Below are 1,123,855 nucleotides of genomic sequence, written 5' to 3'. Positions count from 1 at the left end.
GCGACTTGATCTGCATATCCATTTCCCATTGACACAAAGTCTTGTGACTTAGCATGAGCATTGCATTTCACCACGGCAATTTCAAGAGGTAACTGAATCGCGTGCAACACATCCCTAATCTTTTCGCCATTTTTCACTGGAGAACCATAAGAGGTCATGAAACCCCTCTGTGACCATAGTTGGCCAAAATCACGTACAATTCCAAATCCGTATCTGCTGTCAGTATAGATAGTGACTTTCAGGTGTTCAGCTGCGTGGCATGCCCTAGTAAGAGCAATCAATTCAGCCACTTGAGCAGAGTATACTCTTTCGGGCCAGGAAGCTTCTAAAATACCAGTGATTGTACACACAGCATATCCAGCTCTCAGTAATCCTACTATGTCTCTCAGGCATGAACCATCAACAAACATAATGTAATCATTTTCTTCCAGTTGGGTGTCTTTAATATCAGGTCTTGGTTTGGTGCACAGATCTGTTACCTCAAGACAATCATGTTATACTTCCTCAGTATCATCAATGTCTGCATTTTCAATAGGAAGTAAAGTTGCAAGGTTCTATACAGTACATCTCTTAAGCGAAACATTAGATGACCCCAATATAATTGTCTCGTACTTTGTCAACCTCGCATTTGTCATATGCTGCGTCTTGGTTCGGGTCAACAGGATTTCAACTGAGTGAGGGACCATTACTGTTAAGGGATGTCCCATCACTATGCCTTCACATTGAGTGAGGCTTTGACCAACTGCTGCAACTGCACGCAAACAACCTGGTAAGGCTGCTGCGACTGGGTCCAAAGTAGCTGAAAAATATGCTACTGGGCAGTTTGCACCTCCATGGACCTGTGTCAGGATAGACAAAGAACAAGCATCACGTTCATGACAAAACAGTATGAAAGGCTTCGTGTAATCAGGCATACCTAAAGCTGGTGCCCTGCACATGCTTTCCCTCAGTTCCATGAATGCCTTCATCTCCTTCTCAGACATGGTTATGGTACCCGGGTCATCCTGAACTTCCTTAACTGTCAATCTAACCAAGGGTTTAGAGATAATCGAGAAGTTGGGAATCCTCTGACGACAGTAACCCACCATTCCCAAAAACATTCTGACATCTCTCTTGGTTGTCGGGGATTCATCTGCAGTATGGCTGTCACTTTTTCTTTGGATATTTTTCTCAACCCTTTCTCAATCAGGTGACCTAAGTATTTCGCCTCTTTCTGACAATATTGCAGCTTCTTTGGGGACACTTTGGGGTTCATTTCGACCTCGGTGGTCTTTTCACAAGACCACCGAGGGACCGCTGTGCTGAAGACCGCCAGTGGTGGCGGTTTTCCACTCGGCGTATTATGACTGCTGGCAGCCCTCCGTCCTTTTCCGGACGGAGAGCCGCCAGCAGCCATACTGGCGGGTGGCGGGGAAGTGGAGGTTGCTCCACCTCCACCGCCACGTCAACAGAACACCGCCCACCGAATCACGTTCTGTGATTCGGCGTGGCGGTGTTCTGTTGACAGTGTGCTGGCGGCGGAGCAGCCCCCATGGATCCCGTCCCCTCCCGAAATATCAACAGACAAGGTAAGTTGATCGTCCGTTAGGGGAGGGAGGTGGGGGGAGTTGTGTGATGTGTGGGTGCATGGGGGTGTGCGTGTAAGTATGTAGAGGGGGTGTGAGTGCCTGTATGCATGCAGGAGTGTAGTGTGAATGGAAATGTGTGCATGTCTGTCTGTATGTCTGTATGGATGTGTGCGTGTATGTCTGAATGAGGGTGTGCATGTATGACTGTGTGTGTGTCTGTTGGCATGTGTGTTCGTGTGTGTGCGGGAATGTGTGTTGGTGGTGTCTGCATGCATGTCAGGTGTGTGTCTGTGTTGTGATGTCAGGGGTAGGGGTGGGGAGGGGGTCCTGTCACCTTTGGGGGATGGCAGGGGGGTGGGCAGTGTTGGGGACGGACTTGGGGGAAGGGGTGGAGGGTGGCGGAGACACCTATCAGTGCCAGGGAAGGAATTTCCTGGCACTGATAGTTATTCCATACTTATTCCATCCTCACCACACATTGGGAACTGTTGTACTGTGTTATTTTAATATTGTCTGGCCTGTGACCTGTTGAGGAAGCATCACCTGTTGCTGTCCCATTGAAGCCAATGGTATCTGCATTTGCTGTCTAGGTACTATGGGAATCTGCTGTTGTACCTGCTGCATTTGTGCTGGTTGAGCATGCGGCATTTGCATTTGCTGCACAGGTTGGGGACCCTGCATCTGCACCATGTTATTCTGGAAATTCGGATTTTGACCCCTCATTTTTGGACCCCTCACATTTTGAAATGTACCGACATCATTGCTTTGTTGAACAACACCATCCTGCACCACCATTGGGCATTCCCGCTTCCAATGCCCCACGCCCCAGGGTGACACCTTTTTCATCCCCTGCACATCATTTTGAACCACAACAGTATTCAAGTCTGGACCACGGTTCACAAAACCTCCTCGACCTCGCGGTTGTGCCTGAAACATTCCATTCCCCTGCAGTTGCTGCTGTACCACCTGCTGTATTCCATTTCCCTGCATCCCTGCTTGTGCTGCCTTAATCTGCATCACCATCACCTTCTCTTTCAGCTTTCTCTGCTTCAACTCAATCTCATCACTACAGTATATCTTATACTGCAACACCTCATCAATCGGCTTTGCTTGCCAACAGATCAAATGATTCTTAATCATCTGGCTAATCTCTGGTCTCAGCCCTTCAACAAACCTGAACACAAGATGATTCATATCATTTGGCTCAATGACCTCAGTGCCACTGTAGTGTTTGAATGCTTTCAACAATCTCTCATGGTAAGCACGAATCGACTCTTTGGTGTCCTGTGATGTTCGATCAATTTTCTGCCAGTCAGTCACTTTCGGCGACACTTTCTGCTTCAAAAACTCAATCACTTTGTGATAATACCTCATCACTTCTGCGGACGGTGCTCCAGTAACCTTATCCCTTGCCGGATCCTCCGTCGGCCAATCTACACCCCTCTTGTACCCAAGCCATAAGTCAGGTGGAACTATAATCTCAAACAGGGTATTCAAGTCCTCCCAGAGACATTTCGCAAGCTGCACAAATCAGTCCGTCTGCTGGTAACATTCTATTGGCTTCTCCCTCAGCTTGGGATAATCATTTGTGAATGACAAAATGTCACCCCTATACCACAGCACATGGACTAGAACCCCCCCGGCTGTTTCTCTCATTGGTAACATTTTTATTGTCCCCGTGTCCAGTGCGGCTTTAGCCTGCTTTGGTTCCAGGCCATCACCTTTCTCTTTATCTCTTTTCTTTGCCCATCTGCCTTCCCACTTCTCTAAGGCTCCCCAAATTTGAGCACTTTGCAGTATTTCTTTAAGATGCGTTTTCATTCCGGTAGATCTCATGTGCTTGAAATATTTAGACTCAAAATCTAATCTGTAGCTTCTTTTCAAATGTTTAGTACTTTCAATATCTATGCCGTATTTATCTGCCAGGTTTGCTAACCTCTGATGCACCTTGCTCACTTCTTTAGTGATTTTGGGGAACAGGTACCTCAATTCTGCTTCCGTGTATGACTCTAATCTGTTCACCCCCATTGTCCCTTCCACTAGCTCCATGGCTTCTACGCCCAGTCTCATAAAATTCAGGTATTCATCCCTCTCTGACCACTCTGTGGTCACTGCAGTAGTCTGTGAAGTGTTGAGCTCGTCTAACCACTCGTTCAATTGTTGCGCTGTTAAACCTTGCAACTAAATATTTCTTGACTGCACCAATGGTGTCTGCGTCGTATTGGTACTCATTATTGTGGGGTTAGTGTTCCCAACCCTGCTTGCCTCATGGTCTCCAAAGGAAAAAGGAACCCCAATCGGACTAAAGTCTAACAAGGACCTGGATCCTCCTGCAGTCTGTTCTCTTGGTGTCATTACTTGGAAAGTTCCTGTGAACCCTCCTCTTATTGCCTCTTGGGTCATTACTCCCTGATCACATACACCAGGCTTACCTTGCGCATATAGCGGTACTGGTGGACACACAGTAATTGGCAATGATATAGCATCTGGTGTCCAAGTCCCAAACCCTGTGGAGCATTAACTCCCATAGCTTGATTCATCATTGGTGCTGTAGCTACTGACTGCGGTCCCGCAACTGAAGTATAACTCGGAACCAGCTGTTGCTGCGGCTGGGGCAGCAATTGCGGAGTTGGCTCAATCTGCACTAACTTTGATCTCGTGTACATCGGATCAGGCGGCACCATCAGACTCGTAGTTGTTTCCAATATGGGAACATCAGGATAAATCCTTTGAATCTGTGGTGCCTGCAACTGTATCTGCGTGTCTGGCGCAGTGGGTACACTGACACCATTCTGTATCAAAACTGTATCACTTGTCTGCACTGTATTTGAGATTCTCTTACTCTGTGCCGGGTCTTCAGAACTTACATTAGTGCTCTGCACGTTATCATTTATGGCATATGGTGACAGGCGATCATGTAACAACTGATTAAGAAACTCTTCATCGTCTGAATCACCTGCGTCTACCCAAGGCCTCTGGGTCTCCTTTAGCTTACTAGAGCCCTTTTCTGTCTTACAAGTGGCTTTCTTTCCTTGTGTCTCATCTTCTTGTGTTATTGACGGAAACATTTTAAGTCCGTCAACTATCCCCCTTCTCCACATCTTGCTCTCATTATCCCATCTAGCCTCAGCTAAAATCTTTTCTGCTCGTTTCATTCTCTTTTCAAATTTCTGCTGTCTCTGTCGTATGGCCATCAGATCCCAGATTGCTAATGCCTCATACTGAGCTGGTCTTGGAGGCAGTTTTTGTACACTTAACATCATTCGCAAATTTTCCAAAATTCTTACATTAAACGTTCCGTATTCCGGAAACGCTTAATTTGCGCCACTGCTTTATCCAAAGACATGGCGCGACTCCCTTCTCCTCCATTACAATATAGGCTGGAGTACCCTCGGGCGGTGAAGACTCCCCCACACTCGCTGTAATGTATGTATCTCCCCTTAAAGCACTCTTTAAAGCCTTGAAAAACTTCATTTTTGCGTCTTTTTATTTTGTTTAGAATCTAATCAGGAAATGACTTTAATTCCCACCTTTCTCAACCACTTGCCTCTCACGGACGGCTGCCAATCCGTGCGTGACCCCTCTCAGCAACTGACCTATCCCAGCGCGGCACCGCTGACGTCACACTCACACACACTGCGGCTGACAAAGTCTTGCGGCTTATCCTCCCCACACAAAACTAATGCAAAATATTGCGAGCACCTTTAACAACAAAAACCCAAATTTGCTGGTTTACTACAGGAAGGGTAACACAATCACTTCAGAACTTTACAGAGATTTCACTTGAAGCCTCGGCCGCTACTCTCTCCTTCTCAGCTCCTGCACTCGCAAGCAGAATTCGACCCGCAAATCCTACTCTTGACTTGTGATTGGTTTCTTCTAGTGCACTTTTAGAACTTGCCAAATCTCCATCTAAGGTTTTACTCACGCAATTTGACTCAAACTTGTCAACCACGCCCGATTGACCTATTAAACAGCACAAATTACGACATAAAACCCAAGTGTCTCCTACACTTGTCAATATACTCCGGAGTCTTAGATCACGACGGGTCCGTACATCACAAACAACCACGTGGATAATTTATTTTTAGCACAAAGCGCCACATTCACATGAAGTTCGCCGACTTCCCTACTCTCATACTGCAGAGTACGCACACTCCTACTAAAACAACATTACCTGGCCTAAATCCATACAAACTTCACAATTCACCTGCAATATGCATAAGCTGAGCAAGCGCAAATTCTACACCACACATGCTAGAATGCCGAGAACATACCCAACTCACTTAGGCGAGCTCCGAGATTCCGGGAAAAGTCTGGGGGAATTTAGAAACACATCATATCTCCAATTTGCATTCTCTTAAAAAAACAATTAAAAAACAATTGTCCTTCGTCCTAGGGCCCCAAAGGGCCTAAACCATCCTCTGCTACCAGAACTGTTAATGCGTCCCGTTATGACTAATTTACTCACTTTGGGACTCGTTTTAGGCCAATGAATCTTTTGACCCTGATTGAAGACACCTTAAGACGAGATAACTAATCAGCATGTCAATCAATAAGTCAATAACGTCATCAATATTCACCCTAATAAGACAATTCAAATTGGACAAAGACATTTAATAAAACTCGAAAACCACCATGACCTTTCAGTCATGAATAACCACACCAGTTTAGTGCGATTTTTGTGAAGTTTATTCCCTATTGATTACAATTCTACTAATAAGTTTATTAATCTCAAAACCAAGTAACACATTAGCATAGTCACAATATAGCAACTCTGATAAGATTTCATCAAAGCAAGAATACACGAATATTAGAATATAACACGGCGTCAGCATAGGTTATCCTTAGCAAAGCATCATTATCACGTTATTCAAAAAAGCATAGATTCAGTCATTTTGTCTATTTGCATCCGTTTAGTGAACCCCTCATCTAACCTCGAATAAGCATTGGCATGTTGGACTTCATGCAAAACAATTTGGAAACACTAATTTGGAAAAACATCTAACTATGGTCTCTGTCAAAAGAAGCAGGTGGTACCTAGATAGGAAAAGCAAACAGACAATCACAATTTCATTGTCATATAGTTACCCTCCGTATTGAGTCAGCAAACAGTGTTTGTCTTCGTCCTCAGGACATCAGTTGATTCGCCATCAGCCAGGAATGCAGCAGGTCGGGTAAAGGGGCACTTCCCTCATAAGGAGGTTGTTGCAGGAATGGCGCAAATAAATACGCAAGGCTGCGTCTAATACTCTGGTAGTGGTTCTTTTTATTGGTTATATATAGTGATAAGGATGAAAACGCTGGCTTCTTGGGTAGTTCATACAGTCTTTATGCGTCTTGTCCGGGTAGTGGTTCATAGTCCCCTCTCTTTTCTCTTTGTTTTCAGGTCTCTCTGGAAGCACATGTGAAAAGAAGAAGAAAGATTTTGGTAAGTGCTGGTATTTTCCTTTGGGGTTTTTCTCTTTGTCTGGCTTTCCCTCTCCTGCTGCTGTATCTTTCCTTCTCTTTTCTTCTCTTCTGTCTGAGCTTCTCCTGTGCTTTCCCTTTTCTAACAGGAGGTTGCCTTTGCTTTTCTTTTCCTTTCTTTCTTGGTTCTCACGAGCAATACCTGCTCTGTTTTCTTTACTATCTTTTTTTACTCTTTCTGCTCGTCCTTTCCTCCCCACCTTGTTTTGTTTTAATATGCAGCCTCCTCCCTGCCCGTCTCATTTAGTGTTAAAGTGCAGCCCCCTCCCTGCCCCGTGTCATTTATTTAAAGTGCAGACCCTCCCTGCCCTGTGTCATTTATTGATAAAGTGCAGCCCCTTTTTTCTCCAATCCCTCTTTAATTCCTCCTCCCGTCCTCCCTACCCCTGTCCCAGCCACTAACACGCACCTGGTTATGCCACGCTTCTCCAGAAGAGTGGCAGGTAATGGATTCCACCTCCCGGAGACTGGCTCTTCTTCTTCCCCCTGATCGGGCCAACCGTCGTCCGGCTCTTCACTCTCCTCACGTCCCCGATTTGGACACTCGGCTCCTCGAGTTCCTGGGTTCTTCCGTCCTCCTGGTCTTTCTCTTCTCTCCGCTCCGTCTTCTTTCTTGATCGCTGCGTGTTCTTGGAAACCCGAGATCGGGTTCTTTAAACGTCCGTCTTGCCGCCATGACCTCCATGCTTCTCCTGGATTGGCGATCAGACTGAGGACTTCTGAGTCCTCAGTGGCAGAGTCAGCACCAGTAGCAGACTCGTGCGGGCCGGCCTCGACCGGCTCGTCACAGACACTCCCCCTAGAAAGCGGCTGTAGCTGACCCTCAGGGACCGGATAGCGGGACAAGAAGTCAGCGTTCGTCATGTGGATGCCAGGTGAGTGGCTTATCTGGAAGGAGAAAGGTTGCAATGAAAGAAACCATCTTTGTGGCGAGCAAGCCATGTGAGTGGCGCGTGATCCGTGATCAGGGTAAATGTCCGACCAGTGAGATAGTACCGGAGCGCTTCCACAGCCCATTTAATTGCTAAGCATTCTTTCTAGATTGTGGGGTAGTGGATTTCCCTAGGGAGAAGTTTCCGACTAATATACAATATCGGATGAATGTGCCCGTCATCTTGGGGCTGGGATAGCACATATAGCCCACATCCGAGGCGTCTGTTTGTTACAGGAACGGTTTCTGGAAATTGGGACAGCCTAACACTGGATCTTCAGTCAAGGCATTTCGTAGTCGTTCAAAACTACGTTGTTCATACTCGGCTCCTCGAGTTCCTGGGTTCTTCCGTGGTCCTGGTCTTTCTCTCCTCTCCGCTCCGTCTTCTTTCTTGATCGCTGTGCGCTCTTGGAAACCCGAGATCGGGTTCTTTAAACGTCCGCCTTCCCGCCATGATCTCCATGCTTCGCCTGGATTGGCGAGTAGACTGAGGACTTCCGGATCCTCAGTGGCAGAGTCAGCACCAGTAGTGGACTCGTGCGGGCCGGCCTCGTCCGACCTGTCACAGAGGTAAAGTGTAAACGGGCAATATATATATAGCAAGAATGGTTTTAAGAACCAAACAGCAAAGTCTCTATGCAGAGTGACAACTTGTCTGGGTCATAGCAAAACGCGACAGCATCTCCCTCTCATCTATCTCCTAGTCTCCTATTCTGATTTACTTCCTTGTGTCAAGGGTTTTTATCCCCTTTTCATTGTACAGTCCCCTAATTCTTCATTGGTTGAGGGGTTGCACCCCACTATCTCTATCCAATAATTTTTCAATGAGCTCATCAAATTTGTCACCCCATAACTGTTCTCACGTAGTTTATTGGTCCTTATGATTGACGTCTCCAGCGGGTAGAATGTCCAGTATGATTTCATACTCTCGTGGTCCTTTGCACATCTTCAGTCAGTGGCTCCATTGTCTGTACCGGTTCAGGCGACCTTGTACCTGCAAGTAGTCTACACTGTTGCATTCAGCAAGAATGTTTCACTAAGCAAGTCGAATTTCATGAGAACGGATCTACTACAGTTACATTCATCTTCTAGCTTTGGAAAAGCAAGAGTTCATGTCCTTCAGCAAGTCAGCACACTGCACGTTAGAAAAACACATTTAATATGAAACCAGGCAGCTAGGCCTCGACTCATGCTAACTAAGGCCTAATGATTTATTAGCAGAACTTTAGCATATGACCTTTTAATATTAGTGCAAAATTATATTTTAATATAACATTTCATCATTATTAGTCAGTTTCATTAGTCATTGTATATATTGACGGCCACTCCCCGTGGGCACATTTCAAGCGCACGTTTAGCAAAAATATATTAATACATTTTCTATGCAGCATTATTACACATTAATTAATTCATAAACAATTCATGTTAATTTCTAAGCATATAAGCTACGATCTCCCAGGTACAAGGCCTTTTCCCCTTCAGGTGCCAGGTCTGTTTTTTTTGGCTACTTGGGAGTAGTTCGCGCTTAGGCCCTCATAACGTTTTTTCCACATATGCTATCCACGGCAAATTTGCATCCTTTTTCCCCTCAACATCCTAGGGATTCTAAAGGTACCGCTAAAAGTTTGTTGTTTTTTTCACAAAAAAGGGGAAAGGTGCTGCAGTAGAAAACGTGTTTCCCCCCCCCTGAAAATGGCATCGAGAAAGGGTTTGCAGTGCTAAAATCACTATCTTCCCAGCTTTCAGGAGCAAGCAGACTTGATTCAGAAAACCACATTTTTCAACACAATTTTGGCATTTTACTGGGACATACCCATTTTTTAAAATTGTTTGCGCTTTCAGCCTCCTTCCTGTTAGTGACAGAAATTGGTCTGAAACCATTGCTAGATCTCTGACAGCTAAAACTTTCTAAAAAGTAGGCAAAATTCTGAATTCCGCAAGGGGTCATTTGTGTAGACCCTTCAAGGTTTTCGTACAGAAAGCAACAGCTAAAATAAAAAATAAATTGAAATTGAGGTGAAAAAAGAGCCATTTCTGTCCACGTTTTCTTCTGTAACTTTTTCCAGCTATGGCCGATATTTGAAAGCAATATACCATTACGTCTGCTGGCCTCTTCTGGTTGTGGGTATATATAGGGCTTGTAGGTTCATCAAGAACCCTAGGTACCCAGAGCCAATAAATGAGCTGCACCCTGCAATGGGTTTTCATTGTATTCCGGGTATACAGCAATTTATTTGGTGAAATATAAAGAGTGAAAAATAGGTATCAAGGAAACCTTTGTATTTCCAGAATAGGCACAAAATAAGTTGTTGAAAAGCAGTGGTTATTTGTACATCTCTAAATTCCAGAGTCCCCATACTAGCATGTGAATTTCAGGGCATATCTCAAATAGACTTCTTTTTTTAACACTTTCTTACATTTGGAAGGAAAAAATTTCGAGAACGACAAGGGGCAATAACACTTCTTCTTTTCTTTGTTTCCCACAAGTCTCGCAATTAAAATGGTACGTCACTTTTGTGCGTAGGCCTAGTGCCCGTGACAGGAAACGCAACATGGACACATCACATTTTTACATTGAAATTTGACGTGTTTTTTTTAAAGTGCCTAGCTGTGGATTTTGGCCTCTAGCTTAGCCGGCACCAAGTGAAATGTTAGAAATGACACAACACAGGTTTAGGAAAATAGACAATATTTACCTAAACAAAACAAGACCAAAATGACAAAAATCCACAATACACAAGTCAAGTTATCAATTAAAAAGCAAAAGGAGTCTTCATGTAGTTTTAAACACAACGCTAACACTCTTAGCGTGAAAATGTGCCTGGGTGCGTAAAAAATAATCTTGCACGGGCGAGTGCGCGTCAAAAAGGGCTTGCGATGCGTTGATATCATGAGCAAGACCATGCATCGTTTCTCCATCAGTCGAGTCGGCGTGCATCGTTTCTTCTCCCCGCAGGAGAGCGTTGCATCGATTCGAACCGCACTCTCAGATTCAGACAGGCCTTGTGTTGTTTTTACACGCCCAGCGATGTTTGCGTCGGAAATCCTGCCGCACGATGATCCGAAACCAACGCAGCGCGGTTTGCGATCTCACCAGCCTCCATCAGCGATACTGCGCGTCGTTTCTCCAGCTGCATGCATCGATCTTTCAGTCGCGCTGCAGGCAGCGTTGTTTTTCAGACGCGAAGCCGGCGGCGCATCGATTTTTCAGTCGCAGATCAGAGTAGCGTCAATCTTTTCCCCGCACGGCGGTCGGTGTGTGGATTTCTCACTCTTGGGCTGCCAGCTTCTCCTTTCAGGGTCCCAGGAGAACTGGATGGGCACCACTTGGCAGAGTAGGAGTCTCAGGAGTGGCTCCAGGTACTGGCAGAGAGAAGTCATTGCTGTCCCTGAGACTTCAAACAACAGGAAGCAAGCTCTAAATCAAGCCCTTGGAGAGTTCGTCACAAGAAGGAAGGCAACACAAAGTCCAGTCTTTGTCCTCTAGCACAGGCAGAAGCAGCAACTGCAGGATAGCTCCATGAAGCACAGTCACAGACAGGGCAGCTCTTCTTCCTCAGTTCTTCAGCTCTTCTCCAGGCAGAGGTTCCTCTTGGTTTCCAGAAGTGTTCTAAAGTCTGTGGCTTTGGGTGCCCTTCTTATACCCATTTTTCCCTTTGAAGTAGGCTTACTTCAAAGAAAAGTCTCTTTTGTTTGTGAAATCCTGCCTTGGCCAGGCCAGGCCCCAGACACACACCAGGGGGTTGGAGACTGCATTGTGTGAGGGCAGGCACAGCCCTTTCAGTTGTGAGGGACCACTTCTTCTCTTCCTCCTAGCACAAATGGGTCATTAGGAAATGCAGACTACACCCCAGCTCCCTTTGTGTCACTGTCTAGTGAGAGGTGCAACCAGCCCAACTGTCAAACTGACCCAGACAGGGAATCCACAAACAGGCAGAGTCACAGAAATGGTTTAAGCTTGAATATGCTCACTTACTAAAAGTAGCATTTTCAAACACACAATCTTAAAATCAACTTTACTAAAAGATGTATTTTTAAATTGTGAGCTCAGAGACCCCAGACTCCACATATCTATCCGCTCCCAAAGGTAATCTACACTTTAATCATATTTAAAGGTAGCGCCATGTTAACCTATGAGAGGGACAGGCCTTGCAACAATGAAAAATAAATTTAGCAGTATTTCACTGTCATGACATGTAAAACACATTACTATGGGGGTCATTCCGCCAGGGCTGTTTTGGAGGAAGCACCGCCAACAGGCTGTCGGTGCTTCCATGGGGGATTACGACAGCAGCGGAAGCGCCGCGGTCGCTCCGCCGAGACCAGCGGTTTCCCGCCACTTTTGTCCCAGCGGATTTAATCCTCCAGGGCAGTCCTGCTTGCAGCACTGCCCAGGGGATTACAAGTCCCCTCCCGCCAGCCTTTTCATGGCGGTTTGAACCGCCACGAAAAGGCTGGCCTAAAGGGGAATCGCGGGCCCCCTGCCACGGCCCCATGGAGCTTTTCAGTGAAAAGCGCAATGGGTGCAACTGCACCCGTTGCACAGCCGCAACACCACCGACTCCATTTGGAGCCAGCTCCCGTGTTGAGGCCGAGAGCCCCGCGGGGCCGGCGGGCGGAAACCAGGTTTTCGCCCGCCGGCCCAGCGGGGATCTCATAATGGACCCCGCGGGAGTGCGGTTGCATTGATGGCCGCCCGGCGGTTCAACCTTGGCGGGCGGCCTCAGCCACCCGCCAAGGTTGTAATGAGGGCCTATATGTCCTACCTTAACCATACACTGCACCCTGCCTTTGGGGCTACCTAGGGCCTACCTTAGGGGTGACTTACATGTAAGAAAAGGGAAGGCTTATTCCTGGCAAGTGGGTACACTTGCCAAGTCTAATTGGCAGTTTAAAACTGCACACCCAGACACTGCAGTGGCAGGTCTGAGACATGATTACAGAGCTACGTCGGTGGGGGCACAACCAGTGCTGCAGGCCCACTAGTGGCATTTGATTTACGGTCCAGGGCACCTTTAGTGCACTGTACTAGGGCCTTACTAGTAAATCAAAATATGCCAATCATGGATAAACCAATTACATGCACATTTTGAAAAGGAGCACTTGTACCTTAGCACTGGTTAGCAGTGGTAAAGTGCCTTGAGTTACAAAAACAGCAAAAACAGCACACATCAACAACATGGGAAACAGAGGCAAAAAGTTAAGAGCGACCACGCCAAGGATGAAAAGTCTATCAGGAAACCTAGCAAACCTTTGCATTTTTCAAAACTAGACACCTAAGGGGAATCCAGGATGGGGTGACCTGTGGGGCTGTCACCAGTTTCTGTTACCCAGAATCCTTTGCAAACCTCAAAATTGGCAAAAAAACACTTTTCCCTCATATTTCGGTGATGGAAAGTTCTGGAATCTGAAAAGAGCCACAAACTTCCTTCCACCCAGCATTCCACCAAGTCTCCCAATAAAAATGGTACATCACTTGTGTGGGTAGGCCTAGTGGCCGCGACAGGAAATGCTCCAAAACACAATGTGGACACATCATATTTTCCCAAAGAAAATGGACCTGTTTTTTGCAAAGTGCCTAGCTGTGAATTTTGGCTTTTAGCTCAGCCGGCACTTAGGGAAACCTATACATGTTTGAAAACTAGGCATCTAGGGGAATTCAGAATGGGGTGACTTGTGGGACTGTCACCAGGTTCTGGCACCCAGAATCCTTTGCAAACCTCAAAATTTGTCTAAAAAACACTTTTCCCTCAAATTTCGGTGCTGCAAAGTTCTGGAATCTGAGAGTGGCCACAAACTTCCTTACACCCCCAAGTCTCCCAATAGAAATGGTACCGCACTTGTGTTGGTAAACCTAGTACCCGTGATAGGAAACACCCCAAAACGGAACATGGGCACATCACATTTTTACATTGAAAACTGATGTGTTTTTGCAAAGTGCCTAGCTGTAGATTTTGGTCTCTAGCTCAGCCTGCACCTAGGAAAACATACCAAACCTGTGCATTTTTTAAAACTAGACACCCAGGGGAATCCAGGATGGGGTAACTTGTGGCGCTCTCCCAAGATTCTGTTACCCAGAATCCTTTGCAAACCTCACAATTTGGCTAAAAGAACACTTTTTCCTCACATTTCAGTGATAGAAAGTTCTGGAATCTGGGAGGAGCCACAAATTTCCTTCCACCCAGAATTCCCTCACTTCTCCCCATAAAAATGGTATCTCAGTTGTGTGGGTAGGCCTAGTGCGCGTGACAGGAAATGCCCCAAAACACAACATGGACACATCATAATTATCTATTACAAAACTACCTGTTTTTGCAAGGGGCACCTGCGTTTTAAGTCCTGGGCTCAGCAGCCATCTAGGGAAACCTACTAAACCCAGACATTTCTGAAAACTAGACACCTGAGGGAGTCAAGGGAGGTGTGACTCGCGTGGATCCCACAGTGTTTTCTCACTTGTGTAGGTGAGCCAAGTGCCCATGACAGAGAAGGGCCAAAAACATATCAAAATTGAGAGGGAACCAAAGCGGGTCCAAAAGGGCAGTTTGGAAAAAAACGTTTTTAGGCTGACAAGTGGGGCAGAATGTTTATTGGTAAAGATGCGACTATGCTGGGTGGTAAGAATTTTGTGGATTCCTGCAGATTCCGGCAGGTTTGATCACAAAAATGTAGGGAAAATGCAAGATTTCAAGCAAAGTTGAGGTTTGCAGGCCATTGTGGGTAAGAGAATGGCATGGTGTGCATGTGAAGCAAACCACCCTTGACTCACCCAGATGTTTTCAGATATGTGTAGGTCTGGTATATTTTTCTAGATAGCAGCGTCCAAAAAGTGCAGCTGCTCACCATTCCAAGTGGGAATAATAAAAATAGCCCATCTGCCCCCAAGGCGGGCAGAAATGGCCTAAAATAAATTTGGTCCCCTGGGGAGAGACCCTTGCCTAAGGGGCCGCTCCCCCCCTGTAGAAAACCCCAAAAATATATATCCCTGGTGTCTAGTGTGCTGATCCGTCTAATTAAAATAGGTCGATCTGCCTCCAAGGGGGGCCGAAATGGCCTTAAAATAAATTACCCCCCTTGAGGAGCAACCCTTGCCCAAGGGGCAGCTCCCCTCGTTTATTTACAAAAAAAACAAAAAACTCCCTGGTGTCTTGTGGGCATTTCTGCAGCACAATCATGCTGCAGGAATGCTCAAAGAGATATTGGAGGAAAGGAAAAGCTTTTCCTTTCCTCCGATGCCTCTCTGACCTCCCCTTTGCCCCGTCAGAGGTGAAACAAATCAGTTTCTCCTCGCGTCGCACTGGAAGCAGAGCTTCCAGTGTGATGGGGGCGACCACTGATGATATCAGCGTGCAATTGCGTGCTGACGTCATCAGTCGTCACATCAGCCACTAGTTGTTTAAATTGGGTTATGTAAGTCAGAACATCTTGATTCCCTTGTTTTATCTCACATAACACCTCTTCTGCAGCAGCTTCCAATCCAGGTCGTTCGAAGATCTGTTTAAAGACTTGCAGAAAGTCTGAATAATTGGATATTACCGGATCATTGGCTGCTACGAAAGGGGTAGCCCAGGCTAGGGCTGCCCCAGACAAGGAGCTTATCAGATAACCAACATTGGTCTTATCCTGGGTAAACTGAGAGGGTCGAAAAGTAAAGTATACCATTAAGGAGTCCAGAAATTCCTTTAACTTGTTTGGATCTCCAGAATAATGAGGTGTGGAGACAGAGATAGCAGGCACATCACTGGACCGTGACACCAATGCTTGTCTCAGAGACGTATTTTTGGTACGCAGTTGTTGTAATTCCTGTGCCTGTTATTGTACGGTATGAAGCATAGACTGTGCAGTTTCTACTACATCATCAGGTAGGATGTCCATGGTTCCAAGGCAATGCGGAATCTTTTAGTCGTTGCAATCTGTCACGACCTTAATGCTTCTTAGTTATCTGTCAATCTCGAGGCACCACCTGGTCTCTTGCTGGTTCTTTACTGACCAAGGTAAGGGCGACCCTTTCCAGTAGCCACAGTGCTGCTGATAGAGTAAGACAAGGCAGACCGTAACCTCCAGAAGGAGTCCCAGAGGAAAAAAAACAATCCTGAACTCCTGAAAAAGAGGTAAGAAAAATTAGAAGCATAATATGAACTGGAAACAGCAAAAACTGCAGACAAGAAAAAACAGGAGAAGTCCAAAAATCACAGGATACAGGAGTGAGGAGCACCACCACAATGGAAGTGTTTGCAACGCAAAGAACAGAAAGACCAACTGTGCTTATATACTGACAAACAGGAAGTGACACGCAGGAAGTTCCGAAGACACCATCTTGAATTGGGAAAAGCCACATTAGTGTGAATGGAAAAATAGCCATGGTGTAAAAAAGGAAGCAAAGCATGCAGGGAAGGGAACACAGACTCCTGGGAAGAAGAGGATATGGCTAAGAGGGTAACCACAAACAAAGAGAAAGAAGAAACAAAAAAGCCAGAAACAATAGGTAAGAGATATAATAAGGGCAAAAGGCGGGCAAAGCGTGAAGCAGCGCCCAAAGAAAGATGTACAGATCGCGCTGCGGACCGAAAAATAGGCAGCGGTCCAAAACATGGCCCAAAACGCAATCTGTGGCAGAAACTGCAGTCCGGGACACGGACCGCCGATCTGACCGTGACCCGCAAGTGGATCGTCGCAGGTCCTCGCGTCGTCACATTAGATCCCCTACCCGAAGCCCCAGGCTTGTCTGGAAAATGCTGAAAAATGTACGGTCCAAGCGAGGCACATGGACAGAGGAGGCATCCTCCCATGAACGGTCACTAATGGGATAGCCCTTCCAGCGAATCGAAAACTGGAGGCGATTCCGAAAAAATGCACGAATAGCATATCTCTTGTACTTCATACTCAGAATGACCATCAACCAAAAGAGGAGGAGGACAATGGGCAGTTCTCTTGTAGGGATCAGGAACAAAAGGCTTGAGTTGGGATACATGAAAAACAGAATGCACTTTCCAAGTCAATGGCAGACGAAGTCGAACAGAGACTGGATTTCTCACATGCAAAACTCAAAAAGGCCCATAGTAAAGAAGTTTGAATTTATTCTGGGATAAGCGAAAAGGCAGAAATTTAGAAGAAAGCCAGACCTTGTCCCCGGGCTGAAAAGATGGAGCAGAATTACGCCACGTATCAGCTACCTTCTTCATATAACGTTTTGTGCCAAGAGATTGGCACGTATCAGGTTCCTGATGGAGATTACAAACAAATGAGGTAACCGCAAGAACAGGGGAGTCCTTAGGAGTGACATTATGAAAAGCAGTAGGGTGAAAACCATAAGTGCAAAAGAAAGGTGTAGACTTAGTTGCACTATGGACTGTATTGTTATAAGAAAACTCAGCCAATGGTAGATAAGAAGACCAATTATTTTGAGTCACGTTACAAAAACAGCGCAAATATTGTTGGAGTCCTTGATTTAAGTGTTCTGTTTGACCATTGGTCTGAGGATGGAATCCGGAAGATAGGGCCACATCAGTATGTAAAAATTTACAAAACTCTCTGCAAAAACGGGATACATATTGAGGTCCCCGATCAGAAATAATTACTTGAGGAAGACCATGTAATCGAAATATATCTTGTAGAAAGATTGGACTAATTTCTTTAGCAGTGGGTAATTTCTCGAGGGCTGAAAAATGAGCTATCTTAGTAAAGGAGTCCACTGTAACCTTGATGACCGGATAACCTGCAGAAGATGGCAAAGAACATATCAAATCTGTGGTTAACGTATGCCATGGGACGGATGGCATCAATAAACCTGCTGGCTTAGTCCAAGGTGTTTTAGTTTGAACACACATTAGGCAAGATCTTACATATGTTTCGGCATCAGACTTTAAGGTGGGCCATCAAAAAGAGCGAAGGAGTAGTTCCTGTGTGTTCTTAATTCTGCGATGTCCAGCAATAGGAGAGTCATGACACATTTGCAAAGCTTCTGTCTGTACTTTCTTAGTAGGCCAAAACATGGTGTTTTTATGAAAGTAATATTCCTGATGCTTCTGTAAGTGGGGACTTAAAGCGTTCCATTCTTCCATGGGTATCGTCTGATACTCGGTCTTCACCCGGTCAAGAAAAGACTGAGCTAGTCCCACAGTTCGACATGGCTCAATGATGCATGGAGAAATAGAAATGGTGCTCTCCGGATATCGGCGGTATAAAGCACCTGCCATAATATTTTCGGATCCGGGAATGTAAGTATCAATGAAATCGTATTGACTAAAAAAGAAAGCCCACCCGGCTTGACGACTATTCCAGCATTAAAAACTGTGGAGGCATTGTAGATTGCAATGATCAGTTCTCACTTCAGAAGTCTCCTGAGAACCCATTAGGAAATGCCTCCATTCCTTGCAGGCAGCCTTTAATGACAGTAATTCTCTTTCTAATACAGAATAGTTTTGTTCTGCGTCGGGTAACACATGGGATGGATAAAAAATTGGATGTTCTAGGTCATCATCATCTTGTCTTTGTAATAACACGGCTCCAATGGCTCGATCTGAAGCGTCGTGAACACGATAAATTTCTTAGTAGTGTCAGGATGGCGGAGTATCGGGTCTTGGGTAAAGGCACGCTTTAGAGTCTGAAAAGCTCTTTCCGCTTCTTTTGTCCAAATGAACCCCTTCTTTAGGCCTTCTTTTTTGATGGTCTGGGTTATATATCCTTGTTGTGGGGCAAAGTATTTTATAAATTGCCTATAGAAATTGAACAACCCTAAGAAACACTGTGTTACTTTGACAGAAGTAGGAGAAGGCCAATATAGTATGGCTTGTACCGTTTCTGGGTCCATGGCGATTCCAACTGGATTGATATGATACCCTAGATATTGAACTTCGGTCTTGTTAAACTCACACTTTTCCGGTTTACAGTACAAATAATTTTGTCGGAGTCTTTCCAAAACTTGAAGAACATGTTTAGTGTGTAGTTCGGGACTACGAGAGTATATTAGAATGTCATTTAGATAGACTACGACACTCTGGTTCAAAAGATCAGAGAAAACTGAATCCATAAATCTTTGGAATATGGAAGGTGCATTGGTAAGACCAAAAGGTATGACACAATATTCAAAGTAGCCCAACAGGGTACGAAAAGCAATCTTCCATTCGTCACCTTCCTTAATTTCTAAAAGATGATAGGCACCCCTTAGATCTAGCTTAGTGAATATTGGGGCTCCTTGGACAGCTTCCAAAACATCCTTAATAAGGGGTAAGGGATACCTATCCTTGATGGTAATCTTATTCAACTCTCGAAAGTCTATGGGGGGCGGCGATCTTTAGTCTTCTTAGGTACAAAGAAAGGAGGAGCCCCAGCAGGTGATGAAGAGGGAGCAATCAATCCACTTTGTAGGTTTTCCTCTATGTATTCCTTGAGTACCTCCTTTTCCTGTTCTGATAGGGAATACATTCTTCCAAATGGGACCACTTCCCCAGGTATCAAAGGAATAGAGCAGTCATAGTCCCTGTGAGGAGGCAAAATGGGTCTTTGAAGGCATCTGGGTACTACTGGAATCATATTAATAGTACTGCTTGCTTTGTTGGAAGAAAATATGGACCCTTTTGGTGACGAATAGGAGTCTGTAGAAAAGCAATGCAATTGACAAAAGTGAGAGAAAAGTGATATAGTCCGTGACTCCCAGTTTATATATGGAGTGTGTCGTGTCAGCCAAGGAATATCCAAAATCATAGTATGGGTGTGGTATCAACCACTGGTCCGGAAGTTAGAGGAGAGCCATCTACCATTTGGATATGTTCTGGGATTTCTTTAGGAACACAAGGTGTTCCTTTTTCTTTAGCCCATTTCTCATCTAAAAACATTCCACTGGCTCCACAATCCAATAACGCAAAAACTTGTTCTTCCTGGTTGGGGCACTGTAGAATCACTGAGATGATAAAATCAGCAGAGTTATCTTCACTGGAGGAGTAGATTGAAGGAATTTCAGTACCTCCCGTCCCCTTCCTTCTCACAGGGGCCTCGAGTTGGCGTTTCCCAAAGGTCTGATGGGACGGATAGGACACATTCAAATGAAATGACCTGCACTGCCACAATAAAGACACAAGCCTTTAGGTCCTCATTGTTTTTGTTCTGCTTCAGATAATGGACCACGGGCAACATCTCTTTGCATGAGCTCTTCCTCCATAGAAGCTGAGTTATCTGATTGGTTTTCTTCAGGATGACATGTAGACGGGCGAATAGCCACTGTTGGAGACTGGACCCTGGATGTTCATTTCTCCAATCTACGTTCCCATAAACAGTACTCAATATTAAATGCCAGGTCCATCAGTGCCTTCAATGATTTTACTGGAGTAGAATGCACCAGTTCATCCTTTATTTCGTCTCGTAACCCTCGACGAAAAAGTGTCACAAAGATGCGTTCAACCCACGTGGTTTTAGCTGCTAGTTGTTTAAATCAGTCATGTAAGTCAGAACATCCTGATTACCTTGTTGTATCTCACAGAACACCTCTTCTGCAGCAGCTTCCAATCCAGGTCGTTCGAACATCTGTTTAAAGGCTTGCAGAAAGTCTGAATAATTGGATATTACTGGATCATTGGCTGCTACCAAAAGGGTTGCCCAGGCAAGGACTGTGCCAGACAAGGAGCTTATTGTCAGAGAGACCAGATCCTTGGGGCCTGCACACGTTCCCAACATGTGCACCACCAGACAGCTCCAAAGCTCTGATAAAAATACCACAGAGCCTGAGAGGGTTCAAGTGGGGGAAAAGGGGATTAGGTAAGGAGACCTGTAGGAAGCAAGAGGTTAAACAACACAATGTCAAGATATAATCACATTGACTTTCAATAGACTATGGTTCTAAGAGTTCTTATACTGTAATCATGGATAACCTAAGAAATGACTATATCTAGACCTGAAGAAATCTAGGTACCTGGAAAAAATCAAGAATGGGTTTATACAATGTTTCATATGAGCTTTTCATGAAATATCACATACTGTCTAGAATACAAGAACCTTCTAGAATAATGTTTCAGAACAAACAATGCATTTTTACATGAGGACAAAGGCTATCTGAAACATTCCCTGGAAACAATAGGAATTGTACTAGGGACTTAATATGCCCAAAGAATGTCGCACTTTGAGTTAAGCATCTTCACAGAAAATCCAAAAGCTCGGGATAAATGTGTGCACCTCAACAAACACAACACACCAAAGTTTTCAATGCCATGAAATGATCGCGCACACTGTCGAACTAAGAGCCAAGCGCTTTATGCCAGGGTTGAATTGCGCACACTGTTGCCGATTCAAACAAGAATATGTAAATTCCATGAAATGATCATGCACACTGTTGCCAATCTGAATGCCAAGGTTTACATGGAGAAATGAATTGCGCACTCTGCTGATTCGAACAAGAATATGCAAATGCCATGAAATAATCACGCATGCTGTTGCCGATCTGAATGTCAAGGTTTACATGAGAGCAATGAATCACGCACTCTGTCTATTCGAACAAGACTATGCAAATGCCATGAAATGATCGCGCACACTGTTGCCAATCTGAATGCCAAGGTTTACATGACAGCAATGAATCGCATACTCTGCAGATTTGAACAAGAATATGCAAATGCCATGAAATGATCGCGCAAGCTGTTGCCGATCTGAGCATCAAGTTTTACATGCTGGAAATGAATCGCACACACTGCAGATTCAAACAAGAATATGGAAATGCCATGATATGATCGCGCAAGCTGTTGCCGATCTGAACATCAAGTTTTACATGCTGGAAATGAATCGCGCACACTGCCGATTCGAACAAGAATATGCAAATGCCATGAAATGATCGTGCAAGCTGTTGTCAAGCTTTACATGAGAGCAATGGATCGCGCACTCTGAAAGTTTCACAAGTAGGCCCAAAACTCTAGAGTCTTTGAGAACGGGGTCGGGGGGCCCACCCCGACCTTCGCCTTACCGCCCTGCTCAAGGATCACCAGTATAATGCGGGCAGGCCTGGAACATCAAGGTAGGCCTCTGGAACAGGAGCTCAGGAAGTTGCTGCTGCTCTGCACCGGGACCTCTGAATAGTAGGCACGTAGAGCTGGGCTGGCTCCCTTATATAGAGTTTGGCCCAGCCCACAAACCACACCCAGTCATGCTGCAGGGAAAGCTTCTAGAAGGTCACTCAGTAAGCCTGCAGCAATAGCTTGCAAATGAACAGCTATTGCAAACATCATTAATAGTGTTTTTCAAAGTTAAACTCTGCAAAGCAAAAGGTTAACATACTGCATATAAACACAATGCATGGATTATGCTCTTGCATAAAGACTGGGTTTTTGCAGTTTTGTCGCGCACACTGTCCTGATGTTGACACTGGGTAAACTGAGAGGGTCGAAAAGCAAAGTATACCATTAAGGGGTCCAGAAATTCCTTTAACTTGTTTGGATCTCCAGAATAACGAGGTGTGGAGACAGAGATAGCAGGTACATCACTGGACTGTGAAACCAATGTTTGTCTCAGAGACGTGTTTTCGATACGCAGTTGTTTTGTAATTCCTGTGCTTGTTATTGTACAGTATTAAGCATAGACTGTGCAGTTTCCATGACATCATCATCCATGGTTCCAAGACAACGTGGAATCTTTTGGCGTTGCAATCTGTCACGATCTGAATGCTTCTTACTGCGGTTATCTGTCAGTTTCGAGGCACCACCTGGTCTCTTGCTAGTTCTGGATTCACCAAGGTAAGGGCGACCCTTTCCAGTAGCCATGGTGCTGCAGACAGGTAATCCACAAACAGGCAGAGTCACAGAAATGGTTTAAGCAAGAAAATGCCCACTTTCTAAAAGTGGCATTTTCAAACACACAATCTTAAATCAACTTTACTAAAAGATGTATTTTTAAATTGTGAGCTCAGAGACCCCAAACTCCACAAGGCTATCCGCTCCCAAAGGGAATCTACACTTTATTCATATTTAGAGGTAGCCCCCATGTTAACCTATGAGAGGGATAGGCCTTGCAACAGTGAAAAATGAATTTAGCAGTATTTCACTGTTAGGACATATAAAACACATTAGTATATATCCTACCTTAAACATACACTGCACCCTGCCCAGGGGGGAACCTAGGGCCTACCTTAGGGGTGCCTTTCATGTAAGAAAAGGGAAGGTTTAGGCCTGGCAAGTGGGTACACTTGCCAAGTTGAATTGGCAGTTTTAACCTGCACACACAGACACTGCAGTGGCAGGTCTGAGCCATGTTTACAGAGCTACTAATGTGGGTGGCACAACCAGTGCTGCAGGCCCACTTGTAGTATTTGATTTACAGCCCCTGGGTACCTCTAGTGCACTGTACTAGGGACTTACCAGTAAATCACATATGCCAATCATGGATGAACCAATTACCTACACATTTTGTATAGGAGCACTTGCACTTTAGCATTGGATAGCAGTGGTAAAGTGCCCAGAGTAACAAAAACAGCAAAAACAGAGTCCAGCACACATCAACAACATGGGAAACAGAGGCTAAACGTTAAGGGAAAACCACGCAAAGGATGAAAAGTCTAACATGGTCCAAGTTGCAAGGAGACATTCTGTAGGTGTGTCCAGCAGTTAGGCCTCCTGCCCGGCTGCCCACACAGAGGCACTGTGGGATGCCCTTTGTCCTACAGTTTACACACCACTCCCTCCCTTCCCCCTGTATTAACACATAAGCAGCTCTCACACCTTCACCCCTTTATGAACTGTCAGAGGTTCTTGTAGGTGACTGAGAGGGAGTGGCTGCAGCTCAGGAAGGGTAAAGCAGCCTTAGGTGCCGGGGCATCTTTGAGATGCTAACAGCCCTGAATGTGTCACGTTGTATGAAAATAAGAGCCCCCTCCCCCCACACACAGCACATTACCTTTTTGCCCAGGGCCTCAAAAATCCTAGGACCATCCCTGCAGATACTCATCAAATTGAGCTAGGGTGTGGCTAGTGGGAGGTGCTGGGGCTAAGAATGGCATGATACAAAGACAGTTCTATCATCTGTCAGGTATCCATGTTGCACCTGCATTGCCCTCATTAGTAGTCTCAAGTTTACTATATGTTCTTAATCCCTCTGCGCATGTTGCATAACAAATAAATGGTGATTAATAACCGAGCTACTACAATGGCTGAAAAAAATATGTATGCAGCCAAACGCAAGTGATCTTGACTTATGCTTTTTGGTCTTTCAAAAATGTATGGACTTGGCTCAAAACTGTTCTTTTAAGCCATTCTTGTCTATTCTTTAGCCATGGATGTGATTTAGATTAGCATTGATTTATACTGGACCACTGATGTATTATCTTGTGCCAGTGATGTGGGGTTCTGGCCCATCTCCCTATGTTCTTTACTCAGCCATTTCAGATGAAGGTGACATTGGTGAGACTGGTGTTGAGACCTACAAGTAAGAGACGCTAAACCTAAACCAGAAGGGAAGACTCCTCTCTAAGCCAGTGGTTCCCAACCTTTTAACTCTTGAGGCCCCCACTGAATCACTACTGGATGCCGGGGACCCCCAAGTAATTTGTATGATTTAAATTTCAAACATTAAAACAGTAATTCACAAAAAATACACAAGTACACAACAAACAAATACTCAAATTACCAAAGATCTAGTTATTGTATATTGGTAAAAATATGCAAAAATCGGTTGGCACTGCATCCAACTTTCGTTTTATTTAGGAAAGCAGCATCCCCAGGTCAGATTCCAAATTTACCAAGTGATTTCTGTTTTTATTTTTTAAGTACATAAGATCTGAAGAAGCTTTTTCACATAAATATGTGATGGGGAAATGCAGTAAAACCATAAAGGTCTCTCCCTAGCCTCTCTGTCACATCTATTTAATTTCTTTTATAACACCTCTCATACCAGTGTGGGGTGGCGGAGCACTTTAGAGATGACTACAAGGTGTAGGATTCACAGGTCATCCACACTGGTAGGCATTTTCTAAGAGTGCTTGGTCTGGAGAAGCACAAACTCATGATTCAGTACATAGCATTGGTAAGCGTTGACTTTAATAATAAGAATGCACTTCTACACAAGCAAACCTTTTTTAGCAGCGTCAGGATAATGAAAAACCGGGAAAAACATAACTTTAAATCTTGTGTCATGTAATTTGCATGCAGCTCTTTGATGGCACTCCATACCTCACTGTGCTGGATTACTATTGTAATTTATGAACTGCACTGAAGCAAAATAATCTCTGTGACAAAAGCAGTAACCCACTGAGTTAGGCATATAAAATACCATTTTTTGCATGATACATGTTCTTTGGAGCAGGCATATTAACCATCTGTGCTACCATAGATGACTCAAAACTGCCACTAGACAAAACTCCCATCCTTCTCCAGCAGGTACATTAATCACCAGAGTAATCTTGACTGTTTTATTTTTCCCCGAAAACTGCTGGACGTACATGGAACTTTGCTGTGCTTTTCAAACTGCTGCACAAATGAAGTGATATATATAAATGCATGCAGTGAGAGGCCCCAGCTGGAGAAGTGCCTCCCTGCCGGCCCAGGCCTGCAAACCCCCTGGGAGTGTATCACAGACCGTGGGAGTCCCTGGACCACAGGTTGGGAACTGCTGCTCCAAGCCATGAATGCAGCCAAGTCAGCAACAGTACTATTAGGTTAATGGCCACTGCACCCCCGGCATCTGGTAAAAGAGACTTTGGAATAGAAGCTGTTAGAAATGGGGTCTGTAGTTGCCAGCGGTTTGCACCCTGCCCAAGTAGGGACCCTCACTCTAGTCAGGCTAAGGGAGCCACAAAGTAAGAAAACCCCTTCTCACCCCTTTGGTAGCTTGAAAAGAGCAGTCAGGCTTATCTCAGAGGCAGTGTGTAATGTATTTGTACACACACACAGTAATACAGTGAAAACACCTGAGTACTCCACACCGGTTTAGAAAAATAGTCAATATTTATCTGAATAAAACAAGGCCCAAAATGACAAAAATTCAACATACACAAGCAAAGGTAAGAATTTTCAAAGATTAAATCTTAGTATAGCGCTTAAAAACAAAATAGCTCTAACTGGGGATATGACGACGTCTTGATGGAGTTATTCGCAACAGTCCGATGCCACTCACAAATGAGTGTGGGCCGGTCATGGAGTTGCATGGACCCCAGAAAGAGTACCTTGGAAAATGAGGAAACAAAGACGTTGCATGGAGTCGGGAAGGTGAAGTGTCACTAGAGTCGGTGCGGCGTAGGTTGCTCACTGCAACCAGGGAGGTGAGGTGTCTGTTCTTTACTGCGAGGCAGGGGAGGTGAGGCATCAGCGAGGCGTTGCTTCCTTACTACAGGCTGGGGGTCGATGAATCCAGCAATCGCACCATGGGGCCATAGGTGCTGCAGCAGAGTCCAAGGTCACGGAAGTCGGTGACATGGCTCTTGGGACTCACACTGTCGCAGGACCTGGGAGGCATGGCGTCGGTCACGGGCGTTGCACTAAGCAGAGACCACGGCTCCGGTGCAGGCAGCATTGCAGAGTCATACAGTGGTAATGGTTCCAAAGTCACTCTGGAGTCTTATGTGGGTGTTTCTTCTTGGTTCCACCAGAACTCATTTCACAGGGCCCAGGCACTGGATTTGACACCACTGGGCAAGTCAGGACTTTCAGCAAGAAATTCCAGGTGCTGGCAAATTAAGTTTTTTATATCACTGAGACTTCTTAACAGGAGGCAAGCTCGGTCCAAGCCCTTTGAGAACGTTTCCAAGCAGGTTGTGGAAAGCAAAGTCAAGTCCTTTCACTCCCAGAATAGACACAGCAGGCCAGCACAGTTATGCAACAGGCAGAGTGGATGTCCCTCCTATAGCATCCAGCTCTTCTTCCTAGCAGCATGTCCTCAGTCCACAAAGATTCTAACTTTGTGGGGTCAGAGGTCCAGTACCTATACCCATTTCTGTCTTTGAAATAGGCAAAGACTTCAAGAAGTCTTTGTAGTACACAAGATCCTGCCTTTCCGTGCCATGGCCCCAGGCACACTCTAGGGTGTTGGAGACTGCTTTGTGTGAGGACAGACATAGCCCTATTCAGGTGCAAGTGCCAACAGCTCCTACCACTCTAGCTCAGGAAGACCCATCATAATATGCAGGGCACACCTCCATTTCTTTTGTGTGATTGTCTAGAGTGAATACAGAAACAACCTAACTGTCATCCTGACCTAGCCGTGTATTCAGCAGATAGACAGACAAACAGGATGATTAAGCAAGAAAATGCCCACTTTCTAAAAGTGGCATTTTCAAACTTACAATTCAAAAACCAACTTCACCAAAAGATGTATTTTGAAATTGTGGGTTTACAGATCCCAAACTCCATTTCTCTATCTGCTCCCAATCGGAAATTACACTTAAAAGATATTTCAATGCAATCTCCATGTTACCTTATGGAAGCAAGAGGCCTTGCAATAGTGAAAAACAAATGTAGCAGTAATTCACTATCATGGCATGGAAAACACACCAGTACACTTCCTACCTTTAAACACATTGCACCCTGCCCATGAGGCTGCCTTGGACCTACTTCAGGAATGAATTACATGCAGTAAAAGGGAAGGTTTGGGCATGGCAGTGGGTACTCTCGCCAGGTCGAAATGGCAGTTTAAAACTGCATACACAGACACTGCAGTGGCAGGACTGAGACATGTTTACAGGGCTACTTATGTGGGTGGCACAATCAGTGCTGCAGGCCCACTAGTAGCATTTGAATGACAGGCCCTGGCCGTGCACAGTGCACTTTACTAGGGACTTACTAGTAAAACAAATATGCCAATCATAGCAAATCAATCACCAATACATTTTAGACAAAGAACACTTGCCCTTTAGCACTCTTTAGCAGTGGTAAAGTGCCCAATGTCCTAAAGCCAGAAAAAATGAAATTCAGCACAGGATCAAAAACAGGTCAGAAGAAAACAGTTTGGGGATAACCATGCAAAAAGGGCCATTTCCTACAGAAGCATTAATATATACTTCTATGTCAGTTGTAGCACATTCCAAAACATGTCAAATGTATTAAAATAAAGAAAAACAGGTAGACTTGTTAAAAAAGTGAAGGCCAAAGATCATGTCATAATAAAGTATATGATATACGGAGCTTCTTGATGACAAACTGTTATTGTTTGTGTTGGGCACAATACTCATTCTCCTGTGCAGACTTACACAAAGGCTTAAGCAGACATGTATACACAAAGTAGTTCACACACTTAAAAAAAAATACTTTAGAGAGTGTCCACATGCTCACTCTTGTTTTGCACACACTGCGCCTCATCAGAGGTTATAAGCGATATATAGATACAAATACAAAACCACAGACAGGCACTCATCAAAAAGCTCCCAATAGTGTTATTGTGATTGACAGTACAGGGCCTGAATGGAATCTGCTCTGTCAAACACAGAATGTAGTTAATTTCCCAACATGCTGACATCCCTAATTATAATAAGGTTGACTGACAACTACAGAGATTGGTGAGGTAAGCAAATAAGGGTGAGTGGATGCATGCACGTGCTACATCTAAGAAATAGGTAAATCAAATGAAAAATAATTTACCTTGCTTGCAAGGTGACGGACAAGTCCTTCTCGCTCTGGTTTCCTTCTTCTCTCCAGGCTCCAGCTCCCTTATCCAATCCTGGCACAGCTCTCATGCTGTTAACCAGCATGAGAGAAGCACCTGGATTGGAGTGAGCGGCCTCTCTCGGTGCTCCCTTGGGCACTGGAGTCCTGTGCTTGCTCTCAACTCAGCTGTCTAAGACAGCTGGGTTAAGAGTTTAAAAGTCCATGTCTGGCTGGCCATCGCAAGATAGTCGCCCAAAGAGGCATGCACACTCTAAACAAGTGCACAGGCAGCTCACTACTCATCTCTGCTACTGGCACTTAACTGGCCCGCCCCATAATGACACTCGGTTCGGGACAGGTGATGAAAAATAAAATGGTAATAAATTAACTTTATTACCATTTTCTCATCTCTGACCCATGTCTGGGGGCATTTTTGGCAGTGTGGTGAAGCTCCTCAACTATTATGGAGTAACTGCCCCTGAATAATAATGCAAATGAGCTGCTGCTGAATGATTCAACAGTGGCCCAGCACAGGGCTACAAGGTTACTTTGTGGAACAGACAGGTTCCACTCTGACAGCCTTGTCCTCAGCAGCAATAAGCCTACCTTTCATGAGTACCAGTACTCTCCTTGGCGATGGAGGAGTGTTGGTACTAAGAGGGAAAAAAATAAGAAGTGCAGGAACTCAGAACCTGTGAGTACCAGCCCATTTAAAGAACCAGTTTACTTTAATTATTAGTCAAGGATCATTAACCCCTTAACTACTGCCCCTCCTGGTAAGCCCTTTTTAGATCATAGCCTACCAGACAGCAGAGCTGTCTGGATTGTTGAAGACATCTTAGGGAAATTCAGAAAGTTGACCTAGGAATGCATTCTGCCTGTTGCTTGCCATTGGCTTTGTGGTTTGTAACGCAAATTTTCTTAGTTTTCATTTGCTGGCTTTATTTGCTTTATGCTGGACAGCTTGAGTTCAGTCCTTCTCTTGGCAAAACCTTATTCACTGCATCCTTCCGAGTGCTCCCCTTTTTTAGTAAACAGGCCTGTAAATCGTAATCTTATGTCGTCACATTTGCTGTGCATTTAAAGACCAAGGTAAAATGCCAGGCACTGTCTTCCGATGGCGCTTTTTTACTTTTCTTTCTCTGACTTTAATGTGAGAGGATTTATGTGGCAATCTTGCTGAATAGTGGGGGTACAAAAAAGTTTTTTTCTAGCTCACGACATTTAAATGAACTGTGTAAGTATTTCAGAATAGATCAGAATTATGAACTCACAAATGAAGAACATTTTTTGTCACTTCTGAAGTGTGTTGGAAACAAATACATTAATATGATCATAAGAAATCATTAAACTAGGTGATATTTTCATCTGTGCACTTTATAGTTTTATTAGTAAAATTTTATGTATGGCAAATGTAATGGCCATTTCAATTGAAAGTCTGTTGTGTGTAACAGCAGTGTGTTACCACACCATGAATATTCCACTCCACGCCACTTCCTTCTACTCTGCACCACTCCATACCACTGCACTCTACTCTGCATCACTCCACTCAGTGCCACTACACTCTACACCTCTCTACTCTACCCTGTCCACTCTACTCTATGCCAGTGCACTCTTCGCCACTCTACCCTACACCACTGCACCTTTTGCCACTGCACTCAACAGCACTCCAGTCTATGCCAAACCAGTCTACTCTGCACAACTCCACTGTATGCTGCTGTACTCTAGACACTCTGCAACACTACACTCTATGTCAATACTCTTTACTCTATAACATTCAACTCTGTACCCTGTACTCTATGCCAGTCCATTGTATGCAACTCTAATCTACTCTGCACCAACACACTCTACACCACTTTATGCCATTACACTCTATGCCACTCCACGCAACTGCACTCTATTCTGCCACACCTGACTCTACTCTGAACCATTCTACTCTACGCCACTGCACTCTACTCCACTCTGTACCACTCCACTGTATGCCGCTGCACTCTAAGCCACTCTACTCTTGACCACTACACTCTGTGCCACTGCACTCTACTCCGAATCACTGTACTCTATGCCACTGCAATCAAAGCCACTGTACTCCACTCCTCTCCATTGCAGTCGGACACTCTACTCTGTAACACTGCACTTTCCGCCACTCTACACTGCACTACTCCACTCTTTGCTACTCCACTCTACACCACTGCACTCTATGCTTCTGCACTGTATGCCACTCTGCAGCACTGCACTTTGTGCCATTCTACTCTACTATGCCCTCTATGCCACTGCACTCTGCATCACTCAACTCTACACCACACCACACCACTGTATTCCACTCTATGCCACTGCACTCTACTCAGGGCCATTCTATTTTGCACCACTCTACTCTGCACTACTCCACACTGTGACACTGCATTTACACCTCTGAATTCAATGCCACTGTGCTCATTGCCATTGCACTCTACGCCACTAAACTCTACAACACTCTTCACAAATGCACTCTACACCAGTCCACTCTAATCTGTGCCAATCTACACCACTCCAATAAACAACACTCTGCCACTTCACTCTACAACACTCTACTCCACTCTCCGCCATTGCATTCTGCAGCACCCTAAATGGCTAAAACACATTGGCAAAGCCAATAGCTCTTACATAGGTGAGACCTGTTGGCTTTGCCAATGCTTGTTTGGCTATTTGGGACAGTTTGTGTTTAGGGCTCCATAATTCTTTTTCAACATAAGGTATCCAGGCCAATTTTGCATCCTTTTTTTTCTCCAAATCTCAACCTGGGGAGTCTGTCCAGAGTTTGTGGATTCCCCTGGATAAGACTGAGAAAATAAGCAATATACAGCTAAAGTTTGAGTGTTTTGCGTAGCTGCCAAGTTTTCCAAGTCCATGCGTGACGTACATCTCCAGTCTAGGGTTTTTTTCTTTGAATTCTGGGGATTGTAGTTCCATTGTATAATGGAATAAACAAGGCTACAAGTCCCAGAATAAACAAAAAACAATCTGGAGTGGAGTACAACATCACACATGGAGCTGGAAAGCTTGGCAGTGCTGTTTTTGGGAAAAATAGGAGAACGGTGCCCCAGATGAAAGTACTTTTTTCCCCCTACAAATGGCATCAGCGAACAATTTGCTGTGCTAAAGTCACTGTCTTCAAAGCTTTCAGGAGCATGCAGAGCTGAATACAAAATCAATTTTTTTAACAACAGTTTTGGCATTTTTTTAAACAGACGATTTTTTGTGCTCTCAACCTACATCCAGTTTGTGATGGAAACCAATGTGAAACCCATGGGTGATCAGGAAAGCAATAGATTTCTGAAAAGTAGACAACATTCTCAATTTAGCAAGGGAGACATATGTGTAGATCCCTCAATGTTTCCCCAAACAAACAGACTGTTGAAATAAAGAAATATTGAAAATGAGTAGGAAGAAATGGCCGTTTGTGACAACTCTTTCATAAGCTTTTTTCCACTGTGGCAGATTTAGAAAAGCAATATACTGTTCCGTCCGCTAGGTTGCTGGGTTATATAGAGTTTTGTAGTATTGGACCTGGCCCTTTTTGCAGGATCATCCCCAAACTTTTTGCCTCCTTCCTACTATTTTTTCTGACAGGTTGTTTTTAGCTTTAGGACTCTGGACACTTTACCACTGCTAGCCAGTGCTAAAGTGCATATGCTCTCTGTGTAAATTCTATTGGTGATTGGCTTCTCCATGATTAGCATATTTCGTTTGCTAGTAAGTCCCTAGTAATGGGCACTGGAGGTGCCCAGGGCCTGTAAATCAAATGCTACTAGTGGGCCTGCAGCACTGATTGTGCCATCCACACGAGTTACCCTGTAAACATGTCTCAGACCTGCCACTGCAATGTCTGTGTGTGCAGTTTTGCACTGCCAATTCGTCCGGGTAAGTTTACTCACTTGCCAGGCCCAAACCTTCCCTTTTTGTACATGTAAGGCACCCCTAATATAGGCCCTAGGTGGCACCCTGGGCAGGGTGCAATGGATGTTAAAGGTAGGACATGTACTCATGTGTTTTTCATGTCCTTACAGTGAAATACTGCACAATTCGTTTTTCACTGTTGCAAGGCCTATCTCTCTCATAGGTTAACATGTCTTTAAATATCTTTTAAGTGTAGTTTCGCATTGGTAGCAGATAGAGATGTGGAGTTTTGGGTCTCTAAAATCACAATTTAAAAATAATTTTTTTGGTAAAGTTGGTTTTTAGATTGTCAGTTTGAAAAGGCCACTTTTAGAAAATGGAAATTTTCTTGCTTAACCATTCTGTGCCTCTGCCTGTTTTTGTATTTCACTTCTGGGTCAGACTGACAGTTGAGCTATTGTGAATTCCTTCTATACAGTGACACAAAGGGATTTGGGGCGTAGCCTTCATATCCTGATGAGTCTCCTGGGGTAGAGAGGAGGGAGGGAGGAGCTGACACTTGCACCTGAAAGGGCTGTGCCTATCCTCGCACAATGCAGTAACCAACCCCCTGGTGTGTGTCTGGGGCCAGGCCTGGGCAAGGCTGGGTCTTGTGAACAACAGAGAATTTCCTTTGAAATCTGCCTACTTCAAAGGCAGAAAGGGGTATAAGTAGTGGATCCAAAACCCCAGATTTGTAGATTACTTCTGTACTCAAAAGGAACCTTTGCCAAGGAGAAGAGCTGGAGGAGGAGTACTGATCCTTTGCCTGTGACTGTGCTTTGCTGGATCGTCCTGCAGTTACTGCTTCTGTCTGAAGGAAGATAAAGACTGGAGTTTGTGGTATGTTCCTACATGTGAAGTGTCTCCAAGGGCTTAGACTAAGCTTGCCTGCTGTTTTGAAGTCTCAGGGCCATCAAAGACTTCCTTTGCCAGCACCTAGACTCTCTGCTGAGATTCCTATCCTGCCAAGTGGGGCTTACCCTAGTTCCTGGGTCCATGAAAGTTGAAGCTGGTGGAACTAAGGCGGAAATCCACCCAGAGGAGCTGTTTGGGGAAAGATTTTACACACCACCTGCCACACGGCTATACAAATGGCACATCACCTGCATCACGGCTGAGAAATTGATGAAGCATCTGCATCACGGCTGGGAGATTGACGCATTGCGGATGGAGAAATTACGCAACACCCGGTTGCTGCTGATGATGACGCAAACCCCACACAGCATGGTTTTCTGACACTGTGCAACCGGATTTCTCACGCTTCATTGCTGGGCATCAAGAATCAATGCAAACCTGTGTGGATCCGATGTGCCCCATTCGGAAAGCTACACATCGCTCTCTTGCAGGAGAGAAAAACTATTCATCACCTACCCGACCAGAGAAGAAACGACGCATGGCCCAACTTGCGAGTAAAAAATCGGCACATCGCTGACTTTTCAGATGAACACTCGCCTGTGCAGCTTTATTTTTTATGCAAACCAAGTACTTTGTGTGAAAGCAACGCACCAATTGTTTTCCATGGAGTAAGACTCTTTTCAATCTAAAAATTCATAACTATGTTTGTGTATGTTGGATTTTTGTTGTTTTGGTCTTGTTTGATTTAGATAAATATTGACTATTTTTCTAAACTGGTGTGGTGTCCATTTTGTAGTGTTTTCTCTGCATTACTGTGTCTGTTGGTACAAATACTTTGCACATTGCCTTTGAGATAAGCCTGACTGCTTTTGCCAAGCTACCAAGGGGGTGAACAGGGGCTGTCTTAGGAGTGTGAGCAGGGGTTGTCTTAGGTGTGTAACTCCCTTACTCTCACTAGAGTGAGGGTCCCTGTTTGGACAGAGTGCAAACTGACTGTCAACCAGAGACCCCATTTCTAACATGCGTTTTCTCCTGGCACCCTGGGTACCCAGAGCGTACAACTGAGGGGCAATGTACAATGGTTTTTCATTGAGTACAGAGTGTAGACCAATTCACGTGGTGAAATATGTAGAGTGAAAAAGTGTATCAAGGAAACCCATGTTTTTCTGAAAAGGGCACATGATATGGCATTTAGGAGGAGTGCTTATTTGTACATCTCTGAACTTGTGGGTACCCATACTAGCATATGATTTAAACAATTTTTTTCATAATGTTTCTTAGACACTGGCTTGCATTTGGAAGGTACAAATGCATCAAAATCCAATTGGAAATAACAAATGCTATACTATTTTATGCTCCCACATATCGTCGGATAAGAATGGTACATCACTTGTGTGAGTAGGCTTAGTGCCCGCAATGGGCAACGGGCCAAAACTATCAAACTGGCCCCTTTTTGTCTAGTGTGGGTAGCTGGCACCTAGGGAAACCTAGCAAACCCGCACATTTTTTAAATGTAGACACCTGGGGTAATCCAGGAAGGGGTGACTTGTTTAGCTCTCACCAAGATTTTTTGCCTACAATGCCCTTCAAACCTCGAACTTTGACTAAAAAACACATTTTCCTTGTCTCAATCCTCTCTTGAGCCCGCTGTACAGTGGCTCTGGCACACAGGGCTCATGTTGTATTTCCCCTGTGGTACTTCATGGACTCCTGGGACACCAGGATAAACACCCCTTAGGTCCCATGGTCCCACTGCATTTAACATCTTGGCAGGCCCCTTCTCAGACTATTAGAACATTCTGGTACCGTTGTTCAAACAGTTCTTCGGTTTTCACACTTACGAAGAAAATACATGTTTTCATGTTTATTGGTTCCAACTGCCATCACCTATTGACTACACTTGTTAATCTCAATTGCTTCCATCTGCTTCTGTTTATTGCTTCCAACTGCTATGACCTATTGACTCCACATGCTAATGTTAATTGATTTCACCTACTTCCTTTGAAGGTCAAAACTATTAGGCTGACAGGTGTTCTTGCCCATGGCCCCTTGGAACCTTCCTGTCCCCCACGTGAGCCATATGACTTTCATGAGTCAACCACACCCATAGAGATGTTAAACCACACCCAAAACTAGAGCCATGCTTCACCTCATTCCTGTCCGGAGCAAGCATCATCCCTGCACTCACCTTCTGAGCCGTCCATATTCCTCCAGCGCTCTAGTCTTCCTCATACCAAACCTCCTTGTAGCTCCTGTGATCCCGATGCCATCAACGCTTCTGTCGTCTTCGCTTCCAGTGTGGCGATTTCTCTTCAGCTCCCTGTGCTACAGCTGCAAAGACTTCCTCTGCATTCTAGTTTTAAGTAGGAGAGACAAGGCTAACTACATACAGGTGAGTGCACACTAATCCTTTGTAGGAAAGTGCTCTTGTTGACATAGTTGCCCCCCAGATTTTGTCTAATGTTGATGCCAACTTTGATTGAGAGTGTGCTGGGATCCTGATAATCAGGCCCGAGCACCAGTGTTCTTTCCCAAAATCTATACTTTTGTTTCCACAGTTGGCACACTCATGTCCCATAGTTAAGTCCCTTGTAAAATATACCCATGGTATCCAGGGCCCTGTGGCCGGGGAAGGTCCCTAAGGGCTGCCGCATGTAGTATGCCACCCTGGGGGATCCCTCACCAAGCACATGCACACTGCCTTTGCAGCTTGTGTGTGCTGGTGGGGAGAAAAAGGCAAAGTCAACATGGCACCCCTCTCAGGGTGCCATGCCCACAAATCACTGCCTGTGGCATAGGTAAGTCACCCCTCTAGCAGACCTTATTGCCCTAAGGCAAGGTGCACTATACAACAGGTGAGGGCATAGCTGCATGAGCAATATGCCTGTGTCTAAGTCCATTCTTAGACATTGTAAGTGCAGTGTAGCCATATTGAGTATATGGTCTGGGAGTCTGTCATTACGAATTCCACAGCTCCATAATGGCTTTACTGAATACTGGGAAGTTTGTTAACAAACATCTCAGCACAATAAACCAACGCTGATGCCAGTGCTGGATTTATTGAACAATGCACACAGAGGGAATCTTAGAGATGCCCCCTCTATTTTACCCAATCCTTTAGTGCAGGACTGACTGGTCTATGCCAGCTTGCCACTAAGAGACAAGTTTCTGGCCACATAGGGTTAGAGCCTTTGTGCTTTCTGTAGGCAGAAACAAAGCCTGTCCTGGGTGGAGGTGTTTCACCCCCCCCGCAGGAACTGTAATACCTGGTTGTGAGCCTCAAAGGCTCAAGCCTCTTGTTACAGTGCCCAAGGGCACCCCAGCTAGTGGAGTTGCCCGTCCCCCAGACAAAGCCCCAGTTTTGGTGGCAAGTCCAGCAGGAAAATTAGTGAAAACAGGAAGGAGTGACCACTCCAGTTAGGACCACCCCTACAGTGTCCAGGGCTGAGGTGACCCCCTCCCTGCAGAATCCTCCATCTTAGTTTGGAGTACAGTGACTAATAGGATTAGGTTTGGTCCCCTCTCGCCAAAGGGAGTGGACACAAGAAGGGTGTAGCCACCCTCAGGGACAATAGCCATTGGCTACTGCACTCGAGCCCCTGTAACGCCCCTAGATCCAAGATTTAAGGGCTCCCCTGAACCCAAGCCACCAGATTTCTGGTGACCTGACAAGCATGGAGAAGGACTGCTAAGCTGAAACCCCAGCAGAGAAGAAGGAAGACAAAAACTGACTTGGCCCTAGCCCTACTGGCCTGTTTCCTACTTCAAAGAACCTGCACAAGAACAGGGATGCATCCTGCAAGGCCAGCAACCTCTGCCAAGCTCCAGAGGACTGTCCTCCATCACAAAGGACCAAGCACTCCTGAGGGCAGTGGCCATGTCCACAAAGAAACTACACCAAATGACTCCAGAGCCTCCCTGGATCCGTGAGCCCTGACCACTCTGCACCCGATGCCCACGGCTCATGTCCAGGTGGCCCAACCGGCTAGAGAGGATCCCCCGGCGATTCTGAGCAAGTGCCCACCCTGGGTCACCCTCTTCTGCCCCCCACAATGACGCTTGCAGTGTGAACCCAGAAGACACCCTGACCGTGAAAGCTCTGAATGACGATATCCAACACCTAAAGGTACACTGCAGCCGCAGCCCCCAGGCCTTGGAGAACCTGACCTCCAGTGCAGCAACGTTCAGCAAGCAGCCCTCCTACTTGTACAGTCTGTGGTGTTCCCAGACAAACCCCATGGACCCAGCCTGCAGCATCTAAGTGACCTCCGGGGTCCCCTCATAGGAAAGCTTTGGGAGTCCAATGCTCTATTTGCACCCTGCACCCGGCGGCCCGTGTGCCACTGAGGATGTGTGTTGGGTGCCTACTTGTGGCCTCCCTCGTGCTCCTCTAAACCCCCCAGGTCTGCCCTCCGAAGACGCGGGTACTTACTTGGCAGCAGATTTGAAACCGAGTGCCCCCAGTCTTCGTAGGAGCCCATGTTAAATTTGACTCAACTTATACCTCTGCACCCGGCCAGCCCGTCTTGCTGGTGGTGGGTGTTTGGGGTTACCTTGAAACTCAAGCTGTGGACATCCTTAATCCCAGAGACTGGAACTGTAAGTCAAGTACTTACCTGTATATCGTACTAACTTTTCTTCCCCCCAGGAACTGTTTCTGAAAATTGCACTGTAAACTTTTAAAACAGATGATTGCCATTTATACTTAAACTGTATAACTTACCAATTTCAAACAAAGTAATATTGATCATATGTGAAATACAAATGTATTCATGTTCTTTTGTTGGACGACACACAAATGCAAAATCCAGTCACTGCCTGGCTGACCAGTGCCCCCTTCTCCCAGAACCAGATCGAACTAGGGAAAGATAGAACAATATTAAGTAAAAGGGAAAAAAGAGAACAAAGGAGAAAAACAATCCCACTAGAGCCCCAGGAATTTTCCAAACCACTACAACCCAGATAGAGAAAAGAGTATTAACAACCCCGGGACGATTGAGAGTATGTCAAAGAGAGGATGCATCTGCTGTCTTGGAACCAACAGAACAGGTGGGTCCATACTTCATCATCAAGAACGGATTGTTGTATAGAGTTACACACCAAAACCAGGAGGGGAAAACTCAGCTTACTGTTCCCATTCCCTTTCATTCCCAAGTCCTACATCTAGCACATGGACAGGTGGGAGGTAACTATGGCAGAGATAACACAGAGGAGTACTTACTCCGTCACTTCTACTGGCCAGGGATCTTCTCAGATATAAGACAATTCTGTAGCTCTTGTCCTAAATGCCAAATGGGAACCCCCCCCAGTGCCCGAAAGCACCACTACATCACTGGCCCATAATCTAGGTCCCTTTCACTAGAGTAGGGGTGGATCTGGTTGGCCCATTGGTATCCTCCTCAAGGGGCTATCAATATATATTAGTCTTAGTGGATTACACCACTCGTTATCCAGAAGGCATACCTCTCACTAGTATGACCACCAAGAACGTAGCCTATGCCATGATTGGGTTTTTCTCTAGAGTAGGGGTTCCCCAAGAGATACTGACAGACCAAGGCACTCCATTCATGTCCAGGCTCATGACCGAGATATGGCAATTACTAGTGGTGAAACTGATACGTACCTCAGTATATCATCCTCAAACTGATGGATTGGTGGAATGGTATAACAGAACCATCAAAATCCTTCTGAAGAAAACCATCACAGAGCCAGGTCGGGACTGGGATAAAAAGTTGCCCCTTGTACTGTATGCCATCAGAACCCATATACAAGCTTCAACAGGTCATAGCCATTTGAGTTAGTGTTTGGAAGACAACCATGGACCCTACTAGACATGGCAGCAGAAAAGTGGGAGGAAAAGGAGGAGGAAGGACAGGACATACTTGAATGCACACAGCAGATGAGATAAAATCTCCATACTGTATGGGAGGGTGTGAGGGTACATTTAGAGGAGTCCCAGGGAAGACAAAAAAAGGTTATGACATGGGAACTTGGTTGAGGGACCTGTAGGAAGAAAGATGTTGATCTTATTGCCCACCACTGAAAATAAACTGAATGCTAAATGGCAAGGACCATATAATGTCCTTGAGAAGGTTACCCCAGTTACTTACAGAATCAAGATCCCCCACACATCTAAGAAACACCAGATATATCATGTCAATCTTCTAAAACTGTGGGAGGAAGAGGATACTACAACAGGGAAAAAGGTCCCAATCCTCCTTATAAGTAAGACCAAACCCTTCGACATACCATTACTGCCCGCCCTAATAAGGAGGATATCATAACCCAGATAGGGCCGGGGTTGACAGAACAGCCAGCTCTACAGATTACTTAGGAGGCACAATGGGGTTTTCTCCAGGACCCCTAGAAAAACCAACCTGGTTCAACACAACATTCATGCAGAGGAAGGAAGGACCATACGTCTTAAACCATATCGTATCCCAGATGCCAGGAGACAGGTGGTAGAAAGTGAAGTAGAAGAGATGCTACAAGAAGGTATAAAAGAACCCTCCAATAGTCCCTGGTGTTCACCAGTAATGCTAGCACCAAAACCAAACAGGTCTATTCGGTTTTGTATAGACTTTCGTCAATTAAATGCCATATCCTTCTTTGATACCTACCCAGTTCCCCAGGTGGCTGAGCTAATAGAATGACTAGGCCAGGCCCAGTATCTCTCAACGTTAGATCTCACCAAGGGTTGTTGGTAAATCCCTTTGAATCCAAATGACAAAGAAAATATGTCATTCTCTACTCCGTCAGGCTTTTACCATTTCCTGGTATAGGAAGCTGGCCCTCTATGTAGTGTGCAAACGTGGCACACTGTCCAGGGGGTCCAGTCAACCACACAATGGTTTCCAGAGGTAAAATTAGACCACCTAACGATCCAATTTGTAAGGTAGCTGGTCAAGCAGTTAGGCTAATCCAGGAGATGTGCTAAGTATTTGCTGTACTCACAAGTCCAATCATGCACCACACACACTCAATGAATAACTTGAGACCAGAATTTATAAAAAATACTTCAGACTTTTATATAAATTTCACCAAATTCTTTAGAATACATTAAGTACTTTTTGAAGTTTTAATAAAGTTAGTCTTTCTGTGCGTAATTACACACCATAGGAATGAATAGGCAGTCACTTTTAAAAATACATTAAAAATCATACAGTTGGTTTACCAGTCTCTTCTCTTCCAGGGTGGCTGAGTGGTTGGTGTGCACACTGCCAGCTGCAGAGCCTCGGGCAACTCTCAGTTCCGGTGGGAGCAGCGTTGGAAAACCTCTTGGCACAAGCACAGGACCTCCTTGAGGGGTCCCTTGGAAACGGAGCTGGTTTGCAGATTTAAAGTTGATGCCTGGTGGTCCCCTTGGGCTGTTGAGATTGAAAGTGATTGGGGACCTAGGGCGCACCACAGATCCCGCAAGGCTCAGGGCGACCTAGTGCAGGGCGTTTTGGAGGTCTTGGATGCTGTGCGCAAAAGGACCCTTTGGAGCTGGAGGTAAGTCTTCATCTTGAGGTCCTGCAAGATGTCACAGGAACTCTGGTGGGAGGTCCGGGGTGTCACCAAAGTCCCTCGATTGGGGCTTTCTCCTTGTCCAGTTGCAGCTCTGGGGAAGCTGTTTTTGATGGTGTTCGACATGCACTGGTCAGTACCTAGGGTATTGTCACAACTTGGCCATGGGAGGACGCTGTGTCACCAAACTGGGCACAGTTGCAGGTCTGGTCCTGGCTGTCATTGGTGTGTTGTGACTTCCGGTTGCAGAGATATTGTCGCGTGGGCTCTCATTATCCTAAATGAGACTACTGGATTTCTAGGCAGCAGGATCGATAACGGTGTGGGGGACTGAGTCTGACCCACGTGTAAAGAACTCTGTCACCCTAAATCCGGTTTTTGCTCCGGCTAACTAGCAGTGCCTCATTTCTCCCATGGGGAAGAGATGATTGGGCAGCCGAGCGCATGACATCTTTGGAACTTCTAAGGGAAGTCGTGGTCACTCAGATCCAAACCAACTCTCTCATTTACAATATGGTCTCATATACAAATGAAAATTACAGTATAAGTTTTATATAATGTTTTAATAAAACGACTGTATTTTAGATATTAAGGCGTGAGCCGCAATAACCAGAACAATACTACATAGTAGGATTGAAATAGTCATCAGGAGAGTAAAACATAAGAACAAAGCTATCATATTGCCTATCAGTTTCTACTCTCCCTCTGCTTGTTCTATTTAGAGCACAGCATGTTAAGCTTCTAGCTTGCCTTTCCGAATCAAAGGGGAGACATAAGCCCTCATACCTGAGCAAAGGCCTGTGATCTGGTTCAGCATCTGCAACGAGGCAGTCAGCGTCTAGTTGTGGTTCCCTGGTCGGAATCTCCCTCTTCCATGTATTGGGACAAGGAAGTTATTTTATAACTAACATGTCATCGTGATCACCTAATGTCCCTACGCAGGAATGCCAAATCTAAACTCCTACCACGTCTATCGGCAATGTACCAGACTGTATCCTTGACTAAAGCACAGAGTGAATATGTTATGAAGAACTCCAGTGCTGAAGTAGGCAAAACAGTGTGATATGAATAAAAAACAACACCGTAGAACTGGCCATTTCGTAAAATAACAGTACGAAGCCTAATGAAAAGCATTTAGAGCAAAGTGCACAGAGGCTCTAAGCTGTCAGCAAATGAATAAAATACATTCAGGGCAAAGTGCAGAAAGGCCTAAAGCCTGAAGCTAATGCGCAAAATATACGTAAAACTAACCACACTACACCCTCCCCTTGTCGGTAGCAAGTGGTTCCAATAACATAAAAACATGCCCCAAAATATAAACAATATATATGTCGACAAGGTAAGAAGACAACAAAGTCATAAATTTAGGAAACGTGACGATAAAGCCAAATTCAATATAGTGTCAATTTAGCCGAAGAAAAAAAATCCAATTGTCAGACAGAAGCAATAGATAGTAGGAGCTCCTCCACTTCGATATATGTTAATATCGGAAGATCCACGCCACAAAGTACCATGGACCAGGTGTGTTCCAAAGCCCCAAAACCATCCAGGGCGGCACCCCGTGCAGGGCCAATAAAAGAGACAATACCATCTTCCTCCAGGAAGGGAATCTCATAGACCGCCTCACGAAGCAAACGCAATCGTAGTGCACAAGTCTGGGAATGAGCCCTAATTGGGAACATCAACAGATCAGGATCGACCACTGGAGAGCGCTGCAGTGAGAGACAGAAAGCCAGTGCATGTTCAAACGAGCACCAAAGGCACCGAAACACAGGTTGCACACAATCCAAAACCGGTCTGAATGACAGAGACCAGTCACACTCCAAATGACCCAGGAGTGTAGCTCCAAAACGCTGCATCATGCGTTCACGACACAGCTGCGCTGACGGGAGCAGCAATATAGGATCTCATCGTGGCGGGACAGCCATTGCGAAAAAATAGCAACAATAGCAAGACTCCAGCCAATAAAGCCAAAGTAATTGGGAAACCCCCAAAAATGCTTCCGAAAATAGAGTGAATAGCCGAAGGTATCAAACCGAATATGGAAGAGAAGGTGTGAGCGAAACCAACACTAACAGCTTTGAAAAAATGAGCAATACCAGCAGTGCTGGATGCATTAAATATACGTCCCACAAGTTCACCGAAGTGACTTGGAAAGTTAGTATTCAAAAGGGACTGTATCTCTGCCGATGACCTTGCCACTTGAAGCGCGTAGGTCTCACTAGCAGATGTAAGGGCCACATGCTTTTGAAACAATAAAGCTTTCAGCTGACTCAACTTGTCAAAATCAACCTTGGAAGTAGCAATATGAGGCCAGATGTCCGCTACCTCCCTAATTTGAGTGGGGGGAAACAACACATTCCCGCAGCACGTAACGGCCTTGTTGACAACGACACCGTAAACTATTCCTGCACGCATGCCACAGCAGCGTTCGCTGTTAAGAACAATGTAACTGCCGTTAGAAAGCACCTGGAAAGTGTTTTTAATTACCGGGACTGGAACTCCCTTCAGATAACAAGCTAAGTTAGCAATCGAAGCGTTACACGCTCCGTGCAAGGACAGCTGTTTACAAACCATGGAATGGCTGACAGAAGCTTCGCATTCGCTACCGCTAAGAAAAACCTCCCTCAAACCATTAACACATCTGTATTGAAAGGGAAGCTCCCACACCTCGTGTATGTAACTGTCTCCCAGTAGTTCATATCTACCCACCGGAATGTGCTTCAAACAAGAAGTAAATTGCAGAGTGGAGATAGGCAAATTAATAACCCAATGAATCAACCATTTAGCTGACGGAATCTCAGCCACCGTAAAAGGCAGTTTCTCTAATTTCTCAATATTCAACATAACATATGTCGCTTCCTTTTTAGCCATCAACTGTTGTTGACGAGTCAAATTAAAGGAGATAAAGATCTCCTTGGCACGAATGTGCTGCCATGGAACGCGACCCGCCTTCAAGGTCTGAAGAATCCAACCCAGCTGCATGATGGACCGTGTCTGACTCTGCCCATGATATAAAGAAGACATGTCTGATTTAATAATGTCAATAGCAGAGGAGACAATGCTGTCAATCGTGTAAACACGGTCAGAAAGGGTATGCATGCCATTATCAACAACAGACAAAGCCTGTAGCAGATTATCTTGATCAATCTGCCTCAACCGGGCAGCAGCCTCCTGTTGTGAAAGTTTCCAAATCTCATTATATACTTCGTATAAGAACCTTTTCCTCGTGTCACCTTGGGACCCGACAAAAAATCTTGTAAATCAGTACCATTAGACAGTAACTTGAGATGTGACTTAACTGCATCCAGCGTGGAGTACTTCAACCATTGTTGACAAAGCTTCCCCACGCTGTACGTAGTTATTATATCAGCATGTTCTGGTGAAATGTAACAAGGGTCTGCCCTACTAGTCCTGAACCCCCCTGAAGAGGTGACAAAACGTTGATGACACTGATTAGTGTCTACAGGCCACAATAACCACCCGCCCGGATGTAACGATGAAGTGTTAAGCGTACCATTTTGGACCCAATGCGTAAATTCACTAAAAGTAGCATTCACATAGTGCTGCCAGTTGTTTAATTTGGAAGGGACAGGGATACTAGGTAAATTCAACTCTCTAATCGTCGCCAAGCCCAAACAGCTAGTCTGTTGTACTGTGTCATTGAGGAATATCATCTGTACAGGGATAAGACATGCTCTAAATAATGTATCCCTGCCTTGCATTTGCCAATGTTTTGTACCCCAAACACTTTTCAAGTCAACAGTTTTAAACCAGTATTCATACCCCTCGACCGAAAGTTTAGATACAAACAAATTTGAATACAATAATTTAGTATCGGTCAATAACAGTTGCTTATTATAATACGGTGTAACTTTAAAATAGTAAGACTTAGCATCCCGTTGATTATGCCCAGAAAAATATGCAAATTTATCATAATACGTTTTCGAACTCCCTTGTGGAGGAGTTGAGCAATGTTCCCATTGCACATAATTAAATATGGACTTAGGGCTACTAGCTTTATGAATAAAGTGGTGTCCATAATAGTTGTAGCAAAACATGTCACCATTATTATCTCTAAATTGGTAAGCATCTTCATCGTCATAGACAGTATAATATTGCAAATCCGTTAGCATAGAATCTACTGTCTTCACATCCCAATCATCAGAAACAATGCCTGGTATAACAATATCATTCATTGATAACTTGAGGACATACGGTATTTGAATCAATTCAGTGGGACCATATACTGTATATCAAACATTACTTTATCCCACACAATCCCATCCGGAATTGGTATTGCAGAAATGTTCACATTGGACAAGTCTCTTCGAACCATATGAGACGAAAAATGTGGTCTCAACACAGTCTCCATGTGCTCAATGTCTGATCGATCAGGAAGAAAATGACCATGTATTACTAGAAAAAAAGTAACTACAAATCCCAACCATAAAAAAAGAGTCATTACAGCCATAAAAAGCCACAAATAGTTCCAAGGAAAAACAAAATATGTATGTTTAAGCCAACTCAGCAGCTTACGTGGACCTCGGACAGAAGACATCGATGGACACTGCTTCATCAGCGTCGTTGAAGCAGCCAGAGGCAGTTCTTGCAAAAGGTGCAATTGTGAACAAAGAAGCAGATGGAGGCTCTCTCCTAGGCACGCTATAAACCACATGTTCAGAAACATCAGTAGAACGTACAGCAACTTGATCAAAAGATTCCATATTAATCGTTGTCTGTGGAACAATCGCAAGATCATCTTCCACCCTCCCCAAGCTCGGAGAGGAAACAGCATCGGTGTAAATCACCTGCAGAGGGACTTCTTCCCTAGTAGTGAGAGGGATGCCGGAACTACTGGGTGTCCCTCTTGGTCTGCTGTGCAGAATCGGCCACATGTTGTAACTTGACATTATCAATGGAAACAAAGCGATTTCCTTTGGCCCCTTGCAGCGGCGGTAAAATCACAGTTCTTGTGCCGCTCACCCCTAACACAGGGACAGGTGCTCGATAAGAAGGACCAAATTCTTTATTCACTGCGACCTTTTCACGCACTAGATCCCCAATCCTGGGTATCCAACCAGTATGTGTTACTGGCTCATCCTTAATTCCTGAGGAGGCAGCACTTGCAGAAGAGTTATCTTCACGGAATTGTTGTAAATCCTGCAAAACAGTGACACGATCATTTATGTCAAAGGGCGTATCTGCCGCCTCCACACCAGGACCATCTAGATCAGGAACATACATTTGTGTTCCAAACAGGCACTCATATGAATTACGACCCCCCAGTGACCGTCTAGGCAAGTTATTAAATGCTCTCTGTACTCCATACAGGTGGGCTAGCCAACTACGACCCGTACCTATAACCCTGGCCATTAAGGATTGCTTTAAATCACGATTTAAACGCTCCACGACAGAAGTTACCTTGGGATGAAATGGAGACGAGATTTGAAGCTGGATCCCCAACGAAGCCATGGTGTCCCTGAATGCCTTAGAGGCAAAAGCAGGGCCCTGGTCCGAATGAAAAGCCGCAACTGCAAATGTATCGACAAAGATACGCAAATCTTTAATAACAGTCCGAGCGTCAGCCGAGCGTTGTGGCCATACCCACACAAATCTGGAGCACGAATCTACAGCAACCAATATATATTTGTATGCACTATCTGGTGTCAGCGGACCACAATGGTCCAAGTACACACACTGTAACGGTTTGTTTGAAATCAGAAGGGGCATCTGCTGCGGGCGTCTAACCGACGACGCTTTAATTTGTTGACAGACGTCACAACAAAGGACATACTGCTTTGTCTCTTTATAGAGACCAGGCCACCAGTAACAAGCCTGTAAAAGTGAAATCGTGGCAGCCACACCAGCATGTGCAGATGCCACCCCTTCATGTGCTGCAGAAATTAATCGAGGTCTCTCAATTGTTTTGGGTATTTCACGTACACCAATGCCTGGAATATTAACAACAGCATTTAGCGCACCACTCAAGCAGTAACTATATTTAGAAGGAAATCCTTTAGGAAATGGCGTGCAATCAGCCGTAGCTTTTATGGCAGCCGAAATCTCTGTGTCTGGTTTGGAACTCGAACGAGTCACTGCGGCTACAGTGGCAACAGCCACTGCCGACTTTGCAGCTTCATCAGCCAAAGTATTCCCAGCAACGTGTATTGCAACGCGCTGGTGTCCAAGTGTATGCACAACATGGAACTTAGGAAGCGTTTCTTTCAGATCCGCAACCTTACCCCACAACAATTTATGTTTAATGGTGTTGCCTTTAGAATCTCTGAACCCATTCAACTTCCAATAGTGCAGATATTCATTGAAAGACTGAACACAGTAGTAGGAGTCACAGACCAGCAAGGTCAAAATCGCCGGATCTGCGTGCTCCAACGCTAACAAAAGAGCTTTGAGCTCAGCCAGCTGTGCCGTGCAATCTCCCAAGGTTTTAGTATAAGTATGTCGGGGGCAGAACACTTCCCCCTCCATAGTGCCGCTCACTACCGCACATGCAGCAGAATACTGTTGTTTAGTCCCAACCGCTGGTTGCGCAGAGCCATCGGTATACATGACCACTTGATATTGGTCAATAGGCAATGTGCCAGCAGGAACTGGGTACTCTATTTCATATTGAAGAAATTCTTGAGTCTGCAGTTTAGGGTCAAATATGTAATCTACATCAGTGGCTGTCAAAGACGTAGCCCATTGTATCCATTGCGGGTGTAAAGCTTTCGAATTAGGAACACTCGCTTTTGTAACAGCCTCCAAGGCTGGAATCGGGGAAACGACAATGATGCGTTGGCCCTGGGCAAGCGTTCTTTCTTTGATCACAGCCATCTGTACTGCAGTGAGTATTTTCTCAGTCTGTGCAAATCGTTGTTCTGCAGCAGAATACAAGTGAGACTTGTATGCTATCGGGACTGTCTCACCCTCATTAAAGGTGATATACGTAAACCCAACAGCCCCAGGTATCACCCTGATGACTAAATGTGTCTTATTGTCCCGTGTGTGTAAGTGTTCAACTGCTAAGAGATCATTCTGTAACTCTCACAGTATGTGTGTATGCTCAATCGTCCAAAATCTACTAGAAAAATTCGGGCGAATCAGTTCGTATAATGGTTTTATACGCGTAGCATAATCAGGAATGTAAGTTCTGCCAAAATTCAGAAACCCCAACAATGACTGAAGCTTCCGAACCGTATTAGGAGGCTGCAATAAAGCACATTTCTCCAAAAAATGTGGCGCCAGGCTCTTGCCCTCACTCGATAACTCATATCCCAGGAAAATGACGCTGAGGAAGGCAATCTTCGATTTCTTGAAATTAAACTTATAGCCAATATCAGCAAATCCCACAACAATGCGCGATACGCGCCTTAGATGTTGCAGAATCTCATTGTCTGTCAAATATATGTCATCAACATATGATAACGCTTCAGGATCCAACTCGTGCAGCATTTCAGTCACACGAGCCGAAAACAGTCCTGGGCTATTTTTATACCCCTGAGGCAAACGACAAAAAATTTTCTGAGAGCCAAACGCACTGAAACTGGTATAGTCCCGACTTTCGGGCGCTATATTCTGGCAGAAAAATCCATTCGAGATGTCCAATGTTGTTTTGTATTTTTTACGCACTATATTATTCATAAGCGCTGCGCTATGTGAATTCTGTATTGCATATGTGCGTGTATGACTATTCAAATGTCTGTAATCCACCACTATCCTATATGAATGGTCTGGTTTAGCAACCAGAAATAAGGGATTATTCATCGGCGAGACACAGGGCTCAATGACACCCTGGTACTCCAATTGTGTAAGAATTTTCCTAACCGATGCCCTTGCCTCAAATTTAATAGGATACTGCGGCTGTGGCTGAGGTTCGCCCTTTATCGGAATGACATGATAAGGTGATAGGTTTATACCACCCCACATTATTTCTATATAGGGCGGGGGCTTGTGCTAGAGCCCATGATTTACTATAGGACTCCGCTAGTTCTCTCGGAACAAGTGGTGACAAGGAAGGTGTAATAACCTCCTCCCCAACCGGACAGTCGCGAACAAAGTCAGGTGGCCAATCTTGTTCAGCCAATAGAACATCATATGATTTTACCACATGGTCCCAAAAGATGGCATGTACAATGCGGTCGATGTCTCCTTCTAAGCGTAGAGTCACTAGATATACTCTATCAGGATCAGAGACCCGCATATCCGCCGTTTCGACTTGTATGAAGTCATCAGTTGCTTTCACCTCCAGATGCTCTAGAAGACTCCGGCGAACTATTGTGACCTCTGCTGCGCTGTCTAACAGTGCTAGTGCCCATGTCTTGTTCGTCAAGAGAACTCTCTTCTTGAGCGGCATGTCTAACAGAGACTGCTGCCACTTTTTTCTTTTTAAATTGTTGTTTTTGTTGCAGCGGTTTCTCTTCTTGTTTAACAGAAACCTCCGCTGAGCGTTGTGAATCCTGTCTCGGTTTCACGTACTCCGTCCTCCACTCTGACCGCCCACCTCTCTCACTTCTCTTCTCAGAGGAGTCCTGAAAGGAACGAGATTGGCGTGTATCAGTATATTGATATCGATCAGGCGTCTTCAAATTATCCCTATTTCTGAGATTATACCTATTCTGCGGGGTCTCCGGTTGCGGAGACTGTCCCCCATCTTTTTTAGGTGTTTGCTGTTTCTTTTCCCAGCGCTTTTTTGCACCCTCAGGTTGCTGTTGCTTAGCATTATCTTTATTATTTTTACCCTGCAATTGTGGTTTCTGCGGTCTAGCCACTAGGCTATCACGACCAATACTAGAATATGTTTCTGCTATAATTCTCGGAAGTTCCCGCTCCTGATTAATCTGAGGAACGTCCCGAAGATGCATTCGCACAGCTAGTGCTACAGCCTCCCCCTTGAGATTACTCAAAATAATAGAAGAAACCGCGTCAAAATTGCCCATCAATTGCATGCCCAAATCTAAGGCAGGGGCAGCCCCATATTCATCTTGAATTTGTTTAAGCACTTCCGGTAAATTAGCCAAAGTCGGTATACCGTGTGCTGTAGTGTAGAGCGCGGCAAACACCGTGCCCCAAGTATTACAAAAGTCCACCGGAGGAACCATCCCATACGGCAAACACATCGTAAAAATTCTATGTTTATCCTGAGGTCCCGTATCGGGAAATACTGCTTCCAGCGTATTAATCTTTTGCGCCAGCCAAAATGGAGTCTCCTCACGTTTAGCCGGTACCTTGCCCATAACTGAGTGTACAGTGGCCGGATTGATTCCCAGTACCACTGCTTGTGGGTGCGCCGGAGCAGCACACTCTGCATTAGTATTTAATGTTTGCATCACAAACTGAACTAGTCTTCTGTATGTTGTAGTTAAGTCTATATATAAACGAAACACTTCAGCCACTGTCAAATTTGCAACCGCAAGATATGGTGTGTAAGTAGCCAATAAAGGCCAGGTCAGACCATCATTACTCAACGGACCTAACCGTACTTGTGCTACTGTGTGTGGGAGGGCGCCATCAAGCCAATTATGGTGTTCTTGATAAGATAAAGGTATTTCTAAATATGCATAAGCCCTGTATTGTCCAGGGACATTCGCAACAGTATAGTCATGAAAATTATTTGTACCCCCATCTACTGCTGGAAATACGACCCAAGAATAAAAAAGTTCTGTTCCATAGGCTGCATGGGCGTCCACCACAAAAGTGACTGGACCCCCCTGGACCGTAAGTCCATGTGCTATCAGGTGACCTGTGAGCGGATGTCGCATATTAAGCGCTATATTCACTACAACCGGATTCGCCATTCGTAAAAAATAGCTCTAGGTCAGAGAAGGCACACCAATATCGGGGTTTTTCCTTTCAAAGTTCAAGCTTGAACAACCAACCACTAAGCAATAGGATGTACCTATCCCGTGGTGGCGGAAACCCTCAGCCCCACGGACGTCTCCGCGTACGGAACCGAGGAGTCAAAATATATATGAGACCGAGAGAGTCAGTCGGACCTAAATATTAGAGCCAGACCAATCGTTGGCGGCGCCACGTGGCGTGGGCTCTCATTATCCTAAATGAGACTACTGGATTTCTAGGCAACAGGATCGATAACGGTGTGGGGGACTGAGTCTGACCCACGTGTAAAGAACTCTGTCACCCTAAATCCGTTTTTTGCTCCGGCTAACTAGCAGTGCCTCATTTCTCCCATGGGGAAGAGATGATTGGGCAGCCGAGCGCATGACATCTTTGGAACTTCTCAGGGAAGTCGTGGTCACGCAGATCCAAACCAACTCTCTCATTTACAATATGGTCTCATATACAAATGACAAAGACAGTATAAGTTTTATATAATGTTTTAATAAAACGACTGTATTTTAGATATTAAGGCGTGAGCCGCAATAACCAGAACAATACAACATAGTAGGATTGAAATAGTCACCAGGAGAGTAAAACATAAGAACAAAGCTATCATATTGCCTATCAGTTTCTACTCTCCCTCTGCTTGTTCTATTTAGAGCACAGCATGTTAAGCTTCTAGCTTGCCTTTCCGAATCAAAGGGGAGACATAAGCCCTCATACCTGAGCAAAGGCCTGTGATCTGGTTCAGCATCTGCAACGAGGCAGTCAGCGTCTAGTTGTTGTTCCCTGGTCGGAATCTCCCTCTTCCATGTATTGGGACAAGGAAGTTATTTTATAACTAACATGTCATCGTGATCACAAAATGTCCCTACGCAGGAATGCCAAATCTAAACTCCTACCACGTCTATCGGCAATGTACCAGACTGTATCCTTGACTAAAGCACAGAGTGAATATGTTATGAAGAACTCCAGTGCTGACGTAGGGAAAACAGTGTGATATGAATAAAAAACAACACCGTAGAACTGGCCATTTTGTAAAATAACAGTACGAAGCCTAATGAAAAGCATTTAGAGCAAAGTGCACAGAGGCTCTAAGCTGTCAGCAAATGAATAAAATACATTCAGGGCAAAGTGCAGAAAGGCCTAAAGCCTGAAGCTAATGCGCAAAAAAAAATTCGTAAAACTAACCACACTATAATATCATCCGGTCAGTGAAGTGCCCCTCACCAGTTTGAAGGTTCCTGTGGTTTCTTAGGTTGTCCCTCCACTCAGGAGGGAGTTCCTGGGCTATTTGTGAAGCCTGGAGGTGCCGGGGGTCTTTTGAGGTTGGTCCAGTGGTCAGCTCCTCTGCATCAGCAATTGTCTGAACACTGGTGTAGCAAGCAGGGGTCTTGGAGCCTCTTATGGTGCAGCAGGTCCTCTGTTTTCGTCTTGGTGGGTTCTTTGGTGCTGTCTTCTTTTCTTCTAGATGAATCTAAAATCTTGGTCTAGGGGAGCCCACTAAATACTGAATTTAGTGGGTGTTTTATGGGTAACCTGGTAGTGTCCAATGGAACACTTAACTTTGGGTGGCTACACCCACTACAGTGACCACTTCCTGTGGGAAGGGTCACTTCCCTAAACCCTATTGGATATGTTCTTGCCATCCAACATGGAGGAAAATGAGATGGAGGGTCAGTTCACCTGCAAGTCCCTAGGGTTGGTTCATGCTCAGTGAGGCCACTCCTCCTACCATTTGTCTGGTTTCCCGGCTTTGCTTCCGCCAAAAGTGAGGATTGCAAGGGGGGAAGCCTTCTGTGGCTAGCAGCAGGCCCGTAGGCTCAAGTTTCAGGGGCATTAGTCCTTTGAAGCTCACTGCCAGGGTATTGCACATTCCTGAGGGAGGGGGCTGTTAGCTCCTCCACCCAGGAAGAGCATTGTCTTACAAACCAGGGATCCATGGCTCTCCCCCAGATTTGTACATTGGCCATCTGGGGTGGAAGGCTGGTTGGAACCACTCAACAACTATGCCACTTAGGTTAGCATTTGAAGGGGGCACCTCTGAGGTGACCCCTGGGTACAGTTAGGGTTAAATCCAACACTGATACCAGTTTGGATTTAGTATTCTGAGTTGGTTGATACCAACCAACCCAGGGTCAGAGTGGCCCTCATGTAGCTGGGGAACCCGTGTTTGACTAGTGTCCAGTACATGTACTTAAAATGGCTGCTCTGTTCACTATGTCCCAGTTCTGACAAGGACAGTGGGGGCATATTGCTCATGCAATTATGCCCTCACATATAGTATGGTGCACCCTGCCTTAGGGCTGTAAGGCCTACTAGAGGGATGACTTATTCATAACATATGCAGTCCAGGGTGGACAAGGCACACAGGGAGTGTGTCATGTCGAGTTTGCCTTTTAGGTCCCCCCATTACACCCAGCCTGCACTGGCAGTGCTGGGTGCGGGGCCCTAGAGGGTGGCACAGTATGTGCTGCTGTCCTCAGGGGCCTACCCCTAATATCCCATGCCCTGGGTACAGGTGTACCCATTTACTATGGACTTACAGTGATATTTAAGAGTCTATCCAATTATGCCAAGCATCACAACAGATTTAGTGAAAGAGCTCTGGCCCAGGGAACGTGGTTAGCAGGGGCCCTGGGCACTACCAACTTCTAGAACACATCAACATCAGGCAAACAGTGGGGGCTAACCATGCAAAAAGAGGCCTCCTCTCACACTACCCCCCTCCCCCTGAATGAAAGAGGATGAGACTACCCTTTCCCCAGTGAGTCTTCATCTTCTAAGTCGAAGAACCTGGAGAGGCCATCTGCATTGACATGGGCAGTCCCAGGTCTGTGTTTCACTTTAAAGTCCACCTCCTGTAGGGAAATGGACCACCTAAGCAGCTTGGGGATTTCACCTTTCATTTGTTGTAGCCATCTCAGAGCCCTGTGGTCAGTCTGAACAGTGACGTGAGAGCCAAGCAAGTATGGCCTCAACCTTTTCAGAGCCCAAACCACAGCAAAGAATTCCCTCTCTATGGCACTCCATTTTTGTTCCCTATGGAGTAGCTTTTTGCTAATAAAAGCAACTGGCTGGTCATGTCCATCATTATTCCTTTGGGAGAGGACTGCTCCTTTCCCCATCTCTGAAGCATCTGTCTGGACTATGAGTTCTATGTCTTCTGGTGCTTGTAGTACTGGAGCAGAGCACATTCCTTTCTTCAGAGTGTCAAAGGCCTCTTGACAACTCACTGTCCAGTTGATTTTTTGGGGCATCTTTTTGGAGGTGAGTTCTGTGAGGGGGCAACTGTTGAGCCATAGTCCCTCACAAATCACCTGTAGTATCCAGTTAAGCCAAGGAATGCCCTGACTCAGGTCTTGGTTGTCGAAGCTTCCCAACGCAGAATGGTCTGAATCTTGGGTTGCAGAGGCTCTACATGGCCTCCACTGACTAGGTGGCCCAGGTACACACCTTTTCCCTGCCCATCTGGCACTTACCGGCCTTGATAGTGAGGCCTGCCTTTTGCAGGGCCTCAAGGACCTTTCCAAGGTGGATCAGATGATCCTACAAGGTGGAACTATAGACAGCTGTGCCATCTAAGTAAGCTGCACTAAATGTTTTCAGTCCAGCAAGGACTTGGTTCACCAACCTTGGAAGGTGGCAGGTGCATTTCTGAGTCCAAAGGGCATACCAGTGAACTGATAATGCCCACTAGGAGTAGAAAATGCTGACCTCTCTTTTGCTCCTGGGGTCAGGCCAATCTGCCAGTACCCTGATGTTAAATCAAAAGTACTCAGATACTTGGCTGCCCCAGTCTGTCAATGAGCTCATCAGCTTTTGGGATTGGGTGTGCATCTGTCTTGGTCACTCATTTGAGGCCTCTGTAGTCCACACAAAACCTCATTTCTTTCTTGTCACCCTTGGAATGAGGTTTGGGAACTAACACTACTGGGCTGGCCCAGGGGCTCTTTGAGGGTTCAGTGACTTCAGCTTCTGTGCTTTCTCTGACATGGGCAAACTGTCTGTAAATGTTGCTTTTTGACAGGCAGGCTGTCACCAGTGTCCACATCATGGGTACACCAGTTTGTCTTCCCAGGGGTCAGAAAAAAGAGCCCCGCATACTGGTTGAGGACTTTACTGCAATCAGTCTGCTTTTGTCCTGAGAGGGTGTCTGACCAGATCACTTCATCTACAGAACCATGTTGGGGATTGCTGGAGAAGAGATCAGGGGGAGGTTCGCTCTCATCTTCCTATCCCTTGTCTTTGACCATGAGCATGGTGACATCAGCTCTATCATAAAAGGGTTTTAGGTGGTTGACATGTATGATTCTCTTGGGGTTTTTGCAAATGCATAGGCCAACTAGATAGGTGTCCTCCCCTTTCTTGTCAAGAATGGGATAGGACCCAGACCATTTGTCCAAGAGGGCCCTTGGAGCAACAGGCTCCAACACCCAAACTTTCTGCCCTGGTTGGAACTCCACTATTGCAGCTTTTTGGTCATACCAAAGCTTTTGAAGCTCCTGGCTGGCCTGAAGATTTTAGCTGGCTTTCTCCATGTACTCAGCCATTCTGGAACGTAGGCCAAGCACATAGTCCACAGTGTCCTGTTTGGGCTCTTTGAGAGGTCTCTCCCAGCCTTCCCTCACAAGAATTAGTGGTTCCCTAATCGGGCGGCCAAATAAAACTTCAAAGGGTGAAAAACCTACTCCCTTTTGTGGCATTTCTTTGTAGGCAAACAGCAGGCAAGAAAGTAGGGCATCTGTAGGTGGCTGGCCTGGATTGTAGTGGGTACCTATAGTACTTATACCTTATACCAGGTCCAGTTATCCCTTATTAGCATAGTGTAGGCAGTGTCTAGAAGCCAGGCTCTCTAGAGGAAGCTGTGGATGAGCAGGCAATGATTATCTAGGAGACATGCAAAGCTCCTGCAATACCACTGTAGTCACACAGTACTCACACACATGTAAAAAATACTCAGTGTTACAAAAATAAAGGTACTTTATTTTGGTGACACAACTGTCAAAAAATACCATGGAGACTATACTCCCTTAGAAGGTAAGTATTACACAAATTATATACACTACTATGCAGGAATAGGCATAAAAAGAGTTCGAAAATAGTGCAATTAGTGAAAATCACAATAGTTCGAAATGGGCCTAGGGGAACACAAACCATATGGGCAACTGGAATGCGAATGTCGGTTTCCCACCTAGGCAAGTGTAGTGTGTAGAGGGAAGCTGGGAGTACTAGAAAACCCCAAAGGTAAGTACTAGAACCCACCCCAGTGCCCAGGAAAGCAGGAGTAAAACACAGTAACTTTCCTGGAACACACACAGAAACAAAAAGAAGGATTATGCAAGACCCAGAAGAGACTGCAAGACACCAACAGTGGATTCCTGGACCTGAGGACCTGTGGAAGAAGGGGACCAAGTCCAAGAAGCACAGAAGAGTCCAGGGAGAACAGGAGCCTCTGCTAACCCTGATGAAGGTGCAAAAGAAATACCACTGGTGAAGAAGAACAGTCACTGTTGCACCCAAGAAGATGGAGTCAAGTTTCTGGTTGGTGCAAGTGATGTCCCACGCTGGATGGAGGATTGCAGTCTGGTTTGTGTCACTGGACTCTTCCAAGAAGCCTTGGCACCCGCAAAGCTCGCGGTAAGCACAAAATGGCGCTGCCCGGGACCAGGAATGACCAGGTGGACTCTACCCAGGAGGGGATGTTAAAGGGGGCTCTCAGCAACTCAGAGAGCCCACAGAAGACCAGGCAGTGTGCACAGGAGTCCTACAGCACGGGGACAAAGGAAGGTGCAAAAGAGGCTCATGCAGAACTACGACAAGGGCTCCCACACCGCCGGAAAACCACTCAGGAAGCTGTGCGTACCAGGATTGAGTGCTGGGAGCCGGAGCTTCAAGATGCAGGAAGAACTTCCTGGAAGGATGCCAACAAGCCTTGGCAACTTCAAAATATGTGGTGCACGAGGGTACTGTCTTGCATGGTAAGGCAAGCTCTTACCTCCACCAAAATTGTACAGTGGGACGTCAGGACCGTCGGGAACACTTTAGTCCACCTCCCGTGATACAGGATCCAAGCAGCTCTGCAGGAGAGGAGATCCACGCAGCTGGTCATTGTTGCTGTAGGTGCCTGCTGAAGCAGTGGAGTGACTCCTTCACCCCAAGGGTGTCTAGTGGGCTTTCTTGGGGGCAGAAGTCCTAATAAAAATAGGCCGATCTGCCCCCAAGGGGGGTAGAAATGGCCAACATTAATGTGCCCCCATGGGGAGCAACCCTTGCCCAAGGGGCCACCCCCCCAAACACAACACACACAACAATCCTGGTGCCTAAGTGGTTTCTGCCCCCTTGGGGACACATGGGCCTAACAGAAATAGGCTGATCTGCCCCCAGGGGGGGCAGAAATGACCTATTATAAATTTGGCCTCCAGGGGAGTGACCCTTGCCTAAGGGGCCACTCCACCATGCAGAAAACAAAAAATACATATATCCCTGGTGTCTAGTGTGCCGATTGGCCTAATTAAATTAGGCCGATCTGCCCTCACGGGGCACCGAAATGGCCTTAAAATAAATGACCCCCCTTGAGGAGCAACCCTTGCCCAAGGGCCGCTCCCCTTGTTTATTTATGAAAAAAAATCCCTGGTGGCTAGTGGGCATTCCTGCAACACGATCGCCATGCGATCGTGCTGTAGGAACGCTCAAAGAGATATTGGAGGAAAGGAAAAGCCTTTCCTTTCCTCCAATGCCTCTCTGACCTGCCCCTTTACCCCGTCAGAGGAGAAACAAATCAGTTTCTCCTTGGATCGCACTGGAAGCAGAGCTTCCAGCGCAATGGGGGCGACCTCTGATGAGATCAGCGTGCAATTGCGCGCTGACGTCATCAGTCATCACTGCGGAGGATCAGGGGTGCTGGGGGAAGCGATTCCCCTTCTGTCCCTGCCAGGGGAGAGGTGTGGGAGGCCCACGGGGGAGCCCTAGTGCTCCCCCCATGGGCCAGGTGCAGGATGTAATGGTTACGTCCTTGGCACAGCAGCTGTAGCCGAGGACGTAACCGTTATGTCCCAGGCACCCAAGGGGTTACATGGGAAAAAATAAGTGCAGGTACTCAGGGCTGGTGCTAGGAATGGGCAGCTGCTCGGGACCCTCTAGTCAACCCAACAACATGGGGCCCGCACCATGACGCCATAGTTAGGCCATTGTGGTACACTTGTCTTTTTGTGCCCCCTTCCTTGCCATTTGAAATAAATGTGTCTCATTGCATTTTGACCCATGAGAGGAGGGCCCCCTCCCCTGGGCCTTATTGCTATGGTGTAGCAAGGCCCATGGGAGGCTCCCCCCTCATGTGGTCCAAGTTGCAGGGAGACATTCTGCAGGTGTGTCCAGCAGTTAGGCCTCCTGCCCGGCTGCACACACAGAGGCACTGTGGGATACCCTTTGTCCTACAGTTTACACACCACTCCCTCCCTTCCCCCCTGTATTAACACACAAGCAGCTCTCACACCTTCACCCCTTTATGAACTGTCAGAGGTTCTTGTAGGTGACTGAGAGGGAGGGGCTGCAGCCCAGGAGGGGCAAAGCAGCTTTAGGTGCCGGGGCATCTTTGAGATGCTAATAGCCCTGAATGTGTCATGTTGTATGAAAATAAGAGCCCTCCCCACACACACAGCACATTACCTTTTTGCCCATGGCCTCAAAAATCCTAGGACCATCCCTGCAGATACTCATCAAATTGAGCTACGGTGTGGCTAGTGGGAGGTGCTGGGGCTAAGAATGGCATGATACAAAGACAGTTCTATCATCTGTCAGGTATCCATGTTGCACCTGCATTGCCCTCATTAGTAGTCTCAAGTTTACTATATGTGCAGAATCCCTCTGCGCATGTGGAATAACAAATAAACGGTGATTAATAGCCGAGCTGCTACCATGGCTGTAAGAAAATGTATGCAGCCAAATGCATTTAAAGCGATCTTGACCTATGCTTTTTGGTCTTCCAAAAATGTATGGACTTGGCTCAAAACTGTTATTTTAAGAGCCACTCTTGTCTAATCTTGATCCATGGATGTGATTTAGACTAGCACTGAGTTATACTGGACCACTGATGTATTATCTTGTGCCAGTGATGCGTGGTTCTGGCCCTTCTCCCTCTGATCTTTACTCAGCCATTTCAGATCAAGGTGACATTGGTGAGACGTCATGCTAATAAAGAGTGGTGTGGAGACCTACAAGTAATAGGCCCTAAACCTAAACCAGAAGGGAAGACTCCTCTAAGCCAGTGGTTCCCAACCTTTTGACTCTTGAGGACCCCCACTGAATCACTACTGGAAGCCGGGAACCCCAAAGCAATTTGTACAATTTAAATTTCAAACATTAAAACAGTAATTCACAAAAAATACACACCAAACAAATACTCAAATTACGAAAGATATGGGGCCAGATATAGCAAAAAATTGCGAGTCGCAAATGGCCCGAATCGCAATTTGCGACCCTGCAAAATCGGAAATGGGATGCAGAAATCCAATTTCCGAAGTGCAAATTGGGATATGAGCCATTACCGACTCGCAAAATTTGCGACCCCATTGTGCGACCCGCAAATAGGTAGACGCAATTTGCGAGTCGCAAACCATTTGAAAAAGCCACTCGCAAATTGCGACTAGTCGCAAAAAGCCCATTTTGCACACCCAAATTACCACTAAGTCAGAGCACGTGGTAACCATACCCAAAGTATAAAAGGAGACCCAGAAGGCATCTGGGTTACTCAAAATGGCTGAAATATATGTGATAGCAAGGAGGAGGAGAGTCCACGCCGCACATCAGAGGAGGAGGAGGAGCCAGAGACAGGAGAGGATATACAGAACCAGGCAGACACTTTTCCAACAAACTGAGTAGGAGATTTATGACAAATACAGACTCAGCAGTGCAGCAATTTTAGAATTAATTGATCTACTCAATCCGCAGCTTCAGCGACAGACTGTGCGCGGCAGCGCCATCCCCACACATGTGCAAGTACTATGCTCACTGCACCTCTTGGCCTCGGGCAGCTATCAGGGGGTGATTGTAGTGGCAGGTGGGGTATCCCAAAGTGCACTCTCACGGTTCTTCAGATGATTCCTAGATGCCATACTCACACAAATGTCCAGATACATATACCTACCCAGGAATGAGGCAGAAATTAACAGCACCAAGTTGGAATTCTACAGAATTGCCAACTTCCCACATGTAATAGGGTGTGTAGACGGGACACATATACAAATATGCCCTCCTGCAAATCTGGAATATCTGTTCCGCAATCAGAAGTGTACACACTCACTGAACATCCAGGTGGTATGTGACGCCCATTATGTCATCACTGACATGGTAGCCAAATTCCCAGGGAGTACACATGACTCTTACATTTTCAGGCACAGTGGGATACACCAACACCTAGAACGTGGGGAGTTTGGAGACGGATATCTATTAGGTATTGCTGCAGACACCCTCAAGCCATACACACAGGCCACTGTAGAAACCATCCATGCCCTGCTAACATTGTTAATTTTTGCCACACATGTGACAGTGCATATGCGCTACGACCATGGATACTTACCCCGTACCTAACACCCAGCAATGAGAATGAGAGGCGATATAACAGTGCACATAGGCGGACCAGTAATGTCATAGAGAGGACCTTTGGACTGTTAAAGGCAAGATTCCGATGGCTCTACAGAAGTAGAGGTGCGCTCCAGTATGCCCAAATAACAGCTTTCAAGATAGTTGGCGCATGCGCTATACTGCACAACATTGCCACCAGACGTGGGCTACATCCCACCCCTGAAGACCCAGATTCGGAGGATGACGAGCAAGAGCTACCACATCGCCAGCCTGGGGATAGGAGCATTGCAAATCAAGGCAGACAGAGACGGGACCACATTGCAAACCAATACTTTGGAAGGTACGTGGTAACTGTCACCACACACTAATGTCACACACAAAGAGCCCAGTTGTGAAGTGGATCAAACAAAACATTTTAATAAGTGAACCCAATAACTATATAACTGAACTGTTGGTAAGGGGCTGCACATGTCCACCCTCAATGAGGACACATTAACTCCAATTGCCTCATGAGTCCTGCAGTGTTTGGGCCTAACACATCCTCCTGGTACGCCCAGCATGGCTTGTGCTAGGTGGGTCAGCAGACCCCTGACCTGCACTGTCACTCCGTGTGTCTGATGGTGGACCCCTCCTCACTCCCCTGAGGTGTCTCAGCTGTGACCCTTGCCACCTGCCTGGCCTCCAGCATGTCCACAGCGTGGCTAATGCGGGCCAGTCCCCGAGCCACATCCCCTGCAAAGTGGCCCAGGTCCACCTGCAAGCTCACAGTACGTCGTGACAGGCCTGTGGTGTTCACTGCAAGACGGACAATGGATGCAGCCATGCGGTCTAATCTCTGCACCAGTTGGCGCTCACGGCGCCTTGCACTTTGTCTCTCTGACACCAGTTCCGTCACCAGTTGGCATATGGATAGTGCTAGGTCACTGACATTGTCATTCAGTCTTGTGAACTGTGTGTTCACTTCTGCCAGGCCATGTGTAAAATTGTGCTCCATCCTCTGCATTGCCCTAGAAATAATTCTCAACTGCCTTGTTTGCAGGCGCTGACCAGATAGGAGGGATGCCTCAACTGCAGACATGGCTGTGTCACCTATATCCTCCTGGGACACTGCCTGGACCTGGAGTCTGCATCTGCGACGCAGTGGTGCTTCTGGCTCTTGCTGTCTCACACTGTGGCTGGGACCAGGTGTTGTGTCTCTTTTCTCCATGTCCACTTCTTCATCTGGAGGGAACTGTGGTGGTGTGGTGCTGGGCCCTGTAGTGGCTGCTGCAGCAGCCTCCTGCCCTGCCTTAGGCCTGCTTTCTTCACCCTGGATGGTGTGGCTGGTGGGGGTGTCTTGTGGGAGACCTGTGGGACATAGGGAACACACTGTCAGTATCTAACATCTGTTGTATGCCTCCTAATAATCATTTGCCTATAAGCTGACTACTCTACTACATAGCCCATAATGCACCATTCTGGTGGGTGCTAGTCTGTAATGGAGCTAGTCTGTGTATGCTGCTGTGTACTGGGTGAGTGTGGGTATAGCATTTATAGGTGTACATGCATGTTTCATGGTACTCACTTTTTGATGTCCCTTGCGCTGACGTGTCCAGTGCTCCCATTCCTGACACTGTCTCAGGCTCCAGGGTCTGTTCAACCAGTTCCTCCATGGCTATGGGTGGTGGGATGGTGGATGGGCCTCCTCCTGTGCCCCTCATCTCCTTGAGGTGCTCTGCCACCCTCTCCTTTGTCCTGGAGCGCAGGTCATACCACCGTTTTTTAATTTCCTCAATGCTTCTGTGGCTCACCCCTATGGCAATTATCCTCTCCTGGATGTCCTGCCAGATCCTCCTCTTTTCAGTGTCTGGGACACTCAGGGATGCCTTTCCAAACAGCTGGTCATGGTGCTGGCAGCATTCCTCTGTCAGCACCTCAAGTTCCTTTTCAGAGAATTTCAATTTCCTCTTCTTTCCTGCACTCCCTGTGTCTTCCATTGTTACAGCTGTTCCTCCTGGTAGTTGCTCAGCTGTTAGAAAAGGGTGTGGTCCTCCCTCCTCCCAGGTGTATTTGATGTCTTCCTGGCTCTGATGTCATCAGCAAGAGCCAGGAAGTGTTTTTCCAACTGTTTTGTTGCACCTGCATGCAATTTGCGGCACAGTCGCAATTTGCGATACCCGACTCGCAATTTGCGAGTTCGTTTTTATCAAGGTCGCAAAAAGCGGCCTAGCTAACAGCGGATTCGCAATCTGCGGTGCGACATCATTTGCGAGTCGCAAATTGATGTCGCTTTTTTTTGTTGGATCCCATTTTGCGAGTCGGAAATTGCGAGTCGCAATGACTCGCAATTTCCGACTCGCAAATTTTTAACTTCCTACATCTGGCCCATAGTTCTTGTATACTGGAAAAAATATGCTTCCAACTTTTGTTTTATTTAGGAAAGCAGAATCCTCAGGTTAGATTCTACATTTACCAGGTGATTTCTGTTTTTATTTTTTAAGTACATAAGATCTGAAGAAGCTTTTTCACATAAATATGTGATGGGGAAATGCAGTAAAACCATAAAGGTCTCATCTCTCCGTAGCCTCACTGTCACATGTATTTAATTTGTTTTATAACACCTCTCATACCAGTGTGGGGTATCTGAGCACTATACAGGTGATTACAAGGTGTAGGATTCACATGTCATCCACACTGGTAGGCATTTTCTAAGAGTACTTGGTCTGGAGAAGCACAAACCCATGATTCAGAACGTAGCAGTGGTAAGCGTTGACTTTAATAATAAGAATGTATTCTACACAAGCAAACCTTTTTTTAGCAGCGTCAGGATAATTAAAAACTGGGTAAAAACATAACTTTATATCTTGATTCATGTAATTTGCATGCAGCTCTTTGATGGCAGTTCATACCTCACTTTGCTGGATTACTAATGTAATTTATGAACTGCACAGCATCAAAAGAATCTCTGTGACAAAAGTAATAACCCACTGAGTTATGCACATAAAATACTGTTCTTTGCATGATACATGTTCTTTGGAGCAGGCATATTAACCACCTGCGCTACCATATGTGAGTCAAAACTGCCACTAGACAAAACTCCTATCCTTCTCCAGCAGGTACATTAATCACCAGAGTCATCTTGACGCTTTTATTTTTCCCCGAAAGCTGCTGGATGTACATGGAACTTTGCTGTGCTTTTCAAACTGCTGCACAACTGAAGTGATAAATATAAAAGCATGCAGCGAGAGGCCCCAGCTGGAGAAGTGCCTTCCTGCCATCCCAGGCCTGCGGACCCCCTGGGAACGTGTCACAGACCCTAGGGGTCCCTGGACCACAGGTTGGGAACCGCTGCTGCAAGCCATGAATGCAGCCAAGTCAGCAACAGCACTATTAGGTTAATGGCCAGTGCCCCCCCGGCATCCAGTAAAAGAGACTTTGGAATAGAAGCTGTTAGAAATGGGGTCTGTAGTTGGCAGTGGTTTGCATCGTGTCCAAGTAGGGACCCTCACTCTAGTCAGGCTAAGGGAGACACAAAGTCAGAAAACCCCTGCTCACCCCATTGGTAGCTTGACAAGAGCAGTCAGGCTTATTTCAGAGGCAGTGTGTAAAGTATTTGTACACACACACACACAGTAATACAGTGAAAACACCTCAGTACTCCACACCAGTTTAGAAAAATAGCCAATATTTATCTGAATAAAACAAGACCCGAAATGACAAAAATTCAACATACACAAGCAAAGATAAGAATTTTCAAAGAATAAATCTTGGTGTAGCGCTTAAAAACAAAATAGCTCTAACTGGGGCTATCACAACGTCTTGATGGAGTTATTTGCAGCAGTCCGATGCCACTGGGCAAGTCAGGACTTTCAGCAAGAAATTCCAGGTGCTGCCAGATGAAGTTTTTGATGTTGCTGAGACTTCTTAACAGGAGGCAAGCTTGGTCCAAGCCCTTTGAGAACCTTTGGAAGCAGGTTGCTGAAAGCAAAGTCAAGTCCTTTCACTCCCAGGACAGAAACAGCAGGCCAGCACAGCAGTGCAACAGGCAGAGTGGCAGTCCCTCCTATAGCATCCAGCTGTTCTTCCTAGCAGCATATCCTCAGTCCACAAGGATTCTAACTTTGTGGGGTCAGAGGTCCAGTACCTATACCCATTTCTGATTTGAAATAGGCAAAGACTTCAAGAAGTCTTTGTAGTGCACAAGACCCTGCCTTTCTGTGCCATGGCCCCAGACACACTCCAGGGGGTTGGAGACTGCTTTGTGAGAGGACAGGCATAGCCCTATTCAGGTGCAAGTGTCAGCACCTCCTACCACTCTAACTCAGGAAGACCCATCAGCCTGGTGATGGGCCATCAGAATATGCAGGGCACACCTCCATTTCTTTTGTGTGATTGTCTAGAGTGATTACAGAAACAACCTAACTGTCATCCTGACCTAGCCGTGTATTCAGCAGATAGACAGAAGAACAGGATGATTAAGCAGGAAAATGCCCACTTTCTAAAAGTGGCATTTTCAAACTTACAATTCAAAAACCAACTTCACCAAAAGATGTATTTTGAAATTGTGAGTTTATAGATCCCAAACTCCACATCTCAATCTGCTCCCAATCGGAAATTACACTTAAAAGGTATTTCAATGTAATTTCCATGTTACCTGATGGAAGCAAGAGGCCTTGCAATAGTGAAAACCAAATGAAATGTAGCAGTAATTCATTATCAGGACATGGAAAACACACCAGTACACATCCTACCTTTAAATACATTGCACCCTGCCCATTGGGCTGCCTTGGACCTACTTTAGGGATGAATTACATGCAGTAAAAGGAAAGGTTTGGGTCTGGCAAGTGGGTACTCTCGCCAGGTCGAAATGGCAGTTTAAAACTGCATACACAGACACTACAGTGGCAGGTCTGAGACATGTTTACAGGGCTACTCATGTGGGTGGCACAATCAGTGCCGCAGGCCCACTAGTAGCATTTGAATTACAGGCCCTGGGTGCGCACAGTGCACTTTACTAGGGACTTGCTAGTAAATCAAATATGCCAATCATAGTGAATCCAATCACCAATACATTTTAGACAAAGAGCACTTGCCCTTTAGCACTGTTCAGCAGTGGTAACGTGCCCAGAGTCCTAAAGCCAGCAAAAAAAGAAATTCAGCACAGGATCAAAAACAGGAGGTCAGAAGCAAACAGTTTGGGGATGACCATGCAGAAAGGGCCATTTCCTACAGAAGCATTAATGAATACTTCTATGTCAGTTGTAGCACATACCAATACATGTTAAATGTATTAAAATAAAGAAATACAGGTAGACTTGTTAAAAAAGTGAAGGCCAAAGATCATGTCATAATAAAGTATATGATATGCGCAGCTTCTTGATGACAAACTGTTATTGTTTGTATTGGGCACAATACTCCTTCTCCTGTGCAGACTTACACAAAGGCTTAAGCAGACATGTATACACAAAGCAGTTCACATACTTTAAAAAAAAATACTTTAGAGAATGTCCAAATGTTCCCTCTTCTTTTGCACACACTGCTCCTCATCAGAGGTTATAAGCGATATATAAATACAATTACAAACCCACAGACAGGCACTCATCAAAAAGCTCCCAGAATATAAAAGACATCTTGTAACTCCTTACCTTCTGTTGTTTTCTTAATTCCCCTCTCAGTGGGCTACCCTGATTTCCGTGTGTGTGCACAAATACACACAATAGTGTTATTGTGATTGACAGTGCAGGGCCTGAATGGAACCTGCTCTGTCAAACACAGAATGCAGTTAATTTCTCAACATGCTGATATCCCTAATAATAATAAGGTTGACTGACAACTACAGAGATTGGTGGGGTGGGCAAATGAGGGTGAGTGGATGCATGCATGCGCTACATCTAAGAAATCAGTAAATAAAATGAAAAATAATTTACCTTGCTTGCAAGGTGACCGACAAGTCCTTCTCACTCTGATTTCCTTTTTCTCTCCAGGCTCCAACTCCCTTATACAATCCTGGCACTGTTCTCATACTGTTAACCAGCATGAGAGAAGCACCTGGATTGGAGTGAGCGGCCTCTCTCGGCGCTCGCTTGGGCACTGGAGTCCTGTGCTTGCTCTCAACTCAGCTGTCTAAGACAGCTGGGTTAAGAGTTTTAAAGTGCACGTCTGGCTGTCTGTCGAAAGATAGTCGCCCAAAGAGACATGCACATTCTAAACAAGTGCACAGGCAGCTCACTACTCCTCTCTGCTACTTGCACTTAGTTGGCCCCACCCCTTCATGACACTCAGTCGAGACAGGTGATGAAAAATAAAATGGTAATAAATTAATTTTATTACCATTTTTTCTTCTCTAACCCATGTCTGGGGGCATTTTTGGCAGTGTGGTGATGCTCCTCCACTAATATGGAGGAGCTGCCCATGGATAATAATGCAAATGAGCTGCTGCTGAATGGTTCAACAGTGACCCAGCACAGGGCTACAAAGTTGCTTTGTGGAACAGACAGGCTCCACTCTGACAGCTTTGTCCTCGGCAGCATTAAGCCTACCTTTCATGAGTACCAGTACTCTCCTTGGTGATGGAGAAGTGTTGGTACTAACAGGGAAAAAAAATAAGAAGTGCCGGTACTAAGAGGGAAAAAAAAAAAAAGTGCAGGGTACTCAGAACCTGTGAGTACCAGCCCATTTAAAGCACTAGTTTACTTATTAGTCAAGGATCATTAACCCTTTAACTACTGCCCCCTCCTGGTGAGCCTTTTTTAGATCACAGGCTACCAGACAGCAGAGCTGTCTAGGTTGTTGAAGACATCTTAGGGACATTCAGAAAGTTGACCTAGGAATGCATTCTGCCTGTTGCTTGCCATTGGCTTTGTGGTTTGTAACTCACATTTTCTTAGTTTTCATTCACTGGTTTATTTGTTTGATGCTGGACAGCTTGGGTTCAGTCCTTGCCTTGGCAAAACCTTATTCACGGCATCATTCTAAGCTCTCTTTTTTAGTAAACAGGCCTGTAAATCTTATTCTTATCTCGTCACATTTGCTGCGCATTTTAAGATCGAGGTGAAGTGCCAGGCACTGTCTTCCGATGGCGCTTGTTTACTTTTCTTTCTCTGACTTTAATGTGAGAGGATTTATGTGGCAATCTTGCTGAATAGTGGGGGTACAAAAAAGTTTTTTTCTAGCACACAACAACATTTAAATGAACTGTGTAAGTATTTCACAACATATCAGAATTATGAACGCACAAATGAAGAACATTTTATGTTATTTCTGAAGTGTGTTGGAAACGAATACATTAATATGATCAAAACATTTAATTCATTCATAAATTAATCATTAAATTAGGTGATGCAATTTCCACACATTTTCATCTGTGCGCTTTATAGTTTTAGAAGTAAAATTGAATGTCTGTGCAAATGTAATGGCCATTTCAATTGAAAGTGTGTTGTGTGTAACAGCAGTGTGTTACCACACCATGAATACTCCATTCTACGCCACTCCCCTCTACTCTGCACCACTTCATACCACTGCACTCTTCTCTGCATCACTTCTGTCAGTGCCACTACACTCTACGCCTCTTTGTACCACTCTACTCTATGCCAATGCACTCTTCGCCGCTCTACCCTACACCACTGCACTTTTTGCCACTGCACTCAACAGCCCTCCAGTCTAGACCACCCCTGTCTTCTCTGCATAACTCCACTCTATGCTGCTGTACTCTTGACACTCCGCAACACTACACTCTATGCCAATTCACTTTACTTTACAACATTCAACTCTATGCCCTGCACTCTATGCCAGTCCACTGTATGCAACTCTAATCTACTCTGCACCACCACACTCTACACCACTTTACGACATTACACACTATGACACTCTATGCAACTGCACTCTACTCTGCCACACTTGACTCTACTCTGAAACATTCTACTCTTCGCCACTGCCCTGTACTCCATTCTGTACCACTGTATGCCGCTGCACTCTAAGCCACTCTACTCTTGACCACTACACTCTGTGCCACTGCACTCTACTCTGCAGCACTGTACTGTATGCCACTGCACTCAATGCCACTCTACTGCACTCTTCTACATTGCAGTCTGACACTCTACTCTGTAACACTGCACTTTCTGCCACTCTATACTGCACTACTCCACTCTTTGCTACTCCACCCTACGCCACTGCACTCTGTGGTTCTGCACTGTATGCCACTCTGCAGCACTGCACTCTGTGCCATTCTACTCTACTCTGCCTTCTATGCCACTGCACTCTGCATCACTCAACTCTACACCACTCCACACCACTGTATTCCACTCTATGGCACTGCCCTCTACTCTGGGCCAGTCTACTCTGCACCACTCTACTCTGCACTACTCCACCCTGTGACACTGCATTTACACTACTGAATTAAATGCCACTGCGCTCAATGCCATTGCACTCTACACCACTATACTCTACAACACTCTTCGCCAATGCACTCTACACCAGTCCACTATAAACTGTGCCAATCTACACTACTCCAATAAACAACACTCTGCCACTTCACTCTACAACACTCTACTCCACTCTTCCCCATTACACTCTGCAGCACCCTAAATGGCTAAAACACATTGGCAAAGCCAATAGCTCTTGCACAGGCGAGACGTGTTGGCTTTGTCAATGCTTGTTTGGCTATTTGGCATAGTTTGTGCTTAGGGCTCCTTAATTCTTTTTCAACATAAGGTATCCAGGCTAAATTTGCATCCTTTTTTTTTTACCTTAACCTGGGGAGTCTAAAGGTATCCAGAGTTTGTGGATTCCCCTGGATAAGACTGAGAAAATAAGCAATATACAGCTAAAGTTTGAGTTATATGCATAGCTGCCAAGTTTTCCAAGTCCATGCATGATGTACATCTCCAGTCTAGGGTTTTTTTTTTTTTCTTTGAATTCTGGGGATTGTAGTTCCATTTTCTAATGGCATAAACAAGGCTACAAGTCCCAGAATTTAAAGAAAAACAATCTGGAGTGGAGTACAACATCACGCATGGACCTGGGAAACTTGGCAGGGCTGTTTTTGGGAAAAATAGGCAAACAGTGCCCCAGATGAAAGTACTTTTTTTTCTTTAAAATGGCATCAGCGAACAGTTTGCTGTGCTAAAGTCACTGTCTTCAAAGCTTTCAGGAGCATGCAGAGCTCAATACAAAATCTATTTTCTTAACAACAGTTTTGGCATTTTTTTAAACAGACAATTTTTTGTGCTCTCAACCTACATCCAGTTTGTGGTGGAAACCAGTGTGAAACCCATGGGTGATCAGGAAAGCAATAGATTTCTGAAAAGTAGACAAAATTCTCAATTTAGCAAGGGAGACATATGTGTAGATCCCTCAACGATTTCCCCAAAGAAATAGACTGTTGAAATAAAGAAATATTGAAAACGAGTAGGAAGAAATGGCCGTTTGTGACAATGCTTTCCTAAGCTTTTTTCCACTGTGGCAGATTTAGAAAAGCAATATACTGTTACGTCCGCTAGGCCCTTATGGTTGCTGGGTTATATAGGGTTTTGTAGTATTGGACCTGACCCTTTTTGAAGAGTCATCCCCAAATGTTTTGTCTCCTTCCTACTATTTTTTCTGACAGTTTTTTGTTGGCTTTAGGACCCTGGACACTTTACCACTGCTAGCCAGTGCTAAATTGTATATGCTCTCTGTGTAAATTGTAATGGTGATTGGCTTTTCCATGATTGGCATATTTGGTTTACTAGTAAGTCCCTAGTAAAGTGCACAGGAGGTGCCCAGGACCTGTAAATCAAATGCTACTAATGGGCCTGCAGCACTGATTGTGCCATCCACATGAGTTACCCTGTAAACATGTCTCAGACCTGCCACTGCAATGTCTGTGTGTGCAGTCTTGCACTGCCAATTCGTCCTTGCAAGTGTACTCACTTCCCAGGCCCAAACCTTCCCTTTTTGTACATGTAAGGCACCCCTAATATAGGCCTTAGGTAGCGCCATGGGCAGGGTGCAATGTATGCTGAAGGTAGGACATGTACTCATGTGTTTTTCATGTCCTGACAGTGAGATACTGCCAAATTCGGTTTTCACTTTTCAAAGGCCTATCTTTCTCATAGGTTTACATTGGGATTGCCTTTAAATATCTTTTAAGTGTAGTTTCGCATTGATAGCAGATAGAGATCTGGAGTTTGGGGTCTCTGAAATCACAATTTAAAAATACATCTTTTGGTAAAGTTGTTTTTTAGATTGTCAATTTGAAAATGCCACTTTTAGAAAATGGTCATTTTCTTGCTTAACCATCTGTGCCTCTGCCTGCTTGTGTATTCCACTTCTCGGTCAGACTGACAGTTGAGCTATAGTGAATTCCTTCTAGACAGTGACACAAAGGGAGTTGGGGTGTAGCCTTCATATCCTGTTGAGACTCCTGGGCTAGAGTGGGGAGGGAGGAGCTGACACTTACACCTGAATGGGCCCGTGCCTGTCCTCGTACAGTGCAGTCACCAACCCCCTGGTGTGTGTCTGGGGCCAGGCCTGGGCAAGGCTGGGTCTTGTGAACAACAGAGACTTTCCTTTGAAGTTTGCCTACTTCAAAGGCAGAAAGGGGTATAAGTAGTAGACCCAAAAACCCAGATTATTAGATTACTTGTGCTGAAAAGGAACCTCTGCCAAGGAGAAGAGCTTGAGGAGGAGTACTGCTCCCTTTCCTGTGACTGTGCTTTGTGGATTGTCCTGCAGTTGCTGCTTCTTTCTGAAAGAGGACAAAGACAGGGCTTTGTGGTATATTCCTACATGTGAAGTGTCTTCATGGACTTGGACTGAGCATGCCTTCTGTTTTGAAGTCTCAGGGCCATCAAAGACTTCCTTTGCCACACCTGGACTCTCTGCTGATATTCCTATCCTGCCAAGTGGTGCTTACCCTAGTTCCTGGGCCCTTGAAAGTTGAAGCTGGTGGAACCAAGGCGGAAATCCACCCAGAGGAGCTGTGTGGGTAAAGATTTTATGCACCACCTGCTACATGGCTATAAAAACGATGCACCACCTGCATCACAGCTAAGAAATTGATGCACCACCTGCATCACGGCTGAGAGATCGATGCATTGCGGCTGGAGAAATGACGCAACACCCGTTTGCTGATGATGATGATGACGCAAACCCCACGCAATGTGGTTTTCTGACACAGTGCGACAGGATTTCTCACGCTTCATCGCTGGGCATCAAGAATCAACGCAAACCTGTGTGGATCCGATATGCCCCGTCTGGAAAGCGACACATCGCTCTCTTGCAGGAGACAAAAACGACGTATCACTTACCCGACTAGAGAAGGAACAACGCATGGCCCAACTTGCAAGTAAGGAATCAGCACATCAATGACTTTTCCGATGCACACTCGCCTGTGCAGCTTTATTTTTGATGCAAACCAGGTACTTTGTGTAAAAGCAATGCACCAATTGTTTTCAATCTAAAAATTCATAACTATGCTTGTGTATGGTGGATTTTTGTTGTTTTGGTCTTGTTTGATTTAGATCAATATTGACTATTCTAAACTGGTGTGGAGTCAATTTTGTACTGTTTTCACTGTATTACTGTGTGTGTTGGTACAAATACTTTGCACATTGCCTTTGAGCTAAGCCTGACTGCTTGTGCCAAGCTACCAAGGGGGTTAAGCAGCGGTTGTCTTAGGAGTGTGAGAATGGGTTGTCTTAGGTGTGTAACTCCCTTAATCTCACTAGAGTGAGGGTCCTTGCTTGGACAGAGTGCAAGCTGACTGTCAACCAGAGACCCCATTTATAACATGCGGATTCTCCTGGCACCATGTGTACCCAGAGCAAACAACTGAGGGGCAATGTACAATGTTTTTTCATTGAGTACAGAGTATAGACCAATTAACGTGGTGAAATATGTAGAGTGAAGAAGTGTATCAAGGAAACCCATGTTTTTCTGAAAAGGGCACATGGTATGGAGTTTTGGAGGAGTGCTTATTTGTACATCTCTGAATTTGAGGGTACCCACACTAGCATATGATTTAAACAATATTTTTCATAATGTTTCTTAGACACTGGCTTGCATTTGGAAGGTACAAATGCAGCAAAATCCAATTGGAAATAACAAATGCTGTACTATTTTATGCTCCCACATATCTTCTGATAAAAATGGTACTTCACTTGTATGAGTAGGCTTAGTGCCCGCAACAGGAAACGGGCCAAAACACATGAAACTGGTCCCTTTTTGTCTAGTGTGGGTAGCTGGCACATAGGGAAACCTAGCAAACCTGCACATTTTTTAGAACTAGACACCTGGGGGAATCCAGGAAGGGGTGACTTGTATAGCTCTCACCAAGATTTTTTGCCCACAATGCCCTACAAACCTCGAATTTTGACTAAAAAACAAATTTTCCTTGTCACAATCCCCTCTTGTGCCCGCTGCACAGTGGGTCTGGCGCACAGTGCTCATGTTGTATTTCCCCTGTGGTACTTCATGGCATCCTGGGACACCAGGATAAACACCCCTTAGGTCCCATGGACCCACTGCATTTAACTCCTTGGCAGGCTCCTTCTCAGACTAGTAGAACATTCTGGTACCGTTGTTCAATTAGTTCTTCGGTTTTCATATTTGCGAAGAAAAGACATGTGTTTCCTGTTTATTGGTTCCAACTGCCATGACCTATTGACTCCACTTGCTAATGTCAATTGATTCCAACTGCATCTGTTTATTGGTTCTAACTGTCATAACCTGTTCACTCCACCTGCTAATGTTAATTGATTCCATCTGCTTCTGTTTATTGGTTCCAACTGCCACGACCTGTTGACTGCACATGCTAATGTTATTTGATTTCACCTACTTCCATTAAAGGTCAGGACCATTAGGCTGACATGTGTTCTCTCCCATGGCCCCTTGGAACATTCCTGTACACTACGTGAGCCATATGACTTTCATGAGTCAACCACACCCATGGAGTATTTAAACCACACCCGAAACTTGAGTCAGTGCTTCACCTCATTCCTGTCAGGAGCAAGCATCATCCCTGCACTCACCTTGAGCCATCCAGATTCCTCCACTGCTCTAGTCTTCCTCATCCCAAATCTCCTTGCAGCTCCTGTGATCCCGATGCTGTCAATGCTTCTGTCGTCTTTGGTTCCAGTGTGGCGATTTCTATTCATCTCCCTGTGCTACAGCTGCAAAGACTTCCTCCGAATTCCAGTTTTAAGTAGGAGAGACAAGGCTAACTACATACAGGTGAGTGCACACTAATCCTTTGTAGAAAAGTGACCTTGTTGACATGGTTGCCCCCATATTTTTGCCTAATATTGATGCCAACTTTGATTGAGAGTGTGCTGGGATCCTGATAATCAGGCCCTAGCACCAGTGTTCTTTCCCCAAATCTTTACTTTTGTTTCCACAATTGGCACACCTATGGCACACAGTTAAGTCCCTTGTAAAAGGTACCCATGGTATCAAGAACCCTGTGGCCAGGGAAGGTCCCTAAGGGCTGCAGCATGTATTATGCCACCCTGGGGGATCCCTCACCAAGCATATGCACACTGCCTTTGCAGCTTGTGTGTGCTGGTGGGGAGAAAAAGGCAAAGTCAACATGGCACCCCTCTCAGGGTGCCATGCCCAAAAACCACTGCCTGTGGCATAGGTAAGTCACCCCTCTAGCAGGCCTTACAGCCCTAAGGCAGGGTGCACTGTACCACAGGTAAGGGCATAGCTGCATGAGCTATATATTCTTGCAGTGTCTAAGTCCATTCTTAGACATTGTAAGTGCAGTGTAGCCATATTGAGTATATGGTCTGGGAGTTTGTCATTACAAACTCCACAGCTCCATAATGGCTTCACTGAATACTGGGAAGTTTGGTATCAAACATTCCAGCACAATAAACCCATGCTGATGCCAGTGTTGGATTTATTGAACAATGCACTCAGAGGGCATCTTAGAGATGCCCCCTGTATTTTACCCAATCCTTTAGTGCAGGACTGACTGATCTGTACCAGCCTGCCACTAAGAGATGCAAGCCTTTGTGATTTCTGTAGGCAGAAACAAAGCCAGTCCTGGGTGGAGGTGCTTAACACCTCCCCCCTGCAGGTACTGTCATACCTGGCGGTGAGCCTCAAAGGCTCAAGCCTCTTGTTACAGTGCCCCAGGGCACCCTAGCTAGTGGAGTTGCCCGTCCCCCGGACAAAGCCCCAGTTTTGGTGGCAAGTCCAGCAGGAAAATGAGTGAAAACAGGAAGGAGTGACCACCCCAGTTAGGAACACCCCTACAGTGTCCAGAGCTGAGGTGACCCCCTCCCTGCAGAAACCTGCTTCTTAGTTTGGAGGACAGGGACCAATAGGGTTAGGTTTGTGTCCCCTCCACAAAGGGAGCACACACAAGAAGGGTGTAGCCACCAACAGGGACAGTAGCCATTGGCTACTGCCCTCAGGCCCCTCCAACACCACTAAATCCAGGATTTAAGGGCTCCCCTGAACCCACAACACCAGATTCCTGGTGACCTGACAAGAATTAAGAAGGACTGCTAAGCTGAAACTCCAGCAGAGAAGAAGGAAGATAAAAACTGACTTGGCCCCAGCTCTACTGACCTGTTTCCTGCTTCAACGAAACTGCACAAGAACAGGGATGCATCCTGCAGGGCCAGCGACCTCTGCCAAGCTCCTGAGGACTGCCGTGCATCAAAAAGGGCCAAGAACTTCTGAGGGCAGTGGCCGTGTCCAGAAAGGAACTACACCAAATGACTCCAGAGCCTCCCTAGATCACCACTCTGTACCCGACGCCCATGGCCCGTGTCCAGGTGGCCCAACAGGCTTGAGAGGATCCCCCGGCGATTCTGAGCAAGTGCCCACCCTGGGTCACCCTCTCCTGCCCCCCACAATGACGCCTGCAGTCCCAGAGGACCCCCCTGACCATGAAAGCTCTGGACGAAAATATCCGACACCTAAAGAGACACTGCAGTCGCTGCCCCCAGGCCTTGGAGAACCCGACCTCCAGTGCAGCAACGTTCAGCAAGCAGCCCTCCTACTTGTACAGCCTGTGGTTTTCCCAAACCCACCCCCTGGACCCAGCCTGCAGAATCTAAGTGACCTCCGGGGTCCCCTCATAGGAAAGCATTGGGAGCCCAATGCTCTGTTTACACCCTACACCCGGGCCGCTCCTGTGCCACTGTGGGTGTGTGTTTGGTGCCTACTTGTGGCCCCCCTGGTGCTCCTCTAAACACCCGAGGTCTGCCCTCCGAAGACGTGGGTACTTACCTGCCAGCAGATTTGAAACCGAGTGCCCCCAGTCTTCATAGGAGCCCATGTTATATTTGCCTCAACTTTGACCTCTGCACCCGGCCAGCCAGTTTTTCTGGTGGTGGGTGTTTGGGGTTACCTTGAAACCCAACCTGTGGAAATCCTAACTCCCAGAGACTGGAACTGTAAGTCAAGTACTTACCTGTATATCGTACTAACTTTTCTTCCCCCCAGGAACTGTTTGTGAAAATTACACTGTCAACTTTTAAAACAGATGATTGCCATTTATTCTTAAACTGTATAACTTACCGATTTCAAACAAAGTAATATTGATCATATGTGAAATACAAATTTATTAATGTTCTTACCTGCAACTTGGATCTTGTGATTCTAGAAATAAATTAAGAAAATATATTTTTGCTATATAAAAAGCATTGGTCTGGAGTTACGTTAATGAGTGTGTGCTTCTTCTATTATCTGTGTGTGTACAACAAATGCTTTACACTACCCTCTGATAAGCCTAACTGCTTGACCACACTACCACAAAATAGAGCATTATTATTATCTCCTTTAGCCTTCGTTAAGCCTCTGGAGAACCCCTGGACTCTGTGCACACTATGGCCCTCATAATGACTTTGGCGGTCTTTTTGCAAGACCGCCAAAGCCATGGGCACCAGAAGACCGCCAGTGCTGGTGGTGTTCCACCCACCATGTTACGAGTACTGCTGGATTTCTGACACATTTTGGGCGGAAATCGAGCAGTAGTCGTGCTGACGGGCGGAGGTGGAAGAGCCCCTTCCCGTTCCCTGATGGAAGACCTCCTCGCTGGATAAGGTAAGTCGGGCGTCCGACAGGGGAGAGTGGGCGGTATTGTGTGTGCGTGTGTGAGTGGGTGTTGTTTGCGTGTGTGAATGTAAGTGTATATGCATGTGTGTATGCGTGTATGAATGTAAGGGTGTATGCATGTATGAATGTAAGTATGTATGCGTGTGTGAGTGCGTGTATGAATGTTGTGAATGCGAGTATGAGTGTTGTGGTGAATGCGAGTAGGAGTGTTGAAGTGAATGCGTGTATGGATGCATGTGAGTGAATGCGTGTATGTCAGTCTTGGTGAATGAGTGTATGCGGGGTGCATGTGGGTGTCTGTGTACGTGTGCATGTATGCAGGGTGCAGGGAGGGGGCGCTGTACATGGAGGGGAGGTGGAGGTTGGGGGGTGCGCTACCTGGATGGGGTGTAGGGGTGCTGTACCTAGAGGGGGAGTGGGGAGGTATTGTGCTTGCTGGGGGGGTTCTGCTGGTGACAGGGAAGAAATTCCCTGTCACCGGTAGCCTTTCTGTCAGGGTTTTCGTGGCGTTACTACCACCGCGGAAACCCGCTTACATCCTATTGAACACACGAAGGAAGAAATAGTCCAATCCATATTGTCAGAACAGTTCCTGGAAGCATTACCCGTTAGCATGCGCAATTGGGTTAAACAACACCCCGGATGTTATGGTCCCTCAAGCCGTTGAGTTAGCAAACGTCTTTCATAGGGCCCCGGAATTCAGAGTGACTCCTATTAAGGGAGGAACTCAGACACTCAGAATTGGCCCTCCCTCTCTGAAACCCAGGTATCGACCACCACAGGAAGGACTCCTACCATTGCGCTTCCCCCGTAGAAAACCCAACCAGAGCCCACAATGTTTTAATTGTGCTGAATGGGGCCATATCGCCCGGGATTGTCCACATAAAATACCAATCCCAGAACCGAACCAATGGAAGTGAGAATGACAAGGGGCAGAGTTCTATGGGTTGGCGTGAAGACCACTCAATTTGCCAGAACAATAAAAGTAAATCAGGCAACTGAATTGGCATTGGTTCAGGATGTTGTCAATCAGTAGTTAATGCAAGCCAGGTCGCTGTGGACCAGTGGGTAAAAGGAGAGACTGTTGCCATCAGTTGTGTTCACGGAGACTGTAAGGAATACCCTGTAGCCGAGATAACCATTGACTGGAAAGGAATTGATGAGAAAGTAAAAGTAGGAGCCATACCCCAGTTGGTACAGGATATTATTATTGGTACAGATTATCCTGGCTTTCCACTGTTGTTGGAAGATACACACATGCGCAATCCAGTCAATGTCTGGCTGACCAGTGCCCCCTTCTCCCAGAACCAGATCAAACCAGGGAAGGATAGAACGATATTAAGTAAAAGGGAAAAAAGAGAACAAAGGAAAAAAACAATCCCACTAGAGTCCCAGGAATTAGCCAAACGAATACAACCCACACAGAGAAACGAGTACAACTCCAGAACAATTCAGAGTATGTCAAAGAGAGGATGTATCCCTAAAGAATGCATGGGTGTCCTCTATCTCAGAACCATCAGAACATGTGTGTCCCTACTTCCTCATCAAGAACGAATTGTATAGAGTTACACACCAAAACCAGAAGGGGAAAACTCTGCTGATTGTTTCCATTCCCCTCCGTGCCCAAGTCCTACATATAGCGCATGGACAGGTGGGGGGGGGTCACTATGGCAGAGATAACACAGAGGAGTACTTACTCCACCACTTCTACTGGCCAGTGGTCTTCTCAGATATCAGACGATTCTGTAGCTCTTGTCCTAAATGCCAAATGGTAAACCCCCCCCAAGTGCCCAAAAGCACTACTACATCCCTTACCCATAATCGAGGTCCCTTTCACTAGAGTAGGGATGGGATTGGACCCATTGGTATCTTCCTCAAGGGGTTATCAATATATATTAATCTTAGTGGATTACGCCACTCGTTATCCAGAAGCCATACCACTCATTAGTATGACCACCAAGAATGTAGCCCATGCCATGATTGGGTTTTTCTCTAGAGTAGGGTTTCCCCAAGAGATACTGACGGACCAAGGCTCTCCATTCAAGTCCAGGCTCATGACCGAGATATGCCAATTACTAGTGGTGAAACAGATACGTACCTCAGTATATCATCCCCAAACCGACGGATTGGTGGAACGGTATAACAGAACCATCAAAACCCTCCTGAAGAAAACCATCACAGAGTCAGGTCGCGACTGGGATAAAAAGTTGCCCCTGGTACTGTATGCCATCAGAACCCATGTACAAGCTTCAACAGGTCATAGTCATTTGAGTTAGTGTTTGGAAGACAACCAAGCATCCTACTAGACATGGCAGGAGAACAGTGGGAGGAAAAGGAGGAGGAAGGACAGGACATACTTGAATGCACACAGCAGATGAGAGAAAATGTCCATACTGTATGGGAGGATGTGAGGGTACACTTAGAGGAGACCCAGGGAAGACAAAAAAAGGTTATGACATGGGAACATGGTTGAGGGACATACCTATAGGAAGAAAGATGTTGATCTTACTGCCCACCACTGAAAAAAAAACTGAATGCTAAATGGCAAGGACCATATAATGTCCTTGAGAAGGTTACCCCAGTTACTTACAGAATCGAGATCCCCCACACATCTAAGAAACACCAGACATATCATGTCAATCTTCTAAAACTGTGGGAGGAAGACGACACTACAACGGGGAAAAAGGCCCGAATCCTCCTTATAAGTAAGACCAAACCCTTAGACGTACCATTACTGCCCCGGCCTAACAATAAGGAGGATATCATAACCCAGATAGGGCCGGGGTTGACAGAACAGCAAGAGACCCAGCTCCAAAGATTACTTAGGAGCCACAATGGGGTTTTCTCCAGGACCCCTGGAAAAACCAACCTGGTTCAACACAACATCCATACAGAGGAAGGAAGGACCATATGTCTTAAACCATATCGTATCCCAGATGCCAGAAGACAGATGGTAGAAAGTGAAGTACAAGAAATGCTACAATCAGGTATAATAGAACCCTCCAGTAGTCCCTGGTGTTCACCAGTAGTGCTAGTACCAAAACCAAACGGGTCCATTTGGTTTCGCATAGACTTTCGTCAATTAAATGCCATATCCTCCTTTGATACCTGCCCAATGCCCCAAGTGGCTGAACTAATAGAATGACTAGGCCAGGCCCAGTATCTCTCAACATTAGATCTCACTGAGGGTTATTGGTAAATCCCTCTGAATCCAAATGACAAAGAAAAGACGGCATTCTCTACTCCGTCAGGGTTATACCCTTTCCTGGTGTAGGAGGCTGGCCATCTATGTAGTGTGCAAACATGGCACACTGTTGTGATGCTATTAATTTTGTTTGACCAATGACTTTGTGTTTCACCACTGCGCATATTAGTTGCTCAATGTTCACCAGTAGCACATTATGGCCCTCATTCTGACCCTGGCGGTCGGTGATAATGCGGCGGCCAAGCCGCCAACAGGCCGGCGGTCCAAAATATGCAATTCTGACCCTGGCGGGAACCACCAACACAGCCCGCCGCATTAACACTCCGACCGCCACGGCGGCACAAACAAACAGCGCGGCGGTCCCCGCCAACAGCCAGGCGGCAGACAATGTACCGCCCACCCTATCACGACCCACCAATCCGCCACCTTTTCCGGGGCGGGAGCACCGCCGATAAAAACACGGCGGAAACAGACTACGAACGGGAAAACGCTCACCTCTACGCACTCCACGCGAGATTCCGGCAGTATGGAACCCGAGTTGCAGGTCATCCCCGCACTCCTATACCTGCTCCTGTACCAGGAGCACGCCCGGCGGCCCGGAAGACATCGGTGAGTACTGCACCTACGACACAGGGGAGGGAAAAGATTACCGGCACACACCCACCCACCCATACCCACTACAACACACACATCAATGCATTCCCACAGATCACTGTCACAACCCACAAACCCCCCCCTCCGAAATAATGCAAAGACCAAAAGAAGAGATCATAAACGGGCAGATATATTGAAATATGGACACCAGTAATCCCAATAAATAAATAAACTATGTACAAAATATATACAGCTACTAAATGTAGTCCAACCACTGTCCGTGGACCACAGGGGTCCTGTGCAAAGGGGCAAGGCCCAGTCCCACGACAAGAACTCCACGGAGAGAACACTGCAGGGGCATCAGAAAGAAAATAGGACAGGCACCTCAGGGGGAAGGGAAGGGGGGGCACCTCAGCCACTTGAGTACACGACGCCATATCCACGAGGGGACTCCATGACCACTGGCCCATCCTGGGGAGTGCAAAGCCACAGTCCATACAGTCCATACAGTGGGTGGCCTGCCCACTGGGCCATCCTGGGGAGTGCAAAGCCACAGTCCATACAGTCCATACAGTGGGTGGCCTGCCCACTGGGCCATCCTGGGGAGTGCAAAGCCACAGTCCATACAGTCCATACAGTGGGTGGCCTGCCCACTGGGCCATCCTGGGGAGTGCAAAGCCACAGTCCATACAGTCCATACAGTGGGTGGCCTGCCCTCTGGGCCATCCTGGGGAGTGCAAAGCCACAGTCCATACAGTCCATACAGTGGGTGGCCTGCCCACTGGGCCATCCTGGGGAGTGCAAAGCCACAGTCCATACAGTCCATACAGTGGGTGGCCTGCCCACTGGGCCATCCTGGGGAGAGCAAAGCCACAGTCCAAACAGTCCATAACAGACTCCACTGCCACTGGAGGAGGCATGTTGGCCAGAGGACATCCTGCAGCCCTGCCCGAGACAGATCCTGCCCTGCCACGTCTGCCAAAGGACCAGCGGTTCTTGCCTGAAAGGGCCCAGTTCAGCGCTTCTTGCCTTGAAGGGCCCAGTTCAGCGCTTCTTGCCTTGAAGGGCCCAGTTCAGCGGGTCTTGCCTTGAAGGGCCCAGTTCAGCGGTGCTTGAGACGGCGGGGCCCAGCGGAGCGGTGCTTGAGACGGCGGGGCCCAGTTCAGCGGTTCTTGAGACGGCGGGGCCCAGTTCAGCGGTGCTTGAGACGGCGGGGCACAGTTCAGCGGGGCTTGAGACGGCGGGGCCCAGTTCAGCGGTTCTTGAGACGGCGGTCCCCAGCGGAGCGGTGCTGGAGACGGCGGGGCCCAGTTCAGCGGTGCTTGAGACGGCGGGGCCCAGTTCAGCGGTGCTTGAGACGGCGGGGCCCAGCGGAGCGGTGCTTGAGACGGCGGGGCCCAGTTCAGCGGTTCTTGAGACGGCGAGGCCCAGTTCAGCGGTGCTTGAGACGGCGGGGCACAGTTCAGCGGGGCTTGAGACGGCGGGGCCCAGTTCAGCGGTTCTTGAGACGGCGGTCCCCAGCGGAGCGGTGCTTGAGACGGCGGGGCCCAGTTCAGCGGTTCTTGAGACGGCGGGGCCCAGTTCAGCGGTGCTTGAGACGGCGGGGCACAGTTCAGCGGTTCTTGAGACGGCGGGGCCCAGTTCAGCGGTGCTTGAGACGGCGGGGCCCAGCGGAGCGGTGCTTGAGACGGCGGGGCCCAGTTCAGCGGTTCTTGAGACGGCGGTCCCCAGCGGAGCGGTGCTTGAGACGGCGGGGCCCAGTTCAGCGGTTCTTGAGACGGCGGGGCCCAGTTCAGCGGTGCTTGAGACGGCGGGGCACAGTTCAGCGGTTCTTGAGACGGCAGGGCACAGTTCAGCGGTGCTTGAGACGGCGGGGCCCAGCGGAGCGGTGCTTGAGACGGCGGGGCCCAGTTCAGCGGTTCTTGAGACGGCGGGGCCCAGTTCAGCGGTGCTTGAGACGGCGGGGCCCAGCGGAGCGGTGCTTGAGACAGCGGGGCCCAGTTCAGCGGTTCTTGAGACGGCGGGGCCCAGTTCAGCGGTGCTTGAGACGGCGGGGCCCAGTTCAGCGGGGCTTGAGACGGCGGCCGGTCTATGGCCAACTGCTCATTGCCTGGTGGTGCCCTCCTGGGCAGCGGGGATGGTGCTCCTTCAATGCCCACCTGGGCTGTGGGTGGTGGGGCCCTCCTGGCCAGCTGGGCTGGGTCCTCCCTGGGCAGCGGCTATGGGGGTGGTGGGCTCCTCCTGGGCAGCAGGCCTGCAGCCTGACCTCTCCGACTTGCTGCCCTTGCCCTCCTTAGTCGGGAGTCTGTGGCCCTTTCCTCCCTTTGGAGCTGTGGCTGGTGACTGTCTCTGGGTGGTGTCCGGGGGGGATGTAGAAGCCGGGCTCCTGCGGCGCCCCTTCCGCCTTCTGCTCCTCTTCCCAGGGGGTGGGCTGGCTGTCCCCTTGCTGCTGGGCGAAGATCCAGACATGCGGGCTGGTGGGCTCCAATACCCCTGCACCCTTGTCAAGGGGGCTGCAGGGCTGGTGGTGGCTGAGGTGCTCTTCTTACCCCGACTAGAAGGAGGGGGGGGCTCAGGGTCAGGAAAGAAGTTAGCAGTGGCGAGGAAGAGTTTCTTGGGACAATGGAGAGTGGTAGGTACAGTGGGAATGGGAGTGGAGGGAGAGGATGTGGTTGTAGGTGAGTCACGTTTGCTGTCTTTGGGTGCAGGTGCAGGAGGGATAGGCTGTCGTGAGGTGGATGGCTGTTGGGTGGGTGGGTGGCTGCGTTTGTGTGGTGTGGAAGAGGGGGTGACAGACACAGTGGGAGAGGACACAGGGGACGTGTAAATGGCAGTGGGGGTGGTGACTGCACGTGTGCGGACTGGAGTGGAGGGTGTGCTGGTGATGGAAACACTGGCTGATGGTGAGGTGAATGGAGGTGTGAGTGTAGACGTCACAGGGAGGGAGGAGGGAGACGAGGAGGTGGGGGTCACAGAGGTGGTAGTGACTGTTGGCATGTCTGCATCGGAATGTTGCGTGTGTGAATGTCTGCGTGATCTGTGGTGCTTATGTTTGGATGAGCTTCTCTTGGGTGTTGAGGTGTGTGCAGGCTGGTCTGATGGTGTGGGTGGGACAGGCAGAGGAACAGGAGACTGGGAGGAGGGAGTTAGTAGAGGGAGGCAGGAGACAGGGACAATGGCTGCCGTCAGTGCTGAGGCCAGAGCCTGGAACGATCGCTGATGGGCAGCCTGACCCGAATGAATGCCCTCCAGGTACGCATTGCTGCGATGAACCTCCCTCTCCACCCCCTGGATGGCATTCAAAAGGGTAGTCTGCCCAACAATGAGCGTTCGGAGGAGGTCAATGACCTCCTCACTGAGGGCAGCGGGGGTAACAGGGGCAGGGCCTGAGGTGCCTGGGGCGAAGGAGATGCCCGGCTTCCTGGCAGAGCGGGCACGGGGCGAACGCTGAGGGGCTGCTGGGAGGGCGGAGATGGTGCGCTGGGTGGCGGCTGTACCTGTAATGGCGGGGGGCACGGATGGTGCCACCCCCGCAAGGGAGCTCCCTTCCGAGGACGTGTCCGTGTCGCTGCAGGGTCCAGTCGTCCCCGTTGTGGAGCTCCCCTCGCCCTCCGTCTCACTGGTCCAGTCTGACTCTGTGGCATGGCCCTCCTGGGCCATGTGAGATGCAGCTCCCTCCTGCCCCGATGCCACTTCTCCTCCGCCTGATGATGCTGATGCACACAAGCACAGAAAGACAAACAAAAAGGGGGGGGGGGAGAGAGAAATAAAGGGATATTGAGTACATGGATCTCCGGTACAGTTAGCGGACATGACAGACACAGATGCCCCCTGCACTAAGTTGCGCACTTGGGGTCCGCTACGCATTCCGTGGAACATGCCCTACACGCCTAGAGTTGACAACTGCACCCATGGATGACACGGCCCAGGGATGGCTGTACTGACAAACTACTGAGGGTGGTGGCTGGGGACACAGGGGCTTACGGGGGTGCCCAGCCTACAGATATCGCCCTGGCCTAGGGGGACCCACAGCCCTCCTCCCCCACCCAGACACCTCCACTGCGCGACAACAGAGTAGATAATGCTTGTACTCACCCCCTTGTGTCTGCTGTGCTGCCCTCACGCGCCCATCCAAATCAGGGTAGGCCACCGCCAGGATCCGGAACATCAGGGGGGTCAGTTGACGGCAGGCACCCCGCCTACGTTGGGAGGCCATCCCCAGCAGAGACTCGGCGGTCTTCTTGGTCCCGCGGCGGATGTCCTCCCACCTCTTGCGGCAGTGGGTGCCCCGTCGATGGTGGACCCCCAGGGTCCGGACTTCCTTGGCGATGGCACGCCAAATCCCGATCTTCTCATGGGCGCGGACCTATGTGACACGTACAGGGAGGGAGAAATACCACGTTCAAGTTTGTCTGCATTTTCGTTGCCAGTGGCCCAACGCCCCCCATCCCCGCCAGGCCCCCGCCAGCCCCAACATGCCCCCCCATCCCCGCCAGGCCCCCCGCCAGCCCCAACATGCCCCCCCATCCCCGCCAGGTCCCCGCCAGCCCCAACATGCCCCCCCATCCCCGCCAGGCCCCCCACCAGGCCCAACATGCCCCCCATCCCCGCCAGGCCCCGCCAGCCCCAACATGCCCCCCCATCCCCGCCAGGCCCCCCGCCAGGCCCCCACCAGGCCCAACATGCCCCCCATCCCCGCCAGGCCCCCCGCCAGCCCCAACATGCCCCCCCATCCCCGCCAGGCCCCCCGCCATGCCCCCCACCAGGCCCAACATGCCCCCCATCCCCGCCAGGCCCCCGCCAGCCCAAACATGCCCCCCCATCCCCGCCAGGCCCCCCGCCAGCCCCAACATGCCCCCCCATCCCCGCCAGGCCCCCCGCCAGGCCCCCCACCAGGCCCAACATGCCCCCCATCCCCGCCAGGCCCCCCGCCAGGCCCCCAAGCCAGCCAGTGGCCCCAAATCCAGATTGAATTAAACTCACTTGTTGGTCTGGAGGACCGTAGAGTAGCGCATACTGGGGGAGGACCCCATCCACAAGTTTCTCCAACTCCTCTCCAGTGAAGGCAGGGGCCCTTTCCCCAGGCGCAGCAGCCATTGTCCCTTCCAGACCGAGGTCACAGCAACACTTGCAGTATAGGTCCTCTCCTGTGAAAGTTCAAGTCGCAAGTGGATAAGCAGATAGAAAATGGCGGTCACGTCCGCGGCGGTGCGTACCGCGGTGGTGCGTACCGCCACCGCCGGCGCCCTTCGCCATTGGCTCCTGAAACCCATAGGCTTCAATGTTAACCAATGCGGCTTCGCGCCGCGGTCTTCGCCCGCCGCGGTGTGCCACGCCAGCGCATTGACCTCACATCCCATTGTCACACTTCACAGGTCAGGCAGCCGCCATTTCGAGGGTCCACATGGCTCAATTTCAACTGCGTCACACAGGCCTAGGCCTTGCATAGCCACTCAGACACGCCATTCACTGCATAGAGAATCGTTTACTGTGCTAGCTGTGAGTACGTACCTGTGGGTTGCTTGACTGTGTGCTCCATGTTGTCCTTCCTAGGCACCGTCCGCTGGGTTTGGCGAGGAGACGGATGAATCCTCCCGTGTACCGACCGCTGGTGGACCTGTTGACAATGGAAGAACGCCACATTATCCTGACCTACCGTCTTAACCGTGCCACTATACATGAACTGTGTGCCCAGCTGGAGCCCGACCTGATGTCCCCCATCCGCCAACCCACAGGGATTCCCCCTCTGGTGCAGGTCCTGTCAGTACTCCATTTCTTGGCAAGTGGTTCATTTCAGACAACAGTGGGAATTGCTTCTGGGATGTCTCAGCCCATGTTTTCGAAGGTGTTATCCAGAGTGTTGTCTGCCCTGATGAAATACGTGAGGAGCTACATCATTTTCCCTGAGGTGGGCGAATTGGCTGCAGTGAAGGGTGATTTCTACACCCTTGGACATATTCCCAACGTCATTGGTGCCATTGATGGGACCCATGTGGCTTTGGTTCCCCCAAGAGACAGGGAGCAGGTGTACAGGAACAGAAAAAGTTACCATTCAATGAACATCCAGGTGGTGTGTTTGGCTGACCAGTACATCTCGCATGTAAATGCCAAATTCCCAGGGTCAGTGCATGACGCCTACATCCTGAGGAATAGCAGCATCCCTTACGTGATGGAACAGCTAGAGAGACACCGTGTATGGCTATTGGGGGACTCTGGGTACCCCAACCTGTCGTGGCTACTGACCCCAGTAAGGAATCCCCGGACCAGGGCAGAGGAACGGTACAATGAGGCCCATGGGCGTACTAGGAGGGTGATCGAACGCACCTTTGGCCTCCTAAAGGCCAGGTTTCGGTGCCTGCATATGACAGGTGGATCCCTAATGTACTCACCTAAGAAGGTGTGTCACATCATCGTGGCCTGCTGCATGCTTCACAACCTGGCTTTGCGCCGCCAGGTGCCTTTCCTGCAGGAGGATGGTCGAGACGGTGGTGTTGTGGCAGCGGTGGAACCTGAGGAGAGTGACGAGGAGGAAGACGACGGGGCTGAAACAGACAACAGGGACAGAATCATTGAACAGTACTTCCAATAGGACACAGGTAACAATTCAAAGATAATTTAGTAAATGTGAACTACTCTCCTGCATCTCTGCTGCCTGTCTATTTGCCCCAGTGTATGATGACTGAGTTGTGGCTTTTCCCTCCCTATTTCAGATCTGGGGTCCCCACTACGAGTCCTGTGCTTCGTTTCCCCATGGACTACAGCTTTGTGGCAGCTGTTTGTTGACTTCACTATGTACAAGGACATATTTGCACTGTCATGTCAATTACAATATTTTGAAATCACAGCCAGACTCCAGATAGTTTTGTGCAAAATAGGTGTTTATTTAAGTGCTCAAAATGGGATGGGTGGTTTCAAGTGGGTGGGGGCTATGGTGAAGGAATGTCCATGGCAGAGTCCAGAGTAACAGTCACACAGGTGCATTGTCCAGAGGCCTGTGGAGAGATGGAGCATGGGCAGTTCAAGGATGGACAGGGTGACAATGTGGGACAGTGGGATGACATCAGGTGGTATCCTTTGCTGGTGGGGGTCTTGACATCCTACTCTGTCTTCTTGCGAGATCTCAGGGCCCTCTTGCGGGGTGGTTCTTCTCCTGCAGGAGGTGGGGGTCTGGTGGGCTGCTGCTGTGCGGGGGCCTCCTGTCCACTAGCGCCGGCGGAGGTGGTTGGCTGTTCTTGGTCCAGGCTAGTGGCAGGGGCCCTTGGGTGTTGTTGAGTGTCCGTCCTGGTGTTGATGAGGTCCTGCAGCAGCCCTACCATGGTAACCAGGGTGGAGGTGAGGGCTCTGATGTCCTCCCTGTACCCCCGATAGTGTTCCTCCTGCAGTACCTGGATCTCCTGGAACTGGGCCAGTACCGTCGCCATCGTCTCCTGGGAGCGGTTGTATGCTCCCATGATGGTGGTGAGGGCCTCGTGGAGAGTGGGTTCCCTGGGCCCGTCCCCCCCCTGTCGCACAGCTGCCCTCCGAGTTGCCCTGTTTCCCTGGGCCTCTGCCCCCTGGCCGGTGTGCCCACTACCACTGCCCCCAGGTCCCTGTTGTTGTTGGGGTGGTGGGTTATCCTGGGTGCCCTGTAGTGGTAGACACACCGCAGATTGACGCGCCATGGAGACAGAGGCATGGGCCCGCTGGGTGGGAGCTGTGCTGGTGTTCCCAGAGGGGTTTGGGTCTGTAGTGGCCTGGGCCTGTGTGAGGGGAACCGACTGTCCAGAGGTCCCCGATGGTCCGGGCTGGTCATCGGTGTCCAGGTCGACAGAGCTGCTGTCATCGCTGACGGCCTCTTGGGTGGGGGGTGTGGAGAATTCTGGGCCCTCCGCGGCGGTGTGTTGACGGTCGGGTCCTGCAGGGGTATAGAGGTATGGTTATAGTTTCAATGTGTGGCATATGGGTGTATCTGTGGGTTCCCGTGTCCCCAAGTGCTGGCATTCGTGTGTGGGGGCTTTGGTGAGGGTGGCTTGTGGGGGGGATGTGTATATGCATTGGGCATGCTTTGGTGATGGGTGTCCATGCTTAGTGGACGCATGCAGGCCTAGGTTTTTGGATGTGTGGGTTGTGATGGTGAGACATTGGCAGGGAATAGGTGTGCTGGGGTGGGGGTGAGGATGGTGGTGGGGGTGAGGATGGTGGTGGGGGTGAGGGTGGGGGTGAGGATGGGGGTGGGGGTGAGGGTGGGGTTCGAGGATGGGGGTGAGGGTTGGGGTATGATTTGGCATGCAGGTGGGGGGGAAGCAGTAGTGAAGCTTCAACTTACCAGTATCCATTCCTCCGCCGACTCCTGCGAGTCCGTCAGGATGCAGGATGTTCAAGACTTCCTCCTCCCATGTTGTAAATTGTGGGGGTTGAGGTGGGGGTCCTCCGCCAGTCTTCTGCACGGCGATGTTGTGCCTGGATACCATGGAACGCACCTTCCCCCGTAGGTCGTTCCATCGCTTCCTGATGTCTTCCCGATTTCTGGGGTGCTGTCCCACAGCGTTGACCCTGTCGACAATCCTCTGCCATAGCTCCGTCCTCCGGGCAATGCTGGTGTATTGGATCTGTGTGCCGAACAGCTGGGGCTCTACCCGAACGATTTCCTCCACCATGACCCTGAGTTCTTCGTCTGAGAAGCGGGGGTGTCTTTGGGGTGCCATGGGGTGGTGTGTATGATGTGTGGGGTGGAGTATGTGTAGTTAAGTGTGTTGAGTGTGGTGGTGTGTGTTGTTTTGTGTGTGGATAGTGTGTGGGTGATGGTGTTGAGTGGCTGTGGCTGCTAGTTTGTGGATGGTGGTGTCTCGCTCTGGCCTTCTTTCAGAATTTTTGGTCGTAGGGGTTTGTGGGTGATGTGGGTGTGTGTTTTATATTGTATTGTGTGTGTGGGAGTGGTGTGTGTATGTGTATCAGGTGTGTGGTATTCAAATCGGCCAATGTGGCTGAGTTTTGTTCGTTTGTGTGTATTCTGACCGCGGCGGTGTGTCCCGCCAATGGAATACCGCGTTTGAAAGACCGCCGCGTGGATTCGTGGGTCGTAATGGCATGGGCGTATTTCTGTTGGCGTGACGGTGGAGGTTTTGTCACCTCCACTTTTCCGCCGACCGCTGGTCTGGCGGTCTGTTGTGGCTGTCGGATTTTCGGAGGTTTGCCTTCTGCGGGTCAGAATGACCGTGGCGGGTTTCCGCGACCGCGGCGGGATTATGGAGGATTTCTGACCGGCGGTAGGCGCCTTTTACCGCCGAGGTCAGAATGACCACCTATATGTTTTGTTCAGCCTAGCCGCCTATTGGCTTTGACATTGCATTAGCCATTACATTCTGTATTCTGCCTATTGGCTTTGACATGCTGTATTCAGTTTAGCTGCCTATTGGCTTTGACATGATATTAGACATTACATTTTGTATTCAGCTCAGCTGCCTATTGGCTTTGACATGATATTAGACATTACATTTTGTATTCAGCTTAGCTGCCTATTGGCTTTGACATGATATTAGACATCATTACATTTTGTATTCAGCTTAGCTGCCTATTGGCTTTGACATGCTATTAGACATTACATTTTGTATTCAGCTCAGCTGCCTATTGGCTTTGACATGACATTAGATATTACATTTGATATTTAGGTTAGCTGCCTATTGCCTTTAACGTGGAGTTAGACATTGCAGTTGAGAATCCAAGCTGTGTTTTTCCAAGCTGTTTTTCCACAAGATGAACCAAGCTGTTTTCTTCACACCACACTAGACCTGATAAGAGAGAGTACATTTGGTGTTTTCCTTTCTGCTCAGGCTTGGAAAGAGGAGAAGTCTAGGAGATCTGGCCAGTCTCCAAAGGCTTGCATAGTTTTCCCAAGTTTGAGAGGAGGGGGCACGCTTTTGTAAGGATGACTCGGGGCTTCAGAGATTTAGATTTGAATCTGCTTGACTTCAGGCTGGAACTATTCGCCAGTTGCCAGTCTCCCGTTTGGGTAGATAATCTCTTTCTCGCAGTTGACCGGAGTCATCAACTTGCAGACCCCAGAAAGATGAAGCTGAGTATGTAGGCCCTGCCGCCTTGCTCAAACGGTGAAGTATTTGATTGTATATGCTTTGCATTAAATATATAACCTGATGTGTACATTGCAACTGAGAAGTACTGTGATATATTTTGTTTTCATTGCTGCGACTACTTTTACTCATTTGAACATATGCTTGAAGTCTATTAATTCGTCTCTCAAGAACTTGTGGGTGGGGAAGAATTAACAACAATAAAGGTCTTCTTTGAACTCAGAAGTGCATTCCAGAGATGTTCTGTAAGCTCTGATACGAGATAAGTAGGAAGGCAGAACAACTGTCCACACGTTGGTTTCAAGAGGTAAAATTAGACCACCTACTGCTCCAATATTTAAGGTAGCTGGTCGAGCAGTTAGGCTAATCCAGGAGATGTGCTAAGTATTTGCTGTCTCACAAATCCAATCATGCACCACACACACTAAATGAATAGCTTGAGACCAGAATTTATAAAAAATACTTCAGACTTTTATATAAATTTCACCAAAATCTTTAGAGTACTTTTTGAGTTATGACTTTTTGAAGTTTTAATAAAGTTAGTCTTTCTGTGCGTAATTACGCACCATAGGAATCAATAGGCAGTCACTTTTAAAAATGCATAAAAAATCATACAGTTGGGTTACCAGCCTCTTCTCTTGCAGGGTGTCTGGAGTGGTCGGTGTGCACACTGTGCCAGCTGCAGAGCTTTGGGCAACTCCTGGTTCCGTTGGGAGCAGCGTTGGAAAACCTCTTGGCACAGGTACAGGGCTCCTGGAGGGGCCACTTGGAAAAAGAGCTGGTTTGCAGATTTAAAGTTGATGCCTGGTGGTCCCCTTGGGCTGTTGAGGTCACAAGGGATTGGGGACCCGGGGTGCACAGCAGGTCCCACAATGCAAGGCTCAGGACGGCCAGGTGCATGGCGTTTTGGAGGTCTTGGATGCTATGCGCAAAGAGACCCTTTGGAGCTGGAGGAAAAGTCTTCTTCTTGAGGTCCTGCAGGATGTCACAGGCACTGTGGTGGGATGTCGGGGTGTCACCGAAGCCCTTCGACTGGGGCTTCCTCTTAGTCCAATTGCAGCTCTGGGGAAGCTGTTTTTGATGGTGTTTGCAATGCACTGGTCAGTACCTAGGGTATTGCCACAACGCGGCCAGGGGTTCACAAAACTGGGCACACTTGCAGGTCTCATCTGAGCTGTCATTGGTGTGTTGTCGGGTATGGCTGTGACTTCCGGTTGCAGAGGTATCATCCGGTCAGTGAAGTGTCCCTCACCGGTTTGCAGGTTCCTGTGGTTTCTTGAGTGGTGCTTCCACTCAGGAGGGAGTTACCAGGCTATTTGTGAAGCCTGGAGGTGCTGGGGGTCTTCTGAGGTTAGTCCAGTGGTCAGCTCCTCTGCATCAGTGATTGTCTGGACACTGGTGCAGCAAGCGGGGGTCTTGGAGCCTCTTATGGTGCAGCAGGTCCTCTGTTCTCATCTTGGCGGGTTCTTTGGTGCTCTCTTCTTTTCTTCCAGATGAATCTAAAATCTTGGTTTAGGGGAGCCCACTAAATACTGAATTTAGTGGGTGTTTTTTGGGGAACCTGGTAGTGTCCAATAGGACACTTACCTTTGGGTGGCTACACCCACTACAGTGACCACTTCCTGTGGGAAGGGTCACTTCCCTAAACCCTATTGGATATTTTCCTGCCATCCAACATGGAGGAAAATGAGATGGAGGGTCCAGTTCGCCTGCAATCCCTTAGGGGCAGTGCATGCTCAGTCAGGCCACTCCTCCTACCATTTGTCTGGATTCCTGGCTTTGCTCCCACCAAAAGTGAGGATAGCAAGGGGGGAAGCCTTCTGCTGCTAGCAACAGGCCAGGAGGCTCGAGTTTCAGGGGCAGTAGCCCTTTGAAGCTCACTGCCAGGGTGTTGCACATTCCTTAGGGAGGGGCTGTTAGCTCCTCCATCCAGGAGGGGCATTGTCTTACAAACCAGGGAGCCACGGCTCTCCCCCAGAATTGTATATTGGCCGTCTGGAGTGGCAGGCTGGTCGGAACCACTCAACAACAATGCCACTTAGGTTAGCTTTTGCAGGGGGCACCTCTGAGGTGACCTCTGGATACAGTTAGGGTTAAATCCAACACTGATACCAGTTTGGATTTAATATTCTGAGTTGATTGATACCAAACCACCCAGGGTCAGTGTGACCCTCATGTAGCTGGGGAACCCGTGTTTGACCAGTGTCCAGTACATGTACTTAAAATGGCTGCTCTGTTCACTCACTATGTCCCAGGTCTGACAAGGACACAGTGGGGGCCTATTGCTCATGCAATTATGCCCTCACATGTAGTATGGTGTACCCTACCTTACGGCTGGAAGGTCTACTAGAGGGGTGACTTATCCATAACATATGCAGTCCAGGGTGGACAGGGCACACAGGGAGTGTGCCATGTCGAGTTTGCCTTTTAGGTTTGTCCCATTACACTCAGCCTGCACAGGCATTGCTGGGTGCAGTGCCCTAGAGGGTAACACAATCAGTGCTGCTGTCCTCAGGGCCCTACCCCTAATATCCCATGCCCTGGGTACAGGTGTACCCATTTACTATGGACTTACAGTAATATTTAAGAGTCTGTCCAATTATGCCAAGCATCACAACAGATTTAGGGAAAGAGCTCTGGCCCAGGGAACCTGGTTAGCAGGGCCCTGGGCACTACCAACTTCTAGAACACATCAACATTAGGCAAACAGTGGGGGCTAACCATGCAAAAAGAGGCCTCCTCTCACACTACCTCCCTCCCCCTGAATGAAAGAGGATGAGACTACCCTTTCCCTAGTGAGTCTTCATCTTCTAAGTCAAAGAACCTGGAGATGCCATCTGCATTGGCATGGGCAGTCCCAGGTCTGTGTTTCACTTTAATGTCCATCCCCTGTAGGGAAATGGACCACCTAAGCAGCTTGGGGATTTCACCTTTCATTTGTTGTAGCCATCTCAGAGCCCTGTGGTCAGTCTGAACAGTGAAGTATGGCCTCAACCTTTTCAGAGCCCAAACCACAGCAAAGAATTCCCTCTCTATGGCACTCCATTTTTGTTCCCTAGGGAGTAGCTTTTTGCTAATAAAAGCAACTGGCTGGTCGTGTCCATCATCATTTCTTTGGGAGAGGACTGCTCCTTTCCCCATCTCTGAAGCATCTGTCTGGACTCTGAGTTCTATGTGTTCTGGTGCTTGTAGTACTGGAGCAGAGCACATTCCTTTCTTCAGAGTGTCAAAGGCCTCTTGACAACTCACTGTCCAGTTGATTTTTTCTGGGCATCTTTCTGGAGGTGAGTTCACAAATCTCCTGTAGTATCCAGTTAAGCCAAGGAATGCCCTGACTTGTGTCTGGGTTGTCGGAGCTTCCCAACCCAGAATGATCTGAATCTTGGGTTGCAGAGTTTGTACTTGGCCTCCACCAACTAGGTGACCCAGGTACACACCTTTTCCCTGCCCTATCTGGAACTTACAGGCCTTGGTAGTGAGGCCTGCCTTTTGCAGGGCCTCAAGGACGCTTCCAAGGTGGATAAGATAATCCTGCCAGATGGAACTATAGACAGCTATGTCATCTAAGTAAGCTGCACTAAACGTTTCCAGTCCACCAAGGACTTGGTTCACCAACCTTTGGAAGGTGGCAGGTGCATTCTTGAGTCCAAAGGGCATACCAATGAACTGATAATGCCCACTAGTAGTAGAAAATGCTGACCTCTCTTTTGCTCCTGGGGTCAGGCCAATCTGCCAGTACCCTGATGTTAAATCAAAAGTACTCAGATGCTTGACTGCCCCTAGTCTGTCAATCAGCTCATCAGCTCTTGGGATTGTATGTGTATCTGTTTTGGTCACTGATTTGAGGCCTTCGTAGTCCACACAAAACTTCATTTCTTTCTTGTCACCCTTGGAATGTGGTTTGGAAACTAACACTACTAGGCTGGCCCAGCGGCTCTCTGAGGGTTCAGTGACTTCAGCTTCTATGCTTTCTCTGACATGGTCAAACTGTCTGTAAATGTTGTTTTTGACAAGCAGGCTGTCACCAATGTCCACATCATGGGTACACCAGTTTGTCTTCCCAGGAGTCAGAGAAAAGAGCCCAGCATACTGGTTGAGGACTTTACTGCAATCAGTCTGCTGTTTTCCTGAGAGGGTGTCTGACAAGATCACTACATCTATGGAACCATTTTGGGGATTGCTGGAGAGGAGATCAGGGAGAAGTTCTCTCTCTTCTTCCTATCCCTCATCTTTGACCATGAGCATGATCACATCAGCTCTATCATAAAAGGGCTTTAGGTGGTTGACATATATGATTCTCTTGGGGTTTTTGCAAATGCCTAGGTCAACTAGATAAATGACCTCCCCTTTCTTGTCGAGAATGGGATAGGGCCCACACCATTTGACCCGGAGGGCCCTTGGAGCAACAGGCTCCAACACCCAAACTTTCTACCCTGGTTGGAACTTCACCATTGCAGCTTTTTGGTCATACCAAAGCTTTTGAAGCTCCTGGCTGGCCTGAAGATTTTTGCTGGCTTTCTCCATGTACTCAGCCATTCTGGAACGTAGGCCAAACACATAGTCCACAATGTCCTGTTTGGGCTCTTTCAGAGGTCTCTCCCAGCCTTCCCTCACAAGAATTAGTGGTCCCCTAACAGGGTGCCCAAACAAACTGTCAAAAGATGAAAACCCTACTCACTTTTGTGGCATTTCTCTGTAGGCAAACAGCAGGCAAGGATGTAGGGCATCTGTAGGAGGCTGGCCTGGACTGTAGTGGGTACCTATAGCACTACCACCTTATACCAGTGTATTATACCCTTATTAGTGTAGTGTAGGCAGTGTCTAGAAGCCAGCCTCTCTAGAGGTAGTTGTGGATGAGCAGCCAAGGCTTATCTAGGAGACATGCAAAGCTCCTGCAATATCACTGTAGTCACACAGTAGTACTCACACACATGAAAGAAAATACTCAGTGTTACAAAACTAAAGGTACTTTATTTTGATGAGACAAATGCCAAAAATGCCATAGAGACTATACTCCCCTAGGAGGTAAGTAATACACAAATTATATACATTACTATGCAGAAATAGGCGTAAAAACAGTTCGAAAATAGTGCAATTAGTGAAAATCACAATAGTTGGAAATAGGCCTAGGGGAACACAAACCATATGCGCAACTGGAATGGGAATGCCAGTTTCCCACCTAGGCAAGTGTAGTGTGTAGAGGGGAGCTGGGAGTACTAGAAAAGCCCAAAGGTAAGTACTAGAACCCACCCAGTGCCCAGGAAAGCAGAAGTAAAAGACAGTAACTTTCCCAGAACACACACACAAACAAAAAGTATTATGCAAGAGCCAGAGGAGACTGCAAGACACCAACAGTGGATTCCTGGACCTGAGGACCTGTGAAAGAAGGGGACCAAGTCAAAGAAGCACAGAAGAGTCCAGGGAGAATATGAGCCCCTGCTAACCTGGATGAAGGTGCAAAAGAAGAACCACCGGTAAAGAAGAACAGTAAGTATTGCACTCAAGAAGATGGAGTCGGGTTCCTGGTTGATGCAAGTGATGTCCCGCGCTGGATGGAGGATTGCAGTCTGGTTTGCGTCGCTGGAGTCTGCCAAGAAGGCTTGGCCCTGCAAAGCTCGTGGTTAGCAGAAAATGGTGCTGCCCAGGACCAGGAAGGACCAGGTGGACTCTACCCAGGAGGGGGAGTCGAAGGGTGCTCTCAGCAACTCAGAGAGCCCACAGAAGACAAGGCAGTGTGCACAGGACTCCTACAGCACGGGGACAACGGAAGGTGCAAAAGAGGCTCATGCAGGACTAAGACAAGGGCTCCCACACCGCCGGAGACCCACTCAGGAAGCTGTGCGTCGCAGAATAGAGTGCTGGGGGCCGGAGCTTCAAGATGCACAAAGAACTTCCTCGAAGGATGCCAACAAGCCTTGGCAACTGCAAAACATGCAGTGCACGAGGGCACTGTCTTGCGTGGGAAGGCAAGCTCTTACCTCCACCAAAAGTGGACAGTGGTATGTCAGGAACGGCGGGAACACTTCAGTCCACCACCCGTGATGCAGGATCCAAGCAGCTCTGCCGTAAAGGAGATCCACGCAGCCGGTTATCATTGCTGTAGGTGCCTGCTGAAGCAGGGGAATGACCTCCCCCCAAGGGAGATTCCTTCGCTCTTCTGGTGCAGTCTGAGGACGGGCTGTCCTCAGAGGATGCACGACCGGGAGACAGTTGCAGTTGCTGGCAGGAGCTGAAGATACAATGTTGCAGAAGGCGTCTCGCTTCTTTGTTGCAGTTTGTCAAGTTCCTGGAGGATCCAGATGCAGTTTCTTCAGTGAGAAGTTGAAATGGAGGATGCAGAGGATTCCTGCTGGAGTCTTGCAATCCGAATCTGAAGAACCACCCAAAGGAGAGACCCTAAATGACCCTGAAAGGGGGATTGGTGAGCTAACCAGGTAAGCACCTATCAGGGGAGGGCACTGACGTCACCTGCTGGCACTGGCCACTCAGATGCTCCCAGAATTCCCTGCCAACTTGGAATCCAAGATGGTAAAACCCAGGGACCCTCTGGGAGAGCTCTGAGCACCATCCCTGGGGTGGTTATGGACAGGGGAGTGGTCACTCCCCTTTCCTTTGTCCAGTTTTGCTCCAGAGCAGGAACTTGGGGTCCCTGAACCGGTGTAGACTGGATTATGCATGGAGTGCACCAAATGTGCCATTCAAAACATTTCCAGTGGCTTGTGGAGGCTACTCCTCCCAAGCTTATAACACCTATTTCCAATGGGAGAGGGTGTAACACCACTCTCCCAAAGGAAATCCTATGTTCTGCCTCCCTGGGCATGAGCTTTTCAAGCAACAGGAGGGCAGAAACTTGTCTGTGAGGTGGCAGCAGCTGGGGCTGCCTGGAAAACCTCAGAAGGCTGTAAAGGCAGTTCTAGGGTCTTCTAAGGAGTCCCCAGAGTGCATGGGATCATACAACCAGTGCTTGCAAAATAATGGGGGTATGATTTCTACTGTTTGATAACAAACATGCCTATGTTCGGAGTTACCATTATGTAGCTGGACATAGATAGTGACCTATGTCCAGTACACGCGTAACATTGTTTCCCCGCACTCACGAAGTCTAGGAAAATGGTCCTGGAGGTTGTGGGGGCACCTCTGCTAGTGCAGGGGTGCCCTCACACACAGGTACTTTACACCCTGCCCTCAGGGCTGGAAGGCCTGCTATAGGGGTGACTTCTAAATTATCTGGTGCAGTGTAAATGGCAGTAAAAGGGTGCATGCACCCTTTCACACAGGCTGCCAAGGCAGTCCGCAGAAGCCTTTGCATGGGCTCCTTATGGGTGGCAGAATATATGCTGTAGCCCATAGGGTTCCCCTGGAGCCCCAGTGCCCTCAGTACCTAGGTACCATATACTAGGGACTTATAAGGGGGCACTAGTATGCCATTTGTGAGTTGGAGGGAGAGAGCATAACTACTGGGGTCCTGATTAGCAGGATCCCAGTAGACACAGTCAAACACACTGACATCAGGCAGAAAATGGGGGTAACCATGTCATGAAAGAGGGTACTTTCCTACACAAGCCCCCCCCCCATGAGGGACAATCAGGCTAACCTTTCCCAGATGAGTCTACATTGTCTAAGTGGAACTATCTGGAGAGTCCATCTGCATTGGAGTGGTTACTCCCAGGTCTATATTCCACTGTAAAGTCCATACCCTGTGGGGAAATGGACCACCTCAACAATTTTGGGGTTTTCTCCTTTAATTTGCTTAAGCCAGAAGAGAGGTTTGTGGTCTGTTTGAACAATGAAGTGAGCACCAAAGAGGTATGGTCCCAGACCACAGCAAAGGCCTCCCTCTCTGTGGCTGACTAATGCTTTTCCCTGGGGGTCAACCTTCTGCTGATAAAAGCAACTGGTTGGTCCTGGCCCTCTGTATTAAGCTGTGAGAGAACTGTCTCCACCCCTACCTCTGACGAATCAGTCTGAACTATGAACATCTTGGAGTAGTTTGGGCTTTTTAGGACAGGAGCAGAGCACATGGCCTGTTTTAGCTCCTCAAAAGCTTTTTGATAGCTAGCTGTCCATAATAACTTTTTAGGCATCTTCTTGGATGTGAGATCATTAAGAGTGGCAACAATGGAGCCATAATTATTAATGAACCTCCTGTAATACCCAGTGGGACCTAGTAAGGCTCTGACATGGGTTTGTGTTGTAGGGGGAGTCCAATCTAAAATGGCCTGGATCTTCCCTTGAAGTAGCTGAATCTGTTCCTCACCTACTAGGTGTCCCAGATAAACCACCTGTTGAAAAGATGATGATTGGATCAAGAAGGTATGAAATCTGGTCCTTTATTGAAGCATCCCATCCACAGCCAACTACACTCTCCTCCTCTCAGCTCTGCTCTCATCAAACCTTCCTAACATTCCATATTCTACATGATGTCAGACTATGACATCAGCCTGAGAGCAGAGCAAAGAGAACAATCTACATTAATATTACAATTGATTATATACCACACACCTCCCCCCTAAAATAAAAATGCTCAGACTACAATATACAAAGATTGGAAGAAATAACAATAGAACAGATAACAAAATACAATACATTGAAACACTAACCTTAACAATTTCCAATGAATTTTACAATTCTATTAAAATTCCATATTCTACCATCTTTTATCTTCACGGCATTCCTGAATAATTTAATAACTTCAAAAGGTCCTTGAAATTTACTCTTGCCTTTACTCAATGTTGGTTTTTTGATCAATACCTGATCTCCAACCTCTATGTCAAGCTCACACACTCCCTTCTTGTGGTCATAATACAATTTCCTTTTTCGTACCTTTTCACTCTCATGCACATTCTTCTCATCCATTATGTTTTGATCCTTTACATCCTTCCTCCAATACACCCATGCAGGTGCAAGTGACGTGTTAGCCTTCCGACCTCTGAACAGTTCGAAAGGAACCTTTCCTGTTGTAGAATGGGGAGTCATCCTATAAGCATATAGGAATTCTTTTAGACCTTCCTTCCAGTCTCTATTTGAAGCACTCTCTAGTTGTATACATTCTTTCACACACCTATTAAATCTTTCAACGATTCCATTTCCTTCGGGATGGTAAAGAGAACATCTTTTGTGCTTTATACCAGACATCTCAAGATACTCACTCATCTCTCTCGAAACAAACTGCGGTCCATTATCAGTGACAATAGTATCAGGGAAACCCTCACGTCCAAAAATGTCCTTGAGAAACTCAATTATTCTCCTGGTTTCTGTACTGTGATATATACCTATCTCAGCCCATCTAGAACAATGATCAATGAGCACTAACAAATAAGTGACACCACCCCTACCATGTAACGGGCCCACAATGTCCACCGCAATTTCTTGCCATGGTTTTAGTGGCATGTCTCTTACACACATTGGAGGTACTCTTGTTTTATAAACTTTGTCACTATTGCAACATTCAATACATTCTCTCACAACCCTCTCCACACTCAAATCCATTCCTGGCCACCAATAATCCAGACGAATTCTGGCCTTTGTTCTGCTCATACCTTGATGACCAACATGCCCAAGATTAACAACTCTATCTCTCAAAACTACAGGAACCACTAACCTCAGACCTCGTAACAACAGACCATCCTGAATAGATAGTTCATCCTTTACCTTCCAATATCCACTCAATTCTACATCCCTTTTTGCATCATGTGTCCAACCACCTCTGATCTTTTCACACACTCGTTGCAAAACTTCATCCTCTGCAACCGCTTCCTCCCATTCTTTCTGTTCTACAATACCACCTGTCACACTGCACACAGAAACATCCCTTAAACCATACTCACTGGGACTCTCTTCCACAATTGAACTCAATCTGGAGAGACAATCTGCAACTCTATTGTACAAACCAGGAACATAATGCACAGTGTAATCATACTCTTGTAAACTAATCACCCATTTACTCACCCTTCCAGAAATAGAATCCAATCCTTTCCTCATGAACACTTCAACTAAAGGTTTGTGGTCAGTAAAAACTTCAAATTTTCTCCCCCACACAAAATTCCTAAGTTTGTTAACTGCCCAATGTACACACAAAGCCTCTTTTTCAATTGTTGAGTAGTTAAACTCCGGTCCACGTAACGTTCTGGAGCAAAACACTATGGGTTTGCGAATCAAATCCTCACTCTCTTGTAACAATACAGCTCCTAAACCTTTGTTACTCGCATCTGTCATAATTACACTTTTCTTCTTGGGATCAAATGATTCTAAACACCCTACCGAAGACAAAATACTCTTGATGTTCTTAAACTCCTCTGAACACGCATCATCCCAAACAAATTCAACATTCTTTTTCAGAAGCTGACGCATGCACACCGTTTTTGAAGCCAGATCCGGTAGAAACTTTGCATGAAATTCAACCATTCCCAAAAAGGACATCAACTCATCTTTTTTCTCAGGTGTACGAAGATGCAAAATATTATCCACTAACTCCTTCTTAGGATGCAGACCTGTTGCAGAAATTTTGTGACCTAAATAATCCACCTCAGTTTCCTTGAAATGACACTTTTTCAACTTAAGTGTGAGACCATGATCTCTAAGGATGGTAAGAACATTCCTAACCCTCTCGTCATGCTCAAACATTGAACTTCCATATACCAAAATGTCATCCTGAAAACACTTGACACCGGCCATGGAACCAAACAGATTATACATCAATCTTTGGAAAACCGCTGCTGCAGAGACTAATCCAAAAGGCATTCTTAGAAATCTGTATGTACCAAAAGGAGTGATAAACGTAGTAAGATCACGTGAATCAGGATGTAGCATGACTTGGTGATATGCTGAGGTTAAATCAAATTTCGTATAAAATCTAGATCCAGATAGTAAAGTGACCATTTCCGTGATGTTGGGTAAAGGAAATTGATCACTGATGACACATTTATTGAGATTTCTCAAATCCACACATAACCTCAGCTCACCAGATTGTTTCCTTGCTACTACAATGGATGAAACCCACTCTGATGACTCCACAGGTTCAATGATACCTTCACCACACAGTCTCTTAATTTCCTTTTCCACATCATCCTTCAATGAAATAGGAATAGGTCGCACTTTAGCCATAACAGGGACTGATCCTTTCCTTAATTTTATTTGATGAACATAACCCTTCAAACAACCCAACTTCGAACTGAACACATCCTTAAATTCATCAACAAACTCTTGGAAGGATACCTCCATTCCTGTACTTATTTCACATACCTGACCAAGAGCTTTTACATATTCATCTTTGATCATCACTGGAGAAGAAGAATTAGGATCCAAAATGACTTTCAAACCAGCCTGATGAGGCCAACTCAAAACACTACCTCCCTTGACTGGAACATAAATTTTCCCAAAAATTGTGTTAGACTTGTAGATAATCTCTGCTTCAAAATATCCCCTCAAATCTATGACCTGACCACCATACCCCCCAGGAACCAGATCAGGAGCTTTCAAATTAACCTTGTGACTAAAATTTTGATCAAAGAACTCATTAGAAATCAATGTCAACCATGCCCCTGAGTCAAATAACATTTCAGTTGATTTACCTAAAATAGATACAAAATCCTTAGGATGTTTCTTTTTGCCAGTAGTCAGTGACACAGACAAAATACAGTCCTCAACAGTTTTCACAGGTATTTGTTTTTTTGCAGATTTACAACACTTAGCAAAATGCCCCTTCTTATTGCAGGATCTACATGTGGAATTCACAGCAGGACATTTTTTGTAAGTAGCATAGTGTCCCAAATTCCCACAACGAAAACACCTGGCATTCTTATACCTGTTTTCTCCAATTTGATCAACATTCCCATTTTCACGCTGAGATATATCACACTTAGAAGATTCTCCTTTCATTACAATCTTGTTCACTTCTACTTTCCTTTGTTTTTCCAATTCCTCAACACAAGCCATTGTATGTTCAACCCCTTTGGCCAAAATTATTACCTCATGCAATGTGGGGTCATCTTTACTCCATAATTCCTTCCTAATTTTATCACTCATACATCTCAACATGAACTGATCTCTTATTCTTTCTTCAATTGTACTGCCAAATTTACAAGTTGACGCAAGTTTTCTAAGTGCTGTGATATATTCTTCTATACTTTCTCCCTGTCTCTGTTCCCTCATCCCAAAATGATAGCGTTCCAATATAGTGCTCACTTTGGGAAGATAATGTAAATCAAGTTTTTTAAGACAGAGTTCAAATTCATTGAGATCTGTAGCTTCTTCACCCGGATCCGGAAGACTCTCAAATATTTCTTGACCCTCACACCCAAGACAGTGCATGAGTAGTGCAGTTTTACGCTCATTTGTTAAATTAGAACCACAAACCCTGGCATAGTGCAAAAAAGTCTTCTTCCATTTCGACCATTTTATCAAAGGTTCACCAGGCGTTGTCAAAAAGAAAGGTGGCGGTGTAACACTTTGCATATTGCCAACCCTAAACTCCAAACGGATAATAAAAGTACACTAAAGCTATAATAGAAAATATGTAATAACAGTACAATGTAATATATGTAAAATTTGTAGGAAAAACAACTTCATTTTATAACTAGCAACAATTAGTAAATTTTCTAAGGAAAATAGCCCTTGCCACTTATTTGTCATCTGGTAGGATCTGAAGAAATGTCAGGTGAGTCGTCTTTTATACTAGAAAATGTGCAGTAAAACTAAATATTCTTCTCTCAAATGACGTGCTGTTAAAAAAAAATAAAACATGTCAGAATATGATAGTCAATCTCAGCTGAAACATCTTCTCCTTGCGCTATATGGAACTCAACACAGGTAGCTGTCCATGGAATCCGGCTCGCGCTTGATAGAGCGTTATTAAACCAAAAAAACAGTTCAGTACAATTTGCCTAAACCAACTTAACACTTGAGAAGGAAAACAAAATCAATAATTCTTACACGCTCTCCTGAGCATGAATGAAAACAAAGTGAAAGCGGTTTAAATAAGAAGACTTGTTCGAGTTCTCCTGAACACAAACAAAATGTAAATAAAGAATTGTTTCCTCAGCTTACAGCTTGTATTTCTTTTTTTTTTTTTTTTTTTTAACACATTCAGCTTTCCCAGCTCAGACTCTTTAAAAATCAATAATTCTTTCACGCTCTACCGAGCATGAATGAAAACAAAGTTAAGGCCGTTCTAAAACGAATCCTGCTCGCGCTCAGCTGAACGAAGTTAATCCATAAATAAATAACTGTTCCTTGAACAAGCAATCTGCTCTCCCCAGCTCAGTTTCAGTAAAATCAATAATTCTTTCACGCTCTACCGAGCATGAATAAAAACAAAGTTAAAGCTGTTCTAAAACGAATCCTGCTCCTGCTCAGCTGAGAAGTTAATCTTTAAATAAATAACTGTTCCTTGTACAAAGCAATATGCTCTCCTGAGCTCAGTCTTGGTAAAATCAATAATTCTTTCACGCTTTACCGAGCATGAATAAAATCAAAGTTAGAGCCGATTTAAAGAAAAATTAATACGATAAATCTTGCTCGCGCTCTCCTGAGCGCCGTTAACCTGCAAGAATTAAATGTTCTGGGTAAAACGATGTTCTTGACTGCACACCACTGAACTTTCACGCTCTCCTGAGCATGATTACAAAACGGAACCAAGAATATGGTGCTAAAGTCCAAAATCGAAATACACACATTCAATGAATTAGCTTAAAGGTGTAAAAGGTTGCCAGCAAAGAATGTGAGAGAACAAAAAAAACACAACTGATGTAAAAAAAAACACAGCTGTTTTCTAGTCAAACCTTAAGGTGGAGGTAAATTAATACCTTAAGATTTTTGCAGGGCACAATTCTGAACGTACAACCCCCTGCAAAATGACACAAGTCAGAGAGAGGAAAAAAAAAATGAAAAATATGACGCAAATCAGCACGAAGTAGCCTGACAAATAGTGTTAAGATGCTCCACAGGATCCCATCCTCGTCGCCAGTGTTGAAAAGATGATGATTGGATCAAGAAGGTATGAAATCTGGTCCTTTATTGAAGCATCCCATCCACAGCCAACTACACTCTCCTCCTCTCAGCTCTGCTCTCATCAAACCTTCCTAACATTCCATATTCTACATGATGTCAGACTATGACATCAGCCTGAGAGCAGAGCAAAGAGAACAATCTACATTAATATTACAATTGATTATATACCACACCACCTTCCCCCCTTCCCCTGCCATATCTGGCATTTTATATTTAGCCTTGATAGTAAGACCTGCTTTTTGCAGAGCCTCCAAAACATTCCATAGCTGGACCAGATGATCCTCCCAGGTGGAACTAAAGACAGCAATATCATCCAGATATGCTGCACTAATAAATGTAGGGCTTTAGGCAGTTCACATGAAGTACTATGAGAGGACTTCTTGGAGTGCCAAGGTCAACTAAATAAGTGGCCTCACCCTATTTCTCCAGTATATTGTGTGGACTACTCCATTTATCTTAGAGTGCCCTTGGTCTCATAGGCTCTAGGACCCACACTTTCTGCCCTGGTTGGTACACTGTCAGGACAGCCTTCTGGTCATGCCATTGCTTTTGCAATTCTTGGCTTGTCTGAAGGTTCTTAGTGGCCTTCTTCATGTACTCAGCCATTCTTGATCTTAGGCCAAGCACATAGTCCAGTATATCATGTTTAGGGGGCTTCAGGGGTTGCTCCCAACCCTCCTTGACAAGAGCTAATGGATCCCTAACAGGGTGACCAAAGATGAGTTCAGATGGGCTGTAGCCCACTCCTTTTTGGGGTACTTCCCTGTAGACAAAAAAGAGGCATGGTAACAGGTCAACCCATCTCATCCTGAGTTTTTCAGGGAGTTCCATAATCATGCCTTTGAGTGTTTTATTAAAACACTCAATTAACCCATTTGTTTGGGGGTGGTAAGGTATAATGAATTTATAAGTTACACCACACTCTTTCCACATTGCTTTTAAGTATGCAACCATGAAGTTGCTACCCCTTTCTGATACAACCTCTTTTGGGAAACCCACCCTGGAAAAGATTCTCAGTAGGGCTTTGGCCACTGCAGGAGCTGTAGTGGTCCTAAGAATATGGCTTCTAGATACCCGGTGGCATGGTCCACCACCACCAGGATAAATCTGTTTCCAGAAGCTGTGGGAGGGTCAAGGGTCCAACAATATCAACCCTTACCCTTTCAAAGGGTACCCCAACCACAGGCAGTGAGATTAAGGGGGCCTTTGGAGTGCCACCTGTCTTGCCACTGGCTTGACAAGTGACACAGAAGTGACAAAACTCCTTAGTATCTTCAGACATGTGAGGTCAGTGAAAGTGAGGGACCAATCTGTCCCAGGTCGTACTTTGCCCCAGATGTCCAGCAAGGGGAATACCATGTGCCAAGGTTAACAAACATTCTCTGTATTGCAAGGGAATGACAAGACTCCTGGTGGCACCAGATTTTGGGTCCCTTGCTTCAGAATACAAGATATTGTTCTCCCAGTACACCCTGTGGGTGCCACTGATATCCCCTGCCTCTTCTTTGACAGCTTGTTGTCTCAAACCCTCAAGTGTGGGACAGGTCTGTTGAGCCACACTTAAGTCCTCCCTGGCTGTCTCTTCAATACCTAAGAGTTCAGCTGTGTCAGCATGAAGTTCTTCAGGTGTAGGTTCTGTCCAGGAAGTTGACTCCTCCTCCTCAAAGGGTGAATCATCAGTGAAGGGAGGGATAGTGGATAACATTTTACCCTTTCTACCCCTGCTTTTGGGAAGCTCTTGGTCCATATTTCCAGGATCTAAGATTCCCTGTCCTCTTTGCTCCTTGGCCTGAGCCATGGTCAAAGCAAAGATATGCCCAGGAATGCCCAGCATGGCTGCATGGTCCTCCAACTCCACTTCAGCCCAATCTGAAGTCTCCAAGGCGTTCCCTAGTAGACACTCTGCAGGTAGGTTTGTGGATACCACAACTTTTTTAGGACCATTAACCCCCCACCAGCTGAGATCAACAACTGCCCTGGGGTGGCTTACAGTGTTGTTATGGGCGTCAGTCACTTAGTACTGATGACCAAGTAGGGGTTGCTCAGGGGCTACCAGTTTTTCAGTCACTGTTGGAGGCTGGGCCTCTATGCAGTGTACAAAACCAAGTACATTATGCAGAGGGTCCGGACAACCACATGTTAGTTTTCAGGGGTTAAAATCAGACCACCTAATGCTCTAATTTTTAAGGTAGCTGGTCGAGCAGTTAGGCTAATCCAGGAGATGTGCTAAGTATTTGCTGTACTAACAAATCCAATCATGCACCACACACACTCAATGAATAACCCAAGACCAGAATTTATAAAAAAACTTCAGACTTTTATACAATTTTTTATACCAAAATTTTTAGACTAGGTTAAGTACTTTTCTTGTTTTGAGTTTTTAAAGTTTTAGCATAGTAAGTCTTTCTGTGCGTAAATACGCACCATTGGAATCAATAGGCAGTCACTTTTAAAAAATGCATAAAAAATCACACCGTTGAGTTACCAGTCTCTTCTATTGCAGGTTGGTCGCAGTGGTCGGTGGGCACCTTGTGCCAGGTGGAGAACTTTGGGGAGCTCCCGGTTCCGGCAGGAGCAGCATTGGGAAAGTTCTTAGCACAGGCACAGGGCCGCCTGGATGGGCCACTTGGAAAAGGAGCTGGATTGCAAATTCAGAGTGGTGCCTTGGGGGTCCCCTTGTGCTGTTGATGTCACAATGGGTTGGGGACCCAGGGCACACAGCAGATCCTGTGATGCGAGGCCCAGGGCAGCCAGGTGCATGGCGTTTTGGAGGTCTTGGATGCTGTGCGTAACGAAGTCCACTGGAGCTGGAGGTAAGTCTCTTTGAGGGCCGCTTATAGGACAATGGGGGCACTCTGGTCGGAGATCTGAGGTGTTCCTGAAGTTCCTCGACTGGGGCTTCCTCCTGATCCCTTTTCAGCTCGGTGGGAGCTGCTTTTCTCCTGATCCAATGTCAGTTGACCAGGACCCAGGGTATTGCTCTATCTCGGCCACTGGGGGTTGCAGCACCACCAAATTTGGTACAGTTGGGGGGCACTTCTGGACTGGCGTCTGTGTGTCGTTGGGTCCCACTGTGACTTCCGGTCGCAGAGATGTCAGAGATTCAGTGAAGTGTCCCTCTCTGGTTTCTTGCTTTTCTTGAGTGGTGCCTCCACTCAGGAAGGAGATCTAGGGTGACCTTTGAAGCCTGGAAGTCCCTTGGGATTCTTGGGGTCAGTCTAGTGTTCAGCTCCTCCGCTGTCGCGATTGTCAGGACTCTGGTGCAGCAAGCAGGGGTCTTGGCGCCTCTTCTGGTGCAGCAGGTCCTCAGTTCTCATCCTGGCGGTTTCTTTAGGGCTGGTCTTCTTCTCTTCTTAGGATCCTTTTCAAATCTACAATCTTGGTCTAGGGGAGCCCACTAAACACTGAATTGAGTGGGCATTTTAGGGGGAACCTGGTAGTGTCCAATGGGACACTTACCCTTGGGTGGCTACACCCACTATAGTGACCACTTCCTGTGGGAAGGGTCATTTCCCTAAACCTCATTGGCTGTTTTCCTTCATTCCATGATGGAGAAAACTGAATCAGAGGGTCCACTTCGCATGCAAGCCTTTAGAGGTGATGTAGGCTCAGTGAGGCCACTCCTCTTACCCTTTGCCTGGTTTCCCGCCTTTGCTTCCACCAAAAGTGGGGGTTTGCAAAGGGAGAAGCCCTCTGCTGCTAGCAGCAGGCCTGGAGGCTTGAGTTTCAGGGACAGTAGCCCGTTGAAGCTCTCCGCCAGGGTGTTGCACATTCCTGCGGGAAGGGGGTGTAGCTCCTCCACCCAGGAAGGGCATTGTCTTACAAACTAGAGAGCCAGGGCTCTCCCCCAGGTTTGTATATTGACTGTCTGGAGTGGCAGCTGGATGGAACCAGCCAGCAACTCCGCCATTTAGGGTTATCTTTTGCAGGGGGCACCTCTAAGGTGGCCCCTGGGTACATTTAGGGTTAAATCCAATACTGGTATCAGTTTGGATTTAACATTCTGAGTTATTTGATACCAAACAACCCAGGGTGCAGAGTGGCCATTATGTAGCTGGAGAACTCATGATTGACCAGTGCCCAGTCCATACATTAAAATGGCTGCTATGTTCACTCGCCGTGTCCTAGTTTTTGTCGCATAGGCTCTCATTATTCTAATGAGACTACTGGATTTTGAGCAGCAGAATCACCTGCGGTGTGGGAGACTGAGTCTGACCCACTACAGGTGACAACTGTCGCCCCAGTCAGTGTTTTGCTCCGGCTAACTAGCAGTGCCTTATCTCTACCCAAGGGCAGGGATGATTGGGCAGCTGAGCACATGACATAATTGATTTCTCAGGGAAACCGTGGTCACTCAGGCCTCATCTGTTTCTCTCTGTTACATTAGACTCACATACACAATGGCTATATATTTTTCAATAAGGTTTTAATGAAGTGACTGCATCTTAGATAGCAAAGCATGGGCTGCAATAACCAGGACGATACAGCATGACAAGATTAAAATTGTGACAAGGAGAGTAAAGCATAGAAATAACAAGACCATATTGTCACTAGAGTCAATAGACTAATTCCTACCTAGGCAATAATAGAGCACATCGTGTTACGCTCTAATTCTTCCCTTCAGGTTCCCCTGGGAAGACATCATCCCCCATACCTGAGCAAAGGCCTGAAGTCTGCATAAGCAGCTGTAGTGAAGCGTTCAGCAATCAGCATACATTTGTGGTTCTCTGGCTGGAATCTCCCTCTAACGTGAAAGGGACAGGGAAGTGTCTATATAATAAAACAGCTGATGTTCTGAGAAAATGTCATTACTTGAGGATGTATGCTTTTCTATGAATGTCAGAGACAAAACCTGTACCATGTTCACCGGCAACCTATCTTACTGCAGCCTTGAAAGAAGCACAGAATGAGCAAGAATATCTTGTTTGAGAACATAGTGCTGGCGTAGGCAAAACAGCTAGATAGAGAAAGGTAAAATAAGACCCCAAAAGTGGCTATTGTAAGAATAATAAAACGAAGCTGAATAAAATGTATCTAGGTTAAAATGCACAGCGGCAGGCCTAGTATGCTAAAATAATGTGCGTGGTGCTATAACTAAAATGGCTACACAACACCCTCCCCTTGTTGTTTGAAGGTGGTTCAAAGCCTAAGTATGTATAAAAGCTACTAAAACTCAACCTAAGATGTATGTGTAAAAAGTGTCAATAATGACAAGTTAAAAGGACACATGAGCATATATAAAAGGACAATTTAAAATCTTAACATGTGGCGTAAAAAGGGCTGGATTTCAAGAGTCAAAGTCATTTTGAAAGTTGCCAATTGAATCCGGGACAATGGAGGACAGGAAATCTTCCACTTCAGCAGGTGTTAAAGTTGGGAAGGCATCGCCAAGAAGGACCAAGGAGCAGTCGTGTTCCATAGCCTGAGCCTCAGCCGAGGCAGCAACGTTCCGTGGTGTGCCCAATATTGAGTTAAGAGCCGCATACTCCAGGAAGGACAACTCAGAAGCAGCTTCCCGTAGCAAATGTACCCTCAATGTGCGTGTCCGGTAATGAACCCTCAGCGAGAACATCAACAGATCAGCATCCAATGAAAGCAAGCACTGCGTAGAAAGACAAACATCCAGTGCATGTTCGAAAGAGCACCAAAGGCACCGAAACATGGGCTGCAAACAATGCAAAACCGGTCTGAATGACAGAGACCAGTCACACTCAATTCCTGCAGGAGTGTTTTTCCAAAGTACTGCATCATGCATTCACGACACAGCTGCGCTGGTGGGAGCGCTTTCATTCCTCCATGTTGCGGCGGGACAGCCATTGCACATAAAAACTATTATAGCCAAAGTTATTGGAAATCCCTCGAAAATACTGGGGAATATTGAGTGGATGGCTGATGGTATTAAACTGAATATGGAGGAGAAGGTGTGAACGAAACCAGAACCAACAGCCTTAAAGAAATTTGCGATTCCAGTAGTACTGTACGCGTTAAATATTCATCCCACGAGTTCACCAAAGTGTCTCAGAAAGTTGGTACTTAAAAGGGACTGTATCTCTGCTGACGACCTTGCCACCTGAAGTGCGTAAGTCTCGCTTGCAGATGTGAGAGCCACATGTTTTTGAAACAACAAAGCCTTGAGTCTGCTCAACTTGTCAAAATTCACATCAGAAGTAGCAATATGGGGCCAAATGTCAGCTACCTCTTTTATTCTAGTGGGAGTTAAAAGTACGTTCCCCCAGCATGTAACAATCTTAGACACCGAAACAACATGAACTATTCCGGCTCACATCTCACAACAGTCTTCACCATTGAGGAGAACATAGCTGCCATTTAAAAGCACCTGGAACGCAGGTCTAATAAAGGGGACTGGAACTCCCTTCAGATAACAAGCCAGGTTCGCTGCAGACGTGCTACACGCCCCATGCAAGGATAGCTGTTTACAAACCATCGAATGGCTGACAGAAGTCTTGCATTCACTACCGCTAAGAAAGACTTCTTTCATGCCACTGAGACATTTCTACGAGAAGGGCAGCTCCCACATATAACTATCTCCTAGCCTTTCATATCTGCCTAAAGGAATGTGTTTTAAATAAGATGCGAATTGTAGTGTGGAAATAGGCCGATTAATGACCCCGTGTATTAGCCACTCAGCATATGGTATTTCAGCCACAGTAAAAGGCAACTTTTCTAACTTTTCGATGTTTAGCATGACATAAGTTGCTTTTTTCTTAGCCATTGGTTGTTAAATTAAATGTAGAAAATATGTCCCTTGCGCTAACGTGTTGCCAGGGAACGCGACCTGCCTTCAGTGTTTGAAGTGTCCAACCCAACTGCATTATGGACCTTTGTTGACTCTGTCCATGGTGTAAGGAAGACATATCTGTTTGTATGATGTCTAAGAGATTATGGCCCTCATTCTGACCTTGGCGGGCGGCGGAGGCCGCCCGCCAAAGTCCCGCCGTCAGGTTACCGTTCCGCGGTCGAAAGACCGCGGCGGTAATTCTGACTTTCCCGCTGGGCTGGCGGGCGGTCTCCTTCAGACCGCCAGCCAGCCCAGCGGGAAAGAGGCTTCCACGATGAAGCCGGCTCGGAATCGAGCCGGCGGAGTGGAAGCTGTGCGACGGGTGCAGTTGCACCCGTCGCGTATTTCAGTGTGCAGCAGACAGTGAAATACATGTAGGGGCCCTCTTACGGGGGCCCCTGCAATGCCCATGCCAGTGGCATGGGCACTGCAGGGGCCCCCAGGGGCCCCGCGACCCCCCCTACCGCCATCCGGATCTCGGCGGTCCGACCGCCGGGATCTGGATGGCGGTAGGGGGGGTCAGAATCCCCGCGGCGGTGCAGCAAGCTGCGCCGCCGCGGAGGATTCAATGGGGCCGCGGTACACTGGCGGGACCCCGCCAGTGGTGCCGGTCCGACCGCGGCTTTACCGCCGCGGTCGGAATCCCCATTGGAGCACCGCCGGCTTGTCGGCGGTGCTCCCGCGGTCCTCCGCCCTGGCGGTCAAAGACCGCCAGGGTCAGAATGAGGGCCTATGTTATTTAAGGTGTATATCCGGTCGGACAGGGTATTAATCCCATAATGTACAACAGCTAATACCTTCTGTAAGTTTTCCTGGTCTGTTTGCCTTAACTGGGCAGCAGCTTCTTGTTGGGAAAGCTTCCAAATTTCATTATATACTTCATTTAAGAAGCGCTTTCTGCGTTGTTTTCTAGGGCCTAACAGGAAGTCTTGTGAGTCAGTGTTATTGGACAGGAGACTGAGATGTTCTCTAACCGCATCTAGCGAGGAACACTTTAACCATTGCTGGCATAGTTTCCCTGCACTGTATGTTGTGACTATACCCGCATGTTCGGATGATATATAGCGAGGGTCCGGCCTACTAGTTCTAAAACCCCCCATGGAGTTTATAAAACATTTATGACACCCATTGGTATCTACTGGCCACAATACCCCCGCCAGGACATGACAGTGAAGCATTAAATGTGCCATTCTGGACCTATTCATTCAGCTGATCTTCAGTTGCATTTATATATTTTTGCCATTTATGTAATTTTTCAGGGGCAGGAATACTCGGCGTGTTCAATTCCTTAATCTTTGCTAAGCTTAAACAACTTGTTTGTTGTACAGTTTCATTTAAAAAAACAACTGAACAGGTATCAGGCATGTTCTAAATAAAGCTTCCTTCCCCTGTATTTGCCAATGTCTAGTTCCCCACACACTTTTTAAGTCAATCGACTTCAGCCAATATTCATAGTCTTCTATAGTCAACCGGGAAAATAAGGAATCTGAATAAATACATTGTGTATTTGTCAATAATAGGCGTACATTTTCTGTCTGTGCCAATTTAAAATAATATGACTCAGCATTTTTAACATTGTGCCTAGAAAAATATGTAAACTTTTCAGAGTATGTTTTAGAACTCCCCGGTGGAGTTGGACAATGTTCCCATTGTGTGTAATTAAAAACAGTCTTTGGGGTACTTGCTCTGTGGATGAAATGGTGCCCATAATAATTATAGCAAAATATATCACCATAATTCTCTTTAGGTTGATAAACATCTTCTTTTTCAAATACAGTATGATACTGCAATTCAGTCATCATAGAATCAACTGCTTTCACATCCCAATCATCAGAAACAACTCTGGGTATTGTTATATCGTTCATGGAAAGTTTAAACACATATGGTATTTGAATGACCTTTGTGGGGCCTTATATATTAAGTGTTACTTTATCCCAAACAATCCCATCAGCAATTGGTATGGCAGAAATGTTCACAAAAGACAAGTCTCTGCGAACCTTGTGAGAAGATAAGTGTGGTTTTAGGACCTCATCCACCAGTTCAACGGTTGATTTTTCAGGAAGAAAATGACCATGTATTAACAAAAAGAATGTTATAATAAACCCGATCCAAAGCAGGAAAGCCAGTACAGTCAAGGAAAGCCACAGATAGTTCCATGGAAGAATAAAGTATATTGTTTTAAGCCAATTTATCAGCTTTACATGTTTTTGACAGTTCAGGTGTCGGAGAGGCGAATTAGTCTGAAACGTTGTTGTTGATGTTGGCAAAGTATCCAGAAGCAGTTCGTGCAAAAACTGAAGTCGTGTTTGTAGGTGGAGTGGGTGTTTCCCGCGGTGGCTCAGAATAAATGACGCCCGTCTGTGTTGAAGTTGTGTCAAATCAATCAGTTATTTCTGTATTGTTTGATGTCAGTGGAACCAATGCAAGATCATTTTCCACCTCCCCAAGCTCGGAGAGGTGTCAGGGTTGCTGCTTACAACTTGTAGAGGAACATCTTGACCAGTAGTGAGAGGGATTCGGGAACTACTGGCGGTTCCTTTTGGCCGGCAGTGCAGGATCGGCCACATGGTGTAACTTGACATTGTCGATAGATACAAAACGGTTGTCTTTGGCATCTGCCAACGGTGGTAGAATGACAGTTCTGGTACTGTGTATTCCCAGGACTGGGACTGGTGCACAATAGGAAGGACCAAATTCCTTTTTCACAGCAACCTTTTCACGTACTAGATGCCCAACTTTAGGAATCCAGCCTGTAGGCATTTCAGGTACATCTTTAATTCCTGTGGAGGCAGCACTGGCAGAAGCGTTGTTGTCACGGAACTGTTGTAATTCCTGTAAGACAGTGACACGTTCATTTATGTCAAAGGGTGTCTCTACTGCCTCCACGCCAGGACCATCAAGATCTGGAATATACATTTGAGTTCCAAACAGGCACTCATAGGAAGTACGACCCCCTAGGGACCTTCTCGGCAGATTGTTATGTGCTCTCTGGACTCCATACAGATGATTAAGCCAACTACGACCCGTACCTAAGACTCTGCCTGTTAAGGATTTCTTTAAATCAAGGTTTAATCGCTCCACAACACTATTTCCCTCAGGATGAAATGGAGACGAGTACTGGAGTTGGACCCCCAATGAAGCCATGGCGTCCCTGAATACCCTTGAGGCGAAAGCAGGGCCCAGGTCCAAGTGGAAAGCCGCAACTGCATATATATCGATAATGACTCGTAAGTCTTTAATAACAGTCCGAGCGTCAGCCGAGCGTTGTGGCCACACCCATAGAAATCTGGAGCATGAGTCAACAGTGACTAAGATGATTTTGTATGCACTGTCTGGTGTTAGGGGACCACAATGGTCCAAGTACACACATTGTTAAGGTTTGTTTGAAATTAGGAGGGGTGTCTGCGGCGGGTGCTTAGCAGATGTCACAGCAAAGGACATATTGCTTGGCCTCTTTATATAGGTTTGGCCACCAATAACGGGTTTGTAACAATGATATTGTAGCTGCCACACCAGCATGGGCAGATGCTACCCCCTCATGCGCAGGTTTAATCAACTCTGGTCTTATATCTTTGTTGGGAATATCTTGAACACCTAGGTCTGGTATTTTAACCTCAGAGTTTAGGCAGCCTCCCATTCGGTAGGAATATTTAGCAGGAAATGCTTTTCAAAAGGGTGTACCATCAGCCGTAGCTTTCACGGCAGCCCATATGTCTTCGTCCAGCTCGCACCTGAGCGCATTACTGCAACAACAGTGGCCGTAGCGACTGCTGACTTTGCGGCTTCATCAACCAGTGTATTCCCAACAACGTGCAGTCCAACACACTGGCGTCAAAGTGTATGTACAACATGGACATTTGGTAGCGTTTCCTTCAGATCCGCTACTTTCCCCCACAGACGTGTGTTTAATTATGTTGCCTTTAGAATCTCTGAACCCATTCTGTCGCATGTAATGCAGGTATTTATTGAAGGACTGGACACAGTAATATGAATCACTAACAATCAGTGTTAACTGTGCAGGATCTGTATATTCCAGTGCCATCACCAGAGCCTTTAGCTCTGCTAACTGTGCAATCCCCTAGGGTTTACGTATATGTGTGTTGGGGACAAAGGGGGTTATTCTAACTTTGGAGGAGGTGTTAATCCGTCCCAAAAGTGACGGAAAAGTGACGGATTTACCACCAGCCGTATTACAAGTCCATTATATCCTATGGAACTCGTAATACGGCTGGTGGTATATCCGTCACTTTACCGTCACTTTTGGGACGGATTAACACTCCTCCAAAGTTAGAATAACCCCCAAAATGTATTATCCTCCATATAGCGACTTACGACTGCGCAAGCAGCGGAGTATTGATGCTTTGTGCCAATTGCAGGTTGCGCTGAGCCATCGGTGTCCATGACTCTTTGATACTGATCAATAGGCAGCGTGTTTGCTGGAACTGGGTATTCTAGTTCATATTGCAAAATTTCTTGAGTTTGTAATTTTGGGTCAAAAATGTAGTCTACATCAGTGGCTGTCAAAGACGTGGCACATTGTATCCAACGTGGATGTAATGCTTTAGCTTTTGGAACGCTGGCTTTGGTGACAGCCTCAAGGGCTGGAATTGGAGAGACGACAATAATGTGTTTACCCTTGGCTGGAGGTCTTTCTTTAATGACAGCCATCTGTACAGCAGTAGGAATTTTCTCAGTCGGAGCAAAGCGTTGTTCTGCTGCTGAGTACAAATGTGATTTGAATGCAATAGCGACGGTCTCACCTTCATTAAACGTTACATAGGTGAAACCAAGGGCACCAGCAATTACTCTGATGACCAAATGTGTTTTGTTGTCCCTTGTGTGTAAGTGTTGTGCTGCAAGCATGTCTGTTTGCAGGTCCCTGAGAAAGCATGTATGTTCGACTGTTAAAAATGTACTTGAAAAGTCAGGACTTATTAAGTCATAAAAAGGGTTTATGCGTGTTGCATAGTCTGGAATATAAATTCTGCCAAAATGTAGGAAACCCAATAGAGATTGGAATTTTTTTATGGTATTTGGAGGTTGTAATTGTGCGCATTTTTCCAAGAATTGTGGCACTAGGCTCTTTCCTTCACTTGATAGCTCATATCCCAAAAACAGGACGCTAAGGAAGGCTATTTTTGTGTTTTTTTAATTGAATTTGTAGCCAAATTCAGCAAATCCCACAACAATGCGGGCTACCTGTGTTAAACGTTGTAGCAATTCATCATCCGTGAGATAGATATCATCTACATAGGACAATGCTTCAGGGTCAATGTCGTGCAGGATCGAAGTCACACGAGCTGCGAATAATCGTGGACTGTTCTTGTACCTCTGGGATAAACAACAGAATTGTTTCTGGGAGCCTAGTGCACTGAAACTTGTTAAGTCTCTAATCTCAGGTGCTATATTTAGGCAGAAAAAAACATTGAATATGTCCAGTGTTGTTTTGTATTTTTTGCGCACTATGTTGTTCATCAGTGCTGTCCTATGTAAGTTTTGGATTGCATATGTGCGTGTATGACGGTTTAAATGTCTGTACTGTAGTTTAAGACTATTCTGTAAAAGTGGTCCGGTTAAGCTACTGGGAATAAAGGATTATTCATTGGGGAGATGCAGGGTTCATTTACGCCCTGGTACTCTAGTTGTGTGAGAATTTCTCTCACGGGTGCTTTAGCATCATGTTTTATTGGATATTGGGGTTGAGGTTGGGGTTGATTTTTAATAGGAATTACATGTAGGGGGAATCCTTGTACCATCCTATGTGGTTGCGATATAACGCGGGTGCCTGCGCCAATGCCCAATCGAAGGTGTAGGATTCTGCAAGCTCTTCGGGAACAAGAGGTGAGAAAGAAGGTTTGATAACATCTTCCCAATATGGGCAGGTATGGACAAATTCAGGTGGCCAGTCTTGTTCTGCCAACAAAATATCATATAAATTTACTACGTGCTCCCAAAAGATTGCGTCTATTGTGCGCTCAATGTCTCCTTCTAACTGTAGCTTTACTTTGTACACCCTATCAGGCGTGGAGACACACATGTCCGCAGTTTCCACTTGTAGAAAGTCATCAGTTGCTTTCACCTCCAGATGCTCTAGAAGACTCTGGCGAACTATTGTGACCTCTGCCATGCAGTCTAATAGCGCTAGTGCCCACTTCTTGTTCTTCATTAGAGCCCTCTTATTGAGTGGCATGTCAAACTGCAACTGCTGCCACCTTTTTCTTTTTAAATTGGGGTTTTTGTTGGGGAAGTGTAGGAAGTTGGCTCTGTATATACTATCTCAAAGTGAGAGATAGTGTGCATAGAGTCCAAGGGTTCCCCTTAGAGGTTGATAGTGGCAAATTTAGATAATACCAATGCTCTATTTTGTGGTAGTGTGGTCGAGCAGTAGGCTTATCAGAGGGTAGTGTTAAGCATTGGTTGTACACAAACAAAGACTTAATTCCAGGCCTATAGTTTTTAAATAGAAAAATATATTTTCTTATTTATTTTAGAACCACAAGATTCAAGATTTGAGGTAAGTACATAAAATGCAAGGTACTTCACACAGGTAAGTATGGAACTTTGATTTAAAACAGAAGTACACACAGTTTTAGTTAAAATGGCAATAAGCTATTTTAAAAGTGAACACACTGCAAAAATCAACAGTGCCTGGGGGAGGTAAGTTTGGTTAAGTTTCTCAGGTAAGTAAAGCACTTACACAGTCAGTCTCCTGGGCATAGGCAGCTCACCGTTGGGGGTTCAAGGCAACCCCAAAGTCACTGCACCGGCAACAGAGGGCCGGTTAGGTGCAGAGGTTAAGGGAGGGCCCAAAACACATAGGCGCCTATGGAGAACAGGGGTGCTCCGGTTCCAGTCTGCTAGCAGGTAAGTACCTGCATCCTCGGGGAGCAGACCAGGGGGGGTTTGTAGAGCACTGGGGGGGACACAAATAGGCACACAAAACACCCCCTCAGCGGCACAGTGTGCAAAGTAGGCATCAGGTTTGCTATTGAAAGCAATGGAGGGACCCGGGGGTCACTTAGGTGATGCAGGCAGGGCACAGGGGGCCTTCTTGGGCCAGCCACTGACTTGGCTAGGAATAGAGCTGCCTGCTGCTCACTTCTGCACTGGAAGGTGGTTCCTCTCTGTCCTGGGGGCTGCGGGTGCAGTGCTTGGTCCAGGCGTCGGGTTCCTTGTTACCAGGCAGATCCAGCTTCTGGATCCTCTGTGCAGGCGTCGCTGTGGGGTGGTGGGGGTCAACTCAGGTTACCCATGTTGCCATAGTCACCTGGGAGTCCTCTCTGCAGTGTTAGTTCTCTGGAGCTCAAGCCGGGAGTGTTGTGTGCAGAGTGTGAAGTCTCACACTTCAGGCGGGAAGAGAGAGTTCTTTGAAAGTTGCTTTAAAGTTGCAAAGTTGTTGTAGTTTTTGAACAGTGCTGCTGTTCTCAGGAGGTTCTTGGTCCTTTGGGTTCATGGCAGTCCTCTGAGTCCTCAGAGGTCGCTGGTGTAGGAGGCTGGACTGGCTTGTAGTGGGTGCCAAGGGGTATTTACACTTTGCACCAGGCCCAGGTATCCCTTATTAGTGTAGAGGGGTGTCTAGCAGCTTAGGCTGATAGAAAAGGTAGCTTAGCAGGCAGCTTAGGCTGAACTAGGAGACGAGTGAAGCTCCTACAGTACCACTAGTGTCATATGCACAATATCATAAGAAAACACAATACACAGATATACTAAAAATAAAGGTACTTTATTTTTATGACAATATGCCAAAGTATCTCAGTGAGTACCCTCAGTATGAGGATAGCAAATATACACAAGATATATGTACACAATACCAAAATATGCAGTAATAGCAATAGAAAACAGTGCAAACAATGTATAGTCACAATAGAATGTAATGGGGGCACATAGGGATAGGGGCAACACAAACCATATACTCTAGAAGTGGAATGCGAACCACGAATGGACCCCAAACCTATGTGACATTTGTAGAGGGTCGCTGGGACTGTAAGAAACCAGTGAGGGTTAGAAAAATAGCCCACCCCTAGACCCTGAAAAGTGGGTGCAAAGTGCACCTAAGTTCCCCAGAGAGCACAGAAGTCGTGATAGGGGAATTCTGCAAGAAAGACCGACACCAGCAATGCAACAACAATGGATTTCCTGACGAGAGTACCTGTGGAACAAGGGGACCAAGTCCAAGAGTCACGATCAAGTCAGGAGTGGGCAGATGCCCAGGAAATGCCAGCTGTAGGTGCAAAGAAGCTGCCACCGGATGGTAGAAGCTGTGGATTCTGCAAGAACGACAAGGGCTAGAAACTTCCCCTTTGGAGGATGGATGTCCCACGTCGTGAAGAGTCGCGCAGAGGTGTTTCCGTGCAGAAAGACCGCAAACAAGCCTTGCTAGCTGCAAGGGTTGCGGTTAGGGTTTTTGGATGCTGCTGTGGCCCAGGAGGGACCAGGATGTCGCCAATTGCGTGAGGAGACAGAGGGGGCGTCCAGCAAGACAAAGAGCCCACTCAGAAGCAAGCAGCACCTGCAGAAGTGCCAGAACAGGCACTACAAAGTGGAGTGAACTGGAGCTCACCCGAAGTCACAAAGGAAGGTCCCACGACGCCGGAGGACAACTCAGGAGGTCGTGCACTGCAGGTTAGAGTGCCGGGGACCCAGGCTTTGCTGTGCACAAAGGAAATCCTGGAAGAGTGCACAGGAGCCGGAGTAGCTGCAAAACACGCAGTTCCCAGCAATGCAGTCTAGCGTGGGGAGGCAAGGTCTTACCTCCACCAAACTTGGACTGAAGAGTCACTGGACTGTGGGAGTCACTTGGACAGAGTTGCTGAGTTCAAGGGACCTCGCTCGTCGCGCTGAGAGGAGACCCAGAGGACCGGTGATGCAGTTCTTTGGTGCCTGCGGTTGCAGGGGGAAGATTCCGTCGACCCACGGGAGATTTCTTCGGAGCTTCTAGTGCAGAGAGGAGGCAGACTACCCCCACAGCATGCACCACCAGGAAAACAGTCGAGAAGGCGGCCGGATCAGCGTTACACGGTCGCAGTAGTCGTCTTTGCTACTTTGTTGCAGTTTTCCAGGCTTCCAGAGCAGTCAGTGGTCGATTCCTTGGCAGAAGGTGAAGAGAGAGATGCAGAGGAACTCCGATGAGCTCTTGCATTCGTTATTGTAATGGGTTCTTTATCCCTGAAGCAATAAAAGGGATATTGGGATAATATAACAGGCGCAGAAGGTGGGGGTTTAACTAATTTATTTGTGTTTTGGTTTTAAGGATGGCTTTTTATCCCCTGTTTCTTGTTCACCAGGATAACGCACTTGCAGTCCAGAAATAATTAACAAAAGTTCCCTTTTCCTTCTCTTTCAGGGTTTTGGTGATAGTCCATAAGTAACCAGGTCCAGCTTTGGGAAGGTCTCAGATCTTCCTCTACGTCAGTGGGCCAGGCTCTCCAAAGAAATAGAAAGAGGGATAACAAAACAGGTAAGTGGGATGTATATATAAGGTAAGTATATAGGGTTAGTAGGGTGGTGGGGGAATAGGTATAAGTGAAGGGAAGTGAGGGTTTAACTGTCATTTAGTTTGTGGTTCCCCCTATAGGTGTTCTCAGACCTTCCCTTCTTTGTAGAAATCCTCTGGCCGTTGGTTTCCTTGTGAGGTTAGGTTTACTTTAGGGTTTGTTGTCATATGGTCTCCCCTTCCCTGCAGGACCTCCCTTCCTTTCCCTTATCCCCCCCTATTCCTAATAACCACCCTCTCGCAAACCCCCAGCTATGGTACGAACGTACCTGAGGTGGCCACGCCCCTCCGGGGACGTGGCCGGCACTTTGGCAGTCTCCCGGCTTCTCTCCGACGGGGACGGGAGTGCCCCGGGGCTCTCCTCTCTCTCTCGGAGCCTCCGCTCCTTCGACGGGTTCCTTCCTCTCTGTCCTCGGCGTCCCGGTCTCCTTCTCCTCCGGCCGCGTACGTCGAGCGTCTACTTCCGTCTCCTCCCTTTCATCTTCTTTAGGTCCGTCTTTTCTTTCGGTTGTCGTCCAGACGCCGAAGGCGTCTGACGTCACAGGCTCGCGTCCCTCCCAAGTGTGTAGGGCCCCCTTAATGGCGTTCGGCACAATATCCTGAAAACCGGCGTCCGGAGACGTCCGGTTACACATCCCTTCCCTTGAATGGGGCTGTTCGAGACCCAAAGGTCCCGGGAACCGGGATAAATAGTCAGCCTGTCCCATAAGATCACCAGGGAGATGGCAAACCTGGAAGGAGAAAGGTTGAAGCTCCATAAACCATCTCAATATGCGACTGTTAGTATCTTTATATCTCGAGAGCCAGGTGAGGGGAGCGTGATCCGTATATAATAGAAAGGATCTTCCTAGGAGGTAATATTGGAGGCTCTCAAGAGCCCACTTGATGGCGAGACATTCTCGTTCAATAATGGGATAGTTTCGCTCCCTGGGAAACAGTTTACGGCTAATAAAGACCACGGGGTGACTAATACCTCTTTCATCTTTCTGAAAAAGCACGGCCCCCAGACCCACGTCTGAGGCATCCGTTTGGAGGTGAAAGGGGATAGTGAAGTCAGGACATTTTAAAATTGGTTGGGTAGTGAGATATCTTTGTAGGGTATGGTAACTATGGGACTGTACTGGGTTTAAATTTGTGATCTTTTTTTGCTGTCCTTTCCTCAGGAGATCGGTTAGGGGAGCGGCCACGGTGGAATAATGGGGTATAAATCTTCGATAATAGCCTACCAAGCCTAAGAATGAGCGGACCTCCTTTTTCGTTGTGGGTGTCTCTATCCGTAGGATGGCTTCAACTTTACTCATTTGTGATCTAAGTATACCTTTCCCTATATGATATCCTAGATAAGAGATCTCATTGAATGCCAACCGGCTTTTGGAGGCATTGGCTGTTAATCCAGCCCCTCGTAACGCTGTAAAGATTTTGGTTAAATGTGTCAAGTGGTCCTCCCAAGTCTCGCTGTGGATAACGATATCATCCAGATACGCGGCAGCGTATCTGGTATGAGGTCGTAGAATGGTGTCGATGAGACGCTGGAAGGTGGCGGGTGCCCCATGTAACCCGAAAGGGAGAACCTTAAAATGGTATAACCCAGAGGGAGTAGAGAAGGCCGTTTTCTCTTTATCTTCTGGCGTCAAAGGAATCTGCCAGTAGCCTTTGGTCAAGTCGAGTGTAGACATGTACTTAGCTTTTCCCAACTTCTCTAAGAGTTCGTCTACCCTTGGAAGGGGATATGTGTCAAACTGGGATATAGAATTGACTTGTCTAAAGTCAATACAGAAACGTATAGACCCATCTGGCTTTGGCACTAATACCACCGGTGAACACCAGGGACTCTGGGAAGGCTCTATAACGCCTAGGTCTAACATCTTTTCTATTTCGTTTTCTACCAGGATCTTTCTAGCTTCTGGGATACGATATGGCCGTAAGCGTATGACCTTGCCAGGTGGGGTTATGATTTGATGATGCACCAGCTTGGTCTTGCCTGGTATCGAGGAGAACACATGGGCATGATCATGGAGGAGCTGGGTTAATTGCTCACTCTGTTGGATCGAGATTTCGCTATTTATGGGAGGCACCTCGTTTCCGCTAGGATGCTCAGTGGGACACCACCCTATCTCCAATTCCTTAACGGTGTTAACTAGGCATCCCCTGGTTGGTTCTCCCTGTGGCTCTTCCCACTTTTTTAATAGATTGACATGAAAGATCTGTGACCGGTTGGAACTATCTGTGAGCTGGACCTTATAGGTCACGGGTGTTATTACCCCTATCACTTTATAAGGTCCCTGCCACTTTGCCAGCAACTTGTTGTCTGAACTGGGGAGAAGCACTAACACCTTATCACCTATGGTAAAGGTCCTTAATTGGGTATTCCTGTCGTAATATCTTTTCTGCTTTTCTTGAGCCTTCTCCATATGTTCCCTTACATTTTCCCACACATTTTGGATGTTGGTTTTTAACTCCTGGGTATATTCTAAGAGGGATTTTTCTCCGTCCTCCTCCTCCCATAACTCGGCAGCCATATCTAACAAGGTCCTGGGCTGTCGTCCGAACAATAATTCAAATGGACTATGGCCCGTGGATGCTTGCTCATGGGTCCTGATAGCGTATAACACTAAGGGGAGTTTTCTATCCCAGTCCTTACCTGTCTCTGAAATAGATTTCTTTAGTAGAGTTTTCAGAGTGCGGTTATATCTTTCTACCAAACCATCCATTTGAGGATGATAAACCGCTGTCCGTAACTGTTTGATCCCTAGAAGTCGACATATTTGTGACATCAAGTTGGACATGAACTGGGTACCTTGGTCTGTTAAAATTTCCCGGGGAAAGCCTATTCGGGAGAAGAACCCTATCATTGCATGATGAGCCTTGTTACCCCCACTTTTGGCCTGGTTGTGAGTGTATGTCAGGGTGTTTTCACTGTCTCACTGGGATCCTGCTAGCCAGGGTCCAGTGCTCATAGTGAAAACCCTATGTTTCCAGTATGTTTGTTATGTGTCACTGGGACCCTGATAGCCAGGACCCCAGTGCTCATAAGTTTGTGACCTATATGTATGTGTTCCCTGTGGGATGCCTAACTGTCTCACTGAGGCTCTGCTAACCAGAACCTCAGTGTTTATGCTCTCTCTGTACAAATTGTCACTAACAGGCTAGTGACCAATTTCACCAATTCACATTGGCATACTGGAACACCCTTATAATTCTCTAGTATATGGTACTGAGGTACCCAGGGTATTGGGGTTCCAGGAGATCCCTATGGGCTGCAGCATTTCTTTTGCCACCCATAGGGAGCTCTGACAAATACTACACAGGCCTGCCATTGCAGCCTGAGTGAAATAACGTCCACGTTATTTCACAGCCATTTACCACTGCACTTAAGTAACTTATAAGTCACCTATATGTCTAACCTTTACCTGGTAAAGGTTGGGTGCAAAGTTACTTAGTGTGAGGGCACCCTGGCACTAGCCAAGGTGCCCCCACATTGTTCAGGGCAAATTCCCCGGACTTTGTGAGTGCGGGGACACCATTACACGCGTGCACTACACATAGGTCACTACCTATGTGTAGCTTCACAATGGTAACTCCGAATATTGCCATGTAATATGTCTATGATCATGGAATTGCCCCCTCTATGCCATCATGGCATAGTTGGCACAATCCCATGATCCCAGTGGTCTGTAGCACAGACCCTGGTACTGCCAAACTGCCTTTTGAGGGGTCTCACTGCAGCTGCTGCTGCTGCCAACCCCTCAGACAGGTTTCTGCCCTCCTGGGGTCCAGCCAGGCCTGGCCCAGGATGGCAGAACAAAGGACTTCCTCAGAGAAAGGGTGTTACACCCTCTCCCTTTGGAAAATGGTGTGAAGGCAGGGGAGGAGTAGCCTCCCCCAGCCTCTGGAAATGCTTTCATGGGCACAGATGGTGCCCATTTCTGCATAAGCCAGTCTACACCGGTTCAGGGACCCCTCAGCCCTGCTCTGGGGCGAAACTGGGCAAAGGAAAGGGGAGTGACCACTCCCCTGACCTGCACCTCCCCTGGGAGGTGCCCAGAGCTCCTCCAGTGTGCTCCAGACCTCTGCCATCTTGGAAACAGAGGTGCTGCTGGCACACTGGACTGCTCTGAGTGGCCAGGGCCAGCAGGTGACGTCAGAGACTCCTTCTCATAGGCTCCTTCAGGTGTTGCTAGCCTATCCTCTCTCCTAAGTAGCCAAACCCTCTTTTCTGGCTATTTAGGGGCTCTGATTCGGGGATTTCCTTAGATAACGAATGCAAGAGCTCATCAGAGTTCCTCTGCATCTCTCTCTTCACCTTCTGCCAAGGAATCGACTGCTGACCGCGCTGGAAGCCTGCAAAACTGCAACAAAGTGGCGAAGACGACTACTGCAACTCTGTAACGCTGATCCTGCCGCCTTCTCGACTGTTTTCCTGGTGGTGCATGCTGTGGGGGTAGTCTGCCTCCTCTCTGCACTAGAAGCTCCGAAGAAATCTCCCATGGGTCGACAGAATCGTCCCCCTGCAACCGCAGGCACCAAAGAACTGCATCACCAGTCCCCTGGGTCTCCTCTCAGCACGACGAGCGAGGTCCCTTGAATCCAGCAACTGTGTCCAAGTGACTCCCACAGTCCAGTGACTCTTCAGTCCAAGTTTGGTGGAGGTAAGTCCTTGCCTCCCCACGCCAGACTGCATTGCTGGGAACCGTGACTTTTGCAGCTACTCCGGCCTCTGTGCACTTCCGGCGGAATTCCTTTGTGCACAGCCAAGCCTGGGTCCACGGCACTCTAACCTGCATTGCACGACTTTCTAAGTGGCCCTCCGGCGACGTGGGACTCCTTTGTGCAACTTCGGGTGAGCACCGTTTCACTCCTCTTCGTAGTGCCTGTTCTGGCACTTCTGCGGGTGCTGCCTGCTTCTGAGAGGGCTCCTTGTCTTGCTCGACGCCCCCTCTGTCCCCAGACGCAATTGGCGACATCCTGGTCCCTCCTGGGCCACAGCAGCATCCAAAAACCCTAACCGCATGATTTGCAACTAGCAAGGCTTGTTGGCGGTCTTTCGGCGGGAAAACACTTCTGCACGACTCTCTACGGCGTGGGGGATCCATCCTCTCAAAGGGGAAGTCTCTAGCCCTTGTCGTTCCTGCAGAATCCTCAGCTTCTACTGTCCAGTAGCAGCTTCTTTGCACCCACAGCTGGCATTTCCTGGGCATCTGCCCATCTCCGACTTGCTTGTGACTTTTGGACTTGGTCCCCTTGTTCCACAGGTACCCTCGACTGGAAATCCATCATTGTTGCATTGCTGGTTTGTGTCTTTCCTGCAGAATTCCCCTATCACGACTTCTATGTCCTTTGGGGAACTTTAGTGCACTTTGCACTCACTTTTCAGGGTCTTGGGGTGGGCTATTTTTCTAACCCTTACTATTTTCTAATAGTCCCAGCGACCCTCTACAAGGTCACATAGGTTTGGGGTCCATTCGTGGTTCGCATTCCACTTTTGGAGTATATGGTTTGTGTTGCCCCTATCCCTATGTGTCCCCATTGCATCCTATTGTAACTATACATTGTTTGCACTGTATTCTAAGACTATACTGCATATTTTTGGTATTGTATACATATATCTTGTGTATATTTGCTATCCTCATACTGAGGGTACACTCTGAGATACTTTGGCATATTGTCATAAAAATAAAGTACCTTTATTTTTAGTATATCTGTGTATTGTGTTTTCTTATGATATTGTGCAAGTGACACTAGTGGTACTGGAGGCGCTTCACTCGTCTCCTAGTTCATCCTAAGCTGCTCTGCTAAGCTACCATTATCTATCAGCCTAAGCTGCTAGACACCCTATACACTAATAAGGGATACCTGGGCCTGGTGCAAGGTGTAAGTACCCCTTGGTACTCACTACAAGCCAGTCCAGCCTCCAACATTGGTTGTGCAGCGGTGGGATAAGTGCTTTGAGACTACTTACCACTCTTGTCATTGTACTTTTCATAAGAGAAAAATATACAAAACAAGTTCAGTGTATGTACACCTAACCAAAAAGTTTTGCATTTCCTCTTTTCACTCTTTTCTAAGTGCTGAAAAGTACCTCTAAACTTTCTAAAGTTCTTAAAAAGTTTTAAAAGTTTTTTTTCTGTCTTTCTAGAAGTTCTGAAAAACATTTTCTCTCTTTTTCTGTCACTTAAACTCTTTCTAAAATGTCTGGCACAGGCCAAACTGTTGATCTGTCCAAACTTGCATATGATCACCTTAGCTGGAAAGGAGCAAGGAGTCTCTGCATAGAGAGAGGTTTGAGTGTAGGGAAGAATCCCCCCAGAGAATTGTTGGTTAACATGCTTATAGAACAGGATAAGGCCAAAGGGGCCCACTCTGTTGAAAAAGTAGCTAATGGTTCACAATCTGATCCAGGGACTCTCCTAGAAAAAGATTCAGGAAAGAAACTTCCTAGCCTGCCCATTACTAGACAGCCTAGCATAGTTGGTACTGATGTAGATTCACACCATACTGATAGTGTTGTTTCACATCATACGAAGAGTATTCCTTCTCACCACAGTAGAAGTGATGTTTCTGTTAACCAAGCTGTTAGGATGCCTTCTGTAAGGGATGGGTCTCCTTCTGTACATTCTCACCACACTTCTGTTTCACGACATGTCCCTCCCACCCACCCTGATGACAGATTGTTAGAAAGGGAGCTCAATAGATTGAGAGTGGAACAAACCAGACTGAAGCTCAAGAAGCAACAGCTGGATTTGGATAGACAGTCTTTAGAAGTAGAGAAGGAAAGACAGAAACTGGGTTTAGAAACCCATGGTGGCAGCAGCAGTATTCCCCATAGTCATTCTGCAAAAGAGCATGATTCCAGGAATCTGCACAAGATAGTTCCCCCTTATAAGGAGGGGGATGAAATTAACAAGTGGTTTGCTGCACTTGAGAGGGCCTGTGTTGTACAGGATGTCCCTCAAAGGCAGTGGGCTGCTATCCTATGGCTATCATTTAGTGGAAAGGGTAGGGATAGGCTCCTTACTGTGAAAGAAAGTGATGCCAATAATTTTACAGTTCTTAAGAATGCACTCCTGGATGGTTATGGCTTAACCACTGAACAGTACAGGATGAAGTTCAGAGAGACCAAAAAGGAGTCTTCACAAGACTGGGTTGATTTTGTTGACCATTCAGTGAAGGCCTTGGAGGGGTGGTTACATGGCAGTAAAGTTACTGATTATGAAAGCTTGTATAACTTGATCCTGAGAGAGCATATTCTTAATAATTGTGTGTCTGATTTGTTGCACCAGTACTTGGTGGACTCTGATCTGACCTCTCCCCAAGAATTGGGAAAGAAGGGAGACAAATGGGTCAGAACAAGGGTGAACAGAAAAGTTCATACAGAGGGTGACAAAGATGGCAATAAGAAGAAGGATGGTAAGTCTTCTGACAAGGGTGGGGACAAATCTAAAAATGAGTCTTCATCAGGCCCACAAAAACACTCTGGGGGGGTGGTGGGTCCAAATCCTCTTCCAATCAAAACAAAGAAAAGAAACCATGGTGCTATTTATGTAAAATAAAAGGCCATTGGACAACAGATCCCAGTTGTCCAAAGAAAAGCACCAAGCCTCCTACCACCACAACCCCTACTGCTACACCTAGTGTCCCTACTAATAGCAGTGGTGGTGGGAGCAAACCTACTAATAGCCAATCTAAGGGAGTAGCTGGGCTCACCTTTGGTAACTTAGTTGGGGTTGGTCTGATTAGGGAGACCACAGAGGCTGTGTTAGTCTCTGAGGGGGCTATTGATTTAGCCACCTTGGTTGCTTGTCCCCTTAACATGGATAAGTACAAGCAACTACCCCTAATAAATGGTGTTGAGGTTCAGGCCTACAGGGACACAGGTGCCAGTGTCACAATGGTGATAGAGAAACTGGTCTACCCTGAACAACACCTACTTGGTCACCAGTACCAAGTAACCGATGCTCACAACAACACCCTTAGCCACCCCATGGCTGTTGTAAATCTCAACTGGGGGGGGGGTTACTGGCTCAAAGAAAGTTGTGGTTGCCTCAGATTTACCTGTAGACTGTCTATTAGGGAATGATTTAGAGACATCAGCTTGGGCAGAAGTGGAGTTGGAGGCTCATGCAGCAATGCTGGGCATTCCAGGGCATATTTTTGCTTTGACCAGGGCTCAGGCCAAAAAGCAAAAAGGACAGGGTGACTTGGATCCTGGAACAATGGACCAAGTGCTCCCTAAAGCTAGGGCTAGTAGAAGTAAAGCACTACCTACTATCCCTCCCTCTACAGTGGATTCTTATTCTGAGGAAGAAGAATTTCCACCCTGTGCAGAACCTACACCAGAGGAGCTGAAAGCAGACACTGCTGAGCTTTTGGGTGAAGGGGGGCCTGGCAGGGAGGAGCTGAGTGTGGCACAGCAGACCTGTCCCACACTAGAGGGTCTAAGGCAGCAAGCTGTCAAACAAGCAAATGGGGATGTCAGTGACTCTCACAGAGTTTACTGGGAGGACAACCTCTTGTACACTGAAGCAAGGGATCCAAAACCTGGAGCTGCCAGGAGATTGGTTATTCCTCAGGAGTACAGAAAGTTCCTCCTAACTCTTGCTCACGACATTCCCCTTGATGGACATTTGGGGCAAATGAAAACTTGGGACAGGCTTGTTCCCTTGTTTCATTGGCCTAGAATGTCTGAGGACACAAAAGATTTTTGTAAGTCCTGTGAAACCTGTCAAGCCAGTGGCAAGACAGGTGGCACCCCAAAGGCACCCCTTATTCCACTGCCTGTGGTTGGGGTTCCCTTTGAAAGGGTAGGGGTTGACATAGTTGGCCCCCTTGAGCCTCCTACTGCTTCAGGCAATAGGTTTATCTTGGTGGTAGTGGACCATGCCACCAGATACCCTGAAGCAATTCCTCTAAGGACCACTACAGCTCCTGCAGTGGCAAAGGCCCTCCTGGGAATCTTTTCCAGGGTGGGCTTCCCAAAAGAGGTGGTATCAGACAGGGGAAGCAATTTCATGTCTGCTTACTTAAAGGCCATGTGGAAGGAGTGTGGGGTGACATACAAGTTCACTACACCCTATCATCCACAAACAAATGGACTGGTGGAGAGATTTAACAAAACTCTCAAAGGCATGATTATGGGACTCCCTGAAAAACTCCGCAGGAGATGGGATATCCTTTTACCATGCAGCCTTTTTGCTTACAGGGAGGTACCCCAGAAAGGAGTGGGCTTCAGCCCCTTTGAACTTCTTTTTGGTCACCCTGTGAGAGGTCCTCTTACACTTGTTAAGGAGGGTTGGGAACAACCTTTAAAAGCTCCAAAGCAAGACATAGTGGACTATGTACTTGGCCTCAGATCAAGGATGGCTGAGTACATGAAAAAGGCCAGTAAAAACCTTCAGGCCAGCCAAGAGCTCCAAAAGCAATGGCATGACCAGAAGGCTGTTTTGGTTCAGTACCAACCAGGGCAGAAAGTGTGGGTCTTGGAGCCTGTGGCCCCAAGAGCACTCCAAGATAAATGGAGTGGACCCCACACAATTGTTGAGAAAAAGGGTGAAGTCACCTATTTAGTTGACTTAGGCACTGTCAGGAGTCCCCTTAGGGTGCTCCATGTCAATCGCCTGAAACCCTACTATGACAGGGCTGATCTCACCCTGCTCATGGCAACTGATGAGGGACAGGAAGAAGACAGTGATCCTCTACCTGATCTCTTCTCTTCCACAGAACAGGATGCTCTAGTGGAAGGTGTTGTACTGGCAGATTGTCTTACTGCTGAGCAGAAAGACCACTGCATAAATCTCCTGGGTCAGTTTTCTGAACTCTTCTCTACTGTGCCAGGTACCACTTCTTGGTGTGAGCACACTATAGATACTGGAGACAGCTTGCCTGTCAAAAGTAAGATCTATAGGCAGCCTGACCATGTCAGAGACTGCATAAAGCAAGAGGTGCAGAAAATGTTAGAACTAGGAGTGGTTGAGCACTCTGAAAGTCCATGGGCCTCTCCTGTGGTACTTGTACCAAAACCTCATTCCAAAGATGGAAAGAAGGAAATGCGGTTTTGTGTAGACTACAGAGGTCTCAACCAGGTAACCAAAACTGAAGCTCACCCTATACCCAGGGCAGATGAGCTCATAGATACACTGGCATCTGCCAAGTATCTAAGCACTTTTGATTTGACTGCAGGGTATTGGCAGATCAAATTATCAGAAGATGCTAAAGCTAAAACTGCATTTTCAACCATTGGAGGACATTACCAATTCACAGTAATGCCTTTTGGATTGAAAAATGCACCTGCCACTTTTCAGAGGTTGGTGAACACAGTCCTGAAAGGGCTGGAAGCTTTCAGTGCAGCATATTTGGACGATATAGCTGTCTTTAGCTCCAGCTGGGATGATCACCTGGTCCACCTATGGAAAGTTTTGGAGGCCCTGCAAAAGGCAGGCCTCACTATCAAGGCTTCAAAGTGCCAGATAGGGCAGGGGAAGGTGGTTTATCTGGGACACCTGGTTGGTGGAGAACAGATTGCACCACTTCAGGGGAAAATCCAAACAATCATTGATTGGGTTCCCCCTACTACTCAGACTCAGGTGAGAGCCTTTTAAGGCCTCACTGGGTACTATAGGAGGTTCATTAAGAACTATGGCTCCATTGCAGCCCCTCTTAATGACCTCACATCCTAAAAAGGTATTATGGACAGCAAACTGTCAGAAAGCTTTTGAGGAGCTGAAGCAGGCCATGTGCTCTGCACCTGTCCTGAAAAGCCCTTGTTACTCTAAGAAATTCTATGTCCAAACTGATGCATCTGAATTAGGAGTAGGTGCAGTCCTATCACAACTTAATTCTGAGGGCCAGGATCAACCTGTTGCTTTTATTAGTAGGAGGTTGACCCCTAGAGAAAAGAGTTGGTCTGCCATTGAGAGGGAGGCCTTTGCTGTGGTCTGGGCACTGAAGAAGTTGAGGCCATACCTGTTTGGCACTCACTTCATTGTTCAGACAGACTACAAACCTCTACTTTGGCTAAAACAAATGAAAGGTGAAAATCCTAAATTGTTGAGGTGGTCCATATCCCTACAGGGAATGGACTATACAGTGGAACATAGACCTGGGAGTACCCACTCCAATGCAGATGGACTCTCCAGATATTTCCACTTAGACAATGAAGACCCATCAGGTAATGACTAGTCTTATTGTCCTTCGTTTGGGGGGGGGGGTTGTGTAGGAAAGTACCATCTTGCCTGGCATGTTACCCCCATTTTTCACTGTATATATGTTGTTTTAGTTGTATGTGTCACTAGGACCCTGCCAGCCAGGGCCCCAGTGCTCATAAGTGTGCCTGACTGTGTTACCTGTGTTATGACTAACTGTCTCACTGAGGCTCTGCTATCCAGAACCTCAGTGGTTATGCTCTCTCATTTCTTTCCAAATTGTCACTAACAGGCTAGTGACCAATTTCACCAATTCACATTGGCATACTGGAACACCCTTATAATTCCCTAGTATATGGTACTGAGGTACCCAGGGTATTGGGGTTCCAGGAGATCCCTATGGGCTGCAGCATTTCTTTTGCCACCCATAGGGAGCTCTGACAAATACTACACAGGCCAGCCATTGCAGCCTGAGTGAAATAACGTCCACGTTATTTCACAGCCATTTACCACTGCACTTAAGTAACTTATAAGTCACCTATATGTCTAACCTTTACCTGGTAAAGGTTGGGTGCAAAGTTACTTAGTGTGAGGGCACCCTGGCACTAGCCAAGGTGCCCCCACATTGTTCAGGGCAAATTCCCCAGACTTTGTGAGTGCGGGGACACCATTACACGCATGCACTACACATAGGTCACTACCTATGTGTAGCTTCACAATGGTAACTCCGAATATGGCCATGTAACATGTCTATGATCATGGAATTGCCCCCTTATGCCATCCTGGCATAGTTGGCACAATCCCATGATCCCAGTGGTCTGTAGCACAGACCTTGGTACTGCCAAACTGCCTTTTCAGGGGTTTCACTGCAGCTGCTGCTGCTGCCAACCCCTCAGACAGGTTTCTGCCCTCCTGGGGTCCAGCCAGGCCTGGCCCAGGATGGCAGAACAAAGGACTTCCTCAGAGAAAGGGTGTTACACCCTCTCCCTTTGGAAAATGGTGTGAAGGCAGGGGAGGAGTAGCCTCCCCCAGCCTCTGGAAATGCTTTCATGGGCACAGATGGTGCCCATTTCTGCATAAGCCAGTATACACCGGTTCAGGGACCCCTCATCCATGCTCTGGCGCGAAACTGGACAAAGGAAAGGGGAGTGACCACTCCCCTGACCTGCACCTCCCCTGGGAGGTGCCCAGAGCTCCTCCAGTGTGCTCCAGACCTCTGCCATCTTGGAAACAGAGGTGCTGCTGGCACACTGGACTGCTCTGAGTGGCCAGGGCCAGCAGGTGACGTCAGAGACTCCTTCTCATAGGCTCCTTCAGGTGTTTCTAGCCTATCCTCTCTCCTAAGTAGCCAAACCCTCTTTTGTGGCTATTTAGGGTCTCTGCTTTGGGGATTTCCTTAGATAACGAATGCAAGAGCTCATCAGAGTTCCTCTGCATCTCTCTCTTCACCTTCTGCCAAGGAATCGACTGCTGACCGTGCTGGAAGCCTGCAAAACTGCAACAAAGTAGCGAAGACGACTACTGCAACTCTGTAACGCTGATCCTGCCGCCTTCTCAACTGTTTTCCTGGTGGTGCATGCTGTGGGGGGTAGTCTGCCTCCTCTCTGCACTAGAAGCTCCGAAGAAATCTCCCGTGGGTCGACGGAATCGTCCCCCTGCAACCGCAGGCACCAAAGAACTGCATCACCATTCCCCTGGGTCTCCTCTCAGCACGACGAGCGAGGTCCCTTGAATCCAGCAACTGTGTCCAAGTGACTCCCTCAGTCCAGTGACTCTTCAGTCCAAGTTTGGTGGAGGTAAGTCCTTGCCGCCCCACGCCAGACTGCATTGCTGGGAACCGCGACTTTTGCAGCTACTCCGGCCTCTGTGCATTTCCGGCGGAAATCCTTTGTGCACAGCCAAGCCTGGGTCCACGGCACTCTAACCTGCATTGCACGACTTTCTAAGTGGCCCTCCGGCGACTCCTTTGTGCAACTTCGGGTGAGCACCGTTTCACTCCTCTTCGTAGTGCCTGTTCCAGCACTTCTGCGGGTGCTGCCTGCTTCTTAGAGGGCTCCTTGTCTTGCTCGATGCCCCCTCTGTCCCCAGACGCAATTGGCGACATCCTGGTCCCTCCTGGGCCGCAGCAGCATCCAAAAACCCTAACCGCACGATTTGCAACTAGCAAGGCTTGTTGGCGGTCTTTCGGCGGGAAAACACTTCTGCACGACTCTCTACGGCGTGGGGGATCCATCCTCCCAAAGGAGAAGTCTCTAGCCCTTGTCGTTCCTGCAGAATCCTCAGCTTATACTGTCCAGTAGCAGCTTCTTTGCACCCACAGCTGGCATTTCCTGGGCATCTGCCCATCTCCGACTTGCTTGTGACTTTTGGACTTGTCCCCTTGTTCCACAGGTACCCTCGACTGGAAATCCATAGTTGTTGCATTGCTGGTTTGTGTCTTTCCTGCAGAATTCCCCTATCACAACTTCTATGTCCTTTGGGGAACTTTAGTGCACTTTGCACTCACTTTTCAGGGTCTTGTGGTGGGCTATTTTTCTAACCCTTACTATTTTCTAATAGTCCCAGCGACCCTCTACAAGGTCACATAGGTTTGGGGTCCATTCGTGGTTCGCATTCCACTTTTGGAGTATATGGTTTGTGTTGCCCCTATCCCTATGTGTCCCCATTGCATCCTATTGTAACTATACATTGTTTGCACTGTTTTCCAAGACTATACTGCATATTTTTGGTATTGTGTACATATACCTTGTGTATATTTGCTATCCTCATACTGAGGGTACACTCTGAGATACTTTGGCATATTGTCATAAAAATAAAGTACCTTTATTTTTAGTATATCTGTGTATTGTGTTTTCTTATGATATTGTGCAAGTGACACTAGTGGTACTGTAGGAGCTTCACTCGTCTCCTAGTTCAGCCTAAGCTGCTCTGCTAAGCTACCATTATCTATCAGCCTAAGCTGCTAGACACCCTATACACTAATAAGGGATACCTGGGCCTGGTGCAAGGTGTAAGTACCCCTTGCTACTCACTACAAGCCAGTCCAGCCTCCTACACCACCTCCCTGAAGGGAGAGGGGCACATCCCTATTCCTATTGGGGGAATCCTCCAAAACCAAGATGGAGGATTTCTTAAGGCAGGGGTCACCTCAGCTCAGGACACCTTAGGGGCTGTCCTGACTGGTGGGTGACTCCTCCTTGTTTTTCTCATTATCCCCTCTGGATTCCCCAAAAGTGGGGGCTGTGTCCAGGGGGCGGGCATCTCCACTAGCTGGAGTGCCCTGGGGCATTGTTACAAGACGCCTGAGCCTTTGAGGCTCACTGCTAGGTGTTACAGTTCCTGCAGGGGGGAGGTGTTAAGCACCTCCACCCAGTGCAGGCTTTGTTTCTGGCCTCAGAGAGCACAAAGGCTCTCACCCCAGGGGGTCAGAAACTCATCTCAGTGGCAGGCTGGCTCAGACCAGTCAGTCCTGCACTGAAGGATTGGATAAAATACAGGGGACATCTTCTAGGATGCCTTCTTTGTCCATTTTTTAATAAATCCAGCACTGGCATCAGTGTGGGTTTATTATTCTGAGACGTTTGATACCAAACTTCACAGTATTCAGTGTAGCCATTATGGAGCTGTGGAGTTTGTTTTGACAAACTCCCAGACCACATACTTAATATGGCCACACTGTACTTACAATGTCTAAGAATAAATTTAGACTCTGTAGGGGCATATTGCTCATGCAGCTATGCCCTCACCTGTGGTATAGTGCACCTGGCCATAGGGCTGTAAGGCCTGCTAGAGGGGTGACTTACCTATGCCACAGGCAGTATTTTGGGTGCATGGCATCCTGAAGGGGATGCCATGCCGACTTTGCCTTTTTCTCCCCACCAACACACACAATCTGCAATGGCAGTGTGCATGTGTTAGGTGAGGGGTCCCTTAGGGTGGCACAACACATGCTGCAGCCCTTAGGGACCTTCCCTGGTGACAGGGCATTTGGTGCCAGAGGCGTGCCAATTGTGGAAAACAATGGTACAGTTTTAGTGAAAGACCACTGGTGCTGGGGCCTGGTTAGCAGGGTCCCAGGACACTTCTCAGTCAAGTCATCATCAATATCAGGCATAAAGTGGGTGGTAACTACAACAGGGAGCCATTTTCCTACAGGAGGTTTCTCTTCCTTTTTAACAGAAACCTCTGTTGAGCATTGTGATTCCTGTCTCGGTTTCATGTACTCTGTTCTTCGCTCTGACCGCCCACCTCTCTCACTTTGTTTTTTCGATGAGTCCTGAAAGGAACGGGATTGGCGTGTATCAGTATACTGATATCTGTCAGGCATTTTTTTTATTTTATCTCTATTTCTGAGATTATATCTATTCTGTGGGGTCTCCGTGCACGGAGATTCTCCCCTTTCTTTCTTAGGCGTTTGTTGTTTTTTATCCCAGCGTTTCTTATTACCCTCAGGAGCTTGCTTCGAAAAATCTTTATTAGATTTACCCTGAAGTTGTGGTTTTATTGGACTGGCCCCCAGACTATCTCGACCAATGCTAGAGTAGGTCTCCACGATAATCTTTGGCAGCTCACGTTCTTGATCCTGTTGAGGAATATCCCGGAGCCACATGAGCACTGCTAGTGTGCCTGCTTCCCCTTTAAGGTTGCTTAAGATGATTGAGGACACTATGGCAAAATTACCCATTAATTGCATCCCCAAATCTAGGGCCGGGGCAGCCCCATATTCATCTTGAATCTGTTTTAACATCTCTGGTAAATTGGCAAGTGTCGGTGTACTGTGTGCAGTAGTGTAGAGCGGGGAAAATACCGTGCCCCATGTATTACAGTTATCTATTGTGGGAACCATCCCGAATGGCAAGCACATTGTTAGTATTCTATGTTTATCCTGAGGTCCCATATGGGGAAATACTGCTTCCAGTGCATTTATTTTTTGAGCTAACCAGAATGGAATTTCTTCCCGCTTGGTGGGTACTTTACCCATGATCAAATGTACAGTTGCATGATTAATAAATGGCGTCACTGCCTGTGGTTGCGCTGGAGCAGCACACACTGGTTTTGTATTTAATGTTTGCATTACAAACTGTACTAAACGCCTGTATATTGCTGTCAGATCAATATATAAATGACTGACTTCAGCTACCGTTAGGTACGCTGCAGCAGGGTGAGGTGTATAAGTGGCCAATAAAGGCCAGGTAGGACCATCATTACTTAGAGGTTCTACCCTAACAGGTATAATCGTGTGGAGTAGGGCGCCATCAAGCCAATTATTATGATCTTGATAAGATAAAGGTATTTCTAAATCTGTATTGTCCAGGTACGCTTGCAGGTGCATAATGATGAAATGTGTTTGTGTTCCCATCAACTGCTGGAAATGTGACCCAAGAATAGAAGAGTTCTGTTCTATAAGCTGCATGTGCATCCACCACAAATGCGACTGGACCCCCCTGGGCCGTTAAGCAATTTGCCAATAAGTGTGCAGTCAGGAGTTGTCTCATACTGACTGCAATTGCTACCTGTTGCGGATTCGCTATATTAGATTGTAAATTTGTTCAGAGATAAGCACACTAATTGGGGATTTTCCTTTTAGAGTATAAGCTTGAACAACCTCCAGCATCAGATAGGGTGCCCTACTTAGCTGAGGAGGAAATACTCAATACCATGGACGTCTCCGTATATAGTAATTAGGTGTCTTTGTATATAGTGAGACAGAGATACTCAGGAAGACCCGAAAAGTAGAGCCTGACCAAACGTTGGCAGCGCCATGTCGCGTAGGCTCTCATTATTCTATTGAGACTATTGGATTTTGAGCAGCAGAATCGCCTGCGGTATGGGAGACTGAGTCTGACCCACTACAGGTGACACCTGTTGCCCCAATCCGGTTTTTGCTCCGGCTAACTAGCAGTGCCTCATCTCTACCCAAGGGCAGGAATGATTGGGCAGCCGAGCGCATGACATAATTGATTTCTCAGGGAAACCGTGGTCACTCAGGTCTCATCCGTTTCTCTCAGTTACATTAGTCTCACCTACACAATGACAAACAGAGGCTGTATATTTTTCAATAAGGTTTAAATGAAGCAACTGCATCTTAGATAGCAAATCATGGGCTGCAATAACCAGGATGATACAGCATGGCAAGATTAAAATTGTGACAAGGAGAGTAAAGCATAGAAATAACACTACCATATTGTCACTAGAATCAATAGACTAATTCCTACCTAGGTTATAATAGAGCACAGCGTGTTAAGCTCTAATTCTGCCCTTCAGGTTCCCCTGGGAAGACATCCTCCCCATACCTGAGCAAAGGCCTGAAGTCTGCATAAGCAACTGTAGCAAAGCATTCAGCAATCAGCATACAGTTGTGGTTCTCTGGTTGGAATCTCCCTCTAACGTGTAAGGGACAGGGAAGTGTTTATATAATAAAACAGCTGATGTTCTGAGAAAATGTCCCTAAGTAAGGATGTATGTTTTTCTATGAATGTCAGAGACAAAACTTGTACCACGTTCACCGGAAACCTATCTTACTGCAGCCTTGAAAGAAGCACAGAGTGAGCAAGAATGTCTTGTTTGAGAACGTAGTGCTGGCCTAGGCAAAACAGCTAGATAGAGAGAAATAAAACAAGACCGCAAAAGTGGCTATTGTAAGAATAATAAAACAAAGCTGAATAAAATGTATCTAGGTTAAAGTGCGCAGCGGCAGGCCTAGTATGCTAAAATAACGTGCATGGTGCTAGAAATGGCTACACAACAGTTTAGCAAGGACACAGTGGGGACATATTGCTCATGCAGCTATGCCCTCACATATAGTATGGTGCACCCTACCTTAGGGCTGGTAGGCATGCTTCAGGGGTGAATTATCCATAACATATGCAGTGTAAGGGGGACAAGGCACACAGAGGGTGTGCCATGTCGAGTTTCTCCTTTTAGGATTGCCCCAGTACAATGGCAGTGCTGGGTGTATCTGGGTGCAGGGCCCTTGGGAGTGGCACAATCAGTGCTGCCGCCCCCAGGGGCCTACTCGTAATAACTCCTGCCCTGGGTACTGGGGTACCCATTTACTAGGGACTTACAGGGGCATTTAAGAGTGTAACCAATTGTGCCAAGCATCACAACAATTTTAGGGAAAGAGCTCTGGCCCAGGGAACCTGTTTAGCAGGGGCCCTGGGCACTACCAACTTCTAGAACACATCAACATCAGGCAAAACGTTGGGGGCTAACCATGCAAAAAGAGGCCTCCTCTCACGGTCACCATTGTTACACTGGCACCTGTGTCCCTGTAGGCCTCAACCTGAACACCATTTATTAGGGGTTGTGTCTTATACCTATCCATATTAAGAGGACAAGCAACAAGGGTGGCAAGGTGAATGCCACCATCAGAGACTAAAACAGCCTCAGTGGTTTCCCTAACTAAATCAACCCCCACTACATTTCCCAGAGTGAGTCCTGCTACACCCTTGGATTGACTATTTGTAGTGTTAGTTTTCCCACCACCACTGCTATTGCTAGAGGCACTAGTTGTAGCAGTGGGGGTTGTGGTGGTGGGAGGCTTGGTGCTTTTCTTAGGGCAAGAGCTGCTCCTGCCCTATGGCCTTTGTTCCTACAGATATAGCACCAAGGCTTTGCATTCTGATGGTTGTGAGAAGAGGATTTAGACCCACCCCCAGAAGAGTTTTGTGGGCCTGATGAAGACTCTTTGTGTTTATCTTTGTCCCCACCTTTGTCATGTGACTTACCATCCTTCTTCTTGTCACCCCGTATGAGCTTTTCTGCTCACCCTTGTACTGACCCATTTGTCTGCCTTTTTCCCCATTATTGGGGAGAGTCAGATCTGAGTCTACCAAGTATTGATGCAACCAGTCAGGCACACAGTTATTCAAAATATGCTCTCTCAACAACAGATTGTACAAGCCCTCATAGTCTGACACTTTGCTGCCATGTAACCAGCCTTCTAAACCCTCTGACAGAACAGTCCATAAAGTCAACCCAATCCTGTGAGACCTCTTTTCTGATTTCCCTGAACTTGAGCCTATATTGTTCAGTGGTGAAACCATAACCATCTAAGAGTGCTGCCTTAAGAATTCTGTAGTTGTCTGAATCTTCCTCTCTGACAGTGAGAAGTCTATCCCTCCCCTTGTCAGAGAAGGACAACCAACGATTAGCAGCCCACTGTCTTTGAGGGACCCACTGAACTTTACAGGCCCTCTCAAGTGCAGCAGACCACTTGTAAATGTCATCCCCCACCTTGTGTGAGGGAACAATTTTATGCAGATTCCTGGAATCAATTGAGTCCTCTCTGACTCTACAATCCCTGAAACTTGAGCTGCTGCTGCCACCATGGGGTGCTAACCCCAATCCCTGCCTTTCCCTCTCCACTGCCAAGGCCTCCCTATCTAGGGCTAGCTGTTGCTGCTGCAGCCTCAGCCTGGCCTCATCCAGTCTCATCTTTCCAAGTTCTCTATCTCTAGAGTCCTCCCCTGGAGTTGTGCAGTGTGACCCCTCAGACACTGAGGTGACATGGGAATTGGCAGAAGTGGATTTCCCTAGGCTTAGTGACCCTGGTTACCTGTCCACTAGGTATACAGGGAGCTTTACCTGAGTGACTTCCACTCCACTACCAGCTACACTAGGTGGTCTGCTAGGGACAAGATCTTTTGAGGAACCCTCCACTGGGCCTGGAAGATTATCTTCTAACTCTAGGGGGTGAGAGTCTTCCTCCTCCTCCTCCTCCTCCTCCTCCTGGCTACCAGCATGTTCCTGGTCATCCTGAAGAAGGAGGCCCAGAAGAAGTTTCTTGTTAGGATTCTTCCCCATGCCCAGCTTCCTCTCTGAACAAAGCCCCTTCAATTCCTTGAAGGTCATGCCTTCATAGGTAGAGTCCATGACCTCAGAGCTAGGTCCAGCTGCAGACATGGTATGTGTGTTAGGGTGGTGTAGGGTTTACCTAACCTCTAGTCTCTCAGAAAAGAAAGTAAGAGACTAGGGGCCAGATATAGAAAGCTTTTTTCACGTCGCAAACAGTGAATTTCGCTGTTTGGGACATGCAAAAAGCACAGCGCAATGCACAAACCTCATTTTGCGATTCAGTAACCTGGTTACCAAATTGCAAAACGGGTTTGCAAGTCGCAATTAGGAAGGGGTGTTCCCTTCCTAATTGGGAGTCGCAGTGCAATGCAGGATTGGTTTGTGACCGCGAACGTGATCGCAAACCAATTGCATTTAGCACCCATGTCAAATGGGTGGTAAGCCATTCACAAAAGGGAAGGGGCCCCCATGGGTCCCCTTCCCCGTTGTGAATGGCACTGCAAAAAAAAATTCAGAGCAGGCAGTGGCCCTATGGACCACTGCCTGCTCTGAAAAAATGAAACGAAAAAGTTAAATTTTTCGTTTTTGTAATGCATCTCGTTTTCCTTCAAGGAAAACGAGCTGCGTTACAACAAAAAAAAAACTGCTTTATTAAAAAGCAGTCACAGACATAATGGTCTGCTGTCCGCAGCAGGCCACCATCCCTGTGAGGGCCGCCATTTGCAAGGGAGTCGCAAATTGCGAACCACCTCATGATTATTCATGAGGTGGGCATTTGCGACCCCCTTGCGAATCGCAGATGGTGTCAGGGACACCATCCAACATTCTGAATTGCGACTCGCAATTTGCAGGTCGCAATTCAGAATGTTGCTACATGTGGCCCCAAATTCCTCTACTAGGTATAATGTATTGTCTCTAGGTATAGAGTAGTCTTTCCTGTGGAAAGCACCAGGTGACAGAGTGATAAGGCAATTGCAAGTACGTATCCCACCACTGCCACCAATGTAGGAGGCTGGCCTGGTTTGTAGTGGGTACCCATGCTACATACACCTTATATCAGGTCCAGTTATCCATTATTAGTGTAGTGTAGACAGTGTCTAGAAGCAAGGTTCTCTAGAGGTAGCTGTGGATGAGCAACCAAGGCTTATCTAGGAGACATGCAAGGCTCCTGCAGTATCACTGTAGTTACACAGTACTCACACACATAAAAGAAAATACTCAGTGCTACAAAAATAAAGGTACTTTATTGTGGTGACACAAATGCCAAAAATGCCATAGAGACTGTACTCCCTTAGGAGGTAAGTAATACACATATTATATACACTACTATGCAGAAATAGGCATAAAAACAGTTAGAAAGTGCAATTAGTGAAAATCACAATAGTTAGAAATGGGCCGGGGGAACACTAACCATATACTAAGAAAGTGGAATGCGAATGTTGGTTTCCCACCTAGGCAAGTGTAGTGTGTAGAGGGTAGCTGGGAGTACTAGAAAACCCCAAAGGTAAATACTAGAACCCACCCCGGTGCCCAGGAAAGCAGGAGTAAAACACAGTGACTTTCCCAGAACACACACAGAAACAAAAAGAAGGATTATGCAAGAACCAGAAGAGATTGCAAGACACGAATAGTGGACCTGAGGACCTGTGGAAGAAGGGGACCAAGTCCAAGAAGCACAGAAGAGCCCAGGGAGAACAGGAGCCCCTGCTAACCCGGATAAAGGTGCAAAAGAAGAACCACCGGTGAAGAAGAACAGTCAGTATTGCACCCAAGAAGATGGAGTCAGGTTCCTGGTTGGTGCAAGTGAACTTCCACGCCGGATGGAGGATTGCAGTCTGGTTTGTGTCGCTGGAGTCTGCCAACAGGCCTTGGCACCCGCAAAGCTCGTGATTAGCAGAAAATGTTGCTGCCCGGGACCAGGAAGGACCAGGTGGACTCTACCCAAGAGGGGGAGTTGAAGGGCAACTTAAGAGAGCCCACAGAAGACCAGGCAGCCTGCACAGGAGTCCCACAGCACAGGGACAAAGAAAGGTGCAAAAGGTGCCTGCGCTGCACTACGACAAGGGCTCTCACTCTACCGTAGAACCACTCAGGAAGCTGTGCATTGCAGGATAGAGGGCTGGAGCTGCAAGATGCATGAAGAACTTCATGGAAGGATGCCAACAAGCCTTGGCAACTGCAAAACATGCAGAGCACTGGGGTACTGTCTTGCGTGGGGAGGCAAGCTCTTACCTCCACCAAAGTTGGACAGTGGGACGTCAGGACCATCAGGACCACCACCTGTGATGCAGGATCCACACAGCTCAGCGGGAGAGGGGATCCACACAGCCGGTCAACATTGCAGTAGGTGCCTGCTGAAGCAGGGGAGTGACTCTTTTACCCCATGGGAGATTTCTTTGCTCTTCTGGTGCAGGATGAAGACGGGCTGTCCTCAGAGGATGCACGACGGGAAACAGTTGCAGTTGCTGAAAATATCTGAAGATACAATGTTGCAGAAGGTGTCTTGCTTCTTTGTTGCAGTTTGCAGAGTTCTTTGAAGGTCCAGATGCAGTTTCTTCATGAGAAGTTGAAGTGGAGGATACAGAAGATTCCTGCTGGAGTCTTGCAATCCGAATCTGAAGAACCACCCAAAGGAGAGACCCTAAATAGCCCTGAAAGGAGGATCGGTCAGCTAACCAGGTAAGCACCTATCAGGGAAGGGCTCTGATGTCACCTGCTGGCACTGGCCACTCAGATGCTCCCAGAGTTCCCTGCCAACTTGGAATGCAAGATGGCAAAACCCATGGACACTCTGGAGGAGCTCTGAGCACCCCCACTGGGGTGGTAATGGACAGGGGAGTGGTCACTCCCCTTTCCTTTGTCCAGTGGTCACTCCCCTTTCCTTTGTCAAATCTCCTTTTTTAGGAACCTTGTGGTGAAGTAATAATAAATGTCTTCTTTGAACTGAGAAGTGCATTCCCGAGATTTTTGTCCGCTCAGTCATTAGTGAAAGCAAAACATTTTGGTGGAGATCGGACAGTCTAAAGAAGAGAGGTTGAGAGTGCACGATTTAAAAGTGTAAATATGTTTTTGTTCAGAGAATTAAAGGAAGCACCGCAAACCATGTTTGAAAATGCATGTGAAATTAAAAAGCCTTATGATGTTTTGACAAATGTTTTTTCTTGTTTATCAGGACTTTCTAAGTTTTGGGATGGGTGCTTGGATAAAACAAAAGTGTTAAATGTTTTTACATGTTTAGAAAAGGTGCTTTTTGTCCCTTTTGTTCTTGACAGGAGGGTTTGGATACTTTTGTCTGCTTACAGAAAAATGCATGAGAGATGTAAACAGTTAGAATATGAAAATAAGAAATTAAAGGAGCAAGTTAGTCAGAACAAATTATTACAGGATAAAACTGAAATATACCAAGCTGTTACAGGAGAATCTGACTTTTCACATTTCAGTAATGAGGTGGTTAAAAAAGGTGAGGGCCAGTGTGAGCTGCATGACCAGAGCGTAATTAGTGCGCAGAGTAGCCCACAGTTTTTGGCAGGAGTTGAAATGCATTCTTTAAAATATCATACTGAGCAAGAAGTTGGCGATGTTACTGGTATATTCAGACAACGTTTGCAGAGTATGATGTGTACAATTAATTCAGACAAGATACAGGTACTGTTGCAAAATGTGCAGTTTCTAGGAATTCAGTGGAATCTAGAACATAGAGAGATGTTGGTACAGGTAAAACAAAAGATTTTAGAGTTTGCTACTATTCACACTAAGCAGAAGACACAGAGTTTCATGAGATTGTTTGATTTTTGGAAACAGCATAGCCCTCATCTGAGTAAAATCTTAACCCTTTCGTATGAAGTAACTAGGAAAAACATGAGTTTGAATGGAGTGAAGAGCAGCTGTGTGCATTTGATTTGGCAAATGAAATAATTCAGCAGACTTTAGACTTGTGTACAGTGCAAGAGGGAGACATTGAGTTACATGCAACTGTTCAGGGACAATATGCAAATTGGAATATGCGGCAGAAACAGGGGAGGACAAGGGTGCCCGTAGGATTTTGGACTAGAAAACTACCTGACTTTGGGGAGCGCTATACTCTTTTTGAAAAACAGTTTTTGGTCTGTTATTGGGCTCTAGTGGATACTGAGCAAATATCACTAGTTCATAATGTAATTCTGAGACCTGAAATACCAATCATGCAGTGGGTGATGAGTTCACCTAAATCTCACCGTATAGGACATGCACAAGAGGCTAGTATCATACACTGGATCTTGTACATACAAGACAGGGCTCGAGTAGAACTGGCCGGCACTGCAGCCCTACATAAACAGGTGTCACAAGCCCCTGTACAGGATGAGGAGCGAGTGCAGAAGGTATCACAGGTAAAAGAGTCACCAGAGAAATGGAGTGCACCATTTGAATGCTTGTCCCCTGAGGATAGAAAGCATGTTTGGTTTACTAATGATTCATTCAAATATGTGGATACTAAAAGACATTGGAAATCAGTGTTATACAATCCAGTTACTGAAGAGTTGTTGACCACCACAGGAGAAGGAAAAAGTAGCCAATATGCAGAGTTGTCCCGTGTGTATCAGGCTCTAAAGCAAGAGCTGTCTGGGACTTGTTATTTTTATACTAATTCTTGGTCCATTGCCAATGGATTAGCCATTTGGCTTCCCACATGGCATGCATATAACTGGTTCATTCATTCAAAGAAGGTGTGTAGCAAAGAGTTGTGGCAGGAAATTTGGGAAATGTTAGAACAGAGTAAAGTCATAGATGCTCATTGTCCCATTGACTCACTAAAATGCTGGTTCAATTCCCTTGCAGACAACAAAGACAAAAGTTCAGAGGCAGAAGTGTCAACCCAGAATTCTGACTTGGTGGGGATAGCTAAGTGGGTGCACCAGAAATGTGGACCCCTGGGAGAAAAAGCCACTTACAGGTGGGCAGAGATTAGAGGGATGCACATTCCCCTAGGTTTGATAAAAACTGTGATTTTGCAATGCCCTATTTGTCAGCACACACAACAGTGATCTGTCCCACAAGCGGTCAAAGATCAATTAGGAAGAGGAAAGTTACCAGGACTGATAGAAATCAAAGCTATTCTGTTAAATAGTGGAGAAGCTGATTTATTCATTCAGATTGGAGACAGAATTGTCCAACTTGTCATACGTGCATTGTATGGAGGATTGGTGAGGAAGGGGACTGCCTCAGCCCTTCTGACAGTGCAAGGAAAAGGAAGCTGTGATTCAGCAGATATAAACCTCAGTGCTAAGGTGTGGGTTGAAGCCCCAAATGGGCCTCCAGACCATGCAGAAATAATAACAAAGGATCCCAATAACGTCCTGCTGATTACAAAACAAGGAAAGGAAAAAGGAGAACATATTTCCCATGACAAATGTTATGTGCAAGAAAAATCATACTTGTTTCTTTTACAGATCATTCTACAACTTACCACTGACTATGTGTATGCTGTGTGGTCTCCCTTCGGGGGTTTGCGTGTGGGGTTGAGGGAGGGATCACACCCCCAACTTGAACCTGATTGATAATCTTTGTCTAACGCTCCTGCTGCTTTTAAAGTACAAAACCTATGGATCCATTCAGCGCTAATTGTGCTTCAAAGATCAAAGTTCTGCATGCGAACAATGCACAGTACCACGGATGTTCTGTCAACCTGTTTGATTACATTTTTTCACTCGAACTAACCCATGGCTTGTTATCATCTGATGACTGCTGCCAGTCTCATTAAGCATGTTTTAGTTGCCAGTTGGCTGACTATTCTCGTATGGGAACACTTATATTCCAGCAAACCTTTCAGGTGGACTGTGTACCTTTACATGATTAGAACTCATGATGTTTCCATCTAATTCTATACCAACTTGCTATCCTAGAGACACCATTCATTCAGTTATTATCCCAATCAGAACATATAGGGGGTCATTCCGACCCCGGCGGGCGGCGGGCGCGCCCGCCGGGCGGAAACCACCCAAACACCGCCCCGCGGTCAGATGACCGCGAGGGGCATTCCGACTTTCCTGCTGGGCCAGTGGGCGATCTGCAAAAGATCGCCCGCCGGCCCAGCCCCAGCAAAGATAAAGCCGGCTCCGAATGGAGCCGGCGGATTTGCTGCGGTGCGACGGGTGCAGTGGCACCTGTTGCGATTTTCAGTGTCTGCCAAGCAGACACTGAAAATCTTTATGGGGCCCTGTTAGGGGGCCACTGCACTGCCCATGCCAGTGGCATGGGCAGTGCAGGGGCCCCCAGGGGCCCCACGACACCCGTTACCGCCAGCCTCTTCCTGGCGGTGTAAACCGCCAGGAACAGGCTGGCGGGAAGGGGGTCAGAATCCCCATGGCGGCGCTGCTTGCAGCGCCGCCATGGAGGATTCCTTTGGCCAGGGGAAAACCGGCGGGAAACCGCCGGTTTCTCTTTTCTGACCGCGGCTTTACCGCTGCGGTCAGAATTGGCCAGGAAGCACCGCCAGCCTGTTGGCGGTACTTCCGTGGTCGTTGGCCCTGGCGGTCGATGACCGCCAGGGTCAGAATGACCCCCTTAATCTTCAGTCTTTTCATTGTAAGTGTGTCTGGTTTAAATGTTTATAAGATCAATACATTAATCCACTTCCATTGCTTTATAATGATTGCTTTTATTATTGCATTATGTTGCTGTGTACAATACAAACCTGATTTGCTTAAAATGTTTTCTTTTTTTTTTTTTAAATAAGAGAAAAGTTCACAAAGTCATTGATCAAAGGGTGAAAATGTAGTGTAATATGTGTTTTGGACCACTGACTTTGTGTTGCACCACTTTGAATATGGATTAGTTGTTCAGTGTTCACCAATTGCGGATTACATTTTGTATTCAGTTTAGCTGCCTAGTGACTTTATCGTAGCATCAGACACTGCCATGTTAAATGTGTTAGGAATATTCCACATTGTAAACTGTGCTTGTTTTTTTATTCTTTCTCACCGAAGAGCTAGGACAAATTATCACCGAATAGTTAGTCAGTCAGCACAATAAGAATGTACCAGACTGCAAGCAGGGAACAGTTTGACCTTGAGAGAGACAATTTGGGAGACTGACCTACATTAGCCAGCATGCTGAATATTTTTTTTTTATGGGAGGGTTTTTTCCAGAAAGCCCTTCGGTTCTTTAAGATATAAAAAGGTGGCCCTGCTCAGTAGCGGTGGAATTTTCAAGACCTCGGTCAGGATTAGACGGAGAAAGCCTGACATAGCTGTCCCGTGAGGGTGGGGATCTCTTTCTCGCAGTTGAACGGGATCATCTTCTTGCTGGCATGAGAAAGATGAAGAGCTTGGCATGCCCTACGGTGATGAATTTTTACTTTATTCTTTGCTTTGCAATTATGATATAATATGACCACATGTATTTGCTGTGTACATTGCAGTTGAGAATAATTTTGGTATATTTTCCTGTCATTGCGGTGACTATTTTTAGACATGTGCTTTCGACCTACTAATCTCCTTTTTCAGGAACCTCGTGGTGAAGTAATAATAAATGTCTTTTTTGAACTGAGAAGTGCATTCCAGAGATTTTTGTCAGCTTGGTCATTAGTGAAAGCAAAACAGGTGGGTGACTCCTCTTCCTGAGAAGAGGGGTCCTGGCTTGTGATCTGTTTTGAAGCTGGTCCCCGAGTCTTCTTCCCTTTTCTCCTGGGAGACTGGTCCACTGTTTCAGGATCCAGCTCTCCTTTTTCTGTCCGAAGTTTGGTCTGTACCCTCGTCTTGACACAAGCCCACTCAGGGATTACAATCATTGCTGCATTGGTTCTTAGCTATACCTCAGCCCAGGGGAAATGCTCCAGATCATTACCAAGTAGGCAATCTACAAGGATAGATGACAACACAGCCACTTCTTTTTGCCCTGCTACTCCTCCCCATTCAAAGTTTACCATAGCCATGGGGTGGAACTTCGTCTCATTGTCAGCACTGGTGACAGGATAAAACCTCTCTACCAGGAACTGAGTTGAGGGGACCAGATGCTGAGACACCATAGTGATGCTAGCCCCTGTATTCCTCAAGGCTTCTGTTTTCCCCCCATTAATCACAGGGTGCTGCCTGTATCTGTTCATGTTACTTGGCCAGGAAGCACAGGATAAATCTACCCCACCATCAGTGATTAATGTTGCCTCTGTGGGGACACTGACATGGTCAGGCCACACCTCTGACCCCATCTGGATATTGGCAACTGCATTTACTGCAGGTTGACTAGAGGCATTCTTTTTGTTTTTACAGGCAGAGTCTCCAGTTTGGTGCCCTTCAGTCTTAAAATCTTGGCACCAAGACTTGCTGGAGTCAAAGAGTTTCTCTTTGTACCCTCCCCTGGACTGCGAGTAGTCTCTGGGCCCATCCTTTTGTGCAGATTTTTGGGGGGCCTTTAGAAGACTCTTTGTTGTTTTTACCCTGGCTCCCATCTTTTCCTTGGGTGGGCTTTTTGGTCTCCCCCACCAGTCGTAGTTTTGGTTATCCTTCTTCATCAATTCTTGAAGGGAGAGTGGACTCAGGTCTACGAGATGTTGATGTAGCCTATCATTGGAACAATTACTCAACAGATACTCTTTCATGAATAAATTATATAGCCCATCATAATCTTGTACCTTGTTCCCAGTTAACCAACCACCCAGCATTTTTACTGAATAGTCCACAAAGTCAACCCAGGTTTGGCTCTGGGATTTTCAAGCCTCCCTAAACTTTATCCTGTACTCTTCAGTGGTAAATCCAAAGCCCTCAATCTGGGTACCCTTCATGAGGTCATAGGATTTAGAATCTGCCTCATTCAGTGTCAGGGGCCTATCCCTGCACTTTCCTGAAAGCAACTCCCACATCAGTGTGCCCCAGTGTTTCTTTTCAATTTCCCACCCAATACAGGCTCTTTCAAAGGCAGAAAACTATTTCACTATATCTTCCCCTTCAGTGAAGGGAAAGATAGCTCCTTTTGGGAGTTCAATGTTGAAAGCTTTTTCTTTCAACACTTGTATGCTGTCACCAGAGATGGGTGCCAAGCCCAGCTCTTTTCTTTGCTTTTTTTATCTCCAAAACCTGACTTTCTAGCTAGTCTTTTGGTCAGCCTGGCAATATCCAGGTCTGTATCTGTGGGTGCTCTAGAGCATGTGTGAGAAAAAGAGCTACGCCATCCTATTGTCCTCAGGTTCTCCATCCACCTCAGATGTATCATCATCAGTAGCTGGGGGATGACCTCTTTCATACAGGGCCACCATAAACCTAAGTTTCTCTGTTTTGGGGCTTTTTCCAGTTTGAACCTTATATAGTCTGCAGAGTCTCCTTAATTGGTCATAGGTGTATGCCTCATTAGGTTCCAGGTTGAGCTCCTGGGTTCTGGACTCTGATTCAGACATTTTTATCTTACTAAAGTTCGGACCATTTTAGAATTTAGAGTTCCCATTTTTGGATAACCAACTAAAGCAAAGACTTTTAAACTTTTTTCTAAAGTTGTAGGGACCTAACCAGGGCCCTATAAATTACGTTTATGAATTTGTAAAAATTGGTAGTAAATTAGAAAAATCAAAAACAATTATCTAAAGACAATTTAGAGAGTTATTCATGTGTAAATGGTATCAGCAAACACAAAGGCCCTCATTACAACCCTGGTGGTCGGTGTTAAAGCGGTGGTAAGCCTGTCAACAGGCCGGCGGTAAAAAAAAAAGGGAATCACGACCATGCCGGAAACCGCCAACATAGACAGCCACTTTAACACTCCGACCACCACGGCAGTACAAACAAACAGCATGGCGGTCACCGCCAACAGACAGGCGGAAGACAATGTACTGTCCACACTATTATGAGAGGCCAATCCGCCACCTTTTCCGGGGCGGATTCAATGCGAACAAAAACACGGCGGAAACAGGACTTGGAAGGGGAAACACTCACCTCTACACAACCCACGAGGAACCAGGATGCCATGGAGCCAGAACTCCAAATCCTCCCTGCGATAATTTTTCTGCTCCTCTACCAGGAGCACGAACGACGGCGGCGACGACCACGGTGAGTACTGCACCTACAACACAAGGGAGGGGGGAGGGAAAAGAGAGTGACAAACACACGCAACACCCCCCCCCACCCTCACCCACAACAACACACACACCAATACATGCTGCCACAATAGATTTACACCCTCCAACCCCCACTGGAAGAATGCAATTACAAAAGGAAATGATTGTAATGATTGTAATCAATAAAAATCCATTAGTCAAAACTTTAAATACAGTATAAACAATTATGTACACCAACTATACAAGTCCGGATAGTGCACCATTCAAAGTCTGTGGACCACTGGGCCCAAAATGCATGAGCGAGGCCCACACTCGATACCAGACTGCAAACGGAGAGAACACTGCTGGGGCATCAGATCGAAATGAAACAGGCACCTCAGGGGGAAGGGAAGGGGGGCACCTCAGCCGGATGAGTGCACGACGCCAGCTACACAAGGGGGCTCCATGCCCATTGATGTATCCTGGGGAGTGCAAAGCCAGAGTCTCTCAAGTCTTTTCAGTGGGTGGGTTGCCCACTGCTTTATCCTGGGGAATGCAAAGCCACAGTCTCACAAGTCTTTTCAGCGGGTGGGTTGCCCACTGCTTTATCCTGGGGAGTGCAAAGCCACAGTCTCTCAAGTGGATGCCTTTCTCCACTGGTTCTGGAGGGGGCTTTGTGCCCAGAGTGCTTCATCCTGCCAAGGACTGAGGTAGTGGATGCCTTTCTCCACTGGTTCTGGAGGGGGCTTTGTGCCCAGAGTGCTTTATCCTGCCAAGGACTGAGGTAGTGGATGCCTTTCTCCACTGGTTCTGGAGGGGGCTTTGTGCCCAGAGTGCTTCAACCTGCCAAGGACTGAGGTAGTGGATGTGACACTCCAATGACAGTGGTGCAACATGCAAGCTGTAGAGGTGAGGAACATGCGCTACACTAATTGTTTTTATGGTTAAATCTGTGTTACAGCAACTTGAAGTTCACTATCAAACAAGACAAGAATCAGGTGGAGTTTTTAGATGTCTATGTTAAACATCTAGATGGACACCTTGCCATGTCCCTTTTTACTAAACCAACGGCTAGAAATATTCTCTTACACTTTGATAGTTTCCATCCTAGGAGTCAGAGACAGGCGATTCCCTTTTCACAGTTTCTATGTTCACGAAGAAACTGTACAGAAATGAAAGATTTTCTGAAACATGCTGCAGCACTTTCGGTGAAACTTGAACAAAGAGGTTATCTCAGGAAAGTGATTAGAGATTCACTCAAACGAGCGAAGTATTACAACCGGGAGTCTCTTTTTCAAGCGAAAGAAAAAAGAAGCAGTGATAGACTAGTATGTGTAGTGCATCATTCTACTTTGAACAATCGGATTAGAAAGATCATCAATTCCGAAAGGCATATCTTGAATACTAATATGAACGGAGTTGGGCTTGAGAAACCATTATTTGCATTCAAAAGGAACAAAAATTTGTGAAATATTCTAGTTAAATCATCTATGAGACGGTCTCCTTATCCAGTTCAAAGGTCCATTACAGGTTTGGACCCGGTGAAGGGTAACTTCAAATGCGGTAATTACCATGCCTGTGAAATGGCCATAGTCACCAGCAACATTACGCACAATGGGAAGAAGGTTTCTCTTACAACAATGACGAATTGCAGGTCTAAAAATGTGATTTATCTCATTTTATGTCCATGCAATCAAGGATATGTTGGTGAGACCTCCAGGGAGTTCAGAGTTTGATTATCGGAACATAAGTCCTCTATTAGAACTCGGAAACCCAATGCTCCCCTAGTAGACCATTGGGTGGCCCATAGTCATGAAGAAAATCAGATAAGAGGGGTCATACTGGAAAAAGTAAGTGATAGTGATGACAGGAGATCAGAACAATCTAGGAAGAAGAAGGAAGTCTTCTGGATTTTCTTTTTAGAGACCTACAAGAGAGGCCTGAAAGAGGACATTCCTTGGTGTAATGCCTTGTGAGTTCCCCCTGGGGAGTCTCCTATATTTCGATCTATCTCATTTGTCTGCGGGAGAGTTCCCTGTATTTCGATCTATCTCATTTGTCTGCGGGAGAGCAGCATTCAGCTAGGGTTCTCTTTTTCTGATTTCCCATGTCTACCTTTTGAGTGCCGTATTTTGTTTTTTTTAGGTACTACCTGCTGTGTACAGTGACACAGTGATATATGGGAGGACATATTTAGGCTGTGTACAGAGTTTGAACTCTCTTAACTGGTGACCGTTTCCTCTTTTGTCTTTTTTGAGTAATTGTATATATATTTTTTTTACTTTAAAACATAAAATGTGACTTACTGCCTTGGATAGCATCAGTAGTGGTCAAATCTGCTCTCTTCTCGCTCCCGTTTTCCTTTGATTCATTCACCTCATTGAGCAGTTGTGTGTACAATTGACAATGAATTACAGTGTATACGTTTTGTGCCTCTGTTAAGATGGCCGCCAGTCAGAGTAGATACGAGGACGCAATGTTTTTCGTCCCGTTTCTATGCTGATTGCAGTTTTTCGAGCTGCAGTTGATCGGCGCGTTTACAGCATAGAGGAATGCGGCAGCTCCGATTCATCGCTGCCGGACGCAATTTGCCGAACCCCCATCACCTCGACGATCAGGTATGAGACAGTGCGTTTTAACAGTTTAGGAGAAAAGATGATATCATTAATTTAAAAAGGCCACGCTATTTTACATAAATCGGGTTTACTAAAGTATGCTTTGGCTTTGCTCGTGTTATTCTTTTCACGAACAGTTGTGGTCCATTTAGATGCAATAGAGAAAAATGTGATATATAAGGAGTGTGAAGCCTTAACTGCCTGGGTAAGCTGTTGCGTTTAGATAAATGTTGGTGGATGTTTTAGGCTCTTCTTCTTTGGGGTTTTACACTCTGTGCAGACACTTGGGGTCACGGTGACCTGCATGTATTTGTTGCATGGACCCACATTCTCACTGTTTCTAATCATTGGTGTGGTAGAACAGATGCATTGCATATGTTTGGAGTTTTTTTTTAGATATTTGATATAGGATTATTGTTTTTATTATTTCAGTGAGATATCCTATGAGGAGAGGATATTGTGTGCATTACCACGTTCTGAAAGCCCTGATGAAGGTGGCTGTGAATAAGGGGCATTGACCCTGAGGTATAACTCCACCGAAACGCGTGTCGGCTATTTCAAAAGCGCATTCTTGGAAGTTTCTGAGAAATGGACTTTATGATGATTCCAAAAGCGCAGTTCTTGTAGTAATTTGAGAAATGGACTATACTCCTAGGATGGACTGGATGGAGTAGCATCGGCAAGCACGTGAACTGTCGTTATCAATATCCATTTGTGCGATGTTCTCTCCAACAAGAAACTTTTGGATGCTTTTGTATAATCATTTGAAATCGAATTTGATTATACTTAATTGTTAGTTGAATGTATATATGGGCAATATTGGTGTTTTGAATGTCAATTTGTTTAGATGTTGAATGTTTTGTTTGTTTTAGATGTTTATAGATTTGTGGTGTTGTGTATAATGAATGGGTTTATGTTTTGTGTTTGTTTTTTGTATCGGTTTTGGGGAATGGTGGTTTGATGATCAATGATTAAAAATACATTTTTACTTCTATTGAATTATTTTGCTATTGAGAATATTTGATCACTATTAAAGATAGTCTTATTTCAGTGTCAGTCCATCATTGGACTGAACTGACTGTACAAAAGATCTAGGGAGAGTGATATTTTTCTTTTCTTGGTGCAACATGCAAGCTGGCCTGGCTCCTGAAACTGACCACCAGCCTCGTACGACTGACCACTGGGGATGGCAGCCATGTCTGCGGTGGGGCCACTAGATCAGGATGTCGCAAGGCCGCTGGCGGTGCTAGCGGCGGGGTCAGTAGCGGCGATGCTTGCAGCGGACTCTGTGGCATTGGTGCTGGCGGCGGGCTCTGTGGCATTGGTGCTGGCGGCGGGCTCTGTGGCATTGGTGCTGGCGGCAGGCTCTGTGGAATCGGTGCTGGCGGCAGGCTCTGTGGAATCGGTGCTGGCGGCAGGCTCTGTGGAATCGGTGCTGGCGGCAGGCTCTGTGGAAACGGTGTTGGCGGCAGTCTTTGTGGCGGCGGTGCTGGTGGCAGGCTCAATGACTGCGGTGCTGGGAGCGGTGTCAGTAGCGGCGGTGCTGGTGGCGTGCTCACTGACTGCGGTGCTGGTGAAGGGCTCAGTGTCTGCGGTGCTGGTGAAGGGCTCAGTGTCTGCGGTGGTGTCTGTGGTGGCAGTGCAGGTGGCAGTGCCGGTGGCGGTCTTGTCCGCCGTGCAGGTTGGCGTCAACGTGGACCTGCCTTTGATTTTTTTGCCCCTTCCCCACTTTGGATGGCGGGGCAGCTGTCTTCCCACTTTACACTTTTGTTTTGCCTGAGCCCTTGGTGGCAGGTGTTTTCGCCTTCTCCCTCCGGGATGTGGGCAACTTTTTCTGTTTTGGAGGTGGGGGAATGTCCTTGCCCTCGCTCCTTGGGACACTGGCAGCCATGTTGCTTGGCGCACTCCAAACTCCCGCTATTGCTGGCACCACTGTGCTCGGTGATGTGGTGGCTGAGGAGCTTGGTTGGGACCTGGAAAGGGGACGAATGGGGGGCCAGGGAGGTGTAGGGAAGAGGTCAAAATTTGATAGGAAAAGCTTTTTAGATACACTGGAACGGGTAGAAGGAGGGGGTTTGGGAGTGGAGGAAGAGGTAGTGGATGTAGGAGGTGTACGTTTGCTGACTTTGGGTGAAGGTGCATGGGCTGGAGGCTGTTGTGAGGTGGATGGCTGTTGGGTGGGTGACTGCGTTTGTGTACTTTGGGAGGAGGGCTCACAGACACACTGGGAGAGGACACAGGGATGTGTGAATGGTGGGGGGTGGTGAGTGCACGTGAGTGGTGATGGGCGTGCTGGTGATGGAGGTAGTGGCTGAAGATGTAGTGCATGCAGGTGTGAGTGGAGACGAGACAGGGAGGGAGGAGGGAGACATGGAGGAGGGGGACACAGTGAAGGAAGTGGATGTTGGTATGGCTGCATGGGTATGGTGCTTGTTTGAGTGCCTGTGGGATGTGTGGTGCTTATGTTTGCCTGAGCCACCCTTGTGTGTTGAGGTGTGTGCATGCTGGTCTGATGATGTGCTTGGGATAGGTTGAGGTACAGGGGATTGGGTCTGGGTGGAGGAGGTTTGAGGGGGGAGGCTGGACACAGGGACAATGGCTGCCATCAGTGCTGAGGCCAGAGCCTGAAATGCTCGCTGTTGGGCTGCCTGGCCAGAATGAATGCCCTCCAGGTATGCATTTGTTTGTTGCAACTGCCTCTCTACACCCTGGATGGCATTCAGAATGGTAGACTGCCCAACAGTGAGGGATCTCAGGAGGTCAATAGCCTCCTCACTGAGGGCATCAGGGCTGACTGGGGCAGGGCCTGAGGTGCCTGGGGCAAAGGAGATGCCCACCCTCCTGGGTGAGCGGCCACGGGACACACGCTGAGGGGCTGCAGGGAGGGCGGTGCTGGTAGGGGGGGTGGCGGCTGTACCTGTTGATGCGGTGGGCACAGAGGGGCCCGCCACCGCAAGGGAGCTCCCATCAGAGGAGTCGTCGGTGGTCTCTGCTCCTGTTCCCCCCCGTGGAGCTCCCCTCGCCCTCCATCCCACTGGTGAATTCAGACTCAATTGTCTCGCCCTCCAGGGCCATGTGGGATGCAGCTCCCTCCTGCTCCGGTGGCACTTCTCCTTCGCCTGATGCTAATGCACACAAGAACAGGGAGACCACAAAAAGGGGGGGGAGAAAGACATGTTCAGTGCATGCCATACCACTACAGTTGGCGGACACTACAGACACAGCAGCCCTCTGCACTACGCCATGCACTTAGAGTTCCCTAATTAATCACAGGGACAAGGGGTACAAGGCCTATGTCCAGTTCCTGCACACATGGAAGTCACAGGAGCCTGACTAGGTGTAGATGGCTGTTAGAAGCCCATACAGCATGCTCACAGTGTTTGTAGGACCATTGAGTAGCATGTATTGGGGGAGGACCCCATCCACTAACTTCTCCTACTCCTCCGAAGTGAAGGCAGGGGCCCTTTCCCCAGACACATGAGCCATCGTTGCTTCCAGACACAGGTCACAGCAGCACTTGCAGTGTAGGTCCTCTCCTGTCGAAGGTCAGGTATCAAGTGAGTAAACAGAGAGAAAATGGCGGTCACGTCCACGGCGGTACGTACAGTCACCGCCGGCGTACATCGTCATTGGCTTCTGGGACCCATAGGGCCCAATGGTAACCAATGCAGGATTGCGCTGCGGTCTTCGACCGCCTACCGCGACGGTGTACAACGCCAGCGCAGTTACCTTATATCCCCTTGTCCCACATTACAGGTCATGCAGCTGACATTTCAGGTGGCCACATGGCATTATTTCTGAATGCATCACACATATCTAGGCCTTGCATACACACAGTGACAAATGTGTGCACTAAATTCTTTTTTTACTACCTCAGTGTTGGCTGACTCTGTGCTCGCTGTTCTCGTCCATAGGGCACGTCCGCTGGGGCAGGTGAGGAGATGGCGGCATCCTCCGGTGTACAGACCGCTGGTGGACCTGTCAACAATGGAAGACAGACACATCATTATCACTTACAGACTTGATTGTGCCACAATCCAGGAACTGTGTGCCCAGTTGGAGCCAGACCTGATATCAGCTATCCGCCATCCCACAGGAATCCCCCCTCTAGTGCAGATCCTGTCAGTACTCCATTTCCTGGCAAGTGGGTCTTTTCAAACAACAGTGGCCATTGCATCAGGGATGTCCCAGCCTATGTTCTCAAACGTGTTGTCCAGTGTGTTGTCTGCCCTGCTGAAACACATGCGCAGCTACATCGTTTTCCCTCAGGTGGAGGATTTGCCCACAGTGAAAGGTGACTTCTATGCCCTGGGACATATCCCCAACATCATAAGTGCCATTGATGGTACCCCCCCACTGGAGTGAACAGGTGTACAGAAACAGGAAGAGCTACCATTCAATGAATGTGCAGATGGTGTGTTTGGCCGAGCAGTACATCTCCAAGTTTCCAGGCTCAGTGCATGACGCTTACATTTTGAGGAATAGCAGCATCCCTTATGTGATGGGGCAACTCCAGAGGCATTGTGTGTGGCTAATAAGTGAGGACAAGAACCCTATACCCTGTGAATAGTTGTCTGGGTCTGGGGTTGTCCTTAAGGGTTAGTGTGTGTCTAACAGTTGTCCCTCGACATTTGCATGTGACTCTGGGTACCCCATCCTGTCATGGCTACTGACCCTAGTGAGAAATCCCAGGACAAGGGCAGAGGAATGCTACAATAAGGCACATGGGTGAACTAGGAGAGTGATCGAAAGGACCTTCGGCCTCCTGAAGGCCAGGTTCCGGTGTCTCCATATGACAGGTGGTTCTCTCTACTACTCACTAAAGAAGGTGTGCCAGATCATCGTGGCCTGCTGTATGCTGCACAACCTGGCTTTGCGACGACAGGTGCCTTTTCTGCAGGAGGATGGTCCAGAAGGAGCTCTTGTGGCAGCTGTGGAGCCTGTGGACAGTGAAGAAGAGGAGGCAGAAGAAGAGGATATCGACAACAGAAACAACATGATCCAGCAATACTTCGGTGAGACACAGATAAGAAGACATCACTGCCTCCTGCATCTCATACAATTGTTAGACTTATCATATGTCTGTCACTTTCACCCAGTGTATGGTCCCTGACCTGTCACTTTGCCTTTCCATTTCACAGATGTGGGTCCCACTGTGTGACCTCTGCTATGTTACCTCATGGACTAGAGCTGTGTGACATAGGTATGTTGACAATACAATGGACATTGCTATTTTCGTTAGTTATAGCAAATACACATTTGTGAAGGCACAGACTGACTCCAGATTGTTTTGTGATTCAAGGGTGTTTATTTAAGTGCAAATTAGTGGAGGGAGTTGGAAAATGGTCAGGGGTGATGGTGGAGGAATGTCCATGGCAGATTCCAGTTATTTATCTCACAGGTGTATTGTCCAAAGGGGCATAGGAAGTGGAGCTAGGGCAGTTTAAGGATGAACAGGGTGACGAAGTGGAACAGAAGGATGACATTCAGGGTGGTCTCATTTCTTGGGGGGGTCTTGGCATTGTTCTCTGTCTTTGTCATGGATCTCAGGGACCGTTTGCGGGGCGGTTCTCCATCTGCAGGGGGTGGGGTGCTGGTGACGTGGTTCTGTGGCAGTGCCTCCTGTCCACTAGCGCCAGCAGAGATGGTGGTCAGTTCATCATCGAGGCTAGTGTCAGGGGGCTCCTTGTTGTCCCACAGTGTCCCTCCTGGTGTTCACAAGGTCCTTCAGCACCCCTACAATGGTGACCAGGGTGGTGTTGATGGACTTGAGTTCCTCCCTGATCCCCAAATACTGTTCCTCCTGCAGCCGCTGGGTCTCCTGAAACTTGGCCAGTACCGTTGCCATTGTCTCTTGGGAATTATGGCACGCTCCCATGATGTTGGAGAGGGCCTCGTGGAGAGTGGGTTCCCTGGGCCTGTCCTCCCCCTGTTGCACAGCAGTCCTCCCAGTTCCCCGGTTTTCCTGTTCCTCTGTCCCCTGAACCGTGTGCCCACTGCCACTGCCCCCAAGTCCCTAATGTTCTTGGGTTTGTGGGTTTGCATGGGTTCCCTGTAGTGGTGGACACACTGCTGTTTGACGTGTCCTGGGGACAGAGGTATGGGCCCGTTGGGTGGGTGCTGTGCTGGTGTTTTCTGAGGGGGGAGGCTCTGTGGTGGCATGTGGCAGTGTGTGGGGAACCGACTGTCCCGAGGTCCCAGATGGGCCTGGCTGGTCATCTAGATCCAGTTGGACGGAGCTGCTGTCATCACTGTGGGCCTCTTCTGTGGGAGGGTGGACATGTCTGGAACCTCCTGTCCTGTGACGTTGGGTAGAGGTCCTGCAGGGGTGTAAAGGCATGATTATTGCATCTGTGTGTGCCATTGTGTGCAATGGGTGGGTGACCCTGTACTCCAGTGCTTACATTCTTGTCTAGGACCTTGTGTGATATTTGGTTTGGGGATCTGTGTGGGTATCTGTAGTGGACATGCTTTGGTGATGGGTGTCCATGGTTTGGTGTTGCATGCAGGGCTTGGTGTTGGGATGGGTGGTTTGTGATAGTGGGACATATGTGAGGTGTTGGAGTGAATGGGGTGAGGGTGAGGGTGGGGGTATGTGATAGCATGCAGGTAGGGTGGGGGATGTCATAGTTAAGATTTGACTTACCATTCCTCCTGCTACTCCTTCGAGGCCCTCAGGATGCAGTATAGCCAAGACCTACTCCTCTCATGTTGTTAGTTGTGGGGGAGGAGGTGGGGATCCACGGCCAGTCCTCTGAACTGCAATCTGGTGTCTTGAGACCACGGAATGCATCTTCCCCATAGGTCGTTCCACCTCTTTCTGATGTCATCCCGTGTTCTTGGGTGCTGTCCCACTGCACTGACCCTGTCTACGATTCTGCGCCATAGCTCCATCTTCCTAGCAATGGAGGTGTGCTGCACCTGTGATCCGAATAGCTGTGGCTCTACCCGGACGATTTCCTCCACCATGACCCTGAGCTCCTCTTCAGAGACCCTGGGATGTCTTTGGGGTGCCATGGTGTGGTGTGGGTGGATGATGTGTGAGGTGGTGTGTGAGGGGATGTGTTTGTGTGAGGTGTGTGGATGTTGTGTGAGTGATGGTGTTGCGTGCCAGCGGATGGTAGTTTTTTGATGGTGATGTCTCTTTCTGTGCTTCGTTCTCAATTTTTGTCGTAGGGGTTTGTGGGTGATGTGGGTGTGTGTTTTATATTGTATTGAGTGTGTGAGTGTGGTGTGTGTATGTGTATCAGGTGTGTGTATTTGGATTTGTCCATTGTGGTTGTGTTTTGTAAATGTGCGTGGATTCGTGGGTCGTGATAGTGTGGGCATATTCCTGTTGCCGTGACGGTGGAGGTTTTGTTATTGCCAGTTTATCACTGACCTTTGGTGTGGCGGACTTGTGTGGGTGTCTAGATTTTGGCGGATTCCGGCCTCTGGGTCGTAATAGCTGTAGTGGATTTCCGCGGCCGCAGCGGTGTGTTGGCGGTCTTCTGCACGGCGGTAAGCACCATTTACCACCAATGTTGGTTGTAATGAGGGCCAAAGTATTTATCCCACCGCTGATAAACCAAATGTAGGAGTCTGTCCCTCTATGTAGTGTGCAAACATGGCACACTGTGCAGGGGGTCTAGGCAATCACAAGTTGGTGTCCAGAGGTAAAAATTAGACCACCTAATGCTCCAATTTGTAAGGCAGCTGGCAGAGCAGTTAGGCTAATCCAGGAGATGTGCTAAGTATTTTCTGTACTCACAAATCCAATCATGCACCACACACACTCAATGAATAACTCAAGACCAGGATTTATAAAAATACAGACTTTTATATACATTTTAAGACCAAAATCTTTAAAATACGTTAAGTACTTTTTGAGTTATGACTTTTTGAAGTTTTAGTAAAGTTAGTCTTTCTGTGCGTAATTAGGCACCTTAGGAATCAATAGGCAGTCACTTTTAAAAATGCATTAAAAAATTGTACATTTGGGTTACCGGTCTCTTCTCTTGCAGAGTGGCTGGAGTGGTCAGTGGGCACACTGTGCCAGCTGGAGAGCATCAGGCAGCTCCCGGTTCCAGCTGGAGCAGCGTTGGAGAAGCTGTTGGCACAGGCACAGGCCCACCTGGTGGGGCCACTTGGAAAAGGAACTGATTTGCAGATTTAAAGTTGGTGCCTGGGGGTCCCTTTGGGCTGTTGAGGTTGCAAGGGGTTGGGGGCCCAGGGCACACAGCAGATCCCGCGATGCAAGGCTTAGGGCGGCCAGGTGCAGGGCGTTTTGGAGGTCTTAGATGTTGTGCGCAAAGGGACGCTTTGGAGCTGGAGGTAAGTCTTCTTGAGGCCCTGTAGGACTTCACAAGCACTCTGGTGGGAGGTCCAGGGTGTCACTGAAGTGCCTTGACTGGGGCTTCCTCCGAGTCCAGTGGCAGCTCTGGGGAAGCTGTTTTTGATGATGTTCAACGTGCACTGGTCAGTACCTGGGGTATTACCACAACTCAGCCACGGGAGGGTGCTTTGCCCCCAAACTGGGCACACTTGCAGGCCTCATCTGGGCTGTCTTTGGTGCATTGTTAGGTCCAGCTGCGACTTCGGGTTGCGGAGATATCATCCAGTCGGTGAAGTGTCTCTCACCGGTTTGCAGGTTTCTTGTAGGATCCTGTGGTTTCATGAGTGGTGCCTCCACTCAGGAGGGAGTTCTTGGACTATTTGCGAAGCCTGGAAGCCTTCGGGGTCGTTTGAGGTCCGTCCAGTGGTCAGCTCCTCCGCGTCGGCGATTGTCGGGACACTGGTGCTGCAAGCAGGGGTCTTGGAGCCTCTTGTGGTGCAGCAGATCCTCTGTTCTCGTCTTGGCAGGTTATATGGTGCTGTCTTCTTTTCTCCTAGATTAATCTAAAATCTTGGTCTGGGGGGCCCACTAAATACTGAATTTAGTGGGTACAGTTAGGGTTAAATCCAAACACTGGTACCAGTTTGGATTTAATATTCTGAGTTGTTTGATACCAAACAACCCAGGGTACAGATTGGCCCACATGTAGCTGGAAAACCCTTGTTTGACCAGTGCCCAGTACAAGTACTTAATATGGCTGCTCTGTTCACTCACTATGTCCCAGGTCTGGCAAGGACACAGTGGGGGCATATTTCTCATGCAATTATGCCCTAACATAGAGTATGGTGTACCCTACCTTATGGCTGTAAGGCCTACTAGAGGGATGACGTATCCATAACATATGCAGTGCAGGGTGAACAGGGCACACAGGGAGTGTGCCATGTCGAGTCTGCCTTTTTAGGTTTGCCGCAGTACACTCAGCCTGCACTGGCAGTGCTGGGTGTATTTGGGTGCAAGGCCCTATAGGGTGGCACAATCAGTGCTGCCGCCCTCTGGGGACTACCCCTAATATCCCATGCCCTGGGTACAGGTGTACCCATTTACTAGGGCCTTACAGTGATATTTAAGAGTGTATCCAATTGAGCCAAGCATCACAACAGGTTTAGGGAAAGAGCTCTGGCCCAGGGAACCTGGTTAGCAGGGGCCCTGGGCACTACCAACTTCTAGAACACATCAACATCAGGCACAAAGTGGGGCTAACCATGCAAAAAAGGCCTCCTCTCACACCTGGTATTACACTTTGGGTTACATGGGGCACCAGCGACTTTTCAACGTCTCATGGACACTATACTCAGACCACACCAAGGGTATGCTGCAGCCTATCTCAATGATATTGTCCTCCATAGACATACATGAGAACAACATCTGGGGCATCTCTCAGCTGTCCTACAAACCCTAAAGGATATGGGATTGACAGCTAACCCAGAGAAATGTAAACTAGTCCGGCAATCAATTGACTATTTAGGTTACTTCATAGAGAAAGGACGTATACGACCACAAGGAGATAAGACTGAGGGAATTCAGAACTTAACCCCTCCTAAAACAAAACGGGATGTCCGTTTTTTCTTGGGGATAGTGGGGTATTATAGATGCTTTGGCCCATATTTATACCTTTTTAGCGCTGCATTTATGTCTTTTTTTTTACGCAAAAGCGCCGCAAACTTACAAAATACAGTTGTATTTTGTAAGTTTGCACCACTTTTGCTTTAAAAAGCGGCACAAATGAGGCACTAAAAAAGTATAAATATGGGCCTTTATCCCCCACTATTCCACATATCAGCTCCTCTGACCAACCTTTTGGCCAAGAACCAACCCAACAAAATAGCTGGACTAACGGATACTCAGTACAACAGTTTTGGGAGAATCAAGGAGATGCTGGTCACCCCTCATGTTCTAAGATGCCAGATTTTACAAAACCATTTACATTACAGACTGATGCCTCTGACCAAGGCCTTGGTGCTGTCCTTTCCCAAAATGGTGAAGAAAGTCATCTTCACGCCATAGTATATATCAGAAGAAAGCTCCTGCTGCAGGAAAAACACTATCCAACACTGGAAAAAGAGTTTTTAGCCATTGAATGGGCTATTGAGGCCCTACAGTATTACCTACTGGGACAACCCTTTACGCTGTTCACTGACCATGCCCCATTGACTTAGGTAGCACACCATAAGGACACCAACCAATGAGTCTTGCGATGGTTCTTATCCCTTGAACCCTTTGCGTTTGATCCAACCTGCCCTGGGGGCCACGCAGACAAACGCAGATTCCCTTTCCAGATATCCCATCGACTCATGGCTATATCAGCCGTCTTCGAGGGGGCTTGAGTGTGGCAGGGAGGCCGGGCCCTATGAGAATGGTGGCAGCCTACTGAACCCGGGTCCGCAGGAACCATATCCTGGGTGCACAGTAAAGCGCGTGATGTCAGTACGCATCGAGGAGCATGCCAGCGTGTGAACGCCAGAGGAAAGGGACGCTGGTAAATGGAGCCAGGATAGGGAGAAACACGACAACTGGAGGGAGAAGGCGAGGAGAGATGGAGTCTGTAGTATAGGCCCCGGACATGGGCGAGCCAACTGGTAGACCTTACGGAAGGGGCCAACCTGGCGACCCCCTGCTCAGGGAGTTTAGACTTAGACATCCCCGAAGTGATGTAGTGCGATGGTTTAAGTATCAATGGTGAGCGGCGGGAAAGTTAGATAGTGATTGAGAGCACTACCACACTGAATAAAGTTGCTGCTGCCAAGTAGCTGGGCCCAGTGTCATTCTTTCACGCGACACTACATTGGCGACGAGGGTGGCTCACCCTCTCCGGCTCACCTCTGCTGCCTGCCGCTCTGCCAGTCGCAGCCGTGCGGCCTGCCTGCCGTGGACAGTGTTTGCAGGTGCTGGCTTCTCCCCTGCGTCAGCGACACTCCCTGGTCACCGGCGCTGCCGTGTGGCCAGACGCCTCATGACGTAGCGAGATCCGCTTTCCTCCTGCGAACTCCAGCACGTGACTGCCGCTGCCCCGGCATGGCCCGCCCTGGGCCTCGCCTCATCCGACGCCCTCAGGCACTCACCGCCTCCGCAGCGGCCTCACCCGGAGAACCCTGCCCTGCAGGCCTCCCTTTCACCAGGCAATGACGCGTCCTGGCCATCTCCACGGCAACTGGAGGCCCGTTACAGCTGGCGTGTTGAACTTCACCGACCCTTGTGCCACAACTTGAGGTACCGCACCTGCTGCTCGCCCCTCGCCCTGTTGCACCATGGGGGGGGTACGGAGAAGTGCCTGTGAATGTGGCATACCACTGAATGCACTCATCTGCCCATCCGGCATCCATAACAGCGTGGCACACCTAACCACAGCAGACAGACCCCAGGCATCGTCTGCTGAACTGCTGCCTCTCGAAGCTGGCTACCCTACCAGCCCAAGAAGACCCCCCCCCCCAGGCCAGCCCACAGCCATCCGCGGCGCCTCATGACATGGCTAGCATTCCGCCCCTTGAACGCTTCACTATCACCGGGGCCCCTCCCACACAGGCTGCAATGTGGAAAGCCTGGATTGAACGGCTGGAGACCTATTTTGAGGCGCTGGATGTCAAGGATGAGTGCAAAAGACCCTTGCAATTGCACATTGGTGGCGCTGACATCCACAATGAGAGACAGCCTCACACTTGGGCGCTCCCAAAAACTGGGATTTCACATATATCTCTATGGCAAGGCGTTCACAGTGGTCATAGAGCATAAACCTCTGCTTCCACTTTTTAAAGGCTCGTCATCAAAACCGCCACTGCGGACAGAAAAATGGATCCTGCAACTGCAAGAGTTTGATTTTCGAGTGGAGTACCAACCTGGTGCCAAGAATCCTGCAGCTTTTCTATCGCGTCATGCGGGCACAGCCACCCTGGAGGAAGCGGAGAAGGCCTTAGAGATGGAAGAATACGTGAGACTGATAGTCGACAGAGCCAGACCTCTACCCATTCCCCTTCACGAGGTGGTGGAAGCTACCAAACAAGATGACTGCGTGTCGATGGCTATGGAGGCTGTGCGCTCAGATGACTGGCAGCCATTGCAGCACCCTGACAGTTTTCGCACTGAGGAAGCCAAAGCGTCGCTCCAGGCGCTATTCCACGTTCAACATGAGCTTTCAGTGAGTGATGACAGCCGCCTGTTGCGTGGACCCTGGCTGGTGCTTCCTGCATGTTTAGGACCAGGAGCGGTGATGCTGGCACACATCACTCATCAAGATATCGTCAAGTCCAAAAATTGACTATGGAGCAAAGTATGGGTCCTGGGGCTTGACCAACAGTTGGAGGACACCGTCAAAAGTTGTGTAGTCTGCCTAGCCAGCAGTACTACTGATCACCCAGCCTGTCATTACCGAGGAAGGCCCCACGACCCCTTGGCAAAGAGTAAGTGCTGATTTCGGAAGTCTCCCTGATGGGTCCTATATGCTGGTGGTAATGGAGGACAATCCTGATACCCAGAAGTGGAGTTGGTTCCATCCACCGCCGCTCTAGTAGTCATTCCATAGATGGAGAAGTTGATGGCCACGCATGGCCTCTTCGGGGAGCTGTGCAGAGACAATGGGCCCCCGTTCAACAGCCACAATGGGCCGACTTTTTAAAATCCAGAAACACTATCCACCGCAGGATCACACCTAGGTGGCCTCAGGCGAACAGTGAGGTGGAGCTTTTCGTCAAAATATTATCCAAGACCATCCGCATAGCTGTGGCTGAGTCACAGAACATCGAAAGTTCCATCTACATCTTTCTGTGAGAGTACAGAGTTACACCCCACGCAACAATGGGCGTCGCCCCCAGCCAGCTGTGCTTTGGAAGGGTTGTGAGGGATACTATACCTCACCACCCTCTCTGGGCCGACTAGCCCAGTCCAGGAGAAGGAGAACCCACAAAAATGACTATGCCTCACGGAAACGGAGAGCTCGGCGAAGCACTGTCCAGGTTGGGGATAAGGTGTTAGTTAAGGATCACCACCCTGGTGGCAAGTTTCGGCTACCCTTCGAAGCAGACAGATGGACTGTGACCACTGTAAAAGGGAACATAGTCACCACAACAAAAGACGGTGAAAGTGTCACGAGAAATGTGTCCCATTTCAAACAACTTCATACTCTGCCAGTGGCCAGACAAGAGGAAAATGGCCCTATAGACAAATGCTCTGGAAGTGACCAAGAAGATGCAAACCATTTTCCTACAGCATCCCAGCAGCCTGAGCCCCTTGTTGAGAGCAGAACCACCTCAGAGCAATCCACCCGGACACAACACCTTCCCCCAGCAACGGAAGAAGTGCTGTCCCATGCCGGGAGCTCGAGAACTGTGAGTGGCATCCCCGTGGCAGAGTCGGGGAGGTCTGGAACTGGGCGATACCACCTGCAGTCCAACCTGAACCCGCCCCGGTGTTATGCTGATTTTGTATCTGACTGAGTACATTTCCTGAGTCCTTTTTGCCACAGCTACAGTTGTGTACCCCTAGTTAGCCCCACATGGGTTTTGTTGCAGTCCACCAATATGAGCTATGTGTTTTTTTATTTTTATATCTTTGTGTTAACATCCTTCGTGGTTGGGGAGGAATGTAGTATAGGCCCCGGACCTGGGCAAGCCCACTAGTACACCTTGCGGAAGGGGTCAACCTGGCGAACCCCTCCTCAGGGAGTTGGATTTAGACATTCCCCGAGTGACGTAGTGCAAGGGTTTAAGTATCAGCGGGGAGCGGCGGGAAAGTTAGATAGGACTAGCGAGTGAGTGCACTGCCACGTTGAATAAAGTTGCTGCTGCCAAGTAACTGGGCCCAGTGTCATTCTTTCACATGACACTACAGAGTCGACAGGAGCAAGAAGCACACAGGCGGGTCCTGAGCACCGAGGAGAGTGTGTCCGGAGACCCGAGGAACAAGGAGAAAGACAAGGGAAACCCACGGAGAAGAGATGAAGGAAGCCTGACAGGAGAAAGAAGAGATGAAGGAAGCCTGACAGGAGAAAGCAAGTGGGCAACAGCCCCCGGGAGGAACGCCGAGGCGCGCCACGTCCCTGGAGGGGAGTGGCTGTTACAGGTATGTGATCGCTTACGCTATCAATTTCAGGATGGGGCACAAGGGTAAATGGAGAAGTGGGAGGTTTAGAGGGGGACAGAGAAGACACAGTGGGCACTATATGATCACCTAATACCGATACACATAGGGGTTGTGCTTGAACAGGTGGCACTAGGGTGATCCCTAAAATCCTTCAGCGCACAGCGTTTTTTTCCCCTCTCCCCCCCTTTTACAGAGCCTATTCTTACCCTTGCATGCCACTAAGCAAAGAAGAAAATGAAAAATATATAAAGAAATTATATAAAGAAATTACAAATAAGAACTCCAGACAGCACTTACCTGAAACAAGCTTTTAATTCTTTCTCCCCTCCACCATCCCCCCCCCTCCTCTTCCTGCCTATCCCTCTCCCTCCCCCCTTGATCTCAGGTGACGAAGAGCTTGGAGACCATTGGTATATTCCTGTGATGAAAGAAGGACACATCATATAAGAAACTGGAAGAAAAAGGAGAAAGAAAACAGACAAAGCAATAACATTGACCCATCCTCATAAGAAACCTGGATTCCTTCGTTATTTTTATATTTTCCTTTTTTTTCATTGAAGGCACCAGTAATAAATGCCACAACTATACCCCAGATACCTCCCGCTGTGTGTTCCTTCCACAATACTTTAGTCTCTGAGAGTGGGGTGGATATAGCCACACTTGCTGGCTGGCTGCTGAACATGCAAAAATACAGGCAGCAGCTCTTAATTAATGGGACAAAGGTAGAAGCCCTGAGGGATACAGGTGCCTGTGTCACCATGGTGACAGAGAAACCGGTTTCCCCAGGGCAGTATTGGGCTGGACAAACTTATCCAGTCACCAATGCTGACAAGGTAACTAAGGTCCATTCCATGGCTATTGTGACTTTAGAATGGGGAGGGGTTACTGGCCTGAAACAGATAGTGAATGATTTGGAGTCCTCAGCTTGGACTGAGGTACACCTCAAAACCCATGCAGCCATGCTGGGAATCCCTGAACTGGTGTGTGTGAAAACAAGAACACAAGGCAGAGCACAGGGTGAAAAAGCAGTGTTCGAGCCTGGAATAATGGCCCAACCTTTCAAGAGAAAATGTAAGAGGGCTGGGGGACCAGTCTCTGAACAGCACAAGAAACAAGACCTCTCTTCCCAGAAAGATGTCTTATCCCCTGAGGGAATTGAGCCAATGGAGCTGAAGCCTTACCAGGTAGAGCTCTTAGGCCCAGGGGTACCCTGAAGGGAACAGCTGTGCCAGGGACAAAATACTTGTCCCACTATAGAAGGCCTGTGGCAGCAAACTGCTGCACACAGGGGCTCCCACAGGGTCTATTGGGAAGATGGACTCCTTTACACTGGTGCAACCAGGAGGGTGGTAGTGCCTCAGCAGTTTAGGGAGTTTATCCTGACTTTGGCCCATGACATCCCCCAGCTGGGCATTTGGGACAAACAAAAACATGGAGTAGGCCTGTCAACCACTTCTATTGGCCCAATTTGTCCCAGAAGGTGAGGTGTTTGGTAGCTCCCGTATCACCTGTCAAGTCAGTGGTAAGGCAGGTCCCCCTTTTTCCACTTCCTGTGGTGGGGATTCCCTTTGAAAGGGTTTGATGTGGACATTGTGGATCCACTTGAACCAACCACAGCGAATCGATATATATGGTAGTTGTGGATCATGCTACCAGATACCCTGAAGCAATTCCCCTTAGGTCTACTACAGGTTCTGCAGTAGCCAAGACCCTGTTTGGTGTTTTTTTTACCAGAGTGGGGTTTCTGACAGAGGTACAAACTTCATGTCAGCTTACCTGAAACACATGTGGAATGAGTGTGGGGTGACTTACATAGTCACCACACCATACCATCCACACACCAATGGACTTGTTGAGAAATTCAACAAGACATTGATGTGCATTATCATGAAGCTCCCTAAAAAACTCAAAAGGAGATGGGATGTCCTCCTGCCATGGCTGCTCTTCGTTTACAGAGAGGTGCCTCACAAGGTAGTGGAGTTTTTCCCCTTTGAACTTCTGTTTGGCCACCCTGTAAGGTGACCACTTGCACTTGTTAAAGAAGGCTGGGAGAGACCTCTCCATGAGCTCAAACAAGATGTGGATTATGTGCTTGGCCTCTACTCAAGGATGGCTGAGTACATAGAAAATACATCCAAAAACCTTAAGGCCAGCCAACAGCTACAGACGTTGTGGAATAACCAAAAGGCTGCACTGGTAGAATTCCAGCCAGAGCAGAAAGTATGGGTTCTAGATCCTTTGGCTCCCAGGGCACTTCAGGACAGATGGAGTGTCCCTTACCCAATCCTGGATAAAAAAGAGTGAGGTAACCTACTTGGTGGACCTGGGCACTAGCAGGACACCCAAGAGAGTGATCCATGTTAACCGCCTGAAACTCTATAATGATAGGGCAGATATAACCATGCTGATGGTTACTGATGAGGATCAGAAAGCAGAGACTGCACCTCTCCTTGACCTCCTCTCAACTGACCCTAAGGATGGGTCAGGGGATGGAGTTGTCTATTCACACACCCTCTCTTCCCAAAAGCATGCTTGCCGCAGGCAAGTCATACAGCAATATACTGGTCTCTTCTCTTTGACCCCTGGACAAACACAACTGTGTACCCATGATGTGGACACAGGAGACAGTTTAGCTGTGGTAAACAAAAATATACAGACAGTCTGACCAAGTCAAAGAGAGCATCAAAGTGGAAGTCCACAAGATGCTGGAATTGGAAGTGAAAGAGCACTCTGTCAGTCCCTGGGCTAGCCTAGTGGTCTTAGGGCCAGATGTATCAAAGGGTTTTACCCATTTTGTGTCTATGGGAAAATGTGTTAATACATATGTCCCTTAGTTCCCAAACCTCATACCAAGGATGGCAAGAGAGAAATGAGGTTCTGTGTGGACTACAGAGATCTCAACTCTGTCACCAAGACAGATGCATACCCTATATCCAGAGCATATGAATTAATTGACAAATTGGGTGCAGCCAAATTCTTAAGTACCTTTGACTTAACTGCAGGGTACTGGCAAATTAGGATGGCACTGGAGCAAAAGAAAAGACAGCATCCTCTACACCTGATGGACAAAATCAGTTTAATGTTATGCCCTCTGGCTTAAAGAATGCCCCTGCCACCTTCCAAAGGTTGGTGAATCAGGTTATTGCTGGCTTGGAGTCCTTTAGTGCAGCATATCTAGCTGGGCTGTCTTTAGCTCCACATGGCAGGTTCACCTGATCCACCTGGGGAAGGTTTTTCAGGCCTTGCAACCAGCAGGCCTCACTATTAAAGCATCAAAGTTCAAAATTGGGCAGGGCACGGTTGTATACTTGGGACACCCTGTAGGTGGAGGCCAAGGGCAACCCTTACAGCCCAATATTCAGACAATTCTGGACTGGGAAGCTAAAAAAAACCAGACACAAGTCAGGGCATTCCTTGGCTTGACTGTTTACTACAGGAGGTTTGTGAAGGGGTATGGATTCATTGTGGCCCCCCCTCACAGAAATGACCTCAAAGAAAATGCTCAAAAAGGTAAACTGGACTCTTGACTGTCAAAAGACCTTTGCTACCTTGAAGGAGGCAATTTGCTCAGCACAAATTCTCAAAGATCCAGATTATTCTAGGCAGTTCATTGCGCAGACAGATGCCTCCGAACATGGGATAGGAGCAGTCCTGTCCCAAACCAATGATGATGGCCTTCACCAGCTCGTTGCTTTCATTAGCAGAAGGTTACTCCCCAAGGAGCAACGTTGGAATGCCAATGAGAGGAAGGCCTTTGCTATGGTTTGGTCCCTGAAAAAGCTGAGACCATACTTGTTTGATCCTGACTTTACTGTTCAAACTGACCACAGACCTCTCAGATGGCTGATGCAAATGAAAGATGAGAACCCAAAATGTTTGAGGTGGTCCATATCCCTACGGAGAATGGACTTTTCAGTGGAATACATACCTGGGACTGCCCATGCCAATGCAGATGGACTTTCCAGGTTCTTCCACTTAGATAGTGAAGACTCTCTTGGGAAAGGTTAGTCTCATTCCTTTTCGTTTGGCGGGTTGTGTAGGGAAGTGCCCCTGGCATGATTACCCCCTACTTTTGCCTAACCTTGATGTCAACTTTGATTGAGAGTGTGCTGGGATCCTACTAATCAGGCCCCAGCACCCATGTTCTTTCCCAAAATCTGTACTGTTGTTTCCACGATTGGCACACCTATGGCCCACAGTTAAGTCCTTTGTAAAAGGTACCCATGGTACCAACGGCCCTGTGGCCAGGTAAGATCCCCAAGGACTGCAGCATGTATTATGCCACCCTGGGGGACCCCTCATCAAGCGCATGCACACTGCCTTTGCAGCTTGTGTGTGCTGGTGGGGAGAAAAAGGCAAAGTCAACATGGCACCCCTCTCAGGGTGACATGCCCACAAACCACTGCCTGTGGCATAGGTAAGTCACTCCATTAGCAGTCCTTACAGCTCTAAGGCAGGGTGCACTATACCACAGGTCAGGGCATAGCTGTATGAGCAATTCACCCCTGCAGTGTCTGAGTCCATTCTTAAACATTGTGAGTGCAGTGTAGCCATATTGAGTATATGGTCTGGGAGTTTGTCATTACGAACTCCACAGATTCATAATCTGCCCCCCATGACAACGTCTGCAGTGTGAACCCAGAGGACCCCCCTGACCGCGAAAGCTCCGGACTGTCAGAGTCACCAGATCCTCGGGGTCTGCACACGTTCCCAACCCGTCCACCCGTCCACCACTGAACAGCTCCAAGACTCTGACAGATGAATCACAGAGGCTGAGAGAGTTCAAGAGGGGGAAAGGTGATTAGGAAGGGTACAGCTGGGAAGGAGACCTGTAGGAAACAAAAGGTTAAACAACACAGCATCAGAATCAGACCACATTTAAATTCATAAAAACTCTCTGTTGAATCTAGGGCTCAATGATACTTGGAACATGAAATAACACTCTATTGAGTCTAGAGTTCTGTGGTACTCGGAACATGAAATAACACACTGTTGAGTCTAGAGTTCTGTGATACTCGGAACAAGAAATAACACTCTGTTGAATCTAGAGTTCTGTGATACTCTGAACAAGAAATAACACTCTGTTGAGTCTAGAGTTCTGTGATACTCGGAACAAGAAATAACACTCTGTTGAATCTAGAGTTCTGTGATACTCTGAACAAGAAATAACACTCTGTTGAATCTAGAGTTCTGTGATACTCTGAACAAGAAATAACACTCTGTTGAGTCTAGAGTTCTGTGGTACTCGGAACATGAAATAACACACTGTTGAGTCTAGAGTTCTGTGATACTCGGAACATGAAATAACACTCTGCTGCGTCTAGAGTTCAGGGATACTCAGAACATGAAGAAATACTTAGACTGAGGAAACATGAATGGCCTAGAACTAGACTCTAAATAGGACTCAAGAAATCTAGGTACCTGGAAGAAAATCAAGAATGGTTAGTACAATGTTTCATATGGAATTTTCATACTGTTCTAGGAATACAAGAACCTTCTAGAACAATGTCCCAGAACAAACACTGCCTCATTACATGAGGATGAAAATGCCATCCAAACATTCCCTGGAAAACAATAGGAATAGTACTAAAGACTTAACATGCACATATAATGTAACATCTAGAATTCTAGCACTTTAGTTTCTTAGAATGCTGGAACATGAATTGCGCACATTGCAGATTTCCACAAGAGTTTGTAAATGTCATGAAATGGTTATGCACAATGAATAACGTGAATTAAGCACAAGTAATGAATCGTGCATTTTGCCGATTCGAATGCTACCTTGCAAATGCCAGGAAATGGTAGCGCACACAGAATATCTTGAACTAAGCACAAGAAATGAATCACGCGTCTTGCCGATTCGAATGCTACCTAGTAAATGCCATAAAATGGTAGCGCGCAATGAATAACATGAATTGTGCACAGGAAATGAATCGCACATCTTGCCAATTCGAATACCACCATATGAATGCAAAGAAATGGTAGCGTACAATGAACAACACGAATTAAGCACAGGAAATGAATCACGCGTCTTGCCGATTCGAACGCTACCTAGTAAATGCCATACAATGCTAGCGTACAATGAATAACATGAATTATGCACGAGTTATGAATCACATGTTTTGCAGATTCAAGTGTCAGCATGAAAATGCCATAAAACTTCGAACGCACATTCACACACAGAAGAGCAAAGTTGTTTTATCTTGCAAATTAGGCCCAAGAACTCGAAAGCCTTCGAGAACTGGATGGGGGGCCTAGTCCGACCTCCGTCTTACCGCCCTGAATCACCGACAAAGTGAAAGGGTAAGGCCTGGAAGATCAAAGTAGGCCTCTGGAACAGGAGCTCAGGAAGTTGCTGCTGCTCTGCACCTCTGAATAGTGAGCATGTGGAGCTGGGCTGGCTCCCTTATATAGAGTCTTGGCCCAGCTCACAAACCACACCCAAGCATGCTGCAGAGGAAGTTTCTAGAAGGCCCTGGAAAGGGACCACACCCTGACACACTCTGAAAGCCTGCAGCAATACATTACAAATGAACAGTATTTACAAGCACTATGAATATAAGTCTTCAGGATTAAACTCTGCAATGCAAAAGGTTAAACAACAGCATATCAACATAATGCATGAATTACGTCATCTCATAAGTGCTGAGTTTTTGCATTCCAGTCACCCGTAGAGCGCTCACTGCCCAGATGTTGACACGGACGAAGATATCCGACATCTAAAGGTACACTGCACCCGCAGCCCCCGGGCCTTGAAGAACCCGACCACTGGTGCAGCAACGTCCAGCAGGCAGCCATCCTACTTGTCCAGCCTGTGTTTTTTTCTAAACCGATCCCCTGAACCCATCCTGCAGCATCTAAGTGGCCCCTGGGTTCCCCTCATAGGAAAGCATTGGGAGCCCGATGCTCTGTTTGCACCCTGCACCTGGCCGCCCCTGTGCCGCTGAGGGTGTGTGTTTGGTGTGCCTACATGTGCCCCCCCCATGCTCCTCTAAACCACCTGGTCTGCCCTCCAAAGATGCAGATACTTACCTGCCAGTAGATCTGAAACCGAGTGCTCCCAGTCTCCATAGGAGCCCATGTTAAATTTGCCTCAACTTTGACATCTGCACCCGGCCAGCTCTGTGTTGCTGGTGGTGGGTGCTTAGAATTAACTTGAACCCCAACCTGTGGACATCCTAACCCCCGGAGACTGGAACTGTAAGTCAAGTACTTACCTGTAAATCGTACTAACTTTTCTTCCCCCCAGGAATTGTTTCTGAAAATTGCACTATGTCAACTTTTAAAATGGAATATTGCCATTTATTCTTAAACTGTATAACTTATCAATTCCAAAGTAATATTGATTCATATGTGAAATACAAATGTATTAATGTACTTACCTGGAACTTGAGTCTTGTGGTTCTAGAAATAAATTAAGAAAATATATTTTTGCTTTATAAAAACATTGGTCTGGAGTTAAGTCATTGAGTGTGTGCTTCTTCTATTGTCTGTGTGTGTACTACAAATGATTTGCACTACCCTCTGATAAGCCTAACTGCTCAACCACACTACCACAAAAGACAGCATTAATATTAACTACTTTAGCTTCTGTTAAGCCTCTGGGGAACCGCTGGACTGTGTGCACACTATATCTCATTTTGCCATAGTATATACAGAGCCAGCTTCCTACATCCTTAGATTACGCTTGAGACTATCGATAAGACTGAGTTCTGAAAAGACAAAGCTTGCTTTCTGGAAATCGTAATTCTTGACAAATTATTGTAATAAAAACGAGTGATGGCTTATCGGAGCGCATTATATTTGTATGCAAACGTACAGACAACTGAGTGTAAAATGATTTTTGGGCATGCCAGAAACTCCAGCCCTAAATCTTGATTTGTACCTGCTCTAATGCAGTACTTGTGGTGCAGTCTGTAGGTGTGCAATATTGTGAAATACAATGTAATTTTTGTGTTAGAAATGGGGTTGCTGGTTGGCAGTCAGTTTGCACTAGCTCCAAGCAGCGACCCTCCTCACTCTAGTCAGGGCACTTGAGATACACACTTAGACAACCCCTGCTCACCCACTTGGTAGCTTGACACAACCAGTCAGACTTATCTTAAAGATGATGTGTAATGTATTTGTACCAACACACACAGTAATACAGTGAAGACACTACAAAATGGGCACCATAGTAGTTTAGAAAACTAGACAATATTTATCTGAATCAAACAAGACCAAGGTGACAAAAATCCAACATAAACAAGTCAAGATATGAATTTTTAAAATAAAAAGAGTCTTACTCCATAGAACACAATGGAAACTTTGTTGTTACACAAAGTATCTGGTTTGTGCCAAAAATAAAGTCGCCCGGTCGAGTGTGCATCGAAAAAGTGAGCAATGCATTGTTTTCTCACTTGCAAGTGAGGCCGTGCGTCGTTTTCCGGGTGGGGCACCTCAGGTCTGTGCAGGTTTACATTTACACACAGCAATGATGCATGAGAAATTCAGCTGCACAGTGATGGAAAACTGCACTGCGTGGGGTTTGCATCATTTTTAGCAGCCGCAAGCAGGTGGTGTGTCAAAGTTTTCCTGCACGGTGTCCTCTGCGTGGAGTTCAGCCTTTTTCTATCAACTTTACCTTTCAAGGGCCCAGGGACTGGATAGGGCACCACTTGGCAGGGCAGGTGCCTCAGCAGAGAATCCAGGTGCTTGCAGAAGAAGTCTTTGATGGCCTTGAGACTTCAAAACTGGAGGCAAGCTCAGTTCAAGCCCTTGGATACACTTCACAAGCAGGGATATACCACAAAGTCCTGTCTTTGTCCTCTTTCAGGCAGAAGCAGCAACTGCAGGCCAACCCAGCAAAGCACAGTCATAGGCAAAGGGACAGAACCCCTCCTCTTCCTCTTGAGCACAGAAGTAATCTAAAACCTGGGGTTTGGGGTCCACTACTTATACCCCTTTCTGCCTTTGAAGTAGGCAAACTTTAAAGGAAAGTTTGTGTTGTTCACAAGACCCAGCCTTGCTCAGATCTGGCTCCAGACTCACACCAGGGGGTTGGAAACTGCATTGTGTGAGGGCAGGCACAGCCCATTCAGGTGTAAGTGACCACTTCTCCCTCCACTCTAGCCCAGCTGACCCATCAGGATATGCAAGCTACACCCCAGCTCCCTTTGTGCCACTTTCTAGGGGGGGGATTCACAAACAGCCCAACTGTCAATCTGACCCGGACAGGGAATACACAAGCAGGGAGAGTCACAGAATGGTTTAGGCAAAACAAATGCCCACTTTCTAAAAGTGGTATTTTAAAACCAACAATTTAAAAAACAACTTTACCAAAATATGTATTTTTAATTTGTGAGTTCAGAGACACCAAACTCCAGAGTTCTACCTGCTCCCAAAGGGAAACTGCACTTAAAAGATCTTTAACCCCTTCGCTGCCAGGCCTTTTCCCCCTCCTGTGCCAGGCCTTTTTTTGCCTATTTGGGGCAGTTCGCGCTTAGGCCCTCATAACTTTTTGTCCACATAAGCTAACCAAGCCAAATGTGCGTCCTTTTTTTCCAACATCCTAGGGATTCTAGAGGTACCCAGACTTTGTGGGTTCCCTTGAAGGAGGCCAAGAAATTGGCAAAATACAGTGAAAATTTCGTTTTTTTCAAAAAAATTTGAAAAAGTGGCTGCAGAAGAAGGCTTGTGGATTTCCCCCTGAAAATGGCATCAACAAAGGGTTTGCAGTGCTAAACTCAGCAGCTTCCTAGCTTTCAGGAACAGGCAGACTTGAATCAGAAAACCCAATTTTTCAACACAATTTTGGCATTTTACTGGGGCATACCCCATTTTTGCAATTTTTTGTGCTTTCAGCCTCCTTCCAGTCAGTGACAGGAATGGGCATGAAACAAATGCTGGATCCCAGAAACCTAACCATTTCTGAAAAGTAGACAAAATTCTGAATTCAGCAAGGGGTCATTTGTGTAGATCCTACAAGGGTTTCCTACAGAAAATAACAACTGAAAAAGAAAAATATTGAAATTGAGGTGAAAAAAACATAAATGTTTCTCTACGTTTTACTCTAACTTTTCCCTGCAATGTCAGATTATCGAAAGCAATATACCGTTAGGTCTGCTGGACTCCTCTGGTTGCGGGGATATATAGGGCTTGTAGGTTCATCAAGAACCCAAGGAACCCAGAGCCAATAAATGAGCTGCACCCTGACGTGCGTTTTCATTCTATACCGGGTATACAGCAATTCATTTGCTGAAATATAAAGAGTAAAAAATTGCTATCAAGAAAACCTTTGCATTTCCAAAAAGGGCACAAGATAAGGTGCTGAGGAGCAGTGGTTATTTGCACATCTCTGAATTCCGGGGTGACCATACAAGCATGTGAATTATAGGGAATTTCTCAAATAGATGTCTTTTTTACACACTCTCCTATATTTGGAAGGAAAAAATGTAGAGAAAGACAAGGGGCAATAGCACTTGTTTTGCTAATCTATGTTCCCCCAAGTCTCCCGATAAAAATGACACCTCGCTTGCGTGGGTAGGCCTAGCGCCGGCAACAGGAAACACCCCAAAGCGCAACGTGGACACATCCTAAATTTTGGAAAAAAACAGAGGTGTTTTTTGCGAAGTGCCTACCTGTAGATTTTGGCCTCTAGCTCAGCCGGCACCTAGGGAAACCTACCAAACCTGTGCATTTCTGCAAACTAGAGACCTAGGGGAATCCAAGGAGGGGTGACTTGCGGGGCTCGGACCAGGTTCTGTTACCCAGAATCCTTTGCAAACCTCAAAATTTGGCTAAAAAAACACGTTCCTCACATTTCTGTGGCAGAAAGTTCTGGAATCTGAGAGGAGCTACGAATTTCCTTCCACCCAGCGTTCCCCCAAGTCTCCCGATAAAAATGATACCTCACTTGCGTGGGTAGGCCTAGCGCCGGCGACAGGAAACACCCCAAAGCGCAACGTGGACACATCCTAAATTTTGGAAAAAAACAGAGGTGTTTTTTGCGAAGTGCCTACCTGTAGATTTTGGCCTCTAGCTCAGCCGGCACCTAGGGAAACCTACCAAACCTGTGCATTTCTGAAAACTAGAGACCTAGGGGAATCCAAGGAGGGGTGACTTGCGGGGCTCGGACCAGGTTCTGTTACCCAGAATCCTTTGCAAACCTCAAAATTTGGCTAAAAAAACACATGTTCCTCACATTTCTGTGGCAGAAAGTTCTGGAATCTGAGAGGAGCTACAAATTTCCTTCCACCCAGCGTTCCCCCAAGTCTCCCGATAAAAATTATACCTCACTTGCGTGGGTAGGCCTAGCGCCGGCGACAGGAAACACCCCAAAGCGCAACGTGGACACATCCTAAATTTTGGAAAAAAACAGAGGTGTTTTTTGCGAAGTGCCTACCTGTAGATTTTGGCATCTCGCTCAGCCGGCACCTAGGGAAACCTACCAAACCTGTGCATTTCTGAAAACTAGAGACCTAGGGGAATCCAAGGAGGGCTGACTTGCGGGGCTCGGACCAGGTTCTGTTACCCAGAATCCTTTGCAAACCTCAAAATTTGGCTAAAAAAACACATGTCCCTCACATTTCTGTGGTAGAAAGTTCTGGAATCTGAGAGGAGCTACAAATTTCCTTCCACCCAGCGTTCCCCCAAGTCTCCCGATAAAAATGATACCTCACTTGCGTGGGTAGGCCTAGCGCCGGCGACAGGAAACGCCCCAAAGCGCAACGTGGACACATCCTAAATTTTGGAAAAAAACAGAGGGGTTTTTTGCGAAGTGCCTACCTGTAGATTTTGGCCTCTAGCTCAGCCGGCACCTAGGGAAACCTACCAAACCTGTGCATTTCTGAAAACTAGAGACCTAGGGGAATCCAAGGAGGGCTGACTTGCGGGGCTCGGACCAGGTTCTGTTACCCAGAATCCTTTGCAAACCTCAAAATTTGGCTAAAAAAACACAGGTCCCTCACATTTCTGTGGCAGAAAGTTCTGGAATCTGAGAGGAGCTACAAATTTCCTTCCACCCAGCGTTCCCCCAAGTCTCCCGATAAAAATGATACCTCACTTGCGTGGGTAGGCCTAGCGCCGGCGACAGGAAACACCCCAAAGCGCAACGTGGACACATCCTAAATTTTGGGAAAAAACAGAGGTGTTTTTTGCGAAGTGCCTACATGTAGATTTTGGCCTCTAGCTCAGCCGGCACCTAGGGAAACCTACCAAACCTGTGCATTTCTGAAAACTAGAGACCTAGGGGAATCCAAGGAAGGCTGACTTGCGGGGCTCGGACCAGGTTCTGTTACCCAGAATCCTTTGCAAACCTCAAAATTTGGCTAAAAAAACACATGTTCCTCACATTTCTGTGGCAGAAAGTTCTGGAATCTGAGAGGAGCTACAAATTTCCTTCCACGCAGCGTTCCCCCAAGTCTCCCGATAAAAATGATACCTCACTTGCGTGGGTAGGCCTAGCGCCCGCAACAGGAAACGCCCCAAAACGCAACGTGGACACATCCCATTTTTTGAAAGAAAACAGTGCCTACCTGTGGATTTTGGCCTGTAGCTCACCCGGCACCTAGGGAAACCTACCAAACCTGTGCATTTCTGAAAACTAGAGACCTAGGGGAATCCAAGATGGGGTGACTTGCGGGGCTCGGACCAGGTTCTGTTACCCAGAATCCTTTGCAAACCTCAAAATGTGGCTAAAAAAACACATGTTCCTCACATTTCTGTGGCAGAAAGTTCTGGAATCTGATAGGAGCCACAAATTTCCTTCCACCCAGCGTTCCCCTAAGTCTCTCAATAAAAATGGTACCTCACTTCTGTGGGTAGGCCTAGCGCCCACGAAAGTAAATGGCCCAAAACACAACGTGGACAGAACATATTTTTTCACAGAAAACAGAGGTGTTTTTTGCAAAGTGCCTACCTGTGGAGTTTGGCCTCTAGCTCAGCCGGCCCCGGGAGGGGGGGGGCAGAAATGCCCTAAAATAAATCTGCCCCCCACAGCCCCCACCCCCCCGGGAGAGACCCTTGCCTACGGGGTCGCTCCCCCTGCGTGACATTGGCGCCAAAAAACAAATCCCCGGTGCCTAGTGGTTTCTGCCCCCTTGGGCGCAGATTGACCTAAAATCGGCCAATCTGCCCTCAAGGGGGGCAGAAATGGCCTAAATACAATTTGCCCCCCAGGGGAGCAACCCTTGCCTGATGGGTCGCTCCCATCTCGAAAAAAACAAACAAACAAAAAAAAAACACAACAAAAAAATTTGCCCTGGTGCCCTGAGGGTTCTGCCCCCCCCCTGGGGGCAGTTCGGCCTAATAATAGGCCGATCTGCCCCCAGGGGGGGCAGAAATGGCCTAAAATAAATTTGCCCCCACCAGCCCCCACCCTCCCCGGGAGCGACCCTTGCCTACGGGGTCGCTCCCCCTGCGTGACATTGGCGCCAAAAAACAAATCCCCGGTGCCTAGTGGTTTCTGCCCCCTTGGGGGCAGATTGACCTAAAATCGGCCAATCTGCCCCCAGGGGGGCAGAAATGGTCTAAATACAATTTGCCCCCCAGGGGAGCGACCCTTGCCTGATGGGTCGCTCCCCATCTCGAAGAAAAAAAAACAAACAAAAAAAAAACACAACAAAAAAATTTGCCCTGGTGCCCTGAGGGTTCTGCCCCCCCCTGGGGGCAGAAATGGCCTAAAATAAATTTGCCCCCCCCCCAGCCCCCACCCCCCCGGGAGTGACCCTTGCCTACGGGGTCGCTCCCCCCTGCGTGACATTGGCGCCAAAAAACAAATCCCCGGTGCCTAGTGGTTTCTGCCCCCTTGGGGGCAGATTGACCTAAAATCGGCCAATTTGCCCCCCAGGGGAGCGACCCTTGCCTGATGGGTCGCTCACCATCTCGAAAAAAACAAACAAACAAAAAAAAAAACACAACAAAAAAATTTGCCTTGGTGCCCTGAGGGTTCTGCCCCCCCCTGGGGGCAGTTCGGCCTAATAATAGGCCGATCTGCCCCCAGGGGGGGGCAGAAATGGCCTAAAATAAATTTCCCCCCCCCCGGGAGCGACCCTTGCCTACGGGGTCGCTTCCCCTGCGTGACATTGGCGCCAAAAAACAAATCCCCGGTGCCTAGTGGTTTCTGCCCCCTTGGGGGCAGATTGACCTAAAATCTGCCAATCTGCACCCAAGGGGGGCAGAAATGGCTTCAATACAATTTACCCCCCAGGGGAGCGACCCTTGCCTGATGGGTCGCTCCCCATCTCGAAAAAAAAAAAAAAAAAAAAACCACAACAAAAAAATTTGCCCTGGGGGCAGTTCGGCCTAGTAATAGGCCGATCTGCCCCCAGCGGGGGCAGAAATGGCCTAAAATAAATTTGTCCCCCACCCTCCCCCGGGAGCGACCCTTGCCTACGGGGTCGCTCCCCCTGCGTGACATTGGCGCCAAAAAACAAATCCCCGGTGCCTAGTGGTTTCTGCCCCCTTGGGGGCAGATTGACCTAAAATTGGCCAATCTGCCCCCAGGGGGGCAGAAATGGTCTAAATACAATTTGCCCCCCCAGGGGAGCGACCCTTGCCTGATGGGTCGCTCCCCATCTCTAAAAAAAGAAACAACAAAAAAAAAAAAAATTGCCCTGGCGCCTAGAGGTTTCTGCCCCCCCCCCCCCGGGGGCAGATCAGCCTAATATTAGGCCGATCTGCCCCCGGGGGGGCAGAAATGGCCTAAAATAAATTTGCCCCCCCCAACCCCCACCCCACCCGGGAGCGACCCTTGCCTACGGGGTCGCTCCCCCTGCGTGACATTGGCGCCACAAAACAAATCCCCGGTGCCTAGTGGTTTCTGCCCCCTTGGGGGCAGATTGACCTAAAATCGGCCAATCTGCCCCCAGGGGGGCAGAAATGGTCTAAATACAATTTTCCCCCCAGGGGAGCGACCCTTGCCTGATGGGTCGCTCACCATCTCTAAAAAAAGAAACAAAAAAAAAAAAAACACAAACATTTTTTTTGCCGTGGCGCCTAGAGGTTTCTGCCCCCCCTGGGGGCAGATCGGCCTAATAATAGGCCGATCTGCCCCCAGGGGGGGGCAGAAATGGCCTAAAATAAATTGCCCTTCCCCCCAGGGAGCGACCCTTGCCTAAGGGGTCGCTCCCTTTGCGTGAAATTCACGCAAAGAAAAAATTCCCTGGTGTCTAGTGGTTTCTACCCCCCTTGGGGGCAGATTGGCCTCATCAAAATAGGCCAATCTGCCCCCAAGGGGGGCAGAAATGGCCAAAATATAATTTTCCCCCAAGGGGAGCGACCCTTGCCTAAGGGGTCGCTCCCCACCAAAAAAAAAAGAAATGAAACATAAAAAAATAAAATTAAAAAAAAAAAAAAAAAAATGTTCCCTGGTGCCTAGAGGTTTCTGCCCCCAGGGGGGGCAGAAAAGGCCTTCTCAAAAAAATGCCCCCCCTGGGAGCGACCCTTGCCCAAGGGGTCGCTCCCTTTGTGTGTTTCAATAAAAATAAAAAAAATCCCTGGTGTCTAGTGGGGTTTCAAAAGCCGGATTGCAAGCAATCCGGCTTTTGAAACCCTCGGAGGGACTTCAAAGGGAAGGAAATACTTTTCCTTCCCTTTGAAGCCCCTCCGGACCTCCCAAGTGATTGAAAAAGAAATGCTTCCAGCTTCCAGCGCGACTAGGGAGGCCCCTGTGACAAATCAGGGCGCGCTGACGTCACAGGGGGGGGTGGGGGGGGTCGGGGGTGGAAGAGGAAGGTCTTCCCCTTCCATCCCGACTTGGGGGAGGAAGGGGGGTGCACGGGGGGCGCGTTAGCGCGCCCCCAAGTTCCCCTGTGCCTAGGACGAGATGATCTCGTCCAAGGCACAGGGGAACTGTAGCCTTGGACGAGATCATCTCGTCCAAGGCACAGAAGGGGTTAAAGGCAGCCCCCATGTTAACCTATGCGAGAGATAGGCCTTGCAACAGTGAAAAATCAATTTGGCAGTATTTCACTATTAGGACATGTGAAACATGTCCCACCCCTAACATACACTGCACCCTGCCCATGGGGCTACCTAGGGCCTAACCTAGGCATGCCTTACATGTCTAAAAAATTGAAGGTTTGAACCTGGCAAGTGAGTACACTTGCCAGGTCAAATTGGCAGTGCAAGACTGCACACACACATACTGCAGTGGCATGTTTACAGGGATACTCATGTGGGTGGCACAACCAGTGATGCAGGCCCACTAGTAGCATTTGAATTACAGGCCCTGGGCACCTCTAGTGCACTTTGCTAGGGACTCACTAGTAAATCTAATGGGCCAATCATGAAAAATCCATTTTAAACAGGGAGCACTAGCACTTTAGCACTGGTCAGCAGTGGTAAAGTGCCCAGAGTACTGAAAAAAAAGCAAAAACAGAGTCCAGCACACATCAAAACATGCGAAGCAGAGGCAAAAAGACAGGGGAGACAACACCAAGGATGCCATGTCTAACACTTTCTATGCTGAGAACTGTTGGTAAACTATTCTTCTTGTTATTTTCAATGCACTACATTTACACCAACACAATAGGTCCAGGGAGTGCAGAACCTCTTATGCAGTGTCGCAAGGCAGCAGAGCAGGACCAATGCCTCAACTGTCTTCTTTTATTTTGTCCCAACCCCTCCCAGGGTGTGATTTAAAGGGTTTGGAGTTCTCTGATCGTGGGATGCCCTCTGGGGGATAAGAGGTCCAGCATTGTCTCCTCAGCTAAAACCAGATGAGTGTGTGACATTCCTCACATTTCTTTAAAGGAAGGTTCTGGGGTGTGCAGGGAGCCAAAAACCACCCAGCAATACCTCAAGTCTTCCTCTAAAAATGATGCCTCACTTATGTGGGTAGGCCTTGTGCCTGTGAAAGGAAAGGGTCCAAAATACAACATCGACACATCAAATTTTTACACTGAAAACTGACCCTTTTTTTCCAATGTGTGTAGCTGTGGATTTTGAGCTGTAGCTCAGCCGGCACTTAGGCAAACCTACACATTTTTAAAAGCTAGACAGCCAGGAGAGCCCAGCAGTGCGTGACTTGCGTAGATCTTACCAGGCCCTTTTACCCAGAAGCCTTTGCAAACCTCAAAATTCTACTAAAACACACTTTTCTATTCTGAAACCTTCTGGAATCTGCAAGGAGCCACAGATTTTCTACCACCCTGATTTCCCACACATCTCCCAAAAGGAACAGTACCCCATTTGTGTAAATGGACCAAGAAACCACGACACAAAAGGTTCTACAGCACTATATTAAGACGTAAGCAATAGGTGTAGCTTTGCTGTGATGTGATGGTGCCACCCATGCAAACCTACGAACCACTGACAACCAGGGTGAGTCCAGGGTGGTGTGCCTTGCATGGATCCCAGAAGGTGTTCTTACCCATAGTGCTCTGCAAACTTCAAACATTGCCTGAAACAACGCATTTTCCTCACATTTCTGTGGTGAAAGCTTCCGGAATCCACAGGAATCTACAAAATTCCCAGGACAGAAACAAATCAAACCCAGGTGAATGGGAGTCCACTTGCAAGGGCTCCCATTGACCTTGGTTTGATCAGTTTGTGTAGTGGGAACCAGGGCCAGAGACACAAGTGGAGCAGCGTTTTAATCGGCACAAGTGGGGTAATACAGGGTGGTAGGAATTTTGTGGATTCCTGCAGATTACGGAAAGTTCCATCAGAGAAAGGGAAGGGAAATATGTGATTTGAGGCAGAGTTTGAGGTTTGCAGGGCAGTGTGGGTAATAAAACCTCATGGATCTACTCAGGTCAAACCACCCTGGACTCCCCTCATTGTTTAGTTTTCAAAAATACCTGTGGTTCGTAGGCTCGCATGGGTGGCACTATAGCACAGTCCCAAATACAGCAGCTGTGCCTATGGTTTACCTCTTAATGAAGAGCCGTAGTGCCTTTTGTGTCATGGTCTCTTGGCCCACACACTCAAACTGGGTACTTTTGCCATTTGCAAGGGTTTCTGGGTAAAATTACCTGGTGAGAGCCATATAAGTCATGCACAGCTGGACTTTCCTCACCTAGTTTTCTAAAATGTGCAGGTTTGCTGGATTTTCTAAGTGCCGGCTGATCTAGGGCCCATAATCTACTGCTACCCACATTGCAAAAAAAACATTTTTTTCACTGCATAAATGTGAAGTGTCTATGTTGTGCTTTTAGAATTTTCCAGCTGTGGGAGCTAGGGGCACCCACAAAAATTGTGTTACATTTTTATGTGGAGACACATGGAAATGCTAATTTTTTGTCAATTTGTGGACAACAGATTACAGAAATTTCCAACACAAAATGTAAATAAATGTGTAATCTTAACCATGTATGCACTTACAGGTTTTGTACGGCATTATGGGAGAGTGAACAGAATCAATGCAAGTTGCACCATGCTGGACACCACCAGGTGTTTACATTGCAAAAACAAAACAAGAAGTCATTAGTTAGGGCATGTTTTACATTTTGGCTGACAGAGAAGTCTACATCACCCTGGTGGAGGACTTAACATTTATCATGCTGAGACTACTCCACCTGCCAAATTTATAAATGACTGGCAAGCTGATGGTCAATTCAAACACATTGTCAGATGCCACCATCATGTCAGTTTCTGTGTCTTTTACGTTTGACACACTGCTCCATCACCATGGCAGAACTTTCCATCAATATATATATTTTTTTTAATTTTCCAAAACAAAATCCAGAAGCTAGATTTTTTTTTTTATTTAAACAAAATGCCCCTCTCACCATGGGAGTTCACTCCCATGGCAAAGGGAGCATTAGACAGTCTTCTCTTCCCCTTTTCAGAATGGTTTTCCAGGTGGTGACAGGCAGTGAAAACTGACTAATATATCCTCACATCTAAATTAGGAGGAGGGGCGTAGATTTCAGATGCTGAAGGCCCTTACTCAGTCAGGATGTGGGAGAGGTGCAACTAGAGATGGAGTAGACTTCCCCCACGGTTACACCAATGGTCTGTTCACATATATATTGGGGGGGGCAGACAATTATCTCCATGGTAAGGATACTCTGTCGCTGTTGCGACGGAGTATCTTTACCTCCACAGATATAAATATTGTACTAACTTTTTTAAGTTAATCCATCACTTACACTGGTTGGTTTTAGCTCCTCCAGAAATCCTAGCTTCAAAGCACAAAAACCTATCACAGTATCTGACTATTGAAAGCAAGGCTACTGAAGGTGAGCCATAAATCCATGTCAAGTCACCAACAGCTTTATGGTCCATCACATGCCATGCACACACCACACACACAACTTTCCTACTGCTGGCCACAGGCCCGGTCCAGCAGATCAGTGCACTCAAATCAACATACCTTTCGCCACTCAAGGGCCCATCACATTAATACGCCACAGGGTGGAATCCCCCATACAAAAACACCTATCAACCAGTCATCAACGAAATTTCACACAAACACACCACAAACCTGTATAAACACATATGGCCAGACATGTTGACAGTTGGTGTATCCATAACCTTCACAAATGAAGTTTGATTCCACAACTTTACCACCTGCCAAGTATGTGCCTAGTTTCTGAACATTACTAAATGCATGCCTAGCAAACATTTACTAATGGCTCTCATGACAGCCACATGAGGCTCAGGAAGACATATCTTACATGGACCTTTATCACTCTTACTGTGTTAAATTCAACTTCTTCCAATTTGTGGATTCAAATTCGGGGTGTCAGAGAATGTCCTCCGAGGCCTACATTCCTCAAATTGAGTGAGTATATCTACCTCTGAAACTAAGGCAAACATCCTGGAAAATACTGCCTAAGTTCCCTAAAGAGCACATCATAAATTACCAAGATCATTAGTTTTTGACACACAGGGTAGTCAGTGAGAACGTAGCATATGTCCTGTCCACTGTTTTAGGCAGTGCTGTGAGTGTGATGCACTTGTCATACACCAAACTGAACATGTACTAAGTTCTGACGGAAGATGAAAATAGCAAGCAGGACATACATTTACCCATACATGTAGCTTTGGGTGCAGAGTTCTCTGTAATGTCATGATTTTTTTATGAAGCGCACTATTACCCGGGGGGGGGGGGTTTCCTGTTGCCGACGCACAAGCAGTTAGGGCTGGTCTATCGATCAACCTAGTCAAAGAGGCAAGCGTTCAGCTTTGTGCACAATGCAATAATTTTAGAGATGGTGCATGTGTAGGGGCAGGTCATTCCTCCCTTTTGGAGCCAATTAGAAGTCACTTCTTGTTCTGGTACTGCGTATGCATGGAATGTATGTGAGTACGAGTCCGGCTGAGCAAAGGAGCCTGGAAGGAATATTGAAATTTGAGGTGGTAGTTAGGTATGCTGAGCCAGTGCTTTGTAAGGCTTTGAATGTGCGTGTCATGAGTTTGGAAAGAGCTGTGGATGGGGAGTCAGTAAAGCTGTTTGAGGAGCAGATTGTGTGAATGTTAGGATGTTGAAGGAGGAAGTGGCCTGCTGCATTGTGTATAGTTTGGAGTCACCTGCTTAGTTGAAAGAGGGAGTAATTCAGTATCAAGGTGAGTGCAGCACAAATGGGTTTGAGTTCATAGGTAAAGTGATGGCACGTGTATCTGTACTACCTTGACTATTTGCCTTCTCCCTGTGCAATATCCCTGTGAAAGCGCACATAGCCTAATCTTTTCCTAACCGTTCATGTCTCTGTCCTCATCAGAGTCCTGATTATTCCTGTATACTTTCCAAGTGAACCTATACCAATGCCTTCCATTGCTAGTGACTTGAAGCTCAAGAAAACGTATCTTTCATGTGCCTTCAGTGTTTTCACTGTGGTAAATTCAACTCCTTCCAGTTTGTGGATGCAAGTTCGGGGTGTCTGAGAATGCCTTCCTGTACAAAAGTGGAGTATTATGCAGTGATGCTGGTTAGACTTCACAATGTAATACTCTCACAATACCCCAAAAAGGGTCCTTTGGATTCACAATAATAAACCTTTAGCTCAGTTCTGGCGCTGTGGCAAAGAGCAGTCAGGCTTTAATAGAGGAACATGTGTTAAGCATTTCAAAGTACTAACATGGACGACAAGTAATAGGCACGTCTCAAAAAAAATCCAACATCAATTTATAAAAATAAGGCAGATTTTCATTTATTTTTAGACACCAAAACAAAGTTAATCAGATATGTATAAACGGACTTTAGAGTGAAAAGAAAATCAGTGCATTCACAAGCTGTCAAACTTTACCATAGCAGTTGTTAGACCTGGCAGCTTTTTGGCGTGTCTTCCCTGTCTTTTTGCTCTCTGACCTCCTGTTTTTATGGCTTACTGGACTCTGTTTTTGCGGGTTTATTGTCTCTGCGCGCCTTACCACTGCTGATCAGTGCTACAGTGCAAGTGCTCACTAGGTAAATTCTACTATTGATTGGTTTATCCATGATTGGCATATTTGATTTACTGTTACGTCCCTAGTAAAGTGCACTGGAGGTGCCCAGGGCCTGTACATCAAATGCTACTACTGTGTCTGCAGTACTGGTTGTGCCACCCACATAAGTAACCCTGTAAACATGGCTCAAACCTGCTACTGCAGTGTCTGTGTGTGTAGTTTTAAACTGACAGTTTGACTTGGCAAGTGTACACACTTGCCAGGCCTACACCTTCCCTTTTACTCCATTAATAATAAGGTAGGCCCTAGGTAGGCCCCTGGGCAGGGTGCAGTTTATGTTAAAGATGGGACATGTACTGATGTGTATTACAGGTCCTAACAGTGAAATACTGCCAAATTTGGTTTTCACTGTTGCAAGGCCTATCTCTCTCATGAGTTAACATGGGGGCTGCCTTTAAATAACTTTAAAGTTCAACTCACTTTGAGAGCAGATATAAATATGGAGTTTAGAGTCTCTGAACTCACAATGTTAAAATACATATTTTATTTAAAAATGCCACTTTTACAAAATAGGCATTTTCTTGCTTAAACCATTCAGTGACTCTACCTGTTTGTGGATTCCCAGTCTGGGTTAGTTTGACAGTTGGGATGTTGTGAATTCTCTCTAGACAGTGACACAGAGGGGTCTGGGGTATAGGCTGCATATCCGATGGGCCACCTGAGCTAGAGTAGAGGGCGGAGTGGTCGCTTGCACCTGAAAGGACTGTACCTGCCCTCACACAATGCAGTCTCCAACCCCCTGGTGTGTGTCTGGGGCCTGGCCTGGACAAGGAAGGATCTTGCAAACACTTGAGACTTTGCTTTGAAGTTTGCCAACTTCAAAGGCAAAAAGGGGTTTAAGACGAAGGCCCAAAATCCCAGACTTTTAGAATCGTTCTGGAATCAAGAGGAACCGCTGCCTAAGAGAAGAGCTGAAGGAGGAGTACTGTCCCTTTGCTGTGTTGCTTTGCTGGGCTAGCCTGCAGTTGCTGCTTCTGCCTGAAAAGAGTGCAAATGGTGAACTTTGCTGTGTGTCCTGCATGAGAAAGTTCTCCAGGGGCTTGGAGTAGATCTTGCCTCCTGTTGGAAGTCTCAGGGACACCAAAGACTTTAGTTTCCTCGACCTGCAGCACTGGGAACTGCATGTTTTCTGCTGTTCAAGAGGAAAAACCACTGCAACCCCGTCAACAAAGGTGCTGGCCTGCACCGTGACCCGCTGATGCCGCACGGAGTCACACTGCCCTGCTTTGCACCGGGACCCTGGTCTCACTGACGCCGTCATAGGACGACTTCACAGAGCCACTGCTCGCACCGCGACCTGTGTGCCCCCCAATCCGTTATTGCCTGCTCACACCGCAGCCTGGGCATCCCAGACGTCGCCGCTCCCGGTGACACCGGCACCGCTGCCTGCACCGTGGACTGTGGACACCCCTTGTGAGGTACACGAAGCACCGTCCCGTCCTGCACCGCAGCCCCAGCCCACAGACGCCAGCATCATTGATTCCAGTGTTGTCACAAGGCATCCCTGTCTGCGCTGTGGCTTGTGGACACCGCTCGTGAGGGTCACGAAGCACCGTCCCAGCCTGCATCACTGGCTTGGGCCTACCGACGGCAGCACTTCAGCAATGATGCCTCGGCTGCCTGCACCTTGACCTGGTGACACTGCACGTCGCACCACCCCGCATCACCACACTGCCCTGGTCTCACCGACACCGATGGACGCCTTCACCGAGCCAGCCGATGCCTGCACCGTGACCTGTGGGTACTGCACGTCGCATTGTCCCGCTTCATACCGTAGCCCCGACCCCATCCATGCCAGTGCTCATGACTTAATCAGCCCAGAGTTCGATCCGCAACGCAAGTGACTTCAAGGGCCCGACGACTCTCGCACCAACTTTGGAACCGACACTGCGACGCCACTCTCCGGAGCTCACCGCAAGGATCCTGACGCCCTGCAATTCCAAAGGTACTGTTTGCGGGTCTTCCTGACACCATAGCTGGCCCGAGATGCTGCGGCCGGCCTGAACAATTGGTTTTGTTGATCACAATGCTGTGATAGCCCCAGGTGGAGCTATTGACTTCAAGGAACTGTATTTTTGAGTAAAGCTTGCAGAATTCATATTTTTATCAATGTATGTTGGATTTTTATCATATTTGATCTTGTTTTACACAGATTAATATTGGCTGTTTATCTAAAATTGGTGTGGTGTCCTTTTGTAGTGTTTTCACTGTGTTGCTGTGTGTGATGTGCAAATGCTTTACACATTGCTTCTGAGATAAGCCTGACTGCTCATGCCAAGCTACCAAGGGGGTGAGCAGGGGTTATCTGAGCGGGTATCTCCCTTATCCTGTCTAGAGTGAGGGTCCCTACTTGGACAGGGTTCAAGCCGATGGCCAACTAGAGACCCCATTTCTAACAGCAGTCAATGAGAAAAATCACTGGTGCCACTCGGTCACTTGCGTGGTGAATTCAGAGGAGCCCAATGGTAGTTAAGGTTGTGCAGGTTCCAGGACCAAGCTGGGACAGGCAGATATATTTTATCTGGCTGCAGGGGGGTCCTGGCTGTCCTTGGTGCTGAATGTCGGATACGCATGTGTTAAAAAATGGTACTTCTGACACTTTGGGGGTCTTTATGAACATGGCGGTAAACACCGTTCCCTGCCGTGGGGACGATGAACAGAAACCCGCCATATAAAGATGCAAAAATCAGAATCCGCCAAAAATTTCCCAGCCACCAGTCACCGCCAAGACTTTGTTGGTGAAAATGCAGGACATCCCATCCCACCACCACCGAGCACACAAATTCCCCACCCTCCAAATAATGATGCACAAATCAACGCAGCGGTCAGTGGAAGTCGAACAACCAATGGCGGCACAGACTGCCATGGCCAGCAATGGAACCCAACAGTAAGAATTGCACACATTGGCAAGTTTGAAACCCACACACCTGATGCACATCCACAACACTATAAAACACTCACAGACACACCCCACAATCCTTTGCACAGCCAATAGGACAACTGAGATTGAGAACTCAGCAAGCAGACACTGAACGCCACAAAACACGAATCACACACCCAACCACACAACAGCACCTTCACCCAGATCCACACAACACACCACTCACAACACACACCATGGCACCCCCCAAGCACCCACGCTTCACAGAAAGGGAGCTAAGGACCCTGGTGGACGAGATACTGAAGGTAGAGCCACAATTATTCGGTGCACAGGTCCAGCACACACCCATTGCCAGGAAGACGGAGTTATGGCAGACCATTGTGAACAAGTTCAATTAAGTGGGACACCATCCATGCACGAGGGACGACATCCGCAAGAGGGGAACGACCTGAGTGGGAAGGTGAAGTCCATGGCATCCTGGCACAACATTGCAGTTCAGAAGACTGGGGGAGGACCTCCACCAACACCACCCAACTACACTGACTGGGAGGAAAAGGTACTATCCATCCTGCACCATGAGGGACTCACTGGAGGAATGGACTCGGGTAAGTGGTCTACAATTACCCCATATCCATCACACCTGTAATGCATACACCACTCCACCCCTCCAACATCCACCAGGACCACTACCCCACCTAGGCCACATTCACAACACCCAGTCACCCTGAATGCCCACAATTCCAACAACAGGCCCACATACCTCCCCCTGTGCACAGCCACCTACCCCTGCAAGTAATCACAAAGGCACTACACCACCCACAATGCACCTCCACATCCTATGCAAAATGCAATGGCAACCTCACAAAGGCACCCTGCATGGCCCAAAAGTGGAAAACCTGCAGAAAACAGCCCAGCCCTGTGCACCCCATCCAATTATGCAATTGTAACAGACATGTCCATTCCCCCAACAGGCACCACCACCCATGACACCCTGACGGATAGGACAAGGAGTGGCAGTGCCCCACATGGAGACAGAGGCACCACCCAGGACACTGGAGAGGGAACCCTGGACAGTGAGGAATACCCTGGCCCCCCACACAGTCCTGGACTGTCACCATCCAGCAGTCCCACCAAGGACACCACCGACACCCCTACCACACACCCACCAACATAAGGCCAGGGCAACCGGACCCACACCTGTGTATCCAGGCCACAGGCTGGTGGAACACAAGGACAGAGGCCACAGTCACCACCTACCAACAGGCAGGAAGATGATGGCCCCAGTACAAGTGGTACCACCAGACCTGTGCAGGGGACACAGGCACAGGGGGCTAAGCCCAGTGGCAGGGCATCAGTGGCCCAGGGGGGAGGCCACAGGATGGATGCTGCAGCCCAGGACGTGATCTCTGAGGTCCTGGGAGCATACCACCATACCCAGGACATATTGGCCCAGATTGTGGTCGCCCTGGAGCAGAGTCAAAGGCTGCAGAGAGCCTAACACCAAGAGACCATGGAGTAGTGGAAACTGCACAATACCATCATGGTCACCATAGCAGGTGCGCTGCTGCACCTTGTCCCAATCCAGCCTGATACCCCCACAGACCAGGAAGCCCCTACTACAGGCCAAAATACATCCCAGCCAACAACAACAGCAGCAGCAGCAACTGGACTTGTGCCACCATCTGAGGACACACAGGAGACCTGCACCTCAACCCGTACAGGCCAACACCAGGCACCCAAATGGTCCCTCAGGCCCAGATATGGCACTGGAACACCTGCCAAGACCAAGGCCCCCTCTAAGATGTGATTCTGACTAGAACTGTCCTCCAAGTGTGCCACTGAACCACTGTCCACACCATGCAATAACAACCCCAAAAACTGTAAATAACAGATGGACATATTACCACTGCCAAGAATCGCTGAGACCATGTAGCCAATATGGACATCCACCAGTAGCCCACTCCCATCACTGTAAAGAGCACCATGTAAACACCTATTTACCAATGTAAATGTTCCCTGTCATTATGTTGAATCAAATGGAAGTGTGCATGCAATTGTCATTGAAATCCTTCATTCATTTCTTAATTGCAGGAATATCACCCCACGCATAACATGGGGTTGTGCCAAAAGAAATGTCAAACAAGTTGTCCATAATGTCACATTTCCCATGCAAATCTGGTCACAGTGACAATGTCTATAGACCCAACACCCTCATTGAGGATAGAGCATACCGACAGTATGCTGCATAGACAGCAACAGCATCAAATAGTACCACTTAGTTACTGGAGGTACAGTTGAATCAGTTGGTTCCTGGAGTGTACATCTTCCCCCTCCTCCTCATCACCATCACTCTCATCCCCTCTTTGAGGAAGCTGGACTGGATACACAGCCCCCTCCTCCTCCAAGAAGGGAATAGATTTCCTCACAGCCACGTTGTGCAGCATGCAGCAGGCCACCACTATTCTACACACCTTTTCAGGCTCATAGGCCAGGGATTCTCCAGATATATGGAGGCAACAGAATCTAGCCTTCAGGGGACCTATTGTGCGCTCTATCACCCTCCTAGTACGTCCATGGGCCTCATTGTAATTCCTCTCTGTATCTGTCCTAGGATTCCTCACTAGTGTCAGGAGCCAACGCATGTTGGGGCAGCCAGAATCACCTGCAAAAGGGGGTAAAACAGGACTGTCACTGACAACCCTCAGTTGCAGACAGCCTGGCTGTCTGCTATGTGCCAAAAAGTGTCAGACACACTTACCTATGATCCATCCTCTGTCCCCTTGTAGTTGTTCCATCATGTGTGGCACACTGCTGTTCCTCAGCACAAATGAAACATGGACTGATCCAGGGAACATGGCATTCACATGAGAGATGTACTGGTCTGCAGTACACACCAATTGAATGTTCAAGGAGTGAAAGTTCTTCCTGTTTCTGTACACCTGTTCACTTACTGTTGGGGGGATGAGAGCTATGTGGGTTCCATCCATGGCACCTATCACATGAGGAATATTGGCAAAGGCATAGAAGTCTGACTTTATGGCAGGGAGGTGAGCACTTTGGGGAAACCTCACATAGGACTGCAGGTGTCTTACAAATGCATTGAGGAATCTGGACAGTATAATGCAAAACATTGGCTGTGAAAAACCTGCACCCTTGCCCTCTGTCACTTGAAATGAGCCAGTGACCAGGAAATGGAGTGCAGAGAGCACTTGCACTTCAGAAGGGATGGCTTGCTGATTCCGATTAGCCGGTCTCAGTCCTGGATCCAGTAATGCACAAAGTTCATTAATGGTAGCACGGTTGAGTCTGTAATTGATAATGATGTGACGCTCCACCATGGTCCTCAAATCAACAAGTGGTCCGTACCCCGATGGGGCTCTCCTTCGCCACATAGGTCTGTACCTAGGAGGAGTTGAGAACACATGTGAGGAACACACATACATCTGCCCAACATGTTAAATATGCAGCACTGCTGGCATACAAGTTGATGACACATATGCATAGTAGGATGTTAAATGTAGTGACATGTCCTCAATGATACATTAGGACTGTTGTGGTGAGTAAATGTATATTTGTTCATGCCTATGGGGGTTGGGGACAATAGGGCCTGCATGGGGCAAATGAGAAATTAATAACTGCGTAGTAATGGACAAAATGTCTGCCCCCGTAATCCAGAAATGTTGTAGTGGAAGTGACCTCATACCACTAGCGGTTGTCTTAATAGTGTTCACCGCTGTGCGACCATTTATTGGTTAACATGGTTGTCAATGGGGAATATTAGCGTATCATGATCGCCGCCGGCGGTGACGCTGCATACCACCGCGGAGTGTATGCCATCTCGTCACCCCAACTTCACTTGACTTCCGGATAACGTGCATGCAGGTACTCCACTGAGTGTGCTGCTGTGTCCTGACTCTGGTCCTAGAAATGGCACGAGTGGCAGGGGAAAGGGCCCCGGCCTTCACCAGCAAGGAACTGGACAAGCTCGTGGACGGGGTCCTACCCCTGTACGCCAAGCTCTATGGTCGACCAGAGGTACAGGTGAGTAGATGGATTGGGGGCATGGATGTGTGTAATGGTGGTAGATGGCTGGAAACATGTATGCACGTTTGACACTGTACAGTCGTGGGATTCATGACATGCTGCGTGTGTGAGGTCCTGTTCTGCTGTTGTGAGTGTCCGTACCATAGGGGATGTATAGCCAGCTGTATCTAATGGGCATTGTCTGACCTCTGTGTTACTTTTTCTGTGTGTCCCATATAGGTCAGCACCCATCAGAAGAGCAGACTCTGGCATGCCATCGCCAGGGAGGTGCGGACCATGCGGGTCTACAACCGGCTGAGCACCCACTGCAGGAAGCAGTGGGAGGACATGCGGCGCTAGGCGAGGAAGACCTGAAAGGCCAAGCTGGGGAAGTCCTCCCAACGTGGAAGGGGTGCCTGTCGGGCCCTGACACCCCCTAATGCACAGCATTCTGGCGGTGGCATATCTGGACCTGGATGGGCGCCTGAAGGCTGCACAGCAGACACAAGGGGGTGAGTACAGAAACCATTGTATGCCTCCTTGATGGATGTGTGAGTGTGCTGTAGTATGTATGCTGTCTACTGGCAGGGGCTCTGACTGATTTCATTTTACATAATGGCCCCCATGGGAAGTAAGGTTGTAAGGGACAGGTCTCCAGTACTTCAGGTCCCTCTGTGCTGTAGTAAAAGGCTGTAGAGCAGGGTTGTGGCCACTAGTCAGGGGCATAGCCATGTGTATAGCGGTATGTGCTGCATGGTGGAATATTTGCAGGGTGGGTGTATGTGTGAACCAGTTATGTACCTCCATTCAGCTATTTACAAGTGTCTCTCCTGTTTTGTCTCCCCATCCCTGTTCTCTTGTGTTGTCTGTGTACATCTGGCAAGGTAGCTGTGGCACCGGCGATTGGGGATGCAGTGGCCCACGGTTCCACGGAGGCAGAGTCAAGCAACGCCAAGGGACCAGTGGGTTGGAGGGCGAGGGGAGTACCACGGGGGAGGCAACTACCACTAGAGACACTAGAGGTATCGACTCTGATACCTCCTCCGATGGGAGCTCCCTGGCGGTGGCCGACCCTAGGGGCCCAACGATTTTGTGTCATCTTCCACCACCCCCAATACCATCACTGCCCTCCCATTTGCTCCCCACTGAGTTGCCCGTGCCCGCTTACCCAGAAGGGTGGGTGTCTCCATCGCCCCAGGCACCTCATCCCCTGTCCCAGTCAGCCCTGCTACCCTCACAGAGGAGGCTATTGACCACCTGAGGACCATCTCTGTAGGGCAGACAACCATTGTCAATGCCATCCTGGGGCTAGCATCAGATGTGCAGCAGACCAATGCCTACCTGAATGGCATTTACTGTGCCGTGTCTGGCCTACAGAGATCTTTTCAGGCTCTGGCCTCCTCTTTGATGGCAGCCAGTGTCCCTGGTAATTCCGTGCCCCATCCAACCACCTCTACTGCTTCCAGCACCCCACTCCCTTCACCCGTCCCAAGCACACATTCTGACGGCCATGAACACACAAGAAGCACACTGAAAAACACAAGCACCACACTTCCCACCACAGGCATACACATAGCCAACATACAAAGGCACACACACAAACATCCCCTTCCCCCAGTCCCCCAGTGTGTCCACCTCTTCCGCCTCCCTGTCTGTCACATCTACATGCACACTCACAGGCACTGCACCCTCATTCACTGTTACTGACCCCAGTATGGCAGTCACCACAAAATCAGACATCCATTCATGCACCTCATACACTACACCTGCACTCACCACAACAACTTTGGTTGACACATGCAGCACACTCACCAAACTTGCAGACACACAGACAACATACATTTACACTGGAAGCCTGTCTTGTCCCACTGTGTCCACCCCCCTCCTCCCAAGACACTCAAACGTTCCAAAACACCCACCCAACACACATCCACCACACCTCAGCATACTGTACAGTCACCTGCACCCACGTCACGCACACCTACACCTGTCACGACCACTCCCTGTACCTCCACTCCCACGCCTTCCTCCAGGTCCACCACGATTGCCCCTAAAAAACTTTTCCTATCCTGTGTTGACCTATTTGAACCCACTGGCCCACCCCCTCTTGTCCCTAAACGTGCCCACCTCCTTGCCCTGTCAACTCCTCCCATGTCACAGACTGCCCCTGTTCGCCCTTCCCATTCCCGTGCTACCTCTCCTGTGACCAAGAGACCCGTGCTGGCCCAGGTACATCTGCCGCACCCCAGTCCAAGGCCGCTCTACTGGCTTTAAAGACCAGACCCAAGCCCCCTCCACCTCCCAAATGTAAATCCAAACCCCCCTCCCAGTCATAAGTCCCCACCCCCACCACCTCCTGTCCCTGTTCCCTGAGGTTCCTGGATGCCCCATTGTTGCCCCTTTAAGGTGGAGTACCATTTGCACTTGTGGGAGTCAAGTTGGGGCCATTTGGGCCCATCGGACTTTGAGCTATGGACTGGCCATTGGCCTTCTGTTGGACTTCTGTTGCTCCTGGAGCTTAATAAAAAGTTTGTGTGGCCAGTGTTGGTTTTGGCACTCTCTGGATCCGTGGTTCATCGTTTCTTTGTGGGGGGGTTGTGCACATGTGTGTACTTTGGGCAGGTTGTCTTGACCTTGGGTCGGATAAGTACCTCTTGCTCTGGGGTGTATGGCCTGTGCTGTTGTGAGGGGTTGTGGGTGCTTTGCGGGGTGGGTGGAGTGGGTGGGTATGTAACTGTGCCCTTTCTTCCTTTGTTTAGTAGGTTGCGATACTTACCGTCTTCATCGGCGGTCTCAGTCATGGAGGTATATGGCAAGGAGCAGGACTGGCATTATTTGCAACTCTCTTTCCATGTCTGCTTCGGCGTGTTGTGTGAGCCTCTGGTGAGTGTTTCCTTATATTTGGTTTGTTTCTGCCTGTTTTTGCGTGGTAGCGGTTCCCCCCCTGGAACTGACGGTGGTCTAGTGCTTCATTATTTGATGGGCAGGTAGGGCCTTTCCGTCGGCCTGTGGGCGGCCTCTGCCGTTGTTGTCAGCACTCCTCTGCTGGCGAAGAGTGGTTTTCAGGCTGCCTGTTTTTCAGGTGGTTCATTATTTGGCAGCTCAGACTGCCTGACTGTTGGCAGTAGTTACCGCCATCGCCGGCAGAGCGGTCTTTCCCGCTGTGTTCATAATGAGGGCCTTTGTCACTTGCAGGTCAAGTTTGTGGGACCACACCGTGTGTTAAGCTTGTGTGGGACCATTATTCAGCAGACAGAACAACTCCACCTATCTTGGACGTCTCTGGTGCAGAGGTGTGCTTGGCTATCCTTGGTGCTGAACAGGACCTGTGGTTGCGGGTTTTACCACTGAGATGGTGCGGGTGAGGAAGCAGATGTAAAACCTAAACAACAAAGCCACAGGTGACATCAGATGGAGGTGTTGCTGTGTGCCTTCGAGTTGCAGTGTCTAGTAAAGGTGGTGATGACCAGACTGGCAAGCAGTAAGGTGGAGGAGAAGCTATATCCCCTTCCAGAGGTCCAGTAGAAAATGGCAGCCGGCTGAAACTTGAAGGAGAGATGGACTACTCTTTCCACAATGCACTAGACCACCTGTCTTTGGGTGATCCCTTCTATAGGCAGCGCTTCTTTAGATCTGGTAGGTGCTTTTTACCTGCATCAGGCAGAGGACTAATACCACTAGTCCAAGGGAGTCCGGTCTTACCTTTGACTCACAAAGGGTTCTCTCTTGCTGATTGAACTAGTCTTTAGTCCAGGACAAGCTGCAGTCAAGCAGTTCAGGAAGGCTGCATGGGTTCAGGGTATCACACATTACTTTAGTGCAGCTTCCTGTTGTCGATGCAGGTCTTCTCTTGTCCTTCCTTCACAAGCAGATCTGAGGGTCTGGTGTCAGGGGTATCCCTTAACTCCTAGATTTAGGGGACATAGCGGTGTGGAGGCTAGTAACCAATGGGCAGCTGGCTCCTGCAGCTAATCTGCCCCAGAGGTGACCAAATCCAGTGGGTTGGGTCATTTTTTCTACCCAGAACCCACTATTCTGCCACTCCTAAAGATGGCAGAAAACTAAATTTAGTGCACAGACAAGGCTGCTCGCCCTGGTGGTGTGGTCAGCCTTCTGGAGATGTACTCCACCTTGCATAGCTAGTTTTCCACCTGTCCGAGAGTAGACGTGCTTGGGGTAGGAAGTGGGCTGTTTCCTCCACTGAGAGTCAGCTCTGATACATATCAGAGGCAGTGCAGCATTGAAGCTCACCGCCTTGATGTGCCCATTCACTGGCCTGCTTAGAAGGAGGAAGATGTGACTTCCTTCCTGCCCAAGCCTTTGTTCCTGACTCCTGGGAGTGTTCACACTGCCTGTCAGGAGGTCAAAATTGTATCTTGGCAGGCAGTAGGCATGGAAAAGTGTGGGCTGGTCAGCCAGAGCACGGTGAAACTGGGGCAACAGGGTGAGCAACCTCTAAGGTCAACACCTGGGTGCATGCCACCTCACCCAGGGCACAAGAGTTGAGAAGCTATGTCATTTGATACCAAACATGACATATTTTAGTGGTGCCATACTGGAGCTGTCAATCTTGAGTGTGCCTGGAACTTTTATGGGAGTGAAGTCTTTGCCATTTTGGGATCATCAAGTTGAACATAACCGTTTTGGGAGAGAGCACAGGCACTGGGGTCTGATCAGCAGGCTCCAGTGCACTTTCAGAGTCCTAAACCAGCAGCTAGTAGTCCAAATGGAGGCAAAGAGTGGGGGAAAGGCTGCAAGAAGCCTGTTTTCCTATACAACCCCTCCTCCCCCAGCTAACAAGAACAGGAGACTCAACCCCACCTAGGTGAGTTTTTCTTATTTGTCAAATGAGGAAGGATGTATGGAAAACTGGCTGATCTACTGCAGTGATTTACATCCTTCTGTCAGGGTCATTGCTTCTGGGCACTTGATCCACCTCCACTAGAAATGGACCCCATTTAAACTGGATCTTAGCTGAAGCTAGGTTTTTACCCTCTTCCTCTTTTACTTCAGGTAGTGAGGTACCCACCTCTCCTAGCCCAGGTGCCCACCTCTCCTAGCCCTACCTTTGCTAGGGCAAAACCTAGCTAACACAAGGAGGTTTCTCAACACTTGAGCTACCGAACCATGACTAGCAGGGGCCTAATTTGATTTTGGTAACATGGTCTGCCTCCTATACAAAGTATAGGGCTGCCATGAAGGCCAGCACCCAACAGAGGCTGCTGACAGCTGTCAGTATCTAGAACCACCTCCTGAGCTCTCCACTGACAGGTGGCTGAGCTACCTTAGGGACAACTCTGGGCTCTTGGAACCTCTCTCATGGGGCCAGAGTGGGGTGCTATCACCTCAGGGGGCAAGCATTATTCCTTCACTCCTTCTTTTGTCAGGTGAGGTGTGACACCCTGTTTCTGATCAGTTGCCTAGCTCACCAAGACCTCTTGGGGGTCAGGAGGGACCTTGCTAGTGCTAAATTTGAGCTTCTCCCTTACTGGGCTAGAATTCCCTTGGCTTCTTAGGTCTCTTTTTTAAGAGTGGCCTTCCTTTCCAACTCTTCTCTTTCCTCCCCTTCTGCTGGGGCCTATGCCTCCTAACCTTAGGGACAGGACCACCTGGGTCCTTGCTTTGGGCAGCGCCCTGGGCTTCTGCCTCTTGGGGGTTTAGACCAACCTCTGCAAGGTCATTGCAAAGGATGCATTCTAGGGGGAAGTCGGGTCTGACTACCACCCTGTGCCAGCTAAAGGTGTCCCTACTCTCTAGGGTCACTAAGGCCACAGGTGTGGTTGTGACCTCCCCTGGGGCTACCTCACCTGGCAAATACTGGTCTGGGGACCCCAACTTGTCAACCACTATGTTATAACTGGTAAGTGTGTCACTCACGGCAGTAGTGGGGATTCCATTCACCTGAATAGAGTGAACATGCTTACTACTACCCCCACGCATCACCAGCTCACCATCTAGCCCCTTCTCGCAGTTAAAATCTATGAGGAGGGCCTCCTCATCTGAAGTGTCCTCCCCAAAGGCTACACTGGCTAGTCATGTGCTAACCTTCCTTTTAGGACAGGCAGCATCCCCTCTGTAGTGCCCTGTCTGTTGACAGTCAAATCACACCCTGTTATCTAGGAGTGTTTCCTAGCCACAGGCCCCCACTGCTCTGCTTGCCAGAGGTGGGGTAGGTGTGTTTTCCCTCCTTTTTAGGGATCTGAGAGAGACTCTGTGGTGGGCTTACCACCTCCCTCCTTTTCCTTCTTTGGGCCTAATTCCCCCTTCCTGAGGTGACCTCTTGGGTTTTCTTGGGCACTCTTGTCCTAACCCACTCATCAGCCCTCTTGCCCAACTCTCTCGGGCTAGAAAGTTCTGAATCTACTAGATACTAATGTAGTTTGTCTGAGATGCATTTGCTTAAAATATGCTCTTTCATAATCAAACTATACAGCCCATAACAAGTGTCCACCTCACGGCCTTTTATCCATCCTTCTAGTGCTTTGACTGAAGAGTCGACAAAGTCCACCCAAGTCTGGTTTTGTCTTTTATGGGTATCTGTGAGCTTTACCCTGTACTTTTCTGTAGATAGTCCAGCTTCTTCTATCAAGATCTCCTTCATATGCTGACAGTACTCAACTCGCTCCTCATTAAGGGTCAGAATTCTATCTCTGCCCTTCACTGAGAGTAACTCCAAAATTAGAGAGCCCCAGTGTTGGCGAATTATCCTTCTCATTTTGGAGACCCTTTCAAAGGCTGTAAACCATTTGTCAATGTCATTGCCATCACTAAACTTAGGGACAATCCCTTTAGGGATCTTAGAGTTAAAAGATTCCTCTTTTTCCCTATGAGTATTCTTGCCACCATCTTTGGGCATCAGACCCAACTTGACCCTTCGTTCCTCAAGGGCTAGTCACCCCTCCTTGAGTCCAGACTTTCTCTCTCTCTCTAGGTGAAGCTCATCAACAAGGTTTCCTACCACCTTACCTATAGGAGGGTGCCTACTAGAGTGATTCCTCTCACTTCACATTAGTGAAGAGGGGCTGAATAGGTTGCAGAGTCTTGGCCTTTACTTCTTCCCCATCATTACCGGTTTGAGCTTGGGCATCACCCTCACCTTCTCCAACATTGTCGTCTGAGGTATGGTCCTCCCTCTCTAGTCTCTCTTCTTCATAGGAAGCTTCTTGAGGTCCTGCCTTTTGGCTGTTGTTCCAAAGCCAATGCCCTCAATTTTACACAAAGCCTTAGATCACTCATCTTTAGAACTGGCAGAACAGACAAGTCAAGGTTCTTGTTGCCCTCCAGTGTGTGCTAACTTTTACTTTGAAAGTTGGGACCTTATAAAAATGTTACTAGAACTTTTAGAAAATGTTGCCTAACTTTCTAAAATCTTTTTTGCAAACAAAGCTGATTTTTATACAATTTTAGACACCAAAACAAAGTAGATCAGATTTGTATAACTGGAGTTATGGATTTAAGAGGGAAAATAAAATTGGTACATTCACAAGATGTTCAGAGGAACTCACTGGTAGTTAAGGTTGTGCAAGTCCCAGGAACAGGCTGCGACAGTCAAACAACTTTTACCTGGCTCATGGGGCCAGGATGCAGAGGTGTTCTGACTGTCCTTAGTGCTGAACGTGGGAGCCGCAGGTGTTGCAAAATGGTACTTCTGACACTCAGTCACTTGCAGGTCGAGTTTGTGGGAGTCCACTGGGTGTTAAGCTTGTGTGGGCCCCTGGACCAGGATTCAGTAGGCAGAACAACTCTACCTAGCTTAGACGTTTTAGGTGCAGAGGTATGCTTGGCTATCCTTGGTGCTGAACAGGCGGTACGGTTGCTGGTTTTACCACTAGACGGTGTGGATGAGGAAGCAGATGCAAAAACTCGACAATGAGCATGAGCCACAGTCGAGTAGTTCCAGGAAGGTTGCCACAGGTTTGTGGTATCACGCCTTTTGTTAGGGCAAGTTCCTGTTGTCGTAGATGCAGGTCTTTTCTTGTTCTTTCTGCACAAGTTGTTGCAAATCTGAGATTCTGGTGTCAGGGGTGTCCCTTAAATCCTAACTTTAGAGGAGTTAGGGGTGTGGAGGCCAGTAGTCAATGGGTAGCTAGCTCCTGCAGCTAATCTGCCCAAGAGGTGTCCACATCCGATGGGGTAGGCCACTTTTTTCCCAGAACCTTCTATTGAGGCACTCCTAAAGATGGCAGAAAACTAAATGTAGTGCACAAACCAGGCTGCCCACCCTGGAGGTATGGTCAGCCTTCTGGGGATGTGCACCACCTTCCATAGCTAATTTCCCACCTGCCTGAGAGCAGATATGCCTGTGGCAAGGGGAAGGCTGTTTCCTCCACTGGGAGTCAGCTCATGTCAGAGGTGGTAAAGCCTTTAAAGCTCATCGCCTTGATGTGCCCAGTCACTAGCCTATTTAGGAGTGGGGATGTGTGACCTCCTTCCTGCCCAAGCCTTTATTCCTGACTTTTGGGAGAGTTTTCACTGCCTGGCAGGAGGTCAGAATTATGTCTTGGTGGCAGCAAGCACGGGAAAGCACGGGCTGGTCAGCCAGAGGATGGTGAAGCTGGGGCAACCAGGTGGGCAACCTCTGAGGTCGACACCTGAGTGCATGCCACATCACCCAGGGCATGAGATTTGTGTCAGGGGTGAGAAGGCATGTTGTTTGATTCTAAACATGTTTTAATGGTACCATAATGGAGCTACCAATCTCGAGGATGCTAGGTTGGCAGCCCATGACCCTATGGACTGCTAACACTTATAGTAGTTTCCAATGGGAAACACCACTGTAGGGACATAGGCTTGCACTTATATGTCCACACCTTTCATTTAATGCATCCTGCCTTTGACTGAGGAGGCATACCACAGGGGTGTCTGACATATTAAAGACAGTGCATTTAACTGTGCCACACATGGTGATGGCAGAGTCGGGTTTAAACAGTTTGTACTGCTCTTGCAGTCTGCAATGGCAGACCTGCTGTCAGTAGTTTGATTGGGTCTCCCAGAGTGGTACAAAACCTTTCTGCAGCCCTGGGCACCCATTTGTCACCCATTCCCTGGGTACCCCTAGTACCATATACCAGGGACGTATAAAGGGTTAAAGTCTTCACCAATGTGGGATCATCAAGTTGAACATAACAGTTTTGGGAAAGAGCACAGGCACTGGGGTCTGGTTAGCAGGGTCCAAAGCATTTCATAGTCCTGAACCAGCAGCTAGTAGTCCAAATGGGGTCAGAATGTGGGAGGCTTCCAAAAATCCTATTTCTGATGGATACAACTACCTGTGGATTCCTCACCTGATGAATACTCCCATGGCGCCAGCATTCGACGGAAATCTTCTTACTAGTCTCTGCACGTCGACGAGGACGTCACTCTAGCCCACGCGACGCCGTCTGACGTCATACAGGCAATAAGAGGTCCTCGCCGACGTGCCGATGACAGTTCCCTTTTTTCCGTGCATTCGAAACGGTTATCTTCGAGGGAGCTACTGTTACCTTCGTGGTTACAGTGTATTGTCTGCTGCGTAGTCTTCTCTGCGGTAACAATGTCTCAGAGGAAGTCGGGTTTCAAGCCCTGTCGAGAGTGTGGGGGCAAGATGTCAGTTACAGATCCTCACTCCGACTGTCTATGGTGTTTGAGCTCCGACCACGACGTCTCGACTTGCGATTCATGTCAACACATGAATCCGAAGGCCCTCAAAGAGCGTGAGGCCAAGTTATTTATGGCAAAGTCAAAGAAGAAGGAGAAACATCATAAGAAGTCTTCTTCGCCAAGGTCTCACCGGCGTCATCGAGACTCCCGGCGCCGTAGAGACTCACGACGTCACTCCAGCAAGGAGTCTCGTTCGAGGTCACCTTCGGCTCGGCGTCGGAGGACTTGGGAGGTCAGCCCCATGGTCACGCCGCATCCATCGACGCCGTTGCCCTCTCCGGCGTCACCGACTTCGCCTGGTCAGGCGTCAGTGATTGAGGTGGTGCAGCCTCTTGTGTTTTCTCCGGCGTCGCAGACGTCGAGGCCGGCGTCGGGGTCGCCCTCGATCCAGGCACCCCAGTATCCGGCTTTTCCCACTCCTGGAGCCGATAGTACCGCGTTTCTTAATGCGATGTATACCATCTTTCAGCAGATGGCTCCAGGAGCTGCTCCGGCTGGTCCTTCGGGGCCCTTGGCCTTTTCGTTGGGTGATCCTGCGCCTCTTCGGCCGGCACCCTTTATGCCCTTTCTCCCTTTTGGGAATGTGGGCTCGGCGCCGGTGCCGGCGTCGGTGGCCGCTCCGGTGGCTTCGGATGTTTCGGCCCCGGAGGTTGCCCCTCCGTCGAAGTCAGGATTTTGCCCTGTGACTCCGGTTGGTCCATCGGCTCCAAGACCTCGTCCTCCGGCTCCTGCCTCGGCGCCGAAGCTGCCTGTGGCGCCGGACGCGGCGTCAGATGCTTCTGGAGATCGGCGCCGTTCTTCGACGTCGGCGGAGGCCATGTCGACTCCGCGTATCGAGGAGAGACTTCATTCGAGGAGGCGTGCTCTCCGTCTTTTAGAAGAGCAAGAGTACCAGCGAGTCCTAGAGGAGGGAGAGATTGAGGACTCTGGAGACGGACTGCATGGTCTGGATACAGCCAGTGGGCTGGACACTTCCCCTGAGTGGGACCTTTCATCTCCAGGGGAATATACGGAGGAGGCTGCTTCCTTTCATGCTGTGGTGAGGAAGGCAGCGAGCTTTTTGGACCTGCCTTTGCCGGTGGCAGAGGCAAAGCAGAATTTTCTGACAGAAGTATTGCATCCGGCCTCTGCTGCAGCTGAGCCTCTCTTGCCATTTAATGAGGCTTTGCTGGATCCGGTGTTGGAGGTGTTTAAGAAGCCGGTGTCTTCCTCGGCCGTTCATAGGGCTGTGGCCAGGAGGTATCGAGCTGCACCATCTGACCCTGGCTTTCTCTCTAGACACCCTACGCCGGAGAGCTTGGTGGTGCAAGCCTCCTGTTCCTCAAAGTCAGCGCCTGGTTCCTTCCCGACGGTGCCTGGAGACAGAGACTCCAAGAAACTGGATGCGCAGTCCAAGAAAATATTTTCGTCATGCAGTTTGGCGTTGAAGGCCACCAACGCAACGTGCATTCTGGGGAGGTACATCCATGCGCTGATGGATGATATTTCGTCTTCATTTACGGAGCTTCCCCAGGGTCTCTTGGATGTGGTCTCGGACGCCCAGGCTGCCGCGACCCAGATTATCCAGTCTGGGCTGGACACGACCGACTCGGTGACCAGGGCGATGGGCACGGCTGTGGTGGCAAGAAGACAGGCCTGGCTCCGAAACTCAGGGTTCTCTGCGGATGTGCAGTCGACCCTGCTGGACCTCCCGTTTGATGGGGACAGACTGTTTGGAGCCAAGGCAGATTCAGCCTTGGAACGATTTAAGGAGAGCAGAGCCACAGCCAAATCGTTAGGACTGCAAGCTCCTTCTTCCTCTGCCTCTTCTAGAATTTTCAGGAGGTTTCGGGGATTTGGGCGTGGCTCTTATTCCTCTTCCTTTCGGGGGAGGTTCCAGCAACCCGCCTCTTCCCTCCCCTATAGGTCATTTAGAGGGAGGGGGAGGGGTGGGGTCCGTACCAGAGGAGCCTCTCAACAGCACTCTGCCTCTTCCTCGTCCTCTGGAGGGGTGCAGCAGGGGAAGCAGCCTTAGGCTTCCACCGTTTCCCACTCACTCCTCTCCTGTAGGGGGAAGATTACAGCATTTTCTCCACAAGTGGAAGTCTATCACAACGGACACTTGGGTTCTCGGCATTGTGGGAAAAGGCTACGCCCTTCCCTTTCGGGAGTTCCCGCCCCTCATCCCGCCCCGCCCATCTTATTGTTCAGAAGAACACCTCCTGTTGCTAGAACAGGAGGTTCAAGTCCTCCTTTCAAAGGGCGCGGTAGAGTTGGTCCCAGAGCAGGAAAAGGGTCGAGGTTGTTACTCAAGATACTTCCTGATTCCCAAAAAGGATGGTCAGTTGAGACCAATCCTGGATCTGAGGATCTTGAATTGGTTCCTCAAACAGGAAAAGTTCAAGATGCTGACCCTAGCACAGGTGCTTTTGGCGTTGAACAAGGAAGATTGGATGGTGTCTGTCGACTTGCAGGATGCTTACTTTCATATCCCGATACTCAAGTCGCACAGGAAGTATCTCCGGTTTGTGGTAGGGTCGCAGCACTATCAGTTTGCGGTCCTCCCGTTTGGTCTTACTTCAGCACCTCGAGTCTTCACAAAGGTGATGTCAGTGGTTGCGGCGGAGCTCAGAAGGAAGGGGATAGCAGTATTCCCTTACTTGGACGACTGGTTGATCAAAGCCAAGTCCCCGGAGCTTGTGTCGCATCATCTGCAGTCAACAACCCAGTTGTTGTTCGACCTGGGCTTTTCGGTGAACGTGCCCAAATCTCACCTGGAGCCCTCTCAGTGCCTCCTGTTCATAGGGGCAGTACTGGATACAACATTGAGTCGAGCCTTTCCTCCGCCTCAGCGGATTCAAGATATTCAGGAATTGGTTCCAATGTTTCGAAATGGAGCGGTAGTTCCAGTCCTCAAGGTCCTTTGTCTGCTCGGTCTGTTCGCCTCCTGCATTCTGTTGGTCACGCATGCTCGCTGGCACATGAGGGCTCTTCAGTGGTGCCTCCGAAGGCAGTGGTCTCAACACAAGGGAGATTTAGAAGGTACTGTCAAGATCTCCAGAGATGCTGCTGTGGAATTGAAGTGGTGGATTGCGGGCAACAATCTTTCACAGGGAAAGCCATTTGCGCAGTCGCCACCAGTGGCCACGGTAATAACGGATGCCTCCACCCTAGGATAGGGAGCTCATCTGGGGGATCTGGAGATCAAAGGGCTTTGGTCTCCAGAGGAACAGGTGTTTCATATCAATCTGTTGGAGTTACGGGCTGTACGTTTGGCTCTCAAGGCCTTCCTCCCATCCCTTCGTGGTCAGTCGGTACAGGTCCTGACGGACAATACTACCACGATGTGGTACATAAACAAACAGGGAGGAGTAGGGTCGTACCTTCTCTGCAGAGAAGCTCTTCGGCTATGGTCCTGGGCAAAGGACCATCAGATTTGCTTGGTGGCAAATCATCTGGCCGGGGTCTTGAATGTACGTGCGGACAGTCTCAGTCGCCAATTCTCGGCAGACCACGAGTGGCGTCTCCATCCAGATCAAGTCTGTTTAATCTTCCAGATGTGGGGGTTTCCTCGGATAGATCTGTTTGCCACTCGGGAGAACGCGCATTGCCCGTTATTCTGCAGCCTCCAGTATCCGATGCAGGGAGCGTTGGGGGACGCGTTTCAGATAACCTGGTGCGACCAGTTGCTTTACGCGTTTCCCCCCATACCCTTGATTCCTCGAGTGTTGAGGAAAATTCGCCAAGACCGGGCCCAAGTCATCTTAATAGCTCCGGATTGGCCAAGGAGGGTATGGTACTCCGACCTTCTCCAACTCTCACTGTGCCCTCCGCTCCGTCTCCCTCTCAGGGCAGACCTCCTCTCGCAGTCGCAGGGGCAGGTTTTACACCCCAACCTCCAGAGTCTGCACCTACATGCTTGGAGATTGAACGGGGCAACCTGAGTTCCTTCTCTCTCCCGCCTGATGTAGTGGATGTTATCTTAGCGGCCAGGCGACACTCCACTAAATCTATCTACGCTAATAGGTGGTCTAAATTTGTTATGTGGTGTGGAGAGAGACAGATTGATCCCTTACATGCTCATCTGTCACATGTTTTGTCTTTTGCACTGTCTCTAGCGCAGAAAGGTTGTGCAGTAGCTACCATTAAGGGTTATTTGTCGGCCTTGTCAGCCTTCATTTGTCTTCCAGACCAACCATCGTTATTTAAATCCCCTATTGTTCTCAGATTCTTGAAAGGTCTTCTGAATCAATATCCTCCAAAACCATTCGTTATGCCTCAATGGGATTTGTCCTTGGTCCTGACTTTCCTTATGGGGTCCCCTTTTGAGCCTATGCATTCTTGCCCCTTAAGGTATTTGGTTATTAAAACAGTATTCCTGGTAGCTATAACATCTGCAAGGAGAGTGAGTGAGTTGCAGGCCTTATCGGTTAAACCCCCTTATATAACGTTTTATGGGGATAAGGTGGTGTTGAGGACCAAGGCTGCTTTCCTTCCGAAGGTTGTTTCACCCTTCCATTTGGCTCAGACAATCACTTTGTCCACGTTTTATCCTCCGCCTCATCCTTCAAAGGAGGAAGAAAGACTACATCGCCTGGACCCAAAAAGGGCGTTGAGCTTCTATATCGACAGAATGAAGGATATCAGGCTGGAGGATCAGCTGTTTGTCGGATACGTGGGCAAGAGGAGAGGAAAGGCAGTCCACAAGAGAACACTCTCCAGGTGGGTTGTTCTTTGCATTAAAATCTGTTACTCTTTGGCAAAGAAGGATCCGCCTGAGGGCATTAGAGCTCACTCCACCAGAGCTAAGTCGGCCTCTTCGGCCTTGGCCAGGGGTGTTCCTGTGGTCGACATCTGCAAGGCCGCAACTTGGTCGTCCCTTCACACTTTTGTGAAACATTACTGTTTGGACTCTGAGGTCAGAAGGGACGGTCATTTTGCACGGTCAGTGCTGCAGGATTTCTTGGTTTGACCATTTAAGCACCCACCGCCGGGCGTGGTACTGCTTTGGGACTCTATTCATCAGGTGAGGAATCCACAGGTAGTTGTATCCATCAGAAGAACGAGTTACTTACCTTCGGTAACGACTTTTCTGGTGGATACATTAGCTACCTGTGGATTCCTCACGGTCCCACCCGCCTCCCCGTTGCCTTTTTGGTCTCTCCAAGCAATCCTTGAGTGTGCTCCTTTTGGTCTTCAAAGTTGCAATACATTTTGCATGTATGATATTTGTATATATGTGTATATTTATATATAAATCTATATATATATTGGGTATATACATGATTCGTATGTATAAATATATTTATTTGTTTAAAAAAAAAAAAAAAAAAAAAAGGTTATATTAAATCTACAGCTATTTTATTGCAATGTTGTGTGATTTACAATATTAAGAGATGTTGCTTTGCTCTTTCATTGCATTGGGTTATTATTATTCTCATGCACGTAAAAAAATGTTGGTACTGTCATCGGCACGTCGGCGAGGACCTCTTATTGCCTGTATGACATCAGACGGCGTCGCGTGGGCTAGAGTGACGTCCTCGTCGACGTGCAGAGACTAGTAAGAAGATTTCCGTCGAATGCTGGCGCCATGGGAGTATTCATCAGGTGAGGAATCCACAGGTAGCTAATGTATCCACCAGAAAAGTCGTTACCGAAGGTAAGTAACTCGTTCATTCCTACACTTCGGAGGCCTGAATTCCTTAAGCTGAGTGACATATCTAAATCTGAAACTGAGGCAAACATGCTGGGGAATACTGCCTAAGTGCCTTAAAGTAATAAGCCAAACAAAGGTCCTGTGGGGCTCATTCACCAACACTTCTACTTTTGATTTGGAAGTGTGAAGTTACTGAGTTTAAAAGTGGAAATGTTGGTGAATGAGTTCCACAGGACATTCGTTTGATTATTTACACTCACTCTGATGGTTGTGGGCAATAAGAGTGGTCTTTATGTTGTGTACATAAGTTCCCTAACAAACACTTCAAAAATGAGTCAAGACTTTATGTTTTTGCCACATGGGATACTCCATGACAACATGGCTTATGTTCTGTCCACCATTATGTGCAGTGTAGAGACTATAATGCACTTGTTAATCAGCGAGCAGAACATCTACCAGATTCTGACCATGAATAAAAGTGTCAAGCAGGCCATAGAGGAACAGTAGAGAAAAGATATTCCATAGCTGCTTGCCTAGTGAAGTAGCACCTAATGGAAAATAGGTATCCCTGCACAGCTATTGAAAGGTTTACCTTGCAGCAGCTCCACCTCAGTCAATTTCCCAATACTTCACTTTTGTATGGTACAACATAAAGCAAGTAGGAAAACACAGGGCTGGCTGAGATGGGCACGGTGGACAGTAAACATGTCTCTCCTGTCTCTTTCCTTGCTTAGAATAGACTCTACAACAACAACATGGTTCAGTATTTTTAGTTGTTTCAGGAATACGGTCTGCAAAGTGTCGATCCGGCAGCCTTGACACATCTTCCAGAGAATGTGTAGTGAAGGCTGCTGCTTCTGTAGCAGTAAGACTTTCAATGACAATCAATTTAAAGTCAAGGAAAGACAAGTCTTCCTCTGGTGGTCTGACAATCAACAACATACCTGTCATGGTCTGGGTGGTCCCAGGGCAATGCAGCAGAATTGTCATTAAAATGCAGCATACGCTGCATTAGCAAAAATCAATCTCTGCTCATGCATAGTGCGAAGATGGGTGTTACCCAAATCATGCAAGTAGGACTGCAAGCTTGGTGTGTGCAATAACCAAATGTATGCCTGAAAAATATCTTCAACTCCTCAAGTGAAGTGGAAGTCCATCAGTGTGCCTAGAAATTCTTCAGCACACAAATTTGTTTGCTGCACAACTTGCTCAAGGAAGGCAACAGCCAAAAAGAGATAGACATATTCAATTGGCAAACATTGACTGTAAAGTATTTACATCCGCGGTCACCAGAAACCCAGAATTTGGGCCTGAACTAAATCGGGGGGCTGCCAAGAGAGCATCCTGTCTGTACTTGCCTCTGCAAGTGCATGCTGTCTAGGTTGATCTACCCTGCTACAGTCGCTCTGCCACATAGACTGTGCTTGCTAAGGGACAGCACGCCTGCCATCATCATGTCCCTCAGAATCCCTGGAGGACAAGTCATTGGATGGAACTCCGCAGACTGAAAAATCACTTCCAGCTTCTGCTCCATTTTCCTCTCCCTTGGGTGCTATCTCAGTATCTGCTGGCTCCATCTCTGATAATGCCTCAGAGCTGTACTTCTTCATAACCCAAGTTTGAGCCTAGGCAGCAGTCACCCACCCAGATGCCATCACTGCTGACTCGCTAAAACCTTCCTTCTAACACACTTTCCTATGTAGAAGGCTGAAGATTGTTTTAAATCACTCTGTGGGTGTGTTCATGTGAGATGTGTGCAACAGTAAATAAACACAAAGGCCCTCATTACAACCTTGGCGGTCGGTGTTAAAGTGGCAGTAATACCGCCAACAGGCCGGCGGTAAAAAAATGGGAATCACGACCATGGAGGAAACCGCCAACACAGACAGCCCCGTTAACACTCCGACTCCCACGGTGGTAGAAACAAACACCGCAGCGGTCACCACTAACAGACAGGCGGAAGACAATGTACCGCCCACTGTATTACAAGGCACCAATCCACCAGCTTTTCCGGGGCAGTACCAACGCCATTGAAAGCACGGCAGAAACAGTACACAGAAGGGAAACCACTCACCTCTCAACACCCAACGAGGAACCAGGACGCCATGGAGCCCGAGTTACAGGTGCTACCAATGTTGGTTTACCTCCTCTTCTACCAGGATCATCAAAGACGGCGGTGACGACCACGGTGAGTACTGCACCTAGTACACAGGGGAGGGGGGAGGAAAAAGTGAGTGACACACACTCAACACCCCCACCCCCACCTTCACTCCCAACCCCATACACACAAATACATGCAGCAACATTACATATACACCCCGTAATGGGACGATGCCACTGCTCCACAAGGGGGCTCCATGCCCACTGTTTGCTCCTGGGGAGTGCAAAGCCACAGTCTCACAAGTCTCAAGTGGGTGGGTTGCCCACTGATTGGTCCTGGGGAGTGAAAAGCCACAGTCTCACAAGTCTATCAAGTGGGTGGTTTGCCAACTGATTGGTCCTGGGGAGTGCAAGGCCACAGTCTCTCCAGTGGATGTATCTCTCCACTGGTTCTGGAGGGGGCATTGTGTCCAGAGTGCTTCATCCTCCCAAGGACTGGGGTAGTGGATGTATCTCTCCACTGGTTCTGGAGGGGGCTTGGTGTCCAGAGTGCTTCATCCTGCCAAGGACTCAGGTAGTGGATGTATCTCTCCACTGGTTCTGCAGGGGGCTTGGTGCCCAGATTGCTTCATCCTGCCAAGGACTGGGGTAGTGGATGTATCGCTCCACTGGTTCTGGAGGTGGCTTTGTGCCCAGAGTGCTTCATCCTGCCAAGGACTGGGGTAGTGGATGTAACTCTCCACTGGTTCTGGAGGGGGCTTGGGGTCCAGAGTGCTTCATCCTGCCAAGGACTGAGGTAGTGGATGTATCTCTCCACTGGTTCTGGAGGGGGCTTGGTGCCCAGATTGCTTCATCCTGCCAAGGACTGGGGCAGTGGATGTATCTCTCCACTGGTTCTGGAGGGGGCTTGGTGTCCAGAGTGCTTCATCCTGCCAAGGACTGAGGTAGTGGATGTATCTCTCCACTGGTTCTGGAGGGGGCTTAGTGCCCAGAGTGCTTCATCCTGCCAAGGACTGAGGTAGTGGATGTATCTCTCCACTGGTTCTGGAGGAGGCTTGGTACCCAGAGTGCGGCACATGGTGTGTGGCAGTTCCCATTCCAGCACCTGGGTGTCAGAGCCACGAGATATCCTGGGAACAGGTAGCCTGATATTCCATGGAGGCAGAGGCACACTCCACCCTGCGGTGACATAGCCTGCCAACTGCTGGTACTGCCAGTGCTGGTTGTGGTGGCTCATGTACTCTGGGTAGGGTCCAGGACGTCTCCTGCAGCCTCGGATGACTGCCCACTAGGGATGATGGTCATGTCGGCTGTGGTGGCACTGTCTGAGCACGTCGCGGGGCAGGTGGCGGTGGTTGCGGCGGTGTCAGCGGCGGAGATGCTGGCGGTGGTGCATGTGTCAGCACCTGTGGAGGGAGACAGCAGGACGTCTCCTGCAGCCTTGCACAGCAGCCCACCGGGGATGATGCTGGGGACTGTAGCAGAGGCAGCAGACTTGCAGGTGGGCTTGCAGGTGACGGTACAGGTAGGCGTGCAGGTAGCGGTGCAGGTGGGCGTGCAGGTGGCGGTGGTTGCGGCTGTGGCCACCGCCGTACAGGTTGCTGTTCTGCCTTGCAGAAGGGGTGTCACCAGTCCCTCACCCGTAGGCTCCATGCCCTGAGCTGCCTTCCCTTTAGCCTTGTGTCCCTTCCCCACCTTGGAAGTCACTGCTGGGACCTTGGCACTGTCCTCTTTTGTCTTGGAAGAGGCCTTGCTGGGTGGTTGGTGCAGCTTTTCCCTACGGCATGTTGTCCCCTTCTTCACCTTGGCAGGGGGCAGAATAGGGTGATCCTTGGCCTCACTAGGTGGCACACTGGCAGCCCTGATGGGTGCAGCCTTCGATGTTCCCGGACATGCAGGGATCACACTGGACAGCGATTTTGAGCCTGCCTAACAATGGATCTACCTGGCACGTTTGCCCTGGCCTAGGGGAACCCACAGCCCACTTCCCCCACCGTGAAACTTCATAAAGCGTGCAGAGTCAGCTCCATGAGACTGTACTCACGCCCTTGTGGCTGCTGTGTTGCCCTCAAGCACCCATCCAACTCAAGATATGCCACCGCCAGGATCCAGTACATCAGGGGGGTCATGGTGCGATGGGCACCCCTTACAAGTTGGGAGGCCATCCCGAGCTGGGCCTCCGCCGTCTTCTAGCTTGAGCGGCGCAGGTCCTCCCATCTTTTGCGGCAGTCGGTGCTCCGTCTATGGTAGACACCCCGGGTCCGCACTTCCTTGCCGATGGCACGCCAAATACCCTTCTTCTGGTGGGCACTGGCCTTGAAGAAAAGTGAATTAAGAATGGATTTAACTCCCTTGTCCGGTTCTTCTTACTCATTGGCCACAACCTCCCACCCTGGCCCACAAACACATACACTGACCATCCTCACATGCTGGCCTCTGCCCATCCCCCACCTCTATCTTCCATCTTCCATCAACGCCACTCCATCCATTTATGTCCCATCCATCATGCTCACAGTGTACTCACCTGTTTGTCTGGTGAACCGTAGAGTTGCGTGTACTGGGGGAGGACCCCATCCACCAGTTTCTCCAATTCCTCCACAGTGAAGGCAGGGGCCCTTTCCCCAGACACTGTAGCCATTGTCGCTTCCAGACTGAGGTCACAGCAGCACTTGCAGTATAGGTCCTCTCCTGTTGAAGGTCAGGTATCAAGTGAGTGAACAGATAGAAAATGGCGGTCACGTACGCGGGGGTGCGTACCGTCACCGCCGACGTACATCGTCATTGGCTCGTGGAACCCATAGGGCCCAATGATAACCAATGCTGAATTGCGCCACAGGCTTCGTCTGCCTATCGCGAAGCTGCACAACGCCAGCGCAGTTACCTCATTTCCCCTTGTCCCTCCTTACAGGTCAGGCAGCTGCCATTTCAGGGGGCCACATGGCAGGGCAACTAACTGCGTCACAGCACTTTTGAGCAGGAATACGGACATACAGCGCATCACATTTGTTCAAAACACCCTTGTGCAAGCTATGTGGTGTATGACCCTCTGCTCATCCTTCTCCTCCATAGGGCACGTCCGCTGGGGCAGATGATGAGATGGCGTGATCCTCCGGTATAGAGACCCCTGGTGGACCTGTCGACAGTGGAAGACGGATACATCATTATCACCTACAGACATTATCGTGCCACAATTGATGAACTGTGTGCCCAATTGGAGCCAGACCTGATGTCAGCTATCCGTCATCCCACTGGAATCCCCCCTCTAGTGCAGGTCCGGTCAGTACTCCATTTCCTGGCCAGTGGTTCCTTTCAAACAACAGTGGCCATGGCATCAGGGATGTCACAGCCAGTGTTCTCTAACGTGTTGTCCAGAGTGTTGTCTGCCCTGCTGAAACATGCGCAGCTACCTCGTTTTCCCCCCAGGTGGAGGATTTGCCCACAGTGAAAGGTGACTTCTATGGCCTGGGACATATCCGCAAAATCACTGGGGCAATTGATGGTACACATGTGGCATTTGCCCCCCGCAGGAATGAACAGGTGTATAGAAACCGCAAAAGCTACCATTCTATGAATGTACAGATGGTGTGTTTGGCAGACCAGTACATCTCCCATGTGAATGCAAAGTATCCTGGCTCTGTGCATGACGCCTACATTTTGAGGAATAGCAGCATCGCTTATGTGATGGGGCAACTCCAGAGGCACAGTGTGTGGCTAATAGGTGAGCCCAAGGTCCCAACACAGTTTACATAGGTGTCTGGGTATGGTAGAGTCCTTCGATATTTGAAAGTGACTCTGGTTACCCCAACCTGTCATGGCTACTAACCCCAGTGAGGAATCCCAGGACAAGGGCAGAGGAATGCTACAATGAAGCACATGGCTGAACTAGGAGGATAACTGAGCGTACTTTCAGCCTCCTGAAGGCCAGGTCCCGGTGCCTCCATCTGTACTACTCACCGAAGAAGGTGTGCCAGATAATCGTGGCATGCTGTATGTTGCACAACCTGGCTTTGCGATGCCAGGTGCCTTTTCTGCAGGAGGATGGGCCTGATGTTGGTCTTGTGGCAGCTGTGGAGCCTGTGGACAATGAAGAAGAGGAGGCAGAAGAAGAAGATATAGACAACCGAAACAACATCATCATGCAATACTTCCAGTGAGACACAGGTAAGAGACTGGCACTGCTCCTCTCATATCATACTACTGTAGGACATTGCATGATTCTGGCTTTTTACCTCTGTGTATGGACCCTGACAATTCACATTGGCTTTCCATTTTACAGATCTGTGTACCACTTTCTGCCTTCTGCTATGTCTACTGCTGCACAACAACTGTCTAACATTGGTATGTGAAAATGAACATTGACATTGCTATTTTTCAGATAGGTTGCAATTACACATTTGTGAACGTACAGACTGACTCAAGATTGATTTGTAATTCAAGGGTGTTTATTTCTGTGCTAATAAGTGAAGGGGGCTGTCCAATGGGCTGGGGTGATGGTGGAGGAATGTCCATAGTGGGGTCCGGTCTACTGGTATCACAGATGCATTGTCCAAGGGGGCATAGGAAGTGGAGTAATGGCAGTTCAAGGTGGACAGGGTAACAGAGTGGGACAGAAGGGTGACAATCAGGAGAGTTTTATTTCCTGGTGGGGGTCTTGGCAATGTCCTCTGTCTTGTTCCTGGATCTCAGGGACTGTTTGTGTGGTGGTTCTCCTTCTGCAGGGGGTGGGGTGCTGGTGGCCTGTTGGTCCTGTGGCGGGACCTCCTGTCCACTAGCGCAGGCGGAGGTGGAGGGCTGTTTATCGTTCAGGCTAGTGTCAGAGGCCTGTTGGTGTGCCACTGTGTCCCTCTTGGTGTTGACCATGTCTGCCAGCACCCCTGCAATGGTGACCAGGGTGTTGTTAATGGACTTCAAGTCCTCCCTAATCCCCAGATAGTGTTCCTCCTGCAGCCGCTGGGTCTCTTGAAACTTGGCCGGTACCATGCCCATGGTCTCCTGGGAATGATGGTATTCTCTCATGATGTTGGATAGTGCCTCGTGGATAGTGGGTTCCCTGGGTCTGTCCTCCCCGTCACACAGCAGTCCTCCCAGCTTCCCTGTTATCCTGTACCTCTGTCCCGTGAACCGTGTGCCCACTGCCACTGACCCCGGGTTCCTGATTGTCTTGGGTTGGTGGGTTTGCCTGGGGTCCCTGTAGTGGTGGACACACTGCTGATTGACATGTCCTGGGGACAGAGGGATGGGCCCACTGGGTGGGCGCTGTGATGGTGTTTCCTGAGGGGGGTGGTTGTTTGTGACAGTGGCTGGGGAACCGACTGTCCCGAGGGCCCTGATGGGCCGGGCTGGTCATCTTGATCCAGGCATGCAGAGCTGCTGTCGTCATTGTGGGCCTCTTCCGTGGGGGGACTGGATATGTCTGGTACCTCCTGTCCGGTGACGTTGGGTAGGAGTCCTGTGGGGGGGTAGATGCATAGTTATTGTATCTGTGTGTGCCATCTTGTCCAATGTGTGAGTTACCCTCTATTCCTGTGCTTGGCTTATTGTCTTTGGCCTTGTGTGATTGTTAATATTAGGGCCTAGGTGAGTATCTGTACTGGATATGCTTTGGAGATGGGGGTCCATGCATTGGTGTAACATGCAGGGCTTGGTATTGGGATGTGTGGATTGTGATAGTGGGGCATCTGTGGGGTGTTGGGTGATGGGTGTGAGGGTAGGAGTATGTGATGGCATGCAGGTAGGGTGGGGGGATATAGCAGTAAAGATTTGCCTTACCAGAGTCAAGTTCTCCTGCTACTCCTGCAAGGTCCTCAGGATGCATGATCACCAAGACTTGCTCCTCCCATGTTGTTAGTTGTGGGGGTCCACCGCCAGTCATCTGTACAGTTACCTGGTGTCTGGATACCACAGAACGCACCTTCCCCCATAGGTCGTTCCACCTCTTCCTGATGTAATTCCGTGTTCTTGGATGCTGTCCCACTGCGTTGACCCTGTCGACAATTCTCCACCATAGCTCCATCTTCCTTGCAATGGATGTCTCCTGCACCTGTGATCCAAATAGCTGTGGGTCTACCCATATTATTTCCTCCATAATGACCCTGAGCTCCTCCTCAGAAAACCTGGGGTGTCTTTGAGGTGCCATGATGTGGTGTGGGTGATGTGTGAGGTGCTATTTGTTGTTCTGTGTGATGTGTTGTGTTGGTGTGTGTTGTATGAGGTGTGTGGATGTTGTATAAGTGATTGTGTTGTGTGCCTGTGGATGCTGGGGTTGTGTTTGCTATTTTCTCTCTCTCTCTCTGCTTCTTCCAAGAAAATCGTTGTAAGAGGTTGTGGGTAATGTGGGTGTGTGTTTTATAGTGTTGTGGGTATGTGGGTGTGGTGTGTGTATGTGTATCAGGTGTGTGTATTTTGAATTGTCCAATGTGGTTGTGTATTGTAAATGTGTGTGTATTTTGAGTGCGGCGGTGTGTACCGCCAGTGGTTTACCGCGGTTGAATGACCGCTGCGTGGATTCGTGGGTTGTGATAGTGTGGCCGTAGTTCTGTTGGCGTGACAGTGTAGGTTTTGCTATCGCCAGTTTATCACTGACCTTTGGTGTGGCGGACTTGTGTGGGTGTCTGTATTGTGGCGGATTATGAGATGTGGGTCGAAATACCTGTAGCGGATTTCTGCCACGGTATCTTGAGGGCCGTCAGCACGACGGTAAGCGGGATTTACCGCCAGGGTTGTAATGAGGGCAAAAATGACTTACCTTGTTTCCTGAATCTGCAGGTTCTCCAAGGACACTAAAAAAGACAAAAAGAAGACCCAGTATTACTTCACTTTGCCACATACTCAATACCACAGCATACTTTTGTCATGGCGAATGGAGACTTTGTTGTTGGGTGACCTGCTGGGCCATTGCTAGTATAAAAGGAATTTCCCGAAACCTTTGTTGTTAAAAAGTGCATATTCATGTAGTAGCTCCTTCAACTTTGCACGCAGGTATGCTCCTTGTGAAAACTCAAAGTACTATCAGCAGGGTCACTGAAATTATGTGGGTTGCAGAGCACCAAATAATGTGACAGGGTCGACTAAATTATGTGGCAAGAAAAGCCAAATTATGCTACAGTATTACTTCACTTTTTTGTAATTTTAAAACATAATACTTAATTGGTCAAAGATTTCACCTCAAAAGCACTAATATAGCAACCAAATACATGAATAAGCAACTGAATGACCAGTCAACCTTTGCAGAGGGCCTTCAACTGCATGCGAACATGTTGCCATGTTTGTACTCACTTGTGACCCATTTGATCTATAAACGTTTTATTATAGGTAAATCTGTAGATTATGCAAGGATGAAAGATTATGTGTCACTTTAAAAAAAAAAAATGTGTGTTTTACCCTGCGGGGGCAATGGCCCTTCCAGAGAAAAACACACATGTATTTAAAAAAAATGGTATATAATCTATAATTTCTGCCTAATCAGTAGATTTACATTTAAGAAAATGTAGCTCAAATGGGCTACTTGTAAAGAAGAGGGTGGCACAAGTGGTCTAAAATGACCCCCAGCCTCTTCTACAAAAAAAAAAAAAGGGCGGCACGGGGGCTCCTGGGGAAGCTATTCCCCCTCATCGCCCCTGCCCTTTTGTAAAAAAAAAAAAAAAAAAGGAATCCTCTGCTGTAAGCAGTGGAGGATCCTTTGCAACCCTCTCCATTGTCGGCCAGTGGATGTTAGACGCACTGGGGAGGGAGTGGAGCCATTGGCTAGCGGTCGCACTTATAGGGTGAGCACAACTCTAGAACGCACATAAACGTGCTTTCTATTTCTATGTGCTGTTTTAAGTATGTACATATAAGGGCTAAAAATACCGGTTTTAGGTGATTTAGCTTTTGTTTCCCACCTACCAAGATGTTGAAACACTGGTGATGCCAATAGAAAATTGGACAGGTGGCAATCCTATATGTGAGAAGTGTTTATATGTTTTGCAAGATGACCACTGAGATGCAGTTAGTGCTTTAAAAGGGCTGGTACTGAATGTCTACAGTTTAATGTGAGAGGGAGAGCACCTGCAATTCTCAGCACTTCTGCAGCAGAAGCAAACAGGTGCCTCAGCGCTTTGCAGTGTGATGGATGAAAAAGGGAGAGAGAGTAGCACAGTGTATGATTTTTAGTAAGCTGGCCGCTTTGAACAGCTCTGTTGTTCCCCTTATGTTAATTCTTAGGATCGTAGTCCACTTACCTGGTTAATGCACTAGGATATTTTGTGTAAAGCTTATAGTCCTGAGCAGGCATAGGTTAGAGGAAGACATAGTGAAGAGATCATCTGGGATGGACTTCGGTAACATCAACACATATCCAATTTTCATTGTGTCAAGAAGCAGTTCTAGTGTTGAAGCTCTTAATCAGTGGATCCCAACCTGTGGTCTGGGGACTACTGGGGGTCCGCGAAGCCTCCTCAGGGGGTCTGTGACTGCTTAGAAAATTAAATAATATTAACAGATTAGGTCCCCAGCTTTCAGTAATGGCTGATTAGGGGTGTCCCCAGATTCCAATAATGATTCAGTGGGGAGCCACAGAAGGCAAAAGGTTGGGAGCCACTGCTCTAAATAATAAGTCAAGAGGGTTGCTAGAGGGAACTGGACTATCTCAGCCTCTCATACACTTAGTGCACGGCTATTTAAAAACTGCAAACAACTAGGGGCCAGATGTACCAAGAAGGTCTTTTGCGAGTCGGAAATAGCGATTTTTAAGAAATCGCTATTTCTGATTAGCAAAATGCAATGTATCACATTTGCAATTCGGTAATAGCGATTTCTTAAAAATCGCAAAGGCTATTACCGAATCACAAATTGCAATATCGGCCCCATTCGCACCTATGGGCCTGTAGGCCCATATTTGCGAATTTTTTGCATTTCCAAAATTGCGATTTCTTAACTGGAAATTGCAATTTTGGAAATGCAAAACCCCAGGGTGCTGGGGGCCTAAGGCCCCCTCTGCTGCACCCCAAAAAGTTTCTTAACGGCATGTGTGCTTTACATGTACATTTAAAAAAAGCATTTTAAATGCATTTTTAAAATTTGCACATGGTTACCACCAAGTTCAACTTGTGGTAAATAGCGATTCCTAAATGCCCAATTCGCATTTAGGAATTGCTTCTTACATGTGCTTTAGAAATTGCAAATAAGGAATCCTTATTTGCAATTTCTTATTTAGAGAGTCGCAATTTGCGACTCTCTAAACAGGGTCGCAATTTTAAGTAATCGCCATTTTAGCGATTCCTTAAAATTGCTTTCAGAATGCCTTTGAGACATTCTGAAATGGCTTTTTGCATTCGCAAACGGGCATTCGCACCGTTTGCGAATGCAAAAAGCTTTGATACATCTGGCCCTAGATTCATAAAGTTATCACCTCATGCATGCAATACAAAAATATAGTTTCATTACAGAAAGAAAAGTACTTAATAAATTAAGTTAGCAAGCAAACTGACATAAGGTCCGCCTCAAAAGAAAAGCCTAAAAAGCTATCAGGGTAAAACAATAAATCTCAATTCAAAGGTCTCAGGCTGAGCAAATGCCTCTGCTAGCAAAGTCTTGAAGCTAAAGTCTGCAGCAAAACGTCTAACAGTCTGTGACCAACAATCCCAGAGCACAAAGTCTGCTTCAGCTCCAAGAAGAACACTCTTCTATCGTGTTCAGAAAAAAGGCACATTGTGATATAAGTTTCTATGACATCTCTGCAACACCTACTTAATAGTATATCCCCTATTGGTTAGGATAATGCATACTTACGGGTGTGAGCTCATGTATTATGAGCTATAATAATACAATAGCTTGTTTTAACTCCGACACAGAGTTTGGCTATGGAGTCCTGAGTATTGAAACAAAAGGAACATCCTCAGCATACTTTACATTTGTATTCGAATGAAGACCTAAGCCAAGGCAGTCATTTCCATGATTTTATGAAATAAAGAAAGCTACATGCAAGTGGAATTCTCATACACGTAACGTAAACGGCTTAGTCATGGTCACCAACTTGCACCTAAATTAATCATTATTTTCTAGTTAATTAAATCTCTATTACAGTAGTATGTATCTTGTTGGGAACTGCAATCATGCACAAAATTATGGCCCTCCTTCAGCCAGCGGGATGTGGCAGATCTCTTCAGTTATTCGATGCCTGTTCAGTTGGTAATAGGTGGTTTATTGCTTTGGACTGGTACAGTACTGGATGATGGGCATGGCCCATAGCAGTTTTGTCTTATGTGAATGTGAGAGTATCAAGCAGTGTAAGGAAATTGTTATTATGCAGTCTATATGAATTACAATCAGCTGCCCACCTATTGAGTGATATGGTATTAGTACTCATGTGAGCCAGGAAGGTTATACAATGTATAATAATTGCATTGATATAGTGTTTACTACCCACTGATGAGTTATTGAAGTGCTTTACGCCAAGCAGCATCCTTCTCTAGAACCCAAGTTCAGTGGGATTTTAGCAGTGGTTATTGTTTTTTCATTGGGATTAGTATTGTGCTCTTAAGGAAAGCATTCCATGCATTAACTCCAATTTCTATGGGGTAGATTAAATTATTAGGTGATCCTTAGTGTGTGGTGGTATGTGAATTCATGTAAATGTTTGGCAGTATTAATAGATGAGCTACAGGAGATTACATATTGTTAAGTTGCAGTGGTATGACTTTTCAAGGAGAGGTTGTGATATTTGAGATGAGGTGTGGGCAATTTGGAGAAATACTAGAATAAAGATGACTGCAAATATGCATATGGCCTGAAATAGGCTGTGCTCAGGGAGATGAGGTATGCAGGAAAGGGAAAGTAAGGGAGATTTATTTGAAAGAAAAAAGGAGAGGCAACAGTCCGATGCTTGAAATTCAAGTCAGTTTTCATGAAAATACAGAGGAATATGTTTTGTGATTGCATGCAATATTATTTGCATGTGAGATAGTGCTAGCTTAGATAGTTTTGATAAGCACTAGAACAGTGATACTCAAAGTGCGGCCCTCCTGACATTTACATGCGGCCCCCAGGTCAACAGCAGCACTGTGCTGCTGTTTATTTGACTCAGTACTGGCACTAAAAATTGTTAAATAAACGGGCACGTTTTTATTTGGAGTCTAGTTAAAGAAAATGAGTAACTAGGGTGTTCTGGAACTGATAACTTTAGAAACACCTGATCAGCTCAAGGGCTGTAAGCATAAACTAATGGATGGACACGTATATGGGGAAATACCAAGAGGTTTAGACTGTGCTCCAGGGCAGTGGTAGCCCTAGCAGTGTCTAAGAGCAAAGAGGGTAAATAATGCAAACATTTAAAAGGAGATTAGGTAAAAAGCTGGGGCAGATATCCTCTAATGTTCACCACTAAAGTTTGGCCCATAGTATTACAAGCAAATGCAAAGTGGGATCAATTGTGGATACCCCTAGATGTAGCGTGGCACATGTTTGGGGCGAAAATAGATTCTCAGACACTGGAAGTGTATTACCTGCATTTTTGTGACTAGATACCCAGACAGTGAAGTGAATAAGATCCTGACAAAGCTACATTTAGCAATTCCATTACCGTTATTAGCAAGGGAGTGCTGCTTAGTTCTTCCATAGCTCTGCTATTTGGTAGAGGGTAGGGGTGAAGATTGGGAGTTTAGATTATGTTGTTCAAGCTGAGGACATTTTTAAACAGGCCTGTCCTTTGTCTGTCCCTAATTGCTGCTTCAGAAGTGTTAATGACGGCCAGATATAGAGATCTTACCTTTTTCATTGTGCTTATGTTGTGGGCACTCCTGCCTGAAGCCAGCCGCAGTACTATGTGCTATGAGAAGCATCACTCTACACAAAGGCAGAGGGGCTTTAGAAGGATAATTGAAAAGAACCAAACCAAACTTTTTCTGCGCCTTGAAAAGTCCTAAAGTGTTGGAAATGTAGTATATTACCTAATGTTGCATAAAACACAGAACATTATTTTCTCTCAGTTTACTAAATGAGAGCTGTAATAACCACTGCAAATCAGGGGCAGCTCCTCCGTTAGGGCGGGGGAGCATTCCTTCCCCCCCACCTCCTCCTACCAGCAGCAGTAGCTGCAAACCTTTAAGAAGGAAAGGATAATAAACTTTGTTTATTATCCTTTCCTTCTGAAAGGGGCGGGCCATGAGGGTGGCTAGTAGTGAGGGGGAGTGCATACTCTCCCTCAGAGTGCATGTGTTTTTGGCCGGACAATTTCACACCCTGCACTTGTGCCTCTTTGTTTAATAATCTCACGTCCATGTTAGCTGCATTTGAGGATTATGGTTGAGAATGTATTAGCAGTTTGTGAATGTGGTATAAAAGCCCTTCAGGTCTGTTGTCCTGCAATGCAAAGGCCGTAACTGTGATTAAAATATGAACAAAATGTTTCTGAGCTTGAGCCAAAAAAGAAAAAGATGCTCTCACTTGTTATGTCTTATAAAGACAGCAGCAAACCAGTACAGCAGCCATGTAACTTTGAAACTGGCCAGTACTTGACCTGCTGAAACTGCAGTCGCACTTGTCCCAAATGCTACAGTAGGTCTACTAACTGAATGGCTTTCAAAGCAAGAGTATGTGTTGCAGCGGTTTTGCTGCTGCAGTTCGCAAAATTATGGCAAAGTATTTGATTCACTAGTAAGTCCCTAGTATAGTGTGCCCTGTGTGCCCAGTGCCTGTACATCAAATGCTACTAGTGGGCCTGCAGCACTGATTGTGCTACCCACATGAGTAGCCCTGTTAACATATCTCAGACCTGCCATTTTAGTATCTTTGTTTGCAGTTTTAAATTGCTATGTTCAAATGGCAAGTGCACCTACTTGACAGGCCCAACCCTTCCCTTTTAGTACATGTAAAGCACCCCTAAGGTAGGCCCTAGGTAGCCCCATGGGCAGGCTGCAGTGTATTTAAAAGGTAGGACTTGTACTGGTGTGTTTTGCATGTCCTGATAGTGAAATACTGCCAAATTAGTTTTTCATGATTGCAAGGCCTATCCTTCCCATAAGTTTAATGGGGAGTGCCTTGAAATATCTTTTAAGTGGAATTTCCCATTGGGAGCAGATAGAGATATGGGGGTGACCCACCTCCGATGTGCCTCACCTCCACTGCCTCTGTACGGAACCAACACCTCACCTCCTGCGCAGCATAAGGAAACTAAACCTCAACTCCTGAGCAGCAGTGTGGAATAGCGTCCGCACCAGCTCCAGAGACGCTTCACCTCCCTGACTCCGTGCCACGTCTTTGACTCTACCTTGTTTCTAAGATACTGTTCCTGGGGTCCGTGCGATTCCGTGACCAGTACCGCACTACCTCGCGAGTGGTGTCGAACTGTCGGGAACGACTCCGTCACGACACTGTGATAGCACCAGTTGGCACTAGTGTGTTTCTAAGCACCTTATTGGGATTTAATTTTTTTTAATTCATCAGTTTGATTGAGTGTGTTGGATTTTTCTCATTTTGGTCTTGTTTTACTTAACTAAATATTGGCTATTTTTCTAAACTGGTGTGGTGTCATTTCTTAGTGTTTTCTTAGTGTTTTCACCGTGTTACTTTGTGTGGGTACAAATACTTAATGCATTGCCTCTGAGATAAGCCTGACTGCTCGTGCCAAGCTACCCAGGCCGGTGAGCTGGGCTTATCTTAGGAGTGTGACCCCCTTAACCTGACTAGAGTGTAAACTGACTGCCAACTAGAGACCCCATTTCTAACTCAAAGTTTAGTTAGTACTTCCACTGCAACACCTTCAAAAGGCTTAAAGTAAAATTCCTCAAAAATTTAATCCTCAGATTAATTTGCAACTTCCGTAATACCTTCCAAACAGGTACCCACCTGGAACATCTGCAGGGCCATTGTCAATCCTGTAGAATGTACACCAATTCCTGTTGTGTCAATCCCTGCTTTTGTGCACCATGCAGCTCGCCCAACTTAGGCAGCACCACAGACTGATGTGGAGGTTTCAAGGCAATAAAGTACTGTTTCACTCACACTAGTCTCTCAAGAGTTCCATAACCTCCATCTTCAAACGTTTCCACCTCATCAGTCACATTAACACCACACTTCAACTAGCCTAACCTGTGCCTCCGAAATTGCTGCTGACCTTTCCAACTTATGATCTTTTCCTCTTTAATTTTCCAAACACCAATAGTGTAGAAAGTTGGCTCTGTATATACTATTTCAAAGTGAGAAATTGTGTGCACAGACTCCAAGGGTTCCCCTTAGAGGTAAGATAGTGGCAAAAGTAGATAATTCTAATGCTCTATTTTGTGGTAGTGTGGTCGAGCAGTAGGCTTATCAGAGGGTAGTGTTAAGCATTTGTTGTACACACACAGGCAATAAGTGAGGAACACACACTCAAAGACTTACTCCAGGCCAATAGGTTTTTGTATTGAAAAATATCTTTTCTTAGTTTATTTTAAGAACGAAAGGTTCGAGATTTACAGTAAACACTTTAAATGTAAGGTACTTCACTTAGATAATTTAGGAACTTTGAATGAAAACAATATCAGGTACAGTCTTTGTAAAAATGGCAATAAGCTATTTTCAAATTGGACACAGTGCAAAAATCAACAGTCCCTGGGGGAGGTAAGTAAAGGTTAGATTAGAAGGTAAGTAAAACTTTTACAAGGCTCTGTCCCAGGGCATAGGCAGCCCACAGTTGGGGGTTCAAGGCAACCCCAAAGTTACCACACCAGCAGCTCAGGGCCGGTCGGGTACAGAGGTCAAAGAGATGCCCAAAACACATAGGCGCCTATGCAGAACAGGGGTGCTCCGGTTCCAGTCTGCCAGCAGGTAAGTACCTGCGTCCTCGGGGGGCAGACCAGGGGGGTTTTGTAGAGCACTGGGGGGGGGGGACAAGTAGGCACACAAAACACACCCTCAGTGGCACAGGGGCGGCTGGGTGCAGTGTGCAAATCGGGCATCAGGTTTTGTATAGGTTTCAATGGAGGGACCCGGGGGTCACTCTAGCGGTGCAGGCAGGCACAGGGGGGGGGGGCTTCTCGGGACAGCCACCACCTGGGCAAGGCAGAGTGTTGCCTGGGGGTCACTCGTGCATTGAAGTTCGGTTCCTTCAGGTCCTGGGGACTGCGGGTGCCGTCTTGATTCCAGGCGTCAGGTCCCTTGTTACAGGTAGTCGAGGTCAGGGGGAGCCTCTGGATTCTCTCTGCAGGCGTCGCTGTGAGGGCTCAGGGGGGTTGTCTCTGGTTACTCACGGGCTCGCAGTCGCCGGGGTGTCCTCCCTGAGGTGTTGGTTTTCTGCCGGTCAAGCCGGGGGCGTCGGGTGCAGAGTGTAGAGTCTCAAGCTTCCGGCGGGAAACGTGAAGTCTTTGGAAGTTGCTTCTTTATTGCAAAGAAGTAGCTGGTTTTGAACAGGGCTGCTGTCCACGGGGGTTTCTTGGTCCTGTAGTCCAGGGCAGTCCTCTGAGGCGTCAGAGGTCACTGGCCCCTGTTGGATGCGTTGCTAGAGCAGGTTTTTGAAGTTGGAGACAGGCCGGTAGGGCTGGGACTAAATCAGTTGTCGTCTTCCTCCCTCTCTGCAGGCTTGTGGGTTAGCAGTCCTGCTTCTTTCTTCAGGTTGCAGGAATCTGATTTCCTGGGATCTGGGGAGCCCCTAAATACTGAATTTAGGGGTGTGTTTAGGTTTGGGAGGGCAGTAGCCAATGGCTACTGTCCTTGATGGTGGCTACACCCTTTTTGTGCCTCCTCCCTGTGGGGAGGGGGCACATCCCTAATCCTATTGGGGGAATCCTCCAAACTCAAGATGGAGGATTTCTCAAGGCAGGGGTCACCTCAGCTCAGGACACCTTAGGGGCTGTCCTGACTGGTGGGTGACTCCTCCTTGTTTTTCTTATTATCTCCTCCAGCCTTGCCGCCAAAAGTGTGGGCAGTGGCCGGAGGGGCGGGCATCTCCACTAGCTGGGATGCCCTGGGGCGCTGTAACAAAAGGGGTGAGACTTTGAGGCTCACCGCCAGGTGTTACAGTTCCTGCAGGGGGAGGTGAGAAGCACCTTCACCCAGTACAGGTTTTGTTCCTGGCCACAGAGTGACAAAGGCACTCTCCCCATATGGCCAGCAACATGTGTGGCAGGCTGGCAGAAACTGGTCAGCCTACACTAGAAGTTGGGTAGGTATTCAGGGGGCATCTCTAAGATGCCCTCTGGGTGTATGTTATAATAAATTGCACACTGGCATCAGTGTGCATTTATTGTGCTAAGTAGTTTGATACCAAACTTCCCAGTTTTAAGTGTAGCCATTATGGAACTATGGAGTGCGTGTTTGACAAACTCCCAGACCATATACTCTTATGGCTACCCTGCACATACAATGTCTAAGGTTTTCCTTAGACACTGTAGGGGCATAGTGCTCATGCACATATGCCCTCACCTGTGGTATAGTGCACCCTGCCTTAGGGCTGTAAGGCCTGCTAGAGGGGTGACTTACCTATGCCACAGGCAGTGTGAGGTTGGTATGGCACTCTGAGGGGAGTGCCATGTTGACTTAGTCATTTTCTCCCCACCAGCACATACAAGCAGTGAGGCAGTGTGTATGTGCTGAGTGAGGGGTCCCTAGGGTGGCATAAGACATGCTGCAGCCCTTAGAGACCTTCCCTGGCATCAGGGCCCTTGGTACCAGGGGTATCAGTTACAAGGGACTTTCCTGAGTGCCAGGGTTGAGCCAATTGTGGAGACAAAGGTACAGTTTAGGGAAAGAACACTGGTGCTGGGGCCTGGTTAGCAGTGTCCCAGCACACTTTCAAGTCATAACTTAGCCTCAGCAAAGGCAAACAGTTAGAGGGTAACCATGCCAAGGAGGCATTTCCTTACAAATAGTAACTCAATTCTCTGTCCATCCTTAGCTCTTGCTTCTCTTCCATCTTGTTGCAATTCCTACAAGGGGACTAGCGCTTAATTGCCAAAATGTGTCATTGTACAGTCTAACTGAATTCTTCATTACTTGGACAATTGTAATTGATTTGGACAACACACTATAGTTTTTCACTATGTTGCTGCACTCTTCACATGTTCTCATTGACCAACCTTATTATCTTAATTTCTAAAACCATGCTTTCAATTCTAGAATCTTTTATAATTCCCTTATGATATTCTCTTTGGCTTTTTCCAAATCCCAATCTGCTCTTCTCGCCCCACCACCAAGACAGGGTTAAAAACAATGCACACATCCTCTCATAGTGTAAAAGGAGCTTGTCCAGTAGCTGTGAGGATATATCCTGTATCACCAATCAGCCTCTTCAACTGCAATTACACATTTTTTGTTCCTTTTCTAGTCAATTGTATACAGGGAGTGCAGAATTATTAGGCAAATTAGTATTTTGACCACATCATCCTCTTTATGCATGTTGTCTTACTCCAAGCTGTATAGGCTCGAAAGCCTACTACCAATTAAGCATATTAGGTGATGTGCATCTCTGTAATGAGAAGGGGTGTGGTCTAATGACATCAACACCCTATATCAGGTGTGCATAATTATTAGGCAACTTCCTTTCCTTTGGCAAAATGGGTCAAAAGAAGGACTTGACAGGCTCAGAAAAGTCAAAAATAGTGAGATATCTTGCAGAGGGATGCAGCACTCTTAAAATTGCAAAGCTTCTGAAGCGTGATCATCGAACAATCAAGCGTTTCATTCAAAATAGTCAACAGGGTCACAAGAAGCGTGTGGAAAAACCAAGGCGCAAAATAACTGCCCATGAACTGAGAAAAGTCAAGCGTGCAGCTGCCACGATGCCACTTGCCACCAGTTTGGCCATATTTCAGAGCTGCAACATCACTGGAGTGCCCAAAAGCACAAGGTGTGCAATACTCAGAGACATGGCCAAGGTAAGAAAGGCTGAAAGACGACCACCACTGAACAAGACACACAAGCTGAAACGTCAAGACTGGGCCAAGAAATATCTCAAGTCTGATTTTTCTAAGGTTTTATGGACTGATGAAATGAGAGTGAGTCTTGATGGGCCAGATGGATGGGCCCGTGGCTGGATTGGTAAAGGGCAGAGAGCTCCAGTCCGACTCAGACGCCAGCAAGGTGGAGGTGGAGTACTGGTTTGGGCTGGTATCATCAAAGATGAGCTTGTGGGGCCTTTTCGGGTTGAGGATGGAGTCAAGCTCAACTCCCAGTCCTACTGCCAGTTTCTGGAAGACACCTTCTTCAAGCAGTGGTACAGGAAGAAGTCTGCATCCTTCAAGAAAAACATGATTTTCATGCAGGACAATGCTCCATCACACGCGTCCAAGTACTCCACAGCGTGGCTGGCAAGAAAGGGTATAAAAGAAGGAAATCTAATGACATGGCCTCCTTGTTCACCTGATCTGAACCCCATTGAGAACCTGTGGTCCATCATCAAATGTGATATTTACAAGGAGGGAAAACAGTACACCTCTCTGAACAGTGTCTGGGAGGCTGTGGTTGCTGCTGCACGCAATGTTGATGGTGAACAGATCAAAACACTGACAGAATCCATGGATGGCAGGCTTTTGAGTGTCCTTGCAAAGAAAGGTGGCTATATTGGTCACTGATTTGTTTTTGTTTTGTTTTTGAATGTCAGAAATGTATATTTGTGAATGTTGAGATGTTATATTGGTTTGACTGGTAATGATAAATAATTGAAATGGGTATATATTTTTTGTTGTTAAGTTGCCTAATAATTATGCACAGTGATAGTCACCTGCACACACAGATATCCCCCTAACATAGCTAAAACTAAAAACAAACTAAAAACTACTTCCAAAAATATTCAGTTTTGATATTAATGAGTTTTTGGGTTCATTGAGAACATGGTTGTTGTTCAATAATAAAATTAATCCTCAAAAATACAACTTGCCTAATAATTCTGCACTCCCTGTATTGTTTTTAATTACACCAATTCTTTTAACAGCAATGTTGCCTCATGGGTGGTATAACAATATAGTTGCTGGATGACAGTTCTTTTCAGATACTCCTTGTTGGAGGCAGCATGTTCTGGTTGGGTGAGGCGAGGTCCTAGCCAGGCAGAACCTATCACTTCTGTCAGAGGAAGGTGATTATGCACACTGTATAATCTGCGCTAACCATTAGGTAGCTTGGCACACAGCAGTCAGGCTTATCTCAGAAGCAATGTGTAAAGCATTAGTGCAGCACGTTCATACAATAAGTACACTGAGCCTCACAAACAATGAGGTGTGTGTAAATAAAGTTTGTATTCAACACACACATGAATTAACACCACATGAACCTCATGTATATCTGGGCATGGCACACATTCAAATATTTCACTAATACTACTAAGCCCAACAGTGTTAATAAGCAATCAGCAGTCGAACACATGAGAATAATAATACTTTCCCTCCCGCACCCACATACGGTACTGCCATGTTGGCAGCATAAGACACACCCCAACGAACACCCAAATTCAATATAAAACTGTTGTAGGATGCATTCTGGTTCCCAACGATAGTAGCAACAGAGAACTATAGCACTTTTGAATTAGCTACCCAGTGAAATCAAGCCCAGACACTCACTCACTCTGCACTGCTACGCAGTGCCATGGATGTCAGCCACGTTTGAATACACATACTCACACAATAACTTCCAGCACCGGAGTACAGTACTCTGACAACCGGCAGATTAGGAATAGATGAGTTTGCAAACCCCTCTTAGACCAAAACCTTCCTCTACCCTCCAACCAATTCCCACCCCCTCAGAGTTAGAAATGAAGCAACCTTTCCCCGGTAACTAGGTTGCTCACTCAAAAGAATAACTCAAGACCAATTTACAAAAATACTACAGATTTTCACATACATTTTAGGACCAAGATCATCAAAATCAGGTAAGTACTTTCTAAGTTATGAATTTTTTTACGTTTTATTAAAAATAGTCTTTTTGTGTGTAATTACGCACCATAGGAATCATGGAGAAAATACTTTAAAAATGCATATAAAATTAATCAGTGCATTTACCAATGTCTCCTTTTGCAGGTATGTCGAGGTTGTCGGTGGGCACTATGCCCAATGGAAGAAGTTCGGGAGGCTCCTGGTTCCGGCGGGATCAGCTACAAAGGTTGTTGGAGCTAGTGCCAGACCACTGCGGGGCACCACTTTGGAAAGTACTGCACAGGTGGACTTAAAGGTAAGTCCAGTGGGTCCCTTGGAGTTTTGAGGTTGCAAGGGGTACGGGGCTTATGGCACAGCTGGATCTTCGGTGCAGGGCGCAAGGTGGCCGGGTGCAGAGTGAATCGGTGAGCCAGGAGCTGTGCGCAAAGGTCCCATTGGAAGCAGGCGGTAGGTCTCTTTGAGGGTTGCTTGCCAGTCAGCAGGGGTACTCTGGTGGGAGGTCTGGGTGGTTCCTGCAGTCCCTTGACTGGGGCTTCCTCCAGGTCCTTTTTCATTTTGGAATAGACTGTCTTTCTGTGTGTCAGACTTGAGGTCACCAGTACTTGGGGCTATTGCATGGTTTGGTCACTAGAGGGAGCACTACCACCTTAGCACACTGGCAGGTTTTATCCTCATGGTCCAGCATCCAGTTCCTTGGTCCGCAGCCGGTCAGTAAAGTGGTCTTCACTAGGTCTTTGGTTCATTGATTGTGTGGAGTGATGCCTTCACTCTGGAGGGAGATCTTTGGTGATTTGTGAAGAGTGGACGTCCTTTGGGGGGTTTCTAGAGTCCGTCCAATGTCCAAGCAACCCCTCTGTGGCGATTGTTGAGTCCTGGGTGCAGCAGGCAGGGTTTGGTGCCTTTACTTTGTGCAGCAGGTCTTCAGTTCTCGAGCGTTGGTTCTTCTTTGTTGCTGGTCTTATTGGGCCCTTACAATCTGATTTCTTGGTCTGTGATGCCCATAAATACTGTATTTAGTGGGCATTTTAAGGGGTACCTAGTAGTGACCAATGGGTCATATACCTTAGGGTGGCTACACATACTAAGTGACCACTTCCTGTGGGCAGAGCTCACTTCCATAAACCTGATTGGCTATTTTCCTTCCCTGCAAAATGGGGGGAAATTAAATGGAGAGTTCATCTCGCATGCAACACCTTAGGAGTGGTGGAAGCCAGGATTGACGACTCCTCCTGTCTTTTGTCTGGTTTGCCACTGTTGTTCCTGCCAAAAATGGGGGTTTGGAACAGGGGTGGCCATCTGCTGCTAGGACTGGGGGTCATGTTTCAAGGGCAATAAGCCAGGCATAATGTATGCAATTGGGGCGTTCCCCCATTAGGGGTGCCTGAAAAATGGCATCTATGAAATTTCCTTGCGCCATTTTTACGGCACATTCAACGCCCGCTCAAAAGCAGGCATTAAAAGGGGGGCTTCCATTCTTTAGAATGGGGTCCTGTGTACTCTTTAGGAGTAGCATCAATAGTTTGGTACTACTCCTGCATAGTACATCAATAGGGTCATGGGAAATGACAATATTGCTCCCTACCCTGCACCATGGTGCGCCATATTTAAAATACGGCACACACATGGTGATGGTAGGGGGTGCTAAGGGGCACAGGGAAAGTGGTGCTGCACTTGGTGCATCACCACTTTCCATAAATTTGCCCCCAAGTGTCAAAAACGCTCCCTCCAATCTATTCAGCCAGGCCCTTAGATGGTAGAGGTCTGTCGTTTCGGTTGTCCAAGTTTTACAGCTGTCACTGGGAAAATCACAGATGTGTTTTCCCCCAGCCCCCAGTGAAATGAAGCTTGAATTCAATAGGCATACAAAAGGGATTTTACAACATGGAAATGCCCAATTTGTATAAGTGGCATTTCCAAGGTATTACTGACAAAACCACCTTTACCATTGGAAATGGTTTGTTATTGGGCATCTAATGTTAGTAAACATGATGAGGCTGCTCCACTGCAATCCACTATTGCAGCTAGGATCAGTTATAAATGTTCCCCTATATTAACCTACGGGCATTCTCAATGGGAGAAAACACACAAGGGCATTCTTCCCCCCTGGTGCACACACACGGCGGCAAGGACAGGCTGGACACAAGCTTTGAGAACACCCCAAGGGTGTACTTGCACCCATACAGGGCTGCTGTGGCAGGCTCAGTGCATATATAAAAACTCTAATGTGCAAGTGTGCACATACTGGCAAGTGCCAGACTCAGTATGTACGTGTAGACACCACTACACAAGTGTGCACATATAGGCAAGCCATGCCAGGCTCAGTATATACATGAAAACACCAATGTGCAACTGTGCACATACTGGCAAGCCATGCTAGGCTCAGTATGTACATACAACCACCAATGTGCAGGTTTGCACATTTAGGCAAGCCATGCCAAGTTCAGTATAAACATGGTAGGTGCCACTTCCTAACTTATGTAGGGAGGGCGCGCATGCACTTTCACACTGTACTTACAGTGGGAGAGTGTCCAGGGCCCTAATACCATTCAGAGACGATTAGCAAAACATCAAGGAAGTGCCAATCTCCTAGGTAGGTGTTAGACCTGGCATCCTTGGTGTGGTCTCCCCAGTCTTTTTGCCTCTGCTTCCCATGTTTTGACTGTGTGCTGGACTCTGTTTTTGGTACTCTGGGCACTTTACCGCTGCTGACCAGTGCTAAGGTGCAAATGCTCCCTGTGTAAATTGTATGTGTAATTGGCTTTTCCATGATTGGCATATTTGATTTACTAGTAGGTCCCTAGTAAAGTGCACTAGAGGTGCCCAGTGCCTGTAAATCAAATTCTACGAGTGGGCCTGCAGCATTGGTTGTGCCACCCACATGAATAGCCCTGGAGACATGGCTCAGACCTGCCACTGCAGTGTCCGTGTGTGCAGTTTTAACCTGCCAATTCGACCTGGCAAGTGTAGTGCCAGACCCAAACCTTCCCTTTGTATACATGTAAGGCACCTCTAAGGTAGGCCCTAGGTCGCACCATGGGCATGGTGCAATGTACAGTATGTTAAAAGTGGAACATGTAATGATTTACATGTCCTAACAGTGAAATACTGCCAAATTTGGTTTTAACTGTTGCAAGGTCTGTCTCTCTCTCATAGGTTAACACAAGGGCTGCCTTTAAATATCTTTTAAGTGCAGATTCCCTTTGGGAGCAGATAGAGATCTGAGGTTTGGGGTCTCTGAACGCACAATATAAAAATACATCTTTTGGTAAAGTTGTTTTTTAAATTGTCTGTTTTAAATGCCACTTTTAGAAAGTGGGCATTTTCTTGCTTAAACCATTCTGTGACTCTGCCTGCTTGTGTATTCCCTGTCTGAGTCAGACTGACAGTTGGGCTGTTTGTGAATCTCCACTAGACAGTGTCACAAAGGGAGCTGGGTTGTAGCCTGCATATCCTGATGGGCCATCTGGGCTAGAGTGGAGGGAGAAGTGGTCACGTGTACCTGAATGGGCTGTACCTGCCCTCACACAATGCAGTCTCCAACCCCCTGGTATGAGTCTGGTGCCAGGCCTGGGCAAGGCAGGATCTTGTGAACAACAGAGACTTTCCTTTGAAGTTTTCCTACTTTAAAGGCAGAAAGGGGTATAAGTAGTGGACCCAAACCCCCAGATTTTCAGATTACTTCTGGAACCAAGAGGAACATCTGCCAAGGAGAAGAGCTAAAGAGCTGGAGAAGGAGTACTACCCCTTTGTCTGTTACTGTGCTTTGCTGGGTTGTCCTATAGTTGCTACGTCTGTCTGAAAGAGGGACAAAAACTGGACTTTGTGGTATATTCCTGCTTGTGAAGAATCTCCAAGGGCTTGGATTGAGCTTGCCTCCTGTTTTGAAGTCTGAATGCCATCAAAGACTCCCTCTGCCAGCACCTGGACTCCCTGCTGAGACGCCTGCCCTGCCAAGTGGTGCCCTATCCATTCCCTGGGCTCTTGAAAGGTGAAGCTGGTAGAACAAGAACTGAAACCCACGCACAGGGAGCCGTGCGAGGAAACTTTTGATGCACCACCTTTAACACGGCAGTAAAAACGACGCAATCCCTTGCAGTGTGTTTTTTCCATCACCGTGCGGCCGGATTTTACACGCATCATCGCTGGGTGTAAAAATTACGGTAAACCTGAGGTGCCCTGTCTGGAAATCGACGCATCGCTCTCTTGCAGGAGAGAAAAATGATGTATTGCCTACCTGGCCTGAGAAGAAAGAAATGCACGGCCTCAATTGCGAGTAAGGAATCAAGGCATCGCTGACTTTTTTCCACGCATGCTCCCTTGTGCGGCTTTATTTTTTACGCAAACCAGATACCTTTTGTAACAACAACGTTTCCATTGTTTTCTCTGGAAGAAGACTCCTTTTACTTTAAAAATTCATAACTTGACTTGTGTATGTTGGATGTTTGTCGTTTTGGTCTTGCATGATTTAGATAAATATTGGCTATTTTTCTAAACTGGTGTGGTGTTCATTTTGTAGTGTTTTCTCTGAATTAGTGTGTGTTTTGTGTACAAATACTTTACACATTGCCTTTGAGATAAGCCTGACTGTTTGTGCCAAGCTACCAGGAGGTTAGCAATGGTTATCTTAAGTGTGTATCTCCATTGCCCTGACTATGGTGAGGGTTCCCGCTTGGACAGAGTGCAAACTGACTGCCAACCAGAGGCCCCTTTTCTAACAGTAGGGAAACTCCTTTGGGGGTTCTCCTCTACCATGGCATGGGACACCCTTGTGTACCTGCCCTGCCTTTTACCTACCACCTGCTCCGCACTCTGGGGGGTACTCTAGCGGAAGGCCTACTGAGGGCTAGCCCCAGTGAGGAGATGCCACCCTGAGCATAGGCTCACATGCACCTCTACAGGTCTGCACTAACAAGCCTATTACATTTGGTCAGGCTACTCTGTTGGGTGGCACACTCAGTGCAATATCCCACTAGTGGCCAGGGGCATACCCGCCTTGTGTATATGATGTACCTTTTTACAGGGCACTCATGGGTATGGCACCTCAAGCAGTTATGTAAGCGCCTCCTCCTTGCATGAGTAGGAAGGACGCGTGCACTTTTCCCCTGCGGTACAGTGGGAAGGTGCCCGGAGTCCTACGGCAACGCTCAGAGAGCCAGCAAAACCGGGGAGAAAAAGGCAAAACGTTTTGAGGAAATTCCCTAAGAAGGGCCAAGTCCAACATTCTTGCATTGTTTCGAATTTCAACTTTGTGCTGTTATCCGCCAGTAAACTGTATCCATGAAATTTCTAACAAATATGGTATCTGCCATATTAACAATCCCCATTTCAGACCACTTTGAAAATAAACCTAACAAAACATTGGTAAATCTCATCAAACAATCACACTAGTGTACAGGGTCCATAATATCAGGACACTACAATATACAAAGGAGTGGATTTCAAGTCTTCTGTGACTTGTCTCACCGTCCTCGCAATCTCTCACCGTTCTTTCCATCTGTAGATTCGCTCTCAACCACCAATAGAAATCTGTGACCTGTCTTGGGACATTGTGTCGCCTGTATGTATATGGTGAAACATTTGAATATGTTTTTTGTATCTTAACTGCCAATACTAACTACTTTGGCTACTTCAACCACAAAATCTCAATTTTCACCTAGTTTGTTTCAAACAAAACAAACAAAAATGAAGTCAGCAAAAACAGGAAATTTGAAGGCAAAAAATTATGGGAAGCCCTGCACAGATGCCAGGTCTAAAACCGAGGATTCCACAAATATTGCACTGTTAGACTTGCCATCCTTGTGGTTTCCCCTAACTTTTTGCCTTCAGACCTCCTGTTTTTGCTGACTTTGTTTTTGCTAGCTTTAGGATTCAGAGTAGCCCATTGAACATGTCCCAGGCTTGCCACTGCAGAGCCTCTGTTTGCAGTTTTAAACTGCCATGTGGACCTGGCAAAGTCAGCCTTTTGCCAGGCCCAACCCTTTGTTTTTAATACACATGTCACCCCTAAGGTACGCATTAGACCGCCCCTATGGCAGGGCACAATGTATTTAAAATGTTGGACATGTACTTTTAAGTTTTACATGTCCTTTTAATGAATGAAAAACTCTTAAATTCATTTTGCATTACAGCAAGACCTATATTTCCCACAGGATAACATTGGAGTGCCTTATTACATCTAATATGCATAATTCACAATCTGAAAGAGATAGAGTTTTTGAGTGTGGTGTCTCTGGAATCACAATTTATGATCCTAACCTATGATGAAGTCAGATTTTAAATTACAATTCTGAAAATGCCACTTTTAGAAAGTTGGCATTTTCTTCCCTTAGCCATTTGGTACCTGCTGCCTGTCTCTGACCAGAAGCCTGGGGTGGGGGCAGCTGGGCTTTGTTTATTCCCTCTTGACAGCCACACACAAAGGGAGCTTAGGTGTGATTTGATGGGCCATCCTGGTCAGGATGGGAGGGAGGAGCTGTACACAGCCTCACTTACACCTGAAAAGGCTTTGTTCTGTCCATACACAAAGAGCTGCATACTCCCGGCAGTGAGTTTGGGGCCAGGGCAGGACATATGTGCACTTCAAAGGCATCTCTTTGAAGTCTTCCCTCTTCAAAGGCACCAGTGGATATAAGAACTGGATCTCATACACCACCAATTCAGTACACTTCTGGACATGTGAATACTCTGCCAGGAAGAAGGACTGTTGTGCTACTGAAGGCCTGCCACTCTGCTATACTACTGTTTGCTGGACTCCTGATTTGCTGTGCTGACCTGCCTGTTATCTCCTTGCCTGGGAGTGAGAAGGACTGGACCTTAATCTCTCCATCCCAGAACCCAAGTGAGGCCAAGAGCTAGTCTGGCCTCCTGACCTGAAGTCTCAAGGACATAACAGGCTTACAACTACCCTTCTCCCAGACCTGGACTCAGCAATCTGTGAGTCTGTCCTGCCAAGTGGTGCCATCTCAGTCTTGGACTCTTGGAAGCAGACCTAAGGTGCTTGCTTCACCAGAATGGACGCATCCTCTTCTGCGGGAGCAGGAACGACACATCACCGCTGGTGCGTGGAGAAAATCAATAAATCAGAGCATCACTCTACTGTGTGGGTTGTAACCAACACAACCAGGATTGCCTCACCGCTGTACCTTGCATCTCAACACCAGTGCATCGCCCTCAGAACCAGTACTGTGGCAATTTTCTCAGCACCACGTCCTCACATCCCCGTTGATGATTCTAAAACTCTGCATCACAGCCTCTGCTGTCATCAGAGCCGGCGCATTGGCTCAAATGCACCTCAGCTCCTCGAAGTCGACACAGTAGGAACTCACACAGCAGCTTTACCACATCTCAGGACTGACATATCGCTGTTATTGCGTGGGAAAAAGAAAGGCATCCTTTCTACTGCCTGGTTTGGAACCCATGCAACTCTCTGCAGCCTGGATTTAAGGTACGTTTTCTCAGCAAGCCCAACAGGGTCCCTGTAGCCAGCCCATGCTCTATCAAGGTCAGCCTGAACTTTTGACTTTATCTCGATCTAGTGTGACCAGATATCCCTGGTTGGCGCTTTTGGCTTCAAAGCTCTATTTTACAGTTTATTCTTTAAACATTCATAACTCAAGTTTTACCTATTGTTTTTGTGCTGTTTTAGTCTCGCTTTATTTAGTAATTTAATTTATACGTTTTTAACTTGGTTTGAGATCCTTTTTGGGTGGTGTTTCACTGTTTTTCTGTTTAAACTATTGTACAAATACTTTACACATTGCCTTCAAAATAAGCCTGACTGCTCGGTGCCAAGTTACCAGAGAGTGAGCACAGGTTGATTTGGAGTTTGCCTGTGCTGCACTCTTACAAGGATTGTGGTTGCTGCTTGACCAGGGCTTACACCCCAGTCAACCAACAACCCAATTTCTCACAGCCACCATCTAATGTTTTCTTTTAGTTCAGCTCTGACTTTTCTCCCACAATTAAAGATGTATCTTGAGGACTGCATTGGTTATGAGGACGATTTGGTGAGCAAATCCCTTAAATTTACCAATATTCCCACCACAAACTCTGGGATTTTTGTTTGCAAACATCACTCGTATTTTATCATCTTCATCTATTGACCTGTGGCCCCAGGCCTTTGACTCTAATATAGTATTTAACTATATTTTATCTCTCCACCCCGACACTGAGGATCCATCTTTGCCAAAATAATTTACACAAAGCTCTTTTATTTTGGAATTTAAACATTAACACTCTTTACCCTAGCATTTCAATTGTATCTCACCTATTACTGCACTGGTTCACCTCAGTAGGTTCATGATATGCACAAAATTGCCCAAACTGATTCATCTTCCTTCTTTCTGATTATCAAACACTGCAATCTGGAATCAGCAACTATGTTCACAGGTATCCAATCAAGAATTCTAAAACACACAGTTTTTTTCTTTCCTTTGTGCATTCAGAATCACAAGTTGTTACACGATTGACACATTTTAACCCCCTTCATCATCATGATTAGATGAACTAGTGGCACCATCAGATGCATTTATTGACGTGACTTTTTTCTTCACACACACTCAGGCAAAGTGCCCTACTACCTTGCACTCTAAAACATTTGGATTGCTGATGATATTTCTTGTTATATGCTAAGTGACTATTGATGCCACAGTGGTAACAGTTACTGATTGACTCCTTTTCTGTGCAATGAGTCTTTTTTCTGCAAATGTTTGGCTCTTGAAGAAGATATACACTTTGTTTACATATTCACATATTATCTCTAAGTGTCACCCAAAGCAGCCTCGGAACATTTGTTTGAAAGCTTACTTGCAATGCAATGGTCTCGCATTTGCTTGAGTTGGAGCTACTGGTGTTGTAAATTCATAACCCAGACTTTTCTTGCCACATAAATTACTCAACCCTGCCTCATAATTTGGTCTTTTCCTGTTACATAATTCCAGTGGCCCTGCATATAACTAAAGCACTTCTATATACCTTCTTCCTCTATCTGCAGCCAAAAATGAAAATGTTGCCATTTAGCAACCTTATTTAAATCTGCCATGCTAATTCCAATAGAATACCACTGTCACCGCCTCCCCATCAGAGTTTCTGGCTGACTAACACAATTCCCCCAAAAAAGCCTCAAGAAAGCCACAGAGGAGTAAAGAGAGAAGTAAACTACAAGGGTCACCCAAACATATCAAGAAATGTAATAAGGATGTTAAATTGGCCTGAATCATGGTCATAATTGCAATACGGAGAGATTAATAAAACATATACAATTATCATATAAACCCAATAAAACCTTTATCAGAAATACAATTTTGGCATTAGACCGTAAAGCTCAGAACAGCTCCTAGAGGACACCACAATGAAAAGAGCATTTGTAAGAAACATGGTCATGTAATCATATAGTTCGCCCCTAGAGAACATAAAAAGAAAATGACTGCAAGTAACACAGTGTAAGCATACCATATATTTAGCTCCTAGAGGGCATAATTATGGGAGTTCCCCCACAGCATTAGCAATATCTAGATAGACTCCCCAGCTGGGATGATGGTTACTGGAGTGAATTTTAACTCTGTCATAAACCCACCGTTGGGTGCTAGTAGTTCTGTGTACATGAGTAGACTGGCAGCACTATCCAAGTGGGTGATGACCATGATGCTTTTCAACACTTACTAGAAGTGTTACCTGGAAGACAAACAATACACTTATTCTGCTTTGCCTCATTCTTCTTTCAGAATAAACTATCTCTGTCCTGGAGGTGGAGTAACCAAATCTGCTGGGTGTGCAAATACTCCCAGATTAATTAAACCATTCCCCTGTAGAGATAAACATCAGCCGGTTGGATCACTAATGTAGATCCTCATTGCGATTAAATGTGTGGTGGCTAAACGATCAAGATTTAGCTGGCTACCGCCAGGAAAAAGTAACTGAATACTCTGAGCTTAAAGTCGGTTTAGTGCAATACTCATCCACTTCATTGGTGGCATTTAAGGTGACAATTTGTGGATGGGTATTGTCCTTTTTAAAGGGGAAACCAGGGCCAGGGCACAAAATGCATACATAACGTAGAGAAACAGTTGGTAAATTTGGATAACGATACCACTTTCAGGCACCCTGACCAAACCAATGATACAAACAGAAACTGATGGACACAGTGAGGGTGGCCTGAACTGTCACCTGCCACAAGATTCATGAACCAGGAAACGACTGGAATGCTACGCCTTTAGCTAGCCAATGGAGACAGAATCTCGAACCATCCAATAAGTTTTACAATATGATGGGAAATTAATAGTTAAAACATATGAAAAAGGAGCAAGCGTGTTCATTTAAATAAACTGTTCACCCAGGTCCCATCACATATAAGACGAGGAGGATGGGGAGAAGGGTCATTCCACTATTAAATTCGATTTACATTTTTGAAAGAAACGAATACTTGACAGATGTGGAGGCTCCTCTGCTTTTCTGACACACCTCTCCAATACCACTACAGTGATGCATATTAAATACACCCCCTAAGTACTGTGCTCAGTTTACCCGCCAAAATTTGAGAACAAAAGAGAGGGGCGCTCATTCAAATTCCTTTGGCCTCGTCTCCTGTCAGCTGAGTGTCGTTTAGGCTCATATCCCTCCACCCCTTCTGTCAAACAAAGGTTTTAAAAAAAAGTAAAAAAACATGAATGCAAGCATTTTGTCGTCCAAAAAATGTAGTCAGTCTCCAGCAGCACAGTATTATCTGCCATCATGATTCATTAATAACTTCATAACCAAAGCAAACATCTACAAATCTACGAACTTACTGTTATTGGATATGGCCCTGAATGGGTTCTTAAATTAAAATTAAATAAAAAAGACATACTAATAATTACATCAGTCATTTTCTGGCCTATAAAAATATTAACCATGGATGAGAAGAAAGAGAAATTGGTTGGAAATGTCTGAAGAAAGGAATAAGGTCTAGAGAGGCACTTCACACCAAGTACTGTAAGAACAGAATTACAATTGCTTTCCTGTCGAGGTGGGCAAATAAGAAAACATGTGCAATTATTATACACTTCACGAGGAACTGCTCTGCTTTTCTACTGCATTTGTAAAACATGCCACACTTTTCAAAAGAGAGATTTATTCACAATGTGTTTTAAAGACAGGACTTTGTATGAAGAACTGTACAGCAAATGAAGCGGCGATCCTAACGTAGAAACGGGGCGCTTAGTCACATACATCTGAAAAGAAAGGACGTCAGAAAGCAGAACTCAAGCACTAAACAACTGCGAAGGACCAAATGCATAATCAGTGATCGTTGAGAGAGTGGAAGAGGCGCCATGGTTGGTGTAGTTTAGTGGCATGTAGTTGGGCTGCTAGGTGATCTCCCAAGAAGCTGGGGCGGGCACTGAAGGACCGGAAGCCAAGTAAAGAATACAAGTCTAAGTGGGGGAAGTAATTACCCGGCCCCCTCCCTGCCAGGAGAAACAAGCAACGACATAGGAGGGGTGGTGGGGACAGGCAGACAGGAAAGAGGAAACTTAGGCCCATATTTATATGACGCAAAAGCAGCGCAAACTTACAAAATACTTTAGTATTTTGTAAGTTTACGCCAATTTTGTGTCAAAAATGACGCAAATGTGGCGCAAAAAAAGTATAAATATGGCCTAAGTTTCCTCTAAAAAAGTATAAATATGGGCCTTAATGGGCGAGAGGTGCTGGGGGAGGGCACTGCAAGCCGATTCAAAGCACAATGGCCTCCCTGAGCACAAAGGAGGGACACAAAAGGAAAAAGAAGTTAGCTCACAGTAAAACATATCAGCACTTGTGCAGTAATCCATGTAACAGGGTCAGTCCCCAAGGCAGTAACAAAACCGCCCTAAGGCGGGACAAACGCGAAGCATTTACGAATGACATCAAGGGAATATTGAAAGGCAACCCAAGGAACGAATGAGTGTGATGGGAATGAGTTGTGCGTAGTTAAAAGCCTACAATAGGTACAACAGGTTGTAAGCGCTTATGTGCCCAAACTAAAAAGTAAATAGGAGAGAAAAGAAAATGGCCATGTAGGCAAAAGAGAGAAACGAGAAGTAGGGATGGATGGAAGTAAGGAAATATGAAAGTAAAGAAGAAAAAGTAACAGAAAGGTTTAAATGAAGGTTGTAACCGTGAAAGGAAGAAAGATTTAAAGCAACAGTGAAAACAAGTAAAGGTGAAAGGAAGGGAGGTGGAAAGATGGAAAAGCAGAAGGATGGTGAAATGGAAGGGTGAAAGGACAGATGAAATAATGAAAGGATAAATGGATCTATGGAAAGGTGAAAAGGCGGGTGAATTAATTAAGTTTTATAATGTTAAAAGTCCAGAAAGATGAAGGAAAGAAAGGACAGGTAGAAGGGTGGGATACTCGATGGGTCAACAGATGGATAACTGGGTAAAAAGAATGATGAATGGTCTGAAGGGTGTATAGATGGATGGATGTGGGAATCAGTTAAAGGGTGAATGAACGGAAGGGTGGGTAGGTGGATGGAAGGTTGAATGGACCAATGTGAGAAAGTATCACAGAATTAAACGATGAATGGTTGAGCAGATGAGTGAAAAGATGGATAAATTGGTGGATGAGTGATAGGACGGATGGCTACATTGAATCGCGTAACAATAGTTGCATGGTTTGGTGAAAGGAAGATTAGGTCGATGGAAGACTAAAAGAAAGGACGGATAGATAAAAGGAAGGACAGCTTAGTGAAAGGAATTCTTCTGTTACGGGTCGCACAATAGGAATAGACCAAAGTGGGATGTAATTTAGGTCTCTGGCTACTTTCTTGGTTGTTGCCCTTGTCTGGGACAGGAAACGGAAGTAAGCCAGGCTGGAAGCTACTGTAGTAATTGATTTTTCATATTACTAAAGCATTTACCAGGTCTTTGGCTGTAAACAACGAGAGATGGGAATACATTCTGCTACTGTTTGGCACCTGGTTTCTCGCTGCTGGATCAGAATCTGAGATTTCCATGCTCATACTATGTTATAAAATGCTTTGAATGTATAACCAAGCACTTTAACACTGAGGGGGTCATTCCAACCCTGGCGGTCTGTGTTAACCCGCCAACAGGCTGGCAGTAAAAAAAATGGAATTCTGACCCTGGCGGAAACCGCCAACAGAGACCGCCACTTTAACACTCCGACCGCCACGGCGGGACAAACAAACAGCGCGGCGGTCACCGCCAACAGACAGGCGGGAGACAATGTACCGCACACCCTATCACAACCCACCAATCCGCCACCTTTTCCGGGGCGGTAGCCCCGCCGATAAAAACACGGCGGAAACAGATATTTAGAACGGAAAACGCTCACCTCCATACACCCCACGAGGAATCTGGACAGCATGGAACCCGAACTGCACATCCTCCCAGCTATTGTATTCCTGCTCCTCTACCAGGAGCACGAACGCCGGCGCAGGAGACAACGGTGAGTACTGCACCTACGACACAGGGGAGGGGGGAGGGAAAAAATTACGCGGACACACATACGCGACACACCCACCCCCACCCCCACCCACTACAACACACACATCAATGCATAGCAACAACTCAGAGTTACACCCCCAAACCCCCCGGAAGAATGCAAAGACAAAAGGAAATGATTATGAAATTTGGATTATATTGTAAGGCTGAGTATAAAATATATCAAACATCTATAACCATATATACATAAATTGTCCTGTCCGATATGTGTATCAGCCATTGTTCGTGGGCCACTGGGCCAAAACACATGGGCAAAGCCCACACAGGATACCTGACTCCAAAGGAGAGAACACTGCAGGGGCATCAGATAGGAAAACTACAGGCACCTCAGGGGGAAGGGAAGGGGGGGCACCTCAGCCAGATGAGTCCACGATGCCAGATCCACGAGGGGCCTCCATGGCCACTGTGCCATCCTGGGGAGTGCAAAGCCACAGTCTCTCAAGTCTCTACAGTGGGTGGGTTGCCCACTGTGCCATCCTGGGGAGTGCAAAGCCACAGTCTCTCAAGTCTCACAAGTGGGTGGGTTGCCCACTGTGCCATCCTGGGGAGTGCAAAGCCACAGTCTCTCAAGTCTCTACAGTGGGTGGGTTGCCCACTGTGCCATCCTGGGGAGTGCAAAGCCACAGTCTCTCAAGTCTCACAAGTGGGTGGGTTGCCCGCTGTGCCATCCTGGGGAGTGCAAAGCCACAGTCTCACAAGTCTCTACAGTGGCTGGGTTGCCCACTGTGCCATCCTGGGGAGTGCAAAGCCACAGTCTCACAAGTGGATGACAGACTCCACTGGTTCTGGAGGGGGACTAGTGCCCAGAGTGCTTCGTGCAGCCCTGCCGGACACAGATGCGGGCCTGCCCCTTCCGCCAATGGGCCAGCGGTGCATGAGATGAAGGGCCCAGTTCAGCGTTGCTTTAGACAGCGGTGCCCAGCGGAGCGGTGCTTGAGATGAAGGGCCCAGCGGAGTGGTGCTTGAGATGAAGGGCCCAGCGGAGCGGTGCTTTAGGCAGCGGTGCCCAGCGGAGCGGTGCTTGAGATGAAGGGCCCAGCGGAGCGGTGCTTGAGATGAAGGGCCCAGCGGAGCGGTGCTTGAGATTAAGGGCCCAGCGGAGCGGTGCTTGAGATGAAGGGCCCAGCGGAGCGGTGCTTGAGATGAAGGGCCCAGCGGGGCGGTGCTTGAGACGGCGGCGCCCTGTTCAGCGGTGCTTGAGATGGCGGTGCCCTGTTCAGCGGTGCTTGAGACGGCGGTGCCCTGTTCAGCGGTGCTTGACTTGAAGGGCCCTGTTCAGCAGTTCTTGAGACGGCGGTGCCCTGTTCAGCGGTGCATGAGACGGCGGTGCCCTGTTCAGCGGTTCTTGACTTGAAGGGCCCTGTTCAGCGGTGCATGAGACGGCGGTGCCCTGTTCAGCGGTGCTTGAGACGGCGGTGCCCTGTTCAGCGGTGCTTGAGACGGCGGTGCCCTGTTCAGCAGTGCTTGAGACGGCAGTGCCCTGTTCAGCGGTGCTTGAGATGAAGGGCCCTGTTCAGCGGTTCTTGACTTGAAGGGCCCTGTTCAGCGGTTCTTGACTTGAAGGGCCCTGTTCAGCGGTTCTCCACTTGAAGGGCCCTGTTCAGCGGTGCTTGAGATGAGTGTCCAGGTCAGCAGATCCGGCCATGGCATGGATGTCACTCGCCACCTGACTTGTGGCTGGCGGGCCTTCCTGCCCATCTGTTTTTTGGCTTGCGGGGCCCTCCTGGGCTGCAGTACCGGGCCTGTGGGTGTCCTCCTGCACACCTGGAATGGGGCTGGTGGGGCCCTCCTGGGCAGCTGGCCTGCTGCCGGACTTGTCGGGCGTGCTGCCCTTGCCACCCTTCCCTGCTCATCTGTGGCCCTTTCCACCCTTTGGCGGTGTGCCAGGTGGCACCCCACTTCCTGACAGAGCCAGGGTAGGGATTTTAGAGATTGCTGTCTTTGGCCTCTCGCGCCGGGCACTGGAAATCTTTGCTTGCTTTTCCGGGGGTGGGCTGGCCGTGTCTTGGCTCCTAGCCGAACTAGCTGCCCTTGAGGGTGGGGGACTCCAAAGTCCTTGGACAATTGTCTTTATATGTCCAGGTTTTGTGGTGGCCGAGATGCTGATTGGAGTCTTATGAGATGGACGGGGTGGGGGAGTTGTTGGAAAGAGGTCAAGTTTGGATAGGAAAAGCAATTTAGAAAGAGAGGGACGGGTAGGTGTAGTGGGTATGGGAGTGGAGGAAGAGGATGTGGTTGTAGGAGAGTGAAGTCTGGTGTCTTTGGGTGCAGGTGCTGGTGCTGGAGGCTGTCGTGAGGTGGATGGCTGTTGGGTGGGTGGCTGCCTGCGTTTGTGTGGTTTGGAAGAGGGGGTGACAGACACACTGGGAGAGGACACAGGGGACGTGTAAATGGTAGTGGGGGTGGTGACTGCACGTGTGCGGAGTGTTCTGGTGGGTGTGCTGGTGATGGACGTAGTGGCTGAAGATGTTGTGCATGCAAGTGTGAGTGGAGACGTCACAGGGAGGGAGGAGGGAGACGAGGAGGAGGGGGACACAGAGGAGGCAGTGGCTGTTGGTATGTCTGCATGTGGATGTTGCTTGTGTGAATGCTTGTGTGATGTGTGGTGCTTATGTCTGGATGAGCTTCCCTTGGGTGTTGAGGTGTGTGCAGGCTGGTCTGATGGTGTGTCTGGGATAGGCAGAGGTACAGGGGTTTGGGTCTGAGTGGAGGAAGTTGGAGGGGGGAGGTTAGAGACAGGGACAATGGCTGCCGTCAGTGCTGAGGCCAGAGCGTTGAACGATCGCTGATGGGCAGCCTGACCAGAATGAATGCCCTCCAGGTATGCATTACTCCGGTGCACCTTCCTTTCTACACCCTGGATGGCATTCAAAAGGGTAGACTGCCCAACAATGATGGTCCTCAGGAGGTCAATGACCTCCTCACTGAGGGCAGCAGGGGTGACAGGGGCAGGGCCTGAGGTGCCTGGGGCGAAGGAGATGCCCACCTTCCTGGGTGAGCGGGCACGGGGCGAACGCTGAGGGGCTGCTGGGAGGGCGGTGCTGGTGCGCTGGGTGGCGGCTTTACCTGTTGTTGCGGGGGGCACGGATGTTGCCGCCACCACAAGGGAGCTTCCTTCAGAGGACGAGTCGCTGTCACTGACATCAGCACGTGTCCCCGCTGTGGAGCTCCCCTCGCCCTCCGTCCCACTGCTGTACTCAGAGTCCGTTGCATGGCCCTCCAGGGCCATGTGGGATGCAGCTCCCTCGTGCTCCGATGCCACTTCTCCTCTGCCTGATGATGCTAATGCACACATGAACAGGAAGACCACAAAAAAAGGGTGGGGGGAGAAATAAAGACATGTTGAGTACATGCATGGGCGACACCGTTGGCGGAGAGGACAGACACAGAAGCCCCCTGCACTACGCCGCGCACTTGGGGTACACCACTCAATCAGTGGGACATGGCCTACAAGCCTATGGACGACAACTGCACACATAGATGACACAGAGCCATGAATAGCTGTACTAGGCACCCCACAGAGGTGGGGGGCGGGGCACAGGGCCATGCCTTACAGAGGGGCCTAGCCTACAGAAATCGCCCTGGCCTAGGGATACCCACAGCCCTCCTCCCCCACCCAGACACCTCCATTGCGTTCAAAGATAGCAGAATTTGCTTGTACTCACCCCCTTGTGTCAGCTGTGATGTCCTCACGCGCCCATCGAAATCGGGGTAGGCCACCGCCAAGATCCCGGACATCAGGGGGGTCAAAGTACGACTGGCACCCCTCCTATGTTGGGAGGCCATCCCCAGCTGAGCCTCCGCCGTCTTCCTGCTCCAGCGTCGGATGTCCTCCCACCTCTTCCGGCAGTGGGTGCCCCGTCTGTTGTGGACCCCCAGGGTCCGGACGTCCTTGGCGATGTCACGTCAAATAGCGACTTTCTGGTGGGCGCTGACCTATGTGACATGTACAGGGGGTGAAAAAAAATCATCAGCTTCTGCATGCTCGATGTGAGTGGCCCCCCATCCCCACCCTTGCCATGTGGCACATGCTCTCATCTGTCGTTTGATGCATGCCTCAATCGCTCCCCTCCCCACCATCTTTCATTCACCCCACTCAACACAGGCATTGGCCACAAAGCATGCTCCCAGTGTACTTACCTGTTGGTCTGGAGGACCGTAGAGTAGCGCATACTGGGGGAGGACCCCATCCACAAGTTTCTCCAATTCTTCAGAAGTGAAGGCAGGGGCCCTTTCCCCAGTCGCAGCAGCCATTGTCCCTTCCAGACCGAGGTCACAGCAGCACTTGCAGTATAGGTCCTCTCTTGTGAAAGATCAGGTATCGAGTGATTAAGCAGTTAGAAAATGGCGGTCACGCCCGCGGCGGTGCGTACCGAGGCGGTGCGTACCGCGACCGCCGGCGCACATCGTCATTGGCTCCTGAAACCCATTGGGTTCAATGTTAACCAATGCGGCTTTGCGCCGCGGTCTTCGACCGCCTACCGCCACGGTGTGCCACGCCAGCGCATTGACCTCACATCCCACTGTCGCACTTCACAGGTCAGGCAGCCGCCATTTCAAGGGCCCAAATGGCTTAATTCCTACTGCGTCACACATACCTAGGCCTTGCATCAACACTCATACAAGCCATTCAATGCATTGAGAATCGTGTTCTGTGCAAGCTGTGGGAACGTACCTGTGGGTTGATTGACTCTGTGCTCGCTGTTGTCCTTCATAGGCACCGTCCGCTGGGACATGCGAGGAGATGGAGGAATCTTCCCGTGTACAGACCGCTGGTGGACCTGTCGACAATGGAGGAACGACATGTCATGCTGACATACAGGCTTGACCGAGCCACTATACAGGAACTGTGTGCCCAGCTGGAGCCAGACCTGATGTCACCCATCCGCCAACCCACAGGGATCCCCCCTCTAGTGCAGGTGCTGTCAGTGCTCCATTTCCTAGCAAGTGGGTCATTTCAAACAACAGTGGCCATATCATCAGGGATGTCCCAGCCCATGTTTTCCAAGGTGTTATCCAGAGTGTTGTCTGCCCTGCTCAAACACATGCGGAGCTACATAGTTTTCCCTGAGGTGGGGGATTTGCCTACCGTGAAGGGTGATTTCTATGCCCTTGGACATATTCCCAACATCATCGGTGCCATTGATGGGACACATGTTGCTTTGGTCCCCCCCAGCAGGAGTGAACAGGTGTACAGGAACAGGAAGAGTTATTATTCCATGAATATCCAGGTGGTCTGTTTGGCAGACCAGTACATCTCCCATGTTAATGCCAAGTTCCCTGGCTCAGTGCATGATGCCTACATCCTGCGGAATAGCAGCATCCCGTATGTGATGGGGCAACTCCAGAGGCACCGGGTGTGGCTATTACGGGACTCTGGTTACCCCAACCTTTCCTGGCTATTGACCCCAGTGAGGAATCCCAGGACCAGGGCAGAGGAACGGTACAATGAGGCCCATGGGAGAACTAGGAAGGTGATTGAGCAAACCTTTGGCCTCCTGAAGGCCAGGTTTAGGTGCCTCCATATGACAGGTGGATCCCTAATGTACTCACCAAAGAAGGTGTGCCAGATCATCGTGGCCTGCTGTATGCTTCACAACCTGGCTTTGCGACGGCAGGTGCCTTTTCTGCAGGAGGATGGTCCAGATGGTGGTGTTGTAGCAGCTGTGGAGCCTGTGGAGAGTGAAGAGGAGGAAGGCGAAGAGGACGACATAGAGAACAGGAACACAGTAATACAGCAGTATTTTCAATGACACACAGGTAAGAGTACACACCGGCATATTACTTTTACTTAAAGACTTCTACCTCTCTACTGTCTGACTTTTTCCCCCAGTGTATGGTAACTGTGTTGTGACTTTCCCTTCCGTTTTCAGATATGTGGGCCCCACTGTGTGACATATGCTTTGTTTCCCCATGGACTACAGCTGTGTGACAGCGGTTTGTTGGCATCACAATGTGAATGAACATTTTGGCACGGTCATGTCTAATACATTTGTTCAAAATCACAGCCAGACTCCAGATTGTTTATGTGCAATAAGTGTGTTTATTCAAGTGCTCTAAATTGGATGGGTGGTTGCTAATCGGTGAGGGGTGATGGTGGAGGATTGTCCATGGCAGAGTCCAGACTATCAGTATCACAGGTGCATTGTCCAAATGCCTGTGGGAAGTGGAGCAGGGGCAGTTTAAAGTTGGACAGGGTGACAATGTGGGACAGTGGGATGACAATCAGGGCGGTATCCTTTGCTGGCGGGGGTCTTGACATCTTACTCTGTCTTCTTCCTGGATCTCAGGGCCCGCTTGCGGGGTGGTTCTCCTTCTGCAGGGGGTGGGGTTCTGGTGGCCTGTTGGTCTTGTGTCGGGGACTCGTGTCCACTAGCGCCAGCGGTGGTAGGCAGTTCTTGGTCCATGCTAGTGTCAGGGGCCCTTTGTCCTGCCACAGTGTCCCGCAATGTGGTGACTACCTGATTCAGGGCCACTACAATGGTACCCATGGCGGAACTGATGTTTCTTAGTTCCTCCTTTTCTGTGCAATGAGTCTTTTTTCTGCAAATGTTTGGCTCTTGAAGAAGATATACACTTTGTTTACATATTCACATATTATCTCTAAGTGTCACCCAAAGCAGCCTCGGAACATTTGTTTGAAAGCTTACTTGCAATGCAATGGTTCTCGCATTTGCTTGAGTTGGAGCTACTGGTGTTGTAAATTCATAACCCAGACTTTTCTTGCCACATAAATTACTCAACCCTGCCTCATAATTTGGTCTTTTCCTGTTACATAATTCCAGTGGCCCTGCATATAACTAAAGCACTTCTATATACCTTCTTCCTCTATCTGCAGCCAAAAATGAAAATGTTGCCATTTAGCAACCTTATTTAAATCTGCCATGCTAATTCCAATAGAATACCACTGTCACCGCCTCCCCATCAGAGTTTCTGGCTGACTAACACAATTCCCCCCCAAAAAGCCTCAAGAAAGCCACGGAGGAGTAAAGAGAGAAGTAAACTACAAGGGTCACCCAAACATATCAAGAAATGTAATAAGGATGTTAAATTGGCCTGAATCATGGTCATAATTGCAATACGGAGAGATTAATAAAACATATACAATTATCATATAAACCCAATAAAACCTTTATCAGAAATACAATTTTGGCATTAGACCGTAAAGCTCAGAACAGCTCCTAGAGGACACCACAATGAAAAGAGCATTTGTAAGAAACATGGTCATGTAATCATATAGTTCGCCCCTAGAGAACATAAAAAGAAAATGACTGCAAGTAACACAGTGTAAGCATACCATATATTTAGCTCCTAGAGGGCATAATTATGGGAGTTCCCCCACAGCATTAGCAATATCTAGATAGACTCCCCAGCTGGGATGATGGTTACTGGAGTGAATTTTAACTCTGTCATAAACCCACCGTTGGGTGCTAGTAGTTCTGTGTACATGAGTAGACTGGCAGCACTATCCAAGTGGGTGATGACCATGATGCTTTTCAACACTTACTAGAAGTGTTACCTGGAAGACAAACAATACACTTATTCTGCTTTGCCTCATTCTTCTTTCAGAATAAACTATCTCTGTCCTGGAGGTGGAGTAACCAAATCTGCTGGGTGTGCAAATACTCCCAGATTAATTAAACCATTCCCCTGTAGAGATAAACATCAGCCGGTTGGATCACTAATGTAGATCCTCATTGCGATTAAATGTGTGGTGGCTAAACGATCAAGATTTAGCTGGCTACCGCCAGGAAAAAGTAACTGAATACTCTGAGCTTAAAGTCGGTTTAGTGCAATACTCATCCACTTCATTGGTGGCATTTAAGGTGACAATTTGTGGATGGGTATTGTCCTTTTTAAAGGGGAAACCAGGGCCAGGGCACAAAATGCATACATAACGGAGCGGTGCTTGAGATTAAGGGCCCAGCGGAGCGGTGCTTGAGATGAAGGGCCCAGTGGAGCGGTGCTTGAGATGAAGGGCCCAGCGGGGCGGTGCTTGAGACGGCGGCGCCCTGTTAAGCGGTGCTTGAGATGGCGGTGCCCTGTTCAGCGGTGCTTGAGACGGCAGTCCGTGTTCAGCAGTGCTTGACTTGAAGGGCCCTGTTCAGCGGTTCTTGAGATGGCGGTGCCCTGTTCAGCGGTGCATGAGACGGCGGTGCCCTGTTCAGCGGTTCTTGACTTGAAGGGCCCTGTTCAGCGGTTCTTGACTTGAAGGGCCCTGTTCAGCGGTGCATGAGACGGCGGTGCCCTGTTCAGCGGTGCTTGAGACGGCGGTGCCCTGTTCAGCGGTGCTTGAGACGGCGGTGCCCTGTTCAGCGGTGCTTGAGACGGCGGTGCCCTGTTCAGCGGTGCTTGAGACGGCAGTGCACTGTTCAGCGGTTCTTGACTTGAAGGGCCCTGTTCAGCGGTTCTTGACTTGAAGGGCCCTCTTCAGCGGTTCTTGACTTGAAGGGCCCTGTTCAGCGGTTCTCCACTTGAAGGGCCCTGTTCAGCGGTGCTTGAGATGAGTGTCCAGGTCAGCAGATCCGGCCATGGCATGGATGTCACTCGCCACCTGACTTGTGGCTGGCGGGCCTTCCTGCCCATCTGTTTTTTGGCTTGCGGGGCCCTCCTGGGCTGCAGTACCGGGCCTGTGGGTGTCCTCCTGCACACCTGGAATGGGGCTGGTGGGGCCCTCCTGGGCAGCTGGCCTGCTGCCGGACTTGTCGGGCGTGCTGCCCTTGCCACCCTTCCCTGCTCATCTGTGGCCCTTTCCACCCTTTGGCGGTGTGCCAGGTGGCACCCCACTTCCTGACGGAGCCAGGGTAGGGATTTTAGAGCCTGCTGTCTTTGGCCTCTCGCACCGGGCACTGGAAATCTTTGCTTGCTTTTCCGGGGGTGGGCTGGCCGTGTCTTGGCTCCTAGCCGAACTAACTGCCCTTGAGGGTGGGGGACTCCAAAGTCCTTGGACAATTGTCTTTATATGTCCAGGTTTTGTGGTGGCCGAGATGCTGATTGGAGTCTTATGAGATGGACGGGGTGGGGGAGTTGTTGGAAAGAGGTCAAGTTTGGATAGGAAAAGCAATTTAGAAAGAGAGGGACGGGTAGGTGTAGTGGGTATGGGAGTGGAGGAAGAGGATGTGGTTGTAGGAGAGTGAAGTCTGGTGTCTTTGGGTGCAGGTGCTGGTGCTGGAGGCTGTCGTGAGGTGGATGGCTGTTGGGTGGGTGGCTGCCTGCGTTTGTGTGGTTTGGAAGAGGGGGTGACAGACACACTGGGAGAGGACACAGGGGACGTGTAAATGGTAGTGGGGGTGGTGACTGCACGTGTGCGGAGTGTTCTGGTGGGTGTGCTGGTGATGGACGTAGTGGCTGAAGATGTTGTGCATGCAAGTGTGAGTGGAGACGTCACAGGGAGGGAGGAGGGAGACGAGGAGGAGGGGGACACAGAGGAGGCAGTGGCTGTTGGTATGTCTGCATGTGGATGTTGCTTGTGTGAATGCTTGTGTGATGTGTGGTGCTTATGTCTGGATGAGCTTCCCTTGGGTGTTGAGGTGTGTGCAGGCTGGTCTGATGGTGTGTCTGGGATAGGCAGAGGTACAGGGGTTTGGGTCTGAGTGGAGGAAGTTGGAGGGGGGAGGTTAGAGACAGGGACAATGGCTGCCGTCAGTGCTGAGGCCAGAGCGTTGAACGATCGCTGATGGGCAGCCTGACCAGAATGAATGCCCTCCAGGTATGCATTACTCCGGTGCACCTTCCTTTCTACACCCTGGATGGCATTCAAAAGGGTAGACTGCCCAACAATGATGGTCCTCAGGAGGTCAATGACCTCCTCACTGAGGGCAGCAGGGGTGACAGGGGCAGGGCCTGAGGTGCCTGGGGCGAAGGAGATGCCCACCTTCCTGGGTGAGCGGGCACGGGGCGAACGCTGAGGGGCTGCTGGGAGGGCGGTGCTGGTGCGCTGGGTGGCGGCTTTACCTGTTGTTGCGGGGGGCACGGATGTTGCCGCCACCACAAGGGAGCTTCCTTCAGAGGACGAGTCGCTGTCACTGACATCAGCACGTGTCCCCGCTGTGGAGCTCCCCTCGCCCTCCGTCCCACTGCTGTACTCCGAGTCCGTTGCATGGCCCTCCAGGGCCATGTGGGATGCAGCTCCCTCGTGCTCCGATGCCACTTCTCCTCTGCCTGATGATGCTAATGCACACATGAACAGGAAGACCACAAAAAAAGGGTGGGGGGGGAGAAATAAAGACATGTTGAGTACATGCATGGGCGACACCGTTGGCGGAGAGGACAGACACAGAAGCCCCCTGCACTACGCCGCGCACTTGGGGTACACCACTCAATCAGTGGGAAATGGCCTACAAGCCTATGGACGACAACTGCACACATAGATGACACAGGGCCATGAATAGCTGTACTAGGCACCCCACAGAGGTGGGGGGCGGGGCACAGGGCCATGCCTTACGGAGGGGCCTAGCCTACAGAAATCGCCCTGGCCTAGGGATACCCACAGCCCTCCTCCCCCACCCAGACACCTCCATTGCGCTCAAAGATAGCAGAATTTGCTTGTACTCACCCCCTTGTGTCTGCTGTGATGTCCTCACGCGCCCATCCAAATCGGGGTAGGCCACCGCCAAGATCCCGGACATCAGGGGGGTCAAAGTACGACTGGCACCCCTCCTATGTTGGGAGGCCATCCCCAGCTGAGCCTCCGCCGTCTTCCTGCTCCAGCGTCGGATGTCCTCCCACCTCTTCCGGCAGTGGGTGGCCCGTCTGTTGTGGACCCCCAGGGTCCGGACGTCCTTGGCGATGGCACGCCAAATAGCGACTTTCTGGTGGGCGCTGACCTATGTGACATGTACAGGGGGTGAAAAAAAATCATCAGCTTCTGCATGCTCGATGTGAGTGGCCCCCCATCCCCACCCTTGCCATGTGGCACATGCTCTCATCTGTCGTTTGATGCATGCCTCAATCGCTCCCCTCCCACCATCTTTCATTCACCCCACTCAACACAGGCATTGGCCACAAAGCATGCTCCCAGTGTACTTACCTGTTGGTCTGGAGGACCGTAGAGTAGCGCATACTGGGGGAGGACCCCATCCACAAGTTTCTCCAATTTTCAGAAGTGAAGGCAGGGGCCCTTTCCCCAGTCGCAGCAGCCATTGTCCCTTCCAGACCGAGGTCACAGCAGCACTTGCAGTATAGGTCCTCTCTTGTGAAAGATCAGGTATCGAGTGATTAAGCAGTTAGAAAATGGCGGTCACGCCCGCGGCGGTGCGTACCGAAGCGGTGCGTACCGCGACCGCCGGCGCACATCGTCATTGGCTCCTGAAACCCATTGGGTTCAATGTTAACCAATGCGGCTTTGCGCCGCGGTCTTCGACCGCCTACCGCCACGGTGTGCCACGCCAGCGCATTGACCTCACATCCCACTGTCGCACTTCACAGGTCAGGCAGCCGCCATTTCAAGGGCCCAAATGGCTTAATTCCTACTGCGTCACACATACCTAGGCCTTGCATCAACACTCATACAAGCCATTCAATGCATTGAGAATCGTGTTCTGTGCAAGCTGTGGGAACGTACCTGTGGGTTGATTGACTCTGTGCTCGCTGTTGTCCTTCATAGGCACCGTCCGCTGGGACATGCGAGGAGATGGAGGAATCTTCCCGTGTACAGACCGCTGGTGGACCTGTCGACAATGGAGGAACGACATGTCATGCTGACATACAGGCTTGACCGAGCCACTATACAGGAACTGTGTGCCCAGCTGGAGCCAGACCTGATGTCACCCATCCGCCAACCCACAGGGATCCCCCCTCTAGTGCAGGTGCTGTCAGTGCTCCATTTCCTAGCAAGTGGGTCATTTCAAACAACAGTGGCCATATCATCAGGGATGTCCCAGCCCATGTTTTCCAAGGTGTTATCCAGAGTGTTGTCTGCCCTGCTCAAACACATGCGGAGCTACATAGTTTTCCCTGAGGTGGGGGATTTGCCTACCGTGAAGGGTGATTTCTATGCCCTTGGACATATTCCCAACATCATCGGTGCCATTGATGGGACACATGTTGCTTTGGTCCCCCCCAGCAGGAGTGAACAGGTGTACAGGAACAGGAAGAGTTATTATTCCATGAATATCCAGGTGGTCTGTTTGGCAGACCAGTACATCTCCCATGTTAATGCCAAGTTCCCTGGCTCAGTGCATGACGCCTACATCCTGCGGAATAGCAGCATCCCGTATGTTATGGGTCAACTCCAGAGGCACCGGGTGTGGCTATTACGGGACTCTGGTTACCCCAACCTTTCCTGGCTATTGACCCCAGTGAGGAATCCCAGGACCAGGGCAGAGGAACGGTACAATGAGGCCCATGGGAGAACTAGGAAGGTGATCGAGCAAACCTTTGGCCTCCTGAAGGCCAGGTTTAGGTGCCTCCATATGACAGGTGGATCCCTAATGTACTCACCAAAGAAGGTGTGCCAGATCATCGTGGCCTGCTGTATGCTTCACAACCTGGCTTTGCGACGCCAGGTGCCTTTTCTGCAGGAGGATGGTCCAGATGGTGGTGTTGTAGCAGCTGTGGAGCCTGTGGAGAGTGAAGAGGAGGAAGGCGAAGAGGACGACTTAGAGAACAGGAACACAGTAATACAGCAGTATTTTCAATGACACAGGTAAGAGTACACACCGGCATATTACTTTTACTTAAAGACTTCTACCTCTCTACTGTCTGACTTTTTCCCCCAGTGTATGGTAACTGTGTTGTGACTTTCCCTTCCGTTTTCAGATATGTGGGATCCACTGTGTGACATATGCTTTGTTTCCCCATGGACTACAGCTGTGTGACAGCGGTTTGTTGGCATCACAATGTGAATGAACATTTTGGCACGGTCATGTCTAATACATTTGTTCAAAATCACAGCCAGACTCCAGATTGTTTATGTGCAATAAGTGTGTTTATTCAAGTGCTCTAAATTGGATGGGTGGTTGCTAATCGGTGAGGGGTGATGATGGAGGATTGTCCATGGCAGAGTCCAGACTATCAGTATCACAGGTGCATTGTCCAAATGCCTGTGGGAAGTGGAGCAGGGGCAGTTTAAAGTTGGACAGGGTGACAATGTGGGACAGTGGGATGACAATCAGGGCGGTATCCTTTGCTGGCGGGGGTCTTGACATCTTACTCTGTCTTCTTCCTGGATCTCAGGGCCCGCTTGCGGGTGGTTCTCCTTCTGCAGGGGGTGGGGTTCTGGTGGCCTGTTGGTCTTGTGTCGGGGCCTCATGTCCACTAGCGCCAGCGGTGGTAGGCAGTTCTTGGTCCATGCTAGTGTCAGGGGCCCTTTGTCCTGCCACAGTGTCCCGCAATGTGGTGACTACCTGATTCAGGGCCACTACAATGGTACCCATGGCGGAACTGATGTTTCTTAGTTCCTCCCTGAACCCCATATACTGTTGTTCCTGCAGAAGCTGGATCTCCTGAAACCTGTCCAGGACCGTCGCCATCGTCTCCTGGGAGTGGTGGTATGCTCCCATGATGGAGGAGAGGGCCTCGTGGAGAGTGGGTTCCCTGGGCCTGTCCCCCCCGTCGCACAGCAGCCCTCCTAGTTCCCCTGTTTCCCTGGGCCTCCGTCCCCTGAACCGTGTGCCCACTACCACTGCCCCCAGGTCCCTATTGTTATTGGGGTGGTGGGTTAGCCTGGGTTCCCTGTAGTGGTGGACACACCGCTGATTGACGTGTCCTGGGGACAGAGGTATGGGCCCGCTGGGTGGGTGCTGTGCTGGTGTTCCCAGAGGGGGGAAGGTCTGCTGTGGCCTGTGGCCGACTGTCCCGAGGTCCCCGATGGACCGGGCTGGTCATCTAGATCCAGGGAGACAGAGCTGCTGTCCTCACTGTGGGCCTCTTCTGGGGGTGGAGTGGACATTTGTGGACCCTCCTGCACGGTGACCTGGCGTTCGGGTCCTGCAGGGGTACAAAAGTATGGTTATTGCTTCTGTGTGTGCCATGGCGTGCAATGGGTGGGTGCCCGTGTACCCCAGGGCTGGCATTCCTTTGTGGGGGCTGTTGTGACGGTGGTTTGAGGGGGGGTGGGTGTGTGCAGTGGGCATGCTTTGGTGATGGGTGTCCATGCTTTGTGGTCGCATGCAGGGCCAGGTTTTGGGATGGGTGGGTTGTGATGGTGAGACATTTGCAAGGAGTAGGTGTGATGGGGGTGGGGGTGAGGGTGGGGGTATGAGTTGGTATGCTGGTGGGGTGGGGGGGATGAAGTAGTGAAGATTTGACTTACCAGAGTCCATTCCTCCAGCTACTTCTGCGAGGCCCTCAGGATGCAGGATGTTCAAGACCTGCTCCTCCCATGCTGTAAATTCTGGGGGAGTAGGTGGGGGTCCGCCGCCAGTCCGCTGCACCGCGATGTTGTGCCTGGATACCATGGAACGCACCTTCCCCCGTAGGTCGTTCCACTGCTTCCTGATGTTGTCCCTATTTCTTGGGTGCTGTCCCACAGCGTTGACCCTGTCGACTATTCTGCTCCATAGCTCCATCTTCCTGGCAATGGTGGTGTGCTGCACCTGTGTCCCGAACAGCTGTGGCCCTACTCGTACAATTTCCTCCACCATGACCCTGAGTTCATCATCTGAGAACCTGGGGTGTCTTTGAGGTGCCATGGGGTGGTGTGGGTGATGTGTGGGGTGGTGTGTGTGGTGATAAGTGTGGTGATATGTAGTGGTGTGTGGTGTTTTGTGCGTGGAAGTTGTGTGGGTGATGGTGTTGTGTGCCTGTGGCTGCTAGTTTGTTGATGGTGGTGTCTCTCTCTATGGCCTTCTCCCTGTATTTTTGGTCGTAGGGGTTTGTGGGTGATGTGGGTGTGTGTTTTATATTGTATTGGGTGTGTGGGAGTGGTGTGTGTATGTGTATCAGGTGTGTGTATTTTGAATTGTCCAATGTGATAGTGTTTTGTACAGGTATGTGTATTTCGAGCGCGGCGGTGTGTACCGCCAATGAAATACCGCGGTTGAAAGACCGCCGCGTGGATTCGTGTGTCGTGATAGTGTGGGCGTATTTCTGTTGGCGTGACGGTGGAGGTTTGGTCATCGCCAGTTTATCGCTGCCCTTTGGTGTGGCGAACTTTTGTGGATGTCGGGATTTTGGCGGTTTGCCTGTTGTGGGTCAGAATGACCATGGCGGTTTACCACGACCGCGGCTGTGTTATGGCGGTCTTCTGTCTGGCGGTAAGCGCCTTTTACCGCCGAGGTTGGAATGACCCCCTGAATCCTGCCTCGCGAAAGTAATCAAATTGGGGGAGATCATGCAAATTATTTTAGTTCTATTTCAATAGGCCCCCTTGTCTGCCACAATTTGGAACGCTTAGGAAAAAAAGCTAACCGTATTCATGGCCTTGTAAAACACTGGACATTTACGTTTTTTGTTTTTGGAGAGAAGAACTAGCTTTGACTTTGCTAACCACTTATAAAACAAGCAAATATCAAATCCATGTTTCCCAAGTAAAACCTTCTCTGCAAACATGGGAGGGATGGTGGGGACGGGCAGACACGAACAGGAAATTTAGAAATGGCAAGAGGTGCTATGGGACGCCAGTGCGAGCCGATTCAAAGAGCCATGGCCGCCATGAGCATGAGCGCGAAGGAGAGACACAAGAAGACAAAGAAGTTCACGCTCGACCTAAAAATGGCAATGACATCCTTCTTACCACTGACCGAAAGACTTTCCAGAATGGCTTGATTGTACATATACAGAACAATTTGGTTTCTTATCACCTCGTCATGCAATAAACTGAATGTACAAGTGACAGCAGGTTTCTGTAATGCCATACCCATCCACTGTTTTGTACTTCCCTTATTTCCATTGGTAAAATTTAAACATATTGACTGTCACTGACACTGTTGGTGAGTATTCAGCGTCAGGATCTGCTGTGGCATTCAAGAAAACATCCCCTTCTCCCCTTCCTTCATTTTCAATTTACCCATACACCTGCATTCTCTCAGGGCCCAATGAATATAAAGAATTTTCTTTTCATAGTAGCATACTCCCTTTAGTGGAAATGTAATAAAGGAAATACTGCTTCCATTCTACCCAGCGTATCACCACCTCACCCAGGGTGGAGGAGGAAATACCTGGGTGTGAGAAAACAGGGCTGATTGCAGAGGCCCCCTGACTTTTTGCCCCCCTTTTTTACTTTTTGCTGGTGTTTTCCTGACTCTGATAGTGCCCCGGGTACTGCTAACCAGTCCCAGGGCCTGTGCTCTGTATAAAATGATTATGCAAATTAGGCTAACTATAATTGGCTAAGTCAACTAACCTATAAGTCCCTAGTATATGGTAGGGCATGTAGGCTTAGGGACCCCAGCATAGGTGGTGCACCCATGGGTGGAATGTTGAGGTGCCCAGTGTCATTTTAAAGGCAGGCCTGCCTTGCCAGCTGCTTTTAAAGTAAAGTTACATGCAAATTTGACTTTGGAATTAAAAGTAGTTCCCAAGTCTTAAACTACCTTATTTGTACATATAAGTCACCCCTAAGGTGTGTCCTGTGTGCTCCTGGGGCTGGGTGCCATGTAGCTATAATCATGGACCTTACAAAAATAGTTTTATAAGCCCTGGTGAGGTAAAACAGCCACATTTGTTGTTCCCTCATTGCAGTGAATGGCCTCCATAGGCTAGAATAGGGAGACTTTATTTTAATTTAGAAAGTCCCCTTAAGTGTTAGATACATTACATTTGGTATCAAATTAATTGTTATAATAATAAATCCCACAACTTACAATTGTTGGATTTAATATAACTTGTTCAGGTAAAGAGTTTTAAACTTTACCTAAAATGTTGCCAACTTCAGCTCTATATTGCTTTGCTCTGATTGGTCAGCCTCTGGCAGTCTGGCCAGGTTGCTTTGATGAGCTGTGAAGTAGCCTGGGCTCAGCACAATGGAATGTGCCTGGGGGAGGAGAACTTCCCTTAGCAGATGGCGAGCCAGGAAGGGGGAGGGCTGCCAAACTGGTCTTCAAAAGCAGGGAAGGACATTTGGAGCAATCCAGCACCTCCCTCACATCCTGCAAACCCAGACAATTAGGTGCCCCCCGATTAGATTAGGAGAGGGCAGGTGAAGAGTGTGTTTACGTTTTTTAGCCACACCAGTGGGTGGGCTCAGCCAGATGTAACCTCCAAAAATCACTTGCAGCCATGATCTATTTTTGAGGATTGTTGCTCCCTGGGATTGATTTTTGCCACACTTCCCAGGAAGTGGTCATTACAGGGCAAAGGACCCTGCACCTGACTGGGGAACCAGGACCCTCCTGTTTTTCACAGAGGAGCAATGTTAAAATTGGCAGACCTGCACCCACACACCAGATCCTCACCAGATTCCAACAAGGAAGAAGAAGGACTGCCCTGCTGGATCCCTGGCCTGCACCTGGACACTGCACTCTGGAAGACTGCACCAGCTGCACACTTGGGCTTCACCAGAAGAAGGACTTTGCCTGGCTTCTACTGGTTCAAGGAGGGACTCCCTGTTTGCTACAGGTGAAAAATTGCTAACCAGAGTCCCCTGCACCAACTCCTGAAGAAACTGACCCACTGACCACTGTTGAGTGGCCAAGTTGGAGTTTGAGCCATATGCATTCTGGGAGTTGTAGTCCACACCCTCAAGGAGCATCTCAGAGCTTCTGGAACCTTGGCGTGAGCTGTGGACCTCAAAAGTACCTTAAAAGAACACCTGGGAGAAGATCCAGAAGTTTGGAGCACTTTTGGAAAAAAGCTCCATAAAGGGACTGACCCACCGTGGCTTGCCTCAACCACGACCCGGCCTGACTTACAGGTTCGTCCCGGTGAAGAAAATCTCCAAAAAAGTGACTAAGTCCGAACGTAGAAAATTGACTGGGACCTCCCAGGCAGTGTATCCAAAGAGGGCTCCAGGGATGTTGGATTAAAATTCAGGTGTGCCGTGGTCGAAGGATTTTCATCTCGAAAAAACAATTAAGTCAGAAGGTAAAAATCTCCACTGAGGTCTCCTGCGACGCGTATCCAAGGAAGAGTTCCAGGAGGTCGGACTGGCCTCCCGCTGAAGAAAATCTCCAGAAAAAAGACTAAGGGGGTTATTCCAACTTTGGAGGAAGTGGTAATCCGTCCCAAAAGTGACGGTAAAATGACGGATATACCACCAGCCGTATTACGAGTCCATTATATCCTATGGAACTCGTAATACGGCTGGTGGTAAATCCGTCACATTTGGGACGGATTACCACCTCCTCCAAAGTTGTAATAACCCCCTACGGCGGTCATTACAACATTGGCGGTAAAAGGCGCTTACCGCCGTGCAGAAGACTGCCAACGCACCGCTGCGGCTGCGGAATTCCGCCACGGTCATTATGACCCACAGCCCGGAATCCGCCAAAATCCCGACATCCACAAAAGTCCGCCACACCAAAGGGCAGCGATAAACTGGCGATGACCAAACCTCCACCGTCACGCCAACAGAAATACGCCCACACTATCACGACACACGAATCCACGCGGCGGTCTTTCAACCGTGGTATTTCATTGGCGGTGCACACCGCCGCGGTCAAAATACACACACATTTATAAAACACCCCCACATTGGACAAATCGAAATACACACACCTGATAGACATACACACACCACTCCCACACATCCAATACAATATAAAACACACGCCCACATCACCCACAAACCCTTATGACCACAATTGCAACTGAAGGCCAGAGAGAGACACCAGCAGAAACAACACTAGCATTCACAGGCACTCAACACCATCATGCACACAACATCCAAGCACCTCACACAACACACCTCTAAATATCACCCCACACATCACATCACACACCCCCCACACATCACCCACAACACCCCATGGCCCCGCAAAGACAACCCAGGTTCTCTGAGGAGGAGCACAGGGTCATGGTGGAGGAAATTGTCCGGGTAGAGCCACAGCTATTCGGATCACAGGTGCAGCACACCACCATAGCTAGGAAGATGGAGCTATGGCGAAGAATCGTGGACAGGGTCAACGCAGTGGGGCAGCACCCAAGAACTAGGGATGACATCAGGAAGAAGTGGAACGACCTACGGCGGAAGGTGCGTTCCGTGGTCTCAAGACACCAGATTGCGGTTCAGAGGACTGGCGGAGGACTCCCACCTCCTCCCCCAGAACTCACTACATGGGAGGAGCTGGTCTTGGCTATACTGCATCCTGAGGCCCTCGCAGGAGTAGCTGGAGGAATGGACTCTGGTAAGTCACTCTTCACTACTTTCACCCCCCCTACCTGCATGCCATCACATAACCCCACCCTCGACCTCACCCCATCACTCCAACTCCTCACAGATGTCCCAATATCCCAAACCACACATCCCAAACCCAAGCCCTGCATGTAACACCAAAGCATGGACACCCATTACCAAAGCATGGCCACTGCACATACCCATACACCCCCCTAAACCATCATCACACAAGGTCCTACACAGGAATGCAAGCACTGGCGAACACGGTCACCCACCCATTGACCACCATGGCACACACAGATGCAATAATCATGCTTTTACACCCCTGCAGGACCCCTACCCAACGCCACTGGACAGGAGGGTCCAGATATGTCCACTCCACCCACAGAAGAGGCCCACAGTGATGACAGCAGCTCTGTCCAACTGGATCTAGATGACCAGCCCGGCCCATCGGGGACCTCGGGGCAGTCGGTTCCCCTCACACTGGCACCGCCCACTACAGAGCTTCCCCCCTCTGGAAACACCAGCAAAGCACCCACCCAGCGGGCCCATACCTCTGTCCCCAGGACACGTCAATCAGCAGTGTGCCCACCACTACAGGGAACCCAGGCTAACCCACCACCCCAACAACACCAGGGACCTGGGGGCAGTGGTAGTGGGCACACGGTTCAGGGGACAGAGGCACAGGAACACAGGGGAACTGGGAGGGCTGCTGTGCGACAGGGGGAGGACAGGCCCAGGGAACCCACTCTCCACGAGGCACTCTTCAACATCATGGGAGCCAACCACCATTCCCAGGAGACGATGGCAACGGTACTGGCCAAGTTCCAGGAGACCCAGCAGCTGCAGGAGGAGCAGTATTTGGGGTTCAGGGAGGAACTCAAATCCATCAATACCACCCTGGGCACCATTGTAGGGGTGCTGAAGGAACTCGTCAACACCAGGAGGGACACTGTGGCACAAGAAGGGGACCCTGACCCTAGCCTGGACGATTAACTGCCCACCACCTCCGCCGGCGCTAGTGGACAGGAGGTACCACCACAGGACCACAACACCAGCACCCCACCCCCTGCAGATGGAGAACCACCCCGCAAACGGTCCCTGAGATCCAGGAACAAGACAGAGAACAATGCCAAGACCCCCGCCAAGAAATGAGACCACCCTGATTGTCATTCTTCTGTCCCACTTTGTCACCCTGTCCATCCTTAAACTGCCCCAGCTCCACTTCCTATGCCCCTTTGGACAATGCACCTGTGAGCATAATAGACTGGACTCTGCCATGGACATTCCTCCACCATCACCCCTGACCATTTTACAACACCCTCCAATATTGAGCACTTAAATAAACACCCTTACATCACAAAACAATCAGGAGTCTGTCTGTGATTTCGAAATTGTGTATTAGCAATTACAGTGGCAAAATGCTATATCAAATGTAATGTCAACATACCTATGTCACACAGCTGTAGTCCATACGGAAACAAAGCAGATTCCACACAGTGGGACCCACATCTGTGAAATCGTAAGGGAAAGTGACAACTCAGTGACCATCCACCGGGTGAAAATGACAAATAGTAGAGAGGTAGTAGAATTAAATCACATGTAGCAGGCAGTGTTGTCTTCTTGCCTGTGTCTCACTGGAAGTATTGCAGGATCACTGTGTTCCTGTTGTCTATGTCCTCTTCTTCTGCTTCCTCGTCTTCACTGTCCACAGGCTCCACAGCTGCCATAAAACCTCCATCTGGACCATCCTCCTGCAGAAAAGGCACCTGTCATCGCAAATCCAAGTTGTGAAGCATACAGCAGGCCACGATGACCTGGCATACCTTCTTTGGTGAGTAGAATAGGAAACCACCTGTCATATGGAGGCACCGGAACCTGGCCTTCAGGAGGCCGAAGGTCCGCTCTATAATCCTCCTAATTCACCCATGGGCCTCATTGTAGCGTTCCTCTTCCCTTGTCCTGGGATTCCTCACTGGGGTCAGTAGCCATGACAGGTTGGGGTAACCAGAGTCACCTGCAAATGTCGAGGGACAACTGTTAGACACACACTATGGACATCCCCAGACCCAGACAACTATTCACACTGTATTGGGTCCATGTCCTCACCTAATAGCCACACACAGTGCCTCTGGAGTTGCCCCATTACATAAGGGATGCTGCTATTCCTCAAAATGTAAGTGTCATGCACTGAGCCAGGGAATTTGGCATTCACATGGGAGATGTACTGGTCTGCCAAACACACCATCTGCACATTCATCGAATGGTAACTCTTACGGTTTCTGTACACCTGTTCACTCCTGCGGGGGTGACCAAGGCCACATGTGTCCCATCAATGGCACCTATGATGTTGGGGATATGTCCCAGGGCATAGAAATCACCTTTCACTGTAGGCAAATCCTCCACCTGAGGGAAAACGATGTAGCTCCGCATGTGTTTCAGCAGGGCAGACAACACTCTGGACAACATGTTGGAAAACATAGGCTGGGACATCCCTGATGCTATGGCCGCTGTAGTTTGAAAAGAACCACTTGCTAGGAAATGGAGTACTGTCAGCACCTGCATTTGAGGGGAGATTCCTCTGGGATGGCGGATAGCTGGCATCACGTCTGGCTCCAACTGGGCACACAGTTCCTGGATTGTGGCACGATCAAGTCTGTAGGTGATGATCACATGTCGCTCCTCCGTTGTCGACAGGTCCACCAGCGGTCTGTACACCGGAGGATGCTGCCGTCTCCTCACATGCCCCAGTGGACGGTCCCTTTGGAGGAGAACAGCGAGCATACAGTCAACCAACTTTGAGGTACGTAAACACAGGTTACTCTGAAAATATTAGCAATTCGACATATGCCTGTATGAGTGTTTAGGCAAGGCCTAGATATGCAGGTGTCTGGGTGGGGAGGTGGGCTGTGGGTTTCCCTAGGCCAGGGCGAGTTTAGTAGGCAAGGACCCTTCTTAAGGCAGGCCCTGTGGCACCCCACCCCACCTGTGTACAGTACCAACTACACCTCGTCAGGATCCTGTGACATCCATGTGTGCAGCAATCGGCCATAGCCTTGTAACCCATGTGTCTCTGGAATTGAATAGGGAACTCCAAGTGTGCGGCGTAGTTCAGGGGCCTTCTGTGTCTGTAGTGTCCACCAACGGTAGCGGTATTGCATGCACTCAACATGTCTTTCTTCTGTCTCCGATCCCTTTTTGTGGTCTCCCTGTTCCTCTGTGCATTAGCATCATCAGGCAGAGGAGCAGTGGCACCGGAGCAGAAGGGAGCTGCATCCCACATTGCCCTGGAGGGCGACACTACAGGGTCTGAATTCACCAGTGGGACGGAGGACGAGGGGAGCTCCACGGCGGGCCAGGAGCTGACACCATCTATACGGACTCCTCCTCTGATGGGAGCTCCCTTGCGGTGGCGGGCCCATCTGTGCCCCCCACATCTAAAGGTGCAGCCGCCACCCCCCCCCCCACCAGCACCGTCCTCCCAGCAGCCCCTCAGCGTGTGTCCCGTGCCCGCTCACCCAGGAGGGTGGGCATCTCCTTCACCCCAGGCACCTCAGCCCCTGCCCCTGTCACCCCTGCTGCCCTCAGTGAGGAGACCATTGACCTCCTCAGGTCCCTCACTGTTGGGCAGTCTACCATTTTGAATGCCACCCAGGGAGTAGAGAGGCAGTTGCAACAAACCAATGTATACCTGGAGGGCATTCACTCTGGTCAGGCAGCCCATCAGTGAGCTTTTCAGACTCTGGCCTCAGCACTGATGGCAGCCATTGTCCCTGTCTCTAGCCTCCTCCCTCCAACTTCCTCCACCCAGACCCAAACCCCTGTACCTCAGCCTATCCCAAGCACACCATCAGACCAGCATGCACACACCTCAACACACAAGGGAAGGTCTGGCAAACATAAGCACCACAATTCCCAAAAGGCACTCACGCAGGCATCACACACATGCAGACACACCAACATCCACTGCCTCCACTGTGTCCCCCTCCTCCTCATCTCCCTCCTCCCTGCCTGTCTCGTCTCCACTCACACCTGCATGCACTACATCCTCCGCCACTACCTCCATCACCAGCACACCCACCACCACACCCCGCTCACGTGCAGTCACCACCCCCATTACCAGTCACACGTCCCCTGTGTCCTCTCCCAGTGTGTCTGTAAGGCCACCTCCCAAGGTACACAAACGCAGTCACACACCCACACAACAGCCATCCACTTCACGACAGCCTCCAGCCCATGCACCTTCACCCAAAGTCACCAAACGTACACCTCCTACAACCACTACCTCTTCCTCCACTCCCAAACCCCCTCCATCTACCCGTCCCAGTGTTCCTAGGAAACTTTTCCTGTCCAACCTTGACCTCTTTCCCTCACCTCCCCCACCCCTCCCGTCTCCTAGGGCCTGCCTCTCCAGGTCCCAACCCAGCACCTCAGCCACAACATCGGCAGGACCAGTGATGCCAGTAGTAACCGGCTTCTGGAGTGCACCAGGCAGTAGGGCAGCCAGTGTGGCAAGGAGCCAGAGCACAGACAGTCCCCCACCTGTTGGCCAGTGCCCGGCAGGAGAGGGTAAAGAAATCAGCCACCAAAGCCACTCCCAGGGGTACAGTTGGGAGTGTGGAGACAGCTGCGCCACCATCCAAGGGGGCACAGTAAAACCGGCAAGTCTGGGAAAATCTGCACGGCGGACAAGACCGCCACTAGCCCCGCTGCCCAGGACACCGCCATCAGCAGCACCGCTGCCCAGGACACCGCCGCCACCAGCCCCGCTGCACAGGACACTGCCCCGCTGCCCAGGACACCGTGGCCAGCAGCACCGCTGCCCAGGACACCGTGGCCAGCAGCACCGCTGCCCATGACACCGCCGCCAGCAGCACTGCAGGCCAGTGAGCGCCAATGATTCCGACGCTACTAAGGCTGCCACGGGCAGGATGAAGCACTCTGGACACAGAGCCCCCTCCAGAACCAGTGGAGAAAGGCATCCACTACCTCTGTCCTTGGCAGGATGAAGCACTCTGGGCACAATGCCCCCTCCAGAACCAGTGGAGAAAGGCATCCACTACCTCAGTCCTTGGCAGGATGAAGCACTCTGGGCACAAAGCCCCCTCCAGAACCAGTGGAGATTCACATCCACTACCTCTGTCCTTGGCAGGATGAAGCACTCTGGGCACAATGCCCCCTCCAGAACCAGTGGAGAAAGGCATCAACTACCTCAGTCCTTGGCAGGATGAAGCACTCTGGGCACAAAGCCCCCTCCAGAACCAGTGGAGAAAGGCATCCACTACCTCAGTGCTTGGCAGGATGAAGCACTCTGGGCACAGAGCCCCCTCCAGAACCAGGGGAGATTCACATCCACTACCTCAGTCCTTTGCAGGATGAAGCACTCTGGGCACAAAGCCCCCTCCAGAACCAGTGGAGAAAGGCATCCACTACCTCAGTGCTTGGCAGGATGAAGCACTCTGGGCACAAAGCCCCCTCCAGACCCAGTGGAGAAAGGTATCCACTACCTCAGTCCTTGGCAGGATGAAGCACTCTGGGCACAAAGCCCCCTCCAGAACCAGTGGAGAAAGGCATCCACTACCTCAGTGCTTGGCAGGATGAAGCACTCTGGGCACAGAGCCCCCTCCAGAACCAGGGGATATTCACATCCACTACCTCAGTCCTTTGCAGGATGAAGCACTCTGGGCACAAAGCCCCCTCCAGAACCAGTGGAGAAAGGCATCCACTACCTCAGTGCTTGGCAGGATGAAGCACTCTGGGCACAAAGCCCCCTCCAGACCCAGTGGAGAAAGGTATCCACTACCTCAGTCCTTGGCAGGATGAAGCACTCTGGGCACAAAGCCCCCTCCAGAACCATTGAAGATTCACATCCACTACCTCTGTCCTTGGCAGGATGAAGCACTCTGGGCACAAAGCCCCCTCCAGAACCAGTGGAGACTGTTATCCACTTGAGAGACTGTGGCTTTGCACTCCCCAGGATTGAACACTGGGCAAACCACCCACTGTAAAGACTTGAGAGACTGTGGCTTTGCACTCCCCGGGATTGAACAGTGGGCAAACCACCCACTGTAAAGACTTGAGAGACTGTGGCTTTTCACTCCCCGGGATTAAACAGTGGGCAAACCAACCACTGTAAAGACTTGAGAGACTGTGGCTTTGCACTCCCCGGGATTGAACAGTGGGCAAACCAACCACTGTAAAGACTTGAGAGACTTTGGCTTTGCACTCCCCGGGATTGAACAGTGGGCAAACCAACCACTGTAAAGACTTGAGAGACTGTGGCTTTGCACTCCCCAGGATTGAACAGTGGACAAACCACCCATTGTATAGACTTGAGAGACTGTGGCTTTGCACTCCCCAGGATTGAACAGTGGGCAAACGACCCACTGTAAAGACTTGAGAGACTGTGGCTTTGCACTCCTCAGGATTGAACAGTGGGCAAACCACCCACTGTAAAGACTTGAGAGACTGTGGCTTTGCACTCCCCAGGATTGAACAGTGGGCATGGAGCCCCGTGTGGATCTGGTGTCGTGCACTCATCCGGCTGAGGTGCCCCCCTTCCGTTCCCCCTGAGGTGCCTGTTTTTTTTCTATCTGATGCCCCAGCAGTGTTCTCTCCGTCTTGTTCGGGTATCTTGTGTGGGCCTCGCCCATGCCTTTTGGGCACAGTGGTCCACGGACTTTGATGGTGGAATACCTTGGACTTGGATTCTTGGTGTATATATTTGTTTATAGTGTACATATCTTTATATATCGCTATATTTTTGATTACTGTATTTGAATATGTTACAATCATTCGACTCATTTCCTTTTGTCCTTGCATTCTTCCAGGGGGGGTTGGGGGGTGTAACTGTAATGTGTCATGATGTATTAGTGTGTGTGTTGTCGTGGGTGAGGGTGGGGGTTGGGGTTTTGCGAGTTGCGTGTGTGTGTCACTGTTTTTTCCCTCCCCCCTCCCCTGTGTTGTAGGTTCAGTACTCACCGTGGTCTTCGCCACCGGCGTTCGTGCTCCTGGTAGAGGAGCAGGAAGATAAGGCTGGAAGAATCTGGAGTTCCGACTCCATGGCGTCCTGGTTCCTCGTGGGGTGTGTAGAGGTGAGCGTTTTCCCTTCCAAGTCCTGTTTCCGCCGTGTTTTTGTTCGCGGTGAATCCGCCCCGGAAAAGGTGGCAGATTGGACTGTTGTAATTCTGTGGGCGGTACATTGTCCTCTGGCTGTCTGTTGGCGGTTACCGCTGCGGTGTTTGTTTGCACCGCCTTGGCGGTCGGAGTGTTAAAGTGGGTGTCTGTTTTGGCGGTTTGCACCACGGTCGTAATTAAAAAAAATTTACTGCCAGCCTGTTGGCGGTTTTACAGCCGCTTTCACACCGACCGCCAGGGTTGTAATGACCACCTAAGTCCTAAGGTACACTTTTGACCGAGGCCTCCCGCAGGCTGTGGCCGAGCAGAGCACCATCGCAGTCAGCCTTAAACTTTGACTTTGCCCCGGTCGAGGTGCAAAGAGATGAACAGATTGGCGCTATTTGTTTCTAAAAAGCATTAATTATTTAAAAAGTAATATCTCCGGTTCCCTTTATCTGCTTTTATTCGTTTTGGTCTCATTTTAAAGCTACACATATTTCCTACTTTTATAAATTTTTAGAAATTGGTTTTGAGTTTTTAAACAGTTTCCTGTGTTTTATTTCATTACTGTTTTGTGATATTCGAATGCTTTATGCTTTGTCTCCTAAGTTAAGCCTTGTTGCCTGTTGCTAAGCTATCAAGGGTTGAGGTAGGTTTAATTTATTGAGACCTAACTGGACCTAAGTGGAGGTTAGTGGCCTATTGCTCGGTATAGCTACTTACTTGCCCATACCAATAACCCATTTTCCAACACTGGGGTTGTGTCAAAGTGTATAGGTAAGATGTTGTCATGTTGCTCAAGTGCAGACACTCTGTCACTGAAAAAAATGAATTGGAGTACTTAAGTCTCTTTGTGTGGTGAAGAGCTAAAAGGATTCTTTTGTTCCAACCTGACTTTCTGGAATCCCTTCAAGCTCCAGGGACTTCAAAAGAGTATTCAACATGCTCTTAAACAAGAGGACAGTGATTCCAGTACCAGTGCAGGAGAGAGAACAGGTACTTTACTCTCTCATGTTACTGGTGCAGAAGGCTTTAAGGGATTTTAGTCTGGTGCTTGATCTAAAGAACATCAACTTTATGTTCCTCATCAGGAATTCAAGATGGTGAGTCTCCAAGATATCCTACCCTTGATATCTCCAGGCATGTTTCTGGCCTCCTTTGATTTAATGGATGCCTATCTGCACATCCCTATGAGTCTCTCCTCCCAGAACAAAGTGTGTTCATTAAGAATTAGCTTTCATGGTGCAGGACCTTAAATCCTGGGGTTTGCTGGTGCTTGCTTATCTGGATGATTGCCTAATCTGTGCTTCTTTTTACAAAGCTCAACTTGCGATCCAGATGCTCAACAGGAGATTGTCAGCCCATTGGTTCTTTCTCACCCTACCGAAGTTGAATCTGGTGCCATTTCATGAACTTCTGTACATAGAGGCCTTATTCAAGATAGTCATGGGGAGCCCCACTCTGCTCCAGCAAGGCACTGGTTCAGAGTACAGGGCAACATGTCTATGGCGGCCTTGTTTTGGGTTCCGTGGGCTCACCTCCACCTTTATCACTTGGTTTACTATCTCTTGCAGTTTTGGAATCTGGCTTGTCAGGATTATGAGACTCTGGTGCCAGTCCTTCTGGATGTTTCTCAGAGGCGTCAGTGAAGGTTAGACCTAGCCAATCCAAGCAAAGTAATATTGCTGTCTCCTTCTGTTCCACGTGTCATAAAGATGAATGCAAGCAGTCGTCTTTTGGATGTGACGGTAGAGTCCCGGTCAATTAAGGGTCTGTGGTCCAGTTGAGAAGCCCCCAGTTCTTCAAATTGAAAGGAGCTGAAAGCAGTCTGTGGATCTCTGTTGGTGTGTTCTCCTTTAATCAGAGGCAAGCCTGGTCTGATCTCGACTAACAACCAGTTCATTCGAGCTTACATCTACCAGCTAGGGTGCATCAGAGTTCCCTTGTTGGCTCAGGTGATTGGAGCAAATAGGTGCTTGGGCAGAGAACAACACCCGTCCTTTCTCTGACAGCGATGTATCTCCTAGGAAGGTAGAATATGCATGCAGATATTTTGAGGCACATATTCCCCTCCTCTGTAGCCATGTTGCTGAAACCTGTTGTGTGAGGACAGCCACAGCTCTATCCATTTGCAAGTGTCAGCTCCTCCCACCACTCTCGCTCAGGAAGATCCATCAGTCTGATGATGGGCCATCAGGATCAGCAGAGCACACCTCAGCACCCTTTGTGTGACTGTCTAGAGTGAATACACACATAGCCCACCTGTCAAGCTGACCCAGATGTGTACTCAGCATACAGGCAGAGGCACAGAAGGGTTGAGCAAGAAAATGCCCACTTTCTAAAAGTGGCATTTTCAAAATTACAATTCAAAAACCAACTTTACCAAAAGATGTATTTTTAAATTGTGAGTTCAGAGACCCAAACTTTGTATCTCTATTTGCTCCCAATGGGAAATTACATTTAAAAGATAGTTCAGGGCAATCCCCACGTTACCCTATGGGAGAGATAGTCCTTGCAATAGTGAAAAACAAATTTAGCAGTATTTCACTATCGGGACATGTAGAAATGACCAGTACTTGTCCTACCTTTTAAATATATTGCACCCTGCCCCTGGGGCTGCCTTGGGACTAATTTAGGGGTGACTTGTATGTAGTAAAAGGGAAGGTTCGGGCCTGGTAAGTGGGTGCACTTGCCAGATCAAAATGGCAGTTTAAACCACACACTGGGAAACTGCAGTGGCGGGACTGAGACATGTTTACATGCTTCTCATTTGGGTGGCACAATCAGTGTTGCAGACCTACTAGTAGCATTTGATTTACAGGCCCTGGGCACACACAGTGCACTTTACTTAGGACTTACTAGTAAATCAGACATGCAAATCATGGATAAACCAATCACCAATACATTTTAGTCAGAGAGCCTATGCACATTAGCCCTGGTTATTAGTGGTAAAGTACCCAGATTCCTGTAGCCAACAAAAACAAGTCAGAAAAAATAGTAGGAAGAAGGCAAACAGTTTGAGAATAACCCTGCCAAAAGGGCCAGTTCCAACACAACCCCCTTCCAGCCTAAAGCCGTACCTTGATGAACTTCCATGCTTAGTGAGATAGAACACGAACCCTGGTCCACAACAGCCCAGGTGCATTCCAGTTCTACTCCTTTCTGAACATGTAGGAAGCTGGCATGGTGTGTGGTGTAGTCAGTGTCTGGGAAGCCCGGCTCTCTAGAGGTAGCTATGGATGAGCAGCCAAGACGTATCTAGGAGACATGCAAAGCTTATGCAATACCACTATAGTCACACAACACTTACACACATGAAAGAACCACCAAGTGTTACAAAAATAAAGGTACTTCACTTTAGTGACACAAATACTAAAATACTATATAGGCAATATACGAACTGGAGGTAAGTAAACCACACTATTATATGTACATTAGAAGTCAGGAATTAGCATAGAATGCAATAGAAAACAGTGAAAGCAATAGATCATACTGAAGGCTTGGGGTGGGGCAACCATATACTAAGAAAGTGGAATGCGAAAGTCAGGCCCCCACCCAGGAAGTGCAATCGGTAGATGGGAACTGTAGGAACTAGGAAACTCATAAGGTAAGTACCAAAGTGTCCCCCGTGACCACGAGAAAAGAGGTAAGTATCTGGTTTTCCCCAAACCCACCAAAAGGACTTCAGAGAAGGATATTGCAAGATCCAGACAAGACTGCAAGAAACTAAAGGTGGATCCTTGAAGCGGAAGACCTGTAAAAGAAGAGGACCAAGTCCAGTTCACAATGGAGTGTCTGGTGCTGGCAGGAGCCTCTACCCACCTGTCTGTGGCTGCAGGACCAGGTCGACGGTGTACAAAGACAATCTGTAGTGCACAACTGAAGCAGCTGAACAGTTCCTAGAGTGATACAGCCAACGTCCGAACGCCGGAAGAAGGATTGCAGTTGGTCAGTGGTGTGGAAAAACCACCAACAAGCCTTAGCAAATACAAATGTCATGGATGAAGAAAAGCAGAGCTGCCAGGGACCAGCAACGTCCCGGGGGACTCAACCTAGGGAGGTGAGTTCCAGGTGACCCTCAGCAGTGAGGAGAGTCACAGGAAGAGGATGCAGCCCCCACAGGCAGCAAACACACAGGAGTCAAGGTGAGGCCCACGCAGCACACTTAGAAAGGAGTCCCATGTCACAGGAGAAGCACGCAGAGGGCTGTGCATTGCAGGGAAGAGTGCTGGGCGCTGGGGCTACATGGAGCCTGAAGATCCCTTGGAGTAGATGCCAGCAAGTCTTGGTAGCTGCAAGAGTCTTGGTGCACGGGGCTACTATCCTGCGTGGAAAGGCAAGGACTTACCATCTTTAAAGTTGGGCAGCTGGCAAAGGACCAAAGGAACCATTCCAGACCATCAGCCGTGATACAGGCTCCATGCAGCTCTGGAGGAGAGAAGATCCATGCAACCAGTCGTCGTTGCAGTTGGTGCCTGCAGATGCAGGGGAGTGACTTCTTCACTCCAAGGGAGATTACTTCTTGCTTCTTGGTGCAGACTGAAGACTTGCTGCCCTCAGAGGATGCACAGTCTGGGAAATGTTGCAGTTGCTGAAGGAGTAGGAGAAACAGTTTTGCAGCGCAGAGTCATCGATATCGCTGCAGATTGTAGGTACCTGTGGAGTCCAGTTGCGGCTTCAGTGGCCAGAAGTGTTTTGCTTTTCACTAATGACCGAGCTGACAAAAATCTCTGGAATGCACTTCTTAGTCCAAAGAAGACATTTATTATTTCACTACGTAAGGTTCCTAAAAGGAGATTAGCATGTTGAAAGCACATGTTTAAAAATAGTCACAGAAACTAAATGAAAACATACCAAAATGATTCTCCACTTCAATATACACATCAAATATATGTATCTATATTATAGTGCAAAGCAAATAATTAATAAAAATGCAACACCTTTGGGCCTCTCAGGTGCTTCATCTTTCTCCTGCCAGCAAGCCAATGACCCCGTTAGACTGCAAAAGAGAAAGAGAGATCTCTACCCTCATGGGAAATCTATATCAGGCATCCGACGTCTGAATCCTGACTGAGGTCTCTGAATCCCTCACTGTCGCACTGGGTCTCTTTTATATCTTAAAAAAACTGAGAAGAAGCTCTATGGAAAAAACCCTCCTGTTGCGAAAGAAGTATTTAAACATGCTGGCTAGTTTAGGTATGCTTTGAAAATAACACGTTGGGGTTTGGCCACAATCCCAAGATATCAAGTCAAAACAAGGCCGTTCCCTGCCGTCTGAGTACATTCTTATCAACAAAAGCCCTTGGTGAGAATTAATACGAGAACAAGACAGAATGCACAGTATACAATGTGGAAAATTACGGGCAGTCTTTAACATGGCAGTGTCTAATGCTACGATAAAGTCAATAGGCAGAATTAAGCTAAGGCTAAACTGAATACAAAATGGAATCTGTAGCTGGTGAACACTGGACAGCTAGGCCAGGTGCAAAGTGGTGCAACACGAAGTCAGTGGTCAAAACAAACATTTCACTACAAAAGTCACGCCGCAAAGGAGTCCTGCTGGAGTCTTGCATGTTGAATCTGAAGACCTACCCAAGTGTGAGGCCCTAAATAGCCCTGGAAGGGGGATTGGTCACCTAGCAAGGTGACCACCTATCAGGAGGGGGCTGTGATGTCATCTGCCTGACCTGGCAACTCAGATGCTCCCAGAGGCCTTCTTGGTTTCAAGATGGCAGAATCAAGTGGCCATCTGGAGGAGCTCTGGGCACCACCCCTGGGGTGGTGATGGACAGGGTAATGGTTACTCCAGTTTCCATCGTCCAGTTTCACACCAGAGCAGGGACTGGAGGTCCCTGAACCACTGCAGGCTGGTTTATGCAAGGAGGGCACTAAATGTATCCTTCAAAGCATACCAGCCTTCTGATGGCAAAAGGCTATGGCACTTGAAATCCATCTAGAAATGGTTTGTTTAGTAACAGGGTGCCCTCTTCTGGGCACACTAAATGCTACAAACAGTTGATTGCACTTTCTGATCGAGTATGTTCACTGCAAATAAAATTTAAGGCATCGTTGGACATCCAAGGAATACAGCTACCTTTCTGCCCCAGTCTGAGGCTGTGGAAAGAAAGTCTTTAGCACTACTGGCTCATTAATGTGGAAGTCAGATGGTACTTTGGGAATAAATTTTGGGTTTGTCCGTAGAATGACTTTATCATCTGTAAACTTCATGAAAGTTTCCTGGATGGTAAAGGCTTGGATCTCGCTTACTCTATGAGCAGATGTTAACGCTAAGAGGAGCGCTACCTTCCAGGTAAGATACTTAAGGGCAGATGTATCAAAGGATTTTACCCATTCTGTCTCTATGGGAAAATGCTTTAGTACATATGGCCCTTAATGTCTGATTTATGAATAGGCCTGAATGATTTCTTCATCAACTGATTCAGGACTGTATTCAGCTGCCAAATTGGGGGAGGTCATTTGGCTGAAGTAAAGGATCGGAACAAACCTCTCATAAACTGCTTAATAAGTCAATGAGACCAGAGGGATGGTCCTTGTGGTAGTAGTCTATATCTGGAGATGGCAGCTAAGTGAACCTTAATGGATGCATGTGTGAGACAATACCGCGCCAGATGGAGAAGGTACGGTAAGACCTGCTCTGGAGCCGATGTAAGCGGATGAATGCCATTTGTAGCACACCATTAACAAAACTGCTTCCATTTTAAGGTATACGTTTTATTACTGCTATTGGCACGTACTTTGGCTAAAATGGTTTGACAGTCAACTGGAATATTTAGATGGCCGAATTCATTGAACTCAGGAGCCATGCACATAATCTGAGAGTCTTGGGATCCGGAAGCCTCACTTGGCCCTGGCTGATGGTGAGCAGGTCCGGTATAGGTGCTAACCTGATGAAAGGACAGGAAGACAGCAACAGAAGTTCTGTGTGCCACGGTTGATGTGGCCAGGCTGGAGCAATTAGAATTATCTGTCAGGGCTCCGATTTGATCTTACTGATGACCCGTAGAAGAAGAGGTATTGGTGAAATGCGTAAGCATAAATCCCTGACCATCCTATCAAAAGGGCATTTCCCCACAACCCTGGTTGGTGATGCCAGCTTGCATAAAACCGGCATTTTGCATTCTGAGACGTCGCAAAGAGGTCCAGGTTTGGTGTTCCCCACTTGTGAAATATTGCATCCAGTGTTGTCTGGTTCAGTTCCCACTCGTGTGAACATGTGCGAGCCTGCTTAGTGAGTTTGCTGTGGTGTTGCTGACTTCAGGAAGATGTTCTGCTTGTACGTGCACCGGATTCTGAATGCACCAGGTCCAGATGACTTGAGCTTCTGTGGACAGCAAATGAGACCGAGTTCTGCCTTCTTTGTTTATGTAGTGCATGGTGGTTGTAATGTCCGTCCCGACAAGCACTGATGAACCTTGGTTCTTGGCAGAAAAGCTTGTAGTGCAAGGTACACAGCTCTGAGCTCGAGGAGGTTGATGTGGAGGGTAGCATGAGAATGGGGCCACCTGCCTCTGACTTGAAGATCTTGGAGACATGCTCCCCATCCCTCCATCGAAGCATCCGTTGTGATCGTAAATGGGGGACCTGAGCCAAGAATTCTAGACCCCCTGAGATGTTTGCCGGTGTTGACCACCAATGGAGTGAGTCGACCATCTTTTTCGTTATCTGAATGATGTCCCCGAAGAAACCTTGCGTCTGCTTCCACTGTTTGTCGAGCTCTTCCTGAAGAGGGCGCATCAGAAGGCAACAGTGTGGAACTAAATTGATACAGGAGGACCTCATCCCCAGTAATGACTTGAACTTTCGAACTGGAAGAAACATTTTTCTTCGAACTGTATCTGCTATGGTCAGAAGCTTGAGTTGATGTTCCTCGGCTGGGAAAGCCTTCACTAGAGTTGTGTCCGATATAGCACCCAGAAATACTATTCTTCTGGTAGGCTGAAGCTGGGACTTATCTCTGTTGAGAGTGAGACCTGGTTGCTGGAAGAGAGAGTGGAGCAGGGTAGAGATGTCTGGAGCCTTCAGCAACCAGTCGTCTAGATATGGGAATATATAGTGTTTAAAACATCTCAGATATGCTGCAACAGGAGCTAAGCATTTTGTGAAAATTCGGGGAGCGGATTTGAGTCAGAAGGGTAGCACTTTGAATTGAAAGTGCCGGCCGGCTACCATGAACCTCAAAAATGTTCTGTGTTTGTAGTGAATGGGTATGTGGAAGTAAGCATCCTGCAGATTTAGGGAAGCCATGAAATCGCCTCTGTTGAGAAGCTGTAGGACATCCTTCAGTGTTACCATATGAAAGGATTGCCTCTTGAGATATTTGTTGAGCTGCCTCAGATCCAGGATGGGCCTCCACAAACGGGACTTCTTTCTGATGAGGAAGAGGTGAGAACAGAAACCGCTTCCTTGTAGCGAAAAGACGACTACCTCTATGGCCCCTTTGGATAACATGACCTCTATCTCCAGAAGGAGAAGATGTAGATGTTGTTAAAGCTCCCGGGAATGTGGAGTCTCGGAGGCATGCAAATAAACTCTAGCAGGTGACCATAAGTTATGATACCTAGAACCCACTTGTCTCTTGTGATATGCCGCCAACGTTGCAGGTGACGAGTCAAGGAAGGAGAGGTAGCCGGCCCCTGGAGGTTGTCATTGCCTACGCGAGGCGTCCTTAGACTGTCTTCCCGACTTTCTTCGAGGAGGAGGCCTGTTGTATGCCACCGGCGGAGGTTGCCTCTGGTGGTACTGGGGTCTGGATGATTGGTACTGGGAGGAGTAGGCTGGATATCTAAAAGATTGGTAGCCACATCGAAAGGAAGAGTGGCCTCTACCCCTGGCTCCTCGAAAGGGAGTGCGTTTGTACTGTAGCGACCACAAAGACCTGGCAGTATCGGTATCAGCTTTAATTGCCTGAAGAGCATCGTCGACACGCTTGACAAACAGGTCTTGGCCATAGTAAGGGAGGTCCAGGATCTTGGTTTGGACATCCGGTCTGAAATTTGTGGCCTTAAGCCATCCTTGGCGTCTTAAGACGGCTGAACCAGCCAGTAGCCGAAATCCCATTGCTGCAATGTCAAGGGCACAGTCAATCACCTCTGCAGACATCCGCTGACCTTCCATAAGCATCTTTTTAGCTTCCGGCTTGCAGGAATCCGGAAGATCATCAACAGAGTGCAAGATGTCTGACCACAGCTGCCTGTCGTACTTGCCCAGGAGCGCCAGGGAATTTGCGGCACAGACCACAATGGCAGACATAGACGAAAACCGTTTTCCAATGTTGTTAAGGCACCTTCTGTCTTTGTCAGGAGGTGCCAATAGAGGTGCTGAAGGGTTCCGGGAGCGTCTATGGGCAGCATGAGAAACCACTGAGTCTGGTTTAGGTGACCCACCAGACAAGCAGAAGCGTCCTCTGTTGCTTTATACTTTTTGTCCAGCTTTGGTAACACTGCTGGCACTGTCGCTGGGTTCTTTATTATTTGAAGCCCTTGATTCCAGACATGGTCAATAGTCGGTATAGCCCTGACCGATTTCCTGTGCGGCTCTTTGAAGTCATACAAAAAGCAGTCCTGCTGCGTGGATGGCATCTGCAGCTCAAACCTCGCCTCAGCTTTCTCCAAGAGGTTATGAATAGAGCCAATCTCCTCAGGAGGAGACTCAACTGCCAATGGCTTCAGTGAAGGGGGTATTCATCCCATTCGTCCTGGTCTGAAAGAACTTCCCCTTCTTCCGCCACCTCATCCGAAGAGGCCTGGACCTGGGGACTCTGTGGAGCCTCAGGAGGAATTTGTGGCATCGCAGGAAAAGCTGGCAGAGGTGCTGGAGTAGCTGGGACAGTCACTGTTGGCGTGGGGTCCTTCCCTGATTGAGGGTAGAAGCCCTCTCTATAATCTGACAGCATGGCTTGGAGGTCGGACACAAGACCAGAAGGCAAGCATACCGTTCCCTGTTGTTGCTGTGGGACTGGGTCATAATACTGCTGACCATAATATGAGTCATCATACGAGTACTCCTGGTATTTAACGTGCAACTGCGAAGGACTCTTAGTCACCCCAAACAGTGTATTCTGATCTGAGTCCTCATCATCATCGCAATCCAAAAACCTAGATGGCAAGAGCCTTGACACGTTGCTTGGTGACGGGACAGACAGTGTCAAATGAGTCTTTGAGAGCCTTTTGAGAGGAGAATGCTGCACAGATTGATACAAGGGCAATGTAGATGGTCTTTGCCTCTTCGTTGGACACATTTTAACAGTTGAAGACAAGAAACCAGTTGTCGTTGACTGGGACATCGACAATATCGCCGTCACTGGAAACATTGTAGCCGACGACGGTTGAACCACCGACGAGAGCGTCCTCGACGGAGGTGTCGTCGGAATCATCGTCGACAGAGGTGTCGTCGACGAGGGCATCGTCGACGGGGGCGCTGTCGACAGGAGTGTCGTAAGGTCAGTCTACGAGGATGATAACGTCGTCGATGAAGATCCCGAAGCTGCTGCCGTCGACATGGAGATAGTGACTACAACCGGCGTCACCCATGAAACAGTAGTCGACGAGTGTACCGTCGACGATGGCGCCGTCAACGGTGCTGAACTAGGCTTCTTAAATTTGTGTAGAACTTTAGGAGGTAGAGGAGCCGGTTCTGAGAGGTTCTGCGCCTGCTTTCTTTTTCTGTGGAGATCCATGACTCCTAGCAGAAGCCCCTGCTGTCTTTTGTGCCATTTTTCTAGGTGGCTCTCGAATATCAGAGCTTTTCTGTTTTCTCTTCACAGAAGGTTTAGGGGCAGAAATAGAAGAAGAGGCACTGTTCTCATCAGAGGCAGAGTTCCCAGTTTTACCTCTTTAAAGCCACAACAGCAGGCTAGCCTCCCTGTCCTTCAGGGTCTTTGTAGAAATTTTTCTGCAGATTTTGCAGTCCTTAGTCTAGTGGCTGAGGTATAGGCAATAAATACATTCCTCATGTGGATCCTCCATGTATAATCTTTTCTTTAAACATGAGTCACAGGATCGGAAAAAGCCTTTCCTTGGTGTCTCTGACATTGCAGCCAGTTTGAAGCACCCGAGAAGAAAATAAATGTCCAAAAGCTGTAGTAACAAATCTTCTGAGAGAAAATCTTGAGCAGAGCTCAAAGGAGACTCCTCAGCACAACGTGTGATGGAAAATCTGAGGGGAAGGCAGCTCCTCACAGGAGGTTCTAAAGGGGTGAGGCAATCTGATTGGTTCAACTTTGAGTTTGGGTCTATTTTACAAAACGACTACGATGGCTTATTCTGTTGAGGCCTAGTCCATGTATTGTGTGCATACATTTTCAGCCTTGTTTTTATATTCCACTGGGGACTCCCATCTCGACAACGTGGAAGTATTCAAGCATGTGAATCTATGAAAGTTCCAATACTGGAGTAATCATACAACCAATATTGGCAACAGTATTGGGGAATGATTCCGACATGTTTGATACCAAACATGCCCAGGTTTGGAGTTACCATTATGTAGCTGGACATAAGTAGTGACCTATGTCCGGTACACAGGTAAAATGGCTTCCACGCACTCACGAAGTTCAGGAAAATGGAGCTGGAGTTTGTGGGGGCACCTCTACTCATGCAGGGGTGCCTTCACACACAGGCATCTGCACCCTGCCCTCTGGGCTGGGAAGGACTACCACAGGAGTGACTTACAGTGACCTGGAGCAGTGACCTCAAGTGAAAGGGTGCATGCACCTTTTCACACACGCTGCAATGGCAGGCCTGCAGACACATTTTACATGGGCTCCCATTGGTGGCATAATACATGCTGCAGCCCATTGGGAACCCCTGGTACCCCAATGCCCTTGGTACCATGTACTAGGGACATATAAGGGGGCACCAATATGCCAAATGTGGGGTGTGTGTGGTTCAAGCAACAACATTTAAAGAAAGAGAGCACAGTCACTGGGGTCTTGGTTAGCAGGATCCCAGTGCACACAGTCAAAACGTACTGACAACAGGCAAAAAGTGGGGGTAACCATGCCAAAAAGAGGGTACGTTCCTACAGAACTTAATTGGATTCCACTGTGCATAATCTCAGGGCCCACTAAGCTAACCCATGGGGAATCCTTCGCCCCACCTGTGGACCCTATTTGTACAGCACCTAACCTTACTTTGCTCACAGATCACAGATGTGTCCTAGTAGGGAGACAGCACCACCATGGACAGCGTAGTGGTGTGGCTCATTCCATCTTCGGGGTGTGACTGCTGTCCTCAACCCAAGGTCAACTCTGTCCACAAGGACAGCACCCCACAGTGGCCACTGACAGCTGTCAGTGATGAGAGCTAGGCCTCAGTCCTTCCAAGGTTCTCTAACCTATGTGGTTTCTCAGAGTGGGGGGGCAGTAGTCCCATGTGAATGGCACCCTTTGCCCACTCTCCCTCCCACTAGTTCAGGCTAGCACTCCAGCCTAGGATCTGTACCCTTCAGCTTGACAGGAGTCAAGCGTGCCATCCTCCCCCTGCCCTTCTTCCCGGGCCTCTGTACCCTCCTTTTGGAAACGGTAGCCCCAGACTCCAGAACTGTCAGTGTGCTTGTGGTAGCTGTCCAGCACAATTCTCCCACCAGTTCAAGGGTGCTAACCTGCAACAGATCCCCCAAACCAGGGTTTTTACTCTTAGGCTGAACAGATGCTTGGCAAGCCAGAACTTCCAGGGGGGTACAACCACCCTCCCAAGGGAAATATATTCCTCATGTGTTTTGTGAGAGTCTGCCTGGTGCAGGTCTCCTGACCCCTGTCCATCTGACAGATCATCAAGCCCTCCCAAGCCAAAAGTGGCATCACAAGGGACCTTCCTGAGGTGTTCTGATCTCAGAGCTGGCAACCCCTGACCCACTGGTTCTTCCTCTGGAGACTGTGTCCCCCTCCCACCCCTTCATCTGGGCTTCTGCAGCCTCCTGTCTGGAGTGGTGCTGCCAGAACTGGTGGGATGCTTGTGAAAGCCGCCCCCTCCAAGTTCTCTTAACACTATGGGACTCCCATCAGTGGATGGTCTCCTGGTATAGACATCCAAATACTGGGGCTGGAGATAGGGCACCCAGGGTCTCTGCCCACTACCACCCGTTCTCCTATTCTTGGAAAGGACATGGGACGCTTCTCCCCCCTTATTAGACCGAGACGTGTCTGTGTCACTGCCACCCTCCTCCTCACTCAGATGGGGAAAACCAGAGCCATCCTTCTTAGGATCTTTCCCCTGTGCTATCACAGACACTCTCGCACTCACCCAGAGGTCTGCCTCCAGTGCAAGCTCCCTCGGGTCAGAGAGCTCACTCTCTATCACGTGTTGGTGTAGCTCTGGAAAACTGTGACTGAACATATGCTCTCCAGCATTAAAAATGTATAGCCCCTCACATGGGTTAACCATTCTACCCTTCACCCAACCGTCCAGTGCCTTGACAAAGTACCTCACATCATCTCCCATCTGGTGAGACAGTATCTGACTGCCCTCAATACTCAACCTACCCTCCTCTGGGGTAACATATTACTCTATAACCAGGGCTTTCTGCGTAGGTGTCCCTTCTAGAGCCAGTAGAGTGTCCCTTCCACCATCAGGAATATGACTTCCCCCATTCCAGTTCCTCAATCCACCTCAGGGACTCTGGACCTACCTCATATGCCTGAGCCCACTGGTGTATGTCACTACCCTCCCTAGAAACCAAGGCTCTGGGTATGTGGACATTTTCTTCATTACTGGTGTTAGAAAAGGGGTCTCTAGTTGGCAGTGGTTTACACCCTGTCCAAGTAGGGACCCTCACTTTAGTCAGGGTAAGGGAACCACACAGCTAAGATAACCCCTGCTCATCCCCTTGGTAACTTGGCAAGGGCAGTAAGGCTTTTCTCAGAGGCAATGTGTAAAGTATTTGTACACACATACACAGTAACACAGTGAAAACACCACAAAGGTACTCCACACCATTTTAGAAAAATAGCCAATATTTATCTTAATACAACAAGACCAAAACTACAAAAATCCAACAAGTAAAGATACAAATTTTCAAGGATAAAATCTTAGTAAAGAGCTTAGAAGCACAATAGCTCCAACTGGGGCTATTACAGCGTTTTGACAGAGTGGTTTGCAAAAGTCTGATGCCACTCCCAAGGGAGTGTGGGCCGGTCACGGAGTCACACCGACTCCAGGTACAATACCTTGGAAAACGATGAGGAAACAAAGACATTGCATGCAGTCGGGGAGGTGAGGGTTTGCTGGAGCTGATGCGGCATTTGTTCCTTACTGCTACTAGGGAGGCGAGGTGTCAGTTTCTTACTGCTAGGCACCGAACATGAGGTATCGGTTCCTTATGGTTGCAGGAGAGGATATGCGGCATCGGTAGTGAGGTGTCGGTTCCTTATGACCAGACGGGCCGATGAATCCAGCAGGTCAAGATGGGAGGTGTCGACTTGCGGTGTCGTGACCACACAATGGGGGCCACAGGTGCTGCGGTGGAGTCGGGTGTCACAGATGTCGGTGACACGACACTCTGGACTCACGCTGTGGTGGGACTTCAGAGGCGTTGCGGGCGTGTTGGGCCTGCTTTGCCACTTGCGTTTATTGTATTCAGCGGGGACCATGGCTCCGGTGCCGGGAGCACCACAGAGTCAGACAGTGGCACCGGTTCAGAAGTTGCTCTGGAGTCGATGTGCTTGGATTCTTCATGGTTGCACCAGAGCCCACTCCCAAGGGCCCAGAAACTGGATTTGGCACCACTTGACACGTCAGCAAGGGAGCCCAGGTGCTGCCAGATGAAGTCTTTGATATCCCTGCGATTTCTTAACAGGAGGCAAGCTTAGACCAAGTACTCAGAGAACTTTTAGAAGCAGGATGTAGAAAGCAAAGTACAGCTCTTTCACTCCCAGGACAGAAGCAGCAAGCAGCAGGCCAGCACAGCAAAGCAATAGGCAGAGTGGCCGTCCCTCCTACAACATCCAGCTCTTCCTCCTGGCAAAATGTTCCCAGTCCAGAAGGATTCCAACTCTGTGTGTTAGAGGTCTAGTACTTAGACCTACTTCTGTCTTTCAAGTAGGCAAACTTCAAAGATAAGTCTTAGTAGTACACAAGACCCTTCTCTTCCTGCCCTGGCCCCAGACATACTACAGGGAGTTGGAGACTGCTTTGTGTGAGGACAGGCACAGCCTTTTCAGGTGTGTCAGTTCTTCCCCCCACTCTAGCTCAGGAAGACCCATAAGCCTGGTGATGGGCCATGAGGATAAGCAGGGTACACCTCAGCTCCCTTTGTGTGACTGTCTAGAGTGAATACACAAACAGCCCAACTATCATCCTGACCCAGATGTGTATTCAGCAGACAGACAGGCATAGAACGCTTAAGCAAGAAAATGTCCACTTTCTAAGTGGCATTTTTAAACTTAGGCCCATATTTATACTTTTTGTAGCGCTGCATTTGCACTGCTTTTTGACGCACAAACGGCACAAACTTACAAAATACAATTGTATTTTGCAAGTTTGTGCCACTTTTGCATAAAAAAATTACGCAAATGCGGCGCTAAAAAAGTATAAATATGGGCCTTATAATTTAAAAAACAACTTCACCAAAAGATATATTTTAAATTGTGGGTGCAGAGACCCCGAACTCCACATCTCCATTTGCTCCCAATGGGAAATTACACTTAAAAAATATTTCAAGGCAATCCCCATGTTACCCCATGGGAGAGATAGTCCTTGCAAAAGTGAAAAACACATTTAGGACAAGAAAACTACACCTATACATGTCCTACCTTTCAAATACACTGCACCCTGCCCATGGGGCTGCCTTGGGCCTAGTTTAGGGGTGACATATATGTAGTAAAAGGGAAGATTCTGGCCTAGCAAGTGAGTGAACTTGCCAGGTCGAAATGTCACTTTAAAACTGCACACACAGACACTGCATCGGCAGGTCTGAGACATGTTTACAGGGCTACTCATGTTGGTAGCACATTCAGTGCTGCAGGCCTACTAATAGCATTAGAGTTACAGGCCCTGGACACACACAGTGCATTTTCCTAGGGGCTTACTAGTAAATCAAATATGCCAATCATAGATTAACCAATCGGCAATACATTTTTCACAGACAGCATGTGCGCTTTAGAACTGGTTAGCAGCAGTAAAGTGCCCAGAGTCCTATAGCCAACAAAAATAAGTCAGAAAAAATAGGCGGCAGAAGGCAAAAGGTTTGGGGATAACCCTGCAAAAAGGGCCACGTCAAACACAAAACATTTGGTTTCTTATCAGCTTGTCATGCAATAAACAGAGTCTGCAAGTTTCTGTAATGCTGTAACCATCCACTGTTTTGTACTTCCCTTATTCCATTGGTACAATTTAAATCTAGTGATTGTCACAGACACTGTTGGTGAGTAGTCTGTGTCAGGATCTGCAGTGGCATTCAAGAAAACATTCCCTCCACCCGCTTCCCTTCCTTTCTTTTACATTTGCCTATACACCTGCATTCTTTCAAGGCCCAATGAGTATAAAAAAATATTTTCAGGAATGATAGAAGCATATTCCATTTAGTGGAAATGTGATAAAGGAAATACTGCTTCCATGCTACCCAACGTATCACCACATGTCCTACGGTGGGGAAAAAACCTGGGGTTATGTCAAAGTGTATAAGTAAGAAGATGTTGCCATATTGCTCAAGTGCACAAACCGTGTAACTGATTAAAAGACAAAAACTGAATTGGAGTAGTTTTAAGTCTCTTTGTGTGGTGAAGATTTAAAATAACTCTCTTGTTCCAACCCGACTCTCTGGAATATCTTCACGCTCCAAGGACTCCGAAAGGGCATTCAAGGAGCTCTTAAACAATATGACAGTGATTCCAGTACCAGTGCAGGATAGAGATCAGGTATGTTACTCTCTCATATTCCTGGTGCAGAAAACCTTCAGGGATTTTAGTCTGGGGCTGGATCTGAAGAACATCTACTACTATGTTCCTCATCAGGAATTCAAAATGATGAGTCTCCAAGCTATCCTATTCTGGATATCTCCTGGCATGTTTCTGGCCTCAACTGACATATTTGATGCCTGTCCGCCCACCCTTATGAGTCCCTCCTCCCAGAAGTACTTGAGATACCTGGTACAAAGTGTGTTCACTAAGAATTAGCTTTTGTGGTGCAGAACCTTAATTAATGCGGTTTACTAGTGTTTCTTTATTTGGATGATTGGCTAATCTGTGCCTTTTTCTCCAAAGCTCAAGATACAATCCAAATAGTCAGCGGGAGATTGTCAGCCCATTGGTTCCTTCTCACCCTACAGAAATTGAGTCTGGTGCCATCTCATGAACTTCTGTACACAGGGGCCTTATTAAGGACAGTCATGGGGAAGGTGTTTCTCCCGCCTTCTCATCAGCGTAAACTGATGACTCCTCTAAAGGATCTCAGGGAGTCCCATTCTGCTTCAGCAAGGTACTGGTTCAGAGTACAGGGGGACAGGTCTGCGGCCTTGTTCTGGGTTCCGTGGGCTCACCTCCACCTCTATCACTTGGTATACTATCTCTTGCAGTTTGGGGATTATGAGACTCTAGTGCCAGTCATTACGGATGTTTCTCAGAAGCATCAGTGAAGGTTAGACCCAGCCAATCTAAGCAAAGGAGCATTGCTGTCTCTTTCTCTTCCATATGTCATAACGATGAAAGCAAGCAGTCTTGTTTTGGATGTAACACTGGAGTCCCAGTCAATTTAGAGTCTGTGGTCCAGTTGAGAAACCCCCAGTTCTTTGAATTGGAAGGAGCTGGAAGCAGTCTGTAGATCTCTGTTGTGTTTGCTCCTTTATTAAGACGCATGCCTGTTCTGATCTGAACTAAGAACCAGTTAACTTGAGCTTACATCTACCAACTAGGGAGCACCAGAGTTCCCCTGTTGGCTCAGGTGGTGGAGCAAATAGGTGCTTGGGCTGAGAACAACATCCGTCCTTTCTTTGACAGCGATGTATCTTCCAGGAAGGTAGATAATGTATGCAGATCTTTTGAGGCATACATTCCCCTCCTCTGTATACTTTTAGCTGAAACCAGTTCTTTTTTAGCAGATTGCCAGGAGATTGAAGGAACCAAGGTTGAACCTATTCCCCTCTTCTCTGGACACCCAGCTTTCCAGGTTTTGCTCTTGTGTTGCATCCCCAGAGTCCTGAAGGGTAGATGCAATGAGTTTCCCTTGGCCCAGTGGTCTTCTGTTTGCTTTTCCTCCATGTTCTCCTGTGTCCAAAGTATTGGACAAGATCAGCAGAGAGCAGGTGGACGTTCTGTTGGTAGCTCTAGCTTGGAATTGTCGCCTCTGGTTTCCATGGCTCAATTGGATGTCCAGCTGTTCTCTATTGATCTTTCCCTTGAATCCTTCTCATCTCAGATTCCTGGATCTTCTGGAAAAGTCCCCATAGCATTTGTCACTGGGGGTCTGGAATTTGAGAGCCAGAGATCACAAGCCAGTGGTATTTCTCCAGATATAGCCCTGCCAATCTAGAATTCCATCAATCACAGTAGTCTGGAAAAGCTTTGCCAGTTGTTGTTTTTATAGGAATTTCTTCCCATTTGATTGAAAGGGGGAAATGATTTTTGAGTTCTTGATAGGAGTTTTTACTGGGGTTGATGGTATCCACAATCTGCAGTCAATGGGCAGCAATTAAGGCTATAAGAGGTCCTGCTATGCTCCAATTTTCTCTCTCAGTTTTTTATTTACTCAAAGGTTTCTCCTTAAAAAGATGAGTGGTTCACAGTCCTGATCCTTTTAGGGATCTTCCACTGGTCTTAAATATGTTGCGAGAAGCTCCCTTTGACCCCTTAGCGACTATGTCATTATGATTATTGACACAGAAGGTTTTAATTTTTGTAGCAGTAACTTCAGTTGGTTGAAAAAGATAGATGCATTGTTATGCCATGAGCCCTTTATTCTGTATTTTTCCTGAGAAGGTGGTATTGAGGTCTAACTGTTTCTTCATTACTAAAATAGATTATTTTCACTGCTCCTAGGATATTGTTTTCTTGAAACAGGTTGTACCGCTACATAATTAGACCTCCATAGGGCCTTTTGTGTATATCTAGATAGAACAAAGCCTTTCAGAAAGGTCTGTTATGCTTTTGTAATGTTTGGTCTTGGAACAGAGTTCATAGACCAACAAGTGCTACTTTGAGTCTGCAGGTTTGTAACTTAATTCTTTTGATTTATCAGAAAGTGTGAGTTTCTGTATCTTGGGATGTTCAGGGTCAGTCCACCGGAGGTACTGCGGCATCCTGGGGTGCTTTCAATGGATCTTCACCAAACGGCATATGTGCATCTGATACCTGGGCAACCACCCAATATTGTCATTAAGCACTACTGATTGAGGATGGGTGAAGTTTTTCCTCTTTGGTTCAGCAGTGTCTGTCTACAGTACATTGATTAGATTATGAATTACACTGACTGTAAATTAATTTGACTCAGTGCAGCCTATCACTTGTGGATGCCCTAATGGTTATCGCAACTCTTTTTAATTCTGTTCAATGAAGGCTTCAGTTTACGCTCATATTTTCAGGACTAGCACAAGAAAGACAGATAAGGTACTTAGGCCCATATTTATACTTTTTGACGCAAAACTGCGCTAACGCAGTTTTGCGCCAAAAAAATTTGCGCCGGCTAACGCCATTCTGAAGCGCCATGCGGGCGCCGTATTTATTGAATTACGTTATCCGGCGCCGTCTGGTGTGCGTTAAAAAAAACGACGTACACCAGGCAGCGCCGGCGTAGGGGGATATGGGGCTTGGGCGTCAAGAAATGGGGCAAGTCAGGTTGAGGCAATTTTTTCGCCTCAACCCGATTTGCGCCGTTTTTTTTCACTCCCAACCCCCATAGAAATGACTCCTGTCTTAGCAAAGACAGGAGTCATGCCCCCTTGCCCAATGGCCATGCCCAGGGGACTTATGTCCCCTGGGCATGGTCATTGGGCATAGTGGCATGTAGGGGGGCACCAATCAGGCCCCCCTATGCCACAAAAAATGTTTTAAAAAAACACTTACCTGAACTTACTTTAATGTCCCTGGGATGGGTCCCTCCAGCCTTGGGTGTCCTCCTGGGGTGGGCAAGGGTGACAGGGGGTGTCCCTGGGGGCATGGGAGGGCACCTCTGGGCTCCTTCAGAGCCCACAGGTCCCTTAACGCCTGCCTTTTGCAGGCGCTAAAAAACGGCGCAAAAGCGGCCGTACGTCATTTTTTTTGACCCGCCCATTCCCGGGCGTGAATTTTGCCCGGGAGTATAAATCCGACGCACATGCCTCGGAGTCGATTTTTTAGACGGGAACGCTTACCTTGCATATAATTAACGCAAAGTAGGTGTCCACGCTAAAAAATGACGCTAACTCCATGGACTTTGGCGCTAGACGCGTCTAACGCCAAAGTATAAATATGGAGTTAGTTTTGCGTCGGAATTGCGTCAAAAAAAACAACGCAAACGGAGTATAAATATGCCCCTCTATGACTCAGTTATTTACCAGTAATCTTCATTACTCCAAGTCATAGTCTTCCTCGTCACAATTCTAGGTTCCCTCCTTAGCCTTACCCAAAAAGAAAAAAGTGAAGATGTGAGAAACTGTATTTAGAGGAGAGGGCATGCATAGGAAATTGTTTTCTGCTAGGGAATTACAGGCAGTTCTCTTCTCTGCCCCTCCGAATTGTTTCCCAGCTACATTACTTCCTGTAGCAGTCATATTATGAGGGGCACAAGAAAAATATAGGCCCATATTTATACTTTTTGACGCAAACCTGTGCCAGTGCAGGTTTGCGTCAAAAAGTTTAACGCCGGCTATCGCCATTCCAAAGTGCCAGCCGGGTGTCATATTTAAGGAATGACGGTAGCCGGCGCTGCGGCCTGGTTAGTGTAAAAATAAGTTACTCTAATCGGGCAGCGGAGGCGTAGGGAAGACTGGGGGTTGTGCGTCAAGGAATGGTGCAAGTCAGGTTAGAGTAAAAAAAAAAAATACTCTAACCTGACTAGCGTCATTTTTTGATGCACAACCCCCATGGAAATGACTCCTGTCTTAGCAAAGACAGGGGTCATGCCCCCTGCCCAACGGCCATGCCCAGGGGACTTCTGTCACCTGGGCATGGCCATTGGGCACAGTGGCTTGTAGGGGGGCCCAAGTTAGGTCCCCCTATGCCACCAACAAAAAAAAAAGAAATTACTTACCTCTACTTACCGTAGATAGGTTCCCCCATCCATGGGTGTCCTCCAGGGGTGGGTGAGGGTGGCAGGGGGTGTCCCTGGAGGCAGGGAATGGTACCTGTGGACTGCTTCCATGGTCGGAGACCATGGAAATGAGCCCACTGGTCCCTTAACGCCTGCCCTGACCCAGGCGTTAAAAACCGGCAAAAATTTGGCTGGGTGCCATTTTTTAAGGCCCGCCTCCTTCTGTGCGTCAAAATGACGCGGGAGGATAAATAAGGCACACATGCCTTAGAGTCATTTTTTGCACAGGAACGCCTACTTTGCATGTCATTAGCGCAAGGTAGGTTTTCACGTCCATAAAAAGACTCAAACTCCATAACTTAGGCACTGGACGGGTCTAGCGCCAAAGTATAAATATGGAGTTAAGTTTGTGCCGAATTTGCATCAAACAAAATGATGCAAATCCGGCGCAAACAGAATATAAATATGGCCCATAGTTTAAAAAAAAAAAAAACTGGATGAATGATTTTTTAGATAAAGACATTGCTTATGTTTTCAGGACTGGGACAAGATAGAGTATGAATTGGAGTAATGAGATTACTGGTAAGTAACTGAGACATCCGTGTCTACAACTCTAATTCTCTGATAAGCAGTGTTGTAAAGATTTTCAGTTTTGACCAGTGCTATCCCCAGTTGATGTGTAACTTGCTAGGGTTAGCCCGACTTATAACCAATTTGGTAGGAAAGAAGTCCATAGATGTTGATACGTATCAAGATGATTTACCCCAGACCAACCCTAGCTGATGCCAAGTTCTCTGCTGATACATAGAACATGGCATATGGTTCTTGGTTGCACAGTGCCTGTATCTTGCTAACTCTATGAACTGAAGCTATAGCTACCAGGAGGGTGGCTTCCATGTCAGATTTTCTGAAGATGTATTATGTCAAAAAATGAACTCAAGAGTTCAGAAAATGCAATGTTAAGCTCACAAGCTTGAGAGTTAATAGGTTTAAGAATGTTCTTAAACATTCTAAAAATCTAGCACCAATGGTATTCTGAAATAAAAAAAATGTGAATATTTCCTATAGGCAATAATTTCTGCAAGGTGTACCTTAATTGAAGAAAACTGGAACTCAGATCATGCTACATGTAGACAATACAAGAGTACCACCTTTTCCCACATCTGGAAGGGTCATATTTGTTTTAGATGCAAAACCTGTCCAACTTGAAGGCATATGGCATTCTAGTGGAAGGATGCTTCTCATCTTTTAGAATGTCCATACAGTTTTGCTGCAAATTCACATGCCCATATAGTATGAGTTCAGGAGCTAGGCCATCAAGTTCAGCAATTGAAGGTTAGGATGCAGTATCTGTCCATGAGCTTATAAAGGAGATGCGTTCTGCATGGCAGTCTCCTGTGTAGTTGCTTCAAAAAGTATAACAGGTCCAAAAAACCCTTCTGATCTGGCCACTTAGGCGTTATAAGGAATATCCTGGTCTTGCAGTGGGAAAGTTTGATTTGCACTGCTGGAATTAACGGGATTAGCAGAAACGTGTAAAGAAGTATCCCTGACCTGTGTGTGAAAGAGACATTCACCTTCGATGCTTGTTAAAAGTACTTCCAGATGAAGCCTGAAGAGTCCATGTTTCTTGCAACTGCAAGTAGGACTAACTGTGAAAAACTCCCAATGGGGAAATATGTTTTATAGACATTTGTTGTTGAGGACCCACTCATGGTTGTCTGCAAATGACATGCTGAATGATTCTGCATTCTACACACCTTGGAGGTTTGAAACCTCGATCTGTAAGTCACTTGCGATGAGCAATTTCCAGATCATTTGTGCTCCCAGAGAGAATCCGTCTGGGATCTCCTAATGAAACCAAGCCCCTTTTAACAGGCTTTGAGAGCGGTACCATAAAGGGAAAGATTGAATTGGACAGAGTGGGTTTGTCTCCCTTGCTGTCCATCACTGGGTACCACTGATACTCTATGAATTATCACAGGAGTCTCACGCACAGTGAGATGAGTAATAAGAAGAATGCAAGAGGTCATAAGTCCTAACAGAGATGATATTTTGTGCACCAATGGATAAGGAGCTTGGAGCACACTGCATCACTTCAGAGGGATAGATTATATAATGGTTTTCACATTCCCTTTTTGGTCATGAGGTACTTCCTCTACCATTTGTTTCTCCAGCAAAGTGCTGACATACTTTTGGAGTTGATCTTGATATTACTCATATCTTCTTCTAGAAAGTACACGGGGTGGAGAGACTTGAATCTCAGTGAGTATCCATTTTGTACAATAGGCAATGCCCATCTGTCTTCTGCTATACTTTGCCACTCTTGCAGATTGTTAGTGACACTTTTTCCACCAAAGGAACTGAAATTGGGGAGGTGGGGAGAAATGAATCACCGCTTTAGTGGTGGTTTCCCAGCAGTAGATAGACGGTGTTCTCCTTTACATTTTTAAGGCTTCAGAATCGGGCTGTCTTTCCTGGTGTTTTTGCAGCCATTGAGGACTTTGAACCCCCTGAGGGGAAAAGATGTCAGTCGAAGGACTTGTAAGGTTGTTTCCTATACTCTTTTTCTAGGCTGCCCCCCCTTTAGAGCTTCCACTTCCATCTTCACAGGATGCATTTTGTCATCCATATGTGATCCACAAAGCGTATTGCCAATCAATGGAAGACCAGTTAATGGGGGGGCAGAAACTACATCTTAAAGCTAAAGCATGGCAGTATATGTAAGCTGCTAACTCAGAAGACTGCAGCTGCATTTATTACATTGTTCGAAACCAACATGCACTTGTTCCAGGAAGCCCTGCAGGTTTTCTCTGGGAAGTTTCTAGGAGAACGGCTGAATGGAATCCCAAAGGGCTCTTTTGTATTTTCCCATTAAAGCAGTCACTAGTGGTCTTTATTCCAGACTCAGCAGGCCTGCACATCTACCTTTCCACACAAATAAGGTGTTTGTTCTTATCTGGTGGGACAATAGGGGATGGTGGAATGAAACTTCTTGACTGCAGACACAATCACTGAACCAAGTGAAGGGTCCACTGTCAAAAACAGAGGGGTTTGCTGTGGTTCTTTATGTGCTTTTTAACCAAAGCTGGCGTCAGAAGATGTCTAGAGGAAGACTGATGGTGCAGCCTGGAAAAATGCAGATGAGCAGGGACTGGTATATTTAGTTTAGAAACTCATCTCACTAGAACCTCATTATAGCTTTCTTTGTCATTGCTGACAGATATCCTGAAAGATGGAGACTCTAACAGTACAATCAATCAATCACTCAGCATTTGTTAAGCGCAACTACTCGTGAGGGTCTCAAGGCGCTGAGGGGGTGGGGTCGTGGAGCATCCATCAGTGTGGTGGTTCTTCAAATATACATGTCTTCAAATAGCCATGTCTTCAGCTTTTTCATGAATTTGAGGAGGGAAGTAGTCTTTCTGAGGTGGGGTGGTAGGACGTTCCAGGCTGTGGTGGCGAGGTAGGAGAATTAGCGTCCCCCTGTTTTTGTTTTTCTAATGCGGGTTACTTCGGCGAGAGAGAGCTGGGCTGAGCGTGGGGTCCTGTGGGGTACGTGGAAACTGAGTCGTCTGTCCAGGTTGGCTGGTCCGGTGTCGTGGAGGGCTTTGTGTGCGTGGATGAGAATCTTGAAAGTGATTCTTTTTTCTATGGTGAGCCAGTGTAGTGTGCGCAGGTGCTTGGAGATGTGACAGTGTTAGGGTAGGTCGAGGACCAGTCTGGTGGTGGCGTTCTGGATGTTCTGTAGTTTGCGGGCGAGTTTCTTGTTGCTTCCAGCGTAGAATGTGTTGCTGTAGTCCAGTCTGCTGGTGGTGAGGGCATGTGTGACGGTCTTTCAGTGTTCCAGAGGGCTGCATTTGAATGTCTTGAGTAGGAATGGGAGGGTGCGGAAGCAGGTGGATGCGACTGAGTTGATTTAGCGGCCCATGTTGAGTTTAGAGTTCAGGATGATTCTGAGGTTGCAGGCTTGGTTCATGGGGGTGAGGGACTTCTGTGGGTGGAGGGCCACAGGGAGTCATTCTACACGTCGGGTTGAGGGCCCTTGATGAGTACTTCAAGTTTTGTCTGCGTTGAATTGTAGGCAGCTGTTTTTCATCCAGTTGGCGACTGGTGCCATGCCTTCACGGAAGTTATGTCTGGCTGTGTTGGGTTCGTTGGCTAGAGAGAGGATGCTTTGGGTGTCGTCACCGTAGTTTCTGACAATGGCGGCTAGAGGGTCATGTAGATGTTAAACAGCCTGGGGAACTCTGCAGGTGTTAGGTGTGGGGTCCGAGAGGAAAGGAGGAAGTCTTACTCATTGAGTTCTGCTGGAGAAGAAAGATCGGATCCAGTCGAGAGCCTTGTCTCTGATGCCGGGCTCGTGAAGTCTGCATGTCAGGGTGTGGTGGGAGACAGTGTCGAAGGTTGCCGAGAGATCGAGCAGGACGAGGACCGCAGTCTCTCCCTTGTCCAGCAGGGAGCGGATGTCATCCATTGCGGCCAGGAGGGCTGTTTCAGTGCTGTGATTTTTTCTGAAGCCAGATTGGGAGGCATCGAGGATGTTGTGGTCTTGGATGAAGGTGGCGAGTTGGCTGTTGATGGCTTTCTCGATTACTTTTGCTGGAAAAGAGAGTAGGGAGATGGGCCTGTAGTTCTTGAGGTTGGTGGAATCCAACAAGGGTTTTTTGAGGAGAGGTTTGATCTCAGCATGTTTCCAGTCATCGGGGAAGGAGACGTCTGCTAGGGAGTGGTTGATGGTGAGGCAGAGCTTGGGGGCAATGGTTTCCAGTGGAGAGTGTTCTGCACGTAGGTTGTCCTCGCTGAAGTTGTGGTAGATGGTCTTGATATTGTGGTGGAAGTATGTGTTGAGCTTGTTGCAGAGAACTTGTGAGGGTGGGATGTCTGTTGCTTCGCTGTTGGGTTAGGCAAACTGCTTGATGCTGAAGAGATCCTTGCTGTTCGGTGTGCGTGAGGAGATTCCTTCTAGTATTGCTCTCTTTCTTATGCTTTTGATGAGATGATGGTGTGTGGTGGTGGTGGCTCTGAAGTTGATTTGGGCTTCTGTAGATTTGGTGTTTCTCCAGATTTTCTCATGGCGTCGACTTGTGCATCTGGATTTTCAGAGTTCTGCGGTGAACCCGCTGGCTTTCTTGGTGTGAGTGCTGTTCTTTATGAGGGGGGCTATGGTGTTGGCACAGTCATCAATCCATTTGTGCAAGTTGCGGGCTGCAATGTTTGGGTCGTTGTGTGCGATGGGGGCGGAGTTGGCAAGGGTGGCGGTGAGCTGGTCATCGGAGATTCTTGCCCAGCTTTTACGGGATGGTTGGTGTTGGGGTCTGATAATGGTTGGTGTGCTGAAGGTGAAATGGATGCAGCGATGTTCTGTACATGGACGTTCAGAGCTGTGGCTGAAGAAGGCGGAGGTTCCTGTTGTAAAGATGGGGTCAAGGGTGTGTCCTGCTGAATGTGTTGGTTCCGTCACGATCTGTTGGAGCCCTATGTTGTGGAGGTTGTCTAGGAGGGATGTGGTGTTGGGGTCTTGTAGGTTGTCGAAGTGGAAGTTGAGGTCTCTCAGCAGGGTGGAGTTGGAGGCTGCGATGGCTTGCGCGGTGATACTGTCTGTGATGGAGTCAGAGAAAGGTCCACGGGCCCGCGTGGGGGGTAGATGAGGGTTCCCCTGAGGGTGGACGTTGGACTTGTCTGAAGTTTGAAGTGGAGGTGTTCCATCAGGCTTGTGGGGTCTTCGGGGTGTGTACTCAGTCGGATGCTAGACTTGTGGACGATGGTGATTCCGCCCCCCCGGGCGGCTGGGGCAATCTTTCCAGGTGACCTTGTATCCTTGGGGAATGGCAATGGCAATGTCCGGGCCAGAGGTGGTGTTGGTCCAGATTTCGGTGAGGAATGCGACGTCCATGGTGGTGCTGTCAAGGAGGTCCCAGATTTCAGTGGCGTGTTTGTGGAGGAAGCGGACTTTGAGGAGGATGCATTTCAGGGTCTTCGGTTTGGTTGTGTTGTTGCGGGTGGGTTGTGCCGTGTCAGAGTATTTGGTGGCGGTGTAGGATTGGCGGTAGCGGAGGCAGCTGAAGGGTCCGTGGGTTTCGGCCGGTGTTGAGGGCTTGCAGTTGTTGCATCCTGGGTTGAGTGCTGCTGGTGTGTAGAGGTGGCAGGTGGGAGGTCCAGTGGTCCTGGCGGTGGTCACGGTCGGGTCGCAGACAGACGCAGACAGGCTTGCCTTTGGCGTGCCTTCTGCGTGCGGATGCCATTAAGTAGGGGGAGGAGAGGACAGCTGGGAGGCGGGAGTGGGAAAAAAGGAGCAAAAGGGGGGGGGGGCGGGACCGCGGGGGCAGCAGCGGCGTGGAGAGGGAAGCAAGAAAGAGACAAAAAACAGAAGAGAAGAAAATGTAAAATGAGAGTAAAAAGCACAGAGGAAAGAGAAATCAAATAGAAAAAGCACAGAAAGTGCAAGGGCAAGCAGAAAAGCAGGAAGAGAGAAGACAGAGAAAAAGAGGCCAAGGGCTGGGGGGCAGCCTAGCAGAAAAGCAAAGCTCTCCCAGTAGACACCAGGGATGAGGTGCAGGCAGGAGCCTGCGGGTGGGGGAGGGCCTCGAACTTCTGACGGGTCAAAGCTCGGCAGACACGGGCTGCACTTACTGGAGGAGCTAAGCGGGGCAGAGCTGTTCACTGACAGGGTCAGTGGGGCTGCTCTTTCTGCTGCGGCCGCCATTAAGTAGGGCGAGGGGGGAGGAGAGATCAGCTAAGAGGCAGGAAAAAATTCAAAAAGTGGGGCGGGCCACGGGGGCAGCAGCGGCGGGGAGAGGGAAGCGGGAAAGAGAAAAGAGACACAAATCGGAAGAGAAGAAAACCTAAAATGAGAGTAAAAAGCACAGAAAAAAGAGGAATCAGATAGAAAAAGCACAGAAAGTGCTAGGGCAAGCAGAAATGCACAAAGGGAGAAGACAGAAAAAAAAGAGGCCGAGGGGCGGCGGGCAGCCTAGCTGAAGAGAAATGCTCTCCCACTGGACACCCGGAATGAGGCGCAGTCAGGAGCCTGTGGGTGGAGGAGGAGGGTCTCAACGTCTGGGTAGAGGAGGGGGGTTCTGAGTAGTTGCTAAAAGTTTTGGTACAGGCACTTGCAAAGTTACCTGCGCTGCAGCAGAAAAGCTTGGAAACATATGTGTCCTTGGAATATAAGTTTGCTGTAATTGGACTGAAGGAGTGACCTCACAAGTCTGTGAGTATGCCCTGGAGTACTCCGAATCAGAAGTCTCGGGCAGTCGCCTCTGTTTCAGCTTTTTCACCCACTTAGAATACTTCAACCTCCTCAACATTGATATTTTTAAGCTGAGGGATGTTGATGACAATGCACAGTGCACTATTGACTTTGTATGATGTCGAACAAGGGATACTTCCATGGTGAATGCTCAACATTCTCTGGGACCGCTTATTCAATGCTGAACAGTGTCTTAGTGCTGGTTGCCTCGATGGCAATCGTACCTGCGGTGGCAAGCAGGTTGCAACCGTCCTTTGGGTGGGTTGGTGCATGTGAATCTACAGTACTACACGCTATGAAAAGATGGTTGCACTGTAAGTAACATTTCCACATGTAACATGTGTGTCTGTATACACACATGCTCTGAATCGACTATTAAACTGTTTCTCCCCAAGTGGTGGCTAGTGAGCTGATAATACAGATGTTTGTAACAGTGATGTAAAGGTAGAATATCCTCACAGTACCTGACAAAGTGGCAGCCTTGCAAATATTTGCTACGGAGATTTTACCTAGGAAAACTAAAATTAACAAGTTACTTACCTTTGGTAATGCCTTATCTGGTAGACACTCTATCTAGCTGCATACTCCTTATCTCCAGGCATCCGACTGGGTCCAGAAACGTTTCGTGAGCAGTCCCCCTGCATGCCGGGTAGCATCAATCGGCTCAGCATGGCGTTGTTGGTGTTGTTCAAACCAGAAATAACATATGTGTTGCATATATAGGCCACACACCAGCGCACTGACAGCTTCTTTTCACAACTTTCCACACCTGTAGCACTGAGCCATGAAGAACACTGACCACAGGTGTGGAAAACTAGGGCCCTGAAAGTGAAAAGCCCTGTCCCTAGAAATCCGGTCACAGAGCAGGGGGATGGGTGGGTCGGTAAGAAATCTGCAGCTAGATAGTCTCTACCAGATAAGGGGTCCCTGAAGATAAGTAACTAGTTCATGTGATAGAGACTTCTAGCCGCAGGTTCCTTACCTTAAAATAGATACCCAAGCACTATCTCCCCGGAGGTGGGTCTGCGAAACAATTTCAAACCAAAACATCCTGCAGGACTGAACAGGCAAAATGCCCATCCCTACAGATCCAACTGCCCAGGCAGTAGTGCTTGGTAAATGTGTGCAGGGATGTCCACGTGGCTGCCTGGCAAATGTCGAGGACCAGAACTCCATGTGCCAACACAGTGGTCGCAGGTTTGACTCTGGTGGAATGAGCACGTAAGCCCTCCAGGGGTTGCTTGTTGGTGAAAGCGTGGCATATGTTAATGCAGAGGATGATCGATCAGGGGATGGTCCACTTCTACACAGCCTTCCTCTTCTTCCCTCCGACATAACCAACAAAGAGTTGGTTGTCCACATGGAACTCATTTATACAGTGAAGGTAGAATGACAATGCTCTTTTTCGGTCCAGATGGTGGAGCTGCTCCTCTTCTTTAGGTGGATGTGGCAGGGCGAAAAAAAGTAGGCAGGGTGATGGATTGATCTTTTTGAAAATGGAGTAACGAGAAAGGAATCTTTAGTTCACAGTACCAACTTGTCTGGGTAGATGTTCAGGTATGGAAGCTTGGAAGACAAAGTCTGCAGCTCACTGACCCTCCTGTCAGATGTTATTGTCACAAGGAAGGCTGTCTTGATGGTAAGGAGCCTGAGAAGACTGTTGTGTAAAGGCTCAAAGTAAGCACACCTTACGAACATAAGGATTAAGGTCCCACTGAGTCATGATGAAGGGTGAAGGAAGAAATATATGTTGCAAACCTTTCAGAAACCTATGTATAGTAGGTATTTGAAGAGGGATGGCTGGTCAGACAACTGCAGAAAAGCAGATACAGCAGAAAAGCAGCCCTTTAAGGTGCCCAAAGTAAAGACATGTGGGTCAAGGGAAAGAACAAACAGAAGAACTTGAGGAAGGAGAGCAGAAAGGGGTCAACCTGTTGGCTGCACACCATGCCATAAACTTGTCCCAATGGCATGGCAGATGTATACCGTTTTGTTGGAGTGATACCTGGCTGTCAAAATAACATTGCAGAATTCAGACAAAAGGCTGAAATTTTCAACTGTCACCACTTAATCTCCCCGCAAGAAGGCTGTTGACAGGTTTTGGTTGAGAACTTTCGTCTGCTGCTGTGACAGAAAAGCCTCCTGAAATGGCAACCTGATAATAAGACCTATGGTTAAGCTCAACAGCTTGGGATACCAAACTCTCTGAGCCCAGCACAGAGTCACATAGATGACTTGGGCCCAGTTGTTCTTGACCTTCTTGAGAACGCTGGGCGAGAGTGGTATGGGTGGGAAGGAGCACAGGAGGCCTGAGCCCCACTTGGAAACTCCAGCGCACAGAACTGCTGACATTGTACATTGTCAGCCGAGCCGTACAGATCTAACCATGGCTCTCCCCACTGCTGAAAGAGACCTTGCACCACCTCCAGATGGAGACACCATTCGTGATCCACTAGGTATCATTGGCTGAGTTCATCTGCTGTGGCATTTAGAGAGCATGCCTGGTGTTTAACCACCAGGGATATACCCTGACGTTCCTGCCATGTCCAAAGACACAGGGCCTCATGAAAAGGGGTCCACGACCCCAACCCGCCCTTTTTGTTGCAGAACCATATGGCAGTGGTGTTGTCCATGAACACCAGTACTAACCTTCCCTTGATAAAGGGCAGAAAGGCTTTTAATGCCAAATAGATCACCCGGAGCTCCAGAAGATTGATGTGGAGTTCAGATTCCGCCGGAGACCAGAGGCCTCTAATCTCCACCTCTCCCAGATGGCAGCCCCATCTAGGAGTGACGCATCGGGTTAGATCACAGAGAGGGGTCTGACGTTTTTGCAGTTCCCTCTGAGATCTGGACCATGTTGGAGAGATTCCCCTGATGCTGCACCCACTGAAACTTCAGGTCCCAATGCAGAGCCCACATATGCCAGCGGGCATGTGTCACAAGCAGAATGCAAAAGGCCATGAGGCCCAGCAGCTTCTTAGTAAGACTCCCTGAAAATCCAGGATAGAGGATTCACCATTCAGGAGGATAAATCCGAAAATGCACCATGTCCAAAACATCTGCAATCAAAGGGAGCATCTGAGAGGGAGTCAGGTGTGACTTCGGCACACTGATAGTGAATGCCAGTGAGTGCACGAGGTCCGCAATACTCCCAAGGTAAGAGATGACAGCCTGGGGCGAGTCGCCTTGAACAGCCAGTCATTAAGATAGGGAAACACTGGCACCTCTGAGTCCCACAGATGAGCTGCAACCACCGCCATTACCTTGGTGAAAGTCAGAAATGCACTGATAAGGCCAAAAGGAAGCACAGTGAACTCTAAGTGCTCGGGCCCACCATGAACCACAGGTAATACCTGAGGGCAGGCAGGACATACATGTGGTAATGTGTGTCCTGCAAGTCCAAGGCTAACATCCAGTCTCCTGGGTCTCTGGAATTGCATGTCCTCATTAGGATGGAATCTATTTTGTTTTGCTCAGTCCTGTGATACTCAATGATAGCAGTGCCAGTTGTTGAAGCACATGATCCTGAAGAACCATTGTTTTTCTTATTTTATGCTTGAAATGTAACATGATGCAAGACTTGCTCAAGAGATAGCATGTTTACTCAGCAAGAACATCCTATTTGTGGTTAGAACACCTGTTATTTGGTTAATGTATTTCTCAATCTTGAAAGTCCCCACTGGTACCATGTAGGGCTTGTGGGTTACTATTTTGTATTTGCTTACCATGCTCTATTAATCTCTCATTTGATTCGATCTTATATATAAATGTTATGAAATCTTGACTGCAATTTTCAAGAAATTACCATTTGCTCAAATTCTAATAGGATAATGGACGAAACGCCTAGTTACGCCTTTTGTGTTGTCCTAGAATAAAAGATTGTATTGGAGTTCCGCAATATGGGCTCTTGGACTTAGCTTTCAAGTCAGCTGTCTCTGTGTCACATTAAATACATTTTTCTTTTCTCTTTGATGGGTGTAGGAGGCTGGCCTGGCTTATAGTGGATACCTGATGGTACTTACACCTTGTGCCAGGTCCAGTTATCCCTTATTGGGAAACATCCTGAACAACTAGGTCTTAACCACTACTTGCCTGAACCACTACTGCTAAACAACTAAAACGTCTCTACAACTAAGTACTGAACAACTACTGTCTAAACAACAATTGTGCCTGAATAACAATTGCCTGAACAACTAATTTTAAGGTAAGGTTTTCCTTTTGGTTTTTATGGTTTATTAGTTGTTTAGAATATATATATATTAGTTGTTCAGGCAATTGTTATTCAGACACAATAGTTGTTCAGACAGTAGTTGTTCAGTACTTAGTTGTAGAGACTTTTTAGTTGTTTAGCAGTAGTGGTTTAGGCTATAGTTGTTTAGGACCTAGTTGTTCTGTCACATATTCCCCTTATTAGTAGATTAGTAGTGTTCTAGCAGCCTAGGCTGATAGAGGTGGCTATAGCAGAGCAGCTTAGGCTGAACTAGGAGACATGCAAAGCTCCTACTATACCACTTATATCGTATAGCACTATATCATAGGAATCATAATACTCAGAGTTAATAAAAATAAAGGTACTTTATTTTAGTGACAATGTGCCAAAATATCTCAGAGGATATACTCCCTTAGGAGGTAAGAAAAATACACAAAATATACACACAAACCAAAATCAGGTAAGTAAACAGTTAGAAAAGTGGTGAAAACACAGTAGAATACAATAGGATGCAATAGGCCTAGGGGCAACACAAATCATATACTAAGAAAGTGGAATGCAAACCACTAAGGGACCCCAGGCCTAGTGTAGTGTGTAGAGGGTCGCTGGGAGTGTGAGAAAACACTAAGAGTGTCCAAGATACCCCACTCCAAGACCCTAAAAAGTAGGGGTAAAGTGACCCTACTTCCCAAGAAACACACTAAAGACGTGATAGGAGATTCAGCAAAGACCACAACAGACTGCAAAGCACTGAAGACGGATTCCTGGACCTGAGGACCTGTAAAGGAGGGTGACCAAGTCCAAGAGTCACGAAAGTATCCAGGGGGGCAGGAGCCCACTAAACCCCGGATGAAGGTGCAAAATGGCTGCCTCCGGGTGGAAGAAGCTGAAGATTCTGCAACAAAGGAAGATGCCAGGAACTTCTTTGCACAGAAGATGTCCCACGGCATGCTGGAGGAGGCAGATTTGTTTCTACGCAGAAAGACCACAAACAAGCCTTGCTAGCTGCAAAGGTTGCGGTTGAAGGAAATGGGTGCTGCCCGGGCCCAGGGAGGACCAGAAGGTCGCCACTTGGAAGAGGAGACAGAGGGGGCGCTCAGCAACACAGAGAGCCCACGCAGAAGCAGGCAGCACCCGCAGAAGTACTTGAACACGGGTTCAAGAAAACTGAGCACAGCGGTTGTCTCAACACTTCAAAGGAGGGTCCCACGAAGCCGTAGTCAACTCAGAAAGTTGAACAATGCAGGACAGAGTGCTGGGGACCTGGGCTGTGCTGTGCACGAAGAATTCCTTGCAAAAGTGCACAGAAGCCCTAGCAGCTGCAGTTCACACAGTAAACAGGATTGCTGTCTGGCATGGGGAGGCAAGGACTTACCTCCACCAAATTTGGACAGATGGACCACTGAACTGTCGGGGTCACTTAGCTCCACCTCCTGTGTTCCAGGGACCATGCTCATCACGATGAGAGGGGACCCAGAGGACCGGTGAAGCAGAAGTTTGGTGCCTGCGTTAGCAGGGGGAAGATTCCGTCGACCCACGGGAGATTTCTTCTTGGCTTCCAGTGCAGAGTGAAGGCAGACAGCCCCCAGAGCACGCACCCCCAGGAAACAGTCGAGAAAGCTGGCAGGATTAGGCGCTACATTGTCGCTGGTAGTCTTCTTGCTACTTTGTTGCAGTTTTGCAGGTGTCCTGGAGCAGTCAGCGGTCGATCCTTGGCATAAGTCAAAGAGGGAGATGCAGAGGAACTCTGGTGAGCTCTTGCATTTGTTATCTGACGAGAAGCCCACATGAGAGACCCTAAATAGCCCTCAGAGGAGGATGGCCACCTAGTCAGGTAAGCACCTATCAGGAGGGGTCTCTGACGTCACCTGCTGGCACTGGCCACTCAGAGGCCTCCATTGTGCCCTCACACCTCTGCATTCAAGATGGCAGAGGTCTGGGGCACACTGGAGGAGCTCTGGGCACCACCCCATGGGTGGTGATGGACAGGGGAGTGGTCACTCCCCTTTCCTTTGTCCAGTTTAGGGCCAGAGCAGGGGCTGGGGGATCCCTGAACCAGTGTAGACTGGCTTATGCAAGGAAGGCATCATCTGTGCCCTTCAAAGCATTTCCAGAGGCTGGGGGAGGCTACTCCTCCCCAGCCCTTAACACCTATTTCCAAAGGGAGAGGGTGGAACACCCTCTCTCAGAGGAAATTCTTTGTTCTGCCTTCCTGGGACTGGGCTGCCCAGACCCCAGAAGGGCAGAAGCCTGTCTGTGGGTTGGCAGCAGCGGTAGCTGCAATGAAAACCCCATAGAGCTGGTTTGGCAGTACCCGGGGTTCATGCTGGAGCCCCGGGGATGCATGGGATTGGCACCCCAATACCATATTTGGCATGTGGGGACAATTCCATGATCTCAGACATGTTACATGGCCATATTCGGAGTTACCATTGTGAAGCTACATATAGGTATTGACCTATATGTAGTGCACGCGTTTAAGGTGTCCCTGCACTCACAAAGTCCGGGGAAATTGCCCTGAACTATGTGGGGTTACCATGGTTAGTGCCAGGGTGCCCTCACACTTAGTAACTTTGCACCTAACCTTCACCAAGTGAGGATTAGACATATAGGTGACTTATAAGTTACTTAAGTGCAGTGTAAAATGGCTGTGAAATAAAGTGGATGTTATTTCACTCAGGCTGCAGTGGCAGTCATGTGTAAGAATTGTCTGAGCTCCTTATGGGTGGTAAAAGAAATGCTGCAGCCCATAGGGATCTCCTGGAACCCAATACCCTGGGTACCTAGGTACCATATACTAGGGAATTATAAAGGTGTTCCAGTGTGCCAATCAGAATTGGTAACAATGGTCACTAGCATGCAGTGACAATTTTAAAGGCAGAGAGAGCATAAGCACTGGGGTTCTGATTAGCAGAGTCTCAGTGACACAGTTAGGCAATACACAGGGAACACACATTCAGGCCACAACTATGAGCACTGGGGTCCTGGCTAGCAGGATCCCAGTGAGACAGGCAAAAACAAACTGACACACAAGTAAAAATGGGGGTAACATGCCAGGCAAGATGGTACTTTCCTACAATGGGCTTTGTTCTTAATTCCATCTAGACTTCTAGAGGTCCAGGGCAGAAAGGTCTCGAGCAAGCATGAGCATTTTGAACTTCTCTTTCTTGAGGAAGAAATTGAGAGGGTGCAGGCCTATTATAGGAGAAAAGCACCCGTCCTTCTTGGGCACCATAAAGTAACAGGAATAGCAACCATGACCTACTTATCCTGGAAGAGAAGGGATAGATGGTCCTCTGTCAACCTTTTGTATGTGCTTGGCACTGGAGGGGGGAGGTAGATTTGAAGGGGAGGGAGTATCCCCCCTGGACAAGTTGGAGAACCCATCTGTCCAATGTGAGACCGCCAATGAATCAGGTGATTGCATATCCTGCCTCCCACTGGGTGCCCATGATGGTAACAGGGCAGACTGTAAGGGTTTGGAGGCTACAGTTGGTGTGGGAGTAGTGGACTGGCCAGACCTCTGGCTGCCCAACCCAAGCGGTCTGAGGATGCTACTTCCTTGGCCATGCAGAGGCTGGAAAGCTTGGGCGCCGCACGGGCTGGGAGGGTATGGATGCCACTGGAAGCCCCTTCCATTGCCACAAAAGAAGCGAAAGGTGACTTGAGGGTGGCGAGGAGCCATGGAAAGGACCTGGCCATAGCCCTGTTGTCCTTAAAGTGCTCTAGTGCTGAAGCTGCCTTGTCTCTGAAGAGACATTCCCAGAAAAGCCAGTTGCCCTCGTGGTGCCTTATGGCCACTGTCAATGAAACCACTCTGCCCAGTAAATCAGTGGTATCCAGTCCACATCTAATAGTGAACTTAGCTGCATCTCTTCCGTTAACAACAGCCTGGGAGAGTACGGCCCTGGCCTCCTCCAGAATCATTGACAGAACCTCCGCCACTGTATCCCAAAGAGCGTGGGAGTAGCGGCCCAAAAGGCATGCAGTGTTCACTGACTGCAGTGCCAGGCTGGTGGAAGAAACATCTTCTTCCCTAGGTGTCCAACCTCTTGGATTCTCTAAAGAATGGTGTGGTAGGGAATGCACCATGAATTATGTCTGATATAGAAGCTTGGACCACTAAGCTTAAGCTCTCCATGGTAGGGTGGTGTACAAGGAAGGTGGGGTCCCCTGGAGTAGAGCAGTGGCGACGGGTAATTGCCCTGTTCACTGGAGCCCTTGTGCTGGGCTTGGACCAGGTCCCAAGCAGGACATCTGTAGGGCTTCATTAAAGGGAGAAGCGGCTCTGAGGATGTCACTCTCGGCTGACAAAACTCCATTAAGACATTCGTCTTGACTGCCACAGAAGGCAGGCTAAGGTCCAGGATCTCTGACGCACCTCTCACCATCATTACAAAAGATGATTCTTCCTCTGTAGACACAGTAGGGGGAGAAAGCATGCCAGTATCTGGAGATGTGTTCAGTCCGCTTGCTTCTGCCAAATCTTCACACCAGACCATGTTTGGGTAAAAAGGCTGGTATTCTTCAGGGTCCAGCAACTCCTCCCTATTCTCCCTGAGTCCTATCCCATAAAAATAGGGCTCACGCTCCGGCCTGGAAGGCGTGGCTCCAGTCAGCGCCGGAGTTGGACAAGGCCCCTCTGGCACCGTGTTCGAGTTTGGGATATGAATATGGATGACGGCTCTGCGAGCATCCACATTGAGCCCTGAGCCAGGGAAGGCTGAGATGGTACGACTGGCGCTGAGCCAGATTCAGCCACAAATCCAAGGGGCCCAACTGGCACCGGGGCTGGAGCTGCCGGCAAGGATCCAGCAGTGGCCTCTCCCAAGCCTGCAGGCCCAAAGGAGCACCAGCAGGAGTGGGCCACTCAAACATGAGGCGCTTGGCCTCATAAAAATCCTGAAGTTCATTGGGGGTTGCTCTGGCTCCTGGAAAACTTGGAGAGGCAAAGAGATGGCCCAGGTGCTAGTTCAGCTGCGGAGCCTGGCCTTGAATGTCCTGACAACTTAGAGTGCAACAAAGATCTTGGACTCCATGACTGCTCCTGGGACCTTCCTCTTAACCGGGATTAAGATCATTGTGGCGTTGCACTTCGAGCCATTATGAGCTTGAGAGATCACTCCCTCAAGGCCCTAGGGTAAACAGTGCAGCAATCGGAGCAGGCCTTCGGATCTTGGTTGAGGCACCAAAGGCATAGGAGGTGAGGGTCCATCACTGACATCGACTGGTAACAGGCACCGCAAGGCTTGAAGTCAGCCCTACAAGAAGACATCCCTGCCACCTTAAGAGAAAATTCTCACAAAAAGACTCCAACAAAAATAAAAAAGTTAGTCAAAAAGTGGCTAAAGGCTAGTTCTCTCCAGATCTGACCTTACTGGGGCAGAAGAAAGGAACTGACATCGGCGCACTGGGGTGGCGCCTATATAGGCACATCACTTCCAGAGCAAATGACACCAACGATGCCATGCAGAGCCGATCGATGCCACCTACCGACGAGCAGGGGTAGTGATCACAAAAAATTGCTGGATCCAATCTGACGCCTGGGGATAATTCTAAAGTAAGTAATCTTCAGCTAGAAGTCTCGATCAGATAGCACCCTTTTTGATGCCTGGAGTGTGCTGAACGGGACACGGGGAGTGTACATTTGGCCTTAGAACAGCAAGCCTGAATGCACTTGACAATTCAACTTCAATGCCTGATTTAGACATGGGGTTGCCTCCGTGGTGTTTGGCAAACGCTACAAAAAGGTTATTGGTCGTAATAAAAAGGATTCATTTTATCAATGTAGTACATGAGTGCCCTCTTAATGCATAGGGTGTGAAGGAAGGGCCTTTTCCACTACAGAGCCAGTTTACAGAAAGAAGATGAGCAGCTCAACAGCCTGGCTCTTGTGAAAGGACGAGACAACCTTTGGCAGAAACTTAGAGTTGGTCAGGACAACTACATCCTGGTGAATCTATATAAATGGTTCCTGTACTGTAAGAGCTAGGAGCTCACTAAAGCATCTGAGGGAGGTGATTGCAACTAAGAAAGTCACTGTTCAAGACAAAACCTGTAGGTTGCATGAGCGTAGTGGCACAAAGGGCAGGTCTACAAGTCCTGTGAGGACCACATTCAGGTTCCATAAAAGGGCATAGAGTGTTTCTAAAGCATTCCATGAAGGCCTTAATGACCAGGAGTGTGAAAAGAGAGGAGAGTTGTCTGTACTGTAAATACATTGCAACTGCAGATGGGTGTCCAGAGATAGAGTGATCAGTTTAAAGTTACAGTAGGGCATGAATCTCTTCCATTTATCTGCGCAACAGGAGCAAGTAGTAGGTTTGTGCATCTCTTCCAAGATAAGCATGCATTCCTCTAAAGGTATGAATTCTAGGAGCTTAGGTGCCAAACTGTGAGGTTCAGCCGTCTGCGATTTGGGAGTCAGAGCTGGCACTGATACTGAGTGAAAAGGTCAGCCCGACGGGAGCTTCTCCTGTGATCTGACCACCATCTCCAGGAGCATTGAATACCTGGGCTGACTTGCCCAGGTTGGTGGTACTAGAATAAAGGTCATGGACACCAGGCTCATCTTCCTCACTACATAAGGGATGAGGGTGAGAGGGGAAAAAGCATAGGCAAATTTTCCTTAGCAGTTAATCGATAGAGCATTGCCCATGGACTCCGTGTGTGGGTACCTAGAGGTGAAGTTTTGCCAATTTGCATTTTTGGAAGCAGCCAACAGATCGATTATCAGGGATCCACACTGATGGAAGGACTTCTGAAAAATTTGTCGGTGAGGTTCCTAGTCATGGACTTGTTGATGGATCCGGCTGAGCAGATCTGCAAACTCTAGGCAAATGCTATGGCAACAGATAAATGCTGCTGCAGGTCGTCCAATGCTAGATCTCCTGAGCTTCTGCAAACACATGTGGGGATTGGTTTCTCCCTACTTCTGTATATAATAAATGGTTGTCATGCTGTCCATTTTTAGGAGGATTGTCTTTCCCCAAATGAGTGTGATGAAGGCTCTTGGGGGCAAGACTGATGATTAGCAGTTCCAGGTAGTTAATGTTATACCTCTTGGACTGCAGGGTCCAGGTGTCTTGTATGGTCACGTTTTAGAGGTGAGCACCTCAACCCACAAGAGAGATATCAGAGGTGATGGTCAGTTACAGAAGTGGTCCTGGAAAGGGTCTCCAAAATAAGAACTTATTGTTCCACTGCAGCAGAGGGTGCTGAAACTTGGTCCTCATCAACGCTAGATCTTCTCAGTGCCCTTGTGCTTGTGTCAATTGACTTGAGAGGCACTCTTGGAGTTGTCAGAGGTGTAATCTGGTGTGTGGCACTATCACTATGCACAAGGCATTCTCTCAAATAGCTTCTTCACAGATCCTTCAGTGAGTGGACGTTGTGTCTGAAAAAGAGACAGAAGCTGTTGCAATGCTCTCATACTCCATTTGCTGTGGTATGCTTTCTCTGTTACTGTTTTTAGAACGGGTCCAAAAAGGATTAGATTTGCTGAAGATGAAGGTGCGATTTTGTGGTACGGATGGTAAGCCCTAATCCGTGGAGTAGGGACACTGTTGTTTGAGTGAGTGCTATGCATTGCCGTTTGATGCTGCTCTTCATCAGCCAGCCATCAACGTATCGGAAAACCTGTATGGGGTTTCTGTGCAGGTGCGGTGCTACTGCCAAAAGGCACTTTGTGAACACCCATGGAGCAGTTGCGACTCCTACCAGTAATACTGTTAACTGGTAGTGCTGTCCACGTACCACGAATAAAAGGTACTATTGATACGGTGCGTTGATGGTAATGTGAAAGCAAACATCATTAAGATCCAGCACTGAACTGACATGAAGTCTTGGCAGAATAGCAGGATGAGGACCTTCAGGGTGAAGGTGTTTAGAGAGGATGATCTTGTTTAATGGATGGAGGTCTAGGATCAGCAGGAGAGAGTCATACTTTTTAGAGATGAGGAAGTAGGAGGAGTACATTCTTCTTGTGTTTTGGTGTGTGGGCTCCAGTTCAATGACACCCTTTCTAAGAAGTGTCTGAATCTCTTCCTCTAACAGCATGAAGTACCCTGAGCACTCTACATGGTAGAGGGTTGTGTTGTTGTGTGTCATGGTATATAATTTTAGGAAGTACCCATCTTGCAAAATGGACAGCACGCACTGACCTGAGGTGTTAGACCTGTCAGCCTTACAGTAGTCTTGCCCCAAACCTTTTGCCAACTTAACCCCATTCATTTTTGTGCTGTGCACTTTACCATTGCTAACCAGTGCTAAAGTGCTTGTGCTCACACCCCTAAACATGGTTTAATTGGCTCACACCTGATTAGCATATTTACTTTACTTATAAGTCCCTTGTAGTGTGGTATACCTTATAACCAGGGTCTGTAAATTAAATGCTACCAGTGGGCCTGCAACACTTATTGTGCCACCCACTTAAGTAGAACATTAAAACGTGTCCCAGACCTGCCATTGCTGCCTGAATGCAGTCTTAAACTGCAAATTCGAGTTGGCAGTATAACCTCCTTGCTAAACCTTAAACTCCCTTTTTATTGCATATGCCACTCTTAAACGTCCTAGGTAGCCCACAGGGCAGGTTGCATCGTAATTAAAGGGTTGGGCATGCACTTATAAGTTTTGCTTGTCCTGCTAGTGAAAAACTCCTAGATTAGTTTTTCGCTACTGTGAGGCATACCTGTGTCATCTGATAACTTTGGGTTGCCTGATTACACTTAATAAGTGCTAACTGAGGAGATCCTCATCCGGGGCTAATAGAAGTGGGAGATAAGCCTGACCAAGGTCTTGTCCTGCCCCAGATGTCCTGTCCGGGGTTTCTCATGAGCCAGCCCCAGTACGAAGTCCCTGTAGCATTGGAGTACTAACAGGACATTTGTTGCCCCATGCATGGGTACCTTAGGCTCACTATACAGGAGGTCTCTACATAAAAAGCTATCTATGAAATTGCAAATGTGTCTCCAATGGGTCTGACCCCAGAGGACAGGAAGGAGGAGAGGAGGCTGTAGGAAGCTGGTTCTCTATATGGTGCACTAAAATGAGTACATCGTGCAGAGAGTCCAGTGGATTGCTAGTTGGTTTGCAGATAGGACTAATGCTCTATTTGTGGTAATGTGGGTGAGCAGTTAGGCTTATCAGAGGGTATCACAGAGGCAAACAATGACACATACTCAAAGAATAAGTTCAAGACCAGTTTATAAAAATAAGGTTAATTTTTATGTATTATTTAAACCCAAGAACTTTGTGATAAGGCAATTATGTTTTTAAGCATAAATACTTTTTAGTTTGAAAAATCAACAGTGCAATTTTCAGAGTTCTTCAATGTTACCGTATGGAGGAAAACAATGTTCAGCAAACACAGTTAACAACAACTCACAGGGCTAAACTCAGAGTTAAGGTACGTACTGGGTACTGATCAGAACCACACCAGCAGGTCACTCTAGGCAGCACTGGGGCAGCTGGGTGCAGTAAGGCATCAGGTGCCCAATGGTTTTCAATGGGAATCGGTCTTTGTGAAAACAGGCTGCAAGTTCTGGCTAGGGAGCCAGTCGGTACAACAAGCAGATAGGTTACAACCGTGGTGTGCTTGGGGGCATAGGTGCACCTTTGGTCCTTTTCTCCAGGGCCCAGGGGCAAGAGATACAGGTGTGTCCTTAGGCAACAAGTTTCTTCATCTGGGAGCAGTCGCAGACAGGGGGTCCTGTGTGCTGAGGCTGCAGGCGCCGTGGTGGAATTCAGAAGGGGTGAAGCCATGGTAGACATGAACTCAGGGGAGCCGGGGAGCATCGTTAGCACTGGTGACACACCTCAGATCGGGTCATGGGTGATGTGTTCAGTGGTTGCTGGAGCAGTTGTGTTTCCTCTCACAACAAGGCCATGGGAGAGGGGGCTATCCATGCAAAAGCTGCAGGCGACTTCGGTGAGACCACAATGGGCTCAGGCTCGGACTCTGGACAGCTGGGGAACCTTGCTGGCACCATTGGTTGGCTTCACCTGGGTCGTGGATGTCGGGTCCAGTGGTCACTTCAGGTGTCGGATCTTTGCTGTTCCGCAAGTCCTTTCTTGAGACTTTGATGCAGAGCAGGTCCACTGCTCATGGAAGTCTTGAGTCTTTATAGAAGGCAGGCAAGCACCCACACTTGGTGGTCCTGTTGTCCTAAACATGCAGTCTTATTAGCATTATAAGAGACATGAGACACACCGTCCTGGATCAGGCCATTCTAGTGCTGATGGTCTATCCAGGGCTTTCTGCCTTAGTAATGAGAACTACCAGGAGGTTGAGTAGTTGTCCCTACTTCCCGTGGGGGGCATTTGTTAGACCTGTCAGCCTTAATATTTTTATGCTGAAATTTGGTTTTGTTGGCCATGGGACTCTGTGCACTTTACCAATGCTAACCAGAGCTTGTGCTCACTCCCCAAACCGTGACTTAATTGGGTTACACCCGATTGGCACACATAATTTACTTGTAATCCCTTGTAGTGTAGTATATCATATACCCAGGGGCCTGTATATTAAATGTTACCATTGGGCCTGCAGCAATTATTGTGCCACCCAATTAAGTAGCATCTTAAAACAAGTCCCAAACCTAACACTGCAGGCTGAAGCAGTTTTAGGCTGCCAATTCGAGTTTGCAATATAACCCCCTTGCCAACCCTTAAGACTCCCCTGTTATGGCACATGTCACCCCTAAGGCAGACCTTAGGTAGCCCATCAGGCAGGGAGCAATGTAATTAAAAGGTTGGACATAATCTTTTTAGGTTTGGCATGTCCTGGTAGTAAAAAAAAAACTCCTAAATTAGTTTTTCACTACAGTGGGGCCTACCTGTCCCATCAGATAACATTAGGTTATCTTATTACATTTAATATGTGCTAACTTTTGATCAGGACCAGGTATCGAGCTCTTGTTTGGTATCTATGAAATTGTAAAGAAAAATTCTCTCTGATGGTAAAGTTGGATTTGTAATTGCTATTTTGAAAATGACACCTTTAGAAAGTTGGCATTTTCCTGCCCTAAGCCTTCTTGTACCTGCAGCCTGTCTTGAGTCACATGACTGGGTGTAGATGATAGACTGAATTCCTTCCAGACAGTCACACAATAGAAGTATTAGGTGTGCTTCAGTGGGCCATCTGCTGGCAGGATAAGAGGGCAGAGCTGAGTGCAGCCCCCAATTGCAACTGAATAGGGTGTGCTCTGCCTTCACACAAAGGACCTAACACCTCTGCATAGTCTCTGGAGCCAGCTTGGAACTTGGGCAAGGAGGCAGGAAATTCCGTGCACTTCAACACACCTTTCTAAAAGTGTCTCCCACCTTTCAGAAGAAGGGCACCAGGGCATAAAAGCAGGACCTCCAGACCCACTCTTCAGTTGACTCGTACCTGCAGGAGGACTCTCAGAGGACTGCCTGCTGCTGCGAACTCTATGCAAGACTGTGTTGCTGTACCTGAAAGAACTGCTTTGCTGCCTGGAGCCTGCCCCAAACACTCATAGGCCAGCCCTGCATCTTCACCCACACCCACACCAAGGACTACCAAAGTGACTCCAAGGGCTAGTCCACCATCTTGAACCCGCACCTGGACCCAGCCTGAGTGTATCCTGAACCCCCAAGTGGTATCCCACCAGTCCTGGATTTTTGTTTGTGGTGCTTAGGGTGCCCAGATGGACAAATCCCAAAACTGAGGATTTAAAAACTTTTGGCCAAAAAACTGTTTGGAAAACCAGGAGGAGACTAGGACCAACCTTCTCACCTTTCCCCCTGAGGTGCATCGCCAATCAGATCAATTACGTGCCTTTTCCTACTAAGTTCTTCTCTGCAGCAGCAAATCCTTTTCAGCTGGCCTATGCCAAAGTGGTATCCGGCCTCAAGTAAGTGTCTTCAGCTACAGCACTCTTCTCATCATGCTGGAGATTTTCGATGTCCAAAGAAAACTTGGAAATCTTCACTTCAGTTTCGACTCAAGGCTATCCGATGACAACGCTCCCTCCAGCAGCCTTGCCCGGCTTAACTTTACCTTCTCAGAACACCTTTTTTTTTTTTTTTTAGCATTTCTTCTAAGTGCAAAGGTAAGCGCTGACTGGGCCCAATCCACTTCTTGTATCTGAACAGCGCTCCTTTGCGTTTGGCCACATTTTTCGACTTTGATCCAGTCTCATTTGACTAGATGTCCACAGTTGGCGCTTTGTTCTTTTAGGAACTGGTTTTCACAAAAACAACTTTAAAAATTCATAACTCCAGTTCTACCAATTGGATTTTTGTTGTTTTGGTGTCAAATAATTTATTGGAAGTCACTCTATTTGTCTAGATTGTAGTGCTATTTTTCTTGTCTGTTTTCACTTTATTACTGTTAGTGTGCTGCATAAATACTTTACACAATGCCTCTAAGTTAAGCCTGACAGCGTTTTTTGCCAAGCTACCCAGGGGTAAGCACAGGTTAATCTAGGGGCTTTTTGTGGTTCACCCTGCAAGGGATTGTGACTGTTGCTTCACCAGGGATCACACCCCAGTCAACTAACAACCCAATTTCTCCATGAGGTGATTATTTTGAAAGTGGGGGAAGTAGTACCTCAGTCTACCCCCTGGCAGGTAATGTATGATCATAGGAGACGGCAGGGAAGCACTGTTTCCCAGCAGAGCTGCTTCTGCCACAGCCATTACCTCTTTAGCCTCGCCACTGGAATGTCTTGATCTGCTGGGGATCCTGAAAGGGCTGCTGGTGTTGGTCAAATGCTGCCCATAGGTGGTTGCTATGTGAAAAGCAGATCAGGGATTAAAGGTTGGTCGGGCACTGATTAACTTGGCGATGTCAGTGTCCATTTGGACTATTTTGAGCATCTGGTACACCTGGGGCCCGAACAGATACTTGCCATCAAAAAGGGACATTCAAGAGGCCCACCTTTGGTCTGGGAAAGGCAGATCTAGGACAGAGTGGCTGTAGGGCACTCAGGGACTTGGCAATGTCAGTGTACTTTTTGAGTGAGACTTCTCAAAGCCTCAAGGTCGAGGCAGAATTTAAGAATGATGCAGCTTGGTGCCTTTGGATGGTGCTTTGGTAGGCATCATCTAAGTCTCTAGAGGCTAGGGCATGGAAGTCGAAGGAGCCAAAACTGAAGGTTTCAGACGTTTTCGGCTTGGCTCGAAATGAGGCTTAAAGCTCAAAGGGCATTACAGCGCGCAGGGGGAGAGGGCTGGGGGCAGTGGCAGACCTTGGTGTTTAAGTGGCATAGGGAGTCGTTCCGGTCTTCGTGCCCTGGGTGTGGTATGGTGCCTATTTCACAACAACTTCTTGCACCTCCTCCTCTTCTGCCTGAGACGCCTCAAGATGGCCTAAGGGGACACACCTCCCCTGGGCTGCTGGACTGTCTGGCCTCATCTCCTTAGTGCCAAGGTCTTTGGCCACAAAATGTCAGTCATTTTGGAGAAACCTTCCAGTTACATTTTGTGGTGAACCCAATACTGTTTAGAAGGACTTTTTCAGCAGAAAGCACAGCAGGTGTCACAGGAGGTCTCCTCATGGGTTGGCGAGAAGCACAGATTACAAACACTGTGCTGGTTGCCCCAAGGGATTTTGGAGTTATATTTCATACACTTGGCTTAGGTGCATTCTCCAAAGAAGTGCTGAGAAGACTAGAGGTTCAAGGCCAAAGGTGCAGTGGGTCAAAGGTTAACGGGTAATACCTATCAGGTCATAAGTCCTGAGTGTCACAAGGAGCAACTCTTGACATAACAGTGTTGGTGTGCCCATCACAGGGATCGTAAAGCAACTAAATGGCACAGAGAAAACATGAGTCCGTCACAAATCTGAGTTCTCGAACGTTGGAGTCCGATGTTGGGGGTGGGGAGAAAAACTATCTGAGGTAGCGTCCTAGTGTATTGTGGAGTAAAGGTAGATAACAACGGGACTTGTGGCTCAAGCTTCGAAGACAAACAGGTAGCAAACATTCTCTGGCCAAATACCAGGACTATGCATATCTAATTTTCGCTGTTGCTGGTCAGCAATTTGTGGTGGTAATGACATAATAAGCGACAGTGAGCACTGGATAGTTGGTGCTTCGTTTTTGTGTCTTTGGAGATGGGCCAAAAAGAACAGTGGCTAAAGTGTTAGGAAACCCACACTAAAGGTGTGACCAACCCGCCGTGAGGGATATGGCGATAATTCAAGACGGAACACCAAAGACACACTGTGTATGTATATATATATCTCGAACTGCATAATATAAGGTTGGGGCATTCTGCTGTGTGCAGCGGGGGATGGGCTAGGCACAGGGCCTGGTCAAGCCCTGCACCCAACCCACTCGGGCAGGCATCTCCCTGCTGCTCAAGCATTCTATCCCTTACTCTACTATACACATAAGACATACACTACATGAGTACCAATCTGGTCCTCAAACATGACACTAAAGCTCTTTCCACATAGACAACACTAGATAAATATGTTTTGCACCCAAGCACAACTTATGGTGCAGCGAGTGGCCATTCACTTATGTACTTTAGTGTCCTGTATGAAGTGCTATATAAATACTACTACAAAAATATTAAACAATGGTGGAAAGCAGCTTTCTATTTACCTGTGCTAATTTCAAGTGTGGTCGTTACTACTGCCAACAGGCACCAAAAGAAACAAACATCACCAAAGGGTGCATACTTGTCAGAGAGCAAGCCAGCAAAGCGGCATTGAAAATAAGTCAGAGAGAAGGGTAGGAAAGACAGAAGGCAGGTTGGGTGGGACAAACGTGTACGTGAAGAGGCAAAAGACGTGAGAGAGACAAGTAGAGGGAAGGGAGAGTTTGTAAGAGAAGGGTGTGAATGTACCAGAGGGTTAGGTGAAAGAAGTTATGGGAAATGAGGAACGTGTGTGTGAAAAGTAAAGACTAGCTGTGTGAAAGGACGTTGCGAGAAGGATGAAAGAAGAGTAGGTTGTGAGAGGTGAGGAAGAGGAACGTGAAAAGAGAAGCTAGAGTTCAAAAGACATTTTGAGAGACAGTAAGAAGAAAGAACGCAAAGCAAAATAAGGGGTGTGAAAGGAAGAGTGGGAGCATGTTAAAGAAGAGTTCGAAGGATGAATGATAAAGGATTCAAGAGAGAGGTTGTGAGAAAGAGGATGGTGTGTGGTAGAGGAGAAAACAAGATTGGTCCTTGCAGAATGAAATACTAGGTGACTGCCTAGATTGCCAACAGCAAGGGATTCATATTCCCCATTGAAGTAGTAAATGTGGCGCCACTGCAAGAGCAGTAGGGTTCAGAAAAAAAGTGCTTTCACCTAAGCTAACCTTGCACCGGCGGAAGCTAGAAGCAGGAGAACGGAGGAGGTGAACGAATATGTATGTGAAAGATGTAAGAATGAGGAAACACGAGAGGCGAGAGTATGTGTCAGACTAGAGTAGGAGCAAGGAGCGAGAGGCCAGTATGAGGGAAGAGTGAGTCACTGGAAGAGAATAGGGTAGAAGAATGATTGTAAACGGAGAGGTAGATGAGAAAAGACACGAAGCAGCAAAGTGAATGAATAAGAGAGGGGTGGATAAAGGCCAAGGAGGGAGAGAAAATAAAAGGTATGGAAAGCCACCTTTTTTTTTTTTTTTTTTTTTTTTTTTTTAAGAGTTTGTCAAGTGAAGTGCCTCATCTTGAACTACCCCTGCTGGGCTAGAATCTTCGCCTCTGGATACTTCTTTAGAAAAGTAGTAAAGGGCTCTGTATTGGTACATAGCAAAAGGTAGAAAGTGTCAGACCTATAATTTCTAGGAAAATGTGCAAACCCAAACTGAGAGACTCATTGGGCTCTCACTGTATATTTTACACTACCCTATACCATGCAACACTATGCCACTAATGGGGCATCAAGCCAGCTCTTACAGTGCTCCTGTATCATGATTTTAACCTTCAACCAAAATGTGTCTATGGTACTGATAAAAAATAAAAACTAACAAATAACCAATAAAACTTCCCATGTCAGTGCAAAAGATTTTATTTAAGATGAGTAAAGCGTAATTACACGTCAAATCTTTATTACATGTTTATTTCAACGGTCTTACTCTGCAAAATAGCAAAAACAAAATTTCTCAATCTCACTCGTGTTCCCCATTTGTCGAAAAGGGTCACAACAGATTCAGAATGAGTTTACAGCATTCACTTACTTTCGCTGGCTCTGAAACAGAGGCATACTTTTTTATTTGTGAGGCAATTCCTAGTGACTTGGCTAACTGAACAGCGTTCACATCGTCGCAGATCAATGTTCCAAGAGCGACTAGCAGTCTGAAAGCTGCTTCAAGGTCATGAACAGCTTCTACCACTGTGCTGATCACTGTTAAGCACTGTGCTTTGCCTTCGATGTCACGGGCTTTGTTTAAACAGACTGCATAGTTGAGTGTCAATGTAGCGAGGGCAATGTGAATGTTTTTATTGCTGCCTGTTCTCAGTTCCATGGCTTGTGACATCACCGGGTCCTTCTGCGACATCATCAGCCTCTGGCCTGGCTCACTGGTGAAGCAATTGCTCAAGGTTCGAAGTGCAAGCAACTGGTTCGCTTGTTTACCATTAGGACTCAATAATTTGACGAGGTGGCTGCTGAACTGCTCACAAGCTTTTTCACTACAGTAATTCTCATTCACACTCGGATGCTTCATGGACAGTCGGAGAATGTCGAGTGCTGGAAAGACGATGTCTGAAAGAGAAGAAAGAATGCTTTTAATTCTAACGTTTTTAGGCCTTATTGGTCGCCAGATTTCAGCAAGTTAGACCACAGCTTCAAATTGCTCTCTGGTCATTTTCCTATCAGGTAGCTACAAATTAAGAAGCCTCGTATTTTAAACCCACGGCCGTAAGGCACATCAAGATTAGCCACTCTCTTGCAAATGAGCATTTTTTTGCGATTTGTTAAATCTGCATTTTAGCCCAATATACACAGAGGCGTGCCTCACTAATTAGCAACTTCGGAAGTGGTGTAAAAGGAATAGTTTTTTTTAGTTAACACGTTATCTAAGACACGTTAATAGCATTTCAATGCCATGTGTGTGCCTCTGAAAGTTCAAGTATAGCCAGCTGGATAAATAAACAAAATCACAGTTGGGTGGAAGGTAATCACGTTGTTGTGGAAACACAAATTCTGCCCAATCAAAACATGTACTCCTGCCTCCAAACATGTGGACGGAGCTTAAGCCCCTCTCTAGTGATGATCTCGCCAGACCATAAAAACAGATATGAGAAATGAGAGGATGAAAATAAATAAACTTTAAACAATCCCTGCTGAAATGCGAGCATGACCAATTACCTGAAAAACTGATAGCTGAGCAAGGAGGGGGCTCTAACCCCCTCACCCCCACCCTCAGATTCTCTATCTTCCCCAAGCTGAATGGGCTGAAAAAACAAACTACTCGCTGCCTATACTCGCAGTGTTTTTCTTTGGTTAAAAAAAAAAAAAAAAAAAAAAAAAAAAAACCTACATATACTGAAGAGCAATAAACAAAAGCGGAATATACATTTTCATAATATCAGAAAGCAATACAATGTATAACTAGTCATCTACAGAATATAAAAATAACTTTGGTGTCCACGAAGTACTCAAAGTACGGATGATCTTGAACTGGTTCAAAGTTACACCGTCGCTCACACTACCTCGCCACCCTTTGGAATTTATCAATAGTTTCTTGACCAGTCCCAAAAGAAACACTAACAGAAAAAGCGACTCCTGACAGCCCGTTTGACTCTGCATATGTAATATGGCGCAGGAACAAGGACAAAAAAAGCTTACTCAATTGTCAGCAGCCATGTCTACACACAAAAGAGGGAACGCCTCTATGGCATTGCAAAGGTACAAAATGTGCACCTTTGGGATCAGTAATACAGATGGGGCTGTGCTACAGTGTGCAGCCATTTCTGATACTGGCGTTCCAGTGAGACTCAAATGTCCATTACAACCCCAGGGCACTTCCGTAATATTGCCTCCGATTTGCCACAGAACACACACAGATATTACAGTCACCGCACAATTAGAATTTTACAGACCAGGGTACAGACCATGAAACACGTGGAATCACTTCTAGGGAAGGCATCAAAGTAAATGTAACAACAATTGCTTTAAAAGCACCAAAGTTATTGCCGGAGCAAGGTGGTTCCTGTTAATCCATTTATTAACCCCTACCTTCAGGCCATCTGACTGCTTTCCACAAGATGTCCAGTTGTCGTGCAGTTGGAGTTTCTGTAGATGGATTACCTACTACAGACAACAGTTTTTCAAGCAGGTCCAGCTCATCCTCTGACAATTTTTGCTCAGCAGGTGCGCTTCCATTCAACTCTCGTAACTTTCCTACACGGAATGAAACCAATATTAATGCTTAATATCATTTTGAAACTATTTTTAATTTGTTTTGCACCTAAACAAGCATATGAACAGAGGTTACAAGAGAATATAACTGCGACCCAGGGCTATTCCCCCACCCTCCACTGCCCTTTGCTCATCATTCTGATTTTATATACTAGCCGAAATCAGTTCCACTTAACACATTCCATTCCACCATTCCTTCCATTGTCCTCATCACCTAGCATCCTGGTCCACTTGCGAGTGCAAATGGAGCTTCAAATGTGATTCCATCACAAAAGGACTAAACATATTCGACGAATAGCGCTAAATAATTTGACTAGCGTTAATTATTTAATTGAACTCTACCTGTTCTCCTTTTGGAACCTTGATTTACCGCCCACGTACGAGCTAACTGGCCTGTTGACTGTTAGACGTAATCTTTTTTTCTCTGTGTCATGATTTAAAATTAAATCACAAATTAAGCATTTCATTAGCAGTTCCTGCATTTTTATAATCTTAATTATGTGCGAGACTGCAAGGATAAATCTGCAACCTGAATGTAGGTCATCTTTCAGGCATCCTACTGGCTCTGCCCCTCAAGCCCCCATTTCTCTACTTTGATGGGTTTTAAATTGTCCTTTCCGTCTTGTGAATCCGAAGTTCTTCTTTTGCACAACTAATCCTTAAATGAAGGACCCTACCGTTTATACCCATGGAAATGCATATAGGTTCCCCTTGTTTTCTCCACTGTATACTCAGCGGGAGTTGAACTGCCCCTGCGCCTTTTAGTGACATCATCATGCGCGCCTCTCTTCGTGATACGAGCATGCTGACTTCCTTGAGACGCCCTCGCCATTCACGCATTCGCCCACGAAAGCCAGATTCCTTTCAAGATAATTACTTTACGTTGATGCATTTAATTTATAAACGCAATCCTTCCCTCTGGAAGCGGTTGGTATCGGAGTATAATTAATGGTTGCAACTCCCTGTTTCTACTTCCTAGATCTAATTATAATACCTATTTCTTTATATTTGAACATAATTTTGTTTCTGGCTTCCTTGACTGAATATTGCCCCATGATTTATCGACTGCCTTATTTTGGACCAGGTTTCGTTGCTTTTAAAGATTTACGTCACCTTCAATTTTTGTACCATGGCCTGTACACAAATGATCTATGCAGCTTCACACAATCTGTTTTTACTTTTTGTGCTAGCATCCAAAAACACAAGTATTACTGACTGAATGCTGGTGTTCTCGTGCATGATTCGTGTATTTCCACATTCCTTCTATCTGTATCTCGTGGAGGGCTTATTCATTTAGTTATGACTCTGTATTTCAAGTCAGTGCTATGATTTTGTCCTTTGTCACTACTCACATTTGTATACTGACAGAGGACATATTGCCTCATGTAAGTCCTTTAAAATATTTTTTCTGATCATTCTTAATTCCTCTAGCCATCCCAATGTTTAACTTATGTGTTCTAATTTCCTTCCTTTTTCTTTGAGCCCCTATAAGTGCTCTGGCTGATGTTATGTCCTGTTGAAGACCACACACATGAGGTTGAAACACCACTGAGTTGTTGAACAACTGGACTCTTTTGCAATATTTTTTCAAAAGTTATTTTTGAATGTAGTAATTTTGTTTTTATTGTATACATGCATCCCTGTTACGTTTTCAAACTATGTGATCACTATTGAGAACTTCAATCTTAAATACATATACTTATAAGTATACATATATATATACATGCACACAAATATGCATTACACTTAGTAATATATCTATACAATGAATAGATTATTATGGATATGCATCAATTTGTTCACAATTTGCACATACATATATTTACATGGTCAAACATATGCATGCGTGATGTGCATAATTATTCATAGCCACATAATTATTTCCATTTTGTTCTAATATTACAAAAAAGATTGTTATACCATAACATGCACATTCCCTATAATCATATTTACATACTCAGACGTGTATTGCCACAGAAAGGAGCACACACCCATATGCAGACAACTCATCTGCACAGGTTTCCAATATAAAATGACATACTTGTACCTTTAATGCATATCTCCATAGAGGATTATTATATATTATTTATATATATGTATACATTTTTGTTTTAAATGTTAATTGTGTTTAACAATAACTATGTCTACAGATATATATATATATATATACATACATATACACACACACAGAAAGATAGAAATGTGTATGCATTTGTTTTCATATAAAACAGTGCAATCCATATACAAAGCACATTTCCAAACGATGTGTGTATGCAGACACACATGTATATGTACAATTATAATATACATGAAAGATTATATACAGAGTAGACATTTTTATTTCATCTTTCAATCAATTTTAAATTGAATTCTCATATAAAACGTTTTAACAATGTTTTAAATGTAGTTTTGTTTCTTGTGCATACTATGTGAGCATAGTGTTACTATAGGTATGAGCCAAGTTTCTAAAGCAGGGATAGTGGTCAGTGGAGCTTATTTTTGGGGGTAGTAATTTCCATAGTTTGGCAGCTTGCACAGAGAACTAGGGTCTGCCCATGTTCGTGTATGTTTTAATTTTGATATAGGGTGCCAGTATGGAGCTGATATTTCTTTGTTGTATGTATTTAGTGGTTTCATACTGATGAAAAGTGGTTCTTTGCCATGCATTGCTTTCTCTGTGATACAAAGAAGCTGAATCCTCTGGCAGTAACCAACGTGGGGTCTCCAAGACAGGAAAGATATACGCTTTTGACTTTACATGTGGAAGTAGTGTGGCAGCTCTGAATTCTCTGTAATTTTACAGTAATCAGCAATGAGCTGGGATATAGGTCAGTGGCATAATCAAGATTAGATAGGACAAAAGATAGTTGTTTGGACATTATGTGGGATTCCTAGGCATGGAAAGCTGCATTATAGGGTTTTCACTGTAAGAAATCTATAGCTTTCTGCCTTTTCCAGTTATAGAACCTTGAGGTACTCTTGCTTTTATGCTGTAGGGGTTGGATGGAAAAGGAGGATTATGGAAGACATTAGTTTTATTTTGTAAGTAGAATGTGATCGAAGCGAGAGCGGTACTCTCTATGCCGGCTTAGTCAAGTATTTGGATTAGTGTGTCATTAAGGTCACCCCAGATAATGATTGGTGCAGCTTCAGTGCAATTTCTTGGGCAGTATTCTGTTAGAAGTAGGGAGTTTTCTTCAATGAATATTAACATCTGGGTGAAAGCTGCTCTTTCAAAGATTTGCCCATGAGTGGTCCGTTTGCTACAGGTCAATAATTGTTTGAGTCTGGAGGGTCTACGTTTTATTACAGGTGTATGTATGCCTTATTTCATATTTTGGGGGTAAACTCCTGTTAAGGAGTTGGTTTTTACTGCTGAACTGTGGAGGAGGCTGAAGCTGTTAGAAGACTTCATTCGAAAATTTGTAGAGGACAAGGGTCAGTGGGGTAACGGGCTTTCTTGACAAGATGCAGAAATTCAGTTAGTGACAATTCTCTGAAGGAGTAGAGAGGCTATTTCAAGCAACTGTTGGAGGGGTTTACTGGAAATAGGTTGGTGCTGTTGTGTTAAATATGGATCCAACATGTCTGCTTTGGTTGTGTAAAGATTTGCCAGTGTGTCTGAAAATTCTTCAGAAATGGGATGGTTTTTTCTGTGTGTTTCAGTTTACAAAATTCTGTGAGTATTTTATGTAAGTCTTTATTGGCACATTTTGCATTGTGGATTCTGCCGGACTAGCAACTTTTTTTGTCAAACTGCTTTTGAGTTTTAACAGGCATGATATCATACAGAGATTCTTCATCAGTGATCCTGCAGATTTTGCAGCTAATACATTGTTCAGATGCTTAGACCAGATACACTGCTATCTAGTCAAATTGATAACATTGAATCTCTGAATACAGTTTCAAAAACAATGTTTTGACTGTCATGCTGGATTTTAACCTCACCCTCCTAAACAATAAACAAAGAACTTCCATTTGTGGGAGTGCAAGTTTATTCTGAAGAGTTTAAAAGCCAGTGATAGAAGAAGAGTAGATGAAGGGGAGTGATGGAGGGAAGGTGGAATCAGATCTGGAAGAGGTGGAGTGCTCTTGTATGGGTGGGGCATGCTGTGAGACGAAGACCCTCTGATAGAAACTGGACAAGTGGGCCCCATTTGTATTCCAAGTTCTTGGGGTGTCTGTTTAGACATTAGCCATTCTTTCCATTGTAACAGCCTGCCAAAGTCAGGTGTGTCACTTTGTGAGGGACGAAGCCTTGGGCGCTTTTCCAGTTTGCAGCTAGTGCGGTCTTGGCTGCTCCATGGCATAGCCATAGGATAGAACAGTTCCTTGAGGTTTGGTGTTTAAGGGTCTCATCACGTAAACCTAGTAGAGTGCAGCCTAGTGTGACAGGGACTACATTTCACCTGCCCTGAAGCCCAAAACTACCCTGACCCCTAATACATAACCGTAAACTACCATGACCCCCAACCCACCCTGAGCCCTAATAAAAAATAAACCCTATCCCAATCTCACATCAAAAAACTAAAAGTACCCCAAATCCCCCACCCACCCCAAGCCCTAAAAAAACTATAGCGATCCCCCACCCCTAAAAACAAAATTACCATGCCCTGAACCCTAAAATTTTTTTTTTTTTTTAAAACAACCCCAACACCTGCCCCATAAAACTAAACTATCCTGACACCCCCACCCAAAAAAAAAGAACCTACCCCGTCTCCCACCCCTAAAAACTAAACTACCCCATCACTCCCCACCCACCCTCAGCTCTAAATCCACCCCACTGCTAAAAATGACCCACCGATCCTGCCCCAACTCCATTTACCTCACTGCGCCATCTCTCCAGATCGTTCCTACTGTTCTCTCCGCCCCTAGACTCTAACCCACTCCTTTAAAAATAAACTACCCTGCCCCCACCCTAAGCCCTAAATAAAAAAAATAACAGCCCGGAGTGCGGGCTGTCCTGCCGAGTGCCCCATTCCAGTTTGAGGAAATCGGTGCCTATGCCATTGACTACCACTCGCAAGAAGGGGAATGTGTAGTTAGCCTGAATGATATGTATACATTGTTTGACTCCGATTTATGTAAAGTGTCAAAGAGAAAAGACCACTTCACCGGTTGAATACCTTTTCAGCATCTAGCACCAGAAGAAGAGCCAGAATTTTCTTTTTAGTTACTTTTTCGACCAGTTGGATTCCTCTGCGTAGGTTGTCATGTGTTTGTTTTCCTTTTATGAAACCAGAGTGATCTGGATGGATAAGATCAGGTAAGATAGTTTCTAATCGAGTGATGAGGAGTTTTGAGTATAGTTTGGCACCAAGATTAAGCAGTGCTATTGGCCTGTATGAAGCACAAAGGTAGGGGTCTTTCCCCTTTTTGGGAAAAAACACATTTAAGACTTCACCCATAGATGGGGTGACTTTGCGAGTGAATGCTTTATAGTTAAAATGTTTTGTGAGATGTGGGACCATGTCAGAGCTGAAAGTCTTGGGAGAACTGAGCAAACAATCCATCTGGTCCAGGAGATTTGTGCAATTTAAGAGCCAAGATTGCCTATTGGAGTTACTCTTCTCTAATGGGACTACACAAATTGTCATTTTGGTCATCGGACACTTTTGGCAGTTGGTCCCTTTCTAAATAGCCTGTTTGTAGTGAGTCATTGGCTATTTCGGATGTGTAAAGATTTTAATCGAAGTAGTGAAAGGTTTTCACTTTGTCGCGTTCAGTCGTGGTCTGATCTCCTGTGTCATTAATTAAGTGACCAATGTATTCTTGTTCACGCTTGACTCGCAGTTGTTGTGCTAAATGTGTGCCTACTTTGTTTCCCCGGTCGTATGAAGCATGTTTTAGGCAGAGTAAAGTATATTCCGCTCTACTAGTGTAAATAGCATTCAATTTCCCTCTAAGGGCTGTGACTTTTCTCTGTAGTGTGAGTGTGGCATTGTCCTTATGCTCTCGTTCGGCTTTCTGGAGTTCCCTCTCGAGAGTGAGTCACTCTTGGGTTTTCCGTTTAATGAGTGTGGTCAATAAATAAATACATTTTCCTCTAATTACTGCTGTAAACGTGCCAAAGTTATTAGACTAATCAGTGTCCTGAGGGTTATTTAGTTTAGAAGAATTCTCTAATGGTAGTGCAAAGTTTGTTGTGCAAGAGGCGGTCTCTCTGAAGAGAGGCCGGAACAAACCACCAGCGAAGTTTAGGAGTAAGGGGGCCCAGTCCAGCACTTCCTCCACTGAGGCATGGTCACAGACAGACATTGGTGGTGGACTGTTGCAGATAAAATTGAATAATAGCCTGACTTATAAAGATATAGTCTAGTCTTGAATATGATTGGGGGAATGAGAAAATAAGGTATAATCCCTGTAGCTGGGATGAAGTACTCTCCAGGCATCTACCAGGGCTAATGAATATAGGAATTGTTTTATGGATTTGGGAAAACTGTTTGTCATGGATCTGTGTGGAGAGGTGCTGTCTAAGATGGAGTCCTAAACAAGGTTGAAGTCTCCCATAGGATTACTTCACCTTCGGCAAAGCCACTCAAGAGGGTAAAGAATGAGTGTAGAAAGGATGTCTATGTTGGGGTGTATATAAACCTGATGGTGCATGATCTGCCTAATATTTTTCCCTTGACCAACAGTATTCTACCCTCTTAGTCTGTCCGTTTATCTTTACAGTGAAACTTCAGGGAGGATTGGAAGAGGAGTGCCACTCCGTTGTGCTCTGGCTGTGCAGAGGAGCGGTAAATCAGACAATATGATTTGTGGCACAGCTGGTGGTTCACGTTTGAGATGTGTTTCTTGTATGGCAACTAAGTCATATCATCTGTCCAGTAGATAGTTTTACCATTTGTGACATTTAGCTGGGAAATTAAGACCTTTGTCGTTCCATGTTAATGTTGTTAACACCAGGTCTCAAATCTAAAAGTTTATGTTAAGGCGGGTCTTGTTGGCTCCTCCCTAAACTTTAGCGTCCCCGCTCCAAAGACCTTATGCCTCCTCCCACCCCAAACCCTCCATACGTAATAATTCTTTGACACTCCCAGAGTAACAAGTAGTAAACAATAAAACAGTTCTGATGGGGGTTTGAGACCCAACCAAATGTAGTACATTAAAATGAAATGTATAAACTTATGCGGTCGGTTCATCATCCACTATCACATTCATGCCTCAGAAGCTTATGGACATGGTATCAATGATCGTCAGCAAAAAACCCTGGTCATCTTATATACGATTTGCTCCCTGGTTTCGTTGCATATAGAGTTTCAACTGGGGATATACACAAATTGGATGAAATATTATTGGCCCCTTTACAGTTACATGTCACTACCGCTGAGTAGGGTTTGAGAGAAAAAGTTCAGAGCCAGGATGAACCCCGAGGTTTACGGGTTAAAGCACTCTGAGTGCTTTTATGACTGGAACAACGTTCTCAGCAGGGTGATCCTTTCCTTCCGGGCGCTTGGGTTCTCTTTGTGGGAGCCATTGTTCTTTGTCTACACTGGGTGCATTGCTCCATGTATTATCATTGTGGGCATCATCAGAATGGAAGTAAGTAGGTAGAGGCACCTCAAATAGCCATGCTGCATCTTCCACAGTGTTGATGTGGTGAGTTGCATTCCGATTACCAAAGGCCAATCCGAAGGGGTAAGTCCATCTGTATCTGATGTGTTCTTGGCAGAGCTTGTTGGTAATTGGTTGGAATTGTTGCCGACGGGCCAGGGTAGCGGGAGCTATATCTTGAAAAACAGAACATGAGGACACTTGAAAGGACACCTCTTCCAACCCCCTCGCCGCCTGAAGGATCACTTATTTCACTCAATAAGAGTATAGTTCTGCTAGGATATCTCTAGGGCATCTTCCTTTCTTCTGTATCCTTTGGCCAACTCAGTGGACCAGTCCAGCCTGACCTCGCCAACGCCAGCAATTCATCCCTGCCACAAAGGCTTCAAGATCAGGGCCTTCTGCTCCCGCCTCCAGATTGCGGATGCGAATATTATTGCACTAAGATAGATTCTCCAGGTCTTCACTTTTCAACGTTGTGGCATGGAGGTGGCTCTTCATGTTAGTGGAGGTCTTCTCTGCCTTGGCCAGTCATTGTTCAAGGGTTTGACATTTGGTCTTGAGATCCAGCGTGTGTGCGCCCACCAAGTCCACGTCTTGCTGTAGTTGTGTTAACCTAGAGTTGAGGTCTGAGCGTAATGTATCTGAGAAGGTGGTGAAGTCTGTTTTGAGCGCTTCTCGGAATTCCCTTTTAAAATATCAAAGTCCAGAGAGCAAGTCTTCCTTTGTGAAAGCCATCTATTTGTCTATAGGCGAGTGTTCTTGGGACCTTTGTGTTTCAGGTGGTTGAAAAATAGCTAAATACCCTATTAATTAGAGATTTTTAAGAGGCATATGGGTGATCTGTGTGAAAACTTTCAGGGGGCCGAGACCATATGAGTGTGCTGGAGTGCGTCTAAGTAGGAGGGATAGAGGTTTCGCTTGTTCCCAATGGCATTACCAGACCTGGTGGCTTTGGAAGGTTGTAAGGGTAATGCCAAAAATGCTAGTCTCAAATAAGTCAACTCAAAGAGTCGGATATCACGGGCTTGCCCCTCCACTATTCAGTAGCAAACCTGTCTTTGTGTGTCGTTGACGCCATAGAGGCGCAATATATCAAAACCCCCTTGGTGCTCTCAAAGACCCTTTCAGCTATGAAGGAGGTTGTCAAGGTCCTGGTAGGGGATGCCCTTGTGGCTAATTTATGTGGCATCAATTGGGGAAAGACTATTTATGCAACAGGATCACACATGTGAGTTGCCTGGTCATGTGTAGACTTTTGTGAAGTACTTTGTGGTCTCATTCTGCCTGGCTTGAGAGAACAGTATGTTCCAGGGTTTCCCTGTGACCCCTCTGGGTTCAAAAATCAGGCAAAGTCTATAGTTTCAGAGGGCCCCAAGTCAACGTGCTACCTGGATCCATGGCAGCATGGCTCCGCCGCCATCTTAAGGTCAGGCAAACAGGTCAGGCATGAAGAATAGGCCCCAGTTGGTTTTCAGGAGAAAAGGCTGGTTGGCCTGTCTTTTCCCCTCCCCTCCCCCGTCCAGCCCAGTTCTGGGGTTTCGAAATCCCCTTGTGCAGTGTGTGGAGACCAGCTGGAGGATCTGGGTGCCGGGGAGCCAGGAGTCGCACCTGCAAGCAGTGCCGGTGTGGTGTAGCAAGAAATCAGTGAGGGTGCCTCTGAGCATGAACTGCAGCAAAGAGCCCCATGTTAGCCTTGGAGAACAGGACGAGCTGTGTCCACTCTTCTGGGTAAGCCACTTCTCTCACTTCCCTCTCCCTCCTATGTGCTGCATCGGGTTACCAGTGCAGAAACTCGGCAGACCTCCATGTTGTCAGCGGCTTGGCTCATAATGGGCCGTTGAGTGCAACTCCATTGTCAGTGGGTGGAGCAGGGAGTGCTCTCTGGCAGCTGGTCAGCCCACTCAGCTCACTTGCAGTATCTAAAAGTCAGCAGGGGAGTCAGTGGAAACAATACCATGATGTAATAGGTGAATGCAGCTGAGCCGCTCCAGATCACGTTTGAGCGCCCATGATGGTTTGCCACACCCCAGCTTTTTTTTTTATTTTTTTTATTTTTTTTTAAGGCTTTTGATTGTTGACACACATTCTTATGACTGTGTAGGCGTCTTTTCTCTAGAGGGTTGTTTTTAGCCAGGTACATTAAATCTTTGTAGTTTGATGCCTTATCTTTTTTAATTCTGCATTCACCCAAGGGGCTTGTTTTAGTTTGTCAAGTTTACATGTTTTAGGTGATATTACGATATCTAAAACCTCAAAATTCAATTTGCTTCAAGGTCGATATTTAGTTGCAGGTAATGTGAGTTTAGCCGGGATGAGTTGTGGAGACTTGTTTTGGAAAGCCACCAAGTGATGGTCTGACTAAGTGACTGGAGTGATACTTTGGAACGTGACTAGGTCTGGGTTGGCGCAAATGACATCTAAGATGTGTCCTGCAATGTGACTGGATTTGGCGATGAGCTGATGTCGGCTGAGTGTGTTCAGGTCAAGGAGGATCATTCTGGGTTGGGGCATATTAGATTGGTCAAACCATATTTTCACATCATCTAGGATGCATAGATTTGAATATTGCGTTAAGAATGTCCGAAACTGCGTTTAGAAAGGTGACTGGGAATGTTCCATTGTTGGGTGGTGGTCTGTAAAGGAGGAGAGAACTGCAAGAAAATGTTGGGGTAGTGTTTCATCCGATAAGAAGGGCCTCACAACCTTGGAAAGAAACACTCAGCTTTTGTGAGATTTGTTTTAACTTTAGTATGATGGCTAAGCTCCTCTTTTGCCTATGTGATTTTGTGTTACAGTTTAAAAGCCTGGTGGGACACCGTCATGCAATACAGGTGCCATGTTTTCCTCCAGTCATGTTTCAGTTACAAAGAGTAAATCAGGTTCTGCATCTGTCAGTAGGCTGAGATGTAGTGCTTATTTATGCAATGGGCATTTATTAGACGCAGTTTATGGAATGTATTTTGGATGTGGTATGATTAGGAAGCAGTTTAAGCAATGCATTTTTGAAGCGGTGACGGAGAGTGAGTATTGCTCTTTAAAGTTGTAAGGTTGTTGGATTGGAGCATCAGTGCACATTCTGTGGAACGGGAGATACCAGGGAATTGAAGGGTTTCGGTTGAGGCAGCTGGGGCTCAAGTGAGGGTGCGGGCGGTCACATACCCATGTCATCCACTAAATAAAGGATATTTGCTGAAGCCTGGATTCCAGTTGTTCCTTACAGAGGTGTGTTATTTGTGACGGTGTCAAATGTAAGAAGGATTTAAAACCTGCTGTTTGTGGGTATCATCATCCTTGCCCAATAGACTTAGAAGACATTTGGTTGGGTTTGTGTAAGTGGGCAGTGAATAGGCAGATTGAGGAGATGGGCTGTGGAGAGGTTTTTGTAAAGTTAGTGCTGTTGTGTGATAGACAAGGGAACGTCAGGTTATGAAGAGTGGTATAGAGTTGATTTCTTCTGCACATGTTTAAGGCGGAGGGTGGTGGTAGAGTATGAGGGTCAAGATAAATGGCTGTGAATTCTGAAATGGACCATATGTGAGTGAAAGTGTGCTGATTATTTGTTGGGTGAGTGGTTGGTGTCTTTGTAGTTTGGAAAGTATAAGGTGGAGCTGGTATCGAATGCCTCCCGTTTGTGTTGGCTTGATGAGCAGAGTGGATGTATGTTGGTATATTAGGACGCATAGGAGTTTATAATTGTGTTGATTTGTTTTGAAGAAGAGAGTATGTTTGATTTTGTTTGGTGGGGTGGTGATATCTGATATTGGTGTAGTGACTTCATGTTTAGGTAGGATTTGAATGTTAAGAGCTGGGAGGTGTGGATGTTGAATGAGGGGGGATTGGAATGTGTGTTAGAGGAGAGTCTCTGTGGAGCGTGAAAGGGGATAAACAGGGATAGGAGGGTTTGTTGCAGAAGGAGTATGTTGAGAATGTAGTCTTAGTGGCTGAAGGGAGCGTAGTGTCTTAGTAGGTGTTTTGGGTGGTGTAGGATGATGGTATGATATAGGGTTTAGTAAAGGATTGCAGTGTTTGAAGCTGGCAAACTGTAGTAGGAGCATACTGTGTAAAAAGGGGATTTAGATATGCACCGTGTGGTTGAGTGGTGATATATGGTTTTGAATGTAGTTTATCAGAGTTGTGGTTTGTGTAGGGGTGAAGGGGCCCTTGAATAGATGCAGGAGCGTTTGTTAGAGTTGCACAGAGCTTGGTGAGCGAGTGGTGGGAGGAGTGATTTTGTTTGGCGTTAGGATGGGGTGTACTTTTTACAAGTGTCTGCATGTTTGTGGAGATGCCCTCTTGATGGTGTTTAGGTAAAACAAAGGAAGCATTTCTGGCCCTGAGAGCTATCTGGCCCAAACAGGCATGTTGTCTTTGTCCTCTCTTCCCTAAGCCTCGAAGACTGGACTGAGACACCTCAAGGGAAGGGCTTTCAAAGGCAGGTGGAGAGGTCATGTGGAACTCTCTCAGCCTTAGGCTCTCCTGCAACAACCAAATGAGTGCACATGGAGGGGAGCGGTTTCAGTTTTCTAATCCATAAGCTGTGTCTGGGAGAACAGGTAGAAAGAGGGGAAAATGGAGGAGGAGGGAGGCTGGAAAAAAACTGGGTCTTGTAGAAGTCAAGGTTTGTTAATGACAGGCACGATTGCACTAAGTGTACAAACTTTTAGAATTAACGAGAACAATTTGCCACCAAAAATCTATAGCTCTAAAAAGGCACTTTGATTATAGTTAAAGGAATACACAGCTATTCGACTGATAAGCAGGCTCAGGTAGTCATTCAAGGGACTGAGATTGGAGAGCCTAGGGGTGGAGAGAACAGGAGGTAAAACACGGGCTGCAAAGAGGGAAAGCAGATCAAAGAAACAGGCGCACAGATAGAAAACGGAAGCGCTGAGAGGGGCAGTGCAGGTTGAGATAGGAAAGGAGGTGCAGAGAATAAAGTGATGACTTCGGCTAGCAAAAAGTGTTTTTTTTTCTTTCTGCAACAACAGAACAGAGCAAAAGGAGCTATAGTCCAATGGACAAATGAGTGTTACCAGAAGTCACAGAGTAACAGGTATTACAAAATGCAAACAAAAGTAATATTGCTATAACTTAATGTCCTTGTTGTGCAGGAGAGCAAGTTTCCTTACTGTGGGATTGATTACCGTATAGACCATAACTATTAGGTCTATTTACTTTCAATAGAATTGTTTTGATGAGTCTATACTGAACCACTGATTTTTCTATTGGATTTCCTTTCATTTGTTTCCTGACTCCTATTTACTAATATATCACAGTCCAATAGAGAAATTGAACCTTATATTAGGGATTCAGAAATCAGTTTCGAAGCATATATTAGTTCAGTTGTTACACGATTCAGATGCACAGTATTTACACAGTATTCTGCAGCAGTAACAGGCAAAATACTGGGGGCTCCGATAAGTAGAGTGCCATAACCCATATGGAGCTAAAGGGCAACAAACTGGTCTCTATTCTGTACAATGGCTCACCATCACCAAGCTCGAATATAACCATTTTAAAAGAACTCTTGCTTGTTTCAGATAACCACATCAGCTTTCCTGCATACTGCGGAAAGATATGATGTTGAAACTCTTAAATACACCTATTATGTCTTTTTCGAAAATGAAAAGATATTTTTATAAATATAGCGTACTAAAAGATATAATACATCAAATAAATATAAAATTCCCTAATTCCTGGACTGTTTATACTAACTCAGAAAGGAGGCTAAATTTGTTCGGTAAGAGTAACAGTGTTAGGTAAAATTTATGCCCCATCTGCTCCCTATCAAGATTCCAGAGAAAGTAATCCCTTTGATCCAGAAGATAACTTTAGACTCATTTCCGTCCTGTAAACCTCCCAGAATGATATAATGGGAAGAGCTGCATTAAGTATACTGTAGTGTTGGCGTGGACGAGCAACAAGGCCCACTAGAAACATTCACGTGAAGCTCCGAGGCTTGGGCATAACCCCACAGGAATACTCCCCTCTGCCCACGCGTTTTAGCCGAATCATGACTGCCACTTCATTGCATGGCCAGGCAGTGAACAGATACAACCCAGAAGAACCAGGTCCCGCACGCCAATCTCGCTGCTGAGCAACAACAAACCAGTGCCCAGGAAGCGAGGACATCATGGCGGGAGACAAGCAGGCCCGAGTGGCGAACAGAGGTCACTTAGAAGGGGCGCCGGACTAGCGCAACCCCACAGTGCAGCAACTAAAGAACCAGAATTGCTTGGGGCGGGCTCTTAGCCAGGAATGGCAGGGAGAGAGACACTGAAGGAGGGCCGAAGCAAGAGAGATGCCCTGGATGCAAGGTAGTTACCTGGCTGGAACTGAACCCCAACGTGCAGTACACAGGGCAGGCACTGCCCACGGTGGCCGGGGCCTTGCCGCAGAGCAGAGCCTGAGGCTGGTGGCTCCTGCGTGGGAGCTGAGGAGTGGCAGTCGGAGGCTCGGACCATAAGGAAAGCACGTCTGGAAGTTACCAGCCCCGAGTGGCGTTCTGTGGTTGCCTGGATGTGGCACTGGCCTGGCACACCCTCAAAGGGGTGGAGTCAGGGAATCAGCTGCTGGGGGAGACAGGCAGCAGGACTTGGTGAGTCCTCAGTGCGGGTGCGGAGGTGGAAGTGACAAGGTGCCTGGTCTTGAACAGGGGCTATGGAGGGGGACAGCACTGCACCTGGCAGGCAAGAGGAGAGACTGAACCCTGCAAAAGGTGGAATACTGGATAAGGGTGGAGAAGTACGGGCCAGGCGCCGCCCTGCAGCAGAGCATGCTGCGGTCTTAAACCCTGAATGTGTAAAGTGCCTGGCGAGCTCAAGTAACAGAGGCTCTAATAGACACATGCTGAGGGAGTGGGCGACGAAACCTGTAAAGGGTGATGCAGCCCCGCTGGAATAGTGTTGAACTGACGGGACTGCCCTGCCCTGGCCTCTCACATGGTACGTGCAGATTGCAGATCCCGTAGCCTAACACCCCGCAGGCACGTAAGACTAGGACGCAAATGAAAGGTGCTCAAAACAAAGACATGATGGGCAAAAGACCAAATCCATAGGCAATCGCAGACTAACCAGATCCTGCAGTACTCAACGCCCAGGGTAAGGAAGACCAGGCAGGAGAGATGGTGCAGATGGAGACCCAGAACCAGCATATAGAATTTAGTGCTTCTGACATATGGGTGGCAATGAGAGACGCCCGTGATACTCTACGGGGGAAAATAAATGTGCCCATGACTGAAGTGAACTTTTAAGGGAGGACATGAGGGAAATGGCTGACCGAGTGACGGAAACTGAGGACTGAATTGAAACCTTCCAGCAAGAAGTCACAACCTTGAAAGCCATAGTTGCTGAGATGACTGCTCAGACTACTAAGCTCTGAGACCGTTTGACAGACATGGAGGCGTGCTCAAGACAAAACAACATTGCTTTGTTGTGTTCCTAGAAAAAGTAGGAAGCCTGTCCGCGGAATTATTCCTGGGGGACAGGATCACGGAGAAGCGGAGCCCACTGTGGCTATCCAAATTCTTCTTTGTAGACAAAGTACACCGCTCCCTGGCGTTGCCGCTACTACCCCCGGGCGCCCCCTTCTCACGGGCCACAATAGCCCAGCAGTTCAACCATAGAGACCGCAATGCTATTTTGCAGCATCTGCGCAAGATGATCCCCACTGGTATACGACAACGCCTCCATTATGGCCTTCCCCGATTATACCAAGCGGGTACAAGAACAGAGAAAAACGTTCCCGGCTGTGAAGTGTAAATTAAAAGCCCTCAACTATCAATATAGTCTAGTGTATCCGGCTGAACTACGCATCAAGCACGACGGCAAGGTCCACTTGTTTACTATCCTGGAGGATGTTTGGGACTGGTTGGAAACGGCGCCACATCCGGAGGAGTGTAAGGGCTGCCAGGAGCATACTGGCAGATGCTGGCAGGGGAAATGTGGGACCAGGGACGGGGGACGTGGGACTCCAGGGCACCAGGCCCATCTGGAGACTCACACAGGATCGAGGTCCAACAAGACGTTACATTAATGGCGGCCCAGAAGACTTCTCTGGCAGTGAGAAAGGGGTCCCTGAATTGGGCCGGAAGGGCAGTTGTTAGTAGCACTAGCTTGGACTGCGTCAGTCGCGGCAGGTAACATCAGGGGACTGGGGCTGCACTTCGGAATAGTTATGTTTGAGATTTGGACCCGAAAGGGAGAGCTAGAAAACAAAGAGTGATGATTGCCAGCGGCAAGGCTGCAGGTGACTGGTGCGGTGCACCTTCCACCTAGAAAATGTGCAGGCAGCCGATATGCAGAGAACATTGGGAATTACGCACGGAGAGCTGAGGGATCTCTGCCTTGGCAAGTACCGTTGTCCTCGCTGCGTGTGCAGTGGAGGGAGTCAAACACACCGGGAAATGTTCCTCTGCAGTTTGAACAAGTTAGTTATTGTTTTTGCACACCCAACGAGGATTAGTTTATTGTTGTTTAGTGGGGGAACGGAGTTGGGGGGAGGGTGGCGAGGCCATGGTCACTCCAGCAATCCAATCAAACTGACAGGGACCAATGGAATCCGAATTAGCTTCACAATGGAAGGGAAAGGGGAGTTCAAATGTTGTGGACACGGTTCAGATGAGCAAGGTATTGTATTAATTTCTTTTTTACCCTCCAAAAGGGGGTCAGCCTGGGGCTGCCCCACAAGTGCCCTGTGACTTCTCTAACAGCTCGTGCAGTGAGAACCCTCACACCCTATACAAATTGGGGTGTGGAGAAGACTTATTACACTCCTCAGGGGACACATTATATGGCTATATGCTCTTTGGAAAGAGACAATTCCCACTTCCCCGTTTTGTTTTTAGGTACAATCTAGCCATATACATATTTGCCTAACTGCTCCCTCTGCTCAGTTCCATGCTACAGACAGGCCCTGAAAAAAAAATGACTTACCTTTGGTAATGTCTTATCTGGTACAGACTCTATTACGCTGATGATTCCTTACATTAGAATTATCCCCAAGCATCAGTCTGGCTCTTAACATTTTTCCATGAGCATTGCACCTGCGCCCAAGTAAGTAGCGCTATTCCGCGCCACACAGCTTCGTCCGTGGCAGAAGTCACATGCATGTGCCAATATGGTATCACCCCAGCTCGCTGACGTCAGTTTCTTTTAACCACTTTTCACGTCAGGAGCGCAGAGCCATGAAAAACACTGACCACTGGAGTGGAAAGCTAGCACCCTCAAAGGGAACAACCATGTCCCTAGAAATCCGTTCACAGAGCAGGGAGGGTGGGTGGGTCCATTACTTGTGGACAGGGGCTTTAACAATCCCAAGGTTTTCCTTTTCGGAGGTAGTGCGGTCGAGCAGTCTTAGGCTTATAAGAGAGGAGTGTTGGACATTTACCATAGGCACACAGTCAATAAATGAGACACACGACTCAATAAGGAGAGCCACGGCAACTTACAAAAATAACACATCTTTATATATATTTAAGCACCAAAATCAATACAATGAGGTAAGTACAGTTAGCATGAAAAATACTTTCAGGTTTTAAGTCAACACTGCATTTTTCAGAAGCGGTAATGTTATCCTATGGAGGGAAAAGAAGTACTGCATACAGCAACTTACGAGACCAATCTCGTGAACTTAGGGTGAGTATGAGCTAAGGTCCAAGGCCACACCAACAGGTGACACCGGGCATCTCTGGGGCAGCCGGGTGCAGTACAGCGTTGGGTGCCCAATGTTAGTCAACAGGGATTGGTCTGGTTGAAAAGAGGCTCCTATGTGGGCTGGGAGTCCAGCTGAGGAGAACCAACAGGTGGGTTCAAATCTTGAGATGCTCAGGGAAGCAGGGACACCCCTTCTCTATGGGCCTGGGTGACGGTTGCAGAGGTGTCTTGAAGCATTGTCCTCCCCCCCCCCCCCCCCGGTGTCTTGAAGCATTGTCCTCCCCCCCCCCCCCCCCAACTGGGAGCACTTGTGGGTGAGGTGGCCTGCAAGTAGGGGCTGTGTCACTGAGTCCACAGTGGACAAGTCCAAGGTGGGCTTTTTTCTCTGGAGGGCCTGGGGACCACGCTGGCACTTTTGGTCCAATTTAACTTGGGCTAGGCAGCACTGTTGCAGTGGTGCTTTCAGGTGTCAGGTTTTCAGTGGTCCAGAGCTCTCGCAGTTCTCTTGGGGTGCCAGCAAGATGTAGGGAAACAGCTCTGCTGCTTCATGAGAATTACTGGGTTGTTGTTAAAGGAAAGCAGCCCTCCCAGGCTTTTGGAGGCACAACAGGTTGCAGGAAGAGATGACTTTGGCGCAAATCAGCAGGAACAGCAGCCAGGCCTGCGGGGCTGGGGCCAAGACAGTGCTTCTTCTTCAGTGTTTGCTTTTGTGGCTGTATCCTTTTTAGTAGGTCAGCAAGAATCTGCTTTTCTGGTGATAGGGTCTCCCCTAAATACTGATTTTAGGGATGTTGGGGGAGTGTAAGGTAGTAGCCAAAGGGCTACTTACCACTGGGGTCACAACACCCCCATATGACCACTTCCTGTGGGAAGTGGGCCTAACCTTGTCCCAGAGTTCCTAGTTCTGCCATCACCAAGATGGCAGACTTTCAAAAGTTGTGCCCACCTCAGGCAGCTTGCCTTAGGGGTGGAACTGACCTGAGAGGTGAGCGTGCCTCTTGGACTACTAATTTTCCCCCCTGTCCAGGTGCCAAATGGTCCTCTCCTTTGAGGGAAGCCAGACCTACATACCAAGAGTGGTGGGCTTCTTTGAAGCCCTCTGCCTTGGAATTCAGATTTGCAGTTCATCCTGTTGGGAGGAGTGCGCTAACAACCCTGCCTGAGCAGGCTTTTTTTCTGTCTTCCCGAGAGCAAAGACTCTCACCCTTGGGGGTCACAAATGTGTCTGTGATGGCAGGCCAGTTAGAACTAGTCAGCCAGCACACAGGTAAAATGGTAGGTTTGTCAGGGGGGACCTCTGGGTGCATGTATAAATAAATCCATCACTGGCATCAGTGAGGGTTTATTAACACAAGATGTTTTGATACCTGTAGGTAGCTGGGTCTCTATATAGTGCACTAAATGAGGTACACTGTGCAGAGAGTTCAGTGGATCCCCAATTCATATTGCAGAGGCAAAAGAAGATAGGACTAATGCTCTATTTTGTGGTTGTGTGGGCAAGCAGTTAGGCTTATCAGAGGGTAGTGCTAATCATTTGTTGTACTCACAGAGGCAATACAAGAGAGAGACACCCAAAGAATACATCAGAGACCAGCTTAGAAAAATAACAGTTATCTTTATATACATTTCAAACCCAAGATCTTCATAATCCGATAAGTAGACCTTTAACCATAAATATTTTGCTGTATCATAAATAGGCACTTGGTGCAATTTTCAGGGTTCTCTCAATGTTATTCTATGGGGGGAAACAATGTTCAGTAAACACAGGGGTAACGACAACTTACAAAGCCAATCTCAAGGAGTTAAGGTAAGTACTAGGCACTGATCAGAAACACATCAACAGGTCACACCGGGAGGAACTGAGGCGGCAGTGTTTAGAGTTGCAGTAAGATGTTGGGTGCCCACTGGTTTCCTATGGGAGTTTGGTCCTAGTGAACTCTGGCTAGGAAGCGAGTCAGGGGCAACAAGCACTTAAGTTGTAGACCTTTGGTTCTCTTCTCCTGTGCACAGGGGCAACAGATGCAGAATCACTCGCGGTCAGGGGGTCCTGTGTTGAGGCTGCAGGCACCGTCGAGGAGTCTGGCAGGGGTGGACTCAAGCTGTTAGGAGCTGAGGGACATCTTTGGCACCAATGACCCACCTTAGCTGGGGTTGGGTTCACAGGTGCATTAGATGCTGGAGATGTCAGACTTTCTCTCACCACAAGCCTGTAGGAGAGGGGGGGCCTGCGTGCAGAGGCTGTAGGCGTTTCTGGGGGAGCCCAAGATGGGTGAGACCACACTTGACTCGGTCGCTTGGCAGCTGGGACCCACACTGGCACCATAGGTTGGTCTTTACCTTGGGTCGTGGACATCAGGTATAGTGATCACTTCTGGTATAGGGTTTCTGGGGTTCCAGCAGCTGCCCAATCTGTTCTTTGGAGATTCTTCTTGCAGGGAAAGTCCACTGTCCACAGGAGACTTGAGTCTTTATTGAAGGCTGGACGAGTTGGCTTATTGTGCAAGATCCTTTGAGGACAGCAGGCAGGCAGGCCGGAAAGGTTGGTTCCAGGACAGCTGCTTCTTCCTTTCCTCTTCTGCGGGTGCAACTCTTCTTTGCTCTGGTCGTCATAGGTTGTCCAAATCTGACTTCTAGGGTTCAGGGGTACCATCTAAATACCCAATTTAGGGGTGTTACAGGGAGTGCCAAGGGGTAGCCAACGGGCTGACCACCTTTAGGGGGACTACACCATTTTTATGACCACTTCCATTGGGAAGTGGGTATAACCCTAACCCTAGTGGCCTAATTCCTTCCAAGCAAGATGGAGGAATATGAAAAGTAGAGTCCACTTCAACTCGTCCACCTTAGGGGTGGCACTGGCATGAAGTGGGCACTGCTTTTAATGTAACTAATTTTCCCACCTGTGCTGCTGCCAAAAGTGGGTTCAGGACATGCAGAAAGTCCATCCTGTGAGCGAGGAAGTCACACCTCTGCACAGTGCAGGCTTTTGTCTCAGGGCCTCCGGAGCACCGGCTCTCACCTCAGAAGGGGGGGTGGGGCAGAAACGCATCTGTGGTAGCTGAACTGGTTAGGATCAGTTAGTTTAGCACACTAGTAGGTTTTCAGGGGACACCTCCTAAGGTGCTCTCGGTGTTCATTTTTTAATAAATCCATTACTGCGATGAGTGAGGGTTAATTATTCTGAGATGTTTGATATCAAACATCCCAGGATTCAGAGGAGCCATCATGTAGCTGGGAAACTCGTAATGATCAGTGTCCAGCACATGCATTTGAAATGGTTGCCCTGTGCACTTACCATATCTCAGAATCGACAGGACATAGCAGGAGTATATCTGCTCATGCACGTATGCCCTCACATGGGTCTGGATGCACCTTGCCTTAGGGGTGACTTACACCTAGCACATGCAGTGATAGGGGACCTGGCACATGGACATGTGTGACAGGTCATGTTTTCAATTTAGCATGCACCAACAAACGTAGTTTGCAATGGAAGCACTGCGTGGGTTTGGTGAGGGGTCTTTGAGGGTGGACAATTGGTGCTGCGGCCCTCAGAGACCTTCCTTAGTTCTCCAGGCCCTAGATACTAAGGCTAACATCTACTAGGGACTCACAGTGGTAACTAAAGAGTTTGACAATTGTGCAAAACAACTGTGCCGTTTTGGGAAAGCGCTCTGGCACTTCGGACCTGGTTAGCAGGGACCCAGCGCACTAACAACCATAGCCACATCAGTAACCAGGCAAAAAGTGGGGGTTAACTATCTCAAAAAGGGTGCTTTCCCACAATATCTAACATCCTTATTTTCAGTGAAGACATCACGTGGCTGGGAAACTATTGACCAGTGTCCAGAAAACGCACTTTAAGTGGCTTTCCTGTTCACCCACTATGTCTCAGAATCGACAAAGACATAGCAGGGACATATCTGCTCATGCAGATATGTCCTCACATGTAATATACTGTAACCTGCCTGAGGGCTGTAAGGCCTGCTGTAGCGGTGGACTTACATATACTACAAGCGGTGTTTAAGGGACATGACACACAGGCAGCGTGCCATGTCGTGTTTTCACATTTAGCAGCACTAAGACATGCAGCCTACAATGCCAGTCCGCATGTGCTAGGTGATGGGTCCAGAGTGTGGCACAATACATGCTGCAGCCCTTTGGGACCCTTTTTGGTACCCATCCCGTAGGTACCAGGGGTACCATTTACTAGAGACTTACACAGGTGCCAAAGGTATTGCGAATTGGGTAACAATTGCACAATTTCAGGGAAAGAGATCTGGCACTGGGGACCTGGTCAGCAGGAACTCTGTGCCTTTTCAGCCAAAATTGCATCAAATATCAGACAAAAAGTGGGGGTGACCATGTCAAAAAGGGGCACTTTCTGACAGTTGTCCACCTGGAACCATCGTGTGTGGTGAAGGTAGAACTACAATGCTCTTTTTTGGTCCAGATGGTGAAGTTGCTCCTCTTCCTTAGAGGTATGTGGTGGACAGTTAAAAGTCGGCAGTGTGTTGGACTGATCTAATGAAAAGGAAATACTACTTTTGGTAGAAAGGATTGTTGTATAGCTATTTTAGCCATATTTTAGTCACGTTATTTTAGCAAATTAGACCTGCCATTGTGCAATTTAGCTCGGTTCAAGCATAGCATTATTTTTCTAGCAATAGCCTAATTTGCGGTGTTTATTTTCTCTCCATCTAATTGTTCTTTCGCCTAGGAAAGCAATATGTTCTCAGTGGGACATTCATTTCACGTTGTGCTTTCTTCAAGACTACAGTTAGATAGGTTGCCAGTAAAAGCGGTACGCTGTGTCTCCAACATTCACAGAAACACACACACACTCATACATGGGGACCATTTCTTAGAATGTCAACTTTTTTATTATAAAAACACTCCTTTGTCCCATACGCGTTAGAGGGAGATTCCAGCCAGATGACCACGACTGCATGCCGAATGCCTCGCTAAAGCTGCTTGCTTAGACTGCCGAACCTCTGATCTACATGGGGGAGGTGTCTTTCTAGACTACAAGCTTCCTTACTAAGGTAGGAGGGATGATGTTTTCCCAGGGGGAAACCTGAAGGGCGGATTGAGCTTATTATGTTGTGCTCCAACACAGCGTAGGTAGGAGAACTATGTCTTACTCCTAGTGACAATATGGAGGGACTATTTTTGTTTTTCACTCTCCTAGTCACCTTATTGCTTTTATTGTATTTTGTCATCCTAGTTATTGCAACACATGCCATTTTATCTAAGATGCAGTTGCTTCAATAAACTCTTACTGAACTATATTCTGCCTCTGTTGTCTTTGCCTGCATGAGACTAATTTAACTGGGATAAAGGGATGAGATCTGATCGACTACGATTCCCCTGAGGAGTCTCTTGTCATGCGTCCGATTGCCACAATCATCCCTGCTCTTGGGTGGAGATGAGGTGCTGCTAGTTAGCTGGAAAACCCACATTAGGCTGACATGTGTCACATAGTGTGGAATTTTACTTAGTATCCCCATGTCTATGCGATTCTGCCACCCAAATCCAGTAGCCTCATTAGCATAATGAGAATATACACGACAGGAAGCTCTAGCATGAAGCACCAGCTTGTGTGGGTAAAGATTTCAATATTGAGGCTTGGATGGTAAAGCCTGGAAGTTCACTGACCCTCTGGGCTAATGTTATGGCCACGAGGAAGCCTTTCTCGATGGTAAGGAACCTCAGAGGACATTTGTATGAAGGCTCAAACAGAGCACACAACAAGAAAGTGAGAACAAGACTGAGGTCCCATGGAGGGATAATGAAGGAGAAGGGGAAACAAAATGGTTACTTACCAGTAGGAATAGTTTTGCAGCTTGAAGAGTTTTCCGGATTCATATGCTATGCATTATTCCCCAATCTAGTGGTTGGGTCTAGAAATGTCTTTGTTTTCTGTTTTCTTTTATCTCTCAGGCGTCCTCAACCACCATTTGGTGCTTAGTCCATCCCCTGTATGATGTCAGACGGTGCCCTGGAAGTTCCTGTGCGTGGTGGCCATCTTTCAGATTCTTTTTTCTCCTTTGTTGGTTATAAAGTCATACATGTATCAATATCCAATATGGAAAATGTCACTTACCCAGTGTACATCTGTTCATGGCTTGTAGTGCTGCAGATTCACATGCCATGCATTGCTTCCACCATCTAGTGTTGGGCTCGGAGTGTTACAAGTTGTTTTTCTTCGAAGAAGTATTTTTTCGAGTCACGGGATCGAGTGACTCCTCCTCTCGGTCATACTGCGCACGGGCATCGTCTCCTTGGTTAGATTGTTTTCTCGCAAAAGGGTGTAAGAAGGAGTAATAGAGTGAAAGAATGTAAATGTACTATAAAAGTAATAAGTAAATAAGACATATGTACAAATAAGAAACTGCAACGACTACAGGCTTCCAGGGAGGAGGGAGGCTGCATGTGAATCTGCAGCACTACATGCCAAGAACAGATGTACACTGGGTGACATCTTCCGTTCGATGGCATGTGTAGCTGCAGATACACATGCTGTGGTATAGACTAAAAAGCAGTTGCTCTCCCCCAAATTAGCAGTGGCTAGCCTGTAGGAGTTGGAGTTGTTTGAAATAATGTTTCTAGAGACACAGATTACATACCAGGTGTTGGTCTGTGCATGGAAATTTCGCGTGGCATCGAGGACTGAATCGGAATTGAGTCCGATCCATCAGACTTCGGCGTGGTCAGCCCGAACAGGCCCGAGATGGGCACTCACGCCCAAAAGGGCGTAATCTGGTTTTTGACGGTACTATTGGCTCAAACAGAGATGGAAACGCGATCAAAACAATACCAATGGTTGTAAGAAAATGGCTCCCTGTTGCAGTTACCCCCCACTTTGTGCCTGATACTGATGCTGACTTGACTGAGAAGTGTGCTGGGATCCTGCTAACCAGGCCCCAGCACCAGTGTTCTTTCACTAAAAATGTACCATTGTTTCCACAATTGGCACACCTCTGGCACACAGATAAGTCCCTTGTAAAAGGTACCAGTAGTACCAAGGGCCCTGTGACCAGGGAAGGTCTCTAAGGGCTACAGCATGTGTTGTGCCACCCTTAGGGACCTCTCACCTAACACATGCACACTGCCATTGCAGATTGTGTGTGTTGGTGGGGAGAAAAAGGCAAAGTCGTCATGGCATCCCCCCAGGATGCCATGCACACAAAATACTGCCTGTGGCGTAGGTAAGTCACCCCTCTAGCAGGCCTTACAGCCCTAAGGCAGGGTGCACTATACCACAGGTGAGGGCATAGCTGCATGAGCAATATGCCCCTACAGTGTCTAGGTCCATTCTTAGACATTGTAAGTACAGTGTGGCCATATTAAGTATATGGTCTGGGAGTTTGTCAAAAACGAACTCCACAGCTCCATAATGGCTACACTGAATACTGGGAAGTTTGGTATCAAACTTCTCAGAATAATAAACCCACACTGATGTCAGTGTTGAATTCTGGGATTCTAAAAAGCGATGTTGAATGTCTAATCTGCAGATAGGCAGATATTGCTGTGAGATGTATTTTAATGGAAGAGAATGCTAGTTTAGATTTTAGGAAGTGTAATAAGTAACTTACAATGTTTTTTGCTGAAGCATGTAGTGGTTGAATTTGATTATTGTGGCAGCAGTAAACATATCTTTTCCACTTGTGTAAGGTCTAAGGGGGTCATTACGACTGCCAGGGGTAATGTAGCGTCCGTACCGCCAACAGGCTAGCGGTACGGAGGCCCTTATTACAACCGCGGCAGTAGCGCCGCAGTTACACCGCCGGGGCCGGCGGTTTCCCGCCGTCTTAGCCCTGGTGGTGATAATCCGCCAGGGCAGCGCTTCCCTGGGGATTATGACACCCCTACCGCCTACCCATGCCATTGAACATATATATTGAAAATGTCACTTACCCAGTGTACATCTGTTCGTGGCATTAGTCGCTGCAGATTCACATGCTGTGCACATCCCATCTGGTGTTGGGCTCGGAGTGTTACAAGTTGTTTTTCTTCGAAGAAGTCTTTTCGAGTCACGAGACCGAGGGACTCCTCCCATTTCGACTCCATTGCGCATGGGCGTCGACTCCATCTTAGATTGTATTCCCCGCAGAGGGTGAGGTAGGAGTTGTGTATGCTAGTAATAGTGCCCATGCAATGGAGTGAATACGTATGTACATAATGAAGTTTAAAGTAATATATTTACAAATGTTCAAGATCAACTTCTAAACGGCTACAGGCTCCCGGGGAGGCGGGTGGGTGCATGTGAATCTGCAGCGACTAATGCCACGAACAGATGTACACTGGGTAAGTGACATTTTCCGTTCGATGGCATGTGTAGCTGCAAATACACATGCTGTGCATAGACTAGTAAGCAGTTATCTCCCCAAAAGCGGTGGTTCAGCCTGTAGGAGTTGAAGTTGTTTGAAACAATGTTCGTAATACAGCTTGACCTACTGTGGCTTGTTGTGAAGTTAACACATCTACACAGTAGTGTTTGGTAAATGTATGAGGCGTAGATCATGTTGCTGCTTTACATATTTCGTTCATTGGAATATTTCCTAGAAAGGCCATGGTAGCACCTTTCTTTCTGGTTGAGTGTGCCTTTGGTGTAATAGGCAGCTCTCTCTTTGCTTTAAGATAGCAGGTTTGAATACACTTAACTATCCATCTAGCAATGCCTTGTTTTGAAATTGGATTTCCTGTATGAGGTTTTTGAAAGGCAATAAATAGTTGTTTTGTTTTTCGGATTAGTTTTGTTCTGTCAATGTAGTACATTAGTGCTCTTTTGATGTCTAATGTATGTAGTGCTCTTTGAGCTACAGAATCTGGCTGTGGGAAGAACACTGGTAATTCTACCGTTTGATTCAAGTGGAACTGTGAGATAACTTTTGGTAAAAAGTTTGGATTTGTCCGTAGAACTACTTTATTCTTGTGTATTTGAATAAATGGTTCTTGTATGGTAAATGCTTGAATTTCACTTACCCTTCATAGAGATGTGATGGCAATCAAAAATGCAACTTTCCACGTTAAGTATTGCATTTCACAAGAGTGCATGGGCTCAAAAGGCGGACCCATGAGTCGTGTTAAGACAATGATGAGGTTCCATGAAGGAACTGGTGGTGTTCTTGGTGGTATAATTCTCTTTAGGCCTTCCATAAACGCTTTTATGACTGGTATCCTAAATAATGAAGTTGAGTGCATAATTTGCAGGTAAGCTGAAATTGCAGTAAGATGTATCTTTATGGAAGAGAAAGCTAGTTTTGACTTTTGCAAATGTAGTAAGTATCCTACTATATCTTTTGCAGATCCGTGTAAGGGTTGAATTTGATTATTATGGCAGGAATAAACAAATCTTTTCCACTTATTTGCATAGCAGTGTCTAGTGGTAGGCTTCCTAGCTTGTCTTATGACCTCCATACATTCTTGTGTGAGGTCTAAGTGTCCGAATTCTAGGATTTCAGGAGCCAGATTGCTAGATTCAGCGATGCTGGATTTGGATGTCTGATCTGTTGTTTGTGTTGTGTTAACAGATCTGGTTTGTTTGGTAGTTTGACATGAGGTACTACTGAAAGGTCTAGTAAAAACCCACCACACACCACCGCACCCAACAGCTACCACGCCGCTGCTGGGGCAAGGTCACCGGGGACCAACTGACTACCGCCCTCGCCCTGAGACCACCCACCGACCCAGACACTACCGCGACCAACCTCACACAGTGGATCAACGACTGCGCCAACACCCTCGCCCCTCTCAAGACCTTTACAACCAACCACACCAACAAGAAAGCCGCCTGGTTCACCGAGGACCTCCATATCTCCAAGCACACCTGTCAGAAGCTGGAGAAGAAATGGCTCCACGACCGAACACCAGACAACCACACAGCCCTCAAGAGTGCCACCCGCAGACATCACCAACTCATTAGGACTGCCAAGAAGACCGCCTTCAAGGACCGCCTAGACAACAACGCACACAACACCAAAGAGCTCTTCAGCATCGTGAAAGAACTCTCCAACCCCAGCTCCATCACCAACGACATCCCGCCATCTCAAGACCTGTGCGACTCCCTGGCCACCTTCTTCCACCGCAAGATCACCGACATCCACGACAGCTTCAACCCCGACCCCCCCTCACCCACCACCGAGTCCACCACCCCTGCGACTACCACTCGCACCAGTCGCCTGACCGTCTGGTCCAGCGTCAGCGACGAAGACACCATCAAAACCATGAACTCCATCCACTCCGGATCCCCATCAGACCCCTGCCCTCACCACGTCTTCAACAAAGCCAGCGCAGCCATCGCGCCCCACCTCCGGAAAACAATCAACTGTTCCTTCGAGACAGCAACCTTCCCAGAAAGCTGGAAGCACGCCGAGATCAACGCCCTTCTGAAGAAGCCCAAGGCGGACCCCAAGGACCTCAAGAACTTCCGTCCCATCTCCCTGCTCCCTTTCCCGGCAAAAGTGACCGAGAAGATTGTCAACAAACAGCTGACCCGCTACCTCGAAGTCAACAACATCCTGGACCCGTCCCAATCTGGTTTTTGCAGTAACCACAGCACCGAGACCGCCCTCATCGCCGCCACTGACGACATCCGGACCCTGATGGACAAAGGAGAAACAGCTGCCCTCATCCTCCTGGACCTATCAGCAGCCTTTGACACGGTCTGCCACCGCACCCTATCAGCACGCCTCCATGACGCCGGTATCCAAGAGAAGGCCCTGGCCTGGACCACATCCTTCCTCTCCGGCAGAACCCAGAGCGTCCGCCTCCCACCCTTCCGTTCCAAAACCACTGAGATCATCTGCGGCGTCCCACAGGGATCCTCCCTCAGCCCGACACTGTTCAATATCTACATGGCCCCCCTCGCCCACGTCGCACGACAACACAACCTCAACATCATCTCCTACGCCGACGACACCCAGCTGACCATATCCCTCACCGAAGATCCCGACACCGCCAAAGCTAACCTCCACCGAGGAATGAAGGCCATAGCCGACTGGATGAAGGACAGCAGACTGAAGCTGAACTCAGACAAGACGGAGGTCCTCATTCTCGGACCCACCCCATCAGCCTGGGACGACTCTTGGTGGCCCACGTCACTAGGCACAGCCCCGGAACCCACGGACCATGCACGCAACCTGGGGGTCATCCTCGACTCCACTCTCTCCATGACCAGGCAAGTCAACGCCGTCTCCGCGTCCTGCTTCAACACCCTCCGTATGCTCCGCAGGATCTTCAAATGGATCCCCCTCGACACGAGAAAAACCGTTACCCAGGCCCTCATCACCAACAGACTCGACTACGGGAACGCCCTCTACTCAGGAACTACAAACAAGCTCCTGAGACGACTCCAACGCATCCAGAACGCCTCGGCCCTACTCATCCTCGATGTCCCCCGCCGCAGCCACATCACACTCCACCTGAGAGGCCTGCACTGGCTCCCCATCAACAAAAGGATCACCTTCAAGCTCCTGATCCACGCACACAAAGCACTGCACAACACTGGACCCACCTACCTCAACAACCGACTCAGCTTCCACACCCCCACCCGAAGCCTCCGCTCAGCCAACCTCGCCCTCACCACAGTCCCCCGCATCCGAAAAACCACCGCCGGCGGCAGATCCTTCTCCTACCTCGCCGCCAAGACCTGGAACACTCTCCCCACCATCCTACGACAGACCCAGGACCTGCTGGCCTTCAGAAGACTCCTCAAGACCTGGCTCTTTGACCAGTAGCACCCCCCCTCCCCAGCGCCTTGAGACCCTTGCGGGTATGTAGCGGGCTTTACAAATGCAGTGATTGATTGATTGATTGATAGTAGTGTTGTGTACCAAGGTTGTCTTGCCCATGTTGGTGCTATTAGTATGAGTTTGAGTTTGTTTTGACTCAACTTGTTTACTAGATATGGAAGGAGTGGGAGAGGGGAAAAAGCGTACGCAAATATCCCTGACCAGTTCATCCATAGCGCATTGCCCTGAGACTGATGTTGTGGGTACCTGGATGCGAAGTTTTGGCATTTTGAGTTTTTCTTTGTTGCAAATAGATCTATTTGTGGTGTACCCCAAATTTTGAAGTAGGTGTTCAGTATTTGGGGGTGAATCTCCCATTCGTGGATCTGTTGGTGATCCTGAGAGAGATTGTCTGCTAACTGATTCTGAATTCCTGGAATAAATTGTGCTATTAGGCGAATGTGGTTGTGAATCGCCCAATGCCATATTTTCTGTGTCAGGAGACACAACTGTGTTGAGTGTGTCCCTCCTTGTTTGTTTAGGTAATACATTGTTGTCATGTTGTCTGTTTTGACAAGAATGTATTTGTGGGTTATTATGGGTTGAAATGCTTTTAGCGCTAGAAATACCGCTAACAGTTCTAAGTGATTTATGTGAAATTGTCTTTGCTGTACGTCCCATTGTCCTTGGATGCTGTGTTGATTGAGGTGTGCTCCCCACCCTGTCATGGAAGCATCTGTTATCACGTATTGTGGCACTGGGTTTTGGAAAGGCCGCCCTTGGTTTAAATTTAAACTGTTCCACCATTGAAGCGAGATGTATGTTTGGCGGTCTATCAACACCAGATCTAGAAGCTGACCCTGTGCTTGCGACCATTGTGATGCTAGGCACTGTTGTAAGGGCCGCGTGTGCAACCTTGCATTTGGGACAATGGCTATGCATGAAGACATCATGCCTAGTAGTTTCATTACCATTTTGACTTGTATCCTTTGTTTTGGATACATGGCCTGTATTACATTGTGAAATGTTTGAACTCTTTGTGGACTTGGAGTGGCAATCCCTTTTGCTGTGTTGATTGTCGCTCCTAAGTATTGCTGTGTTTGACACGGCAGAAAGTGAGACTTTGCGTAGTTGATTGAGAAACCTAGTTTGTGTAGGATTTCTATGACATATTTTGTGTGTTGTGAACACCGTTTTAGCGTGTTGGTTTTGATTAACCAATCATCCAGGTACGGGAACACATGTATCTGCTGCCTTCTGATATGTGCAGCTACTACTGCCAGGCATTTTGTAAAAACTCTTGGCGCAGTTGTTATTCCGAATGGCAACACTTTGAATTGGTAATGTATCCCTTGGAATACAAACCTTAGGTACTTTCTGTGTGAAGGATGTATTGGTATGTGGAAATATGCATCCTTTAGGTCTAGTGTTGTCATGTAGTCTTGTTGTTTGAGCAGTGGGATTACGTCTTGTAAAGTAACCATGTGAAAGTGGTCTGATTTGATGTAGGTATTTAATGTTCTGAGATCTAGTATAGGTCTCAGACTCTTGTCTTTTTTGGGTATTAGAAAGTACAGTGAGTAAACTCCTGTGTTTAATTGTTGTCTTGGTACTAATTCTATTGCTTCTTTCTGTAGCAATGCCTGAACTTCTAGTCCTAGAAGATCTATATGTTGTTTTGATATACTGTGTGTTTTCGGTGGGACGTTTGGAGGGAATTTGAGAAATTCTATGCAATAACCATGCTGGATAATTGCTAAGACCCAAGTGTCTGTTGTTATTTCCTCCCACTGTGTGTAAAACTTGGTTAGTCTCCCCCCCACAGGTGTTATGTGTTGGGGATTTGTGTTCTTGAAGTCACTGTTTGTTTGGAGGAGTTTTTGGACTTTGGAACTTTGCTCTATTTCTTTGAAATTGTCCTCCTCTATATTGTCCCCGAAAACCTCCCCGCTGATACTGGCTCTGGTAAGTGGGCTTTGTTTGTGAGGTTGTGGCTTCTGTGGTCTGCCCTCGAAATTGTGTCTTTCGAAATGTGCCTCTGCTCTGCGGGGAGTAGAGTGCGCCCATGGCTTTGGCCGTGTCAGTGTCTTTCTTAAGTTTTTCTATTGCAGTGTCCACCTCCGGCCCAAACAACTGCTGTCCGTTGAATGGCATATTTAGCACAGCTTGCTGTATTTCTGGTTTAAATCCCGATGTACGTAACCATGCATGTCTCCTTATTGTTACTGCTGTGTTGACAGTTCTAGCAGCTGTGTCTGCAGCATCCAGTGCTGACCGTATCTGATTATTGGAGATACTCTGTCCCTCTTCTACCACTTGCTGCGCTCTTTTTTGGAACTCTTTTGGTAAATGTTCGATAAAGTGTTGCATCTCATCCCAATGGGCCCTATCATATCTGGCTAACAAAGCTTGCGAATTTGCAATACGCCACTGGTTTGCTGCCTGTGCCGCCACCCTTTTGCCTGCCGCATCGAATTTTCTACTTTCTTTATCTGGAGGTGGTGCATCTCCTGAAGTATGAGAGTTGGCTCTTTTGCGCGCTGCTCCCACTACAATAGAGTCTGGTGTTAGCTGTTGTGTGATTGTAGGAAGTTGGCTCTGTATGCACTATTTCAAAGTAAGGAATAGTATTGCACAGAGTCCAAGGGTTCCCCTTAGAGGTAAGATAGTGGCAAAAAGAGATAATACTAATGCTCTATTTTGTGGTAGTGTGGTCGAGCAGTAGGCTTATCAAAGGAGTAGTGTTAAGCATTTGTTGTACATACACACAGGCAATAAATGAGGAACACACACTCAGAGACAAATCCAGCCAATAGGTTTTGTTATAGAAAAATATATTTTCTTAGTTTATTTTAAGAACCACAGGTTCAAATTCTACATGTAATATCTCATTTGAAAGGTATTGCAGGTAAGTACTTGAGGAACTTTGAATAATTACAGTAGCATATATACTTTTCACATAAAACACAAATAGCTGTTTTAAAAGTGGACACAGTGCAATTTTCACAGTTCCTGGGGGAGGTAAAGTATTGTTAGGTTTTGCAGGTAAGTAAACTACAACGGGGTTAAGATTGGGGTCCAAGGTAGCCCACCGTTGGGGGTTCAGAGCAACCCCAAAGTCACCACACCAGCAGCTCAGGGCCGGTCAGGTGCAGAGTCCAAAGTGGTGTCCAAAACGCATAGGCTTCAATGGAGAGAAGGGGGTGCCCCGGTTCCAGTCTGCCAGCAGGTAAGTACCCGCGTCTTCGGAGGGCAGACCAGGGGGGTTTTGTAAGGCACCGGGGGGGACACAAGTCCACACAAAAAGTACACCCTCAGCAGCGCGGGGGCGGCCGGGTGCAGTGTGCAAACAAGCGTCGGGTTTCCAATGGGAGTCAATGGGAGACCAAGGGGTCTCTTCAGCGGTGCAGGCAGGCAAGGGGGGGGGCTCCTCGGGGTAGCCACGACCTGGGCAAGGGAGAGGGCCTCCTGGGGGTCACTCCTGCACTGGAGTTCCGATCCTTCAGGTGCTGGGGGCTGCGGGTGCAGGGTCTTTTCCAGCCGTCGGGATTTTAGAGTCAGGCAGTCGCGGTCAGGGGGAGCCTCGGGATTCCCTCTGCAGGCGTCGCTGTGGGGGCTCAGGGTGGACAACTTTGGTTACTCACGGTCTCGGAGTCGCCGGAGGGTCCTCCCTGAGGTGTTGGTTCTCCACCAGTCGAGTCGGGGTCGCCGGGTGCAGTGTTGCAAGTCTCACGCTTCTTGCGGGGATTGCAGGGGTCTTTAAATCTGCTCCTCTGTAACAAAGTTGCAGTCTTTTTGGAACAGGGCCGCTGTCCTCGTGAGTTTCTAGTCTTTCTTGAAGCAGGGCAGTCCTCTGAGGATTCAGAGGTTGCTGGTCCTGGGGAAAGCGTCGCTGGAGCAGGTTTCTTTGGAAGGCAGGAGACAGGCCGGTAGGACTGGGGCCAAAGCAGTTGGTGTCTTCTTTCTTCTTCTGCAGGGGTTTTCAGCTCAGCAGTCCTCTTCTTCTTGTAAGTTGCAGGAATTTAAATTCTTAGGTTCAGGGAAGCCCTTAAATACTAAATTTAAGGGCGTGTTTAGGCCTGGGGGGTTAGTAGCCAATGGCTACTAGCCCTGAGGGTGGGTACACCCTCTTTGTGCCTCCTCCCAAGGGGAGGGGGTCACAATCCTATCCCTATTGGGGGGAATCCTCCATCTGCAAGATGGAGGATTTCTAAAAGTTAGAGTCACTTCAGCTCAGGATACCTTAGGGGCTGTCCTGACTGGCCAGTGACGACTCCTTGTTATTCTCATTATTTCCTCCGGCCTTGCCGCCAAAAGTGGGGCCGTGGTCGGAGGGGGCGGGCAACTCCACTAGCTGGAGTGCCCTGCGGTGCTGGAACAAAGGGGGTGAGCCTTTGAGGCTCACCGCCAGGTGTTACAGCTCCTGCCTGGGGGAGGTGTTAGCATCTCCACCCAGTGCAGGCTTTGTTACTGGCCTCAGAGTGACAAAGGCACTCTCCCCATGGGGCCAGCAACATGTCTCGAGTGTGGCAGGCTGCTAGAACCAGTCAGCCTACACAGGTAGTTGGTTAAGGTAACAGGGGGCACCTCTAAGGTGCCCTCTGGGGTGTATTTTACAATAAAATGTACACTGGCATCAGTGTGCATTTATTGTGCTGAGAAGTTTGATACCAAACTTCCCAGTTTTCAGTGTAGCCATTATGGTGCTGTGGAGTTCGTGTTTGACAGACTCCCAGACCATACACTCTTATGGCTACCCTGCACTTACAATGTCTAAGGTTTGGCTTAGACACTGTAGGAGCATAGTGCTCATGCACTGGTGCCCTCACCTATGGTATAGTGCACCCTGCCTTAGGGCTGTAAGGCCTGCTAGAGGGGTGACTTATCTATACTGCATAGGCAGTGTGAGGCTGGCATGGCACTCTGAGGGGAGTGCCATGTCGACTTACTCGTTTTGTCCTCACCAGCACACACAAGCTGGCAAGCAGTGTGTCTGTGCTGAGTGAAGGGTCCCCAGGGTGGCATAAGCTATGCTGCAGCCCTTAGAGACCTTCCCTGGCATCAGGGCCCTTGGTATCAGTTACAAGGGACTTACCTGGATGCCAGGGTGTGCCAATTGTGGATACAAAAGTACAGGTTAGGGAAAGAACACTGGTGCTGGGGCCTGATTAGCAGGTCTCAGCACACTTTCAATTCAAAACATAGCATCAGCAAAGGCAAAAAGTCAGGGGGTAACCATGCCAAGGAGGCATTTCCTTACAGTGATGTACACTGGGTCTGTTGGTGGCGGTTTATATTTTTTATCTACTCTTGGAGTAATGGCTCTCCCTTTGACAGGCTCCTCAAACACTTGCTTGGAGTGTTTTAGCATTCCGGGTAACATCGGAAGACTTTGATATTGACTGTGTGTAGACGACAGTGTATTAAAAAGAAAGTCGTCTTCAATGTGTTCTGAATGAAGGCTGACATTGTGAAATGCTGCTGCTCTCGATATCACTTGAGCGTAGCCTGTACTATCCTCTGGTGGCGATGGTCTCGCTGGATAGCATTCAGGACTATTATCTGACACTGGTGCGTCATAAAGGTCCCATGCGTCAGAGTCATTTTGACTCATTCCCGTATGAGTTGGGGATTGCATCATTGGTGGAGTGGCTACCGGTGATGGTTGGGGTGAGTGATGTGGGGATGGTGGTGGTGTTACGTTTTTAGCCACCTTTGCGTGTGGCTGTTTGTCCTTGTCTTGGAAGGCAAGTTTACGTTTAATTTTGATTGGATGAAGAGTGCTGATTTTCCCCGTATCTTTTTGAATAAAGAGCCGCCTTTGTGTGTGATCTGGCTCTATGGTCTCTAACTCTTGTTCGAATCTGTGTGTCTTCATTTGTGAGGACAGTCCTTGTTCCTCTGAATAGGAACTTATTTTCGGTTCCGAGGCCGGATGTTTCGGTACCGAAACCTTTTCGGCTGCTTTTTTCGGCTCGGACGAAACCTTCTTTACTTTCGGTGCCGCTGTCTCGATGCCGAATCTTCTCGGAGCCACTCTCTCGGGCCCGAGATTGCTGTGTGCCGGTATCTCGACCGGAGTCGGAAGACTTCGACACCAGCTCGCCCTTTTTCGGTGCTGATGGACGGTCATCTATTTTTCGGGTTAAGCCATGGCCTGTTGGCGGTGGCGTCCCCTGGGTTTTAGCGGTCTTCTCGAGAGTTCTTTGTTTCAACGTCTTACTCACGGTTTTCGGCGTTTCTTCGGGATCGATCTCCTCCGAGTCCGATTCCTGGGTGGAGAATGTTTCTTCCTCCTCCTCGAAACGCCCTTGTCCCGTCGACGCCGACGCCATTTGCAGTCTCCTTGCTCTTCGGTCCCTGAGTGTCTTCCTGGACCGAAACGCTCGACAGGCCTCACAAGTATCCTCCTTGTGTTCTGGTGACAAACACAAGTTACAGACCAGGTGTTGATCTGTATATGGATACTTGTAATGGCATTTTGGACAGAAGCGTAATGGGGTCCGTTCCATCAGCCTTGAAGAGACACGTGGCCGGGCCGATCAGGCCCCGACGGGGATCGAAAAAAAAACCCGAAGGGCCACCGAAGCTCTACTTAATTCGGTGTCGATCTGTTGTAACTAACCCGATACCGAACGCAAACAATACCGACGATTTTTCCGAGATTCTGACTAACTTTCCGACCCGAAACATGGAGCGAAAAGGAGCACGTCTGAACCCGATGGCGGAAAAAAAACAATCTAAGATGGAGTCGACACCCATGCGCAATGGAGTCGAAATGGGAGGAGTCCCTCGGTCTCGTGACTCGAAAAGACTTCTTCGAAGAAAAACAACTTGCAACACTCCGAGCCCAACACCAGATGGCGGGATGTGCACAGCATGTGTATCTGCAGCTACACATGCCATCGAACATATACATACATACATACACACACACACACGTATATCCTTGTTCCCACCTGTTTGTATTGTTCTCATTTCTGGGGAGGTGGGCGGGAGAAAACTCTTCAAGCTGCAAAACTACTCCTACTGGTAAGTAACCATTTTGTTTTACAGCATTTTGTGCGCATGAGATTATGTAGTGGTTTTCTCTTCCTTGGGTCGGATGGGGTGAAATGAAGCTGAATTTGTTAACAGGTGCTGTAAAACATTCTGTTCCACCTGTGCCTCTTTATGCAATTGTATATCCACACAATAATGTTTGGTGAATGTGTGAGGGGATGCCCATGTTGCTGCACTGCAGATAGCATCCATGGGTACAATTGCCATGAAAGCTAGAGTTGCGCACTTCTTTCTTGTTGAGTGTGCTTTAGGGGGAGAAGGTAGAGTTTCCCCAACTGTGTGGTGACATGTTTGTATTGCTTCCACAATCCATTGTACGATTGTACCTTTGGTGACAGGCAACCCCTTGTTTGTTCTGGCATATGAAACAAACAATTTATTCCCTTTACGGACTGCCTGGTCTCTTGTAGATAATATATTTGAGCTCTCCTCACATCAAGTGTGTGCATTGCTTTTTCCAGCTGTGTCTGTGCGTTCTTGAAGAACACTGGTAGTTGAATACTTTGATTAACATGAAATCTGTTTATGACCTTTGTTACAAATTGAAGGTTTGTTCAGAGAACTACTTTGTCCTTGTGAATGTGCATGTATAGTTCTTGTATTGTTAGTACCTGGAGTTCGCTCACTCTCTGCAGTGATGTGATTGCTATGAGGAAGGCAGTCTTTAGGGTAATGTAATGAAGCTCTGCTTTATGCATGGGTTCAAAGGGACCTGTCATTAGCTGTGTTAAAACTGTGTTCGGGCTCCACATTGGGGCTGGTGCCTTTGCTGGTGGGGCTATTCTTTTCACACCCTCTAGGAATCCTTTGATTACAGGGGTTGTAAGAAACGTTTGCATGATGCTGCCCTAGTATCAATCAATCAGTTTTTGTACAGCACAACTACTCACCTGTGAGGGTCTCGAGGCCCTTGGGGTGGATTGGTGGGGGGAGGAGGGGGGAGGAGAAGGGAACGTACAGAGCCTCATCCGAAGAGCCACGACTGAGGCTCATTCCTGAAGATGGCGAAGCGAAGGGCTATGTCTGAGGTGCATGGGTAGATCGTTCCAGCTCTCTGCTGCAAGGCGGGTGAAGGACCTTTTTCCAGCAGTGGTTTTCTGTAAGTGGTAAGCGTGGGAAGTGGCCAGTGCCTGCTGGGTGGGAATAGAGGCCCGGGGACAGCTCATCAGAGATCCAGGGTGCGCTGGGGGCAGTCCAGGCGCAGACGGGCTTGCCTTTGCCGCAGCCACCATTAAGACGGGGAGGGAGGCAGGGGGTTCGGTCAGCTGGCAAGTGGGAAAGGTGCTTCATGGTGGGGGTGGAGGAGGGCCTTGAACTTAAAGTCAACAGGCTCTCAGATCTATCCAACGGCAGAGACAGCGGCAGCAAAAGGAGGAGGAGCTGGGGAGGGCAACAGACTCTCACCAAGTATAGGCCACAATTGCTGTTAAGTGGACTTTGAGAGATGAATAATTAATTCTGCTGTCTAGCAGATGAGATAGGTCATGACTGTGGGGAAAGTGCCCCTTTTGGCATGGTCACACATACACACACACAGACACAGAGACACACACACACACATATTAATACTGACTTGACAGAGTGTGCTGGGATCCTGCTGACCAGGCCCCAGCACCAGTGTTCTTTCCCTAAACTGTACCAATTTTCCCACAATTAATACAGCCCCAGCACACAGCTAAGTCCCCTGTAAAAGGTACCAGTGGTACCAACCAAGGTTGGAGGCTAGGGAGGGTCCTTAAGGGCTGCAGCATGTATTGAGCCACCCTAAGGGACCCCTCAACAAGAACATGCACACTGCCATTACAGCCTGTGTGTGCTGGTGGGGGGAAAAAGGTAAAGTCGACATGGCATCCCTCTCAGAGTGCCATGCACACCAGCCACTGCCTGTTGCATAGGTAGGTCACCCCTCTAGCAGGCCTTCCATCCCTAAGGCAGGGTGCACTATACCACAGGTGAGGGCATAGCTGCATGAGCAATATGCCCCTACAGTGTCTAAGTCCATTCTTAGACATTGTAAGTGCAGTGAGGCCATATTAAGTACATGGGCTGGGAGTTGTCATTACGAACTCCACAGCTCCATGATGACTTCACTAAAGGCTGGGAAGTTTAGTATCAAACTTCTCAGCACAATAAACCCACACTGATGCCAGTGTTGGATTTATTGTACAAAGCACCCAGAGGGCATACACTGATGCCAGTGTTGGATTTATTGTACAAAGCACCCAGAGGGCATCTTAGAGATGCCCTCTGTATTTTAACCAACCCTTTAGTGTAAGGCTGACCAGTCTGTGCCAGTCCGCCACTAAAGGTTTCTGACCCCATGGAGTGAGAGCCTTTGTGCTCTGAGGAGTCAGAAACAATGCCTGCTCTGGGTGGAGTGATTCACACCTCCCCCTGCAGGACCTGCAACACTTAGCAGTGAGCCTCAAAGGCTCAGGCCTCCTGTTACAGTGCCCCAGGGCACTCCAGCTAATGGAGATGCCCGCCCCCCCTAACAAAGCCCCACTTTTGTCAGCAAGTCCAGCGGGAAAATGAGGTAAAATAGTGAGAAGTGACCACTCCAGCTAGGACCACAACTATGGTGTCCAGAGCTGAAGTGACCCCCTCCTTGCAGAATCCTCTATCTTGGTTTGGAGGACAGGCACCAATAGTGTTAGGAAAGTGCCCCTCCTCCCCAAAGAGAGTGGGCACAAGAAGGGTGTAGCAACCCTCAGGGACAGTAGCCATTCTCTACTGCCCTCTGACCCCTGTAACACCCTGAAATCTAGGATTTAAGGGCATCCTGAACCTAACTCACCAGATTCCTGGCCACCTCAAGAAGAAAAGAAGAAAGGAGCAAGAAGAAGGACGCTAAGCCGACCCCAGCAAAGAACACTCCAGACACCAACTGACTTGGCCATCGCACTACCGGCCTGCTTGCAGCTTCAGAAGCCTTGCTACAAAAAGGTAACGCATCATGCAGGCCCAGCGATCTCTACAAATCCCCAGAGGACTGCCTGCCCAGCAGAGGACCAAGTACTCCCAAGGACAACGGCCCTATCAACAAGAAACTCCAAATAAGAACTCCAGAACCACCCCGGATCCGTGAGCCCTGTCCCCTCTGCACCCGAACCCCACGGCCCGTGTCCATATGGCCCACCAGTCCAGATCAGGTCCCCAGGCGATCCAGACCTTGTGTCCACCCTGGTTTGAACCCTCTTGTCCAACACAATGACGCCTGCAATCTGAAACCAGAAGACCACCCCCCCCCCCCGGCCGGATTTGACAAAGATTTCAGACGCCTAAAGGTACCTCTGCAACCGTGGACCCCAGGCCTTGGGGAATCTGACCGACAGTCCAGCGATGTTTAGCAGGCAGCCCTCCTCCTCCTTGTCCAGCCTGTAGTTTTCTGGAACTGACCTCCTGAACCTAGCCTGCAGCTTCTGTTGTGACCCCCGGGTCCCCCTATGGAAAAGCATTGGGCACCCAGCCTTGTGTTTGCCCCCCGTTGTCACCTAAACCTCCCCAGGTTTGCACTCCGAAAACACAGGTACTTACCTGCAAGCAGATCTTTTCCAACCACCCCCAGTCATCATAGGATTCCTTTGCAAAACCCGACACCAAATTGATCTCTGCACCCAGCCGGCCCCATGTTGCTGGTGGTGCACTTTTGGGGTCAACCTAAATTTCAAACCAAGGACATTCTAACCTCAAAAGACTGAAGACATAAGTCGTGTACCTGTTAACTATACTAATACAACTCCCCCCCACAGGACTCTATGGACTCCTAGAAAATTGCAACTTATTTGTAAACTGCTTTATCTGCTAAAATCACACAAAGTACATTTGATACATATGCTTGATACCTACTTAAAACTGTACTTACCTGCAGCAAGGTTCTTCTGGCTCTAGCAATAAAGTAACAAAATATATTTTTGCTATATAAAAGCAATTGGCCTGGATTTAGTCATTGAGTGTGTGCCTCCTTTCTTGACTGAGGGTACAACAAATATTTTGCACTACGCTCTAGTAAGCCTAACTGCTCAGCTGCACTGCCACAAAAGAGAGTATTAATGTTATCTACTTTAGCCTCTGTTAAGCCTCAGGGGAACCCTGGACTCTGTGCACACTAGATCTCTTTTTGATATAGTATAAACAGAGGCAACTTCCTACAGTGACTGTTTCCTGCGTTGATATTATTTTGAGGTATTGTTTTTTGTGCACCATACGAGGTACTTTTTCCATCTGGCTGCGTAGCATTGTCTTGTTGTTGGTCTCCTTAATTCCCTTAGTATTTCCATTCCCTTCTGACTGGTGGTGTTGAAACCTGGAAGCAAAGATTTTTTATTTTTTTTGCGGTTGCGAACAGGTCTATTTGAGTCTGAAAATCCCTTTTAGAGTTTTATGCTTTAGTTCCCATTTGTGTGAGCTACTTTCCTGTCTGCTCAGTCTGTCCACCTCGTTAGTGTCTTTCCCTGGCAGATGGATTGCTTGTAGATTTATCCTCCGCTGTATTGCCCATTTCCATATCTCTTGGGCTAGTTTGCTTAAGGTGTATGACTTTGCGCCCCCTTGCTTATTCAGATATAACATTGTTGTTTTATTGTCCATTTGGATTACTACGCTCTTCCCTATTATCTGTGTTTTGAAGGCTTTCAGGGCTAGCAGCCCGGTCTTCCTTTCCAAGAAGTTGATGTGTTTTAATGAGTCTGTGCTGTTCCACTGTGAGAAGCTGGCACCTCTAGGGCGATGCATCCAGATGCACCCAGCACTGCCTTTGCAGGCTGTGGGTCCTGGTGCACACCTAAAACACAAACTCGACATAGTACACTACCTGTGTGCCCTGTCCACCATACACTGCATTCACTATGGGTAAAACACCCCTGTGGCAGGCCTTAAAGCCCTAAGGCAGGTGCTCATAGTATATGTGATGGCATAGCTGCATGAGAAATATGCCCCCACTGTGTCCTTGCTAAACCTGGGACATAGTGAGTAAACAGAGCAGCCATTTCTATGTGTGCTGGACACTGGTCAACATGAGTTTCCCAGTTACATAATGGCTACTCTGAGCCCTGGGCCGTTCGGTATCAAACAACTCAGAATGATAAATCCAAACTGGAACCAGTACTGGATTTATTATAAAATGTACCCAGGGGTCACCTTAGCTAACCATCCTGGCATGGTTGCTGTCCGGTTCCAGCCAGCCTGCCACATCCACATAGCCAATACACAAACCTTGGGGGAGAGCCCTGTCTCTCTGGTTTGTAAAACAATGCCTTTCCTGGGCGGAGGAGCTAGCACGCCCTACCTCAGGAATGTGCACTGCCCTGGCAGTGAGCTTCAAAGGGCTACTGCCCTAGAAACGTGATCCCCCAGGCCGGCTGCTAGCGGCAGATTGCCTCCCCCTTTGTAAGTCCCCACTTTTGGAGGGAGCAAAGGCGGGAAACCTCACAAAGGGTAGGGGGAGTGGTCTCACTGAGCATGCACCACCCCTAGGGTGTTGCCCGCAAAGTGGACCCTCAAATTCAATTTCCTCCGTCTTGGAATGGAGGAAAATAACCAATGAGGTTTAGGGTAGTGACCCTTCCCACAGGAAGTGGTCGCTATAGTGGGTGTAGTGGGTGCTATAGTGGGTGTAGCCACCCAAAGGTCATTGTCCTATTGGACACTACCAGGTTCCCCTTAAAACACCCACTAAATTTAGTATTTAGTGGGCTCCCCTAGAACAAGAAACTAGATAAGAAAAGAAGACAGCAAGAAAGAACCAGACAGGAAAAGAACAGAGGACCTGCTACACCAGTAGAGGCTTGAAGAGCCCTGCTTGCTTCACCAGAGTCCCGACAATAGCCACTGCTGAGGAGCTGACCACTGGACCGACCTCAAAAGACCCAGAGGACCTCCAGGCTTCGCAAATAGCCTGAGATCTCCCTCCTGAGTGGAGGTACCACTCAAGAAACTAAAGAAACCTACAAAGAACCAGCATACCGTGGAGGGTCACTTTATAGACTGGACAATATCTCTGCAATCGGAAGTCGCAATCTGACCAGACGACACACCAACGACAGCCCAGACGAGACCTACAAGTGTGCCAACTTCTGTGGCCGAGTTGTGCCAATACCCCAGGTACTGGTCAGTGCATGTTGGACAACAGCAAAAACACCTCATCCAGAGCTTTAACTGGCCCAGGAGGAAGCCCCAGTCGAAGGGCTCCAGCAACACCCCGGACCTCCCACCAGAGCGCCCTTGTCGTCCTGCAAGGCCCCCGGAAGAAGACTTACCTCCAGCTCCATAGGGTTCCATTGCGCACAGCCTCCAAAACCTCCAACTCACCCTGCATCCCGGCCGCACTGAGCCTTGCATCGCAGAACCTGCTGTGTGCCACGAGTCCCTAACCCCTTGCGACCTCGACAGCCCATTGGAACCCAAAGGCACCACCTTTAAACCTGCAAACCAGTTCCTTTTCCAGGTGGCCCCTCCAAGTGGCCCTGTGCCTGTGCTAAGAGACTTTCCAGCACTGCTCCTGCTGGGCGCCGCCAGAGACACTCCAGCTGGCACGGTGTGCCCACCAACCTCATCGACCACCCTGCAAAAGAAGAGACTTGTAACTCACCTGTATGATTTTATATGCATTTTTATAGGTGGACTTCCATTGATTCCTATTGTGCGTAATTACACACAGAAAGACTAACTTTATTAAAACTTAAAAAATCATAACTCGAAAAGTACTAAACGTATCGTAACCATTTTGGTCTTAAACATTATATAAAAGTCTGAAATATTTGTATAAATTCTGGTCTCGAGTTATTCATTGAGTGTGTGTGCTGCGTGATTGATATTGTGAGTACAACAAATGCTTAGCACATCTCCTGGACTAACCTAACTGCTCAACCAGCTACCTTAAAAATTGGAGCATCAGGTAGTCTAACATTTACCTTTGGAAACCAACGTGTGGTTGCCTGGAGCCCCTGCACAGAGTGCCTAGTTTTGCACACTACATAGAAGGCCGGCCTCCTACATCCACTGACCCTGGATTTTCAGCGTTCCTGTGTGTGCTTCCCAACCCTAGTAGGAAGCATCTGTTGTAATGGTCACAGACTGAGCTGCTGCTTTGAAGCATCTCCCTATGGCTAGGAGTTTTGATGCCCACCATGGTACCTGCTCCTGTATTTTGGCTGTTACAACCACTAGATCTTCCCAACTCCAGGTGGCTTGGACCAATTGTTGCATAGCATTCTTGGAATGGTCGAATGTGGAGTCTCGCATGGGTCATCAGGGGAATACATGATGCCATTATTCATTCCAATCAGTTTCACTATTGTCCTCACTGTCAGAGATCGCCCCCTTTGGTACAGGTGAGTTTGGTTTGTAATCGCCCGTAGTTTCCCCTGAGAGGAATGATCTTGCTTTCTTCACATCCAGACTTGCTCCCAGGAAAGATCTTTCTATTTGTGGTTCCAGTGACGCCTTTTTGAGATCTATGGAAACCCCCCGTTTTTGTAGGGTTGAGATCACTGTTTGAATGTCTTTCTGGCATTTCTCCTTTGTTTTGGCCTTCTCCAGCCAATCTTTAAGGTAAGGGTAGACCTGGATTCCTTTTCTTCTTAGGAAGCCTGCGACTGTAGCTAGACACTTTGTGAAGACCCTTGGTGCAGACTTTATTCCGAAGGCCAAGTTGTTGAATTCATAGTGTACCTTAACGAGCATGAATCTGAGGGACTTTCTGTGCACTTGATTTATAGGAATGTGCAGGTAGGCATATTTTAAGTCTATGGTTGCCATGTAGAACTGGGATTACCTCTTGTAGTGTTGTCATTTTTAAATGTTGCGTGCAGATTAATTTGTTGTTGAATCAGAGGACCAGGATTGATCTTAGTGTGAGGTCCTGTTTTGGCACCAGAAAGTAAGTGAAGTAGTTTTCTTTGTTTAACTCCCTTTTTGGTGTTCTTTCTATTGCATGTTTGTATAGGAGTTCCTTTACCTCCTTTCTTAATTGTACCAGTTCTTTTTCCTGATACCTCTTCTCCTTTCGTGGTCTTTGTATTGGAGGGCTTGTTAGTTCTACTCAGTAACCGTGGTGTCCCACATTTAAAACCCACTTGTCAGTTGTTATTTTTGTAAATTCTTCTGGGTAATTTGGTATTCTGCCTTGCACTGGTGGTGTGTGTGTGTCTGAGGCTGATTCTGAGTCACTTTGAGGTCCCTCCACCTCCTCTGGGGTTTGGCCTCTAGCCCTCCTGCTACTACGAAAAGGTTGCCTTGCGGGGTGCTGCCATTGCTAGTATGCTGATTGCTGGCCAGCCTGCTGTGTGGTGCCTGGGCTTTGTTGCTGTTGTCCTGTTGGAAAAGGTCCTTCCCTGAGGGTCGTCTTGGTGCTTTTCCTCTTTACTTCTGAAAGTACCCCTGTATTGTAGAGCACCCATTGCCTTTTCCGTCCCGTTGTCCTTCTCAATTGTGGCAAGGACTCTTCTACTTCATGTCCGAATAAGGCCTGTCCTGTGAAGGGCTTATTAATAACAGAGGCCTGGACTTTAGGTTTAAAGTCTGAGATCCTGAGCCATGCATTTCTTCTGAGGGTTGTGCCCGTACTCATTTGTTTGCTAGCAGTATCTGCTGCATCCAATACTGATTTTAAACAAGTGTTAGCAATATTTTTCCCCTCCTGACTAATCACTTTGGCTCTTCTCCTGTCCTCTTCAGGGAGTTTTTTCATTAGCTCCCTTATCTCGTCCCATTTTTCCAATCAATCCATCATATTTATGGAGCGCAGCTGCTCACCCGTAAGGGTCTAAAGGCACTGAGGGAGGTCGGTCCTCTGTGCTTCAGTCGAAGAGCCAGGTCTTAAGGTCCTTCCTGAATTGAGGCAACAATGGTGACTGCCTGAGGTGAAGAGGCAAGGTGTTCCAGCTCTTTGCTGTGAGGTAGGCAAAGGATCTTCCACTGGCCGAGGTCTTCCGTATGCGGGGTACGGGGGCTAGTGCCTGTTGAGCGGAGAGGTCTGGCGGGGATGTAGAAGGCAATGCGGTGGTTGATGTAGGTGGGTCCTAGGTCATGGAGTGCCCTGTATGCGAGGACGAGGAGTTTGAAGTTGATCCTCTTCCATGGGGTGCCAGTGTAGGCCCCTTAGGTGTCTGATGATGCATTCGTGGCAGGGGACATCCAGGATGAGTCTGGTGGAGGCGTTCTGGATGTGTAATAGTTTCTTCAGGTTCTTCTGGGTGGTGCCAGGTTTCTAGGAGGAAGCACGAGTCTCCTTTCTCTTCCTCCAAGTGTACCCAATAAGGTTCAGCAGCTCGTTTGATGAGGCCATTGTAGAAAGCGATGTCATCTGGCAACTAAGGCCTTTATGTTTCAAGGTGATTCCAGTCTTCCTCGAAAAATCCCATAGTTTCCTCCCCATTGGGGTCGTAGAAGTCTTCCTCAGTCTTTTACTCATGTGAGTCTCATGTTGCAGGGGTTTCTTTCTTTTTGACGTATGTGGTCATTGAGGACTTGCTTGGGATTCTGAATTCTGAATTCCTTCAGCGCCTCATTGAATTCCTTCTTGTGCTGAAGAAGTGTCGCCATTTCGGCTTCCAGCCTTTGCCTTTTCTTCTCCACCTCAAAGGCCTATTTGACATCCTGCGTCAAGGATGCCCTCTTTTTCGGAGCAGCTTGTCCCTCCTCCAAAGGTCTTAGTGCCTCTTTCGAGGGATCTCACGCTGCGTTGAGTTTCGTCCATTTCGATGTTTGGCCTTCATCATTCTCCCTGTGCTGGGAGTCGTGGGCCTCTTTGTTTTGTGGCTGGCCCTTGATCGCCGTTTTCTTGGGCATCAGGGCTGACTTGTACAACTTCTTCTCAAGGAACCGGGTCTCCGAGGGTTTCAGCGGTCTTCTTACCTTCTCGGATTTCTTCTCAACGTCCTTCGCGGATTTATTTTGCCGCATCTTTTCATCTCAGCACCCCCCTCGAGGATTTCTCTGTCTGATCCCCTGTGGGTTGATTCCACGGCTCCAGCCCGCCCCTCGTCATCGCTGGAGAGGCCTAGGTCCTTCAGGGACAGTTGTGTTTTTTGGCTGAACACTGCCATGTGATGCTCTTCTCTCTGTTTTTGGTGAGCTTTAAAAGTCTTTGGCAGAAACGCGCGCAGGCCTCACAGTCCTCATGGTCTCTCAGCAGACACAGATTGCAGACTTCGTGTGGGTCACGCTGTGAGAATTTGTGGTGTAGTTCAGGCAAAACTTAAAAGAAGTGTTCTCCATGACAACCTACCTTGCTTCACTCTCTGGCCACGTGGAGAAATCCAGCGGAGTTTCCTGCCTGGGTGTGGAATGGGGTGGGGGGGTGGAGTGGAGTTCCGTTTCTCTAGCGCTCTCCATCTGTCTTCTGACGATTTTCTTCAAAAACTCCTGTTTTATTTTGGATTTTTCGCTGTTCGTAAAAACTTCGGCGCTTAAACCTTAAGCTTCCAGACCCAATGCGGAAAAAAAAAATCTGAAGATATCTACCACGCAAGGAAACTGCTGGGGTGCCGTCTGACGTCACACAGGGGACGGACCTAACACCAAATGGTGGTCGATGAGGCCTGAGAGAAAGAAAAATAAATAAAACAGAAAACAAAGACATTTCTGGACCCAACCACTCGATGGCGAAATAATGCACGGCATGGGAATCCACAAAAAGATTCAAGCTGAAAAGCTAATGTAAATCTTTCAGAAATCTATTTACAATAGGAGCTTTGAAGAGGGATGTCTGGTCAGGCAACCACAGAAAAGCTCAAATGGCAGAAAGATAGCCATTATGGGTGCCCAGAGAAGAGACTTGCTTGGGAAGAGACAAAATGAAAAGAACCTGAGAAAGGAGAGCAGAAAAAGTATAGATCTGTTTATCTGTACACCATGCCACAATTCTTCCCAAACAGCAGGTGTGGGGGGGGGGGGGAGAACGCCTGGCTGCTACAATAATGGTGCGGATTCAGGGAGGAAAGTGAAAGCTGTCAACTGTCACTGCTTAACCTTCATGCAAGAAGGTGAAGAGTTGACAGGTGCAGATGGAGGACTCTCCCTTGCTGCTGTGAAAAATTATCTTCCGAAAGGGGTTGCCTGATTAGAGGACCGATGGACTTGCTGTTTGGGAGGATAAGCCCAAAACTGCACCATGTCCAGAAAAGCTGCGATGAAATGGAGAGCCTGAGAGGGAGTCAGGTGTGACTTCAGCACATTTAAAGTGAACTCCAGGGAGTGAAGGAGGTCCGACATAGTCTGGAGGGGGGGAGAGGGGGGGGGGGGGGACGCCTGGCTGCTACAATAATGTTGCGGATTCAGGGAGGAAAGTGAAAGCTGTCAACTGTCACTGCTCAACCTTCATGCAAGAAGGTGAAGAGTTGACAGGTGCAGATGGAGGACTATCCCTTGCTGCTGTGAAAAATTATCTTCCGAAAGGGGTTGCCTGATCAGAGGACCGATGGCGATGCTCAATAGCTTGGGATACCAGACTCTCCATGTCCAGTACAGCACCACAAGGATGACTTGGGCCCGGTTGTTCATGGTCTTGAGAACTCTGGGCAGAAGTGGTATGGGCGAAGAGATGTACAGGAGGCCTGAGCTTCACTTGAGATGAAAAGCATTTCTGAGCGACAGTAACCTTGGAAGCTCCAGCGTGCAGAAGGGCTGGCATTGCACGTTCTCGTCAGTGGTGAACAGATCTAACCAAGGCTCTCCCTACTGATGAAATCGATCTTCCACCCCCTCCAGATGGAGACGCCATTCGTGATCACTAGGCATCTTCAGCTGAGTTTGTCTTGCCTAGCGTTCAGAGAGCCCACCAGGTGGTGAGCCACCAGGGAAACGCCTTGATGCTTCAGCCATGTTCAGAGACACAGGGCCTCTGACAAAGTGTCCATGACCCCACCCTGTTTGTTGCAACATTGCACTGATGTTGTCAGTGAACACCTGCACTAGTCTTGCCTTGATGAATGGTAGAAAGGCTTTCAATGCAAGCTGTTGCACACTGAACTCCAACAGGCTGATGTAGAGTCTGGATTCCACCAGAGACCAGAGTCTTCGGATTGTCACCTCTCTCAGAGGGCCCTCCACTACAGGAGTGATGAATTTGTCACCATTGTCAGATCTGACTGAGGAAGGGAGAGGCATCTGCCACAGATCCAATTGTGGTTTGTTAGTCATCACTGCAGGTCCTTTTAGACTACCCTGATGCTGTGCACACTGGAACTTTAGGTCCCACTGTAGAGCCTGAATGTCAGCGGGCATATGTCGCGGGCATATGTCACGAGCAGGATACAACAGGCCCTAAGTACCAGCAGCCTCAGAGTCACACTCACCGAAATTAAGGATAGAGGCTGAAACCTTGGTATCACAGCCTGATTATCCTGGACTTGCTGTTTGGGAGGATAAGCCCAAAACTGCACCATGTCCAGAACAGCTCCGATGAAATGGAGAGCCTGAGAGGGAGTCAGGTGTGACTTCAGCACATTTAAAGTGAACTCCAGGGAGTGAAGGAGGTCCGACCTAGTCTGGAGGTGAGGGATAACCGCCTGGGCGAGCCCGCCTTCAACAGCCAGTCATCAAGATAGGGAAAGACTGGCATCACTGATCTAGGCAGATGAGCTGCAACCACCGCCATCACCTTGATGGACACCCGAAGGACGCTGGTAAGGCTAAAGGGGAGCACAATTAATTGAAAATGCTCATGACCAACAGTGAGCCGCAGGTACGCCTGCGGGCAGGCAGGATAGGGGCGTGAAAATGTGTCCTGTGAGTCCAACGCTACAATCCAGTCTCCCTGGTTCACAGCAGACAGGACCTAAGCGAGCATAAGCATTTTTAGCTTCCCCTTCATGAGGAAGAAATTGAGAGAGCATAGAATTAGAATAGAATGCCTCTGTCCTTTTTTGACACCAAGAAGTAGCGGGAATAACAACCACGACTTACTTTTGGCGTCTGCATCCTCTCTATGGCTCTCTTGGGCAAGAGAGCTGTCACTCCCTGATGAAGATGGGATAGGTGGCCCTCCGTCATCCTGTCGAAAATAGGTGGCATGCAGGGCGCGGTAGTCTTAAAGGGGAGGGAGTAGCCCCTTTGGACGATCTGCAAAAGGCACCAGTCCAATGTTATAGACTGCCAGTGGGACAGGCAGGTGATGGCGGACCCTGCCCCCTGATGAGAGGCTAAGGCTATAGGAAGATGGTGGGCTGTCCCGACCTTTGGCTGCCTGACCTAAAGGACATGTGAGTACCGCTTCCTCGAGCGCACAGATGCTGGGAGCCAAAGGCAGATTGAGGGTGATGAGGGTCAATGTAAAGGACAAGGGCTCGGGCCATAGCCCTGCTGTCCTTAAAGTGCTCCAGCACTGAAACAGTTTTGTCTCCAAAAAGACGGGTGCCATCAAAGAGCATGTCCATAACTGATACTTGGACATCCCCAGAAAAGACAGCTGTCCTCAACCAGGCGTGGTGCCATAAGGCCACTGTCAATGAAACTGCTCTGTCCAATCAGTCGGTGGTGTCCAGTCCACATGTTATTGATAACTTAGTTGCATCTCTCCTGTCAGCAACACCCTGGGAGAGTACGGCCCAGGCCACCTCCAGAGCCGTTGGCAGCACCTGCACAACCGTATCCCAAGAGAGTGAGAATAGCTACCCAAAAGGCACATGCTTTCCAGGGACCGCAGTACCACGCTGGTGGAAGACAGCATCTTCTTTCCTGAGCTGTCCAGCCTGTTGGATATCGATCCGGTGGTGTAGCTGGGAATGCACCAGGATTTAAGTGGGAAGCTGAGGCTTGGACTATCAAGCTCTCTGGGGTAGGGTGATGTGTGGGGAAGCTGGGGTCCCCTGGGGAAGGGCAGTGGCGGCAGGCGATTGCCCCGTCTACAGGAGCCCGTGTTAGGCTTGGACCAGGTCCCAAGCAGGACCTCAGGAACAGCCTTGTTAAACTGGAGAAGCGGTTCCAAGTCTTGACTGGCACCGAGAGCAAGCTAAGGTCCAGGACCTCCGCACCACCACTATAAATGACGATCCCACATACGTAGCCACAGAAGTGGGAGAAAGCATGTAGCTGAAGGTGTCCAGTCTGCTGGCATCTACCAAATCCTCACACCAGTCCATGTTTGTATCAAAAGGCTGGTATTCTTAAGGGTCGAACAACCCCTCCCAAACATTCCTCGAGCCCTAGGCCATGAGAAAAGGGCCCAGGCTCAGACCTGAAAGGCTTGGCTCCAGCTGGCATCATACGACACCCCTCAAAAATTGTGCTGGGAGTCAGGGATCACAATGGGGATGGGACCACCGGGAAAAGTTGGCCTCAGGACCGGCCCCAGGGAAGGTAGAAGTGGAATGACTGGCACCGGTCCAGATCCATCTGTGGATCCAAGGGGCCTGAATGGTGCCAGTGCCAGAGTCGCTTGCGTGGATCCAGTAGGGAACACTCCTGAACCCGTAGGGCCCAAAGGTACACCAGAGGGAACGAGCCGCTCAAACAGGGGGTGCAGAGCCTTATAAAATTGTTTTCATTGGAACCGGATGCTCTGGCTCCTGGAAACTCATGGAGGCACAGAGGCGGTTGAGGCAGTGGCTCCACTGCAGAGCCAAGCCTCAAATGCAGACGCTCCCTTGTCTTGTCGGCTAACGGATGAGGTGAAGTCAAAGACATATTTAACGTCCTCTTCTTGTGGTGGGACTTACGTGAGTGGCCTGACTACTTCGAGTGTGACGAGGATCACAGATTCCGCAATGGCTCCTGAGACCTTCGTCTCATTCAGGATACTGATTGTCACTGTGTGGAACGTCGAGCCACCAGCAGCTTGACTGGAGGCCTGTCAAGGCTTTGAGCTTCATGGTGCAGCCACTGGGTCGCCCTTTGAATCGTGATTGTGCTTGAGGCACCAAAGGAATACAAGATGCAGGTCTGTCACGGACACCGAGCAGTGACTGGTGTTGCAGGGCTTTAGCCAGCCTTCCAAGAGGAAATCCCTACCAGACCAGGAGGAAAATCTCAAAAGGACCGACAAAATGCTGAAAAGAGATTGTCATAAAGTGGTGTCTATAAAGGCACCACGCATGTGACTTCTGCCATGGACACAACCCCAGAAACCACACAGATCTGAACGCCACCTACAGACGCACAGTGGAACTGCTCAAGAAAAAAATTCCAGATCCAGTCTGACTCCTGGGGATAATTCTAAAGTATGAATTCAGCAGCTAGAAGACTATCAATAAAAATGGGCTGATCAGACATGGAGGTAGATTGCAACTCGGAAACAAAGCTGGGTTTGGAAATACAGCAGAACTTACTGACTCTGCAAGCCCCTATTTGGTCACTTGCTGCTCCTTTTGTTCAAAACTGGGGACTGCCCTGCTGCGCCTGTCTCTCTTAAACTCTATGCATGGTGAGAAATAATTTGCCACCTTTTGCCCTTCCGTTTTTGCCAACAGGAAATTCACTGGGACTGAGAAAAGTATCTCCTAAACCAACAGCATAATTCCCAAAGAATGCTTGCTGATTGTACCATATGATGCTGTCTGACAGGACTCAGCAGCAAGAACACACAGGTGTCAGCAGGCTTCAGAGCAAACCAGCAGCAGCTCCAACTTTATCAGGTAGGGAGTCGGAAGTTTCACTCCAAGTAACTCATTCAATTCCAGCACCACTTTCTGTCTTCAAGAGACCACTTATGCATACATATAGCCCTAAGCCTGGATGACAGGTCAGGAAGGATGTGCTTTGGAGCTACTCAGAGCTAAAGTTCTACAGCCACCTGAACCTACCACTCTCATCCAAATTTGCAAGGCTAAGCCATTGTGGTCATTCGGCAACTTCACTCACTATCCAACACCCCCTCACCATGCATGTAACCTTTTGCTTAGATTCACACCCTTTCTCTAACAGCATCTGACTGCTGAAATTTCGTCTTCCTTAACTTGTTCAACAACTTTCCTTCTCAAAGTCAGAACATTTCTCAAAACCCACCTCTTAAATTATCAGCACTTATTATGCTGGGAATCCTATTGTCCTTATGGACTAAAGTCCTGTTGAATGACCACTCATTCATCACATCCTGAAAATCATAGTTTAAGTTGCCACTAGCCTTATAATATCTCACTTCATGCACATATTACATGTTCACATCTTTCAAAACATAGCTGACCAGTAAGCCAAGCTATACAATGAGGATGCTCTAATGTTTTTTGTGTGTTTTGTACTCACCGATTATTTGCACAGGGTTAGCCTGGTCAAAAGTGACAGCTTCTTTCTTGGGAAAATAAATGTTCACAACTTGGGAGGCATCCAGTCTGTATGCATTCCTGCCTACATGGCATTAAAGAACAATAATGAATCAATGATCACAAGGTGGTACATAAGAAAAGGATACTTAATGCAGAAAATGACTGATGGAGGAGAAAAATATAAAGACAAGTTACACTTACAATGGGAAGATGCAGTAACTAATTGCTTTAAATCACAGCTAAAAAAAAACATGAATTCTTCAATACTCCCCTGCCTCAAGCATAAGAGTAAACTAAACTAATGATATTGCTGTATTAAAATTCCATGTGTTTTCTAGAATAGAATGCAGTGGCATCACTGCTCTAAGCCTCATATGTGCTATCCTGAAGGACTACTGTCAAGATTATCACATTCCGTTAGTTTATTATTTAATTTTGTGTGATTTTTGTGAGACCTCCTCTTGGGGTGTTGGCATAATCAACATCCATGGTGCAACCCTACTGGTGTACCAACAAAAAGATATTGTGAAACTACAAGGGCTAAGTTAGTAAATAGTTTTTAAATATGCATTTAGACTTCAGTGATATAAATCAAAACAGTAAAGCAGGCAAAGCAGACAGTGACCTAGAACCCAGAATCCTTGCCGAGTTACTCCTCAGGCAGAAAAAAAATACTGCTTCTTCCTTTATCTCCATTGGCTTTTGTGAGCCCAGAGACACTGCTTCCTCCAAAATATTATAGGTGTATAGTTTGAAGTGGGCAAATATAGTTTCCCAGGTTGATCTTTGGTGCTTTCTTTCATACACCATTGCCATCTATGCTTTCTCCAATATTCCCCTTCATTCTGGCTGAAGCAGTACGTAACATGCCTCCTTTCATTCAGAAATTGCTGCACTGCCCAATTAAGGTTTCACACTCCATCCCTTTCAATGACTTCAGCAAGGATAGTTTCTTTTCCACAGAATCTGCCAAGCGAAGCCTGCCATAATCTTCTGGCTCCTCGCTATGCGAAGCTCGATGACCTACCAAGCATCCAACTATGTGGTCCACCTTAGAGCATTAAGTTATTTCACTGTAGTGAGGTCACTATTTAATATTTTCTGTTTGTGATGTTTGCACAGTAAACTTCAGAAGTCATTTTTTTTTTTTGGAATGGGGTCTTCACTTTGTGAAAGGAGAACCCTAACATGCTATTTGGTCATATGCAAATTGGAGGCGGGGAGGAAGATTCCTCACTCTTCAGGCTGCATATATTATATTGCTGTACACTACTTGGAAAGTGACAACTCTCACTTTCTCTTTTTTCCCTTAGACAGAGTCTGGCCTTTTACAGCCTGACTGTTACAACTGCTTGGTTTAATGCATCAGATGGGCCCTGGAAGTAAAAGTGGGCTATCCAGACATGGAGGGGGATTTCCGGTTTCATTAACGTTACAGTAAGATAGTCAATGGAAATCTCAAGTAGATTCTTCAAAAAAGAGGGGGAGGGCAACAAGCCCACCTCCTCCATATTCGTTAATAGATGCTTACACACTTGGGACACAACAGGCTCTACCAAATCCTCTACTGAAAAAATTCTCCATCTTCCATTTCTATTCCAGATATATAAACTTGATAGTTCTCCAACGGAGTTTTTCGTTATTGCTTCAGCAGTAATAAATTCATGTAGCATTATTCCTTATCATTGTACATTTCAAAATCACGCAACCAAGCCTTGATACTCAGTGGCTGTCAACCCCAATGCAATTTGTCTTTTAGCCAGAATTACAGAAAATGAAGACATCCAAGAATCTTCAATGATTTATAAAGTAGCTGGTAATAAGCTGCTATGATATATTTAAGTACAGGTTAGTAAACAGATTATTCAGTGACGCCTGCCACCACTTACCCATCAATTTCCCCCATAGCTGAATGGTACTATGATCAGTCTTCCCTGGGTCCCTCAAACAATTCCATCATTTTGAGTTTGGAATCAAGAAACACATAGCATTTCTTTTAAATACATCATTCTGTAAAACCACAATGGGGGGTTAGGAGTATAAGCAGAAGGACTCCCTATGTTTGCATTTCCACCTATGATGCCATGATGTAGAAAAGTGCATCTTTTTTGATATGGTTACTCCCCACTTTTTGCCTGGTATCTGATGTGATTTTGACAAAGTGCACTAGGTTGCTCCTAACCAGGTCCTCAGTGCCAGATCTCTTTCCCAAAACTGCACAGTTGTTTACCCAATTGGCAAAACCTTTAGCACCCTCTGTAATTCCATATAAAATGGTACCCCTGGAGTATTAAAGAGGGTCCCTAAGGACTGCAGCAGAAATTGTCCCATCCTAAGGGACCCCTCCCCCTCACCAAGCACATGACAGGATGCCATTGCAGGGTGTGTGTCTTAGTGTAGACAAAAGTGAAAACACAATATGGCACACAGCCTGTGTGCCATGTCCACTAACATTGCATGCAACATATGCAAGTCACCCCTCTAGCAGTCCTTCCAGCCCTAAGGCAGTGTGCATTATAATACATATGAGGGCACAGGCAGATATGTTCTTGCTATGTCTTTGTCAGTTCTCAGACATAGTAAGTGACCATGGAAGCCATTTTAAACACATGTGCTGGACACTGGTCAATACGAGTTCCCCAGCTACATGACATGATGGCTTCACTGAAGATAGGGGTGTTTGGTATCAAAAGTCTCAAATTGGTGAACCCACCTTGATGCCAGTGTTGGATTGACCAATACATGCACCCAGAGGGTACCTTAGAAATGCCCCCTGGATCCCTACCAGCCTCTGGTGTTCTCGTGGACCCGTTTCTACCAGCCTGCCACCTGGGATACCATTCTGGACCCCTGGGGCGAGAGCCCTCTGCTCTCAGGAGGTCCAGAACAAAAGTCTGTCCAGGAAGAGGGTGTAACACTGCCTCCCACGGGATGACCTACTGATTAGCCTTCCTAAGGTCGCAAGCCTCAAATGGCTGCCGCCTTCGGAATGTGAATCTGGCTCCTCTCACAGGAGAGGAAGCCACCCTCTCCCTGTCCAAAGCCCATTTGGCACCTAGACAGGCTGGAAAATTAGCTAGTCAGGGAGGTGTGCCCCCTCCACTCTAATACTACCCCTAAGGTGGGCTACTGCGAGTAGGACACAATTCTTCAGAGATAGCCATCTTTGAGTTGACCTACCTTGGAATTCTGGGACAGGGTTATGCCCACTTCCCACAAGAAGTGCTCATACCCAACACACCCCTAATATACATAAATTCAATATTTAGTGGAGCCCCTGTGTAGGAAAATGCCACTGTTGGCACGGTAACCCCCCCACTTTTTGCCTAGTGTTGATGCCAACTTTGACTGAAAGTGTGCTGGGACCCAGCTACCCAGGCCCCAGCACCAGCACCAGTGTTCTTTCCCTAAAACTGTACCTTTGTTTCCACAATTGGCACAGACCTGGCACACCGCTAAGTCCCTTCTAAAAGGTACCCACGGTATCAAGGGCCGTATGGCCAGGGAAGGTCCCTAAAGGCTGCAGCATGTATTATGCCACCCTGGGGACCCCTCACTCAGCACATGCACACTGCCTTGCCCCCTCTCAGGGTGCCATGCCCACAAACCACTGCCTGTGGCATAGGTAAGTCACCCCTCTAGCAGGCATTACAACCTTAAGGCAGGGTGCACTACACCACTGGTGAGGGCATAGCTGCATGAGCAATATGCCCCTACAGTGTCTAAGTCCATTCTTACACATTGTAAGTGAAGGTTAGCCATATTAACTATATGGTCTGGAGGTTTGTCATTACGAACTCCACAGAACCATAATGGCTTCACTGAATACTGGGAAGTTTGGTATCAACTTCTCAGCACAAACCCACACTGATGCCAGTGTGGGATTTACTGAAAAATGCGCTCAGCGGGCCTCTTAGAGATGCCCCCAGTATGTTAGCCCAACTGCTAGTGTAAGACTCACCAGTCTGTGTCAGCCTGTCACTTTCAGACGTGTTTCTGACAACATGGAGTGAGTGTCTTTGTGCACTCTGTGGTCAGAAACAAAGCCTGTTCTGGGTGGAAGTGCTTCACACCTCCCCCTGCAGGAACCAACACCTGGCGGTGAGCCTCAAAGGCTCAAGCCTCGTGTTACAGTGCCCCAGGGAAAATCCCGAGGACCCCCCTGACCACGACTGCCCGGGACGAAGATTTCCGACACCTGGAGAAGCACTGTACTCGTGGCCCCCAGACTTGAGAGAAACCGAACACTGGTGCAGCAGTGACCAGCAGGCGACCCTCCTCCCTGTCCAGTCGGTGGCTTGCCCGAGATGTCTCCCTGTGCCTTGCCTACAGCACCTAAGTGACCCCCGGGGGCCACCCATTGAGTTCCATTGGAAACCCAACGCCCTGTTTGCATCCTGCACCTGGCTGCCCGTGCCGCTGAGGGTGCGTGCTTGGTGCCAACTTGCCCCAAGTGCTGACCCCCCCCTCCTGAGTGCTCCTCTTAACACCCGTGGTCTGCCCTCCGACAACAAGGATACTTAGCTGCAAGCAGGCCAGAAGCAGATTAACCCTTGTCTCCATAGGGGCCCACGTTATTTTGGCTCCTGTTTGACCTCTGTACCTAACCGGCCCTGTGTTGCTGGTGCTGGGTGTTTGGGGTTATCTTGAACCCCCAACGGTGGGCTACCTATGCCCCGGAGACTGAATCTGTAAGTCGGTTACTTACCTCCAAAACTGTACTGTACTTTCTTCCCCCAGGAACTTTTGAAATTGCACTGTGTACACTTTTAAAATTGCTTTTTGTCATTTAAAAAAAACTGTATGTTGTTGTTTCCATTCAAAGTGCTGATTATACCTATGTAAAGCACCTTTCATTTAATGTAGTTACCTGCCAATTGAATCTGGTGGCTCTAGAAATAAATTAAGACATTTTTCTATATAAAAATCCTATTGGCCTGGAGTTAAGTTATTGAGTGTGTGTTTCTCTTAATATCTGTGTGTGTACAACAAATGCTTAACACTACCCTCTGATAAGCCTAACTGCTCGACCACACTATCACAAACAGAGCATCAGTATTACCTATTATTGCCTCTATCAAGCCTCTTGGGGAACCCCTGGACTTTGTGCACACTATGGGCCTGATTCTAACTTTGGAGGACGGTGTTAAACCGTCCCAAAAGTGGCGGATTTACCACCTACCGTATTACGAGTCCATTATATCCTATGGAACTCGTAATACGGTAGGTGGTATATCCGCCACTTTTGGGACGGTTTAACACCGTCCTCCAAAGTTAGAATCAGGCCCTATATCTCATTTTGATATAGTATATACAGAGCCAGCTTCCTACATTGGTGGATCAGCGGTGGCGTCTACGACTTTGCATTTGCTGGACTGCTCAGCCAATACCTGATCACACAACTAAATTCCAAAATTGCCTTTAGAAAGCTGATTTTTGAATTTGACTATTTTTTCTAAAATTTAAAAGTCCTGCTAGGGCCCTTAAGGGACTCTTAAGTCCCCTTAGCATCTCTTTTTAAGTGTAAAAGTTTTGTAAAACTTTGGATTTAGTTACTAGAAGTAGTTTTTAGTTTCTAAAAAGGAATCCCAACATTAGTGTCATAATGAGTAGCTCAAAGGAAATAGTGATGGAACTCTACCTCACTCCTTACCTCCATCTACGGATGGCAGAGTTAAGGACCCTCTGTAAGCCAAGAAAAAATAGAACTGGTTCCAACCCTACCAAGGTCAAGCTTGAGGAGCTCTTTGCAGAGTACACCAGGGATCACCCTACTGAGGAGGAAGAACTCCACTCAGAAGGGGAGGATGTTAGAGATGAGGTGTATGATCTCCCCCCTCCTCACCTGACTTAGAAGACCAGGGTCCCCAGACTCCTGCCTCCAAGAATAGTACTTACTGGATCTTCCACAGGGGAGTCCAGTTCCTCTGGAAACATTGAGGGCAGCCTCAATGAAGAGGACATCCTTTTAGCAAGGATGGCCAAAAGGTTAGCTTTGGAGCAACAACTCCTAGCTATAGAAAGGGAGAGGGCAGAAATGGGGTTAACACCCATAAATGGTGGCAGCAATTTAAATTGGGTCAGAGAAAATACTGATATCCTAAAAATCCCCAAAGGGATTGTCTCAAACTATGAAGAGGGTGATGATATCAACAAATGGTTCACAGCTTTTGAGAGGGCTTGTGCAACCAGAAAGCTAAACATATCTCACTGGGGAGCTTCCTTTGGGAACTGTTCACTAGTAAGTGTATGGGATAGACTCCTCACACTCTTTGGTAATGATGCAAAATCCTATGACCTAATGAAGGCTACCCTGATTGAGGGCTTTGAATTCTCAACTCAGGGGTACAGAAATAGGTTGGGGGGGGAAGAAGGGGGGGACTCACAAAACCTCGAGCCAGTCCTTGGTTGATTTTGTTGACTAGTCAAAAAACTAGATGGTTGGCAGTGGAGTGCATTACTATGATGGGCTTTATAATTTGTTTATGAAGGAACACCTGTTACGTAACAGTTTCAATGATAAGTTGCATCAACATCTGGTAGACGCAGGTCCACTTTCTCCAAGAATTGGGAAAGAAGGCAGACCATTGGGTCAAGACAAGGGTGACCAAGACTTCCACAGGGGGTGGCCAAAAGAAAGGGGTCACAAAGCCTCCCCAGGGGAAGGATGGTGAGAGATCCAAGGACAAAACTAAAGAGTCTTCTCAAGGGCCCCAAAAACCTACTCAGGAGGGTGGGCGCTGAGCCTCTTCAATGTCCACAAAAGAGTATAAGGGTAAAAACTTTGATCCCAAGAAGGCCTGGTGTCACAACTGTAGACAGCATGAACACCAAACTGGAGACATGGCATGTCCCAAAAATAATCCCACTAACTCTACTCCAGTTAGCTCTGGAATAGAAAGTCTCCAGGTGGGATCAACAGGTGGGATCAACAGTGTGCCCAGAGCAACTTTAGACTCTGATGGTGGGGTGAATATAGCCACACTGGCTGCCTGGCCACCTAACAAGCAAAAATACAGGCAGCAGCTCTTGATAAATGGGACAAAGGTAGAAGCCCTGAAGGATACAGGTGCCAGTGTCACCATGGTGATGGAGAAACTGTTTCCCCCAGAACAGTATTTGGCTGGACAAACATCCAATTACCAATGCTGACAATGCGACTAAAGTCCATCCAATGGCTATGGTGACTTTAGAATGGGTAGGGGTTACTGGCTTGAAACTGGTAGTGGTCTCTTCTGCAATCCCAGTAGAATGTTTGCTAGAGAATGATTTGGAGTCCTCAGCATGGGCAGAGATAGAACTCAAAACCCATGCAGCCATGCTGGGTATCCCTGAACTGGTATGTATAAAAACAAGAGCCCAGAGCATAGCACAGGGTGAAAAAGAAGTGTTGGGGCCTGGAATAATGGTCCGATCTTCCAAGAGAAAAGGTAAGCGGACTGGGGAACCAGCCTTTGAACAGCACAAGAAGCAAGACCTCTCTTCCCAGGAAGATGCCTTACCTCCTGAGGGAACTGAGTCCCTGGAGCTGGAGCCTTACGAGGTAGAGCTCATGGGCTCAGGGGGACCCTCAAGGGAACAGCTGTGCCAGGGACAAAAGACTTGTGCCACTTTTGAAGGCCTGAGACAGCAAGCTGCTGAACAGGAGAAGGGAGATGTCAGTGGCTCCCACAGGGTCTATTGGGTGGATGGACTCCTTTACACTGAGGCAAGAGATCCCAAACCTGGTGCCACTAGGAGCGTGGTAGTGCCTCAGGAGTTTAGAGAGTTTATCTTCACATTGGCCATGACATCCCCTTAGCTGGGCATTTGGGACAGGCCAAGGCATGGGACAGACTAGTGAACCATTTCTATTGGCCCAACATGTCCCAGAAAGTAAGGGCATTTTGCAGCTCCTGTGTCACCTGTCAAACCAGTGGTAAGACAGGTGGCCATCTAAAGGACCCCCTCATTCCACTTGCAGTGGTGGGGGTCCCCTTTGAAAGTGTTGGTGTGGACATTGTGGGTCCACTTGAACGTCCCACAGCCTCAGGGAACCAATACTTACTGGTAGTAATGGATCATGCTACAAGATACCCTGAAGCCCCTGCAGTAGCCAAAGCCCTAATTGGTTTTTGTACCAGAGTGCATTTCCCTAAGGAGGTGGTTTCTGACAGAGGTAGCAACTTCATGTCAGCTTACCTGAAACACATGTGTAATGAGTGTGGGGTGACTTATAAGTTGACCACACCATATCATCCACAAACCAATGGCCTTGTTGAGAGATTCTCACCTCATACCCAGAGCAGATGAAATTATTGACAAATTAGGTGCAGCCAAATTCCTAAGTACCTTTGACTTAACTGCAGGGTCCTGGCAAATTAGGATGGCACCTGGAGCCAAACAGCATTCTCAACACCTGATGGGCATTATCAGTCCACTGTCACACCCTTTAGCATAAAGAATGCCCCTGCCACCTTCCAATGGTTGGTGAATCAAGGCCTTGCTGGTATGGAGTCCTTTAGTGCAGCATATCTAGATGATATTGCTGTCTTTAGTTCCAGCTGGCAGGATCACCTGGTCCACCTGGGGAAGGTTTTGCAGGCCCTATAAGCAGCAGGCCTCTCAATCAAAGCATCTAAATGCCAGCTAGGGCAGGGTACAGTTGTATACTTGGGCCACCCTGTAGGTGGAAGCCAAGTGCAACCTTTACAACCCAAGACCCAGACAATTCTAGACTGGGAAGCTCCAAAAACCCAAACTTAAGTCAGGGCATTCCTTGGCTTGACTGGGTACTACAGGAGGTTTGTGAAGGTATATGGGTCTATTGTGACTCCATTGTGACTCCCCCTCACTGAATTGACCTCCAAGAAAATGCTGAAGAAGGTAAATTGGACCCGTCTGTCAAAAGGCCTTTGACACCCTAAAAGAAGCAATGTGCTCAGCACCAATTCTAAAGGCTCCATATTATTCAAAGCAATTCATTGTGCAAATAGATGCCTCTGAACATGGGATAAGAGCAGTCCTGTCCCAAACCAATGATGATGGCCCCTGAAAAAGCTGAGGCCATATTTGTTTGGCACTCAATTTGTTGTTCAAACTGGCCACAGACCTCGCAGATGGCTATTGCCAATGAAAGGTGAGAGCCCTAAACTTTTGAGGTGGTCCATATCCCCACAGGGAATGGACTTTGTGACACTGCTAGCCAGGCCCCATCACCACTGTTCTTTCACTAAAAATGGACCATTGTTTCCACAATTGGCACACCCCTGGCCCACAGATATGTCCCTTGTAAAATGTACCAGTGGTACCAAGGGCCCTGTGACCAGGGAAGGCCCCTTAGGGCTCCAGCTTGTGTTGTGCCACCCTAAGGGACCCCTCACCTAACACATGCACACTGCCATTGCAGATTGTGTGTGTTGGTGGGTAGAAAAGGGCAAAGTCGACATGACACTCCCCTCAGGGTGCCATGCCCACAAAACACTGCTTGTAGCATAGGTAAGTCTCCCCTCTAGCAGGCCTTAAAAAGCCCTAAGGCAGGTTGCACTATACCACAGGTGAGGGCATAGCAGCATAAGCAATATGCCCCTACAGTTTCTAAGTCCATTCGTAGACATTATAAGTACAGTGTGGCCATATTAAGTATACGGTCTGGGAGTTTCTCCAAACGAACTCCACAGTTCCATAATGGCTACACTGAACACTGGGAAGTTTGGTATCAAGCTTCTCAGAATAATAAACCTACACTGATGCCAGTGCTGGATTTATTACAAAATGCACACAGAGAGCATCTTAACGATGGCCCCTGTATTTTACCCAATCCTTCAGTGCAGGACTGTCTGGTCTGTGCCAGCTTGCCACTGTGAGACGAGTTTCTCACCTCCTGGGTGAGAGCCTTTGTGCTCTCTGGGGCCAGAAACATCCTGCACTGGGTGGAGGTGCTTCACACCTACCCCCAGCAGGAACTGTAACACCTAACAGTGAGCCTCAAAGGCTCACGCTTCATTTTACAATGCCCCAGGGGCCTCCAGCTAGTGGAGAGGCCCACCCCCGGACACAGCCCCCACTTTTGGCGGCAAGTCCCGGGAGATAATGAGAAAAACAAGGAGGAGTCACCCCTCAGCCAGGTCCACCCCTAAGGTGACCAGAGCCCTTCCTTGGAAAATCCTCCATCTTGTTTTGGAGGATTTAGCCCAGTAGGTATAGGGATGTGCTCCCATCCCCAAAGGGAGGTAGCACAAGGAGGTGCTTAACACTACCCTCTGATAAGCCTAACTGTTCGACCACGCTACCACAAATAAGAGCATTAGTAGTATCTATTATTGCCTCTGTCAAGCCTCTCGGGGAACCCCTGGACTCTGTGCACACTATATCTCATTTTGATATAGTATATACAGAACCAGCTTCCTTCATTTGGCTCCAGCCCTACCGGCATGGCTGTATCTTCAAGACTTCTGCTACAAAAAAGTGATGCATCCTGCAGGACCAGTGTAGGAAGTTGGCTCTGTATGTGCAATTTCAAAGTAAGGAATAGCATGCACAGAGTCAAAGGGTTCCCCTTAGAGGTAAGATAGTGGCAAAAAGAGATAATACTAATGCTCTATTTTGTGGTAGTGTGGTCGAGCAGTAGGCTTATCAAAGGAGTAGTGTTAAGCATTTGTTGTACATACACACAGGCAATAAATGAGGAACACACACTCAGAGACAAATCCAGCCAATAGGTTTTGTTATAGAAAAATATATTTTCTTAATTTATTTTAAGAACCACAGGTTCAAATTCTACATGTAATATCTCATTTGAAAGGTATTGCAGGTAAGTACTTTAGTAGTAACTTTGAATCATTAGTGCAATTTTCACAGTTCCTGGGGGAGGTAAAGTATTGTTAGGTTTCACAGGTAAGTAAGTCACTTACAGGTTTCAATTCTTGGTCCAAGGTAGCCCACCGTTTGGGGTTCAGAGCAACCCCAAAGTTACCACACCAGCAGCTCAGGGCCGGTCAGGTGCAGAGGTCAAAGAGGTGCCCCAAAACACATAGGCTTCAATGGAGAGAAGGGGGTGCCCCGGTTCCAGTCTGCCAGCAGGTAAGTACCCGCGTCTTCGGAGGGCAGACCAGGGGGTTTTTGTAGGGCACCGGGGGGGACACAAGTCAGCACAAAAAGTACACCCTCAGCAGCGCGGGGGCGGCCGGGTGTAGTGTGTAAACACGCGTCGGGTTTCCAATGGTTTTCAATGAGAGATCAAGGGATCTCTTCAGCGTTGCAGGCAGGCAAGGGGGGGGGCTCCTCGGGGTAGCCACCACCTGGGCAAGGGAGAGGGCCTCCTGGGGGTCACTCCTGCACAGGAGTTCCGTTCCTTTAGGTGCTAGGGGCTGCGGGTGCAGGGTCTTTTCCAGCCGTCGGGAAATGGAGTTCAGGCAGTCGCGGTCAGGGGGAGCCTCGGGATTCCCTCTGCAGGCGTCGCTGTGGGGGCTCAGGGGGGACAACTTTGGTTACTCACGGTCTTGGAGTCGCCGGAGGGTCCTCCCTGAGGTGTTGGTTCTCCACCAGTCGAGTTGGGGTCGCCGGGTGCAGTGTTGCAAGTCTCACGCTTCTTGCTGGGAGTTGCAGGGGTCTTTAAATCTGCTCCTTGAAACAAAGTTGCAGTTCTTTTGGAGCAGTGCCGCTGTCCTCGGGAGTTTCTTGTCTTTCTTGAAGCAGGGCAGTCCTCCGAGGACTCAGAGGTCACTGGTCCCTTGGAAAGCGTCGCTGGAGCAGGTTTCTTTGGAAGGCAGGAGACAGGCCGGTAAGTCTGGGGCCAAAGCAGTTGGTGTCTTCTGTTCTTCCTCTGCAGGGGTTTTTCAGCTCAGCAGTCTTCTTCTTGTAGTTTCAGGAATCTAAAGTTTTAGGTTCAGGGGAGCCCTCAAATACTAAATTTAAGGGCGTGTTTAGGTCTGGGGGTTAGTAGCCAATGGCTACTAGCCCGGAGGGTGAGTACACCCTCTTTGTGCCTCCTCCCAAGGGGAGGGGGTCACATCCCTAATCCTATTGGGGGAATCCTCCATCTGCAAGATGGAGGATTTCTAAAAGTTAGAGTCACTTCAGCTCAGGACACCTTAGGGGCTGTCCTGACTGGTCAGTGACTCCTCCTTGTTTTTCTCATTATTTTCTCCGGCCTTGCCGCCAAAAGTGGGGGCCGTGGCCGGAGGGGGCGGGCAACTCCACTAGCTGGAGTGTCCTGCTGTGCTGGCACAAAGGGGTGAGCCTTTGAGGCTCACCGCCAGGTGTGACAGCTCCTGCCTGGGGAAGGTGTTAGCATCTCCACCCAGTGCAGGCTTTGTTACTGGCCTCAGAGTGACAAAGGCACTCTCCCCATGGGGCCAGCAACACGTCTCGGTTGTGGCAGGCTGCTGGAACCAGTCAGCCTACACAGATAGTCGGTTAAGGTTTCAGGGGGCACCTCTAAGGTGCCCTCTGGGGTGTAGTTTACAATAAAATGTACACTGGCATCAGTGTGCATTTATTGTGCTGAGAAGTTTGATACCAAACTTCCCAGTTTTCAGTGTAGCCATTATGGTGCTGTGGAGTTCGTGTAAAACAGACTCCCAGACCATATACTCTTATGGCTACCCTGCACTTACAATGTCTAAGGTATTGCTTAGACACTGTAGGGGCACAGTGCTCATGCACTGGTGCCCTCACCTATGGTATAGTGCACCCTGCCTTAGGGCTGTAAGGCCTACTAGAGGGGTGACTTATCTATACCTGCATAGGCAGTGAGAGGCTGGCATGGCACCCTGAGGGGAGTGCCATGTCGACTTACTCGTTTTGTTCTCACCAGCAAACACAAGCTGGCAAGCAGTGTGTCTGTGCTGAGTGAGGGGTCTCCAGGGTGGCATAAGACATGCTGCAGCCCTTAGAGACCTTCCTTGGCATCAGGGCCCTTGGTACCAGGGGTACCACTTACAAGGGACTTATCTGGATGCCAGGGTGTGCCATTGTGGATACAAAAGTACAGGTTAGGGAAAGAACACTGGTGCTGGGGCCTGGTTAGCAGGCCTCAGCACACTTTCAATTCAAAACATAGCATCAGCAAAAGGCAAAAAGTCAGGGGGTAACCATGCCAAGGAGGCATTTCCTTACAACCAGCAACCCCTATAAACCGCCAGAGGACTGCTTACCAGAGGATCAAGAACTCCAGAGGACAGCAGCCCTGTCCACAAGAAACCTTCAACAAGGACTCCAGAACCTCCCCGGATCCGCGAGTCCTGCCCACTCTACACCTGACTACTGCCTGTGTCCAGGTGGCCCAACGGTCCAGAGAAGGTCTCCAGGAGATTCAGACTTCGAGTACACCCTGGGTTGACCCCTCCTGTCCAACACCACAACGCCTGCAGCCTAAATCCGGAGGACTCCCCCTGACTGATCGAAACCGACGAAGATTGTAGATGTCCAAAGGTACCCCAGCATTCGCAGCCCTCTGGCCTTCGGGAATCTGACAGACGGTGCAGCAACATCCAGTGGGCTTCTCTCCTACCTGTCCAGCCTGTGGTTCTCTGCAACCGACTCGCTGGACACAGCCTGCAGCATCTTTGAGACCCCTGGCGTTCCCCCAAGTATGGGGTGATGGACGCGGTTTGTGCACTCTGAACCCACCGCCCCTGTGCCGCTGAGGATGTGTATTTAGTGCTGACCTGTGGCCCTCCCCAGTGCTTGTCCAAAACCCAGAGGTCTGTGCCCTGAAGTCACAAGTAGCTACCTGGAGTGCCCACAGTCTCCATAAGATTCCATTAAATACCCAACATGAACTCTGACCTCTGCACCCGTCCGGCTCCGTGTTGCTAGTAGTGCGCTTTTGAGGTCAACATGAACCTGGTCATGTGGACAGCATAAACCTTGAAGACTGGTATCGTAAGTCGAGTACTTACCTGCAATCTGTATTAATACTTTTCCTCCCCTAGGACTGCATAGCTTCCTATGAGAAATTGCACTGTCTACTTTTGAATTTGAAAAGTGTTGCTTACTTGAAAATTGTTTTATCTGCAAAACCTAAGCAAAGAACATTTGATCAATAAGATTGATACAAACTTACAACTGTATCATCATACAGCAGAGATCCTTTTGGTTCTAGAAATAAAGCAACAAAGTATATTTTTGCTATATAAAAACATTGGCCTGGAGTTAGTCATTGAGCGTGTGCCTCATTTCTTGACTGTGTTTGTACAACAAATGCTTTGCACTACTCTCTGATAAGCTTAACTGCTGGACCACACTATCACAAAAGAGAGCATTAGTATTATCTACTTTAGCCCTTGTAAAGCCTCTTGGGATCCACTGGATTCTGTGCACACTATTCGTTACTTTGGTATAATATATTCAGAACCAGCTTCCTACACCAGAGGCTTCTGCTGCAAAAACAGCGAGTGGAACGCAAATATTTTCTACCTGACGACTGGTGGAGTTTGTAAAACACTTAAATCGCCAACCCGTAGAGGCCCTTTAATTTATAATAGACACGACACAGTAGAAAGACTTACCAGTCAAAGCCTGTGCTCTATTCAAGTATGCGGTGCGGCCGTTTTAAAGCCATAAAGTTATTTATATATCACTCAGACAACATTTATACTCAGCAGACAGGTTATTGTAAACATTTTATTATTAAGTAATTAAATATTTTATAAATAGTGCTAAAAATTCTGCTACTTGTATATTACTGCAAAGACGCAGCTGATTCCCGTGCCGATGTCCCCTACTTGGAGGCGCTGGAGTGTCCGCCCCTAAGCTGTAGAATTGGGGCAGCTGGGCCTGTCTGCAACGTGCGGACCACGGCACGGGCTGCAAAGGGAGTGGACTCAGCCTGAAGCTCAGAGCACAAGGGCTATGACTGGAGGGTTCTGGAAAAGAGCCGAAGAGAGCCCACAATGAGGTGCTGTATGAGGTGAGCCTCAGGTGGAGGTGTGCTGCTGAGGTCTAGACTGACTGGATCTAATGTCCCCCTTCAAGAGAGAGCTGGAAAGTGGTGGAGGGACTGGTTGGGCTCGCCTGAGGGTTAGAAAGGCTTGCAATCAGTCAGCTCTCAAAACAGTAGGTCATCTCGCAGGGGAAAGCACACTTTTTTGAGCAGCTGGAGGAGGTCTGGGAATGGCTGGAAATGTGGGCCAGAACAGCTGCCCACTGATCAGGGGGCCATGTACATAATGGCTTGGAGACTGGTCTGTCCACTGATCCTATCGTGGCCTGTCCCAGAAGCACCCACCGGAGTCTGCCATTGGATTTGCCTCGGGTCAAGATCCAGGAGGATGGCACCATGCAGGAGTCGGAGGGGACTTCCACGCGGACGCACGAGGGATGATAGAGGGGTTGTTTGGTGCATTCTGCTCTTCCCTCAACTGGCCCAGAGCCTGAAGACCCCCATGCCACATGGGACTGTGTGCCAGACATGCAGCTCATTGACCCGATGCAGAACTAAGCTTACTGTTGATGTCATACTTTGATTCCCCTTTCAATGAGATACAGCGGGTGGGCAGGGAGAGTGAATCGTTTGGGGCTACAGTTGCTTCTGGATGGCCTCTTGGCATCCCAGGGCACTTGTGTTACATGTTGGCGGTCTGGTTGGGCTCAGCAGCAGGAAGTTACTGTAATGCTTGAAGTGTGGTGGATGTTTTTATAAGCATGTGCGGTTGGGAAGTTCTGTATTTGGAGTCCTGTCCCTGTTGGATGGGATAGGGGAAGATGTGTTGATTCGGGCACAAGTACTAGATGTGCCTATATAGGCTTATTGTTAAACTACATTTGTCAAAGGGTTGGTGAATGTTCAGATTTTACTGTTGATATTTGTTATGATGCAGCTTGGAGGAGTTGTCACAATGATGAACAGAGCAGGGAGATCACAGATATGGGGGATGATTACTGATTCTTGACATGGAATGTCTGCTGGTTGGGACTCGACACTAAGAGGTACCAGGGTGCTCTCACTCATGAAGCGACATAAAATCTGATATTCCATGCCTCATACTCTACATATGCCATGGACTCATGGTTTGTGTGGCACTGGGCCCACCGTTTTCCCTTATGTAGGAAGTTGCCTTTGTATTTACTATCTCAAAGTAAGAGATAGTGTGCACAGAGTCCAAGGGTTCCCCTTAGAGGTAAGATAGTGGCAAAGTTAGATAATTCTAATGCTCTATTTTGTGGTAGTGTGGTCGAGCAGTAGGCTTATCAGAGGGTAGTGTTAGGCATGATTCAAGATTTGAAGTAAATACATAAAATGCAAGGTACTCCACACAGGTAAGTACGGAACTTTGAATTAGAGCAGTAACATACACAGTTTTAGTTAAAATCGCAATAAGCTATTTTAAAAGTGGACACTGCAAAAATCAACAGTTTCTGGGGGAGGTAAGTATTGGTTAGTTTTTCAGGTAAGTAAGGCACTTACAAGTTCAAGTTCCTGGGCATACGCAGCCCACCGTTGGGGGTTCAAGGCAACCCCAAAGTCACCGCACCAGCAACACAGGGCCGGTCAGGTGCAGAGGTCAAAGGAAGACCCAAAACACATAGGCGCCTATGGAGAACAGGGGTGCTCCAGTTCCAGTCTGCCAAAAGGTAAGTACCTGTGTCTTCGGAGGACTGACCAGGGTGGTTTTGTAGAGCACGGGGGGGGAGGGGGAACACAAGTAGGCACACAAAACACATCCTCAGTGGCACAGGGGCGGCCGGGTGCAGTGTGCAAAGCAGGCATCTGGTTTTGAATAGGAATCAATGGAGGGACCTGGGGGTCACTCTAGCGGTGCAGGCAGGGCACAGGGGGGCTTCTCGGGCCAGCCACCGACTGGGCTAGGCAGAGGGTCGCCTGATGGTCACTCCTGCACTGGAGTTCGGTTCTTTCTGGTCCTGGGGGCTGCGGGTGCAGTGCTTGGTCCAGGCGTCGGGTTCTTTGTTCCAGGCAGTCGCGGTCAGGGGAAGACTCTGAATCCTTCCTGCATGCGTCACTGTGGGAGTCTAGGGGGGTCGTCTCGGGTTACTCAAAAGGTCGCAGTCGACTGAGTTCTCCCTGTAGTGTTTGTTCTCTGGATCTCGAGCCGAGGGCGTCGGGTGCAGAGTGTGAAGTCTCACGCTTCCGGCGGGAAGAGTGAGTTCTTTAAAGGTTTGCAATAAAGTTGCAAAGTTGTTGCTGTATTTGAACAGTGCCGCTGCTCATGGGAGTTTCTTGGTCCTTCGGGTTCAGGGCAGTCCTCTGAGACTTCAGAGATCGCTGGTCCCTGTCGGATGCATCGCTGTGCAGGTTCTTTGAGTCTGGAGACAGGCCAGTAGGGCTTGGGCCAAATCAATTGTCGTCTCCGTCGCCTCTGCAGGGCTTTCAGGTCTGCAGTCCTTCTTGTTGTAGGTTGCAGGAATCTGATTTCCTGGGTTCTGGGGTGCCCCTAAATAGTAAATTTAGGGGTGTGTTTAGGTCTGCAGGGCGGTAGCCTATGGCTACTGTCCTGGAGGGTGGCTACACCCTCTTTGTGCCTCCTCCCTGAGGGGAGGAGGGGCACATCCCTAATCCTATTGGGGAATCCTCCAGTCTCAAGGTGGAGCATTTCTAAAGGCAGGGGTTACCCCAGCTCAGGACACCTTAGGGGCTGTCCTGACTGGTGACTCCTTGTTTTTCAAATTTTCTCCTCCAGCCTTGCCGCCAAAAGTGGGGGCAGTGGCCGGAGGAACAGGCATCTCCACTAGCTGGGATGCCCTGGGGTTCTGTAACAAAAGGCATGAGTTCCTGCAGGTAGAGGTGAGAAGCACCTCCACCCAGTACAGGCTTTGTTCTTGGCCACAGAGTGACAAAGGCACTCTTCCCCATGTGGCCAGAAACTCGTCTGGTTGTGGCAGGCTGTCAGAAACTGGTCAGCCTGCCACTAAGAGTCGGGCTGGTATTCAGGGGGCATCTCTAAGATGCCCTCTGGGTGCATTTTACAATAAGTCCCACACTGGCATCAGTGTGCATTTATTGTGCTGAAAAGTTTGATCCCAAACTTCCCAGATTTCAGTGTGGCCATTATGGAACTGTGAAGTTCGTGTTTGACAAACCCCCAGACCATATACTCTTTATGGCTTCCCTGCATTTACACTGACTAAGGTTTTGCTTAGACACTGTAGGGGCATAGTCCTCATGCACATATGCCCTCACCTGTGGTATAGTTCACCGTGCCTTAGGGTTGTAAGACCTGCTAGAGGGGTGACTTACCTATGCCACAGGCAGTGTGAGGTGGGCATGGCACTCTGACCCCACCAGCACACACAAGCTGTGAGGCTGTGTGCATGTGCTCAGTGAGGGGTCCCCAGGGTGGCATAATACATGATGCAGCCCTTAGAGACCTTCCCTGGTATCAGGGCCCTTGGTACAGCGGTACCATCTACAAGGAACTTATCTGGGTGCCAGGGCTGTGCCAATTGTGGGAACAAAGGTACATTTTAGGGAAAGAACGCTGGTGCTGGGGCCTGGTAAGCAGGGTCCCAGCACACTTTCAGTCATAACTGGTATCAGCAAAAGGCAAAAAGTCTGGGGGTAACCATGCCAAGGAGGCATTTCCTTACACGTTATTTATGTGGTGGGCATAACAGGACGAGGTTGAGGTACGGCGGCGCATGGCCTATACTTGGGATAGACTGGACAAGTACAGACTGATGCAATACAGACACATTTGCATCAGGAGGGGGACAGGCCCAGTAGGCTACTGGCATGGATTCTGTGCAGGGAAGCGTCCGTCACGCCTATCTCCCACTTGCTCACTGCGTGGTCACAACAGTGACCAACAGGATGGACATTTCTGCAGTTTTTCAGGGTCACCTAGAGAGAGTGTACCGAGGTAACTTGCTGATTACCTTAAACCATGTCTGGGCATTCCTGGACCAGCTGAAGCTACAGCGGGGTTGACACGTTAGTGGCTGCTGAGCTTGAATCCAACCTTGCACTTAACCAGTTGCAGGTGGCACTGGGAATGCTAAGTCAAAGGTGCCTGGAGGATCCGGATTCCCGGCAGAATTGTATCAGAAGTCCTAGGCTGCCCTCACCCAGAGTCTCCTTGAAGTCTTCTTGAAGGCCAGAGGGACGGGGGAGCTGCTGCTTACCATGAGGAAGCGAGCCTAAGCCCAATGGGGCAGTACAGACCCAGCTGTGTACAGGCCGCTCACTATGATAAACTCGTACTTCAAAGTGTTATGTAAATTACTGGACAACTGTCTGAACCCAGTAATGAGCGGACTGGTGCAATAGGACCAGTGCAGCTTTATCCTGGGTTGCAATATGGGGATGAATCTGAGGTGAGTGACCCATGTACTTCATGAAGTGGAGGGCACTGAAGAGGAACTATTGCTGGTATCAAAAGACTTAAAAACGCCTTCAACACTGTGGACAGGGGTATTTACTCGAGGACCTGTGGTCATTGGGTTTGGGTGCAATTACAGCTCTAGATATGATTATGTTACACCCACTCAAGGGTGTGGGTCCGGGTGGTTAGGATGCGATGTGACAACTGGGAACTGGGTAGAGGGACTCAAGCAGGGCTGCCTGCCGTCTCCCTTTTTGTTCGCTAGCGGTACTGGCCCGCTGGTAACTGCATGATTGTGTTAACCAGGTTGGGGCAACATGGCACTTGTTGTTGTATGCAGACAACATTTTGTTCTATCTAAGGGCCCCATTTCCGTCCTGCGCATTAACCGTAAGAGGTCATTGCTCTTTCTCTTTGCTGCATTGGTGGGGACCCCAGAGGATAGGCTGCCTGATATAAGGCTGCAATGGGAACTTGACCACTTCCGATATCTGGGTATGATGGTGGCTCACTGTACAAAGGAGCAATTGTGCCTCAATGTGGTACAGGTGCTGGACTCACTGCACTCATCGGTGTCCTTCTGGAACAAGTTGCCACTGTTGGTTATGGGCAGAATTGCCATCTCCAAGATGGTGCTCCTCCTGTGCTGTCTTTGTGTCATACACAACTCCCTGTGCTCTTTGCCCTTTAGAGTATTTAGGCAGCTCAATTCCATTCTCACCTCTCTTCTTTGGGCAGGTAAGTGCAGCAGGATGGGTCGGGTAACCTGATGAGGAGCTACAAGGAGGGCAGCGTCAAGCTGTTGCGGCTTCAGTTTTATTATTTTGCTGGCATCATGCAACATGCTGCTAGGTGGCAGAAAGACGGTAGAAACTAGGAGAAGCGTCTCTTGGCTAGCATGGTTGACACTGCTGAGCTGCCAGCGATGCTGATGGAGGGGGCAGAAGCATCAGACGAAAAACCGTATGTGATCAGACAGACCACTCGTGTGGCAGAGAATCGTGAACGTAGTGCTTAGGAGAGCTCCCTTCCATTGGGAGCCCCCAGTTTGGGTCCTTGCACCGATTCAGCGAATGGAGCCCGGCATGTCCTTCCAGGCGTGGTGGGATAATATTTGTGAACTGTTGGGGATTTGAACCCAAACAAGCATTTTATCTCCTTCGAGGATGCACAGGTGGAGTTTGCCGTGGGGTCAGGTCATTTTCTACACCACACTTGTTTGGCAGGCCAACGTGGACGGTGTTCCCTGATGGTCCGGTTGTGTCAGCACACTGGGGGCCTTGTTGACCTGTGGGTTGAAATGGTGTTTGGTGTCCCAGCTGTATAGGGCTATGGTCCCGGACATTACTGGCCAGCCTCTGCACAGCTGCATGGCATGGGAGGAGGATTTGGGTGCTCCCCTGTGGGACGCTGACTGGACCTGTGTTTGTGCCCTGATGAGGACTGTCTCTAGTAACTCTTGCTTTAAATTGGTATATTTTAACTCCCTTCACCCCACTTCTGTGATGGCTCTAACCTTGCACCAAATGTCCTGACTCACTCATCAGCGTGTCATTGTTGCAGTGACCTGGTGGCAGACTTCCTACATATGGCCTGGGGTTGCCCGCTGGTGCAGGCCTTCTGAACCAAGGTGGTTTACAAACCTATACATACCCCAGCAATACAGGGCATGCTTACTCCACAGTTCTATTTATTTGGTAACATTTGTAGGCGTAAAGGGCGTAAGATGGTGTCTAGATATTTGCAGCTGGCCTTGGTGTTGGCGCAGACAGGTGGCTATTACATCGATAGGGCAGAGTGCCCTGCCGGAAGAACACTGGAGCAGAGATGTAGTGGGGTGGTCCTTGGTGAAGGAACTACACATGAAGCACAGTAGAAGGGATGTGAAGCTAGGGGATGAAATAGATGCCTGGGTGCCTCTTTGGGAAAGATCTGCAGCCGCGGGTGATGCACTACTGAATGGGGATAGTACAGACTCGGAGACATAGTGGTCCAATGTATGCATGGGACAGGATCTGAATGGTGGAGCGCCTTAGATGCCTCATAATGTTGTTCGTTGATTGCCTGTGTACTCTGTCAAAGTAATAATGTATCCCTACAGTTGCTCGTCATGTACTGCGACTACTGGACTATTGTGGTAAAAGCTGCACTGTTAATATTTGATTATTTTCTTTGAAACTGCAAAAAAAAGAAAAGGATAGTCCACAAAAGTTCTTCAAAAACTGCCTTTCACTTGAGAAATGAACTGAAACGTTGTTGAGCCTTAATTTATGCTTCATTTCCCATTTGTGGTTTATTTTTGCTCAGAAGAATTTGTCTCTAAGAGAGCAAGGAGTGCCATAATGTGTGGTACAACTGAGCATGTCCCAAAATAAAAATAAAAAACTCTTGGCAGGACGTATTGCTCTAACTCAAGGATCATGATATTTGGCCAATATGTTCCTGTATACTTTAGTGGCCTAATTTTCTGAACCTAGGTCTAATGTGATATGCACAGTTTACAGTATTTTTAATGTTTTGTGCTCCTTGATAGCAATGCATATGCGTTTGTTGTTGCTGTCATACAGACATTTGTCAAGAGATTTCTTTCTAGCCATATCTCTGATATTGAAATGCTTAAGCGCTAATTAACGTTCACATTTTTCAGGACAACACATGCTTGGCTCTGCCTTTTCTAGAGGAACATCCAAATGTCACTACCTCTAATTTGATTTTGTCAAGCAGCAGTTTGCTTTATTTACAATACATCACTATGCTGCTCATGCAGCTACATTATCACTTATAAAAACAGACAGCAGGGCTGGGATACAGATACCTTGCTTTGCTGGACTATTGTGTCAGAAATTAAAGTAAGGTCATCATCTATTTCGTTCACAAATAGTTTTGTGCATATCAGGTGCCCATGGGAAGCCCTGTTACATGTAGCTATTTTTTTTTTTTTTTTTTTTTTTACATTTTTCTATCATCAGTTCTCCAATTCAGACAGTGTCAGAGTCCTAACCTGACCATGAAAAATAATTTAGAACAGTGGTTATGTAGTGTAAACCCTTCCAGTCCATAACCTGAAAAGTAACGAATAACATGTAGGCAAATATATGAAATGTCACTTGTGTGATACAACTAGAAATATATTTAACATATAGTAATATTGCAGACTTTGCAGAGCTTACTTGGAAAAATCAAGAGTACTAAGGCTTATGTTGCTTACCCTGTAAGCATCTGTTCATAGCATGTAGTGCTGTAGATGCACATGCTCTGCATACACCAGCCATCTAGTGTTGGGTCCGGATGTGTGCAGGTTGTTTTTCTTCAAAGAAGTTTCTCGAGTCACGAGGTAAAGTGACTCCTCTTGGTGATAATGTGCATGGGCATCAACTCCATTGTTAGATTGTTTCTCCGCAGTTGCGTGAGAATGGAGTGTGGGAAAGTGTTAGAAAAGAGATGTCCATGCATATTACAGTATAAAGAGATACTGCAATGGCCACAGGTGTCCAGGAAGGATGGAGGGTGCATGAGAGTCTACAGCACTACATGTCACGAACAGATGCTTACAGGGTACGTAATGTAATACGATCAATAGCATGTGTGGCTGTACATACGCATGCTCTGCATAGACTGTAAAACAGTGCCCTCCAGGAAGCGGTAGCTAATCTGTGTGTTGCTGTTGTCTGAAATAGCGTACGGAGCACTGCCTGTCCTAAATTTGCTTGTTGGTGTGCTAACACACCAACACAGTAATGTTTAGTGGACATGTGTGGAGTTGGCCATGTAGCTGCTTTACAAAATTCAGCTATTGGTATATTGCCCAGGAAAGCCATAGATGCTCTTATCTTATGTGTAGTGTGTGCTCCAGGAGGAGTGGGCAAAGTTCTTTTAGCCTTGGTGTAACATGTCTGAATGCATTTTATTATCCATCTTGAAATGCCTGATTTAGATATGGGCTTCCCTCTGTGAGGGGGGTGAAAAAAAACACAAAGAGCTGCTTGGGTTTACAAAACTGTTTAGTTCTGTCAATGTAGTACATAAAAGTTATTTTTACATCTAGTGTATGAAGGGCCCTTTCTGCAACTGAATCAGGTTGTGGACATAAAACTGGTAATTCAACTGACTGGCTTAGGTGGAAAGCAGAAACTACCTTTGAAAGAAATTTTGGATTAGTTTGAATAACTACCTTAACTCTGCGTAGTTGGGAAAAAGGTTGCTCCAAGGTTAGTGACTGGAGCTCACTGACACATCTAAGTGAAGGAGGTGGACAGTTACATGAAGGCCATAATGGTGGACCCATAAGTCTGGTAAGTACAATGTTAAGATTCCAAGCAGGTGCAGGGGGAACCATGGGTGGAATTACTATTTTAAGGCCTTCCATGAATGCCTTATTAACTGGTCCTTTAAACAATGATACATTTTGCCTGGTTTGCAGGTAGGCAGCTACTGCAGCTAAATGCAGGTGTATTTAAGTGTACGCTAGGCCAGAGGTCTGTAAATGAAGTAAATAGCGAACAATGTTTGGAACAGTTGCATTTTGAAGGGGTCAATGTGTTTGTCACAGCAGTAGAAAACAAATCTTTTCCACTTAGCAGCATAAAATGCTCTGGTTGTGGGCTTATGCGCTTCCTTAAAATGGTCATGCATTCTGGTGGGAGATTCAAGTAGTCAAATTCTATGACTTCAAGAGCTAAACAGCAAGATTGAGTTCCTTTGAATTTGGATGCTTGATTTCTCCATGGTTCTGAGTGAGAAGATCCGGGCTGAGGGAAAGCTGCTCGTGGGGGACTACCAACAGATTGAGTAGTGTGGTGAACCACAGTTGTCGAGCCCAAGTGGGAGCTACTAGAATGAGGGTAAGCAACATTTGCCTGAGCTTCCGAACCACAAACGGAAGAAGGGGGAGGTAGAAAAGCATAGGCAAATATCCCTGACCAGTTCATTCATAAAGCATTGCCCTTGGATAGGGGGTGTGAGAGCCTGGAGGTGAAGTCTGGGCATTTTGCATTGTCTGCGGTTGCGAACAGGTCTATGCGTGTAACCCCTCACCTGTGAAAGTATGGGAGGAGGCCTTGGGAGCGGAGTTCCCATACATGGGCTTGTTGCATCCTGCTGAGGAGGTCGGCAAAGTTGTTGTCTGTCCTGGGAGGTGTTCCACCAGCAGGTGAATGTTGACATACTGCATAATGCCAAATCATCTGAGACAGGTGTGATCACAGTAGGGAGCATCCCCTCCCCTATTTTTGTCGCTAAAACATGTCTGCTGTGTTGTCCGTCTAGACCAAGACAACCTTGCCTATAAGGTGAATTAGGAAAGATTTCAATGCCAGATTAATAGCTTCATGCTCTAGGTGTAGCACTTGATATTTGGAGTCCCAGAGTCACTGGACTGTGAGGACCTATAGGTAAGCCTCCCCATCCTGTGAGGGATGCAGCTGTTGTGAAAATGATCTGGGAAACAGGGTCAAGGAATGGCGGCCCTATCCTTTCATAGGTTTTCTGTGTTCTTCACTGCAGAGAGTGATGAGTGCAGCTGTTTACCAGTACTAGACCTTGTAAATGACCCCGGCACTAAGAGCATTGACTCACTAGACATTCTTGGAACAGGTGCATGTGTAGTCTTGCATGTGGTACTACTGCAGGGCAAGATGCCATCACGCCTAAGAGTCGCTGAACTGCTTCAATAGTTATATGTTGATTTGGATGAACCTATGTAAGGAAATGCCTCCTTGGCATGGTTACCCCCTGGCTTTTTGCCTTTGCTGATGCTAAGTTATGATTTGAAAGTGTGCTGGGACCCTGCTAACCAGGCCCCAGCACCAGTGTTCTTTCCCTAAACTGTACCTTTGTCTCCACAATTGGCCCAACCCTGGCACTTGGGTAAGACCCTTGTAACTGGTACCTCTGGTACCAAGGGCCCTGATGCCAGGGAAGGTCTCTAAGGGCTGCAGCATGCCGTATGCCACCCTGGGGACCCCTTAGTCAGCACATGCACACTTCCTTATAGCTTGTGTATGCTGGTGGGGAGAAAATGACTAAGTCGACATGGCAGTCCCCTCAGAGTGCCATGCCAACCTCACACTGCCTGTGGCATAGGTAAGTCACCCCTCTAGCAGGCCTTACAGACCTAAGGCAGGGTGCACTATACCACAGGTGAGGGCATATGTGCATGAGCACTCTGCCCCTACAGTGTCTAATCAAAACCTTAGACATTGTAAGTGAAGGGTAGCCATAAGAGTATATGGTCTGGGAATCTGTCAAACACGAACTCCACAGTTCCATAATGGCTACACTGAAAACTGGGAAGTTCAGCACAATAAATGCACACTGATGCCAGTGTGCAATTTATTGTAACATACACCCAGAGGGCACCTTAGAGGTGCCCCCTGAATACCAACCCGACTTCCAGTGTAGGCACACACCAGACATGTTGCTGGCCACATGGGGAAGAGTGCCTTTGTCACTCTGGGGCCAGGAACAAGGCCTATACAGGGTGGAGGTGCTTCTCACCTCCCCCTGCAGGAACTGTAACACCTGGCAGTGAGCCTCAAAGGCTCATCCCTTTTGTTACAGCAACACAGGGCATCCCAGCTAGTGGAGATGCCCGCTCCTCCGGCCACTGAGCCCCACTTTGTGGCGGCAGGGCTGGAGGAGATAATTAGAAAAACAAGGAGGAGCCACCTACCACTCAGGACATCCCCAAAGGTGTCCTGAACTGAGGTGACTCCTGCTTTTAGAAATCCTCCATCTTGAGAGTGGAGGATTCCCCCAATAGGATTAGGGACGTGCCCCCCCTCCCCACAGGAAGGAGACACAAAGAGGGTGTAGCCACCCTCCAGGACAGTAGCCATCGGCTACTGCCCTGCCAGGCCTAAACATACCCCTAAATCTAGTATTTAGGGGGCACCCCAGAACCTAGGAAACCAGATTCCTGTAACCTTAACAAAGAAGAAGGACTGCTGACCTGAAGCCCTGCAGAGAAGACGGAGACGACAACTACCTTGGCCCCAGCCCTACCGGCCTGTCTCCCAACTTCGAAGAAAACTGCAACAGCAACGCATCCAACAGGGACCAGCGACCTCTGAAGCCTCAGAGGACTGCCCTGCACCCAAGGACCAATAAACTCCCGTGAACAGCAGCTCTGTTCAAAACCAGCTACTTCTTGGCAACAAAGAAGTAACTTCCAAAGACTTCACGTTTCCCGCCGGAAGCGTGAGACTTCACCCTCTGCACCCAACACCCCCGGCTCGACCTGCAGAAAACCAACACCTCACAGAGGACGCGACTACGAGCCCGTGAGTAACCAGAGACGACCCCCCTGAGCCCCCACAGCGACGCCTGCAGAGAAAATCCAGAGGCTCCCCCTGGCTGCGACTGCCTGTAACAAGGGACCCAATGCCTGGAACCAACACAGCACCCGCAGCCCCCAGGACCTGAAGGAACCGAACTCCAGTGCAAGAGCGACCCCCAGACGACCCTCTGCCTAGCCCAGGTGGTGGCTGCCCAAGGAGCCCCCCCGTGCCTGCCTGCACCGTTGAAGTGACCCCCGGGTCCCTCCATTACTTCCTATACAAAACCTGACTCCTGTTTGCACAGTGCACCCAGTCGCCCCTGTGCCGCTGAGGGTGTACTTTCTGTGCCTTCTTGTCTCCCCCCCCCTCCTCCCCCCTGGTGCCCTACAAAACCCCCCTGGTCTGCCCCCCCGAGGACGCAGGTACTTATCTGCTGGCAGACTGGAACCAGGGTACCCCTGTTCTCCATAGAAGCCTATGTGTTTTGGGCACCTCTTTGACCTCTGCACCTGACCGGCCCTGAGCCGGTTGTGTGGTAACTTTGGGGTTGCCTTGAACCCCCAGCTGTGGGCTGCCTATGCCCCAACTTTGAGACTCGTAAGTGTTTTACTTACCTTCAAAACTAACCTTCCCTTACCTCCCCCAGGAACTGTTGATTTTTGCAATGAGTCCACTTTTGAAATAGCTTATTGCCATTTGTACAAAGACTGTACATGATATTGTGTCCATTCAAATTTCCAAAAGTATCTAAGTGAAGTACCTTACATTTAAAGTGTTTGATGTAAATCTTGAACCTGTGGTTCTTAAAATAAACTAAGAAAATCTATTTTTCAATATAAAAACCTATTGGCCTGGAGTAAGTCTTTGAGTGTGTGTTCCTCACTTATTGCCTGTGTGTGTACAACAAATGCTTAACACTACCCTCTGATAAGCCTACTGCTCGACCACACTACCACAAAATAGAGCATTAGAATGATCTCTTTTTGCCACTATCTTACCTCTAAGGGGAACCCGCGCCAGAGCAGCATTTCCAGAGGCTGGGGGAGGCTACTCCTCCCCTGCCTTCACACCATTTTCCAAAGGGAGAGGGTGTCACACCCTCTCTCAGAGGAAGTTCTTTGTTCTGCCATCCTGGGCCAGGCCTGGCTGGACCCCAGGAGGGCAGCTGCCTGTCTGAGGGGTTGGCAGCAGCAGCAGCTGCAGAGAAACCCCAGGAAGGGCAGTCTGGCAGTACCAGGGTCTGTGCTACAGACCACTGGGATCATGGAATTGTACCAACAATGCCAGGATGGCATAGAGGGGGCAATTCCATGATCATAGACATTTTACATGGCCATATTCGGAGTTACCATGGTGAAGCTACATATAGGTAGTGACCTATATGTAGTGCACGCGTGTAATGGTGTCCCCGCACTCACAAAGTTCAATGAATTGGCTCTGAACAATGTGGGGGCACCTTGGCTAGTGCCAGGGTGCCCTCACACTAAGTAACTTTGCACCTAACCTTTACCAGGTAAAGGTTAGACATATAGGTGACTTATAAGTTACTTAAGTGCAGTGTAAAATGGCTGTGAAATAACGTGGACGTTATTTCACTCAGGCTGCAGTGGCAGGCCTGTGTAAGATTTGTCAGAGCTCCCTATGGGTGGCAAAAGAAATGCTGCAGCCCATAGGGATCTCCTGGAACCCCAATACCCTGGGTACCTGTAAGGAAATGCCTCCTTGGCATGGTTGCCCCCTGACTTTTTGCCTTTGCTGATGCTATGTTTACAATTGAAAGTGTGCTGAGGCCTGCTAACCAGGCCCCAGCACCAGTGTTCTTTCCCTAACCTGTACTGTTGTATCCACAATTGGCAGACCCTGGCATCCAGATAAGTCCCTTGTAACTGGTACTTCTAGTACCAAGGGCCCTGATGCCAAGGAAGGTCTCTAAGGGCTGCAGCATGTCTTATGCCACCCTGGAGACCCCTCACTCAGCACAGACACACTGCTTGCCAGCTTGTGTGTGCTAGTGAGGACAAAACGAGTAAGTCGACATGGCACTCCCCTCAGGGTGCCATGCCAGCCTCTCACTGCCTATGCAGTATAGGTAAGACACCCCTCTAGCAGGCCTTACAGCCCTAAGGCAGGGTGCACTATACCATAGGTGAGGGTACCAGTGCATGAGCATGGTACCCCTACAGTGTCTAAACAAAACCTTAGACATTGTAAGTGCAGGGTAGCCATAAGAGTATATGGTCTGGGAGTCTGTCAAACACGAACTCCACAGCACCATAATGGCTACACTGAAAACTGGGAAGTTTGGTATCAAACTTCTCAGCACAATAAATGCACACTGATCCCAGTGTACATTTTATTGTAAAATACACCACAGAGGGCACCTTAGAGGTGCCCCCTGAAACTTAACCGACTATCTGTGTAGGCTGACTAGTTTTAGCAGCCTGCCACAAACCGAGACATGTTGCTGGCCCCATGGGGAGAGTGCCTTTGTCACTCTGAGGCCAGTAACAAAGCCTGCACTGGGTGGAGATGCTAACACCTCTCCCAGGCAGGAATTGTCACACCTGGCGGTGAGCCTCAAAGGCTCACCTCCTTTGTGCCAACCCAGCAGGACACTCCAGCTAGTGGAGTTGCCCGCCCCCTCCGGCCAGGCCCCACTTTTGGCGGCAAGGCCGGAGAAAATAATGAGAATAACAAGGAGGAGTCACTGGCCAGTCAGGACAGCCCCTAAGGTGTCCTGAGCTGAAGTGACTCTAACTTTTAGAAATCCTCCATCTTGCAGATGGAGGATTCCCCCAATAGGGTTAGGATTGTGACCCCCACCCCTTGGGAGGAGGCACAAAGAGGGTGTACCCACCCTCAGGGCTAGTAGCCATTGGCTACTAACCCCCCAGACCTAAACACGCCCTTAAATTTAGTATTTAAGGGCTACCCTGAACCCTAGAAAATCAGATTCCTGCAACTACAAGAAGAAGGACTGCCCAGCTGAAAACCCCTGCAGCGGAAGACCAGAAGACGACAACTGCCTTGGCTCCAGAAACTCACCGGCCTGTCTCCTGCCTTCCAAAGATCCTGCTCCAGCGACGCCTTCCAAAGGGACCAGCGACCTCGACATCCTCTGAGGACTGCCCCTGCTTCGAAAAGACAAGAAACTCCCGAGGACAGCGGACCTGCTCCAAGAAAAGCTGCAACTTTGTTTCCAGCAGCTCCAAAGAACCCTGCAAGCTCCCCGCAAGAAGCGTGAGACTTGCAACACTGCACCCGGCGACCCCGACTCGGCTGGTGGCGATCCAACACCTCAGGAGGGACCCCAGGACTACTCTGATACTGTGAGTACCAAAACCTGTCCCCCCTGAGCCCCCACAGCGCCGCCTGCAGAGGGAATCCCGAGGCTTCCCCTGACCGCGACTCTTTGAACCTAAAGTCCCGACGCCTGGGAGAGACCCTGCACCCGCAGCCCCCAGGACCTGAAGGACCGGACTTTCACTGGAGGAGTGACCCCCAGGAGTCCCTCTCCCTCGCCCAAGTGGAGGTTTCCCCGAGGAATCCCCCCCTTGCCTGCCTGCAGCGCTGAAGAGATCCCGAGATCCCTCATAGACTAACATTGAAAACCCGACGCTTGTTTCTACACTGCACCCGGCCGCCCCCGCGCCGCTGAGGGTGAAATTTCTGTGTGGGCTTGTGTCCCCCCCGGTGCCCTACAAAACCCCCCTGGTCTGCCCTCCGAAGACGCGGGTACTTACCTGCAAGCCGACCGGAACCGGGGCACCCCCCTTCTCTCCATTCTAGCCTATGTGTTTTGGGCACCACTTTGAACTCTGCACCTGACCGGCCCTGAGCTGCTGGTGTGGTGACTTTGGGGTTGCTCTGAACCCCCCACGGTGGGCTACCTTGGACCAAGAACTGAACCCTGTAAGTGTCTTACTTACCTGGTAAAACTAACAAAAACTTACCTCCCCTAGGAACTGTGAAAATTGCACTAAGTGTCCACTTTTAAAACAGCTATTTGTGAATAACTTGAAAAGTATACATGCAATTTTGATGATTTGAAGTTCCTAAAGTACTTACCTGCAATACCTTTCGAATGAGATATTACATGTAGAATTTGAACCTGTGGTTCTTAAAATAAACTAAGAAAAGATATTTTTCTATATAAAAACCTATTGGCTGGATTTGTCTCTGAGTGTGTGTACCTCATTTATTGTCTATGTGTATGTACAACAAATGCTTAACACTACTCCTTGGATAAGCCTACTGCTCGACCACACTACCACAAAATAGAGCATTAGTATTATCTATTTTTACCACTATTTTACCTCTAAGGGGAACCCTTGGACTCTGTGCATGCTATTCCTTACTTTGAAATAGCACATACAGAGCCAACTTCCTACATTGGTGGATCAGCGGTGGGGTACAAGACTTTGCATTTGCTGGACTACTCAGCCAATACCTGATCACACGACAAATTCCAAAATTGTCATTAGAAATTGATTTTTGCAATTTGAAAAGTTTTCTAAATTCTTAAAAGACCTGCTAGGGCCTTGTGTTAGATCCTGTTTAGCATTTCTTTTAGAGTTTAAAAGTTTGTTAAAAGTTTGAATTAGACTCTAGAATCAGTTTTAGTCTCTTAAAAAGTATTCCAACTTTTAGAAGCATAATGTCTAGCACAGATGTGAATGTGGTGGAACTCGACACCACACCTTACCTCCATCTACAGATGAGAGAGCTAAGGTCACTCTGTAAACTAAAGAAAATGACAATGGGCCCCAAACCTACCAAAATACAGCTCCAGGAGCTTTTGGCAGAGTTTGAAAAGGCCAACCCCTCTGAGGGTGGCAACTCAGAGGAAGAGGATAGTGACTTGGAGGACAATTCCCCCCTACCAGTCCTATCTAGGGAGAACAGGGTCCCTCAAACCCTGACTCCTAAAATAATAGTCAGAGATGCTGGTTCCCTCACAGGAGAGACCAACACCTCTGAAATCACTGAGGATAGCCCCAGTGAAGAGGACATCCAGTTAGCCAGGATGGCCAAAAGATTGGCTTTGGAAAGACAGATCCTAGCCATAGAGAGGGAAAGACAAGAGATGGGCCTAGGACCCATCAATGGTGGCAGCAACATAAATAGGGTCAGAGATTCTCCTGACATGTTGAAAATCCCCAAAGGGATTGTAACTAAATATGAAGATGGTGATGACATCACCAAATGGTTCACAGCTTTTGAGAGGGCTTGTGTAACCAGAAAAGTGAACAGATCTCACTGGGGTGCTCTCCTTTGGGAAATGTTCACAGGAAAGTGTAGGGATAGACTCCTCACACTCTCTGGACAAGATGCAGAATCTTATGACCTCATGAAGGGTACCCTGATTGAGGGCTTTGGATTCTCCACTGAGGAGTACAGGATTAGGTTCAGGGGGGCTCAAAAATCCTCGAGCCAGACCTGGGTTGACTTTGTTGACTACTCAGTGAAAACACTAGATGGTTGGATTCAAGGCAGTGGTGTAAGTAATTATGATGGGCTGTACAATTTATTTGTGAAAGAACACCTGTTAAGTAATTGTTTCAATGATAAACTGCATCAGCATCTGGTAGACCTAGGACCAATTTCTCCCCAAGAATTGGGAAAGAAGGCGGACCATTGGGTCAAGACAAGGGTGTCCAAGACTTCAACAGGGGGTGACCAAAAGAAAGGGGTCACAAAGACTCCCCAGCAGAAGGGTGATGAGGCAACCAAAACTAAAAATAGTAAAGAGTCTTCTACAGGCCCCCAAAAACCTGCACAGGAGGGTGGGCCCAGAGCCTCTTCACAAAACAATGGGTACAAGGGTAAAAACTTTGATCCCAAAAAGGCCTGGTGTCATAGCTGTAAACAGCATGGACACCAAACTGGAGACAAGGCCTGTCCCAAGAAGGGTTCCACTCCAAACTCCCATCCAGGTAACACTGGTATGGCTAGTCTCCAAGTGGGATCAACAGTGTGCCCAGAGCAAATCAGGGTTCACACTGAAGCTACTCTAGTTTCTGAGGGTGGGGTGGATTTAGCCACACTAGCTGTCTGGCCGCCTAACATGCAAAAATACAGACAGCAACTCTTAATTAATGGGACTAGAATAGAGGGCCTGAGGGATACAGGTGCCAGTGTCACCATGGTGACAGAGAAACTGGTTTCCCCTGGCCAATACCTGACTGGAAAAACTTACACAGTCACCAACGCTGACAATCAGAGAAAAGTACATCCCATGGCAATGGTTACTTTAGAATGGGGAGGGGTCAATGGCCTGAAACAGGTGGTGGTCTCCTCAAATATCCCAGTGGACTGTCTGCTTGGAAATGACCTGGAGTCCTCAGCATGGGCTGAGGTAGAGCTAAAAACCCATGCAGCAATGCTGGGTATCCCTGAACTGGTGTGTGTGAAAACAAGAGCACAGTGCAAGGCACAGGGTGAAAAAGTAGAGCTGGAGTCTGGAAAAATGGCCCAGCCTACCAAGAGAACAGGAAAGTCAGTTGGGAAACCAACTGCAACACAGCAAAAGAAAGGGAACCTCTCTTCTCAGGAAGAAGTTCTGCCCTCTGAGGGAACTGAGCCTTTGGAGCTTGAACCTTACCAGGTTGAGCTCTTAGGCCCAGGGGGACCCTCCAGGGAGGAGCTGTGTAAGGGACAAGAAACCTGTCCCTCTCTTGAAGGCCTTAGGCAGCAAGCTGCTGAAGAGTCCAAAGGCAAGAAAAATGGAACGCATAGGGTCTATTGGGAAGATGGACTCCTGTACACTGAGGCCAGAGACCCCAAACCTGGTGCCACTAGGAGAGTGGTAGTGCCTCAGCTGTTCAGAGAGTTCATCCTAACATTGGCCCATGACATTCCCCTTGCTGGACATTTGGGACAAACCAAGACGTGGGAGAGGTTAGTCAACCACTTCTACTGGCCCAATATGTCCAACATGGTTAAGGAGTTTTGCCTCTCCTGCCCCACCTGTCAAGCCAGTGGTAAGACAGGTGGGCATCCAAAGGCCCCCCTCATTCCACTTCCAGTGGTGGGGGTTCCCTTTGAAAGAGTGGGTGTGGACATAGTTGGTCCACTGGAACCTCCCACAGCCTCAGGAAATATGTATATCCTGGTAGTAGTGGATCATGCTACCAGGTATCCTGAAGCTATTCCCCTTAGGTCGACTACTGCCCCTGCAGTAGCCAAGGCCCTCATTGGTATCTTTACCAGAGTGGGTTTCCCTAAGGAGGTGGTGTCTGACAGAGGTACCAACTTCATGTCAGCATACCTAAAGCACATGTGGAATGAGTGTGGAGTGACTTATAAATTCACTACACCATACCACCCACAAACTAATGGCTTGGTTGAGAGATTCAACAAGACATTAAAAGGCATGATCATGGGGCTCCCAGAAAAGCTCAAAAGGAGATGGGATGTCCTCTTGCCATGTCTGCTTTTCGCTTACAGAGAGGTGCCACAGAAGGGAGTAGGATTCTCACCCTTTGAACTTCTGTTTGGTCATCCTGTAAGGGGACCACTTGCCCTTGTTAAAGAAGGCTGGGAGAGACCTCTCCACGAGCCTAAACAGGACATAGTGGACTATGTACTTGGCCTTCGCTCTAGAATGGCAGAGTACATGGAAAAGGCAACCAAAAACCTTGAGGCCAGCCAACAGCTCCAGAAGTTTTGGTATGACCAAAAGGCTGCACTGGTTGAGTTCCAACCAGGGCAGAAAGTCTGGGTTCTGGAGCCTGTGGCTCCCAGGGCACTCCAGGACAAATGGAGTGGCCCTTACCCAGTACTAGAAAGGAAGAGTCAGGTCACCTACCTGGTGGACCTGGGCACAAGCAGGAGCCCCAAGAGGGTGATCCATGTGAACCGCCTTAAGCTCTTCCATGACAGGGCTGATGTGAATCTGTTGATGGTAACAGATGAGGATCAGGAGGCAGAGAGTGAACCTCTCCCTGATCTTTTGTCATCAGACCCAAAAGATGGCACAGTAGATGGAGTGATCTACTCAGACACCCTCTCTGGCCAACAGCAAGCTGATTGTAGGAGAGTCCTACAACAGTTTCCTGAACTCTTCTCCTTAACCCCTGGTCAGACACACCTGTGTACCCATGATGTGGACACAGGAGACAGCATGCCTGTCAAGAACAAAATCTTTAGACAGTCTGACCATGTTAAGGAAAGCATCAAGGTGGAAGTCCACAAGATGCTGGAATTGGGAGTGATTGAGCGCTCTGACAGCCCCTGGGCTAGCCCAGTGGTCTTAGTCCCCAAACCTCACACCAAAGATGGAAAGAAAGAGATGAGGTTTTGTGTGGACTACAGAGGGCTCAATTCTGTCACCAAGACAGATGCTCATCCAATTCCACGAGCTGATGAGCTCATAGACAAATTAGGTGCTGCCAAATTTCTAAGTACCTTTGACTTGACAGCAGGGTACTGGCAAATAAAAATGGCACCGGGAGCAAAAGAGAAAACAGCATTCTCCACACCTGATGGGCATTATCAGTTTACTGTTATGCCCTTTGGTTTAAAGAATGCCCCTGCCACCTTCCAAAGGTTGGTGAATCAAGTCCTTGCTGGCTTGGAGTCCTTTAGCACAGCTTAACTTGATGATATTGCTGTCTTTAGCTCCACCTGGCAGGATCACCTGGTCCACCTGAGGAAGGTTTTGAAGGCTCTGCAATCTGCAGGCCTCTCTATCAAGGCATCCAAATGCCAGATAGGGCAGGGAACTGTGGTTTACTTGGGACACCTTGTAGGTGGAGGCCAAGTTCAGCCACTCCAACCCAAGATCCAGACTATTCTGGACTGGGTAGCTCCAAAAACCCAGACTCAAGTCAGGGCATTCCTTGGCTTGACTGGGTATTACAGGAGGTTTGTGAAGGGATATGGATCCATTGTGACAGCCCTCACTGAACTCACCTCCAAGAAAATGCCCAAGAAAGTAAACTGGACTGTGGAATGCCAACAGGCCTTTGACACCCTGAAACAGGCAATGTGCTCAGCACCAGTTCTCAAAGCTCCAGATTATTCTAAGCAGTTCATTGTGCAGACTGATGCCTCTGAACATGGGATAGGGGCAGTTTTGTCCCAAACAAATGATGATGGCCTTGACCAGCCTGTTGCTTTCATTAGCAGGAGGTTACTCCCCAGGGAGCAGCGTTGGAGTGCCATTGAGAGGGAGGCCTTTGCTGTGGTTTGGTCCCTGAAGAAGCTGAGACCATACCTCTTTGGGACTCACTTCCTAGTTCAAACTGACCACAGACCTCTCAAATGGCTGATGCAAATGAAAGGTGAAAATCCTAAACTGTTGAGGTGGTCCATCTCCCTACAGGGAATGGACTTTATAGTGGAACACAGACCTGGGACTGCCCATGCCAATGCAGATGGCCTTTCCAGGTTCTTCCACTTAGAAAATGAAGACTCTCTTGGGAAAGGTTAGTCTCATCCTCTTTCGTTTGGGGGGGGGTTGTGTAAGGAAATGCCTCCTTGGCATGGTTGCCCCCTGACTTTTTGCCTTTGCTGATGCTATGTTTACAATTGAAAGTGTGCTGAGGCCTGCTAACCAGGCCCCAGCACCAGTGTTTTTTCCCTAACCTGTACTGTTGTATCCACAATTGGCAGACCCTGGCATCCAGATAAGTCCCTTGTAACTGGTACTTCTAGTACCAAGGGCCCTGATGCCAAGGAAGGTCTCTAAGGGCTGCAGCATGTCTTATGCCACCCTGGAGACCCCTCACTCAGCACAGACACACTGCTTGCCAGCTTGTGTGTGCTAGTGAGGACAAAACGAGTAAGTCGACATGGCACTCCCCTCAGGGTGCCATGCCAGCCTCTCACTGCCTATGCAGTATAGGTAAGACACCCCTCTAGCAGGCCTTACAGCCCTAAGGCAGGGTGCACTATACCATAGGTGAGGGTACCAGTGCATGAGCATGGTACCCCTACAGTGTCTAAACAAAACCTTAGACATTGTAAGTGCAGGGTAGCCATAAGAGTATATGGTCTGGGAGTCTGTCAAACACGAACTCCACAGCACCATAATGGCTACACTGAAAACTGGGAAGTTTGGTATCAAACTTCTCAGCACAATAAATGCACACTGATCCCAGTGTACATTTTATTGTAAAATACACCACAGAGGGCACCTTAGAGGTGCCCCCTGAAACTTAACCGACTATCTGTGTAGGCTGACTAGTTTTAGCAGCCTGCCACAAACCGAGACATGTTGCTGGCCCCATGGGGAGAGTGCCTTTGTCACTCTGAGGCCAGTAACAAAGCCTGCACTGGGTGGAGATGCTAACACCTCTCCCAGGCAGGAATTGTCACACCTGGCGGTGAGCCTCAAAGGCTCACCTCCTTTGTGCCAACCCAGCAGGACACTCCAGCTAGTGGAGTTGCCCGCCCCCTCCGGCCAGGCCCCACTTTTGGCGGCAAGGCCGGAGAAAATAATGAGAATAACAAGGAGGAGTCACTGGCCAGTCAGGACAGCCCCTAAGGTGTCCTGAGCTGAAGTGACTCTAACTTTTAGAAATCCTCCATCTTGCAGATGGAGGATTCCCCCAATAGGGTTAGGATTGTGACCCCCACCCCTTGGGAGGAGGCACAAAGAGGGTGTACCCACCCTCAGGGCTAGTAGCCATTGGCTACTAACCCCCCAGACCTAAACACGCCCTTAAATTTAGTATTTAAGGGCTACCCTGAACCCTAGAAAATCAGATTCCTGCAACTACAAGAAGAAGGACTGCCCAGCTGAAAACCCCTGCAGCGGAAGACCAGAAGACGACAACTGCCTTGGCTCCAGAAACTCACCGGCCTGTCTCCTGCCTTCCAAAGATCCTGCTCCAGCGACGCCTTCCAAAGGGACCAGCGACCTCGACATCCTCTGAGGACTGCCCCTGCTTCGAAAAGACAAGAAACTCCCGAGGACAGCGGACCTGCTCCAAGAAAAGCTGCAACTTTGTTTCCAGCAGCTCCAAAGAACCCTGCAAGCTCCCCGCAAGAAGCGTGAGACTTGCAACACTGCACCCGGCGACCCCGACTCGGCTGGTGGCGATCCAACACCTCAGGAGGGACCCCAGGACTACTCTGATACTGTGAGTACCAAAACCTGTCCCCCCTGAGCCCCCACAGCGCCGCCTGCAGAGGGAATCCCGAGGCTTCCCCTGACCGCGACTCTTTGAACCTAAAGTCCCGACGCCTGGGAGAGACCCTGCACCCGCAGCCCCCAGGACCTGAAGGACCGGACTTTCACTGGAGGAGTGACCCCCAGGAGTCCCTCTCCCTCGCCCAAGTGGAGGTTTCCCCGAGGAATCCCCCCCTTGCCTGCCTGCAGCGCTGAAGAGATCCCGAGATCCCTCATAGACTAACATTGAAAACCCGACGCTTGTTTCTACACTGCACCCGGCCGCCCCCGCGCCGCTGAGGGTGAAATTTCTGTGTGGGCTTGTGTCCCCCCCGGTGCCCTACAAAACCCCCCTGGTCTGCCCTCCGAAGACGCGGGTACTTACCTGCAAGCCGACCGGAACCGGGGCACCCCCCTTCTCTCCATTCTAGCCTATGTGTTTTGGGCACCACTTTGAACTCTGCACCTGACCGGCCCTGAGCTGCTGGTGTGGTGACTTTGGGGTTGCTCTGAACCCCCCACGGTGGGCTACCTTGGACCAAGAACTGAACCCTGTAAGTGTCTTACTTACCTGGTAAAACTAACAAAAACTTACCTCCCCTAGGAACTGTGAAAATTGCACTAAGTGTCCACTTTTAAAACAGCTATTTGTGAATAACTTGAAAAGTATACATGCAATTTTGATGATTTGAAGTTCCTAAAGTACTTACCTGCAATACCTTTCGAATGAGATATTACATGTAGAATTTGAACCTGTGGTTCTTAAAATAAACTAAGAAAAGATATTTTTCTATATAAAAACCTATTGGCTGGATTTGTCTCTGAGTGTGTGTACCTCATTTATTGTCTATGTGTATGTACAACAAATGCTTAACACTACTCCTTGGATAAGCCTACTGCTCGACCACACTACCACAAAATAGAGCATTAGTATTATCTATTTTTACCACTATTTTACCTCTAAGGGGAACCCTTGGACTCTGTGCATGCTATTCCTTACTTTGAAATAGCACATACAGAGCCAACTTCCTACAGTACCTCAGTACCATATACTAGGGAATTATAAGGGTGTTCCAGTAAGCCAATGTAAATTGGTAAAAATGGTCACTAGCCTGTCAGTGACAATTTGGAAGTAATGAGAGAGCATAACCACTGAGGTTCTGGTTAGCAGAGCCTCAGTGAGACAGTTAGGCACCACACAGGGAACATATACATGCACACCTATGAGCACTGGGGCCCTCTGTGACAGGGTACTAGTGACACATACATATAGGCCACAAACTTATGAGCACTGGGGTCCTGACCAGCAGGATCCCAGTGACACATAACAAACATACTGACAACATAGTGTTTTCACTATGAGCACTGAGGCCTGGCTATCAGGATCCCAGTGAGACAGTGAAAACAGTGACAAACACCCTGATATACACTCACAAACAGGCCAAAAGTGGGGGTAACAAGGCTAGAAAGAGGCTACCTTCTCACACAACCCCCCCCCCAAACGAAGGACAATAAGGCTAACCTTGGCCAGTTGAGACTTTATTGTCTAAGTGGTGATAAGTAGAGAGTAGCTCTGCAATAGACTGGTTACTCCCTTTATCATCCACTATATGGTTACTTCCCTGTGGGGATGTAAACCACCCTGTTTGAAGTTTTTTAGCTAAGCAACAATGTGAAGATGTATTTTCAGAGTTTCTATCAGTAAGTTTTAGTTTAGAGCAGTGGGAATTGTCCACTGAACCTATTTGTAGTGATGGAAATGCCAGACAGGGATGCTGTCTCAGAAAAGCCATAGCTGGGCAAAAACTTTGTCCATCTGGCTGGAAGAGAGAACAGGGATGCTGTTTCTCTTGAGTTGGAGCAGGGCAGGGATGCTGTCCTATGAGCTCCACACTAGGGCAGGGATGCTGTCCTAAGTGTTGTGAGGTAGTGCAGGGTTTCTGCACTAAAGTTTCTCTGGGAGGGTTGGAGGGATGCTCCATGTTAACTAAAATGGTGCTGTTTTTCTCACCAATGTTAGTTATCCCACAGAGAGGTACTTCCACCTCAGGGAGTCTAGCTTTGCCAGCTGATGATTCCCTTGGAACAGGTGCCACCCCAGGAGAGGTTTCTCCCACCACAGGAATGGTATCCTGAATGGTAGGGTGGTTAGGGGATACTGTGATACCCTTTTTACCTGTTGATGGAGAGGGATCCTGAGTTTTCAGGCCTTCTCTCCTTTGCTTTTTCATTTCACTTGAAATGAGAGGGAACAATTCCTCAGGGATGCCCAGCATGGCTGCATGGGCATAAAACTCTACATCAGCCCAACCTGAGGCCTCTAGGTCATTACCTAAGAGACAGTCTACAGGTAAGCTAGGTGATACCACCACCAGCTTAGGGCCAGTAACTCCACCCCAACTAAACTGAATTATAGCTAAGGGAAGAAACTTAGTGGAGTTATGGACATCAATAATTTTATACTGTTGTCCAATGATGTGTTGATCAGGGTGCACTAGGTTTTCAGTCACCAAAGTGAAACTGGCACCTGTGTCCCTGTAGGCCAAGGCCTCAACACCATTTATTGAAACTGTCTGCCTGTACTTATCCATTGTAAGGGGACAAGCAGCCAGTGTGGCAAGGCCAATGCCACTAGGTGTGACAGAAACTGTCTTGGGACTGATTACATCAGTTTCCACTATGGACCCATAAGTGAACCCAACTACACCCTTTGCTTGACTGTTGCCAGCAGTCCCACCACTAGTACCACTACTGCTAGGGGCACTAGAGCTTGATGTATTAGTGGTGGTAGGCTCAGGGGGTTTACCTGGACAGGACTTATCCCCTGGCCTATGGCCTCTGTTTTTACACACAAAGCACCAAGGCTTTTTAATGTGTGCAGGTTGGGAAGAAGAGGAAGAATTTGTTTTATCCCCACCCTTTGAAGAGTGTTTAAGATTTGAAGTGGGATCTTTGGTTTTACCCTTATCCCCATGCTTATCTTGAGATTTTTCACCATCTTTCTTCTTATTGCCATCGTTGTCACCCCCTGTATGAACTTTTCTGTTCACCCTTGTTCTGACCCATTTGTCTGCCTTCTTTACCAATTCTTGGGGAGAGGTCAGATCAGAGTCTACCAGGTACTGGTGCAACAAATCAGACACACAATTATTAAGTATATGCTCTCTCAGGATTGTGTTATACAGGCTTTCATAATCAGTAACTTTACTGCCATGTAACCACCCCTCCAAGGCCTTCACTGAATGGTCAATGAAATCAACCCAGTCTTGTGAAGACTCCTTTTTGGTCTCTCTGAACTTTATCCTGTACTGTTCAGTGGTTAAGCCATAACCATCCAGGAGTGCATTCTTAAGAACTTGGAAATTATTGGCATCATTTTCTTTCACTGTAAGGAGCCTATCCCTACCTTTTCCACTAAATGATAGCCATAGGATAGCAGCCCACTGCTTTTGAGGGACATCCTGTACAGCACAGGACCTCTCAAGTGCAGCAAACCACTTGTTAATGTCATCCCCCTCCTTATAAGAGGGAACTATCTTGTGCAGATTCCTGGAATCATGCTCTTTTGCAGGATGACTATGGGGAATACTGCTGCTGCCACCATGGGTTTCTAAACCCAACTTCTGTCTTTCCCTCTCTATTTCTAAAGACTGTCTATCCAAATCCAGCTGTTGCTTCTTGAGCTTCAGTCTGGTTTGTTCCACTCTCAATCTATTGAGCTCCCTTTCTAACAATCTGTCATCAGGGTGGGTGGGAGGGACATTTCTAGATACAGAGGTATGATGGGAATGAACAGAAGGAGACCTGTCCCTTACAGAGGGCACCCTAACAGCTTGGCTACCAGCATAATGTGAGATCACATCATCAGTATGGTGTGATTCAACCTCTGTACCAACTATGCTAGACTGTCTAGTAATGGGCAGGCTGAGAAGTTTCTTTCCTGAACCTTTTCCTGGGGGAGTCCCTGGGTCAGATTGAGAACCATTAGCTACTTTTTCTACAGATTGGGCACTTATGGCCTTATCCTGTACTCTAAGCATATTAATTAACAGTTCTAAAGAAGGATTCTTCCCTACACTCAAACCTCTCTCTATGCAGAGACTCCTTGCTCCTTTCCAGCTAAGGTGATCATATGCAAGTTTGGACAGTTCAACATTTTTTCCTGTGCCAGACATTTTTTTGAGAGAGTTAAAGTGATAGAGAAAGAGAAAAAAAAGTTTTCAGAACTTTTTGGAAAGACAGAAAAAACTTTTTAAACTTTTAAGAACTTTTTGAAAGTTTAGAAGTACTTTTCAGCACTTAGAAAAGAGTGAAAAGAGGAAATGCAAAACTTTTTGGCTATGTGTATATACACTGACCTTGTTTTGTATATTTTTCTCTTATGAAAAGTACAATGACAAGAGTGGTAAGTAGTCTCAAGCACTTATCCCACCACTGCACAACCAATGTAGGAGGCTGGACTGGCTTGTAGTGAGTACCAAGGGGTACTTGCACCTTGCACCAGGCCCAGTTATCCCTTATTAGTGTATAGGGTGTCTAGCAGCTTAGGCTGATAGATAATGGTAGCTTAGCAAAGCAGCTCAGGCTGAACTAGGAGACGTGTGAAGCTACTACAGTACCACTTAGTGTCATATGCACAATATCATAAGAAAACACAATACACAGTTATACTAAAAATAAAGGTACTTTATTTTTATGACAATATGCCAAAGTATCTTAGAGTGTACCCTCAGTGAGAGGATAGGAAATATACACAAGATATATATACACAATAGCAAAAATATGCAGTATAGTCTTAGAAAACAGTGCAAACAATGTATAGTTACAATAGGATGCAATGGGGAAACATAGGGATAGGGGCAACACAAACCATATACTCCAGAAGTGGAATGCGAACCACGAATGGACCCCAAACCTATGTGACCTTGTAGAGGGTCGCTGGGACTATTAGAAAATAGTGAGAGTTAGCAAAATAACCCTCCCCAAGACCCTGAAAAGTGAGTGCAAAGTGCACCAAAGTTCCCCTAAGGACAAAATAGTCGTGTTAGAGGGAAAATGCAAGGAAAACACAAATCAGCAATGCAACAACGATGGATTCCTGACTGAGGGTACCTGTGGAACAAGGGGACCAAGTCCAAAAGTCACAAGCAGCTCGGAGATGGGCAGATGCCCAAGAAATGCCAGCGGTTGGTGCAAAGAAGCTCTTACTAGGCTGAAGAACTGTGAATACTGCAGGAACGACAAGGGCTAGAGACTTCCCCTTTGGAGGATGGATCCCCCACGCCTTGGAGAGTCGTGCAGAAGTGTTTTCCCGCCGGATTGACGGCAACAAGCCTTGCTACACGCAAATCGTGCGTTTGGCGTTTTTGGACGCTGCTGGGGCCCAGGAGGGACCAGGAGGTCGCAAATTGGACCTGCAGAGAGAGGGGACGTCGAGCAAGACAAAGAGTCCTCACTGAAGCAGGTAGCACCCGGAGAAGTGCCAGAAACAGGCACTACGAGGATGCGTGAAACGGTGCTCGCCGAAGTTGCACAAAGGAGTCCCACGTCGCCGGAGACCAACTTAGAAAGTCGTGCAATGCAGGTTAGAGTGCCGTGGACCCAGGCTTGGCTGTGCACGAAGGATTTCCGCCGGAAGTGCACAGGGGCCGGAGTAGCTTGCAAAGTCGCGGTTCCCAGCAATGCAGCCCAGCGAGGTGAGGCAAGGACTTACCTCCACCAAACTTGGGCTGAAGAGTCACTGGACTGTGGGGGTCACTTGGACGGTGTCGCTGGATTCGAGGGACCTCGCTCGTCGTGCTGAGAGGAGACCCAAGGGACCGGTAATGCAGCTTTTTGGTGCCTGCGGTTGCAGGGGGAAGATTCCGTCGACCCACGGGAGATTTCTTCGGAGCTTCTGGTGCAGAGAGGAGGCAGACTACCCCCACAGCATGCACAAGCAGGAAAACAGTCGAGAAGGCGGCAGGATCAGCGTTACAGAGTTGCAGTAGTCGTCTTTGCTACTATGTTGCAGTTTTGCAGGCTTCCAGCGCGGTCAGCGGTCGTTTCCTTATCAGAAGGTGAAGAGAGAGATGCAGAGGAACTCGGCTGAGCTCATGCATTCGTTATCTAAAGTTTCCCCAGAGACAGAGACCCTAAATAGCCAGAAAAGAGGGTTTGGCTACCTAGGAGAGAGGAAAGGCTACTAACACCTGAAGGAGCCTATCAGCAGGAGTCTCTGACGTCACCTGGTGGCACTGGCCACTCAGAGCAGTCCAGTGTGCCAGCAGCACCTCTGTTTCCAAGATGGCAGAGGTCTGGAGCACACTGGAGGAGCTCTGGACACCTCCCAGGGGAGGTGCAGGTCAGGGGAGTGGTCACTCCCCTTTCCTTAGTCCAGTTTCGCGCCAGAGCAGGGGCTAAGGGGTCCCTGAACCGGTGTAGACTGGCTTATGCAGAATTGGGCACATCTGTGCCCAACAAAGCATTTCCAGAGGCTGGGGGAGGCTACTCCTCCCCTGCCTTCACACCATTTTCCAAAGGGAGAGGGTGTCACACCCTCTCTCAGAGGAAGTTCTTTGTTCTGCCATCCTGGGCCAGGCCTGGCTGGACCCCAGGAGGGCAGCTGCCTGTCTGAGGGGTTGGCAGCAGCAGCAGCTGCAGAGAAACCCCAGGAAGGGCAGTCTGGCAGTACCAGGGTCTGTGCTACAGACCACTGGGATCATGGAATTGTACCAACAATGCCAGGATGGCATAGAGGGGGCAATTCCATGATCATAGACATGTTACATGGCCATATTCGGAGTTACCATGGTGAAGCTACATATAGGTAGTGACCTATATGTAGTGCACGCGTGTAATGGTGTCCCCGCACTCACAAAGTTCAGTGAATTGGCTCTGAACAATGTGGGGGCACCTTGGCTAGTGCCAGGGTGCCCTCACACTAAGTAACTTTGCACCTAACCTTTACCAGGTAAAGGTTAGACATATAGGTGACTTATAAGTTACTTAAGTGCAGTGTAAAATGGCTGTGAAATAACGTGGACGTTATTTCACTCAGGCTGCAGTGGCAGGCCTGTGTAAGAATTGTCAGAGCTCCCTATGGGTGGCAAAAGAAATGCTGCAGCCCATAGGGATCTCCTGGAACCCCAATACCCTGGGTACCTCAGTACCATATACTAGGGAATTATAAGGGTGTTCCAGTAAGCCAATGTAAATTGGTAAAAATGGTCACTAGCCTGTCAGTGACAATTTGGAAGTAATGAGAGAGCATAACCACTGAGGTTCTGGTTAGCAGAGCCTCAGTGAGACAGTTAGGCACCACACAGGGAACATATACATGCACACCTATGAGCACTGGGGCCCTCTGTGACAGGGTACTAGTGACACATACATATAGGCCACAAACTTATGAGCACTGGGGTCCTGACCAGCAGGATCCCAGTGACACATAACAAACATACTGACAACATAGTGTTTTCACTATGAGCACTGAGGCCTGGCTATCAGGATCCCAGTGAGACAGTGAAAACAGTGACAAACACCCTGATATACACTCACAAACAGGCCAAAAGTGGGGGTAACAAGGCTAGAAAGAGGCTACCTTCTCACAGGGTGTGGGGGGGACACAAGTTAGCACAGAAAGTACACCCTCAGCAGCACGGGGCGGCCGGGTGCAGTGTGCAAACACACGTCGGGTTTCCAATGGAAATCAATGGGAGACCAAGGGGTCTCTTCAGCGATGCAGGCAGGCAAGGGGTGGGGGTCCTCGGGGTAGCCACCACCTGGGCAAGGGATAGGGCCTCCTGGGGGTCACTTCTGCACTGGAGTTCCGATCTTTCAGGTCCTGGGGGCTGCGGGTGCAGAGTCTTTACCAGGCGTCGGGATCTGGGAGTCAGGCAGTCGCGGTCAGGGGGAGACTCGGGATTCCCTCTGCAGGCGTCGCTGTGGGGGCTCAGGGGGGGGGGCAACTCTGGCTACTCACGGTCTCACAGTCGCCGGGGAGTCCTCCCTGAAGTGTTGTTTCTCCACAAGTCGAGCCGGGGGCGTTGGGTGCAGAGTAGCAAGTCTCACGCTTCCGGCGGGAAACGCAGGTTGTTTAAAGTTGCTCCTTTGTAACAAAGTTGCAGTCTTGGGTGAACAGAGCCGCTGTCCTCAGGAGTTCTTGGTCCTTCTAGAGCAGGGCAGTCCACTGAGGATTCAGAGGTCGCTGGTCCCTGGGGAAAGCGTCGCTGGAGCAGTGTCTTTAGAAGGGGGGAGACAGGCCGGTAGAGCTGGGGCCAAAGCAGTAGGTGTCTCCGTCTTCTCTGCAGGGTTTTTCAGGTTAGCAGACCTCTTTTTAGGTTGCAGGAATCTGAGTTCCTAGGTTCAGGGGAGCCCCTAAATACAGAATTTAGGGGTGTGTTTAGGTCTGGGAGGGCAGTAGACAATGGCTACTAGCCCGGAGGGTGGCTACACCCTCTTTGTGCCTCCTACCAAGGGGAGGGGGGTCAGATTCCTATCCCTATTGGGGGAATCCTCCATCTGCAAGATGGAGGATTTCTAAAAGTCAGAGTCACCTCAGCTCAGGTTGCCTTAGGGGCTGTCCTGACTGGTCAGTGACTCCTCCTTGTTATTCTCATTATCTCCTCCGGCCTTGCCGCCAAAAGTGGGGCCGTGGCCGGAGGGGGCGGGCAACTCCACTAGCTGGAGTGCCCTGTAGTGCCGTAACAAAGGGGGTGAGCCTTTGAGGCTCACCGCCAGGTGTGACAGTTCCTGCAAGGGGGAGGTGATAAGCATCTCCACCCAGTACAGGCTTTGTTACTAGCCACAGAGTGACAAAGGCACTCTTCCCCATGTGGCCAGCAACACGGGTAGTTGGTTAAGGTTTCAGGGGGCACCTCTAAGGTGCCCTCTGGGTTGTATGTTACAATAAAATGTACACTGGCATCAGTGTGCATTTATTGTGCTGAGAAGTTTGATACCAAACTTCCCAGTTTTCAGTGTAGCCGTTATGGTGCTGTGGAGTTCGTGCATGACAGACTCCCAGACCATATACTCTTATGGCTACCCTGCACTTACAATGTCTAAGGTTTTGCTTAGACACTGTAGGGGCACAGTGCTCATGCACTTGTGTCCTCGCCTATGGTATAGTGCACCCTGCCTTAGGGCTGTAAGGCCTGCTAGAGGGGTGACTTATCTATACTGCATAGGCAGTGTGAGGTTGGCATGGCACCCTGAGGGGAGTGCCATGTCGACTTACTCGTTTTGTCCTCACCAGCACACACAAGCTGGCAAGCAGTGTGTCTGTGCTGAGTGAGGGGTCCCCAGGGTGGCATAAGACATGCTGCATCCCTTAGAGACCTCCCCTGGCATCAGGGCCCATGGTACCAGGGGTACCAGTTACAAGGGACTTATCTGGATGCCAGGGTGTGCCAATTGTGGATACAAAAGTACAGGTTAGGGAAAGAACACTGGTGCTGGGGCCTGGTTAGCAGGCCTCAGCACACTTTCAAATCAAAACTTAGCATCAGCAAAGGCAAAACGTCAGGGGGTAACCATGCCAAGGAGGCATTTCCTTACAGCAAGTTTGAATGTTCTATGGAGAGTTTGCGAGATGGAATGTTTGGAAATGTTTTGATGAGCTCCAGACAAAAACCCATTTTGAATAATGTCCATCACCCACTGGTCTGTTATGGTTTTCCAAGTGGGGAAGAAGCGTTGTAGTCTTCCCTCGACAGGTGTTAAATGATCAGGGGGAAAGAGTCACTGTTTGGAAGTGGAGGATGCAGTGCGAAAGGAGGCACCCTTTCCATGACCCTTGGAATGGTTTCCTCTATATATGCCTCTGTAATATCCCCTTGAAGGGGAGGACTGATGCTGTTGCATGTAGGAGGAGGTAGAGCTACCTGACGGTGTGGTTTTGGTGCCCTGTTGGTATGCAGGACACTGAAAAGACCCACAAGAAGCAGGATAAGTAACGCTCCAATTGATTTAGCGACCTCTGTGTCCTTTTTCATCTTTTCTAATGTTTAGTCCACATGGGGACCAAACAGGTGTTGCTGATTGTAAAGAAATGGCTCCCTCTTGCAGTTACCCCCCACTTTTTGCCTGATACTGATGCTGACTTGACTGAGAAGAGTGCTGGGACCCTGCTAACCAGGCCCCAGCACCAGTGTTCCTTCACCTAAAATGTACCATTGTATCCACAATTGGCACACCCTGGCATTCAGATAAGTCCCTTGTAACTGGTACTCCTAGTACCAAGGGCCCTGATGCCAAGGAAGGTCTCCAAGGGCTGCAGCATGTCTTATGCCACCCTAGAGACCCCTCACTCAGCACAGACACACTGCTTACAAGCCTGTGTGTGCTAGTGAGAACAAAATGAGTAAGTCGACATGGCACTCCCCTCAGGGTGCCATGCCAGCCTCTCACTGCCTATGCAGTATAGGTAAGACACCCCTCTAGCAGGCCTTACAGCCCTAAGGCAGGGTGCACTATACCATAGGTGAGGGTACCAGTGCATGAGCATGGTACCCCTACAGTGTCTAAACAAAACCTTAGACATTGTAAGTGCAGGGTAGCCATAAGAGTATATGGTCTGGGAGTCTGTCAAACACGAACTCCACAGCACCATGATGGCTACACTGAAAACTGGGAAGTTTGGTATCAAACTTCTCAGCACAATAAATGCACACTGATGCCAGTGTACATTTTATTGTAAAATACACCACAGAGGGCACCTTAGAGGTGCCCCCTGAAACTTAACCAACTATCTGTGTAGGCTGACTGGTTCCAGCAGCCTGCCACACTAGAGACATGTTGCTGGCCCCATGGGGAGAGTGCCTTTGTCACTCTGAGGCCAGTAACAAAGCCTGCACTGGGTGGAGATGCTAACACCTCCCCCAGGCAGGAGCTGTGACACCTGGCGGTGAGCCTCAAAGGCTCACCCCTTTGTCACAGCCCAGCAGGGCACTCCAGCTTAGTGGAGTTGCCCGCCCCCTCCGGCCACGGCCCCCACTTTTGGCGGCAAGGCTGGAGGGAACAAAGAAAGCAACAAGGAGGAGTCACTGGCCAGTCAGGACAGCCCCTAAGGTGTCCTGAGCTGAAGTGACTCACTTTTAGAAATCCTCCATCTTGCAGATGGAGGATTCCCCCAATAGGGTTAGGATTGTGACCCCCTCCCCTTGGGAGGAGGCACAAAGAGGGTGTACCCACCCTCAGGGCTAGTAGCCATTGGCTACTAACCCCCCAGACCTAAACACGCCCTTAAATTTAGTATTTAAGGGCTACCCTGAACCCTAGAAAATTAGATTCCTGCAACTACAAGAAGAAGGACTGCCTAGCTGAAAACCCCTGCAGAGGAAGACCAGAAGACGACAACTGCCTTGGCTCCAGAAACTCACCGGCCTGTCTCCTGCCTTCCAAAGATCCTGCTCCAGCGACGCCTTCCGAAGGGACCAGCGACCTCGACATCCTCTGAGGACTGCCCCTGCTTCGAAAAGACAAGAAACTCCCGAGGACAGCGGACCTGCTCCAAGAAAAGCTGCAACTTTGTTTCCAGCAGCTTTAAAGAACCCTGCAAGCTCCCCGCAAGAAGCGTGAGACTTGCAACACTGCACCCGGCGACCCCGACTCGGCTGGTGGCGATCCAACACCTCAGGAGGGACCCCCGGACTACTCTAAGACTGTGAGTACCAAGACCTGTCCCCCTTGAGCCCCCACAGCGCCGCCTGCAGAGGGAATCCCGAGGCTTCCCCTGACGGCGACTCTTTGAATCCTAAGTCCCGACACCTGGGAGAGACCCTGCACCCGCAGCCCCCAGGACCTGAAGGACCGGACTTTCACTGCAGAAGTGACCCCCAGGAGTCCCTCTCCCTTGCCCAAGTGGAGGTTTCCCCGAGGAAGCCCCCCCTTGCCTGCCTGCAGCGCTGAAGAGATCCCTTGATCTCTCATTGACTTACATTGCGGACCCGACGCTTGTTCTAACACTGCACCCGGCCGCCCCCGCGCCGCTGAGGGTGACATTTCTGTGTGGGCTTGTGTCCCCCCCGGTGCCCTACAAAACCCCCCTGGTCTGCCCTCCGAAGACGCGGGTACTTACCTGCAAGCAGACCGGAACCGGGGCACCCCCTTCTCTCCATTCTAGCCTATGTGTTTTGGGCACCACTTTGAACTCTGCACCTGACCGGCCCTGAGCTGCTGGTGTGGTGACTTTGGGGTTGCTCTGAACCCCCAACGGTGGGCTACCTTGGACCAAGAACTAAGCCCTGTAAGTGTCTTACTTACCTGGTTAACCTAACCAATACTTACCTCCCCTAGGAACTGTGAAAATTGCACTAAGTGTCCACTTTTAAAACAGCTATTTGTGAATAACTTGAAAAGTATACATGCAATTTTGATGATTTGAAGTTCCTAAAGTACTTACCTGCAATACCTTTCGAATGAGATATTACATGTAGAATTTGAACCTGTGGTTCTTAAAATAAACTAAGAAAAGATATTTTTCTATACAAAAACCTATTGGCTGGATTTGTCTCTGAGTGTGTGTACCTCATTTATTGTCTATGTGTATGTACAACAAATGCTTAACACTACTCCTTGGATAAGCCTACTGCTCGACCACACTACCACAAAATAGAGCATTAGTATTATCTCTTTGTGCCACTATCTTACCTCTAAGGGGAACCCTTGGACTCTGTGCATGCTATTCCTTACTTTGAAATAGCACATACAGAGCCAACTTCCTACACTGATCAAAAGGGACATCCATCCAGGAGCATCTATTGTACCTCTGGCTTGAAGCCAGATATGCATAGCCAAATGTGTCTATGCAGCAGTATCGTGGTATTGATGCCCATGGCAGCTGTGTCCGCTGAGTCAAGGGCGCACCTGATGGAATTATTTGAAATTAGTTTGTCCTCTTGAACAACTCGGTGACCACTTTTCTTGTGCTCATAAGGGAAATGTTGGAAAAGTTAATCCATTTCATTCCAATGGGCCCGGTCGTACCTTGCCACCAACCCTGGTGTGCTGGCAATGCACCAGTGCTTTGCTGCTTGTACTGCAACTCTTTTACCTGATGCATCAATGACTTTTGACTCCTTATCTGGTGAAGGTGCAACCGGTGTTGTCTGCGAATTGGCTCGCTTATGGGCACTGGATACTACCAACGAATTGGAGGAAAGCTGACCCTTGATTTAAGGTGGATCGGCGGGTGCAGCTTTATACTTTTTGTCCACCCTTGGTATAATACTGCACGCCTGCACCGGATTGTTAGAAATCTCCCCCCAGTGACGGACCATCCCCTTTAGCATGGATATATATTGGTATGCCCTAGTGGTAGTAGAGAGGGTCTCGAAAAGAAAATCATCCTCAATGGGATCTTATGCAATGTTGTCTATATCACTAAGTGAGTGATGTGTGAGGGAGGTGAAGCAGGCAGCGGTGGCTGTAGAGGACTAGTTGCAATGTCTTCCTTCTTTTTAAGAGGTGCAGATAGATCAAAGGCCTTCCCAAACGAAAGCAGGCACTTTGATGGAGTAGGTGCAGCCTGCACTGCCTCTGCCATAATTCAACCAGTAGAAGGTTGCTTCGAATCAAGCCTCTCCGTCAGTCTCTAGGATTGGTTCCGGTGCCAAAATGGAAGGTTTTGGTGCCGAACTTAGGCTTTGTTTCGGAACTGAGGAAGTCAAAGCCAAAGCAGTGGAACCCAGGGTGCTCGGAGCCAATGAGGCAGATGGTTGGCTCAGCATCGAGACTGGTCAGCTCAGTACAGCAGCTGGAGGTTACAGCTTGGCTTTTGGTACCAGGTCCAAGAGTGGAGCATCCTTAGCAGATGTACGGTGCCTACTATGGCCTGTTGGCAGGGGTGGTCCAAGAGCCGTAGTTTCAGTCAGAACTAAATGTCTCTTAATAAGCTGGATGGGGCATGGGTACTCACTGCATGCTGTCCTGACGGAAGGTCTTTCATCTGTATGCCGAACTCTATTCGTGGGTCGGATTCGGAGTTTGGAATGGAAAAGGCCTCTTCCTCTGCAGCCAAGGCCTTGTGCAGTTCTTCCTCTTGTTCGACATCGCGGTGACCAAAGGTGTCTCTTCCATGTCTTTGCACTGCATTTCTTTTTGACGTGCTCAATGATCCTGCAACGTTTCTTCCCCCGAAAAGCTCAACAGGTCTCACAGTTTTCCTCGTTGTGGTCAGGAGACCGACACTGGTTGCAAACCTGATGGAGATTGGTGTGCGGATATTGGCCGTGGCAGCTGGGACAGAGCTGAAATTGAGTCAGTTCCATTAGCAGCGCAGAGTTGTTTGAATCCGATTAGATGAGAAAAGGCCCAAACATGCGAGGCCTGAAAGCCGTTGAGTGGAAAACGTCAAATTGACAACCAACATTTTTTTTCCTCGAAGGGTGAGAGTGAAAAGCGAACTAAAACAATACTGACAGGTAAAGAGGTGAACAACGGATCGAAGCGAGCCCAAAAAAGGTCTCAAACCAGAGCACTGAAGAACACATATGAACCCAATGGCAGAAAGAAAACAATCCAACAATGCAGTATATGCCCATATGCATTATCACCGAGGAGTCACTTTACCTCATGGCTTGAGAAACTTTTTTGAAGAAATACATGCATACATCCAGACCTAACACTAGATGGCAGGAGTATGCAGAGCATGTGTTTCTACAGCTACATATGCCATCGACCTGTCATTACCTGTAAAAGGATCAGCACCACTTGAAGGAGGTACAGTATTTGAAGCAGAGCCAGGGACATAGCGACCACCACCTGAAAGAATGAAAGTGCAATATTTATTACCAAACATACACACCTGCAACAAACAAACTCTTCTGATGTGAACAATTAACTTGAATAACAGTAAAACCTTTAGGAATAAACAATCCACTGACGTGTTAAAAATGTAAATTGACAAACTGGAGAAGTAACATGGGGGAGATCTAGCTGTTGGGCGTTTAGCTACAGAATGATCAGGGCCATGCGCTAGCAGGGGCCACTCAAAAGTAGACAATTAAAAACGGAAATCTACACTTTATATTTTGTTTTAATACAAAAATCACTTTGAGACCAGTCCTACTTGAGACGTTGAACTGACAACAATAACAATTTGTACAGGAAGGAGAGCATGAACAACGAACAGCTGATTCATCATGAAGGTGATTTTCTTAGTTCATAAACAGTAGAATTGTAACTGGTCTTCTCTAATTAAATGATAATGTAACCATGTTATTTGCCTGCTAGGAAAATGTGCCATGATAGTTAATATTCCAATGTGTTAACCTATAAAGACAGCCTCCTCCCCCATAAAAGCTTGTATTAGAAGCAATTATAGTACAGGACCCGTATAGCTCTTGTTCTTTAATATCATTGTTCTCAAAAAAATGTACACAATGGTAGAAGTTCAGACTAAACATATGCTGGTGAGCATAGCCAAATCTGTGTTGTCAAGGGGGAAACACGTGGACTATGAGACCAAAGAACAAGTTACTTACCTTCGGTAACGCTTTTTCTGGTGGATACAATAACTACCTGTGGATTCCTCACCTTATGAATTCTCCCATGCGCCAGCATCCAACAGAAAATCTTCTTCCCAGCTATCCACATCAATGAGGACATCACAATTGCACGGCTACACGCGACTTCGTCTGACGTCACCGTGCCAATAAGAAGTCCTCGCCGGCGTGCTGACGTCAGTTTCACACATTTTTTACGTGCCTTTGAGACGAACAGGTGAAAACCGACCTCACCATAGCTCCAGTAAATACATATATACATAAAACCACCATGATGCAATATAATAAAAAAACATCATTTCTAAAAACAGAAAAACATTCAAATGTATATACACCTATAATACCACATATCTTAATGTAACCAGACAGCCAACAAGGAGGCGAGTGGGACTGTGAGGAATCCACAGGTAGCTACTGTATCCACCAGAAAAAGCGTTACCGAAGGTAAGTAACTTGTTCTTCTGATGGATACAACTACCTGTGGATTCCTCACCTTATGAATAGAGTCCCAAAGCAGTACTGAACTCGAAGGTGGGTGCCTGACTGGTAACACCAAGAAATCCTGCAGTACAGTTCGTGCAAAATGGCCGCTCCTCCTAACCTCCGAGTCCAAGCAGTAATGCTTGGAGAAGGTGTGGAGGGACTCCCAAGTTGCTGCCTTGCAAATATCCACTACTGGAACCCCTCTTGCCAGGGACGAAGTAGCGGACTTAGCCCTGGGGAAATGGGCTCTGATACCCTCAGGGGGAACTTTCTTTGCCAACGAGTAGCAAATCTTGATACAAAGAATGACCCACCTGGAGATTGTTCTTTTATGGACGGCTCTGCCCTTCCTCTGTCCAATGTACCCCACGAACAGCTGGTCCTCCAGGCGAAAGTCTTTTGTCCTTTCAATATAAAAACTAAGAACCCTTTTAGGGTCCAAACGGTGAAGCCTCTCTTCCTCCTTCGAGGGGTGAGGAGGAGGGTAGAAAGATGGAAGGGTAATGGTCTGTCCTATATGAAAAGGAGTGACAACTTTTGGTAGGAAAGCCGCCCTGGTTTTCAACACCACTTTATCTGGAAACAACACGGTAAAGGGGGGTTTAACAGAAAGAGCTTGAAGCTCACCAACCCACCTAGCCAAGGTTATAGCAATGAGAAAAACAGTTTTAAGAACCAGAAACCTTAGCGGGCAAGAGTGCATGGGTTCGAAAGGTGACCCCATTAAAAAGGCTAAAACAAGATTCAGGGCCCACTGAGGCATATGAAAAGGAGTGGGAGGAAATCTGTTAACTAAACATTTCCAGAACCTAATCACAATAGGCATTTAAACAAGGAGGGCTGATCCAGGAGGCAAAGAAAGGCTGACAGAGCAGCCAAATAACCCTTAACAGTAGCCACTGCATCACCCTTCTTTGCTAAATCTATAAAGCAAATAATAAAAATATCGGGAGGTGGGCCCTCAAAGGATCAATTTGCTTTTCTCCACACCAAGCCACAAATTTTGCCCACCTGACGGCATAAAGGGTCTTAGTGGAGTGTTGCCTGGCCGATAAAATACCATCCACTACATCTGATGGGAGAGAAGAAGAACTCAGGTTGCCCCGTTCAATCTCTGGGCATGAAGGTGCAGGCTCTGGAGGTGGAGGTGCAGAGACCTGCCCCTGCGACAGGAGGTCTGCCCTCAGAGGGAGACAAAGTGAAGGGCACAGCGAGAGTTGGAGAAGGTCCGTGTACCACACGCTTCTTGGTCAATCCGGGGCTATTAAAATGACCTGAGCCCGATCTTGGCGAATCTTCCTCAGAACCCGAGGAATCAAAGGTATAGGGGGAAATGCGTAAAGCAACTGGTTGCACCAAGAGATCTGAAACACATCCCTCAAAGCTCCTTGCACCGTATCCTGGAGGCTGCAGAATGACGGATGGCGCATATTCTCCCGAGTGGCAAACAGATCTATCCTTGGAAACCCCCCACATCTGAAAGAAGTGTAGGACCAGATCCGGATGGAGACGCCACTCGTGATCGGCTGAAAAATGTCGACAGAGTGTCCGCACGTACGTTGAGCACCCCAGCCAGATGATTCGCTACCAAGCAAATCCGATGGTCCCGAAGCCAGGACCAGAGTCACAGAGCTTCTCTGCAGAGAAGATACGACCATACTCCTCCCTGCTTGTTTATATACCACATCGCAGTAGTATTGTCCGTCAGGACCTGAACTGACTGACCGCGAAGGGACGAGAATAAGGCCTTGAGAGCCAGACGTATCGCCCGCAATTCTAACAGATTGACATGAAAAGTAGATGAACTCTCCACCCTAGAGTGGAAGAATCCGTCATGACCGTGGCCACTGGAGTTGGCTGTGAAAACGGTCTTCCTTGAGAAAGGTTGCCATCCACAGCCCACCATCGTAGATATGCTGCAGCGTCTCTGGAGATCATTATCAACTCCTCTAGATCCCCTTTATGTTGAAACCACTGCCTGCGGAGGCACAATTGGAGAGCCCTCATGTGCCAACGTGCATGAGTGACCAACAGAATGCAAGAAGCGAACAGACCGAGCAGACGTAAGACCTTGAGGACTGGAACAACCGCTCCATTTTGAAACATTGGAATCAACGCCTGGATGTCCTGAATCCACTGAGGCAGAGGATAGGCACGATTGAATGTAGTATCCAGTACTGCCCCTATGAACATGAGGTGTTAAGAGGGCTCCAGATGAGATTTGGGTACATTTATCGTAAACCCCAGACTGAACAACAACTGAGTTGTCATCTGCATGTGACGTTACACAAGCTTTGGAGACTAGACTTTGATCAACCAATCGTCCAGGGAAGGGAATACCGAAATCCCCTTCCTTCTGAGACCTGCTGCTACCACTGCCATCACCTTTGTGAAGACTCGAGGTGCTGAAGTAAGACCAAATGGAAGGACCGCAAACTGGTAGTGTTGCGACCCCACCACAAACCGGAGATACTTCCTGTGCGACTTGAGTATAGGGATATGAGAGTAAGCATCCTGCAAGTCGACAGACACCATCCAGTCTCCTTTGTTCAACTCCAGAAGTGCCTGTGCCAGAGTCAGCATCTTTAATTGTTCCTGTTTGAGGAACCAATTCAAAATCCTCAGGTCTAATATTGGTCTCAAACGACCCTTCTTCTTGGGGGATCAGGAAGTATCTTGAATAACAACCTTGACCCCTTTCCTGCTCCGTAACCAACTCCACCGCACCTTTTGACAACAGTATCTGAACCTCCTGCTGCAACAGGAGATGGTCTTCTGAACAAAACGAGGGACGGGGAGGAATAGGAGGGGAAACTCCTGAAAAGGGAGAGCTTATCCTTTTCTCACAATGTTCAGAACCCAGGATTCTGATGTAATTAACTCCCACTCGTGGAGAAAAAGACGTAATCTTCCCCCTACAGGAGAAGTGTGGTTGAAAATGGGGAGAAAACTAGGGCTGCTTCCCTTGTTGTTGTCCTCCAGAGGAAGAGGATGATGCAGGTTGGCCCCTCTTGTCCGAACCTTCCCCCTCCCTCTAAAGGATCGATATTGGAGGCTGGTAGGCTGTTGGACTGGGGTCTCCCACGGTAAACGGCTCCACGTCCAAACCCCCCGAACCTCCGAAAGGACCTGAAAGGGGTAGCAGAGGAGGCTTGCAGACCCAAAGACTTCGCTGTGGCCCAACTATCTTTAAAGCGCTCTTTAAAGAACTTTATCACCAAAAAGTTTTTCTCCATCAACGGGCAAATCAAATAAACCAGTCTGCACATCAGAAGAAAAACCAGAGGACCGCAACCAAGCATGCATCCTGGAAGCAATAGAGGTATCCATTGCCCTGTCCACCAAGTCTGTGGAATCCAGGCCAGACTGGATTATCTGTTTTGCTGCAGCCTGAGCATCCGATAGGAGTTCACCAAATTGATCCTGCACATCCTGCGGCAAGTCAGGAACCAAGGCCCAAGTCGAGTCCATCAGGGCGTGGACATATCTACCAAGAACACAGGTAGCATTCGCAGCCTTGAGTGCCATACTGCAAGAAGAGAAAGTTTTCTTTGCCGATTGCTCCATTCTTTTGGATTCCCTGTCCGATGAAATCACAGGGAATGAGCCTGGTGCAGACGTGTGGAACAAGAGGCCTGAACAACCAGACTCTCCGGGGTCCGATGTTTCGATAAGAGCCCCGGATCTCCAGGAGCCACTCTGTAACTCCTTGCCACAGACCTATTGACAGCAGGTGAATGCACAGGCTTCCTCCACAGCTCTAAGATGGGCTCCGTAAGAGCATTGTTAAACGGAAGCAATGGATCTGCCGAAGTTGAAGAAGGGTGAAGGACCTCCGTCAAAATGTTTGTTTGGAAATCTGCAGCAGGCAATGGAAGATCCCAAAAATTTGCCGCCTTCCTTATCACCGTATGGAGGGAGGCCGCTTTCTCCGTGAACTCCCCTGGTGCAGAAAGGTCCCATTCTGGGGAAGTGTCAAGCCCACTGGCCGAATCAAGCCCTTAAAAATCTCCCAAGGGCTCCACAATCTCCCCTTCTTCCAGCAACTGCCGTTGGTACTCTTCCTCTTCCAAAAGTCTCACGGCCTTTCTACGCGACCTCAGTCTGGCCTCCAACCTCGGCGTCGACATAGAATTGACCGACGTCGATGACACTGGCTTCAAAACTGCGAGACGCGGAACAGGAGAGGAAGGTTGGCTTCGGTCCAATGCATTGTTCGGATCCGGCGCCAGGGCGGATCCAAACGGCACCGTGGACACTTGCTCCATCATCGGCGTCGACTGGCGGGGCGATAAGATCGGCACCATAGGCGACGTGATCGGAACCGCAGGACCTCGAGGAGACGCCATCGGCACCCTCAGCTGGATAGAAGGGCATAAACGGCGCTGCCTTGTAAGGAGCCAGGGAGCCCAACGAAAAAGTTAATGGACCCGTGGGACCAGCCGGAGCACCAGCAGGGGCCATAGCCTTAAACATCAAGCACTCTAACTACGTGTGGGTGTATTGTACTGGGCGAAAACTAGGCGCTCGGGGTAGCGAGGTGAATATCAACGAAGAATGTCGAATCTCAAAATGGTGCACTCTTGAAAGACCACACCCAAAAGGTCTTGATAAATGCTAAAAGCACTATTGCAAATATAAAGTACAAGAGGCACTCATTATAACATGAAAAATAATAGTACTAATGAGTCAGTATACATAGGCAATGTTTTGTCATATATTTCTGAAAATTAATAGGATTATTTCCAACATAATCCCCAATTACAGTATCACTGTCCAAATCCAAATAGTAGAATTAATTGATCTGTTGTTCCAAGATTGCTATGATCCAAAGTCCAAGTCCAGATTTCTCTAATCAAAGTTCAATCATATTCTTCAAAAGATGATATAGCTTATTATTTAAACTTTAGCAGCCGCATCCAAATTGATAGCCAGTCCAGATTTTCTCAAATCAAGGTTCAATCATATTCTTCAAAGGATGATATAGCTTATTATTTAAATTTTAGCAGCCGCATCCAAATTGATAGCCAACACGTGTTTCGTCCGGGAGTTTCCCAATGACTTCATCAGGGCTAAACATATATGTAGATGCGTCCTATATCATAAGTATTCCTTACAAGCGAATCCCAGAATAATTCCGTTAAGCAACTTATCTGGTGATATCAGTTATATCAATCCACCTTCCAATGAGTCAAAACGTGAAGCGCGAGTACGCGTGTATATCGATGAAGTATCAAAATTTAGGAATCCAGAGGCTCCCCCTGACCGCGACTGCCCAGTAACAAAGAACCAGACGCCTGGAAGAAGCACTGCACCCGCAGCCCCCAGACCTGAGAGAACCCAACTACCGGTGCAGGAGTGACCAGTCGGCGGCTGGCCCAAGAAGCCCCCCTGTGCCCTGCCTGCATCGCCAGAGTGACCCCTGGGTCCCTCTATTGATTCCTATTCAAAACCAGACGCCTGCTTTACACACTGCACCCGGCCGCCCCTGTGCCACTGAGGATGTGTTTTGTGTGCCTACTTGTGTCCCCCCCACCCCCATCTGTGCTCTTCAAAACCCCCCTGGTCTGGTCCCAGAGGACGCAGGTACTTACCTGTTAGCAGACTGGGACCAGAGCACCCCTAGTGTCCATAGGCACCTATGTTATTTGGTCCCTCCTTTGACCTTTGCACCTAACTGGCCCTGTGTTGCTGGTGCTGGGTGTTTGGGTTGACTTGAACCCCCAACGTTGGACTGCCTATGCCCCGGAGACAACTCGTAAGTGCTTTACTTACCTGATAAGCTAACTTGTACTTACCTCCCCCAGGAACTGTTGATTTTTGCACTGTGCCCACTTTTAAAGCAGCTTATTGCCATTTTTGCCAAACTGTGCACATTACTGTCTTAATTCAAAGTTCCATATTTACCTATCCCAAGTACCTTACAATTTATGTGCTTACCTGAATTCTGAATCTTGTGGTTCTAAAATAAATTAAGAAAAGAATATGTTTCTATATAAAAACCTGGCCTGGAGTTATGTCTGAGTGTGTGTTCTCATTTATTGCCTGTTTGTGTGTGTGTGTGTGTGTGTGTACAACAAACGCTTAACACTACCCTACGATAAGCCTACTGCTCAACCACACTACCACAAAAGAGAGCATTAGTATTATCTAATTTTTCCACTATGAACCCCTAAGGAGAACCCTTGGACTCTGTGCACACTCTCACTTTGAGATAGTATATACAGAGCTAACTTACTACAGGAGGAATCTGCGGTAAGAAGTGTAGTCGCCTTGAAATGTTTTTGGGAACTGCCCACCAATCTAGAGAAGCTATCATGAGCGGAGTTATCTGGATTATGTCCTCGAAGGATCCCTGCGCTTGCTTCCATTGCTTTCCCACTTCCTCTTGAACTGGACGCATATGAAAGCGACAATGGGGAATGAGGTTTATACAAGATAACATCATTCCTAGTAATGATTTGTAGTGTTGAACTGAAAGAGACTTTCTTCTTTGAATTTGTTTCGCTAGGAAGATTAGCTTCTCTTGTCTGTCCAGTGTTGGGAAGGCTTTGGTTTGTGTTGTGTCTAATACAACCCCCAGGAAGGCTATCCTTGTTGAAGGTTGGAGCAGTGACTTCTCCCTGTTGAGAGTGAGGTCCAAGTCCTCGAAAAGGCGTAAGGTCGCTCTGACGGACCTGATAATGATCAGGAAAAATTTGGTGTCTCTTTCGTCTCAGGTAGGCTGCGTCCGGAGTCAGACATTTGGTTAAGTCCAAAAGGAAAGACCTTGAATTGAAAATCCCACCGGCTACAAGGAATCTCAGAAACTTTCTGTGTTTTGGGAGAATGGGAATATGGAAATAGGCGTCTTGAAGATCCAGGGAAGCCATATAGTCTGCTCTGTTCAGAAGTTGCAGAAAGTCTTGCAATGTGACCATACGGAATGGATTGGCCTCCATAAACAACATTTTTTTCTGAATCAGCAAGAAGTGGGAGTAGAAGCCTCTCCCCCCTCTGGGAATAGGGTACAACTTCTATTGCTCCTTTGCTCAACATGGTCTCCACTTCTAAGCTGAGCAGACACAGATGTCTTTGTCAAACCTGGGGCAGCGGCGTTATTGGGGGTATCTGAATAAACTCTAGGAGGTGGCCATATTGTATTACATCCAGTACCCATTTGTCCTTGGTAATTTGACGCCAACGATAAATATGATGTTCTAACATTTCTTGAAAAACTAAAGGGGAAGAATGGGAGGTAGCCGGTATATGAAGACAGTCATTGCCTATGGGTAGCTTCTTTAGCTTGCCTTCCAGGCTTTCCTTTTTGAGAAGGTCTGCTGTAAGCCGCTGGGGGCAGTTGCCTTTGCTGATATTGGGGCCTGGTAGTGTGGAAGGTGGTGGAGTATGATGGAAATCTGTACTGCTGGAATCCTCCATGAAATTAAGGTTGCCCTCTGCCCCTGGCTTCACGAAAAGGCACTTTTCTATTCTACAGACTGCCCAACGATCTGGCAGCCTCAGTGGCGGACTTTATGGTCTGAAGCGCAACATTGACATGCTTCCCAAACAGCACCTCTCCATCAGAGGGAAGATCAAAAATTTTTGTTTGGACCTCAGGTCGGACATTAGTGACTTTGAACCACCCTTGATGCCTCAAAACTGCCAATCCAGCTAGTAGGCTAACGCCCATGGCTGCCATGTCAAGTGCACAGTCAATTTCCGCAGAGGAACGCTGTCCCTCCATTAGCACCTTTTTTGTCTCAATCTTGGTACTCTCCGGAAGTTCTTCCAAACACTAAGTCATGTCCGACCACAGCTGTCTATCGTATCTGCCAAGGAGCGCTACAGAATTGGCAGCTCGCACCACAATGGCGGACACTGATGAAAAACGCTTCCCGATATTATCAAGGCATCTCCCTTCCTTATCTGGTGGCGTAGTTAACGGTGTAGAAGGATTTCTGGAGCGCCGTTGCGCCACCTGTGACATGCCTGAGTCCGGTTGTTGGAGGCCTGTTAGGCAGGCAGGAGAATCATCTGTTGACTTGTACTTCTTATCCAATTTAGGTAACACTGCAGGTACTGTCGCAGGGTTCCTCATTATCTTTAAACCCTGACTCCAAACATGGTCAATTATTGGAATAGCCCTGACTGTTTTCCTGGGAGATTCCTTGAAATCTTACAGGAAACAGTCCTGCTGAGTCTCAGGCATTGGTAAATCGAATTGGGTGGTAGCCCTTTCCAGCAGGTTGGGAAAGCCACTGATATCTTCAGGGGGAGATTCAACTGTAGGTATTTCAGGAGAGGAAGGTGCTGGAATTATATACTCATCCCATTCATCATGTGGTTTATGGATCTCAACCTCCTCACCTTAGTCTGAAGAGGTTGTTACTTGCGCAGGTACAGACTGGGGGAGGCCCGTGGTCGAGGAGGAGTTACAACCTGTGGCTGCTGAAACCGCTGAGGGGTCGATGGTATGGTGGGAATCGTCCATTATTGCACTGATGTAGGTATTGGTCAGAAAATGCGTCCTGTAATCCACTAATATTGCTTGCAAATACAACACTAAGCTGGAAGGTAGACATACCAGCCCTTGCTGTTGTTTTGGCTGCTCGTAATATTGCTGGTCATAGTAGGAATCATAATCCTCTGAGTATTCCTGACATTTGACCTGTAATTGAGCAGGACTTCTGGCCACCCCATTTAGCCCATCATCCTCAGTCATCTTAATCCAAAAGGTGTTAAGGTAGCAGTCTTGACACCTTACTTGGAGACATACGTGATGGGGTTAAACAATGCTATGTAATCTTTTTCAGACCAATCTGCTCCTTCGACGAGAAAAGAGCCAATGTAGATGGTCTCTGTCTCTTAGCAGGCGTTTCCTTGATCGTCGACGCGAGGTGAGTTGCCATTGACGGCGTCGACAAGGTGATCATCGACGGAGGCATCGTCGACGGAAGGGTGATCGATAGAGGTGTTGTCGATCGTGGGAGCGTCGTCAGTAGAGCGGTCGTCGGTGAGGCCGTTGACAGTGGAGCTGTAGATGAGTGCTGCACCACCAGAAGTGCCGACGGGAGGATCGTCGACGAGATAAGCATCATCGACGGGGCCGAAATGGGGCGCACCATCGACAAGGATGATAAGACTGTCAACGAGGAGTCTGTTGAAGCTGCCATCAACATAGATATTGTGACAATAGATGTTGTTGATGCGTGAGCCGTCAACAAAGATACAGTCGATGATGGTGCAGTAGACGGTGCAGAGGCTGTTTTATTTTTTGAAAGTATGCTTAATCCGCACAGGTGGCGTTGGGGGCTCAGAGAGGGTTTTCTCTTTAGCTTTCTAAATGGAATCTGACCCCTTAGATGTCTCCTTCTTTGATGGGCTACAAATCTTTGAGGAACCCTCAGATTACTTTTTAGGCGCTTTTCTATGAGGTTCGTCAGTAGCTGTCAGTTCCTCAGCATGCCTCTTCACAAGTGTCTTAATGGCAGACACAGAACATGGGGTCTGTCCTCACCAGAGACTGGGTTGTCTCTAGATTTTAATTTTTGCAGCCCAGGGAGAAGACGACCCTCTGTCCTTTAGGGTCTTAGTTGAAAATGTCCTACATACCTTACAGTCTCTGGTTTTATGGTTAGGATAGAGACAGTATAAGCAGTCCTTATGCTGGTCATCCACATGTAGCCTCTTCTTCATGCAGGTAGCACAGGCTCTAAAAAAACCCTATTTGGTGTCTCTGACATGGTTGTCAGTTTGAAACAACAAATGTGAGAATTTCTGAAGAAAAAAAAAAAAAAAAAAAATCAATCCAAACACCTCAGAAAGGTATATCAGAGAAAACAGAGCAGAAGAGTTCTAAGCACGACGTGAAAAATCTGAGGGAAGTCAGCTCCTCACAGGAGGATTCTAGAGGGTGGTGTAATCTGATTGGTTGTCTTTGGAGTTTGGTCCTTTTTTACAAAATGACTGTGATATGTTTCTAAGTTAGAGGTCTAATGCATTTAATGTTTAATGTGTAATTGGGCATAGCTTATGTATTACACCAGGGACTCATCTCGACGACATCAAAAGATTCAAGTACGTGAATCTATGAAAGTTCAAATAATGGAGTCACTAATGCTTTTACCTATCTGAAAAGAGAGTACACCACCAGTGTATACTAAATAGTTTTGTAACATCGGTCTTATGTTAGCACATGGGGACACTGCTCGATTATGAGGCAGTGGGGAACCTTCCCTGCACTTGACAGTTAGCAAGCAAACATGAATTGATGAATGTCTGTCAAAAAATGAACCCAAGTGAAGAGGCTGCCCAAAAAAGTATGAAAAGACAGGGGACTTGTGGGAGATACCCTGACCTTTGGTCACTGATGGATCACCTTGAGGAATTTATTTGCTTGTTCCTCTCTTTTCCTATTTATCACACTGGAAACTCTGCTCATTGCAGATACTGTGCACTGTGTATTCTGAAATACCGTTGTGTCAAATTATATATGAGAAAAGCAATACAATGTTTTAAAAAAGATTTCAAAGACAAACCCACAAAAATAAGCCAAGGAAACCTGAAGGAATCTTACTTTGGTGCAATCTGACAAAAGCAGATTTCTGTTATCTGTGTTGGATTGAGGTCAGTGATGCAATCAAAATCAAAAGGGGAGTATGACTTTAGATCTATTTTCCTTATAATGCTGGCAGACCAGATAGCTTCCAGGAGACGGTTCTACTATGGGCTTCTTCTGCTGAATCTACTTTGTGTGGGCCAGAAATCCTACTTCAGTTAACGAACTGGGCTTGTGAAGCTTTTTGGCAAACTGACAGTTATTTGGGCTCAGACCTACTGAGCTGTCCTCGCCTGGTGAGCGCAATTGAGAATGAAGGTCAAATAGCACAAATATCACAATACACTTGATATATGTGTGACAATCTGTTTGCACTTTTTGTCATTAATAAACAACTCAGAAGGTAAACAACGGAGACACAAAGGTTTTCAGAGATTGCAATCTATGTTCTGCAGGAAATGTTCGTCTCGTTTAGTCTCCTATGTTATCCTGATTATAGCATCTTACTAAATAGGCACTGGAAAGAGTTTGTGTTAAATCTCAACCTCACAAGGCAGTCTGACCTTTAGTTTTCTTTTGGTATTTAGCACTCTTCTATCTGCCATACTTTATTAACCTGTACATTAAAAGTTCTCATTGGACAGTGCTTATGGGGTATGATGACTGTCGCACTGTGAATGAGCCCCCACAGCGACGCCTGCAGAGGGAATCCCCAGGCTCCCCCTGACCGCGACTGCCTGACTCTAAAATCCCGACGGCTGGAAAAGACCCTGCACCCGCAGCCCCCAGCACCTGAAGGATCGGAACTCCAGTGCAGGAGTGACCCCCAGGAGGCCCTTTCCCTTGCCCAGGTGGTGGCTACCCTGAGGAGCCCCCCCCCCCCTTGCCTGCCTGCACCGCTGAAGAGACCCCTTGGTCTCCCATTGACTTCCCATTGGAAACCCGACGCTAGTTTGCACACTGCACCCGGCCGCCCCCACGCTGCTGAGGGTGTACTTTTTGTGTGGACTCGTGTCCCCCCCGGTGCCCTACAAAACCCCCCTGGTCTGCCCTCCGAAGACGCGGGTACTTACCTGCTGGCAGACCCGAACCGGGGCACCCCCTTCTCTCCATTGAAGCCTATGTGTTTTGGGCACCTCTTTGACCTCTGCACCTGACCGGCCCTGAGCTGCTGGTGTGGTGACTTTGGGGTTGCTCTGAACCCCCAACGGTGGGCTACCTTGGACCCAAATCTGAACCCTGTAGGTGGGTTACTTACCTGCAAGAACTAACAATACTTTACCTCCCCCAGGAACTGTGAAAATTGCACTGTGTCCACTTTTAAAACAGCTATTTGTGTTTTATGTGAAAAGTATATATGCTACTGTAATTATTCAAAGTTTCTACAGTACTTACCTGCAATACCTTTCAAATTAGATATTACATGTAGAATTGGAACCTGTGGTTCTGAAAATAAACTAAGAAAATATATTTTTCTATACAAAAACCTATTGGCTGGAATTGTCTCTGAGTGTGTATTTTCTCATTTATTGCCTGTGTGTATGTACAACAAATACTTAACACTACTCCTTTGATAAGCCTACTGCTCGACCACACTACCACAAAATAGAGCATTAGTATTATCTCTTTTTGCCACTATCTTACCTCTAAGGGGAACCCTTGGACTCTGTGCATACTATTCCTTACTTTGAAATAGTGCATACAGAGCCAACTTCCTACATTGGTGGATCAGCGGTTGGGTACAAGACTTTGCATTTGCTGGACTACTCAGCCAATACCTGATCACACGACAAATTCCAAAAATTGTCATTAGAAATTTGTAGGAAGTTGGCTCTGTATGTGCTATTTCAAAGTAAGGAATAGCATGCACAGAGTCCAAGGGTTCCCCTTAGAGGTAAAATAGTGGTAAAAATAGATAATACTAATGCTCTATTTTGTGGTAGTGTGGTCGAGCAGTAGGCTTATCCAAGGAGTAGTGTTAAGCATTTGTTGTACATACACAAGGCAATAAATGAGGTACACACACTCAGAGACAAATCCAGCCAATAGGTTTTTATATAGAAAAATATCTTTTCTTAGTTTATTTTAAGAACCACAGGTTCAAATTCTACAGGTAATATCTCATTCGAAAGGTATTGCAGGTAAGTACTTTAGGAACTTCAAATCATCAAAATTGCATGTATACTTTTCAAGTTATTGACAAATAGCTGTTTTAAAAGTGGACACTTAGTGCAATTTTCACAGTTCCTGGGGGAGGTAAGTTTTTGTTAGTTTTACCAGGTAAGTAGGACACTTACAGGGTTCAGTTCTTGGTCCAAGGTAGCCCACCGTTGGGGGTTCAGAGCAACCCCAAAGTCACCACACCAGCAGCTCAGGGCCGGTCAGGTGCAGAGTTCAAAGTGGTGCCCAAAACACATAGGCTAGAATGGAGAGAAGGGGGTGCCCCGGTTCCGGTCTGCTTGCAGGTAAGTACCCGCGTCTTCGGAGGGCAGACCAGGGGGGTTTTGTAGGGCACCGGGGGGGACACAAGTCCACACCGAGATTTCACCCTCAGCAGCGCGGGGGCGGCCGGGTGCAGTGTAGAAACAAGCGTCGGGTTTTCAATGTTAGTCTATGAGAGATCTCGGGATCTCTTCAGCGCTGCAGGCAGGCAAGGGGGGGATTCCTCGGGGAAACCTCCACTTGGGCGAGGGAGAGGGACTCCTGGGGGTCACTCCTCCAGTGAAAGTCCGGTCCTTCAGGTCCTGGGGGCTGCGGGTGCAGGGTCTCTCCCAGGCGTCGGGACTTTAGGTTCAAAGAGTCGCGGTCAGGGGAAGCCTCGGGATTCCCTCTGCAGGCGGCGCTGTGGGGGCTCAGGGGGGACAGGTTTTGGTACTCACAGTATCAGAGTAGTCCTGTGGTCCCTCCTGAGGTGTTGGATCGCCACCAGCCGAGTCGGGGTCGCCGGGTGCAGTGTTGCAAGTCTCACGCTTCTTGCGGGGAGCTTGCAGGGTTCTTTAAAGCTGCTGGAAACAAAGTTGCAGCTTTTCTTGGAGCAGGTCCGCTGTCCTCGGGAGTTTCTTGTCTTTTCGAAGCAGGGGCAGTCCTCAGAGGATGTCGAGGTCGCTGGTCCCTTTGGAAGGCGTCGCTGGAGCAGGATCTTTGGAAGGCAGGAGACAGGCCGGTGAGTTTCTGGAGCCAAGGCAGTTGTCGTCTTCTGGTCTTCCGCTGCAGGGGTTTTCAGCTGGGCAGTCCTTCTTCTTATAGTTGCAGGAATCTAATTTTCTAGGGTTCAGGGTAGCCCTTAAATACTAAATTTAAGGGCGTGTTTAGGTCTGGGGGGTTAGTAGCCAATGGCTACTAGCCCTGAGGGTGGGTACACCCTCTTTGTGCCTCCTCCCAAGGGGAGGGGGTCACAATCCTAACCCTATTGGGGGAATCCTCCATCTGCAAGATGGAGGATTTCTAAAAGTTAGAGTCACCTCAGCTCAGGACACCTTAGGGGCTGTCCTGACTGGCCAGTGACTCCTCCTTGTTGCTTTCTTTGTTCCCTCCAACCTTGCCGCCAAAAGTGGGGGCCGTGGCCGGAGGGGGCGGGCAACTCCACTAAGCTGGAGTGCCCTGCTGGGCTGTGACAAAGGGGTGAGCCTTTGAGGCTCACCGCCAGGTGTTACAGCTCCTGCCTGGGGGAGGTGTTAGCATCTCCACCCAGTGCAGGCTTTGTTACTGGCCTCAGAGTGACAAAGGCACTCTCCCCATGGGGCCAGCAACATGTCTCTAGTGTGGCAGGCTGCTGGAACTAGTCAGCCTACACAGACAGTCGGTTAAGTTTCAGGGGGCACCTCTAAGGTGCCCTCTGTGGTGTATTTTACAATAAAATGTACACTGGCATCAGTGTGCATTTATTGTGCTGAGAAGTTTGATACCAAACTTCCCCGTGTTCAGTGTAGCCATTATGGTGCTGTGGAGTTCGTGTTTGACAGACTCCCAGACCATATACTCTTATGGCTACCCTGCACTTACAATGTCTAAGGTTTTGTTTAGACACTGTAGGGGTACCATGCTCATGCACTGGTACCCTCACCTATGGTATAGTGCACCCTGCCTTAGGGCTGTAAGGCCTGCTAGAGGGGTGTCTTACCTATACTGCATAGGCAGTGAGAGGCTGGCATGGCACCCTGAGGGGAGTGCCATGTCGACTTACTCATTTTGTTCTCACTAGCACACACAGGCTTGTAAGCAGTGTGTCTGTGCTGAGTGAGGGGTCTCTAGGGTGGCATAAGACATGCTGCAGCCCTTAGAGACCTTCCTTGGCATCAGGGCCCTTGGTACTAGAAGTACCAGTTACAAGGGACTTATCTGAATGCCAGGGTGTGCCAATTGTGGATACAATGGTACATTTTAGGTGAAGGAACACTGGTGCTGGGGCCTGGTTAGCAGGGTCCCAGCACTCTTCTCAGTCAAGTCAGCATCAGTATCAGGCAAAAAGTGGGGGGTAACTGCAACAGGGAGCCATTTCTTTACACAAGCCCCCCCCAGCCCACAGGCCAGGAGACTCAGCCCAAGCTGGGAGAGTCTTCCTAGTCTGTCAGGCGAGGAAGAGTAGGAGAAATAGGCTGGTTAGTTGCAGGGCCTACTCTGCCTTACATCCTTCTGTTCAGGTCATTCCCTTTGGGGAACTGACCTACTTCCACAGTGATAGGACCTAGTCTGAATTGCCTCTTGTCTGCCTCTTCAATGTCTCCACCCATTCTTTCTATTTTGGTCTTAGAGGTATCCACCTCTGCTAACCTTATCTTGGCCAGGGTTACCCCTAGCTTACCCAGAGAGGTTACCCAGAGCTGGAGTAACCCCACCATGACCAATAGGGTCAGGGGGCCTAACTTGCTATTTGGCATGGGGTCAGACCACCATGCTAAGGATAGTGCAGCCATAAAGGCCAACACCCAGCAGAGGCCACTGACAGCTGTCAGGGCCCAGAACCACACCTTTAGCTCTTCACCTAAAAGGGAAGGGGCTAAGTTACAGGCCTCTTTGGGTTCAGGTTGCCTGTCTGCTGTATTAGAGTGGGGGGTTACCACATCTTGTAGTAAACACCCTTCTTCCACTCTTTCTTCTGTTAGCTGAGGAGCCACCCACTCAGGTTTAACAGTTGCCTGACTAGCCAGGACTTCTGGTGGGTCAGGTTGGACTTTATCAGGGCCATTTTTGGAGTTCTCCCCTACTGGAGCAGAATCTCCTTGGCTTGCTGTAACCTTGGCTAAAGGTTGTCCACCCTTCCTACTCTGTTTTCTTTTCTTCTTCTTCTGGGGCCTGCTTGCATTTACTGCAGAGGCAGGACTTCCAGAATCCTTGGGAGAGGACTGGTACTGGACCAGTTCCTCTCTTGGGCTCTGACTAACCTCTGGGTAGTCATTTCCAAGGAGACAATCAAGGGGGAGGTCTGTACTGACTACTACCCTTCTCCAGCTAAGAGTGCCACCCACTTCTATGGGTACTAAAGCCACAGGCCTCTTAGTGACCCTGTCTAGGCTAACTCTTACCCTGGCAGTCTCACCTGGGATGTACTGGTTCGAGAGCACCAGCCTGTCATGCACAATAGTGTGACTGGCACAAGTGTCTCTCAGGGCGGTGGTTGGGATTCCATTCACCAGTAGGTGGTGGAAGTGTCTACTTCCCTCTGGAATCTCCAACTCACCTGTTGGGCCCTGTTTCCAGTTGAAGGCTATGAAGACCTCCTCATCTGAGGAGTCATCTCCCATGGCTACACTGGTTACCCCTGGAATTTTGTTCTGGGGTTTGTTTTTGGGACAAGAAGTGTCCTTGGTGTGGTGCCCAGACTGTTTACAGTTGTGGCACCATGCCTTAGTGGCATCCCAGTTCTTACCCTGGTACCCACCTTTGTTTTGGGTTGTGTCTTGGGGCCCACCCACCTGTTCTGGTTTTTGGGGGCCTACAGAGGACTCTTTTTCTTTGTTTCTAGTGTCACCCACTTTCTCCTGGGGAGTTTTTGTAACCCCGTTCTTTTGGTCACCCCCAGTGGAAGTTTTGGTTACCCTAGTCTTGACCCAGTGGTCTGCCTTCTTTCCCAATTCTTGGGGAGAAATTGGACCTAGGTCTACCAGATACTGATGCAACTTTTCATTGAAGCAGTTACTTAAAATGTGTTCTTTCATAAACAAATTATAAAGCCCAACATAGTCACACACTTCATTTCCAGTTAACCAACCATCTAGTGTTTTTACTGAGTAGTCTACAAAATCAACCCAGGTCTGGCTCGAGGATTTTTGAGCCCCCCTGAATCTAATTCTATACTCCTCAGTGGAGAATCCAAAGCCCTCAATCAGGGTACCCTTCATGAGGTCATAAGATTCTGCATCTTTTCCAGAGAGTGTGAGGAGTCTATCCCTACACTTTCCAGTGAACATTTCCCAAAGGAGAGCACCCCAGTGAGATCTGTTTACTTTTCTGGTTACACAAGCCCTCTCAAAAGCTGTGAACCATTTGGTGATGTCATCACCATCTTCATATTTTGTTACAATCCCTTTGGGGATTTTTAGGATGTCAGGAGAATCTCTGACCCTATTTAAGTTGCTGCCACCATCGATGGGACCTAGGCCCATCTCTTTTCTTTCCCTTTCTATGGCTAGGAGCTGCTTTTCCAAAGCCAATCTTTTGACCATCCTGGCTAACAGGGGGTCATCTTCACTGGAGTTATCCTCAGTGATTTCAGAGGTGTTGGTCTCTCCTGTGAGGGAACCAGCATCTCTGACTATTATTTTTGGAGTCAGGGTTTGAGGGACCCTGTTCTCCCTAGATAGGACTGGTAGGGGGGAATTTTCCTCCAAGTCACTATCCTCTTCCTCTGAGTTGCCACCCTCAGAGGGGTTGGCCTTTTCAAACTCTGCCAAAAGCTCCTGGAGCTGTATTTTGGTAGGTTTGGGGCCCATTGTTATTTTCTTTATTTTACAGAGTGACCTTAGCTCCCTCATCTTAAGATGGAGGTAAGGTGTGGTGTCGAGTTCCACCACAGTCACATCTGTGCTAGACATTTTGCTTCTAAAAGTTGGAATACTTTTTAAGAATCTACAACTGGTTCTAGAATCTAATTCAAACTTTTACAAACTTTTAAACTCTAAAAGAAATGCTAAACAGGATCTAACACAAGGCCCTAGCAGGTCTTTTAAGAATTTAGAAAACTTTTCAAATTGCAAAAATGAATTTCTAATGACAATTTTGGAATTTGTCGTGTGATCAGGTATTGGCTGAGTAGTCCAGCAAATGCAAAGTCTTGTACCCCACCGCTGATCCACCAATGTAGGAAGTTGGCTCTGTATGCGCTATTTCAAAGTAAGGAATAGCATGCACAGAGTCCAAGGGTTCCCCTTAGAGGTAAAATAGTGGTAAAAATAGATAATACTAATGCTCTATTTTGTGGTAGTGTGGTCGAGCAGTAGGCTTATCCAAGGAGTAGTGTTAAGCATTTGTTGTACATACACAAGGCAATAAATGAGGTACACACACTCAGAGACAAATCCAGCCAATAGGTTTTTATATAGAAAAATATCTTTTCTTAGTTTATTTTAAGAACCACAGGTTCAAATTCTACAGGTAATATCTCATTCGAAAGGTATTGCAGGTAAGTACTTTAGGAACTTCAAATCATCAAAATTGCATGTATACTTTTCAAGTTATTGACAAATAGCTGTTTTAAAAGTGGACACTTAGTGCAATTTTCACAGTTCCTGGGGGAGGTAAGTTTTTGTTAGTTTTACCAGGTAAGTAGGACACTTACAGGGTTCAGTTCTTGGTCCAAGGTAGCCCACCGTTGGGGGTTCAGAGCAACCCCAAAGTCACCACACCAGCAGCTCAGGGCCGGTCAGGTGCAGAGTTCAAAGTGGTGCCCAAAACACATAGGCTAGAATGGAGAGAAGGGGGTGCCCCGGTTCCGGTCTGCTTGCAGGTAAGTACCCGCGTCTTCGGAGGGCAGACCAGGGGGGTTTTGTAGGGCACCGGGGGGGACACAAGTCCACACCGAGATTTCACCCTCAGCAGCGCGGGGGCGGCCGGGTGCAGTGTAGAAACAAGCGTCGGGTTTTCAATGTTAGTCTATGAGAGATCTCGGGATCTCTTCAGCGCTGCAGGCAGGCAAGGGGGGGATTCCTCGGGGAAACCTCCACTTGGGCGAGGGAGAGGGACTCCTGGGGGTCACTCCTCCAGTGAAAGTCCGGTCCTTCAGGTCCTGGGGGCTGCGGGTGCAGGGTCTCTCCCAGGCGTCGGGACTTTAGGTTCAAAGAGTCGCGGTCAGGGGAAGCCTCGGGATTCCCTCTGCAGGCGGCGCTGTGGGGGCTCAGGGGGGACAGGTTTTGGTACTCACAGTATCAGAGTAGTCCTGTGGTCCCTCCTGAGGTGTTGGATCGCCACCAGCCGAGTCGGGGTCGCCGGGTGCAGTGTTGCAAGTCTCACGCTTCTTGCGGGGAGCTTGCAGGGTTCTTTAAAGCTGCTGGAAACAAAGTTGCAGCTTTTCTTGGAGCAGGTCCGCTGTCCTCTGGAGTTTCTTGTCTTTTCGAAGCAGGGGCAGTCCTCAGAGGATGTCGAGGTCGCTGGTCCCTTTGGAAGGCGTCGCTGGAGCAGGATCTTTGGAAGGCAGGAGACAGGCCGGTGAGTTTCTGGAGCCAAGGCAGTTGTCGTCTTCTGGTCTTCCGCTGCAGGGGTTTTCAGCTGGGCAGTCCTTCTTCTTATAGTTGCAGGAATCTAATTTTCTAGGGTTCAGGGTAGCCCTTAAATACTAAATTTAAGGGCGTGTTTAGGTCTGGGGGGTTAGTAGCCAATGGCTACTAGCCCTGAGGGTGGGTACACCCTCTTTGTGCCTCCTCCCAAGGGGAGGGGGTCACAATCCTAACCCTATTGGGGGAATCCTCCATCTGCAAGATGGAGGATTTCTAAAAGTTAGAGTCACCTCAGCTCAGGACACCTTAGGGGCTGTCCTGACTGGCCAGTGACTCCTCCTTGTTGCTTTCTTTGTTCCCTCCAACCTTGCCGCCAAAAGTGGGGGCCGTGGCCGGAGGGGGCGGGCAACTCCACTAAGCTGGAGTGCCCTGCTGGGCTGTGACAAAGGGGTGAGCCTTTGAGGCTCACCGCCAGGTGTTACAGCTCCTGCCTGGGGGAGGTGTTAGCATCTCCACCCAGTGCAGGCTTTGTTACTGGCCTCAGAGTGACAAAGGCACTCTCCCCATGGGGCCAGCAACATGTCTCTAGTGTGGCAGGCTGCTGGAACTAGTCAGCCTACACAGACAGTCGGTTAAGTTTCAGGGGGCACCTCTAAGGTGCCCTCTGTGGTGTATTTTACAATAAAATGTACACTGGCATCAGTGTGCATTTATTGTGCTGAGAAGTTTGATACCAAACTTCCCCGTGTTCAGTGTAGCCATTATGGTGCTGTGGAGTTCGTGTTTGACAGACTCCCAGACCATATACTCTTATGGCTACCCTGCACTTACAATGTCTAAGGTTTTGTTTAGACACTGTAGGGGTACCATGCTCATGCACTGGTACCCTCACCTATGGTATAGTGCACCCTGCCTTAGGGCTGTAAGGCCTGCTAGAGGGGTGTCTTACCTATACTGCATAGGCAGTGAGAGGCTGGCATGGCACCCTGAGGGGAGTGCCATGTCGACTTACTCATTTTGTTCTCACTAGCACACACAGGCTTGTAAGCAGTGTGTCTGTGCTGAGTGAGGGGTCTCTAGGGTGGCATAAGACATGCTGCAGCCCTTAGAGACCTTCCTTGGCATCAGGGCCCTTGGTACTAGAAGTACCAGTTACAAGGGACTTATCTGAATGCCAGGGTGTGCCAATTGTGGATACAATGGTACATTTTAGGTGAAGGAACACTGGTGCTGGGGCCTGGTTAGCAGGGTCCCAGCACTCTTCTCAGTCAAGTCAGCATCAGTATCAGGCAAAAAGTGGGGGGTAACTGCAACAGGGAGCCATTTCTTTACAAAATTGATTTTTGCAATTTAAACTATTTGTCTAAATTCTTTAAAGTCCTGCTAGGGCCTTGTGTTCGTCCCTGTTAGCATTTCTTTTAGAGTTTAAAAGTTTGGTAAAAGTTTGAATGAGATTCTAGAACTAGTTTTTAGATTCTTAAAAAGTATTCCAACTTTTAGAAGCATAATGTCTAGTACAGATGTGAATGTGGTGGGACTCGACACCACACCTTACCTCCATCTTAAGATGAGGGAGCTAAGGTCACTCTGTAAAATAAAGAAAATAACAATGGGCCCCAGACCTTCCAAACTACAGCTCCAGGAGCTGTTGGCAGAGTTTGAAAAGGCCAACCCCTCTGAGGATGATGATAGTGACTTGGAGGGAGATTCCCCCCTACCAGTCCTATTTAGGGAGAACAGGGCCTCTCAAGCCCTGACTCCAAACATAATAGTCAGAGATGCTGGCTCCCTCACAGGAGGGACCAACCTCTCTGAAATCACGGAGGATAACTCCAGTGAAGAGGACATCCAGTTAGCCAGGATGGCCAAAAGATTGGCTTTGGAAAGACAGATCCTAGCCATAGAAAGGGAAAGACAAGAGATGGGCCTAGCACCCATCAATGGTGGCAGCAACTTAAATAGGGTCAGAGATTCTCCTGACATGTTGAAAATTCCTAAAGGGATTGTGAGGAAATGCCTCCTTGGCATGGTTACCCCCTGACTTTTTGCCTTTGCTGATGCTATGTTTACAATTGAAAGTGTGCTGAGGCCTGCTAACCAGGCCCCAGCACCAGTGTTCTTTCCCTAACCTGTACTTTTGTATCCACAATTGGCAGACCCTGGCATCCAGATAAGTCCCTTGTAACTGGTACTTCTAGTACCAAGGGCCCTGATGCCAAGGAAGGTCTCTAAGGGCTGCAGCATGTCTTATGCCACCCTGGAGACCTCTCACTCAGCACAGACACACTGCTTGCCAGCTTGTGTGTGCTAGTGAGAACAAAACGAGTAAGTCGACATGGCACTCCCCTCAGGGTGCCATGCCAGCCTCTCACTGCCTATGCAAGTATAGGTCAGTCACCCCTCTAGCAGGCCTTACAGCCCTAAGGCAGGGTGCACTATACCATAGGTGAGGGTACCAGTGCATGAGCATGGTACCCCTACAGTGTCTAAACAAAACCTTAGACATTGTAAGTGCAGGGTAGCCATAAGAGTATATGGTCTGGGAGTCTGTTTTGCACGAACTCCACAGCACCATAATGGCTACACTGAAAACTGAGAAGTTTGGTATCAAACTTCTCAGCACAATAAATGCACACTGATGCCAGTGTACATTTTATTGCAAAATACACCCCAGAGGGCACCTTAGAGGTGCCCCCTGAAACTTAACCGACTGTCTGTGTAGGCTGACTAATTCCAGCAGCCTGCCACACTAGAGACATGTTGCTGGCCCCATGGGGAGAGTGCCTTTGTCACTCTGAGGCCAGTAACAAAGCCTGCACTGGGTGGAGATGCTAACACCTCCCCCAGGCAGGAGCTGTAACACCTGGCGGTGAGCCTCAAAGGCTCACCCCTTTGTCACAGCACCGCAGGACACTCCAGCTAGTGGAGTTGCCCGCCCCCTCCGGCCCCGGCCCCCACTTTTGGCGGCAAGGCTGGAGAAAATAATGAGAATAACAAGGAGTCACTGGCCAGTCAGGACAGCCCCTAAGGTGTCCTGAGCTGAGGTGACTAACTTTTAGAAATCCTCCATCTTGCAGATGGAGGATTCCCCCAATAGGGTTAGGATTGTGACCCCCTCCCCTTGGGAGGAGGCACAAAGAGGGTGTACCCACCCTCAGGGCTAGTAGCCATTGGCTACTAACCCCCCAGACCTAAACACGCCCTTAAATTTAGTATTTAAGGGCTACCCTGAACCCTAGAAAATTAGATTCCTGCAACAACAAGAAGAAGGACTGCCTAGCTGAAAACCCCTGCAGAGGAAGACCAGAAGATAACAACTGCCTTGGCTCCAGAAACTCACCGGCCTGTCTCCTGCCTTCCAAAGAACTCTGCTCCAGCGACGCCTTCCAAAGGGACCAGCGACCTCTGAATCCTCTGAGGACTGCCCTGCTTCGACGACGACAAGAAACTCCCGAGGACAGCGGAGCTGCTCCAAAAAGACTGCAACTTTATCCAAAGGAGCAGCTTCAAAGAACCCTGCAATCTCCCCGCAAGAAGCGTGAGACTTGCAACACTGCACCCGGCGACCCCGACTCGGCTGGTGGAGAACCAACACCTCAGGGAGGACCCCCGGACTACTCTACGACTGTGAGTACCAGAACCTGTCCCCCCTGAGCCCCCACAGCGCCACCTGCAGAGGGAATCCCGAGGCTTCCCCTGACCGCGACTCTCTGAAACCTAAGTCCCGACGCCTGGAAAAGACCCTGCACCCGCAGCCCCCAGGACCTGAAGGACCGAACTTTCACTGCAGAAGTGACCCCCAGGAGTCCCTCTCCCTTGCCCAAGTGGAGGTTTCCCCGAGGAAGCCCCCCCTTGCCTGCCTGCAGCGCTGAAGAGATCCCTTGATCTCTCATTGACTTCCATTGCGAACCCGACGCTTGTTCTAACACTGCACCCGGCCGCCCCCGCGCCGCTGAGGGTGAAATTTCTGTGTGGGCTTGTGTCCCCCCCCGGTGCCCTACAAAACCCCCCTGGTCTGCCCTCCGAAGACGCGGGTACTTACCTGTTGGCAGACTAGAACCGGGGCACCCCCTTCTCTCCATTGAAGCCTATGCGTTTTGGGCACCACTTTGAACTCTGCACCTGACCGGCCCTGAGCTGCTGGTGTGGTAACTTTGGGGTTGCTCTGAACCCCCAACGGTGGGCTACCTTGGACCAAGAACTGAACCCTGTAAGTGTCTTACTTACCTGGTAAAACTAACAAAAACTTACCTCCCCCAGGAACTGTGAAAATTGCACTGTGTCCACTTTTAAAATAGCTATTTGTGAATAACTTGAAAAGTATACATGCAATTGAAATGATTCAAAGTTCCTAATGTACTTACCTGCAATACCTTTCAAACAAGATATTACATGTTAAATTTGAACCTGTGGTTCTTAAAATAAACTAAGAAAATATATTTTTCTATACAAAACCTATTGGCTGGATTTGTCTCTGAGTGTGTGTACCTCATTTATTGTCTATGTGTATGTACAACAAATGCTTAACACTACTCCTTGGATAAGCCTACTGCTCGACCACACTACCACAAAATAGAGCATTAGTATTATCTCTTTTTACCACTATTTTACCTCTAAGGGGAACCCTTGGACTCTGTGCATGCTATTCCTTACTTTGAAATAGCACATACAGAGCCAACTTCCTACATTGGTGGATCAGCGGTGGGGTACAAGACTTTGCATTTGCTGGACTACTCAGCCAATACCTGATCACACGACAAATTCCAAAATTGTCATTAGAAATTGATTTTTGCAATTTGAAAAGTTTTCTAAATTCTTTAAAGTCCTGCTAGGGCCTTGTGTTAGTCCCTGTTAGCATTTCTTTTAGAGTTTAAAAGTTTGGTAAAAGTTTGAATTAGAACCTAGAACTAGTTTTAGATTCTTAAAAAGTATTCCAACTTTTAGAAGCATAATGTCTAGTGCAGAGATGAATGTGGTGGAACTCGACACCACACCTTACCTCCATCTTAAGATGAGGGAGCTAAGGTCACTCTGTAAAATAAAGGAAATAGTAATGGGCCCCAGACCTTCCAAACTACAGCTCCAGGAGCTGTTGGCAGAGTTTGAAAAGGCCAACCCCTCTGAGGATGGCAACACAGAGGATGAAGATAGTGACTTGGAGGAAAATTCCCCCCTACCAGTCCTATTTAGGGAGAACAGGGCCTCTCAAGCCCTGACTCCACAAATAATAGTCAGAGATGCTGGTCCCCTCACAGGAGGGGCCAACAACTCTGAAATCACTGAGGATAACTCCAGTGAAGAGGACATCCAGCTAGCCAGGATGGCCAAAAGATTGGCTTTGGAAAGACAGATCCTAGCCATAGAAAGGGAAAGGCAAGAGATGGGCCTAGGACCCATCAATGGTGGCAGCAACATAAATAGGGTCAGAGATTCTCCTGACATGTTGAAAATCCCTAAAGGGATTGTAACTAAATATGAAGATGGTGATGACATCACCAAATGGTTCACAGCTTTTGAGAGAGCTTGTGTAACCAGAAAAGTGAACAGATCTCACTGGGGTGCTCTCCTTTGGGAAATGTTCACAGGAAAGTGTAGGGATAGACTCCTCACACTCTCTGGAAAAGATGCAGAATCTTATGACCTCATGAAGGGTACCCTGATTGAGGGCTTTGGATTCTCCACTGAGGAGTATAGGATTAGATTCAGGGGGGCTCAAAAATCCTCGAGCCAGACCTGGGTTGACTTTGTAGACTACTCAGTAAAAACACTAGATGGTTGGATTCAAGGCAGTGGTGTAAGTAATTATGATGGGCTGTACAATTTATTTGTGAAAGAACACCTGTTAAGTAATTGTTTCAATGACAAACTGCATCAGCATCTGGTGGACCTAGGACCAATTTCTCCCCAAGAATTGGGAAAGAAGGCGGACCATTGGGTCAAGACTAGGGTGTCCAAAACTTCCACAGGGGGTGACCAAAAGAAAGGGGTCACAAAACCTCCCCAGGGGAAGGGTGGTGAGACAGCCAAAAACAAAAATAGTAAAGAGTCTTCTACAGGCCCCCAAAAACCTGCACAGGAGGGTGGGCCCAGAGCCTCTTCACAAAACAATTTTGGGTACAAGGGTAAAAACTTTGATCCCAAAAAGGCCTGGTGTCGTAGCTGTACTCAGCCTGGACACCAAACTGGAGACAAGGCCTGTCCCAAGAAAACAACCACTTCTAACTCCACTCCAGCTAACACTGGAATGGCTAGTCTCCAAGTGGGATCAACAGTGTGCCCAGAGCAAATCAGGTGTCACACTGAAGCTACATTAGTCTCTGAGGGTGGGGTGGATTTAGCCACACTGGCTGCCTGGCCTCCTAACATGCAAAAATAAAGGCAGCAGCTCTTAATTAATGGGACAAGTGTAGAAGGCCTGAGGGATTCAGGTGCCAGTGTCACTATGGTGACAGAGAAACTGGTTTCCCCTGGTCAATACCTGACTGGACAAACCTATCCAGTCACCAATGCTGACAATCAAACTAAAGTACATCCCATGGCTACGGTAACTTTAGAGTGGGGAGGGGTCAATGGCCTGAAACAGGTGGTGGTCTCCTCAAATATCCCAGTAGACTGTTTGCTTGGAAATGACCTGGAGTCCTCAGCATGGGCTGAGGTAGAACTGAAAGCCCATGCAGCCATGGTGGGTATCCCTGAACTGGTGTGTGTCAAGACAAGGGCACAGTGCAAGGCACAGGGTGAAAATGTAAAGCTGGAGTCTGGAAGAAAGGCCCAGCCTACCAAGAGAAAAGGAAAGTCAGCTGGGAAACCAGCTGCAACAAAACAAGAAAAAGAGAACCTCTCTTCTCAGGAAGAAGTTCTGCTCTCTGAGGGAACTGAGCCTATGGAGCTGGAACCTTATCAGGTTGAGCTCTTGGGCCCAGGGGGACCCTCAAGGGAAGAGTTGTGTAAGGGGCAAGAAACCTGTCCCTCTCTTGAAGGCCTTAGGCAGCAAGCTGCTGAAGAGTCCAATGGCAAGAAAACTGGAACACATAGGGTCTATTGGGAAGATGGACTCCTGTACACTGAGGCAAGAGATCCCAAACCTGGTGCCACTAGGAGAGTGGTAGTGCCTCAGGAGTTCAGAGAGTTTATTCTGACCTTAGCCCATGATATTCCCCTTGCTGGGTGTAAAGAAATGGCTCCATGTTGCAGTTACCCCCCACTTTTTGCCTGATACTGATGCTGACTTGACTGAGAAGTGTGCTGGGACCCTGCTAACCAGGCCCCAGCACCAGTGTTCCTTCACCTAAAATGTACCATTGTATCCACAATTGGCACACCCTGGCATTCAGATAAGTCCCTTGTAACTGGTACTTCTAGTACCAAGGGCCCTGATGCCAAGAAAGGTCTCTAAGGGCTGCAGCATGTCTTATGCCACCCTAGAGACCCCTCACTCAGCACAGACACACTGCTTACAAGCCTGTGTGTGCTGGTGAGAACAAAATGAGTAAGTCGACATGGCACTCCCCTCAGGGTGCCATGCCAGCCTCTCACTGCCTATGCAGTATAGGTAAGACACCCCTCTAGCAGGCCTTACAGCCCTAAGGCAGGGTGCACTATACCATAGGTGAGGGTACCAGTGCATGAGCACTGTGCCCCTACAGTGTCTAAGCAAAACCTTAGACATTGTAAGTGCAGGGTAGCCATAAGAGTATATGGTCTGGGAGTTTGTCAAACCCGAACTCCACAGCACCATAATGGCTACACTGAAAACTGGGAAGTTTGGTATCAAACTTCTCAGCACAATAAATGCACACTGATGCCAGTGTACATTTTATTGTAAAATACACCCCAGAGGGCACCTTAGAGGTGCCCCCTGAAACTTAACCGACTATCTGTGTAGGCTGACTAGTTTTAGCAGCCTGCCACAAACCGAGACATGTTGCTGGCCCCATGGGGAGAGTGCCTTTGTCACTCTGAGGCCAGTAACAAAGCCTGCACTGGGGGGAGATGCTAACACCTCCCCCAGGCAGGAATTGTCACACCTGGCGGTGAGCCTCAAAGGCTCACCTCCTTTGTGCCAACCCAGCAGGACACTCCAGCTAGTGGAGTTGCCCGCCCCCTCCGGCCAGGCCCCACTTTTGGCGGCAAGGCCGGAGAAAATAATGAGAAAAACAAGGAGGAGTCACTGGCCAGTCAGGACAGCCCCTAAGGTGTCCTGAGCTGAGGTGACTCTGACTTTTAGAAATCCTCCATCTTGCAGATGGAGGATTCCCCCAATAGGGTTAGGATTGTGACCCCCTCCCCTTGGGAGGAGGCACAAAGAGGGTGTACCCACCCTCAGGGCTAGTAGCCATTGGCTACTAACCCCCCAGACCTAAACACGCCCTTAAATTTAGTATTTAAGGGCTACCCTGAACCCTAGAAAATTAGATTCCTGCAACTACAAGAAGAAGGACTGCCTAGCTGAAAACCCCTGCAGAGGAAGACCAGAAGACGACAACTGCCTTGGCTCCAGAAACTCACCGGCCTGTCTCCTGCCTTCCAAAGATCCTGCTCCAGCGACGCCTTCCAAAGGGACCAGCGACCTCGACATCCTCTGAGGACTGCCCCTGCTTCGAAAAGACAAGAAACTCCCGAGGACAGCGGACCTGCTCCAAGAAAAGCTGCAACTTTGTTTCCAGCAGCTTTAAAGAACCCTGCAAGCTCCCCGCAAGAAGCGTGAGACTTGCAACACTGCACCCGGCGACCCCGACTCGGCTGGTGGCGATCCAACACTTCAGGAGGGACCCCAGGACTACTCTGATACTGTGAGTACCAAAACCTGTCCCCCCTGAGCCCCCACAGCGCCGCCTGCAGAGGGAATCCCGAGGCTTCCCCTGACCGCGACTCTTTGAACCTAAAGTCCCGACGCCTGGGAGAGACCCTGCACCCGCAGCCCCCAGGACCTGAAGGACCGGACTTTCACTGGAGAAGTGACCCCCAGGAGTCCCTCTCCCTTGCCCAAGTGGAGGTTTCCCCGAGGAATCCCCCCCTTGCCTGCCTGCAGCGCTGAAGAGATCCCTAGATCTCCCATTGACTTCCATTACAAACCCGACGCTTGTTTCTACACTGCACCCGGCCGCCCCCGCGCTGCTGAGGGTGAAATTCCTCTGTGGGCTTGTGTCCCCCCCGGTGCCCTACAAAACCCCCCTGGTCTGCCCTCCGAAGACGCGGGTACTTACCTGCAAGCAGACCGGAACCGGGGCACCCCCTTCTCTCCATTCTAGCCTATGTGTTTTGGGCACCACTTTGAACTCTGCACCTGACCGGCCCTGAGCTGCTGGTGTGGTGACTTTGGGGTTGCTCTGAACCCCCAACGGTGGGCTACCTTGGACCAAGAACTAAGCCCTGTAAGTGTCTTACTTACCTGGTTAACCTAACAAATACTTACCTCCCCTAGGAACTGTGAAAATTGCACTAAGTATCCACTTTTAAAACAGCTATTTGCGAATAACTTGAAAAGTATACATGCAATTTTGATGATTTGAAGTTCCTAAAGTACTTACCTGCAATACCTTTCGAATGAGATATTACATGTAGAATTTGAACCTGTGGTCCCTAAAATAAACTAAGAAAAGATATTTTTCTATATAAAAACCTATTGGCTGGATTTGTCTCTGAGTGTGTGTACCTCATTTATTGTCTATGTGTATGTACAACAAATGCTTAACACTACTCCTTGGATAAGCCTACTGCTCGACCACACTACCACAAAATAGAGCATTAGTATTATCTCTTTTTACCACTATTTTACCTCTAAGGGGAACCCTTGGACTCTGCGCATGCTATTCCTTACTTTGAAATAGCACATACAGAGCCAACTTCCTACATTGGTGGATCAGCGGTGGGGTACAAGACTTTGCATTTGCTGGACTACTCAGCCAATACCTGATCACACGACAAATTCCAAAATTGTCATTAGAAATTCATTTTTGCAATTTGAAATTTTTCTAAATTCTTAAAAGTCCTGCTAGGGCCTTGTGTGTTAAGTCCCTGTTTAGCATTGTCTTTTTAGAGTTTAAAAGTTTGTTAAAAGTTTGAATTAGATTCTAGAAACAGTTTTAGATTCTTAAAAAAGTATTCCAACTCTTAGCAGAATAATGTCTGATACAGAGATGCAGGTGGTGGAACTCGACACCACACCTTACCTCCATCTTAAGATGAGGGAGCTAAGGTCTCTCTGTAATATAAAGAAAATAACCATTGGCTCCAGACCTACCAAAATTCAGCTCCAGGAGCTGTTGGCAGAGTTTGAAAAAGCCAACCCCTCTGAGGATGACTTCACAGAGGAAGAAATTAGTGACTTGGAGGGCAATTCCCCCCTTCCAGTCCTAAATAGGGAGACCAGGGCCTCTCAAGCCCTGTCTCCAAAAATGATAGTCAGAAATGTTGCTTCCCTCACAGGAGGGTCCAGCATTTCTGAAATCACTGAGGATGCTTTCAGTGAAGATGACCCCCTGTTAGCCAGGATGGTCAAAAGATTGGCTTTGGAAAAGCAGCTCCTAGCCATAGAAAGGGAAAGAAAAGAGATGGGCCTAGGTCCCATCAATGGTGGCAGCAACTTAAATAGGGTCAGAGATTCTCCTGACATCCTAAAAATCCCCAAAGGGATTGTAACAAAATATGAAGATGGTGATGACATCACCAAATGGTTCACAGCTTTTGAGAGGGCTTGTGTAACCAGAAAAGTGAACAGATCTCACTGGGGTGCTCTCCTTTGGGAAATGTTCACTGGAAAGTGTAGGGATAGACTCCTCACACTCTCTGGAAAAGATGCAGAATCTTATGACCTCATGAAGGGTACCCTGATTGAGGGCTTTGGATTCTCCACTGAGGAGTATAGAATTAGATTCAGGGGGGCTCAAAAATCCTCGAGCCAGACCTGGGTTGATTTTGTAGACTACTCAGTAAAAACACTGGATGGTTGGTTAACTGGAAATGAAGTGTGTGACTATGTTGGGCTTTATAATTTGTTTATGAAAGAACACATTTTAAGTAACTGCTTCAATGAAAAGTTGCATCAGTATCTGGTAGACCTAGGTCCAATTTCTCCCCAAGAATTGGGAAAGAAGGCCGACCACTGGGTCAAGACTAGGGTAACCAAAACTTCCACTGGGGGTGACCAAAAGAAAGGGGTTACAAAAACTCCCCAGGAGAAAGTGGGTGACACTAGAAACAAAGAAAAAGAGTCCTCTGTAGGCCCCCAAAAACCAGAGCAGGTGGGTGGGCCCCAAGACACAACCCAAAACAAAGGTGGGTACCAGGGTAAGAACTGGGATGCCACTAAGGCATGGTGCCACAACTGTAAACAGTCTGGGCACCACACCAAGGACACTTCTTGTCCCAAAAACAAACCCCAGAACAAAATTCCAGGGGTAACCAGTGTAGCCATGGGAGATGACTCCTCAGATGAGGAGGTCTTCCTAGCCTTCAACTGGAAACAGGGCCCAACAGGTGAGTTGGAGATTCCAGAGGGAAGTAGACACTTCCACCACCTACTGGTGAATGGAATCCCAACCACTGCCCTGAGAGACACTTGTGCCAGTCACACTATTGTGCATGACAGGCTGGTGCTCTCAAACCAGTACATCCCAGGTGAGACTGCCAGGGTAAGAGTTAGCCTAGACAGGGTCACTAAGAGGCCTGTGGCTTTAGTGCCCATAGAAGTGGGTGGCACTCTTAGCTGGAGAAGGGTAGTAGTCAGTACAGACCTCCCCCTTGATTGTCTCCTTGGAAATGACTACCCAGAGGTTAGTCAGAGCCCAAGAGAGAAACTGGTCCAGTGCCAGTCCTCTCCCAAGGATTTTGGAAGTCCTGCCTCTGCAGTAAATACAAGCAGGCCCCAGAAGAAGAAGAAAAGAAAACAGAGTAGGAAGGGTGGACAACCTTTAGCCAAGGTTACAGCAAGCCAAGGAGATTCTGCTCCAGTAGGGGAGAACTCCAAAAATGGCCCTGATAAAGTCCAACCTGACCCACAAGAAGTCCTGGCTAGTCAGGCAACTGTTAAACCTGAGTGGGTGGCTCCTCAGCTAACAGAAGAAAGAGTGGAAGAAGGGTGTTTACTACAAGATGTGGTAACCCCCCACTCTAATACAGCAGACAGGCAACCTGAACCCAAAGAGGCCTGTAACTTAGCCCCTTCCCTTTTAGGTGAAGAGCTAAAGGTGTGGTTCTGGGCACTGACAGCTGTCAGTGGCCTCTGCTGGGTGTTAGCCTTTATGGCTGCACTATCCTTGGCATGGTGGTCTGACCCCATGCCAAATAACAAGTTAGGCCCCCTGACCCTGTTGGTCATGGTGGGGTTACTCCAGCTCTGGGTAACCTCTTTGGGTAAGCTAGGGGTGACCTTGGCTAAGATAAGATTAGCAGAGGTGGATACCTCTGACCTCAAAATAGAGAGAATGGGTGAAGACATAAAAAGCACAGACAAGAGGCAGTTCAGACTAGGTCCTATCACTGTGGAAGTGGGTCAGTTCCCCAGAGGGAATGACCTGAACAGGAGGATGTAAGGCAGAGTAGGCCCTGCAACAAACCAGCCATTTCCTCTACTCTTCCTCGCCTGACAGACTAGGAAGACTCTTCCAGCGTTGGCTGAGTCTCCTGGCCTGTGGGCTGGGGGGGGGCTTGTGTAAAGAAATGGCTCCATGTTGCAGTTACCCCCCACTTTTTGCCTGATACTGATGCTGACTTGACTGAGAAGTGTGCTGGGACCCTGCTAACCAGGCCCCAGCACCAGTGTTCCTTCACCTAAAATGTACCATTGTATCCACAATTGGCACACCCTGGCATTCAGATAAGTCCCTTGTAACTGGTACTTCTAGTACCAAGGGCCCTGATGCCAAGAAAGGTCTCTAAGGGCTGCAGCATGTCTTATGCCACCCTAGAGACCCCTCACTCAGCACAGACACACTGCTTACAAGCCTGTGTGTGCTGGTGAGAACAAAATGAGTAAGTCGACATGGCACTCCCCTCAGGGTGCCATGCCAGCCTCTCACTGCCTATGCAGTATAGGTAAGACACCCCTCTAGCAGGCCTTACAGCCCTAAGGCAGGGTGCACTATACCATAGGTGAGGGTACCAGTGCATGAGCACTGTGCCCCTACAGTGTCTAAGCAAAACCTTAGACATTGTAAGTGCAGGGTAGCCATAAGAGTATATGGTCTGGGAGTTTGTCAAACCCGAACTCCACAGCACCATAATGGCTACACTGAAAACTGGGAAGTTTGGTATCAAACTTCTCAGCACAATAAATGCACACTGATGCCAGTGTACATTTTATTGTAAAATACACCCCAGAGGGCACCTTAGAGGTGCCCCCTGAAACTTAACCGACTATCTGTGTAGGCTGACTAGTTTTAGCAGCCTGCCACAAACCGAGACATGTTGCTGGCCCCATGGGGAGAGTGCCTTTGTCACTCTGAGGCCAGTAACAAAGCCTGCACTGGGGGGAGATGCTAACACCTCCCCCAGGCAGGAATTGTCACACCTGGCGGTGAGCCTCAAAGGCTCACCTCCTTTGTGCCAACCCAGCAGGACACTCCAGCTAGTGGAGTTGCCCGCCCCCTCCGGCCAGGCCCCACTTTTGGCGGCAAGGCCGGAGAAAATAATGAGAAAAACAAGGAGGAGTCACTGGCCAGTCAGGACAGCCCCTAAGGTGTCCTGAGCTGAGGTGACTCTGACTTTTAGAAATCCTCCATCTTGCAGATGGAGGATTCCCCCAATAGGGTTAGGATTGTGACCCCCTCCCCTTGGGAGGAGGCACAAAGAGGGTGTACCCACCCTCAGGGCTAGTAGCCATTGGCTACTAACCCCCCAGACCTAAACACGCCCTTAAATTTAGTATTTAAGGGCTACCCTGAACCCTAGAAAATTAGATTCCTGCAACTACAAGAAGAAGGACTGCCTAGCTGAAAACCCCTGCAGAGGAAGACCAGAAGACGACAACTGCCTTGGCTCCAGAAACTCACCGGCCTGTCTCCTGCCTTCCAAAGATCCTGCTCCAGCGACGCCTTCCAAAGGGACCAGCGACCTCGACATCCTCTGAGGACTGCCCCTGCTTCGAAAAGACAAGAAACTCCCGAGGACAGCGGACCTGCTCCAAGAAAAGCTGCAACTTTGTTTCCAGCAGCTTTAAAGAACCCTGCAAGCTCCCCGCAAGAAGCGTGAGACTTGCAACACTGCACCCGGCGACCCCGACTCGGCTGGTGGCGATCCAACACTTCAGGAGGGACCCCAGGACTACTCTGATACTGTGAGTACCAAAACCTGTCCCCCCTGAGGACCCACAGCGCCGCCTGCAGAGGGAATCCCGAGGCTTCCCCTGACCGCGACTCTTTGAACCTAAAGTCCCGACGCCTGGGAGAGACCCTGCACCCGCAGCCCCCAGGACCTGAAGGACCGGACTTTCACTGGAGAAGTGACCCCCAGGAGTCCCTCTCCCTTGCCCAAGTGGAGGTTTCCCCGAGGAATCCCCCCCTTGCCTGCCTGCAGCGCTGAAGAGATCCCTAGATCTCCCATTGACTTCCATTACAAACCCGACGCTTGTTTCTACACTGCACCCGGCCGCCCCCGCGCTGCTGAGGGTGAAATTCCTCTGTGGGCTTGTGTCCCCCCCGGTGCCCTACAAAACCCCCCTGGTCTGCCCTCCGAAGACGCGGGTACTTACCTGCAAGCAGACCGGAACCGGGGCACCCCCTTCTCTCCATTCTAGCCTATGTGTTTTGGGCACCACTTTGAACTCTGCACCTGACCGGCCCTGAGCTGCTGGTGTGGTGACTTTGGGGTTGCTCTGAACCCCCAACGGTGGGCTACCTTGGACCAAGAACTAAGCCCTGTAAGTGTCTTACTTACCTGGTTAACCTAACAAATACTTACCTCCCCTAGGAACTGTGAAAATTGCACTAAGTATCCACTTTTAAAACAGCTATTTGCGAATAACTTGAAAAGTATACATGCAATTTTGATGATTTGAAGTTCCTAAAGTACTTACCTGCAATACCTTTCGAATGAGATATTACATGTAGAATTTGAACCTGTGGTCCCTAAAATAAACTAAGAAAAGATATTTTTCTATATAAAAACCTATTGGCTGGATTTGTCTCTGAGTGTGTGTACCTCATTTATTGTCTATGTGTATGTACAACAAATGCTTAACACTACTCCTTGGATAAGCCTACTGCTCGACCACACTACCACAAAATAGAGCATTAGTATTATCTCTTTTTACCACTATTTTACCTCTAAGGGGAACCCTTGGACTCTGTGCATGCTATTCCTTACTTTGAAATAGCACATACAGAGCCAACTTCCTACACTGGGCATTTGGGACAAACCAAGACGTGGGAGAGGTTAGTCAACCACTTCTACTGGCCCAACATGTCCCAGAAAGTTAAGGAGTTTTGTGTCTCCTGTACCACCTGTCAAGCCAGTGGTAAGACAGGTGGACATCCAAAGGCCCCCCTCATTCCACTTCCAGTGGTGGGGGTCCCCTTTGAAAGAGTGGGTGTGGACATAGTGGGTCCACTGGAACCTCCCACAGCCTCAGGAAATATGTACATCCTAGTAGTAGTGGATCATGCTACTAGGTATCCTGAAGCTATTCCCCTTAGGTCGACTACTGCCCCTGCAGTAGCCAAGTCCCTCATTGGTATCTTTACCAGAGTGGGCTTCCCTAAGGAGGTGGTGTCTGACAGAGGTACCAACTTCATGTCAGCATACCTCAAACACATGTGGAATGAGTGTGAAGTGACTTATAAGTTCACTACACCCTATCATCCACAAACTAATGGCCTTGTTGAGAGATTCAACAAGACATTAAAGGGCATGATCATGGGGCTTCCAGAAAAACTCAAAAGGAGATGGGATGTCCTCTTGCCATGTCTGCTTTTCGCTTACAGAGAGGTGCCTCAGAAGGGAGTAGGGTTCTCACCCTTTGAACTTCTGTTTGGCCACCCTGTAAGGGGACCACTTGATCTTGTTAAAGAAGGCTGGGAGAGACCATAGTGGACTATGTACTTGGCCTTCGCTCAAGGATGGCAGAGTACATGGAAAAGGCAAGTAAAAACCTTGAGGCCAGCCAACAGCTCCAGAAGTTTTGGTATGACCAAAAGGCTGCAATGGTTGAATTTCAACCAGGGCAGAAAGTCTGGGTTTTGGAGCCTGTGGCTCCCAGGGCACTCCAGGACAGATGGAGTGGCCCTTACCCAGTGCTAGAGAGGAAGAGTCAGGTCACCTACCTGGTGGACCTGGGCACTAGCAGGAGCCCCAAGAGGGTGATCCATGTGAACCGCCTTAAGCTCTTCCATGACAGGGCTGATGTGAATCTGTTGATGGTGACAGATGAGGACCAGGAAGCTGAGAGTGAGCCTCTCCCTGATCTCCTCTCATCCAACCCTAAGGATGGCTCAGTTGATGGAGTGATCTATTCAGACACCCTCTCTAGCCAACAGCAATCTGACTGTAGGAAGGTCCTGCAGCAGTTTGCTGAGCTCTTTTCCCTAACCCCTGGTCAGACACACCTGTGTACCCATGATGTGGAGACAGCACGCCTGTCAAAAACAAAATATTCAGACAGTCTGATCAAGTTAAGGAAAGCATCAAGGTGGAAGTCCACAAGATGCTGGAATTGGGAGTAATTGAGCGCTCTGACAGCCCCTGGGCTAGCCCAGTGGTCTTAGTCCCCAAACCTCACACCAAAGATGGAACGAGAGAGATGAGGTTTTGTGTGGACTACAGAGGACTTAATTCTGTCACCAAGACAGATGCCCATCCCATTCCTAGAGCTGATGAACTGATAGACAAATTAGGTGCTGCCAAATTCTTAAGTACCTTTGACTTAACAGCAGGGTACTGGCAAATCAAAATGGCCCCTGGAGCAAAAGAGAAAACAGCATTCTCCACACCTGATGGGCATTATCAGTTCACTGTTATGCCCTTTGGTTTAAAGAATGCCCCTGCCACCTTCCAAAGGTTGGTGAATCAAGTCCTTGCTGGCTTGGAGTCCTTTAGTGCAGCTTATCTTGATGATATTGCTGTCTTTAGCTCCAACTGGCAGGATCACCTGGTCCACCTGAAGAAGGTTTTGAAGGCTCTGCAATCAGCAGGCCTCTCTATCAAGGCATCCAAATGCCAGATAGGGCAGGGAACTGTGGTTTACTTGGGACACCTTGTAGGTGGAGGCCAAGTTCAGCCACTCCAGCCTAAGAGCCAAACTAATCTGGACTGGGCAGCTCCAAAAACCCAGACTCAAGTAAGGGCATTCCTTGGCTTGACTGGGTACTATAGGAGGTTTGTGAAGGGATATGGATCCATTGTGACAGCCCTCACAGAACTCACCTCCAAGAAAATGCCCAAGAAAGTAAACTGGACTGTAGAATGCCAACAGGCCTTTGACACCCTGAAACAAGCTATGTGCACAGCACCAGTTCTAAAAGCTCCAGATTACTCCAAGCAATTCATTGTGCAAACAGATGCCTCTGAACATGGGATAGGGGCAGTTTTGTCCCAAACAAATGATGATGGCCTTGACCAGCCTGTTGCTTTCATTAGCAGGAGGTTACTCCCCAGGGAGCAGCGTTGGAGTGCCATTGAGAGGGTGGCCTTTGCTGTGGTTTGGTCCCTGAAGAAGCTGAGACCATACCTCTTTGGTACTCACTTCCTAGTTCAAACTGACCACAGACCTCTCAGATGGCTGATGCAAATGAAAGGTGAAAATCCAAAACTGTTGAGGTGGTCCATCTCCCTACAGGGAATGGACTTTATAGTGGAACACAGACCTGGGACTGCCCATGCCAATGCAGATGGCCTTTCCAGGTTCTTCCACTTAGAAAATGAAGACTCTCTTGGGAAAGGTTAGTCTCATCCTCTTTCGTTTGGGGGGGGGGGGGGGGGGGGGTTGTGTAAGGAAATGCGTCCTTGGCATGGTTACTCCCCGACGTTTTGCCTTTGCTGATGCTATGTTTTGAATTGAAAGTGTGCTGAGGCCTGCTAACCAGGCCCCAGCACCAGTGTTCTTTCCCTAACCTGTACTTTTGTTTTACACAATTGGCACACCCTGGCATCCAGATAAGTCCCTTGTAACTGGTACCCCTGGTACCAAGGGCCCTGATGCCAGGGAAGGTCTGTAAGGGCTGCAGCATAGCTTATGCCACCCTGGGGACTCCTCACTCAGCACAGACACACTGCTTGCCAGCTTGTGTGTGCTGGTGAGAACAAAACGAGTAAGTCGACATGGCACTCCCCTCAGGGTGCCATGCCAACCTCACACTGCCTATGCAGTATAGATAAGTCACCCCTCTAGCAGGCCTTACAGCCCTAAGGCAGGGTGCACTATACCATAGGTGAGGGCACCAGTGCATGAGCACTGTGCCCCTACAGTGTCTAAGCAAAACCTTAGACATTGTAAGTGCAGGGTAGCCATAAGAGTATATGGTCTGGGAGTCTGTTTAACACGAACTCCACAGCACCATAATGGCTACACTGAAAACTGGGAAGTTTGGTATCAAACTTCTCAGCACAATAAATGCACACTGATGCCAGTGTACATTTTATTGTAAAATACACCCCAGAGGGCACCTTAGAGGTGCCCCCTGAAACTTTAACCAACTACCTGTGTAGGCTGACTGGTTCTAGCAGCCTGCCACACTCGAGACATGTTGCTGGGCCCCATGGGGAGAGTGCCTTTGTCACTTTGAGGCCAGTAACAAAGCCTGCACTGGGTGGAGATGCTAACACCTCCACCAGGCAGGAGCTGTAACACCTGGCGGTGAGCCTCAAAGGCTCACTTCCTTTGTTCCAGCACTGCAGGGCACTGCAGCTAGTGGAGTTGCACGCCCCCTCCGGCCACGGCCCCACTTTTGGCGGCAAGGCTGGAGGAAATAATGAGAATAACAAGGAGGAGTCACTGGCCAGTCAGGACAGCCCCTAAGGTGTCCTGAGCTGAAGTGACTCTAACTTTTAGAAATCATCCATCTTGCAGATGGAGGATTCCCCCAATAGGGATAGGATTGTGACCCAAGGGGAGGCACAAAGAGGGTGTACCCCCCCTCAGGGCTAGTAGCCATTGGCTACTAACCCCCCAGACCTAAAAACACGCCCTTAAATTTAGTATTTAAGGGCTTCCCTGAACCTAAGAATTTAGATTCCTGCAACTTACAAGAAGAGGACTGTTGAGCTGAAAACCCCTGCAGAAGAAGAAAGAAGACACCAACTGCTTTGGCCCCAGTCCTTCCGGCCTGTCTCCTGCCTTCTAAAGAAACCTGCTCCAGCGACGCTTTCCCCAGGACCAGTGACCTCTGAATCCTCAGAGGACTGCCCTGCTTCAAGAAAGACTATAAACTCCCGAGGACAGCGGCCCTGTTCCAAAAAGACTGCAACTTTGTTTCAGAGGAGCAGATTTAAAGACCCCTGCAATCCCCGCAAGAAGCGTGAGACTTGCAACACTGCACCCGGCGACCCCGACTCGACTGGTGGAGAACCAACACTTCAGGGAGGACCCTCCGGCGACTCCGAGACTGTGAGTAACCAAAGCTGTCCCCCCTGAGCCCCCACAGCGATGCCTGCAGAGGGAATCCCCAGGCTCCCCCTGACCGCAACTGCCTGACTCTAAAATCCCGACGGCTGGAAAAGACCCTGCACCTGCAGCCCCCAGCACCTGAAGGATCGGAACTCCAGTGCAGGAGTGACCCCCAGGAGGCCCTCTCCCTTGCCCAGGTAATGGCTACCCCGAGGAGCCCCCCCCCTTGCCTGCCTGTACCGCTGAAGAGACCCCTTGGTCTCCCATTGACTCCCATTGGAAACCCGACGCTAGTTTGCACACTGCACCCGGCCGCCCCCGCGCTGAGGGTGTACTTTTTGTGTGGACTCGTGTCCCCCCCCGGTGCCCTACAAAACCCCCCTGGTCTGCCCTCCGAAGACGCGGGTACTTACCTGCTGGCAAACCCGAACCGGGGTACCCCCTTCTCTCCATTGAAGCCTATGTGTTTTGGGCACCTCTTTGACCTCTGCACCTGACCAGCCCTGAGCTACTGGTGTGGTGACTTTGGGGTTGCTCTGAACCCCCAACGGTGGGCTACCTTGGACCCAAATCTGAACCCTGTAGGTGGGTTACTTACCTGCAAGAACTAACAATACTTTACCTCCCCCAGGAACTGTGAAAATTGCACTGTGTCCACTTTTAAAACAGCTATTTGTGTTTTATGTGAAAAGTATATATGCTACTGTAATTATTCAAAGTTCCTAAAGTACTTACCTGCAATACCTTTCAAAAGAGATATTACATGTAGAATTGGAACCTGTGGTTCTTAAAATAAACTAAGAAAATATATTTTTCTATACAAAAACCTATTGGCTGGATTTGTCTCTGAGTGTGTGTTTTCTCATTTATTGCCTGTGTGTATGTACAACAAATGCTTAACACTACTCCTTTGATAAGCCTACTGCTCAACCACACTACCACAAAATAGAGCATTAGTATTATCTCTTTTTGCCACTCTCTTACCTCTAAGGGGAACCCTTGGACTCTGTGCATACTATTCCTTACTTTGAAATAGTGCATACAGAGCCAACTTCCTCCATCCTCCATCTGCAAGATGGAGGATTTCTAAAAGTTAGAGTCACTTCAGCTCAGGACACCTTAGGGGCTGTCCTGACTGACCAGTGACTCCTGTTTGTTATTCTCATTATTTCCTCCGGCCTTGCCGCCAAAAGTGGGGCCATGGCTGGAGGGGGCGGGCAACTACACTAGCTGGAGTGCCCTGCGGTGCTGGAACAAAGGGGGTGAGCCTTTGAGGCTCACCGCCAGGTGTTACAGCTCCTGTCTGGGGGAGGTGTTAGCATCTCCACCCAGTGCAGGCTTTGTTACTGGCCTCAGAGTGACAAAGGCACTCTCCCCATGGGGCCAGCAACATGTCTCGAGTGTGGCAAGCTGCTAGAACCAGTCAGCCTACACAGGTAGTTGGTTAAAGTTTCAGGGGGCACCTCTAAGGTGCCCTCTGGGGTGTATTTTACAATAAAATGTACACTGGCATCAGTGTGCATTTATTGTGCTGAGAAGTTTGATACCAAACTTCCCAGTTTTCAGTGTAGCCATTATGGTGCTGTGGAGTTCGTGTTTGACAGACTCCCAGACCATATACTCTTATGGCTACCCTGCACTTACAATGTCTAAGGTTTTGCTTTGACACTGTAGGGGCACAGTGCTCATGCACTGGTGCCCTCACCTATAGTATAGTGCACCCTGCCTTAGGGCTGTAAGGCCTGCTAGAGGGGTGACCTATCTATACTGCATAGGCAGTGTGAGGTTGGCATGGCACCCTGAGGGGAGTGCCATGTCGACTTACTCGTTTTGTTCTCACCAGCACACACAAGCTGCCAAGCAGTGTGTCTGTGCTGAGTGAGGGGTCCCCAGGGTGGCATAAGATATGCTGCAGCCCTTAGAGACCTTTCCTGGCATCAGGGCCCTTGGTACCAGGGGTACCAGTTACAAGGGACTTACCTGGATGCCAGGGTGTGCCAATTGTGGATACAAAAGTACAGGTTAGGGAAAGAACACTGGTGCTGGGGCCTGGTTAGCAGGCCACAGCACACTTTCAATTCAAAACATAGCATCAGCAAAGGCAAAAAGTCAGGGGGTCACCATGCCAAGGAGGCATTTCCTTACAGGTTTTTTTTTTATCAACGTGGGTAATCAGAGTTGGAGAGTAATGAAATGGTGTTGATTAAAAAGTCTAATACAACAAGGCTTGTAGGACAACTTTATAACATTGTTCAAGAATGCCAGCAACACATTCCACAGACAGGAGGAAAAGGGACACACTAGTGTTTTAGTGCCCTAGCTAACAGACTACACAGTGTGCTAAACTAGGCATTTTTAAAGTATCCACAATTGTACCTGTGAACGGGTCAATTCCAGACGGAGGTGGAGCAGATGAGCCAGGAACATACCGACCACCGCCTGTAGAGATTAGAAAAAAGATAAGCCATGCGTATAACACTGTCTTTGCTCCACAGCTGGTGCCCTCCAAACAATCAATAACATCAAGGTAACGTGTGTACAGTTTCATGATAAGTGAAAAGATGCCAACTTATAATTTTAGTTCTCCATCATAGCTACATTATTCAAATGTACTAATGTTTGTTCATCTCATGCTATATGAAGAACTCCAAACCTCATGGCATTTAAATAGCATGTCTTTAGTTGCAGCCTATCTAAACCACAGCCAGGCTACTTTCAAAGTTGGGTCTCCAAATCAACATGGACAAATCAATAGAGACCAGTAGAGTCTCTTACATATCTAGGGAAAAAGATAGACACTTCAAACTAAACAGTGCATCTTTCGGAAAGGGAGAGTGTTATCCATTCCCCAAAAAATACATGGACTCTATAAAGACATACCAACAATCCAATAGCTCTTCAAATTGACTCACTCCTAGAAGCCATGGCATCCTGTACAGCAATACCTTGAAAACCAATCATGTCAAAAGAGACACATTTCGGGAGACATCCTTCACCTCACAACTAAGCACTAAACATACTGGCCTAGTGCTGCAAAAGTCAAACATTTTTAGTAAAAGTTCCATAAAAAAAAAAAAGGCCAGCAAACAAAGCAATAGTGAAAGATGTGTCTATCAGATGGGTAACTTACATAAAACATCTGATGGTTCAAGGACTATGGACAGACCGAAAAGGGACTTATCACATCATTCTCCATGAACTGAATACAGGGACTTTGCACTCAGAACTTTTCTTTGTTCTCTGGTCTCAAAGGACATAATGATTCAAATGGATGATAGCACCAAGGTTTATTATACCAACAATCAAGGAGGAACACGATCAAGACAGTTATCTCTGCAAGTACAAACCATGTGGCATTGGGCTCTGACGAGAACATCATCTCTACTGGCAATATGTATCCCAGGGGTAGAGTCAAAATAATTACCTTAGCTGCCATCACAAGGAAATTGACAAATGGGTTCTGAACAACAAAGTAATCTTCATTTAAACTCCTTCTCCAGCTGGTTATGATTGGGAGTAGCTATACTGTGATTCATAAAAAGAAGAACTGGCTCTGGGAGGCAATAGCTACTACAAGGCATTAAGAGGAGTCACACTGGTTCTTTCTTAAAAAGAACCAGACCTTCCTCAACTCCTAATGGAGAACTATCAGCCTCCATTTTACCACTCATTCACGCAATGTTTTCAAGGGGTTATGTATGTCAGATGCAGCTCACAATAGATATTCTAAGGCATCATTAAGGACACTCAGGAGAAAAATTACAACTCTGTTAGACTTCCATTGACTACGATTATACATGAACTCATGGAAAAAGGTATTTTCCATTATTATTTGCATGGAAGAATAACTGTACAGGAAGGTGTTCGGGAGTCCATGCACACAGTGGGGAATTATTCAAGCATTTATAACTTTCAAAGAAAATCCTAAGATGCAAAACCTTTAGAGCACCATCATCGGATAGTCTTTAATATTCATAAACATTAGAATAGAGCAGCAAGTTCATGCCCTGATTACATAGGTGGAAAATCAAGAAAAATGAAAGAAAAAATGATAATCAATCTATGCAAATGCATTGCTGAGAAAGGTATGACCTGGTTATCATTCCTAATCAAAAGCATATGCCCTCTACAATTACGGACTGCTTATGTTGACAAGACCTCTTGGTATTCTATGTGTGTATTAGAGACAAAAATGTTACGTTCTGAAGATACTTTTAAGCACTTCATTGTTAAGCACCTACTCTTGTTCTTCCAAGAGGCACTTGATATAAGTGTTTGTCTGAATAAACTAAAGTTACTCCTTAATTCGATAATACAACATTGTGGTACTGTCGGAACAATGATGGTTCCTATGTTTGTGAAGTGCAGATGATTTCAGAGCCAGGTGGTCTGCTATCTGCTCCAGCATATGTATAAGATGAGGCCATCAGATGCACATCAGTGTCATTCACATGCTTAATAGGGTAAATGCCCCAGTGATTTTAAGAGCACATTGTGCTTCTACGAGGATATTATTAAGTGTGGGAGACTTCCTGAAGCTATGGCAGTCCAAAGGCTCAAGATCCATTTTCTTGAGATGAGGTGCACATTTGAAGTGAACTAAGGGACGTTCCTAGGGAAAGTGAGGTGCTTTTTTATTTTGATAGGGAACTTTGTAACCACCTGAAACTTAAACATAAAGGAGGTTTATTTAATGAAAGAAAGGATTTTGAGGCAAGATTCTCTTCCAATTTTTGACTGAGATGAGGGGTCAGCACAGAGTTATCTTTTAATTCCTGAATGCGGAATGATAGATGTCTTCAGGGAAATGAGACTGTTATCAGATGAGGAGAGGGTCTTTAGACTAAATGTTTGCCTGCATTGGCCTCTTGCGAATAATCACATATACATACTTTTTCCTGGTGACTGCGGGCAGTTTCACTGTGAAGGGCATCTTATAACCAAACAACAGATGTTTATTGTTATCCAGTTTATAAATCACAAAAGGATAAAAGGCTCAGTAGACCCACATTGATTCCAACCTGGGAGATGAAACGGATTCCTGCAGCGGATGTACTACTCCACTGAGTTACCAGAAGAGATACATCTTGGTACAGTTAATTTAGGTAAAATATACCCTATTTGATCTTTTATTCGTGGTGGCTAATTGGAGATATTGGTAGCTCAAGTCCCAGTTGCGAGTCTATGAAGCTCACCATACCAAGCATTCTCATCAATGACTAACTTTCAATGAAAAACTAGGACCTCCTTTAAGATGAGCAAAGAGTGCATGAGCAAGGACACCAACATTTAGTGAATGAACACCCACAATATGCAGGGAAAATATGAAGAGTAAAAAAAGATTCAGATGTGCATAATGATAACAGAGTATGTACTACAGAGTGAGACTGTGATTGGAGGTAACGGCTGCTGCTTGGGATACAGATTGGAGCCAGAGTTAGTCAGGTGAATTGCATATGCAGGTTTACGAAGTATACATTTTCAAAACTGCACTTCTTATCCAGTGCTAGAATTCCAATAGCTGGCAATGTCAATGAGCTGTGTTAAGCACAAGACAGATCAGACAGCTCTCCTGAGCAGACAACGAAACAGCAAAGGATCATGTACAATGCAGATTTAAAGAAAGGAACACTGATTCCTCTAATATAGAGGAAAAGAAGACAAACTAGACACAGTCAACTGTATTAATCAAGCTGCTGAAATGCTGAGGGATCTAATGCCACTGACACCAAAAAGTGTAGAAGTCTTTTGGGGGTGGGTGAGTGCTATGAATTAACAAGATGAGGTTTGATAAGCAGCACACCAAACTCTATAAGGAATCAGGTTTTATTGGGTAGCATATGAAGTACAAACTGTTGGATTTGTATTTTTAGGAAATTTTCCCTACCATCACCAATGAGAGCAATGTTAGTTCACCAGGGTGATAAACTGAATGTACGAAACGTTGCAGTTTAACATCTTTTTAAGCCAAACAAGTCAGCCCTTTATATGGAAAGGTCCAGACACTTTCTTTCAAAATAATAAAGATTTGGCATCATAATGAAGTCACTTACCTGTGAAGGGGTCGGCAAATGTTGTGTCTGTTTGTGTAATCGTTTGTCCAACTGTGTTGTCTATGATAAACTTGGCCACCTGGTCCAAAAACATGGGATTGAGGTCATTCTTCTGGAGAAAGTTGTATGCTACTAACCATGGGTCATCACTTTTATTATATGGTAGCTTAAATGAAGGTCCACTCTCATTGACATCAATGGAAAAGACATAGTCGTACTCCTGAAATTAGAAAAGAAACAAGATCATGAAATCATTGTTGCAGTCACTGTAAAACTTACTGCTAGCCCTGGGACTGACGAGAGAAGTCTAACAGCCTGCAGTAAAACCTGTATTCTTGGTTGACTATCTTCTATCTTGCTTCCCTTAAAAGTTAATGACAAAATACAAACTATAATTTACATTCTAAAAATGTGTAACTGCCAGTCTGTATACATCCGAAGGATTACACCAGTGATACACCAGTGTTAATACTCTTCAAACCTTTAATTACAAATTAGGAAATTTAGATGGGATAAATCAGTAAAAGGCATAAACGTATGTACAAGGATATAATAATCACTAGATAGACAGTGTAGAAAAATGCCCCTGTTGGCATGGTTACCTCCTCACTTTTTGCCTATTGTTGATGCCAGCTTTGATTGAAGTGTGCTGGGACCCTGCCAACCAGGCTCCAGCACCAGTGTTCTTTCCCAAAACCTGTAACTTTGTTACCCAATTGGCACAGCCCTGGCACACAGTTAAGTCCCTTGTAAAAGGTACCCCTGGTACAAAGGGCCCTGTGAATTGGGAAAGAATGCAGACCACTGGGTCATGACAAGGGTGACCAAGACTTCCACAGAGGGTGACCAAAAGAAAAGGGTCACAAAACCTCCCCAGGGGAAGGGTGGTGAGACATTCAAGGACAAAAACACAGTCTTCTACAGGGCCCCAAAAACCAGCCCAGGAGGGTGGGCCCCGAGTCTCCTCACAGTCCACAAATGGGTATAAGGTAAAAACTTTGATCCCAAGAAGGCCTGGTGTCACAACCGTAGACAGCATGGACACCAATCTGGAAACAAGGCCTGTACCAAGAAAAGTCCCACAACTACTACTCCAGTTGGCACTGGAATAGCCAGTCTCCAGGTGGGATCAACAGTGTGCCCAGAGCAAATCAGGGTCCACACTGAAGCAAAATTAGTCTCAGAGGGTGGGGTGGATTTAGCCACACTTGCTGCCTGGCTGCCTAACATGCAAAAATACAGGCAGCAGCTCTTGATAAATGGGAGTAAGGTAGAAGCCCTGTGGGATACAGGTGCCAGTGTCACCATGGTGACAGACACACTGGTTTCCCCAGGACAGTACCTGGCTGGACAGTCATTCAGTCACAAATGCTGACAATGAAACTAAAGTTCATCCCATGGCAATTTTAACTTTAGAATGGGGAGAGGTCACTGGCCTGAAACAGGCGGTAGTCTCCTCTGCAATTCCAGTAGAGTGTCTGCTAGGGAATGATCTGGAGTCCTCATCATGGGCTGAGGTAGAGCTCGAGACCCAAGCAAGCATGCTGGATATCCCTTAACTGGTATCTGTCAAGACTAGAGCACAATGCAGAGCACAGGTTGAAAAAGAAGTGTTGGAGTCTGGAATAATGTCCCAACCTTCCAAGAAGAAAGGAAAGAAGACGGGGGGGGCAGCTTCTTCACAGCACAAGAAACGGAACCTCTCTTCTCAGGAAGATGTTCTATCCCCTGAGGGAACTCAGTCCATGGAGCTGGAGCCTTATCAGGTAGAGCTCTTGGGCCCAGGGGGACACACAATGGAGCAGCTGTGCCAGGGACAAAAGACTGGTCCCACTCTTGAAGGCCTAAGACAGCAAGCAGCTGAGCAAGAAAAAGGTAACGTCAGTGGAACCCACAGGGTTTATTGGGAAGATGGACTCCTTTACACTGACACAAGAGATCCCAAACCTGGTGCCACTAGGAGAGTGGTAGTGCCGCAGGGGCATAGGCAGTTCATTCTGACTTTAGCCCATGACATTTCCCTTGCTGGGCATTTGGGACAAACCAAGACTTGTGAGAGATTGGTCAACCATTTATATTGGCCCAATATGTCCCAGAAGGTAAAGGAGTTTTGCAGCTCCTGCGTCACCTGTCAAGCCAGTGGTAAGGCAGGTAGCCATCCAAAGGCCCCCCTCATTCCACTGCCAGTGGTGGGGGTCCCCTTTGAGAGAGTGGGAGTGGGCATAGTGGTCCACTTGATCCTCCCACAGCATCAGGGAACCCATATATACTGGTAGTAGTGTATCATGCTACCAGGTACTGTAGGAAGTTGGCTCTGTATGTGCTATTTCAAAGTAAGGAATAGCAGGCACAGATTCCAAGGGTTCCCCTTAGAGGTAAGATAGTGGCAAAAAGAGATAATACTAATGCTCTATTTTGTGGTAGTGTGGTCGAGCAGTAGGCTTATCAAAGGAGTAGTGTTAAGCATTTGTTTTACATACACACAGGCAATAAATGAGGAACACACACTCAGAGACAATTCCAGGCCAATAGGTTTTTGTATAGAAAAATATATTTTCTTAGTTTATTTTAAGAACCACAGGTTCAAATTCTACATGTAATATCTCATTTGAAAGGTATTGCAGGTAAGTACTTTAGGAACTTTGAATAACCACAATAGCATATATACTTTTCAAATAAATCACATATAGCTATTTTAAAACTAGACACTCAGGGGGTAACCATGCCAAGGAGGCATTTCCTTACAGTACCTCTGTCTGAAACCACCTCCTTAGGGAATCTGGTAAAAATACCTATGAGTGCTTTGACTACTGCAGGGACAGTAGTGGACCTAAGGGGAATTGGCTCAGGGTACCTGTAAGGAAATGCCTCCTTGGCATGGTTACCCCCCTGACTTTTTGCCTTTGCTGATGCTATGTTTTGAATTGAGTGTGCTGAGGCCTGCTAACCAGGCCCCAGCACCAGTGTTCTTTCCCTAACCTGTACTTTTGTTTTTACAATTGGCACACCCTGGCATCCAGGTAAGTCCCTTGTAACTGGTACCCCTGGTACCAAGAGCCCTGATGCCAGGGAAAGTCTCTAAGGGCTGCAGCATATCTTATGCCACCCTGGGGACCCCACACTCAGCACAGACACACTGCTTGCCAGCTTGTGTGTGCTGGTGAGGACAAAACGAGTAAGTCGACATGGCACTCCCCTCAGGGTGCCATGCCAACCTCACACTGCCTATGCAGTATAGATAAGGGTACCAACTTCATGTCAGCTTACCTAAAACATATGTGGAATGAGTGTGGGGTGACTTACAAGTTCACCACACCATACCATCCACAAACCATGATCTTGAAAAACAGTTTAACAAGACATTGAAGGGCATGATCATTGGGCTCCCTGAAAAACTCAAAAGGAGATGGGATGTCCTCTTGCCATGGCTGCTTTTTGCCTACAGAGAGGTGCCACAGAAGGGAGTAGGGTTTCCCCTCTTTGAGCCTCTGTTTGGCCATCCTGTCAGGGGACCACTGGCACTTGTGAAAGAAGGCTGGGAGAGACCTCTCCATGAGCTTAAACAAGATGTAGTGGACTATGTACTAGGCCTCCGCTACAGGATGTCAGAGTACATGGAAAAGGCAAGCTAAAACCTTGAGGCCAACCAACAACTCCAGAAGTTGTGGTATGACCAAAAGGCTGCAATGGCTGAGTTTCAGCCAGGGCAGAAAGTCTGGGCTCAGAAGCCTGTGGCTCCAAGGGCACTTTAAGACAGATGGAGTGACCCTTACCCAGTGTTAGAAAAGAAGAGTCAGGTCACTTACTTAGTGGACCTGGGCACTAGCAGGACACCCAAGAGTGCTAACCAGGCTCCAGCACCAGGGTTCTTTCCCTAAACTGTACCTTTGTCTCCACAATTGGCACAGCGCTGGCACACAGATAAGGCCCGTGTACATGGTACCCCTGGTACCAAGGGCCCTGTGGCCAGGGAAGGCCTCTAAGGTCTGCAGCGTGTATTATGCCAGCCTGGAGACCCCACACTCAGCACATGCATGCTGCCTCACAGCTTATGTGTCCTGATAGGGGAAAAAAGACTAAGTCGACATGGCACTCTCCTCAGAGTGCCATGCCCACAACCAACTCCCTGTGGCATAGTTAAGTCACCCCTTTAGAAGGCCTTACAGCCCTAAGTCAGGGTGCACTGTACTACAGGTGAGGGCATAGCTGCATGAGCACTATGCCCCTACACTGTCTAAGCAAATTCTTAGACATTGTAAGTGAAGGGTAGCCATACAGAGTATATGGTCTGGGAGTTTGTCAAACACAAACTCCACAGTTCCATAATGGCTACACTGAATACTGGGAAGTTTGGTATCAAACTTCTCAGCACACTAAATCCATACTGATGCCAGTGTGGAATTTATTTTAAAATGCACACAGAGGGCATCTTAGAGATGCCCCCTGTATACCAGTCCAACTACTAGTGCTAGGCTGACCAGTTTCTGCCAGCCTACCACAACCAGACGGGTTTCTGGCCACATGGGGTGAGTGCCTTTGTGCACTCTGAGGCCAGGAACAAAGCCTGCACTGGGTGGAGGTGCTTCACTCCTCCCCCCGCAGGAACTTTAACACCTGGTGGTGAGCCTCAAAGGCTCCAGGATAGTGTTACAGAGCCCCAGGGCAGTCCAGCTAGCGGAGATGCCCGTACCCCGGACACAGCCCCCACTTTTAGCAGCAAGTCCAGAGATGTCCTGAGCTGAGGTGACTCCTGCCTTCGGAAATCCTCCTCCTTGTTTTAGAAGATTCCCCCCCCCAATAGGATTAGGGATGTGCCCCCCCTACCCACAGGGAGGAGGCACAAAGAGGGTGTAGCCACCCGCAAGGACAGCAGCCATTGGCTACTGCCCCCCAGACCTAAACACTCCCCTAAATTGAGTATTTAGGGGTGACCCTGAACCCAGGAAATCAGATTCCTGATGACCTACAAGAAGGACTGCTGACCTGAAAGCCCCGCAGAGACGATGGATACAACTGACTTGTCCCCAGCCCCACCGGCCTGTCGCCAGACTCAAAGAACCTGCACAGCAACAAATCCAGCGGGACCAACAACCTCTGAGGACTCAGAGGACTGCCCTACAACCAAAGGACCAAGAAACTCCCATGGACAGTGGCTCTGTCCAAAACAGCAACAAAGGAACCATCTTTAAAGGGCTCCAGCCTAATTCCGGAAGCATGAATCCCCAACACTCTGCACCCAATGCACTCGGCTCGTGTCTAGAAGAACCAACACTGCAGAGGGGACCCCCCAGGCGACTCCCACAACGTGGAAACCCTGGTACAGATAAATTGGCTTACCCAATGTTTTTTGGTGGTGCTTTCAAAATCTTACAAAAGAAAATAAAACTCACCCACCACATAACCATGCGATGCGACACACAGCGCCCAGTCTGGCTGATCACGCTGTGAACAGCTCCTTTCTAGTGCGGGCCTCTCGCTTCTATCCATTACATATTAAAGGTGATTATGCTCAGTGGTGGCCACAGGAGGGCATCAGAGGAAAAGTAATGTGGCAAGAACAGCAGGACCACATGCAGCAGAACCTCGGGTGAAGATTGAAAGCCCCTGAATAAATGGAAACACGGACTAGAGGGACCCCAGGCCATGTCAGAAAGCCTTATTTGTAGCTAGGTTAGATTCCATTGACATAGTCAACCAAGGGCAGTCTGCGGCGGCACAGGGCTGGGAGCAGCAGTGCTCAGATCAACGGGACAGAGGGACTGAGCTGCAGGAGGTGACGCGAACGTGGCGAGAGCTCAGGCCAGGTGACTCTCGGCAATTTAATGTGTTCACAAATGGAATGGTCATGAGCTCAAAGAATAACTGGAAAACAGGTTTACCTGTCTCGCAAACTCAGATTAAAAAAATAAAAACAAACAAAATGAGCCTGCAGAGACCAGACAAGATTTGCAGCAGTGTTTACAGAAACTGCAGTGCAACAGAAAACACAGAGCACTCGTGTTGAGCGCTCTTACATATGTAAAAAGAAGCCCCCTTTCCATTTGCTAATATGGGACAAGTGGAAGGGTGCAAGTAATGCGGTCCTGCTCCATAGGACCGCACCATAGGAGCAGGAAAAGGAGGGACAAATAGCAAAAATAACCACTCAGAAACAAGGATTTTCAAAGGACTCTGAAACCAACATATGAAACCAGTAGGCAGTGCTGAAGCCCACAAAGAAGTATATACATTTTCTACGTGCTATTACTGTTTCTAATGTTGCCATGGGACCCCAGGAATAACAATATTAGGTGGAACAGCCCTATAGGCACTTTTAACCCGTTTTCCACGTAGATCCCTTTGGCACAATACTATTAAGAGCTCCATGGACAAAGCTAAACCCATCCATCTGTATTTACATCCCACGAGGACTCAATGATGAAGAATGCCACAATGATGTTATAAGGAAGAGGAAAAGTCTTTTAAAAAACAAAATAAATAAAAACCCTGCTGTAGTTTGTAACAGGGTATTAAGAAGAAATCAATGATGCTCTCTGGTTTTTTAACGCTAGTAGGCTATATCTTGTATATGAATAAGTTCTATTAGACACAGATGTGGATACAGTCTACTTGTAAGTCTTGTAGACTAAACTTCAAATACTTTTTTAATAGCCGGAATGTGCACTGAATTGCTTAGAGTTGTGGACTGAGAAAATAAAACATAAATCAGCAGCACTTCTTGTTGGCGGAGATGGAGTGAAGTAGCTCTATAAGCAATAAAATGTAGGGTTAGGAACTATCCTTAGATAACCTTGGGTGTGCTTTTTTAGTTATGAAAGCACAGGTCTCCCCTACTAGCCTAGCAAACGTTACAGCCACAAGAAAACATGTTTTCCACAAAAGATATGGAACTGTGGTCATGTGGATTATACCCAAATGAACACTTTCTCAGAGCTTCTAGATCCATGCTAAAATCTCAGCATGGATATGTATATAGTCATGTTACCTGATAAAGTGTTCTGAAAGCCTTAATTAATTTGAAAGGGAAAATATACACCTTATTTGAAAGTCTTTAGTAGGTGAATGTAATTGTTAAATTTACTGTAATGGAGGAGTATTTCAAACCTGATCAGGCTTAGTGGAGGCAATAGGATTTCATGTGGGTTAAGGGTTAATGAAGAACGTCTGTCTGATAGAGCCCAGATGCAGAACCTTTCCATTTAAATCCAGGTGTTGAAAACTCAACACTAGAATATAGCTAATGACATAATTAAGCAAATAAGTTTACTCATTCTGCAGTCAACCTTATTTCTTAAAGGCGTAAACTATTTTAGGTTCTAGAAGTTAGTCATATTTCTTTTTCACCATGAGAAACAATAATAATGGGACAAAGGCAGTCAGATGTGTGACCGCACTTGAGACATGCCCAGGCCCTAACTATTGCCCTTTAAGATTTAACATTGACAAACAACTTATTCTACTCCATCCCAGCCAGCCTTAGGGAGCTGATCCTGGTTGAATCTTTTTTTTTAACGCGACTGGCCCTTACCCGACTCTCCTGGCATTTAAATGGCGATCCTGACATTGTACAAAGTGATCCTCTGTCAGGATAAGTTGCAAATGGTAACTCTGAATTGTGACCAGCTTCCAGAGATGATCCTGACAGGCGAGTTCAGTGCTGCCAAATTCCCCCTGGCCACGTGACACCCTCAGCTACTTTGAGCATCAGTAGTAAAGTCTTCAAGTGTGGTGCTTCATCAATCGTGTCATGCTCAACAATATTTTTGTCACAACATGTGACAGACATTAATTGGAAAGTAGTAGATAAGATTGTCATCAATGATGAAGTGCAGTTTACAATCATCCTGCCAATGATTGGGCAAGCGTTTTCTTATTCATTCAGATTACAAAAATCTTTGTGGACAAAGAGGTTGACTAAGTCACAGACAAGGAAATGTTGCAGATTTAGAAATACATGTCGGATAAGCTGTAGGCAAAGAAGCAGTCTTTATTTTGGCAGCACAAATGCAGCCCATGGTATTTGTGGCTGCAAACCTGAAGTCTGTGCCTTACAAACAGCAGCAAAGGATTTTGAAGTTGAGCTGGACAATTCCTCCAGAGATGATTTTGCCTTCTTTTCCAAAGAAAGTAAGACTGCAAATGCTTTCTCTTTTTTGACCTTCTGATTGGAGAGGATTGTACGCCTTATGACACAGCATGGCAGGCAAAGACTAATGCTTTACCCTTCTCTGAGGTTTTTTGTGATAAGAGTTTTGCAAAGGTCAGACTTCTGAAGCACAGAGTTCGATTTAGGTGATAAATGCGCTGCACATACAGGTAATGAACAATAATACTTTTGGTCCTAAATTTTTGGAAGGCTCTGAGGAAAGACTTCTTGAATGTTTCAAGCACCTCCATCATGGAGATTTAAAAAGTTTATGAGGTAAGTGTGAGACCTCGTTTGGGAGGCCCAAGGGTAATCCGAGGTTACTGGGTTTTATTCACGACAAATTAAGTAGTTTACTATAGGTGTCCAAGGGCTATCGTTGTATTCTCTTTTAGCCACTGACACTCATTGGTAATGCAGCAGAACACTAGACAGCTTACTCAAGGAGGTGGTCAGGGTTAAAAACCTGGAACACAAACACACATTATCTAGCAATAAGGATCACCGCTTTACTTTATAAAATGCATTTTATTACATGCCGAGCTCAATACTACACATAAAAATCAGAGAAAAACAAATCTCCAGAACTCTTTTTCAGCTTGAGAGTCAAGCCAAAGGTAACCTAGTACATACGTGCAAAGAGGTCTTTGATTAATGTTCTTTAATGAATGAATGAACTATTTAGGTACTCGTAAAGCACAAGGCCACTCCAAAATGGTGCATCCTTGATCCACACAGAAGTCCTGATTCAAATCAGTCTAAGAGAGCTAAAGGGAGGTCTACAGTTAGAAGATCAAGAAGTAACAGAGCTTGTCTGGGGCAAGGAAGAGCCATGTCTTTAACTGCTTTTTAAAAGTTGCTTCCAATTCAATTAATCTAAAATGCCTGGGAAATGGTTTCCATGCCTTGGTACACAAAAAAGAGGACGTTTTACCCTCTCATATTTTGAGTCTAATAGATGGGGGCATAAGAAGATTTGCTTGGGAAGATCAGTGTTCTTTTAGTTGTACAGTGAGTAAATCTGGCTGTTATGTATCTGGACCTGGTGACTATAAGCTCTCTGAAATTCAATACAAGGATTTTAAAAAGGACACTTGTGCACTGGAAGCCAATGTAGAGTTTTCAGTTCAGTCCACGCTGATGACCAACTGGGAAGTTTCAATATCAGTCTGCCCGCCACATGCTGCACAACCTGAAGTTTATGAATAATTTGTTTTGAGGATCCTGCATAAAGACTACTGCAACAGTCTAATCTGGGGGTTATATGGGCAAAAGCCACTGTTTTCCGTGCAGCAAGTGGAAGATAATCAAAGAAATTCTACATTTTTTTCTAAGGTTAAAACACATACCTCCTACTGCAGTAGCCTGAGGGAGAATGGTAAGGGCAGCATCCAAATGTACTCCCAGTTTTCTTACAACCTCTACAGTGATGGTGGTAGTGATGATGGTGGTGGTGGTGGTGGTGGGGGTGGTGTATGGGGCGGCAAGGGGGGGGGGGGGCGTGGAGGAAGTGCGGGTTGCATTTTAAAGTTGAGCTCAGATCCAATGGATGATTTATCTAGGGATAAAATCAATTGCGTATCCTCTGCATATGAGGTAGTTTTTATTCCGAAAGAAGTAATCAATGAAATCAGAGGGGTCATATATAACTTAAATAAAACAGGACTAAGGGAAGACCCATGTGAAACCCCTGATGTTACAATTCTTTCTGGGGAAATGAAAGGTCCTAATGAATCAGTTTGGCAGCGATCCATTAAAAAAGACTTAATCCTGGCCAGGACAAGTTGGGAGACCCCACAATCCTCAATAGGTTGGAGCAAAACATCAAGTGAAATTGTATCAAAGGCAGCAGATACATGTAATAGAATCAACTGCACTTTTTCCCACCTCCCAGGTCAGTTTAAAGATGTCTGCATTTTCCAGCAGTGCTGATTCAGTAGAGTGTCTGGGGCAAACACCAGACTGCCTTGGATGAAGCGCATTGGCTTCTTCTAGAAAGGAGATTAATTGTGCATTGACCAGTTTTTCAAGTATTTTGCTCAAAGCGGGGAGTAATGAAATGGGGCCAAGAATAGATAAAGTAGTGGGGTCAACTAGAGGTTTTAAGTGACATAACTGCCAGTTTTCAATCAAATGGGACCTCTGCAGTAGCCAATGATGAATTCAAAATTTTGTTAATCACTGGATAAACAATATTCACAACTCTGTGGAGAATGGAGGGAGGGTATGGGGTCTTAAGGTGATCCTGATTTGTAAGACAAAATGGCCTTAGGAGACTGAGCTAAAGTGATTTCTTGGAAGGATGTTAGGGTTTCGGGAACTAATTTCGAGGGAGTGTTCACTGGCTCATTTGACAGGGATAACGAAGTTGGAAAATCCCATTGGATGGTACATATTTTCTCATAAAAAAAACAAAGAAATTTGATCGCTTAGGGTTTGAGAGGGCAGGATGTCCCTTTCGAGTGCCTTAGGGTGTAAAAAAAAAAAAAAAAAAAAAAAAAAAGATCTTTGACATAGTTGCCGGGGCTAGTTCATTAACTGCATCAGTGATCCAGTTTTTGAAGGAAATTAGCTCTTCAGTCAGGTTCCCCGTCAGAAATAGGGAAGAAAAGGAAAGACCGGAAGCAAGTTAGAGGTTTGCCAGAAACTTGCCCCTTTTCCGAGCGGTATGAGGACCTGTCCCAGCTAAGAGCAGGGAGCCCTTTCTTGCTCAAGTGATATTCTAAAAGGGATCAGCGTATGATCTGACCAGGTCTGCTGAATCCGGATTCAACTACTAAATTGGGATTGTTAGAACAGACTCCATCAATGATGGAGCCAGTGATATGTGTAGAAGTAACAAATTGGTGGAGGCCAATCCTTATACCATTCCAAATGAAAATTTAAGTCTCCCAGAAGTGTAAGAATTGCATATTGAAGTGAAAGGGAGGCTAAAGCATCTCCCAGCAAAGTCTAGAAGATGAGGACTGAACCTGGTGAGTGGTGTATTAAACCACCTACAAAGGACTTGGGAGAGGCCAGTCTTAAAGCAAAAACCCTCACTTTCTGCATCTTGCTAAGCCAAAAGTGTTGCAATTAAATAACTTGCGGAAAATGATAGCCAAGCCACCTCCACGAGTAGCTGTCCTGCCCATCTAAGAATTGCGTAACCTGGAGGTAGGGCAAGGGCAATGTTGGGGTTGCACCACTCCTTGAGCCAGGATTTTTTTTAATTAACAGGAAGTCCAATTGAAGGTCAGTAATCAGATCATGTAATAAGAGAACAAGTGTTGATCAGGCCTCCTGGTAATGAACTCCCAGCGTGTTAGCCTGGCCAATACCAGGAGATGGCTCTGAGTGGACTCCGAACACGCCTTTACATTCGAGGCAGGAATACGTTCCTTCAATACAGGATGGAACTAACATGTACCCTGTAGGAAGTTGGCTCGGTATGTGCTATTTCAAAGTAAGGAATAGCATGCACAGAGTCCAAGGGTTCCCCTTAGAGGTAAGATAGTGGCAAAAAGAGATAATACTAATGCTCTATTTTGTGGTAGTGTGGTCGAGCAGTAGGCTTATCAAAGGAGTAGTGTTAAGCATTTGTTGTACATACACACAGGCAATAAATGAGGAACACACACTCAGAGACAAATCCAGCCAATAGGTTTTGTTATAGAAAAATATCTTTTCTTAGTTTATTTTAAGAACCACAGGTTCAAATTCTACATGTAATATCTCATTTGAAAGGTATTGCAGGTAAGTACTTTAGGAACTTTGAATCATTACATTAGCATGTATACTTTTTAAATAAAACACAATAAGCTGTTTTAAAAGTGGATAGTGCAATTTTCACAGTTCCTGGGGGAGGTAAAGTTTTGTTAGGTTTCACAGGTAAGTAAGTCACTTACAGGTTTCAGTTCTTGGTCCAAGGTAGCCCACCGTTGGGGGTTCAGAGCAACCCCAAAGTTACCACACCAGCAGCTCAGGGCCGGTCAGGTGCAGAGGTCAAAGAGGTGCCCAAAACACATAGGCTTCAATGGAGAGAAGGGGGTGCCCCGGTTCCAGTCTGCCAGCACGTAAGTACCCGCGTCTTCGGAGGGCAGACCAGGGGGGTTTTGTAGGGCACCGGGGGGGACACAAGTCCTCACAGAAAGTACACCCTCAGCAGCGCGGGGGCGGCCGGGTGCAGTGTGCAAACGCGCGTCGGGTTTACAATGGTTTTCAATGAGAGATCAAGGGATCTCTTCAGCGTCGCAGGCAGGCAAGGGGGGGGCTCCTCGGGGTAGCCACCACCTGGGCAAGGGAGAGGGCTTCCTGGGGGTCACTCCTGCACAGGAGTTCCGTTCCTTTAGGTGCTGGGGGCTGCGGGTGCAGGGTCTTTTCCAGCCGTCGGGAAATGGAGTTCAGGCAGTCGCGGTCAGGGGGAGCCTCGGGATTCCCTCTGCAGGCGTCTCTGTGGGGGCTCAGGGGGGACAACTTTGGTTACTCACGGTCTCGGAGTCGCCGGAGGGTCCTCCCTGAGGTGTTGGTTCTCCACCAGTCGAGTCGGGGTCGCCGGGTGCAGTGTTGCAAGTCTCACGCTTCTTGCGGGGAGTTGCAGGGGTCCTTAAATCTGCTCCTTGAAACAAAGTTGCAGTTCTTTTGGAGCAGTGCCGCTGTCCTCGGGAGTTTCTGGTCTTTCTTGAAGCAGGGCAGTCCTCAGAGGATTCAGAGGTCGCTGGTCCCTTGGAAAGCGTCGCTGGAGCAGGTTTCTTTGGAAGGCAGGAGACAGGCCGGTAAGTCTGGGGCCAAAGCAGTTGGTGTCTTCTGTTCTTCCTCTGCAGGGGTTTTTCAGTTCAGCAGTCTTCTTCTTCTTGTAGTTTCAGGAATCTAAATTCTTAGGTTCAGGGAAGCCCTTAAATACTAAATTTTAAGGGCGTGTTTAGGTCTGGGGGGTTAGTAGCCAATGGCTACTAGCCCTGAGGGTGAGTACACCCTCTTTGTGCCTCCTCCCAAGGGGAGGGGGTCACATCCCTAATCCTATTGGGGGAATCCTCCATCTGCAAGATGGAGGATTTCTAAAAGTTAGAGTCACCTCAGCTCAGGACACCTTAGGGGCTGTCCTGACTGGCCAGTGACTCCTCCTTGTTGTTTTCTTTGTTTCCTCCGGCCTTGCCGCCAAAAGTGGGGGCCGTGGCCGGAGGGGGCGGGCAACTCCACTAGCTGGAGTGTCCTGCGGTGCTGTGACAAAGGGGTGAGCCTTTGAGGCTCACCGCCAGGTGTTACAGCTCCTGCCAGGGGGAGGTGTTAGCATCTCCACCCAGTGCAGGCTTTGTTACTGGCCTCAGAGTGACAAAGGCACTCTCCCCATGGGGCCAGCAACATGTCTCTAGTGTGGCAGGCTGCTGGAACCAGTCAGCCTACACAGATAGTTGGTTAAGGTTTCAGGGGGCACCTCTAAGGTGCTCTCTGGGGTGTAGTTTACAATAAAATGTACACTGGCATCAGTGTGCATTTATTGTGCTGAGAAGTTTGATACCAAACTTCCCAGTTTTCAGTGTAGCCATTATGGTGCTGTGGAGTTCGTGTAAAACAGACTCCCAGACCATATACTCTTATGGCTACCCTGCACTTACAATGTCTAAGGTATTGCTTAGACACTGTAGGGGCACAGTGCTCATGCACTGGTGCCCTCACCTATGGTATAGTGCACCCTGCCTTAGGGCTGTAAGGCCTACTAGAGGAGTGACTTATCTATACCTGCATAGGCAGTGAGAGGCTGGCATGGCACCCTGAGGGGAGTGCCATGTCGACTTACTCGTTTTGTTCTCACCAGCACACACAAGCTGGCAAGCAGTGTGTCTGTGCTGAGTGAGGGGTCTCCAGGGTGGCATAAGACAGGCTGCAGCCCTTAGAGACCTTCCTTGGCATCAGGGCCCTTGGTACCAGGGGTACCACTTACAAGGGACTTATCTGGATGCCAGGGTGTGCCAATTGTGGAATCAAAAGTACAGGTTAGGGAAAGAACACTGGTGCTGGGGCCTGGTTAGCAGGCCTCAGCACACTTTCAATTCAAAACATAGCATCAGCAAAGGCAAAAAGTCAGGGGGTAACCATGCCAAGGAGGCATTTCCTTACATACCCGCAGTGGGTGAACAAGCTCTCTATATAGTTTTAGAAAGTCAGATGACATAGAATTAAAGTGGGTAAATGAACACAGGTGCTAGCACTGGGTGCAGACGGGCGCAAGTGACTGCTGCTTGTCCATGGCATCCAACCCCTGAAATAGTCTTCACACTAAAAAGACTAGAGTGACCAAAAAACAAAATGGCGGCTCCAGTTGGCAACTCCAAGAACCAGGAAGTGGAGTGCCTCTAAAGAGCACAATGCCCCAAAAGAAAGTCTCAAGAACAATTTCCTAAAAAGCTTTGATAAAAATGCCCCCAAATTGACAGTTAGAGCAATACTAAAAGGTATCACACACAGGAATTTGTGCGATGAGTTCAGGGCCAATGACTGTGGTTAGCTTTTGCTGTGCCCAAGCAAAGCCTAAATGAGGCAGAAGTTACTAAGGACTTTAAAGCAAATAACTTGGTGTGCTTGCAAGGACAGCCCCAGCAAGCAAAAGCACTGCACAATATCAGTGATGAACTGGATACAGTTTAAGTGGCACCCAGCTGAGCTACAAGTTGGGCTGACAGACTCTATATGAGTTCATCTCTCAGAGGATAGCGCTGAGTCAGGGGTTTCAAGCTTTTAAGAGATGGATGAGGTTGCAGAGCATGAGCCCTTAAGCCTCTCTCATAAGAACCCTTACTCGTGCAGACCTCGCATAAACACACAGGGTGTAAATCTAAGGCCTGGCAACAAAAGGACACTGAAGGGAACGAAGGGAGGAGGACATGATCCAGAGGAATCGTAAAGCCCGATGGTGCTACAGTGAAGGACTGCAGTTAAACACTGGTGCCTTTTCACCAGTACCCCTGTGACAGGCAGAATGTCTTGTGATGTTTCCTGATGAAATTTTATGGCATCAAAAATGCCCAAAGATTTGAGGCACAGACTCAGAGTACCACACTTACTAGAACCATGGAACAGTAATGCATGTGGTTTATGTCTACAGCTTTTGTTGAGCCTCAAATGGTTACTACTCCAAAATCTTCAGGGCAGGAGATGGAACCAGAGCGGTCCTCAAGGTTCCTGGAGGCAACTAGAGGAACAGACCTTTTTGTTTTTTGCGCTAAACTGGTTAAAGCCTCTCACCCAATCAAGATTCAGGCAAACATTCACCCAGGATCCCTAAAGAAGCAGACTATTGATGATGTTTTTCCTGCACAGGAGTTAGGTGACTTTTTGTCTTGGCGTAGCAGTGACCTCACAATGGCTCCGACAGATCCTTGTGAAGCTGCGTTCATAAACTTTTCCATGCAGATACTCTACAATGCAGGATGTACTCCAGCAACTCACTTCCTCAGCAGGCAATGCATCTCTTCTCCTGGCAGGGAAGTACAGCAGGCCTTACAGTAAGATACTTGCTCTAGTTTAGTTCCTAGATCTGGCAAGAGAACAGAAGTCAGGTAGACTGTACACCTCGATCAAAGTCATGGTGTAGGGCTTCTTCCTTAAAAAGTTTTTAGAACTAAGGCCTCATAAAGCTGACCAGCCTTACATTGAGAGCTGGTCAATACTCTCTCTTGCATGTTTTGGTGGGGCTCAGATGGTGCATGTCCAATGCATTACCAGCTCATACCAGAGCCACGTCCAGCAGGAACCTCTCCTGCACTGGTTCCACCCCATGTACAGAGGTTTACTGGAACCATATAGCCGGTCACAGTTTTTGTAGATACAGAACACACAGGAAGAGGGGGGACTAGGAGATACCTGAGAGAGGAATGTAAGCAAGGTTCAAGGGGAAATAGGCCCCGGAACCCTCAACCACAGGTCGCTGTACCCTTCTGCTAACTAAACCTGGGGGTAAATGAAGGAATGTACAAAGATTAAGCACCCGCCCCTGCCTCCCCCTCCACTTCACCAATGACAAGGGCAGCCATGCACAAACCCCTCCACCTTTTCAGGTTGCCTTACACAACAGGAATACAAATAGGTTCACTCTTGCATTGTACCAGACTTGCACAGTCCAAACATACTGCTTATGTCAGACTAAAAGAGTGCATATACATCTTGCATGAATATAACAATCATATGTAGGTGAAAGATCCGATTAAGGTAGAGCAGTAGAATCTTGTACACAGTGGAGGCCAATAAGCATCTCACTTGAAGGAAAATTAAAAGGGCCTGTCCTTTCAGGAGGAGTAGTGATGCTACCACGTCCAATCCCACAAAGTTCTACAAAAGAGGGGAAAGTTTGTGGGACCACCTCAACTTGTAATTAGTGCTCTATGGCAGTGGTTCTGAACCTTTTGATCAACGCTGGAAGCCATGGAGCCCCCAGCCATTTCTACAAACTAACTCAACATGAATATCCAAAAAATACACAAATGAATATACAGTACATCTACTTTCCTCTGAAACCGCATGTTCAAATAGGAAAGCAACGACACACTGCTATAACACCCAGGTTAACAAGTCAATAACTAAGCATGTGAAAGCTTTCAGCAGAAGTGGTGGGACAGAAGTAGTTACTTGATTGACACCAGTCTTGTACAGAAAGGGCAGAGATTGTGCTTTTTATGGCTAAAGATAAGACCATGCAGAGTATTTGTGTCAAAAGATGATAAAGACGGTAACTTCATAAAAGCTAGCATGCCTTCTTTCCTATACAAGAAGTGTAGGCTGGTATAATCTTCAAGTGTCTGTCTAAATAAATAAGTTAATGGGAGAATATGCATCCTGGAAGCATATACAGATCAATTAACGCTTAGAACACTGGCTCTCTTAGTATGCAGAAGCGTATGACTTTCTAGAAAACTACTCGGCAATTAAAACATTTTTTTTATTCTTAAGATGGATGGTAGGTGTAAGGAAATGCCTCCTTGGCATGGTTGCCCCCTGACTTTTTGCCTTTGCTGATGCTATGTTTACAATTGAAAGTGTGCTGAGGCCTGCTAACCAGGCCCCAGCACCAGTGTTCTTTCCCTAACCTGTACTTTTGTATCCACAATTGGCAGACCCTGGCATCCAGATAAGTCCCTTGTAACTGGTACTTCTAGTACCAAGGGCCCTGATGCCAAGGAAGGTCTCTAAGGGCTGCAGCATGTCTTATGCCACCCTGGAGACCTCTCACTCAGCACAGACACACTGCTTGCCAGCTTGTGTGTGCTAGTGAGGACAAAACGAGTAAGTCGACATGGCACTCCCCTCAGGGTGCCATGCCAGCCTCTCACTGCCTATGCAGTATAGGTAAGACACCCCTCTAGCAGGCCTTACAGCCCTAAGGCAGGGTGCACTATACCATAGGTGAGGGTACCAGAGCATGAGCATGGTACCCCTACAGTGTCTAAATAAAACCTTAGACATTGTAAGTGCAGGGTAGCCATAAGAGTATATGGTCTGGGAGTCTGTCAAACACGAACTCCACAGCACCATAATGGCTACACTGAAAACTGGGAAGTTTGGTATCAAACTTCTCAGCACAATAAATGCACACTGATGCCAGTGTACATTTTATTGTAAAATACACCACAGAGGGCACCTTAGAGGTGCCCCCTGAAACTTAACCGACTATCTGTGTAGGCTGACTAGTTTTAGCAGCCTGCCACAAACCGAGACATGTTGCTGGCCCCATGGGGAGAGTGCCTTTGTCACTCTGAGGCCAGTAACAAAGCCTGCACTGGGTGGAGATGCTAACACCTCTCCCAGGCAGGAATTGTCACACCTGGCGGTGAGCCTCAAAGGCTCCCCTCCTTTGTGCCAACCCAGCAGGACACTCCAGCTAGTGGAGTTGCCCGCCCCCTCCGGCCAGGCCCCACTTTTGGCGGCAAGGCCGGAGAAAATAATGAGAATAACAAGGAGGAGTCACTGGCCAGTCAGGACAGCCCCTAAGGTGTCCTGAGCTGAGGTGACTCTAACTTTTAGAAATCCTCCATCTTGCAGATGGAGGATTCCCCCAATAGGGTTAGGATTGTGACCCCCTCCCCTTGGGAGGAGGCACAAAGAGGGTGTACCCACCCTCAGGGCTAGTAGCCATTGGCTACTAACCCCCCAGACCTAAACACGCCCTTAAATTTAGTATTTAAGGGCTACCCTGAACCCTAGAAAATTAGATTCCTGCAACTACAAGAAGAAGGACTGCCCAGCTGAAAACCCCTGCAGCGGAAGACCAGAAGACGACAACTGCCTTGGCTCCAGAAACTCACCGGCCTGTCTCCTGCCTTCCAAAGATCCTGCTCCAGCGACGCCTTCCAAAGGGACCAGCGACCTCGACATCCTCTGAGGACTGCCCCTGCTTCGAAAAGACAAGAAACTCCCGAGGACAGCGGACCTGCTCCAAGAAAAGCTGCAACTTTGTTTCCAGCAGCTTTAAAGAACCCTGCAAGCTCCCCGCAAGAAGCGTGAGACTTGCCACACTGCACCCGGCGACCCCGACTCGGCTGGTGGCGATCCAACACCTCAGGAGGGACCCCAGGACTACTCTGATACTGTGAGTACCAAAACCTGTCCCCCCTGAGCCCCCACAGCGCCGCCTGCAGAGGGAATCCCGAGGCTTCCCCTGACCGCAACTCTTTGAACCTAAAGTCCCGACGCCTGGGAGAGACCCTGCACCCGCAGCCCCCAGGACCTGAAGGACCGGACTTTCACTGGAGAAGTGACCCCCAGGAGTCCCTCTCCCTTGCCCAAGTGGAGGTTTCCCCGAGGAATCCCCCCCTTGCCTGCCTGCAGCGCTGAAGAGATCCCGAGATCTCTCATAGACTAACATTACAAACCCGACGCTTGTTTCTACACTGCACCCGGCCGCCCCCGCGCTGCTGAGGGTGAAATTTCTGTGTGGACTTGTGTCCCCCCCGGTGCCCTACAAAACCCCCCTGGTCTGCCCTCCGAAGACGCGGGTACTTACCTGCAAGCAGACCGGAACCGGGGCACCCCCTTCTCTCCATTCTAGCCTATGTGTTTTGGGCACCACTTTGAACTCTGCACCTGACCGGCCCTGAGCTGCTGGTGTGGTGACTTTGGGGTTGCTCTGAACCCCCAACGGTGGGCTACCTTGGACCAAGAACTGAACCCTGTAAGTGTCCTACTTACCTGGTAAAACTAACAAAAACTTACCTCCCCCAGGAACCGTGAAAATTGCACTAAGTGTCCACTTTTAAAACAGCTATTTGTCAATAACTTGTAAAGTATACATGCAATTTTTATGATTTGAAGTTCCTAAAGTACTTACCTGCAATACCTTTCGAATGAGATATTACATGTAGAATTTGAACCTGTGGTTCTTAAAATAAACTAAGAAAAGATATTTTTCTATATAAAAACCTATTGGCTGGATTTGTCTCTGAGTGTGTGTACCTCATTTATTGTCTTGTGTATGTACAACAAATGCTTAACACTACTCCTTGGATAAGCCTACTGCTCGACCACACTACCACAAAATAGAGCATTAGTATTATCTATTTTTACCACTATTTTACCTCTAAGGGGAACCCTTGGACTCTGTGCATGCTATTCCTTACTTTGAAATAGCCCATACAGAGCCAACTTCCAACATTGGTGGATCAGCGGTGGGGTACAAGACTTTGCATTTGCTGGACTACTCAGCCAATACCTGATCACACGACAAATTCCAAAATTGTCATTAGAAATTGATTTTTGCAATTTGAAAAGTTTTCTAAATTCTTAAAAGTCCTGCTAGGGCCTTGTGTGTTAAGTCCCTGTTTAGCATTTCTTTTAGAGTTTAAAAGTTTGTAAAAGTTTGAATTAGATTCTAGAACCAGTTGTAGATTCTTAAAAAGTATTCCAACTTTTAGAAGCAAAATGTCTAGCACAGATGTGACTGTGGTGGAACTCGACACCACACCTTACCTCCATCTTAAGATGAGGGAGCTAAGGTCACTCTGTAAAATAAAGAAAATAACAATGGGCCCCAAACCTACCAAAATACAGCTCCAGGAGCTTTTGGCAGAGTTTGAAAAGGCCAACCCCTCTGAGGGTGGCAACTCAGAAGAAGAGGATAGTGACTTGGAGGACAATTCCCCCCTACCAGTCCTATCTAGGGAGAACAGGGTCCCTCAAACCCTGACTCCAAAAATAATAGTCAGAGATGCTGGTTCCCTCACAGGAGAGACCAACACCTCTGAAATCACTGAGGATAACCCCAGTGAAGAGGACATCCAGTTAGCCAGGATGGCCAAAAGATTGGCTTTGGAAAGACAGATCCTAGCCATAGAGAGGGAAAGACAAGAGATGGGCCTAGGACCCATCAATGGTGGCAGCAACATAAATAGGGTCAGAGATTCTCCTGACATGTTGAAAATCCCTAAAGGGATTGTAATTAAATATGAAGATGGTGATGACATCACCAAATGGTTCACAGCTTTTGAGAGGGCTTGTGTAACCAGAAAAGTGAACAGATCTCACTGGGGTGCTCTCCTTTGGGAAATGTTCACAGGAAAGTGTAGGGATAGACTCCTCACACTCTCTGGACAAGATGCAGAATCTTATGACCTCATGAAGGGTACCCTGATTGAGGGCTTTGGATTCTCCACTGAGGAGTACAGGATTAGGTTCAGGGGGGCTCAAAAATCCTCGAGCCAGACCTGGGTTGACTTTGTTGACTACTCAGTGAAAACACTAGATGGTTGGATTCAAGGCAGTGGTGTAAATAATTATGATGGGCTGTACAATTTATTTGTGAAAGAACACCTGTTAAGTAATTGTTTCAATGATAAACTGCATCAGCATCTGGTAGACCTAGGACCAATTTCTCCCCAAGAATTGGGAAAGAAGGCGGACCATTGGGTCAAGACAAGGGTGTCCAAGACTTCAACAGGGGGGTGACCAAAAGAAAGGGGTCACAAAGACTCCCCAGGGGAAGGGTGATGAGACAACCAAAACTAAAAATAGTAAAGAGTCTTCTACAGGCCCCCAAAAACCTGCACAGGAGGGTGGGCCCAGAGCCTCTTCACAAAACAATGGGTACAAGGGTAAAAACTTTGATCCCAAAAAGGCCTGGTGTCATAGCTGTAAACAGCATGGACACCAAACTGGAGACAAGGCCTGTCCCAAGAAGGGTTCCACTCCAAACTCCCATCCAGGTAACACTGGTATGGCTAGTCTCCAAGTGGGATCAACAGTGTGCCCAGAGCAAATCAGGGTCCACACTGAAGCTACTCTAGTTTCTGAGGGTGGGGTGGATTTAGCCACACTAGCTGTCTGGCCGCCTAACATGCAAAAATACAGACAGCAACTCTTAATTAATGGGACTAGAATAGAGGGCCTGAGGGATACAGGTGCCAGTGTCACCATGGTGACAGAGAAACTGGTTTCCCCTGGCCAATACCTAACTGGAAAAACTTACACAGTCACCAACGCTGACAATCAGAGAAAAGTACATCCCATGGCAATGGTTACTTTAGAATGGGGAGGGGTCAATGGCCTGAAACAGGTGGTGGTCTCCTCAAATATCCCAGTGGACTGTCTGCTTGGAAATGACCTGGAGTCCTCAGCATGGGCTGAGGTAGAACTAAAAACCCATGCAGCAATGCTGGGTATCCCTGAACTGGTGTGTGTGAAAACAAGAGCACAATGCAAGGCACAGGGTGAAAAAGTAGAGCTGGAGTCTGGAAAAATGGCCCAGCCTACCAAGAGAACAGGAAAGTCAGTTGGGAAACCAACTGCAACACAGCAAAAGAAAGGGAACCTCTCTTCTCAGGAAGAAGTTCTGCCCTCTGAGGGAACTGAGCCTTTGGAGCTTGAACCTTACCAGGTTGAGCTCTTAGGCCCAGGGGGACCCTCCAGGGAGGAGCTGTGTAAGGGACAAGAAACCTGTCCCTCTCTTGAAGGCCTTAGGCAGCAAGCTGCTGAAGAGTCCAAAGGCAAGAAAAATGGAACGCATAGGGTCTATTGGGAAGATGGACTCCTGTACACTGAGGCCAGAGACCCCAAACCTGGTGCCACTAGGAGAGTGGTAGTGCCTCAGCTGTTCAGAGAGTTCATCCTAACATTGGCCCATGACATTCCCCTTGCTGGACATTTGGGACAAACCAAGACGTGGGAGAGGTTAGTCAACCACTTCTACTGGCCCAATATGTCCAACATGGTTAAGGAGTTTTGCCTCTCCTGCCCCACCTGTCAAGCCAGTGGTAAGACAGGTGGGCATCCAAAGGCCCCCCTCATTCCACTACCAGTGGTGGGGGTTCCCTTTGAAAGAGTGGGTGTGGACATAGTTGGTCCACTGGAACCTCCCACAGCCTCAGGAAATATGTATATCCTGGTAGTAGTGGATCATGCTACCAGGTATCCTGAAGCTATTCCCCTTAGGTCGACTACTGCCCCTGCAGTAGCCAAGGCCCTCATTGGTATCTTTACCAGAGTGGGTTTCCCTAAGGAGGTGGTGTCTGACAGAGGTACCAACTTCATGTCAGCATACCTAAAGCACATGTGGAATGAGTGTGGAGTGACTTATAAATTCACTACACCATACCATCCACAAACTAATGGCTTGGTTGAGAGATTCAACAAGACATTAAAAGGCATGATCATGGGGCTCCCAGAAAAGCTCAAGAGGAGATGGGATGTCCTCTTGCCATGTCTGCTTTTCGCTTACAGAGAGGTGCCACAGAAGGGAGTAGGATTCTCACCCTTTGAACTTCTGTTTGGTCATCCTGTAAGGGGACCACTTGCCCTTGTTAAAGAAGGCTGGGAGAGGCCTCTCCATGAGCCTAAACAGGACATAGTGGACTATGTACTTGGCCTTCGCTCTAGAATGGCAGAGTACATGGAAAAGGCAACCAAAAACCTTGAGGCCAGCCAACAGCTCCAGAAGTTTTGGTATGACCAAAAGGCTGCACTGGTTGAGTTCCAACCAGGGCAGAAAGTCTGGGTTCTGGAGCCTGTGGCTCCCAGGGCACTCCAGGACAAATGGAGTGGCCCTTACCCAGTACTAGAAAGGAAGAGTCAGGTCACCTACTTGGTGGACCTGGGCACAAGCAGGAGCCCCAAGAGGGTGATCCATGTAAACCGCCTTAAGCTCTTCCACGACAGGGCTGATGTCAATCTGTTGATGGTAACAGATGAGGATCAGGAGGCAGAGAGTGAACCTCTCCCTGATCTTCTGTCATCAGACCCAAAAGATGGTACAGTAGATGGAGTGATCTACTCAGACACCCTCTCTGGCCAACAGCAAGCTGATTGTAGGAGAGTCCTACAACAGTTTCCTGAACTCTTCTCCTTAACCCCTGGTCAGACACACCTGTGTACCCATGATGTGGACACAGGAGACAGCATGCCTGTCAAGAACAAAATCTTTAGACAGTCTGACCATGTTAAGGAAAGCATCAAGGTGGAAGTCCACAAGATGCTGGAATTGGGAGTAATTGAGCGCTCTGACAGCCCCTGGGCTAGCCCAGTGGTCTTAGTCCCCAAACCTCACACCAAAGATGGAAAGAAAGAGATGAGGTTTTGTGTGGACTACAGAGGGCTCAATTCTGTCACCAAGACAGATGCCCATCCAATTCCAAGAGCTGATGAGCTCATTGATAAATTAGGTGCTGCCAAATTTCTAAGTACCTTTGACTTGACAGCAGGGTACTGGCAAATAAAAATGGCACCTGGAGCAAAAGAAAAGACAGCATTCTCCACACCTGATGGGCATTATCAGTTTACTGTTATGCCCTTTGGTTTAAAGAATGCCCCTGCCACCTTCCAAAGGTTGGTGAATCAAGTCCTTGCTGGCTTGGAGTCCTTTAGCACAGCTTATCTTGATGATATTGCTGTCTTTAGCTCCACCTGGCAGGATCACCTGGTCCACCTGAGGAAGGTTTTGAAGGCTCTGCAATCTGCAGGCCTCTCTATCAAGGCATCCAAATGCCAGATAGGGCAGGGAACTGTGGTTTACTTGGGACACCTTGTAGGTGGAGGCCAAGTTCAGCCACTCCAACCCAAGATCCAGACTATTCTGGACTGGGTAGCTCCAAAAACCCAGACTCAAGTCAGGGCATTCCTTGGCTTGACTGGGTATTACAGGAGGTTTGTGAAGGGATATGGATCCATTGTGACAGCCCTCACTGAACTCACCTCCAAGAAAATGCCCAAGAAAGTAAACTGGACTGTGGAATGCCAACAGGCCTTTGACACCCTGAAACAGGCAATGTGCTCAGCACCAGTTCTAAAAGCTCCAGATTATTCTAAGCAGTTCATTGTGCAGACTGATGCCTCTGAACATGGGATAGGGGCAGTTTTGTCCCAAACAAATGATGATGGCCTTGACCAGCCTGTTGCTTTCATTAGCAGGAGGTTACTCCCCAGGGAGCAGCGTTGGAGTGCCATTGAGAGGGAGGCCTTTGCTGTGGTTTGGTCCCTGAAGAAGCTGAGACCATACCTCTTTGGGACTCACTTCCTAGTTCAAACTGACCACAGACCTCTCAAATGGCTGATGCAAATGAAAGGTGAAAATCCTAAACTGTTGAGGTGGTCCATCTCCCTACAGGGAATGGACTTTATAGTGGAACACAGACCTGGGACTGCCCATGCCAATGCAGATGGCCTTTCCAGGTTCTTCCACTTAGAAAATGAAGACTCTCTTGGGAAAGGTTAGTCTCATCCTCTTTCGTTTGGGGGGGGGTTGTGTAAGGAAATGCCTCCTTGGCATGGTTGCCCCCTGACTTTTTGCCTTTGCTGATGCTATGTTTACAATTGAAAGTGTGCTGAGGCCTGCTAACCAGGCCCCAGCACCAGTGTTCTTTCCCTAACCTGTACTTTTGTATCCACAATTGGCAGACCCTGGCATCCAGATAAGTCCCTTGTAACTGGTACTTCTAGTACCAAGGGCCCTGATGCCAAGGAAGGTCTCTAAGGGCTGCAGCATGTCTTATGCCACCCTGGAGACCTCTCACTCAGCACAGACACACTGCTTGCCAGCTTGTGTGTGCTAGTGAGGACAAAACGAGTAAGTCGACATGGCACTCCCCTCAGGGTGCCATGCCAGCCTCTCACTGCCTATGCAGTATAGGTAAGACACCCCTCTAGCAGGCCTTACAGCCCTAAGGCAGGGTGCACTATACCATAGGTGAGGGTACCAGAGCATGAGCATGGTACCCCTACAGTGTCTAAATAAAACCTTAGACATTGTAAGTGCAGGGTAGCCATAAGAGTATATGGTCTGGGAGTCTGTCAAACACGAACTCCACAGCACCATAATGGCTACACTGAAAACTGGGAAGTTTGGTATCAAACTTCTCAGCACAATAAATGCACACTGATGCCAGTGTACATTTTATTGTAAAATACACCACAGAGGGCACCTTAGAGGTGCCCCCTGAAACTTAACCGACTATCTGTGTAGGCTGACTAGTTTTAGCAGCCTGCCACAAACCGAGACATGTTGCTGGCCCCATGGGGAGAGTGCCTTTGTCACTCTGAGGCCAGTAACAAAGCCTGCACTGGGTGGAGATGCTAACACCTCTCCCAGGCAGGAATTGTCACACCTGGCGGTGAGCCTCAAAGGCTCCCCTCCTTTGTGCCAACCCAGCAGGACACTCCAGCTAGTGGAGTTGCCCGCCCCCTCCGGCCAGGCCCCACTTTTGGCGGCAAGGCCGGAGAAAATAATGAGAATAACAAGGAGGAGTCACTGGCCAGTCAGGACAGCCCCTAAGGTGTCCTGAGCTGAGGTGACTCTAACTTTTAGAAATCCTCCATCTTGCAGATGGAGGATTCCCCCAATAGGGTTAGGATTGTGACCCCCTCCCCTTGGGAGGAGGCACAAAGAGGGTGTACCCACCCTCAGGGCTAGTAGCCATTGGCTACTAACCCCCCAGACCTAAACACGCCCTTAAATTTAGTATTTAAGGGCTACCCTGAACCCTAGAAAATTAGATTCCTGCAACTACAAGAAGAAGGACTGCCCAGCTGAAAACCCCTGCAGCGGAAGACCAGAAGACGACAACTGCCTTGGCTCCAGAAACTCACCGGCCTGTCTCCTGCCTTCCAAAGATCCTGCTCCAGCGACGCCTTCCAAAGGGACCAGCGACCTCGACATCCTCTGAGGACTGCCCCTGCTTCGAAAAGACAAGAAACTCCCGAGGACAGCGGACCTGCTCCAAGAAAAGCTGCAACTTTGTTTCCAGCAGCTTTAAAGAACCCTGCAAGCTCCCCGCAAGAAGCGTGAGACTTGCCACACTGCACCCGGCGACCCCGACTCGGCTGGTGGCGATCCAACACCTCAGGAGGGACCCCAGGACTACTCTGATACTGTGAGTACCAAAACCTGTCCCCCCTGAGCCCCCACAGCGCCGCCTGCAGAGGGAATCCCGAGGCTTCCCCTGACCGCAACTCTTTGAACCTAAAGTCCCGACGCCTGGGAGAGACCCTGCACCCGCAGCCCCCAGGACCTGAAGGACCGGACTTTCACTGGAGAAGTGACCCCCAGGAGTCCCTCTCCCTTGCCCAAGTGGAGGTTTCCCCGAGGAATCCCCCCCTTGCCTGCCTGCAGCGCTGAAGAGATCCCGAGATCTCTCATAGACTAACATTACAAACCCGACGCTTGTTTCTACACTGCACCCGGCCGCCCCCGCGCTGCTGAGGGTGAAATTTCTGTGTGGACTTGTGTCCCCCCCGGTGCCCTACAAAACCCCCCTGGTCTGCCCTCCGAAGACGCGGGTACTTACCTGCAAGCAGACCGGAACCGGGGCACCCCCTTCTCTCCATTCTAGCCTATGTGTTTTGGGCACCACTTTGAACTCTGCACCTGACCGGCCCTGAGCTGCTGGTGTGGTGACTTTGGGGTTGCTCTGAACCCCCAACGGTGGGCTACCTTGGACCAAGAACTGAACCCTGTAAGTGTCCTACTTACCTGGTAAAACTAACAAAAACTTACCTCCCCCAGGAACCGTGAAAATTGCACTAAGTGTCCACTTTTAAAACAGCTATTTGTCAATAACTTGTAAAGTATACATGCAATTTTTATGATTTGAAGTTCCTAAAGTACTTACCTGCAATACCTTTCGAATGAGATATTACATGTAGAATTTGAACCTGTGGTTCTTAAAATAAACTAAGAAAAGATATTTTTCTATATAAAAACCTATTGGCTGGATTTGTCTCTGAGTGTGTGTACCTCATTTATTGTCTTGTGTATGTACAACAAATGCTTAACACTACTCCTTGGATAAGCCTACTGCTCGACCACACTACCACAAAATAGAGCATTAGTATTATCTATTTTTACCACTATTTTACCTCTAAGGGGAACCCTTGGACTCTGTGCATGCTATTCCTTACTTTGAAATAGCCCATACAGAGCCAACTTCCTACAGTAGGTAAGGTCAGAGCACATCTGAAAGCAAACAGTGACGGACGAAAACTGTCTCCCCCTCTCTTTCCCCCTCTCTTTCCCTCCACCTATCTATCTCTCTCCCCCGAACTAACTAGGTAGCAATCTGTATCAGACTAAAAAAAGTTTTTAAAATGCTAATTTCGAAAACGTATCTTTACTGATTTTAATAAATATATAGGCTACACTGCCGAGGCTATAGAGTAGGCTGAAAGTAAATATTATTGTTACATGATGAAACTATTATCCTTGTAGAAGCAATCATCTTTACTTAGTTATTCAGCTCAAAATGCTTAAGATTGACACAAACTAATGGTGGAAGGGCATTTGGGTCTGCCAATGCTGTAAATAGGTGTCAAGTACCCTTCCCCTGCAACTCCTCCCTACTACCAAAACCCCCTTCCCTAGGCCTACAGAACACAGCTTAAAAACCACTGCTGTGGCAACTCCGTCCACTTTACGGCAAGACCATAGAGTGATCTTGCCTTATTGGTGGAATCACAGAGAAGGGGAAAAGGAAATCACAAAACATACAGACAGTTCAAGAAAAATGACACTGGGCAAGAAATGATGCTCTATCGAGCCGTGCAAATAAAAATCCTGCCCCTACAATAAGCTTAAGTCTCAGCTTAAGCCTTTGTGGGTGCAGACTTCCAGGAGATGGGAAAGAGTAAGCTCCTCGGCTTCCAGATAATAGGGGACAGAACACAGGGAATAGGGGAAACCGTAAGAAAAAAAAAAAAAAAAAAGTATTCTTTAGTATATAACAAATGTCTAGATGATTCCTCTTCAAATGGGATGCAGTAGAAAGTCTTAGCTGTGGAAGTTTCTAGGCTTATGTAGGAAAGTGCCCTTTCTAACATGGTCACCCCCACTTTTTGCCACTATTACTGATGCTTTTCGACTGAAGGTGCACTGGGCTCCTGCAGGTTCCGAGTGCCAGTGCTCGCTCCCTAAAACAAGGTAAACGGAGTACAATTGGTAAACCCTATAGCACCCTTATAAGGTCCTAGTAAATGGTATCCTTGGTACCTGGGTATGGGTATTAAAGAGGGCCCCTAATGACTGCAGCATGTATTAAGCCACCCTAAAGGATCCCCCACCCCACAAATTGCACACAACCTGCCATCACAGAACACGTGACATAGTGCAAACCATGAGTGAAAACATGACATGGCATACTCATTGTGTGCCATGCCAGAGGCACTGCATATACTATATGTAACCCACCCCTACAACAGGCCTTAGAGCCCTAAGGCAGGGTGCATTATATTGTATGTGGACATATCTGAATTAGCAGATATGCCCCTATGATGTCTGGTTCGATTACTGGACATTGCAAGTGAACAGGGAAGCCATCTTAAAGGTAGGTACTGGGCACCATGAGTTACCCAACTACATAATAGATTCACTGAAAACCATGGTGTTTAGAATCAAACACCTTGTCTTAATGAAACCATACTGATGCCAGTATTCGATTTATTCTGACTTGCACCCATAGGGCACCTTATAGGTGCCCCTGAAGACCTACTAGTCGTCTAGTGTGCTGGCTGACTGGTACCGACCAGCCTGCTATCACAGATGAGTTTTTGGCCCCCTGGAGATGAGAGCCTGTGTTCTCATAGGTCAGAAAAAAATGCTTGCTCTGTAGGAAGGCATTATCACCTCCTCTAGCAGGATGGCTAGTGAACCTGCAAACCAAGGCCAGGGACCTCAAAGTCCCTGCTGCCTTTGATATGAGACTCCGGCTTCCCCTAGACCTGGGAGTTGCCACCCCCTGCCCTGAAGTTAATTTGGCACCAGGACAGGGAGGAAGGAAATTGTTACTTACCCAGGAGGCATCTGTTCGTGCCATGCAGTGCTGTAGATTCACATGCTTTGCATAAGTCCGCCATCTAGTGTTGGGCTTGGAGTGTTGCAAGTTGTTTTTGTAAGTAAATTTTCCCTTCCATGGCATATGTTTCTATAGATATACATGCTTTGCATAGACTGTAAACAAGTCACCTCCAAGTAAGCAGTGGCTAGCCTGTAAGAGTTGGAGTAGTTTGAAGAAGTGTCTTGAGCACAGCTTAGCCCACATTAGTCTGCTGCCTTGCTAAAACATCTACACAATTGTGCTTAGTAAATGTATGTGGTGTAGACCAAGTAGCAGCTTTACAAATGTCTGCTATTGGAATGCTCCCTAAAACAAATAAATCATAGAAGCATCTTTTTTCTAGTAGAATGCACTCTAGGAGTTATAGGTAAATTGTCTTTTGGCTTTAAGATAGCAAGTTTGAATACACTTGACTATCCATCTGGCTATACCAGTTTTTTTAAATTGACTGCCTTTGTGAGGCATAGAACATGCTACAAAAAGCTGTTTAGATTTTCTAAAGCTTTTAGTACTATCAATGTAATACATAAGAGACATTTTAACATTTAATACGTGAAGAGCTCTTTCAGTGACGGAGTTTGACTGTGGGAAAAAACAGGTAACTCAACTGATTGGGTAATGTGAAATGGTGAAACTACTTTTGGAAGGAATTTAGGGTTTGTCCTAAGAACTACCCTATCTCTGTCCAACTAAAAGAATCCTTCTTCTAAAGTTAGAGCTTTTATTTCACTTGCACGTCTTAGGGAAGTGATAGCCACTAAAAAGACTACTCTCCATGAATGAAACTGCAAAGAGCAGGAATGCACAGGCTAAAAAGGCGGACCCATGAGTCCAGTAAGGACAAAATTAAGGTTCCATATTGGGGCTGGAGGAACCCTGGGTGGAATTACTCTTTTGAGGCTTCCCATAATGGCTTTAATTACAGGAATTCTGAATAAAGAAATGTGTTGTCTATTTTGGAGGTAAGCAGCCATTTGCGCTAAACAAAGTCTAATAGATGAGAATGGTAAGTCTGCTCTTCGTAAATGTAGCAGAAAACAATGTCTTGAATTGAGGCTTTGAGTAGATCAATGTGTTTAGGCTGACAGTAGCAAACAAAATCTTTCCATTTTGCAGCATGACACTGTCTAGTTGCAGGTTTATGTGGCTTTCTAGGAATGTCCATACATTCTGAGGGAAAATTCAAATAACCAAACTCTATGACTTCAGGAGCCATATGTAGGAAGTTGGCTCTGTATGCACTATTTCAAAGTAAGGAATAGTATGCACAGAGTCCAAGGGTTCCCCTTAGAGGTAAGATAGTGGCAAAAAGAGATAATACTAATGCTCTATTTTGTGGTAGTGTGGCCGAGCAGTAGGCTTATCAAAGGAGTAGTGTTAAGCATTTGTTGTACATACACACAGACAATAAATGAGGAACATACACTCAGAGACAATTCCAGGCCAATAGGTTTTTGTATAGAAAAATATATTGTCTTAGTTTATTTTAAGAACCACAGGTTCAATTTCTACATGTAATATCTCATTTGAAAGATATTGCAGGTAAGTACTCTAGGAACTTTGAATAATCACAGTAGCATATATACTTTTTACATAAAACACATTTAGCTGTTTTAAAAGTGAACAGTGCAATTTTCACAGTTCTAGGGGGAGGTAAAGTAATGTTAGTTCTTGCAGGTAAGTAAACCACCTACGGGGTTCAAATTGGGGTCCAAGGTAGCCCACCGTTGGGGGTTCAGAGCAACCCCAAAGTCACCACACCAGCAGCTCAGGGCCGGTCAGGTGCAGAGTTCAAAGTGGTGCCCAAAACACATAGGCTTCAATGGAGAAGGGGGTGCCCCGGTTCCAGTCTGCCAGCAGGTAAGTACCCGCGTCTTCGGAGGGCAGACCAGGGGGGTTTTGTAGGGCACCGGGGGGGGACACAAGCTCACACACAAAAGTAAACCCTCAGCGGCACTGAGGCGGCCGGGTGCAGTGTGCAAACACGCGTCGGGTTTTCAATAGGTTTCAATGAGAGACCAAGGGGTCTCTTCAGCGGTGCAGGCATGCAAGGGGGGGGGGGCTCCTCGGGGTAGCCACCACCTGGGCAAGGGAGAGGGCCTCCTGGGGGTCACTCCTGCACTGGAGTTCCGATCCTTCAGGTCCTGGGGGCTGCGGGTGCAGGGTCTTTTCCAGTCGTCGGGATTTTAGAGTCAGGCAGTCGCGGTCAGGGGGAGCCTCGGGATTCCCTCTGCAGGCGTCGCTGTGGGGGCTCAGGAGGGACAACTTTGGTTACTCACAGTCTTGGAGTCGCCTGGGGGTCCTCCCTGTAGCGTTGTTTCTCCACCAGTCGAGTCGGGGTCGCCGGGTGCAGTGTTGCAAGTCTCACGCTTCTTGCGGGGATTGCAGGGGTCTTTAAATCTGCTCTTCTGGATACAAAGTTGCAGTCTTTGTTGAACAGGGCCGCTGTTCTCTGGAGTTTCTTGGTCTCTTAGAAGCAGGGCAGTCCTCTGAGGATTCAGGGGTCGCTGGTCCTGGGGAAAGCGTCGCTGGAGCAGTTTTCTTCTGAAGGCAGGAGACAGGCCGGTAGGACTGGGGCCAAAGCAGTTGGTGTCTTCTTTCTTCTTCTGCAGGGGTTTTTCAGCTCAGCAGTCCTCTTCTTCTGTAAGTTGCAGGAATCTAAATTCTTAGGTTCAGGGAAGCCCTTAAATACTAAATTTAAGGGCGTGTTTAGGTCTGGGGGGGGGTTAGTAGCCAATGACTACTAGCCCTGAGGGTGGGTACACCCTCTTTGTGCCTCCTCCCAAGGGGAGGGGGTCACATTCCTATCCCTATTGGGGGAATCCTCCATCTGCAAGATGGAGGATTTCTAAAAGTTAGTCACTTCAGCTCAGGACACCTTAGGGGCTGTCCTGACTGGCCAGTGACTCCTCCTTGTTTTTCTCATTAATTCCTCCGGCCTTGCCGCCAAAAGTGGGGCTGTGGCCGGAGGGAGCGGGCAACTCCACTAGCTGGAGTGCCCTGTGGTGCTGGAACAAAGGGGGTGAGCCTTTGAGGCTCACCGCCAGGTGTTACAGCTCCTGCCTGGGGGAGGTGATAGCATCTCCACCCAGTGCAGGCTTTTTTACTGGCCACAGAGTGACAAAGGCACTCTCCCCATGTGGCCAGCAACATGTCTCGGTTGTGGCAGGCTGCTGGAACCAGTCAGCCTACACAGGTAGTTGGTTAAGTTTTCAGGGGGCACCTCTAAGGTGCCCTCTGGGGTGTATTTTACAATAAAATGTACACTGGCATCAGTGTGCATTTATTGTGCTGAGAAGTTTGATACCAATCTTCCCAGTTTTCAGTGTAGCCATTATGGTGCTGTGGAGTTCGTGTTTGACAGACTCCCAGACCATATACTCTTATGGCTACCCTGCACTTACAATGTCTAAGGTTTTGCTTAGACACTGTAGGGGCACAGTGCTCATGCACTGGTGCCCTCACCTATGGTATAGTGCACCCTGCCTTAGGGCTGTAAGGCCTGCTAGAGGGGTGACTTATCTATACTGCATAGGCAGTGTGAGGTTGGCATGGCACCCTGAGGGGAGTGCCATGTCGACTTACTTGTTTTGTCCTCACTAGCACACACAAGCTGGCAAGCAGTATGTCTGTGCTGAGTGAGGGGTCCCCAGGTTGGCATAAGATATGCTGCAGCCCTTAGAGACCTTCCCTGGCATCAGGGCCCTTGGTACCAGGGGTACCAGTTACAAGGGACTTACCTGGATGCCAGGGTGTGCCAATTGTGAAAACAAAAGTACAGGTTAGGGAAAGAACACTGGTGCTGGGGCCTGGTTAGCAGGCCTCAGCACACTTTCAATTCAAAACATAGCATCAGCAAAGGCAAAAAGTCAGGGGGTAACCATGCCAAGGAGGCATTTCCTTACACCATATTTCACGACTGAGTGTTTTGGAGTCTGGATGTCTGATTTGACCTCGTCTGAGTTAGCAGGAGTCGTGGGAGATTTTCTTATGTGGAACCACAACAGATCTAATAGTGTTGTAAGCCAAGGTTGATGTGCCCATGTGGGAGCTACAAGTATCATGATGAGAGATGTTTGTCTGACTTTGCAAACTAGAGATGGAATGAGTGAGAGAGGTTGAAAAGCATAAGCATATATCCCTGACCATTTCATCCAGAGTGTTGCCCTTGAACAGAGGGTGTGGGGGTTTCTGGACGCTAGATTTTGGCATTTGGAATTTTCTGCGGTGGCAAACAGGTATATTTGTGGTGTTCCCCATCGGTGAAAATATTGGTGAAGTACTTGTGGCTGAATTTCCCATTTGAGGACTTGTCGCTGCATCCTGCTGATGAGGTCTGCAAACTGGTTGTCCATTCCTGGGAGATATTCTGCCATTAAGTGAATGTGAAGGCAAATTACCCATTTCCAAATTGTCTGAGCAAGAGGGGACAATTGAGATGAGTGTGCCCCCCAACCCTCTGTTTCTGTAGATAATACATAGCTGCCATGTTATCTGTACAAACTAGAACCACATTTTGAGAGAGTTGTGGCAGAAAGTAATCGAGTGCTAGAAAGACTGCGTGTAACTCCAAGTGAGGTAAGCTGCCCAACCTATCTGATGCATCAGTAGTGAGAGTGATTTGAGGCACAGGGTCTTGAAAGGGCCGCCCCTTCAGCTGGTGGGATTCCACCATTGCAGAGAGCGGTGAGTGTGGCAGTCCAACAACACTACATGACCCTGTGACAGACCATTGGCGAGATAGACACTGCTGTAAAGGATGCATGTGTAGTCTGGCATGAGGAAAGATAGCAATGCAGGAAGCCATCATCCCTAGTAGCTGCATAACCGTTCTCATTGTGAAAGTGTGGATTTCCTGTAATTGAGACAGAAGAGTTTGGAAAGCTTGAATTCGAGCTGGGCTTGGATATGCCAACCCTGACTGAGCATTGAGAACTGCTCCCAAATAAGGCTGTATCTGTGAAGGCTGCAGATGGAATTTGAGAAAGTTGATTGTGAATCCTAGCATGTGGGGAAGGTTTACTGTATACCGAGTAAGATGCTGACATTGTTGGATGGTATTGGCTTTGATGAGCCAGTCATCCAAGGAGGGGAAGAAATTAATGTCTTGTCTTCTGAGGAATGCAGCTACTACTGCTAGACATTTTTTTAATACACTGGGAGCAGTAAAACCCTGAATTGATAGGATTCTCCCACAATGACAAATCTGAGATATTTGATATGTGCTGGATGAATGGTAATGTGAAAGTACGCGTTTTTTTTTTTTTTTTTTTTTAGATCTAAGGTTGTCATGAAGTCTCCTTACTGTAATATGGAAATAACATCTTGGAGGGTGACCATATGGAAATGCTCTGAGAGAATGTATTAATTGAGAGGTCCGAGATCTAGAATTGTTCTTAGTGAGCCATCTTTCTCTGATATAAGGAAGTATAGGGAATATACTCCTAACCCTTGTTGTAATAGGGGAACTGGCTCTATAGCCCCTTTGAGAAGAAGGGATTGTACCTCTTCTTTTAAAAGAGTGAGATGGGCGTGTGAAAGTTTGTGAGCGCAAGGGGGAACATTTGGTGGAGTGGAGATGAGTTTAGACAGTAACCATGCTGGATAATTGATAAAACCCATTGATCTATGGTGATATTGGACCATTGGGGATAGAAATGCATTAGTCTTCCCCCTACTAGAGAGGTATGTCCTGATGGAAGGTGTAAGCAGTCACTGGCGTGTATTTGAGGCAGAACCTCTAGAGGTGGACGCCGTACCTCTACCTCTAATATTTGCACCTCTGAATGAATCTCTATTGTAGAAGTGTGTAACTTGTTTGGTTTGGGAGGTGGAAGGTTCACTAGAAGATATTTTGAAGCCTTCCCTAAATTGTGGCAGACGGAAATTACCCCTATGTGGTGTGGTGAGGAGGGTCCCCATTGATTTTGCTGTTTCCAAATCTTTTTTGGGGATTGTCGATGGTGGTGTCCACCCTCTAGGCCAAACAAGTGTCCTCTATCGAAAGGCATGTTAAGAACTGCCTGCTATATTTCTGGCTTAAAGCTTGAGCATCTAGCTAAGCATGCCTTCATATAATAACACTGGTATTTATACCATGTGCTGCGGTATCTGCTGCATCACTGGCACACTCAATGGAGTTGTTTGAGATAGTTTGCCCTTCTGGAACTATTTCCTGTCCCTTTTCCGATGGTCCTCTGGGAGGTACTGGAGAAGACCTTCAATCTCGTCCCAGTGGGCCCCATCATTTCTTGCCAGAAGTGCCCGTGAATTGGCAACGCCAATGATTTGCAGCCTGGGAAGCCACACTTTTTCCTGTTGCATCAGGTTTTTTGCTCTCCTTGCCAGGAGGAGAAGCATGTCCTGTCGATTGCCTCTTAGCACGTTTCCGTGCTGTGTTGACAACCTTAGAGTCAGGCGGTATTTGTGATCTAATAAATAGAGGGTTGGAGGGTTCTGCCTTGTATTTTTTTTTTTTTTTTTTTAAATCAACCGTTGGGGTAATAACTCTTGACCTAACAGGTTCTTAAAGATGTATGTGACATTTCTAAGCATACCTGGCAACATGGGCAGGAACTGACTTTCTTTGGGGGTGGTAGTCAGTGTATCAAAGAGGAAGCCCACTCAATCAGGGTCAGTGTGCATGTCTACGTTATGGTATGCAGCTGCCCTTGCAATGACCTGTTGCTGAGATTTTGCATCTTCCGGAGGTGAAGGGCTTGCCGGGTACAAATAAGTCATTTGAAAGTATGGGATCTGGATCATATGAATCCCATGGGTCTCTGTCCTGTGGAATATCCCCAAAATCATCTCCCTTAGGTGTTGTGAACTTTGTGGCGAAAATTGTGGCTCAATAATAGGTGGAGGAGACTGTGAAGGTGCTGGAGGAGTAAGAGGAATGACAGGAGAGTGTGGTGGGGAAGGCAGAGGATGAACTGGAGCCTTGTCCTCGTCTCTGGAGACCTTTTTGCGTGGAAAAGTGTCCAAAGTCTCTTAGAAAGTAAGTTTCCTCTGAACTGGGACAGGAGTAGAAGCAATAATTGGTCCTGTTTCCTTTTGAGACTTGATACTCTGGAAGGGACAATTTTCGGTTCCAAAACTTTCTGAGCAGAAGCCTTGTGTCGACTGGAAGCTGTCGGCTCCGAAGAGGATGTTGATGGCTTCTAACTCAGAGCCGAAGCACTCGGGTCAAAGGTTCGACTCGACCCAGAGGACGAATGAGACGGTGTTGAGCCAGAGGTCGCTGCCGAAAACATTTTAGTCTTGGTTATTTTCTGCGCCAGGCCCGAAGGTGTGGCATCCAAATGCAATTTTTGGATCCGACCATGGCCCAAATGCAGTGGTGGACCGACAACCTGTTAGTGGGGCTCTGTTAAAGTCTTTGTATGTAAGGTCGGGGCAGATGTACTCACAGGCTGTGCCGAGGTGAGAGGCTGACTTTCAATGTCCGATTAAACATTTGACTCCGAATCTCCTATGGAGAGAGCCCCTTCGTGTTCGATCTTCTCCAGCGCAGGCTCTTCCCCAAAGATAACCGGAGTGTCATCTGATGTCTTTGACGCTATCTCTAATTGACGCACTCTGCAGTCCCAGAGAGTCTTTTTGGATCAAAAAGACAGGCAAATGTGTTACAGGTTTCTTCTTTATGGTCCAGGGACAAACACAGGTTACATATCTGGTGTTGATCCGTGTGAGGCTATTTCGAGGAGTCACTCAATCTCGTGACTTGAAAAGATTCTTAGAACAAAAACAACTCCAAGCCCAACACTAGATGGCAGCTTATGCAAAGCATGTGTATCTACAGCCATACATGCCATCAAACATTAGTTAAGCAGTAGACGTGTTGCACTATCAGGCTAGTCACATCCTTAAGGTAGGCTGTTGATGTGCTCCATGAAGGAAGGGTTCCACCTTCTTGTTTTTGGTAGAATTAGGAGTTCTGGGACAGAGTTATGCCCACTCCCAGAGGAAGTGGTCATACAGGGTGTGTAGTCACCCTAGGGCTAAGTATGCCTTTGGCTACTTCCCTGAACTTCCATGAACGCTGCTAAATTGATTATCTAGGTGACCTCCAGACACTGAGAACTCAGATTTGTCTGAGAAGGAGGAAAAGGAAGAGCCGACCAATGTTAGAACTGAGGACCAGCCTAGACTTTTGGCGTCAAACCCTGCCTATCTGCAGCTGTCTCGACAATCACCCAGACTTGACTCCTCCTGCAGCTGTGCATCTCCCAAAAGCTGCAGAGTTAGCCAGCATCTCCCTTGGAGAGCCACTTCCCTGCAACCTGCAGACACCGACCACAATGTCCGGTCCACCAATCTGTTGACCACCAGGTCCACCAATGCAGCATTCATCCAGGAAGAGGTCACAGTGCTCCATGAGGAGGGACCAGTCTTGCCACAAAATTTGGAGACACCAAGCCCATCAGAAGTCACACTGCACCAGTACCCAGGGTACTGAAGCAGTTGCAAGCACCAAGGCTTGTTTGTGTCTATACCAGACACCACCAGTGCAAACAGACAACCTTCCTCCTGAGGGACAACAGAACCGACTAGGCTGCCCACAAGAGTGACCCGACTGTCTGCTTTTCTTCCCCCCTAACCGAGCACTGTGAACGACTGACACACAGGACCAGCCGACCAAAACCCTCAGTACCCTAGCGCAGGTCCAGGACTATGTACTGTGCTCCGAGAACTTCACTAATCGACTCCCATTAGGAGCTCTCAGACGGGAGCTCCCAGAGGGGGGCCACTTAGAAACAAGATGCAGAGGGGTACTTGGCTCCAAGTCCCCCTCTGCAGCCTGTTTCTAGGTGGCCCCCCTCTTCGCTAACCATGCAGAGCGTAAGGCACCCAACTCGTCCAACACATCTGCACCTGGACACCCCAGGGCAGGTAAAATCTAACTGCTTGTGACTCATATGGCCTTTAACCCTCCCCCATGCACCATAAGACCTAGTGGACCCCCCCAAAGGTACCTCTGCAAGTACCAATATTCAGTATTGTAGGAAGTTGGCTCTGTATGCACTATTTCAAAGTAAGGAATAGTATGCACAGAGTCAAAGGGTTCCCCTTAGAGGTAAGATAGTGGCAAAAAGAGATAATACTAATGCTCTATTTTGTGGTAGTGTGGTCGAGCAGTAGGCTTATCAAAGGAGTAGTGTTAAGCATTTGTTGTACATACACCCAGGCAATAAATGAGGAACACACACTCAGAGACAAATCCAGCCAATAGGTTTTGTTATAGAAAAATATATTTTCTTAGTTTATTTTAAGAACCACAGGTTCAAATTCTACGTGTAATATCTCATTTGAAAGGTATTGCAGGTAAGTACTTTAGGAACTTTGAATAATCACAGTAGTATATATACTTTTTACATCAAACACATTTAGCTGTTTTAAAAGTGGACACAGTGCAATTTTCACAGTTCCTGGGGGAGGTAAAGTATTGTTAGTTTTTGCAGGTAAGTAACCCACCTACAGGGTTCCGTTTTGGGTCCAAGGTAGCCCACCGTTGGGGGTTCAGAGCAACCCCAAAGTCACCACACCAGCAGCTCAGGGCCGGTCAGGTGCAGAGGTCAAAGAGGTGCCCAAAACACATAGGCTTCAATGGAGAGAAGGGGGTGCCCCGGTTCCGGTCTGCCAGCAGGTAAGTACCCGCGTCTTCGGAGGGCAGACCAGGGGGTTTTTGTAGGGCACCCCGGGGGGTGGGGGGGGGGGGAGGGGGGAACACAAGTCCACACAAAAAGTACACCCTCAGCAGCGCGGGGGCGGCCGGGTGCAGTGTAGAAACAAGCGTCGGGTTTCCAATAGGAGTCAATGGGAGACCAAGGGGTCTCTTCAGCGGTGCAGGCAGGCAATGGGGGGGCTCCTCGGGGTAGCCACTACCTGGGCAAGGGAGAGGGCCTCCTGGGGGTCACTCCTGCACTGAAGTTCCGTTCCTTCAGGTGCTGGGGGCTGCGGGTGCAGGGTCTTTTCCAGTCGTCCGGATTTTAGAGTCAGGCAGTCGCGGTCAGGGGGAGCCTCGGGATTCCCTCTGCAGGCGTCGCTGTGGGGCTCAGGGGGGACAACTTTGGGTACTCACGGGCTCGGAGTCGCCGGAGGGTCCTCCCGGAGGTGTTGGTTCTCCACCAGTCGAGTCGGGGTCACCGGGTGCAGTGTTGCAAGTCTCACGCTTCTTGAGGGGATTTGCAGGGGTCTTTAAATCTGCTCCTCTGTAACAAAATTGCAGTCTTTTTTGGAGCAGGGCCGCTATCCTTGGGAGTTTCTTGTCTTTCTTGAAGCAGGGCAGTCCTCTGAGGATTCACAGGTCGCTGGTCCTGGGGAAAGCGTTGCTGGAGCAGGTTTCTTTAGAAGGCAGGAGACAGGCCGGTAGGTCTGGGGCCAAAGCAGTTGGTGTCTTCTTTTCTTCTTCTGCATGGGTCTTTCAGCTCAGCAGTCCTCTTCTTCTTGTAGTTTCAGGAATCTAAATCTTTAGGTTCACGGAAGCCCTTAAATACTAAATTTAAGGGCGTGTTTAGGTCTGGGGGGTAAGTAGCCAATGGCTACTAGCCCTGAGGGTGGGTACACCCTCTTTGTGCCTCCTCCCAAGGGGAGGGGGTCACAATCTTATCCCTATTGGGGGAATCCTCCATCTGCAAGATGGAGGATTTCTAAAAGTCAGAGTCACCTCAGCTCAGGACACCTTAGGGGCTGTCCTGACTGGCCAGTGACGACTCCTTGTTTTTCTCATTATCTCTCCTGGACTTACCGCCAAAAGTGGGGGCTGTGTCCAGGGGGCGGGCATCTCCACTAGCTGGAGTGCCCTAGGGCATTGTAACACGAAGCTTGAGCCTTTGAAGCTCACTGCTAGGTGTTACAGTTCCTGCAGGGGGGAGGTGTGAAGCACCTCCACCCAGAGCAGGCTTTGTTTCTGTCCTCAGAGAGCACAAAGGCTCTCACCGCATGGGGTCAGAAACTAGTCTCTCAGCAGCAGGCTGGCACAGACCAGTCAGCCCTGCACTGAACAATTGGGTAAAATACAGGGGGTATCTCTAAGATGCCCTCTGTGTGCATTTGTTTATAAATCCAACACTGGCATCAGTGTGGGTTTATTATTCTGATAAGTTTGATACTAAACTTCCCAGTATTCAGTGTAGCCATTATGGAGCTGTGGAGTTCGTTTTTGACAGACTCCCAGACCATATACTCTTATGGCTACCCTGCACTTACAATGTCTAAGGTTTTGCTTAGACACTGTAGGGGCATAGTGCTCATGCACCTATGCCCTCACCTGTGGTATAGTGCACCCTGCCTTAGGGCTGTAAGGCCTGTTAGAGGGGTGACTTACCTATGCCATAGGCAGTGTGAGGTTGGCATGGCACCCTGAGGGGAGTGCCATGTCGACTTAGTCATTTTCTCCCCACCAGCACACACAAGCTGGCAAGCAGTGTGTCTGTGCTGAGTGAGGGGTCCCTAGGGTGGCATAAGACATGCTGCAGCCCTTAGAGACCTTCCCTGGCATCAGGGCCCTTGGTACCAGGGGTACCAGTTACAAGGGACTTACCTGGGTGCCAGGGTTGTGCCAATTGTGGAGACAATGGTACATTTTAGGTGAAAGAACACTGATGCTGGGGCCTGGTTAGCAGGGTCCCAGCACACTTCTCAGTCAAGTCAGCATCAGTATGAGGCAAAAAGTGGGGGGTAACTGCAACAGGGAGCCATTTCTTTACAAGTATGTTTCCTCTCCATTGAAATTACTGTTTTAAAGCACATCTGTGCATAATACTCAGCCCACTGTGCAAAGTATTATCTCGAACAGTACTTACCTTATGCTCATGATTTTTGTGTCTGAAAATAAAATGTATTGTTATTTATCTACAATTGGACTCGAGTTTCTACTTGAATGTGTGTCTCATATATTGAATCTGTGTGTTCAACAAATGCTTAGCACTACCCTCTGATAAACCTAACCTGCTAACCCACACTACCACAAAAGAGAGCATTTATGGTTATTACTTTAACAACTGTCAGCCAATAAGGGCTGCCTGTACTATCTGCAGAGTGTATCCATAGTGGTACACTGCATGGATAGCCAGCTCCCTACAGGGCAGAAGAACTCAAGGCCTCTCTAACTCAGTGGTCAAAGTTAGTGAAATCCAGTGAGACGTATAGATGTATACACTGCAATGTTGTAGAGATCCCAACGTTAACCACTAAGTATTCCCTGCCTGACTACTGGGAATGATACAAGCATGAAAGATCCAATTAAAACTTATATTACATTCAAATTAAGCAGCACCAAATGCTTCTTTCCTCTTCAGTTTAGCAATTAAAAGACTGAATTTGCTAATTTAAATTTGCTAATTTAAGTAACCACACAGCTTTTTAGGCATCACGATTTTTCAAATGTTATTGAATTTAAGGTAAGATATTAAAAGGTCGACATATTACACCTAAGGATTTGTCAGCAACATCTGCAACAGATGTGCTCATGTGAATGTCAAAAAACCTGAAAAATGTTTTGAAACCAGTAAGACATTAGGATTAAAAAGGCTGGATGGATGGCATATATAAAATAAATAAAAGAGAACAAAGAATGCCTCTAAAGCCCGGTCCTCACACAAAAATGGAAGAGGAAAACATCAACCACACAACTTGGGATTTGGTCTTTTTATACAACTGTTGATTTCAAACAGCCATGATCAAAATGGGATTGATGGACCAAGCAGAACTTCTAGTAAAAGGAGGAGAACGTACTTCAACAAATTGCCAATCCACCTAATGTCTGAGGAACATTCAGCATTGTAGTGGAATTCTAAGCAAAAGCACAAAGGAAAACACAAGATCACTTTTTTAAATGGGAATGTTTAGCTACCTTTCCCTCAAACAAAACTTTTCCAGATGTCTGCTGTGTGGCACCAGATGAGCCAACTACATCTCCAATCTTCATCCATCTCTCTTCAGAAGTGCTCCATTGATAGGCTTCAACTTTTCCATCAACTTTAATCAGACGTGTCTGTCCTTCCCTGGTACCTGTAAAAAGGCACAACACTCTTTAATTGTAATAGAATGAATTGACTAAAAAGACATAGTGAGGCTGAACTTAAAAAGCTACAGATGAACGTTAAGTAAAGGTAGTGCTGCTACAGGAAGACTGAAGTGTCAATTTCATTTTTGCAGGAAGGTTTTGGTCTCCCTGCACTTATAAGACTGGTGAGATGAGCATTTAATCAAGAGACATAAGTAAGCAGAAACAGCAAATTCTACTGAAAGTGGAAGCCAGCACAGATACCCTCGAGCATGATCACAGGCGAGATCAAAATATCTTTTAGGGTAGTTGTGCACTGACTGAAAAAAAACGAAAATAAGGAAATACAGCTACCCACACAGCACAAAGTAAAACGTAGGCCAAATGTTCATTGTACAACAGACAAAAAAAAACAAGTTGCCTACATGAAGAAAATATTTTGGAGGAACAAATGGTGTATTAGAGCCCATGTTAGTCTATGTGCATTCCCAAATGTGGTCTCCAGGAACCATACTGGCAGCAGTAACAAAAAGCAGTTACCAAGAAACTATTATGCCTCACAAGCATTGAAGGAAATAGAGAGGCTAAGTTCCTTCCAGTATAGTATGTTGCTCCACATATTCTAATTTGGAAAAGAATCATTATACTTGCCGCACGGAAGTTCTCAGCGTGCAAGGGGTGGCTTTCCAGATGTTAGTACACAGATTAAAGTGGGAGACAGGATCAACTTCTGTTCAGCCAGGACTCACAACAAAAGACCCCAATTCCCACTGGTCTGCTCTTGTTGTCTTTTATGTCCCTGGGGCCACAGGAGTTTCTTGGTCAGACTCCTGAGAAGCACTGCCAATTCTTAGCTACAAGGTGAAAGCTGAAGAGTCCTCTGCCCCAGCATGTCCTGACAGCAGGTTTATCCTCCTCTGAAATTAACAAAGTACAATTGTGTTCTGAGGTGCTGGTCATTGGAGGTTTTTCGTACATTGTTCGCTACCTAGTACTTGGTGTCAAGTCTTAAATCTATCACCTGGAAGTTACCAGGGTCAAAACAGCCGTCTTTTATAGCGTGTCCTTTAAATTTACTTCAAAACAATACCACAAAACCCTGTTCTGGTACTATTCTGAAATGGGAGACACCCAGAGCCATGGAGTGCAGTTCTTGCAAACCATCAGAGGGAATGCCATATGGACAGAAAATTCTCCCCTCCTCGTACAGACAGTGACTCACTCAACAAGGATCTTGACTCCAAAAACCTTTCATATAGGCAGGAAACAACTTACCTGGAGTCATCCACTAACAAGGGTACACCTCACATCAGAGCCATGTTCTATATAAAAAAAAAAGTTACTTCTAACTGCCCCTGCTAGTCTTTTGTGGTGCCCATCTCCTATCCACTTTATGGATCCCCCACGCTAGCACCCAGGGGACACCATGAATCTCTAACATTTTTGAAAATTAAAGACCGTTCTAGGTTCATCCATTGTTTTCAAACTATTTCACACCCATTTCCCACAAAGTTGGCCATTCCAGTCTCAACTATAAGCATTTCATTTTCAGCAAGAAAAGTTTTGGTTTGGTATTAATGTTTTTTTTTTTAATACTGATGCAATTCCATGCAAAGTCTCTGCAAGAGGGTTTTCCCATAACGGTTTGGTAGAAAAATGACTTTTCTTGACATGGTTACTCCCCACTTTTTGTCTGGTACATGATGTGGTTTCGACTGAAAGTGCATTGAGTTCCTACTAACCAGGTCCCCAGTGCCAGAGCTCTTTCCCAAAACTGTAAATGTTTCCCCATTTAGCAAATCCTTTAGAACTCCTCGGTAAGTCCTGAGTAAATGGTACCCCGGGTACCTAGGGACTAGGGTGCTAAAGAGGGTCCCTAAGGGCTTCAGCGTGAATTGTGCCACCCTATGGGACCCCTCACCAAGCATGACAGGCTGCCACTGCATGATGCGCATCTTGGTGCAGACAAAAGTGAAAACATAACATGGCACACAGCCTCTGTGCCATGTCTTCTAACACTGTATGCAAAATATGTGTCATCCCTCTAGCAGGCCTTACAGCCCTAAGCCAGGGTGAATTATATTGCATGTGAGGGCATATCTGCCCAAGCAGATATGCCCCTACTATGTCTTTGTTACTTCTCAGACATAGTAAGTGACCAGGGAAGCCATTTTAAAAGAATATGCTGGACACTGATCAATACGAGCTCCCCAGGTCCACAATGGCTTCACTGAAGCTAAGGATGTTTGGTATTAAACACCTCATATTAATGAACCACACACTGATGCCAGAGTTGGATTTACCACTAAAAGCACCCAGAAAGCACCTTAGAGGTGCCCCCTGAAACCCTACTAGTCTCTGGTGTGCTCACTGACCAGTTTCTGCCAGTCCGCCACACGAGAAACCATTCTGGATGTCTAGGGTGAACGCCTTCTACTCTCTGCTGACCCAGAACAAAAGTCTGTCCATGAAGAGGGCTAAACACCCCCTATCACAGGATGACCAGCTGCGTAGCCTTCCAAAGACCACAGCCTCAAAGGTCTGCCGCCTTTGAAATGCAAACGTGGCTCCCCTCACAGGAGACAATGCTTTCCTCCACCCTGTCCAGAGCCCATTTGGCACCTGGACAGGTGGGAAAATTAGCTAGTGAGGTAGGTGTGCTACCTCCAGGCTAGTACCGCCCCTAGGTTTTGCTACTGCAAGGTGGACACGATTTTTCAGGAGGTGGTCATCTCTGAGTTGCCATACCTAGGAATTCTGGGAAAGGGCTATGTCCACTTCCCACAGGAAGTGGTCATATAGGGGGCATAGTGAACCCAATGGTCATTAGCTCATTGGCTACTACCTTACACACCTCTAAAGCCCCTAAATTCAGTATTTAGGAGAGCCCCTGGCACCAGTGAAGCAGATCCTCATGACTTAAGAAGACCAAGGACACCAAAGAGCTGCGGCATCAGAAGAGATGAAAAGCAGCAGCTGACCTGCCACCAACCCCACCGGCCTGTATGCATCCCTCATCAAAATCTGCACCTAAGTCAACTCGTTCTGCAGCTAAGACTCCAGAAACCCGTGAGGACTGCCTGCCTTCGAAAAAGACTCAACAGATCCCATGAACAGCGGACCTGTTCTCTAACAACCTTCAAAGAAGGCACTCTGAAGCCTCTGGAACTGCCAAAACCTGCCACCTGAAGTCACCACTGCACCTGCCGTCTCTCACCAGAGTTGAAGTGGACCAACGGTGCCAACAAGGTTTCCAAGCCCTCCAGAGTGACTCCAACATGGTTTCACCCCTCCTGGACTCCCCTACAACACCTGCAGCCTCTGCACACAGCCACCTTCCACCGCGACTGCTCCGGTAAAGAACAACCTGACACCTAAGGACTCCTCTGCACCCGTCGCCCCTCAGCCATGGAGAAGAGGACCAAATGTGCCTGCCTGTGTCGGGCATTGTAAGGTCTGAGTCCCACTGTTGGTTCAGCATAACTGGCCTCCTGGCCAGAGCCTGCAGCCTCTTTCCGTAGTGACAGATTTCGATAGGAATGCATTGGGCACCCAACCCTGTTTTGCACTCTGTATCTGGCCACCATTGTGCTGCTAAGGGTGTACTGTTCATGCTGTATTTGACCTTGCCAGCTACTCACTTTAATCCCAGGAGATTGGACTTGCAAGTCGCTGTACTCTATCTGTTTGGAAGGAAAAACTATTTCTGCATAGGATAATTAGTTAGTCCTGACAACCTTTTCTGACACTGTTTTTGCTTGTTTTAGGACTCTGCACATTTTAACACTGCTAACAGTGCTATATTCTCTCTCCCTTAAACATGGTAACTGTAAGGAAATGCCTCCTTGGCATGGTTACCCCCTGACTTTTTGCCTTTGCTGATGCTATGTTTTGAATTGAAAGTGTGCTGAGGCCTGCTAACCAGGCCCCAGCACCAGTGTTCTTTCCCTAACCTGTACTTTTGTATCCACAATTGGCACACCCTGGCATCCAGGTAAGTCTCTTGTAACTGGTACCTCTGGTACCAAGGGCCCTGATGGCAGGGAAGGTCTCTAAGGGCTGCAGCATGTCTTATGCCACCCTGGAGACCCCTCACTCATCACAGACACACTGCTTGCCAGCTTGTGTGTGCTGGTGAGAACAAAATGAGTAAGTCGACATGGCACTCCCCTCAGGGTGCCATGCCAGCCTCTCACTGCCTATGCAAGTATAGATAAGTCACCCCTCTAGCAGGCCTTACAGCCCTAAGGCAGGATGCACTATACCATAGGTGAGGGCACTAGTGCACGAGCACTGTGCCCCTACAGTGTCTAAGCCAAACCTTAGACATTGTAAGTGCAGGGTAGCCATAAGAGTATATGGTCTGGGAGTTTGTCAAACACGAACTCCACAGCACCATAATGGCTACACTGAAAACTGGGAAGTTTGGTATCAAACTTCTCAGCACAATAAATGCACACTGATGCCAGTGTAAATTTTATTTTGAAATACACCCCAGAGGGCACCTTAGAGGTGCCCCCTGAAACCTTAACCGACTATCTGTGTAGGCTGACTGGTTCCAGCAGCCTGCCACAACCGAGACATGTTGCTGGCCCCATGGGGAGAGTGCCTTTGTCACTCTGAGGCCAGTAACAAAGCCTGCACTGGGTGGAGATGCTAACACCTCCCCCAGGCAGGAGCTGTCACACCTGGCGGTGAGCCTCAAAGGCTCACCCCCTTTGTTCCAGCACCACAGGGCACTCCAGCTAGTGGATTTGCCCGCCCCTCCGGCCACGGCCCCACTTTTGGCGGCAAGGCCGGAGGAAATAATGAGAAAAACAAGGAGGAGTCACTGGCCAGTCAGGACAGCCCCTAAGGTGTCCTGAGCTGAAGTGACTAACTTTTAGAAATCCTCCATCTTGCAGATGGAGGATTCCCCCAATAGGGATAGGATTGTGACCCCCTCCCCTTGGGAAGAGGCACAAAGAGGGTGTACCCACCCTCAGGGCTAGTAGCCATTGGCTACTAACCCCCCAGACCTAAACACGCCCTTAAATTTAGTATTTAAGGGCTTCCCTGAACCTAAAGATTTAGATTCCTGCAACTTACAAGAAGAAGAGGACTGCTGAGCTGAAAACCCCTGCAGAAGAAGAAAGAAGACACCAACTGCTTTGGCCCCAGTCCTACCGGCCTGTCTCCTGCCTTCCAAAGAAACCTGCTCCAGCGACGCTTTCCCCTGGACCAGCGACCTCTGAATCCTCAGAGGACTGCCCTGCTTCAAGAAAGACAAGAAACTCCCGAGGACAGCGGCACTGCTCCAAAAAGACTGCAACTTTGTTACAGAGGAGCAGATTTAAAGATCCCTGCAAATCCCCGCAAGAAGCATGAGACTTGCAACACTGCACCCGGCGACCCCGACTCAACTGGTGGAGAACCAACACCTCAGGGAGGACCCTCCGGCGACTCCGAGACCGTGAGTAACCAAAGTTGTCCCCCCTGAGCCCCCACAGCGACGCCTGCAGAGGGAATCCCGAGGCTCCCCCTGACCGCGACTGCCTGACTCTAAAAACCTGACGGCTGGAAAAGATCCTGCACCCGCAGCCCCCAGCACCTGAAGAAACGGAACTTCAGTGCAGGAGTGACCCCCAGGAGGCCCTCTCCCTTGCCTAGGTGGTGGCTACTCCGAGGAGCCCCCCCCCCCCTTGCCTGCCTGCACCGCTGAAGAGACCCCTTGGTCTCCCATTGACTCCCATTGGAAACCCGACGCCAGTTTACACACTGCACCCGGCCGCCCCCGCGCTGCTGAGGGTGTACTTTTTGTGTGGACTTGTGTCCCCCCCCGGTGCCCTACAAAACCCCCCTGGTCTGCCCTCCGAAGACGCAGGTACTTACCTGCTGGCAGACCGGAACCGGGGCACCCCCTTCTCTCCATTGAAGCCTATGTGTTTTGGGCACCTCTTTGACCTCTGCACCAGACCGGCCCTGAGCTGCTGGTGTGGTAACTTTGGGGTTGCTCTGAACCCCCAACGGTGGGCTACCTTGGACCCAAAACTGAACCCTGTAGGTGGGTTACTTACCTGCAAAACCTAACAATACTTTACCTCCCCCAGGAACTGTGAAAATTGCACTGTGTCCACTTTTAAAACAGCTATTTGTGTTTTATGTGAAAAGTATATATGCTACTGTAATTATTCAAAGTTCCTAAAGTACTTACCTGCAATACCTTTCAAATGAGATATTACATGTAGAATTTGAACCTGTAGTTCTTAAAATAAACTAAGAAAATATATTTTTTCTATAACAAAACCTATTGGCTGGAATTGCCTCTGAGTGTGTGTTCCTCATTTATTGCCTGTGTGTATGTACAACAAATGCTTAAGCCTACTCCTTTGATAAGCCTACTGCTCGACTACACTACCACAAAATAGAGCATTAGTATTATCTCTTTTTGCCACAATCTTACCTCTAAGGGGAACCCTTGGACTCTGTGCATGCTATTCCTTACTTTGAAATAGCACATACAGAGCCAACTTCCTACATTGGTGGATCAGCGGTGGGGTACAAGACTTTGCATTTGCTGGACTACTCAGCCAATACCTGATCACACGACAAGTTCCAAAAATTGTCATTAGAAATTTATTTTTGCAATTTGAAATTTTTCTAAATTCTTAAAAGTCCTGCTAGGGCCTTGTGTTAGTCCCTGTTTAGCATTTCTTTTAGTGTTTAAAAGTTTGTGAAAAGTTTGAATTAGATTCTAGAACTAGTTTTTAGATTCTTAAAAAGTATTCCAACTTTTAGAAGCATAATGTCTAGTACAGATGTGAATGTGGAGGAACTCGACCTCACACCTTACCTCCATCTTAAGATGAGGGAGCTAAGGTCACTCTGTAAAATAAAGAAAATAACAATGGGCTCTAGACCTTCCAAACTACAGCTCCAGGAGCTGTTGGCAGAGTTTGAAAAGGCCAACCCCTCTGAGGATGGCAACACAGAGGATGATGATAGTGACTTGGAAGGAGATTCCCCCATACCAGTCCTATTTAGGGAGAACAGGGCCTCTCAAGCCCTGACTCCAAATATAATAGTCAGAGATGCTGGCTCCCTCACAGGAGGGACTAACATCTCTGAAATCACTGAGGATAACTCCAGTGAAGAGGACATCCAGTTAGCCAGGATGGCCAAAAGATCGGCTTTGGAAAGACAGATCCTAGCCATAGAAAGGGAAAGACAAGAGATGGGCCTAGGACCCAACAATGGTGGCAGCAACATAAATAGGGTCAGAGATTCTCCTGACATGTTGAAAATCCCTAAAGGGATTGTAACTAAATATGAAGATGGTGATGACATCACCAAATGGTTCACAGCTTTTGAGAGGGCTTGTGTAACCAGAAAAGTGAACAAATCTCACTGGGGTGCTCTCCTTTGGAAAATGTTCACAGGAAAGTGTAGGGATAGACTCCGCACACTCTCTGGAAAAGATGCAGAATCTTATGACCTCATGAAGGGTACCCTGATTGAGGGCTTTGGATTCTCCACGGAGGAGTATAGGATTAGATTCAGGGGGGCTCAAAAATCCTCGAGTCAGACCTGGGTTGACTTTGTATACTACTCAGTAAAAACACTAGATGGTTGGATTCAAGGCAGTGGTGTAAGTAATTATGATGGGCTGTACAATTTATTTGTGAAAGAACACCTATTAAGTAATTGTTTCAATGATAAACTGCATCAGCATCTGGTAGACCTATGACCAATTTCTCCCCAAGAATTGGGAAAGAAGGCGGACCATTGGGTCAAGACTAGGGTGTCCAAAACTTCCACAGGGGGTGACCAAAAGGAAGGGGTCACAAAACCTCCCCAGGGGAAGGGTGGTGAGACAGCCAAAAACAAAAATAGTAAAGAGTCTTCTACAGGCCCCCAAAAACCTGCACAGGAGGGTGGGCCCAGAGCCTCTTCACAAAACAATTTTGGGTACAAGGGTAAAAACTTTGATCCTAAAAAAGGCCTGGTGTCGTAGCTGTAATCAGCCTGGACACCAAACTGGAGACAAGGCCTGTCCCAAGAAAACAACCACTTCTAACTCCACTCCAGCTAACACTGGAATGGCTAGTCTCCAAGTGGGATCAACAGTGAGCCCAGAGCAAATCAGGTGTCACACTGAAGCTACATTAGTCTCTGAGGGTGGGGTGGATTTAGCCACACTGGCTGCCTGGCCCCCTAACATGCAAAAATACAGGCAGCAGCTCTTAATTAATGGGACAAGTGTAGAAGGCCTGAGGGATACAGGTGCCAGTGTCACTATGGTGACAGAGAAACTGGTTTCCCCTGGCCAATACCTGACTGGACAAACTTATCCAGTCACCAATGCTGACAATCAAACTAAAGTACATGCAATGGTAACTTTAGAGTGGGGAGGGGTCAATGGCCTGAAACAGGTGGTGGTCTCCTCAAATATCCCAGTAGACTGTTTGCTTGGAAATGACCTGGAGTCCTCAGCATGGGCTGAGGTAGAACTGAAAACCCATGCAGCCATGCTGGGTATCCCTGAACTGGTGTGTGTCAAGACAAGGGCACAGTGCAAGGCACAGGGTGAAAAAGTAGAGCTGGAGTCTGGAAAAAGGGCCCAGCCTACCAAGAGAAAATGAAAGCCAGCTGGGAAACCAGCTGCAACACAACAAGAAAAAGAGAACCTCTCTTCTCAGGAAGAAGTTCTGCCCTCTGAGGGAACTGAGCCTATGGAGTTGGAACCTTATCAGGTTGAGCTCTTAGGCCCAGGGGGACCCTCAAGGGAAGAGTTGTGTAAGGGACAAGAAACCTGTCCCTCTCTTAAAGGCCTTAGGCAGCAAGCTGCTGAAGAGTCCAATGGCAAGAAAACTGGTACACATAGGGTCTCTATTGGGAAGATGGACTCCTGTACACTGAGGCAAGAGATCCCAAACCTGGTGCCACTAGGAGAGTGGTAGTGCCTCAGGAGTTCAGAGAGTTTATTCTGACCTTAGCCCATGATATTCCACTTGCTGGGCATTTGGGACAAACCAAGACGTGGGAGAGGTTAGTCAACCACTTCTACTGGCCCAACATGTCCCAGAAAGTTAAGGGGTTTTGTGTCTCCTGTACCACCTGTCAAGCCAGTGGTAAGACAGGTGGACATCCAAAGGCCCCCCTCATTCCACTTCCAGTGGTGGGGGTCCCTTTTGAAAGAGTTGGTGTGGACATAGTGGGTCCACTTGAACCTCCCACAGCCTCAGGAAATATGTACATCCTAGTAGTAGTGGATCATGCTACTAGGTATCCTGAAGCTATTCCCCTTAGGTCGACTACTGCCCCTGCAGTAGCCAAGGCTCTCATTGGTATCTTTACCAGAGTGGGCTTCCTTAAGGAGGTGGTGTCTGACAGAGGTACCAACTTCATGTCAGCATACCTGAAACATATGTGGAATGAGTGTGGAGTGACTTAGAAATTCACTACACCCTATCATCCACAAACTAATGGCCTTGTTGAGAGGTTCAACAAGACAAGACATTAAAGGGCATGATCATGGGGCTCCCAGAAAAACTCAAAAGGAGATGGGATGTCCTCTTGCCATGTCTGCTTTTCGCTTACAGAGAGGTGCCTCAGAAAGGAGTAGGGTTCTCAGCCTTTGAACTTCTGTTTGGCCACCCTGTAAGGGGACCACTTGCTCTTGTTAAAGAAGGCTGTGAGAGACCTCTTCATGAGCCTAAACAAGACATAGCGGACTATGTACTTGGCCTTCGCTCGAGAATGGCAGAGTACATGGAAAAGGCAAGTAAAAACCTTGAGGCCAGCCAACAGCTCCAGAAGTTTTGGTATGACCAAATGGTTGAATTTCAACCAGGGCAGAAAGTCTGGGTTTTGGAGCCTGTGGCTCCCAGGGCACTTCAGGACAAATGGAGTGGCCCTTACCCAATCCTAGAGAAGAAGAGTCAGGTCACCTACCTGGTGGACCTAGGCACTAGCAGGAGCCCCAAGAGGGTGATCCATGTGAACCGCCTAAAGCTCTTCCACGACAGGGCTGATGTAAATCTGTTGATGGTAACAGATGAGGACCAGGAAGCTGAGAGTGAGCCTCTCCCTGATCTCCTCTCATCAGACCCTAAAGATGGCTCAGTGGATGGAGTGATCTATTCAGACACCCTCTCTGGCCAACAGCAATCTGACTGTAGGAAGGTCCTGCAACACTTAGCTGAGCTCTTTTCCCTAACCCCTGGTCACACACCCCTGTGTACCATGATGTGGACACAGGAGACAGCATGCCTGTCAAAAACAAAATATTCAGACAGTCTGATCAAGTTAAGGAAAGCATCAAGGTGGAAGTCCACAAGATGCTGGAATTGGGAGTAATTGAGCACTCTGACAGCCCCTGGGCTAGCCCAGTGGTCTTAGTCCCCAAACCTCACACCAAAGATGGAAAGAGAGAGATGAGGTTTTGTGTGGACTACAGAGGACTTAATTCTGTCACCAAGACAGATGCCCATTCCATTCCTAGAGCTGATGAGCTGATTGATAAATTAGGGGCTGCCAAATTCTTAAGTACCTTTGACTTAACAGCAGGGTACTGGCAAATCAAAATGGCCCCTGGAGCAAAAGAAAAGACAGCATTCTCCACACCTGATGGGCATTATCAGTTCACTGTTATGCCCTTTGGTTTAAAGAATGCCCCTGCCACCTTCCAAAGGTTGGTGAATCAAGTCCTTGCTGGCTTGGAGTCCTTCAGTGCAGCTTATTGTGACGATATTGCTGTCTTTAGCTCCAACTGGCAGGATCACCTGGTCCACCTGAAGAAGGTTTTGAAGGCTCTGCAATCAGCAGGCCTCTCTATCAAGGCATCCAAATGCCAGATAGGGCAGGGAACTGTGGTTTACTTGGGACACCTTGTAGGCGGAGGCCAAGTTCAGCCACTCCAGCCTAAGATCCAGACTATTCTGGACTGGGCAGCTCCAAAAACCCAGACTCAAGTCAGGGCATTCCTTGGCTTGACTGGGTACAATAGGAGGTTTGTGAAGGGATATGGATCCATTGTGACAGCCCTCACAGAACTTACCTCCAAGAAAATGCCCAAGAAAGTAAACTGGACTGTAGAATGCCAACAGGCCTTTGACACCCTGAAACAAGCAATGTGCACAGCACCAGATCTAAAAGCTCCAGATTACTCCAAGCAGTTCATTGTGCAGACAGATGCCTCTGAACATGGGATAGGGGCAGTTTTGTCCCAAACAAATGATGATGGCCTTGACCAGCCTGTTGCTTTCATTAGCAGGAGGTTACTCCCCAGGGAGCAGCGTTGGAGTGCCATTGAGAGGGAGGCCTTTGCTGTGGTTTGGTCCCTGAAGAAGCTGAGACCATACCTCTTTGGTACTCACTTTGTAATTCAAACTGACCACAGACCTCTCAGATGGCTGATGCAAATGAAAGGTGAAAATCCAAAACTGTTGAGGTGGTCCATCTCCCTACAGGGAATGGACTTTATAGTGGAACACAGACCTGGGACTGCCCATGCCAATGCAGATGGCCTTTCCAGGTTCTTCCACTTAGAAAATGAAGACTCTCTTGGGAAAGGTTAGTCTCATCCTCTTTCGTTTGGGGGGGTGGGGGTGGGTGGGGGGTAAGGAAATGCCTCCTTGGCATGGTTACCCCCTGACTTTTTGCCTTTGCTGATGCTACGTTTTGAATTGAAAGTGTGCTGAGGCCTGCTAACCAGGCCCCAGCACCAGTGTTCTTTCCCTAACCTGTACTTTTGTATCCACAATTGGCATACCCTGGCATACAGGAAAGTCCCTTGTAACTGGTACATCTGGTACCAAGGGCCCTGATGCCAGGGAAGGTCTCTAAGGGCTGCAGCATGTCTTATGCCACCCTGGAGACCCCTCACTCAGCACAGACACACTGCTTGCCAGCTTGTGTGTGCTGGTGAGAACAAAACGAGTAAGTCGACATGGCACTCCCCTCAGGGTGCCATGCCAGCCTCTCACTGCCTATGCAAGTATAGATAAGTCACCCCTCTAGCAGGCCTTACAGCCCTAAGGCAGGGTGCACTATACCATAGGTGAGGGTACTAGTGCACGAGCACTGTGCCCCTACAGTGTCTAAGCCAAACCTTAGACATTGTAAGTGTAGGGTAGCCATAAGAGTGTATGGTCTGGGAGTTTGTCAAACACGAACTCCACAGCACCATAATGGCTACACTGAAAACTGGGAAGTTTGGTATCAAACTTCTCAGCACAATAAATGCACACTGATGCCAGTGTACATTTTATTGTGAAATACACCCCAGAGGGCACCTTAGAGGTGCCCCCTGAAACCTTAACCGACTATCTGTGTAGGCTGACTGGTTCCAGCAGCCTGCCACAACCGAGACATGTTGCTGGCCCCATGGGGAGAGTGCCTTTGTCACTCTGAGGCCAGTAACAAAGCCTGCACTGGGTGGAGATGCTAACACCTCCCCCAGGCAGGAGCTGTAACACCTGGCGGTGAGCCTCAAAGGCTCACCCCCTTTGTTCCAGCACCACAGGGCACTCCAGCTAGTGGATTTGCCCGCCCCCTCCGGCCACGGCCCCACTTTTGGCGGCAAGGCCGGAGGAAATAATGAGAAAAACAAGGAGGAGTCACTGGCCTGTCAGGACAGCCCCTAAGGTGTCCTGAGCTGAAGTGACTAACTTTTAGAAATCCTCCATCTTGCAGATGGAGGATTCCCCCAATAGGGATAGGATTGTGACCCCCTCCCCTTGGGACGAGGCACAAAGAGGGTGTACCCACCCTCAGGGCTAGTAGCCATTGGCTACTAACCCCCCAGACCTAAACACGCCCTTAAATTTAGTATTTAAGGGCTTCCCTGAACCTAAAGATTTAGATTCCTGCAACTACAAGAAGAAGAGGACTGCTGAGCTGAAAACCCCTGCAGAAGAAGAAAGAAGACACCAACTGCTTTGGCCCCAGTCCTACCGGCCTGTCGCCTGCCTTCCAAAGAAACCTGCTCCAGCGACGCTTTCCCCAGGACCAGCGACCTCTGAATCCTCAGAGGACTGCAATGCGTCAAGAAAGACAAGAAACTCCTGAGGACAGCGGCACTGCTCCAAAAAGACTGCAACTTTGTTACAGAGGAGCAGATTTAAAGACCCCTGCAAATCCCCGCAAGAAGCGTGAGACTTGCAACACTGCACCCGGCGACCCCGACTCGACTGGTGGAGAACTAACACCTCAGGGATGACCCTCCGGCGACTCCGAGACCGCGAGTAACCAAAGTTGTCCCCCCTGAGCCCCCACAGCGACGCCTGCAGAGGGAATCCAGAGGCTCCCCCTGACCGCGACTGCCTGACTCTAAAAACCCGACGGCTGGAAAAGACCCTGCACCCGCAGCCCCCAGCACCTGAAGGAACGGAACTTCAGTGCAGGAGTGACCGCCAGGAGGCCCTCTCCCTTGCCTAGGTGGTGGCTACCCCGAGAACCCCCCCCCCCTTGCCTGCACCGCTGAAGAGACCCCTTGGTCTCCCATTGGAAACCCGACGCCAGTTTACACACTGCACCCGGCCGCCCCCGCGCTGCTGAGGGTGTACTTTTTGTGTGGACTTGTGTCCCCCCCGGTGCCCTACAAAACCCCCCTGGTCTGCCCTCCGAAGACGCGGGTACTTACCTGCTGGCAGACTGGAACCGGGGCACCCCCTTCTCGCCATTGAAGCCTATGTGTTTTGGGCACCTCTTTGACCTCTGCACCTGACCGGCCCTGAGCTGCTGGTGTGGTGACTTTGGGGTTGCTCTGAACCCCCAACGGTGGGCTACCTTGAACCAAGAACTAAAACCTGTAAGTGACTTACTTACCTGTGAAACCTAACAATACCTTACCTCCCCCAGGAACTGTGAAAATTGCACTAAGTGTCCACTTTTAAAACAGCTTATTGTGTTTTATGTAAAAAGTATACATGCTAATGTAATGATTCAAAGTTCCTAAAGTACTTACCTGCAATACCTTTCAAATGAGATATTACATGTAGAATTTGAACCTGTGGTTCTTAAAATAAACTAAGAATATATATTTTTCTATAACAAAACCTATTGGCTGGATTTGTCTCTGTGTGTGTTCCTTGTTTATTGCCTGTGTGTATGTACAACAAATGCTTAACACTACTCCTTTGATAAGTCTACTGCTCGACCACACTACCACAAAATAGAGCATTAGTATTATCTCTTTTTGCCACTATCTTACTTCTAAGGGGAACCCTTGGACTCTGTGCATACTATTCCTTACTTTGAAATAGTGCATACAGAGCCAACTTCCTACATTGGTGGATCAGCAGTGGGGTACATGACTTTGCATTTGCTGGACTACTCAGCCAATACCTGATCACACGACAAATTCCAAAAATTGTCATTAGAAATTGTTTTTGCAATTTGAACTATTTTTCTAAATTCTTAAAAGTCCTGCTAGGGCCTTGTGTTAGTCCCTGTTAGCATTTCTTTTAGAGTTTAAAAGTTTGGTAAAAGTTTGAATTAGATTCTAGAACTAGCTTTAGTTTCTTAAAAAGTATTCTAACTTTTAGAAGCATAATGTCTAATACAGATGTGAATGTGGTGGAACTCGACACCACACCTTACCTCCATCTACAGATGAGAGAGCTAAGGTCACTCTGTAAACTAAAGAAAATAGCAATGGGCTCCAGACCTTCCAAACTACAGCTCCAGGAGCTGTTAGCAGAGTTTGAAAGAGCCAACCCCTCTGAGGATGGCAACACAGAGGATGAGTATAGTGACTTGGAGGGCGATTCCCCCCCACCAGTCCTATCTAGGGAGAACAGGGCCTCTCAAGCCCTGACTCTACACATCATAGTCAGAGATGCTGGTTCCCTCACAGGAGGGACCAACCTCTCTGAAATCACTGAGGATAACTCCAGTGAAGAGGACATCCAGTTAGCCAGGATGGCCAAAAGATTGGCTTTGGAAAGACAGATCCTAGCCATAGAAAGGGAAAGACAAGAGATGGGCCTAGGACCCATCAATGGTGGCAGCAACATAAATAGGGTCAGAGATTCTCCTGACATGTTGAAAATCCCTAAAGGGATTGTAACTAAATATGAAGATGGTGATGACATCACCAAATGGTTCACAGCTTTTGAGAGGGCTTGTGTAACCAGAAAAGTGAACAAATCTCACTGGGGTGCTCTCCTTTGGGAAATGTTCACAGGAAAGTGTAGGGATAGACTCCTCACACTCTCTGGAAAAGATGCAGAATCTTATGACCTCATGAAGGGTACCCTGATTGAGGGCTTTGGATTCTCCATTGAGGAGTATAGGATTAGATTCAGGGGGGCTCAAAAATCCTCGAGCCAGACCTGGGTTGACTTTGTAGACTACTCAGTAAAAACACTAGATGGTTGGATTCAAGGCAGTGGTGTAAGTAATTATGATGGGCTGTACAATTTATTTGTGAAAGAACACCTATTAAGTAATTGTTTCAATGATAAACTGCATCAGCATCTGGTGGACCTAGGACCAATTTCTCCCCAAGAATTGGGAAAGAAGGCGGACCATTGGGTCAAGACTAGGGTGTCCAAAACTTCCACAGGGGGTGACCAAAAGAAAGGGGTCACAAAAACTCCCCAGGGGAAAGGTGGTGAGACAGCCAAAAACTAAAATAGTAAAGAGTCTTCTACAGGCCCCCAAAAACCTGCACAGGAGGGTGGGCCCAGAGCCTCTTCACAAAACAATTCTGGGTACAAGGGTAAAAACCTTGATCCCAAAAAGGCCTGGTGTCGTAGCTGTAGTCAGTCTGGACACCAAACTGGAGACAAGGCCTGTCCCAAGAAAAATACCACTTCAAACTCCACTCCAGCTAACACTGGAATGGCTAGTCTCCAAGTGGGATCAACAGTGTGCCCAGAGCAAATCAGGTGTCACACTGAAGCTACATTAGTCTCTGAGGGTGGGGTGGATTTAGCCACACTGGCTGCCTGGCCCCCTAACATGCAAAAATACAGGCAGCAGCTCTTAATTAATGGGACAAGTGTAGAGGGCCTGAGGGATACAGGTGCCAGTGTCACTATGGTGACAGAGAAACTGGTTTCCCCTGGCCAATACCTGGCTGGACAAACTTATCCAGTCACCAACGCTGACAATCAGACTAAAGTACATCCCATGGCTATGGTAACTTTAGAGTGGGGAGGGGTCAATGGCCTGAAACAGGTGGTGGTCTCCTCAAATATCCCAGTAGACTGTTTGCTTGGAAATGACCTGGAGTCCTCAGCATGGGCTGAGGTAGAACTGAAAACCCATGCAGCCATGCTGGGTATCCCTGAACTGGTGTGTGTCAAGACAAGGGCACAGTGCAAGGCACAGGGTGAAAAAGTAGAGCTGGAGTCTGGAAAAAGGGCCCAGCCTACCAAGAGGAAAGGAAAGTCAGCTGGGAAACCAGCTGCAGCACAACAAGAAAAAGAGAACCTCTCTTCTCAGGAAGAAGTTCTGCCCTCTGAGGGAACTGAGCCTATGGAGCTGGAACCTTATCAGGTTGAGCTCTTAGGCCCAGGGGGTCCCTCAAGGGAAGAGTTGTGTAAGGGACAAGAAACCTGTCCCTCTCTTGAAGGCCTTAGGCAGCAAGCTGCTGAAGAGTCCAAAGGCAAGAAAAATTGAACACATAGGGTCTATTGGGAAGATGGACTCCTGTACACTGAGGCAAGAGATCCCAAACCTGGTGCCACTAGGAGAGTGGTAGTGCCTCAGGGTTTCAGAGAGTTTATTCTGACATTAGCCCATGATATTCCCCTTGCTGGGCATTTGGGACAAACCAAGACGTGGGAGAGGTTAGTCAACCACTTCTACTGGCCCAACATGTCCCAGCAGGTTAAGGAGTTTTGCATCTCCTGTCCCACCTGTCAAGCCAGTGGTAAGACAGGTGGACACCCAAAGGCCCCCCTCATTCCACTTCCAGTGGTGGGGGTCCCCTTTGAAAGAGTGGGTGTGGACATAGTGGGTCCACTTGAACCTCCCACAGCCTCAGGAAATATGTACATCCTAGTAGTAGTGGATCATGCTACTAGGTATCCTGAAGCTATTCCCCTTAGGTCGACTACTGCCCCTGCAGTAGCCAAGGCCCTCATTGGTATCTTTACCAGAGTGGGTTTCCCTAAGGAGGTGGTGTCTGACATAGGTACCAACTTCATGTCAGCATACCTAAAACACATGTGGAATGAGTGTGGAGTGACTTATAAGTTCACTACACCATATCATCCACAAACTAATGGCCTTGTTGAGAGATTCAACAAGACATTAAAGGGCATGATCATGGGGCTCCCAGAAAAACTCAAAAGGAGATGGGATGTCCTCCTGCCATGTCTGCTTTTCGCTTACAGAGAGGTGCCTCAGAAGGGAGTAGGGTTCTCACCCTTTGAACTTCTGTTTGGCCACCCTGTAAGGGGACCACTTGCTCTTGTTAAAGAAGGCTGGGAGAGACCTCTTCATGAGCCTAAACAAGACATAGTGGACTATGTACTTGGCCTTCGCTCAAGGATGGCAGAGTACATGGAAAAGGCAAGTAAAACCTTGAGGCCAGCCAACAACTCCAGAAGTTTTGGTATGACCAAAAGGCTGCACTGGTTGAATTACAACCAGGGTAGAAAGTCTGGGTTCTGGAGCCTGTGGCTCCCAGGGCACTTCAGGACAAATGGAGTGGCCCTTACCCAGTGCTAGAGAGGAAGAGTCAGGTCACCTACCTGGTGGACCTGGGCACAAGCAGGAGCCCCAAGAGGGTGATCCATGTGAACCGCCTTAAGCTCTTCCATGACAGGGCTGATGTAAATCTGTTGATGGTAACAGATGAGGACCAGGAAGCTGAGAGTGAGCCTCTCCCTGATCTCCTCTCATCAGACCCTAAAGATGGCTCAGTGGATGGAGTGATCTATTCAGACACCCTCTCTGGCCAACAGCAAGCTGACTGTAGGAAGGTCCTGCAACAGTTTGCTGAGCACTTTTCTCTAACCCCTGGTCAGACACACCTGTGTACCCATGATGTGGACACAGGAGACAGCATGCCTGTCAAAAACAAAATCTTCAGACAGTCTGATCAAGTTAAGGAAAGCATCAAGGTGGAAGTCCACAAGATGTTGGAATTGGGGGTAATTGAGTACTCGGACAGCCCCTGGGCTAGCCCAGTGGTCTTAGTCCCCAAACCTCACACCAAAGAAGGAAAGAGAGAGATGAGGTTTTGTGTGGACTACAGAGGTCTTAATTCTGTCACCAAGACAGATGCCCATCCCATTCCTAGAGCTGACGAGCTGATTGACAAATTAGGTGCTGCCAAATTCTTAAGTACCTTTGACTTGACAGCAGGGTACTGGCAAATCAAAATGGCACCTGGAGCAAAAGATAAAACAGCATTCTCCACACCTGATGGGCATTATCAGTTTACTGTTATGCCCTTTGGTTTAAAGAATGCCCCTGCCACCTTCCAAAGGTTGGTGAATCAAGTCCTTGCTGGGTTGGAATCCTTTAGTGCAGCTTATCTTGATGATATTGCTGTCTTCAGCTCCACCTGGCAGGATCACCTTGTCCACCTGAAGAAGGTTTTGAAGGCCCTGCAATCAGCAGGCCTCTCTATCAAGGCATCCAAATGCCAGATAGGGCAGGGAACTGTGGTTTACTTGGGACACCTTGTAGGTGGAGGCCAAGTTCAGCCACTCCAGCCTAAGATCCAGACTATTCTGGACTGGGCAGCTCCAAAAACCCAGACTCAAGTCAGGGCATTCCTTGGCTTGACTGGGAACTATAGGAGGTTTGTGAAGGGATATGGATCCATTGTGACAGCCCTCACAGAACTCACCTCCAAGAAAATGCCCAAGAAAGTAAACTGGACTGTAGAATGCCAACAGGCCTTTAACACCCTGAAACAACCTTTGTGCACAGCACCAGTTCTAAAAGCTCCAGATTACTCCAAGCAATTCATTGTGCAAACAGATGCCTCTGAACATGGGATAGGGGCAGTTTTGTCCCAAACAAATGATGATGGCCTTGACCAGCCTGTTGCTTTCATCAGCAGGAGGTTACTCCCCAGGGAGCAGCGTTGGAGTGCCATTGAGAGGGAGGCCTTTGCTGTGGTTTGGTCCCTGAAGAAGTTGAGACCCTACCTCTTTGGTACTCACTTCCTAGTTCAAACTGACCACAGACCTCTCAGATGGCTGATGCAAATGAAAGGTGAAAATCCAAAACTGTTGAGGTGGTCCATCTCCCTACAGGGAATGGACTTTATAGTGGAACACAGACCTGGGACTGCCCATGCCAATGCAGATGGCCTTTCCAGGTTCTTCCACTTAGAAAATGAAGACTCTCTTGGGAAAGGTTAGTCTCATTCTCTTTTGTTTTGGGGGGGGGGGTGGGTGGGGGAGAGGGGGGGGGGGGTTGTGTAAGGAAATGCCTCCTTGGCATGGTTACCCCCTGACTTTTTGCCTTTGCTGATGCTATGTTTTGAATTGAAAGTGTGCTGAGGCCTGCTAACCAGGCCCCAGCACCAGTGTTCTTTCCCTAACCTGTACTTTTGTATCCACAATTGGCACACCCTGGCATCCAGATAAGTCCCTTGTAAGTGGTACCCCTGGTACCAAGGAAGGTCTCTAAGGGCTGCAGCATGTCTTATGCCACCCTGGAGACCCCTCAATCAGCACAGACACACTGCTTGCCAGCTTGTGTGTGCTGGTGAGAACAAAACGAGTAAGTCGACATGGCACTCCCCTCAGGGTGCCATGCCAGCCTCTCACTGCCTATGCAAGTATAGGTCAGTCACCCCTCTAGCAGGCCTTACAGCCCTAAGGCAGGGTGCACTATACCATAGGTGAGGGTACCAGTGCATGAGCATGGTACCCCTACAGTGTCTAAACAAAACCTTAGACATTGTAAGTGCAGGGTAGCCATGAGAGTATATGGTCTGGGAGTCTGTTTTGCACGAACTCCACAGCACCATAATGGCTACACTGAAAACTGAGAAGTTTGGTATCAAACTTCTCAGCACAATAAATGCACACTGATGCCAGTGTACATTTTATTGCTAAAAGTCAGAGTCACTTCAGCTCAGGTTGCCTTAGGGGCTGTCTTGACTGGTCAGTGACTCCTCCTTGTTTTTCTCATTATCTCCTCCGGCCTTGCTGCCAAAAGTGGGGCCGTGGCCGGAGGGGGCGGGCAACTCCACTAGCTGGAATGCCCTGGGGTGCTGTAACAAAGGGCGTGAGCCTTTGAGGCTCACCGCCAGGTGTTACAGTTCCTGCAAGGGGGAGGTGATGAGCATCTCCACCCAGAACAGGCTTTGTTACTAGCCACAGAGTGACAAAGGCACTCTCCCCATGTGGCCAGCAACGTGTGTGGCAGGCTGCTAAAACCAGTCAGCCTACACAGGTAGTTGGTTAAGGTTTCAGGGGGCACCTCTAAGGTGCCCTCTGGGGTGTATGTTACAATAAAATCAGTGTGCATTTATTGTGCTGAGAAATTTGATACCAAACTTCACAGTTTTCAGTGTAGCCATTACGGTGCTGTGGAGTTCGTGCATGACAGACTCCCAGACCATATACTCTTATGGCTACCCTGCACTTACAATGTCTAAGGTTTTGCTTAGACATTGTAGGGGCACAGTGCTCATGCACTTGTGCCCTCACCTATGGTATAGTGCACCCTGCCTTAGGGCTGTAAGGCCTGCTAGAGGGGCGACTTATCTATATAGTCTATATACTGAGGTTGGCATGGCACCCTGAGGGGAGTGCCATGTCGACTTACTCGTTTTGTCCTCACCAGCACACACAAGCTGGCAAGCAGTGTGTCTGTGCTGAGTGAGGGGTCCACAGGGTGGCATAAGACATGCTGCATCCCTTAGAGACCTTCCCTGGCATCAGGGCCCTTGGTACCAGGGGTACCAGTTACAAGGGACTTACCTGGATGCCAGGGTGTGCCAATTGTGGAAACAAAAGTACAGGTTAGGGAAAGAACACTGGTGCTGGGGCCTGGTTAGCAGGCCTCAGCACACTTTCAAATCAAAACTTAGCATCAGCAAAGGCAAAAAAATCAGGGGGTAACCATGCCAAGGAGGCATTTCCTTACAGGCATCCTGTGAGTGGACCACTTTCTCTTGTGAAGAAGGGATAGGAGAGACCTCTCAGAGAACCTAAACAGAATATTGTGGACTATTTTGGCCTTTGCCCTTGAATGGGTGAGTACATGGAAAAAGCTTCCAAAAACCTTGAGGCCAGCCAAGAGCTCCAGACGCTCTGGTATGACCAAAAAGCTGTACTGGTGGAGTTCCAACCTAGGAAGAAGGTAGAGTTTTGGGGCATGTGGTTTCTAGGGCCGTCCGTGATTATTGGAGTAGACCCTACCTACCCTATCCTAGAGAGAAAAAGGGAAGTCACCTACCTTGTGGACCTTGCAGGAACCCCAAAAGGGTTATACATGTCAACCGCCTTAAACACTATCATGACCAAGCTGAGATGGTCACTGATGAGGGACAGAAAGCTGAGAGTGAACCTCTTCCTGATCTCCTCTCCAACAACCCTAAAGAAGGTTTAGTTGAAGGAGTAGCCTTTTCGACATCCTCACTGATGAACAGCAGACTGACTGCAAGAAGGTTCTGCATCAGTATGCTGACCTCTTCTCTGACTCCTGGTCAGGCTACCCAGTGTACACATGATGTGGACACTGGAGACAACTTATCTGTCAAAATACAATTTACAGACAATCTAATCATGTGCCACAAAGCATCAAAGTTGAAGTAAGCAAGATGCTGGAATTGGGAGTCATTAAGCACTCTGAGAGCCTCTTGGCTAGCCCAGTTTCTTACTCCACAAGCCTCATTCCCATGGTGGAAAGAGAGAAATTGGGTTTTGCTGGACTGTAGGGGCCTCAATGCTGTAACAAAATAGATGCACATCCAATTCTTAGGGCTGATTAACTAATTTACAGGTTAGGGGCAGCCAAATATCACAGCAGTTTGATCTTGCATCACAGTACTGACAGACAGATCTGATCCCTGGAATAAAAGAAAAATCAGTTTTCTCCAATCCTGATGGGCACTAGGAGTTTATGGTTATGCCCTTTGGATTAAAGAATGCCCCTGTCACCGTCCAGAGGCTGATGAACAAAGTCCTAGCTGGCTGGAAGACTTTAGTGCAGCATATCTTGAGGATATTGCCGTCTTTACTCCACCTGGCGGGATCACCTGAGGAAGGTCCTACTGGCTCTGAAAGCACAGGCCTCACTATCAAGGCAAACAAGCGCCCGATAGGGCAGGGTCAGATTGTATACTTAGGTCACCTTGTAGGTGGAAGCCAAGTTCAACCACTAAAACCCAAGATACAGACAATTCTGGACTGGGTAGCTCCAACAAGCCAGACCCAGGTCAGGACCTTTCTTGGCTTGCCTGGGTACTATAGGAGGTTGGTGAAAGGATGTGGTACCATTGTGGCACCTTTCACACAACTGACCTCCAAAAAGTTGCCCAAGAAAGTGAAGTGGACAGTGAGCTGTGACCCTTTGACACACTGAGAAAAGCAATGTGTTCTAAAAGCTCCAGATTACACCAAGCAGTTCATAGTGCAGATAGATGCATCTGAACATGGGGGTAGGAGCAGTTCTATTCCACATCAATAATGATGGCAATGACCAACCTGTTGCTTTCATTAGCAGGAGGTTATTCCCCAAAGAGTAGCGTTTGAGTGCCATTGAGAGGGAAGCCTTTGCTGTGGTTTGGTTCCTGTACAAACTGAAGCCATGCTTGTTTGGCTCTCACTTCCTTGTTCAAACTGACCACAGGCATCTCAGATGGCTTATGTAAATGAAAGGTAAAAACCCTAAACTGTTAAGGTGGTCCATCTCCCAACAGGGAATGGACTTTACAGTGCAACACAGATCTGGGTCTGACCATGCCAATGGAGATGCCGTTTCCAGGTTCTTTACCTTAGAAGATGGAGACTCTCTTGAGAAAGTTTAGTTTCTTCCTTTTTCTTGGGAGGGGGGTCATGTAGGAACACAGTATTCACATACCACATAAAGAGTCCGCTTCCTACAGGGTTTGCAAGAAAAACATTACCTCCCAGTAGATAGTTTCAACAGACATGGTATGCTTATTGTGTGGTGTTGAGTAGAAGGAATTGCAGAACCAGTACTATTCCAGTTTTAGAGACCCCCCCCTTGAATTAACAAAACAAAAAAATTAAAAAAAACACACACACAAAGGAGAACAGACAGAGCACATGGATAAGCTCTCAAGTTACTAAGTCTCAGAAGCTCCCTATATTAGGAAAGGTTGGGGTTTTAGAGAAGATTAAAAAGTAACACTTCTCGTAGGCACCATGCAGAGTAACTGCATAACAATTTAACAGTCTCCCAGGTTTCTCATCATTGATGGAATTCATAGCCAAGAAAACAGGTTATGTGGAACACAGACATGTATATGAATGAAATGACGAGCAGAACATCATTCTATCGAGGGCAAGTTTCTACATGGATCTGAGGGGTGAAAGACTCACTGAATTACTGTCCATGACATCCATTGGTGATTTCACTTCAGATGTAGGTTAATCACTTAACACAGTAAGGTTTTCCACTTCGTTTGGTATTGTATCTAAAATATACTCAATTGTGTAAGGATGTTCAGTCCTTTAAGTAGTTTTAGGTCCTGTTGAATCTTCAGAAACAATGTTTAATAAGTGAAACATGAAACATAGCTCGCTTATGAATGCTTAGTGGCCCCTTGATTATTAAGTGAGCACAGATAGAGATTGAGCACAAGGCGGCAACAGCATGGGTAAGTGGTGAGCAGGGACCATGACAGAAGAAAACAAGAGGGGAAAATCAGACTACAAAAGTAGGGTTATTCTACTTATATTTATCTGCTTGTAATCATCATCCTTCTGTCTCCTTTGTGAATTATACTAGGTTAGAAATGGGGTTTTTGGTTGTCAGAGTATGCACCCTGTACAAGCAGGAACCAACTCTCTAGTCGGGAAGTCAGATACACAATTTAAATTAACCTGTGCTCACACAGTGGTAGCTTGGCACAGAGCAGGCAGGCTTAACTTATGAGGCAATCTGTAAAGTATTTGTGCAACACATTCATACAGCAACACCATGAAGGCACCACAAATAGACTCCACACGTTTAGAAAAATAGAGAATATTTACCAGAGTAAATCAAGCCCTAATGACAAAAATCTAATATATACTTTTCAAGCTATGACATTCAGTAAACACTGTGCTCAAAGATGCATTTGTTTCTCTTAGCTTCCTTACAGTAATGCTAGTGAACGATAAGTGAATTCTCTCATATTGAGAGCGCAGAACACAGGCACAAATGAGTGCGTTTATGATATTGCACCAGTCAGCGGTAGAGACCTCATGGGTCTCAGGTGTTTTACAATAGGCTTTCCCATGGCAGCGGGACTCGCGTCATGGGATCCCTCCAGTGGGAAGGCGAAGGGGGCTGGGTCACGCTGGTGGTGTTCAATGTAGGCTTGGCAATCCACTACCCGAAGGAAGCACAAGTGTGACAATCCCCAGAGCAGGCTTTTTACTACGGAGCTGTCGATGCACATTGGTTATTCAGCTCTCAAGGATGGACTGTGCTGATGTGGGGACACTGACAAAGCTCCTGATGTGAAGGCAACCCTGCTAGGCCATGCTGCAAGGATTTCCCTCAGCAGTGCAGCATCCTTCATTACAGCAGAGAGCTCTCACTGCTGCATCCCTCCAAACAGCAGACAGCTCAATCCTGGAGGAGCAAAAGCGTTCGATCTCTTCTCCACATAAAGGACTTATTCTTTACATTTTTTAATAATACTTTTATTATATAAGAAAAAAATGCAGGCGTACATTGCAATCAAGGCACAGAAAGTCGACCATCATACATTGAAGGACATCATCCTACGTACTATCTAGATCAATACAGACGGTAGTGTTGGTTCGTTTCTGTGGTTATTCTAGTACTCAACTGGAGTGTAGAAGTTATCGCTTAGGTAGAGTCACTGGTGTGTCTGTGTACATTCTGCTGTCGGGAGACAAACTAGACAAAACTGGGATGTGAAAATAACCGTGTGGTCAGGGGTGTGATTCAGGCTTTCTAGTTATATGAAAGAAACGTGATGCTGAGGCAGGTACGACAATAGGGGTAGAGGAAGGAAGAGGACCAAGGACTTCACAGACACTAGGTGTAACAGTGGACCGGTGCCATGTAGATGTTCTGGTCAGCAGGTCCCAAGCATAATAATGGGTCATAGAGGGATGAGGGACAGGGTTCCATTTGAGGGGGGGTGGTGTCAAAGTAATCCCTAATTGTGACAAGGATTGACAGTGTGAAAGGGGTAGGGGAGCCAGATGGCTGTCGTGTAATATGTAGGTATTAAGGGTGGCAGGGTATCATCCCATGCTTGTTGTTGGAAATGAGTAAGGATCACAGCCCAATGATTGGAAATAGAGCGTTTCCGGAGGTCATGTAATTCTTCACTGTGAGGTGCCTCCTCCTCTGCTGCACTCTATTTGGACAGGGAACCACTCCTGGCTTCCACCAGAGCTGTGGATACTGAGTGCCAGTGTAGGGTGAGGGTACGAACGGCTAACAGGAGCGCTAAGGTCGCAAAGCAAGTATGCACTCTGTGACCCTTTTTTTGTTTAAATATGTCCAAGGCACAGGTTTCCCACGTCTGGAGGTCTGGACGTTCTGTCACCTCTAAGATTTCTGTGTATTGAGGACCAGTAATGCTGCAGTGCTGGGCAGGACCCAGCATGTGATAACGGCCGCACCCAGGGGAGCCAGTGTGGGCAAGTAATTTGCGCTGAGGGGTAGAAGCGATTCAACCATGCCAAGATGAGGTATGCCCTATGGAGGAGGTAGAATTGGAAATTCTTAAAGTGGGAACTTCGTGAGTCCTGCTTTGGCTGGGACAGCGCAATCACGCAAAACGCTTATTATGTAGTAGTCAAAGCTGGCGATCGGGCACGACTGGCTCCTTAAGAAATGCAATTGCTGGATTCACAGACGGCAGAGTGCCACGGCAGCAGTAGAGTGGTGAAATCTTTGGATTAACCAAAACTTTGTGATCAGGGGTCAAGCCAGCAAGACCTTGGAAATCACTTGGAAAGAAAGCAGAGTTCAGTTCTCCTTCAACAGAGTCAGGGTGCAGCTGGCACCAGGGCAACAAAGCAGAAATGCAGTTCTTTCAGAAAATTAATCCAGTTGATTCCTTTAAGCAGCACAGCAGTTGCTCTGGCAGAGCTTGGTTACAAGTCCAAAAGTGTCTGATTTTGGGGGGGGGGGGTCAGAGACCCAAAACTTATACCAATAGGTGCCTTTGATGTGGAGGATCTTTGAAGTGCACAGGGATATTCTCTTCCTAGTCCTGGCTTCAGACAACCAGTAGGGGGTAATCTGCCCTTTGTGTGGGGACAGGCACCTCCCTATTCATGTGTCAGCTCCCCTATACCCTTCTTGCCCAGAAGGGCCCATCTAAATGAAGATGAATGCAGAGGAGTACTCAGACACACCTAACCTTACTGTCTTTGTGGCTGTCTAGAGGGAATGCACAAACTGCAGCTGTCACCTACTCCAGACGTGTATTGGAGACAGACTTTAAGGCACACAGAGCAGAGAAATTACCACTTTCTAAAAGTAGCATTTCTAAAATAGTAATGCTAAATCCGACTTTACCATTAAAGAGGATTTATCATTACTACTCAAAAGACATGAAACAAGACCAAGCTACTCCTTCCTGATTAGCATTTATAGCTTAAAAGTATATTAAGGAATTCCAAATGCTGGCCTATGAGAGGAGTAGGCCTTACAGTAGCGAAAACCTCAACTCAAGTACATGCCCTGGCTTGTATTTACATAGAACCCTGCCTTATGGGCTACCTAGAGCCTACCTTACGTGTGACGTGTATGGAAGAAAAGGAGAGTCTAAGGCTTGGCAAGAGGTTTTAAATGCCAAGTCAAAGTGGAAGTAAAACTGCACACACAAGTTATGCAGTCGCAGGCCTGAGACACGTTTACAGGGCTACTTAAGTAGGTGGCACAATCAGTGCTGCAGGCCAACTAGTAGCATTTAATTTACAGGCCCTGAGTATATGGTATACCACTTACAAGTAAATGAAACATGCCAGATGTGTATACACCTATGTTTCCATGTTTAGGGGAGAAGCACATGCACTTTAGAACTGGTAAAGTGCTCAGAGTCCTAAGGCCAACAAAAAAAGATACATTTTTGCTGTAAGGTAGAAGGCAAAAAGTCTGGGGGAAGACCACCCTAACACTGCAAGGTCTAAAACACCAGTAACAGAATTCTGGGTGAATGTCACAAAGCACCTTTTAGATTTCTCCTGCACATCAACATTTCTTTATGCATCTTGTGAGACTTCGTAACTTAGGAACTTCTTCACTTACTACTACCTGGATGCTTAATTTCCTGCAATGGCTGAGATTCTGTTAGGTGTTATTGGGGAATGGATGAGCTGTTGGCCCCTTTAGACACTTTTGCTCTTCAGTGGTCCCAATTTGTAATATTTCACAAATACTAAACACAAACACACACACACACTTTTATACTAGTGCCTTAAAACTGCCAGCTTGTAGTGTTAACACAAAATATAATCATCACTCACTGAAAGAAATGTGAATCTAATTATATACCAGGTTCATTCAGGTGTTCTCTTCCTGGGAGTTCTTCCATTTTAATGTCCCCTATGTCATCAGATTTAGGGTCGATGGTCGAGTTAGAAAGCTCCTCTTCAAAATCTTTAATCTCCTGTGCAGTTGCCATCCGTTGCGCAGACTCTGTAAACACTCTGATAACTCCATCACTGAAAAATACAAATAGGAAAAATATTTCAAAATGTCCGAGTACTAACAAGTAAACAGCAGAGGACGAGCACAAAGCTATGTACAAAAACATGTTTATACCAAAATTCCAATAGGCACCATCACAAAAAAATAAGCACATATAACAAACAAACCTTGAACCAAAGTCAAGGATAAACAGCAAACTAATAAAGCAATCTTTGGGAGTGGAGCTAGGTGGCAGCTGTAGGAAAGTGTACCTTTTTGTCATAGTCACTCCCAGTTTCTGCCACTGGTACTGATGTTTTTCAACTGATGTGCACTAGGTTCCTACTAACCAAGCCCCAGTGCCACTGCTCTTTCCCTAAAAACAAAGTAAAATGGTGTAACTGTGTTACAATCAACATACACTTCAACAGCCCTATAAATTCCTAGTTGATGGTAACCCTAGTACCTAGGGCACAGGCACTGGGTCCCCTAAGGCTTCAGCATGTATTATTCCACCCTAAGGGACCCCCACACAAACTCCATGCAGGCTGCGTGACATGGTACAAACCATGTGTGAAAACAAAACATGGCACAGTCACTATGTGCTATGCCCAAGTCACTGCATCTAATATATGTACGTCACCCCTACAGCAGGCCTTATAGCCCTAAGGCAGAGTGCATTACATGTGAGGTTATATCTGTGTGAACAGATATGCCCCTGTATTGTCTAGTTCAATTACTAGATGGTATAATTGAACAAGGAAGCCATCTTAAGTACATGTATTGAGCACTGGTCATCACAGGTTTCCCAGCTACATGATGGCACCACCGTCGAGTTTCTGGCCCCCTTTAGGTGAGAGTCAGCACTCTCTGAGGTCAGGAAACAATGCCTGCTCCGGAGAAGGTACTCTAACTCCTCCGGCAGGATGGATAGTGAATCTGCATACAAAGGTCATGGGCTTCAAAGCCCCTGCTGCCTTGGAGATGCAACCCAGGCTTCCTCCAGACCTGGAGAATCACCTGACCCCACTTGGCACGAGAAGGGGCGGGAAACTAGCTGTGCAGTAGGGGTGTTGCACCTGCAGGCTAGTCACACCCCTATGGTTGGCTCCCTGATGTGTTCCACGAATGAAGGGTTTTGCCATCTTGATTTTGGCGAAACTAGGAACTCCAAGTCAGAAAATTCCCACTCTCCACAGAAAGTAGTCATCTAGGGGATGTAGTCACCCCACAGATAAGTATCCCATTGACTACCACCATACCCTCCCTTTAACACCCCTTCATTCAGTATTTAGGTGGCCCCTGAACCAGGAACTTAGATTCGTCTAACTACATGAAGGAGGACTATGAAGAGATGACCAGCGCAAGAACTGTGGACTAGCTGTGGACTTTGCCATCAAACCGTGCCTGCCTGCTCCTGTCCCAACAATTGCTAAGAACAAGTTTGTCCTGCAGCTGTGCAACCTCTCAAAGCCTTGGAGAACCATCTACTCCCATGGACTGGGGGAGCCACTTCCCTGCACCAGCAGGCACCATCTGCAACTGCCCGATCCAATGTTTTGCTGACCATCAGGAGAAACTCGCCAGCAAGAGCATCCAGAGTGTCGAGGAGATCAGCCCTGTCGACCCAACCCATCTTCGAGACGCTGAGCCTGCCCAGAGCCTCTCTACACTAATACCCAGGACACCAGAACCCTTGTAGCAGCCAAGGCTTGTTAAGTGTCTGGCTTTGACACCTACACAGCCAAGACAGACCTACCAACATGGCACAACAGGATCACCCAGGCCATGGTTGCCAGTGGCCCTGCTGTCTTGTTTTGTCCCCATTTCCAGGTCTATCTAAAAAGTGAGAACCCCCATGCAATCTACCTGCCAAACAAAACACCTTGCACCCTTGCCCCATAGCCCCATAGCCCAAACCTGACCCTACTGTCAGTGCACCCTTGCCCTAGAGACCCTCAAGAGCCGAGACCCTCTTTGTGTTCTGCCAGACGGTCCCCACTTGCAGCCTTGTTCTGATACAGGTTATCCCTTTGACTTCAGTGGGAGCGATCGAGGCTACCCTTGCGACCAGCACCGCTGCACCCGGACACACTAGGGCACACAACCCGAAAATACTGTTGGCCCGGACCTGTAATTTGTTTGCAATTGACGCTGTGCTGTGTATGTTTTCCTCATAACATTACCGCGTTCAAGGCTCATGCTTCAAATGTGACAGCTGTATTTACTGTAGTATTGCTAACTCTAAAAATACTTACCCGATCTAGGAGATACTGGTGTCTAAATTAAAATAAAAATTGTTTTTTTTTTTTTAATGTGTCTCGAGTTTCTTTCTTGAGTGTGTGTCTCATTTATTGACTCTGCGTTTTCAAATGCTTAAGACTACCCTCTGTTAAGCCTAAATTGCTTGCCCAAACTACCACAAAGGGATCACTTGGGATTATTAATTTAAGCCCTGTAAATCAAAAAGGGTCGACTGGACTACCTGCCTGGTGTATCCCTACATTGGTATACTACATAGATAGCCAGCTTCCTACCACAGCCATGACAGGCACAAGTCTCCTTTCTTTGCCTGTGCTAGTGGAAAGTGATGCATAGGGCTTTTTACTAGAGTACAGTGCAGGAAGTGTAGTTCGCCAACAGTTTCAGTAGGGTCAAAACTGAGCCAAGGGGAGAAGTCCAAATATATATCAGGATTCAAAATTGCACACTTTCTGCATACTAAGTGTAGGAAGCAGGCTCTTTATATGGTATACCAAAATTAGGTATACCGTGCCAGGAGTGCAGGGGCTCCCTTACTAGTGGACAGGGACTCGCTCTAGCAATCCTAAGGTGCTCTCTTGGTGGTGTGGTCGAGCAGCGTTAAGTTTATCATAGAGGAGTGTTACACATTTGCCATAGGCACACAGTCAATAAATGAGACACACAATTCAATAAGGACAACCACACCAATTTACAAAAAATAAGTATCTTTATATATTATATATATTTAGGCACCAGAATCAATACAATCAGGTAAGTACATTTTGCAACAAAAATACTTTCAGGTTTCACAAGTCGACACTGAATTTTCAGGAAGCAGCAATGTTATCCTATGGATGAAACAAAATGACTGCATACAGGTAGAGTACAGTGACTTTCAGGACCAATCATCTGGACTCAAGTATTGGGCAAGGGTCAAGGCCATACCAACAGGTCACACCAGGCAGCACTGGGGCGGCCGGGTGCAAAGGTGTAGTACGACTTTGGGTGTCCAGTGTTAGTCAATTGGGATAGGTTTAGCTGAAAAGGCACTCTAGGCAGGGATGGAAGGTCCAGTCGAGGTGAACCAACAAGTGAGTTCTAATCCTGAGATACTTGGGGACGTGGGTTCTAATCTTGAGGTGTTCGGGGACACCTTAGCTCCTCTTCTCCAAGTGCCTGTGGAGACGGGTGCAGCGGTGTCTTGAGGCATCAGGTTCCCTCCACTTGGAGTACTTGGGGTTGAGAGGGCCTGCGGGCAGAGGGTGCAGCAGCTTCGGTAAGTCCACAGCGGGCAAGTCCAGGGTGGGCTTGGTCTCTGCAGGGCCGGGGGACAATGCTGGTACCATGGGTCCACTTCAACACAGTGTAGGAGGCACAGGTGCAGTGGTGGGTTTTCAGCGGTTTGGAGTTCTCAGAGTTCTCTTGGGGTGCCTGCAAGATGCAGGGAAGCAACTCAGCTGCTCCATGGGAGTAACTGGGTCTTTGTTGAAGGCAGGCAGTCCTCCCAGGCTTTTGGAAGCACAACAGATTGCAGGACGAGACGACTTTGGCACAAATTGGCTTGAATGGCAGACAGGCCGATTGGGCTGGGGCCAAGTCAGGTGCTTCTTCCTCAGTCTTTGCTTTTGTGGCTCTTTGTGACGTTCATCGTAGATCAGCAAGAATCTGCACAGAAGACCATGAATGACAAGCAGGAAGCTTAGTGGCAGCACAAAAGCTATTGTGGGCAAGAGGTAGGGGCATGCACAAAGGATCATGGAGGATAGAAGGCAGAGGTAGGGGCTAGACACAGACTAGAGAGGGCAGGGGAAAGGGTTTCACAACAGACCACACAGGGCAGACAGGAGGAGCAGTTAGAGCACAACGGAGCATGGCAAGAAGAAGGGACTGGTAGCCAAATGGACCACGTAGGACAGGTAGGAGGGTATAGAGGACTGGAAGTGTGCAAGGGCAGAGGTGGCAGGTGTAGGCAGCAGCCAGCTGACCATGCTAGGCAGGTGGGAGGGGCAGCTCAACAGAACACTCAAAGTAGACAAGAGGGGCAGTGCAGGTCCGTGGAACAAGGTGGGAAAAAAGAGGGAACAGGGAAAAACACACAGACATCGGAGGGCAAAGGAAGGAGGGCATGGGCAGCAAGCTAAGCACAGAGGCTAAGCAGGGGGCAAAGATAAGGCATACAATTGTGCAACAGAGGATAGGAGGAGTGGGCAGGGACATCAAGCCCATTGGAGGGCAGGGGCAGTCTACTGGACCATGGAGGGCTGAAGGGAGGGGGCTGGTACATGGACTCGTAAAACACAGAGTAGAGAGGAGGTGGATGGAGCAGCAAGCTAACTGTTCATGGCAGGTGGGAAGGGCTGTGCAAATCAACAGCCACACAGAACTGCCCTGAGGGGGCAGATGCATGGACATGGACAATGGATGGCGGTGGGGGGGCAGGAGTAGCAAGCTTGAGTGGGGGCAGCACAATACTAAGCCAGACCCTGCGTCCAAACCCCACAATCCCAACATGCACTGCGATGGGCATCTTACTTAACGGTTAAAAATAAAGCCCTAAAATGTTTTTTGTTTAAAACAAAGGTTACAGGGGCGTTATAGCTAGGTTCATATTTTACATGCACAAAACCATAAAAATTCAGCTTTTATAGTTAGTGTTATTTCACATAATTATAACTTGTGACCTACAGTAGCTATAACTCGCACCCTTGCCATGCACTGCTAATTACCCCAAATATTACAGCACTCATAACATCTTTTATAACATCCTTGATAATATCACTGTAACATTTGTTGTAAAACTGCCCATAAAAAAAAAGGGGTTGGCGGGGGCGCAAGTTATAGTTACCTTAGGGCACAAGACAGTTACTTGAAATAACTATATATAACATGTGAATTTCAGTGGTTTTGTACGTTTAAAATGTTGCCAGTATAACTATACCGTCTCAAACTGTTTTTTCAAGTGATATATATGGAAAATGTCACTTACCCAGTGTACATCTGTTCGTGGCATGTAGTGCTGCAGATTCACATGCTATGCAAAGCTCTTCTGACATCTAGTGTTGGGCTCGGAGTGTTACAAGTTGTTTTTCTTCGAAGAAGTCTTTTTGGAGTCACGGGACCGAGTGACTCCTCTTGTTTACAGTGTGCATGGGCATCGACTCCATTGTTAGATTGTTTTCCCGCAAAGGGTGAAGGAAGAAGTGATAGAGTATAAGAATATAAAGAGATGTCCATGCAAGTGTACATGTATCTTCATATGTACAAATGATCAACTTAAACAACTACAGGCTTCCGGGGAGGAGGGAGGGTGCATGTGAATCTGCAGCACTACATGACACGAACAGATGTACACTGGGTAAGTGACATTTTCCATTCGATGGCATGTGTAACTGCAGATACACATGCTATGCATAGACTACAAAGCAGTTAATCCTCCCAAAAAACAGCGGTGGTTAGCCTGTAGGAATTGAAGTTGTTTGAAATAGTATTCGTAGGACAGCTTGGCCAACACTGGCCTGTCGCTGTGAAAAAACATCTACACAATAATGTTTTGTAAATGTATGAGGAGTAGACAATGTGGCAGCTTTACATATATCAGCCATTGGTATGTTTCCTAAGAATGCCATAGACGCACCTTTCTTTCTTGTAGAATGTGCTCTACGTGTGATCAAAAGTTGTCTTTTTCCTTAATGTAACATGTTTGTATACATCTAACAATCCATCTTGCTAACCCTTGTTTAGAGATAGGATTGCCTTTACGTGGCTGCTGAAAAGCAATGAAAAGTTGTTTTGTTTTTCTAAAATCTTTAGTTCTATCTATGTAGTACATAAGAGCTCTTTTGAGATGTACAGTATGAAGAGCTCTTTCTGCAACTGAGTCAGGCTGTGGAAAGAAGACTGGCAATTTCACTGTTTGGTTGATGTGAAAAGGAGATACTACTTTTGGTAGAAATTTGGGATTTGTTCTAAGTACAACTTTATGTTTGTGTACATGGAAAAAAGGTTCCTCAAGAGTGAATGCTTGTATTTCACCAACTCTTTGTAATGAAGTAATCGCTATGAGGAAGGTAACCTTACATGTCAAAAATTGAATTTGACAAGAGTGCATGGGTTCAAAAGGGGTGCCCATGAGTCTGGTAAGTAGGATATTTAGATTCCAAGAAAGAAGAGGCGGTGTTCTAGGTGGAATAATGTGTGTTAATCCTTCCATGAAGGCTTTAATAACAGGCGGCAAGTCCAGGGGAGATAATGAGAAAAACAAGGAGGAGTCACCCACCAGTCAGGACAGCCCCTAAGGTGTCCTGAGCTGAGGTGACCCTTGCCTTTAGAAATCCTCCATCTTGATTTTGGAGGATTCCCCCAATAGGAATAGGGATGTGTCCCCCTCCCCTCAGGGAGGAGGCCCAAGGAGGGTGTAACCACCCTCAAGGACAGTAGCCATTGGCTACTGCCCCCCCAGACCTAAACACACCCCTAAATTGAGTGTTTAGGGGCGAACCTGAACCTAGGAAATCAGATTCCTGCAACCTGAAGAAAGGACTGCTGACCTACAAGCCTGCAGGAAGGAGAAAGTCGACAACTGATTTTGCCCCAACCCTACCGGCCTGTCTTCAATTTCAAAAACCTGCTCCAGCAACTCATCCGGCAGGGACCAGCGACCTCTGAAGCCTCAGAGGACTTCCCTGCACTACAAGACCAGGAAACACCTGTGAACAGTGGCCCTGTTCAAAACCAGCTACTTCTTTGCAACAAAGAAGCAACTTCCAAAGATTTCACGTTTCCCGCCGGAAGCGTGAGACTCTACACTCTGCACCTGACGCCCCCGGCTCGACCTGCAGAAAACCAACCCCTTAGGGAGGACTCCCAGGTGACTGCGACCTCGTGAGAAACCCAAGACGACCCCACTGGGCCCCCACAGAGATGCATGCAGAGAGAATCCAGAGGCTCCCCCTGATCGAGACTGCCTGTAACAAGGAACCCGACGCCTGGACCAAGCACTAAACCCGCAGCCCCCAGGACGAGAAAGAAATGAACTCCAGTGCAGGAGTGACCCTCAGGCAACCCTCTGGTTAGCCCAGTCGTGGCTGGCCCGAGAAGCACCCCGTGCCCTGCCGGCACCACTAGAGTGACCCCAGAGTCCCTCCATTGATTTATCTTACACACCCGATGCCTACTTTGCACACACCCGGCCGCCCCTGTGCCGCTGAGGGTGTGTTTTGTGTGCCTACTTGTGTGTCCCCCAGCGCTCTACAAAACACCCCTCGTCTGCCCTCCGATGACGCAGGTACTTACCTGTTGGCAGACTAGAACCGGAGCACCCCTATTCTCCGTAGGCGCCTATGTGGTTTGGGCCCTCCTTTGACCTCTGCACCTGACCGGCCCTGTGTTGCTGGTGTGGTGACTTTGGGGTTGCCTTGAACCCCCAACGGTGGGCTGCCTATGCCCAGGAACTTGAACTTGTAAGTGCCTTACTCACCTGAAAAACGAACCAATATTTACCTCCCCCAGGAACTGTTGATTTTTGCACTATGTCCACTTTTAAAATAGCTTATTGCCATTTTAACTTAAGCTGTGTAAGTTACTGCCCTAATTCAAAGTTCCTTACTTACCTATGTGGAGTACCTTGCATTTTATGTATTTACTTCATAAGTATGGTCTGTCAAGCGGGGTGTCAAGAAAAAAAAAAGGGGGGGGGGGGTAAAATAAAAAAAAAAAAAATGGTGTTTCCCATGTTAAGACCTACGCCCATACCACTGGACGGAATTACACTAAATTTGGCAGAAAGCTAACTTTCGGTACACAGATTACACTTTTGCTTATTTGGTGTGAATGTGTTCAGTAGTTTTTGAGAAACCTAAAGAAATCAAGCTTTTTATATCTGTGGCTGCGACGCCTTCATGAATAATGATGAGCTTATGCAGGGAAATGCACAGCTATAATTGTCTCCCAACACTTCAACCAGGAACTGTAGGAAGCCATCTTGGGACTCTGCTTCAGCCAAGTCCCTAAAAAAAAAAAAAAGTATATAAAAAGAAGAAGAAAAAAAAAAAAGAAAAAAAAAAGAAAGGGGGCCTGGGTACAGACACCCTGACCCCTTAGCTCTGGTGCTGGAGTCCCAGAGGGATCCTACCAGGGTAAAAAAAAAAAAATCATTTTTGTTTCCCAAAAACATTCTTACAGCAAATTTGCAAAAATAAAAAAATATAAAATACATAAAAGACACCAGAGGGGAGGGGCACGAATCAAAGGTTCCAAGCTGCCATTTTTGACGTTAGGGATTTGAAAGTCACACACCAGATCCACCTTCTCCAGGTTGAAATGTGGATGAGTTGGCAAACAGATATTGTAGCACTCTCTGGCTCACCTGTATGTCTTTGTTTACTTGGATGTCCACACAGTAGTGTTTCGTAACGGTGTTTATTGATGACCAAGCTGCTGCCATACAGACGTAGCCAATGGGTATGTCTGCTAAGTATGCTAGGGTTGCATCCTTTTTACTGGTTGAGTGCCCTCGGACGTGTGGGTAAAGTGTTTCCTGATCTATGTAACATGTTTGGATAGTTTCCACTATCGACAGTGCAATCAATCTCTTATTACTGGTGTATCCCTGTTTGCCCTTGTAAAAGATACAAAGAGTTGGTTCACCTTACAATTGATTCTTATTCTTGTAGGTAGTACAACAGTGCTCTTGCACATCCAGTGAGTGTATATCTCGCTTCTTGGTGTGTGTGACTTTGGATCTTGAAAAAAGGCAGAGCGTTGGATACTTTGGTTGAAGTGGAATTGTAAGACCACCTTTGGAAGGAACTGCGAGTGTTTGTAGGACAACATGGTCTTGGGGATTTTAATGTATAGTTCCTGAATCCTGTGTGCCTGTAGTTCACTGAATTTCTGTAGAGATGTGATCGCTATTAAGAATGTTCTCTTTAAGGCTAAAAACTTTAACTCTCTCTTATGCATTGCCTCAAATGATTCTGTCACCGACTGTGTGAGTACTGTACTCAGGTTCCACACTGGCATTGGTACTGCCCTGGTTGGCGCCACTCTTTGATCCCTCCAGGAATCTTTTCACTACTGGTAGTGTGAAAAACACCTGTTGTGCAGCTAGTGTATGTTACTATGTCAGCCAGGTGAACCTTAAGAGACGTGCATATCAGACCGCTGTCCAATATGGGTGAGCTAGGTTGGCATTGCACCATTCACTGCCCTCGTCTCTAGTTTTGGATGGTCACTGTACCACTATAGATATCTGATTCACTTGGTAGTGTAGCACTGCCTAAGGCTTGGTTTTCTAGCCTAATTTAGGATTTCCTTGGTCCTAGGGGGCAGCTGTAGGTGTCTGAACTTAAGGTTTTCAGTAGCCAAGCTACTAGGCTGAGTGTGGCTAATTCTAGGTGACACTTCTCCGTTCTGTGCAGTTAACAGGCCCAGTGTTGCTTTGATTGGTGTGACTGGTATGGACATTTCTATAGGTTCGAATAACATGTCTATCTGGCCCACTGCGGAGCAATGAGTATGAGTGATGACCCTAGTTATCGGATCTTTTCCAGTACTCTTGGGATCAGGGTAATCTGTGGAAAGACGTAGGTAAACATCCCTGACCATACTATTGACACAGCATTCCCCTCGGACTGCCGGTGTGGGAGCCTGGACTCAAAGTGTTAACATTTTGTGTTTTCAAGACTTGCACACAGGTCTATGCTTGATGTTCTCCAGCATCTGACCACTGTGTCCAGTACTTCCTGATTTATCTCCCATTCACGGGAGGTGTTTTGTTTGCTCAATCCTTCTGCGGCTGTGTTCTGCTTCCAAGGGAGGTGTATTGTTACTAGGGTTGTGGTCCATTTGATCACCAATTTCCATTTCTCCTGAGCTAGTTTCGACAGTGGGAATGACTTTGCTCCTCCCTGCCTGTTGAGCTCTAACATCCTTACTGTGTTGTCTGATTGGATAAGCACTGTCTCCCCACATGCACCTTTAATGTTTTCAGGGCTAGGAAGATCATCTTTAGCTCCAGGCAGTTTATGTGCTTCACAGCATCCGTAGGGTTCCACAGACCTCTGACCTTCAAACATGCCATGCGTGCTCCCCAGCCCTTGTGGAATGAGTTTGTTGTTATGGTCACCGTGAGAGCTAGTAGTTTGAAAGGTCTTCCTATCCTCACATTTGTCGGGCTCTCCCATTATATTTCCTCTAAACCTTTCCCGTGATAACCACTAGATCCTCCCAGCTACCCGTGGCTTCTTACCATCTCTCGTAGACACATTCCTATATGGGTCGCATGTGCAGTCTTCACTGTGGTATGAGGGGATGTATGATGCCATCACGCTCATCATTTTCATGAGTCCTCACTGCCCCTTCTGGAAGAGGAGAGAATTTGCTCAGCCGAGGCTTATTATGTTTAAGATCCAACTGTCTGAGGTGATTGACCTGAAATCCTGGAGGAATCCTTCTATTCTCCATCCCCCCACCCTCTGGTGTTACGTAGTGGGTTGTTGGTCGGTAGAGTCACTTGCTTGTTCCCCTTTTTGCAGGTTGCCCGCTCCATCTGGGTTTTGTGCGAACAGGCTGCCTCACCGGATTTTGCCACTGCTGTTCAGCAGGCTTGTGTGCTGATTGCTGGATGAAGCTTTGCTGCTGGTGTTGTTGTGGAGTGGATGAAAACCCAGCCCTGCCTGTTGGTCTACTTCCTGAAGAATCCTCCGAGCTGCAAAGCCACATGGCCTTGGCTGTTTCGTTGTCCTTCCTTATTTGTTGGAGTGTCTCGTCTACAGCAGTCCTGAAGGGTGTTTCCTCTGTGAAGGTCATATTTATGACAGATGCCTACACCACAGCCTTGAATCTGGAGACTCTGGGCCTCATATGCCTCCTAAAGTGGTACCCCTGCACATCTGTCTGCTGGCAGTATGCACTAAATTCAGAGCTGATTTGAGGCAGGAGCTGGCAATGTTCTTGGCCTCCTTGATCAGTGCCACAGCTCTCTTCTTGGAACTTCTCCAGAAGATTCTGCATGAGTCCTTCCATTGCCTCCCATTGCGGGTGTCCATACCTATTGATGAAAGCATTGGAAAATGCAATTCTCCCTTTCCATCTTCTTATCCATCAGGTCCAGTCTTTTGCTATTTTTCACTGGGAGTGGCGTGATTGACGAGGGGGTGTTATTCCTCTTCCTGGCCATCGCTACAGACTGAGTCTACTGGCACGTTCCCCTTGATATATCGGGGGTCTTGAATGCAATGTTTATATTTTTTTCCCCACTTAAGGGGTGACTGCCCTGGCTGGTTCCTTGAATGCTTTCTCAGCGTGGTCAAAAATGCTGGGAAGCATGGGAAGGTACAGATTTGCCTTCTGTGATGGCCTCGGGGTTCCCATGAGATATCATGTTTCTGCCCTCTCTTCCTCAAGCTGGACCCAAAGTGTGTTGGTAAGCCTTTTAATTAACCCACACCTTACTATGGGGATTCGGAGTCTAGATCCTGCCGTTTGTTATCAAACTGGTCCTGCCTCTCCATCATGATAGGCTTGTAAATCAAAGAGGTCTGCCTGCTCCTTTTAATGCAGATCCAATGTCGTGGGCGCTTCAATGTCTGGTAGGTCTTCTTCCAACTTGAGAATTTTGTTGGTATGTGGACTGTCTTCAAGGACTCTTCAAACTCTTTCTTGAACTTCAGTAGCTCCACTATTTTGGCCTAGACTTAGTTTTTTTTTTTCCCCCCCTTGGCCTTGAGAGAGCATCTGACGTTGGTTGTCAAGCAGGGCTTTCCCTTCAGGCCTGCTGGCTCCTTATCCTACACCACCGTGCTTTTTCTTTTTGCTGCCTCCTTTGTGCATAATGGCGTTGAAGGTTGGCTCAAATGTTTGCGCACCTCCCCCTACCGCCCCGCCCCCCACCCACTGGTTCCTTATGATCAGGACCAGTGTGGTTCTTTCTGTTTGTGCTGACCTTTGGTTGTCAAACACTTTGTTGTTGACACCAAGGTGACTTTCGGGGATTTGGGATCTTTTGTTACCATCTGCCGCTTGGCCTTTTTGTTGTACCTTGCCACCTTTTTCTCAGCCTCTGCTCTTTTGACGTGGACAACACTCTCTTCGGCATCCGACTCTACACTTTGTGCTGCCCCTACTTCGGTAACGTTTTCCTCACCATCACTGGAGAGGCCGCAGTTCTACAGGGATTCCTATAGTCTGTGGGTGGCAGCCATGGATTGGTGTGCCAGTCATTGCTTTCACCTTGTCTTGAGTCTTTGCTACAAGTTTGGTGCAAGCTTCATAGTCATCAGCGCTGTGATCCGTCGGGTGGCACAGGTTACAGACCTCATGTGGATCCCTCTGCACAAACTTGTGGTAGCGAACAGGCCAGAATTTGAAGGGGGTACTCTCCATATCCCTTGGCTGGGCAGCCTCCAGCCATGTGGTGCTCAACGATGGGGTCCCCCCTCATAATCGAGAAGGCTTCCTTCCTCAGTCTCCGATGTTTCTCATGTTCTCCAGTGATTATCTGGATTTTTGGGTGGGTGACTTTTTCTTTCCTTTCTCTACAAATTTTCCAAGATTCTTCGGAGCTCTTCCAGTGTACTTTCAAATCCAGAAAAAAAAAAAAAAAAAAGATCTTTAGACAGTGACCACGCACTGGAGTTTCTGGGGAGCCCTCAGACGTCACCCAGGGGATGGGCTTACCACTAAATAGTAGTCAAAGATGTCCACACTAGTAGAACAAGCACTGGCAAGCCAACAGGGGTCTCGCCTATGCAAGAGCTATTGGCTTTGTCACGGTCCTTTAGCCTACTATAGGACAGTGCAGCTGCTGTGCATCAAGGCTGAAAGTTAAAAAAAAAAAAAAAAAAAAAAGCACAGATGCAGTCAATGCCGGCTGCATCACAGAGCTTGCACAGCAGCTGCACAGTTGTACAACATTGCTTAAAGTCATTAACAAAGCCAATCGCTCTTGCATAGGCAAGACCTACTGGCATTGCCAATGCTTGTTTTTCCAGCGACTCTCAAGGATATTTTGCTCCCTCCTCAAAGCTATCGGACCGTGGGACAAGACTCAATATAACAGATGGCTTGTGATGGTGAAAAGGAAAGTGCCTTCGGACTCACTTCCTTCGTTGCTTTGGTTTTACAAAGCGGTCCTCTGAGCAACTAGTCAATTAAGTGAAGAACCAATAAAAAAATGGACATTCGCGCAGAAAGTTCTGCTTTTGAATGTAAAACAAAATAAAGAAAAATAAACCCTCAAACATTTTCTATGAAGCCTCTCTAAAGCGGTTACTCTTCTGAAAAAAAAAAAAAATTGGGAATTTGGAGGTAGAACATTTTCACTTACGCAATCTGATAATTCAGAAATCAGAATGGCTTTTTGAACAGCATACTAATGTGCTGGATCTTATTCTCGTTGAATTGGGTGTTTTCACACCAAAACATCTGCACATTTTTCAGGTTTTCCTTGAACTGCACGCATATGACAACACAATCTACCGCAAACCTAGATATACATGTAGGCTTCTGCATTCAGCCACACAGCTTCAAACCCCTGTTTGACCTGACAGTGGTGACTGGAAACACCTTTAGCCTCTGGCTAACTAGGTCATGGTTTCTTCTAAAGGACAAGGACGAAGTCATCTGGACACTTGCCGTTGTCAACACATGGGCCCTTTGAGCAAACACGGCATTCTCTTTGACAGTGTACATGCAATCTGTTTAATAAATAACCCAAACTAGCACTTACTTGAAAATCAATGAAATATGAACTGCTCAAAATAGTGACCAAAATTATGATTAAGGGGACTGCTCTGAGCCTAGGAAGAATGACCATCAAATGTGACAAGTTAAGAACAAGATTTACAGGCCTGGTTAAAGAAAGGGAGCACTCAGAAGCATAAGACATCGCCTGACTTGACCTTGATCGCTGAATACCCAGCAAACGTTACGAAAAAGAGTTTGTGGAAGAATACCAAAATTACGGTTTAGGCAAAGGGTGGACCGAATTGAACCAGAACAACCTAAAGCAAATAAAACCAGCAAATGGAAAGCAAGTAAAGATGAGTTCCAAACCACAAAGCTAAAAGCAAGCAACAGGTGGAATGCTTTCCTAGGTTAACTTTCCCCAAGATGTCTTTAGCATACCCAGACAGCTGTGCTGTCTGCTAGACTGCAAACTTAAACAAGCATTTGAAATGCAATGGGTCTTGCATTACATCGAGTTACAGCTATTAGCGTTGTAAACACCTCATCGGACTTTTCTTGACACATTAAATTAAAAACAACAAAAAAACGAGAGTGATAGCGCTGTGTAAAACACAGTGCGATCACGCTGCGGAGTAAAGAGAAAAAGTAGTCCAGAAACCATACGGAAAACATAGAGCCTCGTAGGTTTCCTGTACTTTACCGGTGCCCTCGAGGAGGGCTAAACACTGGAAAAGGCATGAAGTATGCATGCCTTTCACGAATGAAAACAAGTGGCTTTTAAAAGGCAAGCCCACAAACCAATGTGAGTGACTGACGTGGCATGGGCGTGGTTAAAATCCCCCTAAAGGGAGATTAGAAGAGGGACGGAGCGCTTTGAGCTCGTCCCTAAAAATAAAGAGAATAACTACATGACACAATTCCAGACCCAACCACTATATGGCGGAATAAATGCAGAAAAGGTTCATGCTGCAAAACCACCAACATTCGCTAGATAAGAGTTTGGTGCTTACGGCATAGTGAATGCCATGTGTTGATAACCATTACATGGTTCAATTATGAATAACTTTTCTTTCCATATGCTACCTTTTAAAACAATAATTTTGTTGATTGTTTACAATGCAAACATAAATAAAAATATTAAAACAGAAGTTCAGTTTCACTTGGTACCTTGAGCCTACAGCAATGTCACCATTGTCCAAGACACAACAGCACCAAATGGACTGAGCCGGAAGCGTGATTGTCTGCACACATTCCCCTTGCTTCCAGATTCTCATGGACCGATCCTCTCCAGTGGTTACAAAATCTAGAATTAAAGCACAAAAAGGTGTTTAGTCTCAAGCTGCAAGCATATAGCGTTTAATACAATTGTGACTTTCAAACATTGGGAGTGGAGTCAGCCTAAGCACAGAAAACAGCTCCCACTGCTAATTTGATCAATTTAAACCTATAACAGGATATGTGAATCATAATAAAGATACTGGGACAGCAATACAGACCACTCTGATAAGGAAGATCCTGTTAAACGGAAATGCTATGCGCACGGATACCTCAACCCAAATAAGATCCAGCGAATAAACACCTAGTAGACTCTAGTCTACCAGTCTTCTCAGGGACCTTTGATTCTCATACATCTATCATGAACCACACAGCTAGAAAGCCATAGAAATGTTTTCAGTGCACTGTAGAAAAAACTCCTAAGAATATTACAGGAGGCCATTTGCACTTGTTATGACCGTCATCGGTCTATGGCTATTTTTGCAATTTGTCCATCTCAAAATATAAAACTCAGGTGATCTCTCAGGTTGTGGCACTAGAGAAACCCATGGAGGCTAAGATATTACTGTTGGGGGCATAGGTGGATGTCTCGTGTACCAGGGAACCTGGTTGAAATTAGCCATGGAAATTGCAAAGCGAAATATAGAGAAATCATGGGGCACAGCAGCAGCTCCTCCGCTATGTCAGAGGAGTGTCGCCCATCCACCAGCAGCTGTAAACCTTAAAAAATAAAACAATAATAAACAATGTTTATTATCATTTTATTTTTAAAGGGGCGTGCCATGGGAATGAGAGGGACAGATGGCACTCCCCTCAGTGTCCACGTGTGTTTGGCCGGCCGTGTCGGGCCCGCCAAACACACATGTGCACTGAGCTCTCTCCAACCCGGCACTGTGTTGTCGGGTTGGAGACAGCAGGCCCAGGATCCCAGTCTGCCTGGGAGTGCAAAGTCAGGGCGACCCGGCCAATCCGAATGCTGCTTTTATGTTGCTAGCAGCATGGGAGCAGCGTTAGGATTGGCCACAGGGCAGGTGGGGAACCTGTCCCTGCCAGAGGAGGCTAAAGAGTGGCAGGGAGTAAGGCAAGGTTTTTTTGGTTAAATTTAATAATTTCCTTTTGCTTTTTCCCACCTACTCCATGTAAGAGGTCGCGCTGCCCTTTACCGCACCACGAGCCGCAACTGCTTGGGCAAGCAGGAGGTTCCTGGACTGACGGACTGGGAAAGGGATTTAGATTGGTGCCAGAGGGCATAGTGTGATATTTAGAAGAGGATGGGGCTGCCCTAGGAAGTGGGGGAAGGTCTGGGGGGTGTGGATGGCCTACAAAGGCTTGGACCTGTTGGACACAAAGGATGCATGGGAGGGGATGCTAACAGGACAGGCCTTCTTGGTTTTAGATCGATAGTGTCTTGGCCATACAAATGCACTGTGACTGGCTGGCAGGTGGATATAGCTCCTCCTATCCATGTTACTGAGGGGTGAAAACATAATGTATGCATCAACTTGTACTGCCATGATTTTGTATCCTATTTGTTCAATAAAAAGAAATTCACAAAATATATATAAAAACCCTTCTACCAAATGAAACAACAATTTATTTAAATCCAAACACATTTCTTGTCATTTTTTTAACATTAACATTTAACTCTCCTTGCAGACTGGGGCACTCTGCACTTATGTTCTTATTTAAACAACTACAACATCCACATTCCATGGTCACATATGTTCTGTCACTGTAGGCAACCATTTTTAGCCAACTGACTTTCTTCCTCTCAGCTGCCTCCACAGACTAATGTCGTCATGAAACTAGAATGTCTCAGTAGACTCTCGCATTTAACACTACTGAAACAACTTCTCGACCTGCACATCCAATAATGTGGTCTTGGTGGAAGACATCCCTTGAAAGTCTCTGATGTACCTTGTCCAATAAACATGAAACATATTCATCATTTTATACATATTCATGGAGGCTGTGAAATTAGGATGGCAATGTGTGCTTTAGACATCTACAAACCACTGCTTGATCAATTATTTGAGGCAGCTTTTCAGTTCAAATAGAATTTTGCATATCTGTATTTAATTTTTTTTTCAGCTCAGACCCACAGTAGCAACTCATGCTCTAACACAAAGTATCTCAGTTTAGACGAAGAAACTCCTGGACACAAACTGAGCTTTCTTCTTTTTTACTCTCTTGTGAGAATACAGTTCACGATTCAGTTCCATGTTCACAAGTACTATTTACATGAATGTTTCTAAGTAGAAAGTTTGAGAATGATCCATTTAGCGAACCATCCCATTTCAACTCAGACCCTTCTTTCCCTACCCTTCTCTAAAATCCACCTTACATGCAAATTACATAGTTTTTTATACTCTTTAAATGAAGTGTAGCAAGGTTCACAACTTGATTATTTAAACAATGTCCATGTTTCTTGTTTTGTAGCAAGATGATGTTTTTGGTTATCACATTTCTCTGATGTTCCCATAACGAAACCACATTCTTAGCAGTAAATACGCTTACTAATGATAGTGTGATTCAACAAATGGTATAAAAAGAAATATCTGTGCAAGCTGTTCATTATGGACTTCTGTTTCTTTTCAGCTGCATGTGAATAGTGGGCTCTGCTGTGAACGGAAGCATGTTATTTAAGCTTCAATCACATATGTTCCATTTAAATTGGCATTTGCTTTCTCTCTCAGTGCATCAACTGCTAAAGTTGCTTTGTGAAGCCACCAATAGACAAGAAGATGCCCATGTGCAAAGAATGAATACTACTCTATCAGAAAAAGACTTGAAAATTAGATGGGCACTACTGTTCTGTATTGTATTCGGTTGGTACCTTTTTGTTTAGTTTGCTTTCCTAACACTTGTTAAGCCCAAAGCCTTTTTGCCAGCTGAAAAAAATTGCATTTGTATAATTTAATAATAATGAGTCCTACCCATGAAGAGGTTGTGAAGTGTTACAATTTGCCTCAAATTCCTGGATGCTGAAAGGGTGTTGCTTGCACTTTGACCTTCATGGGAACAGATAGGTGAAAAGCATGAGGTCAGAAGCCTTGTACTTGAAAACGGGTGTTGCACAGGATGTATTGATTGATCCAGCTGCACATGCGGGTACTTAATGTCTTTTGGATTGAAAATGTTATATTTAGAAACTGCCATTAGTGAGCATCAGAGGTGTCCACAAAAACAGAAGGAGGGATTATTTATTGTAGCTAGTTCACCTGATAGCGACCAAAAGGCTTTCACCACATGGAGTCTATTCAGCAGTAATGGCGCCCCAACCTACTGTAAATAAACCACCACGGAGTACTGTACATAATTTACCCAGGAAGGAAAAACCTATCCCCACTGAAGATAAGACCACATTATGCACATCTGTTACAAGCTTATTGCTAATTCATTTATCCCTTAGGGAACAGCCAAGTCTGGCTTTGATGTATCCGATGAGAATCCATGTTGGGACTGTACAATGATGGAGGATGTACTAAGAATTGACCGACTGATGGTATGGAAAACTTTGATGGAGTTTGTTAGGATGCAGGACAGTTGACAATATGGGTTATGGAAAGACACCGACCAGATGAAAAACTCTAAAGTCTCATCTACGTAATAGGCAAATGAGATAGGGGAAATGCTGGGGTAAGTGAAGTAGGGAAGATAGGTGAAAATCACAGGAGAAGCATGCGTTAGAAGAAGGGTCTGGAATTATGGCATCGAGTAAGGAGGGGGTGTGGGATAGGTTGTTGCATAAGAAAGCAGAAATGGGGTAAAACTAGTTTTCAGGGGGACTGGAAGATAAGTTTGGCAGAGGAAGGAGACATATGGAAAGATTTATTGAAATACATAAATTAAGGGAAGGGACGTCTGTTAGTAAGGCATGGATGAGACCAGGAACAACAATTTGAGATTGTTGGGCAACATTTAGTTGTTTATCTGCTTCAAGGGGTGGCTACCTTTGGGAGAAAGAAACCACAGAACGGAAGCCAAAGTAGTGCAATGCAAAACTCAGGGAAAAGTGGACAAACCTAGAGGAGGCCAACTCACAGAAGGTCCTATGGAGACCAATATGCATGTTTGCTCACAAGTTGCCAAAACATACCATCATTATGCAAGGAAAGCATTTGACAAGGTGAGACAAATGGGTATCAAGTAGTTACACTCAAACCTATTTCTAACTGTGACTCCACATGTTTACTCTTTAACTTCTAACTATTTGTGCATTAAAGCCATTCTTAATTGGTCTGTAGGAAAGTCACTCTTTTGGCATGGTTACACCCACTTTTTATCTGTTTATCAGTTGGTTTAGACAGTCTCCAATAGGAACCTGCTAACCAGGACCCCAGTGATTGTGCGCTCTCCTCTAAATTTGGTTGCTTTACACCCCACAAGTGGCATACTGGTGTACCCCTGTAAGTCCCTAGTATATGGTACTTGGATACCCAGTACACCAGGGGTCCCCCCATGGGCTGCAGCATGTTTTATGCCACCCATAGGAACCCATGCAAACTATGCCTACAGACCTGCCATTGCAGCCTGCGTGAAAAGGTGCATGCACCCTTTAACTACTGGTAACTGCACCAGGTCACTGTAAGTCATCCTTATGGTAGGCCTTCTAGCCCAGTAGGCAGGGTGCAGGTTCCTGTGTGTGAGGGCACTCCTGCACGAGCAGAGGTGCCACACGAACTCCAGTCTCAATGCACTGGACTTCGTAAGTGTGGGGAAGCCATTTTATGAGTGTACTGACCACAGGTCACAGGTCTAGACCCTGCGGTCTGGCTACATAATGGTATCAAACCTGTCAGAATCATACACCAATACTAATGCCAGTATTGGTGGCATGATTCTATGCACTCTGAGGGCTCCTTAAAGGACCCCCGAGTATTGCTTCTATCAGTCTTTCAGAGTTTGCAGGCAACCCGCGCTGCTGCAGCCTCTCGGGGGGGGGGGGGGGGGTCTGCCCTCCTGCTGCTTGACCAGCTCAGGCATGGGAAGGCAGAACAAAGGATTTCCTGTGGGAGAGGAAGGCAACACCCGCTCCTTTGGAAATAGGGTTTACAAGGCTGGGGAGGGGCAGCCTCCCCAAGCCACCAGTTTGCTTTGACAGGCACATTTTGTACCCTCCTTGAATAAACAGGTTTGCACCAGCCAGGGACCCCCGGTCCCTGCTGCGGCACGGAACTGGACAAAGGAAAGCAGAGTGACCACCCCCATGCCCATCACCACCCTATGGGTGGAGCCCAGAGCTCCTGCAGTTGGCCACTTGATTCTGCCATCTTGAAAACAAGATGTGCAGAGGCACCTGGGAGCATCTTTGTAGCCAGGTCAGGCAGGTGACGTCAGTGACCACCTCTGATAGGTGGTCACCGTGCAAAGCGATCAAGGTCCCTTTTAGGCTATTTAAGGACTCCCTTGCTGGTGTGTCCCCAGATTCGGCATGCCAGACTCCACCAAGACTCCTCGGCAACAACCTCTTCTGCTCCTGGCCATTGGAACAGCAACTGGACACTTCAAGAACCAACAAGACTTCAACTCTCCAGACAACCTCCTCTTACAACATTGTTTACCCGGCTCCTTCCAGCAACTGCAACATTTCCATGGCTGTGCATCCTCTCGGGTCGGAAAGACTTCAGCTGCACCAAGAAGCAAGAAGGATTCTGCCTTGGAGTGAAGGAGTCACTTACCTGCATCTGCTGGCACCTAAAGGCAACAATGTCTGGCTGTGTGGACCTGCACTCCTCTGGAACTGCGTGGATCCTGCAACACAGATGGTGGTGGAGTAGAGTGGTCCCTCTGGTCCTCTCTGCCTCTGTGCATTTTGGGAGACTGTAAGCCCTTAACTCTCCTTGTAGGACGTACCCCTGTGCACTGCGACTCTTGCAGCAACCAAGGCTTGTTGTCTCCTGTTCATAGGGATCTTCAGGCTCCACATAGCCCTGGCCTCCAGCACTTCATCCTTGCAAGGACAGACTCTCTTCTGCTGCTCCAGCAATGTGGGATTCCTCTCCAGGTGTGCAGACTAGGCCTCACTGTGACTTACTGTGCTGGCTGCCAGTGGGCTGCCTGTGCAGGCTGCGACTGCTTCTACTGGTTCTCCTGACTGCTGAGGGTCAGCGCAGACTCCCCTCCAAAGGTCGAGTCTCCTGGACCTCGCTGGTCCTCTTCAGCTTTGCAATACTTCTTCTGCCCTGGTTTGCATTTGTCAAGGCTTGTTGGTTGTCCTCCTGACTGCTGACCTCTCTGCAACGCGACGCCTAGCATGGGACATCTTCTGCACAACTTCAGGGACTCCCCTGCAGTGCCTGGGCTCCGCAGTTCGTCTTCATCCTTCTTCGTCGACAGAGATCTTTACCCACAGAAGGGTGGTCAGTGGCTCCTGCCCAGTCTGGACACTTCATTGTGGAATGGACTCTGTCCCCTTCTTTTGCAGGTCCTCTTCTTCCAGAATCCACCTTTGGGTTCCTCTGGGTTACTGTTCTTGCAAAGTTCCTTTTCTAAGTCCCATTGTTCCCCTATGGATAAAAAAACAGGTAACTTACCTCTGTTGTCATGGTCGCTAGAGGTCATCTAAGTACTCAGCTCCCGACTAACCATTCCACATCCTTGGATGGGGGACCTAATTTCACATTTCACTATTTTAGTATAAGGTTTGGCCCTCTCCTAGAGCCCTAGCTATTTTCTTCTATTTCTTGCCAATGCTTGTTGTTTCCTATTATAATTCCTAATTATTACTTTATGTAATTTATTTCAGTTTACTATAATAAAGTACCTTTATTTTTGCATCACTGTGTTTCCTTTCAAGTGTGATATGTTGCTGTGCGACTGCTGTGGTATTGCAAGTGCTTTAAACTTCCCGTAGGTAACTCTTGGCTGCTCAGCCACAGCTACCTCTACAGAGCCCTGGCTTCCTAGACACTGCCTTCATTCACTAATAGGGGTTGCCTGGATCTGGTATAAGGTGCCAACACCATAGGTGTCTACCACACACCAGGCCAGCTTCCTACAACGGAAAGAGAGGATGAAAATGGTAGACTACTTGCCTTATGTGACACATGAAATGTACTTTAGAAAAAAAAAAAAAAAAAAAAAAAAAAAAAAAAATACCTTGAATTAGTAATGAGCGTTGCTATTAGGCAAAAATTAATCTTATCAAACTAATTACTAATTCCTGTATGTACAGAACAGAATTTGAAGTTGGGCTCTTGCATCCTTCACAGAAACCCAAGAGTAGCTAGTTTCATAACTTGTCATAGTTAATACATACTAATTGAAAGTGTAAACCCTCTTACACTTGTTGGTCATGTTATGAATGAAAACTCATGTGCATGTGGAGGATTTCATCCTGTAATGAGCAGTGTAAAGTAAGGGCACTACTCTTTTAACATGCATATTTGGATTTGGTATTTGTCCCCAAATCAGCATTCTTATACCATATATATTCTTACTCAAAGTTGGACAAAAAACACCTTATTTCCATTGCAGCACTACATGGTGGTAAGGGGTAACAGCAATAAGAAGTTGAGAAATCATGAAGAATTAGAAGTGTTGCTCAGTTGTTCTCTGCTGGGCCAGACATGGTTTGAAAATACTCAACAAGACACAAATCAGGGTCTTGCTGTCAAAATTAAGTAGGAGTAAAGTACTGCACAATCCCACATATTTACCGTCCTCAAAACACTTATTAATTAAGCTTTAAAACATTTCCAGCATTAACTGCTCATGAGTTCCAGCACTGCCTTCCTTTATAAAACAATTTTCAAAACACTAATTGTAAAGAAATGGCTCCCTGTTGCAGTTACCCCCCACTTTTTGCCTGATACTGATGCTGACTTGACTGAGAAGTGTGCTGGGACCCTGCTAACCAGGCCCCAGCACCAGTGTTCTTTCACCTAAAATGTACCATTGTCTCCACAATTGGCACAACCCTGGCACCCAGGTAAGTCCCTTGTAACTGGTACCCCTGGTACCAAGGGCCCTGATGCCAGGGAAGGTCTCTAAGGGTTGCAGCATGTCTTATGCCACCCTAGGGACCCCTCACTCAGCACAGACACACTGCTTGCCAGCTTGTGTGTGCTGGTGGGGAGAAAATGACTAAGTCGACATGACACTCCCCTCAGGGTGCCATGCCAACCTCACACTGCCTGTGGCATAGGTAAGTCACCCCTCTAGCAGGCCTTACAGCCCTAAGGCAGGGTGCACTATACCACAGGTGAGGGCATATGTGCATGAGCACTATGCCCCTACAGTGTCTAAGCAAAACCTTAGACATTGTAAGTGCAGGATAAGCCATAAGAGTATATGGGCTGGGAGTCTGTCAAAAACGAACTCCACAGCTCCATAATGGCTACACTGAATACTGGGAAGTTTAGTATCAAACTTCTCAAAATAATAAACCCACACTGATGCCAGTGTTGGATTTATTAAAAAATGCACACAGAGGGCATCTTAGAGATACCCCCTGTATTTTACCCAATTGTTCAGTGCAGGACTGACTGGTCTCTGCCAGCCTGCTGCTGAGAGACGAGTTTCTGACCCCATGCGGTGAGAGCCTTTGTGCTCTCTGAGGACAGAAACAAAGCCTGCTCTGGGTGGAGGTGCTTCACACCTCCCCCCTGCAGGAACTGTAACACCTAGCAGTGAGCTTCAAAGGCTCAAGCTTCGTGTTACAATGCCCCAGGGCACTCCAGCTAGTGGAGATGCCCGCCCCCTGGACCCAGCCCCCACTTTTGGCGGCAAGTCCAGGAGAGATAATGAGAAAAACAAGGAGTCGTCACTGGCCAGTCAGGACAGCCCCTAAGGTGTCCTGAGCTGAGGTGACTCTGACTTTTAGAAATCCTCCATCTTGTAGAAGGAGGATTCCCCCAATAGGGATAGGAATGTGACCCCCTCCCCTTGGGAGGAGGCACAAAGAGGGTGTACCCACCCTCAGGGCTAGTAGCCATTGGCTACTAACCCCCCAGACCTAAACACGCCTTAAATTTAGTATTTAAGGGCTCCCCTGAACCTAAGAATTTAGATTCCTGCAACTAACAAGAAGAAGAGGACTGCTGAGCTGAAAAACCCCTGCAGAGGAAGAACAGAAGACACCAACTGCTTTGGCCCCAGACTTACCGGCCTGTCTCCTGCCTTCCAAAGAAACCTGCTCCAGTTACGCTTTCCAAGGGACCAGCGACCTCTGAATCTGAGGACTGCCCTGCTTCAAGCAAGACAAGAAACTCCCGAGGACAGCGGCACTGCTCCACAAGAACTGCAACTTTGTTTCAAGGAGCAGATTTAAAGACCCCTGCAACTTCCCGCAAGAAGCGCGAGACTTGCAACACTGCACCCGGCGACCCCGACTTGACTGGTGGAGAAACAACGCTTCAGGGAGGACCCTCCGGCGACTCTACGACTGTGAGTAACCAAAGTTGTCCCCCCTGAGCCCCAACAGCGACGCCTGCAGAGGGAATCCCGAGGCTCCCCCTGACCGCGACTGCCTGAACTCCATTTCCCGACGGCTGGAAAAGACCCTGCACCCGCAGCCCCCAGCGCCTAAAGAAACGGAACTCCTGTGCAGGAGTGACCCCCAGGAGGCCCTCTCCCTTGCCTAGGCGGTGGCTACCCCGAAGAGCCCCCCCCTTGCCCGCCTGCAACGCTGAAGAGATCCCTTGATCTCTCATAGGAAACCATTACAAACCCGACGCGTGTTTGCACACTGCACCCGGCCGCCCCCGCGCTGCTGAGGGTGTACGTTTTGTGCTGACCTGTGTCCCCCCCGGTGCCCTACAAAACCCCCCTGGTCTGCCCTCCGAAGACACGGGTACTTACCTGCTGGCAGACTGGAACTGGGGCACCCCCTTCTCTCCATTGAAGCCTATGTGTTTTGGGCACCTCTTTGACCTTTGCACCTGACCGGCCCTGAGCTGCTGGTGTGATAACTTTGGGGTTGCTCTGAACCCCCAACGGTGGGCTACCTTGGACCAAAAACTGAAACCTGTAAGTGACTGACTTACCTGTTAAAACTAACATTACTTTACCTCCCCCAGGAACTGTGAAAATTGCACTAAGTGTCCACTTTTAAAACAGCTTATTGTGTTTTATGTAAAAAGTATCCATGCTAATGAAATGATTCAAAGTTCCTAAAGTACTTACCTGCAATACCTTTCAAATGAGATATTACATGTAAAATTTGAACCTGTGGTTCTTAAAATAAACTAAGAAATGAAAATGTCACTTACCCAGTGTACATCTGTTCGTGGCATCAGTCGCTGAGATTCACATGGTCTGCATAGCTCGCCATCTGGTGTTGGGTCGGAGTGTTACAAATTGTTTTTCTTCGAAGAAGTGTTTTCGAGTCACTGGACCGAGTGGCTCCTCCTTCTGTGCTCATTGCGCATGGGCGTCGACTCCATCTTCGATTGTTTTCCCCGCAGAGGGTGAGGTAGGAGTTGTACTATAGTAATAGTGCCCGCGCAATGAAATGTGTAAGTATGTACCTATTAAAGGTTTAAATAATATATATACAAATGTACAAAATTGAAGGTAACTTCTGAACTGCTACAGGCTTCCGGGGAGGTGGGTGGGCCCATGTGAATCTCAGCGACTGATGCCACGAACAGATGTACACTGGGTAAGTGACATTTTCAGTTCGATGGCATCTGTCGCTGTAGATACACATGGTCTGCATAGACTAGTAAGCAGTTATTTCCCCATAAGCGGTGGTTTAGCCTGTAGGAGTAGAAGTTGTCTGAAATAGAGTTCTTAATACAGCTTGACCTACTGCAGCTTGTTGTGCGGATAGCACATCTATACAGTAGTGTTTGGTGAATGTGTGAGGCGTAGACCATGTGGCCGCCTTACATATTTCATGCATTGGGATGTTTCCTAAAAAGGCCATTGAAGCACCTTTTTTCCTTGTTGAATGTGCCCTGGGAGTAATGGGCAGTTGTCTTTTTGCTTTAAGGTAGCAGATTTGGATGCATTTAACAATCCATCTGGCTATACCTTGTTTTGATATTGGGTTACCTGCATGAGGTTTTTGGAATGCAATAAATAGCTGTTTAGTCTTTCTGATGTTCTTTGTTCTGTCAATGTAGTACATTAATGCTCTTTTGACATCTAATGTATGTAGTGCTCTTTCAGCCACAGAATCTGGCTGTGGGAAAAAAACTGGTAGTTCTACCGTTTGATTTAGATGGAACGGTGAAATAACTTTTGGTAAAAATTTTGGATTAGGTCGTAGGACGACCTTATTTTTATGTATTTGTATAAAAGGTTCCTGTGTTGTGAACGCTTGAATTTCACTTACTCTTCTCAGAGATGTAATGGCGATGAGAAAGGCAACTTTCCAGGTTAGGAATTGTATTCCGCAAGAGTGCATGGGTTCGAAAGGTGGGCCCATGAGTCTTGTTAGGACCACGTTTAGGTTCCATGAAGGAACAGGTGGTGTTCTTGGTGGTATAATTCTTTTAAGACCTTCTATGAATGCTTTGATGACTGGTATCCTATACAAGGAAGTTGAATAGGTAGTCTGCAGGTATGCAGATATTGCTGCAAGGTGTATTTTAATAGAAGAGAAGGCTAGCTTTGCTTTTTGTAAATGGAGCAAGTAATTTACTATATGTTTTGGAGTTGCGTCTAGTGGTTGTATCTGATTATGATGGCAGTAACAAACAAATCTTTTCCACTTACTTGCGTAGCAGTGTCTAGTGGATGGCCTTCTGGCCTGCTTAATGACCTCCATACACTCTTGGCTAAGTTGTAAGTGTCCGAATTCTAGGATTTCAGGAGCCAGATTGCTAGATTCAGCGATGCTGGATCTGGGTGTCTGATCTGTTGGTTGTGTTGCGTTAACAGATCTGGTTTGTTCGGCAGTTTGATGTGGGGTACTACAGAAAGATCTAGCAGTGTTGTGTACCAGGGTTGTCTTGCCCACGTTGGTGCTATTAAAATGAGTTTGAGTTTGTTTTGACTCAATTTGTTTACTAGATAAGGGAGGAGAGGGAGAGGAGGAAAAGCGTAAGCAAATATTCCTGACCAGTTCATCCATAGGGCATTGCCTTGGGATTGTTTGTGTGGGTATCTGGACGCAAAGTTTTGGCATTTTGCGTTCTCTTTTGTTGCAAATAAGTCTATTTGAGGTGTTCCCCAGAGTGTGAAGTAGGTGTTCAGAATTTGTGGGTGGATTTCCCATTCGTGGACTTGCTGGTGATCTCGAGAGAGATTGTCTGCCAGTTGATTCTGGATCCCTGGAATAAACTGTGCTATGAGGCGAATTTGATGGTGGATTGCCCACTTCCATATGTTTTGAGCTAATAAGCTTAACTGCGTTGAATGTGTTCCTCCTTGTTTGTTTAGATAATACATCGTTGTCATGTTGTCTGTTTTGACAAGGATGTATTTGTGGGTTATGATTGGTTGGAAAGCTTTTAGTGCTTGAAAAACTGCTAATAATTCTAGATGATTTATATGCAGTTTTGTTTGATGTATGTTCCATTGTCCTCTTATGTTGTGTTGATTTAGATGTGCTCCCCACCCTGTCATGGAAGCATCTGTTGTTATTACGTACTGTGGCACTGGGTCTTGGAAAGGCCGCCCTTTGTTTAAATTTATACTGTTCCACCATAGAAGCGAGAGGTAAGTTTGGCGGTCTATTAACACCAGATCTAGAAGGTGACCCTGTGCTTGAGACCACTGTGAGGCTAGGCACTGTTGTAAGGGCCTCATATGCAGTCTTGCGTTTGGGACAATGGCTATGCATGAGGACATCATGCCTAGGAGCTGTAGTATTGTTCTTGCTTGTATTGTTTGATTTGGAGACATGTGTTGAAGGACTCTGTTGAAATTGTGAATTCTTTGTGGAGTTGGCGTTGCTACTCCTTTTGTCGTGTCTATTATGGCTCCTAGATATTGCTGTACTTTGCTTGGCTGAATGTTGGATTTTGCAAAGTTGACGGTGAACCCTAGTTTGTAGAGGGTTTGTATGACTTGATTTGTGTGGTTTGAGCATTGTGTGAGCGAACTGGTTTTGATTAGCCAGTCGTCTAGATACGGGAATACATGTATTTGCTGCCTTCTGATGTGTGCAGCGACTACTGCTAGGCATTTTGTGAATACCCTTGGAGCGGTTGTTAAACCGAAAGGCAATACTTTGAATTGGTAATGTATTCCTTTGAATACAAACCTTAGATATTTTCTGTGTGATTGATGTATTGGTATATGGAAATATGCGTCTTTGAGGTCTAGGGTTGTCATGTAGTTGTGTTTTTTGAGCAATGGTAACACTTCTTGTAGTGTGACCATGTGAAAGTGGTCTGATTTGATGAATATGTTTACTACTCTGAGGTCTAGAATTGGTCTCAGTGTTTTGTCCTTTTTTGGTATCAAGAAGTACAGTGAATAAACTCCTGTGTTTATTTGTGTGCTTGGTACTAATTCTATTGCATTTTTTTGCAGTAGTGCTTGAACTTCTATCTCTAGAAGCTGTGAATGGTGTTTTGATAAATTTTGTGATTTTGGTGGTATGTCTGGAGGGAATTGCAGGAATTCTATGCAATAACCATGTTGGATAATTGCTAGGACCCATGTGTCTGTAGTTATTTCCTCCCATGCTTCGTAATATTGACCTATCCTTCCCCCCACTGGTGTTGTGTGGGGGGGGTGCGTGACGTGTGAGTCACTGCTTGTTGGTAGTGGTTTTGGGGCTTTGAAATCTTCCTCTATTCCTAGGGAATTGCCCTCCTCTATACTGGCCCCGAAAGCCTCCCCTGTACTGTCCCTGGTAGGTGGACGGTGCGGACTGTGAGGTACTGGCTTGTGTGGCCTGACCCCGAAACCCTCCTCTAAAAGGTGTTTTGCGGAAGGTGGTATAAGATCCTCTGCTCTGCGGGGAGTAGAGTGCGCCCATGGCCTTGGCAGTGTCAGTGTCCTTTTTGAGCTTTTCTATGGCTGTGTCGACCTCCGGACCGAACAGAAGTTTTTCGTTTACTGGCATGTTAAGTACTGCCTGCTGAATTTCTGGCTTGAATCCAGACGTTCTGAGCCATGCGTGCCTACGGATGGTAACCGACGTATTAATGGTTCTTGCGGCTGTGTCTGCTGCATCCATAGAGGAGCGTATTTGATTGTTGGAAATGTTTTGACCCTCTTCAACAACCTGTTTTGCTCTTTTTTGTAGATCTTTTGGGAGATGTTCAATGAGATGCTGCATCTCATCCCAGTGGGCTCTGTCGTATCGCGCTAGCAGCGCTTGTGAGTTTGCGATGCGCCACTGGTTTGCTGCCTGGACAGCGACCCTCTTCCCGGCTGCATCGAACTTTCTGCTTTCTTTATCTGGGGGAGGTGCATCCCCAGCAGTGTGTGAATTTGCCCGTTTTCTGGCAGCCCCTACCACCACAGAATCTGGTGGCAGCTGAGAGGTGATGAATACAGGGTCCGTAGGAGGCGCCTTATACTTTTTGTCCACTCTAGGCGTTACTGCCCTACTTTTAACTGGCTCCTTGAAGATCTCCTTTGCATGGCGTAGCATGCCTGGGAGCATAGGCAGGCTTTGGTAGGAGCTGTGGGTGGAGGAGAGGGTGTTAAATAAAAAGTCATCCTCTACTTGTTCAGAGTGTAGTTCCACATTATGTGTAGGAAGTTGGCTCTGTATGTGCTATTTCAAAGTAAGGAATAGCATGCACAGAGTCCAAGGGTTCCCCTTAGAGGTAAAATAGTGGTAAAAGAGATAATACTAATGCTCTATTTTGTGGTAGTGTGGTCGAGCAGTAGGCTTATCCAAGGAGTAGTGTTAAGCATTTGTTGTACATACACATAGACAATAAATGAGGTACACACACTCAGAGACAAATCCAGCCAATAGGTTTTGTTATAGAAAAATATCTTTTCTTAGTTTATTTTAAGAACCACAGGTTCAAATTTAACATGTAATATCTTGTTTGAAAGGTATTGCAGGTAAGTACATTAGGAACTTTGAATCATTTCAATTGCATGTATACTTTTCAAGTTATTCACAAATAGCTATTTCAAAAGTGGACACTTAGTGCAATTTTCACAGTTCCTGGGGGAGGTAAGTATTTGTTAGTTTTACCAGGTAAGTAAGACACTTACAGGGTTCAGTTCTTGGTCCAAGGTAGCCCACCGTTGGGGGTTCAGAGCAACCCCAAAGTCACCACACCAGCAGCTCAGGGCCGGTCAGGTGCAGAGTTCAAAGTGGTGCCCAAAACGCATAGGCTAGAATGGAGAGAAGGGGGTGCCCCGGTTCCGGTCTGCTTGCAGGTAAGTACCCGCGTCTTCGGAGGACAGACCAGGGGGGTTTTGTAGGGCACCGGGGGGGGACACAAGCCCACACAGAAATTGCACCCTCAGCAGCGCGGGGGCGGCCGGGTGCAGTGTAGAAACAAGCGTCGGGTTTGCAATGTTAGTCTATGAGAGATCAACGGATCTCTTCAGCGCTGCAGGCAGGCAAGGGGGGGCTTCCTCGGGGAAACCTCCACTTGGGCAAGGGAGAGGGACTCCTGGGGGTCACTTCTCCAGTGAAAGTCCGGTCCTTCAGGTCCTGGGGGCTGCGGGTGCAGGGTCTTTTCCAGGCGTCAGGACTTAGGTTTCAGAGAGTCGCGGTCAGGGGAAGCCTCGGGATTCCCTCTGCAGGCGGCGGTGGGGGCTCAGGGGGGACAGGTTTTGGTACTCACAGTCGGAGAGTAGTCCGGGGGTCCTCCCTGAGGTGTTGGTTCTCCACCAGCTGAGTCGGGGTCGCCGGGTGCAGTGTTGCAAGTCTCACGCTTCTTGCGGGGAGTTGCAGGGTTCTTTAAAGCTGCTTCTTGAAACAAAGTTGCAGTCTTTTTGGAGCAGGTCCGCTGTCCTCGGGAGTTTCTTGTCTTTTTCGAAGCAGGGCAGTCCTCAGAGGATTCAGAGGTCGCTGGTCCCTTGGAAGGCGTCGCTGGAGCAGAGTTCCTTGGAAGGCAGGAGACAGGCCGGTGAGTTTCTGGAGCCAAGGCAGTTGTCGTCTTCGGGTCTTCCTCTGCAGGGGTTTTCAGCTAGGCAGTCCTCCTTCTTGTAGTTTGCAGGAATCTAATTTTCTAGGGTTCAGGGTAGCCCTTAAATACTAAATTTAAGGGCGTGTTTAGGTCTGGGGGGTTAGTAGCCAATGGCTACTAGCCCTGAGGGTGAGTACACCCTCTTTGTGCCTCCTCCCAAGGGGAGGGGGTCACATCCCTAATCCTATTGGGGGAATCCTCCATCTGCAAGATGGAGGATTTCTAAAAGTTAGAGTCACCTCAGCTCAGGACACCTTAGGGGCTGTCCTGACTGGCCAGTGACTCCTCCTTGTTGCTTTCTTTGTTCCCTCCAGCCTTGCCGCCAAAAGTGGGGGCCGTGGCCGGAGGGGGCGGGCAACTCCACTAAGCTGGAGTGCCCTGCTGGGCTGTGACAAAGGGGTGAGCCTTTGAGGCTCACCGCCAGGTGTTACAGCTCCTGCCTGGGGGAGGTGTTAGCATCTCCACCCAGTGCAGGCTTTGTTACTGGCCTCAGAGTGACAAAGGCACTCTCCCCATGGGGCCAGCAACATGTCTCTAGTGTGGCAGGCTGCTGGAACTAGTCAGCCTACACAGACAGTCGGTTAAGTTTCAGGGGGCACCTCTAAGGTGCCCTCTGGGGTGTATTTTGCAATAAAATGTACACTGGCATCAGTGTGCATTTATTGTGCTGAGAAGTTTGATACCAAACTTCCCAGTTTTCAGTGTAGCCATTATGGTGCTGTGGAGTTCGTGTTTGACAAACTCCCAGACCATATACTCTTATGGCTACCCTGCACTTACAATGTCTAAGGTTTTGTTTAGACACTGTAGGGGTACCAGGCTCATGCACTGGTACCATCACCTATGGTATAGTGCACCCTGCCTTAGGGCTGTAAGGCCTGCTAGAGGGGTGACTGACCTATACTTGCATAGGCAGTGAGAGGCTGGCATGGCACCCTGAGGGGAGTGCCATGTCGACTTACTCGTTTTGTCCTCACTAGCACACACAAGCTGGCAAGCAGTGTGTCTGTGCTGAGTGAGAGGTCTCCAGGGTGGCATAAGACATGCTGCAGCCCTTAGAGACCTTCCTTGGCATCAGGGCCCTTGGTACTAGAAGTACCAGTTACAAGGGACTTATCTGGATGCCAGGGTCTGCCAATTGTGGATACAAAAGTACAGGTTAGGGAAAGAACACTGGTGCTGGGGCCTGGTTAGCAGGCCTCAGCACACTTTCAATTGTAAACATAGCATCAGCAAAGGCAAAAAGTCAGGGGGCAACCATGCCAAGGAGGCATTTCCTTACATTATGGAACTGAGCTGCTCTAGCCACCACTTGTGAATAGGCTGTGCTGTCCTCAGGTGGTGATGGCCTAGTTGGGTATGTGTCTGGGCTGTTATCAGACACTGGTGCATCGTACAAGTCCCACGCGTCTTGATCTTGATCGTCGTGGCTCATGGCGGTGTGAGCTGGCGAATGTGACGGGGTGTAAGTTGGCGAAGCCGGAGTTACAGGTGGAGGCGAGGGAGGAGGTGTTACCGTCTTTGCTGTTTGTTGCTGAGGAGCCTCTCGTGCTACAAACTGAAGTGTTCTCTTTCTTTTGACAGGTGGAAGGGTACTGATCTTCCCTGTCCCCTGCTGAATAAAGATACGCTTTTGCGTGTGATCCACTTCAGTGGATTGCAGTTCCTGTTCGAATCTGTGTCTTTTCATTTGTGAAGACATAGAAAGTTCTTCAGTATAGGAGCCTGAAACTGGGTCTGTTGCTTTTTTCGGCTCCGAAAACCCTGTTGTTTGTTTTTTCGGCTCCGAGGTAACCTTCCTCTTCTTTTGTGCCGAAAAATCTTGGCCTCTATGGTCTTCGGCGCCACTGTCTCGGCGTCGATCCGTGTCGACACCGAACTCTCGGTGTCGATGCTTCTCTTTAGCACTCTCTCGGTCCCGAGGAGGCTGCGTGCCGGTGTCTCGACCGGAGTCGGACGATCTCGACACTGAATGGGCCTTTTTCGGTGCCGATTGTTGGTCACCGTGAAGTTGGGTTGAGCCATGGCCGGTTGGCAGTGGCGTCCCCTGGGCCTTTTTGCCTTTTTTAATTTCTGATCTCGACGTCTTACTCACAGTTTTTGTATTGTCGAGTTCGTCGGAGTCTGAATCCTGGATGGAAAAGGATTCCTCCTGTTCCTCTTCTGTCTCGAACTGTCGATGCTCCTTTGGCGTGGACGCCATCTGCAGTCTTCTCGCTCGACGGTCGCGCAGAGTTTTTCGGGACCGGAACGCCCGACAGGCCTCACAGGATTCTTCGCTGTGCTCGGGTGACAGGCACAGGTTACAGACCGAGTGTTGGTCCGTATAGGGATATTTATTGTGGCATTCAGGGCAGAATCGAAACGGGGTCCGTTCCATCGGCGTTGTTCTCCACGCGGTCGGGCCGACTAGGCCCCGACGGTGTGCCGAAATCTACCCCGAAGGGCACCGAAGCGCTTCGATGTTCAATGCGTTGTCGTATGTGTTTATCTCGAACCGGATCGCAACGATACCGTCGAAAATCTTCCGTTTTCAGCTATCTTTCCGTTCCGAAACTCGGAGCGACAGGAACACGTCCGAACCCGATGGCGGAAAGAAAACAATCGAAGATGGAGTCGACGCCCATGCGCAATGAGCACAGAAGGAGGAGCCACTCGGTCCAGTGACTCGAAAACACTTCTTCGAAGAAAAACAACTTGTAACACTCCGACCCAACACCAGATGGCGAGCTATGCAGACCATGTGTATCTACAGCGACAGATGCCATCGAACATATATTTTTCTATAACAAAACCTATTGGCTGGATTTGTCTCTGAGTGTGTGTTCCTCATTTATTGCCTGTGTGTATGTACAACAAATGCTTAACACTACTCCTTTGATAAGCCTACTGCTCGACCACACTACCACAAAATAGAGCATTAGTATTATCTCTTTTTGCCACTATCTTACCTCTAAGGGGAACCCTTGGACTCTGTGCATGCTATTCCTTACTTTGAAATAGCACATACAGAGCCAACTTCCTACACTAATTCACATCACTTGTTTTCTAAGATTACACAAATTGGAAATTGCTAAATTCCTAATTTACACAAAGTACTAAAAGTGTTTTAAAATATTCATGAAGTACAGTCCTGACAATAGGGAGTTGAAAATTACTTGAAAATAATATTCCATATTAAATTGCTGCACCTTGAGATGACGGGAAGATTGCAATGCTGTAAATATAATTAGTATGTCCATAGGAGACTTGAAGACACTCGCCAGAGATCAACCACCTTCGCACACTGGCATCGTTGGAGCAGGAGAGGAATTCGGTTTCACTAATAGTTGCAAGTCCTCTCACACAATCCTCATGTCCTTTATTTATGAACAAATACAAAAGAAGAAAAATGTAAAAGAATGAGTATAATTTGATGTATTTCAACATGACTAACATGAGCAACAAGCATCAGCTCTGAAGATAAACAGGATATTGTACATAACAAAATGTGTGACCACTGTACAACATGCATGCTTCCAAGGAACGACTTCTGTGCACAGTCCAGTTATATTCCACCCATACATATTTAACAGACTCCAAAATAGTAAAATAATTATCACAGAGCAGAATACTTTTGGTAAGAAATCCAATGTGGCGGCTAATAAAGTCACAGACTAAAGTCTCAAGCAGTCTCTTAATAAAGAGGATACAACAAAATTGATACACAATAAATCAAAATAAAAAAGGTGGTTGAATACACAAAATCAGGTGTGAGGTTCAACATACCTACTTTCAACACCAATTTAAGAATCTTTAGCACATGCAGCTACTTCTATTGGCAGCTTAGGAAACCTAGCACCACCTTGCAACAATATCAAATATTTAGCAGTTTCAACACTCACATCTTAACGCAAAGTAGCGAAAAAGACTGCTTTGTGGCGGATAACTTTGACTCACTTAGTAAGGTTTACCATAGTAGGAAGTTAAACAGCCAGTAGTAAATCTAAAATATACAATGGTCACACCTGATAACCAAAGCAAACTACTATGATCATATTTTATGGAAAATGTTGACACAAGAAAAACAAGCTAGAAAAAATACATGTTTCTGCAAATACATTCTAAGTGGCATGAAGTGATTCACATCAAGATACCACCAAGCTTTAAATCTGCATGAGTTTAAAGTACTATATAAACCTGTGAAAAGGGTTAAAAAAAATTGGGCAACCAGAATAATTGATAGGCAAAATAATAAATATATCCGTACAATACATGATTGGTGAAACGGATGGTCTACAGGTGCAGTAAGATGCTCCTTTGGCTGCATGAGTTGTTTCACAATAAAAAACAAACACTGCAAAGAAGTGTCCATAATTAGTGAGAAAAGAGCCCAGCTACTTCAGAAAAGATGGAGTTTAATGCATTCTCGGATAAGAAAGGCTGATTTTCATTATCTGACCTACTTTGATATTTCTAAAGATAAAAATGTAGCTGTCCAGAGATAATCCCATACACAGAATTGGTTAAAACAAAATTAAACATTACATTTTAATAAAAATATGCTTTCAATGTATAACTTTTACCTTTTATAAATAAAGTAAATACAGATTAGGTACATATATATACATACACACACACACACACACACACACACACATATATATTCACATACACACAAATAACCAACTGTAGGTACGGAATTATAGTTTGGACCTAGTTTCCATAGGTGAAATGTTTTTTGACTTGGCCTTGGTAATATACGCTGGCGCCATTTGACAAACCTTCATGAAATTATCAACAAAACAAAAACCTATACAAATTTCTTGATATCTGGGTGAAGCCAAAGCACAGATCTCATAGTGAGATCTGATTGGCACTTCAACCAGAAGTGCTAGCAGCCATCTTGGGACCAATATACATGATAGCACCCCATAGAAATGCATCGTAATGAATGGCTGATTTTGAGGGTCACAGAAAGGAAAATGTATAAAGGGTGATAACACATTTGTGTTACAATACAAATCATTTGTTGATGGCACCATATTAATTTTAGGAATTGTGGTGTATTCCAAGATGATTTTACCCTGTTGGGATTTCATGAATCATGGTTGAGAGAACTATTTTCCTGTAAAGGTTATGAAAGGTGCTCCAGAAGCTAAAGTGAGAGCATATTTTCTATAACTTCACACCATCTTTCTTAGCCACGGGAGAATGAAATCTGACATTCTCAATAAAATATGAACTTCCAGCAGGAGCAGCCTGTCAGTTGATTACCTTGTGTTCTACTGCAGCCCATCGCAGAGTCTTATGACAAGTGTGTGGCACACCTGAAGTCATTTTGATTGAATCAAACTAGTAAAACTTAAAACATTGAATTTAATAAGCAAGGACATGAGGGGGTTCATTTAGTCACAGGAATTACGCTTAGTGTTGTAGAAAGAAAAAGTAGGACGTGTTTTAAGTGAGTTCTTAAATATCTTCCTCTTCTATTTCATAAAACATTCTGACATGCAGGCTGAAACATGAACTTTCAACACCAGCAGCAGACTGCCAGTTAATTCACTGGTGATCAGCGGGTTTGTTACAGTGTTCTAATGAGCAACTAGAGTGCTAACATTCTGAATCTATGCCAAAGCTGTTACACATCTGAAAGAGATTGTGGGGCAAGCCTGTGGGAGTATTTCTCGATGAAGGGGAGGGACACCTTGTTGGTCTTAAAAGTAGAGGAAAGGAGAGGTACCCTGCCATGAAGGACACCCTGATCAGGAGGTATGGTCTCACCTCAGAGAGTTACAGGGTCAAGTTTAGGGAGAGTGTTTAACTTGGGTCACAAACCTAGGTAGAGAATGTTGATTCTTTTTGCAGAGCACTGGATAGTTGGGTGAAGGGCAGCAAGGTTACAGATTATCGGGGGCTGTACAATTGCATTGGATGGGAGCACTTGTCTAGTCATCGTTTTCCAGAGCTGTGCCAGTACTTGATTGACAGCAAGCTTAATGACCCCAAGAAGCTTGCCAAGGAGGCAGACCACTGCCTGAGCACCAGGGTCCCAAACAAGTTGTATGTGGGAGACTCAGCCATGGGTGAGCTGGATCCCCAACAGAAGGAGAAGGAGCTTAAGGGAGAGACAGGTCCCAAGATAAGGGGGGAGAAAAAGGTCCCCAAGGCCCTTCTGGCAGGAAGGAGGGAGGTTGTGATGGGCGGGGGCCAAGGGCACCCCATTTTCAAACCTGCTGTTTTGAGTGTTCTCAGCTAGGACACAAGAGAGAGGTCACTGTATGTCCTAAGAAAGCATTGACAGGTGGCCCCTCTACAGGGGTGGCGGCCAATGTGACCTTAGAGGGAGATAATCCCCAGGGGTAGGTCATAGGCCATGCCGTAATCTCCCTTAGTTGAGAGATGAACTCGGAGGGTGAGTTGGTGATCCCAGAGGGTGGGAGTAGTCACTTCCACCAGGTAAAAAGTGGAGGGGGTCCCAGTCACGGCTCTGAGGGACACCGGGGCTAGCCAGACCATGGTTGTGGAAAGGCTAGTATCCCCAAAGAAGTACACTAGCCAGGTATGTAGAGTGACTCCAGCCCATGGGCAGGAATTTTTCCGCCCTATGGCTCTGGTGTCCCTACATGTCTCAGACCTGCCACAACAGTGTCTGCAGTTTTAAACTGACAGTTCGATCTGGCAAGTGCACCTCTTTGCCAGGCCTAAACCTTCACTTTTACTACATGTAAATCACCCCTAAAGTAGGCCCAATGCAGCCCCATGGGAAGGGAGAGGTGTATTTGAAAGTTTGGACATTTACTGGTGTACTTGATATATCCCGATAGTGAAATACTGTTAAATGTGTTTTTCAGTATTGCAAGGCCTTTCCCATAGATTAACACGGAGATTGCCTTGAAATATCTCTCAAGTATAATTTCCCACAGAGAGCAGATAGAGATATGGAGTATGGGGTCTATGAACTCACAATTAAAAAATATATCTTTTAGTGACATTGGTTTTTAAATTGTAAGTTTGAAAATGCCACTGTTAGAAAATCTGCCTGGATGTGGAATACATGTCTGGGTCAGGATGACAGTTGGGCTTTTTGTGAATTGACTCTAGACAGTCACGCAAAGGGCGCGGAGGTATGCCCTGCATATCCGGATGGATCTTCCTGGGCTAGAGTGGTGGGAGGAGCGGACACTTGCACCTGAATAGGGCTGTGCCTGTCCTTACACAAAGCAGTCTTCAGCCCCCTGGAGTGTGTCTGGGGCCAGGGCAGGAAAACCAGGGCCTTGTGCACTACAAAGACTTTTCTTTGAAATTGCCTGCTTCAAAGGCAGAAATGACTATAATTATTGGGCCTCTGAGACTACAACTTCATAACACTTCTGGACTTTGGACATTCTGCCAGGATAAGGAGCTGGATGCTGTAGGAGGAACTGACTCTCTGCCTGTTGCTATGTTGTGCTGGCATGCTGCTTGCTGCTTCTGTCCTGGGAGTGAAAGGACTGGACTATGCTTTCTACATCCTCCTTTCCAAGGGTCTTCAAGGACTTGAACTTACCTTGCCTTCGGCTGAGAAGTCTCGGGGACATCAAAGACTTCACCTCCCAGTGCATGGACTCTTCTGCCAAGGGTCATGACTTGCCAGGTTTTGCCTACATCCAGTCCCTGGGCCCTTTGAAGTGAAAATTGATGTCCTGAGGAAGAAAATCCATGCATTGGATCGCCGCGGCTGAAAATCACCTCCCCTGCACAGTAAGGGACCAACACATCGTTTTGTTTTTATGGTGCTCACCTCCTCTGTGTCCCGCATCATCTTTGTTTTTGACGCATCCCAGGTACTATGTGTTAAAAAGAGACAACCATTGATTCTTCTGGATCAAGACTCTTTGAAACTCTTTAAAGTGATATCTTTGCTTGCGTATGTTGTTTTTTTTCTCGTTATTTTTGTCTTTTATTCCAGGGGTCTGGAATTTTATAAAATATCTACTTGTCCATGGGACAGGTTGCCTCATAAATCTACTTGTCCTGTAAAAAAAAAAATCCACTTTTCCCTTTAGTGCCATATAGTGCGGTGACAAATTAAGGCACTATCTAATTAGTGCTCTGATAATAGCTTCTCTGATTATGTAGCGTTTGGGTACTAGCAACGCCCTCATTTTTCCACCTTTCAGCAGATCTACATATAGGGGCTTGAGCTACGGATAACCAATAGTTCCATGATTGCAATGCCCTTTTGAGTCTGTGTGCAAAATTACTACCTTTCCTGTTTTCGGGGTTTTCATCAGCTTTTCACCTAATATTTTCCTACATGGCGAAAGGTTGGAAATTTACCCCGGACAAGTGCAGAAGTAAAACTTTTTCAAGGGCTGGGAAAAAGTGGTTAAAGGGAAAGTGCATTAGTAAACATTCAACAGATTTTAGCATGAGCGAATCTACACATGCGTATTTGCTATTGCAAAAGTGCAGTTCACAAATATTTTCTAGAAGTACTATTTTCTGGCTTATTTCTGTAAATACTTGTGAATTCATGAAAGCTGTAAATCTGCACTAATGCAAATATATATACCACGGATGCACTTTCATGATTTTTTCTTTCTTTTTTTTTTTTTTTTTAAGAATTGGGACCTTTTGTATTTATTTCAATGATAGCTCTCTCTTTATCAGCAGTTTTCTCTGTTAGTGATAGCATTTTGCTCTTTCACAAAGAGCATATTGGCACATAAAGTAGCTTTGTTCAATGGCCAGAAGTACTGTGGCAAGCTGTGCTTTTTTTTGTGCAAAATATCTCTGTATTAAAGTTTTGTGGTTAAGAAATAACTAAGCCTTAACCCCTTTGCTGCCAGGCCTTTTTCCCCCTCAGGTGCCAAGCCTTTTTTTTGGTTGTTTGCGTCAGTTCGCGCTTAGGCCGTCCTAACTTTTTGTCCACATAAGCTAACCGCGCCAAATTTGCGTCCTCTTATTACCCCAACATCCTAGGGATTCTACAGGTACCCAGACTTTGGGGATTCCCCTGAAGTAGACCAAGCAATTAGCCAAAATACAGCGACAAAATCGTATTTATTTTGTTTTTTTTTTAAACTGAGGAAAAAGGCTGCTAAAAAGCACCACCTTCCCATCTTTCAGACAGGCAGACTTGAATCAGAAAACCCAATTTTTCAACACAATTTTGGCATTTTACTGGGACATTCCCCATTTTTACTACTGTTTGTGCTTTCAGCCTCCTTCCAGTTAGTGACAGAAATGGGTGTGAAACCAATGCTGGATCCCATTAAACATTTCTGAAAAGTAGATGAAATTCTGAATTCAGCAAGGGATAATTTGTGTGGATCCTACAAGGGTTTCCTACAGAAAATAACACCTGAAATAAAAAAAATATTAAAATTGAGGTAAAAAAAAAAAAAAAAGGAAGAACCAGCCATTTTTCTCCACGTTTTACTTTAACTTTTTCCTGCGATGTCAGATTTTTGAAAGCAATATACCATTACGTCAGTTGGACTCTTCTGGTTGCGGGGATATATAGGGCTTGTAGGTTCATCAAGAGCCCTAGGTAACCAGAGCCAATAAATGAGCTGCACCTTGCAATGGGTTTTCATTCTATACCGGGTATACAGCAATTCATTTGCTGAAATATAAAGAGTGAAGAATAGGTATCAAGATAACCTTTGTATTTATAAAATGGGCACAAAATAAGGTGTTGAGAAGCAGTGGTTATTTGCACATCCCTGAATTCCGGGGTGCCCATACTAGTATGTGAATTACAGGGCATTTCTCAAATAGACGTCTTTTTTTACACACCGTCTTACATTTGGAAGGAAAAAAATGTAGAGAAAGACAAGGGGCAATCACACTTGTTCTGCTATTCTGTGTTCCCCCAAGGATCCCAATAAAAATGGTACCTCACTTGCGTGGGTAGGCCTAATGCTCGCGACAGGAAATGCAACATGGACACATCACATTTTTACATTGAAATCTGACCTGTTTTTTGCAAAGTGCCTAGCTGTGGATTTTGGCCTCTAGCTCAGCCAGCACCTAGGGAAACCTACCAAACCTGCGCATTTTTTAAAACTAGGCCCCTAGGGGAATCCTAGATGGGGTGACTTGTTGGGCTCTCACCATGTTCTGTTACCCAGAATCCTTTGCAAACCTCAAAATTTGGCCAAAAACAACACTTTTTCCTCACATTTTGTTGACAGAAAGTTCTGGAATCTGAGAGAAGCCACAAATTTATTTCCACCCAGCGTTCCCCCAAGTCTCCTGGTAAAAATGGTACCTCACTTGTGTGGGTAGGCCTAGCACCCGCAGCAGGAAATGCCCCAAAACACAACGTGGCCACATCACATTTTCCCAAAGAAAACAGAGCTGTTTTTTGCAAAGTGCCTAGCTGTGGATTTTGGCCTCTAGCTCAGCTGGCACCTAGGCAAACCTACCAAACCCGCGCATTTGTGAAAACTAGACACTTAGGGGAATCCAAGATGAGGTGACTTGTGGGGCTCTCACCAGGATCTCTTACCCAGAATCCTTTGCAAACCTCAAAATGTGGCCAAAAAAAAAAAACACTTTTTCCTCACATTTCGGAAACAGAAAGTTCTGGAATCTGAGAGGAGCCACAAATTTCCTTCCACCCAGCTTTCCCCCTAGTCTCCCGATAAAAATGGCACCACACTTGTGTGGGTAGATCTAGTGCCCGCGAAAGGAAATGTCCCCAAAACACTATCCGGACACATCAAAATGATCAAATACAAAACTACCTGTTTTTGTGGGGGGTGGGGGCACCTGCGTTTTTGGTCCTAGGCTTAGCAGGCATCTAGGGAAACCTACCAAACCCAGACATTTCTGAAAACTAGACACCCGAGGGAGTCCTCTCTCCCTTCGGACCCATATTTGGGTTCTGTGGCATCATCGAGAAAAGATCTCCAGCAAAGAGTCCCCTTTCGGTGGGAGCCTGTCAGACATTGCAGCGCCGGTCTGATGAGGAGCCGTCCGATGATGAAGCATGACACCCAATAGGGTGTGTGAGGACTCTTGCTCCTATTAATTAGGACTCCCTAGTATTTTCTCTTTCTTGCTTAGTTTTGTTTGGAACAGTGTATTTCATTATATAACAATATTCACTGGAGGGTATACACTGAACCATTAATCCTCCGATCCCCTTACATTTTTGAAGTATTGTGGCCAATAGACCCAAATGGGAGTCTGGCGTGTTTTATTAATTAATTTGGGGGGGGGGGGGGGGGGGGTTGGGGGGTTAGCGGTTACGCTTGCTCCAAGATTAGTCGGCTGGACCCTCGCTTTGTCTGCACTCAGGTACAGTTACCACATATATTGTGGGTAAACTGTGCCAACAATGGTTACAGAATAACACCTTAGGAGCAGTTAAAGAACATCTTAATACGCTATCTGAAGACATAGACTTGCAAGATTTCTTGTTAGTGTGTAGGAAAGTACCATCTTGCCTGGCATGTTAACCCCATTTTTCACTGTATGTATGTTGTTTTAGCCCTTGTGTCACTGGGATCCTGCTAGGCAGGACCCCAGTGCTCATAGTATGAGCCCTGTATGTGTTCCCTGTGTGGTGCCTAACTGTATCACTGAAGCTCCGCTAACCAGAACCTCAGTGGTTATGCTATCTCTGCTTTCTAAATTTGTCACTGCAGGCTAGTAACTAAATTTACCAATTCTCATTGGCACACTGGTACAACAATATAATTCCCTTGTATACGGTACTTAGGTATTGGGGTTCCAGGAGATCCCTATGGGCTGCAGCATTTCTTTTGCCACCCATGGGGAGCTCAGACAATTCTTACACAGGCCTGCCACTGCAGCCTGAGTGAAATAACGTCGTTATTTCACAGCCATTTTTCACTGCACATAAGTAACTTAAAAGTCACCTATATGACTAACCTTCACCTGGTGAAGGTTGGGTGCCAAGTTACTTAGTGTGTGGGCACCCTGGCACTAGCCAAGGTGCCCCACATTGTTCAGGGCAAATTCCACGGACTTTGTGAGTGCGGGGACACCATTACACGCGTGCACTATACATAGGTCACTACCTATGTATAGCTTCACAATGGTAACTCCGAACATGGCCACGTAACAGTCTAAGATCATGGAATTGTCACCCCAATACCATTCTGGTATTGGAGAGACAATTCCATGATCGCCCGGGTCTCTAGCACAGAACCCGGGTACAGCCAAACTGCCTTTCCGGGGTTTCCACTGCAGCTGCTGCCAACCCCTCAGACAGCATTCTGCACTCCTGGGGTCTAGGCAGCCCTGGCCTGGGAAGGCAGAACAAAGGGTTTCCTCTGAGAGAGGGTGTTACACCCTCTCCCTTTGGAAATAGGTGTGAAGGGCTGGGGAGGAGTAGCCTCCCCCAGCCTCTGGAAATGCTTTGATGGGCACAGATGGTGCCCATCTCTGCATAAGCAAGTCTACACCGGTTCAGGGATCCCCCAGCCCTGCTCTGGCGCGAAACTGGACGAAGGAAAGGGGGAGTGACTACTCCCCTGACCTGCACCTCCCAGGGGAGGTGCCCAGAGCTCCTCCAGTGTGTCCCAGACCTCTGCCATCTTGGAAACAGAGGTGTTGGGGGCACACTGGACTGCTCCGAGTGGCCAGTGCCAGCAGGTGACATCAGAGACCCCCTCTGATACCTTTCTTGGTAGCCAATCCTTTTCTGGTTATTTAGGGTCTCTCATCTGGGGTATTCTTCAGATCCCAAATGCAAGAGCTCACCAGAGTTCCTCTGCACTTCCCACTTCGACTTCTGCCAAGGATCGACCGCTGACTGCCTCAGGACGCTTGCAAAACCGCAACAAAGTAGCAAGACGACTACCAGCAACATAGTAGCGCCTAATCCTGCTGGCTTTCTCGACTGTTTCCTGGTGGTGGATGCTCTGGGGGTCACCTGCCTTCACCCTGCACTGGAAGCCAAGAAGAAATCTCCTGTGGGTCGACGGAATCTTCCCCCTGCTAACGCAGGCACCAAAAGACTGCATCACCGGTCCTCTGGGTCCCCTCTCATCCTGACGAGCACAGGAACTCTATCCAAGTGACTCCCACAGTCCAGTGATCCTTTAGTCCAAGTTTGGTGGAGGTAAGTCCTTGCCTCCCCACGCTAGACTGCAAACCTGTGTACTGCGTGATTTGCAGCTGCTCTGCTTTTGTGCGCTCCTCCAAGGATTCCTTTGTGCACAGCATAGTCTGGGTCCCCAGCACTCCATCCTGCAGTGCTCAACCCTCTGAGTTGGACTCCGACGTCGTGGGACCCTCCTTTTGTGACTCTGAGCCAGCTCCGGTTCACAAATCTTCTAAGTGCCTGCTCCGGTACTTCTGCGGGTGCTGCCTGCTTCTGTGGGGGGTTTCTGAGTTGCTGAGCGCCCCCCTCTCTCTCCTCCTCCAAGGGGCGACATCCTGGTCCTTCCTGGTCCCCAGCAGCACCCAAAAACCTCTACTGCGACCCTTGCAGCTACCAAGCCTTGTTTGCGGTATTTCTGCGTGGGAACACTTCTGCAACCTTCAGCACGCCGTGGGACATCTTCCATCCAAAGGAGAAGTTCCTAGCTCTCTTCGTTGTTGCAGAAACCTAAGCTTCTTCCATCCGGAGGCAGCTTCCTTGCACCTTCATCCGGGGTTTCCAGGGCTCATTCCCCCCCCAGACACTATCGCTACTCTTGGACTTGGTCCCCTTGCCTTGCAGGTCCAGGAATCAGTCTTCAGTGCTTTACTAGTGTTTGTGGTTCTTGCAGAATCCCCCTATCACGACTATTGTGTCCTTTTGGGGTAGTAGGTGTACTTTACTCCTACTTTTCAGGGTCTTGGGGTGGGGTATCTTGGACACCCTGACTGTTTTCTTAGAGTCCCAGCGACCCACTACAAGCTCCCATAGGCCTGGGGTCCATTCGTGATTCGCATTCCACTTTTGGAGTATATGGTTTGTGTTGCCCCTAGACCTATGTTCACCTATTGCATTCTATTGTAATTCTACACTGTTTACATTACTTTTCTTACTCTTACTTACCTGTTTTGTGTTTGTGTACATACAACCTGTGTATATTACTTACCTTCTTACTGAGGGTACTCACGGAGATACTTGTGACATATTGTCATACAAATAAAGTACCTTTATTTTTAGTAACTCTGTGTATTGTGTTTTCTTATGATATTGTGCTATATGATATAAGTGGTATAGTAGGAGCTTTGCATGTCTCCTAGTTCAGCCTAAGCTTTGCCATAGCTACCTTCTATCAGCCTAAGCAGCTAGGAACACCCCTATTCTACTAATAAGGGATAACTGGACCTGGCACAGGGTGTAAGTACCAAAAGGTACCCACTATAAGCCAGGCCAGCCTCCTACAGTTAGGTCCCAGAAATCCACGCTCTAAACGATTCCTGTATAAAATGAGATCTGGAATCTTTCTCAAATGGAAACAGCTGTGCGTTTAATGCCGATATATAAGGAAAAATTGTGAAAAGGCTATAGCTGTTGTTGATAATGACAAGAAGACTCTATCCAACAGAATATACTCCCTTGATAACAGTGTCATCTGTGATAGACATCATTCAGAATGACATGTCATTTTCACATCAAGTCAACTGTGTTCCATCATGCAGTTGGGTTGGACACTAAAGGTTCTGAAAAACGGCCGCATTCCATGGAAATACATTAACAGTAGTGACCTGTTTGCTGCTTTTAACTTACCAAGAGAACAACAGACGTTGGCTAAAATGGAAGTGAGTTTCACCATGCTTCATATAGAAAAAAGTTAAAGAAGTTGCCTTTCACGGTTGCAAAAAGGCCGATCAAAATTATGTCTCGTACATGGCATTATTTATCAGCCCATTTCCGCCTTTCATTTTTCAAAGTGCCCGGAAACATCTTGCAGTAGGCACAGGAGTGTGGCTAGGCGATAGCTATATTAAAGTAGAGGGGGAGTTGCCCTTTGAATATAAATGTCTGAATGTCGAAACAGAAGTCTTTCTCAGTGAAAGCGAAAGTGAGACTACTGTTGGTCATTCGATGATCTGCAAACAGGTGTCCCTTCATGGCCTTGAAATGCGGGGGTCCCAAACTTGGCCTCATTTCAAAAGGGTACTCCCATCCCTTTGATTTGCCCAGTATTTCATATAATTTGGAATGGAAGTTATGTGGTCCTGAACAAACAGACCTGTTGCGGTATAAGACCAGGAATTGCCTATGCAATTTCAGTCTCCAAGATTGTAACTTGTTGCGGATATGTTTTATTACCCCCCCCCCCCACCCTCCACACACGAGATAAGAGTAGCAGAAATGTGACCTCACAGTTATACTACTAATGTAAATTACGACACGCTGAGCAGACTAAAGGCACCCCTGTTCCAGAAACAAGTGAGTTTACATCAGCTAGCGAGATATATGCTCTCCAAGATAGCAAGATCATCAGACAAGATACAATCCCTATTAAATACCAACTTCCCAAAGCACTTTGGAGAGTTGGTATACAGAATATTCAACGCTTCCAGCACTACAGGGATTGTGCACTTCTTTAAGGCTGTTGGTCTGGATTCTAGTCCATCTTCCAGACTCTCTTCAGAGTCATTCCTTCAGCCATCCATTCACTCTTTGCAAGTGTGTTTGGCGGCTTTCCTGTGACTTTGACATAGATTGGAGGAATACTGCTGCTGCTGTTCCTGATGCACTGAATTCCAAAGGCTGTGTTCACTTCAGGCTGGTCATCCTAGGGGTGTCTCTAGCCTGGCAGTGCAACACGCCTCCTGTAAAGGTAATTCACCCACCTATCAGGTGCCAAATGGGCCCTGAGGCCTGGGGGTCGGCATCTCCCTCGGAGGACAGCTAGATCTGCATACCGAAGGCAGTGGGCTTCTCTTAAGCTTCCGGTCTTGGAATGCGGATTTGAAAGTCATCCTGTTGGGAGGGGTGTGTAACATCCCTGCCAGATCAGGCTTTGTTTTCAGACGTCCGGAGAGCAAAAGCTCTCTGTAGGAGGCTGGCCTGGCTTGTAGTGGGTACCAGAGGTACTTACACCTTGTGCCAGGTCCAGTTATCCCTTATTAGTTTAGAAGAGGTGTTTCTAGCAGCTTAGACTGATAGAAGGTAGCTATGGCAAAGCAGGTTAGGCTGAACTAGGAGACATGCAAAGCTCCTACTATACCACTTATATCATATGCACAATATCATAAGAAAACACAAAAGACAGAGTTACTAAAAATAAAGGTACTTTATTTTTATGACAATATGCCAAAAGTATCTCAGTGAGTACCCTCAGTAAGAAGGTAAGTACTATACACAAGTTATATGCACACAAACCAAAATTAGGTAAGTAAGAGCAAGAAAAGTAATGCAAACAGTGTAGAATTACAATAGGAGCACATAGGTATAGGGGCAACACAAACCATATACTCCAAAAGTGGAATGCGAACCACGAATGGACCCCAGACCTATGTGAGCTTGTAAAGGGTCGCTGGGACTGTAAGAAAATAGTGAGGGTTAGAAAAATACCCCACCCCAAGACCCTGAAAACTAGGAGTAAATTGCACCTACTACCCCCAGAGAGCACAATAGTCGTGATAGGCGGATTCTGCAGGAAGAAAAAACACCAGCAGTGCACTGACAACGGATTTCCGGACCGGAGGACCTGCAAGGCAAGGTGACCAAGTCCAATAGTTGCGACAGTGTCCGGGGGGGGAGGGGGGGTAGGAACCCAGGAAACCCCGGATGAAGGTGCAAGGAAGCTGCCTCCGAATGGAAGAAGCTTGGAGTTCTGCAAGAAAGAAGAGGACTAGGGACTTCTCCTTTGGAAGACAGATGTCCCACGTCGCGATGAAGCTTGCAGAGGTGTTCCCACGCAGAAATACTGCAAACAAGCCTTGCTAGCTGCAAGGGTCGCAGTAGAGGTTTTTGGGTGCTGCGGAGGACCAGGAAGGACCAGGATGTCACCTTTTGGAGGAGGAGACAGAGGGGGCGCTCAGCAACTCAGAGAGCCCTCACAGAAGCAGGCAGCACCTGCAGAAGTACCCCAACAGGCACTTAGAAGAAGAGTGAACCAGAGTCCACGCGAAGTTACAACAGGGGGTTCCACGACGTCGGACTCAGAAGGTTGTGCACTGCAGGACGGAGTGCTGGGGGTAACATGCCAGGCAAGATGGTACTTTCCTACACTCTCACTCTTAGGAGTCAGAACTTTAGTTCTAGCTGGTCTGCCACCAGCAAACAATCAGTTAGCCCACCAGCAGCTGGCAGTTTTTCAGGCGGCACCTCTGGGTGCATGTATTAATAAATATATCACTGGAATCAGTGAGGTTTTATAAATATGATATGTTTGATACCAAACATCCCTATTTTCAGTGAAGCCATTATAAAGCTGGGGAACTCGTATTGACCAGTGTTCAGCAAAGGCATTTAAAATTGCTTCCCTGTTCACTTTCTATATCTAAGAATCAACAAAGACACAGCTGGGGCATATTTGCTCATGCAGCTATGCCTTCACCTGTAATATAATGCACCCTACCTTAGGGCTGTAAGGCCTGCTGTGGGGGGACTTACAAATATTACAGGCAGTGTTAGGGGACATGGAACACTCGCATGTTGCATGTTGTGTTTTCACTTTTTGGAGCACCCTGCAGTGGTTGTTTGGTGTGCTAGGTTCCTCAGAATGGCGTGGTGAGCAAAATAATTGATGGATTAAACCCAGATCTGTGACTGGGGGTGAATGTATGATTAGTTCTGCATTTCGTCCATCATTTTTGTTTGTTTGCTTTTGACGCCCTAAGTGCATCGGGTATGCCAAGACATGGGTCCCGGGCTCACTATGCTATTGGATTCAAGCTAGCCTGGCTGATGAAGGGAGATATCCTGAAACCGGTCCCAGGATGCTTGTTTCTGGTCCAGGAAGGACCGGTCGTGGCAGTTCGGGCTGGACTGTTCCCATGGGGATCAGGGTCCAGACTGATTTGCATATGGCTGGGTCCAGACTTGGGTGGCATGGTGAGCAAAATTAATGATGGATTAAACCCAGATCTGTGACCGGGGGTAAATGTTTGATTGGTTCCACATTCCGTCCATCGTTTGTGTTTGTTTGCTTTTGGGTCAATTAGGGTGGCACAAATTATGTTGCAGCTCGTAGGGACCCTCTTTAGTATCTAGGCCCTAAGTACCAGGGATACCATTTATTAGGGACTTACAAAGGTGCTAAAGGGCCTGGCCACTAGAGGATCAGGTGACCAGGTGTTCTGTTTTGGGGGAAAAACACTGGCACTGGAGACCTGGTTAGCAGGAACCCAGTGCACTCAAGTCAAAGTTGCATCAAAATCGGGCAAGAAGTGGAGGGACATTTGCAACCAGAACCCAATTTCTTACACCATATAACTAAAAAGTACTTAATTCCTCTTTTACAAAAAAAAAAAAAAAAAAGACAACACAGAAAATGGTGAAGAGCAGTGTCAGGCAAATCATGTTTGCACCTTGTAGGAAGTTGGCTCTGTATGCACTATTTCAAAGTAAGGAATAATATGCACAGAGTCCAAGGGTTCCCCTTAGAGGTAAGATAGTGGCAAAAAGAGATAATACTAATGCTCTGTTTTGTGGTAGTGCGGTCGAGCAGTAGGCTTATCAAAGGAGTAGTGTTAAGCATTTGTTGTACATACACACAGGCAATAAATGAGGAACACACACTCAAGAGACAATTCCAGGCCAATAGGTTTTTGTATAGGAAAATATCTTTTCTTAGTTTATTTTAAGAACCACAGGTTCAAATTCTACATGTAATACTTTGCATGAAAGGTATTGCAAGTAAGTACTTTAGGAACTTTGAATAATCACAATAGCATATATACTTTTTTTATTACTCCTTGGGGTAGCCACCACCTGGGCAAGAGAGAGGGCCTTCTGGGGGTCACTCCTGCACTGGAGTTCCGATCCTTTAGGTCCTGGGGGCTGCGGGTGCAGGGTCTTTTCCAGGCATCGGGATCTGGGAGTCAGGCAGTCGCGGTCAGGGGGAGCCTCGGGATTCCCTCTGCAGGCGTCGCTGTGGGGGCTCAGGGGACACACTTTTGGTTACTCACAGTCTCGGAGTCATCTGGGAGTCCTCCCTGAAGTGTTGTTTCTCCACCAGTCGAGCCGGGGGCATCGGGTGCAGAGTTGCAAGTCTCACGCTTCTGGCGGGAAACGCTGTTGTCTTTAAGTTGCTTCTTTGGAAACAAAGTTGCAGTCTTGGGTGAACAGGGCCGATGTTCTCTGGAGTTTCTTGGTCCTTTTAGAGCAGGGCAGTCCTCTGAGGCTTCAGAGGTGGCTGGTCCTGGGGAAAGTGTCGCTGGAGCAGTTTTCTTCCGAAGGGGGGAGACAGGCTGGTAGAGCTGGGCCAAAGCAGTTGGTGTCTCCGTCTTCTCTGCAGGGTTTTTCAGCTCAGCAGTCCTCCTTGTTTTTCTCATTATCTCCTCCGGCCTTACCGCCAAAAGTGGGGCCAAAAGTGGGGCAGTGGCCGGAGGGGGCGGGCAACTCCACTAGCTGGAAAGCCCTGTGGTGCTGGAACAAAGGGGGTGAGCCTTTGAGGCTCACCGCCAGGTGTTACAGCTCCTGCGAGGGGAGGTGATTAGCATCTCCACCCAGTGCAGGCTTTGTTACTAGCCACAGAGTGACAAAGGCACTCTCCCCATGTGGCCAGCAACATGTCTTGAGTGTGGCAGGCTGCTAAAACCAGTCAGCCTACACAGGTAGTTGGTTAAGGTTTCAGGGGGCACCTCTAAGGTGCCCTCTGGGGTGTATTTTACAATAAAATGTACACTGACATCAGTGTGCATTTATTGTGCTGAGAAGTTTGATACCAAACTTCCCAGTTTTCAGTGTAGCCATTATGGTGCTGTGGAGTTCGTGTTTGACAGACTCCCAGACCATATATTCTGATGGCTACCCTGCACTTACAGTGTCTAAGGTTTTGTTTAGACACTGTAGGGGCACTCATGCACTGGTGCCCTCACCTATGGTATAGTGCACCCTGCCTTAGGGCTGTAAGGCCTGCTAGAGGGGTGACTTATCTATACTGCATAGGCAGTGTGAGGTTGGCATGGCACCCTGAGGGGAGTGCCATGTCGACTTACTCGTTTTGTCCTCACCAGTACACACAAGCTGGCAAGCAGTGTGTCTGTGCTGAGTGAGGGGTCCCCAGGGTGGCATAAGATATGCTGCAGCCCTTAGAGACCTTCCCTGGCATCATGGACCTTGGTACCAGGGGTTCCAGTTACAAGGGACTTACCTGGATGCCAGGGTGTGCCAATTGTGTAAACAAAAGTACAGGTTAGGGAAAGAACACTGGGACTGGGGCCTGGTTAGCAGGCCTCAGCACACTTTCAATTCAAAACATAGCATCAGCAAAGGCAAAAAGTCAGGGGGTAACCATGCCAAGGAGGCATTTCCTTACACACCTGCACAGCAATGTCCCTGAACATAGCTACGCCTTATTCACACCCATCACTCTCTCTGCCAAATAAAAAAGAAAGAAAGAAACTAAGTAAGTTTACCTAGTTTTGTAGCATTACTCTGAGACCAAGGAGATGGACAACATAAGATCATTATTTTACTGGCGCTAGTCAGTTTTTTTGGTTTTTTTTAAACACTCCAAGGAGTCTCACCTTAGCTGCATTTACAGCTCTGAGGCTGTCTGCCTCTGGTAACAGAGGACATGCACGAGGCTGAAGCACAGAGAGGGAGCTCATAGGACTAGGGTGGTCCTTCTAGGTCAGTGATATTCAAACTGCGGCCCTCCTGACCTTTTCATGCACCCCCCTTAGTGAACAGCAGCACTAGGCTGCTATTTACTCGACATCACTAGCATAAAAAGATGTTAAATAAGCGGGCAATCATTTAAAGGTTAAAAAAGTTAAAGAAAGGAAAGCCTTCATTTTAAAAAGACATCCTGCAGCAAAAGTGACTTCAAAATGTTTCTTTCGTTAACAAGCAGAACCTTTTCACCTTAGTACATCATATTACATATGTGCATTGAGAAATATTTTTTTCACAAGTGTTAGTTTCCAAAAAGAATTTACAAGCAGTCACTCACCACCACACAACAATGTGACTAGTGAACTAAGACGTAAGTCAGTTGTTGTGTCTGAGTGGCCTGGGTTCCTATTATACAGGAACACTATTATAGTTTATTAAACCAAACACAGGACAAGGTTTTGTACGCCGCACATCCTGAAGATGTGTATTTTAAGGCCCTCTTATATGTGATAAAGAAGTAAAAGGAGGGAAGAAAAATATGCTAGTATCACAAAATGTGGTTAAGAGGGGAAGCCGAGATTAATTCTAGGTCTTCTGGCTTCTCATTGTGTAGTTCAGCCACTAAATGTTCATGCTTTGCTGATCCTACACCACTTTAAGGACCCCCTCCCCCAGCTGCTGTTGGCATTAGTGCAGCACTCGGTCACATCACAGACCAAACATTTCCACCCCTGGGAAAATGTTTGCAAGTACTCATGTTCTTGGTATAGAAAAAGAAGGCACTACTTCAGTAGACAGAGAAGGCAATGTCTTCACTCAAGTAGACTCAAATGTTAGCGAGAAGACCCCATGAGAAGTGCAGAAATTACAGTTGTCCCCCCCTTCCTATTGTCAGGCATTTTATGTAGAGGCTCTCAGAAGTGACCACTTGACAGTGAAGCACCAACTTCTATCAAGCTACCCCTTTCATCATTAAGGATTGGCACAGACTTCAGCTTTGCCTGGGGGAGCTGAAAAGCAGAGATGCCCTTCGCCATTAATCCACCGGTTGATTTACGCTCCAACAAGTACACCACTAACATCAAAAACAAGGAAAATTACAATTATGGTGTATCTTTGATGAGGGTATGGAGCAGAAGAAGCCCAAGTCACAGTGGCTGCCTTCTCAGGAAGGCAATCCTCTCCTTACACCTCAGTTGAGCAGCCACCACAAGAACAGTTTGTCAGCAGCCTGAGGAAGGCAAACATGTTAAGGAAGGTCAAGCTACAGACAAATGGAGAGAGAATAAAAGATCTCCGACACTGAGATTATGGTAGGCCAGGATCCAAAACTACACATCAGAAGACAAAAAGATGACAGCATGGTTTTGTACGTTAGAGTATAGCCTCTCAAAAAAAGACAATTCCTTGGCAAAAGTGTCTGAAAACAGAGGGAAGGACAACATTCAGGAAACGTGTTAAGAAGGCTCCAAAACAGGCCACCTGCATGAGATCACCAGGTGACAGCAGATGAACTGCTGGGATTTAAGAACACCAAGTGTCATGTCAATTGAAATGTTTTTGGAAGTTAACAAAAGGCATCTGAATGAGGAAGTGTTTAATAACATCTAGCCCATGTGGAGGTATTTCAATGTCTATCTTTTTTGTACCACAAAAAGCACAACATCTGAGACTTCACATTCAAGCTCTTACAGCCAAACTTTGAAAGGAAAACCTCTTTGCACAGGTTTCACTAGAACATATGTGCATGCTCTTCTGCCATTCTAAGTCTGCTAAAGTACTAATCAAGTGGAAACAGCACAGAACAAAGACAATCCTTATTGCCTTGAACAGGCAATATCATTGGTTGTACCCAGACCTTCAATATTCCTGTCACAAGAACCACACACAAAATGTATTTGTGTAGGATGTTATGGAAGACTCTACACCAAAATCTTTCATCACTGAAATTCTTCTGGATGGCCATATGAAACTTCCTTCCAAAATCTACAAACACCATACAAGAGTCAAAGCTTTCTTTTTGAGAGGTCATACATTTTCTAAAGTAAAATATTTTTTATTTGAGATTTGCAGAAACACAATAAACCAAAGACATGTTAGGAATGGATGGTGCCAAATCTTCTAGATTTTGCTAATATGGGCTTTTAATTTTCCTCTCTAAAAACGTTTATTTGGGGCCTACCACTGCTCATCGCAAAGGTTCTTCTCTGTTATCTACTTTCACTATAGTGACTGAATGTTTTCATGGACTGCATGACATTCTTTCCTGTCAGGAAACCTAAGCAAGCACCCCTTGATAATCCTCCCTACCCTATGGAGATTAAAAATAATTAAATTAAGGATCCATTCTCAGCGATTCAGTGCCTTTGAAACAGTCTATAACTAAACAGATGATAAACATCATTGCTAGCTATCAGATGACATCCTTCTGATAAACTGAAAGCTCATTGCACAAAAGCTAGAGCAACTCCTGTGGCTCTCCACAGTAATGTCCCTAGTACTGAGACTTTAACAGGAAAATCATCTGCACAGCCTTTTTGCTTTATAGCATTTTCTTTGTTTTCAGCTTACTGCCCTGGTTTTCAGAAATCCAAGGTTCAAAAAAGTTGTTTTCTTTAATATTTTTGAATATCAAAGAAGATAACATGAGTGTGAAAGAAATTATGCCTTCTTTGACTTTTAGTTCTCCTTGAAGGATATATTACTTTAAGTCTAAAAAAAACAACCCATTCTGATCTGTGTTAAGTTAGGAATATGGATGGAAATGGCTAAATAGATACTTAATCTGATATTTTTGGAAATAAGGTATATAAAAGTGTTGTGTATTTTGGGGAAACAGAACAGTGTCACAATAGCTCCATTTAAGGCTGATGTGCATTTTCAGTTTCCTACGTTTTCTTTTCTTCTATTGTAAATAGGAATGAATTCAACCAAATGGATTTATACACAGAATGGGGACCAAATTATTTTCTTTAAAAGAATGACTGCTAACAATTAAGTGGCATTACTAAAAGAAATGCAGCCTTTTATAGATATCTGTTTTTTTATAATTCAGTAATGGAATTCTCCCCTGCAATGTATCTAACGATCTCACACATGATGTTATCATATTTATAAACTCCAGGATACTCACTGTGTTGTATGTAAAATTGCGCTTCCTTAAGACAAAGTAGGCTTACTTTTCAAACTATGATGGGCACATCAAAGCATCTTTAGATGATGAACACAGCAATGCCATAGTTTATAATTATGACGTTTCTTAAATGTTTGCAACTTGTGTTTTGGGAATAAGCACAAGGTGAAATATTCCACTGCATAACCCTCCAGATATCACAAAACGCAATGTTTCCAGACATCACGGATATCCCACAGCTACATGAAAGAACATGTAGCTACTGCCACCTAGATGATCGAAACAATGTCAGTAAAATAGACATTTAGATCCTTCTTTCTAAATAGAGACATACTCACCACTGAAGGTTTTTTCACATCGGCCTGCCTTCCAAAGTTTGATTGTTCGGTCCGCTGATCCAGTCAACATCAGACCCTGCTCTGGTAAGATCTTCACTGCCCATACAGCAGCACTGTGTCCCTACATGGAAAGAAAGCAGTCCGGAAGGTTTTTTACTACCTGGAAAATGACAAAAAAAAGACTAAAACAAAATCTTATACTTGTTCTCCTACCTGCAAGGTCATCATACACTTATCATTCAGCCACACCTTCGCAGTAGTGTCCCAGGATCCACTCAGCAGTGTGCCAAATTTCCCAGATGACAGACTGCAAACTGGAAAGCAGAGATCACTCCCATTAATGATTAGATTTTGAAAGCAAATTGTCAGGATCAACCCCCAAACTGAGATCAGTAACAGAATTGGTCAATTAACTAATAAGTTTATGTTTGCCCATCAATCTATAATACACCCTGATCACACTAACCAACAAACATGTGACTATATATATATTTTTTAATCTATTATTTGAGAGCATATTGGGCTCTTTAATCCATTTACAAACGATCCACATGGTCCTTGAAAATAAAATGAAAAACAGCATGCAATGTAAGGGCAATGAGTATTTGGTCTGCTTCCTAGTGAGAATTCTGTATCAGCAGATGTAACATTTGCTGCCCTAATGTAATCATGTTAATGTGTTTTATATCTATCCAAAAGCTGGAAATACATGACTGTAAAAACTTGCTTCTAGGTATACCTTCCACTGTTACCCCCCCAACACCCAGTCCTCACACAGCCCAAACCAGAACATCATACTAATGAAGTACAAGACCAAGTGCAAATACATTTATGTTGTTGAGAAACGTCTGGGCTGCAGAACAAAATGTGAAGCTGTTTGATTTGAGTAGCTTATACAGTCTGCCTATCATCAGCGTTGCCAATTAATCTGGCCTATAAAGATTATTTTTCACATAACCCAAAGCCTAGCCCTCCCCATCAATTTAATTTATTGAGCCAGTCAGAAAATAATCTATTATATCTGGTCCGACAATTTAAATTTAATACCACTGTGCACGACCTCTGCTACACCTGGGATGAGATGTAGTCCAATGACTGCATTACTGGCTTTGGAACACAAACCTAAGGAGTCTTATCCCAGATTTGGTATTTGATCAAAGGAACTGTGTGAATCTGGTGAGATCACATGATTTCTAATTATACCATCTCTCCCTGCCTCAATTCATAAACATGACGAGTCAGGTACCCATAAAACAACAATTTAACAACGATTTATAGTTTAGCCCCAATTAAATGCTTCTTTTTCAACAATCTCTTGAAACAAAGAAGAGCTAAACAAAGCATTTTCAAGGTGTTTCTACCTGGCTTCCTTTTTGCCAATTAGATGTTACAAATATTTTTGGTATACATGTATTTTTCAAGGAAAATAACCTTTCTTTAAACATTGTTTTAAACAAAAAAATCTTAAACAGTAAAAGCTTAGAAGGCTTTGAAAACAGTGTTATGAAATTTCGCCTAAGCAAGGACAATTTGCTGATATATATATTTTTTTTAAGTAACCCTCTAGTGCCAGGTGTTAATGTTGTAATAGGAAACCCCTTGGGTTTTGCGGACATCTTTTTCCTTGATAAAGCAACAAGGTTTGATCACGGAAACATGAAAAGGTATGGCTGCTGTCAAAACTAGATAATATTTCAAGGCAGATACTGAAAGTAAGTGTTAAGAACAGTACGTATGATGCACGTTCCACCCATTAAGTTATTCATAAATGTTAGTATCAACTGTGGAGAGAGATGCAACGATGGGGAAGAAAACTGTAGTGGTTAGCAGAAGACAAAAAATGGGTAAGGACACTGAGGCATCTGGGCACCATGCAGGCAGATATATGGGAAAACAAGCTGAGCACTGAGCCAAAAAGAAAAAGGAGACTGATGCCAGTCAAGCACGGCAAGGTTCAAATACATAAACAAAGCTCAGTGAAAAGGGTGAAGGAGGAAGTCGTTTGGAAGGGGGGGGGGGGTTGCAAGTTGGGATGAAAAGGTGGATATCAACAGGAGTATCAATCACAAATAAAAACCTAGGACGTATAAGAACACACTGCAGTTAAGGTTGAGTGATCCTTGCTCCTCCTTCTCAAAAGCAAAAATACTTATTTTACATGCAGATATTTTGTTGTTAATGTAGCTATTCAGATGTAAGACGCAAACTAAATTTATTGAATGACCATGAACCACCATTTAACTACATAAAAGGCATGGAACACCAAAAAATGTAATCCAAAATAAGCTGAAAGGGAAATAAATTGATGACTTCTGGTGCCAAATGGTATCCAGCTGAAAGGTTCTAGGTGCATAAACCAGTGCTCTTGCCATGTATTTGCAGCGGTCGATCCAGTAACTACATTGTTTTTGAACAACACACAATATCTAAGTAAAGCAATTATACTAATGTTTTAGGTTCTAGTTCCACTTTTGCCAGCGACATCACAGACTTCATAGCACCCCTAGAAGACTTTTATACTCCTAGAAGTTCTTAACTTTCATCTTGAACACCAGTGACCCAAAATGTATAGACCTTCTAGAAATTAATGGGCTCACATATCACACCTATAATACTCTAATTTCTCATTAATCAGCAACATCGAGGTCCACAAGCCAGCAAATATGACCTAGAGAGACAATGCCTTCGGCAGTTTCACCATACCCATCCCACACCAACACAGACCTTGCCACCACCTCACACACCCACAAAAGCATCAAAGAAGACCACTAGACTTCCACCCTCCCTGTGAACCAGCCTTAGCATACCAGCAACTTGCTGAAAGCCTTCAAGAATCTCAAGAGCTGCATCACTGCATGTTCCAACACACTGCCTCTCCTCAAGAGAAACCCAACTGCAAGAACCCAGCCACAGGCCACTACACAGAGGAACTCAGGCTGACGAAATGCAATAGAAAGCAACTGGAGCACAAATGCAGAACAAGCCAAGACATCACAGATAAAGAAATCTTCAAATCTGCCCTAAGATGCTACCACTGGGAGATACAGAACACCACGCACACAGATCGACACCAGAAATAGCAGCAGCAAAGAAATCTTCCCCATCAGCAAAGATTGCACCATCCTTCCTGCAACATGACCACCTTACAAGAGCTTTGCAACAATTTCTCCGAATTCTTCTGTAACAAAATCATCTCCATATACGGCAACTTCCATTTTTAAGCACACCCAGTCACTGATGCAACACAACTTCCCATCACAGTAGAAGAACAAACCATGACCTCCTGGTTTGCTGTCACCACTGTCAAAGCAGCTGCTACAATTAAGGCCATTCACTCAGTGGTCCATTTGACCCTTAACTATTTTTATTTATTTGAGCCTAACAAGGAGCACAAATATTTACATACACATATCAAAAATAAATCCATTACCACATAATTAAACATACCCATCCCTCGACCTAATTTGTATTATAGATAAGAGATAAATGGTCAAAAACTGCCTAACTTCATCCGGAACGTAAAAGCATCAAAACGAGCATCTACCATGGGAACCGGGCATAAACAAAAGAAAACATGTTAAAAGTAAATTGGGATTTACATCACAGACACCATTATTTACTAATGACACTAGCTATTAATATACTTAAAAGTCAATTTTTTTGCTCAGCCAATTATTAACCATAACTGAAAATTTGCTTACACTGAAGCATAGCTTTATACTGCTACATTCCAGTATTAAAAATAGTAGATTTTGAGTACATCGAATCTGAAGCTCTCTAAAAATCAGTAATAACATTTGTTATCTTTCAGTTTTAAAAACACTACAAAAAATTAAAATATGACATAGGGTTAAAGTGCACTGTGCGCAACGTGGACAGAGATTCTATATTTGGCAGTCTGTGGGGAGTTCACACATCTGAATGTCTACTTCATAAAAAATAGCACTTGACCTATTTCCCATCTGACCCTTACCCCCACCATGGCATTACCAAAGAACTTCTACCAATCAGCGTAGCACTAACATCCACCCTCAACACCTCCTTCGACTCAGCAACATTTCTGGACATCTGCAAACACACGCTCCTGCTCAAGAAACCATCTGCGAACCCAGTCACACTTTCCAACGATAGCCCAATCTCCCTCCTACCATATCTGGCAATGGTCTTCACAAAACTAATCAACTGAACACCTCCGCAACCAGCGCCTCAATGGCACACAGCCCAGGTATCGCTCCCAGCACCACCCCAGACAACATCTGCATGTTTCTTGAAAGAGTAGACAACGGCAGCCCTCATCTCCTGGACCTCCTACCAGCATTTGACTGGTGGCCAGTCAACCTCGAACTCGCACCCACTTCCAGCAACCCATGCCAGGATCCTCAGAATCATCATATTCACCAAACTGGGCATGACCGCACAAGTCAATACCGTCACTGCAACCTGCTTCCAGACCATGAAGATGCTCAGGAAGATCTTCAAATAGTTCCGAAGCAGCATCAGAAATAAATGCCACTCAAGCCCTAGTCACCAGCAAGCTGGACTACAGGAACACCCTCTAAACCAGGATCACCAAGCAACTAACTAGAAGACTACAAACTATCAAGGACTCAGCAGAGAGCCTCTTTCGTAACCTCCCACAAAGAACTCACATCACATCACACAGAGCTCCACACATTCCTGATTACACAGATGCATACATTTAAAACTCCTAATACATATATACAGGGCACTACACAAGGTAGGCGCTACCTACCTGAACAGTTGCATCTCCTTCCACCTACCACACATACACCGGCGTTCTGCAGGATTCCAACGCACACAGATCCTACGAGAACACAGAACCAGTTCAGATGGACGGGCTTCCTCTTACATTGCTCCTCAAGTGTGGAATGGCCTCCCACTCCACATCAAAGCCTCTTCCTTTTGTGTTAAATACCACAACAAACCGAAGACCTGGCTTTTCAATGAACCACCTCACCGTATGCAGGACTAGGTACACACATCTGCTCAAAGCCAGGGTACCCATGCGGGTGATTGTTATGTGTATTTGTAAAACAGTCAAACACAATTTGCATCAAAAACACTCCCAATAATATTACTAAATAGGAAGCATGAGCCACAGCTTTTTATTTCAAGCTGTCGATTCACACTCATTAGAGTTCAGCCGATACCTAACTTCATATGCTCACAGAAAAATGTTCTATTAAAATGTCAGGTATATTTAAAGTCGTCCGAGTCCTAGACATTACTGTTTTTCAAACCAATAAGAATTTTTATTTTTGTCAAAATGTGATTAGTCCCAATTTCTCTAACAATGTAGCTATGCTCTTTACCCATTACCAAACTCTGTAGCTCTCTTGGGTCCAGTCAAGCTGAGCTTCTTCAGGGCATTATAAAGAACATGAATAAGTAAGAAAGCAGAACTCTCTACCCGTGCTAGTTCGTATGATAAATAATTTGCATAAAACACTTGTAGCGCAAGTTAAAATCCATTGATAGACAAAACATAAAAAAGGTTTGCTCACATCATCGAAACACTAAAAATAATCCTATAATAACAAGGTTCCCTATAGTTAGTCGTTCCCCAATTAAAAAAAAAAAAAAAAAAAAAAAACGTTTTCAAAATGTCTTTTTCACCCCACATGAAAATATAAAAATTCAAGCCTCATGTGTAAATTCTAAGAATTATCATCATAGTTCAAAGTCTTGTCCTGAACTCTTGTTTTCCATTGTCAGAAATAGTAAATCTTTTGAATTCACTGCAACAGTGCTGAATGACTGGAAATGCTGCTGCCCTCCATGAAAGAAAAGCTATCCTATAAACGTGAAAACATTTTCAAAAATTCCTCACAAATCTGTGGCTACACTGCACATCAAGCCAAGTGTACAGTGTTGGGAGTCAATCGGCAAGTATGTGTATAACTGTTTCCAGCACGCCAACATTACTTTAAAAGCACGCTGTAGAAAGATTGTTCTGCTAGATGCTACTGTGGGTGAAGAAGAGGCTTTGACACAGCCATGTGGGATTCCACACACTTTTAAGACTGTTGTGCTTGGAAAGATATGGGAGGATCTAGGATATTTCAGAGGTTTGTCTTACACTTTCGGATATTTTCCTTTGCAATCGCTTCATCATTAGTTTAGACTGGCTGATTGTTCTAGCACTGCCTGAACGGAGGTTCCGGCCTGTGTTGTACCAAGGAACCATTTTTGGCAGATAGTCACAACCTTTACCACACGGTTTTTATTCTTTCTTTCACTGTGAGCTAGTCCTAACAAGTTGTTGGTGGTTTTCAACAACTTGTAATGTGTTCTTTGAAGAAAAGGTCCGACTTGAAACAGACTCGGCATTTACTTTACTGATACTGTGCTAGAATGGTAATTGTCCGAGTTCTGAAGTTGTGACTTTCTAGTTCATGATCATACCAGAATACAGGCGGTTGGATACTGGGCAGCAATTAGCTGGTACGTTTCTCTACCGGAGGGTACAGTTACTTTATTGTAAGGAGGTGTTCAGCACTCAGATAATATCTGGGACAAACATGTCCCTGCACTCTTTGATAAATGTCATGGGGTAAGGTCAAGCCAGAAAGTTGGCGTTGTTACTTTTAATGTTGTGTGGAACATCTGCTGGAGTCTTGTAGGAGCGAAGGTTATCAATGGGGCCTGGAATGTTGAAGGGCTAACTTGATTGTTAAACTTAATATGATTTCACAGATTAAGGTAGTGGCACATGATGTGTTTCTAAAGCATTCACTTTTCATGACTTTATGAACAAGGTAAAAATCAATGGTTTGGTTGCATGTCACAATAAACAGATATAGATCAACCAAAAATTATAGACACCTACATTCAAAATTGAATCATAACCTGTACAGCTAAGATGTAAAGAACAGCATTAACTACGAGAGGTGATAAGGAATCAATAACCAGACACTAGTAGAAACTTGCATCATTAATTATGAAGAATGAAAGATTGAAATACTTAAAAACACTGCATGAATCATGAGGTGATTATTTCCAGGCTACTTAGTGCTGTTCATTCTTTATTTTCGCAATGTCTTAATCACTATGGTTTTAATCACTTCTACAGCTGTCTGAGACAGCCCTTTGACAGTGCAATTTAAATAGCTAAGAAACCCAAAAGTTACTAACAAAACATAGCAGTGCACCTACCTGTGTTTTTGTGGCCTTTCAGGGTATACAGTGCTATAGGGCTGTCCAGTGTGAAGACACAGATGTTATGGTCATTGCCGCCTGTGGCAATCAGTCCTCGAGGGTACAAGTCACTAGGAGGGATTGTGCACACAGACGATATGAAGTTGGAGTGGCCGCTCATGCAGTGAGCTTCAACAAACCCCCTATCAGCACTAAAAATAGAGATGGATGCATTATTGGTAAGGTAAGAAATGCACACAAATCCAAAGCACCAAACAATCAAGAATGTTTTTCTAAATAACAACTGTTCTACAATTTAACGGACTTAAGACGTATTCAAATGGTTGAGCATTATTGTAGTACTACTCAGTTTTGACCAACCGAAGCAACAAGAGGAATAAAAGAAATCATTAACAGGTCTCTGTTGAAATTAAATGGAAATTTAATGCAACAATGTATGCCTCATCCTATAAGAGAGGTTGTTTCCCAAAAAAACGATGTTGGAAGACAGGACCTAACAAAGCCTGGTCTGTGTAAAATGATAGTTTGTTAGCTGTTTGGGTTTAATTGAAAATAGGAGTTCCATTCAGCTGCAGAATAAATACACGAAGCCTAACAGAATTTTCATTAACTACAAAAATAATGATTACAACATATGTTAACTATGAGGCTGCCAACGCCTTCTTTCTTTGGGGAACAACAAGCCCTTATCCATGCATTTCTGGAGTGTGTTTAATTGTTACTCGTCTTTCAAGAAATGGCACCTTTAGGATTGACGCCACTGGCTGGATCATAGTCACAGAAAATGCAGCTGAACAATTGCAAAAATTACAATATATAGTGCAGTCCAATTCACCTTCTTCAAAAGGGCCAACATGCTACTTCTCAATACAAGGTTCTGCGCACAAAGGTCACAGGAGAGTGACACATTTATAATGTAGGAAAGGATAAGGTACACAAAAATGGACAGATAAGGTACCATGAATATTTGCATTAACAGTCTGCATGAAGAACCTTGGAAAGACCTAGCTTGGTCATCTGTGTCCTCAAATGCAACATGCCAATGTCTGGAAGGCATGTAGCTTTTGCTGTTACCCCGATGAGTGTAAATTAAATTTCACCTGAAATCCCTTTAAACTGAACATTAGCTACACAGTAGTTTTCTCATTCCAATGGTCCTATGTACGCCAGGGGAACCCTGCAACAGTAAAATTAAGCACAGACTAAAACTTTCAAATGGGTCTGGAATTCCCAATACCAAGAGCTGCAACTTTGGAGGCTTGATCCAAAACCCACTCACGCTGCAAAACTAGTCATGCAGTTAATTTCCCTCATTTTCAAGGGCCCGGTTTGCCATGTGTGTGATGATATTTGTGTTTTGACCACTGACTCCACGTTGCACTTAGCCTAGCAGCAGACAGTCACATTAGTGACCACCAACTTCATTTTACCTACTGACTTTATTTTAGCATTAGCCACCGCCAAGTTAAAAGCTGCAAGTAATTTTCCATGCTCACGTTATACAATGTGCTCATGTTTTTATTTTGCATGTTCTTTTCTCACCAAGGGCTTAGGCTGATAAGAATGTACTAGGACGGCAAGGAAGCGTTTGGCTTTGCTTAAGGGCACCTTGGGATTTTGGCCCAGTCCCGACGTGTTCTTTTCAAAGCTGGCCTAAAGTAATCAGCATTTGTTGAATCATAAACTTATGATGAGGGAGTTCCTAGAATTGTCCGTTTGTTCAAAGTATAAGAGGCCGAGACCAGATGGACAGGGGAGTGATTCTGTTCTCAGACATGCTCAGGACGCTTGGGTGTGTCATCCTTTCCGTGAGGATAATTGATCGATCTCTCTCTCTCACTCTCCACAACCGATTCTGGCGATCTGATGCGGATAGGAGGGAGATGAGGCAGATGTCCCCATGCCTCATGGTGATGCATATTTTTTAATTCATTATTTGCTTTGCATTGTAATATGGATACATATATTTGCTGTGTATATTGCAGTGGACAATCATTTGTACATGTTTTCATTTCATTGCTGTGACCATTTGTAAATGTGTGCTTTCAGCATGCTTATCTCCTTTACAAACTGAATTCATAAATGTTTTCTCTAGACTAAAAGCGCATTCCAGAGATTTGTCAATGCAGGAGTGTTTCAGCTCGCTCATTAGTGAAGCAAAACATAATTATGCTGAAAATGAAACATGCAAAAGTGTACTTTTTAAAAAAATTTAAAACAGTTGCGGTTGGGAATGGGGGAGTGGAAGCAACACTTGCCATAGAAACAACACAGGGAGAGCAGGCGGAAACAAGAGGGGAATAGCGGAAGCAACAAAGGAATACCGGAAACACAGAGGGTGGGTGAAATAATAGGGAGAAGCCTACCAGCAAGGGCAATATGGCGGGCATGTAGAAGCAGACGTGAGACAGAACAACAAGGAGCAAAGGGTGAGCGAAGTACATGAAGGAGACAGCTTGAAAACACATCAACTTTCATAGAGCAATTAAACACAAATGAAAAAAGATGTTCTTGAAAACAGGTTGCGAAGGCAAAATCAAAATAGATGTAAAGAGTTTATGCTCCATGGGAGGGACAAACAAGCCTGCCAAGCTGGGAACACATAAGAAGCAAGCAAATGATAGTGACAAGCAAAGCCAGCCAATGTTAAGCAATAGGGGGGCTCCAAGCCCTTGTATGTTCTTGCTGAGGTACAATGTCTCCCAACAGACAGTGCACGCACATTCTAGTAAGCTTTGACCCTATGAAATTAAACATAGCAGTAGTCAGCTGGCTTACAAAGATATTGTACATAGTTAACATTGTTTTACAGTTCCAAAGCTACTTTAGAAGCCACTTACTGATCATCTTGGAGCGATACAAACATGATATGCCCTGCATAAAACCATTCCAAGACAGCCACTCACCAAACACTGCACTTGGAATCCATCTTGGAATGCTATGTATGTGTATGGAATATCACTTATCAATGATGCACTGATACAATGCAGCTAATAAGATTAGAAACAGGATGTCCATCTGGGACTGGTAAAGCAACAATACATCATGAAAAATACCAATCAAAGATGGTCTCCCAATTTGGAAATAGTGGTTGCACAAAAAGCAGCGTAATGCAGATGAAATGAGCATAATGCAAGCAACCAAGTAGGACCATCTGGGAAATCTTGAATGAAAAAGGATGGGGGGAGGTGTCAAGAAGAAAAAAACCTACCCGCTTAAAATCCACATAAGACCAAACACAATATGTAATCTATGAGAAGTCAGGGTAAATGGCAATCGTCTCCAACACAATAGTTTCATTATGCAGTGTCCCCACCCTCAACCTCCGTATTGTCTGCAGAGCCTCCCCCCCACCACACCTGAGAACCGCTCCAGCAAAGTACCCCATACCTCCAAGTCAGTGAGCACCTTGTCATCCCTAAGCGTGCAGTGCATGTGTTGCGCCTCTGCCACACCCCACTCCATTAGGTCCTGTATCCATTCAGGAAGCAATGGACTCCGGGCGCTTATCCATCCAATCACTACCCTGCACCTAGCCAGCACCAATGCCAGTTGAGCTAACTTATATGGAATAGTCTAACCCTGCGGCTTCTGGACCACTCCCAACAGACAAGCCATTGGTGTTGCCTCTATCCCCAGGCCTATCACATCCACAACATCATGCCAAAACCCGCTCACCAGCCTACAAGTCCAAGCCAGATGCAGGAAAGAAGCACCCAACAAGCCACACCTAGGACACCCTGCTCTGTGTCCCGGGTCAATCTTGTTTAAATAACTGGGTGTGAGATACGTCCTATGTACAAAGTTAAAGTGAAGTAACTTAAAAGTGTTATTACATGATACACTACGCACCATGGACAGCGCTAAATCCCAATCAGAATCAGACAGGGGTGCCCCCAGATCCCTCTCCCAGGTCCTGCGACTTACTTCCACTACCAATGATTGGTCCTCCCAGAGTGCTTTACAAAACCAAGGTCATGTACTACTGAGGAAGCCACCGGAGCCACTGGGAAACCACTCCAGCTTAGCATATTGAAGGAATTGGCCAGATCCCACGCCAAACAAGTCCCTGGCCTCGGCAAAAGAGATGAACTCACCAGCAGGATAAAGATCCCCTACTACTTCGCAACCTCCCAATCTCCAGGCTTCCACAGACATCAACTGTTCCATTTCCAGGAAAGGCTGAGGATCCCATATTTTCAATTCCCAGTTGAAGGGAGCCCGTTTAAGCACACGTTTGACTGCCTGCTCCCAAATCCCTGCAGTGAACCTTGCCAAATGGGGAACAGCAGTGGTAGACCGCCCCCGCCATTAAAAGATACAACAGTGCCTGTCTATTCAGAACTCCAGCAAACAATCTCTTCTCCCAATTGTCAGTATATGTCAGCCATTTGGCAGCAAACTGTAAATGCGCTGCATAATAATAATGCACGAGATTGGGAATCGCCAGCTCTCCGCACTCAAGAGCGCCTTGCAAAACCGGCAGAGCCACTCTACTACGTCGCCCAGCCCATACCAAAGAGATTAAGAGGCTATCCAACCTACGAAAGAACTGAGGAGTCAATGGATACATGGAATTCTGAACCAAATAAAGGCACCGCGGCCGAAAGACCATCTTTCCTATTGCTGCCCTACCCATAACAGATAAAGGTAATTTATTCCAAAAGGAGACCGAGCGCTCCAGACCGGCAACCACCAGCTCAACATTATGTGTGTTGTGCACAGCCACAGTGTGCGTGACCCAATACCCAAATAACAGAAACTCTCAATTTCCCATCGGAGGCCGGCATCCAGCAAGTCAGCCCGAGGGATACCACAGGGGACTTGAGGGGGGAACAGGGGCGAATTTTTCTGATTGACCCTTAGGTCAGACACAACCCCAAACATCTCCATTCTCTGTAGCAACATCGGAACCGAGACAACAGATTCCCGGAGATACACTAGGGCATCATCTGCATATAGAGCAACCACGTGAATGGTCTGCCCCACCCCGATCCCCCAAGGAGCCATACTCTCCCGAAGCCATATTGCAAGCTGTGCCACAGCAAGAGCAAAGAGGAGAGGTGACGGCGGACAACCCTGCCTCGTGCCCCAACCAATCTCGCAGGAGTCAGAGAGTCCCCCCACCCGCACCCACGCAGTGGGAGCAGTGCATAATAGCTGCACCCGGGCACAAAAACCAGGACCAAACCCCATACACCGCAATACTTCCAGCAGATACCCCCATTCAACTGTGTCAAAAGCCTTCTCAAGATCCAAAGACACCAACGCCAATTCAGTTTTCTAACTCTCCATGTAGAACATGTGACAGATGATGCAAACTGTAAGACGTGCGGCGACCAGGGATAAACCCACACTGATCCTCGTGCACCAGTCCCTGAATCACCCCACAAAGTCTAGAGGCTAGAACTCTGCAAAGGATCTTAACATCACTATTTAACATTGTGAGCAGGAGATACGATGAGGGTCCCCTCCCGACTTAAGCAACAAACAGATTATGCCCTGTCGCATTGATTCTGGCAACCTGCCACACTCGCGGACTTCCTCAAACACTTTCAGAAGCTTCTCTCGCAAAGTCAAAGAAAGAGTCTGATACACCTCAATAGGAAACCGGTCACCACCAGGAGACTTAAATTTAGACATCGTAGTAATTGCGTCACTCACCTCCTCAACAGTAATCACTGCATCCAGAGTGTCTCTACTCTCTGCATTGAACCATGGAAGGCACATCTGCTTTAAAAAAAAAAAAACTTTAAAAAACAGCTCCCTTTCCCGGTGGAGCCGGCCCAGCCCTGGAAACCGTCCGTAGGTTTTCTGTCAGGACCCCCAAAATATCTGCACATTTTGTAACTATCTCACCCTTCACATTTCGAATATGTAGTATTGGGGGGGGGGGGGGGGGGGGGGGGGGAGCGGGGGGGGAGAGGGAATTCTCTACCTCCCTCCTCAGAATCCATGCCAGAAGTTTGCCAGCCTAATCTCCCTCACGGTGTAGTCGCTGCCTATAGGCTTTGAGTGTAACCCTACTCAAGGAATCCCATCAATCATTGACCACCTTGTATAATCTAAGCTCCTCCCTTTCAGCTGCTCTTCTTGCTGGAAGCTTCCGCTGCAGGGCCCCCAATCTCTCCTCCAGCCCGGAGAGCTCACTCTCCATGCGCTTGCGCACGCCACATGTCGTTCCAATGCACACCCCCTGCACCACCGCCTTCATAGCCTCCCACTACAGACCCCTGGAAGCAGCTGTGTTCCAATTCAATTCCATATAACCAATAATGGCCGCACCCACCCCCTCCCAACATCCCACATCCACAAGAAAGTCTGCTGGTAGCCGCCAACTACGTGCAGCACAAACACCCGCCACCCCCCATTGTACTTGCATCAAAACAGGAGCATGATCAGACAGAAACCGACCCAGATGTCTGACCTCCAATACCTGGGAGCCATGAAGACCAGCCAGGAGAAACCTATCCAACCGGGCATAGGTATGATGGGTTCTAGAGTGACTGGTAAACTCCCCACCAACCAGATGTAACTCCATCCAAGCACCCCACAACTCCAGCTTCCTCATCACATCCGTAAGTGATCTCACCATCTGAGACTTAGTCTCTAGCTTCGAGGGATTGCAATCCAACTCACCATTCAGTATAAAGTTGTAATCTCCTGCCCAAATAATAGGCTTATCCACACTTTCCCCTAGGATCTCCGGGATTTTGTTATAAAAGAAGGGATCATCAACATTGGGTGCATAAGTATTAAGAATAATGACAAGTGAACCATCCAGCATGCCCTCAATAAGAACATACCTCTCAACATCAGCCTCACTATACGTGTGGGTAAAAGGAACCCCAGGAGCCACCCACACTGTCACACCCCTGGCATCAGAGGAGAAGGAGGAAGAAAACATTTGACCCCGCCATTTCTTACATAACTTTTGCGCCTCCTCCTCCATCATATGCGTCTCTTGGAGGCAGGCGATCTGCACCTTCTGCCTCTTTAAAAAGGAGTGAAGCCTATATCTTTTGGTGAAGCTCTTCAACCCCCAGACATTCCACATCATTATGTTAATTTGGCAACCCATATTGGTGCTGGATTCCCAACTCACCCACTTTCACTCATCCCCACCATCCATCCATGAAGAGGTGAGAAAGGTATCTCATGCCCATTACGCCATAGTACTTGCATTGTGAAACCAACAACAAACATTGACAAACTATGACAATTAAACCCCCCCCCCAAACATCCAACCCCCACCCCAGACATACAGTTTAACAACTGAAACAAACCACCATACTGCAGATCCAATCCATAAATGCTGCCAGGACTACAGCCTAATCCCCGGTCCCCCATTCAAAGACCTACCACAGTTGTCGAGTGACCTCCCCCCACCCCGGCAACCATATCACATTGCCCACCCATAAACCATCATTGCAACAGAATAATAACAGTACCGCCCCCCCCCCCCCCCAATAATAATGTCCGGCAGACCCATACGAGAATAGTGCCACCTCAGGACCCTGTGTAGCATCACACAGCATCACCATCTAGAAGAAGACTGCTCCCAAATTATGCCAGGCCCCCAGGAAGAGTGCATGACAGACAGAAAATCAGTTATGCGCGTAGGTCAACAAGGAGTCCAAGTCCGGCCATGCACCAGAGCCATCTGCCGATCCAGCAGATACCACAGCCATTGTCCCATCTTGTTGTATCTCGATCCGGAGGGCAAGGTCATCAACTGCCCCTTGATCCATAGAGATCTCCGCCTGTCCACCCACACAAGTCTGCCAGTCAGGGCCATCAGCCCCAGAAGCCCACTGCGCCACCCCACTAGTCCCAGCCGGCCTGCCCAGCGCTGCCTTATCCCACATTTCAAGCCATCTCCAAACCTCCTCTGGTTGCTCAAAGAAATGGGACCTGTCTCCAGAAAGCACCTTTAAGCGCGCCGGGTATAAAAGCACGTATCTGATATTTGTGGCCCGGAGCTTCGCCTTCACCTCAAGGAAACTCTTCGGTGAGTTCTGAACCTTGTTAGTGTAATCAGGATAGATGGAAATCTTCCCATTCTCAAACACCACTTTGTCCGAGTCACAGGCCGCCCTCCGAACACAGTCCCTGTCATTTAGGAGACAGGCGATGATAGCCATCGGGGCGCGCCAGGCCGAGGGGGTGCCACAAGCGCCCTGTGTGCCCTCTCAACCACGAACATTTTGGAGAGGTCCGCAGGCTGTAGCACATCCTTGATCCAATTTTCCACACGTTCCGGGAATCCCAGCAGTCTGATATTATTCCGCTGGGAGTGGCCTTCAGCATCTTCCAGTTGTGCCTCTAATCTGCCAACCGTGGAGGTAGCCTGCGCCATCTGCTTACGTAGAGTTCCCACTTCCACCTGTAGCTCCACAATCGAGCCCTTCACCACCTTGACGTTGTCAGAGACCTTTCTCAGGTCCACCCCGAGTAGGTTCACCTCCACCGCCACTGTTTCAATCTTACCCTCTAGTGCCACTCTCGAACCCTGAATGGCTGTAAGAATTTCAGCTTGCGACGGTTCCTCCGCAGGCAACAACCCACTCTGGGCTTCGTCAGACCCTCCCAGCCAGGTAGCATGCTGAGGCGTGGGCACAACAGTGGTATATTGTTCCATGGTATTGCCCAGCGACACATCAGTCCTCCAATATTGGCCCATCACAGGACAGTCGCCGCACAGTCTGTGTTGAAGTCCAATATGGCAAAAAGACACCTGCAGCTCACAGTATCCAAGGTCCAATGTTCACCTCCATGGCTTCACAGCACCTAAACACCCCAGCACCAATGAAGGCAGTCCAGCGCAGATCAGTTAAGATCCAAAAAGGTACCTCCGCAATACAATCACCCTCCAGACCAGCAGACCTAAAATGTTTGATATTCCTCACCAGATCAGGGAAGAGAGCTCCCCCTTTAAGTAGCGCTCCACTCCAGTCCCTTATGTCCAGGCGCCCACCAGGTAACACAGGCAACAAACAGGCACTGCTCCAAAACTGCAGCCGCATTCTCCTCCGCTTCAGCCCAGCTGTCTTCCAGGCGCGCCCATAGGAGCAGGCACGCCTCACCGGGCGCACAGGCCATGCCACCTCTAGGCCACGCACCGGACCGTCCAGGCAGACCCGAACCGGGTTGCTGCTCAGCCCCTCGACCAGGGCCCCAACAGAAAGGAGAAGTCACCTGCTGCGGTCCACCTCAAAACAGGCGTACCAGAGGTAAGTACCCCCCTCACCGGGTCCGATCACCATCAGCCACCGTCTTCCTGCACGTAGCTGTAGTCACCGCCACGGCCCGTCTCCGCCAATGTCAGCAGGCGGAAACAGCCCACCGCTTCAAGGGACCAGCAGATGCCAACAGGAGGGGTACAAAAACCAAGGGCACCCCAGGATTAATGGAGGATTTCACTGGGGTAACGGGAGCTCACTAGGAGCACGTCCCGCCAGCCATCTTGCCTGGCACTGCCCCCAACCCTCACCTTAATGGGACTCCACTGGCTCCTCCTGCAGGACAGCACCATCTTTAAAACCAGCTTCATCATCTACCAAACAAAAAAAAATACAGAACACCAGCATTTCTGACAAAGTCACCATCTCAAATGGCTCTCATCCCAACCCCTGACAGTACCAAAGAGAACTGACGACAAGGTAGTACAAAAACAAAGAACAAGGCAACAGGTCTTCAACATTTTTGCACCTACAATCTACAGAGAGATCCTGTAAGGCAACCTCAACCATGCTCCAATCTAGGGCAGAGCTGACAACACACCACTTTCAAGAGCACATTGCGACGCAGTACCACACCACTACCGCTCTGAGAACCCAGCCACCCATCCACTAAATATAGATAACAGTGTATTTACCTTTGAACTTGTATAGCACTCTCATTCCTTTTTGCTATGCTTGTGCAATATAATTCCTCATTGTTCAGTAAGCTTGCTTCAGACAATCGGGCTTATAGCAAACCAACTGAGCTGAGTTTTCAAGACCCAACAGTTCTCTTATGTTCAAACTGAAGGATGTAGATCAAATGTTAGCATCCGTAGGTTAGAGAGTGCACTAACTTTAATGTAGTCCAGGCGTGAGCTCAAGAAGGCCGATAACCCACAAACTATTACTTTCCAGGTGGCCATATATATATATTCGACATCTTTTGTCCGCACGAACTCATCAGCCAAACAGTATTTTGCATGCTGGATTTTACCCCCACAAGTCATCTCTTTATCGATTAAACTGCAGCATTGTCCGAGTCAAATATGACCTAAAGACTGGGCAGTATAATGTGTGCCCGATACAAGACCTGCTACTGTGTTGTGTAACACTTCCAAATTAAAGAAAACCAGAGCCATTCTGGAGTACACGACACTGAGGGCGATTCACATGGTGACAGCTCTCTTCACACCACCCTGAGAATCAAGGGGATATCTTGGGATACACGAATTCTTCAAAAGCCCATTGATGACCAGCCACAGGTTTCGGCCAAGACTCCAGCGCACTCTCAATTACTTACCCGCTGATGGGTGCCCACACACGAGCACTGCGGTCCCGAGACACGGAAATGAATCCACCTGGCGGGTGCAAAGCTTTCGCCAGTCCCCTCACGTCCAGTTCGTGGCCCGGGAGCGAGCAGCTGAGCCGGTAGCGCCCCGCGGGGGCCATTGTCGCTTCCTCGGCCACTCAACTCATCGGGCAGGTATAAGATGAAGCGAAGCGTCAAGAGGCAGTACACCGGCTCTGACACAGCAAGAGCCCTGTCGCAGGTGCCGCGTCATCTCCTGCGACGGAAGTGACGGGAGGGGCTCGGCCTCTGCTGCTGGTCATTTCCTGTGAAAACATAAAACCATCTGCTTGGGTTTGTGTTTTTTTTAGTTCCGTGCATTTTCCGTCTAGCAGGAAAAAGGAGTAGCGCTGCTCAACCTCTTGTCACATACGAATGCTGCGTTGTCTTCCGTGCTCCACTAACAGAAAGGAAGAGTAAATGATACATGAACTCTTGTCATATATAGGACAGTGGCTTCAACAATACTGGGTGAATTTGTCAGCAGTAACATACATGATGCTGAATACATTTGTAACTATTTTTCGTGTTTATTTATGCACCAGTTTAACAGATGTGTAAGATCCGCTCTAACGTCGGTGTCAGGAAAGGATTAGACTGTAGAGAGCGTTTTACCGCTCCAGTACAGTAAGGAACAGGAAATCTGAACGGCTGGGCCGCGCCCTCGCTTGTCAGTATTGGCTCGGCCGTGTTAAGCGTAGGCGAATCCCTCCGCGTCCGGTGTAGTGAAGGGGCGGGTTGTTCTGTCTGAAACTAAGTCCAGCGCGTCAAGGAGTGCGTACGCAGCCTGGCCTAGTTGGGTTTCGTCAGGACGTTGTCTCGGGCGTCGCGCTGTTGCTAAGATACGTCGCCGTTCTAAACAAAAATAGGTAAGGATACCAGTGCGAGGTGCTGCTCCTCTTTATCACTACCGACCCCCCCCCCCGATCTCTTAATATTACTACCCTGAGTAGGGAGTTTGTTCAGTTCGTTAAATATTGATGCTTGTATTCTGGGCGGTCAAGGTATTATTTGCCGTACATCTCTTTCACCCAGAAAGGGTAGGGCAGCAGACACCCGTGAATTTTGAGGCTCATTGAGGGGAGACGAGGTACGATGAAAGGGCACAGTGCTCGACTGAGATATTTCTTACTTTAAGGAGCAGCTTATACTTGTTGTCAGGGACGTAGTTTTGCCAGTGTGTGGGGTTGAACACCCCAAATAATCAGTGAAATGTCAAGGATTTGTGGGGTCCCCCGGGCTCACCTTTGAGTGTATCGCCCCTTTTTGACTCAGTACCAAAAGAAATCATAAATAACCATTGATAAAGCCATTTTGTAGTTTGGTCTGTCCAACGTGTTACTGTCTTCGCTTACATGCTTAGGGTGGATTGATGAATAATAGGTGGACTAGTACATTATATTAAAATAAGACGAATGCACATAGCGCTTGCGTTATAATTTTAGATGCTCAATGTTTGTCATCGCAACAGTTAGAGTAGTGAAGAAAAGTTGACAGAGGTAGAAATGAGAAAAGGGAGGCGAAGAAGTGAGCTAGTGGACTAATGATGAGGTAAATTAAGCGGTTAGGTATTGAGAGAGAGAGCAGTGTTGTAGAGAGATGTGATGGAGAAATGCGATAGCGAGGTGAGGGTAACTGGTGAGTTAGAGAACGGGATGAAAGAGGTAGAGAGAGTTAACATTGCAGAGACATGGCGACATAGGAGAGGTAAATATTAGAAGTGGAATAGTTGGAAAAGAGGTGGGATTGAAAAGCAGCACTGAGGTACAAAGGGAGGGATGAAGTAAAGAAAGAGTTGGGGTAGTTAGGCGACCAATAGTGATAGCTATAGAGGTAGGCACAGACAGTTAACGCGAGGCACGTATAGGATAGAGAAAAAGAGAGCTAAGTCAAATGACATATAGTGGGCATATTAAGAGGGTTGGGAGAAATACCTGAGATAGAGAGTGAGGATGAAGGTACATATAGATATAGAGAAAGAGGTCAGGAGAGAGGGTTAAGCTGGAAGAGATGAGGTGAAGTAAGGAGAGAGAAATAACACAGAAAAAATATTTTTCAGTTTAACTGACACCGACTGCCTGAGAGTGCAAGTGTTAAGGCTAGGCTGGCCAGTCATGCACACTAATTGCCATATTTAACACCACCTTGTAATTGTGCAGTCACCAAAAGTAATGCAAAACGGCACGTAGTGTTGATTTGGGATGTACTTTCCAGCATAACATTTTTTCTGCTGGTGGGTTGCCTGCGTAAAATGCAAAGCAGCACTTGGTACTTGTTTATGTAATTTTTTGTGGGAAGTGCTTGTTTATGTAAATTTGTGTGGGTTTCACATGCGTTCCACATAGGAATTTCCGTGCAACCACCAGTGTTTTTTTGATGCAAAGCCCTATCTACTAACAGTTGTAGATAGGACTAGTCTAAGCATAGTATTTTGTACTGGAAGGGTGCCCTTTCAATACAAAACATATGCTAAGCTCATGCATACACCTTCGCTCTATGGTGCAAAGATGTGTGTGTGGTGAAACTTGTGGCAGCACTTGGAAAGAGGACAGCAGCACCATTTATTAGTAGATATGCAGCCACCCTACTCTTGCTTTCAAGCAACACAACTTTTGTTCCTGCACGTATGTTGTATGCAAAGATAGTTTAGCTGTCAAGTTAGAAAATGTAGTTGTTTTTATGAGCACCATTGTTATGGTAGGAATTTCAGCTGTCTCACTCACTTTACCAGGGGGACCATTGGAAGGTGGGTGCCCTGGGCAATTGACCAGTTTGCCCTGGCAATTTACAGTTGGATTAGACAACAAAATAGTTGTTAAGAGAATCAGACAACAAATATCATGCAAAGATATGACAAAGTTGCTTCACATTTTTTTTTAAAGTGTGTTTCTTTCAGATGCAGTAGAGTTTCATATTTGCACTTCAGGTTATTTCACTGCATTGAGAGCCCTTTATTAAAGTGATAGTTTTAAAATATGAACTTAGAAACATTCATACATCTCCCTGCCCTAACAACAATGCCACTTGTGAAATCAGAGGCAAGTCAGTTTTCATGTTTCACAAGTATGTTATGTTTTTTTTTTTTTTTAATCATTTACAAGGTTTTTGACCAGCACACTCCTGAGCTCATGCATTCGAAAGTACTCTTATATGTGACAATGAAGGAAAAAAAAGGCTTGGGAAAATACAATTTTTGCCTAGGATCACTTTGGTAAAGTGGATAAGCCAGGATTGAGCCCATATTTTATGGTTTCCTATTGTGCAGTTCAGCTAATAGACCGGTTGATCTTTCCCTTGTCTGTTTTATGTCAAAGGTTATTGCTTTGTTATTTCTTGGCACATGAGGTTAGCATGTGGAGGCAGGCAGATGCCATAAGAAAGCTCGCCTTGGTTCGGACTCAAGATCCAAGTATACCTCAAGATGACGCAGACATCTTGCTTGAGCTTTCAGTGGCTCACCCACCGCTAAAACTGGGCCTGGTATGGAAGAGTGACCTACGAAGATGTGTGTGTGGTATGCTAGCAGCTCAGCTGGCACAAATCTAATTGAGTCCCTGCCTGTCCCTCACGCTACATGACTGCCAACTACAGGGATTCAAGTTGGATGGGTCCTGCCAAGTCTCACATGCAGCAGTAATTAAAACCTGTGTTTGAAATAGGTCCCTATTGGATCCAAAATTAAAGCCCCTTACAGCCAAAAACGGTGTTTGAATTCCCAATAACTTTAGTAAGCCTTGAGATAACCCATAACATTGATGCAGTCCCTGTTTATGTTTCATTCTAACTTCAACTTGCATTCCATAAAAGTATTTGTTTTTTGCCCATATGTTGTGTTTCTGTAGTTTTTTCATATAATATATGTCCTTTTTACGTGAACAGAGTAACCTCTAAGCTCCTGGGTGCGTTCTAGTTGTGAGTCAATGTTCATGATGGAGCATCAGTGAGATATCAAGTGAAAGTGAGCATCTGAATGTAGTGTGAATTTCTCACAGTGCCTGTCAGTGTGTTATAATGTTACTGAGACTTCTTGCAAATGTAGTCCTTGGCTTCTCTATAGAGCGGACAGAATGAGTGTCACATATGTGGCAATTGAAATTGTGATTTTATGGCAAAGTGTGTGAAGAAGGAGTATGACTCAAAATATTTACTGCACCAAAGGAAAATGGACGGGTGTGCTTACCCCCTTAGCTGCTGGACCCCCCCCAGTGGTGAGCCTATTTTTGGTTATTTGGGGTTCAGCTTAGGCCTTCATAACTTTTTGTCCACATAATCTATCCACACCAAATTTACGTCCTTTTTTTCCAACATCCTAGGGATTCTAAAGGTTTCCCTGGAGGAGACCAAGAAATTTGTTAGAATAAAATTTTGTTTTCGTTTTTCAGAAAAATGGGGGGAAAGGGCTGCAGAAGAAAGCATATGTTTTTTCCCTGAAAATGGTATCAACAAAGGGTTTGCGGTGCTGAAATCACAATTGTCCCAGTTTTCAAGAACAGACAGACCTGAGTCAGAAAACATGGTAAACGCAATTTGTGAGGTCACATCCACGTAAGTGACCTTAGAACTGGAACCTAGGTGTCAACAACATACTGTACATCATACTTAGATAGCTCACTGCTATTCTTTATGTTGTAGTCTTCTCTTACAGCAAGAAGTGGCCAAGTCACAGTGTCAAATCACAGACATCATGTTTGGGATATGACTAATACTTACACATAAGGCAACTCCCAGCAACTGTGCAGTATCAGGATTCTTGACAAGATTTGGTAACAGTGCTTTCATATTACAGAGATTGTGTGTGCTTTGTTGCCCAGAAGGTAGATGCACACGCCCTTCAAAATCACTAGTCCCCTTTTACATTTCAGCATGTTCACAAGGACACAGCTCCAAGTGCAGCACCATTAAGGTCATTTACACACATCCATTCACATATACTTCAAATTGGGAACACAGGCACACTCACACACAACACACATCCATACTTATACACACCACAGGCATACACGTATACCACATGCAAAAAGTGACGTTTAATCCACCCATGTACACAAACTAGCCGTCCAACATCCTTGCACAAATACCCATCAATCTACCTTCAATTCCTTTCACATGCAATCTCCATCCACATTCTTCATTCATCTGCACATCCATCTGTCCATACAAATTCAGCATTCTTCTAAACATAAATTCAGCTTCCCACTCTCCCAACTGTCCAACAAATGACACCCTCATCCACTTCTCCATCCATTTTACTCATGCATCAATACAGGCTGTCCCTCCTCCACACATACTGTACATACCATACCGTACCATGCTATATGTAAGGGAGAGAAGCTTCCACTGCTGTCATGTACCTGTTCCCTGAAGGAAGGACGCTTGCAATTCTGCCCATGATGTACCTATTCCAAGAGAAATGGAAGCCTGCACCGTTGATTCCCAGCTGTACATTTTTGTTTGACGGAGGTTGTGATTGTACTTACTTTTTGAAGATGGAAAGCTTGGCACACTTGCACTGCTAATGCACTGCTAATGCCTGGCTGTGCCTGTTCTACGAGTGATACTTGCACTGCAGATGGTGTGCTGCATATATTATGTGAAGGAATAATGTACCCTCATGTTTCCAAAACATTAATCACACACACTTTTGTGTACCTGTCTGTTGATGCCAAAGGAATGCATTGGGCTGTGGGTTCCATTTATGCTGGGTGATAGGAAGTTTGTGGATTCCTGCATATTCTGGTAGTTTCTAGCACAGAAATTTAAGGAAAAATTGTGATTTAAAGAAAAGTTGGAGGTTTGCAGGGCATTCTGGGTAAGAAAACCTAATGGGATCCCCACAAGTCACATCGTCCTGCATTCCCCTAGGTGTTTGGTTTTCAAAAATATACAGGTTGGCTAGGTTTCCCTAGGAGCCGGCTGAGGTAGGGTCCAAAATCTAGAGCTACCCACATTAGAAAAAAAGGTCAGTTTTTGTGGAAAAATGTGCTGCATACATTTTATGTTTTGAGCCGTTTCCTGTCGCAGGCACTAGGTCTTCCCTTGCAAGTGAGGTACCGTTTTTATCTGGAGACTTAGGGGAATGCCGGGTGGAAGGAAGTTTGTGACTTCCCATAGTTTCCAGAACTTTCCTACACAGAAATGTGACAAAATGTGTTTTTTGAGGTTTGCAAGGGATTCTGGGTAACAGAACCTGTTGAGAGCACACAAGTCACCCCATCCTGGATTCCCCTAGGGGTCTAGTTTTCAAAAATGTACATCTTTGCTAGGTTTCCACAGGTGCCAGCTGAGCTAGAGCCCAAAATCCACAGCTAGGCACATTGCAAAAAAAAGGTCAGTTTTAGTGGAAAAATGTGTTGTGTCCATGTTGCGTTTTGGGGCATTTCCTGTTGCGAGCACTAGGCCTACCCACACAAGTGAGTTTCCATTTTTATAGGGAGAGTTTGGGGTAACACAGAATAGTACAACAAGTGTTATTATCAATTGTCCTTCTCTGCATTTACACCTTACAAATGTTAGACAGTGTGTACGAAAGAAGTCATTTTGAGAAATGCCCTTTAATTCACATGCTGATATGGGTATCCACAAATTCAGAGATGTGCAAATAACCACTGCTCCTAAACACCATATCTTGTCCCCATTTTGGAAATACATAGGTTTCCTTGATACCTAGTTTTCACTGTTTATATTTTACCAAATGAATTACTGTATAACCAACGTATAAAATGAATAACCATTGCAAGGTGCAGCTCAGTTATTGGCTCTGGGTACATAGGGTTCTTGATGAACCTACAAGGAGCCCTGTATATCACCACAAACAGAAGGGTCCACCGGATGTAACAATATGTTGCCTTAAAAAATCTACCATAGTTAGAAGAAATTACAGATGAAAATGTAGACACAAATGGCTGTTTTATTTTTTGCACTAAATTTCAATATTTTTTTTTTCAACTGTTACATTTTATTGGAAATCCTTAAAGGATCTACAGAAATGACCCCTTGTTGAAGTCAGAATTTTCTCTACACTTCAGAAATGTATAGCATTCTGGGATTCACCATTGGTTTCACACCCATTTCTGCCACTAACTGGAAGGAGGTTGAAAGCATAGAAGATAGCAAGAATGGGCCATGTTTCAGTAAAATGCCAAAGCTATGTTGAAATGTGTGGTTTTCTAATTCAAGTCTGCCTGTTCCTGAAAGCTGGGAAAATGGTGATTTTAGCACCGAAAACCCTTCATTGATGCCATCTGCAGAGAAAAAAACTGATGTTTTCTTCTGCAGCACTTTTTTCCTCCCAAAAAAACAAAATGTAGCTGTATTTTGGCTAAATTCTCAGTCCCCTCCAGGGGAATCCACAAACTCTGAGTAGCTGTAGAATCCCCATGTCAAAAGGACACAAATTTGACATTGATAGCTTGCGTGGACAAAAAGTTATGGGGGCCTAAGCGCAAACTACCCCAAAGAGCCAAAAAAAGGATTAGCTCCGAAGGGGAAAAAGGCTTAGCAGCAAAGGGGTTAATGGCATGCATGAATGGTTGCCACATTTCAACACAGAGAAATACTGTGTATTCTATGGTTATGGTAGGGCCAGGAGATGGTACTTAAATAGCAGTTTGTGTAAAATTCTCTGGGGCACATTTACAAACATTCTGTACTGGATTTGCTTGATAAAAGCAATGCTGGCCCCTACAAAATGTTTATTTTGGGTTTACTTTCCAGCCCAAAACATGCTTTGGGCTGGGAAGGTGCCCGAAAGCAACAATAGAAGACAACAGGTCTTTGAACCAAAAAATAAACACCTGTGTAAAGCAGGCATAAAAACTGAGAAATGCTCTTGTTTCTTCTAACTTTTCCCACTTTGTACTATTGTACTGCACACAGCCAAAGTGACAACTTACCCCAATGACGAGCAAATCTCAGACTGCCACTTTCAGCACAACACTGGATATCCTGTATGATAGTGGCCAGTGCAGCTTTAGGTATGGAGATGGAGGGACAACAAACATAGTGGTGAGGTGTGTGGCAAGAGGCCAGTTTTGTTTTTTAAATTAGACTCATGAGTATGTATGCTGAGGGTGGTGGGAGTGTTTAGAACAGCAAGGAGGGTATATTCAGACTAGTGGGTGGCAGGTGGACATGTACTATTTTTTAAATATTTGGTAGGAGAGTGTTAAATTTAAGAGCGCAGGATGGCCAATATTTGCTTCTTAATTTTGAGTGGTGGAAAGGAGAGATGACCAGAAGGTAGAGGGATGAGTGGCAGTACATCATGTGTAGTTCAAGGCATTTGAGATCATGTTCTGTATAGCTCCCACAGTGCTCTTTAACACTTGTATAGCTTTTCAAAGCAAGAACACGTACATTTGGTGAGGCATACATAGCATAAAATTGTACATAGGTAACAGTGAATAGCAGTTTTTTTCCTCTCTTGAATTTCTGACTGACATCACAGATAACTTGAGGTTTGCTATTGTTGTATGTTTGATTTTACTAAGAATTCTTAGATAAAATTCACTGTTACCCATCTCTATTTCTATATGTTTAATTTTTGTCAGACATAAAGTATGCCCTGTTTTAAAAGTAGTTTTGCTTAGAAAATCTGTTTAGAGTTTGTATATTGTATCATTTACTCATCATAACCCCTCCATTGGTAATTGTGCACATTTATCTTGATTATTGTGGAGAGATAATTTTAACTTTAACTGGATTTATTTCTGTGTTCAAAATATGTCTCTCAATCAAGGAGCACCTAATGTTACTCCTGTTTAAGTAAACTAAGCTTCATTCTTACCTTCCTCTTTGATAGTGCTAGTACTATTGTGTGAATCACTGCATGAAAGTATGAAACAACCAAGACTGGAGAAGGAGCAGTTACCTGTAACTACACTTCTTTAGCTTTGGTATCTTTCATAGAAGGCAGACCCTCTTTCATTCCCTTATGAGGTTCTTAATTCCTTTCACTTCATTGCCTATGAAATACTGAGCAGTGGCAGCCTCTGGGGAAGTGGAACCTGAGGACTCTCCTCATCATTATCTAGAAATTAGTTCATGCACTGAGATGAAGAGGCTGCTCGATGTGTGATGTTAAATGAGTGTTTGAATACTCTAATAAGATTCTTGGCTGGTGGTGCTAGGAAAGTTACCAAAACTAGAGAACTGGAGTTACAGGTAAGTAACCTTGTCATATGCTGTGGGTGTTGCAGAATTTGAATGCTTGCAGCGAGTATACTATAAGATATTATCATTTTTATAGTTTTAATTTTCCGCAGTGAGATCATGTTGTAGGTTATTATTTTTTTCTAAGCAAAACACAAACACTGTGGGATAGCGTAACTGGATGGACGGAATGCGGAACCAATCAAACATTCACCCCCAGTCACAGATCTGGGTTTAATCCATCCATTATTTTGCTCACCATGCCACCCCAGTTTGAACCCAGCCATATGCAAATCAGTCTTGACCCTGTTCCACATGGGAACAGTCCAGCCCGAACTTCCAGGCCAGGTTCTCCCTGGACCGGAAACAAGCATCCTGGGACCGGTTTCGGGGTTTCACCCCTCATCAGCCAGGCTAGCCTTAATCCAGTGGCACAGTGAGCCCGGGACCCACGTCTGGGCATACCCGGCGCACTTAGGGCGGCAAAAGCAAAGCAAAACACAAACACTGTGGGATAGCGTAACTGGATGGACGGAATGCGGAACCAATCAAACATTCACCCCCAGTCACAGATCTGGGTTTAATCCATCCATTATTTTGCTCACCATGCCACCCCAGTTTGAACCCAGCCATATGCAAATCAGTCTTGACCCTGTTCCACATGGGAACAGTCCAGCCCGAACTGCCAGGCCAGGTTCTCCCTGGACCGGAAACAAGCATCCTGGGACCGGTTTCGGGGTTTCACCCCTCATCAGCCAGGCTAGCCTGAATCCAGTGGCACAGTGAGCCCGGGACCCACGTCTGGGCATACCCGGCGCACTTAGGGCGGCAAAAGCAAAGCAAAACACAAACACTGTGGGATAGCGTAACTGGATGGACGGAATGCGGAACCAATCAAACATTCACCCCCAGTCACAGATCTGGGTTTAATCCATCCATTATTTTGCTCACCATGCCACCCCAGTTTGAACCCAGCCATATGCAAATCAGTCTTGACCCTGTTCCACATGGGAACAGTCCAGCCCGAACTTCCAGGCCAGGTTCTCCCTGGACCGGAAACAAGCATCCTGGGACCGGTTTCGGGGTTTCACCCCTCATCAGCCAGGCTAGCCTTAATCCAGTGGCACAGTGAGCCCGGGACCCACGTCTGGGCATACCCGGCGCACTTAGGGCGGCAAAAGCAAAGCAAAACACAAACACTGTGGGATAGCGTAACTGGATGGACGGAATGCGGAACCAATCAAACATTCACCCCCAGTCACAGATCTGGGTTTAATCCATCCATTATTTTGCTCACCATGCCACCCCAGTTTGAACCCAGCCATATGCAAATCAGTCTTGACCCTGTTCCACATGGGAACAGTCCAGCCCGAACTGCCAGGCCAGGTTCTCCCTGGACCGGAACAAGCATCCTGGGACCGGTTTCGGGGTTTCACCCCTCATCAGCCAGGCTAGCCTGAATCCAGTGGCACAGTGAGCCCGGGACCCACGTCTGGGCATACCCGGCGCACTTAGGGCGGCAAAAGCAAAGCAAAACACAAACACTGTGGGATAGCGTAACTGGATGGACGGAATGCGGAACCAATCAAACATTCACCCCCAGTCACAGATCTGGGTTTAATCCATCCATTATTTTGCTCACCATGCCACCCCAGTTTGAACCCAGCCATATGCAAATCAGTCTTGACCCTGTTCCACATGGGAACAGTCCAGCCCGAACTGCCAGGCCAGGTTCTCCCTGGACCGGAAACAAGCATCCTGGGACCGGTTTCGGGGTTTCACCCCTCATCAGCCAGGCTAGCCTGAATCCAGTGGCACAGTGAGCCCGGGACCCACGTCTGGGCATACCCGGCGCACTTAGGGCGGCAAAAGCAAAGCAAAACACAAACACTGTGGGATAGCGTAACTGGATGGACGGAATGCGGAACCAATCAAACATTCACCCCCAGTCACAGATCTGGGTTTAATCCATCCATTATTTTGCTCACCATGCCACCCCAGTTTGAACCCAGCCATATGCAAATCAGTCTTGACCCTGTTCCACATGGGAACAGTCCAGCCCGAACTGCCAGGCCAGGTTCTCCCTGGACCGGAACAAGCATCCTGGGACCGGTTTCGGGGTTTCACCCCTCATCAGCCAGGCTAGCCTGAATCCAGTGGCACAGTGAGCCCGGGACCCACGTCTGGGCATACCCGGCGCACTTAGGGCGGCAAAAGCAAAGCAAAACACAAACACTGTGGGATAGCGTAACTGGATGGACGGAATGCGGAACCAATCAAACATTCACCCCCAGTCACAGATCTGGGTTTAATCCATCCATTATTTTGCTCACCATGCCACCCCAGTTTGAACCCAGCCATATGCAAATCAGTCTTGACCCTGTTCCACATGGGAACAGTCCAGCCCGAACTGCCAGGCCAGGTTCTCCCTGGACCGGAAACAAGCATCCTGGGACCGGTTTCGGGGTTTCACCCCTCATCAGCCAGGCTAGCCTGAATCCAGTGGCACAGTGAGCCCGGGACCCACGTCTGGGCATACCCGGCGCACTTAGGGCGGCAAAAGCAAAGCAAAACACAAACACTGTGGGATAGCGTATCTATACAGATGTGATTCTTGGATATGCATTCTGAGTTCAGGTGTGTTGATTTGCCTAGTTCCTGCCTAAGAGTATTTCAAATGTGAATTTTTCCAGGATGGACCCAGTCCAGGAAGATCTACTTCAGTGAACTTTGTTGTTATGAATAGCATCTCTGTCTTTTCAGTTGATAGTTTGTAACCGGAGACCCCTGATTATTAATTTAGATTAGACATGAGTATTGTATAGGGCTTAAATCAAACCTAATAAAACAAAATATTGTTAAAGATATTCTGATAACATTTTATCCTGCAGTAGTTGATTAGCCATTAAGCTGCTGTTGGGGTGTAGTTATGTGAAATTAAAGTATTTCATGAATCCTAAGCATATCAGAGTAGTCAAAGATTAGGTTTGATTAAACATTCAATGAAGAAATTGGTGCAGCCAAATGAATAACATTTGTGCAAAACTTGATGCAGTTTATCATAGTTTGTGTGCATAAACATGATAATAAACTACGTAGCTGGACTAGTGGTTGCAATATGAGTGCATAAGAGATGGAGTGGGAAAAGGGATGAAAGAGAAACCAGCTTAAAGGTAGTTGATTTTTCTACAATCATTTTGTTTTGTAGAGGTGCTATTTACTCGACTTCTGTAAGTTTTGTTTGCTATAAAGTTTTACTGAACCAAGGGCCGTATGTACAAACCTTTTTGGAGATGTCTCAAACAACCCCATTGACAGAACTGGGTAATTTGCAGTTGCAAAAAAAACATTTGTAAATGTATAAATGCCAGACTGTGATTCAGTAACTTGTTACCGAATTGCAATTCATCTTTGCGAACCGTTATTTGGAAAAGGTGTGTTTGGGGCCCGTTCGAGAATGTAAAGAAAAATAACTTTTAAGAGCAGGCTGTGGTCCAAACATTAAGCTTAAAACTTTCATTTTCATTTTTTTAACATTTCAAGTTTTCCTCTAACTAAATGGGCTGCATTAAAAATGCTTTATTTAAAAGCAATCCCAGACATGGTCGTCTGCTGACCCCAGTAGGTCACCATCCCTGTGATGGCAGCAATTCCTAGTGGGTCATAAACTGTGACCTGTCTCATTATTGTTCATGAGGTAGATTGATTTGTGACTGTAGGAAAGTACCCTCTTTTTGGCGTGGTTACCCCCACTTTTTGCTTGCTGTGAGTGTGTTTTGATTGTGTTCACTGGGATCCTGCTAACCAGGACCCCAGTGACTGTGTTCTCTCCCTCTGAATGTGGTTCCTAAAACCTTGCACATCCCACAGTTGGCATGCTGGTGCCCCCATGTAAGTCTCCAGTATATGGTACTTAGATTGGGGCACCAGGGGTTCCCCAAGGGCTGCAGCATGTATTGTGCCACCCATGGGAGCCCATGAAAAATATGTCTGCAGGCCTGCCATTGCAGCTTACGTGAAAAGGTGCATGCACCCCTTCAGTTCAGGTCACTACACCTGGTCACTGTAAGTCACCCCTATGGCAGGCCCTCCTAGCCCAGAGGGCAGGGTGCAGGTACCGGTGTGTGGGCACCGCTGCATGAGCAGGGGTACTTCTACGACATGGGTACTCACAAGCTTTTTCTCGGGGGCCAAAATTGCAGTATGGTTTGCGGCCGAGGGCCGCACTGAAGTGACAGCGTGGGGGGGGGGGGGGGGCTTAGAAGGGGTGGGGCTTAGAGGGGCTAGATTTAGCAATTAGTGATATCTGGCGCGGATAGAGTGCTTGCTCCTGTCACCCTGATGGACTGACGGCTCGAACATCGAAACCCCCTGCAGTTCCGCGCGCACCAAACTCATCCCGCCCTTAGGGAACATCAATTATTCCTCTCTGATCCTCCATGCTACGCAAAATAAACGCTACAGCCAAGTGGGTGCTTTGCTCATTTCAAGGCTCAGTGCGTTTGTTGTGCGTTTCGCGGGTCCGCCAAGGTAGGTCCATGGAGCCGCTGGCGGCCCGCGGGCCGTACTTTGAGTAACGTCGTTCTACGAACTCCAGCTCCATTTTGGGGTTTTCCGGGCAGCCCGACCTGCTGCCCCCACAGGCAGGTTTTTACCCTCCTGCTGCATGACCAGCTCAAGCAGAGGAAGGCAGAACAAATGATTTCCTATGGGAGAGGTAGGCAACACCCTCTCCCTTTGGAAATAGGTGCTGCATGGCTTGGGATGGGTAGCCTTCCCAAAACACCGTTATGCTTTGAGGGGCACATTTGGTGGCTACGTGGCATAAACTGGTTTGCACCAGTCCAGTGACCCCTGGTCCCTGCTCTGGCAGGAAACTGGACAGTGGAAGGGGGAGTGACTACTCCCCTATCCATCACCCCCCAGGGGTGGTGCCCCCAGCTCCTCCTGGTGGCTACTTGATTATTTTGATTCTGCCATATTGAATCCAAAGTGGGCAGAGGCCCCTGGGAGCATCCGAGTGTCCAGGTCAGGCAGGTGATGTCACAGCCCCCTCCTGATAGGTGGTCACCATGCTAGGTGACCAATCTCCCCTGCCTTGGCTATTTAGGATCTCCCTCCAGGGTTGGTCTCCGGATTCGATGTGCAAGATTCGAGCAGGACTCCTCAGCATTGTTTACTTTATCTTCTGGCCACCCCTACTGCACCTTGACCCTCCAGGAACTGGCAATCTGCGATTCCAGCGACGACTCCGCTCTGTAATATTGTTTCTCCAGCTCCTTCCAGGAACTGTAACATTTTCCTGGCTGTGCAGCCTCTGAGGGTGAAGTCTTCAGCCTGCACAAGAAGCAAGAAGAAATCTCTCTTGGAGTGAAGGAGTCACTCCCCTGAATCCGCAGGCACCAACTGCAACGATGTCCGGCTGTGTGGACCTTCTCTCCTGCAAAACTGTGTAGTGGTCTGGAGTGCCCCCCCGGTCCTTTCCACAAGCTGTCCAACTTGGGAGATGGTAATCCCTTGCCTTTCCGTGCAAGACAGTACCCCTGTGCACAGCGACTCTTGCAGCTACCAAGGCTTGTTTGTTCCTCCTCCAAGGAATCTTCAGGCTCCGTGTAGCCCCCGCCTCCATCACTCTTCCCTGCAAAGCACAGTCTCCTGCCTGCTGCTCCAGCGATGTGGGACTCCTCTCCAGTGTGCTGAGTGGGCCTCACTGCAACTCCTGTGCCTGCTGCCTGCGAGTTGCCTGTGGGGGCTGCATTCTCGTCCTCCAACTCTCCTCACTGCTGAGGGTCACCTGGAACTTTCCTCCGTGGGTTTAGTCCCTCTGGACCTTGCTGGTCCTTTGCAGATCTGCAACTCTTCATGTGCGACTTTTGCCTTTGCCAAGCTTTGTTGGTGGTTCTCCAACACCACTGACTTACTGCAGCTCTTCTTCCATTGTGGGACATCACCTGCATCACTTCTGGAACTATTCTCCTGCTCCAGTGCTGCACAGCTGACTCCTTGTCTCCGCCATCGCTCTGACCCTGCATTTCCAGAAGGGTGGGTAGTGGCTGCTGCCCCAAACGGACACTCCAACTTGAAATGGACTTGTTCCCCTTCTTTCTTCAGGTCCTCTTCTATCAAGATCCACCTTTGGTTTCTTCCAGTCTTGCCTGGGTCTTGCACAGTCCTTTTCTAACTTTTACCTGTGGGTTTGGGGAAAAACAGGTACTTACCTCTTCCCTCCTGGTCGCTGGGGGGGGCACCCTGGTACTTACCTTTTGGGGTTCCTAGTTCCTCTAGCTCCCCTCTACAGATTCCACTTCATTGGGTGGGGGATTACCTTTTGTATTTCACTTACTCAGTATATGGTTTGTTCCCCCCCCACGGCCTTCAATGTTTTCTATTATTTAATTGTTTACTATTGCTTTCTATGCTAATCCCTTATTTCTATTGTTTATATAATAGTGTGTTTACTCACCTCCTAGTGGAGTATTGCCTATACAGTATTTTAAAAATTGTGTTACCATTATAAAGTACCTTAATTTTCATGTGTATAAGTGCTGTGTGACTGTAGTGGTATTGCATAACCTTTGCATGTCTCCTAGGTAAGTCATGGCTGCTAATCCACCACTACCTCTAGAGAGCCCTGGCTTCCTAGACATTATCTGCACCTCACTAATAGGGGATACGTGGACCTGGTATAAGGTGATACCGCTACAGGTGCTCACCACACACCAGGCCAGCTTCCTACAGTGACCTCACTAGGAATCACTATGTTAACTTTAGTACATTAGGGTTTGCGATTTTCTAACTGTGATTCGACAAGAATCTCAGTTTGGAATTCGCAAATTCCAAATTTTTGTCATCAGACCCTTAATCTCTGGCTACACTGGTGTGCTTAGCATTCATGATTTAAAATTATATGATCTCAGTAACACTGAGGCTTCAATGTTTTCAGCACCCAAGACCACCAATTAATATGTAGCTGGTCAGCTTCCATCTCATTGCCCTCTTGAGTTGTAGAAGATGGTGCATTATTACTCCCAGAAACAGGATACTTGACCTATGGGTGGACAGCATTGAAAAACGAACTTCATTCTCTAGCACTGTGATAGTGTAGTATATATCTGAGTGTGTTCGGTTATAACTACAAATTAACACCTTTAACAAGATGGACCAAACAGACTTGTATTAAGCAATATCTTGTCAAAACAAGTAGTCCTTCACAGCAGTTAAGATGTAACAACTGACGTGAGACTTTCTCATCTTCATATTTTTTTAGGAAGCGGATTAGCAACTAAACATGGCCAGCAATTCCAGACCCTCCTCAGCTCGCCCTGGTACTAGAGGAGCAGTTCCTACAGGCAGGCCACCCTCTGCGCTCCGGCCCCCACCCACAGGTGCCAGAGTTGGAACAAGTGTAAGTAAACAAAATATGAGTGTGCACGTGTGGGGGTCACTTTGCTTTTTAAAATATAAGATTCTACTTTTATTTATTTTTATTTATTTTGTTACATGTTATACGCTGATAAAAATGTCTTATACTGATCGATCACAGTTTCAGGGTTTCCTTGTGTGGAATATAAAAACAACATGATAACCTGCGACTCAGAGACCGGAGGATTAATTGTGCAATAGGGAGGACTAAACTGTGCAGCGGGGCTGGCTAAATTGTGCAACAAAAAATGTATATTATGTGCATAATGCAGCACATTTGGTGACAGTATTACTTAATTATTTTGTCATTTAGACATTAACTCTTTCCAGGCAAAGGTTTCACCTCACAAATACAACTTAAACACACAAAACAATGTTATAAACAACTGAAAGGTGAGCAGTGAATGTTTGCAAAGGGCCTTCTTCTTCATGGTAACATGCATTGCGAGTTTTTGACTTTTGATCCATTTGAGCTAGAAACCCCCTGCCTTTTAGAATTTAAATCTGAATACCATACAACAGATGATGCATTACGTGACAAACGCGACACTTCCAAAAATATGCCGAAAATGCTACAGAATTGCATAATTCCAGTGGCAGTATTTAATGGTAGGAATGAAAAAGACACTTAAAGGAGAGTAATATGCACTTCCATCATCTCTTCAATAGACTTTGAAAGGGGAACATGTTATACTCCTCAGCATGATAAGCGCCATTCCCCCAAGGCTATACATATTTTTTTTAAATCAAACAAGGTCTCCTGTTGCTGGATACAAATGAATCTAAGATGTTGCACTTTTTTATAATCTACTTGATATAATCATGAAAAGATTGGGTTTAACGACTAGCAGAAGCTACAAAAGGCTTTATTTTAGAGTGTCCCATTACTAATTTAGAGTGAGACTGTTCATAGCCGCCAGTATTATTTTGTAAAGACTCACCCTTCTGACTTGGTAAAATAACCAGACTTTGTTTGGATTTATTTTCCTGGTGGGGTAGGGGAGCATGAAGTTTTGGACCAGAAGTATAGTTTGGTGGTTCATTGTAGGGCTTATGGGTTAAGACGAACATTACAACTTTGGCCGTCCTTTACCGGTATCTCCGTGAAACATGCTCGGATAGCTGAATCTAAGTGCATTGGGTATGTCTTCTCGCAGCAGTAGAGTGTTGCTAAAATACCAAATTCTTATGGGACTGGCTGGGTGATGCTGACACCTACAGCGCCTTCTCATGCTCTTGGCTGCTGAAGTGCTCGAGTAGCCGTTGACTGATCTACATCTCTGGTGTAAGCTACACTGCATTTGGGTTTGATGTGCCTTTAATTTGGAGTTTTTAAAGCAGCCTGGAGGTCTGCACTTTGCAAGCACTCGTAAGTAAGACATCATTATTTTTTAATGTAGTTCTGTCTCATATATACTAAACCATCACTTTGAGCACCTTTGGTGTGTGTCCTGCAGCACTCACCAGAAAGCAGTGCTTCATATTGAGCCAAAGGAGGTGTATGCAACCCGCATACATCGTTTTGTTCCTTGGGGGAGTGAATATTGTCCAGCACAATTTGAGGCAGTGGCATAAACACTTTGGTGTAATGCAGTTAGCTTGTCAGATTGAGGGGGAACAGGGCGATGCTTCTAGGATTTTTTCATAGCAGATCATTTAGGGCAAATGTGGTTACATAGCAGTTTGAAACTGAGAACACAAATGTAGATTAAAATTCCACCAAAGCTTTCTTTGCAGAATTACATTTGCCCAACACTACGTTCAGGTATTATTGATTTACTGGACCTAGATAATATATTCCTAAAACTAAGCATGTGTTTAATGGCAGTTCAAACAATAGGTAGCCAAACATGTCTTCGATAAATTCTTCATGCTATTCAAAACAAGCCCCAAATAGGTAAGAATGTATATGTTGCACCCTCTAGCCCAATTTCACAAATTTAGCAAAATAATATGAAATAAAGTTTTCTATTATTGTTCTCACACAGTGACTGAAGAGAAATGAGATGAGCCATTTCAGTGTAGTACTTCCACTGTAAACCTGCAGTCTTTGCAAGAGGACACTGGGTGATATTACTTTAAAAATTATTCTCAGACAAATATAATTGCCACAATGTTGCATGTGGCTGTCTACATTGTATTCACCCACATTCTTCATTCCACATTCGAACATTCCGACTGACATTCATAGAGAACTTGATATTCACCCAATGACTCACATGCGTTCCTTGCGTTTACAGACTTTCCCATCAATACAGCCCACCACTAACACATGTTGACAAACTCAGCTGCCAGTTGTCAAGTACATTTCACTAATAAAAAAACTACCTATTAGCTTTGCCATTACTTGTTATAAATCAGTTTATGCTGTAAGAAGAATCACTCTTTCAGATGCACCAAGGCCTAGCTATTTCAGTGACTACGTTTTCTAGACTGATAAGTTAGGCACTATTATTCTTTAGAGACATCCTTCAAAAGTTTCCATCATAGTTTTACATGTAATATAAGATATTAGCATTGTGAAACATGGAGAGTAGGGCAGAGAAGTAGGATGCACAGTAGGTGTAGGAGAGTTACTGTTTTCAGTTAAAACAGTGTGCTTACTAGGTAGGTCCATAGGAGAAGTTGTGGAATAGCGATTAGAAGAAGTCTTTCATCCTGAGACGCTTACCCTTAGATGCTTACCGCCCTTGAAGTAGGGCAAAGTGATCGTGTTCTGTTTATAGCAGATAGACCAATAGGGATGTGAGGAGTGGAAGAGCCATGATCTTATGTAGTGCTAATGTTATTGAGACAGGCAACAACGAGGTGCTGGGTTGTAAGCTCAATGATTATTGTTTGGCATAGAGTGTGCAGGCTGGGTAGACTGGATGTAGCAGGCATGTCTTCAGGCAGTGGTGGATATTTGCTTCTGGTACTGATGTGGGGAATGCTACATCCTAAGCCACCTTGCTGCTCTAACTTTGGCGTCGGAGCAGAGCTGCTCAGGGACAGATACCTGATCTGCTGCTTTGATGTAAGCTACATAGCGTTCGGTCTGTTGTGTCTTTAATTGAACATTTTTAAAGAGGCATGAGGGTCTGCATCTAACAAGCACTTTTAAGCAAAGCATCATACTTTTGAATGTAGTTCTGTCTCTCACAGGGGCCTCAGGTTCTCTTAGAGCACCTTTGTGGAGAGTCCTGCAACATTCATGAGGAAGCAGCACTGTATACCAAGCCACGAGGGTCAAATATTTAAGTGTGGGTCTTGCACAGCAGTTTTTATTATTCAGGGAAATTAAATTTTCCTGCTCAAGTTGAGGCTAAGAGGAGTGAGAACAGCAGCAAAGACGCTTTTGTGGGTTGCAGTGACTTTGTGAGATCGAGGGGTAACAGGGTGTGCTGGTGGTTTCATCTTCACATGTATTTTTGTTTATAGCTCCGGAAGGACAGTATCTTTCTTGCCCCATCCTTTTAACTGAGACAGAGAGAATATGGTGTACAGAGTATAGGTCTGCAGTAACACCTTATATGCCCTTCTAAGACTTAAAATGTCTGAAATTGTGTTTGAATCAATGAGAATGCACATTTTCCTCTGTCTCGCTATGAGATCTTGGAATGGCAAGTGATTCTTGATATAGGGGAGTGGTAAATAGGACAGCCATTGTCAAATGTATTTATTACAGGAACAGTACTTTTGGAAAAACAGTTGAATATCAGCGATGGGCATGATAGGGGGCATAAGAGGGAATCATGTGTGTACTAATTATATAGCATGAGCTTAGTCGATGAGCATTGAAGTACAGTACAGAAGTAAAGGTAAATATACAGTAAACAAGTGATAGAAGGGTAGCAGGGTTCTGGGAGCAGATGTGAGTTACTCTTGGGCCATTAGTGCATGTTATCCCAAATGACACTGACTCCCCTTTCTCACCTTCTATAGAGTGTTAAAAGGGCTTTTCCAGATGCTTGGTCCTGGAGGTACATGGGTGTGGAGAATTGTGCTTTTATGATTTGGCTACGTAAATAATGTTTCTAATGATAGTTACCAGTGGACCTACAATATCTTTATACTAGTAATTGGATCTAAACCCTCTTTGAGGCTTCCTCCCTTAAAGTGGGGGCATTCTTTAGTTGTCAGGTAAGAGAATGTGGCCGCTGTGTTTGAATTGGGGGCAGGGGCTAGTCCATCTTCTTGAAGACAGAAGCTGTGAGGCTTGCCAGAATTTAAGCGATATGTTGTGTGTTACGTGGATTTAACATTTCTCACTTGCAGAGGGGAGGCCTGGGATCAGATGTTAAGTTCCCTATTGATACAGGGAAATTAGTTCAGGGAGGGTGATCGATGCCCACACCATGATTCCCCCCTTGAGGTTTGGCAGCTGTGAGTTTGATCAAGAATGCTGCATCTATAGAATCTCTGCATTTATAGCATCTATTCCAGTACATACATTAAATTTGTGTGTTTCTTATATCTAGATGCCTCCTGGAACAGCAAGGCCTGGTACCCGTGGTGGTCCCATTGGCCCTGGAGGGGTTCTGTCAGCTCAAATAAAAGTAACCGATCGACCAGTTACACAACAGGGATTGAGTGGAATGAAAACTGGCATGAAAGGTAATGTATTAATAGTGGTATCTACAATAAAACTCTAAGCTACTAATGTCCGTGTGCCAAAAGTGTTTTCAAACAGACCTATGATGATTATGAACAACAGTACTTTCCAATGCTAAGAATGGTGTGATAATTAGGCGGTGCTTCCAAATCATACCTTCTCTCTGTCTCATGAGTTGTTCTGCAAAGATTCTGAATGCTGCTTGTGTGCCAAACCCAAAAGTCTTGGGTACACAACAACAGTGTAAAGGTGTTCCCCACTGTAAGCCTTTAGTATTGACATTTTTAATGAACACTCCTTGTGTTATTTTCAGCCAATGCAGTCATTACCCCCTGTTCTATGAATTATTTTTTTTATCAAAGAATGGCAGGTCCATTTTTACCAACTTTCAAATGAGGGTCTGGACAGTTTTGTGAGTTTTGGTATCCTTTGTCACTCCCCATTTATTTTTTGTTCAAGTGATTTGTGAGGCACAATAAGTTTTTTTTTCTCCACATTTCTTCATGAGCTCAAGAGAAATGACTAAATGTGTGCTTAGCGTTCCAAGATCAGTGTGTTCCCCACCTCCTAATAAATCTTAATACCACTACATAATCTGATTTGAGAATAACAAATCTTTCAGTTTCCATAATCCACACATATGCTCTTTATTGAAGCATTGCTCTGCACTGTTGTGTGACTGGTTCAGGATGAGGCTCAAATGGTGATGTACCATCAACAGATTTATTCCTTTACTGGCCTCCACTCATTCTTCTTCTAGTCACATTGTGTTCCAAGATTATGACTTGACATTGACCTGTTGCATCTTATAAACTTTGTCAGGCCCTTTTTATAATGTTGTGCTATTGCAAGCATTTCCAATTGGTGAAAGCTCCAGTTTCAAACTATTTTAGGGACTTGTATTTAACAATAGCATCACTTGACTTCTAGGTTGTTGGCATTAGATCTAGTTTTAGCGTGCACTACCTTTTAAGGACAAACTCTCAAAATATGCTTACACTTTTATTATTACATCTACTAATCAAATGTAAACACAAAGCATAGTCTAAATTACAGGATTTGTTAAAATACTGTTACACAGCATCCAATAACAAATACCAATAAGTAGAATATGTATTTATTTTCATATTTGTAAATCTCCTAGCCAAGAGTAACATCTACGATCTCTATTGGAGTAGATCTGTCCCTCATTCATTTGGTTCGGGCATTGGTTTTTACCTCGTCTCAGGGAACCATAACAACTTGCAGATAATATATATGGTCACATTTCACTTGTCCTCTGTGCATAGAACATGGAAGAAAGCTAATGAAGAGGCATAAATACTCTTTTGATAAGATCCCTGACATTTTACCAAAAATCTAATCTAGCAAAAATTCCATGCGCACTTAGTTTTGTTTTTTAAATCTAGCAATTCTCATCCTATATCCAGGGTACCAATATTTCGGTCAGGAAGGAGAAGCAGATACCTGTCATGAGGCCTTACCATCTTCTGACATCTGCAGGTTTTAATACAGTCATCACTGTATCCCCAGACTGGGAGTCCTTACCTGTGCCTTGTGAGGGACTCCTACAGATTGTTTGTAGACATAGTTGTCCTGACCTAGCCTGTAACCACATCATATTCACCAATACCTAGTCCTCTCAGGTCTAAGCATTTCTGCTGCAATTGTTGATGGGATGCTGGCACTGTGACCCTTACGCCCTTCAACATGTTGTCTGGCAGTCCTAGTCTTGGAAACAGCTTCATAATGCTTTATAATCCAGTCTTAATTCTCTCATGCACCTTATTAATTTCCTTCTTCTGGAATTCCAACAATGGATTTTGTGTGCTGGTTTTGACTGCTCTTTCTCTACTACTACACAGCTCTTTGATTTTTCTCGTCCTCTTGATAGCTGCCTTAGTATTCCTAATATTTTAGGTTCATTTCTGCATGATGCGATTGAAACCATGTATGACATCGAAGGAAATTTCCAATTTAAGTTTTTAATTTTCAATCTCCTTCATCGGAGACACATTTACCATGGACACTGTCATTGACCACAAAACACTTGCCTACTGCTTCAGAGTTTAAGTATTTGGAAGACTGCTGTTGACTTAAAATAACTTCAGTTATTGTCATTCCTCATCTTCCTTCAGATCTTTTCAGGCTAGACCCTTGTCCCCTTCAGTAGAAAGTTCAGATATTGAGTTTCTTCTACAGAAGCATCCAACTCAGTGGAATTAGTCAAACAGTGAGAAGTGCAGGGCCAGGACTTCTGCTATAGGAGATTGTGAGCCCAAGAAAATGCACAGTGACATTATGGTCCAGAGGTGTGATGAAACGCCAGGATGCCACCTCACTTCCAGAAGGGAGCTTGGTGCTAGAAAAGAGCATGCTTTAAGATAAGACTGAACACCAAGAGATCTCATGGACTGCTTCAGAAGAACCGGTCGGCTCATGATACTGTGCCAGGCAGAGACTCATCATCAGTCTGGGGGGCATATTCTCCTACAACTCCACCAACATCTCCCTCAAGCATGAAACCACTGATGAACTCAACATATTTTGTAACATTTTGACAAGAGATGAAGCAAAGCCTAATACTTCTCTGACAGTTGCACATTCCAAGATTTCTTAGATGTTCGAAATCCTTCACCACAGAAGCTGCAACTGTTTATTGTCTATGGATTGTATCTTAATGAGTATGAGAGGAGAGTTTTCTCACACCAGGTTTCATTGTAAGTGCAGTCCCACTTCCCTTTAAAACATTTAAGCTACGAAAACAAGTTCCTCTTTTCTGAGATCAGTTCCAAAGCAGACTCTTCCACTCAATTATCTGTTTGTTAAATGACATCCACAGCAAGACTCTCCTGCTTGTCTATTCAATCAGACAAGGATAGTGAGTGATTAGACTCTGTGGAAAAGACCGTGTTTGACTCTTCAGCTAGAGCCAAGGGAACTGCAAGTGCCAACACAGCAAGAGTTTCAAATCCTGAATTATGGTTGTTAGTGCAGCAACAGAATCCTCTGACAATACATCATATAGGCCTTGAATGGCGTTGTGAGAAAGTAGCCTCTTTCTAGCCTTGTTACCCCCACTTTTGGCCTGTTTGTGAGTGTATGTCAGGGTGTTTTCACTGTCTCACTGGGATCCTGCTAGCCAGGGCCCAGTGCTCATAGTGAAAACCCTATGTTTTCAGTATGTTTGTTATGTGTCACTGGGACCCTGCTAGTCAGGATCCCAGTGCTCATAAGTTTGTGACCTATATGTATGTGTTCCCAGTGTGATGCCTAACTGTCTCACTGAGGCTCTGCTAACCAGAACCTCAGTGGTTATGCTCTCTCTGTACAAATTGTCACTAACAGGCTAGTGACCAATTTCACCAATTTACATTGGCATACTGGAACACCCTTATAATTCCCTAGTATATGGTACTGAGGTACCCAGGGTATTGGGGTTCCAGGAGATCCCTATGGGCTGCAGCATTTCTTGTGCCACCCGTAGGGAGATCTCACAATTCTTACACAGGCCTGCCAGTGCAGCCTGAGTGAAATAACATCCACGTTATTTCACAGCCATTTACCACTGCACTTAAGTAACTTATAAGTCACCTATATGTCTAACCTTTACCTGGTAAAGGTTGGGTGCTAAGTTACTTAGTGTGTGGGCACCCTGGCACTAGCCAAGGTGCTCCCACATTGTTCAGGGCAAATTCCCCGGACTTTGTGAGTGCGGGGACACCATTACATGCGTGCACTATACATATGTCATGACATATGTATAGCGTCACAATGGTAACTCCGAACATGGCCATGTAACATGTCTAAGATCATGGAATTGTCACTCCAATGCCATTCTGGCATTGGGGAGACAATTCCATGATCCCCCGAGTCTCTAGCTCAGACCCGGGTACTGCAACTGCCTTTCCTGGGGTTTCACTGCAGCTGCTGCTGCTGCCAACCCCTCAGACAGGTTTCTGCCCTCCTGGGGTCCAGCCAGGCTTGGCCCAGGAAGGCAGAACAAAGGACTTCCTCAGAGAGAGGGTGTTACACCCTCTCCCTTTAGAAAAAGGTGTTAGGGCTTGGGAGGAGTAGCCTCCCCCAGCCTCTGGAAATGCTTTGATGCGCACAGATGGTGCCCATCTCTGCATAAGCCAGTCTGCACCGGTTTCACGGATCCCTCAGCCCTGCTCTGGCGCGAAACTGGACAAAGGAAAGGGGAGTGACCACTCCCCTGACCTGCACCTCCCCTGGGAGGTGCCCAGAGCTCCTCCAATGTGCTCCAGACCTCTGCCGTCTTGGAAACAGAGGTGCTGCTGGCACACTGGACTGCTCTGAGGGGCCAGTGCCAGCAGGTGACATCAGAGGCTCTTTCTGATAGGCTCCTTCAGGTGTTGCTAGCCTATCCTCTCCCCTAAGTAGCCAAACCTCCTTTTCTGGCTATTTAGGGTCTCTGCTTTGGGGAATTCCTTAGATAACGAATGCAAGAGCTCATCAGAGTTCCTCTGCATCTCTCTCTTCACCTTCTGCCAAGGAATCGACTGCTGACCGCACTGGAAGCCTGCAAAACTGCAACAAAGTAGCAAAGACAACTACTGCAACCTTGTAACGCTGATCCTGCCGCCTTCTCGACTGTTTTCCTGGTGGTGCATGCTGTGGGGGTAGTCTGCCTCCTCTCTGCACTAGAAGCTCCGAAGAAATCTCCCGTGTGTCGACGGAATCTTCCCCCTGCAACCGCAGGCACCAAAGAACTGCATCACCGGTCCTCTGGGTCTCCTCTCAGCACGACGAGCGAGGTCCCTTGAACTCAGCAACTCTGTCCAAGTGACTCCCACAGTCCAGTGACTCTTCATTCCAAGGTTGGTGGAGGTAAGTCCTTGCCTCCCCACGCTAGACTGCATTGCTGGGAACCGCGTGTTTTGCAGCTACTCCGGCTCCTGTGCACTCTTCCAGGATTTCCTTTGTGCACAGCCAAGCCTGGGTCCCCGGCACTCTAACCTGCAGTGCACAACCTCCTGAGTTGTCCTCCGGCGTCGTGGGACTCTCATTTGTGACTTTGGGTAAGCTCCGGTTCACTTCACTTCATAGTGCCTGTTCCGGCACTTCTGCGGGTGCTGCTTGCTTTCTGAGTGGGCTCTTTGTCTTGCTGGACGCCCCCTCTGTCTCCTCACGCAATTGGCGACATCCTGGTCCCTCCTGGGCCACAGCAGCATCCAAAAACCCTAACCGCGACCTTTGCAGCTAGCAAGGCTTGTTGGCGGTCTTTCTGCACGAAAACACCTCTGCACGACTCTTCACGACGTGGGACATCCATCCTCCAAAGGGGAAGTTTCTAGCCCTTGTCGTTCTTGCAGAATCCACAGCTTCTACCATCCGGTGGCAGCTTCTTTGCACCCACTGCTGGCATTTCCTGGGCATCTGCCCACTCCCGACTTGATCGTGACTTTTGGACTTGGTCCCCTTGTTCCACAGGTACTCTCGTCTGGAAATCCATCGTTGTTGCATTGCTGGTGTTTTGTCTTTCCTGCAGAATTCCCCTATCACGACTTCTGTGCTCTTTGGGGAACTTGGGTGCACTTTGCACACACTTTTAAGGGTCTTGGGGTGGGCTATTTTTCTAACCCTCACTGTTTTCCTACAGTCCCAGCGACCCTCTACAAGGTCACATAGGTTTGGGGTCCATTCGTGGTTCGCATTCCACTTCTAGAGTATATGGTTTGTGTTGCCCCTATCCCTATGTGCCCCCATTGCATTCTATTGTGACTATACATTGTTTGCATTGTTTTCTATTGCTATTACTGCATATTTTGGTATTGTGTACATATATCTTGTGCATATTTGCTATCCTCATACTGAGGGTACTCACTGAGATATTTTGGCGTATTGTCATAAAAATAAAGTACCTTTATTTTTAGTATATCTGTGTATTGTGTTTTCTTATGATATTGTGCATATGACACTAGTGGTACTGTAGGAGCTTCACTCGTCTCCTAGTTCAGCCTAAGCTGCTCTGCTAAGCTACCTTTTCTATCCATCTAAGCTGCTAGACACCCCTCTACACTAATAAGGGATACCTGGGCCTGGAGCAAGGTGTAAGTACCTCCTGGTACCCACTACAAGCCAGTCCAGCCTCCTACAGGCGTTAAATCAGATGCTCAGTAGGCACTCCTCAATCTTTCCTTCTTTTGTTGAGAATTAGTTTCCCAGGCACCATTATAGTTCTCACAAATAGAAGTACCAGCAACAAAGGGGACAACCTCTTAACATCAGTAAAGACAGTCTTTCCACCCACAAAAAACATCTAGAGGCAGAGGCGGGCATCATTCTTCCCTACCACGAGCAGGAAATCTTTCAGCGGCTGGCTTTCATATTCTCCCTCTCCTCTCAGTCATTCCAGTACGGGGAAGGCTATTCAATGGTATTGCAGAGTGGCACAAGGAAACAAAAGACAGGTGGATGCTGTTTAATGTGAAATGGCTATTTGATTAAAGTTCAAATGGCCTACTCATGTCGTTCCACCAAACTAGAAGTTTATTCTCAGCCGTTCCCATATCCAAGGAGTATTACGTTCCTAACATCAGCTCTCCAAATCTTCACAGGCACCTGGGCTAACAACCTCCTACTTCTAGGCAGACGTATTTCTCCAGGGTGCAGGCCTGGGTGTCTCCTCATAGCAGACAAGTCTCTCCTCATTCCAATACAGTTCCACCAGCTCTGTCAGAGACACCACATGCCTCTCCTGGGCTAGTTCCAGCTGTGCCCAGGTATAGATCTTTATGGGCGTAGCCAGCAGACCACATTTGTTGTAGGTGCAGGAAGAGGGGGAGGAGCTAAGAGTGCTCTGGTAGAGGCAATGCAGCACATTTAAAGGGAAGAGACCCTGTTACTCCTACACAAAGGATACTGCATCCCTTTAAAACCTAATCTAGGGCAGAAGGTGTGTTCAAAGAGTGAGCTCCCAGGTCAGCAGTGACCTTGCAGCCTCACACAAAAGCTTCCATCTATCCAGATTTTCACACATGTGGAATCCAGAATTATTAGTTAGTTAAGTTAAGTTTATTTCATATTGTAGTGAGGTTTAGTAAAAATATACAATAAAGTTTACTTGCATCTGACAGACACAAAGGCGGTCCTTCTGACCGCGGCGGGCGGCGGTAGCCGCCCGCCATGCGGTCACCGCCATTTGGCCGCTCCGCGGTCAAAAGACCGCGGAGGCCATTCTGGCTTTCCCGCTGGGCCGGCGGGCGCCCGCCAAAGGAGCGCCCGCTGGCCCAGCGGGAAAGGCCCTGCAACAATGAAGCCGGCTCCGAATGGAGCCGGCGGTGTTGCAGGGGTGCGACGGGTGCAGTTGCACCCGTCGCGAGCAGACAGTGAAAATCTTTCAGGGGGCCCTGTTAGGGGGCCCCTGCACTGCCCATGCCAGTGGCATGTTCAGTGCAGGGGCCCCCAGGGGCCCCACGACACCCGTTCCCGCCATCCTGTTCCTGGCGGTAAAAACCGCCAGAAACAGGATGGCGGGAAGGGGGTCGGAATCTCCATGGCGGCGCTGCAAGCAGCCCAGCCAGGGGTAATCCGGCGGGAAACCGCCGGATCCCCTTTTCTGACCGCGGCTTTACTGCCGCGGTCAGAATGGGCACTGAAGCACCGCCAGCCTGTTGGCGGTGCTTCCGTGTCCCTCCACCCTGGCGGTACATGACCGCCAGGGTTGGAATGAGGGCCAAGTGTATATATGCCTTCCACCCATCTCCTCAACATTTATAAGGGAAAGACAAGATTAAGCAAAATGGCAGACTATTTATACATGAGAGACCTGTGGTTATTTCCCCATGAAGATCACAACTTAGGGCGTCTCCCTACATTTTATCAGAGAGGCCCTCAATGAGCTTGACTGACTGTTCATGTCACTGAGGTAAATTGAAAAACTGGAGAGAATACATTAGAGATAATATTTGGGACATAGGGCAGTGGAACACACTTTCCAGAGCCACACAGGAGATTTTCCACTCCTATAAATGATATACTCAGATGCCATACTGATACTGATAGTACCAGACTGACCTTGATAAAGATGGTATTTAGAAGTATATTTTGGGTCAGGGATAGTACAAAACAAGCTGCCTTAGAGAGGGATTACCTTTCTAGGCTCAGATTCTCCACCTACCCTACCATTCTCGCGTTTGGCATCCTTGCTGCGATAGTCATGCAATGTAGACACTTGATTCTCCCACAAGAGGCCATAAACATTGTAAAAGAGTCTTTCCACCAAACCATTCTATGTCTTTAATCAGTGTCCTTACATAGCAACGGTATCAACCTAGCTATGTTCCTTGGAGGAAGCACTGTTCCTCTGCCTGCTTCGTTTGTCAACATTAGATTTGCAGTTTACAGTTACCAAGGTACATTTCACTCCTTTTACAACCTGAGTGAGTCTTTCCCAGGTTTTGTTTTTCTCCAATGATTAAGAAGTTCTTGGTGGGTGCTAGTCAGAAGGCCCCATAATCTATAGGGGCTAAAACATTTAGGGCCCCTTTTCAAGACTATAAATAAATCTTCTTAACAACATCTGTGGTGCAAGACATCATTCCAGTGAGGCAAACACCTCTCCTCTTACAGTAAGCAAAATCCACACTTTCCACACAGTAGAACTGCCTTCCTTCTCTCTTTCTATTTTAAATACACATGCTTTGGTACAGACCATCAGTACTGAATTTGCACTGCTACATAACTCTAGCTTGATCACTATAACTAGATAAACACTGATTGTTCAGTTTCATGTCTTTACTGTAGTGTCTGTTTATAAGAAGATGTTTTATCATGAGAAATTAGAAAATTCTGTAATGGATTCAACGTACCTCTGCAGGGCAAAACAAATTAACTATTGTCTTCTCTGATTAGGTCCTCAAAGACAGATAATGGATAGATCATATTATCTTGGACTTCTCAGGTGAGTGGCCTCTATGGAACGCAGAATTTTAAAGTGACTTTGTTATATGGTTTTTACTCAGATAATAGGACTGCGTATTTAAGGCGGCATAACTTCAGAATGTGGGAGATTGAGTCTGTCCACACCATCAGTAACTGTCAGGCCAATTCCTGGCTAGCTCACAGTGCCTCACCCAAACCCCCAAACCTACTGGGGTGGAAGGTGATTGTGGCAACCTGAACATGACACACTGACTCTCCAGGGAAGTTGTAAAAAAGAGAACTTAACCTTTTGTGGTATTATTCATGCATGCTTAGGCGTATTGGTCAGAAAGACAAAGACCAGTTGTTGTTTAGTTCCTCCAACTAAGTTATGCTAAAGTACTGTGTCATACGTTCACAACACAGATGAACGGCAGTAGTTCTTCCACCATTTGGCTTTCATATGGGACATCCATTGCTGAGCAAAAATAGAAGTAGCAAAATACTGCCAATCAATGCCAATACATGCAGTACGCCTGCAAAAACACTGGAAAACAGGCAGTGTGCAAAGGATGGAAAAGTGCTGATAAAACCACACCTATTCACCTTAAAAAAGTGTACAACACCTATAGTGTTGGAAGCATGAAATATGTGGCTCACAATTTCACAGGAGTGTCTTGGAAAGTTGGTATTTAAAAGCAACTGTATCTCTATGAATGACCTCACCACTTGCAATTCAAATGTTTCACGGGCAGATGTAAGCACCACATATTTTTGAAACAAAAATGCTTTTAGTCGACTCAGTTTGTGTTAGTTAACATTAAAGGTAGGAATGGAAGGCCACAAACTTGCTACCCTAATCTCATGCATTGGGGGATGTGGGCAGTACGTCACCACAGCAGGCTACTATTTGAGAAACAGAAATTCCATAAGGGACACCTGCTCTCATCCCACAACAGCCTTGTTCACTTAACATCAAGTAATTTCAGTTCGAAAGCAACTGAAACACTAGGTGAATCAATGGAACGGACACTTCCTTCAAGTAATATGCCAATTTGGCCATTGACGCGTTACATACGCCATGCAAGATCACCTGTTTACAAAACGTTGAGCGGCTTACAGAAGTTTCACTGTCACTTCCACTGAGATAGACTTCTTTGTTCCTGCTCATACATTTGTAATTTAAAGGTAATTCTCATATCTCATGTATAAAACATTTTCCTAAAGCCTCAAATCTGCCTACTGAAAATGCTTCAAACATGATGTGAATGGAAATGTGGATATTAGCAGGCAGACTACTCCAAGTACTAACCACACTACAGCTGAAGTTTCCACTGCTGTGAAAGGCAAGCTTTCTAACTCTGACTCATCCCAAGTCTCATTCTACTAGTATGATCTACCAAATGACCCTTCCTAGACTCTTCCCTTCTCTATCCTTCCTGGCTCACCTCAAACCTCAGTTTACTAATATGATTTCAGAAACAACCCTACTAAATTCTTCCCTCATGTATCTCTCCTTGACTTATCCCAAACTTAATTTTACTACTCTGAGCTCCCTGATCCCTTTCTACAGACTCTTCCCTTCTCCTTCTTTCCTTTTACTCATCCCAAACCTCATCTTACTACTATGATCCCCCAATTAACACTTTCAAGATTCTTCCCTCTTCTCTCCCTCTATTATTTTATTCAATCCAACTTACAGACTCACATGTCCACCGCACACATTAGCTTGTATATCCCTGTACTGATCCACCACTAATCCTTTTGGATTCTGGAGTAGGGTGCTACTCACCAAACTGCACTTCTACGTCTCATCCGGGATAGTGAGCGCTATATAAACACAATTACCGTTACAACTTTTCAGTGTTAAGCATTGTGCACATTCCATCCTCCTTTGCCATTATCTGTTGTTTATGTGTTAAATTGAAGGGCAAGAATAACTCTTTTGACATTCTTCCAGGGCACGTAGTTCAATTTTAGAACTTGTGAAATCCAACTCAACTACATTATTGATCTAAGCTGACTCTTTTTACTTTTAATTTAATGTAATTTTTCCGCCGCTTCTCCCCCTGCCCCCGTGTGCCTCCTCCCCACCATCGTCCCGTTCGCAGCCCGCAAGCCGCTACTGGGCTCTGGACAGTTCTGATGCTCGACCACCGAGGTCTGTCAGGGAGGCCATTGAGTGCCGTCGGAGGTCTAAGAGAAGGTGCCCGCATGGAGGCGAGGGGGGGGGGGGGCTCGGTGAGCCCAGCTCTGGGAGTGGAACAGTCACGGGTGGAGACCCAGAACTCCTCTCTGTCTGACACACCAGCCTTCTTTATCTCTGATGGGGGTCCTCCTTGATTGAGGCCCTGGAGCGGCCTAGACCCAGGAAATTAACGCTGTAACTGTATTATGCACTGCTGTATGTCTGAAGAGGATATTTTGCTGTAGTGGGTCATTTCCATCCTGGGAAGACTTGGGGAAGCGGGGATGTCGACACTCTAGGGAGAGGTTAAGGGTGCTAGGTACTTGCCTCCCCCTATTTGTTCATTGTTAGTGTGAATGTAGATGTCGGGCGGATCATCCGTACATGGGAGGGTGGCATCCAGATGCAGGTTGCTGATGTAGTAGGCTGGCCTGGTTTGTAGTGGGTACCAAAGGTACTTACACCTTATACCAGGTACAGTTATCCCTTATTAGGGAAATGTAGTCAGTATCTAGAAGCCAGGCTGTCTAGAGGTAGCTGTAGGGAGAGCAGACAAGGATGAACTAGGAGACATGCAAAGCTCTTGCAAAACCACTGTAGTCACACAGTACTCACACACATGAAAGACAATACTCAGTGTTACAAAAATAAAGGTACTTTATTTTAGTGACACAAGGCCAACAATACTTTGGAGACTATACTCCCTTAGGAGGGAAGTAAATTACACAATGTTTTCACTAGTTACCAAAAACAGGTAAGTACACAGTAAGAAAACAGTGCAAATAGTGAAAATCACAATAGGTTGCAATAGGCCTAGGGGGAACATAAACCATATACTAAACTAGTGGAATGCCAAAGTCGGTTTCCCACCTAGGCAAGTGTGGTGTGTAGAGGGGCACTGGGAGTGTAAGAAAACACCAAAGGTAAGTAATAGACCCCACCCCAAAGCCCAGGAAATCAGGAGTAAAACACAGCTAGTTTCCTAAAACACACTAGAAGTCGTGATAGAAGATAATGCAAGAACTAGAAGAGACTGCAAGACACCAACAATGGATTCCTGGACCTGAAGACTTGTGGAAGAAGGGGACCAAGTCCAAGAAGCACTGAAGAGTCCAGAAAGGACAGGAGCCCCTGCTAACCAGGTGCAAAATAAGAACCACCAAAGTCAGTCTTGCGGGTTCCTGGTTGGTGCAGAAGATGTCCCACGCTGGATGGATGTATGCAGTCCGGTTAGCATCAGTGAATTCTGCCAACAATCTTTGGTACACGCAAAGCTTGCGGTTATTGGAAAATGGTGCTACCCGGGACCAGGAGGGACCTGGTGGCCTCTACCCAGGAGGGGGAGAAAGAGGGGACTTTCAGCAACTCAGAGAGCCCCAGAAGACCAGGAGTCCCACAGCACGGGGACAAAGAAGGTGCAAATGGAGGTCCAAGCTGCACGACACAAAGAATTCCCACGCCACCGGAGAACTACTTAGGATGCTGTGCGTCGCAGGATGGAGTGCTGGTGGCCTAAGCTGTGTTGTGCACGAAGAACTTCTTGGAAGGTCTCACACAAGCCTTGGCAACCTCAAGTCATACGGTGCACAGGGGTACTGTCTTGCGTGAGGAGGCAAGCTCTTACCGCCACCAAAGTTGGACAGCTGGACGTTGGGACTGTCAGAGTCACTTTAGTCTACAACCCGTGTTCCTGGATCCACGCCCGTCGTCTGGAGAAGGGACCCAAGCCACGGGTCGTCGCTGCAGAGATGTGCCTGCTGAAGCAGAGAAGTGACTCCGTCACTCCGCATCAGATTTCTTTGGTGGTTCTGGTGCAGGCTGAAGACAGGCAGTCCTCGGAGGATGCAAGACCTGGAAACTGTTGCAGTTACTGGCAGGAGCTGAAGATACAATGTTGCAGAAGTCATCTTAGCTTCTTTGTTGCAGTTTTGTGGAGTTTCTGGAGCGGTCAGCAAGAAGATGAAGTAAAGGATAGAGAGGATTCCTGCTGAAGTCTTGCAATCCAAATCTGAAGAAAAACCAAGAGGAGAGACCCTAAATAGCCCTGAGAAGGGGATTGGTCACCCAACCAGGTAAGCACCTATCAGGAGGGGCCTCTGACGTCACCTGCTGGCACTGGCTACTCAGATGATCCCAGAGTGCCCCACCACCTTGGAATCCAAGATGGCAAAATCCAGGGACACTCTGAAGGAGCTCTGGGCACCACCCCTGGTGTAGTGATCGACAGGGGAGTGGTCAGCCCCATTTCCTTTGTCCAGTTTCGTGCCAGAGCAGGGACTTGTGATCCCCAAACCGGTGTAGACTGGATTATGCAAGAAGGGCGCCATCTCTGCCCTTCAAAGCATTCCCAGAGGCTCTGGGAGGATACCCCTCCCATCCCTGTGACACCTATTTCTAAAGGGAGAGGGTGTAACACCCCTCTCCCAAAGGAAATCCTTTGTTCTGCCTTCCTGGGCTTGAGCTGCTCAAGCAACAGGAGGGCAGAAACCTTTCTGTGAGGTGGCAGCAGCTGGAGCTGCATGTAAAACCTCCGAAGGCTGGTATGGCAGCACTGGGGGTCCACTGTGGAGCATGGGCAACCAATATTGGAATACGTATTGGGGTACAATTCCTAGTTGTTAGACAACTTACATGGCCATATTCGGAGTTACCATTGTGAAGCTGGACATAGGTATTGACCTATGTCCAGTGCACACTTAAAATGGCATCCCCGCACTCACGAAGTCTGGGAAAATGGGCCTTGATGACGTGGGGGCACCTCTGTTAGTGCAGGGGCCCCCTCACACACAGGTACTTTGCACCCAGCCTTCAGGGTCTGAAGGCCTGACATATAGGTGACTTATAAGTGACCTGGTGCAGTGTAAATGGCTGTGAAATGGCAGTCGTGTAGAAGCCTTTGCATGGGCTCCTTATGGGTTGCAAAAGAAATGCTGCAGGCCATGGGGATCCCCTGGAAGCTCAATGCTGTGGGTAACTAGGTACCCATACTAGGGTCTTATAAGAGGGGACCAGTATGCCATTTTGGAGTGAAATACTGGATTACCAGTATCCAAGGACACATTTGGAACCAGAGAGAGCATGAGCACCGGGGTCCTGGTTAGAAGGACTCCAGTGACACAGTCAAGCATACTGACAAAAACTGTGAAACATACTGACAAGTATGCCACAAACCATAAGCACTGGGGTCCTGGCTAGCAGGATCCCAGTGACCCAGTCAAAACACACTGACAAACAGGCCAGAAATGGGGGTAACCATGCTAGAAAGAGGCTACTTACTCACAGCTGAGCACCTCCACGAGTTACCACAGTTGTAAAAAGTTTACGGGGGCAACAGAGGCTTCTAGAAAGGAATTGTGTAGTAGTGGGGAGGGAAATTGTTCTTTCCAGCATAGTAGTTTTTATCGAATGCTTTCAAGTTCAGATGTAGATGACATGTACCACTGATGCTCAACACACGTATCTTCTGGGACACCGAAGCAGAGAATGTGTTGGTTTAAAGGTCCCTGCCCTTATGGTCCACCGCACCCATGGGTCGCCCTTTTGTCCATTGGTGTGCCTCGTATGCTGCACACATCCATTCCTACACTCAGTACGATCTCAGTAATTTCATGGAATGTTAATGGGCTCCTAGACTGCATTAAATGGACCGCAGTGCTTCAATACATCAAAAGGCATGCCCTGGTCGTGGTTCTACTGCAGGAGACACATTTACTAGGGACACGCTGCTCCTTCTTAGGGCGTTTTGGATATGACTGGGTCTATCACTCTGGCTTTACGCATGGGTCCCGGGGAGTGGCCATGCTGTTGCATAAGTCGCTAAAGCTGACAGTGACAAAGGTTCATGAGGACCCCTTGGGGAGCTACATTGGTGTGGAGGGTCTGATAGAGGCCAAACAATATAATCTGGTGTCCTGCTATATTCTGCCACACCTTTTGCAGCCCACCTGCATGGCCCAGCAAATCAACACAATATCAGCCTCCTGTTTCAACACCCTTTGCATGCTACGGAAGACCTTCAAATGGATTCCCATAGAAACCAGAAAAAAACGTCACCCATGCACTCATCAGCAGCAGATTAGACTACGGAAACGCCCTCTACGCTGGTACCGCAGCCGCGCGCCTCATCCTCAACCTCCCACGCCACAAACACATCTCCGCTCACCTCAGAACCCTTCACTGGCTGCCCATCAGAAAAAGGATTGTCTTCAAAATCCTCATCCACACCCACAAATCCCTCCACAACACTGGACCAGCCTACCTCAACGAACGAGTGAACTTCCACGCACCCACTCAACTCCTCCACTCTGCGCCCTCGCCACAGTCCCCCACATCCTACGCACCACCTCCGGAGACAGATCCTTCTCCTACCTCGCCCCCAAGATCTGGAACTCCCTCCCCAACAACCTACGCAAGACCCAGGACCTCCCAACTTTCAGAAAGCACCTAAAGACATGGCTTTTTGAGCAGTAAAACAGCATCCCCCCTTCCCCCTCATTAGCGCCTTGAGACCCTTCCAGGTGAGTAGTGCAATTGATACATTTTTTGATTGATTGACCTGCGAGGTGCTTGGATCGCTTTTGGCATCACTCCCAGCCGGTTTTACTCTGGGTGGGGGGGGGGGAGTTCAACACAGTGCCGGACCCAATCGGGGGTGTCTCTGTGGAATCCAGTCCCAGCCGACGCCTACGATCTGCCTGCCTTAGAGCCTGGGCAGACTCATGGGGTCTTTGTGATGCGTGGCGGGTCTGGCACCTGCATGAGCGTGCCTACACCCACCGTTCTGCTGCCCATCAACACATGAGGCCCAAATAGACCTTGTGTGGGTCCCGGCAAAGGATGTAATGTATCTGAGATTACCAGGCACATCAGCCAACCCGGAGACTCAATGCATGGTACTTGAAGTCCCCTGAGTGTGCCAGTTTTGTAGAGGGTGAACTCAAGGCTTTCTTCCGCTACTATGAGGGCTCAGTGGACTTGGGGGCAACGCTGTGGGCGGCATGTAAATTGACAACGCTGGGCATTATCAAAAGCTAAATCCGCTGGCAGGGAGCGGCCCCAGAGGGCGCAATGTGTTCAGCTCAAGGCCAAGATACTAGAGTTGAAGGGACAGGCCAGGCACTTTGATACACAGGTGATACAACGTCAACTGGCATTGGTGCAGTCTGAACTACATCAAATATCCCTTGAAGAGGCTAAGAAGTGCTGTCAGGCATCGACCAGCAGTGTCTATGGGATGGGTGACTAATCAGGCAAATTGCTCTATTGGCTGGCAATGCACGAGGCAGCCACCAGAGTCGTGCCATCCATACACGATAGGAAGGGAAACACCCAAATGTTTGTTGTTTGCATACAGGAAGGTACCACAGAAAGGCGTGGGCGTCAGCCCCTATAAGCTTCTTTATGGGCACCCTGTAGGAGGACCTCTTAGCTTGGTAAAAAAGGGTTGGGAGCAAGCGCCCAAGAAAGTCCCCCAGGATGTAGTGAACTAAATGCTGGCCTTCTGTAGTAAAATGGCTAGGTTGTGGAAGCAAGCTTCTGACAACTTAGAAGCCAGCCATGCTGTAATGAAAGAGTTGTATGACCAAGCCTATACCACTGTGGAATTCCAGCCTGGGCAGAAAGTGTGGATGATGGAACCTGTGTAACCCGGGTCTCTCCAGGATCGCTGAAACAGGCCCTACAAAGTGTTTAAGAAAAAGGGTAAAGTCACCTATGTGGTGGACTTTAAGACCCCTAGGCAACCCCATAGGGTACTGCATATCAACAGCCTCGCGCCCCACTTTGAGAGGTTGGAGGTCACCATGTTACTGGTGACTGATGGAGCTGATGAGAAGACGAGTGATTCTGTACCTGACCTCTTAGCTTCCCAGGAGAAGGTTGAGTCTGTGGAGGGAGTGATCCTTTCCTCCACCCTGACTCCTGAACAGCAGAGGGACTGCCGCCAAGTATTGGAACAGTTCTCTCCTCTTTTCTCCCTTACTCCTGGGATTACCCTCCTGTGCACCCATGATGTTGACAAAGGGGACAACCTCCCTGTCAAGCACAAAGCTTACAGGTTGTCAGATAAGGCCAGCATCAAGAGTGAGGTTGCTAAAATGCTATATCTGGGGGTGATAGTACCCTCCAGCAGGCTCTGGTCCAGCTCTTTGGTGCTGGTACCAAAAGCTGCTCCACTGTGTTTAAGGCAGAATATGGCAATGTTTTTAACACTGCATGTTGAGCCACTTTGTTAGCCATTGCAATTTCAAATGGTAGCATGACATGTAGCCCATTTTACCTCTACAAACTTATACGTGAGCCCCGATTTTGAATGTCACAGTGGTGCAGCTGATTCACTTCCCATATTAACTGTAACGGCTTGCCCACAGTGTGACTTGGCGGCTTTTCAACTTATGTGCTAACCTTTAGTTACAAATGTGGATAGTGAATGTCTGCTGCAGTCCACGTGAGTGTTTGACTTTTATGTCACTTGCATTGTTGGGACACTTATAGAGGTTGTCAAACATGGCAGTACATTTAAGGGGTGTGTCCTAGCAGCCTATGGAGTAAGATGTGAATGGCGCTGCCCCTGCCCAGCTGCCCGCCATCCCCAGGAATCAGTCTCTTTTATACTCCCTGGGGCCCCACTTTATAAAGCAGAAATTTTTAAGGGAGAGTGTCTGGTCCTCGCAGTATTTCAGTGCCTGGGAACCAATTGGAAACAAAGGTAGAGTGGGTTACAGAGCACTCCGCACTCCCAAGATGGCAGATGCCCCAGCTACAATGTTTGCCTGAGGCCTCTGTGGAGGAAGTGGTGCACACTAAGGTCTAAAGAAGCCATGCAACTGCGCCCCAGCTCAGATTGCCATCCAGGTCACAAATGAGATCCTTTTGAGAAAACACAGACCCTCACCCACCAAAGTGTCATGCTTAATCTTCGGGTCATGCAAGTCGTTGGGTGGGGATGCAGATACCCAAAGGGCCCCGCAGGATGGGCACTTTGCTGGAGATCTATTTCTCACCACTTTTGGTTGGTTCAACCACAGATGTTTGCCCATGTTTTACAAGCAGGTTAGTGAATGGTAGACTGTGATAGAAATTAAAATGAACTGTGGATACCTCCAATTAATTTTTATTCTTGATGGTTATCCATGATAGGTTTTAAAGCACAGGAATGATACCTGTGTCCACTATTTGAGTGCAAATTATGACACACACCCCTGTCAAATTCCCCAGCAATCAAAAAGCTAAAAGGGTAGTTTTATTAGTATATCTGTGTAGCTTGTCAGGAGGTTTGTTTAGCAACTGTATTCGGAAGCTGCCAAAAATCTATTGCACTTTCTTGATAATGTTCACCACTTTATAGGGAAACTTTTGGTGAAAAGGACTACTCCACCTCTCTGTGTTTGGGCTTACCAGTCTACTTGATCCCAAGGTCACTGCAGAATCAAAACAGACCAGCAAGATCTATTTACTGCTTGAAGTCCAGTGACCATATTTCACTGGTACTTGGCCAGTTCCATTGGCTGCCATAGGTGAAACAAATTCACTATAAACCCACCATGTCTGTTTGATGCAGACAGTCAGTGGCACAGATAAAAATTGCTCCCAGACACCAGCCAACCTGATGTCTTCACACCTCAAGAGTGAAGATGAGTAGAGGCCCCAGATTCCGGAAGGTTGAACATTAAGACAACCATAGCATTCTGGGAAAGATGTTTTTGACTAGATGACTTATTTCGCAGATCATCTTGAGAATGCCTGTCTGACACTATTTATACTTTTGGAAAATTGTTATGGGACAGCCCATCAGATCGGCTGATCCACACACTTTGAAGCAATGTAATAGGCACAATCTTGTGCAAAGCCTAAATGCATTTATAATCTAACAGTATACAATTACTGTGACCTACACCTTTGTTTCAAGGTCTCACTCTAGTTTTTACTAGTTTTATACCTGGTTTGTTTACCCTATGGACTCTAGATTTCTTGCCTACTTAACTTGACTCTTCCTGAAATGTATAGATTGAGAGACTACTTTGATATTCTGTTTATATGACAGTATAGAAGAATTTAGCAGAAGGGTAAGGGAAAAGGGACAGGAGCTATAGGAAAAGGAACAGGAGGGGAATTTTCTGTTCACCTCAGACTATGGGGGTTATTCTAACTTTGGAGGAGTGTTAATCCGTCCCAAAAGTGACGGTAAAGTGACGGATATACCACCAGCCGTATTACGAGTTCCATAGGATATAATGGACTCGTAATACGGCTGGTGGTAAATCCGTCACTTTCCCGTCACTTTTGGGACGGATTAACACCTCCTCCAAAGTTAGAATAACCCCCTATGTGCCATAATTGTAGCCAACTGGAAAAGTGAGTGGCCTGAGAGCATCTCAAAGTGTGTGAATGCATAAAATGATCACAGGCTAGAAATCATGGGTTGATTATAAATTATTTGAAATCAACCTCAAGCAAGAATTATTTGAAATCAACCCATCAAACAAGTCTTACCAATAATTTGCCAAAACAGACTTTTATATATTTTGTTTTTGTCCTGTCTCTTTTTGTTTGTGATAAAACCTTCTATGTTATGTTTCATTAATTTCAGTTTCTGAAGTGCAACATGCACCATTGTTGAATTCATTGCTCTGCGTACAGCTGATCAAAAGAGAGTTGTTCCTAGCTGTTTAACCTGGTAATCAAAATGTTATTAGCTGTTTCTTTGATAGGAAATTATATACCCAGTTTGTAGTTCTCTGTTAATAACAAACTTCTTTGACAGCCATTGCTATAGAATGATTGATTTGTTATCTTAGTTAAGCATCTCAAGGCAAAGGAGAGGGTGGGTTAAAAGAGAAAGATATATTTGTTTGTTTCATGATTTTTATTTATTTAATGTCATAGCAATAGATTTAGGTAGTGCATAAGACAACTGCTCCTTGATTTATAAACCCATCTTAATGCAATTAGCCGGTATGTTTTGTATTAAGTTACATAGATTGTCAACAACTATACTGGTAAAAGCCCTTTAATTGACAAGACAAAAGGCAGATAGGATGACTACAAAATGTTACTTCATCAGGAGCCAAATCACAAATGGTGAATCTTGGATGGTGAATCTTGGATGAAGTAGTTGGCAACAACAATTAGTGTGCCTTGTTATGTCCGTCATGTGCTAGAAATGTTAAATTAAAATTAAGAGTTGCATAGAAGGAGACAGCACCTGGCTAGTAAAGTACATGAAAAAAACTAATGTTTTTGACCATACATTTCTTTGCTAAGTCTGGTTGATGGATGTTACATCTTTCCCTAGCCATCAGCCGAAGACTACTGCATATTCTAAAACGAGATGGTGGAGAAGTGACAGTCATTTATAACTGTTAAAGAGACCGAGGTGTGGCATTTGCAGTTCATGAGCATTCTCGTTTGTCTGATTTGTCACATGGCTCCTAATACTCTTACGTCAGTGATTCTATGTCAGGACCGGAGGCTTCGGATTATGCTTATCTCTATCTTTTCTGCAACACACAGCAGCCAATAGAAACAACAAAAAAACAGAAACTACATTTCCCAGCAACACAAGCCTCGAATCAGGCTCCATTATCTCTTATATAGTACTAAGCACGCAAAGTCCGCCCTCTTTCTTTGCTGCCTCGCACAAGAGATAAGTGCCTCGTGCGTTATATTTAAAAGACTATCGAATTATATTGTGTATGTGTTGTTTTTTCAGGCGCGGCGGATTGCCTTCAAGCGCTGGTGTGTTCTCCTATTGTTGGCGGCTTTGCAGCATTACTGTGGAAATGGTCTTTCCGACCCTTTCGGAGTAAGCCGGTGGGGGGCCTTTGAGAGAGCGCGGCCTCTGCTCTGCAGTCCGCTTTCTGTGGCTGCGGTCGTGCTTGCGCAAAGCTCAATCATTTAGAGTTTGCCAGCATGCGATCAGCAGCCTGTGAAGCTGGGCACCTGCCGATCCCAAGCTCCTCAACCTACGCCCGGTGGGGGCTGCAACAATACATCCAGAGCGTTGCTCAAGGGGATAGTGCCAGGCCCCCCTCCCTTCCAAAGTATATATTTGAGTATTTTGAGTACTTTTTGCCCATCATAACAAACAGCACCAGGATTTTTTTCCCCCCCTTTGCTGACCTTTTTTGCAGCATTTTTCCTGGAACCTCTATTTCATATTTGAGTGTTTCACCATCATGGCAAATCAAGATGACTACTATGGGGAATATTCAAAGGGCCAACACATGGAGGAGCCCCTTGTTGAGGCACTTGATTACCATGTGCAAGACTCTGTAAATAAGGCCTTGGTGAAGGCCTTGCGCCCATTTGCATAGCCTATATTTAATTTTGACTGCAGGCGTTTTCGCGCAGGCTTGAGGAACCCCAAATGAGGTTGAAATAAATGAACCTGCCCGGTCCGATTTGGACCCCTTTGAACACACCATTAACTCGGTGTTAAATGATCACAAATATGGTGCATTTTTTGATCTCCATGACACAATCAGGGCGTGATTCATCAGACGCTTCTTCCACGTCTAACTCTGAGGAAAAGTCCTCGTCTGACAAGCGCAAAGGTAAGCACAAATGCAAAAAACACCATTATGAGAATCCAGACCTTTCTCCCCCTCCGGCGAAGAACCTGCTTTTTGATCCAGACGATATCATTCATCCCAAATCATCGGAATGGACTCCTTGTCCAGAAGTGGCTTCTTATGTACAATCCAGACTCAGAAAGAGCTTTGAAAAAGACATTCGTAGTACTCTTCGTTCAGAGTGCCCTCGTCCAGCTCTCGAGGGAAAAGTGTCGGAGACTCCTGACTTGGACCCGCATATGATGCCGTTTCCTAAACATTTTTCCAAAGACCCGAAGAAGGGTATTGACAGGGCCTGGCGCGGATGCCAGGATAAACTTCTAGATATCTCTGGCCCTCTAACCAAGATCCTGGACCTTGCAGTCCAAGCCAAACAATCACAGGAACCCATTGATCCAGACAATTTGTTGCAATGGTCACAAAGGGCCATTTGCTTACTGGGCAATGCTAATTGTTCAATGTCCACGGAACGCAGGAAGTCATTTTTATTACGCATTGAACCCAAGCTTGCTGAATCGGCTTCAGCGGATGCTGGGCAGGCCGCTAAAGGCATTTTGTTTGGCAACAAGTTCATTAAGGATCTTGGCAAATACATTGCTATTTTTTCAGCACTAAACAAGGCCCAAACTTCAATTAAAAAAGTGGTTAACAGTGGCCTTTTTCAGAGGGCCGGATGTTTCAGAGGTCGTTGGTCAGGCCGTTTCTCCTCTCAGACCTCTCGTCCCTATCAAAGAAACCGTAGAGATTCCAACTACCAACCCAACTCCAACTTCTACCCAAACAGAAGTTGTGGTTACTGGGGTCGTAACCCCAGTGGACCTCACAGAGGAGGATACTACAACCAGAATACCTCTCAAACATGTAAATCTAATCTCTTACAAGGATGTTGTCTTGGGAGGAAGAGTGAGTATATTTGTTCAAAATTGGCTGTTGATTACGCAAGATGCTTCGGTGTTAGACACAATTTCAGGCTATCATCTAGAGTGTTACTCAGAGCCCCTTCAAACCGAGATCCCGACTCCTCTCAGTTTTTCCCAAACAAGAGACACTTTTCGTAGATCAGGAATTTAAGACTCTTCTCCAAAAAGGGGCGATTGTCGAATCATATCCTCACCCAAGAGGTTTTATAAGTACGATATTTCAGGTTCAGAAGAAGGGAGGGGGGGGTCTTGGTTAGTCCTCAACCCGAGACATTTCAATTCATGGAAAGTGTATCGACACTTCAAGATGTACCTATCTTCTCAGGGATCTTTTACTGGAAGGCGACTGGATGGTCCATCTGGATCTCAAAGACACGTATTTGACCATTCCATTATTTGCCCCACATCGCAGATTCCTTCAGTTTCTTTGGAAAAACCGATGTTACGAGTTTTCCGCCCTTCCTTTCGTCCTTTCTTTGGGCCCTTGGTGCTTCACAAAAGTGATGCGACCGGTGATGCAGTGGTTACGAGAAAACGGGGTTCGCTTGATTATCTATTTAGACGACATTCTCATTATGGCCCAAGAGGAGCGTCTTGCCAGTCTCCATCTCTCATGAACTGTGCCGCTCCTGCAAGATCTAGGGTTCATAATCAACGTGGAGAAATCTCAGCTTCACCCAGTACAGAATATATAGATAAATATAGAATTCTTAGGATTCAGGATAGACTCCATTGCAACTCTGTTGAAATTGCCACTAACCAAAAGACTGGCTATCAAGAAAGAGTTGAGTAGAGCTTTGTCTGCTCATTCGATTTCCTTGAGGGTTCTTGCCCGTCTGGTGGGCCTCCTAGCATCATCTATTCAAGCCATTTTTCTGGGACCCCTGCACTATTGTGCTCTTCAAAGGTTGAAGATCCTTCACCTTCGCAAAGGTCTGGCATATTCCAAATTGATTGTCCTGTCTCACGAAGCCCGGACGGAGCTTCAATGGTGGCTGAATCATATGGACGCTTGGAATGGCAAGGTGATTTTCGCCTCAGTTCCGGAAGTGATCATAGAGTCAGATGCCAGCAGGTGGGGCTGGGGTGCCAGGTGTGGCCAGATAGAGACAGGGGTCGTTGGTCCCCGGAGGAACTTCAGATGCATATCAATTGCTTAGAACTTCTGGAGGGTTTGTTTGCAGTGAAGTCGTTGTCCCCTCCAAATCGAAATGCTGTATTCTCCTGAAAATGGACAATATTTTAGCAGTTCGATACATCAACAAATTGGGGGGAACCCGATCCAGGATGCTGGCAGAGATTGGCAAAGGTTTCTGGCATTTTTGTCTAGCCCGTCAGATTTCTTTATCGGCGGAAAAAATTCCGGGGAGAATGAATATAGTAGCAGGTTGGAATTCCAGGCACCTGAGAGATGCCAGCGATTGGCGTCTACACCCCAGGATATTTCAATTCTTGAATCATCTCTGGGGTCCGTGCAAGATAGATCTGTTTGCCTCATGACTGAATACTCAACTTCCGCTTTTCTTCAGTTGGAGACCGGATCCCAATGTCCTCAGCCCGGATGCCTTTCTCCAGGACTGGACGGGGGACGTGAATTTCGTGTTTTCCCTGTTTTCCATGATCCATCGAGTTCTCTCGCAAGTAATTCTGTGTTGGAAGACACAGTCTTTGTTTCCGGTGGCGCTAACCTTATGTTGTGCTGCCCCAATTCAAATCCTCCCTTCTTGGGACCTATTGATGGATCCCATGGGGAATCCACACCCTCTGATTTTGGAGGAACAGTTAGTACTCCTGGCCTGGAGGATATCTGGGGACCCTCTCAAAGTCCTGAATTTTCAGAAGACACTAAATTCTTCCTTTCCCAATCCTTGGCACCTAGTACGCATAAAAGATATGCCTCGGCTTGGAAGAGATGGTTGTATTGGTGCGGTCAAAGGAGTGTGGATCTCTTGGGGGCCTCAGTGCAAATGATAGCAAATTTCTTGTCTCATGTTGCAGTGCAAGGCCTAGCATACAGGTCAGTAAATAATTTTAGACCCGCCATTTCGGCTAAACATCCTCACATTGAGGGTAAACCTGTGGGTGAACATCCGTTGATTTGTAAGCTATTGCGCGGTGTTTGTATGCTTCGCCCTCCTCTCCCAAAATATTCTTCTCTTTGGGATGTCAACGTTATATTAAGATTCTAGGTGGCTTGGCCGGCCAATGAAGGTCTTTCAAGGAAACAGTTGTCGGCAAAATTAACCATGTTGCTTTGTTTAGTTTCTTGCAGAAAAGTTTCTGATGTCAAAGCCTTGGACATTACAGGTAGAGTTTCTTTTCGCATCTATAAATGTACGAAATCTAAATCTAAGATGTATTAGCTATATAGCTTTTAGATATAATTCCAAACTATGTGTGGTATATTGTATTAAAGTTTATGAAGATGTTAAAAGAGAATTACGAAGAGATGTAAATGGACAATTGTTAATTTCCTTGCTGAAACCTTTTGGACCAGTCTCCTCTGCAACTCTTAAGAGATCGGTCAGATGGTTGTTGCAAGAAGCAGGGATAGATATCTCCATATTTGGAGCTCATTCTGTTTTTGGAGCTACGGCTTCTAAAGCTTTCAATTCAGGATCCAGATTGGAAGATATTATGACAGCAGCTGATTGGTCATCCGACTCTATGTTTAAATTGTTCTATCACAACCCAATTGTTGATGTTGCTTCTAATGTGATCGCTCAGCTTTAATCTAGCATAATCCGAAGCCTCCAGTCCTGACATAGAATCAAAAATTTACTAGCTATTGCAACAAGAATTTTCAATTCTATTAAGGACACGGAAGTGAGGATCATCCCACCCAGGAGTATTGGATTATTATCATTTTCACTTACCTCTGTAACTTCAAAGTCTATGTTGTCCCACCCTGTACTATTATGGTATGATATGTGAAGGTTATCACTTTATTCTTCTTCTTTATAGAGGAGAAACCAGTCTGAGAGATGTTGGACCAATCTTCTGAACTTCGGAGGAGGTTGACTCGTTCATGCACCGCTGTGCAAATTCTTCAAAGTTCCTGACCCAGGAAATGTTGTTCTAGGACTCAGTCTTACGAAGATGGGTTGTTTCAAATTCTCTTGCCATGGATGTGCAAAGAAAGAGGACGGACTTTGCGTGCTTTGTACTATATAAGAGATAAAGGAGCCTGATTGGAGGGTCATTACGAGGCTCGTGTTGCTGTGAAATGTAGTTTCTGTTTTTTCGTTGTTTCTATTGGCTGCCGTGTGTTGCAGTAAAGATAGAGATAAGCATAATCCTCGCCTCCGTGTCCTTAATAGAATTGAAAATTCTGCTCTTGTAGATATGTCAAAATAAGCGTTGCTCAACTTACTGCAAACACTTTGTTAGCATTCAATCTGAAATAAAAGTAGCAAAGTAAGTACATAACTTCCATTACCTTTTAGAAAGCGGTTTCACCTGTTTAGTGGACTCATACTGTCAGAACAGTTCACAATGCTGTTTCTTTTTGTAATATCTTGGCATATCTTTTAAAGAAATAAATGTGGCCATTCACGTGCTCGATGTTCATATTTTTGTAATTTGTGTTTTATTTCAAAACCGCAGGAGCAAAGTTAGTGAACTTACAACAGAAATGAACAAACTGAAGAAAGAAATTGATTTGTACAATCAAGAAAATTCTGTTTATCTGTCCTATGAGAAGAGGTAAGCATTTAGCTGAGGATGTTATGTTGTGTCACACTAGACTGTCGGTAATGTATTCTCTGGATCATTTGCATGTGGGGAGCATATGTGTTATTTACATCTCTTTCTTAAACTGCATGCACTTACTTGTAGTTCTGTGTTTTTTTTGTAACATAAGGGAGCGATACCAGGGTTTGGAGGAAGGAAGGTGTAAACATCTGCCTTTTCTGTTTTTATGTTTTAAGAATAAACTGTCTTTTGACAAAGTTGTGAAACAGAAAAACACCCCCAGTGAAGACCTACCCTTCAATGATGCAGATTTTCTCCTCTTTTCAAATGTCATGACCAGACCATCATCAGCATGTTTTTTTATGACTAGAAAATTAACCAGTTGGAGCTGGGAGTCTCTCTACTCTTTCAAAATAATTTGTGAAAAAAACTGTCCATACCATTTCAAGACATACTTCTCAATGAGGAAAAATCCTGTCACTGTCTACAGTGAGAGAGAAATACTTAGTTAGAGGGAGCACACAGAACCACTTAGTTCACCATGATTCTGTTTTTTAGAAGTACCATGAAATGGTGCTTAGGATGAAGTTATCAAAACAACATTAATATGTTATGTTTTCATGCACATAAAACACAAATACTAAATACAGCAGGTTAGAACCCGTTACTGCGTACCTATGCATGTTTGGAAATTTCATTATATGAAAGGAATATCGTTCCATGTAATGGGACTGGAGCAGGTGACCTAACAGTTTAAAAACATGGAAGGCAACGCTTAGAAATCCAGAAGTGTAAGGCTCTGCCTCTTCCAGGCTGCACCCCTACCTACCCCAACCCATTCCCTTCACTCAAGTGTTCTTTATTTGCCCAGGTGAAGGAATTTATGATAATACCATGATGGAGTGGGGAAATGTAAGGCATTGTATTGTAGCATTTATGCAGAGATGCCTAAAGGACTGAGAGTGCAGTAATTAATTGTGCTGAATACAAAACAATAGTTCTTGTGAAAAGGTGAAACCAGGATGTCCTGAGTCAAATTTAGCTGATCTAAAGCTGATTTGATTGCTAGCTGTAGCTGTGGAATTTAATGCACAGAGCATACAGAAAACTCTTAGAGATGCCCCAGAAGCAGCCCTGTGTATTATTATATTAATAGGTTCCTGCCTTTGAATAGCTATACAGGTAGATTTGGCATTTAATGGCTGAACATAAAAGCGTACTTCCATGACCCTTGTAACCTTTTTACCTGAGATGCAAGAAATGATCCATTGAGGCATGGCAATTTTTTATAAAAACAGAGAGCCCTAAGGGCATTGACATTTAGAAGAGGTTTCTTTACTTGCTGAAATGGTTGAGGAAGTAATGTCAGCAAACCTTGTTTTAAGGATCAGCCTTCTGTTATTTAAAATCAGTATAGGACTTCTTATCTAACGCAGCCTGTGATCTGCTGAAATTTAATGCTGTTACAGCCAGCTCAAAAACATGTTTCCTTGTCAATGATTTGATACTTCTATAAGGCATGTGTTCAGATGGCTTGTAAATAACAGTATTTAGAAAAGTATTAGCATCTGACATTGGATGGGTTTTCGGAACAGGAGCAAACCACCAAAGTAGACCTTCAAAATGACTTGTATCAAATTCCTTTAATAGTGCGTGCATTTATTGAGTAGAGTTTTCATAAGACCCAGAGCAGAGAAGGAACACTTTTACTCCTATATTACTGTGGAAAGGGAGGCTTTCAGTTTGGGTAATGACCATATATTTCCAAGGTTGTGGCCACTTTCTTCAGACTGAAGGTCCTTCTAGAAGCAAAACCCATGTGTCCGACCCAGAGCACAGTGTCGATTAGTGTTCTTGCTGATGCCACTTACATCTGTGACTAATCCAGAGCTGTATTACACCCACCAAAAAATGACATGTAAAACCGTCCCCATCAATTCAAGGTCTTAGTGTCTTGCTTCAGCCTCTCTCAGTGTATGCTCTCACCGGAAGCTTTTTTTTCACCATCAGCACCTTGATTGCGAATATTCACTTATCACATCTAAGTACATCAAGACCTTTTTGAACAATGTCTTTAAACAAGCACGTACTACCAGGACTTTGTCCAGCTGAAAATTGTAATGTTGCCATGTAGACAATCCTTTGAAAAGGTATAAGATGCAATATGCTTCTGTTAGACCTGTAAGCCTTAGGGTGGTCTTCCCCCAAACTATTTGCCTGTTGCTGCATCTTTCTCTTGGCCTTAGGACTCTAAGCACTTTACTATTGCTTACCAGTGCTAAAGCGCTGCTCCCCTAAACATGATAATATTTGAATATACACAATTGACATAATTAACTTGTAAGTCCCTTGTAAAGTGGTATACCATATACCCAGGGTCTGTACATTTAATGCTATTAACAGGCCTGCAGTGCTGTATATACCATCTCCTCAGTAGCCCTTTAAACATGTGTGAGGCCTGCCACTGCAGAGCCTCTGTGTGCAGTTTGTTGCCACTTTGACTTGCCATTTAAAACCCCTTGCCAAGCCTTAAACTCCCCTTTTATTACATATAAGTCACTCTTAAGGTAGGCCCTAGGTAGCCCATAGAGCAGGGTGCTTTGTAAGTGAAAGGCAGGACACATACATTTACGTTTTTCATGTGCTGGTAGTAAAAAACTCCCAAAGTTGTTTTTCACTTCTGTGCAACTTAATCCTCTCATGGGCTATTGTTGGGGATTCCTTAATATACATTTAAACTGTAATTCCTGATCAGAAAGAAGTAGCTGCATCATGTTTCCTATCATTGGAATGTTAATGATAAAACCTCTTTACTGGTAAAGTCGGATTTAACATTATTATTTTAGAAATACCACTTTTAAAAAGTGGGCATTTCTCTGCTCTTGCTGCTCAGTTTACCTACAGCCTGTCTCCAATACACATCTGGGGTGGATGACAGCTGTTCTTTGTGCATTCCCTTGAGACAGCCACAAACACAGGAAGATAAGTTGTGTCTGAGCACTCATCTGCATTCTGATGTCTCTTCCTGGGCAGGAAGGGTGGAGAGGAGCTGAAACTTGCATCTGAATAGAGAGTTTCTGCCCCCACACAAAGGGCTGATTTCCCACTACTGATAGTCTGTAGCCAGAGCTGAGAAAGAAAGGACCTCTGTGCACTTCAAAGACCCTTCTTTGAAGTTGCCCCTACTTCAGAGGCACTTTTGGGTATAAGTGCTGGGTCTCTAAACCCTACCAAATCAGGCACTGCTGGACCTGTGAAGACCTCTGCCTTGAGTATGGACTACTGTGCCACAAGGAGTGCCACTCTACTTGACTGCTTTCCAAGAAGGAATCCTCTCTGCTTTGATGAGTTACCCTGGTGCCTGCTGATCTTTGCCCTGCTGAGGAAGGACTGGACACCTCTCATCTGAACCCAGAGTGACTCCAAGGGCTTGCTGGCTTGCCTGCTGTTTCTGAAGTCTCAGGGCCATCAAAACGTCCTACATCCTTGCTGCTGGCCATCTGTGAGTCCTACCCTTGCTTGAGGTGCCAATCCAGTCCTGGACCTGAGAAGTGGGTTTCTGCAGTTTTCCTTCATCAGCGTTGACACATCAGTGACTTTGCGCCATCCAGAGCTGACGGATTGCTCTTCGACACACACTCAGGAAATGATCAGTTATATCGCCTTGGCTGACTGCGCAGCACCTGCATTGTAAAAGGGTTTGACGCCAAAGCCTTCTTCGACTGGGCGGATCGGCATAGATGCTTCACCTTCATCCACATGATTGATGATGTTGCAGCACCTCTGTGACTCTTTACTTCGAGTCTTTGGTGTCGACGCTTGCTCCATCCAAGGTACTTTGTCAGTAGGACCTGTCTGAGTCCTGTAGCCGACCTGCCATCCATTGCAGCCAGCCTGAACTTTGGATTTACCCCAGTCTAGCGCGACCTCAAGTTACCTTTCAGCACTATTGACTTTGAAGCACTATTTTTGGTTTATTCTTTAAAATGAATATCTTGACTTCTTCTACTGATTTGATTTTTGCTGTTTTCCTCTTTCTTTACTACTACAATTATTCTGGTGTTTCCATTGTGTTAGTGTGTGTGTGTGTGTGCGTGTGTGTGTGTGTTTCACACATACTTTACACATTGCCTTTTTAGATAAGCCTGACTGCACTGTGCTAAGCTACAAGAGGGTGAGCACAGGTTATCTCTAAGTGTGTAACTAGCTTACCCTGACTAGAAGTGTTGGTTCCTGCTTGTACAGAGCACATACTCTGACGAGCAGAAACCCCCGTTCTAACAGCTTCAAATAGAATAAATGTACAGGACCCTGAAGCCATTGGAAATCTTCTCTATTAAAACTGTTGAGGGGGGTGGATTTCCATCACTTTGTGACTCTGATAGTATTCTGGATATTTAATTTTTGTTGTTTGGTATTTTTTCTCGACATTGCATTGTGAGTAGTGCCTGGTGTTTCTTTTCTCTCACATCAGCTTTTGTAGCATTAAGCTGTCTCCTTGGCCAAACTACCTAATGGTGATGTAAGGTTTCCTTAAAGAGTACTGTGCACCACTGTTCATGAATAGTTTTTTTACATGATGCCAAAACTTGTGAGTTGCCCATATTCTCTGCCTCTTCATGGTTATTTACCAGAACTATGTCTTCCTCGTGTGCATAAAAGCATGAAACATTTTCACACACAAGTGATATTGCGTCCCCAGTAAACACACACATACAAACCATATGCATACTGAGCCCAAAGGTCACTGACTCACGTTTCAAAGAAACCTCCTTTCACACTCAGTTTGATATCAAAATGTTGTAGGAGGCAAGTTTTCTGATTGTTTACAAGCTTTGTCAGTAAAGTCAATGAAAAGTAGGTAAAAAACTCTATGTTTCCTAGATGGATTGAGATGCTGCTGTTACATTAATTAAATATATTCCATTGATTACAATTTGCAGAATCACCTGGTGAATGTTAATCCATGTTTTTACAATACAGTGATGTGCAGATGTTGTCCCTAAGGAGAATGCCATGTTTTTTTGGTTTCTGGCACATTTATCCGTATAGATGACTTCATATAGGGTTGCATTATCACTCAGCCTCACTGTCCCAGTTTCAGTCCTACTTCAGTATTGGTTTTTACCAGACAGCAGCCTGTGAAGCAGGGTTTTACTGTCTTGAACATTAGTAATATAAAAGTGATACAGAAGAAGTCTGTTCAACCTAGAATGTTTAGACAGTTACACTGGAAAAGTGTTCTTCAAGTGCTTTTGTAAAAGAGGATTGGGAATATATGTATTTTTGTACAATGGCTTTTAAAGTGCCCGCAAAAATACATTCACTCGTATTTGTCCAGTAGTAGGTAAACCTTTTTAAAGAAGAATAAAGTTGTTCTTGGATATGACTGAGCAAGACACATTTAGCACGATTAGTGTAGTGCACACTGCTTCATTTCAATCTTTTGCAAAAAAATCTCTTTGATATTTGGTAGTTTGAATTGTTCTCAGATGCTTACCAAATAACCTTTATTCTATTTAGATTGATACATCTTTGATATCTCATGTTATCTCACTGTTTGTCTTCTACATCTAGGGCTGAATCACTTGCTATTGAAATAAAAGAACACCAAGGACAACTGGCTGATTACAATATGGTATGTTTTCCAAACATTTTTTCCAGAATTTCTTTTGGAGATATACAATAAATTAATTCTAATGGTACCTGTACAGTTTTGATTATAATTTGCTAATCGAGTCCACATTACAAGAATATGTCTTGAGTTTTTTTCATTTTGCTCCACGTTCAAGGTTGTGGACTCCTATTGCAGTCCTTGTGTAGTATATTGAGAGAGGATGTGCCAACTGTCCCCCAAGCATTGCTCGAATAAGGAACAGTAAAGATGTATGTGGATAAGTGTGGGTAGAATCCAACCTTACAGTTTAAAGTTTACTACCCCTGGCACCGGTTCCTCAACAAGTGAAAACAGCTGGTTACAACAGGGAATTGTCGCTCTGATGTCTGTATTACCACAGGCAGAGTTTATTAGGGCAACACACTGTCCACCTTCATTGTTCGATTTGTACATGGAGCCACTGATAGTAATGATGAAGGAGGTGGGTGTGTCTGTTCACCAATTTTCAAATGACACTCAATTATGTACATATCAGGTCACCTCCTTTGACAGCATCCTCTCTTTTAAACACTGCGGGTCGAGTGTCCAGTCCTCCTTATAAGCACCATTATTATAGCCTTAGAACCCGCCGTAGCGGGCTCTACCGGCTATTAAAGGCCCGCTCCCCACGTTAAATGCCCGAGCCGAAGGCGAGGGCATTTAACAAGGGAGAGGGACTTTAATAGCCGGTAGAGCCCGCTACGGCGGGTTCTAAGGCTATTAGAACATTCTGCCACTCAGGGCAGAATGTTCTATTAAAAAAAAAAAATTCACGGAGCCCAAGGGGATTAAAATCCCCTCGGGCTCCGTGAGGCTTTGTTCACAGCTGTTGCTGTGAACAAAGCGAACATTGGAATGTTGGCGCTGCGGGCTTTTACCGGCCAGTAAAAGCCCGCAGCACTTTATTGTTTTCAATGGAGCTACCAACATTCCAATGTTCTAATAACGCATGTGCAGCCATGGAGCAACTTAAGAAAAAAAAAAAGAATGAAAAAATGCAGGCTCTTTCACCTGTTGCTGCTGAGGTGTGCTGCAAATGTCAAAAGGCTAAATGCCATGGCATTAAAACAACAGAGAGAGACTGAAGCTGGCATGAGAGGGGCCTGCTGATCCCAGATACCAGCAGCCTTCTTTAACAACTCTTTTCTTTCTTGATGCTGGTATGCGAACACAAATGAAAAGAGGCAAAATGCCATTAAATATGCAATCTCACAGCCCACAAACCAAATGGTTGTCTTGTAGGCTGACTGAAGATGTGACTGTCAATGGCAACAAAGCCATAGTGTGAGGAGAGCAGGACCATTACCATTACCATATTTAAAAAAATGTTTCTAGCTCAGATGATTCAGAATTTAATAAAATCGTTGTGATGTGTTTGGGCGCAGTGTAAGGCCCTTCAGAAAGGTTTACTGGTCATCTTTCAGTGCTTATTACTGCTTTTGGTTGCTAAACTGGTACAAATGTGGTGACTTCATTGCCCAGACAGTATTAGCATGTGTAAAAATGCTAAAATTAATACTACGAAAAAAATGTACTGCATTATGCCAGATAATTTGGTATGCCCCTACCGCTTAGTTTGGTGTGCCAATGCTGCATAATTTGGTGTGCCCCTGCCCATAATTCCAGTGGTCCTTCCTATTTTAGACTGACTGCGGATAATAGAGTCTGTCCTTTCTATATTTGTGATATAGTGTTTTACTTTTATCTATTTTTTACTGATAACGTAAGCCCTGAGATACAGCTAGAGCTGTACCTAGCTCAAATAATAATAAGGCCTTATGCCTCCTCAATTTGTGCAGGTTCAAAAGAGTGAAATCTGCCTTGTATTGCTGCATCTTTTCCCAAAACTGTAGGGATTAATTGGTATTGAGAGATAACATTTTGATAATTGTCAACTTTTTACAACATATTGACAATCCCTCTACGTTCTTCTTCTAGTTGGTGGATAAGCTAAACACTAATACAGACATGGAGGAAGTCATGAATGATTACAACATGGTAAGTACTTAATTCTCTATCTTAAATTATATGCATTGACTATCCTATTGTTGGTCTTCACAGATTGCCCTTGAAAAAACATCCCAGTTCTCTTGATTTATGTTGCCTCACAAGACAATACAACATATTTCTTTCTGTTGACATGTATTGTCTCTCGAAGATGCAAAATCTCCTCATAGGTATCTGATAGTGCCATTCTGCTTTTGATGTTACCACTTGTTTTAAATCTACATAGTAAAACAAGCAGAGACAAAGCCAATTAAGTTTTTTTTTTTTTTTGGGTCAAAGCCTTAGTATGTTATTTATGATGTTGTTTGGGGTTTACCCATGAGATTTTGAATGGCTGGATGAGCAGTGTACTGACTGCAGTAATTGACTGGTATTGCTCGAGTATATATTTTACAGACTCTGTGTTTCTGAGATGTGGGATTACTGCGGTAATCCAACTTGCCTTCCCAGGGCCTCTTAAGAATTGGGTAATTACCTGAGGAATTGGTATTGTAGGACATGATTTGAGTAGTAATGCTCCAGTTTTCATCCCTTTTCCACTGAGTATTTCACCAGCTCTTAACTGGCAAAATGTCCGCAGTGGGAGGCTTGGAGGAGTAGGGGACCGGGAGTTATTATCACCCACCTCCTATAATTCTTCATTCAGTAGTCCTAATCAGGAGCTACACTGACACTGTAAAGGTTCATACATAGAATGTATGGTGTTGTAGTGGAAATAGGCATGCACATACTACGTTGGGTAAGTGATCTTTATGCGTCCTTAATATCTGTTGATGTTATTGTGGTGTAAACAAAGAAGGCCTAGTGAGCAAATACAGTCTAGGGTGAGTGGGTGCACACAATTTTACTGCAGGCATGAATTCATAACTATCACTCTAAACCTTTACACAGTGGGAAGTTAAATCTATTGGCTTCCTCTACGCAAGCTTGGTGAGAGATGGTTGACCCAGTTATCTTCCTACGAACATTTATTAAATATAGGCAGGTCATTCTGCAAGAAGAATTTTTATAAAAATAACGTGTAGAAAAGTTCAATAGGTTAGATAAGAGGACTCAAAAGAAGTGTCTATGCAAGGTTTCTCAGTGCACGTTCTCATTTACGATGCAACAACATTGAACAAGGGAAGGATGCTATAAACAAATAAAGTGGGAAAATCTTTTACTTAAGAGTTGTGTACCCATCTGGGATGAAATGACTTTTGGCAAAATGGCTCAAGGGCAGCAGGCGACTTCGGTGGCAGAAACAGAAGAAATTCTCACAAAATTTATAAACAACCATTAATATGTTTTAATATTAACACTCAAAATAAATTAAAAATCTTACAGGTTATATGCTATTTCAAACATTTGTGAGGTATGAATAAATACAGCAAGACTTTTATAATAAGTAGAGTTTTATGAGATGGTGGAGCAGCAAGAATGTAAGGTGCAATCTTTTCTTAAAAATGAGCGTACATGTGGTCAAACAGGTACAGGCTTTGACACTAATATGAAGATGCACAGATCATATCCTAAATAAGCATAGAATTACATTTTTGCACCCCTAATAATTATGCCTACCGTTGAGCAACCTGAAACAAATGTGGTGTAAACAGAAATCAGTAAGGCATTCACACATGTGCTAAAATGGTTCTGATCACTCATACAGTTTTATTTTATATTCCAAAACTGGTGGGCTGTTACAACACACCATTTTGCCTAGTGAGGGGGATGTAAACACTGTGCTGCTCACCCCTGGTCCACAAAATAATATTGCCCTTGACCAGCATGCTAGATGACAGATGCCTCCGTCACCCTGTTCATGATTGAGAAGAAGGTCCACCTGGAGTGTGAGAGCCTTTATTGGCCTGCAGTGGGAGAGCAGTTACTGGCCTTTTCTGTTCAAAACAAATCTGCAGGTTTTCTTAAAATCAGTCATTCACTTCATCCTAGATAACATGGATGGCACTTGTAATTTTGCTCCTGAGAGAGTTGGTGGAGTGATCCTCAGGTGAGTTTGCATGCATTATTTCATGGATATAGGAGTCTATTTTGGATCTCCTGTGTGGATGATATATCAAACAGATGATGGTGAGAGCCTACTAGACATGGATCTGAATTGCCAGAATCTCCTAGAACATTCATGTAGTCTTTTGAATTTGTCTAGACTAGTGTGAAGCTAACAAGAAAGGCAGTAGTGTTGAAATGACTCCTACCCCTTTCCTCCTTCTTGATCTGCTGTAGATGGTTTTCTCAACTATTGAGGAGGTGAGGGCCATTTTCATTTTTGCTATTTTGTCACAAGTGCCCCATTGGGGGAAACATGCCTGCCATATCTGCTGAACAAAGGCATCTGGCTGAATACATAGAATGAAAAAGAAATCACATACCCCGAAACCGAACCCAAAACAAACTGGGCCTGGCGAAATTCAGATTCTGGTCTGCTAATCCTCTGCAATGAAATCTCAACAACTGATTGGCTTCCCACATCAGTGTGCTGGAGAACTTCTAAAAAGCCCAGGAAAGGTTGACCAATTACCATTCTCCGCGCCAGGTCGAAAACCAATCGAACTCCTGTTTAACCCCTGTTAGGAAAAGCTGTTCAGAGGAGACATGAAGGAAGGTGCTAACATCGAGATGATAAGGGTACTGGATGTGACCTTTAAGCCAGATAGGCCAACAGTCAGGTACATTTAAGAGGGAACTGCAGGAAGGTTTAATGCACCAAGCTCGAAGCCCAAAAGTGAATTGCTGCTACTCACCCGAAGCTGTAGTAAGCCTTCGTTGTCTCATTCACACTAAAGTGTCTGGGACTCGCTGTAGGCTAGAGGCTGTCCCTATGGATTTTTGACCCAGGACAGAGATCCTGTCAGTGAGAGGCTAGGCCATCTTGTGCTTGGACAGGGACTCCTGTAGAAATCTTGCCCTTATTTCCTGCAACTGTGGTGGCCTCCTAAGCCCTGTTTGGGTTTGGGGTTTCATTCAGGCCATACAATCTCAAGAGAATGCCAAGAGTCATCCCCAATCACCATGAAAAACAGAACCAGAAGTGGTATGCCTGCATTTACGGCTTATCTACTTCTGGCCACTACCTTCCAACGTGGGCCGCTGACTGAGGAGTATGGCCTGTGCATATGCCCTATAAGCATGGTAGGGCTGGCAGAGTCGCCTACACACTTTTGTGTGCACAGACTACATCGAAAGAGTAAGAACCCAACAAGTGAACTGTTGAGACACTTCATAATTAAGTTACTAGATCAGCCTGTTCTTCATTATCCCGTTTGGGAGGTTGGGAGTACCCAAGAGGTAGAAAAGACTTACCACCTAAAGGAAAGATTTGCATATGAACTATGAAAACTAGAAGGCACTGGACTAGTTTAAGGTATTGGGCAGGAAGAGTTTGTGGAAGTTGGAACAGACGAGGCACGGGATTTCTCTAATCTCTGGATATATACCTTTATCTACGCTATTAGTTGTGTATTTTTGTGTTGTAAGTTGAATTAAGTACCTTTCTTATCTTAAGACAAAGTACTGTTTGGACTGTTATTTATTGCATGTTATTGTATGCATTATTAAGTATCAATCCTACACCACATCCTTGAGTAAGCCATGTGTTGCTCTGCCACAGTACCCTGAGGATCGAGTGCTAAAGGATGGTACTTGTGATCAGTTTTAGTCCATCAAATCGACACGAATGGAGCCCAGTAACTCATGCATGCCCTGTAGTTAATGAATCCGTTTCCAAAGTTCACAATTTCAGTACTGCAACTTATATCTGTCCAAGTGCAAAGCTCTCAATTGAGAATGAAAAGATAGAACAGATGTAATCTGCTTACCTCCTGTGTTGCCATCAAAGGAGCAGAGCAGCAGACAACTTCCTCCTCCTTTTCTTAACCTCCCCATGCCCTGGGAAAAGGCAGACGACTAGTAGCACACCGAATACCCCTATCCTTAAAATAGGCTGGTCTTTATAATTTAATAGAAGCTCCCTTTGAAGAAGGTAGTTGAGTACTGAACCCCTACATTTGAAAGAGAGTGGTGTTAAAGATCCCTCTCAACCGCTGCCTCATGTTTAAGTCCCTACTACATAGGTAGCTTTTAGCTGCAGCTGCTTCAAACAGTTTTACCTGCCTGTGGCATACCTGTGTTGTGATTGTTTAGTTTTCTGTCTTAGGTCTCCGTTTTTGATTGAATTGCTTTATTCCCTATTCTTGTATTTGTCCAACCCAGGAGCATTTTAGCCTCAGAGTGACCGGATTGGCTGAGTTGTATCTTTCCACTGCTGACTATTGGGGACTCATTTTTCTTTGCTTTTTAGCACCCCTTGGTCACTTTACACCACAAGGCATGTTTACACACAGGCGGCCATCGTAGAATGGCTTCATGCACACACATGTCACTAGGCATGCATAGGTGGGCATCAGCTGCAAAGATAGAATGCTCTTTCTGGAGGAAGCTGGCTCAGTTTATGTTTTACACCTACGGAGAGGCACCCTGTACGGAGTCCAGGCAAGCCTTAGTGATAATGTTTAGGGTTCCAAATTGCAATAGCTCTTGACGGTTAGCTGAGACAAGCAGCTGAAGCCTATCCAGGAGGAATGTAAAGCACTTGCAATACCACAATAGTCAGACAGTAACTCCCACACAAGTGTTTCAAAAATAAAGGATTCTTTATTACAGCACTAACTACTACACCAGCATTGCTATATCTCCCTTTGGAGATATCTACGCACAATATGTACACCAAAGGGCAAGCAGAAGCATAAACGTACAGGGCCCCATTGGGGGGGAGGATCATATATTAAGTAAGTAGAATGCAAAATAGTGAACCCTACCAAGGTTAGTGTAGTAGTTAGCTAGGGACTGGGGAAGAACATAAACACCATAGTTAAGTACATCAAGTGTCCCCAGCGACAGGGTGCAGAGTTGTTACCTATCCGGTCATCCCATAGACTAACACAGGCAAGTCGGGGTTGGAATTTGTGAGTTTCAGGACCTTTCACAGTGGACCCAGAGGAAACCCAAAGACAGGGGGAAGGTTGGAGAGTGTCCCCACCCAAAGATACCCAGAAGATAGGAGTACCGACACCAAGGTACCCTGGATGCATAGGGGTGAAAGGACATCAGAAACCCTCACTGAAGTCATTGGAGGCTTCAGTTGTCCAGCTGCTGTCATAACCCGTGGTCCAAGCTGGTGGAACCCAAAGACAGATTCTGGACGTAGAAGACCTGAAAAGGAAGTTACAGCGTTCAGCAGCCTCGGAGGTGCCCAGTTGGTGCAGGTGGCAATGCCCACCCTCCTAGAGGTGAAGTTCCTGCAGGTTGGTGAAAGAAGAAGCCCAGCTTGCGGGGTCCAGGAGCTACAGAAGATCCTAGGAGTCAGCAAGTGAAGGTTAGACATATAGGTGACTTATAAGTTACTTAAGTGCAGTGAAAATGGCTGTGAAATAGTGTGTGCACTGTTTCACTCAGGCTGCAATGACAGGCCTGTGGAAGGGTTTGTCTGAGCTCCTTATGGGTGGCAAAAGAAATGCTTCAGCCCATATGGATCTCCTGGAACCCTAATGCCCTGGGTACCTAGGTACCATATACTAGGGACTTGTAAGGGGGGTCCAGTGTGCCAATTGAAATTGGTATATGAAGTCACTAGCCTACAGTGACAAATTTAAAAGCAGAGAGAGCATAAGCACTGAGGTTCTGGTTAGCGGAGCCTCAGTGACACAGGCAAGCACTACTGACAACACACACATTAGGACACAAACTATGAGCACGGGGTCCTGGCTAGCAGGATCCCAGTGAGACAGGCAAAACAGACTGGCTTATAGGTATTATCTATGAGCACTGGGGTCCTGGTTAGCAGGATCCCAGTGACACATTAAAAACACACTGACACATACCCACAAACAGGCCAAAAGTGGGGGTAACCATGCTAGAAAGAGGCTACTTTCTCACATAGAGGCTGGGGCATCTCGGTGCTCGCAGATCTCTTGGAGGAAGAGCCACCAAACCTTGGCAAGAGCAACAGTTGCTGTGCACAGGGGGTTCCAGTCCAGTGGCAGGAGCAGAGGCCCACTGTATCCCAAGTTAGTCAGAAGATAGGCAGGACCCAGAGATGGCCACAGAACCACCACCTATGAGGCAGCGCCTTTCGATGTCTGCGGGACAACAGACCTCACCAGCCAGTCGACGTCGCTTTGAGGTGCCTGCCAATGCAGGGACGTGACTCCTTCACTCCACTGGAGATTTCTTTGTGCTTCCAGGTTCAAACAGAGTCCTTGTGACCCCGTAGAATGCACAGCCTTGGGTGTTGCAGAACTCTTGCAGGATCCGGAGAAGCAGTGTTGCAATGGGAGCATTCCTGACAGAAGCAGACTTGTTTTGGTTCTAAAGCAGACTAGCATTGTTTACAGAGGCCAGGAGCAGAAGATATCTTTTCAGAGAGTTCCGTGTAGAGTCTTGCTTGATGAATTTGAGGACCCACTGATAGGGAGCCCATCAGTAACCCTAAAAGGGGGTTGGGCACTCTCTATAGTGACCCAGTTATCAGAGGTGGTCAGGGATGTTATCTGCCTAACCTAACCAGTGATATTCTCCAAGGGGCCTCTGCACATCTTTTTTCCAAGATGTCAGAATCAACCGGTCACCTGGCAGAGCTCTGTACACCTCCCTAGGGGAGGAGCTGGAGAGGGGGTTGGACACTCCCCTTTCCTTTGTGTGGTTTATGCTAGGAGGGCACCAAATGTGCCCTCTAAAGGAGTCTGGTGGTGCAGAGAGGCCAACCAGCCCACAGACACCTAGTTCTAAGGGAGAGGAGGTCACACCTCCCTCCTACAGGAAACCCTTTTTTCTGCCTCACCCCTGCTCGAGCTGGATGAGGAGCAGGAGTGCAGAACAGTGTTTGGGGTCTGCAACAGCATGGGCTGCCAGGCAGACCCTGGAAGACTGTACAGGCAAATCTGGGGATCCACTAAGGAACCACCAGAGTACATGTTTACATTGGAATCAGTGTTGTCGCATGATTCCAACATGTTTGATACCAAACATGCCTAGGTACGGAGAAACTATTATGTAGCTGGACTACCCGTGCTGACCAATGTCCACTACATGTCTTAAAATGGCTTTCCAGCACTTACAAAGCCCAGAGAAGGGAGTCTGGGTAGTAGGGGTACTCTGCCGATGCAGGCGTTCCCTCACACTTAAGGAAATGCTCCCTGCCCTTGGGCTGAAGGACCTACCAGAAGGGTGGCTTACAGTGCTTAAGTGCAGTGACTGGGATGTAAGGCATGCCTTACATCTGGGGTGAAAGGGTGCATGCACCATTTCATGCAGGCTGCAATACACAGTTTGCATGGGCTCCTATGGGTGGCACAATAAATGCTGTAGCCAATGGGAGACGCCTGGTGTAACAATGCCCTGCGTATCTAAGTGCCATATACTAGGGACTTACTTGGGTGTACTAGTATGCCAGTTGTGAGGCTCGAAAGTTACCTAGCAACCAAATGTAGAGGAGAGTGCACAGCCTCTGGGGTCCTGGTTAGCAGGATCCCGGTGAACGTCAGTCTAAACATACTGGCATCAGGCAAAACGTGGTGGTAACTATGCTAGAAAGATGGTACTTTCCTATACTTTCTTTAATAAAAGACTATTTCAAAGATGGCCATCTCTGTGTCTGACGCAGTGGTGGCCGAATGCAGACAAGCACTGGCAAAGTCAAAAGCTGTGCCTTTTACAGGCGCAACGTGTTGGCTTTGCCAGTGCTTGTACTTTATTCTCTCCCAATATATGTGAACATCTGAGAAAGTTTAACAAATTAAAGAGCAATGCGGAAAGCTACTGGCTGTCCCAAATATTTGTTTAAGTCTCTGTCACCTACTGGCAAGTCAGGAGAATTGGGTACACACCACCCCACCCTTGGATAAGCAGGGGGTAGTTAAACATATATAGAACCCCTGACTTTTGGTAAAGCTGTTTTTTAAAAAATATTTCCATGCTTCTACAGTTTGTGGCATAAAACTAGTTATTGGGTCGCTCCTTTTCTGTGTGATTTTTTTCCCACAGCAGCCGCACTCCCGCGGTGCCCATTTGGACAGCCCCGCTGGGCCGGCAGGCGGAAACCAAGTTTCTGCCCGCCGGCCCAGCGGGGATGTGGGCCGCAACATGGGAGCTGGCTCCAAATGGAGCCGGCGGTGTTGCGGCCGTGCGACGGGTGCAGTTGCACAGCAGACAGTGAAAAGCCGCATGGGGCCCTGTCCGGAGGCCCCTGCACTGCCCATGCCAGTGGTATGGGCAGTGCAGGGGCCCCCAGGGGCCCCACGACTACCCGTACCGCCAGCCTTTTCCTGGTGGTTCAGACTGCCAGAAAAAGGCTGGCGGTCGGGGACTCCTAATCCCCTGGGCAGCGCTGCCCTGGCGGATTACAACCGCCGGGGCCATTGTGGCCCGGTGGTGCGACCGCGCGCTACCGCCACGGTCAAAATACGCCGGGAGGCACCGCCAGCCTGTTGGCGGTGCTCCCGTCGTTTTGGCCCTGGCATTGTAATACCGCCAGAGTCATAATGACCACCTATATGTTGTTTCACAGAAAATGCCCTCTCTCTTTAATAAAAGTCCAGCCTATGGGAGGAAGAAGACTTCAGTCTGAGGGTGGGACCTCAGAGTGAGGAGAGGGTCAGACCTCTCCCAGGGCTCTATCAGCTGTCTCAGAGAGCATCCCAAAAAGAAAACGGTAGAAAAACGGCTTTGCCTATCCACATCCATCCATGGTTCGCCATCGAATAAATGCCGTTGTTCACCGTCAGGGCATGGGGTGTCGGCATCAGGAACATCACTATCCACTCACAGTCCTCTACTGTCTTCGAGGAGTCCAACGCCACCACGACACTCGCCGTCAAGACTGCACAGGAGTTCGAGGTCCCTACCTACATCGAGGCATCGATGTCTATCACAGTTGACATGCCTGTCAACGTTGAGGCATAGAGACAGGTTGACGTCAAGGAGCTTCACAACCTCCTCAGGGCTACTGGAGGGAAGAGGAAAGAAGAGGTGCATCTTTACCTCTCCGGATTCGGCGTACTTAAGAGCATACTCCCCTTTTAAGAGCTGCGCCAGGCTCTCCATCGCCAGTGCCATCTCCTCCTATGCATCCTCCTCCACCTCAACCCCTGTATCTAACACCGCCTCCTCCTTCAGTTGTTCCACCGAGGTCCACAACTCACTATAGATGACACCACCATTTTAGACACCATAGCCACAGCTCAAGGCTCTTATCTCCATCACCTAGGTGCTCACGTCATCACCACCATTCAAGGAGATCTCATTCCAGACACACCCTTGACACCTCATCCTCCACTACTGGGAGTTACTCACCAACACTGTCAGACTCCCCAACCACACGTTTATCACCTGTGAATGACATCACTATATTTCAAGCAGTCTTCATGAGGGCAGTTGCATAGCTTAAGATCGCTATGTCGACTCCAACACCGTCAACGTCAGTGATATCTGAGACCCTACAACGTAGTTTAGCATCAAGGCCTTTGTTACCATTAGTGCTAGGCCTATTAGAAACAGCTTTGGACCTGTTTCCAACGCCGCCTCGGTCAAGCCAGCCTCATCCAGGCTGCAGAAAAAAATACCGCCCTCCAGAGTAGGATCCTGCCATTCATTTAACAGACCAGTCACCAGACTCTGTCATTGTACTGGCAGCAAAGAAACAATCATCCACTACTCCCACTTCCACGTTTCCACCTGATAAGGAAAGTTGGAGGATAGACTTAGTGGGTTGGAAGGTTTGCAGCACAGCTGCAGCCACAATAAAAGCAGCGAGCTCAACTGCCCTTTTAGGTATATATGACAGGGCTTTATGGGACTCTATGCAACAATTTATTGACTGTCTTCCACGAGACAAACATGAAGACTTCCAATGAGGGATTACTTGTTTCCAACCAAGTCATTAGTGCCGCGGCTGATTCCTCACTACTGCAGCACATGAACACTGCCACAGAATCGCTTTACGGAGGCATTCTTGCCTTTGCCTTACCTCAATCATGCCAGAGTTTCAACAGAGGATATTAAATCTCCCATTCTCTAGTACCACTTTATTCGGAAGCCACACCAGAGATGAAATGGCAAGGATGAAGATAGAAATGGAAACTCTGAAAGTTGGCTTTGAAAGATCTAGAGAACAGTAAAAATCTTTCCATCCCTACCAATGACGGTACTATACTCAGAGGGTTCAAACCCCTCAGTGGGCACACCAACGAAGCGGCGGACAACAACAGCAGCAACATCCTTACCACCAGTACCAAAGAAAGCAGCCAAGGAGTGGATCCACCCAACAGACTTCTCAAGGTGGAAAGCAACCATCCGTGTCCAAAGTCTTTACTCCCCCCCTCTTCTGTAACCTCCTCCAGTGGGGGGAATCATATTATCTTATTTGGGAATCATATTATCTTATTTTACAGAGTGGCAAAAAAAAACAAAAGACAATTGATTTTTGAATATTGTACAAAGTGGTTATTGTCTCAGGTTCACCAGTCCTCCCCCGTCCATCCCTCTGAAACCGTTTAATTTTCGAATCCCACTGTTCATGTCGAAAGTCAGCATCCTCTTACAGAAACAAGCGTTTGAACCTGTTCCTCACCACCAACAAGGGACAGGCATTATTCCAGGTACTTTCTGGTGAAAAAGAAAGACAAGAACGGATTCAGACCCATTCTCGACCTCTAGTCAGCCAACAAATGGATTTGGTCAGAAAAGTTCTGGATGCTCTCATTACACCAAATGTATCCCAAATTACAGTAGGGGGATTGGCTCTGTTCCATCGACCTTCAAGACACATACTTTTATATTCCAATTGCCAGAAAGCATTGGAAGTTCTTGAGGTTTGTAGCAGAACAAGACCAGTACAGAGTTTTTCCATTTGGTCTCAAGTGAAAACCCAGAACATTCTTAAAGTGCAAGGCAGTGGTGGCTGCCCATCGGAGGAAGCACAAAATATTTGTTTATCCCTACCTAGATGATTAGCTGATCAAGGCGTCAACATCTCAGGAAGCTCAGTTTCACTACAACTGGACTTGCAGTCTCCTCCAAAGATTAGGCGTTCAGGTCAACCTCTTAAAGTCAACATCTGTCCTGGTTCAAACCTTGCATTATCTGGGAGCTTCCATCAGTACAATACAGACAAAAGCCTGTCCTTCAGAGGAGAGTTGTTTATCGATCCTTTGTCACTCTCTCATGACAGCTTGCCATACAATAGTGAGAACAATGTCCTCTCTCCTCGACTCAATGGCATCTTGCATCTTCCTCACACCTCTTCCTCTCGAGGACCAGTGAGACCAGCTGAAGGGTACTTAGGAGGATAGGATAGAAGTTCTGAAGTCTCAGGGCCATCAAAAAGAGAAGCAGCATCTCTGACTATCACATTTGGAGTCAGGGTTTGAGGGACCCTGTTCTTCCTAACTAGGACTGGAGTGGGGAAATTCTCCTCCACATCACTAGCTTCCCCCTCTGTGAGGGCATCATCAGAGGGGTTGTTTTTACCAAATCTGACCCTGAAATGGTGGTGCTCCCCAAAGAACCTACTTCGAGGTATGTCTTTTCATCAGGAAGTTGCTTTGCAAACAATAGTAACAGACGCCTCACAACAGAGGCTGGGGTTCTCACATGGACCAATCCAGATCCAGGGCAAATAGTCAGGGAGATAGTTAATGTAAGGAAATGCCTCCTTGGCATGGTTACCCCCTGACTTTTTGCCTTTGCTGATGCTATGTTTTGAATTGAAAGTGTGCTGAGGCCTGCTAACCAGGCCCCAGCACCAGTGTTCTTTCCCTAACCTGTACTTTTGTATCCACAATTGGCACACCCTGGCATCCAGGTAAGTCCCTTGTAACTGGTACCCCTGGTACCAAGGGCCCTGATGCCAGGGAAGGTCTCTAAGGGTTGCAGCATATCTTGTGCCACCCTGGGGACCCCTCACTCAGCACAGACACACTGCTTGCCAGCTTGTGTGTGCTGGTGAGGACAAAACGAGTAAGTCGACATGGCACTCCCTTCAGGGTGCCATGCCAACCTCACACTGCCTATGCAGTATAGATAAGTCACCCCTCTAGCAGGCCTTACAGCCCTAAGGCAGGGTGCACTATACCATAGGTGAGGGCACCAGTGCATGAGCACTGTGCCCCTACAGTGTCTAAGCCAAACCTTAGACATTGTAAGTGCAGGGTAGCCATAAGAGTATATGGTCTGGGAGTCTGTCAAACACGAACTCCACAGCACCATAATGGCTACACTGAAAACTGGGAAGTTTGGTATCAAACTTCTCAGCACAATAAATGCACACTGATGCCAGTGTACATTTTATTGTGAAATACACCCCAGAGGGCACCTTAGAGGTGCCCCCTGAAACCTTAACCAACTACCTGTGTAGGCTGACTGGTTTTAACAGCCTACCACACTCGAGACATGTTGCTGGCCCCATGGGGAGAGTGCCTTTGTAACTCTAAGGCCAGTAACAAAACCTGCACTGGGTGGAGATGCTAACACCTCCCCCAGGCAGGAGCTGTAACACCTGGCGGTGAGCCTCAAGGCTCACCCCCTTTGTTCCAGCACCGCAGGGCACTCCAGCTAGTGGAGTTGCCCGCCCCCTCCGGCCACGGCCCCACTTCTGGCAGCAAGGCCGGAGGAAATAATGAGAATAACAAGGAAAAGTCACTGGCCAGTCAGGACAGCCCCTAAGGTGTCCTGAGCTGAAGTGACTCTCACTTTTAGAAATCCTCCATCTTGCAGATGGAGGATTCCCCCAATAGGGATAGGATTGTGACCCCCTCCCCTTGGGAGGAGGCACAAAGAGGGTGTAGCCACCCTCAGGGCTAGTAGCCATTGGCTACTAACCCCCCAGACCTAAACATGCCCTTAAATTTAGTATTTAAGGGCTCCCCTGAACCTAAGAATTTAGATTCCTGCAACTTACAGAAGAAGAGGACTGCTGAGCTGAAAAACCCCTGCAGAAGAAGAAAGAAGACACCAACTGCTTTGGCCCCAGTCCTACCGGCCTGTCTCCTGCCTTCAGAAGAAAAACTGCTCCAGCGACACTTTCCCCAGGACCAGCGACCCCTGAATCCTCAGAGGACTGCCCTGCTTCTAAGAGACCAAGAAACTCCCGAGAACAGTGGCCCTGTTCAACAAAGACTGCAACTTTGTATCCAGAGGAGCAGATTTAAAGACCCCTGCAATCCCCGCAAGAAGCGTGAGACTTGCAACACTGCACCCGGCTACCCCGACTCGACTGGTGAAGAAACAACGCTACAGGGAGGACCCCAGGCGACTCCGAGACTGTGAGTAACCAAAGTTGTCCCCCCTGAGCCCCCACAGCGACGCCTGCAGAGGGAATCCCGAGGCTCCCCCTGACCGCGACTGCCTGACTCTGAAATCCCGACGCCTGGAAAAGACCCTGCACCCGCAGCCCCCAGGACCTGAAGGATCGGAACTCCAGTGCAGTAGTGACCCCCAGGAGGCCCTCTCCCTTGCCCAGGTGGTGGCTACCCCGAGGAGCCCCCCCCTTGCCTGCCTGCACCGCTGAAGAGACCCCTTGGTCTCTCATTTAAAACAATTGGAAACCCGACGCGTGTTTGCACACTGCACCCGGCCGCCCCCGCGCTGCTGAGGGTGTACTTTTTTGTGCTGACTTGTGTCCCCCCCGGTGCCCTACAAAACCCCCCTTGTCTGCCCTCCGAAGACGCGGGTACTTACCTGCTGGCAGACTAGAACCGGGGCACCCCCTTACCTCCATTGAAGCCTATGTGTATTGGGCACCTCTTTGACCTCTGCACCTGACCGGCCCTGAGCTGCTGGTGTGGTAACTTTGGGGTTGCTCTGAACCCCCAACGGTGGGCTACCTTGGACCCCAATTTGAACCCCGTAGGTGGTTTACTTACCTGCAAGAACTAACATTACTTTACCTCCCCCAGGAACTGTGAAAATTATGTGTCCTCTTTTAAAACAGCTAAATGTGTTTTATGTAAAAAGTATATATGCTATTGTGATTATTCAAAGTTCCTAGAGTACTTACCTGCAATACCTTTCAAATGAGATATTACATGTAGAATTTGAACCTATGGTTCTTAAAATAAACTAAGAAAATATATTTTTCTATACAAAAACCTATTGGCTGGAATTGTCTCTGAGTGTGTGTTCCTCATTTATTGCCTGTGTGTATGTACAACAAATGCTTAACACTACTCCTTTGATAAGCCTACTGCTCGACCACACTACCACAAAATAGAGCATTGGTATTATCTCTTTTTGCCACTATCTTACCTCTAAGGGGAACCCTTGGACTCTGTGCATGTTATTTCTTACTTTGAAATAACACATACAGAGCCAACTTCCTACAGTTAACATACCATATCAACCTCCTGGAGCTGAGTGCAGTCCATCTAGCGCTAAAATTGTTTCACCCATCGTTCAGGTCCAACACTCTGCTTCTTCAGACAGACAGTACAACAACCTTGTCCTACCTCTACAAGCAGGGAGGGATGAGGACCAAGCCTCTATCACACAAGGCCCATACAATCTGGAAATGGCCCACAGCCAGGGACCTAAAGATCACGACAACTCACCTTCCAGGTGTACAAAATGTGCAGGCAGACTCGCTCAGCAGGATTCTGCAAGAAACCATGAGTGGGTCTTGCACGACGGCGTCGTTCACAACATTTTTCATCTGTGTGGCATACTTACCATTGACCTGTTCTCCTTGGCAGAAAACAATAAATAGCAATGCTTTGCCTCAAGTACTACCAATCAGAGATGCTGGAGAATGCCCTATTGGTTGACTGGTCTGGCAAATTTCTTCACACTTTTCTGCTGATTCACGTGATTCCATCAGTCCTCAATATGCTGTCCCACTTGAGAGCCAAATTGATCCTAATAGCTCCGGAGTGGCCACGTCATTGGTGGTTCATAGACCTCCTTCATCTGTCCATCAGTCCACTTCTCAAGCTGCCATGCAGGACAGACCTGCTAACAAAGTTGGGAGGCCAGATGGTACACCCCAATATCTCTTCCTTAAATTTGGCAGTATGGCTCCGGTGCTAGTGCAATAAGGACACTTGAATCTGCTGTAGGACTGCATGGACATCCTCCAAGTGTAAGATGTGCAAGTTCCTCCAAGAATGTAGACCTACCTCTTGCCAGGAAGATGTAATTCTGCCATACTGACTTCATCTGGCAAAATCTGGCTTAAAATTCCCTTCTATAAAGATTCACCTGGCTTCCTTGCTGCCTACAGAAAATGTCCTTCACAAACCCCTTTTTTCAAAATCTCCATCATCAAGGATTTTCTAGGAGTTTTGAATAAGGCTTTCCCTCCCATTAGGCATTCTTCACCTCCTTGGGAGTTTAACATTATACTTCTCTCACCTTATGCAGGATCCCTTTGAGCCTATTCACAAAACCTCCCTGCAACACCTTTCTTGGAAGAGAGCATTCCTTATAGCTATTACATGAGCTCACAGGCTTAGCGAGATCCAAGTGCTTTGTTCTCACGAGACATACACAGTCTTCCACTCTAGCAAAGTGGTTATGAGAACTCACCCAAAATTCCTCCATAAGATTATTTCAGACTTCCATTTTAACCAGCTCATATCTTTAGCAACCTTCTTTTAGAATCCCCCTACTCCAGCTGAAAAAAATCTTCATTACTTAGAAGTGAGGAGAGTTTTGAAGTTCTACCTCAATAGGACACGAGGCATCCGTAGATCAAACCAATTATTTATTAACTATGGTCCTGTCCATAAGGGCTTGTCCACTTCTGAACAATCCATCTTCTGATGGCTAGTTTCCTGCATCCTGTTGTGCTCTCAAAAAGCTAATAAGACACTATCAGCTAAGCCTAAAGCAGACTCCGCTAGAGGTAAAGCGGCTACAGCTGCTTTATTAAGAAATATCCCTATCCCATATATTTGCAAAGCAGCCATGTGGAGACCTGTCCATACATTTACCAAACATTAATGCCTGGATTCTGATGCCAGAGCTCATGCTCAAGTAGTACAAGCTCTCTTAGAAATGTGTTTGCTTAAAACTCAACAAAGTTACCCTCTCTGTCCTCTCCACAGCATTAAATAGGGATGGACTTGCTACTCTGTTCAGTGCTTATGACTATAAACGGAAATCCTCTAGGAGAGAAGGAATAGTTTCTTATCTGTAACTCCAGTTCTCTTGTTGGGAAATTTCCATTTTAGTCATAGGCAACCCTCCTCCCCGGTGGAGTGGACAGAAATAACCAGTAGACTGATATATCACATGCATTGCCTCAAAAAGAACTTAAGCAACTGCCACCTTCTGAGCTTGATGGGATACTGGTGGTCTCTGGGTTTTATTTAAGCTCATAAAATGGAAGACTATGTGGCTACACTGCCCTGCCTTACTTCTTCTCTCTATTCTAACAAAAAGGGTTTGTGAAAGACATTTGTGCTGTTCCTATAAGCTGCATAATACTTTTCTCTCAACTGACTATAAGTCCTTCACAAAGAAACGCAAACATCTATACTTGAGAAGCTATATTAGGAACAAATGCTCTGTGGTCCGCACACATGGGCAAGATTATTCAGTGCTTATGGCTATAATGGAACTTCACCTATGCAAGAACCGGAGTTACAGGTAAGAAACTATTCCTTTCATGATAAGTCCGGTGCAAATTCATTTAGTGGTTTTTGCTGTAGGTGAAAGCAAAATTTCCTATAGGAACCAGAATGGGAAATTTATGTTTTTTATCCCCCGACCCCCAAGCACCTCCTTAACCCTTTTTCCCTGCATCGATCTACATGAAAATTGACATGCCGAACATGAGCCAACTTTGCTAAGGTTGGGGAAAAGTTTGTGTAGATTTGGCAAACAGCAACAAAGTTATTACCATTAGAAATAGTTTTGTGAAAGGTCAAAGTGTAGCTGAACCATAACAACAGTCACTATCTCTAATCCTTTATTGTAGAGCTTATATGTATGTATATTCTTGCCTTTAAGGTTTGAGATGTCACTTAGACAACTAAGCATTTGTTTAGGCAGAATGTAGATGCTAAAATGTAGATGTGAGAGCAACAGCAATTGAAGGGAACACAGGTTTATGTAAACATTGTTGGGCAGTACGTAATAACCTTATGGAGAGGGTTGATGCAGATTTTCTTAAAACGCTCCAGATTGTATGTTTCCTGTGCTATTTTATTTGGACGTTGTGTATCATAACTGTAAGAACTTACCCTTTCATTAATGTCATAACAGCTGAAGGCTCATAACGACAGAGAAGCACAAAGTATGGATGTCATTTTTACTGAGCGGCAAGCGTAAGTTCATCAAATATACCCTAATTGTACATTTGTACTGCACCAGAAAAGGGCTCTAGATAAAATGTATGCCAGATGTGTTCCTTTCTTCCGGCTGTCTCAACTATATGCCAGAAGTGGCAGCCTATGCATGGGTGATAACTGTTTATAAGTATATTACATTTGTTTGGTTAGTGGCTCTGTACAATCGTAGCAATGTAGCTTTGGCAAGGGCCCTCTGGATTACCATGTCAATCTTTTGCAGAGCTGGAGGGAATTCAGGGTTTTTATCTCATACCGGTTTTTATGGAGCTGCTTATTTCACCAAACAGAGGAAAGCAAGTGAAGAGAAAGGCTGTTGTTGGAAAAGCGAGTTTTAGTACTTATGGACCAGTCTGGCAATGTTTGTGTTATGCATCTTTGCAGTGAAGGAGACCCACATGCCGGGCACAACCTTGGAAGTTCGCTCTTAGCTAGCTGTTCTTAAAATGAGGCAAGCACAGTAGCTCTCTTCAGGCTAAAGACCCTTTTGTTTAGTTGGGTTGTAACGGAGAATAACTCAATTCTAAATCGAAATGACTAACAGACATACAATTGAGCTTAACAATTGTTCAGAAATCGTAGGTTTTCTATTACAGCCCAACTCTACATAAAATCCAAAGTATTGTACCATATTCTCGCCACATATCGCTCCTCTTTTATTTAGTCATTTGAGTAAGTCTAGCTAACAAACAGAATGGATGATTCAAAAGACGATTTTTGACAATGCGGTGATCCATTGAACCAGGTAGGTATATATTGGTGCACTTATTTGTAGGTTCAGCTGGTAGTTGAATGTTTGAATGAATATTCCAAAGTAAGTGTTTCCTCTGTGAATAGGAATCAAACACAAAAGAGTGTCACATTGCTGTATTGCTAGTCTAAATGTGCCTGTATTGGCACGCATGGAAGACCAGTGCCCTTAATAACATGCTTTTTCATAATCTCAATGTTAAACAGAGTTGTAAGAGACAACGACACATATTGTCTTTGAACATGTTTTATTCAGTGCAAAGTTTGAGGAATTGACTGCAGAATCAGTAAAAGACAGTCACATTCACACTCAGAGCAGAGTCCAACCTTCTCCCAAACCAGGTTTCTTCTTGAACAACTTCCAAATCTCAGATTATTGTCTCTAGTTGAATTGCTCACCACTTCAAAAGTGCCATCTTTGTAAGACAGATATGTATGCCTGCAGAGAGGCAAGTAGACCTAATGCTGTGTTAGCTGAATATTTTTAATCACAGACACAGAATCGGAGAAAGACTGCAGTGTCCTTTCATGAAATTAAGTAACCTTTTGGAACATTTTGAGAACACAGAAACTATCTGATTTTATTCATTTTTACTCTAGAAAGAACTGTACTTTTACCTACAAAGGTAGAAGTTGAAATTGGATTTTGAGACCAAGAGAACCTGTATTGTACGTTGACTGCGTTTTCCTTGTGTGGTGTGTTGTTCTATGTTTAAAAAAGGACACCTTTCTTTTGGTGGAACTTTCTACGAATGTTGTCACTTGTACTCCAGTGCTGTTATATGCACTGTTAGAAGAAGGAGAAATTGAAGACTATTTGCCCAAACATTTCCTTCTCCTTCCTTTTACGGTTGTCTGAAGGCACATGGAAAGGTAAAATACAAAGAACTGATGTGTGGGGCCTGACGCACTACTATTCCATTCTCAAAAAGTGATCGCAGATTGCGCACCGACTTCTTGCGTACGCAATAGCATTTTTCCAACCGACCCATGTACAAATAGGTTGGTTCACAAAAGAGCAAATTTGAGGGTGGCCCACACAACATATTTCATTAATATTTCTTTCGCAGATTACAATTTGTCACCCCCTGCAACTGGCATAAATAAAGGAAACATGGCTGTGTTTAAATCATATTATATATGTATATATATATTCACAATCTCTTTTTGTTATTCAAAAAGGATACAGCACTTCACAGTTGCGAAAGAATAATAATTTATTGGCATGCAAAGGAATGTTTATGCCTTTGTCAACCTCCTCGCCTGACAGAGAGCCTTATCCTTTTTGAATAACTAAAGGAGAGTTTGAATATTTGACGTGGTGGCTCGCGTCTGATACCGGCACCACCGGCGATTAGGAGCAGATGAGTTACGCCGTGCAAAGTGTTTATATATATATATATGTATATATATATATATATATATATATAAAACGCTTCACTGAGTTGTTGTGAACCAATGTCTTCTCTCCCCAAAAACATTTTATGCATTCAAAGAGGCAAGAGGAGTCCAAAGGGGACCTCTTCTCCTTGCCAATTTGGGAATAAGTAACTGATCAAGGGTTGGCAATCGGAATTACGGTTACAAACCACAAATACATCAGGGTATAATTCGTCATATCGAAGGGAAACCCACAACATTCCCTCTCCAATTAGCGATTTGTAATCCATTTCTGAACCCATTTACTGATTCAGAAATACTTTTTTGAATCGATAAATGTGTTTAGTAAATAAAAAAGTGCTTTTTAACAGTCGCAGATCCCAGTGTTTTAGCAAATCTGAGATGTTGCGACCTTTAAAGTGTTTTGAATATCAGGCCAGTGATTTAAAAAAAAAAAAACGAAGCATCTCCCTATGTTTTCAGTCTAGAAGTGTTTGCTCAGTCCTTTGGCCCTCTACAAACAGTGATGCCCATCTGCACAGATAAAGTTGTACCCGATTTAATAATTAACGCTTCATTTTCTCGCCCCTCTAATGCAGCTGTATTATAAAGAACGGTAACTTTAAACATTTTCAGTTTGACAACCTACTGTACTTTTGTTTGAAAAATAAAATTGAAAAGGTCCCTTTAAATGTGGCGAATGCACTTTTTATGGAGCTGTTCAAAACAAAGAAGGTGGTCTAACTTGCTTCTGTTAATTTTTCTAGTTACTGTATCCTTAAAAACAAGCCTGGGTTGTGCTGTTTTTTAAAGACTATAAATAATTTACACAAATTACAGAAAGAAACGAGAGGTTGAACCTGTGGAGGGAGATTGAGTAATGGTGTTCCTTCAAAGTGAAATATTAACAGCCATTTTAACAGTTAGTTAAAACCTCCACACAAGGCAGCTGACTCTGTAGGTGTTAGTACAAACAACAAATACATACATCACTGAAATACTGTGTAGTGGAATTATTTGGAGTAAGGAGAGGCCACTTAGCGTAGAATATGTAGGATTTTCAAAGGACATTATCGCAGTAGATGCACGCAGGGTCTACATTTACCCGTGTGAGCGAAAATGCATTTTTCATTACTATCAATTAATGAAGTGGGTGTAGCAACTTTAAACAGCATATTGCCACCACCATATAAAGGCCCTTTAGATTTGCACCTTATAAGAAAGGCATTTGCCTTTTCCAACGACCCACTGAGTACAAAGATAATCAGGCAAACATTTCTTCTTGGCTATTGCAGTGCAGCGTTTCATTAACACATTCGATTTCTCACAGAATATGCAATACATGAAACAGCAACTGAGCCACATGAGCTGAATATGCGATCTAAGGAAGACTGGAAGCCAACAGATGGAGGAGGGATTGTTCATAAAAGTATCCACAGGGGTGCACCATTGGGTGGGTGCAGAGTTGTGAAATTGAGTTACTTACGAAGGTTCCCAAGAGTATCCCTGGAAACCTGTGGCAATCACAAGTTTCCAATCATGCAAACCCTTGTGAATAATGAATTAAATCCATGCATACACATTCTGCAGGCATAATTTCACATAATGCACACATTTGCATGGGACAGTGCTTAGTGCAATGATGCTTTTTTCTCATTTTCCTCCATAATTATTTGTTATACTGTGGAGAAGCTTCTTTATACTGCCACACGGATTTTTTAAAATGCTACATTCCTATTCCCGCTATTGGTACTGATTTACTCTAATCCTTGACAGGAGTAAACTCTGACCATTTCCAGTGCAGCACTGGGTCATAAAAAGTAGTGAGAATGAGTGGGTGTTTCCCAACTTTCTAATGAAGTGGTTCTCAACCCGTGGTCCAGGGACCCCTGGGGGTCTGAGACTCCTACTCAAGGGGTCCGTGACTGCTTAGAAAATATAATAATAATAACATAATAATACAATTTATGTAAATAAAGAAGAAAAATGTAGAATAGAAAATGTTAAAACGTTAAGGAAATGGGAAGGAATTTGCAATTGGAGGCTAAAAATTAGGTTGGTGCCCTCAGATTGATATGTGAGAGTAGTGCAAATGAAATAAATAGAATATAGTGTGGACGATGGGTGGCCTCAGTTGGATTTTAAAAAGCCCCAACCTTCTCATTAAAATTACAATTTTATTTTTTAGTATTTGTGAATTAAATATGATATTTCATCATCTGCTTATTTATATATTTGTTTGATAAATGCTTGTTTTGTGTATCGTTTTGAGGGTTATATCATCTAAACTTCTTTTGCTGGGATGCTCGACTTCCAGTAACGACTCAGTGGTGGTTCTTGGATTTCAATAATGATTCATTGGGGTTCCACAGAAGTCAAAAGGGTAAAAATGACTGCTCTAGGGCATCCATGCCCTGAAACACCCTTTCCATGCCCCCGAAGTAGAATACGCGTATGCTCAGTATCACAACATTGCAAAATAATATTTCCCTTGAGTAAATGGATAAGCACAAATTCACCTTTTGAGGGGTCCACTTACGTGTAAATTAGGCCAGTTTGCACATTCAAGTTGAAATTGTACAGTCAAGTGTCTTTGTAATTCGTGCCCTTTGTTTATAAAGCTTCAACCTCTCAAGTTATGGTCTTAAGATCTCATAGAGAGTGTTGTTATAACTCTGATGCCAATTCCGTTTCACCTGCAAATTCCCAAGGCAGGCGGGTACTTGCCCATCAGCCAATTGTAAATGTACTATTTTCACATGTGAACACTGTCCACCCTGAACTATCTGCCCCTTTGTTGTCAGCAGGTGCAAGAATCTTGATGGCTAATTCGAGCAAAATTCAAATTTGTTCTTCTTGGAACGTGCACTGGTGTTCTGATTTGTGCAGCCTGGAGTGCTCATATGCAAATCACATTTTTGCTGGCAATGTGCCAACGGAAAATTAGCAATGTGAAAACAATCTCGGGTAAAGACTGCCTAACGTGAATATGTGCATCTGGAATTGAATTAGTACCAAGGTTGTAATCAAAGCCATTCAAGTAGCTCTTTGGTTTAGTATATGAAATTACATTAGTTCCTTTCAGTTTCTGTTGGTAAGATATCACCCATTCCACTCCCTTGGCATGCACTCCAATTTTACCAATTTAGCTGTTAGGTTGCATCAATTGCAGTAATCCTACTGACTATGAATTAAGGTTCCCATCCTTCAGGTTTTTTAAGGCTGTACAGGGTCCATAGGCAGAGGGAAAATAAGAAAATGTTAATGCAGCCAAATAAGCTGTCTGGAGGTGGCAGCATTGCGAGCAGCAGTCTGCCCAATAAATATGAGACTGCAGCAGTGGGATGGGACTGGCTCCAGAAACCTCTGGGTGTGTAGATCTCTCTCTCTCTCTTGGGCAGAGTAAAAGAAGTTGAAGGGAAAGGCTGCATCCAGGAGGCAGATGAGAGGGAAGAGAAACAGACCTTAGGCTGAATTTAGAAGGGAGAAAAAAAAGAGCATAACATAAGAGTGAGAAGCAAAGGCTACCGGAGCCAAGCAATCCTAGTGTTCAAATACAGAGCATTCTACATTCTTCCAGTCCTGGCTTATAGCCAGAGGTGGGTTTGTTCTGGAATTTTGAGTTTTATTTTTACATGATAAACATGGACTCACAGTATGAAAACGTGAAAAGCTAAAACGCAAAACTGGTTCAAGATGTCATGCTATATGGAGCCACTTGCCTGCTGTGTAAAAAGGGGAAGTGTACAGTGAGATGAGGACCAGAGAATTGGAGAGAGACAAGTGGGAATATATGAAAGATACTTGTGCCCCCATGGGGTCTGCCTCAGGCTGCTGGCCATCTTGTGCACTCTTAATGCCATGTTTGCCAAAGGTTTAAGGAGAAGTTCCGTGAAATTGAGGATGTCAGTCTTTAGAAGCTGGAGTTGAGGGCTTGCAGGCCCTTTGGTAGGCTGGCCAGCGGGGGACGGCACATATTTCCTGGAATAGATTGCTTCTGAAAGGCCAATAGAGTCGACTGTGAAGTAAGACTAGGGAATGCTATGCAGGTGTTGGCCCTAGACGTCGTTCTGCAGAAAACCCATCAACCTGGAAGATCTGCGAAGACAACCGATGTTAAAGTATGGAGGCTGCTTTTCCTATTTTTTTCTATATCAATAAATGCTCTTTATGTGACACGCAAAAGCCTACATTTCATAAATTCAGATGACATCATTATGCTAATTAGTAATTTTGAAACCTGAAAATTCCTACCTCTCTTTGGTCACAGAATGTAATGAGAAGGCCTTGATAAGCACAAATTACTATCAGAGCCTGGAATATTTTCCCACTGTCTGCTTGTAAGAGCCTCATATTTGCTGAAAGCATGATATCTGTCTTTTGTTGGTGTCTTTAGATCAATGATTGAGGTGCTTTGACAGACTATTGTGTGGTTGCTCCAATTCAAATAAAAAAGTCTATTGAGAATGTTGGCTTATTTTTGTCCCTGGCATCCTCGCATACTCTAAAGGTCAAGCAAAATATATTTTGGATTTATTATAGTTTCACCAAACTGTCTGGTCTTTCCTACCTCACCTGTGGAAGATGCACCTTCACATTGTGAGTGGAAATTGGAACCAAATAAGATATGTCAGGCACTGTGTAGCTTATTAATTGACCTGAAATTTACAGCAAATTGGAAAGGCAGTTTATACTCCAGAAGATGTCCTGACTACTAGTAACTGTTTTACTGTTGCATGCAAAGATGTTGATAGACAAATGATTGAAAACATTACAATAATGTACCCTAGTGGAGATCTTCTAAGAACCACCATGAACATAACACTGTTACCACGAAAAGTGTATATGGCACGTGAAGCAGCTACTGAAGTGGCTATCCAAATCTGCTGAGTTATTGTGTTAACTCTCTTCAGTTAGCTCCTGCGCATCTATATATTTGTCTTCTATAAATCCATCATCATCTGTCACAAAGATGTTCTTTTGCTCAAACACAACCATGCAGTCATCTTCATCTAGCATTGACGGTGTTGTTTGTGGAGCGGTGCTCATATCACTGGTAAACTCTTGGTCAAACATGTCTGGCTGGTATTCCTGTAGGCGATGGTGATTATAACTAGCCAGGTAGTTGTACCATTTTGGAAACTTTATGGCCATTAAAATAAAAAAAGACGTTGCCAGGACGACTCCCACTACACCCGCAAGGAAGTTCCAGCTTTTACCAGGAGAAGTTGAGGCTTAATGTAAGAGAAAAAAACATTTGTGTTATTTATAATCATTTATAGTCATCATAACCAGTTATTTATTCCTGCATTCATGCTCACTATTGGAATATGTATGCACCTCTGTTCTGGAGCTTTTTAAGAAACATTTACATTTACTTCTTTGATCTTTATGTGTGCCCATACAAACCATTTATTTTTAGTTTGACACATTCATGGCTATGTACTGGTGCAAACACTGCATCAATATCGCACTGCAATTTGAAGATATAATGAAAAATGTTTTTTTTTATATTTTCTCAATACTTTGTTGCATTTCTGAAACAATTGAACATAAATTCTGGTAGGGTGACTAAAGAAATGTTTCCCTGAATGCCTGGTGTCTAGCAGTACCAAGTATGTGTAGGCTTTCCTAGGGAATGTACTTGGCACAATGAAATATGGGATATTAGCACAGATCACAAGAATCACTTGTATATACTGTTCTGTTCATTTGATGATAGCTATCAAACCCAGGACACCTTCCTTGCCCAGGCTCACTGGTCAATAGAACTTGCTGAACATAATGCCTGTCAGATTTGTAGCTTTTGTTTCTAAACATGGTATTTCCCGCCAGTATCACTCAAATAACCATTTGTATGCACATGTGCAGATTTTGCACACAGGAAACTATGAAAAAACATTGTGAAGCAAGGCTCAGCTGCTGGCTCTCTGGGCTGTTGATCAAACTACAGCGGTAGGCACCTCTGTGACAAGAAGACTCTGTCAGGCATAATGGTGTATTATTTTTGAGGATCTGCCTTCTATGCAGGAATTTACAGGTGAAAACCTTTGACCCTTTGCTCTCCCCTCAACCCCTGCAATTCTCTGCCCAGCCATGACCAAGACAGTGTTTTGTTTCTTAGCTCACAAAACAACTCCTGTTGGGGGGAGGGGTTAGGACACAGGCACCCAGGACAATGCCTCAGCAAGGAGCCAGGTACCATTTGAAATTGTTCTTTGCAAAAAATCCAAGCAGCATCTGGATCATTTCTGGGTCACACATACAGTTTTGTTGGTTTGAGAAAGGCCTACTAATGGATCAAGGAAAATATGTTTCAAATGTTGTCATGCCCTCAGATTTTCCATCAAATAAAAGTGGGATACTGAAGGATTGTCATAGACATGCATGATTCACCCTGTTACAGTCTAACTGCAAGAAAACATAAGCAAGGTCTGAGATGTATAGTACAGTATTAACATTATCATTTCAGATTTCTTCCTGTAGGTCTAAAACCTGCTCTGAGAACGTTAGGCAAGAAAATGGCAGTCGTAGGTGCACATTTGAGGAAGAAAAGAATATGGCTGATCAAAGCCGACACTATGCAGAAATTGTCAGAATCCAAAAGCAAGGCAAGTCTCCTCTCATGTACGGCCCATGGACTCCAGCATCTTCAAAACTTTGAATGCAAGATTGAAGATGAATCTTTACAACACTGCTTAAATGATCACTTGAATCAGATAAACCACTGTTAGAACAGTAGAGTACTACTGAACAGACTTAAGATGTGACAAAGTCTCTTACATTGTGACAGTATTGAGTCTTTTGCAAAAAGTGACATTCCATCAAAATCTCCTGTTTCATTCCATAGTCACAGATGCCTCTGCGATACGATTGAGAGCAGACCTAGGGTACTAGACAATTCAAGAAGTCCTGTTAGAATGTGGGTCTCACTACTATCCCAACCTACTACATCACAGGGCATTCCACAAGCACTCCCTTCCTTCTCTGATAATGGTCAAGATTTAGATTCAAGAGGACATAGGATCCCCATACATAACCTAAACAAACAAGGGAATACCATGGCCAGAACCTTATTAATGGGATCGCAAGCCATGTGGAAGGAGCTCATCCTAGTTGTTTCATCAATAAAAACATTGCCCCCGCAACTGTCTACCTGACCTGCTGCAGAACATTGAAGCAGATGCCCTAAGCCCCTTTCACCCAGAAATCCATAAATGAGTTTTAGACAGTGAAGTGTTGTTGGAAATATTAGTGGAATGGGGCCACAGTACAGCTGAAAAAACAAAAAGCTGACACTTAATATCTAGTACTGGAGCTTAGGTCTATGTGTGATGACCTTTTGATGACTGGTCAGGAACAATTATTTACTTCTTTCCTCCAATTCCACTAATACTGACCACTCTGATAAAGTTGAGAAAATTTGAGATATTCAAAGGCCAAGTTGATACTCTTTGCATAAGAATGACCAGAGCTATGATGGTTCACCAGTTTGTTCACCTTTTACTCAGATCAGAGAAATCATCTATGCCAACGGAACTTTATGTCCACATCCCTTGGTCCAGTATTGTATCCAATTGTAACATGCTTAAACTTTGCAGCATGGCCTTATGATTACCTTCAAGATGGAGCTTGAAAGTTGTCCAAATACTGCATGGAAAGTAAAAAAAAAAAAGGCAAAGAATTTGGCCTCCATATTGGCAGATGCCTTCAAATGGAATATGTCATGTTTGGTCCCATCAAGACGACATTGCTGCCATTAGCTTCAAAGCAGAAGCTACATTACCATGTCTTCTAAACTTGAACGAGCCCAGGCTCCATTTCCCCTTCATCGGGGTATACTTGGCAGCCCTTATGACCTACGGAAAAAATCAGCACCAGAAATCCTTTTTCAAGTTTCCTGTTATAAAGAGTAGTTGTTTAAGAATAAAGGCATTTCTCTCCTTTGGCAAACATCCTCCTTGTGAGCTTTATGCAGGGTGTTTGATAGCTACCCAGTTTGAGCTAATAAGTAAAACGTGCAGCATGTTTCATGGCTGCTGCTTCTATGATTGTGTTCACTTCTGTCCATAGAGGAAATATATTCAAAGAATAGGGTGCGCCACCATGGGAGGGGGGGGTCTGCTGGGTGAGGGGGGGGGTATTTCCTTAGACATTTGTGGATTGTTGCACTGTAAGGCGGGAGGGAGGGATAGTGCACACAAATGGCTTTGGAGCCCAAATTTAGTTGGGTCATTTACACATTACCTTTGTTTTAAAAGACACAGGACGGGTCTGGGGAGAGTGTACTAGGGAAGTGCCCCCAGTCAGACAGGCATTGGGCCTCGGATGTAGAGCCACCCAGAGACTTGACTCCAGGGCATTCTTGGAGCCCAAGATCCATGGAATGGAAGTGAGGTGCAGGGACCATTTCTTTACCTAAAGCCTCTTAAGGGACAGATACTTGGAGGCCTTTCTGCTGTTGTGGCCCATATGAGGGAGGTGAGGTGCAGGGCTCATTATTTTCACTCTGTGCCCAGAGAGGCCAGACTGCTAAAGCATCACTCATATGTTCCCAAGCCCATGCATGAGTAACCCATCCAGTCCATGTTTTTACTCTGCATTCAAATATTTGTAGTGTATTACATAATTGCGTCAGGACTACTAGTCCCAGAACGCAAATGAAAAATACCTGTACTGGATGAGTTGCTCATGTATGTGCCAAAGAAACTTGAGAGCTCTCTTAGGGGCTTTGTAGCCATAGCCCATGGAATGGACTCAAGGTGCGCACCTCAATAGTTTTTTTTTTTTTTTTACCTAAAATCCCAGAGGGGGAAGATTTCTGAAGGCAGCTGGGCTGTGTCCCGGGAAGGGGCAATACAGGGGAGGCAGTGCCAGGAGTTGATGAGCTACGTATGCATGTACCTTGGCATTTTTTTGGCAGTATCATAGCCATAGCCCAGGCGAGTATTTTCACAAATATACTGGTAATTTTGGAAATCTCTCCATTCCTGCCACTCATGCACTCCTTTGTCTGGACTCTAAACTTTTGGAAGGGGGCCGGAATCGGATGGGGTGGGCGGCGCCAGCACAAAAAAGTTTGAAGACCTATGCCATAGAATGGGTGATACTCAGGCTTTTACAGTTTTGTTTGGCATGGAAATGTCCTCTGCTTGGTAATGAACATAAACTTTCCCTGGGTGCCCAACTGCACTGTTGTCAGGATCCCTAATGCTGATTTTTGTTGTCAAAGGCAAACATGGATCATGCCATATGTGCCATAACATAGGCTTGTCTCACGGATTGTGGTCTTGTTGGACCAGGAGGGGTACCCATAGCGCTGCTCTCTTAGTGTTGGAAGGCTACTGCCTTCACCAAAAGTTAAGCAGCGTGGGGCAGCAGCATAGCATGTAGTGATCAATAGGAGTGAACAAGCCCTTTTTAACCTGTGTTACAGGAGTGAGGCCTACAGACTCACGCACATTTTTAAGGTTCCGCTGCTGTGCGCTTAACTTGCCCCTTGGCCTACATCAGTTGGATCTAAAATGCTGCAAAGTGCAGGAGTGGTGACTCTGCACTGGCTGTATGTGTGCCTGGTAAGTGTACAGTATTGTGATAGAGCAGTGCTGTGCAGTGCGTGCATGGTGAGTGCATTTACTGGGTGTATCTATACCTGCAAGGAGTACATTAGATGAAAGATGTAGTGCTGTGAATATGTAAAGTTAGAAATTAAATACTTCTTTTTATTATATAAATAAGTATGTGACTGGACTTTGATGTTTTGACACTGCTGTGCACTTTATGAGTTATGAGTTGTGTTAGCTAATCTATATTTAGGCTTCCCCTTACCCCCACAAAGGGGCTTTTGGCTACTTGTCCACAGCTACCACTGAGATTCAACTGTAGAAGGGGTACTTGGCCCATTTGCTCAGGATCCATAGTAGGCCAGTCCCTAGGACATCAGGAGTAAAAGACCCCAACCACCACACCACAGTTGGGCCCAGTAACCCCTGTGTGTCTCATGGTCCTGTGACAGTTTTCATCCAAATGTAGTAAGTCAACCAGACCATCTTATCTTTGATGTTCTTTAAGAATCCTAAACCACCGAAAAGCCATCTCTCATTCACTAGATATCAGAAGTAGCGCAAACGTCTGCCCAGACAGTGCAAAAGGTTGTGGCTGAAGCTTCACCTTGATGGTCATAGCGGCAGTCCATGCTATTGCACAAAGAGGTGATTCGCTGGAACTTCGCTTTGGCAGTTGGCGCAAGTGGACCAGTCTTGGTGCAAACGCACCCATTAGCAAAGAGCCCAAAAACCTCAGGGGAGCCCAGCTGAGGGCACACCGAGGGCCCAGGACCTGAGGGGCACCACCTGGGAGTCAGGAACACACTCCAGCAGAGGCCAGCATGGCTTACACAGGTCTAGGCAGCAGGTCAGGTAAGCAGTTGCAGGGAATCACTGGAACTTATTATGTCCCTGTAGCTCAGAACAGGAAATCAGCTGGTTTACCCTTGGTCACTTCAGCTTGGGATGAAGGGTCAAGGTCCAATCTTCTTTCTCAGCAAGTTGGGCAGCAGGCAGCAAAGAAGCAGGGCAGCAGAACGGCAGCACAAAGCAGCGCAGCAGTCCTTCTGTAGTATCCACAGGTCCAAGAGTGTACTGAAGGATTGGTATTTATACCTAGAGCCTTCTCTGAAGTGGAAGAAACCTCTATAGGATTACCTTTGAAGTGCTCAGGATTCCTGCCTCCCGTTCCCTGGTATAAGACTAATTACAGTAGTTATTAATTCCTTTGTGTGGAGGCAGAACAAAGCCTATTCAAGTGTAAGTTGGGCTGTGCCCTGCTTCTCCCTCCTGTCCTGCCAGTGATGGCCTATCCAGGCACACCTAAGCTCCCTCTTGTGTGTGGCTGTCTAGGAAGAATACACCAAGCCCAACTGTGAACTACACCCAGCCATGTGACCCGGAAACAAGATGGAGGCACTAAATGGCTTAGGCAGAAAAAGGCCAACTTTCTAAAAGTTACATCTTCAAAATTGTAACCAAAAATCTGTCTTCACCATAAAAGAGGATTTTTCATTACAGTTCCAAAGACACCAAACATGAACAGTTTACCTGATCCAATTTAGAAGTTACAGCTTATTAAATGTAACAAAGTAACTCCAATGTTATCCTACTGGAGAAGCAGACCTCGCAGAAGTGAAAATTGAATGTTAGAGGTTTTCACTACCAGGACATGTAAACATTAAAATTACATGTCCTACTTTGTAAATATATCGCACCCCACCCTGTGGGCTATTTAGGGCCTACCTCAGGAATGATATATATGTATTAAAAAGGCAGGGTTGAACCTGGCAAAAGGTTTATACTGCCGGATTGAAATGTCAGTTTAAAAGGGAACACAGACTTCAATGACAAGCCTGAAACAGGTATGCAAGGTTACTGAAGTAGGTGGTACAAGTGCTGCAGGCCCACTAGTAGCATTTATTCTACATGCCCTGGGTACATGTATTACCACTTTACTAGGGATTTATAAGTAAATTAATTATGCCAGCTGGGGCCAAGGTTACCATGTTTGAAGGAGTAAGCACAAGCACGTTACCACTGAACAGCAGTGGTAAAGCGCACAGAGTCCTAAGGCCAACAAAAACGAGATCAGAAAAATATGGAGGCATAAAGTTAATGAGAAGACCATCCTAAGGTTGACAGCTCTAACAGTTAGCTACTTGTAATCCCTGTTCTTCTCCCAAGGAATTTCCTTTGAAGACTTAAACAACCGACCCTCATCCCTAGCTTGAATTTTAGGATAGTAAAATATTCCACAGTAGCACTCATTGTACAAATACATTACCTTTAGAAGCTGTGGGACACCTTCCAATGTAGGCATGGTGGGAAATGGAAGATGTTGAATATGTTCCTATTTAATTGTTCTGTGGGTGCTACCTGTTTGACTGCAGTTTCCCTTCAGTTCTCTCATTGAGGTTTCTGTGATGTTTAGGGCAGCAAGCTTAGGGCCATGTTACAAATCTGTGCTATTTATCATTTACTATAGCAATAATCATTTTTCCAATTCTTTATTTTATACATTTAATTATAACCATTACAAGCATTGCAATGAAAAGGCAGAGCACGACTATTTAGCATAACCAAATCTCAAGGCATAATAAAAACATAACAGGTCTTAAAACACAGATACAGAAAGTTAAAAGGTAGCTCAAGTCAATGCCACAATGTTTATAAGTACAGTGCCATTGGCAAGATTTAAGAAATTAGAAAAAGTGGCAATTTTGTGTGAATGTGCATCAGTTTGGAGCAACAGGCTAACTGAAGCTTGCCTCTTTAACAAAGTGCAAGTGTGTAGTGATTGCAGCTGTCTATTTGTTAAAGTAGAAGACAATTGACAATTATAAAATACCAAAATTCTAAAACTGGTTAAAAAGCTAAGGCCAGCAGAAAAACATCACATAAGTTTGTTTCATTTGAGGACAGCAGACTGAACAGGGGCTGACCGATTAGTGGCATGCGATCGCAAACAAATAGCACAGTTAAAACATTCAAAAGGGGAAATTAACATAAAAAAGCTGATTGAGACCCTCCCCTTTATCAAAATTCAAGTGCATAGTAGTAGCAGCTGTTTAGTTGTTATAGTAGAAAACGTTTGTCAGTTATAAAATACCAAAATTATAAAACTGGTTAAAAGCTAAGGCCAGTGCAGACAATACACAAGTTTATATCATTTGAGAACAGCAGGCTGATCAGGAGCTGCATCTTTAGCACTGAGCAATCACAAGAAAATAGCATAGTTTAAACACTGAGTAGGGAAATCGGCACTAAAAAGCACTAAGAATTAAGGACTGATTAAAAGTCTAGTTCTGCAAGAGGGTTTCACTGGTTAGCTAGCACCACAAGAAGACAACAGTCATGAGTTGTGTCCTACAGGTGGCACCGATTTAATTTACTTGTGTTGGGGACCTCTCAACTCCCAGCAGGTGTTTCACCGTTCGTGCAATCATTCTTGGGTCAGCCAAATTAAGACAAGCCAGGACGACTTGTCTGCGGTAGCTCCTCCTGAGCTGGTTCCATATGGGACGTAGCCATTTACGTCGTATATCTAAAGTAGCAATGCAAAGGCAGATGGTGTGCAGCAGGTCTTCGGTTACAGAGCCACATAATCAACAGGTTGTTGCCACTGATATCCTTTGCCAGGGCCTGTTGTGCATAAGGGATGGCAGGATCCCTAGGCGATAAGTGAGATATCTGATCGTAACACTGAAATTTAGCAATATTCCAAAATATTCCTACGATCATAGGGCTTTATAGCTGTTTCGTATGGCCCAGGCGGGTGTGCGGTGCTCTAAGGCAGATCTATCTTCCAGTGAGGAGATGATTTTCATTGACTTATGGACCATTTTAAAAAATATTTTGTGACTTGTGGCAACATGCCATAGTTCGGCCAGCCCAAAACGAGGTATTGTGTCTTCAAGATAATCCCTTGCGGACGAGCATTGCCTTTTCATGTTATCCTTCCATATACAATAGTTTACTGAATGTACTATGGCGAGCTTATGGCAAAAGAGAACAAATGCTACTTGCCTCGTAAGGGACTGTTTACAAGCCCAATCTCTAGTCTAATCTGGGCTGGTGATGTGTAGACAGGGAGCTGAAAAATGTGTCTATGTATACGTGTTACTAGTATGTCTAGTATTGAAGCACCCTGGCCCCAGAAGGCTTCTGAACCATATGCCAGTGTGGGTACCACTTGGGCTCTGGCGATTTCCAAGATGGGAGTGAGTGCCCCTTCAGGTTCTTAAACACTGCAGACAGCCTTGCCGCAAGGGCGATCCCCTTTCTTTTAATTTCTTCCCTGTGGGGATTGAAAGAACCCCGGTTATCGAAAAAAAAATGCCAAGGTATTTGTAGACCTTTGTCTCCTCAAGGGTGTTCCCCTCAAGTTACCATTTAGCTGCCTGTTTATGACTATTTCTAGCTAGGATCATCATCTTGTTTTTTTGCTGTTTATTTTCAGGCCATTTGCCTGAGTATTTCTGCGTTGCTCTTAAAAGGCAAACGATACCGACCATGGTCAGGCTAAGTAGCACCAGGTTGTCAGCATAGAGGAGATCTGACGGGTGCGTTGACCCCAGTTTTGGTGGATGGGAATTAACTCGAAGCAGGGCTGCGGGAAGATCTAACATAAATAAGTTGAATAATAACAGTGCTAAGACGCCTTCCTTCTCTAAGGCTGCATGCCGTTGGAATGGCCCTGGATAAACTGCCACCATTGCCTAGTTTGATTTTGTCCCATGTGTCAGAGTATAGATTTTCGATCACTCTCAAGAGGGTTGTGGGAATACACCTGCATTTTGCTTTTCCCATAGCCATTTGCAATTGAAACAGTAAAAGGCTGCTTTATAGTCGATGTAGCACAAACAGTGTGGCAGCTTCTTTGTAATGGAGGAGTCGACAATGAGAGCCAGAGCGATCAGGTTCGTAGTTGTGCCGGTGTTTTTTGTGAAGCCTGTTTAGTTTAATGGGATGATGTTGTTCAAACTTGTCCATTCTCTAAGATGGTCAAGTAAAATACCAGCGTAGTATTGTGCCTTGTTGTCAGTAAGGGCAATTAGCTTGTAATTCTCTGGGTCAAATTTGTTTCCTCTTTTAAAGATGATGCAATTACATAGCCTCTTGAGGAAGCCGGTATTGTGGCCACTGAGCGAGCGTTGTTGAAAAGTGGGGCAATAGCATCGGCCCAGATTGTTGGGCTTGTCTTGTAGATGGACTGAGGGATTCCATTTGGGCCCGTTGCACAGGGAATGAGCCCCTCAGCTATCTGCCTAAGTACCTTGTTGGCGCTGATGGAAAGAGTAATGCAGTAGCTCGTCGATATATCTGTGACTAATCCAGGGTCTACCTGGTGTACTTCCCTTGATGTATGCAGCATTAGGTTTGGATTGGTCGGTGGGTTGAAGTGGCCAAATAGATGTGCAGCCCACACTGCTTCTGGGATGCAAAACTACAGCTTTCCATTTGCAGAAGTTTTGAGGGCATTCACTGTGAGCTAAAATCTTTTGGAGTTCTGGTGTTTAAGGTCCCAAATGAGTTTGGCCCTTAAGGTCTCAAAAAGTTCCCTCTGTTTATCTTCATATTTTGCACTTCTCAGGTTGCTGACGTGCTTCGTTGGAAGGGAATCGATGAACTGTCCGAAGGGCCTGGTTGACTTCCTGTTTCAGGTGTTTCAAGGCTCCTACCTTATGAGTTTTTATGCTGGTCAGGGAGTTAATTGATTTTGAACAGGGAATGGGGTGGCTAACTTTTGAGGCAAACTTTGCAGCAAAGCTTTCTACAAATACCACCCATTTGTCAGTTGTGGAGCATTCTAGTTTTTGAGCTTTGCACAGGAAAGATGTTGCTTCACTGGCCAGGGACTCTATTGTTTCCGAGGACCATCTTACTAATTTTAGATTGGTAGAGTAGGTGGACCCCAGGAGATTTATTGCCAGTTCGTGTAAACAGGAGCTCCAGTTTCTGAGGAAGATTATCACTTTCTGGTTCGACACCCAGTTTAAAGTAGGCAACTGAGTTGAGCAGCGGGAGGGAAGCCAGTGTGTAGTCAATTAAAGAATTTCCATGTGATGAATGGAACGAATTAGCTGGGGGAATGTCGCCCTTGAATCGACCATTTAACACCTGCACACCCAGGTGCTCTAGCTCTAGCTTGCCGAGAAGGGATTGGCCCAATGGGTCCAACCTGCCCAAATTAGATTGGGTTTGCTTTTTAATATTACAGTAAGAGTCCAGGACCTCTATGACTTTGTGCACAGGTATCCTTCAGGGCTAAAATTTCAAAGGATTTGAAATATTGGCACAGATCTGGGTCATCTATCTTGTCCCTCAGTCCATGAATGTTCCAGGAGCAAAGTCTTAGTTTAGAACCCCTGCATTCAGATGTGATCTCATTAGAGTCAGTTTACTTTGAATCAGCCTTTGTTGGTGCTGACCAGTTTGGGGCACTTGTGATCCACTACCAGACATCTCTACTAGGCTTCCTTACACGCTGAAATTGAAATTCTCTGTCCAGGCTTTTAGCTGTGCCTATTTTTGATGGAGAAGGCCCTTTGCCGTTCCTAAGAACTGAGTAAGAGTTTGGGGGGCCTGTTACGTCTCTTGGGCTGTGGTCTTTGTGCCTCCTCAGGGGATACTGGTACCAAGGTTCAGAAAAAGTTTCCACCGTGATCTCCCAGTCGTTAAACTACTTGCTCTCATTTAGAACACTCTGGGCGGTATTGGATGATCTCCAGGTGACTTTCATTCACCGTACAGCCTGAGGCTGGGTTAATAAGTCATTTTCATTGGAGGGGAGGCCAGCTAGTGTTGGAATCCGGTTTAATAATCAAAGTATATTTCCCCGGTTTAAAATACCTTCATTTCCCACTGAGCAATATTTTGGGTGGTACAAGGTTGAACTGGGGGTTCTCCTCGTGGATCCCTTAGAGCGTCACCCCCTGCATGTGTTGGAAGGCTGTGGTTACTTCCCATAGCAAAGGAGGGACTATCGCTTCTTATCCTGTTGTAGGCGGGCTGCGGGACTCAATGAGCAAAGGAGTTGTGAGGGGAGGCACCAAAGTTTGGATGTTTAGTTCTGTTCTTTTTAGGGTGACTAGGCTATCTTGATTGGATTGCTCCAAAGTTATCACTGGGGAAGTGGTTCTGTCAGAGTATCCGTTTACTATAGGTGCTTCTACTTGAGCAACTTTGCCTTTGAAGGCGGCTGCTGTCACAGTCCTATACTGAGTGTCGTTAACAGGATATTTATTCTTATGGAAGAAAGGCATGAAATTCAGAAAATTAGGACTTATGTTGGCTGCAGTTCTTATTTTTATATTTAAAATGTTTTGTTACCATTTAAATATATTGTATTGTATTGCAACATTTACATAGTGCTTACTACCCCTATTTGGGGTGCTGAAGCACTTGCCTACATGGGTAGCACACTACACTGTATGGTTGGAAGTGTTTTGTCTTTGTTTTGTCCTTATGTCAGAAGTGTTTCCATGGTATGGGTGATGACGACCAAAGAGCGGTTATTGAGTTATGGGCGCAGCGCTTAACAGTGTGGTGTGAGAAAGAGACCTGCAGTTTTTGGTTTTCAGTAAGTTTGGAGCTTTGAACAGCCCTGCAGGTCCCTTTGTGATATTTCTTAGGATCATAGTCTACTTAACTGGTTAATGCACTGGGTTGTACATCCTGAGACATTGTTTTTAAGGTCCTGAGCAGGCATAGGTTGGAGGGAGACATGGTCGAGTGATCTGCTGTGTTCGACTTTGTTAATATCATTCCATATCTGATTGCCGTTGTTTGTGAGATGTCAAGAAACTGTCATAGTATGTAGCTTGTAAGAAACTGCCATGGTGGCCTAGATTAGAGTCCTCCAATTAGCCATTACTATGTGGCAGATCTCTACAGTTAGTTCATGCCTGTTCATGTGGTGGAAGAATTATTGGCTGGTAAAGTACTGTGTGATGGGCAAAACCCATAGCAGTTCTGTCTATTGTAAGTATGATGGTGTCAAGCAATATAATGGAATTATTATGTATCCATTAGAAACTACAATCGACTGCCTGGCCACTGAGTGTTATGGTGGTAGTGTAGGAAAGGAGGATTATATATTTATTTTATTGCAATTGCATTTAAATAAACCTTACTACCCCTGAAAAGGCATTGAAGAGCTTTATGTAGGCCGGCACTCTGCTCAGAAATCTAGGGTTTGCATATGTTCAGTGGTTATTGTTGGTTACTGGGATTAGTCTTGAGTTCTTAAGGAACCCATTCCATGCATTTACTCCAGTTTCTGTGGGGTAGATTAATTTAATAGGGGTTAGGTGTGATCTTTAGTGGTAGGTGGGGGTGTGAATTCATGCAAATGGTTGGCTGTGTTAAATAGATGATCTACAGGTGATTGGGTTTAGGTTGGAGGAATATGACTTTTGAAGGACAAGGTGTGATCTTTGAAATGTGGACAGTTTGCAGAAAAATAGAAATAGGAATGAAAAGAAAACAGTCCTAAACGTTAAAGTAGGCTCTGCATATCAAAATTGATACCAGTGTATCCTGAATTAGATTTGGACCCCAAGATCTAATCTTTTGGTTCCAAGACATTTACCATAGCCTGGCTTAGTCCTGTATTTACTCTATTCATAAACAGAAGGAAAGGTAAATATAAGAAAAATATAGTTAGCAGCGGAAAGTGTAAGCACTTTTTGGTACTGATAGATTCTTCATCTCTTTCTATTAAAGAGGCAGCAGTTTCAGGGGCATCTTCTCCAATACCAGAGTTTAGTTCTTACTGCAGTACGTTCTAAGGCTGATTCCATAAATATATTATACCCTAGAAAAGGCTCTGCATTCAGTGCAATGCATTCTTTTATAGTTGCATCACCTGTAAGAACAAAGGATCCCTTACGTTCTCTGTTTTAATATTTGGATTTGGGCTGTACCTTCTCTGTCCCCATAACAACAGAAGCCACTTTTGTTCTTACTAAATATTTAAATACTAGGTACTCTAGCTAGCTGTTTCAAATGCACATTATAATATCTTAAACATTGATCTGTCTTTAAATTCCATACATATACTACCTCTTCCTATTTCCAAAGATTCAGCTGCTTCTCCAATGTCTGCAGGCAAGGAATAAAATGTGCAATATCCCGCTAAAGTTAGGTTTTCAAAAACTACAATGAATTTTATAATGATTATGTCCATTATGTTTGATGCCATCCTACAGGGTGGGAGAGAAATAAAAAAACAAAAGTTAGCTTCTGTGAGAACCATCTATGCCTCAGAAGTCTTTGGTGGTTTAAGATGTTGAATTCTTAAGTGGTGCCTTCTACTCCAAAACACAAGACACACAGAGTGCACACAAATTCTGCATCTATAACAGTCTCTGCATCTCCCTAAATTATTTCATTCTGATGGATACAACTACCTGTGGATTCCTCACCTAATGAATACTCCCATGGCGCCAGCATTCGACGGAAATCTTCTTCCTAGCTCCTGCACGTCGACGAGGACGTCACTCTAGCCCACGCGACGCCGTCTGACGTCATACAGGCAATAAGAGGTCCTCGCCGACGTGCCAACGTCAGTTCCCTTTTTTCCGTGCATTCAAAACGGTTATCTTCGAGGGAGCTACTGTTACTTTCGTAGTTACAGTGTATTTTCTGCTGCGTAGTTCTTCTCTGCGGTAATAATGTCTCAGAGAAAGTCAGGTTTCAAGCCCTGTCGAGAGTGTGGGGGCAAGATGTCAGTTACAGATCCTCACTCTGACTGTCTATGGTGTTTGAGCTCCGACCACGACGTCGCGACTTGCGATTCATGTCAGCACATGAATCCGAAGGCCCTCAAAGAACATGAGGCTAAACTATTCATGGCGAAGTCGAAGAGAAAGGAAAAACATCACAAGAAGTCTTCTTCGCCAAGGTCGCATCGGCGTCATCGAGACTCCCGGCGCCGTAGAGATTCATGGCGTCATACCAGCAAGGAGACTCGTTCGAGGTCGCCTTCGGCTCGGCGTCGGAGGACTTGGGAGGTCAGTCCCATGGTCACGCCGCATCCATTGACGCCGTTGCCCTCTCCGGCGTCACAGACTTCGCCTGGACAGGCGTCTGTGATTGAGGTGATGCAGCCTCTTGTGTTGTCTCCGGCATCGCAGACGTCGAGGCCGGCGTCTGGGTCGCCTTCGATCCAGGCACCCCAGTATCCGGCTTTTCCCACCCCTGGAGCCGATAGTACTGCATTTCTGAATGCGATGTATACCATCTTTCAACAGATGGCTCCAGGAGGTGCTCCCGCTGGTCCTTCGGGGCCTTTGGCCTTTTCATTGGGTGATCCTGCGCCTCTACGGCCGGCCCCCTTTATGCCCTTTCTCCCTTTTGGGAATGTGGGCTCGGCGCCGGTGGCCGCTCCGATGGCTTCAGAGGGATTGGCCCCGGAGGTTTCCATCCCGTCGACGTCGGGATTTCGTCCTGTGACTCCGGTGGGTCCATCGGCTCCAAGATCTCTTCGTCCTGCTCCTTCAACGGCACCGAAGCTGCCTGTGGCGCCGGACGCGGCGTTGGATGCTTCTGGAGATCGGCGCCGATCTTCGACTTCGGCGGAGGCCATGTCGACTCCGCGTATCGAGCAGAGACTACATTCGAGGAGGCGTGCTCTCCGTCTTCTGGAAGAGCAGGAGTACCAACGAGTCCTGGAGGAAGGAGAGGTTGAGGACTCTGGTGATGGACTGCATGGTCTGGATACGGCCAGTGGGCTGGATACTTCCCCTGAGTGGGACCTTTCATCTCCAGGGGAGTATACGGAGGAGGCTGCTACCTTTCACGCTGTGGTAAGGAAGGCAGCTAACTTTCTGGACCTGCCTTTGCCGGTGGCAGAGGCGAAGCACAATTTATTGACGGAGGTACTGCATCCGGCCTCTGCTGCAGCGGAGCCTCTCTTGCCGTTTAATGAGGCTTTGCTTGATCCGGTGTTAGAGGTGTGGAAGAAGCCAGTATCTTCCTCGGCGGTTCATAGGGCTGTGGCCAGGAGATATCGTGCTGCACCATCTGACCCTGGCTTTCTTTCTAGACAACCTACGCCGAAGAGCTTGGTGGTGCAAGCCTCCTGTTCATCGAAGTCAGCGCCTGGATCTTTCCCGACGGTACCTGGAGACAGGGACTCCAAAAAGCTGGATGCACAATCCAAGAAAATATTCTCATCTTGCAGTTTGGCATTGAAGGCCACCAACGCAACTTGCATTCTGGGGAGATACATCCATGCTCTTATGGACGATATTTCATCTTCATTTACGGAGCTTCCCCAGGGACTCTTGGATGTTGTCTCGGACGCCCAGGCTGCCGCAACCCAGATTATCCAGTCTGGGCTGGACACGACCGACTCGGTGGCTAGGGCGATGGGCACGGCTGTGGTGGCAAGGAGACAGGCCTGGCTCCGTAATTAAGGGTTTTCTGCGGACGTGCAGTTGACCCTATTGGACCTCCCGTTTGATGGGGACAAACTGTTTGGAGCCAAGGCAGATTCGGCCGTGGAGCGATTTAAAGAGAGCAGGGCCACAGCCAAATCGTTAGGGCTGCAAGCTTCTTCTTCCTCTGCCTCTTCCAGGTTTTTCAGGAGGTTTCGTGGATTTGGGCTTGGCTCTTCCTCCTCTCCCTTTAGGGGGAGATTCCAGCAACCCGCCTCTTCCCACCCCTATAGATCATTTAGAGGGAGAGGTAGGGCCCGCACCAGAGGAGCCTCTCAACAGCACTCTGCCTCTTCCTCGTCCTCGTCCTCTGGAGGGGTGCAGCAGGGAAAGCAGCCTTAGGCTTCCACCATTTCCCACTCACTCCTCTCCTGTAGGGGGAAGGTTACGGCATTTTCTCCACAAATGGGAGACTATTACAACGGACACTTGGGTTATCGGTATTGTGGGAAAAGGCTACACCCTTCCCTTTCGGGAGTTTCCGCCCCCCATCCCGCCCGCCCATCTTATTGTTCAGAAGAACACCTCCTGTTGCTAGAACAGGAGGTTCAAGTCCTCCTTTCAAAGGGTGCGGTGGAGTTGGTCCCAGAACAGGAAAGGGGTCGAGGTTGTTACTCAAGGTACTTCCTGATTCCCAAGGAGGATGGTCGGTTGAGACCGATCCTGGATCTGAGGATCTTGAATTGGTTCCTCAAACAGGAAAAGTTCAAGATGCTGACCCTAGCACAGGTGCTTTTGGCGTTGAACAAAGAAGATTGGATGGTGTCTGTCGACTTGCAGGACGCTTATTTTCATATCCCGATACTCAAGTCGCCCAGGAAGTATCTCCGGTTTGTGGTAGGGTCGCAGCACTATCAGTTTGCGGTCCTCCCGTTTGGTCTTACTTCAGCACCTCGAGTTTTCACAAAGGTGATGTCTGTGGTTGCGGCGGAGCTCAGAAGGAAGGGGATAGCAGTATTCCCTTACTTGGACGACTGGTTGATCAAAGCCAAGTCTCCGGAGCTTGTGTCGCATCATCTGCAGTCAACAACCCAGTTGTTGTTCAACCTGGGCTTTTCGGTGAACGTGCCCAAATCTCACCTGGAGCCCTGTCAGCGCCTCCTGTTCATAGGGGCAGTACTGGATACAACATTGAATCGAGCCTTTCCTCCGCCTCAGCGGATTCAAGATATTCAGGAGTTGGTTCCAATGTTTCGAAGTGGAGCAGTCGTTCCAGTCCTCAAGGTCCTTCGTCTGCTCGGTCTGTTTGCCTCCTGCATACTGTTGGTCACGCATGCTCGCTGGCACATGAGGGCTCTTCAGTGGTGCCTCCGAAGGCAGTGGTCTCAACACAAAGGAGATCTAGAAGGTGCGGTCAAGATCTCCAGAGATGCTGCTGTGGACTTGGAAGTGGTGGATTGCGAGCAACAATCTTTCACAAGGAAAGCCGTTCGCGCAGTCGCCACCAGTTGCCACGGTCATAACGGATGCTTCCACTCTAGGGTGGGGAGCTCATCTGGGGGATCTGGAGATCAAAGGACTTTGGTCTCCAGAGGAACAGATGTTTCATATCAATCTGTTAGAGTTACGGGCTGTACGTCTGGCTCTCAAGGCCTTCCTCCCTTCCCTTCGTGGTCAGTCGGTACAGGTCCTGACGGACAATACTACCACGATGTGGTACATAAACAAACAGGGAGGAGTAGGGTCGTACCTTCTCTGCAGAGAAGCTCTTCGACTATGGTCCTGGGCAAAGGACCATCAGATTTGCTTGGTAGCAAATCATCTGGCCGGGGTCTTGAATGTACGTGCGGACAGTCTCAGTCGCCAATTCTCGGCCGACCACGAGTGGCGTCTCCATCCAGATCAAGTCCGTTTAATCTTCCAGATGTGGGGGTTTCCTCGGATAGATCTGTTTGCCACTCTGGAGAACGCGCATTGTCCGTTATTCTGCAGCCTCCAGTATCCGGTGCATGGAGCATTGGGGGACGCGTTTCAGATAACCTGGTGCGACCAGTTGCTTTACGCGTTTCCCCTCATACCCTTGATTCCTCGAGTGTTGAGGAAGATTCGCCAAGACCGGGCCCAAGTCATCTTAATAGCTCCGGATTGGCCAAGGAGGGTGTGGTACTCCGACCTTCTCCAACTCTCGCTGTGCCCTCCGCTCCGTCTCCCTCTCAGGGCAGACCTCCTCTCGCAGTCGCAGGGGCAGGTTTTACACCCCAACCTCCAGAGTCTACACCTACATGCCTGGAGATTGAACGGGGCAACCTGAGTTCCTTCTCTCTCCCACCTGATGTAGTGGATGTTATATTAGCGGCCAGGCGACACTCCACTAAATCTATCTACGCTAATAGGTGGTCTAAATTTGTTATGTGGTGTGGAGAGAGACAGATTGATCCCTTACATGCTCATCTGTCGGACGTTTTGTCTTTTGCTCTGTCTCTAGCGCAGAAAGGTTGTGCAGTGGCTACCATTAAGGGTTATTTGTCGGCTTTGTCAGCCTTCATTTGTCTTCCAGACCAACCATCATTATTTAAATCCCCTATTGTTCTCAGATTCTTGAAAGGTCTTCTAAATAAATATCCTCCAAAACCATTCGTTATGCCTCAATGGGATTTGTCCTTGGTCCTCACTTTCCTTATGGGGTCCCCTTTTGAGCCTATGCATTCTTGCCCCTTAAGGTATTTAGTTATTAAAACAGTCTTCCTGGTGGCTATAACATCTGCAAGGAGAGTGAGTGAGTTGCAAGCCTTATCGGTAAAACCCCCTTATACAACTTTTTATGGGGATAAGGTGGTGTTGAGGACCAAGGCTGCTTTTCTCCTGAAGGTTGTTTCACCTTTCCATTTGGCCCAGACAATTACTTTGTCCACGTTCTATCCTCCGCCTCATCCTTCTAAGGAAGAAGAGAGACTACATCGCTTGGACCCAAAGAGGGCGTTAAGCTTCTTCATTGATAGAACGAAGGATTTCAGGCTGGAGGATCAGCTGTTCATCGGATACGTGGGCAAGAGGAGAGGAAAGGCAGTCCACAAGAGAACACTCTCCAGGTGGGTTGTTCTTTGCATTAAAATCTGTTACTCTTTGGCAAAGAAGGATCCTCCTGATGGCATTAGAGCTCATTCCACCAGAGCTAAGTCGGCCACTTCGGCCTTGGCCAGAGGTGTTCCTGTGGTCGACATCTGCAAGGCCGCAACTTGGTCGTCCCTTCACACTTTTGCGAAACATTACTGTTTGGACTCTGAGGTCAGAAGGGACGGCCATTTTGCACGGTCAGTGCTGCAGGATTTCTTGGGTTGACCATTTCGGCACGCACCACCGGGCGTGGTACTGCTTTGGGACTCTATTCATTAGGTGAGGAATCCACAGGTAGTTGTATCCATCAGAAGAACGAGTTACTTACCTTCGGTAACGACTTTTCTGGTGGGTACATTAGCTACCTGTGGATTCCTCACTGTCCCACCCGCCTCCCCGTTGCCTTTCTGGTCTTACCAAGTAATCCTTGAGTGCGCTCCTCTTGGTCTTCAAGGTTGCAATAGATTTTGTATATATGGATACTTGTATATATATATATATATATATATATGTATATATCTTTGTGTATATACATGATTTGCATATATTTGTTTGTTTGAGTTGAAAAAAAAAAAAAAAAAAGAAGAGTTATATTAAATCTACAGCCATTTTATTGCAATGTTGTGTGATTTACAATGTTATCAGATGTTGCCTTGCTCTTTTATTGCATTTGGTTACTATTCTCATGCACGTAAAAAATGTTGGTACTGACGTCGGCGAGGACCTCTTATTGCCAGTATGACGTCAGACAGCGTCGCGTTGGCTAGAGTGACGTCCTCATCGACGTGCAGAAGCTAGGAAGAAGATTTCCGTCGAATGCTGGCGCCATGGGAGTATTCATTAGGTGAGGAATCCACAGGTAGCTAATGTATCCACCAGAAAAGTCGTTACCGAAGGTAAGTAACTCGTTCTTTAGTGACATCTAAATAATGCAGTCTTTTAGCCAAACACAGCCTTGCTGCCAGGATAAATGAATGGACCTTTTGTTCTGACACATTATACATTGTAGAAATGAGACAATTTAGAAATATTCAATCTCCTAGAGCCCCCAGCAACCCTCTCACCTAATCTGCCTCCACCCGTAAGGCTGAGCTACAGCAGCATCAAATAGACATTGACCTACAAGGTAAGAGTAGACAATGACTGTTGGTGTCTGCATCAAAAGACATGCTGGATACATGTCTTTTGTCTTCATTCAGGCATCTTGGACAATCAGGTGCCCTAAGCAGATGTCTTAATGCTTCCTAGAAATGGAGGGTCATCAACAAATTCGTTCAGACGTGTATGTTTACTCAACAAGATCTTTATGTCACAAAGAAAAATATTTTGTGTCCAGAGATCACTATCCATTTGAGACCAGGGGCAGAGATTCTCAGGATCATCTGTTTGTCAAAAAATAAATGCCTTCTTTTAGAACTCCTACCCTATGAGACTATTCAGGCATTCAGGAGAGCTAGTACCCTAAGAGGGCAAAAAAAGTAAACAAAGTTGTGTGTTTGTGAATGTTTAGATATCTTTCCAAAGGTTGACCACCCCATTCACACATAGAAACGTTCTCAAAAGAGAGGCTTTTTGGAGTAGGTTTCTAATTTGAATGGAAAGGTTTCATGCTGTGGCCTGAAAGTGGCTTCTTTGCTAAAAAAACAAAAAAAACAACCACATTATCCCTCTAGAGATAAAGAAAAAAAGTTTATTCTGCTAATGTGCATTTCTGATATGGATTTATCTTTAAATCCTTGGTGAAAATCTACAGTTTGTAGATGTACAACTTTATTTAAAATGTAAGTAAATCTCCCCATATTTGTCTTCAGATGGATCTTACCTTAACAAGTCAAAATAGATCTTCTACTTTAAAATGAGTCAGACAAATTCAATTTTAAAGGTTTGTTTTACTTGCATCTGCCCATAAGAGATCCACATCCTCATAGGCACCTAAGCCTTTCTTTGCCTTTCATCTTGCACAAGCCTCTCAAGCTACTTATTTTGTGTAATGTATCCTTTCTTACTTCCCCTAGCAGAATTTTAGTATATTACACGTTTTCACCCAATGAACAAAACTTTATTTTTCATGAAGACAAGAAGGACTTTTGGAGGTTTCTATATTTCTTTCCTAAAGTTATTTTTTTCTCGAAGATACTTTCATGTAAGCATGTCTATTTAATGTACATTTATTTCTTCTATGACTGTACTTTTCTAAAGTTCTGACATAATTTCCCAATATTTCACTTCTCCTGACTACATGAAAGTGCGTTCCCCATTGAGAACGAGTGACAGCTAGGATTAAAGCTAGGATTAAAAATACCACATTCACCAGGAGGGGTGTTTTTGCTTTTCATCATTGTTGTAAAAATAAAAATAAATCATTAAATGGTATTCTCTGTTGACTGACTACATGTGCCTAAATGTTGAGATCATGCAGTAAAATAATTTTGGCTTATTTCCTAAGTGGCAAGTACCATTCCCAAAAGACAATTTGCATCATTTCCTTTGAGAAAAAGTCAAGGGTAAGGCACACAATGTCAGAGAAATCTGTGAAACACCATTCAATGGTATTTATTAGTATGGATGCATCCAGAAAAGGAGGTCGATACTCAGTGTTTTCAGGGTCAATGAGAATTTTCCAAAGTGAAGAAGACACCTGCTGTGTGGTTCTACAAATCAGGTGCTTTGGAAAATTATTTCAACAAGTTACTTGTCTGTTTCTGATGCTTGTGCATGTGCTAAAATATATGTATATAAAAGGATTTGGATTTCGCCGTAGGGTTCGTAAACCCTGGACTTTTTTCACAGTTGGAGATACATTGTTTTATAGAAGAGTAATTGAAACATGAGAACTGTACCATTTCCAGCTGTGCTGTTTCCAGTGTTGTTTGCAGCAGTTGTGGGCGATGACGTTAAACTGATAACAACAGGGGTAGAAATCTTCCCAGAAGAGGTTTGTGGAGGAATGGTGCTAGAAGATGCCTTTTAAAAAAAAAAAAAAAAAAAAAGGTTTAGTTGAACGTCAGCGCCTGGTGTATATGCATCTTCATGTAACAGCTTCAGTGGGAGTATATACTATATATTTAGATATGAATTTGGGTAAGATCAGCTTTCAACTTTGAACATGAGATATATTTTCGTTGTACCTTTGAGTTGTCCGAAAGTCAGGAATTATATATCCTTGCCACCCACACTATTATGTTATTCCGTTGGCTGGTTTAATAAAAGGCATATCAATCTCTGTAGTACTGGGTATGTACATTTTATTGCTGATGTATTTATTTTCTAAAAGGGGAGATGGTCCATGTAATTATTTGTACCACGGAGGGTAAGCATTATGGGGGTCATGACTTTGGTGGATGGTTTACATCGTCTGCCGAAGTCCCGAAAGGCAGGTTGCCGTCAGTGCGGCTGCCTCCCCGTGGGCCCCATTATGAGTTTCCCACTGGCCCAGCGGGAAACGGCCTACAGCATTGTTTTCAGTCTCCGCCAGCCATTTCATGGCGGTGATACCGCCAAGAAAACACTGGCGGAGAGGGGAGTTGTAATCCCCAGGGCAGCGCTGCGTGGCGGTGCTGGCAGTCCGAACATAATTTGGTGGTCAGACCGCCGCCAAAGCCAGGGTCATAGTGACCCCCTATATGTCCCAACAAAAGCCAAAAGGGTCCATGCCTAACCAGGAACTGTACTGAACTACAGATACTGTGAAAAGAACCAGGCAGCTGGACACACTTTGGCGATCTATTTATTATGTCATATTATTATGTAAATCAACCTATCTATCTACCTGTGTTGTCCTGCCTTGTCTTTTCGATTTTCTTCTGTCTGTCCTCATCTGCTCATTTTATGGCAATTCACAGATGGTTAATTTGAGGCATCTTTTTAAGCCAGACAAAGACCCTACTGGTTTAGGCTTTGTCCATAACCAAAGACGTCATAGACCGCAGATCTATCACCTGAACAAGGATTTACCCAGACCCAAAAGTGATATGGGCCCCGTGCAGGTTTCCACTGACCAGGCCAATGAGCCCAATCCTGAAATTATTAGATAAAGTCCAAAAAGCTGACACTGTATCTCACATGGCTTCTTGACTGGGATCACCTCCACTGGATAAAGAGAATATTTCGGAAAGATCCAGAAAAGACTGGATTTATCTAAAAATGTTGGAGATTGACATACTACAGGTAACATGGGTATGTTAGCAGATTATCACTGTGAGAAGTACCAACAAATGTACTCTAGCTATATTGCAGATATCTAGCTAAAATTATGGCTAGGTGTTCCTTCATTTACATTTCTCATATACACAGTTGTAAAAAATAATGCAAGCTTCCAATAAATGTGTGCACTGTGTCAAAATAATATGCAAAAAAATTGATTATTTGTTGAAAGGGAGAATAACACACTTAAGAGAATAATCACAATCCTTGTCAGGATGAACCATTACAGTCACCTATTAATAATGTGCTTAACTCGCAGGGAGCTTTGCACAGAGCAGTCAGGCTTAACTTCGAGGCAATGTGGAAAGTGTTTATGCAGTACTCAAACAGTAATAAAGTGAAAAGACATCACAGGAAAAAATACGAAACCAATGTAGAAGACTAGAGTAACCTTTAATAAATAAAATGACACCAAAATGACAAATATCCTATCAGTAAAACTAGAGGTGTGAACTTTTCAAGTTTGAATAAAAAATAGCACCAAAAAGCAAAAGGTGCCAACTGTGGCTATCTGTTCATGCTAGACCGGGTCAAAGTCAAAAGTTAAGGCTGACCGCAATGGACCGCAGGTCTGATATAAGGGCCAGGTTCATCACGATAGTTCATCACAGTGGAAAGTTTACCTCTGGGCTTAGAAAGTTTTCTGGAGAAAAGTGGTAATTGACACATTGGTAGTGGGGCAAGCTGCAAGCTGGACCCGATGCAGGGCTCATCAGCGATGCATTGCTGAAGAGCAGGGTCCTGGTGCAGTCCTGAACAAAGATGGGAAAGCTCAGACCAGCTCACGCCCATGCTCAGAAAGGCCTTGATGTTGATGGGTTGTTGCTCAGCAGTGGTTCTGCTAAATCCCTCTAGGTTCAAGCAAGAAAATTTGTCTGGAAGTCAGGTCTCCTTCAGCAAGGCAAAGTAGCAAGTTAAACCTGTAGGAAAGTTCCCCTTTTGCAGGGTCACCCCCCACCCCCACTTTTTGCCTGATATCAGATGCTAACTTGACTGAGTGTGTGCTGGGACCCTGCTAACCAGGCCCCAGCACCTGTGTTCTTTCCCTGAACTGTACCATTGCTTCCACAATTGGCACACCCCTGGCACACGGCTAAGCCCCTTGTAAAAGGTGCTAGTGGTACCAAGGGCCTTGTGCCAGGGAGGATCCCTAAGGGCAGCAGCATATATTATGCCATCCTAAGGGACCCCTCAACAAACCCATGCGCCACTGCTCATTGTGTGTGTTGGTGAGGAGGAACATGTGAAGTCGGCATAGCATCCCTCTCTGGGTGCCATGCCTACAAAACACTGCCTGTGGCATAGGTAAGTCACTCCTCTAGAACGTCTTAGAGCCCTATGGCAGGGTGCACTACACCACAGGTGAGGGCTTAGCTGCATGAGCAATATGCCCCTACAGTGTCTAAGTCCATTCTTGGATCCTGTCAGTGCAGTGTGGCCATATTGAGTACATTATCTGGGAGTTTGTCATTATAAACTCCACAGCTCCATGGTGGCTTCACTGAAGAATGGGATGTTTGGTATCAAACTTCTCAGCTCAGTAAGCCTACACTGATGCCAGTGTTGGATTTATTGACAAGTGCACACAGAGGGCATCTTAGAGATGCACCCTGCAATTCACCCATCTCTCTAGTGTGTGGCTGACTGGTCTATGCCAGCCTGCCTCCACAAGACAAGTTTCTGACCCCTTGGGGTGAGAGCCTTTGTACTCTTAGTAGTCAGGGGCAAAGCCTGCCCTGGTTGTGGGTGCTTCACACCTCCCTGCTGCAGGAACAGCAACAATTGGTAGTGAGTCTCCAGCCTTTTGTTCTGCTGCCACAGGGCACTCCAGCTAGTGGAGATGACCGCCCTCTCCCTCTGGACCAAGCCCCAGTTTTGGCGGCAGGTCTGGTAGGAAAATTAGTAAACACCAGGAGGAATGTCCAACCTAGGGTGCCCAGAGCTGAGATGAACCCTTCCTGGCAGAATTCTCCATCTTGATTTGGAGGGAGATGGCCAATAAGGTTAGGTGTGTGCCTCCCTTCCCAAAGGGAGTAGGCACAGGAAGAGTGTAGCCACCCTCAGGGTCGGTAGCCATTGGCTACTGTCCTCTGACCACTGTAATGCCCCTAAATCTAGAATTTGGGGGCACCCTTGAACCTGGCTCTTCAGATTCCTGGCAGCCTTAAAGAAGAAGAAGAACTGAAGAGTCGCACCAGCAGAGAAGACTCCAGACAACAACTGACTTAGCCCCAGCCCTACCGGCCTGTCTGCAGCTTCAAGACTCCTGCTATAAAAAAAGACAACTCACTGTGCAGGACCAGCGACCTCTGCAAACCCCCAGAGGACTGTCTGACTACCGAAGGTCCAAGAACTCCAGAGGACAACAGCCCTGTTCATGAAGAAAACTCTAACAAGCACTACAGAACCCTCCAGATCCGTGAGTCCTGCCCACTCTGCACCCAATGCCCATAGCCTGAGTCCAGGTGGCCCACCTGACCAGAGAGAGTCCCCAGGCGATCCATACCTCGAGTCCATCCCGGGTTGACCCCTTCTGGCCACCACAACAACACCTGCAGCCTGAATCCAGAGGACTCCCCTGACTGCAACAGGATTCAGCGAAGATTACCGACACCTAAAGGTACCCCTGCACCCGCAGCCCCCTGGCCTTGGGGAACCCAGCCGACGGTCCATCGACGTCCAGAGGAGCCTCAACTTACCTGTCCAGCTGTTGGCATTCTTCAGCCGACCTCCTGGACCAAGTCTTCAGCCTCTTTGTAAACCCGGAGTTCCTGATTGAAAAGCTTTGGGCACCCAACTCTGTGTTTGCACCCTGCACCCAGCCGCCCCTGCGCAGCTGAGGGGTTGTGTGTGGTGCTTACCTGCGCCACCTCCGGTGGTGATCTAAAGCCCCTCAGGTTCGTGACCTGACCTCACGGATACAGACCTGCAAACCGTTCTCTTTTGAGCGCCCCAGTCTCCATAGGATTCCATTGGGTGCCCGACACCAACTTTGACCTCTGCGCCCAGCGTGCCCCTTGTTGCTGTTGGTACACCTTTGGTATCATCCTAGACCTTGCCCTGTGGACACCTTAGCCCCCTAAGACTGGGACCTTAAGTCTAGTACTTACCTGTAAACTGTGTATGTATTTTTCCCCCTAGGACTGCGTTGCCTTCAACGAAAATTGCACTGTCTACTTTTGATACTGAAAAGTATTACTTACCTGAAAACTGTATTAAGTGTGAATTATAAACAAATTGCATTTGTTACTTGAAAGTAATACATTCTTGAAACTGTACTTACCTGCAACAAAGATCCTTTTGGTTCTAGAAATAAATTAACAAAGTATATTTTTTTGATACATAAAACTTTAGACTGGAATTATTCATTGAGTGTGTGCCTCATTTCTTGACTGTGTGTGTACAAGAAATGCTTAGCACTACCCTCTGATAAGCCTAACTGCTCCACCACAAAAGAGAGCATTCGTGTTATCTATTTTAGCCTCTGTAAAACCTCTGGGGATCCACTGGACTCTATGCACACTATACCTTATTTTGGGATAGTGTATACAGAGTCAGCTTCCTACAGAATCCGACCGGCAATTTGACGTCAGCTGCTTCAGCTTGACGTATGTCCCAGTTCTTTGGTGGAGGAGTTTGCAAAAAGGTTCTGTGTCCCACTTTTGCAGTTTGGACAGGAGGCATACACTGTAACACCAGCCAAGGGTCCAAGATCTGGGAGGTACCACTTGGGGGTTAGCACTCATTACAACAGCGGCCAGCAGCGGGGTCCATGGCAAGTCCAGATGGAACTTGTCAGCTGGGTAGTTGCAGGAAAGGGCTCTGGAAGCTTTTTGTGCCCCTGTACCTCAAAAGGAGGTAGGCCAGCTGATCCTTGGAGTCACTTTTGGGGTCCTGGGTACAAGGCCAGTAGATCCAGTCTTCCTTCAGGATTTAGACAGCCAAGCAATCCTTCTTCAGATCTTCACAGGTCCAGACGTGTTCTGAAAGAGGTACTGTGGATGCCACTTTTATGCCCAGTGCAAGCCTGTGGATAGGGTAAACACCTGGCCACTCGACCATGGAGGTAAAAGTTCCCAGGGGTGCTCAGACCCACTTTTGCAGCACTTCCTGTTTATTTTATTGTAAACTATGCCACAGTGCCCTTCTCTACCTAAACCCAACATGGCAGAGCCCTTTGTTGTCTAGTCAGAGCGCCCTGTGCCCACCCAGAGGTGTGGGTATTATAACTGGAAAACCTTACCTTGTGGTTGCTGCAAACCAGTTCTGTGGCAGTTCTTCCCTCCCACTGGCTTTGGAGTCAAGCTGACTAGGAAGACCAAAGGAGGTAGACTGAGGTGTGAGATACATCTGCCAGTGACAGGGTAGACACCCTATGAAGCTCAGGAAGGAGTTAGGTACAATTCCCCTAGGCCATCCCACTCAAGGAATTAAAACTGTTCTTCACACCCAAGCTTTTTGTCTGCTGTTGGGGAGCAATCCACATCTCACCACAGGAGAACCATTCACCAGGCATGTGACACTGGACACTGGCAGAAAGGCACATTTGACTTAAGCAGGAAAATAACAGATTTCTCAAAGTGTCATTTTCTAAATAGTAATATAGTACCCAACTTTACCATTAAGTTGGATTTTAAATTACTATTAAAATTAGTCTTTGAATCATTTTTCTAGATGCCCCCAACCCAAAATTAAGAACTATGGGCCTCATTATGAGTTTGGTGGGCGGCAGAGGCCGTCCGCTAAACTCTTCCCGCCATCAGGCCACCTGTGCGGCCTGAACCCCTCCGTCCTTTTTAGGAGTTCCCCGCAGGGCTGGCGGGTGGCAACAGAGTTTCCGCCCGCTCGCCCTGCGGTTAACAGGGTTTTAACATTGCAGCCGGCTCCTAATGGAGCCGGCTGTAATGTGGAGGTGTGGCGGGTGCAGCATCACCCGTAGCGCATTCCACTGCCCATAATTCAGGCAGTGGAATGCACGAAGGGGCTGTACATGGGGGACCCTGCACTGCCCATGCCAATCGCATGGGCAGTGCAGGGGCCCCCAGGGGCCCCCCAAATCCCCATTCCACCAGCCTTTCCATGGCAGTGTAAATCGCCATGGACAGGCTGGTGAATGGGGATTACAACTGCCGGGACCACCTGTACCCCCAGGCTGGCGGCAGCCTGGTAATGTCGGAGGTTGGACTGTGGCAGCTCCGTCACAGTCATAATGTCGCGGTTGGACCGCCACTTTGGTGGCGGTCCGACTGCGACCGTGACCGTAGCGGTCTGGTGACCGCCAGGGTCATAATAAGGCCCTATATGTTCTTACAACATAACCTAGTGTTTACCTGTCAGGAGAGCCAGCCTTATTGCAGTGAAAAACAACTGTGTATGTTTTTCACTGTCAAGACATGTAAAACCTTAAATGTACATATCCTACTTTTTAAATATCGTGCATCCTGCACTATGGGCCTTCAGGGTCTACCTTAGGGGTGTATTAAAAGAAAAGTTGAGGCCTGGCAAGATTTTTATTTTGCCAAGTCAAAATGGCACATTAAGAACTGCCCACCCAGGCAGCCAGCAGACCTATATTAATGTTTACTTTGCTACTTTCTTGTGTAATACTCATTAGGCAACAATGGTTCTCATTGGCATCGTTTGCCAAAGATATTGTGATAGGAGTCTAATTAACCTCTTAAAGAAATCAACATGTTTTTAATAATTCACAGAAACCACCTTAATCAAAGTGACGAGTTTTTTTTATATCAACTGCAATAGGTTACACATAACGACATTCAAACAGTAGAGCATAGTGCAATGTGCCCTCAGTGACAAAGCTACAACATAACCAGTTACATAAATCATGAATTAGGCATGGGCTAATGTGATGGTAACAAACAACAGTATAAAGATCTCAAATTATTCCATACTGTACATCCAAAATATGACTTTTTGTTATTTGAGCAAGTCGATGATGTTTCAACCCACACTTGACATACTACGGTCTCATCAGGACAAGACGTTAGGGGCCTCTTGTCACTGTTAATTAAGGTGCCATGAATTACATGTTGATTTCATTGCAATGTTGTTTAGCCTCCTATCGTGCTATCTTTTGCAAATGATGCCAATGAGAACAGTTGTTGCCTAAAGATTATTCTCTACCCTGGTTCCCATGGGTGTAAGGGTTTCTCTTGTAGTTTGTTAAGATACTTTAGTGGGTGACACAGTGACTGCTGCAGTCCACAAATAGCATTTAATTTATAAGCCTTGGGTACATGTTGTACTGTATACTAGGGACGTACAAGTAAATTAAATGTGCCAATTAAGTATATGCCAATTTTATCAAGTTTAGAAAAGCACAAGTACTTGACCTCTGGTTAACAAGAGTAAAGTGTGCAGAGTGTTATGGTCAACAAAGACATGTTCTACTACAGAAGGCAAACATTTGGGGCATTTCTAACAAAACCCATTTGCTCCTTCTGTGCCTGCCTTACACCCATCCAAGGAGTAAGTCTGAGACCTTTGTTTAAACTATTGGCTGTCAAATGTGTTTCTATTACAGTAAGTCTTTCTGATGATTATGCATGCATTTGTCTAGTGCGGCACTGCAAGTACTTGCTGGGTGCCTAGAATATCCACCAGATTTATTTGTTCATTGGTGCGTCTTAAAAATGATCAGCTGAGTGGTCCCAAATGGTCATCTTTGTTCTTTAGAGAGCTAGTCTCTTCTTAATTATTTCTAATATGTAAACCAAAAACAGCTTTCTTTAGATGCTTCTGACCTCAAAATGCCACTTTCAGATGTTTCTTAGTGTACTTCAGACCAGAAGAAATGCACACTTCTTAATGAGAGCTCTAAGGATTCTAAGTTCTCTAGGTCATGCAGTATTGAACTTAGGCTTATTTTTATTCCGTTAAATAATACACCAAAGCTGTAACACACCACGGACACTGTGTTAACATTTATATTTTTATTAACTGACAAGTTTTCGTTCTCTTCTCTTCATCTCACAGAGAACCCTGTGTTATTGTTTAAGACCACATCCACGCACAGAAATATCATCGTAACAGAGCAATACCCAGGGTAATTTTTTCAAATTACCTTTGCAAAAGCCTTTGAAAAAGATACTGAACTAAACAGCATCTTACAGAACCTGTAAGCATCGAGCAGAGTTGGAAAATAAATCGGTGGTTAGGGATTTGATCTTAAGTCGATAAAGGCTGATAAGAATGCTGCATTATGTTTACATGTGTTGCCCAAAGTTACCACCATTTATTTGATGGTGAGCATGGGATGCCAGTTTAACCCAGTATCCTTCTTTAAGTCTTATACAACTTTGCACATGTATGAGCCCCACTGTGCTGAGTGGCCAGAGAATTCTAATAAACATTTCCCTTGCCAAATACGGCATGAGATGTACCTTGTTATTAACAGGAACAACAATGGCTTTCAAAATGATTTTATGGTTGAGCACAGTTAAGTTGCTCAACATTTCAGCATAAACATAAAACAAACTAATTTACCTAGCTCAGAAGCATTATGATTCAATTTTGTACCTAAATTATTCCTATGTCACCATCCTTAAAGTGAAAACCCCTTCTGTGCAATATGGTTATGCCGTCACAATTCATATAAACATTTTGCCATGTGCATGGTACCCATCAACCCCATCAGAACTTTTTAACATTAAATCAGTTCAGATCCGTCTTCTCACCCAACACTTTCAAATCTTGCAGTACTCTGTCAAACACTTCCCCATCAAGTAACGTGAATGGCAACCCTCATCCTTTACCACTTGTACTATCTTTCTATCCATTAAAATGTCTCTGTTCAGCATTTCAGTTACTAAATTCTCAACATTCAAACCATGTTTCAGCTTCTTCACAAGATTCTTCCACACTTTGTACTTTGTACTTTTTACTGATTAGGCACAGTTTCAAAACGTTGCTTTTTTTGCTACAATCACAACAAATGGCACTATATATTCCACACACTCTTTGCTAGTTGCCACATGTATCACACTTGCTACAGTTAAAACATGTCATTATCCTTTCTTCTCTAACAAACTCATGGCTCACAACTCAGACTTATAGACCATTCACCACCCTCCTAAAACTGAGGGTCACTGTGTGTAACACTGCTTTATATGGATTCTTTTTTCTGCTATACATTTTCTCTTTGCAGTGAGCTGTATGCTCAACCATCTTAGCCAATGGCTATTTATCTGTGGTTATTTCTCAACAGTTTATGAACTAGTAACTTTCTTTCACTTTCTAATATCATAATATCTTACTAAATGGTCTAAGATTAACTGGTCTACAAAGCACAATACTGGAACACAGCTCATGGCATTGAACACTGCATTTATCCTTGATCATTTCAATCAATCAATCAATCAATCTTTTCTAGAGCGCACTACTCACACATATGGTCTCACAGCGCTAGATCCACAAAGGCTCTCTAGCATTATAAGACATATCTCATAGAACCTATTGACATTTTCCCTGCCATGGGTATCAGGTAAGCTATCATAAATCCTGCTTACTCCCATTCCAAATTACACCCCTACAAAGTATGTTGCCTTAAGACAGAACACTTTACTTTCATTCACCACCAGGTGACTCTCAAGCAATTTATTCAGTTGTTTTCTTATTAGGTGAGGCTTCTCTTGAAAGGACTAGGATATTGGGAGTATGAACATTCTCTGTGTAGCCCTGGTGATCCAATGCTCTAGCACAACAAAACACACCCATACAGTAGGTATATATATATAACAAACCAAAAACCCAGAACAGAGAACAGAAATAACAAGTTAATAAAATTCACCCTGAGTCCACTTAATGGATCTACATTGTCCTCTGGCTAATTGCGGCTTACAATGTCATCCCAGAGCAGCATGCAGTTTTGCAGTCTTTACTGACATCACACTGTCACTTAGCAAAAATGTGGTTCTGCAGTGTCTGTCTCCAAAATAAGTCATGCATCTCTCCCCTTTTCCTTTATGGGCTGTCAATTTAAGCTCTTTGCTTTGTGGCTTCAGATTTCCTTTGCTATTGGCACCAGCATCCTTCACTGTGTGAGAGGCATAGCACCTCACAGTGAGCCTTACAGTAGCAATCTTTTGAGCAGCATATTCTTTTTCTGTCCTTAGGAGATGACAAAACATGCCAACATGCACCAAAACCGTACACCATACAAGGTAACTTATGCACCCTCAAAGGTGCAACTCCCTTAAACCAACAGGACAGCAAGCCCTGAGATTAGCTTCAGTATGATACGCTACTTAATGCATAGAACCTGCACACCCAGATATCTAAATTGGGAAAGAGTCCACAGTGGCCTAGAGGAAAATAAAGTTTTCATACCAGCAAAGATAGTTTATGTAGGCTTGAGGCAATGATAATTTCATTAACAGTAAACAGTTTACAGAGGAATGAAAAAAGCTTAAAGTCAGTGGGAAAGAAGGCTGGTTAAATTAAGTGAGCTGACAATAACCAGTGACTGCCTAGTCACAGCGTGGAAGTGGGTATACTATACACTCTTCTTCCAAACCTCAGGATACAGTTTGTCCTGGCCTATGGAACCAAAACAACAGTGTGCTTCTTACTCGACCTACATGTTAATTCAGGACAATACTCAAAATGTTCAAATGTTAGGGTGCATAATTATCAAGATCACACAGTGATACAGAGCTGATGATGTCTATGGCTGTACTTTGTGTGGCCACATTCTGCTTTCTCTAAATCTCATTTCACCACTAGCGACAAAACAGACAGGCAGTATAGAAACATCATACAATGATCATCCAGCTTAACAGATTGCTTCCATTTGACACACCAACCATAAATGGCATACCAGCCTTACAACCTATTGTTTTATATCCACACTACTTCCAAACATTAATTCTACAGTTATCCAACAGTGTACCATATATTAGCTAATTGGCTCTATCACACCCTTTCATTCCAGTGGTTATCTTCTCTTGCTGAATGTACTTGGGGTCTAATAACCTAGAAATGATGCATTGTCATGGTTGTTGCATGTATTTTGTGACACAGGGTAATGCAGGGTAAGACTGGGTAATGGAAATGCACATTTGAATAATTGCAACTATTTTATTTGTATTTGTTTATGTGCTATATCAGCTATTAGAGACAGTATATATATATATATATATATATATATATATATATATATATAATAATGTCTCTTATTATATATATTATCTAGTAGTGATCGCCACTAGGTAGTTTTAGTTAGAACCATGTTTCCATAGGAAAGCGTTTTTTAACTTGCCTATATCTTTGGCATCATTTGATGAATCTTCACCAAATTTTCCAAAAAAGGTGTCTCAGTGATTCTTGTTGCGCATGGAAAGTTTCAGGGTGATCCGTCAAGCGGGGGCTTTAGGAAAATTCCACTGTAGGCATGGTTACCCCCTAACGTTTTGCCTTTTGTTGATGCTAGTTATGATTGAAATTGTGCTGGGACCCTGCTAAACAGGCCCCAGCACCAGTGTTCTTTACCTAAACTATACCTTTGTCTCCACGATTGGCACAGCCCTGGCACACAGATAAGTCCCTCGTACATGGTACCCCTGGTACCAAGGGCCCTGTGGCCAGGGAAGGTCTCTAAGGGCTGCAGCATGTAGTATGCCACCGTGGGGACCCCTTACTCAGCACATTCACACTGCCTCACAGCTTGTGTGTGCTGGTGGGGACAAAAAGACTAAGTTGACATGGCACTTCCCTCAGAGTGCCATGCCCACAACCCGCTGCCTGTGGCCTAGGTAAGTCATCCCTCTACCAGGCCTTACAGCCTTAAGGCAGGGTGCACTATACCACAGGTGAGGGCATAGCTGCATGAGCACTATGCCCCTACAGTGTCTAAGCCAATTCTTAGACATTGTAAGTACAGGGTAGCCATAACGAGTATATGGTCTGGGGGGTTGTCAAACACGAACTCCACAGTTCCATTATGGCTACACTGAATACTGGGAAGTTTGATATCAAACTTCTCAGCACCATAAATCGACACTGATGCCGCTGTGGGATTTATTGAGAAATGCACACAGAGGGCATCTTAGAGATGCCCTCTGTATACCAGTCCAACTACTAGTGCTAGGCTGACCAGTTTCTGCTAGCCTGCCACAACCACATGGGTTTCTGGCCACATGGGGTGAGTGCCTTTGTGCACTCTGTGGCCAGGAACAAAGCCTGTACTGGGTGGAGGTGCTTCACACTTCCCCCTGCAGGAACTAACACCTGGCGGTGAGCCCCAGAGGCTCAAGCCTGGTGTTACACGCCCCATAGCACTACAGCTAGTGGAGATTCCCCCCTCCCACTCGGACACAGCCCCCACTTTTGGCGGCAAGTCCGGAGGAGATAATGAGAAAAAGAAGGAGGAGTCACCCTCCAGCCAGGACAGCCCCTAAGGTGTCCTTAGCTGAGGTGACCCCTTCCTTAGAAAATCCTCCAACTTTCTTTTTAGGATTCCCCCCAATAGGATTAGGGATGTGCCCCCCTCCCCACAGGGAGGAGGCACAAAGAGGGTGTAGCCACCCTCAAGGACAGTAGCCATTGGCTACTGCCCACCAGACCTAAACACACACCTAAATTGAGTATTTAGGGGTGACCCTGAACCGAGGAAAACAGATTCCTGACAACCTGAAACAAAAAGGACTGCTGACCTGAAAGCCCTGCAGAAACGACAGAGACGACAACTGACTTGGCCCCAGCCCCACCGGCCTGTCTCCAGACTCAAAGAACCTGCAACAGAGAAGCATTCAGCGGGACCAACGGCCTCTGCCGACTCGGAGGACTGCCCTGTCCCCAAAGGACCAAGAAACTCCAGTGGACAGCTGCTCTGTCTAATCTACAAAGAAAAAAACATCTTTAAAGGGACTCTAGCATCACTCTGGAAGCGTGAGTCCCCAACACTCTGCACCCAATGCCCCCGGCTCGTGTCCAGAAGAACCAACACTGCAGAGAGGACCCCCAGCCGACTCCCATGATGTGTACACCCTGAGATGACCTCCATGCACCCACACAGCAACACCTGCAGAGAGAATCCAGAGGCTCCCCCTGACCGTGACTGCCCAGTAACAAAGAACCCAACACCCAGAAGAAGCACTGCACCCGCAGCCCCCAGGCCTGAGAGAAACCAACTACCGGTGCAGGAGTGACCAGCAGGCGGCCCTCATTCTTGCCCAGTCGGTGGCTGGCCCGAGAAGCCCCCCTGTGCCCTGCCTGCATCGCCAGAGTGCCCCCCGGGTCTCTCTATTGATTTCAATCTAAAACCCGACACCTACTTTGCACACTGCACCCGGCCGCCCCTGTGCCGCTGAGGGTGTATTTTGTGTGCCTGTTTGTGCCCCGCCCCCAGTGCTTTACAAAACCCCCCTGGTCTGCTCCCTGAGGACGCAGGTACTTACCTGCTAGCAGACTGGAACCGGAGCACCCCTAGTCTCCATAGGCGCCTATGTTTTTTGGGCCCCTCTTTGACCTCTGCACCTGACCGGCCCTGTGTTGCTGGTGCTGGGTGTTTGGGGTTAACTTGAACCCCCAACAGTGGGCTGCCTATGCCCCAGAGACTGAACTAGTAAGTGCTTCACTTCCCTGACAAACAAACCTTTACTTACCTCCCCCAGGGACTGTTTTTTTTGCTGTGTCCACATTTGAAATAGCTTATTGCCATTTTTGCCAAAACTGTGTACATTACGGTTCTAATTCAAAGTTCCATATTTACGTATGCTAAGTACCTTACAGGTTATGTACTTACTTGAATTCTGAATCTTGTGTTTCTGAAATAAATTAAGAAAATAATATTTTTCTATATAAAAACCTATTGGCCTACAGTTAAGTCTTTGAGTGTGTGTTCTCATTTATTGCCTGTGTGTGTACAACAAATGTTTAACACTACCCTCTAATAAGCTCACTGCTCAACCACACTACCACAAAATAGAGCATTGGTATTATCTAATTTTGCCACTATCAACCTCTAAGGGGAACCCTTGGACTCTGTGCACACTATCTCTCACTTTGAGATAGTATATACAGAGCCAACTTCCTACAGGGGCTGAGAAGAAAAGAGCTAAAAAAACATTGCATTTCCCATATTAATTCCCATAAGATTCTTTCAACAGGACTACATGCCAAACCAGTGGACGAAATCACACCAGATTTGGCAGAATGATAGCTGTTGGTACGCAGATTATGCTTTCGCTTATTTGGTGTAAATCTGTTCAGTAGTTTTTAAGCTAGTGAAGGGAAAATTAATTTGTATGTCTCTGGCTGCGAATATTTCACAACTAATTTGCGAAATTCACACATTTTTCAAGAATAAGCGTGCAAAAAAGAAGCGTTGCAATTGGCTGACAGCAACCTGACTACAAAGTTGTGGCTGTCGTTTTATTTCACGGGACAAAATCCAATTGGAAAGGGGCATAAGGGGACAGGGTGAAGGTACCCTGACCCTGTGGTGTGATATAGGTGTGTTTAATTTGTTTAAAATAATTTTGCATCACCATGTATGATATTCCCAGAAATTCGTGAATTTTCACAAATTATTCGCGAATATGGAAAAATGTGAAAGAAAAAACAGACTCATGCATACCCTAATTCATTCACTCATACATGCACTCAGAGACACATGCGTCCACTGACACACCCACTCAGACACTCATGAGCCCCCCTCACACTCACTCACACACCCCCTTTCAGACCCACTCATTCACACACCCACTCACAGATCCACTGACAAAGACAGGCCCTGTGGCCAACCTGCGCTGCCCACTGCCAAAGGACGTGCGTGGCGTGGGGTTGGATGGTTGTAAGGTCTTGTTTGCAACCAACCCCTGCAGGAAAATACCCTCTTTTTGGCATGATTATCCCCACTTTTTGCCTGCTTTCAGCATGCTTAGACTGTTTTCACTGGGATCCTGCTAACCAGGATCCCATTAATTGTGCTCTCTAGCTCTAAATGTTGTTGCCTAGGACTTTGCACACCCCACAATTGGCATACTGGTGCCCCCTTATAAGTCCCTAGTATATGGTACTTAGGTACCCGGGCAGTGGGACACCAGGAGTTTCCCATGGGCTGCAGCATGTTTGTGCCACCCATGGCCCATTCAAAATGTGTCTGCAGGCCTGCCACTGCAGCCTGCGTGAAAAGGTGCATGCACCCTTTCAGTACAGGTCACTGCACCAGATCACTGTAAGTCACCCCTATGGTAGGCCCTACTAGCCCAGAGGGCAGGGTGCAGGTCCCTGTGTGAGAGGGCACCCCTGCATGAGCAGAGGTGCCCCTACGAACTCCAGCTCCATCACACTGGATTACGTAAGGGCGGGGAAGCCATTTTACCTATGTACTGGACACAGCTTTCCTGTGTTCAGTTACATAATGGTAACTCCGAACCTGGGCATGTTTGGTATCACACATGTCAGAATCATACCCTACTACTGCTGCTAGTATTGGTTGTATGATCCTGTGCACTCTGGGGGCTTCTTAAAGGACCCCCAGTATTGCTCTTATGAGTCTTTCAGGGTTTTGCAAGCAGCTTGCGCTGCTGCCACCCTCCAGACGGGTTGCTGCCATCCTGCTGCTTTACCAGCTCAAGCAGGGTAAGGCAGAACAAAGGATTTCCTGTGGGAGAGAGAGGCAACACCCTCTCCCCCTGGAAATAGGTGTGACATGGCTTGGGAGGGGTAGCTTTGAAGGGCACATTTGGTGCCCTCCTTGCATAAACTGGTTTGCACCAGTCCAGTAACCCCTGATCCTTGCTCTGGTGCGAAACTGGACAAAGGAAAGGGGAGAAACCACTCCTTTGTCCATCACCACCCCAGGGGTGATGCTCAGAGCTCCTCCAGATGGCCACTTGGTTCTGCCATCTTGAAACCAAGATGTGCAGAGGCCCCTGGGAGCATCTGAGTGGTCAGATCAGGCAGGTGATGTCACAGGCCCCTCCTGATAGGTGGTCACCTTGCTAGGTGTCCAAACCCCCTTTACGGGCTATTTAGGGTCTCCATCTTGGATGGGTCCTCTGATTCGACGTGCAAGATTCCACCAAGAATCCTCTGCATCGTTTACTTGATCTTCTGGACTCTGGAACTGCGTCTGGGCCCTCCGGGAACCGACAATCTGCAACTCCGGCAAAGACTTCACTTTGCAACATTGTTTCCCTCGCTCCTTCCAGCAACTGCAGCTTTTCCCCGGCTGTGCATCCTCTGAGGTCAGCAAGACTTCAGTCTGCACGAAGAAGCAAGAAGGAATCTCCAGTGGAGTGCAGGAGTCACTCCCCTGCATTTGCAGGCACCAACTGCATTAACGACCGACTGCGTGGATCTGCTCTCCTCCGGAACTGCATGGATCCTGCATTACAGGTGGTGGTCTGGAATGGTCCCCTGGGTCTTCTCTGCCAGCTGTCCAACATGGGAGATGGTAAGCCCTTGCCTCTCCTTGCAGGACAGTACACCTGTGCCCCGTGATTCTTGCAGCTACCAAAGCTTGTTTTCTCCTTCTCCAAGGGATCTTCAGGCTCCGTGTAGCCCTAGCATCCAGCACTTCTTCCTGCCAAGCACTGTCTCCTTTTTGCTGTTCCAGCGACGTGGGATTCCTCTTCAGGTGTGCTGAGTGAGCCTCACTGCGACTTGCTGTGCCTGCTGTCATTTGGGTTGCCTGTGGGGGCTGCATCCTCTTCTGATGGCTCTCCCGGCTTCTGAGGGTCACCTCGGACTCCCCTTCAAGGGTCGAGTCGCCTGGACCTGGCTGATCCTCTTCAGCCTTGCAACACTTCTTTTCCTTCTCCTGCATTTGCCAAGGCTTGTTAGTAGTTTTCCTGCACCACTGACCAACTTCAACCCGACACTCGACCTGGGACACGATTTGCATCACTATGTCCCTCGTCGCCCTGGTCCTGCATCCACAGAAGGGTGGGTAGTGGCTCCTGCCACGACCGAACAGACACTCCATAACAAACTGGATTTGGTCCCCTTCCTTTGCGGGTCTTCTTCTGCTGTAATCTACCTTTGGGTTATTCAAGTCTGGTTTGGGTCTTGCATAATCCTTTCCTTAAGTCCTCCTGTTGGTTTTGGGGAAAACCAGGTACTTACCTCTGCTCTCCTGGTTGCTGGGGGTAACTCTGGTACTCACCTCTTGGGATTCCTAGTTCCTCCAGCTCCCCTCTAACAATTCCGCATCCTTGGGTGGTGGGCTGTATCTCGCGTTCCACTTACTTAGTATATGGTTTGGCTCTCCCCTAGGGCCCTCACTATTTTTTAATACTTTTGCTAATGCTTGTTATTTTTATGCTCCTTACTAATTGCTAATGTGTATATAATAGGTGTTTATTTACCTCCAGTTGAGAGGGCTGCGTAGTAGTAATCTAGTATTTGTGTTACCCTATTTTTGTAACACTGTGTGGTTCTTTCAGGTGTGATAGTGCTGTGTGACTATAGTGGTATTTCATATGCTTTGTATGTCTCCTAGATAAGTCTCGGCTGCCCATCCACAGCTACCTCTAAGAGCCCTGGCTTCCTAGACACTGTCTACACTTCACTAATAGGGGATACCTGGACCTGGTATAGGGTGATAACACCATAGGTATCCACCACACACCAGGCCAGCTTCCTACAACCCCGCCATCCACAGCCAAAGGCAGGGTTTGGAATAACATATAGTAATTAAAATTGCTTTACGTTACAAAAAACATTGAAATTCACTGAAAAAAACTAAGGTTAAAGGGACGTTATAGTTAGGTTCTGAATTTACTCGTACAAAACCATCGAAATTCAGCAGTTATAATTAGAGTTCTTTTAAGTAACTGTAACTGGCGCCCTAAGGTAACTATAACACGCGCCTTCGCCATGCACAGCTAATTAATTCGCATTTTATATAATTGATGAGATCTTGTATGGCATGTTTGATATTAGCACTGCAACATTTGTAATAAAATTATTGATTAGAAAACTGTGCATGGCAAGGGCGCAAGTTATAGTTACCCTAGGGCGCAAGGTATTTGTTAGCCAGAAGGTACCCATCCTTTTTCTGTGATTTTTTTTTCTGATAGTCTGTGAGACCTGGCAACCCATGAAATCACATGCAGATGGAGCTATGTTACTCAGATGCAGATGCACAAAGACTTTAGTGCTTCTTGTTACTTTTTTTGTATTATGATTATGCAGAAGCAAACTACAAATGTGTTACACGTTTTGTTCCCTTTTGGGAGGTTTGGTGCTGAGTCTTCTTCAGTTTGAAACCTCAAATCAACAGCTGATTTTCTAAAAAAAAAAAAAAAAAAAAATCATAAAATAAGCGACATAATCAGGAAAAATATGCATGCATAAACCAGTGTCTGATGTGATACTACTAGAATTGTGTGTAACTGAATGAACATCCTGGTTGTACAGGTAATATCTAGCTTGAGTGGATCCTAAAGGAAACCAAGTCTCTGTGGCAGTTACTGCTCAGCTCTACATGGATGTGTCCAGCAAGATTATAGGTTGGTTATATAGTCCAGGTTTATTTCAACAGATATCATAGCTTATTTCAGTGGCGTCAGATGACTGTTGCTCTACGGAACCCATTGTAAAACAGCGCAACGTGTTCCCAATTCGTTTAACCTACTTCAGCAAAATATTCTAATTTATAGAACTTTTAAACATTTCTTACCTAGCCACTAAGAAGTGTATTGTGTTGCTGTATAGTATTTGTTTCTGATAAACTGTTGGAATTCTTTTTTATGTTAGTACATAGATCCGTTTATTCTCGTTACCAGTTGTATGATCTGGTGTATACCCCACTAACAATGTCCAAAATAATAAACTGGGCTAATGCTTCTATCAGCTTGGCATGGTGTTATTTTATAGTAGATAGGTTCAAGGTTAAAACCTTGCTCAGTACCTCAGACTTGGAATGATACCTCGTCATATAATTCACTTTGTAATCAAACAATAGCAAAACATTTTGAAACTGTTTTACTTTAATGTGAAACCTACTAGCAATGACGTAGTTGTGTCTTGTTTAGTTGTAGTACTTGTTGACCCACAAATGGTGCATGGTATGGATATCACCACCCAGATCATCAGGCTCAGGAAATCCATGGGTAGAACCTGACAAGAGAGAATAGTTCTTATTACTCACTAACCACACAAATATATTTATTTAGTATTTCCTAGCACTGCTGCAACCAGTTTTAGTTTTAGACTGCTGTCCACATAAAGTTGTATACATCCCACTTTCCCAAGGAAAACATCCATCGATAAACTGAGTCAGTTCAAACAGTAATAAAGGTCAACTGCTGAATTACTGGTATCATGACATAGAGGGCACAGTAGTCCTATATCTTGCCATGTGCAGTTCTCAAACAGTCATGTTTACATAGATTCGGAACTTTCTCTGTATATTTACAGATATACCAGCACTGGAATCAATAGCCTGTTCCATAACATGAGCTTGGTAATCAGAATGCGGTGCCAGTGTGATTGAGTTGGTGTGGGGAGGCACTCACAATGTATTGCACTAAGGCAGTGGTTTTTAACATTTTGACTTCTGTGGACTCCCACTGAATCATTACTGGAATCTGGGACCATCAACTAAATCATTATTAAAATTCAGGGGAACACACAGAATAATTATTGGAATCTGGGGATCCTGACCTAAGCATTTTCGATGATTTCAACTGCAAAACAATACACACAAATATGGAAACAGGCACTCATCAAATAAATACTTTGAAATATTTTATGTAATTCACAAACAAATATGAAAAAATCAAAATTTTACTTTTATTGGGAAGGCCGGAGCTTTTCTAAATTCAATTGAGACTAACCATCTGCCATATTATATTCTGTCTGACCGCTCCCACAAATCAGTCTGAGAATAGTAACTTAATATTTAGCGTCCAATTTCAAATTCCAATAGAGTTATAGAATTCTTTTTATATTTTAAATTTTGTGGGGGGTGTGGCATATGCGGCAAGATGGTGGCCACAAATTTGTAGGCTTGCCCCGTTATCCTGCATCTATCCTGCCCCCACCCCGCAGCCCATCCATCAAGATCATTAGCCAGCTGTGCATTCAGCACAAAACGGAGCTGGAAGAGCCATTTTTTCACCAAATCTGATCGCCCAGGTGACCAAGGTGAGCCTGCTGCAAAAGTATGTGTGCTGCCCCCCTCTACTGCTCCTGTGGGCCCATAAAAGACAGGCCGACACTCGGCGTCCAACCACTCCCACACTTAGCTCCCTTACCAGCCCTCCCCCTATGAGGATTGATCTGCTCGGTGGCCCTGGTTGAAGAGAGCCGGGGGCTGTAAATTTAGGGGGATACGCACCTAGCATTGTGCGACCTCCATCCCCCCTCCCTCCCGGGACACACCAGAAATCTCTACCAAATAACTGGCTGCTGCCACAAGCATTGCGCTCTGGGAGTGGGGAAACTGCCCCCTCGTCTAACATGAAGAGGGGCCACATCGCCTTGCCACTGCAAATCCTCAAGTGTCAAGACCACAGCTCTGCAGATGTCCTGACCTCTTGTTGGCTGCTCCCAGCCACATATAGGTCTGCTCACACGTGATTTTTCAGCTCCGCTGAGTCCTGCTAGACTACAGGTAGTGGCGTGGACAAGTTGTGGTGGGTGTGGAGGCCCTCTAACGTATCTACTACCTCTGCTGACATCGGTGCGCCATGAGGTGGGACTCATATGGTGATTATTACCTCCCCCCACCATCCAGGAGTGCAGTCTCTACCTGAACGGTCCCCTGATCCCAGGGGACCCAGTGGGGTGCCCCTTGGGGTGTCGGACAGTTGGAACATTCCCCTACTGACAAGACCAAGAGGCATACACGGACACTTCACCTGCTACAGCACTTTCTCCCCCCTGCTGTGCTATGGGAGACCACCCCTTCTTCAGATTAGCAGAGATCTTCATGCTGCACTCTACCGGGAAGCATGCAGACTCGGCGTCTCAATGTGCCACTCGCCATTGCGGGGCTGCTCGTGCTGCACTCACCCAAGGTTCACAGTTGGTGCCCCCGCTGCCCTGAGGTGTGGCTCTGCCTGGTTGCCACTGGCAGCTGACACTTAATATGGGGAAAGACAGACCACAGAGGAGGGGCACAGCAGACCAAGAAGGACCAATTTACAGCTCTGGGATCAAATACAGGGTTGCACCCCGCGCCACAGGAGAACCAGGAATGTGTGATGGTGCCACAGGGCCTGACTAGTGCCACAATAGAGGTCTCAAGTGTAGTAGTCCAGGCAAAAATAGAGGCTGTTTCCCAGCATGTGGGCCTATTGCATGCAGATCTTCGTGTCATGGTGGAACGTGCATTATTTACGAAGCAGGAGGTATCCAGACTACGGGGGCCCTGTGAGCAGGCCTCTCCAACAACCAGGACAAGCACACTAGTGGCCAGAGCAGAGGATGTGAAGGTTTGCTTGCGCTGTTGTCATCGGCTTCCCATAGGGTGCAGAAGGTCAGGGCCTGGAACTTTTCCTTGAGCACTGGATAAAGATGACGATCTCTTTGGCCTGACTGTCCACCTGCTTTGTGGTCGAGAGAGCTCACCGTGCTCTGGCGCCTAAGCCCCGTGTGGGTTCCCCCCATGCACAGTCTTAGCAAAAGTGCTTAACTATAGAGACAGGGAAGCAATCTTAAGGGCAATCCATGAAGGCAGAGACCCCAAATTTCAGAACCATGTGATTCGTATCTTCTCTGACTATGCCAGACATGTACAAACATTATGCCAGACCTTCGGGGGAGTTAAACAAAAGCTGAGAGCTATGGGACTCCGCTACATGCTTCTTTACCCAGCAAAGCTAAAAGTATTACATAATGACCGTTCACATTTATTCACCAGCCCTGAGGCAGTGTGGGACTGGTTTGGAGATCCATGGAAATGGTAGAATTACAGCGCCATCCTTCCAGGGATCTGATAGCAACACGCAGGAGCCGCTGCTTGAGCAGCAAAGACCATTGGTGACTCTCCAATGAAACGCTTTCACACTGGGGGCCCAACATAAGCCGATGCTGTCAGCCTTCAGCTCTTAAACCACAGAGGTGATAAATCTGGACACCTACTGGTGTGGTTGCTCAAGAGGAAACGTCCACCCACAGTGATTTTCTCTTTGCAGCGCCGCAATAGCACTCTTGTAGGATCACAGGCTGCAATTAGTCTGCTCCTGCAGGACCACCTTGCGTCAGTTTGTGGTGCACAGCGGTTCAACAGAGTGGTGAAGTCCCACAACTTTCTAAGTTCGCCTTTCCCTTGTCTCACGATCGATCGCTGAGAGTCTTGAGGGGGAGTCCACATCGGAAGAACTGGGTGTGGCAGTCAAGGAAATGGCGCGTTGTAAGGCGCCTGGCCTAGATGGGCTGCCAGTGGAATATTACCAGACTTATTTCAAATTGCTTCTTCCCCATCTGCGTGCATCGCTCCTGGAAGCGCAAGAGTGCAGGATACTGCCGCAAACCATGTGCGAAGGGCAGATAGTTGTCATGCTCTTCAAGCCCTTTGGATGCCAGCGCCTACCATCTTTTGTCAATGCTGGGAGTTGACGTCAAAATTCTTGCAAAAGCTCTCTACGAGCTACGAGATTACTTGGCATGGAAATTTCTTTAATCCACTATGACCAGTGTGGTTTCATGCCGGGGTGCGGGACGCACATGAACCTGTGGTGGTTGTCACGTCTTACACTTTGTCTCAGACAGTGGGATAGCGGCGGTTTTAATTGTCCTAGATATCGAAAAGGCGTTTGACACACTGCACTGGGTGTACCTCTGGGAGGTTCTACTAAGAATGGAGCAGGGAACGGTCTTTCTGTTTCGGGTGAAATTGCTTTATACTGATCCTGCTGCGAAAGGATCCGGACAGGCCCCGTGGTGTCTGAAGGCTTTCCCCTAGAAAGGGGCACTAGACAAGGGTACACCCTGTTGCCGCTCCTTTTTGCTTTAGCAATGGAGCCGGTGGCGATATGTCTTCGGCTTTGACATGGCCAAGTAGGAGGCCTAAGTCGAGGGGCATCACACACATCTCACTTTATTCAGACAACACGTTGGTGTATGTCACTTGCCCTGAGCAGTCAGTGCCGATACTATTACGCATTATGTCTGAATTTGGAGCTAAATCAGGCCTTAAGATTAGTAAACCAAAGACGGTGCCTTTTATATTGGCTGCATTGGCGAGGATGCACCAGCTGCGCTTCCTGTGACAGTGCTACCCTGGGAGAGGGATCCCTTTTGGTATCTGGGAATCCAGATAGCGTCTACCCTGGTAGCATGCTATGACCCCATTATGGGCAAAGTCCTACGGGGACTGGAAGACTCCACCTGATTCTGGATACACCTACCACTCTCAGTGATGGGCAGGGTTGAGTTATGCAAAATTGTTTTCCTACCCCGATGCCTCTATGCTCTGCACAATGCCATGTACAACATTCTACCATCTACCTTCACCACTGGCAACAAACTCCTGGTGTCTTTGGTGTGGGCGGGTAAACGCAGCAGAGGTAAGCTGGATCTACTAAAATTAAGCACTGATCTAGGGGGCTTAGACTGCTGGATCTTAGACTGTACCACTTCGGGAGCCTCTTGCAGTATGCTGCTCAGTGGTGTTCTGACGGCCTGAACATGGCAAAGAATCTGCTGGGTATGTGGGGTGCTGAGGCAAACCTCTTACACTGCCTTATGCTGAGGGCGGGCATCCCCGATTACCATCCCTTCATTGTTCAGCAGGTGGTGGTGGCGTGGGAACAGGTGGCAAAACGGGTGTTCCATCTGGCTCCCTAAACTAAACTCTTGTCCCTTCGTTGGCTGAAGCCCATACGAGACATCCAATCAGTGATGGACCTGACGCAGTGGTTTGCAAGCGTCTGTAATACTGTTGGTGATTTATACCTCACCGGTGCATTTCTGATGATGGCAGAGGCTTGGGATGTGTTAGACCTACATCAGGGTCACTTTTTAAATACACCAAAGTGTCCTGCATGATCCAAAGATCTGGCTGACGTTCCCCAACGAGCAACAAGATTCTCGGACACTGCAGTTGATACTGGACCCTGGTCATGCTGCGGCCTGGTCTCGTGCTTCTACAGAGCCCGTAAGGAGGATCGTCAAACTGACATGTCAGAGGTCTGGGACAGGTGGGTGGGGGAGCTGACGATGCCCCTCACGGAGGGTGCCTGGAAGAGAGCGTTTGACCTGGTCAGAGAAATCCTAAGCAATGCGAGGTTCGAACTCAGTTTTATTACCTCCACCAAGCCTACCTGACCCCACTGCGCTGGCACAGGATTAATAGAGCCCAATCGGAGAGCTGCCCTTGTTGTAGGGTGTCCCCAGCTAACTGTCTGCATATGACCTGGGATTGTAGTGTGTGCCAGGGTACTGGAAGGGTGTCCTGAACACATTACAGGGAGTCCAACAGGTGTTGGTGGAGGCTTCTGTGGAGTACTGCTTGCTTGGAGGGCTCCCAACAAGGAGCCCTAATGCGACACAGATACGCTCTGTTGGGTCTGGTGCTGGCCAAGAGGAGAATGGCAATTCTCTGGACACAGCCAGCGCCCCTCGCTAGCGGTAGAAGGCTAGCTGGTGTGCGGGATGGGGTGTGGCAGAAGAGCGACAATTAAAAGCTGTGCGCATAGATGATGCTGAACGGGATCTGTGCATGTGGGAGGACATGCTGAATACCTTGTAGGGGGCCGATTTGATGGCGGCCTCTCTCCTCCCTACTCAAGGATCCCATATACTTAAGACACCCTGCACAGCCGATTCGAACACTGAAACGGATACAGAGCCTCCATGAAACCTCACATGAAGTGAGTTTTTGATGGGTAGGAGATAATGGATATGCAATGGGGATGCTGAGGCTGCGTCTGGTCTGTTGCTACCCTCCTCCACCTCCCTCCCCCTATTCCTTTCCCACCCCCAAGAACTGTCCAATGTAAATCCGTCACTGTTTCTACCTCATTATGTTGTGGAAGAACAAATGGGAAAACCCCACGCATTATGCTGCGCTGCTTGTTGATTTCTTTTTGCTATATTGTTTGAGTTTTGCGTTTGATTCCTGACCACTCTGTAAACTGCTGAAAGAGGCGCCCGGCACATGAGTGCCCTGTGTGTTCCATGATGACCAGGCTTTACATATGTGTCCTACGTTTGAACCAAATGCTAAATAAAAATGTTTTAAAAAATTGCTTTTTTATTCATATGCATCCTATTAAACTCTTAATAATATTTAGTTTTCTAACAGGTATCCCACCCCCTGAGCAGGTGTCTCAGCACCACAGGTTAAGACCTACTGCACTAAGGGTTGATGTACAAACAATAGAAATGTGTTTCTATATATGTCTAGTCTTGAAAGTACATCATATGTAAGTCCCAATGCAGAACGAAACAGCTGAATGCAGAGTGTGTTCTGTAAAGCGGATACAGTATTACTTGCCCTAGACTGTAACACATATATCTGTGGGCATTCCGAGGTCATAGAAGAAAATTCCACTTAAGAAATAGCATCGTGGGCGTTTTCCTGACCTACCTAATTGAATACATTTGAGTCTTGCTTCAGGTGTGTTGGATGTTATACGAGTGCATTTGTAGTGAATTAATTGGGGTAAGCCCTAAGTTCGCCCATGACGCTAACCCCTAGTGTGGTGGTGATCTCTAAGATTCTTAGCCTCGAATAAAGTGCTGTTATTATCTTCAAACCATTATCCATATGGGCTATAACTTGTGTGATTTTGGGGAAACAATGGCCGGTTTTGCGTCATAACCAGGTAGTCTATTTTGTAAATTATGAAGGAGAAATGTCCCGGTTTTGTTGAGACGGGTTGCTCCAAAGAAGTGAACTGTAGTAGAGAGGCTGAATTTTGGAAGAAGCACTACATTTCCAAACATTTGCCTTATTTGCAAAAGGTAGAATAACTGATTTTTTCTGTATCAGCATGTCATGGAATGTAAATTGGCGGTACCAAGGTGATGAATTGATGTTTGCAAAAGTGTAGATTCCACTGGACAGTTATCACCTGAGCTCTGTTTAGGAAAAAGATACCGTAGTACATGGAGGTAGTGAATACCTAATGTATCTTGCACGTAAGAACATGTGGGGGCTGTCGATTTTTTTATAACTAGGATGAAAAAAAATGAATTGGGCATCTTCTCGAAGGAAAGCATGGCAAGGCCTCTGTCAGAGTTAGGAAGAGACGAGTGTTGAGTTTGTTTCTCAGAGACCTCACCAGCCCGATCAGGGGGAGGAGTATACTGGTAATGACATCAACCTCTGTCTAGGAATGACCATGGAAATATTGTGAAACCAGTAAAGGATTTGAAATATGATACATATTTTAATTACGCCTCTCTCTCTCTCTCTCTCTCTATCTCTCTCTCTCTCTCTCTCTCTCTCTCAGTCTCTCATTTGTGAGATAGGTATCCTTTTCAAAATGTGTCTTTCTGCCCAGTAACCTAATGGGGAACCTAGTCTGGCTATATGCATTTCCTCCCATGTCCTTATGATCTGCATACCCAGGTACCTGAAGCAGGCAGGGGCCCAAACAGAAGGTAGATCAGACACAATTTGCTTGGGCAACACAGCCAAAGAGAAGAAAGAGCTTATGCTTAGTTCAGTTCACATTTAAGCCAAATTCTTCAATAGTTAAGCAATTTATCGGAAGTGACATTCTCAAGCACTTCATTCCTTTACAACAATAAGTTGTCCCGGGAGTGTATGCAGAGGGCAGTTTTCTTAATATTTTTTTAATTTTGATTCTAAAGAGCATAACAATAAAATACAAGCAACACCAGTGAGATGCGGACTGTTTAGCAAGGATGGCAGCTTAATCAAAAATTAAAACAGAAATGCAAACTAAGATAGCCAGCAGATAGGAGGAGAAAGCTGGTCCTGCAGACCAAATATTTTGAGTGAACAGTGAATTTCTTTAACATATACTCAAGTTCCTCTAGTGTCCTGAAAAACCTCACACACCATTATCAACACATCCCTTCAACTCAAACACATCCATCTTACTATTAAGCATCCATCAAACAGGCTCAAATTATTCCCCCTCCAGAGGGCATCAGTCGCTGAAATATGCTTACTTTTCTGTGCTCAAAGACCAATCAATCTCCCTCCTCCAAATTTCAGAATCCGTTGTCCTATTACTATCACATTAACAGGCAATATTCCTACTAGCCAACATCAGTGCAGATTATACACATTCTTTTTATAGCTATAACGTTCCACCTCATCTCAGATTTCAATAAGTGCCAAGCCAAGAGTCACTTAGACTTTTAGTTCTGTAACAGCTGTAAGAAATTGGATTATTAATTAGGTTGGTGACTACACACCTCAAGGAATAATCAACCCTTGTCAGGGTGAACCATTAAAGTAACTAAATAAATCATAGCTTAACCACCTGGTAGCAATGGCAAGTAGCAGACAGGCTTAGCTTAGGGTAATGTGTAAAATGTTTATGTAGTAATACCAAAACAGTAATAAAGGTGAAATGCCAAAAAAATAAAAATCCCGAACCGAGTTAGAAAAACAGAGTATAAGTTAATAATCAAAATGATACGAAAATGAGAAATATTCCAATAAGCGCAACCAGAGATACAAAATTTTAATGTTTTAAGTAGAAATAGTGCAAAAAGCATAACGTGGCATTGCAAATGGCCAGTTTAATTGGCATAAAGTGCCAGTGGGCATGGCAGACCAGAATCAAGGAGCAATTTGACACTGACCGTGATGGAGCATGGGTTGGCCATACCAATCATGTTCATCCTGGTCAAAGATTTTACCTTCTGACTTTAGTCCTTTGTGCCACGATCAACCTCTAACATGTCTCAGAGGATGCACTTGGAGACTCGCAGGGATTCAGGTAGGGGACAGCAGCATGGTCCAGTCTAGGCTCAGTTGCAGGGAGAAACACTTAGTAGCTCCCTGTAGCTTTAACGGGAGGTCAGCCTTATGACCCTTGGAGTCCACCTCTTTGTCCTGGTACAGAGAGCAGGCCCAGGGCTCTTCTCAGGTCGCAGACATCAGTCCTCTTCTGATCTTCCTCAGGTTCAGGAGTGTTCCGAAGTGGGTGCCACATTTATGCATGGTAGTGGGTGGGCATTATTGATGGGCATGCCCTAACCATTGGTCTAACGTTCCTGGAGACAGCCCCAACCCTTTGGAGATTGAAAGACTACAGGCACACTAAACCTGGGCTCTGAGGGCTGGTGTTGCATGTGGAGAGTGTATGTTGGTAATCCCAGTATTCTCCCACATCTAAGACTAAAATCGAATTTGGAGCAGTCGCTGTACCCATAGTAAACCAGAGACAGAAGCATGGTAGAACAAAGGTAGGGGTTTCCAGCAACCAGATAGTAGATACACAAGAAATATTTTGTCATACTATTTTCCTTCATTCCAAGGTCACCCACAGTGTTATATGCAAAACCCAGAAACAGACGTCTGGTAGAACAAAATTAGGGTTTTTAGCAGCCAAACAGTGGATACACAAGAATTGTTTTGTCATTCTGTTTCCCTTCCATTTTGGTGTGCCTCAAACTGCTGTAAGTTAACCAAGCAAGCAAATCATGAGGATTTGAAATTCAAGCAGAATTTGACTAATGCCAAAAAGCATGCTCACAGTCCTACCTTGCATGTTCTCTCAGGTTCAGAGGAGTCACCTTTGCATAAAGTGCCATGGGTTTTATCAAGAAGTAATGAGAGGTAAAAATGTATTAGCCAGAACCTTGGCAAAGATCTTGGTCTGCATGTTAAGAAGAGAGATATGAAGTGTGTGGTGTTTGTGCATAAGTGTTATAATGGCATGTTGCCAGAAATAAGCTAGTATGCAGCCCTCTGAGTTTGCCCTTTTTAACAACTGCAGTAGTTCAGGGTCCAGTAAGCCCAACAAATGTTTAAACAGCTTGACTGGGAGATTATTGGGGCTGGAAATCTTTTCTGATTATAGCTAGCCACTATCTTTATCTCTTCTACCATAAGATCCACGTCTAGCCTTTCCCGGTTAAGTATTGTGACATGGAGAATCTTCGGATCCTGATGGAACAGTTGTACCAGGACTACATTACTGGACTATCCATCTAGACTTGTATAGTCCCTTATAATATCCAAGAAAAACTTCATCAAACACCTCTTCATCACATATCAGTCTCCCCATGGAATTTTCCACTTTTTCTGTACATCTGGTTGAAGTATGTCAGAATATTGTATGACAAAATGTTATCACATATTAATGTAGTGTCCTAAATAACGTCGTCCCATTGCTTGAAGGTTTTCTATTATTAACTCCAATAGTGTGCTGTTTCAGTAAGTGATATTTAGGGCAAAATAGTTATGTCAGATAATATTCTGAAGGTATTCTGGTAGCATACCATCTGGTTGCCTCTTTAAGACGGCTCAGCCAAACTAAAAGCTTACTTACCTTATTCCCCATCTCATATAGAATCTTTTGTACCAATGGAGTGTGTTTTAGCAGCATCTGTAAGGACTGTCCTAAATTAATCGCTCAGATATTTAAGGCCCCTGTGATTACCAGTTGTAGCCAAAGTCCCTTCAACTGACAGCACAACAGATTCAAATCATCTCTGTCCATTGCTTATTCTTAAAGATGAATGTTGACATTGCTTGACTGAGGAGAACTGCCTTATAGACTGCCCCTAATCTCACAGGAATCAGCACTGTTCATGTTCGCTGAAAAGAACAGCCTGGTCAATGTGAACTGTTGTTCTGCCACAGGAATATCCCAAAGGTCCCACACTTTCAGCCTTCAAACACTCCCCATTCCCTCTGGTTTTCCCTAACCTTCAGTAATAGAAGGGAGTGATCAGAGAGCCATCTAACCTGGAACTTTACAGATTTTTTGTGGAGGATATCAACACTGGCATTAAAGAATCATCCTGTTCTATAAGCTGTAACACGCAGGCCAGAGTAGAATGAGTATGTCAACGCTAGTGTCTGATAGTCAGGAACATTCCTCCATGGTGAGGGTTTTTGAGCAGGCGTGCAGTGCCCTCTCTTAGGGCTTTTGTGGACCCTTGTAGGTTAAAGCCCATGTGACAATGCACTAAACACTGGCCTGTTAAAGTAAATGCAGAACTGTGTGCTACGGGTGAAGACTTTAGATGAGATCTCCTTCCTCACGGGTGGGTGCCCTGACACATTCCTCACCTTTAGAATATTCCCCAGGTACTAGATTGGATCCAGAAATGTTTCATAGCAGTGCTCCTGCATTATGCTAGGTTGCACTGTGTGGCTGCGCATAGGCTTTGTTTCACCCCAGCAGTGATGGATTGGAGCCACATATAAGCAAGCGCTGCTACCCCTGTGCACTTTCATTTCCTTTCTTTCCATGCCTTAGAACGTGGATCCAGAGTTCCGCTCCCACTTTCATCGATCTTTCGATGACTCAGTACAAAATTCAGAGTGCAAGGAACAATGTCTCCTCCTAATACTACTGGCTTCAAACATGCCATTACTGCAGAATACATACGACGGTTACGGACCTACATGAGGTGTGTCTTTGGTGTTAGGACTTTGGGCACAAATACAATTCATGCAACAAGTGTACTCTCATGCACCCAAAGGCGATGGAGGAGCTGGAAACTGTATGTTGTGGAACACAAGAAAATGTCATGGGCCTCGAGTGAGTCTCACTCTCTTACCAAGTCGAGGATGTTGACCCACTCCCAAGGCCACTCCTGCAAGGAGTGTTCTTCATAGTCGAAGTCCACAGGTTAGTCGAAGTCCAAGTGGAAACATAAGAAAGCAAAGTGGAACTCGACCCCATGCTGTCACTTTTGATAAAAGGAGTAGGCACAAGAGCATAAAGGTGTCAGATTAATTTGCTCCTCACCTCCAAATAAGGAGCCAATCTTGCAGCTGATCTGATGCATCCTGAGTTCTCTGCGCCTTCCGTGATCCCACAGCAGTACAAGGCTTTTAAAAAGGCCATGCTGTGTAACTTTGGTGCTTTTCTATCTCCCTTACGTACGCCTTTGTACCCCATGAATAAAGAGGAGCCCTCATTTGGATTCCTGCTGGCGGATCCATCTTCAGTATTAGACCTGGCATCCTTGGTGTGGACAGTTTACGTCACACTTCTCTCTTGCCGCAGGACTCACTTCATGAGGCTCCCGTGATACTGGTACTTGGGACAGCACGAGACTCCCGTGATATTGGTACTTGGGACAGCACACCAGTGAAGAGTATGATGAACGCACTTTCTGACAAGTTGGGAGCCAGCATTAAGGAGGAAGTCTCCAAAATACTGGAGTTGGGGGTTATTGAGCCCTCAAACAGCCCTTGGTCCTGCCCAGTGGTGTTGGTCCCAAAGGCTGCTCCTCCACATGTGACCACCTCAGGGAAGTGCTTCAGGCTCTGCAAAGGTCCAGACTGACTATCTTGGCCAGGATGTGCCAGATATGGTAGGTTTCAGTTGTCTGCTTGGATTACCAAGTGGAAGGAGGCAAGGTGCAGCCTCTCCAGGCAAAAATCCAAACCATCCTGGCTTGGGAACCCCCTAAGACCCAGACATGGGTTTCACTGGTTATTACAGGAGATTTGTCAAGGGTTATAGACCATTGTTGCACCCTTGACAGAGCTGACTTCTAAGCAGCCCAGAAAGGTGATCATGCCAGCACGCTTTTGACACCCTGAAGGGGGCCATGTGCCAGACACCCTTGCTCAAGGCCTCTAACTTCCCCAAAGAATTCACTGTGCAGACAGATGTCTCAAAGCATGGCATATGAGCCATCCTCTCGCAGCCGAGCGAAGAGGGCCTGGATCCACCTGTAGCCTTCATTAATAGGAGTATACTTCCTCGGGAATAGAGGTGGACTACAATAGAAAGGGAAGCCCTTGCGGTGGTCTGGGTACTGAAGAAGTTGAGACCATACCTGTTTGGTGCTCACTCCCGGGTTCAGACCCCTCATGTGGCCAATGCATATGAGGGGTGAGAATCCCAAATTGTTGAGGTGTTCTATCTTCCTACAGATATTAGACTACGGAGGAACACCGTCCTGGGACAGACCATGATAATGTTGGTGGTCTTCCAGGTTTTTCTGTCTTATTGAAGAGAATTCCCAAGCGGCTGCATAGTTCTTCCCACTTTCAGCCAGGGGACTAGAGGGGGCATGTGGTAGATCTGGCATCCTTGGTATGGTTTCCCCCTAAATTTTTGCCTTCAACCCTCCTGGTTGCTGCCTTCATTTTTGCTGACTTTAAGACGCTGCATACTTTATCACTGCTAACATGCTTGTGCTCTTTCCTTATAACTTGTAGAATTGGCATATACCAAATTGCCTTTTTTAATTGACTTTTTAGTCCTTAGCAAAGTGGCGCTGCTCGTGGGCCTGCCGCATCGATCGTGCCACCCAATTAGGTAGCACTTTAAACTTTTCTGAGGCCTGACTTTTCAGCCTGTGTATACTGTTTTTAATTGCCATTTTAACCTGGCAAAATAAACCTTTTACCAGGATCAGACCTTGCTTTTTAATACAGATAAGACTCTCTGAGCGTAGGCCCTGAACTGCCCAAGGGTAGGGTGCAGTGTAGCAATTTTTACATGTCCTGATAACGAAAAACACTAAAATTATTTTTTCACTACTGCAAGGCCTGCCTCTCCCATGGGATGACATTGGAGTTGACTTATTACATTTAATATGCTGTAACCTCCAAATGGGAACAGGTAACTAATTCATGTTTGGTGTTTTTGGAATTGTAATGGAAAATCCCAACTTATGAAGAAGTTGGATTTTAAATTACGATTTTAAAAATGCCAGTTTCCGAAAGTTGGCATTTTCCAGCCTTAGCCATTTGGTGCCTGCAGCATGTCTCTGGGTCACATGACTAAGTGTAGTTGACAGTTGGGCTTTGTGTATTCCTCCTAGACAGCCACACACAATAGGAAGTTCAAAATGTCCCTGGTTATGCTATCACTGGCAGGATAGGAGGGAGTAGCAGGGCACAGCCCCACTTATACTTGAATAGGCTTTGCCCTGCCCCTACATAAAGGGCTGCATACCCTCTGTGTTTAGTCTGGAACCAGGGCAAGGAAGACAGGGCACCTGTACACTTCAAAGATCTGCCTCTACAAGCTCCTCCCCACTTCGAAGGCACAACTGGTTATAAATATTGACCTCAGACACCAACTCTTCAGTATACTTCTGGACTCGTGGATATTCTACCAAGAACAAAGACTGCTGTGCTACTGAAAGGACCTCCACTCTGCTGGATTGCTGCTCTGTAGAACTGCTGCCCTGCTGCCTGTGTGAGAAGGACTGGACCTGCATCTTTTGAACCCAGGACCCAAAGTGACTCCAAGGGCTAGTTGGTTGGCCTCCTGACTCCAGCCTCAGGGACAGAAGACTCCAACAATCTTGAACCTAGCACCTGGACTCTGCCATCTGTCAGTCTGCCCTGCCAAGTGGTGCCACCCTAGTCCTGGACGGACCCATTGAAGTGGGCCTGATGTGCTCTGCCAGCCCATCTGTAGATCCAGCAGAAGCAACACATCTCTGCGGTGCAAAGCCGAGCAGAACCGAATCCGCGTGGACCCCGCAGCTATATTGGAACCGCTGCCTGTGCCAAACCTTCCAGACGCAGGCCCTTGCATATCTCGTTGCCAGCAGCCTTAACGACAAAGGTTTTTCACATCACAGCCTCATAACTCCTCAGAACCAATGCATCGCCTCGACTGTGCATCACAACCTGTATGCTGAAATTTGCATCACAAGGCACTGTTGACTGGATCCTTGACAACGTCACCAGACCTCCCATGTAAACTACTCATCTAGGGAACTGATGCATTGCTTCGGCTGCAAAACGCATTCTTAACACAGAACCTTGCAACACTCCGCAAACCAGGATTCAAGGTACTTTGTTCAGCAGGCCCAACTGGGTCCCTGTAATCAGCCTCTGCTCCACTGCGGTCAGCCTGAGTTTGTGACTTTGTCCAAGTCCGGCACGACCAGATATCCACAGTTAACCCTAATGACATCACAATATTTAACATGGCTGCACTTACAGAATTATTATTACAACATAATACAAATGTCTATTTTAGATATCATCTATACAAATGTGCAGACATGATATGTCAAGCGAACAGTCACCTGAACTGTAATAAGAAAGCAAAGATTCTGACATCTTCTAGACGAGATCAAAACAGGTTAATTGGAGGGTTGGCTTGTGCCTCACCTGAAAAAGGATTGTAGTTGCTTTTTGTCCAGCGCTCATACCCCAGTCAACCAATAACCCAATTTCTTACACTCAGCAATTTTAGGCCTGTTAAGGGTTCAGCAGAAAGTCTGGTGCAGACTTCCACCTTTGCTTAACTGCAATGTCTGACCAGAAGCTGGAATCGTCTCAACACCAACCGAGGCTGCTCTTCAAATCTGCTACATCGCACCTGATCCCCATACAACGTGAGTCTGGTCAGATGTTTCCACTACCGCAGAGTTTCCCTCAGAAGCTCCATTGCCTCTTTGGCTCCAACTCTGACCATAACTTGGCACCACCCAAAAATGACGATGGATGATGATGGGGATGATTTGCCCCCTCCATTACTGTGATGACAGTCTTTACATGGACTTACAGGAGGCCAGTGGGCTTCATAGGTCCCTCACACAGAGTTGAATTTGCCTGTGGGGTCCCCAGCAGAAGAGAGTGCTTCCTTTGCTGTGGTAATTCAGTGAGCAGCTGAGGACCTGGACCTACAGATGTCTTCATATGATGTCAAGACAAATGTCCTTACTGAAGTGTTGGTACCTGGGCCAGCCTCGTCTGAACCCTCTCTTCCATTCTATAAAGTCCTTAGTAACATTTTAACGGACACGTGGTTTAACCCCTGTTTTTGCCTGTTGGTGAGCCATTGCGTAGAAAGACACCGTAGACCACCTCCAACTACTCAGATTTCCTTATAAAGCATCCTACTCCAGAGAATCTTGTGGTCCAGGCTTTCACCAGCAAGGTGAATTGAAATCCATGCCCATGGTCCCTCTGGACAGGGAGTGAAAAAGGATTGAGGCATTCAGAAAAATAAAGTTTTGTTCTGCTAGCTTAGTATTGAGGTGAGTCACTGCTGTTTGTTTATTGAGTGGATACACTCATACCATCTGGGACTTGGTCACTGAGATCTAACCGACAGTCCCTGAAGAACGTATAACCTTCTTGGCTCAGTCTATTCGAGATGGTCAGGATGCAGCCAAATACATGATTAATGCTGGCATTGGTACTACTGATTTTGTCTGCAGCAATCAGTTGGCGCCAGTTTCGTGCTCCGTCGCTATGCATGGATCTGATCCACAGATTTCTCAGCAAATGTACTGACCTCCCTTACTGATATGCCGTACGAAGCCTCATGTCTGTTTGGTGAAAAAAGCTGATTCTGCTTTAGAATGCTTTAAGGAAAGAAGAGCCAGGGCAAACTATGGGTCACTCAGTCTGTGCCAAACAGGTTCCCCACCAGCTCAGGAAATTGCAAGGCTACTCCAGGTGCTTGTCAAACAGTAGTGCCAGTCAATCCACCCTCTTCTCCAGTGACCTCAGTCCTTTCATGGTGGAATCATTGATCTGGCAGGCAACATGCGGGTTATCCTGTGCATCAGTGTTTTCTGTCCCCCTGGTACCACACCCTCCAAGCCCCTTTAGCTTGTCATTAGTGATGTACAGCCATCCTGTGAGAGGCAGGATACAGTACCTTCTTCCAGAGTGGCAATCCATCACATCCAACAGACGTGTCCTGTAAATTGTTCAGCAGTACTATGCCCCACTGTTGCTTTCTGCCCCCGACACCTTCCTTACGCATCATAATGACTGTCAGAGGAGCAGGTGTCTATTCTCATGCAAAAGGTGCAAAGTTTACTCTCTAAAGGAGACCCCAAGAAGGTCCCAAACTTGGAAATGGGGAGGGGGCAAAGGGAGAGGGGGGTTGTTACTTTCACTTTTGTTTCATGTTGAAAGATTTATTTCAGAGTGCATACTGTGTGCACTTTACTGGGAGGTGCCTGGCTCTACAGTGTGGGCGCCATCTTATCAAAGGTTTATTCCCCTTTTTAATTAATTTTATGATTTTCTTTCTCACTGTTGTGTTAGTTTTGTTCTGTTATCAGTATTTCCTTCCAAATGAGGAGCATATTAAAAGGATCTGGAGTTACTGGACCCCTGTTAACTTTTTACTCTGCCCTTTAATTTTTCTGCCTCACTCTAGCGCCAACAAGTGCTGATGCCACGCCCCCTGCACACCCCCTGTTCATGGGGGGCTATTTAAAGTTATTCAGAGCACGTCCACTGCGTACATGTGCACAGCGGGTGTGCTGCTGGCGTGCCAAAGGCAAGCCATTCTGCACCCTGTACACGCCCGGATCGTGCCGAGCACCAGCCCTCTTACATCTGTTGGTCCATATAACTTGTGCAGACTAACCTATATGAAATACCAGCTCCCCACGATCGAAGGCCCAGGTGAGAATACTAAGTGCTTGCCAGTAAACTCATTAGCTTTAGCAGATGACTCCTTGATTCATGTTGGAGCTGCAGCTTGAATATTAAGGAGGAGGACAGCATGCTACTAGCAACAGCGGAGAGGAACTGTCGAAATACGCTAATCCCTGTGCAGCACAATAATAAGAAAACCTCAAACAACAAAATACAGAGCACACTAGTTAACACTAGATCCCTAGTAAAACATAAATATGAATCAATTAACTTAATTGAAACACAAAAGCTAGATCTTCTCTTTGTCATGGAAACCTGGGCTGACCCTACCTCAGGACCAGATATGGTCTCAGCATGTCCACAGGGATACGATTTTTACAGGGTGGATGGGCTAGAGATCAGGGAGCAGTCTAGCCATAATCTACTGCACCATCATGGCTATTAACTCAACCAGTAGCTCTTTTAAACTGTGAGGCTCTCTCTTTCTCCATTTTAATCTCCAACTCTCAAATCCTAGACGGTGTTCTGATCTATCAGCCGCCTGGCCTTAGAAGAAACTTTTTGCCAGACATGAGCACCATACAGGAATCTACCTTTTTAGGACTTTACCTTATTTGGAGACCTTGATTATCATTTGGAAGACCTCTCAGACAAAGATACAGAAGCCCTGTTAGATTTAACATCTAGCGCTGGGCTGAATAAGCTAGTGTCAGGCCGAATTCACTCTGCAGGTCACTGTTTAGGCAGTATCTTCTCAAACAACACTGAGCTAAAGAACGTAAACACTTTGCCATTAGCGCAGTCAGATCATCATACAGTTTTATTTGACTTACATCGGCCCCCTAAAGATGAAACTAGTATTCCACCTACTAGGTTGCCTAAACATCGCCCGTAGCACAATATCTCATCAAATCACCTCCAACAGTCCCTGACAGATTCTATGCCCACATTGACAGAGGACCTAGACATTGCTGTTGATGAACAATCATCTTGAATCAACAACACAATGAATACACTGGTAACAGTTAAAAGCTCATTCTCCAAAAGCCAGAACCCCTCTGCACCGTGGTTCAATGAAGACCTCAGAGCCCCAAAACAACGGTGTAGAAGGCTAGAACGTAAATGGAGGAAAAACAACCTAAAGGTAGAAAAGAGAAACATAAGCAACGCATGACCGAATATAAATAGTTTCTCATTAAAAATAAATCTACCTACTTCAGCCAGAAGTTTGAGGCCCCCAAAAAAGTGGTCAAAGAACTCTTTCTTACGATCAGCATGCTAACAGCTATTCCCTGCAGTAACTCTGCAGCCAGTAGTCAACAATTATGCAGCTCACTGGCAAGTTTCTTTCAAGATGAAGTGGATTCTGGATTTTTCTCCCCCAATTCCTGTCTCCAGTCAAAGGTGGCCGCCTTCTCCATCAGCCCTGTATCTGAGCCTTTTCTTAACTTTATAAATACCCCGACTGATCGGGTCACTCAGCTTATAAAAACAACAAAGTCCGGCTCGCCTTTGAACCCTTTTCCTCCAATGGTAGCACAATTAACACCGAAAGTTATAGCTGCCCATCTAACTATGATGTTCAACAAGTTGTTTGCTAAAGGATATTTTCCTAAGCAATGGAAGATGCATCAATGCTTCCCTTGATATACAAAATAAAAATTAAAAAAACTTTGTCCCTTCCCTACCGATCCCAACAGCTATCGGCCCATTTCTTGGCTACCTTTCCCTGTGAATATTGTTGAAAAAATAATGACCCAGCAACTTACACCTACATAATGGAGAATGAGCTTTTGGACCTCACTCAATATGAGTTCCGTAGTAGCCATTGTACTGAAGCCGACTTTATTAAGGCCACGGAAGAGGTCAGAGATACTGTTCACTTTGATCCCCTGGCTGCCTCTAAAACACAGGGGTGGATGGACCTTTTCTTACTCTATTAAGCTACTTCCTTTATGATTGGAAGCAATCAGTGGCACTCTATGAATTCACCTCGGATTTCTTTTCCTTTTCCTGTGGGGTTCCCCAGGGATTGTCGTTGGGTCTGACACTATTTAATATTTATGTTTCAGGTCTGGCCGAGTTAATTAGAACTTTAGGATTCTCCCTTACATCCTATGCCGACGACACACAGATCATGGTCTCGCTGACCAAAAGTGAGCAGGACACAGGCATGAGATTTCATAATTGCATGCGAGCAGTTAATGAGTGAATGGCTAATAACTGCCTGAAACTCAACACCAGAAAGACCGAGATTGTTCTAGTTGGAAACTCATCATCGCTCTGGTCTCCTTCCTGGTGGCCATGTGAACTATAGTCTCTTCCCACTCCTGTTAGAACGATTTGCATCCTGGGAGTATTTTTGGATGATAAACTCACCTTTGGAACCCAGGTCAATGCAGTTTAATCATCTTATTTCTACAATCTGAAGACTTTGAAAAAAGTCCTGCCTTTTATACCATCAGAGCTTCTAAAAACAGTAGGGACATCTATGGGTCGTTAAAAAACAGACTACTGCAATGCTGTATACATGAACATGCAGCAACAACATTCAAATAAATTGCAAAGTCATCAGAATGCTGCCTCTTGACTGCTCTTGGGCATTCCGAAATTCCAATTTGTCTCACCAGCACTTAGACAGCTGCACTTGCTGCCTGTCAGACAAAGAGTCATCTTTAAAGTTCGTTGCATCACATTTAAGACCTAACATGGTATTGGACCGAATTTTGTGAAAATGAAATTCAAGTGGCACTCCCCTCAGAGGACCCTAAGATCCTCAACTGCAAAAATATCTCTATTTCAAGATTCAAGTTAGCCTCATAGGGAGGAAGAAGCTTTGTCAATAGTGCCTCCAAAACAGTGGAATACTCTACCTCTCTATCTAAGAAGCCATTAACAATCTATTCCTCTTCAGAAAAACTCTTTAAACTTTTCTCTTCAGACATTAATTGGCTCTAAGCTGGAAGTTATTGGGTCCAATTGAGCTAGTGCCAAGACACCTTTGTTTATACATGCGTTCAGGCAATTAATTTAACATGACATAACATGTAAGAGTATATGTGTGTGTGTGAAAATGTGTGGGAGTGAGTGAGTGCGAGAATGACAAAGTAAGTGTGTGTGTGTCTGTACAAGTGTGTGTTACATGTAAGTGTGCCTCTGGCCCTGACATACTAGAGATAATTTTTGGACAGTGGGGCGCCCATAGTTTATAGAGGGCATCCTTGGCATTGTTGATTTGACACCCTTGGATGGTAGACCCCCAAACATTTTGCTTTCACCCCTCCTGTTTTGCTGAATTAGTTTTTGCTGGCTGTAGGACTATGTTCACTTTACCAGTGCTTACGTGTGTGTACTTCTTTCGCTAAAACATGGTGCAATTTGCCTATACCTGATTGGCACATTTAATTTACTTATGTTCCTAGTATATGGTACTACATGTACCCAGGGCCTGTAAACTAAATGCTACCAGTGGGCCTGCAGCGCTCATTGTGTCACCCACTACAGTAACCATTTAAAACATGTATCAGTCCTGCCATTGCAGGCTTGAGACATGGTTTACACAGTACTGTAGTGATAACATGATACAATTGGCTTGTACCTGTTTGACACATTTAATTTACCTTAAGTCCTTAGGATATGATACTACATGTATCTAGTGTAGGAAGCTAGCTCTGGTTATATTATACCAAAATGAGGTATGGTGTGTGCAGAGTCCAGGGCTGCCCCAGAGGCTTAACAGAGGCTAACGTAGATAATACTAATGCTCGCTTTTGTGGTAATGTGGTTGAGCCGTTAGGCTTATCAAAGGGTAGTGCAAAGCACTTGTTGTACACACACAGTCAATAAATGAGGCACACACTCAATAACTAACTCCAGGCCAATTTGTTTTATATAGCAAAAATATATTTTGTTACTTTATCACTAGAACCAAGCGATCTTTGTTGCAGGTAAGTACAGTTGTAAGTAAGTATCAAGCCTATGGATCAATTGTACTTTGTTTGGGTTTTGCAGGTAAAGGGGTTTACAAGTAACACTTTTCAATTTCAAAAGTTGACACAGTGCAATTTTCCATAGGAGTCCATAGAATCCTAGGGGGTAAATGTTTACACAGACATAAGGTAAGTATGTGGCTTACGATTCCAGTCTTTAGAGGTTAGAATGTCCACAGGTCAGAGTTAAACTTGACCCCAAAAGTGCACCACCAGCAACATGTGACCAGCTGGGTACAGAGGTCAAAGGTGGTGTTGGGTTTGCACTGGAATCCTATGAGGACTGGGGGGACTTAGTAGAAAAGAGATTGCAAGTAAGTACCCACAGTTTCAGGACACAGACCTGGGGGGTTTAACTCAGCACCGGGGGGGGCAGAGCCACAGGTCAGCAGCAAACACACACCCTCAGTGGCACAGTGGCGGCCAGGTATAGGGTACAAACACAGCATCGGGTGCCCAATGCATTTCAGTGAGGGAACCCCAGGGGTCACAAAGATGCTGCAGGCTGGATCCAGGGGATTGGTTCAGGAAAACCAAAGGCCAGACAGGAAGGAAATGGGCCGGCTTGACGTGTTACTTACTTGTAAACTGCTTTACCTGCAATAGTCAATCAAAGTACAATTGATACTTACTTAAAACCGTACTTACCTGCAACAAAGATCCATTGGTTCTAGTGATAAAGTAACAAAGTATATTTTTACTATATAAAAACAATTGGAGGGTAACTATAACTAAAGGGGCACTTTCCTACACGCAGGGCCTGTAAATTAAATGCTACCAGTGAGTGTTGCACTTATTGTGTCACCCACTGCAGTAGCCTTTTAGAACATGTTTCAGGTCTGTCATAGCAGCCTGTGTGCAGTTTTAAACTGCCATTTCTTCCTGGCAAAATAAACCTTTTGCCAGACCTAAACCTTCCTTTTAATACATATATGTCAAGCCTACAGTAGACCTGAAACAGTCCATAGGGAAGGGTACATTGTATTTAAAAAGTTGGTCATGTACTTTTACATTTTACATGCCCTGGTGGTGAAAAACTCTTAAATTAGTTTTTCAGTACCTCTCCCATCGGATAACATTGGGTTAACTTATTACATTTAATAAGTGATAACCTTTGCTTGGGAATAGGTATAAATATCCTGGTTGGTCTCTAAAGAATTGTAATTTAAGACGCTCTTTAGTTGTAAAGTCAAATTTTAAGACACAGTTCTGAAAATGCCACTTTTAGAAAGTTGGTGGTTTCTTGTCGTAACCATTTGGTGCCTGCAGCCTGTGTCCTGGGTCACATGACTAGGTGCATTTGGCAGTTGGCCTTCTTGTATTTCTTCCAGGCAGTATCACAAAAGCGGGGCTATGTGTTGGCAGGATGAAACACCCTGACCTGATGGGAGGGGCAGAACTGTCACCTACTTCAAAGGAGCTGCCTCAACACACACAAAAAGAACTTCACACTAGCCGTTTGTGGCTCCAGACATCCTGGGGCTAGGGGAGCGAAGGAAATTCCAGAACCAGGTACTTCAGAGTAGGCACCAGGTATAAATATTGGACCCTCAGACCAACTCTTTAGATCACTTCTGGATCTGTGGAAGACTCTGAAGAAGGACTGTTCTGCTGCCCTGCCACTGGAAGGACTGCCCTGCTGCCTGAGGAAGGGAGACTTGAACTGCTTCTTGAAGCCAGAAGCACCAGAGTGACTCCAAGGGCTAGCTGACTGGCCTAACAAGCTCCAGAGACAAGTCCTGTATCTGCCCAGCTGCCTGGACTCAAATGGACCTGTCTGTGCCCTACTGTTGGCCTCTGCTTGAGTGAGTCCTTATTCCCAAGAGGTGCCCCCCGAGATCCTAGACCTTTGGCTGACATCAGAGTGTAATCTTCTTAGCCTAGGTGTGGGTTCCATTAGAACCGACACAACTCAAGGCAGCAAAATGAAGGAACTTGCATTGCAGCACCTTGCATCTCATGATTTGAGGCCTCATCAGAATTTTTGGTGCAGCTAAACTCATCTCAACGCAGGACCTCACATTGAAGCACCTCACCACTCCCGAGTGGCAGTCTCAGTGGAACCAACACAGCAAGGTGCATCTTACGGCACGACCTTGCATGGCAGCCACTTGCAGCACCTGATCGGTGGCCTCATCGGTACAGGTGTCATGCGGGAACTTGCACTTCAGTCTAACTGCAACCAGGTACACTATCCAGCTTGGCCCAATTCATTCCTACACCCAGCCCACACTCCTTCGTGGAACTTGTGACTTTGACGCAGTCTGGCGCAACCAAGTAACTCCAGTTGTCGTTTTGTGCTATCTGGCGCTATTTTCATTTACAACTTTTATATTGCATCTCTTTAGTTTTTCTAATTGGATATTTGTTCCAGTATTTTATCTATTAGATTTAACTTTATTTTTCTAGATTGATATGGGGTATTTCTTGTGTTGTGTTTTCACTTTATTACTATTTGTGAGCTACATAAATACTTTACACATTGCCTCTAAGTCCAGCCTGACTGCTTTTGTGCCAAACTACCAGAGGGTTAAGCACAGGTTAATTTAGTGACTTTTTTGTGGTTCAACCTAACAAGGATTATGGTTGTTGCTTGAGAAGGATTTTACCACCTACAACCAATAACCCAATTTCTGACAGGCATATTTAAGGTAGTGGCATGTTGTATGTAACTATTCACATAAGGGGCACCCATTGCGTATTGTGTGGCCATAACAAAATGCTGGCCCTGACACACTAAGGCAGTTTTTGATATATGAAAAACATCCAAGGCAAAGTGTGTGTGCGTGTGTATTGCATGTAAGTGTGCTGTTGGCCCTGACATACTTACTGAAAGTAATTCTTGGCATGTATGGCATCCATAGTTTGTAGGGAGCATTCACTGCAAATTCAAGGCAGTGACCTGATATTTGTAATGAATGACAAAAGGGGTATACCCATGGCATACATGAGAGCACCAATAATAGAATGCTGGTCCTGCCATACTGAGGCAATTTTTGACATATGAGAGACACCCAAGGCAAAATTCTGCCTCTGGCATACTGGAAGTAGTACAGACATATGGAATGAACAAATGGCAAATATAGAAAAAATGGCGTTTGCGCCTGGAGAGGGTCAGGGGTCCTTTGCCCACAATAAAAATGCACAGAATATTAAATCAAAGTCCTTTCAGGACCGATGACATTTTATTAATGTTGAAAATTAGGCTTTAATTTTTCCTGTTTGACCCCGTTTTCTCAGGTGAGGCAACTTTCTAAAAATCCTGATATAAATCTAGCTTGCTAGCTGTAATTCGGGGCCGATATACACCACACCGTTTTCAGAGATCCCCAGACACCACTTGTGAGCAGAAGTACCAGGAAACAGATGGGTCGGTGTGCGTGCTGAGGGGACAAGGGCAGAGATACGGCAATTAAATTAACATGATTGTCTGTTCTTAAAATTGGCCCATATTGCAAGTGGCTACACCAGCCTCGTTTCTGTCCTTCCTGACATTCTTTCTATTTTATTATCAAAATTGGGTTGGCCGACACAAGTCCCGACAATAATTTTGTGAATCCGGCTTCCAGTGATCGGTATTAACCAAGTGTGCAATTATCACGCGTGAATCCATGGGACGTGACTCAAGGCCCATTGTGTGACTTTAAAAGAGGCGTCCTTCCTTAGTTCTTCGTGAATTTAAGGGCATTTTATATTTTCAGGAAGCAAAAGAGTTTTACAGAGTTTATATGAGAACAAACTAAAATGACTTAAATCTTGATAACTGCAACCATTCAGGGACCTGCTATATTTAGTCATGAAACCAAGATGAACAAAATTACAAACACTCCCATAATTTTTTATTTTAGGAAATACATTTGTTGCCTCTCAGTCTGACACGGGTTGCTTTTGGGCAGGTTTGATAGGTTAGGTTTAAACATCTATCTACACTGGATAAATGAGTGTCTTTAAAATCCCCCTTTCAATTCAATTAGTAATCTATTTTAAATATCAATACACTGGGCTCCTGCTCTCATATGCAGATTGCGGAAGTCCACTACGTCGCATTTAGACTTCATGTCTTCTGTGGGTGACGCACAATCCAAACAGTAGCATATTCTAAAACATTGTCTTTGCGATCGACAACAGCACATTTTGTACTTACAGTGGAAAAGGTTTTTTTCCTTTTTCTTCTGTGATATCCTCCGTTTTAGCTGCTTTGTTCTCTATAATGCAAATAAGCAATGGAGTGGCCTGGACTGCACTTCCCTCTAGTTCAACCTTTGTACTCTCAGGGAAGGTGGTTAAAAGGGCCCGTGCTCCTTTAGCAAACGACTGATTTAGTTGAGCAACTCCTTAAATTCACTTTGAACTTATCCCAGCATGCTCCCTGTAAGGAAGTCTAGTAATAGGTGTACGCCTTTTATTTCCTTATGGGACCAGGCAGGGCCGGCTTTAGTGAGGTGACACCCGGTGCGACAGTCTTCATCACCCCCCACCTCCTCTCTCCCCCATGACCTCCTCCTTGGATTCACTGCTATGTGGCAAAAGAAGCTCTCATCTCCCCAGAACCCCTCTCTCGCCTACTTTTCATTTATTTTAAAGCGCACATAAAGGCTGGCTTTACTAATCCACTCAGCTACTAACATAAAATATAGATCTGTTCTTTGCAGCAGGCATATTAACCCTCTGCGCTACTTTATGCGGAGTCACAACTGTCACTAGACAAAACTCCAATTTCTCTCTCTCCAGCAGGAACATTAATCACAAGAGTTTTCTTGACATTTTTATTGCTGCCTGAAAGCTGGCGGCGCAAGGAACTCTGCGGCAGGTGTTTTAAAATCAAAAGTTATTGTTCAGCAACCTGACAACCCCCTTCCCCCCACCTTCCAGGTCAGCTCCCAGTGCGGCCGCACCCGTTGCAACGCCCCCACCTCCCAAAGCCTGCCCAGGGACCAAGAAATGAGTATAGAACAGTCCCATGAGGACAGTAATTCAAGTGCACCGAGACACGCTCACACATTATAAATACTTTGGCTTGATACGCTGCCCATAGCACCGAAGTGTTCTCGCCCCACTGATTTTACAATTTGAAATTTGAAGAGGTGTAGGTTTTTCTCCCATGAAAGCGGACTCACTTTTTGCTTGTTCCTTGCAGTCATAAAAACAACTGGTGTTTACCAGCCAGTATCTTCGCATGTTGCCATGGAAAGGACTGCAGTCGCAAACTGCTTTACCCAGTGGCAGCACGTCTGCATTGGCTGGTGTGTATAATTGGATGGCTGCTCAACGATCCCATAAGGGGGGGTCATGGAGTTGAGAGCGCTCTGCTGACCTGTGACCTGGAGGTCACAAGTTCAAAACACTATAGGGCCTTCCCCCGGTTCATCCTACTGAACTCGATGTCATCCATATCATTACATTGTATATTATGACATTTTTATTTAAGGCACCCAGAAACCGTGGCAAGCATTATAATTTAAAAAAAAAAAACAAGTTACTAGAAAAGTAACAAAACTGTCAAAATCCAAAAATTGGGCTCAAGGTAGAATTGAGGTCATTTGGAATTGTCTATGCATTACCATTCATTAGAAACAAGCACAGGCAAGCTGATAGCTCTGATTTCAATCAATCAAAAAAGTGTTAATTTAGACCATAAGTCTTTAAACAACATACAGCATACCAACATGATCACGTTATATAAAACACATTCTCACATACAAAAATAAAATAAAAATATGACCTCTATAATACCCATTTAAGACCTATATGTCCTAACTATATAAAATTTATGTATGGTCTGATTTAATGTGCTAACACATAAGATTAATTTGTCTTCCGCATTGGCAATGCCAATAGCTCTAGCTTTAAAGGAATGTTGTATGGTAATGTGAAGCATTACTAGTAAATAGCATTGGAATGGATATTTATTTGTGTGGAAACAAAAGACTGTACAATAACAGGCCTTAAGGAAGATTGTCCTTTTTCATAAATGTTCTTAATGATCAGTGTTTTGTTGGGCGTTTAGCTTAAAATATCTGGAGCCATCCACTGCGTAATGAAATGGATATTATCGAAATCAGTGTCAGAATGAAAATAATTTGAACAAAAGTTAAATAATACTTGTGTGTCATCGACATGCAGATGGAAATGTACGCCCGTGTCTTGGAGTGCCCCGGCCAGGGAGGCCCTGTAATGTTTAAAAAGCAGGGGAGATTATATTGATCCCTGCAGCATCATCTGATTACTGCTCTGGGGGCAATGTCTCTGCTTTGTCTGACAGTAACCGAAGTGGGCTGACTCGAAGCTCGCTTTGTTTAAGTAAGCTAATGTGTGATTGTGTCTGGCTTTTTGAGAAAACGTGAGGCTGGCGAAATAGTTAAAGCAGCCTCTAGGCAATACCTAAAAAGATACTTTTAAGAACCACATTCTACCTGAGACCAAAGCCTTGGAATTTTTCCTTTTTAAAAAAAATACTTATTCCACCCTCTTGCATTACATGTAACTCTTTAGCACCATGGCCTCATATATTTTTTTTTTAAATTATTTGTTAGTCAGAGGTATACAATGGTCAATGTAGGGTCAATACTACATCTATTGAGGCCAGCAGAATACAATTTAATTTAAATGAAATGAAAATAGATTTATAAAGCACTCAAATACCAATTGTCGTCAAGGCGCTACAAGCCATGTATAGAATCTAGAGGCAAGGGAATGAAAGCGATCAGAAGGAAATAAGATGAGTCTACAGAGAGAACAGCCAAGTTTTTAAAGCCAATCTAAAGGCCAAATTATTTTCCATAGCATTTAGATAATAAGGAAGAGTATTCCACAGTTTGGGTGTGGCAACAGAGAAAGATCTACCTCCCCAGCTCCTTTTCTGAAATTTGAGAATGACCACCAGTTTATCCAGTATTGGATCTTTCATAAATTCACATGCTTGAATCATCCCCGTCGTCGAAGTGGGAGTCCCACGGTACATGAACAAGCAGTAAGCACAAAAAAGAATTTCATGGGCTTAGCTAGTCAAATCACTCATATAGCCTATCCATGTCCTTTTGTAAAAAGACCCAAACTTGACTCATGACCAATCAGGCTCCAGCACCCTCTAGAATACTCCCCAGAGAGGCTCATTCCCTCAGATTTTCTACCGCAGGTTGTGTGAAGGGAGTCTCCCTGAGCTCTGCTCAGTTTACTTCTTCTGACAGGAAGATTTTCTCTCAGAGAACTCAGAAAATGTTGGATTCTTCCAGGAAAGGCCTTTTTCGCCCTTGTAAGACCTGTGGCAAAAAGAGGCTGCATGTGGATGATCCACATAAAGACTGTTTATATTGCTTACATCCTGTGCATCAGGTTAAAGATTGCAAGATATGCTGCACTTTCTCTGCGAAGACCCTTAGAGACAGAGAAGGAAGACTGTTGACCTGGTTACAGGAAAATCCTGTACTTCAGGTGAGGAGAGTGATTCAGAAAGGCCTCATAAAAGGTCTAGATCTGAGGACCTGGGGCAGGCTGGGAAATCCAGGAAACGTCATAAAACGCACCATAAGGAGGGTGCTAAGGGCATACAAAGCTCAATTTCATCTGAACCATCCTCTCCTTGTCGCAAAAAGGAGTCCCGTCACCATTCTTCTTCATCAGAGCCTTCCACCTCTAGAAAGGTATCTCTTAACTTCAAGTTGACGATGACAGAACCGTTGACGACAGTGACGACGACAACAGTTTCCACATCTACTATCTCCACCACCTCGTCGACGAGACTGTCGTCGACTACGACTATGTCGACATCTGTTGTAAAGGCTCCTATTCCTTCAGTTAGTCCACCGTCGATGAAGGCTCATCCAGAAAAGACTTTGTCGCTGAAGGGAACGTCGACACCATCATCGACGAGAACATCGTTGTTGATGACATCGTTGACGAGAGTACCGTCGACTGCACCACCATCAACGAGAGTACCGTCGACGACACTGCCGTCAACGAGGCCACCGTCGTCGACACCACCGTCCACGAGACCGTTGTTGACGGAGAAATTGTCCATGACACCAATTCCATAGACGGGACCATCGTCGTTGACACCATTGACAATGCCAATAGTAGCTGTAAGCCAAGACGTGATTCTCATTTCCTCTGGGTCTCCTGACCTTCACGCAACAGTAAAAATTACTGCAACGTCCAGGTCCATAATCTATCCGCAAGATACTTCACCTAGTAAGGTAACAACCTTACTTCCTAGTCATCTGCTTGACTAGGAGGAGTCAGATGAGGGCCTGTTTGGTGATGCACACAGCCCATCCCAGTTGCATGTCAAGTATCAGGAGGAGGAAGATTAGGATCAGTACGAACAGTAGTACCAATCTTATTATATTCATCAAAGACGCTATTATGAACCTTCACATCAACCAAGAGGCACTGTGCAAATGCCTGCCTCTTTGATTCAGGACTTGCAGTCCATGTTACAGGATTATAAGAGGAGGTTCCCAACCGCAGCTGAGAAGCAGCGGTCTCTTCCGACCTCTCCTGCTACACCAAGGAGTATACCTCCACCTCCAGCAACTCCCAGTCTTACACCACAGTCTACAATAGCCGCTCCCCCCAGAAATCATGTTTCTTCTTCAGGGGATGAAAGAGAAGGAGAGATTTCAACACCACAACATCCTAGTGATGAATGGGACGAATATTTAGCTCCTACTCCTTTACCACCACCTCTTCAACCATCAGATTCTCCACCGGAGGATATAGGAGTTTTTCACAACTTAATGGATAGAGCGGCCACACGGTTTCATTTGCCAACTTCGGTCTCACAGTTGGAATGCTTCCTCCACAACTTCAAAGAACAGGCAAGAAAGTCTGTGAGAGCAATCCCAATCATAGACTTTATTATTTGGAGTGAAAGCATCAAAATCATGGAGAATCCAGCGACTGTTCCACCAGTTCCACAGAAACTGGATAAAAAGTACAAGGCGACACAGAACTCTCCAGCGTGTTTAACAGGGCATCCAAGGCCAGATTCGGTCATCTCCCAAGCTGCCCAAAGTCGTTCTAAGAATCCGTCAACGCCTATATCTACACCTCCAGATAAGGAAGGCAGACGCCTGGACAATATGGGCATGAGATTCTCGTCTATGTCGACTATAACTGTCCGTGCAGCCAACTCTCTAGCGATTTTGGGTCACTATGATCGCCAGATGTGGTCTAACATGAACGCCTTCAGAGAGCTCATTCCTGAGAACAAACAGTCTGAGGCACGAAAAATCCTGCAGGATGGAGAATTTACTTCAGAGGAGATAATTGACTGAGCCCTATTGTTTCTAAGAAAGCAATCCTTTCATATGATCACACTGCTGGATATCCTGCACCTTCTGAACTCTGGAGATTACATGACAACAATGGATCTCCTGGATGCTTATTTCCACATACCGATACATGTAAAGCATCACAAATATCTCTGCTTCACTGTGGCCGGTGCCCATTATCAATTCAAAGTCCTCCCATTCGGTTTAAAGTCAGCGCCAAGAATCTTCACAAAATGTCTCGCCCCAATAGCAGGCTTCCTTCGCAACAAGGGTTTTCAAGTCTTCCCATACCTGGATGACTGGCTGATAAAAGCCCCTACATTTCAGCTGGCGACCAAGGCTACCAACGTCTGCCTAGAACTATTTCACAATCTAGGTCTAACAGTAAACGTCCAAAGATTGTTCACTCTTCCTACACGCAGGATAGTCTTTTTCGGTGCGGAACTCGACACCATCAAAAACAAGGCTTATCTCTCAAAGGCACGGAGAAACTAACCAACATGGCTATCAGGATCTCAAAAAGAAATTCTGTTTCAGTACGGGCGTTCAAGTCGCTCCTAGGCAAGATCGCCTCATCAATCACCTAAGTCCACCTAGCAAGGTTGAAAATGAGACCATTGCAAGAGGAATTGCAGCTACAATGGACCCAATCTCAAGGATCCTTTAAAGATTCAATAAATATTACACCAAGGATAGTGGAGACTGCGATGGTGGTCTCAGACCAACCATCTTTCTCAAGGGTTGACCTTTCTAACTCCAATGACAGACTTCATTATCACAATGGACACTTCATTGGAGGGCCGGGGAGGTCATCTGCAAGACGTGCATTCAAGGGAAATGGTTGAATGCACAGAGAAGAACGCACATAAATCTGTTAGAGTTAAAGGCAATATTTCTTACGCTCAAAGCGTTCCTTCCACGGATTTCAGGATCTTCTGTGTTGGTCCGTACAGACAACACAACTAGCATGTTCTACATCAACAAGCAGGGAGCAACAAGATCTCTTTCCCTCTCAAGAGAAGCTCAATCTCTGTGGGACTGGCTCACACTAGACAAGATTTGCCTGAGAGTGGAACACCTTCCAGGTGTCAACAACGCCCTAGCGGACTCTCTCAGCAGGGCGGACAACAACTGCCACAAATGGAAACTCAATTAGAGGGAGCTGGACAGCATCTTTCTATGATTGGGACGGCCAACCTTGGATCTATTTGCCACCAATCAGAACGCCAAATGCCAATTTCATGCCAGTCGATACCCACTCCCAGGGTCGGGGGGGAATGCTCTTTCGATGCGATGGTCCGGGATCTTTGCATACGCTTTTCCCCCCTTCCCATTAATTCCCAGGCTTCTGAAGAAGATGAAGTCAGAGGGTTGCAAGATCATACTCATAGCATCCAAGTGGCCCAGACAGTATTGGTACACAGAGCTCCTTCTCCTGTCAGTGGCCAATCCCTTACGTCTTCCTTGCAAGCACAACCTTCTTACAAAGAGTCAAGGTCAGATATTTCATCATCCAGATCCAGCATCTCTACAATTGCACACATGGCTCCTGAGTTTCATGAATTCCAGGGCATGAACATTGATGGAGAATGCAAACTAATTTTGTCTAGGGCTCGAGCTGACAGTACAAATAGGACTTACAGACTCAAATGGAAGCAGTTTTGTATCTGGTGCCTTCAGAACAAGTTCCATCCGTTAAAGGTCGTGCCAGAACAAATTCTCTCATACCTTCTTACTCTTTCAAAGACTGGCTTAGTCATGCATCTGTTAAGATCCATTTGGCTGCTATATCATCTTATAGACGATCTGCGGATATGCCCTCCCTTGGCTCATCCAGACTTATCAAACAGTTTATGAAGGGCCTGTTTCGTACTTTTCCTCCGGTGCGACCACCCCCGCCCCAATGGCATTTAAACGTAGTTCTTTCACAATTAATGAAAGCCCCGTTCAAACCTATTCACAGAGCGGAGCTGAAATACATCACATGGAAGGTGGCAACTCTACTTGCTCTTACGTCCACAAGAAGAGCCAGCGACATACAGGCCTTTACCACTAAGGAACCCTACCTTATGTTTTCAGATGACTTTGTTCTTCTCAGGACAAACCCGAGATACATTCCTAAGGTGCCTTTATCCTTTCATTTGAACGAACCAGTAATATTAAGAACTTTTGACCAAATCCGTTAACAATGGTGGAAAGGACTCTTCACACACTGGACATCAAAAGACGCTTGAAGTTCTACCTTCAGCATACTAAACAGCTCCGGAAGACAGACCAGCTGCTAGTCTCATTTGCCCAAGGCCGTCAAGGGACAGGAGTCACTAAGGCTACGATAGCTCAGTGGATTGCATCCATTCAATTTTGCCACACAAAAGCGGGAAAACCATTAACTAGCCACCCAAGAGCACACTGTACAAGAGCAGTCTCCACATTGGCTGCTTTGTTTCAAGGGATCGCCTTGGATAAGATATGTCAGGCTGCAACGTGGAAGACTACGCATTCTTTCGCACAGCACTACTGTTTGGAATCATCACAAAGAACTGATTCCCTTGTTGGACAGGCGGTCCTACATCATCTTTTTCATTGAGGTGAAATCTTTCCTTTAATGTGTATAACTAATTCTATATGCAATAGTCTTTAATTCCTATGCAAATTTAGTTTGATATGATTTTACCTTATATGTGTAGAGGAAAGTATATAGATATATTATAGGGTACTATAATTAGAAGGATTACAATGTTCGCACCCACCATCCACTGCAGGCATAATGTTTGTTAAGAATACTGATGGCTATTCGGATTCAAGCATGTGAATTTATGAAAGATCCAATACTGGATAAGAAAACAAGTTACTTACCTGTAACTACAGTTATCCAGTATTGGTATCTTTCATAAATTCACATGCGACCCACCCTCCTACCCTTTGAGGCTCTCAGTTCCTTTTCATTGCATATTCCTCACTCTTGTGCTAGAAAATCTGAGGGAATGAGCCTCTCTGGGGAGTATTCTAGAGGGTGCTGGAGCCTGATTGGTCATGAGTCAAGTTTGGTTCTTTTTACAACAGGACATGGATAGGCTATATTAGTGATTAGACTAGCTTATAACCTATGAATTCTTTTTTTGTGCTTACTGCTTTTTCATGTACCGTGGGACTCCCACTTCGACGACGGGATGATTCAAGCATGTGAATTTATTAAAGATACCAATACTGGATAACTGTAGTTACAGGTCATTAACTTGTTTTCTTATTGTTAGTAGAGCGTAGTGGTCTGGTTGGTTGGTATCACTGAAAGTTTGCTCAAATAGCCCAGGGTCCTGAGCTTTATAGTGCCTTATGTGCAATACACAAGGCTTTAAAGGTGACTCGCCTACTAATGGGCAGTCAGTGGTGCTCGACCAATTCAGCAGCCACAGACTGATGCCTTGGGAGGCCTAAGGAGAGCCTTGCTGCTCCATTCTGTGCAATTTGCAGTTTCCTGTTGGAGAGCTTGTTGATATTCAGGTGCAAGGCATTACAATAATCAATCCTAGACAGAATTAGCGCCACAACTACTGTTTTGTGCTCATATTGTGGACTATATGGAAAGACTTTCCACAATATTCTGACCAAGTTTAAACAGAAGGTTACTGTTCTGTTTATCTGTGAGTCAAAGGTGAGTCCACTATGACCCCATGATTTTTTGCAACTTTTACTAGTAAAGGCAGACCTCCAAACGATTCAGACCACCAATTTCTATTCCAAATAGAAACTTGACCTCCCAGGGCTCGAAAAATCATAAACATTTTACAGGACCTGCAAATTGAGTAATCTAAATAATCTACTTGACCTAACTGAAATGTACTTGACCTGTAAACTGGTCTCAAAATGTGTAATCCTAGGCAAATATTTTATGTTACACAACCACCTTTTTCTTCATTCTCACATATGAGTGCACCTTCATATATATGAGTTCAGCATTTCTGCTCTACAGAAAAGCTCATTTGCTTGATTACATAGACTATACTTTTGCTCCATATATAATAAGAATCTAGACCACATATAGGGTGCAAATGATCCCTGACTTGCCGCTTAGTTTACTAATAGCATTGTCATCAGGGCTGGGGCAGGTGTTTTTCTCAGTTCAAGTTTAAACACTCACTTTTACAAATATATTACTAAGGTATGATGTGGTAGCACACCGTCATTTACAGACAGTAAATTTCCCATTGAAATGGACAAAAATGTCCCCACTAATTTACAGCTTTACTGATAAAACTATATAGTGTATTAACAATAATCTGTGAAAACTTGAGTAATATATTTACTATTTGAACATTACTAAGTATAGTGTTCTGATTTGTTTTTATCTTATTGAAACGTTTTTTCATCCCACAGAAGTACACAAAATGGGCTTTCACAACTAATTAAATATATATTGAAATGTTTATACAGGTGACTTATTAGCTACTTGAATGCTATGTGTTGGGAATAATCCGACACCCACCAACCTTTCTTTTCAAACTCTTAGAACAACAGGTCAGAGAGTTCACTTTACGAAATCCTGGAACTCTGCAGTCTGACGTAAACTAACGTCTGACCTCTTTCTCTGAACACAGAGCAAATGTGACAAAATAAAAACAAGATTTAAAGGCCTCTTTATTACTCCTTCACTTTCTAAATGAACAGAGCACCTGTTCATTGTCAACTCACCAGAATGGGTGAGTAGGTTCCAAATTTAGCTCGACCTGATAAAATCTGAGTCGCCATAGTGAGTGGACGAGTAGATTTCTGGAGGCTGCCTCTTAAAATGAACTCCTCTGTCTTCTCAGCTATTAGCGTAAGAAAATTCTTCCTCATCCAGGTAAAAATTGCATTCATACAATTGTTAACGTTGATATTCCTAGCCGATTCATCCTCTGACAGACACGATGATATGTGTATTGTTAGCATAGAAGAAGACATGAAGACCACATGATTGAATAAGTTTGGCTAATGGAGAAGCATAAAGATTGAATAGCATGGGGCTTAATGAGGAACCTCTCAAGGAAGAGAGAAGGGTTTGGATTTCACCTGACCGGTATTCACTATTTGGGTCCTATCTGTTAGGAAAGTTCTCAGCATATTTAGGTCTTTGCCCTTAAATCCAGCCTGAGCCAGGCGAGATGTAAGGATCACTGGGGGGAGGCCTTGTCAAAAGCCACTGACTGATCCAGCAGGATCAGTGTCGCAACCTGACCAGCATCTGCCATTGCTCTAATGTTATCAACTAATGAGACCAGGGTGGCTTCTGTGCTATGGCCACCACAAAACCCAAACTGTGAAAGGTCCAATACCTCATAGTCCTCAATAAATGTAATCACTTGCCTATTAAGATGTTTTTAGGTCGAGTCCAGGCAGCGCGCATATGCTGTATGCAAGACATGCTGTATTCAATCTATGGGCTTTTAACTATGTCCACTATTGCCATTTGTTCTTTGTTGCACTTGTCTAGGTGCATTTTTCAAAATGTCCTTCCCTTTGTGTGCTTAGTTCCTTTCCAGGCGATTTCACTAAGGGAACATTATTGTTGGCCATCACACTACTTTCCAGCTTCTTCCTGTTGCAGTGTGTGATGGCCTCTCCTCCTGCCTGGTTTCAGTTTTCCCATTAATTCCAGCCCCGATCCTTTCTTCACGGGGCTCAGTCTGCTTTTCGTCGTGTGGGCGCCTACTCCTCTCTTCTACTTTCTTAAAAGGCTGCTTATCTGCATGCTGCCAAATTTCGCCCATTTTTTTAATTCGGCCTTGCATTCATGGCATCAGCTCTGTAATAAAAAAAAATTGCTTCAATGGAAAATGAAGTTGAAATGCCTGAGTAGCGTAAAGTATTTTCAGAAATCAAACCAAGGAGCTGATACACATGTTAATTAATTAACTAGGTTTTACAGCGGAATGTTAATTGTCACTGTGCTAAACTCTATACCATGTCTGTGCTGGGTCAGGCGCTCTTTATCTGAAAAGGCCCTAAGTGACTACTTCCATGTGTCTCGTTAAATCTATATTTTTAACTTTACATTTTATCCCGATGATGGAAGACTGAAAAAAACAACCTCGGAAGGATTTTTAAATGTAATTCATGGACGTTTAGAATACTTCGAGTAACTTATGGGGCTTTTGATTAACAAGGTAATAAATTCACTGATCTGCACTAATAAACACCTTTTCTCTGGCCTCCGAGTTTATTGTGTGCAGGTTACATTTAATATGTTGTAGACCACAAGCACATACAGTTTGTCATAGAATTATGGAAACTAACGGCCTTGTACATAAAATGTGCACTTTATTGAAAAGTGGGATGCAGTTGTTTAACTCGGCTGAGACTGGAGTCTGTGTTTCCCACTGTGTCTGTCAGCTCAGCTTCCATTTGTATTAGCATCTGGCACTGTGTACTCACCAGTGCCAAAAATTTCATTTTTTGCTGTCTTCTCTCGTAGAACGTGCTTAGTGTTTTATTGTGATTTTTTTATAGACCATGCACACCACAATGGTTTTATGAAAGAAAATGTTTGCCCACCTGTATGTCTCGTCATACTTCATTTCAAGTAATTTTACTCTAAAAAGTGGAGGATTCATATTTATAAAGGGCATAACTGTTCCTTGTTCGGAAACCACTGGAAAGTCAAATGTTGCTTATTTTTCAGGTTCACCTAAACCACAGCGAACATAATTTTAAAGCCATGATATGGTTCTCCGAGGTAGTGCATTTACTGTAGATCCCTTTGTTCAAACCTGCAAATCACATGTTCAAATCTTGGTAAACCTAGCTGAATGAGCCTTCTATTCTCCCAAATACAATGTAATAAGATTCATATTGATTGCATTTTCATGCCTTGACAGCAAATAATGTTTTTTAAACTGTGATAGCGCTTCAGCTGCTTCACTCTAAACTGTGAGTTATACCTGTGGGATCCAGTACATCACCACCACCCACAGGTGTCTCTAGCATAGTACATCAACCTTTCATCTCTATGTTACCACTATAACTCATTGCTGCCATCTCTTTTCAAATCGAAATCTCTACTGCTTGTAAATATCTCTAATCAACACAACTCTTGCATGTCTCACTTTATCTTGGCACATCAAACTTACAACTTCTTCTCACTACCAGCCAATCCCCTCCCAATGCCCACTCTGCCATCTACAGATCTCTAATGTACATCACCACCTACAGATATCTCTTACGTATCCATTTACTGCCACCTCACTTCCATCAAAAAGGTCTACCTCCTATAGGACTTTCATCCAGACCACCCTCTGAAAATATCACTCCCAATTGATTTATCACTGCTTACCAATAATTGTGAGGATGCTTCACAACCTGCAGCCTTTTCATTTTGCACATGTGTCCCTATCCATTCACCATGCCACATACTTCCACTACATTCCACCCCACACAATTCCACAACTAACAATTCCAATGTAACCTGCATAATTCCAATCCACACCACATACATCCACTCCACAGTCTTTTACAAATAGGTAAAAGACATTGCCATTTAAAATGCCAATAACACAAACTCTCGCAAATGTGAAACCTATTGCATTACAAATACGATAAGATATCATGTTTATACTCTAATTAGGACTCTATATTTCCTTTTTTTCTTCAGTGTATAATCTCTACACCAGACCCGTTCTTGTCTCTGAAGGTTTATCTCAGTGATACAAATTGGTAGGAGAACCAAGGCGCAGAAAGTGATTCCATATGGCAGTCTCTAGTCTTAAAAGGGGCACCTTTGTACAAGGCCATACTAATATACATGAAAACTCTTTAGCAGCCAGATTAACATCCTCTGGAGCAGTAAATGTTTTACTGTTTAGGACATTTGAGAATGCCATCTGGCACATGCTGTTCCAGTCACAACTAAAAATGTATTTTTCAGATTTTTATGGGCCTCCCTAGGGGGATTCAATGACTATAAGAAACCAACAGCATAGTGGGAGTGCTTCCTCAACCTTCAACATTGCACTGTTAGAGAAAATTCCATCTAGTTTACGCCTTGCAGAATATTTAAGCACTTTGACTAATTAAGTCCAAAACTTGCTAAGGTATCAATCAGAGTAGCTGAGTCCCTATTCATTGAAGGATCCAGATACAAATTTAAATCACCTAGAATTGTACAATTGGATTTGTCTAAGCAAGGTTCAATCATCTGTCCTAATTTGAGTGAGGAAATGAATCTGGGTCCAGGAGTGCGATAGGTCAGAAATCCAGAAAAGGATGCTGTCTGATAAATTTTAGGATTGAAACTCATGGCTCTCATTGAGCAGACCTTTTAGCCGCTTCCATTGAGCAGTAGAAAGTATTTATTTAAATGATGGACAGATCATCTCCTACCCTTATCTCCCTCTCTTGTCTCAGAATGGAATAACCGTGGGTAACCACTTCTGCTAAATCAGGATCTGGGGATTCGCCGGGCCCAGGTTTCTGTTACCATTATACAGTCAGGGTTTTAGGTATTGATGAATTCAGAAAACTCTAGATTATTCTTAATTAAGGAGTGGGCATTAATGAATTAGCCCTTAACCTTCTTCACTTTCCCCAGTTGGTTAGTCAGCCGGGGCAAAATTACTTCCCTAGTTTTTGCAGGCCTATTTACCTGTGAGGCCAACACAGCTTATCTAGTGCTCACAGGTCTATCAAGTAGGCCAGTTAATTTAAAGCCACACACCCTAGATATTGTGGGAAACTGGCACCTTGTTGCAGTACCCCCACCCCCCCACACCCTTTGCCTGGCTTCTGGATACAACTTGGGCTGGAGTGCACTGCTAACCAGGTTCCGAGTGCCCACCGACGACTGTTCGATGTTATAAGTATTTTTAAAGGTGACTGTCCTTTGATTTCTATGGTGTGTAATTACACACAAAAAGACTATTTTCTTTAAACTTCAAAAATCCATATCCTCAAAAGTACTTAACCAATTTTGATAATCTTGGTCTTAAAATGTATATAAAAATCTGAAGTATTTTTATAAATTGGTCTCGAGTTATTCCTTGGAATGTGTGAGTTGCATGATTGATACTGTGAGTACAACAAATGCTTTGCACTTCTCCAAGATTGGCCTAAATGCTCAACCAAGCTACCATAAATATTAGAGCATTAGGTGATCTAGTTTAAACCAACATGTGGTTGCCTGGACCCCCTGCCTAACTTTACACATTACATAGAGGCCCAGCCTCCTACAGATATCTTCTTTTCCACGAGGGGGAGGGGGAGAATTTAGTGTGGTCCATCCATGCTGCTTACCATTCAATTCCCAAAGTTGATTATGGGAATATGAAAGCCTGCGGTTGCCAGCTGGTTCAGTTGGAGAAGGGGTTCTGGTGCGCAGCTCTGCCAGCCGCAGATGGGTGTAGACAGGCCTGCCCCTGAAGCGCTTCTGGTGCACATTTAGAAAGTAATGAGGGCAACTAGAGCACAGACCGCTCTCAGAATATGGGCCTACGAGAATGGTTGCTCTGTGTTTCCTTGATAAAAGAATGTATTTGCACCTCAGCAAAAATCAACCCTTCAGACCCCCATCAAATTCAGAATTGCAGAATATTTTGAAACACAAGTTTTAAAAAACATAACTTTAAAATGCCTCATAGACATAATACATAATGCCTCACTGACGTAATACAATTGAGCGGCTACAACCAGTTGCCATGTTTTTTTGTTGTTAATTAATGCCCCCAAAGTTGTATTTTTTGTCTGAAGAATGCCTGCCCTTTTTTAGAATTCTCCCTTGCTTGTCTTTCCCATACTTTCTTCCATTTCCAAATTTCAGGTGGTTTATCATCTGGCACTAGGATACCATTATTTTTTTTGTAGCATATGTTACAACCTGAAGAAAGTGTAATAGGCACATTTCTATTTGGACCCACAGATAAGATTTTCTCTGAGTTTTGCCTGATTTCTTCCTCAGAAAAAAATGTAACTTGCTGCAGCCCACTCCATTTGTACCTCTCAAAATTGTTCACATTCCTTCATCATTACTTTACATGTTACTCTCATTTTGTCTGTTTTGCACAGTTTGATTATTTCTCCACAATGCAGTATGTGCCAATGCTGATGCTTAATGGAAGCAATCCAATCCCTGTGCTGTAGATATTTGAAAAACGTGCCTCTCCAAGTTATTTTGAACCATAGTTGATTTTGTAAGAAAGATTTTACGTCTTCTCTGCCCATTAATTGCCTTATTTTATTAACTTTGTTTTTACATCCTCTGCCTCTTTCATGCTGATTGGTTCTTTTATATTGTTTACATTTTCCATACTAATACCTGGTAAAGCTACATATATTTTTTAAAAAACTCTTTATGCTCTTTGGCACACTTTAATTTTTCCACACTCAACAGTTCAAAAAATAGCTGAAAACTGTTGCCAAAATTATCTTTGTCTTCTACAAGGTTGTCATTGCTGTCACCCCTAATTAATTGAATTATACTTTCAGGTTTTTTCCCCTTTTAGCTTGCATTGCTATCACTTTTTCCAATTCGTTTGCTTGCTTCATATACTTTTTTGCTTGAAATTCAGAGTATTTGCTACCTGCTTTTGATCATAAAAATCTTTGATGTGATATTGGGCAATTCTTTCATCCAAATCATTTGAAGCATTCTTTTGCTGCTCTAATAACTTATTTAATTGATGTAATGTATTATTTTATTTTTACCCTTCATAGAAATGCACTCTCCTCCTAAAGGTTGTGCAATAAAATAATATTTGTATCTCCAGGAGCAATTGATGTAGCCTTTATTAGCAGCTATGGTTTATTTTTAAGTACCCATTCATTCCTGCTTTGTCGCTCTTTGTCTCCCCTGCCGTTAGTGAGTGTTATGAAATGGGAACTGTTAAGCTGGTTATAACTTAACAAACACGAAAAGGAAAACAGAAAAACAAGCACTCGTAGGAGAAACTAAACTCTTCAGTCCCCTTTCTCTATAATGCATTTTACCTCCTGCCACCACCACCATCAATTTATGAGCTTCTTCAACCTCCCGAAATGTGTGGAAACTACTATCCCAAAATAGTTGTATTTTAAGTCCGTCATTCTCATCATTGTTTTCGAATATCTTTTTATTTTTTCAAATCAAATAGTATTGTTCTCATTTCTTTTTGTTTATTAAGCATATTGAATGGCAGGTCAGGAAAGATTGCAAAAGAAAAAACCTAAGAGTTGTTGAACCTTCTTTTTTTCTCTTGCTTTGAGTAGTACTTTCCTCTTTATCAAGACGTCCTGAAAACAATAAATCTTTGTACAGGAGAACCTTCCCTAGGGAAAAATAATTTGTTACGATGTGCTCTTGTTATTGAAATGTCCTTGGGTAGCAAGGCTTGATCAGCCTCTAATACCCATTCTTAGCAACTTTGTATTCCATCTAATATTTGCATTGTTTGAATTGTTCCTTTTGTCACCATCTTTGGATCCTTCACCCTATACCTTCTCGATTCTTTCTGGCAGGCCATCAATCTCAGTGATGGAGTTTACAGTTAATTGTTAAAATGCTGGGATCAGATTCACAAACAGCTACAACCACAGAAAGATGGAGTGCCTTCTGCCAGAGCTATTATGTTTCACCAGAAGCTATCAAAACAGTAGGCAAATTGCTTAAATGTATTGACACTATTTACAAGATGTTTGGAGAAAGACAATAACATGATCAACACAGAAGAAAAACCAGAACCTCTAGCTAAGCTTCCACAGTTCTCTTATCCAACTAAGTTCACTCCTGGGTAATTCTTGGCTTTGTATTTTGTGGCATAGCTCAGCTCAATAAGAGGTGCCAGGGATACCAGAGAAACACAAGAAGATAATCCAAAGCAGTTAAACATTTTAATCAAGACAGAATTTGATACAATAAATAGTATATTTTCCTAATAGAGACTGCAGATTCCTCAGATTTTTTTAATATACCCAGGCTGGATCTGGAAAATGTTGTATAGCAATTCCCTTGCGCGTGGACAGTTGGCGTTGTGCGGTATTATTGTACTTTGTGTCACTCTGTCCTAGGCAGAATTTATGTCTAGACCAGTAAATATATATCACCTGCATGCACTGGCATCAGTTGATTTCTTTCCATGTCAACTAACCCAGATCTGTGACCATGAAGCGAAGATCGTGGTTGCCGAAATGAGGAAATGAAAGACCCATTCACGATCAAAGTCCAGGGCACCATGATCTTGGTTGAAGTCGAGGGCTTTGGTGCTTTCCCATTCCCTAGTTTGTTCTCATGATCGGTCTTCGCCAAAATCAGGTAAGTCAAAGAGGAGCCATAAAAACATTAAAAGTCCAAGCATGATTCACATGTGTCTTGCCACTCACACCTTTCAGAGTCGCACAAGGCAGCTGGAACCTCTAGGCCTCTCAGCTATTCTCCTCCAGAGGAGCCAGCTTCATTACTGATCCTGTTTCAGATCCCATCTGATTAGGTGGCGATGCCGGATCAGTCTCAGTAGCTTAAAATGTCTATGGACAGGATCTTAGGTGCCACACCAGATCCCACTGGTACATCTTTGCATTCCAGGGATCCAGGGAGACCTCTGGCTGGTTTACTGTTGGTGTATTCATCCTCAACGCCAGCTATGTCTTGATCTTGTCCCAGGTTGATGCCATCACCTGCTCTGTCACCAGCTCCGGTTCCATTTAATCCAGATCCAACAATGTTTCTTGCTCCATCTTTGATGACACATTCAATGTCATGAATACAAAGATCGGTTCCACTGACTCTGATACTGGTGATGAATATTACGTGGCTGACACCAGTTGAAGGTCTCATTGTTTTATTAGATACCAATACCCATGCTTCTCCTTGACCTAGGATAGACGCTTATGCTGAATAGGACTGTTCTAGAGAGGAGTAGTTAATTTTTTATGAGAAATGTTGTCACTTTGAACCAGGTGATGTTTTTGGTAAACTCCAGAATGCAAATGGCCTGGATACCTCACCAAACATTGGTCTAGCTTCTCCTAATCCATCCGTTGCCACTGAGAAGAAAGTGATTTTTGCTACAGTCATCAGGAGGGTAGCAGAGACCCGTGATCTTGTCCTACCTACTTAGAAAGAAAGAGACCGATTTCCTTTCCGAGGTTTTGAACCCAGCATAGTCCTCTCAGGAGCCCCTATTGCCGTTTAACAAGGCCCTAACAGTGTCCAGGGTATGCCCAGACATGGGTCCCTTGCTCGCTGTGCCACTGGATTCAAGGTAGCCTGGCTGATGTGGGGTGATACCCCAAAACCAGTTCCAGGATGCTTGTTTCTGGTCCAGGGAGTTAGCTGGCCTGGCAGTTCGACTTGACTGTTCCCATGGGGAGCAGGGTCAAGACTAATTTGCATATGGCTGGGTCCAAACTGGAGTGGCATGGTGAGCAAAAGAATAATGGATTTAACACAGATTTGTGACTGGGGATGAGTGTTTGAAAAGTTTCAGCACTCCGTCCATCATCTCTTTGTGTGGGGCACCTGGGCAGAGTCAGGCTCTTGTCCTCCAGTTAATAGACGTGTGGCAAGATGACATTGCCTGCTCCTGAAAATCCAGATTTAATTTTTTATTGCAACATCCACCTCCGGTTAGCCTTTTTGTTTAGGCTTCTTTGAGTCGTACAAACACAAATGCCTTCCCTTTGACCCAACCTAATAGGAAGTAAAAAAAGATGGAGGCATTTGCAAAGAGGGTTTTCTCATCGAGGAGAGTCCTCACCAGCATAGTTCTTAGAAACTAGGCCAAGATTCACTCCACAGGCTTCTCCACCATTGTCCAGCACTTCCTTACGGACATGTCTTTTGATGGCTCTAGGCGGCCCTTGAGTGATTCAAGGAGAGTAAGGCCACTAGCGGCTCTCTTGGCTTAGCTTCACAGTCTAGGCAGCTTCTCCAGCAGCATTGCTCTTCCTGAGGTTTTGGAAGGGGCTTTATGGAAAGGCACAAACAATATTTGCCTCCACAGCAACAAACATCCCAGTCCTTTAGATGACACAGTCAGGGAGCCGTCCAGCAGCATTCAGGCCCACAGGGACAATGTTCTGCCCAGACCCCTCATCCACAGCTGGTACAAAACCCCTTTCATTTGATCTTGGTGACCCACGATTATCTAGTTGGAGAGAGGATCACCATTTAGCTCCCCGGATGGAGGAGCATCATTTCAGATAAATGGGAGCTCCAGATTGTGAAACCTGGTTACTCCCTATCCTCCAAACAAACATGCCACCCACACCAAGAGAACCATTTGTCTATACTCCAAGGAGAAGTTCAAGCTGTCTTGGCCAAGGGAGCAATAGTGAGTGTGACAGTTTTAAAAACCTGGACTGGTTGTTACTCCCATTAATTTCCAATAACAACTAAGAACTGAGGCCTTTGTCCCATCCTAGATCTTATGAACTTCTACCTAGGAAAACACAAGTTCAAGATGCTCACCCTGGCACAAGTTCTATGTGTCCCCCATCCAGGAGACTGGATAGTAGTGGTGGATTTGCAGGCGCATATTTCCAGATTCCCGTCCTGGAATCTCACAGGCGTTACCTGTGATTTTGGGTGGGTCAAGAGCATTTTAAATTCACTGTGCTCCCCTTTGGCCTAACCAGTGCAAGTCTGGTGTTAACAAAGGTGATGGTGGTGACCAGATCCTATCTGCAGAGATTGGGAAGACCAGTCTTCCCATATCTCGATGATTGGCTACTGATGTGAGAATCCACTCAAACAGTTGTACACCAGCTCCGTACAAGTGCTGATCTGTTGACATATTTGGGGTTTTCCATCAAAGTGCCAGAATCACACCTGAATCCTGTGAGAAGGTAGCCTCTTTCTAGCCTTGTTACCCCCACTTTTGGCCTGTTTGTGAGTGTATGTCAGGGTGTTTGTCACTGTTTTCACTGTCTCACTGGGATCCTGATAGCCAGGCCTCAGTGCTCATAGTGAAAACACTAGGTTTTCAGTATGTTTGTTATGTGTCACTGGGGTCCTGCTGGTCAGGACCCCAGTGCTCATAGGTTTGTGGCCTATATGTATGTGTCACTGGGACCCTGTCACACAGGGCCCCAGTGCTCATAGGTGTGCATGTATATGTTCCCTGTGTGGTGCCTAACTGTCTCACTGAGGCTCTGCTAACCAGAACCTCAGTGGTTATGCTCTCTCATTACTTTCAAATTGTCACTAACAGGCTAGTGACCATTTTTACCAATTTACATTGGCTTACTGGAACACCCTTATAATTCCCTAGTATATGGTACTGAGGTACCCAGGGTATTGGGGTTCCAGGAGATCCCTATGGGCTGCAGCATTTCTTTTGCCACCCATAGGGAGCTCTGACAATTCTTACACAGGCCTGCCACTGCAGCCTGAGTGAAATAACGTCCACGTTATTTCACAGCCATTTTACACTGCACTTAAGTAACTTATAAGTCACCTATATGTCTAACCTTTACCTGGTAAATGTTAGGTGCAAAGTTACTTAGTGTGAGGGCACCCTGGCACTAGCCAAGGTGCCCCCACATTGTTCAGAGCCAATTCCCTGAACTTTGTGAGTGCGGGGACACCATTACACGCGTGCACTACATATAGGTCACTACCTATATGTAGCTTCACAATGGTAACTCCGAATATGGCCATGTAACATGTCTATGATCATGGAATTGCCCCCTCTATGCCATCCTGGCATAGTTGGCACAATCCCATGATCCCAGTGGTCTGTAGCACAGACCCTGGTACTGCCAAACTGCCCTTCCTGGGGTTTCACTGCAGCTGCTGCTGCTGCCAACCCCTCAGACAGGCATCTGCCCTCCTGGGGTCCAGCCAGGCCTGGCCCAGGATGGCAGAACAAAGAACTTCCTCTGAGAGAGGGTGTGACACCCTCTCCCTTTGGAAAATGGTGTGAAGGCAGGGGAGGAGTAGCCTCCCCCAGCCTCTGGAAATGCTTTGTTGGGCACAGAGGTGCCCAATTCTGCATAAGCCAGTCTACACCGGTTCAGGGACCCCTTAGCCCCTGCTCTGGCGCGAAACTGGACAAAGGAAAGGGGAGTGACCACTCCCCTGACCTGCACCTCCCCTGGGAGGTGTCCAGAGCTCCTCCAGTGTGCTCCAGACCTCTGCCATCTTGGAAACAGAGGTGCTGCTGGCACACTGGACTGCTCTGAGTGGCCAGTGCCACCAGGTGACGTCAGAGACTCCTGCTGATAGGCTCCTTCAGGTGTTAGTAGCCTATCCTCTCTCCTAGGTAGCCAAACCCTCTTTTCTGGCTATTTAGGGTCTCTGTCTCTGGGGAAACTCTAGATAACGAATGCATGAGCTCAGCCGAGTTCCTCTGCATCTCCCTCTTCACCTTCTGATAAGGAATCGACCGCTGACCGCGCTGGAAGCCTGCAAACCTGCAACATAGTAGCAAAGATGACTACTGCAACTCTGTAACGCTGATCCTGCCGCCTTCTCGACTGTTTTCCTGCTTGTGCATGCTGTGGGGGTAGTCTGCCTCCTCTCTGCACCAGAAGCTCCGAAGAAATCTCCCGTGGGTCGACGGAATCTTCCCCCTGCAACCGCAGGCACCAAAAAGCTGCATTTCCGGTCCCTTGGGTCTCCTCTCAGCACGACGAGCGAGGTCCCTCGAATCCAGCGACACCGTCCAAGTGACCCCCACAGTCCAGTGACTCTTCAGCCCAAGTTTGGTGGAGGTAAGTCCTTGCCTCACCTCGCTGGGCTGCATTGCTGGGAACCGTGACTTTGCAAGCTACTCCGGCCCCTGTGCACTTCCGGCGGAAATCCTTCGTGCACAGCCAAGCCTGGGTCCACGGCACTCTAACCTGCATTGCACGACTTTCTAAGTTGGTCTCCGGCGACGTGGGACTCCTTTGTGCAACTTCGGCGAGCACCGTTTCACGCATCCTCGTAGTGCCTGTTTCTGGCACTTCTCCGGGTGCTACCTGCTTCAGTGAGGGCTCTTTGTCTTGCTCGACGTCCCCTCTCTCTTCAGGTCCAATTTGCGACCTCCTGGTCCCTCCTGGGCCCCAGCAGCGTCCAAAAACGCCAAACGCACGATTTGCGTGTAGCAAGGCTTGTTGGCGTCCATCCGGCGGGAAAACACTTCTGCACGACTCTCCAAGGCGTGGGGGATCCATCCTCCAAAGGGGAAGTCTCTAGCCCTTGTCGTTCCTGCAGTATTCACAGTTCTTCAGCCTAGTAAGAGCTTCTTTGCACCAACCGCTGGCATTTCTTGGGCATCTGCCCATCTCCGAGTTGCTTGTGACTTTTGGACTTGGTCCCCTTGTTCCACAGGTACCCTCAGTCAGGAATCCATCGTTGTTGCATTGTTGATTTGTGTTTTCCTTGCATTTTTCCTCTAACACGACTATTTTGTCCTTAGGGGAACTTTAGTGCACTTTGCACTCACTTTTCAGGGTCTTGGGGAGGGTTATTTTTCTAACTCTCACTATTTTCTAATAGTCCCAGCGACCCTCTACAAGGTCACATAGGTTTGGGGTCCATTCGTGGTTCGCATTCCACTTCTGGAGTATATGGTTTGTGTTGCCCCTATCCCTATGTTTCCCCATTGCATCCTATTGTAACTATACATTGTTTGCACTGTTTTCTAAGACTATACTGCATATTTTTGCTATTGTGTATATATATCTTGTGTATATTTCCTATCCTCTCACTGAGGGTACACTCTAAGATACTTTGGCATATTGTCATAAAAATAAAGTACCTTTATTTTTAGTATAACTGTGTATTGTGTTTTCTTATGATAGTGTGCATATGACACTAAGTGGTACTGTAGTAGCTTCACACGTCTCCTAGTTCAGCCTGAGCTGCTTTGCTAAGCTACCATTATCTATCAGCCTAAGCTGCTAGACACCCTATACACTAATAAGGGATAACTGGGCCTGGTGCAAGGTGCAAGTACTCCTTGGTACTCACTACAAGCCAGTCCAACCTCCTACATTGGTTGTGCAGCGGTGGGATAAGTGCTTTGAGACTACTTACCACTCTTGTCATTGTACTTTTCATAAGAGAAAAATATACAAAACAAGGTCAGTGTATATACACATAGCCAAAAAGTTTTGCATTTCCTCTTTTTCACTCTTTTCTAAGTGCTGAAAAGTACTTCTAAACTTTCAAAAAGTTCTTAAAAGTTTAAAAAAAAAAATCTGTCTTTCCAAAAAGTTCTGAAAACTTTTTTCTCTTTGTCTATCACTTTAACTCTCTCTAAAAATGTCTGGCACAGGCCAAAAAGTTGAACTGTCCAAACTTGCATATGATCACCTTAGCTGGAAAGGAGCAAGGAGTCTCTGCATAGAGAGAGGTTTGAGTGTAGGGAAGAATCCTTCCTTAGAACTGTTAATTAATATGCTTAGAGTACAGGATAAGGCCATAAGTGCCCAATTTGTAGAAAAAGTAGCTAATGGTTCTCAATCTGATCCAGGGACTCCCCCAGGAAAAGGTTCAGGAAAGAAACTTCTCAGCCTGCCCATTACTAGACAGTCTAGCATAGTTGGTACAGAGGTTGAATCACATCATACTGATGATGTGCTCTCACATTATGCTGGTAGCCAAGCTGTTAGGGTGCCCCTTGTAAGGGACAGGTCTCCTTCTGTTCATTCCCATCATACCTCTGTATCTAGAAATGTCCCTCCCACCCACCCTGATGACAGATTGTTAGAAAGGGAGCTCAATAGATTGAGAGTGGAACAAACCAGACTGAAGCTCAAGAAGCAACAGCTGGATTTGGATAGACAGTCTTTAGAAATAGAGAGGGAAAGACAGAAGTTGGGTTTAGATACCCATGGTGGCAGCAGCAGTATTCCCCATAGTCATCCTGCAAAAGAGCATGATTCCAGGAATCTGCACAAGATAGTTCCCCCTTATAAGGAGGGGGATGACATTAACAAGTGGTTTGCTGCACTTGAGAGGGCCTGTGTTGTACAGGGTGTCCCTCAAAGGCAGTGGGCTGCTATCCTATGGCTATCATTTAGTGGAAAGGGTAGGGATAGACTCCTTACTGTGAAAGAAAATGATGCCAATAATTTTACAGTTCTTAAGAATGCACTCCTGGATGGTTATGGCTTAACCACTGAACAGTACAGGATAAAGTTCAGAGAGACCAAAAAGGAGTCTTCACAAGACTGGGTTGATTTCATTGACCATTCAGTGAAGGCCTTGGAGGGGTGGTTACATGGCAGTAAAGTTACGGATTATGAAAGCCTGTATAACACAATCCTGAGAGAGCATATACTTAATAATTGTGTGTCTGATTTGTTGCACCAGTACCTGGTAGACTCTGATCTGACCTCTCCCCAAGAATTGGGAAAGAAGGCAGACAAATGGGTCAGAACAAGGGTGAACAGAAAAGTTCATACAGGGGGTGACAAAGATGGCAATAAGAAGAAAGATGGTGAAAAATCTCAAGATAAGCATGGGGATAAGGGTAAAACCAAAGATCCCACTTCAAATCTTAAACACTCTTCAGAGGGTGGGGATAAAACAAATTCTTCCTCTTCTTCCCAACCTGCACACATTAAAAAGCCTTGGTGCTTTGTGTGTAAAAACAGAGGCCATAGGCCAGGGGATAAGTCCTGTCCAGGTAAACCCCCTGAGCCTACCACCACTAATACATCAAGCTCTAGTGCCCCTAGCAGTAGTGGTACTAGTGGTGGGACTGCTGGCAACAGTCAAGCAAAGGGTGTAGTTGGGTTCACTTATGGGTCCATAGTGGAAACTGATGTAATCAGTCCCAAGACAGTTTCTGTCACACCTAGTGGCATTGGCCTTGCCACACTGGCTGCTTGTCCCCTTACAATGGATAAGTACAGGCAGACAGTTTCAATAAATGGTGTTGAGGCCTTGGCCTACAGGGACACAGGTGCCAGTTTCACTTTGGTGACTGAAAACCTAGTGCCTCCTGAACAACACATCATTGGACAACAGTATAAGATTATTGATGTCCATAACTCCACTAAGTTTCTTCCCTTAGCTATAATTCAGTTTAGTTGGGGTGGAGTTACTGGCCCTAAGCAGGTGGTGGTATCACCTAGCTTACCTGTAGACTGTCTCTTAGGTAATGACCTAGAGGCCTCAGGTTGGGCTGATGTAGAGTTTTATGCCCATGCAGCCATGCTGGGCATCCCTGAGGAATTGTTCCCTCTCATTTCAAGTGAAATGAAAAAGCAAAGGAGAGAAGGCCTGAAAACTCAGGATCCCTCTCCATCAACAGGTAAAAAGGGTATCACAGTATCCCCTAACCACCCTACCATTCAGGATACTATTCCTGTGGTGGGAGAAACCTCTCCTGGGGTGGCACCTGTTCCAAGGGAATCATCAGCTGGCAAAGCTGGACTCCCTGAGGTGGAAGTACCTCTCTGTGGGATAACTAACATTGGTGAGAAAAAGAGCACCATTTTAGTTAACATGGAGCATCCCTCCAACCCTCCCAGAGAAACTTTAGTGCAGAAACTCTGCACTGCCTCACAACACTTAGGACAGCATCCCTGCCCTAGTGTGGAGCTGATAGGACAGCATCCCTGCCCTGCTCCAACTCAAGAGAAACAGCATCCCTGTTCTCTCTTCCAGCCAGATGGACAAAGTTTTTGCCCAGCTATGGCTTTTCTGAGACAGCATCCCTGTCTGGCATTTCCATCACTACAAATAGGTTCAGTGGACAATTCCCACTGCTCTAAACTAAAACTTACTGATAGAAACTCTGAAAATACATCTTCACATTGTTGCTTAGCTAAAAAACTTCAAACAGGGTGGTTTACATCCCCACAGGGAAGTAACCATATAGTGGATGATAAAGGGAGTAACCAGTCTATTGCAGAGCTACTCTCTACTTATCACCACTTAGACAATAAAGTCTCAACTGGCCAAGGTTAGCCTTATTGTCCTTCGTTTGGGGGGGGGTTGTGTGAGAAGGTAGCCTCTTTCTAGCCTTGTTACCCCCACTTTTGGCCTGTTTGTGAGTGTATGTCAGGGTGTTTGTCACTGTTTTCACTGTCTCACTGGGATCCTGATAGCCAGGCCTCAGTGCTCATAGTGAAAACACTAGGTTTTCAGTATGTTTGTTATGTGTCACTGGGGTCCTGCTGGTCAGGACCCCAGTGCTCATAGGTTTGTGGCCTATATGTATGTGTCACTGGGACCCTGTCACACAGGGCCCCAGTGCTCATAGGTGTGCATGTATATGTTCCCTGTGTGGTGCCTAACTGTCTCACTGAGGCTCTGCTAACCAGAACCTCAGTGGTTATGCTCTCTCATTACTTTCAAATTGTCACTAACAGGCTAGTGACCATTTTTACCAATTTACATTGGCTTACTGGAACACCCTTATAATTCCCTAGTATATGGTACTGAGGTACCCAGGGTATTGGGGTTCCAGGAGATCCCTATGGGCTGCAGCATTTCTTTTGCCACCCATAGGGAGCTCTGACAATTCTTACACAGGCCTGCCACTGCAGCCTGAGTGAAATAACGTCCACGTTATTTCACAGCCATTTTACACTGCACTTAAGTAACTTATAAGTCACCTATATGTCTAACCTTTACCTGGTAAATGTTAGGTGCAAAGTTACTTAGTGTGAGGGCACCCTGGCACTAGCCAAGGTGCCCCCACATTGTTCAGAGCCAATTCCCTGAACTTTGTGAGTGCGGGGACACCATTACACGCGTGCACTACATATAGGTCACTACCTTTATGTAGCTTCACAATGGTAACTCCGAATATGGCCATGTAACATGTCTATGATCATGGAATTGCCCCCTCTATGCCATCCTGGCATAGTTGGCACAATCCCATGATCCCAGTGGTCTGTAGCACAGACCCTGGTACTGCCAAACTGCCCTTCCTGGGGTTTCACTGCAGCTGCTGCTGCTGCCAACCCCTCAGACAGGCATCTGCCCTCCTGGGGTCCAGCCAGGCCTGGCCCAGGATGGCAGAACAAAGAACTTCCTCTGAGAGAGGGTGTGACACCCTCTCCCTTTGGAAAATGGTGTGAAGGCAGGGGAGGAGTAGCCTCCCCCAGCCTCTGGAAATGCTTTGTTGGGCACAGAGGTGCCCAATTCTGCATAAGCCAGTCTACACCGGTTCAGGGACCCCTTAGCCCCTGCTCTGGCGCGAAACTGGACAAAGGAAAGGGGAGTGACCACTCCCCTGACCTGCACCTCCCCTGGGAGGTGTCCAGAGCTCCTCCAGTGTGCTCCAGACCTCTGCCATCTTGGAAACAGAGGTGCTGCTGGCACACTGGACTGCTCTGAGTGGCCAGTGCCACCAGGTGACGTCAGAGACTCCTGCTGATAGGCTCCTTCAGGTGTTAGTAGCCTATCCTCTCTCCTAGGTAGCCAAACCCTCTTTTCTGGCTATTTAGGGTCTCTGTCTCTGGGGAAACTCTAGATAACGAATGCATGAGCTCAGCCGAGTTCCTCTGCATCTCCCTCTTCACCTTCTGATAAGGAATCGACCGCTGACCGCGCTGGAAGCCTGCAAACCTGCAACATAGTAGCAAAGATGACTACTGCAACTCTGTAACGCTGATCCTGCCGCCTTCTCGACTGTTTTCCTGCTTGTGCATGCTGTGGGGGTAGTCTGCCTCCTCTCTGCACCAGAAGCTCTGAAGAAATCTCCCGTGGGTCGACGGAATCTTCCCCCTGCAACCGCAGGCACCAAAAAGCTGCATTTCCGGTCCCTTGGGTCTCCTCTCAGCACGACGAGCGAGGTCCCTCGAATCCAGCGACACCGTCCAAGTGACCCCCACAGTCCAGTGACTCTTCAGCCCAAGTTTGGTGGAGGTAAGTCCTTGCCTCACCTCGCTGGGCTGCATTGCTGGGAACCGTGACTTTGCAAGCTACTCCGGCCCCTGTGCACTTCCGGCGGAAATCCTTCGTGCACAGCCAAGCCTGGGTCCACGGCACTCTAACCTGCATTGCACGACTTTCTAAGTTGGTCTCCGGCGACGTGGGACTCCTTTGTGCAACTTCGGCGAGCACCGTTTCACGCATCCTCGTAGTGCCTGTTTCTGGCACTTCTCCGGGTGCTACCTGCTTCAGTGAGGGCTCTTTGTCTTGCTCGACGTCCCCTCTCTCTTCAGGTCCAATTTGCGACCTCCTGGTCCCTCCTGGGCCCCAGCAGCGTCCAAAAACGCCAAACGCACGATTTGCGTGTAGCAAGGCTTGTTGGCGTCCATCCGGCGGGAAAACACTTCTGCACGACTCTCCAAGGCGTGGGGGATCCATCCTCCAAAGGGGAAGTCTCTAGCCCTTGTCGTTCCTGCAGTATTCACAGTTCTTCAGCCTAGTAAGAGCTTCTTTGCACCAACCGCTGGCATTTCTTGGGCATCTGCCCATCTCCGAGTTGCTTGTGACTTTTGGACTTGGTCCCCTTGTTCCACAGGTACCCTCAGTCAGGAATCCATCGTTGTTGCATTGTTGATTTGTGTTTTCCTTGCATTTTTCCTCTAACACGACTATTTTGTCCTTAGGGGAACTTTAGTGCACTTTGCACTCACTTTTCAGGGTCTTGGGGAGGGTTATTTTTCTAACTCTCACTATTTTCTAATAGTCCCAGCGACCCTCTACAAGGTCACATAGGTTTGGGGTCCATTCGTGGTTCGCATTCCACTTCTGGAGTATATGGTTTGTGTTGCCCCTATCCCTATGTTTCCCCATTGCATCCTATTGTAACTATACATTGTTTGCACTGTTTTCTAAGACTATACTGCATATTTTTGCTATTGTGTATATATATCTTGTGTATATTTCCTATCCTCTCACTGAGGGTACACTCTAAGATACTTTGGCATATTGTCATAAAAATAAAGTACCTTTATTTTTAGTATAACTGTGTATTGTGTTTTCTTATGATAGTGTGCATATGACACTAAGTGGTACTGTAGTAGCTTCACACGTCTCCTAGTTCAGCCTGAGCTGCTTTGCTAAGCTACCATTATCTATCAGCCTAAGCTGCTAGACACCCTATACACTAATAAGGGATAACTGGGCCTGGTGCAAGGTGCAAGTACTCCTTGGTACTCACTACAAGCCAGTCCAACCTCCTACATTGGTTGTGCAGCGGTGGGATAAGTGCTTTGAGACTACTTACCACTCTTGTCATTGTACTTTTCATAAGAGAAAAATATACAAAACAAGGTCAGTGTATATACACATAGCCAAAAAGTTTTGCATTTCCTCTTTTTCACTCTTTTCTAAGTGCTGAAAAGTACTTCTAAACTTTCAAAAAGTTCTTAAAAGTTTTTAAAAAAAATTCTGTCTTTCCAAAAAGTTCTGAAAACTTTTTTCTCTTTGTCTATCACTTTAACTCTCTCTAAAAATGTCTGGCACAGGCCAAAAAGTTGAACTGTCCAAACTTGCATATGATCACCTTAGCTGGAAAGGAGCAAGGAGTCTCTGCATAGAGAGAGGTTTGAGTGTAGGGAAGAATCCTTCCTTAGAACTGTTAATTAATATGCTTAGAGTACAGGATAAGGCCATAAGTGCCCAATTTGTAGAAAAAGTAGCTAATGGTTCTCAATCTGATCCAGGGACTCCCCCAGGAAAAGGTTCAGGAAAGAAACTTCTCAGCCTGCCCATTACTAGACAGTCTAGCATAGTTGGTACAGAGGTTGAATCACATCATACTGATGATGTGCTCTCACATTATGCTGGTAGCCAAGCTGTTAGGGTGCCCCTTGTAAGGGACAGGTCTCCTTCTGTTCATTCCCATCATACCTCTGTATCTAGAAATGTCCCTCCCACCCACCCTGATGACAGATTGTTAGAAAGGGAGCTCAATAGATTGAGAGTGGAACAAACCAGACTGAAGCTCAAGAAGCAACAGCTGGATTTGGATAGACAGTCTTTAGAAATAGAGAGGGAAAGACAGAAGTTGGGTTTAGATACCCATGGTGGCAGCAGCAGTATTCCCCATAGTCATCCTGCAAAAGAGCATGATTCCAGGAATCTGCACAAGATAGTTCCCCCTTATAAGGAGGGGGATGACATTAACAAGTGGTTTGCTGCACTTGAGAGGGCCTGTGTTGTACAGGGTGTCCCTCAAAGGCAGTGGGCTGCTATCCTATGGCTATCATTTAGTGGAAAGGGTAGGGATAGACTCCTTACTGTGAAAGAAAATGATGCCAATAATTTTACAGTTCTTAAGAATGCACTCCTGGATGGTTATGGCTTAACCACTGAACAGTACAGGATAAAGTTCAGAGAGACCAAAAAGGAGTCTTCACAAGACTGGGTTGATTTCATTGACCATTCAGTGAAGGCCTTGGAGGGGTGGTTACATGGCAGTAAAGTTACGGATTATGAAAGCCTGTATAACACAATCCTGAGAGAGCATATACTTAATAATTGTGTGTCTGATTTGTTGCACCAGTACCTGGTAGACTCTGATCTGACCTCTCCCCAAGAATTGGGAAAGAAGGCAGACAAATGGGTCAGAACAAGGGTGAACAGAAAAGTTCATACAGGGGGTGACAAAGATGGCAATAAGAAGAAAGATGGTGAAAAATCTCAAGATAAGCATGGGGATAAGGGTAAAACCAAAGATCCCACTTCAAATCTTAAACACTCTTCAGAGGGTGGGGATAAAACAAATTCTTCCTCTTCTTCCCAACCTGCACACATTAAAAAGCCTTGGTGCTTTGTGTGTAAAAACAGAGGCCATAGGCCAGGGGATAAGTCCTGTCCAGGTAAACCCCCTGAGCCTACCACCACTAATACATCAAGCTCTAGTGCCCCTAGCAGTAGTGGTACTAGTGGTGGGACTGCTGGCAACAGTCAAGCAAAGGGTGTAGTTGGGTTCACTTATGGGTCCATAGTGGAAACTGATGTAATCAGTCCCAAGACAGTTTCTGTCACACCTAGTGGCATTGGCCTTGCCACACTGGCTGCTTGTCCCCTTACAATGGATAAGTACAGGCAGACAGTTTCAATAAATGGTGTTGAGGCCTTGGCCTACAGGGACACAGGTGCCAGTTTCACTTTGGTGACTGAAAACCTAGTGCCTCCTGAACAACACATCATTGGACAACAGTATAAGATTATTGATGTCCATAACTCCACTAAGTTTCTTCCCTTAGCTATAATTCAGTTTAGTTGGGGTGGAGTTACTGGCCCTAAGCAGGTGGTGGTATCACCTAGCTTACCTGTAGACTGTCTCTTAGGTAATGACCTAGAGGCCTCAGGTTGGGCTGATGTAGAGTTTTATGCCCATGCAGCCATGCTGGGCATCCCTGAGGAATTGTTCCCTCTCATTTCAAGTGAAATGAAAAAGCAAAGGAGAGAAGGCCTGAAAACTCAGGATCCCTCTCCATCAACAGGTAAAAAGGGTATCACAGTATCCCCTAACCACCCTACCATTCAGGATACTATTCCTGTGGTGGGAGAAACCTCTCCTGGGGTGGCACCTGTTCCAAGGGAATCATCAGCTGGCAAAGCTGGACTCCCTGAGGTGGAAGTACCTCTCTGTGGGATAACTAACATTGGTGAGAAAAAGAGCACCATTTTAGTTAACATGGAGCATCCCTCCAACCCTCCCAGAGAAACTTTAGTGCAGAAACTCTGCACTGCCTCACAACACTTAGGACAGCATCCCTGCCCTAGTGTGGAGCTGATAGGACAGCATCCCTGCCCTGCTCCAACTCAAGAGAAACAGCATCCCTGTTCTCTCTTCCAGCCAGATGGACAAAGTTTTTGCCCAGCTATGGCTTTTCTGAGACAGCATCCCTGTCTGGCATTTCCATCACTACAAATAGGTTCAGTGGACAATTCCCACTGCTCTAAACTAAAACTTACTGATAGAAACTCTGAAAATACATCTTCACATTGTTGCTTAGCTAAAAAACTTCAAACAGGGTGGTTTACATCCCCACAGGGAAGTAACCATATAGTGGATGATAAAGGGAGTAACCAGTCTATTGCAGAGCTACTCTCTACTTATCACCACTTAGACAATAAAGTCTCAACTGGCCAAGGTTAGCCTTATTGTCCTTCGTTTGGGGGGGGGGTTGTGTGAGAAGGTAGCCTCTTTCTAGCCTTGTTACCCCCACTTTTGGCCTGTTTGTGAGTGTATGTCAGGGTGTTTGTCACTGTTTTCACTGTCTCACTGGGATCCTGATAGCCAGGCCTCAGTGCTCATAGTGAAAACACTAGGTTTTCAGTATGTTTGTTATGTGTCACTGGGGTCCTGCTGGTCAGGACCCCAGTGCTCATAGGTTTGTGGCCTATATGTATGTGTCACTGGGACCCTGTCACACAGGGCCCCAGTGCTCATAGGTGTGCATGTATATGTTCCCTGTGTGGTGCCTAACTGTCTCACTGAGGCTCTGCTAACCAGAACCTCAGTGGTTATGCTCTCTCATTACTTTCAAATTGTCACTAACAGGCTAGTGACCATTTTTACCAATTTACATTGGCTTACTGGAACACCCTTATAATTCCCTAGTATATGGTACTGAGGTACCCAGGGTATTGGGGTTCCAGGAGATCCCTATGGGCTGCAGCATTTCTTTTGCCACCCATAGGGAGCTCTGACAATTCTTACACAGGCCTGCCACTGCAGCCTGAGTGAAATAACGTCCACGTTATTTCACAGCCATTTTACACTGCACTTAAGTAACTTATAAGTCACCTATATGTCTAACCTTTACCTGGTAAATGTTAGGTGCAAAGTTACTTAGTGTGAGGGCACCCTGGCACTAGCCAAGGTGCCCCCACATTGTTCAGAGCCAATTCCCTGAACTTTGTGAGTGCGGGGACACCATTACACGCGTGCACTACATATAGGTCACTACCTATATGTAGCTTCACAATGGTAACTCCGAATATGGCCATGTAACATGTCTATGATCATGGAATTGCCCCCTCTATGCCATCCTGGCATAGTTGGCACAATCCCATGATCCCAGTGGTCTGTAGCACAGACCCTGGTACTGCCAAACTGCCCTTCCTGGGGTTTCACTGCAGCTGCTGCTGCTGCCAACCCCTCAGACAGGCATCTGCCCTCCTGGGGTCCAGCCAGGCCTGGCCCAGGATGGCAGAACAAAGAACTTCCTCTGAGAGAGGGTGTGACACCCTCTCCCTTTGGAAAATGGTGTGAAGGCAGGGGAGGAGTAGCCTCCCCCAGCCTCTGGAAATGCTTTGTTGGGCACAGAGGTGCCCAATTCTGCATAAGCCAGTCTACACCGGTTCAGGGACCCCTTAGCCCCTGCTCTGGCGCGAAACTGGACAAAGGAAAGGGGAGTGACCACTCCCCTGACCTGCACCTCCCCTGGGAGGTGTCCAGAGCTCCTCCAGTGTGCTCCAGACCTCTGCCATCTTGGAAACAGAGGTGCTGCTGGCACACTGGACTGCTCTGAGTGGCCAGTGCCACCAGGTGACGTCAGAGACTCCTGCTGATAGGCTCCTTCAGGTGTTAGTAGCCTATCCTCTCTCCTAGGTAGCCAAACCCTCTTTTCTGGCTATTTAGGGTCTCTGTCTCTGGGGAAACTCTAGATAACGAATGCATGAGCTCAGCCGAGTTCCTCTGCATCTCCCTCTTCACCTTCTGATAAGGAATCGACCGCTGACCGCGCTGGAAGCCTGCAAACCTGCAACATAGTAGCAAAGATGACTACTGCAACTCTGTAACGCTGATCCTGCCGCCTTCTCGACTGTTTTCCTGCTTGTGCATGCTGTGGGGGTAGTCTGCCTCCTCTCTGCACCAGAAGCTCCGAAGAAATCTCCCGTGGGTCGACGGAATCTTCCCCCTGCAACCGCAGGCACCAAAAAGCTGCATTTCCGGTCCCTTGGGTCTCCTCTCAGCACGACGAGCGAGGTCCCTCGAATCCAGCGACACCGTCCAAGTGACCCCCACAGTCCAGTGACTCTTCAGCCCAAGTTTGGTGGAGGTAAGTCCTTGCCTCACCTCGCTGGGCTGCATTGCTGGGAACCGTGACTTTGCAAGCTACTCCGGCCCCTGTGCACTTCCGGCGGAAATCCTTCGTGCACAGCCAAGCCTGGGTCCACGGCACTCTAACCTGCATTGCACGACTTTCTAAGTTGGTCTCCGGCGACGTGGGACTCCTTTGTGCAACTTCGGCGAGCACCGTTTCACGCATCCTCGTAGTGCCTGTTTCTGGCACTTCTCCGGGTGCTACCTGCTTCAGTGAGGGCTCTTTGTCTTGCTCGACGTCCCCTCTCTCTTCAGGTCCAATTTGCGACCTCCTGGTCCCTCCTGGGCCCCAGCAGCGTCCAAAAACGCCAAACGCACGATTTGCGTGTAGCAAGGCTTGTTGGCGTCCATCCGGCGGGAAAACACTTCTGCACGACTCTCCAAGGCGTGGGGGATCCATCCTCCAAAGGGGAAGTCTCTAGCCCTTGTCGTTCCTGCAGTATTCACAGTTCTTCAGCCTAGTAAGAGCTTCTTTGCACCAACCGCTGGCATTTCTTGGGCATCTGCCCATCTCCGAGTTGCTTGTGACTTTTGGACTTGGTCCCCTTGTTCCACAGGTACCCTCAGTCAGGAATCCATCGTTGTTGCATTGTTGATTTGTGTTTTCCTTGCATTTTTCCTCTAACACGACTATTTTGTCCTTAGGGGAACTTTAGTGCACTTTGCACTCACTTTTCAGGGTCTTGGGGAGGGTTATTTTTCTAACTCTCACTATTTTCTAATAGTCCCAGCGACCCTCTACAAGGTCACATAGGTTTGGGGTCCATTCGTGGTTCGCATTCCACTTCTGGAGTATATGGTTTGTGTTGCCCCTATCCCTATGTTTCCCCATTGCATCCTATTGTAACTATACATTGTTTGCACTGTTTTCTAAGACTATACTGCATATTTTTGCTATTGTGTATATATATCTTGTGTATATTTCCTATCCTCTCACTGAGGGTACACTCTAAGATACTTTGGCATATTGTCATAAAAATAAAGTACCTTTATTTTTAGTATAACTGTGTATTGTGTTTTCTTATGATAGTGTGCATATGACACTAAGTGGTACTGTAGTAGCTTCACACGTCTCCTAGTTCAGCCTGAGCTGCTTTGCTAAGCTACCATTATCTATCAGCCTAAGCTGCTAGACACCCTATACACTAATAAGGGATAACTGGGCCTGGTGCAAGGTGCAAGTACTCCTTGGTACTCACTACAAGCCAGTCCAACCTCCTACATTGGTTGTGCAGCGGTGGGATAAGTGCTTTGAGACTACTTACCACTCTTGTCATTGTACTTTTCATAAGAGAAAAATATACAAAACAAGGTCAGTGTATATACACATAGCCAAAAAGTTTTGCATTTCCTCTTTTTCACTCTTTTCTAAGTGCTGAAAAGTACTTCTAAACTTTCAAAAAGTTCTTAAAAGTTTTTAAAAAAAATTCTGTCTTTCCAAAAAGTTCTGAAAACTTTTTTCTCTTTGTCTATCACTTTAACTCTCTCTAAAAATGTCTGGCACAGGCCAAAAAGTTGAACTGTCCAAACTTGCATATGATCACCTTAGCTGGAAAGGAGCAAGGAGTCTCTGCATAGAGAGAGGTTTGAGTGTAGGGAAGAATCCTTCCTTAGAACTGTTAATTAATATGCTTAGAGTACAGGATAAGGCCATAAGTGCCCAATTTGTAGAAAAAGTAGCTAATGGTTCTCAATCTGATCCAGGGACTCCCCCAGGAAAAGGTTCAGGAAAGAAACTTCTCAGCCTGCCCATTACTAGACAGTCTAGCATAGTTGGTACAGAGGTTGAATCACATCATACTGATGATGTGCTCTCACATTATGCTGGTAGCCAAGCTGTTAGGGTGCCCCTTGTAAGGGACAGGTCTCCTTCTGTTCATTCCCATCATACCTCTGTATCTAGAAATGTCCCTCCCACCCACCCTGATGACAGATTGTTAGAAAGGGAGCTCAATAGATTGAGAGTGGAACAAACCAGACTGAAGCTCAAGAAGCAACAGCTGGATTTGGATAGACAGTCTTTAGAAATAGAGAGGGAAAGACAGAAGTTGGGTTTAGATACCCATGGTGGCAGCAGCAGTATTCCCCATAGTCATCCTGCAAAAGAGCATGATTCCAGGAATCTGCACAAGATAGTTCCCCCTTATAAGGAGGGGGATGACATTAACAAGTGGTTTGCTGCACTTGAGAGGGCCTGTGTTGTACAGGGTGTCCCTCAAAGGCAGTGGGCTGCTATCCTATGGCTATCATTTAGTGGAAAGGGTAGGGATAGACTCCTTACTGTGAAAGAAAATGATGCCAATAATTTTACAGTTCTTAAGAATGCACTCCTGGATGGTTATGGCTTAACCACTGAACAGTACAGGATAAAGTTCAGAGAGACCAAAAAGGAGTCTTCACAAGACTGGGTTGATTTCATTGACCATTCAGTGAAGGCCTTGGAGGGGTGGTTACATGGCAGTAAAGTTACGGATTATGAAAGCCTGTATAACACAATCCTGAGAGAGCATATACTTAATAATTGTGTGTCTGATTTGTTGCACCAGTACCTGGTAGACTCTGATCTGACCTCTCCCCAAGAATTGGGAAAGAAGGCAGACAAATGGGTCAGAACAAGGGTGAACAGAAAAGTTCATACAGGGGGTGACAAAGATGGCAATAAGAAGAAAGATGGTGAAAAATCTCAAGATAAGCATGGGGATAAGGGTAAAACCAAAGATCCCACTTCAAATCTTAAACACTCTTCAGAGGGTGGGGATAAAACAAATTCTTCCTCTTCTTCCCAACCTGCACACATTAAAAAGCCTTGGTGCTTTGTGTGTAAAAACAGAGGCCATAGGCCAGGGGATAAGTCCTGTCCAGGTAAACCCCCTGAGCCTACCACCACTAATACATCAAGCTCTAGTGCCCCTAGCAGTAGTGGTACTAGTGGTGGGACTGCTGGCAACAGTCAAGCAAAGGGTGTAGTTGGGTTCACTTATGGGTCCATAGTGGAAACTGATGTAATCAGTCCCAAGACAGTTTCTGTCACACCTAGTGGCATTGGCCTTGCCACACTGGCTGCTTGTCCCCTTACAATGGATAAGTACAGGCAGACAGTTTCAATAAATGGTGTTGAGGCCTTGGCCTACAGGGACACAGGTGCCAGTTTCACTTTGGTGACTGAAAACCTAGTGCCTCCTGAACAACACATCATTGGACAACAGTATAAGATTATTGATGTCCATAACTCCACTAAGTTTCTTCCCTTAGCTATAATTCAGTTTAGTTGGGGTGGAGTTACTGGCCCTAAGCAGGTGGTGGTATCACCTAGCTTACCTGTAGACTGTCTCTTAGGTAATGACCTAGAGGCCTCAGGTTGGGCTGATGTAGAGTTTTATGCCCATGCAGCCATGCTGGGCATCCCTGAGGAATTGTTCCCTCTCATTTCAAGTGAAATGAAAAAGCAAAGGAGAGAAGGCCTGAAAACTCAGGATCCCTCTCCATCAACAGGTAAAAAGGGTATCACAGTATCCCCTAACCACCCTACCATTCAGGATACTATTCCTGTGGTGGGAGAAACCTCTCCTGGGGTGGCACCTGTTCCAAGGGAATCATCAGCTGGCAAAGCTGGACTCCCTGAGGTGGAAGTACCTCTCTGTGGGATAACTAACATTGGTGAGAAAAAGAGCACCATTTTAGTTAACATGGAGCATCCCTCCAACCCTCCCAGAGAAACTTTAGTGCAGAAACTCTGCACTGCCTCACAACACTTAGGACAGCATCCCTGCCCTAGTGTGGAGCTGATAGGACAGCATCCCTGCCCTGCTCCAACTCAAGAGAAACAGCATCCCTGTTCTCTCTTCCAGCCAGATGGACAAAGTTTTTGCCCAGCTATGGCTTTTCTGAGACAGCATCCCTGTCTGGCATTTCCATCACTACAAATAGGTTCAGTGGACAATTCCCACTGCTCTAAACTAAAACTTACTGATAGAAACTCTGAAAATACATCTTCACATTGTTGCTTAGCTAAAAAACTTCAAACAGGGTGGTTTACATCCCCACAGGGAAGTAACCATATAGTGGATGATAAAGGGAGTAACCAGTCTATTGCAGAGCTACTCTCTACTTATCACCACTTAGACAATAAAGTCTCAACTGGCCAAGGTTAGCCTTATTGTCCTTCGTTTGGGGGGGGGGGTTGTGTGAGAAGGTAGCCTCTTTCTAGCCTTGTTACCCCCACTTTTGGCCTGTTTGTGAGTGTATGTCAGGGTGTTTGTCACTGTTTTCACTGTCTCACTGGGATCCTGATAGCCAGGCCTCAGTGCTCATAGTGAAAACACTAGGTTTTCAGTATGTTTGTTATGTGTCACTGGGGTCCTGCTGGTCAGGACCCCAGTGCTCATAGGTTTGTGGCCTATATGTATGTGTCACTGGGACCCTGTCACACAGGGCCCCAGTGCTCATAGGTGTGCATGTATATGTTCCCTGTGTGGTGCCTAACTGTCTCACTGAGGCTCTGCTAACCAGAACCTCAGTGGTTATGCTCTCTCATTACTTTCAAATTGTCACTAACAGGCTAGTGACCATTTTTACCAATTTACATTGGCTTACTGGAACACCCTTATAATTCCCTAGTATATGGTACTGAGGTACCCAGGGTATTGGGGTTCCAGGAGATCCCTATGGGCTGCAGCATTTCTTTTGCCACCCATAGGGAGCTCTGACAATTCTTACACAGGCCTGCCACTGCAGCCTGAGTGAAATAACGTCCACGTTATTTCACAGCCATTTTACACTGCACTTAAGTAACTTATAAGTCACCTATATGTCTAACCTTTACCTGGTAAATGTTAGGTGCAAAGTTACTTAGTGTGAGGGCACCCTGGCACTAGCCAAGGTGCCCCCACATTGTTCAGAGCCAATTCCCTGAACTTTGTGAGTGCGGGGACACCATTACACGCGTGCACTACATATAGGTCACTACCTATATGTAGCTTCACAATGGTAACTCCGAATATGGCCATGTAACATGTCTATGATCATGGAATTGCCCCCTCTATGCCATCCTGGCATAGTTGGCACAATCCCATGATCCCAGTGGTCTGTAGCACAGACCCTGGTACTGCCAAACTGCCCTTCCTGGGGTTTCACTGCAGCTGCTGCTGCTGCCAACCCCTCAGACAGGCATCTGCCCTCCTGGGGTCCAGCCAGGCCTGGCCCAGGATGGCAGAACAAAGAACTTCCTCTGAGAGAGGGTGTGACACCCTCTCCCTTTGGAAAATGGTGTGAAGGCAGGGGAGGAGTAGCCTCCCCCAGCCTCTGGAAATGCTTTGTTGGGCACAGAGGTGCCCAATTCTGCATAAGCCAGTCTACACCGGTTCAGGGACCCCTTAGCCCCTGCTCTGGCGCGAAACTGGACAAAGGAAAGGGGAGTGACCACTCCCCTGACCTGCACCTCCCCTGGGAGGTGTCCAGAGCTCCTCCAGTGTGCTCCAGACCTCTGCCATCTTGGAAACAGAGGTGCTGCTGGCACACTGGACTGCTCTGAGTGGCCAGTGCCACCAGGTGACGTCAGAGACTCCTGCTGATAGGCTCCTTCAGGTGTTAGTAGCCTATCCTCTCTCCTAGGTAGCCAAACCCTCTTTTCTGGCTATTTAGGGTCTCTGTCTCTGGGGAAACTCTAGATAACGAATGCATGAGCTCAGCCGAGTTCCTCTGCATCTCCCTCTTCACCTTCTGATAAGGAATCGACCGCTGACCGCGCTGGAAGCCTGCAAACCTGCAACATAGTAGCAAAGATGACTACTGCAACTCTGTAACGCTGATCCTGCCGCCTTCTCGACTGTTTTCCTGCTTGTGCATGCTGTGGGGGTAGTCTGCCTCCTCTCTGCACCAGAAGCTCCGAAGAAATCTCCCGTGGGTCGACGGAATCTTCCCCCTGCAACCGCAGGCACCAAAAAGCTGCATTTCCGGTCCCTTGGGTCTCCTCTCAGCACGACGAGCGAGGTCCCTCGAATCCAGCGACACCGTCCAAGTGACCCCCACAGTCCAGTGACTCTTCAGCCCAAGTTTGGTGGAGGTAAGTCCTTGCCTCACCTCGCTGGGCTGCATTGCTGGGAACCGTGACTTTGCAAGCTACTCCGGCCCCTGTGCACTTCCGGCGGAAATCCTTCGTGCACAGCCAAGCCTGGGTCCACGGCACTCTAACCTGCATTGCACGACTTTCTAAGTTGGTCTCCGGCGACGTGGGACTCCTTTGTGCAACTTCGGCGAGCACCGTTTCACGCATCCTCGTAGTGCCTGTTTCTGGCACTTCTCCGGGTGCTACCTGCTTCAGTGAGGGCTCTTTGTCTTGCTCGACGTCCCCTCTCTCTTCAGGTCCAATTTGCGACCTCCTGGTCCCTCCTGGGCCCCAGCAGCGTCCAAAAACGCCAAACGCACGATTTGCGTGTAGCAAGGCTTGTTGGCGTCCATCCGGCGGGAAAACACTTCTGCACGACTCTCCAAGGCGTGGGGGATCCATCCTCCAAAGGGGAAGTCTCTAGCCCTTGTCGTTCCTGCAGTATTCACAGTTCTTCAGCCTAGTAAGAGCTTCTTTGCACCAACCGCTGGCATTTCTTGGGCATCTGCCCATCTCCGAGTTGCTTGTGACTTTTGGACTTGGTCCCCTTGTTCCACAGGTACCCTCAGTCAGGAATCCATCGTTGTTGCATTGTTGATTTGTGTTTTCCTTGCATTTTTCCTCTAACACGACTATTTTGTCCTTAGGGGAACTTTAGTGCACTTTGCACTCACTTTTCAGGGTCTTGGGGAGGGTTATTTTTCTAACTCTCACTATTTTCTAATAGTCCCAGCGACCCTCTACAAGGTCACATAGGTTTGGGGTCCATTCGTGGTTCGCATTCCACTTCTGGAGTATATGGTTTGTGTTGCCCCTATCCCTATGTTTCCCCATTGCATCCTATTGTAACTATACATTGTTTGCACTGTTTTCTAAGACTATACTGCATATTTTTGCTATTGTGTATATATATCTTGTGTATATTTCCTATCCTCTCACTGAGGGTACACTCTAAGATACTTTGGCATATTGTCATAAAAATAAAGTACCTTTATTTTTAGTATAACTGTGTATTGTGTTTTCTTATGATAGTGTGCATATGACACTAAGTGGTACTGTAGTAGCTTCACACGTCTCCTAGTTCAGCCTGAGCTGCTTTGCTAAGCTACCATTATCTATCAGCCTAAGCTGCTAGACACCCTATACACTAATAAGGGATAACTGGGCCTGGTGCAAGGTGCAAGTACTCCTTGGTACTCACTACAAGCCAGTCCAACCTCCTACAAATCCTGGCACAAAGACTCTTCTTAATTGAAGCCATCCTGGACACTGTACTCTTCAAAGCCTTCCCTTCACCTCAACGAGTCCAAGACATTCAGACTATTATCCCAATGTTTCAACCTGCAGTCTGGATCTCAGTGAGATCGACTGAGGTTTCTGGGCCTTTTGACCTTTTTCATCCTGCTTGCATACCACACCAGGGGGTACATGCTTGGTCTGCAGTGGAATCTGAGGCCCCAGTGGGCTAGGCACCAAGGAAATCTGTCAGTTTCCATCCATGTGTCAGAGGAGACTGTGAACAATCTGCGGTGGTGGTTGGTCGGTCGCAGTCGACTGATGACATATTTCTCTCTTTACCCCATCCAGAACTGACCTTTGTCACAGATACATTGTCACTGGGTTGGTGAGGTCATCTTGGAGGGGCGAAGATCAGGTAACTCTGGGCTCTGATGGAGACTCGCCCTCAAATCTCTGCTAGAATTGTGAGTGATTTGCTGCGCCTTGAAAGCATTTCTCCCAACCATCAAGGGGGAACGGGTGCAAATACGACTGCCATGTTGTTTTCCAACAAACAGGGCAAAGTGGGGTCATGTGTGGGAATGGCTAAAAGCTGCGGGCATTTCTTTGACTGCACAGAACCTGGTGGAATCTTCAAACGCCAGGATGGACAAACTCAGCCAACATTGCTTAGTGATCACAAATGACTATTAAACTCAGGTGGCACAGGAAATCTTCCAGCAGTGGGAAGAACCCTAGATCTGTTCACCACCACAGAGTGTCCAGTGGCAATCCCTTCCCTTGTTGGAGTTCCCAAGTCAGTCCTCCGTTGAAAACACCTCCCTTCTGAATTGGGGTCCAGGACTCTTGTATGTCTTTCTGCCCTTGCGCCTCCTACCCAGAGTGTTGAAAATGATCAAGTAAGACCAGGCCCAAGTCATTCTAGTGGCCCTGGACTGCGCAAGTAGATTGTAATGCCTGAAACTTCTGGCAATGAGCATATGTCCTCCAATTTGGCTGTCCTTTTGGAGTACCTTCTGTCGCAGCAGCAGGACAGGCTCCAACACCTCAATTGCATGGAGATTCAACGGCGACAACTAATGGCGATAGATATTCCTCCTGAAATAGCTGCTGTCATTCTGGCAGCTGGGCGTCTTTCCATGAAAACTGTCTATGCAGGGCGGTGGGAGAAGTTTGTTGTTTGGTGTTCTTCTTTTTACATGAACCCCTACAAGCTTCATTGTCTGATGTATTATTGTTTTATTTATCTTCGACTGAGCAAGGCCTTGCTTTGGCCACTGTAAAATATTACTTATTGTCCCTTTTGTTTTTTTATACTCTTACAGGATCGGCCATGTCTCTTCAAAGCAACTGTGATGTGTTTTTTGAAGGGGCTGACCCACGTGTTCCCAACTACTTCTCTTATATATTGCAGTGGGATCTAAATCTTGTCTTGACCTACTTGTTATAGTTGCCCTTTGAGCCTATGCATATATGTCTTTTATGCCTACATAGACTTAAAACTGTGCTTCTCGTCACCATAACATCTGCCAGGCAGGTGAGTGAGCTTCAAGCCTTATTTTCTGTTCCTTTATTTGTCTCCTTTTTCCAGACAAGTTAGTCCTTCAAACAAAGGTGGCATTCTGGCCCAAGGTAGTCACACGTTTTCATGTGGGGCAGACCATTGTCTTATCAAACTTTTACGCATTGACGTATGCATAAAAGGAGGAGGAACAACTTCTTCACCTTGATCCTAAGAGGGCCCTTACTTTTTATTTCAAGAGGACCACAGAATTTAGACAGGATGACTAACTGTTTGTTGCATGTTCTAGACAAAGAAAGGCGAAGCAGTACAAAAAAATAATCTCTAGATACATTGCCTTATGTATTTAGATCTGCTGTGGGCTAGCCAAAAAGCAGTCCCAAGAAGGTTGCGTGCTCACTCCACCAGAGCAAAGACTGCAAAAATGACGCTAGCACATGGCTACCACGTAGGCATCCTACCACACATTCATGAAGCATTAGTGCCTGGATAACCAAGTCAATCTTAATTTGATTTCATTTAAGATGTTTTGCACACTGGTTCACAGTCGTTCCTACATACTTCTTATCTGTTGACATGGACATAGTTCAGAAAGAAACAGACACAAGCTTGTGCAGCTGGCATATAACCACTGGTCCTGGCATCACTTCTGTATGGGATGTAGAAGCACCAGACAGAACAATGCTGCATGATGCCACCTGTCGACGCACAAGGGAATTGCTATACAAAACTTTCCGGATATAGTTTGACGACCTGAGGATATTCAAAAGGTGAGGAATATGTGGTTAGATAGTGTCTCTACTGGAAAAGATGTTAGCAAACGTAAGTATCTTCTTCTTATTAATTAAATACAGCTAAAATATTAGGGCAAACGATAAGGACAACCAAGGTGAAATTATAATTAACTTCCTTATCCACAAGAACAAATGTTCAGAAATTCGTCTTACAGATTTATTTTTTATCAGGTCTGGGGTCAATGGCTCTGTGTCAGAAAGGCTCAACAATATCAATTATGGTGTGATGAAAATATTTAAGTCAGGAAGAAAGCACCAATGGATGCTGAATATGGATATGCAACCACTGTAAACCCTGTGTTTATCCGATGGATTTGTATAATTTTTTCCTAGATATCTTGTGAAATAAGGTGCAAATATTTGTTCCCTCCAAATAATTTCCAGCCTATCACAGTCTTCCAAATGCAGGCCTGAGCTACTGCATTTGCCCCTAGTAGTCTAGGTGAGAGTGGTTAGTCAATACATAGCCTCTAGACTGTAAGCAACATTTTTGCAAAATGCTTTTTGTATTTATCAAGTCCAATTTGCGATCCAGTAACTTGTTGGATTTGCGACTACATACTGATTCGGTATTAGGAAGGGGCTTGTCAAGGACGTCCCTTCCTAAGACTGAATCGCAGAGGTATGTATGATTTTTGTGTGACTGTGAATGCGGTTGCAAAACAATCGCAGTTAAAAGCAATTTAAAATTGGTGCTAACCCATTCGCAATGCATGCAAAAACATTTTTTAGGAGCCTGCTGTTAAAAAATGAAAAGAAAACTTTTCAATTTTCTTTTTTAAACGCATCCCGTTTTCCTTTAAGGAAAAAGGGCTGCATTAAAAAAAATAAGATTGCTTTATTTAAAAGTAATCACAGACATGGGGGTCTGCTGAGCCCAGCAGGCCACCATCCCTGTGATTGTAGCCATTCGCAAAGGGTTGCAAATTGCGACCTACCTCATGAATATTAATTGGGTAGGTCCATTTGCGAGCCCTTACGAATCACTATATGAAATTCCTGGAGTTTCATACATTCCAATAGCAATTACTTAATTGCAATTTGCAAAAAAATCGCGATTTGGTCATCGCTATTGCTAATAATGATACATCTGGCCCTAAATCCCTTTTTCATACTGTGCATTCCAATAGTCCTACTAGCACAAGATTTTTCAGTGTTCTCCGCTGGTGCCAATCCGGGCCATTATTCATGTACTTCTTCCAAACGTTTAAACTCTCTATGTACCTCCAAACCCATGTGATAAATTCATTTTGCTGCAAATAATAACTTACCGTCAACCTCACTGGCAGTTGCCGCTCAACTGGTTTGTCGTTTATTGCTCTGGTCCCTGTAGCCTTGCTGACAGGGATAGTAGTGAGTACCCCATATAGCACCGACCACACTGTCTTTAAGAGGCATGATCTTGTCTGCTATCTATTAGAAGAAAAGTCAACACCTCCAAGAAGACACATGTTTGGTTCTGACAATGGCATGGGTTACATACGCTGTCCAGAAAGCATTGTTAGACAGCACCAGAAACAAGAGACTTATAGCCACAGAGCCATTAAACACCGTTTGGTTGCCAATTCACCCCTTAAGGCTAGTGTTCTTTAATGTATTTTTGTGTACATTTCCATTAGACTGGATTAGCTAGGTTGTATATAGATCTGCATATTTAGAGTGGCTAGGTAATAAAGAATGAGCTTAGGCTTTACCCTTTATTCTACTACTACTTTTCAGATCAAATAAGGCAGCTCTAAGTAAGTGAGCTGGAGCTATGGCAGCCCCACTGCCATACAGTGACAGTGATTACAAATACAAATAGGAATGTAGAGCCTTTTGGCTAAAAGGCCCAAATTTGGAAAGTTGTGATGCACTGAACCATAACTTGGGTTATATACCTCTAAAAACTGTAAACCCTTAGAGTGATGTTACTTCTGAGGCATGGTAAGTGGGAGATACTTCCTTAATGACACATAGCCCTACTGCCCCAATGGTTGGGATAACTCACAGATCTCCATGAGTCAAAGATAGGTGCTGGCCTCTCAAGAACTCCCTACCATCTGACAGGGTCTAGCTTATTAAGACCGTGAACGACCTTGGCAAAATCGGCACCCTCCATAGGTCTTATTAGCAGTATTGGCACCAAGAACAGATCACATCCTTAGAGTGAAATGCACACAAACATGTGGGGAATGGCAAGTACAGTATCCTTAGACAGTCTAAGTGCACCAATTTCCCATGTAGTGTTAATATCTTAAGTGGCAGAAACTACTGTTAGGGGCCATCACTAGCAGTAGGTTCAAGCGAGCCCAAAAAAATAAAATTCAGTAAGTACCCTGGGGTGACTTAGTGGGACGCGTACCTGGGCTACGAGTTATGGGCACCAAACCCCTTTTTCTGCACACAAGCCCTGCTGTAAAGGACTACAGGAGCCAGAGTTCTCAGTGCTCGGAGGCGCTGCAACAGGAGTGGAGTGGTTGGGGTCAACTTCGCCTTCGCCCTCATTTCGACCCCGGCTTCCTGCAGCGCGGAATATGGATCTGGGCTGCGAGAAGGAGGCCAGACCTCTTTGCTGCGCACATGCCCCACTGTAAGGGGCTACAGGTGGCAGAACTCTCAATGCTCTGAGGTGCTGTAAAAGAAGTGGAGGGGGCAAGGCCAACTCCACCTTTGTGCTGATAGTGCGCCACAGCCTCCTACATCGCGAGGATGTGTCTGGGCCAAGGGCGGGCCCGTCCTGTGCCCATAAGCACCAGGAAGAACCAGGGCAGGGCCACCCCCTTGGTTTTCTGGCTGAACCTTCAATTGTCTAGGGGTAGATCAGCCTTCATCGCCTTTCTGCGGCCCATTATCTCGCACGGACTTTGTAGGGTAACATTGTTAGCAGTGTTTTACCTGTCTGTGACTCTTACCCTGTGGCTTTTGTTGACTTGTTTTTACCAGCCAGCTACGGCTAAATTAGCCAAGTGGTATCATTCTGTTCGCTACTTTTACTGTTTTATTACTCAGCAGCTTGAGTGTTTCTGCTCTGGCTTTTGATTGGCTGCATTCCTGTTAACCAGCTGGGGAGTCTCCTTATCTCCACAGTTTTTTTTAGCTATTCCCATAGCTTGTGTTTTTTCAGTGTGTGAACCCTGTTAATTAATTGATGCATAAAGTCATGAGGAAAAGTAAGTTAAGCGCTCCAAAAAATTGGCTGGTAAGTCCACAGAAAAAAAAACCTAGATTACCCCTGCCATATTAGTACTTTGCAAGACATTGACAACATTATAGAAGAGATAGAGCACATTTTGCACCTAGACGTATCGACTAATTCTGGGACTAAGTCAAAAAAGTTGCACCCATAATTAATAAAAAGGCTGGCAAATCTAAGTCAGTGCAATCCCCGGCTATCAGCCCCAAAGAGAAAAAGCAGGTGGATAATGTTGAGATCAGTTCCCAACAGTGTAATTCATCTAAACTCCCTATCCCTTTAGATCCTGTAATTATATTTTCCAATCATTTCTCTCCATTGGCTACCAGTGCCTTGCCCCTTAGTGATCCAGGTTCATCTGCAGCCCCCGCCTTTTGGATGTTAACGACAGATGAGGCTAATGCCCAGATTAGAGAAATTTGGGCTGTAATCCGCTCCTTGAGGGCTCAAATATTGAATATACGGGGTGAGGTACAATCCACATTGAAATCTCAGTATCCTTTGTCTTTCCCAACCGGCCAGAAAGAGGGCTGTAATCCCCCATATAATTCAGGGACTCTATCCCAACCTGTTCAACCTTTAAATTTGTCTCACTACAGATGTTACAATGAAGTCACTGTAGGTTCCCTGAATCACTATGGGGTGCATGCCCGGAAACCTCCATACCCCCTGTCCAATGGCAACTGCCAAAATTCTACCTGACACAAACTTTCGACCTATTAATATGAAGTGTGGCCCTGAGGGGAGAATGAGAGGTCCTTGACTAACTCAGTTCACCTTTCTTTTAACCATCTTTTAATTTCAGCAGCAGCTCAGAAATCTGCTCCTCTTTCTAAGGTATTCACGGCTTTTTACTAATAATAATGTTTGCTCCCACATTAGGAAGATCTATATGACTGGTGTTTCAAAGTTAAATCCACTCACTAAGGAAGATGAGGATTCCTTAATAAATAAAGTGACTCACTAAATAAGGGATGTGAGGAAGTTTCACAGTGTAATCCACTGGGAGTCACCCCAGGGTACTTCCTGAAATTTATTTTTCTGAGTTTGCTTGAACCTACTGCTAGTGATGGCCCCAACAGTAGTTTTTGGCACTTTAGATATTAATACCACATGGGAAATTGGTGCACTTAGACTGTCTAAGCACACTGTACTTGCCATTCCCAGTGTATAGTAAGTGCTACTCGATTGTCATTTACAGTCGGTTCGGGGAGCCTGTGGGGGTACCTGTTCGTGTCTGTAGGGACAATCAACCATTTACAAACAAAGGATGGCAGAACTGTAGTTTAATACCCATCCCCACAGGTTCCCGGATCCAGTTTAAAACTAGAGTTCTGCCCCTGCAGTGAGTGGATCTTACCCAAGTCTCCTCTCACCTCGAATGGACTGACTGGACATCGTAGGGAACCCCATTGTGAGCACCAGTCCACGTCGGCATCCTCCCCTAAAAACAGTCACTAATAAAAGAACTGGTCACGTTCCAGTTATTCCTTTGGAGGTCCCAGATTACATGATTTATCTTTCGAGTATGGAAGTGTATGCCTTCCCCATTAGATATTTCTTGCACCCTTGGCTAAAGTTTTCTACTTTTCAGACCCAGGAACAGCTAATTCTGGCCAAGACAACCCTTCCCAACAATTTTACCCATGTCTCCTGGAATATCATTGGGCTAGGGAGTAAGCCTGTCCAAGGGGCTTGATTCGGCTGACATACTTATGTTCCAGGAAAGCTGGGTGACTGACCCCACTCACAGGCAAGGCTTTGTGTCCTATCACATGCCCTCCTGCAAGTCAAAGGCAGGTAGACCTTCAGGTGGCTTGTTCATTTAGATTTAAGATCTCACTGGACTGCCATGTAAGGCATTGACTCTCGTTACTTGCTTGGTCTCAAGGTCTTCTCTTGGAAAAATGTGAAATTACTTCTGTTTAACATGTATCGTAGGAGTGCCACCAAGACAGCAGAGTCCCTTGTTCTTCATCTGTTGAGTGATATTATTTCTTCCAAGTCTAAGGAGGAGGCAGCTGTGATCGTGGCCAGGGACTTCAGTGTGTGCTTTAAACCCTTTTCACTATTAAGGGAATAACAACAAAGACCAGTTCTTGGGTATCCCTCAAATCTCAGGCTCCTGTCTTAATATCCCAGGGTAGCTCTGCAATTACTGGGTCTCTGAATGTGTTGTCATCGGAGTGACTTCAATGGCAGAACCCAGTCAGTTGAAGAGAGATGCCCCACGTTCAGCAGGAACTCTTATTACAGCTGCATCGTTTATATCCTGATGGACCTTCGATCCTGGTAAGAGATTATCAATGTGGAAGTCCTGCCCAGGTTTGAGAGTGACCACTTTCCCCTGCACCGTTATTTTCATGGCAGTTTAGACATGCATATGCCCAATTATTGGTTTCTATTTTGCCTCTAATAGCTGAGTCTGAGTGAGCTCCTGATACAATCATGGAGGTCTACATTAAGTGGTTTGAGGAAATGAATTTACGTTTTTTTTTTTTTAGTTAATCTTGCTCTCAGAAAAGTTATTTTCAGACCTTATGCAGTATAAAAGGGACTGTAATAGAGCGAAGAGCCATCTTCTTAACACTCTTTAACGTGGGTTCCAACAAGAAATTCAGTCTGCTAGAACTTCCTACAAACTAGTACAGAAGTGCACAAAATATGCATGGGATACAGAGATTTGGAACAACATATTGACAGTTGTGCGCACAGGGAACCAGAAAGACTTCTGGCATGTGATCTTTCAAGGAGCCAAAATGTTTAGGATGAAGCCTGAATCCTTATCCTCCCACAGGACTGGGTTCATCCTTTTGAATCTCTCTACAGTAGTTCTCCATCTCACTCTTATTTTATTCTAAGGCCCCTGTTAAGTCTGGCCCAAAGCAGGCTGTATTGTAATGTATTGTAATCGTATTTATATAGCGCTTACTACCCCTGACGAGGCGTCAAATCGCTTTTCGGTGAGTAGAACGCTACTCTGGAACCCAACAAGAATTAGTGATGGATTAGTATCGGGAAATAATGAGTACAGTTTTAGTATTATTATTAGTTAATTTGAGCCGTGGATATGAGAGTTTGTTAGTTAGATTGACTGGAGTAATGGAGGGGAGGAGGAGGAAAGAAAGTGTTAATTGGGAGGATATCCTTCATTTACTCAACCCAAAGGCTTGGGATGAGTAAAGGGGGATGGAGGAGGGAAGAGTATGTGGAAGGGTTAGGGAGAGCATAGTAGCAGGGTGAGATAAATGCGGGAGAATTTAGTAGGGTTGTGTGGGAGGTCACGGTAGTAGAGTGAGGTTTGGTGAGTTAGATGTGGAAGCGGAGGGACGAGCTTAGGCAGAGTTATTTAGGAGATGAAAGTAGTAGAAAGGATTTGGGATGAGTCAGAGTGAGAATGGAGGATAGTTTGATAGAGACATGACATATGATGGGTAGATAAGTGTGAAAGATGAGAGTAGGAATTCATAGATATCTAGTATAACAACCCACACAGGAGCCATGCAGTGACCCACGAATATGTCAAGCACAGAAATAACATATACACATACATAAATATATACATACACACACACATACAAACACTCATGAATACACACACATATGCACATACAATACATAATTAGAACCATGGGTAAAATATACTTAGTCAAACAGGTTTAAAGAGTGTGTGTGTATTTTATTGTTATGACATAGTAGCGATACATATTTTCTAAAGAACTATACATAACTAGAAATATACACATAATCAGAAAAAAATATTTATCAACATAGGCGTATGCAGTCCATAGTTGTTTGAATATGGTGGTTATGAAGGAAAGAGCCAACTCCTGAGTAGTTTTCTGAAGACAAGAAAGTTATCTGTGGCTCTTATAGTTGGGGGTAATGAATTCCATAGTTTGGCTGCTTGAACGGAGAAGGATGTACCACCTATAGTCTTTTTTTTGTATGGTGGTGTTCTAAGGCGGGGTGCCAATCTTTGGCAGAGGTTTCTTTGTTGGATGTATTTGGTTATTTTGTTTCTGATAAAAAGCGGTCCTGTTCCATGTATAGCTTTGTGGGTGATACAAAGCAGCTTGAAAGTGCATCTTCTGGCAACGGGTAACCAGTGTAGTGCTCTCAAGGCAGGGGAGATGTGTGCTTGCTGCTTTACATGTAATAGTAGCCTGGCTGCGAAATTCTGGATACGTTTTAGTTTTTTCATAATAGATAGAGATGATCCATGGTAGAGGCCATTGGCATAATCCAGTTTGGATAGTACAAGCGAGATAGTAGCTTGCACCTTGTGTGGAAATCCGAGCTGGGGGAAGATGCGTTGTAAAGTTCATCAAGGTGATGAAGCTTGTTTGTGCTAATTTGTCCACTTGGGCATTCATAGTTAACTTGGAATCCAGGGTGATTCCTAGGTTTTTAACTTCCTTGGATAATTGAGTAGGTGGTCCGAGCTCGTCAGGCCAGACGCACAGAGGGTCATCATTTTTCCAGTCACCACATATGAGTATTTCTGTTTTGGAGATATTTAGTTTGAGATGGCTCCAGGACATCCACTGATCAACGGCTCTGAGGCAACTGGAGATTTGTGATTTTTCAATGTTTTTGGGGCATTCTAATTTAAGTAGTATTTGTGTGTCATCTGCATAGTTGTAGCATGTGAGATGGAAATCATTGATCAGTTCTGGTAAAGATATCATATAGATGTTGAAAAGCAAAGGTGAGATGATTGATCCTTGGGGGACCCCTGCTTTTGTGAGGTAGTGTTCGGACGAGAAGGGGGGCGAGTGGATGATATTAGATCTTTTTTGAAGATAGGAGGTAATCCAGTTGAGAGCAATCCCTTGTATGCCGGCTTCGTGGAGTCTTTGAATTAGGGTGTCATGGTCAACCGTATCAAAGGCAGCTGAGAGGTGCAAGATAAGTAGTGCAGCAACTCCATTGCGGTCGACTGTGTTTTTAAGATCATCCCAGATTGCTATGAGTGCCGATTCAGTGCTTCTTCTGAGCGGAATCCAGTTTGGAAGTCTGAAAGTATAGAATTGTCTTCAATGAATTGTGACATCTGGGAGAATATTGCTCTTTCTATCAATTTGCCCAGGAAAGGTCCATTTGTGATTGGTCTGTAGTTGTTGGGGGCTTGCGGGTCTAGGTTTGTTTTCTTTAATAAAGGTCGTATGCATGCCTTTTTCAGGTCTACAGGAAAAGTTCCTGAAGTTAAAGAGTTGTTGATGATTCTTCTTACAGGTGTGGCAGCAGCAGTAGAAGAATGTTCTTGAAGATTTGTGGTGGGCAAGGGTCAGAAGGGCAACCGGAAGGTCTGCTTGCTTTGACCAAATCCATAAATTCACCTTGTCGATATTTGTTTGAAGGACTGTAGAGGTTGGGTTGGTTTATTCTTAGAGGGTATTTTAGGAAAGGGGTTGGTGCTGATGGTTCTCTTCTGTTTTAAATAGGAGTCCAATGTGTCTGCCTTGGTTGTGTAGTGAATTGAGTGATTGTTTGTGAAATCTAGAGTAGTGGGATGACTTCCTTCCATACATGTAGGTTTTCGAAATTCATTGAGACTTTTATACAATTCTTTGGTTGTAGATTGAGCATTTTGAATTCTGTCTGAGTAGTACCTTTTTCTTAGCTTTTTTGATTGATGATTTGTATATCCTGTTAAGTTTGTGTAGCTGCAGTTTGTCTTGACTGTTGTTCGTTTTGAGCCAGATCTGCTGCAACTTTCTGATCTGATCCAAATTGAGTTTGCTCCATGGTCGATAGGTGTTTGTATGTAAGTAGTTGTAGGGGGGGGCTACAACATCTTTTCTGATGGATACACCTACCTGTGGATTCCTCACCAAAAGAATTCTCTCCTCGCGCTAGCCCTCGACGGAAATTTTTTCTAGCTCTGCACGTCGACGATGACGTCACAATCGCCCGACTTCACGCGACGCCACATGACGTCATCCAGGCAATAAGAAGCCCTCGTCGACGTGCAGACGTCAGTTCCCTTTTTTCCGTGCCTGAATAACGGTTAATTCTTCGAGGCTCACAGGGAGCTACTGTTACCAACGGTCGGTTACGATGTCGCAGCCTAGAAAATTCAGCTTTAAACCTTGTTGCCAGTGCGGGGGTCGGATGTCGGTTACCGACCCCCACGAGAACTGTCTCTGGTGCCTTAGTTCCGACCATGAGGTCGAGGCATGCGGTTGGTGCCAACGCATGAACCCTAAGGCACTTAAGGAGAGGGAGGCGAAGTTATTCTTGGCCCGGTCCAAGAAGAAGAAAGAGAGGCGTCATAGGAGGGAGTCTTCGTCGAGATCTTCGAGGTCTCGTCATCATCATAGTGGCTCTCACGCCGTCATGGATCTCAGCGCCGATCGAGCAAGGGACGGTCCAGATCTAGATCGGCTTCTCCGTCGGCTCGGCGTCGTCCGACGTGGGAGATAAGCCCGACCGTCACCCCTCCACCTCCGGCGACCCCGACGTCACCTGGGTCGGTCTTTGAGGTCGAGCCTCCCCAAAGGCCTGAGGGTTCTCCTAGGCAGGGGTTACCTGGACCCTCTTCGGCAGCTTTGCGGGCGCCGGTGCAGCAGCAACAGTACCCGGCTTTCCTGCAGCGTTTTTGAACGCTATGTATAACATCTTTGCTTCCATGACGCTGGGTGTCATGCAGGTCCGTCTGGCCCTTTGGCCTATGATTTGGGTGTTCCGGCGTCTTACAGGTCGGCGCCGTTCACCCCGTTTATGCCTGCTGCATCTGAAGCGGCGCAGATGCCCATGACGTCGCTCAGGATGGCTACACCTGTTACGGCGCCGTCGGATTTGCCTCGGATCCGATCGACGTCCAAGAACACTTTGGAGCCGGAGCCTCCGGCTTCGGATGAATCTGAGGTTCGGCGCCGACAAAGATCTTCCGCGTCGGCTGACACCTTGTCGACTCCAGGCTTGGAGTCAAGACTTAGATCAAGACGCCTGGCCCTTCGTCTCTTGGAGGAAGAGGAGTACACGAGGCAACACCTGGAGGAAGGAGAAGTTGTAGAGCCCTCAGGTGACTTCCAGGGACTGGACTCAGCTAGTGGCCTTGGCACTACCCCAGAATGGGATCTGGCTTCCCCTGGAGAGGTCACGGAGGAAGCAGCTTCTTTCCATAAAGTCATCCGTAAGGCTGCAGACTTTTTGGATATTCCCCTTCCTACCGCGGAGGTCAAGAGAAATTTATTAACAGAAGTCCTCCATCCGACGTCTGCTTCTGCTGAGCCTCTTCTACCATTCAATGAGGCTCTGCTGGACCCTATTAAGGATATCTGGCTGAAACCTGTATCCACCGCTGCGGTCAACAGAGCGGTGGCTCGGCGGTACAGGACGGCGCCTGGGGATCTGGTGTTTCTTTCCAGGCAACCAACTCCGGAGAGCCTAGTGGTCCAAGCTTCATGTTCCTCCAGATCCTCTCCTGGCTCGTTTCCTGGGGCCCCTGCGGACAGAGAGTCAAAAAAGATGGACCATACTGCTAAAAAGACATTTTCATCTTGCAGTATGGCCCTAAAATCATCAAATGCCACATGCATACTGGCTCGTTACATCCATGCCCTTATGGAAGAGGCAAAGGGTCACCCTAATTTGTCCCAGAAGATGCTGCTACTCTTAGCGGATGCTCAGGCGGCTGCGACGCAAGTGATCCAGTCTGGATTGGACACTTCGGACTCGGTGGCTAGGCTATGGGCACGACCATAGTCTCTAGGAGGCAGTCTTGGCTTCGATCATCAGGCTTCTCGACGGACGTGCAGGCCACACTCCTTGATCTTCCGTTTGATGGGGAAAAGCTCTTTGGCTCTAAAGCTGACTCAGCCTTGGAATGTTTTAAAGAGAGCAGAGCAACAGCTAGGTCCTTGGGACTCCAGTCGTCGGCCTCATCCACCTTTAGAGGCTTTCGGAGATTTAAGGGATTTGGACGTGGTTCCTTTCGAGGAAGATTGCAAGGACCACAACAATCTGCTTCTACCCTGCCTTACAGATCCTTCAGGGGCAGGGGCAGAGTCCGTACGAGAGGAGCCACCTTGCAGCACTCTGCCTCTTCCTCGGGAGGGGTGCAGCAAGGAAAGCAGCCGTAGTCCTCCACCATTCCTTGTCCATTCGTCTCCGGTAGGGGGAGACTTGCCTTTTTTCTTCCAATGTGGGAGGTCATAACATCGGACTCCTGGGTCATCGACATTGTGAAGAGGGGGTACGCTCTTCCCTTTCGGGAATTCCCTCCGACCTTCCCTCCCCGCCCATCCTTCTGTTCGGAAGACCATCTTCTCCTGTTATAGCAGGAGGTATTATCCCTATTACAAAAAGGTGCAATAGAGTTGGTTCCCGAGCAAGAGAGGGGTCGGGGGTGCTATTCAAGATACTTTCTGATTCCCAAAAAGGATGGTCGGCTGAGACCGATTTTGTACTTGAGGATTTTGAATTGGTTCCTCAAACAGGAAAAGTTCAAAATGCTGACCCTCTCACAGGTTCTTTTGGCGTTGAACGAAGGAGACTGGATGGCGTCGGTCGATTTGCAGGACGCGTATTTTCATATTCCGATCCTCAAATCGCACAGGAAGTATCTCCGATTTGTAGTGGGATCAAGGCATTATCAGTTTGCGGTCCTTCCATTTGGTCTTACTTCAGCACCTCGAGTCTTCACAAAGGTGATGGCGGTGGTAGCAGCAGAGCTCAGAAGGAGGGGGATCACTGTGTTTCCCTATCTGGACGATTGGTTGATCAAAGCCAATACTCCAGAGCTCGTGCGGTGCCATCTCCAGTCGACGACTCAATTGTTGTATGACCTGGGTTTTTCAGTCAATGTACCCAAATCTCACCTGGAGCCCTCTCAACACCTCCTGTTCATAGGGGCAGTATTGGACACGACATTGAATCGGGCCTTTCCTCCGCCACAGCGGGTTCAGGACATACAGGCTTTGATTCCAATGTTTCGAAAGGGAGCGTTAGTTCCAATCCTCAAAGTCCTTCGTCTGCTCGGTCTGTTTGCTTCTTGCATACTGTTGGTCACTCATGCACGCTGGCACATGAGGGCTCTCCAGTGGTGCGTCCGCAGGCAGTGGTTTCAGCACAAAGGGGATCTCGAGGACTCGATAAAGATCTCCAGAGACACTGCAGTGGATCTTCAATGGTGGGCAGTGGTCGACAACCTGTCACAAGGAAGGCCGTTCTCGCTACCCCCACCAGTGGCCTCAGTGGTAACGGATGCTTCCACTCTAGGGTGGGGAGCTCATTTGGGGGACCTGGAGATCAAAGGCCTTTGGTCTCCAGTAGAACAGAAATTACACATCAATCTGTTAGAATTGCGGGCAGTACGTCTGGCACTCAAGGCCTTCCTCCCTTCCATTTGCGGTCAGTCAGTCCAAGTTCTAACGTACAACACGACCGCGATGTGGTATATAAACAAACAGGGAGGAGTGGGGTCGTATCTTCTCTGCAGAGAAGCACTTCGTCTCTGGTCCTGGCTTCAAGACCACAAGATCTGCTTGGTTGCACATCACTTGGCCGGAGTCCTGAATGTGCGTGCAGACATTCTCAGTCGACGCAGCTCGGTCGACCACGAGTGGCGTCTTCATCCAGATCTAGTTCTGGATATCTTCAGGATGTGGGGATATCCGCAAATAGATCTGTTTGCCACTCAAGAGAATGCGCAGTGCCCGCTATTTGGCAGCCTCCAGTATCCGGTGCAGGGAGCTTTGAGGGACGCGTTTCAGATGACCTGGAAGGGTCAGTTACTTTACGCGTTTCCCCCCATACCCTTGATTCCTCGAGTTCTCAGGAAGATCCGCCAAGACCGAGCCCTAGTAATCTTAATAGCTCCGGACTGGCCGAGAAGGGTGTGGTATTCGGACCTACTCCAACTCTCTCAGTGCCCTCCGCTCCGTCTCCCTTGCAGGGTGGACCTCCTATCGCAGTCGCAGGGGCAGATTCTACACCCCAACCTCCAGAGTCTGCACCTTCATGCCTGGAGATTGAGCGGGGCAACCTGAGTTCTTTCTCTCTCCCGCCTGATGTAGTGGAAGTTATTCTAGCGGCCAGGCGACACTCCACTAAAACTATCTACGCTAATAGGTGGTCTAAATTTGTGGTATGGTGTGGAGAGAGACAGATTGATCCCTTACGTGCTCATTTGTCAGATGTTTTATCTTTTGCTTTGTCTCTAGCGCAGAAAGGTTGTGCAGTGGCTACTATTAAAGGTAACTTGTCTGCCTTGTCAGCCTTCATTTGTCTTCCAGACCAACCATCATTATTTAAATCCCCTATTGTTCTTAGATTCTTGAAGGCTCTTCTAAATAAATATCCTCCAAAACCATTCGTTATGCCTCAATGGGATTTGTCCTTGGTCCTGACTTTCCTTATGGGGTCCCCTTTTGAGCCTATGCATTCTTGCCCCTTAAGGTACTTAGATATTAAAACAGTTTTCCTGGTGGCCATAACATCTGCAAGGAGAGTGAGTGAGTTGCAGGCTTTATCAGTAAAACCCCCTTATACATCTTTTTATGGGGATAAGGTGGTGTTGAGGACCAAGGCTGCTTTCCTTCCGAAGGTTGTTTCACCCTTCCATTTGGCCCAGACAATTACTTTGTCCACGTTCTATCCTCCACCTCATCCTTCAAAGGATGAAGAGAGACTACATCGCTTGGACCCAAAGAGGGCGTTAAGCTTATACATTGACAGAACGAAGGATTTCAGGCTGGAGGATCAGCTGTTTATCGGATACGTGGGCAAGAGGAGAGGAAAGGCAGTCCACAAGAGTACACTCTCCAGGTGGGTTGTTCTTTGCATTAAAATCTGTTACTCTTTAGCAAAGAAGGATCCTCCTGATGGTATTAGAGCTCATTCCACCAGGGCTAAGTCGGCCACTTCGGCCTTGGCTAGGGGTGTTCCTGTGGTCGACATCTGCAAGGCCGCAACTTGGTCGTCCCTTCACACTTTTGCGAAGCACTACTGCTTGGACTCTGAGGTCAGAAGGGACGGCCATTTTGCACGGTCAGTGCTGCAGGATTTCTTGGTTTGACCATTTAGGCACCCACCACCGGGCGTGGTACTGCTTTGGGACTCTATTCATTAGGTGAGGAATCCACAGGTAGTTGTATCCATCAGAAGAACGAGTTACTTACCTTCGGTAACAACTTTTCTGGTGGATACATTAGCTACCTGTGGATTCCTCACGGTGCCACCCGCCTCCCCGTTGCCTTTTTGGTCTTACCAAGTAATCCTTGAGTGTGCTCCTCTTGGTCTTTAGGACTGCAATAGATTTTGTATATATGGATACTTGTATATATATATTTCTTTGTGTATATACATATTTAGTATATATTTGTTTTGATTTAAAAAAAAAAAAGTTATATTAAATTTATAGCCATTTTATTGCAATGTTGTGTACTTACAATGTTATGAGATGTTGCCTTGATCTTTCATTGCATTGGGTTGTTGTTCTCATGCACGTAAAAAATGTTGGTACTGACGTCGGCACGTCGGCGAGGACCTCTTATTGCCTGTATGACGTCAGACGGCGTCGCGTGGGCTAATGTGACGTCCTCGTCGACGTGCAGAAGCTAGGAAGAAGATTTCCGTCGAATGCTGGCGCCATGGGAGTATTCATTAGGTGAGGAATCCACAGGTAGCTAATGTATCCACCAGAAAAGTCGTTACCGAAGGTAAGTAACTCGTTCTTTTAGTACATAAAGAAAAACATCTTATGGTCTTCATTGAGACAGTCCTGTTCCATTCCTGTGTTGATTATCCTTAATCTTTATTTTTTATGAGACTAGGATTGTAATTTTTTGAGTGCTATAAATTATCATAACTTTGTTCCTGGTCTCTAACTGAATCTGGCACAAGTACTCATGCTGCACCTATCGGTAATGAGTATATTAGAGGAAACATCTAAGTTACTTGTATTATCATTCAGAGGTTATGTTGTCTAGAAGGTCAGTCTGGACTGCTACGTTTGGAGATGAGTCCGTACAGATTTAGAAAGGATTGTACTCCAACATTGGAATTGTCATAGATTTACATGCTTGAATCATTCCCTCTTGTTGGCAATATGCCTCTGTGCATGTTCCGTAGTATTTATTTATTAGCACATCAACCTCACTCTTCGGAGTGCGTAGATGATTACAGTGCCAGACATTATGACTCTGACAAAGCAATGTAGTCTCTTTATAGGTTGTTCAGGAAAAGAACATATTCTAAGAGGCTCCTTTTTAACATCTCAGACAATTAAGATTTGGTGTTTTCAGATAAATGTACTATTTTGTTTAAAATTAGCTGATAAAAAGAAAAAGACAGAAAACGTTACCTACTCAGTGATGTTTTTTACTTTTATTTTTTTAACATTGAAACCATGCTATTTAAGGAATGTATTCCTGAATCCAGCACAATTGTATAGTTTCTCTTTGCTCTTTGATGAATTCAGCAGAAGTACCCTCGGAGAAGAACTAGTATTACAAGTAACTTTTTTGTTCATTTCTAATATCTTAATGTATTCAGACATTATCAGGTAAAGTTACTGTGTACCATTTTTCACTAGACCTTATTCTTTCTTGAATGAAAAAATTCTTCCTAAATTAAATATCAATCTTCTAAGTTCTTAGGTTCTTCCTTGGCAACCATCTACCAGTGTTCTGTTACCCCATTTTCATTTAATGCAGAATGAAGGTGCACAGATTCACATAAAAATGTACTATAGCAAGATAGATCTATTCTTGTAGACTACGATTCTCCACTACTCAATGGTATTTGTGGACACACTTTAGTAACCAAGGTACCATATGTGGCATTCTGCAAACATGATATTTTGTGAGCATTTGTATGGCAGCACAATGGGTTTCTTCACACACGTTTTTCAGGAATTAGTCTTGAGAGGCATCTTCGTGAAGTTGTGCACAGTATGGCATGGGTGTTCATAGAGACCTATTTCTCTGGAAATAGACTGTCCACTGCTTCCTTTGAAATCTTTTGCCATGTGTTGAGGATAAGAGTGATGCATGATTAGAGGTATGCTGATATGGTAACTCCCAAACCCAGAGTTCCTTTCCTGTTATTAAGAAATCTCTCTTTTGAAAACTCTCCTCATCAAACATGCCTTATCAACTAACTGCTTTATAAAAGAAGCTGAGATGAATGTGCAGTTTGCACTTAAGAGGTGCCCTAATTGCGTTTGTCGATTTGTACACATGTATACTCCCAGTTTTGACCAATTTTGTTTTCAAAACCTAAGAGGTTTTCTGAACTCTCACAGTGCGGTACCAGTTTCTCATGTGATGTTCACAGGTCAAGCGAGAGCTATCGATTAATGACACCTGTGTCAGAATATAGGTCACTTTTATATGTTTTGCTGGACCTCTGCCCTTATAATAATTCCTCTCTTGACCTACCTCAGTCCAATTGATGTTACTTTCCTATTTATTTCTTCCATGTTTTCTTTGTTTCTGTTGTTAACATTAAAGGGTTAAGTCTTGAGTTATGTGACCAGCTCAGATGTGCAGTGTAATCATATCTTTAAAATCTTATACAGAAAAGAAGACCTTATAAGAGCTGTGGAAGAAGATATTGAACGGGAGAAACAAGCAGCTGATGGCATCATAAGAAATATGTCACAGGAAAAACAAGCCACTTATTTCCAAATGAAAGTTACAAATGAGAAACTGCTCATGGTAAGATTTCTTGCCTTGAGTGTCTTTTTTGTAGTACCCTAGTAATAATTGTGCTCTGTTGTCATTCTCATTCTGCCGCAGTGCTTGAGTTATCTTACTGCAGTGCTTCCAGATCTAACACGTTTCTGGAATTCCCAAATAGTGTTATATTGTCAGCTTATTCTCTCTCTCTCACATTCACCTCTTGCGGACCTTCATTTCTCTCACCTCTAACGTCCTGTATGGTTGGCAGTTCTGAGAATATTAACTCAGGCTCTGGTCTATTGGTACTGTTATAGTTTGTGGTTCTATGAAGTCTTCAAGACAAAGATCTTATATTCAACTCGCTTTCAATAGTCGTCTGACTATTGGCATGCTGTGGCTCTATCGCAGCCTGTGGTCATACTGTGGCCATACGTCGAGTGCTGATTTGTATGTTTTTTGTTTTGCTTGAGTACTGTCCTAAAGAAATATTGTTGAATAGGTGAGCAGCGTTATTATCTCTATGCAGCCTATGCTAGTGGTCAAGACATATGAAAGTTATTATAACATAATTCCGGTTCTCTATTGTTAATATCCTATTTAAGCATATACCGTTCAATACTTTTATTGCTATATAAAGCCTTTGAATTTCTAATACATTAAACATTTGTTTCTTTCTGTGTTCACTCAAGGGTAAGTTGATTTCCTGTGGGAAATTATGTTCATAAAAAGCACCTCATTTCCCCGCTCAATTTCTGATAGATACCGCAAGGAGATGGCAAAGACCAATAAGAAATAGAACTGATACTGGATTATTGGATTTCATTCCCCTTCCCCATCGGGGGGTAAAATTTGCTGATAAATCCTTCCTCGAAAGATCTTAATTGTCAGGCTACCTTTCCAGCAAACTTGATTCTTTTTATGTTTTGAAGGGGTTCATACCTAAGATTCAAGGGTTTAAACAGTCTTACTAACCTGCAGACTAAGGTTGTCCTGGTGTTATATTGGCTGCTGGCAGGCATCCTTTGGATAAAACTGACCGAAAGGAATTAATTGTCCTTTATGTCGAACCCTGGCAAGCCAACTCGAACAAAATATTCATGCTCTATGACTGAGGCCACGGAACCAACATCCATTCTTAAGTACCAACAAGGCAAGCATCCTGGTGCTGATCTGTATTTCCCAATGGTTCCTAATGCCTATGCATATATGATGAGGGAGGAGGCCTATTCTGAAAAGGCCTAGGGCCTGCTATCTTGTCCAGACATTAGAAGATGTCCACGATCAAAGGATGAGGCTTACCCACGAGGTCTGTTAGGATCTCTGTAAATTGTGGCAGCAGGATTGGAGGCACCCAGGATGGTTCTAAAAAGGAGTGATCAAATTCAAATGTGCTTGTCTCTGCTGTGAGCCGTCACTTTTATCATAATACTAACCGGGGAAACTCATAATGCACTCCCTTCCCCCAGTTAAACGAAAATGCAGCCACCACCTCCAGATCTGATTTGTAGCTCAAGAACCTGGGAAGTAGGGTATTCAGTCTCATGACAAACATAGGCCATCTTCTAATTACTGACTGGAAGACCCCTTTATCAAGTCTTATGGTTCTGGAATTCTAATGTTACCAAGACTGGACAAATATGTCTCCACACACAGAGATGTCAAAACCCCGTGGCCTCCTTCCATAGAATCTTCAAACTCCTGCCACTCAACTGTATCATGTAATGCACCACTGCCACGTTGTTCATCTTCAAAATTATACTGTACTCTACCCTGTCCTGAGCCAGGTTTCACATCACAAATGAGCTCACTGAAAGCTCCAGGCAGTTTATGTAAAGGGGGTCTTCTACCTGTAGCGACATCACCCTACTTTGTGCCCTTGCTAGCTGAAATTAGATTTATCACTTGATCGGAGGTCCTCTGTAGCTCTTTGAGAAAGAGAAATCCTCTCCATATTTGATTGTCCATCTGGGATACTTCTGATGGATACTTCTACCTGCAGATTCCCCACCTGTAGAACAACCCCAGGCATCAGACTGGGTCAGAAAACTGCAAAGCAATAAGGTCACTAGTAGTGGGTGCTGGACTTGGTCGGCACTGGAAGTGACATCAGTCAACACCACTGAGGCCATACAATGCCCGCCATGCCGAACCAATGTCAGTTCCCTTTCTTCAACACCTTCAACTCAAACCTGGAATTTCACCAAATTCTACTCTAAAACGTATCATCAAAAATATCTCCTCCCAAAAAAGTCTGGGTTGAGACCCTGCAGGGATTGTGAGGAACATTTGTCCATCACAGACCCCATGCAATTTGTCTTTGGTGTTTCTGGTCTGACCATGACACAAAGTAATGCTCCTCCTGCCTCAGTGTGAACCCAAAGGCCATTAAGGAGTGGGAGGCCAAACTGTTGTTGGCCTGGGCTAGGACAACCGATGCAGTAAACGTTCTCATCATTAATGGTCTCCATCACCATCATCTGGTAGGTAGATTCATTCACATTGTCTGCTAGTTCAAGGATCTTAGTTAGCGGACCATTCATGTCAGTAGCTAGTCTTGGCACAACTGACAGCACTCATCTTCCCACTTTTTAGGGTTGATAGAAAGGTCTACTATGACAGGGACATTTTCACATCCGTCGTGGAGGTTGCAGTGTTTAATTTGAGTCAGTTAGGGTCCCTGACAGTTATTTTTGGAGACGGTCACATATCTTTCCTCACCAGACATTTCTGGATCGAAAGAAAGGGGAAAAACACACAAAACAGAAAGATGAAGGTAAGAAAAACTGAAAATCCATTACCAAGGGAGAAAGTGGAAACCTGTAATACTGCGATAAAAGGGCAGGTGCTCTCTGGCAGCGAATTAAAGAAACCTGAAGTGGTTTCAGGACTACACACCCTTGATATTGGGCACCCTGTCATTTTATAGCGCCAGCTGCAGATGTCGGAGCAGCTCTTTAGACACCTGCACTTATTTCACAAATAAAGCACTGGGAGGTTAGTAGCCTTGAAGGCCTGGGGCATTCTGCCCTTGGCATCCTCCTAATCTTCTATTAATGAGGTTTGCTCTGCATTATTCACATGCATTCTGCCACTTTGTCTGAGGTGGGCTTATTCAGGACCTGAGAAATGGATCATCAAGAATATACATCCATACTCCTATACCACACTGCACAGAGGTACAATCATCTGAGTTTCCTATGCCCATATCCAAGTTTAGATCAGTTTGAGACTCGAATGGCCATATTTATACGAAGTGCTAAGCAAATTTGGCTTGGTAGAGAATTTTATAGCCTGGACGCGATTATTGTACGCCAAGCCACGAGTGACAGTTTGCACAGGCAACATTATATCAGGGGACTGTCAAGTAGAACGAGGTACCAGACAGGGTTGCCTGCTCACCCCTCTCCTCTTTGCCCTGGCCATAGAGCCCCTCACAAGCCTTGTAAGAGGAGATAATGCCTATAGAGGCCTGGAGGTGGCGCATGACACCCATTACACGGCCCTATACGCAGATGATCTATTATTATTCCTAGAAGACGCAGATGATGCACTTCGAAGAGCGAAACAGCTACTAGATCGTTTTGGATCATTATCAGGCCTTCGAGTTAACTGGGGGAAATCTAGTCTATTTCCTATGACCCCAAGCCGAGCGGCCCCTCAAGACTTCAGCGGTCTACAATGGGAGCTACACTGTTTGACTTATCTGGGGGTGCATATCTACAGTAGCAAAACTGACCTGTTTGAAGGCAGCATAGGACGAGCTTTGCGGGACTTCGTAGTAACATAACATTCTGAGGAGTCACTATGTTTATCAGTGGCAGGAAGAGCAACATTATTGAAAATGATTACTCTGCATTACTTGCTGTATTTCTTTGTTACACTACCTTTATAGATACCCCAGACCTTTTTCAAAGTCCTGAACTCACTAGTCATTGGGTTCCTGTGGGGGAAGGGTAGGCGTCGCCATCCACTTGAGCATCTCCTGTGGCTGGCAGGAGGTGGGGGCCTGGCAGTACCTGACTTTGAGGCCTATTATCTTGCGGGCCAGTTGCAATGACTGACCCAGTGGATAGCCAGCCAGTACGGTCGGACGGGACGATGACACCTTTTACCCCTAGCCTATTGACTTTGGCCCGAGTGGTTCTCCGGCTCGGCCCGAGCTGTGACATTACCAACTAATGGTATTACGCTCCTGCTGGTTGCGCCACCTCCGCAGAGCACACAAACCTAGGCCTTACGCTTCGGAGATTCCAATGCTTTTTTAAATCAGTTTTACCACATGGAGGAGACTGGGGTGGACTAGGTTCCTGGGTGGAGGTGGGAGCAAGATCCATGTGAACTTTGTTTGTGGCAGACACCCTTCTACCCTTTGAAGAGTTCAGGACTCAATACGGCTTACCACAGGGGAATTTTCTGCTACATAGAGCAATCACAGAGGCAATCACTAAACATTGGCACACGGGACGAACAGAACCTTCCTTATCCAACATTTGTCACTACTTTACTAGCAGTGCAGGTACATATAAATCTGTGACTTTCCTATATGGAAAAATAAGGGAGGCAATTTGTCCACCTCTTACAGGCCTTAAATTACAGTGGGAAGAAGACTTGGGCACGGAGCTAACAGAGGCTGAGTGGGAGAACATATTTACATGGGTCCCCAAAGTATCTGGGAATGTCCGGTTCAAGCTCAATAACTTATATATACTACACAGAGCATACTTAACACCAGGGAGGCTGCGACAGCATTTCAATGTTATAGAAGCCAAGCATCCGAGATGTGGAGAGGAAGCAGTGGAGGTTTTTCATATGTTATAGACCTGCCCAATATTGGGGGATTTCTGGCACTCAGTGGTTAGTACACTAGCAGAAGTCATCGAGCAGGAGGTTCCCTATGATCCCAAATATTGTCTACTTAGTGATTATCCACACACGTCCAAACAAAAAGTGATTAACCAATTTCAGGACCTACCACTCTTGATAGCAAAAAAAGAGAGATAACTAGAAATTGAAGCAAATAAAGGGCCCCCAGAGAGAGGCCTGGAAGAGGGAAGTAATAAAGTGGGCAAAAGCTGAGGAGGTGGTGAGAGACCGAGAGGTCAAACGAGGTTGGGTTGATTGAGAGAGCTCTGGCTTGGAGTGCTTTGGTAGGTCGCTTAGACGAGTTGGGTAATACCCCAAATAATGATATGATATCCCCTTGATCAATGATCAATGTGATACGCCACATTGTTTAATTGGGCAGTGAGTACATAAGGATATCACGAGGAATATAACCTGCAGGGACAGATAAGACTATAAGGGTAGAGCATACTGGAGGGCTCTGAGTAAATAAAGAGATCTGACCCAAGAGCACACGGGGGATTTAGGGTGGCAGGGGGCATATGGGGAAAAGGGTGGGGGTATGGGGGAGTCACCGGAGCTGAAACATTTTGTAAAGTGAATAAATGCATACATGATGATCCAGTGGAAGAAGTTACAGAGAATTAGGGAACGGATTATTATCCCTGGCTGATGATACGAATATTATGCAATAATGATTCTATTGTTTTGCCATGCTGAATTGTACGTTATGCAATTTATTGATAACAACTGACTAAAATTGAACACAGATCATCATTGTAGAGCTCTGGAAGTGCATAGCTGTTTTTATTAAAAAACAATAAAAAGTGTTTAAAAAAAAAAGTGTGTGTCCTGCCGAGTGGGTTGGCGAAGTGACCAGTTGTTTGATTCACTGGGTGGCGAGGTTCTCTAGTAGGGAAGATGTGTTGTGGTCATTAAGGTTTTCCAGGTAGAAATTGAGGTCGACAAGGAGGCTGTAGTCCGTTGAGGTGAGAGTGTGGTGTGTGATGAAGTCGGTTACCCCACTTAGCTTGGATGTCACCCTCGCCTTAGTGTTCTGTCAAGGGGATGGCAGTCTAGGTTGCAATCGGCTCCACAGTTGAAGTCTACCACCCAGAACAGACTACTATCAGCTGCCAGCGACACTACATCCCTAACTGTGACATAAAATAATTCATCATCTACTTTCAACCCGTAGGAATTTACACATCCATCCCATCCAGTCTGCCCAGTATCAGCACGTATCGGCCGTCCAAATCTGCCTCAATATATGTCACTGCAAACCGGATAACTGGGGCAAACGACATCAACACCCCATGGGAGAATGACAAGTAGTTGGCATAGTATACATGACCCCTCCATTTCTTAGCCAGTTTTTTTTATCTTTCGCGTCAGTGAGGTGAGTTTCCTGTAGGCATGCAATACCCACCCAATGACGATTGAGGAGGAATAATACCCTACGTCGCTTTTGAAAATAACCCAGTCCCTGCACATTCCAAGACAGCTTCTAGCCGGAGAGACCACACTTGTCCTCAGCCCAGAAGCTGTGTCCAGTCGTGCCCCAGTTCCCAGCGCAATCTGTCTTTCAAATATGGGAAAGGACACCCCAGTGCCAGAAAGGTCATTCACAGCTCTTCCTCCGGCCTATGGCGAAATAGGCCACAGCAGTCACCGATCGGTAGACCGCTCTCCCAACGCGATTGTACTTCTTGATCACCCTGGGCCTGCTAATCGTTGTAGGGCTCAAGGCCCTACTTTATTGAGACACATAGTTTGCCATCAGCAGCAGGATGGTGCAGGGTAGCTCACTAGAGGCCAAGCCCCCTTAAAAACGTTCTTAACAGTAAAGAGTTGCTGTAAGAAGGATATTCATCCTGTCTGGCCTGCTCCCATGAAAATAAAAATCTGCATGCAGCTTTTGCCAAGTCCCCTAGAGATTTTGATAAAATGCGCAGATGTAGACAAAACTATAAACCTATGTTGAAAAAAGAAGCCTGGGACAAATTAATTGCAGCCAGTAAAAACAAAGACACTAGAGTCTTTTAGAAGGTAATTAACATGCCTTATTTTAAAGAGTCCTCAGCTCCAACTTTAAGGAACAATATTCTGGCCACTTGTTGGGTGAATGACTTTGAAGACATACATTCTCCGATTAGCCTTTATCTAGAACCTACAAAAATTGACCCTCCTTTAAGAATCACATCTACTCTTTTACTGGTATATACATATGACAAGATCTTACTAACCTTGAAAATGAATGTGTGGAAAGGCTGCAGGAACAGGCAGGGTACAACTGGACATGTTAAAAAATAGTATAGAGTTATGGACTCACTTATTACCAATGTCCTCAAGGCTATGGATGGTTTCCCCTCTCACTCCCCGAGTTCCTGGGAAGACTCCTTAATCATCACTTTAAAAAAAAAGAAATAGAGAAGACCCTAAGCCCTACAGTCTAATATCGCTTCTAGCTTTCACGGTGAAAAGGGTTTAGCACATGCTTTTAGCCAGATTGGAAAATTTGGCATATTAGAACAACATATCAACTGATGGCTAATATGGTTTTAGGAAACTCCTTGGCACGGTCGAAAAGGTGGAACAGTCTTTAAAAGTACAACTTTTACCTGTGAAGTACACTTTGATGAAACGTGCAACATTGAATTTTGTTTTTATAGATTTCACCAGCGACAACTGTGTTAATCATTCTGAGCTCTGGTCTCTCATGTTAGGCTTAAGGTAGATGAATCCATAGTTTTCTTCTTCCAACAATTTTATTTGAATGCCTCCTCCAGAGTTAGGCACAATCCGAGTGGGGTATGTACTCATTCATTAAGGATTGGGACGAGGTGTCAGACATGATTATGTGTTACCACCCTTTCTTTTTTATTTATATATCAGTGATCTAAAAGACATCTGTTTCAGAAAGGGCATGGCATCTCCTTGATAGGTAACAATCCAGCCCCTATCTTTCTTTATACCAATGATGCTGTATTGATGAATAGGGCAGCTAATGGCTTTCAATATTGCTTGATGCCTTTACTACATTTACCGGAGAACTTGATTTAAAAACTATCTAAATAAAGCCTTCACCATAATATGCCTCCCTGGATCAACCAAGACTCTCATACCGTATTGGGTAAAACAAATCAGAAAAGTATGTTCCTTTGCGTCACTGGGAAATCATTTTTGATGTGGCTGGTAGTTTGGTTAATCAGAGAGATAGTAAGAAACATCACCTTATCAGTTCCGTAAAATTCCTATTTAGTTTTAAAAGTAAATTAGAGCAAAACCTTTGGTTGAGTTGGCTTTAATTTATAAATTGAAATATGACTATTTTTAATAACCCTGCAACCCATCCCTAAAAACGATCCTAAAGGCCTATATTTGACTCTTTGTGAAAAGAAGCGTACACAGCGGAAAGTGTGTAGACCAACAAATGTTGCTCATTCTGCATCACGTACCATGGAAGATTTTCAATTTAGTTTACCTGTTTACTAATGCTCAACATAGTTATATGTTAACTTGCTTTCGGTTGAGCACAGTGCACTTTCAGGATGCATTCCCTAAGATAGGTGTCTGGTCTAGTGATTTTCCTGATGGCATTTCTCACCAAAGCACTTTACATAATTTTTTTACTGCGTACATTTTATAAGGAAATAAGAACATTCTCCCTCAGACCAGTACTCAAGGAACATGCCCTGGCATTTTGGCAAAAGTTACAATCAATAGAGATATATTCTGCTGTAACTTTGTCTTTAAAGTACTCCAAAAGTGTTAGGAAAAGGTTAAATTTAGTGGGCATCCCTAGATCAGGTAATCAGATTTGAAGGACAGAAAGAAGACCAGCACCAAGAAGATCCAAGGCACGAGAACTGTGGACCTGCTGCACAAAGAAAATGCGCCAAACCCTGCCTGCTTCATTCAGGGCCTAACAATTGCCACTGCGGACCTGCTAGACAGCTGGACTGACCTCACGAACCCCAAAGGACCTCCAGGCTTAGCCAGTCGCCCAAGAACTCTCTCCAGAGTGGAGATACCACCCTGCAACAAAGAGGAAACCAGCAACCCAGCGAGGGTCACTTCACTGACCAGCCGGTAACCCCCGAACCGGAAGTCACAGCCAGACCAGACGACTCACCAACAACTGCCAGGACAGACCCTGCAAGTGTACCAAGTGTGGTGGTACTGTGCCCTCCAGTGGTTGAACCATACCAATACCCTGGGTATTGGTCAGCTGACGTCAGAAACTAGGAAAACCAGCCCACCCGGGGCTGAAAAAGGACCAGGAGGAAGCCCCAGTCGAGGGAATACAGGAACTCTCCAGACCTCCTGCCAGAGAGCCCCCATTGTCCTGTAAACGACCCTTGAAGTGACTTACCTACGGATCCAAGGGGCATCTTTGCGCACAGCTCCTTCGCTCTGCACCCATCCACCCTGCAATGAAGAACCTGCTGTGACCTAAGGGTCCCTCAGTCCTGGCGACCTCAACACTCCAAGGAACCACCTCTAAACTTACCTGCCCAGACCTTTTCCAAGCTGTCCCCCACAGTGGCCTACACCAGCTCCAGAGACATTTTGCCACTGCTCCCTCCGGAACTGCGAGCGACACAAACCTCTCCATCTGGCACAGTGTGCCCACCGACAACCTCGACCAACCTGCAAAAGGAGAACTTGGTAAAGCAACTGTGTGGTTTTATATGTATTTTGAAAGCTGACTTTCTATTTATTCCTATGGTGCGTAATTACGCACAAAGACTATTTTTTATTAAACTTCAAAAATCCATGTCTCAAAAAATACTTAACCAATTTTGATAATCTCAGTCTTAAAAATTGCGTACAAATCTGAAGTATTTTTATAAATTGGTCTCGAGTTACTTCTTTGGATGTGTGAGTTGCATGATTGATACTGTGAGTACAACAAATGCTTTGCGCTTCTCCAAGATTGGCCTAACTGCTCGACCAATCTACCTTAAAAATTAGAGCATTAGGTGGGATATTTTTTACCCCTGTAAACCAACATGTGGTTGCCTGGACCCCCTTGCACAGTGTGCCTAGCTTTGCACTCTACATAGAGGGCCAGACTCCTACAATCATGACACAAAAAAGAATGTAAGAAACATATGTTTCTACTTTGTAATCTGAGTGGTATATTACTGACGTTATCAACCTATATATGTACAGTGCAAGGCACTCTCTAAGTCTCCATAATATGTCTAATAAAGCCATAATTGAGGGCCTTACCCATTTAGAGGAGTGCCATCTGGTACTGATAAACTAATACACGTACACATCAAAGACTAGCAAAGAGCATCAGCGAATGCAGACGTGGGAATTGGTGGGCCCAGATGAAATATCTGGGCTTATAATCAAGATATATAACTTTAAAATACACATAATATTATTTTTCTTTTCTAAGCAAAATAAGTTACAAATTTTAAGTGATGAATTTATGAGTTCCATTGTTATTACCCGGGGGAGGGAGAGATTGGGAGGTAGTAAAAATACCAACCTCTGGAATTATTTACAAAAAATAAACTATTCTTTCTTTTTCATCTTTAAAATTAAGTGTAGACTGTTTTTTTTTTACAGATATATAAGCCAGAAATCATTTGAATCTTCTTCTCTTTTTCAGAGTATAAGACCGAGGTGGGAAATCCTAATGTTGTTTTTTAATTTTAAAATACTACCACTGTATTTTTAGAATCAGAAAAATTAAGAGAAAATTTAACAAATGTATGTTTTTTTTACTGTTTTTCGAGGGAAACACTTTAAAAAAGTATGTTACTCCATTGACTGCATTGAGGTGAAATGATGAGACTTAAAATATTTTCTTAAGTAGACCTGGTAAAGTTCTTTGTAACTGACAGCATCAGACAATTCCGGTGCTGTTTTTGGGAAATTTGCAACATTAGGTGTAACTCACGACTTTAACATAACAGAAAATTGTAACAGTGAGTTTGTCACTATTTTTAGAAGTTCACAAAGTGCACAGCTGACAGCCCACTTAGCAATTTTAAACCCTTGTGCTTCAAAACGTTTGGTCACATTTTGGAAAGGAGTTTTTAAACAATATAAACAATATAAAGTAGTTGTTGGATTGCAGTGGACTGTTTGTAATATATGTAGAAAATTATAGTTAATTAGCTGATCAATACATGTTTTAGGTCGCAACCTACCATATGTGCAGCTGTATGGTTTGCAAAAGACAACTTGTGGAGTTTCAGAAGGTTGACCTGGGAATGCATTCTGCCCGCTGCTTGCCATTGACTTTGTGGTTTGTAACACGTTTTCTTGCTTTCAATTTGCTGGCTGGGGAGTCTCCATGTTCATTTCTCCCTCCCGTGCCAACAGTATCCTTGAAAGACAGAGGTCAGATGTCAAGCTGTGTCTTCTAGAGAACTTGTGACTTCAAAGTTAGAGCGTCATAGAAAAGAGAAATTCAGAGCTTGTCTGTTTTTTCAGTTGTCACTTGCAGCATCGGTTTGTGTGCAGCCCATCCCAGGATATACTGGCCCTTTTTGAGGTGACACTGTTGTCTTTAAAAAAAATCTGCTGTTAACCTTTTAATTTGCTTTACGCTAGTGAGATATACATGCCGGTGGTAGATCTCAGTGATGAGACTGGGCGCTAACCTCTGCTCGCCCAGTGCTATGTAAAACTTAGCCTTTACTTCAGCCCTTCACTTTTTAGGGTCGAGCTGCGTCGCATGCGCTTGCGCATGCGTTTCGCGAAGCGAGACGCTTTAGGAATTAAAAAGGGCTCGGATCCCTGTTCACATCGCGTCAGTGTCTTTCATTGGCTCGTGGGCTTGCCTGTTAGAATCTGCTTGATTTCATTAGTGGAAGGCATGCATACGTCATGCCTTTTCCGGTGGATAGCCCTCCTCGAGCGCATTGACCAAGTACAGAAAACATGCGAGGCTCCCTGTTTTCTGTCCGGCTCGTGGACTTCTTTTTTTCTATTTTCCCAGTGCGATCTCGCTTGGCAGAAGTCGAGCGCTTTACATAATATCGACCTTGTTACACAGTTAATTGCACTTTTTCCTGTTACGTCCATAAATGCACTTTTGCCGATAGGTTTAATTACCAGTGAAAAGTCGGGTTAGGAGTTTACAACACTATCCGCTCTAACACGAGCAAACGCGAGACCCGTTGCATTCCAAATGCTTGTTTCATTTACGTGCAGTTAGAGGTTTGGAAGTGGTGCTGCGTTTCAAGTCTGTTTGCTATTTTATGTTTTGTTATAAATTAGGAATTATGTGATATATTACGTTTAAGGACAGTCATGTGATTCTGTGAAAAATATCCTCACCCAGGCTGAAATTGTAAACATTATAATGTAAAGTAAATATGTGTCATGAAGAAGGAGTAAACAGTATGAGCGCTGTGTGCTTTCTAGCAGTTTTTGAATGCACATTACTGCATCCTACTTACGATACACACAGACACAAATAAACATTCTAATGTAAGCACATAAAGTTTGAATGCATCAACTGACATTAAATTGTCCTCTGTAAAGCGCCTGCTGCTTATCGTAGCAGATCCATGCTATATATAGTACATGAAATAAGTAAGTTAATGTGCTCTGGTTCTTATATATCATTCTGATAATTCCAGATTGTATTCTGTGCTTTATCTGATGTCAGGCTGCATTCTAAGTGGTGGCATCTTCTGCTTATTTGCAGCGAGGGGTGAAAGTGCCGCCTGCTCTAGAATGTTCTACTATAATCATGTCCAGAAGCTCTCGAATAATGAAAGGTCTTCAGGGACACTCCCCTGAACCATCTGTCCTACAAATTCTGTAAGCTGAAGGTGGGCTCTGGAAACAACCTTTCAGAATACGGCGTGAACTATTCTAGGTGCAGCTTTGGATCAGAATATGTAGGTTAGACTAGAACCACAGCATTTTAACATCTAATATTTCAATCGCAGATCCCATTCACATGCACTGGTGGAGTGAGCAGGGCCATCTAGAACCTGTCAAGGTATCTGAGCTATGTGGGGTTCTAGACCTCCATGTGTGCTCTGGGCAGTACGTCAATTAGTGTAGAGCTTTGCACTGTGGAATAGCATGTTCCAGCTCTCCAATCCCCTGATCTGTTCTGGTGTAATACGGCAACCCTTACAGAACCATACAGTGTAATGCTGAATATTTGAGCTCTAGAACCCATTGCTGTGTATTGATTGGCCCAGCAAGTCGGCTCTTCAAAAACAGTTCAGTGTAATGCAGAATGTGTGAGTTCCAGAACCCTCTGCTGTGTATTGGTCCAGTAAGTCATTCCGTCCAGGACCATGCTGTGTAGTGTAGAATATGTGAGTTCTAGAACCCAATGCTGTGTTCTGGAGCAGTAAGTCAACCCGTCCAGCACAGTGCACCGGGCTGTAAGGCTATAGTATGCCATGAGACAGTAAAACCAGTTGGCCAGAAAAATGCAGTTGAGTCTAGAATGTTCCAGTTCTAGTGGATGTTCGGTTCTACTGCTCTGCCCTGAAATGAACTGCATCTGTGGCTGCATATTTCACTGCAACACATTAAGGGCACGCAAAGGATGGGTCATGTTGGCCATTAAATTGATAGCTCACACTGAGAGGATTCATCCCCTTGTACTTCATAACAGTTGTGCTACTGCTCTGCGGCACTCATGTTTTCATCAGAGGATTTGGACCGTTGATGTTCAGTTTGCACAAGTTTCCTGGCAGCAGATACACTCACCTCCTGAAATATGCCACCAGCTGCAATTAGGCCCAGAAGCCACCTGAAAAGAGAGAATTGTCTGGTGAATGCAGAGCATGGAACAAACCCTTGACGGTATGAGGACAGCGAGTGCCCATGTTAAGTCATTCATTCATTCTGCTTGTACAGCTCTGGTTTCCCCGAGCTGTAGACTTATGTGCAACCAATTTTTAGGTCATGCCTACCAGACAGCATAAGCTGTCTGGGTGCAAATGTTCTATTGAAAGTTTACAGTGGTCTTAGACACTGCCCACTGCTTACCGTTGGTTGGATTTATTGTCACTCTGATTTGCTTGATTTTTATTTGACGGCTTTCCTTACTCCTCTTGTGTTTTCAATCCCATGAAGCATATTCTCTTTACTATCATTTTGATTATCTGACTTGTATCCTTCCATTGCTCATACTAAAGGAACTACTTTTTCTTTATTATTCAGCAATCCGTGAGAGCTCCCTATGCTGTGTTGCTTCCCACGCGCCCAGCTTGTTCATAAAAACATAACAGAGATATTTTTGTTGACTTATGGCTGAAAAGCTGTCTTTAAGGGTTATTATGTTTTATCTCGTATATTTCACATATTGTGTGAAAGCACAATCTATGACACACAAAGTATTCCATGGCACTGGAACAATGGCCCTCTGCTGCACTCATTCAGCTGGTGTGCTGGAGGCCACCAAACCTGCTCGCTGGGCTAGTCATGAGGAGAAAATGATTGAATCCTTTGGAAAGGCATTGGGAAGCGTTTCCCCTTATATTCGGATACTAATGTTGTTTTAAGTTCTGTTCAGAGGCTCTTGAATGAATATGTTTGAACTGTCATAAGATACGTGTTTGCTTTTTCTCCAATATTTAGAATGTTTTTTCTTTTGCTTTTTTAAACAATGCCTCACAGGCAAACACAGTCAAAGCCAACCCCTTGGCACTCACATTATAGAGTTTTGACCTGTTGGCTTTGCAGTGCTTGTTTTAACTTGAAAATAATTTGAATATTGTTAATAAAGGTGTTTCAATAACTGGCAGTTTCTGTATTTTGTAGCATTAAAGAACATTCTTGTTAGTGTGAAAAATTTAAGACGTCTCCAGTCTATTGCAAACTTTGAAAAAAATTTATAAATGTAAATTATAATTTCAAAACGAAACAGTGTGTGTTGGCAAAACATTATGAATTTCTTTTATCATTTTTACCAGTGGTGTGATGCGGGTCAAAAAAGGGTGTTATCTTGCAGACTGCCATGAGATGCTACAACTTCAAGCTATAAACTAAGCACAGTTGCAAACCTTGAATTCCCCTGAGAACTGGACACCTTTGGGATGCTTTCAGGTCTAGATGGGCTGCCAATTCATGCACAAGACCCTACTTGGTGTATGAAACCCAGACCCCCTGGAGCAGAGACAGTTTTGCTTGCCGCCATTCGTTTATGAAACACATTAACCTATATTCATCCAGCAAGTTTTTTAGGGCTGAGCGCGCGAGCACTCTGGCCCCTGTTGCAATCTCTGGGGGCTTTTAACCACGCCCACCGCATGCCCATCAGTTTAGTTGGTTTGTGGGCTTGCCTGTTAAAAATCGCTTTCTTTTATTTGTGAAAGGCATGCATATGTCATGCCTTTTCCATTGTTTAGCCCTCCTCGAGAGCACCGCTAAACTACTAAAAACATACGAGGCTCCATGTTTTCCGCATGGCTTCTGGACTACTTTTTATTTTTATTTCCTATGCAATACGATCTCGCTGGGCAGTAGTCGAGCACTTTGCATGACATTGACCCTGTTACATAGATAATTGCATAACTGCAGATACGTTTGACTGCAAGCGAACTTCTGTTTCCTTTTGTGTGCTCCTGGCGTGGCGCTTTAAATCGGCTCACTTATGTAAACCTGTACTACTTTTCATTTTTAGGGTCCGAGCGCAAATTGCTCTGTCCCTGGTGTAATCTCTCTATGGGCTTTTAAGCACGTCCATGAGTTTGGTTGGTTTGTGGGCTTGCCTTTTACAATTTGCGTCATTTCATTAGTGAAAGGCATGCACACATCATGCCTTTTCCGGTGTTTAGCCCTCCTCGAGCGCACCCGCCAACTACTGAAAACATACGAGGATCCATGTTTTCCAAATGGTTTCTGGACTACTTTTTCTCTTTTTTTTCGCAGGCAGCGCGATCTCGCTGGGCAGTAGTTGAGCGATTTGCTTGACATCAACCTTGTTACATAGCTAATTGCACTTTTACTGGTTATATGGATAATTCAGTTTTGCCGATACGTTTCACTGCGAGCGAACTTCTGTTTCCTTTTGTGTGTCTCTGTCATGCTTCATGGTGGCCGTGGGCTCGCTTATGTGAAACTGTTTTACTTTTCAGTTTATGTGGCAGGGATGTCCGGTTAGGAGTTTAAAATGCAAATAGCTCTAACTCGAGCAAATGTAAATGGTTGTTTACATCCCTGTCACACACCCTCTTTTGAGACAAGAGATGTTACGTGACTTGATGCAGAGCAAGTGGGAAAGAGATATTATTTATATAACGTCCACAATGTTGTTTCAGTTTTAATTAGCAATGTAATACCAGTTAACAAGGCACTTATTTCATACAAAGGGGGCAAATTACAATTATAAATATGGAAGGAGCAGGAGGTAGCTGTTGATTTGCAACCTCATGTCTCTGAGATGTTTCACTGACAGACTGAATTTAAACAGAATAAACTGGGTCCGTAGGCCTATGGAGATGCTGATTTTTATTGTTATTATGTTTTATCATGTAATGGAACCAATGGCTCACTTAATAATTTCATAAGCCCTTTAATGTAGACTTCAGTGCTCACAATTAGAAATAGTTTTTTTATTAAGCTCAAGGGTCTGCTGTAAAATTATACATGTGATCCGATGTCAGGGCGAACTACTTTGGGTGGGGAACTCATTAGCATGAACGGAGAGGTGTTTTATTAATTAATGCCTATGACATGGCTCAGTCTGCACCCCTTGTACAAGCAACATGACAACTGACTCTTCTGCCTTTGCAAAGCTTGTACAGTTCTTCCCAGTGATAAAACACGGACTGGAACCAATGTACATAGACTATCACCAATGCAGAATAATAAATAATGAACCTCAATCGAGAGTACAGGAATATCTCTCATTATATATTTTTTTTGCAGGAATGGACACTTGTGATTGTTACGGAGTTTCACTTGAATGGTGCTGCTGGCCTGGCGTGGTGCTTGTTCGTCCACTAATTTTCACACCGATTATTTCCTTTGTGAAAGGACAGCACACCTCAACACTAAGGGGGTCATTCTGACTTTGGCGGGCGGCAGAGGCCGCCCGCCAAAGTCCCGCCGGCAGAATACCGCTGCGCGTTCAAAATACCGCTGCGCGGTCAAAAGACCGCCGCAGTTATTCTGGGTTTCCCGCTGGGCTGGCGGGCGACCGCCAGAAGGCCGCCCGCCAGCCCAGCGGGAAACACCCTTCCATGAGGATGCCGGCTCCGAATGGAGCCGGCGGAGTGGAAGGGGTGCGACGGGTGCAGTAGCACCCGTCGCGATTTTCAGTGTCTGCATGGCAGACACTGAAAATCTTGGTGGGGCCCTGTTACGGGGGCCCCTGCAGTGCCCATGCCATTGGCACTGCAGGGGCCCCCAGGGGCCCCACAACACCCCATACCGCCATCCTCTGCCTGGCGGCCAAAACCGCCAGGAACAGGATGGCGGTATGGGGGTCGGAATCCCCATGGCGGCGCAGCAAGCTGCTCCGCCATGGAGGATTCCCCAGGGCAGCGGAGAACCGGCGGTACACCACCGGTTTTCCGTTTCTGACCGCGGCTGTACCGCCGCGGTCAGAATGCCCAAGGGAGCACAGCCAGCCTGTTGGCGGTGCTCCTGCGGTCGTTGGCCCTGGCGGATTTTACCGCCAGGGTCAGAATGACCCCCTAAGTGTGTAGCGGTTATATTAAAATAAAAAAGGTATCTGCACAATACTACAAATTTTGTCAAATACCAAACCGCAAGGTTACAGGCAGATTTGAAAGTCATTTGTAATAGTGTGTGTTGCTAGTGGAATACTTATTAATTTGGTGGTATTTTGAAGAAAACTATTGAAATAAAGTACAGAGGTGTTGCTGAATTACATTTTAAGACCAGGATACTCACAGAGATGAGACGTCTCAAGCGCCCAGAGAGGGCTGGGATGCATTTAACGCAAGCAACTTTGGCTGTCTTCCTCTTAGGCTCATGGTCCGAAGCCTGACAAGAGAAGCCACGATACTATTGTGCCAATTTTGGACTGGGTGATTTCAAACTACACAGAATGAAGAGATGCTACTGTTTTCTGCTAGAGAGCCAATAAGCACCAAAAAGATTGGTATAGATGAGCGGAGGCAGTACACTGGGGCCTAGCGCACTGCCGGCTGCCATCTTCTCACCCACTGTGTGCAACTCACAGCTAAATAAACAATTAGTGTGTGATGCGCTGTGGCCATAGGAACTCATTTTTAGGTTGAGACTGCAAGCGCTCTGGCCTGTTGTAATCTATCTGTGGGCTTTTAACCACGCCCACCACACGCCCATCACTATCACTCGTTCACTGGCTTGCCTTTCAAAAATCCTTTCTTATCTTTGGTAAATGCTTTATGTTTGTCCCTCCTTGGGGCAGTTTTGTTACCGCCTTGGCCATCGACCCTGTTACATGGATAATTGCACATTTTCAGATACATTTGACTGCGAATAAACGTCTTTTTCCTTTTGTGTCTCTCCTTTGTGCTCAGGGCGGCAGTGGTGTTTTGAATCGTATCGCTTATGTCAACTGTTTTACTTTTCATTTTCAATTTATGTGGGAAGAAAGGTCCAGTTTGGAATTTACAACGCTAATAGCTCTAACGCGAGCAAACTGGAGACCCATTGCGTAGCAAGTGCTTGTTAAAGATAGGCACTTACATAAGAAATTTCTCTCTCGGTTTCATTCATTGCAGGAACGTACTTGAATATGGTCCATATCCCATCTAGGAAGCACATTTTGTTGCATTTCTCTATCATTCAACAATATTTGGAGTAAAACGATTGGAGGCAAACCAGGGTTGTTAACATCTGGCCAAGAGGGCAGGAGCTGGGCCAGATTTTCTAGACAGCCTCTCGAAAAGGATTTGCAAAAATGAGCCCAAATGGGAAAATTTTCACAAGCAGTGGTTACCCATGAAACAGAGGAATGGCTTCGGCCTTCGTGGACAAATATTGGGCACGCCAAAGATATCTGGACCTGTCTATCACACGTTATAAATGGTTGGATCGATCGATATCACCGATTTTAAAAGGGTGTGCAAAGTACAATTCCTATCTGCCTTTGATCTCGACCCTAGGGTCATTCTTCTTCACATTTTCAAACATTTTGTACCCCTCTTGCTAATTGCAAAGAAGTTTAGTACTTGACAAAGAGCACTGAACCAAGACAGATACGTGGGAGAGATAAACCGTTTCCTAAACCACCATAGACAAGTCTTACATTCTGAAACTAGGGCTTCGAAGACAGAATGGCCACCACTGGTAGAAGATAGAAATGTCTGTCAGAAAGGGGGCAGCGGCCGATCTCTCCATTCCGTCTGCCTTTTGTTAATAGGTTGAATGGACTGTGTGCTCTGCCATGAGCCCTTTAAGATTCTCAAGGTCATTGGAACATTTAGTGCATAGTTCTAAGTGGTGGCAAATGCAAATGAGAAGAACCTTCATGTAAGCATGTCATACCAAGTAATAGGAGATTCTTTATTATAAATTCCGTTTGACTAAGCATCAAAGTTCATATTCTTACAATTCTTACCTTAAAAACGCTGTTCTCATCTTTTGGAGTGCCATAGTAAAGTAGCTGCATGGAGGATAGAAGTTGTTTTTCATTTAAACAATCAAATGTGAAAGTATTATACTCCAGGAGCATTGTAATAGTTGTATTAGTGCTGCTGAAGCATTGCTTTTTGAAGCGGAACATTATTAGCTACACTTCCCCTCATCCAAAACGCTTGCAAATACAGTTTATTTTTTAAGAGACACCTCAGCAACATTTATCAAGGAGAAAACGAAAATGTAAAGCACCTCAGAGCATTTTAATGTTCGACTGATGGGAATGATGCTGTTCGTTCAGTATGTGTTTGTGTGTGTGCATGTGTAGGGGAGTTGTGCACCTGTGTATGAGTGTGTACAAACGTGTGTGTGGGTGTTCACCCGTGTGTGAGAACTTCATTGTATTCGCAAAAATGCAGTTGGGAATATTTGAACTTTTATATTAATACAAACATTTGAATTAAACCATGTTTAAGTAGATCCATTTTTAGGTCAAGCGCGCAAGCGCTTTGACCTGTTGTAAGTCGTTTTGGCTTTTAACCTCGCCCACCTCAAGCCCATCACTTTCACTTAATCGTGGGCTTGGCTTTCAAAAATCCTTTTAATCATTGTTAAATGCTTTACGTTTGTCCCGCCTTGGGGAGGTTTTGTTACCACCTTGTGGATAATTGCACGATTGCCAATATGTTTGACTGTGCATACTTCTTTTTCCTTTTGTGCGTCTTTTTCACACTCATGCTCATGACGGTCGTTGTGCTTTGAATCGGCTTATGTCAACTATTTTACTTTTCATTTTGAATTTATGTGGCAAGAAGAATCCAATTAGGCATTGACAATGCCAATAGCTCTAACTCGAGCAAATGCAAACCCATTTCATTGCAAATGCTTGTTAAAACGTTTACAGTCTCAGATGGTGTCACAGCTCACATTACAAAAACTCTTGTCAATATAACTTGATTTTTTTGCATTTCCGTAGTGTTATTACATTATTACTACTCTCCTGGGTGAAAGCCATTCACAGATTTTCCAGACTTGGTAAATTTGTGTGAAATTGTGAAAAGCTGGTTTCTCTTTCTCCGATGGCAGTGACTTTAACATTAGAGACCACAAATATACTGAGGAAATTCTGGATTTTCATGTTGCGAATCAGTGAGCTATTCTGTCACATGAACTCTTGAACCTATTTTTGACTGACTTTCTATGATTGTGGTAAATGTGGTTTTCATTTGTCCCTAGGAGCTAGATGTTCACCAACAGGAGCTAGATCTGATGAATACAAGAAAAGAAGCATTGGAAGCTGTGAGTATAACTCATGCAGTAAATTTAAATAACTTATTTGTTATTTTGAATCTTTATGTTAGTGTATTAATTGTCATCATCACTTTATTAAAACTTAGTGTGTACAAAATGATTCTCATCACAGAGGTAATCAAGGTACTCTCCAACATAATACCCTTCCAAAACACATAACTATTAAGGATAAGAAAACTCATTAAATATTAGTTAAAAAACATTAGCCCGTGGAAGGTGTTCAACAATGGGGAAATGTATACTATCAATGGTAAAGAATTCCATGTACCTGTGCCTATTTTTTAAATGCACAGTATTAGTTACCTCCCCTACAACCAAACACATTGTGAGGTAATCCAGATCTATGTGCTGGATAATCAATGAGTTACCTAGTCACACTAATGAACAAACCTCTGGTCATGTAAAACTCTGGAATACACCATGACTGCTTTCCAGCACCGGTAGAAAAAGGTTTTTAAGCACTGGAGATCCAGCTAAGGATACTGAAAATATCATCTACAACCTGAAGAGGCCGTAGAGGACTTTTACTAAGATTTCAATACTTGCTTCTTCCACTACTGTACAGGTTCTACAACAGATTATGGCAGGGATGCACACCTCCTTTATCTCAAAGGAAGTGAAGGTGTGGGTAAATATAGGAATTAAGCTGGAGCTGGGTGTTGGGGAAGGAGGAGTAGATGTATCCAGAGCATGGTTCATGTATTGATCTACAACTAACCTGCTTTTATACACTTACTTTTAGAATTCCTTTTGACTCTTACATAGGGAAATGAACACGAGAGTAAAGTAAATAAATTAGAGTTCTCCAGTATTGGATCTTTCATAGATTCACATGCTTGAATCATCCCCGTCGTCGAGGTGGGAGCCTCACGGTAAACTTAAATATATAAAAAGCAGTAAGTCAGTAAAAGTAAAACCAGTAGGCCCTAGTAGGCCTCATAGGGTATTTTACAGTCTATCCACTTTGTTTTGTGAAAAGACCCAAACTTGAGTATCAACCAATCAGGATTCAGCCCCTCCCAAACACTCCCAACAGAGGCTGAATTCCCTCAGATTTTCTACCGCACGTCGTGTGAAGGGAGTCTCCCTGAGCTCTGCTCAGTTTTTTTCCTATTTTCTGACTGAAGATTGTTTTTTCATTCAGGAAACTAGTTACAACTTTACTATGTCTGAAAAGGCAAAGAAGGGTCTGTTCAGAGACTGTGACAACTGTGGGAAGAAGAGACTACATATTGATGACCCCCACAAGAAGTGTATTTACTGCCTTCATCCAGACCATAAGGTGAGAGACTGCAAAATCTGTCGCACCTTTACTCAAAAAACCCTCAAAGACCGAGAGGGTAGACTTCTCTTATGGCTGCAAAAACAGAAAGCCTTAGAGCATCCTTCATCAGACAGCGAAGAGTCACCACAAACTTCTCGCCCTCAGAAAAGAACAGGTGAGAGAGATAGAGGTGCGGATGAACCACCAAGAAAAATGCACAAAAAGACAAAACAAGTCTTAACTGAAGAGGCAGTTAAACATGGACCAAAAAAGGTTCATTCAGAACCTACTACGCCGTTACACCGGAAAAGCACCTCAAAGAAACCATCCCTGTCTCTGTCACCACAAAAAGAGCCCGAAAAACTCTTTTCGGTGAAAAAACAACCGTCGACGACCGCCCCGTCGACGACAGTGTCGACGGTAACAGCGACCACGGTATCGTCGACGTTCACAACATCATCCTCACCGATGATTATGACGTCGTCGCCGTTGTCATCGACGACGATTATTACTGCAAAAATCTTCAAAAGAGCTTCGTCGGCAACCACAGCGTCGACAGGGGAGGCCTCCTGGGTTCACAAATCATCCAGGGCACTCCCATCTACGCAAGATACGTCGGCGAAGCGACCGTCGTCGGTAAAATACCCGTCGACGAAGGGACCGTCGACTAAGGACCCATTGACAAAGACGCAGTCATGTACGGAAGCGTAGACGAGAGACCCGTCGACGACAGTACCGTCGACGACAGTACCGTCGACGCGGGAATCGTCGACGAGGGAACCGTCGACGAGGGAACCTTCGACGATGGAACCGACGATCACCACAGCATTAACAGTTTACAAACCTTTGGACATTTCACCAGATCATTCCTCATACCATCATGAGGACTCCACCAGATTCTTACCCCTTTCCCTTATTAATATAGGGGACAAGCCATCTGACATTTTGCCTATGCATACATCACCAAGTAAAGTGCTGCCATACCCACCGCAACATCTTTTAGACGATGATGATGATGAGGATCAAGGAATGTTTGGGGCAGCTAGTAGCCCGTCCCAACTAAATGTCGGACGACGAAAGGGAAGAGGGCGAGCTAGCAGATTCAGCGGCTAGTGAATGGGACGATTATCTTGTTCCCACACCATCTCCACCTCCAGCAGCTCCAGTGGATTCTCCTCCAGAAGACATAGGAGGTTTCCATAATATCATAGAGAGAGCGGCGAAACGTTTTGGCCTGGCAATTGTTTCCCATGAAACTGAGTGTTTTTTGTATGACTTTAAAGAGCCATCAAAGAGATCTGTAAGAGCCATACCGATTGTGGATTTCTTATGGCAGGAGGGTTTGAAGGCAATGAAAAACCCGGCAACAGTGCCTTCACAAATGCCAAGGCTAGAGAAAAAATACAAGGCCCCAGATGAGTCTCCGGCCTGTTTAGTCTCACAGCCGAAACCTGACTCGGTTATATCACAGGCGGCTCAACGACGATCCAAAAACCCCTCTACGCCTATTGCGTCTCCCCCAGACAAAGAGGGAAGGAGACTAGACAATATCGGTAAGAAATTCTCCTCGGTTGCTGCAGTAACGGTCAAGGCGGCCAATTCCCTCGCCATCCTGGGAAGGTACGATCGCCAGATGTGGGCAGACATGTCCGCTTTTGTAGATTCACTGCCAGAAGATCTCAAGGTGGAAGCTAAAAAGGTCTTGCAGGAGGGAGAAAGGGTCTCCGCAGAGATAATAGACAGTTCAATAGATATTTCCCTCACTGGCTTTCGACAATTAGCTGGAGCAGCAGTCCTGCGCAGACAAGGGTGGCTTAAAGCTACTTCATTCAGACCAGAAGTCCAGACTCGTGTTCTCGACATGCCCTTCGATGGAGAGAGTTTGTTTGGCAAATATGTCGACGACATGCTGCAGGCTATCAAGACGGATACCGATACAGCAAAATCCCTAGGTACCCTGCAGTATAAAAAACTACCTTTTCGTGGAGCAAGGGGTAGAGGTAATTACTCCTTTCGAGGTGGATACCAACAATACAGGTCACAATATCCATCTTCCTTCACAGGACCAGGACATCAGCACCATCAACAACAGCAGCATTATCGATTACCACCAGCCGCAGCTTACAAACATCCGGCTAGAGGAAGAGGAGCTTCCCGAGGAAGAGATACAGGCAGAAAGCAATGACCAGCGGATAATCTCAACACCTCCCCAACCAATATTGAAGGTCGGAGGTCACATCAATTCTTATTTCCCCAAGTGGAAGGCTATAACATCGGACAGATGGGTACTAGATGTAGTGACCAGAGGTCATACTCTGGAATTCATGCAAACACCACCGAGTGTCCCTCCATCGGGTACACCGCCTCCGAGGTTGAACCAACTTCTCAGGGAGGTAAGAATAATGCTAACAAAAGGAGCAATAGAACCAGTCCCTTTATCTCAAAAGAACAAAGGATTCTACTCCCGGTTTTTCCTTCTAAAGAAACCCTCAGGAGACTGGCGCCCCATCCTGGACTTGAGAGCACTAAACAAGTTTCTAAAGAAACAATCGTTCAGGATGGTAACGTTGCAGGATGTCCTGCGTCTCTTAAACACGGGAGATTGGATGGCATCCCTAGACCTCCAGGATGCTTATTTTCATATCCCCATATATCGCAAACATCGCAAATTTTTAAGGTTCAGGGTAGGAAGTATGCACCTCCAATTCCGGGTTCTACCATTCGGTCTCAAATCAGCCCCCAGAATCTTCACAAAAATGTTAGCTCCAGTAGCAGCACATCTTCGCCAGTCAGGTATCCAGGTCTTCCCTTACCTGGACGACTGGCTTATAAAGGCATCCTCAAAATTCCAAGTAACAAATCATATTTCCTATTGCCTTCAATTGTTACACAGCCTGGGGTTTGTAGTCAACTACCAGAAATCTCAGATAAACCCCAAACAAGAATTGAGTTTCTTGGGAGCAATTTTGGACACAGTACGCAGCAAAGCGTACCCATCACACGAGAGGAAACAAAAGTTAACCTCTTTGGCAGACAACCTATCCAGAAAAAAGTTCGTTTCAGTCCGCATCTACAAATCATTGCTCGGAATGATATCATCGTGCATTCCGCTAGTCCCAGATTGCAGGCTCCATATGCGACCCCTGCAAGAACAATTGGACATACAATGGACACAGGTCCACGGCTCCTTCGAAGACAAGATTCGCATAACGCCTCTAATGAAGAACACTATGAGGTGGTGGGCGACTCCAACCAATTTCTCAAAAGGGCTGTCTTTTCTTCTTCAAACCCCAAGTTACATAGTAACAACGGATGCCTCTCTCAAAGGATGGGGTGCACACTGCCAGGACCTGCAAATCAGCGGAATCTGGAATCAGCAAGAGAGCCAGCTCCACATCAATTATCTAGAACTCAAAGCAATACACTTAGCTCTAAAAGCTTTCTTTCCAAAGATACAATGTTCAAGCGTCTTAATCCGGACGGACAACATGACCAGCATGTTTTATCTAAACAAGCAAGGAGGCACAAGATCCCTACAACTCTCGCAGCTAGCCCAACAAATTTGGACATGGGCCATCAAACACAATATTTCACTAAAAGCGGAGCATGTGCCAGGACAGATCAATGTTCTAGCAGACACCCTGAGCAGGACAGTAATTCCTTATCACGAGTGGGAGCTAGACCAGAAAACTCTCAATGGCCTGTTTCTATTATGGGGCAAACCAAACTTAGACCTATTTGCCACTCTCGAGAACAAGAAATGCCAGTTCTACGCAAGTTGGCTTCCCCAAAAAGATTCGTGGGGGAATGCGTTTTCGATGAGATGGTCAGGAGTTTATGCCTACGCTTTTCCTCCGATCCCGCTTATTCCGAGAGTCATCAGAAAAATGAAGACGGAGGGGTGTCGACTTCTACTCATAGCTCCCAGATGGCCCAGACAAATATGGTATACGGAGCTCCTCATGCTCTCCGAACGACCACATCTACCACTCAGACAGAGTCCGACTCTTTTAACGATGCACCAGGGACAAGTCACACACCCACATCCGTCGTCTCTTCATTTGTCGGCTTGGCTCCTGAACACAATGAATACTTAAATCTCAAAATTTCCCCAGAGTGTAGAGACATCTTAGCAAAAGCTAGAGCTGACACTACCAACAAAACCTATAGACTTAAATGGAAACGGTTTTGTGTTTGGTGTGCAGCGGAAAATATACATCCTTTATCTTCTACTCCGGAACAGATACTTCCATATCTCCTGCTCCTGGCAAAATCAGGACTTGCATATTCTTCCATACGGGTACATCTGGCAGCAATTTCCAGATACCGCAGATCACCAGACAGACTCTCTTTGTGTTCCACAAGAATTGTCAAACAATTTATGAAGGGCCTTTTTCGGGTCTTCCCGCCAATTAGGAAACCTCCGCCTCTATGGTCATTGAATGTTGTGTTGATGCAGCTCATGAAAGCTCCTTTTGAGCCGATCCACAAAGCTGACCTAAAATTCCTCGCATGGAAAACAGCGTTACTGTTAGCTCTTACTTCGGCAAAAAGAGTCAGTGACATTCAGGCGTTCACTATCAAACAGCCGTTCCTCCAGTTTACAAACTCAGGTGTCATCCTGCGGACAAATCCTAAATTCATTCCGAAAGTTCCCTCAACATTTCATTTAAATGAACCAGTCATCTTAAAAACCTTTTTTCCAAATCCGCAAACAGTGGCGGAAAAAACATTACATTCTCTCGATATTAAAAGATGTTTAAAGTTTTATCTACAGAAAACTCAGGCCATCCGCCAGTCGGATCAATTATTTGTAGCATTCGGCGGAACAAAAAAGGGACACGCGGTGTCCAAACAGACTTTAGCAAGATGGATTGGCCTGGCGATTCAGTTCTGCCATTCATAAGCAGGAAAGCCGCTCCACACCAGGGTGAGAGCCCACTCTACAAGATCGGTAGCCACTTCAGCTGCACTCTTTGCAGGTGTACCACTACATAGCATCTGTAGAGCAGCGACATGGTCCAGCCAACACACATTTACAAGACATTACTGTCTAGAGGAGACTAACCAGGTCGATACAGCAGTGGGACAAGCAGTGCTGAGGCATCTATTTCGTTAAGGTGAGCCTCTTACACATCCCACCACCACACTCGAGGTATGGTCATTAATGGTTCATTTTCTTATACTGTGTTAACGTGTCGTATTCTCCATAATAATAGCATAAATTGTGTCAGGATTTCTTGCCACACACCTTTTATTGCTCTTATATTCGGATGTTTATGAATATAAATATAATTATATGTAAGTGCATATTTAAAACTGAACTAATATGAATCACATCACGTATAGAATTACGATGGAATTACAGTCAATGTAATTCAGTAAGTAAGAAAACATTACTGCTCGTTACTCTGATTCAAGCATGTGAATCTATGAAAGATCCAATACTGGAGTTCTCCAGTATTGGTATCTTTCATAGATTCACATGCGACCCACCCTCCTCCCCTCAGAGGCTCCCCTATTATACAGATATTAAACTTCACACTCCTACTAGAAAATCTGAGGGAATTCAGCCTCTGTTGGGAGTGTTTGGGAGGGGCTGAATCCTGATTGGTTGATAATCAAGTTTGGGTCTTTTCACAAAACAAAGTGGATAGACTGTAAAATACCCTATGAGGCCTACTAGGGCCTACTGGTTTTACTTTTACTGACTTACTGCTTTTTATATATTTAAGTTTACCGTGAGGCTCCCACCTCGACGACGGGGATGATTCAAGCATGTGAATCTATGAAAGATACCAATACTGGAGAACTGCAGTTACAGGTAAGTAACTAATTTTCTTCTTACCATTAGGAGCTGTCTTTCCTCCTTCGAATGAAGTTACACATATTGCTGCTGCCCAGCCTCAGGTACAGTAGACGTATGGAACTGAAGACACCTCAGTGTCAGCTAAATATTCCAGCTGAGGTGAAGATTGTTGGAGGCATGCTCTCAGTTATTCTGCATTTTATACAAGTCCAGCTGAAGCTGTTGATTGGCAGAATGAGTAAAGGTGGAATGAAGATGTTTTCAGCTGAGGACCTAATCAATACCTTGGAAAGTAATGGCTGATATGTCCTTCTCTCTCATGACATTTACAGACCCAAATAACAACACATAAGGGAAATGAGAGGCAGTGTCTGAATCCTTGGAGTCATGCAGAGTTCTGAATGGGGCCACATCAGGCTTCACAGTAGGAGCACATCAATCTTTGTTGCTGAAAATCCTATACCAATAGTCACCAATCTGCTCAAATAACAATACAAGGACAGTGTTAAGCGAGGTACAATAAATGTGGCTGAACTTATGCTGGGCAGAATCCTTTTTAAATAGCCAGAAAGAAGTTTGACTCAGTTGAATTTTGCCATGCAGCATCCGACTAAATCAAGATACTTTTTCAATGTAAGGCCCATTTCTGATCGATACAACTACCTGTGGATTCCTCACCTAAAGAATTTCCCCCCATGTGCCAGCATCCAACGGAAATTTTTCTTCTAGCTCTGTACGTCGACGATGACGTCACAATTGCAGGACCCCCATGCAACACCGCATGACGTCATCCAGGCAATAAGAGGTCCTCGTCGGCGTGCAGATGTCAGTTCCCTTTTTCCGTGCCTTCGAGTAATGTTTTTTTCTTCGAGGCTCCAGGGAGCTATTGTTTCACTTCGAGTGTTACAATGTCTCAGCCACGAAAATCGGGTTTTAAACCCTGTAGGGAGTGTGGTGGCCGAATGTCGGTGACAGACCAACACGAAAATTGTTTGTGGTGTCTGAGCTCTGACCATGAAGTCGAGGCCTGCGGTTCATGCCAGCGTATGAATCCAAAAGCACTCAAGGAGCTGGAGGCCAAGTTATTCTTGTCAAAATCGAAGAAGGAAAGACATCACCATCATAGATCTTCTTCTAAATCTTTGAAATCGCACAGGCTTTATCGAGACTCCTGGCGCCGGCATGGATCACAACGTCATTCGAGTAAGGACCGGTCCCGCTCGAGGTCGCCATCAGCTCGACGCCTAAAGAGATGGGCGGTTAGTCCGACGGTAACACCTCCGCCTCAGACGACTCCTACTTCTCCGACGTCTCCTCTGTCTGTCTTTGAGGTCAGTCCTCATCAGGATCTGGCGGTTTCACCGGCACAGATGGAGATGCCCAAACCAACGCCGGTGTTGCCTCAGGCGCTGACTCCGCAGGGATATCCGGCATTCCCGGTGCCAGGTACAGACTCTGCTGCATTTCTTAATGCGATGTTTAACATCTTCGCCACCATGGTTCCGGGAGGTGGCCAGTCTGGACCTTCAGGTCCTTTGGCGTATGACATGGGTGTTCCGGCACCCTACCAACTGACACCCTTCATGCCTTTCCTTCCTACGGGAGGTGCTGGTTCGGCACTGGTACCGATGGCGTCACATAGAAGGCCTGTGACGCCGACGACATCTGCTGCCCCGGCGCCAATGAGTTTGCCACAACCTCAATCGATGCTGAAGAAGGCTACGGCGCCGATGGATCTGGCGTTGGATGAATCCGAGGGTTGACGCTGACCGAGGTCTTCGGTGTCAGCAGACGCCTTATCGACGCCGAGGATTGAGGCCAGGCTCCGCTCCAGGAGATTGGCTCTGAGGCTGCTTGAGGAGCGGGAATATGAGAAACAGCTCTTGGAAGAGGGTGAGATTGTAGAGCCCCCAGGAGACCTGCAGGGCTTGGACACTGCCAGTGGGTTGGACACTTCCCCGGGGTGGGACTTAGCATTCCCGGGGGAGTACACCGAAGAGGCTGCTTCTTTCCATTCGGTGGTGAGGAAGGCGGCGGATTTTCTTGACCTTCCTCTTCTAGCTGCTGACATAAAGACTAACATTCTTACGGAGGTGTTGCACCCTTCTTCAGCAGTGGCGGAGCTGCTTCTTCCATTTAATTAGGCACTCGTAGACCCGATAATGGAGGTGTGGAAGAAGCCTGTGACTTCGACAGCAGTGAATAGGTCTGTTGCAAGGAGGTATCGGGTGGCTCCTGGAGATCCAGCTTTCTTGTCAAGACATCCGACTCCAGAGAGCTTGGTGGTGCAGGCCTCATGCTCCTCCCGCACTGCTCCAGGATCTTTTCCAGGGGTTCCTTCGGACTGGGAATCCAAGAGAATGGACCAATCTGCAAAAAAGGCGTTCTCTTCATGCAGCATGGCCCTGAAGTCAACAAATGCTACCTGTATCTTGGGCAGGTACATCTATGCCCTGATGGACGAGGCCAAGACAGACTCTGGGTTGCCTCAGGAGGTTCTGAACCTTTTGGCGGACGCTCAGGCAGCTGCAACCCAGGTTATCCAATCTGGACTTGACACATCTGACTCCGTGGCCAGAGCTATGGGCCTGTCCATAGCAACAAGAAGGCATGCCTGGTTACGATCTTCAGGATTCTCTTCCGATGTTCAGTCAGCCCGACTTGACTTACCCTTTGAGGGAGATAAACTCTTCGGGACAAAGGCTGACTCTGCCTTGGAGCGGTTCAAGGAGAGTAGGTCCACGGCAAGACCCTTGGGCTTGCAAGCTTCCACCTCTACTCCTTTGAGATCATTTAGGAGGTTTAGGGGGTTTGGGCGTGGCTCTTCCTTTCGGGGGAGATTCCAGTCAGCAGGTGTTGGAAGTTGGCTCTGTATGTACTATTTCAAAGTAAGAAATAGCATGCACAGAGTCCAAGGGTTCCCCTTAGAGGTAAGATAGTGGCAAAAAGAGATAATTCTAATGCTCTATTTTGTGGTAGTGTGGTCGAGCAGTAGGCTTATCAGAGGGTAGTGTTAAGCATTTGTTGTACACACACAGGCAATAAATGAGGAACACACACTCAAAGACAATTCCAGGCCAATAGGTTTTTATATAGAAAAATATCTTTTCTTAGTTTATTTTAAGAACCACAGGTTCAAGATTTACAATCAATACTTCAAATGAAAGGTACTTCACTCTGATATCATAGGAACTTTGAATCAGCAAAATAGCATGTACAGTTTTTGCAAAAATGGCAATAAGCTATTTCAAAACTAGACAGTGCAAATTTCAACAGTTCCCGGGGGAGGTAAGTATTTATTAGTCTTGCAGGTAAGTAAACCACCTACAGCATTCAAAGTTGGGTCCAAGGTAGCCCACCGTTGGGGGTTCAAGGCAACCCCAAAGTTACCACACCAGCATCTCTGGGCCGGTCAGGTGCAGAGGTCAAAGTGGTGTCCAAAACACATAGGCTTCAATGGAGAAGGGGGTGCCCCGGTTCCAGTCTGCCAGCAGGTAAGTACCCGCGACTTCGGAGGGCAGACCAGGGGGGTTTTGTAGGGCACTGAGGGGGACACAAGTCAGCAGAGAAAGTACACCCTCAGCGGCACAGGGGCAGCCGGGTGCAGTGTGCAAACAGGCGTCGGGTTCACAATAGGTTTCAATGGGAGACCCATGGGTCTCTTCAGCGAAGCAGGCAGGCAAGGGGGGGGCTCCTCGGGAAAGCCACCACCTGGGCAAGGGAGAGGGCCACCTGGGGGTCGCTTCTGCACTGGAGGTCGGATCCTTCAGGTCCCGGGGGCTGCAGGTGTAGTGTCTTTACCAGGCGTCGGGTTCTTTGAAGCAGGCAGTCGCGGTCAGGGGGAGCCTCTGGATTCCCTCTGCAGGCATAGCTGTGGAGGCTCAGGGGGGTCAACTCTGGCTACTCACGGGCTCACAGTCGCCGGGGATTCCTCCCTGTAGTGTTGTTTCTCCGCAGGTCGAGCCGGGGGTGTCGGGTGCAGAGTGGAAAGTCTCACGCCTCCGGCAGGAAACGTGGAGTCCTTTTAAAGTTTTTTCTTTGTTGCAAGTTTTGGTTTCTTTGGAACAGGGCCGCTGACCTCGGGAGTTCTTGGTCCTTTTAGATGCAGGGTAGTCCTCTGAGGCTTCAGAGGTCGCTGGACCCTGGGAGCGCGTCACTGTTGCAGTTTCTCTCTAAGTGGGGAGACAGGCCGGTAGGGCTGGGGCCAAAGCAGTTGGTGTCTCGGTTTTCTCTGCAGGGCTTCAGGTCAGCAGTCCTTCTTCGTTTTAGGTTGCAGGAATCTGGTTTCCTAGGTTCTGGGGAGCCCCTAAATACTGAATTTAGGGGTGTGTTTAGGTCTGGGGGGTTAGTAGCCAATGGCTACTAGCCCTGAGGGTGGCTACACCCTCTTTGTGCCTCCTCCCCGAGGGGAGGCGGGCACATCCCTAATCCTATTGGGGGAATCCTCCATCTGCAAGATAGAGGATTTCTAAAAGTCAGAGTCACCTCAGCTCAGGACCCTTAGGGGTTGTCCTGACTGGCCAGTGACTCCTCCTTGTTTTTCTGATTATCTCCTCCGGCCTTGCCGCCAAACATGGGGCCGTGGCCGGAGGGGGCGGGCATCTCCACTAGCTGGGATGCCCTGTGGCTCTGTAACAAAGGGGGTGAGCCTTTGAGGTTCACCCCCAGGTGTTACAGTTCCTGCAGGGGGAGGTGAGAAGCACCTCCTCCCAGTACAGGCTTTGTTCCTGGCCACAGAGTGACAAAGGCACTCTCCCCATGTGGCCAGCAACATGTCTGGTGTGTGGCAGGCTGTTAAAACTAGTCAGCCCACACTGGAAGTCGGGTATGTTTTCAGGGGGCATCTCTAAGATGCCCTCTGGGTGTATTTCACAATAAAATGTACACTGGCATCAGTGTGCATTTATTGTGCTGAGAAGTTTGATACCAAACTTCCCTGTTTTCAATGTAGCCATTATGGTGCTGTGGAGTTCGTGTTTGACAGACTCCCAGACCATATACTCTTATGGCTACCCTGCACTTACAAGGTTTTGCTTAGACACTGTAGGGGCATAGTGCTCATGCACCTATGCCCTCACCTGTGGTATAGTGCACCCTGCCTTAGGGCTGTAAGGCCTGCTAGAGGGGTGGCTTATCTATGCCATAGGCAGTGTGAGGTTGGCATGGCACCCTGAGGGGAGTGCCATGTCAACTTAGTCATTTTCTCCCCACCAGCACACACAATCTGGCAAGCAGTGTGTCTGTGCTGAGTGAGGGGTCCCCAGGGTGGCATAAGACATGCTGCAGCCCTTAGAGACCTTCCCTGGCATCAGGGCCCGTGGTACCAGGGGTACCAGTTACAAGGGACTTACCTGGATGCCAGGGTGTGCCAATTGTGGAGACAAAGGTACAGTTTTATGGAAAGAACACTGGTCCTGGGGCCTGGTTGGCAGGCCTCAGCACACTTTCAAATCATAACTTGGCATCAGCAAAGGCAAAAAGTCAGGGGGTAACCATGTCAAGGAGGCATTTCCTTACAGCAGGACAGCAACCTAATACTGATCATATAGGGGAAGGGGTAGGGTTCGTACTAAAGGGGCCACCCAGCAGCACTCTGCCTCTTCCTCTTCCTCCGGAGGGGTGCAGCAGGGAAAGCAGCCTTAGCCCTCCATCACTTCCTTTGCATGCATCTCCTGTTGGGGGGGAGATTGTCTCAGTTTCTCCACATGTGGGAGTCAATAATATCAGACTCCTGGGTCTCCGATATTGTGGGGAAAGGTTATATTCTTCCCTTTCGGGAGTTTCCTCCTCCCATCCCTCCCCGCCCAGCCTTCTGTTCGGAAGACCATCTTCTTTTATTACAGCAGGAAGTTCTAGTCCTTTTGTCGAAAGGTGCAGTAGAGTTGATCCCAGAGCAGGAGAGGGGTCAGGGCTGTTATTCAAGATATTTCCTGATCCCCAAAAAGGATGGTCAGTTGAGGCCAATCCTGGACCTGAGGATTTTTAATTGGTTCCTCAAGCAGGAAAAGTTTAAAATGCTGACCCTAGCACAGGTTCTTTTGGCGTTGAACAAAGGGGATTGGATGGTGTCTGTCGACTTGCAGGATGCTTACTTTCATATCCCGATCCTCAAGTCGGACAGGAAGTATCTACGGTTTGTGGTGGGGTCGCAACACTATTAGTTTGCGGTCCTTCCATTTGGTGTTACTTCAGCACCTCGAGTCTTCATGATAGCGGTGGTTGCAGCAGAGCTCAGGAGGAGGGGGATAGCAGTATTCCCTTACCTGGACGACTGGTTGATCAAAGCCAGCTCCAGAGCTCCTGCAACGTCACCTGCAGTCGACAACCCAGTTGTTGTTCGATCTGGGCTTTTCGGTGAACGTGCCCAAATCTCACCTGGAGCCCTCTCAACGCCTCCTGTTCATAGGGGCAGTATTGGACACAACATTGAATCAGGCCTTTCCTCCGCCGCAGCGGATTCAGGACATTCAGGCGTTGATTCCGATGTTCCAGAATGGAGCGGTCGTTCCAGTCCTCAAGGTCCTTCGTCTGCTAGGTCTGTTCGCTTCTTGCGTTCTGTTGGTCACTCATGCACGCTGGCACATAAGGGCTCTTCAGTGTTGCCTCCGCAGGCAGTGGTTTCAACACAAAGGGGATCTCGAGGAATCAATAACGATCTCCAGAGACGCTGCAGCGGATCTTCGATGGTAGGCTGTGGTCGGCAACCTTTCTCAAGGAAGGCCGTTCTCGCTACCACCTCCAGTGGCCACACCCTAGGGTGGGAAGCTCATCTGGGGGACCTGGAGGTCAAAGGTCATTGGTCTCCAGTGGAGCAGAGGTTTCACATCAATCTGTTGGAATTGCGGGCGATACATCTGGCTCTCAAGGCCTTCCTTCCTTCCCTTCGCGGTTGGTCGGTTCAAGTCCTGACGGACAACACTACCGCGATGTGGTATATAAACAAACAATGAGGAGTTGGGTCGTACCTTCTATGCAGAGAAGCTCTGCGACTCTGGTCCTGGGCACAGGACCATGGGATTTGCTTGGTAGCAAGCCATTTGGCTGGAGTTTTGAACGTACGTGCGGACAGTCTCAGTCGACACATCTCGACCGATCACGAGTGGCGTCTCCATCCAGACCTGGTCCTTCACATCTTCTGGATGTGGGGATTCCCTCAAGTAAATCTCTTTGCCACTCGGGAGAATGCGCACTGCCCGTCGTTCTGCAGCCTCCAGTATCCGGTGCAAGGAGCTTTGGGGGATGCGTTTCAGATGTTCTGGAACGGTCAGTTGCTTTGCGCGTTTCCCCCCATACCCTTGATTCCTCGGGTTCTGAGGAAGATTTGTCAAGACCGGGCCCAAGTCATCTTAATAGCTCCGGATTGGCCAAGAAGGGTGTGGTATTCAGACCTTCTCCAACTCTCTCTGTACCCTCCGCTCCGTCCCCCTCACAGGGCAGACCCCCACCTCCAGAGTCTGCACCTACATGCCTGGAGATTGAACGGGGCAATCTGAGTACTTTTTCTCTCCCACCTGAAGTGGTGGACGTTATATTATCGGCCAGGCGACACTCCACCAAATCTATCTATGCAAGCAGGTGGGCTAAATTTGTGACTTGGTGTGGAGAGAATCAAATTCATCCCTTTCGTGCCCACTTATCGGCCATTTTGTCATTTGCGCTATCCTTAGCGCAGAGGGGTTGTGCAGTTGCGACTGCTAAGGGTTATTTGTCCGCGCTGTCAGCCTTTCTGTGTCTTCCAGAGCAGCCCTCCTTGTTTAAGCCCCCATTGGTTTTGAGGTGCATTAATGGTCTCACTAACAAGCTTCTGCCAACTCCATTCGTTATGCCGCAGTGGGATTTGAACTTAGTGTTAGCATTTCTGAGGGGTTCACCGTTCGAACCAATGCATTCATGTTCCTTAAGGTTTTTAGTTGTAAAGACTGTTTTCCTGGTTGCCATTACGTCAGCTAGGAGGGTGAGTGAGCACCAGGCTCTTAATATGGAACCCCCATATACTTCCTTTTATAGGGACAAGGTGGTGTTAAGGACCAAGGCGGCTTTCTTACCGAAGGTTGTTACACCCTTTCATTTAGGACAGTCCATCACACTTTCTTCCTTCTATCCTCCACCTCATCCATCAAAGGAGGAAGAGAGGCTACACCAACTAGATCCAAGAAGAGCACTGAGCTTCTTCGTCGACAGGACGAGAGAGTTCAGACAGGACGATCAGCTCTTCGTAAGTTACGTGGGGAAGAGGAAAGGCAAAGCTGTCCACAAGAGAACACTTTCCAGGTGGGTCATTCTTTGCATCACATTGTGTTATTCTCTAGCAAAGAAGGAATCTCCTGTTGGGCTAAGAGCCCATTCTACCAGGGCTAAGACGGCCTCCTCGGCCTTAGCTAGAGGTGTTTCTGTGGTTGACATCTGCAAGGCCGCAACTTGGGCATCCCTCCACACGTTTGCTAAACATTATTGTTTGGATTCTGAAGTCCGGACGGATGGCCATTTTGCACGGTCTGTGCTGCAGGATTTCTTGGTTTGACCATTCAGGCACCCACCACCGAGTGCGGTACTGCTTTGGGACTCTATTCTTTAGGTGAGGAATCCACAGGTAGTTGTATCTATCAGAAGAACAAGTTACTTACCTTCGGTAACGCCTTTTCTGGTGGATACACTAGCTACCAGTGGATTCCTCACGGTCCCACCCGCTTCCCCCGTTGCCTGGTTGGTCTTACCAAGATTTCCTTGGGTGAGCATCTGTATGTTGGTGATATGCATATACTAATGCAATTATTTATATGTGAGTATACAATTATATATATATATATATATATATATATATATATATATATTTATATGTAGATATATGGATATATTTGATATTGTAGAACTGTATACAGTAGGATGTTTATTTCTACTCGTTATGTTTCCTATTGGTTGAATTAAATGATGGGATATAAGTTTTGATTTATGTGTTCATGTCAAATATGTAGTGTCAATGTGCACCTGTTCGCCACAAAGGCATGTAAAAAAATGGTGATAACTGACGTCTGCACGCCGACGAGGACCTCTTATTGCCTGGATGACGTCATACGGCGTAGCGTGGGGGTGGGGCAATTGTGACATCATCGTCGACGTGCAGAGCTAGAAGAAAGATTTCTGTCGGATGCTGGTGCATGGGGGAAAATTCTTTAGGTGAGGTATCCACAGGTAGCTAGTGTATCCACCAGAAAAGGCGTTATCAAAGGTAAGTAACTTGTTCTTCTTTATTAACCCTAAAAGTACCCTGATGTTTGTAGGAACTTATTTGGCGATCACCTCGACTGGGTACAGCTGGTCACTTCACCGGGAATGTGAAATGGAATAAGGCACAGGTGAACGTTTCTGTGTTCATATTGTTGTCTGTTGTTGAGTGAAACTTTGATTTAATGCTACCTACTTGACACTCCCTGTTGACTGTATGATGGTTTCTTTGTTAATGGTAGATGAATCTTTTGCTGTTCTTGACATTTTCATGGACCCCAATTTCGTAGGGGTTTTGGAGGGCTGCCCTCCACCTGCATTTAATTGTTTCTTCCCAAAAGCTAGTCGCAGGAGTCACTTGATGTAGCTATGTACCTTACAGTTGACAGGCCATCTTCTATTTCCTAATTCCTGTCTTTAATAACATTGTTCGGATAGAAAACCTCCAGTGGCAATGGGACACCATGGAGAAGTTCTTTTACACTGAGATGCAGAAGTGTTGGAATCCTAAAACACAGGCATATTTTAAAAAATATCCCTCAAAAACTGCTAATATGGTTACACTGTCAGCCTCATCTGTCCTTGCTATTCTTCCTTGCAGGGTGATTTCTGCATAACAGTCATTGTGGTGAGAGTCGGGCTGTTTTGACTGAAAAAACCCTTTCTCAAATGTATAGGTACTCCTGCAGATTCCTTCCATGAACTTTTCCCAAGCGACAGCTTGTGAGAAACAGTTTCTACCAAAACGAAACACCTGCACCTAGTTGTACTAGATGATTAGGCTTTCCTATTTTCAGGTTTTCTGTTGCAAATTCCTGTGTTTTTTCATTGTTTTGCAATGGTTACAAAAACTTTTAAATTCGGTTATCATTGTGTACCCTTTTTTGCTTCCTAAAAATCATGCAGCTGGTGTTTTTCCAGTGCTCATTAAAGATTTTGTTTTTGTTTCCTTCTTTCCCTTGTTTATTCTTATTTATGGTTCTACTTTCCTTCTATTCTGCTTCGACATCCTGTATTTTAACCCTTTCATTGAATTTGTTCTTTCGAGTACAACATTCAGGAGTACGAACACAGATTTCTGCTTGCACATAGCAAGCACCTCATACATAGTCGATGGCCATTCTGTCTCCTCCAGGCTGAGCATATGTGGCTGTGCCAAGCATATCCCTTAAGGATGGAGTGAAGACTATTGAAAGGACCTGGCAGAACTTTTAAATCAGGAGAAGCCAGTAGGCAACTTTCCTGCTCAAGGCAATAGTTGAAAAGGGCTATTCCTACTGCTGTCGTCCGTTGCTGCCACCACTTCCAGTTCTTCCCTGCCTTGTGTAATGACAGAAAGAATAAACTTGTTTTCATTTTAATATTAAAGTAACTGTGACATGCAATAATTCTGTAGTCTGGGAAATCGCTTCATAGTGATGCACTTGTTGTAATTTCTAAACACAATCAATTAGATTTTTACAGACATTGTTGAGATGGATTACATAGTGCTTATATTGTAGCATGTGCTTTTTGTATCAATGTAATTTTTTTTACATGCATCGTTTAGTTCAAAGGGAGGATCGTATGCTGAGTGCCCACATTGAAGAGAATTATTGACTCACAACAGTGAAGCAGAAAAGGGACAGTATTTTAAACCTAATAAAGTAAACTAAAACAAAACCTCCAGTTTTGGCTAAATTTAAATGAGCATATCTGATGATCCTGTAGGTATATCCGTGTAAGTCGATCCTAATAGCACTTATGGGTTAAACATTAGTTATTATGCTAATATCTGCTGTCATAAAGCAATAGATAGGTTTGTAGTGCAATATGTAGGCCGCATCCTAGTTTGTGTTGCACACTGACATTGTATTTGCATATATTGTCAAGTACAGACACTTTTAGTGGTGAGAAGGTGAATTACGTGGCTCAAGACGGCAGGGCTTCATCTTTGTTAAGTTCACCCACTTTGATCAATAGTTCTTCCCCCTAAACTGACACTGGGATTTTCCTAAGATCTCACATTTTTTCTTTGTGTAGTAGAAACGTTTCAGCTTCTGTCCATATTTGAAGTTCCAATTTCCATCTTTTAATAGGGAGAACTAATGTGGCTATATTGTGATTATATATTTGCTAGTGATAGAGCAAGGTCTATGAACCTGGAAGTGACTCTTCCAGCGGCTGTCTGGAGGAACTGTCCCCGTAGGCATGTCTCAAGTTTATTTATATTCATACATCCAGTGATTTGTGTCATTGTGCAAGTGATGTGTAACCAGTATTTGATTATGTCTGGGCATTCACAAAACATATGACAGAAGCAAGCCCGATCTTGACTGCTTATTATAGGGTGGACTATATCTTGTGTTGTGTATTGAGAGCAAGGTATGCTCTCTATAAGATATTGAATTGTTTATGTTTAAATCAGACGTTTTTGGAGATGCTGTGGGGTTAAGCTGTCATGTGTCTTTCTCCGAGCAAACCAAATACATTATTAAGACAGCTGATGCAAAGCCAAATCCTGTTTGAAAGAATATGAATACCCTCAGAATCAGGTTTCCAGATAGGAGTCCTTTGAAAGGATAGAGCTTTTTAGTTTTAGTACGGATGGTCTCACTTTCCCTAGCCAACTACAGTGGGATAGTAATTATGATGAAGATGACAGTGATGGAAAAAGCATGTTTTCTAAAGAGGATATGGTGGATGCTTATGGACTTGCAGAATGTAAGCAATTTTAATAAGTCTCCAAATACAGCATTTCAGTCTTCCATTGCTCCCTCATCAGCGGAGCAAACTCCTTTATGGCCACAATTCAAAAGACCACTTAGCCACTAAATATTCTATTGTATACTGAATGTCCAAAGCCTTCCCACGGATTTCGAATGAAAAACACACAGCAGATGCTAATCTGCCATTCAGTGATGCTTAGAAGGATCACTTGGTTGGTGTCTGGGATAAGCCTCAGACCACTCCTATTGTTATGAAGCATAGTCCTTCAGCTACCAACCATCTCTGTTTATCTGCACATCCGACTCCTGAAAGTCATATTAGTATTTGCTTTTTACAGCTTAGTTTTAAAAGCTTCAAATTATACCTGTCTTCTGGTATTCTAAAATCGCACATTATCTGAGGTAAATGCTTTGGCAAACTCAAATTGCCAGATGCCTATAAACAGACATTACAAAATGTAATCTAAGATGGTTTTGCAGGTTCCATGCAGGGAATGCCTTGATACAATTAATGCTGTTGTAAAATCCACAGTATCAAGTGTGGTGCTAAGAAGACATGCTTTGATGTGTATTACCAGTATTCCTGATGATGTTCAAGATCAATTGACATGCCATTTGACTGGCAAAATGGTTTGGAGTTAAGGCTATTTCCTCTCTAAACAATTTAAGCAAAGTCAGAAAAACATTTGTGCCCTAGGTTTAACTTCAAAAGGCAAAATGTTTCACCTGCAGTGCAGACACTTTGGGGTAATAGTCCTCAATTTACACATCAGAGCCCAACCCCCATCGCCATCTCAGGATCACCAACATTTTGCCCCTTTACGGACAGTGGAGCTGGAGCAATGGAGATGGAACAAGCAGACTCAAAAGCAGAAGCTCGGTATCCTTAGTGAGTCTGGCCCACAAGTCTTTTGTCTGATACATGGTGGCATCATACTTTCAAAGGTTGTCTGAGATAACTTCTGCACAGGAGGGCCTCCATATTTTGAGTCAGGATTGCTCTCTACCCTCTACCCTTTCAAGAGTACTCCTGTCCTTCCATCAGGATGGAAGAAAGTTCCTCCCTTTTAAGGAAAGGGGCAGTTAGAGAAAGGTTAGATACTCCTATTACTTCCTTATCCCAAATAAAGATGGAGGTTTCCGGCACGTTCTGGACGTTGTCATTTAAACACATACCACAGGAGAAAGAGGTTCAAAATATTATTGTGGCAGCAGATTTTTCCAACTCTACAGATACATAAGTAGTTAGTATATTTAAACTTTCAAGATGCATATTTCCATTTTCCGGTCTCAAAACGTCATGGAAATATCTGAGACTTAGTGTGGGAGATTGCAATTTAAAGACAAGGTCCTCCCCTCTGTTTGTCATTGGCACCAAGGGTTTTTATGAAACTGGTGGTATTGGTTATTGCTCACCTCTAACATTAGGGCCACTGTCTATACTCATCTGTGGATGACAAGCCTTTAAAAGCTTCCTCTCTGGATATCCCAATGCAGAGTCTTTCAGTTACAAACATGCTTTTCACTACCTGGGATTCTAATTCTTGAGTGAAAGAAACATCTTGTTCCAAGTCAGCATATTACGTTTGTAGGTGTAATCCTGGATACTATCAAGCTTGGTGTTCTCACTCAGAGACAGGTTGATATGCATAAGTCGCATGAGTACCATCGTTATGGCAAATTCTCCTCAAAAAGCAGAGTAATGTAATCTGAATTAACAATCTGTATGAGGTTGTGTGTATTCCTCCCCATTTGCTTCAAGTCTTTGTGAGTGAAACAGACCCACACAACAGTTGATCTTGCCTTTACAACTCCTCCTCATCATGTGACGATTGTGGCAGACTCTTCTGTCTGTGATTGAGATGTTCTTTTAGATAACCTGTCAATCAATGGCGATTGAGCCAAGATGGAGTCAGAGTATCCTCAACATTCTCTTGTTGAGAGGTGAAGATCCTACCCTAGATGTCCCTCTGAACCTTTCTCCTAAAGTATGACACGTCAAGTTCAAATGTAGACTGTTTATCTGTAATATTTTTTCCTGAACAAACTATGAAGGTGTTGGCTTCATTCAGTTGTGGACAGAATCCCTGAAAATATGGTTTGGGCTAGGGTGACCAGGTTGTGAAAAGCAAAAAACGGGACAGGCCAGAAATAAAAGAAGACGATATCCTTTAATCTTAGTTCTATATTTTGCCCATCCTGGTTTATGCATAGCCTTGTAAATGTGTGCCTACTTATATATATATATATATATATATATATATATATATATATATATATATATATATATATACACACACACACACATTTACGAGGATACATTTACTAACATAAGCTAGGGTAGGACTTTCACCCCGGGCTTCTCTGCCCTCCTCCCTACTCTGTCTCCCCTCTGCTGGGATTATGCGGCCGACATGCACTGCACAAAAGCAACAGTTATATTATTTTAGAGATCTGAGGAACCCAGTGTAAAGAGCATATTTTTCTATTCTGCTTTGCAGAATGACTTGACCTTTGTCCCAAAAACCAGGACATGTATTTAAAATTGAGAAAAGTGTTGGGATGCTGGGACAGCCCTCTGAAAACCGGGACTGTCTGCGGAAATCAGGGACGTCTGTCCACCCTAATCTAGGCCCATGTCAATGAACTATTATCTTGAGCAGAGTGTCTTACATCAGTCACTAGTTAAAGCTACTTCAGGGGATTATGGATGAACTGTTTAGACATGTGGGCACTCCCTCTATAAAATGTTACCACCATGGCCAACAGAAAATGCGATTTGTTTTGCTCCACATAGTTTCCCAAAGCTGAATCACTTAGAGATGCACACATGATGGGCTTACTCGGTTCACTGTGCCTTTTCTTCTTTTCCTCTGCTCCAAACAGTGGTTCACAAGCTGTGTTTAACCCCTTGGGTGCGGGCGTCGGCCACAGGCCGATGCCCGCACTACCTCCCTGGTGCGGGTCACGACCAGTGGGCGACACCAGGGAGGAGGTTCATAAATCCTCAGGTGCGTTGCACCCGAGGATTTTTTATTTTTTTTGTCCCTGGGAGACACAGAAGCTGTTCCGTGTCTCCCCTCACCCGACCCTTTGTGACTGACGTCACCATTTTGATTTCCCTTCCTGCTCCGATGGGGAAAACGACCCCAAACGGCCTTCCCCACGTTCGGGAAGGCCTCGTAAGAAAGGGGAGACTCTCCCCTTTCTTACGAGGCCTTACTGAAAGTGTTTCCTGGCCCCCGATCGCAGCACAGCTGCGATCGGGGGCCAGGAAACACCACTAGACACCAGGGATTTCACTTGGGGGGGTCGGCCCCCTTGGAAAATGGGACGCCCCCCCAGGGGTATTTAAAAAAAAAAAAGGTAGGTGCCCCCTGGGGGGGCGTGATCACTTTCAATCGCGCCCCTCCCAGGGGCAACATTTTATTTAAAAAAAAAAGAAATGGACAGGGTGTCGCCCGTGGGCAGGGCGACCCCCTGTGGGGGCAATATTTTTTTTTAGTAGTTGTAGGGTTTCCCTAGGGGCCATTTTGGCCCCCAAAGAAACCCTACAACTACTAAAAATATATATATATATATATATATATATATATATATATATAGATATATCTATGTAGATAGATCTACATGGATATATCTATAGATAGATCTATATATATATTTATATATATATAGATCTATCTATAGATATCTTTGTAGATAGATAGATCTATATATATATATATATATATATATATATATATATATATATTTGCCACCAGTTGTCTTGTAGTTGCAGCTTGCGTCTTCAAAGCAATGCACATACTTCAACTGACGCATTTCAACTGTAGCTTTTAGGCAGCAATAAAAAAGTCAAGTAAGTATTGTGATTATGTTTCTGCTACAAAAGGATCAGAGTTTTGTCTAGTGGCAGTTTTAGTGCCATAAAGAAGCGCAGAAGGTTTATATGCCTACTGCAAAGAGCAAATCTGTATTTTATGTCAATAGCTGAGTACATTAGTAAAGTCAGCCATTACCTGCGCTATGATACAAATGAAATGTATGTGCGGGGTGTGGGGCGGCTATGGAGAGAAGACGGGAACTTTTGCTGGGTGGTAATGAGGGAATCCAAGGAGGAGGGAGTGGGAGCACCAATAATGATTGTTGGACTGGGCGCAGGAGGTGCTAAAGACTGTGACGAATGGTGTGTGACAAGGTGTTTTTTGAGTGTCTTGAAAGAACGTGCTGATTGAGGGAAGAAGCGCAGGTAAGGTGGCCTCTACTGTTGCACGTATCTCACACACACCATCGATTTTGTGACTGTCTATGTAGGCTAGTGTTTTAGAGCAACAGTTTAGCCAATAGCAGAGATGGCATCTTGATGGATGACTGCTGCCGTCACTCGGGTTATAGAGGACAGCTCTGACATAGGATCAGAGACTGAGACATCAGATACTGAGACAGCATCTGAGGGATAGGACAATGGCGCAGACTCTGGGAGTGATTTTTCAGTCGGAGGAGTCCCATTCGATAACTCCTCTTCCAGTAAGTTATGAGGGAGGCGATGAGGACAGTCCTGCTGTCCCTTCGCAAGTACAGTCTGTGCAACAGGGTAATAGTGGGTTAGCCCAACCCATAGAGCAGGTGAATGCGCCGGCAAGCAGAGAGAGAGAGGATGCTCTCTTGGGAGCTCCCCAATTTAGTTCAGCCCCAAATTCCACCGCCCAAATCGTATTGTGGAGACATCAAAATTATCTATCACAAAACAAACTGGTTTTGTAAGGCAGGCACCTGTGTTTTTGGTCCTGGGTTTGGCGGCCATGTAGAGAAACATACTAAACCCAAACATTTCTGGAAACTAGACATTCGGGGGAGTCCACAGAGGTGTGACTTGTGTGGATTCCCCAAAGTTTTCTTACCCAGAATACCCTGCAAAGATGAAATGTTGAATAAAAACTCTATTTTTCTCGCATTTCTGTCACACAAACTACAGGAATATGCTGGGATCCACAAAATTCCTACCACCCAGTGATTCCTCACCTGTCCTGATAAAAACACTACCCTACTTGAGTGCCTATACCTAGTGCCTGCATCAGGAATGGATTACCCCAGGGTCAACAACTGCCTCATGTAAGGACCAACATTGACCGTTGTGTGATCTATTCCTGTTGCGGGAACCAGGCCTACCCACACAAGTGAGGTACCATTTTTATCTTGAGACTTGAGGGAACGCTGGTTGGAAGGAAATTTGTGGCTCTTCTCAGATTTCAGAACTTTCTGTCACTGAAATTTGAGGAAAATGTGTTTTGTTGGCCAAATTTTGAGGTTTGCAAACAATTCTGGGTAACAGAACCCGGTGAGAGCCCCACAAGTCACCCCATCTTGGATTCCCCTAGGTCTCTAGTTTTCATAAATGCACAGGCTTGGTAGGTTTCCCTAGGTGCCGGCTGAGCTAGAGGCCAAAATCTACAGGTAGGCACTTTGCAAAAAACACCTCTGTTTTCTGTCAAAAAATGGGATGTGTCCACGTTGTGTTTTGGGGCATTTCCTGTCGCGGGCGCTAGGCCTACCCACACAAGTGAGGTATCAATTTTATCGGGAGACTTGGGGGAATGCTGGGTGGAAGGAAATTTGTGGCTCCTCTCAGATTCCAGAACTTTTTGTCACCGAAATGTGAGGAAAAAGTGTTTTTTTGGCCAAATTTTGAGGTTTGCAAAGGATTCTGGGTAACAGAACCTGGTGAGAGCCCCACAAGTCACCCCATCCTGGATTCCCCTAGGTGTCTAGTTTTCATAAATGCACAGGTTTGGTAGGCTTCCCTAGATGCCGGCTGAGCTAGAGGCCAAAATCTACAGCTAGGCACTTTGCAAAAAACACGTCAGATTTCAATGTAAAAATGTGATGTGTCCATGTTGCGTTTACTTTTTGCGAGCATTAGGCCTACCCACGCAAGTGAGGTACTATTTTTATCGTGAGACTTGGGGGAACACAGAATAGCAAAACAAGTGTTATTGCCCCTTATCTTTCTCTACATTTTGTCCTTCCAAATGTAAGACAGTGTGTAAAAAAGACGTCTATTTGAGAAATGGCCTGTAATTCACATACTAGTATGGGCATCCTGGAGTTCAGAGATGTGCAAATAATCACTCCTTCTCAACACCTTATCTTATGCCCATTTTGGAAATACAAAGGTTTTCTTGATACCTATTTTTCACTCTTTATATTTCAGCAAATGAATTGCTGTATACCCGGTATAGAATGAAAACCCATTGCAAGGTGCACCTCATTTATTGGCTCTGGGTACCTAGGGATCTTGATGAACCTACAAGCCCTATATATCCTCGCAACCGGAAGAGTCCAGCACACGTAACGGTATATTGCTTTAAAAAATCTGACATTGCAGGAAAAAGTTACAGAGTAAAACGTGGAGAAAAATGGCTGTTTTTTCAGCTCACTCAATATATTTTTATTTCAGCTGTTATTGTCTGTAGGAAAACATTGTAGGATCTACACAAATGACCCCTTGCTGAATTCAGAATTGTGTCTACTTTTCAGAAATGTTTAGCTTTCCGGGATCCAGCATTGGTTTAACACCCATTCCTGTCACTAACTGGAAGGGGGCTGAAAGCATCAAAAATAGTAAAAATGCGGTATGTCCCAGTAAAATGCCAAAATTGTGTTGAAAAATGTGGTTTTCTGATTCAAGTCTGCCCGTTCCTGAAAGGTGGGAAGATGGTGATTTTAGCACCAGAAACCCTTTGTTGATGCCATTTTCAGGGAAAAAACCACGAGCCTTCTTCGGCAACCCTTTTTTCCCATTTTTAAAAAAAAAACTAAATTTTCACTGTATTTTGGCAAATTTCTTGGTCTCCTCCATGGGAAACCACAAACTCTGGGTACCATCAGCATCCCTAGGATGTTGGAAAAAAAGGACGCACATTTGGCGTGGATAGCTTATGTGGACAAAAAATTATGAAGGCCTAAACGCGAACTACCCCAAATAGCCAAAAAAGGGCTTAGCACGGGGGAGGGGGAAAGGCCCAGAAGCTAAGAGGCTAAGGCTGACATCTTGCTGATTGCCTGGGACTGGCACAGAAGGGAGTGGTACCTGAAAATGATGCACCTCATCTGTATACCTTGATATTTTATTTCACCAAGAAAGATCTTCAGTCACAGAAAAAAATGCCAGCTAGAGCATGCCAGTTTTCATTCTGTAAGTTTGAAATAATCATCTCAAGAAGGCAATAGAAGTTTTCTTTGGAATGAGGCAACCTTTCCACTAGAACATCTTATTCTGGCAAGTGGGAGGTATTTGCATGTTGGTGGAGTGCTAAGTGTACTAACCTCACAATTGATTCTTTTTCTGTAGTTGGTGTAGCCTTGGCAGAGAAGGGCTTTATCATTGGAATAGTGAAACATGATTCAGTGGCAATTTCTGCCTGCATTTTTTCAACTGACTGTGGTTCTCTGTTCAGTTTCAGGTTTCTTGAGGGATTTCAAAATACATTTGCTACTGGTGTTAATTGGATCTGAAATTGGTCCCCATTTTTATGATGGCCGTCTGGTAGAGCATCCAAATTAATGTCCTTTAATTTTTTTTATCATGAAGATTGCTTTTTTGCTGGTCATAACTTTCCCTTTGAGTGTAAGTGAGTTACAGGCTGTGTCTGCCTCGTGTCCTTGCATTGTTTTTTTCAAAGATTACAATTACATTAAGTGCTAAACCTTGATTTTTATTTAAGGTAGACTTTGAATTACGTGTCAGTTTATCTTCATTTTTTAACTTTTATCTCATCGTTCAGAGGAAGATAAAAGCCTCATAAAACAGCATTCAATACTGTCCAGAGTACTTGCTATTATCATGTTGGTGAACCTTTTTTTAGCTTTAAGTGCAAGAGGATTGGAAAACATTTACGAAAGTGGGACATGTCTAGATGGTTACATTTGGTGGTCAAGTACTGCTACAAGTTAGCTGATAGAGCCCTTTCCGAAAGGGAGAAGTGGCAGCTACTTCAGAGGTGACACAGTTCAGAAAATGTGTGAGATGGCACTTGGTCCTTTGTACATTATTTCTCAAAGCATTAGTGCTTGCAGTGGGACAGGAAAAGTTGCTAACTTTAGTATAGTTTATCTCCTGTCTTTTTGGTGTGATTGGTTACCTAACCTCAACCCATCTCCTGAAGGAATGCTTTGGTAGGGGTTCACATAAGAAATCTGCAGGCACAGCCATTTATTAGAAGAACAAGCTACTTGCCCTTGGTAATGTTTTTCTGATGGATTGTCCAGCACCCACAGTCCTCTTACCATGCTTCCACCTCACCTCGGAGGATAGTTGTCTTTCACTATAGTTTGCCTTCTTCTCATACTTCTGATTAATCAGTTCACTGCATCTCAGCCTTGATGGAGCATGGACATTTGGATGGAACTGGCTTGGCCAGCACCTTTATCTGCTCTGTTGACATCACATGATGAATCTACATGACTCCCTGTAGAACATCATTGGCAGAATGCTTTTTTCTGGACTGAGATTGATCCTGGGAGCTCATGTTAGGAATCTATTGGAGCTGTTCAAAAGAACATCTGACTATAAATAATGTGTTCTTTTACTGCAGAGTGAGGAACTGCAGTCTATTTTGACTTAGCTATGCAGGTGACCTTGACCATTGAAGTCTGGGAAAATAAATCTTACTTTTAATAGTATTAGTGTCTATGTGGTTGCTGTGCAAATGATTCCTGCGATTTCCTGTATTCAATAAAAAGTTATGGGGATGGAGGTATCTTGTGTGGTTCTCTGCTGGCTCTTGAGTGGCCTGGTGCGCCAACATGGGATATCTGAGTTGACCCAGGGCCTGGTTACTGTGTCTTTACCTATTTTAGTTTAGGTATAACCTGTTGAATAATTGTGGGTATTTTGTTTAGGGCAATACTTCTGGTAGTTGAGAAACAAGATGCTAGTAACGAGGTGGATTGAGGAGGATTGTGTGATTTTTGGGAGCATATATCAAGCCTCTATTCCTAGCTTTATTCTTTGCTACGTCTTTAGTTGGGCTGTCGTTCTAAAATGAGTGGCATTGTTACCTGCATTATGTTGTGATATACCATGGGTAAAACTTTACGTGTCCTTGCCTGAAATATGTATTAAAAATTGAAACTGGAGTATATTGATAGGCTTGTAATTATATTATTATAATATATATATATATATATATATATATATATATATATATATATATATATACTAGTCGTGAACTACTTAATAGATGTATGCTAGTCGTGAACTACTTAACAGATGATGGTAATAAAATCTTTGCACTAGGCTGGCGTTGTGTCAGTCAGTTTTGTTCCTGATTTGAAAGGAATAGTAATCTATATTTTCAGGTCACTAACATTTAAAGTGGTGGGGTGTACTGAAAGTCCTGAGTATCGCTATAGAGTGGCACATGAGGTGCTGCTGGAGGATTTGCTGATGATACAGTGTTGTTTGCATGGATCCAGTTTTGATTGTCCACTCATTCACGCATACACATCTAACTTGCCTAGACCATTTGGTTATGAATTGGGGCAACTTAATTTTTAACTTATCCACTTCTATTGAACATGCTGTAAGGCCACTTTGGGAATACCTCCTAGAAACAGTGCACCTGTTAGTCCTCAATGCATAATTCATGGTCACAAATTGACTATTTTCTTATTTTTGAGACTTTGGCTAGTTTAGTTGCTGATTGTAAAATTCACCCCACACACAATCTCACTAAAACACAGTAAATATGTAAATTTTCTTGGACTGTCAAAGTAGCCCTTTTATATGGCGCTTCAGGCCTAACTCTCTAAGTGATTCTACCTTCCTTTTGTCAGTTACAGATAGTATCCATCAGAATATCGAGGTGTATGGAACGCCAATACCTGTTTGGGATGCCAGTAAAGTATATTTATATGGGATTTCTTTGAAGGGAGTCATTCTCAAATCTCTTTAGGGGATCTGTAAAGAATTGAAAGTTCTGGATGCTGTATGTGAGGACAGATGGATGCTGGGTGAGCTCAGGGTGCTAAAGGAGTTGTTTGGTGCTGCTTGTAGGCTTGGGGGGAATGTCGAATAGCAAATAGAGCTTTGGCAATGCCACTAAAGGAAGGATCCTTGGCATTCTCAGTAAAGCCTGAGTCTCTCACATTGAATGCTGAAATTAGGGACAATTATGTCATATGTCATCAGTGCAGTGATTTTCATGTAAACACCCTTAAGACACCATTTTGTTCGGACACCTTTGATACTTGCCTGGTTAGACATACAATGACTGTAGTTTTAATAGAACATTTTAAAACGCTAGAACATTTCCTGGGTGTCACTCAGGTCTAGGCTTCTAATCATGCTCACTCATATGATGAATAGGTGGGCTGGGGTCTAAGTTGTTCAAAGCAATAGCTGTGATGCCGGCTCAAACAAAACGTATTATAATGGTTTGAAGAGTCTTTGAAAACAAGATGCCTCCATCTTAGCTTATGAGAGACATTTATCTCTGTCCTTCCAATCCAGACAGGAAACCATGGCATTGTGGGACTTTTGTTGTTTGTAACTCACAAGTGCAGGTATGAAAGGCATGTTTGCTAGTTGTCTACCAAACCTTCTAGAGTAATTACTAAACTATTTCACCCTGACCAAACCTGAACATGATCACGATGTGTAATATTGATACGTTGTCCTCTGTAATGAGTGACTTCAGTGGTGGGGAGGTCGTATTTTCTACATAGGATGCTGCAAAAGCCTTTTTCCCCCATAACCTAACCTTTCCAACTGTAGTAGTAGAAAGACTTTATTCGACTTTCAGCAAGTCATAAAAGTAACGATATTTTACATTTTAATATACAATATACAATAAATAAATACAATAAATAGGCTAAAATCTTAATGATTTACAATAATAAAAGGTCTAAAATAATTCAAGTTATGTTACTACCCCCATGCGCTTTCTTGTGCTTAGTACGGAGCATAGAAAATTGGCCAAGGTTCCGCACATCTCTATGGATGATAGAACCTGGAGGCTAGCGTACGCAGTACGACACTGAGGGAGATTGATTAGCCTTAAGAGAGGGGCTACTAGGCGCTTTCTTTGCTTGGCGTACAGTTTGCAAAATAAAACCACGTGGATTGTGGTTTGTAGTGCCTTTGCGTCACAAGGGCAGGCCTTCAAGGTGGTGCTCCAATCATTCATGGTTGGGAAGGTCACTAAACGATGGAATGTATCCAGTCTCAGTCTGGTGAGCACAAAACGATGGCGGGGTTTGTCACGTTCATCAGGTAAGGCTGGATAGCCTCCGTTGACCAGATTATTTGATTGTGAATGACTGTGGGCTTTTTTGATTCAGCCTCCCATCGTAAATCTTCTAAATATTTTAATGCCAAAGCGCTCAGGTCCTTCCTAGAGATTGTTTCCAGGAGAGCTGGATTTGTGTAATAAGCTTTGTTGCCCATGTTTAAAAAAAGTCATAATGTATTTTAGCCAAGGCACCCTTGTTGCGTATATAGATTCCATACAGTCGGTCAAAATGGCCTTATTTAGTTCAGTATGTTCCGAGGTCCAGATTTTGTGCCATAACAGTAAGGGTTGAATCTTTATCAAGTCGGTAATAAAAGGGGATCCCAGTTCCGAATGAATTATGTATGATGATGTACCTTTTGGAACCATCAGTAAATATCTTAAAAAGTCGTTTTCAACCGTCTGTACCAGATTACAATCGGTGTATCCCCAGATACCGGACCCGTACGTGACTGCTGGGATGCACTTTGCTTTGTAAATTTTTATCATATTTGGCAGGGTAATCCCCCCTATTCTTTTAGAAAAAAACCTTAAGGCCATCGTTGTTTTTATAAGCTGGGCTTTTTTTGTCTTCCTATAATTGGCCCAAGAGCCCTGATTGTCAAACATTAAGCCCAGATAGGAAAAGGTGCGCGCAATTTCAACTCTCCCCTCCGCGGTTGTAATGTTATAGGATTTGCCGCATTTCCCACCACAGTTCGTAATGAATGTTTTTGAGTGATTGACAGTAAGACCCAATTGTGACATAAATGTGATACAAGTTGTTAATAATTTTTGTAAGGCTAACGGGGTCCTGGCCATTAAAACTGCATCATCTGCATAAAGTAGGACCGGGACAGCGCGATTGCCTATTTGGGGTAGATCGTTGCAGTTAGTAGCCAACACATTTTCTAAGTTGTTTATATACATCGAGAATAGGAATGGGGCGAGAACACAGCCCTGGCGCACACCTCTAAATATGCCAAAAGGGCGAGTACTCTCCCCCTTTAGGCCGTACCTCACTCTTGCTCTGCACCCTGAATACTTGTCTCGTATAAACTGGATTATAGCTGGTTCTACCCCCAAGCTGGTTAAAATGTCCCATAACTTGTCGTGTAGTACACAGTCAAATGATGATGATAGGTCAATAAAAGCCAGGTGCAGATTGCCTTCTTTGATCCTTGTATATTTTCCTATAATAATACTTAGATTCAGGCTTTGTTCCACTGTCCCAATGCCTTTCCGAAATCCGTATTGGACAGGGGATAAAACCCTATTTTCTTCTGCCCATGTTTGCAATCTATTCAAGATAATTCTCCCTGCTAATTTAGCTGTTGAGTCCAGCAGAGAGATGGGTCTATAACAGGCTGGGTTAAGACGGTCACCTTTTTTATATATAGGAATTATATTAGAATCTCGCCAAGATGGTAGGGGACCTTGTATGCTAATGGCCCTTAGTGACTGCGTTAATACAGGGCCCCATAGATGGATGTTGGCCTTGTATATATCTATCGGAACGCCATCGGGGCCCGGAGCTTTTCCTGATTTGCTTAGAGATATGGCTTCCTCTACCTCCTCAAGGCTAAATTGTGGGGTTATTAACGGGCGTGTGCCTTCCTGTAGGGCTTGATCATATACAGATAATGTAGGGTTCTCTACACTGACTCGCGCATATGTTTTGGAAAAGTGTGCGATCCAGTCTTCTTCGGAGATCGCTATTTCCATTCTGGGGGGGTCTCTATCCCCAAGCATAGGTGAGTTAATTGTTTTCCAAAAAAGAATATTATCTTTTGTGCGGCTAGCTGTATGTAGAGTTTCCCACAAAGTTCTTTTTAGGGACAATTTCCTTCCCTTCATTGCTGCTTTATATTCTTGTCTACACTTACGTATCTCGGTTAAAGATCTTTTTGGGGCTTTTAAAGATTTTTTCAGTTTCCTATGTGCTTGTGAGCAATTATAATCAAACCAACCAGTGGCCCTTTTTTTTCCCTGGTTACCCCTTCTGGTGGTTAGGGCTTTCTTTATAGATTGCATGACCAATATAAAGGCGTTCAAACGTCGCCCTGGGTCTATGTTCTCACTTAAACAGTCTGCGAAAGCGTGCTTGCAGTTACTTAGTAGCTGTTTGAGGAGGAAGTCGGGGTCAATCTATGACCATTTCAGGATGTATCCGTTACGCGGCGTTAACTCAGTGTCATTTAACAGGGTGAGCCTGTCATCTCTATCAGCTGTTGTGGGGGTTATTAGGAGGTTAAGGCTCTGGGAGTAGTGATCACTAATTGCGATGTCGTGCAGAGTATATTTCTTGAGGTAGTGTGAGAAATGGGTTGACATTAAGACATAATCAATCACAGTATTTGCACCCCTTCCGTTGTATGTTGGATTAAACTTTGATTCAGCAGTGTGTAATTCATTTGCAAAGGATAAATTATGGGTTTGTGCCAGTAAATTCAATGCGTCTCCTTGGGTGTTGTGTGCAAAATGGAGACTTAAGCCAACGCCCTCAGAATCCCAACCACAAACCTTATCTGAGGTTTCTTTACAGGGATGGACGTTGAAGTCTCCTCCCCAGATCATAAAGATCTCCCGGCTGTTATTAGTGCTTGTTATTTTTTTAAGATCATTACCCATCTCCATTAGAATATTGGCAAACTCTCCTGGGATTGCATTATTATAAAAGTTAATGAGGACTAGGTGAGTCTTGTGATCCATGTTGCCCTCTATCATTTGATAGTATAGACTCGTGAATTTAATCTCTAAGTTTTTTAGTCGTAGCTTGTTAGAGATGTATGTGCATAGACCCCCTTTTGATCTGCCGTGACTACACGGGGCAGCTGGTGAGTGAAATGTTTTATAACCATTAATGTGAAGGGGGCTCGTCGTCCACGTCTCTTGGAGACATATGCAAGAATATTTTTCTATAAAGTTCCCCCAAGCCTCATTGCCTAATTTATTATTTAAACCTGCAATGTTCCAGAATAGTAAAGCAATCTCTGCTTTCTGTTTAGAGATACCTTGCTAGTCTGCTGGTGTACCGGGAGGTATGATGTCATCTGATGACTGGGGTGAAATTCTGGGGACACTGTTTTGGGTTAGGTAAATATGAGGCCTGTTTGCTATGGAATCTGTTGTATGAGATGTATGTTCTTTGTTTGAAGCCCGCCCTGATTTGTGTTCTATCTGGACTTGTTCATCTGGAGGTGTCTGATTCTTATTGAGTCAATCAGTGTCTTCTAGGGCCGTGAGGGTATGAAATCTGTTGCGCCCTGTTGGGAAATCTGGTGTGTTAGAGAGTACTCTTACTGGTTGTGGGCCTATGGGGTTACGTCCCTCTGGGCTTTGGTAAAAGAAACCTAAGGGTAGTAGTGAGATTCCTTGTGAAGTAACCTGTTTGGCTCCTAGATTGTGGATGATTTTGTCCACTAAATTTGGTGACCTGAATGAAAGTACCACACAGTCACCTTCCAGCACTTTCCTGCTGCTACCTATCCACTTAATTCTCCTGACCATTTTTATGTTTTCAAAGAGAGGCCCGCCATTCCTGAGCCCAGACGGGCACCTATCCAATTAAGGGCCTTATTTCTCAGAGCTATCCATGATTCTGTCTGTTGGTCATTTAGGGATGGAACGTTGGCCAAAATGACTACATAAGGAGTAGCCTCTGGAGGGAGATGTAATAGATCACTTGGGCGATAACGTGTATTTGGGGATTCAATTCTACTTAACCTTTCCAACTGTAGTTGCTGAGACCCTTGGGCCTGATATAAATATGTATTATATGTTTAACCATCATATATATAGAATAGACAGGAAGTGATCAGTAATACATTGTACATTGTCTCAGGTCTCTTATCGTGCCCTATGTTATAATATTCTGCTATACCTCACTGATGCCAGGGTCTTATTCTCACAAAGTGACTGATCGTGTAGACCAGTTTGGGGAAATGGTTAGTTTTCTGATGAACTGATCAACTGAGTCAAAACTAAAATATTTTCCATGGGTTCGGTTTTTAAATCCTTGAATTAAGGTACAGTGTTCTTATGGGCTCGGCATTCCATTAACTACTTAGAATTATTGTTCATAAGTGTAGGGCTAATTACTATCTCTCAACCTCCAGTTCATTCTCACTGTGCTTTAGAGAAAGGTAAATACATGGATTAAGCTTATTTTCTTTTTTGCTCAGGTTACCCTGTTGAAGATACTAGTTGTACGAAAATGTATGTTTTCAGCAAACTTCCATAAATCCATAATTATTTGGAAAATGTAATGCTGTGCTTGTGCATCCGCTATGGGATTACAGAGGTCTTAAATAGTGGGCTCAAGGGGGTATAAACGTATCAGATTTGTACTAATACTATCATGTTATGGTTCACTGATTTGAAGACTCTAGTGTTTTTCCCCCATGTCACATTGCAGAAACAGCAATTTATGACAAATATAGATTTCATGATTTGCTTAATCAGATCTCAGCCCTAAGCTGTCTAAATGGTCCCCACCACATTTTGGACTAAGTGGCTGGAAATATGCACTACAGCATTTCCCCCGTGTGTATTCCAACTCTACGCTTTATCAACATTGTCAATTACAGATCTAACTTTGCAAAGAGACATTTGTAAACCTGCTGTACTGTTTTATTTATTTCTTAGTACTATATGTGTGGTCTTGCCACAAGGGCAGCTGAAGAAACATTGGAAGATTAACTTGGAGCAAGCAAAGCGAAATAAGCATATGAATGAATTGAAGTATGACCTGTTAGGTCTTGTAGGGGAGGGTAGTTTTAAGGCCTTTAGGTTTGTTTCTAAATGGGAGTATGTTTGAGTTGAATAGTAAGTGTTTGGGTAGAGTGTTAATTAATGAGCTAGGCACAAGAGGGCTTAATTGTGGTTTTTAGATGTTTTGGGATTGATTTATACATGATACAACCCATCTTAACGGTGATTCTGGCTGCCGGAAGGAATCAGTGAAGGTTTCTCTGGATCAGGATAATGTGGACTCTTGAGCAACTGTTTGTAGGTTGGCTTTGAGGGCTGCTAGTGTTCAGTTTGGGGTACACATTCCCATTGTTTAAGTGTAAGGACACAAGTGCCTGGACAGCAGTCTAGATATCAGATGGAGGGATGTTGAGCTTGAGTTTTCTTGGATGTAGATTTTTAAAAACAATTTTGCCATCTTGGCAACAACAGGAATCATGGATAGGTTTCTTCAATGATGAATCCTAACGATTTTGACTTTGGGACTAGAAAGAGTGGAGTTCACAGTTTAATAGGAGTGGTGAGTCACTAGAGTAAATGATGAGTAAATGATGAGAAAATCCATCTTTGTTACGTCCACTTTGAAGAAGGCCTTTATCCAATTAAATGGCCTTTTGCGAAAGATTTTTATAGTCGTGATTTCTGATGGTGAGGTTGATACTTGCAGGTATAGTTGAGTATCATCCCAATATTGGTGGATATTAATGTCTATCATACAGTATGGCCAAATGTGAGCACTTTTAGCGGTGGAACAGGTGCAGAGAAAGGAGATATCCTTGTGGTGTCCTGTAAATTAAGGTGCGTTTTTCCAATCTGTGTAAATCAACTAGGGCTGTTGATTTTAGGAAGGAGTGAAACCATTGTAACAATTTCCCTTCTGGTCCTATTTTAGTTGATAGGATGTTCAGTAGGGGTTCATGTTCAATGGTGTCAAACACTGTTAACAGATGATGTAATAACAGAAAGCAGGGTTTTTTACTCCACCCTTCAGAATGCAAGGGAGTTTTCCTTTTCAACCACAACCTAACTAGTGGTATCTTTTTTCTATTCATATAACACCTTTACAATACAATACAATACAATACAATCAACAATTTATATAGCGCGCTACTCACCCGCAAGGGTCTCAAGGCGCTGCAGAGGGGGGGGGGCCCATTACTGCTCGAAAAGCCAGGTCTTGAGTTGCTTCCTGAAGGAGAGGTGGTCCTGGGTCTGCCGTAGGTGGATGGGGAGGGAGTTCCATGTCTTGGCCGCCAGGTAGGAGAAGGATCTTCCTCCGGCGGTGGTTCTGCGAATGCGTGGTACAGCGGCGAGGGCGAGGCTGGTCGATCGCAGCTGGCGGTTGGGCTTGTAGAAGGTGAGGTGGTTGTTGAGGTACTTGGGGCCCAGGTCTTGGAGAGCCTTGTGTGCGGAGTCTGAACGTGATTCTCTTGTTGACGGGGAGCCAGTGCAGGTCTCTCAGGTGGGCGGAGATGTGGGCGTGGCGGGGGATGTCCAAGACGAGTCGTGCGGAGGCGTTCTGTATGCGCTGGAGTCTTTTCTGAAGCTTGGCTGTGGTTCCTGCGTAGAGGGCGTTCCCGTAGTCCAGTCGGCTGGTGACGAGCGCCTGGGTGACCGTTTTCCTGGTTTCGGTGGGGATCCAACGAAAGATCTTTCGGAGCATGCGCAGGGTGTTGAAACAGGATGACGAGACGGCGTTGACTTGTTTGGTCATCGAGAGGGAGGAGTCCAGGATGAAGCCCAGGTTTCGTGCGTGGTCCGTTGGCTTGGGGGTGGTGCCCAGGGCAGGGGGCCACCAGGAGTCGTCCCAGGCGGAGGGAGATGATCCCAGGATGAGGACTTCCTTCTTGTCTGAGTTCAGTTTCAGACGGCTGTTCTTCATCCACTCGGTGACGTCTTTCATTCCTTCGTGTAGGCTAGCTCTGGCGGTGGCGGGGTCGTTGGTGAGGGAGAGGATCAGCTGGGTGTCTTCGGCGTAGGAAATTATGTTGAGGTTGTGTTGGTGTGTGATGGCCGCGAGGGGGCTCATGTAGACGTTGAAGAAGATGGGGCTGAGCGAGGATCCTTGAGGTACGCCGCAGATGACTTCGGTGGCTGTGGACCAGAACGGGGGAGGCGGACTCTCTGGGTTCTTCCGTCGAGGAACGAGATGATCCATTCCAATGCCTTTTCTTGGATTCCGGTGTTGCTGAGGCGCTGTATCAGTGTGCGGTGGCAGACTGTGTCGAGCGCTGCAGAGAGGTCCAGGAGGATGAGGGCAGCTGTTTCCCCGTTGTCGAGCAGGGATCTGATGTCGTCGGTGGCTGCGATGAGGGCGGTCTCGGTGCTGTGGTTGGCTCGGAAACCGGACGGAAATGTTCCCTTTAGAATCTTTAGGGAACATTTTTTTGTGCACAGGTGACAAAACGTAATTTACTTGAAATATAAGCAGGGAGCAATGTGTTTGCCTGCTAGCTAACAATGAAAATACAAGAAAGTCTATCCTGCAGACGTGAAAAACTAAGAGCAGACACTCCGGCGCAACTACATGCTTATTCTGCATCTGTAATATTCCCCAGATTAACTCCATTGCCGCCAAACACGTATCCAAATAAGCATAGATTAGAAAGTTTCTGTCATGGCCTGAGCTCTGTAGAGCAGTGTCTTTAACTCTCTTTGCCTGGCCTTTCTACCGACACTTACACTTTCGTTCTAGGGATCTTCATTGTGATCCTGAACTTTAGACATGTCCAAGGCTATAATTTGATGTGTATAGCATGCACTGTTGTCAGGCTATGGAGTGACGCAACAAGAAACACATTTCTGATCATTACTTGAAAACCTCATCTCTTGTCCAAGCTGTTTTGCCTGCTTCCTTTCCCTCCAAATGCTGATTTTCCATGATTAATCGCTGCAAAAAATACCCATCTCTAGGTGAACCTTTCAGTTTCTCGGGTGTTAGATTTTAAAGACATTAGCAAAGAATTAAACAATATAGCACTACATTTATATCTTTGTCTGATTAAAGATGAAAATGAATCCCCTAAATTGCCTTTTTGTGTGTGCTCTATTGTGTAATAGTAGATGCTCTAATTCCTCTGGTCCATGGGCTCATTCACATAACTGACTACCAGATTTATGTGCAAATCAATCGGTATTTCTTTCTGGTTATATTGTTACAATAGAGAACCTGACAACACAGTCACTGCGTGTACGTTTGTGACTGTAGAAGGGTCAAGAATGAGGGACACGTGTGCTTGGTTCACTGGCCTCACAAGATTTTATGAGCGAGAGACACATGTGTGGCAGTTGGTTTGAGAAGTTTATAGAAATAAGCGGGACGCTTGTGCATGGTCTTTGGCCTCACAAGATTGTAGGAATGAGGGACACATTTGTATGATCATTGGCCTCAGCTTATTATAGGAATGGAGGGCATGTGAGACCACAATTGTCATCACAAGGTTATATCTGTATACATAGATTGTGGTCCCTTAAATATCAAACTCAAGCGGTTCCAGTCTGAATATTAGACGTAACTCGGGACTAGGAATATTAGAGTTACTATTCATGGTATGGAACATTCGTTTATTTTCCAATCATAGTTATTGATGTTCATCATATTACTTTGTTTACAGGAAATTGCACACTCCCAGGTTAAACAGGAAGCTGTAGCACTGTACGAAAAGCTTCATGACCTTGTATGTCGCCGGGATCAAATGATTGCTGAGGACAAAAGCATGGGCTCTCCACAAGAAGAGAGAGAGAAATTACTGAAACAGGTATGGATGAAAACATGTATGTTTAGATTGCTTTTGTTTGTAGTTGATAATTGTTAAGCAGTTCACTGTAACAGCAGAGGCTTTTGCCTTTATATGTCTTTATAGGTTAAAGAAGACAATCAGGAAATGGCAAGCATGGAAAGACAGTAAGACTGCGTTACATTAACATCTTTTACATGTATTGATTTTTATTAGAAATACATTACCAGCTTGGAGTTGGAACTGTGACCTACACACCTAGCCTGTTCATTATGGGAATAAAAGTACAGAATGATCGTGTTAATGAATGTTTGGCTTTGTTCCAAAGGCCCAGGTTGGCATTAGCTCAAATTTCTTTCTTTCATGATTGGTTAAAGCCTGATGCACTAGATATATTTTTATATTGAAAGGTGCCTAAAGTAAAAATAGGTTTATAATTAATATAATTTCTATTTGTTGCATCAGTGAGTAATAGATATAAGTCAACAAAGGGCCTGGGGTGTACCAGAATTGATCCAATAGTGTAATGCGGGCCCCTGTGGTCCAGGGGACCTGCAACCCTTCAAGAGGCCGTCAAACCATTTAGCCCAAGACTATCTGTGAGATAGATGAGACTAAAGGGCCCTTATTCACATTCTGCGGTGGGCTCCATCATTTTGCATTACACCACTTTTAGACCTGGGGTTTCTGGTTGCCAAAATATGCAGCCTGTACAAGCAGGAACCACCACTCTAGTCAGAGTAAGCCAGATAAACACTTAGAGATAACCTGTGCTCACCCTCTAGTAGCTTGGCATGGAGCAGTCAGGCTTATGTAAAGAGGCAGTGTGTAAATTATTTGCTCAACACACACACTCACACAGTAACACAATGAAAACATCAAAAATATTTCACACAGGGTTAGAAAAATAGATTATATTATTATGAATAAAACATGACCAAAACAACAAAAATCCAAAAGTAGAACTGAAAATATGATTTTTTAAAGAATAAATCAAAAAGTAGTGCTCAGAAGTCAAAAACACTTAAAGGTTCCTTGAGGTTGCGCTTGACTGGGGTAAATACACAGTTCAGGCCAACCGCAATGGAGGGTAGGCTGACTACAGGACTCATGCAAGCCCCACTGAAAAAGTACCTTGGATGGAGGAAGCTCGATGGCGCAGACTCGATGCATGGAGCAGAAGACGCAATGTGTCGATGTGTCTTGCCGATCTCATGAATGGAGGCGATGCGTCGGTTCCAATCCACGCAGTCCGTGAAGGCTTCATCATCGAACAACTTAGTAATGCAGGCCCTTTGTTGTCGTGAGGCCGCACATTCAGGAAATCTTCGGCGTCAAGCAGCACTGAAGATGAACAATGCGTCGTTATCGCGCTGTGCACTCTGGGAAGCTTCTGTGTTAAGCAGTGCTGAAGATGGGTTAAATGTTGTTGTTGGGTTGAAATGAGCTGGTTCTGATCAGCGCAGCTGCATCAGTGCGTCGGTTCTGATGGATCAGCACAGCAGAGATCACCTTTCAGGAGCAGAGTCTTCATGCTGTTGCAGGGTTGAAGGAATCCTTTGATTCATCTTAACAACGGACGCTTCTTTGGAAGGATGGGAAGGTCATTTACAAGACAGGTGCGCTAAAGGGAAATGGTTTGATTCTAAGAAGAAGATGCACATAAATCTTTTGGAGTTGAAAGCATTCTCTCTTACTCTGAAGCTTCCCTTCCTCTGATTTCAGGATCCTTGTTGGTGATCCGTATGGACAACACATCAAGCATGTATTAGTCAACAAACAGGGAGGAACACTATCTCTCTCCCTCTCAACAGAAGCCCAAGCTCTCTGGAAATGGCTCACTCTTCACAAAATATCTCTGAGAGCGGAACACGTACTGGGTATCAACAACTTCCTTGCAGACTCACTCAGCAGGACAGACGACTGTTGTCACGAATGGGAACTCAATCAGAAGGAAGTAGACAAGATCTTTCGATGCTGGGGACGACTGGATTTCCACTCCCGGGTTCATGGGGGAATGCTCTTTCGATGCGATGGTCTGGGATCTTTGCATCTGGCTTTCCCCCCTTCCCAATGATCCTCAGACTTCTTAAGAAGATGAAAACAGAGGGTTGCCGGCTCATACTCATAGAAGCCAGGTGGCCCAGACAGTATTGGTACACAGAACTAATTCTCCTGTTGATGGCCAATCCCATATGGCTTCCCAGCAAACAGAACCTACTAACGAAGAACCAAGGGCAGATACTTCTTCTGGAACCAGCCTCTCTCCAATTGCACGCATGGCTTCTGACTTCTATGCATTCCAGGGCATTATCATTGATCAGGAATGCAGAGTAATTCTTTCGAGAGCGCGGGCTGAGAGTACAAACAAGACCTACAGGCTCAAGTGGCGAAGATTTTGTATTTGGTGCCGACAAAACAATGTGCACCCGTTGGAGGCTCTACCAGAGCAAATTAAATCATACCTCCTTGCTCTACCCAAGATCAGGCTTAGGTATGCCTCAGTTAAGGTTCACCTGGCAGCAATATCCTCATAGAGATGTTCTACAAATACACTTTCGTTAGGTTCATCCAGGCTCATAAAACTGTTTATGAAAGGACTGTTTTGCACTTTTCCTCCGATGCAACCACCTCCTCCTCAATGGCATCTAAACATCATCCTTTCTCAATTAATGAAAGCGCCATTCAAACTCATACACAGAGCAGAACTTACGTTTTTCACATGGAAGGTGGCAACTCTCCTTGCACTTACTTCTACTAGGAGAGTCCGTGACATACAGGCATTTACCACCAAGGAGCCGTTTTTAACTCTCTCAAATGATTTTGTTCTTCTCAGAATGAACCCAAGATATATTCCGAAGGTGCCTTCATCTTTTCACTTAAACAAACCAATTATATTGAGAACCTTCTTTCAAAACCCATCCACCGTAGCCAAAAAATCTCTCCACAGACTGGATATCAAACAATGTTTGAAATTCTACCTCCAGCGTACCAAACATTTCCGTAAGACAGACCAACTACTAGTCTCTTATGGCCAATGTAGTCAGGGTACAGGAGTCACTAAAGTAACAAAAGCCCAATAGATTGCATTCACCATTCAGTTTTGTCATACAAAGACTGGAAAACCGCTAACCAACTGACCTAAAGCACACTCTGCAGCTGCTCTGTTTCAAGGCATCGTCTTAGACAGGATATGCCCAGCTGCAACATGGAAGACTACTCATTCTTTCGTGCAGCATTACTGTTTGGAATCGGTACAATGCAGCGATTCAGTTGTGGGACAGGCTGTTCTGTGTCATCAGTTTCATTAAGGTGAACCTCATTAGAATTTAATTTCCTTTGATTTCTTGCTCATATAATGCTGCATACATATGTGTTTAACTTGCTTTATAATTGTGTATAATCACTATGCAATTACTATTTGAATATATATTATATATATTTACAATTCTTGTATTAGTAGGATTGTTTATATGAACTGATATGGCTACACCCACCATCTACTATGGACATAACAGCTATTTTGAGTAATGCTGGCTAATCAGATTCAAGCATGTGAAAGATCCAGTACTGGATAAGAAAACAATTTACTTACCTGTAACTACAGTTATCCATTTTTGGTATCTTTCATAGATTCACATGCGACCCACCCTCCTTCCCTGTGAGGCTCACCTTCCGTTTCAGTGTATATTCTTTACTCTAGCGCTTGAAAATCTGAGGGAAGGAGGCTCTCTTAGGAGTTTTCTCGAGGGTGCTGACGTATGATTGGTCGTAGGTCAGATTTGGTTCTTTTTTCAAAAGAACATGTATAGGCTATATGTTTAAGTATGCTAGCATTATAGCCTATGGTTATTTTTTAATTACTGCTTTTCTAAGGTATCGTGGGACTCCCACTTCGACAACGGAGATGATTCAAGCATATGAATCTATGAAAGATACCAATACTGGATAACCGTAGTTACAGGTAAGTATCTTGTTTTCTCCCTGAAAGAAGTGTTACCGTATTTGTAGAGGCGGAGTCATTAAGCGTTTCCTCACGCTTGGTTACTACCGCACATTTTCGGCAGAAACAAACTTACAATAAACCTTGAAGAGCAACATCCTGAATATTTACTTCTAAAGAGAGTGCCCAGTAGCCTTTAGCACACAAAAGAAGAGGGCAATTAAGCATCAGAAAACAACAGAAAGAAGCAAACACTGTACAGCTAACCATACAATCAGACATTATTTACTTACCGAGTTCCTGTGCTGAAGATCATCATTTAGCTGAGAATCAGTAACCTCAAGTACTCCTAAAAGAAAAAGGAGAAATATTAATTGTATATTTAATAGGTTGATTAGTAATCTATTAAAGAAATAAGTGTTACAACTATAACTCAAGAATGAGTTATATTGCAAAGTTAAAAAATTAAACATAGATTTTTTTCAATAACTATCTAAAGTCTACAGAAGGGAGGAAACCAGTTGAGTTACTTGGGGTATGTTAAGATATACGTTTGGCGTTTCTTAGTTAATAAGAGTTTTACAATTCACTAGTAATAGTAGTGTATAGTTGATACAAATGTTCTTTTACAGTGTATTCCTGAACTTAGGGAGTACTAAAGAAGAAGGCCTAAGCTACTAAATCAAATAGCCAGAGGTGCTCGCAGGAAGAAACAGAAGACGATTAACTGTCCCTTCTTTTATCCCCAACCCCTTACCTCCCTTCAAACCTTTCGGTCACACCAGAGGAATAATTGGGTGAAGGAGGGTTATTGGATGGGGTGGCATTGGAAAATGTTGTCACTCTGCTCCTGCACTGAATGAGAGCCTTGATAGAGGTAAAGAGAAGTAAGTGTCATTTTAGGGTTAAGGGACAGGCAGATTTAGGAGTAGATAATGGTTTAGGGGTGGAAACAGATAAAGGGAGGTAAGGTTATTTTAGAGGGTGAGAGTGAATAGAGGTAAGTAAAGGTAAAGTTAGGGTTTATAGGTGAGTATAGGGTAAAGGGAGGTAAGGTTAGATTAAGAGCTAAGGGGTGGCTTGAGCTAAAGAGGGGTATGAGTAATTTTAGGACTTAGGGGTGATTAGAGGTAAGGGTATATTCAGGGTTTAGAGAAGGGGAAAGGTAAAGGGAGGTTAGGAGTAAAAGAAAACCTCACGCCGTAGGAGAACCACGCAGAAGGCTGTGCTTTGCAGGATGGAGTGCTGGGGGCTGGAGCTACATGTCGCCTGAAGATCCCTTGGAGGAGATGCAAACAAGCCTTGGCAGCTGCAAGAGACCCGGTGCATGGGGGTACTGTCCTGCGTGGGAAGACAAATGCTTACCTCCACCAAAGTTGGATAGGCCAACCTGCCACACTCATAATGTGGCGGTCTTCACCGCCAGCCTGTCGGCGGTGAGACCACCACCATGGCCCTGCAGCTCAGTAGACCGCCAGGGTCATAATGAGGGCCTATGTCCAGACACTAGGTGTTTGTGTATATCCCTAGCTATTACGTTGTCTTTCCTGTGTAAAGTACCAGGTGACAGAGTGCTAAGGCAATTGCAAGTGCTTATCCCACCACTACACCAGCAGTGTAGGAAGCTGGTCTTGTGTGTGGTGGGTACCTATGGTTCTCTTCCAGGGCATCCTCATTAAAGTCATAAACATTGAATATTCCCGCCCTTGTGCGGGGACCGCGGAGCATATATAAAATACACACATATTATACATGTGTAAAACAGCAATGCAGGCTATTATGTTAAAACAGGCTAAAATGCTTTATTTCTATGAAGTTTTTTTTTTTTTTTTTAATATTATAAAATTACAATAGAGAATAAATATCTACGCAAGCCCCCAAAACTGGGCTTAGAGAAGCAAGCAGCAGTAAACCCTAGAGAAAAAGAGAAAAAAACTGCATTGAAAAACAATGGAGCATTCTTAGCCAATAGGCTGCATGCAGGTTAACACAGGAGAACCATAAAAACTTTGGCACCGTGCCTTTAAGACCCTGAGCACCTCCAGTATCCCACCATGCCTCAGGGGTGAAGGAAAGGTGACAGTTGGTTCACAGTTAGGTCAGTTCTTTTTTCCGGCTTCTTCTGAGAGGATCCTGGAGCATTGAGCTCTCAGTTTTTCTGAGTTTTTCTCAGAAAAATCCTTTAAAAAAGCGTTTTTTCCTTTTTCATTCGACAAATAACATCTTTGTCTGAGCTTGGCAGTTTTTTCCTGACAGAAAAATGCCTTCACTTTTTGTCAAATGCCCTGCTTGTGGGAAGAAGAAGGCCCAGTCAGACCCACACTCTCTGTGTATAGTGTGCCTGCCTCAGAGTCACTGCCCTGACACTTGTAAGCACTGCAAGAATATGTCAAAGAGGACTCTGAAAGACAGATAAAAGATCAGGCTGCATGGGCTTCAGGAGAGGCAGAAAACATCGTCCTCTTCACTTCCCAGACAACCAGCAGGCCATTCTCAGGAGAGAATGGCTAGGTCGACGTCAGCAGGTAGGAAAGTACCTGTTTGTTCCCCGTCGACGTCGTCGCTACCACCGTCTCACCGGCATAGATCGCCGTCGACGGTGACACACCCGACGTCGAAGGAGACGGCGTCGAGGGAACACCATCGCAGGGGCAGGTCTCCGTCGACGGCAGCCCGCCGATCGACGTCGAGCCATCGCCGGCGTGCCCGGTCGCCGCCAAAGGCTGTGCGCCCCCCGACGTCAAGAGACACGATGTCGAAATCGCCACGACAGCATGAGAGACATCCGCCGTCGGCTTCCCACCGCTCCACGTCGAGGCACACGACGGCGAGCAGGTCGAGGTACAAAGATCGCCGTTCGACGTCGAGACACTCAACGTCGAGACACTCAACGTCGAGACACTCAACGTCGAGGCATGAGCAACCGGTGGGGCGCCCTTCGACGTCGACTCAGCCATCGACGTCGACACAGGTTTTACCTGTCCCGCAGGGAGTAGAACATCGCCCCACGCCAGACAAGGCTGCACCATCTCCAGTGGTCTCCATACCGAGCGACTCTTCTCGGTCAAGAGCAGCATCATCTGGGCATGTCTCGCCCATCAATCTATCTCCAAGATGGCTGGAGAGCCTTAACAGACCAGCGGCCTCTCCAGATTCGCAATATTCGCGAATGTACTCGCCTACTGCCTCCCTACCAAGAACGCCATCACCGACAGCAAGGGCAGGACGGGCTCGTTCTGCTCCTCGTCAACCGGCCGCGAGACCTGGGCGCTCTGCTACAGCGTCTCGCAGCAGGTCTCGTTCTCAACGACGATCCAGGTCTCGTTCACGAAGAAGATCACCCTCTTGGTCGTCTTCAGGATCATCTGTCGGGCGTTATTCACCCACCCTAACAGATTCACCACCTGCTAGGGTCTCACCGGTGGATGACATTACCACGTTTAACGAGGTGCTGCTGAGAGGAGCGCAGAAACTAAACATAGAAGTTCCAGAGCCATCTACCTCCTCATCAGTCATCTTTGAGACTCTACAACAGAGATCAGCATCAAAAAAGCTGCTGCCTCTAGTGCCTGGTTTGTTGCAGCCAACCATGGACACTTTTCTGGCCCCAGCCTCGCTCAAATCTGCCCCGGCTAAGATTCTCAAAAAATACAAGGCTCCCGAACAAGACACTCTGTTCCTAAGGAAGGATCCGCCACCGGACTCAGTAATATTAGCCGCAGCCCGAAAGACTCACTCGGTGGCATCATCATCCACGGTTCCCCCGGATAAAGAGAGCAGGCATCTAGACTCTCTGGGGAGAAAGATGTGCGGGACGGCGGCTTCAGCAATAAAAGTCTCCAGTGCTTCTGCACTCCTGGGTAGGTATGATCGTTCTCTGTGGGACTCTCTCAATAGATTTACAGAGAAACTGCCCAGAGAGGACAGACAAGATTTCCAAGAGATCCTGCAAGAAGGATGCCTGGTATCCAACCAGGTTATCAGCGCGGCAGCAGATGGGGCGGATTTAGCTGCACATGGGTACGCGCATGGAATCTGTGCAAGGAGGTCTTCCTGGCTGAGGCTCACTGGTTTAAAGCAGGAAGCACAACAACGCATCCTGAATCTCCCATTCGCCGGGAACTTTCTATTTGGTGCCCATGCAGACGAGGAAATGGCCCGCATGAAGACCGAGGTGGATACCATGAGGGAGGTGGGCCTGGAAAGAAAGAAAGATTTCAGGTGGAGGTACAGGCCTTATGACAGGCGCCCTTTCCAGCAGAGGGTTCAAACCCCTCACTGGTCCCAAAGGTCACAGCAACGACAGGGACGCCCTCTTTTTCAGCGAAGGAACACAACGGAGCGAGGGTCAAGTAGACCTCAGCAGTCCACTCCGAAAGCACCCACCAAACAATGAGATCTCGCTTCCCTCGACACTATACACCACTCCGGTGGGGGGAAGTATTACAGCTTATCTTCACGAGTGGCACTCTATCACAAGAGACAAATGGGTGCTCAATATTGTCGAACATGGCTACTCTCTTCTTTTCAAACAGCCTCCACCACACTTGCCTCCAACCAAAGGCAATCCATCTCATCTCAGCCTGCTGCGCAAAGAGGCTCTCGCCCTCCTAAAAAAGAATGCCATAGAAAAGGTTCCACCTTCGCACAGAGGAAAGGGGGTTTACTCCCGTTACTTTCTGGTGGCGTAAGAAGGGTCAAGAGGGCGTTTTCAGGCCAATTCTGGACCTACGGCTGCTGAACAAATATATAAGGAAACAGAAGTTCAGGATGCTGGCACTTCACCAGATTTTCCCTCAGCTACAGCTGGGAGACTGGATGTGCTCCATCGACCTACAGGATGCGTATTTTCACATCCCAATAGCTCCCAAACGAAAATCCCTGCGCTTCCAAGTAGCGTTACAGCATTACCAGTTCAGAGTTCTACCATTTGGCCTGAAATCTGCCCCACGCGTCTTCTCGAAATGTATGGCAGTGGTGGCGGCGCATCTTCGAAAACAAAAGATATTCATATATCCATACCTGGACGACTGGTTACTGAAGGCTTCTTCTCCGGAGCAGGCGAGAAGCCATCGGGACTTTGTGCTCGGAGTTTGCGAGTCTCTAGGTCTTCAGGTCAATTACCAAAAGTCAACCTTGAGTCCAACACAGAACCTTCACTACCTGGGAGCTATCATAAACACAGAGCTCCAAAGAGTGTATCCTTCGGAGGAACGACTATCCTCAATAGACAGGAAGTGTCAGGACCTGTTGAGAGCCAACGCACCTACGGCACGTCAGGTGACATCGCTGCTGGGCTCCATGGCATCATGCATTTTTATTGTCCCAAATGCCAGACTCCACATGAGGCCCCTCCAAGAGGCATTGGAGAGCAACTGGAGCCAAAGGACAGGTCGCTGGGAGGACAGAGTGCGACTACCGGCGGTAGCCCTTCAATCATTGAGATGGTGGATGCACAGACCTCACCTGTCAGTGGGTGCTCCGTTTCACCAGGTACTTCCATCCGACACCCTAGTAACGGATGCGTCTCTTCAGGGATGGGGGGCTCATCTGGGTCCCCTTCAAGCTCAGGGCCTGTGGTCAGACAAGGAAAAGCAGTACCACATCAATCTGCTAGAACTCAGAGCGGTCCATCTGGCTCTCAAGTCTTTCATACCACTAATTCAGGGGAAAACTCTCCTAATACAAACGGACAATACAACCACGATGTATTATTTGAACAAACAGGGGGGAACGAGATCCCTACCCCTATCTCGAGAGTCCCAAGCGATATGGCATTGGCTCCTGGCCAGAGGAATGTCACTTACAGCGGTCCACCTGCCAGGTCAGCAAAACGTGGAAGCAGATTTTCTGAGCAGACACCTAGAGGACGCTCACGATTGGGTCCTACACGGCGAAGTCGCAGAATACATCTTCGCGCAATGGGGTCGGCCTCAACTGGATCTCTTCGCAGACGAAGTAAACAAGAAATGCCCAGACTTCGCATCCAGGTTCTACCGTCCGGGATCTCGAGGGAATGCCCTGTTGATCGACTGGTCAGGGATATTTCTCTACGATTTTCCGCCGATTCCCCTCATACCGGCAGTGATCAACAAACTTTACAGATCCAGAACCAGAATGATTCTCATAGCGCCACAATGGCCCCGTCAATTCTGGTTCACAGATCTCCTCAACCTGTCAGAAAAACCTCACAGGAGGCTGCTGTGCAGACCGGATCTTCTGAGCAAAATGGAGGGCAGAATTCTACATCCCAACCTACCCTCTCTGAGCTTAACAGCATGGCTCCTGAATTCCTGCAGTATGGGCACCTAGGGCTCTCACAGGAGTGCATGAACATCTTGAAAGAGTCCAAAAGGCCTTCCACGCGGCGTTCTTACGCTTTTGAGTGGAAGAGATTCTACATATGGTGCTGTCAACAGGGTCATAATCCCATACGGGCTCAGGAGGATGTCATACTGTCCTATTTGCTTCATCTAGCAAAGTCCGGTCTGCAGGTATAATCTATTAAGGTACATTTGTCTGCTATTACAGCCTATCGCAAGTCACCTTCTCAGGAATCCTTCTTTACGGAACCTGTAGTCAAGGATTTCTTAGAAGGTTTGAAAAAAGTTTTTCCTCCCCTTCGGAGACCTTCTCCTCCATGGGAACTGAACATAGTATTGACAAAACTTATGGGCCCTCCTTTTGAACCTATACATAAGGCCTCTTTACAACACCTTACGTGGAAGACGGCTTTTCTAGTGGCCATTACTTCAGCGAGGAGGGTCAGCGAAATCCAGGCTTTGTCTTCCAAAGAACCGTACACGGTTTTTCATGACAATAGAGTGGTTCTGCGAACTCACCCATCTTTCCTTCCGAAGGTGGTGTCAGAATTCCATATCAATCAGACTATGGCCCTCATTCTGACCCTGGCGGTCGGCGGAGAGACGGCGGTCGGACCGCGAACAGACCGGCGGTATTAAAAATGGCATTCTGACCGCGGCGGTCCCCGCCGCGACCGACCGCTACTTCTCCACTCCGACCGCCGCGGCGGTCATGACCGCGGGGCTGGAGTTTGCGCACTCCGGCCCGGCGGTCGTCCCAAGACCGCCAAGGGTATTATGACCCTGCCTACCGCCGCGGTTTCTTGCGGGCGGGAACCGCCGTGCGAACCATGGCGGTAAGCACTATCGGGGCCAGGGAATTCCTTCCCTGGCACTGATAGGGGTCTCCCCCACCCCCCACTACCCACCCGAGTCCTCCCCCCACACCCTCCACCCCCCTGCCACCCCCCAGAGGTGGTACGAACCCCCTCCCCACCCCCACCCCGACATGCACATACATGTACCCCGACATGCACACACCCCCAACATGCACATATACACGCCCCCTACACACACATACACAACGGGGACACATACCCGCACACATACATGCCGACATGCGCACCTGCCGAACAGCACACATTACCCATAGACACAGCAGCACCCCCCGCCCGCATACACGCACTCACACACCCACTCTACACACTCACACGCACACCCCCATGCACGCCCACATCACACAACACCCCCCCACCCCCTCCCCTCACGGACGATCAACTTACCTTGTGCGTTGGTCCTCCGGGAGGCGACGGGAGCCATAGGGACGTGACCGCCAACAGAAGACCGCCAACAGAAGACCGCCACACAGAAATGTGGGTCGTAATTCTGTGGGCGGTGTTCTGCTGGCGTGGCGGTGGAGGTTGACCAGTCTCCACTTTCCCGCCGACCGCCAGTGTGGCTGCTGGCGGTTTTCCGGCGGAACGCTCCCAGCGGTCAGAATGCGCACAGCGGCACACCGCCGCGGTCGGCGGTCTTCACCGCGGCGGTAACTCAGCGGTCTTGCGAAAAGACCGCCAAGGTCAGAATGAGGGCCTATATCTTTACCGACTTTCTTTCCCAATCCGGAGACTCCGGCAGAGAAAGCATTGCACTCCTTAGACTTGAAAAGAGTGCTGAAATTTTATCTGGATAAGACAAAATCGATTAGACACTCTAACCGCTTGTTTGTAAATTATGGTCATTTGAGGACAGGAGAGGCAGCATCTAAACGAACGATATCAAGATGGATAGTTTCTTGTATTGTTACTACTTACCAGCTAGCTAATAAACAATTACTAGCGAGGCCTAAAGCGCATTCCACAAGAGGAAAAGCGGCTACTGCTGCTCTCCTTAACAATGTTCCAATATTTGAGATTTGTAAGGCTGCTACATGGAAGTCTGTGCATACGTTTACTAGACATTACTGTTTAGACTCAGATGCAAGAGCGGATGCCCAAGTGGGGCAGGCCTCTCTGAGAAATTTATTTGCATAATATGTATCTATTCCTGCACTTCTATCGGACAGTCCGCAGGGTTTAGGGATGGGCTTGCTAATCTATTCAATGTTTATGACTATTGATGAGGATCCCCTGGAAGAGAAGGATAAGTTACTTACCTGTAAATCCTAGTTCTCTTCCAGGGGTATCCTCATCAAAGTCATAAACAACCCACCCTCCTCCCCGGACGCACGTCTCCTAGAAGTGCAGAACAGACTGTATTTTGAATCAGTTACACAGATTGTCACCGTAAAAAGAACTGACCTAACTGTGAACCAACTGTCACCTTTCCTTCACCCCTGAGGCATGGTGGGATACTGGAGGTGCTCAGGGTCTTAAAGGCACGGTGCCAAAGTTTTTATGGTTCTCCTGTGTTAACCTGCATGCAGCCTATTGGCTAAGAATGCTCCATTGTTTTTCAATGCAGTTTTTTTCTCTTTTTCTCTAAAGTTTACTGCTGCTTGCTTCCCTAAGCCCAGTTTTGGGGGCTTGCGTAGATATTTATTCTCTATTGTAATTTTATAATATAAAAAAAAAAAAAAAAAAAACTTCATAGAAATAAAGCATTTTAGCCTGTTTTAACATTATAGCCTGCATTGCTGTTTTACACATGTATAATATGTGTGTATTTTATATATGCTCCGGGGTCCCTGCACAAGGGCGGGAATATTCAATGTTTATGACTTTGATGAGGATACCCCTGGAAGAGAACTAGGATTTACAGGTAAGTAACTTATCCTACTTACACCTTATACCAAGTTCAGGTATCCCCTCTTATTGAAGTGTAGGCAGTGTCTTGAAGCCAGGCTCTCTAGAATTAGCTGTGGATGAGCAGCCAAGGCTTATCTAGGAGACATGCATATCTCATGCAATACCACTGTAGTCGCACAACACTTACACACATGAAAGAAAAAGGTACTTTATTTTTGGCACAAATCACCACAAAATACTAGACAGGTGACCCACCCGTAGGAGGTAAGGAATACACTAAATATATACACTAGCAATAAGAAATAGGCATAGTGAAGGTTAGAAAACAATGCAAATAGCAAAAACCAATAGTGACCCTAATAGCAATAACCAATAGTAACCCTAGGGGAGCACAAACCATAAACTAAACAAATTGAATCCAAGCAAGGTAGCCCCACCTAGGTAAGTAAAATATGTAGAGGTGGCTGGGAGTACTAAAAAACCACAGAGGTAAGTTATACAGTACCACCCAGTGACCAGGAATGCAGAAGTAAAACACTGGATTTTCCCCAAACCACCCAAAAGGAGGAAAAGAGGACACCCAGAGAAGACTGCAAGAAAACCTGCAGTGGATTCCTGAAGAAAGAAGACCTTTGGAGAGAGGGGACCATGTCCAAGAGTCACAGTGGAGTCCAGGAGGAGTAGGAGATACTACCCACCCACCTGTGGATGCAGGAGTTGGTCGATGGTAATGAGGAACAGGTCAGCACTACAGCCCTGGAGCCGAGGAAGAGTTCCTGATGGATACAGAAGATGTCCCTCGCTGGAAGGAAGATTGCAGACGGGTGTCAGTGCAGGAGTTCCACCAACAAATCTTGGCAAATGCCAACTCGCAGTTAGTGGAAAACAAGTGCTGCCGGGACCAGCAAGGCCCAGGAGGACTCAACCCAAAAGGGGGAGTCCCAGGGAACCCTCAGCGTTGCAGAGAGTCCGCAGGAGCAGAGGCAGCACCCACAGGAGTCCCATAGGATGGGACACAGGAGTCGCAGAAGGAGCCCACACAGCACTACTAAATTGGATCCCACTCCACAGGAGAACCACACAGGAGGCTGTGCTTTGCAGGATGGAGTGCTGGCCGCTGAAGCTACATGTCGCCTGACGATCCCTTGGAGGAGATGCAAACAAGCCTTGACAGCTGCAAGAGACACGGTGCACAAGGGTACTGTCCTGCGTGGGAAGGCAAAGGCTTACCTCCACCAAGGTTGGACAGCTGGCAGAGAGGACCAAGAGGACTAATCCGAACCACCACTCGTGATGCAGGATCCTTGCAGCCCAGCAGGAGAGGGGATCCACGCAGCAGGTCGTCGCTTGTTGTAGGTGCCTGCAGTTGCAAGGGAGTGACTCCTTCGCTCCAAGGAAGATTCCTTCTTCTTCTTGTGAAGACTGAAGAGTTGCAGTCTTCTGCGGATGCACAGCGAGGAAAGTGTTGCAAAGCTGGAAGGAACCCTGGAAATAATGTTACTGAAGGGTCCTTTCTTTATGGAAGCAGCTTGTCTGGTCCTGGAGGTTCCAGTCGCAGTTCCGGAGGCCAGAAGTCAAAGTGAAGATTGCAGAGGAGTCCTGCTGGAACCTTGCAAGCTGAATCTGAGAACCCACCAAAGAGAGAGAGCCTAAATAGCCCTGAAAAGGGGACTGGTCACCTGACCATGTAAGCACCTATCAAGAGTCTGGACTGGGGGTCTCTGAACCAGTGTGGACTGGTTTATGCACGGAGGGCACCAAATGTGCCCCTCAAAGCAAAACCAGTGGCTTGGGGAGGCTACTCCCCCCAAGCCAGTCACACCTATTTCCAAAGGGAGAGGGTGTTACCTCCATCTTCCAAAGGAAATCCTTTGTTTGCCTTCCTGGGCTTGATCAGATCAAGCAGCAGGAGGGCAGAAACCTGTCTGATGGGTGACAGCAGCTTGGCTGCCAGAAAACCCTGTAAGACTGGTGGTAGCAATGCTGAGGGTCCTCTGAGGAGCCCTCAGAGTTCATGGAATCATACTTCCAATACTTGCAACAGTATTGGGGTATGATTCTGACATGTTTGATACCAAACATCCCAGGTTCGGAGTTAACATTATGTAGCTAGACATAGGTAGTGACCTAGTCTGCTAGTACAGAGGTGCCTTCAGACACAGGTACCTGCACCTTGCCCTCTGGGCTGAGAGGGCCTACCATAGGGTTGACCTGGTGTAGTGACCTGTAGTGAAAACGGGTGCATGCACTGGTTTCATGCATGCTACAATGGCAGGCCTGCAGAACCCTTTGCTTGGGCTCCCTATGAGTGGCAGAATAACTGCTGCAGCCCATAGGGATCCCCTGTAACCCCAATGCCCTGGTTACCTAGGTACCATATACTAGGGACTTACATGGGGGACCAGTATGCCAATTGTGGGAAGAAAAGGTTACCAGCAACCATGTTTAGAGGAGAGAGCACAGTCACTGGGGTCCTGGTTACAGGATCCCAGTGAACACAGTTAAACACACTGACAAACAGGCAAAAAGTGGGGGCAACCAAGCGAGAAAGAGGCTATTTTCCTACAGGCCCCCTTCCCCCTAACTACCTCCATTGTGTCACCAACTATGTGCACGAATCATACCAAAGAAGGAAAAGAAAAGTATACTATAGCAATTATCATGCAACTCTGACAGTCTTCTGTGTTAGGATCATTAACTTAAAAAACAGATCAAATAAATCTTTAAATGTGAACAAAAAGCCCCTCGTCTGAGTTCAGACCTCCCGATGTACAGCTGTTTAGATGGATTATATGTACAGACTCCATAATTCTGAGTTTCTTCTCCTTGTCCCCATGTCTCTTACTGGGAGTAACCCTGCCAATGCCATAGAAAGATAACATGTCAACATTTCGATCATGTACCTCAGACCAATGCCGTGCCACAAGGTAGCTAATATCAACATTCTCAATAGGTCTCATATGTTCTAAAATTCTCTTCTTGACTGGAAATATAATGCTGTCTACATAGATTAAACCACAAAGGCACCTCAGTACATACAGGCAGAAGTCACTGCTACAGGTTATGAACCTTTTGATGTCTCTAGTCCTACCAGTGGTAAAACAATAAGTTCTCACATTATTGCTCGTCTTACAAGCCTTGCATTGTCCATGTTTATAAATCCCTTTCTGTTCTTTAAGCCAACCCCAAGTTCTTTCGGTGTAGTCTGTGACTATGAACTAGTTTATCCCTCAGGGATGGCGCTTCCCTATAAGTTATAGGAGGGTAATGTGGTCACTCAGAGTCAGTCATCATATCTGATCTAACCAAATTCCAATATCTGGAAATCATTTTATTGATAGTGCTGGATTCAGCATTGTGAGTCATGATCAATCATGCCTGTTCTAGAATATCACCTTCTCTATTGCCTGTTACCAGCAACTTATTTCTAGATCTGAGTCTAGTCTTCTTCACAACTGTCTGCAAGACTCTTGTGTGATAACCCCTGACCTTAAATCTTTCAACCATCTTTGCCTCCTCTAGTTGGTAAGACTTAGTGCTACTACAGGTACTTCTTGCTCTGAGTAATTCCCTATATGGAATACTCCATTTTAGCTGAATGCTGTTCCCTCCCGGCGGCTTTTTGTTATCAGTATGCGATCTGTTGCTCCCACCAGCTCATAAATATCCCAGCAAAACTGGGGGGAAAGCAGCTGCCCATTGGAGTCCTGACAAGCTGTGCATACACTAGTCATTATGATAAAAATATTATTCTCCAGGCAAAACCTTAACATGTCCAATAACATCATAGAGTGGTCATAATGATGTATGGCCTTGTCTCCACGCAGCAATGCCCTGATTGCGATTTGTGCATGTGTAAAGAGAGGTTACATCAGTTATGACAATGAAATAAGTATCCTGCCCTGAAACCCTGAAAAGAGTATTGTTTTGGCTTATAGAGGATGCTCCCTTGTGTCTGGACATGCACAGCTTTTTCATAAAATATTTTACTGCAGATATTACATTGATATTATCATGTCATAAGTGCCGTAATTTGCTCAGGTAATTACCACTGCATGGAGAGGGCGTGGGTTACAGTTACCTTAGGGCACGAGTTATAGTCACTTGAGATAATTATTATAACTATGATCTGTGAATTTTTGTTGTTTGGGACATTTAAAATGTGAGCCTAACTATAACATCCCTGTAACCTTTGTTGTTTTAAGTGAATTTCTAAGGTTTTCCTAATTCTATTTCCTAACTACAATGTCCCTGCAACCTTTGTTTTTTTTCTCGTGAATTTCATGTTTTTTTAACGTAAAATAATTGTCATTACTATACGTTAATCCAACCACTACCGCAGGAATTGGCGTGTGGCCAGCCTCCCTAAACACCCAACCCCACAGGAGTTGGCCGCAGTCTGCCTCTGGGTGAGAGAATAGGTGTGTGAGGGTGTATCTGGGGGTGAGAGTGGCTGCGAGAATGTCTGTATGGGTGTCAGAGTGGGTGCATCAGTATCTTACTGGGCACATCAGTTTCTGTGTGGGTCTGTGAGTGGGTGGGTGAGGGTTTTGGTGGGTCTGTGAGTGAATGTGTGAGAGTCTAAGTGGGTCTGTGTGTGGGGTGTGAATGTCAGTGGAGCTTTGAATGGTTGCATGAGGGTCTGAGTGGGTGTGTGAGTGGGTGCATGGGTGTCTGAGTGGCTCTGTGCATGGGTGTGAGTGGTTGTGTTAGTGGGTGAAAAATTGAAAAAGAGAAATTGACAGTGAGAAAGAGAGGGAGAGAGAGAGGGTTTTTAAGGCTTTGGTGAATGATATACTTAAAATGAGATATTTCTGGACAAACTGAAAACAAAAAAGTATTTGTCAATAAAAAAGAGTGATATCATCTTTCATTATGCACCTTAAACTTTTGAAGTTGATAACAAATTAAAGTAGGGAAATGACCACATTTTCAGTGTGACGGTCTGTGACCTTAACCATTATTCCACAGGTGACTTCTTACTTTGCTGTAAAGTCATGGCATGGAGAGACTATTGCAATGACTGTCTCTCTCTCTCTCTCTCTCTCTCTCTCTCTCTCTTCCATCCCATTATGGGATGGAAGAGAGAGAGAGAGAGTGATAGGATCGTGGGGGGAGCTTGAAGGCCCCCGCAGTCCTAGCCAGCTCCCCACGTCCTGTGGGAGCCGGCATTACTGCCACAAGCAGGGAGCTGCTTTAAATGGCAGCTTCCTGCTTGTGGGACAAGGTTTTCATCTGTATGTGTGCAGGGAAACAGATTAAAACTCTGCTTTCTGACAGCGGGGGCTGTTTAAACTCTTCCTTCATCCATTTTAGATTTTGCCCCAGGGAGGTGGCGGTCTCCAGGGCAGCGGGTTACTTGTGGTCCCCCCATCATATTACTTAGAAGCCCCGGGGAGGTGGCCGTCCCCAGGAGGAGGCACATGACCCTCACCCCTGCATCATATTGATTTAAAGCACTGGGAGGTGGCGGTCCCTGGGGCTGCGGGATGCCCCCCGTACACATAATTTGTGTAGCCCCAGGGAGGTGGCAGTGTCTGGGGCAGAAGGAAGCGACTCACAGCGAAACAATTTAAAAAGCGCCTTTTAGCTCTTGGAGGGGGCGGAGGGGCACCAGAACTAATGTGTTTTTTGTGGGACTCAGCTGAAGTCCAGTCCCAGGATGGCTGCCAACACTTCTTTGTTGAAGCGTTGGCAGCCAATCAAATCTCAGCACAAGATTGAGAGGGTTTGCGAAGCCTTCAAGTCCCTATATATGTACATTTAGATTTTCTTTAATTTCTCCAAGATTTCTGAGAGGATATACTCCAAATAACAAAAAGGTCGCTTTCCGGACCAAGAGCTACCTTTCTGCCAAATTTGGTGTAATTCTGTCGAGTGGTTTGGGCACTATCGCTGTTCAAAATCACTATGTGAAAAATTGTTTTTGGATCCCCCTTTTTCTCGGCCCCCGCTTGACGGATCACCCCAACACTTTCCAGACAGCAGCTCATGTGAGCAGCAACATTTTTTGGGAAAATTCTGTGAAGATTCGTCAGCCGGCGCCAAAGATATAGGCAAGTAAAAAAAATTTTTTGTATAGAAACTAGGGGCCAGATGTATGAAAAAGGCCTTTTACGAATCGGAAATAGCGATTTTTAAGAAATCGCTATTTCTGATTCGCAAAATGCAATGTATCACATTTGCGATTCGGTAATAGCGATACCTTAAAAATCGCAAATGCTATTACCGAATCGCAAATTGCAAATTGCGATACCGGCCCCCATTCGCACCTATGAGCCTGTAGGCCCATATTTGCGAATTTTTTGCATTTCCAAAATTGCAAATTCCTAACTGGAATTCGCAATTTTTGGAAATGCAAAGTCCAGGATGCTGGGGACCTTAGGCCCCCTCTGCTGCACCCCAAAATATTTTTTTACAACATGTAAGGTGCACACATGCCAAAAGGGCATGTGTGCTTTACATGTAAATTTTAAAAATGCATTTTAAATGCATTTTTACAATTTACACATGGTTACCACCAAGTTCAACTTGGTGGTAAATAGCAATTCCTTAATGCCCAATTCGCATTAAGGAATTGCTTGTTACATATGCTTTAGAAATCGCAAATAAGGATTCCTTATTTGTGATTTCTTATTTAGAGAGTCGCAATTTGCGACTCTCTAAACAGGGTCGCAATTTTAAGGAATCGCTATTTTAGCGATTCCTCAAAATTGCATTCAGAATGCCTTTGATACATTCTGAAATGGCTTTTTGCATTCGCAAACGGGCATTCGCACCGTTTGCGAATGCAAAAAGCTTTGATTCATCTGGCCCTAGGTCCTAACTAGAACTACCTAGTAGCGACCACCACTAGGTAATATATATATATATATATAAACATATATATATATATACAAATGCTATTCTTGGTAATGCCATGCATTGTAAAGACATACAACCCATTTCTTCCACTTCTAAGCACAGACTGGCCACTACCTAGAGAGGGTCCAGAGAAGATGCATTTATCAGTGATAAATTGATGCAGGCCGTCAGACCCTTCAGTTTTTCTATAACAATATAATTGGGTATACCTTCCAGCACCACCTGACATACAAAGTCATGGACCTGTAAATTTCAGAAAAACCCTGTCCTGCGGAAAACCCTATAACGAAATCCTGATTATATGCGTTGAGATAATAGTTGCTGAAACCTAACCAAATCAGCATTGTGCCCAAGTGTTACATAAGTCTCGAGGAACATAACCCAGAATAGAGTTTGAAGCAAGTCACAGCAGACCTCATCTCTACAGCTTGGGAAAAAAATAACAGAAAGAGAAAGAGCTTGCATCCGTTTAGCCATTAATAACAACATCATTTTACTCCAAGAAGACTAGTAATCTCAGCCACGTTTTAGAATGGAAGATCTAGAAATCTGAGCGAATTTCATAGCTATCCACACACAAATGAACAGAAGCATGAGTCCAATTTCCTAATAACTGAAGCTAATGCATGCAAACATAGAGTTGTATAAGGTATGTAAAGTGTAGGAGAAGTACTATTTTGACTGGTTTGCAGAGCCCAGCTGTTGCAATGAAGAGGTTTTTTCAATGCTTTGTTACCATGATAAAGATTTTAATTTGATGTACAAGTGTATAGTGGGGGTATGGGTAGTTTAACCTCACTGTTAAGTGCTTCCTCTTTCACTTTATTGTAGTTGCATCAGTATTTGTATTTTCTTAGTTTACTTATATCCAGATGTTTCTCTAAATCTGCTGGCCCCTGCCCCAAGTTCAACATTTTTGGCATAATGGAGCAATGGAAATTAATCTGAATCCACTAAGTGTAATATTGTATGCAATGTTATTTTTTGTAGGTTAACAGATATCAAAGAGAAAATTAACCAGGTTAATGAAGAAATAAGACGTCTAGACATGGACCTTGAGGAGCACCAAGGTATTACCTTATTAGACGTTGACCTGATTGAGGTATTTTTGTGTTTTAAGATAGAAATGTTTATCATGTATATGTATGTATGTCGTATTTGTGATCCCATGGGGCATATGAGTGGAGCATACAGAACACGTAGTTTCGCTATATGTGGATAATTTACCTATGTCAACCTGATATTTCTGCCTAGATCCTGTTAAATGTCATGCAAGAATCTAGCAATTACTTGGGCCTTTGAATAAGTAATGCCAAGTCGGCCTTGTTTCTGATAGGATTGCTAAAGAGAACAGCCTGTGGACCAATTGCCGGAGGTAGGAATACTATGGAAAACACATAATGTTGGGTACCTTGGTATATATGTCACACATGGTGCGCAACAGACCCATGATTTAAACTTGGGCGTGGTGATCCGCAATCTCAGACCAACGATAGAGTGTTGCCAAAAACGGCAATTATCCCTAATGGGTAAGATAGTCCTCATTAAAATGGTAGTACTGCCCAGATGTCTATTTGTCCTACAGGGAGCCATGTATGAGACCCCGCCTCAGGTGGTTAGGGAATTCGGTGGTCTCCTAGTGCAGCTCCCATGGGCGGGGAAGTGTTGAAGGATTGGGTTAGGTTACCCTAAAGGGAATGGGATAGAAGAGGTATGGCGGTCCCAGACCTAGAGCTATATTATTTGGCAGCCCACTGCCAACATGCAACCCAATAGTTGGATGGAGAGAATAATTGAGAAAGGTCGCTCTTTGGTGGTACTCATTACAGACACCAGCTGAGAGAGTGGCTGATGAGGGGAGGAAGTGTCCCTGATGTGCTCCCTCACGTGGTCTGACTTTTATATCAACTCTGGAAAAGGACAGTGTGGCAGATACTACAGCGGGCATTGTACGCCCAAGACCTAGACATGTGGATATTGCATCCGTTTGCCCAAACAGCCCAATTGATGGCAATGGATAAATGGAACAAGGATGGACGCATTATGCTGTCCGACCTATACTCACTGAGTTGCTTCATAACTATGCAGGACACTTTTGAGTGGTTTGGACTTGGGCAGGGACAGTTTTTAGGTTTCACCTGCACAGCATTTGTGCTGTGCTTGCGAAATCTCTTAAATTAAAAAATAAATCTTAAAAGGGGCTTAGAACCAGTCCCTTATTTACCATTGGTTGATTTCAGTGTCTCTCTGATTTACCTGCTTCTCATTGGACAGCACATCATCTGCTTTTGACCCCTCCTATTCTGTTATTCTGTCCATGCCTATGTGTGGCACGTGGACCAAGTACAACTTCCAGTCAGTGGCTACAGGCCAGTGTCCTTCCACTGACCACATGCCTCCCAAGGTAGTTTTTTCACTTTTACAAAAGCACCCTGCACGTGTCTGCAGTCCGTCTGCTCAAGCGTGCTGTATGTGCTTTTCTGACTTCCTTATTCTACCTTTTTGTTTGCAAAACCTCCCTCCCCCACTCACCTTGTATTACCTTATATTACTTTCCTTGGTCACTCTACTCCTCCCGCTGTACACCACCCCATCCCCCTCTGGCTGTCCCGTCTGCCAAAATTGTTCTCTAACGTCTTCTTTTGAAGTTAGGAGGCTTGTCTGCGGTTCATAAACGGCATGCATGCATACCACTAAAATACTGCTTCTTGTTCGTTTTTCCCGCTTTGTGTGAGGTCTTTTAACAAAACAGTTTTGTATAGAATTCCGATTAAAGGGGCACCAGCAGAATGCCACTTTCATGTGCTTCATGGTTTTAAAGACTGTCGTAGTCTCAGTAGATGCTGCTCTTCCGTCCCTATATCAAGCTGCCTTTTCTTTAATTGCAGTGAACATAAATGATGAGCTGCCTAGAAATAAAAACTTTTACTTTTAGGTATGTGTTTCCAAGTTTCTGTATAAAATGCTAGAATTACCCATGGAGGTGAAAACTAGAGACAGCTTTTGCTGAAAATAGTTTAGATTAAATGCTTTATTTTTACTTTGAAAATGCTAAGCGCTGTAGATAACATGTCACTCTTGCACAATAGAGAATAGTAATCCGTGGTCAGAGTGGGTGGGATCGGAGGAGAACGACGTGCTCGCACTTTTTAAAATTTATTAAAAAACATTCCCCTACTTTTTGTGGAAAGACAACCATCCCGGGACGGTTCATTCCAACAGTTTAAATGCTTTAGCTGAAATATCATTCAGGGAGTCTCCCGCACTGTGAAACCGAAGGCGGGCAGACAGCTGAACAATAAACATACCTTTTTGCCAGAGCCCTTCTTGTCTGAAAGAAATGCAAATGGACGCAAGTGGTTAATGTACAAATTTAAAGGGTGCTTGGGAGCCTAACTGGCTTTAATTGATGGAATCACGTGAAGCCTTGTAATGATCATTACCACTTACTAGTTGGTGGTATTAGCCCACATCTTACTAGTTGGTGGTATTAGCCCACATCAAATCTGTCACAAGCTCAGAGGTCCCCTGTAAGCTTCAACAATGTTTGCTGGGCCTAATCCCGGAAAACACCAAAATGAAGCTGAGTAGGTGGTTCAGAGTTTTGGGATTTATAGTGGCTGAAAGGTGTATTGCGATCAGTTGGCTGAGTGCTAGACCCCCCACGATTAGGGATTGGAAAAAAGATTTGCTGGAGTGGGCGTGGGATGAGGAGGCACATATGCAAAGGACACAAGGCACAAAGGTGGCAGATGACTTGCTTTCCTGGTGAGCTATGGCACAGGAGAGAGAGAGAGAGAGAGAGAGAGAGAGAGAGAGAGAGAGAGAGAGAAGATATATATATATATATATATGGGACCGGTGCACCTATAAAACTCAGGTAGCATAATAAAAGACATGTGACTACACTGGTGTTATATTCCTGTATATGTTGACCATTTGGTGTAACCATGGGGGAGTGGGAGCAAGTGGGGGTGTTTTAATATGAGTGTTGTTACAATGCCATTTATGTAATTGGCGAGCAAAGACTGCTACTCCAACCCATTGCCTGTAAATTATACTGTATTATGATGTCTGCAGTTGTAGCAGGGGTATGATATGTAATGTTTTGTATTGTTTTATATTGGAAGACTGTACCTGATTTGTTTTTTTAATGTTGTATATGCAGTCATGCTGGATGAAATACCAATTTAAGAAAATTGAAAAAAATGTATGTGGTATTGTGTAGCACAAACCCAGCCAAAGGCAGCAAAGTACTGTATAATGTCAAAGCCAAAGATACGACTGAATGAAGAGGTAGCTGATGGACCTGATAGACTGTTACTGCATCATGAATTGATTCAGTGTTCTTGAAAGAGGACCATCTTTAGAGCTTTCTTAAATTGAAACAGGGTTGGGCTAGTCCTGATGTATACAGGGATGTTGTTCCAGACCCTGGGTGCATAGATGAGGTGGGTCTTTTGCCTACTTCTTTGCACTTCTTTGCCTTTAATCCGATGGTGTCCTAGCTGCAGGTGTGTGAAAAGACTCTGGGAAGGGGCGCTTGTAATCCAGATATGCAGGGAGCTGGTTGTGTTGGCCTTGTAAATGATGCAGATGCTTTTGACAATCATGCCAACCGGCTTGGGGAGCCAGGGGAGTGCCATCAGGATAGAAGTGACATATTTATATTTCTTCAAATCCTGAATGAGTAATTTTGCATCAGGTAAGATGCCATAGAGCGGGTCAAGTACGGAGTGTGGGAGGCCTGGAGAATGTCATTGCCACTATCAGGTGCTTTAATACAGTGGCTTAAACAAAAGGGTTGATGCCATTTTCTGGAAGGAATAGTAAATGTTAGTTAAATATTTTTGACTTCAAAATGTTCAGAGTTGGTTCTTAGACCACAATGTCTTTCATGTTAGGAGAGATCTATTTTGTTTTTTGGTAGTCCGTTTGAACATTTCAATTCCACTACCCATATATAACAGATATTGCTTTTTGAAAGCAGATTGAATTTCTTGATTTCTAGGTTTGTAATTTACAACTAAAACTTTGGGAAATCTACCCCTGTGACGTACATACAATACAAGAGGTAACTAAATCCAGCCAACCACCATTACATGGATTATGCCCCATGCCCACAGTCAGGTTTTCTGACTGTTTCGTTCCCATGTTTTTATGTTTATGTTATGCTTACTTGTATGGCACACATATCACCTGGGAAGGGATCCTCTATCCTGGCACCTACGAAGGGTGAAGCTGCCCTGACTGGAGCCTATCAGAAGAGCCAGGGTTTCAGTTTCTTGCAGAACTGAACGGATAGCCCAAGTAGTGCTATGTTTGTGTTCAGAAAATGATCACTAAATCAATCAGCCTTACAGTAATTAGAGACTCACTTTACTGTTTCATTTGCTACTACTTGTGATGCTTTTTTATATATAATTTTTATTATATTATTCATCCTAACACAGCAAACAATCAGTATACCATATAGTCATATTGTAATTAATTAAAAGAAAAACAAACATTTGCAGATGATATAACTGTAAACAATAAATGGAGAAAACAAATCTCCACTAACCCACCAACCCCCCAACTGCTCTCATAGCATCTCAGTCATCTCGATATTATCATGCTGCAAGCACTTGCTACAATATCTATCCTTGTAGTCCCAGAACACTAAACAAGTCGCCTGTGACTAGACCTCCCACCCTCTAGGTTCTACAACCTCCGTCCTTTACTCCCAGCAACATTCCCACCTCTTTTCTCAAAAGGAGTTTGGCAAACTCAGTTGTTTAATGAGTTCCCGTCAGTATCAGATGGAGAGTTGGGCACAGTTCTAAGATCCTGAAGTATCTGTTCCCAAACTGCTAAATCATCTAATAGTTTCTCATCTTTTTGAACACGCTTCATCCTAACCTCCTCTGCCACTGCTCCGTCAGAAAAGTCTCTAAGCCATTCCCCATACCCAGGTGGAGTAGGGCTGAGCCACTTAATAGCAATGCAACAAGATTCCCAATAGAATGAATTTGCGGCTTAATTTTTTCCCTTTCGATGCAGGGAGCAATCCCAACAGAATGATTTTAGGTGTACATGCAATCATCCTAGAGATGGCCTTCTCTAAGTTATCCACTATCTCCCTCCAGCATGACACCAATGAACTACAGTGTCTACTTACTTACTTTACTTTATTTCGGTAAGAGAAACATACCATAAAAGTACAATACATAGCAATGTATAAAAAGAAATAAAAAAATGTATAAAATACACAATAAAATGAATAAAAAATGAAAAATAAAATTTAGAAGAGGAATTAAGACAATAAAGAGGTAGGCATAAAAGATTACTTGCATCAGCAACACGTCTAGACCCATAAAATATCGGCTAATATCAATCTAAATCTAAAAGTCAGCCACCCAAACTTATTCATTGTCTTACTGGTCTAAAGCGCCACTGATGGTTCCTAAAAATGTTTACCACAGGATAAGATATATAAACAGATAAAATCAATTTGGAGAATTCTCTCAACAAATGAACAATTCCCAAAGACTGTTTGTGTCCAATAATATAAAAACAGTGCCTCAAATACAGCCGAATATCAGTTAATATCATACACCAAAATATAATAAACATGCATAAAAAGATCTAAATCTAAAAAGCAACTACCCAGACATATTACAGTGTCACACTACATGTAGAAAGTCAGTCGATGCCGGGGCACAGCGCCAACACCTAGGGAAGCGTGAGGGATATATGCGGTGGAGAATAGCCAGAGTCAGGTACGTCTGATGGTTGTAATTATATTATATTGTATGGATTTAAAGCGCACGTTTGAGCTACCTGTCTTAACACCCTCATACACTTATTTCTACTTCTGGGCAGAAACGTCCTCATCAAGTACTTCTTCCCACCTACTTCATGTATTCGATGTTATGCTATGGGAGTCATCTCTCAGTGCTCTGTAGATATGAGAAATCAGTCTGCGTCCTCCTTCCAGGGTCAGCAGTGCCGTCAAGCTGGCCGAAACCAGAGGTTCTTCAGGGAAGTAGGGCCACAACCTAAGTGCAGTCACCAACGTTTTGACATACTGTAAGTATTGGCCCATTCCTAGCCGAAAAGAGCCAATCGCTTCTTTTTGAGTAATAAATTGGCCCCCCTAACATAGGGATCCCCCAAAACATTGCACCCTCCATCTTTCTGTTTCTTCATGGACAAATCTAAAGTAATCTTAGCGAATGGCTGCAAATCCCACACTGGCACATTCCTTGTAAATGGGCAGCAACGCAACACATGACACCGTGTGTGCCCACACATTGCAACCTGCTGAACCACATAGGGGGCCTTCAGTTGCAATGCTCGGACTCCCAGTAGCAAGGCAGATAGGGTGGTATCCCCATATGAGCCCTGTAAGAGCGTCTTCTCCCAGTTACTCTCAGGATCAAACCAATGTACTGCATGTTGCAGCTGGGAGGCTAGATAATAGAGTTCCATGTGGGGAAGCTCGGTCCCTCCATGATCCTATGTCTGCTTGAGCATAGGCAGACCCACTCTCTTTCTCCGATTCGCTCAGAGCAGGTGCAGAATCAAGTTGTCCAGGCTTGTGAAATATGATTTGGGTACATCATAGAGGGTATTTTGAAGACAATATAGGCACCTGACAGGCACTTCAACAAAACCACCATCTTCACAATGCCTGCCCTGCCCATCAGAGAAAGTGCAAATCCCTCCAGAATCTTATAGAGGCCTGCAGGCCCTTCAACACTGTGCCTTGATTAAGATCATAAAATTTGTCAGCAATGTGTGCCAGTCGGATCCCTAAATATCGAAGATCCTCAGCTCCCCATGGGAGTCCCACGCACAGGAGGGAGTCAATCTGTTGTCCAGCCTGGGTACCCATTGGAAACAAGTAGGACTTATGAAGATTGACCCAGAGACCAGAGCACTCCCCAAATTTCTGTAGGGCAGTTAAAAGAATGGGGATTGAGTACTCTGGGCGTTGGACGTAGACCAGGACATCTTCCGCTGTAAGGACATCACATGGGTGGTTCCCCCAAAGCACAATCCCCAAGGCATCAATGTTGTTTGAAGGAAAGCTGCCAAGGGCTCCATCGCCATGGCAAACAGAAGGGGGGACAGCAGACACCTCTGTCGTGTCCCTCTATTTAAGCAGATCTTTTCAGAAATCAGTTCCCCAGAGCGCACATGGGCCTATGGATCAGAATATAATAGTTTGACCCAGGCTATGTAGTTCGGGCCAAGGCCCAGTTTGTTCATAACTTACCCCAGTTACCCCTACTCCACCAAGTCGAAGGTCTGTTTGATCTCAAGGATGGCAAACGCAAACAGGCCCTCCTGTAGGAGTAGGGCATGATATATATGGGAGAGCTGATGAAGATTATACGTTGTATATACATCCACATTAATCTTCGTGAATGAGAGATGCCAAGTGAGGGAGAAGGCGTCCTGCCAGGATATCGCTTAATATTCTAACATCAACGTTTAGGAGCGATAATGGCCTGTATGCTGCTGGATCAACTGGATCTCTATTTGGCTTAGGGATCAAGGACTCCAGGGCGTCATGCATAGAATCTGGTAAGCGGCCGCAGTTTTGTGCCTCTTGGTAGACATTCAGCAATTTCCCAGAGAGGATGTCAGCATAGTTTTGGTAGAATTTTGCTGGGATTCTGTCAGAACCCGGCGTTTTTGATGTTTTTAGGCATTTTATAGCCATCATAGTTCATCCAGAGTAACGGGCCCTTTCATCGTTCCCCAAAATGGGGAGCGTAACTTAGGTCAGAAAGGTAGTCCCATAATTTAATAACACTTTGTTCATTGTGGTGTTAAGCTTGCTAAGATGGGTCTTAAACACTTAGTTGATTGCTACTTGTGTACATACCCGCTTGCCGGTATCATCCACCAGTGCAGTGACCACACGTGCGTTCAGATTGTTTCTTAAGCAGTCATGCTAATAATGTGCCCGCTGTGTTGCCCTCCGGATGTAGGCGATGGCATGCCTCCTGTTGTGCAGTCAGGTAGACTGTGTAAATAGTCAAATTGTGTCAACTTAAATCTGGTATTGCTTGCCACTTCCTGCACCTATGCTTAGGCATGCCTCCCTTCGCCCTCAACTGGGGGCCCTTACATCTCCGTTCCAACTGTCCCACATAGGCGTCACAACCATTTGTCTATCACTTTTTAGGGCAGCATATAAACTTGAGATGACGCCGCTTGTGGACCCTGGATCCAGCATCACCATCAGATTGTTTGATTCACTTAGGTTAATCTGGAAAGGTTGGCCCGATTTCCCTGACTGTACTAGCGCACTCTGGCAGATTCCGAAGTGTGTCCCTGCCTCTTCCATTGTCATAAATTTGTTGTTCAGAAATAGATCACCAGCTCTCTGACATCTCCCTTTTACCCAGTGTGTGACATCCATGGCATTTCGTATGCACATGAACAGATGCAACCACCAAATAGGGAGAAGTTTAGCATAGGGCGCTTGTCTAGGATGTGTGTGTAACCACTGTTTCCCATGCTTGTGCGACCTGCGAGACTATAAAAGGGGTGCCCGCCAGCAATCTTCAACCTCCCATGAGTAACCTAGGAAGGTCGGCTGCAGCGGCCGATCCCTCCAGTAGCATCTTTTCTCAGTTGGGACCATTTTGACACCACAGAGCCGCATATTGTATAACTTAAGGTTTGGGAGGCCCAGTTCCCCCTCAGCCAGATCTAACTTCAGGACCTCCAGACGGACCCTACTGTGCTTCCTGGCCCACAATAGAGTCAACAGTAGTCATATGGTCCACGGATTTCAGTAGGATGCAGAACGAGTTCTGTTAAATGTAGAGACAACAGGCAACAGGACCCTCTTGCTTAATGCTACCCTTCCATGACTGATAGTAGCAATGGTTTCCAGATCTGTACGGAGACTGTGATGCCATCCAGCACTCTTCCCATATTTAACTCATACTTTCGGTGGGGGTTGTGTGTTACCTGCATTCCTAGGTAGCGGAACTGTTGGGTTTCCCACTTCAGTCCCAGTGCAGGGATGTCAGCCTCCGCTCTGACAGTTAAGGATGCCAGTGGAAAGAACATGGTTTTGTGGGGGTTAACATGCAGGCCAGACACCTTGCCAAAGTTGCCCATCTGTCGCAGGTGGAGGGGCACCAAATGCTCCGGATTGGTTACATATAGGAGGGTGTTGCCTGCGTACATAGGTACAGCATGTATTACGTCTCCCACTCACGCGTCCCATTCATTAAGTTCGGCCCTTAAATGTGTTGCCAGTGGCTCCATAGTGAGCCCGAAGAGGAGTGGTGTTAGACCTTTCATCCTTGGCGTGATCTCCCTTAACTTTTTGCCTCTGTTCCCCAGGTTGTTGATGTGTGCTGGACTCTGATGTTACTGTTTTTGTTACTCTGGGCACTTTACCACTGCTAACCAGTGCTAAAGTGCAAGTGCTCCTTTACAAAATGTTATGTAATTGGCTTATCCATGATTGGCATATATATGATTTATTAGTAAGTCCCTAGTACAGTTCACTAAATGTGCCCAGGGCCTGTAAATCAAATGCTTCTAAGTGGGCCTGCAGCACTGGTTGTGCCATCCACATAAGTAGCTCTGTAATCATATCTCAGACCTGCCATTGCGGTGTGTGTGTGCAGTTTTAACTGTAAATTCGACTTGGCAAGTGTACCCATTCACCAGGCCTAAACCTTCCCTTTTCTTACATGTAAGGCACCCCTAAGGTCGGCCCTAGGTAGCCCCAAGGGCAGGGTGCAGTGTATAGTTAAGGTAGGACATATAGTAATGTGTTTTATATGTCCTGACAGTGAAATATTGCTAAATTCGTTTTTCACTGTTGCAAGGCCTGTCCCTCTCATAGTTTAACATGGAGGCTACCTTTAAATATGATTAAAGTGTAGATTCCCTTTGGGAGTGGATGGACATGTGGTGTTTGGGGTCTCTGAGCTCACAATTAAAAAATACATCTTTTAGTAAAGTTGATTTTAAGATTGTGTGTTTGAAAATGCCACTTTTAGAAGGTGAGAATTTTCTTGCTTATAACATTTCTGTTACTCTGCCTGTTTGTGGATTCCCTGTCTGGGTCAGTTTGACAGTTGGGCTGGTTGCACCTCACACTAGACAGTGACACAAAGGGAGCTGGGGTGTAGCCTGCATATCCTGATGTGCCATTTGTGCTAGGAGGGAGGGGAGGAGTGGTCACTCACACCTGAAAGGGCTGTGCCTGCCCTCACACAATGCAGTCTCCAACCCCCTGGTGAGTGTCTGGGGCCTGGCCTGGGCAAGGCACAATTTCACACTTACAAGAGACTTTGCTTTGAAGTAGGCCTACTTCAAAGGAGAAATTGGGTATAAGAAGGGCACTCTAAACCACAGACTTTTGAACACTTCTGGAAACAAGAGGAACCTCTGCCTGGAGAAGATCTGCCCTGCCTGTGACTGTGCTTTGTGGAGCTATCCTGCAGTTGCTGTTTCTTCCAAAGTAAAAGGGCAAAGACTGGACTTTGTGTGCCTTCCATCTTGTGAAGAAATCTCCAAGGGCTTGATTTAGAGCTTGCCTCCTTGTTTGAAGTCTCAGGGACAGCAAAGACTTCTCTCTGCCAGCACCTGGAGTCTCTGGAGAGACTCCTGCTCTGACAAGTGGTGACCTATCCAGGCCCTGGGCCCTCGAAAGGAAAGGTGGTGAAAATCCAAGGAAATCGACTTCAGACGACTTCGGACCGATAACGCTGCTGACTCCGGTGACGCCACCTGCACCCGACTCTGTGATCTTCGCTGGAACGTGACGACCTTCGCAGGCCCGACATCGCTGCAGTCCCGCCAAAGTCCGTAACTCCGTGGAAGTCGCTGCACCACGTCGTGACCGACGCTGCTCGAAGTGCGCGGATTCAACATTTCGAACAGACACCGCGATTCTTCACCAAAGGTACTGTACCTGGGGGTCTACGCGACTTCGTGTCCGGCGCCGCTGGTGTCGGATTGTTGGGAACGACTCCGTTACGACGCCGTGTTAACACCTCATCGAAGCATTTTGTGTTTCTAAGCGCTATTTTTGAGTTTAATCTTTCAAAAATTTATAACTTGACTTTTGTATGTCGGATTTTTGTTGTTTTGGTCTTGTTGTGTTTAGATAAATATTTCCTATTTTTCTAAACTGGTGTTGTGTCATTTTGTAGTGTTTTCATTAAGTTACTGTGTGTGTTGGTATAAATACTTTACACCTAGCACTCTGAAGTTAAGCCTACTGCTCTGCCAAGCTACCAAGGGGGTAAGCAAGGGTTAGATGAGGGTGATTCTCTTTTACCCTGTCTAGATTGAGTATCCTTGCTTGAACAGGGGGTAACCTGACTGTCAACCAAAGACCCCATTTCTAATAAGTGGGAACAGTGGGCAGCCCTGCTGAGTCACTCTTTCAATATGGAATGTGTCAGACACTACTTCTGCTGTGTGCACCCTAGCCCTGGGCTGTACATACAGCAGGTAGATCCACGACAGGAAACCCGTGCCCAGTCCTATCCACAGGAGCACCTCCCAGAGGCACTCCCAGGACAAGGTGTCAAATGCCTTTTCGATAGCTTAGGCAACCAACTCAGCCCCCACCACCATGTCGTGGGTCTCATGCAAAACATGGGTAAGTCTGCACAGGTTCATACGAGTGCCTTTCCCTGGCATAAAGCCACATTGATCCCTATGCACTTGGTGGGTAATCACTCAGCCTAATCGTAACACAAGTACTTTTGCAGCTATTGTGACATCTAAATTGAGCATGGACATTGGTCAGTATGAACTGGGATACGCTGGGTCCTTCCCGGGTTTTAGGAGCATAATTATTAATGCCTCCTGTATACGGGTTGGCAAAGTGCCCATGGCTCTGTTCTCACTAACGCTTTCCAATAGTGCAGCAAGTAGGAAGGCAGTGTATGCTTGGTAGAATGAGACCGGGAGACCATCTGGTCCTGGACACTGACTGCAAGCCATATCTCGAAGCACCTACTGCAGCTCCTCCAACTATATGTCTCCCTCCAGTCCCTCTGTCTCAGCCTGCGTTAGTTGGGGGATCACAATGCAATTTAAGACGTCGACTATTGCCTGTACATTGTTGACCATAGGTGCCATATGCACTCTCATGAGATGATCCCTCAGCTATCCCACTATCTGGACGATTAAGGGAGAGAATCAGTGTCAGTGGTCTTTCGTGTTTAAGCATCCAGGTGAGCATTCTCCCCAGCGTTTCCACCTCCCTGTGCAGTCGTTGTCTTTAATCCCTCCGTACATGACATTCTAATATGTCCCAGGTGGACGCGATCTGCCTACGCGCCTTGATCAGTTCCATATCTCCTGCTGATCGTCCTGCCACCTGCCTCTGCATATTGGTAAGGGATTCCTCCCCTTCCCTCAGTTCGCACTCCAGTTTCTTCCTAGTGCCGTAAGTTGTACTAAGGCTCTCTCCCCTAATTACCACTTTCAAAGCCCCCCATTCTGTTCTGCAGGACCCAGTGGAGTTCCATTTTACATCGAAGTAGTCCTGCAGTGCCAGCTGCATATCTACTTTATATCCCAGGTCTCCCAGTGACTCCGGCTGCAACCTCCACAGTAGGATGTCTGGTCTATGTCCCCTCACCCCACATTCCAGCTACAAAGGAGTGTGGTCTGACAAGAGCCACGCTTGATATTTCACTGCTTGGACATTTAATGCCCCATCGTTGGACAATAACAAAAAAGATCTAGGCGCTGTGAGTCCTATGAGTGGGTGTGTCGCATTAGAGTTCTTTTGTCGTGGAATGGAAGTTCCACCAAATGTCTACAAGCTGGAGTCTGGTCATTGTGTCTCGGAGGCTCGCAACCATATGAAGTTTACTACCTGTTCTGGGGGGATGTCTGTCTAGGTGGCTGTCTAGGACACAGTTAATGTCCCCAGCCCACACAATGGGCATTCCAGTATGGGACATAAGTTCTGCTTTTAGTGCCCCGAAAAACTCTGTGTCATCAGGGTTGGGTGTGTATGTGTTAAGGAGGCACATCTCTCTACCATCTAAAACGCCATGCAGGAGCACATAGCGTCCAGCCACATCTTCAGTGTGACCCCACAGCTGGAATGGGACTCAGGGTGCTATCCACATGGATGCCCTTCTGACATGAGGAGTATGTGGATGGGAAAAGTTGCCCCCCCATTTCTTTTGTAGTTTTTGAGACCCACTATCTATTAAGTGTGTATTTTGTAGTAGCCTATGTGTACTCCCTGAGATAGGCATATGTCCTAGAAAATTAGTTCAGCCTCTAACGTTCCACGTGATGAGTCATATGTGGTTTTCCATCTTGGATTATCTCAAGCCATGCCCGTCCCTGCCACCCACCCCTGCCACACACCCCCACCGCACCACTCACCAAACCAGGGGTACACAATTGACTGTAAATTAACACTAACCCTCAACTGTTCGCCTACTCCTCCTCCCCTAGTAAACACTTCTAGACCCAACAAATGTCTCTCCAAACATAATTAGCTCCCTCTCACCCAGATAACTAAACCAGTGTTATGTCAGTGTAATGGAACCCTCTGATTGTCCTACTAGTAGAGTGAAAGTCGTACGAGGGATGGGGAGGATGGAGAGGATACCAGGTCATTCCACGGAGCGGTCCGGCACACAGACCAGTCCCCTGTGATAGCCCTACAGGTCCTACACTCTCTTCCCCACACCAAACAACCACAGCAGTGTATGGAAAGGTGGAAAGAGAAGAAGAGAAAATGAAAGAGAATAAGGAGAACGAGAAGAAAAAAGGAGGGGGCGGGATAACAAGTGTGACCAAAACCCGGTCAAAGATACAGCTCTAGGGTGCTGTGCTTCACCACATTTGTGGCATTTGTCTTAGGTGGAGTCCCACCAAATGGTCAAGTTGATAACCTTTTCCTGGTGCGGTAGAGCTGCATTTTACAATGTACAGTACCTTATGCGCTGTGTACCCACTGTGGGGGCCCACATCAAGGTAGCCCCCCCCATCAGTCTGCTACAATGGCAGGTTAACAGTACCTCCAATGATGCCTCCTGCTAAGAGGGGACATTATCCAACTCAGCCTCAGCCAGCCCTGAACCTGTTCCAGAGGAGACGGCGGAGGTAACTGGCGATCCCACCAGTGCTCTGACGGCCTCTCTCGCCTGACGTTGCTGTTCCAGGTACAGGACTCCATCGGGACACACCACCACTCGTGCCCCAGAGTCCACATGTCGTGTTTGTCTGCTTTTCCTCCTCTGATCAGGCGTTTTCTGCTTGTTTCGCTGTGTCCCTGCTGCTGTGCCACCTGGTCTGAAGGCAGAGATTTGGTCACTTCCTCAAATTTCTAGCCAATCCCAGGCATCCTCCGGCACGGTGAAGAAGTGCGAACGACCCTCGTGTAGCACTTTAGTTGAGCTGGATAAAGCAGCAGGTAAATGAGTCCTATAGCTTTCAGTTTTTGTTTGACACCACTAAAGGACTGTCTTTGTAGTTGGACAGCTCTTGTGTAGTCTGGGAAGATTTGAATAGTGTGATTTTCGAAAGACAGATCCCCCCTTCTGTCGCACTTCCTGTAAAATAGCGTCTCAGTCTCTATAATTAAGGATCTTTGCTATGACGGTTCCTGGGGTACCTCCTGCGGAGGCGACAGGGTCAATGACCTATGCACCCTTTCCACCACAAAGAGCTGCAAAAGTTTCACATTTTGGGGTGTAGCTCTAATTCAGTCTTCCAGGGATGTCTCTGGGGCGCCTCCTTCAGCTCCATTTGGGGAACCCAGCAAACGTCAGGGTGTACCTCTGCGAATGCCCCACAGCATCCTCTGCTCAGGCCTTCAGTTTTTGTGAGCGGGACTCAAGTCTAACCATCATGGCCTTCAACTCAGACAGTTCTTCCTGCATTTTGGACACCTGATGTTCCATTACAATTGATCGTTCTGCCATCTTGTGCAGGTCTGTTCACAGTAGGTTAATGTCTAGTGCTTTGGCTTCGATCTTAGCCTGTACCACCGAGCTTGACTCCTCGATTGCCACCAGAATCTGGGCTCCCGTATGTTCCACAGGGTATCATGGTCATTTAGTGTCTTCTGCTGGCAGGCCTTCACCTGTTGCGGGGGCAGTGAACACATCTCAGTTTTTGTTTGCTGCAACCCCTACATGCCTTATCTTTGCCCATGATTTACTGTGAATTAGAGCAAGGTGAGTTTCCATTAGGCATGTGTTTGTCTGGTGCAGATTTCTGAGCCTTCTCTGCAGTGAAGTTGCTGATCTACACCACCACTGCTGCTCATCATAGTGTGCACCTGGGCCTTTTTGCTGTATGTGGATGATGGCCTGTTCCCAGCGGTGTCCTAGTAGTCTAGGTTCACACCTCTTCACATTTGCAGCTCCCAGCATAGGGATACTAAGGTTGCAAGGTGGGGTAGACCACTCCACTTACAACTGGGTAAGTGGGAACAGGCACACATAAGCATGAGCAGGTAATTATTCACTATGTCTTTGTGATTCACAGGAAAGGACTGCAGTCACTGAGCAGTGTCTAAGAACTCCCCGCCATCAATGGGGTACCCGCCGGTAGTCAAGGTGCAATGGACAATCACATGTATGTTCCCCAGATCCCTATTCCCCTTATATGGGTTCGGTGAACAAGCAAAAAGAAGGGGGAGGAGGAGGGAGGACAGGTGAGGCAGTCCAGAAATGCCTTCTCTCAGATACAACCTCCCTCTTTATTTAGTGCCTGATGGGAACTAGTTTTTAGGGTCCCCTTGCACCTGTGCTGCTGGTCCGACACTCCTGTTGTTTGTTATTTGGGTCACATCAATGGGGTGCCACTGACCTTCTTCCAAAAGCTGTCCCTGATGTATGGCCTGAAGTAGGCCCCATCTGAAGTCACCTAAAGGCTCTCCTCTTTCCGCAGGGGCTGGCCAAAAGACCTCTCTGCAGCCATCCTTACCAGCAAGAAGTCAACTCTTCTGCAGGGCCGATTTCACGCGTGGCCAGGCGCCAAACTGTCCCTTTACCTCGTATGAGCACGTGGACTTCTAGCAGTTTGCACCAGTGGTGGGCGTGTCCCATTCAGCCACTATTCTTCTGCCACAGCTGGGGAAACGAGAACGACACACCTGGCAAAATGCATCACAGGGGGGAACAAGCACCCAGGGAATACCCCCTAGCGATCAAGCTCAGTGGTCTGTTGCACCCAGTCCCATGGGGACTGCAGGCTTTTTTTATCTGCAGCAATGTCCAGATTAAATATCGCTGATGGCGAGGGGGTTCAAGCCCTGTAAAACAGACATCTCCCTCACCACTGTCATCCAGTGCGCTGCTGGAGTTTCTTATTGTGAGGCCACTGGCCTCCCAAATACCTTTATCGACCTGCTTTGGTGTAATTGATCACCAACTATGACCTTTGTGGCGAGGATTGTCTGGGGGGGGGGTAAGTTTTCCCCAAAGTGGTGCTTTGTGACAGTGGTCAAAGTGTAGCAACATCAAAGGCGAGGGGGTCCAGGCCTGTAGCTGGGGCCTCCGTATATCCCTAGTGTGTTGCAGGAGTCACCTGTAGTAAGTCTGCTAGCCTTCCTTCTATTGCTTTTGGGCCACTTTGTTATTGTCAGTCACTGACTTTATCTCTCGGGGTACCTGGGGGTGTGTACACCCTGCAGCTGTGCTTTGTTCCCTGCAGTCATCTCACTCAGACAGCAGCCGTCACCTTCTCTGCAATCTTGATTGGCTGCAGGGCTCGCATCGTGCCCCGGCCGACATGTCTGTGTTCATGCAGTGAGGCACCGCAGCGTTGTCTAATGGAGCTGCGGGCAGGCGGGCTAGCAATCAAGGCAACCCACACTTGCCCCCCACAACTCGTAAGGGGGTCACAGTCTCCACGGGGCCCCCAGGGCAGCAAGATTACTGAGAATGTTGAAGCCAGACCAGGAGTTCACGCTCAACACAACCAGTCGGCCATCTTGTTGACCACCCCACCCCCTACCCCTTCTTCCCCCCCCCCCCATTCAATGTGACTTTAGTGGACACGGAGATTAGAGACAGGGATTGGCTTTTGGTCCAGCATCCACTGCAAATGGCCAAAGCTAATGTGCAGTGGTTATTTGTTTTGCTAGGGGTTGATATCTGCCCTTACTAAACCTCAAACATTCACTGAAACAAACTTTGTTAAAGTGAATTTATGAATTGTCAGAAGATAAAAACATTGTTTACAATTTTTTTTTTAAATCCATAAGAAAGTTTAAGATGAATGGGGGCACAGGAGGAGGGTGAATGGGGGGGGGAGAAAAAATGGGAAAGGAATGGATAAAGAGAATTGCGAGAATTATAAGGGCAAGGGAGGAAACGGAGAATGGAAGAATACCTGATATACCCGAGATATCACTTAGCCAGGTAGAAAAGCAATTGAAAAGCAACTGGAGGGAGGGAAAAAAGAGAATAGAAAATGACTAGACTTCGAATCGCCTCAATTAACATTTGCGGATTAAACGAACCCCGAAAAAGAAGAAAAGTTACAGAAGACTTGAAAACTCCTAGGGCTGATATCTATTGCCTACAAGAGACACATGTGGAATACAAGAATAGTAGAATTTTAGGGTCACTTGGTATGAGAACGATAGTCTGCTCAGAACAAGTTGTTTAAACTAAAGGGGTGGCAATATTGGATCGGAGCAATAGACTAAAATTCAAACAGAAGGCCGACAGGAATGGTAGATGGGCAATCGCAGAATGTCGCTATGGAAAAGGATGTTTTACTTTATGCTCTATATATGGGGTAGTTACTGACGATCCGGTAGTAATGGATACCCTGGCAATAGAACTAGCAGGATGGTCTCCCCCGTATATTCTTTGTGGGGATTTTAATTTTAATGGCTCCTGGGATGGGTTGCAGGATTTATTAACACCCGTAGCTAAGAAATATCAGGGATGCAAGCCTCGCGTATTCAATGCAATAGTTGGCATTCAAAAAGAGCTAGGATTGGTGGACGCCTGGGTAAAGCTATGTGACCCAGATCCTGGATATACTTATTTCTCTGCCCCTCATGCGAAGCAGGCTCGGCTTGATTTCTTCTTGACATCCTCTGAACTGTTAACGCATGCGAGCATGGAACTATTCCCACGGATTATGTTGGATCATAACCCATTAGTATTGGACTTGGATTTAGATGGTCTCGAGCATGAAAGAGGGCTTCTTAAGGATCCTGAATATTGTGACTATATGAGAAACTGGATAGTCGAATTTTTGGGGATTAATCAGGGGTCGGCCCCATTAGAAATGGTCTGGGACACTTTTAAAAGCAGGAGTATGGGGGAAACCCTTAGCTTTAGCCTTAGGAAACAAAAAAGTACCCAAAGTAAAATAAAGGACTAGCATATGAAGCTCAGGGATGTAGAAAGGCAGCTTATTATAGCCATAGAAAAGGGAGAAGATATAAACAACATTCAGGAGCAGATCGCTGTAGCAAAGGCAGCAATAAATGAGGTCACTGCAAAAAGAATAGCAGAAAAATATCTGCCGCAACGTTCTGAAGGGTACGAGTTTGGAGAAGGATCCGGGCACCTGTTGGCGATAACGGCATACCATAAAGTAGCAGCTGGGGTCATCAGAGAGATTAGGGACCAGCAAGGACAAATAGTGATAGATGCAGATGGGATCAGGAAGGTGTTCCAGAGGTATTATACAGAGCTATATAACTCTACATCTACATTTTCAGATTCAGAGATGCTGGAATTTCTAAACCCTTTAGAGATCAGTAAATTGTCAGAGGAAGATTATCTGTATCTGGAGGGACATATTGATAGTCTAGAACTAGACAAGGCATTGAGTGAACTTGCCACTGGGAAAGCTTCTGGCCCCTACGTGATCCCCCTAGAGTTTTATAAAACTTTTAAAACAGTACTGCTCCCTCTGATGACGGAGCTCTTTATTCAGGTACAGAATAGTAGCAAAACCCCACCATCTTGGGCAATGGCCAACATAGTGGTTTTTCTGAAGAAAGGGAAGGCCCCACAGAGCCCGGGTTCATATCGGCTTATCACATTGATTAATAGCGATGTTAAAATCTATTAAAAAATACTTGCCGCTCGACTATCTTTGGTGATTAAGAAATTGGTAACACCTAGACAACATGGGCTTGTCCCTGGTAGAGACACTACTGAATATATTTGAAGAGTCATCACGCTCTTCGATGCTACAGAAGTGGCAAAGGAACCTATGGCAGTCGCATTATTAGATGCAGAGAAAGCATTTGATCGGGTAAATTGGAAGTATCTGTGGCAGGTTATGGAAAATTATGGTTTTGGGAAGAAATTTATTTTAGCAATAAGAGCTATATACAGGTCGCCGGGTTTGAGAATACAGCTAATGGGAGGGCAATCCGAGTGTATCCAAGTACAGCGGGGTACTAGACGGGGATGCCCATGTTTCCCGCTGTTGTTTGCTCTCTACATAGATCCCCTGCTCAGACAGCTAGAAGGGAATAATAGGATTCCGTCGCTGTGCAGGTATGGATGGGACACAAAAGTCTTAGCATACGTGGATGATATAGCCATTATAACTTCTAACCCAGATCTACCATTGAAATATGTCGAAGAGGTGATGAGCAAATTTGAGATGTTTTCTGGATATTTGTTAAATAGAACAAAAACGCAACTGCTGATTAACCCATTCTGTGCCTTGGACGAGGTCACCTCTTCCAAGGCTACGGTTCCCGTGTGCCTTGGACGAGGTCCCCTCGTCCAAAGCACACGTGAACTTGGGGGAGCGCTAGCGCACCCCCCCTGTGCACCACCCTCCCCCCGAGGCGGGGATGGAAGGGGGAGACCTTCCCCTTCCACCCCCGACCCACCCCCCACCCCCGTGTGACGTCAGCGCGCGAGCGCACGCTGATTTGTCACAGGGGCCTCCCCCATCGCGCTGGAAGCTCTGCTTCCAGCGCGATTGAAAGAGAAATGCAAAGCATTTCTCTTTCAATCACGTGGGGGTGGTCCGGAGGGGCTTCAAAGGGAAGGAAATGTATTTCCTTCCCTTTGAAGTCTCTCCAAGGGTTTCAAAAGCCGGATTGCTTGCAATCCGGCTTATGAAACCCCACTAGACACCAGGGATTTTTTTTTCTCCAGAAATTGACATAAGGGAGCGACCCCTTGGGCAAGGGTCGCTCCCAGGGGGGGGGGCATTTTTCGGGAAGGCCTTTTCTGCCCCCAGGAGGGTAGAAACCTCTAGGCACCAGGGATCTTTTTTTTTTTGTTATGTTTTTTTTTTTTTTTTTTTAGGTGGGGAGCGACCCCTTAGGCAAGGGTCGCTCCCCTAGGGGGCAAATTATATTTAGGCCATTTCTGCCCCCCTTGGGGGCAGATTGACCTATTTTGATGAGGCCAATCTGCCCCCAAGGGGGGCAGAAACCACTAGACACCAGGGAGTTTTTTCTTTGCGTGAATTTCACGCAAGGGGAGCGAACCCTTAGGCAAGGGTCGCTCCCTGAGGGGGGGAATTATTTTAGGCCATTTATGCCCCCCCTGGGGTCAGATCGGCCTATTATTAGGCTGATCTGCCTCTAGGCGCCAGGGCACATTTTTTTTGTGTTTTTTTTTTTGTTTGTTTATTTTTTTAGAGATGGGGAGCGATCCATCAGGCAAGGGTCACTGCCCTGGGGGGCAAATTGTATTTAGACCATTTCTGCCCCCCTTGGGGGCAGATTGGCCAATTTTAGGTCAATCTGCCCCCAAGGGGGCAGAAACCACTAGGCACCGGGGATTTGTTTTTTGGCGCCAATGTCACGCAGGGGGAGCGACCCCGTAGGCAAGGGGTGGGGATTGGGGGGGCAAATTTATTTTAGGCCATTTCTGCCCCCACGGGGGCAGATCGGCCTATTATTGAAACCTCTAGGCGCCAGGGCAAAATTTTTTGGGGGTGTTTTTTTTTTTTGTTTTGTTTTTTTAGAGATGGGGAGCGACCCATCAGGCAAGGGTCGCTGCCCTGGGGGGCAAATTGGCCAAGTTCAGGTCAATCTGCCCACAAGGGGGCAGAAACCACTAGGCACCGGGGATTTGTTTTTTGGCGCCAATGTCACGCAGGGGGAGCGACCCCGTAGGCAAGGGTCGCTCCCGGGCAGGAGGGGTTGGGGGGGGTGTTCAAATTTATTTTAGGGCATTTCTGCCCCCCCCCCTCCCCCCCTGGGGCCGCTGAGCTAGAGGCCAAAATCCACAGGTAGACACTTTGCAAAAAACACCTCTGTTTTCTGTGAAAAAATATGTTGTGTCCACGTTGTGTTTTGGGCCATTTCCTTTCATGGGCGCTAGGCCTACCCACAGAAGTGAGGTACCATTTTTATCAAGAGACTTAGGGGAAAGCTGGATGGAAGGAAATTTGTGGCTCCTCTCAGATTCCAGAACTTTCTTCTTTTTTAGCCAAATTTTGAGGTTTGCAAAGGATTCTGGGTAACAAAACCTGGTCAGAGCCCCATATTGGATTCCCCTGGGTTTCTAGTTTTCAAAAATGCGCTGGTTTGGTAGGTTTCCCTAGGTGCCGGCTGAGCTAGAGGCCAAAATCTACAGGTAGGCACTTTGCAAAAAACACCTCTGTTTTCTTTAAAAAAAATGGGATGTGTCAACGTTGCATTTTGGGGCGTTTCATGTTGTGGGCGCTAGGCCTACCCACACAAGTGAGGTATCATTTTTATCGGGAGACTTGGGGGAATATAGATTAGCAAAACAAGTGTTATTGCCCCTTGTCTTTCTCTACATTTTTTCCTTCCAAATATAGGAGAGTGTGTAAAAAAGACATCTATTTGAGAAATGCCCTGTAATTCACATGCTAGTATGGTCACCCCGGAATTCAGAGATGTGCAAGTAACCACTGCTCCTCAACACCTTTTCTTGTGCCCTTTTTGGAAATACAAAGGTTTTCTTGATAGCTATTTTTTTACTCTTTATATTTCAGCTAATGAATTGCTGTATACCCGGTATAGAATGAAAACGCACTGCAGGGTGCAGCTCATTTATTGGCTCTGGGTACCTAGGGTTCCTTGATGAACCTACAAGCCCTATATATCCCCGCAACCAGAGGAGTCCAGCAGACGTAACGGTATATTGCTTTCGATAATCTGACATTGCAGGGAAAAGTTACAGAGTAAAACGTAGAGAAAAATTTATTTTGTTTTACCTCAATTTCAATATATTTTTTTTCAGTTGTTATTTTCTGTAGGAAACCCTTGTAGGATCTACACAAATGACCCCTTGCTGAATTCAGAATTTTGTCTACTTTTCAGAAATGTTTAGGTTTCTGGGATCCAGCATTGGTTTCATGCCCATTTCTGTCACTGACTGGAAGGAGGCTGAAAGCACAAAAAATTCCAAAAATGGGGTATGTCACAGTAAATTGCCAAAATTGTGTTGAAAAATTGGGTTTTCTGATTCAAGTCTGCCTGTTCCTGAAAGCTGGGAAGCTGCTGAGTTTAGCACCGCAAACCCTTTGTTGATGCCATTTTCAGGGGAAAAACCACAAGCCTTTTTCTGCAGCCACCTTTTCCCATTTTTTTGAAAAAAACGAAATTTTCACTGTATTTTGGCTAATTTCTTGGCCAGCTTCAGGGGAACCCACAAAGTCTGGGTATCTCTAGAATCCCTAGGATGTTGGAAAAAAGGACGCAAATTTGGCTTGGTTAGCTTATGTGGACAAAAAGTTATGAGGGCCTAAGCGCGAACTGCCCCAAATAGGCAAAAAAAGGCCTGGCACTGGTTTAATTTCTGAGCTGAAACATAAATTTAACATCACTTTACTTTTTTATTTTCACTGAATAAATATATGTATATGGAAGGATTGCAAGATCTGCCACCGAGTGTCCTCACTTTTATGTATGATTTGTTGGGCCCAAATCTGTGTCATTATTTGTGACTCTCTATTTCGTTTATATTAATAATATTTTTACATTTTACATCTCTCCCAGTTTCCTAACCGCAGTATCTATCCCTTCTGTCACTTTCTCTTGATTTGGGTCCAACTAGGCTGCAAAAATTGAATAAACAGCAAATAAGTATATTTGTCACCTTTCACTCCTTACTTTTCTGCTTTGTGAGAAAAAAATGATTGCATTTTAAGTGTTTTCTTTTTTTCTGATAATTTTCATTGGACTCATGTAGAAGGTAAGAAAAATATGTTGTGTGGCTCAATAGCATAGCCTAGCATCAGCTATTAGTTTTAGTATTATTTGTACAATATGATTAATTAGTGATAGATTCAAGCTTGATTGCTAAAAATCAGTTCTGTAGTTTCCGTTTTGAATAGGAAATGGAAAAGCAAACAAAAAAGCGTGCTTTATCCACAATGTATCTCTGATATTACACACAATAAAAATGTTCTAATTTGATTTGGCCAGCACTATAGTAAAGGGATGCTTACATACTTTGTTGTCTTGGTAGTTGTATTAATTCCTCCTTCATTGTAATTGTTTGAAAGTATTATATTTTAAATACTGTTGTATGTCAGTACCCTGGAATGTAGTCGTCTGATATGTAAAATTCTACTCAATCATAAGCAGGTCCATACGATGGTAGCCCTCTTGTAATCATGTTTGGTCCACTGTTGTGGTCTGCTTTTTACCCCAAGGCTACACTGTTTTTTTTCATTATGATAACCTATTTTTTCTTATTCATTTACTATTTTAGCTCAATTCAGAGGTAAGAATGCCTGGTCATATTCCCAGAAAGAGTTGTATGATGGTGTGTTAGATCTAAAAATGGAAAAGCGCAGCATCCAGGCTCCTGATGAATACTTGTAACTGCTATAGTAAGATGATGATATAATCAGTGTTTGTAGTGTGCCATTATACCTCATGAAATGAGCTCAGCTTGCTCCAAATTAGAAGGGCTAAAACTGAATTGGCAAAACTCCAAGTCAAAGCAATACTGTAAAGCTGCTTGTAGCATACCCTTGAGCAATTGTTAGAGTTAATTTGTGGCTTAAGTGTGTCATAAACGTGGCTGTTCTAGCTCACCTCTATGGGCAGAGGGGCACCATAAGCAGCAAAAGACAAGCTGCACACAATTAAGGACCAGTTGAAATTACAGTGACTAGTTATTCCAAGGTTGATGCTCCAAAGTACTGCATCATGCGATCACGACACAGGTTGTCTAGTGGGAGCTCCATCATTTCTTGTTGTTGAGATGGGGCAGCAGGATACAGCCAACTAATGCCAAAGTGATTCAGAATCCCATAAAAACACTCAAAAAGAGTGAATGAATGGCTGAAAGTATAATTCCAAAGTCGGTCTGGAAAGTGCTGACAAATCGAGAACCAACAGCGGTAAAAAAGTGTACAATCCAAGTGTTAAAGCATTAAAGATGCAACTTATTAATTCACCCAAATGTTTTGGAAAGTTAGTATTTAAAAGAGGCTGTATCTCTGCGGACGACCATGCTACTTGGATGTCATACACTTCACAGGCTGATGTGAGAGCCTTATGTTTTTGGAACAAAAGAGCTTTCAGTCTGCTCAGCTTGTCAAAATTTACATTATAAGTAGCAATAAGAAGTAATATGTCTGCTACTTTTATTTCATGCGTTGGGGGGAAAAGTACGTTGCCATTACAAGTCACAATTTTAGAGACCAAAATCACATAAGGAAGGCCCAGTTTCATACCACAGCAGCCTTGATCGCTCAGCATTAAGTAACTCTCATTCAAAATCAACTGAAACACCGGGCGAATCAAAAGCACAGGAGTACCCTTCAGATAACATGCCATATTTGCAACAGAAGTATAGCACGCTCCGTGCAAGGACATCTGTTTACAAATCAGAGAATGGCTTACAGAAGTCTTGTATTCGCCACTGCTAAAAAAGACTTCTTTCATGCCATTGAAACATTTGCAATCAAAGGGTAGCTTCCATGCCTCATGGATGTAACTGTCTCCTAGCCGTTCGAATCTGCCTACAGGAACATGTTTTAAACACAAACTGAATTGAAATGCTGAAATGGGCATATTACTCACTCAATGAATTAGGCACACGGACGATGGAATTTTGACCACAGTAAAAGGCAACTTTTCTAGCTTTTCAATGTTCAGCATGATGTAACCAGCTTCTTTCTTAGCCATTATCTGTTGTTTCCCGATTGCAGCTTCGTTTTTAGAAAGCTTCCATATTTCATTACATATTGCATATGAAGACGGAGACGACAACTTTCAAGCTGCTTTATATCACCCACAAAGCTATACATGGAACAGGACCGCTTTTTATCAGAAAGGAAATTACCAAATACATCCAACAAAGAACCCTCCGCTCAAGACTGGCACCCCGCCTTAGAACACCACCATACAAGAAAAAGACTATAGGTGGTACATCCTTCTCCGTCCAAGCAGCCAAACTATGGAATTCATTACCCCCAACTATAAGAGCCACAGATAACTTTCTTGTCTTCAGAAAACTACTCAAGAGTTGGCTCTTTCCTTCATAACCACCTTTTTCAAACAACTATGAACTGCATATGCCTATTTGGATAAATATTTTTTTCAGATTATATGTATATTTCTATTTATTTATAGTTTCTTAGGAAAATATGTATTGCTACTGTCATAACAATAAAATACACACACACTCTTTAAACCTGTCTGACTATGTATTTTTTACCCATGATTCTAATTATGTATTGTATGTGCATATGTGTGTGTATTCATGTGTGTGTGTGTGTGTGTGTGTATGTATATATATGTATGTGTATATATATATGCATATATATATATATGTATGTGTATATGTTGTTTCTGTGCTTGGCATGTTCGTGGATCATTGCATGGCTCCTGGTTTTTGGGTTGTTATACTAGATATCTATGAATTCCTGCTCTCATCTTATCACACTTATCTACTCATCACTCTTATGTCATGTCTATATCAAACTATCCTCCATTCTCCCTCTGACTCATCCCAAATCCCTTCTACCACTTTCATTTCCTAAATATCTCTGCCTAAGCTCTTCCCTCCACCTCCACATCTAACTCACCAAACCTCACTCTACCTCTGTGACCTCCCACACAACCCTACTAAATTCTCCTGCATTCATCTCACCCTGCTACTTTGCTCTCCCTAACCCTTCCACATACTCTTCCCCCTCCGCCCCCCTTTACCCATCCCAAGCCTTTGGGTTGAGTAAATGAAGGATATATTCCCAATTAACACTTCTGGATTTCTTTCCTCCTCCACCCCTCCATTACTCCAGTCAATCTAACTAACAAACTCTCATATCCGCGGCTCAAATTAACTCATAATAATACTAAAACTGTACTCATTATTAAACGAAACTAATCCATCACTAATTCTTGTTGGGTTCCGGAGTAGCGTGCTACTCATCGAAAAGCGCTTCGACGCCTCGTCAGTGGTAGTAAGCGATATATAAATATGATTACAATACAATACAATACAATATAAGAATCGTATTGAGTTTGGTTTACTAGGGCCTAGCAAGCAGTCTTGTAAGTCTACATCTTCTGAAAGGAGACTAAGGTTTTATTTTATAGCTGTTAATGTGGAAGATTGTAACCATTGTTGACAAGGTCTGCCCACGCTGTATGTTGTTACAATACCAGAGTGTTGTGTGGTGATGTAACAAGGGTCAGCTCGGCTCGCTCTAAAACCCAGTGTGGAGTTAACGAAACATGCATGACAACCATTTGTGTCCACTGGCCACAATACCTACCTGTTGGGACCTGAAAGTGTTGAATTAAAGGGGCCATTCTAAAGCCAACCATTGAGCTGTTCTTCGGTGACATTAAAAATCTGTCCAGTTGTGCATGCGCCTAGGGCACTGGTCATGGCGGTGCCAAATGGCGTGTCTCGCAAACAGGCAATACCCCTCTCCAAGTGTTCAGCGTTATTTGTACCCCCCCACGGTGCCATCTTCCATGTCTATATCAGTGTGGACCCATGATGGACATTGCTGGGTTAGGGGCGGCAGTGTTACCTACACCTGCTGCAAGTCCACCGCTGAATGAAGAGTAAGTTGTGTCCTAGACTGCCCGGCCGCTGCAAGGCTGCTTCCGCCCCTAACTGTCCTCAGGGGGCTGCCCAACCAGGCGGTGCCTCACTACTCGTTGCTGCCAAGACCACGCTGCGCCCCATCAGTAGGTCCAGTGCAAGCCGCTTCAGTGCTGCAGGCTATCCGCTGTTCCAGGGGCTTCACAACGGGGTCCCGTCGTCGCACAGCAGTTGTGTTCATCAGGCGGGGTCAGTGCTCTGAAGAAGGGCTCCTATCCTTGCGAGTGCAAAGGCCTACGGCACCATGGGCCCTAGTGCACGGCACACTGCATGACCACTAGGCCTCTCCACAGTTCAGCTTTGGGCAGCCGTCATTTTAGAGTCAGTCAGGCCATGGAGCGTGTTGTCTAAGCCTTTGCCAGAGTTTGTGCGGCTTGTTCTCTGGCGTGCAACTGTGCCCCCTCCTTTCTGCATTGGTCTGAGAGCTGCGCCACCAGTAACTGGCATGTGTGGGCCCGATCTCCGTTGCCATTGAAAAGCCGACGGCAGAGCTCGAGGGTCAACTACCACCCAGGTGCCATCTTGGAGACGCCACCCACATCCCCTGTTTTAATGGATGGAATATAAGAAAATACTGTCAGAACAGTCACCGTTTTTGGTAGCATGGCTGCCAAATGGGTTCCTCTGGGATTGCAAAGGTCCTGATTGCAGAAGGTTCCACCCAATGGTGAGAAAAGGTCTCTTTCGTCATGGTTAGTCCCCCACTTTTTGCCTTGTATTTGATGTAGTCTCAAAGTTCTTAGTGCCCAGGGCCTCTGCCGACCAGGTTCCCTGGGCCAGATCTCTTTCCCAAAACTGTTGTGATGCATTGACACAATGCGCTATAAGTCCCTAGTAAATTGTACTTAGGTACCCAGGGCATGGGGTACTAAGGGTAGGCCCCTGAGGGCAGCAGCAGAGATTGTGCCACCCTCAAGGGCCATGCATCCAGATCTACCCAGCACTGCCATTGCAGGCTAACTGTCCTGGTGCAATCCTAAAATGGTAAACCCAACATGGCACACAGTCTGTGCGCCCTGTCCACTACACACTGCATGCAATTTGGGTAGGTCACCCCTCTGGCAGGCAGTCCATTCCTAAGGAAGGGTACACTATACTGTATGTGTGGGCATTGATGCATGAGCAGTATCCCCCTACTGCGTCCTTGCCAATGCTTGGACATAGTAAGTGAACCGAACAGCTATTTTAATACAAGTGCTGGACACTGGTCAGTACGAGTTTCACAGCTACATGATGGCCACTCTGAACCCTGGGTTGTTAGATATCAAACAGCTCCAAATAATACATCTAATGCTGGAGTTATTCCAAAATGTACCCAGGGGTCACCATAGAGGTGCCCCCTCAAAATCTAACTACCCTTATATGGTTGCTGGCGGGTCACTAACAGCCTGCCACCACCAGACAAGATTCTAGAACTCTGGGGTGAGAGATCCTGCTCTCTGGGTCCCGAACAAAGTCCTTCCTGGGCAGAGGTGATATCACACCTCCACTCAGGAATGTGCACTGCCCTGCTAGAGAGCTTCTTACCGCCCTTGAAACTCGACCCCCAAGCCTGCTGCTAGCAGCAGATGGCCGCCCCCATTGCAACCCTTCACTTTTGGCGGGAGCAATGGTGGGAAAAGCTCACAAAGGACAGAAAGAGTGGTCATCCCCAGCTTGCACCACCCCTAAGGTGTTGCATGCGAGTTGACCCCTCCATTCTATTTTCCTCCATCTTGCATGGAAGGAAAATAGACAGTCAGGTGTAGGAAAGTGACCTCTTCACACAGGAAATGGTCACTTAGTGGGAGTAGCCACCCTAAGGTAGATGAGCCATTGGTCACAACTAGATACTCCCCTAAACGCCCACCAAATACAGTATTTAGTTGTCACCCCTAGTCCAGAGAATCAGATTCCAAGGACAAAAAGAAGACCAGCAACAAAGAAGACCCAAGCCTCGAGAACTGAAGTCCTACTGCACAAAGAAAAAGATGCCACACCTTGCCTGCTGCACCCAGGACTCGACAAGCGCAGCGGAGGGGTTGCTTGGACATTGGACGGACTCTACAAACCCCCAGAGGACCTCCACACTTCTGAAATTTGCTAAAGATCTCCCTCCAGAGTGAAGGCATCACTCCCCTGCAACAAAGACCAGAAGACTAGTGAAGTCCACTTTACCGACCGGCTGCTGACCAGGGAACCATATGCAGCAGCCAGACCAAACCTGACGGACCGTGAGGACAAACCCTGCATGTTTGGTGGCACTGCGCCTTCCAGTGGCCAAACCGTGCAATAGCCCCAGAAGATGGTCACTACACGTCAGACACCCAGAAGGACAGTCCCCACCAAACTGAAAAAGATGAGGAGGAAGCCCCAGTCGATGGACTTCAGAAAACACCAGGACCTCCTCCGAGAGTACTGATGCTGACCTGCAAGCGACTCTCAACACGACCTACCTCCTGCTTCCAAAGGCACCTTTGCGCACAGCTCCTGGTTCACTGATTCGTTCTGCACCCGGTCCCACAGTGCCCTGCACCAAAGATCCAACTGGGCCCTAATGGTCCCCCACCCATTGCAACCGTGACACTCCAAGGGGACCCACTGTACTCACCTTGAAGTCCACCTGTGCAGTGCTTTTCCAAGTGGTCCCCTGCGGTACTCTTGCACCAGCTCCAACGACTTTCTACAGCTGCTCCCACCGGAATCGGGACCCGCCTGAACTTCTCCAGCAGGCCCACAGGGCCCACTGATGACCTCAACATACCTGCCAAAGGAGACATTGCTTAACGCATTGCCTGATTTTATATGCGTTTTAAAATCATTTCTCCATTTTTCCCTATGGTGCGTAATTACTCACAGAACTGAGACATTTTCTAAACTTTGAAAATTCATAATATAAAAAGTACCTAACCGATTTTGGTGATCTTGGTCTTAAAAATATTATAAAAATCTGAAGTATTTTTGTAAATCGGTCTTGAGATATTATTTTGAGTGTGTGTCTTGCTTTATTGATACTGTGAGTACAACAAATGCTTTGCACTTCTCTAAGATTAGCCTAACTGCTCGACCAAGCTACCAAACAGATTAAAGTATTAGATTGTCTAGTTTTTTACCTCTGTAAACCAATGTGTGCTTGTCTGGACCCTCTACACAGTGTGCTTCTTTTTGCACACTACATAGAGGGCCAGCCTCCTTCATCAACGTCAGTACGATTAGCCCTAGCTTCTTCATGGGTGGGGCCTATTTCTTTAGTTAATGATGCTAGTTGTGAATTACAGGATGCTGCAGTGTTAATATCTCTGCCTGTTGTGCAGTTCCATGGTTTCAGGGCTGAATTTTTATGATTGTTTTCCCAGCATAGACTTCATTCCTAAAACCCTTCAGCTGTCATGGCCTGGAGGCTGTTTCCCTTTCTCAGTTTTGCCAAACTTCAATACTACTCTGAAATGAAATGATTGCGATGCTGACAGTTGTTTTCTAGTTAAAATCAAATCATTTTAATGCAGGCTATCAAAGGTCTTCAACGTTCCCCCTAATTTATCTCTGAAAATGCACCCTTTGGCCCTTGACTATTCTTAATTCAGAGGTTCTCTGCCTTTATCAAACTCTCCTGCTGATCTTGAGCCATCAGCCAACAGCAAACGCTCAACTCTTGTTCCAAGATGGAAACTAGCAAGGGCATTGTGAATAGTCTGCTGAATATGACACACGAAGGAAGGGTGGTCAGCATAAAGATAACTTTGTCCTTTGTTTACGTGACTTAATATCCAGTACTAAGGCTGAGAAGCTATTAACAAGAGTGGGCAGCATGAAAATAACGTTATCTTTTGTGTACATGCAAACTGATATCCATTCCTACTTCTGAGAGTACCAACAATATATTAATAGTGTGGAATAGAGTATGTAGCAGCCTTATTGTCCGCAGGGTCCACAGGACAAAGAAACTAAGCTTAGGTTAATGCATTACATGTTAAGTGTAGTGCACAGTTAGCTTGTGTACATGCACAATATTTGCTTCTAGTATTTGCTCTTGCAGAGTTACTTCTACAGTTCCAATTGATTGGACGCTTTCACTGTGGCGCATGTGCCATTTCTTTGTATTAATTGGTGTAATATCTTTTTTGCAGGCGAGAAGAATCAAAAGTACAAGGAGCTGAAAAAAAGAGAGGAGGGAATGGACAGTAAGTTAATAACTTCTGGTTCAAATATATTTACATATAACCAGAGAACATGGTATTCCAGGAGCATCCCTTTAACTTTCTAGGTAGTCAAACACTTGCACACTGCCTGTTTTAGGTGTTTGCTGAAAGCCTTGTCTGCGTCCTTTATAGCTCTGCTACTAGGTTAAGATCTAGCTTTCTGCCAAAATTTGATGTAAATCCGTTCAGCCTTTTTGGATGTAGCATGTTTAAAGTTCCTATGGGAGATTGCATTGGGATTTAGTGCTTTTGGTGTGATATGTATTTTTAGGGAGGATGTGCACGTGTCCTTGACCCCTCTCTCTCTCAATGTGTGTATATGTCAGACCGAGGATGGGGTTACTTAACTAGTCATTGGTAAGTGAATCAGTCGTCACAGAACCAGGGAAGGTTGATTGTCCTAATGACATAAGTTAATTGCTTGTCTGAAATTTGGTGTGATGGACACATAATACAAACCTGATATGAGTGATTTTATTCTTTGGTGAATTTTACTTCGATAACCACGCACAGATGAAAATAGATTCAATTTAGTTCTTTGTAATCAAATTGCCACTGGCAGCTAACTTCCTTTGAGTGCAAGGCATGCAAGTGTTGGTGTTGACAGACAATATCATCACTGCTTTGCCAGTTCCTGCCTCCGTACTGAAATGTATCTTTGAACTTGAATTGAACAGCAACGACGTGGAGAAACACATTCACTCACAATATTTCCTGATTCAGAAGAGTGGATCATAAAAGAAAGATTTTTAATGTTAGTGCTTACATTAATTAAAACATTCCTTTTCACAGTTATTGATACTGGATTTGTAGATCTGTAGAAAACCTACTTTCATATTCTAGTAACAAAAAAAATGCATATAAACATTTTAATGATTCATAGTAGATCACTCATGCTGCCAGTTTGCTATACTTTCTTTCAGCCTGAAATCCTCACCTTGGACATTCAACAAGCGCTTGGCACAAGTTGCATCCTACCACTGGCATAAAAAGTTTTTATCTACCCATATTTGGATGGTTCGCATATGAAAGATGATACATCTTCAGAAATCTGTCACATCTCCAGGACATGTTTTACTTTAGGAGTAACTTCAGACACAACACAAAGAAAAGTGTTTCATTCAGAAGCAAGAGTATCTACCATTTGACCAACTTGTTAACTCCTCATTACAAGTCTGAATTTTATAGCTCGAAAAATGAACTCCCAATTGGTTCCTGTGGGCTCTTGCATTGCCAGTGTTGTAATGCAAGACTGCAGTAAAGCCTTTACAGAAATGTCTAGATGAAAGGATCCAAGTGAGAACATTTGCGAAGACAAATAGCAATAGCAGTGAAAGAATTGCCTATATTGTGATGCAGTAGAAGAAATTTCCATAGGAAGGCTCATTCTTTCAAAAGTCTCCATTTCTGACAGTTGTCACAGATGCATCTCACTCTAGCTGGGGAGCCCGTCTATAAACCATGTGATATGGTCAAAGAAGGAGAATCTTTCTCACATCAATTTCTTGCAACTCAAAGCAGTCCATGTGCCGTGGGTTCCTAGCACCTCTCTCTCAAAGTGTGGCAATGAACAACATCTTAGTTCAGACAGAACAAACAGGGAGGTACCAGACAAAGGCCTCTGTCAATAGAAATCATAAGATTTGGACATGGTCTCTGGCCAGAGGTGTGATATTCAAAGCAGTCCAACTGCCAGGAAAACAAAGCAAACGAGGAATTTACTGAGCAGATTTTATCAGGAAAACAGGAGATGGCTTGTGGACAACTGCTTTCTTTAAGACTTTTTCACAAAATGGTGTCATCCAAAAATATCTCTTTACAACATCTCAGAATGCCAAAGGGCTAGACTTTGCATTCAGTAGATGGAACCAGACCTTAGGATGAAATGGTCACAGACTTTACTGTATGCGTTTCCACCTACCCAGCTAATTACTTCAGTTCTATTAAAGCTTTTGAGATCTCAAGAAATAATAACCATTGTGCTCCTTAGTTTCCCAGCAACGGTGGTTTCCAGATCTTCTGCAAACGTTGATAAAACCATGCAAAAGTTTATCATTCAGTTGAACATTCTCTCTTTATCGCAAGGCCAACTGTTCTACCCAAATCTGACATCCTTGAATTTGGCAGCATGACTCATGAATTCAGAAAGTATAGTTGCTTGAACTTGCTTCAAAATGCACAAACGTGTTGCAAGAGAAAAATGGCAGACCTCCAACAAGCACTCTATTCCTTTAAATGGAAATGGGTTTGATTATATTTCCAGCAACAATGTCATAATTCTACATCTTCTTTAGAGGAAGCAAACCTTCCCTACATGCTACATAATGCTTAGGCTAAGGGACAATTCTCTTCGATCAAAGTCCAAGTTGGTGTGATCGTGGCTTTAAGAAAGGATCCTAATCAATGCATTCCTGGAAGGATTAAACAAAGTATTTTCTCCTGTGAGAAAACCTTCACCTTATTGAAAGCTCAGTTTAGTACCTTCAAAGTTTGTCAGTCCTCCATTTAAACCTAGTCACAAGGTTTCACTACCCCATGTATGGACGAAGACAGCCTTTATTTGCTACCACTTTAAGATGTAGAGTTAGTGAGTTGCTGGCTCTTTCATGTCTTCCATGTGAGCAGATTAGGTAAGAAAACCTATCCATCCTTTCTTTCTAAAGTGGTTTAAGAATTTTACATTAATCAATGCATCGCTCTTTCACTTTTTGCAGTCCAGCTACTCCAGCTGATCATTCCTTACATTCACTAGATGTGAGGAGGGTGTTATATTATTATTTGGCTATGTCAAATCAGTTAACAAATTCAAAAAATTCTTTGTAAACTAAGACACAATGCATATAGGTTTAGCTACTTCAAAACAATCACTCTTTCTTATTGGAATGTCTCTTGTTATTATGTTATCAGTTGACTAACAAAACAATGTGTAGTTCAAGTCAAGACCTTTTCCAATAAAGGAAAACATTCTGTTCTATAAATCAACTCATTATATCCTCCAAAAGAACTGATTTTGTTGAGGCATAGTGCCAACACAGTGCATCATGGGACTGGGAGCTCCCAGAACCGTAATGGTCTTTTTAGCTTCTTAAGGCAAAGCCAGTCAGACTGTGTTTTTCCTCATTGTCAGACTAGTAAGGAAGCAGGTTGTGTTATAGGTGCTGTAGTATAGTTTTACGAAAGTTTTTGTTCTCTGGGCAGTGTAAGATTCTGAACTCGTTTTTCTAAGCTTCTGAGCATTAAAAACTGGACCCCACATTTTTCCCCTGGTCAGTTTTGGTGGGTCAAATCTGCTGAAATCTATTGGAAAAAATGCCCAGTAATTGCAGGTACATACGGAATTTCGTGTAGTAAGCTGCAAAATCTGCCTGTAATTCTCCATTTTGGCAGAGGAATTTACATTAGGTGGTATGTATCAAACCAGTAAATGCCAAACCCTGGTCCAATAAATATTATCGCCATATATATGACAGCTGTAATCAAGACCTAAGCTCTTATTCAAGGCAAGATCTAGAAACTGCTGTGCCTTAAGATTACAAATTCATACAATATGACTGTAAAAGCAGCAGGAGAGGAAAGATAGCTATGATCTTTTGAGTAAATGTTTTGGCCACACAGTTGTTAGAAAATGATAATATTCTACCATAAAACAAAACATGCTGGTGTCACTTCTCTACTACTCAAGCAACTATTGTCATTGCTTAGTATCATTCAGCAGAAACAATAAAAACAATAAAAAGTTTATTGACAAAGTAGTGAATTAGTAGGCGCATGTTTAATCAATGCAACCAAGCAATTCTTTTAAGAGACGTTCATCCCCATGAAGATAAGCCAAATGAAGTTAACGATAAAATATTAGCCACACATTTAAGACTTTGGTTCATTCCAGAAAGTTGTAACTCATTCAGTTTTCCATATAATACATCATGTTTATATACTGATGAAGTGGTTTACGATTTAACAATTAAGCCTATGTCTGGGACTGATCATAGTGTTCTCAGAATTGGTATAAGTTGAGCAAATGACGCACCTGATACTATTCCAAAGTCCAGTCATTATTATCCAAATAATGTATGGCCCAGACTGGATGTCTAAGGGGCCCTCACTGAAAGAAAAGCTTTATGCCTCTCCTCGGGTCTGGCAAGCCCAGTTTTTCACTGAAATCTTTTTTTACCAATCTTAGTAGTTTTTGTTTAGTTCATATCATATTAATAAGAAAACAGGTCGTGTTTTTTGTAGCGCTATTGACTGGTTTAACTTAGGCACAAAAAACACAAACGACTATTGCTATGGAGTTCTCACTCTTTTTAAATACCTGCCAAACCACGATAAAGTACGTTTACTCCTAAAGCATGTTTTCTGAGGTACAACATCAAGCAATCCTCCAGCACACATCTGGAGTTGTTCTGTGTAGTCAGAGATTTTGCTAACACACAAAAGACAGATTCAACTGAGGGACCAGCTGTTCACAAGAGTTCTGTAAAACAAGAGAGTAGTTCTTTGCTGTAAAAAGTAATGCATGTGAGTAAATATGGTACATTATATGGTGTGGTTGAGCAGCCTTACCATGTAATACACTCACCAGCCCCTTTAGGACCACTAGGTTCCGTTTGTCAAACTTTCAGCTCAATCCTGGCTAGCTGTGGCTCTGAGCAGCAAGGCTTACACAAAGGAACAGGTGTAGAGCATTTAAACAGCACCAAAACAATTGAAGAAGAAATCAACAAGACACTCAAGAAATCAACACCAAATTGTAAGAATAGACTTATATTTATGTTATGTATTTTTAGTCACCGCAACGAAAAAGGATCACTGGAGGGTTCCGGCAATATAGAATTTACAGGGTATAGTAAATCAATGCATTTCACTCAACCACGAACAAGCATTGACATATTGAATGAATTTGGCACTTAGAAACGATTTCATAAAAAGGTTGGGCTAGTGGTTTTGCTGTCACTTAAAGTCAATCTAGGCAACCAACCCCAGTACGTAGCCATTCAGGGGGACCAGCAAGGTCCTCAGAAACAATTAAACATTTACCTCCACAGATGAAGCAGCCTCAAGGTAGTTCCAGGCACTTTATCCTCTTTGCAATGGATTCCTATGGAAGTTGTTCTGATGTAAGGGATGAAGTATACTGAAGATGAGCAAGGATGCTGTGGATGCAGAACGGTCAACGGGGTCTTCCTGCTACTACTCCTCAGTCCATGAAAGGGGTGAGTCAGTGTGGATCACATGATCGACGTCCCTCGAAGTCCCCTTGGTCGTGGTAGAAGTCAAATCTCCACTGGGTTACCAGTCTCCCGGTATCGCGGTCACAGCCAAATCCACTCCTGGGTGATAACTTGGCTTCTGGGCGACCAAGCTGCATTCCAACGACTCTTCCAGGCTCACCTAACTGGAATGCAAATTTGAGCGTTGGGCCTTTGTCTCCAGTTCTACATGTTGGCAGTTGGCAGCAGTCTGAAGATGCTTGGCTACCAGCTTGCCCCTGCAGGCACCTGTGGCCTTGTGCTGTGAACTGGAGGTCAACCAACTGACCCTTGGAGTCTTTTTGAGGCACAGATCCTCTTCTTTGTTCTCCACCAGGTTCAACAGGTGCAGTCCGCGCCAGAGCAGCCTTTCTTTGTCAGTTTCTCCATGCAGCAGAGCAGTCCTTCAGTCCTTCTTCCAGTCCAGTTGAGATCTAATATCTGGGTGACAGGGATGTCCTATTTATGCTCAGAAAACGCCCTTAGGGCAGCATGTGGTTGGTAGTCAATAGATAAACAGGTTCCCTCATTCCTGATGACCACTTCCTGCGAAGGGCGGCATATGGCTATTACAAGATGCACAATTCTACCCACTTCCAACATGACAGACCCCCTTTCTCGACATCCAGTGCTCCCTAGCCCAGCCTAGAAGTGTGGCTACCCAGGGGGCTACAAGACCCTGAAAAAACGGTTTTGGCAACAGGGTGTCCCCATCTCTGTCCCTGGTGCCAGCCTGTCTCCCTAGACAATGGAGTAGCCCCTCTCCCAAGTGTTCCCCATTTGCCCTTTAAAGGCGGCTTCTACTTTGAAGCTCGCCTTTTGGGCTAACACCCATGTGGCGTCCGGCAGGATGAAGGTGACACTCTCTCCTGTGCAGGCTCCTATCATCTCCTGTCCTTGGAATCGTTAGCACATCTCCCCAGGAAGGCAAAAAGATCTCTGCGGACAGACACCGTGTATAACACAAAACAGACACTGTAAACTTTGGGCAACTAAAGTGGCAACTTCTAAAGTTGCAATTTGTCCACTAGTCACGTTCAATTTGATTTAGCCATTAAATAGGACTTAATCCACTGATTCTTTTGATACCTTGCAGTAACAACTTTAGTAGTCCCATTCAGGCATTAGCAGGACTGAAATGTCAGCCTTTAACTCTGTCCTTGCCAATATGGCAACTAGCCTTTTCACAGTAAAAACTACAAGTTAGAACTTTTACTGCTTGAACACATAAAAGTATAAGTTCCACTTTTTAACACACAGCACTCATACCTTGGGGCTCGTTAGGCCTACTTTACTGGTGACTTACATATAATACAATGGGAAACAATTTAACTTACTATTAAACGTATATCATTTTAAGGGTCTGAGCACATGCACTGAGTCCTGTTTATAATGGCAAGGGCACTTCTGATGGATACAACTACCTGTGGATTCCTCACCTAATGAATACTCCCATTGCGCCAGCATCGACGGAAATCTTCTTACTAGCTTCTGCACGTCGACGAGGACGTCACATTTGCCCACGCGACGCCGTCTGACGTCATACAGGCAATAAGAGGTCCTCGCCGACGTGCCGACGTCAGTTCCCTTTTCTCCGTGCCATTCGAAACGGTTATCTTCGAGGGAGCTACTGTTACTGTTCGACAGTTACAGTGGGTTTTTTGCCTGTGCGTTTTTTCTCTGAGGTTACTATGTCTCAGAGGAAGTCTGGTTTTAAGCCCTGTCGAGAATGTGGGCGCAAAATGTCGGTTACTGACCCACATTCGGACTGTTTGTGGTGTTTGCGTTCCGACCATGATGTGGCCAGGTGTGATTCATGTCAACACATGAATCCAAAAGCCCTGAAGGAGCGAGAGGCCAAACTTTTTATGGCGAAGTCAAAGAGAAAAGAGAAGAGGCACCATAGAAAATCATCCTCGCCGAAGTCTCATCGACGTCATCGAGACTCCCGGCGCCGGTCGAGTAAGGAGACGTCTAGGTCGAGGTCACCGTCGACTCGGCGTCGGAAGACTTGGGAGGTCAGCCCCACAGTCACTCCTCATCCATCTACGCCGTTGCCTTCTCCAGCCTCGCCGACTTCGCCCGGGTCTTCGGGCCAGCCGCCTTCAGTATTTGAGGTGCCACAGCCTCAAATGTTCTCACCGACGTTGCAGACGTCGAGGCTGGCGTTGGGGTCGCCTTCGATTCAGGCACCCCAGTATCCGGCTTTTCCGCCCCCTGGAGCCGATAATACAGCATTTTTAAATGCGATGTTTTCCATCTTTCAGCAGATGGCTCCAGGTGGTACACCGGCTGGGCCTTCGGGTCCTTTGGCTTTCAGCTTGGGTGCTCCGGCTCCGCTGCAACCAGCACCCTTCATGCCCTTTCTCCCCCTGGGGAACGTGGGCTCGGCGCCGGGGTCGGCTCCAGTGGCTCCAGCGACTTTGGCTCCGGAGGTTTCGGCTCCATCGACTTCGGTGTTTCGGCCAGTGACGCCGTCTGGGCCTTCTGCGACTCCGAGGCAGTCTTCTCTTCATCCGACTCCTGGTTCGGCGCCGAAGCTACCTGTGGCGCCTGTTGACCCGGCGTCGGACCGATCCGGTGATCGGCGTCGTTCCTCGACATCTGCTGACGCCATGTCGACGCCGAGGATTGAGGAGAGGCTGCATTCGAGGAGACGGGCTCTCCGTCTCTTGGAAGAACAAGAGTATCAGCAGGTCCTGGAGGAAGGAGAAATTGAGGACTCTGGCGAGGGTCTTCATGGGCTGGACACCGCTAGTGGCCTTGATACTTACCCTGAGTGGGACTTGTCATCTCCAGGGGAGTATACTGAAGAGGCGGCTACTTTTCATAATGTGATAAAGAAGGCAGCTAACTTCCTGGAACTGCCTTTGCCGGTAACTGAGGCGAAGCAAAATCTGATGACTGAGGTTTTACATCCGGCCTCTACTTCAGCAGAACCTCTTTTACCATTTAATGAGGCGCTGCTGGAACCTGTGTTGGAGGTCTGGAAGAAGCCGGTATCTTCCTCGGCTGTCAATAGATGTGTGGCCAGGAGGTATCGGACTGCACCAACTGACCCTGGCTTTCTTTCCAGACACCCTACACCTGAAAGCTTGGTGGTCCAGGCTTCCTGTTCGACAAGATCTGCGCCTGGATCTTTTCCATCAGTGCCGGCGGACAGGGACTCCAAAAAGATGGATGCGCAAAACAAGAAAGTGTTCTCGTCATGTAGCATGGCGTTAAAGTCCACCAATGCTACGTGTATTTTAGGGAGGTACATTTATGCTCTGATGGACGAGATAACATCTACGCATACAGAGGTTCCTCAAGGGCTGTTGAATCTCGTGTCAGATGCTCAAGCTGCTGCAACCCAGGTTATCCAATCTGGGTTGGATACAACTGACTCAGTGGCCAGAGCGATGGGCACGGCTGTGGTTGCGAGAAGACAGGCTTGGCTTCGCAACTCAGGATTCTCTTCGGATGTGCAGTCGACCCTGTTGGACCTCCTTTTTGATGGGGACAAGCTCTTTGGTGCCAAGGCAGATTCGGCTTTGGAGAGGTTTAAGGAGAGCAGGGCCACGGCCAAGTCGTTAGGACTGCAAACCACTTCTTCTGCCTCCTCCAGATTTTTTAGGAGGTTTCGAGGATTTGGTCGTGGCTCATCCTCCTCCTCCTTTCGGGGGAAATTTCAACAGCCTACCTCTTCTCTCTCCTATAGATCCTTTAGAGGGAGGGGTAGGGTTCGTACCAGGGGAGCCTCTCAGCAGCACTCTGCCTCGTCCTCTTCCTCTGGAGGGTATTTTCTTCACAAATGGAAGGTCATTACATCAGACGCCTGGGTTACCAGCATTGTGGAAAAAGGCTACACCCTTCCCTTTCGCGAGTTTCCGCCCCCCATCCCGCCCCGCCCATCTTATTGTTCAGAAGAACACCTCCTGTTGTTAGAACAGGAGGTTCAAATCCTCCTTTTAAAGGGCGCGGTGGAGTTGGTTCCAGAGCAGGAAAGGGGTCAAGGTTGTTATTCGAGGTACTTCCTGATTCCCAAGAAGGATGGTCGGTTGAGACCAATCCTGGACCTAAGGATCTTGAATTGGTTCCTCAAACAGGAAAAGTTCAAGATGCTGACCCTAGCTCAGGTGCTTTTGGCGTTGAACAATGGAGATTGGATGGTGTCTGTCGACTTGCAGGATGCTTATTTTCATGTCCCGATACTCAAGTCGCACAGAAAGTATCTCCGGTTTGTGGTGGGGTCGCAGCACTATCAGTTTGCAGTCCTCCCGTTTGGTCTTACTTCAGCACCTCGAGTCTTCACGAAGGTGATGTTGGTGGTTGCGGCAGAGCTCAGAAGGAAGGGGATAGCAGTATTTCCTTACCTGGACGACTGGTTGATCAAAGCCAAGTCCCCGGAGCTTGTGTTGCATCATCTGCAGTCGACAACCCAGTTGTTGTTCGACCTGGGCTTTTCGGTGAACGTGCCCAAATCTCACCTAGAGCCCTCTCAGCGCCTCCTGTTCATAGGGGCAGTACTGGATACAACATTGAATCGAGCCTTTCCTCCGCCTCAGCGGATGCAAGACATTCAGGTGTTGGTTCCAATGTTTCGAAGTGGAGCGGTCATTCCAGTCCTCAAGGTCCCACGTCTGCTCGGTCTGTTTGCCTCCTGCATACTGTCGGTCACGCATGCTCGCTGGTACATGAGGGCTCTTCAGTGGTGCCTCCGAAGGCAGTGGTCTCAACACAAAGGAGATCTCAAAGGTTCTGTCAAGATCTCCAGAGATGCTGCCACGGATTTGAAGTGGTGGATTGCGGACGACAATCTTTCCAGGGGAAGGCCGTTCACGCAGCCTCCACCAGTGACCACGGTCATAACGGATGCTTCCACTCTAGGGTGGGGAGCTCATCTGGGGGACCTGGAGATCAAAGGGCTTTGGTCTCCAGAGGAACAGATGTTTCATATCAATCTGTTAGAGTTACGGGCTGTACGTCTGGCTCTCAAGGCCTTCCTCCCATCCCTTCGCGGTCAGTCGGTTCAGGTCCTGACGGACAATACTACCGCGATTTGGTATATAAACAAACAGGGAGGAGTGGGGTCGTACCTTCTCTGCATAGAAGCTCTTCGGCTATGGTCCTGGGCAAAGGACCATCAGATTTGCTTGGTAGCAAATCATCTGGCCGGAGTCTTGAATGAACGTGCGGACAGTCTCAGTCGCTATTTCTCGGCCGACCACGAGTGGCGTCTCCATCCAGATCAAGTCCGTTTAATCTTCCAGATGTGGGGGTTTCCTCGGATAGATCTGTTTGCCACCCGGGAGAACTCGCACTGCCCGTTATTCTGCAGCCTCCGGTATCCGGTGCAGGGACCATTGGGGGATGCGTTTCAGAGAACCTGGTGCGACCAGTTGCTTTATGCGTTTCCCCCCATACCCTTGATTCCTCGAGTATTGAGGAAGATTCGCCAAGACCGGGCCCAAGTCATCTTAATAGTTCCGGATTGGCCAAGAAGGGTGTGGTATTCAGATCTTCTTCAACTCTCACTGTGCCCTCCGCTCCGTCTCCCTCTCAGGGCAGACCTCCTCTCGCAGTCGCAGGGGCAGGTTTTACACCCCAACCTCCAGAGTCTGCACCTTCAGGCCTGGAGATTGAGCGGGGCAACCTGAGTTCCTTTTCTCTCCCGCCTGATGTGGTGGATGTTATCTTAGCGGCCAGGCGACACTCCTCTAAATCTATCTACGCTAATAGGTGGTCTAAATTTGTGGTGTGGTGTGGTGTGGAGAGAGACAGATTGATCCCTTACGTGCTCATTTATCAGATGTTTTATCTTTTGCTTTGTCTCTCGCACAAAGGGGTTGTGCAGTAGCTACTGTTAAGGGTTACTTGTCTGACCTGTCAGCCTTCATTTGTCTTCCAGACCAGCCTTCGTTATTTAAATCTCCTATAGTGTTTAGATTCTTAAAGGGCCTTATGAATAAATTTCCTCCAAATCCTTTTGTTATGCCTCAATGGGATTTGTCCTTGGTCCTAACTTTCCTTATGGGGTCCCCTTTTGAGCCTATGCATTCTTGCCCCTTAAGGTTGTTAGTTCTTAAAACAGTCTTCCTGGTTGCTATAACATCTGCAAGGAGAGTGAGTGAGTTGTAGGCTTTGTCAGTAAAACCCCCTTATACAACTTTTTACGGGGATAAGGTGGTGTTGAGGACCAAGGCTGCTTTCCTTCCGAAGGTTGTTTCACCCTTTCATTTGGCCCAGACAATCACTCTGTCCACGTTCTATCCTCCGCCTCATCCTTCAAAGGAAGAAGAGAGTCTACACCGCTTGGACCTAAAGAGGGCGTTAAGCTTTTACATAGACAGGACGAAGGATTTCAGGCTGGAGGATCAGCTTTTCATCGGATACGTGGGCAAGAGGAGAGGAAAGGCAGTCCACAAGAGAACACTCTCCAGGTGGGTTGTTCTTTGCATTAAAATGTGTTACTCTTTAGCAAAGAAGGATCCTCCTGATGGTATTAGAGCTCATTCCACCAGAGCTAAGTCGGCCACTTCGGCCTTGGCCAGAGGTGTTCCTGTGGTCGACATCTGCAAGGCCACAACTTGGTCGTCCCTTCACACTTTTGCAAAACATTACTGTTTGGACTCTGAGGCCAGAAGGGACGGCCATTTTGCACGGTCAGTGCTGCAGGATTTCTTGGTTTGACCATTCAGGCACCCTCCACCGGGCGCGGTACTGCTTTGGGACTCTATTCATTAGGTGAGGAATCCACAAGTAGTTGTATCCATCAGAAGAACGAGTTACTTACCTTCGGTAACAACTTTTCTGGTGGATACATTAGCTACCTGTGGATTCCTCACGGTCCCACCAGCCTCCCCGTTGCCTTTTTGGTCTAACCAAGTAATTCTTGAGTGTGCTCCTCTTGGTTTTGAGGACTTGTATAGATTATGTATATATGTGCATGTGTATATATCTACATATATATATATATTTATATTTAGTGTATATATTTATTTATGAAATTATTAAATTAGAAGTCCATCTTCTCGCAATGATGTGTTGTTTACAATGTCATGAAATATTGCTTTTGTCTTACATCTCATTGGATTATTGTTCTCAGGCACGTAAAAAATGTTGGTACTGATGTCGGCACCTCGGCGAGGACCTCTTATTGCCTGTATGACGTCAGACGGCGTTGCATGGGCAAATGTGACGTCCTCGTCGACGTGCAGAAGCTAGTAAGAAGATTTCCGTCGATGCTGGCGCAATGGGAGTATTCATTAGGTGAGGAATCCACAGGTAGCTAATGTATCCACCAGAAAAGTCGTTACCGAAGGTAAGTAACTCGTTCTTCAGAGCCATTACACCAGTACCTAATAGTAAAAATGGGACAAAAAGAAGGGATAAACCTGCAAAAGCCGGTTTCCCACAATGTGCGTCTATAAAACTATTGAATCAACACATACTTCACCATCATGCTTTAATTAAAACAAATCTGCCAATACTGCATCTGATCACTAATTCAGAAAAGGATATTAGACTTTTACTTGGTGAAATCTAGGCAGGTTCTTATTGTGATCAGGGCCTTATTTCTTTACTGCAAAAGCTTACTGTAGAAATCGTCCTCCTGGTAAATAATCCCTCCGTAGACATCAAAAGTCTTCCTAATACCTAAAAAAGTGGTAATGTTGAGCCCCTTTGAAAAAGATGATGTGTTTTTTCTAGACTTTCTTGCAGGGTATGCCGCTTTCCACCTTCAGAAAGATTGTTGAGAATGTTTTAGTAAAATCACTGTCTAACTTTTTATTTTTTTTATTTATTTTTTTAGAAGTTAATGGTTCCCTGTGTTCACCCCAGTCCAGAGTACTGGGCTTAAACGAACTGAAATAACTCACAGTACAGAAAGTAGCATTGTAGTCCTCCTGTTTGACCTCTTATTGGCCTTCCATGCTGCCAACCATAATATTCAGGTAGACTGTGGAGTTTCAAATAGGCTTAAAGACATAGGGTCTGATTTAATTTTTAGTTGTCATCCCATCCTCCACCAGGGCAACGGAGTAATTTACTCCACCCTCACAGAGGTGCCAACAGCCAAATTTAGAAACGACTGCTGTCCGGCAGACATTTCTAGCATTGGCAGGAATTGCCGTCACAGCGGTTTCAGTCAGTGCCTTGAAATTTTGCTGTATGGCTCGGTCAACATGACGGAGACGTACGGCAAGCTTACTGAGTTTTTTTTCCCAAAAACAAAATACCAAATTTGTTTTTGAAAATAAAAATAAAACAATGCCTCCTTTGCCACAGGAGTTTCCTCCCTTGGCGAGGGGGCCTTGTGTAGTTTTCAATGTCTCTCGCTGCCTGTTTCTTTTGGCGGTGACGAGCACTGAAACACATCTATATGTCCTCCCATCTAAATTAGTTGTACAAACATATAGCCAAACCTCCAACCATCCTTAATCTACCAAGTCGTTGGAGAAGTTGGACGATGGCCGTTACTGAGTAGTCTCCACCGTCGTCAAACTATGGTCTGTCAGAATCAAAAACAGGTAGGTGGACCATATTATTGGCACAGAGGGATCTTCATTCCTGGAGCAACTGAGTCCCTCTCTGCCAACATTTAAATCGGCCCTTAGGTGTCTCATGGCTCACCTTATTTCTTACTTGATGAATCCAAACGGTGTTCTTTCCTCTCTGACTAATGACAGTTCAGGAGACTACCTGCAGAGTCCCCTTCGGACACCTCTTTACCCCACTTCATGTCAACCATTATTTTTAGCAACTGACAAAGTGTCCAGGCTACTCCATGTGCTGCCAATACATATGTCTTCATTAGATTAAAGACACAGTCGGACATAATTTGTGATTGTTTGCAACTGTGCTTGTGTAAATTTCAACAATGGATGTCATGTAATTTTCTCAAACTGAATGCCAAAAATCGAGTTTAAGATTATTGGTTATTATTCTCTGCTTGGAAACACAATCTCTGGCGTCTACCATGTGTTGTCAGCAAGAGCCCTATGACAAAATGAGAGTCTAGGATTTACGCTAAATCACAGCTTAACCCTGACAAAGCAAATTAACAGTCTCATACTATCTTGTGTGTTTCAGTTGCAGCTGCTTTGTAAATGTTTGTCCATTGTGCCCTCTGTGATTCACTCACTAGCTTTAGATGCCTATATAAACTTTCGCCAAGACTTTTGCAACTTGCTTTATCTTGGGCCGGCAATTAAAATATGAAGAGAACACCAAGAATGCTAAACATGGCAATTAAGAAAGTTGCGTATAAGAAATCATGTCCCTAAAGGTTAGCATTTCTATATTAGCTTCCTGTTTTGGGAAGAAATCTTTTTGAAGTGAGTTGTAGAGTTCATAATGAATGTATAATGTACTTATCCAAACCTCCTTCAGAACCCTTACCACTAGAAAAGAAATAGAAAATCATGACAGGCTTAGGAAAAGGTCAAAGCTCTCCCTGTTGTACGATATCATTTTTTTTAAATGGTCAGCAGTTTCATCTTCAGGAAGCCGTTTGCTAAGAGTGCACTCTAACAGTACCCTTCGGTTCATTACATAATTAAGTGCAGGCAAATGGCTCATTGATGTAGTTCAGGGTATTATTGATGCTGTGACAGGGGCATGTACATTTGCACCTCTCATTAGGAATCTTATTGTTGAGGTGGGTGCTGCAGGCTTGAGGCATCAATTGGAACGGTAACCTCAACTGGATGTTCTTTCAGATCTTTTGAAGATGCTGGGGTATTTATAGCTGGGTCTTTTTCCCACTCACCAGAATATAATGCAGACAATGTGTTTCCTCCAGGAGTACCTTAGTAGTCCTCTGGGAGATGCCTTGTCTTTTTCCTGATCTTTCAGTCTGATGTATGTCTTTCCACTTTTCCTAATCATAAACGTAGTCCTCAAACAATGGAACTTCCACTTCTTAATGAGTCAATCAAATGGCTCTGAACTATCCGAGAATTGTATAGTATATGGATGTCCTCCTCCTCATTGAGACCACCAATGTCCCGGTTCCTCCTCGCTCAGGAAGAGAGCAATATATTGCCTTCAAGCTCTAGCAACAACAGTCCATAGATGCACTCTTTGCTTATGAAAAGTTGATCCTTGTGGTCTCTTACCCTTTAGGAGACGACCCAGATGTCAAGTGGATACAAGAAGAAAACGCATGACTATGTTATGTCTTTAGGTGGCTCCAGTTCTGCAGATGTCTGTTTAGAGCTATTGCGATCTCTTAATACTATGGTCAGTGCTACTGGAATTATGCAACAAGGGTGGGTTTACTGAACTATGGGGCAAGAAAATGCAAATTATGCAGGATAATGCTTCACCTTTTCTGACAATATCAGTCCACTAGTTAGTCATTTTACCCATTTTAGCACTGTTAGGACAAATATTTAGGTATATTATTACTAATTTAACATCAAAATACAGCAATGTGCAACTGAAAGGTGAACAGTCAGCCTTTTTAGTAACTTTTGATCTGTTTGAGATAGTGTAGGAAAGTAGGAAGGAGTCCTCCCAGGCTTGGGTAGATTTTGTGGACAGCTCTGTCAGATTCCGGGAAGGCTGGTTGCATGAGAGCATTTTGCATGATTATCAGGGCTTGCACAATATTCTAGTGAGAGAGCACATTCCTAACAATTACATATCTGATAAACTTCATGAGTATCTGGTAGACTGAGATCTGACCATTCCCTAAGAATTGGGTAAGATGGCAGACAAATGGGTTTGCACCAGGGTTGGTAGGAAAATGTCCACCGGGGGTGACCGCAAGAAGAAGAATTCTTCCAAGAACTAGGGCAAAGGTAGGGACAAATCAAACAAGAAAGAGTCTTCATCAGGCCCACAAAACTCTTCTGGGGGTGGTTCTAAGTCCGCTTCCTCTCCCCACAAGAAACCTTGGTGCTACATCTGTAGACAAAAAGGCCACAGGGCCGGTGACAGCACCTATCCTAAAAAGAGCACCCAAGCCTGCTACTACCACTACAACTTCTACCCCTAGTTCCCCCAGCAGGAGCAATAGCAGTGATTGTAGTAGTCATTCCAATAGTGTAGCTGGGCTCATCCTGGGAACTGTAGTGGGCTCTCTGTTAGTCAGAGAGACCATTGAGGCAGGGTGGCATTGACCTTGCCATCCTAGCTTTTTGTCCCCTTAATATGGGTAAGTACAGGTAGCATCCCCTGATAAATGGAGTTGAGGCCCCCACGGACCTATGCCCCATCACATCTTCAACAGAGCTGTAGATACGATCGTCCCCAAGCTCTGCCGCACCATCAACTGCTCACTAGCTGCCGCCACCTTCTCTGACGAAACATGCAGAGATCAACCCCCTCCTCAAGGAACCCTCAGCAGACCCCACCAACCTTAAAAACATCAGGCCCATTTCCCTACTTCTATCTCCTGTGAAAGTAATTGAAAAAGCAGTCAACAGCCAACTCACCACGTTTTTAGAAGACCACAACATCCTTGACATCTCCCAATCCGGATTCAGGTCAAACCACAGCACCGAAACTGCCCTCCTGGCCGCAACAGACGACATCTGTTCCCTACTGGACAAGGGAGAGACAGTGGCACTCATCCTACTTGACCTCAGCAGCTTTCGTCACAGTCTCCCATCACACCTTTATAAGAAGACTCCACGAAGCTGGCATCAGAGGCAAGGCCCTCTACTGGATCCAGTCCTTCCTTTCCGGCAGAATGCAATGAGTTCTCTCTTCCTTGCAGATCCCACACCCACCACCTGCAGAGTGCCCCAGGGATCCTCCCTCAGCCCCATGCTGTTCAACATCCACATGTCCCCGCTAGCCACCCTTGTCAGAAGCTACAGAATAAACATCATCTCCTACGCTGATGACACTCAACTCATCCTCTCCCTCTCCAACGAACCTGACAAGGCCGGACACAACTTCCACGAGGGCATGAAAGCTGTTGCCAACTGGATGAGAGACAGCTGCCTTCAACTCAACACAAACAAGACAGAAGTACTCATCATGGGCCCTCAACCCAACGCATGGAGCGACTCCTGGTGGCCACCAACCCTCAGAACCCGCCCACACCCGCCAGCCAAGCCCGCAACCTCGGAATCATCCTGGACCCCGACCTCAGCATGAACCATCAAATCAACTCAGTCACCTCCACCTGCTTCTGCACCATCTGCCTCAAATGCAAGACCTTCAAATGGATCCCCCTCGAACATAGAAAGACCGTCAGACATGCCCACATCAGCAGCAGACTGGACTACGTCAGCGCACTCTATGCCGGAATAAACAAAAAACTCACCAGCAAATTGCAAAACATCCAGAACGTCGCTGCCAGACTGATCCTCCACCTACCCCGACACTGCCACATCTTGCAACACCTACATACACTGCACTGGTTCCCCATAGAGAAAAGAATCACTTTCAAGATACTCACCCACGCACACAAAGCCCTCCACAACACCAGATCAGCCTACCTGAACCAGCAACTCAACTTCCACATACCCACAGGTCCCTACGCTCAGCCCAGCTCTCCCTCGCGGAAGTACCCGCATCAGGAAAATCAGAACAGGAGGATGCTCCTTCTCCTACCACGCAGTCACTGCCTCGAATGCCCCACCCATCCACATCAGACAAACCACCTCCCTCCCTAGCTTCACGAAGGGACTAAAGACATGGCTTTTTCAACCCTCCTCAATGGTACACGCTACAATTCCCTCCCCCCCTCCTCCCCCCAGGGCCTTGAGACCCTTACGGTTGAGTAGCTGCGCTTTACAAACACTGATTGATTGATTGAGGTGCCAGTGTCACAATAGTGACTGAAAAACTGATGTCACCTGAACAACACCTACTTGGTCACACTTACCAAGTTACTGACACTCACAACAACACTCATTACCACCCCATGGCTGTTGTTGACCTTAGCTGGGGGGTGGGGTTACTGGATCAAAGAAAGTTGAGGTATCCACTGACCTACCTATAGAATGTCTGTTGGGTAATGATTTGGAGACTTCAGATTGGGCTGAAGTGGAGTTGGAAGCCCATATAGCAATGCTGGGTATCCCTGGGCACATCTTTGCTTTAACTTGAGCACAGGCCAAGAAGAAGGGAGAACAAGGAGCAATGGAGTCTGGAAAACGGCACAGGAAGCTCCCAAAAAGAGAAGCAGGCAGGATAAAAAGTTATCCTCTGTTCAGGCCTCTAATGAGGAGCCTACTCCTGAGGTAGATTAACCTGCCCCTTGGGTAGAACTTACACCAGAGGGGCTTAAAACTGATACAACTGAGCTCTTAGGTGCAGGAGGACCTATCAGAGAGGAACTTAGCATGGAACAGAAATCCTGTCCTACTCTAGAAAGTCTGAGGCAGCAAGCTGCAGCTCAGGAAGCAGGGGATGTTAGTGGGACCCATAGGGTCTACTGGGACAATAACCTCCTTTATTCTGAGGCAAGGGACCCCAAACCTGGTGCCACCAAGAGGCTGGCCATTCCTCAAATGTTTAGGGTGTTTTTATTGACTTTGGCATATGACATTGCCCTTGCAAGCCATTTGGGGCAAAGCAAAACTTGGAACAGACTTGTCCCTCTCTTTCACCGGCCTTACATGTCTGAGGATACAAAGCAGTATTGTCGCTTCTGTGTAACCTGTCAAGCCAATGACAAGACAGCTGGCACTCCAAAGGCCCCCCCAGTTCCTCTGCCAGTGGTTGGGGTACCCTTTGAGAGGGTAGGGTGGACACTGTTAGTTCCGTTGACCCTCCAGCTGCCTCTGGGAACAAATGTATACTGGTGGTGGTGGACCATGCCACCAGGTACCCAGAAGCAATTCCTCTTAGAACCACTACAGCTCCTGCAGTGGCCAGGGCCCTCCTGGGAATCTTTTCCAGGATGTTTTTTCCTAAGGAGGTGGTATCAGACAAAGGTGCCAACTTCATGTCTGCATGCCTTAAAGCCATGTGGGAGCAGTGTGGTTTAACATATAAATTCACCTCCCCTTATCAGCCACAAACAAATGGGTTAGTTGAGAGATTCAACAAAACCCACAAAGGCATCATCATGGGACTCTCAGAGGAACTCAGGAGGAGATGGGATGTCCTATTGCCTTGCCTCCTCTCCGCCTACAGGGAAGTTCCACAGAAGGGAGTGGGATATAGCCCCTTTGAGTTTTTGTTTGGACATCCTGTTAGAGGTCCACCTGCACTTGTGAGGGAAAGTTGGGAGCAACCTCTCAAGCCCCCCCAAACAGGACATAGTAGATTATGTGCTAAGCCTCAGATCCAGAATGGCTGAATACATGGAGAGGGTGTCTAAAAACCTTGAGGCCAGCCATGAACTGCAAAAGCAGTGGCACAACCAAATGGCTATGCTGACTGTTTACCAGCCAGGACAGAAGGTGTGGGTTCTGGAGGCGGTGGCTCCCAGGGCACTCCAAGATAAGTGGAGTGGTCCTTAAACTATTGGGGAGAAAAAAGGTGAGGTCACCTACTTGGTTGACCTAAGCACTCCCAGAAGCCCCCAGAGGGTGCTTTGTGTGAATCGCCTGAAGCCTTACTACAATAGGGCTGACATGACTTTGTTCATGGCCACTGATGAAGGTCCCAAAACCCAGTAGATGGCTCAGAGGAAGAGGAAGTAGTTCTCGCTGACTGTCTCTCTGACCAGCAATAGGATGACTGTAGAAATCTCCTGGGTCAGTTCTCTGAACTGTTTTCCCTGACCACTGGTCAAACCACCTGGTGTGGTGACAGTCTGCCTGTAGAAACCAAACTATATAGGCAGCCTCACCATCTCAGAGAATACATCAGCACAGAAGTGGAAAAGATGCTTGACTTAGGAGCCATTGAGCCTTCAGACAGCCCTTAGTATAGTCCTGTAGTCTCAAAATGGTAAGAAAAAGATGAGGTTTTGTGTGTTGACTACAGAGACCTCAATACAGTCACCAGGACTGATGCTCATTCAATCCCTAGGGCAGATGAGCTGATACATACTCTGCCTGTTGCCAAGTATCTCAGTACATTTGATTTGACTGCTGGATACTGGCAGATCAAATTATCAGATGATCCTAAACCCAAAACAACATTCTCAACACCTAGTAGGCATTAACACTTTAAAGTGATGCCCTTTAGTTTGAAAAATACCCCGGCAACCTTTCAAAGGATGGTGAACAAAGTTCTCCACGGCCTGGAAAGCTTTAGTGCAGCTGCCTTTAGCTCCACCTGAGAGGATCAGCTGGTCCACCTTGGAAATGTACTTGAGGCCCTGAATAAGGCAGGCATCTCTATCAAGGCATCAAAATGCCAGATAGGGCAGGACAAAGTGTTTTATTTGGGTCACCTGGTAGGTAGAGGCCAAATACAGCCACTCCAGGACAAAATCCAGACAATCATGGATTGGGTAGTCCCTACTGCTCAAACCCAAGTCAGAGCCTTCTTAGGCCTGACTGGGTTCTAAAGGATGTTCATTAAAGGGTATGGCTCCATTGCAGCACCTTTACATGACCTCACATCCAAAAGGGTGCCAAAGAAAGTCTTGCTAGCTTGTCAAAGGTAGCTGCCAGAAGGCCTTTGATGACCTGAAACAGACCAAGTGCTCTGCTCCCATTCTAAGAAGCCCTGACTACTCCAAACAATTCATTGATGCTTAGGGGCAGTTGTTGCAAAACTAAATGAAGAGGGCCAGGATCAACCTGTTGCTTTTGATTGACCCCCAGAGAGAAGTGTTGGTCAGCTTTTGAGAGGGAAGCCTTTGCTGTGGTCTTGGCCTTAACGAACCTGATGCCATACCTGTTTGGCACGCACTTTCCTGTTCAGATAGGCCACACGACCCTCCTATGTCCTAAACAGATGAAAGGTGAAAATCCCAAATTGTTGAGGTGGTCTATCTCCCTACAGGGAATGGACTATACAGTGGAACATAGATCTGGGATTAACCACTCCAATGCAGATGGACTCTCCAGATATTTCCACTTAGACAATGAAGACTCAACTGGGCAAGGTTAGTCTTATTGTCCTTCGTTTGGGGGGGGGACAGGGGAAGGTTGTGTAGGGAAGCCACTTTTTTTGGCATGGCTCCCCCTACTTTTTGCCTGTTATGAGTGTGCTTAGATTTTCTCACTGGGATTCTGCTAACCAGGACCCCAGTGATTGTGCTCTCTCCTCTAACGTTGGTTGCTTTGGTATCCTTTACACCCCACAGTTGGCATACTGGTGTACCCTTGTAAGTCCCTAGGTACTTAGGTAGCCAGGGCAGTGGTACACCAGGGTCCCCCATGGACTGCAGCATGTATTATGCTACCCATGGGAGCCCTTGCAAACTGCATCAGCAGGCCTGCCATTGCAGCCTGTGTGAAAAGGTGCATGCACCCTTTCACTACTGGTCACTGCACCAGGTCACTGTAAGTCACCCCTACGGTAGGCCCTCCTAGCCCATAGGGCAAGGTGCGGGTTCCTGTGTGTAAGGGCACCCCTGCATGAACAGAGGTGCCCCTACAAACTCCAGTTCCAATGCACTGGACTTTGTAAGTGTGGGGAAGCCATTTTAGCTGTGTACTGGCCGTAGGTCACTTCTTATGGTCCAGCTACATAATGGTAACTCCGAACCTAGGCATTTCTGGTACGAAACATGTCTGAATCATACCCCAATACTAATGCCAGTATTGGTGGCATGATTCCATGCACTCTGGGGGCTCCTTAGAGGATCCCCTGGTATTGCTCCTACCAATCCTCCAGGGTTTTACGAGAAGCCCACGCTGCACCAGCCTCTCAGACAGGTTTCTGCCCTTCTGCTGCTTGACGAGCTCAAGCAGGGAAAAGAAGAACAAAGGATTTCCTGTGGGAGAGGGGATGCAGCACCCTCTCCCTTGGAAATAAGTGTTACAAGGCTGGGGAGGGGTAGTCTCCCCACGTCACCGGCTTGCTTTGAAGGGCACATTTGGTGTCCTCCTTGCATAAGGATCCCTGGTCCCTGCTCTGGCACGAAACCACACAAAAGAAAAGGGGAGTGATCACTGTGACACTCCCCTGTCCATCCACATCCCAGGGGTGGTGCCCAGAGCTCCTCCAGGTAGCCACTTGATTCTGCCCTCTTGAAAACAAGATGTGCAGAGGCCCCTGAGAGCATCTGGTTGGTCAGGACAGGTGACTGATGTCAGTGTCCCCCTCTGATAGGCGGTCACCCTGCAGAGTGACCAAGGCCCCTGTTAGGGCTCCCTTGCGGGTGGGTCCCTAGATTCAGCGTGCAGGACTGCACCAGTACTCCTCTGCCTCGTTTTCTTCTTCTCCTGGACCCTGGAACCGCTGCTGGACTTCACAGGAACCAAACAAGCTTCCAACTCCTGAAACGACCATGTCTTGCAACATTGTTTCTCTGGCTTCTTCCACCAATTGCAACATTTCCACTGCTTTGATCATCTGGGGTTGGCAAGACTTCAGCTGCAGCAAAGAAGCAAGAAGGAATCTCCCTTGGAGCGAAGGAGTCACTCCCCTGCATCTGCAGGCCCCTAATGCAATGATGTCCGGCAGCTGGGATCTGCTCTCCACAGGAGGATGCGTGGATCTTCCAACACAGGTGGTTCTGAGTGGTCCTCTTGGCCCTGTCTGCCTTCTTTCCAACTTGGGAGTTGGTGAGCCATTGCCTGTCCTTGCAGGACAGAATCCCTGTGCACCGCAACTCTTGCAGCAACCAAGATCTTCACCCACAGAAGGGTGGGAAGTGTCTCCTGCCCCACCTGGACGCTCCTGCTTGGACTGGACTCTGTCCCCTTCTTGTGCAAGTCCTCTTCTTCCAGGATCCACCATTGGATTCCACTGGACTGGTCCTGTTCTTGCAAGTTTCCTTTTCCAAGCCCGCATGTTAGTCTTTTGGAAGATCAGGTAACTTAGCTCTGCTCTCCTGGTCGCTGGGGGTCATCTAGGTACTCACCTCTTGGGTTCCCAATTTCTCCCAGCGCAATTCTAACTATCCCACATCCTTGGGTAGGCGACCTCACTTCGCAGTCCACTATTTTAGTATATGGTTTGGCCCCCTTATAGGGCCCTAGCTATTTTGTGCTTCTTGCCAGTGCTTGTTATTTTTCTATGCTAATTACTAATACTTACAGTGTATATATAGTGTGTACTTACCTCCAGTTGGGGGACTGCCTTTAAGTATTCTAGTTCTGTGTTACTTTAATAAAGTAACTTTATTTTTGCAACACTGTCTGGTTCCTTTCATGTGAGATAAGCTACTGTAGTATTGCAAGTGCTTAACACTCCTCCTAGATAAGCCTTGGCTGCTCACCACAGCTATCACTAGAGAGACCTGGCTTCCTAGACACTGTTCCACTAACTAATAGGGATTGCCTGGACCTGTTATAAGGTGCAAACACCATATGTATCCACCAGGCCAGCTTCCTACAGATAAAAAAATGTTTTTTTAATAAACAATATGCGAAAAACGGCACAGCTACAGAATCGCATATTTGCAGTGCCCCTGTCCATAGTATATATTTTTGTCATAAAGTTTTTATTTATTTGCAAATGTATTGTTGCACATGTTTCAATATATAAAATAGTGTTGCGTAACATATATATTTTTACCTCATCCATAGCCTTTCTTGCTACCTTTGAAGAGAATAAAAATCAGGAGGTTGAACGTAAGTCGCAAATAGAGGCGAATATTGTTGCTCTTTTGGAACACTCAAGTAGGGTAAGTGTTATTTATTTTTGTATTTCATTCTTCCAAATATGCACTGAATCATTTTCATTGTTTCAAAAACAATTTTGAATAATAGTGGTTGGTATGAGAGAGCTTAGATAACAACCAGTTTCCCAAGTTGTGATGAGTTAGATTCACACATTTGCAGACTGCCCCTAGTTTTCTTGAAATCTCTTAAGTTTACTGTATCTTGCAGTATTGCAACTAATTTTGGGACTGAATTATGATACCAGTAATGACTGTACTGTTTGCTGTGGTGGTTGCAGGTACATATCCTTCTCAATTAGGATCCTCCATTAGGATAACAATATAAACATTTCTTGGACAAATTAGTGTAGCAAAATAATGGAGGCATATGTCATTGAGTGTGAGATCTCTCATTTTAACATTACTTCTTCTAGGTTTCAAGGGTTTGGCTGAACATTAATCTAAATATGTTCAGATATATTTTTCTGGAATCACTGCTTTCCTTGGTACCGCTACCCCAGACACTCAGTTCCTCATCTCAGAAGCCATTGTTTAATTACTTTAATCTGATAGAGACATCTAGCCCTAGATTCTTTACTTTAGAATCCCCCCAGGCGCCATGCTGGATCCAGATTTTTTTTCCCCATTGTACATCTGCTCATCAGTAGAGGGCATTGCGCGATTCCGTATTGATGACGTCCACCGGATGTGACGCTCGCCTGCCGTCAGTTACTTCTTTTCTGTGCTTGTATTGCGGATCCAGAGACTGTTGTTTTGGCTGTTTTTTCTGCCTCCTTCGACATTTTTGTTGCTCCTGAAACAGTGTGCTTCTTATGTCTTCGAAATTTAAACCCTGTGGGTTCTGTGGACGGCAAATGTCAGCTACGGTTCCCCATTTGGATTGCATCGGGTGCCTGGGTGAGCACCATGATGCCGAGGACTGCGGCTCCTGTCAACGACTTCGATTGAAGTCTATTTGAGAGCGTCAGATGAAGCTTGTAGTGTTGGATGATGCTTGTAGCGTCGTGGACGGTGGAGTTTCAGTCTTCCCATCGCATGAAGTCTTCTTCATGATCTGACGTCCATTCATGGGGCCATTCAGGGAGTCACTCTTGCGGATGCCGATCTCCATCGACGTCTAGTAAGTCGCATAGGTGGTCGAGACCTCAGCATTTTCCAACCTCACCGCATTTGACCTTCTGTCATTCGAGAGCCGAGGAGACAAGGTCACGGTCTACCCCGTATCTTCCTCCCTTTCTTGGCCATTTTTGTCATTTCTTGTGAGCCTCTTTAGCTAATATTTTACCTTGGCTTTAGATAAAGTTAGGAGTACTCATACTACTTTCATTCAGGAGAGGCGGGATGCAGCTAAATTGATCATTGCTGTGGTATGACTTCTACTGACCATGGTTGCACTATGGCTTCTTCTGTTGTGTTTCATCGTCGGGCCTGGTTGCGAATCTCAGGGTTTTCAGAGCCAGTCCAAACTATGTTACTGGACATGCCACTTGATGCCACCCATTTGTTTGGCTCGCAGGATGATTCTGCCTTGCATTGTTTTTGAGATAGTAGGGGTGGGACAACAAGTTAACTTTGTTTCTCTCTTTGCCCTTTGTGTTGTCCATCATTTTGGTGGTGATTTGTTCTTCAGTACTTCCGCATGTGCATCTTACTTCTGCTAGACCATGAGACTTTCAGTTATACTGTTGTATTTTCCTTGGAACACCTGGTGGCTGTTCACGTTTGCCAGGTATTAGTTTCCTGGGCTTGTTATTAGAGTAATGTGGACAATCTTTTGAATCTTTTCATACTTGATATTCAAGGTTTCTTTCTTTTTAATCATTACTTGATGTAAAGTAATGACATGCTTCACGTTGTCATTGTTGTCCAAGTAAAGGGTTATCACTTTAGTTATCCCTTTATAGAACACCTGCAGTAAGGTGTTCTTGTGTAGTTCACTCAGAAGACAATCTTATGCTTAAGGGTTGTTATCAATTTGGTAAATATCGTACCAAATGAATAGTATAAATAGTATTTACATAATATGTTAATATACTAACACTCACACTTTCTGTTGAAAGGTTCTCAATTCCTTCCATTGTAAACAGTTAGTTTTCTAACTTTTGAACTCTTACAATTTTACTAGCATCCCTTAGGCTTGATGGCCTAGTGGTTAAGGTCTCAGATCCTCACACTGAAGGTTGAGGGTTCCAGTCTAGGTATGTCAATGGTGATTTCCATGCCTCAGCTGTTTTGGTGCTATGGGCTTTTCAGTAGTGTTCATAAGTTCGTTGAGCATTCTTCTTTCTTTTCCAGACCTCAGTCAGATCATGATTACATCGAGATGTATCTCTTATCAATTTTATTTGGTCTATTGTGTAGACTTATTGTTATTCATCTCCTGGGAGTTGTTTTACATTTTGCATGCCAGACCTCCATCCCTTGGAAGGATGTTACACTTTTCAGGGATTCTTCTTCTTCTTCTGTTGTGTGAAGATTTTGTATCTGTCGTGCTTGATGAGGTTATTGTTGATACCTCAAACGGGTACAATTACTTTCATTTTACATTAAGTACCCATGCCCTAATGTTAGCGTCAGAGACCCTCATACTGACAATGGGGGTTCTACTCCAGGTGTGTCAATACTAGATTCCCTTCCTTAGCTTCTGCTTATTGTATTTGAGTTCACACTTGGAAGCGTGCTGTTGTTGGATGTTTTCATCACACTCGGACATATTCTTTCTTGAGGATCTACACTGGCCTCTTGGTCAGCGTCTGCTGCCCTCCCAAGCTCCTCTGGCTGCTGCTGCCGCCTCTCCCTTACCTGGGAACAAACTGAGAGCCTGCACTGCAAGATCCAAGACATCTACAACAGCTTCCTCACAGAAAACCAACCCAGCACCAGAACCTACGACCGACCCATCCCCCTAGAGCCCACCCAGACCATTCACAGCTGGTCCACGCTCACCACAGAGGGAACAGAAAGCATCATGAACAGTGCCCATTCCGGAGCCCCCACTGACCCTTTCCCGCACGACATCTACGTCAGAGCCAGCACATCCATCGCCCGAGCTTCGGAACACGATAAACCGTTCCATTAACACTGGCATCTTCCCTGAGGACTGGAAATGCGCCGAAGTACGCCTCCTCCTGAAGAAACCCTTGGCCAACCCATCAGAACTAAAGAACTTCCGGCCCATCTCGCTGGTACCCTACCCGGCCAAAGTACTGGAGAAAGCCATCAACACAGAACTACGAAATTTCATCGAGGTCAACAACTCTCTGGACAGTTCCAGTCTGGGTTCCGCAGCAACCACAGCATGGAGACAGCTCTCCTTGCAGCCACCGATGACATCTGATCACTTCTAGACCATGGCCACACCGCAGCACTCATACTCCTCGACCTTTCAGCGGCCTTCGACATGGTCTCCCACAGCACACTATGCACCAGACACCATGACATAGAAATCCGCTGAACAGCCCTGAAAGTGATCCACTCCTTCCTCTCCGGAAGGACTCAGAGGGACAGGCTCCCTCCCTACTCATCTAAACCCACAGGAGTCAGCTGCGGAGTTCCCCAAGGATCCTCTCTGAGTCCAACTCTTTACAACATATACATGACCCCACCCGCTGTCATCATCAGAAGCCACGGAATGAACATTGTGTCATACGCCTATCACACACAGCTCGTCATTTCCCTCACCGAAGACCCAGAAATGGCCAAAAGGAATTTCCACTTGGGAATGGAAGCGTCGCCACCTGGATGAGAGAAAGCTGCCTCAAGCTCAATTCTGACAAGACAGAGCTCATCATTTTCAGCAACACCATCTCAGCATGGGGCAACTCCTGGTGGCCCACATCTCCCAGCACCCCGCCTCACTGACTGAGAACGCCTACAACCTGGGCATCATCCTCAACTCCTCCCTATCTATGACCTGACAGGTAAACACAGTCACCTCCTCCTGCTGGCACACCCTCCACAAACTACGGAAAATGTTCAAATGGATCCCAGCAGACTGCCGCAGGACAGTCACTCACGCCTTAGTCACAAGCAAGCTTTACTACGGCAATGCTCTCTATGCCGGCACCACGACGAGAAACATCAAAAAACTGCAACTCATCCAGAACGCAGCCGCCAGACTTGTCCTTAACCTCCCACACCAAGAACATATCTCCCTGCACCTGAAGACCCTCCACAAGCTCCTGATAGAAAAACAAATCACCTTCAAGCTACTCACCCACACGTATAACGGCATACAACATCGGACTGGCCTATCTGAACCACTGAGTCTCCTTCCACACCCCCGCCAGATCCCTCCTCTCCGCTCAACTGGCAGTGGCCACTATCCCTCGCATTCGAAAAACTACCGCCGGAGGACAATCCTTCACTTACATCGCAGCAAAGAGCTGGAACAACCCACCCCTTTACCTCAGACAATCATCTTCAGGAAGAACCTCAAGACGTGGCTCTTCGGATGACGCCTTTCCCCCCTACCCCAGCGCCTTGAGACCCTCACGGGTGAGTAGCCACTCTGACCAAAAACTGATTGATTGACTGATTGATCTTTTGATTTTATAGTCTTTGTCCTTGAGGCTCTTTCTAGAGCATCTTGATCCTCTTATTACTTATAGAGTCTTATATTGCCCTCTGTTTCCCCTACTAAACCAAGGCCGTTCCTTGCTTCCTCTCCCCAAAAATTGTATTATTATATGCTCAATGAGGCAATTGGGGGTGTGTATATATATATATATATATATATATGTTCGATGGCATGTGTAGCTGCAGATACACATGCTGTGCATTATCCTGCCATCTAGTGTTGGGCTCGGAGTGTTACAAGTTGTTTTTCTTTTAAGAAGCCTTTTCGAGTCACGAGACCGAGGGACTCCTCCCTTTCGGCTCCATTGCGCATGGGCGTCGCCCCCATCTTAGATTGTTTTTTTTCCGCCATCGGGTTCGGACGTGTTCCTCTTTGCTCCGTATTTCGGTCCGGAAAAGTTAGTTAGCAGTCGGAAAATTCGACGGTATTGTTTGCGCTCGGTACCGGGTTAGTGATAGCACATCGACACCAAAGAAAAGAAGAGCTCCGGCAGCTCTTCGGGGCTTCCACTCCTCGACGGGGCCTGGTCGGCCGACCGCGTGTGTCTTCAAGGCTCATGGAACGGACCCTATTCCGCTTCTGCCCCAAATGCCACGCTAAGTATCCTTATACAGACCAACACTTGGGTGGTCATTACAACCCTGGCGGTCAGAGACCGCCAGGGGTAATGTGGCGTCTGTACCGCCAACAGGCTGGCGGTACGGAGGCCCTTATTACGACCGCGGCGGTAACGCCGTGGTCGCACCGCCGGGGCCGGCGGTTTACTGCCGTTTTAGCCGCGGCGGTGATAATCCGCCAGGGCAGCGCTGCAAGCAGCGCTGGCCTGGGGATTATGACCCCCTACCGCCAGCCTGTTTCTGGCGGTTTGCACTGCCAGGAAGAGGCTGGCGGTAAGGGGTGTCCTGGGGCCCCTGGGGGCCCCTGCACTGCCCATGTCACTGGCATGGGCAGTGCAGGGGCCCCCTAACAGGGCCCCGGCCAGCTTTTCACTGTCTGCATAGCAGACAGTGAAAAGCGCAACGGGTGCAACTGCACCTGTCGCCCGGCCGCAACACCGCTGGCTCCATTAGGAGCCGGCTCCTATGTTGCGGCCTCATTCCCGCCGGCCCAGCGGGAATGTCATAATGGGGGCCGCGTGAGTGCGGCCGCACAGTGGTTACCGCCAGGCGGGCGGCAGTAGCCGCCCGCCAAGGTCGTAATGACCCCCTTGGTCTGTAATCTGTGTTTGTCCCCCGAACACAAAGAGGATACGTGCGAGGCCTGTCGGGCATTTCGGTCTAAGAAGACACTGCGGGATCGTAGAGCTCAAAGACTTCAAATTGCGTCAACACCGGCCGGACACCCCGACGTCGAAGAAGAGGAGACATTCTCCATTCCAGATTCGGACTCGGACGAGCCCGAGAGTGAGCAGCCGACGAGGCAACAAACCGTGAGTAAACCAGCCCCGGCAAAAACTCACTAGAAAATCATGAAGGCCCAGGGGACGCCACCGCCAACAGGCCATGGCTTTACCCGAAAGCACGGTGACCAAACATCGGCACCGAAAAAGGCCTCACAGCAGCCGAAGACATCCGACTCCGGTCGAGATACCGGCTCCGAACATACTCGGCACCGAGATACCGGCTCCGACCAGACTCGGCACCGAGAGATCGGCACCCCGAAAACCAAAAAGGTTTCTTCGGAGCCCGAAAAAGACTGCCGAAAAGGTTTTGGTGCCGAAACACGCAGCCTCGGAGCTGAAACAAAGCTCCTATACAGACGAACAGGGCCTTTCCTCACAATTACAAGGCCACAGGTTTGAACAAGAACTGGACATGGGAGAGCCAGACCATACCCAGAGGAGGCTCCATATACAAAAAGACACAGGGAAAATCAGAACTCTTCCTCCAATTAAGATGAAGCAGAAGCTTGCATTCCATGAGGCGGAAATGCAGCCAAAAGCAAGAGTGGCTAAAGAAAGAACACCACCACAGTTTTCTCCACAGCCATCGCCACCGCACTCACAACATCTGTCCACAGTAGCAACACCCCCAATGATGCAGTCACCAACGCACACAGGGATGAGCCAAGATAACCCGGATGCATGGGATCTGTATGATGCACCAGTCTCAGATAATAGTCCCGATTGCTACCCGGCAAGGCCATCACCACCAGAGGACAGTACTGCTTACATGTAGGTGGTTTTCAGGGCAGCTACTTTCCATAACGTAGCATTGCATTCAGAGCCCATAGAAGATGACTTCATGTTCAATACCCTGTCATCAACGCACAGCCAATACCAAAGTTTGCCAATGTTACCAGGCATGTTAAAACACGCCAAACAGGTGTTTCAAGACCCAGTCAAGAGCAGAGCCATCACACCTAGGGTGAAGAAGAAATATAAACCTCCCCCTACGGACCCTGTGTACATTACACAGCAGTTAACTCCTGATTCGGTGGTAGTAGGAGCAGCCCGGAAAAGGGCAAATTCACAAACTTCTGGAGGCGCACCACCACCCGACAAAGAAAGTCGGAAATTCTAATCAGCAGGCAAAAGGGTGGCAGCACAGGCTGCCAATCAATGGCGAATTACCAATTCGCAAGCTCTACTGGCAAGATACGACAGGGCACATTGGGACGAAATGCAACATTTCATTCAACACCTTCCCAAAGAGTTCCAGAAACGTGCCCAACAGGTTGTCGAGGAGGGCCAAACTATCTCCAACAACCAAATAAGGTCGGCTATGGACTCAGCAGACACGGCGGCCAGAACAGTAAACACGGTAGTAACCATTCGGAGACTCGCGTGGTTACGCACCTCCGGATTTAAGCCAGAAATCCAGCAGGCTGTGCTGAATATGCCTTTCAACTGACAATAATTGTTTGGGCCGGAGGTGGATACAGCAATAGACAAACTGAAGAAAGACACTGACATGGCCAAAGCCATGGGCACGCTCTACTCCCCACAGAGCAGAGGCATTTTTAGGAAGCCGCACTTTAGAGGGAGGTTTCGTGCCCAGACCACAGAGCCTTCCACCTCACAAGCCAGACCCACATATCAGGGCCAATATCAGAGAGGAGGTTTTCGGGGACAATATAGGGGTGGACAATTCCCTAAAACAAGAGGGATATTCCAAAGCCCAAAAACCCCACAACCTAAACAGTGACTCCAATGTCACAAACCCCCACCACACAACACCAGTGGGAGGGAGGCTCACAAATTATTACCAAATTTGGGAACACATAACTACGGACGCGTGGGTCCTAGCCATTATCCAACATGGTTATTGCATAGAATTCCTACATTTGCCACACAATGTGCCTCCAAGAGCACGCAACATGTCCAAACAACACTTAGATCTGTTACAACTAGAAGTCCAAGCATTGTTACAAAAAGAAGCAATAGAGCTAGTACCCAACCATCAAAAAGGAACAGGTGTTTACTCCCTGTATTTCGTAATTCCAAAAAAGGACAAAACACTGAGACCCATATTGGACCTCAGAACAGTAAGGGGGTTATTACAACTTTGGAGGAGGTGTTAATCCGTCCCAAAAGTGACAGTAAAGTGACAGATATACCACCAGCTGTATTACGAGTCCATTATATCCTATGGAACTCGTAATACGGCTGGTGGTATATCCGTCACTTTACTGTCACTTTTGGGATGGATTAACACCTCCTCCAAAGTTGTAATAACCCCCTAAATCTTTACATCAAATCAGAGCATTTTCATATGGTGACACTTCAAGACGTGATTCCCTTGCTCAAACAACAGGACTATATGTCAGCATTAGACCTCAAGGATGCTTACTTCCACATACCCATACATCCTTCCCACAGGAAATACTTAAGGTTTGTAATCCAAGGCTTACATTACCAATTCAAAGTGTTACAGTTCGGGATAACAACAGCACCAAGGGTATTCACAAAATGCCTTGCAGTAGTAGCTGCTCATATCAGGAGACAGCACATGCACATATTCCCTTACTTAGACGATTGGTTAATAAAAACCAGCACTCAGCAACAGTGTCTTCTACACACAAAATACGTCATAGAAACCCTTCACAAACTAGGGTTCTCTATAAACTACCAAAAATCACATCTACAACCGTGTCAAATACAACAATACTTAGGAGCAACAATCAACACACAAAAAGGGATTGCCACTCCAAGTCCACAAAGGGTACAAGCCTCCCAAAATGTAATACTAAACATGCTCCCAAAGAAACATTATCAGTGAGGTTTGTAATGAAACTTCTAGGCATGATGTCTTCATGCATAGCCATTGTCCCAAACGCAAGACTACACATGTGGCCCTTACAACAGTGCCTAGCAACACAATGGACACAAGCACAGGGTCAACTTCGAGATCTAGTGTTGATAGACCGCCAAACACACTCCTCGCTTCAGTGGTGGAATCCTATAAATTTAAAACAAGGGCAGCCATTCCAAGACCCTGTGCCTCAATACGTGATCACAACAGATGCTTCCCTGATAGGGTGGGGAGCACACCTCAACCAGCACAGTATACAGGGACAATGGGACGCTCTACAAAGGCAATTGCATATAAATCATCTAGAGCTGTTAGCGGTGTTTCTAGCATTGAAAGCATTTCAACCGCTAATAGCCCACAAACACATTCTTGTCAAAACAGACAACATGACAACAATGTATTACCTAAACAAACAAGGAGGGACACACTCATCACAACTGTGTCTCTTAGCACAAAAGATTTGGCATTGGGCGATTCACAATCACATTTGCCTAATAGCACAGTACATCCCAGGAATTCAAAACCAGTTAGCCGACAATCTCAGTCGAGATCACCAACAAACACACAAATGGGAAATTCATCCCCAGATACTACAAACTTACTTTCGAAGCTGGGGAACACCACAAATAGACCTATTCGCAACAAAAGAAAATGCTAAATGCCAAAACTTCGTGTCCAGGTATCCACACCCTCACTCCAAGGGCAATGCGTTATGGATGAGTTGGTCAGGGATATTTGCTTACGCTTTTCCCCCTCTCCCACTCCTTCCATATCTGGTAAACAAATTGAGTCAAAACAAACTCAAACTAATACTAATAGCACCAACCTGGGCTCGCCACCCATGGTACACTATACTACTGGATCTGTCAGTAGTACCTCATATCAAACTACCAAACAGACCAGATCTGTTAACTCAACACAAACAACAGATCAGACACCCGAATCCAGCATCGCTCAATCTAGCAATCTGGCTCCTGAAGTCTTAGAATTTGGACATTTAGACCTTACACAAGAATGTATGGAGGTCATTAAACAAGCTAGAAAACCTACTACAAGACATTGTTACGCAAATAAATGGAAAATATTTGTTTATTACTGCCATAATAATCAAATTCAACCACTACATGCTTCCGCAAAAAACATTGTAAGCTACTTATTACACTTACAAAAATCTAATCTAGCTTTTTCTTCCATTAAAATACATCTCACAGCAATTTCTGCCTATCTGTAGATTACACATTCAACATCACTCTTGAGAATCCCAGTCATCAAGGCATTTATGGAGGGTCTAAAAAGAATCATACCCCCGAGAACACCACCAGTTCCCTCATGGAACCTCAATATTGTATTAACACGACTCATGGGTCCACCATTTGAACCCATGCACTCTTGTGAGATGCAATACTTAACCTGGAAAGTAGCCTTCCTGATAGCTATCACATCTCTTAGAAGAGTAAGTAAAATACAATCATTTACTATACAAGAACCCTTTATACAAATACACAAACTTGAAGTGGTTCTACGCACAAATCCCAAATTCTTACAAAAGTTATATCACCGTTCCACCTAAACCAAACAGTGGAACTCCCAGTCTTTTTTCCACAACAAGACTCAGTAGCCGAAAGAGCCTTACATACATTAGACATCAAAAGAGCACTAATGTATTACATTGATAGAACGAAACAATTTCGCAAATCAAAACAATTGTTTGTAGCCTTCCAAAAACCTCATGCAGGAAATCCAATATCCAAACAAGGCATTGCCAGATGGATAGTGAAATGTATTCAAACCTGCTATGTTAAAGCAAAGAGAGATCTGCCTATTACGCCAAAGGCGCACTCCACTAGAAAGAAAGGCGCCACAATGGCCTTTCTAGGAAATATACCTATGACAGAAATCTGTAAGGCAGCCACATGGTCTACATCTCATACATTCACAAAACATTACTGTGTAGATGTGTTAACAACACAACAAGCCACAGTAGGACAGGCAGTATTATGAACATTATTTCAGACAACTTCAACTACTACAGGCTAAGCCACCGCTTTTGGGGAGATAACTGCTTACTAGTCTATGCACAGCATGTGTATCTGCAGCTACACATTCCATTGAGCGGAAAATGTCACTTGCCCAGTGTACATCTGTTCGTGGCATGAGACGCTGCAGATTCACATGCGCCCTCCCGCCTCCCCGGGAGCCTGTAGCCGTTATAAGTTGATGAAAATTGTACATTATAGCTTGATGAAACTAGTTAATTTGTAAATTTGTAAATATATAACTTTTATTCACATTATGTACATACATACTTACTCCATTGCATGGGCACCTTTACTATATACACAACTCCTACCTCACCCTCTGCGGGAAAAACAATCTAAGATGGAGTCGACACCCATGCGCAGTGGAGCTGAAAGGGAGGAGTCCCTCGGTCTCGTGACTCGAAAAGACTTCTTAGAAGAAAAACAACTTGTAACACTCCGAGCCCAACACTAGATGGCAGGATAATGCACAGCATGTGAATCTGCAGCATCTCACGCCACGAACAGATGTACACTGGGTAAGTGACATTTTCCATATATATTATATAATTATGTATATTTGTATGATTGGTGGTAGATAGGAGTTCGTTTTTTTCACTTCTATTTCAGTGAAATGTCGTATATTGTAAACCTCTTTAGGTTGTTTTCATTATATTTCCTTCTTTTCCTGGGGTAAAAGTGTATTTATGTGCCAAATGATTATTATTGTTGTATTCATTGGGGGCAAGTGTATGTTTTCTCTACACAAGATACACTATTTGTGTTTGTCTTATGATGGTGGTCTGGTTGGACTCTAGATAGTAAGAGCTAGGAGCTGTAGCTCAGTTGTAGCGATTCTTACTTATATTGGTGCAGACTCCGTCAAGGGCAAGGTTTTATTCTCATCTTGGGAGTCAGCAGCAGTTTTTAAATCCTTCTCTTAAAGTTCTGCTCCATGGGAGAATATGCTGATCCGTGTTCCAGCAAGCTAGAACATGCAGTTTCAGTCCCCATATCAGAATATGTAGATTTATCTTCAATAATAAATTTTGTACTAATATCATATTATCATGGATAGACTTTCTTAACCACGTTTTCTGAGTCTTTTATGATGACATCGCTGTTGTCATTCCACAATATTTACGAGATGCTCGTGCATGGACTCACATCTCGGTAAGGGAGCAAGTAGCTTAAATTTAGAGTCTATTTGTTCACCTTTAGCACCGATTGCTCATATTGACATGGTTTGTCTTTATTCCATGTTTTTGATTACTTATGACTACTTATCATCCTGAAGCGATGGTTAAATTAGTAGGGCACCCACGTCTAGAATTAGGTACTTTGACAGTGACACAGGTTGCAAATCTACCTGTGCAAGGAAAGAATACACCCCCTAGACAAAACATCAGACTTAAATTATTATCTTGGAATGTGGCCGGGGTTAGAGCAAAACTGGGGAATCCCGAATGGGGCTCATTTATTGAACAGCATTATATAATTGTATTACAAGAGACTTGGGCTAGGGGACCGGTATTCAGATCAGGGTACATTACTTTTTATATCTGATAGAGACTTCTAGTTGCAGATTCCTTACCTTTGAATTTTCCCCCAGGCATCAAACTGGATCCGGAGATTTTTCTTCAAGCAATACCCTTGCGTGTCGGTAGGTGGCGTCGGTCGACTCCGTAAGCGTCGTGGTCGCCGTGATGATGTCTGGAGTAGTACATAGATGCCGCCCTCGAGCAGTGACATCAGTTCTTTTCTTTCCGAGCCATGCGCTGATCCGGAGAAGAGGTACCTGGCAAATTTTTGGCCGACTTCGAACGTTTTGTCAAGTTTTTTCTGTGCGACTTTGGTGCGTCGAGGATGTCCCCGAAGACTGGGTTCAAGCCTTGGGAGGACTGCCATTGGACGATGTCGGTGACGGATCCTCATCATGTTTGTCTGTGGTGCCTAGAGCGCGACCACGACCCGAAGTCGTGCTCTGAGTGCCGGGCCATGCACCCGAAGGCTTTGAGTTAGCAGTCCCTAAAGCTAATGGCAGCCCAGCACTCGACTCTGCGTAGGTCCCGGTCTCGTTCGAGAGGAGTCATCACCACTTGTCTTCTTCTAAATCCTCGGGTCAAGGTAAGAAGAAGAAGCCGAAGAAGTCCCATCGCTCTCCGACTTTATCCCGTCGCTCGGCCGACGCGATGCGGGAAGAGCATCCACGCACTAGGCCTCTATACTCTGAGCCTGCGTCTGGGTCGGCTCCGTGCTCCCTGAGTTTGCCGGAGCGACCCCCGCCCAACTAAAAGAGTTTTATGAGGCCATGCACCTCATATTTGGGCGGGTCGACTCTGATACAGCGCCTTTGGGCCCAAGGGGTTCGGCTGAGGGGCCTTCGGGTTCCGCGCCGGCGGCTTCGGCCCCAGCCACCGAGGTCACCTCCAGATCCGTGCATGGAACCGCACTGGCGCCGGTCGCACCTTGGAGACCTTCCCCGGTGCCTGGTCGATTATCATCGCTCCTGATGTCAGTGGTGCCCACTATCAACGTCGACCCAATTCTTATCCCTGACAACTCTGAGTCGGAGCGGCCTTCAGCTTTGATGGGGCCTATTCGCCCAGGTCGGATTCGGACCCTTTTTCCTATGGGTATGAATATGAGGAGGAATTGGAGGTGTCCTTGGACCCTTATGAATACCAGGATGACCCTACTATTGACTGGGCACAGGAATTGGGCCAGCCAGTGGTCTCAGTACTTCTCCTGACGCTGGCATGCTGTCTCCTCCTACCATGGCTACGGCGGAGGGAGCAACTTATGGTATGGTGGTCAGGTGATGTCCTTGACCTTGAGCTTCCTACTGTAGAGGTCAGGTCTAATCTCCTGACGGAGGTGCTTAAGCCTGGGGCTTCTACTGCAGAACCCCTTTTGCCATTTAATGAAGCCCTCACCGATGTCCTTTTGGGTACATGGTCCAAACCCAACACAGGGGCTCCTGTGAATTGGACTATCGCACGCCGTCATTGGCCCACTCCGAATGAACCTAAATTCCTGTCCCAACACCCTTAGAGTCTTGTTATCCAGGCTTCCTCTTCTTCAGGCGCGTTCCCTTCTGCTCCCCCGGATAGGGGATCCAAAAGGCTGGAACAGTTTGGCAAGAAGTTGTTTTCTTCCTCCAGTCTCGCGCTGCGGTCTATGAACAATGCATGCCTTTTCGGCCACTATACCCACTCTTTGTGGGATACAGTTGCTCAAGTTCTGCCACAGATACCGGAGGAGGCCAGTGCTATCGTCGCCCAAGCTGTGAACAATGGGAGAGACGCGGCAAAGTTCACAATCCGTTGTGGGCTGGATACGACTGACTCTCTGGGCAGATCAGTTGCTACGACAGTGGCCTTACGGTGCCACGCTTGGTTACATACGTCTGGTTTTTCGGGGGATGTCCAACAGTAACTCATGGACATGCCCTTTGATGGCACCTGTCTCTTCTGAGACAAAGTGGAATCAGCCTTAGAGAGATTCAAGTATTCCTGGGCTACGTCTCGGTCCCTCGTCTTTCCTCGGACCCTCGCCACCCACAGTCCGCTTTTCGCCCCTTTCGTGGACACGGAATGGGCTCCCTGTCGCGTCCTCCACACAGCCTCCGTGCCTCACACGCTGGACAGCCTATGCGCGGCCGAGGACGCGGAATCCCACGTGGCCATTGGACAGGGAACTAGAGGTCTGTCCAGTCCACCTCTGCCCCCGCTGCAGCCTCCAAACCCTCCTAGTCCGTCCCCTCACCCCGTCGAGTTGGTGGCAGGATTCGCCATCACCTGCCCCACTGGGAACATATCACCACGGACGGGTGGGTTTTGCAGATCGTTCGAAAGGGCTACTCCCTCCCTTTCGAATCTGCTCCACCACCCATGCCACCATCCATCAATCACCTTCCAGAGGATCATTTGACGCTTCTCCGCCAAGAAGTCACAGCTCTCTTGGCCATGGGAGCTGTAGAAAAGGTCCCTGCGCCAGAAGTAGGTTGTGGTTGTTATTCCCGCTACTTTCTGATACCAAAAAAGGACAAGGGCTTACGTCCTATCCTAGACCTTCGGGACCTAAACTACTTCCTCAAGAAGGAGAAATTCAAAATGCTCACTCTGCCTAAGGTTCTGTCTGCCTTAGACCCAGGAGACTGGATAGTAGCATTGGACTTGCAGGACGCTTATTTCCACTTCCCCATCCCGCCTGCCCACAGACGTTACCTACGGTACGTCACGAGCACTTTCAGTTTACTGTGCTCCCCTTCGGCCTTACCAGTGCCCCTCGGGTGTTCACGAAAGTGATGGCGGTGGTTGCAGCTCATCTGCGCTGGTTAGGGGTTTCAGTCTTCCCCTACCTCGATGACTAGCCGTTGAAGACGGACTTGCCCCAGAAAGTAGTCTCCCACCTCCGACTACGGTGAACCTCCTGCACACGCTGGGGATCACTATCAATGTGCCGAAGTCATGCCTGACTCCCTCTCAGTCACTCCCTTTTATCAGGGCAGTTCTGGACACAGTGCAGTTTCGGGCTTATCCTCCCGAAAAACGAGTCCAAAACATTCAGGCTATGATTCCGATCTTTCGGCCTTGGTCTTGGGTTTCGGTGAGACTGACTCTGAGGCTGCTGGGCCTCATGGCCTCCTGCATTCTGCTAGTAACACATGCCAGATGGTATATGAGGGCTCTGCAGTGGGACCTGACTTATTTGATGTGTACCTCCTTGTAGCCAATGCATAATTGTCCCTTGCGGCTCCTCACCTTCAAACCTGTCTTTATTGTTGCTATCACCTCTGCTCGCAGGGTGAGTAAGCTAAAGGCCCTTTCCTCAAAACCTGCATACTTGTCTGTGCACCCTGACAAAGTTGTGTGGTGCACTATGACATCCTTTCTTCGTAAGGTGGTTACACCCTTTCATGTAGGCCAGTCCATCACTGTGCCTACTTTCTACGCACCCCCACCTCCTTCCCATGAGGAGGAGAGACTCCACTACCTGGACCCACAAAGAGCGTTGGCATTCTACCTCAATCGTACTAAAGATTTCTGGGTGGACGATCAACTCTTCGTTGGGTTTGTGGATGCGAAAAAAGGGAAGGCAGTGCAAAAGCGTACCATCTCTCGATGGGTACTTCTTTGCATCAAAATGTGCTCCGCTTTGGTCAAAAAGCAACCTCCTGAAGGCTTGCGTGCTCATTCCACCAGAGCAACTGCTGCTTCCACTACGTTAGCTCATGGAGTTCCTGTCCTGGATATCTGCCAGGCTGCTACGTGGGCGTCCCTGTACACGTTTGCTAAGCACTACTGCCTGGACAGTCAGGTCCGTTGAGACGGCTATTTTGGTTGTTACAGGACTTTCTAGTGTGATCTTGGCTCGCAGCACACCACCGAGGATGGCATTGCTTGGGTATCTATTTTAAGGTAAGGAATCTGCAACTAGAAGTCTCTATCAGATGTACAAGTTATTTACCTTCGGTAACGAAATATCTGGTAGAGACATATTCTAGTTGCAGATTCCTTATCGCTCGCCCATCCTCCCCGCTTGCAAACTGATTTCTAGGGATAGGGATTCCCCCTTTCAGGTCCTTAGCTCTGGCGCACCAATCTCAGTGTTCTTAGCGGCTCTGCGCTCTGGTGTGGAAAGTAGTTAAAAGAAACTGACATCACTGCGTGAGGGCGGCGTCTATGTGCTACTCCTGACGTCATCACGGCGACCACGACGCCTGCAAAGTCGACCGACGCCACCTACCGACGCGCCAGGGTATTGCTCGAAGAAAAATCTCCGGATCCAGTCTGACGCCTGGGGGAAAAGTCTAAGGTAAGGAATCTGCAACTAGAATATGTCTCTACCAGATATTTCATTACCAAAGGTAAGTAACTTTTACATCAATGTGGAACCCTCAAATTCTGGAAGGGCTTCTGGGGGGACTGTTGATATGGCAGAGAATGGATCTTTTTACTGGAGTTAATTCCCAGACAGAATTAGAGAATACTGGGAATATTGATAGATACAGGTCCAAGAGAGGGATAGGCCCTATTGCTATTTTTAGTATCTATGTAAGATCAAAAGCTTCTAGGATGGATTCGGAAACTTGTTAGAAGAGTTAGATATTCATCACCATAAAATTATTGCAGGAGACCGCTAAACATTGGGCCCATGAGGACTTGCTGAGTGACTCAAGGAGGTCAGCTTATGTCCCAACCTTTAGCGCCATTGGAATGGCCAAAGTTTCTTCCCAGTAATTGATCTGCTATTAACATATGACCTAAAATTAGTGAACGGGCATACGGCCTCAGATAATCCACCTCATCCAACATTTAAGAGGAAGTGTACCAGCGATATTGATTATATCTTTGTAGATGGCCCCCTGTGGACATCATTGATGGATATGAGGGTGGTACCAAGGTCACATAGTGATCATGATGCCCTAAGTGCTGTCTTTTGTAGTACACCATTTGTGGGCCCAACTCTTCCAGCTAATAAAGGCCAAAGCCAAATTGAAACCACAAGTAATAGAAGGTCTGTAAAATGGCAAAGACTTGCAACTGATGCTAACATGCAAACCCAAATATATAATACATTTGTGGATATCTTAGCCCCATATGTTGACATGGACATTGCCAGAGTAAATTTAGTAGATAGTCATTGTGTAATTATGGATTCCCTTCAACCCCTTTTTACAAAAGCAAGGCAAAGAGGAAGCTATGCACGAAAACCTTTGGGGTTGTATACGGGTAGGTGTAGAATAGCTAAATCTAAACTTCTGGAAACATTCAGAATCAAAGATATAGGGGCCAATCCTGTAGCTAGCAAATGTTTGCAGGACCATCTTGGTACAAGCCACACAAGCATCGGAGAAGGCGCAATGGGAAGAGCTGATAGTTGCCTTAAAGAATGGGAACACCAATGGATTTTGGAAAGTGATTGCAGGGGGTTACTCTTTAGATAATCATTTGGAATCTGTATTGCCTGATGATTGGGTGGTCTATTTTGGGAACCTTTATAAGATGTGGAACAATGAAGAGCATACAATTGAAGTAGGGTCTTCTATATCTGGTACCATGATAATTGATTCGGGGGCCCATTGGAAAACCAAGATGCTCCAAAATGAACTGCTCAGGAAGGATACAGAATGAGAGCTCCCAACTCCATTTAAAATATCAGAAAGATTATAATACTGGTGGCCGCCTCGTATTTAGTAAAGAGGAAATTTACCCAGGCCCTAAAATTAATGAAAGCAGAGAAATCCCTGGGCCTGGATAGTATCCCTGGCAACTTGTTTCTCTCTCAACCTGAGATATGGATCTCTTATTTTAATGCCTTGGGGAATTATGTTATATTTAGAGAATAGATTCCGCCCTCCTGGAAGGGAGCTATTATAGTCCCAATTTACAGAAAGGGATGAAGGGATGCTCCTTCTAATTACAGACTGATTAGTCTGTTAGATAATGGTAAAACAATCTTCAGTAGACAAGTTCTGGCAAGATTGCACTCTTAGATGTCAGAAAAATCTGACTGCTAAGCCGGATGCAGGCCAAAGGTCAGTACTCTGGACTAAGTCCTATGCTTTTTTTTTTTATATGTGGGAAGTTTATTACTACTAGGCGGGAACATCTTTATGTAGCATTAATCGATCTAAGGGTGGCGTTCGGCTTGGTACCAAGGGACAGCCTATGGAAGGTTTTGAAATCCTATGGTATTCCTGTAGAGCTTTGCGAATTCTCCAGTTTCCGCATTCTAACACTTATCCCCAGATTAGGTGGACAAATGGGGTTGACTTAACCCCTAGGATTCCAATAAACCGAGGGTTTCACCAAGGTTGTGTACTAGCTCCAACGTTCTTCAGTGTAGATATAAATGGAGCGGTGGATTGGCAAGCCCAGTATAGACAGGATGCCCCCAGAGTTGCGGGCATGATCATACCAATACTCATATTTGCAGCAGATGATAAACTCCTTATTTCTCGCACGCCATCAGGTTTACAGGTACTGTTGGATAGCTTAACAAACTTTTGCTCTGCTAGAGGCCTCGAGGTGAATCCCTTTAAGTCTAAGTTTATGTCCCTGAACCCTCATAAATCCTTCAGAGGCAGAATGTGGTTGGATGGAGTGTAGTTGGAACAAGTCAAATGCTTTGATTATGTGGGCATTAGACTTGTTGCATACTTATCCTGGGCTCCCCAAGTTGAGAAGAGCAGCCTGTCTCTACATAAAAGATACTCAGTAATAGTAAGGAAGCACAGGAGCACATCCAGTGACACCATTTCTCCTGTGCTTGAAGTTTACAGGGCTATAGCCATAGCCGATGCCTGCTATGGAGCTGAACTTTGGGGATGGATCAATGTGTCCTCTGTGGTTACTACTGAAAATACATTTTTAAGATCACTGTTATACCTCCCACAGAGCACTCCTCTGACTCCTCTTTGTCTAGACCTTTCCTTACAAAGAATTGACCGCGCCATCCATTTAAAACTATTGTTTTCTTGGGTGCGGCTGTGGACTACAGATGAATTGGTCCTTATTGGGACGTTTTGATGGAGTTTATCAGAATTGATACATTTACCCAGACCCCTTGTGCAATTCTATGAAAATTGAAACAAGGATGTGATTTTAGCTGTATATATTTTATTTATTTAATGTATCTCGGGCTGCCATTTGTTATTATCTGACCCTAGTTTTCCTTAACTTGGCGATTAGTCTGTACATGCCACACTTCTTTAGCATTATACAAACTTTTTTGTTGATACTTGGAACTCTGTTTTTTTATCTATTTATTCATATGTATTCATTGAAAATATAGATGTTTTATGTGTGCTTACTTAAAAAAATATAGTAGAATGTATCTATTTTGCGTTTTATGGCCTATGGTCGAAATAAAGTTGTTGATTGAGTGACTCCTTATTAGTGGTTTTTCTCAGGAGTTTTTAGTTGTAAAATATGTTAAGGCTTGCCTACATTCTTTTGCATGTTTGTCTTTTTGCTTTACTCTAGACCAAATTTGTTTTCAGACCATAATTTTAAATGTTATCAATCATGGGTGATGCTGTTCCCATGTTCTTAAGGGTATTATAACTTTTTATAATAATGGTCTTTTACACAATTCTTTTTTACTAAAGACTATGTGCTCCTTCGTATTATTATTATTATGAGTGCATAGTCTTTTCTCCAGCACTAAACCAGTTTTCTTCTGGAGAAAAGACTTGCAATGTGGTTAAATCGCTTATGACACCCAAATGGCATGCTATCATGGATGAGTTTATTTCTTGCTCTCATGTTTTATAGTGTTAGTCACCCGTGGTTACTTCCATAGTTTGGGATGTCGTAGTATATATTCTTATTCTTCCTCATTATTATTCTCATCTGGTCTTTTTGTCTGGTCCAGGACCGGTTTTACAAATACTTATAGATTTATAGAGTCTCAGTTCGCAGTCCATCCTCCAGGTTATTATGCTTTGACATCTGATTCTAAAGTAAGTTATCTGCAGCCAGATGTCTCTATCGGATGAACAAGTTACATACCTTCGATAACGCATGGTCTGATAGAGACAGGATCTAGCCGCAGATTCCTTAACCACCCTTTTCTCCTCCCTGCTCTGCGAACTGAATTCCTCTTTTGTCTCAGAGGATTTATTTTTTAAATCATCATCTAGAATTCAGAATTCTGTGATTATTTGACACAATGGTGTCCTTTTTTCAAAGCACACTGTTTCTTTCGATAGGCAGTTTCTTTGTGTGGCTCCACGTTTTGAGTGTGGAAAATAGAGAGTTATATGGACTCCACTTACGTCACATCCGGTGGACGACGTCGATACGGAGTCGCGTGATGCCCTCAACGGACGTGCAAACGTACTATGGAGGGAAAACGTTTCTGGATCCAGGCTGGCGCCTGGGGAGTTTCTAAAGTACGGAATCTACGGCTAGATCCTCTCTCTTCCAGATAATGCGTTACCGAAGGTAAGTAAATTGTTCTTCATGTATATTTTTGTATATCTGCAACTTCAATACAATTAATTAAAAGACATTTGAAACTGAATTCATTAGTGTGCATTCTGCATAGTAAATTTCGAATAGCTGTTTTTTGGCTAAATTTTTATAGTTTCTCTGGACTGATTGACTTTCCTAGCGGCTGTGTAAAATAAACTTCTGCTGTTTGCTATTGCCTATTGGAATTCAGTGGTAAAGAATGCAAACATTCCTCAAATGATGCTTTGTTGGTTCGCATTGGCTTGATCACTGCTATTGTGTACACATTTCAAAATAAAGGCATTCTACAAAGACAACATTAGTCTAGGTCCTGATGTTTAAGCAAGTAACTTTTTCTTTTCGGTTCAATGCAGAACATGACTCGCATGAAACAAATTTCAAACATCACTGCTCATGAACTGAAAATCATGCAAGAAGATCTCAATTTTAAAGAGACAGAAATGCACAAGTCTCAGAGTACAGCAAAGAACTTGTCTACAGGTATGAATTTGTGACTTTTGATGTGTCTGCATTCCCTTTTTTGCAGTCCTGCTGTAGACAGTCCCATTAGCATGTCATAGACTGTATTGCTGTTCTGTGTGTTTGTCCCTCCCCAGGAACATAGTTTATTTTGATTTACTGGAGAGTAGTTTTGCCATGCTGATGTCATGGAACTACTTATTTTTATTATTTCAGTAGTAGTAGCACTCCATTCTGGGGAGCACAGATCTTGGTCTTCAGAGTGTGCTCGCCCTATTACATTAATCCCTCCAGTTCACCCAGCATCTCCTCTCCCACCTTCCCTTCTGATGCTCCTCTGTGGCACGACAGTTGCCATATTGCACCTGTGATGTCCTGGATGTTGCCCTGCTGTTTAAACTAATGCTGGCATTCTCCATTGTGGTTGCAGCTATTCGTACAAGATCACTGTCTTTATATATTACATACCACTTATTCACGAGCCTCTATAGTGCTTTCTATAAATATTATTGTTGCCACCATATTTGATAAGGAGAGAGAGACAAGCTCAAAATGAGACGTAGTGCTTCAGCTCCTATCATAATGGGCATGTTTAAAACTTTACGGAGAGCATGAAATTAATAACTGCCAATAAATATAACGCTGGATATCTGTAAGTAGTAAAAAGCATTACTTCAGCTAGGTAGGCCTTCAACAGTGAACCACCTGTGAAAGCTGTATTGTAGATTGCGCATAACAGACAGCACAAGCTGTCTGGTTGCGAAAGACATTGTGGTGGGTTTACCAAGAACATACAGGATGCAGCATAACTTTCAATTGGTTGGCGTGCATGTGTTTCCAGCTGTTTCCCTCATGCACTGTTCCTGCCACATTGCTCTTAGATGTGCTGTATAGCAGACACACTGCTGTTCAGCGTAGCAAAAAGCATTGGCAAAGTCAATTTGGTCTTATTGGTGAAACCTATTGATTTTGCCAAAGCTTGTTTTATTTGAATCTGCTAATAGCATGTGTGTCCTGGAGAGTGTCTCATTGGTGTGACTAGTAAAATTCACGGTCCCTTCAAGCATCACACCAAAATAGTAATATGATGCTACTTTCTCCAGTTTTGAATTAATGATATACTATATAAATTAAACTTATGCTTACATTTCTGCATCATCTTAGTTGTTATATTAACTATAAGCCCAGACCTTCCAACTTATAAATACATTTTGCCGTGTGAGACAGGGGCATGCCCTTCAAGAGGTTGTGGGGTTTTATGCTTAGGTCCATCTGCCTTGTGCCCTGTCCCCATCAACCTTCTGGCTCCTCAAGTAAAACACCTTATAATGGACTTCGCTGCTTACAGCCTCCAAAGAGGAGCTGCACATCCACACTGTTCAGTCGTTTCCACCTCCTCTTGCCTGCCACCATGTAATTTTGGCTCCCTACCATGTGACCATGTGAAGAGAGGCAAAATAGTGTGACACAAGTTGGCATCATGTGAGTTGACAGGTCTGTGGGCCTGTTCGTTTTACAGTAATTTCCAAGGCCTTTAACTGCCTCTGCAGCCCAATGTGTGTACGAATCAGGATGACCCAGTTACCTTCATAAAAGAGATAATTTACTGGTGCACCATTTAATTTGGGGGACATAACATAAGCTTTCCATAAAGTGGAGGGGATGTTGTGTATAAACAAGGGAAACTGCAATTTATTTATTTGATTTGTTAACCCCTTTGCTGTCAGGCCTTTTCCCCGTCAGGTGCCAGGCCTTTTTTGGCTATTTGGGGCAGGGTGCGCTTAGGCCCTCATAACTTTTTGTCCACATAAGCTACCCACGCCAAATTTGCGTCCTTTTTTTTCCAACATCCTAGGAATTCTAGAGGTACTCAGACTTTGTGGGTTCCACTGAAGGAGGCCAAGAAATTAGCCAAAATACAGTGAAAATGTAGTTTAAAAAAGAAAAATGAGAAAAAAGGGCTGCAGAAGAAGGCTTGTGATTTTTCCCCTGACAATTGCATCAACAAATGGGTTGTGGTGCTAAAATCACCAGCTTCCCAGCTTTCAGGAACAGGCAGACTTGAATCAGAAAACCCAATTTTTCAACACAATTTTGGCATTTTACTGAGACATACCCCATTTTTACGATTTCTTGTGCTTTCAGCCTCCTTCCAGTCAGTGACAGAATGGGTGTGAAACCAATGCTGGATCCCAGAAACCTAAACATTTCTGAAAAGTAGACAAAATTCTGAATTTAGCAATGGGTAATTTGTGTAGAACCTACAAGGGTTTCCTAAAGAAAATAACAACTGAGAGAAAAAAATATTGAAATTGAGGTGAAACAAACAGCCATTTTTCTCTACATTTTACTCTGTAACTCTTTCCTGCGATGTCAGATGTTTTAAATCAATATACCGTTAAGTCTGCTGGACTCTTCTGGTTGCGGGGATATTTAGGGCTTGTAGGTTCATCAAGAACCCTAGGTGCCCAAAGCCAATAAATGAGCTGCACCTTGCTGTAGGTTTTCATTCTATACCGGGTATACAGCAATTCATTTGCTGAAATATAAACAGTGAAAAATAGGTATCAAGAAAACCTTTGTATTTCCAAAATGGGCACTAGATAAGGTATTGAGGAGCAGTGGTTATTTGCACATCTTTGAATTCCGGGGTGCCCATACTAGCATGTGAATTACAGGGCATTTCTCAAATATACCTCTTTTTTACTCACTCTCTTATATTTGGAAGGAAAAAATGTAGAGAAAGACATAGCAATAACACTTGTTTTGCTATTCTATGTTCCCCCAAGTCTCCCGATAAAAATGGTACCTCACTTGTATGGGTAGGCCTAGCAACCGCGAAAGGAAATGGCCCAAGACATAACGTGGACACATCACATTTTTCCTCAGAAAACAGAGGTGTTTTTAACAAAGTGCCTACCTGTGGATTTTGAACTCTAGCTCAGCCAGCACCTGGGGAAACCTAGCAAACCAATGCATTTTAGAAAACTAGACACCTAAGGGAATCCAAAATGGGGTGACTTGTGGGGCTCTGTCCAAGTTCTGTTACCCAGAATCCTTTGCAAACCTCAAAATTTGGCCAAAAAAAACACTTTTTCCTCTCATTTCGGTGACATAAAGTTCTGGAATCTGAGAGGAGCCACATCTTTACTTCCACCCAGCGTTCCCCCAAGTCTCCTGATACAAATGGTACCTCACTTGTGTGGGTAGGCCTAGCGCCCACGAAAGGAAATGGCCCAAAACACAACGTGGACACATCACATTTTTTCACAGAAAACAGAGGTGTTTTTTACAAAGTGCCTGCCTGTGGATTGTGGCCTCTAGCTCAGCCGGCACCCGGGGAAACCTAGCAAACCAGCGCATTTTTTTTAAACTAGACACCTAGGGGAATCCAAAATGGGGTGACTTGTGGGGCTCTGACCAGGTTATGTTACCCAGAATCCTTTGCAAACCTCAAAATTTGGCCAAAAAAACACCTTTTCCTCTCATTTTCGGTGACAGAAAGTTCTGGAATCAGAGAGGAGCCACAAATTTCCTTCCACTCAGCGTTCCTCCAAGTCTCCCGATAAAAATGGTACCTCACTTTTGTGGGTGGGCCTACTGCCTGCGAAAGGAAATGCCCCAAAACACTATCTTAACACATCAAAATTATCAAATACAAAACTACCTGTTTTTGCAGGGGGGCACCTGCGTTTTTGGTCCTGGGCTCAGCAGCCTTCTAGGGAAACCTACCAAACCCAGAAATTTCTGAAAACTTGAGAACCGAGGGAGTCCAGTGAGGTGTGACTTGAATGGATCCCCCAGTGTTTTCTTACCCAGAATCCTCAGCAAACCTCAAATTTAGCTAAAAAATCACATTTTTCCCACATTTCTGTGTGGGATCACCACACTGAGACACATTTCATACCACCCAATGTTCCCCTCAGTCTCCCGGTAAAAATGATACCTCATTTGTGTAGGTGGGCCAAGTGCTTGTGAAAGGGAAGAGCCAAAAACATGTCGATATTGAGGGGGAAAAAGGGGGCCCAAAATGGCAGTTTGCAAAAAAACATTTTTAGGCTGACAAGTGCAGCAGAATTTTTATCAGTATAAATGAGACAATGCTGGGTGGTAGGATTTGTGGATTCCTGCAGATTCCGGAAGGTTCCATCACAAAAACGTGGGAAAAATGTGTGATTTCCAGCAAAGTTGGAGGTTTGCAGGGGATTGTGGGTACAGAAATGGTGCGGGTGCATGTGAAACACACCACCCTGGAATCACCCAGATGTTTAGTTTTCAGATGTGTCTAGGACTTGTGGATTTTTCTACATGGCAGCGTCCCAAAATCCATAAAGTGCAGCCCTCACCATTCCAAGTGGGACGATTTTGAGAGTAAGCCAAGCTCTCATGGCCCAAATGTAAAACTAAAACCCCAAATAATCAAATGTCTTCTTGCTTGCTGTGGGATAAGATGTTTTAGAGTGCGGGGGAGAGCTGAAAGACTGTTACCCCCTTCAGTTGAGGTGGGGGCATAGCCAGTCCCATACTGGTTGGTAGCCACCACCCCAATATATATATATTTTTTTTAATTCCCTGGCATCTAGTAAACTTTCTGCCTCCCCGGGGTGTGGATCAGGGGTAATTGCCCCATTTGCCCACTGGTGGGCAGAACAACTTTGGCCCCATTTATTTGGGGTTTGGGTATGGCCATACCCCCACCCTTTTATTTTTTTTTAAAAACTGCCTCTGGTGGGCTTTCTGCCCCCCCTTGGGGGCAGATGGGCCTTCCAAAAATAGGCCCATCTGCCCCCAATGGGGGGCAGATATGGCCAACAGTAATGTGCCCCCACGGGTAGCGACCCTTACCCAAGGGGCTGGCCCCCTAAAGAAAACACACGCATACGCACACCCCAATCCCTGGTCCCTAAGTGGTTTCTGCCCCCATGGGGGCAGATTTGCCTAACAAAAATCGTCTGATCTGCCCCCAAGGGGGGCAGAAATGGTCTAAATACAATTTTCCCCCCAGGGGAGCGACCCTTGCCTAATGGGTCGCTCCACATCTCTAAAAAAATATATATTTGCCCTGGCGCCTAGAGGTTTCTGCCCCCAATGGCCTAATAACAATAGGCAGAAATGGCCTAAAATAAATTTGCTCACCTGCACCACCCCCCCCCGGGGAGCGACACTTGCCTACGGGGTCACTCCCCTTGCGTAACATTGGCGCAAAAAAAAAGATCCCCGGTGCCTAGTGGTTTCTGCCCCCCTTGGGGCAGATTGACCTAAATTCGACCGATCTGCCCCCAAGGGGGGCAGAAATGGCCTAAAATAAATTTACCCCCCTGCCACCCCACCCACTTAGGGATCGACCGTTGCCTACGGGGTCGCACCCCTTGCGTGACATTGGCGCAAAAAAAAAAGATGCCCGGTGCCTAGTGGTTTCTGCTCCCCTTGGGGGCAGATTGACCTAAAATTGGCCGATATGCCCCCAAAGGGGGCAGAAATGGCCTAAATACAATTTGCCCCTCCAGGGGAGCGACCCTTGCCTAAGGGGTCGCTCCCCATCTGTAAAACAACAACAGCAACAAAATCCCCGGTGCCTAGTGGTTTCTGCACCCCTTGGGGGCAGATCGGCCTAATTAAAATAGGCTGATCTGTCGCCAAGGGGGGCAGAAATGGCCTAAATTTTTATTTGCCCCCTAGGTGAGCGACCCCTGCCTAAGGGGTCGCTCCCCACCTGTACAAAAAAAAAAAAATGATCCTTGGTGCCTAGAGGTTTCTGCCCCCCCGGGGACAGATCGGCTTAATAATAGGCTGATCCAAATGCCCCCCTGGGGAGCGACCCTTATGCCAATTTCCAGTAAAGAATAAGTCCCTGGAATCTAGTGGGCATTTCAAAAGCCGGATTGCTTTACAATCCGGCTTTTGAAATGCTCTGAGAGACTTCGCGCGCTGACGTCACGGGGAGGTGGGGGAGTCGGGGGTGGAAGGGGAAGGGCTTCCCCTTCCATCCCTGCCTTTGGGGGGGATGGGGCGGAACCCCACAGAGGGAGTGCTAGCGCTCTGTCTGGGCTCTGTGCCCAGGACGTAATGGTTATGTCCTGGGCACACGAGCACTGTGCCGCAGGACGTAACCATTACGTCCTGGGCACACAAGGGGTTAAAGAAATTGGCCAATAGCGTGCAGGAAGGTTCGGATCACCTTTTTTATACAATAGTAGATTATCTCTAGGAGTCAACTACATTTCCCTTAACTACTGCTCTTAAAACATTCGTAAACAATGGTCTCCAAACATCTACATAGTGTTTGAACAAATCTATTGAGACCCTCTTGGGGCCCGATGCCTTCCCACTAGCAGCCCTCGCTATGGCTTTGGTAACCGATGCTAATTCAATTAAATCAGATAGCCATTGGTCATTGCAAAAATCGGGATCTACCCTAACACCCATGTTGTGTTCCTCCAGCAGGATACTGAGATTAAAAATGAAGGAAAAATGATCGATCAAATCCTGTTCAGTAATGTGACACATTATGTCAGTGACTGAGCTATCTATGAAAGAAGGTTGGATTACTTCATTCCGGCAAAGACTATTATCTTTCAGACATTCCACTTTTTCCATGTCCTCCCAAGCCTTTACTCTAATTTCCTGCTTACTGAGATCTATAGCTCATTTATAATTATTTCTGGCATCCCTGATGGCAAAGATGTTACGTGGGGTCTTAGTATCTGTGAGTGCTGAAGTACATTCAGAATTAAACCAAGAATGAGATGGGCGCTCTTTTGTTGACTTATTTTTGTACAACATATATGAAACAGTTCCCCAAATTCAACAAAACTTCCCTAATTTTATTTGGGCCAGCCTTCAATGAAAGACAGAACATAGGCCCTCATTTCGACCTCGACTGCTGAGGTACCGCCGTGCTGAGATGGCCAGTGCAGGTGGTTTTCCACGCAGCGTATTATGACTGCTGGCAGCCCTCTGTCCTTTTTCAGACGGAGAGCCGCCGGCAGCCATACTGGCGGTCGGCGGGGAAGTGGAGGCTGCTCCACCTCCACCGCCCCGCCATCAGAACACCGCCCACCGAATCACGTTCCATGATTCGGCGTGGCGGTGTTCTGGTGACAGGGTGCTGGCGGCAGAGCAGCCCCCATGGATCCCGTCCCCTCCCGGAGGATGAACGGACAAGGTAAATGGATCATCCGTTAGGGGAAAGGGGTGGGGGGTGTTGTGTGTTGTGTGCGTGCATGGGGGTGTGCGTGTGAGTATGTAGAGGAGGTGTGTGAGTGTGTGTATGCATGCGGGGGTGTGTGTATGGGAAATGTGTGCGGGTCGGTATGTGTGCATGTCTGTTTGTATGTGTGCAGGTATGTTTTGTAGTGTATGTGTGTGTGTAGGGGTGTGTGTATGTGCATGTTGGGGGTGGGGTGTGTGTGTATGTGCATGTTGGGGGTGGGGGGTGTGGAGGGAGGACTTGGGGTGGGGGAGGGCGGGTGATGGAGACCCCTATCAGTGCCAGGGAAGGAATTCCCTGGCACTGATAGTGCCTACCGCTATGGATTTCCAGGCGGTTCCAAACCACCCTAAATACATGGCGGTATGCAGGGTCCTGATACCGCCGGCAGTATGGTGACGGCCGCCGGGCTGGAGACCGAAGTCTCCAGCCCAGCGGTCGTCACAGCCCTGGCAGTCGGAGAGGAGTTGAGTAACCGCCATGGTCATAATTCCATTTTTTGTTCCGCAGGCCTGTTGGCAGTATTACCGCCACTTATCCCCCACCCGCCAGGGACATAATGAGGCCCATAATGTCTTTGAACGTTGCAGAAATCAAGTCCTTAAAAAACACATTTGGTTCAAAATTGGCCTATTTCATATGGACCCCTTTGTGTATGGAATATGAAATAGATGACTTAGTCATACCTTATGTGCCAAAATAATGGGAAGATTGAAAAACAAAAAATAATGGGATTATGGTCACTATAGGGAAGGGGGAACACCTCGTAACAGACTAATTTCTAGGCCAGATCAGGCGACAGAAGTACCAAATCTATAGTGCTGCCCCTGCCTCTCCCTACAAAAACATTAGGTTACGAGAAAGGACAATCTGATTTAAAGAGTCACAGCAGGTTGTGTGTATAAAATTAATGATGTCCACCCCTTGGTCATTTGACAACCCACAAGTACGATTCCGGCTGTAGATACATTTCACAATGTTGAAATGGCCCGTCCATATAATCGACGTGTGGTTTCAACGACTATGTGAGGATTCTTATATTGACTTACCAATTTCTTGAATTACACCTACAAGATGCATTGCAAAACAAATTAAATACAGATGAATGATTTTGGCAAACAAAAATACAAAATTTGATAACATGGCTTGGTTGCTACCACTTTAACCTTCAGATTTCCTATGGCTCTTGAGACAAAAACAGCCAGACTCCCCCGTCCTGCAGATGACGGGGACCAAAAAGATTTAAACTTTTAAAGCCATCAATACAAGTTGAATCAAAAGTGCATGTCTCCTATATTGAATTTCTTGATCTATGATATCCATTCCTCATTATCAAGTTTCTGCTGGATCCCTGCAGTATTCCAAGATATCATCTGCAGTTCTTGGTCACAATTTTCTTGATTATCACCTATGTTTGGATGTGTCAGTACCTGGGAACAAATGGGAGCTTTGGCAATGGGCTCTGTCTGACCAGTTTTTCCCTCTGGAGGAGCTAGTCTCGGGCATCAGTCATTATTTGAGTGGCTAGCTAGAGCTTCAATTCGAATTGTATGACCTAATATAACCACAGGTGGCATTTCTTGCATAGGCTTCTGGATTGGACAGCGCTTTATATAGAGGGAATGACCCTGCAGCGAGCGATAGAAAAAACCTAAAGGGCAGGCCCATATTTTCGAATGCTGAGGGAGACGTGCTTAGGCGTGACAGAAGGAAATTAACACAATCTAGGGCTTTAAAGTTTACTACCACACATTCCCCTTTGAAGATTTAGATGTAGGGCCTACCCAATTAACCGTACAAGCCATTTTGATATTATCAATTACTTCTGGAGGACAAACAACTTTTTTCTTGCATTAATGTGCTGTTTTATTGATGAGATTCTGACAATCCTAATACCCCCTTCATTCAATGGAGGTACCCCCCACTAAAACAACAGTATATGGGGTGCTTTCTAGGGGTAAGAGCAGGTTCTCAAGTTGACCTTTAGACTGGAGAAGTGGAGGAATTTGGTTACGGGTATATGCATCCCTACTAGAAAGGCCACGCCAGCGCCAGGTTGGTCTTTGGCTCCTCTACCTTCTGTACTTAATATATTGCTAATCATGATATTGCCAGGTTGTTGGATACACAATTGTAAAGTATCTGCTTGCCACCCTCCTAGATTGTTTGGTGAAACACTATGGAGTTGTTCCACCAAGCCTTGGATTTTCCCCATTAGCATTTTAATGTGTCCCAACATTTCTTGTTTGAAGGATAAAAGTACCTTCTCCACAGACAAATAATAGATTGGTGGCAGGTTTTAAGAGTTTCATGAGATATGGTTTGACCTTACCTGATTTGAAGAAATGGGGTGTAGCCTTGTCCCACTGCATCCCTTACCGTGGGGCTCTAATATAGCAGAGTCCTTTTGTGATAGGCCCTGTCTTCTACCCTCAACTCGTTTCCTCTTAGTCTGAGGTAGACCTTTGGGAAGATAGAACCTAATTTATCCAGGGCTATTCCACCAATGTTATTATGGGTAACATACAGGTTTTTTAATTTAGATGTATTCTGCTTCAGAGGTTTAAGGGTGTGCCCTCTTTCTCATTAACAGTAGTATGGGCAGTATTAGGAACCTCACCGGGAGTCTTCTGACAGAGTTCAATCAATGAGGTGGAAGGTTCTGAAATCAGCTTTTGTACCTCTTCAGTACGGTTCATAACCCTGTTAAACTCGGTGGAATTTACCCCTGTGGCCGAAGTGAAATAGGTGATTATGGACGAAGTAGCACTTGGTCCCTTCACCCCACATGTAGGGGCTAAAGTACTTTTCTGCCCCATCACGATGTGCAGCCTGCCCCGCCAGAAGTTAATTAAAGGGAGAAGTCAAGGAAAAATTCAATCAAGAACTGTATCTGCCCCACGTCTGTAAAACAAAAGGTGAAAAACAACTTTATTAGGATTTCTCAAACTCATTGATGGTAGTGTTGCCTCTCCGGATCTGGAAACCAAGAGACAGGGCCCAGCACTGCCTCATCCAGTCGCGAACGGGCACAGACGGGACCCGTTCTTGGCCCAGTCTTCGCCCAGGCGCAAGCCTGGGTGCATCTTGTGCGAGCCCTGTGCTGTGAGAGTCAGGCAGTAGTTTTGAAGTGTCACTGGGCCCCTCCTTCACTCCAAGGGCATGCTGGGGGACAAAGTCCCATGCCCTCAAGGGTCTCTTTGCACAGCGGGATGCAGGCAAGGAAACTGCCAGAGTGTGTTTTCCACACTGCAGGAGTCATGCAGTAGTTTTGAAGTGTCACCAGGCTCCTCGTTCACTCCAAGGGGATGTTGGGAGACAGAGTTCCATCCCAGCAAAGGCCTCTTTGCACAGTGGGATGCAGACAGGGAAACTGCTGGAGTGTGTGTCCAGGCGCTGCAGGAGTGAGTCAGTAGTTGTGGAGTGTCACCAGGCCCTTTCTTCACTCCAAAGGAATGCTGGGGGATGAGGTCCCACACCAGCAAGGTCCTCTTTGCACAGCAGGATGCTAATATAGTGTGTGCACAGAAACATAGGCCTGTCCCTGATAATGCCAGGTCTAGAACCTGTTCTGTCCATAACCTGGGTAAGTCTTAAAAAGCAGTAGTGGCAGCATATCAAGTTTTTGTGAATCGTTAGTTTGACCAGCCATATCCTATGTGCCAGGAGAGGGCAAGGTTCTGTCGTGGTTTAATGTGAAACCAAGACCTTGCACTGACCTGAGATTCTGTGCATGTGCCAGATGTGTGTGTTTAGTGAGTGTGTAATACATTTATGATAATAGGACTCTTTGAAAGTCTGAGAGATAGGACCCACAGGATCCATTTTGGATGGCCTTGGTTTAGCATTGTACAACTTGCCCAGTCAGTGGAAGTGTGTTGTCTGCATTCCTGTGACTGGAGAATGGAGATCCAGACACTGAAATGAGAGATTATTGAGTCCCCTTAGAAGTTTAATGAACACCTTGTTAGCAAAGGGCTGCTGATGAGTTTTCCTGAGACAGTGCTGTGTGATAGATGTTATGGGTGAGGTATAGAAGTGCAGTTTCTGTTGTTCAAGGTGAGGACATTTCTAGCCAGGACCTGCCCTTTTGTCTCTCACTGATTACGGCTTGGGAAGCCTGATGACAGCCAGATGTTGTAATCTCACACTCCATTCAGCCCTTGTTTTAAATTCTCCTGCTAGGAGCCAGCGTCACTGCTACCTGCTGTAAGAGCAAGCAACTTGCGCAAAAGTTGTCTGAAGAATGTATAAAACAAGTATTGGAAAAGCCAATACATCTTACCTATGCAAGATCTATTGGCTTTATCAATGTAATGTAGCCATGTTGCACAGCAGCGCAGCTGCCATACAACATGGCTGAAAGTAAAGAAAAAACTAGACGCGGACAGCTTTGACCGCCTCATAGTGCTTTTGTTTTTTACTTTCAGCCATGCTACCCAGTAACCAGTGCTGCTGTACAAATCTTCTTAGTTGAGACTTCTTGACTTTGCCAGTACTTGTTGATGTTAATGCACTGTAATCTGCTAAAAGAAAATATACTTTTAATTAAGACCAGAATGGTAAAATGTGTGTTTGTCAGTTAACATATGCATGTCTGCATCTTATCTACGTGCCTTGATTTTGGGGAAGGTGGGATCCATCCACAAACACAATTGTGTAATGTGTACACTCTTATATACAATGTGGACCATGTATTATGTGCCATACACCTCTCTTCTGTTCTTTATTGTAGTGATTTAGTATTTGTTGGCTGCAGCAGGGACCTCTGTTATTGTTGGACAGCTTTGAGATATCTGTTTTTGGCATATTCATCATTTAGGTGACAATGGCTTTAGTTTGACATCAGTCAGAGCTTTTTGATGGAAGCAGAAATTAAGAGTTCAAAAGCACGCCCCGAGTCATGCAAACCTACTTACTACCACTTTGGTCTTGATTTTGATATTGTGCGGGGTCTCTGAGGTGTGACTCATTTTTGCTCACTAGTAACATTTCATTTATAATATCATGCCCAGCTGAAAGCTGGATTGGTTGTGGGGGTAAGATTGGTGGGAATACCCTTAATTCCCGCTTCCCTCTTCTGACCTTTGACAGCCCCAGTAACCATCACCACTGATCTTACAATGGAGTTAAAATTCACGCATTTCCTGAGTATCAGCTTCGGTGGCCTCTATGTGCCATGGGGTGACTAATGGGCCTGGATTCAAGATGGCTGGATGTGGACTTTTCCCTTATAATGACTAGGAATGGGCGATATATACCACTCCGCCGGAGGAATTGTCATAATTTTGGCCACTCCATGTGAGTTCTGGGCAAATTCTGCCAACGAAGTGTCGAAGTTTTTTCCCCTGCACAGCTTGAAAACAGTACATTGGCGAGCAAGATATGGCGTCCCCTAGCACGATTTTCGGTCGCTAGGAAGGCACCTGGTGAGATTCTTTAACCCGGGCAGTTCGGCCCATTGGCAGTCAGAAAGCTGCTGCTCGAGTAGAAAATCTACTCAACAGGCAGCAAAATCAGCCAGAGAAGCTGCATCCTTCAGTCGTGGCCCGTCCTTTAGGGCGGAGGGGCCATGCCCCCCACCTTTTGCCCTTCATGAAGAGTGTTTGTCAGGCTGAACAAAAGTCAGCCTGACAGACACTCTTTATGTTCAGATCAGGCAGCCAGGAGCAGACATGCGCGATTTACGCAGACTCCTGGCTACCTGAGCTGAACTTTGCCGGGCTGAGGAGGTCACAGCTCCTATGGGCGTGGCCTCCTCGGCTCAGCAAAAGTGCCTCGAGTCCCTTCCCTGGGAGATGAGGGAAGCGTCACCTATTGACTTTAACTTGGGTGCTTCAGGTTTAGGCCCTGAAGCGCCCAGGGCGAGTGTCAATCAGTGACACTTCGTCACAGAGTGGGGTGTGGTCAGCCAGTGAGGGAAGGCAGCAGTCCCAACCCTCCAGGAACCTCCAAGGCTGAAGGTAAGTGTGTGTGTGTGTGATCTTTTAAAATGAATGTTTGGTGTGTGCGTGCGTACGTGCATGTTTGAATGTTATGAGTGTTGTTAATTGATGTTCGTGCGTGTGAAAGAATGTGTGTGTGATCTTTTAAAATTAATGTTTGGTGCGTGCGTGCATGTTTGAATGTTATAAGTGTTGTTAATGGATGCGCGTGCATGTGTGTGTGAAAGAATGAGTGTGTGTGCGATCTTTTAAAACTAATGTTTGGTGCATGTGTGCATGTTTGAATGTTATGAGTGTTGTTGATGGATGTGCGTGCGTGAATGAGTGTGTGTGTGATTTTTTAAAATGAATGTTTGCTGCGTGCGTGCATGTTTGAATGTTATGAGTGTTGTTAATGGATGTGCATGTGTGTGTGAAAGAATGAGTGTGTGTGTGCTTCCCGCCCGCCCCCCTCCCTCCTAAAGCTGCCGGCCGCCACTGGCGCCCTCTAGCTCACCACATGGTGCAATTCACAGTGATTTTTAAGAGCAGAAGGAACTACTGGTGCTATATCACAAACAAGAGCAGCACGATGTTCCTTTTTTCGCCTGTTTGTGGAATTCCACAAACTCTTGTGAATCTGCTGAATTCCACAGAGTAAAACTCCATGAGTCCTGTCCAGACCTACAAATGGCCCTGCCCCTTTCCCAACAATTCTTATCTTTCGTGAGACACTTGCAAAAGGATGCACATGCGAAAAATAAAGAAAAAAGCAACCATTCACTTATTTACAAAGGGGCAAATGTATCCACATGAGCTTGCTCTCAAAATCTTGGACCTGCGCCTTACAAAACAAGGTAAGGGAGGTACCGACCAGAAGAGAAGAGAAAAACACCCCCAACCAGGGGATATGCTCATAATCAATTGACACACAAGCATACACATGTTTGTATATGTACAAGCAAACATAGCTTTAGTGATGCACATGAGAATATGCAAACAGGTGTTCACACAAGTTTGGTGTCTGCAATTGAACATGGTTGAAACACACACCACATGCACAAATAGAGGAGGATACGCTTTGCAGCACACACCAAAAGACTGTGCTAGGCACACTTTCATGGATATGCCCTTAAACGGGCACACACAGAGGTGCAAATATATCCATTGCTGTACCTCAGCATTTAATTGCCTTGACACACACACACATGCCATTTTGAACACTAAGACAGTGCACGTCATTCTCAGCCCAGTGGCATGCCCGCACTTAAAGTTTACGTCACTGTTTTCCTTTTGAACGAAAAACAAGCAGAGGCAAAGCTAGTATCTCTGGCCTGGGGGAGCTATTGGCTTTATCAGTGATTTACCATATTGCAGAGCAGCTGTACAGCATGGCTAAAAGTTACAAAAAAATCAGGCTATGACACAGATGTGGCAGATATGGCCAACTTTGCAGCTGGGGAATCAGGTTTGAATCTCTGCGTCGGCTCAACATCCTGTGATTCAAGCGGAATCATTTAATATCCCACAGCTATAGACGTTGAAAGAGTCCTTGTGTAATGTAACTGGTGCACATTTAAGGCTCTCTGATTCACTCCAGTTCGTGTTATTTAAAACTGCAAAAAAATGTTATATATATAGCGGAGACCGCCACTAGGTTTTAGTTAGGATTTTTTCTTACAATAGATGGAGCTTTTTTTGTTTTGTCAATAACTTTGGCACCTCTTGATGAATCGTCACAAAATGTTTTAAAACGTACACTTTGATCTGTTCAGCCGTTGTCTTGAAAGTTTCTGGCTGATTCATCAAGCGGGGGCCGAGGAAAAACGATTTTTCCAAATTTTGCAGAAAGCTGGATCTTGGTCCCAAAAGCACGCTTATTGTGATGTGGTGTAAATCCGTTCAGTAGTTTTGGAGAAATTAGAGTTTAAAAAATATAGATATCTAGGAAAACAGATCATCCGTGGATCCAACTGTCCCCAAGCAGATATCTGATTGTCTGTCAGCACTTCAAGCAGGAAGTGTTGGCAGCAACCTCGCAGAAAAAAAAGTTTTAAAAAAACAGCAAAAACAGAAAAGAGGCCAGGGTATAGGCACCCTGACTCCTTATTTCTGGTGCTGGAGTCCCAGTAGGACCCCGCCAGGGCTTGAAAGCATTTTCTTTTTAATAAACGTTGGAAAAATCTGTGGATCCATGGATTTTCCTGATGATTAAAAAAAAAACTGGCGCTTTCCCGCCCTTTTCATGAAGCACTCGGGTGGGCAAGTCCCAGGGGTATGCGAGAAATAAGGAGGGGGTGCAAAGAGCCCTGTTCCTAGGCTTGCCAAAGCCCGGGGGATCGCCACCTCCCTAGGGCTAAAATCTTATTAAACGCAGGGGGCTGCCCAGTCCCCCTGCAACCCTGGGGAGAGCCCCCTCACCGGGTCTTCAAACAAATAAAAGGTGGGGGGGGCACCCGGCCCTCTGCAGCCCAGGGACCGCCACCACCCTGGGGCTTTAACAAATGTAATGCAGGGGCGCCAGACTGCCTCCTGGCCTCCCACCCCGTGCAGCCCCGAAGACTATCACTTCCCCAGGACTTCAAATAAATTAAACGAGTTCAGGAGGACCTTCTGTTGCAGGAGCAGGGGAGGGACTTCGACCTGAACCTGTCATCCCTCCACTTTCTTGTGTGGAGATTGAGTGGCAGCAGTTGACAGCTTTAAACCTTCCTCCTGAAGTTTGTAACGTAACCTTGGCAGCCAAGCGTCCCTCCACCAAGACGGTATACGCCTGACGTTGGAAGCGATTTCTATCATATTGTACAGAAAAGTCCTTTGATTCACTTTTTATCCTTACCCTTCCCCACAAGGGCTCTCATTTAGGCACTCTGAAGGGTTATTTTTCTGCTCTGTCTGCCTTCTTCAGCTGCCTGACCTACCCTCTTTATTTAAGTCCCCTATTGTAAATAGATTTCTGAAGGGCTTTGTACATATGTTTCCTCCTTCTCCTTTTATTATGATTTATTGGGACCTTAATGTGGTCCGCACATTTTTGATGTGTGCTCCTTTCGAGCCTATCCTCAATTGTCCCCTACAGCTGCTCACGATTAAAACAGCCCTCCTCTTGGCCATTGCATCTGCCCAAAGGGTAAGCGAGCTGCAGGCTTTATTTTCCAAGCCTCCATTCTTTTCAGTCTATCTGGACAAACTGGCGCTTTGCACTAGGGCCTCTTTCCTGCTGAAAGTGGTAACACCATTTCATGTGGGCCATTCTATCACCTTGCCCACCTTTTACGCTTCTCCACTTCCCTCTAAAGAAGAGGAGTGACTCCACCATTTGGACCCAAAGACAGTGTTGTCGTTCTATCTTGATTGAACAAAAGAGTTCTGGGTGGACGACTAACTCTTTGTGGGGTATGTTGGGGTAAAGAAAGGTCAGGCACGGCAGAAACCAACCATCTTTCGATCAGTCATTCTGTGCATCAAGATCTGATGCGCATTGGTGAAAAAGCAGCTTCCTGAGGGCTTATGGGCTCACTCCACTAGAACTAAAGCTGCAACCACTGTGTTAGCATGTGGAGTCCCAGTCCTGTACATCTGTCAGGCAGCAACATGGGATTCACTGCACACATTTACCCAGCCTTACTCTTTTCCTGTCCATAGGGATGGGCAGTTTGCCCATTCGGTCCTGCAGGACTCCTAGTTCAAATCTGTCTGAGGACTTCCACCGCGATGGTATTGCTTAGTATCTATTCAAAAGTAAGGAATCTATATCTTGAAGTCTCTATCAGATGAACAAGTAACTTACCTTCGGTAACGTCTTATCTGGAGGCAATATCTAGCTGCAGATTCCTTACAGACCCACCTATCCTCCCCACTTTGTGGACTGATTTCTAGCGTCAGAGGTGGTCCCTTTCAGGGCCCTAGTTTGGACACACCAGTGTCAGTACACTTCATGCCTCCACACTTCTTCCGTGGAAAGTCATGAAAAGTAACTGACGTCAGCGCGCAGAGATGGTGCCTATATGGGTGAATCAGTCATCACTCACTGTGCGATTGACGAGACTGCGCAGAGCCGACCAGCCCCACTACTGGCTCGTGGGGTACTTTAACGAAAGATCTTCCGGATCTAGTCTGCCGCCTGGAGAAATTTAGCAGGAAGGAATAATATCTAGGTGTAAATCCTCAGGTTGCTTCTAACATCCTATGAGTAAAGCCTCCATTCAGAAGTAATTTCACCATTTTTTCCACTATGCAGATATTAAAACTTTTTGAATCTCCCCGAAACACAAAGCTTCAACTGCTGCTTTGTCCCAGGGAGTTTCTGATAAATGGAGCCCTGAAAAATGCAGGTTTGATCGCCTGAACGTACATATATGTGTTTCTATTGTTTCTGATTCTGCAAATGATTCTGAGGAGAAAAGGGAATCTCACATATTCATGATCCTTGGTGGCCATGAACAGGCTTGTAAAAGGAGCGGTGCATTGGCTTTGCAATGGTCTGAGGAACTGTACCTTTGATACCAGGTAGCTTTAAAAAGTGACAGCCACTGCGAAGGAATGTGTGGTGCTTTGCCCATTTTTTTATGAGCAAACCTGAAAAGCCTTCAAGGTATCTTGAACAAAGATCACCCACATCACCTCCAAGGTCAATATAGGGACGACCTCACCTGTTATGAAGATGAAGAACAAAGCTCCTGCAGAGAGCTGTTCTAATTCCTTCCATCACACCTTTGTAATCGCAGAGAGTGTGCAGATCCTCGAGGAAGTTGATGAAGATGATGCCAGTGCTTACGTGACAATTTGTCATTGGGACAGACATGGGGAGCCATCAACCCCATCTTTGGAATCCTGTTTTTTGAGTAGCAGGTGATTATGAATAAGGCATTCAAAGCTTTTGTATTTTTTTGTCTTGGAAAAGGAGGCACAACCATCTCTTGACGTCATAGTTCGTTTGTCTTAAAACAAACTCTTTTCCCATCCACATCAAAATATGGCATCTTCTCATTGCATATTTTCCTAGATTAAAACTAGTAGAAACGAGAAGGGTGTGGTGGGATACATGTGAAACGGTGGTTTCTCTTGCACATGGAAGAGCACACTCAGAGGAAGCCCCTTTTCAAAATGGTTAAAGTAACATTACTCTTAAGTGCACTTTCCATCCAGGTAAGAAACACCACAGCTCTTAATTTGTGGAACGTCTCTTGGAATCTTGCGAACTTTACAGTAATCCCATGGTGTTATTTGCCTATAGGTAATTTGAATAGACTTGCAGACTGCAGTACATTAAACAATGTTTTTACTTCTGTAACTAAAAATTAGGGCTGTTCAAAGGTAATTAACTGTCCATCAAAACCCCTCTTCTCTACTTCATTGTCAAGCTCAAAGTCCTTCCATTCATAGTTGAATTCTAAACATTTAACAGCTTTCACTAGGAAAATGATATCCACTTGGAGTATGAGGTTATAATATCCCGGAAGAGGTCTTGATGTTTTATAGTGGTTAATTCCCTCTCGTCAGGAGTAACTCGAATTCCCTGCCTTTTAAACCCTCAGGTGTTGGTCTCTCGCTGCTAAAAGCATGCATGTTGCAAGACTGTGGGACTTTTGGGGGTCAGGACTGAAACTGTTTTTTTTTTTTAGAAAGAGTGCTGCCTGAAACTAATTGGGACAGCATTGAGCAGCATCCACAGGGCCTCAAGAGGCGGACCGGCTGCAACGAGAAACACCTGATCCTAGAAGTGCTATAAAGCGCAACAGCAAGTCCCTCAGTGCTGGGAGAATGCTGCCAGAAACAAGTTGAGAGTGCATTGACAGGCACCCACAGTGCCCCGGGAAGTAGAACCTGTACAGTGAGAAACACCTGATCCCAGAAGCGCTGTGTAGCACGATGGCGAGTCCCGCTACATAGACCATGGGCGGGCCCATCTGCGGCTGTTTAAGGCAGGGCTGATCCACCCCCCTAACACCTACTATGATAACTCCATCAGGAAATGCAAGTGAGCATCTTTACCCCGTTCTTCACTAATATGGGCAAACGAAAAGTGAATGACTATCCTATGAAGCCCCACAGACCTTCAAGCATTGATAATATGCGTGAGAGAGCGATTGATGTGGTAAGCAGTGAAATTGCACTGACCGAACGTAGATTGTCCTTGAGCCATGGGAGTACTATGGGTGATACAGCCGAGGCCATGAGGTTCTGCACCACCGAGCCATATAGGCCGCCCCCAGATGTACGCAGCATAGTTGATGGAGATCCAACTGATATACATAATTCACCACCTATGCTTTCCAACCCACTGAGGAGAACAAATACGCGTAGTCGACCCATTCGTGCTCGCACTATTAGCCCCAACTCATCTCCAGAACCAGCAGTTAAATGAAAAAAGTTGAGCAACCAAGTTTCCCGTATGAAATCACAAGTGATTCAGTTGGTTGCTGGGGAGGAGCTAGACATAGTACACCCAGGTGGTAACCATGCAGATTATATGCGCAGTTTGCTCAAGGAGATTATAAAGAGCCACCTGGGCCGTATAAGAGAGCTTGGCAGCAATTGAAGACCACTTAGCTAATATGCTCAAATTTTGTACTGCCTGTGATTGTCCATCTTTATCCACTCGGGACTCAAACAGTAGTGCTCACGTGCATAACCCTGTGGAGGGGGCTTCAGGTCTATCTAATTTGAGCAGTCTCCCAATTCAGAACATGCCACAGTCTAAACCTGGCGGATGTCCTGCAACTCTTCCTACCATGTCTCAAATAAGGGGGGTACTGAAACGTATTAATCCTCCACCCATCCCTTTTTGTACCAGCCAAGCAGGGCGCTGCAGCCGCCGATCAGGGGATGGACATGGTTAAAGCCAGCAAGCCTACTGCAACCGTTTTAAATATACAACCAGAATCTTGTCCGTATGTTTTAATAATGGCAGGTGTGCTTCCTCTGAATAGTGGCCAAATCGAGTCATGAGATCAGGCACGTATAAGGTTGTTCACTGGTTAGGGGCAAACAGAAACTTTAATATCGCAGAGGGACATGCTATGTTAATGGTTAGGCGAGTTAGTTGGCTTGGCCCTGCCTGAAAAGATGTTAACGGAGACTGTATTGTCATCTGTTGCAGGCACTCTAGTATGAGAAGATTATTGAACACTACAACAGCAATAAATTACTAGGATTCAACATTGTTTCACTATCCCTTGGCTACTCCTATAAGCCCCCAACCTAATAAAACAATTTGATCCACTTGCACCTCAGCCCAATCCTTTTCAAGGCCTGGTTTGCTTCAACAGATTTGTCCTGCTGTCTGATTGCAGTGAAGTTGACTGACAGGTTGTGCCCAGCATAACTTCAGGTGAAACTCTTTTAACTTGACCAGGGCCCTGCATGCTCCATTATTGAACACTACAACAGCAATAAATTACTAGGATTCAACATTGTTTCACTATCCCTTGGCTACTCCTATAAGCCCCCAACCTAATAAAACAATTTGATCCACTTGCACCTCAGCCCAATCCTTTTCAAGGCCTGGTTTGCTTCAACAGATTTGTCCTGCTGTCTGATTGCAGTGAAGTTGACTGACAGGTTGTGCCCAGGATAACTTCAGGTGAAACTCTTTTAACTTGACCAGGGCCCTGCATGCTCCCCCTTCTATGTATCTCAAAGCCAAGAACCAGCCTCCTGCCGATTCATTAGCAACAGCCACACAGGGAGAATCAGAGACTATAATTGCAAGGATAAGTGCAAGTCCTTGAAACTTTGGGACTAATGGGCCCCACAGTAATAAGCCTTCTACGAATAGTGAACTGGAATATTGCAGGGCTATGTAACAAGCTAGTGCTACCGTCCTGGTAACTGTTTGTAAAAACGTTTGATATTGTGTTAATGCAAGAGTCTTGGGATGTGGATCCCAAAGCTTTTGAAGGTTTCCTTTGCTTCAGCTCTCCAGCCATTCCTTCACGTGCAGGGCGTGCCTCAGGAGGCTTGGCCATTTGGTTTAACCTACAGTAAAGTGGTCATGCAGAGGCTCTAAATGTACCTAGGAATGCCTTTCAAGTGGTTTTGAGCAACGGGGCCTTCGCCTTACACCTAGTAATTTTTTATAATAATAACTGTTAACACACCCAACCAAAGATTCCCTGGCCTTTTTTTAATACATCTTTTCTCTTATGGTTCGAGTAACCACCAAGGGACAGCAATTGTATTTGTATCTGGATGGTGATTTTAATGCTAAACTACCCAATGTTTATAACTGCAGTGCCTCTGATGGCCTGGTAGGGGATACGAGGGGCAAAGAGCTGGAAGAATATATTATCACATCCGACTTGTTCAACACAATGGAACTGCTGAGGAACAACACACTGGACATACCAACCTTTAGGAGCAGGAATAGTCACTCAGTAATCGATTATATTTTCGTCTCCTGCAACCTCGTTTGCTGATTACATTGGATCCTACAATGGTAAATCTCATATCGAGTACTTCCTATTTTTCTGATAGAGTTTGTCGTTTTTTAGCCAGTTTCCATGAGTGGTTGCTTTTGGCGCCATTGCATTGCTGAACGTTGCTAACGTTTGTTGTCTGCAAGTGAAGGTTGGGGACTTTCACACTCCTTGATGGCAGTCCTTGAGCTTCAGAGTTGCCCAGGCTGTCTAACTACCTCCTCCTATTTTATTGAATGAACAGTGGATAAAAAACAGTTTTGTTTTTATCTTTTGTATTCATACAGTACTTAAATACCCATTGTCTGCAACCTGGAGGTGGTGGTAATCACCTCCCAGATCATCTCCCGCCTTACCTCTGTGGAGTCCCAACACAATTCTCTGTCAGCCCTCTGCCACGGGGGTAGGTCTGAGGTGCAGGAGCTGGGCAATGACTCATGCTCGACATAAAGGGCATTAAATAGAATTTATGTGGTACTACCTGTCATTATCTCCATCCCACCGACACTGTAGCATAGCAGTCCAGCAGACTAAACATTTGGATGCCCTATCCACCAGGCTTATTATAGAACATGACCACCTGCCCCCATTTATGGGAATTCGTGGAAGATCCAAAGATATCCTCTCCATAGAAAGAACCGTAAATCATCATGAAGATCACACTGGTGGTAGCCACCATGTTCACTCAAATAATCATAAGATCAAGATGCTACAGGCTTTGTACTAGGAAATCTCGCTGGTCATCTTGATATTTTGCAGGCCATCTAAGGTGTGTGTGTATGTCCCCGCCCCCATCATTGATGTTTTAGAAGACCATACTGATTATGGTGCAGTCCTTTTACTTCAGGTATGAACTTGATAATGTTTTCTACCTCTGGAATTGCATACTCATCAATCCCTTACCTCTGTCCTTCATGACTTTCTTGTTTTTTCCTACATCTGGCTGTCACATGCATGCGCTGAAGTTAGAAGCCTGATATGACACCATATTAAACTACAAAATAAATAAATAAAATTCGCTTCGATCAGATCACTCATCAGTAACATTGAGTGGCTTGATGTATGTGTTAATGTATTACTGTTAACACCTGTTTGCAATGTTAAACTTTTCCAAATATGTGTTCAGCATTACACGGATAAAATGCTTAATGCATAGAGTGTACATTTGACACAGTGCTGTGCTGTGACCCTCTGTACAGTTTGTCCCTGCATCTGAAAACAATCATAAACGTATAAATTCGATTGTTCATGTGGAATCTGCTGCTTTGTACATTTTCCTTCGGTCAAAATAAAGTATTAGGCATATTTTTTCTTTGTGTTCATACTATTTCATTTAGTGTGTTTGGACAAAAATAGCAGCCACAAACCGATTCATATTTCGACTTCTCTTAAAAAAAGAACGCCACTTTGCCTTCCCACCTGACACGTCCCAACCTCAGTCTTATATCCAACATCACTTTGAACATACCACAGCAAATACAATGCTGCAGGCACCTCGGTACAACGGCACAAATGTGTTCCATCTCATTGTAATAAAATTGTGACAAGACTTAAATTACGTAGAGGATCAGCCATCCACCAGCCACGGCTCATTTCAGTTTTTAAGCCATTTATAACCGAGTTCGTATTTTATTTCATGTTCTTATCTCATTAGTTTCCCAACATATTTATAAAGGGATGTAGTTACTTTCCCAAATTACCGCCCACCTTTCAGAGAACAATGGAAACGTTTTACTTTCCCCCATGCGTTTCCTGCAAAAATGGAGACAATGCACCCTTCACAAAAACTGGGATGTACTGCACGGGTTTATGGGTTTTTTAAATGTATTCTAGTGGCCTAGATAAAACAACACATCAAGGGAGTTTCAGGAGAAAGGAAATCGCAGAGTAAACAAACGTGCTGATTCCAGAGACTTTTTCCGGGGGTCACTGCTTTTTGGTCTGACTGAACTGCGGTAGACACACAGCCGCACCGTTTGGAAGATATCAGAAGGAAGTGGTCCGCATCCTCTTCCAGGCACTTCTCTGGAGAAAGTACTTTATTTAAATAGAACGTTCTGCCTGATAAGGAAAATTAAATGTTTGTCAAGTACTCCTCTTTCAGAAAATTCGGTCTGTCTTCTGCTTGTCCCGTTGTAAATGAAAAGCATTTTTTCCTTTCAAAAGCAGTAATATGAGGGCAGGGAGAGGAAGACCCATCCAGTGTGTTTCATCTTTGGCCCACCTTCCAGAATTCATCTGTTCTGGCGTGTTCACTGTGACGATTCTAGTGTATTATATGGTGTGGATATGCGACCTGATCCTGTAATAAAGTCACAAAGCGTTTCGGGTCTAGCAAGGCTCGTTGTTAACATCTTGCTTCAATCCTGAGTAGCTGTGGCTTCGAGCAACAGGGCTTAAAGAAAGGAACTAGTTTAAAGCATGTAGAAGCACCAAACAACAGATTAGAATTCACACAACATGCAAGAAATTCGATCCCAATTTATACAATTGGTTTTATTTTAACGAATGTTTGTACACCAGGAGGACAAAGATTCACCAGAGTGTTCTGGAGATGCACATTTTAAAAAAAAAGTATATCTTAGCCTTTTAGTCCAATGTGCAAACAATCATTGGTAACTGTAACATTTGGAAACTTTTTAAAAAGTGAGAGCGCTGTGTTCAGCTACTATTGCCCAGACTTTGCAACCAATTCCAACAGGAAGAAGATCAAGGAGGCCCTTAAGGAGAATTTGGACCGTTAACTGGTCACCAAAGCAATCTCAAGTCAAGTTCTACACTGTACATCAAACCACCATAGACTGCAATGCAGTGGTTCTGACGCTAAGGATACAGGATGCTGAAAGATTCTCTGGATGCTGTGTGATCATCAAGGGGCTCCTTGCAATTATTCCTCAGTCCACAGGTTAGGAGCGACTTTGGCCAAAGGGGTTGTGGCCCTCCAAGGCCTCTTTGGGCCAGTGGACACCCAGCAGTGGCTGGATTACCGCTCTCCAGACACAGCGGGTTCATTTGCTTCATTTGGTGAGAGCTAGTGTCTGTCTTTGGTGGCCAATCCACTCTCTGGTGACTCTCCTGGGTCCGACAGACACAGGTGCAGCTTTTTGAGTCGGGGTGGAGGTCTTTTTGTCTGCACATCAGCAGTGATTCCTTGTTAGTGGCTGCTGACTGGCCAGGATGGGCTACTTCAGCTTTACGGCCCGGGTGCTCAAACAGGGGTCATTCGACTGACCCTAGAAATCACTACTTCGGTCAGGGGCTCAGGAGTGACTTTTTCACGAGCAGGGCACCATAGGCACAGTCCTCCTTTCACTAGCACAAGGAGCAGCAAGTGCAGTCCAGCGGTTGGTGCATCCTCTGTTGCCTGGGCTAGGGGTCAGCAGGACAGTCCTTCTTCTGTCCATTCTCTAGTCCAGACATGATCTGAAATTCAGGATGCTAGGGGCAACATATTTATGCCCAGAAAGTGCCCCGTGGTGGTGATGCAATCACTAGCCAATGGGCTACCAGGATCCTTCCCAACTTCAAATGACTTCCAGCTATATGTGGCAGCTAGCCATCCCAGAGTACTAAATTCTGCCCACTCTCAAGGTGTATGAGCCCTTACTCTGTTGTGAGGAGCTTGGCATCCCACCCCAGAGGTTTGGCTACCTGTGAACTTCACACGCACTGTAAAAAATGGTTTGGCTACTGGTTTCCTGCCACCAGCTCGTCTGCCTGAACAAAGGGACAGCACACTATGAGTGTGATTGCCATTTGCCCACCAAAGGCGGCTTCCTTTTTGAAGTTCGCCTTTTGGTCCAATACCCTCTGTGTCTTCCTGCATGTGGGAGGTAACACCTCTCTCTGTGGCAGGCCTCTTTTGTTTCTAAATCTGGGGTCATTCGTACTACTTCAGAAGGCAAAAGGCTGTCTGGTGGCCAGTGTAGGAAGCTGGCCCTGTATATACTATATCAAAAGGAGATATAGTGTGCACAGAGTCCAGGGGTTCCCCATAGGCTTAACAGAGGCTAAAGTAGATAATACTAATGCTCTCTTTTGTGATAGGGTGGTCGAACAGTTAGGCTTATCAGAGCGTAGTGCAAAGCATTTTTTGTACACACACAGATAATAGAGGAAGCACACACTCAATGACAACTCCAAAACAATGTTTTTTATATAGCAAAAATATATTTTCTTAGTTTATTTTTAGAACCTCTGGGAACATTGGGGACAGCCTCAATGGAGAGGACATCCTTTTAGCAAGGATGGCCAAAAGGTTGGCCTTGGAGCAGCACCTCCTGGCTATAGAAAGGGAGAGAGCAGAAATGGGCTTAGCACCCATTAATGGTGGCAGCAGAGAATACTAACATCCTAAAAATCCCCAAAGGGATTTTCTCAAAATATGAAGAAGGTGATGATATCACCAAGTGGTTCACAGCTCCTGAGAGGGCTTGTGGAACCAGAAAATTAAACAGATCTCACTGGGGAGCTCTCCTTTGGGAACTGTTCACTGGTAAGTGTAGGGAAAGACTCCTCACACTCTCTGGTAAAGATGCAGAATCCTATGACCACATGAAGGCTACCCTGATTGACGGCTTTTATTGGCCCAATATGTCCCAGAAAGTGAAGGAGTTTTGTAGCTCCTTTGTCACCTGGCAAGCCAGTTGCAAGACAGGTGGCCATCCCAAGGCCGCCCTCATTCCACTTCCTGTGGTGGGGGTTCCCTTTGAAAGGGTTGGTGTGGACATCGTGGGTCCACTCGAACCACCCACAGCCTCAGGGTACCAGTATATACTGGTAGTAGTGGATCATGCTACCAGATACTCTGAAGCAGTTCCCCTTAGGTCTACTACAGCTCCTGCAGTAGCCAAGGCCCTGACTGGTATTTTTACCAGAGTGGGTTTCCCTAAGGAGGTGGTTTCTGACAGAGGTACACACTTCATGTCAGCTTACCTGAAACACATGTGGAATGAGTGTGGGGTGACTTACAAATTCACCACACCATACCATCAACAAACCAATGGACTTGTTGAGAGATTCAACAAGACATTGAAGGGCATGATTATGGGGCTCCCTGAAAAACTCAAAAGGAGATGGGATGTCCGCCTGCCGTGCCTGTGTTTTGTCTACAGAGAGGTGCCACAGAAGGGAGAAGGGTTCCCCCCCTTTGAGCTTCTGTTTGGCCATCTTGTAAGGGTACCAGTGGCACTTGTTAAAGAAGCCTGGGAGAGACCTCTCCATGAGTCTAAACAAGATATGGTGGACTATCTGCTTGGCCTCTGCTCTAGGATGGCTGAGTAAATGGAAATGGCATCCAAAAACCTCGAGGCCAGCCAACATCTACAGAAGTTATGATATGACCAAAAGGCTGCAATGGTTGTATTCCAGCCAGGGCAGAAAGTCTGGGTTTTGGAGCCTGTGGCTCCCAGGGCACTTCAGGACAGATGGAGGGGCCCTTACCTAATCCTAGAAAAGAAGAGTCAGGTCACTTACTTAGTGGACCTGGGCACTAGCAGGACACCCAAAAGGGTAATCCATGTTAACCCCCTGAAACTCTATAATGACAGGGCAGACATAATCATGCTGATGGTTACTGATGAGGATCAGGAAGCAGAGAGTAAACCTCTCTCTGACCTCCTCTCAACTGACCCTAAGGATGGGTCAGTAGATGGAGCTGTCTATTCAGACACCCACTCTGCCCAACAGCAAGCTGACTGCAGGCAAGTCGTACAGCAGTATGCTGAGCTCTTCTCTTTGACCCCTGGTCAGACACACCTGTGTACCCATGATGTGGACACAGGAGACAGTTTACCTGTCAAAACAAAATTTACAGACAATCTGAGCAAATCAAGGAGAGCATCAAAGTGGAAGTCCACAAGATGCTGGAGTGAGGGGTAATAGAGCATTCTGACAGTTCCTGGGCTAGCTCAATGGCCTTAGTCCCCAAACCTCATACCAAAGCTAAACTCTGTCACCAAGACAGATGCTCACCCCATTCCCAGAGCAGATGAATTGATTAACAAATTAGGTGCAGCCAAATTTCTAAGTAACTTTGACTTAACTGCAGGGTACTGGCAAATTAGGATGGCACCTGGGGCAAAAGAAAAGACAGCATTCTCTATACTTAATGGCCATTATCAGCTTTCTGTTATGCCCTTTGGCTTAAAGAATGCCCCTGCCACCTTCTAAAGGCTGGTGAACCAAGTCCTTGCTGGTTTGGAGTCCTTTGGTGGAGCATATGCAGCATATCTAGACGATATTGCTGTTGTTAGCTCCAGCTGGCAGGATCACCTGGTCAACCTAGGGAAGGTTTTGCCGGCCTTGGAATCAGTAGGCCTCTCTATTAAAACATCTAAGTGCCAAATAGGGCAGGGCACAGTTGTATACTTGGGCCACCTTGTAGTTGGAGGCCAAGTGCAACCTTTACAACCCAATATCCAGTCAGTTCTGGACTGGGAAGCTCCAAAAACCAAGACTCAAGTCAGGGCATTCCTTGGCTTGACTGGGACTACAGGTGGTTTGTGAAGGGATATGGATCCATTGTGACTCCCCTCACTGAACTGACCTCAAAGAAGATGCCAAAGAAGGTAATCTGGAATCTTGACTGTCAAAAGGCCTTTGACATCCTGAAAGAAGCAATGTGCTCAGCACCAGTTCTTAAAGCTCCAGATTATTCTAGGCAGTTCATTGTGCAGACAGATGCCTCTGAACATGGGATAGGAGCGGTCCTGTCCCAAACCAATAAGGATGGCCTTGACCAGCATGTTGCTTTCATTAGCAGGAGGTTACTCCCCAGGGAGTGCCATTGAGAGGGAGGCCTTTGCTGTGGTTTGGTCCCTGAAAAAGCTGTGACCATACTTGTTTGCTACTCACTTTGTGGTTCACACTGACCACAGACCTCTCAGGCGGCTTATGCAAATGAAAGGTGAGAACCCTAAACTTTTGAAGTGGTCCATATCTCTACAGGAAATGGACTTTGTAGTGGAACACAGACCTGGGTCTGCCCATGCCAATGCTGATGGCCGTCCCAGGTTCTTCCACTTAGATAATGAAGACTCTCTTGGGAAAGGTTAGTCTCATCCTCTATCGTTTGGGAGGGGGTTGTGTAGGAAAGTGCCACTGTTGCATGGTTACCCCCCATCAACACTTTTTGCTTAGTGTTGATGCCAACTTTGATTGAAAGTGTGCTGGGATCCCGCTAACCAGGCCCCAGCACCAGTGTTCTTTTCCAAAAGATGGAACTTTGTTCCACAATTGGCACATAGTTAAGTCCCTTGTAAAAGGTACCAAGGGCCCTGTGGCCAGCAAAGGTCCCCCAGGGCTGCAGCATGTATTTTGCCACCCTATGGGATCCCTCACCAAGCACATGTACCTCAGCAGCCTTTGTGTGCTGGTGGGGAGAAAAAGGCAAAGTCGACATGGCACCCCTCTCAGGGTGCCATGCCAACAAACCACTGCCTGTGGCATACGTAAGACACCCCTCTAGCAGACCTTACAGCCCTAAGGCAGGGTGCACTATACCACAGGTGAGGGCATAACTGCATGAACAATATGCCCCTACAGTCTCTAAGTCCATTCTTAGACACTATAAGTGCAGTGTAGCCATATTGAGTATATGATCTGGGAGTCTGTCATTATGAATTCCACAACTTTAAGTGCAGGGCAGTCCTCTGGAGCTTGGCAGAGGTTGCTGGTCCTGCTGGACACATCGCTGTTCTTTTTCAGGTTCTTTGAAGCAGGAGATACACCGGTAGGGCTGGGGCCAAAGCAGTTGTCGTCTTCCTTTTTCTCTGCTGGGGGTTTCAGCTAAGCAGTCCTTCTTCTTCTTGTCAGCAGTGGCACTTTCCTGCAGCCAGCAACTGCAAAAGCCATTGTATACACTGGGCAACAGAGTGGCAACTTTCTAAAAGTTGCCTTTCCTTAAAAGTCACATTAAATTTCCATCCAGTCAGGTTTAATGCCCCAATTAATTTGATAATCTGAAGTGCTCATTTTAGTAGTCCCATTCAAAAGTTAGCAAGTCTGAAACCTGTAACTCTGTACTAGCTACTGCGTCTACTAACATTTCTACAGTAAAAAACAACAATTTGGCATCTGAAAATACATGTCCTGCTTAATAATATACTGCTCTCTGCCTTAGGGTTCAATAGGCCTTCTTTATGGGAGACTTATGTATATTGTTAAGCAAAGTGTGGGTTTTGCTAAAGGTTTAGGTGGCAGAGTGGAACTAGTAGTTTACAACTGCTCTTCCAGGCTGCAGTGGCAGTCTGCAAACCATTTTGTGCTCTATCACATGCAGGGTGGAACAATCAGAGCTGCAGCCCTGGTCGGACACTCTAACTTAGATGCCCTGGGTACCCTTGGTACCATATACCAGGGACTTATAAGTAGGTCAGTCTATGCCAATTGGGTGCCGCCAATTTAACATAAATTTTTTAAAGGGTTAGAAAACTGGTGTTAAGGTCTGGTTACACTCTGAGTCAAAACACCAGCAGCATCAGCTCAAAACTTTGGGGGGGGGAATCATGTAAAAAGAGGCATTTCCTTACATCCACTGAATAATGATTTGACATACTTGGAAGAAATAATATTTAATTTACTAGATGCGATTGTCTATAGATTTAGTATCGTGTGAGCTACACAAATATTCTTGACTCAAAGACCCTATTGTTTTTGTATATGTAGCTGATATGGGTTAATATAAAAGAGAAGTTTGCTTAACACTAGTTTTCATGTTTTTAATACAATCTAGATTCCCTTAAAATTCGTCTGGCAAATCGTGGTGCTGTAGTAGTAACATGCTGGTGGTCATAGACTGTACTCAGAGCAATTGGTTGGAATCCACAATCATCTTTCTAATTAATTTACTAATAGTAGATGACAATGGTTTTAGGTATGACTTGCTATCATGGTCACAAAGAAAGCCTTGTGTTTTCAGAACTTTTCTGGTGCCTATGATCATACTGAATGTCACTGTAAGTCCATGTTGTCAGACAAAATCGCTCCTGACTTTCATGAACACTTGGATAACTAATAACATTTGGCCCACTCTGCTGGCTAATAAATGAATGAATGCTATCTTTAATTTCCTGCATTTCTTTATTACCTCTCTGCTGAAAGTCTTAGGTGCTCTGGGACTGTAGTAAGTCAACATGTTTGTGCTGCATAACACACTGAAGTTCAGAGTCCAAAGGTTCAGTGAAACTTGAGACATTTTCCCTGGTGCAGGATGAGTACCAGTCACATGGAATGTTATCCTTCTAAAATTGATCAAATTAGCACCATTTATGTGGGTTAAAATGAGAAATGTAATACTGTAGTACTAGACCATGAATATTCTCTCTATTCAAACTGGAATGCATGGTACACAAATGCACAGCAGTTCAAGAAATAGCATTAAAACTGTATCAAAACTTACAGCTATTCACCTAATTTGTGGGCTGCCTCCATTCCAGCTTCCCTTTCCCTGGAAGAATGTCTAATTCTTTAGTTGCTTAACCGTTGAGGGAGTCATTGATATGAACTTTCCTTACGTTTTTATATAAGAAGATAAAAACAAATAGCACACTTTTTAGATTTGCTTGAGATAGCTTTAAAGTATGAGATCTTATGTCATCAGTTCCTTAGAAAAAATACAATAACAATTACATCAATGGCATTTCATGGATGATTACCTCGCCACATTTGTGTTCCATTATGTTTTGGTGTTGGTCTTTTTGTTAGACTAGAGCCATTGTGTCACCTGATATATTTGCTCTGTTGACCCAAAGACTTTTTAATAATTGTTTTTGGTGCATGTTTGTTTTGGAATTGCTTATTGTTTGGATGACTTAGCGTGCCATAAATACATAGGGCCTGATTTAGATCTTGGGCGTAACGGTCCCGCTGCTTGCTTTGCATTGGAAAAACAGTCCACTGCATTGGCGGTTCACCCACCCTATTTAGATGTTGGCATGACCAGAGGTGAAATACTGCCCAAGTCCCGCCGACTCTGCCAAGAATCTCCAGCCGCTACGACGGCGGAAGTGGGAATAGGGGCCAAGGACGGGACTCCAGCCACTTTTACCCTTGAGCAGATTTGGATGTGCCTTACTGCCACAGTTGGAGGTCTGACCTCCACAGCTTATTGGCAGACTGGAGGGGGAAAGGGCACAAAACCTACCTTTTTCCACGTTTCCACTTCCATTTTGGACTGGACATCACCTGCTGTTGCTGCTGCCTCTTCACCACGGAGGACACACAACCCCACCGTCGCCAGGCTCAAGGCTACGGATACCGCATGTAATGTGTATGTTGTGTGGGCACTGAACATGAGCTTGGGACCTCTGCAGAAATATACATGTCACAGGTATTTTTTTAAATACCTCTGACATGCATATGTCAGGAGCACATTTGTGTCAGTGACTGATGGGGACACATTGGTACAAGACACATATTGCACACATACACAGTTGTCATTGTGGTGTCATTATTCATTACCAAATCAATGCTGGCCTGAGGACATTCTGCCAGAAAGACAAGGTGGATGCTGTAGGAGAGACTGCCACTCTGCCTGTTGCTTTGTTGTGACAGCATGCTGCTTCTGTCATTGGAGTGAAAGGTTTGGATTTTGTTTTCTACATCCTGCTTTCCAAGGTTCTCCAAGGGCTTGAACTGAGCCAGGGCCATCAAAGACTTCATCTGCCAGCACCTGGACTCTCTTGCTAAAAGTCCTTACTTGCCAAGTGGTGCCAAATCCAGTTCCTGGACCCTTGGGAGTGAGCTTTAGTGCAACTAGGAAGAAACTGGTACATCGACTTTCAGAGCGACTTTAAAACCGGTGCTGCTCCCTGACCCAGTGTGGCTGCCAGCACCGGACCTGTGGTGCCCTCTGAGTACAATGACTGCAACCTACAACACAAGCCCCGATGCCATGCCTCTGAAGTCCCACCACAGCGTGAGTCCAGAGTGTCATGTCACCGACATCTGTGACACCCTACTCTGACTCTGCCGCAGCACCTGTGGCTCACCGCAAAGTCATTGTCTTGCGTCTTGACCTGCTGTATTCACAGACCCTGCCATGCCATAAGAAACCGACGCCTCGCCACCAACACTGCATCACCTCCTCTGCAACCATAATGAACTGACACCTCATCTCCCCTGTCTAGCAGTAAGGAACCGATGCCTCACCTCCCTGGTGGCAGTAAAGAACCGACACTGCACTGGCTCGAGGGACGCCTCTCCTCCCCGACTCCGTGCAGCGTATTCTCTGCCTCGTTTTCCAAGGTACTGTAACCAGGGTCTGCACGACTCCGTGACTGGGCACGCTCCCTCATGTGTGGCACCGGAGTGTTGTAAGCGACTCCGTCAAGTCGTCTTGATAGCCCCAGTTGGAGCTATTCCTAAGCACTATACTGCATTTAATCTTTGAAAATCATATATTTACTTGTGTATGTTGGATTTTTGTCGTTTTGGTCTTGTTTTACTCAGATAAATATTGGCTATTTTTCTAAACTGATGTGGAGTACCTTTGCTGTGCTTTTACTGTGTGTTTATGTGTGTGTGTGTGTACACACACAAATACTTTACACATTGCCTCTGAGGCAAGCTGGACTGCTTGTGCCAAGCTACCAAGGGGTTGAGCTGGGGTTATCTTATCTGTGTGACTCCCTTACCCTGACAAGAATGAGGGACCCTACTTGGAGAGGGTGCAAACCACTGCCAACTGAAGACCCAATTTCTAGCAGTGTGTTAAATGTTTTACTCTATGCTGTTTAAGGTCACTTTGGCATTTTAAGGGCTCAGATCTGTACCTGAGGTTTTAACTCCTGCCAGAAATTCCAGCTGCCCAAATGACTTTAAAAATATAAGAATAGATTCTTCTAGCATTGTGTGAAGTGAAATTGAATTCATATTTTCTTGGAGAATCGTCAGATGCTGTATATTAACTTCCTTCACCTAAACCACGATGTGGTACACTGTGTCATTTAAAAGATTCAAGCAAGTGAATCTATGACAAATGCCAATGCTGAAGAATTAGCATTACAGTAAGTAACTTTGTATTCCTCCACCTTTGGTATTATCCCATGTCATATGAGCAAGCATACGGTGGGCAAAAAACATATGCACGTTTTATCCTACTTTTTCACGTTATTCATTTTTCGCTTATCATTCACAAAATAGTAACTCAATCTAGGTTTTATTTTTTATTGCTCATCTGCAGGAATCAAATACAACACATCAAGTCTTGCTCTGTAAAAAAAAATGAACATTATCTATAAACATTCATTTTCATGGCAGTAATTATTTCAGTTAAAATACTTTAAATATGCTGTACATTAAACTTAAATGTGTCTCAGTGTACACGAAGGACAACCTGTAAACCAATGTTTTCCATTTTTACAGAAAAACAGATGTGTATAGGGCAATTTCCACCCAAAGTATCTTTTTCAACATTGAACCTGCCCACTATGCCAAGTCCTAGAAACATACAGTTTTATTTCTTTTAATAAAACCTGAGTCACATTTTTCAACTTTAACAGCTGAAAGTTAATACCTAAGAGCCGCCATCTTCCTCCATCATTGCTGTTCTACATGCTGTTTTCTGTGCCATATTAGTTTGCTAATTTAGGCGGAACAACAACAAAATCCAATCTCTCTCTCGCTCTTTCTCTTTCTCTCTTTTTCTTTTTCCTATTTCCTTCCCTTTTCAACTTTTGTCACTCTCCCCCTCCCCACACCCCTCCCTTCGTCCCCATCCCCCTCTCGTCCCCACCCCCTCCACCATCTCACTCTGCTGCCTGGACTGTCTGGTTGGGGAAGAGTCAGCAGCCAATCCTCTTTGGTGTGTGGTCAAAACGTGCATTAATATATTAATCTCTTTCCCACAAAGGGGACTGCATAGCTTCCATTCGAAGACCCGGTTGTAAAATTATAGGAAATATTTCACTAGCTAGTGCAAAAATGTTAATAGAAAAAGCATGCATGATGTATATATAGCTGGAATTAAAGAAATTATTCTGTATATCATAAAATATGTTTTTGTTGATTAGAAAGTCAGCGTCTGCAGCAGGACCTACAGAAGGTGGAGCAATTGGAGACTAAGATAAATTCGGAGCTGGGTTCCTTAAAGGATAAAATAGAGCAAATGACTGAAGAACTGGGGAAGTACAACAATTTGGATGCTCTGAAAGCCTCAGGAGAAGAAAAGAAAAGGGTAATTGTCACAGCCACATGCAGTGTCACGCACCTTAGTTTGAAACAATATTTCATGCACAGTGGCAGAGTCATGTTTTTAACTGATAAAATAACACTATGGGGGGTCATTATGAACCCCGGCTAAACCGCCATATAATGAACACCCCGCCAGGCTGCCTCTGATAGGCAGCCTGACAGGGGAAGGAATCTGCTGCTGCCCTTCGGATAATGATCCCTACTGCCCCCAGCCTTTCCCTGGCAATAAGTGAAAATGCACACTCAATGACTTAACTCCAGGCCAATAAGTTTTTATATTGAAAAATATTATTTTGTTAATTTATTTCTAGAACCACAAGATTCATTTAGCAGGTAAGTACATTAAATGAAATGTACTTTATACAGTAAAACTTTGAATGGAATCAACATTGTATACAGTTTTCTTTAAAATGGCAAAAAGCTATTTTAAAAGTGGACACTGCAATTTTCAACAGTTTCTGGGGGAGGTAAGTAAAATACAGTTTTTGAGTTAAGTAACAAACTTACGGGTTCAGTCTCTGGGGCATAGATAGCCCACTATTGGGGGTTCACGATAACCCCAAACACCCAGCAACACAGCGCCGGTTAGGTGCAGAGGTCAAACAGAAGCCAGAAAAATGTGGGCCCCTATGGAGACAGGGGGTACTCCAGTTCCGGTCTGCTTGCAGGTAAGTACCCATGTTGTCGACGGGCAGACCAGGGTGGTTTGAAGAAGTACTGGAGGGGCCCCAGGTAGGCACAAAAACCACAGGGCGTTGGTTTCTCAATAGAACTCTGTGGAGGGACCCAGGGGTCACTTAGGTGCTGCAGGCAGGGCACAGGGGTGCCTCTCTTGCAAGCCACCGACTGGGCAATGGTGAGGGCCGCCTGATGGTCATTGCTTCACTGGTGGCCGGTTTCTTTCGGGCCTGGGGGCTGCGGGTGCAGTGCTTCTCCGGGTGTGGGATATCTTCGTCCCGGGCAGTCGCGGTCAGGGGGTCCTCGGGATTCCGTCTGCAGGCATCGTCGTGGGGGTGCAGAGAGGTCAGACCACGGTGGACACGTCATCGGAGTCACCTGGGGGTCCTCTCTAGATAGTTGGTTTCTCTGGACACGGGCCGGGGGCGTTGGGTGCAGAGTAGTTGGACTCACGCTTCTGGAGTGAGGTGAAAGTCCCTTTAAAGTTAGTTTATTGGTCTTCTTTTTGGATGGGTCTGCTGTACACTGGAGTTTCTTGGTTCTCAGTGATGCAGGCAGTCCCCTGGAGGATTTTCAGGGGTCGCTGATCCTGCAGAACGTGTTGCTTCTTTTTTTTGCAGCTTTTCAAAGCAGGAGACGGGCTGGTATGGCTGGGGCCGAGTCAGTTCATGTTTCCTTCTCTTCTCTGTGGGGTTTTCAGCTCAGCAGTCCTTCTTCTTTCTTTAGATCATCAGGAATCTGATGATCTGGGTTCAGGGTTGCCCCTAAATACTAAATTTAGGGGTGTGTTAGGGTCAGGGGGCAGTAGCCAATGGCTACTGTCCCTGGGGGTGGCTACACCCTCCTTGTGCCCACTCCCTCTGGAGAGCGGGGCACATCCCTATCCCTATTGGTCCTACTCCTCCAAAGCAAGATGGAGGATTTCTCAAGGAGGGGGTCACTTCAGCTCTGGTCACCTTAGGGTTGGACCTCGCTGGAGGGGTGGCTCCTCCTTGTTTTTCTCATTATCCCTCTGGACTTGCTGCCAAAAGTGGGGGCTCATCGGGAGGCGGGCATCTCCACTGGCTGGAGTGCCCAGGGGGCATTGTAACACCAGGCCTGAGCTGTTGAGGCTCACCGCCAGGTGTTACAGTTCCTGCAGGGAGGAGGTGCACTTTCACCCAGTGCAGGTTTTGTTTCTGGCCCCAGAGAGCACAAAGGTTCTCACCCCACGGGGGCAGAAACTCGTCTCTCAGTGGCAGGCTGGCACAGATGAGTCAGTCCTGCACTGAAGGGCTGGGTAAAATATAGGGGGCATCTCTAAGATGCCCCCTGTGTGCATTTTTTAATAAATCCAACACTGGCATCAGTGTGGGTGTATTATTCTGGGAGGTTTGATACCAAACGTCCCAGTATTTAGTGTAGCCCTTATGGAACTGTGGAGTTCGTTTTGACAAACTCCCAAACCATATACTGAATATAGCCACTCTGTACTTACAATGTCTAAGAATGGACTTAGACTGTGTAGGGGCATATTGTTTATGCAGCTACGCCCTCACCTGTGGTATAGTGCACCCTGCCTTAGGGCTTTAAGGCCTGCTAGAGGAGTGACTTACCTATGCCACAGGCAGTGTTTTGTGTGCATGGCACCCTGAGGGGCATGCCATGTCGGCTTTGCCTTTTTCTCCCCACCAACACACAATCTGCAATGGCAGTGTGCATGTGTTAGGTGAGGGGTCCCTTGCTGCAACCCTTAGGGACCTTCCCTGGTCACAGGGTCCTTGGTACTACTGGTACCTTTTACAAGGGACTTATCTGTGTGCCAGGGGTGTGCCAATTGTGGAAACAATGGTACATTTTTAGTGAAAGAACACTGGTGCTGGGGCCTGGTTAGCAGGGTCCCAGCACACTCTCAGTCAAGTCAGCATCAATATCGGGCAAAAAGAGTGGGGGGAGTAACTGCAAGAAGGAGCCATTTTCCTACATAAAGGTACTTTCTTTTTGGAACAAATCTCCACAAAATACTAGAAGGGTAACCCACCATTAGGAGGTAAGTAATGTACTAAATATATACACTAACAATCAGAACTAGGCATAGAAAAGGTTAGAAAACAGGGCAAATACTAATAGCCAATAATGACCCTAGGGGGAGCACAAACCATACACTAAGAAATTGGAATGCGAACAAGGTGCCCCCATGTAGGTAAGTAAAATGTGTAGAGGGGAGCTGGGGGTACTAGAAAACCACAGAGGTAAGTAATATAGTACACCCCAGCGACCAGGAATGCAGGAGTAAAACTCTAGATTTTCCCCAAACCACCCAAAAAGAGGAAAAGAACAAAAAGAAGACATCTAGACAAGACTGCAAGAAAACAAGCAGTGGATTCCTGAAGAAAGAAGACCTGTGGAGAGAGGGGACCAAGTCCAAAAGTCACAGGGGTGTCCAGGAGGAGTAGAGGTTACTACCCACCCAGCTGTGGATGCAGGAGTAGGTCGACAGTGATGAGTAACATGTCAGCACTGCAGCTCTGGAGCCGGAGAAGAGCTCCTGATGGATGCAGATGAAGTCCCACGCTGGAAGGAAGATTGCAGACAGGTGTTGGTGCAGGAATTCCACCAACAAGCCTTGGCAAATGTAAACTTTCGGTTAGTAGAAAAGAGGTGCTGCTGGGGACCAGTAAGGCCCAGGAGGATTCAGCCCAGGAGGGAGAGTGAGAGGGGGACCCTCAGCATCGCAGATAGTCCACAGGAGCAGAGGCAGCACCCACAAGAGTCCCGTAGGACGGGGACACAGGAGTCGCAGAAGAGGCCCATGCAGCACTACAAACGAGGATCCCATGCCGCCGGAGAACCACGCAGGAGGCTGGGCTTTGCAGGAAGGAGTGCTGGGGGCTGGGAGGTGTACGTCGCCTGAAGATCCCTTGGAGGAGATGCAAACAAGCCTTGGCAGCTGCAAGAGACGCGGTGCACAGGGGTACTGTCCTGCATGGGAAGACAAGGGCTTACCTCCACCAAAGAGAGGACCAAGAGGACTACTCCGGTCCACCACCCGTGATGCAAGATCCATGCAGCTCAAGATGAGGGGAGATCCACACAGCCGGTCATCGCTTGCTGTAGGTGCCTGCGGTTGCAGCAGAGTGACTCCTACACTCCAAGAAAGTTTCCTTCTTCTTCTTGTGCAGGCTGAAGAGTTGCAATCTTCTGAGGATGCACGGCGAGGAAAATGTTACGAAGCTGGCAGGAGCCTTGGAAACAATGTTGTAGAAGAGTCCTTTCTTGTTGGAGGCAGCTTGTAGGGTCCTGGCGGTTATAGGAGGCCAGAAGTCAAAGCAGAGGTTGCAGAGGAGTCCAGCTGGAATCTTGCAAGCCGAATCTGAGGTCCACCCAAGAAAGAGACCCTAAATAGCCCTGAAAGGGGGATTGGTCACCTAACCAGGTAAGCATCTATTAGGAACAGGCTCTGACGTCACCTGCCTGCACGTGGCTACTCAAATGCTCCCAGAGTTCCAACCTTAGAAGCAAGATGGCAGAACCCAGAGACCCTCTGGAGGAGCTCTGAGCACCACCCCTGGGACGGTGATGGACAGGAGAGTGGTCACTCCCCTTTCCATTGTCCAGTTTCACACCAGAGCAGGGACTGGGCGTCCCTGAACCGGTGTGGACTGGTTTATGCACGGAGGGCACCAACTATGCCCTTCAAAGCAAACCAGAGGCTTGGGAAGGCTAGCCCTCCCAAGCCTGTTTCAACTATTTCCAAATGGAGAGGGAGTTACCTCCCTCTCCCAAAAGAAATCCTTTGTTCTGCCTTCCTGGATTTCATCAGATCAAGCAGCAGGAGGGCAGAAAACTGTCTGAGGGGTGGCAGCAGCTGGGCTGCCTGGAAAACACTGTAAGACTGGTGGTAGCAATGCTGTGGGTCCTCTAAGGAGCCCCCAGAGTGCATGGAATCATACTTCCAGTACTTTCAACAGTATTGGGGTATGAGTCGGATATGTTTGGTACCAAACATGGCCAGGTTCGGAGTTACCATTACGTAGCTAGACATAGGTAGTGACCTGTGTCCGGTACACGTGTAAAATGGCATCCCTGCACTCACAAGATCCAGGAAAATGGATCTGGAGTTTGTGGGGGCACCTCTGCTAGTGCAGGGGTGCTTTCACACTTAGGTACCTGCACCCTGCCCTCTGGGCTGCGATGGCATTCCATAGGAATAACTTACAGTGACTCTGTGCAATGACCTATAGTGAAAACGGGTGCATGCACCCGTTTCACGCAGGCTGCATTGGCAGGCCTACAGATCCCTTTGCATGGGCTCCCTATGGGTGGCAGAATAACTGATGCAGCCCATAGGTATGCCCTTGAACCCCAATGCCCTGGGTACCTAGGTACCATATATTGGGGACTTGCATGGGGGACCAGTATGCCAATTGTGGGAAGAAAAAGGTACAGTTCAGAGGAGAGAGCAAAACTACTGGGGTCTTGGTTAGCAGGATCCCAGTAGACACAGCCAAATACACTGACAAACAGGCCAAAAGTGGGGGTAACCAAGCTAGAAAGAGGCTACTTTCCTACAGCCTCCATTAAAAGAACAGCTGATTGAGGATCACTTAATCTTGCTCCTAGAAAGGGTCCTGATGTCAGAGGTTGGCAGTGGTTGTTATTCCCCCTACTTTCCGATTCCCAAAAAGAACAAGGGTCTTCACCCTACATTGGATTTAAGGGATGGCAATCTCTTCCTCAAAAAGGAGAAATTCAAGATGCTCACCATTGCGCAGGTCTTGTCTGCCCTAGACCAAGAAGACTGGATGGTAGCGTTGGACTTGCAGGATGTGTATTTTCACATCCCCCTCCTGCCTGCCCACAGGCGCTACTTGCGGTTCAAGGTAGGTCACGAGCACTTTCAGTTTACCGTGCTCCCCTTCGGTCTCACCAGTGCCCCTCGGGTGTTCACCAAAGTAATGGCGGTGGTAGCAGCTCATCTGCACAGTTTAGGGATTTCATTCTTCCCTTACCTAGACGACTGGCTGTTGAAGGCTTCTACGCCCCAGGCTGTCGTCAACCTCCTTCAGATGACTGCAAACCTCCTGCGGTTGCTGGGGTTCACTATAAACGTGGCAAAGTCACACCTCCTGAGCAGTGAGTCCAGGATATTTAGGTCATGATACAGATGTTTTGGCCTCTATCTTGGATTTCAATGAGACAGACTCTGAGGCTATTGGGACTCATGGCCTCCTGCATCCTGTTAGTGAAGCATGCTAGATGGCATTTGAGGGCTCTGCAGTGTGACCTGAAGTTCCAGTGAGTGCAGCATCAGGGGAATCTTACCGACACTGTTCAGATCTTGAAGGGAACTGTAAAAGACCTGCCGTGGTGGTTAATGAATTGGGATTGGGTCAGAGGCAGACACCTCTACCTTCCCCAGCCAGATCTCACAATAGTGACAGATGCTTCACTTCTGGGATGGGGCGGAGATCAGAGGTCTTTGGTCTCCATCGGAATCTAGATTCCATATCAATTTACTGGAGCTCCAGGTGATCCGACTGGCATTTAAAGCATGTTCGATGGCATGTGTAGCTGCAGATACACATGCTGTGCACATCCCGCCATCTGGTGTTGGGCTCGGAGTGTTACAAGTTGTTTTTCTTCTAAGAAGTCTTTTCGAGTCACGAGACCGAGGGACTCCTCCCCTTTCGACTCCATTGCGCATGGGCGTCGACTCCATCTTAGATTGTTTTTTTTTCCACCATCGGGTTCGGACGTGTTCCTTTTCGCTCCGTGTTTCGGGTCGGAAAGTTAGTTAGAATCTCGGAAAAATCGTCGGTATTGTTTGCGTTCGGTATCGGGTTAGTTACAACAGATCGACACCGAATTGAGAAGAGCTCCGGTGGCCCTTTGGGGTTTTTCGATTCCCGTCGGGGCCTGGTCGGCCCGGCCACGTGTCTCTTCAAGGCTGATGGAACGGACCCCATTCCGCTTCTGTCCAAAATGCCATAGCAAGTATCCATATACAGATCAGCACCTGGTCTGTAACTTGTGTATGTCACCGGAACACAGGGAGGATACTTGTGAGGCCTGTCGAGCGTTTCGGTCGAGGAAGACACTCAGGGACCGAAGAGCAAGAAGACTGCAAATGGCGTCGGTGCCGACAGGACAAGGGTGTTTCGAGGAGGAGGAAGAAACATTCTCCATCCAGGATTCGGACTCGGAGGAGGTCGATCCCGAAGAAACGCCGAAAACCGTGAGTAAGACGTCGAAACAAAAAACTCACGAAAAGACTGCCAAAGCCCAGGGGACGCCACCGCCAACAGGCCATGGCTTAACCCGAAAAGCAGGTGACCGTCCATCGGCACCGAAAAAGGGCGAGCTGGTGTCGAAGTCATCCGACTCCGGTCGAAATACAGGCACGCAGCAATCTCGGGCCCGAGACAGTGGCGCAGAAAAGATTCGGCACCGAGACAGCGGCACCGAAGTTGGTCGGCACCGAGAGAGCACGACGCCGAAAAGAAAAAAGATTTTGTCGGAGCCGAAAAAAGCAGCAGAAAAGGTTTCGGTGCCGAAACATCCGGCATCCGAACCGAAAATTAGTTCCTATTCAGAGGAACAAGGACTGTCCTCTCAAATGAAGACACACAGATTTGAAGAGGAATTACAAACAATAGAGCTAGATCACACGCAAAGGCGGCTCTTTATTCAAAAAGATACAGGGAAGATCAGCACTCTTCCCCCAATCAGAATGAAACGAAAACTTGCCTTCCAAAACAAGGACAAACAGCCACAAGCAAAAGTGGCTAAACAAATAACACCACCACCATCCCCACATCACTCTCCACAACTATCACCGGTAGCCACTCCACCAATGATGCAATCCCCAACACATACGGGGATGAGTCAAGATGACCCTGACGCATGGGACCTTTACGACGCACCAGTGTCAGACAATAGTCCTCAGTGCTATCCAGCAAGACCCTCGCCACCTGAGGATAGTACAGGCTACATTCAAGTGGTATCAAGGGCAGCAGCATTTCACAATGTCAGCCTTCACTCAGAACCCATTGAAGAGGACTTCCTTTTTAATACACTGTCGTCTACGCACAGTCAATATCAAAGTCTGCCAATGTTGCCCGGAATGCTAAAACACTCCAAACAGGTGTTTGAAGAGCCTGTCAAAGGGAGAGCCATTACTCCAAGAGTAGATAAAAAATATAAACCGCCACCAACAGACCCAGTGTACATCACACTACAGCTATCACCAGACTCTGTTGTAGTTGGAGCAGCGCGCAAAAGAGCCAACTCTCATACTTCAGGAGACGCGCCACCTCCAGATAAAGAGAGTAGAAAATTCTACGCGGCAGGCAAAAGGGTGGCGGCACAGGCAGCAAACCAGTGGCGTATTGCAAATTCGCAAGCTTTGCTAGCCAGATATGATAGGGCCCATTGGGACGAGATGCAACACCTTATTGAACACTTGCCAAAGGAGTTTCAAAAAAGAGCGCAGCAAGTGGTCGAAGAGGGACAAAATAGCTCCAGTAATCAAATTCGATCAGCAATGGATGCTGCAGACACAGCTGCTAGAACTGTCAACACAGCAGTAACGATAAGGAGGCATGCATGGCTGCGTACATCAGGATTTAAACCAGAGATACAGCAAGCTGTGCTGAATATGCCATTCAACGGACAGCAGTTGTTTGGGCCGGAGGTGGACACTGCAATTGAAAAACTTAAAAAAGACACTGACACGGCCAATGCCATGGGCGTGCTCTTCTCCCCGCAGAGCAGAGGCACATTTCGAAAAACACAATTTCGAGGGGGGTTTCGAGGGCAAACCACAGAAGCCACAACCTCACAAACAAAGCCCACTTACCAGAGCCAGTATCAGCGGGGAGGTTTTCGGGGACAATATAGAGGAGGACAGTTTCAAAGAAACAGAGGAAAGTTCCAAAGTCCCAAAACTCCTCAAAACAAACAGTGACTTCAAGGTCACAAATCCCCAACACATAACACCTGTGGGGGGGAGACTAAACAAGTTTTACACACATTGGGAGGAAATAACAACAGACACTTGGGTCTTAGCAATTATCCAGCATGCTTATTGCATAGAATTTCTCAAATTCCCTCCAAATGTCCCACCGAAAACACACAATATGTCAAAACAACATATAGATCTTCTAGGACTAGAAGTTCAGGCATTGCTACAGAAAGAAGCAATAGAATTAGTACCAAAAGATCAATTAAACGCAGGAGTTTACTCACTGTACTTCCTGATACCCAAAAAGGACAAGAGCCTGAGACCGATACTAGATCTCAGAACATTAAATACCTACATCAAATCAGACCATTTTCACATGGTAACTCTACAAGACGTAATCCCACTGCTCAAACAACAAGACTACATGACAACACTAGACCTAAAGGATGCATATTTCCATATACCAATACATCCTTCACACAGAAAGTACCTAAGGTTTGTATTCCAAGGGATACATTACCAATTCAAAGTGTTGCCATTCGGAATAACAACTGCGCCAAGGGTTTTTACAAAATGCCTGGCAGTAGTAGCTGCACATATCAGAAGGCAGCAAATACATGTGTTCCCATACCTAGACGATTGGTTAATCAAAACCAATACGCTAAAACGGTGTTCACAACACACAAAATATGTCATAGAAACCCTACACAAACTAGGTTTCTCAATCAACTACGCAAAGTCACACCTGCAGCCGTACCAAACACAGCAATACTTGGGAGCAACAATCAACACAGCAAAAGGGATTGCTACTCCAAGTCCACAAAGAGTACAAACATTTCACAATGTAATACAAACCTTGTATCCAAAACAAAAAGTACAAGTCAAAATAATACTGAAACTACTAGGCATGATGTCCTCATGCATAGCCATTGTCCCAAATGCAAGGTTACACATGCGGCCCTTACAACAGTGCCTAGCATCACAATGGTCACAAGCACAGGGTCAGCTTCTAGATCTGGTGTTGATAGACCGCCAAACATACATTTCGCTTCAATGGTGGAACAGTATAAATTTAAACCAAGGGCGGCCTTTCCAAGACCCAGTGCCACAATACGTGATAACAACAGATGCTTCCATGACAGGGTGGGGAGCACACCTCAATCAACACTGCATCCAAGGACAATGGAACATGCAGCAAAAACAGTTACACATAAATCACCTAGAACTGTTAGCGGTATTTCTAGCGCTGAAAGCATTTCAACCCATGATAACCCACAAATACATTCTTGTCAAAACAGACAACATGACAACAATGTACTAAATAAACAAACAAGGAGGAACACACTCAACACAGTTGTGTCTCCTAACACAGAAAATATGGCATTGGGCGATTCACAACCGCATTCGCCTAATAGCACAATTTATTCCAGGAATTCAGAATCAGTTAGCAGACAATCTCTCACGGGATCACCAACAGATCCACGAATGGGAGATTCACCCCCAAATACTGAACACTTACTTCCAAATTTGGGGAACACCACAAATGGATCTATTTGCAACGAAGGAAAACTCAAAATGCCAAAACTTCGCATCCAGGTACCCACAACATCAGTCTCAGGGCAATGCGCTATGGATGAACTGGTCAGGGATATTTACTTACGCTTTTCCCCCTCTCCCCCTCTCCCACTCCTTCCATATCTAGTAAACAAGTTGAGTCAAAACAAACTCAAACTCATACTAATAGCACCAACATGGGCAAGGCAACCTTGGTACACCACACTACTAGACCTGTCAGTAGTACCTCATGTCAAACTACCAAACAGACCAGATCTGTTAACACAACACAAACAACAGATCAGGCATCCAAATCCAGCATCGCTGAATCTAGCAATTTGGCTCCTGAAATCCTAGAATTCGGACACTTACACCTCACACAAGAATGTATGGAGGACCTAAAACAGGCTAGAAAGCCTATCACTAGACACTGCTATGCAAATAAATGGAAATGATTTGTCTATTACTGCCATAATAATCAAATTCAACCCTTACACGCATCTACAAAAGATATAGTAGGATACTTACTACATCTGCAAAAAGAAAAGCTAGCTTTCTCTTCCATAAAAATACATCTTGCTGCAATTTCAGCTTACCTGCAAATTACGCACTCAACTTCATTATTTAGGATACCAGTCATAAAAGCGTTTAGGGAAGGCCTAAAGAGAATTATACCACCAAGAACGCCACCAGTTCCTTCATGGAACCTCAACATTGTCTTAACACGACTCATGGGCCCACCTTTTGAGCCCATGCACTCTTGTGAAATGCAATACTTAACGTGGAAAGTTGCATTTTTAATTGCCATCACATCTCTAAGAAGAGTGAGTGAAATTCAAGGGTTTACCATTCAAGAACCATTAATTCAAATAAACAAAAATAAAGTTGTTCTACGAACAAATCCCAAATATTTACCAAAAGTAATCTCACCGTTCCACTTGAATCAAACGGTAGAATTACCAGTGTTCTTCCCACAGCCAGATTCTGTAGCTGAAAGAGCACTACATACATTAGACATCAAAAGAGCACTAATGTACTACATTGACAGAACAAAACTAATTCGAAAGACAAAACAACTATTTATTGCCTTTCAAAAACCTCATACAGGAAATCCAATTTCAAAACAAGGCATTGCTAGATGGATAGTTAGGTGCATTCAAACCTGCTATCTTAAAGCTAAAAAAGAACTGCCTATTACACCAAAGGCACACTCAACCAGAAAGAAAGGTGCTACCATGGCCTTTCTAGGAAATATTCCAATGAACGAAATATGTAAGGCAGCGACATGGTCTACGCCTCATACATTTACCAAGCACTACTGTGTAGATGTGCTAACTGCACAACAAGCAACAGTAGGTCATGCTGTACTAAGAAAATTATTCCAAACTACTTCAACTCCTACAGGCTGAACCACCGCTTTTGGGGAGATAACTGCTTACTAGTCTATGCACAGCATGTGTATCTGCAGCTACACATGCCATCGAACGGAAAATGTCACTTACCCAGGTGTACATCTGTTCGTGGCATTAGTCGCTGCAGATTCACATGCGCCCACCCGCCTCCCCGGGAGCCTGTAGCCATTTAGAAGTAGATCTTAAACATTTGTACATTTGTAAATAGATTACTTGAACTTTATTATGTACATACGCATTCACTCCATTGCATGGGCACTATTACTAGCATACACAACTCCTACCTCACCCTCTGCGGGGAAAACAATCTAAGATGGAGTCGACGCCCATGCGCAATGGAGTCGAAAGGGGAGGAGTCCCTCGGTCTCGTGACTCGAAAAGACTTCTTCGAAGAAAAACGACTTGTAACACTCCGAGCCCAACACCAGATGGCGGGATGTGCACAGCATGTGAATCTGCAGCGACTAATGCCACGAACAGATGTACACTGGGTAAGTGACATTTTCCTTCTTCTGGTTGTAAAAGGGAAGATAGTGCAGGTGTTCACAGACAACACTACCAGAATGTGGTACTGCAACAAGCAGGGCGTGTGGGTTTATGGACCCTTTGTCAAGAGGTTCTGCATCTCTGGACATGGCTGGAACAGCAGGGCATAAGCCTGGTGCTTCAACACCTGGCAGGTTCTCTGAGTTCCAGGGTGGACAAACTCAGCCGTCGCCGCCTAGCGGATCACGAATGGTATCTCCACCTGGAGGTCTCGCAAGGACTCTTTCAGCAGAGGGGAGAGCCTTGGTTAGATCTGTTCGCCTCCACAGAGAACGTGCAGTGTCAGCACTATTCCGCGTTGGAGTTTCCAAGGCGGCAATCGGTCTGCAACGCTTTTCATAACAAGTGGAATTCGGGCCTCCTGTACGCCCATACCACTTCTGCCCAGAGTTCTCAAGAAGATCAAGAAGGACAGGGCCTGAGTAATCCTAGTGGCTCCGGATTCGGCAAGGAGAGTTTGGGATCCCGAGCTTCTGAAAATGAGCATCAATCCTCCAATCAGGTTGCCCATTCCGGAGGATATTCTGTTGCAGCAGCAGGAGAAGGTTCTCCACCCAAACCTGTCAACTCTGCATCTACATGCATGGAGATTAAGCGGTGACAGTTGATGGCTTTTGACCTTCCTCCCGAAGTCTGTAAAGGTATTTTGGCAACCAGGCGCCCCTCCATTAAAATGGTATACGTCTGCCGTTGGAAACGCTTTCTATATTATTGTACAGAAACATCTATTGAACCTCTTTCTGCCTATCTTTCTGATATCCTTCTCTTTATACTCTCCCTTGCCTAACAGGGTTCTGCCTTGGGTACTCTCAAGGGCTATCTTTCTGCCTTATCTGCATTTCTTCGGCTACCTGATCAGCCTTCACTTTTCAAATCTCCCATTGAACATTGATTCCTCAAAGGGCTTGTACGCCCTTTGTTTTGCCCCAGTGGGACATAAATCGGGTCCTCACATTTCCTATGTATGCTACCTTTGAGCCTTACACAACTGTCCCATCCGGCTGCTCACCATCAAGACAGTCTTCTTAGTGGCAGTAACATCTGCCAGGAGGGTGAGTGAGATGCAGGCTCTTTCATCTAAGCCACCATATCTCATCATATTTTCAGACAAGGTGGTTCTCAGAAATCGTGCCTCTTTCCTCCCCAAGGTGGTGACCCCATTTAATCTGGGTCAGAACATCACCCTGCCCACCTTCTTTGATCCATTGCATCCCTGTAAAGAAGAGGAGCGACTCTACCGGCTGGACTCAAAAAGACCGTTGTCATTCTACCTTGACCGCACAAAAGAGTTCCAGGTGGATGACCAACTCTTTGTGGGTACGTGCTGCAAAGAAGGGTCGGGCAGTGCAGAAGTGAACCATTTCATGCTGGGTCCGTTCTCTGCATCAAGATCTGCTATGCATTGGCCAGAAAGCAGCCTCCTGAGGGCTTGAGGGTTCATTCTACCAGGACCAAAGCTGCTACCACTGCTCTAGCTCGGGCGTTCCAGTCCTGAATATCTGTCAGGCAGCAACATAGGCATCCTTGCACATGTTTGCAAAACATTACTGCCTGGACAGTCAGGTACGGAAAGACGGGCACTTTGCCCGTTCGGTCCTACAGGACTTTTTAGGGTGAGTGAAAGTATCCGTAGCCCACCGTCAGGAGGTTATGGCTTGGGTATCTATTCTAAGGTAAGGAATCTGCAGCTAGACGTCTCTATCAGATGAACAAGTTACTTACCTCAGGTAATGCATTATCTAGTAGAGACTCTGTCTAGCTGCAGATTCCTTACACCCACCCATGTCTCCCTGATCTGCGGATATGTCTAATAGGGTTAGGGTTTATCCCTTTCAGAGCCCTAGTTTTGCACAGACGAACTGTTGGTTCTATCATGGGGTGGTACATTTATAGGCAACAGTGATGTCACGGACGGCTCCAACGAAGCTGACGACGCCACGTGAATCGAAACGACGCACGCAGATCCAAACAATGCCACCCGACGACGCGCACAGGGTACTGCTCAGCAAATAATTCCATATTCCAAGCTAACGCCAAGAAGTTCTAAGGTAAGGAATCTGCAGCTAGATAGAGTCTCTACCAGATAATCTGTTACCGAAGGTAAGTAGCTTGTTCTACACTGCTCATCACTTATTACCATCCCACTCCCCCACCTCTGAAGGAACCCCATCAGCCCTTCAATGCAGTTATGGCAACTTGATTGCTTCCAGGAGCTGGACAGCTATCCCCTATACCCTTACGATCATGATCTAACATTACATTGCAGAAAGTCACTGGATCGATATTACTATCTCGATATTCTGCCCATCTCTCCCAAATTTTCACATATTTTTCAGGGAAGGCCCTGCTTCATTAATTGGCCTTTCCATATTCATGCTAATGTAAAGCCCTTTTCTTTATTCCTCTAAGGGAGGGGTATCCACATCCCTGCATCAGCGAGCCACATCTATCTTCATCCTTAGTCTTTTCAAGATCCCTCTGACGGGACCAGTGTACAAGGGAAAATGTCACTTTCTACAACAGGGTTTAAGCCGTGTAGTGACTTTCACAAAAAGGTATGTGTGACTGACCCTCACACAGTATGTCTGCTCTGCATCGGATCGGAGCACAATTTTAGGGCCTATGATGATAGTATGCTGCTGAACATCGGAAGATCCCACGACATGACAGGTCGAATTTAAAAAGAACTGACAAAGTCGTTTTCACTGCAGATCATCACTGCGGTTGAAGTTTTCAGGTAAGTCCAAGAAGACGCATTAGAAACTGAAGGGGGAATCAACCCTTTCCATCCACTCCTAAACTCCATAGAGGACACAAGGGTGTTAACCTCCCACCTGTCTTGCTCCTGATCTTCATTGGAGCCCAATTCTGAATGTAGTCCCAATGTATCCCGATTTTCTGGGTCAATCTAAAACACAGCAGCAAGGGGAGGTGTTTATTTTCTGCACTTCACTGGCTCACCTAGGTGCACCTTAGGCCTCAAGGATCTGCAGTCCCGCAAATGTGCCCTGAGCCTTAAGAATCTGCAGTGGCCTCCAGTCAAACTTGTGCCAGCGGGTCCACCATAGGTGCCTCTGTGCCTCTTGAGCCCACCTCAGGTTCGATACTGGCTCCGGTGCCAACTTCGGTTTCAGGGCCATCCACTGCACTGTTTCCTCTTGTGTTGATGCTGGTGCCACAGCAGAATTCGCAGCCCATCGTGCTTTCTGACTCCAAGCAGAATCAATCTCGACCGAGGCCGCACCGTACCACCACTGAAGCGCAACCCTTCTGATTCAGATACCTTGCTCTTACCACACGGTAGGGCTCAGACTTTACAAAATCTTTTCAGCAGTGTGTCGGATAATGACAATTACGATAAATGGAGTGATCTTGTTCCCAATATGATGAGGAGAACTGGTATGATGAGCTGCAGGATGGCTGTGGTCTGGATACCTCTCCATTTAATGGACTAATTTCTCCTCTCGTTCCTGCCACTGATAAAAGCACCTCCTCTGTTCTGAGTCAGTCTGCAACATCGCAGTAAGTGGCAGCCTTTAGAGAGACCATTCTGCATATTTTGTGCACTTAACTGACTCTCTAAGGTGTTCCTTTGGGCCTCAAAAGGTCTGCAGTGGCCCATAGTCACACTTCTCCGGCGGGTCTGCCCTTGGCTTGTTTGTGTCCCTACACCCCACGTAAGGTTCAACTCGGCCCTGGTGGCAACTTTGGGTCTAGGGCCAACCACTGCACTGGTTTCCCTCGCATTGATGCTGGTGCTGACGCCTGACAGGAGTTTCAGCCCATTGTGCCTTCCGACTCCAAGCAGAATCCACCTCGATCAAGGCTGCGCCATACTCCCAATGGAGTGCAGCCGTCCAGCAACCCTTCTGGTTCGATACCTTGCTCTTACCCCCTGTTAGGGCTCAGTATTTCCAAAATATTTTCGCCACTGAGTCGGACAATAACAATTATAGTAAAGGGAATTATTTTGTCCCCAGTATGATGAAGAGAACTGGTATGACAAGCTAAAGGGTGCCTGTGGTATGGATACTTTTCCAGATACTGGCCTTGTTTCTTCTGGCGGCCCTGCCACTAAGGAAAGCATCTTTTCCGTTGTTGTTATGCAGGGGTCAGCGGAAATATTAGTCCTACGGCTATTTACTATGGAGGTGAAGACTAATGTTCTGACAGAGGTACTCCTGTTTGGTCAATGCCTACAGAACCCCAATCACTGTCTAATGAGGCCCTTACAGATACTCTTTGGGACACCTGGGCGAAACCATCTTCAGGACCACCAGTCATTTGGCTGGTCGCTCTGCATCATAGGCTAGCCCGAGATGATTCTGACTATCTTACCCAACACCCCACACCAAAGAGTTTAATGGTGCAAGTGTCCACCACTAAGGTTAATCCAAATGTCTTCACCACCCATATGACCAAGAGAATTGAGACATTTGATCAGCATTTTCTCCTTCATTAGTCTTGCTGTGCGATCAGTGAAGGTTAGCTGTCTCCGAAGCTGCTACTCTCATGGATTATAGGTCATGGTGACCCAGAGATTGCTGGCAGTTCCCGTCGACCTCTTGGTTCCCCTGGTCCAAGCTATATTTGTAATTTCCCTAGGGTTGGACACAGCCAGCTGCTTAAGTTGGGCAATGGGTAATGAGTGTGGCTTTCAGCTCCATGCCTAGATGAGGTCTACGCACTAAAGTGTACAAAAAAGAGATGGATTGAATGTGTGAATTAATCCCAGCTACTCTGGTAAGCATTCCAGTCCATTGTTTGTTTACTCACTATGCCACCTCAGTTTGAACCCAGCCATATCGAAATCAGTCTTCACCCTGCTCCTCATGGGAACAGTCCAGCCCAAACTGCCTGGCCAGGTCCTCCCTGAACTGGAACACAAGTAACCTAGAACCGGCATTGCCCTAGTTAGGGTTTATTAGCCAGTATAGCTTGGTTCCAGAGACACAGTATGCATGGGACCCACATCTGGGCATAAACATCCAACTTAAGGCAACACACTAAAGTAAACAAAAAAGTGATGGATGAAATGCTTCAAGTAATCTCACCCTCTGTAAATGGTTCGTGCTCCATTTCAGTCCATTACTTTATTGCATACAATGTCAGCTCAGTTTGGACCTAGCCATATGCAAATCAGTCTTGACCCTGCTCCAGTGGGAACAGTCCAGCCCGAATTGCCAGCAAGGTCCTTTCTGAACCAGAACACAACCAACATCAGTCCGTTTTTACCATATTTAAGGCTCATCAGCCAAGTATAGCTTGGTTCCAATGACAGTGTGCTTGGGACATTGTTGACAGCAAGGAATCCTTCTATAAAACAGTTTACACCAGTCGCTGGGACAAATTTGTAGATTGGTGAGGCACCCAACAAACTGACCCATTGCATGCAAAGTTGTCTGAAGTTTTGTTGCTTGTTCTATTCTTAACCCAGCAAGGATTTGCTTTGGAAACTTTTAAAGGCTACAAATCAGCTCTTTCAGCCTTTTTGTGGATTGCTGGATCAGCCCTCTGTATTTATATTGTAGAAAGCTGGCTCTGAATATACTATTCCAAACTGGGGTATAGTATGCACAGAGTTTAGGGGCTTAACAAAGGCTAAAGTAGACAATACTAATGGTATTTTGTGTTGCAGTGTGGTCTAGCAGTTAGGCTTATCAGAAGGTAGTGCAAAGCATTTGTTGTACACACACAGTCAAGAAATGAGGCACACACTCAATGACTAACTCCAGGTCAGTTGTTTATATGGCAAAAATATATTTTGTTACTTTATTTCTAGAACTAGAAGAACTTGGTTGCAGGTGAGTACAGTTGTAAGCAGGTATCAAGCATATGTATCAAATTTACTTTGTTTGGTATTAGCAGATAAACAGTTTACAAGTAGGTAGGAATTTTCTGTTTCAAAAGTTGACAATTTTTCATAGGAGTCAATAGAGTCCTGGGGGAAAAAGTACTAGCATAGATATAGCAGGTAAGTACTCGACTTACAATTCCAGTCTTCGGGGGTTAGGATGTCCACAGGTCGAAGTTCAGGCTGACCCCGAATGTGCACCACCAGCAACACAAGGCTGGCTTGTTGCAGAGGTCAAAGTTGGCATTGGGTTTGCAATGGAATCCTATGAGGACTGGGGTTGCTCGGTAGCAAGCAGATTGCAGGTAAGTACACGCGGTTCCAGGGGGGGTTTAGGTCAGCACTAGGAGGGCGGGGGTCCACAGGATCACATCAAACACATCCCCTCAGTGGCACAGGGGCGGCCGGGTGCAGGGTGCAGTCACAGAGCTGGGTGCCTAATGTTTCTCAGTGGTGGTGGGGGGGGGGGGGGCAGGGGGGGTAGGAGGGGGGATTCAAAAGGCCACAAAAGTTGCCGCAGGCTGGGTCCAGGGAGTCGGTTCAGGAAAACCAAAGGCTGGACAGACAGGAGAGGCGCCCGCTGGACGTTGCTGGACCGTTGGTCGGGTTCTCCAAGGCCAGGGGGCTGCAGTTGCAGGGCTCTCTTTGGGCATCAGGAATCCTCGTCCGATCCGGTCGCGGTCAGGGGGGTCCTCCAGATTCAGGCAGCAGGTGTCGATTGTGTTGGCCAGTAGGGCTCAATCCAGGGTTGACTCGAGGTCGAAATCGCATGGGGAGGGACCTTCTCTGCACCGGTGGGCTACCTGGACTCGGGCCATGGGAGTTGGGTGCAGAGTGGGCAGGGCTCGGGGATCCTGGGCTGTTCTGGAGTCCTTTTTAGAGGTTTCTTCTGGACAGGGCTGCTGTCCTCAGGAGTTCTTGGTCCTCTGCTGGGCAGGCAGTTCTCTGGGGGTTTCTAGAGGTTGCTGGTTCAGCAGGATGCATCACCTTTTTGAAGCAGGAGACTTTGAAGCTGCAGCCAGGCTGGTAGGGCTGGGGCCAAGTCAGTTGTCGTCTGGAGTCTTCTCTGTTGGAGTCATCTTAGCAGTCCTTTTTCTTTTTTCTTTCTTCTTCTTCTTGAGGTTGCCAAGAATTTGGTGAGTAAGGTGCAGGGGAGCCCCTAAAAAATGTGTTTAGGGGTGTTACAGGGGTCAGAGGGCAGTAGCCAATGGCTACTGCCCCTATGGGTGGCTACACCCTTCCTGTGCCCACTCCCTTTGGGTGAAGCACCTCCACTCCGAGCAGGCTTTGTTCCTGACCCCAGAGAGCACAAAGGCTCTCGTCCCATGGGGTCAGAAACATGTCTGTTAGTAGTAGGCTGGTACAGACTGGTCAGCCTTACACTAAAGGGTTGGGTAAAATACAAGAGGCACCTCTAAGATGCCCTCTGTGTGCATTGTACAATAAATCCAACACTGGCATCAGTGTGGGTTTATTGTCCTGAGACATTTAATACCAAACTTCTCAGCCTTCAGTGAAGCCATCATAAAGCTGTGGAGTTCGTAATGACAGACTCCCAGCCCATGTACTTAATATGGCGACACTGCACATGCAATGTCTAAGAATGGACTTAGAGCCTGTAGGGGCATATTGTTCAAGCAGCTATGCCCTCACCTGTGGTGTAGTGCACCCTGCCTTAGGGCCGTAAGGGCTTCTAGAGGAGAGACTTACCTATGCCACATGCAGTGGTTTGTGAGCATGACATCCTGGAAGGGGTGCCATGTCAACTTTGCCTTTTTCTCCCCGCCAGCACACACAATCTGTAATGGCAGTGTGCATGTGCTTGGTGAGGGGTCCCTTAGGATGGCACAATACATACTGCAGCCCTTAGGGATCCTTCCTGGTCACAGAGCCCTTGGCACCACTGGTACCTTTTACAAGGGACTTAGCCGTGTGCCAGGGTTTGCCAATTGTGGAAACAATTGTACAGTTAAGGGAAAGAACACTGGTGCTGGGGCCTGGTTCAGCACACACACAGTCAAGTTATCATCAATATCAGGCAAACTTGTGGGGGCGGTGTAACCATGCCAAAAAGGGGCACTTTCCTACATATATCACCTGTTGTACTGAGATTTCTTTTAAAGGTTTGCAACATTTATATCGACCAAAATCATTTGTGATGCCACAGTGGGACTTGAATGTAAACCTCACTATTTTTATTTACACCTCTTTTGTGCCGCTGCATAGTTGTCCATTGAGACATCTAACACTAAAAGTGGTCTTTCTCATCTCCATAACATCGACTGGACGTGTGAGAGAGTTGCGGGCTCTTTCTATCAACCTACCTTATACAACGTTCTTTCCAAATAAGTTGATGTTGATGACCCGAGCTTCCTTTCTACTGAAAGTGGTCACTCCATTTTATGTCAGGCAGGCTGTCACCTTTCCATGCTATTCTGCTCCACCTCATCCCTCTAAGGAGGATGAGAAACTCCATTGTTTGTACCCTAAGGGAACCCTAAGCTTTTATATTGATAGCACCAAAGAAAATCAAGTGGATGATCAGCTCTTTGTTGGGTTTTCCGGAGCAAAGAAGGGCAAAGCAAAATCAAAAATGTATCATCTACTAATGGATTGTTCTCTGCATAAAGATCTGCTACATACTGATTAAGAAGCAGCCCACAAAATGCTAACTGGTTCATTCCAACAGGGCCAAAGCTGATACGAATGTATTGGCACACTGAATGCCTGTCCTGGACATTCGTCAGGTGGCTATGTGTACATCTGTACACATGTTCACAAAGCACTACTGCCCCAACAGTCAGGTTCGTCAAGAGGAGCATTTTCCCTGCTCGGTCCTAAAGGGCTTTTTAGTTTGAACCAGTTCGCAGACTGAACACCTGGGGAGGTACTGTTGTGAAACCTATTCACACGGTGAGGAATGTACGTTTAGAAGTATCCATAAGAGGTTACTGACATTTAGTAGCGCTTATTATGGTGGATACTGTTTTGAACCACAGATTTTCCACTGACCCTCCCGCACCCCCATTTTGTGAGCTGGACTCTTTTCCATTTTAAGAGGTCCAAAAACAGAGATCTGCCCGCTGGTCATGACAGTCTACTAAAGGGCTCTGCATCAGTGGTCATGGATATCCTAAGAAAGCATCTTGAATCAGGGTGCATGTGTGACACACATAAGCAGCTCTGTTTGTCACTTCAGGAGTAGAAAGATGTTGATGCAGAGCCACATGACGCTACTTACAGGCATGCAGTAGTACTGATTTAAACGTTTCCATATCCAGTCTGGTGCCTGGGGAATATTCACATGGTGAAGAATCTGCTGTTAAATACAGGCTCTGCCTGAAAGATTGTTACCGAAGATTAGTAACTTGTTCATCTGGACCTGCTTCACCTATCTACCCAGACAAGACAGAGAGGCTTCCATAAATAGTTGGGCCACCTCTCTAGAAAATCAGGCAATATCCTCCACTGCAGCTGCTCATCACTGATCTTGACTGCCTGTCTCCTGAGTACCAGTTATGTAGGTACCCTTACATTCTCACTCCATTTTATAATGGATGCAGAAACATTTTCATTTAAGTAGTTTGTTTTGTGGACCTCTGCCCCACTCAGTGCTCAATAGATACTGCCCTCCTGGTCTGCCAACCTGTTCGCCTCGGGTGCTTAAAGGAGCAATGTGAAAGAGGAAACCTGAGTTTCCATTTCTTGACTTAAATTTCAACTTGTAGCAACTTTGAAGGGGACACTCTACCAATAATAATCAACATGTTCATTTTATAAGGTTAAAGTATAACCATTTAATCCCTGTACTATTTTGACCTTTCCATTTACATGAAAAGTAGCAAAAACCAACCCAGCAAAAGTGTACTCTTGGAGTTTGGTTGAAAACCCTGAGTGTAATTGGAGACTTTATTCCCTTCCACCTGCAGTGGTGACTCGAATGGTATTTGTGGGGTGGGTTATGGTAGATTCAGGAGTACAGTGACCTTTTCAAGGATGAGCTATTCTATCAAGGTATGCTATAGTAAACATTGTGTGGTATTTAACAATGATGTTGCCTCTGCATAACAGAAGGCAGTTCTTGCTTGTATATCATCTGTGTTTCCCACGTCTCACCAATTAACTACCATTCTTGACTGCTCAATGTACGAGGGTCATTGCCGGTGTCAGGTGCCTGCATTACAGCAGTTACTGGAGAAAGTAAGGGGTCCAGTGGTCTGTACAGTGAATTGTCAATGGGTGAGACATTTGGGATTAAATATCACAGACTCCACGCTTCAACGAGGGAAGTTTCTCTAAATGAATACTGTAGTTTAACCCACTTACAGTGCAAAGGAGGAGCTGTACAGTGCAGTTTGTGCTACATGAGATAAACCCAAATGTAGCTTTTAGATATATCACAGATGAGGATCTGCTAGCAACATTCTTTCATTTAATTTGGGAGTGTCCCAATACCCTTGACTTTTTGGCAGGGGTAGTAGGCGGCATATGCCACATTTTAGGTAGCTTATTCAACATAGGTGCTGCAGTGGTACTGTTGACCTTATGTTCTAAAATCTCTCCTACAACTAATTGTATGCATATGGTATTTGTAAAGCACAAATCAGTTCCCAAAAGGCAAGTGAGTACTTTAAGGGTCAGGTACTAGGATAGTCAATGAGAGACTGTATGTCTGATAATTGAAGTGGACTGGTACGTCATCTTGATGTAGTATTTTTAAAGCAGTGTTATGTATGTATGTATGTATGTATGTATGTGGTATTACCTGACAGCCAGTTTAACAAACTAAAGCTGGTGAAAGGATGTATTGCCACTGTGTAAATGCAGGCAACACCCCCAGATTTATGTACCTGGCAATGTGTATGGATAAGGAGGAATAGTGCAGAAACTAGCCATCCCTAACAGTGCCTCAGAAATATTTGGGCAGCCTTTTGTTCAAGCATGGAGGGGATGCAAAGTGAGACAACAGATTACCTGTGCGGCACTCTGCTGCCTTTTAGCTAGATTTGTGCTACAGAAATACCACATACATACTCATACATGTGATTAGCCAGTTAGTGGGTGAATTATTACAGATGAAGGAGCTACAGACTCCAGTACAGATAGGAAGTGATAGTTAAACTCTGAACTGGGTATCCCACGCTAATGTTACTAAACATTTTTTCCTTTTTGAGAGCGATGCATGATGATTTATGCTTCACTTTTAACTCCTGTATGTACCGGTATGGGGTCTTATTGAGCAATTAGTGTGCCTGTTAATTTAGGTTTTGTTCCTCAGGAAAAATTTTAACTTTTTTTTTAGAAAAAAAGTATTTTATTATATGTGGTGTAAAGGTTAACCTAGGTGTTGCATGAAGCTAGTGGAGTTATAGTGCTGATGTTGGACTGCTCAAAGTTTGAAAAAATATTTTGGTAGGTGGGTTCTGGATAGTTTGCTGTTGCAATGGTGCTGTTCATGCTTACAGAAATTGTTGAAAGCAAGCTGCCTTATTATCCTTATCTGTTTCTAACTCATAATATAAATCATGAAAATAATTATACATTTTCTTCCCTTTAGAAACTCCAAGAAGATAAAATTATGTTGTCAAAATGTAGAGATACTTTCAAGATCTCACTGGAACAGCTGAATGCACAATATGAGGCTCTGAAAACACAGCTTCAGGAAAATGAGACCCATTCTCAGGTAAAGCAAAGGTTTACAAAAATAAAAATATCTATTCTCACACTTTCTCCCATAGAATTCCATTTCAAAACTTGATTTAGAAATTATATATTTCTATAATAACTTATTTATACTCTATATGCTTAGACACAGAGGCCTCATAATGATTTGGCCAGAGAGCGTCCACTGGGAGACACTAATCTGTGCAACCATAAGTGGTTTGTTGTTTCTGGACATGGCACCTTCTTCATCCAGACACATTAGAACCAGTTTCATTAGGGTCAGCCATGCCCCGCCTGCTGACTCCTGTAGAGGGATGGGGGTGCTTAGATATTGTTCCATTGAGCATTGCTCTCTTTCTGATTCGAATTTGAGACATTCCCCTGTATTCTGGCACCAAATAAGCTACTAGTCTTACTGAAGCCAAAACTGTATATTTCTATATGTATGTATATTCACATTATAGTTAGGTCTTGAAATAGGGTGACAACTAATGTTTAATAATAAAGAAAATGGACAAGAGTGGACCGCCCACCGCAAGCGAGGGCAGGCACCCATAAGCTTAATGACTGACCTACTACTTTTGGTCTGTGCAAAGCATGGAGGATCTGGAATCCCCAGTATCGTCAATTCACACACACATCGGCAGCACATCATTATCTATTATGTATAGACCTTATATACATGCCTGCACCTGACTGCTGTGCCATTTCGCAAGTCCAGATGCTTCCTTGTGCCATCTCAGACCATGCCCCTCTCCTTATTCATCTGGGTTCTCCCCAGGGTGGTCTGTGCTCCACGTTGCACCTCGACATGTGGTACCTTCAGTACAAATCCTGTGTCCAGGCTCTCCGCACTGAACTCCAACCATACTTTCATGTTAATGAGGGATCCATTGCCTCCACTGGCCCCTCATGGGCAGCAGGCAAGGTGAATATGAGGGGAATTGCCACTGGATACATACATGCACAGGAAAGTGCTTGTTCCCTTCACATCACCCATTGCGCCCTCCGTTTAGAAGACAGCCTTGTGACAGGCTCATACCGTGACCCCTCTTGCCAACTGAGTATTCTGAATGAGGACATAGGTATGCAATCAGTGGAGGTGGATAAACTGATAAAATGCACCACAACGGCTAGGATGAACGGTTTGGGAGACAAAAACGGTAAGCTACTGGCCTTCCAACACCGTGCGACCAGGATCGTCCCTGAAACTGTTGATAGACACACACACAGAAATATTGCAAGCATTTGCTTTCTTCTATCAGTGTTTATATACAGCAGTTCCTGGGAGGGACGTAGCCTCCTCCTCACAATTCCTAGACAAGATACCCCTTCCTCAACTCTCACAGGCAAAGAGACCCAGAAGCTGAACAAGGCATTTAGGGCAGAGGAGATATGTGCAGCACTGTCTGCAGTGGCTCCTGGGAAGAATCCCGGACTGGATGGTATTCCGGCAGAATATTACACAACGTTTCTGGATCTTCTGATCCTCTACCTTCTGGCTCTCTACAATGAGGCGGAGCAAAAAGGTACCTTTTCACCAGAAATAGACATGTCTACAAGTGGTGCTCCCGAAAACGCAACGCGCGTCAACGCCGTGTATGGCCTACCGTCCAATATTTCTCATAAACAGGGAAGTCAAGATATTTGCAACTATGCTTGCTACCAGGCTTAAACAAGTTATTTCCGTCATCGTCATCGACTGCCCCCTTATTTAGCATTGCTTTTCATTGACTTTGAAAAGGCTTTCGACACAGTGGATTGGTGCTGTCTATAGACGTTGCTGGCACCTGCAGGGATTGGACCCTGCTTCCAGAGATTGGTCCAGGCCCTGTACTCCGGTCCTACGGTGCGGGTCCATATTAACAGCGTCCTCTCTCAGGCATTCCCTATCAGCTGGTGCACCAGACAGGGGTGCCCTCTGTCTCGCTTACTTTTTGCACTAGCAATGGAGCCAGTGGCATGCCTCTTCCGAGTTGACGACCAACTGCAGGGATGGAAATGGGGTGAGGGACTTAAGGACTGTGTCACCCTGTATGCAGGTGATGTCATTCTATACCTGGCTGATCCTGCAACAAGTGGCCCGCGCTGCCTCCACATCCTAAGTGCTTTGGGTAGGCATCAGGACTCAGGGTGAATCCCTCCAGATTGATATTAGTGCCCCTGGCCTTGTCCATCAATGGTTTTGACTGACAGGAGATCATTCCCGTGCGTCGTCTTGGTCTTAAATCTTGGCATTTGGGTAGCTCTACACCCTGAGCTCCCATGGTCCGTAAACCTTGCGCGGCTGGAGCGTAAGACCTAGCGCAGATCTCCTCAAACGTCAATCGCTCCCCTTGAACATTATGGGTCGCAAAGCTGTGTATAATATGATGATTCTGCCAACGTTTTTATCCATTTTCCAAAATCTGCCACTCTTCATACCATGGACTTGGTTTAGGGCTAATGACAGGTACACAACTTGTACACAACTTTCTTCTTGTGGCATGGATCACGCCCGCGCCTGGCCCTTGCGCACTGTCAAAGGTCTCCATGTGATGGGGTCCTGGCATGGTCAACCTCTCCCTATATTGCTTGGCCTTCTAGCAATTCAAGACTGGTTTAAAGAAGGTTGGTCAGACCTCGTGTATAGGCTCGAACTGTTCCTTATGGGGTTTTCCCAAATTTTGGATATGCTTTATGGCTCCCCGATTCCTGGGAAGATGCCGCAGGTGACAAAGATTGTCTTCTTGGCTTGGAGAGCGGCCCTGCCCCATACTCCGTGGAACTCAATACTCATGCAGCAAACTCCCCTATGGGAAGGTACTTGGCTGCAGGAGACGGCCTCACTGTAGGGCTTTGGGAGGTGGGACCTTAAGGTTATTTTCCAATTAGGCAATGTTTAGTCGGGCACATATATACAGTCCTTTCAAGACCTCCAGACTGACTTCCCACTGGCTAATACACAATTCTATAAATATCTACAACTAAGGCATGCCCACCAGTCACACACCCGTTTGTCAGCTCTCCTCCCTGAATTCAGCTGTCTGGAAGCCAGGCTCCTTATGGCCGCAATGGCAAAGGTGGGGTTTCCAAAATATACCGCACATTGATTATCAATGCCCCGGGCACCCTAGACCACCTTAGAGCTTGTTGGGAAAGCTGAATAGGCCCCCTCGAGGATGAGGACTGGAGAGATGCATTTATGGCACCAAGAATTATCGCTATATTGACTAAACTATGTCTGGTCCAAATATATTTCTTGTATGGTGCATACCTTTCCCTAGGTAGACTACATCGAGTGGGCTACTACCCCGAACCCACTTGCCCCCAATGCATCAACTCTCCTGTCGACTTCTACCTTGTGGTTTGGCTGTGCCCCAGATGCCAAGAATACTGGGTCGCAGTTGTGGGGTAGCTGACTGGGGTGTTGTGGTGGGAGGTTCCTTTATCCCCCTTGATGCGCCTACTGGGTGTCCTTGAGGGTTCTGTGGAACAAGAGCCAATAAAATATTTTTAGGTACAGCCCTGATGATTACCAAGCAAGATATCGCAACTTGTTGGAAGAATTCTACCCCACCTACTATCACTCGATGGCACCACAGGGTAGACTGTTGCTCACACTAAGAACAGCAGGTTTACGAAGCCCAGGGATACCCTCAAAAGCATGGTTGAGTTTGGGGCAAATGGCTTGGTCAACTGATTTAAGACCTTTTCTGTTTAGGGAATTGTTGTTTGCACCGCGCTGGGGTTTTATATCATACGGATGTTATTGTTGTGTTGGCTCGATGTGTCTCATCCTAACATGCTTTACTGTGTTCCATTGTGTCACTTGTGCAAGACCCAATAAACTTGTTTAAGAATTTTTTTTAAAAAAATACAGAAATTCACCAGTTATAGTTCTGAGCTTACTATAACTTACATCCCAGTCATTAACTGTTTATCACCTCAAACAATACATCACTTATAACATGTTAAATGACATAGATGATGGCACTATTGATGTCAACTCAGATAACATCACTGATAACATCATAGTTCTGTACAGTATAGAGATACTGTGTGTAAAATGTGGGTGCATAGATTGTACATAGCTTAAGCCCTGGAGGCAAGTGTGGTTGTGCAAGTAAGAAAGTTATGTGGTGCACTGCTTACAAATCAGTGAAGTTTGGGGTGCAAGTCTCATGGTGGCATTATCGTAGCAGTTCAGTGTTAAAGGCAGGGAAATAGGCTGTAACCATTGTCAGGTAAGTAGCCTGCCCACCACATTGAAAAAGAAATAAACTTCAACCAGTGAGGTGAAAGCAAAATTATCACGCCTCCTAGAATGCTACCATTCTTCAGATTTATACCGTATGTCATGCAGATCTGCTCATATCTCTACAGATACGCCTTGATTTGGATCCAAAAGAGTCTTCACATCGCTTATTCAAGCTTTTAAGCAGACTTCTAGGACAATTGCCTCAAGCTGAGTTTGAAACATGCCTGAGTCTTCTAAGCAAAATCTTTTCAGACCCTATAGTTCTTGTAGGAAAAGAGACTCTTCGTTGATGATCCACACAAATGATGTATTGTCTATGCCTTGCTCATACAACTAAACATTGCAAGATTTTCTGAAAATGTTCAGGTCAGATCCTTAAAGACAGGAAACGAAGGTTACTTTTATGGCTTCATACAAGGGCTCAGTCCGAGCATCGACTATCTCCAAAATGGTTTCAGAGGTGGAAGAAAATCAACTTCAAAAGCCCTCCCTTGAAATTAGTCAAGCTGCCAAACAATGGAGTCCATCTCCTAAGGCATTTCAGGAGCTAAAAAAGGCACGCTGCCTATAAATGCCTTCTACCACAAACCAGACATCCTCACTATCTTTCTCTCATTTCTATCATTTGGGGAGACAAACTGCCTCTGTCACCATCAGCTTTCCTGTCACCATAGTCAAAAATAACATAATTGATCAAGGTCTTGTCAATCATGATGACAGAGACTCCACCAACAACAACACTGTTGCTGAAAAAGTGATTACTAGGCCATCAACGACTCCACCAATGATGGCAGTACCAGTGAAGTAAATTTCGACAACAGTCCTGTCGACAACCAAGTCACTGTCAGGGACAATACCTTCAATGACCAGGTTCACAGTTGACAATGAAGCATTCTTCGACAAGACCATTGCAGGTGGGTCATCCATCAGTCCTACTTTCTGAGCATCCGTCATTTAGCAGTGTGGTGCTACAGCCTCCAAGAAGACTACTAGATACAGAGGGCTTTTAGGGCTTTGAGAATTAGGGTCCTTTTGGTCCAGACAGCCATCCCACATAGTTGAAGGTAAAATGCCAGGATTATGATGAGCAGAGATGGAACAACAATGTGACACAGAGATGTGTGCAACCTTACCAACCACAACCTGAAAGGACACTGATACTTGTGTCTTCCATTATGAGCATCCCTATGAGCCTTACTATGAGGCAGACATCAATATTTCTGGTCAGAGATCTAAAGCAAATTGTGGCAGGCTACTATAGCAGATCTCCAAGTGGACACCACATTAGTCAACGCCACAAGTGCAGCTACCTGTGTCACCAGTGGTTTTGCTATTGGGTTTGCAAACACTAGTCGAGCCACCAGTCCAACTCCAGCAGAATCACAACATGCGCATGAACAATATGACACTGATGACAACCAACGGGATGGGGAAATTCACAGAATGGGATGACTACATCGCACCACCCACAGAGTTACCCATTCCAACCTCCGATTACTCCCTGCTGGACAACATATGAGGTTCCATTTATTAATTGAAAGGGCTTCAAGAGGCTTTGAGCTACCAGTCCCAACCAAGGATTTGGACTGTTTTCTTTCTGACTTTAAAGATCCACCATAAAAGTCAGTCAAAGCCATTCATATCATTGATCACATAAGAAAAGATTCCTTAAAGTAATACAGAACCAGCAACTGTGGTAGTTGTAGCTCTGCGCATGGACAAGGAGTATAAAGCCCCGAAGAATACTTTTGCGTGTCTGGTTGGTCACCTGCAGGTGGACTCTTTCTTAATGCACGCTGCCTAGAGGAAGTCCCAGAATCTATCCATGCCCTGCATGTCCTCTCCATACAGGTAAGGCAGATGTCTAGACAATATGGACAAGAATGTCACTCATGGCTGAAACCTTCATCAGAGAACCAGCTCTTTTTGCAATTTTGGGAAGGTATGATAGGCTGATGTGGTCTGATATCATCCCTTTCCTAGACCTTATTCTGGAAGACAGGAAGAGAAGTGGTTTTGAGGAAGGATATAAAGCCTCAGCTCCAATGTAGGAAAATACCACTGTATGCATGGTTAGCCCCTAACTTTTTGCCTATTGTTGATGCCAGCTTTGATTGAAAGTGTGCTGGGACCCTGCTAACCAGGCCCCAGAACCAGTGTTCTTTCTCTAAAACTGTACCTTTGTCTCCACGATTGGCACAGCCCTGGCACACAGATAAGTTCCTTGTAAATGGTACCCTGGGTACCAAGGGGACTGTGGCCAGGGAAGGTCTCTAAGGGCTGCAGCATGTATTATGCCACCCTGGGGACCCCTCACTCAGTACATGCACACTGCCTCACAGCTTATGTTTGCTGGTGGGGAGAAAAAAGACTAAGTCGACATGGCACTCCCCTCAGGATGCCATGCCCACAACCCGCTGCCTGTGACATAGGTAAGTCACCCCTCTAGCAGGCCTTACAGCCCTAAGGCAGGGTGCACTATACCACAGGTGAGGGCATAGCTGCATTAGCACTATGTCCCTACAGTTTCTAAGCCAATTCTTAGACATTGTAAGTGCAGGGTAGCCATAATGAGAATATGGTCTGGCAGTTTGTCAAACATGAACTCCACAGTTCCATAATGGCTACACTGAATACTGGGAAGTTTGGTATGAAACTTCTCAGCACAATAAATCCACACTGATGCCAGTGTGAGATTTATTAAAAATGCACTCAGAGGGCATCTTAGAGATGCCCCCTGCATGCCAGACCAACTGCTAGTGCTAGGCTGACCGGTCTTTGCCAGCCTGCCATTTCCAGACGGGTTTCTGGACACTTGGGGTGAGTGCCTTTGTGCACTCTGTGACAAGGAACAAAGAATGCCCTGGGTGGAGGTGCCTCACACCTCCCCCTGTAGAAACGGTAACACCTGGCGTTGAGCCTCAAAGGCTCAAGCCTGGTGTTACAACGCCCCAGGGCACTCCAACTAGTGGAGATGCCTGCCCCACGGACACATCTCCCACTTTTTTACGGCAATTCCAGAGGAGACAATGAGAAAAACAAGGAGTAGTCACCCTCCAGCCAGGACAGCCCCTAAGGTGTGTAGAGCTGAGGTGAACCCTTCCTTAGAAAATCCTCCATCTTGACATGGAGGATTTAGCTCAGTAGGATTAGGGATATGCCCGCCACCCCAAAGGGAGGAAGCACAAGGAGGGTGTAGCCACCCTCAGGGACAGTAGCCATTGGCTACTGCCCTCCAGCCCTAAACACACCCCTAAATCTAGTAATTAGGGGTGACCCTGAAACCAGGAAATCAGATTCCTGACGTCCTAACAAGAAGAAGGACTGCTGACCTGAAACCCCACAGAGAGGAGATGACAACTGCTTTGGTCCAAGCCCTACCGGCCTGTCTCCAGATTCAAAGAACCTGCAACAGCTACGCATCCAGCGGGCCCAGCAACCTCTGCCGATTCAGAGGACTGCCCTGCAAACCCAAAGGACCAAGAAAATCCCGTGGCCAGCGGCTCTGTCCAAAGCAACAAAGAAGAAACCATCTTTAAAGGGACTCTCACCTCACTCCTGAAGCGTGAGTCCCCAACACTCTGCACCCGACATCCCCGGCTCGTGTCCCGAGAAACCAACACTGCAGTGAGGACCCCCAGGCAACTCCCACAACGTGTCCACCTCGAGAGGACCTTCCTGCACCCCCACGGCGACACCTGCAGAGAGAATCCAGAGGATCCCCCTGACTGCGACTACCTGGTAACAAAGAACCTGACGCCTGGAAAAAGCACTGCACCCACAGCCCCCCGGCCCAAAAGGAACCAACTACCGGTGCAGGAGTGACCAGCAGGTGGCCCTCATCTTTGCCCAGTCGGTGGCTGGCCCGAGAAACCTCTCTGTGCCCTGCCTGCATCGCCAGAGTGACCCCCGGGTCCCTCCATTGATTCCAATACAAAACCCGACCCCTTGTTTGCACACTGCACCTGGCCGCCACTGTGCTGCAGAGGGTGTATTTTGTGTGCCTGTTTGGGACCCCCCCCAGTGCTCTACAAAACCCCCCTGGACGCAGGTACTTAGCTGCTAGCAAATGGAACCGGAGCTCCCCTAGTCTCCTTAGGCGCCTATGTTATTTGGGCCCCTCTTTGACCTCTGCACCTGACCTGCCCTGGGTTGCTGGTGCTAGATGTTTGGGGTGACTTGAACCCGCAACGGTGGGCTGCCTATGCCCCGGAGACTGAACTTGTAAGTGCTTTACTTACCTGACAAACTAACCTTTTTCTTACCTCCCTGTGAACTGTTGAATTTTGCAGTGTCCAATTTTAAAATAGCTTATTGCCATTTTATGCTAAACTTTGTACATTACTGTTTTCATTCAAAGTTCTATATTTACCTATGCCAAGTCCCTTACAATGTATGTACTTAATTGAATTCTGAATCTTGGGGTTCCAAAATAAATTAAGAAAATAATATTTTTCTATATATAAACCTATTGGCCTGGAGTTAAGTCAGTGAGTGGTTGTTCTCATTTATTGCCTGTGTGTATACAACAAATGCTTAGCACTACCCTCTGATATGCCTAACTGCTCGACCACACTACCACAAATAGAGCATTCGTATTATCTATTATTGCCACTATCAACCTCTAGGGGGAACCCCTGGACTCTGTGCACACTATCTCTCACTTTGAGAAAGTATATAGAGAGCCAGCTTCCATTATCCATTAATTGATTTAAAAATGTATGTTGCCATTCCTAGATTGAGACAGTAGTCCCAAGCAGCAATACTGTGAAGGCAGGGCTGGATGGAATGCACAGAGGTCCAAAGAGGATGCTGTGCATGTCCTTCAGGGGACAGTCACTCTTTGGATAACATGTGGATGATGTGCTCCAGAACATAATGTTAGTTACCTAGATGACACGATCAATGGGAGTACTGTTACACAGGAAGAAACAGTTATTTTGAGGATAGAGAGAAAGAAGTCAGATATCATACATAGGAACTAACCAGTAGTACCCTTTTAAGAGCATGTGCACCAGCAGCCATACAGACAATCATATCCTCCACAACAATATAAAACTCCACTAGCATCTGAATATGTGAATCCAGATCCAAGATGTAGGGCTGGTAGCCATTCGAGAGGACAAGAACCAGGCAGAAGACACTGACTCAGTGCAGGTACCTGATGCAATATCCTCAGTAAATAACTCACTTGAATTTCATCTTGCAATCATAAGCTTCCAAAAATTGGGGGTTGAATATTGACATATTTTGCGATTGGACTGCCATTTTATGGATAAAAAAAAAGTTGGAATTCAGCATCAGTCTACCTACATAGAGTGTATCTGAGTTACTTTTAGCCTTTGTATTTCACTGTTATCACAAGCGCTGTGCCTGCTCTATGGACTTGTTTATGAGCACCTGGATGTTCTGTGTTCTGTTCTGTACATAGTATGAATAACAACATGGCCACCTTGTTGCATTACAATTTAACTAACTTGCCAGCATCGATTGCATTCCTTCTGTGAAATTCTTGTTTGAATAAGACTACTTTTCACTCTTCCCCTTGTAAAAATATATAATTTTAGTTGCTTTAGATCGTTTTCGTCTGAACCATTGTTTGTTTCAATGTACACGACCAAGTTTCTGAGGAATACAGGTTAGGCATGTGACTTTTTTTAATGTGTTCATGATAGCAAGGCACACCAACTTTTGTCTCCTTTTTATAATAAGATTACATCTACCTAATGACAATTCAATGGTTAAATCTTCAGAAGTTATATTTTATTCAAATCACCCTAATTAAACTGGAATTGAACATTTTTGGTCAGTCAGCAACCCAACACGATCTACATATTGAATGTGAATAAGAAACATACTTTTTAAACTAGATTTCAATTAGATGATTAAGTCTGTATCGGTTCATAATTATGGTATAGTCAAAACAGTGGGCAAAGACAATGCGCTTGATTGCTCCAAAGTACATTTTTTTGCTCCCCCTTTTACTAAAGTTATGTTGCAGATCCTCCATGTAATAGTGCCATCGTTAAAGGGGGCCTGGTTTCTTTCACAAATTATGCTTTTGATGGTAAGAATATGGAAGATGAACACCGTGTATTGTTTTTATACCGATTATGTGCTGACATAAAATTGGGTGGTATTACTCTGAAGATTTCTAGATGAGCGTAGATTTCATTATGCCACAGCCAACTCTGTTTGCATGTCTTGCCTGAAAAAAAGAATGCATGTTGCAAATCCGAGGAGTTTGGTGTGGTAGTGGACATGAGTGTGCCCTAAGCAGACCATAAAGACAGTCCTGTCATCTGAGACTTACATTTCTTTCAGCTAAAGTCACACCAGAGATGCTAATCGCCTAAGCTTCTTCAGCCAGGTGGTGCCCTATTCCTTTCCTTCGGTTCCCTTAGAAGAAAATTCTGCCATTGAGAGCTCATGGGGCATAAGACGTTTTCTAAACCTGCGCACACAGCTACTAGTCCTTCCTACTTCGTGGCATGCTACTCCCACATCCATGGGAACTGACAGGGATTGAGAACTACATTCGTCCAGGAGCATACGAGTGGTCTAATTTCCTACTTTGCTCAGGTGCATGAAACAAAGCCTTGCACTGGTATAAATACTATAATACTTTGGCCGCTTTGACCTTATGCACTGGCACTCGTTTTATGGCACTGGGACTTATTTTTCATCACCAAACATTGACCTAGAGCTAGAAAGGGCCAAAAGGGGAGAAGAAGAACGAAGAGAAAAATGAAAACATGTCAAAGGGAGAAAGAAGGGATGAAAAAGAATCTACAAGACTGAGATAAAGAAGAGAGGAAGTGTGGGGTTATGAAACGAAAACTAGAAAACCTTTGGTATTTAGCAAACCTGCATTCATCATCACCAGCAGAGGCTTCCTAAATAATAATAAATTGACAGCCTGGACCTTTTGTACAAATTCAGCACTGGCCATACGCATGCCTGGACCTGGCTAACAGTTTTTCAAGTGCATGCATGCCAAGCTCATTCTTATACAGTTAAACGTTAAGCAGGGCCACTGGATTATGCAGCAGGAAAGGGCTAAATTATGTGGCAGGGTTGAGTAAATTATGCGGCAAGAAAAGACAAATTATGCAGCGCAATTCGGCACATTTTATGATAGTACTACGTCATAATTTTGACATTTTTACACTTGTTAATACTGTCTGGGCACTGGTTACACCTCATTTTTCCACTTTAACACTCTTATATAGCAATAAGCGACCAGAAAGGTGCCGAGTCAAGCTTTAGAAAGGGCCTTCCACTGTACAGCAACACATGTTGCTGCGCTTTTAGTAACCTTTGAACTGTTTGAGCTAGAGACAAATGTTTTTTGGTAAAAACTGCAGATTATGCAGCAGATGGTGGATTACGTGGCAAATCTATAATTATGCAGCTGCACCAGTGGCTATGAGTTTAAGCCTCTCTTCGAAGATAAAAAAGGACAGTTGACAGGAGAGGTTCAAGAAAAGCCTGTGACGTGCACACTCACTGGAGCTGGCCCCATCTAACCAAACAGTTCCATCAGCACTACAGGCATATTTGAGACCATGGGCGTTCTCATAACAGCAAAGCCTGCTAATTTATGCAACTACGACAACCACAGCCTTTGGCCCTTTTGAAGAAGGAGACAACTGAGCTCATAGTCGCTCGCCACCAGTGCATTCCTCTTACTTTCTGTTGGAAGTTCGTGTTGAGCTAGAAGTTCGTTAACTCGGACTAGTGGTTCCTTCAGATTATGGCCCAATTACTTGTTGATCAGAGCGGAATTACCGTGGGAAGATCCATTCATCTCAATTATAATTGGGCAGGTGATTGCCTGATTGCAAGAACACTGACCAGATTTGACTGGCAAGATGTTCCAGCCAGTAAAATTGCCTTGGGAAAAGACTGTCACGTAGCTGGCCCTGGTGCCTGGCCTCCACCTGACTCTGTACCAAGGTATGAAAGGGGCTTGTAATGCTCCCCTGTGCAAGGCTACATCCTCATGTTACCTCCCCATGCCTCCTCAGCCTGCTGCCGCCTTGCAAATATTTACCACCCACTTAGAGCAGGTGGCAGTTTTTTTGTGGTAAACTGCAAGGAGTTGGAAATTCCATGCAGAACTCTGCCTGGTAAATCCAGGCCCAAACACATAATTCCCGTTCTGTGGGGTTTAACTCAAAACTTAATTCGTCCTCATTCGTAATTAGGCCCTAGGCAGTCAAGTACTCCTTAATGTTCATCAGTAGGCAACCACCTTTCCCTTACCGGCCTCGTTCTCCGCTAAAGAAACATTTATTGAACAAGGTTATACTCTTATTGAAGAAAGCAAAAGTGGTAAAATTCCTTCTTGCTGAACAAGGCAAAGTGAGCAACCTCTGGTTCACATTGAGTGTTTTGCAGAACTTAGCTTTCTCACTGAACCCAGTGCATACAATGTATAGTAGTGGTGCAGAATTAAGTGTAACCTGTAATGTGCCAACTAGCTTGATCCGGCAATTTTCTAAGCCCAGTTAAATAAACCTTTAATGCTGAGTACTACAGAGCCTCCTACTTGAGCGGTGTGATAGTCACTGTGCCTTGCTCCTTGGCTGGAGAGATCACCTCGGCGATTGATTCATTAGTATCTTGTGCAGCGTTCATCGAGTGCCAACTGAGAGTTTGCACATTATTTTTCCCTGGAATTTCCACAAAAAGACTCTCTACTGGAAGCCTTCAGTTTAAAAATGGCTATGTCATTATGCCACCCAGCCTTCCCAAGTTCTTCTATGAGTGAGTCTGAAGATAATGTAGGATAGGGTGATTTTTTCTCTCCTTTTTTATTTATTATTTTGCTTGTAGCGCGGTGTGTAACAGAGTATTCTACCCCTCAGAGATTCAGTACAATCAATACTTTGTATATCTGAAATAGCCAGTCGCAGTGAACTTCTATTACTTAGGGATCCATCATTGTATATTACAGCGCTGTTTGATAAGCAGTATTTTTCTGTTTCACATGATGATGTATTAGAGAAACTCTCCCTGGGCTGGTATTTTGCGTGTGAATTGTAATAAATGTCGTTATTTCTCGTGCATTTTCTTTAACTTGGTTTATGAATTACATACACACACCCGCCAACACCCCATGGCCGGCAGAACCTAGTATAATGCAAAGAAAAGGCAAAAGAGCCCTACGGTTTAAGACATGGCACCGCTTCCAGTCACAACATGAAGCCAATCTGCAATAAATGATAGGAAACGGATAACTAAAATAAATGCCACCCCTACTGCCGACTTGTGGTACATCCTACTGCGATCTGTAGAATTTTAAAATGAACACTTAAGTAATGTCTCGCATCAGAGGAGGGTCAATGATTAGCTCAGTCTGTCTCCAATCTGAGTTGTGTCTCAAAGGTGGGCTAGCAATGGGGAAAAGTCATTAGGTTTTTGGAACAAGTTATTTCTTTGAATTCTGATTCCAGCACTGATAAGAGCTACGTCGATGTAAATCTGCCCCATTCTCAGTTTTTTTCCATGCCGAGCATGTCCCACAGGTGTCCTTTCACTTTAAGGAAGGTAGGCATGGAAGCTGAATGTTTTGGTTTGTTATGGTTTGTACTGCTGCTGAAGCATCTGTTACCAAAGGAAAATGCAAGCCTTCTACTGGGACAGTTCCAAAATACACGCTTCGTTTAACTATGTTAAGTCTTGATGCCTTGCTCATCACACAGTTAACTTTCTAGGATGTGGAAATCTTTAGAGGTGAATGAAACAAACCAAGTAACACTTTTACAATAAAACCGTCTTGCACGGAAGCTACCATCAGCGTGATATCCACACGGACTTCCTGTTGATGCTAAACGCATTGTATCGGAGCCAGCGTTGAACCTGCGTGTTTTGTAATCTTCCCTCTGCAGTTCTGCTCTTATCACAGCTTGTGGCATTCCGCAGGAAACTCAGCTGTGAAAGTAAGGAAGTTTAATCTGTAATGATTAGGGGCTGGAGCATTCTCAGGAAATATCTTCTAGGATGTAAGAACTCATAGGTAGACATCTGATTACCACCTCCAAACTCCCTCCCTTCGTTCCCCTCTCCCCCCACCGAGCTGAAGCGAGCAGCGACATCTTACGGATTTTGGCACCCTGCGCGTCAAACCTGTTTGGGGCCCCCGTTTCCAATAACTTTGCATTTATGATCAGTTTTAAGCTAAAAACACCCACTGATCATACCTTCAAAGTTAGACAGTAGTAAAAGAAAACAAGCAGTCTCATAGAGACTTCTAGCTGCAGATTCCTTACCTTTGAATTTCCTGGCATCAGCTTGGAATCCGGAATTTTTTGCAGAGCAGTACCCCACGCACGCCGTCAGGTGGCGTCGTTTGGTTCTGCATGGTGTTGGAGCCGTCTGTGATGTCACAGTCCCCTATAAAGGCACCACCCCGACGCACGTACATCAGTTCTTTTCCTTCCACGTCGGTTAATCGTCGGTCTGGATCCGAGCTACCCTCTCCCGTTTCTTGGCAGGCCTTTTTTGACCTTTTTGTTGAGTCTTTTGAAGTCTGTGCAGGATGACATCGAGGAGGACGGGGTTCAATCCATGTAGGGCCTGCCATCGCACCACATTGGTGACAGATCACCATCAGGTATGTCTCTGGTGTCTTGAAAGAGACCACGACTCAAAGTCGTGTTCCAACTGCCGGGCAATCGTCTCAAAAGCTTTGAGACAGCGGTCTCTGAAGCTCATGGCTGCCCGGCAGTCGACATCGGTTGGAGCAACTCCTATGAGGTCACGGTCCCCAATCGAGGAGGAGGTCGCGGGACCGCTCCAGGAGCCCTAAGTCTTCTTCTTCACACTTGAGGTCCTCCGGTCACTCAGGGAAGAGGCACAAGAAGAAGAAGAAGTCCAAGCGGACCTCAACTTTGTCACGCCCGGCTGATGAGGCTTCTTGGGAACGTCAACATTCCACAGAACCAATGCCAGGGCTGACTTTGAGCCTCCTCACCTTTGCGGAAGCCAGAGCGACCCCTACTCAGCTCAAAAAGTTTTACAACAGCATGCTCCTCGTATTTGAGCGGGCTGCCCCCGCTGGCACGCCTTTGGGCCCCACGGGGTCAGCAGGGACGCCATCGGGTTCAACACCAGCAGCTTCGTCCTTGGCGCCGTTGGGGACTCCAGGATTTGATACCAGATCAGGGGTGACGCTGGGTTCACACAGTCGGCCTCCTCCGGTGTCACTCCCGATGTCAACGCTCCACCGGTGCCCACCGGTGGAGCGAGCCCCATCTTTATTCCAGATGGTCCAGAGCCAGAATGACATCGTACGACACCGATTCCGACTTCAATGGTGCCAACAGGGGCCAGATCCGTACCTGAGGCTTTTTCAGAACAGCCAGGTACAGGGAAGGAATGGCAGGGGTCCTATGACCCTTTAGAGTATGGATTGGAGCATATGGACTGGTATGAGGAACTAGGGGAAGCCAGTGGACTGGATGCTTCTCCAGATACTGGCAGGCTCTCACCTCCTACTGTGGCTACAGTGCTATGGTGGTTCGTAGGACAGCTGAAGTCTTGGACCTGGATTTACCTACGGTGCCAGTCAGGACTAACCTCCTGACTGAGGTGCTTCAGCCGGGGGTTTCCACATCGAAGCCGATGTTACCCTTCAATGAAGCCCTCACTGATGTCCTGCTGGGGACATGGTCCAAACCCAGCACATCGGCTCCTGTTAATAGGACTAACGGTCGCCGTCATAGACCAGCTCCAAACGATCCTAATTTCCTCACCCAAAACCACCCCAGAGAGCTTGGTAGTCCAGGCATCCACTTCCACTTCCCAGGGTGCCTTCCCTTCCGTTCCCCCAGATAGGGAATCCAAGAGGCTGGATCAGCTTGGAAAGAAAATGTTTTCTTCCTCCAGCCTGGCATTGAGGTCCGTAAACACCTCATGCCTATTGGGATGTTTTTCCCATACTTTGTGGGATACGGTGGCACACGTGCTGCCCCAGGTCTGGGAGGGCGTGCAGGACACTCTCACACAAGCTTTAAAAGATGGGAGAGATGCAGCCAAGTTTATGATACGGTGTGGTTTAGACACGACTGACTCGCTGGACAGGGTGATTTTATCAACAGTGACCCTTCAGCGCCACGCCTGGCTGCGTATATCTGGCTTTTCAGGGAATGTCCAGGCAAACCTTATGGACGCTCCTGTTTGGAGAAAAGGCAGACTCGGCACTTGATCGGCTCAAGGACTCCCGAGCTACGGCCAGATCCTTGGGCCTATCAGCACCTGTTCGCCAGCAGTCTGCCTTTCTCCCCTTTAGAAATTTCAGAAGGGGTGTAGTACCACACCACACACAAGTCAGCCATAGTCCTCCTTCATCTCAGCATTCAGTGCGAGGAGGAGGTTGTGGTACCTTCAGACCCAGAGAGTGTAGCCAGAGGTCGGCCACCACCCAGCCCCCCTCCTCCACAGCGCCCTTGTCTTCCTAGTATGATTCTACAAAACCACTCGCACCCTGTTGGAGGAAGGATTCTATTTCATCTCCATCACCGGCGGTCCATAATATCGGACAAATGGGTCTTGCAGATCATACAGAAGGGCTATTCCCTCCCCTTCCAGTCTTTCCCTCCCCCTATGCCTCCATTAAAAGAACGGCTGATGGAGGATCATTTAGTCTTGCTCTACGAGGAAGTTATAGCTCTCTTGGCCAAGGGAGCCATAGAAAGAGTCCCGATGTCAGAAGTAGGTAGTGGTTGTTATTCCTGCTACTTTCTGCCTCCAAAAAAGAACAAGGGTCTTCGCCCTATTTTAGATTTGCAGGAGGTCAATCTCTTCCTCAAAAAGGAGAAATTCAAGATACTCACTCTTGCTCAGGTCTTGTCTGCCCTAGACCAAGAAGACTGGATGGTAGCATTGGACTTGAAGGATGCGTATTTTCACATTCCCATCCTGCCTGCCCACAGGCGCTACTTGTGGTTCAAGGTGGGCCACAAGCACTTTCAGTTTACTGTGCTTCCCTTCGGTCTCACCAACTCCCCTTGGGTTTTCACCATAGTGATGGCAGTGGTAGCAGCTTATCTGCGCAGGTTAGGGGTTTCAGTCGTTACCTTGATGACTGGCTGTTGAAGGCTGATATGCCCCAGGCTCTCGTCAACCACCTTCAGATGACGGCGAACCTCCGGCATTCACTGGGGTTCACTATAAAAGTGCTGAAGTCACACCTGACTCCCTCTCAGAATCTCCCTTTCATCAGCGCCGGTCTGGACACAGTGCAGTTTCAGGCTTATCCTCCCGAGCCACGAGTCCGGAATATTATTCAGGTTATGATACCGATGTTTCGGCCTCTATCCTGGATTTCGATTAGACAGACTCTGAGGCTGTTGGGACTCATGGCCTCCTGCATCCTGTTAGTCAAACATGCTAGATGGCATATGAGGGCTCTGCAGTGGGACCTGAAGTTCCAGTGGGCGCAGCATCAGGGGAATCTTACCGACACGGTTCACATCTCGGAGGGAACTGCAAAAGACCTGCAGTGGTGGTTAGTAAACTGCGATTGGGTCAGAGGCAGATGCCTCTCTCTTCCCAACCAGATCTCACAATAGAGACAGATGCGTCACTTCTGGGATGGGGAGGCCATCTGGGAGAGGTGGAGATCAGAGGCTTCTGGTCTGTGGCTGAATCAGGACTCCATATCAACTTACTGGCGCTCTGGGCAATTTGACCGGCATTGAAAGCATTTCTTCCTGTTGTAAAAGGGAAGATAGTGCAGGTGTTCACGGAAAACACCACTGCAATGTGGTACTGCGACAAGCTTTTCGTCATGAGTGGAATTCAGGCCTCCTGTCTTCCTTTCTGCCCATACCACTTCTGCCCAGAGTTCTCAAGACGATCAGGGACAACCGGGCCCAAGTAATTCTAGTGGCTCCGGATTGGGCAAGGAGAGTTTGGGATCCCGAGCTTCTGAAAATGAGCATCAATCCTCCGATGAGGTTGCCCCTTCGGGAGGATTTTCTGTCGCAGCAGCAGATGAAGGTTCTCCACCTGAACCTGTCAACTCTGTGTCTACATTTGTGGAGATTGAGTGGCAACAGTTGATAGTTTTTGACCTTCCTCCTGAAGTCTGTAAAGTTATTTTGGCAGTCAGGCGTCCCTCAGCTAAAACGCTATATGCCTGCCGTTGGAAACTCTTAGTATATTATTGTATAGAAAGGTCTATTGATCCTCTTTCTGCTTCTCTTTCTGATATCCTTCTCTTTATACTATCCCTTGCCCAGCAGGGTTCTGCCTTGGCTACTCTCAAGGGCTATCTTTCTGCCTTATCGGCATTTCTTTGGCTACCTAATCTGCCTTCACTTTTCAAATCTCCCATTGTACTTAGATTGCTCAAAGGGCTTGTACATATGTTTCCTCCTAAGCCCTTTGTTATGCCCCAATGGCGACTTAAATCTGGTCCTTACATTTCTAATGTGTGCTTCTTTTGAGCCCTTACAAAATTGTCCCCTCTGGCTGCTCACTATCAAAACAGCCTTCCTAGTGGCCATAACATCTGCGGGGAGGGTGAGTGAGATGCAGGCTCTTTTATCTAAGCCACCGAATCTCACTATGTTCCCAGACAAAGTGGTTCTCAGAACTCATGCCTCTTTCCTCCCTAAGGTGGTGACCCCATTCCATCTGGCCCACCTTCTTTGCTCCACCGCATCCCTCTAAGGAAGTGGAGCTACCCCACCGGCTGGACCCAAAAAAGAGCATTATTGTTCTACCTTGACTGCACAAAAGAGTTCCAGGTGGATGACTAACTCCTTATGGGGTACGCAAGAGCAAAGAAGGGTTGGGCAATGCAGAAGCGAACCATTTCACGCTGGGTCATTCTCTGCATTAAGATTTGCTAAGCATTGGCCAGGAAACAGCCGCCCGAGGGCTTGAGGGCTCATTCTACCAGGGTCAAAGTTTCTACAACTGCACTAGCTCAGGGCATTCCAGTCCTGGATATTTGTCAGGCAGCAACGTGGGCATCTTTGCACATGTTTGCAAAATATTACTGTCTGGACAATCAGGTACGGAGAGACTGTCACTTTGCCCGTTCAGTCCTACAGGACTTTTTAGTGTATCCGCAGCCCACCGCCAGGAGGTTATGGCTTTGGTATCTATTCAAAAGTAAGGAATCTACAGCTAGAAGTCTCTATCAGATGAGCAAGTTACTTACCTTCGGTAACGCATTATCTGGTAGAGATTCTATCACCCATGCCTCCCTGCTCTGTGGATATGTCTAGTATGGTTAGGATTGATCCCTTTTAGGGCCCTAGTTTTGTACAGACGAACTGTTAGTTCTATCCATGACTCTGCTTCTTGCGTGGAAGTTCGTGGGTAAAAGAACTGACATGCGCACGCTGGGGTGGTGCCTTTTTTAGGAGACCGTGACGTCACTGACGGCTCCAAAGACGCTGACGACGCCACACAGAGCCGAGTGATGCACGCGGATCCGAATGACACCTCCCGACGGCGTGGGCAGGGTACTGCTCAGCAAAAAATTCCAGATTCAAAGCTGACGCCAGGAAATTCAAAGGTAAGGAATCTGCAGCTAGATAGAGTCCCTACCAGATAATGCATTACCGAAGGACAGTAACTTATTCTTTGCAATGCAATGGGTCTCGCATTTGCTTGAGTTAGAGCTATTAGCATTGTAAATTCATAACAGGATTTTTCTTGCCACATAAATTGGTCAACCCTGCCTCATAATTGAGTCTTTTCCTGCCACATAATTGCAGTGGCCCTACATATATGCCTTTCAGTCGGCTGGTACCGGCCTGACACCAAAAATAAACAGCAGAAACCTGCCACGGCTGTCGCAATGGGCAGGGAGAGCTTGTCAGGCGAGAGTGTGTAAGCCAGTGAGATGATAATGTGGCATGGCACCTCTGAAATGAGACACCGGTTGCCATGGCGAGGAGTCAGAAGGGACCATCTTTTTCTTTGCAAAAATCTCTCAGTACTGACTCACCAGTATATATGTCAATATATCACTTGGGGGTGAGGGGTTTACGATGCTGTGTTGCGGGAGAAACTGGTGAACGTGCTTCATACGCAGGGGATGGAGTTCGCGCTGTGAGCGCCGTGGCTGCAGTGCGCAAAGGAGAGAGACAAAAAACAAAGTAGTCCGCTCACAGCAAACAATATTGGCAGTCATGCAATTATCCATGTAACAGGGGCAGTGTGCAAGGTGTAACAAAACCGCCCCTAGGCGGGACAAACATAAAGCATTTATCAGTGACATCAAGTGATTTTTGAAAGGCAAGCCCACAAACGAATTAAAGTGATGGGCGTGAGGTGGGCGTGATTAAAAACTCATAATTCTTACAACAGGTCAAAGCACTTGCATGCTCAACCTAAAAAGACAAACTATAGGTAAATGCTTATTTAAAATCTGCACCTCTCCTTTTCTCGCGTTGGCCTTGTACTGCCTTGATCCACATACAGCACACGGATTTGCATGGAAGTGAACCAAGGAGCAACCGTGTATGAGGCTGTGGCATGCTTGCAAACATTCTATGACCAAAAGAGGTGTAGGTAGTTATTACAGATTGGCTATTGAATCAATTAATGAAGGGCCATGACCTGACCAAATAACATGGAGTCCCTTTGAAAGATGGGGCCCTGGGCTAGAGCCCACTTTACCCATGCCTTAAAACATCTCTAGGAGAGAGAACTTCTTGCCCGGTGATTACAGTTGGACACTAAGCCTAAATAAAAGTTTAATCAGTCGAACGATGAACAGAACACAGATTATAGAAATCCACACAACCTCAAATCATAAATTGTATTGATGTAGACCTCAGTTGAGGTTAACAAATGGACGATATATGATATAAAAACAAGCATCAAACTTGACCTTCATGCCTCAAATCTAATTCAGACAAAATTTGCCATTGGTGCCAGTCACAAACCCTTTTGGATGTGTCAGCTCTTCATCTGCTCACATTCCATCATTAGAAAAGCTGCAGCCAAACTATTAGAAAACTATTCCTTATATGACTTCGAGTACAATAAAAGTTGAGACCTCTATGCTGTCTGTTGGACGTGGCCCTTTTATGTATTTGTTTTTGTTGGCTTTAGTACTTATTACACCTTACCAGTGCTAAAGTGCTTGTGGCTTTTACCCAATTGGTATATTTAATTTACTTATACGTTCCAAGTAAAGTGGCACTACATGTGCCCGGGGCCCATAAATTAAGTGCTACTAGTGGGTCTGCAGCACTGATTGTGCCACCCACTTACGTAGCCCTTTAAACATGTCCCAGACTGCCTTTGCAGCCAGTGTCACTTTGACCTGGTAAAATGAGCCCTTTTCCGGTTCCAAAACTTCCTTTTTAATATATATGTTACCCGTAGGGTAGGCCTTGGATAGCCCAGGGGGCATAGTATTTAAAAAGGAAGACATGTACTTTTAAGTTTTGCATGTCGGGGTAATGAAAAATTCTTAACTTTGTTTTTCACTACTGCAAGGCCTATGTCTCCTATAGGAAAACATTGGATTTACCTTATTACATTTTATAAAATGGAAATAGGTGACCAGTTCGAGTTTGGTATCTCTGGAATCACAATTTTAAATCCTAACTTATGGTGAAGTCGAATTGTAAGTAGTGATTCTAAATATGTCACTTTTAGAAAGTTAGCATGTTCTTTCCTTAGCCATTTGGTGCCTGCAGCCTGTCTGTGGGTTATGTGACTGGGTGTAGTTGACACTCGGCTTTCTGTACTCCTCCTAGACAGCCACACATAATAGAGAGGTTATGTGTGACTGGATGGCCACTCACTGGCAGGATGGGAGGTAGGAGCTTGACCCAGCCCCACGTTCACTTCAGTAGGTTGTGTCCTCTCTACACACAAAAGGCTGCATACCTCCTGTAGTCAGTCTGGAGCCAGGGCCAGACAAGAAGGGCCTATCTGCACTTAAAAGGTGTGCCTCTAGAAGCTTCTTGCCACTTCAAAGACACAACTGTGTATAAATACTGGACTTCAGACACCAACTTCTCAGTACACTTCTGGACCTGTGGATACTTTGCAGAGAAAGAAGGACTGCTGTGCTGTTGAAAGGACTGCCATTCTGCTAGACTGCTACTCTGAAAGAGCTGCTGCCCTGCTGTGCTAACCTACTACCTCTTACACGGAGAGGAAGAACTGGACCTGAAACCTCATCTTGAACCCCCAGAGTGACTTCAAGGGCTAGTCTGCTGGCTTCCTGATCTGAGCCTCAGGGACATAAAAGGCTTCCCAACCAGCTCCTGGACTCAGCTGCAGCAAGTTTCTTACCCCAAGTGGTGCCCCTCAGATCCTGGGCCAGTGATGTGGCTCAGCGAGCTGCAATCAAGCATTTGGGCTGTTCTCGATCACAAATGTTTTTTGCTGCTTATAAAATTCGAATTCGAATTGAATGCTCCCTTTTGAAACTGTATTTGAATTTGCTGCACCTGAATTTGCTGATAAGGAGCGTCTGGTATAGGGCTCTGTGTCTTTCGCTGCGATTATTTTAACTTTGTACTTGCTCATATTTTAACTTTAGCATCGCGTTAATTTTTGGCTGTAACGGAGCGCCTGGTAAAGGGCTCGGGTTTTTTTTAGTCTCTCCTTGCGTCGCTGCTTTAAAATTTTTAATTTAAAAACCACACTCTGTTTAGCATTATCTCTACGCACTTTCTGGACTAGCTATTACTAATTTTTCATCTCACCTGCACTGCGTCCCCGATCCACCGCCAATTGTTTGGATTGTGTGGAGGGACTACAGGTGCAATAGGAAGTGATTAACCACTTCCGGGTCGCCCATTAAGTGGAAACTTCACAGCTGATTTTCAGTTTAAATTCAGATGCCTCCCGCGACGCACAGCGGACGCGCGCAGCGGGCGCGCCGCTGGCGCGCCGAAGGCGTGCCTAAGGCAAGCCCGTCTGCGCCCGTCCGTGACCGTCCGGGGCCTGGGGCCAAACCCCCTGCCCGTAATTCTGTTGTTTATACACGTAACAATCTTTTGATCTTACGTCCTGTTTCCAATCCCTTTTGCTCTCTTCTTGTCCCTGATCCAGGCTCATACAGCAGCTCTTGCTGTAGCTTTACTCTTTCATCACCCCTTCAATTGAGCTCCCTTCGTTATGAGACTAGTCGAATTCCTTCTTTGGCTACCAAGACCAGCTTACCTCGTACCCCCTTCACTTTCCTCAGCCTAAATTGCCGTTCACTACCTAAGCATAAGGACGATATTCTGAATATTCTTATGGACCGTCAACCTGATGCCCTCTTTCTAACTGAAACATGGCTCAATGACAGTTCTGGACCTGATATGGCTTATGCACTTCCCCCCAACTATACCTATTTTGGAAGAAATCGCACTGACCGAACTGGTGGGGGTATTGCCTTAATCTTTAAAACAGACTATACATGTAAATGGGTAGATCTGGATTTTAAAAATTGTGAAGCTGGGTTTTTAAAACTTTTATTATCACCCAATTTTACTCTTTCCGGGGCCCTTATATACCGTCCTCCCGGCCCCGCAGGTCTTTGGGCAGCGGCTTTCCCTGATCTTATTGCTCCTTTTCTACTAGAAACCACCAATTTTTTGATCGTAGGTGACCTTAACCTTCATTTTAATGATACATCCTGTACTACGAGCGCTACTCTTTTAGATAACTTAGCTGCATTAAATGTTTCTCTTCACAATTCAGGCCCCACGCATAAGGCAGGACATTTACTAGACCCTATTTTTTCCAATCTTGCTACGATTTCATGTAAACAAGCCATTCCCATTCCATGGTCGGATAATTTTTTGGTGGAATTTTTGATTGTACAAAAACAAGGTCCTACTTTTCCCTCTTCTTCTGCCAAATCCAGTACTTATAGAAATTGGAAAAACTTAGATATTAATACTCTGAACTCGTTGCTGAAAAAAACCTTACCTTCAATCACGAGTATAAGAGATGATGGGGTTATTGGTGACTGGCTCACCTTTGCTATTGAGGAATGTCTTCCTTTATCTAATAAAAAGAACAAACAGAGTTACCAGCATCCTCCCGCCCCCTGGTTTTCAGAAACCCTTAAAATAGAAAAAACTAAGTGTAAGAACTTAGAAAGGAAATGGCGATATAACTATGATCCAGATAGGAAATCTACTTACAAATTAGCCCTCCTTAAATACCATCGATTATGTAATATCGCATGTGCCGAACATGCCTCCGAGATTATTCTACAATCCCAGAACTGCCCTAAAGTGCTGTTTGAAGTAGTACAGGAACTCTCTGGTGACTCTCGTCTATCTAAGCCACCTGATCTTGACTCTAAAAAATGTAATGACTTGGCAATTTTCTTTGAGGATAAAATTGACAAAATCTACGCCGAATTCCACAATTACTCTAATCATCCCAGTACCAGTGCTAAATCCCAATCCACTCACTTTTCACCTTCTCCTATCATTCAAGAAACAATTCAAGCTAATAACTCTAACTTACTTAAGGAATGGCTCCCTATGGACACTGCCTCATTTCTTAATATTCTCACAAGAATTAAGTCTGGTTCCCCTCAAGACCCTATTCCTATTTCGGTACTTCAAAAGTTAGATCCTTCCATACTTCTCTTCATTATGCAGTTTCTTAACATGTCACTTACGGAAGCTTATGTTCCTGCATTGTGGAAGCATGCAATGGTTCTCCCCTTACTTAAGAAAATTAACTCTGATCCTGAAATTTTTTCTAATTTTCGCCCAATTTCTCTTCTGCCTGTTTTTTCCAAAAATTTTGAAAAACATGTTAATCTTCAATTGTCCCAGTTTGTTGAAACCAGTAATATCCTCCACCCTTCTCAATCTGGCTTTCGTGCTGGTTATTCAACTGAGGCAACTTTACTGGGTGTGACTGAAAATATCCGCCAGCAAATTGACAAAGGAGAAACAGTAGCTCTTATCCTATTGGATCTAAGCGCAGCTTTTGATACTGTATCGCACTCATCTCTCCTAAAAACCCTCAATATCAAGGGTATTGGCGGAAAAGCCCTCTTGTGGTTGTCCAGTTTTTTGTCTAATAGGACTTTTCAAGTTTTCTCTCATATAGCCTCTTCTCTGACTCATGCATCCTTTTATGGAGTTCCACAGGGCTCCATTCTCAGTCCACTACTTTTCAATATATATGTCAGTCCTTTGGCGAGCATAGCAGAACAAGCTGGTCTAACTATTTTTTCTTATGCTGATGACACTCAACTTATTTTTTCACTCTCTTCCATAGAAACCTCTAACCCTCCCTCTTTGCAATTAGGACTATCTAAGATAGCCAGTTGGATGCATTTTAATAAACTCAAACTCAATGGAGGAAAGACAGAACTCCTCATATTTGGAAAGAATAAATCTCTTTGGGGCCCCCAACATTGGCCCTCTGAACTGGGCACCCCACCATTCCCTTCTCTTTCTGCACGTAACCTGGGCATCATAATTGATGATCAGCTGACTATGAAACAACAGGTGACCAAAGTAGCTTCTATCTGCTTTGCTATCCTGAAGTGGCTTCGTAAAATTCTCTGGATGCTTCCTGTGGCTGCCCAAAGAACCGTGGTCCAAGCGCTGATTATTTCCAGACTGGACTACGGTAACGTGCTCTTTCTGGGTGCGAATAAAGGAGCGCTACATAAACTACAAGTTGTTCAGAATTCGGCGGCCAGGCTTCTTTGCCAACTTCCCAGAATCACTCCAACTTCTGGTGAACTTCATTGGCTAAGAATTGAGAATCGTATTAAATTCAAAGCCCTATGCTATATGCATAAAATTAATACGGGCCTAGCTCCCAACTACCTTAAAATCTTGGTCCAACATTATCGGCCCTCTCGTCCACTTCGATCCTCTAATCAACAAAAATTCCAGGTGCCCAAATTCCGACGTGCTAAATTGGGGGGACGCTCTTTTGCTTTCCTAGCTCCCTCCCTCTGGAATTCTCTTCCGTCTTACTTACGTCATGAAAGGGTGTTCATTAGATTTCGTAAGGAGCTGAAGACATGGCTCTTTAACCAGTAATCACCCAAGCTGCTCTCCTGAGCTTGCCTTTGTTTTGCAGTGTCTTAAGCGCCGGGAAACCTTTGGGTAGCTGTGCGCTATATAAAATCAATCAATCAATAAATAAATGGGCTGGTTTGCACTGACACCATGCTGCTCGCACTGAAAATCAGCACTGGGCACTGCCAGCCCATCTCTTCAAACTGCAACTTCAACAGCTGGCGAGGGACCGCCAAGGCAAATCTCCAGCCCACCCATCTGCGATGCCGGCCTGTTTTTGGACTTCAGCAGCTCACGAGGGACCGCCAAGGCTAATCTCCAGCCCACCCGTCTGCGATGCCAGGCCTGCTTTTGGACTTCAAGAGCTTGCGAGGGACCACCAAGGCAAATCTCCAGCCCACCTGTCTGTGATGCCAAGCATGCTTTTGCACCACACTGACAGCCTTCTGTGATACTCTCCTTGCGCCTCACGCCCCTCTCCATTGAGAACAGGACTCTTGGCAGAAAACTTGAGAAGGTAAAACGTGGGACTAATCTGGGACTATATCTGACGTGCTCCATCACGGTCAACCTCAGCTTTTGACTTTGACCCGGTCCAACGCGACCAGACAGCATTGATTTGCACTTTTTGCTTTTAGGCAGTATTTTACACTTTATTCCTTAAAAGTTAATCATTCTGGTTCTACTGATTGGATTTTTGTTGTTTTGGTCTTGCTTTATTTATTAATTGTTGATTTATTTTTCTAACTTGGTATGGGATTCCTTTGGTGGGCATTTTCAGTTTTTTACTGTTTGAAGTGTTCCACAAATACATTACAACTGACTGCTCTGTGTCAATTTTTCAGAGGGATATCTTTGCTTGTGCCTTACGCTGGTTCACACCCCAGTCAAACAGTAACCCAATATCTCACACCATCTATTACCCCAACCTTTGGTTTGACATTTGTAGCTTCTACTATACCTGTGATGAGAGAGAGAGAGAATGTTTTTGTTCATGTAGAGCCTGAGCCATACTTGAGTGGGCAGTGCAGACACTGAAAGTTGATAAATGAGTGCAGGTCAACAACTTTGTTTTAACCCGAACTGCTCTTGATGGTCATGGGAATGATCAAATTACATTCAAATTGCTCAGGGTAATTGACCACTAGGCCTCAGCCAAATTATTTTATTTTGAAGGACAGCCTCCTACTAGGAGTTGGTACTGGTTACTTATAAAATTGATTATGATACCAAATTAGTGAATATGCTATATCTCATCGTTCTACTAACACAAAAAGGTAAAGAGGCTAAATGTTTTGTTTAAAAGATCTTCTCACACGCCAATCAAAATCTGAAAGGGTTTATTAACAAAAAGAAAATGCATCACCTCACAGGTTTACCTAGTCAGAGTAACTTGCAGCAAATTTAATTTGAAGCATGTTTGATAGTTTGCTAAAGCCAAAATAACATCCTATTTAAAGATTTCAGAGGACTTTGCACATTGCCAACATCTGGTTACCGCTTTTGGACTTTGCTCTCCTGCTATTTAAAGGGAAGGTCACTCATGAGCACAAGCTGGGGGGCGGGGAATCCTACCCCCCCACCTTTCTAGCCTAGGCGTCAGCACCATGTTGTGCTGCCTGGGACACCAATAGAAATACTAGCTGGGCATATTAGGACATGGTCATGGCTCATCTTGGGCTGGCTAAGGGCAACATTTTAGGCAAGACGTCTCTGGCGGGTTCCTTATTACCTGAATTCCATATCTGCAATGGGTCAGTTGTCCCTTCTGTATAAAATGGCTAGCTAGTAAGGATCTTGCTTATGATCCAACTATTAGTATTGCTAATCTGGATTTTAAGATTACTGGTTTTACTCGAAAGACATGGACAGACCTATTAATGATGGACTGGCTCCATAGAGACTGATTTTTTTAAGATTGATGAACTGTATTTGTTTTAATACTGATTTTCTTTACTAACTTCGGTCCTCCTTAGATCTTTTCTATTAATATATATGAGCTCAAGGCCTTTGCAATAGACTTTACTTCCACAGTTTCAAGAATGTGCAACAACCCTGCAGTTGCTGGATTATACTTTTACAAACATAACTGATATAAGTTTAAAAGAAAGCACCTGGGGAGCTACATGAATGCGTAATTATACACTTATTAATGACTGAACCTGTTTAGCATCTTCTTCTGTAATTGCTTTATTTGTTGTCTGCCAGCTGTTAATTTGCATTATTTGTTTAAAATAAAAGCCTTGAATAAATAGTTAATGGAAGAAATGACCTGCACTGGTTTGTGAAACGACCTGTGACGATCACAAAGCCCCTGTGCGCTTTCTTCTGTGCTTTCCGACGTTTGTGAAATTAATAAAAGTCCTAGAGTACTCCTGGAAAAAGTCACAGATTGCAGGGTTACAGCTATTCCTCTGACGTTCTGATTGGCCCCGTATTTGGATCAATATTCATCAGACCTGATCAGAATCAGACCACACGGGGTCGGAATTTATCAGATCCGATAAATAATACCCAATTATGAAGTTTGTTTCCAGTTTGGGTCTAACATATGGATTTTAGTGCTTCTCACGCCAAAATACGCATGTCCCAGTAATTACTGGGGATTTTTCATCAAAAAAACCTCAGCAGATTTGACCTGCGAAAATGTGTTGGTGGAAAACTGCAGGAGCGCGGTATTAAGCGCAACACTCCTATTAGCGATGTATTCAGTAACATGAGTTACCACACATATGGCGATAAAACCAGACCACGCTTAATGTGAACACTAGTCATTAGAATGGTCTACTCAGCAGTCACTGCATAATCTGCCTACTCAGTACGATGTAAGAGTGCTTTTTCCTATTCATCTCTTCTTTTGCCCGTAGAGAAACCCCTTTCCATAAACCCATATGAAGTTTGAGAATGTTTTCTTCTAATTCCCACCCTGAAAGCAGTGATATCACTCTGTTTTGGATAGTGACACCAAAGGACAGGAAAAGTCATGTAAGAAAGTTTGTGGCTTGTCCACAAATTTACAGATTTGTGAGTGATTCACGGAGTTTGCATGACCCATTCCCTCATCCCCAATACTCCCTCTTCACCACCACTAATCCTAACATTAAGATGGAAGAACATACTTCAGAGTGGCAGATTGGCTTGCATGATTAGTACACTTTATAATCCTAAAATATCACATAATCTGATTTTAATGAGCAAATGCTTAGTTTAGAATTGAAATGCCTTTTATGCGTACCAGTGGCCATATGTGCAAAAATCTAGAATTGCAATTTCTTTGGTCACAAAACATTAATACATACCACTGCTATTCAGTAGTTGGAAGGCATGCTCGAAACAACACTCCTCTTCCACATACCGAATCAGTGTGTATTCACAATTCCAAATTGCAATTTCAGCAACGTGTGCCTGAATCGCAATTTGGGTTCCATACAGACCAAAATACTTTTTTGAGTCCGCAGACAGGCTGATTCTACGAATAAGTTTTGTATATATGGCTCTGAATGTGCAATGCTAGAAACCTTTGTTAATCGAGCTCTACAGTAGTATTGATATTCGAGCAACAGACTTAAGTTTTACAGAACAAGATGATAACAGACAATATCTCTCGATGTTCATGCCTTATTTCAGCAGAAACCTGTGGTAGCATACATTTGTCTACAGTTGTGTATTTATTGTTGTGCAAACAGTGCTTTATCAGCGTTATTCAGTTTAAGGGCGTGATAAGTTTTAACATGCAGTCTTGTTCTCTCTCCTTCCTTGTTAGAGTGTGCGATTGTTTTGACTTCACTCTTTAAAAACATTTGCTTTTCTTTTTTTTAGCTTACGAATTTAGAGAGGAAATGGCAGCACCACGAGCAAAATAACTTTGTGATGAAAGAATGTATCCTTTTTAAACAGAGCTCTTGGTACAGAATAACAAATACAGGACTGGGCCATTGTAGTTTTCACGGCGACTCTTGTCAGGCATTGCTATTTCGTACAATTAACCTTTTTATGACTTCTTTTGCGAAATCACAGCTTGACATTCAACTCTGCTCTAGTCATGTGGTAGGACCTGCCAAAGTGTACTACTAATGTCCAACTATGATGTATCACAGTTTGTGTTCTCTTTTATATATGTAGTAGACCGTGGAAGAATAAGGCTTAGAAATCGGTTTTAGGTAAAGAACGAGTTTGAACGAGCTATTTCATTGTTAACATGTACTTTTATTTCGATGTAAAGATCTGTCACCACGCAAGTGAAAACTCTATGTACCTTTACAACCATCATTTAAACTGTGGTTGTTCAATACCAGGAAGAACAATGTTTTATGTTAATATATGTTTTAATAAGGCTTCATATCACACAAACAGGTGTTTCTGTTTATTGGTACTACATTTCCCGACATTGGAAAGATAGAAGATTCAGTTGGCTTTGCCAAGACCATTTTATAAATATTTTAGCACTTTTCTTGGACTCAAGTAAGTTGTGATACAACGTCTGGAATCCTCCCTCGCCTGCATAAGAGTGCAAAATGGAATAGGTCTAGGTACTGATAAGTATAATAATACACTGGCATGTTTTCTGAACCCTACTCATGGTGATGTCTCTGGAGGTATAAGGTGCCCAGCCGGCTTTCCAGAGGCATTTCCCTTTTTTTCAGTATCACCAACGTGGATCCGGAGGTTGCTCATCTTAATCTCTAATAGGAGATTTAAAAAATCAAAATAATCTTCCCCTAAGAAATAGTGCTTCAAACCCTGCAGAGACTGTGAGGCTCAGATGTCTATCACTGACCCTTACAATATCTGCCTTTGTTTGCTTAGGCTCAGCCTACAACATTCATTTGTGTGACTCCTATAGGAGAATGCACACCAGAGCCATTAAAGAGAGGAAAGCAAAGCTCTTTATGGCAAGAGCCAAAGAGAGTACACAAAAAACTCTTCAAAATCATCCTGGAAGCACAGACATAAGATGAAGAGGTGGCAGGGAGAAGGCATGGAGAAAAGAAAGGTAAGTCACTGAAGGGTTCTCCTCACCCCTCAGACTATTCCTCAGAGGCAGACTTAGTGGCAAAACTAGTGAACTCAACATTGATGTGTTGACTGATCCCTGCCTGGCTCTGTTACCCGTGCCACATGATCCACCTCCAGAGTCTGTTGCTCCTCGTCCCAAACTGGAGTTCCCTACTACAGGGTCAGATCCAGCGTCTTTTTTATTGCTATGTTTGAAAATTTTTGGAGGGGTATTTTTCCATGCAGAATCAGTGCCTCCAATGCCAGTGCCTGCCTCTGCACGAGTAGCGCTGACTCTTACTCTCCTCAAACTCTTCCTATTCCTCCAAGGATGCCTCACGGGTCTGGAAGAGAAGCACCAAGTATTTTTTAAGAGGAGAGTCAAAATAGGTGAGCAGAAACGTTCCATGACTTGTTTGGTACAGACTATGATCCCATAGAGGATCCTTTGTTTGTGAAAGGGAGCCAGGACTTCCACACTTTATTTCACCAGATCCTGATGAATTTAGGAATTAACAAGAGGCAAGTGGCTTTAATACTTAGCCTGAATTATACATTTTAAATCCATGTGGTACCTTAACTCCTAAAGAGATTCCTATTATACAGTGGTGAAAAAGGGCAGCAGAAAACTACTTTTTTCTTCTATTGAGGCAAAATCTAAAAGCTTAACTGAGGTTCTCCTGTCTGCCCCCCCATACAGCTGAATCTCTTTTGCCTTTTACTGAGACTTTAATGGCATTCGTTCTGTCTGCCTGGGAAAATCCCTGCATCACCCCTGCAGTAAACAAACGCACAGCCACAAGGTGTAGAGCGGTTGCAGGAGACCCTAACATCTTATCCAGTCACCCTTCTCCTGAGGAGAGTCCTGTTGTCCAGGTATCATACTCCTCTACGTTCTCTGCTGGAGTCTTCCAAGCATCCCCTGCTGATATGGAGTCTAAGAAACTGGGTGCTGTGCAGAAATTACGTTCTCAGCAGGAAGTTTAGCATGAAAATCACTCAGTACCACTTGTTTTTTAGGGGGTTACACTCATGCACTGTGGGATATGACCAATCTAGTTGTTCTGAATCTTCCAGAACACCCACAAGATAATTTTACAGAATTAGTCTGATGGCCAAGTGGCCTCTAAACATATAATTCAGTCATGGCTTGACACAGCTGATTTAGTGGCAAGAGCCATGGGATCTTCAATCTCTCTGAGATGTCATGTTTGACTCAGGAGCTCTGAATCTCTACCGGCATCTGATGTATGTTAATGGACCTCCCTTTTGATAGCTCGAGGCTCAGTGGAGATACTCTATTCTTCAAGGATTTAACACCAGCAGAGCATCAGCTCCTTCATTAGGTCTTCAATCCCCACTAACGAATTCTAGTCAATTTCAGAAGATCAGACGATGGACAAAATCTGCGCTACAGATAGAATAGCAGTCATGGAAAACCTGGAGGCCTAACAACATATTGTCTCTTCTTCATCCTCTTTTTTGCAGCCAGGCTAGGAAAGCAGCTCAAGTCAAATCTTGTCAGTTCATGAACAGCCGATGGGAGGCAGATTATCCAGATTTTTCTAGGCCTGGAAGGCCATAATTTCAAACTGGTGGGTCCTACAGATAGTAAAAATGGGGCATACTCTGCTTTTTCTTCAGTCCCCTCGCAATATTCCCCATCCGAGGATTTAACAACATCTATATATTGTAGAATGAGAAGTTGCTCTACTATTGAATAAAAGAACAGTGGAGTTGGTGGCACATTAGGAAATTGGGCATAGGTTTTACTCACAATACTTTTTGATGCCTAAAATTATATTTGTCTCAGTCAAATCCTAGACCGCAAGTTCTTGAACATTTTTCCCTACAAAGAGAAGTTCAGGATGCTGTCCCTCGATCAGGTGTTTTTGGCTCTAGAAGAACGAGATTGGATGGTGTCACTGGATTTGCAAAATGCATGTTTCCACATACAATCCTGCAGTTGAGCAGGAAGCACCTACATTTCTTAGTAGGGTATATTCTATCAGTCTGTAGTACTTCCCTTTAGCCTAACTACAGCCCTTCAAGTCTTTACAAGGGTGATGTGTGTGGCTCAACACAATATATTGGGGGTTCCGGTGGTTTCCATATCTAGACGGTGGGCTGCTAAAGGCTCAGTTGTCAGAGATGGTTTCACCGCACTTGCATCCACAGCATTACTGCTGTTCCAACTGGGTTTTCGTTCAAACAGATCCAAATTTCATCTAGAGTCCTCTCAGCACTTCGGTTCATAGAGGGAGTATTTTATACACAACATCTCTCTGAGATGTTCCACAAGTTTAGAAGAGTCAAGACTCACTTTCTGCTTCCTTTTTTTTTTTTTTTTTTTGAGACAGAGCTCAGGTTTGAGTTCTGAAGGTCCTACACCTGCTAGGTCTGCTGGCTTCTTGCATCTTATTGGTCAAGCATGCATGCTAGCACTTGAGGGCTTTCCAGTGATGACTGCGCAAGCAATGGTTACAACACGGGGGAGACCTATCGGACACTGTGGTCTCTTGTGATACTGTGGTGGATATAACTTGGTGGGAAGTGAAAAACAAGCTAGCTTTAGGCTAACAGTGACCACGATAGAGACAGATGCGGCCAATCTTAGATGGGGGCCACAGTTGGCGATTCTAGGAATCGGCGCTCTCTGACCTCCAGAAGAGCAGGTTATTCATATCAATTTACTAGGATTCCATAGGTCAAATTGAAAAAAGAGTGGTTCGTTTTCACATAGCATGAACTAAAGACTTCCCTATTGACAATCGTCTCTTTGTGGACTACATGGGTAAGAGTAAAGGAAGATCAGTTCAAAAAAGGACTTTGCCAAAATGAATTATGTTATGCATTAAATTGTTTTATTCACTAGCTCATAATCCGGGTCAGTCTGGCCTACAGAACAATCAGACAGTGCCCAGTTGGCTACTCTGATAAGTCAGTGTGTGGGCTGTTTTTTGGCTGTTTGTTACCCTGGTTTATGATCTGCTGAGCAGTTTTTACTGTTTATTTCTCTGATATTAAAACAAACATTGCTGGCAGCAAGCTCAAATCCATGTAGTCTACCATACATTGCATTATCTTTACACGTTCAAAACTACCCCGGTTTGCAAACATGGGCCACTGATTTAGCTGTCTAATTCAGTAACGTAGGCCATTATTATTTTAGTACCTGTGCTTGTTTTCTGTCATAGTTCAACCCTGCACAGTCATCCACATGAGGATATATGGACCCATTCTACCAGGGTACAATTTTCTACCTTTACATTAGCAAGAGGAGTCTTACTAGTGGAGATATATAGAGCTGCTATGTTACCAAACCCTACTGTTTAGATACAAAAATACAGTAGGACGGTCATTTTGCCCATTCTGTCCTACAGGTCTTCTTGGTTTAACTTTCCTTCCGATCCCTTTTCCATGTACTATATAGCTTGGTAATCTATTCACTAGGGTATGAATCTGCAAGTATAAGTATCCATTTAGAAAAATTTACTTGCCTTTGATAACAAAGTTGCCAGTGGCTACTCTACCTACCTGCAGAATCCTCACCTACCCTACCAACCTCCACATCTTGAAGAAAGTTAGCTTGTATTAAGATATTTTCTGGAAATAATTTCCAAGTTGTTACTTCTCATTAGTATGTTTTCCAAACGTACACATTTCTCCTCCTCCTGCCTTGTGGGTACAGAAAAATGGGCAATAAGCAGCTGTTGGACACTTTATGCCTCCAGTGAAGTCGCCAGCACTAAAGTTGCTGACGTCAACATGAAGTTGGTGTCCCCTGCCAGCGTGGATGTACTGTTGCATGAAAATGTCTGGGTCCAGCCTGGCATTAGGGATGTTACCAAGGTTAGAAATCTGCAGATAGATAGAGTATTCACTAGAAAGATTGTTACCCAAGGTAAGAAACTTTTATTTCTATTTCATGTCATTTAAGAAAGTGGTGCCGTATTTACTGTGATGGTTTTGTTCAATTTTACTTTAAAAAACCTAACTAATTTGGCTGTACGCTTGATTTCTAGACTGTTTACATTATTTCCACCTTACTGCCTTCTGTTTGTGAATTGAGGAAGAAAAGGGCATCACTGTAGGAGAATGGCTCCATTTATAGTGTACATGTATGGCGTGCACCCTATACTGAGTCCAGTCAACCCTTATTGTTTAGGTGTTCAGATAGCAAAAGCTCTCAAGGAGTAGCTGTGGTGAGCAGCTAAAGCTTATCTAGAAGGAGTGTAAAGCACTTGCAATAACATAATAGTCAGTCAGTAACCATTCACAAGAAAGAACCACACCAGTTGTTGCAAAAATAAAGGTTTCTTTATTACAACACTAAATCTATACTAACATTGAAGCAAAAAAATACATCTGACCGATGAAGGGATGGGTGGGCAAATCATATACTAAAAAAGTGGTATAAGAATGGAGGTGCCCAACCAAGGTAAGTGTGTTAGGATCCCAGGGGCTGGTAGAGTAGGAAATCACCAGAGGTAAGTACTAGAAATCCCACAGGCACCCGGGAGAGCTGTCATTGAGCCGGGTGTCCCACAGGCTAACTCAGGAGTGTTGCAGTTGGATTTTTATGGATTCAGGACCCTTCCCAGTGGACTCGGAGAAAAGCGGTTGGCACAAGGAAGGTTGGAGTGCCCCCCACCTGTGGATACCCAGAAGACTGGAGTACCTACACCAGGGAGCCCAGGTGCATAGGGGTGAAGTGGCATCGGAAACTCTAGCTGAAGTCAATGGAAGCCTCGGTTGTCCAGCTGCTGCCGAGACCTGTGGAACCAAAAGGTGTATTCCAGATGTGAAGAACCTGAAAAAGAAGGGGGCAGTGTCCAGACCACTCGGAGATGTCCAGGCGGTGCAGGTAGGCAATGCCCACCCTCTTAGAGGTGAAGTCCCTGCAGGATGGTGAAAGAAGTCCAGCTGCGGAGTCCAGGGGGCTGCAGGAGATCCTTGGAGTTGCCCACGAGCTGTCCTATGTTGGTCACCAGATTGAAAGAGGGGCAGTGGCCAGCAGGACCACCAACAAGTCTTGACAAATGCAAATAGTGGTTGCAAGGAAGTTTGCAGGTTTTGGAGGACCAGCAAGGTCCTTGTGACTGGATCCTTGGAGGGGAGTCTGGGCAGGCCTTCAGCAGGAGGGAAAGCCAGCTGGATTAGGAGGAGCCCCCACAAGTGACCCACTGGCAGCAGGCACAGGAAGATGCAGTGAGACCACAGCAGCACAACAAAACAGGAGTACTACGTCACAGGTGCTGCAGAGTGGAAGCTGAATCTGGAGTTGCAGAGTGCTGGAGTCTGGGGCTGCTTGGAGCTTGAATATTTTCTTGGAGGAAGAGCCAACCAGCAGTGGCAAGAGCAACAATCGTGCTGCACAGGGGTTCCGTTCCAGATGTAGGGGAGTGACTCCTTCACTCCAAGGGAGATTCCTTCTTGCTTCTTGGATGCACGCAGAGTCCTTGTGATCCTGGAGGATGCACAGCCACGGATGTTGCAGAAATCTTGCAGGAGCTGGAGAAACAATGTTGCAGTGGGAGCCCTCCCTACTGGATACAATGTTGTTTAAGTCCCAAAAGTAGACAAGCAGTGGTTCTGGAGGCCAGGAGCAGAAGATGTCTTGCAGAGAATTCTTTGAAGAGTCTTGCTCAATGAATCGGAGGGCCCACCCTCAGGTGAGCCCTTAAGTAACCCTAATAGGGGGTTGGTCATTCTCTGCGGTGCCCCACCTATCAGGGGGGTTACGGACATCATCTACCTGGCATAACCAGTCATACTCCCACGGGCCTCTGTCCACCTTGTTTCCAAGACGGCAGAATCAACCCATCACCGGGCAGATCTCTGTGCACCTCCCTAAGGGAGGAGCTGGACAGGGGGTGGTCACTCCCCTGTCCTCTGTGCAGTTTCACGCAAGAGCGGGATCTGGGGATTCCTGAACTGGTGCAAACCGGATTATGCAAGGAGGACACCAATTGTGCTCTTCAAAGCAGTCTGGTGGCGCTCAGAGGCCATCCCACCCCAGCCCAGAGACACCTATTTCAAAGGGAGAGGTGGTCACAAATCTCCCTTGCAGGAAATCCTTTGTTCTGTTTCCCCCTGCTTGAGTTAGGCTCATCAGCAGGCGAGCAGAACAGTGTCTGGGGTCAACAGCAGTGTGGGCTGGCAGCCAGACCTCATAAGGCTGCACAGACCGAACGGGGGAATCCTCTAAGGACCACCCAGAGTACATGGTATCATGCATCTAGCACTGGAATCGGTGTAGTTGCATGATTCCAACATGTTTGATACCAAACATGCTTAGGTTCGGAGAAGCCATAATGTAGTTGGACCACTCGTGTTGATCAGTGTCCACTACATACCTTACACTTAGGGACATGCCTCCTGCCCTTGGGCTGAAGGGCCCACCAGAGGGGTAACACACAGTGTCTAAGTGCAGTTACCGTGATATAAGGCAAGCCTTATATCTGTAGTGAAAAGTGCATGCACCATTTCATGCAGGCTGCAATGGTAGGCCTGCAGGCACAGTTTGCATGGTCTCCCATGGGCGGCACAATACATGCTGCAGCCCATGGATGTCCTCTGGTGTACCAATACCCTAGGTATCTAAGTACCATATACTAGGATCCTACATGGATGCACTAGTATGTCAATTGTGAGTGTAAACGTTTACCAGGAGCCAAATTTATAGGAGCACAGACACTGGGGTCTTGATTAGCAGGATCCCAGTGCACTACAGTCTGAACACACTGACACCAGGCAAAAAGTGTCTGTAACTATGTCAGAAAGATGCTACTTTGCTACAGTCACTAACTAACCAACCTCAATTATGTTATGTTTTGGACTAAGCTGCTTTACAGTGAGAGGACAGTACATGTTAGTTGTGCAGGGTGGTGTGAAGGAGAGGTAGACCAAGGTGTAAGACACCTTGGTCCCTACCTGCCCTCGACTCCACATTAGAAACTAAGTATCATTGGTGTTTCTTTGACTTGTTGAATTGTGATCTAGATAATCATTTCATAACCACTTATGGCTGAATCAGAAAACAATCATAAAGTACAGGAAGGGTACACATATGCTTTTATTGGCAGGTATTTCTGATTTACTTAGAATTCTCGTAGCATAATCAGGAATACTAATGCATGTTTTTAAACTTTATATGTCTGCCATTATCTAGGCAAAAGACATGATCTCGCACCCCTCAAACACTTATCTCAGTATGCGACATTATATATTCAAAAAGAAATAAGGATGCTAGATATCATTTCCTCAGGAGGCTTCAATGAAAAGGCACCTGTTCGGGGAAAAATATGCAGGAATCAATAATGGCCCTAGGCTCATGGTGCAATCTGGATGCAAAATCTTACTAGAGCTACGTTCAGGATTGAACTACTTTTAAAGATTTGGGTCACAGTGGGTCAAATCTTTCACTAAGTCCCATTGTAAATCAATGGTACACCAAATTTCTGGCTCATGAAAAGAAATAATCAATAGGAAATTGAAAGTTCTAAAAAATCTTCCACCTACCGTGAGGTAAGCTTAAATGTTTACATCGGATATGGACAATTCTGTACTATAATTGCAAAACAAATGACCCAAAATGTTTTTGCAAAGAAACATAAACGATGGACGGGATGTGGAACAAATCAAACATTCACCCCCAGTCACAGATCTGGGTTTAATCCAGCAATTCTTTTTCTCACCCGGCCAACCCAGTTTGGACCCAGCCGTATGCAAATCAGTCTTGACTCTGTTCCCCATGAGAACAGTCCAGCCTGAACTGCTAGGCCAGGTCCTCCCTGTACTGGAAACAAGCATTCTGGTACCGGTTTCAGGGTATCACCCTTCATCAGCCAGGCTAGCTTGTATCCACTAGCATAGTGAGCCCGGGGCCCATGTCTGGGCATACCCGGCACACTTAGAGTGACAAAAACAAACAAACACAAATGATGGAAGGAATGTGGAAAAAATTTAACTTTCACCCCCCAGTCACAGATCTGGGTTTAATCCATTCAATTCTTTTGCTCACCACGGCAGCCCGGGTAGGACCCAGTCATATGCAAATCAGTTTTGACCCTGTTCCCCATGGGAACAGCCCAGCCCGAACTGTTAGGCCAGGTTCTCCCTGGACTGAAAACAAGCATCTGGGGACCTGTTTCAGGGTATTAGCTTTCATCGCCTGCTTCAGGGTATCACCCTTCATCAGATCAACATCTGACTCGTCAGTTAACTTGTATTTAAAAGAATTGCTCAAGCTGTTCTGATCCATAATTTCCTACTCATTCTACCATCATAGGCAATATCACTGGCTTTCCAAATATGTGTGCTCTTATGTGATACTTTGCAGTCTGACACCTAGTCATGTTTTTTAGTAAAGAATGTTTTTGGATACTTCTTCTTGTAAAGATGTTTCTTTTGGACTAGATTTTGTCAGCAACCTCTGTGAGTGAATCTGGGATGGCATATGATGTCTCCTTCAAGTGATATTGTCTGTGTACTATTTACGCAGCCAGTTCTCAAAATGGGACTAGAACAAAATGACTGAGTAACAAAAGTTTCCAAGGCCTCATAATGAGTTGGCTGTTAATTGACTATAAAAAACCCCAAACAGGTGTGGGATTCTTACCCAATTCAGATTTATAAGCTTTGGAATAAATGCTAACCACAGAAACCAGTGTTTGTGCTCTGATTCCTGCACATTTCCCTCATTCTAAGAACTTTACTCTGAGTACAAGTTGCCAAGTTTTCACTGGCAAAACATGTCTGAGAAAATGTTGGAGATGCTAATTTTTGTGCTAGAATTTGTAATCCCCACCCAGGTGAGCAAAATCCTGTTTGTTCTTAATTTGGGATTTTCAGCTACTTTTTAAAATTTTCTATTTTGAATTATGGCTGCAGGCTTCCTAACCAGTCGAGAAGAAGGGAGAATGTGTTCAGTGAATACTAGACTCTCCTTAAGGACAACATTTTGCCACCTGGGTTTGGTAACTTCTCAACAAACTGGAATTTGTTGTCATAAGCCTGAATGTGTTTTCATTGCTTTAGTAGACAAACAGTGGCATGAGTCAGATTATCGTGTAATACAACATGCACGCAATGTCCAATGTAACACCTGGAAACAGGTTATTTTCAGGGGGGACTGTGAGTTTATAGTCTGCAGATGAAATATTCCTTTCAAGTGATTAAGATATCGACCAGTGTGCAGTACCTGGTACATGATCAGTTATGGTGTTCTAGAAGAACACAGGCTGTGGGTACACCGATTTAAGAAAGTCACACTACTAACAGAAGTTGTTTAGTTTGTATCCATTAAAATGTATGTGAAGCAAAACCAGAGGTGTAGAGGCGCAGTAAGGTTTGAACAGCAGACCTTTAGACGGGCTTCAGGCCCAGGTTTACCTTCAATCAATCAATCATTGGCATTTATAAAGCGCGCTACTCACCCGAAAGGGTCTCAAGGCGCTGGGGGGGAGGGGGTTATTGCTTGAACAGCCAGGTCTTGAGCTGCCTTCTGAAGGAGAGGTGGTCCTGTGTTGAGCGGAGATGGCTGGGGAGAGAGTTCCAGGTCTTCGCTGCGAGGTAAGAAAAAGATTTGCCTCCGGCGGTGGCTTTGCGGATGCGGGGGAAGGCTTCCAGGGCTTGTCCGGTCGATCTCAGGGTGCGGGTGGGTACGTAGAAGGAGACGCAGTGGTTGATGAGTTTGGGTCCTTGGTTGTGAAGGGCTTTGTGTGCGTGGGTGAGGAGTCTGAACGTGATCCTCTTGCTGACTGGGAGCCAGTGAAGCTTTTTCAGGTGTCCGGAGTTGTGGTGGCGGCTCGGGACGTCCAGGATGAGGCGTGCAGCGGCGTTCTGGATTCGTTGGAGTTTCTTCTGTAGTTTGATCGTGGTGCCGGCGTAGAGGGTGTTGCCGTAGTCCAGGCGGCTGGTGACGAGGGCGTGGGTGACGGTCTTCCTTGTGTCAGTGGGGATCCAGCGGAAGATCTTGCGTAGCATGCGAAGGGTGTTGAAGCATGCCGATGTGACCGCGTTGACTTGTCTGGTCATGGAGAGGGAGGAGTCCAGGATGAAGCCCAGGTTGCGGGCGTGGTCGGTGGGTTGGGGAGTGCTGCCTAGGGCGGGGGGCCACCAGGAGTCGTCCCATGCGGTGGGAGTAGGGCCTAGGATGAGGACTTCTGACTTGTCGGTGCTGAGTTTAAGCCGGCTGTCCGTCATCCAGTCCGCTACTTCCTTCATTCCTTCGTGTAGTCTGGTTCTAGCAGAGGAAGGGTCGTTGGTGAGGGAGAGGATGAGTTGAGTGTCGTCTGCGTAGGAGATGAGGTTGAGTCCGTGTTTGCGTGCGATGTTTGCCAGGGGCGTCATGTAGATGTTGAAGAGGGTGGGGCTGAGGGAGGATCCTTGTGGGACGCCGCAGATGACCTCGGTAGCTGTTGATCTGAAGGGGGGGAGGCGGACTCTCTGAGTTCTTCCGGTGAGGAACGAGATGATCCAGTCCAAGGCCTTGCCTCGGATGCCGGCGTTGTTGAGGCGCTGTATCAGGGTGCGGTGGCATACCGTGTCGAAGGCTGCGGAGAGGTCAAGGAGTATGAGGGCCACGGTCTTTCCCTTGTCGGTCAAGGAACTGATGTCGTCCGTGGCTGCGATGAGGGCGGTCTCGGTGCTGTGGTTGGCCCTGAAACCGAACTGCGAGGGGTCGAGTGATTCGTTGGTTTCGAGGAAGGTTGTCAGTTGAGTGTTGACGGTTTTCTCGATAACCTTTGCTGGGAACGGGAGGAGAGAGATGGGTCGGAAGTTCTTGAGGTCTGTGGGGTCTGCTGTCGGCTTCTTGAGGAGGGCGTTGAGTTCGGCGTGTTTCCAGCTCTCGGGGAAGGTGGCGGTGGTGAAGGATGTGTTGATGACGTCTCGGAGATGGGGGGCGATGATGTTGTCGGCTTTGTTGAAGATGTGGTGGGGGCATGGGTTGGCGGGTGATCCTGAGTGGATGGAGTTCATCGTGCGGGTGGTTTCCTCGGTGGTGATCGGGTTCCAGGCGTGGATGGTGGTGCTGTGGGGGGTGGGTTCTGGTGGTGGGTTCGCGTTTGTTGTGGTGAAGCTGTTGTAGATGTCGGTGATTTTGTGGTGGAAGAAGGCTGCGAGGGAGTCGCAGAGGTCTTGTGAGGGGGTGATGGCGTTGTTTTCGGCGTCGGGGTTGGAGAGTTCTCTGACGATGCCGAAAAGTTATTTGCTGTTGTGGGAGTTGTTTTCAAGTCTGTCTTTGAAGGATGATTTTCTTGAGGCGCGGAGGAGTTGGTGGTGTTTCCGGGTGGCGTTTTTGAGGGCTGACATGTTCTTGTCGGTCTGGTCGAGGCGCCAGGTTTTCTCGAAGGTGCAGCATTGTTTTTTGGAGTCCTTGAGGGTAGAGTTAAACCAGGAGCTTCTTTTGTGCTACATTGTTCTATCGAGATACATGAGCAGTCATGATAGGCAGATGACTTTCCTTAACTCTTCCGATCAGTCATTGCTTCGAAGAGCCAAGAGAGCGACTACCGGCCGGTGATGAAAAACGTGACAAAGCAGATTGAAGACTACAACAAAGCCCTTATCGAGGCTCTACAGAATTCCAGGAGCTAATATAGGAACGTTTACCCTGTATGTTAACAACTCAAAAGGATCGATTAAAGAAGTGTTTAGCCAGAAAATGAACTGTGCAAAACGTGCAGTTTAGTGAACCAAAAAATTAAGAATTAACAAGTTACCGTGGTAACCAGCCTGTTAAAATGTCAGCAGCTGAACACAAATGTGTTAATTTTTCCGTATGTTCCATTCTTAGTAATAAAGTATTTTGCCTACTAGCACCGTTTCCACCGTCTTTGATGTTATTTTTTATACTTCCTTGTTTTTCATTGCTTTTTAACTTGACCCTATGTCGTATATATATATATATTAAATGGATGTAAAGTATGCGTTCTCTTTATCGTGTTGTTTTGGGGTAAGTGTAGCATGACCTAATGTATGTTTTTTGATCAGTTCCTTAACAGTGTTATAAAATAGCACATTGTCATATGCTAGCGAATATTTATGAAGTCTCTAGTGCTCTTATGTTTATGTTCTGTACAGTTCTTGTATCTCTGTCAAAGCACTACAAGGTGCTTTTGCTGAAGGAGAGAGAAACAACTGTTTATTTCCAAGAGTACGTCTAGCCCATACACTTTAGAATTTTCCTTGATCGAGAGCCATTGTAAGGAGTGATAGATTGTATACCAAGTTGGCGATGAGGTGCACTGCACAGTGCTGGATGCTTGGATCTTAGGGCCATATGTACGAAAGCTTTTTCCCATAGACACAGAATGGGTGAAATCCTTTGGTACATCTGGCCCTTAGTTTGCTGGGCAGCAACACTACTACAGTAGTCCTAGCAGAACAAACGAGTTGAACCTCAGGACAGTGCAGTAGACGTTTTATACCACTGAGAAAGAAGACTGAGGCCAATCAGTTAGTAGTGTTTTTGACCCACAAGACTAATGTGATATATTCACATTCATATTAAACTATACAGATTTTCTTTTAAAACATCATACCTTAGGTGTGCCAGATCCCTAAGACAGGGTGATCAAAAATATCAGTCAACTTCTCTCACTGTAAGGTACATCGTAGTTTTTCCACAGTCTGTCCCTTACTTTAAGAGGTCATGTCCACTGTGAACTTCACAAGGTGGTTGCCACTTTCCCGTGGCACTCCATAACATCAGTCTCTCCATCTTTACTCTCGAACATCACACGCTTTGTGTCTGTCATCTACTGTCTGCCTCTTCCTACTGAGATACCACCATCAAATGTTGAATGGGCATTAGTCGTATCAAGGAAGGCTACTAAGAGTCCTACACTACTCCAATAGGCAACTAATACCACTTTTACCATTCATGTACACTTGTTATTGCTATTAGAGGTGCACATAACTCACGTAATTTCGAGTAGCATTAAGTGTTAGACATGTCAGCTTCAGGGTAGTGTTCCCTCAAACTTTTTGCCTTCACCCTCCTATTTTTTTTTTATTTGATTTTGTTAGCCTTAAGGCTCTGTGCACTTTACCACTGCTAACTAGTGCTAAAATGATTGCGCTTGTTCCCTAAAAAATTGTAAAATTAGCTTACACCAGACTGGCATATGTACGTGGTATACCATATACGTAGGACCTGTAAATTAAATACTACTAGTGAGCCTGCAGCATTCATGATACCACCCACTTAAGTAACCCTTTACAAAACGTCTCAGGCCTGCCATTGCAGCCAGCCAGCAGTTTTAAAGTGGCAATTCGACTTGGCAATATTAGCTTTTTGTCTAAAGCTCCCTTTTTCTTACATATAGGTACCCCTAAGATAGGCCCTAAACAGCCCAGAGAGGGGAGTGTATTGTAATTTAAAAAATCACAAATTTGTTTTTCACTACTGTGATGCCTACCACTTCCATAGGATGAAATTGGGGTACCTTATTACATTTAATAAGTGCTAACTTTTGATTGGGAGCGGGTGGGAAATTTATGTTTGGTATCTGGGGAGCTATATTTAAAATCCTCTCTAACTGTAAAGGTGGATTTTAGATCACAATTCTGAAGATGCCACTTTTAGAAAGTTAGCATTTTTTTGTCCTGACCATTTGGTGCCTACAACCTGTTCGTGGGTCACATGACTAGGTGTGAGTGGTAGTTAGTTTCAGACCTGGCATCTTTTGGTGTGTTTCCCCTGTCTTTTTGCCTTCTGACCGCCTGTTTTTAGGTTAAGCTAGACTTAGTTTTTGCTGGTTTATAGTCTCTGCACACTTTACCATTGCAGATCAGTGCTAAAGTGCAAGTGCTCCCTGTGTAAGTTGTATTGGTGATCGGTTTTTCCATGATTGGCACATATAATTTACTAGTAAGTCCCTAATAAAGTGCACTATGTATGCCAAGGGCCTGTAAATCAAATGCTACTAGTGGGCCTGCAGCACTATCTGTGACACCCGCATGAGTAGCCCTGTAAACATGTCTCTGACCTGCCACTGCAGTGTCTGTGTGTGCAGTCTTGCACTTTTGGAAAGTGGGGATTTTTCTGCTTAACCATTCTGTGCCTAGGCCTGCTTGTGTAATCAATGTCTCGGTCAGACTGACAGCTGGCTGTTTGTGAATTCCCACTAGACAGTGACACAAAGGGAGCTGGGAAGTGTCCTGCATATCCTGATGACTCTCCGGGGCTAGAGTGGGAAGGGAGGAGCTGACACCTACACCTGAAAGGGCTGTGTCTGTCCCCACACAATGCAGTCTTCAACCCCCTGGTGTGTGTCTGAGGCCAGGCCTCGGCAAGGCAGAATCTGGTCAAAAACAGAGACTTTCCTTTGAAGTTTGCCTACTTCAAAGGTGGAAAAGGGTATAAGTAGTGGACCCCAAGCCCCAGACTTTTAGAACACTTCTGGATCAAGAGGAACCTCTGCAAAGGAGGAGAGCTGGAGGAGGAGTACTGCCACTTTGCTGTGTGTGCTTTGCTGGCTTGGCCTGCAGTTGCTTCTTCTGCCTTAAAGAGGCAAAGACTGGACTTTGCTGTGTATCCTGCTTGTGAGGTTCTCCAAGGGCTTGGAGTAGAGCTTGCCTCCTGTTGGAAGTCTCAGGGACACCAAATACTTCAGATTCATCTCCCTACAGCACTGGGAACTGTGTGTTTTGTGCTGCAACAGAAGAAAACCCATCATGACGCTGTCAACGACGCCGTTGCTTGCACTGTTATCTGGCGATGCCGCACGTTGCAATACCCTGCTTCAAACCGCAACCCTGGTCTCACCAGCACCGCCACCTGATGCCGTCTCCAAGCCGCTGCTTGCACAGTGACCTGTGGGCCGCGCACTCCGCATCGCCTTGCTCACACTGCAGCCTTGGTATCCCTGACGCTGCTGTTCTACGCTGACACAGGCGCCACTGCCTGCACTGTGGCCTGTGGACACTGCTCGTAAGGTATATGAAGAACTGTTCCGTCCAGCACCACAGCCCCGGTCCACCGATGCCAGCGACATTGACTCCAGTGTCGCCAACAGTCGCCCCTGTCTGCACCGCGATCTGTGGGTGCTGCACGTAGCATGCCCCATGTCGTACCACCGCTTTGGGCCTTCCGATGACCACACTTCAACAGTGACAAAACCACTGGCTGCACTGCCACCTGGAGACACTACGCGTCGCACTGCTCCACTTCACTGGACTCACCAATGCCGCAGGACGCCATCACCGAGCCGCTGCCTGCACAATGACCTGTGGGCACCGCACGTCATAGCATTCCACTTCGCACCGCAGCCCCGATAGCCATCAACGCCAGCACTCCTGACTCAGTCATCAGCCCAGAGTTCGATCCGCAACACGAGGTTTCCCGCCATCGTTGTCCCGGCGGATATAATCTGATTATGACACCCCTTCCCGCCAGCCTGTCCAGGGCGATAGAGACCACCATGGAAAGGCTGGCGGGAAGGGGAGTCGCGAGGCCCCTGAGGGCCCCTGCACTGCCCATGCACTTGGCATGGGCAGTGCAGGGGCCCCCAGGCACAGCCCCACCCTGCTTTTCACTGTCTGCTGTGCACGACGGGTGCAGCTGCACCCGTCACACGGCCGCAACACTGCCAGCTCCATTAGGAGCCAGCTCGAATGTTACGGCCGACATCCCCGCTGGGCCGGCGGGCGAAACTCTGTTTCCGCCCGCCGGCCCAGCGGGGATGTTGCAATGCAGCCGGCGGGATTGCAGCCGCATAGTCGGCCACTTGGCTGTCCAACCTTGGCGGACGAGGTTGTAATGAGGGCCTATGACTCCCCTTCCCGCCAGCCTGTCCACAACACCGCAACACCGCCAGCTCCATTAGAAGCCAGCTCCAATGTTACGGCCGACATCCCCGCTGGCCCAGCGGGGATGTTGTAATGCGGCCGGGTGGATTGCGGCCGCTTGGCGGTCCAACCTTGAGGGCCTAAATCTGGTAGAACATGTACTTTACAAATATTTATGCTATGTTCATATGTCATGGGACTCTCAATAGCTCTTCAGTGACCGACATTTTATATTCCTATGCCGAACTGTGGATTGCTGGATTCACTTCCTTTCTTGACATTTTCCAAATTGAGTGAGGCGGAATAGATATGTGAATTGATCTGAATTTCATTGGTAAGACCTAACAGCTTGAAGGGAGGTTGGATATACACATGACTTCACAAAGATGTACAAAGCCAGGAAATGTATAGCTGAACATTGTTTAGTTACAGTCCTTGGACTTTTTCCTCCATGATAACGATGCATCAGCCAAACTATTACATAGAAAGTAATTCACTTTGCTATTGTGTGACTTAAACTGCAAAGTTCTTCACGTGCTTTCCTGTATTGAGGTTGTGCAAGTAAATATGTTCTTGTGTTTTCAGGAGAGGAAGGTTCTGATTGCGCCAAGAACATTGCATATACAGAGTTGTGAAAAACAGAGTATACTCTCTTAGAAGTCTAAGAATTTTTCATGACACACATCTGACCTTTTTCGGGTCCGCACCAAGATCTGACAGCAGATGAGTATGGACTCGTGTAACAAGTGTCATTTGCACATTTTACTTTGTCAATATTTGCCGACCAGAAAAATCAGGCAACAGTCAGTAACTTTTTTTGAAAAGGTAAGCCCACTCAGGGCCGGACTTGGGAACCAAAAACAACCCTGACAAAAATGCTCAAACCAACCAACTCCCTTTGTCTCCTTGCACTAGCTCTCTTTTCATTAATCCATCCATTCTCTCTCTCTCTCTGTCTCCTCTCCTGTCTACCCCCTCTCTAATTACTTTCTCTCTACCGCTCCACCCCTTTCTCTCGTTAGGCCTCCTTGAGCCTGATACAATTGATCTTGTTCCCTGAGCTGGGGAAATGTGAGAGAGGCACCAGGAGCAGTCCTGATCTTTCAAAACTGCCCTCCAATGGCTGCAGTGCACCAGGGACATGTCCGGTGGAATAAAAGGCCGGTCCAGCCCTCAGTCCACTCCGTGTTTTAATGGCGATAAGTTGAAGTCAATTTTTCCTGTAAGAGTTCAACAGTGTCACACTTTACCTTGGATTCATTCTGGCTCACCCCTCCATAAGCTTGTTGTTTTTATATAAGGATGGTGGCACTTCCTCATGATCAGGTCATCATGTGCACTTGTGTGGGAGCACCTGATTTTAACTACCTACTTAGGTGATAGGGAAGAAGTAAAGCCCATATTTATACTTTGTTTGTGCTGAATTAGCGCCATTTTTTACGTTAATTCAGCGCAAACCTAACTCCATATTTATACTTTGGCGCTAGACATGTCTAGCGCCAAAGTTATGGAGTTAACGTCGTTTTCTGGACATGAAAACCTACCTTGCATCAATGAGATGGAAGGTAGGTGTTCCTGTCCAGAAATGGACGATGTGGCCTTTGCGCCATATTTATCCCCCATGCTAAAATCCAGAACAGGGGGTGGGGGCCTTAAATAATGGCGCTATGCTTGCTTAGCGCCATTATTTAACGTCTGGGTATGGGCAGGCGTAAGAGGACCCGTAGGCATATTTCCATTGTCAGAGACCATGGAAAGTGCCCACAGGTGCCCTTTCCTGGCCCAAGGGACACCCCCACCCACACCAGAGGGACACCACAGTGTCATTTTTCTGCCTCTAAACAGTGTAGCGCCATAATTTGGCGCACAAGCTCCGGTTTCCCCTACGCCTCTCCTGCCCTGTTACCGTCCTTTCCAAGGATGCTAACAGGGCATTAGCGCTGGCTAGCGACTTTTCATAAATATGGTGCCCGGCCAGCGTCTTGGAATGGCGCTAGCCGGCGCTATACTTTTTCACGCAAAACTGCGCTAATGCAGTTTTGCGTGAAAAAGTATAAATCTGGCCCTAAGTGTGCAGTTACTTTTTCATACAAGGCTTTTTAGTGTTGGTTGATCTTCTGCTTAGTGAATTGTGATAAAGTATTCTTTGTGTGTGTTGTTTGTTAGGTGAGAGGTGAGGTTGGAGCTGCATCACTTTCGATTACATTTACAAAACAAATGTGATAAATATTATAACCACTTCCCTGTAAAAATTCGAAAGACTTTACTCTGGGTTTTACATAAAGGCACACACCTCTGCAGTAATATGGTGAATGAACTGGATACAAGTCATAAGATGTAGAATGTTTTTTTCCCCCTAAAAAAGATTTTTTTTTAAAACCATTTCAAACGTAGTGAGGCTCACGTGAATTAAACAACTCTGGTAAAGTACCAAGGAGTTGTGATCAGAAGTAACATCAATGAGAAATTAATTTGGTATCTGTAAACATAAATTAGGAATAAGAAGATACTTTTTGAACCTTTGGCAAACTTTTCGTTTGTGCTATATCAAATAAAGTAAAGTAGCAAGGAAATAAGACAGCTTTTAGAAAAAACTTTTTTTTGCACTGTGCATTCCACATACATAGTATGTTTTTCTCTAATGCTCTTAATAATTACCAGCATCTTGAAAATGTCTTGGTGTCAAGCAAGGTACTGAAAATACGCACAACGTATGCAACTAGATATGGTGAACTATCAGTCAGACTCCCTTGCATTCCTTAAAGTTTATCTAGACAAAACTGGCGCCAGCTGACACCTGATGCTCATTTCCTCTTTTGGAATGGCAGGTCTTTGGAATTGTGCAACACCTTTCATTTGAATTTGAAATGTGCTCTCAATGGCCCATATTTATACTTTTTAGCGCCGCATTTGCGTAATTCTTTTATGCAAAAGAGGTGCAAACTTACAAAATACAATTGGGGCATATTTATACTCTGTTTGCACCTAATGTGCGTCACAAATTTTGATGCCCATTCGGCGCAAACACTGCCCCATATTTAAACTTTGACGCCCGACCCTGCGGACGTCAAAATTCCACTATGTGCGTCATTTTTTGGAAGCGGGAAACTGCCTTGCGTTAATGATATGCAAGGTAGGCGTTCCCTTCCAAAAAATGACTTTAAGGCCTGTGCGCCTTATTTATACCCCAGCGCCATTTTGACGCACAGGAGGGGGTGGGCCTTAAAAAACGGCGCACAGCCTAATGTGTGCCGTTCTTTTAACGCCTGGGTCAGGGCAGGCGTTAAGGGGTCTGTGGGCTCGGAAGGAGTCCAGAGGTGCCCTCCCCTGCCCCCAGGGACACCCCCTGCCACCCTTGCCCACCCCTGGGGGACACCCATGAATGGGGGGACCCATCCCAGGGAACTAAAGGTAAGTTCAGGTACGTATTTTTTTTAAAAAAAATTAAGTGGCATAGGGGGGGCCTGATTTGGGCCCCCCTACATGCCACTATGCCCAATGACCATGCCCAGGGGACACAAGTCCCCTGGGCATGGCCATTGGGCAAGGGGGCATGACTCCTGTCTTTGCTAAGACAGGAGTCATGTCAATAGGGATTGTGCGTCAAAAAAATGGCGCAAGTCCGGTTTGAGGCCTGATTTTTGCCTCAGACCTGACTTGCACCAGTCTTTGACGCACAACCCCCATTTTCTCATACGCCGGCGCTGCCTGGTGTGAGTCATTTTTTTTTACTCAGACCAGTCCGCAGTGCCGGCTAACGTCATTCCATAAATAAGGCGCCTGCATGGTGCGTTGGAATGGCGTTAGCCGGCGGTGAAATTTTTGATGCACAACTGCGTGGGCGCAGTTGTGTGTGAAAAAGTATAAATATGCCCCAATTGTATTTTGGAAGTTTGCGCCGCTTTTGCATCAAAAAGTGGCGCAAATGCGGCACTAAAAAAAAGTATAAATATGGGCCAATGTTTGTTGTATTTAAGTATTGGCTGTGTGTGTCTCTCCAGACCCCTTAGTTTGTGGGGAGCACCCAGCAGTTCCAATGGTGACGCTGCATCTTCTACCTTCTTGCCCTATGAAGTTTCTTTGAAAAGTTCAGTGGTCAAACAGGATTCTGAAACGACCTTGAACTTCCAGAAGCAGCTATCGGTGAGCTGGCCAGGCCTGGCTCATGCAAGGTGGAAGGAAAGTTGTTATGTGATACATTATATTACAGTTAAAAACCAAAACATAAAGGTTCGTGCTTTTCGAAAGACTATAGGGCCAATTCACAACATTTGAGTAAATGTGGAACATTATGCACACATGGCAAACCACAAAGCCTCTTCTGAAACCTACTCGTAGTAGGAGATTGACCACCATCTCCAGATTATGTCACCAAAAATGAAAATTTACTACAGGCATTTCAATGTGAGTTTGGGAAAAAGATATCCAAAAATTAGGAATTTCTCCTCAAAAATTGGTGCAACATGGGGAAAACCACAGAGACATAGAGAGGATCATGCAAAACCACCAATACACCTACAAAAGAGGAAGTCGGGCTCAGTTCACAACAGTTACACGCAATACTACTCGAATAGCTTAACAGAACATCCAGGCTAAATGTTACACCCAAACAGCCTTGAAGTAAATTACAAATCACGCCCGGGCCACTCACTCACTAGAACTGCAAAGAATTACACAGAAACCAATGGAGGCAAGAAATAACCAGGGCTTAACTTCAACCGGTGATTGCTGGTGAGGTCCACCGGAACTCCTTTTTGGGGACCGGCACTTATTTTTCTACCTCAGTGAGATAAAGGACCATGGAGTTCTTCGTGGTGGATTAAAGAGCCACAAGGTGAAATCCGTCTATGCAGCCCTGGGGGAATATTTACATTGAATTGACAAAGGGCAGCACCGCAAGTCTTTCTACTGTACTGCCCTTCGCCAATTCGAAAGGGCAGAAATGCACCATATTTTCAAGATACGGTGCACTTCCGTCCTTTCCCCCTGCACTGGTGTACAACTTGCTGCCTAGCGCCAACACAGTCGCCCTTGCACCATGGGGCAAGGGTGTCTGCGTTGTTAACAAGATTGTTTTTGTGGCTGGAAGGGGCACCTTCCTGCGCAAAAACAATCCAGAGAGGCGTTTTCCTCTAGCAGTACACATAGAAAGAGGAAACCACAAGGAGAAATAAATATATTTTTCCTCTTTGCGCCTGCCCTGAGGAGGCGTACAATTTTGAATATGTCAAAACCCATGTTTGTTTCATGTGAACACTCACTACAACGTCCATGGAACGCTCCCTGTAAGGCAACCCAGTGACTTGGATCGTGTTGCCTTCCACCATATCTATGAGGCCATGAAAAGCCACACAAAGTGGATTTGTATGGCCTCGTACATATGGGTCTGCACTCTGCGCTGCCAGAGCGTCACAGAAAGTGATGCACCTGCGGCGCAACCACTTACACACACACTTAGCAAATCAAAGAGAGGAGTGTTCATTTACGTCTGCATCATACAGCCTGAGCTGCAGGTCATCACCCCACCAACCAGTTGCACACGTCAGCACACTAAAGTGCTGCTAAACTACTACTTTAAGAGGGGAACCAGGATATAAAGGCAAAGTGTCACTCTCTTTGGTACACCTGAAAAATACTTATAGGGAGGATGCTACTTCCCTCCAGAAGTGGAGTTGGACAGGAGTGCAGAATGTGAGTAAGAGCTCACATCACCAACTGTGCGCTCCAATGTCATCCTTGCTCATATCAGGGTCTAAGCTACAATCCACTTTGTGGCTACTGGTTCATTTCAGGGGATGAGAGGGGCCATGGCTTGCATCTTGCAGACAAGGTAATAGCTGTACTTGCATGACGTGCATCAGCAGTTGAGTGCAGCACCAGCAATCAGCAACATACATCTGGTATTTCTGCCGCCCAAGCAAGAGCCACACCATTAGCGCAATTGATACTGCTGCCACTCCATCAATTTGCAAGCTATCTGCGACACTTACCAATTGTGTATCCTGCCCTTCGCAGTGCAACACGTAGCAACCTGATCTTCCAGCAGTGCAATTGCAAATACATTGAATGCTGAGAATTATGGAGACATGTGGCAAGTGGGTGCAGGATCTGCGTGTTTACTTGTAGGATTGACATCACATTAATTGTCAGTTACCTCAGACCTCACAAAATAACCACTCATGTAATTTTCTGTGGTATGCCTGGCTGAAATGTGAATTGAGAAAAAACAGTGATCCATTTATCCATGCCTTTCTTTCAGTGGATGGTGTATATGGCTTTCTTCCTCGCCCACTTAAAACATCCAACCACTGTGCCTCAATAGAGGTATGAAAAAGCATGCATACAGAGCACAGCATCATGTTATCAGCTTATCACTGATCTCATTATCAAAGTAACTGCTGATCTTAACATCAGTATAACAGCCAACATGTGTTTAGCAACTCAATCTGTTCTTCAGGGCTGTTAGATAAAACACAATGCATCTTTATTTGTAAGTTTAACAAACATTAACATATCTCTTATTAGTGCTTCACCAAATCGTTGCGCGCCTGAGTACAATCCATAAAAATGAAGTCAAATGACATCACATTCATGTCGACATCATGCTGAGATCAGTGATGTGATGAGAACATTGCAACAGTTTTCTGGAAATTGATTAAATCAATCAATCAGTTGACTTGCAGAACACAAATTGTCACCTGTGAGGGTATCCAGGCGTTGGCAGGGTCTGGGGTCTCAGTTGACTAGCCAGGTTTTTGGACCTCCTGAAGAGTGGGGGGAGGTGCTGAGGAGTTGGAAAAGGTCGTTCCAGGCTTTGGCTGTGAGGTAGACGAATGAGCATCCTCCTGATCTGCTGCGTTTTATGGGGGGGGCCAGCACAAGGGAGGTGGAGCAAAAGCATCTGGAATGTCAGGCTGTGGTTGATGTAGGTGGGTCCAGAGTCATGCAGGGCCTTGAACACATGGGTGAGGAGTTTGAACTAGCATCTTTTCTGGACCAGGAGCCAGTGGAGTTTCCTGAGGTAGGGGGAAATGTGCATGTGATGAGGGAGCTCCAGGACGAGTCTAGTTGCAGTGTTCTGGATGGTCTGTAATCTTTGAATGAGGTGGGCGTTGATTCCCATGTAGAGGGCATTTCCATAGTCCAATCGACTGGTTATGAGAGCTTGGGTGATGGTGTTTTTTGTGTTTATGGGAAGCCACTTGAAAATCTTATGTAGCGTGCACAGAATAAAGAAGCAGGAGGATGACAGAAACTTGACTTGGGATCTCAAAGTGAGCTGGCTGTCCAGAATGATGCCAAGGTTTCTGGTCTGCTCAGCTGTGGTTGGAGTGCGACCTACTTCAGTGGGCCACGAGGAAGCATCCCAGGGGGAGTTTTTGCTGCCGAATATCAGGACCTCCATCTTCTCTGTGTTGAGCTTGAGGCACGTGCCCCTCATCCAGTTGACAATGCTGGTCATGCATTGGTGGAAGTTGGTTCTGGCAGCAGTGGAGTTTTCAGAGCGGGGGAGGATGAGTTGTGTGTCCTCAGCATAGGATATAATGTTGAGCCCATAGGATGTGACTATGTAGGCCAGGGGTGTCATATAAATGAAGTGGGTGGGGCTGAGCAATGAGCCTTGAGGAACTCTGTAGATGATCAGTTTGGGTTCGGAAGTGAAGAGTGAGAGGTGGATATATTGTGTTCTGTCGGAGAGGAAGGAGGCGATCCATTGGAGGGCGGTTCCTTAGATGCCTATGCTGTGGAGTCTGGCCATCAGCATGTGGTGGGAGACAGTGTCGAAGGCTGCTGAGATATTGAGGAGGATAAGCCGGCATTATTGCCTTTGTCAAGGAGGGCCTGATTGCCATTGGTGGCTGCGATCAGGGATGTTTCAGTGCTGTGGTTGTTGCGGAATCCGAATTGGGAGTCGTCCAGGAGGTGATTGTGTTCCGAGTGGATGGAAAATTGTTGGTTGATGGCTTTTTCAATGACTTTAGCTGGGAAAGGAGGCCTGGTAGAGGGGTTTATTGATGTTGAAGTCATTGGGTCCCCTGAAGGTTTCTGCGTGCTTCCAGTCTTCAGGAGAGATGACCAAATCCAGTGAAGGGTTGAGCAGGGTGGTAAGTTTGTGGCCGATCTTGGATACTCCTAGGTTTAGGATGTGGTGGGGTATGGTTCGGATGGGGCCCCTGAGAATATGGATTTCATGATGGTGATGGTGTCCTGGCAGGTGGTAAGCCTAAGAAAGGTCATGGGTGTCGAGGTGTGGTCCCTGAAGAAATCTTTGGGCTTGAGTTTTTTGTTGAAGTTTCTGTAGATTTTGGTGATTTCATTGTGGAAGAAATTCGCAAGGCTGTAGCATATGTCCTGAGAGGGGATGATGTTGCTTGTTGCTGGTGAATTCCTTGACTATTCAGAAGAGCTCCGTAGTGTTGGTTGAGTTGACTTAAATGTGTGATGCCAGGGCTTCTTTCTTGGTCTCAAGTAGTAGTCAGTGGTATAGGTTGAGTGCGGTTTTGTAGGTGGTTATGTTGGCTGGGTCATTGCTGGTGCGCTATCTCCACTTGAGGTGTTTATCATCGCGCTTAATTGTCCTAAGGTCATTGCTGTACAAGCTGGCTTGTTTTGTAAGTCTTCTGTGTTTCTTGTTCTTAATGGGGATGATGATGTTGCTGCAGTCCATGATCCAGACATTCAAGCTTCTGATGTCCTGGGTCATGTTGTTGGAGTGTTTGGGTAGGTTGAAGGCGAGAGTGTCAGTCCATTCAGTTTCTGAGGCCTTGTTCCAGCTGTGAAGGGATGTGTTGAGTTGGGCTGGGTGGGAAGTTGTGGGGATTGTGATGCTGAAGTAGATGATCGAGTGATTGGTCCATGTGAGTTTGGTGATATGGCTGTAGTTGATGCACTTGCTGGAAGTGAATATAGAGTAGAGCGTGTGTCCTGCTATATGCATGGGGTAATGGACGAGTTGGGAGAGGCCAATGTTGTTTAGGTAGGCCAGAGTTCCCTTTCCAAAGGTTTTCTCGTCCATGTGGATAATGGGAGGTGTTCCATTGCTGTGATGATGTCACCTGTGTTGGTGGTGCATCCCAGTGGATGATGCTGATTCCTCCGTCTGGCTTGTTGATGTGGTCCAGTGAGTGAGTCTGTATCCTGTTGGTGTGGTGGTGGCGATGTTGGGGGCTGACGCAGGGTTGCGCCAGGTCTCTGTGAGGAAGGCAATCTTGGGAGCAAGAGGGTCAACGAGGTCCCAGACATTGGTGGCATGTTTGCTGAACAAGTGAATGTAGAGGAGGGTTCATCCGAGCTAGTGGTAGGTCGTGGAAGTGGCATGTGATGTGGACTGAGTGTTGCAGAGAGTGGTGGGGCATGCATGTTGTGGCAGGTGACATGGCAGTGGGTGCAGGTCAAAGGACCTATCATGGAGTGTGGTGCTGCAGGGATGCATTTTGTGTTGTGGCGTCCTTGGTTGACAGCATGGAGGGTGGATGAAGAGTAACTGAGGGTGGTGGTTGGACCAGGGTTCCTGGGGCTGAGCGTAGTCCAGACTCGGACGGGTGCTGGCAGGTGGCCGAGGGGCTGGCAACACAGGTCCCGCAATAGTGACATGAACAGATCACATGTGATTTGACAGGGGAAGCTTTTGTGTAGGGCTTCTCATAGTGTGACAATATAAAATGTGCACAGTCAGACATAGGTGCTTGTTAGACTTTGGACATGAGGCAGGTAGAGTGGTATCTCCAAGGGAGATAGCACACTGCTAGATCCCGAGTACCTTGGCTTCATTATAAGCGAAAATACAGCGTGCTGTGAATCCAGGCTGAGTTCCACCCACCAAGAACAGGTGGAATTCACAACAGGAAAATAGCTTCTTAATTGGGAAGCACATGGGTGAACAAGTGCAGTAAGGTCCCCATTTGTGTTGCACATTAATGGATCGTTTCATATTGGCACAGTAGTGATGGGAAGATTCTCCATGGTTCCAGTAATTCAGGATGCAGACTATCTCCTTGCAATTAGTGTGACACTTGAGATTGGCCTCTCGAGCAGTGAAGGTGGACATGTTTACAGATGCCACTGACCTGCAAATTATCTTGTGTCCCTAAATGTTAGTGTGTGTGCAGGACTGACAGTGCTATGACACCTATCGGGCTGGGAGTGGGGGAATGGGCGGTGGAGCCAGTCCTGCTTGTTCACTTGCCACAAAAAAGGTGGCTGCTGCTGTTGATCCTTCCAAAGGTGGAAAGAGTAAAGGATATGATTGTTGTTGCCTTTGCATGGAGAAATGTATGAAGTGGTAAGCATTTTGCCACACTTGCTTCAGTATGTGCACGTCTGTGCACGCACAGTATTGTATGTGTATAATTAGGTCCTGTGATTGCCATGTATACTGTTTGTAGACGTGGTGACACTTGCATGGACCTGATGATGTGGTGTCCAGAGCTGGTAGGCCATGCAGCTGGTGGTTGTTGTGTTGAGGCTATGCCAGCCTCAACACACGATTGCGCGCAGCGCGACACTGAACAGACTCACGCGACACTGTTGGATGTTAATCGGTGTCGGCGTGGTCCGATTAGGCCGCACGCACACGCTCGTCAGCAGCACGGGTTCCGATGCCTGACTGCGAGCGACTCCGTCTGCCCATCGACCACGGCCAGGGTTTATTTATAGCTCCGGGCCGAAACCTCGGAGCAAACCAAAACACTTTAAACAAGAGGTGGAATCCCTCTGGAAACATCCGGGGATTCAACCACACAACCACACTCAATGAACAACACCCCCATCATTTAGCAGGGTGTCGGAAGGTCGGTTCTGTCACTGACCTGCGACACCACATTCCTCCCCAAAAATGAAAAACACCAGAAATGTCAAAGCAAACTGTTCATTATTCACACACATGATCACGAAGAAAAATCGATGGGGAGGGATTGCTGCGCAAATTATAACGGGCAGACCCTGAACGACCAGACGACAAATCTGGAGCCACATCCCCAGCAACAGGCTCAGCCAGGACAGAAACAGGATCATCTTCACGCCGCTCCTGAGACCGAGAAAGAGGGCTGTCCACTCCAGGCCCCAAGGATAACGAACCGCCAGCATCAGCATCACAAAATTCTTCTCCAACACTGTCTCCCGAAGGGTAGAATTGTTTAAACAAAGAGACGTTGTGGGTCACGGTCTCATTCCCACGTCGGGCCACTACAGCAGATCCATTTCGTTGCACAATCAGCCACGGGTCGGAACCAAATGGGGCGCGGAACTTGCTCCCTGGCAAAACTTGTTTCAGCAACACTTGATCACCCACTTGAAGATCCGACGGGACTGCTCGGCGAGCACGGCTTGTCCCTTGATTAGATACACGCCTTTTTTCCTGTACCACGTCACGAGACACAGCGGGAGGAATCCAAGAAGAGTGATGAGGAATGGCATCCACCGATGCCCTCCCAAACGCAAGATGCGTAGGTGCCCTGTTCGTGGTGGAATGGGGCGTTTGCCGATAATTCCTCAAAAATGAAAATATAGCATAATCCACAGTCTGACCACCAGCTACAGCGATCCGGATCACCTTGTTCAGAGTCCTCATGAACCTTTCTACCTCACCGTGGGGCGGTGTCGGGTGCCAGGCAAGTTAAAATACTCAGTTAGTTCTTTACTTTGGAATGGAGATCCATTGTCGGTCTTTATCTCCGATATGAGACCATAGGTAGCCATGGCTTTCTCTAGACCAGAAATCACAACCTCAGCCGTTAGGGTAGGAATGATCTCCACTTCAAGATACTTTGAAAAATCATCGATAAGAACCATGGTATGGCGACCATCAGGCAAACTTCTGAAATCCAGACTAGCCGAAACCCATGGCCCAACTGGGGATGGTTCAGTTTCGATTGGATTGGGTCTACTCGGTTCACCGGTGGCCTGGCACCACCTGCAAGATTTCACCATAGACTCTACTTGTTCGTCTATAAGAGGAAACCACACTTTTGACCGGAGACAACTCTTCGTCTTGACCATTCCTTGGTGACCATTATGGGCCAACGCAATCGCTCTGGCAGTAAGGGAGGACGGAATGACCACAGCGGGAGGAATCCAAGAAGAGTGATGAGGAATGGCATCCACCGATGCCCTCCCAAACGCAAGATGCGTAGGTGCCCTGTTCGTGGTGGAATGGGGCGTTTGCCGATAATTCCTCAAAAATGAAAATATAGCATAATCCACAGTCTGACCACCAGCTACAGCGATCCGGATCACCTTGTTCAGAGTCCTCATGAACCTTTCTACCTCACCGTGGGGCGGTGTCGGGTGCCAGGCAAGTTAAAATACTCAGTTAGTTCTTTACTTTGGAATGGAGATCCATTGTCGGTCTTTATCTCCGATATGAGACCATAGGTAGCCATGGCTTTCTCTAGACCAGAAATCACAACCTCAGCCGTTAGGGTAGGAATGATCTCCACTTCAGGATACTTTGAAAAATCATCGATAAGAACCATGGTATGTCGACCATCAGGCAAACTTCTGAAATCCAGACTAGCCGAAACCCATGGCCCAACTGGGGATGGTTCAGTTTCGATTGGATTGGGTCTACTCGGTTCACCGGTGGCCTGGCACCACCTGCAAGATTTCACCATAGACTCTACTTGTTCGTCTATAAGAGGAAACCACACTTTTGACCGAAGACGACTCTTCGTCTTGACCATTCCTTGGTGACCATTATGGGCCAACGCAATCGCTCTGGCAGTAAGGGAGGACGGAATGACCAGACGATTTCCTCTCAAAATGCACCCCTCAGGATCAGTGGTAAGCTCATCCCTCACATTGTATAGACTTCCAATAATGCGCTGGGAATCGTTAGTCAATAAAGACAGTTGTCCCTTAAGACGGCGCCATTGGTTGTTCTCCATGGCCACCAAAACTTTCTGCAGACACTCATCATTCTTGGTCGCTTGCACAATTTCACTCATAGTCATCGGTATCGGCCTGGACCTGTCTGTGACATATCTAACGTATTCCTCGGTCTCTTGTGCCTCCTCAATCTCCACAGCGGATGCAGCTCGGGGATGTCTTGACAAATAGTCCGCCTGATTTTCGGACCCCGGACGGTATTCTAGCTGGCATCGGTAACCTTGTAGTTGTAGCATCCACTTCTCGATCCGGGGCGGAGGTTTGGAAGCAGTGCCATTAAAGAGAGGGAGCAGTGGCTTGTGGTCTGTAGTTACAAGGAAGGGGCGAGCATACACATAGATGTGAAAATGCTTACAGCCCCAGTGCACTGCGATCGCTTCCTTTTCTATCTGCGAATAACGCTGTTCAGTCTCAGTCAGCGATCGGCTGGCATATGCAACCGAGAACCACATCCTGTCTGGATTCTCTTGCATCAACACGGCCCCCAATCCTTTTGGCCCAGCATCCACAGCAATCTTAGTACTTCGTTTTGGATCAAAATATTTCAAAATGGTGTCACTGGAAAGTGCCTCTTTGATAGCCTCAAACGCACATTGCTCAGGGACCTCCCTCCGCCACGGTTCGGAGGCTTTGGTGAGGTTCCGCAACGGCTGTGTGAGATTAGAAAGTCCTTAATGAAACGGCCACAGTAATTTACCATTCCCAGAAAGCTCCTGACTTCAGTAATGTTAGTGGGAGGGTGTGCCTTCTTAATGTCATTGACTTTGGCCGGATCTGGAGCTACTCCACTCGCTGAAAACGTGTAACCAAAAAACTGGATCTTGTCCTTTAGGAACTCACACTTGTCACGGTGGAGCGTGAGTCCTGATTCCTTTATACGTTGTAGGACCTTCTATAGTCGTGAATGGTGTTCTGCAATTTTGGGTGCATGTACTAGGATGTCGTCACTGACATTAATAGTTCCAGGCAACCCAATTAGCAGTTCCTGAATCACATTTTGAAATACCTCGGCAGCACTGGATACCCCAAAGCTCAGCCTTTTATACCTCCGGAGCCCTACATGTGTAGAGAAAGTTGTAATGTACCGGGATTCTTTGGCCAACACCAGCTGGTGGTATCCGAACCTGAGATCCAGTTTAGAGAACCAGCGCGACTCGCTGAGTTCCCCCAGAATGTCGTCAATCGGCGGTGTTAAATGCCTCTCCCGTTTGATGGCAGCATTAGGGAGGCGCATGTCCACACAGATTCTCACTTCGCCAGGCTGTTTGGGCTTCCTCACTACCACGATGGGGGAGACCCAAGGAGTGGGTCCAGAGACCTTCTCGATGATCCCAGCCCTTTCTAGATTTTCCAATTCTCTCTCCACTTGGGGTCGAAGGTGGAATGCCACTCGTCGATGACAAAGAGCGAACGGTTGTACCGTGTTATCAATGTGGAGCTTGATTTCTCGGCCTCGGAGGCACCCAATTCCTTTGAATACCTCTTCATATCGTGCCACCAGCTCAGATATTGACTCTTGATGAATGCTGAACGCAAACGTTACAATTGCCAATTCTTCTGCAGCTTTACAGCCCAACAGCATTCCAGTTCCTCCCTCAGTCACATAGATCTTCGCTGAGGTGGACTGTGATCCATGGGTGAGAGTGGTTTGGAACATATCTCTCAAAGCCAAAGGGGTGTTTTGCCCATAGGCGCTCACCTTGATATTTGTCTTGGTTAGTGCGGGAGTCGGCACCATTCGGCAGTATTCCTTGGTAGCTAGCAGATTTATGGACGCTCCTGTGTCCACTACTGCAACGATCTCGTGTTCGCCCATCATGATTTGGCACTTTGGAAGTGATGCTTGTTGAGGGTTAGTAGGCTTGACAGCAAACAGGGAGTGGACAACATGAATCATTGTTTCATCATCATCCATGTTACTCCCCCGCTCCAATTTCTCTGGAGGAGCCTCTTTGACTGCGACGTTGACGGACGCACTGGCAGCTCCCCTGGATCGGCAAACCTTTGCGAAATGATTCATTTTCCCGCAGCTGGAGCATACCTTTCCTCTTGCTGGGCACTCAGATGACCTGTGTGGTATCCCCCAACAGTACCCACATTGCCTCATTCGGGCTTTGTTCAGTCTTGGTCTGGGTCTGTTCACGGGTGCTGTGACTGCATTGAGCACTTCTTCCTTTATGGGTCGTTGCAAGGCAGCCTCCATGTGCGAGGCTCTGGCTCTCGACAGCTCTTTCGTGCGCCCTAATTGTAATATATCCGGCAGAGATTTTCCAGACTCCTCCAGGATGCGCTCCCTAAGACTTAAGGAGGCACACCCTTGGATCAACTGCCCTCTCACCTCTTCCGTTTCATCATTAAATCTGCACGTGCTTGCCAACTCTCTTAGTCTCAGGTGGAATGCATCCAACGACTCTTCCATTTGCTGCTTTGCTTGTCTGAATATGAACCTTTCATAGTCAGTGTTGACCATAGGCTCGAAGTGCCTATTGAGTGCCGCTATCAGCGTCGCATGTGTGTTGGGTGCGGTTTCCACCAAGTTTTTTGATATCTTATATATATCTTTCCCTCCAATATGAATGAGCAGTGCACGCTTCTGGTCATCTTCTACTTTGGTGGCCTCAAAAAATAGGAGTACTCTTTCCACCCATTCTTTCCACTTAGGAGCTTTGGTAGATGGGGCTCCTTCCACAATGAAAGGCTCTACTGGAGGTATTGCAGACATGATGTTTAGTTGTGCTGAAGGGCAATATTTACTTTCCTACTATTGTGTGGGCAATGAACGAAAATAGTCTGGTGGCAGAGTTTACAGGGCACAGCTTGTAGGCCACTCCCCTTTTTGTTTCTTGAGGCTGCACGACTATTTTCCTCAAATCCCTTGTTTTGTTTTTTTTGTTGGTTTTTTTATCCTTTGCCCCAGCTCAGAGGGGGTCCTTCATGTGTCCGTGATCCAGTTCTCACCTGGATCACTCTCTGAGTCACTGGGAAGAGGCAGAGACGGCACGAGCACCGGGTAACCCACGGGCGCCGCTCTGTTGCAACAATTGTAGGCACAAATCTCGTTGTTTATTTCTTCTTATTATTTTTTTTTTTGCTGGGCACGTGCACCCGCCGCACGAGCACCGCGTTCTAACGCACGGCCGCCGCGGGGCACACCCAGGGGCGTGGGGCGACACACCCTCGTCGCCAATTTGTTGTCTTGAGGCTATGCCAGCCTCAACACATGATTGCACGCAACGCGACACTGAACAGACTCACGCGACACTGTTGGATGTTAATCGGTGTCGGCGTGGTCCGATTAGGCCGCACGCACATGCTCGTCAGCAGCACGGGTCCCGATGCCTGGCTGCGAGCGTCTCCGTCTGCCCATCGACCACGCCCACGGTTTATTTATAGGTCCGGGCCAAAACCTCAGAGCAAACCAAAACACTTTAAACAAGAGGTGGAATCCCTCTGGAAACATCCGGGGATTCCACCACACAACCACACTCAATGAACAACACCCCTATCATTTAGCAGGGTGTTGGAAGGTCGGTTCCGTCACTGACCTGCGACACCACAGTGGTGATGCATGTTATTAAGGATATGCAGTTGTATAAGGAGGAGTTGTTGGTGTGCTCCGGATCTCCCACCAGGAATACTGCAGCACTATATCCTGGTGAACTTCTCCTTCACAAGCGTGAAGGTGAGCTTCAATAATTGTAGTCATATCATAATCTGGCAAAGATTTCCATCATATGGTTACCTGCATATCATTGTTCCCAACAAGTAAAGGGACGAAAGCCTTGTTTAAGATGACTCCATACATTTTACATGGGAGGTCAGCGTAAATCAACCACAGGGTCCACTAAATAGGATGTACTACACAAAAGACTGCTATAACTGCCACCAGCCAGGCAGCCTACCCATAACCAACTGAGCGTCGAGCTTGCAGATCTGTTGAGAGGACTCAATAGTCAAACTCTTTTGTGTGTAAATTCTTGGTGCCATGAAGTTATTTAAACAGCGCCCGTTTCCCTATTGCTGCTTACTGTTTGAAGAGCTAACTGAGAGCCTCAGCCCTGTCATTTCCTGAGATCCTTCATCCCAGGTCCTCATGTTTGGGAGTTTCTGAGTCAACATTTCTTCAGCTTTCCTTTTAACTCAGCGCTCTGCATCTGAAAACTAAAAACAGGAGAAGGTCGGCAATTTTAGTGGTGGTAACGTGCCATGCTGCGCTTGCATAGCCTATGCTTAACCTTTAACCAGTTTAGTTGTCACTACAACTAACCTTGAACAACGCCATGAAAAAGCACTCTTGTGGAGCCCGCATTGTTTATTTCAAAGTGTTTGCGTGTGTTGATGTCGTAATTACCCTCATCTTGTTGAGGTTATTTGTTTTGCATGTACGAAGGTGATAGCTTGCATTTGAGAGCATTCCTTGATATAACTTCCGGTGCTGCTAACAGGAATCTGTTGCGCTTTGAACTTAGAACTCTTCTGTTCATAGCGCTTGGTGTAAATGCGCATTCTGTTGATACCACTTGATGTACTTCTATTCATACCGTTTGGGGAATGAGGTCAGAAACAAACATCTGGCATGCACAAAAGGCGTATGTGAAGTTTTTTTTATTCCTATGTGTATCGTAGTGCTGCCATACCATTGACGTGACGCTTTAACATTGATGTAGTGTCTATCGTGCAAGACATAAGACAATTCAGTTCGTGGCTGACGCACAGGCATGAAGTTGGAATTGGAAACTAGCAACCTAGGTCGACGTTGTGTCTCCGTGGGATAAACAGGTCACTGCTTGACATTGAGAAAGGGACTAACCTTTGGTACCCTCGGGAAGGAAGCAACAGTGTAGAGACACCAGAAGATATTTTATACATTAGGCATTATGGTGGCAAGAAGGAGTATAGCCAGTGGGTGTAGCAGTCGCTCCTGAAGTATCATCGTGGAAAAAAGACATGGACTGGTGTATCGTGCCACGGATATATGAAGGAAGGGGATGGCCTATGGAATTGGAGAAAAAATGTGGATGCAATGGAAAACATATAGGGGCACACATTGAGCAGAATAGGTAAGGATTTAAGTGTGGTGCTTGTAATCCAATTACAAACTCTTACTCGCAAACATGTGATGAATGGAAATGTTATACTGTACATGGTCCTCTGGCAGGATATAAAGGTTAATTTAAGGCAAAACAGTGTATGTGACTATCGCTCTGTGTTTTTCCAATAAAAATATGTTTAAAAGAACCTTTGACACCCTTGAGGATTGTTTTGGAGTTATGACGGATGATTGTTGCACTGATTTTCATTGACCTGGCTTCCCCATCAATACTGCTCCAGAGATGAAAATGACCTGTCCCTGCATTTACCTGCATTCACCTTAGACTCAGAAGGCAATCTGCAGCTGAGCTGGCAAAATATAGTTAATAAAAAGCATCTCCATACCCAGAGTTGTTCCAAGCCTTGGATCAAGAGAAGGAACCTGGAGCCACTCTAATATTTTACCCCAATAGGTAGGACAGCTCTTGGATGGCCAAATAAGGAGAGATGCAACCCAGGGCAAGAGAACAAAGGGCAGAGTCCAGTTAAATGAAGACTTACGTGGAGGAGGCCATACAGACCAGAGCAGACTGAGATGCCATAAGATGTTGTAGCCCAGCTGGCCATGGCTGAACAAACCATCCTCTGAATCTTCAGAGGCTCAACACCTCCTCTTTACTTTCTAGCTTCAGGTAATATTCTCTTGAATGAGGCTAGTCATTCTAATTCTGGAGTTGTTAGACAAACCCCTGCACAATTTATGGTAACAGATAAATATAATTGTAAATGAGTGGTTGAACCCTATCCTTGAAATACCAGGTTTCCTGTTGCAAATGCAAAACAGTGTCTGTTACGTATGCCGGGTGGAAACAAAATGGAGCCATCAAGCGAAGACTTAAGGCTGCCCTGAGACATGTGGGCTGTTGACTCTCCATATGTATGGTCTTGATGGAATCGCAGAAAGCCTTTTGCTGAATTGAGATCATGCCATCTTGAAGAAGTTGTGTACCAAAGTGGAGCATGTCACTAATCAGACATTTTGTGGCCGGATAGATTTTGCCACAATTCAGAGGTCTGTGCCCAGGTGCACTGTCCCACTTCTGTTCAAAGAAGTGCTGAGCTGCTGCCCCTATGAACCCCCAACAGTGGCTACCCACGCTTTGCTGTGACCTCAGTAGTATGTCTATTGTAACACACCTGTGACTCAGAAGAGGGCCCTTTGCTTGTGTTGGAGCGTAAATTTTATTAATGCTTTTGGTGGCCCAGACATCAGCAGAAAGCGACAAATTATGTCTCATGTTTGACATAGGAAAGCTACACCGACACATATTTTAAAAGTGCTCATGTTTTTATTTGTGCTGGTCACAATTGTGTCTACCAGATGTGCTAATAAGATTTAAATAATGCCAAAGTGTGTTTTAGAGTCTAGATTAATTATGATTAATTACTAGTATCAAAACAAATTAGCATCTATACATTTTTTATGTGTGATTATGAGTTTAGAAATATGGGAGCATAAAAATAAATGCACTTCTCTGCTATATCTAACGTGATGCATTAACAAAGTTTCACAATTTATAAGGAAACGTTTTACTTATTCTGATGGTATAATATTAATGCTGAATTTACAAGTTTGCATATTATGTGAGTTTTTTAACAAGTATTTTAAATGCAATTTATATCTCTTGTGTTAGCATAACTAGGCCTGCAGAGCTCGCAGTCATGTAAAGTGATGAGTAATTGGGTTTTTTCTAGCATGAGTCGTTCTCTAGGTCCTGTTCTCATGACATGCTTTGCAGTAGCAATGGGTTCTTTGTTCAATTGCACAGAGCCTTTTAGGCCCAGATTTAAGAAGGCCTAGCGACTCCTTGCGCCACGTAAGCGTAATTTTTTATGATCCTAATGTGGTTCAACAAAGCCAAATTTTCTGCACCAGTTTACAAAGGTGCGCAATGCATGCATTGCACCACTTTGTAACCTCTTGTACCACATTATGCCTGCACCAGGCATAATGTATGCAAGGAGGGCGTTTCCTCGTTAGGGGGACCACAAAAATGGCACTGTGGAATCTATGAGATTCCACTACTCTATTTTAGTGGCTATTTTTAACACCTGCACAGAGCAGGCGTTTCAAAGTTGGCCACCATTATTCCTAATGGGCCCCAAAGTATGTTGCAGGATTCGTTCCAACATTTGTGGCGCTAATCCTGCAATGTAGAACAATAGCGTAAAAAATTATAACACTATTGTCCCTAACCTGCACCTTGGTTCGCCGTATGTTAAATTTGGCACACACACAGTGGCATTAGAAGGCACTAAGTGGCGCAAGAAAAGTGGTGCTACATATATGCAGCACCACTTTTCTTAAACTTGGGCCTTAGTTTAGTGACCTTGGAAAGGACCATCCAGGGTTCTGGACGTGAAGTAATTTGTTTCAACTGACAAACGGATTTGCAGGGAACTGAGATAAGCATATTGTGTACCCTAGGAAGAAATTGGATTGTTGCAAAGGAATACAAAATGTTCCAAACTATTTGGAGTCACAATGAAAGAGATGGTCTCAGGCTAGACCTGGGAATTAGACGGACTGTTGCATCGTGAAGTTCATTTGACATTTTGATTGGATGATGCCCTTTTTGCATGATATCTTGCCACCAGATCAAAAAACCAGAAGGAAATGTGCATTTCTAAATAGGGATGGACTTTTTAAATTTTAGTAAATCTCTCTCTGCTACTCTTCAGACCCCTAGATTATGTGCTGTTCTCTATGCACCTTTTCTGATGGCCCTTTGGACTGAATTTGCTGCTGATCTAATTGCTTTGCTGATGAAGAATCCTTGACTGCCATTCCCTGAGAGAGGTATATCTCTCTGCTGATTGCCCTTTCCCTGAAATGATCCCTTTTCTAGACTAGAATTTATCATGCTGACACTCACTTTTTTACTTTTCTAGTTAGTATTCTCTAGTCCTAGATATATATTTCAAATTATTTTTGTCTCCTTTTTGTATTTTGCCTGCATGTATTTGTACATCTCCATGTTTGCATTTCCTAATTTGGTTAGCTGTAGGGACAACCTGTGTCCAGCCTTGAATTTGAATACTCTGCTTAATTGAGCTTGACAAATGTTAATACAGGCTGACCTGAGATATGTTTCGGTGTCTCAGATTATTTAATTAATGATTTGTATAATTCTCCTTGAATGCTTATTTGTACTGGTGATAATTCAATTAAATTTGTTTCGCTGCTTTGGGCAGCCTATGGTGTTTATACATCTTTATAATTTGATTTAGCGAACTGTCTTCATGACACTAGCTTTGTGGTTATGAAAATAAAGCTTTGAATTTTTCATTGATTGGAGTTTTTCTTCCATGGCACATTGGTCATGGTTTCTAAATTGTTGGGGTGGAGTAATTGTATTTGGTTCACCACACTTCTTTCTGGATCAAATGGTCCATCGACCTTGGTGAAGCGTTTGATACCTGAGAAGGATGAAAACGTGCTTGCAGTTTTGGTAGGAGAGGTACAGTTATGTCCCATAAGAAATTCATTCAAGCATTCCATCCATTACCTTGCTGTTTTTGCAATTACAATGGTATTAGGCATGTTAATTATCATTAATCATCATTAATAAATATGGCAGGCATACTTTAAAATGTATGAACAAATGTGCAGCATGAGCACAGGACCCTCTGACAGCTGTGCACCCTGCCCTTTGGAGCATCAAGACACAAGAAGGGATCTTTGTCACTCAATGAGCAGTGCAATAGTGGTCCACAGCAGTTACTCTCCAGAGAATGATCCAGTAACTACTGACTGCCCCAGAACCTTGGGAGAAGCCCTGACAGTGGAAAAGATTGAAAGTTCAAGGGGATAGAGAATAATGTGTCAAAATTGTACTAGTCACAGTATGTCCTGTTCCATGAATTTATGAAATGTAAATGTAACCACTTTCAAATGGCTGTTAATGCTATTCTAACATTGTAAGTGCTTTCAGAGTTGCCAACTAAGGTAACTGTGTTACAAGTGATTTATCCAGGATTAAGCCAGGGTCCGTGCCTAATTGCCCGAGCCCAAAGTTAATAAATTATCCATTACACCATATCCCTCACTTTAGAGGAACATCTGCTAAAGGTAGAACAGTAAGGCCCAGATTTACACTTTTTGACACAAAACTGCGCTAACCCAGTTTTGCATCAAAATGTTTAGCGCTGACTAGTGCCAGTTTTTAACGCCATCTGGGCATCATATTTATACTATGACACTGGGTGGCGCTAAAAATAGATTCGAGTAAAAAAATTTGACCTTAACCATTGCACCTTGTCATTAGGCAAAATGACGTTAACGCCGGAAATATTGAACATACAAACAGTAAATATGTCACAAAACAGAAACGCACCATTTTTACCCGCATTAGTATCAAATACAGACACTAATGGAGAAAATAGTGCATGGAGAGGCAAAGACCCAGAAAGCCAGGAGAGACCCCAGGGGGGCCCCATCAGCCAGGAGGACACAGGTAAGACCCACGGGAGGGATGAAGAAAAAGAGAAAGTGTTTGTTTCAGTGCAGAGGAGCATGAAATACTGGTGAGAGAGAGGTGACGGAGCATCAACATCAACTCTTCATCATCTCAAAATTGCCAGTTGGCAGGAGAGAGGCAATTTGGCAGCAGATAGAAGACAAGATAAACAGTGTGGCAGAGGTCAGGAGAACCGTAACAGAGTGCAAGAAACGCTGGCATGCTTGTAAGTGAAGGACAAAGGAAAAAATGGCAAGGAACAGGAGGGCAGCACTGCAAACTGGAGGTGGGAGTCCAGCACCACAAGACGACTTAGACGAGATTAAAGAGATGGTTGCAGCGGTCAACCCGGAGGAATTGGTCACTGGAATCACAGGACAGCGCAGACTACCAGGAAACACCACAAATGCAGGGTAAGTTGCATGGGGGAAATTAATGTCAAATCTTCAAGTGGTAGAAGGGGGAGGCACCTAGGGCTCACACAATGCATGTAAAGGAACGCAGAGGGACACATTGCACATTAAGGAAGCTACACATGTACCTACACATTTGTAGTGCCATGCACCATAACACATACACAACCTGGACATATGTCATTCACCAGGCCTAAATACCTACATGTACAAATGCAGCACATGGGATGGATGGCATGTATAATGACTGTGCCTCTGGTTGTGTCATCACAACAGCACTTGCATTTAGACATATTAATCCTACCAACATGACCAAGACTTCAGAGAGTAGGATACCCAGTCAATGCCATACGTGGGGTCACATCATGGTGGTGTACCTTGCAGTAACACCTTGCAACTGCATTGCCTTCTTGCCCAAACACGTCTGCTGCATCTTACAGCAAACAGTTCATTGCAACTGTCCCAGACATGTGCCGATAGCACCACCACCCGTACATTGACAACCCATCCACATAAGGCAGCCACCACTCCATCATGCAGTGAGGATGCCCCCTGGGCGCAGGGAACAATAATCTGAGCAGACCTGGGGGAATAGCGGGATGGGCCTGTATCACTGGAAACATGCCACCACACAGACCAACTAAACTGGTTTAGTGTGGAACCACACATCTTGATGCAGGTCAGAAATGTGCCACTATATAAAATATGTGACACAGATAGCAAACTGTAGGTCACAACAGTTACAGGCTGAGCCCACAACTACTCTGACACAACCTTGTGAGACACATAGGAATGGGGAAATAAACACACACACATACAACACATGGAGTATGACTGTGAACATAATAGTGTATAATTCCATATTGACGGGTGGGGATGGTGCATGGTTAAGTCTGATGTTGGTAAGACTGCTAGTGCAGTGAACCCTTTCCGGTTGTCCTGATTAGTCACACTTTGGGATGGCGGGTGGAAATCTGCCCGCTCATGGTAGCTCTGTGGGGCACTAAGCATAACATTGTTGATGGATCAAATAGAGTCAGTGCCGGTCTTGGGGGGCATTGGTTGTGACAGGACACACAGCACTTAGTTCTGAAAATCAGGCAGTGGAAAGGAGCAGGGCATGGGACCTTCTGCACTGCCCATGCCAGATGCATGGGCAGTGCAGAGGCACCCAGGGGCACACCACACCACATCAGCACCAACCTTTATATGGGGCTTTCAGCACCATGCAAAGGTTGGTGGAAATGAGGGAACAGACCTGGAGTGTAGAGCTGAATGTAAAGCTGGTCTAGTGTCACAAGACAGGTGCCATTGCCAGTCTGTAAGATGCTGGAAAGCTGCCAGTGATAGGCCATTGGCCAATGGGCCACTACCACCTGCGCTGTTGGAGGTGGCCATACAGACGATGGCAGTCAGGTGGTCATGGGACTGCCGCTCTTTAAACATGGGACCAGTATGACTACCTGCAGAATCACCATCAAACTAGCTTGAGGCCCTGACCTAAGTTCAACTCCAGTTAACTGGAACTGGCTATGTCCATAAACTCATTTACCATCACACACTGTCACATACATAATGATGTACACAGAAAACATATTGTACCTTGTACCCACGCTGGCCATCCCTGGGTCTACCCCTGTGCCTGTGTCAAATTAGCACTGCCACCATGCTGCATCTCATGTATCATGGTGCAAGGATGGCTGATTAAAGGGGGAGATAGTAGGTGTGTAGGAAGGCGCACCTACCTGCACACACAGCATATGAAATTGAACTCTGCTAGGTCCATGTGTGCTGTGCAATATAGCACACATACACATACATCAACATGATGAGCCATCAATGATAGCAAGAGAATAGGGTCCAGGCAATGCCAACTCTGGGGTGGTGCAAGGTTACAGTACTGCATGGGTGTAAGTGAAACATGTGAGACTGGGACAGCAGCATATTGACGTGTGGTGCTGTGGCTTGAGCACTGCAACACGCATTGCAAGGCCTCACCATGCAAATGGATGCATAGGGAGGGTTGACAATGATAAGATGGTGTCAAGCCATAGAAAGGATATACATCATACCTAGTAGATATGATGCAGCAAATTGCCCCACCTGAGCTTCCCCTCATGTGACACTCAGGTGGGGCAAAGGGCTGATAGACTGCAACCATGACGTACAAGAACAATGTTTGGGAACTAAGATTACAAAGATCCTCCAATAGCAAGACAGTGACGTGACATATCAACTGCCACAACACAGAAAGATTGATTTTGCACAATCGTATTGCAGAGGATGATAGCTCACCTGCTGATCTGCCTGTACTGCAGTACCCTGATGACCTGGATGACCAGCTGACAACCATCAGCCAAGAGACCCTCCAAGAAGTCCTCATATACCTCCAGAGACCACCTCCAGTCGCAAGGAGAAGTAATAATGTGGCAACCATCCCAGATGCCCCACCCAACACCCCAATAGTACAACCTGCCAGCACCGACACAGCTGAGGACTCCGAGGACCCAGGGCCCACCTTTGAGAGGACAGTGATAGGAGTCCAGTGGGAGCTTGCCAAGGAGGTGCGGGTGTGGATGCAGACTGTGGCAACCAGCCTAGAGGGTATGCGCACGTGCCTTGTTACGGCCACTGACAGACTGCAGCCAAATGAGGCACACACTCCCCAATGCATGGAGTCCAGCAGTGTCTCAGGGACATAGTTGCTGACAGGAGGGAGAGGCCACAACAACTGCCCTCCCAAACTCCAAAAATCAGCAGTTCCTCCTTGCTGCAGTGATGCCATATGTTTGTTCCACAGATGGCAGCTGCCAGTAATTGGGAGTCCACATCTCTAACCACTGAAGTGTGTGTGGCCCCCTCTACCTCTCCACCACCATCAAGGGCAGAGGAGACAGCACACACATCAGAGTATGAAGATGTGGAACAGATCATCTTTACCCGTAAGAGTTCCCAGTAGCACTAGCCCATGCCACATGGGCAGTGTTTTCCTTTGTCCTGTGCTTCAGATCATGCCAGTGTTAGCACAGTAGGATATGTGCACTCTTCAGAGACACACTGCTGACATGTCTGCTATGGACTGTCATTGTCTCTCACATCCAAATCGCCAAATCATGTTTCTCCGCACTCAACAACACTTCACCCAAGCATGTCCCATGACATGTCCCTCAACAATGGACTTGTGTTGTTTTACAATTGCATGAATTTCACTAATGGAGTCACAGACCTTGACATTGTAAATATTGCACTACAACACCTGTACATAAACACCTCCTACACAACCAGCATGTCTTCGTGTATTGTGGCACATCTACTACACTTTGGAATTGTGATGTGTGTAACCCTGTCATTTGTCACAGAGTGTCAGTACAAGAGTGAAGGAATATGGAGGCACATATCTACGCAAAAGGTTCATACATAATGAATGACAATGCTGATCTCATCCCCTGCAAGCAATTCACTGAGTATGTCAAAAATGTAGAACTCATGTATGCTTCACCTGCTACATAGGGCAGGAATGGCTGTTAAACAGTTCTCGGGCAATATCGTCAGCTGGGAGTACCAGTGGAACACATTGGTGTGAAACAGAGGTACTTAACCTCATCTGTAATTGCCACTGGTCAATTTTGCAGGATAGATATTAAATGTAGGCTGTTGTCAGATGTGCCACAGTGCCCAACGTTCCTACACAGGACCCTAACACTGACAGCTGAATTACCACACCTACCTGTCCAATACAAAGTAAACATAGTCACCTTGAGTGGTGAGTACACTGGATGGTAGATGCATAGACAAGTAGATGTGTTGCAGCTGCCAATGTGACAGCTCAGTTGTTGAACATGTCAAGAAAGAGATTTGGAGGCAGGACGTTATTCTTAGGCCAACACACAATTTGCACTGTGCACTCATGGGAAGACCCTGAGACACAAGCATATGACACATAAAGTAAGGGAGTACCCAAACTTTTTTTATTAACAATAAAACTAAACTAAAAAAATCAAGAAAACCTATCCTAGCCGAACCTATTTTAATTATACTTAACCAACAACTAACCCTAACTACCCTATGCTAAACTTACTTAAGACATTCAACAACACATTCTAAACATTGGACCTCCCGCCTCCTTCTGTTACGAGACACATGCAGGACAACATATACTAAACTACACATATACTAACTATATCTAAAAATATATTTTTTCTTTGGTATTTGTTTTTATTATTATTATTTTTTCTTTTTAAAACACATATATCCCAACATTACCCCCACCCACCCACAAAGTAAAATGTAAAAAGTAGAAAACCCACCCTCCCAAACCCATTTATCCTAACTAAACTACATACCTACTCTAACCTAACACTAACCCCCTAAAACCCACTATAAAACATGAATACAAATGAGGAGGGAGGGGACATAACTGGGAGGTGAGAGTACCAAAGGGAATCACAGCTTTGCCTTCTTGAGGGTTTCCTTGATGTACTTGAGTCTTTTCATATTGGCTGCCACCGCCTTCTCCAAGCTGTCCAACCTTTTGAAGACAAGTGTAACGTCCCTCTGCAGATCTTGCAGCATTTTCTGGTCCATGCCAGTGTAGGGTTGAATGCCCGCCATTCCCCGGTTGATCTCTCTGCACGATAGCGACAAGCCATCCTCCGGAACCCAGATTCCACTGCCAGGATATGTCTGTAGCGGACCGTCCTCTTCTAGAATGCTCGCAGTTCCTCATTGCTCATGTTGGCAGCTGTTACATTGAGACAGGCAACCATCAGTGTTAGCATTGTGTGGAGTATGTACAGATTACAGGCTTACACTCTACATCTAATTACACATGCACTCCAACTCACATTCTGTAAAAGACAGTGACCCTGATAAATGCAATGACAACGCTGCCTTAGCATCATTTCATTGATAATAAAGCAATGCACAACAAGATTAGGAACCAGACCAAATGAGGTGTGCATTGCTTTTGTGCAAAATGTAATGATGCAAAGGCAGATTGCCATTCACATAGATCAGGCCCAAATTTTCTCATCACCTGTGTCAACTTTGAACCATACATCACCAGTAACTTGAATATGTTAGTGGGAGGATGGGATGCAGTTGGTAACCATACGGGGTCAGTGCTGATAGGTACACATGCAAAGCTGATCAATATAACTGTCACCTACAATGTGAGCATCACATCTACCTACAGATTTGGTATTCCTCTCCCCCTCTGCCTAAGGGGGGATGGGCATGCAATCCATCATCTCAACTGTCCTGGTCATGCACCAAGGCATGCCCACTCATACATGGAATCAGGGAGTGGACCATATGTTAGGAGGGCTGCCATCTAGGAAGCTGGTATCCATAGGTCTATCACATCGACATTCATGTGTCAAGGTGTAGACACCCTTCAATACCTGATCTGCCAATACTATTCCTTACACACCCATTTCCAGCACACATTTGGCCTTGACCTGCATGCATGACTATTACATTCCACCTCAGTGTTACGTACATGGAGTGCCATACTTGGGGGCAATTACCAGCCCAGTCCTCCATATTCATGACAATACAGGGATGCACCAAATTGGGCTCAAAATGGTGCATCCCTGTGCTGTGAGAATGACAGAGTGCCCCACTGCCAATATTCTCACAGCATTGCACTTCTTAGTCACATATGGCCCTACATGAAGCTTGTTTACACGATGCTGTCCATTGAGCACCACAAGCATCACAAGATATGACCCTTTGGTGGTGCATGGGGAACCTTTCAATTGGACACAATGTCACCATCCAGCCTACTTTGACATCTGATCATGTGAAAGCTTATCACATCTAGCATTGTGTGCAACACACATGACTCACTCACACCAAACCCTGGATCACTTCACAGGACACACATTATCACACTTTCTGGATACATCTGGATCTTCAAATCGCACCACTTCACCGATTGTGTAGGGGGGCAGGTCCACCTGTAAGATATGAATGGAAAACCATGCTTAGTGTCATATCACTGTCACTACTAGTAGACAACACATTTCAGTGTGTACTGTTTTAGAGGAGTGAGCTAGTTATCCTAGTGTCAAACAGTGCAACAAACACACCACTACAAACGCATGATGTCACAGACACTCAAGTGAGTGAGAGCCACACATCTGCACACTTACACTGGGCCTGAGACTCATGTAGTGCTACACCCTGCAACAACCATATGTGGGCAATCTATAGAAGATGGAACTCCATGGTATAAGGGGGAGTTGTGTAACAAATACATAACACTACCCTGGTGCTTTGCAAGACAATTGATTCAGGTATTCAAGCGTGTCCTTCAAGGCACCCAGAGGCACTTTGTGATGGACATGCGGCTCAATTATAAGTCTGCAATGATCATGCGTTGAGTAATCTATGACTGATGTGGCAAAGTTGTCTGATGGTATCAAATGCCCCATTTACATTGCCCCGTAAGGCGGGTTATCCCCCTTTGCTGACATAATGGCAGGGATCATGTGTGTGAAATGCATTGCCCTACTTTTTTGACACAATCCAGGTAAATATGGTAGGCTGGTGGTGTGTTGGGTATCATACTTGACATTATGCCGGGGCACAAGTGTTGCCATGGCCCCTTAAATGTGTGACTTAGTGATGGTTGTGCATGACTCACCAGACATCAGACCTGCATTGGTATAATGGTAGAACGTATGAACTCCATGTTTAGACTGGCACAGTTACACTTTCTTCTGGTTGCATGCAACCTGTCCATAACCATTGCATGCAGCACTCCAACACATCTGCTACTGTTATTCAAGAGTGGTGAACAGTAAATAGTATGCAAATAGGAGACTCACCAACAGGGCCACTGATCTTGACACCAAGATGATCGAGCAGATCCTGCTCCCTGGCCACCATATCTGCCCAGCGATGCTTGAGCTGGTGCTCATTCCTGATGCTCCGAAAGGTGGCGCAGCACCTTGCCCCACCACAACCGCCTCGCCTCAGTCTGTATGACCTGGCCCCCCATCTCCAACATCATCGGCAGGTAGTTGGCTACCAGCCACACAAAGCCACCCAACTCTTCCTCTCCCATCCTGGTCAACCTCCCCCTACCAGACTTATCATAACAGTAAAGGTAGACCACAACTACTTTGAAAAAAGAAATGAAATGAATATAACGGAAACTTAAGCCCAATAACGAATCCTAGCTATCCCAACTTAACAACTATCCAGGACAGACACCCCACAGTACAAATTCAAATATACACATAAACACACAAATTTACAAACACTGGGATAAATTACAGACAATAATTAACAAAACACACCAGGAGGGACACCACAAGATACAATACGCAAGGTAACCACAACCACCAACTCCAGAACACAACCACACAGTCAAAAGAGGCACAAACTGTAAACGGAAAGTGAAAGTACACCCACTGTACCATGCTTGTAAACAGGATTTCCTATTACTTCACTTCCTGTCCCTGTGCGTCACGTTTTCTGTTATGCCTGTATTTATGTGACACATTTGCATGGATATTTTAGACGCATGACGCACGTGCATCGTTATTATTGACGCATTACCCTTATGTGTCGAAATCACTGAAAATCAGCATTGAGAAGAGTGCAAAGTTGTAATTCACGCTAAGGGCCCATGTGTCATATACTTTGCATTTGCGGATGTTTTAGACGCATTTGTGTCAATTTTTGTGAATCAATTCCTGTTTTCGTGTTTTTGTTCCATTGTCTTTAGATGCATCCTGTATCAACATAGAAATTACATGGGTTGTGCTGTAGTGTGGCATATTGTGTATGGCCACATGTGGTAGTCCATGCAACAATGTGATGAGGGTGCGATTGGTCTGGTACACCGATGTGTGTTACAGAGTCAACAGCATGCAAATAGTTGTACGTCGTGCATCTGTACGTATGTGTGACAACAGTGTATCCACATATGTATGGCAGTCAGTACAAGGCAATAATTCTGGTTTGTGATAGGGAATTGTGTTTTCGTATTTGATGTATAAAGTTGTCATACAGAGTATTATACTTAAGACAACATACACAGCTCAGGCATTGTTGATGATGGCTGAACTAATGCTACATAGGAAATGTTACCCGACAACTGTCTCTGTGTGTAGATTTGGAGTTTATGGTGACTTGTGTGTGGCCAACACATATGTCTGACATGTGCACGTCTCTGGTACATACTGTGTATGACACACTCTGCCTACGTTCCACCCATATTATGTTTTGACCACAACTGTTTGATTAAAAACATTACATTTAGCAATGGTTGTTGATTTTGTGTGATGGACCTGCAGCCCTAGCTGCATATGTTCTCATCCATACTGATGTGCATTCCACAAACGTGTTCATGCAATGTGTGAGGTCATGTGTACCCTGTGTCAGGATTGGGCCCCACGGCCGGACTGATTACTATGGATGTTCTGGCAGGCCGAACTTCTTCCATTGCTTGTTATTCCTGGGCAAATCACATTACCAATTATGTCCCCGCATTGTCACACATGTTCCATGCAGCCATTGCAACTCACACACTGAGTTGTGACAGTGTTCTGTTTTAACATGACTAACTTTCTAATTTTGGTCATCCACTACCTCATGTGTGGGCCCCTTGCATACTTCCTATTTGGATATGATGTAGTTGTGTGTGATGAGCTATTGATGAACAAGTTGGCAACATGGTTGTAAAAGATATGTTGTGGTCCATAGATTGTGTCCTTTAGTTGTCACATACCAGTGATGATGCTAATAGTGATGTTTGTGATGGTGGCAATACAATCTTACACATCACATATCATGTTGCAACAGTACTTGTCAGATTTGTGTTTGTAACATGCTCCCTGAGGTTTGAATCACAAACCTATGGTATATGTAGTGGAGATTGAAGAGTCCAAAGCAGGATTTGTTGTGTAAGTGAACTGTTAATTTACGAAATTGACAAGGTGATTTAATTGGTGATAAAGTGAAAACGTTTTCAACTATGTGCTGTCTGTGGTGTATCCCAGCAGCTGTTGTGTGCTGTTCCCCCTCTATTTCTACACCACCATCCTCCTCCTCAGGCAGGTCATCAACCTGGTCATACATGGGGGCATTCATCCACACACATATGTTGTGCAGGATAGCACGTCATGATGGTTTTGCAGACAATGTGTGGGGCATATAGGAGGATGTGATGTCCAGGCACCTGAATCTTGACTTCAGTATGCCAAATGTCCTCTCCACGATACTCCATGTCCTACGATGTCCCTCATTGTATGCCCGCTCTGCTGCTGTGTTTGGATTTGCAAATGGGGTCATAATGCATGGGTGTGTGCCATAACCCTGATCTGCTGCAAAAGATAATAGGAGTACTTTGTTGTTAAGGCTTGCAACAGGCTCGTCATGCAGCATGGCAGTTGAAATTTTGAGGTGGTTGTGACTCATATGTGTTTGTAGAATGGTGCAGGGTTCTGGCCTTAGGCAAAGTTTTCTTATCACTGTGTTGTTGGACATGACCATCTTGAGTATTGGCTCAAGGACTTGGGACATATGATTTGGTATCATAACTGATGGTCAGTATGTATGTACAATGCGTTGTGCACATGACACATCCTCACAAGACAATGTGGTCAGATGTGGTGGCAACATGGTAGCACTACAGAGCCTGGACATCCCAGCCATTTTGACATGTGTCATTACAGATGAAGAGCAACACTTAGACCCATTTCAGTGAGTAAGTGACAATGCACAACACAGCTCCAACATCGGCAGCACTGTGCTGCAATATTTTGACTATGCAGGAATGCACCATGTATGACATGTTACTAGGCAACCCTTTGTTGTCCCCAGTGCCAGTGGCTTATATGCAGCCGTGCACCAATGCTACCAACCTTACACCAGGGTGCTTGGCTAGCTGCCCTGTGGGGGTGGATAAGTCTGTGCAGGAAGGGTCACCTCCCTATACATATGCTGTTTTGATGGACAATTGGCTCTTTCTGTGTGTGCAGCAGTATGCAGTATGCATTAGTTGGCACATTCATATGGGTTCAAATCACAGTCTATTTAATTATTGCAACCTGCAAACGGCACCCCTGGGGTGGTGTTTGATGTTGCCACTGCCTCAAGTTTTAGGTAACACCTACATGCTATGTATCTTGTGGTGACAGACATGCAGCAACTCACATTGCACGCCCCTTCCACGCAAAGTGCTGTGTGGGAGGGTGGCTGATTTCCAATGTGACTTCACATAAGAGTGGTCATCCGCACACTTGTACATACAGTGTAAACCATGACAATGGCACTGGGGGCTCTTACATAAATCCTTTAGTGATCCTGAGTGGCAGCTGATGTTTGTGCCAGCCATCAGGGGTCCAAGGGTGTGTATCCCATTGTTTCAGGATGATCAACATTACTACCAGTGTCTCTCCTATCTTCCAAAACATGATTCAGCATTTATACTATCAACACATGCACAGTGCAGGCTATGGGATGGTGCTCAGCTACTTAGCAAATGTGTCCCTTGGCACAGTGCATGTAAGGTCACTGATGTCCTCTATACTCCGACAGGGTCCTACTATGGCATCCATGATCTGCACTGTCTAACAGTGACTCTGCCCTATGGTGGGCCATTTATAGTTTATGGTGCATGTGAGGTGGCACCACAGTAGGTGTAGTGCCACTTCTCACAAATCTGGTACATGGTATATGATGGGCCCTAATTTTGTATTCCTGTGTGTGTGAGCCAATGTGTCAGGAAGATGTATATGCACACTGCAGGTAAGTCAGGTATGTGTTGATAAGATGTAGTTGGCATTGGCAGCAGTTGTCTGGCATTTGATGTTTGTTCTGGCAGTGACTTGCATGGCATGATTTGAGGGATCTGTGCCTATGTGAGACTTACGTAACATGAGCATGGTGTATGCCATTGACATTGCTGTTATTTGTTTGGTGTACTGTGTGTAAAAAATATTTAGTAGGACACCTATGGGCACTTGTAGTGGTTTATGCATTTCTACTGTTGGCAAGGGGTACATCTCTGCACCTGTCCTTCACGTGGTGTGCCTGACAAAATGTGGGTGTGTTACGTACATGTTGGAGTATGTGTTTGTGGTGTGCACTGAGTGTGCTGTACTGCAGCATGGTGCATATGTGATGTTAACTGCACATCTGTGTTACCCTGGCCATGTGTTTTTGTAGTGGTGTGTGTCTGTGTGTCCTACAGGGTTGGTGTGTTGTGTGTATATTGCTAGGTTTGTTGACTTACCCACAAGTAGGCCATTTACATATTGTGCATCCTGGAAGTGTTCATTGATCCTGCTGTGCCGGAATATGTAGGTGTCATGCACACTCCCAGGATGCTTGGCCAAAATGTTAGTGAATAGTCCCCAGTGGTCCACTATGGCCTGCACATTGATGGAATGCGTGTGCTTGCGATACTGGTATATGTGCTCAGTTGCTGCAGGTGGCACAAGTCGGACATGGGTGCAGTCAACTGTACCAAGCACATACGGAAAGCCATGAAATTGTTAGTACCCCTGTTTAATCTCCTGCTGCTTTTGCTGGGTGTTGGGGAAGCTGATGTGGCAGGGTGTCAGGGAGATTATTGCGTCTAACACCTTTGTCAGGAAACGCAGAGAATGACAGCTGTGACACAGCTGGTCTGACCCAGGTGGTCAAATTTGACGCAAATCGGAGTTAACGTCATTTTTTGGCTCACCTCCCACCTGTGCGTCTTTTTTGCCCGGGTGGATAAATATGGCCCTAGGGGCTTACAGTCACTTTTTGAATGGGAATGCCTACCTTGCATATCATTGACACAAGGAGGTTTCACGCATCCAAAAATTGACATTAACTCCAATATTTTGCCACTAGACGGGTCTAGTGTCAAAATATAAATATGGAGTTAAGTTTGCAATGAATTAGCGTCTAAGGGCCCTGATTTATACTTTTTTTGCACCACATTAGCGTCATGTTTTGATACAAAAGCAGCGCATGGAACAGGATTGATGGTGACTCAATGATCATGAAGTCAAACAATCATTGTAAATTTTCTAGCACCTGACAGGATGTTCCTGCTTTCAACATTAGGGTTCACAAGTTTATATAGTGCAAATGTTTCTGGAAAACAATTGGTCTCACTTCACTTCACCCATGCCTTCACCTTGGATGAAAAAATAAATGAGCCACACCAGCAGGATGTAAGCGATCCAATACTTTACTGGTAGAGATATCAGGAGAGTGACAACACATTTCAACCATACACCGGTCTTGCTCATGTGACTTGTAGTGTGACATGACCTTTCTTGGAGAACTGCAATAGTAAACAAAAACAAAATAATGTGCCTATGCTCGTAACATAGGGGCATGTTTATAACCCCCTAAAACCGTCTTGCGCCACATTAGGGTAATTTTTTTTACACTAATGTGGCCCAAAAAGGTCAAAATCCTCGTGCCATATTTACAAAGTGGAGCAATGGATGCATTTCACCAATTTGTAACTCTTTGCACTACATTATGCCTGTGCCAGGCATAATGTATGCAAAAGGGGGTGTTCCCCTGTTAGGGGGGCCGAAAAAATGCCACAAGGAAACCTAAGACATTTCCTTGCATCATATTTTACGGCACTTTTAATGCCTGCTTAGAACAGGCGCTAAAAGGGGACTTCCATTATTTATAATGAGCCCCTATGCACTCTTCAGGAGTAGTGCCAATATTTTGGTGCTACTCCTCCAGAGTGCATCAATAGCGCCAATAAAAACGCTGCTATTGCTCCATACCCTGCGCCATGGTGCGCCATATCTTAGATACAACGCACACATGGTGGCAGTAGGGGGTGCTAAGAGGCGCAAGGAAAGTGGCAATGCACTAGGTGTGGTTCCACTTTTCTTAATTATGGCCCATAGCGTGCAAAAGCAATGATATGAAATTTGACAAAAAACAAATTAAAATGTCCATATGCTTTCCAAAAACCACAATAAAAATAATAGAACGTGACTAGGAATTCTATCTCTTTTTCCTCAATGTTTTTTAAAGATACGTGAGACAGCCATACACGCTCGTGATGACCATGTCATACAGTTCCTTAGTGGAAGGAAACAAAACATTCAAACTCAATATATGGACAGTATATTAAACACTTATTAAAAGACTGACTATTGTATATAGCTGCAGTAGCTACATGTGTCTTGCTGGGATAACCTAATTTTTACACTGTGGTATAGAAAAACAAGCATTTAATCAACACCATTATGCAACCCCACTTATTGCAATAATCAACCATTTAGCTTAGATGATATGAAGCAAACCATGACTGCTTAATGTGTTATACAGAAAAGTTGTACTTCCTTGCAGCTGCAATAGCCCATGGAGTGAACACTCCTAATGCAAAGCCCAAGTTAGCTGGAAGAGGGATGAAATATGTTAACATCAAACCAACAGTGATCATAGCAAGAAATCATAAATGCTTAATAAATAATGTGAGACACATCGATATGTGAAGAATCACCCTACACCACATCTTGCATGATTAATCAACAATTCCTGACCAATCGTGTAGTTCAAGATCTTCTTAAAAAGGAGGATAAAAGAGAGACTGAATCAGAGAAAGGGAATACAGTAGTGGTAGACCAAAACAAAAACAAAATCTAAAACCATAGTTATCAGGAAAACGAACTACAGTAACATCCTTCCTACTACTAACAAGGGAAAGGGCAATAAATATAGTTCATGTGATTCTAATAAATGGACAAACAACTTCAAGACCAACTGGGGTCATACTGCCTGCCTACAGGGTCAAACAGGAATCCAACCTCCTTTACGTTTCAATCCTATTACCTCCCTCGGGTGTTTGTGTGCAGTGTCCAGACCAAATATTTAGCCATCATCCAATTACCCTCATGATGTTCATTGAAATGTTTAGCCGTCCTATAGGAGGTGTCATTGTTTGTCATCGCTCTTTAGGGTTCGAATTTTTTTTTTTTTCACTGGGAAAATAGTGGACCCAATGTATCACTTCCCACAGGGACACACTATAGCACATATCATGTGATCCATGTTACATGTGATATGTTTGGTAATCTTTCACTGCCTACGTGTGCTGACAACCGTAATTTGATGGACATTCTCACTATATTTTCATGCCTTACAATGGCTGCAAATTTTAAAGCCTTTAGGTTTCGGTAGCCACGTGCCCTCTTTAGGTTGTAGAAAACTATGTACCAACATATCCTTAAGAGATAAGGTCCTTTGGTATATAATGGAGGAATGGGTTCCAATCCTTTCTCTCAACACTGGATCTGTGCTAGAATATCCCATCGATTTCTCAAGATTTTAGTAAGTTCTCGTGAGCCTTGGGAAAACTTAGTAATGAATCTGATAAGACCCTGTTTCTTATTGATCTGTTTGGGGTGCTGAAATACGATTTTTTTCCTATTGATCTGATCCACTCTCTTGCTTGCCAAACTAAGGGGGTCATTCTG

The 1,123,855-nt window shown here is 46.4% G+C and overlaps 3 protein-coding genes across 5 annotated transcripts; 1 reads left to right on the top strand and 2 right to left on the bottom strand.

Annotated features, from left to right (window-relative positions):
• Positions 1-321,271: 321,271 nt before the first annotated feature.
• PLAA (phospholipase A2 activating protein) lies at positions 321,272-617,788 on the bottom strand. 2 transcript variants are annotated; one of them, XM_069240757.1, is made up of 14 exons: positions 617,522-617,788; positions 606,995-607,188; positions 600,032-600,132; positions 599,819-599,939; positions 578,856-579,023; positions 559,547-559,682; positions 544,313-544,482; positions 516,533-516,690; positions 474,256-474,475; positions 470,579-470,641; positions 428,180-428,251; positions 375,829-375,930; positions 323,460-323,624; positions 321,272-321,983 (listed from the first exon to the last, which is right to left on the bottom strand). In XM_069240757.1, the coding sequence occupies exons 1-14, from the start codon at positions 617,668-617,670 to the stop codon at positions 321,418-321,420; spliced, it is 2,385 nt and encodes a 794-aa protein (XP_069096858.1). In that variant the 5' UTR covers positions 617,671-617,788; the 3' UTR covers positions 321,272-321,417. The 2 variants fall into 2 exon arrangements, with proteins under 2 accessions (XP_069096858.1, XP_069096867.1); XM_069240766.1 differs by lacking the exon at positions 578,856-579,023.
• Positions 617,789-617,912: 124 nt separating this feature from the next.
• Positions 617,913-1,082,565, top strand: IFT74 (intraflagellar transport 74). 2 transcript variants are annotated; one of them, XM_069240788.1, is made up of 20 exons: positions 617,913-618,040; positions 633,987-634,124; positions 638,602-638,737; positions 647,613-647,661; positions 664,907-665,005; positions 670,571-670,631; positions 672,588-672,647; positions 689,910-689,971; positions 824,317-824,455; positions 845,036-845,098; positions 883,753-883,896; positions 884,002-884,042; positions 904,722-904,801; positions 935,854-935,907; positions 959,723-959,820; positions 981,007-981,133; positions 1,015,680-1,015,843; positions 1,039,407-1,039,532; positions 1,069,565-1,069,625; positions 1,082,229-1,082,565. In XM_069240788.1, exons 2-20 carry the CDS (start codon positions 634,008-634,010, stop codon positions 1,082,342-1,082,344), a joined length of 1,797 nt encoding a protein of 598 aa, XP_069096889.1. In that variant the 5' UTR covers positions 617,913-618,040; positions 633,987-634,007; the 3' UTR covers positions 1,082,345-1,082,565. The 2 variants fall into 2 exon arrangements, with proteins under 2 accessions (XP_069096889.1, XP_069096880.1); XM_069240779.1 differs by lacking the exon at positions 617,913-618,040 and adding an exon at positions 618,300-618,438.
• Positions 690,916-764,041, bottom strand: LRRC19 (leucine rich repeat containing 19). Its single transcript, XM_069240743.1, has 4 exons — positions 763,918-764,041; positions 738,348-738,461; positions 719,009-719,132; positions 690,916-697,356 (listed from the first exon to the last, which is right to left on the bottom strand). Exons 2-4 carry the CDS (start codon positions 738,450-738,452, stop codon positions 697,022-697,024), a joined length of 564 nt encoding a protein of 187 aa, XP_069096844.1. The 5' UTR covers positions 738,453-738,461; positions 763,918-764,041; the 3' UTR covers positions 690,916-697,021.
• Positions 1,082,566-1,123,855: the final 41,290 nt, after the last annotated feature.

This window comes from Pleurodeles waltl, chromosome 1_2 (genome assembly GCF_031143425.1).
Source record: "Pleurodeles waltl isolate 20211129_DDA chromosome 1_2, aPleWal1.hap1.20221129, whole genome shotgun sequence".
Classification (NCBI taxonomy): Eukaryota; Metazoa; Chordata; class Amphibia; order Caudata; family Salamandridae; genus Pleurodeles; species Pleurodeles waltl.
The sequence above is the reverse complement of the archived record's forward strand: the minus strand, read 5'-3'. Positions and strand labels throughout refer to the sequence as shown.

Bases quoted from the DNA above. Each gene is read 5' to 3' on its own strand.
- PLAA (XM_069240757.1), bottom strand. From the start codon at position 617,670: ATGGCCCCCGCGGGGCGCTACCGGCTCAGCTGCTCGCTCCCGGGCCAC. The intron at 607,189-617,521 runs GTAAGTAATTGA...CTCTATTTTTAG, and splicing joins GTGTGGGCACCCATCAGCGG to TGCTGATAGGGGGTTTGTTG. The intron at 375,931-428,179 runs GTAATGACAGGT...AATGCCATGTAG, and splicing joins TGGTGCTGATCCTTTTACAG to GCAGGAATGCATACAGACTG.
- IFT74 (XM_069240788.1), top strand. From the start codon at position 634,008: ATGGCCAGCAATTCCAGACCCTCCTCAGCTCGCCCTGGTACTAGAGGA. The intron at 884,043-904,721 runs GTAAGACTGCGT...TATTTTTTGTAG, and splicing joins ATGGCAAGCATGGAAAGACA to GTTAACAGATATCAAAGAGA. The intron at 935,908-959,722 runs GTAAGTTAATAA...CCTCATCCATAG, and splicing joins AAGAGAGGAGGGAATGGACA to CCTTTCTTGCTACCTTTGAA.
- LRRC19 (XM_069240743.1), bottom strand. From the start codon at position 738,452: ATGGATTTCCTGAGCCTGATGATCTGGGTGGTGATATCCATACCATGC. The intron at 719,133-738,347 runs GTAGGTTTCACA...TTTTTTTAAAAG, and splicing joins ACACAACTACGTCATTGCTA to GCATCTTCTAGCACCATTCC. The intron at 697,357-719,008 runs GTACAGTTCTCA...TCTTACATTAAG, and splicing joins AAACAGCACAGCTGGAAATG to CCTCAACTTCTCCTGGTAAA.